Genomic DNA, 1,153,433 nt, shown 5'->3' with positions numbered 1-1,153,433 from the left:
AACCAGCTACTTAGACCTCCACTGACTTAAGGTCAGCGTTAAAATAATAAAAATGAAGATTCATTTAATCTTCAGCACAACATTTTAAATCACCAACAATCAAAGTGCAGTCGGAAGATAGCAATGTGAGGCATCATGATGCTAGAAATCTGTGCAAAAAGCCTTGGTGCCTGTGAAAGGGGCAATAGATAAAAAATAGCAGTCAATGCAAATATGCCACATGGTTTGAGATTGTGGAAAGTTTCTTCTAAATCCATAATTTTGGTGGCAAATCTTTTTTTAATACTAATGATTTTCATGAAGAATTTCACAATAAACGATGAATTATTAATGTTGCACTGGAAGCGATTTTGATTCAATATTTAGAAGTGTGTTTATTAATGCAGTTACACTATTTGTAATAATATGGATACTGTTTTGTGGTTCTGTTCATCTTGCACCTGCTTGTCACCCCTCCCCATCAATGTTCACTTCATTTCTTCTCTTACCCCAGTCTCCTCAGAGCACAAACACTGTGACAAAACTGGTTATTTCCCTTAAAGTGCATGAATTGTGAAGTGTATTGCGAATTAAACTTACTTTGTGTACTGAATGCTGCAATCTCAAAGACATTTCCACAGAAGATTCCTAGGTGGACCTGCTAGAATACACTGGTGTATGGGTTTTTGTTTGACTAATGTTTCATATTGTTTTATACAGCCACAGTGTCCTACGTAATGACAGGCGTTTCACATCTCAAATGTTTTGTTTTAATGTTTAGTATTTTTTTACGGTTGAGAGATGTGAAACGCCTGTCATAACGTACAACACTGGCTATGGTGCTAATATTGGGTACCATGAACCGTGAATATGTGGAAATACCCAGTGTACCTTATTAACAAACTGGGATTAGAGATATTAAGAATTGGAGATGTGACTATATGATGCTCACTTTCATCAAGTTGATTGAACTAATGGTGAGATAAGGACCACCTAAACAAACTGACCTGAAGAAGATTGTTCTTTGAATGAAATGCTTTGGATGCGGCTGTATGAAAGATTTCTTATGGATATAGACTAATAAGATATGGAAATATACATAAAACAAGATTTAAGAAATCTTGAACTTTGGGCTTACTTTCTTTTGGGTGCACCATCAAACCTGTAATTCTATATTGATCTGCTTCGGAGTATATCACTCAAGTGGCCGATATTAGGTACTGTGTGCACCAAATCTACATTTGGGAATGTTGGGGGAGGTGCAACCTGGTTTGCCTGGCCTCTAATTTTGGACTTTTGCATTGTTTCATATTGTGTTGTGCAACTCTGGACAGCAACAGTGCAGAAGCTGCTGGAGCCTTTCTTAAAAATGTGTTAATATTATGTGCTCTAATGTGACGAGCTGCATTCTGATTTGCCCAATATGTGTTATCACTAGTATTGTCATGTGGAATTTGCAGTTTTTGCTTAAATCCTATCCATAAAATGTGTATAAAACCCCTTGGTTTTGGGGGTGAGCCATGATTTTTGATTTTCCTCTGGGATGCAGTACATTCCTCTTATGATTTTTGCTGTTCATTGGGACATAGAATAATTCTGATTTCTGACTATGTGCTCTGTACCTGTCCATTCATGACATATATTCAGCATTTCGTTGTAATGTTTTATTGAGATTTTAGTAATAAAATCCTTTAACTCTTTTTTGATCTAGAACTCAGTTATTGGGTGGTCCCAGTTACTATTTTTTGATAGAGTTTTATATAGCGCGAACTTGGCCCAAATCGGGTATCAGAGCGCTTTACATAGCACCAGTTGCATTACATGAGGACACATCCATTTTTGTTAGGCATGGGGATATTAAATGATCTGCCCACAATCACAGGATGTTCAGCATCATTGCCGAGACTCGAACCCAGTTCCCCAGATTCAAGGTCGACTGCCCTAGCCGTTAGGCCATCTCCTCTACTCTACTGTTGTATTACTCTGATAAACTAATGTTGGGCCTGAGGTTGAGAAGGGTGTTCTTTAACACTAGATGGGTCCTGTCGGAGATGAACCTCTGAAGGTAATATTTTAGGGTGTCTAGGGTTTTGGAGTTACTCTCCCACAAGATCAAATGACTAAGAATTTGAAAAAATACCAAAACCCTTACCAATTGTTAAGGACTGTGTTTACAAAACCACATGAAAAATGTCTTTTGCTTGTCAAAAGTATTTGACCTCAAAGTTTCAGCCTCCAATTTAGTAGGTTCACAGTGAATTAATCTGACTACTGCAGGTGCTCAGGAATTTTGCATCCAAAGTTGGTTCCATTTGGGTAGTGTGCTTTAAAGTCTCATACCTTGTAAATGGCTGATCATGGTCAAATTATCAAAATGACAGGAAAAACACAATACCTGTGCCACCTATCAATTCCCAAGAGCATTAGTGATTAGTAGTTCTTTAGGGTCAGGTGATTATACTACTGAATGTCAACATCATCAATATCGTGGCATACTGATATCGAGAACAGAATATGAAGGGAAAAATATCAGAAGGTAAGTGCATCTAGTGAAATATAGATTTATTGTTCCTACTTCTGTATCTATGTACCTTGAAGATATATGTACTGCATAGATTGATATATGTGGAGTTAGGTATAGAAAATTGTACTTACCTGTCGATATTTTACAACCGATTTTCTGTCCAATTATTATTGTTGATTCGCTATTCAGGGGGCACAAAGGGTCAGGTATCTAACACTCCTTCTAACCATTGTATTTCCTTATTAATTAATTTAATTTTAATTGTAATTGGTACCATCTCTCATAGACTAGAGTATCTAGGCACAAAATTACGGAACATCTCATGATAATAGGTGGAACACTTACTTAAGTAGCCAGGTCTTAAGGAGCATTTAGGACCTCATGAGATTTTCCTCCTCTGTTAGAGAGCACTTTCTTTGAAGCCATACATTTTATATGAATGGTTCAAGTGACCAGCAGTAGTCCTCAGCCCATGTTACACACCTGAAGACCTAGGGTAAAAGGGAAACCATTTGTGTACCTCTCAAGGAAGGACAAGGCCCTTGAAAAGTCAGACATGATAGGTGTCAGTGCAAGCTCTCCAAGAAATGCAATGCCTTAACAGGAGTAGTATTTTCTCACCCCTCAGGCAAAGTAGATGTCATCAGGTTTGGTCATGTTTGACTGACTGCAGAATCAAATAGCTCCAGTTAATGCTACATTCACTGAATTGCAAGATAGCATCCAGTTCTTCCATGGCCTGCTTGACCTTGCACTTTTCATTTTGGTCATAGCAGCTTCTATCATTCTCAAGCAGTCCATATCCTCATCTTTTTGGTAGGGAACAGCAGCAGGGCTTCCCATCATACTATCCCTGGCTTTTTACATGAATCTGGACAAGGACTAGACACGGAGTAGCCAACAGCTTCTTCTTAAGTTCATTCCAATACAATGAATTGGATCTGGTTGGACAACTCCTCTCCAATTCAGGGGAGCACTTGAAAGAAGAAACGTCAAGGCCATTCCCACAATTATTACATTATCAGGGTCAATCCTGTGTATATCATGTCTAGCTCAATGGAGAGGACAGTGCGACATCAAATGGACAACAAAGATATGGAATTGAGCAACACATTCAGGAGGGTCACTGTTCCATCTAGAAAGCTCTAGGCCCAACAGATAGATGAAGACCACCAAGGGCCACAGTAGTGATTATTCAAGAAAGCACATTGCAGAAACCCTGCAAAGGCCACTGATGGTTAGAGGTACGGGTCAATTCTTTGTCCTTAAGCAAAACATTGACCTCACAAAAGACATATTACAAACACACCACAAATGTATGGCATTAAGTGACGGGTAACACTCATGGAGGAGCTATCAGATTTTCCACAGATATCTGTAGAGCATCTTTCAGCGGTACAGGTTAGAGGGTGCAATGTCACGTAACTAATAATACATCTACCACCATCAGTTAAGCTGCCTGTTGCTCGGTAAATGGTCTGTAGTCACCTCCATGGTGGGTGATGCACCTCTGTTCAACAGAACTTAATGTTTTACTGGAGGAGCAAAAACAATATGTAGAGCTCTTCAAGTGAGCACCCAGATGTCAAAAATAGTAAGCGGGCAAAAATGTTTGGGGGGGGGGTACAAAGACTTGTGTCCATATATACTCTAGTTATTAACAATGAACTGTGACTTTTCTAAATCCTATTTTCCAGCCACCACTCATGACTGTTTAGCCTATTAGTTCTGTATCAATTAATCACTTACAGTGTATGAGCACTTAAATATAACACTTAAGATAACATAACCCACTTGCTACATTGACCGCAATAGAAAATAGAGATCCAACCTTCAACATGAGTCACTGATGTTTTTTCCAAAATGTTAAACATTTAATTGACATAGAGAAAAGGTGGATACCATCCAGTCTTCACAGTCCAAGACCCACAAATGCTAAGCAAGGGTCATCATTTTGAATGTCTCCTTCCTGGGGAACAAGTTCAATGTTCTAAAGGCAAGTATCGGTCCCAGGCCCCTGTTGAGTGACAGAGTTTTACATTTATATGTTCTACAATCCTGGTAATTTCTGATCACTTCCCCTAAGCATGGCATACTGCTTTGCTTCTATTGCCCTGCCTTCACATTGCTCTCCTCCAACTCTTTCATCATTGGTTCTTCTGCCAACCAACGTACATCTTGCTGGACTGGGCTTTTCCTGAGTCATGAGTGACACATGAGTGCACCTCACTATCCTTGGCACTCTTTTGTTCTCCCCCAGCGACTTCTAATTCTAACGCATTCTGTTGATTCCAAACTGGGAATCTTGCTGAATCTGAAATGTCAAGACAGTGATGGGACTTTCCGGAATGTAACATAAGTCCTTCAGGGCAGTCACTGCCTTCTCCCGCTGTCTCTGATTTTTTTTGGTGTCCTGTACCTTCACTGGCAAGAATTCTGAGAAACCTAAGCGCATAACTAGTTCTTCAAAAACACTGGGAAGTTGTATGTTTTTACATGTGGACCCACCGTTGTCCACAAACTCAAATGTTTCTTCAGAAATATAATCATCAATTCCAGTTGCCCTTTCCTGCATTAATATTGCTTGATTTCGTTATTGGCTGCTCTAGGGCCAAATAAAAATGAGAATCACTGCCTGCTTCTTAGGTTGTTCCTTGTACCCTTGAATAGCCTTCCCAGCAGTTGCTCACTTTCGTCTTCTTCTTCTTTAGCTTCTTCTGTGGCATCATAGAGACTCTGTCATTCTTGGATTTTTGTCTCTAGTGTTCTTGGTTTCTCACCATCTTCGGGTATCTTAGTATCTGCTTGATATTAATTTCTGTCACTAGGATTCTCTTCATCTTACCTTGCTCCCCCAGTGCCTCAAAATGCTGTTTATCTTCAAGGCCCGCAGTTTCAACTCTTTCCCTCGGGATGTCCTCTTGGATTATAGTTTGTTTCTCTACTTTTTCTGGAGCTCCTCTCTTGAAGACTATGGCTTCTGTACTAGCCAGTGTTTATTTTACATTTTTTGAAGTGTCTCAGCCATCTTTTGAGGCTCCCTCGATAAGCTTTTCATGGCTACTTTTGCATTCCTTGGCCCTCTCTTTCTGGGCGCTTCCTACTTTTTCCTTCATGTCCTCCTCAAGCCCCGGTGAGTCTGGCTACTTTGTATTCTTGGCCTTTACTTCAGTGAGAGCCTTGCTCTCCACATGAAACAGTCCATGGTTAAACAGTGGAGCATTCACTCTGATGACACCGTCAGCACTCATGAAAGCAGTGATTGTTGTTTCAGTCACCTGCAAAGGGATCCTGAGCACAAGAAGAAGACATATTTGTTAACTGCAGGCAGGGTTGGCTTTAGGCATAGGCAGTGTGGGCAGGTGCCCAAGACCTGGCAGCTAGTCCTCCAACTTGGGGCCCTGCACCAATGCAACACAGCCATGCCACGGCATGAAAGGTGACACCTTGCAAGTGCGCCACCTTAGGAGCCCCCTCCCCTGGCCTCATTGCTATGGTGTAGTGATGTGAACCCTAGGGGAGGGGTGCCTTCAGTCCCAGTTACAGGAAGACACATTCCTCAGGTTTGTCCTGCAATTAGGCCTCCCCCCCCCCATCCATGCAGAGGCACAGTGGTATGACTATGTCCCTGCTGTTAAGCTCCCTGGCAGTATTATCCGTCTCTGGAGATAAGCAACCTTCACATCTTCAGCCCTTTATGAGCTGTTAGGAGGTGCTTGTAGGTCTTTGAGAAGGGGGGCTGCAGCTTCAGGAGCAGGGGCATCTATTGAGATGGAAACAGCCCTGAAATATCACAAATATGCAAATTAGAGTGGCTTCGCGCATTCCCATTCTGCCCAGGGATCCAAAAATTCAAGAACCGGGTCTAACTGCAGGACTTTACATTGGAAACTTAACATATTAGTCTAATTTTTACAGTTTATTGGAGTGACTATCATAGCAAGTATTATTATTGTTGATATTATGATTATTAATATCATACTTAGTATTATGATTATTATTACCCACTACTACTACGGTTATTATTAATGCTGTTCTGAACTTATATAGTGCTTGCTGTCATAATCGAGTAGTTGGGAATGTTGTAAATAACTAATGGTAGGCAGGTAATGAAATAATATAATATACACCCTAGGGCTGGTATTTGCCTGGTTAGTGGACAAAGCCTGAATCTCGTCCGCCTGCACTGGGAGCCACAGCCCTAAAGTGCTAGCCATGTTCATTGTGAACAGGGGCAGCCATATTTGAGACCTCTACTCACCACACTATCTTATCCCTCAGGAGGGTCAGATATAGAAAATGTCAAGATTCTAAGGATGTTCCATGCCATGGCATTAACAACAGCCATTGACAGAAATGAATGGAAGAAGGTACCAGAGGTCACAAAGGGCACTTACTCATTGATGAGTAAGTGCCTTCTTTGAATACCAAAATGATTAAGTGCCTTCTGTGAATATCAAAATGAGTAAGTGCCTTCTGTTAATACCAAAATGGTAGTAAGGTTAGGATTTTGTCTTAGTTAGTTCTGTGAATCAGGCCCAGAGTCTTTAACCTGCCGGGACTGTAAATGGTGTTAAGGATAGAGAGCCTTTCACCTCCACCAGTGGGTGACTCGGAGACTCTGACAGGAATGCTTTGTTTTTCACCTCCATGACTAGCCCTCAGAAACAGTGTAAAGGATTCATAGTCTGTCACCGCCAGAAGTGGGCAGTCCAAAAGACTGATAGGAATAGGATCTTTCAGATTCAGGACTATCGTTCTCCGGAAACTGTCCAGGGGCTACAGAACCCCTCTCTTCAAGCAGAAGGTGGCTCAGGGGACTGTGACAAGATAAAGGGGGTTTCACCTCCTAGATTTGGCAGGCTCAGGATAGTGTGCAAGGGATAGAGAGCCTTTCACTTTCACCAGTGGGTGGCTCGGAGACTCTGGCTGGACTTACAGTGTTAGGGACTTGGAGACCTTCACCTCCAGCAGTGAGCAGTCCAAAAGACTGACATGGATATAGACTCAGGACTACCCATCTCCCCGGAAACTGTGTAGGGGCTACAGAACCTTTCACCTCCAGCAGAGGGTGGCCCAGGAAACTATGGCAGAGATGTAACCTTTTTCACCTAGAGGCCTGGCAGACTCCAGAAACTATGTAATGGATGAAGATCCTTTTACCTGTAGAAGTGGGCTGCCAAGGAGACAGTTACAGAGACATGGGCTCTCTCACCCACTTGAATGGCAGACTGGGGAAACCCAGTAAGTAATAGATAGACTTTCACCTCCAGCACTGGGTGGGCCAGGAAACTGTGGAAAGAATTCAAGGGCTTTCACCTCAGGTCAGGCAAACTCCGGAAACAGAGAAAGGGTTACGGAGCCTTCCACCTCTAGCAGTAGGTGGGCAGTACACTGTGCAGAAATATAGGGCCTGATTTACAAGTGGGATGGAGTACTCTCTCCCCCAAACTCTGAATCAGTCCCATAGTGTCTTTCACCTTCATGACTGGCAGAATCTTGAAACTGGGTAATGAGATTAGGGCCTTTCACCTCGAGGAGTGACATGCCCAGGGGACTGTGGCAGGAATATAGGATGCTTCACCTCCAGTAAACTATGTGAGGAATATGGAGACTGAGACCTCCAGCAGGATATGACTCAGGAAACCCTGGCAGAGATCCTGAGTTTTTCACCTTGAGACCTGCTAGACACATTAATCTGCTTAATGGGTTTGGAGTTTTTCTCCTCCAGCAGCTGTCGGTGGCTCAGGAAACTGTGGCAGACTGTAAGGTCTTTCACCTCACCGACTGGCATAATCTGGAAACTGTGGAAGGGACAAGGGGCCTTTGACCTGCCTTAGGGGTCTGTAGCAGGAAATAGGGCGTTTCAGCTCCAGGACTGGCTGACTCAGGAAACTGATAAGAGACACAGACCCTTTCACATCCAGCAAACCTTGGAGACTTTGGCAGAGATACAGATTACTTCACCTCCAGGAGTCATACACTAATGAGATTGTGTAAGGAATGCAGAGAGTTTCTCCTCTAGATTGACCATGAAATCTGACATCTGCGATATGGTGTATCAGGAAACTAAACCAAGGATTAAAAAAATCTTTGCCCTTTAGCAATAGAGGAGTCAGGAAATTGAGACACAGATGCAACAATGTTTGCCTGCAGGACTGGGACTCTTAGGACACTGGTGCAGGGATGGCTGACCTTTCCCCTATTGACCTGCATTATTCAGAGACAGAGAAGAACAGCCATAACATAGAGGAGGGTCCACATCCCGAGGGGGCTGCTTAAGTCCAAGACCTTTCTACATCTCTGAGGCAGCAAGCCTATGTATACTTTTAGGGACCCTCGCCTTATTTTACACGACTCCCCATCTGTGTGTTGCTCCATTGCACAACGATGTATCCCGTTTGAGAGAACGAGAAATTAGGAACAAGGATATCAAGTGGACAAGGACTGACATCAAACAGAAATGACTAATTATAGACAATAAGCATGGTACAAAAATTATGTATATATTTTATTAAGCAATAGTTTTTTAAAAAAACGAGCAATATTTTATACATTTTTTATCTCCTATGTATTTGTGATATATAATCTACAAATGCATACTGTTGTACATGTTCGTTCTGGGTAGGTTATAATACATTACATTGCAGTTTATTGTATGGAGATTTTTAATGCTATTTAGCACATTTTTCAGTCTAAAAACATGCCTAAAATTACCAATAATCTTTAGCCATGTTTTTAGACTGAAAAATTTGCTAAATAGCATTAAAAATCTCCATACAATAAACTGCAATGTAATGTATTATAACCTACCCAGAACGAACATGTACAACAGGATGCATTTGTAGATAATATATCACAAATACATAGGAGATAAAAAAATGTATAAAATATTGCTCCTTTTTTTAAAAACTATTGCTTAATAAAATATATAAATAATTTTTGTACCATGCTTATTGTCTATAATCAGTCATTTCTGTTTGATGTCAGTCCTTGTCCACTTGATATCCTTGTTCCTAATTTCTCGTTCTCTCAAACAGTTTATATATCCCGAATTAGGAACTTTAGTCGGGGATACCCCTTTTTTCTCACACACACAACGATGTATCCCACCAGGCTCTATTTTGTAGTAAGAGTAACAATGCTGAGAGTGGATGCTACAACAGTCTATCCAACTTTCAAAAAGACACTAGCCAACTTTACCTGCAGTCCACAGTCAAAGCAAAAGAACATGCAGTTTAGACCTCTGTCTGGACCACAGTGAAGGGAAACATCCTTTACAATGCAACTTTTACCACGCAGTGCCTTTACGACGCAACTTTTACAACGCAAACCATTACAACGCATTGTGCTGGGGGGCGCTCTAGGATAGGGAATACATTTAATTTACTATCCAACACCTTCCCTAGTGTCCATGGGGCCTGGAGTTGGAAAAGTAAATTAAACTATTCACTATCCAGCACCCCAAAGCGCTATGCGTTGTAAAGGTTTGCGTTGTAAAAAACGCGTTGTAAAGGCATGCGTGGTAAAAGCATGCGTTGTAATGTTATACATCCACAGTGAAACCTGAATACAACTGAGTTTCATTAACTGAACAGGTCAAAGACTCCAGTAGTTTCCCATAGATGGCCGCAAACAAAAGGAACCGTTCTACAAAATCATTAGTCCATCTACAACCTGCTTTTAGCCTCAGTCAAACATCCACAGAAGAAAGACATGCCTTAGACACCTACATGACTACCTACACTGCCTATGGTACCTTCTACTAATCATTTCTGTCAATGGCTGTTGTTAATGCCATGACATGGATCACCCTTAGATTCTGGACATTTGCTATATCTGACCCTCCTGAGGTGTAAGATAGTGTGGTAAGAAGAGGTCTTGAATATGGCTGTCCCTGTTCACAATGAACGTGGATAGCACTTTGGGGCTGTGGCTCCCACTGCAGGCGGACAGGATTCAGGCTTTGTCCACTAACCAGGCAAATACCAGCCCTTGGGTGTATATTATATTATATCATTAACCTGCCTATCATCAGTTATTTACAACATTGCAAACTACTCGATTATGACAGCAAGCACTATATAAGTTCAGAACAACATGAATAATAACCCTAGTAATAGTGGGTAATAATAATCTTAATACTAAGCATGATATTAATAATCATATTAACAATAATAATACTTGCTATGATAGTCGCTCTAATAAACTGTAAAATGAGACTGATATGTTAAGTTTCAAATGTAAAGTGACTGCATAAAGTCCTGCAGTTAGGCCCGGTTCTTGAATTTTTGGGGCCCTGGGCAGAATGGGAATGTGCAAGGCCACTCTAATTTGCATAGACGTGACACTTTCAGGGCTGTTTCCATCTCTATAGATGCCCCTGCTCCTGAAGCTGCCGCCCCCCCCCCACCCAGTGACCTACAAGCACCTCCTAACAGCTCATAAGGGATGAAGAAGGTTGCTTATCTCCAGAGACGGATAATACTGCCAGGGAGCTGAACAGCAGGGAAATAGTCCTTCCGCTGTGTCTCTGCATGGATGTGGGGTGGAGGCCTAATTGCAGGACAAACATGAGGAATGTGTCTTCCTGCAACTGGGACTGAAGGCCCCCCTCCCCTTGCGTTTGCATCACTACACTATAGCAATGAGGCCAGGGGAGGAGGCCCTAAGGTGGCGCACTTGCAAGGTGGCACCTTTCATGCCGTGACCTGGCTTACTCATTTTGGTATTCAAAGAACGCACTTACTCATCAATGAGTAAGTGCCTTCTATGAATACCAAAATGAGTAACTGCCTTCTGTGAATACCAAAATGGTAGTAAGTTTAGAATTTTGTCTTAAGTTAGTTCTGTGAATCGGGCCCAATGTACTCCTGCCACAGTCTTCTGGGCCACCTACTGCTAGTAGGTACAACTCATTATCCATTATCCAGGTTCCTGAGTCTGCCAATCCAGGAGGTGAAAGATCCTATATTCCCGCCATAGTTCCTTGAGCCGCCCACTGCCGAAGGTGAAAGGTTACATATCACTTGCACAGTTTTCTGAATCTACCAGTCCTCTAGGTCAAGATCTTATAACTTGCCACAATCTCCCAGCCACCCACTGCTGGAGGTGAAAAGCACCATTGGCAGAGCATGCCAGTCGTGGAAGTGAAAGACTCTATATCATGCCATAGTGCCCTGTGCCAGGCAGTGCTGGAGATGAAAGGCTCTGTGTCGCTTATAGAGATTTCTCAGTCTGCCAGTCGTATAGGTGAAAGGTGCATCTGTCACAGTGTCCTGGACCACCCACCACTGGAGCCGAAGGGATCTCGGGCCAGATGTAGGAGCCCTAATACCGGTCAGAATCGGCCGATTTCGGCCGTTTCCGACCGGTATTAGGGTTTTCTAATGTAGGAGCATGCTTTACAGAATCGGAATTTTACTGAATCTCTATTTACAGATTCGGTAAAATTACCGATTCGGTAAATACAGACTCGGTAAAAATACCGATTCTGTAAAAGCACATGTAGGTAGCACATCTTTGAGTGCCGCAGGCCTTTCAGATTCTGTATTTTACCACCCAATCCAATTGGGTGGTAAAATACCGAATCCAGGTGTGCATGCACATGTGTGCATGCACACCTAGCCATGTGACAGACAGACATGCCCCTAGGGCATGTCTGTGTGCCACATGGCTCACATGCCCGTCTTTGGGGTGCCAGAGGGTGTCAAAGTGACACCCCCTGCACCCTTGCTAAAATCGGAATTTACCGATTCTGTAATTACAGAATCGGTATTTCCCATTGATTCCTATGGGCTTCAAAGCCTATAGGAATCAATGGGCAATACCGATTTGGTATTTACAGAATCGGTAAATACCGAATCTTAACGATTCGGTATTTACAGATTCTGAAATACCTACATCTCCCGCCTTCATATTTACCACTTCTTAAATACCGAATCGGTAAAATTCGGTATTTAAGAAGTGGTAAATAAGAATTACCTACATCGGGCCCCTCTATCCTTTTCACTATTTCCTGAGTATGCCAGACATAGGCGAACCTATATTCCTGCCACAGTCTTCTGGGCCACCCAGTGCTGGATATGAAAGGCTCTGTATCCTTCTGTGCTCTAAGCCACTCGGTCTAATGGTCTTGGTATTTTACTAGAAGCATGATTTATTTTTCTTCCAGCCAATGGCTACCTGTACCATTGCCTGAATGCCTTGAACTTGAAATATATCCGAAAAAAGCGGCGGCGCCTTCACTAAGGCGGAGGAGCACTGCCGCACTGCTTTTCAGTAGTGCAAAAAAAGACAAAGAAAATGATAATAACGCAATTTTTTTCATCATTTTGTTGTTAAGTGCGAGTCATGTAAGGGCGGGGCTGGGCTGTCAGAGTAGGGGGAGGAGGAAATATATGTGCTTAAGTGCCCATGACGGTTTGACCAGCCATCTGGGCCGACCAAACAGTCATGTGCACTTAGCATGTTCTCCACCTGGCTGTATTGCACAGCCTGGGTGGAGAACATGCACATGCACCCATTCTCTGTCTGAGCACTGAACCCGGTCATTCAGACCAACCATGACACTGCTGTCAGGCTGGTAACAGAAATGTCATGATTGGCTTGAGGGAGCTTGTGTGCTTCCTGCTTCCGGGAGTCAGGAAGAGAAGCAGAGGCGAGACGACTGAGGAGAGACAGCGGCCTTGCAGATGTAAGTGTTATATCATTTTTCCCCCTTTCCTCACCCTGTCACCTTCTTTCCGTACCAGCCACCACTGTGTTCCTGGAAATGAGTGGAATAAGGGTGATTGGATCGACTAATAATTCTTTCAACCGTGTCCACCAACACAATGTGCCCCTTGGACAACATAAATTATCACACTGCAGCTAACACTTAGTAAGATGCTGTCGCACAGAAAAGAGTAGAGGTTAATTACAAAATGTACCTTTGAGCTAGGGCTGTCAAGTGGCATGCCAGTATAATTTTCTAATAAAGAGATGAGCTCTGCATTTGACTTTACATGTACCAGCTGCATAATAATGGATGTGCAGTGCGGGATGAGCTGTGACACTAGTATCTTGATTTAAAGTGAATGTAAAGGTGAGTTGGAGGAGACTGCAATATGGATAAGAATCCTTCACCTGCAGAGTCATTCCTGCATGACAATAACTAAAATTAAAGAAGATGTGCCACCTAATATGTTTGGGGCATGGAGTAGCCCACTTTTAAAAATCCCAGAATAATGCAATCATTGTATTTTTTACAACGTAATTTCTGTCACTTTTGTCTGCCACTTGATGTTTTGTTATAATGTGATAAAGGGCCAGATGTACAAAGGCATTTTGCAATTGTAAACCCTGCGATTCACAAAATCGTGGGGTATGTCACCCCAAAAATGATTTTAGGTATGTATTAAATCCATTTTGTGAGTCGAAAGAGTCTTTCTGACTCACAAAATGAATTTAGCAACCCATACTGAATCGCAACTAATAAGGTGTGTGAAAGTGGCTTCCTCATCCTAATTTCAAATAGGTATGGGCTGCATCAATTGTTTGGGACTGCAGTTGCAAATCATTGATCAATTATCAACACTTAAGTTACAAATAAGTTTCTTTGTTTATTGATATGAAGACACAGCCACGAGTGCTCCACATAAAGAACAGAGTAATGTGTCCAAGATATGGTAAGTAATATAGTATCTGACAAAATGACATTATTTTAAAAAGGCTAAATGTGACAAATGAATCCTGTTTTTCTTTTCCTATTTCTTTTCCTAACTCTTTAGGTTATTAGTCTTCATAAACATTTGTGTGCACAAGTTGGGGCCAGTATGGCTCACGGGTGGGGGGCCGGGAGCGGGGGAGGCCCTGGGGAGTAAGGGGTGGTCACACGCGAGTTAGCATAATTTCTTTTAAAAAGTAACTTACCTTTAGGCTGAGTCCCACGTCTCTGCTCCTGTTCTCCTGTCTCTGACTCCAGGAACAGAAAGCATGCAGCCAGGCTCCTCCTCTAGGCCAATCACAATGCTGCAATGCAGTGTTCTGATTTGTCTGAGTGCCATGCACCGGCGCTCAGCCAGGTGCTGGGGGGGTGGGCATTTTTTCCATGCAGGCTGCATTACAGCCTGCATGGAGCAGGGGAATGTGCGCGTGACTGGTTTGGGCGGCCAGAGAGGGCCAACCAAACATTCATTGCGCATTTAGGAGTGGGCAAACAATCCTTCCCTGCACTCCTTTGTTAGCAGAGCAGACCCGCCCGCCCACAAAGGAAACATAAAAGTTAACAATGCATATTAAAATCAAATTGTAAACAGTTTCTTCACTCCAGAAAATCTTCAGAACTTAAAAACAAGTATTGGCAACGCCAACCAGTGTCACTTTGCCAGTGTTTGTTATTTGACCCTATTGGCTTTGTCAATGCATATTCAATGGCCAGTGCATGTCCAATTGAGCTAGCATTGACAAAGCCATTTGTGGTGGCTGGCCATGTTATGACTGCATTTTCTATTCTTCAAAGATGTCAATCATTTTGGCTGTACATGCAATAAGGTGGCCATCTTAAAAGTATAAAAGATAATGTTCTGCCATTTTAGAATATTCTGTTTTTTATTCCTGTAAGATGCTAAATGTTGTATTGTGCTACTTTAGGTCACTCAACTTGGAAGTATAAAAATACATTTCCAAGATGGCCACAGGTTATGTTATGTTATTCTGCTCAATGTGGTGGCCATCCTAGAAGTAAAAAAAATACACTTTCAAGATGGCTGGTCGCCACTAATGATTTTGCCAATGCTGGTGCAATTTTAAAAGTATCCGGCAATGGCAAAGCCAATAGAGGCAGGAGAGAGGCTGCAGGTGAGGGTGAGAAAGGTGGAAAACGAGAAAGAGATGCAGGGGAGGAGAGAGAAAGAGAGTGTCATACCGAACTACAGCAGTGCTTGGTGTCAGGTAAGGGTGCTGACTGGGGAGATGGAAGAGAGGACAAGTGGGAAGAGAGAGAAAGAGCATGAGGCAAAGAGCAGAAGTGTATGCTTGATCGAAGGTAGAGAAATTAACTCCCATGAAGTGGTAAATCACAAATGATGGTGAAAAAAATTATGCAATATTTCTCTGACTTCAGTAGTAGAAGGATACCCTCAGCCAATTAAAAACAAGGGAGAAACCTAAATGCTCCAACAGCGGGAAAAACACAATGGTAAGCAAAACCCTTGAATCAGGAGCAGCAAAGTGAAACAAACAAAGAAAACATCCAGTTATGAGACAACATGAATCCCACTCTAAGAAACATAGAAGTACTGATTACAATTCTATAACCACAATAATAGAGAGGGGGAGTTAAACCAGCGCACATCCTCCCTGAGCTTCAAAGAAAAACACAGTTGTGGTGGCTACTAAAGAATGTTCTTGCTATGTATTTTGGGTGGCTGTCCCTAATCAGTTTTTTAAATCTCGATAGGGCTGAGATTCACCAGAGGCCAATCTTTTTGGAAGAGGAAGCTTCACACACATTATGTGTCACGCTTCATCATAGGCAACCTCTTCGCCACCCTAGCAGGATAGCATTAGGGCACACTCAACCTCCTGAGGCAGAGGGTGTTATTAGATTAGGTACTACTGTGCAATAGGGGATCCAGTCAAAACTAAAACAACCTAGAGGTGCCCAGGCTACCACCTTTACTGTTGGAGCATCTGGTATCTCTAAAAACTAAAATCTAATTGGACCCTGAGCATAATGACTCAATCCATCCCCATTACGCGAACATGTTTCTGCCCTTAACTGTTGCCTATACTGGTCACAGGCATTCAGCAGGGCCAAGGATTCCTAACGGACTGGCCTAATCACCATTTACAAACAGTGAATGATTGTAACAAGGTGAATGCTACCTTGTTTTATTAGTTGTACTTAAAAAACATAAGGGACAATACTATGATACAATGCTGTATGCGACTGACAACTAAAGATGTCTGCAGCTAGACCACAAAAAACGTGGGGTTCTAGGGATAGACTTAGAGTGTAAGCAGATTTTGATGTTACCTTTGTCAACATTCTTCTAGAATAATATTTACCTCCCAGAGTAAATGTTTGAACAAATACAAAATAGACACACATCCACATTTTTTAAACCCTTGAACTGTCTGTTGTTTACTTTGGTTGTTTTATTTTGCTCTATCAAGTACAAAATATCCCCATTGTGAGCTTTTACTCTCTCAGCCTAGAACAGACAGTACAATTCAAGCAATAACTATGGCCCCTGCAGCTGAAATAGCTCAGCGAGTTGAGCGCTTTGAATTGACAATGTTGGGTTATATACTGGTTGCAGGATCGAACCTCACTGAGTCAGTCTTTTGTCCTTTAAAGTTTGATTGAGTACCAATTTCGTTTAGGTAATAATTACAAATAAAAATGCTATATGCAAAACGTTTGGGTGAAAGTGCTATAACTAAAATTGTTATTATCCAAAGAATTCATATAATGTTGAATCAGCATGTTGTTGTCAGTGTAACATCAAGAATCACAAGTTACCTTTTTATGAAAAATAAAAAAAAACAATGCAGCACAAATAATAAAATGGCCCCAGAAACCACTGCATCCTGGCGCTAGCATTAACACAATGCAGTTGTACATGTACCAGCCAAAGTAAGAAGAATAACAAAGTTGATAAAGCTGCATTAAATGTGAATGCCAGGTAAAGCAAAGATGGCTCCTCCTTTTGTTATGCCACTGAACTACATTCTGACAGTGAGAAGAGGTACAGTGTATCAGGCCCCAAACAAATGCATTGCCTTAGAAAAGATAAACCATCCCTCTGTACAACTTTTTCCGTGCCAGTATAGAGAGACCACCATTTCCTCAAATTAATCCTCTCAGCCCAAGTACAGAGACTGCCCTTTCATCACCTGAGAGTCTTATGAACCCATATATAGAGACTGCCCTTTCATCTGCTGAAAGTATTTTGGGCACAGATACAGAAACTGCCCTTTCCTCGGAAGAGAACCTTTAGGGTCCTTGTTGGGAAATGGCAGTCTCTGCAGGGTCACCACCAAACATTTTGTCTTCCTCATCTTGGGGCTTTAGGACTCTAAGCACTTTAGCACTGCTAACCAGTGCTAAAGTACATGTGCTCTCTCTTCTAAACATAGTAACATTGGCTCATACCCAATTGGCATATTTAATTTACCGATAAGTCCCTAGTAAAGTGCACTATATGTGCTCAGGGCCTGTAAATTAAATGCTACTTGTGGGCCTGAAGCACTGTTTGTACCACACACTTAAGTACCCCCTTACCTTGTTTCAGGCCTGCCACTACAGAGCCTGTGTGTGGAGTTAAAACTGCAATGTCATCCTGGCAAGTTAAACCTCTTGCCAGGCCTAAACTTTCCTTTTTAATAAATATAAGTCACCATTAAGGTAGGCCCTGTATAACCCACATGTTGAGAGCAATAGTTTAAAAGGCAGGACATGTACTTTAAAGTTTTGAATGTCTTGATAGTTAAAAAAAAACTCCCAAGTTATTTTTCACTATATGCAAGGACTGTCTCTCTCATCGAATAACATTAGGATTACCTTATTACATTGTATAAGTGTATTTTCAAATTGGGAAGAGATAAGACTCCCAAGTCTGGCATCTCTGGAATCACAATTTAAAAACGCAACTTATGGTATAGGCGGATTATCAATTGCAATTCCGAAAATACAACTTTTAGAAAGTTACTAATGACAATAGGGGTTAAGACCAAAGGACCGGTGCCAGGTAGGGCTATTCAAAATTCCAAATACAACACAAACACCTGGCTCCATACTAGCCTACACTCCTACTATTTATGGAGTAACGGTCAGACTATTATTTTATCTGTCGGAATAGAATTTTTATTAAGTAGTCTTTAAACTGATCAAAAACAATTTTTTTCAAAAGACTGAAAAAAACCCGCATATTTCTCAAATTGACACAGAAATCATCACATATAAATAACACAATTCACAGTCCAAAACAAATTGAAACATGGAAGAAGCATCAGCAATATCATACCCCCTTTCCTGTACCAATTGAACATGAAACAAATACAAAAAACATTTAAAGCTTGCATCTTCTATGAAATACCCAAAAGTATTTGTGAGAAGTGTCCAATTTTATGGACTAAACTTGTTATTTCAGCAAGAATATCACAAAAGTGTTACTGGGACTCTTGTCAGGGCTTCAAACATCATTTGTTTGAAGCCCTGACGAGAGTCCCAGTACTATCCAGACTGGGTCTTGAAACGTGTTGGCATTTCGAGAGGCATTTAGTTAAATCTAAATGTGTTTAGTGTTGGATGTATTAAAGATTAATTCATTATTTCTAACACTTTTGTGATATTCTTGCTGAAATAACAAGTTTAGTCCATAAAATTGGACAAGAATAGTCTTCCGGTTACTCCATAAATAGTAGGAGTGTAGGCTAGTATGGAGCCAGGTGTTCATGTTGTATTTTGACTTTTAGAAAGATGGCATTTTCTTACTTTAGCCATTTAGTGCCTACTGCCTGTCTCTGTTCATTCTGGGTTGGGGACTGCTGGGCTTTGTGTATTCCCTCTAGACAATCACACACAAAGGGAGCTTAGATGTGACTTGATGGGTCTATCTGGGAGGATGGGAGAGAGGAGCTGGGCACAGCCTCACAATCTCACAGTTACACCTGAATATGCTGTGTCCTGTCCCCACACATAGGGTTGCATACTCCACTGTAGTGAGTCTGGAGCGAGGGCAGGAAGGGAGAACCTCTGTACACTTCAAATACCCTTCTTTGCAGTCTCCCCCACCTCAAAGGCACAGGTATAAGTATTGGACATCTGACACCATGACTTCAGTACACTTCTGAACCTATAACCACTCTGCCAGGAAGAAGAACTGTTGTGCTGCTAAAGGACTGCCACTCTGCTGGAATGCTGTTTGTTGGAATCCTGCCTTGCTGTATTGCCATGCTGCCTGCTGCTCTCTCTTACCTGGGTGAGAAGGACTGGACCTGCATCACTTGAACCCAGAGTGACACCAAGAGCTAGCTGCCTGACCTCCTGATCTGAAGTCTCAGGGACATAAAAGGCTTCTAACCAGCCTGCTCCAAACCTTAACCTCTACAGGCTGTGTCTGCCCTGCCGAGTGGTGCCACCCCAATCCTGGAGTCTTGGAAGTGGGCCTAGGTGTTTGCTGCAGTGGAAACAATGCATCCTCTGCTGTGAGAGTAGAATTAACGCATTGACACTGTTGAAAGAATAGGATTGGTGCATCATACTTGGAACCAGCGAATCCCCTCCAGAACCACCACTTCGGAACCAATACATCACCATCACTGTGTGGAGAAAATCAACACATCACCGCCACTACTGCATGGAGAAACCGAGTGCATCGCCTCCAGAACCATCATATCTCGGAACCAGTGCATCGTCTTCAGAATCATCACATTGCTGCTGTTGCTTGGAGAAAATTGATGCATCACCCCAACTGTGTGGGAAACACCGACGCATCGCCCAGTTGCAACCCCCCAACTTTGTCGATGCAAACTAAGGATTAAGAGGCTTTTGTTCAGTGGGCCTCACTGAGTCCCTGTATGTGGCCCGCACTCGATCACAACCGGCCAGTACTTTTGAATTTGACCGGGTCCTGTGCGACCAGATATCTCAAATAGGCTCTTATTCTTCTAAGCTCTATTTTACAATTTACTCTTTAAAAATTCATATCTCAAGTTCTACTTTTTGTATTTTTGTCATTTTGGTCTTATTTAATTTATACAATTAAGGACAATTGTATTAACCTGCCATGGAATCTTTTTGTGTGGTGTTTTCATTGTTTTACTCTCTGAATTATTGCACAAATACTTTCAACATTGCCTCTTAAGTTAAGCCTGACTGCTCTGTGTCAAGCTACTAGAGAGTGAGCACAGGTTATTTCATGGTTTGTCTGTGACTTACCCTGACTAAGATTGTGATTCTTCGTTGGACAGGGTGCATACCTCTGCCAACCAGAAATCCAATTTCCAACAGCCCTGGTACAGTGATTGCCATTTCCCTAACTAGGAGCATTCTGGGTCCTAGAACAGAGACTACCTTTCTCTTTTCCTCAACTGAGAGACTCCTTGGCCCAGATACAAAGACAACCCTTTCCTCAGGTTAGTGATTCCTGGCCCAAGATACACAGACTGCCCTTTAATCAAATGAAAGTATTTTGGGCAAAGATACAGAAACTGCCCTTTTGTCAGCTAAGAGACTCCTGGACCCTGGCCCAGATATGGCTCCTTCCTCAGCTGAGAGTCCTATGAACTGAGGTGCAGAGACCGCCCTTTCCACAGCTGAGAGTCTTATGAACTCAGATGCAGGTACTACCCTTTCCTCCGCTTAGAACTGAATATAGCATGTTACTATGCATGCTATTACATCACATTTTATTACAACACGGTCGTTGCAACAACCACATTGTTAGAACGCGATACTTTTACATCGCAAGTTATTAGATTGACTTGCTGTAGGGAGCGCGCTGGATTTAGGAACAGTATGATTTACTATTCCAACTCCAGCGTGTGCAACAGTAGAAAAGGTGTTGGAATAGTAAATTATATTAATCCTTAGTTTAGAGCACCACCTACAGCAAGTCGATTTAATGACTTGTAATGTAAAGGTATTGCGTACTAACAACAAGGTCGTTGTAATGACCCCATTGTAAAAGCACAGAGATGTAATGGCAGCGTTGTAAACACTGTTTCCCCATAGAACCTTATGGACCCTGGTACAGAGACTGCTTTTCCTCAGCTGAGAGTGTTTCCGAATACAGACCCTGCCCTTTCATCAACTGAGAGCATCCAAACAATCAATTGCATGAGCACCATTAAGGTCTGTAGCCAGTAAGGCTAGTTCATTAACTCAAAGTCCTGGCAGCAAAGATCTATCTGTGACATTAAAATCACAGTTTGGGGAGGAGGGGAGCAGCACAGACCACTGACATTAGGTTTGTGTGAAAAAGGCAGATTTATTGAAACAGGTGTATAATCACAAAACAACCTTGGCCTTAGCCTTACAATACTAAACCACACTATACAAAGTTAGTCACCTATGTTAATCTACCCCCTCCCCTAAAATACCTCACCCACCACACAACAACTTAATTCAGCAATTTCATACTTGTTCCCGAGTTGTTGAACTGCAACTGAGACTTCTAAATTCCCTTCCCTTTTTCCTACATCTATTAACCTCTTAACTCATTAAAGTCCTATAGAACCTTAAATGTCGTGGCTCATCCAAGCATGAACTTGCCTCCCTGTTTCCTTTCAGCCTGAACTGCCGCTGACAACAACAATAACCTTTGTTAAACTATGGCAAATTCCATGCCAATCGTCACAAAGAAAAGGGGGTGGGGCCTCAAGTGGGGCCCTCCTTTTTCTGTCCCCCAACCCCTCTTCCTGGCACTTAGTGATAGGGTCAACTAACTAACTTATGTTGAGTACCTTAGCTAATACCAACTTTAACTGTAGTCAGTACAATTCCATGCCCATGAAGAAAAAATGCACCCCATCTCCTTGAAAGAATTCCATGTTGTTGGGATGTGCTGTCTCTTTAACTGCCACGAGCTTTCTCCACGAGCTATGTTGTACTCGTGCCTTTCTTGTGGAATGTGTTTATAGAATTCCCGGGACGGCAGTTACTGCCGGGAGAGCTGGACACTGGACGCGATTAAAGGAAGGTCTTCATCACGACTGCCTCTGTCACTTCCTTTCACTGGCAACGAGGGTCCAGTGCTTCGCCTCTCCTTAGAGTTGCTTTTCGTCTGACTTCGAAGACAAAGCAACCGTGACGTCGGAGTCTTGTGACAATGCTTATGGAATAACTGGAGCGGCACGACGTTCACGCATCCTCACTGGTGTGACTGATTTGGGTCGTGAGTTTTATAAAAGATTTCCTCTTTTTCTTCGTATTTCAAAGGTTTTGCCATGTTAACAGTTTCAGTGCCTAAGCGCGAGCTCTGCTCCTCTCGAGCCAACGCGCGAGCTCTGCACGTCATTCCTTCTACTGCGCGCTGCCATTTTCGTTCTGCCCTCGCTCTGTGTGGAAGCGCATTGTGACGCTTGCTGCCACTACACTTGCGAGCAAATTTCAACGCGCATTATTCTGCTTTGTGATGTGCATTCTTCTACCATTCTGAGCAGATTATGATGCGCTTATGGCCATAACATGGCATTGACATTGTGTCTTCTTCGTGGAATTCTGTGAATACATGCACTGTCTTAAAAAAAAAAGAGGAATACAGGCACCTTGAGTGATATTTTTCTCCTGGAAAAAAAAAATTTGTCATTTTGAATTTTCTTCTTGGGGTTTTGTGGCAGCAACCCACCCACGCAAATGGAAAAAGTAGCCTCGCCACCTCCCTTTTTGCAGTCTTCTGGTCCTCCTCCTATGCCCTGGAAGCAGTGGAAAGCCACGTTTGAGGCCTACATTGAAGCCATTGATGGTGATACTTTCACCTCTAAAAAGAAGAGGGCGTTATTGGTATACAATTTGGGGCCTGAGGGAAGGTCCATTCTTGAAACCTTACCGCTTGAAGAAGTAAGAATATCTGTTTCGGGGGATGACGGTGATGCACAAATAATGGATGAGTATGCTTCCCTTATCAAAACTCTGGACAAAAGATTTAGTCCCAAACGAAACACTGTTTTGGAGCGTCATAAGTTTTTGCAACGTGCGCAAATGCCCAGTGAGTCTATTGACGATTTCGTTGCAGCTTTGAGGATTTTGGCAGTTAATTGCAACTACAGGGAATTTAGGGATGAAATTATTAGGGATCAGCTAATTGAACGCACTTGTGACAGGAAGGTGCGTGAAAAACTTTTATCTTCTGGTGACCCTGACTTAGAAACTGCGTTGACCTTGGCCAAATCAGTTGAGCATTCCCAGTTTTGCATGAAGGAGATGAGTACTCCTGCGCCAACTCCTGCGTCGACTGTTGTTTCAGCGGAATCTTCTGAAATCAATGCTGTCACCGCTAAAGCGGCTATTAAGACTTCCGAGCGGAGGACATCCAATCCTAATTCTCCTCGTTCTTCAATTGTTGCCAACAAGCCCAGGAATGATACGCAAGGCTTATCTTGTTATCGATGTGGGAGTAGATCTCATTTGGGAAACTTCAAATTTTGTTTTGCTACTAATCAATCTTGTTTCAAGTGTGGGAAGAAAGGTCATCTAGCACGTATGTGCAAGGCCACTAGTGTACAAAAGGGGTCTTCACACATGGTGAAGAGTATTGATGAACGCCAGTATGTTGTTGATGATGATAATGAGCATTATGAGTTGTTGATGTTGTCTGCTTCTCCCATAGATGCGGATGGTGTTGTTGAGAGAGCTTCATGGATGGATCTCATAGAAGGAAGTCCCCGATTTGTTCCATTAATGTAAATGGTGTGTGTATCAAATTTCTAGCGGACTCTGGTTCTCCTTTCTCCATAGTCAATGTTAAAGATTTAGACATGCTAGAGAGAGTTCTTTTGTCTCAGTCCTTTATTAAGATGTTTGCGTATGGGGGCAAAAGAGTGGAAGTATTAGGAAAGTTTAGAGGTGAGCTTGAGTACAAAGGTGATTTCACTTCTATTATTTATGTTGTCAAAGACGGTACAAATTTGTTGGGTTGGCATGAACAGGGTGAACTTGGCATGATCCTTGATCCAAACCATGAGGACATGGTTTTATCAAGACGTGAGGCTAAGCAGTATTATGCCTCTTTGCCCGATTTTGAGTCTGTGCACTCTCTGAGTGTTTCGTGTGAGAGTGAATGGGCGCATGAGTTTCCAGAAGTTTTTAGTGACAAGTTGGGTAAACTCAAGGGTTTTCAGCACCAAATTGTTTTGAAAGAAGGGGTTAGAGCGGTTGCACACAAAGTTCGCAAAGTACCACTTAGTATGCGAAATGAATTAAAGAATGAACTGGAGAGATTGCGTCTTTTGGGAGTGATTGAACCCATAGAGGGGTCAGAATGGTTGTCTCCCGTAGTTTTAGCGCGCAAGGCCGATAAGTCTCTCAGGATGTGTGTAGACTTGCGCGACTTAAATGCTTGTATTTGGGTTGATCGACAACCATTACCCAACATTAATGAAATGCTATCTACATTGGAGGGTGCCAGGTATTTTACCACCCTGGATATTTTTTCGGCATACCATCAAGTTGTGTTAAGCAAGGATTCAAGGCACCTTACGTCTTTTGTGACTCCTGAGGGTGCCTTCCGTTATTTGAGGATGCCATTCGGACTGGCGTCGGCTTCCGCAGTTTTTCAACGCCTTATGGGCAATCTTTTTAAGGATACTGCGGGAGTCGTCTTCTTTCAGGATGACATTCTCATTTATGGAAGGTCTGTGGATGAGCATAATAGCAGAGTGAGAACGGTTTTAGAAATTTTAAGGAAGTTTGGTTTAACATTAAAGAAGGACAAGTGCAAATTTCTCAGGGATGGTGTGGATTATTTGGGTCATCACATCTCAGCTAAGGGGGTGGAACCCAAAATGAAATTGTTGGATGCCATTCAAAATGCACCAGACCATCGAACAAGGATCAACTACGTTCCTTTATGGGACTGGTTAAATATTATGCTAAGTTTGTTCGTAATTTTTCTGATAGGACTGTGTCTTTAAGAAATTTGTTGAAAAAAAATGTGAAGTATGATTGGTCACAGGAGTGTGCAAATGATTTTTGTTAGACCTGTCTGGCTTCTTGCGTAGTCCCTCCAATTTAGTTTTTATTTTGTCCCCCTTTTGCCCTCATACCTTTAATAATTTTTGTCCACTAACTTTTTCTAGGTGTTGGTCAAGGGGATAGGTGTTCTTTTCTCCCTCATAGTTTTTCACCTCAGGCCTAGAGGCCTGTTCTGTCAGGAAAATGCAGTAGTTCACAAAATGGAGGGCCCTAACTGTTTCCAACTGCCACATCTTAGACTGCCCCATAGGATAACCTTAGGCCTTCCAGAACTTTCTGGACCCTACTGGACTCTGTGTGGGTTATCTATAAAAGGGCAGGGGTCAGGGAGCCATTTTGTGTAGTCCAGAGTGTGAGAGGAGAGAGGCAGCAGTGTGAGGAGGAGGACGCGCTAGAAGAAGTTAGTTGGTCTACTGGATTGACAACATCTTTCAGAAGAGGTTCCCCCTTGTGCTCCTGACCAAACCCTTTCATTGGTCTGACATTAATCTGGGTCAGTCAAGCAATCAAGAACTTTGGACACTTTCCCGTTTTGGGCCGTGTCCTACATCCACCTTCAAACCCCCCATTGGTTTAGTAATTGGCTCCCCGCCTTCATTCTGAAGTTCCAGCCTACCCGGACTGGAAGAACTGTGCCTGGTGTGTTCTGGCATCTCGTGCTGCTGAGGCGTCTCTACTGGGAGGCGTGAGGGGGCGTTGAGGTGTACAGTCCGCAGAAGAGTGGCGCTGCCAGCTGTCAAAGCCCCGCGGTGAAATTGAAGGTGAGGCGGGCAGAACAGCAGCGAGACACTGCTCCTCCGCGCAAGGGCAGAGGCGTGTACTTCCCGGGTGAAGGAGGCGGCGCCGGCCGTGTCACTGATTCCCCCGCGCCTGCGCGGCTGAGGCCTACGTCTGGAAGGAGCGAGGGGCTCCCAAGCGGCAACGCGTCTCCGGTCTCCTCAGCGTTTCCGATTCCGGTGAGGACAGGGGCGAAGGTGCAGCCTACATCCCCAGAGAAGCGGGGAACTTGGGCCATAGCCGGACCAGAGGCAGCTCGTCTGGCGCCTGCCCTCAGACAGCGAGTGAGGGAACGAAGGGCCGCCGTCATCAATCCTTACCACACCAGCACCAAGGTTGAGAGGCTGGCTGGGCGGGGATAGGCGGCCGTTACCGCTGCCGGTGGCATTTACAGCGGAGCCGTGTGTCAGCCCCCACTCCTGGGGACTGGGGCAGGACAGACACACAGACAGTAAGGAGAGTGAGGGTGAGGAGGGAAAGTGCTGAGCCCTCTCTGGGGATATTCATATCACGAATCCTAGTGCCTAGAAAGGTGCCCCGACATTCTGATCGTCTTTACTCCTGAGCTGTGCCCTAGTAGGTGTGGGAAATAGTTACATAACTCCAGCTTCCTTGAGACAGGTCTGAGAAAGACATCTACCAAGCCAGAAACCAGGGGGGCTGAATCTATAGTCAGAAGAGCGCTGACAGTTCCTATCAACTGAGGACCCCCCTTCAGACACTTATAGAGGTAGCTGAGGCTTACTGAGAACTTGTGAGTTCCCTACATTTCACTGGGTGTGCATTCACTTTGTATATAAAGGTGCAGATACGGGAGGAAAAGAGTTTAACACTGTAGTAAAGACAAAGCCAGTGGATTTGGTAGGTTAATGTAATGAGATGAATTGTTGTTGTTGATCATTAATGCAAGGTAATACTGCTGAAAGTAATCCTACTGAGATAATTTCACATTACTAAAAGTAAGCATTTCTGAATTCATGACATCTGAATGTTTAGACTGTAATTTCTTTTTCCCCACAGACAGAAAAGTGTTATTAACTTCTCCTGATTAAAGGTGTAATTTCCAATTGTGAATACTGAGAACTAAAACAAAGAGAATATTATTTTTATAAACCAGTACATATTTTCCTAACAAATTGGTGTAGTGTCCTTTTTAAGTGTTATTGCGTGGATTTACTGCTGGGTGGTTTGCAACCTTCACACTTGTGCCTCTAGAATTGCATGTCTTACCCTAGGCCAGGCTACCCTAGGTGACCTGTCATCCCAGGTTCCAACAATTTTAAATTACTGAAGGATGCAATTGTGCAGGCACGTCCTCTCAAGCTTTTTAATATCAATGACCAATGTATTGTAATTACTGATGCCAGCAATGTGGGTCTTGGGGCAGTTCTTTTGCAGAAGAGGCCTGATGGTAAGGAGGAAGTAATTGCTTTTGCTTCCAGAACCTTACGTGGAGCAGAAAGCACATATTCTACCATTGAAAAGGAGGCATTGGCTTTATGGTGGGGTGTTCAGCATTTCAGGAATTTTCTTTGGGGGAAACATATTATACTCAAGACTGATCATAAGCCTCTTGTTGATCTCTTCACTACTAAAGGTGGTGGGAGGGCTTCTCCTCGCATTGCTAAATGGCAATACAGGCTTAGTGAGTTTGATTATCATCTGGAATATGTGCCTGGGATTAGGAACAATGTGGCTGATTGTTTGTCCAGGTTGCCTCTTCCTCACAATGATTTGGAGCACAGTTATGGGGATTTGGAAATGGTGTGTGCGGTTGGTTCTGTGTCAGAGGTTGGCATTACGCTATCAGAGGCAGATTGGAAGCTTGCTGTAACTGAGGATAGGAATTTGTGTTGTGTTATTGATTACTTGACTAATGGTTGGCCCGATGACAAGTCTTTGTCTTCAGAGTTGGTACCTTTCAGGAGGGTATGTGATGAATTGTCTTTAATTGATGGAGAGGTGGTTTATTGGTGGTTCCGGAAGCTCTTTGCAAAAAGGTTTTGGATTTGGCTCACGTTGGTCACCTGGGTATTCGTGCTATGAAAAGGAGGGTACGTGAAGATTTTTGGTGGCCTGGAGTGGATAGGGCGATCGAACACTGTGTTCGTGACTGTGGTGCTTGTGTTCTTAGTGATAAGTCTCAGGTTACTGTCCCTCTCCTGTGACTCCTGTACAGGTTGAGGAATTGCCTTGGCATAAATTGGCGTTTGATGTGGCTGGCCCATTTTACAATCTTGGAATGACTCCGAAGTATGCGCTAGTTCTGATTGACTACATGTCAAAATGGCCGAAATCAAGTTTGTTGAGGGTATCAATTCTGCTACTGTTATTGATTTCTTTAAAGATGTTTTCTTGCGTGAGGGTTTGCCAGAAGAGTTGGTGTCTGATAATGGCACTCAGTTGGTGTCTGGTGAAATGCAAAGTTTCTTGAAGTCTCATGGCATCAAGCACATTCTCACCTCTCTTTATCACCCTTCAAGCAATGGCTTGGTTGAGCGGTTGAACCGTGTGATTAAGGATCAATTACAGTTGGCCAACATCAATGGTCTGAATTGGAAGAAGGTCATTTCCGACATGTTGTGGGCATTAAGGGTTACCCCTCATTCTAGCACGGGTGTGTCACCCTTTACTTTACTCAGGGGTAGAGTAGCCGGTTCAGAACTGAACAAGGATTGGATGTCGAGGAAAGATGTTGATGTTGTCAAGCTAGGTAGGGTGGCTGATGTTAGAGCTTGTACTCAGGCCAATTACGCTCAGGGTAGATTTAGATCATCTCCTGTGCGCTCGGAAGACTGGGTGAGAATCAGGAAACCTGTGCTTTTGCGCAAGGGATTGGCTCGGTTTTCCCCTCCTGTTCGGGTTAAGGACCATGTGGTGGTTCTGGAGAATGGTAAGGTTTGGAACAAGTCTTGTGTTTCTGTTGTTCCCAAGCATAAAGTGGAGTTTGTGAAAAGCAAATTTGGTTTGAGGTCTCATGTTTTGCCCACCTCTGACTCAGGCTTACTTCCTGCTAATACCATTCCTCGGGTTTTGCCCGCTTCTAACCCTGGTTCTGTTTCTAATGATGTTATTCCTCAACGATGTTCCACCAGGTGCAAAGTTGTTCCTGTGAAGTTTCGAGATTTTGTCACTTATTGAACGATTGCATTTTCATTTTGTTTTTGTTTTTTAAGGATGGGGTGGGTTAGGTGTTATTTATTTTCATTTTTCTTTTCCTTTGTTCATTGTTTGTTTATTGAGGGAAGGGGGATGTGTTGGGATGTGCTGTCTCTTTAACTGCCACGAGCTTTCTCCACGAGCTATGTTGTACTCGTGCCTTTCTTGTGGAATGTGTTTATAGAATTCCCGGGATGGCAGTTGCTGCCGGGAGAGCTGGACACTGGTCGCGATTAAAGGAAGGTCTTCATCACGACTGCCTCTGTCACTTCCTTTCACATGTTCTCATAATAAAGACCGGAAAACTCAACTCTGCCTAGGTGTCTACAAAATTAGCACATTTCTTTGTTCAGCTTCCTCCTAGCCCTGTCTATGGCTTCTGGCCTGACAGTCTAGCGCCAAACCCTTCTTTGTACAAACTCAGTCCAAAGCACATGACACCTACCCCGCATCCTAGGGATCTCCCTTCAGTCCTCCTTCTGGGATTTTATCAACGCCAAGCCTTTCTGAAGCACTAAAGCCTTCTCCCCAAATGTATAAGGAGTATATCAGGGCACTTACTCCCTATCAGAAGCCTATTCAAACAGGGAAGAAGCATCAGCAATATCATACCCCCTTTCCCGTACCAATTGATCAAACACATGGCAACATTAAAACCCACATTTGCCCTGTGAATGCTGGACCTCGCATGAGGTTCTGCTCAATTAACAAAGGAGTGTCACGCAGTTCAAATCTTCAGACCTGCACCCTGATGCCCGGGAACAGGAACCTGTTACAGAGAAAATAGTTGACCATCTGTACAATTACTTAGCAAGCCTCAACCCTGACATACTTCTGGAGACCATTGGAATACCATCTCCTCAGTTACATTATGCCCCCTTGACCCCAACCCCACTAACCAATTCCGTAGCCGTACCTATCCTGAAAGAGTGGGGTCCAAAATAGTGTGCATCCAGGCCAATAAGAGTCAGCGCCTTGCACTTTATAGACAACAGTTGGAAAGACGTAACTGGTTTACCGTCCCTATGCTTAAAAACCCTCTCCCCCTCAATGACTGACTGAGGCCGAATGGCTGCCCCACAGCAAACTGGGCAAAGGCTAGCTACCGAGTACACCTCAAGTAAAAGGCTCCTGCCCTCACTCCTTTGATCTGTCTTAGATTTGTACAGCCAGACTCCTATGCCTTACTGATACCGGTCCACCACCTCCGAGAGGATTTCTCTACTCCCTCTGCCAATCAACAGCTCAGAGACTCTAAAAGTGCTGAAAAACATCCATGACATAAGAGCTGAGAACAACACAGTCTCACCTTCCCCTCTGAAAATTGTTGGAAGAAATTTAAGCACCCTACTGAAAACATTCAATTTCAAAGGCCTTCTTTTGGGACCACAACCTTCTAAGATTCTCCTCTCGAGCTCGCCAGCGGAGGTAGCGTAACCCCACAAAAGCTTGCCTATAAAGGCAATACCAGCCAATTTGCCAGTAACAGTGACCATAGACTGGCCTTTTTCTATGAGGGACATTATGAATTGAATTACATCCTCTAATCTGCCCCATTCCTACAACCTCCTCTTATCCCCTGCTAAGAACTCAGACCAGATGTGGACCTAAGCCGTCCTTGTAGAGACTGGTAGAGAATCAGCAACCAGCCGAAACTCTCTCTCCTATGGACCAAATATCTCGTGGAATCTAGATCCTGACTCTGTCCGCCTCCGTGGCCAGCCCATGGAACCTCTCCAACTGTGAATGAGACAAAGCATCGGCAATGCCATTGTCCAGACCAGGTACATGCCTGGCTGTAAAAATTATATCAAGATGCATGCTTCTCAATAAAAAAAAAACGCAGTAACTTCTACAACTGTGTCTCCCTCGCTGACTGCCTATTAACCACCTGAACTACCGACATGTTGTCAACTCTGAAGAAAACTCTCCTCTGGGCAACTGCTCACCCCATCTACCGGAGGGATGTATGATAATACAACGCGTTCTATTACAACGCGGTATGTTACATTGCGGTCCTGACAACGCAAGTCGCTATATCGACTTGCGCTGGAGGGTGAGAGACTTAGGGACAGTGTGAATTACTATTCCAACTTCAGTCTACGTACAGTAGGGAAGGTTTGGAATAGTAATTTACACTATTACTTAGCCTAGTACGCCCTTCAGTGCAAGTCGAACAACTTGCGTAGTCAAAACTGCGATGTAACATACCGCATTGTAATTGTTGCGTGGTAAAGGATGATTCCCCTACTGAAGGGAATACATTCTAGGAATGTAATTCTACATCTATTCTGTTTCCATTCTGGTGGCCAGACCGGCACGCCAATGTCCTTGCAAGTATAGCCCAAAACCAGAATCACCTGCCATATCTGAAAAGATATGAGCATCCAAATCCATCTCTGTCAGTGCTGCTATAGTGATCCCATAAAAGGATTGTAAAAAGGCTCACCACATCCTCAGGTTTTCTTAGAGATCTGCTGACAACCTGATATGATGGTGTGATAATGCCAAACCTGAGAGTGACAAGCCCATCCTCCTACAAAATGTCCTCACTGCTCTCACCACTATGCACGCAACAGAACCTGCTCCTCTTTGACCGTCACTTTTGCTTTTTCCAACATTGCATCCAGGAGCCTCTGCATTGAATTTTTTTTCACCTATGCCAATCTGGCTTCCGTATCCCTTGAGTCAATCCCAATACCTAGAAAAGACAAACTGTGTTCGGTCCCACCATCTTCTCTGATGCCTATGGCATGCCTAGGTCACCCATAAGCTCCTGGAAACTTACCAGCAGGTGCTGGCAGGGCACGGAACCAGGTTTCCTCACAAGGAAGTAGTCATCCAGGTAATGTGCTATGTGGTCTTGCCCGTGTACCATGTGAAAAGCCACTGCAAAAACGTGCTGAAGCACTCAAATAGAGCACAGGACATGGATCAACCCATTGGAAGCACTTTCTTCACATACCATCTGCCCTCAAATTAAATGCTCAGCAGGTAATAGTTGGCAGGGTGTACCGGCAACAAACAGAAAGCCGACTTAATGTCGCTCTTAGCCATAAGTGCCCCCTTTCCCACTCGTTCCACTAGAGCTAGTGCTACATCCACTGATAAGTATGTCACTGAGACTTGCTCCGCAGGTATGAAATAATTCACTGATTGCCCTTCTGGCCACAAGAGATTCTGACTCAACTTAAACTGTTCCTGTTCTTTTTTGGGAACTTCCCCAATCGGGGATACTTTTAGGTGTTCCATAGGCCATTCCTCAAAGTGGCCTGCCATCCTGCCCTCTTGAATCTCCTTGAGCAATTTGTCCCTCACTATGTGTCTGTGCTCACTGGCTTATTTCTGGTTGATGGCGCAGTCTTGCATATCTTTTTGGCCCAGGAGGCAATGGTTCCCTCGATTATTAGGTCTCGTCCTTTACCATTCCGAAGGAATGGGAAATGGCGAGAATTCAAGTGCTCGAACTGATTGTCAAACCACCGCATTTTTTCGTGGCGTTTTCTTCGAGTGCATGTGGCCACAGGCACGCGCTTTTGGCCCATACACTTTCATGGCCATCTGTTCCTCAATGTCCCTCCCACCCTTCGTTTGATCTTGCCGCGAGTTCAGGCTAATGGCCCTCCCCCAGCACAGAGCGTGCATCGCGGCCGCACAGCACATCAAAGGGCTTCTCCCAGCGTGTGCTGTGCGGCTTCTCCTCCCCTAATTATGTGGCCGGCCGTACTTGTGTTTCCCGGCCGCTTCCCGGCCGCTCTTGTATTTAATTAGCAGCAGCAGCATTTCTCCTGCGCCAGGCCACATCAAAGGCTCTGTGCCACTTTCACCCACACAGCAACACTTACAGACACGCAACGCCACTCACACCCACGCAAGCCCACTATCATCCACGCAACACCACACTCATCCATGCAACACCACACTCACCCAAGCAACACCACACTCACCCAAGCAACGCCACTCACACACGCAACGCCACTCACACACGCAACGCCACTCACACACGCAACGCCACTCACCCACGCAATGCCACTCACCCACACAACGCCACTCACCCACGCAACGCCACTCACCCACGCAATGCCACTCACCCACGCAACGCCACTCACACACGCAACGCCACTCACACACGCAACGCCACTCACACACACAATGCCACTCACACACGCAACGCCACTCACACACGCAACGCCACTCACACACGCAACGCCACTCACACACGCAACGCCACTCACACACGCAACGCCACTCACACACGCAACGCCACTCACACACGCAACGCCACTCACACACGCAACGCCACTCACACACGCAACGCCACTCACACACGCAACACCACTCACACACGCAACGCCAGGCTACACATCATAAATAACAATCATTTGCAATGCTATAGGTCTCCCATTTACTTAAATTGAACATAATGGCATTGTAAATGACAATAACTTTCAAAAATGTTTACTTTTACAATAAATTGAAAAGGCATTGTCATTTACTATGCCAACAGCTTAAAGTTGCCTAAATGCAAGACTTATTGCATTGCAAATAGCCAATAGGGCTAGCTTTTGGGACCATCTAAGTTTTTATGCATGCGACATTTTATGTTGTTGCAACAAGGAAATTATGCTGCATAACTACTTATAAGGGCCCAAAAGCGAGACCTATTGGCAATGCCAATGCTTGGCTCAGGTAGCAGCGCATCCCCATCTCACTCTTCCCCCATCCCTAGCCTCTCCGATTTCTAAAATTAACGCCCAAGCAGTTTGGTCAGCTGACACTGAAGGCCTAAAGGTTGAGAGGCTTGCATTACAAGAGATAGGTTGCTTGAGGTAGGTAGCCTGTGACATTCAAGGCTCCAAAAAGAATTCCACTCTGCTAGCATAGGCTGAGCGTAGGAGACATTTTTGGTGTGAAGAGCCTGAATGTAACCAAGTGTCTTGTGATCCTTACAAGAGTCTTTGAGGAAATATTTTTCTAAAGGCTTTTCCCCCTCTACTCTAACATCGCAGTGGGTGGCATCTAGTTTGTAGAGTGTCTAAGGGCGATCTGTTCGATATTTTTATTTAGCTATGAAATGCCTAAAAACGTTTAGGTTCAGAAACCAAAGGCTTTTAATCCCATCCTTCCATGGTACCTTTCCTTAGTAATAGAAGGATTGGAAATGCAGCCTTTAGACCAAATTCTAATGCCCTGGGTGTCATCTAAGTTGGCTTTTTTTGTGGCTGTAAATTCTGTGAGGAGGGGGACGAGAACTAGCTTCCCTATTGATTTCTTACTGATATTTGAAGTTCTTTCCTGACAGAGTGGTCCTTAGATTGGACAAGAAATTTAAGCTGAAGTTCCAATCTCTGTCCCATTTCTCCCAGGAAATGGTTCTTATGGTTTCCAAAATTCAGACAATGTCCCTTCTCTTGATGTGAAGAAAGCCTTATTGATTTACTTGGAGAGGTCAAAGAGTTTTAGAAAATCTCACTTCTCTTTCTCATACAGAGAAGCAAATAAGGGTAAGAAGGCAGCTATGGACACATTTAGGAGATGAGTAAAACAGGCAATAATTCAATCCTACCTCTCTATAGGTCTGGAGTGGCCAGAGAACATCTTAGACAGATCAACCTGGGCCATGGTCACTTCATGGGCGAAGATGGAGGGGGAGTGTCACATCAGGAAATGTTTAGGGCAGCCACAAGGGTGAACCCAAACACCTTTCTATCGCACTACAGGTTGATTTGTTTTCAATTTATACTAATAATTTTGGAGCATCTGTGCTAAAGTTAGCAATGAAGTAATTGTTCTAGGAAAATATAGTTTTGGTCAGCATATAATCGTGTTTTTTGCTTTTCTGGTCTTGGCACATCCCCAAGTGTGAGTTCGATGACGAGGATGACAGGCATAGGGTTAATGAACCAATTACTTACCGGTGCGGTATATTATCCGTAGGAAAATCTTCCTTATCACCAATAGGTTATTGGTCACCCTCTCTAATCGTGCACACAAATTTATGAGCTTGGTTACTAACAGGAAGTGGGAGAGGGGGAAGGACTCGTTATGTGCCAATTGCCCTGATGTTTAAATTAGGAGAAAGCTTGTTTGGCGCCCCCAGTACGTAATTGGATCATTTCTATCTAAGAGAAATGGTTTATTCTGGATTATTTAGAGCCACACATGCTTTAAATGTTCGCATTAACCTAAACACTGTATAGTCTATAAAAGCATTCAAGTCAATCAGCACTGCCATATTTTTTAAGTGGCCTTAAAGTACTGTCGCAAGCTGCTTGGGAAATTGATAGTTTCAGCTGCAGTAATTGCAAGGCACAGTCATGAAGGTGAAATGAAGTTCTGAATTTAATCTTTAAAACCATTACATAACCTGAAGTACCTCCCACACCATTCCAATTCCTTGATAGACTGTATCATTCCCTCCCAGAGTATAGTATTTAACCTCAAAACCTTTCTCTCCATTTTTCTCTTTTGATTGTTTCAATATTTTTAATAGTGTTAACAACAGTTTGGTGCACACTATTATTTCTATTTTTAATTAAGGATTCCGGTTTCATAGTATTTTTTTTTAATATGTCTGTCTGACTGTGTTCATGTATATTTTGAGTTCATTTGCCGGTATTTAGCCATATTAATTGTATTTTTTGTGAAAACACGAAGCTGCATTTCGCATGCATTTATCCAACAAATTTACATTCGTAATTGGATACCTGAGAGGTTTTAGCACTATAAATAGCCATAAATAGTACATTAGTACAAATGTATGCAATTCACGGAGATCATATATCTGCATTTGTTTAAGCTTCATTAGTAATCTTTGTCATGACTGACAGGACTGAGAATCAATCAGAACAAGACTCGTTTACAGATTTTATATATTTTTTTAAATAAATACATACAGGAAAATCAATGGTTTTGTGTTTGTATTTATTTGTAAAAATCAGTAAAAGTGAACATTGGGGAACCAAATTTATAACAAATTAGAACACTTTATTATGCATTACATGTAGTCAAACTTCTAGAACGTGTAAAGAGACACTTGTGTCAAGGGCATTGTGCCAGTCTTAATGGTTTCTCCTGGTCCTCCTACAAAACTACAAAATAAATAAAGACAGAGACAATTGTTACAAAATGTATATATTTAAACACAGCAAAGGATTTTTTTCAAAAATGTTCTAAACAATTTTAAAAAACATAAACTCGTACAAGGCACAATATATCAGTTTCCACATCTAAATAATATTCAAGAAAACTACAAAATCAGTTGCTGCCTTCTTCATCCTTGGCATGGCACTTTAGCTTTTTAACCCTGGTTCAATGATGACCTAAAAAAATCCAAGAAGCTATGCCGCACCCTGGAGAAAACATGGAGAAAAAACCCAACCAATGACAACATGGCCACCCTCAAGGCAGCCACCCGCAAACACCATCAACTGATTCGTTCAGCCAAGAAATCAGCATTGAAGGATCGTCTCGACAACAACTCTCACAATAACAAGGAACTTTTCAACATCGTCAAAGAATTCATCAACCCCACCGCAGCTTCCAACGACATCACTCCCTCCCAAGTCCTCTGCGATGCGTTATCCTCCTTCTTCTACAACAAAATTGCCGACATCCACAACAGCTTCGAGAATACCCCCAGCGATCAACACTCCCCAGCCCCCTCAGATCCTACCCCACCAACTAACATCCTTAGCGCCTGGAACCCAATCACCACTGAAGACACCATCCGCCTAATGAACTCAATCCACTCTGGCTCGCCAACAGACCCCTGCCCCCACCACATCTTCAACAAAGCTGACGCCATCATCGCACCCCACCTCCATGATGTCATCAACTGCTCGTTCAACTCTGCCACCTTCCCAGATAGCTGGAAACATGCCGAACTCAGCGCTCTTCTGAAGAAACCCACAGCAGACCCCTCTGAACTTAAAAACTACAGACCCATATCCCTCCTCCCTTTCCCGGTCAAAGTCATTGAGAAAGCCGTCAACAGCCAGCTCGCCGCCTTCCTTGAATCCAACAACTCCCTCGACCCCTCTCAGTCCGGATTTCGGGCCAAACACAGCACCGAAACCGCCCTCATTGCAGCAACAGACGACATCCGAAATCTTCTGGACAACGGAGAAACAGTGGCCCTCATTCTACTCGACCTCTCAGCCGCCTTCGACACAGTCTGCCACAGCACCCTCATACAACGCCTCAGCAATATCGGTATTCAAGGCAAAGCCTTGGACTGGATCACCTCGTTCCTAGCAGGGAGAACTCAGAGAGTCCGACTTCCCCCTTTCAACTCAGAGGCCACTGAAGTCATCTGTGGAGTCCCACAAGGATCCTCACTCAGTCCCACCCTCTTCAACGTCTACATGAGCCCACTCGCATCCATCACGCGTCAACATAACCTTAACATCATCTCCTACGCTGACGACACCCAGTTGATCCTTTCCCTCACCAATGACCCCAACACCGCCAAAACTAATCTGCACGAAGGCATGAAAGAAGTAGCCGAATGGATGAAACACAGCCGCCTAAAACTCAACTCAGACAAAACGGAGGTGCTCATCCTAGGATCTTCCCCATCTGCCTGGGACGACTCCTGGTGGCCTTCCGCCCTGGGCACAGCACACACACCCACAGACCATGCACGCAACCTTGGCTTCATCCTAGACTCCTCTCTCTCGATGTCCAGACAAGTCAACGCAGTCTCATCCTCGTGCTTCAACGCACTTCGCATTCTCAAAAAGATCTTCCGCTGGATCCCCCTCGAGACAAGAAAGACCGTCACCCACGCACTGGTCACAAGTCGACTGGATTATGGTAATACATTATACGCAGGAATCACAGCAAAATCACAGAAAAAACTCCAACGCATCCAAAACGCATCAGCGAGACTCATATTAGACGTCCCTCGCCAAGATCACATCACCGGACACCTAAAAGACCTCCACTGGCTTCCCGTCAACAAAAGAATTACGTTCCGTCTTCTCACCCACGCACACAAGGCCCTCTACAATCTAGGACCCGAATGCCTCAGCTCTCGACTGTCCCTTTACAAGCCCACCCGCCAACTAAGATCGTCCAATCAAGCCCTCGCCGCAGTCCCGCGCATCAGAAAATCCACCATGGGTGGAAGATCCTTTTCCTTCCTGGCTGCCAAGACCTGGAACTCACTCCCCACTCACCTCCGCCTTACTCAAAACCACATCTCCTTCAGAAAAGAACTTAAAACCTGGCTATTCGACAAATAATGAACCCCTTCCCCAAGCGCCTTGAGACCCTCTGGGTGAGCAGCGTGCTATACAAATGCCCGAACTTGAACTTGAACCATCCACGATACTGTGGATATGGTAGGCAGCATGACGTGTAGGTAAAGTGGTATATAGAGAAGACTACCACCAACACAAACAGTTCTATAGGACAATGAATGGAGTGGGTGGGGAATTCTACTGGTCAGGCAGCAAATGAAGCACAGCACAGGATTGAGCTAGAAAGACATTAAAAAAAAGTAGGTTATTCTTGTAATTGGACAATGGTAAAATATCCGAGGGTGTCTTTCAAAGCACCTAGTTTAAAATCTAGAATATCTTTTGGTAAAAAAAATAATCAGGATTTTCATTTACTATTCTAATTAAGAATATCCTCACTTGTTTTCAATGACATTTTTTAAATGTAGCGACTCTAGAGTAACCGGCTGATATAATAATGTCTACCAGCCATACACCTGCCTGAAAGGGCTCCAGAAGACATAGGCCTAGATGTATCAAGCCTTTTGCGATTCGTTAAGGCCGAAATTCGCCGAATCGCAAACGGACATTTTGCATCTTTTGGAATGTATGTGAAATTAGCAAAAGAAGGAATCGCAAAAAATTGTGATTCCTTATTTTGCTTAAGCATTTAAGGAATCGCAATTTTGCGATTCCTTAAATGCCATGTATGAAGCTTTTTTAAATTGCGAATTCAGGTTAAGGAATCGCAAATTAACACCAACTTGAGGTTCGTGTTAATTTGCGAAATCCTTTCAAAAACCAACATTTGGCAATTTTGAGGGTGGCACGTGACACACATACATGCCCATAGGGCATGTATGAGCGCCATATGCACACACATGTAAGTTTCAGGGGTGCAGCAGGGTGTCCATGAGACACCCCGCACCCTTGAAATAATTCTCAAATTGCGATTAGCAAATTGCGAATCGCAATTTGAGATTTTATTTGCAATCATTCCTATGGGCCTCCTGGCCCATAGGAATGAATGGGAAATTATTCCTTATTTGCGAATTCGCAAAATGCAATTTTGCAAATAAGGAATATTAAGGAATCGCAAAAAAATAGCGATTTTCAACGTACATCACATTTTTCGAATTCTTAATAGCGATTCGGTAAAAATCGCTATTAAGAAATTGCAAAACGTAATGTTGATACATCTAGGCCATAGCCTCTATTGATGAATCTGCTACTAAATATTGAGTGTGAATCTCTCCTGATGTCAGAGCCTTTTGCCAGTGGGGCATAACTGGAGAAGATGCAGGCAAATGTTTTTTTAACCATAAGAGCAGCTGAGGAGAGAACGTTCAGTTGAGTGTTCAGGAAAATGTGGGTAGTCAACACTGGTTAAACTATTTTTGTCCTTCTAGTGATTTAAAAGAATACCCCCATAAGCACAGAGCCTCAAATATTTGGAAACAATTCGATATCCTTTTTTTATTTTGCAAATCGTGAAAAACAATAGAAATTTTTGTGCAAATATCCATGCAAAGCCAGGACCTTGCCCAAAACTCTCAGTGCATGTCCAAAGGCCAAGCACATCTAGTCATTTCATATTGGCTGGTGTAGGACATGGCACCCAGAATGTGCTGTGCATTGCTGGGGCCATATATAGCTGATCCAGTAGCACAGGGGCGGGCATAGTGTCTGCAGCCAGAGCCTGCTAAGAATGGCCAAAGACATGTCCATCAGTTACACAGTGAAGCAGGGGTTGGGCGCCCAGGAGGCTGGCTGAGCATCCTGTGGTCAACCTCTGCTTCTCACTGTTAAAAAGTCAGGCACAGCTAGGTTGGGACTAAGGAGATTGGGTTCATGGCTGGGCACAGCAATGCATGGATGCATGCGAGGTTGAGCTTTAGGCCTGGCTGAAGGCCTGAAAATCCAAAGTTTGGTGCACTAGGCAGGGCCATACACCACTGAGCATGGCCAGAAGCAGTGAGCGCATGGATTGGATGCAGCAAAGAGGTATAAAGAATCTCATTAAAAAAAACAAAAATTCACATAAAAACTTAGTTAATGGTAGGTTATGGTTTCTTCTGCAACATTAACATATATATATATATTTTAAAGTCTGAAAGACCCTTAAAAACACAGTTCAAGTGAAGTTATGGTTACTAAACAAACCCAACCCTCCTACCTCCCTGACATTGATCAGCTTTGGGGAGAGGAGTAAGCCTAATGACAAGGGCGGTCGACCTCTAATCTGAGGAACCGGGTTCGAGTCTCGGCAAAAACGTACAACATCCTGTGATTCTGGGCAAGTCACGTAATCTCCCCGTGCCTGACAAAAATGAATGTGTCCTTATGTAACGCAACTGGTGCTCGTGTAAAGCGCTCTGATACCCGATACCTCCGGGTCAAGTTTGCACTATATAAAGCTCTGTAAAAAAACTTTTTTTTGCTGATCAGCCCATAACTCAACCCGCCATGCAAACCAAATGTCGAAAAGCTCATGATCTCACTATATTTAGACCAACAAATATTAGACTCTTCAGCACATTTTTAAATAATAACAATAATCTGAACAAAGAAATAGTAGAGTATCCACAGTGAGTTCAGCCATACAGTCAATCTTTAGGTGATATGCATTGTGACCAGTGAGGTCATCAATGTAATTTGTGATATCATCTGTCACTTCATGGATGATCGTGATAGGATTTAGGATGTAGGAATGCTTCTATTGAGTCTTCAATACCAAAGACTTTTAGTTTATGTCTGTGCCCATGTATATGTATTCACGTGGAACATAAGGATCCCACTTTTATTAGCAGCTGGTTAATTTTATGAGATTGGCCCATACAAGAGTGAAGTTTTCTCTTTCATCTCGATTTTCCCTGGATACCACAGGGAAGGAATGCTGGCTTAAGTCAAGTGATTACTTCCGAAAAATGGTCTCACATTTTTCGATCTGGGCTTGCTATTTCTTGCAAGATAGGTACTTGCAGCTTTTCCTTATGGGAGTATTGGTACCATTGTTAATGGTTCCAAGAAGCTCTTTCTACAAGCACAGATTTCCAGCCTCAGTGATGAACAGAATAGTTTTGTTCTTAAAGCACTTGTGATCAGATCTTCCCAATGAAATCAACTAGATTGTGCTTCTGTGAGACGCGCCCCTTTGCTCTATAGCAGACCTTATTGCTTGTATATGAAGCTTTGAGGAAGTATACTCACATACCAGCATTGCTAAAAGGGTTTGCTTAATAGATGGAGCAGCCTCTCCCACAGCTTTCTTTGTGGATCACTGTTCATCAAAATTATAAGCTGAGCCTCAACCACATAAAGCCAGAAGGATTCCGCTTTATTTGGGTTATTAAGGTTGGAATTGAAGGAATTCAACTCCGGACATATGGGCAAATTGGCAATGCCCATGGCCACTCCTAAGTTATTTACAATAGATTTTGAGAGTGAACTCTCCAGTTTAATTTGGTAGATAATCTGATTTTGGGATAAGTAAATTTTTTTACTTTTTCAATTAGATTCTTATCCAGTTGACAGTTACTGCTTGTGACTGTTTGTGCAATCACCCTGCATCATCACTTTAGATTTGCTGTGGTTTGATTTTAAAGTAATTTGACTGTTTGAATCCTGCAAGAAGTTTTTTGATTTGATTCCAGGTCTTTGCAAGACGGGTGCACACATCTGCAAAAATCAAAATATGGATGCTGGGTGTTGCAATCATAAGAATTACTGATGGAACAATAGGTTAAGTGAGTAGATAGATCACAAACAATAAAAATGCATGATGCTGTCAGGTAGCCTAGGTATACACCTACTGACACTGTGGCCCCAATTTAGAAAACTAATCTGAGACAAAATTATAAATGTACGACTTTTTTTATTCATAGAAGGCACTTATGAGTTTTTGGTATTCACAGAAATCACTTACGACTCCTATCTTTACGTCTGCACTTCCGTCCGAATTTCTGCACTCGGGGCGGAAATCCAGCTCTTGGGCTGGAATTTCCGCACCCGGGCCGGAATCTCCAACTCCGGGCCAGAATAAACACATTCGAGCCGGATGATCATTTTCATCAATGCTATACACCTGTCCTAGTGCCTACTATCCCCCACCGTGCTTCAGCTGAAACACTGCCGCCGAACAGCCAATCCCAACCATGCAGCACATATGAAAGCAGAGCAAACACACCCAAATCTTCCAACATGTCGCTGAATGTGTTTGTTGCTCTGCCCCTTGCCATGCGGCAAGAAGACTTAAGGAGGAGGAGAGCAGAGAGGATAATCAGACAAAGGGTAAATTATTTGGGATGTCCAGCCAAGATGTCAGGGCCAGATACCATTTTCCTCCAGAAGTCATCTTGGAAATGGTATGTGAGTGGGAGCAGGAACTTGACTCTGTGACCTACTGCTCCTATGCCATTCCAGCACATCTCAATAAACTTTCTGCTCTCTATTTCTTTGTGACGGGGTCGTTCCAAAGGGTCTCCATTGACCTTGTGGGCATTTCTCAGGCAAGTCAGTCGCGTTGCTTGCATCAGGTACTGAGCTGCACCAATTCAAGAGCCCACCTCCACATACGAATGCCCCATACACTGGACATGAGACAAAGGGCAGCTAGAGATTTCTATCTCATTTCTCACTTCCCACGTGTGCTGGGTGCAATTGATTGTACCCATGTGACCCTTCAGCCACCCTGCCGCATTGCACACATATTCTGCAACAGACACCAATGGAATTCCATCAATGTGCAGGGTGTCTGTGATGCCAGTGGGAGATTCATTGATGTGCATGGTGTTTTCAGGCAGTACCTATGACAGCTTTGTATTCCGCATGTTACCTCTTGCCCGGCGGATGGCTGCGGGAGAATTTGGCAACATGTGGCTATTGGGTAAGTACCAAGCACTAAAAATGAAGGATCTGTGTTAATGAAATGTATGAATGTCACCTTATATTAACAACCATTATACAATAAGAATCATCAAGCAACATGCACAGTCTCAACAGACACTGCATGTACCAAAGTATAAATCATGTTCTGTGTAAATTAAAGAGGGAAATGTAACAAATTGCCCTTTCTTCTCTCCTCAGGCGATGCTGGGTATGCACTCTCACCACAACTCCTCACACCTTATAGACATCCAACCACTGTACATCAGTGTAGGTACAATAGGGCACACATATGAACTCGAGCCATCATAGAGCGCACATTTGGTCTGTGAAGTGGCGATTCAGATGTCTTGACCGTACAGGGGGTGTGCTGATGTACTGCCCTGAAGTCGTGTGCGAGATCATATTAGCCTGTTGTGTACAATATAAATTTAACGCATGGCTTACACATACCTCTTGGACCTCGGCTAGCTCTGAATCCGGGCAACCGGGCCATTGCACATTAGCGTGGTCAGGGTATGTAAGTCCGTGATCAGCTGGTTGCCACATTTTCACCTGAGCAACCTGTTGTATCATGGACAAAATGTGGTTTACATTCTGTTGTCAATGATGAAAGTTGGATAATTACAACCCTGCCCAAAAAATCTATCCTGAGACTACTTTGCAAGCCACACTAACTGTATGTAACCCACAGTTGTTGACAGGAGTGACAAAATTGACCGTACATCAGGTAATGTGCCCTGTCAACATCAGTGTAGTGGATGGCCCTAAGGAATCTATTGACTCAGAGGATAAGATGTATATGTTCTGAGAGACCTTCCCGGACCTTATGAGAATGGGTGTCTGAATCACAAAAAGGCATAACTATTGCATTGTAAGAGTTTTTGCCCCCAACAGATTTGGCTCCCCCACAAATGATGGGCCCATAATGTGAGTGACGATGTTCTGGGTGAATCAGGCACTTTGTGTCTCGGATACACAGCACAGGTTCCCCAAATTTAAAGTAACACAACAGACAAGTCTTGTGTTAAGCCATAAATATGGAATACATGTACCATAATGCAAAGGAGGAGAAAACTAAACTGGGTATGGTGTTGTGCCCTATTCCCAGCCAAAATCCTATTGAATGGTCTTTTCTACCTTTTATTTCATGTCTATGATTTTCTCTTACGCTGTCATTTCAGGTTTCCACGCTACAGAACAACAGGATGGCAGAGAATTTGATCTGTGCTGATGGATTAATCTGATTGAACACAAATTGCTGTCAACAACTTCCTGTGATGATTTCCTGTCTTCAACTTCCTATATGTCACTTCCTGTATGAAAGAATGGGATCTGGTCTGTTTTCACATCTTCCGGCACAACTGCGTGCTTTCCGGTTGTGGAGCATATGCCTCGTATACAGACCCTACGCTCCGCAACCGGAGATTACGGATTCAGGGGAAACTCCGAAAACAAACAATCAGTTTTGTTTGGAGGGGGGAGGCGGGGAGCAGAGCTTCATGGAGTTTTTCCCCAACTCTGTGGAACTCCGCATAGTGGCACTATGCCAGCTCCACCCAGGTTTAGAGATGACAGTGAACATACACATAAATTAAGCTCCTAATCACTGTCAACTGTATAGTGTGATCAGAGGAGAAAAAAGTCTACCCTTGGCTCATATAGGTATGTGTCTTGTTCTGACGTATACAACAATCACATCATGATTTGTCTTACATTTCAGTGGGTTCAGCTGGCCACAAAGACCAACAGCAGGACCTGGTTTGGAGCAGGACATCTTTGGTGCGCCGGCAGCCACGACCTCTATCCACAAGTGAGGAAGAAGAGATGAGGTGGGCCTTCTACATTAGGAGGAAGGGGGATTTGCACCCACCCGGACTGAGCAGAAAGACACCCCTGGGGCTACGGACCCCGTGGAGGCTAAGGACATTGAAGGAGGGGAATAACTGGACACCTCTGGCCAGGGGGGGAGGAGATCGGTTCTTCCCCGGACCATTCACCACTTACTTTTGGCGGGTGTCCCAGGGGCAGACATAACCTGGGCCTGCCATCAGCTCCTCCTTAACTCTAGAGGCCCCCATTTCATTAGGGCCTAAAGCTGCATCCCCTACAACCAGTCTCCCTCATCTTGGCTGCCAGGCAGTCACCAACATTGGCTCTGAACCCGATTCACCACACCCCTCATGTTTCACCCAAACCCCTCCCTGTGGCAGTACCACCGGACTTGATGTGGGCGTGTGAAGGTCAGCCAGACATGACCTCTTGCATCATGCTGCAGATGTGTGCTGAGATGCGCATGATGCGAGAGGAAAATTTAAGAGCTCTTGCCATCCTCACTGCCAGTGTCAATTCCCTGACTACAGCCATGTTGTCTGTCCTACCCCAAACCCCCTTCTCACACCACCGTCAAGGTATCCCCCTGTCCGTTGCTCCACACTGTTTCCTCCCGTACTCCTCATGTTTCCCAACCCCGTGTGGTACCTGGTCCTGCACTGGCCAGCCAGGAGCCCGCATCAGATTCAGACGATCTGGACATTGTGTAACTAGAGGATGACCTGAAGGACACTTGACCTGTTGGACAGATTTTTCGAATTTAGACAATTATTTACTTTGCCCCTTGTACATAGACTGGTACCCCTGACACTCTCTGACGTGTTAAATGTATGTTGCCCCACCACAATCCAAGTTCCCTTCTCCTTCTGTAGTAAGAACATCATTTGTTTTCCTTTCTCCCTTCCAATCCCACACTTTTTTTACATAAAACTTTATTTTGAATCATACTGTCTCTATCTTGTTTAACTTCATTGTGAATGTCTTGTACAAAATATGGACATATATTTTGGGAGTCATCTGATCTATACATGAGAGCTTGTTGCAATGATGGGTTTACACTTATACATGTGTCACGCACACACATACATCCCACAATTGGCAAACAATTACCTATCAAGACATAATACAAAACATAGTCTTGACTTGTGATGAGATTGTCTTTTTATATACACATATTCACACTGGTCAAAAATGTTTGGATGTGATCAATGGGGATCGTGCTTGCGATTTTGCAAATTTGAAGGTGAGGATCACTGTGAGGGATAATGTCTGGGTTGTCGCCGAGGTGCAGGTTGTTGTGGTGCATGTGCCTGTACAGGGTGAAGTTCATGTGAAGGGGCGTCTGTACAGTTGTTTTTTGTGCATGGACAGGGGCTGGTTGTGCAGGTGGTGATAGTGCCTGTTCAGGGGGTGGTGATGGATATGCAGGTGGGAGGAGTGCCTTGATAGGGGCGGTGGTGGGTGTGTCCTCTTGCTGTTGTCCTGTGCAGTTTGTGGTACAGGTGTGTGGGTGTGATGTGCTGCAGGCATATGTGATGGCTCCCCTCTCTGCGCTGACTGTGAAGGGAGACTTTGGATCACTTTCAGCATGCCCTCCACCATCTTCATGGTCAAGGCATGGTGTCTTGTACTCTCTTACCTTTGGATCGATATCCTGTTTCTGATATTCTTCGACATGTCTTGCCAAGACCTATCCATCCTGTCCAAAACATGGGTCAGTCTGGGATGCGGGATTTGGCGCATATCCTGCAGGGCCTGAGACGTGTCTGACAGGGTAGCCCCTTTGGCACAAATGTCCTGCCTCACACCTGCCTGCTGTTGGAAGAAGTCCTGATCCCACTGGCCACCATGGCCAGGTGCAGGCCCCCTCTGCAGGGCTCGGCCATGAATGAGACCGCCAGGTCCAGCAGCAGGGGTGAGGTTGGCAGATGGAAGCCTGTGAACAGGAGAATAGTACCCAGGGTATACCTGCACCACAAGAGGGTTGGTACTTCCCTCAGATAGTGGAGAGACTGCCTGGGATGAATTGTATAGGGAGGAGTTTGTTGGGGCACCACCACGTCTGTACTGGATGTGAGGGCTGTGAGGGAGTGATGTATGTGTTAGGGTGCCTGTGAGCTGCGGCTGGTTAGCTCTATGCTGAGGAAAGGCAATGTTTCTTTTTTGAGGCTGAGGCACTTTGCTGGGCGGAGCATGTGAGGCCTTGTCAAATTTGGCAGATGTGGTAAATTTTCTGGCCATGGAATCTGAATCTTCATCTTTGGAGAGGATGGACAGATAGTCTTCATAATCCTCAAATTCTTCAGCCCCCTCAGGTACTTCATCCTCCTCCTCTTGCACAGTACTTGCAGCCTACATTACTTCCTGCAGGAGCAGTGGATTTTCCCCTTTTGTTGTCCGTCGCCCAACACTGGTGGAAGGTCCATCCTCCTCATCGTTATCATCACCTGGAACACAGTGGTTGCAACAGGATAAGTAACTGACCTAGTATAAGATGTGGTGCAACACAAGGGTTGGTTCTACTTTACTTTCCATCAACAGAAGAAGCACATCTGACCTGGTTTGGGTACCGCTACACGTGACAGCTCACACCATAGCACTGAGGTGTTCAACGGAGATATGCAATGCACAAGCAAAGTCACCAGCTCCAGCCACAACTTTGTGTCCCTTTGAGATCTCCCTTGACGTCAGCTGCTGAACCTGACTTTTCATAGGTGTAGTTGATGAAGGGGTCCCTGGTCCAGCAGCTGGAGAAGGAAGTGACACCATACTGAATGATCTGCATTACTAATTTACAAACAGGCACATGTGACACTTATAAAGATGAAATGGTATGTATGTAACTTTGTAAACACCGATTGCACATTCTATACAGAAGGGGATTTGGATCTTTGTCATGATTTTGGAATCTATGACTGGGAAACACTTCATGCCACACTTACCTGATGAAAAGGTGTGAGGGAGTTTTGCTGCTGCAGCCCTGGATGTCTTGAATTCCCCGGGATGGTGTTGTACGCTGCACTGGTGTCATCCTGTCAGCAGCTGTGCTGAGACATACATATCCATATTTCAGTACACCAGATGGTAGCTATGAACTAACATGTATATGTCATTCTCAATGACCATTGATATGATATTCCTGGCCAATGTGAAGCATGTTTACCTCATGGGCATCACATGTGGGCCCCTGTTCACATGCAGCAGTTGCCAGCTGTTGTGTCAGTGTTGTGGACACAGCACTGACATAAATGAGATGACACATAAATAGACAAATGTGTATGAGAAGGTTACTGATATTTGAAGGAAGGGGATAAATCATCAGGACGCCTCTGCATTACATTGACTACACCTTCACCATTAAGTCCATCATGCCTAGTGAGTATGGTGTTGTCTGTTGACAAGTCGAAAGGAGTGTACATCACCAGGCTGACCAGTGTCACATTTTCATATCAGATCAAACATTGCATTGCAGGTTTCATATGTGAGATGCGCAATATTCAGGTGCATTTTGTGGCTCATTTGTGCTTACCTACACAGAAAATCACAAAGCTCATTTTGGACTGAGGGATCACAAATTTGTTATGTCAACCCTTTGAGTGTCCTCTATTCCCATATTCTATTTACAACATCATGGTAGTACCTAGCTGACAATGGATGATGCCTTGCACAGCAGACATCCTAACTTCATATGTCATACACTTATTTATATAGGTGAATGCAGTAGAAGAGCAGGAAAGTGGAATTCAACATTTGTCTAGGATCCCACATTGTGGGTAAGTTGGGAAGCTTTGATGGTTGTCACCTACTTTGGATTTGAGTTGTGCTTTTCAGCCAAGAGATTTGAAAATGTCACTTCTTTAAGATTCATCTTAGCAGCCCATACATCCATCACAAAATTACACAACTGACATCAGTGCAACCCTCATCCACACCAATTTCAATAGGATTTGTCCATGGATATTTTGCAAGTGAGATTTCATATCATTGAATTACAATCCAATTGTGTCTAGTATATTACACTATATACTAGTTTATGTCCTTCTGTACTCACTTGCCATACATTTTGTATCATCCTTTCACTAGCCGCCATGGCGTGATCTGGTATGTGGTCCAATGCCATATGTAGACATGTTGTGATGCAGGACAACAGTGATGTAGAACATACAACATACAGCAGAGATTAGAGGCACCTTTCGTGATCATGAGCTTTTAGGTACATTATTCTTGGGTTTACTGACCATGGCCCTGCACCTGTCCAGTGTGTGGTCCCTGACCAGATGTCGCAGCCAACCTTGTAGCAGAAGTCACTGGTGATACTGGAATGTGGGACAATATCATTGGACCTACAATGATAAGTGTGTTTACAACATTACATTCAGCTGCCACATGTGATGCACTCAATTTGAGGCACAAAGGATGAGCACAAGCAGTGTGGGCACTACCGTTGCAGAAGTGTGTGACAATAAATATCATGAGTGATCTTGCATTCAACTTATAATAGCCCCACTGCCTATAAACAACGTCTATCAAATTGACACCAAAACAATTCCTAAAGTGAGGTCCATTATCATGTTTGGTTTATGTCCAGAAAAATGCCATCCGATGTTAACAAATATGACCTTCTGGGTTGACTGGACAATATCATGTATTGATTTGGACACTGGATGTATTCTCAATGCTTCTGACAATTGAATCTCACTTCTTGTTCATCATTGTTATATTTGTTTACATTGGATTTCTAGATTTTGTCTACAAAAACAATTACAATCTAGTGGAAACGCCTTTTTGACTTTTTGTGGCACTCAATTCCAGTTTTGAGTTCACAGTTCTGGAACTGTTGATGGAATACATGGAATGTTTCCAAATCATAAAGGGATGATGAGCCTAGATATCTTGATTTTTGTCTTTCGCTATTCACAAATGTCATTTGCTAAAGGTAAATGTCCTTTAAGTATTCCAATAGTTTTAAAGTTAGGTTTTCATCTCTGGTTACCATTTAGATTCGGGCCGTATTAGTCCCTCTGTTGTCTGCTGACAATGCATGCATTTTGACCATCTCCTGACCAGTTTGACTTAACAGTTAGTGAGGGTGGTATGCCTTGCTCTGGATGATATCATTTCCTCCCTGAAGATGTAGGGTCCTCTTCTACTGTGGTCGTCTGTACTCAGGCTGAATGTTTCAATAGGTGAGAGGAGAGAAAAGTAACCAAATCGAAAATGTACATGTGTAACTTGTCTGACATTTCCTCATATCTTCTGCATGCTAACAGTATTGTGAAGTACTGCAGCGGCTAGTGCAGGTAGGAACAGTGGGGCATTGGGGGTGTAATGGCAGAGCAGGGTGGGAAACAGACAACGGAATGGTGGAAATAAATGTCTCAGAATAAGGATTCTCTCACCTTGTGCTCGGTGATGCAGCAAGCACAAGGTAAGTTCTTTTTTGGATGATTGTTTTTTTAATTTCACTATTCCGCTGTCTAGAATTTCCTCTGCACCGTACCACTCTCCCTGACGTTCTTGAATGATTCAGCCGCGTCGGGATAAGTGGAAGGGGCACTTTGTCAGTTGCAACTTCACAGTGGTAAGTATATACAGCAGCAGTACTGGTCCCATGTTTTCAATAGTGGGAATGGGATTTGTAATTTCTAATACAAAGGATTCTGGGACGTGTGGTGCAACATACAGAGGGAAACACACGATCCTCTCACTGACTATATATTTATGTAAACTTTGGACAACTTCATTAATCAAAATGGGGGTGCCACACCGACAGTCATTTTATATACTTGTTCTTGTCATCACATTTATCTGGTACCATGTTGCGGACATCAGTCACAGGCAGCCACTCGAGCATGTGGGGGTGGATTGTACTGAGGACATCCTCCTCAAGTGTGGTGAGATGGAGGCGAGTTCTGGATTGTGGACCAGGGAGAATTTTGGCTAACTCAATCCTGGAGTACTTCTCTTTCACCCGTGCCTTTTCATCTTACCATTTCTTGATGTCGCAGACTGTGCGCATATTCTCCCCCAATGCTGTGACAGCAGTGGATAAATGCTGCCATAGAGCTGCCTTTTGTGTGTGACTGGTGCAGTAAGGGGGGGAGACCATATAGCTATTTGTGGTACCTCACAATGAACGCCACAATCATGGTGGTCACCTCATTTGTGAAGTTTTTCTTCCTCTTCAGTTGGTACATTTTCCAGTAGCAATGCACAGCAAATGAAAACAGAAACTTTCTGTGGCCAAACCTGTTCCTTGAATGTGTGCTGCTTTTTTGTGGTTTGTGGTGCTGGTCATGCAGTTGTTTTTAGTTGACTTCATCTGATGCATGGGGGGATGGTAAGCACTTCGACAGGTGTTTAGCATTGATGAAAATGATCATCCAGCCCGAAATCCAGTTTTCCGGCCTGGAGGGGGAGATTCCGGCCCAGGTGCAGAAATTCCGGCCCAAGTGCAGGATTTCCGGCCCGGTGCAGAAATTCCACCCCGGGTGCGGAAATTCCGGCCCAATTGCAGACGTAAAGACAGGAGTTGTAACTGATTTCTGTGAATATTAAAAACTTGTAAGTGCCTTCTGTGAATACCAAAAGTCTTACATTTAGAATTTTGTCTCAGATTAGTTTTGTGAACCGGACCCTGTGAGTTTTCTGAAGAAGTGACCTCTGGCACCAAACCTGATCTGCTTGGTAGTATTGGAGTAAAGACGTCTTTTGATGGATGGCGGGAGGTTGTTGATTGCTGTTCTCTTTCTTTTGGTCCCTAGTTTGTTGAATCAAAGGTGTAACTTGAGTCTAAAAAAGCAGAGAGTGTGTGCCTTTTCGTTTGACCAGTGCACCTGATTATATCTTGGATATTAAAGAATGAAAAATAAAGCCTTGAACTGTAGTGAAGGGCCCGCTCTGTAGGCGCACCTCGGAGGAAAACAAAATGTGCCTCTGCTAGTTTGGTAGTTCTGTAGGTATGTCAGAAATATTATATTGAAAATCTTCTCATCTATAGACAATGGATCACAATTTTTCTTATCTTGCCGATTGGTAAATGACACTATTGAGACACTGTTGAGCCACCACAGGGTCAGACTGGCCTATGGGACAACAAGGCAGTGCCCGACAGGCTGGATGTCTGATAGATCAGTGTGCGTGATGTTTGTTTTAGCAGTTCGTGGTCCTGTTTTACGGCATGATTAGGCAGTTTTTAATATTGATTTCCCTGACATTACTACAAGCATTGTCTCCAGCAAACCCAGAAGCATACAGTCTCACATACCTTGCAAAACACCCATACAGCACGAAGTTACTAGTACAAAACTTGACTGATTTGCCAATGTGGGCAACTTTAATAGCTATCTGATGGGGGCTACTTATATTATTGTAACCAGGGCTTTTTTTCTTTTATCCCTGTCTGACCCTGAGCTAAGATTCTGGATAGGCAAATGTCTTGCTTGCATACCTGAAGAGAGCTTGCTGTGATGGCTTACACCAAACCTACACGTTCTTGAAGCATTCTTTTGAAACTAGGTTTGGTTCAGATGCCTTTTCCTTTTTCAGAGACACCAATGTTAGTTTGTTTGTATTTAAGGATATAACTAACAAAACGGTATCGGAGGGCTAAAGGGACATTTAAAGACCCGTCTAAGTTCTATCTCCTTGAAGGAACAACATGAACAACAAACAAACTTAGAGGTCTAAATCAGAAACCTGATCTGAATATCTTTCAAAATACCTTCATGTCTAAAAAGTACATCAAGATAAAGAAGTGGCTAACAGTTATGAACAACAGACCAGATCGCCAAGAAAAGGGCTACCTGTAATTGCTAATCAAAACCCATTATGGATTCCCATCAATAACTTGTATGGATCAATGTTTTCATTTGGTAATCCTGCCTGGGTATTCTGTCTCTTCATCATTGAGACATACGGCATACCCCCATCTTTGGCATGGGGTAATGACCTACAATTACTAGATTAGACCAAATGATGATGATCTGATGGGAAAGTGCAGGGCAAAAAAATGAAGATGAATGTGATGGTTAAAACAGGATAGGCAGCTTTAACAAAAATTACTTTATTGGGCATAAGCCCCTTCCTTGTTAAAAACAAGAACAGTGCAACAACATAAATGCAGTTTAAACAAATAGCTGCGAGAGGACCAACATGTTTCAGCCTATTATGGGAGGAAACCCAAGGCTTTCGTCAGGGTCTCTGTTCTCAAAGAATGCTACTGCCAAATTAGTGAGAAACGTGTGAAAAAATTATAATAAAAAACACACAAGTGAATTAATAACAGTAAAGGATATATTTCTCCTACATCTGTTTCAATTCCTCCTTGGTACCTGGTGTGATCTATAACAACAAAAACATATGTGGACCCTTATTAGGTTCAAAGGTCTGTTAAAAACGGTAATCTATTCATTAGTGTTCAAGATTTTCAAGTACTCACCCAGTGTGCCCGGGGAAAGGACCTCACCTCTTCCTGGACCTGGCTCAGGTAAATGTGAGACCCCGCTCTGTAAGGACAAGACAACCCCTACACTTAGTATAGATAGAGCGAGCCCTTTTTACCCTGCTCTGTCTATTAATAATGCTTGGGGTGCACCAATGTGTCTTGCACATAGAGCCTGACTTCCTGGTATAAACTTATCACCCAAGAGAGTCCTCGCACCCACATACAACTCTCTAGCTAGACTTTACAAAAAATATTTTAGCATATGTAGTTTATTGCCAATACAGCAAAAAGACCTTTTGTCCCCTATTCAAGGCTGACAGATAAAAGGGGCCAAACTTTAAATGAGACAACCATGAGGTAGTTGGCTTGTTTATCACTATTTAATGTTAACCAAGTCCTCATAAAACAAGTGCCAATAAACAGCCCAGACTGATTCTAGAGCCTACCTGTCCGTCGTTGTCCCAAACGATGACTGAGTCAGGGGGAGGCATTGGGCTGCTCGAAAGAGCCTCTATTTCATACGTTGAGCCCAGCTTAACTCGCGTACTCTCGCGAGATTTTGATGGACTACAGAATGATGTCACCAGACCAGGAAGGAGTAGTTTTAACCAACCGCAGCCTGATTGTATTTAAACATAGTGTTGGAAATAGCAAACAGAAAAGGGAAACATTTCGTAAGCTCTACAGGATGATGTCACCAAACCAGGAAGGAATAGTTCAAAGCAACCCCAGCTTAACTCGCGTACTCTCGCGAGATTTTGACGGACTACAAAATGATGTCACCAGACCAGGAAGGAGTAGTTTTAACCAACCATAGCCTGGTTGTATTTAAACATTGTGTTGGAAATAGCAAACAAAAAAGGGGGAAACATTTCCTAAGCTCTACAGGAAGGTTTAGGAAAAATAGATTGCGTATACCGGGATATAGTTGTTAAAGCAAACAGTGTTTACCAATAACATCTTTAATCGCGTGCTCTCGCGAGATGAATGAACGAATGAAAAGGTGCTTGCTAAAGCGCACTGCAGCCAAGCGGCTTCCTGGCGCTGGGGGGTGGGAGTCGGATTCTACAGTGCTGCCAAGGGACTAAACTGGGAAGGCCTGGGAGAAAAGAAGAGTTTTTAAGGCTTTGCGAAAGGAGGAATAGATGGGAATTGACCGAATGGACAACGGAAGGCTGTTCCAGAACTGGGGGGCCAGAACCGAGAAGCGGGTACCACCGGTTCGGGATTTGCGGAAACGGGGTACTTGGAGGAGAAGATGAGAAGAGGAACGAAGGGTGCGAGTCGGGGTATAAGGAGTGACTAAGGAAGCAATAAAGAGAGGAGCAGAGTGGGTGTAAGCCAGGAAGGCTAAGCAGGCTAGTTTAAAGAAGGAGCGGAAGTGCACCGGGAGCCAGTGGAGGGACTTAAGGACAGGCGTGATGTGAGAAAATTTGGGGAGATGAAAAGTGAGACGAGCTGCTTGATTTTGGATTGCCTGTAGCCGTCGTGATTCGAAGGCCGGGATGCCAACATAAAGGCAATTCCCGTAATCAAGACGAGAGGTGATGAGAGCCATGATGATCGATTTAAGGGCAGTGGTGGAAAAGAAGCGGGAAATTTTTCGGATGAGACGGAGGGACAAGAAACAGGATGAAACAACGGAGCTAACTTGGGCGTGCATGGAAAGGTCATTACTGACCTTGATGCCCAAGGTGCGAACGGAGGGAATTGGGGCGGGGGGGGCCAAAGGAAGGGGGCCAGTAGGAAGGGGACCAAGGATTGGTGGGACCACCCGTGAGGACAAGCTCCGTCTTGTCCGGATTCAACTTGAGATGGTTCATGATCATCCAGTCCGAAATAAAAACTAGGGTTGAGCTAAGAAAAGAGGGAGAGTCAGGAGGGACAGGTCAAAGATGAGCTGAAGGTCATCCGCGTAATTGTACACGGAGACCCCCAGCTCCTGAAGAGAAAGAATAAGAGGGTAGATGTAAAGATTAAAGAGAAGAGGGGAAAGAGAGGAACCCTGGGGAACTCCACACACAAGAGGGCGGGGAGGAGCGGAGAATCCTGCGAGATGGACTGCCTGGGTTCTGCCCTGGAGGAAGGATGCTATCCAAGAGAGTGCAACACCTCTAATGCCGGCTGCGCTGACACGGTCGATGAGAATGGCGTGGTCAACCGTGTCAAACGCAGCCGACAGGTCGAGGAGCACCAACGCCTGGGGGAGGCCGAGGTCAGCCTTGCCCTTGAGCTCATCCATAACGGCGGTGACAACACTCTCTGTGGAATGGCCGGGGCGGAAACCCGCCTGATGGGAAGCTAAGAGGCATTGTTCCTCGATATGGGAGGACAGACAAGAGGTGACATGTCTTTCCAAAATCTTTCCGAGGTAAGGGAGAAGGGAAATGGGCCTAAAATTAGGGGGAGAAGAGGGATCCAATCCCGGTTTTTTGATAATAGGGAGGACTATTGCGGTTTTAAAGGAGGAAGGGACAGAGCCAAGAGCCAGGGAAGAATTAAGCAGGGTAAGAGGGGGTCCTGGACAGGAAGTGAAGAGGGTTTGAAGGATCCGTGCCGGGGCACAGTCAGCTGGGGAGCCGGACTTAACTTTAGCAAGCAGAAGAAAAAATTGTTCGAAGGTGATAGAGGGAAAGTGATCCAGCAGCAGAGGTGGCGGAGGGGGAGAAAAGATAGCTTGAATTTGAGAGACAGTGGAGATGTTGTTTTTGATAACAGTAATCTTTCAAACGGACTACAGGATGATGTCACCAAAACAGGAAGGAGTAGTTCTAAAGCAACCCCAGCTTAACTCGCGTACTCTCACTGGATTTTGGACGGACTACAGGGTAATGTCGCCAACCCAGGAAGGAGTAGTTCTAACCAACCACAGTATCAAGAATGGTACAAACCCCAGATCTTATGAAATAGGAGCAAACTACAGAGTAATGTCCCTCAAATAACAGCTGTAGTTAAGCAGAAAATAAGCTCAGCTATATGCACTCAACAACTATCGTCTTTTGCATCTTCTGAAAGTTATAAAGACACTTAGTATGGTAGTCTTATAGGTATCATAGAATGCTGCAAACACGTTATAGTGATAAAATAACTCCAACTGTTAAGAACAACATGGAGTGGAATCACATCTTACTGACAGGGTGGTCATGATCATTGTAAATTGAACCACGGAATATCATTGTTGAGCCCAATCCTGTCAGTGCGTAATTTGAAGACCCATTTCTGTTCCTTATAAAATAGGAATTTTGATATATCACTTATATGTGATGGAATAAACGGTTTCTCAAGAACAACCCACATAAAATCTTTTTCACTGTGGTTGTGTTGTAAAAAATGTTTAGTTAATCTTGAGACATCTTTTCTGCAACGAAACGTGCTTTTATGTTCTTGCATCCTCACTCGCACCTTCCTGGTGGTCATGCCTATATAGCGTAAATTACACGGGCATGTGATTTGGTAGATCAGGTTAGTGCTGTTACAGTTAGTAAAGTGTCTCAACTGCCAAGGGTAGTCGGTGCCTATGTCGAGGCCTGTTGTCTTGGTCGTTAAAGGACAGACCGAACATCCCCCACATGGATGGTGTCCCATTACGGGAGGTAAGTCCCACAAGGTGCCCACCTCTCTGGTAGAAGTCTCTCGAGGACGGGTGTGTATCAGGCGGTCCCTTAAATTGCCCGACCTCTTAAATGCAAAAAGGGGAAACTCAATCTTATCATTGCTACTGTTTAGTATGCGCCAACGACGCCTAATGATTTTCTGGATACAATTGGATTTTGTATTATAGGTAGTAACCAGAGTCAGGCGATCCAGTTTGGTCTTCTCTCCTTTCGGTTCAAGAAGTGCCTCACGATGATTGTTGGCTGCACGTTTCAACGATTGTTTGATGAGTTTCCTAGGATAATGTCTACTGGTTAGCTGTTCCGATAATTCCTCTGCATGATGTGCAAAAGTTTCTGGAGTTGAACAATTCCGCCGAAATCGGAGGAATTGCCCAAAAGGTAAATTATCGCGTAGGGATTTGGGGTGCTGACTCTCGTATAGAAGTAGCGAGTTTCTTGCCATCGGTTTTCGATACAATTCACTTTCGAGACCAGTCTCCGTCGTGTAGATGGAGAGGTCCAGAAAGGAAACCTTCTCTTTGCTTGTTTCGATGGTAAAGTGTAAGAAATCGTTCTGATTATTCAGCCACCGATGGAAGTTTGTAACTGAATCTATGTCCCCTCTCCACACCACTAGAACATCATCTATATAGCGTTTCCACCACAATATAGACGAGAAAAAGGGGTTAGTTGGATTTAACACTGTTGTCTGTTCGAACATATGGACATACAGGTTTGCTAACGAAGGAGCAAAAATGCTGCCCATGCTCGTCCCTGAGACTTGATGGTATACCGTGTCTTCGTACCTGAAATTTTTTTCTTTCATAGCTATGGTGGCTAAAGACATAATGAAAGGTACAGGGGTGATAGAGTCAAGTTCAGTGTCACCCAGGATGGATCTGATGGTCTCCAAAGTCTCATCCTGGGGGATCGAGGTATACAGGGACTCTACATCTAGGGAGACTAGATAGTCTGTCTCCTGGTTGAAAGGGATATCCGGGATCACCCTCAGGACATCTGTGGTATCTTTCAGATAGGTAGGCATAGTGTGCACTATTGGTCTGAGGAAGTGATCTACACAAGCCGAAAGGGGCTCTAGAACTGATCCTTGGCCAGAAATAATAGGCTTCCCTGGTGGTGGTCTCTGAGGTTTATGCACCTTAGGTAAGGTGTAGAAGTAGGGCATAATGGGATGTTGTGTCTGTAAAAATTGGGACTCTAAAGGAGTTATCCAACCTTCTGTTAAGGCTTCCTCTATTAAGAATTTAATCTCATTCATTAGTCTTGGGGTAGGATATATAGTGAGTGGCTGGTATGCATTGGTGTTACTCAGCTGTCGAAGGCATTCAGTCCTATAAGTCTCCACATCTTGTAGTACAATCGATCCCCCTTTGTCGGCAGGCTTGATAATTACTGAGGAATCCTCAGTTAATGTTTTCAAAGCTTGTCTCTCCATTCTGGACAGATTATTATAGCCAGACTTAGGGGACATCCAGATTTTTTAATGTCATCTTTGACCGCCTGTTCAAAGGTGAACACTTGGGACGGTATGGCATGTGTTGGAGGTAGGAAAGTAGATTTGGGTCTTAGGCCGGTATTGACATCTCTCTCCAAATCAGACTCCTCATTACTTCTATTGTTAAAGAAGTAATGTAGTCGCAGTTTCCGAAAAAATTGGGCTAATTCAATCTGGAGTAAAAATGGATCGCCATTATCTGTCGTCACAAAGCCCAACCCTTTATTAAGAACCACTTCTTCAATGGCGGACAAGGTTTTCTTACTTAGATTAATCACCAAACTAGTCTCAGGTTGTAAGCCTACTCCTGAGCATTCTGTCTGGTGTGGCTCCTGGTCCCGGTATGAGGACCTGCCGTATCTTCCCATTGGACCTGTGGTTGTCCTTGTGTTTGTCTTCTTTTGCCCCGAGATCGTCGGGGGCCAAACGGTAAAAAAGGCTGATTATTGTATTGTGGGTAGCCTGAAAAAGGGCCCATTGGTGGCTGGAATGGCTGCTGAAAATTGCCCGGATGTCCCCATGGTGCTGGATGCCACCACATTTGTCCTGCCATGTTATACTGTCCTCTATGGTTCTGATATCTACCAGCCCTACCAGACCTACCTCGGCCGCCACCAGCAGGTGTTTGTGGATTGGAAGCTCCTTGGTCACTGCCAGAATCAGAGCTAGACCCAGAGTAGTTGGATCCATACATACGCCCGCTGCGACTGAAGTCGGGGGCTTTATAGTTGTCACTCGTGTATGGGTATATACGTTCAAGGTTGAACTTGGCCAAGTCCTTTTTGAACTTATCTACCTTAGTCTGCAAAATGGGATCAAAAAACTCCCTGTTTGATTTATCTGACTCGTCTTTCTGTTTCTTAAAGGCTGTCGGGGTAACTGTAGCGCGGATCTGGCCCTCGATGGTTTGTATTTCCACTAAAATGCCATCTGCCGCCCGCTTGGCTGTACTGATAATTAGTATCAGCCAATCGCGGGTGCAGCGCCACGCAATCATCAACCAGTCCTTAAGAAAGGGTTTATCAGTGAGAAAAAGGCGAGGGGCATTCGTTACTATAAGCCCGGGGGGGGGGACAACTTGCCCTCAGATACTCTGCCATGGTGATCCCGTGTGCCTTTGTACGAGAATGAGCTTTTTTGAGTGTGAGAGCTTTAGTCCAGTCATCAATGGCAGTTACAGCAGGTGCTGGTAAGGTCTCAAGAATACTGGGCATATTATCTAAGATAGATTGGTATACTGCATCATCATAGGCTAAACCGCTGCGTTCAGCCATGTTTGTGAGAGTGAAGGGAGCAAAGAAAAACTAGGGACCGGTATAATACCCGAATGTCTGAAATCCAGTTCCAAAGGGAATCTGGTATAAAAACCACTCACCCAGATGTGGTCATCACATTCTAGCCCGCAGCTGGAGGCTGCTCAAATTTATAACTAACAAAACGGTATCGGAGGGCTAAAGGGACATTTAAAGACCCGTCTAAGTTCTATCCCCTTGAAGGAACAACATGATCAACAAACAAACTTAGAGGTCTAAATCAGAAACCTGATCTGAATATCTTTCAAAATACCTTCATGTCTAAAAAGTACATCAAGATAAAGAAGTGGCTAACAGTTATGAACAACAGACCGGATCGCCAAGAAAAGGGCCACCTATAATTGCTAATCAAAACCCATGCCAAAGATGGGGGTATGCCGTATGTCTCAATGATCAAGAGACAGCATACCCTGGCAGGATTACCAAATGAAAACATTGATCCATACAAGTTATTGATAGGAATCCATAATGGGTTTTGATTAGCAATTACAGGTGGCCCTTTTCTTGGCGATCTGGTCTGTTGTTCATAACTGTTAGCCACTTCTTTATCTTGATGTAATTTTTAGACATGAAGGTATTTTGAAAGATATTCAGATCAGATTTAGACCTCTAAGTTTGTATTTAAGGATACCCTTTTCATATTACTTCACCTTTGTTTTCACTAGCTGGTCTCAATGTAGTTGGTCAGTCAATATAAGAAGAAGGAGGTCCATTCGATCCTCAACAAGGAAATTAGTTTCACCATGAGACACAGACTCCATCTGGGGAAATGAGCAGCTATTCTGGGACATGATAGGTGAACCCATGCTCACCTTTAACCAAAATGTTAACAACGTAGTATTGATACCTGCTGGCAAAGGCTATATTGGTTGTCATAGGTGTTCCTCCAAATTTATCGCCAAAGGTAAGCACCTTTAATAAGGTTATGGCCCAAGGCAGAATGGCTATAACACTATTAGAATGTTCCACCCACTAAGGGTAGAATTTTCGTAAAATAAACAGGGAGTAATAGAAAGATAAGCATTGGAATGTTTTGCACAAAATGTCTGTACTGATGTTATTCTACCTGTACCAACATGCAGTGCGCCTGGGGTTGCTGCGCCTCTTATTGTCGGGGAGACTGTTCTGGATATTGCGCTCGCAGGGATTAATGACCTTATAGACAATAGTTTTGCCTTACTCCAGGGCTGTCTAGCACACCTGGACACTGTTACGGAAAAAATGAATGGCCAAATTGAGAATCTTCAGTTTGCTGTTACTGCAGAGGAGGGTTCGGGTTTAGATGCACCACACAAAGCAGGAATAGCCCCTCTTGAGAAATTGTTGGACAGGGTAATAGCTATGGAGGATTTATTGAGAAAAAGTCATGGTGCAGGTCCCACCAATACCATGAATAATCCCCCGAAGATTATTTCGGATGAGGGGACGGTAGCCCCTTCTTCACAGGTCGAAACCTTGCAAACTTCAGATAATGCACTTGCAGGATATAAGAGCACACCTAACATAACTTGTAATGATGCTTTAGGCTATAACAAGCCCAGAGATATCCAGTCAGGTAATACCATGAGGGAAGCTAACTTTAGAAATAGGGTCCCCGAGCACACTAGTCTAATAAATGACAGTAGAGCCACTGTCGGTAGGCCTAGGTTAGACATTCAGCCTTCTGATGGTTATCAACTGCCTTCGCATCCTCTGTAAGACCTTCAAATAGATCCCCTCCGACTGTAGAAGGGCTGTCACCCACGCACTCATAACCAGAAGACTTGACTACGGCAACACCCTCTATGGCAGAATCAACAGAACTATTCTACACAGACTCCAGACCATCCAGAATGCCGCAGCCAGACTCGTCCTCGGAATGCCGCAGCGCAAACACATGACCCAACACCTATGCGGCCTCCACTGGCTCCCTGTAGAGAAGAGAGTCACTTTCAAACTCCTCACCCACGCCTACAAGGCCCTCAACAACATCGGACCCAAATACCTCAACGAGAGTGTCTCCTTCCACGTACCCAAGAGAGACCTCCGCTCCGTCGACCTTGCCCTGGCAGAGGTCCCCTGCATCTGCAGAAACAAAACCAGAGGAAGAGCCTTCTCCTACATCATGACAAAGACCTGAACTAGCTCCCGGCGAACATCAGATGCACCCCGACCCGTTGCATGTTCAGGAAGGACCTCAATACATGGCTCTTTGACTGATCCAGAGCCGTCTCCCCCTTAGCGCCTTGAAACCCTCAGGGGTGAGTAGAGCCCTATATAAACCCCAGATTGATTGATTGAACCAAAGGGGAACAGTCCTTTAAGGCACTTATCTAGTCAAATAAACTCTGTGGCCTTCCCCACTAATTAACCACATAAAGATATCCTCGATTTGCCCCCTGAATGTTGTCCTTATGTTGCTATATTCACTAACGTACCTTCGCTTCAGGACAGTTCCTAAGAATCTGTAGTCCAGTTGAAAAAAATAAGGTTTTTCACTGGCTATCCTACTCGGCTGAGTATGATAATTCACGTGACAAAGACATCCTGATGGGAAGAAGAGTAGGTTGGGTAGGTCCCCTACGTAAGTCTATCAACGGAGATTGTGTTGTTATAAACTGTCGAAGTCCGGAACTTGCAGGGTATATAATTAGGAGCGGGAGCAATTCACTCAGAGGGGGTTCAGCCCAGGGGATAGGCATAATGCCACTGTTTGTTTTTTATAAACACCTTATTCCTAGCGGCTTACCACACTTAACAAATCCCAGCCCAACACGACATGATCAGATGAGAAAGGTACTATCCGCTATTGAAATTAGCAACAGATATGAGGCATTATCAGTCATGGATGAGCTAGACGGACTGGACCTCGGAAAAGATGCCACCGCAATACCTTAGGGCCCCGCTCAAGCTGACTTGCTACCGGAGGTGTTGATACTTTCCCACCATATTGAATCAGAGATTTACACTCCACTTAGCCCATCTGACAGTAGAGTAATCCCTGCATGTTCAACAAGGGCTAGCCCTGAAGTAAGTCAGTTATGTAAGGGCGGATCCCCTATTGATCAGCAGTTATATATTCTCTCATGGAACATTGCAGGGCTACGTTCTAAACTCAATGATCCTAAGTGGGGTTCTCTTCTGGACAATTGTCATATGTGTCTCTTTCAAGAAACCTGGGCTATTGAACTGATTCATAGCGTGGGCTTCACCATTTTTAGCATAGAAGCTAAACATTCATCATCTGGCAGGTCATGGGAGGCATGTTGATCTGGGCTAAAACAACACTCGCTTGTAAAACAAAATGTCTAGATACAGACTCCCAGGAAATTCTGGCCGTTGTTATGGCCTCGCTCAAAGGGGACATCCATGTTAGGATTTTTAACATTTACAATAGGTTTAAAAGTCCACATAAACCCTCAGATACCATGACAACGTTAGTTAATTTCCTTGAATCCGCCAATAATGAAAGCCCCCTCATTGTGGCAGTAGATTTCAATGCTACATACGAGCCGGTGGACTATGTGCAGGCATTATTCCAGAAGGAGGAAGAAGCTAGAGGCAGCAAAAGGCTCCAAATCCCATCACTTAAAGGATCAACTTGTGTAGCGCAGCAAATGTTATCGTTTACTCTTGCACAGGGGGTGTGGGCATGTAACAGGAGGACTCTCTCAGACCCTAGTGCAGATCACACATTTAAGAGGGGGAGCTCTAGAAGTAGAATAGATTACATCTTGGTCGATCTCAATCTCTGGCCACAAGTAAGCGATATGGCCATTTTAACCCAAAATGACAGCGACCACAACGCTCTACTTTTAAGCTTTACAGGGCTCCTGGTTCTAAGGCCCCAGCAAAGTCAGTTTAGGGCTCAGGTAGTAACATCTAACAATAATAGGAGAATTAAGTGGGCTAACGTAGTTGCCGATGGCAAGCTCCTTCCGGAAGTGTATAAAGAGGTGGTGCAGTTTCTTGTGAAGATGTCTAATGCCTCCCTAAATGATGATGCTACCAGGATCTCACGAATAATATCTTGCCCTTTTTCAGAAGGCAGGGAGGGTCACTTCCTCGAAAACGTAAATATGCCGTTTGGTGCAATAAAGATTGTAGAAAGTCAAGAGTAGGACTCATGGAGGCTGTAAAGAAGGTGAGGAGGCTGAAGATACAGAACAAAAGGAAGTCCTATAAGAGCACTCACAGGAAAGCCATATACGCAACTGGGAAACAGAGAGTTGGCGCACCTCAGTCGAGGATTCTAGGTTAAAGCGTTCCCAGTCATTCTGGCATCTCTTCTGCAAGGAGGTTACTTACCAAGTTGTTGAAAACAATTTCCATATAAAGCCGCATACTTGGGAAAAGTATTTTCAGGCACTATACTCTGATGAGAATAGTGAGGTTGTGGGTGATGCAGGGGACGAACCGAAGGTTTGCAATGATGTGTTTGTTTGCAACAAGGAAGTGAGTTTTTCCCTTGTGGAAGCTAAAAATGCAATTAGTTCTCCAAACTGGAAAAGCCCCTGGGTTAGACAGACTCCCGGAGACCTATATAAATCAGAACTCAATATCTGTGGCCCTCTGCTTCACTCAGTTTTTAATGCCATAACTTGGGGAGGTGTGATCCCGGCTACATGGAAGAGTGCCAATATAATCCCAATATTTAAAAACGGGACAAAGGGGACCCTGCAAACTATAGGCCCATCAGCCTCATAGATGTGTCACGAAAAATCTTTGGTAAATTCGTTTTAACACTCATCCAAAATGAGGCAGAGACAAACAACATACTTTCGCACTTGCAGGCGGGGTTCAGAGCTGCTACCAGCACACTGGATCAAGTGTTTTGTTTTTTAATGCTCATCTGGAAATAGGTCAAACTTAAGAAGAGCCACCTCTCTGTCGTTCTTGTTGACCTCAAAACTGCCTTTGACTCCATCGATCGCCCTAGGCTCTGGACTGCCCTGAGAGACATGGGCCTTCCCCCTGCCCTACTCCATCTTTTAACCAGGTTACACTACTATAATTATGCCAGAGTCAGATGGAGCCTGGATGGGAAGTTGTCTGAAAACATTGTAATTGGGAAAGGAGTGTGCCAGGGGTGTGTGCAGGCCCCAACTATGTTTACCTTATTCCTGAATGAGCTAATAAATGAGTTGTACGACTGTGGAGGTGACCCACCAAACCTCGGAGGGGAGCAAATACCCTAATTCTTGTTCACCGATGATACGTTACTAATATCTAGAATGCCTATTGGCATACAGAATGTTTTAACTAAATTTTCTAATGCTTGCAAATCCTGGGGTTTGATAATCAAGTGCACGAAAACCAAGTATATTGTTTTCAATCCCTATAAATCTGCCAAAGGAAAAGTACTGTTGGAAGGCCAACCCTTAGGGCAGGTCAATGCCTTTGATTACCTAGGCGTGTAGAATTTGTGACAATCTGGTATGGTCCCCTCAAATTTTGAAAAGTACCTTGACGCTTCAACATGTGGATTGTGCACTACTGAAAAGAGCCAAACACTCAGCGTTTTGCCCTATTTCCCCTATGTTAGAAATACATAGGGCTAAATGCCTGGGCGCAGCACTATATGGGGCAGAACTATGAGGTCTTGAGGATATAAAACAATTAGAGGTTGCTGAAAATATATTTTTAAGAGCTCTTCTAAATATTCCATAGAATACACCCCTATTGCCATTACGCCTCGACCTTGGGTTAAAATCGATCTCCCACTGTGCTGTCTTGAGGGTGGTCTTGTTCTGGGTGAGACTTTGGGTTAGTAATCCCCAAATCCCTGTAAAAGATACTGTAGTAGAATTACTATTTCTCCAAAAGAAAAAAGGCATTTTTTTCCCTGTTTGGGAAAGTTAAGGGGTGGCTTTTTAAATTAGGGTTGGGTATACTGTGGGATGATCCATGCTCTATTACAAAAAAAAATGATCCATGTACTGGAATTTTATTAATACTGGTTGCACTGAATCCAGGTCATTAGGCACTCTAACTACACATTTTTTAAATGTTAACAGTTGTTTTAGATTTAAAACGTGTATGGATGATGTGGAACCACAGCAGGCACGTGCACTTTATATACAGTTCGGATTTGGCACTCTTCCGTTAAATGCTATTAGAAGCAGTTGGTCAAATTCATCTATCACTCCCATATGTCCGTCCTGTAACTCTGCTGTTGAAACCCTTGATCATTATTTGTTTTTTTGCCCTGGATATGCTATTTTGAGGAAAAAATGGATTGCTCCTGCATGCCGGGTGCTGTCATTTCCCCGTCCCTCAGAAGTTTTGCGTGTATTTAGCTCCGACACTAACAAATGGCTTGTTTTTACTTTATCCAGATATCTTTTATATGCTTGGTGGCTGAGGACCAAGGTGGTTACACGATCCCTTTTCACTGAAGTAAGGGAAACTCTAGTGAAGGCACTGACCCAAGTTTAGTGTTGTAAGCTAAACACTTTTATGCCTTTATCAATATCTAATTGACTCCACATATTTTTTAATTTACTTTATACTTTATCTCTTAATCTCTGGAAAAGTGACACATCTAGCTGTATTTTAAATACTATACCTGAAGTCATACTACGCTGCTATTTTTTTTATTACTTGTGTTTATTAGTGTTGAATTTACGCACTAGGATGTTTTTTAACACGTGTTGTGTTTTTATGCTATGTGTGTATGATCATGCTATTGGTAGAATAAATAAATAAAGTCTATACCAGTCATTATTGGCCTGGAGTCACTTCACTGTCTTAAATGGAGCTTTCAACATTCCACTATTACACTCTTGCTTATAGGCAGTAGATTGAAATAATTTACTGTAGCTTTTTTTCTGTTGCGTGGGTCTCTGTATTAAGTGCTGTGGGCTTCCGTTTTTTTGCATTCAATAATTCTGCACCAAATTGTCAGCAGAAAAAACTGAAAAAATCACAATAGTAACAAGTTGAGGGTGGAAGTAGTACAGGCACAAAGACAATTCCTAATAATATATAACATCACACAGAAAGTAATGAAAATTCAAAGAGGTCTTTGCCCAAGGAAGTCTGAAACAGGGGAAGGACCAATGCAAAATATCCTGGACTATTAGCCATGTTTGGAAAATGCATGTATGTAATGTTATGATACACATATGTGTAGAACACTCTTATCACCTGGGAGGGTATCCCGGTACTAGTACAGGTGTGGAGTCCAGCTTTATGGGCAGAGTAATTTGAAGAACTTGGGGGAAGATGTATCATCACCATCATTTGCGATTCTCAAATAGCGATTTTGTAGAAATTGCTATTTGAGAGTTGCAATTTGGGATGTATGTAGAAAATCACAATTTTTTAGCGATTTCTTAATATTCCTAAATTGCGATTTGCAAATTGCGAAATCGCAATTGAGGAATAATTTCCCATTCATTTCTATGGGCCAGGAGGCCCATAGGATGATTGGGAATTTATACTCAATTTGCGATTCACAATTTGAGAATCGCAAATTGAGAATAATTTCAAGGGTGCAAGAGTGTCTTGAGGACACCCCTGAATTGTACATATGTGCGCATATGGCGCACATACATGCCCTAAGGGCATGTATGAGCACCACATGGCACCTTCACAAATGTCAAAAAGTGCATTTGTGAAAGAAATCGCAGATTAACACAAACTTGAAGTTGGTGGTAATTTGCGATTTCTTAAGGTGAATTCGCAAAACTTAAATGTTTCTTACATAGTATTTGAGAAATCGCTTTTTGTGATTCCTTGAATGCTTGCGCAAAGTTAAGGAATCGCAAATTTTGCTATTCCTTAATTTTGCGATGCCATTTCCTTCATACATCCCGTTTTCCAGATTTTTTGTCGCAAACGTGGCTTTTTTGCAAATCGCAGCGTTTGCAACTAAAAATCCCGTCTATACATATTCCCCTAGGTCTTCAGCTGTTGCGGAACGCAAGAAGTAAGGAGGAGGCTCTGATGTGTGAGGAGAGGTAGTTCCATGCCTTAAGCGATGCACGAAAAGGCCCAACCTCTAGATCTGCTTCTGTGTATGCATGAGATGTGTGCGAGTTGGCGTTTGGCTGAGTGGAGGAGCCTGAAATGTTGATGGAAGCAGATGTGGTTAATGAGGTAGGCAAGGTCTATGTTGTGCAGTGCTTTACATGTGTGGGTGAGTAGTCTGATCTGTGTGCTTTTGATTATCAGCAGCCATTGGAGCTCTATCTGGTGTAGGTTGACGTGCGTTCCATGTGGGCTGTTGAGAATTAGTCTACCTGCTGTGTGTTGGATAGGTTGTAGTCTACTGGTGAGGTGGTTACTCCAGTATAGAGAGAATTTCCATAGTCCAATTTGCTGGTGCTGAGTGTGTGGGTGATGGTCTTTTTGGTGTGTCCGTGAGCTACTTGTGGACTTTTCTCAGCATCCTGAAGATGTGGAAGCAGGCAACTGAGACCGAGTTGACCTAGGCTGACATGTCCAGCTTGCTATTGATGATGATTCCCAGGTTCCTGGTGTGTGGGCTGTGGGTAGAAGAAGGTCTTAGGTCTGCTGGCTACAGAGTGGATTTACACAGGAAGGTGACCATTCCAAACATCACCACTTCTGTTTTGTCAGAGCTGAGTTTGAGACAGTTGGACTTCATCCAGGTGGATACTTCCACCATGCAGGTGATTAACTTTTGACTCGTGTTGGAGGTTTTTCATGAAAAGGTTAATATGAGTTGTGTGTCGTCCATGTAGGAGAGGGTGTTGATGTTGTGGGTGTGGATTAGGTTGGCCAGAGGGGTCATGTAGATATTGATGAGGATGGGGTCGAGAGATGAGACTCGGGATACTCTGCAGATTAGTTTATTGGTTTGCAAGGTGTATGGCGCAGGTTGACTCTCTGGGTTCTCTCCATCAACGTAGAACAGATTCATCAAAAGGTGGGGCCTTGAATGCCCAACCTGTGCAGGAATCTGATGAAGTTGATGTGAGATACTGTGTCCAAATGCCGCTAACAAGTCAGGGCAGCTGTCTGTCCACTGTAGAGGATTAAGGGGATGTCGTCTGTGACTGAGATGAGTGCAATTTCGTTGCCATAGTTGGACCTGAATCTGAACTGGGAGGTGGTTGGTTAGGCGCCTTTTGATTGCTTACCCTAGGAAGTTACCCAGGTAAGGTATGAGGGAGATTGGCTGGTTGGTGGTGAGTTTTGCAGGGTCCAGGGAGGGTTTAATCAGCAGGGAGGTGACAGCAGCGTGTTTCCAGACTTCAGGGAAGACAGTGGCATTGATGAACTCACTCAATTTGTGAGTGTGGACTGTACTGCTGGGGAAGACTCCTTTATTAATTCTGTGATGAGAGCAGGGATCCAACGAAGCTCCAGAGTGGATGGTCTTCATGGTTGTAGTGGTCTCATCTATGGTGAGGTGTCTCGACTTGGTCAGGATCATTTCTTCTGTTGAGACTAGAAGACTGGTTGTGAGGTTGGTGGGATCCTGTTGAGGGTCGAAGTTGTTGTATATAGCTGGTATCTTATTGCAAAAGTAGTTTGATAGGTCATTGCAGCAGTCTTAGCTGGAGGTGCTGTTGCTGGTGACCACAGGCATGGTGAATTCACGGATGATAGAGAAGACTTCTTGCTGTTGTAGTTGCTGGCTTCAATACAGTATGTGGGAGCTGTAGTTTGGGGATTTTGGATGTGCTGGTGGTGTCATCTCAAGGCAGATATGAAGATGTCTTTGTTTGCAGTGTCCTGGCTCCACCTCCACTTGTTCCAGTTGTTTTCAGTGCAGCTTTGTCCTCTTGAGTTCTTCCGTGTACCAGCTGGCCTGAGTTTGTGATCTTGTTTTTTTTGCTGTGCTTAAGGGGGTGAAGGTGTCAGCAAAGGTTATGATCGATTCATTGAAGTTGATGAAGTCTTCTGTTAGGTTACCGGTTTGCTTGAAGCCGTGTGCTTACATGTTGCAAAGACCAGTTCTTTTTTTAGGTGCTTTTTCAGCAGCAGAGGGCTGCTGCCATTCTATGGTTGGAGATGGTGATGTTGAAGCAGATGATGGTGTGGCAAGCCCAGGTTATGGGTGTTGGTTAGGTGACCATGATGTTTGCTGAGGTTGGAGAAGATTGGGCTCAGGGGGTTTTCTTGCTGATTTCCAGTGATGTGGTGGGAGAGGCTGAGGTTCCTGAGGTTTCTGAAGAATGAGGTTGAGATGTAGTCGGTGAGGTTTGGAGGCTTCTGAGGAGGGAGGTTGGGTTGTAGTTGGTGAGAACCTCTGGAACCTCCAGCAGCTTCAATCTCTGGATGAAAGTTCAAGACTCCCTGGAGGTTGAAGCTGCTGGAGTCTAATATGAGGGGCGCAATAAATTGAAGTATTTGATGTCGCAGGTGAAGTTGGTTTGGGGTCCTGGTGGTCTGGATAGAATGGTAAGTCACAGGATGAAGCTGGCTGTGACTTGTAACTTGAAGGTAAGTTGTTCCATATAGTTGGTTGAGGTGTCTGTGGGGGTGGATCAGCTGACGGTGTCCTTGAATACAATAGAAACTCATCCTCCGAGTTTGTGTTGGCGGACTTGTCTAATTATACTGCATACATTGGAGATAGCTTTGGCAATGCCCAGAGCTGAGGCTGCTATTAGCCATGTTTCTGTGATGAAAAGAAGGTCAGGTATATGGTTGTGCAGCAGTTCCCAGATCTCAGTAGTGTGCTAGATGAGCGAGCTGGTGTTGAAGAGTGACGTAGTGGTGATAGTAGGATGAGGTCAAGTGCAGGTGTTGTGAGATGTGGTGTGGCAGCAGTGCAGCAAGTGGTTGCCAGGTTTGAGGGTGTGAAGGAAATATGGTCGGGCAGCAATGGATAAATGTGTGACCAGTGGTCTTGTCACTGGTTGCAGTCAAATTGTGGACAGATGCAGACGGGCATGCTTTTGGTACGCCAGAGGTGCAACCACTGCACACAGCCTCCATTAAGTAGGTCCCTGTGAATTGGGAGGGGTGCAAGAGGCAGTGGAAGGAGCTACGGGTGCACTCATGGTGGCAGAGCAGGAAAGGGTGTTCGGCACAAGCAGTATTTAAGCAGCATCAACGAGAAGGGAATTGAAAGAGCTGGGGAAAGCAGTACACAGGCAGAAAGACAGAAAAAGTCAGAATGGCAAATTAATGCTGACAATACAGAAAATGAAAAATGACAAACAGTGGTAAAATAGACAGGACAGAAAAAGGCAAAAGAAAAACACGGTGGCAGTAGAAAAGGCAGGAAAGTTAAAAAGGGAAAAACAGTTGCAACAAAAGACACCGCCGAAATGACAACCTAGTAAAACAGCAAGAGAGCGAGAAAGCAAGAGAGAGAAAGAGAGAGAAAGAGGGTGAACAACACTTACAACGCAACTTTTACAACGTAGTGCTTTTACAACGTGGTAATTACAACGCAAACCATTACAACGCATTGCGCTGGGGGGCGCTCTAGGATAGGGAATAGATTTAATTTACTATCCAACACCTTCCCTACTATCCACGGGGACTGGAGTTGGAATAGTAAATTAAACTATTCACCATCCAGCGCCCCAAAGCACTATGCGTTGTAATGGTATGCGTTGTAAAACTCGCGTTGTAAAAGCATGCGATGTAAAAGCATGCATTGTAATGTCATACATCCGAGAAAGAGAGAACGACAGGAGAGAGGATGGTATCTCAATGCTACAGAAGCAGGGTCCAAAAAGGCCTTGCCTGGTGGAAGAACCAGGCCAGATAAGTCCTAGGGGCTAGTGTTGTACACCCTCTTAAATATAGCCCAGGAACTGAGTAAATAAGTTCTTTATGAATCAAATTTTACTGGAATTCACAGCTATTTTTTGGGAACAAAATAGCTGTTTATGTTGACAATAAATCATGTGTTTGAAAGCTGATAATACTGAATTCAGTAACTCTCTGTAGCTTTAATTCAGTTCTTGGTGAACCTTCACAAACATTTCCTCTAAATGTAACAAATTTCTAAGGTCTTATCTTTCACTGATATATAGGCCTTAAAAATACTGCCTTTGGAACTAAGTTACCCTCTCCGTTTTTCAATAATCCACTTGGGTAGATAGAACTACGATGTTCTTACAAACAGTGTAACTGTTTTAACTCTGTATGATTCACACATGCTCCGACCAATATACTGCAGAAACTCTCTAAGTTCTGTAGCCAAGTATAGGAAATACAACAAGCATAATCAACGAACCAAATACACCTTCATAACCCCAACAAACTCAAATATGCCATATTTACAGCTGTCAGATGGTTCACAACATAACATATCTCTAGGAACAACACATAAAGAGGAGGAGCAGCCATAAGTGCCTGTACAGCAAGCTCATTTGCCATATTGTGCTGTGACTTTCTCCTGCTACCAAGAATGAATAGCCACCAGACCTTCCTGCCTATGCTGCATCTAGAGTGCTGTTGGCAGTCCACAGATCATGCTTCCTATGTTTCTGATTCTGCTATTTATGCTTTAGCTGTTACTTAAAAAATGGGCATTTTCTGGATGGCCATTGGCATGCTCTGCTGCTGGAATGACAGCTCGCCCCCACACACTCCCAAGGTGCCCGGCAAGAGAGGGTGATACTGAACAGCACTTTGTGAGTTGCTCACTCAGTAGTATGTGTAAGATTGAAGCAGGGAGGGAATCTTGCAACCATAGTTTGTGGCTCATGAGCATGAGGATTTCACCTTTGTGACCAGAAGAGTTTAGCACTATTAATCACCCATGCATTTTGGCCAGCTTCTCACATCATAACAGTGTATTGGTGACATTATTTTGTTAAATTTGCTCTCCCATGTCTGGACTTTGATTCATTGATTTTACTTCCTGCTTCTTCAAGCTGCAGACTCTAGTTCTTGCCAGTGAAAAAATGAGTGGAAAGGGGAGGGTGAGCTCCCAGTCTCACTCTGAGGTCGCCATGAGTTACTGCAAGACTCTGGTTGTGATTTCTCATATAGCAATATTCCCCAGTGCCTTATATGTGTGATGTCTAAACTAAAGGAGACCCAATAAACACCAGTGCTTACAGAATTAAGCATTTTCTGTCCGGTCACAACAGTGCACGTTACCCCTACTTACCAGTAGTAAAGAGCCTATCCTCTCCCTTCACACATGGTCAAATTGGCACATTCTGAATTGTTATATTTAACTTACCTATAAGCCCCTAGTATATCATACAACATTTAGCCAGGGCCTGAAAGCTAACTGTCACTAATGGACTGCAGCACCTATTGTGCCATCAACTACTTGGACAGTGTAAAACATGGCTTTAGGCCTACCATTGTAGCCTGGCTGTGGCAGTTCAAGCACTGCAACTCGCCTTGTCAATATAAACCCCTTTGACAGAACGAAACATTCCTTTTAAATATTAATACATCACCCATGGGTAGGCTTATCACTATCAAGGCAGGGTGCACAGTACTTAAAAATAGCACATGTAGAAATGCAATATGTCCTTACAGTGACTAGAGCCCAAAACTTTTTATTGTAGCAGGCCTGGCTGTCCCATGTAGAAAACAGAGTTCAGATTAAACATCCTAATACTGTATCTTGGTAATGGGACGAAATAAAGAAATAACTCATCAATTATTTTTAATAGTTATTAAAAATCCCACTAAATGGTGAAGTTGGATTTTTAAATAAATATCAAGCAAAAGGTAACTGCTAGAAAGTTATTTATCCCTGCCTGAAGTTCCTGGAGGTTAAATTGACATTTTCTCTCCCACTTCGGTAAGTCAGTAATTAGCATTTGAAGAGGTGTGAAAACTTCTCCTAGAGCAGAGGATAAAGGCCTGGATGTGGTGCGTTGTTATCGTGACCGAATGACCAGGGACGATGAGACCAAGAACCGGTTTAGCCTCCAAGAGCCTCCCTAGTCCCAGGAATATTTTAGTTGATTCCTGTGCAGGACCGTACCTCAAGCCAGGGAGGCTCAGATCACAGCGGAGTATTTTTGATATATAACGTTGTCAAATCTCGCTTGACAGATCTGCTGAGTTTGTAGATATAACCAGGGCCACTGGAATTATGCAGCAAGAGAGCATCCAAATTTTGCGGGAGGGTAAGTTAAATTATGTGGCAAGCAAATGCCAATTATGCAGCATAATGCGTCACATTGTGTGATAGAGTAATTTCATTATTTTGTCATTTTTGCACATGGAAACACAGTTTGGGTAAAGATTTCCCCTTGTTACCACCAATTTAACAGCCAAATACAGCAGAAAGCAGGTAAGAGATAACAAGTCGAATATTACGAAGGGCTTTCCACTACTAAGGGACATGTATTGCTACACTTTTAGTAACTTTTGATCCGTTTGAGCAAGACATTTTTTTTGTTAACATCTGCAGATTTTGCAGAAGTTGTGGCAAACACTGCAAATTCCCAACTATGTGCAAAACTTTGCAGCGGGATTATCACATAATTCTCAGTGCTTATAACACTGTGGGTGACTTGAAAGGAAGGGAAAGAGGGTGCCAAAGCAATTCTTGTTTATCTTCTATCTGGTTGAAGGAATCTTTTGTTTTGTTGTAACAGACTTCTGTCTCTCATTTTATTGTGGGTATGATCCAGCGGCCTATAGAAAATATATCATAAACAACGCTACCCAACTTCATAACCTATAAACAAAATTCTATACTAAATATGGACCCATTTATAAACCTGACATATTTTGGGCCTACTGAATCAGGTGGTCAGATTAAATCTATATACACATTATCTACAAACTATATACAATTTTATACATCTGTGGAAAGAATATTGTCATTAGAATAAAACTTGACTATTTAAACGACCACCATTGGCGACGTGATCTAGCTAATAGTAACCTACACTTCTGAATAATCAAGACCAGCTTGTTTGTCAAAAGTAAGATTTTATTTACTAAATTATGGTATATAAGTTGATAGTTTTATAAATGAATTTTATTTGCAATAAAGCAAACATGATTGTAAAGAAATATGAGAAAATACAATTTAACCAAGTAAATCAAATTTAAAGTGAATATATAAAGTTTAGCATTTCTAAAACCTAATTCCCTAACTGAGCTAAATAGATAGAATTTAAAGAAAAGTTCTTTGAGGATTCTTACGTGCTCCACGCAAAGTCCGACAGCACATCACCCTCATCGGAAAGTCAGAAAGCAGCAGCCAGCCCATCCCTAAGGGCATGACTTTTTATACCTTTCTATGCTAACTAAACTACGCAAAGGAAAGTTTTCAGAAATCTTCGACGTCCCATTGGCTGAGAGTGACAAGTGACATGTCACCCACTTTTCAAAACTTCCATAAAGTCATATTTCTTAGAGACCATTGTCTCTTCCACGTGAAACCAGAAGCTTCCTGAGTTTGCAACAAATGTATTAAGTCATTCTCGCAGCGTCCATTGACTTTCAATTGACTTCCGCGGATGCCAAGTTAAGGACTGACAAAATGTTCTTTTTCGACCTTGGCCATGTCCGACAGAATGATGACAGCACATTAGTTTTTGCTTTGTGAACGCAGCTTTTGACGAATAATTTATTTCAAAATGGGCGTCTTGTGACTTTTGCAGAATTACAAGTCAGCTCTTTTCTGTGACTCAATTGACTAGGCCCAAAAGCAGGCAACTTATGATTTCTAGTATAAAACAAACACAGGAAAAGTATTAATGTAAGAAATAACGTAGATTCTGTATCCACCCCAAGATTTACTAATTAATTAACCCACCCGATTAATCAAAATGTTACCTAGCCATTGCATACAAATAAAGCAGCGTTTATATCTACCAGTCTCCGTTATTCCATGAGACTTAAATGCACCTAGAATAGTAGAAATGACATCACACAGACAAGGAAAAGCGAAACAAGCACATGCTTCTTTAAGTTTGCAGCAGTTAGTAATGACAAAAACGAAAACAATAAATTATTTTATTATTTTGCACGAACAAAAAGATGCAACAATTATGCACGTTTATGAGCACACATATTAGTCCCCCCATGTGTAAAGTTTAATCTAAGTTGTATTAGCACGACATATCACAAATCATTAATATTATTATTCATGTTATGGAAATGTGACTTCACGAGATTAAACAAAATTTTGTTTTCTATCTCGCTCCATCAACTCCCTCATCTGGTGATTAACAAATCACCACACCAGCACTCAAAATTTTGATAATTTAAATTTCTAAGAAATCGATTCAAATTCATTTGTATCAGTAAACCTAAAAGTCTGTTTCTGCAAAATCTTTGGAATTTACATAACGCTCTCCATGTAACTCCTGTAATTCAATCTCCCTTTCTTCTTCTTTTCTGAGTTTATAGATTCTTTTCTTTTCTTTCAACTGTTTCTTTCTTTTATGTAACAAACAACCTAATTTGGTCAAAATAAAAATGAATACTATTATAATCAAAGGTGCCAGAATCTTGCCAAGAATTGAACTTCCGATATTATGAAACCAATTTTTAATTGCTTGAAACCTTTTTGAAAGTTTTCCTGTAAAATCATCTTCTTCTAAAGGAATTATCTCTGAATGCATTTGTGTAATATTTTTAATATACATTTCAATATTCTTACTTTCATCAGGTATATATGTACAACAATGTTGTACGTGTAAAATGCCACAGACTCCTCCCTCTTTTGCTAGGAGTATGTCTAAAGCAAGGCGATCTTGAATTACCATAGATCTAATAGCAATAACTTCAACATTCACTAATTGAAATCCATCAGCTGTGTCAGTTGATAATCTATCAACTATAGTGGACAATTTTCTGATTCTCCCTGCATTTAGGGTTATACCAACAAAAGGTATTACAGCTTGAAAAATATCTCCCAGAACTTCAGTAAAAGTTTCTCTTTTAGCTCTATTTACATAATTATGAATTTTAAACAATCCTTCTGAATCTCTGTCGACATGAAATACTTTAGGAAAAACAATTCCCACATAACAAGTTCCATACCAGTGGTCTGGAAGGTTGTAGTAGGCTTTGTCACCACAAACAAAATAAATCCCAGGAAAGATAGGATCTTTTCCACCTTTAAATCCCCAACCTCCCAGAATCTGATAAGTATCTTCACAGTTACTTGCACCTACAAAATAATTATCAAAAAGTGTGTTATCTCTTCTAATGCAAAGCTTTCCACTAACTGGTTTGTCTATGTGAATTGCAATATTTTCAAGCATTTTGCCATTTAATTTCTCATCCTCTTTCTGCCAGAAGGCTGACTTAGTCTGCTTGACTAATTCATTCCTCTTATAAATTGCTCTTCTCTCTTCAACCATATTCAAAAAAAATTTCCCTTCAGCACTTAATTTACATGTTAGATTATTCTTGTAAGCGTACTCATAAGTGAGTTCATTAGTAACAAGGAAAAATTCTCTCATTTGTTTTGCTTTCTTATGCTTATTTAAAGCATTATCAATCTTAATATTTGCAAAAATTTCATCATAATTTGAATAGTAATATTCTAAACGTCCAGTTTGATAAAATAAACTAGTTAATACACTACATGTTACAGCATAAGTGAGAGGAAGCATATTATATGTTACTCCCTCAGAAACAGAAGCAGGTAACTTAACGCAGACGTAACAGTCTTTTGCATCCATTACTTTAACATATTCACTCAATAGCTTTGTGAATGTATTACTTGAAAAATCACCAATTGATTTATCTTGATGAATGTTAGGCTGATGATCAATAACTTTTGCAGACGTACTATGTTTAGTTTGGCTAATCAGAGCTTTGCTTGTTAAGTTAACTTTGTGTAATTCTCTATTCATTTCTAAAGGAATAATTACAGCTAGAACCAACCAGAGCAGAACCAAAATGAGCAGACACACCAGAGTCATCTTACAGCATCTTTTAAAAACAGAACACTTTGAAGTGCTCTCCTTAACATAAGGCATTCTTGGTTAATTTTAGCCTCAAAAATAAAATAAAAATAAATTTTAAAATTCTAAATTTATATTTACACCCCCCTTTTAAAATATTTTTTTTTTTTTTTTTTTTTTTAAAACCCTAGACAAGATTTCTTCAACCTTATGTCATACATAAGTTTTCTTCAACTAAACAGTTTTTCTTCGACCTTGTGTCAACTAACAAATTCTCTTCAGCCTTTTGCCAATTTAATATTTTTGTACTTCAATCATTGTCACTAATTTCTTGGATTTCGTTTTCTTCTTCACTACTATCATATATGTCAATAACAGGTGGAATTACTAAGTAAGTCCACTCAGGAGACTTGTATTTTTGGTTTGGTCTTATTATTCTCTTCCCTTTTCTCGATATCACTTCAATTTTTCTTCCAACTCCAACTTCTTTTCCAGGACTCTTTTGACTACTGATTTCTTCAACTTGTTCTTTTGGCTTTTTGATCAATCTGACTCTCAATCTTCCACCTGGCCAGTAGTCTGCTTTTCTCACATACTTCTTCTTTGGTTCAGAACTATTTGATTCTGACTTCCAAGTCCTTTTCTTTTTGTTTTCACTTTCACCTTCCACGTCACTTTCTTCAGTTTCGTAGTCTGAAATCTCAATTGACTCAGGAACTTCTCTATTCGGCAATTTCACTCCTTCAGGAACTTCACTTTGTCTTCCATCACTGGTACTTGGTAATTCGTTTTCCTCCTCTTCCTCAATTACCTCCAACTTCCCAGATTTCTGATTTCTGTTCCTTACTTCAGAGTTTGTTCTCTGCCTTTCGATACTCTCCTGGTCTGAAACTTCTTTTTGTTCTGCTTCTTTGTCTTCAATGGAGACAACCGAATCTTCAGTTATCTTTCCTTTTAACAGATTCTCTTCACCTTCAGAATCTATTTCAATTATTTCCAAGTCTTTTCTTGTCAGATTTCCATTTACTGGCACAGTTTCCAGATGTCGACTTTCTTGTCGATCTTCAGAATCTGGAATTATTTCACCTTCTATTTTGCCTTCTGCCTCAGAATCAGAATCGTCTGTGGTATCACTTTCAACATCAGAACTCTCAGGAGTTGGTACTGGAATAGTATGACTAGGATGTATCCAACGTTTTAATCCTCTGCACTTTACAGCATTAGTAGTGATCAAAATTATCTGCCTAGGTTTCTGCCATCTAGGAGCTAGACAATTCCTTCTCCGATGTCCTTTCGTTCTGACCCAATCGCCAGGTCTCAGATCATGTGTCAAAACCTTTTCATTTGATTGTGCTTCAGTTCCCACCTGATTAGACACAGAAGTTACCATATCAGATAACCTTTTACAGTAATCCAAAATTGCACTGTCATTTATGCTCAACAGTTTACCTACAGGTACAAAAGCTTGCCTCATAACTCTTCCCATTAAAATTTCATGAGGACTCAAACCTGTCTTTTTATCTGGTGTACTTCTTAATGACATCAAAGCAAGTGGAAGAGCATCGGTCCATTTTATACCTGTTTCAAGACACATTTTTCCAATTCTGTTTTTAATTGTTCCATTTATTTGTTCAACTACTCCTGATGCCTCTGGTCTGTATGCACAGTGTATTTTCTGCTCAATGCTCAAAGCTTCGCAAATTAATTTCATCAGTTTGTTATCAAAATGGCTTCCTCCATCACTCTCAATTGTGACTGGAAAACCGTACCTTGGGATGATTTCTCTGAGCATTAGTTTTGCCACTGTAATTGAATCACAATGTCGTGTAGGGAAAGCCTCTACCCATCTTGAAAATAAGCACACAATTACAAGTACATATTTCAAACAATTGTGTAAGGGCATTTCAATGAAATCCATTTGTAACCTGGTAAAGGGACCACCCTCTCGACCAATTATTCCTGTCCCCACCACTGATTTTCTGTTTGGATTCATTTGTTGGCATGACAAACACCTTTGACAAAAAGATTCAGCTATAGTTCTAAATTTTGTATTGAACCATGTTTCTCTGAAAAGTCTAACCATAGAATCTCTTCCCAGATGTGCTGGACCATGATATAATCTGGCCATGTCAGCAATCAAACAATTTGGTAAGACTACTCTGCCATCTTTGTAAACCCACACTCCATCTTCTTCACGTGGTCTACAATCTGATCTTAACCATAAGTCTTTTTCTTCATCTTCTGCTTCATTTTGTAAATCTCTAATCTCATGCCATGTTTCTACAACAGTTGTTAGCATTAATGAATTTGAATCAGTTTCTTTACTCCTCTCCCGATTGTATGAATAATTTTTCCTTGCGCAGTATTTAGCTGTTTCATCTGCGAAGGCATTTCCCTTGGAAATATAATCAGTTCCTTTAGTATGCGCTGCACATTTAACAATGGCGATTTCTTTTGGCAATTGTATTGCTTCAATTAATCTCCTAATGAAAACTGCATTTTTAATTGGTGATCCTGCTGATGTCATGTATCCTCTCTGTGACCAGAGTTGTCCATAATCATGCACAACTCCGTACCCATACTGACTATCAGTAATGATGGTAACTCTTATATCCTTTGATATTTCACATGCACGAATTAAAGCAATCAATTCAGCCACTTGTGCTGAACGAACTTCTTCAAGACATGATGCTTCTTCAACATCTACGACTGTACAAACTGAATATGAAGCTTTTAAGACACCTCCTTCGGACCTTAAACATGACCCATCTACGAAGTAGACAAAATCCGATTCAGACAAAGGTCTGTCTTTGATGTCTTTTCTTGGTTTAGTGCAGAATTCCATGACATCTAAACATTCATGTTCTGTTTCAATGTCATCAACAATTTCAGAATCAGGCAGTAATGTAGAAGGATTCAGATTTAAACATCTTGAAATCGAAACATTATCTGCTCCTAGTATGATTTTCTCATACTTTGTCAATCTGCTACTTGTTAGATGTTGAGTCTTACCTCTTGTCAGTAATATTTCAACTGAATGAGGCACAAAAACTTTCACTGGAAATCCCATTATGATCCCCTCACTTTGTTCGAGGCTGATACTTGTAGCTGCAACTGCTTTCAAACAACCTGGTAATGCTTTTGCAATTGGATCAATAACTGCAGAGAAGTATGCAATAGGTTTCTTTAAATTTCCATGTCTCTGAATTAACACAGATAATGCACATCCTTCTCTCTCACTGCAATACAGTTCAAAATCTTTCTCATAATTTGGCATACCTAAAGCAGGAGCTTGGCATAAGCTCTTTTTCAGGTTCTCAAAAGATTCCATCTCAACATCATTGAGAATAATTGGATCTTTTACATCTGACTTTGTCAGTCTTTGTAATGGTTTTGCAATTACTGAAAATCCGCTTATCCATTGTCGACAGTAACCAACCATTCCTAAGAACATTCTGACCTGTCTTTGTGTTCTTGGTGGTAACATTGCTTGAATCATTTTTATTCTCTCTATTGTTACTTGTCTTTTTCCTTTTGCAATTCTGTGACCAAGATATTTTACTTCTTGTTTGCAAAACTGTAGTTTTGCTGGGGACACTTTATGTCCTTCTTCTGCAAGGCGATTTAACAGAATTATTGTGTCTGTTACACAATTTTCTCTTGTCTTTGCAGCTATTAACAAATCATCAATATACTGCACTAGCGTAGACCTACCAGGTAAGTCTAGGTCTTCTAATGATCTTTTTAATAGTTCGTTAAAGATTGAAGGACTTTCTGTATAGCCCTGAGGGATTCTTGACCATCCGAGGGTCTTACCTTGGAATCTGAAAGCAAATATTTCATAACTGTCTGGATGTAAGGGAACAGTAAAGAATGCATTGCAAAGGTCAATGACTGTATACCATTCAGCATCATGTGGAATCTGAAATAGAATTACTGCTGGATTTGGAACCACAGGACAACATGGAACGACAATTTGATTAACCTTTCTCAAATCTTGTACGATTCTAAATGTTCCGTTAGACTTTTTAACTCCCATAATTGGTGAATTACAAGAGCTACTCTCCATTTCTTTTAATACACCTTGCTTAATTAATTTTTCAATTATTGGTGTAATACCTTCAATTGTTTCTGTTTTCATTTTATATTGTGGAGTGTTTGGAAATTCTATTCCCTGTTTCAATGTAATTTTTACTGGATCTACGTTTTTCATCAGACCCATCTCATTTCCAGTAAAATCCCATATTTCAGATTTCACTGTTTCTTTTAGTTCTTCAGGTAAATCTTTTTCTTCAAATGCAGGAAACAATTTTGTTTCTTCTGCTTCTATCATCATCATTGTCATTCTATATAAACCATCTTCCTCCATTGTTTGTAACTCAACTCCATCAGGAGAACAATATATTCTACAATTCATTTTACATAGGATGTCTCTGCCTAATAGATTTACTGGACTACTATTACAAACCACAAATCTGTGTTTGTCTCTGTAATTTCCAATTTCAACTGGTACTGGATCAGTTAAGTCAGTTTTAATTTGTTGATTACTTACTCCAACAACTTGGATGGTATCCCCAGAGAGAGGTAGGTTTTCAATTTCCACTGATCTAACAGTAGAACGGGTAGCACCAGTGTCCACTAGAAAAGTGATGTCTACATCATTAACTTTCCCGTTTACGAAAGGACCAGACTGATCAACCTCAAGAGTGGCTCCAACAACACACTCTTCCTCCTCTCTCGGGCACCGTCAGCAATAATCATCAGAATCGCTGTCTTGACTTTCTGCTAATAAAAATTGTTGTGAAGCATTTTGCATTTGAACCCTTTGCTGCTTTTGCTGTTTTTGTGGTTTTATTACCTGTTCGCTTCCCTGAAATCCCACGTTTGGATTATATTTTTGAACTCCCCCACAATTCGGAAAAGGTGGTTGTGGCAATTGGTCTTGACGATTATTCACCTGTTGTTGTTGTTGTTGCTGTAACTGTCGCTGAATATTAAATTCGTTTAACCCCTGTTGCATCTGTAGCTGTCGCTGCAGGTCAACACCATTCTGCATCTGTGGATTCAATAAGGGATTCTTTAAGTTTTTAGGAGGATGAGGACACTCGTCTCTCCAATGTCCAATTTCGCCACAATTAAAACAAGGTAATCTTTGCTTTAACTCCTCAATCTTTGGGCTAAATTTCTTTGGGAAATTATTACCTTTAAACTTTCCTTGTATCTGGTTTGTATTTCCAGTTTGAACAAAATTAGTGTTCTTATTTCCCATGCTGGCAATCTGTTGCTCAGCCACCTTTACCTGAGCCCACATGGCTTTCTCCTTCAGCTTCTTCTGTTTTACTTCTATTTCATCACTGCAATACTTTGCTTTTCTTAGAATATCATCTACAGATAGTGATTGCCATCCGACAATACTATTTCTGATCATTTCTCCAATTTCAGGTTTTAGTCCATAAACGAATCTATAGACAAAATGGCTCATGTCTTTTTCATCTAATTTTTCATAACCACTGTATTGTTTAAAGATTAACAGTAGTCTTTCATAAAAAGAATGAACTGATTCTTTTGTTTCCTGTTCTGTCCTTTCTATTTTAACCCAATCAACTTCTTTGGGTGGAATTTTGTTTTTCATCCAAACAATTACTTTTTCATAGAAATCCATTACAAGTGGATTTGGAGCACCTGTTTCTTTGATTCGCTCAGGTTCTGTTTTTGGCCAACTAATCGATATTTTGCATTCTGTCCAAAGATCAGATGGAACAACAATGTCAAAAAACCCATCTAAATCAATCCACAGAACTTTTGACACTTTGATAAATCTATCGACTTGCCTGTACCACTCAACTGGTTTTTCCCTCAATTTTGGAAAGTCATTTGTAAATAACAGAATGTCCTGTCTCGACCAAGGGACATGAACATATCCTCCACCTGCAATTTCTCTCATTGGAAATTGTTTTGACAATTTTTCCAATCTTTCATCTTCCTTCTTTTTCGTCCATTTTACTCTCCATTTGTTCAGTTCTCCTAGCTTTTTGATATAGACAATCAAATCTTTAATATGAACTATTCTTCCCATTGAGTTTAAACTCTCAATGTCACTTTCTGAAAAGTCTAATCTGTAATGCTTTGCAAAATTCTTTTGTTTACTCACATCTATTTCAAGTTCTGCTGCTAGATCCTCTAGTTGATCATATTTGTTTTTCGTTTTCCACTGTATGCTTTTACAAATGAACAGTAGTTCATCATCTCGGTAGTAATTTAAACTATCTGGACCAATTGTTCCAATTATTAATTCTTCGATATTCGCTTTTAATTTGGCCACATCAAGTTTTGGTGTGGTTACCCTGGCTTCAGGACTCCCTATATCTGATATAGCACCCATTGGTGTTTTTGGAGATAAATCCTCATTAAAGGTTAAATCAGGCATTCTCGATTTAGAAGTGTTTATTTCAGATAAATCTGAATAAAATTTTTCAGCAGCCTTTTGAATTTCTGTATTTAAAGGAATAGTTAATCCAGTCTTGTTTGTCTCCTTTTGATCAAATACGGGTTGAACAGGACCAATTGTTACTGGAACTGTCACAGCTTCCATGCCTTTTGTCATTCTTTTTATTAATTCTTCTTTTGATCTTAAATATTCATTATAATCAACATCTTCAACATTTCTTGCCTCTCTTGAATAATCTTTTGGAGGTTCTCTTGCTCTTGGAGCCATTGTAAAATGTCTACCTTCATTTCGAGCATTCTCAAATTCTGTTCTTCTAGGAGTTTCAATGATTTCACAATTATTTGGATAAAGTTTAGGAGCTTCATTAATTGGAGGTGCACTCGGTGAAGTTTCAGTAGAAACCACCGGAGTTGACCATGATCTAGGAGGTCTCAAAGGCTGATTCTTTCTAGCAGTTGTATATATTTCTTCCATAACTGCATCCTCAGATTCACTTTCCATAGATTTCCCTGTAGGAGTACCCATTACCATTTCATGAATTAAATACAATCCTTCACTCATGTTTCCCTGTCTCCACATTCGCAATCTATCTTCATGAGTTTCTCTTTTCCAAGATGGATTTTTAGAAGGTCTTTTAATTCCACTAGCTTCTCTTTGTAACTGATACATCTCGTCTTCCCACTCAACTAAAGCTTCAAATTGAGTTGGTCTCGGTTTCGGAACAAGAGCATTCATTTTCTCTCGTAAATTTCTTAAAACTTTTACATTAAATGAACCATCATCAGGCCAAGTTAAAACGCCGTCGTTCTTAGTATATCGTTTCCAACTATCGAACCATAAGACAGTATGATATCCATATTCACCTTCCATATACGCTGCAGGTGTTTTATACTTATGAAGTAGTTTACCACCTCGCGTTTCGATTTTCTTGTCAGGTGAAAATAAATTCTTAAATTTCTGAAATAATGTTGGCTTTTTCTCAACATGTTTAAAATGATAACTCATTTTTAAGAGTTAAATCTAATTCACAAAATCGTTCGTAAAATATTTCCGGGATGTTCCGCAAAACAACCAATCCGTGCGCGAAACACACCAACAAGCCAATGACAGTTGAGCTACGTCACTTTTCTGCTCAACCAATAAATTTGGAGTTTTTCCGAAAGACCAATCAGCTCACAGGCCGTCAGAGACTCAAGAGCCAATCAGAATATAGCTTGTGACGTAGGTCACCCAATCCCAGCGCGGCTCTGTGACGTACACAACAGCTGCGGTTTCTCGTTTCTCACTCCTGGCGCTTACCCCTCCTTCACAAAATCTTTTCACAGCGCCATTTTAAGAACACTTTTCAGTGTAAATTAATTCTTAACAATGACTATAAAGACATCATCTGTTCGTTTCACTATTTAGGATAGTTTACATACATTCAAGTATCCACACTTCGGAATAGACGGCGCTATTCACACTAAGGATAATATTCAATTGTCAGTAGAGTAACCTTACCCCACCCTTCTAACACGTATAATTATGAACTCGCTTTGCTCTGAACCCACCGCGAAGTGAAAGTTCTAAGAGTTCCACTTGAACATAAAATACAATTCAAACTCGCACTTTCACGCTGAAATTTCCCTAATTTCAAACACACATGAAATCCGTACAGGACTCTCACCTGTTTATAGAAATCATGCACCGTTAGCAAAATAACGACGTTATCCGTACAGGGCTCTCACCTGTTTATAGATATGAAACATGTACCCGTACAGGACTCTAACCTGTTTATAGATATTCATGTACCGACGCTAATTTACCCTTCACTCAAGCTCGGATATAACTAATACTCTTATCACAGTGAGTTTTATGGAAGGCGCTTTGTCCCTATTCTCATGCTGTTTTAATTTCTTAGAACACCCTCACTATACAAGATTCAGACCTAGCCCTAAAACTGTGCTGCTCGGCGACAACACTATGGTACACGGCGATACCTCTTGTGATACTCGGCGATATCACTACAAACAGAACAGATGGCTTGCGTGACTAATTTCTCGCCACACAATCTATACCGGTATAGCACGAAAAACGAACTCAACATGTGTTAAAACATCGATCCTATTTCCATACCATAACACTTTAGTAACCCTTAGCAACCAACATATTACCTTGGTTACCTTTAGCAACCATCAATTTCTGCTACCAGAGAATTGATCCAGCGGCCTATAGAAAATATATCATAAACAACGCTACCCAACTTCATAACCTATAAACAAAATTCTATACTAAATATGGACCCATTTATAAACCTGACATATTTTGGGCCTACTGAATCAGGTGGTCAGATTAAATCTATATACACATTATCTACAAACTATATACAATTTTATACATCTGTGGAAAGAATATTGTCATTAGAATAAAACTTGACTATTTAAACGACCACCATTGGCGACGTGATCTAGCTAATAGTAACCTACACTTCTGAATAATCAAGACCAGCTTGTTTGTCAAAAGTAAGATTTTATTTACTAAATTATGGTATATAAGTTGATAGTTTTATAAATGAATTTTATTTGCAATAAAGCAAACATGATTGTAAAGAAATATGAGAAAATACAATTTAACCAAGTAAATCAAATTTAAAGTGAATATATAAAGTTTAGCATTTCTAAAACCTAATTCCCTAACTGAGCTAAATAGATAGAATTTAAAGAAAAGTTCTTTGAGGATTCTTACGTGCTCCACGCAAAGTCCGACAGCACATCACCCTCATCGGAAAGTCAGAAAGCAGCAGCCAGCCCATCCCTAAGGGCATGACTTTTTATACCTTTCTATGCTAACTAAACTACGCAAAGGAAAGTTTTCAGAAATCTTCGACGTCCCATTGGCTGAGAGTGACAAGTGACATGTCACCCACTTTTCAAAACTTCCATAAAGTCATATTTCTTAGAGACCATTGTCTCTTCCACGTGAAACCAGAAGCTTCCTGAGTTTGCAACAAATGTATTAAGTCATTCTCGCAGCGTCCATTGACTTTCAATTGACTTCCGCGGATGCCAAGTTAAGGACTGACAAAATGTTCTTTTTCGACCTTGGCCATGTCCGACAGAATGATGACAGCACATTAGTTTTTGCTTTGTGAACGCAGCTTTTGACGAATAATTTATTTCAAAATGGGCGTCTCGTGACTTTTGCAGAATTACAAGTCAGCTCTTTTCTGTGACTCAATTGACTAGGCCCAAAAGCAGGCAACTTATGATTTCTAGTATAAAACAAACACAGGAAAAGTATTAATGTAAGAAATAACGTAGATTCTGTATCCACCCCAAGATTTACTAATTAATTAACCCACCCGATTAATCAAAATGTTACCTAGCCATTGCATACAAATAAAGCAGCGTTTATATCTACCAGTCTCCGTTATTCCATGAGACTTAAATGCACCTAGAATAGTAGAAATGACATCACACAGACAAGGAAAAGCGAAACAAGCACATGCTTCTTTAAGTTTGCAGCAGTTAGTAATGACAAAAACGAAAACAATAAATTATTTTATTATTTTGCACGAACAAAAAGATGCAACAATTATGCACGTTTATGAGCACACATATTAGTCCCCCCATGTGTAAAGTTTAATCTAAGTTGTATTAGCACGACATATCACAAATCATTAATATTATTATTCATGTTATGGAAATGTGACTTCACGAGATTAAACAAAATTTTGTTTTCTATCTCGCTCCATCAGGTACAGTGCCTGCTGCAAACTGGATTTTAGTGTTAGATATGGGAGGACACGAGGATCATGAAAGTACGATCCTTATACAACCCCTGCCCTCAGAGTACGAGTTTAGTGTGGCCAAACACTTTACCCATATTGAAAATGCCCAAAGTGGGTAGGGTTGGCCTTGGGGAACTTTCACCCCATTGGTTAGGGTGTCCCCAGGGGTCATCCCACCTACTAACTTGTGCCAGGCATAATTGTGGCACCCACGTCAGAACGCTACTAGACCTGAGGAAGATCAGAAGAGACTGAAACAGCTGTCAGTGACGTGAGAAGAGCCCTGAGGTATTGGACCTGCTCTCTCTTCTACACAGAACAAAGAAGCTGACTTCAAAGTCATAATGCTGACCAGTATAAGCCACAGGTATACAACAAGCTGCAAGAGGCCTTTCCTACAACTGCCGAGCTGATCAATGGCAACTGAACCTGGACTGGATCCTGCAGCCAAACTTCACTACAGTCTCTAAGTGCCTCACCTGAGGTCCTGCTGGGCTTTAAAAGTGTACTCCAATGGTGGATTGGGACTTTAAGGATTAAAGTCAGAAGGTAAAATCTTTGAACAAGACAAACCTAGTTGGTGCAGAACTCGGAAAATCATAAAGATTTCACTACACCTGCAGGTCTAATAATTTAAAACATCTACTCCACCTAACTGTAATGCACTTGACCTCTGTCTCTGAAAGCAAGCAAATGTGACAAGTTAACAAGATTTAAAGGCATTTTTATTGCTCATTCACTCTCTGAGCAATAAAGATGCCTTTAAATCTTGCCATCTTGTCACATTTCCCCTGCTTTCAGAGGCAGAGGCCAAAAGTCAGTTTGTCTTCCTACTCTCCAGAAAGGGTGAGTAGGACCTAAGAAAAGCTCGTCCTAATTAAATTTTGAGAGCCCTGTGGTGTTTCCAAACCACGGTTTATCGAATTAGTGTTAAATTGCGCCTAGGTCTGGACCTACTCCGACCATTCACTATCATTGACACTTTGTGTTTCTTAATGCTATTGCTACTTAAAACAATTATAATTCTGGTTCCCCTTATTAGATTTTTTTCATTTTGTTTATTAAATTGTACTATATCTTTTCAATTCGATTTGGGATTTTCACTAAGTTGCATTTTAAACTTGTTACTGTTTTACTACTGCATAAATACTTTGCCCTCGGGTAAGCCTGTCTACACTGTGCCGTAGCTACTAGATGCTGTGGTCATGTTAATTTAGTTACTTTAAGGGTTCATCCTGACAATGGTTATAATTATTCTTTGAAGTGGGTAGCCAACGACTCCAAATAATACGCCAGTTTCTTACAGCCTGCTATCTGCCACAGTCAGTAAATCACCTGATGTTGGTATGGGTCCATTACACAAGCATGGAAGTGTCTCCCATTTCTGTTTTTTAAACTGCCTGGGCTCACCACCTACGACAATACCCATCGTGGAAATGATCGACTATGCCCATTGTGTAGAGCTGTCAATCATAGCAGCTCATTTAAACCTGAGTGTACCAAGGATTCTTTACTGCTATGTTTTGCATCCTTATTAGGCAAATACAGGAACGGGATTTTAATCACACTGATAGAGTGAATGGGCAAGGAACTTTTTCAGGTCATCAATATTTTTGCAAAGATCAGTAGATGTTTATGGATGTGTGAAAGTAACCAAAAAGGTGCCATTATTTTAACACTTCCTTTTCTGCTGCTAATGCTGCCCTGAGCCCGAGTGAGAGCAACTGGACAAAAAGGGCCTGATCCGCGAACTGCATTTTGTTGTACATAAAGTAGTACTTCAGTAGTACTAAAGGCATTCAACAAATTGCAATTCACAAACCTGCAGCCGGTGACCTCTGGATTTGCCTGTCCTGTAGAGATATTCGCCATGTTGGTGGAGATGTTCACAGAAGTAGGTATACAAATAAGAAGTAAATATGGGAGTGGTTGAAGGAATAGAAGGAACATGAGGTATAATCACTACTTAATAGGAGGGAATTGGGAGGAACATGCTAATATAAAACACACCAACGAACAGTAAGACAATTGCAGGTCACAAAATATACTTCTAAAGTTAATACAACCCTAAAGTTGTCAAAACAGGATCAAATTTACCCTAGCACAGCCTTGGATTAAGACAAACACCACACATAGCCAGCCACAGGTGCTGCAACACTCTCTCATAGAAAACAATGGAGTCAAGGAATTACAAAAAACCATATTAGACCCAATTCAGGGGCCACGGGGCAAGCAGGGGCTACTGGGCCACAGCAGTGGGGGCTGGGGTTGTTTTCCTCTATTGTTTTGGGTTCCATCCTTCAATGGCTCTGCAAACTGGGACAAGTACAACCCCTTCAGCACTTGACTATCAATGGTAGTGATGGCAAGCAGTCACAGACAAGCAGTGCAATAATGGTAATGTCCAAACCAGTGCTTCTATTCTGTAAGGAAAAGTACTATATTACACTATGAAACTCAATACTGCGCATAGGTAAGAACTACCAGCTATTACAGTGGATAACAAAGGTAGGAAGGCTGGCTCCCTATTATTTTATCTCCCCTACCCTTTATTTTCTACCCCTCACGTAGTCTAGGATCTAGTGGGCATAAGAACCAGTAAGGTGGAGCGCTTCCCCCTCTTTAGCTGTTAGTCTATTTTGGCTGTATTCACGCTCAGTCTCTCAACAGCTGTTTGGGTCATGGCAGGCCACACTTCATCCTTACGCTCACAGGCATAAGCTGCTCGGTGGTGTCTGGGAGGCAGGGGCAGTGGTCAGCTGCCTTCGGATGGTGGCCCTCTTCTGGGCTTGATGGCAATGAAAGCATGCAACCCTTGCAGCTGCAGGGGGCCTAATTTCTCAAAGTACTTTGTCCAATAATGTGGTGAGTCGGATGAGGACCGCTGAAAGATGAGCAATGGGCATCCAATAAGAGCTTTCGCAAACTAGTACAAGGTGCCTCAATGCAGCAGCTCCGTCTTGTGGGTAGTAAAGTTGCCATGGTACACACTTGACACAAGAGAGGGCAAGGAGCTCTTTGGGTTCCTTCTGGGACACTGTGGCTGATGACATGGGATTTCAGAGTACTATGGAGTAAGAACCACTCGGGAACATTTTGACCAGTGGTATGAGCTAGCTAACAACAGTCCTTTGCAACACACAACTAGGTGGCGTTTAGAAACATCAATCCTTTCTTCAGCAGAGAAGGCCTAATGGGCACATTTGAATGAATGAATGAATATAAAACTTGTAAAGCGCTAACTTTACCCAAGGGCGTCAAGGCGCGAACAGCGGAAGATAAATGCAGACAGCCAAGGCACCCCTAAACCAATGTCTGAGGGAAGAGCCAAGTTTTTAACATTTTGCAAAACAGAGTGTGTGAACATTGTCCAGCAATTTCGTCAGGAAGAGACTTCACACAACTTATCAGCAGACGCTGAGAAGGATCTCCCATGAGCAAGTCCCATGGCAGCATAGGTGGGAATGATGATGGCATCTGCACAGGCATGGCCTAGCAGTGCTGCAAATCCTCTGCTGAGTTTCACTGACCAGCTACGATTCGGGAGCATGCAGGTCATGTTCTTTTCAAGTCTCTGGTGGATGGACCACAGCACCAGGGTCAACCACTTCAGTCCACACTGGCAATCAGCTTCTTTTATCAGGTTAGCTTATTCGTTCCCTCCTTAATCAGGCATGTCCCTCCAGGCATTTTGGGACAACAAACAAAGTTCTTCCTTCAGGTCATACTCCATGTGATGTCTTCTCACCTCTGCAAAACTGTCTGTCAGTCAGACACCAGCTCTTGTTGCACAGTAGTCCCTGGGTACTCTGTGGAGCCCACTCCTTCGAACAAGAAGTAGATCAGCAGCTTCCCTTCCTTTACAGGTAGAGAGGATAGGGGCTGTGTATTCCCTGTTTGGAGTTACCGTCTGCATCCTCCGCAAGACCTTCAAATGGATCCCTCCTGCCCCTGAATCCAGAAAGGCAGTCACCCACGCACTCATAACCAGCAGATTGGACTACGGAAATGCCCTTTACACCAGAACCAACAAATCCCTAATCCGCAAACTCTAGACCATCCAGAACACCACTGCCAGAGTCGTCCTCAACATCCCACAACAAGACCGCATCACCCAGCACCTACGAGACCTCCATTGGCTCCCTGTTGAGAAGAGAGTGACGTTCAAGCAGGTCACTCACGCCTACAAATCCCTCCACAACACCAGGCCACAATACCTCAACTACAGAGTCTCCTTCTATGCACCCAAGAGAAGCCTCCGCTCTGCTGACCTCGACCTGGCCAAAATCCCTCGCATCCGCAGAGCCAGAACAGGAGGAAGAGCATACTCGCGGGAAAGACCTGGAATGAGCTCCCGCTCAGCATCAGACAACCCCCTACTCTGCAAGCATTCAGAAAGCGCCTCAAGACTTAGATCTTTGGATGAGAAGGAGCTGCATGATAACCCCCGTGCCTTAAGACCCTCGCAAATGTGTAACATACTTCACAAATCCCTGATTGATTGATTGATTGATTGATTGAAGCCAAACATCAAAAAAACAGTATACCAGATACTCACAGTTGGGCATGCAGGGCAGGGAACACAGCTGGACACCATGCAGGAGACCTCAGGTTTTTATGTTAAATAAATAAATGTAATTCGACATTTAAACTATATATGCATATATATTTCAGGCGATAAAAATAATATATAAATATTGATCTAAAAAATATATATATTAGTGCAAAACAATTACGTTTTTACATTTATAAAAAAAATGATAAAAAGTTTAATTTTTAATTTGGTCTACCAAACATGAAATAAAGTACAATTGTTAGCAAGGGTGAGTCTCTTTTTAATTATTGTTGGAAAATACATTTATGAATTAAATGAAGATATTAAAATAAGTATATTAAAACACTTATCCCTTTGTTGTTATATTCAGATGATGCAGTGTTGTTTTATCTCTTACCAAACTTTCCATGCATAAATTGATTAAGGGCTTTCTAGATTATTGTGACATGAAACATTTTACTATTAATGTTCCCAAAACAAAATTTATGATTCTGGAATTTACGGGCACATCAGCAACAGCCAGCGATAATTATCTCCGGCTATCGCTGGATTTTATCGCAGAGATAGCGCGTTATCATCAACGCTTATCTCCAATGAGATAAGATATCCAGCGATAGTGGCTAAATGTGCGATTATTGCTGGAAATCCAACGATAATCACACAGTGATAGGTGAATCCTTGATGATAGGGCAGGGTGGAATTAGTCATACAATCCACCTACCATAGGATATAATGGCTAAGTCAGATTCAAAGCAGGCGTAAAGAAACCTGCGATAAGCGCGGTTAGCGCTACTTTTATTATCGCTACGTGGGTTAGCGGCTACATTGATGATAGGAGAAAGTCGTGTTAGCAACATTTCTCACATAATTTTAGTAAGAAATGCCTACTATGCATCTCATTAGCGTTGAGATGCTGGGCGTAAAGGGAACAGGCGCTAAGGCATGGATTCACGCAATAGCGTGACCTTGCTGATTGTGCGATAAAATTATCGCCGCTTTACGCTCGGAAATGGACGCTAAAGTGGTGATGATTTTATCGCGGTGCCTTGATGATATGCCCCTTAGAACTTAGTTAAAACACTCCTTGTCAGTGAAAGGAGATACCTTAGAACAAGTAAACTATTTTGATTACTTGGGAGTCCGATACAATAATAAAATGTCATGGTAACAGCATAGGGAAAAAGCAGCCAAAATTCTGAGGCAGGCAGCAGCCGCAGGTATTAGGTGCAAAGAAAGAATAGGGGGCAGCCTCTGAGCTCATTATTACATGTGTACAGAGAAAAAGCTGTTGCAGCCTCAATATACGGAGCTGAAATTTGGGGCTACACTCTGCAGTTCAAAACATTAAGAACATATTCCTTAGGGGCACTGTTGGAACCGGGCAGGCTACGTCTTTAGCATCACCATATTTGGAACGGTGCATTAAGCCTTTTTCAGATATGATTGTGCTTGTCCCAGTAATCTACTGGGTACTCCTACAGACAAATCATTCAGCGGGCATATATTTGGTGCAGTGGTTGAAGTGGGGAAAAAAAAGTAGGGGAACTGTAGGTGGAGAATCAGGGGGCGGGAATAACCGAAGATTGGATAATGTTATGTTATGTTAAAAGAATTTATTGAGCGCAGCTAACACCATTAGGTTTCTTGGCGCTTATGTTGGGGATAAGTGGGCGGAGTCAGGGGTGTGACTAGAAATAGCAAAACATACCAATTTTTAGTACATTTAGCATTTCACTGACAAGTCACAGCTTATAAATTTATTTATTTCAAACAATGGATAAACATGTTTATTTGAGGTTTAATTCAGGAAAAAGCAAACACTCATAGGGAATACAGGTTTATGTAAAGCGTGCAAAATATAAGCAGGAACAACATGTTACCTTAATGCTTTTACTCTCATTGTTCAGAAATCCATGAGTATTTTTGTCTCAAACATTGAGGACATGAATACAGGGTTCCTCCTGTACACATGTGTTAAGCAGGGTTCAGAAGAGAAAGGGACTCTACAGGAGAATCTACACTCACGGAAACCCTCAAAGGCTCTTCATATTCATGTCAGCCAGCTAGCTGCTCAATCATAATATAGCAAAAAGAACACTGGTGGACAGAATGCAGAACAATGTCATTCATACCCCCCAGTACAGAGATCTGGGACTAAATCCATTGTATTTTTTGCTCACCATGCCATTCCAGTTTGGACCCAGCCATATGCAAATCTGTCTTGATCCTGCACCCAATGAGAACAGTTCAGCCCGAACTGCCAGGCCAGGTCCTCCCTGGACTGGAAACAAGCATCCTAGGACCGGTTTCGGGCTTTCAGTCATCATCAGCCAGGATAGCTTGATTCCAGTGACATGGAGAGCACGGAACCCACGTCTGGGCATACCCATCCCACTCGGGGTGACAAAAACAAAAATAACAACTGATGGACAGAATTCAGAACAATGTCAGACATTCACCCCATTACAGAGATCTGGGCCTAAATCCATCGTTTTTTTTGCTCACCATGCTATTCCAGTTTGGACCCAGCCATATGCAAATCAGTCTTGATCCTGCACCTAAAGGGAACAGTCCAGTCTGAACTACCAGGCCATATCTATTCAAGTGTCCTTTCATTCGGAAAGTGAACACAAAGCAGTACCCACTGAACTATGCACATAAAATATTGCTCTTTGATATCCATGGTACACGTTCTTTGCAGCAGGTATATTACCCCTCTGCTCTACCTTAGAAGAGTACAACAGCCACTAGACAAAACTTGCTCCCATCTCTCTCCAGCAGGTACATTGATCACCAAAGTTATCTTGGCACTTGTATTGTTGACCGAAAACTGCTGAATATACAAAGAACTTTGCAGTGTTTTTAAAACTCCTGCACTTGTACAAAACCAGTCCCCTCAAACTAAACTGGCCCCCTACCCTTCCAGTCGCCCTGGGAAACGCCTGATGCTTGGAACGGCCAGTCCGGCATAATTACCTTTTTGAAAACAATACTGCAGAAATGTATGCTTATTAGATATAAACGTCATGGATCACTGTGTTTCCAGTTTAGGGAGCACAGGTACACCGTTCATTGTAGTCAGTGTGTTAAAATAAACTAGTTTGTGTGCCTCCCTGCACCACAGCATCCTCTACACTGAGGATTTTACACTTGTGTTCTGGAATCAACTGCTAATCAAGGGCCTGTCACCTCTCCTGCCCCGTCACCTCTCCTGCCTGTCACTTCTACTGCCCGTCACTTCTCCTACCCGTCACTTCTCCTGCCCGGTCGCCTATCCTTCCCTGTCGCCTCACCTTCCCTGTCGCCTCTCCTGCCCTGTCGCCTCTCCTGCCCTGTCCCTTCTCCTGCCCTGTCCCTTCTCCTGCCCTGCCCTTCTCCTGCCCTGTCCCTTCTCTTGCCCTGTCCCTTCTCCTGCCCCATCACTTCTTCTGCCCCGTCACTTCTCCTGCCCCATCACTTCTGCCCTGTTCACTGCTCCTGCCCAGTTCACTGCTCCTGCCCCGTTCACTGCTCTTGCCCAGTTCACTGCTCCTGCCCCGGTCACTTCTCCTGCCCGGTCACCTCACCTCCCCAGTCGCCTCTCCTGCCCCGTCGCCTCTCCTTCCCCGTCTCTTCTCCTGCCCCGTCACTTCTCTTGCCCCGTCACTTCTCCTGCCCCGTCACTTCTCCTGCCCCGTCACTATAAGGGAGGTAGCCCAATACTCTGGCCTGCCTGGAATGCCTTGTAGGAAGCATGTTTGTAGTACCTTAGAGCAGCTGAACTTTGACATTATTTGTGAGGATCCCACTGGGATTTATGGGGAAACAATAAATAAGGTAAAGGTGCCTATTGTCAATTTAAGAATCACCCGATATTTGAGTAAAGTAAGAAGAGGATTCTGGTACAGGGGTATGTATCTAAAGCATAAATCTAATGTTATTTGTGAACCCTGTTTGGATGACATCTACCCTGAGATACGGTGATCTTTATAAATACATTTGCACCTGGGAATCCTCCCTTTGAAGGCTTATGTAGCTAAATGGAGCAAGCCCAGGGTGATTGATGTCGTATTTGATTGTGTTTGTAGTGAAACTGAGACCATTACCCACTTCATACTATTTTGTCCTAATGTGGAGTGCAGGTGGGCAACTAGAGCCACATTTCGGGGGGGCTGAAAAAGATTTGGGGGGGGGCTAATTCTTCCAGCCGTAACCAGAGCGGCTGTAAAAAGGGATGAAAACACAACAAAAGCCTCATTTACAAGTACACAGTCTTTTAAAGACCTGTGAAGTACTTGGGTGCGGCTGCAATTAGACGTCGCCAGCCCGCGAAGCTGTCTCAGCCCGGGCTGACACAAACGACGGGGGGGAGGCGGGCTGAAGCCCGGTGAGCCCAATGTGTGTTGCGCGCCTGGTAGAGAGCATGCCCATGAAATGGCCTGCTCCTTTATTTTACACTCATAACGTTTCTAATTAACTAAAATGTAAATTTAAATCCAACACTTGTAAAGCGCACAGCTACCCGGAGGCATCCCAGCGTCGGGAAGATTAAGCGGGCTATTGCCCAGAGTCACATGGTGCTGGGCTGACCTGCCGCCAGTGATTGATCCGTGAGCCCCAGCGGCCGGTGTCTGTCGCCCTGGCCGCTGCGCCACACCTCTTCCATGTAGCTCCCTGTTACGGAACTGATTCACCAGAGATTTACCATGCAGTTTCTATGTTTATTTGGAGCCCTTGGATTTTTGTTTTGAAAGCTGGATTGTAACTGATTTTAATTGTATAGTGTTATAAGTACCTTGTAATGTTTTACATATTTATTGAGGTGTTGTAGTATTTTTCTACTCACTTTTGTATGTACTTTAATGCATTTGTTATGGCAAATGCAGAGAACAATACATAATGAACTGATATTAAAATAATATTATTATTTAATACATATTTAATTTGATGAGGTAATGTGCTGTAAAACTATATTTGATTATTTCCTGGATAATCACACATAATCTACATTACTTTACATTTGTATTTTACATTAAAATTGTTTTATTTATTCATTTGTAGGTAATAAAGTTTATTAAAATTCCTTAAATTTTCCCATAACTCTCCAGCAACAGGCAAAAAGTTCTTATGGAAATGGCGTATGGCAGAAAAGTAGAAAGTTACACCTTTGCATTGGAGTAAATATATATGTGAGTACATATACACATTTATATTTACCTTTGTAAATAGGCTCTGGTGTCTCGGAAAGAGTAGAGTTTGAAAGATGTCATGCATTAAAATAGGGTTTACACGTCTTCCACTATTTGCCCATAGCCAGACTCGGTTTTTTCAAGGTTCTCTGTTTCTCTCATAGAGACTCTTACAGGATTGGAAAATCCTTCATCCAACTGAAGCTTCGTCTATACACTCTAAAGACGACCCACTGTTTAGGGCTCACCTCTCTTATGACTGTGCAGTGCTTGAAGAAAATGAGCAGTAACAATACTTTTCTCTGCGTTGAGGCAGTCAGGCTCTGGCACTCACTTCTGTCAAAGATCAGGACCAATCAGGATCACCTGGAATTCCGGAAGGCACTAAAGATGTGGCTGTTTCCAGACATTTGTCTCTCTTACTTGTAAAGAAGTGTCATAGTCTCAACGCTATCTATCCTCTCACACTCTGCCCAAGCACCCAGTACACAGACACAGCTTCATGATGTAACCTGATACTCCACTGCAGAAGCTGTGCTGGACGGCGCCTAAGCCCAGGACATTTGGGGCCAGGGGCGGCTCCTCCGTTATGGCGGAGGAGCATTGCCCCACTGCTGGAACCAGCAGACGCATGTAAAATAAAATGATAATAAAGCATTTTATTTTACTTCAGGGCTGCTGCCGAGCCTTGAGGGTGGGGCCATCAGGAGCAGGAGGAGTGGAGAGCTCAGGGCACTGCCAGTGCGCATGTAGGTTTGGACGGCCGTCTTAGGACGGCCAAACCGACACGCACACTTGGATATCACCAGGCTCTTGCTTGGAGATACCGGCAGGGCTCAGGTGCATAGGCTCCCAGTCCCTGCTGGCGTGTGAAACCAGCCCACTCAGCCCAATCTCTACCCTTCTCTCATGGTGGTAACGCTTCTCTCATGCTGGCTAAAACCATCATGAGAGTAGCGCCTGGCAGGGCATAAGTCCTAAAAAAAGGAGTGGGGGGACGCTGACATCACGACAGGAAGTGACGTCACTAAAGGAGGCTTGCACCATCAGACTCACCCCTTAGCAAATGGAGCCACACATTCACTCTTTGGCCTCTCTGGGTCGAGATCTCGCCCCAGAGAGGCCAAAGAGTGAACGGGTGGCTCCATTTGCTCCAGTTATCGATCTCCCAGTAAAATAAGTGGGGGGACGCTGTCCACCCGCGTGGTACCCCGACTCGAGCCCTGGCGCCTGGATTGTCACAGGGGACTCTGGGAGCCTATGTGAGCATCATCTGATGAGGCGGCGAGGCGACAGACGTAAGACTACAGGTATGATTCTTTTCCTCCCACCTCTGGCCCCCCTTCCCCCACGCTGCCCTACCGATTTCCCCAGCTAGCAGCCATTACTGTTTGGAGCACCCATCAAGGCCTCACGCCTGGTACCAAACTATTTCCATAAAGGCGGCTCTGCACACCCGGGCTGTCCCACAACAAAAAGATAATCTACATAAAGATGGTAAGTATGGACAAAATGGCACTGAATCATGTACTTCTCTATGTGTAGGCGTAGTTACATGTTGATTAAGAAATGACCTGAGCAGCAATCTGGATCTCACACGACAACAATACTCTTTGAATATAGGCCTCATTATAAACCCACTGTCTACCGATCAAGCATAACAATCTGAGTAGCTTCTTACTCATCCACACTCAGCACTTCCGGGCCTTCTGAGAGGTATGGTGAGGGGCTCTAGAAAAGCCACAATACAATGCATATATAAGCAATTGAAAATGGGGATGGACCAGGTGGCTGCACCCAGGCCTATACAATCAGAGTGGTGGTATTGCTGGTTCCTCTCTAGCTGTTTCAAAACATGGTTTCAGCATTCTCAGTCTGAACGCTACAGCCACAATGGGCCCATACTGTAATGCATGCAAAGGCCCCAAAATCCAGTAGCCCAAGAAGCAGGTGTCACATCAACTATTTCATATCTAAAGTAGGATTTTAAACATTTTTGCCAGCTGCTCCCTCCTACTCTGGGTCTATAAGTGTATTTGGTTTAACGTCATGTGGTGAGAGACAGTTTTCTTCAATGCTGCCAGCTTGACAACCTTCTGTTATCGTAATGGTTCAGTTCAACATCTGGCCTGATGTAAAATTCATGATCCCCTCCGCATTGGCGGCTGCTAGTTACATTGTCCTTTTCATCGCTCTCACAGCGGCAGGGCCATCAAAACACATTCTCAAAACCTTAGTCAAGAGTGACACCAAAGCAAATGGGCGACTTGTGCCTTGGTTTTCAATATTCTCCTGCATTATTCAGTAGAAAGAAGTCTTTAAGGAATCTAAACGCGCTTTTTTTTCTTGCATTTTAAAAACATTGGCCTCGGTTCATTAAAATATTGACGTTGTGGAAGTGACATCATATTACCATTATCACTTGACTCTCTTCTTATGGTTCACATCAGAGAACGAATCACCTCAATTTCGCCCCAAATTAAATAATGGGTAGTAACATTACCATGCAGCAGTTTGCCTAGTCATCAGTTGTGGGGGTGGGGGTGAAAGAGATGGGCCACAAATCTCTCCTACAATGGGTAATAGATGAGGTGCCTCCAAAATGCTGCCACTGGGAGTGGAGCATCATCAGAATATCAATAGAAGGTATTAGAGAGGCTGGAGCTGGACTGCCCCTTCAGGTACTGTTAGTAGACCAGTTAAAAGCTGTAAATGTAAAACAAGGATTGGCAAAGTCAATACTTCTTGTCTTTGGGACCTATTGACTTTGCCAATGTTTTTCATCCATGTTGCACAGCCTCCAAATTGCTGTGTAGCATAGCTAAAAAAGAAAAGGTTACAACCTTTGACATGCCCGTCTATTTTCTTCTTTGTAGTTACTGATCCGAGTTGGAACTGTAACTGGAAAGAAACAAAATCGGCTAAAGAGCTTTTCTAAAGCAGGATGCCTAAGCAAGAGGGTGGAAGCAACACAGTGGCTCAGGTGGGCAAGGAAGCAACCTGGAGCGCAGGTGATGGGAAGCAACACTGAGGGTGCACTTGGGGGTAAAGCAGATGACATAGAAAGAGCAAAGTGGAACGCTGGGAGGGAGCTAATGGGTGACGGAGAACGAAGGTGAAAAAACAAAAGAGGAAAGTACAAGAGGGCGAATGCAAAATGGAGGGGGGATGGAGAAGCACATGGGTGACAGAGAGCAACACAGAGTGCAAGGGAGGATGTACACGAGGGAGACAGCTGGAAAAAACAGGCATTCCCAGGGAGTTAATAACCTAAAAAGAAGAAAGTAGTGCTTATAAAGCAAGACGTGAAAGCTTAGAAGACTAGGAATCAAAAGAGATTGTAAGGAGACTTTGCTCCGTGGGCATGACAAACACAAGACTCACAAGAAGGGTCACAAATAAGAAGCAGACAAACGAGAGTGATAAAAAAGTCAACCAATGGTAATAAATGGGCAGATTTCCAGTCCATATATATTCTTGGTAAGACCACAATATCTCTTGCAACAGACAGAGCATGTTCTGTTTAACCCCTTCACTGTGGGGCTGATTCCACCGCTGTGCTGGGGGCAGAGAGGCGCAAACAGTGCCCCGGTGCTCATGACGAGCTCAGCTTGTCATGAGCCACGATGCACGTGAGCTCATGATGAGCTGAGCTCGTCACGGCCACACCCGTTCGTGTAGAACGCTTAGCACAGCAGGGTAATTACCCCTGCGTGTGAGCGTTCTAAAGGTCAGGACGAGCTGAGCTCGTCATGAGCATGTGAGGGGTTAATAGGCAAGAACTAAAATAAGATAAGTGCCAAATCATATACAATAACAAAGTACAGTAAACAGTCCACCTGCATCATAATGTGTTACAAACAGCATCACAGTAGTAGAACAATAGGGAACTTGTACCCTCATGCACATACTATAGAACTAAAGCCATACAGTTGCCAAAGATATGTTACTTGGTCACACATTCCAACCCTCACATATCATCCCTCACAGAACAAAAAGAATAGGTTATTCAAACCAACCAACACAATGATACACGCAGCTCAACACGTACATCCATATAATTGGCAATAGGAGGTACCTAACTACAAAATCTGACTCAGCTGTCTAGCAATGGATATCAGTTTGCCTTCAAGAAAAGTAATAAACCGCTAGGTTTTAGGGTTCAGTCATTAACATACAAAGTACACCCAAAGAGACTTTGCCAACTTAGACACATTGGACATAGTCAACTTGATTGATGTTGTAAAATACTTTCATAAAAACTGCTTAGCTTGTCAATTTCTACTTTCCTTCCTTTGCATGCTCCGTCGTCACAAAGCACAAGGAAATGCCATTATTCTTTGTTTAGTCTATCAAGTTGTATTCTACGTTTAGTTTGTCGCTTTTATGGCTGCTCGACCTACTGAAATGTGATTACGTAATGTAACTTACAGAATATATTCACCCCCAGATGCATCAAGCATCCATTTTGCGATTCCTTATTAGCGAAAAATAAGGAATCACTAATAAGGAATAGCAAAATGCTATGCAAGAAGAAATCACATTAAAAATAGCGATTTCTGGGGGGCGTGGCCAAGATGGCGGTGTGAGCGGACGCTTCCTCCCGTAGCTCCCCCGGCCCGGCTCAGCTCGAGCCCCGGTTCCTGCGCTTCTCTCCCCCCGCGGCTGCTTTGCGGGCGAGGGGACTGTGCCGGAGTTCCTGGGGCACATTTTGATGCCGCTTTGACTCCTGTCGCCCCGGAGGAAGTGCCCTGAAAGTTTGCTTGCAGATCGATCCTCGGAGAAGGGCTTGGGCCGGACCGCGGAGAGGAGCCTGGGGGCGGAGCGTGTTGCGGCGCTGTCCGGGCGCCTCGGCTGGGCCGAGGGCTGAGTGCCGGTGCTCCCGAGGGATCGGACCCGAAGTGCTTTGCAGAGTGCGGGACCCTCCGGCCGGAGCCTACGTGATCGGAGTCGCCGCTGGGCAGCAGACCCTGGACCCTCGCTGGTGCTCTGACCCTTCGCAACTGGTGTCGGTGAGCGGAGCGGCGTTGATCCCAGACCTGGAGGCGGGGGACGGAGGCGTTTAAGCGGCGGCCGATCTGGGCGCGCCCGCCGGTGCAACTCTGGGGCACCTGCTCTGTACTTTCCTGGCCCATTGCAGCCCGGCGGTCTGCGGCGGTCTTGTTGGCCTGGGCCGCCCTCCTGGGTCCCGCTCTTCCGCCATCTTGTCACTGGGGAGCTGGAACTGGCGACCCTCCCGGCGCCCTTGCTGAATGAGTGCCTCCTTTCGCCCTGGCTTCCGCTCCGACTTCCCTGAGAGTGACCTATTGAGGGACCCTCACTTTGGCCCTGCTTACCGCTCTGGTCGGTGAGGTGATCGTCTCGCCCTGGCCTGAGCCGCCATTTTGTCGTCTGTGACGCGTCACCCTTGTCCCCGGCGGGGCCTTCACATCTGGTGCCCACGAGCGACTGGACGCATCTGCAGCGGCCAGCCCTGAGCTTTGCCCACTGCGGAGGCCAGGATGACTGGGAGAGGTGGCGCGAAAAGGGGGGACCGCACCCTGCCAGACATGCTCAGCAGGGCCCAGCAGCAGAGGGACAGGACGCAACCATCCCCGGGGCCCTCTCGGCCCTCGGCAGACGCCACTGGAGGCGAGCCACCGGTCACGAGGTCCTTCATGGAGGACTTATTCAGCTCCCTCAGGGAGGACTTCCAGACGCTCAAGAGCGAGGTGGCCAGCGAGGTCCGAGAGGTGCGCAGAGAGGTCGAGGGCCTTGGCGAGCGTGTTGACACGGTGGAAACGGCAGCCCAGCGCCGCGATGAGGAGATAGTCCATCTCCAGCAGGACGTTCTCCGCCTACGGGAGCAATGCGTCGAGCTCCAGGCCCACTCTGAGGACCTTGAGAACAGGTCCAGGCGGAACAATATCCGGGTGCGGGGTGTTTCATCCACAGATGAGGGATCGGACCTGGTGGCCTATTTGCAGGACCTGTTCCGGGAGATTTTGGGAGAGGACACGGACTTTCCGATTCGCATAGACAGAGCGCACAGAGTGGGCCGCCAGCGCCAGTCATCGGCACCCCCCCCTGATATTCTGGCGTTCCTGCCGGACTTCCCTTTGAAGGAGCGCATTATGACAGAAGCCCGCAGGAAGCAGCCTTTAACCTTCAGAGAGCGGCCTGTGGCGCTCTACCAGGACTTGTCCGCCATCACGCTGCAGAAGCGTCGGTCCTTCCGGATCGCTACGGACTTTCTGCGGGAACATGAGACGCCCTACTCTTGGGGTCACCCCTTCCGTCTAATCTTCCGATGGAATGGAGTGTTACATCAGCTGCGCTCCCTCCAAGACATCTGCGGGGTGTTGGGACTCACAGCCACGGAAGAGGACGGAGCGACGCCCGCATGGAGACGTCCCGAGAGACGGGGCCGGCGAAGATCGAGGAGACGACAATCGCCGGCGACTGCGAGTCGCCCTGATTCCCCTACCGTCAGAGCGGAAATGGCGGAGGCCCTGAGGGCGGCGGCCGGGACCTTGCCTGAATCCGGCGGCGTGGCCATGACGGCCTAACTTCACTCCGGGGGGAGAGATTCTTAGCCTCTACGATGCTGGGTTGGGACTGGGGGTTGGGGGGGGATAGTTGGAGGTGAGTGGCTGAACGTCCACTTGATTGATTTCTGCAGACTTGCCCGTTCGGGCTGGACTGAGACAATGGGGTGTTTTTCTTTGTTTATGGGTTTGGCTAGTTGCCGTGGGTTGGTTCAGGGAGGGTTTAGGAGTTGGTTTGTTGTTGGTGGGGTCCCGTCCGATACTGCCCGTGCACGCGCGAGGCCGGTTCTGGCCTTCCCTGCACCCCTGCCCCGCGCGCCCCCTCCACTGATCCCTCACTTGCTGCATAGCGCTTCGATCCCCTGGGAGCGATGCCGTCCTTGAAGGTGGTGACCCTTAATGTTAAGGGTCTGAACAACCCTGTGAAGCGTAGGGCGATCCTTTCCCTGCTGGAGGGGACGCAGGCGGACATTTGCCTTTTGCAGGAAACCCATTTACTTTCCAATGATTGTCATAGGTTGCGCTCTGCCAAGTTCCCCACCCAATTCTTCTCTTCGGCGGCGACCAAGACTGCGGGGGTAGCCATTCTTTTAGCCAGCTCCTTCAGGGGCGAGGTGTTGTATAAATATGCCGAGCAGAAGGGGAGGCTCCTAGTGTATCGCATGCGGCTTGGAGGTATCGCCTTTACGGTTGGCTCCGTTTACAGCCCGAATGACCACCAGGATCGTTTCCTGGCGTCAGTGTTGGTGGACGTCACTGCCTCGCCCGATCGCCATGTTGTCCTGGGGGGAGACCTAAATATGGTCTTCGACTCAGCTTTGGATAGGTCTGCCCAACGCTTCCCGCAGACGGGGGAGCTTTCTCGGGCGGTGCGAGACCAGATTGCTGAGATGGATCTGCATGACCTCTGGCGCACGATGCACCCCACCGATAGGGACTATTCATACTTCTCCCATGCGCACCGCACTTATTCGCGGTTGGACTACCTCTTGGTGAGCGGACCGCTTCGCTCGGCCGCCACGGCGGCAGACATCGGGGTCTTGTCCCTGTCCGATCATGCACCGGTTTCCGGAGTCTTTGCTTGGCCGGCAGCCCCCCCCTCTAGAGGGATGTGGCGGCTTCGGGATACGCTTCTACATAGGAAGTCGGTGGTGACGCGAGTGGGGGAGGTTATTCAGGAGTACCTGGTCCACAATAGCAACTCCGACACGTCTCTAGCGACGCAGTGGGCAGCCTTGAAGGCGGTCCTCAGGGGGGAATTTATTTCCATTTCCTCGGCGGAGAACAGAGAGCGGCAATGTAAGAGAGACGAACTGACGGCGCAAGTCAGGGAACTTGAGCAGGTTCACCGCCGCACGGGGGCTCCTCGGGTCTGGAGGCAGCTGAAAGCGGCGAGGAAACTCCTCTCTGCGCTAGATCTAGATCGGGCGGAATACGCAGCGTTGCGTCTGAAGCATGCCTTTTATACGGGTGGAGACAGATGCGGTAAGCTCCTGGCCCATCGGCTCAGGGCTGCGCGGCAACGCAATGTGGTGAAGGAGTTAGTGGGCGCGGATGGGGTCCCGGTTTCCGGTGACGCGGATGTGGCGGATTCTTTCCGTAGCTTTTACGAGGCGCTATACGCCGCGGAACCCTCCCCGCCGGGAGAAGCTGAGGCCTATCTGGAGTCTGTGACCCTCCCGTCTCTGGAGCCCGCCCAGGCGGACCATCTGGAGAGGGACATCCATGTGGTGGAAGTCGTCTCCGCTATCGCACGACTGAAGCACGGTAAGGCCCCGGGCCCGGATGGCTACACGGCCTTGTTCTACAAGACCTTCTGCTCCACTCTGGCGCCTCTACTGGCTCGCCTGTTCAACTCCTTCTCTGAGCCGGGGGCCATTCCGCCGGACCTTCTTTCCGCGACGGTGTCGGTTATTCCGAAGCCCGGGAAGGATCGGACCCAGTGCGGTTCATATCGGCCTATTTCGCTTCTGAATGTGGACCTTAAGCTCTACACAGGGATCCTGGCGGCCAGACTTGGCCTGCACCTACCGGGCCTGGTGGAGGCGGACCAGGCTGGTTTTGTGCCCGGTAGGCAGACAGTCGACAACACCAAGAGGGTGACGCACGTGTTAGAAAAGGCCTCACGTGTCCCGGGGGAACGGATGTTGCTGTCGGTCGATGCGGAGAAGGCCTTTGATAGGGTTCATTGGCCGTACCTTGAGCTGGTTCTCGGGAAACTGGGGATCGGCGAAAAGTTCCGCTCCATGGTCTTCAATTGTTATAGGCGACCGTCAGCGTCGGTGCGGGTCAACGGACACAGCTCTAGTAGTTTTGCCATTGAGCGTGGTACGAGACAGGGATGCCCCCTCTCACCGCTTTTGTTCGCCCTCTATATGGAGCCGTTCGCCCAGAGGATTCGAGACAATCCGGACGCTATTGGGGTTGAGATGGGTCAGTATACCCATACTGTTAGCCTATATGCGGATGATGTCCTGCTGACCCTGGATGACCCCAGGCGGTCACTCCCTGCCTGCGTTCGCGAACTGAACGCCTTTGCACGCGTGGCCGGCTTTAAAATGAACATGTCTAAATCGGCTGCCCTGGATGTGTCGCTCTCCGCGGACACCAGGCGAGACCTCCAGCGTCTTTTCCCTATGCAGTGGTCCTCTTCCACGGTGCCGTACCTGGGGGTCCTGCTTGCACCTTCGCTGCCCGAGATGGTCAAGGCCAACTATTCTTCCCTTGGCAAGAAGATTAAAGAGGAACTCGGCCGATGGGGCAAGGGCCTGCTCTCGTGGCTGGGCCGTATCGCAGCGGTGAAGATGACGGTACTGCCCCAGATCTTGTATCTTTTTCGCGCTCTACCTCTCCAGCCCCCTGTGGGTTGGATACAGCAAGCGCAAGCTGACATCTCCCGTTTCGTGTGGCAGGGCCGCAAGCCTCGGATGAAGAGGGTTCTTTCCACGCTTGCACCGGAGGCGGGGGGTCTCGGTGTTCCGGACCTCCGGAAGTATTTTCAAGCGGCGCAACTCCGGTATTTGGTGGAATGGAGCAGGTGGGAATCGGACAAGCACTGGCTCTTTCAAGATCAGGCGGTTGCAGGTCGCACCCTTCAAGAGGTTCCATTCCTGCGGCGCGCACACCGCCCGGCTAATCTCTACGCCTCCTTTGTCACCCGGGTTCCGCTACGAGTGTGGGATGCGGTTTGTGAACTCCGCGAGCTAACTACTTTCCCATCACCGTTCACGCCCATAGTTGGTAACCCAGACTTTACTCCGGGCCTGGACCCGGGCGCTTTTTCTCACTGGGTGAGTGCGGGTTGCAGGGCGCTCTTTCAGATTTACGGGCCGGAGGGCGTGCTCCCTTTCCAACAACTCCGACAGGACTTTGGTCTGACGGAGGTGGACAGACTGCGTTATATGCAGGTCCGTCACTGGGCTCTCCAACCCCAAGTGCGCGACGTCGCAGCCCGTCAAATCACACCTTACGAGCGGTGGCTGGTGACCCGGACCTCGGATGCCAAGCTTATTACTGATCTGTATAAATTTCTCCAACCCCCGCCGTTTCATTACCACAACCCGGGGAGAGAGCGCTGGCACAGAGAGTTGGGCAGAACCCTGAGCCACAAGGAGTGGGACGGGATCGCGTATTGGGCGAGGCACTCTGCGTACCACACTGGGCTGACGGAGACTTTTACCAAGGTGTCCACCTACTGGTATTACACCCCGGAGAGGCTCTACGAGATGCACAAACTCACCGACAAGGGTTGCTGGCGAGGCTGCGGACAGGAGGGTACTCTATCGCACATTCTCTGGGGGTGCCCGATACTATCTGCTTATTGGAAGGAGGTCTTAGATGAGGTGGACAGGCACTTCGAGGTTGAACTCCCGCGCTTCCCGGCGTATGTCCTGCTAGGCCTTCCCAACGACTTGATGTACCCGCTGAAGTCCCGCAGGGGTAGGCAGATTGCTATTGCGCTAGGCTCAGCGGTTCAAAATATCCTTGTGCACTGGCGCACCCCCACTGCCCCCTCTATCACTGGCTGGTTACACAGACTCTGGCAGGTACTGGGTATGGAGAAGATGTCGCTCACAGTGGCTGGTAATGTTGACCAGTTCGAGGAGCTCTGGCACCCTTTCTTGGCACTGTTGTCCACGGAATTTCGCGAGATCACATGTCCGAGGTACCTGCGCCTTCTTAGGCTGACGCCGCCGGCGGCTCCAGCGGATTAAGAGGGATGGGATCGGGGGGACTGGGGGCTGGGGGTGGGTGGCTGGGGACCATGTTTCTATAACGGGCTATTGGACGGGAATGTTGGGGTATTGTTTTCTTCTTTTTCTTTTTCTGGGGATGGGGGGCTTGGAGGGACTGTGTTGTTTACGCTGTGTTGCGGGTCGCTACTCATGCTTAGCTTTGATTGGGAGGTTGGGGACTATTGGAGGGTTATTCGCACGGCCTTCTTGCCTTACAGCATTTGCCTTTTTCCCCCTCCGGGACTGCCGACCTCCCCACTTTCCACCAGAATTGCTGCACCATGCCTCCTTTTGTACTGTATGTAAACTTGACCTCCTAATTCCCTTCCCCGTGTTTTTATGTTTTAATAAAATGCTTTAAACCTAAAAATAGCGATTTCTTAAAATTACTTAATTGCGACTCGCAAATTGCGAGTCGCAATTAAGGAATACCTCCCCATTCATTCCTATGGGCCTAGAGGCCCATAGGAATGAATGGGAAGACATTCTCAATTTGTGAATCGCAATTAGAGAAATGAAAAATGAGAATGCGATTTCAAGGGTGCAGGGGTGTCCAAAGGACACCCTGTGCACCCCTGAAATTGATCTGTGCACATATGTTGCACACACACATGCCCTTAGGGCATGTGTGTGCGCAACATGAAACTTTGAAAAACGCACTTTAGTGCATTTTTCAAAGTTTTTGCAACTTACCATGAAGTTGAACTTCATGGTAATTTGCGAGCCCTATTAGCGAAATCGCTATTTTTTAAACTTTCATGCATTGCATTTAAGGACTCTCAGTTCTCAATTTGAGATTCCTTAAATGCAACTAATCGCAATTTAGGGAATTCTTAATTTGCGATTTTTGCATTTGGGATGATGCATCCCAAATGCAAAAATACCGGTCGCAAAGGGGCTGATTCTCAGAATCTGCTCCTTTGCGAGCGGATTTTACCTTGTTGCATCTGGGCCTTAGTGACTTGCTAATGAACGTTACACCAAAAGAACTGTTTGTAGAATATAAGCGTGCTCACGTTCAGAGAAAATGACTAGACCCATCAGAAAATATTGAAACTCATTCAGGAACGTGTGCATTCATAACCTTACACACCTCAGAATTACAGAACCCCGCATGCATTTCCCACGCATGCCTTTACTCCAAAGTCACTACACCAACTGCAACGTTACCATGCGTTCCTTTACCATGCAAGTCATTACAACGACTTTACTTAGGGGGGTGCTGGACTTTCGAATAGAATAAATTACTATTTCCAACTACAGTCAGTAGGGAAGCTGTTAGACTTAAAATCGAACTCCATTCCAACAACTTGCCCACTAAAGTAAGTCGTTGTGACGACTTGTGTGGTAAAGGAATGTGCGTTAATGTCGGGGTAGTGACAGCAGATTAAAGGCAGGTTGTGGTTCTGCCTGAAGGATAAAGGATGTGTCCTGTCCATTAAAGTTCCCTTTTCCTCGGGAATTAATTACTGCACCAGAGTGATCAAATATGACTTACTCAGTGCTTCTTTATTTTGTAATCACATTTGGTTTTCAAAGGAAAGAAGCCTCTCGGATTCTTATTTTGAATTCCATTTCCCAAAAAAACTTAAACTAACCCACATTTCAACCAGGAACTTTCGTTTACCAAAGGGGAATTTATTTTTAGAATGAAAAGGGTCATTAAAGTATTAAGAGAAGTCAAAGGATAACTTGGGAGTTCGGATGTTAGTCATACTCCTGCATATCAAACCACGAGACCACATCTCACCTGCCTTGAAAGCCCTGCATTGGTTACAGGTTGCCAGAAGATCCACGTTCAAGCTACTTATATCACCCACAAACCAATACATGGAATGGGACCGCTCTTCATCAGGAATAAAATCACAAAACACATTCAACAAAGGAACCTACGCTCTAAAGGGGCATTTCGCCTCAAAATACCAAGATACAAGAAAAAAGCCATGGGCGGCACATCCTTCTCTGTTCAAGCAGCCAAACTATGGAACTCTTTACCCCCCAATATAAGATCCACCGACAACCACCTCATCTTCAGAAAACTTCTCAAGAGTTGGCTCTTCCCCACATAAGCACCATACGCAAACAGGAATTTACAGCATATTCCTCTGTATATAAGCATTTATTTTCCCTATAGATATGTACCTATCTTTGTGTATTGCGTAATATAAACATGTAGAATAATTATGCTGTTGAAAATAAATAAATACATAGATCAATAAATAAATAAATATGATCTTTGGTCTACATGTACTTACTTCCATTGTGCATATATGTACCTTTCATGTACTTGGATCTGTATGTCTTACTTTTCTCCTGAAAAAGCATATCCAATGCACTATCCTATTTCTCATCCTGTACCTCTATCAATATCTTTAATCTACATATACTTACCTCCTTTATGCATCTATATATTTTCAATATACTTATGGATCTATATATTTATCACTTTCTTCTGATTTAGCATTTCAAACGCACTACACTATTTCTCAGTCTATACTTCTCTCAATATATTCACTAGCCCAACCTTCTGACGCATCTCAAACTTCTTTCTACTACTCTTTCCAATGCACTACCCTATCTCTCACCCTATATATCTATCAATATATCCTCTACATCCACTCTCACATGTATCCCAAACCCATACCACTACTATGATCCCCAAAATAACCCTTTCTAGACTCTCTCCTACTGTATCCCTCCTTGCATCATCTGACACCTCTTTTACTATACTGATCCCCTAAAACAAACCTTTCTAAACTCGTCCCCTCGAAAACCCCTTTTTACTCATCCAAAAGCCTTCTTCTAATGCTATGACCTAAAAAAAACTCTTTCACTCTTCTGTCCCTCCACTATCCTTTTCAATGAAATTAACAGACTAACATGTTCACTTCTCAAATTCCATATTCCACTATACTAATTCACCACTAATCCTTTATAGGTTCCAGAGTAGTGTGCTATTCGCCAACAAAGTGTTTCAACACCCCATCAGGGTTACTAACGCTATATAAATGCACACCTGTTTCCCTTGTCTACCCCTCCTCAACCCTTCTCAATCCAAATAACTGACTAACATATCCACCACTCAAATCACTTTCATGCTTCGCTATACTAATTCAACAGTAATCCTCATGGGTTCCAGAGTAGCATGCTACTCGCCAATAAAGCCCTTCAAAACCCAATCAAGGGGTAGAAAGCGCTATATAAATACAAACCTCTTTCCCTCTTCTATCCCGCAACCTACCCTTCTCTATCCAAATAACTGAATAACATATCCACCACTCAAATTACTTCATATTTCACTATACTAATTTTCAAAACTAATCCTTTATTGGTTCCGGAGTAGCATCCTACTCGCCAGAAAAGCGCTTCAACACCCATCAGGGGTAACAGGTGCTACATGAATGCAAACCTTTCTTCCCTTTTATCCCTCCGCTATCCTTCTCACTCCAAATAAGTGACTAATATCCACCACTCAAATTACTTCCATATTTCCCCCATACTAGTTCAGCACTAATCCTTTATGGGTTTTCGGAGTAGCGTGCTTCAACACCCCATCAGGGGTAACAAGCGGTATATAAATACAATTTATTTTTCCTCTTTTATCCTTCTGCTATCCTTCCGAATCCAAATAACTGACTAACCTATCCACCACTTAAAATGTACTTGCATGTTTCACTATACTAATTCAACACTAACCCTCTATGGGTTCCGCAGTAGTATGCTACTCACCGAAAAAGCACTTTGACGCGTCGTCAGGGATAGTAAGCGCTATATAAATGCAATTACAATCCAATACAATGAATGAAAGGACAAAAAACAGGAACCTAAATGAGCTGGGTTGTGGGGAGGGGCATTCCTATTAAGAAGCAATAAGATAATATGCTATCAAATATAATAAAGGTACCACATAAGTATAAAGGCACTGTGAACCCACGCAGGTTTGAGTGAATGGGGTTATAGTACAACATTACAGAGGAAACCATCTCTATGTTTTAATTCTATATTGAAACTATCACAGCTACGTTTTCATTTTCTGTAGTGGAAAAGTCATGGCCCATATTATAATGGCGCAGTTTCCCTGCTTGCGCCACGGCGCACCTTCAAACAGGTGCGCCATGCAAAACAGGGAAATGATGTCCTATTAGGTTAAATGCACCTGCCCTCTGGGCAGCAGCAAACTTGGGCTGCCCTGGGGGTTGCACATTCAAGTAAAATACAGAGCGGCTGCTTCAAAGTCACTTCTTGTTTCACTGTGCAGGCGTCAACAAGTCTGCACTTTCAAAAGGGATTAGAGATCGTCTTGCAGGCGGGTGCAGTGAGTGACTGCACCCACCAGCAAGGGGAGGTCTGGGGGGTCCAGGGGATCCCATTTCATTCCCCTAGAGGTCAGCCCTAAGGGGGTGCACTGATTATGCTCCACCTTTTTGTAACGCACTTTCAATGCGCCTTCTGACAGCTTCTTTGCTTTTGCGTCCGCGTCCATTAAACAGCATAGCGTTGAGGTAAAGAGAGGAACGCCATCTTAAGATAGTGCAGTCACTATATGCGCACCAGTACTATTTGTATTACACAAGAGGCCATACAAGAGTCTGCTGTCCCTTCTGTGATACCAAAGTCCCCGGTGCGAACAAAGGGGGCACACATGCCTGTTGCCTACCGGGGCACTTCCTATATTATGGCCCCAGGTGGGTTTGTGAGTTCTGTATTAGACATCATATCAGCCTGACATTAGGATGGCCAGAATAAGGTCTTGTGAGATCACATCCATTATTTTTTCTCTTTCAAGAAATCAGGGGCCAAATTATAGAAGGCACCCAGGACGGTCATGCGCACTCGCCTTATGAGCCCCAGGGCATGTTGGTTTTACAGAAAGGCCACAGATGCCTGTATAGCACCTTCTGTAATACAGATAGTGCTGGTGCACATATAGTCCCAGTGCTGTTTCAAGAGTGGTTTCCCTCATTTACATAGGGGTGTGGTCCCACGCAAATGAGGGAGTCTCTCACCTCTGGACCCATGCTTATATTATGGACGCAGGCGCAAAAGGCAAGAAGCTGTTTGGAAGCACACTGAAAGCGAGCAACAAAAAAGTGGCAGACTGTCAGTCTGTCCCCTAATGGCAGTCTTCTGGAGGAGGTCAAGGGGTTCTATAGACCCCCCAGAAATCCCTTTGCAGGCAGAAGCAGCCACTCACTGCACCCGCCCACAAGGTGTTCTTTAATTCCTCTTAAAAGTGCAGGCAGGGGCCACCTGCACAGTGAAACAGAGAGCAGCTTTGAAGCAGCCACTCGATATTTCACTTGAATGCACTGCCCCCGGGGTAGCATGAGTTTGTGACAGCCCTGAGGGCAGCACATTCTTCATAATGGGGCACAGTTTCCCTGTTTGCACACCTATTCAAAGGTGCGCTATGGCAAGTGTGCCCTATCAGTAATAGGGACCCAGGGCTGACCAAATGTGAAATAGAAACAAGCAATAGGGAGTTCATATTTAGGACAGATTCACATACAAGTCCTGTGGAATTAAATTAAAACATGCCTGCTGAGACTATCATTTTTACTCATTCCCGCAAAACTCGTACTCCTGTATTGACTATTTATTAATCTTGGGGCACTCCTTAGAAAGGTAATCAGACAACAATTGAACCAAGAGTGATGTCAGACCATTCCTGCATAACTATGTCCATCACTGACCCCTCTCCAGACTCAAAGCAGACACAATGGAGGTTTAATGATGAGATACTTAAAACACAAAATAACGTACAACTGTTGATGAGTCAATTCAGAACTTCCTCAAAGGTATCAAAGTTAACAAATCCTCTGGTACCACTACATGAGAAGCCCTGTAAGCTACAATAGGAGGGGTGATTATCAAAATTAGATTCAACTTGAACAAAGGTGGGATTAGCAAGCTCTTAGAATTGGAGAAACAATTCATTGACCTAGAAAAGCAACATATTTCCTCTAAAGATAATAGCATACTAAATGATATTGTCAAGACAAAATATGAATACTATAAAATTATAAGTACAAGAGCAGGTATATGGCTCAAGAAACACAAAAGCATCAAACTAGACGGAGGTCATCATCCTCGGACCCACCCCCTCAGCCTGGGATGACTACTGGTGGCTGACCACACTGGGAACAGCACCAACACCCACTGACCATGCACGCAACCCAGGATTCATCCTCGACTCCTCCCTCTCCATGTCTAAGTAGGTCAACGCCGTCTCCTCCTCCTGCTACAACACCCTCCGCATGCTCCACAGGATCTACAAGTGGATCCCGACCGAAACAAGAAGAACGGTGACACATGCCCTCATCAGCACAAGACTGGACTACGGCAACGCACTCTACGCAGGAATCCCAGCCAAACACCTATGACGACAAGAGGATCACCTTCAAGCTCCTCACCCACACACACAAAGCACCTCGCCCTCGCCGCTGTCCCCCGCACCCAACGAACGACCTCCGGCGGCAGATCCTTCTCCTACCTCGCCGCCAAGACCTGGAACACCCTCCCTACCCACATACGGCAGACCCAAGACCTACTCGCCTTCAGAAGCTCCTCAAGACCTGGCTCTTCAAGCAGTAGCAGCACCCCCTCCTCCCCATAGCGCCTTGAGACCCTCATGGGTAAGTAGCGCGCTTTACAAGCACTCTGATTGATTGATTGACTTTATTAAGGGAACAAAGCGGGTAAAACATTTGCATCATTGAAACATAGATTACAAAGATATTCTATAAACAGCATTAGAGACGACACGGGCATTGGCCACACTAATCCTAAGAAAAATCCAGAGGTCTTAAAGAATTTTTATCAAAACGTATATAAAAACAATACCTCCCAGGATCATAAGACATGTGCAGCATATCTAGAGAAGACCAATTTACCCAAACTAACAGAGGAGGAAATAGATATGATTATTGGGACAATGACAAAGGAAGTAGTAACTATGCTATCAAAATACTCAGAACGGGCAAGGCCCCTGACCTGGATTTGTATACTTCACAATTCTTTAAAGTCTTCTCATCAACAACTACCCCACCTTTAGTAAACCTTTTTTGCCCATTTCACCAACTCAGGACAAGTCACGGGCACTCCTGCGGAGGCCATCATTACTGTGATCCCCAAAGAGGGAAAAGACACCCTGCTCCCAAAAAATGACAGACCAATCTCATTATTTATTCTAGACTGCAAAATCTATGCCTTGATACTCTCAGCTAGACTCCAAAAATACATTTCTAAACTCATTCACGCCTCTCAGGTAAGTTTCCTGAAGAACAAGTTATCCAGCGATAGCACACGTATACTCTGTCACGTACTAATAAAAGCAAAACTATCAAAATCTCCACTGGTTGCAATAACACTCGATGTGGAAAAAGCATTTGACAAAGTTGATTGCCACTATTTAAATTTGGTCCTCTAGAAATTCACCCTGGTGAGTACCTCATTCGAATGATAATGTCATTGTACGAGAACCCACCCACTACGGTTGGAGCAGGGGGCTTTGTATCTAATAAATTGTCCTTATAACAAGGAACAGGACAAGGCTGTCCCCTCTTGCCTCCTCTCTCTCTCTCTTAGCACTAGAACCCTTCTTTTCTCACATACAGGAAAATAAGGGAATTTCAAGGGTATAGTTTGTGACCATACCATAAAAATAACTGCTTGTGCTGCTAATATCTTAATTACCACTGAGTAAGTCCTTTATTCTATTCTGCGTGAATTACATTGATTCAAAAATTTGCTGATATCTCAGGCTGTACAATTAATAGGGAAAGTCTGAGGTTAAACTTCTCAATAATATAGGATATAAAGATATCCTTGGTGACTCAGGCTTCACTTAGCAACCAGGTTCTATTAAATATTTAGGAGTAGAATTCTTCAATGACCTTATCACTACTTTAAAGTATAATGAAGATGTGTTACTTAAAAAGATGAATAATCTCCTAGATAGATGATCACCCAAGCTTCTATCAAGGTGGGGTATGGCATAGTCTCTAAAAAGGATTGAAACCCCCCTAGTCATGCTCCCTATGTCTCTCTCAGAAGACTTCCTATCTAAAATCGATAATACTTGTAATTAATTTTTATTGCAAGGCAAAAGAACGAGAATATCACTCAAAAACTTACAGTCTTTAGGAAAATAGGGCTCCCCAACTTTAGGATCTACCAAATGGCATATGTATTCAAGCAAGGTACTAACTGGTTTCTTGAAGAGGCAGACTATAAACCTGTCTGGGTAAAAATGGAACAATCTATCGTAAACAACAAACCTACTAGGGAGTACCTAACAATACACAATTTCCATCTTCTACACTCCAAATTTATCATGGATAACACCTAGAAGGCTATTCTTATAGTAGAGTACCTCTAGAAAATAAAGATTCACAATTCTAATTTGTCAACCATTTGGCTCAATTCTAAAATTAAACTCGATGGTAAAACAGTACTGTGGGGTTTGATTGGTCGAAAAAAGGAATAAACCTGATCCAAGATGTGTTTGACGGCAACCTTCCACTCCCCTTCTCCACTTTTTAATATCAGATTGAATACCCTGGACCTTTATACATTTTTTAGATTAAGGGTACAGCTATCGAAATATCCAACACTAAAGAATAACCCCTTACTTCCGGCTCTCATTAAAAATCTATACAAAGTGGGACTTATTGTATGCAAAGTATATAAGTTAAATGGGAAGCAGAACCATTCAAAAGCAACAAAATATTAGACTGGGGACTTATTTACAGATCCACCTTTTCAAATAAGATATCACCAATGCCATCTCAAACCAAATACATGATCATTCATAGATGTTACTGGACACCAGAAAGATTCCACAAACTTAACCTCACACAAGATCCCAAATTCTAGACCTGTAATGATCACATATGTGATTTAGCACACATGCTCATTTACAGCCCCATCCTCTAGAATAACAGAAATAACATCTTTGCATTTATCAAAAATACCTTAGGTATTACTTTCACATGAAAATTCGTATATATAAACCTTGTACAACTAGACACTCAAATAAAGAACAAGGCAGACGAAGTTTTCCTAGATCTAATGCTAACCCTGGCTTGTAAACTGATTCTCACCAACTGGAAGATCTTCAGCATGATTTCATTCCACATGTGGCGCGAACACCTCACATTTATGAGCGGGATGGATAAGATCTCACAACAATGCTCTCCCTGGCGTCCATCTCACATACCTATGTGGGACTCCCTTGGTGCTATCACAACCCACCTTGAGTCTCCATAAACCCTTTGACCTCTCACTGTGCCTCTAGAGGAACATGACCTCAGTTTCTCCACATTTACGACCTCCAATACCCAAATTCAATTGAATTCATTGTCTGATCTTTATCCACTTGTTTAGGGTAATGACCTCGCTGACTACTTTGAGTGTTGACTGTTTGCTCCACTGTGCATATAAAGCAACCTGAAGATGATTTCTTAAGAGAACTGAATGGATCTTATCTAATGTTCTTTACCACTCGCTTACGGTACTGTCTTAATGTACCAACTCTTATACATTCTGGTTACCGCCTGAAATATGTGATAATATTAACGTGAATGCTATGCAGTCTGTACCTCTCATCTCTCTTCTGTACCCATTTCTACCGTGAATCTCAAGATCAACTGTTCTAATGATGTCATTAACAATGTTAAGCACTTTCTGTCGCTTATTTATTTGTGTTCACCAACTGTCCCTATGTTTGTATTATGAGTATAAAAATCAATAAAGACTACTTGAAATAAAACATTCGGCAGCAGGTATTAGTCATTCTTAATGTACATTGAATTGATAAACAACAGTTGTTGTGCTAATCTCTGAATTAAAAAAACAGCGCCACTACGTAGCAGACTGTCATAGGTACTGGTGCTGACAACTAAGTGCGGGTGATGATCACCGGAAACCACCGTCTCAAATTAAGCACTGCAGAACTTCTGGCTCTGCTCTCCATGTTAATTTGTTGGCTCACCCACCGCTACCCAGTCTGCAGCAACAGTGACTTACTATCACTGCTGCTGCAGACAGCGGAGACACAACTCCATTGAGAAATTATTAGGGTGGCGAGTGTCGTGCCAGTGCTTCATTTGTAAAGGAATAAGTGCCGGGCTCTTGTCGGGATACCACTGCAGCTTGCACCACACATTGCCCCCGTCAGCTGGTGATGACAGTACAAACACAGCTACTAACCATCACACACAGCTGTTGTTGAGCTCATACCTAAATGAGCTAGACAGCCCACCATGTGGAAGTCTGTCATACGCCCCGGTGCTGGCAATTAGGTGGCAGTGCTGAGCACAGGAAACCACCGGCTCAAATTAAGCACTGGTCCTGCCCCACATGCACCTCCTGAAGCTATGTCCCTGGAAGTGGAAGGTAGAGAGAAAGCAATCAGAGAGGTAAAAGAGAGAGGCGAGAAGATGAGAGAATGTATGGATGTAAAGGGGGAGATTGCGCGTGGAGATGAAGGGAGCAGGGCTGGTTTGAGCATTTTTGCCAGGTCTGCTTTTGCTTCTCTAGACCGGCCCTGGTGACCTCCATATTTCCTTACTAGCCAGCCGCTCTGATTTTGCTTCGTACTATGAGGAAATATATATTTCATATACATTTCAGGATACTGAATGTCATTTCAAGTTGGACACCAAAGTGTGAAGGACACCGTGAGCAATTTGTTCTGACAAACAATAAACTGATGCTTTTCTTGGCCTTTATTATGTTATTTCTTTCAACAATTTTTGAGAAATGCTCAGGTAATTAATTCAAACACAGCTCGAGATACCACTTCTTTTTTACATTGATATATACAAAAAACTGATACAAAGAATAAAAATAATCAAAGAAATAATTTACTCATGACAATGAATACAGAGGTAACAAACAATGCAATTATTCAACCAGTCAAATTCAAAAAGCAACCATCATAATCCTATTAAAAAACATTCAGGGGTTGCTGACCAAAGAGAAATAGTGTTCTAGCCCACGGGTTTACATATTTAGAAATATTCCCCTGTGAGGCTTCCTCTATTTTATGCACTTGGAATGGTGCTAATTAACACATTCCTAAGGATGTAACCTACCTGCTGCGCATGCCAATTAATCCAAAATATGACACTGCAGTTGTCAGGTACGTGCTCTCCAGAAAACTTGAAGTTGCACTTCCTGCAGACTGCCACACGTCGGAGGAATCTGCCACAGAAGTGCCAGAAAAAACAAGCAATGTGCTTGGCACAACGCTTATATCATCGAGCTAGCACTTGTTTCGGGGACGTGCCAATCAATTGTGCAGCCGGTGCAGCGGCACCAGGGCTCAGGAGTTTTAGGGGCCCCCGCAACCCCAATTATGGCTGTATTTTACTTCCCCTTCAGCTGGGTGAATGGCGGGTTGAGGATTTTTCTAAGCTTCCCCTGGTCCCATGGTACCTTTGCTAAGCCACTGCCTTGTTTAAGAATACTGAAGCTGTACATTCTGCAGCTGGATCCTAAGAAAACGTCAGCAGCTCTAGTAAAATACAGCTGAAAATCCAATTCACAACGATTTTTATGCCTCCACCTGAAACTTTGTCTGAAACTTTAAACGCAAAACTGGCTAGAGATTCGCAAATAGGTTTGAATCATGGGTTGCCAGCCTCCCCTCTCCTTTAGTTGTATGCCACACGTTGTATTCAGCCACTGAGAGCCCCTGAGCCAAATTCGCCTGAATTGAGGACCCCATTAAATTAAAGAAATGTGACATGAAATCCTCAATCCCGTTCATGGCTCTTACATCGTGCCCATATACCTCCCTCCATCTCCAGTTTGGCACAATGTTTACACAGGTAACCCTATTGACCTCATATGTGTCACACCAAACTAATAGTGTCACAGCAGCGTACCAGGGCTTCTTAAGAGTCCCTGAGCATGTAAGGCATTGTCAACAGATAATGATGAAAATTGCATTACAGACATCCTTTTAAGAGATCAAACAAGTGATACTAGATTAATCTTAGCATGCCATGTACACTGTCTTCTTCATTGATATAGCCACTGGGGTCGTAGGATGTTAGAACCGTCAGTAGAATCCCATTCAGCATCACATCCCATGTGTGTAAAGAGCAATACAGAAGATGCACTATCTGCCAGGTTAGGACCTGTAATGCCAACCTCGATTCGGAAACTTGCAAGCTGGATAACAAGTGTCTAGTTCAGCATCCTAGGTGAGACACTGATGGACATGTAACCTATTCGTGCATATATCCGAGCCACCCTCTCTTATGTTACCAGGCCATTAATGACCACCATACAAGCGAGGAGAAGGGACCCTTCTACATGTCCACTGCATCTCTTGTCGCATGCATGTTATCGTTATATGCATGTTTTGTAAAGCCTTGAACACCAGAAGGCATCTTGATGTAAAACAGAATTGAGTCAGACAATCAAGGTTGGGAAACATTACTTTGAGAGAAAGTAGGTCTTCAACAGTTTTCTAGAATCGGTTTAAGCGTATGTAATCCTAAATGAACATGAAGCACCTTCCAAACATCAGGGCGGAGTATACAGAAAAATCAATCCACAGCGGGAGCAGAGGTTGTAGGTATGCGTGACCTTCAAATGAAACAGAATAGAGGAATGCCGGATACTGGTTAAGGCATTGTGAGGGATTTTCATACGAAACAATATATTTCTGCTTTTATATCAGGAACTAGTGAAAGGATTAAAGAACGAGACTAATATGGTCCCTCCTGCGAGCAACTGAATGTAGATATGCTGCTGCATTTTGCTTTCTCTGAAGATAACAAATAAAGAAATTAGGAAAACCCTAATAAACTCAATATTTACAGTTGAGCTGTGATAAAGTGTGGGGTTTTTCTTAGGGAAAGCAATACAATGTATAGTTTTCTACGGGAAGCGTAAGTGGAAGAAAATGTATCTTAATTACTTTATTACTTGAAGCTCAAACCACAATAAAAACAAGCATTTACAATGCAATAGGTTTCGCAGCATTAAAGTTTGAGTTACTGGCATTGTGAATGACAATGCTTTGCATAATTATTATTATTATTTTTTATTTGCAAGTGGTATATAAACATTGTTTGTGAATGGTTAGCTGTTGCTTATGCTAAGCAAAGTTGGCAGTAATATAGAGTGCTAGTCTTGCTTGTTATAAGCATGCTGATTTAAAGCGCTCTGATACCTGCGGGTAAAGTTTGCGCTATATAAAAGTGAAAAGTAATAAATACATTTTAAAAAGCCTACCTGTACCACGTCCGTTCTTATTCTGCGATGCCACATATCTTTGGGTCCCTGTACTTATTAACTGCACCCAGCTGTGGGAAACCTCCATGGCAGGAACAACGTGTTGCGGGGCAGACACGGGCAATGTCGCCACTGTCCTGTGGTAACAGTGTAGGGGCAGGAAGGCAGGCAGTTGGTAGTGCTGTGCCATAGCAGTGTAGTTCTCTGTGTATGCTGGGCATGGGGGTTGCTATTGCTGACAAGAAGTGGTGAGGAGCTGCCTGTTCGGTGTGCCTGCTTCCTGATCTTGGGCAGGCGACAGGTAAAAAAAGACCATGCTGCACCAGCGCACTCCTACTGCCCTATGTCTAGTGAACATGTCTTATTACAAACTGCAGCACTGCTGCCCAGAGATGAGATGCTGCAGGGCAGCTCAACTGTGCAGACTCACTATACACTGCAGCACTGCTGTCGATAGATGACACATTGCACCCCTTCAGCCAACAAACTGCAAGCAGAAGCTCAAGTGCCCTAAACCTACACGCTCCACCCTTGTACACTGAAATGGGCGTGTGCGAAGTGCTTGTTTACGTTATACATGTCTGTGTAACAGAGTCGGTTTGTGCGTGTGTGTTTGTACGTGTGCGCTTGGACGAGTGTTCTTGTGGGACAGAACGTTATTTGTAACTGTGTGGGAGATTTATATACGGCTACTGTCTGTGTGAGAGTGGGTGTGTGTAGGAGCGCTAGGAAGTGTGTATGAGCGATGTGTGAGTCATCGTGTGCTTGTGTATGTTTTCTACCGCCTTTTCTCTTAATGTGGATAGTTCTGAGTAACCAAGCCCCCTGTAGACCTGAACAATGTGGAATTGTTTATGTAAAAAAAAAAACGGTTTAATCCCGAAGTGTCCAGCATTGTAAAATGCGCGCGCGCTCCTGTGATACTCTGCAAGCCACTACCACCTCTGCACGGGGTTCGAAGGAGTCCATCTTTAATCCCCTAACATGTATTGCGCATGTGAGGAGGAGAGGGTTGCAGTAATGTGGCACACAAGAGACATTCTTTGGTACCTTTAGAATCCGGGGTACCCCACCACGGCAGTACAGAAGCCCTCTTTGGGAGGTTCGCCTGTTTACACAATGTGTAAAGACACACATTGGGCTACAGAGGACACATTCCGCGCACCGCTGAGAAGGGTGGCCGTGTTGGCCAAAGCACCGTGAACTTTTTTTTAAAGTGTTAACAGATTTATGGTGTCTTTTGAACGCCCATCCAGGGTAAATAGCGCAAATGTTCTAACTGGGTGATAGGTTCGTGAGCAATAAAGCAATTACCCATGGCCAGGAGCTGACACGTCCTCTAACTAAACTCCAACCAGCAGCTAATGGCAAAGGCTATCTCGGCCCTATTGATTGCAATTAGCCCTGCTAAACTCTTACAGCAGCGCCTATAAATGGTTTAATCTCAGTAAGCCTATTGCATTTCGCAAACGAACACACAATATCAGTGCAAGTGGGAATACCGTTCAGTAAAAGCCACAAAATCAAATATTTGCTGCTTTTGAATTTATCATCCCTAACAAACACCATGAGTAAAATGTTGCTTTCTGCCTCCTGGTTTCCAAATGAATGAAATTCGTATTAGAATATTGTACCTACACGCCCATAGTTTCCTTACAAACGGGAAGAACTTCCATCTTGGCACGTTTGTAAGATAGCAACGTGTTTGTATAGCACGGCATGGCTCTAGTGTAGATTCTAGGCGCTGGAAGTAACGGCAGTTACGATGACTCAATTTATGGCACTCTATACTTGTGCGTCCACTCTTCAATATTTCTGTGCATCTGCACGAGTTCCTTTCTTTACACAATACTGTCTTAATATATGGTGAGTACTTCTAAGTACCGACGCGCTAATGCTTTAATGCCCACACGTAGCACTCTGCTGGTTTCTAGGAGCTACGGTGAGCTGTGCGGTTATTTTGTCAGTGGCGAATAAGTGATTTTAATGAGAGTGCGCACCGAGTAAGTATTTTTCCCAATTATACAATTAAGCCGATCTGCACTTTTCCGTACACACACCCCTCCGCCCTATCGGCAGAATCTCTCCCCACCTATTTATGCAGCTCCAGCACACACCACACTGCAAGTGCCCCGCTACAAGATATCGGATGCCATTTCCTCTGCAGCTAAGGCGCCCACCGGCAACCTCCTTATTCCTCCGCCCCATCATCCCTCTCACCATATAGCATTGCGCCCCTTGGGGTAGTCCAGGCGCTCCAGCGCCCCTAGCTGGTAGGGCAGGGTGTGCGCAGCGTTCCAAGCTAGAAGCGCGACCAGCACGGTGGGACTCTGCGGGGCAGACTCCGGGAAGGGCCCTGCCTCGGGCGGGTACCAGGAGCAGTAGGGCGGGCAGCCCCCAGGCACAGGGCGAGGAGCAGCCGGGGGGCTCCAAGGGCCATGGCACTAGGACAGAGGTAAGCCGGCGTGTGTGAGGCCGAGCGGAGCTCAGAGCCCAGACCTCGGCCCGGGGACGAGCAGTCCGTGCGCCGCACCGGTGAGAGGGGAGGCAGGCCTTACTATAAACCAGGGTGGGTGGGCTGTGCTGAAAACTCTGCTGGGGGGTAAGGGATAAGAAGCGGAGCTAGGCTGGGTGCGAGGTGTCATTCTCTGTAGAGGACTAGCTAGCTGCAGGCTGTCCCTAAGAAACTTCTGCCTGGAGACAATCAACTGCAAAAGGTGGGTGGAAACCCTATGTCCGAGGTGGACTGACCTCGCGCAGGGTAGTACCGGCACAGGAAAGAAGGGTGTGTGTTTGTGCGTGCGGTGGGGGGCGGGCGGGGGGGCAGGGAGGGTTCTTTATGTGTGTGCGTGTGTGTATGCGTGGCGCCGGTGGGGTGTTCTCTGTGTGTGTGAGTGCGCGTGAGTGCGCGGCGGGGGGGTCTGTATGTGTGTGTGCGTGCATGTCTGATGCCTGTGAAATCTCAGTGACACGCACAGTCAGCTTCAATGAACCGAGTAGCACGAGCCCCTGAAGCACGAACCCACCTGCGTCTCGTCGAGTCCTGCTCTGGAAGACGGGGGCGGCTGCTCTGCAGAGGAGGTGAACAGCCCCGCACAGCAGCAGGAAGAGGCCGAAGGCGCGTAGGCCCAGAAACCTGCTGCGCAAGGGGCGAGCGGGGCTCATGGCTTCTCCTGGTCCTCGGTGAAAGAGTAGCGGCTAGCGCACACACCTTTTCTCTTTTGTAAGATGGCTGCCTGAGAGCGAAGCCCGGCCACACCCTCCTATCTCGTTTGCTGCGGGAACGTTGAGAGAGTAAAGACAAGTCAGGTCCCGGGCCGCGCTGTGATTGGATCCCTTCATTTTTATAAGGGAGTTGGAGCCCAGGGAGAAGCCCAATGTGCCCAAGATCACACGATTCTCTAGCGGGTGTTAGAAATGCAATTAAATGCTTATGTTATATTTCCACTGTCTGCGATTTCGGCACTAGAGCGCATGCCTTTCATAGTCCATCGCCTCTTCAGTACAGTGACGTGAAGGCAGAGTGATGATGACATGCTTTAAAGGGTACACAACGACCAAGAACGCGGCTTCATTCTTTGAGCAACCTAAGAGTTGCTTCAGGCCACAGAAAGAGAGGTCGGACTCAAGTCCACACACCCTTACATACCTGCCCTCAAAAGCCCTAGTAAAGTGACTGCGGGACATTAACCTGACTTTACTGACCCGTTTCTCACAGAAACACAGCCTACATTATGAGTTGAGTTGATGTCGATTAGAAGGGTGTATTTATTTTGTTTTTATTCTCTGACTGTTATAAAATACAGTGCCTCGTGTAGTGTGTCTCTAACCCAAAGCTATTCGATTACCTAAAAAACATGAAAGCGAGGCACCGCTCTTTCAAGGTTTCTGTTGGGCGATGTCGTATCTGGCACTTTATATATTCAAACACGTGTAGGACTGGTGTAATGATTTCCCCACCCCCGCATCACCACCCTTCCTCTTCCTCGCCGTTTACCTACCGTGCATTCTGTAAACATGTTTTAATGGAGTTCGAAGTACTTATCATACATAGACCGGATGGGCGTCATAACGAAAAACACATAAAGTTACATTCAAGCAATAGTCGATGCATTTGGCGACACTGAGATAATAAAATTAAACATGCCGAACGGCCAAAGACATCTGGATGGGCATACGGGGCACACAAGGCATTACAATGAAATCCAGAGCGCTGCGCGTTGAAGAGGTAAGCGCTGTAAAAGAGTCCGACGGGAGGCCTCCGGAGGTGAGGGATCCCGGCAGAGGGGGGCCCTTCCCGGGCCACCTCGCTGTAACCTGTGAAGAGAGCCGTCTGAAGGCACCTTGTAAGCACCTCAGCCGCGCAGCTTTGCATGGGGGTCGGGGGAGGGGTAATGCAGTTTGCAGCTGTCATAGGCCAGCGATGAATCACGGCCCCTGTCATTCCTCCCCCCTGGCCCGGGGAGGAGGAGGGGGCAGACCTGCAGACAGAAGCCGCAGCTCCAACCTCACTTAAAGACAATGTGTCCTGCACCGAGACCGGGCCCGCTCCCTGCTGTCCATCCACTGCCAGGCCACTGGGGCCCCAGCGCGCGCGCCGCTTGCTCCCTCTGAACCCCGGTCCTCTGGCGGAGTAACCTGAGCGACCCTGAGATTGGTTTGATTTTTGTTTTTTAATCGCAGGCGGACACGTCTCCAGCCCGTTCCGATGCTGCTGTTTCTACCAGCTGCAGGTAAGGACCCGTCTGCTCGTGTAGTTGAGTGTATTCTGTGTGTGGTGCTGCTACGCGCCTGTTGCCTCACATCCACACTCTTGGAAACGCACGGGGCCCTGTAGCGCGTATTGGGCAGTTGTTACAGTGGGATAAACACCTCCCTTCTCCTGTATAGCGCCCGTTTAATCCTCACAGCACCTACTCAGCTTTTCAGCCTTCCACGGTAGATATAAACGAGTACCTTTGGATGATACCGTTTTTTGTTCAAGCGCACAGACTCAATTCCATTGAGTGGATTCAGCGAGATAAAACGGCCATTGTATTATTAAAGCATTCAGTGTTTATCTTGGTTATAAACAAATTAGACACCACCTGGGAACGTTGAGAGAGTAAAGACAAGTCAGGTCCCGGGCCGCGCTGTGATTGGCTGACGTCACGGGGTGTCCCGGGCCGGCAGCCAATCACAGCGCGGCCCTGGAATGACGTCACGGGGGTGTCCCGGGCCGGCAGCCAATGGCAGCGCGGCCCGGGACAAAGGGGCGGGGCTTAAAAAAAGCACCAGAAACGCCCCCGAATCGCGTTTTCGAGAGAAAACGCGATTGACAGCCTCTGCCTCCCAATGGCTAGCCTCCATTTATGGAGCTAGCCAATTGGAAACAGAGGCTGTCCTAACCCCACTATTAAAAACAACAGATTTCGATCTGGGAGGGGCTTCGCCCCTCGCCAGGTTACGAAACCTAAAAAGTACACTAGGCACTTCACAACAGGGGAGGCTGGTGCTAATGGGCGTAGGGTGCGTTGCCCCACTAGCCTGAAGGGAGAGGCACAACAAGAAAAAACACTGAGCAGCTAGAGACAAATTACCACTTGCTGCTCTGTAATAAAGTGGAGCCGAATCTTTGTCTTTCTCCTAGGGGAGAAGGAAGTAAAGTGTTGGACAGGTCCTGCTGCGCATGTGCCAAAAAAGGGCGAGGTATTGCTCGACCTGCAGGCACCAACTACAGCAGTGACTTCATGTTAGAGGACGTGGTGAACTCCAGTGCCATCTATAAGGTTGCATTTGGGGCGTACAGACAGTGGCCCTGGGAGGTGTTAACAAAACTCCATTAATTTCAATGGGGTGGGGCGGGGTAGTGGGTCGGTCATCACGAGAGGGGGTGGGCTGTAGAAGGAGGAGTGCCTCGCTTCAGATTCCTTTGCTGGTACACGTATTTTAAACTACGTGGTTTCGTTTTTGAAAACAACGTTCTAGAATGAAGACCGAGGCAAACGGTGCCTCATCTCATTTCTTGCAGCAGAGGCCCGGGAGACACAAGGAACCAGCTGTGGGCAATAAAACACACATAGTACCATCATGGCAACACCCCCCACCCGCAAACACATAGCATGCATGCAAATAAGTACACACCACACAGATTTTGTATTGGGAAAAATGCTGTAGGTTTATTACATATAACGGTGGGTTATCTTACGGGCGATCCAAGGGCAGGCAGAATTCTCACCACCTGCCCACCTGATGAACCAAGCAGCACTGGGGGGAACCCCATCTGTGCTGCCCCTTCTGGTGATCCTCCTCCCGGATCACGTGACACCTGGTCTCTATTACTCACGCCCCTTTCAGGGTGGAGCGTAGCAAGGCAAGCCCCCAGTTGATCAGGCCCACAACCGCCCAAAGGACTAACGGGGTGCCGACACTGTTTCCAAAAACCTCCCATGAGGCTCCTGGGCTCTGGCTTTGGCACCCCTATGTGCCGTGTAGAGGTACTCTTCTGTACCCATTTGCTTCCAGATCGCCCTGTAACTCCGCCTGCAATGAAAAAAGTACAAGATTACAACGTTCTCGCCATACTTCCTACCACCAGCCACGCCGGGTAAGCGGTAGGGTGGGAGACGGAGTGTCCAGTGCGGCAGTGGCCGCGGCGTGTCCGGTGCGACAGACAAATTGGTCGTCAGTGCGGTGAGGGGACCTAAATACCCCTCACCCCACCTCGTGCACCGTACATGACTCGCCACTGCCCGCACCCAGGAAGGGGACTCCCCCAGAGTCCCTGGCACCTCCGGAGGAGGAGGAGGAGAGGTCTGGGGTGTCCGATGCCACTAGAGGACCGCCCTCTTGAGTGGCCTCCTGCGGTGGCCGCGGGCAGCCGCATAGTTGCATCATGGCAACACTCCCCACCTCCAAACACATAGCATGCATGCAAATAAATACACACCACACAGAGTTTGTATTGGGAAAAATGCTGCCGGTTTATTACATACAACATTATGTAATACGGTGGGTTATCTTACGGGCGATCCAAGTTCAGGCAGCATTCTCGCCACCTGCCCGCCTGATGAACAGAGCAGACCTGGGGTGAACCACATCTGTGCTGCCCCTTCTGGTGATCCTCCTCCCGGATCACGTCACACCTGGTCCCTATTACTCACAGCCCTTTCAGGGCGGAGTGTAGCAAGGCAAGCCCCCGGTTGTTCTGGCCCACAACCACTCGAAGGACTAACGGGGCGCCAACACTGTTTCCAGGTACCTCCCAGGAGGCTCCTGAGCTCTGGCACCCCTATGTGCCGTGCAGAGGTACTCTTCTGTACCCATTTGCTTCCAGATCACCCTGTAACTCCGCCACAGCTCTGGTGGCGGCCACCGTTGCCGACAGAGCCCCCCACCAAAACAGCTCTTTTCTCACCTGCAACTTCCCATTTACAGGCCCCCTGCCAATCCAAGGGAAGGGATCCCTCCCTACTGGGGATAGATGAACCCATCTATATCCCAATGGCCCTTGACGTTAGACCACTAGTGTCTAATGAAACCAAAAGCCCTTCTGGACTGTGAACTTGTACCAAGAACTGATCCTCATATGAGAAAGTTCCATTGCCCCACATGACTCAGCCCCGTGCCAGCTCTGTGCGGGGCGGCTTCAGACACTATGGCTCACAAAGCCCCCTGAATTTGCTGATCTCACCTAACTGCCGTCCAACTAGCACTGTGTGTCCTGCACACCTGTGCCCCACATTTAAGGTACAGCAGCCCCCTTGTTAGCTGACCACTCCCACACCTGCCTGCCTACTTTGGGCTAAAGGGCGGGGAGGATTATACTTTAGCCTTTGCACAGTCCTTTTGCTTTCTGAATACGGACACACCCGAGTGTGATAACTAGGAGTATGTGACAGTGAGCAAGGGAGGCCCTCCTGCCCTTGCCCTGCATCCCTTGGTCCTTATGGGGAACGCCAGCTCACCTCTCTCTGTGGAGAAACTCCCAAAGGCATACCTGCTCAGAGGATGTTTGATTTATACAGTGCCCACTGCCGGTCCTATGGAGCCTAACATTAAGGATTGACTAAGTCCTACTTACCCCCACCCTAGCATGTTCATGAATATGGGGGAAGGGGCATAACACTGCCCACACTGGGCAGTCCCAGAGTGGAAAATAACCTGCCCCGCTGAATTTAAATTGTTGAACACTGGACGTGCCAAGTGCTCTATTACATAGTCATTTGTGCTTGGCACCTTGTTCCCCCATTTCCTGGGGTGGCAGCACAGGATGACCTTAAACAATCAGCTTGGTGTGCTACCGCAAACCGTATCGGTCATGAGAACCTAAAACGCACACAATTGTCACCTGGGCGTACCTTCAATGAGATTGGCTCCACACAGCTGTAAGGCCAGAAAGAAATGTATTCAACCTATCTACTGGTTTATGCCACATGGTACCCTACTGGTTGCAGCTTTGTATTTATGTGGAGCGCGCGGGTCCCCGGGGCATGCTGACGCTGATAACTGGTCTAGGTTACCCACTCGCTGATGTATCACTAACTGCCCTTATTTGGATTGAAGGAATGCTGGGTGATTCCTAAGGACTGTGGACTTAATACTCCAACCTCGTTAAACCCCAAAGTTTGGGACAGCCCAAGGAGTAATCATGCCCTTCAAGGTACCTCTACCCCCACATTGACTATCATGAAAGTGGGACACCAGTGGCAGAAGATGCCCCTTCCCATCTCGGGTTCTAGCCCCATGAAGCATAACCAGGGAGCAGACAGGTCTTTGGGAATCAGGGGGAATGTTACGTGCAACATGCCCTCTTCATGAATATCAAGATGCCAAAAGGTCCATAATACCCTGTCGCTGTTTGGCTCTAACGCAGTGTTTACCAAACTTTCTGCACCACAGCACACTTGTTAGATGACAACTACCACAGCCAGCCTGCTTCCCAGGTGAAAGCGCGGGTGAATGTGCCTTAACTGAAGTGACCTGATACCTGCCCTTGGCTGCAGAGGAACGCCCACCCAGTGGACATGGAACCTGATTCTATATGGTGCCCGCCGGTGTTCCCCACAAAGGCCCTCATAGCCAATTGCCGAATGCCGTCTCAGTATTCCGCAGTGCCTCTTTTTTTTGTAGAAATTTCCTAAGTGAGTGTAAGGTTATACTTTCCCACCCTTGGGATAGTAACCGGTGTCAAAGGCAGACTGTTAATTTGTGGCTTCAGGCATTACCTCTGGATATATACTTGCCATCCGCATTGGAGACTCGGATGTTAAAGCCAAAACGTGACTCTACACTTGACTTACACTTCTAACAAAAGTAGCACTACGCCTGCAAAAAGCCCCTCTATTGGCTTTGTCAATGCTTATGAGTCGCATAAGACAAATAAGCCACAATGATAGCTTTGTTGTATAGCATATTGAAAATGCATCCATTGGGTCCATTGACTCTGGACTCAGCCCACCTGGCATTGCACCTTTGCTTGGTGTAGGGGGAGTCCTCTAATGCTGTGGAAGGTGTAGAAGTGGAATTCTCACTACCGGGGCAAGCATTAGAATTGTGACTGATAATAACTTACAGGGGCAATGCACTAAAAACGGTTTGCGCTGTTGTGCCAGGCGACCACACGTCAGTACCATTGGCTTTAACAATGCTTGTAAGTTACATAAGATAACTGAAGCCACGATTCTGCCTTCGCTGCGTAGCATATTGAAAATGCATCCATTCTGCCCTGGTGTGACTGTCACCTACGTGTTGAACATTGCATTAAGTGTCTCCCTTCAATGAGTAGCCAGCTCAGCCGCAATTGGGACCATTACACTGAACAACTTCCGCAACAGCCAGGCAGGACACCTGCCCGAAGCCAGGTGCCGAAAGCAGAAAGCGGGAGCCCCTTGGAAACGGAATAGCGGCACACAATCCCCGCGTTGGAGACAGAATTGACCTTGTTGTACTGCGAAAGAGGCACCTGCGGAGACGAAATACTTTCTTTGCAAAACATAGCAAAGAAAGTATTGTCTATATTAGGACAAAAGGTGAACCATAATATTATCACTGATCAAGTCTGGGATGTCATAATCGCAACAGCTGGCATATTTCTCATAATTCGCCCAATATGACTGACAAAGCACCCTCATCCGTACCTTGTGTGATCTTTGGAGTGGGCAGAGCCCCGTGAAGTATAATTGGTTGCATGGCCGATGCTGCCAAAGTAATGGGTGAGGAGGATGCCATACTTGATGAGCCCCGGCCAGAACCGACGACCATTTTACCCTTTGTCCTCATTAGCACATTCATCAATAGGACATTGAGAAGGGCCACATGCATAACTCCTGGTGGCCAAGGACCTTGTTGATCAAGCAGCGAAATCTTTGCCCAGTGCAATAATACAAAACAGACTTCTCACGGCGCAAGCCACCCAGGCGCCAAGCAGGACACCAAGGTTTACACCGACCATCCCACCACTAAAGGAAAGGCACCCCCTGCCGAGCACCTAAGCCTGGTGTAGAGGAGGTGCTCTAATGCTGTGGATTAGGTGTAGAAATCTTTCTCACTCCCGGGCCACCACAAGAAATCATTCATGTTATTTGCTCACAAGACTTGGCAGCTAATAGCTAGTTCCCACGTGTAACCCCTCTTGCCATCTTGGCCAGGGTAGACCTGAGGACTACTTAGCCTGCACCATATTTCCCTAGTGTCTTAAAAAGACCTTTGTCGTGCTGCCGTCACCTAATGATTAAGGCCCTGCACTAGAAGCTCTCACTCCGGCGCTGGATTAAAACAATTCAACAGGAACGATGCTTAGCATAGTTTGCTACATGGTTCTGCCTCCTCAGTCATCACATCCAGTTATGTAATCAACACGCATCATCCCACCCACTTCAAGTTGAACTATGGACTCAAAAGTCACTTCAGGAGACACCGCCCCTGCCCGGAAACGGCTGTGCTCACCCCAAACCTACTGATGCTAAGTGCGCATCAACGCAGGCTACACGTCTCTTCTCTCATCCTTGGCAGCTCGCCCTTGCCATCCGCATTGGGAGACTAGGATGTTAAAGCCAAAACGTGACTCTACACTTGACTTACACTTCTAACAAAAGTAGCACTACGCCTGCAACAAGCCCCTCTATTGGCTTTGTCAATGCTTATGAGTCGCATAAGACAAATAAGCCACAATGATAGCTTTGTTGTATAGCATATTGAAAATGCATCCATTTGGTGCATTGACTCTGGACTCAGCCCACCTGGCATTGCACCTTTGCTTGGTGTAGGGGGAGTCCTCTAATGCGGTGGAAGGTGTAGAAGTGGAATTCTCACTACCGGGGCAAGCTCTAGAATTATGACTGATAATAACTTACAGGGGCAATGCACTGAAAATGGTTTGCGCTGTTGTGCCAGGCGAAACTGTCGCATTACCGGGCCCTTGCAGCATGGATCTGAGCGACACCCAAATTCCTAGGGCAGGATAGTACCCCAGGACCGGGAAGGAGTGGTCCAATTTGGAGCTTCAGAACACCCAAGCACGCAGTCGCTTCTTCTTTCAGCCTTGCAACATTCACTTCCGTATAAGGGACGATGCAGGACTTGATATGTCAAGAAAACACCAGCTCAACTTGGTATGATTCCTGCGCTCATGGTGAGCAGATGGAAAGATTAAAACCTTGAACCTACTTGACCTTGTCATAATACCATGCTGCAGCTGGAGCCCACAGCGGTGTAAACAGTGCATCCCGCCTAAAACAGCAGTCCGCGGTCATAAACACGAGCACCAGAACACTGCTACAACACCAACTAGGCTTAATAAATTCTTAACTGTAAAATGTTGTGAATTAGCTTCCGTTTGAGCCACCCATTGCAAGAGGTTGGCTGACCGAACTGATATAAAAACCTTACAAGCATCTGTCTACCACATTTCCCTTTAGCATCCTAATATTGACCTGATGGGGCTTGGTCGCAAGCCACACAGCATGAGGCAGAAAACCAAGCCGGGCAAAGACACCTAGCTTTATAATTGGCCAGCCTGTGTTTCGAAAGCAGTGGACCAAATTTTGCAAAATGACTGACTCATCACGTTGTCAACAAAGGTGCTTTCAGAGCCCCCGAATTCCTGGTGGCGGAGTCAGCACTGTGGCACTCTGGCCCCTAAAGTGTGGGCACGAGATGTAAACCTGCATGGCACACTGGTGCTGGGTAACAAGGAAGTACTTGGGGGCTCTCTCCTTTTGTTTATATTATATCTTGGCAGCGCACAGCTGCGAGAGTTCTATTGTCCTTCTTTGTACCTGTGACATTCCAACCTTCACACTCAACACACAGTAGGCACCATGGGAGAAAATCAAGGCCTTTCATATTCCACTGAAGAGATTGACGCCATCATGGGCGAAATCTCTGGTTTTTCAGACGCAAGTATCTCACAAACCATATCACAGACAGGTGATTGGGAAAAGCTGTCAGAGATGAAGAGAGATCGCATAAGAACCATTCTACACGGTACCATTCTTAAGGAATATTTAACTAATGACATGGCCCCAAAAGGCTTGCTGGTAACAAATGCCTCACGAATTTTTCTGAACGATTCAACCTTCAGAAAAGATCGGGCCCTAATAGCGTGGCACTGCACGCATGATTGGATTGTGCTCATCCTAAAAACAGCACTGAGATTATCAGAGGCTATCCAGATTGAAATTCAAAAGACTGAATCACATATTAAGACGAGTATCACGGGGTATAAAAGGAAACTTGATGAAATAAATAAAGAAATCAATGAATACAGAGAGAATCTGACCCAACAAAAAGTCACAAAATTTCAAAAAGACTTGAAAAGGTTTACCTTTAAAAACAGCTACCCTTACTCAGACCCAGACTTTAAACCACCTGAGAAATCTACATCTGATTCGGATGTTTCTAGTAACTCATCGAATAGTAGCAATGGGTCAAATACCAGCGGTAACAGACAACGAGGCAGAGGGGGGAGAAGAGGGCAAAATCTTTGGCCTAATTTCAATCCACCAATGTTTCAAGATCCTTATAATCAACCGCCGCATTTCCCTATGTATGGATGGCAACCACCTTTCCAACCGCATTTCCAACCTCCCCCGTTTCACCAGAACCAATTTCGACCCCCTTTTTTTCACAGGGGCCGACGGGGAAGAGGAAAAAACAGACAATCCAACCAGGTACACTGGGAGGAGGACGATCCAGTGAGCAACCGAACGAAGAGCAAAGCAGGGCCCAGCAACATGAAACCCTAGTTACAAATCTTTCCTCCAGACCATTATCAACTACAGAAGAGAGTGTCTTGAACAAAGGTCTAGGCTTTGTCCCCACAGCTCGTGTGGACAAGTTCCAATTACATTGCGAGTTGGCAGGATTTTTCAGAAAGTTAAGCCTTAAATCCTTTTTTGAGAAACAGGGTCCTCCAAGAGAGAATGAGATTGAAAATGAAACCGGACTTAGAGTAAAATCTACCTTCACGCCACCTCCACATACCACCCCTGTGGAACTAATCGCTTTCGAACAGGCTGTGTATAATGATGTTGAAAAGATGCAGACCTTTACCCAATTTCAAAACATGAGTAGAGCCGAAAACACAGCATTAAATGAACTACGTGCCTGTGAAACCATTATAATAAAACCTGCGGATAAAGGTGGGGGATTGGTAGTTATGGATGTAATGACATACCGCGAGGAATGCCTCAGACTCCTCAGTGATAACAGAAATTACCAAATCTTGGAATCGGATCCAACCAATGAACTGAAAACAGAAATTGTGCAACTAGTGGAAACTGCAGAAATGGCGGGCAAGATATCCAAACAGGAAGCTGACTATCTATGTACCGCAGAAGGAAAAATCCCATACTTTTACATACTTCCCAAAATGCATAAGGGCAGGCTACCACCACCAGGACGCCCAATCGTATCAGGGATTGGCTCTTTACTAGAACCTCTGTCGAGGTTTTGTGACTTCTTCTTAAAGACTATTGTTCAAAACACGGTCACTTACTTACAAGACACTAAGAGTCTAGTAAATCTATTACAGAATCTGATTGTAGACGAGAATACTGTGTTGCTAAGTTTCGACATTGAAAGTCTTTACACGAGTATACCTCAAGATGACACCATCCAAGTTCTTGAGAACACCTCGGAGAATACCGATTGGCCACACAATACACCAAGAGCCTTCATTCTGGAATGTGCTAAAATGGCTTTAAAATGCAACTATTTCGAATTTGAGGGTACCCTGTACTTGCAGACGGGGGGTACATCAATGGGAAGTGTTTTTGCTCCAAGCGTGGCCGGACTGTACGTCCACGATTTTGAACAGAAGTTCATCCTTAATGACACTAATCCCTTTCGCGAAAATCTGATTTTCTGGAAGCGCTACATCGATGATGTCCTAGCAATTTGGCAGGGACCTACCGAACAATTGGATCAATTTATCTCCTGGATTAACACCTGTGATGGCAACCTGAGATTTACAAACTGCTATGACAGAGAAAAAATTGTGTTCCTGGATGTGGTGATTAGCAAGGAGAACAACCGACTAGAGACACGAACTGACTACAAACCAACTGCAAAGAACAACCTACTAAGATTTGAGAGTTTCCACCCTCGCCCACTCAGGGAAAACCTGCCATACGGACAATTCCTCAGATTAAGAAGGAACTGCAGTAAATTATCTGAATACAAGGAACAAGCCAATGATCTATCGGAGAAATTGCGAAAACGCGGATACCCTAACAAGATTGTAAATAAATGCCAGAAGAGGGCTAGGAATCAACCAAGAGAGGTACTCCTTGAAGAAAGAACAAATGCCAACAACTCTATACCACTGACCTGCGTAACCACATACAACGCAGTATCCAATCAGGTGACAAGGAGCATAAATAAACACTGGGCGATTATAAACTCTGGAAATCTACACTGGGAGAAACCCCTTTTTTCCTTCAAAAAGTCGCACAGTCTAAAGGACACCCTGGTAAAAACTAGGCCTAAAGTAAAGACTGTTCCTACCAACCAATCCATCACTAGAACTTGGGGCCTCCCCAATGTGACTGGACATTATCGTTGTGGCAACTGCTGCATATGCCACCTTACGAGAAACACCAAAACACTAGACCTTGAAGAAAGAAAAGTATGGAGACAAATTGCTCACACGAACTGCAACAGCAATAATGTTGTTTATTTGATTGAATGTATTTGCAAAAAACAATATGTAGGAATGACCACCCGTAAGATTAAGCAACGAATCTGCGAACACCGCAGCACCATTCGCTGCAAAAAAAGTGCGACCAGATTGACGGACCACTTTTTAGAGCAAAATCACACACCCAACGACATGATGTGGACTATCATTGAACAACTACCTCCTGGGCCAAACCTACAGAAACGCCTGTATGAGAAAGAACAAAGATGGGTCTATAGACTGTCCACACATATCAATGGTCTCAACGATAACATACAATGGGCGAATGTTCTGTAAATTCCTCCTTTTCTATATGTATGTAAAATGCCTCTACACTCAAGGCTCTTCATACATCAGGGCTGTCATATTTTCAGCTGTTCAACAACTTTCCCTGATGACTGTGTCCAGTTTTTCTTATAAGGAAATTAAGCCTAATGCTATGCGCAATATTTTCTTATGTGATCATTAGCTTAGACATCATATGCGCACTGTCCCTTGTGCCTCCCCGAGTGAGGGTCTCTCTGTAGGAACAAGTATTACTCTCTGTGTTTCTTTCCCATTCTTCATAAACTTCTACACGGGGCACTAATCTCCCCATGTACCAAGAATAGTTACACATTCCTCTCAGTGCTCAATACAGAGTACATAAGTAATGCCGTTTTCTGTTGTCTTAATGACGGCGGCGTTACTATGGCAACTTCTCAGTTTGCACCCGTGAGGCCTCCGTACCGAACGCCCGGGCCATTGCGTGACGACATCACGCGAGGTCTGCCACGCCCACTACAACTACGATGGCGGCCGTCTTAATGCCGGCTTAGCGCTCGCTCTCATTACGGTCGCATGGAGGGGCTCCATAGGTACAATGCTTTGTCAGACCTGCGAAAACTGTAAGTAGAGGCTCTCTGCGCCATGAGGCAACGTGAAGTCCTATGCCTCGTTACTCGAATTTTTCAAGTACCTTTAACCTCCCGGTCAGGTACTCAGCCCCCATTTTTCGTTTTCCTTTGCAGAATATGTCTTCGACTACAGGCCTCCCCTCCCTCATAATCCCGTGCTGCCCAATGACCCCTCATTAGGAGTAAGCCTTTCTACTGTGTGTTCTCTGTTGTGTTTGTTTTGTACCGTCCTGTGTTGAATCAAGAGACAATAAATACACTTCGTTATGCCTTTCACCTAGAATGACGTGATTGTTGCATAGTCACGCACCTATAGATTTTGGATGCGTGTGAGTGATTAAATAATCTCAGACCTTTTTCACCAAGCACACTACAATTGATAAGTGTGCTAGGAAGCCTATTTGGCTGATCTGCGCCAATATTCAATTACGATATGTTTGAGCTGCACTATGCACCCTAGAAATAATGCACGGCCATAGTCCGCATTAACTCAGTGTGGGATGAATTATGAAGCACAAAGACAGGAGATTTCGTCACTTCACTACGTTGCAGGCTTGTAACGAGTTTTCTTGTGATCAATACCTCTTTTTCTCCACAGGTCTTTTTATCTTTTTAAGATAACCACCACCGGGTTATACCTTTGCTTGTTTTTTTGCCTGGTATCACGAATTTTGTTACCTTGGCTCAAAGGAATGACGGCACGGCAGGGTGTTAGTGTACCCTGACCACCCATTTCTTTGCTTTTGTCCTGAAGAAAAAACGGTAATTCCCATTACGGTTTGAAACATGTAGACCCTCCACATACCTTCCAGATACACTTGGTCATTATACCTGTTATTGTATCTACACACATATTTTAATATTGTCCAGTAGTCTTAAGAATAACATTTTTCTAAAATAAGCCATACCAGGACAATTTTTAACACACCCACTTCCTTTTCTACACTCATCACTCACATACCAGCTCCACTGTATTTCAGGTGTTGTAGCACACCTTGATGGCACTCGGCCATCGAGGTGGCCCCGATGATGAAGCGTGTCACCGACCAGGTCGGTGAGTGAGGGGTTATTAATAGCCAAAGAAGGACTCTCTTCTTTCAGGAACTGAATCATCCCGCCGAAATCGCTCCTTGAGCATCTTTTCAGGTGGTACTCCTTCTTTTTGTTAATTAAGAGGCTGTGGACAGACACCAGCGGCCCAGGGACTGCTGCTTGGGCACTGGGAACCTTCTTGCCAAACCCGACCACACACTCGTGTGTCCCTGCCCACTGTACCTTGTAGAGCAGAAGGCCCATGCAGTGCTTGCTGCCCCCTCCCCCAAACCCAAACCTGCCCCAGCAAGGCCAGCAACAGTGGGGAGACAAGCAACACTGGATGCAGTATCATAGAAATGTCGGTAACATATGGCGGCCTATACAAAATCATACAGCTGCGGGTCAGCATGTTCAGAGTGTCAGGTAAACTAACTCTGCTGGACACAATTGTGAACTTCTGAGTTCAGCACGTTTGTTCTAGCAGAGGAAGCTCATGCAATCCAGAAGTTGAGCCCAGCACGTCAAAAGTAGTGCTGGTTTGAACTTCATGGTGCGGTCCCCCAGCACGCAGCACAACTCGCCCTGAACCACCTAGGATGAACTCCATTCCAGCCTGGAAGCGGCGCATCTCGCATGTCCTACTGGACACTCATGGAATACACGGGACCCGGCACCCCACGCCTCCTGTCCAACTATGGAGGCATGGCTACCCTGCCAAAGGCATAACACTCTGTGCTACTAATAAATGACAAGGCTGTATATAGATGGTAGCTGTGTGCAAATATGAAAAACTACGCTGCCTCCACCAGCCACCAAGCATTACTGCGAGGGCAGCATGTCCAAAAGGTAATGTGGACCACCAATGCCATTTGTGCGAGCTCCCACGCACTTTCTGGCCCCCAGTGTCTGCCCGACACCTGAATCTGTAGCACAGAGAGACCTTGTTAGACCTTCCTTCGAAGCAGCTCTCCAATTACACAAGCCGTGTTTAGTCAGGTGTTGCACAATATATGAATAACACATTTTTTTTCCAGTTGTCATGTGCCTACCTGACCTCTCTAACTGGTCCTAGTAGGTTTTCAGAATTTCGGATGTAGAATGGGAAAAGTAAAACAGGACTGGAAAGCTGCTCAGATCTGACCTTAGGATCCGTAATCGTGAAGCAGGTAAAATATTCCCTAAAAATTACCCAAATCGAGGCGGAGGAAACTGAACACCCGGGTCACATTAGGCGCTAGCAGTGTGAATTGAGCGATGATGTGGTCCCAGCGCACCCATCACAGCACCCATGTAAACACCCTTGCATCTCTCAGCCATCTGCTGCAAACGTCTGTTGCGAGCCTTGTCACCTAGCGATGGGCCCCGGCTGGGTTGCTGCAACATACTCGTGTGAGGTGCGGCGAGCTTGGGCCTAGCATCCCTGCCTGACTTGGGCACACCCCTATTACATCCGGCCAAGGCTTTCAGTTGGGATTTAAACCGGTATGGTCTACTAAACGGGCGTGGCTGACATAATTAAGGAATATGGCTTAGATCGTGCCAGCACAATCCGTGCGAAGCCTAGTGTACCACCCAACTAGTATTTGCTGTGTTCTGTCTTTGCATCCAGATATATGATCCAGCTAGACCAACCAACCTGCGCATGTCAATGTTGTTGGCTTTGTCAAGACTATGGCTTAAATGTATTCTAGCAAAACTCCCACTTAAAGCCACTAAAGCAGGGACTGCAGCGCGATCCACTGAGCAGGAGAAGGGATCGGCCGTAGCTCACACAGCAAGGGGTGAGGGTGATGGGAGACGGCAAACATATGGTAGGTCCTCTAAACCGTGCCGGTTGGGAAGGAGGGCAAGAGTCTTTGAATCCGGCTGAGAGACCGCAACGTAGCCGGATGGCGCCCGCAGTGCTGGGGCCGGAGCGATGTACAATCCCTTAGAAATGCCTCGGGCATGGCCGAAGGGACTGCCCTTAGATGGCACAGGGGCTAACAGAAGCTGCCGCTGCTGGCAGTACCGCTGCTCGCATTACCACCGCCCGTGAAATTACTGCAGCACTGTTACTAGTATCCCAGCTGGGATGCACAGAGACGCTGACGGCCCCAGGCTCTGTCCCCCATGCTGTGGCGCAGGGCCCGCCAACCCCTCTAAATCCTCGAGCTGGTGCACAAATAACACAGAGAGCGAGTAATGTATATCTGTAAAGCACATACACCCTTAGGTCTGTATAGACGCTATTCTTACCAAGCTCAATGATGCTCATGTATTGAGCTTCGAGGGATCACGGGCTCAGTGGAGCTGCCGGAATTCGAACCTGAGGCCATGAGGTCGCGCGCAGACTGGATGCATGAGCCCACTGAGCTAGTAAGCTGGCTACCAGACAAGCCAACCCATATAGGCGCCCGAGCGCCATAGCACTCCTTCGTGGGGAAAGTCTTAACGTGGAGGCCCGACACGTGGCAGATGCCCCGTAGGCCCCTGTTGTCCTCCCCCCCTGTGCGGAGGGGGTAACGGCCAAAATTCCCACACTAGTACCAGCTAGGGAGTTGGGGTTGCTGGTTACCGCAAGCGCTCCCCAACCCCCGCTCCCCTTAAACCAGCTCCGGGGCCAGGAGGGGGGGCGAAGGGGACCCCGTGGACCAGGCGAGGACTGACCAGACTGGACCCCCCTTCAGGCGACTCGCCGGCATGGCTGGACCGCCCTGCCCTATGTGCAACCCCGCCGGGGAGGCCGGGCAAGGGGGTGGGGCCAGGGATGATACCGATTCGGCACAAATGCACTCACCGTGCCTCAAATGCTCCAAAGCTGGCAGCTTCCAGGGGCATGTCATCCTCGAAAGGCAGCAGACCCCCACCTCCCTTGGGATCAGCACGCCAAGACCGACACCATCACGGCCGAGCACAAGATCAACCACCAGACGGCGTGTCCAGTGCGGCAGTGACCGCGGCATGTTCGGTGCGACAGACAAAGAGGTCGTCAGCCTGTCTGTCTTGTTTTCGTCTGTCAGATTCCTTCTGACAGTGGAGAGTTTTTGGATACCGATGCAGTAGCCTCATTACTCCACATTCATTTCGAATTTTTTTTAGCCGCTGTTTAGGTTGTCTTATTGATGTGTGACGCTTTGTCACAGTTGAGGTTGTATCACATGGTCAGCTCAGTGATGGGCCGTGGATAGCGGTCAATTGAGTTTGCAGAATTGTCAGCATGTTTCCTCAGAGAGTCTCGTCTTTGTCTATCTAGTGCCTTCTGATAGTGTTGAGTTTTGGGTGCCTGCCGCGGCGATTATGCCATCAGACAGCGAAAGAGTTTTGGTTGCTTGCCGAGGTGATTATGCCGTCTGGCAGCGGTGAGTTTTGCGTACCTGCCAGCCTTCAAGGAGTGATGAGTTTTTGGATGCTGCATTGCTGTTTCAGTTTCTCAAGGTTAGCGCTTCAATGGGACGCGGGTAGCGGTCAAATGGGTTTGTAGAGATGTCTGCGAGTTTCCTTTTGTCAGTGGGTTTTCCTTTTGATCTAATCCTTTGTAGAATTTCCTGTTGAGTTTGAGGAGATGGTCGTCCAACATCTCAATGCCTAGGTCTCTGTGGAGGTCTGGTGTTCGTGTGAACATAGGTGCACCTGCTGCAATCCGTAAGGCCTTGCTCTGTAGTCTCTGTAGGTCTTCCCGAAGCTGCGGGCGGCAGCCACTCCAAACTGGTGAAGCGTATGTCATAGTTGGTCGAATTATTGCGGTGATTGCTCGCACCTTGCTCTACATGGGCATCGACTTGGTCTTCAGGAGTGGGTATAATGCTTTCTGGCAGGTCTTCTCTATGTGGTTTCTCCAGCTGAGTTTAGAGTCCAGAGTCACCCCTAGGTAGGAGCTGCTGTTTTCCCATTTGATCTCATCCCCATTGAGGAGGATCTGTGGATGTTTCCTGTCCCACTTCCTGGTGAATAATGTTGCTGTGATTTTGCTTGTGCTCAGGGTGATCTGCCAGTCGCTGTACCATTCAGAGAGACTGTTGAGTGATGCCTCAAGGTTCTTAGCCACTTCTATTTCGCTGAAGGATTGGGAGATGACTGCAACATCATCAGCGTAGAGAGCCAGATCAGTCTTCTTTAAGTCTGTGGGGATATCGTTGGTAAATATATTAAAGAGAAAAGGTCCGAGAATTGATCCCTGAGGCACTCCTGCGAGGATAGGGCGTGTTGATGAGCATTCCTCCCGTACCGTCACGTGGAAGGTCCATCCTAACAAGTAGTTAGAGAGCAGTTTAACCATGGGAACTTGAGTTTGATGAGTTTGTAAATCAGTCCCTTGTGCCATACTCGGTCGAATGATTTGGCTACATCCAGGAAGACTACTCCTGTAGACTTGTGGATGTTGAATCCATGGCTGATGATGTCCACAACTCTGAGAAGTTGGTGATTTGTTGAGTGGTCTTTCCGGAACCCAAACAGTTCTTTGGAGAGGAGGTTTTCACTTGAGGCAAAGTCCGTGAGACGAGCGAGAATAACTTTTTCAAAGAGCTTTGATAGGCCCGATAGCAGACTTATGGGTCGGTAGTTTGCAGGGTCTCGTAGTGGCTTTCCAGCTTTAGGGAAAACAATGACTCTTGCCTCTTTCCAGGCTTTGGGGAAGTACTGCTGCTGCATACACACATTGAATATCTCTGTAAGTTGATCCACTGAAGCATCTGGGAGCATCTTGATGGCTTGGTTTGTTATTCCATCCTTTCCTGGAGCCTTGCCATTTTTTCGTTTCTTTATTAGGGCTAGGACTTCACCTGTTGAGCATTCCTCAATGATTGAAGCTTCGGTTTCTGGCGGGTGCTCTAGGTGGTGCTTTATGACCTCTTGTTCGACTTCTGCTGCCATTTTGCTTGCCTGGTTGGGCCTGAAGGATGCCTCCAGTGTCTCGGCGAGGACCTCAGCCTTGTCCCTGTTGCTGCATGCCAGGTGCGTCTTTCCTTGTATGGGTGGGTTTGTTCTTTCTTTCCAGTCAAGTGTCGCGTCATTCTCCATAGAGAGTTGTCCGAGTCCTTCAGGTTGGCTGTTGCTGCTTCCCATTTCTCACCTCTGTGCTGGCTTATTTGGATCTTCAGCTGTCTTGTCAGTTCGTTGTATTTTTTCAGCAGGTCAGGGGTGCGGTACTTTTGCCACTCTCTCCGGGCTTTGTTTTTGACAGCTATTGACTTCTTGATGCCATTCGGGAGGTCGTAGATGGAGCAGCATTTGGGCTTTTGCTGGGGGATGCTGCGTTCGATAGCAGTATGGACTGTAGCTGTGAAGTGGTGGACCGCCTGATCAATTTCTTCAATGCAGCGTAAGGGGCCAGTGGCCAGTGTCTCCTCCAGGCTTCTCTTGTAGAGACTCCAGTCCGCCTTCTTGTAGTTGTGCCTGGTGCCCTGTTGTTGGTTTTCAATCACCTCTCCAACTGTGATCAATACTGGGTTGTGATCAGATGTCAGCGCTGTCAAAGTCTCAAGCTCCATAGATTGTGATAGGTTCTTCATGACAACTATGTCCAGGACGTCGGGATTGTACCGTGCAGCACCCGGGTAGTGTGTTGGGCAAGTTGGGCCTGCCACTACAAAGTCCTTCTTCCTGGAGTGGGCAAGTAGAGCGTGCCCTTTTGTGTTTGCAGTGCGAGAGTTCCAGCACTGGTGCTTGGCATTAAGGTCTCCTCCAATTAGTGTTGGGATATTGGGAACTAGTAAGGCATCTAGGTCTTTTGGTTGTAGCTTTTCTGGGGGTGAGTAGGCAGCAATCAACCGTAGAGGGCCTGCTGGTGTCTGGATCTGTATGCCAGTTGCTTCAATGCTCCCTACTGGTGGTAGTACAATCTCGTGGTGCTTCACTTTTGTGCTGACAATGACTGCTGTTCCTCCGCCCTTGGCTCCATTGGGGCGATCTGTGCGGTTGACCCTGTGGTTTGCTAGGGTAAGCTTCTGGCTTCCTTGGAGATGAGTCTCAGAGATAAGCGCAACACTCACATCCTTAGTTTCCATCAGGTGTAGGAGTTCATCTGTTTTCTTCTGAATGTTGTTAGCATTCCACATCAAGAAGAGATAGTTTCTTTTCATTTTTGCTGCCATGGAAGTTGCTTTCTTCACCTGGGAAAAATCCGGCGATGATATTCGCCACCATTGTCACCACGGGGTGGATGTCCATGTCTGCGACTACTTTCGCAACCTTCACAATGAGTTCCTGACAGTTGATGGTTGAGCCTAATCCAGAGGATGGTCCCGGTGTGGTTGTTGGAGGTGGGCTGACTTGCTTAGGTGCCATGACGTCCGCGTATGTCCTTCCATCCACGTGTGTATCACTACTGCTGTCGGTTGTATTGGGGGTTGGCATCCTGTGTGCCAATGCAGGTCTGCGGTTGCAGGTTTTCCTTTGGTGCTGGTCTGTTGCTGATGAGTGTTGGGAAGACCTTTGTGGTTGTGGGGGTGGCTTGCGTTGTTCAACCTCCTTTGACTTCTGCAGGTAGGGACAGCCGCGATAGCTCGCTGGGTGGGGTCCTGTGCAGTTGGCACATATTGCTGGTTCGGTTTCCCGGTTCCTTGTGCATTGGGTAGAGGTGTGTTCGCCTCCACAGCGTACACACTTTGGCTTCTGTTGGCAGAAAGCAGAGGTGTGCCCCAAGCGCTGGCAGTTGTAGCACATGACTGGTCCTCGTTTCCCTCTAGGTGCTTCTGTGGTAACGATGCAGCTGCAGAGCCGTGTGACTGCTGAGAGCTCTGCTGGCTTCCCATCCTGGCTTGGGGACAGGGTTACAAAAAAGAGGGGAAATCTCTGGTTTTATCCGCTGGAGAGGCAATCTGTGCAATATTTTTGACTGGGAGACCAAGTTCAGCTAAGTCCCCAGTGATGTGTCCAAGTGATGCATTTGCTGGGAGCCCCCGAATTACAAATCGCTGGGCTTTTGCCGTGGTCATTGAAAAGGTGTGGTACTCCATTTTCTGTTCTGTAAGAATGGTGGTCACACTCCTGTAGTCATCTGGGGTGGTGAGCATAATCTTGGCGTGGTCTTGCCTGGGCTTGATTGTGTAGGAGGAGTTGCAATGTTCATCCAGTAGATCCACAAGGTCCTTGTGCGTGGCTAAGTTCTTCAGGATGATGGGAGGGATCCGTAATCTTTTTGTGGGACCTGAAGAGGTCCCTGGATCAGCTGCCCCGTGGTCCTTGTTGCGTCGTAGTCCTGGGTATGTTGGAGAACCTGATAGCGGTATGCGGTTACAAATGTAGGGCTAATGAGCTTGGAATTGAGTCGCGCCCCTTTCTCTTTGACTGAAGGCGCCATTCCATGTCGTCACCGGTGTTGCTGGGTTGAGCCCTGGCGTCTGCATCCATGGTTGATGCTGCTTGGTGGGGGGGCTGTGGGTCGCCTTGGGCAGACATAGGGTAGTAGCTATGGGGCTTCTACGGATATAGTGACACTCAGCTTTTGCTGAGAAAAACCTGAAAATCACAAACAGTTTGCCAGGGGAGTCGCAAGATCCAGAGTATCACAAAGTCAATTGATGCAAAACCACAGAATCAGCTGATGTAAAATCACAAATGCAAACAATGCAAGAGAATAGCACAGCGTTTAGCAGGTCAGAAGCGCAGGAAGCAAATGATGCAAAACCACAAATTCAGTTGATGCAAGATCACAAATGCTAGCGATGCAAGAGAACATGACAGTGTTTACCAGATGAAATAGCACAGAATCCAATCACCAGGCAGGAAGCAAATGATGCAAAACCACAAATTCAGTTGATGCAAGATCACAAATGCAAGCGATGCAAGAGAATATGACAGTGTTTACCAGATGAAAAAGCACAGAATCAAATCACCAGTGCAATTAAAGCAGGTACTCACTGTTTTGCTGACCCCCGGCAATCCAGCTGCGACTCATAGGTAGGCTGCACGCCCCGCACGGGCCACGGCAGGAGCAGTCAATCCAGGAGGGTGGGTCTGGGGGAGGGTCTGGGGAAGCCCTTGGGATTCTCAGGCAGTCAGTCTGGTGCGCAGCCTGGCCCCGATCAAGCGAGGGAGATGCAGGCCCAGCACCCAAGAGGAGCAAGCTGGATAGTGGGGCTAGCCCTTCTCCTTCCCCTCCTTGGTGCGCAGCCTGGCCCCGGTCAAGCCAGGGAATGCAGGCCCAGCACCTTAGAGGAGTGGGGAGAGAGCGTGGAGGGAGGGAAGGAGAGCCCTAATCAGGTGCTGCCATCAGCTGGTCGATGAGTCATCCACTCCGATCTGATCATCTGTCCGTCTCTGCTGCCATCCGACCAATCGAGGTCGTCAGCGTGGTGAGGGGGACCTATATACCCCTCACCCCGCCTTGTGCATCGGACATGACGCGCCACTGCCCATGCCCATGAAGGGTACTCCCCCAGAGTCCCTGTCACCTCCGGAGGAGGAGGGGGGGTGGGGTGCCCGATGCCACAGGAGGGCAACCCTCTTGAGTGGCCTCCTGTGGTGGCCGCGGGCAGCAGCAGATCACCGGGAGGCCCATTGATCGATGTGATCTGCCCGTGACAGATACTGAACACAGCCTTTCAACTACAGCAGGCATCATGTCAGAAACATCGTCACACTTGTTGTAACTGTTGTTTTTTTAGATGTGGTTAACTTTTGCAAACAATACCAGGCGAGAATATGAAAAGGTATCTTAAAAACTCAAATATGCCTATTTCTTTTACACATTGTGGCTTACACTCGCAACCATTCTCTGGACCCTCCGGGCCAACCTCGTAATACTCAAGGCAGAGGCATTTTATTCTGCTGCATTTCCAACCATCTGGAGCTGTGAAGGCGGCACTGTAATGTGTGCTCCTCTGCATACTGAGCCCCTTGACAGCACATATCCAGGCCCGGACTGGCCGTTTCAGGCACCGGGCAATCCCCCGGTCGGCCGCATGAGTGGGGGATGGTTTTGGGCCCCAGGGGGCCGTTTTTGTTACAGGGCCGAACGGCCCTGTAACAAAATCGGATGAAAATCGGCCCTGGCAAAGAGTGCGGTCGCACCCCCAGGGTAGAGGGGGGGCCGGCTGAGCACTTTGCCGGGGCCGATTTCGGTTTCCAGTCCGGCCCTGCACATATCTGAGAGAGCACAAGTTTGAAAAAAATGTATAAGTACGCCATATTTACAAGCACGTAGTTAGTTTAAACATGTTTTGCACACGAGTGTTTTATATTCAATAGCGAAATGTATAGAATGTTAAGTAGAGTAACCATAATTATAACGGTGTGAGATTAAATGTAGAAATGTTGGAGTATATGTGAAAACCTCATGGTTCTCTCAGGTTAAAAGAGTCATGTCCGAATTAAATGTAACTTTGGATTCCAGTATTTTGTGTAGGCCTTAGGGCAATTCACAGCAAACCTGAACGTGCTGCTAAAATAATGTGAGATAAAGTTGACATGGTTCTTTCAAAATGTACTATTGAACTTAGGGTTAAAAGTATATGCTTTATAGATGTGTTATTTTAGAAACGTATGCTAGTTAAGAATGTTTGCTGTTTAAATCAAGTTAACGTTTTAAGAGTGCAGGAACCTGCTGCATGTAAATCAAGTAGGCCAGAACAGATAATGTCATGTAGTTTAAATCGTCATGTGCTCGTTAGAGGAGAGGTCGTGAGGTGTCCAGTATGGAGCTCTGAGAGTGTTTTATGGCCTAAGATATGGTGAAGTCTGGAATTTGAGGCCCACTGCAGGATGAGCTGTATGCAGGTGCGAGGGTCCTAATCAGCTCGAATGAAAGGGACTTTGTTCAGTGGCGCCTTGCGCAGGCCTGTAGGAGTTTCCAGGAATTTCAGGGGGTATCAGCGCACTGAAGAAGCCGCCTGGGAACCAAGGTCAACTATAACGAGGGTCTTCAAGAGTACCATCATGGAGTTTACCGCGCAAAGATGTACCACGTGAGGGGCGTCCCAAGGGGCGTTTCTATTGGAAATGTGATTTGGTATTAGGGAAAGTGACCCGGGAGGAGAGCAGAGCAGATGATTTTGGGAGCCTAAGGAAGCGGATGGGTAGGCAGATAGGCTGATCAGGAGAGACCCATTATCAGAGAAGAGACAAAGAGAAGTGCGTGATCTTCTTAGGAAGTCACCACGGCTGACACCTAGAGGGTTAAGATCTTGCTAAGTAGGGATGTCATTTAGTGTAGTGTAGGGACAGACTAACCTTAATTTTCTTTTTTGTAATGACTTTGAGGTTGCAACTTGTATCCATTTTGGCAAACCTGATGGTTTTCGAGCTTGTACTTATTATTCTGTTTTTCAGACTCAGATTATTCAAAAAGTTCATGTTCATAGTGATACCGATTTATCTTCTTAATCTCATTTTGAGAAGTTTGTATCTTCAGTTATCTTTGACTTTATATTAAATCTTTAAAACTTAATTTTGGTCAGTGGTCATTTAGAGTGGTGTAAGTTCTTAAATTGATTGTTTACTGCGAGATTACCTTTTACTCAAGACAGGTACCAACGATTCAGTCGACAGGAAATGGGATTTGGTAAGATAATTAGTAACCAGTAATCCCGCGTTAGCAGTTGGTAGCAGAGGATGGTTATCTTCTTGAGGAAGGTAATCTAGAGAGGTTAGTTTATCCCAAGGCCCGAGACGTCGAGAGACGAGCAGCGGAAGAATCGTGCGCCGAAAGGTGCAGACGGTGCGAGAAAAGCAGCAGTATCGGAGAGTGAGTATAAAAAGGGTCATGCGTGAACAGATTGCGGTGTTTTGTGTTGTATTTGTATTGTAATGTCTTGCGGAGTTGAATGCCTGTAGTGTGAAAGAGAGAAGGTTGTGAGCGCGCGCAACCTGGTAAACTGGTAACCTGGTAAACGGGTGAACTGGTGAAATCTTAAGTTCAGGCCAGAGCTTAAGTGGTTTTGGGTGTATCGAACATCCAGGGTAGTTGTCGACCATAGTACGGAGGTCACGAGGTACCATTGACCGCCGTGGATCCAAGATAGGGGGAGTGTAAGAGTGAGTGTATGAGTAACGGACGCTGGTCGAAAGTTACTGCGTGTGAGTAACCTATCGGAGAAGGCGATTGTCTGGAAGTAAACGGAAAGACATTTCGCCAAGTTAGGGTGACAACTACAGAAAGACTGTGGGCGTACAGTCAAAGAAAGGTGATCGCTTGGACGGAAGTAATCATTTTTCAGAGTATGAATGGGATGCGTGCATGACCGAGGAGACGAGCTGAGAAAGGAGGGGAACTGCTGCGAAGGGGGACGGGTGACGTCGGCTAGAGCCGCGCTCTGATTGAGCGGTTGGTGTGACGTTAGCTAGAGCCGCGCTCTGGTTGGGCGGCTAGAGTGACGTCGGAGGAAAGCCGCGTACGGATAGGCCAGTTAGTGAGAACGGCGCTGAGATTGGTGGAATATCATCAGGAAGTAAACAAACGCGGAGAAAAGAGAAATCATGAAGTGTTTTAAGTGTTTGAAAGGGATTTTTAAACGTAAACGAAGTGAACATTATTACGGGGAAGAGGCTCCCCCAGAGGGTACGCCAGCTCATTATATGGCAACGAATGTGGGGCTGCATACGATATTGTGGATTGGGGCTTGGAATAAGCTTACGGAAGGAAATGAGGAAATGCAGTTCCCGAAGTATGGAACGTTTAAGTTAGAGGTGTTACATCGGCTAAAAGCAACCATGTCCTCATTGAAACCCTCACCTAGACCAACACAGTTTGAGGCTCTTAATGCATGGATTAAGGCTGCACACGACCGAAATTTGAACAGGCGTCAACAAAGGCTGACGCGATCGGTAAGGGCAGTGCGAGATTCCAAATGGGATGAGGAGGAAAAGCGTTGGAGGGTACAGACTATTGAGGTGGAGAAAATGTATCCGATGAGGGAGGTGTCAGGAGGAGGAAACCTCATGGAAGAAGACGAGGAAAGCGAGTCGGAGGACAATCTGATAAACAGATTGTTAATGGATAGACCACCTCCGAGAGTGGGATTGATAGAAGATAGAGGGCTTGCAAGGGAAGATGGGAATGAGATAGAGGGATATACACCACTCCCTATATCGGAATGGACACCTATCAAAAGTGGAGAAACACCTCCAAACAACACTGTACAGAGTGTAGTGGGAAGGTTTGTGGTGCAGAAAACGCCAACCACAGAAAGGGTTGAGTCTGTGGGATTGCCAGACGCTCTTCAGGTGCCTGTTACCATAGGACCCATAGTTTCGATCTATAATTCTGAGAGAGATAGAGGGGAACAACAAAGGCAATTGGATAGGGAAAGGATTGAGATGGAAAGGAGGAATAATGTGACAAATGCATGGAAACAATTGCCAGGTTCGGTAACATGGAACACCCCATTAGACACAACTGTCGGTCCCAATTCAGAACAGGGAGGTCCGAGAGGACCAATGGATCTAAGGGGACCACGGCCAAGATCTTTTTCAGAGTTAAGAGCTGATTTGAGGGAATGGGACGGGTCCGTAGTATCTCCAAGTAACAGGACAAGAACAGAACCAGAGTGGGAAAGCAGGGGTAACGGGACAGTATCTCATTGTGGGGCCAGCGAGAGTAGTCAGAGCCGGGAAGGCCAAAGTCAAGAGAATAGAGGGGATGCATGTCCTACAAATCAGAGAGAACAGCCGGAACAAAATACTAAGATTGTAGAATGTGAGGAAATGTCCCGTCTCTGGGGGAACGGAGGAGATGAGGCGGTACGGGCTTTTCAGAATAGGTTTAGGTGCCTTCATCATACACTTGGGGAAGACGTTCAACATTGGAGAAAGGAGAACAGCGATAGGTCCCGCCACGCCTCGAATAATCAGGAATCACAGGGAAGTAGGGAAGAAAGAGGGAGTAATAGAACCTCTTACCCTCTATCCCGTGAAACTAGCCAGGATGGAGAGAGAGAGGCTGGGAGGCATGAAGGAGTGTTTCACCACCCACCCCGAGAAGATGGAAAGGCATGGGACTTAGAGAGATGGGAACAGGGGAGGACTCCCTATAATTCACCAATACCTAAACGTAGATCTCGGAGCTGGGATGGGAGAGATGCGGATGGAGGAGCTAAATTGAGTGTCTTGAAAGCTGAAATAAAGGCAAAAAGGCTTGATGTTACCAGTTTAAAATCAGATGTTGATGAGATAATAGATGGAACATTGCCTTTGGAAAGGATAGAATTGTATGAACAGGATGAGTTATTGTTCATGGCAAAGGATATTACTAGGAAAGCTAGAGCGTTTCATGAAAAACTGACTGATTTGGCAGACAAGTATGCCGTGGATTTGTCTAGGACAAGGGCATTGCAGAGCAACCACAGATTACAGTACGCAGACCAAGATCTAGATGAGAAGAGAACTACTGGATTAAAAACACACATAAGAGAGTTGGTAACAGGGATAAGAGTGTGGAGAGAACTGGATAAATGGGAAGAAAGGTGGTCGAAAAAGGGCACAGTTAGGCGAAGTACAAATGTGATGACCCCTGAGGGAAGGGTAATGCAGATGGAGGCATTCCCTTTGCGAGAAATATCAAATGGAAATTATGTACATGTGCCCTGGAGTAGAGGAGACTTAGCCGCATTTACCAACTCATTTCCGAAGTTGCGGGACAATCCAGTCGAATGGTATAAGCAGGTAGAGAGGTTCGTTAAAATCTCGAAAGTACTGTGGATAGATTTGAACACGTTGTTTGACATCGTGGTCCCATCTGATCTATGGACCCCTTGTAAGACTAGTGTCGAATGGCCAAATGCTGAACCATTGAGGGATGCTCGAACAAATGGACCATCTGAGATTGTCATGCGAAAGTATGAAAGGGTAATAGCATGGCTGAAAGATAAGGTACCACCACAGGATATAGATTGGGTAAAAATAGACCGAACAAGGCAGGAACCCAAGGAGACAGTTCACGAGTTTTATGAAAGATTGTTGAAAACATTCAAGCAATACAGTGGACTAGATGTAATGGATCCCAAAGACATAGGGCAGTTCGTGTCAAAGTTTGTCTTGGGGTTGAGACCTGATATTTGTTTGATGATACAGCAACATTTAATCTGTTGGCAGAACAAACCACTAGATGAGATTTTACGTTATGCGAGGTACTGCAGTGACGAGATAGATTCTAAAGCCAAGAATCTAAAGGAGAAATTGATGGTGGTGCAAATGCAGTCCGCTGGGAAGGGTGGCCAGCAGAAGCAGGGGATGGGACGAAAACCAAATGGTCAGAACAAAGATAATGAAGAAGGGCAGAGACCTAGGATAGACTTTGCCACTTTAAAGAAAACGACAAAGTGTCATCTGTGTCATCAGGTGGGGCATTGGCGACGCGAGTGTCCCTTTAACCCTGAAAACGGAGAGCTAGAAGTAGAAGAGCAGGTCCAAGAAGACCCAGTGCAAAAAGTGACAGTCCCAAGCAGTAAGGTGGCCAAAGGGGGGACTTCGGCTCCACGGGCCCAATTCCCACAGCCACCGAAGATAGCAGCTGGAGGAAAGGTCTTTAAACAAATGCCTCTGTTTATCGAGGAAGAAAAATGTTATTACATTGATCCATTGACAGGACAACGGGTGAGCAGTGAAGAAGACTGTACCCTCGGGGCAGTTCTAGAAGTGGATCAGAGAGGGCCGTTTGTTGAGGCAGAAGTGGCAGGGTGTCCCACTACGTTCTTAGTGGACACTGGGGCTACTCGTTCGACTCTGAGATCAGCGGTAGTTCGAGACTTGCCAATGTCAGGGGAAACAATTCAAGTGGTAGGAGTCGCAAATAAAAGAATGACTAGTCCCTTGACAGAACCAGTGTCTGTGAAAATTGGAAACCACATGAACGAACATCAGTTTGTGGTTTGTGACTCGAGTCCGGTATGTCTGTTAGGTAGGGATTTGTTATGCAAATTGAATTGCACCATATACTGCACCCCACAAGGAGTGGAGGTACAGACTACCGACGATGATGCTACCTTTAAGGTGGCCAATTCAAAATTCTGTGTAGAACTATATCCTACTCTGACTGTAGAAGATCTTCCACAAGACTTAAGAGATGCAGTGGCGTCAGAGGTGTGGGATTTCACAGGAGAAGATATAGGATTGATTAAAGGGGTAGAACCGGTAAAAATTCTGGTAAAACCAAATGTTGAGTTTCCAAGAACGCCTCAATACAAATTGTCCCAGGAAACGATTGCGGGAATAAAGCCTGTGATCGAGTCAATGATACAGCAGGGAATACTGAAGGAAATCGTGGGCAGTCCTTGTAACTCCCCGATTATGGGTTTGCAGAAACCTAGCGGGAAGTTTAGGATAGTTCAGGATTTACGAAAAATTAACAACATAGTCGTTTCATGTTGTCCCGTGGTACCGAATCCATCAGTAATATTGTTTCAAATACCATGTCAAGCAGAATGGTTCACAGTGATAGATCTTTGTCAGGCTTTCTTTTCAATCCCATTGGATGAAGAGAGCAGGTACCTTTTTGCGTTTAAAATGGAAGATCGCGTTTTAACATGGTGTCGAATCCCACAAGGATTCACAGACAGTCCATCCATCTTTAATCAGTTGTTGAAAAAGAATCTTGAGAATCTAGTACTGCCACAGAACTCGGTTCTGGTACAGTACATAGATGACCTACTTGTTGCGTCAGAAACAGAGGAAGCTTGTAAAGTAGATTCAATTGCCTTACTGAATCATTTAGCTGAAAATGGACATAAGGTATCTCCGAGCAAGTTACAGTATTGTCTGACAGAAGTACAGTATCTAGGGCACAGGTTAGAAAAAGGGAAATGTAAGGTGTCCCCAGAGAGGATTGAGGCGATAATGAAAATGAATGCGCCTACAACACAGAGAGAAGTTAGAATGTTCTTAGGAATGGTGGGTTACTGCCGACAGTGGATAGTTAACTTTTCACTGAAAGCAAAGCCCTTACAGAAACTGACGCACAAGGAGGTGAGTGATCCGGTACCATGGGATGAAGAATGTCTGGTGGCGTTTTTACAGCTGAGAGACGATTTATGTCGTGCTCCGGCTCTGGGAATGCCAGATTACGAAAAGTCATTTTCACTCTATTGCTGTGAGAGAGAGGGATGTGCTTTGTCAGTCTTGGCACAGACCCACGGTAATGCCCGTAGACCAGTTGCATATTTTTCGGCTACATTAGATCCAGTAGCCGCAGCGTTGCCCGGATGTCTCAAATCCGTTGCCGCAACGGGTGTCAGCATTGAAAGGAGCGAAAGTATTGTAATGGGACATCCAGTGGTGGTGTATGTACCGCATTCAGTTGAATTGTTAATGACCAGGACGAAGACGCAGCATCTGACCAATAGCAGGCTCACGCGTTATGAGCAAGTTATACTTGCCGCAGAAAACGTGACTCTCAGGAGATGCTCTGTCTTGAATCCTGCTACTTTGATGCCATTACCTTCGGTAATAGAAGGCGAAGGATGTGAAGACCACGATTGCCTTGATGTGACTGAACTATGCACGAAACCCAGACCAGATATAGTGGATGAGCCATTGTCTGACCCCGATGAAATTTACTTTGTTGATGGCTCATGTTTAAGAGACGATACTGGTCGGTTGAGAGCAGCTTATGCTGTTTGTACCATTACTGGAGTTGTGGAAGCCGCTTGCCTGGAAGGAGTACATTCCGCACAGGTAGCAGAGATTATTGCCCTAACTCGTGCCTGCATAGCAGGAAATGGAAAGAGAGTCACCATCTACACGGACAGCCAATATGGTTTCGGTGTGGTTCATGATTTCGGGCGGTTGTGGTCTCAGAGGGGTTACATGACCTCCTCTGGTTCGCCCATTCGAAATGGAGAATTTGTGCGATTGCTGATAGAAGCATTACAAGGTCCTGTTGACATTGCAGTAGTGAAGTGTGTAGCTCATACTAAGAATACAGATTTTGTGTCACAAGGTAATAGATATGCTGATGAAGTCGCACGCTATTGTGCGGAACAAAGTTATTCTTTCTCAAAGGTGGAAATAGAAGGTGCAGAAGAAAAGACTGAATTAAGTATGATGTTAGAAACTGTAGACACTTGGGAGGATTTAAGGATAATGCAGGAGAACGCACCTGAAACAGAGAAAAAGGCATGGGAAATAGCAGGCTGTGTGCGAAGTGAAATGGATTTTTGGGTTTCAGCAGATGGGAGAGCTGTGTTACCTGAAGAATTAGCTAATCCCATGGCGAGAGAAATACATGGTCCAGTACATCTGGGAAGGGATGCTATGATGAGAGTGTTTAGGCAAACTTGGTATTGCCCTAAATTTAGAATAGCAGCAGAATCAGTATGTAAACGATGTGTTACCTGCCAACAACTGAACGTAGGCAAACGAACACCAGTCACACTGAGTCACATTGGGAGGTCGGGGGGGCCTTTCAATAGAATGCAACTAGATTTCATCGAAATGCCAAGAGTCAATCGCCTTCGGTATGTGTTGGTGATTGTATGCGTATTTTCCAGATGGGTTGAAGCGTACCCTACACGTAGGTGCGATACACTCACAGTGGCTAAATTGTTGCTCAGGGAGTTGATACCGCGCTTCGGGGTGCCTGCCTCTTTGGAATCTGACAGAGGAAAACATTTTAACAGCGAAATAGTGAAGATGTTGTGCTCCACACTGAATATCGATCAAAAGCTGCATTGTAGTTATCGACCAGAAGCTTCAGGAATTGTGGAACAAGTGAATGGCACGTTGAAAAATAGATTGGCTAAAGTAGTGGCATCCACATCCTTGAGTTGGCCAGATGCTCTTCCATTGGTGCTCATGAGCATGCGCAGCACACCTGATAGGAGGACAGGTCTCTCTCCCCACGAGATCCTGATGGGGAGGGCCATGAGACTTCCTACAGTTCCAACTACTGCTCTATTGAATATTACAGATGATCTGATCTTGGATTATTGTAAAGGACTGTCTGACGCCATCCATTCTGTGTCCCTTCAGGTGCATGCGGCTGAAGTTCCAGCAGCGAGGAACCTGTGTCATGACCTGAACCCAGGGGACTGGGTCCTGGTTAAAAAGCACGTCCGGAAGAACTGCCTAGATGTTCGCTGGCGTGGGCCCTTTCAGGTAATCCTGATAACGAACACCGCGGTGAAGTGCGGGGGGCTGCCAAATTGGATTCATGCATCCCATACTCGAAGAGTTCCAGCACCTCTAGAAGGAACAGCTCCCATCCCAGACGAAAGCCCGGAAGTGGAAGAAGAGTCGCAAGAAGGGATTGAGGCAGCTGAGGAGGTGTCGGAGGAAGTTGGGAACGCATCGGATTCAGAAGAAGAGCGAAGGCAGGACGGCAGTGAGACAGAAGACGCAACTGAAGGAGAGAGCAGAAGTGAATACGATTCAGACTCAGATCCGTATCGGAGCGACCAAGAACCAAGTGGGAGGACAAGGAATAGGAGAATAAGGCTTGGAGCTGCCACTTGGCCAACAAGGAGAAGAAGGCTAAGTTTGAGGTCGGCCCAGGAAGAAACGCTCACTCCTATATCCGAAGACTCAGATCCAGAAGAAGATATCCAGGATCAAGCCGAGGAGGGTCTTAGAAGATCAAGTAGGGTGCGAGTGCCTAGCAGAAGATACTCTACTCCCGACTGGACCTACCTCGTGGCAGATGTCTGGGAGACACAGAACAGGGAGGATCAGGGAGGTGGAACTGATCAGAACTGACCCGATCATCACAGTGCAAATAAAGTTTCTACTGCCAGGAGCGGAGACCGAAAGGTTGCTGACACTCAACATCGTTCATCCTGCTCTCCTGAGTGGAATAAGAAAGTTGATTTTAGAAACAGTTGAGTTTCCAGTTTGCTGTTCACGATATCCAATATTGGAGGGAACTCTTCTTCGTTTGGAAATGCTTGAGCGAGTAGTAGAAATGTTAGGAGCACTTATTGTTGTGGACTAATATCATATTGCGAATGTCTTCAAGGGGGTGCAGATCTGGAAAAGTGAAGAAAGTGATCTTGATTGGAACGGACCCCTTTGTAATTGTGGATATAGAACTGATAGTACCAGGATTGGAAATTGAAAAAACGCTAACTCTCAATTTCGTCCGTCCACTTGTCTTGAGCGAAATAAGGAGAATAATCCTAGAAAAGGTTGACTTTCCATGGTGTGGTACGAACTGTCCAGAACCTGAGGGAATGATACTTCGGATGGACGTTTATGAAGAAGTAGTGTCACTCCTTGAGTCATACATAACTTCAGACGAAAATAAGACTTTTGAAAAGAAATTGTAAATTGTTGCAAGATAACCTAGCGCCGAGTGGAAGAAGAAAAAAAATGGTAGGGGTTTCCTTTTAGCGGATGGAGAAGGGCTAGGGTTGTCTATTTTACTGGACTTTGAATTGTTTTGCGGAAATAAATTGTCAAGCTTCCAAGTGTTCCAAGAAAGACATTGCAAGAGAGAAAGACTTTGTTTGAAAAGAAGAGGAAGTGAATGCTGGAAGATAGTCGAAAACTACACTGTTTGAGAACATGGAGGCTGGCAACCCGAACCGCAGGGCAAAATGTATAGCTGTTACATTTTTAGGAGTAGTGGTTTCTCTTATAATTTTAGTGGTAACTGTTTCATTCCTAGCGGGACACGAAGGGGATGGAACCACAGTTAAGGAGGATAAGGGAGTGTCAACACCGAGAACTACCATTATTAAGGAGAAGGGAAACATCAATGAGAAAGACAAAGCGTTGTTAGATGCAGAAGTAAAAAGGTTACACATGGATGAGTCACAGGGGAATTACAAGTCAAATGCTTATGCTAAGTTGCTTTATGAATATGTTGATGCCATGGAGGTAAAGGATTGCTATGTCTGTATGCAATTACCAATTTCGGTGGAGGAGGGTATCAAATACCATCATCTCCCATTGACCTATGGGATAACGTGCAGTTTATTGTTAAGTATGTTTTATGGACGAGACGGATTTGAGTATTACTTCTCGAATTTCGACTCGACATTGCCAGAGGTTCCGAATTTCAAGCATTTGAACAAATGGGACTACTACAAAAGCGAAGACAGGTTACACAAATGGTTTATTCCATGGAGAACGTTAGATACTTCACATGCTCGAATCAACAATCTGACTTGTCAAATATCAGAAGTTGAGAAAAAGTTTATAGCACAGGTAGATACTAGATACAGGAAGCAGAAGTTATTGAAGGCATCAGGACAAGGAGAAACAGATTGGACCAAGGAGGAAAGGGCACAACAACGAAAAGGTAGTATTGGTCCAATTGCTTTGGATAAGGAGAAACGGGGGAAACTGTGCATTCACAGGAGTTACTCCTATTATGAAAACGTTTATGTAGGACAAGTCAATTGCAAACATGCCTTTCAATTGGAGTATTACTCTAAGAACTTCATGAAAGGGATGCAAGCAATACCAAATGTATATTTTGTATGTGGAAGATATGCCTATGTGAAGTTACCAGATAATTGGTACGGATCATGCTATCTGGCTGTTGTCTTTCCTAAAATATATCATGTTGAGAATTTAGACACGCCTAAGAAAGAAATATCAACTAGATGGAAGCGAGGGCTGGGTGCAGCAGAAGTAGTTGGAGATGTAATAGGTGCTGCATTCCCTTTCTTAGGATTGATAATGAATGACATTAAGATCAGGAGGTTAGCTACAGTCGTAGATAGGCTGTCTGCCAGTACTGCAAGATCCTTGATGCTGATAGAGGGGGAGATGCAATCGATTAGGGCAATGGTTCTTCAGAACCGACTTGCTTTAGATGTTCTGTTAGCAAAAGAGGGAGGAGTCTGTAGGGCCTTGAAGGTACAGGAATGCTGTACTTACATTCCAGACAATTCAAAGCCTCTAGAGAAGTATATACAAAACATCACTGCCATACACTACGAAATTGAGGACCTGGCAAAGGTAAATGTGTGGGAAAAAGTAGGTCATGGAATGGGTAAAGTTGGAAGTTGGTTTGCCAACTTAGGAAAGGGTATCGTTTGGTACATATTGAAGCCCATCATCATAGTAATGATTTGTGTAATCACTTTGTGGGGATTGGTGCGTTTGTATCAATGGTATAGAGCAAATAGGTTACAGAGAGCTATGAAGAAACAGGAAGAAGAGTTGACAGCGATGCAGGACACTCAATATAAGAGTCTGAAAGCATTAGAGAGTATGAAAAGAAGTGGTACTACCTTGTCTTCACTTTAAAGGTTCTACATTTTAGTGTCATGGTAATGATGACCCCTAAAGGTCATCAAAGGGGGGACTGAGAGAGCACAAGTTTGAAAAAAATGTATAAGTACGCCATATTTACAAGCACGTAGTTAGTTTAAACATGTTTTGCACACGAGTGTTTTATATTCAATAGCGAAATGTATAGAATGTTAAGTAGAGTAACCATAATTATAACGGTGTGAGATTAAATGTAGAAATGTTGGAGTATATGTGAAAACCTCATGGTTCTCTCAGGTTAAAAGAGTCATGTCCGAATTAAATGTAACTTTGGATTCCAGTATTTTGTGTAGGCCTTAGGGCAATTCACAGCAAACCTGAACGTGCTGCTAAAATAATGTGAGATAAAGTTGACATGGTTCTTTCAAAATGTACTATTGAACTTAGGGTTAAAAGTATATGCTTTATAGATGTGTTATTTTAGAAACGTATGCTAGTTAAGAATGTTTGCTGTTTAAATCAAGTTAACGTTTTAAGAGTGCAGGAACCTGCTGCATGTAAATCAAGTAGGCCAGAACAGATAATGTCATGTAGTTTAAATCGTCATGTACTCGTTAGAGGAGAGGTCGTGAGGTGTCCAGTATGGAGCTCTGAGAGTGTTTTATGGCCTAAGATATGGTGAAGTCTGGAATTTGAGGCCCACTGCAGGATGAGCTGTATGCAGGTGCGAGGGTCCTAATCAGCTCGAATGAAAGGGACTTTGTTCAGTGGCGCCTTGCGCAGGCCTGTAGGAGTTTCCAGGAATTTCAGGGGGTATCAGCGCACTGAAGAAGCCGCCTGGGAACCAAGGTCAACTATAACGAGGGTCTTCAAGAGTACCATCATGGAGTTTACCGCGCAAAGATGTACCACGTGAGGGGCGTCCCAAGGGGCGTTTCTATTGGAAATGTGATTTGGTATTAGGGAAAGTGACCCGGGAGGAGAGCAGAGCAGATGATTTTGGGAGCCTAAGGAAGCGGATGGGTAGGCAGATAGGCTGATCAGGAGAGACCCATTATCAGAGAAGAGACAAAGAGAAGTGCGTGATCTTCTTAGGAAGTCACCACGGCTGACACCTAGAGGGTTAAGATCTTGCTAAGTAGGGATGTCATTTAGTGTAGTGTAGGGACAGACTAACCTTAATTTTCTTTTTTGTAATGACTTTGAGGTTGCAACTTGTATCCATTTTGGCAAACCTGATGGTTTTCGAGCTTGTACTTATTATTCTGTTTTTCAGACTCAGATTATTCAAAAAGTTCATGTTCATAGTGATACCGATTTATCTTCTTAATCTCATTTTGAGAAGTTTGTATCTTCAGTTATCTTTGACTTTATATTAAATCTTTAAAACTTAATTTTGGTCAGTGGTCATTTAGAGTGGTGTAAGTTCTTAAATTGATTGTTTACTGCGAGATTACCTTTTACTCAAGACAGGTACCAACGATTCAGTCGACAGGAAATGGGATTTGGTAAGATAATTAGTAACCAGTAATCCCGCGTTAGCATATCTGCCAGTGCCGGCAGACTCCGGGTGTATGCTCTGCTTGGAAGTCTTTTCACCTCAATGGAGGCACTGAGAACCAGTGCTGTCTCCAACGCAGCAGGTCCGTAATATTGTAAATAGTCTAACTTAATGATACAGTCTTAGCCGAACTCTGGAGCATGAAGGGCTGAACTGACCTGGCCTGGATCTCATCTATGAATTTTGCAGCGAATGTATAACTCCCAGAGTCACAGGCATGGTTGCTCAGTCGGCTGATACCGTCATGTGACGACTAGGGTGCTCAAGCACAATGCTCCAGTTCCTTCAGGTCATGCTCGCGCTATATAAATCTGCAAAAAATAATGTAGAGCGTCATAAAAATTGGGGAAATGCCAATGCTTCTACCGAATTCAGATATTACAAAAGCTTTAGGTTTCTATGACAGCTGACCTCAAAGGCATGCAGCTGCAAATAAGTTCATTCACTGAAATAGTGGTAGAAAGCCCACACTGGCTGCTTGCATTCCTGACCTCTCAAACCCGTTTTATTCTGAGATTTACATGACCCCTGGGCTCTGACTAATAAGATAACCTGTGGGCTGCCAATGCCTCTGCTATTGATACCACTGCAACCCAACACCTTCCATTAAATGGCTCGGCAATGAAATGCTCCAGCAACAAAGAAAGGTGACTGGGTCGAGCAACTGGAGGAAATGTGCTAGTGGGCCGTATGTGAAGAATCAGTTTATAGTAAAGCTTGATAAAAGGGGTCAACATCTGATCCAGTCATTAAGAGCACACACAAATTAAAGAAATACAATGAATCACAGTATCTGATTTGTTGTTACAGGAAAGAAATAGCAGGATTGCAAAGAGCATCACTAATTTACAAAAACATAATTCCTTCCAGTTTATGTGAATCCTGTTTCTAGAGATGATACAAATAGTTAAACCTTTCTTTTCCAGCTCTCTGCACTAACATTTGAGTTGGGTGTCTGCCTGTCGGCGTTTTCATTGCAACCCTCCTGTGGTAACTCGGCTTTGATTCCTGTTCTCTCATTAAAGCTCCATATGAGACATGCAGTGCAGGCACTTCACCAGCTACGCTTCACTTGGATGTATGTCACTACAACGTGGGCTATTATCACGCGTGCCATTACAACGCTGTTTTTACAACGCAAGTCATTACAACGACTTGCGCTGTAAGGGCTGGATAGTGGAATAGTTTAATTTTCTATTCCAACTCCAGCCCACGTTAACAGTAGGGAAGGTGTTGGAATAGAAAATTAAACTATTCCTTTGCCAACAACGCCCTCCAGCGCAAGTCGTTGAAACGATTTGCGTTGCAAAAGCAGCGTAGTAATGGCAGCGTGTGGTAATGCCCGCATTGTAAAGGCTGTTCCCCTTTCACTTTACACATAGTACATGCATATCACCTGCTCAAAGTACCCACATTACTCAAGTTGCGTGCACATCATTCACAACACACACACAACACTGCCCATGTGTGCAATAAAACCACCACATCATAAAAGCCCCATTTTCTGCTCATTACAAATCTCCGCACTTTGTTATTTTGGCACTTTTCTTAGTTTTTTATAAAGTTATTTCGAAATAAAAGCTATCCACTTTTTATTCGGGTTTGATGGCTTCCTGCATTTGCAGCGTTCTTCCCAGAGGATGAGCATATATGTCGTCATTACCAACACCCACCCTGGCCCTGAGGATGATGTTTGAAAGTGGAACACTTACTATCAGCATCCTCAGGCTCACAATGGAAGTGCATTGGGTCAAGGTCTATGGATCTGGTGTGCTATAATTAAACACCGCAGTAGTGTTGGAACAATTGCCATAGTCTGATTTGCCTTTTCTCAATACCCTTGTATCCCTCCCACCCTCCCTTGGTGCTGTGACTGCGTCCCCCCTCCGACCCCACTTAATGGAACTCTGCTCTGCTGGTGTTTTTCTTTTTTTTTTTGTGGTCTTGACCTGAGAAAATCTACTATGTGTATACATATGTATATAGAGATAACTCTAATCACTAGTATATATAGTAGACCTTTGTACTCTCTACCATTCCTATGTGACTCTTAGAGTATATCCATTTGCATCTCTTCCTTGAGTGACTTTACTATTTGTACATTTGCAATTTTTCTTTCTGTTTGTATATCTTCCTTGTGTGACTTTACATCTTGTACATTTGCAATTTTTTCTGTTTGTATCTTTTATGTAACGCATGTAATCCTAAATCCTTATGTTTTGCAACTGGTTCTTATGTAAAGAGCTCTGACACCTTCGGGTAAGGTTTGCGCTATATAAAATCGCATTAAATAATAATAAAAAATAAAAAAAATCAATGTTGCATAACTGAAATCCTAGGGATTGTGAAAAATCCAAATGTAGCACAAGTGTCACAAATGAGCTACATTGTTCATCAGGAAGGTGTAAGGCTGTGGTATGTAACAGGTGGTTATGCTCTTTGGGGCACACTGTTGCAAATATATCATTAAAGGATGGTGCAGTAGTGATCTCTCATTTTCAGGTAGCACATTTCCACTGAGATGGGCATTACATTTTCACAATCATGCAGTTCTATTCATAATATTATAAAGCAATGATTTGCCCACTCCATTTAAAAAAACAAAAAAACCCGAACCTCCCTTATGATAGTCATGACGTAACATTCATCCACGACTTTTACGCCCTACCACTTTCAAATGTCATCAGCTGCCACTGCTTCACAATGAGTACAGTTCTAAACAATGTTCGAGTTCTGAAGGTCATCGATCTGGAAAGCATAGATTGGATTGCTGTTTCACCTTCAAACTTGTTGAGTTGATTTTGACTCATATCACAGGTGTAAATCACTACTTAGTTAGCAGTCAGATTTGCCACTAACTGGATACTATCCCTATAATTATAGGTGGAAAATTAAATTAGCAGGTCAATGCAGTAAGAAGATGTAGATGCATGAAAATGTGTGGTGACGATGAAGAGCCCTGAAGCACTTCACAGTAAAATAAGCCGGAGAAAGATCTAAAAGGTCAAATGTCCTTTGCCGATGAATGGTCAGACAAAAATGGTTGACTGCATTCTAGGGATTTGCCTATGATGCCCTGATCTGCCGGTCCCTCAATCATAATTAAATGATGAAAGAGATATTTTGGTATGCAAATGTGACTTACCCCCAGATTCCTGAGAGGCACATTCTGCGAATTCCAAATTGTGAAAATTACCGAATCGCAATTTAGATTTCGCAGAATGGGATTCATGTAGAAAAGCGATATAAAAAAGCAAATTGCAATCGGCCACAATTGCCATTTGCGAGTTTGCCTAAATCGCAAAAAATTTGCAGATTCGCCCATTTTCCGTGTTGAAATTGCGATCTCGCAATTACCGAAATCGCTAACTGCAATTTCGCTAATTGCGATCTCGCAAAAACGGGAAGTCGCATTTCGAGCACAATGATGACATCACAACCAGGAAGTAGGAAGTTTCCTGCCTCATTCTGCTCACTGAGCCTGAAAGTGGAAGCAGCACTTGCCAGAGCTCCACTACAGAGCACCTGCAGCAGCAAACCAGGACACAATCAACCCCAGAAAATGTCCCAGGAAGCAGCAGGGAGCAGTAATCCTGGAAGAAAAAGGAAAATCAAATTTTCCGAGCAGGAACTAGAATTTTTAATTGAGGGAGTCACCAAGGACCATGACCGGCTCTTTGGTAAGGATTCAAGGAGGGTGCCTGAGGCGGACAAGAGGCGCATTTGGCTGCGCATCCGCGCTAAGGTCAGGGCAGTGGTAGTGACCCAGCGCTCCATTGACAAACTCAAAAAGAGGTGGTATGACCTCAGAGGGCGTGCAAAAGAAAGAATTGCAGAGAGGCTGGGGGAGCGAATTGCAACCGGAGGAGGAGAGCCCACCGTACCACCCAACACCCCACTGGAGGACCTTGTGGAGCACACCTTGAATCCCCAGGCATGCGTGGGGGTCACCCGGCTGGACTCCTCCCGACCCACCCAACAATCCCAAGGTAAGTGCCATGCGACTGCGACCCTGTCCCCTGACAATGGCCATGACTCCATAGCTAACCATTACAAAACCCCAGTCATGCAGGCCATGCACACCAGAAATGCCCAATTGCATCGTGGGACTTGTAGTGTGACCACAATTTCCAGATAGCCCCATACAGCCAGACCAGTCAAGTGGGAGTCAACCCTAAAGCCAGTCAGGGAATGCTAGCCGGCCTGCATGTAGCAACCTCCCATGTGCAAGAAACATGTCATTAATCACGGTCCCATTTACATCACAGGTGGCACAGAACAACCCAGCTCGGACAGTGAGGCCCTACACATTGACGACAACCCCGAGGACACCGAGGGAGAGGGCCATCCTTCACACCAACCAGGACCATCACAGGCAGCACCAGCAGCAGTAGTACCACCACCTGCCCCTGTGGACAGTGCCACCCCTGCAGCCACATGCGCGCCACAACCAGCTGGTGTGACACCCATGGCAGTGGCACCGGCCACAACAGTTGCAGCCCGGAGGCAGAGAAGGCGCACAGCCACTGTGCGAACACAGTCCAGTGGACTGGTGAGGGAGCAGCGCGACACAACAACACGCGCTGGCAGGGGGGGAATATCCGGGATCCTGGCCAGTCCATTGAACGTCGCATGCTCCGTGTACATCAGAAGCAGGCACGTAACTTGGCTGCCATCCACCTGCAGCTGAACAAGACTGCACGTAATGTGGGACAGCTCACTGACAGCATGCAAATCATGACCGCTGCTGTCCAAGAAAACACCCAGGTCCTGTTGTCCCAGCAGGATGTCAACCTCCGCCGCCACCGCCAGCTGCTGACCCGACTGTCAGCTTACACATGCTCCAATCACATTATCGGGAATGCCACCTCACAACTATCGCCTCGCTCCCTAGGATGCAGATTCAAATGGTGCAGTGCTGCCAGGACGTCGCTAGGGCACTGGAGCAAGTCACCACAGCAGCGCAGGGTCTGCAGGCGACTGGCCATGGACAAGCTAGTGGGGGGGATGATGCCAGTGAGGGAAATTTCAGCCACAGCAGCCTGTCGTTGCCGCTGGTGATGGTACCCTGCCGCAGCACCAGGCCCACTGCAGCCTCACAGGCTACTGCTGAAGTGGAAAGGCAACTGGGAGCGGGCGCCCGGAGGCGCCACTGACTCTTCCTAATGTACCTGCAGGGCCATGCTGATGATACAAGCATGCCCTCTTCACAAACAAGGGGATGTATGCGTTAATACAGCTCCCATGAAATGTAAAATAATATGACTACATTATTGTGAAAAAAACAATAAGGTTTAATATGCACAAGTTAATCTGACTCATGTCATTATTTCATTTGTCATGCATGAGTGAAGTGTTGGGTGAGGGGAGTGGGTACACTAGAAACAGTTCATTGTGATTTGGTTGCAGCACCTGTGTCCTTCAGCAGGATTCTCCCCCCGTGCATGATGCACATGTGCAGGTGGGCGGTTGTCCCCGTCCGACTCACTGCCAGAGATCTCTACAGGTATCCTCCGCTTGGTAGCAATGTTGTGGAGTATTGCACACACGGCCACGATGCGGCAGCAGACTTCAGGCTGGTATTTGAGGGCCCCACCAGTCTTGTGTAGTATGCAGAATCGGCTCTTCAAAAGCCCAAATGTCCGCTCAATGCTATTTCTTGTGCGGATGTGTGCAGCACTGTAACGCCGTTGCTGTGGTGTGGCAGGGTTGAGGTATGGGGTGAGGAGGTACTCACGGAGACCGTAGGCGTTGTCACCTGAATGAAAGGAGCAGAGGGTGAGTGCCTGTCATGCGCAGCTACATGGTCGCGATGTACTGTTTGTTTGCAGGTTTACTTACCTAGAAGGTGTCCTTCGCCAAAGTCTCCCCTGGCCAGTCGTGTGTGCATGCCACTGTGCCAGAATATGAAGGAGTCATGTGTGCTCCCCGGGTATTGTGCCACTATGTCCGTGATGATTGTCTTAGCGTTGCACACCATCTGGATATTCAGTGAGTGGTAGCACTTGCGGTTCCGGTACATGTATTCGGTTTATGCAGGTGGGCAGATGTGGATGTGGGTACAGTCAATGTATCCAATGACATGGGGGAATTGCTCAATGTTGTAAAAATCAAGCTTGGTTTGATTCAAGTTCTGTTGGGTGGTTGGGAATTTGATGTAATGGTGTAGCCGGGTGAGCATGGCCTCCAGGAAACTGTTTAGGCAGTGTGACATTGTGCTCTGGGAGATCCCCCCCTGCAATGGCAACTATCCCCTGGAAGCTTCCCGAGGCTAGGAGGTGCAGGCTGCACAAGACCTGGACATGGGTGGGCACGGCATTGGTCCTCCTTGTTGGGTGCTGCATCAGGGGGTCAAGGTTCCGGATGAGCTTTGTAATCATTGCCCCATTCAGCCGGTACTTTGAGTAGATTTGCTCCTCAGTTTGGCCCAGAAGTGTGATCCGCTGCCGGAAAATTCGCTCCTGGATCCTGCGTCTGTTCCTTGCTGCAGCCTGGAGCCTTCGCCGCCTAACCACCATGTATAGTTCTGGCATTGTGAATGTCCTCATGCTCCTACTGTGTCTCCTTAAGTGTGTTTGGTCAGGGTGGCTAGTTTAGGTTTTTTTTTTATTTGTTTTTTTGGACTTCATGGTTACCACCTGGTTTGGGTTCTCCTTAAGTTGCGCCTCGCAAATTGCGATTTTGTGGTTTTTCGCAATTTGCGATTTTTGATGAATTTGGTTTGCGATTATTTAGCGAATTCGCAAACTAAATCGCAGTTTCATTGGAATCTCGCAAATTCCGATTCGCTAAGGGGGTTCCACCTTGATTCTGCGATTTATTTTGCGAATTCGCAATATCTATTTTGCGATTTCGCAAATTGTTCTTTTTTCGTATCATGAACTGCAGTGCATTGAATTGCGATCGCAATTACTAATTCGCAGCTATTGCGATCGCAATTTTAGTTGATGAATCTGCCTGTAAATCTTTGCGTCGGTTAAGCCTGCCTTTTCAAGCTCAATATGTGGTTGGCACTGGAGCTTTACCGCCCATTTCAGCAGATGAGGTGCCGTAGCTGGCACCATGAATCTTGAAGAATCAAAATGTTGATCAACAAGCTTCCTTTGACTAAGAAAAAGTTATTGAGGTTATTTGCAAAATTACTTATGTGAGCAAAGTTTATAGATGTTTGCAAAAGGACATCTACTGACTATTCCTGAATTAGCTTGACAACGGCAGTGCCCATTGCCTTTATACAGTGTTCCTACAATTCAAAGCTGAGCAGTTAATGTGGTTCCTTAATCATGCAATACTTGTGGCATTAAAAAGAGGTGCTCCTCCTGTATTAATGTTTCCCATATTGATCTACTCTTTTCAGTCTGGGAAGCTTTCATTCAAGGATCTGATCATTGCTGCCCTGGGCTGTCTAACATGGTGGATAACGGACACAACTATACCCCACCAAATATAACACACACTATGTGAATTGAGCAAAGATATATGAGATTTCCACACACAGATGTAAGGGTAGGCTACAGTGAATAGGACTTTGTCTTATGTTATCACCTAAATGATATTCATCAGTTGCAGAACATCCTGGTTGCACCCTTCCAGGAGGAGGACTTTTAGCATAAAGTCATTTTGGTACATGCCTCCTCGAGATTCTTTTGGCCCTGCTGTGTCATATTTGCTAATTTTCATAACTTCTCTGATGTTCATGTCCACCATTTGATCACAACCTTTAATACAGTATCACACACTGTTAAGCGCAGATCGCCTAGCCGAGGCGAAGCACGAACACACAGAATTACTGGAGCGATTTCGCTGCCTAAACTACGCCACCCATTCTGCTCGCACTCATGCCTCTGCGGACCTTGCTGGTCACTTCCTGGCATGGCTGATTAGACAAGAGTAGCTGCATCAACCGGTTCTTGCACTGCGCTCAGAGCTTGACCACCTGCTATACACCCAATAGGAGATCCACGACAAACTTGTCAACACTATACTGCACTATACTGCTCGCTTATCACCAAGGAGCCAACCATGCTGGGAGAGTTCCTATCCCCCCTGCTCACGATCACACCACAACAATGGGCCGAACTAGAAGAACCGATCACACTCTTTGAAATCCAAGAGGCCATTAGAGCGTTGGCCACCGGGAAAGTACCTGGTCCAGATGGTCCCCCGACGGAGTACTACAAGGCGTATGCCTTGGAGCTGGCTCCCCATTTGTTGGCCCTCTACAAATTGTCACAGGAGATGTCGTTGCTCCCACAAATGTTGCAGAAATCCCTGCAAGTCTCCTTTCCTAAGCCAGACAGAGACAATGAGCTGCTAGATTTGTACCGCCCATTGGCACTTCTCAATAGTGACTACTACATTTTGGCTAAAATACTGGCGGAATGCCTAGCCCACCTTCCTGGTCCCCGCGTTGATACACACCGATCAAAATGAATTTGTACCATTTCGTAGTACGTCCCTAAACCTGGGGCGCTTCTTTCTTCTGACCAGACACTCAACAGACCAATGGCCACAGATGCATGCTCCCGATCTAGAAAAAGCATTTGGTATGCTGGAATGAGACTACCTAATCGCCATCCTGCCTAGACGTGGCCTAGGCAATCGCTTTCTTCATCTGATTAAACTCTTATACACCCTTCCTCAGGCATGAGTGAAAACAGGCCCATATTTGTCGTGGGCGGTAACCATTTGTCACAGTATCAGACAGGGATGTCCTCTGTCCTGGAGCTGCTGGAGGCGGCCCTCCGACAGGGAGGAGCAACATGGGGGATACCACTAGGAGATAGAATACTCTCGGTCTCGCTTTATGCGGATAACCTCCTTCTCTATGTTATGGACATCAGGGTACCCCATGATGATGTCGCAAAAATACTCACTGACTTCACATTCCTGTCCGGCCTGCGTGCCAACTGGGCAAAATAGTGCCTGTACACATTTGATCCGTCTACCTCAGATCCGGAACTGTCCATTAATGGCAAAAGGATGCGTTGGCAACCCGCGGTCTTCCGCTATTTAGGGGTCAGCATCTACCATCAACCTGATGACCTACTGGATGGGAATGTTACACAAACGATGACCACCATACGATCGCAGATGACTTTCTGGCGGAGCCTACCAGAAACAGTTATGGGCCGCATAGCATTGCTGAAGATGGTGGTGCTGCCTCGACTCTTAAACACCTTCATGATTTTATCTGGATTAGCACACTTTGCCGAATTGCACTAAATTATATTTGCGAGTGGACCAGAGAGGACTCGCGGTGCCCCACATGGAACACTACTACCTGGCAGCACAACTGCAATGGGTGGCCAGGTGGGTCAACGGGCAGCATCTGGGAGACACAGCCACACACCAGGAGGCCTGGACGTGCCCGTCCACCCTGCAATTGTTTCTCCCCGGGAGATGGGGTAAGGCACCTGAACAGTTGATGTTGGCAGTGGCCTATAAATGCTTCAATTGGGCCCTATCCCTTACCAAGAACCACACCCAGTATGCACCTGTGGTACCCATATTGGGCACACTGCAAAGCCGCAGTAGCTTTGCCAGGACTGACCTTCCAACTTGGGAAATGGACAACTAACAACCTTCGACACATTAGTGACAGAGGACAGACTACCTCGGGGACTGTTCCTGCTGCATGCCTCTCTGTTCGCAGCACTGAGGACACTGTGGGAGGACGTGTCACAGGAACCTGCAACGCACCACACTATCCAATACATCCATATCATAGGCGCAGGGAGGCATCTTGTCAAATGGTTCGCTGAATTCCTGCATATGCTTGTGACACACCGACTGACCCTACTCAGGAACCACTGGGGCGCTGACCTCCATTACCCTAGCACTGATAACGAGTGGGTGGGCATCCCGACGGGGCCCGTTCTCATATCCAGGAATGTCAGGTTCTGCCTCATTCAGCACCACATAATGCAGAGGGCATACCTCAAGCCAGAAAAAAAAGATGGATACTTTCAGCACACCGATGCGCACTGCCCCTGCTGAAAGTTGGTAAACGCAGATCTAATCTATATATTTTGGGGCTGCACCTACCTAACCCCTTACTGGCTAGCAGTTACCACTCACCTGATGGACTGCAGCAAACGCACAGTGGAAAACACGTTGGAGGTATGCATCCTGGGCCAATTCCCAGATCTAAAAAACATAAGGTGAATGTTCATAGATCTAGGCCTAATCACCGCTAAGCGCCTGATCACCAGATGATGGAAATGTCCCGAGCCTCCACCGCGGGAAGCTTCGCATCGCTCACTCACTAACTGGGTGCAAGCAGAGAGTGTTGGTGTTGAGGAGAGAAGAAGCCGCAGGGCTAAAGGCGGCCGCATAGGATGCTATACTTCTGGACCTTCAGAAGGCCTGGCGAGAGCCCCTGTCCGCACGATCGGAGTCTGAAAGGGCGCTAGAGGCAGGCGGAGACGATGCACAATAGACGCACTTTTTCAGATCCAGTGACAAACATGCAAACGCAAACCCCCAAATTTCAGCTCCCCTCAAATAGAACCAAGTGTACTCTTCACATGTGTGGGACACCAACCGGCAGCTTCGCAGCAATGGGAAGATGACAGGGATCTAATCACCGGGTTCTTTTTTGGGCAAGCTTCACACAGTTAGCACCCCGATAGCCCCCCTTGACACTCCAACGCCACCCTCCCTCCCTCCCTCTCAGGCCCACTGCCCTACAAACGCAGTGTTTGAATACTAAGATCACTACTACAAGTAATCATACTCAGTCATTAGACACAAAGTGATCCTAAACAATTACCTTAAGGCTACCATCTCACCAAGCTGGGGCAAGTCACGACTATAGTAACGCGTTAATCACTGACTGTAGCACTATCGAAACAGTCATGTAACACAGATTTCTTGCGACAACTGTAATGCATATGATATGTCCTTGTTAATTTGCAAGAAAATGAATAAAGAAATGAAAACTAAAAAATGTGTGCTGTCGCTTGTGTCACACTTTCGATATATACAACAAGAAAAATAGTGGCTATGCCATTAGTCCACACATCAATTGTATAGTATTCAAAGTTGGATTTTTAGTTTCTGTTATTAAAGCAACCTCCAAGAAGGCTATTAATCAGGATAAATAGCCAATCCAGTTGTGGTGCTCACGTGCAAATGGCTCCCAAACACCTAGGGTGCTTTTTCCCATGCTGTCTCCACAATACGGACAAATTACAGAAATGACACCGAAGCACACATTTGTATTTTCACTATAATCCTTGATAAGATAGAGTCTGTAGTTGTTGTTTAATATGTAAAGGTCTCTTCTTTTTAATGTTCAGTAGAACACAATGTGGACACTTTTATCACACAGGCAGCCAACACATGTTTCGTCCACAGGACTTCTTCAAAGCTCAATTGACTGTCCATCAAACACCACAAAAAACAGGACCATGATAAACCTATGCTAATCCTTGTATCGACCCAGCACCCTACAAATCAATACAAGGGCTAGCACAGTCTTATCATGGTCCTGTTTTGATTTATATTCCTGGGGCATGCAGCCATGAGGGGACTACTTAGGAAACACACATGTAGGGCCAACTTTGGGGCCAACAAACTCATGCCCTATAAAGTGACCGTTGGAGGACACATAGCCTCTCACAGTGTTTCCAATGTTGCAGATATATGGAGCTCGCACTCTGCAACATACAGATTGCATCATGTGGTGTTTGACAGACAATCAATTGAGTGCTTTGGTGTCATTTCTACACCCTCGATATACTTGTGTGTTACAAACTTGCAGTTGTGGGCAGTATTGGGAGCATTTGGGTGGTGGCCTCTTGCAGTGACTGGTGTGCCTCGGCTTTGGAGCGATAGTAGTTCATCAGGACAATGCAGCAGGCACCGTGTGCCAGTGTCCATCTATTCACTGTGCATGCAGGATCCCTGTTTCCTTCAATACCACCATAGGTCTAATGTTATGTCTTCTTTGAAGTGCATTCTTTGATGTGAATATTTGGTTGGGCATTTTATTGCAAGCTGCTGACATAGTTGGGAGTAGATGGAGAAGCAATTCTCTTTCGCTCCAGAGCTTTACATGTGTGTTGGGAAAAACTATCTAGAAATGGCCTCCTGCTGATGCAATGAAGGACAGATGTATCTAGCAGTTGGAGTTGGTGTGACAGATGGGGACAGGAAATTATATGGAAAAAGCTACTGGTTCACATAGATGAGGACTCATTGATAGGCAAGTGTATGTGGCGAACCAAGACATTTTAATTAGTGCACAATTTATGTTTTCTTCATTTGCATCCATGAGGAAGATACAAGGAGCATGTTGTTGCCCAGCTGAGCAAAAAGACTGAAGTCGCCAATAAAACAACCCAGTGGATACACTTCTCTAATTGAATGTTTTTTGTATTTCACAATAGCTATAAAAAGAATTATGTGAGACCCCATAACACATGCACCTCAAGTCATTCCTAACCTTAATATGGTTTGGGATCTCCTTGACCTATCACAAATGACTGGGAACTTATGAGGAACTAGTTCTTGCTTTATGAAGGTAGGTGATACACCACGGAAGACTAATGTCCCTCACAGCAGGTTTCATGAAACAGTATGGATATCATAGTCACAGCTTTTACCACTCCTTGAGAACACCACGGTGACAGTAGATGGACCAATACGGATGCCAATCCACATAGATGCAAAGGGTCTGAAAATAGTTTACACAGTTGGAAAGACAGATTTGTGAACAATGCCCTGAGATACATACATGAAATTCTAGAAGGCAGCAGGGGCCTTCGAGAGGATGAAACACATTACCACATATTTGAAATGCCCGATCCGTGGCACTGAGTACTGTAGAAAATTGGGTTACTGGTTGAGTGGAGCAAAACCCTACTCAAGCATCAACCACAATCCTTGTTAGGGTGAAACACAATGAAACCCCAAATTGACCTGTGCATAACCCTCTGGTAGCTTGGCATAAAAACAGTTACGCTTGACTTAGAGGCAATGTGTAAAGTAATTATGCAGCACACAAACAGTAATCACGTATGCATACAACACACGAAAAATTCCACACCATTTTTTGCAAAATAGATATAAATTATTTGACACCGAAGCAACAAAAATCCAATCAGTAGAACTGTAGATATGCAATTTAAAGATTTAAGTAAAAATAGTGCTTGACAGCACAAAGTGGCAACTGTGCTTATATAGTCGCTCTGGACCGGAGCTAAGTCACAAGTTCAGGCTGACCGCGATGGAGTGTGGACTGGATACAGGGACCTAATTAGGTCCATCGAAACAAGTCTTTTAAATCTGGGTTGCAAAGTATTGTGAGATCCCGCATTGACAATGTATCGTGCAGCAGCAGTTCTTTTGGGCTGCGGGCTAGGATGCGAGATCCTCTATCAAGGTGCATTGCGCAGTGGCTGGTTCAAGGAGTTGCAGGGTTGTGATGCGAGGAGGCCTTGCGCACTGGCTGTTTTGAAGAGCTGCGGGGTCCTGCATCATGAATGCGTTATCTAGGAGGGGAATTTTTCATAATTATGACTTAAAGTTCAACTTTACCATTGATTTATATCACAATTCTTTAGAGACCAAACTCAATACTGCTACCTTCTCCAAATTGAAAGTGATCCCTTATTAAATGGAATAAGGTAATCCAATGTTATCCTATGGAAGAGGAAGGCCTTGCAGTGGTGAAATACAAATGTAAGAGATTTTCACTACCAGGACATGGAAAGGTTAAAAGCACATGGCCTACGTTTTAAATATACTGCACACTATATATTGTTTAGGGCCAACCCTAGGGGTGGCTCATATGTATTAAACAAGCATTGCCTTTGATTAAGTTAAAGCCATTTGCTTTGCTAATGGTATTGTATAGCAAAGCAAGTGGCTTTAACTTAATCAAATACAATACCTATTGGCTATGCAAATGCTTGTTTATTTTAATGTTTGTACAACTTAATTTCTGTCCTCTTCAATGGCAATGCCATTTTGTAAATGTTGCAGTCTGCACCTTAGGCAACAGAGCCAGCAATATGTATGCTCAGTTAGTCCTTAAAATGTAACATTAACTCCATTAGTGCTGCCGTCGGCCAACGGTCGTCGCGAGCACTACCTTGCCAGTGCGGGGCACGTCTGTTGGCCGACGCGGCCGCACCCGTTTCTTCGAACGTTCAGCACTGGCGCAGAACGTTCGAAGCAACAAACGGGTTAAACCTTTCCCCGCACACCATCGGTCATGGACATATTTATGTATACCCGCCTACGACAAAGTCTGAGGGCAGTCACCCCTGAATTTCCTAAAAAAACGGACATGCTAGCTCCTTTACATGCCTTCCTACAGGCAGAGCCTCCCCGACACACCATATCCCTCCTGTATAAGCACACACAGAATGCTCCACTATTTCACCCGGCTCGGACCAGAGTTGAATGGGACAGGGACTTGGATGCACCATTGACTGACGACCAATGGGAACTTAGCTGTACACAGACAGAGGCCATCACTGGTAATAGTAAGCTACGCCTTGTGAATTTTAAGTTCTTGCACCGGCTGTACCTGTCAGGTTCCAGCTCCCCAATTCTCTGAACGATTGCTGAAGGCTGAATCTGGGGTGGCAGAGTGGGCTAAAGAACGGTAATGGATTAAACCCAGATCTGTTGACTGGGTGTGAGTGTTTGATTGGTTCAGATGCTCCGTCCATCACCGGCCCCTTTTGTACCGCTTTGTTCGGCATAAGTTGGCAGGGTATGCTCAGACGTGAGTCCCTTGCTCACTTTGCCACTGGATTCAAGCAAGCCTGGCTGAAGACGGCTGTAATGCTAGAAACCGGTCCTAGGAAGCTTGATTCCGGTCCAGGGAAGGCATGGCTTGGCAGTTCGGGCTGGACTGTTCCCATGAGGCACAGGGTCAGACTGATTTGCATATGGCCATGTCTGAACTGGGGTGGCAGAGAGGGCTAAAGAATGGTGAAGGATTAAACCCAGATCTGTTGACTGGGTGTGAGTGTTTGATTGGTTCAGATGCTCCGTCCATCACCACCCCCTTTTATACCGCTTTGTTCGCCATAAATTGGCAGGGTATGCTCAGACGTGAGTCTCTTGCTCACTTTGCCACTGGAATCAAGCAAGCCTGGCTGAAGACGGCTGTAATGCCAGAAACCGGTCCTAGGAAGCTTGATTGCGGTCCAGGGAAGGCTTGGCTTGACAGTTCGGGCTGGACTGTTCCCATGAGGCACAGGGTCAGACTGATTTGCATATGGCCATGACTGAACTGGGGTGGCAGAGTGGGCTAAAGAACGTTGATGGATTAAACCCAGATCTGTTGACTGGGTGTGAGTGTTTGATTGGTTCAGATGCTCCGTCCATCACCACCCCCTTTTGTACCGCTTTGTTCGCCATAAGTTGGCAGGGTATGCTCAGACGTGAGTCCCTTGCTCACTTTGCCCCTGGATTCAAGCAGGCCTGGCTGAAGACGGCTGTAATGCCAGAAACCGGTCCTAGGAAGTTTGATTCCGGTCCAGGGAAGGCATGGCTTGGCAGTTTGGGCTGGACTGTTCCCATGAGGCACAGGGTCAGACTGATTTGCATATGGCCATGTCTGAACTGGGGTGGCAGACTGGGCTAAAGAACGGTGATGGATTAAACCCAGATCTGTTGACTGGGTGTGAGTGTTTGATTGGTTCAGATGCTCCGTCCATCACCACCCCCTTTTGTACCGCTTTGTTCGCCATAAGTTGGCAGTGTATGCTCAGACGTGAATCCCTTGCTCACTTTGCCACTGGATTCAAGCAAGCCTGGCTGAAAACGGCTGTAATGCCAGAAACCGGTCCTAGGAAGCTTGATTCCGGTCCAGGGAAGGCATGGCTTGGCAGTTAGGGCTGGACTGTTCACATGAGGCACAGGGTCAGACTGATTTGCATATGGCCATGTCTGAAATGGGGTGGCAGAGTGGGCTAAAGAACGGTGATGGATTAAACCCAGATCTATTGTGTGAGTTTGGTTCAGATGCTCCGTCCATCACCACCCCCTTTTGTACCGCTATGTTTGCAGAGTGGCTTAGGGAGCCCTCGACGGCCCTCGACGGCTCTTCATTACAGGCTGGCAGGCTTTCCATGCCCAGAAGTGACGGTAAGGGTTGTACAAGTGAGACACCCCAAGCTGAAACCCTGCCATGGAAAGCTTCCCGCTGGCTCCAATGAAAACGAGCAAGGGACATTTATATCTGACTGGATATAACTACCGAAGCCTCTCCTGAGTGCCATAGTTCACCCAGGGTTCGTAATATACCCGTCAAAGTGCCCTGGGCCAGGGCTGCTGCAAATGTTAAGGCGTCAAGAATGTATCATTGGTTGAAGTCACGAACGCCCCATTTTGGAGCTAAGCATCTGGAACCATTTGTGCAGAAGTACAAATCAAATGTGGCTTGCCAATTCACAGAAAAACACAGGCGCCCTGCAGGAACATGCGGAACATGCGGAAAAACATCAGCTTTAGATGCCAGAAGGAAATAACAGGGAGAACAAGAAGTGGAACGAACAAGCATGGTACCGCAAAGGCAGCCGCATATTTATTTTCACATTGCGCTATCACTTTAAGTGAAAGCGCAATGTGAAGTAAACACTTGGCTGACTTTTCCAAAGCCGAATGAGAAGAAAAAAGTGCACACCGACTAATGAAGGAGAGTGTCATATATCATATCATATCATATCATTTGTAAAGCGCAATACTCACCCGTGAGGGTCTCAAGGCGCTGGAGTGGGGGATGCTGCTACTGCTCGAAAAGCCATGTCTTGAGGAGTTTTCTGAAGGTCAGCAGGTCTTGGGTCTGCCGTAGATGAATGGGCAGGGTGTTCCAGGACTTGGCGGCGAGGTGGGAGAATGATCTGCCGCCTGAGGTCGCTCTTCGGAAGCGGGGGACTGTAGCGAGGGCGAGGTCGGCAGAGCGGAGCTGGCGGGTGGGGGTGTAGAAGCTGAGTCGTCTGTTGAGGTACGTTGTTCCGGTGTTGTGGAGTGCCTTGTGTGCGTGGGTGAGGAGCTTGAAGGTTATCCTCTTGTTGACCGGGAGCCAGTGCAGGTCTCTCAGGTGGGGTGTGATGTGGCTCCGGTGAGGGATGTTGAGGATCAGGCGTGCATGATCCAGCGCTCTCACCAAAATTATGCATAAATGACTCTACCTACTACCACTAAATTTACCAAACAATACCAGACCCATATCAACAACAGAGCGACTGAATCATGAGGCGATAAGATCTAAACTGTTGTTTTAAACTATCCACAATAATCAAGACCAGCTTGTCATTTTGAAAGTTTATTTAAACATAACTAGAAAAACTCAGGTTTTGGAATTTTATTAAACAAGCATTAGAAAATGTCATAAAGAGAGGTTTATTCAGAATTATTAAAAAGAGCATAAATCAAGAAATATTATTTATTAGCAGAAATAAGTAAAATTAAGCATTTCCAAACCCTAACTATCTCTCTGTCTCTAACCTCATCACCTAGAAATAAAGTATTTAATAAAAAGCTCCTTTCCTTACATATGTTGTCCATCAGGCAATCAGAATGCGCCTTTGCCGAGATACTCCAGACGCTTGAATCCATCAGAGTGCGACTCTATTGTGACGCATCGGGTGCTTTATCCAATCAGAGCGCGGCGGCTCACACAGCTGCTGCGGCTCTCATTTCTCCGCGTTCACAAAATGGGGTGAGCTCTTAATATTTTATAAAACGCTCGCTTAGCCGTCAGCTATAATACTCGCAGCTATAGCTAGCGAGGAAGTAAATTAAAACGGGGACATTTAATTTTGAGAAACAACTTTGTAGATTGTAATAACGCACATCAACAAAATATTGCGCGATTATTCTAAACTAATGAAACCTTTTCACCAAATCATTGTTTTGCTTTACATAACGCCCCAGCCAATCAGAACGCAGCTTTTCTATAACGAACCGGACGCTCCAGCCAATCCGAGCGCGGCAGGTCTGACGCAGACAGCCGCTGCGGCTTCAGGCTCTCCCCACACGTTCTCACTCTTAAAAACAGCCCCTCCCTTACAATTTCGATCGGGACACTTCTAAATGTTTCTTATTAACGCGCAATACTTTTAAATGTATTTAAATAGCGTGCAACATCTTATAAAGTCTTTAAATAACACAGACTTTATCTTGAACGTTCCTAAGTACCTTAAAATTACTTTTGGTACAATTTAGTAATTACATAAAACGAACTCATCTGCCTGCTTCTCTAAAAAGGATAGTTTTATACATTCGTTCAAGTATTCTCAGCTTGGAATAGACGCGCTATTCTCATAGAATAATCTCAATTGCCAATAGAACAAATCTTATCCTACCCTTCTAACAGGTAATAATCAAAAGTGTTTCAGTTGAATGCAGGTACATTTAGCAATTCAAATACAACTCAATTGACATTACAGAGCATTCACGCACTTTCTAACAGGAAAACCCTAAAACATACATACATGAAAACTTCGGTATGGACTCTAACCAACCGTAGTAATCCAGAATCGCCAGTAAGAAACTCTCACCTTAGGAGAGAAAACAACGCTTATTTTTCTTCCTTAGGACTCTAACCTAATCTTGGAAGAGAAATGTTTCTATCCTTAGGACTCTAACCTTTGGAAGGAAAAATCAACACTTACCCTTCATTCAAGTTTAGATATATTCTATTACTCTTTTCACAGTGAGTTTTAGAACGGGCTCATTGTCCCTATACTCATGCTGCTCAAATTTCTTAGACAATCCTTACTATGCATACATTCACACCTATATCCCTAACATGTGTTGTCCGTCCACAACACGATGATATGCGGCGATATCACCTTTAGAAGCAGAACAAATGTACTTGTGTAACCTGCTAACATATCAGCGTCCTGATCACAGCGTTACACAAACCTAGCCATGGCTAATCTGGGAATTTTCACACTGCTGGAAAAATCCCTTACATTAAACAAACTGACAAAATCACTAATTCAACATATGTTAAACATTTATCCTATGAATATACCAACATATATGTGTCATGCATGTAACATGTATGTCAAAAAACAACATATAACCGTCCGATTGCTACCAGGAAATTGATCCAGCGCTCTCACCAAAATTATGCATAAATGACTCTACCTACTACCACTAAATTTACCAAACAATACCAGACCCATATCAACAACAGAGCGACTGAATCATGAGGCGATAAGCTCTAAATATGTTGTTTTAAACTATCCACAATAATCAAGACCAGCTTGTCATTTTGAAAGTTTATTTAAACATAACTAGAAAAACTCAGGTTTTGGAATTGTATTAAACAAGCATTAGAAAAGAGAGGTTTATTCAGAATTAATAAAAAGAGCATGAATCAAGAAATATTATTTATTAGCAGAAATAAGTAAAATTGAGTATTTCCAAACCCTAACTATCTCTCTGTCTCTACCCTCATCACCTAGAAATAAAGTATTTAATAAAAAGCTCCTTTCCTTACATATGTTGTCCATCAGCATAACACGTCCCTCAGGAATCTCGAGCGCAAGCCAAATGTCTGCTGTTTGAGCTGATTCTTATACCCTAAAATAAGCTGAGCTAACTATTTTTCACATTCCAAGAGATGAATACTAGCTCTCCATTGGCTGAGCCACCTCATGCCACATTAAAATATGACATCTTCTTCCTCATGACCGGGTTATTCACTAGTCCATTGTTCATACACGAAGTCTTGGCAGCACTTCCTCAGGCTGTTACATTTTGTAGCGAAAGAAGTTCAAGCAATGCAAAATCTATCACGTCTCTTCCTTCCAACCTTGAGCCTGTCCGTTCTGAGCTCCCGTGGTACGTTTACAAACCTCTCCACAGAGTCACTTTTAGCAGTTCTTTCCAAAACCTTTCAAATTAAAAGCTCATAGGTTTTTTTTCATCTCTTTCAGAATTATTTTCTCTTGTGGCCTTTTCATCAACAGGCCTCTTTTCAGAAAGCGTCATTTTTCTGCGCCACCTTTTTCTTGCGTCACTTTTTAAAAGTGCACTATTTTTCTGCAGCCATCTCTAAGCTTCATTTATAAAACTATTATATAAACAAACACAAAAGAGAAATGAATGAAAGAAATACAGTTTGTTCTGTTGCCACCCACCATTGCTAATAATTAACCCATTAATCTAAATTACCTAGCAGAAGCAAACAAATAAAGCAGCATTTATATCTACCATTCTTCATTTAATCCAGTAGGATTCTTTATGCACCTGTAAAGAATAGAGTAACACCACATAGACAAAAGGCAAAATAAGCACATGCTATTCTTTAAATCAGCCGCTATTAGTAATGACACAACAATAGACAAAATTAATTTATTATTTCCACAAACATGAAGATGCAACATTTTGCACGTTTATAAGCACACATGTTAGTTTCCCGCGTGTTCTGTGTAGATGCAACTTTAAACTAGGTTGAATTAATACACACATAGCACATATCATTAATATTATTAATTAATTATGGAAGTGTAACTTCACGAGCTGAAATGTAATTCATTTCTGAATCTCGCTCCATCATGCAGAGGCGTTCTGGATGCATTGGAGCCGTCTCAGGAGTTTGGCCGAGGCTCCTGCGTAGAGGGCGTTTCCATAGTCCAACCTGCTGCTGACAAGGGCCTGGGTGACTGTTCTTCTTGTTTCAGTGGGGATCCACTTGTAGATCCTACCCAGCATGCGGAGGGTGTTGAAGCAGAAGGAGGAGACGGCGTTGACCTGTTTAGTCATGGAGAGGGTGGAGTCAAGGATGACCCCTAGGTTGCGTGCGTGGTCGGTGGGTTTTGGAGCGGTTACCAGTGCGGTCGGCCACCAGGAGTCGTCCCAGGCCGGAGGGTTGGATTCGAGGATGAGGACCTCCGTCTTGTCCGAGTTCAGCTTCAGTCGGCTGTTCCTCATCCATTCAGCAACGGCCTTCATTCCTTCGTGAAGGTTGGTTTTGGCGGTGTGGGGGTCCTTGGTGAGGGAGAGTATCAGCTGGGTGTCATCGGCATAGGAGAGGATGCGGAGGTCGTGCCGACAGGCAACGTGGGCGAGCGGTGCCATGTAGATGTTAAACAGGGTTGGGCTGAGGGATGAGCCCTGGGGTGCACCGCAGATGATCTCGGTGGCTTCGGAGCGGAAGGGGGGAAGGCGGATGCTCTGTGTTCTGCCGGAGAGGAAGGAGGTGGTCCAGTCCAGGGCCTTCTCTTGGATCCCAGCGTTGTGGAGGCGTGTTCGTAGTGTGTGGTGACAGACCGTGTCGAAGGCGGCTGACAGGTCCAGGAGGATGAGGGCTGCCGTTTCTCCGTTGTCCAGCAGGGACTTGATGTCATCGGTGACGGCGATGAGGGCAGTCTCGGTGCTGTGGTTGCTGCGGAACCCGGGCTGGGAAGGGTCCAGGATGTTGTTCTCCTCTAAGTAGTGGGGTCAGTTGTTCGTTGACGGTCTTCTAGATGACCTTTGCCGGGAACGGGAGCAGGGAGATGGGCTGGAAGTTCTTGAGGTCCTTGGGGTCCGCCTTGGGTTTCTTGAGTAAAGCGTTGATCTCGGCATGCTTCCAGCTCTCCGGGAAGATTGCTGTCTCGAAGGAGGTGTTGATGACTTTCCGGAGATGGTGTGCGATGGATGTGCAGGCTTTGTTGAAGATGTGGTGTGGGCATGGATCTGACGGAGATCCGGAGTGGATGGTGTTCATGATCTTGATGGTGTCATCGTCGTTGATGTTGGTCCACTAGAGGAGGCAGTTGGTGCGGATGGTGGTTGTGGGGGCGGAGGTCTCAGTGGTTGTCAGGGCGGTCGTGGCATTGAAACTGTCGTGGATGTCTGTGATCTTGCGGTGGAAGAAGGTGGCCAGCAAGTTGCACAGGTCTTGCGAGGGTGGGACGTCGTTGGTGTTAGAGCTGGGGTTGGAGAGTTCCTTCACGATGTTGAAGAGCTCTTTGCTGTTGTGCGTGTTGTTGTCTAGGCGGTCTTTGAAGGAGGCCCTTTTGGCGGTTCTGATGAGGTGATGGTGTCTGCGGGTAGCATTCTTGTGGGCGGTGTGGCTGTCCGGTGTTCGTTCAAGGAGCCAGATCTTCTCTAGCTTTTGGCAGGTTTGCTTGGAGGCCCGGAGGTCTTCAGTGTACCAGCTGGCTTCCTTGTTGGTATGATTGTTGGAGGGTTTCTTGTTCGGGCGAGGGTGTTGTCGCAGTCGTTGATCCACTGTCTGAGGTTGCGGGCAGCGGTGTCAGGGTCGGTATGGTCGGCGGGTGGGCTCTGAGCGAGGGTGTTGGTTAGCTGGTCTTTGGTGACTTTGCTCCAGCAGCGGTGAGGCATCTGTTGGGTGCGGTGGTGCGTGGTGGGTTTCTTGAAGGTGAAGTGGATGCAGTGGTGGTCGGTCCAGTGGAGTTCGGTGGTATGGTTGAAGGAGACATGGGGGCTTGCGGAGAAGATGGTGTCAAGCGTGTGACCGGCGGAGTGGGTGGGTGTTGTGACGAGTTGTCTGAGTCCGAGGTTGGCTAGGTTGTCGATCAGGGTCGTGGAGTTGGTGTCGTCATTGTTCTCGAGGTGGAAGTTCAGGTCCCCGAGGGGGATGTAGTCCATGGAGTCGAGGGCGTGTGTGCTGACTAAGTCGGCGATGGAGTCGCTGAACTGTGGTCGGGGTCCGGGCGGTCTGTAGATGAGGGTTCCTCTGAGGGTGGTGTTGGGGTCGGTGTGGATCTGGAAGTGCAGGTGTTCGGCGGTGCTGATGGTGTCGTCGGTGTTGGTCGAGACTCTGAGAGTGTTCCTGTGGACGATGGCAAATCCTCATCCCGCTCTGTTGGTGCGGTCCTTGCGGGTGATCTTGTAGCCTTCCGGGACGGCTATGGCTATGTCGGGTGCCGAGGCGGGGTTCAGCCAGGTCTCTGCCAGGAAGGCGACGTCTGGGGAGGTTGAGTCGAGTAGGTCCCAGAGTTCAACGGCATGTTTTCGGGCGGAGCGGCTGTTGAGAAGGATGCATCTGAGGTGGTTGGGTTCTTTCCTGGTCGGCAGCATGGTGGGGCGGATGCTTGTGAAGCTGCAGTTCGGGCAGGTGAAAGCTCCGTGGGTGCGCTTCGGGTGGCCAGGAAGCAGGTGTCTGATCGTCCGGTGTTGAGTGCGTGGAGGGTTCTGGCATCGTAGCGGTGTCGGGCGTCGTGGCGTTCGTGGTGTCCAGGGGTCTTGGCACTGAGCGCGGTCCAGGCACGGACGGGCACAGATGGGCTTGCCTTAGGTGCGCCAGCGGCGCGCCGGCTGAGCACGGCCGCTGCGCGGACGCGTAGCGGCTTCCATATGAGGGGATGTGGGAGGGAGAAGCAGCTGGGAGGTGGGAGCGGGGCGGCGAATGGGATTGCAGGTGGGCGGGGATGCAGGGACGCAGCGGCGGGAAAAACGGGCGGGCCGCGGGAGAGCTGGGCACAGGAAGGAAAAACAAGTTTAGGCAAGAAAACAAGTACAGGCACAGAGGAATAAAAACAAGTCTGGGCAAGAAAGCAAGTTAGGCACAGGGGAATAAAAACAAGTCGGCAAGAAAGCAAGTACAGGCACAGGGGAATAAAAACAATTCTGGGCAAGAAAGCAAGTACAGGCACAGGGGAATAAAAACAAGTCTGGGCAAGAAAGCAAGTACAGGCACAGGGGAATAAAAACAAGTCTGGGCAAGAAAGCAAGTTAGGCACAGGGGAAAAATACAAGATTAGGCAAAAACAATGCAGGCAGAGCCGTGCAACAGCGTGGGGAGCGACCTGCCTGCGAGCAGGGTCATAGTGTGTGTACTGCCGCCGGTAAAAGATCTAATCCTGGTGGGCGGGGTCAAAAGGAGACAAGGCAACAACAAGGAGGGACTAAGAAGCCTCCTTTTCAATCTTGAGCCTGCATTTTGCATGGAGAATGACGGCAGCCAATGAAGAAGATGGGCGGAGCTCCAACTCCGCCTCTGAGAGCTTCGGACTCTGTATTGATTCCAAGAAGCCCTCGTAGGACAAGAGCAGCACATGCGCTGCTCACGTCAGGCCGAGACCTAAAAAGGAAGATGTCTGCATGGCAAAAGGTTTGTTTTGCCAGGTAAAAATAAGTTTACAAATGCAAACACAGGCTGCAATGGTAGGCCTGAGACATGTTTAAAAGTTTATATAAGTGTGTGGTACAATGAGTGCTGCATGCCCGCTCATAGCATTTAATTTACAGGCATGTATACCTGTAGTACCACTTTACTTGGGAGTTACAAGTAAATTAAATGTGCCAGTTCGGTTTAAGTCAATTTTACCATGTTTAGTGTTAAGAGTACAAGCACTTTGGCACTGGTTAGCAGTGGTAAAGAGCACAGAGTCTTAAAGGCCAACAAACATGATTTAATAAAACAGGAGAGTGCAGGCACAAAGTTTGGGACTCACCCTGCAGTATTGGCCAAGTCAAACAAATATTCCATTCATCCCCTTCATGTATCCATACAAAGTTGTATGCTCCTCGAAGATTCAACTTAGTGAATATTTTGGCAGATTTAACTTGATCCAGAAGTATGGATATGAAGGGAACAGTATACTGGTTTCTTATGATTTAATCATTCAGTTCTCAATATTCTATGCATGGCAGCTATTCTTCATTCACCTTTGCCACAGTGATGACTGACATCTTGGCTGGAAAGTTGGAGTGTTGAATGAAGTTTTTGTCTATGTTTTCCTAAAGATAATGTCGTAAAACTTCATTCTCTTTCACCGCCAACAGATACATCTTCCTATGAGGAATGAGCTTTTGAGACAATAGATCAATTTGTCAGTCATATTCTTGATATGGTGAAAGAGTGTCAGCTTCTTCCTTGCTAAATATGTTTATAAATGATGTACTGTGGAAGAACAACTCCCTCATCATTCTTCACTTGTGGGGCAGTCTCTAGAGGAATTTGACTGCAGCACATAGCAATCAGCGACTGAGTCTTATTAGTGGCTGTATCCAGAAATCAATGGGCATCAAAGTATAATGAATTAAAGGTAATCACCTGCATTTTCCAGTCAGTTTCCTAAGCCATAGAAAGCAGAGAATAATAGACAATATGGAGATGTTTAAGTTAGTGAATCTCCTCAACATGGCCTGTCAACATAGTCACAAGTAGTAGAAAGGGTCTCAAAACATACTAATCTTGAAGTGAAAGCAGCTCTGTCTATTATTTATTATTTCTTCATTAACAGTTTTCTCCTTGATAGGAATCTGACGTCCAGCTTGAAACTATTGATTTATCTATAAAGAATCTGACTGCTCCGGAATCTACCTAGGCAAGAACCAACACGGGTCTTCAATAAATTGTGATCATGCTTTGTGATCCCCCAATCTGCATGGATTCTTAGGTCTGAAGTGTAGCATTACTGCTATCTGGGACTTTATTAGACTAAGATCCTATACTTAAAGGTGTGGTGCTTGCATCTCAAAATTAATTGTTGGGCATTTATTTGTATCGTTAGGTTAAATAAAGCTACCAATATAGCTGGTCAATTTAGCACTAATGACAAGGCATACTTAAGATTATCTCAGATACCCTGGTAAAAGGCTGCAGTGACTGATTCATTCATCCACGCTGCCTCAGACACCAGGTATTGAAAATGAGTTGCCTAATTCTCTAAATACTAGTTTCCCTGTCTGAGCATTATTAGACCAGCTTGTACTGACTGGGCGATATGTTTCTGATCAAAGATGGTGGAGAAAGAGCGATGAATTGAATCCACCTGGAGAATAGAGGACTTTAATTTTGTATGAAAGGCATTGCCCACACCAAGGCGTCTTTTGTAGGGTAGGAGATTACAGACATAACATGGGAAGCGTCATTATTACTGATTTGTGTTTTCTCTAAAAAGTGCAATAGACACCAGGTCATTAAGTAGTAAAACTTCAGAAATGCATCTGGTGAGGCTATGGCCAAATTTGGGGAAGCAATCCCACTTCAATCTCAGCACTCATTGTAAGGTGGTAGTAAAGCCAAAACTAGATGTTAATTTTTTCAAACAACTCCTTAGAAGAGGTTGCTTCTCCTGAACTGTCTCAAGCTCTGTGAATCTTATTAATGGCTTGAGCCATCATCTGATTGGGGTTCTCGAACAGGGCCAAATTTGGCCTGGCAAACCTTCAGGATAAGGATTCACAATCCGGCTGAAAGCCCCTGCTGTCCCTTAGCCACTGTTCTGGTGAAGAGAGTGATAAGTGTCACCAGACACAGCAATTGTGGAAGAAACAGGGATACGGATTAAGAGAGAAAGCCATGAAGTTCACTCTCCAACACTTTGTCTGTTTTAAGGGATGACACCACTCTGCTTGATGGTATGAATCTTGGGTAGATTTAACCAACTGTAAAACCAGTAGCGGTTGGTGAACTTTTAAAGTGCTGGTTAGCCTGAACTGAGCAAACCTGAATTTGTGGTGTAAGGTCCAAGGGGTTTCTTTCTCAGCCTGAGAAGATTTTGAATTGAAATTGGGTAAAAGGGTGTATTTTGCAGTACAATATTCACAGAGGTTTTGTTAAAATGTCTTGTCCTAAAGGAGCACTTTTATGCTGTGCAAGCAGGCCTTCCCTACAGAAGGGGTCACAAAACTACGTCCATACAAGTAAAGGTTAAAAAAACCTTTGTACAACAGTAGACGTTTTAAGGTAATATCCCCTTAAAGTTGATTAAACCTTTATAAATGACAGGCAGCACAGAAAATCTGGTTATGCAAGATCAAATGTCTTTTCTATTTTCAAAATATATATAGCATCTTTCTTCACTTTATTTTCCTATTTAGCATCATTCAGGTAGATACTCACTAACATGTTATGGCTGAGACTCTAAATAGAAAGGGTAAGGTGCATACATTTCAATAACAGGATGTGGCTAGCACAGCTACACAATATTACAGGTTCACACAGCTGCGCTAACGCTCAATTACAAATAGATCAAATGATCAGAGAGTAATTATGTTTGGCTACCAAACATCATCTTGTCACTTCCTCTTTCACCATGCACTCACCTACACTATTTGTGAGTCTGTGATTCATGTCCATTCATAATCAAATAGCAGGTCCATCGTATGGTGAATATACTCAGTATTTATGCAAAGGATAGCCAGAATTGGTTCAAGTCAGTAATTCAATGATGAGTCACGTCTAAGCCTGGAACAGCCTAAAATTTGTCAGGAATGGCTGCAGTTTGACATGGATGGGCCACTATTAGGAAAGAGATAATGATAATGTTGTAAGAAATACCCCACATGTCAGTGCTGGGCCATTATATCAGGGTTATCTACTCTGTTCCACAGAATGCATGAAGTTGCCCGTGACTGGAAGCAGGGGCTGCTGAAATTTGAAGCAGGTCCTGTGGCAAAGGTGGTGACTGTTCGGCAATGGTTGAGAGAGCAATCATCACTTTGTTCGCGGAGGTGAGAAAATTAGTTTCCGGTAGGCGTGAGCGGGCCCAAGTCATTTTATAAGGTGGGTGCCAAAGGTCAAGTGGCCTCTTTCACTGCTAGCCTACAGCCACCTTCTGCCTGCTGGTTGTCTGCCCCTTTGATGCAGTCTCTGCCGAAGCTGCTGGACTACACTAATGAGGGATTATTATGTTAGTGTTTGCCAGCATGTCCCAAGAGATGCTCACAGTGTGTCACTAATGGCGCTTAAATATGTCAGGGAAAAATGTTCACAATATGCCACTAATTAGCTATTTTTCTCAGGCTTCCGAGCATATCCCAAAGCATTCCCAGCATGTGTCATAAATGGTACATTACTGTTAGGACTAGCATGCACCCAACAATAGCCATAATATGTCATGCACTCCAGGGTGATCCAAGTCACTGGTTATAGAACCCATATATAAACAAGCATTGGCATAGCCAATAGATCTTGCTTTTGGGACCTTATAAGTATTTAATTTTGCAGCACAATATCCTTGGTGCAACAACATAAACTGTTGCACAGCTAAAAACTTATAAGGTCCCAAAGGCGAGACCTATTGGCTATGCCAATGCTTGTTAATCTTCAAAACAACACAGGGTAAAAGATGACAAAGTAGAAATATAGATAACCAGGTACAGACGAACAATGGATTGTCGACATTATAGAGGATGACATGAAAAGGTACTAATTCGGAGACTTTAAATGAAAACTAAGTGCTGAACATATCACCACCCCACTCTGCAAAAACTGTAAGATGGTACAAAAATGCTAGCTATCTAGCAACTAATAACTTAAGGTAACCAAAAAAGGATGGCAACACAGAAGGTTAACGTTGCCAGAGGTGAAAACCTTCATCGGGCTTGTAGGACGATACACAGTTAATCAGTATGTAACGTTCAAAGGATCAACAAACTAAAATAATCACTGTAAACAAGTAAACTCCAAGAACACTTATAAGTGCTACAAAAGCATTATTGTGTTGTATTGGGTGCAGAATTTAAATGCGAACTGAGTGTCCTACAGCGATGGGTACGGAGGGGAGCAGCGGGTCATACTCACCACAATCGTAGGCACTCGGGAGCGACAAGCGCCTGAAGTCTGTTGTAAAGGGCCCTCGCGGCTCGAGTCCAGCGCTCACAAGTTCCCTTCTACAACAGCAGCTCAGTACTACTGGGCCTGAGCCCGGGAGTAGAGCCGGGGTGCTCAGGAGGGTAGGGTGGGGGGCGCAGGGGCGACGTGCTTGTGACGTGTTTGTAGAGAGCCACACGGGCTCTCCCCTACAATGTTGCGACTTCACAACACGCATCCCTGCAACCCCGGGGCGGGCTTGCGCCGGGGTATAAATAAAGAAGGCAGAAGACCGCTCGGGGTCTTTCCGGCTAACCATAAACCCGTGTGCCTGTATATGTTCTTTGTTGTCTGCCTCCACGTGTCATCCCTGGGCCCGGCCCTCTACACTGGCGACGAGGCCGGTTTTCCCTTCACACGCGTGCAGTGCACACCCCATGCCCGCAACGCCGCGGTGTGCTGATTGCCTGCTGCGGAGCCCACCCGCTCAACATCCAGCGCTCAACACTGGCTCGAGGCCCGCCCACGCGTCTCCCCGTCGGGAGCGCCTTCAGCTGGCGGGACTCGCTGGGTGTCACACTCCCAGCTGTTCAGCCGTGCAGGGTGAGGGTGAGTCGACCATCTGCCCCCACGCGCGCCATCGCTTGGCCTACCGGCCCTGGGTGCCCCCAGCCGGATCGATTCCCTGCGAAGTGCACGTCGGCCTGCGAGCGCCGGCTGCATCTAGGAGCGCGAGGGGCGGAGCTACGCGCTACACGTGGCCGCACAGCCCCGCGCTGTCACGGAAGGCTGTTGAAGCGTTCAAGAACCGTGAAGGCCCTCATCCATACGCGCAGGGGTCAAAGCACTCCCCTCCAAGCTCCCACCGGCATCCCGATACAGCAGAGACACTGTCTCCCATACCCGGCAGCTACAACAAGCATTGATAAAGGCAAGAGGGCCCTCGGGTGTCTTCACACCCCTTCACGCACTAAGCCTCACCCACCGGTCATCAGGCACAGGCCCGTGCAAAGGCCAGGGAATTCAGCGAGAGCTTACAGCCCTCTCCGCCCACCAAGCCACCTCACTCAAGCAACAAACACTGGTCAATCAAACTACCGGTGCTGAAGAGCTTCACGCAGAGATCGCTCGAGCCAGCGCCAGAAGACCCACAGAGAAGGCAGACTCATGTCTGTCACGGCGCCAGGGGCAGGCCAAGATGGAGCCGCGCAGAATCCACCCGCACTGGTCGCCCCGCCAGCGGTGGGTATTACGCCGCCACCGCAAGGCCAGATCCAGGCCGGAGCCATCGCACCGATGCCACATGGCCATATGCACGCGGGAGCAGCGCCGATTCCCCCATTCAGTGAAGCAGCGTACCCGGCAACAGCGGCGCCGCAATGGAAGGCCTGGGTCGGTAGGTTAAACCTGTACTTTAAAGGCACGCGGGAGACAGATGGGACCGTCAAAAGATCGCTCCTCATCCTATATGGAGGCCCCGAAATATACGAGCTGTTCGAAACGCTCCCCAACACCGGACCTGACGATGACTTTGATCCTCAGCTCAATAACGACTTCGAAAAATTCAAATTCAAACGAGCATGGCAAACCGAAGCAGAATCGATGGACATGTTCTATGCCCGACTACGCCGGCTCGCCAAGACGTGCCCCTTTACCAAACCGAGAGAAGAAATCCGTGACCAAATAATAGTGGGATGTCGATCAAAGCTACTGAGAAAACTCATTCTACGGCAGCCTGGCATCTTCTTAGATGAAATATTAATCCTGGCAAGATCACATGAGCTCTCAGTTGCAAGGGCGGAAGAGATGGAAGTCGCTCTACGCACACCAGTGGTCACACCAATCCCGAGCCGAACGACGCCAATCAAAGAAGAGAGGATAGATGCCATCCAGAGACAACCCCAGGCAACACGCCCGCGGATCGCCGCCTGAGGGAGCCGGTGCGACTACTGTGGGGAAAATCACCCACCAACAGCCACGTGCGGAGCGAAAGGAAAGACCTGCCTGAAATGTGGTCGGCTAAACCACTTTGCTGCAGTGTGCAGAGGAGGGAAGTACAGACCACCGTGCCAGAGGCCCAGGTCGATGACCCAACGAGTTCGACAACTCTCACTCGACCAGGAACAACCTCCCCCAGATGGTCAAGCGCAAGGAAGGCGACCTCGGTACGAAGACGACGAAGACAACGAAGTCTACGTGATCTCCTACGTCAGCAGAGCATCAACCAAAAGGAGACCGCCGCCCATGTGCTCCGTCTCCATAGAAGGCACCAAGATTGAAGCCCTCATAGATACTGGCACCTCTGTGAATGTCATGGACTCAGATCAATATGACAAAATGTCCCCCAAACCTCCGCTAGCACCCTCCATCGCCAGGATTTACACATACGGTGGCACGGAGCCGCTGCCGCTGAGAGGAGTAATACAGACAACCGTCATCAATGGCGAATACTCGACGGAAACTCGATTCCACATCACCGAAGGAAAAAAGGGCACCCTGCTGAGTTGTCACACAGCGGAAGACCTGGGACTTGTTTTCTTTGCCAATCAAGTACATCAGGCACATGCAGACACTCTCCTCAAAGAATTCCCAACGTTGTTCCAAGGCCTAGGAAAACTGAAGGGGAAAAGATTCAAACTCCATATTGACACTTCCGTGAAACCCGTAGCCCTCCGACACAGACGAGTACCGTTCAACCTGAGGCCCCAGGTAGAAGAAGAACACCAGAAACTGGAAGACCTAGGAGTGATAGAGAAGGTGTCAGGCCCGACGCCATGGGTATCCCCACTGGTAGTAGCGCCCAAACCCAAACAGCCAGGGGCGATCAGGCTATGCGTAGATATGAGGCTACCTAACGTCGTAGTCAAAAGAGAAAGGCACATCACCCCTACCATGGACGACATAGTGGCTGATGTCAACGGGGCCAAGTGGTTCTCGAAGTTGGACCTCAATTCGGGCTACCACCAACTCGAACTGGAGCCCGCAAGTCGGTACATAACAACCTTCTCGACTCACGTAGGTCTACGTCGCTATAAGAGGTTGAGTTTCGGCGTGTCCTCTGCCGCCAAAGTTTTCCAGAACGCCATACGGGAGGTGCTGTCCGGGCTGCATGGAGTCATCAACCTCAGTGATGACATTCTGGTGTACTCGGCGACACTGGAAGAACATCATGCACACCTAAGGGCCACTCTTCAAAGACTAGCAGACTGTGGGTTGACTTTATACCGGTCTAAATGCTCCTTTTATCAAGAGTCCACCGACTTCTTCGGATACACCTTCACGAGAGAAGGGCTGAAAGTGGACCCCAAGAAAGCGGAAGCGATCAAGGCGGCCAGTACTCCACGAAACCCCACCGAGGTGCGCAGCTTCCTAGGCATGGCCACATACTGTGGCCGGTTCATCCCCAACTTGGCAGATCTCGCAGAACCATTGAGAGCCCTCACGCGACTAGACCACAAGTGGGAATGGACGGCATCAGCAAATAAGGCTTTTCAGGTCATCAAAGCCAACCTCTTAGACACCCAAGTAATGGCGTACTTCCAGCCCCGTCATAAAACAGAGTTGATAGTCAACACCAGCCCGGTGGGCCTGGGTGCAGTACTCATGCAAGAGCATGGACCGGAAGGATGGAAGCCAGTAGCCTACGCAAGCAAAGCACTGTCGGACGTCGAAACCAGGTACACACAAATAGAGAGAGAGGCTCTGCCTATAAAATGGGCGTGTCAGCATTTCCACCTATACCTGTGTGGCCAAGAGTTCACCGTAGTGACGGACCATATGCCACTATTGCCACTGTTCGCGGGGTCATCCAGGCTAGCACCCCGACGGATAGAACGATGGGCCGTTCAACTACAGGGTTACAACTTCCGGATGGTCTTCCGACCAGGCGCACATAACCCAGCCGATTACCTGTCCCGACATCCGGAAGCCTGCCAAAACCCATCACACGGAGATGGAGGAGAAGTGGAAGAACTCGTACATAGGATATCGCAAGCAGCTTGCCCAGAAACGATGACGCTGAAGGAGATCGGGGATGCAACCACAAAGGACAAAACTCTGTCCAGAGTACGCCACGCTCTGACCGAAAACTGCTGGGCACACTTCCTAGATGGAGCACAAAGCCTTCGGCCTGAAGTCAAACACATGCGCCAACAGCTGAGGCAAGTCAGGAGCCAGCTGAGCGAAGGGGATGAGGGGGTCATCCTCCGAGGCCATTTGATCGTGATACCAGAAAGTTTGCAACAGAGAATGCTAGCGCTGGCGCACGTGGACCATCAGGGAATGGCGAAGACAAAGGCCCGACTGAGAAGCAAGGTCTGGTTCCCCACGATGGACAGTCAGGTGGACGAGATGGTCCGATCTTGCCACGCATGCACCATCACCGGCAGTGACCCAGCACCAGCTCCGGTGATCACCGAAGACGCCCCCCAGGCACCATGGTCCCGCCTCAGCATCGACTTTGGGAGCTTCCTAGACGGAAGACACACCCTTGTACTCGTTGACTCGTTCTCCAAATTTCCCATAGTGGAAGTAGTATCCTCCACAGCCTTGAAGAGTGTCAAGAGAGCCCTGAATTGCATTTTTGCCACGAAGGGACACCCGGACGAAATCAAATCAGACAACGGGCGACCCTTTCAGGGCAGAGAATTTCAGAGCTACCTCGAGAACCTTAAGATCAAGCACCGGAAGATAACCCCGTTGTGGCCCCAGGCGAACGGGGAAGTTGAAAGACTCATGAGGACACTCAATTGAGCCCTGAGGATCGCCGTAGACAATGGAGACGATCCCGAAGAAGCCCTAGATCAGTTCTTAGGGGCCTATCGACAAACGCCGCACAGCACCACAAAGTGCGCACCAGCACACGCACTATTTAAGAGAGCACCACGGGATGGCATCCCTACTGACAGCACCTGGGTGCCTGAAAACAGAAATGACGACGACACTCAAGCCCGGAGGAGAACCACTAATCGAAAAGCAAGCGAAGCCCGGCACGCCAAAGAACCGACACTACAAGTAGGCGACACTGTGGTAGTCCGTGATCGACACCCGGAATGGAAATTTTGAACACCCTACGAGCCTGAGGTGTGGGTAGTTGACAAGATCCAGGGGACCATGGTCACCGCCCGGCGAGGTGAGCAAACAGTGACCCGCAACACATCGTGCTTCAAAAGAACGAGGGAACCAGTGACAGACCAGGAGACAATGGAAGATCAAGAGACAGGAGAAGATGAAGGTGCAGGGCAAGAGGCATCCGCCCCGATATCACCGATAGCAAGAAATCACGGAGAAAGCCCACCATGGATGACAACACAAACACTGCGGCCGGATCTAACCAGCAGAGTACAGCCCTGAACGGTGAGCCACGAGAGACAACTCCGGCCGGGGTTGCCGTGTCTCCGATTGCCCAGAGTCAGCGATACAGCGTGCGACCAAATCCTAGGCCCAGTCAGAGACTAAGAGACTTTGCGTGGACATCCCCATAGAAACATCGATCTGAGGAGAGGAAGAGAAAATAGACTAAATTGAAGGAGGGATGTAGAGAGCCACACGGGCTCTCCCCTACAATGTTGCGACTTCACAACACGCATCCCTGCAACCCCGGGGCAGGCTCGCGCCGGGGTATAAATAAAGAAGGCGGAAGACCGCTCGGGGTCTTTCCGGCTAACCGTAAACCTGTGTGCCTGTATATGTTCTCTGTTGTCTGCCTCCACGTGTCATGCCTGGGCCCGGCCCTCTACAGCGTTTACAGACTGAGTTGTGATGATAGAGACCAGTGGGTCGGGTCCCCACAAATAAGGACACATCTAAAACGGGCAGCCAGGGTCTTCTAGCAGCTTCTGAATGAACAACAAACAAAGTTACAAAGGGAAGAGTCAGATACCCATTCCACCTATTTAGGGAAGTAGTGTTTCAATGTCTGAAAGCCATGACGACGATTGCATATGAATTGCGTATAAATTGTAAAAAATAAAATCTTTGATAGATCGAATAAAGTTCATCCTTTGCAGTTGAAGCATTGAAAAGTAACAGGCTATGCGTGTTACATATAGGCAACATAGGGTGATGCTCCTGAGCCCCGAAGCAGCAGGAGTCTGACAATGACGTAGTTTTTATTTTTATGTTGTTTTCGAATTCTATGTCAGGACGGAGGCGAGGATTATGCAGTCCTTTCTTCTCTTTATTCAAAATAGCAGGTTCAAAGTTAAACACTACAAAAACTTTATTTCACTACAACTCCCATGAGCACATGGGGCACAGTGTCCATAGCAACCACAGTCCGATGCCGAGGGCGTCCGCCGTATATCTGCTCATGATGTCCCTTCCGCTCCCTCTTTCTTCTCTGCTCGTCAGTTAAGTCACACTTCATTTCTCTTACTGACGTACTGTGTTTTGTCTTTGATGTTCTTTGCGCAATATTGTGCCTGTGCATGCCGTTTACCTTAGTGCTGCTTCTGCTGTGTCTATTAATGCGTCAAGCTCTGCTCGCGCTGTTGAGGTTTTGTGGTGACAGACGCGCATCAGGCTCTGCTTGTGCCGACATTCTTCCCGCCTCATTCTGACCGCGTTAGCGCACTCCCGCGCTTTCCGGCACTGTGGGGCGCCCGGCGTTACGGACAAGCTGCTTATTAGCTGGTTTTCTCCTTGCGTGGCGGCGCGCTGAGGCGAGTTCTGCTCTGCCTCACCAACCCTCGCCTGACACCGGCTTTGGTGCGTCCCTATCTCGCGCTTGTGCGTAGCACCATCTTGTGGCGGAAATTGGGTACCGCGCCCAGCTTTTGACAGCTAGGCTGTCCGAGCACTGGCGAGGGGGGCTAACTTGATATATATTTTGGAAGGTGTTTAAGTGCTCTCACCCTCAGTGATATCATATCATTTGACCAGTCAAACCCCTCAATTCAGGAGGTGGAAGAGCTTCGCCCCCCCCCAACCCTTGCCGCCTGTGGTTGGTCTCGCGTTGTCACAGGCCCTGGACTCGGTACTTGCTCCCCTGAGGGATAGGGTGGATGCTCTCGCCCAGAGCATCCCCGGGGTGTCTGGTGCCCCAGTGCAGGTAGGGCGCAGACCCAGGGCGCGCAGGGTGGTGGTAAGAGGACCGCGAAGTGTCACGCGGGGCACCTGGAGGAGTTTGATCGCTTGAGGAACTCCTTCCGTAAGAGTGCGCGGATGCTTAAACATGTACCCTGCCGGGAGGGACTCGACCCCGGAGATGATGGCGACGAGGTCGCTCCTGAGGTTGACCAGGACGATGGTTTCCCCTTGGAGGGAGAGGGTGTGTCCGGGGATGAGGTTTCCTCGGATGATTATGAGGACGCGGGTCGGCCTTGGCGCCCGGCGTCTCATTCATCGGGGTCTCAGGATGGGGATGGGATGACCTCCGATATGTTTGACCCTACAAGGATCTATCATCCTAGGTTGTCGGAGTGGATACCTGACCCTAAGGTGGCGGCATACGTGGCGAGTAAGGTTCGCCATCCTCTGGAGAAGGAGGTTAGGACCCGCATGCGGGGAGAATGCCCTCGTCCAAAACTGGAGGACAGGGTGGCCGTCACCCTGGACATTGACGATAAGCTCTGCGCGTTCTGTGCCAAGTTCATGAAAGACCCTAAGAAGGGCATAGATCGCTCCTGGCGCAACTGTCAGGATAAACTCCTGGATGCCGTGGGTCCCGTGACCCAGATCATTCAGTTGGCCGAGAGGGCCAAGGAGTCGGGGACCGCGTTATCCACGGAGGTCGTGGCAGGTTGGGCCCAGCACACCCTATGCTTCTTGGGCAATGCGAACTGCGCATTGGTGGCTGAGCGTAGGAGGTCGCTTCTCATTAAGATCGACCCTAAGCTAGGTGACCTTGCCACTTCAGAAGCAGGGCCTATTGTACAGGGCAAGTTGTTCGGCGAACCCTTCATCAAAGAACTAAACAAGTTCGTTACTACCTTTTCCGCACTGGATAAGGCACAAGCGTCGATCAAGAAAATATTCCCTAGACGGGTTTTTGCTGGGGCCGGAAGAGGGCTGGGTTGCTCCTCCGGCTGCCAGTATCAACAGGGCCCTAACAACAAGAACAAGCAGCGTCGCAACAATGGCTGGAACGACGGCCGCCAGGGTTCTTCTATCCCAGTAGAGGCACAGGGAAAGGGCGCAACAGAGGCTATCGAGGTGGAGCCAATGCACCGGGAGGCCCATCCGGTGAGTGTTACCCTTTTTTCCCCGTCCGTCCTGGGGGGGATGTTACGGGATCATCTCCACAACTGGCGCAAGATCACAGCAGACCCTTGGGTTCTCCAAACTATCCGGGGTTTCCGGATAGAGTTCTACGGTACTCCCCGTCAGACGGTACGCCCCTGTCCGCTTGTTTTTTCTGTGGAGGACAGGGTTCTGATTGGCAATATGATGGCGGAGCTCCTCAGGAAGGGAGCGATCCGCAGGTCCCTACTTCATCCTATGGGTTTCTTGAGCAACATCTTTTTAGTACAGAAGAAGGACAAAGGGTTTTGCCCGGTCATAAATTTGCGAGACTTCAATGAGTGGCTGGTTTTCCGCCACTTCAAGATGGAAGGGATCCATCTCCTGCGCAATATCCTCCTCCTGGGGGATTGGATGGTCCGTCTAGACTTGAAGGACGCTTACCTCACGGTGCCCATCTTTCCACCTCATCGGCGGTTCCTTCAATTTCTCTGGGACGGAGACGTTTTCAAGTTTCAAGCGCTGCCGTTCGGCCTCTCATCGGCCCCGTGGTGCTTTACAAAGCTCCTTCGGCCGGTAGTAGAGACTCTGCGTGAGAGGGGCGTACGGCTGATCATATATCTTGATGATATCCTGATTATGGAACAATCGTCGGACCGCCTTCAGCGCAACTTGAGCATGACTATTGCTCTGCTTCAGGATCTGGGGTTCGTGATAAATGCCCAGAAATCAGAGCTCCGCCCTTCCAAACAGATCCCTTTTTTAGGTTTCCTAATCGATTCAGAGATGGCCTCCCTCAGCCTTCCTCTGCAGAAGGTGACCAAGATTCGCAAGGAGCTCTCTCAAGTCCTTCGGAAGGACAGAATCTCCCTCCGGCAGTTGGCCTGAATCGTGGGTCTCCTCTCATCCTCGATTCAGGCGATCTTCCCAGGTCCCCTGCATTACAAGGCCCTTCAACGTCTGAAGGAGCAGTACCTCAGAAAGGGCTCACGTATTCCGAACTCATCTCTCTGACAGAGGAGACGAGGACGGAACTGCGTTGGTGGATCGAGCACATGAGTGCGTGGAACGGGAGAGCGATCTTCAGCTCCAGCCCCGGATCTGGTCATAGAATCAGATGCCAACAGGTCGGGCTGGGGAGCGCGCTGTGGCGACATTACGATGAGGGCCGTTGGTCGGAGGAGGAGCTTCAGCTTCACATCAACTGCCTGGAACTCCTGGCGGGTTCTTTTGCGGTGAGATCTCTGACACAGAACCGAGTGTCGTGTTGCATCCTGTTACGCATGGACAATGTGTCAGTGGTGCAATACATCAATCGCCTGGGCGGCCCTCGGTCTCGGGCCTTGGCAGAACTGGCCAAGGACTTCTGGCATTATTGCCTGGAGAAACAGACCTCGGGTTCGGCGGAGTATCTTCCGGGACGTCAGAATTCGATTGCGGACTGGCATTCCAGGAACTTCCACGACTTCAGCGATTGGCGACTGGAGCGGTCAGTCTTCCGGGCTTTGATGGCCAAGTGGGGTCCGTGCACTGTGGACCTGTTCGCATCCCGACTCAATCATCAACTCCCGAGGTTTGTGAGTTGGAGGCCAGACCCGGAGGCGTCGGCTGTGGATGCATTCCTGCAGGATTGGTCGCAGGAGCAGCCATACGCGTTCCCTCCTTTCCTGATGATTCCTCGGGTAGCGGCGCAAGTTCGCCGACAGCAAGCGTCCCTGATCCTGGTGACTCCTTTTTGGCAGGCCCAGACGTGGTTCCCTCCGCTGTTGGAGCTGTCGTGGGACTGTCCGATTCGACTGCCCTTGTTCCCTTCTCTGCTATCGGGTCCCCTGGGGGAGCCTCATCCATTGATACTCCAGGATACATTGCACCTCATGGCACCTTTCGGCGGACGCTGAGGACTTCATCCAACGAGCCTGGGCTCCAGGAACTGTCAAGAGGTATCGCTCGGCTTGGGGACGGTGGCGTCGTTGGTGTCTGGGAAGACACGCCGATCCCGTGGGGGCAGACGTTAGTCACATCCTGAATTTTTTGGCCGAGTTGGCACAGTCAGGATTGGCCTATTGTTCTATTAATTCTTTCAGATCCGCCATTTCGGCGGGGCGTGCCCACATCGATGGTAGACCGGCGGGGGAACACCCTTGTGATTGCAAACTGATGAAGGGCGCCAGACTGTCTAAGCCCCCAGGACCCAGGTACGAGTGCCTCTGGGACGTCAACATCACACTGCGTTTTCTCTGCTCTTGGCGGGATAACCAGTATCTTTCCAGAAAGGAATTGTCGGCTACTTTGGCGATCCTGCTGTGTCTGATTTCGTGTAAACGCGTTTCAGACGTGAGGGCATTGGATATCACAGCTCGGATGTTCACTCCGGATGGAGTAACCTTCACGGTCGCGAGAAGGACTAAGACTAATATCAGGTCGGTATCTTATCTTGTATTTCCGGAACAACCCAAACTTTGTGTGGTACAGTGTCTTAAGGCGTATGAGGAAATGACGGCGGAGTATAGCCCGCCTGGGGAACGTCAGCTCCTTATCGCCCTGCAAAAGCCTTTTAAGGCGGTTTCATCTCCATCCATCGCTAGGTGGGTCTGTTGGATCATGACCGAGGCGGGGTGGATGTGATGAAATTTGGGGCTCACTCCGCGAGAGGAGCTATGGCCTCTAAGGCCGTACAGGTAGGTGGTCGATTGGAGGATATTATGAATGCAGCGGATTGGTCCTCCGAATCCACGTTCAAGAAATGTTATTTCAAACCCATCTATGGTGCAGCAGCGTTGGTGGTGGATAAGCTTTAAACCTGCATAATCTTCGCCTCCGTCCTGACATAGAATGAAACATTTCCTAGCTAACGTAACGGAAAGTTTCAATTCTATTAAGGACTAGGAGGCGAGGATTATCCCTCCAAAGTCTTGAACGTCTCGTCCCACCCGGGAGTCTACGTATGTTCAGTAAGTAAAATCTTACAGTATGGGTTTGATGTGGTTTTACTGCTATGTCTCGTTCTATGAGTGATCCACTCTGGATATGTTCCTGTGTGCTACGCTCTCAGTGACATTGTGTTCGCAGAATTTTTGTTCTGTGATTGGAGCATTTGGGTGTATTGCCTCTTTATGCTTCCTTCCATGGAAGGGGAACAGGATAACGGTTTGTCTTGTATTGGTTTAGGACAAGATCAGAAGATGGACTGAATGGGTTTACCGAGAATTTTCCTCACAGGGAGGAAGAGGAAGCGGAAGGGACGTCATGAGCAGATATACGGCGGACGCCCTCGGCATTGGACTGTGGTTGCTATGGACACTGTGCCCCATGTGTTCATGGGAGTTGCAGTGAAATAAAGTTTTTGTAGTGTTTAACTTTGAACCTGCTATTTTGAATAAAGAGAAGAAAGGACTGCATAATCCTCGCCTCCTAGTCCTTACTAGAATTGAAACTTTCCGTTACGTTAGTTAGGAAATTTTTCATTATTCAGTAAAATGTGATTTTGCATCGTAAAATAAATAACTGTAAAAGGTTAATGTATGTACAGCGTAGGCGATAACCGCAAAAAGAAAAAAGTTTTCAACGCTTTCCTGCAGTGGGTTATTAATTATTAAATGGAACAGCCCATTCCAAGATGATGAGATGCGCTCTGTAGTGGGGGAAGGGGAGGAGCGTTGAAGGCAAGCAAGACGGAGAGGCGGAGCGAGGCCCGCGAGCTTGTGCGCGTAACCGCCCGCTGTATGCCTCACAAATAGCTGTGGTCGGCTTTTTAAAGCCCAGTAACTAAAAGTCTCGCCAGAGCAGTGCATGCGCTGACTAAGGCAAGACCTAAAAAGCGCATACAGTCACACCAATACATCCACATACAAATTTTAACCTTGGGCCTAATCAGTTCAATTCAATCAGGTGCTTCTTATAAAGTGATGAGGTGCACTGAAAATTAGGCCCTAGGAAAAAAGAATATCTGTACCACAGGTGGCCCAGTGAAAAGGCATTACATTTATACCAGCACTCTCAATTTAGAAAGGAGACTCTTAAGTTTAATGTCTTTATTTCATCCTGCATCCATAAATTAGGTTGGGAATGGGTAGTATGATGTAAATCATCTAGGTACAATTACAAAATAAATAACCTAGGACCTAGCACAGATTTTTCTATTGATGAGGACTCATTGGAATCTCCGATGCTCTGCTGACACTTGATGCCGTGTTGTGCCAAGCACGAGAACCCAAACTGCCACCCACCCCGTTGGACTCGCATGTAGGAGCTCCATGTGGCTTTGTGTATCGGAAGCCAATTGAGGCAAAATCACGGGTTATAACCCCAACGAAGCAACTGAACTGAAGCAGCTGAACCGAAGATATCTATTTCCTCTACTCCATCCGACTTCCCCGATTTATTGTTTTTGTCGGGTGATTTATAGGCCAACAGCTGAGCCAGAGTGGGGCAGCTCTGTCAGCTCCCCATAGGGAGCCAAGAGGAGCAACGCGGGTGACAGTGCACGTGCTCTGCCCGTGAGTCGGTAGGGCTGGGACAAGTCGGAAAGGCACCGGTTTGTGACTCTCCAGCAATTGAGGACCAATTTGAGGACCTAATTGAATATATACTAAGTGATGGTACCAGGGAGCGGTAAATTACACAAAGGGCAAAACAACCGTTTGCAGGTGGGTCCGGATATTTCAACGGGAATTGGGCCCCTAGAGGAGAGTGAGGAAAATCTTAGATAAGAGATGAAAATGACAACGCGTGGAAATGCAAAGAAGAAACCCCTACATAAAAGCCTTTTTTAAATGAAAGGGGGGGGTGTCAGTCACTAAATCAATTAAGGACTTTGTGGGCAAGCACTTTAAAAGAAAATAACTCGTGTCAGATTCCCAGCTAACTGGAGAAGAGCAAGAAATAGAAGTTGAGTAGGTTAGCCAATGTTTGCCGGACGTATGCTCCCACTCTGAGACATCAAGATACACTAAGTCAGAATCAGTTTTTGTGGAACCAAGGTTGTACTCATCACCGCAGCTCTACTCCCTTCCAGATAAAAGAGGGTACCAAGTGGTGGAGGAGAATGCCGGGGGAGATACAGAGGACTGCAGCCTGGCCTTCCGTAATGATAAAGGCGAGCAGGTGGAGTAGGAGAAGAGTATGGAGCAGCCCCGGGTGACAGCAAATGAGGTTACGGAAGGCTCAGTGCAAAACTCTACTCCAATTCAAGAGATTTCAGCAACTTCATCAGCTTCTATGATGGAATAATGCTGTTTTTACAAAAAAACATTGCAAGGATTGTTGGTGGTATCTGTGATGAATAATGATATTTTAAATGCTCAAAAGAACAGTTACAGATTTTTTCAGGTAAATTAAAACAGATTTGGGACCATATGATGACTATAGAAAGACCTGTAGAAAAAAATTAACAAAATATGGAAGTTTCAGGTTATTGGGAGGCAGAAGAGGAAGTCTCCCAGTCAGCTGGTTCATAGAGTGTGTCTCCATATGCACTATGATTGTAAAGACATTTGGGAAACCAACCTGGTATAGGCAATGCATACCCTGGACTAAAATAGTGAGAAAGGCCCCGGGGAAGGGGGTGAAAGGTAAACATCAGAACAAAAAAGACCCAGGAATAGGTAAAAGGGACAACAAACCAGTAAAAGAGAAAAGGAAGAGACCCCCTATAAGTATCCCCAATGAATCCAAAAAGGGGGGAGCTACGAGGGTGAGGGAATAGGTACTCGAGATAGAACAAGGAGAGTTATCCCACAATCGCAAAGTAAGAAGAATGGTAGTATTGGCAAACAACAGGTGGGTGAGTGAGAAGGGAAAGGAAACTCCAAGTATCCGGTAGTAGGAACAGCGGAGAGGATAGAGTGGGACCTTTAGAATCGGAAAATCGAGTTGGGAGTAATTTGTGGCCATATTTTGAACCATCCCAACTTGGAAGGAGTGGGAAAAAATTGAGGAAGCTACTACCCTTATAGTGGGTTTCACACAAAATAACAAGGGAAACGAAATCACAAAGGTCTTGATGTACTCAGGGCTGCTAAAAGGCAACACCTGTAAAGGGGAAGAGTGGCGTGCAAGAAGAAGGGCTCAGGTTAGTCTCAGAATCAGAGATGACCAAAGTGGGTGACCAACAGAAACCATACCTGAGGCTGATTGAACATGCATTTAGGGAAAAGTATGACACTGAAATCACTGTGTCATGCTCTAAGACTGTTAAACATTGGGAGACTTGGGCTATGGAAATAGATATGCGGCTCCTTCTAACCCAGTCCCAGGGAAAGAGGGGCAGCTAAGTGAAATTGTATAGGGGGTTGGGTTATTTCACAGCCTTGGTGTATTAACATGGAATATCAATGGGTTTGGGAGAATGTCAAACCTACAAAGTTTTAAGAGGTTAGTAAACCTCCATGAGTTTGTGTTTTTGCAGGAAACATGGCTGTGCAACAAAACCCCCATAATAGAAAGGTTTGTTCAGTTAAAAAAGGCCTGACAAGAGGAGCCAGCAGGGACGCCCCTGTGGTGGGATAATGACCTTGATATCCACTAAAGTAGCCAAAAAGGTGACAACTTTAGAAGTAAAATGCAAATTGATGCTGGCCTGTAGAGTGTCCCTCCTGGACCCTCGCCCAAAGTATGAATGCATAGTAATAGTGAAAGCATGTATGCAAGGAGGGAATGTTGAGTATACAACTGAAATGGGAAAATTTAAGGAAGATGTGGATTGCCTGCGCGAAAATTATGGTAAAGAGAAAGACATGTTCCTTCTGGGGGGAGATTTTAAACAAAAATTAAAACCAAAAAGGGTGGATCCCTGGTTTAAAGAGATATTAAGCTCATATAATATTAATGTGGCTCGTTCCCCCTATGCTAGATTGATAGCACAAGATATAGTATTAGGAAAGTGTTTGGGCTTGAAGGGCATGTTTTACCTGAATGGCAGGATGGATGCTGACTGCCCAGCGCACCAAATGTTTAAGGTTGTCCTGCAACCCTGTCCAATTGATTACATATTCATGCATGCCTGGAATTTTGACCAAATAAAGGATTTCAGGGTAGTGCAAGGAGAAGGAAGTGATCACTATTCTTTAAAATTAGAATTAACTAGAGGCGAAAGTTAGACTGTGAGATATGGTAATCCCTGTACAAATGGACTACCCAAAGCACCTTACCACTAGAATGAGAGATGACTGCATGGAAAAATTGGCTAACTTCCATATGTTGTAAATTATTGTGTTGTAAAGCGCTGCATTGTAATAGATTTTGCGGAGTAAAAAATGCAGGGTAATGGCACACGTTGTAAAAAGCGGTCAGGGTAAAGTGTCCTATTCATTCACAGTATGGAATATTTGACACATTATAGCGAATTTAACCCTCACCCATGCAGCCAGACCCGATAACCTCCTTGCCATTATAATACAAGAAGCTCTACCTAGAGTGGGCTACTCTGGACATACATTGTGTCCGGACTTTTCAGGGTCCGGTTACCTTTATTTGTTAAAGCCCATACTTGATTTGCTGATCTAATACTTTTACTGAGAGATTACCTATTCTCTAGTCCCCTGGGCTCTGGGGGCCAGCTTTAGAATACATAGAAAATTCTCGTTTAATGACTCGTTTATGATTCAATTCTGTAAAGCCTTGAAAAAGTAATTGAGTGCGACAAAACACTTGTTGGCTGTCATTTGAGCTTGATATGGAATAAAAACAAATGGAACCAGCAACCTGGTTATGTGTACCTTTTTCTGATTGAAGCTAACTCTACTTGAATGGACCTGTTAGAGAGATGGACCTCTTCACTATGATTGTGGTGGTGCTCTGGACATTTTATAAATATCTTGTGTAGTTGGGTTTCCCGCTTATACTTGACACTATTTGGATGACGTAGTGTCCTCATTTTCATTGAGCACACCTGCCCATACTGGTGTTACTTATACTTTCCTGAAACTGTATATGTGCCAGCACTGTTCTAGGCCATGGTCATCCTTGTGCTTGCTCATTATAATAAGGTTTCTGCAGGAGTGGTGGGCAGACTTCTTGTTTCCAATGTTCTTTGACATATAAGATACAGGCCAGATCCCCGATAATTGGAGAGGCGCAAATATCAGACCTATCCACAAATGGGAAGATATAAAAAGGCCCAAGAACTATAGGGTTGAACAACCTCTTAGACGTGGAATAAAATGTATTCGCCAAAATTATTTTGGAAACGCTGAAGGAATGTGCCGAACTGAATCATATTGTGCCCACAGAACAGGGAGGTTTCAAAGAGTGTCACTCCACAATTTATCACTGTTTTGCTCTCTGGTCCATTGCGTGAAATACAGTCAAGCAGACAATCAGCTTCTTTTGCTGTTTCGTAGATTTCCGTGCAGTGCTTGATCTGGTGGACCAGAACTGTTTATGGGAACCTTTGGTAAAATGTGACATCCCAAAGGGATTTTTGGTTTCAATTCAGGAGCTGCACAGGCATAACTGGGCTCAGGTTATCATGGACACTGAGTTGACCTTGAAAGAGAAAATAACTAATAATAATGGGCTACGGCAGGGGCGTGTCGTGGCCCCTTTACTCTTCACCTTATTTGTAGCTGACTTGGTGTCTCCTAGGCTAGGGGTGCCTGTCCAAGAATAAACAGCAAACATATATCACGCCTTTTGTACGCAGACGATTTCATGATTCTAGATCTGACAGAGTTAGGCTTCCAGAAGAAGTCAGATGTGTTTAGGGAATACTGTAGCCATAAAAAGCTAGTGGCAAATATGGATAAAACCAAGGTGCTGTGCTTTGTAAAAAAGTAGTAAAGTTTAGCTGGCATTTGGGCCTCACCAAGTTGGAAATAGTTAACAAATATAATTATTTAGGGGCCTGGTTCGAGAAGACCTTGAATTGGAATACCTATACGGAAGCCCTGAAGGCAAGGACTCTTGCCTCCGTGAGCTTCTTGAAAACATTTATTAGGGACTCTGGTGAGACATCACATAGGCCTGTCCTAAAAGCTTTTGTGGCTATGATTCCCTCCAAATTCAACACAGGACTCAATTGTTATGTATTTGTGGTAAAAGTGGATGGGGTGATGAGAATATTTAAAGAGCTTACTGTCTCTACCTGGATCCTCCAAGAATGGAGACAGGCATGACATTGTGGAATATAATGGCCCAAGTCTCGCTAATAAGATTCTGGCAGTGTTTGAGTACAGGGGAGGAACAGAAAGTCTCCAAATGGTGTAAAAATTATATCCAGCAAAGTGAACTGAAATGGTCCATAGGTGTCAGAAAAAATCTGGAGACAGTTTGTAGGGATATGAAGGTTAAGCTGTGCCCACAGAATTTGCAAATAGAAGTCTCAAAGAGCGAGCTAAGGGCATTAGGTAAAGCGCTGGCCCGGGAATATGATCGACAGTATCTGGGGGAGAAAAAATCAATCCAATTTATGTTAAATTCCTGGCAGAATGATGCATGCTTTCTGTATGTGGATGTATTACCAAACGGTTGGCTCAGATGTGAATTGCTAAGTATAAGGCCTGCAATTAACCCCTGTTATATTAATGACAAAATGAAAATAGAAACGATCCAACGATCCAAATGTGCAAAAAATGCGATATTTTGCACATTTTAGTGGACTTCTTAAAAGGAAATTGTTTTTATGCCTAATATTTTAAAAAATGGTATTGGGAGTTATGCCCAAGATGTAGAACCTCTAACTAATATGCGTTTTCTGGGTATAGCATGTGCTATTGGGAGATTTATGATTGCAGTCAAAAAGGTCCTTTATGTGTGAATAACATTAGGGCTTTAGGTAATTTATGATAATGAGCTAATACTTGTGTAATAAGGTATGGGTGCTAATATAACTCGTTATATTTTCAGATGTTTCGGTTTTAATTGGATTGAAGTGGGTGAATTTGTAATCACATTTAACTATGTAAATATGAGAATGTATATTAATAATTCGATTATGCATGTAATTGGTGTGTTGTTTAAAGACCTACGGTCTAAATAAACATTTCTTTGACACTAACTGCTGTAGCTACTCTAAATGGTAGGCTGTGTCCTCAGAAAGATTAACATTTTGACATTTGAACCTGTGCCCTGCACATAGCTTTCTTCCAGAAAAGCATTAGTATTGAACTATCTTTCTGTAACCCAGCTCAAACATTTATACAATTGCTTTCTACTTTAATTTCCTTTGGCTCCACACTCTTGAATTGCCATATGTTAGATTGTCACACTAACACCACAATGATATTTATTAAACAGCTCTGCCAGAGTTAAACTCTAATGCAGAAAGAGCATACAATCCCCACAGCAGAGACAAAAATATCAGGCATGAATGTTACGAAAGGTCAATTTAAATGTAAGAAAATCTCTAACCAAAAGATAACTCTTATCTCATGAAGTGCGCGCATTATGAAGTGCTGTGAAGGCATCAGTGGCATGGCTCGCGGGTGGAGGGGCAGGCGCGGGGGTGGGTTGTGGGGGTGGTTTCAAGGGGGGTTATGCGGGGGGCCTAATATAAAAAAGAATTACATTGCCGCTGGGTCCTGTGTCTGTGCTCCTGCTCTCCTCGTGGAACTTGAGGAACAGGAAGCACAGCAGCCCCCACTGACCAATCACAATGCTGCAATGCAGTGTTGTGATTGGTAAGCACCCAGGCTCCCCAGACCAATCACAACGCTCTAATGCAGTGTTGTGATTGGTTTTGAGTGTCCTGGTTCGACACTCAACCAGGGAATGGGGCCTGGGCATGTTCTCCACGCAGGCTTTAATGCAGCCTGCATAGAGACCGGGGAAAGTGTGCATGACTGGTTTGGGCAACCCCAGAAGGCCCACCAAACAGTCATTGCGCATTTAGGAGTGGGCAAACCACTCCTCCCCTGCCCTGCTCCTAGAGCAGAGCAGCCATGCCGGCCCGCAAAGCAGCACAAAGCATAAAATGATAATAACACAAAGTAACTATATATGTTATGTTCGTTCTACGCACAGCTTAAAAGCAGCGGGGCGACGCTCCTCCGCAGTAGCAGAGGAGCCGCCACTTGAAAGCATAGTGATTGAAACAGCGACATAATTATGAAAGACCTACATTAATCTAAAAGTTTCATTTCAGAACATCGTGAGTGTGGTAAAATCAAAAGAAATGCAAACAGGGCAGGGCATCAAGCGCTTAGAAGCAGTGTGCTTCAGAACACATAACAGCCACTGTCACTAAATGTATTGCTTCTACTGTTCCCCCGGGTCACAGTTGCAATTATTTTGAAATGCATGAAGAGGAAGCATGGAGAGAGTGCCGAGCCCTTCAGGTGGGTCACAAAGCGTAAACATGCGGGTGCAACAACTCCCTTTAGCGGGTTCTCAGACATGTCTGTTATGGCAGAGAAGAACGACAGAAGTGAATAAGCCTGGGCAACTTTCCAGTTTGAGGCTATAACGATCACTGAACGATCACTGAAAACCTCAACCAGGCACCAGTCCTCTGTGCACCAAATACCCAGTGTGTTACTTGTCCTGCATGTCCCTAGAGCCAGCCTCATGTTTTATGCCTTCCCAATATCTGTCCAGAGTCACATCCACAAGTCACTCTTCTCCTTGGACTGTAAACTTGACTTTGGTGAAAGGCATTCACTCCAATCAGGAGCAGCATGCAGCACAGCAAAGACAGTCGTAGTGGCAGCACAGGCATTCTGTTTGCCAGAAAACATTAAAAACAGACTCACATATAGTGTGAAGGGACGATATATTTCTGTGGCAAGCATGGAAAGGGAGACGTGCCTGCCTGTTTGTGGCGTGGGGAAAAACACGCAGGCCTTCAATGTACAGCGTTCACAAATACATTACTTTTTCGGCTCCACTCAGCACTGGGGCGCCACCTCACCTTATGTGAAGCAAGCACTGAAAAGAGGTAAGCCCAGCAAAATGGCATCACTCTGTCAAAGATATTCAGTAAGTACTCACACACTCACAGACAGCATTGGCCTGTTAGTGTTTACCTGTCTGATCCCAGTGTTGCCAGATTTTAAGACAGTCTCAAGCCCAAAGCTGTAAAAGTTCAATCTCAAATTCTGCCCAACGCAGACCAGTATCAGCCCAAAAAACAGCCCAAAGTTGCAATCTTCAAACTATGCAAAAACAGCCTTTAGGAAACCTTCTGAGCGTAATACTAATTTCTATTCAATATGTGTACCATTGGACCATGTTTAATGGGAACCTATGCACTTCTGCAGTCATATCCAAATTCTTTTAATAACTACTGATTTTGAAGATCAGTCCCAACTATGGCCTTCTAACTGGCACTTCAATCAACACAAATCAAATCCCGAACCTGGCATTGATGAATATCTTTACAAAACCCGACTACAGCCCGTCTTAAAGAAGTCTCAGAGCTGGAACGTTGAAACCCATTAAGTATTATGGCTTCTTAAACAGTACATTTAATGGATCTCACAGGATTAACACCATAAAAACAATACACATGCAAAGAAACCATTCTAGGGGTAAAGGAATTCCAGCATGACTTGTTTGGAAAGCTGTGAGGGTATTCACAGTACAACAAGAGTTCCACTTCTGCTGGTTAAAATGTAAGAAGGCTGGGAAAGAGACAGTCAATTACTCTGACCACTCCATTACCCTTCACTCCAAAGACTTTCAGCATGGCCACTTACTCTGGCACTAAATGTTATACAGGACCTATTCTGTTGCCTTTGTGTTTCAGCAAATACTAGACTAATGGTAGGTGTCTTGGCAAGAAGCAGCTTCTGGAGCAGATCGGAAAAAGATCCCTTTCCCAAAACCTTCTCTGGCACCCTCCTCTAACATCTCAACTCTAATGCTCCCTCAAGTTTGCTAACACCATCATCGCTCAACTTGACCCATTCCATTCCCCTTCATCATTAGCGTTCTCCACTTACCTGTGCAATCTCATCAAGCCCTACAGCTCTTTTACACCTACCAACCACCCAGGGATTTCAGTGGGGGCGGTGCTAAAACTCTTTGAATTATGTCCTCAAAGGTTCCATTGTTCATATCTTTGAGATCAGGTTTAGGGAATTTCCCGAAATACGATTAAAGAGGTTTATCAAAACATGCACATGACTTAGAATAGGCTGCACTCCGAGAAAGGGTGCATGTAGAAGATGAGGGGAGGGCATTCAAAGAACATGGTGTGGGGGGGGGGGCATTCCAAGCAACATAAGGGGCCCAATCAAAAAATAATTATATTCAACTCACTACACACCCGAAAAAGCTCCAAAATGATCATTACTAACAAACGCAGACGCCAGGTACAAACATCAAACAGCTTTACTAAATGCGTAAACTAAATAAATATATTGGTAGCCAATAATCAAAGAGCATCCTGGCAGCTATGTCAATGTTTTTTGTGTACTTAAACATGCTAACACGCTTAATGCTTTCATTTACACAAGAGGGAACCTTAGTGTTAATTGACAAATTCTTTCACTACACCACTGTTCGCCTGTCCTTCCATGCAGTAATTAAATACCATTAAGATATAGCAGTTCACCAAAAGTGAAGGTTGGCAGATATTAGCAAGCATCATTTGTATTTAATATGGAATACTCTAATGTCAAAAGCACACACTTGGAAGCAGTATCAAAATACCTTTCTCTGCACCACAGGGACTTGTTAACACATACATATTGAAATAGAATGTTCCATTCATATACCAACTGGATTGCATTGAAGCGAGCAGTTTTGTTTAAACCACAGCATCCAATTTACACAAATGCCCTAGCATCTCTTCTCTCTCTAAGCCATACATTTATCATTCTACATTCCAAACCGCATAGTCCTTAATTTCTTCTCCTATTACCTCTTAGTTCTTTACAGTAGTCTTTGGGTAAGGAGCATCATTACTTTTCTCCTATTCCCTCCTTCCTTCAATGCCTTCTGACCCATCCACAGTTCTTTGAAGTCCCATCAACACATACTGGGTAAACCAATGTCGCGTTTCACACCTTTCCTCGTGTTTTTCTTTTCTCCTACTCGCGTTGCAGCGCCCTGAAGTTTCATTCTGGGCATATACATTTCACAAATAACCTATAGCATAACAAAAATAATTTTTCACACAACACAATCTCCACCAAATTATAATATACAGAGTGCAACGTATCTTCTCTTCAAATGGCCACAAATATTAAAGTGAATGACATGTTTCAGAAAGTTTTTTCCAGCTATTTGTGTTTTGCAGTTGATGTATCCGTAATAGCAGCTCTGGCCTTAACTTGTATCGTAGCTTGGCTGTGGCAGCTGTAGCTAAGAGGCACTACAAGATGGGCCCCGGTAGAGGCTGCCTGGGCAGGAGTGTGATGATGGTGGCTTTATTTTTTTTCTCGCACAGTTGGCTACATTTAGAAATATGCTGCACAGGTGTGCTTAGGAAAGGCCAAAAAGCACTAAAGGAGCACTGAAGCAGCAAAAAATGAATGACCCAATGTTGCAATCTACTTGGCTTCAAGTTATTCTCATGTGGAAGATAGACATTTTTTAGTCAACCCATTTACGCAGGAATAATTCCCCTGACAGCAAGCACCTAAAGACAGTGTTCTCAATAGATAGGTATTGCCAGGTACCTGCAGGCTAAAGCCCCCCCATGACGTTCTCCTCGAATTCCCCCATGACCACTGGGCAAAAGTGTCTCTCATCTCTCCCTAGACACTCTCTCACATACAGTTAATTTGTTTTAGAGCACTGGCAAAGGCTGACTTTACTAATAAGAATGTATATCTACCCAAACAAACCCTTTTCAGAAACATTGGGAAAAGATAATGAAAGGCTCGGGGTAAAAAACATAACGTCCTAACATATTTTAGCAGTTTGAATGCAGCTCTTTGATGACCGTCCTCAACAGTCCCCGTTCTATTTTAGGGTTGTATCTTATGAACTGCGGTGAAAAAAAGATCTCTGTGACAAAAGCAGTAATCCACTCAGCCATCCACATAAAATACAGACCTGTGATCTGCCCGGTTCAAGTTCTTTGCAGCAGGCATATTGACCCTCTGCGCTACTTTATGGCAAGTGGAAACTGCCACTAGAAAAAACTCTGATCTCATTCCCTAGCAGGAACATTAATCACAAGAGTTATCTTGATATTTGTAATGCTGCCTGAAAAATGGACACACAAGGAACTCTGCTGCAGGTGTTTTTAAATCATTGGTAAACGCAGCCATCTCCCCCAACCCCCTGGAGGTTAGCGCCTCCTCTCCAGGTCAGCGCCCAGTGCGGCTGCACCAGTCACACTGCCCTAAAGCCCGCCCTGGGTACCTGCACGGCTTTAATTTGAAAAAAGAGTATACCGGCACTGCTCAGCACTGGAGCAATACTTTTAATTGGGGAGTACCTGTACTTGTGATAACAAGTAATGGGATAGTGAGTACAAGCACTTCAGCATTTTCATTTAAAGGGAGGCTTTAATAGACTCTATTTTTTGGGGATATGAGTGCATCTAAAATATAAATGGCCTCAAGATGCCACGGAGCAGTACTTCAAGAAAATGCATTCACCTCCACTAACGCCCATTTCATCAAGCCATTCCAAATAAATAAACCGATTCACCACTCTCCCCGAGGTTTAGACAAAGCACAGTAGGTGCTTGTGAGCACCGTGTAGACATACATCACTCCTATAGTTTCCATCTTTCCGAAAGAAAAACGCTGGACATTTGTTGTTGCTTTAAGTGTCTGCAAAGGTGCGGGCCTGATAACAAATAGGACTTTAAATGAAATAAAATATATTTATGCGTAAGAATAATTTTCTGCATTTGATTCCTTTAATTATTAGTCAAGATTGATTAACACAGCTCACAAACACCCCAAAAAAAAATTCTCTTTATATTTGTTGTTTGAAGTAAGTACAGATAAGAGGTAAAATATACCGGCTATAGGTGACTTTGCTTACTTTTGTACCGGCAAGAGAGCAAAATACTAGTGGTGCCATATGTAGTGTCGTGATTCTTGAACAGACGACACTGACACAATTATACAGTGGGAGCTTTATTCTTCATGCGACCTCACTATCTTGTCTCCTGCCTCTTTCTGCCTCCCTTACTCCTCCTGTTCCACCTCCCATTCTCCTCCCATTTCTAGATCTCCTGTGCCGGTCCTTGTGCCTGGCCCAGCTACAACATTACACCATAGAAAACCGGCAGCAAGGTGGCAGCACTAATCACTGCACTCTTTGGCTGCAGCTCTGTGGTGATTTGGGGGACATGTGCCTCAAGAAGGCTAAGACATATACTGGCAAAGGCATATGCTGGCATGGGCAGCACCATGGACATTTTACCTGTTGTATACAGCAGTCAACTCCAGCCTTCATCCTCAGCTCCAGATATGTTACACTTATTTTGCTACTAACCTCCAGTGGCTGAGCACAGCCCATTGTCACCTTTCCTCTTAGGAGGGCCTTTAAGCATGACCAGTGAGGTATGAGCGAAGGAAAGGAGACTTTTCTTTTAGGCTTGGTGACAGAGTTGCTCCCTAGCGTGAATGGGGATTCACCTCCAGAGAACCAGTCTCCAAGCTCACTGGAGGACTGGACACACACTGGGCATGAGCAGGCACCCTGATTATCTTCAAGCAGGGCCGTCATTTGAAGCGCTTTCATGCGCTGAAACAGAATGATGGCCCTGCAACCATACACCACTGGAGGGTGGTGTGAATAATGATAAAAGTAGTTACATTGTTGCTCACCTGTCATCGTGCCTTGATGTAACTACCTGTATCATTGTGTGAGAGTCAAAGTTTGGGTGAAGGCTGGGGAGGGGCAAGCTAGAGCAGGCAAATAGAACGCGGAGAGCAGTCACAGCCATCTGATGGCGGGCTCTGTGCCCACTTTATAGTGATGCGTAGCCACATCCACAAAAAAAACACACACAGTGTCCAAGCCAGACCAAAAACTAGTCACCGCCATGTCATTTTTTTGCCGCACAAATAGGAAACATTTTGGCCATTTGTGTCGGAAATAGCCCAATCTAGCAACACAGTCTGCTCCTTCAATCGGGTGGTGGGTCAGGCAGCCAGACGTTAATGTACAATACAATATGCTTGAAAAATATATAACAAAATGGCGCTGAAACCATTACCTGCAGCTGCGTGTGGCCGGGCTTGGCTCCGCTGAGCGCTGTTGGCCGGGCTTGGCTCCGCCATTCCTCTTTTCCTTGCGGTGGGTGCTCCCGGCCGGGCTTGGCTCCGCCGGGGGTTTTTTGACGAACTACAACCCCCAGCAGCCCCATCGCGGCAAGGACGCCGCCGCCCTCACAACCAGGAAGCGCCGGAAGGCGCATAAAGGAGAGCACGCCTCTGAGTTTTGCGGGGGGCGCTGAAACCATTACCTGCAGCTGTGTGTGGCCGGGCTTGGCTCCGCTGAGCGCTGTTGGCCGGGCTTGGCTCCGCCATTCCTCTTTTCCTTGCGGTGGGTGCTCCCGGCCGGGCTTGGCTCCGCCGGGGTTTTTTTGACGAACTACAACCCCCAGCAGCCCCATCGCGGCAAGGACGCCGCCGCCCTCACAACCAGGAAGCGCCGGAAGGCGCATAAAGGAGAGCACGCCTCTGAGTTTTGCGGGGGGCGCTGAAACCATTACCTGCAGCTGCGTGTGGCCGGGCTTGGCTCCGCTGAGCGCTGTTGGCCGGGCTTGGCTCCGCCATTCCTCTTTTCCTTGCGGTGGGTGCTCCCGGCCGGGCTTGGCTCCGCCGGGGTTTTTTTGACGAACTACAACCCCCTGCAGCCCCATCGCGGCAAGGACGCCGCCGCCCTCACAACCAGGAAGCGCCGGAAGGCGCATAAAGGAGAGCACGCCTCTGAGTTTTGCGGGGGGCGCTGAAACCATTACCTGCAGCTGCGTGTGGCCGGGCTTGGCTCCGCTGAGCGCTGTTGGCCGGGCTTGGCTCCGCCATTCCTCTTTTCCTTGCGGTGGGTGCTCCCGGCCGGGCTTGGCTCCGCCGGGGGGTTTTTGACGAACTACAACCCCCAGCAGCCCCATCGCGGCAAGGACGCCGCCGCCCTCACAACCAGGAAGCGCCGGAAGGCGCATAAAGGAGAGCACGCCTCCTCGTCCCGCGGGACGCGCGCGGGCGTGCGCCGGGCTAAGCCCGGGCAAAGGGCGGGCCCTCTGTGGCCCTCAGGGGACTGAAGGAGACTGGACTGGGCCTGGACCCTTATATTTCCCCTTTGGACCAATCTCGCGCCTGGAGCGTGTAAGATATTTGATTAACTTTTAATTTTGTGTTTTATAGGTTGTTTTAGTATAGAGTGCCTAGATTGACGGGTATCTGTCTGCAAGTATTAGTTCCATTTATATTTACAATGTCAAAACCCAAAATTGATAAGGTGCCGGTGGGCCCTGCTACTCTTGATAATTTCCTGGTTAGGAAAGTAAGCCAGATAAATAACAACAGACGTGCATCATTGGGGAAAAGCACTGTGGTAGGGGAAATGTCATTGGAAAATTCCCCTATCAGTTTGTTACAAGGATGTGCAATTAACTCGACTGATGTCATTTCCATTGACCCTCCAGTGTCCATCTTAGTTAATGTGGAGGCTCATTCTGACCCTCAGGTGCTGTCATGTCCTGATACTAGTCCTGATACTATTGTGTTACATGAGCCCCAACCAGAAACTAGGGCCATAAGAACTTGTAGAACACTGTCTGAGAAGGTAAATGGGAAGCAAGATAAGTCAAAAAAAAAAAGGATGGTAAGGCTATTTTTAGCCCTGTAATACCTACCCCTTTTGTCTTTACGGGCACTAATAATGATGGTAATGATAATGGTGTAAGCATAACCCCTGGTTTTTTAGCTTCACTTATAAAAAATCTAGAAGCTTCTTTGACAACTAAAATGGAGGAGCTTATTAAACCATTAACGAGTAAGATAGATAACCTAGCAAAGGAAGTGACAAGGCTGGGTGGTCTGTTATCAGCAAAGAATAGTGTTACATCTAGTGGAAGTGTACACTCTGGGAGGAATGGTAGAGAACCTGCCGATATCAACGATATATGTAATAAGGCAAGGGGGAATGCTGCTGTTGCAGTGGCTACTGGTTCTGAAACCCCTATTCGTCCAGACATCCCTGTGGCAGCGGCTCCTTTGATACCATCTACAAAGCAAATAAACAGTAGAGCGCCCAGACCCCCGAGGTACAATCGATATCTTAATTTACCACCAGATTGTGCTCCGTTTGTGGCTGTATTAACTAATGTGCCCCCTTGCGGGACACATCCAGCATCTCCTTTTGATGAATCCCAATCCTCTTTGAAAAATAGGACTGTGTCTTGGCTCAACAAAAATTGTGGGTTCCCTGTGTCATACTCGGAACAAATTATGACAGTAAGACGTGTAAATTGGGTAGGGCCATCTAAAAAGACTGGGGTAGGGGACTGTATAGTCGTAAATTTTAAACACCCCCAGCACGTGGCAACTATCCTTTTGAGAGCTTCTGCATTGGTATATAACACGAATAGTATTTGTGTACGTCCCTTGGGTTATTTTTATGCGCATCTGTGTAAACCTACATCACAACAGAACTTAACCAGGCGGGGGCTTGAACCTTATACTCCTGTGCAGGAGTCTCAGTTTTTTTAAAATGTTACTAATCCTTGTGGGTCTGGTGGGCCCATTAGAACTCATAATAGGAGTTCAAGTAACGGCCATTATCATCATGGGTCGAATGTAAATACACAGAATAGATTTGAAATGTTATCCGGTCTTGAGCAGTGTGACTGACTGGGGGCACCTGCGGCTCAGTTTACTAGGGCTTCAGGTGAAACTACAAATTCTTTGAATCCGGTGGGTAGAACTTCAGGAATCCTTGTTGTCTCCTGGAATATTGCTTGTCTTGCGGCCAAAATGTCTGATGTAAACTGGGTTACTTACATCAAGCAGTTTTCTATCATTTGTCTCCAAGAGACCTGGGAGCTGGGCTGTAATCTGTTTTTAGAAGGGTATAGGGCCTTCTTTGTGCCGGCCTTGCCTTCAGTGCGGGGAAGGCCCAAGGGGGGTCTTGTAGTCTTTGTCTCCATACTGATACCGTGTGAAGTACGGAGATTGGAAGCTCAGCATACAGGGGACATGGGACTAATTCTATCTGGTGGTAATGTTCTTGTGGGACTGGTGAATTTTTATAATGCTGCTCTTGATAGTGCAGGTCCGAAACATATCCATGTTCTTAATTCCTTTGTCTCTAATTTTATGGAAAAAGTGGGCCATAACCTCATGATTTTGGGGGATTTTAATCTGCATCCATGTGTCGATCCATTGCACAAATGTTTACCAGAAATGATCTGTGCGCGCGCAGATTGTCTGCATATGGAGCACACCTTAGAGGGGGAAATGTGTAATGACTTAATGAATGACCTTGACCTCTCTTTGGCTATGTCTTTAAAGGACCCTTCATACTGTTTTGATATCCCTACTTTTAAGGGACATGGTAGGGGTACCTTCATTGACCATATACTTGTCTCGAGGACTATGCAAACTTTTTTAGATTCTTTTTGTATCCTCCCTAGTGAATTTAGTGACCATAATCCTGTCACAATCTGTCTGAACTGTCCATGGGGGAAAAATGGTCCTAAAAATACTGTCCAAGGAAGTCTGGGCACAACAGATGGGAGGAGGCGGTTAAAATGGTCAATTGACTCCGCGGATGCACTCTATAAAAACATCTCTGAAGGGTGTGCAGAGGACATTGACGTTTGTATTAACGGGGGAGGTGAACCTAAATCGGTTCTAGAGGCTTATCAAAATATAGCGGAGAAGGTGTCAGCGTTCCTATCTGTTCCTAATAAAACCCACACAAAAGTAGGGCCGAGATGGTTTAGCCATGATTGCACTGTAGCTGCTCGCAAGCTGAGGCTTGCTTTGTCAGCTTCCCCGAGGGATCGGGAGGTTGTAAAACTCTGTAGAAAGGAATATAAGGCTATTACTATCTCCCGTAAGGAGCTACTGAAGAAAGAGGCGTGGGAGGAATTGCTTGACCCCTCTACTTTGAATAGCAGCACCAAATTCTGGGCTTTGGTTAAGAAACCTTTCTTGACCGAGGACCCCGGTGACGGAATTGCTTGCTGTATAACCAAAGAGGAATGGGAAGGCCACTTTAAAAGTTTATATTACTCTGAAAATGCTGGATCTATGACTGATGCCCCCTGTGACAGGGTTAGCCCTATTATTTTTTACGAAAGTGAGGTTTTGGCAGCCATAATGGGCCTCAATGCTAATAAAGCGCCAGGGCCTGACGGAATACCCCCCGATCTTTACAAGTCTGATCCAGCTTTCTGGGCTCCCATTCTGGTCGCCGTATTTAATGCTGCGGCCACTGTGGGTTGTCCAGAATCTTGGGGACTATCAACTATAGTCCCTGTATTCAAGAAGGGAGATAGGGGAAGTGCACTTTGCTATCGACCCATATCCCTAATTGATTCAATGGTAAAGATCATGGGGAGAGTTATACTTCAACGCCTAATAAGTTGGTCGAATGAGAACCACATTTTGACAATCTCTCAATATGGCTTTTGTGAGGGGCGCTCAACCATAACGCAGTGTCTCAATCTGTTCCTTATTCTGAATAAATATACTGTCGTCCAGAAGGGAGCAATTCATCTTGCCTTCATGGATCTCTCCTCAGCCTTTGACTGTGTCAACAGGGGGAGGCTGTGGAGGACCATGAAGGATAAGGGAATAGATGGGGGTATTGTGGAGTTCCTTGCGGATCTGCACAATGAAACAAGAGCCAACGTGAGGTATTCTTCGACTGGGGAAACCACGGGTTGTTTTCCAATTAATAAAGGTGTACGTCAGGGGTGCATTATGGCCCCTTATCTTTTTAATTTTTATATAAAATGACCTGGAGGCTGAATTACAGGAGATAAAATCTGATTGTCCTAGGGCGGGTGCGAGGGGTATTCCTCTGCTTTTATATGCCGATGATGCGGTCTTAATTTCACGAACAGAATTAGGTCTTCAGGCACTTTTGAATGGTTTTAATAAATTTATGTCTGATAGGGACCTCACGGTCAACAACTCAAAATCTTTTATAATGCATGTTGGCCGTCAACCAAAGAAGAAGTTCAATTTTAAACTGAATGATGTTCCGATACCCATCACTCAGTCGTTTTCCTACCTGGGTGTCTTATTTGATACGAAGATGTGTTGGGCCCCACATTTGGCCAAGAAGAAGGGGGAAATGTCCAGGGTAAATGCTTCTATCTTCAATTTTGCTTCTAAATTGGGCAAAAAGCCAAATGTGGCTATGATGAAACTATATAACGCTAAATCCATAGCCACTGCAGTATACGGAAGTGAGATATGGGGCTACACAAACTATGACCAACTTCAAATAGTTGAAAATAAATTTTTAAAGCGTCTGCTGTGTGTCCCTGGGAGCACACCGAATTTAGCTGCTCATGAAGAACTTGGCTGCTTGCATTTATCGGACATTGTTGGACTGAAACCGTTGTTGTGCTGGGTAAAACTATGGTTAAGTGATGCAATCCCTCTGACCCACTTGATAGTGGAGGATCTTTTATCGCTTGACCACGCAATGCGTGTACCCTGGCTTAAATATTTGAAGTCCCAATTCTTGAAGCTTGGCCGCGTGAACCTGTTTGATAACCCGGGGGATATAGTTAAGGGTGATGTTGCTGCAATTAAGAGAGCTTTTTTCCTGAACCGTAATGCTGTAAGAGATGAAGTAGAGCTCTTGAAACCTAATGTTAGAATGTACATCATGTTGAGTACTTGTAATTCAATGGAATTGTATCTAACATGCTCCTTCACCACCCATGAAAAATTTTTGCTGACCCGTTTCAGGTTTAACATCTTTCATCAGCTTTTAATTAGACCCAAGTCGGACATTTTTAAGAAACCAGCAGCTCCCTGTGGCTGCGACGGGAAGTCTCCACGGGATTTGCTGCATTTTATATTTTTATGTACATTTTATGAATATCCCCGAAAGCGGTTTCTGGTTACCCTTTTAAAGAAATTAAATTTTAACCAAATTAGACCCGCCCTTATGTACTTACAGTTGCTGCATCCTGATAGTGTCCTTCAGGTGTTAGAATTTTTAAAAATGACCATGAGACTAAGAAATTGTTTGGATGAGTAAATGTGCATTAACTGCAGTTTATGGCACTATCGCACTTTATTTTGTATATTCTGTATTTGGACATTACTTGCATTTTTTATTCTGATTCTGTCAATGCACTCTTTTTTATGATACATTTGAGTTGTATGTAATTTAAGATTGACTTTGTGATCACTGTGATGTTTTATTATGTATTGTCTACTGTGTGTACTTTTATGGATTGCAATATATCCGAAATAAAGTCAATTTGAATTTGAATTTGAATATAACAAAATGTTAAAAAGGGTCTACAGATGGGAGGGGCACTGTCCCCGTGCCATAGGACAGCAGCCTTTCCCATGTAAAGCACAGGGCATATTGTCAGTATAAATTCCAGCTAGATTTAACACACAGGTAACGGCTGAAACAAGGCTTACCGGTTTCAGCAGTGGAAGAAGCAATGTCGATCCCGGAACAGACAACGAACCTGGCTGTGGCCCCAGGACGCTGCTGGACACACACAGGTAGGCTTCTACAACAAATGGAGGTTAAAAGACAAACATCCAAGAGGGAACTAATAAGGAAGGGACTAAGGAAGGATCAAGGGAACTGAAAGTGAGAAAACACCAAACAGTCAACTCCAAAACGTTTTTGCAAGAACTGGAAAAGTAATTGCAACCCTGCTACATGTTGCTTGGCACTGAGTTACAGCCTTAGGGATTCTAAATAGGGCTCTACCCCTTCTGACCTGGAAATGACCTTAACCCAAGAAGTGAGTGAGCGTGCATTCACAGGACATTGTTGGTCTAACTTCCACAACACTTCGAACCCCTTCATGCCTGTAGCCTAATCTAATTCCTGATACTCATACTCTAGTAAAAAAAAGAGTATTTTTGTGTGCCCAATTAAATTATGAGACACGCCCAGGCCATAATCAATTTTCTCAAGGTACCATCTGTGACAGCCTATCAATGCACAACATAACAGGCTGAGGTAGACAGTAGTTTGATTCACTCAGATCACAGATGTGTGTGCACCTGTGTTCATGTGTAACCATGACAGAACCTCTTATCACAGCTGCATTGCAGCAGACCTTATTTTACGCAAGCAGACACTAGCAGTTAGAATTCAAAACCAATGTGTAGAAGCTGACAGCCAGGCTCAAACAGTACCACATACACACTGCGTAGATACAAAAACTGGGTGGTCCCAATTCAAACAATGTACATGGTTTAAACAGGTCAGAACCAGCTCTCTGACAGGCCTAAAATAATTTTGAGGTGAAAAATCACCCATGTTGTAAAGTATGCATTACACTATCATCACACATTTTGGAGCAAAAATGTAATAATGTTTATAATCACCCTTGGGAAAATATCAGTATGAAAGTGGAAAGCATTCACAAGTACAAATTACAATCAGCAGCTAACTCACTTTTAGGAGAACATTTTTATTCTTTTTTATTTGTTTTTATTAGTTTTCAATGACATAACATTGTAACATGGAAATCATTCAGAGACAGACATTGCAGTTTGATTTCACACATGATCCTCAGTACATGCAGAAGAGGTTAAAAAATGAAAGTGGAGCAGTCACCCCATCTCAAATGTGCTCATGAACCTCACCCGAACAGACAAGTGGCGCGATCTTCCTGTCCTCACTCATAGTGATACTTGGGAAGGATCGAGGGGGAAAGTATCACTAATGTAAGGAGAGTCCAGGCTCCAATGCCCACCAATCAACACTAGATCCCATGGCAGTGCACATGTATATTGTGAGGGCAGAGTGTAGACAGAAAGTGTACAGAGAGAATATTTCAAACATTTGTACTCGTAAATTGTTGTGCTACTGGATCGTCGTTGGTAAGAGCAGGAGATGTTGAGGGATTTGTATTAAGGTATTTTTTTAGGGGATCCCAGATGTCTCTGGGTCTGGACCTCAAGAGGAGCAGTTCTGCATAATTACTCAATTGCTCTTGACAACGTGTTAGATCGGAGAGCCAATCTTTAAACTTTGGCGCTCTGCCTCTGCCCCATCTGCAGGCGACCCGGCGTTTAGCCATCAGCAAGGCAATAGATAGGAAGCGACAAGGGGGTTTTGCTATTAAATCTGTGTAGCCCAGTAAGGCCACTAACAGGGAGGGTTCCAATGAAATTGCTGTCATCTGTTCTAGAGCCTCATAGATCTGTCTCCAATAATCATTAGCTGTAGGGCAGTTCCAGGCCAGGTGGAGAAAATCTGCTCCAACAGAGCTGCACCTATCACATCGATCCGAGTCCCTCAATTTATATTTATGCGTTTTGACAGGGGTATAATATAAACGATGCAGGAATTTGAAGTGAGTAATGCGGAGCCGGCTACTCGCAGATATTTGCTCCATTTGGAGGCAACAGTAATCCAGTGTTCGTCAGTGAGCTCGGAGCCCAGCTCTGTGTTCCAGTGATCCCGAGAGGGGCAGGGAGCTACCGCCAAGCTGTGTGTGTATGGTGTGGTAGAGTCTGGAGATGACATGTCCTGGAGAAGTGGCCTGTAGGACTACGTGTAGGGGGGTGAGTGTAGGGGGCTCCTGAGGGAAAGTAGGGGATATGTGATGGACTCCCTGCTTAAGATGCACATACAGGAATACGTCTAATGGAGAGTGTTGAAGATCGAGGAAGATCTGCTCTAGTGCTTTGAATTCTCCATTGAGATAAAGATCGCCCCAAGAGGTGATTCTTGTCCGCTCTAGTAATTTAAGGAATCCCGATTCTTGCAGTAGTGACATGTGGGGATGGAATGACAGCGGAAGTAATGGGGAGTAAAGCAAGGCTCCGCGTAATAGCGCAAGAATATGGCACCAGGCGTCAACTGTGCATGTAGTCGTAGTAGATGTTTTGTCTCTTGGCTGAGAGGTGGCATAAATCATACCTGTGAGGGGAACTGGGTCCGCTAGCCTCTGTTCTGCTGCTACCTGCGGCATGTATGCGGGTGGGTGGAACCAAAAATAAGCACAGTGTGCCTGAGTGCAAGTATAATATAGTTCGAAGTCCGGGACGTCGAAACCGCCCAAGGCGTAGGGCCTAGTGAGCATTGTCAACTGCAGTCTCGGCTGTTTGCAGCCTATATCAACCTGATCATTTTGGATTGCAGCGCCTTGAAGAAATACCTTCCTCGGTGGTATGGGATGTTAAGAAAAGAGGACAGAAACTACGGGAGAACAACCATTTTTTATGAGGGAAACTCGTCCTGCCATAGATAACAGAAGAGAAATCCATCGGGTAACACAGCTCGCAATACGCTCTAGCGAGACACCTTAGTTGAGGCACATTAATTCCTTCCTGTATCTAGTGATGCTTTCCCACAGGTAGCGTAAGTCAAACTTACACCATTCAAGTGGGAAGTCCAGGGGGAATTGCGTAGCAGCAGGCGTAAGGGGAAGCACTTGCGATTTTTCCCAATTAATGTGAACCCCAGAAAGTTTCCCAAAGACATTAAATTCATGAAGGAGTGGATTTATGTTGTGCTGTGGATCCCGAACATATAGAGTGATGTCGTTGGCATATAAGGAAATTAGTATTTGGTGCAGGCTACAGCGTAGTGCAGGGGTCTCCAACCTTTTCTGTAGTAAGAGCAACTTCTGATCAGTGAAAATCATTGTGAGCTACTAAATGCCAAGCAACTTGCGCATTTTTACGAGACTCACCCCCATACCCATCTTCTTTGACTTTAGGCTTAATTTCTTCAGAGACCAAACTGTGATTTGTACATGCACTGCAGTGAACTGATTCCCCGTGGAGAGCAAAATCAAAAAATAAATTCTGCAATTATTGATCGTCACTTGAAAAGGGATGTATGACGTTACAACGCATGCTTTTACCACGCATGCTGTTACAACGCAGTTTTTACAACGCATACCATTACAATGCATAGCGCTTTGGGGTGCTGGATAGTGAATAGTTTAATTTACTATTCCAACTCCTGTCCCCGTGGACACTAGGGAAGGTGTTGGATAGTAAATTAAATCTATTCCCTATCCTAGAGCGCCCCCAGCGCAATATGTTGTAATGGTTTTCGTTGTAAAACCTGTGTTGTTATAGCACTGCGTGGTAAAAGGTGCGTTGTAAAGGATGTTTCCCCTTGAAAAGTGAAAATAATATTTTTTTTAACAATTGGCTGTTTTCTTTACATTACATCTGACAAATTATGTGTTGGTACACAAAATATGTGGATCTTTTAAAAAACATAAAGGGTGGCAGAATCTGGAGCTAACCTATGATGGCTGCATGAAAGCAGTGCCCAACCAAACAGTTTGTACACACCGTGAGGTGCACAGCAGATTCCTTGTGATCGAAACCTACTGCTAGTGGTGCCTGGGGATGGTGATCTGGCGATTCTGCTTTAGCTGAGAGTGCTGCTTGGGGTCTAGGTGGTGCATGGGCTCAGAGGCCTGACAGCAACTGGGGCTGTTGGTGAGGCTGGGGCTGTACACGTGTCTCTTTTGATATGTCACCCAAAACTGCTGCTGGGGCCCCAACAGCCCCTTAGCTCCACAGATCAAAGTGCCTACCTGACACAGCATATGGCTATGCGTGTGAGATTCGAATGAGCTCAGGGAGAAGAGCTGCTCCACTACAGTCACTTGCTGGACCTGGATGCCATGGCCGACAAATAATTGCAAGGGCCTCATGTTTGCATGCCAGATGAAGCCTTGCAAACAACTAAAGGAGCAGGATTCCTGATGATATATTTTTTTATCACATCTCACTGGAGTGACATAGGATCATGCGCCTCCCACCGTTCTTCTCTGCCGCAATCCTCCTCAACAACTTCGGCCCACCAATGAGTAATCTGGAGCGTGCACTGCGCAGGAGCCCACTACTGTTGATATGCCCAGCTGAAATTTTGTTTTGAGAGCAAACTATTACCTGGTTGACTAATGGTGGACTCAGTCTGATAAGGTATCATGACACCATTCTGTGCAATGTAATAATTCATTCCCCTTTCAAAAACAAACCCCTTTACACCCTCGCCATGCAACCAAGCACTGAAGCCATATTCATCACAGTACTGACAGGTGACCTGCTGAAAAACACTTTTCTCTCTTCACACCGACATACATCTAAGAACCTTTCAAATAAAGTTACCTAAATATATGACACCAGCAGGTGAAACATATTACATAAGTACTAACTGCCTGACTAGTAATGTGGTATCGAAAACAACCAGTACAGGAAGCACCATGGACTACTGACTACCCCTTGAACTAAAAGAGGCACACCCATCCGTGCCCACGATGCACTACACATGTTTAAAATTATGGAACTCATTTTACTTTCACATTGACCAGAAGACACTGATACTACATCAGGCGCTTAAAAAGCCTCTAGCCAAGAATACACAACCAAAGCACATCTTGTCGAGGGAAGTCACAAATGCCATAAAAAGGGAACCTCGAATTCAAAAGTGCTTATTTGCTAAACTATTTGTGGAAGGCACTAATCACGCAGCTTCTGTCCCCTGCTGCCGGGAATACATGAGTAACGGTCATCTCTAATATGTAAATACATATTTATGTTGCACGATTGCTGTCAATACCTGGTGCAAATTAATTTTAACAGTTTATATGATGAGTGTAAGAATCACAGGACAAGGGGATACCAAGCAGCGGAAAATACCCTTTGAGGCCTCAGGCCAGGCAGACTGCTTTTGTTATTTTCCCACGCGCTGCCCCACCAGCAGCCACTGCTCACAACTAATAAAGCAACCACAACTATTTCACGACGTGGCTTACCGATTGATCTGCTGCTTTCCAGGCAGATCAGAGATTCGGTGGCAGGCTGGAAAAGACAGGTGGTGCAAGTACTGGTAGGTTAGCAGTTCAGTACTGCCTGCGCCACACCACTGCTATCAAGATTTACGGCCTCTTTCTGCACCGGCACATGTCATGCAGATTGAAAGCACCGTGTCACGCTGCGAAAGGCAGTTGGTGTAGTGATGATTCAGATGATGAACAACATCGTCCTATTCAGCCTGCCCCTACCCTCAGCTAAGCTCAGTTAAGCCTATCAGAGCAGCTGGTTTGGGTGAGGGTAGCAACACATTAAAAAAAGGCCAAAAGCGTTAAAAGAAAATATAGGGTTGCAAAATCAAAATGCTGGGGAGAGCTACTCTCAGGACCTCGGCGAGCTACCCATACCTTGTGATCGACCGGTTGGAGACCCCTGGCGTAGTGCCTTGTCCTGGTGATGCTGTCCAATCTTAGCCGGCAAAGGTTCAGTCGAAATGGCGAAGAGCAGGGGGAAAAGCGGACACCCCTATCTGGTGCCTCTGGTTATAAGGAAAGCTTAAGACAGTCGACCATTGATCATAACTTTAGCCGTAGGGAGATGGTAAAGTAAACGGATCCATGAAAGGAAAAGTGGAGGGAAACCCATTCGTTGCAATACCCCAAATAGATAATCCCACTCAACAGAGTCAAACGCCTTGGTGACTTCTAAAAAGAGAGCAGCCAGGGCCAGTTGTGCAATATGGAGAAAAAAGTGCGTCAATTATGTGTGGTCGAACGCCCAGGGATGATTCCTGACTGGTCGGGGAGGACGAGCTTTTCCATGAGTAAATTCAGCCAATTTGGGTGTCGCAGTTGATGAGGGACAATGGCCTGTACAAGTCGCAATGGGTGGCCGACTTCCCAGGTTTAAGTAAGGAGATGATGAGCGCCTCTCTCATTGACGGGGGAAGCGAACCCTGCTCTAGGGTATCTTCGTATACCTCTTGGAGGATGGGAGCTAATTGGTCAATGTAAGCCTTATAGAAGTCAATTGGGAGTCCGTCTAGACCAGGGGCCTTCCCAGACTTCATTTGCATGATTGCTTCCTGTATTTCATCCAGTTCAAATGGGGCACACAGGAACTCCTGTTGCGAGTTGCCCAGCCAACCCAGGGCCACATCCGCGAAAAATTCCTCAAGGCCTACCCGAGGTATATAACTTGGAGTAGTGTGTGGTAAATGCATTAAGTATGTCCTCCAAGTCTCTGCATGTCACCTCCGCCGGACCCTCGACTTCCAGGATATAGTGGAGAAAAATCGTATTCAGGTGCAAAATCATTGTTAATGATACATCTGCAGGACTGTGGAAGCATGTTAGAAGCATAAATCATATTTAGGAGGAAAAACTAGGTCCAAAACAAATTTAGTAGCAACATTAACAGGAGTGTGAAAACATCATTAGGCACACAAATCACATTTAGGAGAAAAAACATATCTAGTGAGAAAATTCACTGGAAAACATCGGCACGAATGTGGAAAACATTTCAGAGCACTAAACACATTTTGTTGTGAAATCACATTTAGGTGCACAATCAACTTTGCATGCAAAATCAACCTTGGTGTTAGGTAAGCATTATTGTAGTGTTATGTTTAGGAATAAAATGACATTGAGTTGCAAAATAAGGTACAAAATCAATCTTGGTTTTACACAAGCAGAAGAGTGCAAACACTTTTAGAAGCAATAATCACATATTGGAGCAACATCATAACTTGCCTCCATTGCAGTGCATGAATGTTTCACTTCACTGAAAGCACTCGATGAAAGCACTCGTTAAGCAAGCAAACTAATACACCTAACAGGCATTAGCTAACAATGAGACTGAAACACTCCTCTAGCCTGTGCCCAAATGTGAAAGACACTGTCTTCGAGCAATAATGGATAGACATTGAGCCATACAAACCAGTGACTTATTGGGGCTGACCCATGTTCTCTATCTGTAGATGTCTTGTTGTTCAAGACATGAGCTCTGGTAGATAGCTCAAACTGCCTATAGCAGGCCCCAAAACAAGATTTGTAATCGTCTGAGGCCAATTTAACCCCAACCCAGTTTTACCACCCCCACATCAGTGCACACCATCAGAACTTAGATACAGCAAAACAGCAGGGTACTCGCTGTCAAATAGCCAGAGGCCAGCCACATGCCCAACCTGAGAAACCTTCTCAGCTCAGCCAGATGAGTGACACCTAACGTAAAGGCTCAGAACCTCAAAAGTAGAAAGGACAGGGATTTAAAGTTACCACTAAGTTATTTTACTGACATGGCCCAGAAATGTATGTCAAGGCCAGTAAAATATATTGACACAAATCTGCTAGTTTCAGTATTTCTTCTGGCTTCAAATATAAACTAAAGACAGCAAATACAAGAAGTTACTTGAGAAGTATTGTTAAACTGTCTAAGCATGTGATGCTACACATAGAAAACAACTGATTAAACCAAGATCTGTGACTGGGGGTGAATGTTTGATTTGTTCAGCATTCCGTCTACCATTTGTTCTTTTTGCTTTTGTCACCCTAAGTGCTTACTATGCCACTAGATTCAAGCTAGTCTGCCTGAGGAGGGGTGATACCCAGAAATGTGTCTCAGGATGCTTGTTTCCGGTCCAGGGAGGACCTGTTCTGGTAGCTCGGGCTGGTCTGTTCCCATAGGGGGCAGAGTCAAGACTGATTTGCAAATGGCTGTGTCCTAACTGGGGTGGCATGGTGAGCAATAAACACGATGGATTAAACCCAGACCCGTGACTGGGGGGTGAATGTTTAATTTGTTCAGCATTCCTTCCATCATTTGTTCTTCTTGCTACACATAGCCAAGCACTCACCAAGCCACAGCAGACGTTCAACCAACCACATAAACGGTACAGATCCTACCGGTTATCACACTAGCTGGAATTGAGTCACACCAAAAGTGCAGAACCATCAACAGAAGCAGCATGGAAGAAGTGCAACTGCTTAGATATGCCTCATAGAAGTGGAAAAATCAGTCTAAGGCAGAGACAAAGAGTATCAGAAAGCACTGTTTAAAGATGTGGTCCCTGCAGATGTCCTCAGTAAAGGAAGACGTAGCGCAGAAAAAAATATCTGGCCTAAATTCAGTCTAAAGGGAAATAAGAAGACTTGGACGAGGTGCTTTCCAGAAGAAGAACTTAACATCAGAACCAGGTGTGGCTAAAGGGATAGGAAGCACATGACTGGAAATCATGCCCCAGAGAAAAAGAATAGCTGTACCACTGTGGAAAAGAATTACATTCATATCAGCCCTCTCAATTTAGAAGGGAGACTCTTAAGTTTTTTAATCAAAAATGTCTTTAATTCACTTTCTCCCGACTAAAACACCCTGCACCTCAATATAAATTAGTGGGGAAATTACTCAGATTATTTTTCTAAATCTCCATTTTATCTGTTTTTAGATTATTTTTTTGTAATGCCCTAGTTGCGTTCCAACACTTTATCAATGATGTTTTGCTCTGGACAATAGTGAGCAGTCAAGGCTTAATTCAGGAGGTTGTGAAGGAACTGGAACTCAAAAACAGTACAACAAATTCAATATAGTATGCCAAAGTCATTACACTCAATAAACTAACAAACCTGCAGAGGTGTATCTTTCAAGATAGCCTGATTTAGAGTTGAGGGATTTGGAATGAAACTCCAAAAAATACTCAGAGTACCCCTGTTGTCAATGGGCATAGTGTCTTCACACGTGCAAATTGTTCTATAAAGTAACAACGAAATGTTAGCCACCATAAGCTTAACATTCACTTCTCCACTAAGGTTGAAAGGTTGTTTCTTTATCCACATGCCCAGTATTTTAATGTACCTATCAGTACAAACATTAGGAAACTCACTTAAAACCAGTATTTGTTACCCTTATTAGTACATACCTTCAACAGTAAATGTAGAACAAGAGTGTCGTAAAAATTAATTCTTTATCTTTCTCCCTGATTGATAATTAAAGTAACCAAAGAGAAAAACACACATGCCAATTGACTGGATTATGGCTATCTCCTGCCTGAAATGAACTCTGCTTCAATAGAAGTAAATGGGAAAAATACATTCTCCCAATTCTTTTTTTTTAAAATCTCTCACTTTCCTGTTCTAAAATGTTAGCATGTCTGCAAAAAGTACATTTTGAAAATGAAAACATGCAATTTTCTATAAAGTTCTATTCAAATATCATGTCAGGACCACTGCAGAATCTTAAAAAAGGGACCAAACGCCCAGTATTTTTCTTTGGGAAAGGTGGAAATCCTAGCCTCCAAACACCAGTAAAAAATGTACCTAATTGCTTTGTAAATTCAGCCATCCCTGCCTTCGCTCCTGCATTAATGCACGCACTCATTACCCGTTCTAACATGGCCGCCAAATTTACCCTCCTCGACTAATCTACAGTTAACATTCCCGTTGCTGTCTGCAACATGTGGGCGTGGTTCAAAGAAAAAGATACAACGATATGGGGAAGTCCATAATTCAAATTAAAGTAAAACAGGCAAACAGAGGCTTTTTTTCCTCTTAGTTCCGATCCGGGCCAGTCAGTGTTAATACTTGAATGTTTATTCGTGTCTATAAATTACTACTGTAGCGTATTGCGTTGATATATTTCCTGAAACACTTTTAATTTGCATTCTCCTCCCTCCGCTTCTGAGAACTGAATATGCATAGGCGACCTTGTAACTATGGGCGACCACGTGTTTAGGTCTCAGTTTATACTGTTGTATAGTAAACTTCAGTCTATGCCTGTACCAGTGAGCGAGAGGGAGAGGCGCTTTCACTTAGGCTGTGTTCCTGCGTTTTCCAAGTAGCCTTTCTGCGAGAATTTGCAATTGGATTTTGGGTCCATAAAGTGCATTTAAAATGCTTCTTCGTGTCTCAAATATATAACAGGTTGCGATTCCGGTCCGACAATTCTACCCTGTAATTCCAAAACAGTACCTCGGCTTTTGTTTTTTTTATTTTCTCATACAGTCGTTACAATTTCTATTTTGACCAAACTGCAACAGAGTGAGCGAAACGTTCTCACGCGCGTGCCTATTTGAATTTGCTACCGAACATAGTTCCACTTCCAGAATTTAAATCTGTAGGCATTTAGGAAACATAACTTTTACTTAATAGAACGCTTTAAAAGTCATTCGATTTATTGACACCAAATAGTTTCTAAAAAAGAAAACAAAAAAACGTTTGGTCCACTAATTTGTTTTTCTCTCTCTGGCGTTTGGGAGTGCGCTGTTTTATCATTGGATTCTGCATACCAGCAGCTGCTGGTTCATAAGAAGATAGGGGCGATTCTCTAATAGTGTCATAGCAAGTGCCAAGATGCCAGGAACTTCGGGGCAAAAAGACCCGCGCAGCTATGTCATCATAAAGCCACTGCCAGTGCCGAACCAAAAAGGAGTGAAGGTCCAGGCAAGAAGTGACACCGTCTACAGCAGCTGGGGGGTCACCAGGGAGCAGGTCTTCAGAGCCAACTACCAGAGGAGGCAGCGGCAGCTCACGGTTGGGTTCCGCTCACCCAGTTACAAACCCTATCAGGAGCTTGGACAGCCTCTGTACCTGGAGGCTAAAAAACTCATTCTTCATTCATTGGGGCAAGCAGGAGAGGTAAGCGACCATTAGTTCAATATCTCTCAAGAAATTGTGATCATCATAATTAATGCAGAATGCATAGCTCACGTATCTGTTAATATTACCCATTTAGTTATTTTCCTCTTCACAGCTCTTAGTGAATTAAGAAAATACCAAGGCTAATGCATAGATGTGACACATCTTAACCCTTCCACTCTGGGGTGTTTACGCAGTCAGGGGTGTTTACGCACCTCTATTCGGAAGCTTCTATAAAAAAAAAAACCCAACAAAGTCCTTGTCAGATTGCTTAAACACATTTACCACTTTGGTCTCTAAGGAGGGACCCAGGGGGAGCTATGCGCGAGCCGGTCTCTCCCCTAGGTTGGTTCGCGCAAGGGAACTGGCCACAGGTGCAAGGGGGGTGATTAGCTAGTGGAGCGGAGGGGAAAAGGGATAAATAGGTGTAGAAAGGGCGGGAAAGGAACTGTGGCGAAGTGGTGGCGAAGGTCGTTTTTGCCCCACCCTCCCTCTTTCTCTTTCAGGTCCTGTTTGTTTGTTCTTTTATTGTGCTTTGGGTACTGCCGAAGCTGTTTTTCCTGGTTGCCACGCTAAGACAGGTCTAGGTGCAATTTTAGTTGGTAGAAGCTTTTTCTGGGGGGTGGGCAGCCTGGAGCGGGTTGGTCCATCCTCAAAGGGCAGTTAAAGGAAAGGAGGGGGGTATCAACAAGAGTCAGTTGCTCCTGGGTTTGTTTGGGTTAACTTGGTGGGGGTTTCATTTTCATAAGGATGCTAAGATAAGTTGAAGGAATTTTTGGTTATTAGATAATGAATTGCAAGATGTTTGATTAGAAGTTAATTTGCACCTGTCTTAATAAAGTGGCCTTTCTTGCTAACCAAGAAGTTGTGGACAGTGAGTTATTGCGCAAGTACACCCATTCAAACTCTGTTTTTTCCACCACATTCAGGGCTTTATATTGGCGCAAACCTCACATCAATATCTAATTGTACTGTAAAGATGTATTAAACATGCAAAGACATTTTTATTGTTTTAACAAATGTAATCATTTTTTCTTTGCTTTTTGAAATTGTACAAACATAACTCCTGATATGTTAACCAAGAAAATGTTGCCCTGAATGTCTGGAGTCCGTGGATTCCAAATTGTGTGTGTTTTTGCCTAGGGAATGAAATCTGCACAATCCATTATGTAATATTTGCGCAGATCACAAATTCGTGGCAGAATCACTGTCCATGGTACGTATTTATTTCATGACGGATATCAAACTCCTTATTATGTGTAACATATTCTATAACTATAAATAATCATACCTGAACAACAGTATTCCAGTAAATGTCCATCTCATCCATGACCTTTTATAGAACAAAGAGGGCGCAGGCTGATAGGCATCGACACACAAGGGCTTCAATGGACCAGTGCCGCACACTTGCTTAAGCACAGTGAATCACGCTTCGAGCCCAGAGGATCCCAACACGATAGTGAGGAAGTATTCTGTGTAGGACTTCTGCTGGCGGTGGACGGAACACGCATTGATCTAATTCAAGCCAAGACTCCTCGACAGACTTAGTTACACGTCCTCGTTTATCTGGAAAAACTGTTCGTTTTATGTATTTTTGTATTGTTTTTTTTTGTCAGTTTGTGTGTTTGTAAATATTTTAATTTACTATACACAATACAATTATATAATACAATACAATATATTTTCTAATTCTGTATGGCCTGGTCACGCAGCACCTAATGCAAACAAGACCTCCATTGCCCTGACTGGCTGGCCAATAGAATGCTGTGAACATGACGTTGGTACGTTTTTTAGCAATTCGTTTTTCAAAACATCAACACTTTTTTTGGGGGAAGTTTTATATAGCTCGAACTCGACCCAAAGGTATCAGAGCCCTTTACATGAGCTCCAGCTGCACTACAGATTGACACATTCATTTTGTTAGGCATGGGGAGATTAAGTGATTTGCCCAGAATGACAGGATGTTGAGCGTCCTTGCCGAGACTCGAACTCGGTTCCCCAGCTTCGAGGTCGACTTCTCTAGCCGTTACATATCCTAAGGTTTCTTTTGCTGGGTGCCAGACCTCCCTCGCCCTGATTAGCTGGCAGAGAGATCATGTCAAAGTGAGATTTGTCAAATTTATATAATTTGAGACACAGAGGAATCCAGGGTGATGCGGTTGGTTTGCTTGAATTTCATCATGTTTTATTACTCAGAATCCTCTACAAATATAAAAGTATGGGTACAGAAATCAACATTTCTTCACTTTTCTGTTGTAGAACCCTTCAGAACTTCAGACATATTACAACAATAAACCAGTACACATAGAAGTGTGGGTGGGCCTATTGCAGAAGGAAGCTGAAATTGTGACCCAGTGAAGACAACATTGATACTATATATGGGGAGAGGAGGTGGCTCACGGCTAAGGCGCTCGACCTCGGACCTGGGGATCTGGGTTCGAGCCTCGTTAACGACACCAAAAACCTCCTGTGATTCTGGGCAAATCACTTAATCTCCCCGTGCCTAAAATGAAAGTGTGTCCTCATGCAACGTAACTGGTGCTATGTAAAGCGCTCTGATACCTGATTCGGTTCGGGTCTAGTTCGCGCTATATAAAACTCTGCAAAAAAAAAAAAAAAAAAAAAAATATGACTTCACATGGCCTGTTCTTGTTTGGTAAAAAAAAAAAAACACTGATATACAAAAAAACACTGATATACAAAGTACTATCAGTACCAGGATGCATCACACCATGTTGGATGATAAACTTAATCGTAAACCAAATTTAATCCACAATCCACTGTTTTCGGTTCATATTTTCAATTTTTATTGTTCGTTTGTTGAATTGTTCAAAGCAAGGTTATTCCAATTTTCAAGTGCATGTATAATGCCCAATCACCTTTAATACAGCATGTTAAAATTCCTTGTTTCAAAAGTGAATACAAATGCTTAACCCAATGCATTTTAAGCCGTTGCGGCCCTTCGTCAGGGGTTCATATCTGTAAAGTTAAAATCAAATGTATTGCCATTAACATAATGTGCTTATTACCACATGTCAATATAAAGCACTGAGTTGTTTACAGCGCCCCTTTCTACACCACACTATCCCTCCCGTAAATGGTGTTTTCCCTCTGTAAACGTGTAAAAACGCAGTTCTTGTTTGGTACATAGACTAGCACAGACATGTAAGGTACTGTTTACATCGGTTGAAATGTGGGGAATACTGGGTGGGGGGGATTGGCTGGTCCCGACAAAATCAAAAATATTCTGTCACAGAAATGTCAGAAAATCTTTTTTTTTAACCAATGTTTGATCTGTGGAAGGCATTCTGAGTATGAAAGTGGTGACACCCACACAATACACATCACCAGGCCTCCACCAGGTATCGATTTTTCAAAAATGTCTAGGGTTGTTAGGTTTTCATACATGGTGGCCAATCCCAGGCCCATATGCTGCAGCAAACCAATCGGCCTAAATCCATGCTTCTTTCTTGTGCTTTGGACAGTTGGGTACTTGGGTATTTCCTGTCTCGGAAAATATAGTTGTAGGCTACACTACAAATCAGGAGGAGCATGGGAATGCAGCATGGTAGGATATTTGCTATTAACTACTGAGTTTCTCAAAATTTTTAGCTTTGTTTGGTAGATTATTGCCCACAAAAGCACAATGAGTGAAATCCCCAAAGAATCATCGGGGTAATACAGAATATGGGTTAGTACAAACTTCCATTACGCCCACAATTCTGATTTTTGGGTACATTAAATAATATATAGCTTTTATTCGCCCCAATTTCTCTCCGTTAGGTTTTCTCTTAACAAGTGATGCATGTTTGGTGCACTATTAATAAACTTTGTAAACTACTGGGGATTGTGGGTTTTTAAACATATTACAAACACTCTGCATTTCTCCTACAAGAAGAGCCATCCATACATAATTGTATATTATATTTTAGAATCTGCCATCTGAGTGAAAATATACAGGTGAAAAGCTTGTGACCCATTGCTCTGTTTTCCACTACAATACTCTGGCCTAGCAGGGATAAAGATATTTTTTGTATTTTTTCTTACCTAATGGAAAAATCATATCAGTGTCTGGATCCTTGCTGGAGCACAGGCACACAGATGTGTGTCTCAGCACGGAGCAAGGCACTGTAGTTGGCCTGCAGGACATCTGTTTTTTGGGTATAGGGTGTATCAGTACTCCCTCAAAAAACAGAATACATGAACTACTCAGAGATTTGTCCACATGCATTTCTGTTGAAGGACCTTGTTCAGAATCCTCATGAATCTTTTGTCTTTGCCATTTGCTTGGGGCCATCAAGGAGTGACCCTGATATACCATTTTCTGAGTGAATAAAGACGTTCTCCTAACTTTAAGCACTGGACCTGGACTCAAGTATGAATGGGATGTCTATAGTAATGACAGCAGCCTTTCTGGTGGCCCCATGGATTGGCGCACCACAGACTTTCTGATCATGGCTATGACCATGATGTTCAGTTGCAGAAATAACACCTTGATTCTCAGTCTCACCTTGGATTTCCCAATCCCTGGTGTGAGAGATGGTTGCAGGACTCTGCTTTTAAGGGCGAATAAATGAAAAACTGCTTGACCATCAAGACTGACTCATTATGAGTGACTGCAATTTGTTGTGCACATGATGCAGGAATGTCAAGATCTGGGGAGCGTCAGTAGTGCACCGTGGTTCGTTGTGAAAGACAGTTTTTCAGGAGCCTTATGAAGTATCTTGAATTGCACATTGAATGTGGGGCATTGGCAATGGGAATGGCCATGACATCTCCTACATAAAAGATGTATTCCTCTGTTTCCAGAATAGTCTCTGCCTTTGTGTTGCTGACAGACCAAGTGTGGTGAGAACATATAGTCTGCTGGTATTTGAGATCATAGTTTGTTAGGGATTTTAAATGAATGTTTTTGAAGCTGCAAAAACTACTTTTCAGCTTACATCAAAAGTCCTTCAGATTTGTAGTCGGATCACATTTGAAAGATGTCGCCATATCGAGAGAGTTGGAAGTGTCTGTACCCCCAGTGGATAACAAATGCTCGTTTCTTGATTTGTAAGTGCCTCTATTTGGGGGACTAGTGCTTTTCAGACCTAGTCAAATTAGACCCACTCCACACACCTTTGCTTTTGAAAGAGGAGAGCCCCTAGTCCTGTGCGAGTTGCGTAAATGCACAGTTAGGTTTATTTGGTAGAGTCGAAGTACTGTAGTGTGCTATCCAATGAGAGGGCATGGAAAACCCACCGATGGTCATGCAGCACCTGCAAGCTGACAGAGATTTGCAGTCAAGGAGTTGTTTAATGGAGTGGTGAGATTTCTAACAAACCACCCAGTACCTGACCATGACCAGGAAATTGCAAACTTTGGATACTTATAATGATTTGGATAATTTGATCTCCAATACCTTGGTGGGATCAATACTTGGTCTAAGAAATTCAATTCACATTTCTTCTTGCTCAAGGTAAGGCCACAGTCCTAGAGGTGCATCAGGATGACCCTCACGCAAGAGTTATATCCTTTATTGGTTTTGGCTTGAACAACATTGCCATTGCTGACATTAACCGCATGCGTGCGGCGCATTTTCCCGCTGTGCGCTGACTTTTTCAAAAAGCAGCGGTTCATGACGAGCCCAGCTCGTCATGAGCGTACGAGAGGTGTACCTCATGACGAGCTGAGCTCGTCATCAGCATCGAAGGGGTTAATGCCAATGCATAGCCCTGATAAAGCTGTCTGGAGCGGCTTTGAAAAACTTTGACAGCTCTAAAAATCCCAAAATTCCTCCTCCTGAACCTTTGAAAGCCAGAATGCATTGAGAAAGTAGTGATATAGCTCGACTCGGGTCAAGAAGTAGCTGATGGTATGCTGAGGTTAGGTCAGTTTGTGGGAACTAGCAGACTCCATTGATATCGGTGACCAAATTGTTTACTGTAATTATTATGTGGCATTCAAGCTTGATGGCAGTGTTCCGTAGGCTAATGTCTACACAGATACACACTTTTGGTTTTGTGGCCCCAAAGATTGGGAAGATTCATCGTGCAGTCCTTCACCTTTTTCAATAATGTTAACATTTCTGAGTCAAATTAGTTCTGCTTCTACTTTTTTCTGCTTCTAGCCGGGGCTGATGGCTTAGTGGACTAATACGTCCACTGTATGGCCTGTGTTCAACCTCATGGTCACAGGTTAACATGCTGGTTGGTCCACTCACCCTTTCCTCCTTCTAAGGTCGATAAACTGACTACATTGAATTGGGTAACAATAAACATCTGTTATTCAGCGCCAAGATACCCCTTGGTGAATGTGCACTTTACAAATACACATGTTATGTTATGGTGATTTACGTCCTGTGTGGAATGAGGCACGTAAATAACAGAGTTTTACAGGAAGCACAGTATGGTCACTATGTAATCACACTTTTGTATTCTTGATCCATTCAGTGCCCTTGCAGAGTATTGATAATGTTGCTCAGTTCACACATGCTGACACTCAAAGCAAACTGTTCTGGACAGTGTGACAACTGATCAAAGTTCTATATCCAGATTTGTGACAAATACTTGGGTACAAAAGTTATGATCTCTACGGGTGATGCGAGCACCGAATACTCCACGGAGTGGAAGGGATACAGTATTGCCATAGGCAAGAATGCAAACCGTGGTTGGATGAAGAGTTGGTGGTATTTTCAGAACCATATACAATCATTTTAGTTTCACATTGGTGGAGACCCTATCATCGATCATGGTTTAACTAGCTCAGTGCATATTTCTACCTGCCTTTTTGGCTGGTGGCTCTAATGGACTATGCACATGCAAATCCCCTCTCACCACTTTGTTTTTATCTAAGTCTTCAAACTATGGCATCTGGATTGTGTAGAATCTGCTTGGATCTCATGAAGTGAAGAGGTATTCTGTGATCGGCCACTGAATGCTGATCTAACAGACTTGCAAAGTGATTCATTTTCAGCATGTTCAGAACTTCTTGTATGTGCAGTACCCACCCGAATGAGGCAAGCACCACCACAGCAGCTACCGGTATTCTGCTTGGTGGAGGACCTACCAATTTCATCTTTACCACAGAGCTTTGAGCATGCCTTTGAATTGGGAGTCTTTTGTGCTTGACAGTTTAATTGAGTGGCCTAGAGTGAGCATGTTTGGTAATGAATCCCAAGCTCCATGAGAATGTAATGTTTGAGTTTTCCTGAGGTACACCCTTGCTTAATTTGCACACAATTCTCTTCTGCTACATCATGCATTGTGCATGTGGTTACCAGGTCTTTGACGCACACATGAAAATTGTCGTTTGACTCTTCCAAGCCTTGCCTGGCTTGCTGTAGTAAGAAATGTTCATAGTCAGTGTGGCTGTTGCTGCAAAAGTATTCAGTATTTAGAGCTGTGAGTGCAGTGCCTAACATGAAGGATGGGTCAGTAGTTGCATTTGCGATAGTTCGAAAACTGCTTCCTTCACCAAATAAAGAAATGTTAGTCTTTTTGCCTTGTCTTTGACTTTTGTGGGAGAAAAGTACATTTCAAGGAACAAGGAATAATGACATGCCAACAGTTTCAAGGAGGTGTACCGGCTTGGAAGCCAGACAATGAATGCTCTGTGGCGTTAGTCGGTCTATGGTTGTTAAGGGCAAGATGATGCAGGAAGTATTATGGGATAGCCAGACCATTGTGTGATGGGATGGATACATGGAATCTTCCTTCACGCACTCACATGCCTTGTACCAGCTCCTATTTCTGAAACATTCGTTGGAGCAACACTGTCAACTTTCCTATACTCAGCGAGTAACAGATTGGGCAATGTTGGAGGCTGCCAGAGGAATGGTAAAGTGTTACCTTGTCTAGCTTGAAATAGCCAGCAAGAGCAGTCCCAGCGATGGAGAATCCAGGGGTGTGAGGTCATTAGAATGTAGAAAAATGAGGATCTTGGAGATGAATGTGAGGAAGATCCACTATTTGTAAAATGTAGGTGAGGATAGAAGATGCCCATTCCAGATTGGCAAAGTTTTATCCTTGAGTTCAGGTGTTTGACACCACACGAGCAGAGAACGCAGGTTATGTTAAGTTGCAGGCAAAAGTGTCCTAGACTTTTATTTAACCAATGCAACACGTCACAGGAAAAACCAGCAACAGGGGCAACATAGGGGTGATCTACCTTTTAGTGTAGTGCATCTGCAACACTACAAGTGCCAAGAATAATAATATGATACTGAAGATGGGTTTTCTATTAGGCCAGATTTCATAATGTACATGATTACTTAAACAATAATTACCAGAAAATAATCAAGCAGGTACTCTATACAACAATACTAGTAGAAAACAATGCCATCAAGCTGCAAGAGTAGATGCAGTAAACGTAACCTTTGGTTCATAGTGTTGTATTGAGATGTAGTGTAGTTGAATTTACATAGCACTTCATACTCTACACAAGGTAATACAGTCCATTAGAAATTGGATAACATAACCTATTGTTATGTTTATACCTAAGAGAGGCATGATGGGTGATGTTCTGGTGCACTGTTACTGTACCTGGGTAGGCACCAGGGACTATGCTGAGTACAACTATATGATGTATGCATAATATTTGGTACACGTGCCAACCTGTGAGGTTTTATGCCTAAGGTGTTTTGCTAAGTGCACCCTTATCGGTTTTTACTGGTTGTTTTCAATCTGTGAGTTGTGATATGATGAATTGAATTGAATTGAAATTAGATTTATAAAGCGCAGCTAATGCCCGAAGGCGTCTTGGCACCATAAACGAGCTCGGGACAGAAGGGACAATAGTGCAGGCGGCAATCAAAGTTAATTCCTTCAGGTGGTCTGTGTGAAGAGCCACGTTTTCAGACCTTTCCTGAAACTCATCAAGGATTGTGCTGTTTTTAGGGCAATAGGTAATGTATTCCATGGCATTGCTGCTGATCTGAAAAGGCTCCTGCCTCCCCAGGTGGCCTTCTTAAAGGGGATAGTTGCCATGTTCCTGGCCATTCCTGACCGTAAGGTTCTGTTAGGAACATATCACTTTAGTTTGTTCCTGAATTGTCTTGGTCCTTGGTCGTGTAGTGATTTAAAAGCCAGGCATATGACTTTAAACTTTCAACTCTGCCTGACTGGAAGCCAGTGTCATTTTTTTATGGCTTCTCTCGCTGATACATTTTGGGGGATTTTTAGGATGAGACGTGCTGCCACGTTTTGTACTATCTGAAGCCTGTTAATTAGGCATGAATTAATGGTGAGATAGAGACTGTTGCAGTAATCTAAGCGGGAGAGGACCAAAGCCAGAGTCACTATTTTCAGAAGTTCCTCTGGTATGTATGTCTTAATTTAGTTGATTAATCTTATAGCACAAAAGGAAATGGATGTGAATTTGCTGACTTGTTCCTTGAATTTGAGTTCTTTATCAATGATGATGCCCAGAACCTTTGTTTTGGTTTCAGGGTGTAGGCAGCGCATCAAGTACTGGTGGCCACCAGTTGGGCGTCCAGAGGGAGGGTTTGTTACACAAATGATAACTTCGTCTTAGACGCATTCAACTTCAGACAGTTGCCATCCATCCAGTCACTCACATTCTTCATACAGATCTTAAAGGCCTCACCGGGTACTTTTCTCCCTTTGTTAAAGACACCACAATCTCTGTGTGATCAGCATAGGAAGCTAGGGCGAATCCTGTTTCTTTTATTATCAAGGCTAACGGCGCTACTGATAGATTAAAAAGTGTGGGGCTCAGGGCTGAGCCCTGAGGGGGCTCCACATGGTAGGGAAAACGGTTTGGAGGCTGCTGACCCCATTGCTACATTTAGTTGCAGATTGTTTCAACATGATTTTAAAAGTTCAAATGCAGTGCCTTTTATTCCTGTTTCTTGCAGACAGTCAGCCAAGATCTCATGGCTGACCGTATCAAAGGCCGCTGAGAGGTCATGCAGCACCAGTGTGGTTGTTCCTCCTCCTAGGATTGCACAGATATCTTCTGTGGCTGTGATCAGGGCAGATTCAGTGCTATGAAGCCGTGTTGTGTTTAATCTAATAGTGAATTTGATTCAATATTTTCTGTAATTAGTTTTTTCATTGATTTTTCAATGCATTTGGCGGTGAAAGGGAGTCTTGCGATAGTGCGACTTTTCAATGCATTTGGCGGTGAAAGGGAGTCTTCCGATAGTGCGATAATTGCCAGGTTCTGAGCTATCAAGAATGTCTTTCTTTAGGAGAGTGAGAATAGAGGTGTGTTTCCATTGAGCGTGAAAAATTCCCCTGGCGAATACTGTGTTGATGAGAGAGCCCAGACATACTGCCAGTTGGGTGGGCATGGGTCATATGGGGAGCCAGACTTGATTGATAAAATAAGGTCTTTTAGTTGGTCGTCGGAAGGATTCCTAAATTCGAGAAAGCTGGTTATATCTTTCTTCAGGACGGGTGTATGCTTGGTCTGGATTTAATGCTTGCAAATTTATCATAGATGTTAATCACCTTCTTTTAAAAAGGAGTTTGCTAGTAGGACGCAGAAATCCTGGTTTGATTCCGTATGGCTGACCTTATTGGGTTTGACCAACTTATTGCTACCCGAAAATAGGGTTTTATTGGTATCACAAGCATTTTTTATGTGTTCAGTGAAGTAATCTGTTTTGGCTTTTATGCTGTCTTTTTTATGTTTTGCAAGTTTGACTTTATATTCGATTTTCTCCTCTGCCATATAATTCTTCTCCATCTTTGTTCCTGTCTATGACATTCCTGTCTAGATAGCCTCAGATTCTCATTGTACCAGGGTTGGGACAGTTTCCTTTTTATTGATATACTAGAGATGGGGGTTATTAGTCCAACGCAGTATTCAGCCAACGAGAGAGAATTTCAATTTTGTGATCTGCGTCCTGCTCCAATCGGCAGGGGGTAGCAGCAGTCGCCTCAGCAAATTCACCTGGCTGGATTTTATGCCAGGCTCTACTGTAATGTATATAATCCACTGTAAAGTCATACCTAGTGCCAGTGGGCACTGTATATATATGTGATTTTGTACTAATGTGTTTTATGAGTAATACAAAGGATATTTTTTTATATAACCTTGTGTGGAGTTTCTTGTGTGGTGTGCCTTGTGTGTCACTGCTGTGTGAGTGTGTTGCGCAAACGCTTTACACCTTACCTCTGGGATAAGCCGGACTACCAAGGGGGTGAGCAGGGGTTATTTTCAGCGTGTAACTCTCTTGCCCTGACTAGAGTAGTGGTTTCTGCCTGGCTTAGACGCTTGCCCTAGCCAACCAGAAATCCCATGTCTAACACTCCCAGAGATATTTTTATTATTGGATTCATTAAAAATATTGTAAGTAATAAGAAACTGAATAACAGATATTTTGTTACCTTCATTCTTGGGACCTATGAATCAATCATTTCACAGTTCCACTTATATATTCTGTAGGAAACTGTTTCTGTACATACTATACCAAAATGAGTTATAGTGTGCACAGAGCCCAGTGGATCCCCAGAGGCTTTATAGAGGCTCACATAGATAATACTAATGCTCTCTTTTGTGGTAGTGTGGGCGAGCAGTTAGGCTTATCAGAGGGCAGTGGTAAGCATTTGTTGTATACACACACACACAGACAATAAATGATTACACACACTCCACGACTAAATCCGAGACCACTGGTTTGTAAAAATATTACTTTTAGTATATTTTTTTAATAGCAGGAAAGATACTTTGTTGCAGTAAAATACATTTTGCAATCAATAAAAATGTTATGCTATGGGAGGAACACACAATCAGTAATATGCAGGTAAGTAAACGATTTACGATGTTGAGCTTTAGGATGAAGAATCGTCATTAGGCATGGTTCAGGTACGAGGCAAAACCGTACCACCAGTGGCACTGGGGTGGCTGGGTGCAAAGATAAAACTCGGAATCTGGTGCCAATGTTATCCAATGGAGAAAGGGGGCAATCGAAGTGGTGCTACTTACAGGTAAGTAGAATGGTTTGGTAAACCAGTCTCAAGGGATTAAGGTAATCACAGAGGGGGCCACAAGGCAGCACCAAATTTACACCCTCATCGACATAAGGGTGACCGGGTGAAGAGCCCCAACACAGCGTCGGGCCTCACATGCAAATAGATGGAGAATCGTGAATTCGGAAAAAGGATGCAGGCACATGCCAGGAGGCCAAACATACAGCTTGATCTCCCCAAAGCCTAGGCTTTCTGGGTGCAGGGGTGTCCTTCGGGTGTTTGAAATCAGCTTACCATTGCAGGTCGCGGTTGGGGGGGGTCATTGTGGAGAGGCTGCAGGTGACAACGTAGAGTCCTGCAGAGGTCAACCCAGGGTAAACTCTTGCTCTAAATCGCTGTGTAACCTTTGCTGGACTAGTGGGCCACTGGAACTTGTGTCCTGGGCTTCTGGTACAGAGGTAGTCGATTTCATGGTTCCGCGGGCAGAGCACTTTGTCTTTAAAGTTGGTTTTCTTCTTGAAAGGTCCGCTGTCCATTGGCGATTAGGAGTCTTTTTAGAAGGCAGGCAGCCCACCCAGAGTTCTAGAGGTCACTGTACTGCGGGATAAGGTCCTTTTCTTTAGTAGGGTCTTTGAGGGCTGCAAACAGGCCGGTAGGGCGGGGGCCAAGTCAGTTGGTGTTTTTAGTCTTCACTGCTGCATGATTCTTCTTTGTCCTCTTCTTCGTAGGTTGTTGGTAATCTGAAGATTAAGGTTCAAGGGTGCCCCAAAATACTAAATTTAGGTGCGATACAGGGGTTAGAAGGTGGTAGCCAATGGGCTACTTACCTTTAGAGTGCCTACACCCTTTGTATGCCCACTCCCTCTGGGGAGGGACATACCCTAAAACCTATAGGCTAGAATGCTCTAAAATGACATGGAGGATTTTGAAAGGCGAGGTGTCACTTCAGCTTAGGTCACCTTAGGGGTGGCCCTGGCTGAGAGGGGACACACGTCTCCTGCTTACTAATTTTCCCACGACCTTGCCGCCAACAATGGGGCTTGGGCTTCAACATCCTGCGCATGCTACGTAAGATCTTCAGGTGGATCCCCACCGAGACCAGGAAGACGGTCACCCAGGCCCTCGTCACCAGCCGTCTGGACTACGGCAACTCCCTTTACGCCGGAACCACCGCCAAACTCCAGAAGAGACTCCAGCGGATCCAGAACGCCTCAGCACGTCTCATCCTGGACATCCCCCGGCGCAGCCACATCTCCGGACACCTGAGAGACCTGCACTGGCTCCCGGTCAACAAGAGAATCACCTTCCGACTCCTCACCCACGCACACAAAGCCCTACACAACCAAGGCCCGGGATACCTCAACAGCCGCCTCAACTTCTACGCTCCCAAACGCCAGCTTCGATCGACCGCCCACGCCCTCGCCGCCGTCCCCCGCATCCGAAGAGCCACCACAGGAGGACGGTCCTTCTCCTACCTCGCCGCCAAGACATGGAACTCCCTCCCGACCCACCTCCGCCGGACCCAGGAGCACCTCGCCTTCAGGAAGCAACTCAAGACCTGGCTGTTCGAGCAGTAGCGGACCCCCCCTCCCTAGCGCCTCGAGACCCTTTGGGTGAGCAGTGCGCTTTATAAATGCCGTGATTGATTGATTGATTGATTGGTAAGGGGGTGGGCATTTCCACTAGCTGGAGAGGCCCTGGTCAGCATGACAAAGGACGGGAAACCTTGAGGTTCACTGCCTTTCAATGCTGTTCCTGCTTGGTGGTATGTGTGATGCATCCCCCACTCAGAGCAGGCATTCTTTCTGATCCACAGGAGAAAAAGGCTCCCACCTCAGGGGGTCAGAAACATGTTTAGAGGTGGCAGGCTAGTGCAGACCAGTCAGGTACACACTCTTCGGTTGGTAGGTTTTCATGGGACACCTCTGAGGTGCCCTCTGGTTGTATTTTTCAATAAATTCAACACTGGCATCAATGTGGGATTATTAAGATGAGATGTTTGGTACCAAACATATGGAAATTCGGTGAAGCCATCATGGAGCTGTGGAACTCGCAGTGACAAGTTCCCAATCCATGTACTCAGTATGGCTTCACCGTGCACTTATAATGCCTAAGAATGTATTTAGACACTATAGAGGCATTTCTGCTCATGCACTTATGCCCTCACATGAGGTATAGGGCACCTTGCCTTAAGGCTATAAGACCTGCTGTAGGGGTGACTTACCTATGCCTCTTGCAGTGCCAGGTCAACACTTCACTTTTATTGGCACCAAAACAACACGCTGGCTGCAGTGGCAGTATGCCTGTGTTTGGTGAGGGGTCTCTAAGGATGGCACAATACATGCTGTAGCCTTTAGAGATCCTCTCTGGTCACAAGGCATTTGCTACCATTTGTTCCTTTTATAAGCGACTTATATGTGAGCCAGAGGTGTGCCAGTTCAAAGCAGTCTGGTGGCGCTGGCAAGCGCCCCACCCCAGCCCAATACACTAAGTCTTGTCTGGGAGGTGATCACACCTCCCTGTGACAGGGAACCTATTATTCTACTTCCACCTGCTCAAGCTCTGCTCAGCAGCAAGAGGGCAGAATCGTGTCTGTGGTCGGCAGCAGCAATAGCTTGCTGTTGGACCCTTAAAGGCTGGTACCCTAAATTCAGGGGGGCACCCTAGGGGAGTCCCCCAGTAGATGGGATCCTACATCCAACAATGGAATTGGTTTTGGGGTAGGATTCCAGCATGTTTGATACCAAGCATGTCCCTTTTTGGTACAGCCAATATATAGTTAGATATCTTGTATTTGACTGGATGTCCACTATATGTATTAAAGGGCTGACCGCACTTACAAAGCCTGAAGAATCGACTCTGGGTTTGTAGAGGGGCCCTGCTCATGCAGGGGCACCCTCACAATTTTAACAAAGCACCCTGCCCTCAGGACTGAAGAGCCTGCCATAGGGGTGACTTAAAGTTTAAGTGCAGTGCAGGTCCTCCTGGATATCCAGGTCCAGTTTCCATAGTCTTCCTGGCTGTTCTGGGCCTTCTGATCTTCAGTCTGGTCTTGCTATCTCCAAGTTCTGGTCTTTGTGCTCCACGTACTACTCTGGTCCTTTGGTTATGGTTCATCTGGAACGCCTAGGCCTGTTTCTGGTCCTCTTAAGGGCTGATTCATATAACACTACTTGCTCAGGTCATCTTGGTTCTGCTCCTACTGGTATCCTTAGTACTGGCCTCCGAATCTTACTTACTAATGCACTTCCCCTCAACGCTAAAATATGTATGCTTCTAATCTTCAGGGTCCTACAGCCTCTGGTCCTGAGCCTCCTGCTCTTTGTCCCTCTGCTTCTACAGCAACTCATTGCTCCTGTCTTCCTGGTACTAGTCTTCTTGTTCCTCATCTTCCTGGCCTTCTTGTTCCTCGCCCTGTGGCATGGACCTCAAGGGTGTGGTCATCCTGGTCCTGATCTCCATGAACCTGATCCTCTTTTTCCTCCTCACCCTTGTCCTCCTGGTCTTGGTACTTAAGGACCTGATCCTCTTTGCCCTGATCTTCCTAGTCCCATAGTCCTTTGTTTACCCATCGCCTTAGAACGTTTTCTACTGGTTCTGGTTGCCCGTGTCCCTGGGCTCACCTTCCTGACACTCCTGGCATAGCCATGCTATTCTTGTTTTTCATAGCCCTTGTCCTTCTCAGGAACCTGTTGGTTCTGATCTTCCTGGTCCTCGTCCTCATAATTTGATTTCCCCTAGCCTTTGTTCTTAAGGACCTGGCTCAATAACCATCCCGAACTTGGTCTCCTTGGTCCTTGTTGCCCTGGTCCTTCTTGTCGTATGGTGCTTGTTCATAAACATTGCCTCTTGGCCATTCTGGCCCTTCTTCGTTCCGGCCAGTCTTGCCCCCTTTGCCTCTGTTCTTTTCTGGTCATCTTGGTCTGGTCACCTTGTCCTGGTTCTATTCACCCTGAACCTGCTAGCTCTGGTACCGCAGGTCCTTGCCCATCTGACCTCTAGTGTCCTGACACTCTTACCCTCTGTCTTTCTGGTTTGGATTGCCCTTGTCCTGCTGGAACTTGTATTTGTTCTTTTAGTCCTGCTAGTACAGCAGCCATTGATCCTGGCCCTTTTGATACAGGTTCTCCTTGTTTGGGTCCTCCTGAACCTGGAAATGTTGGTATTCCAGGCCACCACTGTACATCCCCTTGCTCTCTCCCACTTGGTAACCTGAGATGTGGTCCCCTAGGTCCTAATCTTCATGGCCCTTCTAGCCCTGTTTTTGGACCTTCTGGTCATGATTCTTTTAGTTCACCTAGTTCTCCTTGCTTTGGCTTTCTGGGGGACCTTGGTAACGGTCCCCTTGGTCTTCCTAGTTCCTGTCCTGCTTATTCTTGTTTCCTGGTACTACTGACCATTGCCTTACATGTGCTGCTCTTCATATTCCTCTTAAATCTGATCCGGATCCTCCTGCTCCTTGCCAGCATAGTTCTGCATACTAGAGCCTTAGAACATTCTGACCCTGTACTTCTTGGTCTGTCTGATTATCATTACTACGTTCTCCTGGATGTAGTCCTTTGTACCCTGGGTTTCCTGTTTCACAGGCTCCCAGTCCTTGACCATTTCACCATCTCACTATAATTTCAATCATCAGTCCTCCTGGTCCTGCTCCCCTGGTTTGTCTATTGGCCTGGTTTGACTGTTCCTAATCCTTCTGCCACTGGTTCTGCTGGCCCATATAGCACGGGGCTTACTTCTGGTAGTCCTTTGTCTGGTCCTCATGTATATAGTCTTCTGGTGCTGGTCTCACTGGCCTTGGTTTCCCTCGCCCTCCTAGTCCCCCAGGTCTGTTCCATCCTAGTCCTACTCCTCCTCCTCCTGGTTTGCATATTCTACCTTGTCCTTGTCAATCTTACCCTGGTCCCCTACGTCATTGTCATCCTAGTAATGGTCCTCCTGGGACTGATCTTCCGACATCCCTCTGGCACTGGTCCTCAGAGTTCCCCTGTTGCGGGTCAGCGTGGTTCATGTTTTTCCTTGTCACCCTGGTTTAGGATGCCCCTGAATCTGATCCACTTGGACCTCCTGATCCTGGTCCCACTGAGTCTAATCTTCCTGGTCTTTTATATCCCCCATGTCATTCTAATCTAGGGGCTCCAGGTCCTGCTAGCTCAGGTCCTTTCTGCAAATGGTCTTTCTGGTAGTGGTCCATTGGCTTCTGGCCCCTTGACCTAATCTTTGCGGTCCTGGACTTTCTATCTCTGCTCCTTCTCTCCACTGGTTTCCTGGTATGGGCCCTCATTAGTTTGTCTACCGTGGTCTGCTATGCCTGGCCTGGGTCATCCTCATTCCTCTGGTCATGGTCGGTTATCTCAGGCCCTTCTAGCCCTCCTCACCATTATGGCTCAGGGCCTTCTGCTCCTTCTACCACTGGTGCTCTTGTTCCTTCGGGCCCTTGTTCATTCTGTCCAGATCCTCTATTCTACATTATCTTGGCTCTCCTGATACTTATCACCCTAGTCCTGATATCACTAGTGCCATTTTTTCTTGTCCTGTTCCTCATCGTCTATTTGTTCCTGGTCCTCTCATTGGCAACCCTGGTTCTCGTTGACAAGGTCTCCCTGGATCTGGATTTTCTAGTCCTGGTTGTTGGGCTTCTGGTTGTCCTAAACCTCCAGGTGGTCCATCTTCTGCCTTTATTCTCCTACTTGTCATCATCCTCCTCCTGCTGGTCCTACTCTTTCTTCCCCACTCCCTCCGCAATGATGTTAGCCAGGTATTGCCTCCAATCCTGTGTAAAGGTTTCTTTAGCTGGGACACCACTGTCAAGGACATACATGAGAGCTCAGTAGAGACATGAGCTTGCCCACTTAAAACACTGCTTAGCATTTTATAAATACCAAACCTACCATTCCCAAGATACACTGTGCAGGTGACTTAAATGTCAGTGTTGCTGAGAGGGCCACTCATGACATGGGATCAGTAAGCATCTACGTTTGAATCCCACTTAGCTGGATGAATACTATGAGTAGGTGTTTTATTTACAAGGAGCAGAGTGAACTACTTCTGTGAGTTATCGAAATGTATTACTTACCTGTCTCCTGATTTCACTTCCCCATTCCACAGAAGCCCCATTATTGAGTTGCACTAAATTTACCTCCTGCAAGTGTCCGAAAATACTGTACACCCAAGCACCAATTTCCTACTGTTTATGTCCCTACATCTGAGGCCAGATACTACCTATCCGCCTGAATTCCCTTTTTGCTGTGGTTTGTCGATTGTTGGTTTGTTTCCAGGCTTGAAATATCAAGCAAGCACAACCCCTTAGAAAAAAGTCAAAAGCTAGCACAAGGTTATCCATAAGAAGCCAAAAACGGGCCCGCCCTCAAAAATATTCAAATGAGGATCATGAACATTCAAAAAATCCAATGTATTCTCATAAGTTAATGAAATGTTTATGTAACATGCTTTAAAACCATACTCATTCTTTGTAGATAGCCAAGTACTCCAAGACTGCACACAGTGTGCCATACTTGGAAGTTCTGAAATAGAAGTTTAATTTCTACATTTATTATCTGATTATTAAAATTAAAAAATGTTTTAATTCAGAATTGATTTTAAAATGTTTTCATCTGTAAGCAGCTTAGCTTAACTCAATCACCTATCAATCCACAAACTATGGAGCATTTGTATATGCACTTACAAATACCTCACACATGTTACATTCCCATTACAAGATGGCCACCTCCTTACCATTTCTGTTGTCCAATTTTCCTTTACTGCCGGCTAAATAAAGACCTACTTCACATTATCCAACGCCCATTCAAATTGTACATCATCTCTACTGTGTAGCCCATGGCCAGCTAAACGGAAGAGATTATGTACTATTTTGCCAGCCACCTGGTAAATAGCAGAGAATATGGACTATTTAGGTGGTGGTTATGTAAATAGCCAGTTCCATTAAATATACCCGAGAAGCCTACAGGGAGCAACTGATATCGAAACAGCCATAGTATATACTCTTAGGGTTCCATTCTAAACAACTAAGCTTGTTTTGTGAGTCTACCCAGGTGCGGAAGAGAGTAAGCGTGAGGAATGGTAAGAACACAACAATAAAATATGCTATTTGATTTGAAGTGTTGTCCTGGACTGGCAGGGAGCAACCCATTGGAATAACCAAATTAATGAACAGCCACATCCACAGGTCCACCCAGGACCTGTGATGAACAAGTCAGAGTACAAGAGAACTACTGATTTCAAGGAAAATAAAATGAACTCAGAGACCAGTTCTTAATTTGAGCCGGTGCTCGGTACTAGCACTTAATTGGTTTCCGGTGCTCGGCACCAGCACTTAATTGTCATCACCACACTTATGACACTCTGCCACATGTTGGCGCTGCTTATCAAATTTAGAGATGAGCAGGACACATTTTTTAATGAATAAAATATACATTAAAAAATACTAATACCTGCCTCCCCAGCCATTTCTTTAGCTTTGGGGACCTTGAATAATCTGAACTATCACACTTGCAGGTGAGAGAGATGATTAGTAGTTGTTTTGGTATCGTCATTGGCAGCGATTGGTGATGCAAGCTGCAGTGGCCTCCTGGTCAGGGCCCTGTCACTTATTTTACTAATTAAGCACTGTCAGAGACATGTGGAGCCTATCATTCTTAATCAGTAGTTAACCGAATGAGAGTTTACTTATGAGTTTTCAGTTTTAAAGTGGAATTTCTACCACCGGCTTTTCGAGGCTTTTAGATGTAGGGTTGACACGTCACCAGTGTTTAACCGGCCTGGCATGTATTTTCATGCTGTGGTTGGTAAAAACCAAAATGGTAAAGTCAGCAAAATCCTGTGTATTTTCCCAATAAAATGTACATCTAAAACGGTAATTAGACGAAGAATCATTTTAGACGTGGTTTATAGCTGGCTAATCTTTTTCCCAAATAAATATGAAAACAAAATACAGAATAGTCATGAGAAAAAAGAAATATAGAGGCTAGAAGTGTTTCCCAAAATCTTATTCAGACCCAGTTCAAAACTTCAAAACGTGAACAAATGACATGTTATTCTCTGGGAAAAGTGACAACTCGAGTGAAAGACAAATATTTAACATTTTCCTATGACTGTTTAGAATCAAGAAAGGATGTTGTATGGGATTCCTCACACCTTCATTAAGCCATTCATCGCAACACTTTTGATTTAGATGGAAGGCTCTCGATTTTTTAAGCTGAAATAGCTTTGTTGTAACTTTTGAAAATACCATTGTTGAACACAATTCATTAGGTTAATTCGTGTTCTCCAATTTATTTGCTCTAAATCACCCTCGCTTCTGTTTCTAAATGTTGGCATGTTTTTATAAGCATGAAACACTTATGTTTTGCCCAGGGTTCTCCGACCTATTCTGTATTAACCCCTTCAGTGCTGGCCACGTTTAGCGGACGTCGCGTGCACTACCTCGGTAGCGCTGCGCACGTCACGTTCCGGCCCCGCCCACACAATAGAACGTTTCGCACCAGCGCGGAATGTTTAGCGCAGCGGAGGGGTTAAGAGCTTCTTATTGTAAAATAAAGTCATCCCAAGCTACTAATATTATTAGTGTTGTAATAGTCAGCACATGGGCAAGCTTAACTTAGTGGCACACAATGCAAGATTATCAGCAGTTATCATGCTCAGTGCATAAGGAAGGAGTCTCAGCAGTAAGGTGAAACAGGCTTTGTCAATTTGGAATGCCTTTATGTGGATAATAGCCATTGCTGCACTGCTCATCCCTGGCACCAAGGTAGTAACAGTAGTAATACCTGTCCCAACACTGCATGGTTTGTCATTAAAATAGCAGCTTTAAATACATTTTGGAAATACCGCCATTTTTCTTAAACATCAGCTTATGTGTTCTAAATATACACACATTTTCGTCTTGAATATACATTTTTCAATTTTGCTATACCAATGTTTGTAGGTTTCACATAGATCTTTCTAGAAGTGACTTTAAGCTTAATGCGTATGCTAAATTGTTGTATGAGTATATTGATGCAATGGATGCGAAAGATTGTTATGTGTGTATGCAGTTGCCAGCTTTAGTAGATGAGGGTATTAGATACCATCATCTTCCATTGACATATGGTATTTCGTGTAGTTTGTTGCTTAGCATTTTCTATGGACGGAACAGATATGAGTACTTCTTTTTGAATTATGATGCAGTGCTTCCTAAAGTACCAGCTCACAAGCATTGAATAAGTATGATTATTACAAGTCAGAAGATAGACCTAAAAAATATTCCATACCTACTCTAGAGTTAGATACAGTTTATGCTCATCACCATAATCTGATGTGCAAATTGTCAGACATAGAGAAGAAATGTACAGATCAAGTAGAAGATAGATACAGAAAACAAAAGCAGTTGCAAGATTCAGGACAGGGTACAGTAGATTGGACAGATGAAGAAAAGCTGCACAAATCAAAAGGGGAGCTTTAGATGAAGTGCAGAAAGGGAAGTTGTGCATAAGACGTCCACAGACATATTACAAGAATGTTGCAGTGGGACAGACCACGTGTGATCATATCTTCACATTGGAAGATTCAGCGAAGGACTTTTTGCAGACTGTAGTGCAAGTGATACCGACTGTGTATTCTGTTTGTGGAAGGAGTGCTTATGTGAGATTGCCTGCAAAATGGTATGGAACGTGTTATTAAGTGATCATTTTCCCTAAGATCTATCATGCAGAAGATTTGGATCTTTTATAACGGGGACAGCATGTTAGAGCGAAACGAAGTGCAAGTGCAGCAGCTGTGGTTGGAGATGTTTTTGGAGCAATGATACCAGGATTGGGAGTGATTTTGAATGGTGTGAAGATCAGAAGGTTGGCGACTGTCAATGATGAATTGTCAATGACTACAGCTAAGTCATTGGTGTTGGTTGAAGGAGAGATGTTGTCGATAAGGACTATGGTTTTGCAAAATCGTCTTGCTTTAGATGTCCTTTTGGCAACAGAGGGTGGAGTCTGTAAACTTTTGAAGGTCCAGGAATGTTGCACCTATATCCCAGAAAACAGCAAGGATCTAGAGAAATATATAAGTAACTTTACTACGATTCATCATAAGATTGAGGATTTGACTGAGGAAGGTGTTTGGGAGAAAGTTGGTAAAGGGTTTGGCAAAGTGGGAGGTTGTTTTGCGAGCTTGGAAAAAGGTTTCCTTGGCTATGTGTTGAAACCTCTTGTTATAGCTGTGGCTTGTGTGATTGGAGTGTGGGGATTGCTAAGGGCTTGTAAGTGGTATAAGTCCAACAGGATGGCGATATTCTTGAGAGAGCAAGAGAGGCGAATGGAGAGACTGCAGGACAGTCAATATCGAAGTATCAGAAACATGGAGATGTTTAGATGAGGAAGAGTGGCAACAAGTTCTGTTTAAGTCGGTCCTTTCCCCAAGGATGGTGTAGGTTATGATGACACAGGTCATCAAAGGGAGGGACTGATAGAGCGCCATGTTATTCTGAAAATTGTAGGGGTGCATTTTAACCCTGGATAGTTAGCACCCGCATATTTAGAGGACTGTACTAATGTGTGATTATTAGAAATGTAGTAATTAATCAAATTGTGTTACAATGGTTAGGAATATTCATATAGTTTGGAAGCTAATGTAGTGTTAACATGAGAAAGTGCCATAAGTAATGTTGAAATTATTGCTTCACGTATAAGATGTTGCATTAGGTTTAAACGTGTACCATATAAAAGTCTCACGTGTTGAATTGCTTATTAATGAGTGAAATGTAATGCATTAACATGATTGAGGATCTAATGTTATAATGTAGTTTAGAAGTGTGTTTAATTTCTGTAAAGTCCTAACTGTATGAAGGCATTAGCAAGAGGCCTAACTGTGGTTCTTAGCTTGTCGAAAAACTGTAGGCCTGAACATGTATTTTTCCTTGGGATGGCTCCTTCTTAGTTGAATTTCACATCTCAGATCTGTGTGTACAAGGCCAATTTGTTCACAAGCTTTCCATTGCAGGTGCAAGGACACCTGTCTAGTTAGGCAGAATAACTCTTTGTTTCAGGAGTTAGGATGGTAGAGGTGAGCTACGTGGGAAGACTTCGGAATGTTAAGGAGATACATTTGGCGGAGAAGGTGCCTGGGACCTAAGGACAGACCAACGGTTTTTGGACAAGAGTGTTGTTTTGATGGAAAAGCGCAGCCTGAAGACCTGCCGAAGGGCTGTGTTTAGGGCGTCTTTAACATTTTGGGATTTTGTATTAGGGAGGAGAGTCAGTGCAGTCCAGTTCTCAGAGTCAAAGTTCTCTTAGCTAGGTCAGATGGAGTAGGGTTTAGAGGGAGCTAGGCAGGAGAATAGAAGGAGCATCTTAGAACAAGCTCAGTGACTTAGGCTACTTACCTATGGAAGGTGAATGTACTTCTTAGGAAGTCTTCACGGCTGACACCTTATTCTCTTGCCTAGGGATAATGCTAAGTAGAGATTCCATTTAGTGTTAGTGTAGGGACAGACTAACTTTCTTTTCTTTCCATGGAACATATGCAGTCAAAGCTTCAAGCAGGGACTGTCATTATTTGCCTAATGCTTTTAGAAGTAACTTTGCTCATTATTGTGAGTCGTATGAGACTTCTGCATAGGATTATGTTTGTATTAGTGCCCGTCTATTTTCTCAACCTCTTATTGAGGTGTCTGTATGTTCAGTTATTTTTGGCTTTGTAATAAATTCATAAACTTTATTTGGTAGTCAGTGATTCTTGAGTTGGATTGAATTTGGTTGATTCTAAAGTTATTACGACTCTGTTGTCCTTCCCTTCACACTTCTTAGCAGACCAGACGGTCCAGTCGACCAAGGATTCTTCAGATTGGTAACAGAAAATCTGGATAGGAATCCAGCCCCTAACACAGCTAAGCAAAAGCTTCTCATATAGTATGCTGGGCTGTACACAGAAAAGCTACTAATGGGACTGGAGAGCTACCAGCAGCCCACAAGCTTCTCTTTGGAGAAGCCTGGTTTAACCAGTCATTACACCGAAATGTGTTGCCTATTTCGGTAGGTTGTATTACATTATATTGTATTGCAACATGTATATAGCACTTACTACCACTATTTGGGGCACTGAAACACTTGCCTAAATGGGTAGCACACTACACATTGCAAGGTGTGTGGTTGGAAGTGTTGTCTTTGTTTTGAACTTATGTGGGAAGTGTTTCCATGTTGTGCATTATGATCACCCAGGAGAGGTTACTAAGTTATAGGTCAGAACGCTTAGCAGTGTAATGAATGAAGAGGTTTGAGAGAGAGACGCACAGTTTGAGTTTTAGTAAGCTGGCTGCTTTGAGCAGCTCAGTAGATCCCTTCATGGTATTTCTTTTAATAATAGTCCACTGAACTGGTTACTTGACTAGGATGCCCATTCTGAGATATTTTGTTTCAAGCTTATGGTCCTGAGCAGGCATAGGTTGGAGAGAGAAATGGCAGATAGGTCTCTCAGGATGGATTTTGTTAATATCATCCCATATCTGGTTGTCACTGTAAGATGTCAAGAAGTTGTCTAGTATGTAGCTAGTAGGGACCTTCAGTGGTGGACTAAATTAATGTCTTCCTTTGGCCTGCGGCGTGTGGCAGAGCTGTTCAGTTATTCCGTGCTCTTCAGTGGCTAGTGGGTGGTTTATTGCTGTGGACTGATACTGTACTGGGTGATGGACATGAGCCGTAGCAATTTTGTGTTATGTCTATGTAAGACTGTCAGACAGCATAAGGGAATCATTATGCAGCCTCTATGAAATAAAATTGACCGCCAGACTGCTGAGTGTTCTGGCAGTAGTGCTGGAGTGTTTTAGTTGCCTTATATAGCATTTACTACCCATGACAAGGCATTAAAGTGCTTTTTGCCAGACAGCACGCTGCTCCTGAACCCAGAGTTCGCTTTTTTTCACCAATTGTTATTGTTGGTTCTAGACTTTTAAAGGAGAGGTGGTGATGTTTGAAATGATGTGTGACAATTTGCGCAAATACAATAACAGGGATTAGAGAAAAAATGCATGTGATTTAGAGTAAGCTGTGCTTAGAGACAGGCGGCATGCAGAGGATGGAAAGTAAGACGAGGATGGAAAATAAGTAGAGGGTCATTTGAAAGAAAATGACAGGCAGTAGTTGAAAGTTTTAAGACAAGGTCCGTTTTCTTGTTAATACAGAGGAAGCTTTTTTGAGATTGCATACAATCTGAAAATGCCACATAGGAAAAGTAAATATCATTTCAATGTGAGACACTGCTATATTAGAAACATTTGATACCCTTTAGAATCAGACAAACATTCTATCCCCTGAAGGCTAACCGATCAACTGATAAGCTAATTGCTAGAAGCATAAATGAATGGCTGGCTTTCATATGTATGGACATTTTGAGAAGTTTAGGCCGTGCTCAGAGGCAGCAGGAAACTCATTATCATAGCTAGGCGAGAGAGTATGTGGGGTAAATAATTCAGACATTAAAAGGAGATAATGCCAGAATGGATGTCTTCTGATGTTGACCCTCAAACCTTGGATCAGAGTGTTAATTACAGAAGGAAAGTGGTATTCCTTCTGGATGACCCTGGTTGTAGCAATTCACAAGACTGGGGTGAGAAAAGCTTTTCAGACAGTAGAACTGTATTGTATGCATTCCTTTGGCTGGAGGGTGGAGACCAAGACAATGATGTGAGGAGGATGTAGGACTACTGTTAGCCATTCTATTAACTTTGTTTGCAAGGTGCTGCTAACTATTGTTTTCTGAGCGCTTCTGTTTGGTAGATTGCAGGGGTGGGCGAGCAGGTGGGGCTGCACTTTGCTGTTCAAGGTGAACACGTTTCTAAGCATAGCCTGTCATTTATCTGTCCATAATTGCTGCTTCAGAAAAGTTAATTATGGTCAGATACCGATATCTCACATGTCATTGTGGCCATATTGTTATCGCTGTTCCATCTTATTGCTGGAGGCCCCACATTTCTTACTTGTATGACAAACAGGAAGAACACGCAGTAGGTCAAACACTTCAGAGAAGACCAATACTTTAAAACATTTAGCAAAGGATACTTCAGCCATACCCTAAGGAACTTAAGAGACTTAGACTTGCTGCAGTTTGGAATGCTTGCCTATATGAAGCAATGCAGTCCTAAAAGCATGTGAAGCAAGGAGGGCGGCTGAAAGCACTTTAAAGATGTTCTTATCACATCATACTCCGTTTCTTTTTATTTAAAGGTCTTTCCTTTAAGTTAAAACGCCCACTTGAATACATAGGTCTGACAGAGCTTGTAGCACAGGGAGCAGCCGCATACGCAGCTGTCGCAGAGAGAAGAGAGAGACCTATCTTACCTGGTGCAGTGTTAGATTTGGCCCTCTTGCTCCTCCGGTTGCTCGCACCATCACTGAGCTCCCTTGGCTCTGTCTCTTCTTCCTCCAGCCAGGCTTCACCACCTGTGCAGACAGGGTATGCAATGCTTGCAAGAATGTGCAGACAGCATGTTAGGGTGCACAGTTCAGGAGGGTGGTACGTTCAGCTGTCCAGGACTCTGGCTACAGTTTTGAAAGGTGTACAGCAGGGAAACAACCTTTACTACATGGTCATTATCACGCATTACCATTACCACGCATTTTCATAACCATTCAATTCCTTTACCACGCAAGTCTTTACCACGCATATGCCTTTACCATGCATGCCTTTACAACAAAAATGTAAGTATATATCAAGTAGTAAAAACCCTTTGAAAGAGGGATGGGCAAGGGTATTAAAGTGTAATGGTGTTTTTAGGGTTATGGGGTGGGTAAAGGCATTGGGCGGTAAGGGTATATTTACGGTATAGGGGTGGTTGAGTTTAGGGGTTGATAAGGTAATATATATAGAGTGGTATACGCGGTCGCTGGTAAGTAGGGTATAGTTAGGACCATGTTTCCATAGGAAAAGTGTTTGTTGACTTGCCTATATCTTTAGCGCCGTTCGACAAATCTTCACAAAAGTTTCCACAAAAAAGTGCGCTGGTGATTCTTGTTATGCATGGAATGTTTTGGGGTGATCCTCAAGCGGGGGCTGAGAAAAAGGGGGGGAAGTCAAAAAAGACTTTTTCCCATCTTAATTCCGTTCAAGATTTTGAACACGACTGCAGCCTGACCAGCTGGATGGAATTACATTAAATTTGCCAAAAAGGTAGCTCTTTGTCCAGAAAGGGTGCTTTTTGTAAATCTGTTCAGTAGTTTTGGAGATATTAAATGAAATTCAAATTTGTATACATAGGGATGTGAATCCTCCGAGGATTCAAGAGTCCCCGTGCTGAAATGTGATTGACTGCCAACATGTTAACCAGGAAGTCTTGGCAGCCATCTTGGGACTCGTCTTCAGCTGAGACGCCCAAAAAAAAGAGAAAAGAGGGTAGGAATATCCTGAACACCTAGGCTGTCTGGGTCAAATAAGCATTTAAGAAAAATGTGGGCGGGAGTCAAGCTGGAACCGCAGCTCCTGCCAAAAAAAGAAGCGCGGGCTCCTGCCCTTCTCTTTTGTTTAGCCCCATGGCAAAGATGTGGGGTACGCCACCTCCGTAGTCACACATTCATCAGGAGGAAGAGCATGTGGATGTCACCTAACAAGCCCCCATCCACTGCTGTAGTGTGGGCCCATAATTAAATATGAATAGGGTGTAGCTGAATTAAAAGAGGGATTGGTAGGCTTATGGTTTTTACCCTTGTTGCATGGCCTGAGTGCGTACCATACCTTGATTATCCTGAAGAAGATCCTAGACCTTCTTTGGCTAAAATAGTGGTCGAAACATGTTGGTAAGGGAAAGAGCTCAGATCAGGAATTCACCAGTTGAACGACATCCTTTTAGCGTTTTTTAACATACCAGAGGTACTCACTGAATAAAGGAATATTTTGAGTATACCTCTAGGTATATTTTAAACACCTTTTTCTTGCCCACAAAAAACAGGACCAAGGGCTTTGTCCTGATCATAGATTCATAAGAACTCCCTGGGGTAGACTAGATTCCTCTGGTTGAGTCCGCCAAGGTGGCATATTCCTACCCCACTGTTAGCGGTTGTCAAATGATGAAGAATGCCTTGATGAGTTGAGGGTGAGACAACCTCTCAAAAACTTTTGATGACCATGCCCTGGTAAAAGCCCCCTAAAAAGCCCAAGTCTGTGTTGACTTGTATATCCTCACGTGACCGAGTTAGTGCTTTGTATTACACACACACATCGAAATCACCACTATATATATATATATATATATATATATATATATATATATATATATATATATCTCATGATCAAAACGAGCTGCACATTGAATATATACTTTACAGTTGTATGCAATTGTCCATCTTTCCCATTAGCAGCAGAATGGCACTACAACATATGCCCTATTCAGAGGTAATCAACAAGCATGACATTCCCCATTTCGCATACCCCAGCTTTTGCAATGGTCAAGAAATCTCAGTCACTCAACTACATCAGCCACCGATAACGTTGCCCTGCTTGCGCTATGTTGACTACACTATCGGAACCACCTAAAACAGAAAGAAACAGTTTCTTAGTTTTGTCCATCTGGATTAGACCTCCAGGCGCCCGGCGGCACCTACATGAGTGTGGAATTGCTATCCCACCCATAGACAAAAGGTTGTGACCCAGGAAGCTAGTGCACTTCCAAGTCTGGAAAAGTGTTTTCCCTCCGACGGAGGTGTGATCTATCATAGCTCTTGTCAGCCAGTCTGTAGGTGCCCACAAGGCACAACGAAACCCCTCTGGCCCCATCACGATGTTCTCCTCAACAAAGTACCTTGTGACATGGGTGAAGGGAGAGGGAACCAGCGACCTTTAATGTAGGCAGCGATTTCAGGCACTGTTGTCCTCCCAATCTGGAGGTCAAAGACAGTCTCAGCTCCTAGCTGAGGTCCCCCAACAAACCTGGAACACCACATGCTCCAAAGTACTATCTAGCACAGGTGTCTTGGTTACAAGGACAGTTCTCTCGGACTCTGCAAGCTTACCCCGCCCTACTCAAACTCCTCACTTCCCGGTACCTCAGGTGGGATGCTGATCTTTACGATCACACTCCTCTGCACAGCATGATGATGGTGTACGTCAGGATGGTCCTTGTCCCAATCAACAATCACTTCCATTTGTTTCCTCCACACCCTGACAGTTAGCTGCAGGCCAGCAACATCCAGGCAAAACCCACCAAGTTATAGTCCCCTTCCTGGAGCACGACAAGCTCCAGGCTACCACAAGTCTGTGTATAATTCAGTTGCTGTCCCTCCTGCCCTAATGATTCCTCTTGTTGATGTCTCAGCGTCGAACCAGCGTAGTATGATTCCAAATCCAAAAGCATCTCTTAACATCTGAGGCCAGAGCCCCAGTAGTTATACCCAAAATGGCCTTTGAAGATGCAATCAGTTCAAAAGGCCACCTTTGAAATGCCCAGGCCCTCTCTGAATTCTGTCCTGTCTGCCATGCTACCCCGGGAGGGTAGATCACTATATTCAGTGGAACCACAACAGGGTATAAATACTGGACCTCAGAAACAACTCTTAAATACACTTCTGGACCTGTGGATACTCTGCCAGGTAGAAGGTCTGCTGTGCTGCTACAATGACTGCCACTCTTCTGTACTGTTGTTCTAAAGGAACTGCAGCTCTGCTGTGCTGGCCTGCTGCTTGGGGAAGAAGAACTGGACCTGCAACTTTATCTTGAACTCAGCACCCCAGACCCCATGGGCTAGTTTTCTTGCTTTCTGATCTGAGCCTCAGAGGCATAAAAGACTCCCCAACCAGCTTCTGGACCTAGCTGCAGCAAGTTTCTGTCCCCCCAAGTGGTGCCTCTCCGGTCCTAGACCCTTGGTGTGGCTCAGCAAGATTAAATCAAGCTTTTGGGCTCAGTACAACCACAAATGGGTCTGAGACAAGGCCGTCACACCAAAAATCAAAGCGAGCATGCCCACCTCTTTACATATCAACATTACCCACTCGCTGGGAAGTTGCCAACGCGAAGCTCCAGCCAACCAGTCCACGATGCCCGGCCTTCTTTTCGCACCATGCCGACAGCCTCTTGCGACGCTTTCCTTGCTCCTCGAGGACCCTACAATGCGCTCGGGACTCTTGACACAAAACTTGAGAAGGTAAACCTTTAGCTGGATTAAGTTCTGGGACTGTATCAGGCCTGAACTTTTGACTTTGACCTGGTCCAACGTGATCAGATATGCGCTATTTTACACTTTATTCTTGAAAAATGTATAACTATGGTTCTATTGACTGGAATTTTGTCGTTTTGTTCTTGTTTTATTTGTTAAACTTTGCTCTGTTTTTCTAAGTTTGTGTAGGATTCTTTTTGTGTGGTGTTTTCACTGTTTTACAGTTTGATGTGTTGCACAAATACTTAACACATTGTTCTAAGTAAGGCCTGACTGCCCTGTGCCAAGCTAACAAGGAGGTTGAGCACAGATTCATTTTGGGTTTGCTCGTGCCTTACTCTGACAAGGATTGTGGTTGCTTGTTGATGAGTGCTCACACCCCATCAACTAGTAACCCAGTTTCTTAAAACACTCAATTATTGTCCCCTGGTTTTATTGTCAGGGCTCTAAACTCATTCCAACAATACCTGCACAATTGCCTCAGTAACACACAACACTATAGATATTTATCATACACTAAAGTGAGTGCAAAAGCCACCCATCATAAAAGTAGCCATCCCAATGAGCACACTCTATTTAGCATCCATTGTCCAATAAATAATAAACTATGGTTATTTAAACAGCTTGCAGGTTGTTTGTTTACAAACAACAAACAGAAAAAATTATGTTAGGTTCTCACTTACCTAAACCAGGCAATGGAGCTTGAAGGTTGTTGCGCACATTCTTTAAAAGCCCAATTATTTTCTAAAACAAACAATTAGTTTTGCAGTTAATAGAGTTTTATGTTAAGTCAGAACCAGCATCCTCCACTATCTGCTTTCATCGCTTATATTCATCGCTTATATAAATATACTGAGAGCAATCACCGTAGCTTATTAGGAAACGTACAAGAGAAGTGGAACTTGCCATATAATGTAATGTTATGGGGCAATCAAAACGCCAATTTTCTTCTGAGCAAGGTCTTAGTGTATTATTTATGCATAGAGGTTCCAGATTCTCGGTCTGTGGTAAGACACGTAATCGAAGGTGGGGTCTGCTTCGCGTCACAAGCTACTTACTTGCAGAAGCGTCACAGGACAAATTGCACATATTACCATTCCCTGCCAAAGTTGAGCGCAAATGTCTCCAACGTTTGAAATAGGTACGTTTTTGAAATCTGTAATTTAGTCAATAATTCTAACACCTGAATTGAAAAATGGTCTAAGATATGGTGTTCATTGTACCAGAGTGGATATCCGATGATACTTACTATTCCAAATTGTCCATTGGGAGGCATGTCTGAATCAGGAAGTTTCTTTAAAGTCGTGATGTCTTGATGGGGGTATAAATGTTTATTTAAAAGGAAAACAATGCAAGTGTTGTATGTTGGACCATGCCCAACAGTAAGTAAATTGGACATAGGGCCTAATTCAGATCTTGGCGGACGGGTACTCTGTCACAATGGTGGTGGAGATCCCGTCCCCCGAAATTTAAATCCCATAGTATTATAATGAGATTTATATTTCGACGGACGGGATATACATCACCATTGTGATGGAGTAGCCTGTTTGCCAAGATCTAAATCAGGCCCATAATTGATGAAAACACTCTTATGGGTTATCTGTGGGTAGGAATTTAAGCAACAGAGTTAAAGGTCCAGATGTCTATTTCGAGAAAAGTCACTGACGCAAGAATTTCATAGATGGCCTTGAATATCTGCCAACAAATAGTGCAGCCTTCTTTGAAGTAGCATCCCTCAGGAGTGCCATTTATCTCATAATTTGTGCATGAAGGCTCTGGTGAGCTCATCCACTTTAGGTTTACGTGAGGTAATTACACCCAAGTGGATCACTCAAGGGTCTCTTGCCAAATGCATGATTACAGTGCACTTGAAATATCGAATCAAGGAGCATTTCTGAGCTATTTTCATAAAATATCAGTTCGTTCATAGAATTGCTTTACTCAGAACTGTCTGCCTGCATTAGAATACTTAAGCATTCTGATGTTCTGTTGAGGCATCATTCACCTTTCCACTGTGAGTAGTATTTACAAGGCAACATCTAGTTTTCTAATGATATCAAGTTAAATAATGAAATGTAACAAAGTAATCACGCATCTATGGCGAGTAAGACAAAGATCGTTTTAGTGGCATGGTTTGATGCGGAGGATCGTCTCACTTACCTAGGTGTCTTGGCGTCTGATTTGAAATCTTGTTTTTCCTTCAAAATGAGAAAAACAAGCGTCCGCTTACATTGGTAAAGTCGGTAAGTGTTTGTCGTGTTCAAAGGATTCAGTGGGGTGCCTTGACTCACACCATCACACCACTTAGGGTGGTCTTGTATTTTGGTGAATAAGTTGACTGAAATCTCTGTGGTTGTGGCTATACTATATGATAGGAAGTAATCAGGGAGTCATGAGTAAGATAGATTCAATCTTATTAGACCTTAATTAACTCTGCAGGCACATGTAGGGTAGATATATATAGGTATAGACATTGAATTGATTCAAACTTTGTGTCAGTGAGTATTTCCTTGATATGCTATCAAAATGTTCTAGACTAGAGTCATTCAGGCTGACATTGTCTAAAAGTAATTTCACTGAGTCCGAGTAGGAGCCTTTGTGTATAATTGCAGTCACTCTAAAGCAAGGTCTCAAACTCTCAAATTTAATATTCTTCTTGTTTTGGCAAAGAGAGCACTACCAAAATTATACATATATCTAGCAAGGAAGAGGCGATAGATCAGATTTGTGCCGCAATAGGCAGACCAAAAAGCAGAATACACTTATTTATTTATATGTTTATTTTATGCAAACTGGTATGGTGCTCCTTGTATAACTAAATTATATGCGCTTGTGTGGGATAAAATAGCAAGCTGGGTGGGAGGAAGAGGGGGTTGTGGGAAAAGGGGCTTTCTGAAAGCCAGGAGATAGAAATGCGTAGATATTGAGGCATGTTATTCCAGATGCAAGGTCCTGTCACTGAAAAGCTCCTGTCACCTTGGGTGGTAATGCAGTTAGTTGAGGGACATTATGGTAGATGAGGTTGTTAGTGTTGAGTAGCCTGGCCTGGAAGTTTCAAGTTTGTTTTTGCATAGTTATTAAAAACCATTGCAATACAATAAAACCATTAATACACACCGATAAAACCATTAATACACACAGTAAAGTGCAGTGCATGTCTGGTGATAGCACCTAACAGACGTCGAGTGAGTAAAATGTAGTGCATCTTAGTACGCTTTTTTTACGTACGGTATGATAAAAAGGAGCAGCATTGTCAAATTATGGTCTAGTTTCTTCACACTCAGCCTGATGCTTGCAATGAAGTACAGTACAACGAATACATGCTTGAAAGTAAAACTAGCTTCCGTGGGGCAGCCAGAATATTACACGTTGTGACATGTTTTGTTGTTACTGCAAGGTTAATTTAAAAAGAGCAATATTTTCATTTAAGACCATCTTGGCATGAGGGCTTAGTGCTGAGTTCTTGCCTATGTTGACTCCAGGTGCATCTTCAACTGGTAGCCTAGCCATCTCTGCAATCTGAAGCTTGTGGCATTTTTTGTTCGGCTAGCATAAGAAATGTTGCCAATCTACAGTTCAATTGAGTTGCCCCCGGCTCAAAGCATACCCGCACTGCTTGTCTCCTAGAGCGAATTCCCCTCTGTTTGAAGGGAGCCTTTAGCAGCTGTGTCCTTTCTTGCAGTAGCTCCTTACAGGTGCAGATTAAATGCAGAATGTCTCCTATCCCCATATCACACATTCTGCAAAAGTTTGGGTCGGTGCCCTCTGCCAGGGTGGAAGGTTCTGGGCACACTGGAGAGGGCCAGGACGAAACCTAAGAAATTTCATTTTTAGTAATTTAGGATAGCAGGATAGCCCTGATTAAAATATTTTTGAGGTGCAAGCATTTTATAAGTATTTAGGGTCATCCAGGTGTGGTCTGGGAGGTGTTTTAAAATGTTATATTGTAGGTAGATTGATGCGCATCAAGCCGTTTAAACATGAGTGTTTTGAGGATGACCCTGTCTTTTTGGGTCTATTGAAATCTGCTTATTTAATATGCAGGCAGCCAATCAATAGGGAGTTGCAGTAATCTAATAGGGAGTTCACCGGCGGTCATGCAGCTTGTAGACAGTTCCTGGGATGTGCAGTGGATGTTTCGTCATCTGTGTATTGTTATGTCAACATTGGTCCCGATCCCATTGTTCGGGAAAGGAAGAGTACTGTTTCTTGGGCATGCATCTTGAACTTGACTGAGGTAGGATGAAGCGGATTTGGCTGCCCAGTGAAATAGCTGATGCAGCACACATTTTTGACATGAGTACAAGTACAACATTGTCTCTCTAGAAATGTCACCCTCTAGATTGATAGAAAATGCATTGACTCCGTATATTGTCATCCTGGGTTAGAACCCGAAGAGAGACTTAATATTAAATCTAGTGATCCACAAAAGGGAGCGCCAGCAGCAAAGGAGAAGCATTAGGTGTAAGTAAATTACCTTATTAATATCTTTTTACCTTTCAACTTGTGCATCTAGCATCCGTCAACACCCCGTCCCGCGTTCAGACAATTCTCCTTAGTGGGGCGTGGGCATTATTGTATTGTATTGTAATTGCATTTATATAGCACTTACTACCCCTGATGAGGCCTTGAAGCACTTTTTCGACAAGTAGCATGCTCCTCCGGAACTCATAAAGGATTAGTGTTGAATTAGTATAGTGAAATATGAAAGTAATTTGAGTGGTGGATGTTAGTCAGGTATTTGGATTGAAAAGGATAGCGGATGGATAAAAGAGGGAAAAAAAGGTTTGCGTTTATATAGCACTTGTTACCCCTGATGGGATGTTGAAGTGCTTTTTTGGCGAGTCGCACTCTACTCTGGAACCCATTAAAGGATTAGTGTTGAATTAGTATAGTGAAATATGAAAGTAATTTGAATGGTGGATATTAGTCAGTTATTTGGATTGAGAAGGATAGCGGAGGGATAGAAGAGGGAAAAAAGCTTTGCATTTATATAGTGCTTGCTACTCCTAATGAGGTGTTGAAACACTTTTTTTGGTGAGTAGCACGCTGCGCTGGAATCCATAAAGGATTAGTGGCAAATTAGAATAGCGAAATATGAAATTTGAGAAATGGACATGTTGGTCTGCTATTTTGGTTGAAAAGGATAGTGGATAGATAGAAGAGTGAAGGATTTTGAGTTTTTCTGGGGAGGTCATATCAGTAGTGGGAGGGTTGGGATGAGTACAAAGGGATGTGGAGGGGAAGAGTCAGAGGGAAGAGTTTAGAAAGGCTTGTTTTGGGGGATCAGTATAGTAAAAGAAGTGTCAGATGGTGCAAGGCGGGGTAGAGTAGGGGAGAATCTAGAAAGGGCTAATTTGGGGATCACAGTAGAGGTATGCGGTTCGAGATGAATGAGCGAGTGGATGTAGAGGATATATTGATAGAGGTATAGGGTGAGAAATAGGGTAGTGCATTGGAAAGAGTAGTAGAAAGAGGTTTGAGATGAGTCCGAGAGTTGAGGTAGAAGATATATTGAGAGAGGTATAGGGTGAGAAATAGGGTATTGCATTGGGTATGCTGAATTAGAAGAAATTAATAGATATATAGATCCATAAGTACGCGGAAAGTTTATAGATGCATTAAGGAAGTAAGTATATGTAGATTAAAGATACTCATAGAGGTATATGGTAGTGCATTGAATATGCTGTTTTTTGGGGGGAAAGTAATAAATATATAGATTCAAGTAGATGGAAGGTATATAGATGCATAAAGGAAGTAAGAATAAGTAGATTAGAGATGCATTCGATAAACTCTGGTTTTCAAGTGCATGTAGAAGCACTAGGGTAGACCAACCTTCTAAGCACAGAGCACATGTTAAAGCTACTGGGAATCATTACCTATGCTAATGAATTTTATCACATTCTGCAGCTTAGCTCATGCATCTCTCAATGCTGACTGAAAAGTGGTTGGGCTTCGCCCATTATGGCCTAAACCAGGGTTCCCCAATGTCGGTCCTGGAGTGCCAGACCCATGCCAAATTTTCCTGTTAACTACATTTATCTAAATGCGGATAAGCTAAAAATCTGGCATGGATCCGGCGTTCCAAGACTGACTTTGGAGAATCCTGCCCTAAACTGGAGCCACCGACATTGTCTCAGATGCTACGCACATTGATGACATTAGTCATGGTTACCTGCTCTGTGAGAACCCACCTTGAAACACTGACCTGCTCCATATACCCAATTGTGTACACTGGTTTAAATCATTATATTGTCACCTCACCCCTTTACATATTCACTCGTATCATCACTGGATTCTTTGATGATTTCTTATGTCTCTAGACACTTGATTTTTACAGTAGCACAAACCAGCTCTCAAAAAACCTGTGCAGTCTACAACTGTACATAGGGGACTAAATTCTGAAACATAAAAATGTTGTATAACTTAACATAAAACGTCAAAATAATATATATGCATCCAGTACAAAGGGATTAAATCGAGAAAATTCAAATATCTTGCTTTATACCGAAAATAAACCTCTTTAAACCTGTGTTGTTTGTTTAGTCACTTTCTAAATAAGCGCACGTGCATACAATTTTTGTAAAACCGTTTCTTTTTCTCAAGGAATTCTATCGCGAACTATCTGGAGTTATTGTCCATTCACGGCCTCTTTGAACGCCAGCGCTTAAGGAAAATTGAACAATATTGATTTTAAACACATAAACATGTTTTTTATAACTCACCATATAGAATCGTACATGGCGACCTGCATTTTCCTCTGTCCATACTGATCCAAATAAAACTATCTCACTCTTTCCTTTGCAAAAATTTACACGTTTGTTTATTAATTTGTGTGCTCCGAACTGGTATGATTACCATTCTAACCAATGAGAACTCTGTGACTTTTAGCACAAAAATATTCTATGTCCGAATTTCCTAATAAGTGTCTGTTTGATACACCACATATATACCACACTGATGGTATGAAGCAACATTTCTGTTTATCAGTTTCTGATATACTTGGATGCATTCTGGAACTGATCATCCTGAGGTTTCAAGTACTCCTCCCAATATGACAGTTGGTTCTTTAACACACAGTTTTAGTGAAAATGCTCCTAAAGAAATTTGAGTGTCCGACTATACACAATTTGGCAACTTTAAAAGAAAAGTTCTCAGGTGAACATTTGATGCTCCATTAGATCCAAATTAGCTTCCAGTGCTTAATTTATAAAAAGAATAATTGGTGGTGGTGAACGTTTGTGCCGAAGCCTAGTGCTGGTACTATTGATGGTTGGGGAGCAGCATGCAAAGCCTGCAGAGTTTTGATTCCACAGCATATGTCTTTAATCTACAACAGACACTCCCTGCTTCTTTATCTCACATTTGGAGGTGCTTTTCCACCCCTGCCTCTCCCTTTACCACTGTTTTTCTGTCTTACGCTTCCTCCTTCTTTCCGCCATTTATGTTTTCTTCCTCTGGAATAAAGTTTGTTGAGGGAAAATGAGAGCCGATCCCCAAATATGAGTGCCAGTAGGTCCTATCTGCAACCACTGGCTCAAATTGAACACTGGCTGTTGCTTACATGACATATTCCTGATTGCTTGGGTCATCGAGAGGAGCTCCTGAAGAAAGAGATCACAGTGGAGCTCTCCATTGAAGCGTCTTGAGTATAATTGGTTGGCTCTGACTTTCCCCACTCTTTTAAGTATAATGTTGAACCACACTTGATAAGTAATTTCTGTAGCAGTTTGACTTATCAAAGTCAGCTTGTGGTTTAGCATTACACTTAAAAACGGTGTGGCGGGAGTGAAGCAACCAAAATGCTGGTTGCTCTTGTCAAACAAGAAATATTTATTTTCTTGCTTTCCATTCTTGTGATTTAAGTTTGGCAGGGGATAGAATTGAGTCCCATTACCGTCTAATATATATGGAAGCTAGAAATATTATAATGATTGACTTATGATGTGTTAGTAGGCAAACCCATCAATATCAAAATCTAGTTTTATTGTGCTTTTTGGTGATCTAAGTCACAGTCTTTCTCTAAAATTCAGCATCTTCCTGTGAATTCTCTAAATACATGATTATGGCTCAATATGGTGTGGAGGCATGCTAAAAGAACTGCAAACTCCAATTTGTAAGAATTTGAAATGTATCTAACAAATCTGAGCTGTGCCCTATTTTAAACTGAGCTCCCTATGATACATCTGGGCCCAGTTTTTCACACATTTTAGAATGCTGTGTGCCCATAAAAACCCATGGCCATGCTGAATACTGCTGTTGCAAACAGGAGGTGTGTGCCAGTGAAATCCAGGGGTTTCTCCTCGTTTATCTTGTGTGATGGTAAAATGACTGTCCATAATTCCTAATCGGCTTAGTTGTGCAAATAATCCAGTGACCTCCTCAGATTATCTTTGGGAAGCAGAATTTGAACTTCTTCATTTATAGACAATTCACCGGAAAGTGCGCAACACCAGCAGGAAAACTGGTAGATCCTTAAATTGAGATCTGGCAAGTCACCGGTCTGAAGGAGCTGTTATTCATAACTAATGTTACACTTGCAGGGACCCTGATCTTCTTAGGACCGACATGAGGGGTTAGTCCCATGTAACTGACTTTTAGAATAAGGCTGCACATTGATCTGCTGTGTGACATCAGGGGATTTTTCTCAAGATAGCTTTATCCTTCGCCAGTGTTCAATTATTTCTTTTCAGGTGACGACTCTTACCATTCTGACTTCTTGAGAGATGTGGAACACTCAGCAATTCCTTGTGTGCCACCTTACCATTGTGGAAGATATTCCCTCAGCCTTCCTAAACATTCCTTTAACATAGAATGTGCTTTTCAATCATTGGATAAGTAGCTGAGATGCAAATGATGGTGTTGTGCCCAATAATTAAAATAATACTTTCAAGGGATTCACGGTACATGCCTCATGTCATGATCACACCACTCCAATCCAATCTGACTGTAGTTTTCCTTTAAGAATTGCTGAGTTAAATGTCCTACTTCCTGTATAATTTAAAAAGAACTCTCTAAAGCTCTTTGTGGTGTGTAGAGAGCTAACTTTGCCTCCTGTTACATTGAGTTAGACAGCTACCATATCCTGATGTCCGGCTTGTATCTTTTGATACATGCAGGGCTGATTTACCAAGACTGACTTCATGCACCCAGGACAATAAGTTGCGCTTGCATGGATCTTGAAACATCTACAAGAAAGTGGTAGGTTGCTCTAGTATATGGAAGACTAAAACGTGCCAAAAAGACATCCCAGCAAGGCTCTAGAGAAGAAACTGAGTTAATGGAAAGTAGAGGAGAGAACAACACTGGGGAAAACTAGCAATAGTCAGCTTAACAAGATCAGCACCAAAGATGGAAAAAGCAGATAATAGAGATGGGGACAAGGATACTGGAAGAAAAGGAGTCTAAGCTAAGCGTGTTAGACTTGAATTCCCAATTGTGCCTGTCTGTGAGATGACAGGCTGCATTAGCAGTCCCAGCCTTAACAAGCTGAAATGACTGCAGGAATGAATTAGAGAAAAGCCTGAACAGGACATAAGCCGACTTTTAGGCAATTCTGTTAGCCGTGTTTCTCTTCACATGTCTCCCATCTCACTTGCAGCCAGAACAAGAAACATAGCTTCCTGGTACTAGAAATATTGCAGAACAGTCTGCCACAGCAGAGTCAGAAACAGGATAGATGGCAGTCGTCAGGAAGCATTCCTTTTCAACAAAACTGCACCCATACAGCCTCACCATAGTACATTGATGGTGTGATACAAAATGATGGGGCTCCTTGTATATTATGATGAAAGGCCCCTGAGCCTCTCATATCTTACAGATATTCATAGGCTTTAGACTGAATATGGAGCCCTAAAGCATGGGGGCTCTTTCCCAGCAAGTGCTGCATTGACCTGCCTTACGCTCCTTGCTTGATATCACAGGGGGAGACTGCCAGAGAGATTGGACAAGGTGCCACTTACACTTTTACTGTTCCTTGATCTGTGAACCACCTTTGATACCATCAAGCATGGGCTCCTACTGAACTACTTGCAACGAGCTGCTGGGGCCACCGTAACCTCTCTTAGTTGATGAGCGTCTTTAGAGATGGATACAGTTGTGAGGAATAGTGTTAGTGAACCAGCTGTAGTTAATTCCTGTGTAATATTCAAGACTCTCCACTGTTCCTCATGTGCGTCACATGCACTGGAAGCCTTTGCTTGATTTATTGGAGACAAAGCGCCATGGGTTCCACATTGGTATGCATGACACCCAGCTGCTACTTGCTTTGAGTGGTAGCTTTAATTCTGATTTGTTCCTCCTCTACATCCTAATAATTGAGGGGATCCAAGCGTAGATAGAAAACAATTAGCCTGACTTGAATGCAAGTGAAACATGACTATTGCTTGTGTCATACAGGGCCACAAATAGCATGATTATTGCTCACTAGACATCAAAGATATGAGATGGTGATTTTGGGCTCCCTCTTAAAGTTAAGACGTAGGGAGCTGTGTTCTGTATCTACTTGTCAGTGGAAAGACATGTTTAGTGTTTAACAAAAGCTTGTGGTTACTCTATCCGTGCCTCTAGTGCCCATCCTATTATTGTGTCTAAACTAGATGTTCAGTTTTAGGTAGATGGAGGTCTGCAGCAAATATAGAATTCTGGTGCCCAAGTAGAGCTAGATTGATCATCTATTTGAAATCTACTTTGTTCAGGAGGCAGGTCAGATTCTTTGGAGCCACAGGTTAAGGTCCTACCATCTGGCCCTCATGCAGACGTTTCAAGATAGGAATCTGCTTTGTGCATTTAAGTTTAGTGGGAAACCTATGGGAGAAAAAACGCTACAAGCTGTAGGATGGCAATACTAAAACGCTCTTTCACTAGATCCAGGGAAGGAAACGTGTCTCGTGAAATTTAGAGATTACATTATATCCTATCTTTTTGAATGGCTAGCACCAATGCATCATGGTATGTGCTGGCTCCTGGATTGCCCTGGAATATGTTAACCTTTAAATTGTCCAATGTATGATTAAAATCAAGCTATAGTTGACTGTGTTTCTAAGTGGAATTATTTCTGTAATATCAAGCATGCCCTCAAGCACCACTAGACTCAAGACGTTGTGTATTATCAATGTACAAATGGAGTTCTACTGCTTCCCTGTAGGGCAGAAACACCAGGCATAGTTGTGAAAATGCCATTCTGCCAGCTCAGCAGCCAACTATATAGCATTCACTTGGTGGTCCGTGCTCCATTTTCTTCAAGCAGATAGATATTTCTACGCCCGCCGAAGGCGCATCTATCTATCTATCCATCCATCCATCCATCCTTCCTTCCTTCCTTCCTTCCTTCCTTCCTTCCTTCCTTCCTTCCTTCCTTCCTTCCTTCCTTCCTTCCTTCCTTCCTTCCTTCCCTCCCCAGTAGGTAGTTATAGTTAAAACCTAGTTTCCATAGGAAATCCGCAACATTCTATTTGGAATAACTTTGGTGCCAGTGGACGAATCTTCGCGAATTTCTCCAAGAACATGGCCTCCTCCGCTCCGCTCCTTCCCGGAAAGTTTGGGGGGATTCGTGAAGCGGGGGCCGAGAAAAAAGGGGGGTCCCAAAACATGTTTTCCATATGCAATTTCCCATATGACCTTTAGCCGGGGCTACAGCCCGAACGGCTGAAAGGAATAACACCAAACTTGGCAAAAAGGTAGAGTTCTGTTCGCAGATAGGCATTTTTGTTAAATGGTGTAAATCCGTTCAGTAGTTCCTGAGAAAATCAAAAGTAAAATCATACGCATATCTAGAGGTGCATATGGTAAGCTTACTGTACTCTGTACCTTCCCGAGCACGAGCTGAATGCTAATTGGCTGTCAACTGTCTGTAAACACTCTAAACCAGAAAGTGTTGGCAGCCATCTTGTGCCTCGGTAGACTGAGGCACAGGAAAGCAGAAAAACAAGCGTGTAGAACGCAAAAAGGGGGCAGGATAGGAACACTCTGACCCCCTAGGCCTGCTCAGGTGGCCCCACAAGGACCCCCAAGGCCCCCCCAATTTTTCTTGGGACTAAAATCGTGGGGTACGAGTACCATACGCGTACCTTTCCGAGTACGAGCTGCATGCTCATTGGCTGTGAACACGCCAAACCAGGAAGTGTTGGCAGCCATCTTGTGCTCGGCAGACCGAGGCACAAGAAAGCAGAAAAACAAACATGTAGAACGCAAAAAGGGGGCAGGTTAGAAACAGCTTGACCCCATAGGCCTGCTCAGGTGGTCCCACAAGGACCCCCAAGGCCCCAATTTGTTTTTTTAAAAACCCGGTCTGCTTTTTTTCAAATTACTCCCCAGGGGGACCAAATCCCAGGGGCATAGTGAAAAAGAAGTGTGGGGGGCCCCAATCCCCCCCACATTGCCCCGGAGACCACCACCCCCCGGGGCAAAGCAACGCAGCCCCCTGGCGCATACTGTAGGTTCCAGGTGGGCTAGTTGGCCCCCATGGACCCACAGTATGCAAGGGGAATTGGTTCTCCCTCTGCAAACGCGCCAGGGGGCTGCGTTGCAGAGAGGTTTAAAAAGGAGGGTGGCCTCATTACACCTCTCTGCAATGCAGCCCCCTGGCACATACTGGAGGTTCCTGGTGGGCTAGTTGGCCCCCATGGACCCCCAGTATGCAAGGGGAATTAGTTCCCCCTCTGCAAACGCGCCCGGGGGCTGCATTGCAGAGAGGTGTAAAAGGGGCGTGGCCTCATTACACCTCTTTGCAATGCAGCCCCCTGGCGCATACTGGCGATTCCTGGTGGGCTAGTTGGCCCCCAGGGACCCCCAGTATGCAAGGGGAATTAGTTCCCCCTCTTCAAACGCGCCCGGGGGATGTGTTGCAGAGAGGTGTAACAAGGGGCATGGACTCATTACACGTCTCTGCAACGCAGCCTCCTGGCGCATACTGGAGGTTCCCGGCGTGCTAGTTGGCCCCCAGGGACCCCCAGTATGCAAGGGGGACTTAATCTCCCAACTTAGAACACTCTACAGGGTGTGTTAGCACAGTGGTGACGTAAGGGGGCGGGGCTTGAGGTGATGTGAGTGCAAACATGCCCTGAGGCGCGTTTTCAGTTGGGGAATTAATTCCTGTTCAATCCAGAGGTCCCCTAGGGGGCAACTAGTCCAACAGGTATCTCCAGTAAGCGCCACGGAGCTGTGTTGCAGAGTGTTGTAAAAAGGGGGCGTGCCCTTTGAACGACTCTCTGAAACACAGCTGCCTGGCGCATACTGGAGGTACCTGGTGGGCTAGTTGGCTCACAGGGGACCTCAGGATTGAAGAGGAATTAATTCCCCAATCTAGCTCACTACTATTCCTGAAAAGTAAATTTAACTGTACTTACCAGTAACTTGAATTTCCTTCCATAGGATATCATTGCCTGCGATATAAAATATATATACATTTAAAAAATTTAATAAAAAAATATATATATTACAATTTCAATATTTAAAAAAAAAATCAATTTATATTAAAAATGTGTAATGTAATTTAAAAAATAAAATATCTAAAAATAAATAGTTTAAAATGTAGTAAATCAGTATAAAAAAATAACAATACATTTAAAAATTATAATTTACAAAACTTTTCAAATTCACTGAAAAAACCATAGGTTTCAGCCACGTTAGAGTTAAAAATTAGCATTTAAAAAACCTTGGAAATTCACTGAAAAAACCATAGGTTTCAGCCGTTATAGTTAAAAATTAGCATTTAAAAAACCTTCGAAATTCACTGAAAAAACCATAGGTTTCACACACGTTATAGTTAGGAATTAGCATTTAAAAAACCTTAGAAATTCACTGAAAAAAACATAGGTTTCACACATGTTATAGTTAGCTGGACATTTCACTCATACAAAACCATTGAAATTCCCCCGTTATAGTTAATTCAGCTAACTGTAACTCGCGCGCCCGCAGTGCACTGCTGATGACGTCACATATTACATCACTCATGACATGGTCAGTGACATCACTCATGACATCTCAAATGACATTACTGATGACATCATCCTTGTGAAAGAGTGGCAGACCTCCTCTCAGCGTAACATAACCCTTGATACACACATTTAAAAATAGAAACATTTTCAAAAAAATGGATACCAATTCCAGTTAGAACAACCTATTCAGTAATTCCAAAATCTACATACACATCCAGTCATTCACTAACAGTTCTATATAGGCACTCATACATGTACTCACTCATCATATGTACTCATACACCTATACATCTTATTACACACGGACACTCATCGATAGAGTTACTCACACACAAACTCACACATACAAATAAACTATCAAAAATCCATTTACTTGCATATACAGCTATACACCCACCACTACACTTACTTCTACAGAATCGTACACATACTTACTCTCTTAAACAATCACTTATAGAAACACATACTTATTTATACAGGAACTCTTACAATCTCTCGCTCTCACATATACTCACTTATATACATCAGTACTCATATATACCAGTTTAACACATATGTAGGTACTCATAAAGATACTATTGAGGCAGTGATTCACTCACTAACACACCCATACACACACTCATCCACCCATACAGTCGTGCACAAATGCTGTCTTCAAAACACATACAAACAGTGAGTCACCCATTCATGCATCTATGCGGTAAGTAATACACCCACCAAACCATACAGACACTCATACTGACACTCTAAAAACCAACTAATAACCCATATCGACACTCATGTAGCTAGTCACCAACCCATGCAGCAACTTATACACAAAGTGAGACACTGATACAGATATTTTCATATTTAAACATTACTCACTAATACATGTATTCACTAAGATACACTTAATAAGTCAGTTATACAATCATTTTTACAAAAAAAAAATCCATTTAGACACTTTTTTAAAACATTTTTTCTTCCATCGACTTTTAGATATACATATGTAAAACATATTTATTTTTCAGAAAGACACACATTCACTGGATGATGTCATCAGTGATGTCATCAGTGATGTCATTTGAGATGTCATCAGTGATGTCACTGACCATGTCATGAGTGATGTAATATGTGACGTCATCAGCAGTGCATTGCGGGCGCGCGAGTTATAGTTAGCTGAATTAACTATAACAGGGGAATTTCAATGGTTTTGTATGAGTGAAATGTCCAGCTAACTATAACATGTGTGAAACCTATGGTTTTTTCAGTGAATTTCTAAGGTTTTTTAAATGCTAATTCCTAACTATAACGTGTGTGAAACCTATGGTTTTTTCGGTGAATTTCTAAGGTTTTTTTAAATGCTCATTTTTAACTATAACATGGCTGAAACCTATGGTTTTTTCAGTGAATTTCTAAGGTTTTTTAAATGCTAATTTTTAACTATAACATGGCTGAAATCTATGTTTTTTTCAGTGAATATATATATTTTAAACAAAGATCCTCGATTCAGAGATGAACTCCAAACCAGTAATTAGTGTGCAAAGCAGCATTTCTTTAATGGAATTAGGGTTCCGCCTTACACTTTTTCTGGCAGAAATAAGCAACATTGCTTAACATGCGTTTAAAAATGCTCACAAATGTCATGTAAGAGGACAATCAATCATGTAAGAGGACGGACCTACTATAGGAATTAATATGCAAAAGGCACGGGAACAATTCACTAAAGTAAAATATTCATGGACTTTAATTACCATCATGCCATTCAAATGGAACTTACCTGATGCCCATTGGAGGGCTAAACGAGTCACATGCTCTGAGGAGTGCCTTTTTAAACCAAACTGTGCCGTTACATGCAAAATGCCTGTGATCAAGGGGCGTGATGCCCTGAAACCCGTAAAGCGGAAACTTAACTCCAATAAAGAAATGCTGCTTTGCACACTAATTACTGGTTTGGAGTGCGTCTTTGAATCAAGGGTCTTTGTTTAAAAAAAAAAAATATATATATATATATATATATGTGTGTATGTATGTGGACCTGTTTATGCTGTGAATAAAATCACCATTTCACCTGCTGCTGTGGTCTGTGCCCATGTGTTCTTAGCTGCCTGCAATTACTACGGGACCTTCTGATGATATATATATCCTCGAAATCTTGTGTACAGTATCCCCTATGGGGAGCTGTATTGCGCCAAAAGAAGCTGTAGCACTAATATGGCTTACAAGTGTGAAGAAACGATCATGTGTAAAAGGTTCAAAGAACGAGGATACAGCGACAAAATTATTGTTGAGGCAATTTCCATAGTAGAGAGGGTAACTAGGAATGAATTGTTACATCCCAAAAGAAAGGAAGAAAGCAGTGATTGTTTAAGATTTATTACCACCTTTTCAGGCCAGGCTAGTGAGGTACGCAGGATTTTTAAGAAGCATTGGCATGTGTTGCTCACGGAATATCATCTTAAGAAAAACCTGCGGAGCAATCCACAGATCACTTTCAGGATGAGTCGGTCACTGAACGACGAGTTAAGTCATAATCATGTCAAAGACAAAGGTGGGGGGAACCCTACGGGTAAACCTGGATTTAGATGCTGCAGAAGTCGTAAAACCTGTAGAGGGAGTTTTGACTGTGACAGACTGATGGTACCTAACTCAAAGAGGGAGTTTCTGATTAGGAAAACCCTCACGTGCAACACAACATACTGTGTATACATTATGATCTGTCCTTGTGACAAATGGTATGTGACAGCACCAAACACAAACCTAAGAAGCGAGTGTTGGAGCACCTCTGTGCCATAAGAAGCCACAACAAACAATATCCTGTGGCTCGCCACTTCCATGACAGTCATCTTCAGGATGACACGTTGGTCCGGATGGTTGTCAATGTTTCTGTGAACCTAGGAGTGAGAGGTGGTAACAGGGAGCTGTCTTTAAGAAAACTTGAATCACGATACATTATTGATTTGGAGAGTTTGTCAAATATGGGATTAAACTCAAGTGAGGACCTGGCAATACATTTGTATGATTAATTGTACTATAAGTCTATTGTGATCAGCAGTTTGTGTTTTTAGTATTTTCTTGAAAAAGTGTGGAATGTGCACTCCTGTTTAATTCTCAATGTTAATCAAAATCCAAACAATTAAAGAAATTCTGCGTGCTTTGTGTGAATCATGTTAGCCTAACATGTATCAGAACAGTTGAAGTGGCCAGGCCCTAACAAGCGACTTGGTCTCACACTAGCACAGCAAATGTGGATAATACTGACATTTTTTCAATAATCCTCTAACTACAGATTTCAATTTAAAATACCAAACAAATTTACAAATTTACCAATTTCATCTTAGGCAATTTTAATCATTGCTTTCAAAAAATATTTTTTCCGTAAATTTTGTGATGTACATAAACTGCGAAAATTCATAGGTTTCACAAGAACCACAATACATCTAAATCCATATGTTCACAACAAATGATGAAGTCCTGAAGTTTCAAAGTTTAACGTCCGCCCAATGCATTTCGGGACTCCTGTCCCTTCGTCAGGGGAAAATTCTGAAAAAATCATTTACAACATTTATCAATCTCTCTTCTTAAACGTACAGGCTGTATAATCGCTCAACTTTGTGTAAAATTATGTCCAAACGTCAATGAGAAACATGCTTTGGATCGGAGTGCCCACCCACGGGACAACCCCTCCCCTTAATAAATAACAGTGAATGAATGCAAGGGATAGCGTTCTCACCAAAAGGTTGTGGGAAATCAATAAAGTACCCAATACCAGATAAACCCACAAGTTACTACCTTGGTTTCAAACTCTGCCTGTCAGGTTCGTAAAACTCTTGATTATCAAAGATGCTCTGGAAACGAAAACGTATATTCTGTGTCACTCATTGCTATCTAATGTCTATGTTGTCAAAGAAATAATCTAATATATGACCTGACAGCCTACCTTAGTTCAATGAAATGTTTGCCGAGTTTCTTTAAAACGGCGATTTACTCCCCTACCTGCAAAAGTAATATAAAGATATTCACGATCAAAAATCCAATTAGAACACCTCCAATGTCGTTATGAACAATCGGATCGGATGAATAGTGTAGTAATGCACATGCCAGAAACCTTCGCGGGAGTGACTCAACAACTTCCCAAAGTTTCATGGCGATCGGATGAATGCTGTTTTAATTCTATTTATTTATTCGAGTGCTTGTGGATACACAATTTTTTGTTTCTCCTTCTTGTGCGTACATCAGTATTCGAAAGATTATGATGAGGGCCCTGGGGGGGCCGATATTTAAAAATAATTTATGCCAGAAACCTTCGCGGGAGTGTACTCAACAACTTCCCAAAGTTTCCTGGCAATCGGATGAATGCTGTTTTAATTCTATTTATTTATTCAAGTGCTTGTGGATACACGATTTTTTGTTTTTCCGTCTTGTGCATACATCAGTATTCGAAAGATTATGAGGGCCCTGGGGAGCCGATATTTAAAAGAATGTATGCCAGAAACCTTCGCGGGAGTGTACTCAACAACTTCCCAAAGTTTCATGGCGATCGGATGAATGGTGTAGTAATGCATAAAGGATAAACAGACAGACAGACATACATTCGTATAAATATATATATATATATATATATATATATATACATTGAACCTTCATTCCTTCATTTATTGGAAATTACTGAACGGATTTACACCAAAGTACAAAAATCACAATAAGAAGACCAAGATTTAGCTATGTGCCAAATTTGGTGTATTTCCATTCAGCAGTTTTGACGGTAGTGCTTCTTAATGAAGTCCATGGAAAATGCATGGCGATTTCGCATTTTGGGACCCCACTTTTTCTTGCCCCCTGCTTGGAGGATCAACCTAAAACTTTCCATGCACAAACGAAGGCAAAAAAGAGCACAGTTTCCGAACGTTTTGTAAAGATCTGTCAAATGGTGCCAAAGTTATTAGCAACACAAATAACGTATTTCCTATGGAAACTCTGACCTAACTATAACTATTATATATATAAAAAAAACAAAAAATTATTTTCCTATGGAAATGTGGTACTAATTAACTACCCTCTGGGGACTCTCGCTTGGTAATATATATATATATATAATTCAGAGTTGTGCAGAGTTTATCACAACCGGTAATCACTGAGTGCAATAAAGTCTGTATTCCCTGATGAACTTTAGCATGTGAAACCCACCAGAAATGAAAAGGCCCAGTATTTATCTGGACTTGAGGATTTTATTGCCATGTGCATCAAAATCCACGTGTTCATTCTGCCACCAACTTGCAATAGGTGGAATTGATAGCCCCAGGTACATTTCAAAGGGTATCTGATTTTATCGAGACCAATACATTCAGCTACTCTCCTGGAGCAATTGTAATCAGGCCCTTTGACAGCTACGTTCTCCTGACTTCTCTCTCCCCATCATTGGTGCAGAAAAGAAGGTGGATGCGGCGGATGCAGCAATGGCGATATTGCCTTTCTCTGTAGTCAGCTGCTTCCATCAATAGGACTGAAAGAGGGCGAGAGGAGAAGAAAGGTGGTGTGGTCCTGCCTTTGTATCCCTGTCACTGTAATAGAGGCAAGGAGAATGAGAAAGGAGCCACAGATGGCCCTTACCTTTCCAGAGGTCATTGAGCCTGGGTGCCTATGTTAGGGAGGATGGCGAAGTACCCAACACAGTGGAAGGACTACAGTAATTATAACAGCTGCATCTCTCGTTTTAGCCAAAGAAGCAAATAGCAGTCTAAGGTGGCGGTTCATTGTCATAAAATGTCTCAATGCCCCTTCACAGCACCGAGTGGACTGTGATTCCTCCATGCACTGCAGCTGCTTTGGAAATGTAAGGATATGAGATGGATCCATCGACTTCCTGCTTAATAGTCCATTTCTATTAAGACACACTCCAGTACATTTTTTACCTGGTGGTCCTTAGGAACCACTGTGCTATAGAACCACTACACACTGACTGAGCTTTTAGCAGCCTGTGTTCAAGGAGTGTGTGTGATCGGAACCAGATGTAAACATTTCAAGGTATAGTTTCATGACTCCACAGGCCCAAACAGTTACCTCTAGCCAATGAAGACAGCGGTCTAAGTGCGCTGGTATTCTCCTTCCTGCCTTGGGGTTGGGGCAGTGAAGAGAAAACCACAGCTATGAATTCTTAAACATGCAGTTTGTCATCACATCCCTATGTCCCAGAAACTGCTGTCAGACAGCCAGAAACGGTAGCGAGAGTGCATTTGTCGTCGGCTGCATTCACCTTGATCTTCTGCTAACAGGATTGGAGTCATGCATGATATTGAGGTCAAACGCAACCGAGGTAGACTTGGGGACTGCAGCAAATTACCTAAGCCCTCTTAAATGCAGGCTCAGGAATCCATTCTCTTCCAGCATGGAAAGCTGCGAGGACTCTGAAGTGTGACCCAGCCTAATAGTTTTGAATTTCCAATTAATTTCATGCTGTGTGTATTTTAACAAGGCAAGCAGGGTGTCATGTTTAGGTGCAAAATATCTGCTGTTCTGTATTCACGACCAGAAGATGTTGTATTTCCCTATTTAAGCACTTTAATAAAATACGTTTTACTTAGGATAGCTGTGCTTGGGTTCCGCTGTACAGCATATCAAAATAAGGAAGCATGTCAAAGGGCCAATAAAATCATGCAACAGGAGCGGGCTATATTAAGCAGCAGTGTGGAATAAATTATACAGCAAAGGAAAGGCAATTTATGCTGCAAGGAGACACTAAGTATGCCTCGTAGCATGCAATTAATGTAAATTATGTGGCATAGTCTGCGCTATTACAGTGTAGCTTTTTTTGACATTTTAACAGCCATTTAATACAACACGGACACAAAGGCGAACCCAGTTCCATAGAAAATACATACACTAGCATTTAAAATTGTATTCACGAACAATTTATCACTTTCTCTTGGTTGACAGCACACGAACGGCACTGCATTCCCATTGTGTCTACCTCCCATAGTTATATAGTTTGTGTAAAACATCTGCAGTGTTCCACGTAGATGAAACGTGTAGACACTTCTCGTAATAAAAGATGTGTCTCTTTTAATCTGTTGCCCGAGTTATGTTTTAAAACTTGGCATCAGTTCAAGTTACACTTATTTCACACTGAACATCTCCGCAAAAAAGAAGCAACTCTGTGAAACAGTAATTCACATTGGCAGGCCATAAAAAGGGATGCAAAACGTTTGGGATTCTTCTCAACTCTGAGTTCCATTTGAACTAACTGCTGCATGGAGACCAGCGACCAAAACATGAATTTGAAAAAAAAGTGATAACATTTTCGTAAAAAAACGAATACTTCATTCCTCCTTGTGTGAATTAAATTCAGATACCTAAGGGTCCCATTTCCTGCTGCATACAAAAGCCCTGCCACTGTTCCACAGCCCACTATTTGAAAATCCTAAAACTATCTATCAGTATCTAAGCATACTTGTCTCTTCTTTAAATGCAATCAGTTATAAAATGCTGATAGATATCCAGTTATCTTTTATAGTGTCTGTCGATTTAATAACTTTATATCCATATCACCTAGAAGCATTCTTTAATTGATATCTGCAAATTATAGGGTAGATGATCCATTATGTAGCAAATTTGTGTTTATGTGAAAAATGCTGCCGGAATGAAGTTCCTTCATTTCACTTCCCCGAATATCTGCAGCATCTCCAGTGGAGAAAGTTCCAGGGGATACCGTTCAACAGGGTTCTGTGCCTTGGGTGGTGAAAATTGTGGACTATTGTCAGTGAATTAATGAGTTGGGAGCATTGACAGGGAGAATCCCTTCAGCATAGAACAAATGCATTTCTAGGCACTTTTAAGACTTCACAGAAGTTGGTAGTCTGGGACTGGGAAAAGGTATATAGGGATACCAAGAAGATATTTCAAATACCTGCCAAAAGCTGGGTTTATGGAGAACTAGTTTTCTATACATGAGAGGTGAAGTGCCGATGGATACCTTTGATATATATTTGTGGGTAAAGGGCAAAGGTCGGAGTTGAAGTGATAAAATCAGAAATATCGAGTTCGCAGTGAAGTAGTACTCCATGGTTATGGGTATGAGTAGGGAGAGCAGAGTCAGTGGCAAAGAAGAGTGGGAAGGAGGGGTTTTGGACTTCACCTGTGTCACTGGTCATTCATTTACAGATAGAGACAAAAATATATAAGGGCAACGGAGCAAAACCCATTTGCATGTATTAGGCAAATCCAAAATAGTTGCTGTTGGAAATGGCCCTTTTTGCAGGGTTATCCCCAAACCTTTTGCTTCTTCCTCCCTTATTTTTCCTGACCTGTGGTTGTTGGCAATAGGACTGGAGGCACTTTACCACTGCTGATCAGTGCTAAAGTGCATATGCTCTCTGTGTAAATTGTTACTGTAATTGGTTTTCCATGATTGCCATATTTCTATTACCAAGAAGTCCCTATTAAAGTACACTGAGTGTGCCAGGGTTGGTGATTCAAATGCTACTAGTGGGCCTGCAGCACTGATTGTGCCACCCACATGAGTAGCCCTAAAATGGTGTCTCAGGCCTGCCACCACAGTGCCTGGGTGCAGTCTGTGAACTGCCATGTCAACCTGGCCAGTGTCCCCACTGGCCAGGCCTAACCCTTCCCTTTCTGTATATATTAGTCACCCCTATGGAAGGCCCAAGGTAGCCCCCTGGGCAGGGTGCAGTGTATGTGAAAGGTAGAGCATGTACTAGTGCAGGTGACATTCTCTGATAGTGAACTACAGCCATTTCCCTTTTTCACTATTGTAAGGCTATCTCGCCCATAGGCTATCATGGGGAATGCTGGCTACAGTGGCTACCAGCATATCTTCCCATAGGAGCAAGATAGGACATAAAAGTCTGGTATCCTTGAACTCAGGATTTAATAACACATCTTTTAGGAAAGGTTGTTTTTAACTCCTGTGTTTGAGAACAGCACTTTTAGAAAGTGACTGTTCTCTTGTCTGACCTTTCTGTGTGCCTTGGCCTGTTTGTGAATTGACTGTCTGGTTTGAGAGTGACAGGGGCTGGGGAGCCCCCAGGAGGCTGGATGAGTCAGCCTTAGGCTGAATGACTGCATCTGCATCTTGGGGATAGCACCTGGGCCTGAAGAGGGCTGTGCCTGCCTTCCACAATGCTGGCTCCACCTTCTCCTGGGCGGCTGACAACTTTGCCCCTCACCCTGAAAGGAAAGGAGAAGCCAGGAAAACAAAGTGCTCAAGGAACACCCAGAACTGGTTCAGAGCCCTCCTGCACAAAGGGAACACAAACTTTTAGGGGTATAAGTATAGGACCCCAGACTACAGAAAATTATATCATCCTGGAATCAAGAAGGAACCTCTGCCAAGGCGAAAGCTGGAAGACTGAAGAGGAAGGACTGTCCTGCTGTGTGTTTGTGGGCTGACCTGCAGTTGCCTTGCTGCCAAGGAGAGGGGAAGGACTTTGTTGTTGCTTTGTCCCCTTGCTTAAAGAGATCTCCAAGGGCCTGAAGTGAGCAGGCCTCCTGTTAAGAAGTCCCAGGAACAAAATGACTTCACCCCCAGCCTTCCCTGAAGTCTGCTGAGGGAGTTCAGCCCTTCCTGGGTGCTGCATCCGACTCAGGGGCATCTGGAAGTTGTGGCCTTCTGTTTGGGAAGCTGGAGAACAAGAAACTAAGACAATTTGAAAGTTTTCACGCATCACTTGCTTGCGGAGCGCATCCCCGACAGTGTGAGGAAATTCTCGCCGCTTCAAAGATAGAGATCGTTGCAGAGCCTGTCATCGCTGGGTGAGATCACCGCACCGCCTGCTTGCGGACCGCATCACATCGCTGCGAACATCGTTGCAGAGCCATCGCATCAAGGGGCAGCGAGAGGAAAAGATCGCCGCTGAGCCACGCATCGTCGTCGCACCGGAGATCGTCGCCACCTCGGAGATCGTCGCTGCGTGCCTTTTGCGAGCCGCTTCCACGGAAACCTGTGTGCCGGAATCCACGCAAGGTATCTCATCCCTCCCCATATAGACCGGAGTCACCGCAACACGCCCGCTGCATCCAGCGGGGTTGTCGCATCGCCTCCCCATGTCTCAGGAGTTACCCATCGCTTGCTTTTCAACGCTACAGCTTTCACCTGGAACTTTTGTCGCATCTAAAGGTACTGTTGGCTAAAACGTTAACGCAACCTTAAGAACACTTTTGAACCCATATTCTTGAACTGTGTATGTTGGATTTTTGTTGTTTTGGTCTTGTTTAGTTTAGATTAAATACCTTTATTTTTCTAAACTGTTGTGGAGTCAATTTGTGGTGTTTTCACTGTGTTACTTTGAGTGTTGGTACAAATACTTTGCACATTGCCTTCGATAAGCCTGACTGCTTGTGCCAAGCTACCAAGGGGGTGAGCAGGGGTTATCTGAAGAGTGTTTCCTTCTTACCCTGACTGGAGGCAAAGGTCCCTATTTGGACAGTGGTACCTACCTCTGCCAACTAGAGACCCCCAGTTCTAACAGTTGCAAAAAGGTTTGTGTGCGCTCTTCTTCATTTATCGCACAACATTATAAATTAGGTCAAAAGCTTGGTGTTAACAAGTGCAATGCATAAATGTGCCATTAAAGTCTTGCACCAGAGTCTAAATTGCCCTTTGGGGACTGCAGGAAATTCCCTAAACTCCCTATGTCTTCTTAACCTGGGCTCCAACTTTACACCAAATTCACTACATGGATATACATTTATGTAGAAGACGTACCACTACTAAGAATACTACTACATCAATTGAAGTGTAAAGGAGGGTAAGCATTAGGGTTACCGTAAGGGGTATGCTTAGATTAAAGGTTACGGTAAGGGGTAGGATTAGCCTTACGTTTGTGTTTAAATTGAGCTGTATGTTAACATGTAGGATTATGGTTATCGTGAGGTTTCTATTCAGGGTTAGGATACAATGTAGTTCTAACATTTATTGTTGGGTTGAGGATTGGGGTTATGATTAGAATAAGATTAAGAATTAGGACTACATTTTGAGTTTGGTTCAGCGATAAGGTTAAAATAAGTGTGATGCTTAGGGGAAAGGGGTTTATGCTCATTGTAGGGGTACATTTGGTTTAGTAGCTGATTTAATCAGATAAATAATTAGTGAACCTATGTAGTGGTAGATTGATGAAGGGCAGTGTAAGTTTGTGTAAAAAAATAATAAGTGTCAGGGCTATCGTCAGGAGGCCACTGCACCTTGCACCACACATTGCCCCTGCCATGCTGCCAATGATAGTAACAACACAGCTACTAACCATCATACTCCTACAAGTGAGACAATTCGGACAATTTCAGGCTCCCAAAACTATAAGAATGGCTTGGGTAGCAGGTAATTGTTATTTTTAAGGTATGTTCAATTAATAATTAACTATTGTGGTCATCTCTAAATTAGCCAAACAGACACACCTTGTGGCAGACTGTCACAAGCGCCTATGTTAACAATTAAGTGCCGGTGCCAAGCACCGGAAATCACCGGCTCAAATTAAGCACCGAAAGGGGTATTCTATGTAGGGTCTCACAATCTACTGGATAACATGTCCAAAGTGAAGGAGGTGCTGAGCGAAGTGACTCTTTATTGGAAAACCAACTGGTAATATGGCCTGACTGCTAAGTATCAGTAGGCTAGGACACATGGTGTGCAAAGCTACAGTTTAAACTCTAGGGCAAAGCAATGTAGAAAATATTCAGATTTTCATATAAAGACAGCACTTATTTTGCACAAGTAAGTTAGCAGTGTAGGACCAGACAGTTTTTAGAAACTCCATCTACCTATGTTAATGGACGCCTCATTTTGAATGAAAAGAGGTGCTATATAATTCTTTATTCATACGTATTTTCTAAATTGTGGAAGTAAGAAAAATGATTACTTCAGAACTTGAAAAGTTGCACCACCAGGTTGTTCTGCAAGTGCATCTGACACCACTGGAAGAGACAGGCCGGATTCAGTGTCTGAGCCAATTGTTTACAGTTAAATAACATGATTAAAGGGAAGGGGTAACCAAGAGCCAAGTTTCAACAAGGCAACAATCACTGAGCATTCCAACAAATGAAGAGCCAAAACAAGACACAATGGCAGTACATAGTGCTGCTTGAGGAGAAGCAACACAGCAACATCTGGTGCGAGATCTCGGACGAAGGTTTAGGCAGACACTAGACAACAATCAGCACTCAGTGTTAGTACCAAAATGAAGGAAATGTACCTTAACAACACATAGATCACAGTCCACTCAATGGAATTACAACAGAGTTTCGGATACTTCCCTCTCCTGGAAACAGCACACAGGGGTACTGCAATCATCTAAAAAGACGGAAGCGCCATTACTATGTAGCTCTTCATTCTGCTGCCAGCCACTCCAAAATAACAGTTAATTGCACCAGACAGTGAAAAACAAACAAACATTTGCAATGGAATTGGTCTCCCTTTGGGACCTTATAAGTGTTTAGCCATGCAGCACCTTATCCTGGGTGCTGTGCCACCAGGGACTGAAGAGCTATACAATTACTACACACTGGGTCATGCAGACTGATTCAGGAATACATGTGTGCCTTAGGAAACATTTATAGACACATTCCTAGGCTTTTTAATGCAAAGACAGAAAGACAAGTGCCTTAAAGAAAGCTAAAGATAGCGTGCATATACTGAACGGAGGCAGATGATAAGGTTAACACGTTAATGTGCATTATAGCCAGGTATCCAGTCGAACTTTAGGTGGTAGTGCCTTACAGCTAGCTGTAGTGGGTAAGAGAAGGCCCTAGTTATGCCCTGATTATGAGTGCTCCTCAGGGCTATTCACTACTTATCACACCCAATGCAATCTGATACTATAGAGTTAAGGATTTAGTGTGTGTGTTTTACATTTTGCCCTAAACAAAGGGCATAACACGCACATTTTAGTGCATTTTTAACCATATTCCATATGGTTCAATAATTACCATGCATTTTTCTTATGGTAGTTCCGGACCTGCCATTATTTAACCAGGGCTGTGAATTTCATCATATCTTGTAATTACTAGGCCTGGGCAAAGCACTACGCTACGCTCGCGTAGTTTTGCGAAGTTTGCGCAACTTCGCACTACGCGAACTGCATGTAGCACAGTGCGAACACGCGTAGCGTAGCAGTCATTTTCCGCTTGCTCACGGTACTCAACGTCAAGTTGGCGACTGCGAGCAAGCAAAATGACATCCTGGCGAGACTTTTTCCTCGTTCGCGATCAGCAACATCAAGTTACCGATCGCGAGCGTGGAAAATGAACTTCCCTGTGAGATTCTCAATGCGGGGAGGTCTGGTTTCTCATTGCGAGTGGTTGCGTCTGCTCGCGACCGCTCGCGATGAGAAACTACCGGTCCGCGTTGAGAAAGATGCCGCTCGAGGAAAAAGTCTCCTCGAGCGGCAGAAAACTACAGCTCGCACTGTGCAAGATGCTGTTTTCAATGATTGCACAGTGCCGGATGCTTGTCCGCACTGTGCAATCATTGAAAACGGCATCTTGCACAGTGCGAACATGCTACTACGCAGTTTGCGTAGTGCTACGTGTAGCTCACGTAGTGCGCAGCTCTACTTCACAAACTGCGCCCAACCCTAGTAATTACTGGGTGTAATAAATTCTGCACAACTCATAATTCCGAACCTGTACAGGTGTCTGGAATGAGCGCCTGCCTTTTGCAGTAGGCTTTTTTGTTCACGGAGAAAGCGCACCAAATTATGTACTATATCGGTTTATAGAAATTAAAAACGCATCTCTCAAAAAACGAAGGTGTTGCAAGAAATAAACGAGTTTTGTTTCAAAAACGTATATTCTTTTACTTTTATAAACAATAAATGTGGCATCAACAATTTTATTGAGTACTGCACATGTGATTTCCATTCATTGATTCACATGGTAATATTGCCTAATCCATCGTGCTGTAGTGGTGGCGAGCCAACAGCATAACCGAGAGCGGCTAGGGTCTGGCTGGACTTTAAGAGCCCAACATGTTTGAAAGGTAAATGATATAGCAAACACCATGTAAAATATGAAAAGACTGTTCAATTTTTTTTTAAAGCAAATGTCTTGACATTCGGGAGCGTTTCAACATAGTACATCAGATTACAGCACTGCATCGAGAAGCATTTACTAGAAGTGGCAATTTTCAATTATAAACTTAAAAAGATCCCTGCCCCTCCACCGAGCCAGGACAATGCTGTTAGTGAATTGAGGCAAGTCAGTTGTCCTCTGCGTTTTATATGTGGCTGAAATTATTTGATGAAACAACATTGTAGTCAATTTCAATCAGACATAAGGGGAGGAGTAAGGTTTTGTATAGAACACATTATGAACTAGCATATTGCTAAGGGCTTTTAAATGCATTAATGAGGAAAACGGAAGTACAGTGAAATAAATGATTTTCCTAAAATTGCATAATTTGGTCAATCGGAAAAGCTGGTTTAAATCCCAGTTTTATTGGTTTCACATTGTGCTGTTCAGCCGCTAAATGGGTATCTCTTTCGCTTTCATGTGTCCATCAAAGGTTAAAATGTTTTCTTTAATTCTCGGAACCCTCAGTTAGGGTGTGGGTGGCAGGCAGAGGCACATGAGAGCTCGCTTGGTTTAGAGCTCGAGGGTCCAAGAGCACCCCATGCCGAGTTGGGCATCTGGCCCGAGCCTGGACAAGCTTTGAATAGCTCAGCCATGTCTATCGTGCTGTTATACAACAAAGCAGCAGAAAATGGAGCATGAATATTTCTAGTTTCTGCACTTCTTCTAGGATCAATAAATCAAAATCCTGCCCATGGAGTAAGGCCGTTTCTTGAATACCTCTGCAGCCGCAATATCATACTGACTCGATCCACTTCTGGGATAATTACCAACAGAAAACAGAGGATACCAGCTAGACAAGCTGGTCCTGCGTGTGGAACTGCCGTGGTTGGAGGCATTGCCACATCAGCTGCACCAGAGGTGACCTTGCCATGACTTTGCCCATATCCTTTAAGATGGTGGGCAGAGTATCAGGATGATTAGCTCCACGCTTCATCTATTTGCTTTGACAAAGGGGGTAAATAGACATGAAGGCAATTATCTGGCACGATTGCTGTAGACTGGTTAAGATCACTGATTATTACTCAGTGAATGAGTGGGGCATCTCTCCATGAAAATGGCAAACTTGGCCATGTGCCAGCGAGCACACGGCGAGGAGAGGGAAGAAAGGGAAAGTACGCAAACAAAACATATGCTCCCCCCCCTCAAAAGGATCCATGTAGCAGGGTCAGTAGCCAGCGCGGGAATAAAACAGCCACAAGGCGGGACAAATGTACTGTATTCACGAACGGAAAGTATGGAATTTGTAAAGGCAGACAAAGCAACCAATGAAAAGCGGTGGGCATGTGATGGGCATGTTCAATCTCCACAGAGAGAATACAGCATGCCTCGCAGAGCAGCGCATGTTCGCTGAATCTTGGCTCGACCTAAAAATGTTCATGCTGAATGGTCCTTGCTTTTGGTCACCACACATTTGTACGAAATCGTCCAATTTTCTTTGGTGAAATTTAACTATTTGTTGCTACTGCATGGAAATTAAACATGCGTGCATACAATGAGTTCATTGATCACTCAACATAGCAAAAGGCAGATTAGAGGAGAAAATGTGTTAGAGCCAAGGTTTTATTGTTGCCATGAGACAATTTCTGATCAAACCAGTGTGCCCTGGCCGAAACATGAGAAATCTCAGAAAATGTGCATAAAAATAAATTCATTAATTTTATAGGAATACAAAAAAATACAGTCAGGCCTATGTGTGACCAATGAGGATTTCTACTAAGTAAGTCAGGTCAGGTTCTCTCAGTGGCATGCTGAAAGGGCCTGTTGCACTATGGAGGCATTTGCAGCTTTACATGATAGCATGCCGTGAAGCCTGTTGATGAAATCAAGATCTTGTCCTTTGCACGCTTTTCTAAGCTCAATCTTCAAATTTTTTCTTTAGAACACCTTTTATTGTTTTGACATAACCAGCTACCTGGAATGCATTACAGACCAATGACAAAACAGTTCAGCATCAGCATTTTATCCAACTGACTTTCTCTGTCGAGTCTTATCACTCCTTCAGTGATGTGGGCTGTTGAGCCGCAGTGTTTTACACTTCCTGCCTATCTTAACATTAACTCACACGTCTCTCTTTTAAAGCTAAACATTTTCCGTCTTCCTCAGACTTTGAAACCACTCTCTAATTTTTAGTTCCATCCAAAATTCAACAGTGACAAGGCTGTTTTGGTGGGCTACTAGCCTCTTATTAGCACTCCCAAATATTATCTCCAGTCGGCTTAATAACTGACATCTAAAAGCTTGATCTTTGTATCTTCACTAGTGTATTTTTGAAGGTGTGCGTTATCACTCACAAGGCACATTTCCTAAGACAACCCGTTTATCTGACCCAAAAAAATACCAGTGTCTTGAAGGACTGATTCGATTCTCACTGGGATGGATTGAGCTTGACATTTACGAAATTCAGGTGGTCTTATCCTTTCACACTCTTTTTAGCTGCTGTGCCTAGGATCTGGATTCATTCACAGGCTCACATTCTCGTCTCCTCCTTTCTATCGGCCACATGCATCAATGTTGCCGTTTGCGAATCCTTAATTGCGAAAATTAAGGAATCGCAATTAAGAATTCGCAAACGGCAATGCATGAATAAATCACAATTTTTTTAGCGATTTCTTATTTTTCCCTAATTGCGATTCACAATTTGCGAATCGCAATTACGGAAAACCCTTGCCATTGATTCCTATGGGCCAAGAGGCCCATAGGAATCAATGGAAAGGCATTTACAATTTGCGAATCACAAATTGAAAATGCAATTCCAAGGGTGCAGGGGGGTCCAAAGAACCCCTCCCTGCACCCCTGAAATTAAACTTAAGTGCAATTTACACACACACATGTCCCAAGGACATGTGTGTGTGTAAAATGCAACTTTCAAAAATGCATTTTTGTGCATGTTTGAAGGTTTTCGGGAAATTAGCACGAGGTTCAACCTCATGCTAATTTACCACTTCCAAATTGCTAATTCGCAATTTAAAAATTATCATGCATTGCATTTCAGAAATCTGAAATTGCGATTTCTGAAATGCAATCGCAATTTTAGAAATCGCAACATGATTGCGATTCCTAAAATTGCGAAATACATGATGCATTCCAATTTTGATAATTGCATTCGCAAACGGCCGAAAATTTCGATTCGCACCATTTGCGAATGCAATTATTGTTGATGCATGTGCCCGTAAGAGCCTACACAAAGATTCAAATATCCTTACTTTCCATCCTGCTTATACATCATTTTATATATTTTTATATTTTTTATTATTATCTCATGGTTTATTTTTTTCTGTTAACCATCCACCAAGAAAATAGGTTTCTGTATTTTTATACCATGTTTAAAAACAGTGGGCTAGATGTAGGTAAATCATTGTTACCGATTCTAAAATAACGAATTTTAACGATTCTGTATTTTAGAATCGGTAAATCTGATGTAGGTAAATTTTCGGTATTTTTTACCGAATAGGTATGATTCGGTAATTACCAATCAAGGGTCGCAGGGTGTCCCTTTGACACCCTGTTGCACCCCTGATTAGGGCTTGTGTGCCCTACGGGCATGTATGTGTGCCACATGGTACAGGTGTACATGCACAGAATTGCATACACACAGGTATTCGTTATTTACCACCAACTAATAGTTGGTGGTAAATAACGAATCCTTAAAGCCCTGTGGCACTGTTTACAGTGCCACCTACATCTCAGAATACAGATTCGTTAATTTTACCGATTCAGTAAATTTACCGATTCGGTAAAATTACCGAATCCGTATTTTAAGATGCCCTACATCTCAGTATCCAAATACCGGTCGGTAACGGACAAAAATCGGTATTTTCGTCCGTTACCGACCGGTATTTGGATACCTACATCAGGCCCAGTGTGTATAGCATCCACTTACTTCCGAGGTTAGGGTTTTACACTATTGAATGTTATAACTAATAAATTAAAGGCAAGCTACATTTAGGAAAGCAATGCAAAGTATTGTTCATCATGATTTGTTATTCTTGCATTGTTACAAAGGTCAGTCTCAAAAGCGCCATAATAAATATGGCTGCCAACCTAAGCGTAGATCCTCCCCGTTTATGGTAATATATAAAAATCAAATCTTACTTATTTACAGGAGGATCGCCCGATTTCTTGTATAATTTGTAGAAAATGTTCAGTTTATTTGAGAAGCGGAATGCTTCTCCAACTCTTCTCTATGGGTTATTTTGTCAGCCCAGCTAGCCTTTTTGCGCTCATCTTTTCTGCTGTTTTATTTTGCATTTTTAACTTATATGTTTAATATTTGTATGTAGTATGCTTGCCTATATATGTTAGTAGTGTGCTTTACAAATAAGGATCAGTCAGCATGCAAAATAACCCGAGACTAAAAATTAGAACAATGCAAACATAAAAGGTGAATATAGTTGAGTTATGGGTGGTGCCAAATCTACCGTTATCTCTAAAAGAAACATGATTGAAAGCAGAATGGGTGTATTTCAGAATCCCAGTAATAGAGATTTGCAGCAGGTAGTTGCTGTATGTCTAGATATATTGTTTTCGATTCTAAGATCTGTTGGCTAGCAGAGGTGACTGCGGATTGGCTAGATGGGAAGGAGGTGTCTTATGAAATATTTTGTACCCTAGGCTGCAAACCATGAACTTGATACAGATAGTCCGACGTTTGAAATGAAATTGTATTTATCCTTTTATTGTGTAGTACATCAAAATAATATGACGTCTATCTGTGCTATGTTTACTCTGGTGCAAATACCATGTGACACATTTCAAATAACAGTGTTGCTAATAGAATTGCTGTGCTCTTTCTGCACCGCTGCAAAGCTTCTGTAATAATTGGAACCCTTGCTATTTCTCTCTATTGCTCCTGTAAGGGTTATTCAGATAAAGTGCCCTAAAGAGTATTCAGGGTCAGTGGAGACACTTCCTGTACGATGGGAGCAAGGTCTGGAGGTGTAAGAAGGCTGTGACATGTATGCTGATTTCCCCTGATGCGACCCTTCTCCATCCCCCCAGCAGTGAGCCCGCCACCATCATAACTGAAACCTTTGAAGCTAGGGAAATGTTCAGCGTTGCCTCTGGCCACGTTCCACTTAGCTGAAAGTCATGTTCACTTAAGGTGATCTGCTCCCGAGACCTTTTCAAGGCTCCCAAAATAGCAAAAACATGGCATGAAATTGCCTCGCTGACGCGTGAAGGCAACTCACCATTCCTCAGCAATGCTTCTTGTTTTAATCTGACACCAACCCCCCATCCAACCAAGACTTGCGGTATTCACACATTTTTGCTTTTTTCCAAATGGAGATACAAAAGCATTTTTTTCATTGTGGCAATAAACAGGAGAATACAAAGTTCTCGTTCATTGGTCATGTTGTAATGTCCTTAGTGACGTGATCATGTTGGTCCTCTTCTGTGATGGGCAAAACACAGCCAAAGGAACTGGCATATTACATTTGTCCTGCTACTCGGTCGGTAGTCTATTGAACTAAAGGCAACTAAGCAATCCTTGTGAGAAGTACTGCTGTTGTCCCTATGTTGGAAATGGCCCTTTTTGCAGGGTTATCCCCATATTTGTTCCTTCTTCCTCCTATTCAGGAGGTAGGTTGCAATTTGTGACCCAATGGGAATCGCTAAAATCACAGGGATGGTAGCCTGCAGGCGTCAGTAAACCACCAGGTCTGTGAATGCATTTAAAGAAAGAATATATATATATTTTTTTTAATGCGGCCTATTTTCCTTAACGGAAAACAGGATGCACTTCAAAAAGAAAAACAAAAAGATTTCTTTTCATTTTTAAAGAGCACTGCCTGCTCTTAAAAAAATGTTTTTACAACCATTCACATAGGGGAAGGGGGTCCCTTGGGGGCCCCTTCCCAGCTGCAACTGGGTTACCACCTACTTCAGGTAGGCAGTAAAATATGAATAACTTGCGATCACATTTCGGTCGTTAAAAATTCACACAGTCTCTTTTAGGAAGCGACGCCCTTAACACACCCCTTCCTAATCGCAAACACATTATCTGATAGTCGCAAACTAGGGTTTTGCACATTCAAAAAAGCTTTTTTGCAGTTGCAAATGTCCCAATTCTGCAAATTGGGACGTTTGCGACTTAAAGAAAACTACGTACATCACGCTCTATATGACAACAGACCAAAAAAAATCAGGCTGACAAAAGGTTCTATTAAACAGCACCCAAACGCTGGTCTAAAAAAATAATTAAAATATCGTCAAAGGCTATGCAGGACGGGCTCTAAAAACAGTCTCCAAAGACTCTCCACAGGGAGATCGCAAATAATTTACCATGGTAGCTGTTGGACCTTGCCCTTTTTGCAGGGTAATCCCCAAACTTTGTGCCTTCTCCCCTCAGTTTTTCTGACCTTCTTTTTGTTGGCTTTAGGACTCTGGGCACTATACCACTGCTGATCAGTGCTAAAGTGCATATGCTCTCTGTGTAAATTGTTATTATGATTGGTTATCCATGATTGGCATATTTGTTTTACTGATATGCCCCTAGTAAAGTGCACTGAGTGTGCCAGGGCCTGTAAATCAAATGCTACTAGTGGGCCTGAAACAGCAAGGGTGCCCATTTGGACAAAGGTACCTACCTCTGCCAACTCGAGACCCCCATTTCTAACACCCTAGGAACAAAGAACTTAGGGCCAGATGTAGGAGCCCAAATACCGGTCGTTAACGGCCGATTTCGGCCGTTACCGACCGGTATTTAGGAATTGGCATGTAGGGGCCATTATTTTACAGAATCGGTAAATGTACCGATTCGGTATATTTACCGATTATGTAAAATACCGAATCGATAATTTTACCGATTCAGTAAATCCAAATGTAGGTGACACTCCTGAGAGTGTCACAGGCCCTTAAGAGTCTGTATTTTACCACACAATCCTATTGTGTGGTAAAATACTGAATCCAGGTGTGCATGCACATCCGTGCATGCACACTGTGCAATGTGACACACAGACATGCGCTAAGGGCATGTATGTGTGCCACATGTCACACATGCCTTTACTTCGGGTGCTAGAGGAAGTCAAAGTGACACCCCCTGCACCCTTGCAACATTCGGTATTTACCGATTCGGTAAATACCGAATCGGTATTTCCCATTGATTCCTATGAGCTTCACAGCCCATAGGAATCAATAGGAAATACCGATTCGGTATTTACCGAATCGGTAAATACCGAATGTTACCGATTCGGTATTTATAATTTAAAAATTAGCTACATCTCCCTCCTTCATATTTACTGATTCATAAATACCGAATCGGTAAAATTCGGTATTTATGAGTCGGTAAATGTCCCTCACCTACATCTGGCCCTTAGCTACATCTGCGCATCACTGAATTGCCAACTACCACCTCTTTAGTCTTTGACTTTCAACGTAGCAAGGTCAGAGAAGGCTTCCTAAAGACTGTGATTTATGACATTAAGGCCCTCATTAGTGTGGTAACTCCTGTTGCTGCACAATTCACAATTAGGAGTCTAGCAGCTACCACTGCACTTCAGCAATTTTCCCTCGATATTTCAGAGGGTAAAACTCGCAGAAATGTATTGGGTGAAAAATTGCTAAAAGGACATGAGGATTGTAAAGTGTTAAGCACCAAAATTCACATCTTCTTCCACTTATTTGGGGACAAACTCATAATTCAGTGTTATTTATCAGACCTGATAAATTCCGACCAGGCACAATCAGGTTTTGTTAGGTGCAATAAATGTTGTCACAAACACAAGGCCGCCCATATTTTGGCTTGACTTGCTCACACAAACCCATAGTACTCGGCAGCGTGTCCTTTTGGGGCAAAAAAAAAGAAAACATTGACAAAGCCAAATAGCTCTACTATTTACCTATTCAATATTTTTAAGCCATGTTGCACAGTGGTGTGACTGTTGTGCAGCATGGTTGAAAGTACAAAAAAAAGTCACTATGATGCTGCCAGCGATAACTGCATCATCAGGGGAGTAACACAGGCCCCCCCAGCCTCCGGCATGCAGGTGGGTCCCAATCTCCAGGGGTGCCCCTCAGCACCGCACTCTGGCTTCAGAGCTCCTGATTGAGCCCCAAGGGGCCCCCTCCTTGTGCCTTGGAGGGAGGCCCCCTCAAGGTTCATTACGCCAGTGTGCATCATAGCACTTTTTTGTTTGTACATGTAGGTTCCTGTACAACTGTTCTGAAGCTACATAGGCCCCGGGGACAGAACACCACCATTTTACATGTTCACGTTTAAAGTTGACATATTTTTTAAAAGATTACTTTTGATGCACATTTGCTTGCACGCCTGTATGGGATAATGTTCTCAGAAAATGGTTTGCTTACATTTACACTTCTTTGTAGGCACATTTTCAGGGCCGTGTAAATTCTGTACAAAGACTATATTTACGGCACAAAATGTTGTTTGTTTTTGTCCATTTGGCGACATGTCAGCAAGGGTAGAAATAAATAATGACAGCCAGACTGGAGACCTGCCATGGAAAGCATGGGTAAAGTTTATCATATAAGCTACATCGATCATTTGTTTAGATAGAGAAGCCTTTTGTGGGTACTTTTGAGGTCGTCCCATGCTGGATTTCACTTGTACAAAACCAGAGACATTCAGATGTTACAGTTACCTGAGTTAACTATAACTCACGCCCCCCCTCCCCCATGCACTGCTTATGACCTCATATATTACATCACTCTTGATATGGTCAGTGGCATCACTGATGGCATCACTGATGACATCACTGATAACATCATCCACATAAACTCTGATGCACGCACTCACACCCCTATAGAATCTTTTAAACACCAACTGCTACTCCCACACAACCATTCACGAACCCATTGACAGTGCCATACCACTACTTACACAGTTGGTGAAGCAAGCTGCTTTACACTCCTTCTGGAATAAGCCTGAAGGCTGCTCTCCACGGCTACCACTTAGAGAGTTTCTAAGGTTGTCTAAGACTCTTAAATGCCATAAGGGTTGTCTGGACTGGTGCAGGGTGCCCACTTACATAAGTGGACATCATATACCAGGCCAGCTTCTCACAGTCGCCCCCCACCCCCTCCTTGAACCATCTATGCTGGACTCAGCACTCCTGGCTTCCAAGTCCAGCTTTCTCAACTTCAGCTCATGAGCAAAAAGCATTTTTCATTGCTCCATGGCCAACTTATCTTTCACCATAGCCAGTTTATCCTTTTCTGCCTCTCTTTTGAGTTTATCTAGTTCCAACTGGAGCTTCCTTTCATTCTCCATTTTGAGCTTTTCCGAGTCCAACTCCAGCTTCTGCTTTCTAGTTTCCTGCCTGTCTTTCAGCTCCTCTGGGGACAGACCTATAGAGGACACACCGCTGTTTTCCCTGGACGGTGCTTTACCCCAAGGCAGATACTGATTCACAAAATCAACATGCAGGCTCTGTTCCGCCATATCCACAATATCATTCTCATCCTCTTTGTGCTCAAAGGCTTCCCTGACTGCCAACCAGGATCTCATCGCCTTTTGCAGCTTCTCCTAATGAGGCCTTTAAAAGGACAGTTGAGGTCCTTACAGCATTTTCTAGCTGAGGCAACATATAGGTTTCCAACCTCTCCTACTCAAAAACCAAATGTACAGGCACAGCTGACGGCTCACCAGACTGAGGCATGATTGTGAAAACTCAAAAGTTGCAAAAAATAGAAAGAGAAAAACCAGTATGCTGGGGTGCAATGGTCTATGATACAACAATATGGAAGTAGTGTAGACCAATCACTGTATATAATGTACAAATACAAGTCCTATCCTCACCGCTGATCACCAATGTTAGAAATGAAGTCTCTAGTTGGTAGTGGTTTGCCCCCTGTCCAAATAGGGACCCTTACTCTAGTCAGGGTAAGTAAGTTACTCCCTCAAAATAACCTGTGCTCACCCCCTTGGTAGCTTGACATGAGCAGTCAGGCTTATCCCAGAGTCAATGTGTAAAGTATTTGTACACACACAGTAACACAGTGAAAACACTACAAAGGGATTACACACCGCTTAGACAAATAGTCAATATTTATCTGATTAAAAAAGACCAAAATGACAAATATCTAACATACACAAGTCATGATAGGAATTTTCAAAGATTAAATAAAGTTGCAGATCCTAAAAATGAATGGTTGTGCTTGATTTGGACAAAGTACCTTAGATGCATCAAAAGTCAAAGACGATGCGAAGCACAGGAGAGTTGAGGTGTTGAAAAAGTGGGTGATGTATCTGTTCCTTACTGCTACAGGGGAGGTGATGTGTTGGTTCCTTACTGCTAGGCAGGGGAGATGTTTCATCAATTCCTTACTGCTACTGGGGCAGTAATGAATTGTTTTCGGGCACAATCCCTCAGTTCCTTACTAGGGTGCTGTGTCAATTAAGAAATCGATGCCCAGGTACGATGCGTCGAAAGTCAAGTCACGCTGTGTCGATTCCACAGCGCTGAAGCAGGCTCTTGTCGGAGTCGGGGTTATGCATCATGGACTTCGGATGTGGTGCGAAAGACTCATACATTGGCAGTTCTTCGGAGGCAATCCAGCTTCTCTTCCTGGCAGAATGGCCTCAACCCAGAAGTGTTTTGAGTATCTGGTGTCACGGGTCCAGTACTTATACCCATTTCAGCCTTTGAAGAAGGCAAACTTAAAAGAAAAGTGTTTGTAGTGCACAAGACCCTGCCCTGGCTCCAGACACACTAGGGGGAATGGAGACTTATTTGTGTGGGGAAATGCACGGCCCTATTCAGGTGTCAGTGTCAACCCTTCCCACCACTTTAGCTCAGGAAGACCCATCAGCCTGGGGACGGGCCATCAGAATATGCAGGGCACGCATCAGCTCTCTTTGTGTGACTGTCTAGAATGAATGCACAAACAGTCCAACTGTCATCCATCCTGACCCAGGCGTGTATTCAGATACAGGAAGAGGCACAGAATGGTTCAAATAAGAAAATGGCAATTTTCGAAAAGTGGCATTTTTAGACCTGCAATTTCAAAATTAACTTCAGTAAAAGATTTATTTTTAAAGTCCTGAGACACCAAACTCCAATTTTCTATCAGCTCCCCATTGGCAAATACACTTGTAAGATGTAGCAAGGGGTTGCATGACAGAGGCATGCATGGTTAAACCATGCGTGCCTCTACCACGCAGCCCAGTGGCTTAGCTAGACCGTTGGCCTCCCTTTGTGGTGCCTGCGTTTGCCACCCTGCTGCATGTAAGAGCGAGGGGGTTGCTGTTGGCGATTCCTGCATGTGCCGCCCCGCAACGGCCCAGGTAACAACGGGGGTGGCCCTGCCCCCAAAACTTGATCGCCCCCTCCCTTGCTATGCCACTGATGCAGCCCCAACAATGCGTCTAAATAACGCATTCCTTTACCACACAATTTTGTAGTAAAGGCATGACTGGTATAGGGATGTGTGGTACCGATCACACCCAACCCTGAGCCCTAAACACTACTCTGATCCCTAAACACCACCCTGGCCCCCCGAGCCCTAAACACTCCCCCGACCACCCAGAGCCCTAAACACTACCACGACCCCCCCCCACCGAGCCCTAAACATTACCCTGACTCGCACAAGCCCTTAACACTATCCGATTTCCGCCATGAGCCCTAAACACTACCTGACCCCCGGAGTCTTAAAAACTACACCCACCCACCAAAACCGGGCCCCAGCCCCACTTACCTCAGCGTGTCCTCTCCTGATCCTTCCTGCTCCACAGCCCGCCCATCCTAGAATCTAGGCCGCGCTCTTCCTTAACCACGCATAGGCATGATTATGGCATGCTTGGTTGAGCTTGCGGGGAAACGGCATACGCGCCTCTGCCAGCTTTGTTAATGCTGTTTCCCTTTACAAAGTAGCTCCAATCCTAACCTATGGGAGAGATGGGCCTTGCTGTAGTGACACAAATTAAATTAGAAGTATTTCACTACCAGAACATGTAAAACACTACAGTACATGTTCTACCTTTTAAATGCACTGCACCTTGCCCATGGGGCTTCCATGGGTCTACCTTTGGGGTGCCTTACATGTAGTAAAAGGTAATGTTTGGGTCTGACAAGTAGGTGCACTTGCTAGGTCGACATGGCAGTTTAAACTGCATGCACAGACACTGCAGTGGCAGGTCTGAGACATGTTTGCAGGGCGACTCATGTGGGTGGCACAATCAGTACTGAGGTCCACCAGTAGCATTTTACATGCAGGCCCTAGACACACCTGGTGCAGGGTACTAGGGACTTAATAGTAACTCAAATAGGCCAATCATGGGGAAACCAAATGGCATTACCTTTCGAAGAGAAAGCATATGCACTTTAGAACTTGTTACCAGTTGTAAAGTGCCCATAGTCCTAAAGCCAACAAAAAGGTCAGAACAACTGATGGGAGAAGGCACAAAGTTTGAGGATTACCCTGCAAAAAGGGCCAGGTCCAACAGCTACCATGGTAAATTATTTGGGATCTCCCTATGGAGAGTCTTTGGAGACTGTTTTTAGAGCCCGTCCTGCATAGCCTTTGACAATATTTTAATTATTTTTTTAGACCAGCGTTTGGGTGCTGTTTAATAGAACCTTTTGTCAGCCTGATTTTTTTGGTCTGTTGTCACATAGAGCGAGATGTACGTAGTTTTCTTTAAGTCGCAAACGTCCCAATTTGCAGAATTGGGACATTTGCGACTGCAAAAAAACTTTTTTGAATGTACAAAACCCTAGTTTGCGACCATCAGATAATGTGTTTGCAATTAGGAAGGGGTGTGTTAAGGGCGTTGCTACCTAAAAGCGACTCACAGTGGTATTGTGTGAATTTGTAGCGACCGAAATGCGATCGCAAGACATTCACATTTTACTGCCTACCTCAAGTAGGTGGTAACCCATTTGCAGCGGGTAAGAGGTCCCCAAAGGACCACCTTCCCCAATGAGAATGTTTTTTTAAGAGCAGGCGTGCTCTTTAAAAATTAAAAGAAATCTTTTTGTTTTTCTTTTTGAAGTGCATCCTGTTTTCCGTTAGAGAAAATAGGCCGCATTAAAAAAAAATGAATAAATATATATATATATATCAAACCAAACAAAGTCGCTTTGAATCCCTGCCGCTTTCAGTGGCGGGCCTCGGACGGGGTAGCGAGTCCCTGTATTTTCAGCCAAACACTCTCCTCCATACAAGAAAGAAGTCCGGGCCACTTTAGAGTTGCAAAGCGTATTTTAATTCAGAAGGCTTTCTCTCGACGCGTTTCGCAGGTGAGACCTGCTTTTTCACGAGAACGAGTGAACTGCATTACATTGCATATATACAAAGTCACCTGGTATTCACGTCATACCAATAACAATAGAAAAAAGACTCGCTGGTGAGCTACTGGGCTGAGTTCATGTTGAGGTACTGTGTTTTACGAGTGGCAAACCCCAGAGCATTAAATAAAACGCTGTTTCAAAGTGGAGCATATCATGTAAACAATCTAAAAATATATTGTAAATTGTAAATCATACATCAAGTCATCACATTGCGTAAGTATAGGCATGGAACCGTTTGCTCAGTGTTTGCAGCCATTAACAGTTACCCTTCTTAAATGCAGAGTGTGAGAGAAAGCCTTCTGAATTAAAATACGCTTTGCAACTCTAAAGTGGCCCGGACTTCTTTCTTGTATGTAGAGTGTTTGGCTGAAAATATATATATATATATATATATATATATATATATATATATATATATATATATATATATATATATATATATATATATATATATATATATATTCTTCCCACCACCGCTGGTTAGGGGTAAACTGGCATGGGCGGTCCCGTTGCAGCCACCAGCTGGCTGTGTAAATTCACTCCGATACCATCGAAAAATTACCGATGAAGAACGGGACACCCAGGGCTGCATTCATCAAGAAGTTTATTTGGCAGATGAAGAAAATACAGCGACGCGTTTCGCCATTACGGCTTTGTCACGCTCGTCTAATGGCATTCAACATCATTATTTAAACACCACCCTAGTGCACATAGAAAATACCCGTGAAATGGCGGCGGATCGGCAATATAATAATGTGCTCCTTGGCCGTAGTAAATGACATTTGTTCGTGATGAAAAGTAAACAAACTATGACGTTTGTATGGGCGGACTCACAGAGTCACTTGCCGGTTTGAAATATTTGCTATGGGAGTATGTTCAAGATAATTAGGATCTGGACATGTATACCGCAAAGTAAATATTATATTTTTGTACCAGCTTTAAAACGACACCCTGCAAACCAATATATGCACTATAGGGATTTTGGTGGTTAACGACTATACAAAACAGAATATGTGTGACTGTATGATTTAATTTGATTTGGTATAAGTACATTTGAACAATCAATATACTAACGCTGATTTAATTTAAAAATGACATCGACATATTGGTTACTTGCATATTACAAAATGGCCGCCGCCATTTCACGGGTATTTTCTATGTGCACTAGGGTGGTGTTTAAATAATGATGTTGAATGCCATTAGACGAGCGTGACAAAGCCGTAATGGCGAAACGCGTCGCTGTATTTTCTTCATCTGCCAAATAAACTTCTTGATGAATGCAGCCCTGGGTGTCCCGTTCTTCATCGGTAATTTTTCGATGGTATCGGAGTGAATATATATATATATATATATATATATATATATATATATATATAAATATATATATAAATATAAATATATATATATATATATATATATATATATATATATATATATATATATATATATATATATATATATATATATATATATATATATATATATATATACCACAAAGTTCGCCTGTTTAAAGATGACGCCTCACCACAAGTAAAATTATGCCACATCTGTTTATTGCTGGAACCAGGTAGCGTGAGCAGTCTCCGTTCACTTGAATTCGAAAAGCCAGTCCCGACGCGTTTCGTTTGTTAACTTCCTCAGGGGCACATGGCAAATGAAGGCAGCAGCAGGACATGTTTGGCGGCACATAAATTGATTCCAAAAACCCCGCCTCGGTGGGCGTGGCCCTCCCAAGGGTTGCTGGTACTATATATATCCTTTATTTAAAAGCAGTCACAAACCTGGTGGTCTGCTGACCCCTGCAGGCCACCATTCCTGTGATTTTAGCGATTCCCATTGGGTCACAAATTGCAACCTACCTCCTGAATATTAATGAGCTACGTCTATTTGAGACCCACTGGGAATAGCTAAATGTGTTCAACACACATTTGTACATTGCTGTTAACGATTACCTAATAGTGAATTGCAAACATTTGCTGTTAGGTTATCGCAAACACAAAGCTACATACATCTGGCCCCAAGTTTTTGGCCATTACGTAACTGTTGTGTTTAGACCTTTTCTTATAGGTCCTTCTTTGAGCAGATTTGTAAACGGAGATGTGAATTAGTCAGGTTTGTACAGTGTGGTCAGAAGAGAAATATCTCACTGTAGAGCCCTAGTTTGCAGTATGCACCCTAGCAGCTAGAGTCCATCGTTTGTCAGTCAGTCTCTTTTATTGTGGTCAACTTCCTGAAAGCCTTTTAGAACTTCTTGAGTCTATGCTCTGGAACCCTTTGAGAGAAGAAGCCCTTGTTGGATCTGTGAAAAGCGGCAGGGGTTCTTTCGGGGCCTTTCTTTTCGCGTGTTTGGCTGAGTAATTGACTAGCCGAAGCCATGTGGGGAATCTTGGTAGATGGAATTGCTCTTATTTTTTATGACCTTTTATGAAGCAGGGACTGCAGAAAGCAATTTGCTTCTCAACCTTGTACAGCCAAAGTGTACATAATGAGCTCTGCGCTTGAAAATAATTTCACAGCGAGAGCCATAATATAAAATAAAGTGCAGCCTATTATGGGGTAATTAAATACTTTAATCTCTGATGGAGAGGAGTTGAAAAGCTTGCCTCGGTGTGCACGTTTTCACTTGGAATCTGAGGACCTGAAGCAATACTTGTATTTCTAATAGGGAAATGCGGATGTAATAATACATCGAGAACAAAAGTGACCAACTACATTTTAATTCAGAAAAGGGGGTGGTGATGAACAGAGTGTCTGAATTAAGCAGACCACTCTTACCCAGTCCAAAGATCAGGGCTTGATCCATCACCGTTTTTTAGCTCACTGCACCATCCCAGCTCAGAACCTGGCTATATGCAAATTAGTCTGTTCCTGTCCCAGGGCATGATGGGAACAGGGCAAACCAAACTACCAAGCCAATTCTTATACTGGGAAGGAAACAAGCTTCCGGGGACCGGTTTCTGGCATTTCAGCCGGCGTCGGCCCGGCTTGCTTGAATCCTGATGGTGCAATGAGCAAGGGACTCACATCTGAGTATACCCTTCCACGCTTATGGTGGATAAAATGATTCAGAAAAGGGGGTGTTGATGAACAGAGTGTCTGAATTAAGCAGACCACTCTTACCCAGTCCAAAGATCAGGGCTTGATCCATCACCGTTTTTTAGCTCACTGCACCATCCCAGCTCAGAACCTGGCTATATGCAAATTAGTCTGTTCCTGTCCCAGTGCATGATGGGAACAGGGCAAACCAAACTACCAAGCCAATTCTTATACTGGGAAGGAAACAAGCTTCCGGGGAGCGGTTTATGGCATTTCAGCCGTCGTCGGCCCGGCTTGCTTGAATCCTGATGGTGCAATGAGCAAGGGACTCACATCTGAGTATACCCTTCCACGCTTATGGTGGACAAAATGATTCAGAAAAGGGGGTGGTGATGAACAGAGTGTCTGAATTAAGCAGACCACTCTTGCCCAGTCCAAAGATCAGGGCTTGATCCATCACCGTTTTTTATCTCACTGCACCATCCCAGCTCAGAACCTGGCTATATGCAAATTAGTCTGTTCCTGTCCCAGTGCATGATGGCAACTGGGCAAACCAAACTACCAAGCCAATTCTTATACTGGGAAGGAAACAAGCTTCCGGGGACCGGTTTCTGGCATTTCAGCCGTCGTCGGCCAGGCTTGCTTGAATCCTGATGGTGCAATGAGCAAGGGACTCACATCTGAGTATACCCTTCCACGCTTATGGTGGACAAAATGATTCAGAAAAGGGGGTGGTGATGAACAGAGTGTCTGAATTAAGCAGACCACTCTTACCCAGTCCAAAGATCAGGGCTTGATCCATCACCGTTTTTTAGCTCACTGCACCATCCCAGCTCAGAACCTGGCTATATGCAAATTAGTCTGTTCCTGTCCCAGTGCATGATGGGAACAGGGCAAACCAAACTACCAAGCCAAGTCTTATACTGGGAAGGAAACAAGCTTCCGGGGACCGGTTTCTGGCATTTCAGCCGTCGTCGGCCCGGCTTGCTTGAATCCTGATGGTGCAATGGGCAAGGAACTCACATCCGAGTATACCCTTCCACGCTTATGGTGGACAAAATGATTCAGAAAAGGGGGTGGTGATGAACAGAGTGTCTGAATTAAGCAGACCACTCTTACCCAGTCCAAAGATCAGGGCTTGATCCATCACCGTTTTTTAGCTCACTGCACCATCCCAGCTCAGAACCTGGCTATATGCAAATTAGTCTGTTCCTGTCCCAGTGCATGATGGGAACAGGGCAAACCAAACTACCAAGCCAATTCTTATACTGGGAAGGAAACAAGCTTCCGGGGACCGGTTTCTGGCATTTCAGCCGTCGTCGGCCCGGCTTGCTTGAATCCTGATGGTGCAATGAGCAAGGGACTCACATCTGAGTATACCCTTCCACGCTTATGGTGGACAAAATGATTCAGAAAAGGGGGTGGTGATGAACAGAGTGTCCCCCCCCCCCCCTTTTGAAATTATTTTGGCCACCATGAGTGTGGAAGAGTATGCTCAGACATGAGTCCCTTGCTCACTGCACCATCAGGATTCAAGCAAGCCGGGCCGAAGACGGCTGCAATGCCAGAAACCGGTCCCCGGAAGCTTGTTTCCTTTCCAGTGAAGAATTGGCTTGGTAGTTTGGTCTGCCCTGTTCCCATGATGCACTGGGCCAGGCTCAGACTAATTTGCATATAGCCAGGTTCTGAACTGGGATGGTGCAGTGAGCTAAAAAACGGTGATGGATCAAGCCCTGATCTGTTGACTGGGTAGGAGTGTTCTGATTAACTCAGATATTCTGTCCATCACCACCCCCTTTTTGAAAATATTTTGGCCACCATGAGTGTGGAAGGGTATGCTCAGACGTGAGTCCCTTGCTCACTGCACCATCAGGATTCAAGCAAGCCGGGCCGAAGACGGCTGCAATGCCAGAAACCGGTCCCCGGAAGCTTGTTTCCTTTCCAGTGAAGAATTGGCTTGGTAGTTTGGTCTGCCCTGTTCCCATGATGCACTGGGCCAGGGACAGACTAATTTGCATATAGCCAGGTTCTGAACTGGGATGGTGCAGTGAGCTAAAAAACTGTGATGGATCAAGCCCTGATCTGTTGACTGGGTAGGAGTGTTCTGATTAACTCAGATATTCTGTCCATCACCACCCCCTTTTTGAAATCAACTACATTTTAAGGCAGGATGATTAAGGCAATCAATTTTGGCCAATAATACCAATATCTCACCCAGGTTCAAAAAGATCAAGATTAACATATGTAATACACAATGAATGACATCACATGAAGTGATGTCCCAATCCTAACATACTCTTGACATTAGTGGGAATAGGTCTGTTTCCCATCTGTAACAGTATATGTCTCTAGTTACCTAGACACAGGTATGTCTTGTCGTGTGTGACTCGTATCCCTTCGTTTTCAATCACAGGAACCGTGCAGATAAAAGACCTGCCAACTTTATAAATATATCTTTATCAGTGTGAGAGGTGGAGGGTGGGCTGGCAGTGTGAGGGGCAATGATGGGCTTAAATGCCCAGCCTCCCCTTTCCAGCAGTGGAGGGGAGAGCAATAGGACAGTGGGTGTGGATTCGAGGCTAGCGCAGCTCGAGCAGGCCCTCCTCCTCTGCCACTAAAACACTTACAAAAGTACGGAGTCTTCATGACGAGCTGGAAAGCCACACCGTGTAGAGGTTCTATGCTCACCTTGCCGTTGACCGTCTGATATTGGCTCCAGAGTGGGAGACAGTGTGCAGAGAGCCAATTGCGTGTGATAAATGATGGCACCGTGTGAGATGTAAGGAATCAAATTGTGAATATGTGACTATATATAGAGTGCTGTAACAATCGCATACCTCATCCCATTCTGGTTTCTTTAATCTGATTAGACCCCACGCTGTGACCCATTCTCAGTCTACACATTTGCCAGTTCATTTCACTCATGTGTCTTTGCAAAGAAAAAGGTGGCATGCATATTGAAGTCTGTTATTGCCAAAATGGTTCAAATTCTTGTGAAGGTCTCTGTTTGTCACTTTACAAGCAACGGAAGGATGCCTTTGCACCTTAGAGGGCTGTTCTTCCCCAGCAGAAGGGATTTGCCCTCATCACCCGGTCCTTATTTCACTTCACTGACTAGAGTCCTAGTTCTGTTTCAATTCACCTCTATTCATTTTAAAGCCTTGCATCTGCAGCAGTCTTTTGTCCACGATTATGGGTCTACCTGAGGCTCTGGTGTACTTCACGCACCATGGGGGGCAAATCGTGCCTCTACTTACCAGGAGGAGCAACAATCTGCTCCAGGCTTTATTTTATTTTTTAACTTTTATATAGAGTAAACTAGACCCAGTGAGGGTATCGGGCGCTTTACAAATGTTACATCAAGAGGAAAAAAAGGCTTTGACTTGTTCACTCCTAGAAGACCCTCTTTTCCAGAGTTATCTTATGCCTAAACGTTGGATTTTGCTTCACTCTCCTGCTCCTTTCCCCCATTTCCCCTCAAACTTATTGAGTTCTCCAGATTTCAGTATTATTGTTTGCTCGCCTCTATTATCTTTTCAATAGGCCTTGTGGTGAGGTCTGTGCTTAATAAAGGTGTGCACAACAAAATAATTAATCTGATGTGATGTTGTGGTCTGACCTGGCCTTGTTAGACTGTTTCGATACACGGGAGTATCCAAGTGAAAACACCCATATTTGGAAAAGAGAAGGCAAGCATAGCAGGGATTTATATTGTCATTAGAGAGCACAACTGGTTCAGGTACTTGCATACTGCACAGACCACAACATGAATGACGCACTTCGCAATGTGTCTTCCGCCTGGCTGCATTGAGACTCAGACTAATGCATTGGCCTAAAGATGGCCAGACCTACCTATCAGGAACTAAACTTGTAAAGTAAGAGACATCCTTCGTGCTTGTCGTTGTTCTCCGGAACTAGGCTCGTAGATAGAGACATGTAGTCTCCCACTGCTGGCTGTTTGGCAGTGTTGGGTTGAATGCTTGAACACTGAATTATGTTGCAACCCTTCACACAACAAACCAATGTGAGTCTTAAAAGTGACGTAGGCTAACACAACTTGGCGTTGTAAAAAATGATCATCTACAAATATGTCTCCCAGAGAGCTCTATTAAGGAGCAGTGCCCGGGCAGGCGTCATTGCCTGCTGAAGGACCTCAGTTTGACGTGGAGGGTGGGAGGAAGCACGCACGCGGTGGAATAAGGCGCGAGGGAGGCGGAGGTCAGCGCCGTCTTGCTCAGTGCTTGTGGCTTTTCTATATTCATGGAATTCAGATATAAATTGGGTTGAAGTCATAGGTCCGGAACGGGGTGTGTGGGGGCGGCGGGGAGGAGTGGCGACGCTTAATACAATGTCACCGTGTTGCTTGCATTATAAAATGACCTTTCCATTAGATTAACGTTATGCTATTTGCACAGTAGGGGAGCTCTGGCAGAGAGTATTTTCGGCAGACAAAAGGCAAGTTAATTAGGCAGCTACATGGCTTTAACCGCTGAACGTTAAAAGCTGAGTGCTCGCGCCTGAGATCAGACTGCGGGGCCTAATGGTATTGTAAATGCCACCGCATCGTGAGGAATATTAGCAGTAGGTTCGCCCGTGGTGTTAAATATGCGGTCAGATCTCGATTTACAACGGGGCGTTGGGAACTGTCTTCGTTCACCCACATCTCAGTTTGCCAGAAGAAGGCTTGCCAAGGCATTTGGCCTTGGACAACCTCATAAATTATCTCCTTGTGTTGACCCTCCTGTATGGATGATATGTGAGAAATTGGGTTGTTCGCCGAGGGGGGTGAACTCTATTCAAGCACAGTGGCGTAGCTTGACCTACTGCCTCCCAGGGCGGACCCTAAGTTTGCCGCCTGCTGCAGGTAAGAGCGGGGGTGGGGGTGTGTGGCCATGGCTGACTGTGTTCCGTGGAGGAGGACGGACGATGGATGGTGGTAGTTGACAGACACAACTTGCTGACCTCCCCCCCCCCCCCCCCCGTTATGCACATACTCAAGCAATAGCCACAAACCCTGTCAGGGTGAACCACAAAAAGTCACTAATTTAACCTGCTCTTAATCCTTTGGTAGCTCCGCACAAAAGCGATCCGGTTTAACTTAGAGGCAGTGTGTACATTATTTTTTATGCGGCACACAAACAATAATGAATAAATCTAATTTAGAGAAATAGAGTACATTTTAGTTCATTATTTCACACCACAGATTTAAGGTAAGAATAGCCCCTAAAAGCAGAAAGCGCCACTCGTCGTTATCTGGTTGTGTGAGACTGGGTGAAAGTCTCAAGTCCAGACCGATCGTGACAGAGAGTGGGCCGGATACAGGGACCAGCTTATTTTCGCTGAAAGAGTTACCTCAAAAGTCTAGTGCGAAGAGTCCAGTTCGCGGTGGAGAAGGTCGCTAAGAGCAGGGGAGAATCACAGATGGTCATCTCTGTAGCGCGAAGAGAAGGCTGGATGTTGGGGATGGTCGTTGCTGTAGCGTGAAGATTCCTTTGGGTGTCGCAAATGGTCAATACTAGAGATTTGTGTTTCCGGTCACCACAGGCTGTTTATGCTGTAGCATGACTAGCAGATCTCGCATTGCAGGTCATCACTCGCGGTCACTTTAGTGAAGAGTCACTGGAGCTATGCTTTGGTGGTCGGTTTTGGAGGCAAGATCTGGTGGAAAAGGCATGTTCACAGTCATGTAGAGGCCAAACATTCAAAGATTTGTTCTTTTTTTCAAGGAGGATCTCAACTGATGCCACACAAAGTGTCCAGGACCTGAAGGGCACCTCTTAGAGTTCAGATACTCACTCCAGTAGAGGCCAACAGGGCCCAGGGAGTTCAAGTTGCATGTAGAGGCAGCAGGTGATCTGGGCAGATGCAGGGTCGTCTTTGGAGCCTTTGGAGGTGTCTCTTAAGCTCAGAACAGGGGGTCCTTCTCAGCAAGGAGGGCAGGCCTCAAGCAGAAAGGAAGCAGAGGATCCTTGTGTAGTATCCACAGGTCTAGGAGTGTACTGAAGAGTGGGTCTGAAAGTCCCCTTTATATACCTGGTGCCCACTTTGAAGTGGGCAAAGCTTCTGGAGTTCCCCCCTAGAGAGGTGTCTGGAATGTGCTGCCCCCCCCAGCGCTGGTACCAGTCTGTCTGGGGGCACAATAGGCTAGTGTGAAGCCTTTTGTGTGCGAGAGCTGAACCATGGCCTTTGAAGTGTAAGTGTGGCAGGTGACAGATCCACCCCCTTATCAAGTCAAAGATGGCCCATCCTGCCAACATCTAGACCCTCCTTTGTGATGCTGTCGAGAAGGAATACATAAAGACCAACTGCCAACTGCACATAGTCATGTGACCCAGGAACAGGCTGCTGGCACCAAATGGTTAGGGCAAGAAAATGCCAACTTTCTAAAAGTGGCATCTTCAGAATCGTGACTTAAAATCCGACTTTACCATTAAAGAGGATTTTAAATAACAATTCCTCAGACACCAAATATGACCTTTCTATCTGCTACCAATCAAAAGTTACCGCTTACTAAATGTAGTAAGGTAAGTCCATGTTGTCCTATAGGAGAGCTAATGCCTCACAATAGTGAAAAACAAATGTAGGAGTTTTTCAGTACCAGGATATGTAAAACTTAAAACTACGCGTCCAATGATTTAAATGCCCTATGGGCTGTTAGGGCCTACCCTAGGATTGACATATATATTGAAAAGGGAAGTTTAGGCCTGGCAAAAGGTTTATTTTGCCAGGTCAAAATGGCAGTGTACAACTGCACACACATTTGCCTAAATGGCAGGCCTGGGACATGTTTTAAAAGGCTACTAAAATGGTTGGCAATATCAGTGCTACAAGCCCACTAATAGTATTTAATTTACATGTCCTGGGTACCAGTAGTCCCACTTTTCTAGGGACTTACAAGTAAATTAAATGTACCAGTGGGGTGTAGGCCAATTTCACCATGTTTAAAGGAGAGAACACAAGCACAATAGCAATGGTTAGCAGTGGTGAAGTGTGCAGAGTCCTATGGCCAACAAGAACAAATTCAGTAAAATAGGAGGAGTGAAGGCTAATAGTTTGGTGGAAAACCACTCTAAGGCTGACAGGTGTAACATATTCCATACCACAAGGGGTGCCCGTTCTTCAACGCAGTCATTAAGTATTTAGGGGTGACATTTTCACAGATGTTTCATCACTTTTCCACTATACATGTGTACAAATATGGAGGCCTCATCAGAATAATGGTTATTTATTGTTTTTACTAAAATAGGTGTCAAAATGCTGATTGAAGCTTGAGTATGATTTGATTGCTTTGACATTCAGGAAGGAACCACCTTGGCTTGGCACATGATGCAGAAGAAAGCAGATGGCAATAGATGCATCTGTAACAAGGCTCATTCCCATTCTCTAGCCAAACAACAGTTGCAATAAGCATTGGTGTCAGAACTCCTTTCAGAGGGCCGCAGGGTACGTAGGGGTTACTGGATCCAACTGTGGGGGTTGAGGCCTTTTGCTCCTGATGTCCTGGGTCCCAACCTACTATGGATCCTGAGCAACTGGGCCAAGTGCCCCTTCTGCACTTGACTCTCAGTGGTAGCTATGGTTGAGCAGTCCAATGCTCCCCCAGGGAGGATGGGGGAGGGGGAGGGGAGGATGCTATTTAATGAACACAACTCACAAATCAAAGAGCGCTCAGCAATGTCAATAAATCAATGTCCAGCCTAATACTTAATTTTAAAATAAAAAAAGAAGTATTTTATTTCTAACTGTATGAATTCAAAGCAATATTGCAACATATATAGACACTAGTGATTTGCTAGCGAATCCCTGCCCCACCCACTCTTTGCAATGTGGTAAGAGTTCTTCCCCATTCACTGGTGGCTGTATCCAGTGAATGCTTACTAGTAAACCTTAACTCAAGAGTCTACTCAGACTCTTAGCAAAGTAGTCAGATGTGTCTTGGTGCCGCAGCGCCCTTAGCAGAAATTCAGACAGGGCCTGGGATGCCCATAACCACTCTTACCTGCTCCAGCACGAGGAAGATTGCAGAGTCTCAGTGAATGCCCTAACTGTGGACACTCCCAATGGTTTGGTCCCGTTCAGAGAGTCGACTGTACGTGGGATGTGTGGCAGCACCCTGCTGTCTTCTGAGTGTACAAGGTCAGCTCTAGCAACAATCGGATGTGCTTCGGTGCTCCTGCACAGTAAGTCCTGCACTCTTCAGCAGGGAGTGGGAGATTGGATTCCAATGCTCCTGACTGGGGTCCCGATAAATGTGGCAGTGCACTCATGGTGTCTTCCTCAGTTCACAGGGGCAACTGTAGTATGGATAGTGGGTTCATTGTCGACATGAGCTTCGCTGTCATGAGGCTGATTTTGCGTACAACACTACTTGCCTTTATTTTGCAAGACTTTGTGCCCTTTTCACATGAGAACTGTCTGCTTTTCGTGTTCTCTGCAGTGCTCTGATGTTTAGTCTGCACATGATGTACAAGGTCGATCAATAATGCCCCTTTGTTATTCTGTTCTGGTCAGTCCCTCGCACCTAGACATAACATGACACACAGCTGCACTATTGATAATCGTATGCTTTAATATTGCAAGATAAGCATGTTGTTAAGGCACTTGGAGAGAAACATTTTCAGAGAGAATGCTGTACTTGTCCTGAGATGTAACCCTTTCATCTAGGCCTTGAGGTATGGGGTCTGCTGACGAAGCCCAGAGGTCTTCTTATTTATAATAAACTATATCTGAGCACGGGGAGGGTGGTTAGGCACTGTAGCCCTTTTCCACTGTCTTTATAAAATGATATCCCCGTTTGTATTCTATGGAATTGTGACACTGCTGACAATATTGTTTTTATTTATTTTGCTGCTAGTAATGGCACCTGTACTGTACCATAGAGCCTTTTAAGTAAAATAAACATTTTAAACTATATTGTGACTCTGAATACGCTTATTGTGGCCAAGTATGAGTGAGTGAGCGAAAGAGATGTCTTGCTCCCGCGATTCCTGAGAGAGTCGGGAGTGTCGTGCTCTGTGTTGTCTAATCATTGGTAGCTTCTCTGTTAGTCGGAGAGCGAATGAGACACTATTGCTTCTGGGATTTTGGGCACTGAGGTGACAGGTTGGTACACCACTATCTACCGACGTCCTGGTTTCCTGCGCATAGTTCTGTATATGTGCAGAATCCCCACAACATAACTCAAGCACAATCTTTGATGCTTTGGGTGACCTACGGGTCACGTGGCTTGCAGTTCTCAGGTGACAGCCGATCTTTGCTGCAACTTTAGTATTGCATCCCCTCTGTGACGCAGCATTTCCGTAATACTACCGGCCAAGGAGCCGGCCCTCACCACACAGTACCACAATGGCCCCTTCTGACAAAACAGAGTCCCTGCTAAGCTCCTCACAAGCTTCAGTCTGTAGTATCTGGCAATAACTTTCATGCTTGTATATGGGGGTACTCAACCTGAGCCGCACATGCTTCACTCGCCCCACCCAGGACTCCGCTCATGGCTATCTTCATGGCAGCCCTCATCTGGTATATGGGTAGTGCCAACTGGAATCTGCACATGGGCAACGATCCGGTCTTGTTCAGAAGCTGTCTCCTCACACCTTGCACTAGGAGTCCGCTCAGCTGTGCTCCCAACTGGACCTCGCTCCCTCCAACACTCCTCTTCCTCACATGTCACACTGGTTCTGGCAAGCAAGCAGATGCTGGTCCAGAGCAGGTGGACTTGTTTTCCTTTGGTGATGTCCCCTTACCCAGCAGGGAGACTAGCAGGCTTTGGCACCCAGTCCTGGTCACAGGCAGACATTTTGCAGAGCTTCTCCTCCTCACACAGTCCTTCGACTGCTTGGCAGATAACAAATTTGTGGGGTCTCAACGTTCCCTTCTTATAGTCTATTTCCAGACACCAAATGTGATTTAGGGTCTCATTCTTTGAAGTTTTATGTTGTGATTCTGCTTCTTTTGAAGTCCATACTTCTCTCCCTCTTACTCTTGAAAAGCTGCCTGTCTCAGCAGTAGAGACTCTGAAGCTGAGAGTCCTACAACACAGGTCATGGGAATGACCAGAGTTCACACTGGGATTCCAGCCACAGTGATATGTCCATCAAAGTTTAATCCTGGGCTCCGACCCTTACTTTTTATGATTCCTTATAAGCCCCATCTCCTTCCTGAGATAGTTCTAGGCCCATTTCTTGTAATCTCCCACTGAATCAAAGAGCACCCTTTGAAGTGTATAGGTGGAGTCCTTCTTTTCATTCTCCAGTGTGTCCCACCTAACTCACAAGAATGCAGCAATACACAAATCTGCCTGGGGGAATTCTGCTCCTCCTCATATCTTCATTAGGCAGGCCCTGGCTTCCCAAAAATGGAAGCCAGTGTCGTTTGTGTAATGTACCATTAGAGGCACACTTGCACTCAGTGTATGTACAAAACATACAAAATAATGAGGATTGTTACCTCCATGCAATGTGCCACGCTAGGCACACATATATTCAGCACACACATTCACACCTGCGGTGGTTCCTCCACTATAGCGGAGGAGTGTCCCCCCCCCCCCACCAGCCTCAGAATGTAAAAAATAAAACATGTTTATTATCATTGTATTTTTCTTCTATTGAATGAAACTGGGAGCGGGCCATCATAGGGCAAGTCAGGATGCGGAGTGGTGAGCACTGCCTTCAGTGTGCATGTGGGTTCGGCCAGCCATCTTAGGATGGCCTCACCCACTTGTGCATTGACACAGTCTCCAACCCAGCTGCGATGCCAGGTTGGAGACAGCAGGAACAGGCTCCCAGACTCCATGGGAACGCAAACCGAGGGCGCTCATGCCAATCCTGACGCTGCTCTCATGCTTAAGAGCAGCTTCAGGATTGGCCTCAGGGGAGGCTGGGAACCTGTGCTGCAGCGAAGAAGAAACAGAATAGTGGTGTTTCGGCAGGTGCGATGCAGCAGGTAAGTTATTTTGTTTACTTTATTGTTTTCTTCATCTGTCCCCCCCGCCTCACCACTCTGACATCGCACCAGCTGCTATTGATGTGCACTACTCAGTACTGTAGCCTTTCTGTATTGTATCATGGGATGCCATTTGCAAACACACTGTGCTAGTACACACATTCTCCATGTGTGCGCTGCACAACAGTTCTTGCAAGTATGCATACACCCAGTACATGTATTCACAGTGCACGCACTGTGCAACCCTACATCCCTCATGGAATTTACTCCTTGCAGGTGCACATGCACCCAATACATGCCTCACCATGCATTCAGTGCACAGCATTACCTGTACTGTTTTCTTCCCAGGCACACATATATCTAGCACAGAGTCACCACTCCTTTGCTGTGCAGCACTTTACATGTAAGCAATATAGGCCAAGCATGAGTTAAACACACAGCAGCAGAACTTTAGAAAGGTGAATGAGCTGGGCCTCACTCCAGTGACACAGGTTAAAAAGGTTCCTACACGGTATGCTGCCACCTCCGGGCTTGTGCTGCTTAACTCTTGGTGAAAGTGGTAGGCGTCCACCACTATGAGGATAGAGCTTTGGGCGCCCCTCTTGGCCCAACAAGATTGCAATCCGTGTGACACGCCTTTGTCATGCGCAAATTAAAGATCCATGTTTGCCTATGACAGCAAAAATCAGTATTAGTGTTCCAGACAACAGTACAGGTGGGCACTCAGAGCAGAGGTCCTCGTCAGTTACCATGCAGAGGACTTTTCTGGCCCAACAGTTGGTAAACCAGTAGGTCTGGCAGTGGCAAAACAGTGCAATGGTCAAATTTCTTTTCATGTTTTGTTGACAGCGTAAGCCACACATAAAAAAAGGAGAAAGAACTATAAAACATGCACAGCCTTTATGTAGTGGCCATATACCTGCAATAAAAATGTAAAATTAAAAAATAAGGCAATAGTCGCATAAAGTTTTGGTAGAATAATTCTGGAGCTTAACAAGCGGCAGGTGTAGGTAGAACATGAACAGAAACTCTTTATCTTTAATGCACATAGCAGGACCTTATATTTGTTATAGGAGAAAAAAAAGGTACTTTTGGCATTGAATTACTTTAATCTGAACAAATAGTATAAACAAGCAAGACTGTGTCCTGTGCTACAGTCTGTGATATAAAAAAGCATTTTGCAATGCAATCGGTCTTGCATTGGTGAAAGTTAGAGCTCTTGGGGTTAAAAATGACCATTTTTTTTACTTTAGATTTTTTCTATGCAGTTGAGTGATGATATTTGCATCACGCTATTGCCATTCGTATGACCATGTGGCGCTGGAGAACCAGAAAATGGTAAATAGGCTATGAGTGAAGAAGAGACGAACAATATGCTGGTTGAAATACACATTAAACCATTCTAATTCCCTGTACAAAGCAGTGACTTGACTTGCGCCTTGCATTTCATGAATAATCTGTAGAACCTTTTCAAAAAGAACTTTATTGTACCGGGATTAAAACAGAAATAAAGCAAAGGTGAAATGCAGATGGAATTTTAAACAACACCCATTATGTTTAGCAACAAGTGTGATATCACAGTGCACATATCTGAAGTTAAATAAATGCATAACGGCTCTTGTGACCTACATCTATTGGATGCAAGGTTTAGATTCCTTTCTAAAGAAAGATAAAAATTAGGAATTGCATCAATGATGTTCTTTTCAGGAATACATATTAACCCTAAAGGAAAACACCATCCCAGATGTAGAGCAAAAGCTCCAGCCATGGAAACATTCAAATGCCTAAAAAGAAAAACTGCTAGAGAGGTGATGATTTTGGGGTCTCCCCAACCTAGGGTGAGGATCCAGAGAATGATCTGAAAAACGAGTGCATGTCATGCTGAACAGTTTGATGGGGGTCCCATAATCCTAGGACCACCACAGGCGACGATATGGGCAACGTGATTCTTTACATAAAGGCCCTGCAAAGCATAATGGGACGACTCCCTGCGGTGCAGTGAATTTCAAAGCAAAGGAGCCCCGGTGTGCCGGGGAGAGCCATGAAGAGGTTTTTCTTATTTTTTTTCCCTATTTTGCTATGGCTTTAAGGCTCGGTTTCATTCTTCTTCGGGGTGTTTCAACGTTATTACAGTAAAAAAGGATAGCAGAATAAGTGATATGCCCAGAATTACAGGACGCTGATCTGATGGCGCTACTCAGACCTGGTTCCCGTGCTCCAAAGTCGGCAATGCTGACCGTGACGCCACATCTTTTCCCCTATAAAATGTATAAAACACAAATTCTGGGAAATGTAATGAAAAAAGCAGTAGCAAAGAAAGAGCCTGCCAAGATATATATGTTGCTGCGGCGTTTACTTGTGTTTGTCCATCAATGAATGCTGCTGCGATGAATCATGTCATGTTTCATTAGTCAAGCCGAGGGAAAGAGTGTAACAGTTCATGATTGATGCCACCCAACACACATTGTTCATGGAGCTTAGTTTGCTTGGGTCCCTGCAGAGAAGGGGAGCCAACATTTTTTGCAACCGCACTCAGTTGTAACGCCCACTCAGAGAACACAAAACACAACCACGCCAGTATTGAATATCAGGGTATCGAAGCACACATGTCCAATAATATAATCTACAACATGCTGTACAATGTCGGCATTATAATTGAATGCTTTGTGAAAATTTCCATATAAGCAGTTTCAATATGAATGCAGAGCATCCCAGATTTAAAAAAAAGAATTCGTCCACTCCTGACAATATGAGCAGCCCCTCACACATTGAAAGTGAAAGGAAGAGTGCAAAAGCAATCTGGGGTGGCACATGAGTGAATCACTGCCCCATAAGGAGTGGTGGTCGTGAATGTACACAAATAGGCTAAACAAAGCAGACTGAGTGATGTGCTCCATGAAGAATGAACAACAGATGCTTCGAGAGCTTAGCTAGAATAGCTACATACTTAAAAATAAAGTGTGGTATGCTGGGCTGCAACAATTATAACAAGACCACACACAATGGATCCACTTGTACACAATACTATCATGCGTGTTAAAAAAGAGTTCTCATAACCAGCACAACAGCAACAAAAGCGTAAAGAAACTGTACTTAGTGGGTTCTTCTGAACCAAAAAACTGAAGTGACGTATAGGCTGCAGAACCAATTAGCGAGCAGCAAAGAAGACTGACACTGGACGCAGCCTATTGTAAGCAGTAGGTGGAATTATACTTGTATAGTCAATACAACGCGTCTTGCAGACGGCGCATGCGTGCTGCCAGGATCGACCTAAAAACAAGCAGTGTTGCGAGGGTGCTGTAGAATAGTCTGTCACTAGGTGTCCATTGGGACCTCTTTTGGCCACATAAAGCACTGCACCCTGCAACATGGCTAGGGAAAGGATGTGGCTCAGCGGTGAGATCTGCCGTTGGGCAAGCTGGGCATCTGTGTTCGAGTCTGGTGTTGGCTTAACCTTGAACACATGTATAGGTGCACTTTATAAATAAAAGCGACTCATTTAAAATAACAATAGAATTCAAAGCAGACTATATCAATAAAAGCGACAAATTTAAAATAACATAGGAATTCAAAGGAGTGATCTCAGGGGTGGGCAAGCAGTGTTGTGCAAGGGGTGGGCTGATATACTGCGTAAATTAACAAATGAGCAAAACTGCAGTGGCTTCAGAGGGATGGTGGTAGCCTGTGAGCAGTGTTGTGGGAGGGGTGAGGGGGAGGCAAGGGAGATAGGAGACAAAAGTAGTGTTGTGGGAGGGACGAGGGGGGCACATGACAAGTTAATGAAATGACCGAAGTCTCATTGCACAAGTAAACAGAACAGTTATCGAGCAAAGAGGCAGGCCAACTAAAAAGGATTTCTCTCTAAGTATAAATAACCTGAACAGTAAGAACACTTTTAAGAGGGTCAGTCCTCATGGTAGGATGCAGAATTCTAAAAGGATGGACTACTAAGTGTATTCACCAATGACAATTCTACATTTCTAAAGAACAGGAAAAGGAACCAATGAAAAAGATGCATGTTTTTTTCAATCCCATATGCTAAGATACAGCATGTCTCGAGGAGGCAGCGCATGCGTTGCCTAGGTGAGACCTAAAAACCAGCAAAGTTTGTTTCTCAAATAGGAGTTTCACATGCAAATAGTCTTCAATAATTCCGAAAAAATAGAGAGGGAGATTTTGGATTGAAGGGAAAGGGTCACGGAGTTCCAAATCTTAGGTGCAGCATCAGAGAAAACTCTCACCATAAACTACTGTCATTATTTAGAAAGAAGCACAATACAAAGCTCAACTAGGAGCATCCCAGGAGAATTTGGAGGCTAAAAATTGGGGATTTTGCTAATGGATGGCATTGTGTAGAATCGTCATATAGTTAAAACTTACTTTAGTGACCTTAATACCATTAAACATGTTTGTGGCTAGAGCAGCCTGCGATACTATGGGCAGCAGTAATCCGAACTACCTGTAACTTTGAGAACTGAATACATTCGGCTGCTGAGGACAAACAGACAGAGTTCCTGTAGAATTCAACGGTTTGGCACAGGGATATAGAGATGGGGTTCAGACAACACAAAGGATTTCAGGAATCTAGGATGCGCAAAACAGCAGTTGTAAACCTATGGATTTGATAGTCACACGATAGGGATACACCTAAAAACAGTTCCCATGTTTCATACAACAAGTGCTCATTGTTGCCATAAGCCCAGTGCTCATTGTTGCCATAAGCCCATTATCGCTGGCCAAGAAACATGGTTTCAGTGATGCCAGTTTACAGTACCACAGTATGATTCTTTGAACGTAGAGTGCCTGGCACGAAAGGTAAGATTTGTATCCGTATGTGTAAGTTGTACAAACATGTACACATGATTCATTAATACTAAAGTTTTTACCATTAGAGTGAGTGCTCTAAAGAAATCCAATGAGCAGTGAGTTCAGCTTGCATCACTGACGGTAGTTCCATTACAAAAAAATGTTCATGTTTGTCAAATTTGACATTTGAGGCTATTTATATCGCTTCCAGAATGGTCTCTGTTTACATACAAACATATGCAGAAGCATGAAAGCAAGTTTGATGACTATTTGCTTTCAAAATAAAATGCGAAAACCAAAAAATGTTTTTCTAAACTATTATGGCAACGTTACAAGCTATTTCTCTGACACATCGCCTAGAAAAGTGTTTGATGCAGGGCAGTATATTTAAATAAAGGTTAATTTTAGAAAATTGGTGTGAATCTATTTTGGGTAAAATGAAAATAATTCAGGACCCAATTCTTAAAGAAAGTCATAAAAGTGCACCAGTAGATATATATGTTTTGGAACTGTGCTGCTTTATGAAAATCAGGAATTCGCAAGTGTTTACAGAAACAGACTTGGAACCCGTACGCCTAGCACACATTTGTGATTTCCATTTTTACATAATGAAATAAACACATGTATATTTGCGAATTCTGAAATCTGTTGAGTGATTGCAAATTCACTTTCCCTACAACCTATTTTCCCACTCGTTTTTACTCCTATCCTTTCAGGATTAAATCTCCACCCTTTTTGCAGCGTGGGCAGTGTTTGGAGGAGAGTTGGTGAATGCCCTAAAACATAAAAGTTTGTGCACACTTCCAGGACATTCTCCCGGTGGAACTACTGCTTCCTGCAAATTTGCTACTCCTGTTTGTAGATTTCCTAGAATACAAACCTTAATATAATCTACACCGTGACGTAAACAGAGGATTGTTATTAAATAATTAGAAGGCTGCCATAATTTGTCCTCTTCCTGCATGGCACCAGAAGGGTCAAGTGGATTTTTTTCCCAGCACAAGTTCATTTCTGGTGTCTTGGGCCAGCTATAAACATTAGTCCGTTTTAGCTCGTATGATAAAAACGCAAGTGTGCTCGAAAAATTTGAAAAATTACATTGGGCCTCTAATTTACCCTTCTTCGCAAAAGCCCTGGAAAGCTACTTGAAGGCTCAATTCAAACAGTTTATAGATTACAATGAAATACTCGACAAACTTCAGTCTTACTTCAGATCAGAAAGGGTAATTCTCATAGCCAATGATTCTCTTTGAATTCTAGAGAAAGGTGATTCCTGTACCTCCATTCTCCGGGGCCTGTAGGCAGCATTAGACCTGGTAAATGTACTGAGATTTCTTCAGGTTAAAATGGGGTTAAACAACACAGTTATTAGTTGGATCCCATCATATTTTGAAGACTAGTGTTGATACACAAAACTAGCAGACGCTGTCTCAGACCTCTCTATGTTCTACCAAGGTGTATTCTCTTTCTAACTACCTCCTCTCTCAAAAACTAAAATATCACACATCAATTTCATGCTCACGATACTTCGCTCTATCTGAAAATGTCTTCCCCTCAGGGCATTATACTAATTTGCCTACCCACATCCCGTCCTTGACATGACACATCACCAAACGTTCAACCCATACCTTCTGATCTCCACTCAAACTGCACTCCCTGTTTAAGGCCGCATTAAAATGGCACCCAGCCAATGTGCTAGACACTAGACTTCTTTCAAGAATATAATCTATGCGAACATGCAGACGTCAGTTCCCTGCCAAATAAGCAGAGCATAGGTTCAAGCTCATTCGAGGTATTAAACCTTTCCACCAAGATGACAATTTCAAACTAGTGACTACAGTCAACAAGATAAAAACACTAAAATAGTTCTTCCTGGGAATGCATGTAAGGCCTGGTATGCACTAGAAGACTAGGAGCAAGAAGACTAGGAAGAGGTGCAGCCATAAAACCAGGAGGAGGATTAAGAGTAGTAAGAGGACCCGGACAACCCAAAACGCCAAGATGATGGGTGGCCCATGATCAGGATGACAGGGAGGGCCAACTTAATGTCGTGCTCAGTCTGGTGTTGTTTGGGTTGGGATTGGTTGTCCTGGATGCTCCCCACCTACAGGTCCTACTGTTGATCATTGATACTCTCTGACTGAACTTCATTGAAACTCTCTGACAGAACTTCATCGAAAAGAATGCAAGAAATGTGGCCATCTACAGAGAACACCCGGCAACCAAGGAAGGCATGTTTAAAGGTGGTAATGATAAGGAGAAATTAATCAACAAGAAACCATGAGAACATGACATCTTGTAGAAAAATAATTTCCAATTGCTGATCTTGCGTAGGGGATTGGGAACATTGAGATATGCTTAATGTATCAATTTAGAAATGCTTTTCAGTGTGCTGATACTGCTTACGGAATCAAGACCATGGACGTACATTACTGGGTGGATTTAGTTTGTGCTTTCTAAAGCATTTACAAAATGAACTCTCAAATCCCTTCCAACAAAATTGATTACACATCTCTAAATTTCTGATTTGTGGAACAAACCCACTCCAAAATGTGACCCCAAAGAACAATAACTGATATGTAGATATTCCATGCCTTTCGCAAAGTACAATTAGAGAGATCTGCATTCCAAAGAGAATTAAAAGATTGCTTTACTAAAAGATATATGCGCCTTGTTGCTACGCTGTGATTTGCAAATACACAGATGCATACCATAGACCTTTTTTCTTTCTACTTATGCTAAAGTTACCCATATAGAGGGCAGCATATTCCAACAAATGCCATTACCATTCCGTAAGAAAAGCAGTCCTCATCAGGTGTGCATCTGAAGGTGAAGCACTTCTGAACAGATCCTTCAACCTGCGCAAAAATATTCTTCACCACAGTAAACCCCTGACACTAGAGGCACCATTAGATTCAATCAATTAAGGAGTGATCACCAACAGATCAACCTCTTTTACCCTTCCGCTGCTAGGCCTTTTCCCCACCTTTGCGAAGCCTTTTTTAAATATATTTGTGGTAGTTTGCGCTTAGGCCCCTGTAACTTTCTGTCCACATAAGGTATCCATGCCAAAATTGGGTCCTTTTCTTCCAACAGCATGAGGATTTTAAAGGTATCCCGGTTTGTGGATTCCCCTGGAGGGGACCCAGAAATCAGCTTTTCTTTTTTTTGAAAATGGGGAAAAAAGGGTTGCAGAAGAAAGTGTCTGTTATTTCCCCTGCAAATGATATCAACAAAGGGCCTATGGTGCTGAAATAACCATCTTCCCAGCTTTCAGGGTCAGGCAGACCTTTGTCAGAAAACCAACATTTTATACCCAGTTTTGGCATTTTACTGGGACATAGCCAATTTTTGCGACTTTATGTGCTTTCATCCTCCTTCAAGTTAGTGGTAGAAATGGGTGTAAAAGCAATAATGGAGCCCGGAAAGCTTTCTGTTCCTGAAAAGTAAATAGAATTCTGAATTCAACAAGGGGTCATTTGTGTGGCTCTTTCAAGGTTTTTTTTTATAGAAATTAACAGTTGAAAATAAGAAATATTGAAAATGATTTGAAAAAACAGCCATTTATGCCAACATTTTCACCTGTAACTTCTTCTAAGTATGACAGAGTTTTTTTGAAGCAATATACCATTACATCCACTGGACCCTTCTGTTTGTGAGGATATATAGGACTTGTAGGTTCACCAAGAACCCGAGGAACCCATAGCCAATAACTGAGCCGCGTCTTGCAGTGGTTTGGCATGCCCATTTTGCACAGGCCCCATCCCTACATGTAACAGAAAAACAACTGCTGGTGACTAGTGGGTTTTCTGTCCCCTCCTGGGGGGTAGATCGTGGGCCATTACCCCCATCTACCTCTTGAGGGGGGGGGCTGAAAGACTGTGGAATTAGATAGGGGGCATTGGCATGCCCTTCTTGGGGAGCCCCCTCCCTACAATGTGGTAAAACAAAATAATCCCTGGTGGCTCGTGTGATTTCTGGGGGTGCAGAAAGGCTGAATATGGCAGAAATTATTTGAGGGGAGCAAAGGCCCTTACCCAAGGGGCTGCTCTTCTCTCCCTGGTGTCCAGTGGATGGATCCCGAAGCAGGGATCCGCTAGTGATGGGTACCATTGGAAAGGGGAGATTATCTCCTTTCCAATGATACCTCCCATCTTTCTACGTTCTCAGGGTGCTGAGATAGCTCCACAAGCACATAGAAAGTGAAACTAGGCTCATTTCAGTTTCTCTAAAATTAATTCAGCGCGACGTGTGCTCTGATCGTCATTTCAAGTAAACCAGGGGAATAGCCCGAGAGCTCTTCTGCAGCTCCAGAGGCTGTTGGGGGGGGAGGAAAGCCGTATGGTGCCCACACCAGAGGAATTCCCAGTGCCATGGCGTCAAACGCACAGGAGCTGTCCGACGCACCTAAGCACTTTAGCATCGGACGGCTCCCGCGTGTTCAACGCATGGAAAGGGTCAAAGGAAAAAATCCAAACAAACACCATCCCCACACATAACCCATCTATAACGCCAAGAAACCGTTGATGAACGTGCGCACTACAAATGTCAGTAACATAACATAATGATACTTTTATGGAAGAGATTAAAAACCTAATGCATTTGTACTTTTACTTTGCATTACTGTTTAGATTCTGATATTGAGCCTGATGTGGCATAGAATTTCTTCACAATGTTTTATTTAAATGCCACCCTCAATTTAAAGCCTTTTTCTCAGCACTGTCCTCCCTCTGTGGTGCTGTGAAATACTAAGCCATCTAATGCAAAGCAAAAGAATTAGTAGGGGGAAATGCTACTCACCTGTAATGTTGTTTCTTTCCACTATTATACATGTGTTTGTTAGTACTCTACATTTCCATTCATCTCATTTGCTTTTAGTGACTAAAGGCTGATTTAGAACTTGTCAGACGGGTTACTATGTCACAACTGTGAAGGATATCCTGTGCGCTGAAATATAAATCCAAATCTTTTTATTATAGTTCGGCAGATGGGATAAGCGTGTGCTTATGACAGCATGGTTCTGTAATGCGGTTGCTGCTCCTCCCAAGATGTTGGATTAATATTGATAAACAGATAACAATGATGTAATTATGGAGCAAAAGTTTCACAAAGGAATGATTTCCTTAATCGCAGTGCGACAGTCGGGCGCAGGAGGGATGTGCCCCATTGGATTTGTTTCTAACTGAACCGTGATGAGGCGTTTCACGGTTGCTGTTCGCACGCATTTCACCATTTGAGCTGGAAAACAAGAGTAATTCATAAAGGGAAGGAGTGCAGAGGCTCAATCTTGACTTAATTTGCTCCTCCCACGCGGCATTAATTCTCGGCCTGTGCGGGCGAATTAATGAGCGGGCGGGGTCGTAATGGAACCACGCCGTCATGAGCACACGCCGCCCGTGACTCATGACGCCGTGGTTCCGTCACGAGCACAGCAGGGCCACGCTCACCCCCCGACCCCTTCACGCCGCGGCAAAGGGATTAATAGGAAAGGTTTTCCGACCTGGTTACCCTCCCTCTTATTGTGCCTTTCCCCTATACCTACACAACAATAGGCAGATGGATCTTTGTGGTTCATTGTAGTTATTTGGAAGCGTTCGTAAGTCCCTTTAATCCTCCTGACCCTTTTATGTTTGATGAAGTCGAACAGTAACTATACCACTTGAAGATGGAGGTAACCTCTGACGAAAACAGCTTAATAATTAAACATTGCAGGTAATTAAGCTATTTGACCAATACCTCATGCAGTCTACTATAAAGGACCTACATAGAGCCCACCCGCAGATTTGAACCAGCTTGATCAGCGTAAGGCAAACTGCCAACCATATACATAACACCTGTCCTCTCTACTGTCTTTTATATTCTATTTCAGGATGCGGCAATTCACTGCAGACCTGTTTTCTGCAAGACTCGTATTTTGCCAGGACCCAGAATGCGCTGCTGCTAATTATTTTGTAGTTTGGTATGGACTCATATAAATCCCAATTTAGAGATCCTAACAGAGCAGGAAAGAAGATGTACATTGATAAAGTGAGCATTTTTGCCTTTCATTGGGGCATGGTGAATGGGGGCGATGGCACACAACTAATACTCTCAGAAACCATCTTTTAAACTGCTTTCTGACCCTATTTAATTGATCTGGCTGTCTGAATTCAAACTGAGAGCACACCTTATAGGTAAAAGTAACCTTTCACTTAGTATCCTCATACTATACCACTCATGCTCAAAGGTCCTAGGCCTCACACGGCCACTACTTCTGTCATTTAACATCTGAAGTTTGATCACCTCCGTACACAGGCCCAAGTCACCCTCTTTTTCAGATTTTGGGAATAAGGCAATATTGACCAAAACCCTCCTTCAAAATCGCAACATATCCCATGGACATTGCATACACAGTGGAGTCCATTAATGGCACTGAGAGACTTGACCCGCCCTTCAAACAATCTATACAGATGAATGACTTCCCACTCCAGGCTCTACTTGATACCTGTTCCAAGTATACAGTTATCTATAAAGAAGTAGGCCAGAAACGTGTGGCAGGAGGACCAGGATATGGATAACTTATGTTTGTGGGGATCCATAGAAAATCTCCCATTGCTCGGGTACCCATGAGGCGGACAACGCTTACATCACTATGGTGGGAGTCACACCAAGACTACCCCAGGAGGTCATATTAGAAGCTACTATCCGAGTCTTTAGGACATACTTTGGAAAACATGTAAAAATCCTGGACTGGAAAGTAGTAGGAACATGACTATTTCTGCTTTCGTATGACAACCTTGTCAGACCCATATCTAATTCCTGTCTCTGGGATTCCAAGTCAACACATTCTGTAAAGGCTACAACAAGACCTGTTGATCAATCACATGTATGCTGTTAAGGTGCGAGGTCTACCGTAAACCCAGAAAAAAGCAGTAATAAGATCCCACACCCTCTCAGTCCCTGGTATTACAACTGGCCATGCACAAGTTGTTAGAGGTCACCTGGGAAGGGAGAAGATAAAATGACATGTGACTGACAGATTTGGATCCCGCACCCTCTCAGTCCCCGGTATCACAACTGGCCATGCACAAGTTGTTAGAGGTCACCTGGGAAGGGAGAAGATAAAATGACATGTGACTGACAGATTTCATTTGTCAAGGTTATTAGCATACATTAAAAATTCTGCCCACAATGTGCCAAATGTTCGTTATTCAGTTCTACTATTCTAATCAAGGTCCCTTTACAACCTCTACCTGGCATTGGATAGACCTGGTGGGTTTGTTAACCCCTTCAAACAAAGGCCTCCAATGTATGTAATTATGCCACCAAAGATCCCACAATTTATCCCTTTGAACAACACAGACCCCTATCCTTTGCCCAGGCGTTGACTAAGGTATTTTCCAAGGCCTGATTCCCAATGAAGATCTTAACAAAGCAGGGGATTCCATACATACCTAAACGCTTAAGTCATATTTGCAAACCCCTGTGATAAAAACATTAAGCATAGCAGCCTACAGTCCCTTATTGATTCGATGTTTGAAAGGCACAATAAAAACCAGGAGACTCAGTAGGACAATTAGGGAAGATGGATGGGCTTGGGACAAAATGGTTCCATAGATCTTTTCGCTCTCTAATACCATCTCCAAATTGCTCCCATTCTTCTAGTTTTCAAGTGATATTTGGGGAACAGCCACGTTCTTTCCTTGTTTATTCTGAGAACAGTATGAAGTAACAGAAGGAGATCAAAAACTATCCCTCCTTGGGTATGTAGTGTGATTACAGGAGAAAAACTGAACAAACAATTATAGAACAATCCAATACCACACAAAGTACATTTGTTATGTTATGTTATGTTATGTTATGTTATGTTATGTTATGTTAATAACACTTCTATAGCGCACAGCTGCCCCAGCCAAGGGGCGTCCAGGCGCTTCAGGAAGAGTACCCAGACACAACACAGCAGTACAGGGCGGAGGCGCAAGAAGCAGAAGCCTAGCTATGAGGGAACAGATAGGTTTTGATAGCCCTCCTAAATTTCAGCAGCTCATCAATTGCGAGAATGTGAAGTGGAAGAGAGTTCCACAGTTTTGCAGCCAAGACCCGGAAGGAGCGACCTCCCGCTCTACATAGTCTAAATCGTGGGACCATAACCAATTTTTGGCCCAGAGATCTCAGAGGTCGCGAGGGCACATAAGGCCTCACAAGATTGTCAAGAATCTGGGGAGAGGCCATCTTGAGGATCTTGAAAGAGAGGCACAAGGTCTTAAAGTGAATCCTCTGTGCCATAGGCAGCCAATGTAGAGAACGGATGGTACTCTCAGCAGAACAGAACCTAGGAAGTCCCACCAGGGCTCTGGCTGCAGCGTTCTGAATACGTTGCATCCGGGCGATTTCTGCCTGGTTGGCCCCCAGTAGAAGTGAGCTGGCGTAATCAAGCCTAGATAGTATGGATGCTTGTATAACCAGCTGCCTAGTCGAGGCATCAAAAAACCTCAAGATAGGTCTCAACCCTCTTAAGATGCCAAAACAGGTGGCCCCTACTTTCTTTGTATGGCCACAAAAACTGAGGGCTGGATCTAACCACACCCCCAAGTTTTTGACCTCGGAGACTGGAATAGGGGTTGTACCTAGCTCGGGGGGCCACCACATGTCACCCCAAAGATCCGTTCGCTTGCCCACTATCATGACCCCCGTTTTTTTGGCATTAAGCTGGAGACAGTTGGAATTCATCCAGCTGGCCACTGCCAAGAGTCCATCCCGAAATCTGGGGGCGTCAAGGTCGGAGTCCCCACTCAAGGCGACCGCCAGCTGCGTGCCATCAGCATAGGAGACCATAGTCATACCCCATTGCTTGACGACAGCAGCCAGCGGCCTCACATATAGATTGAATAATGTGGGGCTCAAAAACGAGCCCTGGGGCACACCCAGTTCCAGGGGATATAGATTGGACGCAAACGGCGGAGTGGCAACCTTGAAGGTCCTATCAGCAAGGAAGGAACGGAACCAGTCAAGGGCAGTGCCCTCAACCCCCGCTTCACGAAGACGTTGGAGTAAAATTCTGTGCGAGACCGTGTCAAACGCGGCACTAAGGTCGAGTAGTACTAGTGCCGCAGTCTGACCAGAGTCGAGCACAGAACGAAGATGTTCCGTCATCGAGAGCAGGGCAGTTTCCATACTGTGACCAGCACGGAACCCATTCTGGGAAGGGTCCAGAATGCAAGCCCTCACAAGATGTTCGGACAACACCCCATTCACATGGGCCTCCACAATTTTGGCGGCCCAAGGAAGGATAGAAATCAGACGATAACTCTCAAGTTTAGAGGGGTCCAGAGTCGCCTTTTTAAGAATAGGTGTCACAACCGCCTGTTTCCACTTAGTAGGAACAGCACCCGAAGCAAGAGAAAGATTGATAAGATGGCACACTGAGGGGAGGCAGACAGCAGCGGATTCCCTAAACTGAGTAGGCCTTAGGGGATCATCCGGCAAGCCCGATTTAATTTTAGAAGCCAGCTTGTAAAATGACTCCATCGGCAGGCTAGGCAGTGAGTCTAAGACTACATCAGGAACTAGGGTAGGACTGGAGCGTTCAGCTACCTGCTCAACAATGGGAAAAGCACGATAAATCGTTAGAACTTTATCAATGAAAAAAGCAGCCAGCCTTTCACAGTGCTCAGCAGAGCAGATTTCTGCCGCAGTAGCTTTTTTTGCTGTTAGGTCCTTGAGAACTTTAAAGATAAGCTTGGACGGATTAGAGCTGTTTCGAAATTCCTGGGAGTAGTGGGCTGCCCGAGCTCTACATACCGCACTGTGATAGATTTTAAGTTTAGAGAAATAAACAGATTTTTTCCCAGCATCATAGGATTTCCGCCAGTCCCTTTCAGCCTGTTTACAAGCTTTTTTTAACAGCACCAGGGAACTGTCGTACCAAGGGCTGGGTTCTCTAGAACGGCATTTAGTCCAGGTCACAGGGATCAAAGCATCTAAAGCGCAAGAGACCCAATCACAAAATGCATCATACCCAGATTCTACACTGAGGTAAGAGCCTAGTGGGTTGACCTCCAGGAGATGATGAAAGTCCTCCAAATTAAGTTTCTGCCAGTGGCGTTTAAGCACTAATCTATCCACAGGCTTGAATGGATGCTCTTTAGCGGCGAGAGAGATTTTCACTAGAAAGTGATCAGTCCAAGCAACTAGACTGGGCCAGGCAACCTTGGCCCCAGTTAAATTTGTAAAGAAACGATCAAGAATATGGCCACCTACGTGAGTGGAAGAGGTGACCAGTTGATTGAGCTGACATTTATGTGAAAAAGGAGAAAGCTCCTCTGCCGGTTTCCAGTTCACAAAATAAACCTTTGGCAAAATGGCAGGGTTCCTATGTGATTTTTGTAAAAACATTTTTTATGAGATTTTATTTAGTGTTCCAAGTAATGAAGCTAGTTATTGAGCGCAACAGTGCTGATTACATTGTTTCAAGATATAATGCAAACTTTTTTAGGATAGCAATGTACATGAATGGGATGTTTACAACATGCCTGGTTCCTCGCCGGATAGGGAATGAGTTTCGGAATATAGGAACTTGATGTAGGTGCAGAATCGTAGGCCTAGTCCCATACCAGGACCTTGTTCAGAAAGGAGAAACCCATCGAATCAAACACCTTCTCAAAATGTATTAATAAGAGGACCCAAGGATTTTGGTGTTGTTGAAGGCGGGCTAGTGCAACATGTACTAGTCTTAGGCAATGGCGAGTACAGCAGCTGGGCTTAAAGGCACATTGATCTGGGTGAATAAGTGCATACAGAATTCCTTGAGGTCTGTTGGCAGGTATTTTTGCACATATTTTAGTTTTCATATTGATGAGGGATTTAGGCCTGTATGAGGTACATTGATTTGCAGGCTGGCCCGACTTGGGGATGACAATAGTAGCTAAATCAAGTTCTGACAGGAAAGTACACTTTGTGGTTGCTTCAGCATAAAGTTTGAGTAGTTGAAGTGAAAGAATATATCAGAATTTATGGTAGTACTTGATGTGAAATTCGTCCAGACTAGACATTTTGTCAGAGTTCATACCCTGCATTACCGCATTTATCTCCCCTATATTTTGAGCCGAGTCTAAGTCTCTTCTGGGGGAGAGTGAGATCGAAGGGAGGGGAATATCTACCAGAATCGATCTGGCTTGCTCTCGTGGGAATCATGATTGCTGGGCATAGAGTGTTTGATAATATTTGGCAAAGTCAGCCGCCATCATTACTTATCTCCATCTTCTGTGGGCGTAATGGGCCTAGGTCAGGGGCGGTTCCTTCATTAGGGCGGAGGAGCATCGCCCCACTGCTTTCCCGCAGTGTGAGAAGCAGAAACATAACATGGTAAAACTACCATTTTATGTTTCTGCCTCTCGCACTGCGAGAAAGCAGAAGGATTTGATTTGGGCGGGCAGGTGGGTGGGACTGCTTGATTGTAGGGGAGGTCTGGCTTGCCCAATGCTGTGGGCCCTGACTGTTTGGTCGGCCCTCTGTGGCCGACCAAACCAGTGATGCGCACTCTCCCTTTTCTCCATGTTGGCCTCCCCGTAGACAACTGGCTGGTCGGTGTCCCCACCAATCACAACGCTACCATTGCAGCGTTGTGATAGGCTTAGGGGTGGGGAGGGAGGCTGCCTGCTTCCTGTACGCGGGACCTGGCCAGGAGCTGAGACGGTGCGGGACCCGGGAAGGTAAGTTTATTATTATTTTTAATTAACCCCCTTCCAACTCATTTACCTCCCTTCCAACCCCTATTAGCCCCCCCCACTCACACCCTGCTCCCCGCCCCCCGCCCCCCCACCAGCGAGTCATGCCAGCTGCGACTGGCTTAGGATGTCGGGAATATTCTGGAGGCCATTTGCCTGGTGGCCAGCCAGTAAAGCATCTTACCAGTTTTGTCCCCCTACTCATATTCTCGCCTCGTTGAGGCCCTCCGGCATTGGTGGGCCTTGTCTAGGGAGATTTGCTGTAACGTTACTTTAGCGAGCACCAGTTGACAATGGAGCTCTACTGATGTTCTCGTAAGATACTGACTCTCCAGGGTCAGGATTTGAAATTCGAGAACAGTTATTTGACTCAGTCTTTCTCTTTATGTCTGACATAACTCTTCACTATACCCCTCATTGTGGCTTTGCCTGCCCATACGTGTTTGTTAAAGTCACACTACCCTGTTTGTGTCAAAGTACAATTGGAGCTCAGTTGACAAATAGTCTGAACAATGGTCATCTGCAAGGTCCAAATTTGACTGTAAGTAGCGAGTGATCTGAAATGCCTCTGGGTACTGTTGTTGCTACACTCACCTAGAGGACATCTGTAATAGGGAGCAGGAGGAGGTCGATGCAGGTGGAAATCTTGTGTGCTGCGGATGTGTGAGTGTATTCCCTGTACTGAGGATGCCAAACAAACCCTCCAGACATCACATAGACCCAATGACTGAATCCAGTAAGTAACTTGCTTAGTTCTCTTCAAATGACCTGCTGTAGGGGGCCCAGAAAATACATGGGCCCCGTGCACACTGTGTCACTGGAACCAAGCTGCACCCGGCTGAAGAGCCCATAACTAGGGCGAAACTGGTCCTGGATTGTTTGTGTTCTGGTTCATTGAGGACCTGGCTTGGCAGTTTGGGCTGGGTTTTTCTGATTGGAGCAGGTACAAGAATGATTTTCATATAACTGGGTCCAAACTGAGGTGACATGGTGTGCAAAATAAGGATGGATTGAAATACAGCCCTGAATAATTAACAGTGGCTGAGATTCATTCAAGCATTCCATCAGTCACTTCTTTCTATACTTTGGTTTGTCACCTTAAGTGGGAAGGGTATTCCCAGATGTGGGTTCCATGCACACTGTATCACTGGAGCTAAGCTATACCCAGCTGATGAGCCCATATCTAGGGCAAAACCGGTCCTGGGTTGCTTGTGTTACGGTTCAAGGAGAACCTGGCTTTGCCGTTTGGGCTGGACTGTTCCAACTGGAGCAGGGTCAAGACTGATTGCATATAGCTGGGTCCAAATGGAGGTGACATGGTGTGTAAAATAACAATGAACTGGGATGTAACCCAAGTAATTACCAGTGGTTGAGATGAATTTAGGCATTCCATCCATCAGTTTTTTGTATACTTTACAGAATGACATGCGCGCCATTTAAAAAAAAAATGTTTATTGACTGGTCTATAAGGGCATGTGCCACTTAGCGTGGTCAATTAAGGAATATTTTGTAAGTGAGCAAAATATCTTTTTTTTGGAGGGCTGCAAGTATTTTCCTCTCTGGCCTTCTAAAAAAAATATTTAAAAAAAAAGAATAGCGAAGTGTAGGGGAGCAACAGAGGAGTTGGTGGGGAAGAGGGTTGGAAGAAGCAACAAGGAGTGGGTGGGGGCACGAGAGAGATAGCAACACAGTGGTGGGTAGAGAAGTACATGACGGAGACAGCAACACAGAACAGGGGTGATGTGGGAGGAGAAATACATGAAAGAGAGCAGTCCACCCCAAGACAGTGAGCAAACACAGAATACGGAGTAGATATTTTGGAATTGGGAGCGAAAGACAAGTGCTAAAGAGGTGGAAACCACATGCACTCTAACGGAGTGCCTAACAAGGAAGAAAGCAGTAGATAACAAAGTAGTTACCTAAAGGTGAGCAGTGGAAGAACACAAGTCAGCCAGTCAATAGGATGTTAATGAGGTTATGTTCCACGGAACGAACAAACACAAGATGGACAAGAAGAGATATCAAATAAAAGACAAGCAAGGGTAAGCTTGAGGGTGACAATAAAGCCAACCAATGGTAAGCAGTGGGCAGGTTGTAAGCCCTTGGGAATTCCTGGGAAGCTCACAATATGTCTTTCACAACCAGAAAGCGTGTGCTGTCTGGTATGCCCGACCTAACAAGATGAGCATGTGCTAGTCTGTCACTGGTCAAGAATGAAGGACCTAAATATGGGAGATGGCAGAATTCATTGTGCTGCCCTGGGAATGAGTGTTGCTTTAAGTGTAGCTTTTTAAGTAGTGCTCTTTTATTTGTGTGTTCATTGATCAAGGCACCACTTTATGCTCTCATTGAAAGGACTGGATGAAAGTGAATATGGACATATAGCAGTGATGTATTTTATTGTTTCTGTGCATCTCTTTGTTATTTTTTTCTGTCTGTGCTTGTTTCTGTAGTTATGCGTCTCATTAGTTTGTCTTTTTTGTGTGTATGTGTCTCAATGTGTGCGCATATCTGTGTGTCTTTAGGTATTCCTTTATGCCTCTATTATTAACAAAATAGGTCTTTGGGTGACTTATTAATATGTAAAAGGGAGGTTTTGAGCTGTGAAAGGGTTTACTTTGCTACAGTCAGGCTACACTGTTGGCATGCAGCCCTGTTTTACATTACCACTGTACTGGATTGCACGATTGGTGCTGCAGTTCACTGGTGACCTTGGTACACATTGTGCCATATACAAGGGACTTGTAGGTAAGTTAAATATACCAACTTGGAATTTGCCACTTAGACTATTTTTAAAGGGGGAGTACAGGCACTTACTATTGCTTAGCAGGGATAAAGTGCACAGAGTTCTAAAACCAGCAGAAACTCAGGGTCCAGTAAAAGGCTAAAAATCGGGGTGGCCACACAGAAAAGGAAGATTTCGTATAGGCAGCGGATATATCTGTAAAGTGTCTTGGCAGGTAATGTGATCAAGACCCAATAGGGTTTAAAAGCTAGGTCTTTTGCGCTTGGCACGAAGGAATAAAAAACACTTTTGCTAACTCTGAAATCGCTTGTGATGTATCACAGGGGGACTGGCTGATACTGTTTAAACATTTGCAGCAGGCTTCCGGGAAGGCCGCACAAAAGGCCTGTCCCTAAACTGTGAATCTCTGCTTAAATATATACATATGTATTTAGCGATGTAGAACGCTGAATTTATATTATAGTAGAAATGTTTATATAGAGTGTACATGCTGGCCATTTAATATAGCATTTAATAATGTAACAGTGAATATGATATCATTAGGGTATTTGCGATTCTGCTGTTGAAAGGATTGTTTAGTAATTAATTGATGGATGGATTACTGACAATCATTGACTTTCTGACAATGGATCTTGAATCGTCGAAAAAAGCTAAATTGCTGCTTAACTTCGTACTTGTTTTGTTTGATCAAATAAAAGGCATCAGTGCCTACGTCAAGCAGAATTCTTGTTCGGACTCATCTACCCCAACTTTTCACTCTCTGCCAGACTGATTCCTTTCACAAGCATTGTCCCTCCCTCCTTTGGTATCTTCTGCTCTCTACTATTCCCTACTTGATGGCTCCCACGGGTTACCTTAACTTTGCCTCCTCTGCTTTTAACCTTCTGACCATCCAACCAGACCCTTTATCCGCTACTGCTCCACCCGCCAGGGAGCTTAGAGCATTGTGGGACAGATCTTCTATTCACAAGGCTCCCCCCTTCATTGTCTCTCCTGATGCCGCCTTTTCTCTCCTCTTCCCACCCACCTTTTGAGGCTACTCTTGTCTCCGCATTAAATCCGTTCAACTAACATAACATGGCTAACCCAACATGGTCAGCGACTAGCTGCCGCCTCCCCCCCAATCCGGCACCCAACACCCAGGAACGTGGACACGAGACGTGTTTTACTTTTTGGAAGGCGGGCGCTAGTCGCCCGGCCGTATTTATTAAAGTATGAAATTAAAAAGGTTTTAATTGCATAATCAACAATGAATACAAAAATCAGCAGGACATTCAGTTATACAATTGTTATCAACAAGTTTGAGAGCCTGACCTTAACAAAACTCTAATACAAGTTGTTCCTAGCTTAAACTAAACATCCTACCTTGATTTTTGTACATTTCTGGCCATATGGCAGGGTCACTACCGGTGTCAGGTCCTACAAGCTGCGCCTTCCCCCTAGAAGTGCGCATGCGCAGTGTTACCCCGGGAATTGCCCGGTCTACGCCCCAAACTCCATTTACCCACTAAAGGAGGGCCCTTACTCTGCGCCGGTGGCGTCATGAGTCCACGCGCGCGGGGTGGCTACCAGCCTAAGGAAAGCGTGAACTACTCCTACCCGCGCTCCTTTGCATATTACCTTGCCCCTGGAGTACTGGGAGTGGCCCGCAGGCCCCTCCCCCCGGGCGGGAACCTCCATAGGATGATGCCCGCCCCCTCAGACCTCAAATATGTGCTCACCGATAATGACCTTACCGCATGTCCCATACCTAATAAATACGACGACCTATGGAAAAAATTCTAAAGGACAACTACACTGGCTAATAAATAACAGTATCCACGCATAGCTAAAAGGGGAAAAAAGGCCTAACGACATGGCATAACATTACAATTCGGTTCACTCATGTTACTCAAAATTACAATATCAACGTATAGCTACAAAGGGAAAAAAGGCCTAAAGACACATATCTTCAAATACAGTTCACTTCACACATCACTTTTCTACAAAGGGGAAAAAGTCCTAACAACAGATCACAAATACAACAACAGCCTACTCTCTCCCGCGGTTCATACCTTTGCAACTTACCATTAAACCGGACTTAACGCTGCTTAAACTTTGTACCAAGGGATGGTGGGTGGGAAACAAAGAAGCCCCGAACGCGGGGCACAACGTTCAGCGAGGGAGCGTCCAGGGACAAGGGGGTCTCCTGGGCGCTCCCTACTTCTTATTCCCGAGGGGCCGGGTGGCCCCTCCTATCGCCCGCCCCCCCCCGACCCGGAACCAGTCCATTGAATCCGGGTCAGGAGGGGCGCCGGCCAATCGGCGGTGGGCCGCGCCCCCAGGGCACGCCCCCACCGTCGAAGGACCCGAGGGAGAGAGGAGGTGAGGCGGTCGCCGCGCCGCCATGCGTGCGGGGGGGCCGAGGGCCCCCCCTTTTCACATGGTCAGCGACTAGCTGCCGCCTCCCCCCCAATCCGGCACCCAACACCCAGGAACGTGGACACGAGACGTGTTTTACTTTTTGGAAGGCGGGCGCTAGTCGCCCGGCCGTATTTATTAAAGTATGAAATTAAAAAGGTTTTAATTGCATAATCAACAATGAATACAAAAATCAGCAGGACATTCAGTTATACAATTGTTATCAACAAGTTTGAGAGCCTGACCTTAACAAAACTCTAATACAAGTTGTTCCTAGCTTAAACTAAACATCCTACCTTGATTTTTGTACATTTCTGGCCATATGGCAGGGTCACTACCGGTGTCAGGTCCTACAAGCTGCGCCTTCCCCCTAGAAGTGCGCATGCGCAGTGTTACCCCGGGAATTGCCCGGTCTACGCCCCAAACTCCATTTACCCACTAAAGGAGGGCCCTTACTCTGCGCCGGTGGCGTCATGAGTCCACGCGCGCGGGGTGGCTACCAGCCTAAGGAAAGCGTGAACTACTCCTACCCGCGCTCCTTTGCATATTACCTTGCCCCTGGAGTACTGGGAGTGGCCCGCAGGCCCCTCCCCCCGGGCGGGAACCTCCATAGGATGATGCCCGCCCCCTCAGACCTCAAATATGTGCTCACCGATAATGACCTTACCGCCACAGGCCAGTATTGTTAACCGACGATCTGGCCTCCCCCTCTAGCCCCTGCCTAAGGACACACTCCTCCTATCCCAGCCCTCTAGCCAAGCCCAGATATTGTCAGACCATAGGACATTACCCTCTTCTGTCAAATGAACCCCGTCCTTCAAGTAATACTTGTGACCCCAGATGCACCCATGAGGTATTGACTGCAACACGGGGGTTCGAAACAACCTATCCAACCGTGTGTTGATCCTCTTTACCGAGTGATTCAACGCCCTGACCGAATGACCCCCCCGCCACTGAAGTCGAGGTATTAGTTGTGACCATACTAGTGTGCACCCTGGGCAGGTCCTAGCTATCCAACCCGCTGTTGAGATAATCTCCTCAATCAAGATGCGCCTGCCCAGTGTTGCCAAATCGTTCTCCCCAAGGTGAAGTATCACCACTGACGGTGGAGCCCGCTGGCGTGCTAACAGCCCTTGGAAGAATCCCCGAAACTCGTGAAGACACAACCCTCCTCTGCCAAAGAACGTGATATTCAACCCTAGTTGTGCCGCCCTTTCTTTCTTGTCACCTGACAGGAAGACACATTCCGCTCGCTTTACATATGAATGACCGACAATCCAGACAGTGTTCTTTGTTGTTTCCTGTTCGCCGCTCCGTGCCGATGAATATTGGCGGTGCCCGACGACAAATTCCTCCCCTGCGTAACAGGTCTGAGAAACTGTAAGAGAGCGGAAAGAGACCAAGCGTGAGTGACAGGTAATCATAGCATGTCAATCCGAACATAACGTTTATAGCAGTCTGACGACCACCTCCCAATTGCCTTCACTCTTTCCACTGGGAGGCCCCCCGCCACCGCCTCCGTTGCTGCCCCAATCCTCAACGTTCAGCGAGGGAGCGTCCAGGGACAAGGGGGTCTCCTGGGCGCTCCCTACTTCTTATTCCCGAGGGGCCGGGTGGCCCCTCCTATCGCCCGCCCCCCCCGACCCGGAACCAGTCCATTGAATCCGGGTCAGGAGGGGCGCCGGCCAATCGGCGGTGGGCCGCGCCCCCAGGGCACGCCCCCACCGTCGAAGGACCCGAGGGAGAGAGGAGGTGAGGCAGTCGCCGCGCCGCCATGCGTGCGGGGGGGCCGAGGGCCCCCCCTTTTCATGATAAACGCTTCAGTGCATGGGGTATGAATACCAACAACTGCTTTTTTTAATATAGTGCCTAATATCGCACTTGTCTTCTCTGTTCGCTGTACTCGTGGCAAATTCGACACAAAAGTCACCAGTGCACCTGTTTGGGCCAGTTGCCTCGTCGATGTAGCTTTCAGAAGCAGTACTGCTCACAATTGTCGCTTTTAGAATTACTGCTCACAATTATGTCCCTAAATAAGCACGCTACATGAAAACAAACTTGTGTACATTAGTGGTATTTGTAAATCCCGAAATTTGCTGGGTATTCTGTGGATGTAGGCATGTTTCCAGCACAGAAGGGCAGCACTACACCTTCCAGAATGCCTTGAGAGGAGGTAGGCTAAGCTAGGCCAATTTAACCATCCAGATAAGAAGGGCCTGAGGGTGTACAGTCAGCCTTGCCTTGCACGTATATGCATTTTAATGAACTCCTATAGCATTGTTTGATATCATTATATGGTTCTCAGTGTACATATTAATTTCCTTGGAATGGCAGTGACGCTACTTATTGTCTATCAACTTTAATGATGGAATCCAAGCAACCGAAAACATAAATAAGCATTGGACGCCCTGTCAGCCTCCACCCATGCCTTCTAATGAGACTCTGCCCTTGACATTACATGCTGCCTTGATCGCTCACAAGCATTGCCATTTCGCAGGCTCAGCTCATGACAGCAGAAAGTCGGTCTGAATTCCCGTGCTCTGGCACTCGGTTGACATACTTAGCCTTTTCTGGGCTGCCTCCCTGAGATCTGATGGCACCTCATCACATTGACTTCAGATCTCTTTCTGAAAGCTTCCCCTAGTAAATTGAAGCAGTTTGACATTTGCTGCCGGGGTGCATCCATCAAGGATATGTTATCTCATGTCCTAATGATATTGGCCAGAAATAATCAGCGTGAAGGGGACATTTATCACTGGCAATGGATATTTAAACTTAAAACTGAATTCTTTCTTATTATGCTAATGGCGGGCTACAACATTGTAACACAAGCTTACTTCTCAGCTGCAGTATACTCATTCACAATTGGACAAGAAAGCAGTTACCTTCTCTCCGCTTCAAGTTATGCATGAAGAATTTGTATTTTTGCACATTTATAGAACACCAATGTATGCTGACTTAGTTTTTTGCAGTTTTGAAATTGCTTACATTTTTCGTTGTCCAGTTCATCTCTCTGGTGTCTCAGTGTCATGCTATAAACACACTAGACAAGTCATGTAGGGAGGGTGAGCGATTCCTACAAGGTACCCAAGTAAAGATTCTCACCGTATCAAGGTGCTGTGAATCTCCACCTCGGCGTCTAAATGAAAAAGCGAGAAATTACAAGAATCTATTACTAAGGGCCTCATTCACAAACTATATTTTGGTGTACGTATCTACAAAATACAATTCACAAACCTATCAGTGTAACTCCACCTCCTATTTTTTCTATGGGGAGATTCTTGCACATCCAAGTTTACCACTTTGTAGTGAATGCAGGAGACCAGGGTGAGTTGCTGGAAAATGGGAAATACTTACTAATAAATGGAAGAGGTTTAGGGAGGAGTACGGATGGGTTTAAGGTGGGACAGACACCCATCCACAAAAGAGTAAACCTATTTCTATTCACAAAAATTGCTTTTAAAGTTAGTACAATCAAAAAGCACCCAAAGCAGTAGTAAATGCACTCCAGCTCTAAACTGGTGTAAGCACCACATATGTCCAACCACCAGTGTACTACAACACCCTCCCTAGAAAATAACGGAGAAAGGGACTTAACATAGAACCCCGTAGCAAATGATAAAATAATTTGAGTTCTTAAAAATATCTATAAAGGTAATTTCATGTTAGTAAATTATACATAAATAAAAAATAAAATAAATATATTTTTGTTAACTTTTTAATATGAAAATAAATGTAATAATGTTTTTATATAATTACAATAATTTAAATTTCTTGAATTAACATTTGTAATTCTTATTATATAATGAATATTTTTTTTCTTTTGGTGAGATTTTTAAATGAAATAAAACAAACGTCTAATTTAACTTATTTACACTAATTAAATATGCAATTCAATATCTACAGTTAGAATAAATATTTACAACGAATTTACATTAATGGTTAACATACAATATTTAACTATTCTTTTTAAAGATTGATTTTTTTTACATTTTCCTATATTTTACCATAGGGAGACAGACTTCTTTCCCAGTGGTGGTAATGTTTGCATACATGTGAAAAGTTACTCATAGTAACTTCAGACTTGTAAATTTGGCTCCTCTCCCTGTTTCAGTTTATGTTGCTCAAGGCTCTCTCAACCGTGGCTTGGCCATCTTATTAGATCTGAAAGCGAAAGAGCCAGATGTACAAAGCCATTTAGCATTTCTTAATGGGCTGGATCGCTATTTCGGCCTGTTAGGAAATGCTTAATTGGCTTTTCCTATGTACAATGGACAAATCACAATTTGTGATTTCGACCTGGTGGAAATCGCAAATTGCGACAACGATTTAGGGAATTTAAAATAGGGATTACCTATTTGCGATTCCTAATGCACATGAACAAAGCATTTGCTGAATGCAAATTGAGCATTTAGAAAATGCACGTACCATCTATTCAAAGTTGATGGTAACCATGTGCAAATTAACAAAAAGAATAAAAAAATAATTTTTTAGGTCTTGCCAGCTAAGCGCGCATATACTGCATAGGAAAGAGACCTTTAGCCACCGATTCCTTTTTTGAGGTAAAAACATGCACGCATTGCATTGCTTTGAATGGCAAGGTATGCACATTTGGCGATTCCGTAGCGGGAGCGAGGTGCGCAATATGGTATCATTAATCGCGCTCACTCTCGCTAGGGAAACTCTGCCTGCTCTCGGCCCGCCCACCCCCTACTTGCGCGAGGCTCGCTGGCTTGTTTTCTTGTGAGGTGGTCTTCCCAAATATGCAGCGTTCTTTCCACTCTTCACCTCTTAACACACCACATAACTGCAGTGAAGGCATTTGGATCAAGCTAAGACAATTATATCAGCAGAGGAGTGTCTTGGATTTCAAAATACCCCCTCCTTAATTATGAATACTTTTTCCGGCCCGCTGCATTCTGTACCACATGGTGTAAAATCTGTATTTTTCACCTGTGCAGTACACATGCAATTCTAAGCTGGGTGCCTGGATAGGACCATGCTCTTCTCGGTTTTTATTGCCTTCTACTCTGTTGCTGCTTCACAGCCAGGGTTACTGGAATAATGCTAATTTGAGATACTGTTTTTTTTCAATTATTTAAGGGTTTGCCATTGCCACATAAATCAGTCTTGAATAATTTGCAGATTTTAACAAAATGCGTGTTTTTTTTTTTTGCTCAAACTGGTACGAAGGTGAAAACTGTCCAGACATTGTTAACGTATGGAAAAAGATATGGTGCTTTGTACCTATAATTTGAAATTCTCGCATAATTTAGCCAACCATGCCACACAAGTCTTCCCTTTTTGCATAATTGCAGGGGGCCCTGCTCCTAGATGCACATGGGATAATGGGATGCATAAGTAAGCAACTTCTTTTATAATTTGAAATATAGCCACAATATTCTGACCGTTTCTGCAAGTTTTCCAATATTATTCAAGTCGAATAATTGCAAATTATGTTTAAACACTCCTTTATAGGAGCCTTCAAGTATTTCTTGTTGGCTTTCCAGCATTGGTGCCTGGCAAGGCAGATTATAAATTTATGGGAAATGGTCCTTTTTGTGACAGGAAAATACATAGGCCAGTCCGTGGGAGGGGGCGTTCCAGGTTACTTCAGGTACGTCATAAGGCAGGGGCGAAGTGTGTTTTGGCACAAGGCCCCCCCTCCTTTCAAAGGGCCACTTTGTTTAATGGTCAGAACCGTCTCAGCTATTGCTCATTTTAACCACATATTACCTGATTAATTAGTGATCGTTTTTTCTGAGCCAGCCAGCCCAGTTCATTAGCCCCTGTATCTCTAAGAAGGGAAGTTGCCATCACGGTCATTTTTGCATTGGGTTAAGCATGCACATCAAACTACTGCACATGCGCACTAAAGCCCAGCAAGCATGTCCATTTTGGACTGCAGGGAGAAGAAATACTTTTTCTGTATGGTGGTTTTTGAAGCGCCTGTCGTATTTTGCCAGTGCAGAGGAGCTTCAGACAAACTCGTAAATATTCTCTGCAGGCTTAAGCCCGCAAAAAACAGTGAGCACACCGGAAGCGCTGGCATGTATTTGATGACCCTCTAACAATGACCTGGTGATAGAAGGCCGATACATAATCCCGAAGAGGCTGTTAACTTGCAGTGAACCTATTCGTTATTTGCGCACTTGAAGAAGGGAGAAGTGTGGCTCAATGGTTAGAGCAGGCAGACCTCGATGCAGAGCTCTGGCCAGGGACCAGGGTTCGAATCCTGCCTCGGCGGGTCTCGGGCTCATTAATTCCCCTGACCAGATATTCTCGCCTCAGAGCCTGTTCTGATCATGGGTCCCACGCTGCAACTCTGGGCAATAGCTTGCTTAGTCTCCACATGGCCCCCACAACGCGAGGGATGCCTGGTCTGCACCATGGGGGTGCCCAGGAGTGGACACTTCACAGGGAAAGCCAGGAAGGGTTCCCTTGCGGTATTCGTACAAGCGCCGGGAAACCCACTGCGGGTAGCTGTGCGCTATACAAGTACAAAAACATTTACATTTATAACATTTACATTTACACTTAACTTTTCTATAAAGAGCCTCCTGTTGAGGCTGTCAAAAGGTGTATTATGTTAAAATGGGACGGACCTAATTTTAGAAACATGTTATTACTGATGTTTGCAGTGGGAAACTCGTCCAGCTGTCTACCTGTCTGTCTAATATGTTTTTGACCCTAAATGTGGTGTTCTTTTCCTTGGTCTTAACCCCTTCATAGATTCTTGCTTTTGCGTTCCACAGCACAGCAGCCCTCTCATTCACTTGTACAGGAAAAACCTTAATTCCAGCTCTGGTCCAGACTGTTAAGCATATAAAAAAAACATTTGTAGAATCCCAATACTTCCTCTGAAGGGGTGGGGCCAGGTAGACCTTAAGAGTTTGCTAGCCCATAAGTACAATAGATGTAAAACTGCAAAATAGCAGCTTTCTATCCTTGCGATGCTGCACAGCCTTTTAACCTATCACTGTTGATAAATAAACAGATTATTTTATGAGCCAATGATACATTTCCACATCAGTTTCTCCCACGTTTTTGGCTACTTGAAGCAGCTGAAATCTCCAAGGGGAATTTTCCATGGAACTATGCAATTCCCGATGGGAATTGCTGATGTGGTATGGAGTTATGGGCCTGGCAGCATCAATAATTCTGGGACACTCCAATGCTTGACATACATGCTCGTATGACACTCCCTACCCCAGAGTACCTGTTTGCTAATATGAACTGCTGGTACTTTCCCAATGAAAGTATTAGACCTGCTGAGAAGTGTGGATACACTCTCTTAAATTAAAGGCGTCTCTCAGTACCTTCACTTACTACGAGGCCCTCAGCAGAGAATTAGCATAAGCGTTTAAATACTTTGGAACTGTAATTAAGATTTGTGCCGGGTTAACAGAGTTTGAGTTTGAGTTTAAAATATTTCTAAAGCGCGCGTACACCTGGCGGTTTCATGGCGCTATAAAGTACTGAGTCCAGGAGGGCAGGAAGAGCAGGGAGAAAATAGAGAGAAGCGGTTAGGGAGCAAAGGCTTGTGAAAATAGAAACGTTTTGAGTGCCTTGCGGAAGAGTGTATATTGGGCGCAGGATCTGAGGTGATCAGGGAGAGTGTTCCAAAAAGCAGGGGCAAGTGTAGAAAATTTCGTGCCTCCCCACTTTTTGCGTTTAAAGCGAGGATCTATAAGCAGTTGTTAGGTGGATGAGCGTAACTCCCTGGCAGGGAGGTAGGGTTTGATTACTGAAGAGATAAAGGCAGGGGCTGCGTCGGCCCGAGCCTGAAAGGTGATGCAGCCCAACTTGAACTGGGCTCGTTCTCGGATGGGGAGCCAGTGTAGGGACTTGAGGAGAGGAGTAACGTGATGTGATTTGGCCAAATTGAAGACCAGGCGAGCCGCCTGGTTTTGGACCAGCTGAAGTCGTCGCATGCTATAAGCAGGCATGCCGCAGAAAAGGGCGTTGCCATAGTCCAGGCGGGAGATGACCATCGCCAGGACTATGAGCTTAAGGGCAGGAAAGGAAAGAAAACGAGAGACTTTGCAGTTAGTGCGGAGTGATAGAAAGGAAGAGGACACAGCAGAGCTGACTTGGGAGTGAAGGGTGAGTTGGTCATTCAGTTTGAACCCAAGGGTTTTTACAGAGGAAGAAGGGGGGGAGGGGGACCTAAGGAGGGGGGCCAGAAGAGAGAGGACCAGGGACTGGAGCAACCACCTGTCAACACCAGCTCCGTTTTGTCGGGGTTTAGCTTCAGGCGGTTGTAGTTCATACAGTCCCGGATGAAAATCATAACAGACTGGAAGTTGGTCATGGACTCGGGAGATGTGGATAAAGAAAAAATGAGCTGGAGGTCATCCGCATAATTATAGACGGAGACCTCCAATTGTTGAAGGGCAAAGATGAGAGGGGCAATGTACAAATTAAATAACAGAGGGGAGAGGGAAGAGCCCTGGGGGACACCGCATTGGACTACTCGGAAGTCCGCCGAGAAGTCACCCAAGCGCACTGCCTGGGTGCGGTCTCTCAGGAAGGAGGACAGCCAGACCAAGGCCGAACCTCCAATCCCCGCCGCCCTGACACGGGACAGTAAGATGGAATGGTCGACCGTGTCAAAGGCGGCGGAGAGATCGAGGAGGACCAGGGCCTGGGGGTGGTTGGTGTCCATGCCCTCTCTGAGGTTGTCGAGGACCGATAGCACTACGGACTCAGTGGAGTGTGCGGGGCAGATACCAGCCTGACGGGGGGCTAATACCCTGTTCTCCTCCACAAAGGTACTGAGCGCTCTGGTCACATGGCGCTCCAGTACCTTCCCCAAAAAGGGCAATAGTGAGATGGGGCGATAGTTGACAAGAACGGAAGGGTCAGCGCCAGGTTTTTTGAGAATAGGCAGGATGATGGCCGATTTAAGGGATGGAATGACGATGCCCTGTGACAGTGAGCTATTGAGGAAAGTGAGGGGGGGCAGCACACAGGCTGAATAGATCTGTTTCATGATGTGTGCAGGACAAGGGTCTAGAGGGGAACCTGATTTAACCATGGTCAGAAGGGAGAGGAAAGATTCTTCTGTAAGAGGGGGAATAGAGTTAAGGCAAGCTACGACTGACAGCCCCAAGGGGTCGACAAAAGAGGCGGGGGGATGTTTGCTTTAATGTTAGAGATTTTATCTAAAAAAAAGGAGTTAAGGGAATCGCATAAGTGCTGGGAAGGAGAGGGTTTAAGAGTGGCCCGGTCAGAGTAGGCAAGATCGTGCACGATGGAAAAGATTTCTCTGGGCTGATTTTCGGCAGTTAGGATTTTGGCGGAGAAATAAGCATTCTTGGCCGCCAGGATAGATTTTTTGTACAAGGCCAGGAGGGTAGTGTACTGAGTTTTAAGGTTCGGGCAATAGTCTCGCCTCCAGGTCCGTTCCGCATGGCGGACATTGAGTTTTTGAGCCTCCAGTTCCTCGTTGAACCAACGGTTCGCGTCGTTGGTGCGCCTGGATGACACCCGCCTTAAAGGGGCGACTGGGTCGCAGCCTGATCGAAGCCATGAGTTGATGGAGTCGGCTTGTGCGGAAGACGACAACCCGTGGAGATCCGGGGCTGGATGCGGAAAGTGTGGCGGACAGCGAGGCCACGTCCACATGGTCCAGGAGCGCGCCCAGATGTTTTTGGGAAGAGAGGGCTTGAGGGCTGAGCTGAGAAGTAGGGAAAATGAGATCAGGAAGTGGTCGGACCAAGTGCAAGGGGAGGTAGAGGGAGAGGTTACTGGACAGTTAAGGGACCAGATCTGGTCGAGGATGTGGCCCTGGATATGGGTGGGGGAGTGAATGTGGGGGACGAAGTTGAGGGAGTGAAGGGTCTCCGAGAATTCTTTCGATGTAGAACATTCAGCCGGGTCTGAGAGCCAAAAGTTGAAGTCTCCTATCACCAAGATGGAGGAGTTATTTACAGCTAGGGTGGCCACCAGGTCTTGGAAGCTAGGAAGAAAGATTTGAGAGGGTGGGGGGGGGCGGTACATAAGAAGACAGGTGAGCGGGGTACTGAAGGAAAGTGAGCGAGCAACAGACCTGTATCACTGGGCCACATGCCCAGTCCCGATCATTCCTATTGACAACATTTCACACTTTGAGGGTGGGGGGTATATATCCGTGTGTGTGTGTGTGTGTATATATATATATATATATATATATATATATATATATATATATATATATATATATATATATATATATTCACTGAAACTACCATAGGTTAGAGACCATATATAGTTAGCTGGACATTTTATTGACATAAAACCAATGAAATTCCATATATAGTTAGTTGCACTAACTATATATCGCGCACCCGCAATCCACTGCTGATGATGTCACATATTACATCATTCATGACATGGTCAGTGACATCACTGATGACATCACTGATGACATCTCAAATGACATCACTGATGACATCACTGATGACATCTCAAATGACATCACTGATGACATCATCTAGTGTCTGTGTGTTTTTGTAAAGTTTAAATATGTTTTACATATTGAAGAATGAGTGGATGTATGGAAGACTGAGTGTGTGTGTGGCTGGCTGGGAGGTGTGTGACTCTGTACATATCAATGTGTACCTGTATCAGTGATTGTATAAGAGAGTAAGTATGTGTTAGTATGTGTGTGAAAAGTATGGTGTTCTGTGTTTAACTGTATAGATGAGGAAATCGAAGTGTGATTGATTCTTCACAGGACTGACTAGGTGTATGAGTGCATATGATAGTGTTGTAATAATGAGTGACTGTATGTATGAGTGATTGTATGGGTGAATGAGTGAATGTGTGTGTAGACGTAGGAATCAGTGAGTGCGTATGTAGTAACTGGTATTGGTGTGTCATAATGTCATCAGTGATGTCATTTGAGATGTCATCAGTGATGTCATTTGAGATGTCATCAGTGATGTCATCAGTGATGTCACTGAAGTATGGTGTTCTGTGTTTAACTGTATAGATAAGGAAATGGAAGTGTGATTGATTCTTTACAGGACTGACTAGGTGTGTGAGTAACTCCATGGATGAGTGGCAGTGTGTGAGTGTCTGCATAGGTGTATGAGTGCATATGATAGTGTTGTAATAATGAGTGACTGTATGTATGAGTGATTGTATGGGTGAATGAGTGAATGTGTGTGTAGACGTAGGAATCAGTGAGTGCGTATGTAGTAACTGGTATTGGTGTGTCATGATGTCATCAGTGATGTCATTTGAGATGTCATTTGAGATGTCATCAGTGATGTCATCAGTGATGTCACTGACCATGTCATGAATGATGTAATATGTGACATCATCAGCAGTGGATTGCGGGTGCGCGATATATAGTTAGTGCAACTAACTATATATGGAATTTCATTGGTTTTATGTCAATAAAATGTCCAGCTAACTATATATGGTCTCTAACCTATGGTAGTTTCAGTGAATTTTCAAGGTTTTGTAAATGCAAATTCCTAACTATATATGGTCTATAACCTATGGTTTTTTCAGTGAATTTCATTGGTTTTTTAAAAGCTAATATCTATAGCTGTAAAATATATTCTTTATTACGTGACGTATCACGTAGCCACGTGAGACGCCTCATGACGCGTCGCATAACCGTGACGTATCGGCTCTGCAGCGCAAACAAAACCCGTAACGTAAGCGTGCCGGAGCACGCTTACAGATATATATATTTTTTTTAACCTTAATTAGACAAAATCCACACGTGCACATATCTTGAGGCCTTGCAAAGGCACATCAAACAAACAGTCCCTACAATTTTGCAAAGTTTGCTGGAAATCTATTCCCTTAATTTTTTTTTTACTGTTTCTCTTGGTTTTCCCCTTGTTACGCTTACCGGGACGCTACCCGGTACGCGAACCGGACGCTCCAAAAACACAAGATGGCGGACTCCCGTTACGCTGCCGGTTAGCTGCCCGGTTCGCGTACCGGGAAGCGCCTCTACCGCGAAAAATCGCGGGGGACTTTAATATCCCCCTCATCAATCCTAGGGGGTCAGGAGGGGTTTACCTTGCCCCCTTTCCTTCATTTCCCCTTCTTTTTTCACCACACCTTGTCTCTCGAACCTACCGAGAGACAAAATGGCGGCCGCTCCAGACTGTTTACAATGTTGACAGCTACGCTGCCGGTTAGCTGCCCGGTTAGCTGCCCGGTGAGCTGCCCGATGAGCTGCCCGGTTCGCGTACCGGGACGCGCCTCTACGGCGTAAAATCGCAAAAAAAAAAAAAAATTTATTTTTTGCCCCGCGGGGCACTTTAATATCCCCCTCATCAATCCTAGGGGGTCAGGAGTGGTCTACCTTGCCCCCTTTCCTTCATTTCCCCCTTCGTTTTTCACCACATCTTGTCTCTCGATCGTACCGAGAGACAAGATGGCGGCCGCTCCGGACTGTTTAGAATGTTGACAGACACCGGAGAGCCAATCAGCTTCGCTTCGCGAAGTTCCGTTACGCGTCAGGTACGCGAACCGGGGCGCTAACCGGAGCGCTGTCACAGATATATATATTTTTTTAAACGTTAATTTCTGAAAATCCACTGGAGCACATATATTGAGACATAGCAAAGGCACGTCGGGCAAACCATATCTACAATTTTGCCAAGTTTCATGTAAATCTATTCAGCCGTTCGAGCTAAAAGTGAGTCCAACCGCCCTATGGAAAAATGAATGGGAAAAACGCGTTTTGGGACCCCCCTTTTTTCTCGGCCCCCCCTTGACGAAACCCCCCCAAATTTTCAGGGGCTGCTCAGAAACCAAATGTGCCATTTTCCTGAAATTTTCAGCCAATTCCGTCCACAAACGCCAAAGTTATTAGACATAGAATTTTCAGAAATCCCATAGAGAAAAAATCCTAACTATATATACCCACTGGCTATCGCCAGTAGGTAATATACATATATAAACATATATAATCTGCATATCTATATAAATATAAATGCATGCATACATATACATATATGCATACATATGCATGTTATTTACATGAAAGTTTTAAAAACACTAATAAAAGCAAAGCTAAAAAGCCACCTCATTACAAACAGAATGGCTTTAACTTAAACGAGGGCGAGATCTATTGCATTTTCAATGCTTGTTTACTTTGGTTCTATCAAGAAGGCATTCAGATGTGTCACACATTTGCCATAAATTCTGAATGTTAGCACTCTAGTTGCTCATTAGATCACTGTAGTAAAGCTAGTGCTCACCAGGGAAGTCTGCTGCTAATCATGGTTTGCAGCCATTTTCCCGCATTTTTTATCCCGCAGACTTTCAGTCCGCATACCATTATCCCGCAAGGTCATTGACCTCGCATACCATTATCCCGCATTTTTTCAAAACGCATGTGCATTTATCGCGCATGCCTTTACAAAGAATTACGTTTTAAAGGCATGTATGGTAAATGCATTTGCGTTGTGAAAACCACGATGACGAGAGAGGTAAGTGGGTTTGTGTTAATTTTTTCGTGGGTTAGTGATTGTGTAGTGTAGTGTAGTGTTGTGTAGTGTAGTGTTGTGTTAGTGTAGTGTAGAGTTGTGGTGGTTGTTTAGTGTAGGGTCATGCTGGGGGTAGTGTTTTAGGGTTTAGGGTTGTGTTGTAGTGTTTGCGTAGTGTAGGGTCATGCTGGGGGTAGTGTTTTAGGGTTTAGGGTAGTGTTGTAGTGTTTGCGTAGTGTAGGGTCATGCTGGGGGTAGTGTTTTAGGGTTTAGGGTTGTGTTGTAGTGTTTGCGTAGTGTAGGGTCATGCTGGGGCTAGTGTTTTAGGGTTTAGGGTAGTGTTGTAGTGTTTGCGTAGTGTAGGGTCATGCTGGGCGTAGTGTTTTAGGGTTTAGGATAGTGTTGTAGTGTTTGCGTAGTGTAGGGTCATCCTGGGGGTAGTGTTTTAGGGTTTTGGGTAGTGTTGTAGTGTTTGCGTAGTGTAGGGTCATGCTGGGGTGTAGTATTTTAGGGTTTAGGGTAGTGTTGTAGTGTTTGCGTAGTGTAGGGTCATGCTGGGGGTAGTGTTTTAGGGTTTTGGGTAGTGTTGTAGTGTTTGCGTAGTGTAGAGTCATGCTGGGGGTAGTGTTTTAGGGTTTTGGGTAGTGTTGTAGTGTTTGCGGAGTGTAGGGTCATGCTGGGGTGTAGTGTTTTAGGGTTTTGGGTAGTGTTGTAGTGTTTGCGTAGTGTAGGGTCATGCTGGGGTGTAGTGTTTTAGGGTTTTGGGTAGTGTTGTAGTGTTTGCGTAGTGCAGGGTCATGCTGGGGGTAGTGTTTTAGGGTTTTTGGTAGTGTTGTAGTGTTTGCGTAGTGTAGGGTCATGCTGGGGGTAGTGTTTTAGGGTTTTTGGTAGAGTTGTAGTGTTTGCGTAGTGTAGGGTCATGCTGGGGGGTAGGTTTTAGGGTTTTGGGTAGTGTTGTAGTGTTTGCGTAGTGTAGGGTCATGCTGGGGGTAGTGTTTTAGGGTTTTGGGTAGTGTTGTAGTGTTTGTGTAGTGTAGGGTCATGCTGGGGGTAGTGTTTTAGGGTTTAGGGTAGTGTTGTAGTGTTTGCGTAGTGTAGGGTCATGCTGGGGGTAGTGTTTTAGGGTTTAGGGTAGTGTTGTAGTGTTTGCGTAGTGTAGGGTCATGCTGGGGGTAGTGTTTTAGGGTTTAGGGTAGTGTTGTAGTGTTTGCGTAGTGTAGGGTCATGCTGGGGGTAGTGTTTTAGGGTTTAGGGTAGTGTTGTAGTGTTTGCGTAGTGTAGGGTCATGCTGGGGGTAGTGTTTTAGGGTTTTGGGTAGTGTTGTAGTGTTTGCGTAGTGTAGGGTCATGCTGGGGTGTAGTGTTTTAGGGTTTTGGGTAGTGTTGTAGTGTTTGCGTAGTGTAGGGTCATGCTGGGGGTAGTGTTTTAGGGTTTTTGGTAGTGTTGTAGTGTTTGCGTAGTGTAGGGTCATGCTGGGGGTAGTGTTTTAGGGTTTTTGGTAGAGTTGTAGTGTTTGCGTAGTGTAGGGTCATGCTGGGGGGTAGTGTTTTAGGGTTTTGGGTAGTGTTGTAGTGTTTGCGTAGTGTAGGGTCATGCTGGGGGTAGTGTTTTAGGGTTTTGGGTAGTGTTGTAGTGTTTGCGTAGTGTAGGGTCATGCTGGGGGTAGTGTTTTAGGGTTTAGGGTAGTGTTGTAGTGTTTGCGTAGTGTAGGGTCATGCTGGGGGTAGTGTTTTAGGGTTTAGGGTAATGTTGTAGTGTTTGCGTAGTGTAGGGTCATGCTGGGGGTAGTGTTTTAGGGTTTAGGGTAGTGTTGTAGTGTTTGCGTAGTGTAGGGTCATGCTGGGGGTAGTGTTTTAGGGTTTAGGGTAGTGTTGTAGTGTTTGCGTAGTGTAGGGTCATGCTGGGGGTAGTGTTTTAGGGTTTAGGGTAGTGTTGTAGTGTTTGCGTAGTGTAGGGTCATGCTGGGGTGTAGTGTTTTAGGGTTTTGAGTAGTGTTGTAGTGTTTGCGTAGTGTAGGGTCATGCTGGGGGTAGTGTTTTAGGGTTTAGGGTAGTGTTGTAGTGTTTGCGTAGTGTAGGGTCATGCTGGGGTGTAGTGTTTTAGGGTTTTGGGTAGTGTTGTAGTGTTTGCGTAGTGTAGGGTCATGCTGGGGGTAGTGTTTTAGGGTTTAGGGTAGTGTTGTAGTGTTTGCGTAGTGTAGGGTCATGCTGGGGGTAGTGTTTTAGGGTTTAGGGTTGTGTTGTAGTGTTTGCGTAGTGTAGGGTCATGCTGGGGGTAGTGTTTTAGGGTTTAGGGTTGTGTTGTAGTGTTTGTGTAGTGTAGGGTCATGCTGGGGGTAGTGTTTTAGGGTTTAGGGTAGTGTTGTAGTGTTTCCGTAGTGTAGGGTCATGCTGGGGTGTAGTGCTTTAGGGTTTTGGGTAGTGTTGTAGTGTTTGCGTAGTGTAGGGTCATGCTTGGGGTAGTGTTTTAGGGTTTAGGGTAGTGTTGTAGTGTTTGTGTAGTGTAGGATCATGCTGGGGGTAGTGTTTTAGGGTTTAAGGTAGTGTTGTACTGTTTGTGTAGTGTAGGGTCATGCTGGGGGTAGTGGTTTAGGGTTTAGGGTAGTTTAGTTGTTTAGTGTATGCTAAAGGCATATTCGTTCTAAAAGTTTTCGTTATTTTAATTTGCGGCCTAATAGTACATGCGGGATTTTTTTTGCGGACTGATGGTATGCGGGATTTCGTCATATATTCGCTAATCATACTTTCTATGGCAAAATGAACCCCCTCATTTTGTTCCTTTTTAAATTAAATGTTTTAAGAGTTACCACTTTATTCCAATCAAGATGGCTTCAGGTGTGCCATACCTTTGTAATAAGTAGGACTGTTAGCACTCTAGTTGTTCTTTAGAACACTCTGGGACATTCTGTCATTGGGCTATAGTTGGGCTACATCTGGCTGATATTTGGGCTACATTTGTTTTTTTTGTCTCTGGTGGCCATCTTTGGGCTACATTGGGCTACATTGGGCTACATTTGGGCTCCAACATATATATAGCCCAATGTAGCCCAATATATATTTTTCAAAGTTAATTTTCTTAAAAACCACTGGAGCCTATATCTTGAGACATAGCAAAGGCACATCGGGCTACCAGTCCCTACAATTTTGCCAAGTTTGGTGTAAATCCATTCAGCCGTTCAGGCTAAAAGTGAGGCCAACCGCCCTATGGAAAATTGCATGGGAAAAACACGTTTTGGGACCCCCCTTTTTTCTCGGCCCCCCCTTGACGAAACCCCCCCAAATTTTCAGGGGCTGCTTAGAAACAAAATGTTCCATTTTCCTGAAAATTTCAGCCAATTCTGTCCTCAAACGCCAAAGTTATTCGACATAGAATTTTCAAAAATCCCATAGGAAAAAAATCCTAACTATATATACCTACTGGCTATCGCCAGTAGGTAATATATATATATATTAAAAGTAAAAAAACAATGCGCTTCATTCAAAAGTGCTCCATGAAAACTGGCTAAAAGCCATGAACGGCCAATGCCGCCTGCAGGACATGACCTTTAGCCAAAATTACATACTGCCAGCGACTTTTCTCAACCACTGCCCTTTTTGTGCAAAAATCATGTCTTATGAAAAGTGATTTTTATATATGACAATTTGTCTAGTTTTTAATGCAAAATCTTGACCACGTGGACATGTCTTCCTTCTCTCCTCCCTCCGGGAAGGTGTGACTGGGCTTAAAATGGTTAATGAATTCAAAGTTGTTCTGAGTGAGGTTGGCCCAGGTGCCCCCACAATCCTTAAGCTGTCCCTGACTTAGGTAAAAAGTAGCCTTCATTCGAATGCAGAATTTTAGTATTAATGCCACCCGTCAGGTTTTGGGCTTTTGTCTCCCTGAAAAGGATGCTTGTTCGTGGAGTCTGTATCCCACTTTGATTAATTTTGCATCGTTCATACAGCAGTGGCATTATGGGTAAAACACATAATGTGGTTAAGGGGTCCTAGATATAACGAACTCTTCGACAAGGCACTTGTCTTGGCAGAGCCTGGTCACGCATCCTTGAACTTTAGAAGACGTGCGTGTAGGGTTTACATTGTTCAGGCAGTTGTCGGGTGAAAAGTCTGCTGCAAGTTTTGCAACTTTAGGTGGACTACTGTTACAACGGCTTGCAAATTCTAGGGAGCGTTGGCTTTTCATCTGATGTGCCCTTTATAATAGTCATTTATGGTATTGATTGTGAGAGTTCTGGTTCAATCCACTTTACTATGTTTTTCTGGGCCATACATATGCACAGATAACAAAAGAACAGTTCAAGTAAAAAAAAAAAAAAACTTCTTTCTTAATGTTTTTTTTTAAACCTCTGCATAGGCAACAGCCCAAGCAGTCTGTATTCATTTGAGCCACCCAAGTGCTCTAGTGCCCATGCCTCGAATCCAGTTGATAGATTGAATCGTTTTCTGTTTTTCATGTGCCTTGGTTAAAACGGCACGTGGCCATTGGTGGATAGACCAGATCTACGCTGGAGATGGCTGGGTCAGTGTGGATTAGTCTTTGGTCCCTGTCTGACTTCTATAAGTGGACGTAAAAAAAAAAGTAAATCAAAGTACCAGTTAGGAGGGAGTCGTGCATGGGCCATCGTCCACTGCTTTATCGGACTTCTAGACTTCCCATGGATTCCATCACTCCTACCCTCAGCGAGTAAACCTGTGGTGGCAGCCTGGACAGCTGTTAAAGTGAGTTTTGCGTCTGCCCATGTTGAGTTTTTTTGCTCCATTCGTCTTCGGTTCTGTTTTGCAGAAGGTGGGCAGTGGAGCGTCATCCACCTCAGTCTTCTGATTCAACTATGTTGCTATGCAAAAAATACACTCACACAATTCTAAAAGGAAGGTGACAAATGTGTACATAGGTCAGCTAAGTAAACTAGTGACTGCTACAGCAGCCCCACAGCTGGAGCAAACCAAAGCATGCCTTGGTCAGCCACCCAACCCATGACCGTCTCTTGCTGTTTTCATGTGAATTGACTGCGTTCCCAGAGGCCGTTCTGACTCCCGCTACTGTAAGTAAAGATGCCATCTTTGAGTCTTCTCATCGCTGTTTTGTTAGTGTGACTAAATCTGTTCCCCACTGGTTGCGTTGGTTCAAGGATATTCCGCATAGCTGTGGGTGCATCTTATGACTTCCAACTCTGTTGGCTCGTGCCCAGGGGCATGAGAGGGTACCTGCCTTAAGTTAGCATACTATCTTGCTTTTGTGCTGCTACTGTTGGGGATGCTATTGATCTGTGATAAAGCAACCCAGTGTCAACGATTGAATAGTTAGCCAATTGGCTGTAGAGGCAGACCCTTTGGCACTGTTTCTTCTCATTTAGGAAAGTAAAGTGTCCCTACAGTCAAGAGATCCCGTAAGGGATGGCAAACCGGGATCTAGTACCCACTACACTTATTATTAATTTATTAGGCACAACCACCAAATGCATATGAAATAATCAAAAAAATCACAGTAATTCAATAATGTTTAAGCCCTATACCTGAACTTAGCATGCAATATTAACAAACACTCATGGACATTGGTATGTGAATTTGTGACAAGTTAAATAAAGAAAACCAGGTAAATTAAAAATGAGCATGTATTTAATACACTTAGCAAATTAAAAGAATTTTTGTTTTCATACAATTGTTGAATACATCATGTTTACCAAAAATACTATATATTTTCATAAAAATACAAATAGTCATACTCCACTTGGCATACATGCCAAGTGGAGTATGACTATTTGTATTTTTAGGAATCACTGTGACAGTTAGACTTATTGAAAATTGTGTGTAATTTTATTTGTATTATTAGTAATTATGTATTTCCTTGTAGAAACTGTCCTGAAGAAGGTTTTTAACCGAAACGCCGCGTCGACTTGTGTTCTCAAGAACATTTTTAATGTATTGTGTAATATATTGTATTTTTGGTAAACATGATGTATTCAACAATTGTATGAAAACAAAAATTCTTTTAATTTGCTAAGTGTATTAAATACATGCTCATTTTTAATTTACCTGGTTTTCTTGATTTAACTTGTCACAAATTCACATACCAATGTCCATGAGTGTTTGTTAATATTGCATGCTAAGTTCAAGTATAGGGCTTATACATTATTGAATTACTGTGATTTTTTTGATTATTTCATATGCTTTTGGTGGTTGTGCCTAATAAATTAATAATAAGTGTAGTGGGTACTAGATCCCGGTTTGCCATCCCTTACGGGATCTCTTGACTGTAGGGACACTTTACTTTCCTAAATCTCATTCCCCGGGTCCCAGACCACACATTAGGGGGCCTCCTATACTTTCTTTGTAACTGTATCTTCTCAGACCCTCCAAAATGAGGTACTGTTTTGGTACCAATTTGGGAAGTAAGGGATCTGCAGGTGGATGTATTTAGCAGAAGAAAAAAATACTTGCATACTAATCTTCCTGGTGGATACTTTATCTGCAGATTCCTTTCTGAACCGCCTGTTTCCTTCTCGAGGGCGTAGTCGGTGTGTACAGTGGGGTATGTGTTGGATTTATGCACTGCATTCCTTTCATCAGGCTTTTCTCTACTTCTAAGGGATATGAGACAAGCATTGGCATAGCAATAGGTCTCGCCTTTGGGACCTTGTAAGTGTTTAGTTATCTAGCACAATATCCTTGGTGCAACAACATCAACTGTTGTATGGCTAAACATTTATAAGGTCCCAAAGGCGAGACCTATTGGCTATGCCAATGCTTGTTTATTGTGACATGAAGCACACATAGGCCCCTTTGGCATATGCGCAATTACATGCACACTACGAAATTCGGGGTGCCTCCATGTGGACCTTAAGCTCAGAGGCACCCTTGGCTTTACCTTTCTTAAATTGCAATTTCCAATTAGGAAATCTCAATTTAGGAAATGCTAACCATTTCCTATTTTCCCATTGGCGCGACTGCAATAGCAGTTCATATTTGCGATTCCCTCAAAGCAATTCCTACTCTGTATGAATCACTATTAGTGAATTCCGAATTTTGGACACATAATTTTCTTTTTCTAAATAGTGAATGTAACTGAGTCACTATTTAGGAAATGCAAAATTAGCATTTTTTACATCTGGCCCAAAGTGCTTAAGCCAGTAAAGTTTCAAGTACACAGGCTTATTGGTTGCTTCAATCAGTTTTCTAATAGAGAATGTGTTATTTTTCTAGTATTAGGTCTGAAGACCGCTCCCAAGCAGGGAAGAATCATAAACAGTGCCCCAATAAAATCCAATGCTCATTTTAACTTGAACAGGACTACTGTAGTGTTTCCAGCCTTGGTAACCTTTGACCCCTACAATGGCCAGATGAAATGGTGCATATTATCAAAGGCTACCGACAGATAAAGAAGGAACAACAAGGATAGTATGTATGCATTATTTCTGATGGTTCCAATGGTGTTCAAGCCCCACTTTTACTATCACACATTGAATATGGCAAGAGCAGGTTGTCTTGTTGAGAAATAGCCCATTAGCAACCTGCTCACATAACATAAACACTGATTGAATAATTTGTTCATGGCTGGCCTTTTACACTCGTGCTGGCCTTTTTCTCCGTTCCACACCTGTGTGGTACAAAAATCGAGGATCTCTCTGGCAGCTGTGGTTTTCATCAAGGTTGAACAACAGAATCCTTCTTGACTGAGGAAATACTGTGGTCCTGATCCTCCTTGACATCTTGGTGGCTTTCAACACCATATCCAACCTCACCCTCATCGACAGACTCTGCATCTTAGGCATCCAGCAGAACGCCTTCAAATGGTTCACCTCTTTCCTCATGGGACTCACACAGAGCATCCGTCTGCCTACCTTCACCTCTGCCCCCAAGAACCTCATCTGTCACGTAACCCAAGGATCATTCCTCAGCCACACCCTCTTCAACATCTACATGACCCCCATTGCAGATGTGTTCAGATCCCACAGACTTAACATAATCTCCTATGCCGACAACACCAAACTAATCCTTTCGCTCACCGATGACTCCCCCAACACCAGAATCAACTTCTGCAATGCAATGACCAATGTAGCTAATTGGATGAGAAACATCTGCCTCAAACTGAACTTGGACACAAGAGTAGTGCTGATATTCTGGAAGAACACCACCACTTGGGACCACACCTGGAGGCCCGCACCTACTGACAATGCACGCAACCTGGGCCAACTGACCATGAAATGCCAAATCAATGCAGTCCCCCTCCGTGTGCATGCACACTCTCTGCATGCTCCTCAGAATCTTTAGATGGATCCCACTTGACACCAGAAAGACCGTCACCCAGGCACTCAACATCCAGCCGCCTCTACTATGGAAACGCCATCTATGCCAGAATCTCCATCCATCCTCTCTGATGACTCTAGACCATACAGACCATCGCAGCCAAACTCATCCTGGACCTCCCCAAACTGGCCCATATCACCCCAAACCTCAGAAACCTCCACTGGCTACTGGTTCAGAAGAGATGCCAGTTCAAGATCCTCACGCATGCCTACAAATCCTTCCACAACTAGGGACTGTCCTACTTAAACCATTGACTGAAATTCCATCAGCCCTCAAGACACCTGCGTTCCCCCTCACTTGCCCTTGCACACAACCCACGTATCTGCTGCAACTGGGGCCGCTCTTTCTTCTACATCGCTGCTAAGGCCTGAAACGACCTGCCCCTCCAACTCTGGACTGCACCCACCATAAAAGTCTTTAAGAAGAAACTCAAGACCTGGCTTTTTGACTAAGCTCCAGCAGCATCAGTGCTCAGATACGCTAGGGGTGATAGTGTTGCGCTAAAGAAATACTCATTGATTGATTGATTGACTGGCCAATAGGGCAATCTGACAATGTCCATCTGACAGATCTGTGTTTGTGTTGCTTTTTTGTTTGGCTGTTAGTGGGACAGTTTTATGGTGTGGTTGGACGGTTTTTATGGTTGATTTCCCTGATATTACCACAATGTTGGCCTGAATCAAGCTAAAATACATGCAACCTCCCATACCTTGCAAAACACTTAGACAGCGTGTCAGTACAAGTTCAAAACTGCCCAGATTTGCAAATGTAGGCCACTTCCATCTGATTCACTATTGGGGGGGCACTTTTATTTTGGTTGCCAGTCCTTTTTCTTGTCCCAGTTTGACCCTCAATCTCATGACATTGTTGGGAGACAGCGCTACAAAAATTATCCGAATAATGGATGTACTGCTACTAAACAAATTCTCAGTGTCTTGAATTTGTCAAGAGATTCACCTTCACATGCGTCAAGGCCTGGAAGCCCATCTCGGTTCTCCACAATGCCACTTTTGCCTGTGACTGACTTTGACAATGTAAGAAGAATTAAGCCTCAAACACTAGAATTGGACGCTTTTAAGCTGTTATCACAATAGGAAGTCACTCCTCTCCAGCTCTTAACAGCTTCCTAATGTGGCTTTGAGGCGCGATCTAAAATGACAGCTTCCATAAAAACCGTAACCATGGCGGCCAAGCGATATGAAGGCGGAGAACCAGGCGCACGGCACCTAGAAATCAAAACAGAACATAAGTCCGAAATTACAGTGCGATCATCTCGTCACGTTGAGATTGGTCATTACCATCTCTGGGCGATAGTGATGGCTACCACTTATCCCCCCGAAGGACGAATACATGTTATGCACAGAGTCCTGCCAAAGGCACAAAACTGAGAACTTTTTATGAAGTCGGTAAGCATTGTCTCCCACTGAAAGGATATTATAGTCCAGGTTCCTAATTCCCTCTGATTGCTGTCACACATACTTGCCTGAAAACTTCCCCTTGCAGGATGATTTTGCTGGGTGCTGTGACCGCTGTAATTCTTTGGGCAGCAGCTCCTGTTTCCATGAAGTTATTTTTTACTTGTTTTCTATATTGCGTCACATGTCATTTCTGAAATAAGTTGATGTTTTTGTGAAACTCTTATATTTGATTTCCGTTAGAATTGCGAGTTAGGCCCTCATTATAAGTTTGTCCCAATAGGGAGGGGTGTTTATCACAAGTGGCAAATACCATCGTCCCAGAGTGAGGTGTTTACAGAGGCTGGTGCTTCAAATACAAAGTGGTGGGGCAGCGTGGGGAAATAACATTAAAAAATATAAACTTACTGGCTGCTGCAGGGGTCTAGCATCTTCCACGAGCACTGTTCTTGGGCCCCACTGCACAGGCTCAGGGACTCCCCACCCAATTAAGACCCTGCTCTCATGCTATTACCCAGCATGAGAGACGAGCCGGGATTGGCCTGAACGGGCAGGTTTCAAGCTCGCTCAGGGCTCGCCCTGTCCCTCTTCTCCAACCCCGGCTGTGCAACACAGCAAGTTTGGAGAAATGTAAGTGTGCATGTCAGTTTTGCTGTCCTAAGACGCAAACCGACATGCACACTTACAGTGCTCAACTCTCCTCCTCCCTCCTAGAAGATTGCCCCGCTCCTCCCTAGGCTCAGCCAGGGAAAAATAAAATGATAATATATTGCTTTATTATCATTTAATTTTTTTATCTGCTGGCTCTGAGCAGTGTGGCCCCGCTTTTCCGCCATAACGGAGAAGCCGCTGCAGGGTGTTTCCGTCGTGTGGTAAATACCACCTACTCCAAGTTTGGAACAGGAAAACGAGACATAACATAGGGAATCAGTTTGAAAACACTGAATTCTGCATCTTTTGCCTATTCCTCTCCCCCGTCTGCACAGGGATAGGCATTTAACCCTGAACTCGTAATGAGAGCCTTAGTAAACAAATGACAGAAATCTCAGGTGCTCATGAAATAATACAAAACACACTGTTAATGTGAAGAGATTCACTTTCCTTCGTCTTATTTATTCCACTTTCTTTTGCACTTTTTTCTCACCTCCTCACATTTTCTTTGCTTTTTTCTGCCTCTCTCCTCATCTTCTCTCTCCGTCTCTCTCTCTCATTCTCTTTCCCTTTCTTTCGCTCTGTCCCGGACCCTCCTTCCTTCCTAACCGAAGGCTGCCCATAAAGCACTAATTAGACTTTTGGTTTGACCCAGCCTATCTGGTCCAGTAGCAGCTCCTCTCTGTCGTGCTATCACCCCAGCACCTCTGCTGTAGCCGCTGAAGTGGCAGGTTCACTACTCAACTTGCTATTGACATAGAACACTGTATGTATGTATGTTTTACTTGTGCAACACAAACCTAGCCTAAAGGGAGCAGAGTGGTGTACAGCATAAAAGGTAACAATAGTCAACTAGTGATTGGCGTGATACCTGGGTTCTGGGGTAAGCTTTAAGCGGGATAAAAAAAGGTGGGGAGTCTCTAAAAGGGGCCTGACCTAAAAAGGCTACCTAGGAATCCTTTCCAAGTGGCGAGGACTATATATTTAAGGGCACAACGTAAAACATCTAACCTTCCATAGCGTTCCACCTGAACAGTATTGTGGTGCCTCTCTCTGAGCCTTTCTTTTGTTTTTACATCCAGACGCATCACATAGTAATTGACATTGACCTAAAACAAGTCAAACTCATTGGTTCACCAGTGTGTATCAACAGTGCCAGATAAAGGTGCAACAAAATTGTTTTGTTGTGAATAAATTAAATTGAAAATATTTCAATTCTAAAAATATGTGACTGTGAATTAAACTTCACTAATGTGTGTGGAAGGGAGTCTTCGGAGTGTCTCTGTCATTCCTGTTTTTCCCTTTTTACCACTAGGTTGGCGTAGAAATAGTAAATCGAACCCCTCCGGAGACCAACATTTCCCTGCTGTTGCTTAGAGTGGAGTGGATATAGTAAATCTAACCCCTCCAGAGTCCAACACTTTACCTACTGTTGTTTAGACTGGAGTGGGAATAGCAAACTAACCCCTCCGGAGTCCAACACTTTCCCTACTGTTGCTTAGACTGGAGTGGGAATTGTAAATCTGTCCCCCACAACTCCTAGTCAAACCTTTTCTTTAATGTTGCCTAGACCGTAGTGGGAATAGTCGATTAAATCTCTGAATACAACACTTTCTCTGCTGTTGCTTAGCCTGCAGTGTAAATAGTAGATGTAATCCGTTCAAAGTAAAATACTTACCCTAATATTTATTAGGATAATGTGGGATTTGTAAAGTTTGCCCATGCAAGGTGCATACTTTATCTAATGTTTGTTAAACTGTGTGTATAGTAAATTTTGTATTGGCGTTTAATATTGTATGTTTTTATTTGTCTAATTGTTATATTTTTCTTTACATTATTTTTAGAAAAATGTTTATTTGAAAATTATTTTTGCTTATATTTATTATAATAATTAAATTATTTATTATAATTTATTTTATTTTGTTATGTTTGTTTTTATAATTCTTTTTGCTGTTATTATTTTTAAAATTGTAAATGTGTTGGTAATATTTTGTATAAAATATATATATCTATAAGAGCATAATCCAGTGACTGAACATTTTGGTGTTAGAATTGGCATTAAGGGAAGGAAGCAAGGGTTGTGACAAAAGCAGCAGAAAGGTCAGCCTTACTAATAGTGGATCAAGCACTTCTTTTAATAGAGTAGTTGTAAGCAACGCAATGCTGAGCTAAGAATATGTTTAGTCAGAGTGAGAACGGTGCCAGAATTGTTATCAAAGTAGTCATGATACCATCTAATGGGTGGCAAGCTAGGTGAATCAAGCTGGTCGCCAACTGAATGGCACCTAGCAAAGTAAAAGTATCTAAGTTAGCAACTTCAGAGACAGGTAAAATCCTCTATCAAGAAGTTGAAGTCACCGAGCAGTAATTTGGTAGCTTGTATGTATGAAAGAGCCAGTGGCTTTCAGAAATTAGTAGTGGATCCAGTTGGGTGCTAAATGAAACTGCCTATGATGCGAATGATTTAGAGATCAACAAGTTGACTAGAACTGTTTCATAGAAGATAATATGGGAGCATATTTAGGAGAGACTACTCACATGTCTATATGTATTTTGCGGCACCCTCCTACTTGGTCTGGAGTTGCAACCAACTCTGGTAATCATATAATTGGAAGGAATGACCAAAGGTAAATCAGAGCCTGAAGATCGTCAGCTAATAGGCCACGGTTGTGCATGTAACAGCAATGCTGTAATAAAGAAGATGTATAGAACAGCTATTGAGTGTTATGGCAGGTATCCGCCTCATCAAGATGGAGAAACTTCTATCAACTGTGCATAAATCAGTAAAGTTTCTTCAGAATTTGAGCCAGGTTACTCCTTCACTCTGAGGTGGGTCTTGAATACCTTTTGGATAACCGGACAGTTCAGTGCAAATATAGCATCCATTTTGAAAATGTTTTAAGTTAAACGTTCACAACATTCACAGCATCCAGTAAGCTGTTTTTGAAGATTTGTTCCCTGATTACTTGCTGTAGCTAACCACTTTCTAGACACAAGCCACACCATCTAATAAAAGGCTAAAAAGGCCAAGAATATGTTCTTTAAGGACTGACCAGTATTACTGCTGCACACCACCTCAATTCTCCTGCAAAGTAAGGAAAGACTGACTCGCTTCTCAGTGCCCCCAATTGAAACTCCTGATCACCTTGAAGCATGTAAAATCCATCTTTATATATCAACCCTATTATTCATCAAGGTTATTAACTGCAACCTCAGTGTCTTTCATGTTGCCATTCAAAGGCTTATTTCCTGTACACAAGCTTGCCTACAGTCTAAAACAGTGACTGACAAACAAGATCATTTTCGGGGCAACTAGAGACTCAGAGAAGGCTCTTAATCACCACCTATGCATGCTAAAACAGTGCACAGGGGTGCTGGTAATCCTGCCATGGGGACAATGCTCACAGAAATACATGATAGAAGGGGTAGAACCAATGAAGTCAAGGCTGGCATGGCTACTTTTCCTAGAGAGCTGGTGTGTGAAAATAAAGATGAAAGACAACAGGAATGCTATCCTCTTTCTTAATCCATCAGTCAACATAATTTATCCTCTGAACAAAGACTGCTTCAGTGAAGAAAACCATGGTTCTCAATCAGCGTGACAGGGACTTCTCAAAGGATAGCCTGGTGTTTGTGTCCTATCTACTAGAGGATGAGCAAACATTCTCTCAGAACTGTGTTTAGGCCTAACCAAAGAGGATTTGTTGCATTGGTTCTAACCACATCGCTGACAGGGAGGAAAACGCATATTTACAAAAAATGTTAATCATGTTTTATTGGACAATATTATTGCATTTCTGTTACAGGTTTAAAACCTGTATTTGAATACTAATTCATGGTGACTTTCCTATTTGCTCATGCTACTTACTTTGTGTCAGAGTGTACACTCAGTAATTGCTGTTATTGCATTATTGATGCTGAGGCATTCCATCATCATCATCATCAACAGACACCTCACCTAATACCTCAGTGACCACCAACTCCTCAATGCCACTCAGTCTGGTTTCAGACCCTTCTAAAGCATTGAAGAAACCAACAGCGGACCCCACCGACCTCAAGAACTACCGCCCCATCTCACTCCTCCCTTTACCTGCCAAAGTCATCGAGTTGACCGTCAACAGACAGCTCGCCGCCTTCCTCGAGACGAACGGATCCCTCGACCCCTCGCAGTCCGGTTTCCGAGCCAACCACAGCACCGAGACCGCCCTCATCGCAGCCACTGACGACATCAGATCCCTGCTCGACAACGGGGAAACAGCGGCTCTCATCCTCCTGGACCTCTCCGCAGCATTCGACACTGTCTGCCACCGCACCCTAGTACAGCGCCTCAGCAACATCGGAATCCAAGAGAAGGCACTGGAGTGGATCATCTCGGTTCTCGCCGGAAGAACCCAGAGAGTCCGCCACCCCTGTTCAGATCCGAGGCCACCGAAGTCATCTGCGGCGTACCCCAAGTATCATCACTCAGCCCAACCCTCTTCAACGTCTACATGAGCCCTCTCGCAGCCATCGCACGCAAACACAACCTCAACATCATCTCCTATGCCGAGGACACCCAGCTAATCCGCTCCCTCACCAACGACCCCGCCACCGCCAGAACCAGCCTACACGAAGGGATGAAAGACGTCGCCGAATGGATGAAGAACAGCCGCCTGAAACTGAACTCAGACAAGATAGAAATCCTCATCCTGGGATCATCACCCTCCGCCTGGGACGACTCCTGGTGGCCCTCTGCCCCACTCCCAAACCAACGGACCACGCATGCAACCTGGGTTTCATCTTGCACTCCTCCCTCTCGATGACCAGACAAGTCAACGCGGTCTCATCATCATGCTTCAACACCCTGCGCATGCTCCGTAAGATCTTCAGATGGATTCCCACCGAAACCAGGAAGACGATCACCCAGGCACTCGTCACCAGCCGACTGGACTACGGAAACACCGTCTTCGCCGGAACCACAGCCAAACTTCAGAAAATACTCTAGCGCATCCAGAACGCCTCCGCACGACTCGTCCTGGACATCCCACGACACAGCCACATCTCCGGCCACCTGAGAGACCTGCACTGGCTCCTTGTCAGCAAGATGATCACGTTCAGGATCCTCACCCACGCACGACTGGGGTCCTAAGTACCTCAACAACCACCTGACCTTCTACGCGCCCACCCGCCAGCTACGATTAACCTGCCTCGCCCTCGCCGCCGTACCACGCATCCGCAGAGCCACCGCCGGAGGAAGATCCTTCTCCTACCTGGCAGCCAAGACATGGAACTCCCTCCCGATCCACCTCCGGCTGACCCAGGATCATCTCTCCTTCAGGAAGCTCCTCAAAACCTGGCTCTTCGAGCAGTAGCGGACCCCTCCCCCCAAGCGCCTTGAGACCCTTCCGGTGAGTAGCGAGCTATACAAATGTCCATGATTGATTGATTGATTGAAACCGCCCTTTTTGCTGCCACAGATGACATCCGAATGCCTTTGGATGGAGGAGAACCTGTGGCCCTTATCCTCCTGGACTTCTTTGCAGCATTTGACACAGTCTCCCACCCCAACATCATCCTTCACCTATATGACATCGGAATCCAAGGACCCGCACTCCGAGGGATCTGCTCCATTCTGGCTGGAAGGAGCCAGTCAGGCAGCTTGGTACCGTACATGTCAGAGGCCCGTGACCACGTCTACTGTGTTCTGCAAGGATCCTCCCTGAGCTCAACACTCTTCAGTGGAAGCACAATCCCACTAGCTAACATCTTCCACTGTCACAACATCAACATCCTCTCCTATGCCGACAACACACAACTTATTCTCTCCTTCACGGACAAGATGCCCAATACTCGGATCAAGTTCAATTAATGAAATTGACCACTGGATGAAGACCAAATGTCTAAAGCTGAACACTGAGATGACTGAAATCATGATCTTCAGGAAGAGCACTTCACAGTGGGACCCTACCCAGTTGCCAACTGAGCTAGGACCAACACCCATCACCACCACTCAAGCCAAGAACATCAAGATCATCATCGACAGCAAACTTGACATGATCTCCCAAATCAATGCCATCACCACCTCATGCTTCCATAACATAAAGATGCCAATAAAGATTTTCAAATAGCTCCCAATCAGCACCTGAAAAACTGTTACACATGCCCTTGTCACAGGCAAGCTGGATAACGTAAATATCCTCTGTGCCTGGATCAACAAAAAAACTCAACCGGAACCTGCAGACAATTCAGAACGTGGTGCCCAGAATCACTCTCAACCACCTATGCTGCACTCACATCACACCACACCTGAAGGAGGTCCACTGGCTCTCAGTTCATGAAGGAGCACAATTCAAACTTTTCAACCACACTTTCAAGGCAGTGCATAACACTGGCCTAGTAAACCTCAACAATCACATCTGCTATCACAAACCTTCCAGACACCTTTGGTCGTCAGGACATCTACTTGCACACATCCTTCACAGCCATAACTGGAAATCCAGATCTGGTGGTCAGGCCTTCTACATAGCTCCTAAAGCCTGCCACTACACATAAGAGGCTCCTTCTCATATCTTGAATTCTGCAAGAAGCTGAAGACCTGGCTTTTTGAGTAGTCCCACTAGACCCTAGATGTGACTATATGCACACCTGATCAGTGCCAGGATACCAGACCGGGTGACAGTGCGCTCTACAAATCTGCATTCACTATCTGTGAAGTCTCTGTAACCTGAGTGATAGCTCTATATTTTGAACCTGCCCTTTCTGCCTCACTTAAGATAGCTCTACAATCTGTGTGTTAAATCTGTGTTACATTTTACTTTTTTCTCTGTCTCTTGCAATTAGATTCTCGGTCCTTACATATGATCTGAACCATATGATCTGAACCAGAACCTACTTGGGAGGGACGAGATCAGAAAATGTAAGGAATTGGAGAATAGAAGTGAAAAAAGATGCCTCATGAAGCTTGAACGATGATAGGAGGCCTTATCAATTTCCATAAACAGATTATTTGAACTGCCTGTTGAAGCTATTACTATTTAGTCACCTTTTAGCGAAAATATAGTGGAAAAGGACAGTTTTCCCTTCCATCTTTTCAAAGATTTCTGGGGTAGGGTGTAGACACCTGCCCACTGTGGAAGGTTGGGTTTTCTGGCACACAGTGGAGGCACTGGAATATTTTATGGATGCCCCTTTACAACGCCTTGTTAAAACCTGTAGCTTTTAAGCCATTTTATAGAAAACTGAAGGCCAGATGTACGATCAGTGTAAATTGCGACTCGCAATTTGCGCTCGATTGCGAGTCGCAAATTGCGACTCGCAATTTACAATGTACAACAGTGTCAGAGACACTGATTGGATTCCCAATGGGGTCGCGAAATGCGAGCTTCATGAATATTAATGTGGCCCTTGTAATTTGCGACCCCATTGGGAATGGCTCGCCCTCCCAGGGATGGTGGCCTGCTGGGCTCAGCAGACCTCCATGTCCGAGACTGCTTTTCAATCAAGCAGTATTTTTTTTTTTTAAGGCAGCCTGTTTTCCTTAAAGGAAAACGGGATGCATTGAAAAAACAAATTTGAAAAGTTTTCGTTTCATTTTTTAAGGGCAGGGAGTGGTCCCTGAGACCACTGCCTGCCCCTAAAAAATATTTACCCCCGCATTTTCAAAGGGGAAGGGGTCCCCTGGGGACCCCTTCGCATTTACGACTGCATTACTACCCTCTTGAAGAGGGTAGTAAATTGCAAGTGTTTTGCGACTGCAATTATGTTTGCAAAACATTCATACATGGCTTGTGAGTCGCTATTAGGAAGGGAACGCCCCTTCCTAATAGCGAGTCACAAAACACTACATTGCGAGTCGCAAATTATTAGCGACTCGCAAAATAGTGTTAGTACATGACCTAGAGGAACATTGCATGTGCAAACGGGTCGCAAACCTGTTTGCCTATGCAATTTTTAGTCGTGCATCTGGCTCTGAGGTAATAAATGCACAATTTGGAGATGGGGAGACTCGATGTTCCGGAGTAAAGTTGAGTTTACTTGGTGCCTCGGGAAATGTTAGGGTGCTCTTTTCGTCTTACCCCTGCCTAAGATTAACCAAGGCCACTGCCACCACCTTTGAGCACACCAGGGGTTACACATCTTATGAGTTATGATGCTGACACCACTGCTCCTGCCTTGTCTTTCAGCGTGTGCAGATTCAAGGGCAGTTTTTTCATTTCTCCTTGAACCTGCTATACCCCGGCGCCTACTGTTATTCAGCTCCTGATCCCCACCGCTCTCCTCTTTTCTTCACACCTAGCAAGCTGTGATCTTTCTTTTCTTGCCTTTTTCATGCTGCCGCTGTTGCTGGTTTTGATGAAGTTTTTATTGATTTTGTTCAGAAGTAATTAAAGAGATAATTCTTTCTCAATTACCTTTCCTTTCAATTTCCTGAGGCTGTCGGCTCGGCGATGCCCTGCCGCTCTGTCTCTCTCACGCTCTTTATTTTTGTTTGTTTCAAATTAACTTTGTTCTCGTTGTAAAGTGAGACAGAGCACCCTTTTGTGGGGATTGATCGCTGAAAGGTGACTCGATGGCCTGAAAAACTCCTTGCAGTTGATTGGATTTACCCTTCAATGTTGGCTGCTTTCATTACAGAGACCTTGTTTTCTTCTGGCTTACAACAGCAGCAGGGGGTGTGCCTGAGAGCAGCTGAGTATAACGCATTCCGATTGGCAGAACAGATGCTCCTCCCCAATCAATCAGATTGATGCTCTCAGCAAACTGCAATAAATGTGAACTACTGAGTAAGCATTTTAGTTTGTTAACAGAATCACCTGTTAGCAGGACAAACTTCAGGTGGGAGTATGTTCTGTAGACCGGATCACTTTTCCTATTGGTTTACCTTCGAATATTTGAGATTCTACAGATGGTGAATGTACACCTGGCTAAAAATGGCTGTTATCTGCGAAGTGCGCCATCTTTGTGGGACGAGAGCAGACCAGGTACATAAGCAGGGAGCACTGCATTGTTATGTTGCGGCCCACAACCGTGGGTAGATAAGGTAGTGTTGGGGGTTGGTGATACTGGGGGACAATGAGAATGAGGAGGCACATACGTTTGGTATCGGCCGGGAGATGAACCACGTGCGGTTCCTCCCCTTTTATTTAGCCACGTGGGCCACGCCTGTCCCACGGATACTGTGCACCTCATATACGTCTCGCAGGGCGGAACACGGGATCTCTGACCCCCTACATCCCTTCCCAAGTGGATCCTTTTGACAGCTGTCTCTGAAGTCTATTAAGCACCATTGAGGCTTCAACAGCAGTCTATGAAAGTCAGTAGGCAAAACCTTGGAGATGCTGGTTAGGCTGGGGATTTGGTCTAAGGCTGTAGCATTGAGGCTGGCTTTGTAGAGGTGGTTCGACCCACTGATGCATGGTTGGTGGTGAGCTTTGGGATGCCACCGGCGTCTGATCCGGATCCGGGGTCCCGGTCTGTCCACTCTCTGGACAGGGGGTACTCCTGTCCGGGTCTAGAGGGATCTGGGAACCCTGCTCAGTTGAAGCAGACGGGACCTCTTTGAACCATGAGATGTTGTGGTATATTTCTTTGCTCCCTCTCCGGGCGCTCACCATGGTGCCACTGTTGGTCACTACTGTCCAGGTGCCAGGCTCATGAGTGGTTAGAAACTTTCCGGCAGGTCGGCGGTCCTTAAGTATTAGGGTTGCCCCTGGCCGGAGGGACCTTGACGTGGCACGACGCTTGGCGCTGGCTTGGTCGTTTCCCCGTTCCTGTCTTGCCTGAGTGTCTTAGATGTTATGAGGTGGGGGTCTCCACCCCGGACACCTAGGAATTAGGTCTCTTTGCGATCCGTTGAACGTGAGCACCCAAGGTGTTTAGAGTGTCCTGCAGTGCTGGGTACTCCTGTACTCCTGAAGAAATTAGTTGAGATGCTCTTCCAAGTCCGCTTGTTCCGCACTGGAAATACGTAGCATTTTGTTTAGTGTCCTCATGAACCATTCCACGTGCCCATTGGCTTGGGGCCACTGAGACGCGATCCGCTGGTGCTGGATGCTTCGCTGTTTGGGAAATGTGGCAAATTCTGCTCCGTGGAAGTGTGGTCCATTGTCACTCTGAATCTCAGTGGATAACCAAAATGTCACAAATATCTTCTCCAGGACGGGCGCCACTTGAGTGAAGGCAGTCGAGGGAAGTGTTTCTACTATGGGGTACCTGGAATGAGTGTTCACTAGGACAAGTGTGTTTCTACCTCTGGGGAAGCTTCTAACATCCTTACTCACTTTCGACCACGGTCGGTACAAGCCTCTTCTGTGATCACCGGGGCAGGACATTCCGGCATGCTCTTCATCTGGCAAGCAGAGCATCGATGTACCAGATCCTCGACCATTGTTTCGAGCTCTGGTAACCAGACTTTTTCCGTCATTCAGCTTTCATCTTGATGGTGCCCGGGTGACCACTGTGGGCCAGCTGGGTAGCCTGTTGCGTTAGCGCTTGGGGGATCACTATGTGTGAGGCTCGTAGGAGTACTCCGTCCAGAGTGGCGCTCAGCTCGCTCCTCACCCTCCATATCTTGGTCAGCTCTTCCTCGTCTTCTGGCACCCATGCATTTGCTTGTTGGAAGTAGTACTACCTCAATCCTTTCTGGACAGCTTGGAGAGTTCTGATATATATTGAGTCCTTTTCGGCTGCTTTCTTGATTTCTTCAATCGTCATTGCTTGGGGGCACACTGCGATCGAAATCCTGTCGATGTGTTGTTCTGACCCTTCTACGTCGTTGGCCCCTTCTCCTTGCGAGGGATGTCAGGTTAGGCAGTCTACTGGGTATTTCACCCCAGGTCGGTAGACCACTTCCATCTGGTAAGGCAGGAGTTGGATAGCCCACTGTTCGATTCGCGGAGGCGGGTGAGGGGCGGAACGCTTGAAGAGGGCAACTAGCGGCTGATGGTCGGTTATGACTGTGAAGGGTTGGCCACTCAGGTACAAATGGAAGTGGTTGCAAGCCCACTTGATGGCGAGTGCTTCCCGCTCGATTTGAGCATACCTGGCATCCACCAGTAGTTCAGTGCTCTTTGCCGGGTCGAAGTATGCCAACGTGGCCTCCCAAGGAAGGCGTCCTTGATGTTCTGAAACGCCTCTACTTCACGTTGTCCCCTGGTCCACTTGGTGTTGGCCTTTGTGAGAGCTCGCAGTGGCTCGGCGCGGTTTGCGAGGTCCTGGATGAACCTCCCACAGTAGGTGGCCATGCCAAGGAAGCTTCGCACTTCAGTAGGTGTGGTGGGGGCAGGTGTATTTCGGATCACCAGAGACTACAGGGGTCCACTTGGATGCCCTCCTGATTGGAAATGTATCTGAAGAACTCCAGTGAGGGTTGGAAGAATAAGCACTTCTCTCAATGTAGTGTCACACCGTGCTCGCTGAGGCAGCGCAAAGTATTTCTCAGGTGTGGTGGTCGGCTGCGGTGGCGGAGTGAACCAAGATATCGTCACTGATGGTGATCACTCCGGGAAGGCCGGAGAGCAACTTGCGGATGGTGTTCTGGAATACTTCTGCCTCCGAGTTGTTTGTACCGCCGCAGCCCCAGATGGGTGCTGAACATTGTAATGTACCTGCTCTCTTCTGCCAAGGCCAGCTGGTGATACCCGGTGTTAAGATCCAACTTGGAGAACCACAGGGATCCATTGACATCCGCAATTATATCTTCCATGGTGGGCGTGATGTGGCGCTCTCGCTTGATGGCACAATTGGGCAATCTCATGGCAATGCACAGGCATATTGCCCCCAGCTGTTCGGGCTCCTCCGCGATCACCCTCATGGACACCCACGGCGTTGGACCTGAGACTTTTCATTCACCCCTTACTGTTCCAGCTTTTGGAGTTCTTTTTCCACTAGAGGCCTCATGGTGGAACGGGATCCGTCGGTGTCGCAGCACCACAGGGGTGACCGTCTTGTTAATGTGCAGCTTAATGGGAGCACACTTGAGGCGCCCCAGCCCCGGGACGAGCTCGGAAAACTGGTCCAGTACATCGTCTACATGGCATGCTTGGATGCTCCTTGCGAACAAAACCAGCCCTAGGTCCTCGGCAATGTGACTGCTGATCAGTGTATCTGCCTCCCGATCTATGATATGGATCGTGGTCATGACCTCTTGCTCTTCGGACTTCACCATGCCAATATTTTCCCTTTGAGTGGCAGAGGAGACTGGCTACTATAGGCGAATATCTTGGTCTGGGTGGTGTGATTGGCGGCCTGGGCTGGAGGCAGCGATACTGCTGCAGGCCCATCATGTTCACTGAGGCTCCTGTGTCGATGATCGCTCTCACTTTCGAACCAGCAATCGGGACCACGCACGCTGGTTGTGGTCTTCGGCGGCGCTTGAGTTCTTGGGTGAATGAGATAAGGTAGGTCTCTACTTCCTTCTCATCAGTAGAGGAATCTTCAGGTCCCTGGGACTGTCGATTTGCCCCTTGCGATTCTTATCGCTGTGCTTGGTCTGTGATGGATAGCTGTCGCACAGCTCTTGAGGGCGGTCTTTGTCCTCTGGTGTCTCTTACTCGGTTTCTCTTACTGCATACAGCCACGTAGTGGTTTGGGATCCCACAGGTGGCACAGGTCTTGCCCTGTGCGGGGCATTCAATAGCCATGTGTGCCCCAGTACCCGCACTTCATCTTGGACATCTCAGGCCTTGGCTTCTTGGGTGTGTCATTCCGTGTTTTTGAGCGGAGGGCATTAGCTCGCTCTACCTTGAGGGTGTTCAAGTTCTAGGAGACATCTGGGTTATAATGGTTTGGAATGCAAAGAGGTATAATGCAGAAAAGCGTTGTCCTACTCACTTTACAATATCATTTATCAGGAAAAAAGCTGCATTATTGGTCATTTTTTTCCAAGAATGTAAAACCTTACTGTAGGTGCCAGCAGCAGACATATTTGAGCTGAATCAACAGTTATAAGAAACAATTGTATGAAAATGCAGGTTTCCTAGAGTAGATCTTTGTGCTACCGAAAAAAATCCACCAAATGGAAAATGTTCCCTTTAAATGGGAATAGTGCAACCTTTCTACAAGTGTGCAGTGGTGACAATACTGCACACTATAGCTACTAACAAAGATTCAGTGTAATACAGGAAATACTATTTGAAAGCACTACAAATTATGGGGCTTATTAGGATAGCGTATTTTCCGCATCCTCTGGGCCGGCGGATCCGCTGCTGACCCACCAAAGACCCACCGCCACATTAGGATGGCTTGTGGGTCCTGGTTTCCGTCCGCTGCTTTTCCGCCGCGGTTGGCTTACAACCGCGGGGGAAAAGCTCTAATATGGTGACGGTGTCTCTCAGACACCGTCAGCCAGATTAGGATGGGATGTGAAACATGCTTTTCCGCGGCGGCTTTTCCGCCGTGGAAAAGCATGTGTAACTTCACTGCGGGGGCCCGTTGCGGGCCCCCTAGGTGAAGGGGGGGTGGGGGGTGCACATGGGGGGTACCTATGGTACCCCCCTGCATTTGTATGCGGAAAGTGGCAGGCACCGCGCGGTGCCTGCCTCTTTCTGCATACAAATGCAACACCTCCATTTTGTACATTGCTGCGGGTGCAGCTTGAAGCCGCACCCGCCGCAATGTTAGTAATAGAGGATGTGACCGCCAGGGTGGCGGTCACATCCTAATCGCACAGGAGGGAATGCCGCAGCCCATGCGGACGTTCCCTCCTCCTCAGTGATCGCGGACGGACGAAAGTTCTGGATTTTCTGATTTTCTATGCACCGATGATCTGGAACAACATGTCTTTATCCACCAGGACCACCCCAAGGCTTCCCAACTTGGGAAGGAGTTGAAGACGCTCCTCTTTAAAGGACACTACATCACAACCCCGCTACCTCTCCTATTACTTGTGGACTTAATGCTTGCTTTAACCTTGTTCAGCACCCCGCTGCCTTTTAACTAGGTTTGTACTATTGAAATACTATTTACATTACATACTAACATTCAGGATTCCTTCTCCTACACGCTGACTGCAAGCGGAACTTATACTAGCGCCTCGCGCTTTTTAAAAACGCCCGTTTTTTATTTCTGTTGCATTTATTTTCTTTTTTCCCCTGATTTTAGAGGGTTCCTGCCCCTTACCTGCATTTAAAATTGTTGACATCACCGCTGCTTAGCGGGTCCGGGTCTGTGGGCTCTAGCCTTCTCTGTGCTGCATTTGGTCGCCATCTTAGGTGAGGTTGCGCCACTCTAGAGGCGCAGGACCGAGCGCTCTAGTTGCGCCGACCCCATTCGCCCGCCCTTCTTAACCCTCCCCTCTGGCGCGCAGCGGTGACGCGCAGCGGTCGCGCCTTCCCTGCGCCTGAGTCGCGCCAGAGTCCTGCCCGTCTGCGCCCGTCAGCGTCCCGGAGGCGGTCGGAGCGGCGGAAGATCTGGACTAGGGGCGTTTGGAATCTATTGTAGTAACTATGGTTAGCTACACTTCTGCGCAACTCTGGTCGTTTAATAAGGTATCTTGTGGGTGCTTTAAGGTTTTTCCTGGGCGCTATAGGGGTAAGAGCAAATGCCCTGGCTGCGGCTGGTCGAAAGACGCTGGGCCACGGCCACCCCCCCACCGGGAGGTGGTCTTGGTGAAGCATCTGTGTATGCTATTGAATACCAGATCAGTGCGCAGTCACGCTCAGGAGCTCTTTGATCTCCTTACTCTGGAAAAACCGATCTGTCTGATGCTTACTGAGACCTGGCTGGGAGCTTCTTCCAACCCGGATATCGCCTCGGCAATCCCGTCCGATTATAGCATCTATAGGCAGGATAGAGCGGTAGGAAGGGGTGGTGGTGTTGCCATCGTGGTGAACAACTCTGTTGAGTGTTCTATTATCCCTACTGAGGCCATCAAAGGATCTGAGTCCCTTGCCTTTTCTTTATCTTTGGCGCCGCATCAGTCAGTGAAAGGTTTGTTAGTTTATAGACCTCCGGGTCCAGCAGGCTCTTTTTTTGAAGAACTTCAGTCTGCTATGTTATCACTGGCCATGAGAGCTGACCATTGCATTCTGGCCGGTGATTTTAACTTTCACATGGATGATACCCAGGACTCAGACGTGATTAAACTATCTGATATCACGACCCCTTTGGGCTTAGTCCCTTTTCTTTTTGAACCTACGCACGACAAAGGCCACACCTTGGATCAGGTCTTCTCTTCCTCCCCCATAGAGGTGACAGCATGTCTGCCGGTGCTTTGGACCGACCATCGTCTGGTTCAGTTTTATATACCGGCTAATGAGAAACCCCGTAGCAATGTCTCTAGGCAGCTTGGCTCAGGGACAAGGGCGTTGCACCAGGTGACTCCTGAATTGCTGTCTAAAGCACTATGGGACCATCCTTGCCCGTTGACGGGAGACCTGGATAGCGACCTGGAATCCTTGCAGGCCTGGCTTGAGGAGAGGCTAAATGATTTGGCACCTGTTAGACCTCCTCGACCATCACCTAAGCGGGTTTCTGCCCCGTGGTTTACGGGTGCGCTGCTTGCCTCTCGCAGGCAGTGCAAAGTGGCAGAAAGGACCTGGCGAGCCCAGTATAATTTAGAGGCCAGGCTCGAATATAGGACTATGGTCAAAGCCTACCACCGAGCGATTCTGGTTGAGAAGAAAAGCTATTTTGCCAGGAGGATCGAGGATGCCTCGAACTCCTGTAAAGAGATCTTCACGGTCGTTAGGGAATACATCGCCCCGCGGTCGAACGTGGCCCAGTCTGCCCCCACTCAGAAGTGGGCTTCAGATTTGGCATGCTTCTTCACCGCAAAGATCAAGATGATACAGGAGTCTTTTCCACCGCGGCCGGCGGCTGTCCTGCCTGGCCCCGAGGTTGGCCCTGTTCCATCGACCCCCTCGGGACCTGTCCTGTCAGACTTTCCACCTGTATCTATTGCCTCATCCTTGGCTCTTCTGGCCAATCTTAAATCGGGATCACCGCTTGATCCATGTCCGGCCAAATTTTTGGCGAAGATGGCGGAGGTAGTTAACCCATTGGTCAACCCTCTCCTGAATCGTTCTCTCAGCCTAGGTGAGGTCCCTCTGGCGTGGAAGCAGGCCATGGTCATTCCCCTGATCAAGAAGCCCGGTCTGGCTCCTGAGGTCTTGGCCAATTATAGGCCGATTTCTCTTCTTCCGGCTCTAGCCAAGACCCTGGAGAAGCACGTTCACAGCGTGCTTTCCAATTTTTTGGAATCTAACGACCTGCTTCACTCCACACAATCGGGCTTCCGCCCTAATTTGAGCACGGAGACGGCGCTGCTGGAGGTATCTGAGGCCATCAAGGAGACGCTAGATTTGGGTGGGAGAGCTATGCTGATCATGCTCGATCTGTCGGCGGCCTTTGACACCGTCCCCCATGAGGGCTTGCTCATCAGACTCCATGACATCGGTCTGAGGGGGACGGTGCTCAGCTGGTTTACATCTTTCCTAGCTGGTCGCCGGCAGTCGGTCTGGGTTTCCTCAGCCTCAGCCGAGATGCCGCCACTGGGAGTCGGAGTCCCGCAGGGCTCTGTATTGAGCCCGACTCTGTTTAACATCTTTATGACCCCTCTGGCGGCTCTGGCTGAGTCCTTTGGAGCCCAGATCGTATCCTATGCGGATGACACCCAGCTGCTCTTCACCTGCCGGAAAGGGGAGGATTTTGACGGAGAGAGTATCCGTGAGTGCCTTGGGGCTGTTTTCAAATGGCTCCAACTAAACAGCCTCAAGTGCAACTCAGATAAATCGGAGGTACTCTTCTTCGGCTGTCAATCCGACCCGGACTGGCAGGTGTGGTGGCCGGCGGATATGTCTCCTCCAAGGCAGTCGTCGCAGTTAGCGAAGAATTTGGGGGTCAAAATTGACAACGGTCTGACCTTAAGATCTCAGATCCTTGCCCTCACAGGCACATGCTTTGGACTTCTCCGCATGCTTCGGAAGTTTTTTCCGTTGCTGTCCGAGGATCACAGGAGGATTACGGTGCAGGCCCTGATTGGTTCAAGATTGGACTATGCTAACATCTTATATCTTGGCCTGCCCGAATACCTCTTGCAACGGATACAGGTGGTCCAGAATGCGGCGGCCCGCGCCATCTTTGGTCTGCATAGGCGAGCTCATGTTTCTGGCCTATTACAGTCGCTTCACTGGCTGCCTATCCGACAGCGGATAGCCTTCAAAACCTTGACCCTCGCGCATAAGGCCTTCTATTCCACTGGGGGCTAAATACCTGCAGAGGAGGTTTAAGCAATACTGTCCTTCACGATCCCTGAGATCAGAAGCGGAGCTTCTGGCCATTGTTCCCCGTGTGAGGAGAGCCCGATTGGGAGGCCGCTCGTTTATGCTCCGGGCCCCTCAGCTCTGGAACTCTTTACCCCTCGCGTTACGCAGCAATTCCAACTTGCTATCTTTTATGAAGGGCCTAAAAACCTGGCTGTTTGCCTCTTAGATTTTATTTTACTCTTCTCCCCTTTTTCTGTGTTGTGTTTGCTTTCCAGGATGTTAATAAAGCGCCGGGACACTCTTTTGAGTAGCCGTGCGCTATAAAAGCCACAAAATAACATAACATAACATAACATACATAAATACATATCCTGCTATAAGACCGGTGTACATGTTTCCTTCTCTCTTCTTTTTCCAGAAGGTTTAAAATGTAAGTCAAATATGCTTCTTAGAAAAGCTAAGTATTACGAATCACGTTTTAATGGTAATTCAACAAATATTCGGCTCTATTTATGCCGGCACAATTCCAAGATGTGTAAATGAATCACATGTTGAAGAGAATGACTATTTTCTTAATTAGCCAAAATGGTCTCTTTGGATGAGGGCGGAATTTGAGTTTAGAAAACACAATTCATAACAGAGACCCTCTGATCCAAATTGAATGACATTTAAATGTTAATAACTTGGGTAAAGAAATCCTGGTGAGTAAAAAGCATTCGTGCTAGACAAGGCAATTATGATTACTGTTGGACTTGGCCATTCTAGCAGGTTCACCCCTGAACTTTTTGCCTTTTAATATTACATAAGTATAGTGATTTCTGGTCTTTGCGCACTTTGACACTGTGTCCCAGTGTAAAGTGCGTGCGCTCTCTGAGTGCGTTTGTGAGATTGGCCTGCCCTCCCATAGGAATGCATGGGGGATATGTGTGGCCATGTTAGTTCCTGATGTGTGGGGAGTGCAGGGTCGAGTTTGGTATGTGCGGACTCGTGTGATTAAATGCTGCGCGATGATGTGTGCAGATTTATTGTGTCTAGTGTGGAAGTGCCACTTCTAGAAGTTGGCATGTCTGTGCAGTGAATGTGAATTGACTGTCTGGCTTGTGATTGGCTGGAGCGGGCTGGTGTGTCTGGCTCCAGGAGTCAGGATGGGTCTGCCCCGGTGGTGAATGGAGAGATCTGCATGTTGATGGGAGGGAGGGGTGTACCTGGGACCGGAATAGGGCTAGGCCTTCCCTCCACAATGCTGGCTCCACCCACTGTGGTGTGTCTGATGTCCCTGACCCATCCTGTGAATAGGCAGAGGGGCTGAGCAAAACAAAGTGCTCAAGAACCAGTTGCATCTGGTTGGCCCCTTGCCTGCACCTTTGGCAATAAAGGATTTGGTGTATAAAAGAGGGGCTGTGACCCCATGAAAATGTTCTTGTCTTTGCTACTTGAATCTACCAGGGGCGTGCTACTGATGGGGCCGAGGAGGGATCACCATGGGGTCTGCCTCCCTGCTAGAGGGCCCTGTGTGCTGGCCCCTGGGCCCTGCCCTGCCCCTGGATGCCTGGATACCTGGAGTTCTTGCTTGGATCCTAACAGGAGGGGGTTTGCTGCTAGTGGGGCCCAGGAGGGACCGCCATGGGGGCTGTCTCCTTGCTGGAGTGCCCTGTGTGCTGGCCCCTGCATTGTCCCTCCTGATGCCCAGGACTGCTGGGACCCTTTTCTTTCTTTAGGGACCATTCCTGGGGGGCTTAGTGGTCTCTGTGCCCCCCTAGCGCCTGGGAAGCGCTTTGTTTTTGCTTGCCCCGTGGTTGGGGGAGCCTGCCCCTCATTGCTGCATTTGTCGGTGCAGCGCGGGCGCCCACCCCGCTTATTGCGATGTTTTGTTGGCAGGAGCCTACCCTGCATTGTGCCCGCATTGGATTGTTGAATTCCGGGTGCCCACCCCGATTCTGGCCGTTACCTGATTTTAATTATATTATGGGTGCCACCCCGTTTCTGGGAGCCTTAGCGGGTGCCCAGCCCGCTTCTACTTTTTGTTTTCGCACCGAGGGAGCCTACCCCTCGTTATTGCCCCGAAAAGGAGATGCTGGCTCTGCGGCAAAAACAGGAAGTCAGGCACTATGGTGCCTGGCGGCAGGCTGGACTTCCGGTTTCCAACGGAAGTCCCGCGCCCACCGCCGGAAGCAGCAGGAGAGTTGCGGGGCTCCCATGAGCAAGGGGGAGCCCCGGAGGAGGAATGAGCCCGTAGCCGCGTGGGCTCCATAACTCAAGTCCCGGTCCCGAGATGGGGGACCGAGTGAAGAATGGCGCAGAAGTAACGCGGGACTCCCGTAAGGAGGGAGAGCCCCGCAGGCGCCAGCCGGCGATTCCAGAGCCCCCGCATTGCCAGTCCCTGGAGTATGGAGAGCCCCGCCCAGGCTCCCATGAGCGAGAGAGAGCCCCGGCTGACCGAGAGGAAAGGACAGCGTCCCCCGCCGTCTCCGGAGAGCAGCCGGTGAGTAGAGCTGCCTGGAGGGGCGCCAGATTGAGGCACCACGCCACTGCCTCCCGCAGAGCAGCCCCGCTTGGCAGAGGGCTGCTCCAACGATGGGGCCTCTTGATTTCAAAGAGCCAGAGGGCTCCAAATGTTGCCCGAGCCTGAATGGCTCCACCGTAGGGGCTTAGGTGGCTTTGAGAGCCCGAGGGGCTCCCCATTTTCGGCCCCATTGCCTCCAGCGCCGGAGGTGCTCCAAGGGGGCCCAGTTATTTTAAAGTACCATTATTTGGGGGCATGATTTTAGGAGCCAGAGGGCTCCAATGGGCATAGTTGATCCCAGAGCTAGAGGGCTCCACCGTTCTGCGCAGTATTGTCCTAGAGCCTAGAGGGCTCCCACGTTTTGGCGCATTGTTATTCCGGAGTGCCAGTGAGGGCCCATGTCACAGTTGTGACTTTCCCAGCTGCCCAGCAAGTAGTGGGCAGCTGCACCGTTTAGGTCTTTCTTTACAGGGGACACGTGTTCTCTTGGACCCAAGAGTGAGTCGCACTCCTTTGCCCCTACCTTGGCCTTCCACAGCTTCGCAGCACTTAGTGCCAGCCGCAGCGTTTAGGCCCCGGTTCTTGTTCTCAGCTGCCCAGCAAGTAGTGGGCAGCTGCAATGTTTAGGCTTGGCGCAGTGGCGCAACCTGGATTTTCGCTGCTTAAGGCAGCAGCCCTGACTCTGTGGACATAGGGTATTTGAGCCCCTTCCTAGATGGCCAGTTGGCCAGGGGGGTTGTTACCTTTATAGGGCACAGGCCCTAATGTGGTTTACGTGCTAAATGTGATTTATGTGCTAATGCTTTGTGTGTTAGGAAATGTACTGGGTATAGTATGTTTTGCGCACCCTGTTTGATGCCTCTAGATATGATTTATGCCTAGGAGGTTGTTTTACCTGCTTAGGTTTATGTTAGGGAGATTATACTTCCCTGTGTGATTTACGCCCCTAGTGTAACGTTTACTTAGGTGGTGAGGGTCTAATGTAGTTAGACTAGTGGGATACTGTGCATGATGGATTTCATGCCACAGACTGTTGCAAGTGCAGTGATTATCAGTTTTTATTAGCTGTACGTTCTATGACCTATTTTTACTTGTATGTTTATGATTTAGTTCACCTTGACCAAGTTATCTATGTTTACCAAGTGCTGATGCTGACAGTGGTCCATGTGGCCCTGTCAGGTGTACATAATCCCTTGTGAATATTGCCCGTGCCAATTGGCACAATGTATATGATGTGATTACTATCTGATGTGTTTTGAGAATACAAAGGCTATTTTTGATATAACCTTGTGTGGAGTTCCTTTTATGGGGGGCCTGGGATGTTGTTGTTGGTGGGTGCGTGCGCAAATGCTTTAAACATTGCCTCCGGGATAAGCCTTACTGCTCGTGCCATGCTACCAAGGGGGTGAGCAGGGGTTATCTTTGGCATGTAACTCCCTTGCCCCGACTCGAGTGGTGGTTTCTGCCTGGCTTTGGCGCAAGCCTCAGCCAACCAGAAATCCCATATCTAACAATTACTAATTAGCAAACTACAGGTAGTTCAACTGGGGAATTCTAAGTACACAACATAAACTTGTGTGTAACTGTAGAAAAGAACTCAAAGTAAGGGAGGTCCAGTCAGAAGGAATATGACAAGATTTGGAACTCACTTCTAGAATTTTACTCCAGATGTAGCCCTACTATTCATTGCACCTTACCTCACTTGCTTCCTCCCATTTTACCCTTAGTTTGCTCAACACTTGTCAGTCGTAGTTCGGAGCCGTCAGTTGAAGGTGGTGGTATGCTGAGATGCGACCAGTCAAATCCAAAAGGATTGTACTTACAATTCACCCGAATGCAAAAATATTGCCCAGGGAATTCCTCCAAGGGTTTGGAATGGCCACCCCAAAACTGTTCAGATGTAGTTATTTTTTAAACTTTATTAAAGGAATTATCAGTCTGGTGTGTCATGGGATATTTTCTATATATTCTGAGAAAGTAGATACCTTTTATAATGAACAAAGATAAGCTCTCGCAACTACATGTGTGTTCATCAAAACAAGGTAAATTGACCAAAAGTTAAAAAGAAGCGCAGAAGCAGGTTCTTTGGTGTAAGTCTTCTTGTCACAGCAAGATGTTTAATTTTCTCCAGACTTGAGAATAATATCAATCGCCGACACGTGTTTCGTCGTGTGCGGTTGAGTCACACGACTCTTCAGGGCTTCCACTCCAATTCCAATGTGTGGTTGGAGTAAGTCTGGGTCTTTAAAAGCTCAGTTTCAAGCAATGGGTATTCTGTATGTATATGAAACAGTCGATGCTGTTTGACAAAGTAATCAGTTGCAGTATATGGATAGAATTATCGTATCCCACTGGTAATTTCCATTTGAAAGTATAGCGCTGTGTCTCGCTACGTACACGAGAGACGACCGCCGGGAACTAACAGAGGAGGGATTGCCTGCAGCGGCACACCACCGCAGAGGTCACGTACTCGTTTCCTCAATTTGGCGCTATAAAGAATCCCCTCCCGGCTCCCCGCCTTACAGCATAGCGAGACACAGCGCTATACAAGAAGACTTACACCAAAGAACCTGCTTCTGCGCTTCTTTTTAACTTTTGGTCAATTTACCTTGTTTTGATGAACACACATGTAGTTGCGAGAGCTTGTCTTTGTTAATTTGCCTTGTCTCTTGACTTGTTTGGACGGTTAAGGGTGTTTTGCCGTCTGCTCTTCACGCACTACACAACGACACTCTTGCTCCATACACACTTTGTAACGTTTTAACCCAGGCAGCGCGCCCCTCTAGTCCTAATTTTCTAAAAACCCCTTTGCACAGTATACCTTTTATAATGGTTGGATGGCATATCCCACATGTAGAAAAGTCTGCATCCAAAACAGTTTCTGAGTAATTTATTTTTGATGACTTCTACAAAGAGGCCGCTCCATTTATATTCAAAGAGACCTGTGTGGGAGGATAGAAACTTAAGTTTCCTGGCTTCACACAGGACATTGGAGTTCTAAGCCTGGGCACAGCAGTGAAAAGTTTACCCGCAGGCACTGGAGAATGAGCCTTGTAATATGGTGCCCTTGGGGTTCTTGTTTATGGTCTTTGCTCACGTCTGCATGTAGGTTCATCTCTGATTGGACCGTATGGTTATTTGAGTCCCTGGCTTCACGGAGACCTGGGTGTGCGGTAAGTCTTGGTAAGTGAACGAGCATATTTAGGGGCAGAAGGGCTGGAAGCTTTTCCTACAGTGGTGTGTGGGCTCCACTGGGCCAGTTATATCACCTGGGACTTTCCAGAACAGAGAGGAAAGGTGCAAGGTTCCTCATTGGATAAAGTTTACTCATGCCACCAGGGATTGACTGGGACACTGCCAGTCAACACGGATGAACAGCTCCGACATAATGACCTTTGAGAAGGGTCTGCCTGGTCCACTGTTCGGCAGACCACCTATGGGGGAAGGCTCACTGGAGGGATGCTCCTGAGTAGTCGTGGCTCGGTGAGACCACCCAGTTTCACTCTGCTGTACCCTAGGTGGACTCTGGCAGGAGACTTCAGTGGGCATCCTGTGCCCCCTTGTTATGGATACCAGGTGACCTCTGGATTCGACATTTGCTAGTGCGCCTTGCCCTTGCACCCTATGCCCCTCTGACCCTTTCCACGTCATTTCGCTGCCACAACTAAAATAGATGGCTGTTTACCTCTCTTGTGCCGGAAAGGGCACAAGAGGTAGTGATTCGCCCATCTAAGCCCCCACTCCCTCAACGTTTCCTGTAATTTGAGAGTAGCAGTGCACTCCTAACAGTCAATGTTGTAATAGAAGAACTCCTTTCTTCTTTTACCAAGGTTTCAGTTTGTTGCACCCGCTCGCCTATGCATTCGGGCGTCTGTCGAGAGTGTTTATTGAATTAAGACCTTGCTGGTTAATGATGTGTAATAGTGCGCTTGTTGCTACCGTATCGATCGACGCATGCGACTAATTGGTTCAGTACGAGGAAATCCCGGTCACGCATTAATATTTGGCAACTATAAAATGGAAGTCTAGCCTGATTGTATTGGGCTTACCTGAAGGAATAGGTTGCCACCTACTGTTGTTTCTAGGACTTGCGCCCTCCCTTATGCTTCTGCACATTCATGGCCGATAATTGGGAAATGAAGTTCCCTAATTATTTCTCTAAGCTTCAAACTTTAGTTATTTTATATGTTATCATGTATAAGTTTTGGTAAGCTTCCCGCAAGCGTTTGGACCACAGGTACTTGCAAACATTTTCCCAGGGGCCAACAAGTTCAGTTTGTGGTGCGACAGAGGGTCGTATGGATGCCAGCAGGGTGATGTCAGTGTAAAGGGGGGAGAAGGCATTGAGGTGGGTGTAGAAGAAGTGAAGCATATACATGTCTAGTGGCTGAAATACACAATGTGAAACCAGAAACCATGAGATGTATCATGGCTCCACCCACTTTACCAAATTGAGTGAACCTGGGCAAGTGTCTTATTTAACTTTCCCTCTTTTTCCTTCATTATCACATGTAAGAGGACTTCAAAATACATGATTGGATGATGTGCACTATACAGAATCTTCTCTTGTGTTTGATTTAATAAACTATAATGTTGTTCATGTATAGTAGGGGCCCAGGCCGCCCAAAGCATGCACTTAACAATTGACTTGCATCTTAGTTTACTATTGGTATTGGTGTCAGGATGGGGAAGAATTAAATCAGGTTTGAAAATTATCACTTTAAAAAAAAAAATCTTAATGCACGGATATAATCTGATGTAATAAGGTGAAAGTTCTGCATGTTAATGAAATACACTGAATTTGAAGAGACTTGATCATATCTTCAAACTTTTGGTGCATGATATTTTTTTAATTGAGGTGCTCCTAAAGTTTTAGCAGTAAAGGATACCCTAGTTACTTCCTTTCTTTAGCTTCAATTAACCTTTAAATAAAGGTTTGCCTCTGTAAAAACATATTTTTAATGTTAATGTGGAGTCGAATAAACAGAAACCCAATGCTACTGTTGACCAGGTGGAGGTGTGTGGAGGTCAAGAGGGCCGTGGCAAAGATTGGCACTGGGATAGGCTCAGCGGGCAGTTAGATCGGGGATCTGCTCTTCCTTAAGAAGCACTTTTTTACGCTGTCCATCATGCCTGGTGACGCAAGTGCGCAGGATGTAAGAAGAACCAGCAGGTACGGTCCCTCGTTCAACGTAGTACGTACCTATGGTGAAAACTGACATTACTTTACTTTTCCCACTGTTTCGTGTCTCTCCTTGATTTACACTCTAAGCTTTCTAGGAGCATTTCTGAAAAGGTACAGATATTTACAAAACGCAATTATCTTACATTAGCGTGAAGGGTTCTTTAAGCAGGAGAAGGCTAAAATAACACTTTTTGGCTTACAAATCCAGGGTGTTGGCACCTATGTGACCCATGAGTGCCCCACATGGTCAGCGACTGGCTGCCGCCCCCCCCCCATCCGACACCCAACACCCAGAAACATGACCATGAGGCCTGTTTATCTTTGGAAGGCGGGGGCTAATCCCCCGGCCGTATTTATTAAGATATGAAATTAAAAAAGGTTTTTAATTGCATGGTCAACAATTTATACAAAAATCAGCAGGACATTAGATACAATATCGTCAACAAGTTTGAGAGGCTAACCTTAACAAAAACTCTAATACATGTTGTTTCCTAACCGAATCTAACATCCTCATCTTGATTTCTGTACATTTCTGGCCATATGGCAAGGTCGCTAACCGGTGTCGGGTCCTACAAGCTGCGCCTCACCTAGAGATGTGCGCATGCGCAGCCGTGCCCGGTAATTACCCGGTCTACGCCGTGAACTCCATTTACCCACTAAAGGAGGGCCTTTACTCTGCGCCATCCGGTGACGTCATGGGTATGCGCGCGCGGGGTGGCTACCAGCCTAAGGAAAGCGTGACTACTCCGACCCGCGCCCCTTTGAAGCATCAATTACCTTGCCCCTGGAGTTCTAGGAGTGGCCAATGGCCCCTCCCCCTGGGCGGGAACCTCCATAGGATGATGCCCGCCCCCTCAGACCTTAAAATTAGGTGCTCACCGGTCATGACCTTACCGCATGCCCCATACCTAATAAATACGACGACCTATGGGAAAAAATTCTAAAGGACAACTACACTGGCTAAATAATAACACGCATCAACGTATAGCTACAAAGGGAGAAAAAGGCCTAAACACAAATGGCATCAAAGCACATTTCAGCACAGTTCACTAAAAGGGAAAAAATTCCTAAACAAAGTATCATCAGCGAAATATACAATCCAGATAAAGTTCAATTACGCATGGAAAACATGGTAACAATATCCTAGCAAAATTACACCTAAACCAGACTAGTAAAGCATCAACATTTTTTGTTCCAGGGATGGTGGGTGGGAAAACAAAGAAGCCCGAGCGCGGGGCACAACACGCTGTGGGGGAGCGTCCAGGGACAAGGGGGTCTCCCGGGCGCTCCCCGCCTCTTTATTCCCAAGGGGCCGGGCGGGGTGGCAACGCCCCCTGCCCAGCCCCTCCAGCAGCACGCCCCCCCACTGACCCGGACCTCCTACCCTGGTATCCAGGTCAGGGAGGCCGCCAGCCAATCGGTGGTGGGTCGCGCCCACGAGGGCCCGCCCCACCACCGAGAGGCACTAAGGGGGGGAGGCGGTCGCCGCGCCGCCATGCGGGCGGGGGGGCCAAGGGCCCCCCCCCTTTTCACATGGTCAGCGACTGGCTGCCGCCCCCCCCCCCATCCGACACCCAACACCCAGAAACATGAACATGAGGCCTGTTTATCTTTGGAAGGCGGGGGCTAATCCCCCGGCCGTATTTATTAAGATATGAAATTAAAAAAGGTTTTTAATTGCATGGTCAACAATTTATACAAAAATCAGCAGGACATTAGATACAATATCGTCAACAAGTTTGAGAGGCTAACCTTAACAAAAACTCTAATACATGTTGTTTCCTAACCAAATCTAACATCCTCATCTTGATTTCTGTACATTTCTGGCCATATGGCAAGGTCGCTAACCGGTGTCAGGTCCTACAAGCTGCGCCTCACCTAGAGATGTGCGCATGCGCAGCCGTGCCCGGTAATTACCCGGTCTACGCCGCGAACTCCATTTACCCACTAAAGGAGGGCCCTTACTCTGCGCCATCCGGTGACGTCATGAGTATGCGCGCGCGGGGTGGCTACCAGCCTAAGGAAAGCGTGACTACTCCGACCCGCGCCCCTTTGAAGCATCAATTACCTTGCCCCTGGAGTTCTAGGAGTGGCCAATGGCCCCTCCCCCTGGGCGGGAACCTCCATAGGATGATGCCCGCCCCCTCAGACCTTAAAATTAGGTGCTCACCGGTCATGACCTTACCGCCACAGGCCAGCATTGTTAACCGACGATCTGGCCTCCCCCCATCTAGACCCAATTCAGGAGCGCGCTTGTTTGGCAAATCCCTCCAACCAGGCCCAGAGATTATCAGACCACAGGACATTCCCCGCCTCATTCAAGTGAACTCCATCCCCCAGGTAGTACTGTTCGCCCCAGATACACCCATGTGGAATCGTCTGCAACAGGGGGGCTCGAAACAGCTTGTCCAACTGTGTGTTGATCCTCTTTACCGAGTGATTCAACGCCCTGACCGAATCCCCCCCTCGCCACTGCCATCGAGGTATGAGTTGCGACCATACCACCATGCAACCCGGGCAGGTCCTGGCCATCCACCCCGCAGTTGAGATAATCTCTTCAATCAGAATGCGCCTCCCCAGTTTGGCCAAATCATTCTCCCCCAGGTGAAGTATCACCACTGACGGGGGGACGTGCCGGCGCGCTAATAGCCCCTGGAAGAAGTACCTAAACTGATTGAGACATAAACCCCCTCTCCCGAAGAACGAGATGTCAAACCCCAGTTGCGCAGCCCTTTTCTTACGGTCTCCTGAAAGAAAAACACATTCAGCCCGTCTCACATAGGAGTGACCCACAATCCAAACCATTTTCCTGTTTTGATCCCGATGGTTGATCCGCGATGATGTAGGTCGTTGCTGCCCGACGGCAAGTTCCTCCCCTGCGTAACAGGTCTGAGAAACTGCAAGAAAACGGAAACAAACCAGGCGTGAGTACCATCTTGTCACAACATGTCAATCCGCACATATCGTTTGTAACATTCTGAGGACCATCTCCCAATTTTCTTCACCTTCTCCACTGGGAGGCCCCTTGCCACTGCCTCAGTTGCTGCCCCAATTCTAAAGGAGTGAGTGCCAAACTCTTTGGGATCAAGACCTGCTTGTCTGACAGTCAGCCCCAATACCCTCCTGAACTGGTACCTCGTCAAGGGCGTACCATCGGCGTGACACAACAGTGCACCGCCCGCCGCGCCCCCCCCGCCGCCCATGGAACAATTCCACATGCCCCACTGGGCAGCAAGGATTGGCAAGGGCCCGGTGGAGCACTATGGTGTGACCCCGTGACTCTTGGTCAGTCTTTGATTTCTGAATGGTCACCCACATGGTGTCCTCCTTGATACTTACACAAGCCCTTTGTATGCCGCCCTGTAGATCAGTTTTGGACCCTGCCACTAACTCGCCAATTCTCAGTGCCCCATAGAATGCCAAGGAAAATGCAGCTTTGAAAAGAAGTACCCCCCACTCCGAGCTACAGACCCTGTCCAGTGCGACCAGTAAAGCCGTCAGCCTTGCTAGCCCGATGGGCCTTCTCTTATCTGCTTGGTGACCTTGTAAACGGCGCCAACCCCTCAAGGCCTTGCGCACCATAAAGGTGTTAGTAGGATCTCGCATGCCCCTAGTTTGAGCAAAGAAGGATACCGCCGCCCTATGCCTGTTCGCAGCTGCTACTGAACGTCCTTCCTTATGCATCCATTCTAAATAGGCCGCAAAGCCGTCCTCCTGCGCCCATAGCACCTCCCAATGCTGACCCAAGAAAGCACAGTAAGACAAAAACGCCCCTTCGTACGCCGTCTTGGTCCTGGGGGCTAAGCTAGCAACCACGAGGTCCTGTAATCTGGGGCACCAATCTGCCAAAGTACTGCTGGGAAGTGCGCTGGCGAGGGGTCTGCTGTAGGAAGATGTTCCATGAAAACCTGCATTTTAAAGCGAGAGAGGGAGTCAGCTGCATTGTTGAGAATGCCAGGGACATGCTTGGCCTTGAAAACTACATTCCATTTTAGGCACTGCAACACAATCTCTTTTATCAGGCGCAGTATGAAAGGACATCGTGCCCCCTGTTGGTTTATACATTCCACTACTGTCATGTTGTCTGACCAAAACACCACTGATTGATTACATAAGTGTTCGGGCCAGACCTTCAATGCCACCCATATAGGGAAGAGTTCCAGGAAGCCAATGTTAGTTGTCAGACCCCATGTTCTCCATACTTCCGGCCAACGCTGGGCGACCCATCTGTTCCCCAGGATGGCGCCAAAGCCCACACTACCAGCAGCGTCTGTCCATAGACCCAACTCTGCTGATGTTGCGGGAGGACCGGGCCACACCACCCTGCCATTGAAATCCTCCAGGAATGCCATCCATATAAGCATATCCTGGCGAATCTCAGACGACAGCCTAGTGCGGTGATGTTTCTCCCGTAGTCCTTTCATTGCTTGGGCAATGGAGCGTGAGAAAGGGCGTGCCATAGGGATGACCCGTAGCGCGAAGTTCAGTTGCCCCACCACTTCCTGTAATTGTTCCAAGGAAACCTTGTCTTTGCGTAAGCATTGACGTAGCGCTGTTCTGAATTTGTCCACTTTATCCCTGGGCAATCTGAAACATCCCTCCACTGAATCAATCTCAATGCCAAGAAATTCCAAGCACGTGGCCGGGCCCACAGTCTTCCCTGGCGCAAGCGGGACCCCAAAAGCCCGCATGAGCACACAAAATTCCTGCAATGCCCAAGCACACTCCTGAGAGCCCGCCGTACCCAAGAAAAGAAAATCATCTAAGTAATGCATGACCTGCTGGTGGCCCGTCGCCTGTCTCATGACCCATTCTAGAAAAGAGCTAAACATCTCAAAGTATGCACATGATATAGAACAGCCCATGGGCATGCATTTATCCATGTAAAACTTGTCCCCAAACGTAAAACCTAGGAGATGATGATCATCCGGGTGCACCGGGAGGAGACGGAATGCTTATTCAATGTCTGACTTTGCCATCATCGCCCCCGGCCCCATGGCTTGCAACAAGTTAACCGCCTGGTCGAAAGAGGCGTACTTAACACTACAAATCCCCTCCTCAATGGTATCGTTCAATGATGCGCCTCTAGGCGCTGACAGGTTGTGGATCAATCTGAACTGACCATTCTCTTTTTTGGGCACTACTCCTAGTGGTGAACACACAAAATTGGGGACAGGCACCTCGCTGAAAGGGCCAGCTATCCTGCCTAGAGATAATTCCTTTTCAATTTTTGCTGCCACCACCGCTGGGTTGTGTTTCACTGATAATTGGTTCTTGCAGTGTGCGCTGCCTGTGTATCCCCCCGCCGGGATCCTAAAGCCTTGGGAGAAACCTTCCTGGAGTAAGGTGGCCGTTGTGTGGTCCGGGTATCTATTTAACCATGGGATCATTGCTAACACATCTACCGGCGTGGGGGTACCCGACTGGTTTGTGTTACACTGGCTTTCCCCTTCCCCTCTGGCCCGTGTTCCCGTGCTTGGACCTGCAGGATGTTTCAGGGTGTGAGGGGTGACCACAGGACGAACATGCATGTCTAAACTTACAGGTGCCCGGGGCCCTCGTGCAGGTGCGCCTATTAAAGTCCCAGCATACCCCTTTTTTCTCTGACCCGCCGGCCCTAAACTTCCCGGGTACCTCACTCGCTTGGGGGGACCGAAAGGGCTGCTGGGGTCTCGCGGAGAACACCCTGACCGCACTGGCGGACTGAGGGGGGGGGGGGGCGTTATCTGAGAACTGCTTATGCCATGACATTGAGTCAACCGTATCCCATGCCAATGATGGATTAAATTCTAATGCTTTCCTGAAATTTATATATCGTACCCTTTCCACGCATCCCCAGAGTACTGTTCACTCCATCCCACAATCCTGCTCTGGTAGCATGCCAATGGCGCCTGGACATTAGGAGGTCGTTCGGCCTTGATAGCCGTGAATACTGCGAAAGCCTTGATCCAGTTGAGTAGCGTTTCCTCCACCCTAAATCTAGAACACTGTGCCCTCCATTCACTTGGATGCATCCACTCTTTCAGTGTCTTTGCATGCTCCATTTCCCTATTATCCAGTAACAATGAAAAAATATACACATATTTATCTGCCCAAATCATCTCCTTCACAGTCTGTGACACATGCTGTGCTAAATTCTCACTCCTGGAAGGTATAGAACCATCCCCCAAGAGAGGCAGAGCCACCTCCTTACCATTTGCGGGCACCTGGGCCGACTGCCCACTAGCTCCATTCGGCTGGGCAAGACTGGAACCTGCAAGGGAAGAAGATGAGGGCACTGCAACACTGTCGGCCACTGCTGCCGATTTAATCTTTTCCACGAACCTTGCCGCCTCTGCCGCATGATCTGAAGAAGTCGGAAAAGCCCCCCCCTTCTGTAGCCACGGCATCAAAGCCGTTATCTGAGACACCAATTCAGGGGGCATTGAATCTAGGTTACCTGCTGGGACAGCAGGTGCCACTGGGGTTATGCCCAGTGGTACTGGCGTAGAAGGCAAGGCGGGTGCCGGTTGCGGCAAGCCTGTCACCGGGATCGGGGCCACCGGTGAGGGGGCAGGCCCCGCAGGTCGGGGCCCCGGCAGTATGGCAGGAGCCGGTGCCGCGGTAGCTGGGATTACCGGCGTTGGTGTAATAGTGGCTGGGACGACCGCTAAAGGTGTGATAGGCACCTGAACTACCGGCCCAGGGGCAGGGGCAGTATACCTGGATTTCTTGGGCTTAGACTTCTTAGGCGGGGTAACAAAATCCCCCCTTGGCAATGGTGCCGCCCTCTGGCGAATAGGCCTACCCGATGGGCCAGGGGAATCATCAAACCTCTCATTAATCCATGCCTCCAATTCATCAACCTTCCCCAGCCGTTTATTAATTTCGCCCATTTCCCGCATCATGGCCCGCATCATAACCTCCATCTTGGACCCTCCTTTACCACCCCGCAATCCTGGCATGTTAAAAACCAAAAAACAGCTGCCTACTCTCCTAGTGTCACAACTGGGCCAACTTGTGTACCTTTACCAGATGGAGGATCTCCAGGGGGCTTTCAGCACCATGCAACGGCAACCGCAACACCACCGGCTTGTCCGGTTATGTAAGGGGTGAGTAAACCTAGTGTAGACCCGCCCGGCGGCTACCAGGAGCAATGAAATTCTAGCCCCCCGCTCTCCTCTTACCGATAAATCCTGCGTGCACCCAGCCGGTATTGGATCAGCAACGACGTCTTATGTCCCCTTCTGTGAGTGAATTGCGCCAATAATGTCGTTAAATGCCTGGAATAGAAGATTGTATCAATACCGTGGGATATAAGGCAGGAGCAGATTTATGAACACCAAGATTGAATTTATTGGAGGCTTGAACCCCCCCTGCTAACTTTTTTGTGATGTCCAAAAAAAAAACAAATTCGTTGGATTATCAAATTGCACAATAACACTCACTTAAGCCAAGCCAGGAACAGTTATGATAAAATGAATAACCCCTTCTTTGTAATGTCGATTCACTGATTTACACAAAATTGGCCACTTTCATTAAGGGTCTCCCATCCAGGTCCTGCCCTGGTCGACCCTGCTTCGCTTCCTCCCCGTGTAAACTGCACCAAACCTCGATTGTGACTCTGAGCGCGGAGAAAAACAAAGCGCAAATGGGTATTTTCGAAAACCCCCAAATTCGTTGGATTATCAAATTGCACAATAACACTCACTTAAGCCAAGGCAGGAACAGTTATGATACAATGAATAACCCCTTCTTTGTAATGTCGATTCACTGATTTACACAAAATTGGCCACTTTCATTAAGGGTCTCCCATCCAGATCCTGCCCTGGTCGACCCTGCTTCGCTTCCTCCCCGTGTAAACTGCACCAAACCTCGATTGTGACTCTGAGCGCGGAGAAAAAACAAAGCGCAAATGGGTATTTTTTAAAAACCAGACAGTGATCCTTCCCGCGCCGCTGTGGAGGCAGGAAACCCCTCGTACTGCCCAAAACAAAGGAATTGTTACACCGCCGATACCGCCCGGGTCCGCGTGTGTACCCAAGCGCCGGTCTCTTCCAAACCAAACTACCGGCTGGCTCACAAGTCCCCGATGCGGCGCCCACCCCCGCAAAATACCTCTTCTCCTCGGACCGACTAATAAATTGCTCTCCGACCCGCTCCCCAGCCGCTCCGTGTCACGGTGACCTCAGCTCCCGCGCGGTGCCTCGGATGGACTCCGCCCGCGATGCTGCCACGAAGCGCGTGTAACTCGGCAGCCCTGGAACCAGCTCCCGGATCGTGAAACCTGGAAAACAAAGCAAGAAAATTTTAACAAAACAAAGAAGCCCCGAGCGCGGGGCACAACACGCTGTGGGGGAGCGTCCAGGGACAAGGGGGTCTCCCGGGCGCTCCCCGCCTCTTTATTCCCAAGGGGCCGGGCGGGGTGGCAACGCCCCCTGCCCAGCCTCTCCATCAGCACGCCCCCCCTGACTCGGACCTCCTACCCTGGTATCCAGGTCAGGGAGGCCGCCGGCCAATCGGTGGTGGGTCGCGCCCACGAAGGCCCGCCCCACCACCGAGAGGCACTAAGGGGGGGAGGCGGTCGCCGCGCCGCCATGCGGGCGGGGGGGCCAAGGGCCCCCCCCTTTTCATTCTGAACACAGCTTTGCAGACAACAAGGGTGCATCTGTGCAAGGGCATAGGAAACACTAAATTGGGTGGGAGGAATGGACCACAGACAGCTTTGGGGAGATCTAAGCCAGTCTGTCTTGGCTCTAAGACCCAGAGCATGAGCCAAAGACATCAAAGAATTTAACTCAGGCAGCAAATGTAATAGAAAACATATCGTAAAGACTTTAAAATGAAACAATATATTTTTTCAACATTTTTGAGTGTCTCAAATACACCTGATTATATTATGGAGTTGAGTGACATTTATATATATTTTTTTCTACATGAAACATTCAAGAACGCTCCCAAGCCTTAACGACATTGCCACAAGTTACCCAAAATGAGTCAGTTTGTCATGTTCTCTTTTTATGTAACCTATGTTGTTATTAAATGTGGAACAAGATTCATTTATATTAGACATATATGTGAGGTTTCTATAGAGCGTAGCTCCAGTGCTAAATTGCACTCTTAAACTTCATAGTTAAGAAAAATGATAAATAGTGAAATGACGCGATGGGCAATGGATCGCACTATTTAGTCAAGTAGAGAAGCAATCATTTGAGTCAGAATTGCTTATTGGGCAGTTCAGAGACTGTAGGGGGACATCCTTTACTCTTCAGTTCGCTCAGTTCTTTGTTTTCAATTATTCAATTAGTGTTAGTATTTGGAACTCAATAAACACACTTATCACACCTTAAATCAAACCGACACTATACTCATATGTAGAAATGTGTGTAGCCATAAGATTTAAAGATGTGCTTTTCTGTGTGGAAACTTCCCACAGACAGGAAAGAGCAAACACAGCGATGGGATATACTTGTCTGAAATCATGCTGCACTTCACAAGCATCTCTCTGAAGAACAGTAACCCAGGCAGAATCGTTGTGGGAGCTTGGAGACCTCTTTATTTTTGGCTAATTATTTAATTGCTGTGGTTACGGCGCTAGGCCTATTTTAAAATCAGTCTTTTTCCCAAGTCAGCAGAGCTAGCAGTAACATTAACCTAAAATAGCATCTCCTGCTTCTCTTATTCTGCTGGCTCGCATGGCTTGACAAGTGTACCCATTTAGGAGAGGCTCATCACCTCAATGACAGCAATGAAATCATTAACAAAACAATGAGCTCTTTGCGCCTCCGCAAGGGGCTTCAAGAGACTTAGGCCATGTGCAGCATGTCTTCAGAGAGTGATGCTCTGTCTGCCACTGTCTAATCTTCACTTTCCACTTCATACAATATAGGGGAATATTGTGATCCGTTTTCCCCTTCCAAAATGTATGGGGGCTATATCCCCTCTGTCCCCATGGTTCCAACACCCATGCAGGTGTGGTCATTCCCACAACCCACATCTGCAGCTCACTGTTGTATGTCTGTCCAACTGTGTGGGTGCAGTGGGAGAGGCAGGTGGGGTCACAAGAGTGTCCCTGTTGATCTTACAATGCAGAAGACAACCATCCCTATTACTCTATCAGGAACAGAGGGAACGAATATGCAGCACAGAGTCGAAACGGGTTGAGTACAGAAATAGTATTTTTCCCAATGAACCGCTCTTCATTGGTGAGGAAATTAATTTTGGGCTTAAACTCCAGATGTAGTCCCTTTTTATATGCTAAAATATGATATTAGCTGTTTGGACAGCTTTCTTCTAAAGGTGTTTTAGGTATGTAGATACACTTCCAGAGATCTGGCGGGGAGCCACCACAATGCCAGATTATTAAAAAGGCAACCATGCCCTACCTGAAACGTTTAGTTTACGCTCTTTATTAAGTGAGGTAGGCAAAGTCTTTAGTAGGCTGATGCTTTCCAGAATAGATGGAAACGTATGAGGTTATACCATGGATCGAAGAATTTTATCGAATTAATATTTCTGTTGCTCGTGTTTATATTATGTTCTATTTCAGAGACATATGCTATAATCGTTGACATAGCAATATGCATGTTGCCTTTGTGAATCTTTGGTAATACATTTGATAGTGCCCTTAGGCTATTATTGAAAAAACCTATGAAACTAGGATTTCCATTGGATATTTTCAGAGATATCCCAATGTATACATAGTCTGGTATCACTCAGGGCTGTGTCCTTGTACCAGTATCTTTTAACATATTTTTGAGTACTTCCCTCATGTGTCACTTCCTCCACAGTATTGCAACCAAAGGCTGAGGACAGTGCTTGATGTGAGCCAGTGGTTTCCGGTGCTCGGCACCGGCACTTAAGACAGCTATCACATAGTGACGCTGTTTGTGTAATTTAGTGATGAGCAGAACAACGGTTGTTTATAAATTCACTGTACATTAGAAGCAACTGATACCTGCCGCCCAAGTCATTCTTATATATTTGGGCTATTACACAAAGAACTAAGGCAGAGATGCCAAATTGCGAATGCACATCCACACACTTCGTCTGTCAGAAAGTAGCGTGCAATTTGTGGTACACGGTGGTACTCTCCAAGCATTGAGTCTCCCTCCACCTCCAGGAGACCAAACAAACTCTCTGGAAGATGAAATCCCCGGCGAGTTTCACAAATGCCGAGGCACACCAAAAATCAGTACAAATCTGTAAGGTAGGCAGTAACCATTATGGTAAACAGAGGACGTCCATAAGTCAATCTTTTTTCTTCTGTATATCCTTTATTTCATTTCAGAATCCCATTACACAAAAACCACAAAAAAATTGGCTGCCAGTGTTTTTTGTGTAATGGGATTCCGAAATGAAATAAAGGATATACAGAAGAAAAAAGATTGACTTATGGACTTCCTCTGTTTACCATAATGGTTTTTGGTGTGCCTCGGCATTATACCTTTGGGGCCTCGAACAGTCTGAATTGTCACACTGTAGCAGTGTGATGGTTAGTAGTTGTGTGTGAATTGTCACTGGCAGCCCTGGCAGGGGCAGTGGGTGGAATAGCTGTAGTGGCACTTGAATCTTTGCAAACTAAGCACTGGCGGGGGAGCTTGTAGCTAGTCCATTTATGTATGCATATGATGTGGAAGTAATAAACAGAGAGCCACCCATTCATCCCAAGAGGACTGGGTAAAATTATCGCAAAACTACACAAATGTCCCCTAAGGAATTATTTCTCAATTACTTACAATTTATAAATAGTCACAACAAGTGAACAAATATCAGATACTGCATGGAATTATCATTATGTATCGTACTTCATTTTATTCAAAATTTCAACGGCATAATATGGCAACCATCATACTACTAACATTCTAGATCTTGTTGTAAGTAGTATAAAACATCTTCTGCTTAATTGTATGAATAAACCAAATATCATACAGTACAGATTATTCAAAGCATGATGAAATATTTTCAAATCAACACAAAGGTTCTTTTTTAAGCAAATCGATGTTACACGTCGACGTTTCGGTCCCCTATTGGTTTAAACATTCCCCAGGACCATCTTCAGGACGACAAACATTGCACATGTGTATTTCACAACATCTGGAAACAATGAGAAAATACTAAATAGCCATGCATCTCAGGTATCGTCTTCTCACCATAAAAGATACAAATCACCGAATTTCAGAATAGGTGGTCTGAATCTACATCAACTAATTTTCCCAATAAAAGCCCAGAGAGTTTAACCAAGGGGCCCACACCCAGAGAAAACGTACAATAGGTGAAAGTCTTACCTAATGCTTCCAGCCGGAAGTATAGTATGCTATTAGCCACGTGGACCAATATGTCCCACAATCTAGAAAAGGTTAAAAGACCTAATATATACATCTAATATTTACAAGGTAATTCTCAATATCAACAACAATATCCCTATCATACACACAAGTATCAAAAGTAGGTATCTTCAATAGTCAGCCCTATATAGCAAAACAAGCAAAGAATGCCTGTTTGTGCCCAGTATCTTTCATAGTACGCTATGGAAAGCTCCAAATGAATCACACTTACATGTTTAAGCAGTTCTTTCAATCTGTAAACAAAAATTAACACGATGTAAATCTCAAGCTTTTCTCATATGGACCTGTCCCCACAACAACACCCAAGAGTCGACACGTAACAAAAAGTACTCACAGCCCGAATAGTCTTTAGCGTGTTGTACTCCTAAAATTATTAAACCATAATTACTTCTCAAAAAATCGTGCTAGTAATGCCAGCAACGAATGATAAATACATATAATTCCACTTACTATTAGTTAGTAGCAACATCCGTCAAAATACGTCCGAAGCTCTTAGTCTCAGACGGTTCAATGAACGCCATCGATAAAATACCCTGGTTTAGCGTGATGACGTCATACGGGCTCCAATCTCGCGGCCATCTTAGAGTGGCTAGTAACAGGGATATGCTCTATGTCTTACAGTCACATATGTGTTTTTCAACCCCTGAACTACCAAGTTGACAACTAAATGCTAAATCGTAATGAAGATTAAACATCAAATATGTCCTACAGGGTTATAGTCACCCGTGTGAAGCCTCCTAAATAAGTGTCTCGACCAACGTGGCCATCTTGGGAAAGCGAGTGTGTAAATCCAATCCCAAGTGAATGGAGACTCTATCAGTATCTTATTCGGTCGCTAGTGCTCTAAACAAGCGCGGCCATCTTAGAGTGGCAAGAGTGCTTAACCATTCTCAATTAAAATGCTCAAGTCTATAATGATATCTATGTAGGTGGTCCGATAATCGGAGAGCCACTGACACATAATTCAGCTGTACCTCAAAATCAATAACCCAATCCAAATATACAGTTAGAGGGCACCAATCTAAGATCTAAAGCCTACCTCTGATGGTAAAATTTCTGCAAAAAGGAAATTACAAGGTTGCTAGTGTATGCCATTCAATAAGAGAGTTTAACCCCTTTTCCCCAGTGTTACAGGACCAAATCCACCTATTCTCTTTTAAGGTGAGTAGACGATCAACATTGTGATATCATCATTCATATTGTCACACAAAAAATGTGATCTATTGTTTACAGTGTCCATGTGGGTTGAGGTACATAGGGAAACGACACAGGAGGTGAAAAAACGAATTTTGCAGCATCAATCTCGCATAAGATGTAATGTGATCAGCGCGCCGTTAGTAGACCACTACCAACTAAAATCACATTTACCCACTGAAATGCAATGGTTTGTTTTGGATGTGGTTAACCCCTTCCATGCTCATGACGGAACCGTTCCGTCATGAACCCATAGGTTCTTTAGAACCTTCAGCACTGCAGCGGAATTCGCGCAGCACTGAAGGGGTTAAAAGCACAAAAAGATATCACAATGTTGATCGTCGACTCACCTAAAAGAGAATAGGTGGATTTGGTCCTGTAACACTGTGGAAAAGGGGTTAAACTCTCTTATTGAATGGCATACACTAGCAACCTTGTAATTTCCTTTTTGCAGACATTTTACCATCAGAGCTAGGCTTTAGATCTTAGATTGGTGCCCTCTAACTGTATATTTGGATTGGGTTATTGATTTTGAGGTACAGCTGAATTATGTATCAGTGGCTCTCCGATTATCGGACCACCTACATAGATATCATTATAGACTTGAGCATTTTAATTGAGAATGGTTAAGCACTCTTGCCACTCTAAGATGGCCGCGCATGTTTAGAGCACTAGCGACCGAATAAGATACTGATAGAGTCTCCATTCACTTGGGATTGGATTTACACACTCGCTTTCCCAAGATGGCCACGTTGGTCGAGAGGCTAATTTAGGAGGCTTCACAGGAGTGACTATAACCCTGTAGGACATATTTGATGTTTAATCTTCATTACGATTTAGTATTTAGTAGTCAACTTGGTAGTTCAGGGGTTGAAAAACACATATGTGACTGTAAGACATAGAGCATATCACTGTTACTAGCCACTCTAAGATGGCCGCGAGATTGGAGCCCGTATGACTTCATCACGCTAAACCAGGGTATTTTATCGATGGCGTTCATTGAACCGTCTGAGACTAAGAGCTTCGGACGTATTTTGACGGATGTTGTTACTAACTAATAGTAAGTGGAATTATATGTATTTATCATTCGTTGCTGGCATTACTAGCATGATTTTTTGAGAACTAATTATGGTTTAATATTTTTAGGAGTACAACACGCTAAAGACTATTTCGGGCTGTGAGTACTTTTTGTTACGTGTCCACTCTTGGGTGTTGTTGTCGGGACAGGTCCATATGAGAAAAGCTTAAGATTTACATCGTGTTAATTTTTGTTTACAGATTGAAAGAACTGCTTAAACATGTAAGTGTGATTCATTTGGAGCTTTCCATAGCGTACTATGAAAGATACTGAGCACAAACAGGCATTCTTTGTTTGTTTTGCTATAGGGCTGACTATTGAAGATACCTACTTTTGATACTTGTGAGTGGGGATATTGTTGTTGATATTGAGAATTACCTTGTAAATATTAGATGTATATATTAGGTATTTTAACCTTTTCTAGATTGTGGGACATATTGGTCCACGTGGCTAATAGCATACTATACTTCCGGCTGGAAGCATTAGGTAAGAATTTCACCTATTGTACGTTTTCTCTGGGTGTGGTCCCCTTGGTTAAACTCTCTGGGCTTTTATTGGGATAATTATTTGATGTGGATTCAGACCACCTATTCTGAAATTCGGTGATTTGTATCTTTTATGGTGAGAAGACGATACCTGAGATGCATGGTTATTTAGTATTTTCTCATTGTTTCCAGATGTTGTGAAATACACATGTGCAACGTTTTTCGTCCTGAAGATGGTCCTGGGGAATGTTTAAACCAATAGGGGACCGAAACGTCGACGTGTAACATCGATTTGCTTAAAAAAGAACCTTTGTGTTGATTTGAAAATATTTCATCATGCTTTGAATAATCTGTACTGTATGATATTTGGTTTATTCATACAATTAAGCAGAAGATGTTTTATACTACTTACAACAAGATCTAGAATGTTAGTAGTATGATGGTTGCAATATTATGCCGTTGAAATTTTGAATAAAATAAAGTACGATACATAATGATAATTCCATGTAGTATCTGATATTTGTTGACTTGTTGTGACTATTTATAAATTGTAAGTAATTGAGAAATAATTCCTTAGGGGACATTTGTGTAGTTTTGCTATGATGTGGATGTGGCATTAAGAGATTTGACACCTTGGGTTTCAGATAACATGCTTATTAGCTACGTTACCTAAACAGCCATGATTCTTGAGGGGCACTAGTGATCAAAACATTTTAAACCAAACTTTGATGGTACCGTAATACACCAATACTCGAGGTTCCACTTTTAAATATTTAGATTACTGTATAAGCAATTTAGGAAGATGGGACTTCCACTTCATGCCTTTATCACACTTAGGGCTAACAACTACGAAGTTTCTTAGTAAGTTTGGCAATGCGTACAGGGAAATCCTGCCTCCAAACCCAAAAGCATGCTATTGTTTGGTTATACCTCAGGTTACCTTTGGACCTGAAATATGAGCCGGGAAGCCTACTGTGTTCTTAGATCCAGTGGAAGGAAAAATGTGTCATGGGCTCTGTCGTTACCTGCTGTAACACGGTGAGGACTTGTTGATAGCCCGCTGCCATTGAAACCTTTGTCTTGCAATGCAATCAAAAGATCCTTCATGTTTGTTAGAGCTCTTTGCAGAAAGAATAATCATTTCCTAACTGGATGTGCATATCTAGAAGATCAGGCTGGCTTGGGTACAGGAATGTTATACCCTGTGAGGAAACGCCTGCTGTTAGTGCTGTCAGAGTGTATCATACCCCAGACTATGTGTGTGTTTTTTTCTGGATACTCCACACTAATGTTTAACAAAGGTCTTGCAACTTAACTTGAAGCACCTGCTAACAATTTACACTTGAGCCAAATATAAATTTTAACTTCTGCTACCCCTATTTGAATATGGATTTGAAGAATGGAATCCAGCTCTATGGATTGCAGTTTCCTGATGTGGAATTTGGAAAGTGGATTTGAAATTGAGGAGTGATATTTATTCTACCCCTTCCCTGAAACAGATACAAGAAACTCCTTCAAAGTACAAGGTCTTATGCCTCTAGAACCAGTGTTTGTACCCCAAAATTATTAACAGCTCACTTCAACAAGGACTCATCCCTTACTCCCTCAAAGTGGGACAAGTTTCGCCCATACTTAAGAAACCCACAGCAGACCCTACCGACCTAAACAACTACCGTCCTATTTCCAATATTCCTACCTTGGCCAAACAGCTGGAAAAATGTGTACACTTCCAACTGACAAAACACATCAAACACTTTGACCTCCTCAACTCACACCAATCAGGCTTTCGAGCAGGCCACAGCACGAAATCAGCCATGACACACATAATTGATGACGCGCTTGAAATCCTAGATCAGAACGGTACCTGCCTCCTCATCCTACTTGACCTCTCATCAGCCTTTGACACCGTCAAACACGAGAACTTACTCGATCTGCTGAATATCAGAATGGGTCTATCAGGGACAGTGCTCAAGTGGTTTACCTCCTTTCTGCATAACTGGACTCAGAAATTCAAGATCAACATCACAATGTCCTCACGCGTTCCAGTAACACTAGGTGTCCCACAAGGATCCTCCCTATCCCCAACATTGTTCAATCTAGTCATGGAACCACTCACTGCACTGCTGAAAGCATCTAATGTACAATTTCACATGTACGCAGACAACACCCACTCTACCTCAAAATACAATCCCCTAAAGACATCAAACTACTCAACACAACCCTTAGGAACACACAGACTTGGCTGGCCGAGAATCATCTCAAACTTAACGCTCTTAAAACGGAATTCCATCTAATAGCACCTCCCGCCAAAATCCCCATCACTCAGGCTTGGCTAAAACACCTAACTGCACTCAACGTCCAATCTACCATCGTGGATTCAGCGAAATCTTTAGGCATAACCCTCGACTCCAATCTCAATATGCAACAACATATCAGCAATGCAACTAAGGGAGCTAATTTCCAAATCAATACTTTGAGGAAGCTGAAACCCTTCCTCCCAGCCAATGACTTGAAGTCCGCAGTACAAGCCCTAGTTATTCCTCGGATTGATTATGGAAGTGTTGCCCTCTGTGGCCTCCCCATATCGACAAACGCACCACTAAGAGCTTCTATTAATGCTGCGGCGAGACTTATCACTGGATCAAAACTACGCTCACACATTTCTCCTGACTTAAAATCCTTGAACTGGCTGCCATACAAAGCTAGAATACACCTGAAAATCGCTTGCATGACACACAAGGCTATAAACCACAACTCGCCCAGCTACCTCACTTCTCAGGGATGGCACCCAGGATCTGGAATGCCCTCCCTCCAGAAACCAGACTTATCTCTTCCACGGCATCTTTAAAAAAAGAAGTACAATCGATCCTCCTGGCTAAATTCACATGAATATAGGCAGAGGAATTCTTGAGACTCATCATTTATCCTTTTACTACATTGTCTGGCCTGACTACCTATGTACTTTGTTACCTTACATTGTTCTCCATTGATAACCTTCTGCTCCTCTTGCACAAAACGCCTTGTTAATCACTCTTTTGTCCTTTTATCCCATATGTGTGTAAAGCGCTCTGATATCTGTAAGGATCTTGTTGCGCTCTATAAAACTTTTCAAAATAAATAAATAAATAAATGTAACTTTATTATGCCTAATGTTTACAGGTACCGAGGAAATGCTTTAAAATAGTTATATTTATTTCACTATAATTGTAAGGATATACTTTTGATTCTGTTATCCAGTGCCTCCAATGAAATTGATTTAAATGTTGCATTTTCTAAAAATATATTGCTATGGTTGTTCATTGATACATGAAAGAAATGATGCGAGGAATAAATGAGAGGACATGATGAATAAGTGTAATCATTTACATATATATGCAAAGTTAACTGATATATCCCGTACCACAAATGGTGCCCAACAAGCATTTTGCCTCACAGGTGAAAGCAAACTACTGTTGATTCTTACTACCAGCAAAATGGGATCACGGAGAATCCACCTTGACCTCTATATATCATTTTAAAGTAAATCAGTGGCACTTCTCGGTACAATTCAAGAATTCAATGAAATATTTGATTGGCTTTCAGTCATCAGCAATGAATGCTATCACCATATCATCATGTTTCAGACTAAGGGGAAAGAATGTGGTTTAACGGCTAGTGCTGAGGTACCAGGTTCGAGTCTCGGCAGGGACTGTCAGCATCCTGTGATTCTGGGTAAATAATTTAATCTCACCATTCCTACCAAAAATTAATCTGTAACGCAACTGGTGCTCATGTAAAGTGCTCTGATGTCTTCGGGTCAAGTTTGTGCTATATAAAAACGCAGAAAAAAAGCCATTTAAATAATTTATCGCATTCTCGAATGATAAACCTAGGAGTGCCCTTGATTTACTTTAGTATGTATACCCAGGCCTGATGGCTTTATGGCCAGCTCTTGTAGTGTAATTGTCTATACATCATCATTGGCAAGACTTACGATCGCCCCATTAAACTTCATACCCATCGCTATACCACTTATTATAATACAAAAGAATCGTATAATAAGCAGCGTAATCACAAGTACACTGCTGACATTAAAGCTCATAAAACAAACGATACTCCGGTCTTTGCAGATCCTCGAAACCGGAGGAAGAAGGTACAAATTAGTGCAACAGTGCCTTATTAATTGCAGAATGTGCGCTATATGACCAGCTCTTCTCATGTGACATTGAGAACACCCACTCTAAGCAACCCAGAGAAAGAGGTGAGGACTCTCTAAATATAAAACCATAGTTGTTGAGTTATTGATGAGGCAAGAAGCAGTAAATACAAGAAGATTTATTCTTAATAATAGAAGCACCACAGATACAGGTCTGAATGCCAAAGAAAGCTTCAAGCAACTGTCCTTCTAGTCCGCTACTCCTCAACGCCCCGATCCACGTTAGAGTGTGGAACACATGGAGGAGAGCATTCAAAGGACAACAAGTATACCTAGGAAATGTAGCGGAATGGCGCATGCATGAAAGCACGTGAGATACACATAGAATACAAAATAAAGTAACGCGTGCAACAGGCACCGCGTGCAACAACAGGCAACACGTGCAACAGGCACGCGATGGATATAAAACACCTCCCCCCCCCTTAAAAAAACGATGTAACAATTCTGTCCTTTACAATTGAGATAAAATCAGACATCCACTTGGTTTTCCTTATCATCTTCTACCTAAAACATTAGCATTAGTCGCATTAGTATCAACAGCATCATGTTGAAGACTATTATCACATGCATTAGCCCACCGGGTTACCTTTAAAGTAGGCTGCCTGATCTTCAAAGCCCTTCATGGCAAAAGTCCTAGGTTCATCAATCATCTGATAAATAAATACGAACCGACCCGTAACCTCCGCTCTGCCCACTTGTCCCTTCTCACCTTGCCTAGGTTAAAAAAGAAACGACTTGGCGGATGCCGATTCACCTATCCGGCCCCTAAGACCTGGAACTCCTTTCCCCTGTCACTCTGGAGCTGCACTAAGCTGGCGGAGTTCAGGGGCGCTCTGAAGACCTGGTTATTCGAGCAAGCGCACGGTTAGGGTATTGCTTACCATCTGTCTCATCTTAGCGCCATGAAACCCCTGGGTGACCGTGCGCTTGATAAATTTCGAATAACATAACATAACATTAGACACACAAAAGTTTTCAACAACTTTATCATCTAACTCATCTAAATAATTAAAATCAGTATAGTTCAAATTGCTGTTTCCATTGTCCTCAGAACAAACATAAATATCTTTGTCGGCTTTGAGAATAGCAATTCTGCTTAAATTCCATACTTTGTCATCAGATAATCTCACAGAATTGTTTAATACTTCTATAACTTCAAATGGACCCATATATTGGCTTTCACCTTTTTTGACTTTCCATGTTTTTTTTACTTTAACAAGCATACCAATTTCAACACATGGATCTAGTTTAGAACGTTTTTTTTATCAAAACTCTCTTTATTCATTGCATGTGTTTCTGCTAAATTCTCCTTCATACTATTCAAATCTAAAGTAGAAGAAGTAGATGGAAGTAAGCATTAAGGATTTGATTTTGTCCTAGAGAGTCTTCCTCTCAGGATTTCAAAAGGAGAATAGCCCGTTACGGAATTCATGGTAGTCCTTTACATCCAAATAGTTTTATGAACCTACAACTCCCATTTGTCATTTTCTATTCCTGCAGCTTGTATGGCATTTTTAAGTACCCAATTAAATCTCTCAATGACACCATTGCCACTCGGATTATTCAAAGAAGTGGTGGCGTGAGTAAGACCAACTCTTTTGAAATAAGCTTTAGCTTTGTTAGAAAGGTATTGAACACCATTGTCTGACTGGTAAACCTTCTTCAGTGAAAATGTGATCTAAAAACATCAAAACAGAATCAGTATCAATTTTATCTACAATTTTGATAATAGGCCACTTTGAAAAGATATCTATAGCTGACAGAATGTATTTGGAGTTGAGACCAATAGGTCCCATAATGTCCATAGCGATGGTGTCCCACGGATTTTCAGGAATTATTTGAGTGCCCATGTTAGGTAACCAGTGACTTATCAGAATTAGCACAAATAGTACAATTTCTTACCATATGTTCAATGAACACATCCATCCCAGGCCACCAATAAACACTCTTCACAGTTTGTTTAGTTCTTACAATTCCACTGTGTCCTTCATGGCCATGTAAAACTATAGAACGTCTTAAATTATTGGGAGGGATAGGTCGATCACCTCTTTTTATTATATTGTTATCACAGGATAACTTACTCCTAATTTCCTAGTAACTTCTTAGTTCAGTACTAATGTTTTTTTTACTAGGCCTATCATTTGAAATGTGAAAAGCAACTTGTTTTAAATTGCCGTCATTGTTAAATTCCTGACACCACAAACTCTGATCAATTGACATGGGCCCCTCATCATGTACCATTGCAATATGTAAATCATCCCATTCACTATAAAGATCTTCTTTGATGGGTAAAGGCATCCTGGATAAAAAATCAGCTGTCACATTTTCTTTACCTGGAACATACTCAATCGTGTAAATAAAGTCTTGCAAACGCATAGATAAATGTGCAATGCGTGCAGAAGCCTTCAACATTCCCTCTGTGGTAAGTAAACGCGCTAAAGGTTTATAATCGCTCCTAATGATGCATTCGTTGCCCCATATGAACACCCTAAAATGTTCTAGAGCCCATACACAGTCCAAGGTTTCTCTCTCTATTGTAGAATACTTTTCTTCTGCTGGAGTGAAATCTCTAGAAGCATGCGCAATGATACATTCTTTCCCAGATTCACATTTCTGAGCAAGAACAGCACACAAACCTTTTGAGCTTGCATCAGTAGTGATTATAGACACGAGGAAGGATCAAAAGAAGAAAGGGCAGTGGCAGTACAGATAGCTTTCTTAACATCCCTGATTTCTTATTCACAATCATTTGACCATGCAAATGTATTTATATTCTTAACCAATTGTCTAATGTTGAAGGTACAACAAGAAAAATTAGGAATGTATTTAGCGTAAAATTCAGTCAATCCTAAAAAAGATCTAACATCATCCTTAGACAAAGGATGTGGGGCTGCTTTAATGGCTTCAACTAAATTTGATTTGGGTTTAATGCCTTCCTCACATAACTTATGACCAAGGTAAGTCACAGAACGTACCCCAAATTTGCATTTAGCATGCTTAATGGTTAAACCATGGTCACTAGGAGCAGATAGAACACTCTCAAGAGCAGACACATGTTCTTCTTCACTGTTACCAAACACTAATATATCGTCTTGAAAACAGACCTCATTTTTACAATTTATCAAAATATCTTGCATAACCCATTGAAAAATTGCGGCAGCAGACGCAAGCCCAAATGGCATTCTATTGTATCTGAAACAACCAAATGGGGAAATGAATGCCGTAAGATCTTTGCTCTTTTCATGTAACTCAATCTGATGATAAGCTGCAGATAGATCTACAGTTGAAAAAAATGTGGATCCTCCAACAGATGCTAACATTTCTGATATGCGCGGTAAAGGGAATTAATCAATAATTATGTTGTTGTTAAGATGACGAAGGTCAATGCAAAGTCTAACCTTGCCATTGGCACGTCTGGCTACTACAATGGGAGAAACCCACTCTGAAGATTCAATTCTTTCAATGATACCTTCTTTAACTAAACCTTCCAACTCAATCTTGAATTCATTGCGTACAGCTAAAGGGATTTATGTATTTTTGGACACGCATTCTCTTTTAAACATATCTCATGCTTAAAATTTACTAGTTTACCAATTTCTGACTTGAAAACATTAGGGAATTTTTGAGCATGGAACAACCAACACCATTTTGTTCATCCACCAACATCACAGGTTAATCTGGCAAAAACGAAGAAAAAAAAATGAAAGCGCATGCGCGTGTAGCGTGTGGTTTCCCTAGTGCGGTACAATAACATTAGTACACGGCTCAGAGATCTCGGGAAACCCACGGCATACGTAAATAGGAAATGCCGGTGAGTGGAACACTCTAATACTTTTTAAAAATCACAAGGTCTTTGTCCATCCTCAAAGGTAGCTCTAGGGTAGAGATTCACTGGGCCAAATCCCAAATCGATTCAGGAACCCAACGCAAAGGTAACTCTACACCGTCGGAGTACAATCAGGAAAGATAAACACACGACCTTTAAACGAAGTATCCGGCTTAAAATCCAAAATTAAGTAAGAAGAAATCCTTGTGATGAAAATTTCAATAAACTTTGAAAAATAAATCCAATGGTGCTTCTTTATTAGGTTCAGTCCCTCGTCGCTAAATTGTTGAGTTATTGATGAGGCAAGAAGCAGTACATAAAAAGATTTAATCATAATAATAGAAGCACCACAGATACAGGTCTGAATGCCAAGGAAAGCTTCATGCAACTGTCCTTCTAGTCCGCTACTCCTCAACGGCCCGATCCATGTTAGAGTGTGGAACACACGGATCGTGCCCTACAGGAGAGCATTCAAAGGACTTCAAGTATACCTAGGCAATGTAGCGGAATGGCGCATGCATGAAAGCACGTAAGAAACACATAGAATACAAAATAAACCACAGGCACCGCGTGCAACAACAGGCAACACGTGCAACAGGCACGTGATGGATATAACAATAATTCATCAACGATCTGACAGATTATTCCTTAAACACTTCCGTACATAACACCAGTTACGTTACAGATGGACACATTCGTTTTTATTAGGCACAGGGAGATTAAGTGATTTGCCCAGAATCACTGAATTTTGAGCCTACCTGCCCAGACTCGAACCCAATTCCCGAGGTCGACCACCCTAGCCGTTAAACCACATTCTCTCCCCAACATTATGGAACTTGGGAGCTCACATAGAAATTTACTCAGATTGTCATGGTTTCAAACCCTTAATAAGATCGAAAATTGTTGGCATACTGGAAGAGGAACAATTTTGCCATGGTCTCTTTATTGGAAGATGTGAAAAACTACTTGAAAGTAGAGAGTAGAAACACAAGAAATAAGAATTCCCACATAAAAAACTATTTTTTCATTTAAAAACATACTTATTTTTTACAGTTGCTCCTAATTTAGCAAAAACACATACATGCAGCATTCACTATCTGTGACACTACTGTAAGCCATGCTGCAGTTGTTTCACATGCTTGTTTCCATTTTGTATATATTTATTTAAATCTTGCCTGAAGTTCCTAGTGTTGTGTAAATTAACTGAATTGCGTAATTTATCTGGTGGTTATTTAATGACAGTTGCTATGAAATAGAAAAGAAAGTGTTCGGTCTGAATAATTAAGTTGGTATCTTCCTGTGCCACAGTGTTTTTAGTACATATGGATTTTTTTTAACCAAAAACCTAAACACCTGCTTTGTTCATCTTGTGATGCTAAGACTTGGAAATATTTCACATAATAACACAGTACTCAATTTGTTTGTAGGACACAAAAGATGAAGACCTTGATTTTGCTGATGATGTTGCTGGAGCGGCCAAGACACATCCTGCATTGAAAGATTCTCAGGACAAGACTGTGAGCTTTCTTTCAATACATTTACTTACTCTTTTGCTGAGCTGTGTGAGTTTGCTCTTGATGGGCACAAGATCTCACCTGAAATCTGCCCACATGCAGCAATATGACTTTTATATGACCGCAATCACTCCAAAAACCTCTCTCCTATTCGCATTTCCCTACATGGCTCCTCATTGAAGCAAGGTGCATATTTAAAGTGTCCTGCCTGATGCACAAAGTCCTTGGCTCTGCCTCTCCTCACAGTCTGTCACACAAATTCAGAATCTCTGGAGTAATCGCTCTTGTTGAAAGCTCGGAAACTCTCTTGCTTGAACCCACCTGTATTCAACATCCCTACCACACCTGACACAATATGCTCCTGTGGATGTGCTTACAAAATCTGGAATTCCCTTGCTCCACACGGATCCTTCTAGCTCACTTTTCAAATCTAAACTCAAATGCATTCTTTTCAGTAGCTTCCTCCACAAATCACTTGCGCTAACCTTGTCTTTTGCTTCTTGCTCATCCTATCTCATCTTCTTATTTTCCTTTTACACCCCCGCTTCCCTTACCCTCTGCAATACAGATAACCTAAGGAACCGGGGGTCTAAAGTCAACAATTTTATCAACTAGCTTCAACTCCTAAAAGCAGTGAGTCGGAACAAAAAGTCACCTAAACGCCCAACGAAGAAGAAGAAGCAAAGAAAATAGAGAGCCAAGATAAAGTGATTAATGGTTAGATCCAAAGGCAGTTACTAGGATTCCAATCAATTTCTCGTGGGGATCAATCTTCTCATTTGGTCATCCACCTCTCAGCATGGTGTGTCTCTTGATCATAGAGACTCTCTACCACACAAAAGGAAAGTAGCTTGAATGGATCAACCCCAAAATCACTTGGAAGAAGAAACATATTATATGTTTCTAAATTCGAGATCACACGGGAATTAAGTGCAGTGCAAAACACAAAAAGTGATGATTAAAATAGGATAATGAGGCGAAAAAGCAAGACATTTTATTGTAAATATCGACTCATCTCCTGATTAAAACCAGAACAGTGCAAGGGGCAGTTTCAACAAATAACTGCAAGACTCAGGCCAACATGTTTCAGCCCTTAGGGAACAAAATCCCCTTGGCTTTCTTCAGGGCCTCTGCTCTTAAACTTTGCTACTGCAGATCGAATATTATATCATCGCAATTAAAGTGAAAAAATGAACTATAAGTAGTGAAAATACACACATACTAAGAGGTTGGATTCGATACAACCTACTTGTTACTGATCCTCCGCTTCAAGGAATGCAGATGGCATCTAAAAAAACAAAATTCATCGTTACTCCAGGGTAGCTCTCTTATTAAATTGTTTCATCAAATTATACTGCTAACCATTCAAAATCATTATATATGCTCACCCAGCTTGACTGGGGACTGGACCTCACCTCACCTAGACCTAGCTCAGGAAAAAAGGAGTACGCTTTGTTTAACCTTATCCTGCCTATTCTAGCAACCCTATTATAGTCCATCCTTGCAGAGATTGGCAACTCTAGATAGCCAGGTGGCATCTCCCAACAAGCTTTTCAAAACAACTAAACTCACATCATTCTATCAAGCATGGCCTTACTCATACGACTGGTATGCAAAGATAACCCAGTCTAACCATAGAGATCCTCTACTGTGTTCAGAGGATACATCTACACTCCAAACTCAATGGAATATCTATTACTTTGATTTTGAATCAGTGATTGTGTCACTCCTAACCTATTGAGTATGGTAAAAAACAGGAGGGCTTATCGTTACTGAATAGAAGACCCAATATGGAATCACTTAAGAATCCTAAGTACACTCACAGTTTCAAAGAGCGCCCTTATCCCATCGAGAATATTAACAAACGCATCATATCATTGAAATAATCATGAACGCTGTACACTGACTGACTATAGTTTGGAATAGCACCCATCGTCCCTACCTGTCCGTCGTTGCCTCAGGGTCTCTAATCTCGGTTGAAAATGTGCCTAGTAAAAGTGATACATGACGCAGAATATTCGCACACCAAACCAATTTATTGGCCAGGAATCGTTACTTAGGATTCTTAAGTGATTCAATATAGTGTCTTCTATTCAGTAACGATAAGCCGTCCTGTTTTTTAGTGGGTTAGTGGATGACTTTCAAGATAGTGCTCCCACTGACAAGTTTCTCAAAAATAAAAAAAATCCCCAAAAGCAGGATGGTTTTTGGGAAACAAAAAACAATAGTCCATGCGCCCTGCGTCATTGCAGGCAATATGTATTTGAAGGTCAGCTGTAGTTTTTGTGGATTCCTGACATTCATTACCCGATGGCCTTGTGCAGGGTCACTGGTCAAAGGCTTCCAATGGTGTAGATGATATGCCACTTCTAGAATGCTGGTTTTCCCACACACGCTGAATTGAGGCAAATCTCCTGCCCTAGGTTGCATTTAAGGTCTTAAATCACACTGACTGCCACTACCTCCTTCAAACTTAACATTCAAGCTTCTGTCATAGATGCGGCACATATAATGCAATCACAAATGCCTTTGACATGATCCTTCAATTCCTTGTTAAATGGGAACATCAGTGAAGCCACCAGCAGAAAAAAACACTTTTGAGAGAATCATGCACTGTATAAACCCCCTTTCAGACCCACCTATGCCTCTCTTCATAGACAAGCGCAATGTCATCAACCGGTTCTTCTGTGCAAAAATACATAAGATTTGACAGCAAATCAACAGTACCAAGCGTACTTCATCTCTTGTGCCCATCGATTTCCTGCAGAATCTCGTAATTGTCATCCTTCAAAGCCCTATATCATGCAGCTCTCGCTGACATACTTAACTACCTCAAAGCCACTTCTGATGAAGATTGTGTCTTACCTTCATTCTCCATCAAAGCTTTCTATGGGGACACTCACACCACTACTTACCATTATCAATGTCTCCCTCACTCAAGGCATCTTCCTTGAACCTCTGAAGACGAGCCAGATCCTCCCACTCCTAAAGAATCCTACATTGGACCCTGATGATCTCACCAACTACTATCCCATCACTCACCTATAATTCATCGGCAAAATCATTGAAAAAGCAGTATTGGCTCTTCTCCAAGATCACATTAATGCGAATCATCTTATGCTCAATTACCAGTGTGGCTTCAGATCATGCTGCAGCATGGAGACCATTACCTTACACATTGTAGATGACACCCTCCTGACCACAGACAAAGATGACCACTGCCTTCTAATATTGCTTGACCTCTCAGTTGCCTTTGACAGAGTCTATCGCACCTTCATATAGACCCTGGAGTCTTGAATGAGATTCACTGGCAATGTCCTTCATTGGTTCTACACCTACCTTTCCAACTCACAGCAGTTTGTTCACTTCCCGGCCCCTAAAGACCCCGATAACTTGCAGACCCCCTCCCCACACCCCCCGATTCCCATACTATCCCCCATCATCTCATATTCACCAATATAATGATGATACACAACCCTATTTGAAAGTCTACTCTGTGCCAGACATTCAACAACTGAAACACTTCCTGAAAGACATTGAACACTTAAAAACAAACCTGGATGGAAAGCGCCTTCTGAAGCTCATCCCAGGTAAGACCGAATTTCTGTTAATAGCTAAGAACAACAAACAAGAAACAGTACAAACTTAGCTCAGTAAGATGAACCCTGAAGGCATTGAACCCCAACTTTCACCAAATCCCAAGTCATTTGGATTCACCTTGGACACCTACCTCCCTCAAGGAAAACATTGCTGAAAAAGACAAAGAAGGCCTGGTATCAGTGCTTTCGGCAAAAAAAAAAAAAAAAAGTGAAATCGTTACCTCCAGAAAGCGACTCCTGAACTGCGGTTCAAGCCCTCATACTCTTGCACCAGGATGGTGGTATTGCTCTGCTCCTTGGCCTATCAGACTCCACACTAGCTCTCATGAAAGGAATCTTGTGCGCCGCAGCATATCTCGTAAAGAGCTTGGAGGAATATGATCACATCACCCCCATCCCGATGGAACTTCATTGGTTCCTTACTAGCCCGCACGATCTTCAACTCCATCTCTGTCATTTAGAAAGTAATCACAACCAGCACCCTAAGCTTTGCTGATCATCAATCAATCAATCAATCAATCAATCAATCAATCAATCAATCAATCAGAGCATTTATATAGCGCGCTACTCACCCAGAGGGTCTCAAGGCGCTGGGGGGGGGGGGGGGAGGGGGTCCGCTACTGCTCGAACAGCCAGGTCTTGAGCTGCTTCCTGAAGGCGAGGTGGTCTTGGGTCAGGCGGAGGCGGGTCGGAAGGGAGTTCCAAGTCTTGGCGGCCAGGTAGGAGAAGGACCTTCCTCCTGTGGTGGCTCTTCGGATGCGGGGGACGGCGGCGAGGGCCATCTCTGGTGGTTTCTCAGCAGCCAGGACACCATGAGATTGCAGACTAAGAATGCAGAAAAATTATGACAAGGCCTTTTCCATCTGCACACGCTAGATCTTAACAATATTCTTGTATCCCTCAGGAACACCCCAAGGCTCCTCTGATTTAGGAGGAGTTGAAGACACAACTCTTTAAATAGCGCATAAATCACAATGCATTAAACTCTTACAAACCAGCTACCTTTCCTTTCACTCATTGACTTTATTCTTATCTTTGACCGTGTACAGTGCTCTGCTGCCTTTTGGCCAGGCTTGCACTATAGAAAAACCGCATACATACATAACTATCTTTCCCTTCTCCTCCTCCTTTTTGATTTATTTGCTGATGTTATGACTTTAGACAAAGATTAAGTAAAGAAAGTACATTATATATTAACTTTGTAAATATGCAGATAATGTCATTGCCTAAGTTATAAAAAATACTTCAAAGTATACTATATTCAAAGTGAAGCATATATCATGCATTTCTGAAAACCTGGCTAGCACTTAACCTTTCCGTGGATTCATAGAAATGTAACCCTGCGAGGCCTCCTGATTTATAATTATTTATGTTTAACGTACTTAGTTTGAAAACTAACCAACTGGTAAGCCCTTTATTAAAGAAAACAGGCATGTATTCCTGTTATAGTTCACCTATAAAATTGCAATATAAGATTTAGCAAGAAATGTTTTAGATTAAATGAGAATGTTCTTTCATGTGATCCCAAGTTGTAACCTGGAGGATCTAGTAAATGTCTCATGGGTACAAATAGAATCAAAGAAACGTTTGAAATAGGCAGCACAGCCCACAAACCATTCTCCCTAAGTTAAGTGGTTTCTTCCCGCAAATTTGGGACAAAGGGCCGGATTACAATGCCGGTCAGACACCGTAGCGGAAGTACGACCGGCCGACTAGAAGTCGGCGGTCCCACTCCCCGCATAACGATGCAACCATCTTCACAGCGGTCGCAATGTGTATTCTTTGCATTGCAGCTTGCGCTGTGGGCTGCAGCACACGCTGCAGTACAAAATATACACATTTTAAACATCCCTGCACCATGTGGCAAGCACTCATGTTTAGGTGGGCACCATAGGTGCCCCCTATGGCCCATAGCGGAGGGTCAGGGGGCCCTGCTAGGGGCCCCCAAAGTCACTGTCCATGTGCCTATTCATGCTGGGTTAACCGCCATGAAAGGGCCGGTGAAAAGTGACATCCTAATCCCTACGGTGGTGCCTGAGAAAGGCTTTGCCCCATTGTAGGGATTAGGAGTCAGACTGCCGCACTGACAGGATCCTTGATCCTGTAGCACACTGTGGTCTTTTCCCCGCCAGCCGAGATCTGACCTCCTGCATCCTAATGCGGCAGTCGGATCCAATGGGGCTGGATGGCGGTGGGACCTCCATCCAACAGCCTGACGATGGCAGTCCCACCGCCATCGTAATCAGGCCCATAGTCACACCTAAGTAAGGAGAGCTTAAAAAATGCTTACACTGACAAAATCTTTGTGGCTCACGCTCTAGGGAAATATGTAAAATTAGGCCGCTTCATTCAAGAAAAAGCGAAAAATACAGCCAGATATTTTGGTTTTTCTGAGCACGATGATAAATATACTCGTAAAATTCAATTATAAGAACCCAAGTGAAAGCAGCTACTGGTTAGTAAACATTAAGTCATGCAAATTAGTCAGAAAATTTAGCAAACTACACATGAGAAGCTTGTGTTTATACCAATGTGCACCAGTCCAGGTCGGTACAAGAAATATGTAGCAATAAATATATATAAAAATAAATAGCAACACACATCGTGGGGCGATGGAGAAGGAAAGTGAGATTCATATCATACGACCTTTACCTTTCCTATGTTCATCTTTAAGGACATAGATAATATTTTGGTCTTTAAATAGTAGAAATTAATATGGTAATTGATGACCCAATCTGGACTTAAGATCAGGACTAGAAACACTGAATTGTGGGGCGAGATGAATCAAAAGTTATGCAAGAATAACATATCAGGATTTAAATACACATTAGAGGAAGTATTTTGTAAACATCGCTACCATTGGTGAAGGAGCCCATGCGCATTACTCGTTAAGGGCGTTATTATGTTTAGGTGGGATGGGCCATTATAATGGTTAACCATTGAGAAGTAATTCCATGAGTGCCTATTGCAAGCAGTGGCTCTGCAAGATCGCTCTGGAACGTAATGGGAGCAAGGAAATTGGATCCCACTTCCCCAGGACTGGTAGCAAAAAAAATCAACCAGTAGTTGTTGGGAAGAAACCCTTCTCACTCCTAGGCTTCCATATCACTACACCTACTACACTATTTTTTTTTAGCTTTGCCCCTAATTGCATTACATTAAAGTACTTTTAGCTAATTCTTTTGTGACGAAGGACGACTGTAGGTCGTTGCTCAAGGACGTGAGATATATTTTAAAAAAGGCGACTGGTCCCAGAGAGAGAGAGAAGCAGAAAACTTGAATAAGAGAAGATAACTAAATGCACTCATTGGCACCCGCTAAATTACACATTTCTAAAGATAATTGTGAAGACTATTGGAGGAGAAACGGATTCTGGACCTGAGATACCGTCATGGTTAACTGACAGAAAGCATACTGTGCTGTTCTAGGATGGGTTCAAACACTAGTTTGACCTAGAAATATTAGACGGTGTGGTGTGGTCATTTATCTTTAATCAGGCAGAGCCAATCAGGTGTCTTTAGCCATGTATTAGTATATTCACTAGGCAACAGTCTCCCTGCACAGTTAAACATAAGGTTGCAGTAACGTGAATCATCCTACTAGATGTAGAGGAGACTCATGAGAAGAAAGCATTCTTCATGTTGTAGGTCACACCTATAGACAGCTTTAGCGGTTCGTTGTCGAAATACCTCTTGCGTACACTATCAATGCTTACAGCGGCTTTTGGGTTAACCATTGCTTATCACTGATTGGCTTTTTTGTCAAACTCGTTTATTTCTTCATTGACTTTCATTCCATTTCTGAAGTTTGCCCCCCCCCCATGCCCCCATGGAGTCTGGCTTCTTCGCCATCATTTCATTGGATGACCACTGCTTACATTCAGCGAACTATTATTTTATTTTCCTTTTAGCCCTCTATGGGAGTGCTTTCTGTCTTCACCACACTCCCAATTGTGATGCTTCGTACACTTGTCCCTCTATGCTCTCTGTTTTGCTCTCAAACCCGGCATTTTATCTGTTGTTTTTCTCACCCCTCACCATTCCACTTGCCTTTTTTAGGTCGAGCCTGAGTCGCCGCGCATGCGCTGCTCTGCGAGACTTGTTGTGGTTAAATATGTAAGAGAAGCCCCACCCACATTTTTCATTGGCTTGTGTCCTTCGTAAAACCAGGCTTGCGAGTTGTTGTTAGTGTTGTTAGTCACTCCTTGTCTGCATTTGTAAACAATAATCATAAACAAAGACCTGCTCTAAACCGGGATAAACATTGTGAGCATACCCAAACACCACATCATACCCCAAAACGTACTTATAGCAGTTGCTCTCTGTCAACCTATAGTTAAAGTATAAGCCTTAGTCACTGGTGGAAAAATAAGGGACATTACATGTGTAGCGTTATCCCTACATGTCCCTACTCATATACGCAAAGCCAATTCGGGGAACGTGCCACCTCAATATGCAGATTTGGAAATGGTTCACCAGTGCCACAACCACTTGCCTGAAACAACTTGCAACAACAACTTGCATTTGTAAACACCCATGGTGACTGGCCCCTTTACTTCGGATGCGACATGGCATTTCTTATTTAGTTTGAAAGTACTCTTTTCTTTAATATGGTTCTCCTACTGCGGGCACAACTTCCTTTCCTCGCCATGCCTGCTTTCACTTTCAAGCAGTCCTGGACTATGGCGGCCACTTCTTTGAAGTGAAATAGGTCTCGCATTTACAAGAGTTTGAGCTATTGCCATTCTAAATGACAATAGCTTAAACTCTCGTAAATGCGAGATCTATTGTATTGCAAACGCTTGTTTGTAACCCCCTCCGTGACTACCCTCACCCATCCCTGTTCACTGCTGCCATTCATCAGTGGTGTTTACTTATTCAGTTGTTCTCACCACCATAGGTTCCTTCTTTGTTTCCACGCCCCTCCCTATTCCTTTATAAAAAATGCATTTATTTTCTTTTTTTATGAGGGCCTGGCAGCTTCAATTTAATACTTAGCCACTTCTTTCTGTAAATTCACTTTTATGCACCTTTTATCTATTTGTTCTTTTTAATTTAGTGCTACAAGATGGGTGTCCGCCATCTGCAAACCGTAATTTAAAAAACAAATAAGCCGAATGGCCACTGCATCATGATATATGAATGTGCAAACCTAATGATACATGCATGCACATAAGTCACTACGCTTGGGCCAAAATGACATCTGCTTCACAATGTATGCACTCGCATATATGATGACGCATGCATGCACATACATTATTATGCTGGGGCAAATTATTTCTTTTTTTTTGCCATAGCTCTACAGCATTGGATACAGGCATTTTGTTTCTTTTTGCTGATTCTGTTTTGCATGGGCAATGAGCTTCACAAAACCAAAACATCAGCATATACCTTTTAAAACGATGATCTATTGACTTCGCTAATTCTTTTTAGGTCGAGCCTAAACAGTGCTTGTGCTGTTAGTCGATCTGTTGTCTGTATTTTGTGGAGTCTGAGTTCTCATTCTCTTTGGATTGGCTTTTGCGTGTGACATGTAAAAATCGTAGCCTGCAAATGGCTAATAGTGGTTGCATGTCCTACCTCTTCTGAAAAGTTCACTCCCATGGAGTATTACCGTGGGTATGAGCAGTGACTCACATGCAGTCCCTACGTGCAATGCTTACCTGGGAGTGTAGCCGATGAGTGCTTGTTTTTTTTTAAACCGCACCATGAAGCGGCTGGCATTATTTACATAAAAAAATATTTTAAAGCGCAACCATGCCGGCTTTTATTTTAATGGTGCAGGTGTTGTGATTGCTTAGCGGTGTCATGAGTAGCCCTTCTCCGGCACGCACAAAGTGAAGAGAGGAGCGAGGCGCTGCGCTTAGCAACTACAACATGCAATAAACACATGTTTGTCATTGCCTGGCCCCAACATGTCCTTCAGAGTAACCTATTCTTCTTGGGGCCTAGGGGCGAAGCAAAGAAGGTAAGACATTTGTGCACAAACTTTCGTAAGCATGCACGCCCTTGCTGAAAGAAACTAGCGCAAGACCGTCTCTCGATACACACCGCTCCAGGGCATGCGGACACCAAGGAGCAGAGGAGACGGAGCGCAGGGTGTCAGCACTGCTGAAGAGCTAGCTACAGTGGGAGCGCAAGGCCTTCTCCTTCTGCTGCTGACTCTCCTCAGCCACCCTCATGCCATTATGTCCGCCAGCAGTCTACTGGAGTAGGTGAGGCCATCCTACCAACGTGCAGCCAGCAAAAGCCACGTGCTTCTGTAGTGCGAGAGAGGACTGCGGCTCGGCGGAAGCGTGGGCCTTCACTTTCACAACTCTTACCCCTTCATAAGTCCACATCTCAATTGTATATGCAGATCTCGCACTACTTGTCTGCTTACAGGATAAGCTGGTACGGACCCCCTAGCACAGGCCGCAGTCACATTTAGGGTTCCCTTCCTTTCCTCAGTACAGTCCCCAAAGCCTCAAACACCTTAGCCAGTTCTAGTGCCTCAGTGGACTAATACGTCCTCTTCAGGGGCCTGTGTTCGACCTCATGGTCACAGGTTCAAATCCTGGCGGGTCCACTTAGCCTACCATCCATCTGAGGTCGATAAAACAAGTACCATTGAGTTGGGTAACAATAAACATCTGTTATTCAGTGCCAAGATACCCTTCTGAGTGAACATGCACTTTACAAATACACGTTATATTAGTCAGGGCTTCTTGCTCACTCACCACAAAGGCCTGGTACTCAAATTTCTAGCCAAATGGCCCACAGATCTTTCCCTTCCCCGAGTACCCTGTTCCTGCCGAGGGATCGGATTTCTTTTTACTGTATCGCCGTAATTTCCACCTGTCTGTCACTCAGCGTGCCTTGCACTCCCCGATTTAGGGGTTGTTTTTAGGTCGAAGCCTGCGAAGGCTGCGCTTGCGCAGTCCCGCAGGTGAGATCTTATGTCTCCTAGTACTGGGGTTGAACCCGCCTCTCTCTTCCATTGGCTAACTCCATAAATGGAGGATAGCCATTGGAAGAGAATGATGTCAATCAATCTTTGAGCAGATTCGTGGGCGTTCCTGTCTTTTCTTTAAGCCCCGCCCCTTTTTGTCCGTCATGAAGTTGTGGGCGTTGACTTTTTTTTTTACACCAATGTTTTTCGTCATTACTAACCTCGTCCTGGTCCCGCGTGGTTGTATCCTGCCCCCCTTTCCGCTGTCCGTCCCCCCTCCTGCTGTCCTTGTCTTTGTTCCCGCCCACCCCCCCTCGCAGATCACTACAGTCGCCGCTTCGGGCAAGAGGTGTCTTTGTTCCCGCCCCCCCTAGAAATGTAGTTTTAAGTTTTCTTGGTTGTAATTGGCTGCTGTAAAATATAGAGTAAAGAGAGAGAACCATGATCAGAACCTCCAGTCCTAAAAGCTAATTGGGTTGATAAAAAATTATATTTGAGATCCTGTGCAGTCGGTCGTTCTCTGTTCTTCAAATCTTTGGTTGTTTACCTTGCGCCATTCCGTTTTTGGGGGGTTTATTCCCACAGGGTTGCGTGGCTGCATATTATTATTGTGTATTTTATATAGCGTGCAGCTACCCCAACGGGGTGTCCCGGCGCTTCTGAGTGAAAGCAGAGTGAAAGTCCTGGGGGGGGGTTAACAAAAGAGGAAAGTTTTTAGTGCCTTACGGAAGAGTAATTCTTCCTGGATCATCCTAATTGCGATCGGGAGTTTGTTCCAGAGAGTTGTGGCACAGACCTGGAAGGTTTTACCTCCAGAACGTACTTTCCTGAATCTTGGTATGGAAAGCAGATGTTGGGAGTTGGAACGGAGGTTCCGAGAGTTACAGTAGGGACGGATACTAACAGAGAGGTAGGCCGATCCCCGACCCATAGTTGCTCGATGGGCTAAGGTCATGGCTTTGAATTCAGCTCTTTGATGGATTGGTAGCCAGTGTAATGCTCTGCGATGTGGCAAAATATGGGTGCGTAGGGAAACCCCGCAGACCAGCCGAACAGCCGCATTCTGGACTGTCTGGAGCCGATGTAGAGGGCCCGCGGGCAACCCTAAATACAGGCCGTTCGCATAGTCCAGGTGAGATGTAATCAATGCCTGGACTATGGTTTTCCTGGTGTCACTGGGGAGATAGGTGATGAATTTCCTAATCATCCTAATCTTGGAAAAACAAGCGGCAGAAACGGTCTGTATTTGGTTACTAAAGGAAAGATTTGAGTCCCACTTGACCCCTAGATTTTTTACAGAGTCCTTAGGGACAGGGGGAAGGCTGAGTTCCTGTGGCCACCAGAGAGTTGCATCAAGAGGGGAGGGTTGATGGAAAAAGAGAACCTCCGTTTTCGCCGCATTCATGCGGAGGCAGTTATGGTCCATCCATTTTGAAATGTCACGCAGACAATCCTTCAGAGGATCAAAAGTAGTCTGCGTGGCACTCTCATAAGAGAAAAGCAGCTGAATATCATCTGCATAGGAAGTAGCTATGATGCCCGACCTAGCAATGAGTTTGGCCAGAGGACAAAAATAGACATTGAACAATAGTGGGCTCAAAGCCGAGCCCTGAGGGACACCCCATTTCAGGGTACGGCTAACAGAAGTAAAAGGGTGAGTATAGACTGCCTGGGTACGATTAGACAAAAAAGAGGTCAGCCACTCCAGGGCCTTCCCCTGAATACCCATCGACCGAAGACGGTCAATCAGGATGGGGTGAGAGACGGTGTCGAATGCTGCCGACAAGTCGAGCAGCACCAGCACCGCTCTGGAACCCCCATCCAGTTTCCACTGTACGGAGTCGGCCTTTTCTATAAGGGCCGACTCAGTACTATGGCACTTTCTAAAACCATGTTGGGATTCATGAAGTAGGCCGTGGGATTCAAGAAAACCTGCCAGTTGTTGCTGCGCTAGCTTTTCAAGGACCTTGGCAGGGGCTGGGAGCAGAGAGATGGGTCTATAGTTCACCGGCTCATTAGGATCTGTATTAGCTTTCTTTAGGATCGGGACCAGTTGGGCATGTTTCCAAGACTCCGGGAAAATTCCGGTTTTGAACGAGTCATTCCAGATGTGGTTGAGGAAGGGATTAAGAAAGGAGGCCAATGATTTATATTGCTTAGCTGGCCAAGGGTCAAGTGGTGAGCCGGAGCGGCATCTAGACAGTTCCATCAGTGAGTGCTCCAGTGAGATTGCCTCAAAGTCTGACAAGGTGGAGGAAGACTCGATACGGTCAGGTAGAGACGTATCACTCCCTAGATCATTATTCTTGGGGACGGTGTCATAGATCTTCGCGATCTTGTCTTCAAAGAAGCCAGAGAGGCGGGAGCAAAGGGCCTGAGAGACTGGAAGACACTGTTTAAGAGCCAAGGGATCTGTGAAAGTCTTCACTGTGTTAAAAATTTCCCTGGCCGAGCCATGCGCTCTATTAATTTTCTCCTCCAGGTAGCGTTTTTTATGCTCAATTATTTTCCTACGGTATTCTTTGAGGGCCAGTTTATATTTAAGTTTTGTGTCAATAGCATAGGATGACCTCCACCGGCGCTCCAACAGCTTGCAAGAAGATTTATATTTCCGAAGCTCGTCGGAGTACCATGGGGCGGAGGGAGCTGCTCGAAAGGTTTTAATCGGTCGCATAGGAGCGAGCGAGTCAATAGCAGAGGAGACCCAGCAGTTGAGGTTAGTCAGACGTGAATCTAAGTCAGGGGCGTCTTTGGGAGTGGTATTTACAAGATTTAGGGCAACACTGTCAGGGGAGATCTTACTCCAATTATGTCCTACCACCTTAGGGGGAATTCTAGGTCTCACATGCTGGCAAAAGTGAATAGAAAAAGGGATAAAAAAGTGGTCCCACCAAATCACCGGATAGGGATCCTCAATCAGGATGTTTGAGAAATTCCAGCAAACAAGATCAAGAGTATGACTAGCTTTGTGCGTAGGTTGAGAAACAAGTTGGCTTAAACCAGCATCTTTTAAAGTAGAAAGAAATTTAAGGCAAAGCTTGTCAGAAGAGTCCTCTGTGTGTAAATTTAGGTCTCCTAGTAAGGTAAAATTGGCATAGCGTAAGCTAGCCTGAAGGACATAGTCCAAAAATATAGCCAAGTAGGAAGCCTTAGATTTAGGAGGGCGATAGACCAGTAGCTCTGTCAGTGTGGTGTGTTCAGCTAATTTAATACAGAAGGGAAGGGCTTCAATCAGTTCAATTTGTGTGTAAGGGAAGGAAGAGATAGTCCATTGGGATCTATAAATAATAGCTACCCCACCTCCCCGGTTGCGACCCGCTCTATCGGCGCATAAGATATTATATTCCGGGGGAATGGCCAGGCATAAAAACCGATTAGATTCATCCTCCAACCATGTTTCAGTAAGAAAAAGTAAATCCCAGTTATTGTCCATCAGAGACTGGGCGATATCGAGAGAATGTTTAGGCAGGGAGCGACAGTTAATTAGGCCGGCCTTAATAGTGAAATTGCTGGTATCTTTAGGGGCCTGAGACGGCGGCTGATCAAAGGGGCACGGGAACAATGTGTCATTCAGCATATTACAAGGTATGCCCAACACTGGATATAGGGCTAGGTCCCTTTGAAGAGAAACAGTGAGAGCACAGCATTTGTGTTGTAGCGAAAAAAGAGACTCCTTACTATATGTTTTGAAGCAAGATAAAGGGGTTTCCACAGAGTACCTGGCCTCGGCCGCGTCCTGATCGTGGACGGGCGCAGACGGGCAGGACTCTGGCACGACTCCGGCACAGATCCGGCGCGTCCGCTGACCGCGTTCGCTGCGTGGAGTCATGACCGTTGCCTTTTATGCTAGTGACTGGACGCTTCCCCTACCAAAATGACCGCCGCGCTTCTGCCGATTCGAGGGAGATCCTCCCAGCCCCAAAATCGACCGAGGTAGGCTCAGGGAGCAAGGCAGTGCGGGGAAAAACAATTTAGGTAGGATAGTTTGTAGTTTTCGGCCCCGCGCGGCCCTGTTCCCTTTAATTTATCGGTTCTCGTGGATGCACAAGTGGATTCTATCACTATTAGGTTAACGACAACTGTGTTGTGGTTGACTCTCTGGTTCTGGAACCAACGCGGTCGAGCCGATTTTGGTTGATTCGTTGGGTTACGGCCTAGTACGAATTGGTTCTTAGAACCGCGCAGTCGGGCATGTTTTGGTTGATTCTCTGGTGCTCAACCTTCTGCGGTCAGGCAAGTTCCATTCGTTTCCCGTGTCTGTGGCCCGCCTGCGCACCCCGTTGTCTGGAGATGATGGCGGAGACTCTGCAGCTTTTTCTTCGAGGAACAAAACGGGAACCAGAGGAAGAGGAGGAGGAAGGACAGGGAGGCAAAAGGAGGCGGAGCGAGGGGCAAACCGTAATGGACAGCATGCAGGTACAGTGAGACAGGAGGGGAGCAATAGGTGTTCTGAAGGTCGGGGGCGCCGGAATGGGTATTGAGGGCCACATTACTGGATAACGGGCACAGGGTCACAGGGGGACATCGGTGATGGGTCATGAGGGGTTGTAGTGCTGGTCACTTGGGGCCTGGGCCTCTGGAAGACTGCACTGCTGGGCAGCATTGAAGGGGCATGGTGGATGCGCTGTGTTTTGGAGTCTGATGTCGTTGGGTGGGGGCTGTAGTGCTGTTGCCCTGTTGCCCGAAGCCTTCCCAAGTATTGCAAGTGATATTGGGTATCTCATGCAGTGTTGGTGTATTGACAGGACAGTGTGACTGGAAAAGAAAGAGAGGGACAGTGCTGAGGTTTTGGGGTCTGCAGTGTTGGCATACTGGTCAGCACAACCCTGAAGATATTGTGAAGCTTCTGGGCTGGGGAATAACTAAGGTGTTTTTATTGGAGAGCTGCAGCTCCGCAGTCAAGTTATTGTGAGTGCCGTGCTGCAATTTAAGGGCTGCAACACTGGCAATTTGAAGGCTGCATGGAAGGCTTATTAAAGGCTGTGACGCTGAGTTGTATATGGGGCCTGGGAGTACTGGACTGGGTGTGGATATCGAACTGCTGAGTGTTGATGGGGGCTACGCAAGCTGGGTTGTTGTCTGCATGTGCTGAGTTGTTACGATTGCGGCCCCAGGGTCGTTGTTTGGGGGCGTTGCGGAGATGGAGTAGCAGAGGCCGCAAGAATGGTGTAATGAGGGCCAAAGTATTAAGGTGTTGTGGACGCCTGTAGCAGTGAGCTCTTCGCGGCTGGATTTATGATGTATATTAGTGGTACTGCAGTGATTAGAATCTTAAAGGTCTGCAGGGATCGGCTATCTGTGTCCAGCTTTAAATACAAACAGTAACAAAACGTCCCACATTGCGTGAAACAGTGCCCCCCCTCATTTCTCTAGTCGGTGCCCCCCCCCCTGCTGACATTCCCAACCCACCCCTCCCCTTGAGATCTCGGGCCCGGGGTGCGACAGGTTCACCACTGTCTCCCCTCTCCAGCCTCCCTGTCACCCACACGTCACTGCTCACCTTTGACCTCTCCTTCAATACCTAAAAAGCCCTCACTCGTCATACCTTCTGTCACTCACACTGAACCCCTCCTTCTCGCCCATAACTACCTTAACCCTGCCCTCTCCCCACACCCAGCAGCTCCCCCTCCGGCACACATGGACACTTCTTGAATTGGAAGACCCCCCCCCCTCCAGTCTGGAGCCGGGGGCGAACCCCCTACCACTCTCTCCTCTCACACTCCCTTGCCCCACCGGCATAAGTTAACACTTCATGAAAGTCCCTGTGGACTCTCCCTCCCGAACCTCCCACCCCTCCAGCCTGGAGCCAGGGGTGAACCCCTCCCTCCCAGCTCCCCCCTCTCAGACTTCCTTGCCCCATCGGCATAAGTTGACACTTCATCGAAGACCCATCCCTCCAGCCTGGAGCCAGGGGCCGGGGTGCAGCCCCCCACACACTCCCTCACCCCACCGGCATAAGTTGACACTTCATGGAAATGCCTGTGCCCTGCTCTGTGTGGATAGCTTTTTTTGTAGGTGGCTCTATGTGTGGGTGGCTCTGTCTGTGTGAGGGTGGCTCTGTGTAGGTGGCTCTGTGTGTGTGAGGGTGGCTCTGTGTAGGTGGCTCTGTGTGTGTGGCTCTATGTGAATGACTGTGTGTGGGTGGCTCTCTGTGTGTGTGTGGCTCTGTCTGTGTGGCTCTGTCTGTGTGTGTGTGTGTGTGTGTGTGTGTGTGTGTGTGTCTGTGTGGCTCTGTGTGTGTGTGCAAATGCAATAGGTCTCGCATTTGTGAGAGATTAAGCTATTGGCATTGTAAATGACAATGCCATTTATTTATCTGTTTTCAATAACCAATACATAAATACAAAATTTGTCATTTTCAATGCCAATAGCTCTAACTTTTACAAAGGCGAGACCGTTGCATTATAAATGCTTGTTTTATTAGCATATGGTTTGGTTTTATTTTCTTTTTGGATCCTCTTCTTTGCCTAGCCTTCACTGATTTCCTTTGATGCCCCCCTCATCCCACTTCTTAAAATTCTCTGTTTTTTCCTTCTGCATCTCCAGTGCTCCCCGTTCCATAAGACTAAGGAATATCTCCCATACTCTTATCAGTGCTACTTCTTGGCAGCCGTGGGTGGCTCCATAGTACCATTTCTTTTTCAGCATTAGTGACCTGCATGCCCTAATGGCTTTTTGCTTAAGCTGCTCCCCAATTCATAATACAATCTACATGGCACTTGATCTTAACGACTTTTTTTTTTGTTCCCCGTTTCTAATGGAACTTGCTTTGGACATGATGCAGAGACCAAAAGGTAGCCAGGGAAACTAAAAGTTTGAGCTATTGGCATTGCATTTATATTAGCAGCGCCAATAGCTCAAACTTTCAGTAATGCTAGAACTATTGCATTGTAAATGCTTGTTTCTAATGGGGTAGTCATGTTCTGCCGGTACTTCAGATGAGAGATCTATTGAAGAATTGGAACTCTAAAAGACAAAACATCTCATTAAGGGGAAAGCTATGAAAGCCACTGCTCTACATGCATTAGCAGCAAATCATAATTTCTTTATTAGCTTATTATCAGCTCTGAACATTGGTGTGTAAGTACTTTCTGCCCCATGAATAGCCTTTTTCTATGGTACATAGTTACATTCTCTCGAAGCAGTGTGGCACTTAGCAATACATTCAGTGAGTTAGAAGGTTAGACATTTGAAGAGAAAACTTAGTCTATTAACATTTTTAAGTTAGTCACGGGTAAGACAAAAAGCGAGTTTTAGCGACCAGTACTTATCACTTGACTATGCATTTATAATAAATTATAGACCAACGATTTTAATGATGTATTTTATAATTCAATACATTTAAGAAATGTGTTATATTCTACAGTGAACACGTGCTTCTTTAGTCCCTGCTCTTTCACATCAGTGTTTGGAGCGACAGAAAGCTTATGATTCAGCTACAAATCCATGCATTTTCCATCATCCTAAGCCAATGGGCAGTGAGTGTCCTTTGTTACCATTGTATAGCGGGCGGGGTGGGGTTTACTGTATGCTCACGCATGACAACGCTTGTTGGTACTGTTACCTAATTTTTACATTTTTTGCATTAAATCTTTGGAAGCTAATTTCTTATTAAAATGATGTAAAATGTATATTTTGCTTGTCATAAAACTTTAAATGTTTAGCTACTGATTTAAGTAGTTGGGTAGCATAGGGTTTACTCCGAAAAGGTATGTTCAGATCGGAAATATCATACTGCTGTGCTTTTCATTTTGTATAACTTCAGTTGAGTCAAATATTTTTTACTTTAAAAAGCTCTCGTGTGGGCAACCAAGAGCAGGCATGCCAAAGTACTTTACTTATTCTATTTGCAAAGGGCAAACATTGTTAAAAACCAAGTTTTTAAAAATAAAGTAGCAATTTTTCCAGCAGCAGTAGTTGACTTTTTTTAAAATTCATTTTCGGCCATACTCTGACATGGGAGTAACTGTCATTGACCTTTTTTTGCCAAATGGGAACCTTTTCTAGGAGCTGTCCAAGCAAATTGGGACTTTTGTAAGCCTCTCAACATTAATAAAGACATGATCGCAAGAAAGCTAAAAGGATAAACATAAGTTTCAAATATGTTACGCCAGAGCCATCCTAATTTATAATTAAAAACATTTATAAAAGAAGGACTTGATTGATTTGTGATTTGTAGCGAAGCAGAATACTTGTACAACTCTCATTGTCTGAAATCCGTGCTAACATTAGTTATACATTTGGGGCAATTAAATGGGCATTAAATTCTACAGTGAAAAACCTATAATCTTATTTATGGATCATGCTTTGTTTGTCCTTATCGCCTCCAATCTCACTTCACTACGCACCAATGATTTCTGTACCAAACTCTGCCAGCTGGGAGAGGGTGGGCAAATAGGTATAACAGCCCATCTACAGGTACCAGAGGTCTGCTTGGATGCCAGTATTGGATCAACTGAGATAGCTCTTCTACCAAGCTCCAAGAGCTTGGAGGCCCTTACCGTAAAGTAGGGAACACGCGGCATAGCCCGGAGAGCGTTGAGGTAGCATAATCATAGAACTCAGGAAAAAAAAAAAACTCACACACTTCCTGGGCCCAATCCGAGTAATAACAAATCCCAGAATGCCAGCTTCTTCTTGCTGCAAGATCTAACAAGATCGAGCTTAGAGACCGCTGCAGCTGATGACAACTAGTCTGAGAAGATGGGAGGGGAAGGATCTGTCTACCTTTTGCACATTTCTCTCCTGGCCAACAAGATAAGATAAAAAAGCAATGAGCCTGTTACTTCATCTGAAAGTCCGAAAATGATCAGGGACAAGTCGATATGAATTGAACAACTCAAAACCCTTGTCAAAAAACAACCAACTTTGTCCCAAACAATCTCCAGTGGGGCATTCTTTAAACATGTGAATGTCCGAAGCTGAAGCCAGACCACATTTCTTGCAACAGACCGGAGGACCAGAAGAGATTTTAGAAAGCTTAAGTGGAGAGAAGCAGGCCCGATGAATGGTATACAGGTGGTTTCTCTTCAACCAAGCAGGTTTTACCGTCTTGTATAAAAGCTTACGCGAACTCTGCCACAGATGATCCCAATTTTGTGCAGGTAAAGAGCCCCTCCGCAGTTCCTCCGCGAGCTTAAATTCACCATCTATGGAGTCTGCGATGGCTTGATACCAAAATGGGACCTCCCTTCTACAACATGGCTTAGAAACCAACTGATGTTCTAAAAAAGTGCCTTCCCCCACAAAGTTCCTATGATCTAGCTTAGATTGGGCCCAGCTTTTCAGCTGGAGATATTTAAACCTTGAGAGACCCTCACCGACTTTATCTTTAAGTTGATCCCATGAAATGAGGATACAGTCGGGAGCCAAATCCTCCCAAACCCCTAGACCAGCATCTCTCAAAGGAATTGCCAGCCTACCCATTAAACACTCCAGAGTCCCAGGAGAATCCCACAAAGGCGACAAGCTGGAAAAGTAGCTGAGTGTAGTTGCTCCCCTAAGTTTTGCCCAGGTTTTAGCAAATCCTTGTAGGACCTTCAGCTTGATCTTTTTGAAAAATTTCGGTTCCCCGAATTTAAACAAGAAACCCTCCTCAGCTAAGCTGGCACCTCTGAGCATAGCTAAAAACATAGCCCCTGCACCTGTGTTAACTGGCATTCTTAACAACATATGCGCATGAGTACGTTGGAAAGCCTAGGCATAGAGGTAATCCGGCAAGGCGAGGCCACCCTTCTCTCTCCTCCGCCTCAACTTTTTCCAGGATATTCTTGGTGATTTGTATGCCCAGACAAATGAGTTTATATCTTGCTGGAGCTTATCAATCACAGATTTTTCAAAGTGTAAGGGGATACAATTAAAAAGAAAGGTGACCTTGGGGAGTATTGACATCTTAAATAGATTGACCCTGCCTAGGATGACACTCCTTGGCCACCCCAGCTAAGTTTGTCTCAGCAATCTTGGTGTTGTCCTGAACTACATTAATCCCTAAGTATCTCATTTTAGGGCTGATCTGATACTGGTGCTGGTACTGGTCTAGTGATACAAAAGGGGGATGATGGACGGAGCGCTTGAGCAAATCAAACACTCACCCCCAGTCAACTGATCTGGGTTTAATCCATCACCATTCTTTAGCTCACTCAGCCACCCCAGTTCAGACATGGCCATATGCAAATGATCTGATACTGGTGCAGGTACTGGTCTAGTGTCCCCCCGAGATTCCATTCATAATTCCAGTTTTATCAGCATTGATCCTGCGCTTGACTTATCATTGCAGGGAAGGCTGTTAACAAATTGGCTGACATGATTAAAATATCTTCAGCGTACAAGGTGACCTTCCTCTCCCACTCTCCAAATTTAAATGGCTGAATATTAGGGTCGCCCCTTAGCCGTTGAGCAAAGGGCTCGATGTATAAATCAAAAAGGAGAGGGGAGAGTGGGCAACCCTGTCTTGTCTCCCTTGAAATTTTAAAGGGCTCTGTGGTGTTCCCATTCACAAAAAGTCTGACCATTGGATTCTGATAGATCAGCTGCACCGATCGAATGAATCTTGGCCCTAAATAGAATTTCTCCAGGACTTCAGTCAAATATGTCCAGTTCACCCTATCAAACACTTTAGTGGCGTCTAGGGTCATTGCTGTTAAAGGAAGGGAGTACACAGATGCCACATCAATGGCCCCTATGAGATCGTAAGTAAGATCTGATAGCTGCTGTCCCCTGACAAAGCCCTTCTGGTCTAGATGGAGAATATCACCTGCCACACGTCCCAACCTAGCTGCCAAGATTGAAGCGAAGATCGTATAATCCGCATTCAAAAGCGAAATTGGCCTATAAGAGCCAGAGCAGGAAGGGACTTTCCCGGGTTTCAAAATCAAGATAATTGTGGCGACATTCCACGAAGCAGGGAGCGCTAACCCCTCTTGTAGGATCTGGTTGAAGAGCAATGTCAGGGTCGGGACAATCTTGTCACTCACTGCTCGATAGATCTCCACTGGGAGCCCGTCGGGACCTGCAGCTTTCCCATTCTTACAAGACAATATGGCTTCCCTGACCTCCACTTGGGTAATTTCCTGGTCTAACTGTTGCTGCTCTTCAGGGTTTAGGGAGGGAAGGGAGATATCCTCGAGCCAGCTCTGGACACTAGAGTTCACCACCCTTTTGTCCTCCCAATTGATGTTTTGAAAGAAGGTCTGAAAGGCATTGCTTATATCTTCATCTGTGGAAAGAGTGGTGTCTCCCCATACGATTTCTTTAATGTGGTTCCTTACCTGATCAGATTTAGCTTTCCACGCGAGGAGTTTCCCAGCCCCTTTTCCATACTCGAAATGGGCGATCTTACTAGCTTCCCATCTTCGAGTAAGCCTGGTGTGTAGGACACACTGCAATTGACCCTTTAAGTTATCATACTTGCATGGTGCTCTTGTTAGATTAAGGGGGAGACTTGGCCGATTAGATCAACCTCCACTACCTTAAGCTTGGCTTCTAACGATGAAACCTCGTCTTTATATTTTTTGTTCCTAAAGCTTGACCTACTTGTAATTTGACCCCGCAGGTAGGATTTTAGAGAGTCCCGAACTACTGCTGTAGGAGACGAATCCACATTAACCCCCCCAAAAAACGATTTCCTGAGATAAGAAGGAAGTCTCCTCTTCCTCCAATATAAGAGTACGGTCGAAAGACCATGACCTGGTAAGGCAAAGTTTTGGTGGCTCTAACCCCAGCAAAATACCCGAGTGATCCGACAGATGTGAAGCCAGGTATGAGATCTCTATTACTCTTCCTCTTAGTGTCTGACTAATCAATATATAGTCTATACTAGATGTATGCCGATGCTTAAAGTTTCATGTTTTCGTCAATATTACAATAAAAGCATCACACATCTAGACAGAGAGTGCTAACGATGGATCGCTGTCTAATTTTGGATGATTATTTACTGGAATGCATGTGGGGAGATGTGGGATTTTTTCATAAAATAAATAATGATGCTTTGGATGCAAAACTTTATGAGACACTTTCAAACCTTTGTTTGGGGGGAAAAGTATATTTTTGTATGCAAGAATAGTCAAGGGAATGAAGCCCTGCTTTTTATTAATAAATATATTTAGGATATGGAAATATCTCTAACAGGTTTTGAACTTGAACCTACTTGAAGGAAAAACTAAGTAACTGTACTCTAGAATAAGGAACAGAAATGTGGGGTTACCTTGATGACATGAAGAACTTTGACTAACAAAAATGGATAGAGGTCAAATCAAAACAATCACATTTTCAGTGCTCATGGTAGTAGGTACATATTACATAATATAATATAATATATCAAGAGGAATTTTGGAAAGCCACAAAACTCTACTGAGATTTATGTTCAAAAGAAGCAACAGATTCCATACAAAATCGATGAATTCATAAATATATTGACTCTTGTTATTGTCAGTCAGTCAGTCAAACAAAACTTTATTTGATTTGTTAAAACCTTAAAAGTACATTCCACTTTCCGTGATAAGAGAAAGGACAAATTGGAAGACAACCCCAAAAAAAGAGCACCGACTTGCTTTCAAAAGTGAAGTTGATTAAGCTATATAATGTAGCCCTTCACTCCCGAATGTATTTAAATGTTTTATGGAGATATAGTTCACATACTATCCCAGTAGTTTATGAAAATTTCATTTACAGGGAATTCCTGGCATCGTTTGAAAAATTCTAAGATTTTTATTTCTGTAACCTCCAGCTTATGTATAATACCCAATTTCTGCCTCCTTAACCAAAATCGTTGTAACTCACATCCCCAACTCACTTGGCTTATCTCACTAACTGCTTGCTTACTGTAAGATGGATAATTCATCAACAGTCTTAGTCAAGCATTGGCCAAGCCAAAATACCTACACATGACAAGATAGTGCAAGGCTTATTTATTATGTTTTAAATTCATACCACAAAAAAATTAAAAATAAAAATGCTGCAGTGAAATGTGTCTTTAATGTAACTTTAAACGTTTTTTACTAATATGTCCATTTTACTAGTTATGTTTTTAAATAACAAGAGTTTCAGTTGTACCATGCGTTTATATTATTAATACTCAAATTGCAGGTAGCTAAAATATTGCAGTTCCACTGACACTTTATAGCAGCAACTTAAGGAGACCGCAAATAAATCACCATCCAATGGGGCAGCCGAACTGCAAGTCCAAAAAATTGCAATTATTTAAAGATAATCATTTTGTACAATCCTATGCCACTAAAGAGAATTTAACTATTTTTAGGTGGATATGAATAATTTCCACAGGCGTTGGGCAATCACTCAAAGTGAATGACAATTTAAAACACTAATATATGAAGAATGCTGACTACCCTCATATCTATAATACGCATGATAAAAAATTGTCTGTTGAGACTGTTGACAGATAACTATATTCAGGTGGTGTAGTATTTTATTGCCCACAGTAGGCCCAATATCTTAATGGAAAATAATGGGACTTCCTTGTAAAGGTTGGTGAGGGTCTCCTAACATTTCACTGAAGCTGGCAGTATTTATCCCAGTAATACAAGGGTATGACATCTTACAAACTGAGGGTTATATTCACAAGAACGTGTGATAACTACCTCAAGAGTAGCGTAACACAACTTTCAACATCTCAGCCCATCGCAGGAAAATAACCCCGTGTCAACGTGGAACTCACAACACGGCGGTAGCATGCGATAGTCTGCCGAAACCATGTACAATGTCTGCGATACAACCACCTCGATGGAGACAAAAACACAAACCACAACACCAAAAAACCTGCGATGGGACAAAGCGCGATGAGAAAATCAGCGATTTCAGTGCCAGGCCTGCAACACACACCTGGCAGGCGGGAAAAATCACCATAAACGTAGAAAAAACACAAACACAAACTGACCAACACCCAAGCACCATGGAGGCAGCCGGAGCAGGCGCAGTAGACGAGCGCAACCCCACAAGCACCCGGAAGACCAGTCCAGGACCTCACGGACAGGGAAGGGCAAGGAAAAGAGGAAGACGAAGTTCAGTCCGCAGGCGAACAGGATCATAGTCACGGAGGTGATGGAACGCCATCAACAACTGTTTGTCACCTCCAACGTGTCATTGGGCACCAAAAATGGAGTATGGCGGGACATCGTGGACAAGGTGAATGCTGTTGGAGAGCACAAAAGTACAATGGACGAAGTCAAGAGGCGATGGAATGACATCAAGCGGAGGACCAAGGAGAAACTCTCTGCCAACCAGAAGGCAGAAACACAGACTGGAGGTGGGGGCTCAGCGCCAGAGCTGGATGACATGGAGGAGCTGGTGTCGACAGTGTGGAGACTGTGGCCGGAGTCAGTGGATTGGACACTGCTCGACTGGACACAACACAGCCGCAACATGGTGAGTGACCACCAGGTACTGGGGGGACGAGTGGAGGTGGGCACAATGGCACACATGCACAATGAATCAGAGCACAGTGCACACCCACAATGACTCTTGGTCCTCGCCCAGATCTACAGACTGTTACAATGTACAATGCCATGCTGTCCGAATGACAACATGTACCATGCGGCTACATACATGTGGACACATTGTAATACACCATCTCACCTTCACATCGCAGGGGCACTGTCAACACCTCCTGCAGAGCAGTCCCAGCCACTCTTCAATGATGACGAGGAGGGGACAACACTAGCAAACCATCCAAGACATCATTGACCTCATCTGCCACTCACCTCCAGGGTCAGGGCAGCCCAGCTACATCAAGGAGACCCAACCCACTACCCAAAGCACCCAGCAGGAGGCATCCACAGCCCCGGCACTCCCCCAAGACCCCCAGGAACAACACATGGCCTTCTAACGCCGTGTGCTGGAGTGCCAGAGGGAGACCTCAGAGCAGGTGTGGTTGGGCTTCAGCATCATGGCAACCAAACTTGACGCCATCCTTGGGTGTGCAGGCCCGCTCAATGGTCTTCAACGTGCCCTGACTGACATCGCTGGAGTCATGACGCGGAGAGAAGAACACCTGTCCGCTCAGAGTGGCTCCAGCTATACCAGCCATGAGCACACATGGTGCGGATGGAGGCGGAAAGGATGGCAGCCACCGCTGCACATTAGTGGAATGTGGCTGGGATCGACCATGCCCTGCAAATCCTCATCATGGCATTGCTGCCACAAAGCGGGTTAAGATGAATGCTGCTGCCCCCACACCATCCACATCTCTGCCCCCTGGTGTGTCTTTGTCTCCCAGTGCAGCAGGCCTAACCACTCCGGCACCTGATGTGTCAGTGGGACACAGTGCGGCCAACAATCCACCTACGGCCCCTGATATGTCAGTGGCATACAGTGCTGCAGCCGGTACAGCAACACCCACAGGTGGGACAGAGCACACATCCAGATGAGGACGTGGATGTGCCTGTGATCAGAAAGACTCAGTAGCATTCTTTTCTGCCATCAGGACTGTTTCTGCTTTGTCCTGCACATGGCCACATGACCTTCCACTGACCCCAGATTCACTCAGATGCACTCGACATGGACAATGACATGGACTGCCACATCCTGTTTGATGAACAATGACACGGCGACCAAATTGCAGACTGTACCCTTCCTCTTCTGCAGTACTTGTCATGCCCGGATGGACCATATTGCTTAGTGTGTTCGGCAATGCCCTTTACCGCTCCAGCTGCAGAACTGCACTGGATGTGCAATAATCATCCAGTGACGCACTGCTATGTCATGTCTTTCATCATTCATGTACGTATGTGTGGATGAATGTAGGGACAGTGATTTCCTTTGCGTCAATGAAGCTCATCCTGTGGGATGCCAGTCAGAGGGTGCTACATAGCAATTTGTGTACGGGACCCGAGGACACCACAACAGGGACACACGCATCCTCCACTTCCATGTCCGGACATGGACTGAACCACGCCCAGTGCCCACAAGTCATTTTTGTAAGCCCTGCGCTGTTCCAGTGTGCGGCAGGCCAGACCACTCCACTAACGCTCCGAGGGGGGGCTCATTGCTACCCATTGCAGGCCTAATTGCTGGTGGTGTGCAGGTTACTGGTCTAGTTGTCAGCATGTCACAGCCACTCCTTGAGGGCAGGTTTCCACGCACACCACACCCATCCGGCACAGGAGTCACATGCCATGTGACCCCGCAAATATAAGGGGCCGAAGACGTCAGATACCCCTCTTCCGGTGGTGACTGGATGACGGACCCGAGGCCTTGAGGCCGGCATGGGCCTATCACTAAGTGGCGCTGACTGGGGTTGAACAGGGTTTGTGGCACACGTTGGAATGTGGCTGGCACAGGCACGCCGCCACGGGAAGGTAACTGTGGTTGAACAGAGTCTGTGGCACACACTGCATTGCGGCCGGCACAGGCACCCCACCATGGAACGGTGACTTTGAGTGCACTGAGTCATTGGCACCTTGAGCTGCTGAGCGGATGTGCAGCCTGCGATGATGCCCCCTCCCGGCGGTCCAGACTGCTCAGGATTTGTGTGCCCTGCTGGACCACAGTGTAGGCCTACCGCCACGTGGCCTCGCATCCGGGATCACAGAGTTAGCGGCACCCATTGGGCTGAGCGGCTGTGCAGCCTGCGATGGTGTCGGGTGCCCTGGTATGTCCTATGCCATGGAGTAATCAAGACCCAGCACCAGACGTGAGACCTGGTGACCTGTGCAGCGTGGCTGCATGGTGTGGAGGGTGCCATGTCTGCGGTCCCCAGGCTAGTGGCTTGCAGCGGCACGTGGTGGGACCTCCTGTCTACACGCTGGCTGCGGAAGATGAGCAGTGAGGCCCGGGTGTGCATGGGCGGGCATGCTCCGAAAAGCCGGCGGGAGGAGCTTGGATGCCTCTGCCTGGGTGTGCATGGGTGGGCGGGCGATGTTGTCTTGTGCAAGTTTGTGTACTGTGCCAGTCATGTATCTGTACTCTGTTTCAGATGATTGCTCTGACTCTTATGTGTGACCTGGTGTACTGCCATACATACCGGCCAGTGGATGGAGACACAATGGTGGCAGCAAGTGAGCAGTGTGGCCTAGGTGCGCAGGGGCAGTCCTCTCTCTCTCTCTCTCTCTCCCCCTCTCCTCTTCTCACTCTCTCCCCCCTCTCTTCTTCTCTCTCTCTCCCTCTCTCTTCTTCTCTCTCTCTCTCTCTCTCCCCCTCTCCTTCTTCTCTCTCTCTCTCTCCCTCTCTTCTTCTGTCTCTCTCCTTTGCTCTCTCTCTCTCTCTCTCTGTCCTTTAATGTGGCCAGGACACACCTTCTCATCATGTTTTTTGTTTTGCAGGCTGTGACCTACGGATTGTCCCGAGGGGAGCTGCCATGTGTCTTCATTTATTTTCAGTTTTCATTTCAATAAAGTTTCATTGGTTGCTTCGAAAGTGAATGTGTGATGCTAATTTCTGTGACGACACATGCATGTCACCAGTTGTGATTGTGCGACACCAGGTGGATTCTTTCATACATGTTTAGGTGTAGCTGATGTGGCATGTCTTTGCTCGGGGGTGCCAGGGCGGGGTGGTCCTGAATGTGGTGTTGGTGGATGCTGTGGCCCTCTTGGGTGTCCGTGCTGCATGTTCAGTTGCTCCATGGCATCCGTTTGTGTTCAGGTGTGGCTCTGGGCTGTGCTCCCTTTTTTGGTGCAGGCTGTGGTCCGACTTTACACCAGGCCAGAGCAGGTGTTAATTTCCTGCTGCTAGCGGGCCTTATCACGTTTTTTGTGTTCTTATCGCCGATCTGGCTGGTCGTTGAGAATGTTGAGGTGTCGTGTTGTTGCGGCTTTTGGCACGGGAATGCCTACTCTGCATCTTATTAGCGATAGTTGCGGGGGTCCTCTGTGGCGATGTTTTTGCGGCTGCTGTCATGGGTAAACAGGTGCTGTGGGCTGTTAACACCAGCTTGTAAATGGGGAAGGTAAATTTATCATGACTTTGGCTGAGTTAAAGTGCTGTTAATTTGGCAATAGCTCCTTGTGAATATGCCCCTGAATGTGGCAGAAATAGGTGCTCCATTATTCCTGTCATTGCATCTGGTTGCTACTTACAGTTTGAGAACGTTTAAAACTGTTTGTCAGCCAAAGTATTTGACCGTTCATTTATGGTTGGAAATTTTTATTTTACTCACTGACTACTGGTCATCAAATTTGCCTCAATCCTTGCATAATGTTTGTTTGTCCCATGAATAATGATCAGCGGCTGCGTAAACTTTGAGTAGTCGTCAATTTAAAAGTGGATATTAGTTACTCTGGTCTCAAAGATCGAATCCTACCTTTATCTTGATCCTCCTACTCTCAGTTTGATGAGTGATTGGCTCACTGATTGGGGTTATGTGATTAACATGACACTTGTTACTCATCGTCACGTCTACATTACATCAGTACAGAATGAACCATACTCATTAAGCCTAGCTGAAACCTTATTTTTTAAAATGGGTGGGGCATCTCAACCTAGAATTGAGCAATGCCCCTAACCCTAATGAATATAAACAAGACTAGGACATCTCTGCATGCCCACAGGGCTTAGGGACAGCAAGTATATTCAAACAATTGTCATGTGGGGCTCATTCAAGTGATCACCTCATGTGTTACTTATAGGTGATCTGATTACTCAGATATGTTACTTTAGGTAGTCTAAATAGTATTATAACACAGTTTCATTCAGAAATGGAATAAATCACAAAGCTCTTCTCTAAGTTTCCAATATGGTTATTCATTGGAAAAAAGACTTAAGAGCATAATATGCATTTAAATAATAGAGCAGATGATGCAGTGCTAAACAATGTGATTCTATATACAGAGATACACATAAAGACTGATACCCAGGGTTGTTTAAGTACAATTGTAAATCTTTACAAATAAACCGACACAGACTTAAACAATTCTTTATAAGACAACCGAGGGGAATAGGTGTTGTTTTGACCCCAAGTTATTTGTCAAGTCTCATCAGGACATAGTTATCTGTCTTAAGCACTGAAAACACTTTTGAGATTTTCTGATGCCTCGTTCAGCAGGACAAGGCAGCAGGCTGTAGCCAAAGAGGGCTCCACAAGACTGTATAGCATTGTTGAGAGGTCCTGCTGAAGAGAATTTGCTGCTAAGGAGAAGAGTGTAGTGGGAGCTGCAGCGAAAAGCAATCCTACCAGCGATGCATCCTTGTCGGATTGGCTTTCAGGTAGGAAGGATTTCAGGTAGAGAATGAGCAGAAGGACTTTAACACTGGTTAGCAGTGGTAAATTGCACAGAGTCCTAAAGCCAACAAAAACAAATTCAGAAAACAGGAGCAGTGAAGGGTTTTGGGGGACCACCACCCAAGACTGTTAGGCCTAACATCTTCTTATTGCATTTTGGTGCCTATTATCCTCTAACAATCGAGAAACCCAGCTACCCAATTGGAGAAACATGTGTATTGGAAAAAGTGTGAGAATGCTGACTGATATGAATTTTGTTCATCCCCACAGTGTACAGAACCTTCCCTCACAGAAGTGTTAGAAACATCTGTTATTTTGGCCCACGATTGATGTTTGCAGTGCACTTTGGGTGAGAAAATGTTGTGGAATTCACACACATCACAATACCCTGGACTCTTCTGGGAGTCTACGTTTTAGAAATTTCCGGATTTGGTAGGTTTACCTTAGCACCCGGTGAGTCCAGGACAAAGTAACAATGCTACCCACATAGTCATATAGGCCCATCCATACAAGTGTGACAACGTTTTATTTAGAAACCATATACTTGTGGTACATTTGTTATTATTTATTGAATTGCCCTCTGAATTACATTATAGTATGGGTACCGCAAATTCCTAATTGTACAAATAACCACTACTCCTAAACTCAGTATCTTTGGCACATTAAAAAAATGCATAGTTTTCCTGCATACCCATTTTTCATTCATTAAACTTTATCATGTAGATTGATGCATGGTTGGTTCACAATGAAAAATTGTTATAAGTTGCAGCTCAGTTGTTGGCTGGGTATCTTTGGGAAACCAACAAATGCTATACATTCCTGTAGCCAGAAGAATCTGACGGATGTAATTGGATATTATTTTTGTAAATCAGCCATTGGATCAAAAAAATATAGATCAAAAATTTCTCAACTAATTCAGTATTTTCCTGTGTGTGTGTGTGTGTGTGTGTGTATATATATATATATCATTCTGGGAACTGGAGTCTTACTTGGGAGCAGTAGCAGCGCGGACATGTTACTAGGGGGCTGAACTTTGAACCTCCTACCTCTGCGAACACAGGATACTTAAGGCGTGGGCGGAGACACTAGCAGTCATACAGCGGCATCCGACGAAGGCTACAGACGCCGAAATGCATCATGCCTATGCTGTTTCTAATTAAAGCTTTCCCTGCTGACCCCTGTTGTGGCCTCTCACCTTCTGTAACGGGAGCGGTGATTCTTTTGATATATATATATATATATATATATATATATATATATATACACACACACACAACATCTTAACAACACAATACCCTTTCAGTTAGATACAGTGATAGAGTGATGCATAAATTATGCAAAAAAGAAGCAGAGAACTCTGGGTAGTTCTCAAGTTTAGGTGGAAAGCAGCTCCAATATAGAGCACTCTCAACACCGGCGACACTCTCGATCTGCTCACTTCAAATGGCTGATTTTCTATCAAAGTCTTTAAGCATTTAAGGATTTGCACAGTGTCATCCATGCCAAGATAGAAAGGGACATAGGGCCAGATATAGGTAGCGAAATACCGGTCGGTAACGGCCGAAAATCAGTGAATTTCCCGTTACCGACCGGTATTTAGCCCTTTCTAATGTAGGAGGCAGTAAATAAGGATTCGGTAATTTACCGATTCCTTATTTTAAGGAATCTGTAAAATACAGATTCCTCAAAATAAGGAATCGTGAATTACCGAATCCTTAAAACTTATGTAGGTAGCACTTAAGTGTGTGCATTTTTGCTTTAAGGATTCGTTATATACCACCAAGTACAAGTTGGTGGTAAATACCGAATACCTTTAAAAAAAAGCAATTATTTGCTTTTTTCAAAGTGCCATGTGGCAGACATACATGCCCTTAGGTTATGTATGTGCGGCACATGTGCACACATGCACGATTCAGGGGTGCAACAGGGTGTCAATGTGACACCCTGCCACCCTTGAATATGCTCCCACTATTACCGATTCGGTAAATACCCAATCGGTAATAGTGAATGGCTTCCCATTCATTCCTATGGGCCTCCAGGCCCATGGGAATGAATGGGAAGGTACTCCTTATTACCGAATCAGTATTTACCGAATCGGTAATAAGGAATATTACCGAAGAGGTAAATTTTACCGATTTTTTACCTACATCATATTTACCGATTCCTAAATACCGAATCGGTAAAATTCACAAAAAAACCATAGGTTTCAGGGACGTTATAGTTAGTTGGACATTTAAAACTATATAAAACCAGAGAAATTCTCCAGTTATAGTTAGTTGAGCTAACTGTAACTCGCGCGCCCGCATTGCACTGGTGATGACGTCACATATTACATCATTCATGACGTGGTCAGTGACATCACTGATGACATCACTGATGATATTTTAAATGACATCGCTGATGATATCATCCTGTGAATGTGTGTTTCTGTAAAGTTTAAATATTTTTCATATATATCTATGCCAAGGTTTATTGAAGAATGAGTGGATTTACAAGCGCCTGAAGGGATTATTTAGTAGGTGCGTGACTGACTGTATAAGTGAGTGATTGAATGTGTCTTACTGAATGCATGGGTTAGTGACTAAACTGTGTGAAAGTCTGTATTAGTCTCTCATTTGGTGTGTAAACGACTGCATGGATTGGTGAGTAGCTACATGAGTGCCTCTATGGGTTATTGAATTGTTGACTGAGTATGGGTGCCTGAGTGTCTGTCTGGGTGGGTGTGGGGGTGTGTGACTCTGTGCATAGATGTCTGAGTGGGTGATTCACTGGTTGTATGGTTACAAAAGTGCATTTGGGAAGGGCGGTATGGGTGAGTTAGTGTGTGTGAGTGTGTTGGTGAGTGAATGAATGTCTCAGTGGTGTATATGTGAGTAACTACATATGTTTTAAGGCAGTATATGTGAGTGTTGGAGTATATAAATGGCTATACGTGAGAGTAAATTATTTGAAGAGTGGGTGTATAAATGAGTGTCTGCTTGTCTCAGTAATTGTATCAGACAGTAAGTATGTGTTAGTATCTGCATAAATAATTGATGATGTGGTGTATAAATAACGGAGTTGGTGTATATAACTGTATACATGAGTAAATGGGTATGTGATTGATTCTCTGCATGATTGACTAGGTGTGTGAGTAACTCTATGGATGAGTGGCGGAGTATGACTGTATATATAGGTGTATGAGTGCATATTATAGTACTGTATTGATGAGTAACTGCATGTATAAGTGACTGGATGTGTGTGTAGACCTACGGAATGGTGGGTGGTATGTAGTATCTGGCATTGTTGTGTGTATGGTTTAAAAAAATAGTAGTCTGTATTTTAGAGTGCGTGTATCAAAGTTTATATTAGGGCATCAAATTATCAAGTGGCTGATGTCATCAGTGATTTAATCAGTGATGTCATTTGAGATGTCATCACTGACCATGTCATGAGTGATGTAATATGTGACGTCATCACCAGTGCATTGCGGCGCACGAGTTATAGTTAGCTCAACTAACTATATCTGGCGAATTTCTCTGGTTTTATATGAGCCAAATGTCCAACTAACTATAACGTCCCGGAAACCTATGTTTTTTTTGTGAATTTCAAAGGTTTTTTAAATGCTAATTCCTTACTATAACGTCTGTAAAACCTATGGTTTTTTCAGTGAATTTCAATGGTTTTTTAAATCTTAATTTCATATTTTTATATTTATAAAACCTATATTGTTTCTATTTTTTTGTAATATTTTGGAACTCTATCATCCTTTTTTTTCACTTTAAAAATTATGTAATGTTTTACATCTTCCTCAAAAAATATGTATGTATATCTTATTTTTTTGTTGTTGAGAAAACTGGAGTCCCGTACCAGCAGTATACCAAGCTCCATCAGCACCCGAATCCTATCCGCCATATTGCTAAGCTCGTAAAGGATGGGCATTTCGTATCCGACAGGTTCGTGGCAGCGCGTCCCGCGTTACATCATATACATATGAGATCGCGCCAGCTGCTACTTTGGTATGCGACGGGTACGCAGTACCAAGCAGCGCGTTATGTCATGTACGTATGGGGTCGCACCCGCGGCTCGTTGCGTACGCGACGAATGCACGCTGCCAGGCCCTGTGCTACGTCATAGACGTATAGTGTCGCGCCGGGTACGCCATTCCCTCATTTTTAGGTTTCGCCTAGGCAGCGCATGCGCTGTCTCGGCGAGAGATGCTGTACACAGTATTGTGGGGGAAGCTCCACCCACTTTCTGCCCATGCTTTTGATTGGCTCAAATCTGAAATGCTGCATTCTCATTGGTTGCCGGCATAGTAGTCCCGCCTCCTTACTGCCATGATGTTATTTTTATCCTTCCATGGCTATCAGCCCATTTACTTCAGCAACTCTTTTGTTCCCCTGCCTCCCCCTGTTCCCTCCCAAAGTCTGTGACTTCGTTGACCACCACCACCCCCCCACCCAGTCCTGTACCTGCCTTCTCCGACGCCCGCATTTTTGTTTACAATTAAATAGGACTCTCGTAAATACGAGTTCTATTGCATTTGTAAATGCTTGTTTTTCATACGATTACCTGCCTGCATTTGCACTTTCTTTTGCCTGACCTGTCCAGACTCTCGCATGCGCACAATGCTTTACACCCCTATATAACTAGCCATCCTTTGACACCAGACACTCGGCCCGACTGTGCAAACAGAGGTTTAATGTCTCTCGCATGGGCGGAGGACGCTGGTGACGGATAAAAGATCTGAAAAGGTGGCTGGAGGTGTTAGTTTGGGGACAGCGGGCCCGGCTCTTGTGATAAGAGAGATAAATAGGGGGTCGCCTCTTCAAACAAGTGTTAGCAACCATCTCTTATTGGGTCTTCAGTTAAAGGACCGACCCCCAACTCTGAACAGAATAACAAAGTTAACAGCCTCCTTATATTTATTTATGTAATATCTTATGTAGCATCGACTCCACCCAGCGGGCCTTCATAGCGCAGTACGACGCACTCTTAAAGATGGCCGGTCAACCATTTATTGACTGCTGTAAACAACCTCCTAATGCAGTTGAAATCAGTTTTGCCTTTCTTTTAAGAAATACGTCCTAAACACTGACAGTGTGCTAGTTTTTTATGTCTCAAAACTATATCTAAATAACTTTAAAGTGTATATGAGAGCAAGCGATAATCTAAAATATTTTAAACATTTATATATTTCTAACTGTAATGAACTTATATTATGATAAATATATTTTCTCAAAATCGCGTCGGGTGCGGTCTCCTTGTGCGCTGGGTGCATGATTGCCATGTGACCTTAAAAAAAGCTTTCGATTAGTTCATAACATTTCCCATTGTAGCAGTTGGAGAACGCCACCCATTTTAGTCATTCTCTCTACAGCATTTGATGAGACATACCTCTTCTTCTTAGAGAGCTTTTTTGAAAACATTTTGCTATGTACACATATCTTACACTACACACAACATGCAACTATCATCTTCATTATTATACATATTCATGGTCTGTAAAGTAGCTTTCCACCTGTGATAGCCATGCACCTAAAAGTTACATAACCAAGGTTTTCCCCACTGCCATAAGTAACATGGTTGCATACACTTTCCAAAAGCACAAAGTAACGTGGTACGGCCCAGGGGCAGTATCATGCAAATATAATGAACACACGGACACAGATAGTGGAAGTGGGTACGCGTACATGCGCTCTACTACTTTTTATTACCAGGGTCACATATCCAGTGACGTCTGTGCTAGATGCGTGTGGGGTGAGTGTAAACCAGCCCTCAGGGAATGGTTGCTGCTAGCATCAACTACAACAGTAATCATTGGATCACACACAGAGATTCAATAATAAAACAGTCAATAGTTTGTTCTGCAGTAAGGTAGGGACAGTAGATGTGAAATAATACACCAAAGATTCTATCGTAAAAGAACCATAACTTGTGGTACATGGAGTTACAGGCAGTAGATCTGAAATAATACACAAAAGATTGTATCATAAAGGGTCCATCAGTTCTAGTGCACTCAGATAGCCACATCAAAAGCATTCAGCATGTGCACAGCCAGCGAAGATGCATGCTGCGGGCGGGCCGTACTAGGAGCAATGTCTGTTGCCTACAGGACTGCATCATCTGCAATAGCGACTCGATATGACTTGTGAACACTGCTGTCTGCAGTGTAGGCCAGAGAGAGCGGTCAGCAAGGGCCTACAGCCACGTGGCATTGACTTGAGCTGCACAGTTTGTAATACACGAAGCAACAAAAAGCGTGTGCGGAGCCTGCCATGATGCGTATGCGTGGTACAGACAGAGGGCACTGGAGCAATGTCTTTTGCCTACAGGACTGCATCATCTACAATAGCGACTCGATCTGAATTGTGAACACTGCTGTCTGCAGTGTAAATTGAAGGCAGTAGTCAGCACAGACATCCATGAATACTTTTTCTCACTTCCTCTGCATAAAATACAACATAAATTATAAAAAATCTCCACAATAAAAGAATCAAAACAATTCGAATTGCGATCTCTGCTGTCAACAGAGTAGAATGTTATTCAGTGTTCTTTTCCACTACCAAGAAGAATTTGGTCATTGTACTAAACCTATAACTCATCTAAAAAGAGTTCTTCAAGCAAGTATACTAAAAGGATATTGTGTATATTTCAATAGACATTGTAGTTAGTTCCCTACTGGATTCTACAATTAAACAATCACCACTCGATCTGAATTGTAAACCCTGCTGACCGCAGTGTAGGCCAGAGGCAGTGGTCATTAACGCCTCACAGCCACGTGCCATTTGATCCCGAAGCACGGAGTTGGTTGCACCTGATCAGAGGAGGTACACAGAAATCATCACACACTTTAACTTCTGACATCCTTAGTTATAGAATCAAGACCCCCGTGTCACTGTTCGGACCTGCTGTACCGCGATGTACTCCACCAACAGCTGTCAACCAAGCCCAATAATCATGTGCAGCAGTTAGCTACGGAAGCACAGAGTCTGATGCACCTCAACCGAGGGAGTTGTGTAAAACCAAGCACAAGTAATATTGGACATCGTCCATTGTGGGATAAAGACACCATTTCACTGTTGGCACCTAGAGTTGGTTGCACCTGGTCGAAGGGATTACCTTCATCTCCCTCTCAGATGCAGTTCTAACATCGTCCTTTGTTGGATCAAGACACCATTCCACTGTTGGGACCTAGAGTTGGTTGCACCTGGTCGAAGGGAGTACCTTCATCTCCACTCTCAGATACAGTTCTAACATCGTCCATTGTGGGATCAAGACACCGTTCCACTGTTGCCACCTTTACAGAGCACTTCACGGTGCTGTGCCTCAGGCTGGGCACTGTGTGCCTGTGTCGTTGTAGCCAGCATTGATCTCCAGAGCCTTCGAGCTCGCAGACCTTGGCCCAGGAGCTGCCGCCGGCACATGGTGGGCCCTCTTTCACATAGCGTCCATGATGGTTTCTCAGTACCAGCAGGCTGAGAGCATCATTCACGCAGCCACCTTCGCTCACGGCATCAGCCTCGTGGCGGTGTAAGCTGCGCAGACCTGGCAGACATGTTCGCCATTCCGGAAGAGAACCACACCCTGAGAAACGTGCCTTTTATTCATACCCCTACGCTAGCCTTGCGTACGCCAAGCCAGCCCACTACGCTAAAGATTTTGGGGGGGAGGGAGCACGTACGCGCTATGTTTTCGTAATCTTCCCTACTCACTGCACTTTCATGGTTGCGTCCAGTGTCCACTTCACTCAGTAAACCATCAGTGTATGTTGACATGTACATGTCTGTGCTCTGCATACTCAAGTCTGTCCGGCACATCCCCTCAACACTTTGCATTGTATACTTTTATAATTGAGATTCACTTGCCACCTTTGCACATGCTTTGCTCCCATCTCTCCCCGCATTCTGCATTGTGTGGCACAGGTGCCATGTCATGTTTGGTTTGTGTATATGGCTAGCCACGGCTCCCACAGTACTTAGTGTTGTTGTGTCTGCTAGGTGTACATGTTGTTTGTCATGTTGTATGTGATTATTCCCACCCACACAAAGTAACTCCCAAAGTTCAACTTGGCCTTCAATACCTACTTTGAAAACAGATTTCATTAAACTGAGCAAACTGAAAGCGCTTTTGTTTCAAACAGAAGTGTCCCTCACTTCTGCAAAAGAAATGTATCGACTGCAGATAGCACGATCTTCAAGTAAAATACTGTCCCTTTTAAATACGAACCTCCCATTACACTTTGTGAATTGTTAGACAAGGCTACACGTCGAACTGGTGAACGGAATTACCCCAAATTTGGCAGGGAAAAGGGTTACATTTCTCCTACCCTCCTCTTTCCTACTTTTTTCACCCTTTGTCCCCTTACTCGCTTTAACAGAATCGCAAAAGGGCTGCCAACACTTCCCAGTTGCAACCTTTTGCAGCCAATGAGCAGCAAGCTTGTGCTCGTAATGCCTCAGCCAATCAGATGGCAGAATTCCCAAATATCGATATCTGTAAATTTCGATATTTCTCCAAAACTACTGAACGGATTTACACCAAATAAACAAAAGAGTGCTTTCTAGACCAAGACCCTTCTCCCTGCCAAATGTGGGGTCATTCCGTCCACCCATTTGACCTTTAGCCTTGTCTAAAGTTTCCTATGGAAATTGCATGGAGAAAAAACTTTTTGGGACCCCCCTTTTTTCTCGGCCCCCCCTTGACGAATCACCCCCAAACTTTCAACAAAACAAAAATGCTCTTCCTATGGAAACTTGGTCCTAACTATAACTACATATATATATATATAATGCACATTTTGGGTGATGGTGAACTAAGCCAATTGGACCGTTCGAGATTGAATACATTTTTGATACAGCACATCTTGAGTCTGTTCATGCCCACTTGGGCGATATCATGGTTTTTGTCTAAATATAGCACTATAAGGCGGTATGGATTCAGCTTTGCTAACCCAGCAGCTTAATGAAATGCCCACTTGGGCGGTAATTCGTGGCATCTAATTATGAACACATGATAATGTAGACTTTATATTTCCATGCTGTATCCAATGACTGCATCAAAGCTATTGTGTACTATTTTTGGTTATTCTGTGTTATACATTGTATTTACAAAAATGACTAGGTCAAAATGGCGGAATCACCGTATAGTTATTTTCACTATGGTTGAGTCCTTCTTCTATGTTTACTAATGACGTATATTTAAGTGTGTGTACTGTTATGCTTCTCTAGCGTGATCAAGCCGAAAGGTGAAACGCGTTGCGGTGCAGTCTGACATTTGAATAAACTACCTGCAATCCATGCAAGGTGTCCGTGTTGTCTTTCCTGGAGTCGGGGAGTGTTGATTAATATATAAATATATATATATGTATATATATATATATATATAATATATATATATATATATATATAACTTTAACACACTTTTGCACTTTTTTACTGTAATGATGAAAAATTGTTATTTATATGAATTTAATAATTAAATTCGGTGATGGCCAATTTTATTATCAATATTTATACATAAAATATTTATCATACGGTTTGCACTTTACAAAATATTTGCACTAGTTTTTTGCACAGTTTGCACAACAACTATATACGTTGTTAGGTTATGTATGAGAATTTGCACTTCATTATGATAACATCGACCATTCATTACTGCCTGAATAGTATATTATTGATGATTTATTCATGACTAATTTTGTTGTTTCCAAATGGGTTCTGGGATTTATCCCTGTTTAAGTATAATATCTGTATTCAGACAGATATACACATGTGTGACATTGGAAATATTTGCATTTATGCTGTATACACATGTGTGACATTGGAAATATTTGCATTTATGCCGCTAAAACAACCTACCTCTTTGGGACAACATAACAAATAATCTTCTCTCTAAATTGTCTTCTATTATGTGTTTTATTTACATTTATGTATTTTAAAACCTTTTGGTACACATGAAGACTGTGGCATTATGAAGTTGAAAAGAGAGTTCAAGACAGTATTTCTTCAGTGTTTTTTGGTCACAGGGCCGACAATGCAATGGTTTAAACAAATAAGCATTTAAAAAAACAACATGGTTGAAGTGATCCGCATGTGAACAATGGCTCGTGAGCCTGAAACACATTGTTGCTGTTTTTATGTGAAAACTTGAAATAAACAACTTTACCAGATCCTGTGGTCCGTCTCCTGCTTCGCCGGTCCGTGTGATTGGAAGTGGCTTCGGAGTTTGTTTCGCAAATATATATATATATATATATATATATATATATATATATATATATATATATATCTATATCTTAATAATTAGTTTATTTGAGAAAACAATGAGAAATTTACACAAAGGACCCTTTGATAATTTAGCTTTTGATCTACTTTTGAGAAATGTACAGTTTTTCACCTTCACTTCACCCATGGGTTTCATACCTCTTTCTAGCATAAACTGCGAGCGGGTGGAGCCACAAAATAAGAAACATTGATTACCACTCAGAAAGAAAACCCAAAACAGTGGTTAAAAAGGGATTTTTTTTACAACTGAAAGCTACGAAGCGGATCATCGTAGCACAGAAATTCTCACGTTGAAGCAATTATAAAAAAAAATGTTTTTCCTGCAAAGCACCTTTTTCTCATTTTTGTTTTTTTTACAACTGAGTTTTGGTTAATTTTGACTATTTTCTTGGTTTCTCGCAAGCACAATCCACAAACCCCAAGTACCTATAAAATCTGCAAAGTGTGGAAAAACAACACAAAAATTTCCTGGATATCATCTTTGGGAAACATTTATGAAGGCTGAAGCATGCAATGCCCTAAGCATCAAAAAGGGCATTTTTAGAAATACATATGTTTCCTTGATATCCATTATTCACTCTTTATATTTTCCCATATGAATTGCTCGATACCCGATACACAATTAAAATCGTTTTAAGGTACAGCTCAGCTGTTAGCTCTAGGTACCTTGTATTCTTTGAAAACCTACAAGCCTTATGTATCCTTGCAACCAAAAGGGACTAACGGACGTAATATTATATTGTTTTTGTAAATCGGCACTAGTGACAACAAGTTAAAAGTGAAAGAGTTGTCTTAAATGGACGTTTTTTCCTACTCATTTTCTTTATTTTTGTATTTCAACAGTTAGTTTCTTTGGAAAAACCTCGAGGGATCTACACAAATGACCCCTTTCTGAATTCAGAATTTTGTCTACTTTTCAGAAATCTGAATTGTCCCATTGGTTTCGCAGCAGTTTCCACCTCAAACTGGAAGTAGGTTGAAAGAACAAAAATTAGGAAAAATGTGCTACCTCTTTGGAAATTGCCAAAACTATGGTAATTAAATAGTTGTTTTTGATTCATCTCTGCATGTTCCTGCAAGCTGAAAAGATAGTGACTTTAACACAGCAAACCTTTTGCTGATGCCATTTTTAAATTTTTAGGAAAACAAACAGACACTTTATTGCAAAGCCCTATATTTGTCCCTAAAAAAAACATTTTACGATATATTTGCTATTTTCTTAGTACCCTCCAAGGGTACCTTTAGAACTCCCATGATGTTGGAAAAATAAGGATGCAAAACTGGCTTGGATACCATATGTGCAGAAAAAGTTATGGAGGTCTAAGCACAAACTACCACACACAGCCAAACAAAGGCTTAGCCTTCTAAGGGAAAAGGCCATAGCAGCAAAAGGGTTAAATGTGAGGTCATAATAATAAGGCATTTGCATAATTTTGAGTCAGTGTACAAGTACTGTCAAAATGGCTCACAAAACAATTGCTTATTCATTGGTCTATAGATTGGGCAGCATACCCTCTTGCCAGGACCCTGCGTGACACAGTACACTCGGCTGAGGATTGTGTTCTGCGAGCTGAACTGGCTGCGGGGTATCTTGTGGCCATAAAGAGTCTAAGTCTATCTCCTCTAACATATAGAGATGGTGTATTAAGTACCCACGATTCTGGTAACCGCATATGATTATGGACAGTATAGCAATCTTGTTTTACACGAGTGTTGTATAAGTTTACAGAGTGACTAGTACTAATATTTGATCCTGAAGAATGCCTATTAACTCTGGTTGGAGTCAAACAAGGGCAGAAACATGTTGACCTTTAACAGGGTATATTTGTTTTGAACCTCCAGTCCTCTTACTTTTTAACCCTATCCAAGGACACTACTGAAGAAAGAAATTGAGCCCTTGAGATAGTTTTAACTTATCACGCTCATTTTGTCTTAGCACTCTGCCCCTCATTCACTTATACTGCTTTGTGGCATCCCCCATCTAAAAACACCTCAGCTCCTCTCCACCCACTACATTAGATGGAGAATTGCAGACCACATCTGGGACCTTACGGCCTGATGTGAGGAGGGAGCCCAATGATAAAGCATGTCACCCTTGGGTGAATGAGGGTTCTCGTCCTTAAAAAGGACTCCTTCCCTTTGCTCCTAGCACACAACCCCTGATTTTAGCAGAACCTATCTTTAATGAGTTTTCATATATAGATAAGGAGTGAGACGTTCTCTAATGGAAGTGACTCCCATGGATACCAACTGTGGTATTATAGCATACCCCCTCACCTTGTGTACGGTGTTGATTAACTTGGGCAGTGCCCCCGAACGTGGGAAGGAAAATGCTCATTGTTGGCCAGCCCCCATAGGAGAGGAGTTGGTAGAGAGGCCAAAGCACTGTTCAAGCTGGGTCACAACCCACGGCATGGGAAAGGTGGAGGGTCGAGCTGGGAGCTAGTTTCTCCACTCTGGAGTGGTGAATGGCAAGGGTGGGAAGTGGGGGGAAGTGTCCGAAATTTGGCTGCATATGGGTGTTTTCTCTCAGGGTGGTGAAAAGCTGCCAGCCCTGCAAACCCAGTGTATGGCAGAAGGTGTGAAAGAGGGAGATGTCATATTTGCAGTGTTTGCCTCTTGATATGTTCAAGGGGGTAGGTGATCGTTGTGGCTGAGGTTCTCAAAGTGATCAAAGAGGGTGTGCCAAGCTGGGGAAATGAGTCGCACATGAAGGTGTTAGGTCTCCTCTTATCTTATTGTCTCCCCTTCGGCCCTCCCCCTCTTCCGCATCACCACTCCTCCTCCGATGGGGCCTGTGCTGCCCTGCTCTACATGGTGAGGGTTCTCTTGGCTTGCAATAGAGCCATAGCAGTGATTTGTGATTCCTTATCCTTTCTTAATGAGAACTTTTCAAGGGACCTTCGGTTTGTAACAGGGGAAGCAGACTCCAACTGGCATATTGTAGATGTGAAGGAAGTGGAGGTGATAAATAGTTTCTATGTTCCCCAATCGATTCCTCTGACATTCCTACACTGTTAAGTATCTCTGATCTTGCAGTATGTACACTTTTATGTGGTCATATTTTATCACATAGACTGTTTTCATAATATATATTATCGACCAGGTCTTGTTGATTTTTTACCTTGTGTTAGAAATGGGGTATCTGGTTGGCTAGGGTATGATCCTAAGCCAGGCAGAACCCACCACTCTAGTCAGGGTAAGGGAGTTAAACACCCAAGATAACCCGTGCTCACCCCCTTTGGTAGCTTGGCAGAGCAGTCAAGCTTATTCCAGATGCAATGAGTAAAGTGTTTGCGCAACACACACACACCAATGATACACTAGGCACACCACCAAAGAGACTCTACAGAGTAGTATATATAAATATACTTTGTGTTATACACCAAAACACATAGACCACAATCCCATAAATTAATATTTGCTTTGCACATAAATCACTTTGTAAATAAATTAGCATTGTCAATTAGCCCAACAAAACATTACTTTCAGTGCACTGGAGCCGGTCCATGCACTTTGCACAGAAATCAATTTGTAAATAAATGCATAATTTTTAATTAGGCCAACAAAACATCATTTTCAGTGTACTGGGGTCAGTACATGCACTTTGCACAGAAATCACTTTGTAAATAAATGCATTTGGGGCCCTGCAACCCAGCTGGGCGTGCAGTCAAATTACCAGCCGGTCGCAACTAGCTCGATCCTCAGAATGCAGCCTGGATGGAGGCCGGAGAAACTTGGGTTTGCCACCGGGTGCTATTACTACCATGTGGTGGCTGGGTCTCCCAGCTCTCACTGGTGGCTGCTCGTTCTCTGGCTTCACCGTGGAGAGGGCTTGAAGATGCCTGAAGGAGGGGGGAAAGGCACTCACCCGGTTCCCTGACTGAGAACAGCTGTCTCCTGACATTGGCACCCCCGGCTGCACCGAGCGTGAGGCGCGAGGGCTTTCAGTCACCTAGCACGGCTGTGTAACTCCTGGAGATTTGAGAGCATCCTAGCTGCTCTCAGTACTCAGCGTGGTGTGCTGCTGGGGGGGCATAGCTTTCCTCCTCTCGTGCTGCAGGCTTCCGCAGGTTGCCAGGCAATGGCTGGTGCCTCTGCTGCTCTGGGGTCTCTTGTGCCCTGCGGGTGGGGACTGGGCCTGCGCCAGGAACCATTTTCACAAAGGTTAAAGCACCCAGTGCTTTTCTAAGATTGTGAACAATTTACCCTAGCAGCACAGGGGAGATCAGGGCAGCAAGAATAATTATACTACCAACTAGGCCTCAAAAACTTCAGAGTATGTGAGGCACCAAGGATTTCAACTCAAGTGAAGCACCAGAAATCCAAAAATGAAGTGTAGCACATAGAAGGAAGACTTTGATGTCCGTGAGTCTTGCACAACTTGAGGCCAGCACGCACCTTGGAGATTTCTTCTCAAACAGGATACCACAGCAGAGCAAAAAGAGTCAGTCCTTTCCCTCCACCACAGACCGAAGCAGCAACTGCAGGCCAAACCACCCCTCACAGAAAATGCAGCACTCTTCATACAGTCCTTCCGCTCTTCTTAGCAGGGTCCTCTTACTCCATGAAGTAATCTGAAGTCCTGGAGTTATAGGTCTAATACTTATACCCCATTTTGTCACTGTCCTCTTTGTGGCAAGGGTTTCTGAACCCAGTCCAAACCAATCCTGTCCTCCCTGGTGCAGCATGCCCACAGCGGGTAGAGACCACATTGTGAAAAGGAGACACAGCTCATTCAGGTGCAAGCGAAACTCCTCCCACCACTATAAATGCAGCCAAGATCTATTCAGCCCAGCTCTGAGTCACCCATGACAGTCAGGGCACACCTCAACCCTCCCTGTGACTGTTTAGAGTGAATGCACATCCCCAGCTCCTGCCACTCCAACATCAGACCCTGAGTACACAAACAGTCAGAGGCAATCAGGATGGTAAAGTAAGAAAATGCCCACTTTCTAAAAGGAAGGAAGTAAAAGGTATTTATGAAAGTATGGAGACAGCGGAACATCTACAAGATCTTACATGGACTGGATGAATGAACAGTATATTACTCTGATTAAGTAGGATGGTGGATTCGATCACTCAACGGGTGTCATCATTTCTTGGACTATTACAGATGATTTCATTGTTTTTATTAACTTTTAGACAATGTTATGTTTCACATAGCACGTTTTTCATGCACTGTTGAATATTTAGGCTTATTTTCTTATGCACACAGTGTTATTCATTTAGCTCTTTACTGTTTAGGGTGAGTTAGGTTTGGTTCATGCCTAGCAGGAGCAATGCATTATGGGTTTTGTAGTAGCGTTTGTTTTAGTAAAGAGTCTGTTCTCATTTAAGTTAGGTAGTCACATGTTTTTATTGAGCACACCTGTGTGAGCGGTTTAAGAGCTGGGAGGAAGAGAGTATTGAGATTGATTTTTTGGAGCAGGAGTGGAGACATGAATAGATCATAATGCCGGTGTTGGCTTTCACAAGGTAAATAGGGGTTAAGATGGTTTTCGTGCTGAATGAGGGTTCTAATTTCAGTAGTGAATGGACATGGGGTAGTTTAAGGGGTAGCACGAGTTTTTAGGCACTAATGAGATGCAGGATACGAAAGTACGTTTTGTTTTTAAATGTGTTTCACACTGTTTAGATGTTGGGGTGATTGTGAGGGTGGTTAAGGGAGGTGATTTTCTTGTTTCTTCTGGTATTGGGCAGGTTATGCTTTAGAGTGGTTGGCTAAGCGCATCTTTCTAAATTTTTTACAGCGACTCCTGACGAAGAGCCAGATAGGTTCGAAATGCATTGGGTTAAAATGAAAGTCCTGTACTGAAATATGATTGACTGCACACGCTCATGTTAAAGCTTGGATTAGTTACAGAAAGAATTTGAAAATGCATGAATAAAGTATTCAGTGCTATCTATCTGTCTCCGGATTGATTCTACAAAAATACCGAGATTACGATAACTAACATGATAAGTTGACTGGTTTAACATGGATTACTAGGTTTACAATGAAGGCTTGGTTTTCACTGAAAATGTTCTCTTTAAAGCAGTGCAGCAGATGGGGCCGCTAAATGCGTAACCTTTTTTAGCACTTTCCAAAAGTGACATTTTCTAAAAGTGGCATTTTCAAACACAGAATTTAAAAACCACCTTTACCAAAAGGTGCATTAATAAAGTCTGAGTTCAGAGAGCCCAAACTGCATTTTTCTGTCCTGTCCCAATTGTAAGTTACACATGTAAAATTGTTACAGTGCAGCCCCAATGATAGCCTTTCAATAGAGAAAACGAAATACACAGTATTTCAATATCAGGACATGTCACATACACCAGTACATGTCCTGCCTCTCACATACACTGCACCCTGCCCATGGGGGTACCTTGGGCCTACAATAGGGGTGCTTGCATGTAAGAAAATGGAGGATTAGAGCCTGGTAAGTGGGTGCACTTGCCAGGGCAACCTGGCAGTTTACAACTGTGTGGACAGCCACTACAGTGGTAGGTCTGAGGCACATCTACAGGGCTACTCATGTGGGTGGCAAAATCAGTGCTGCAAGCCCACTAGTAGCATTTGATTTGCAGGCCCTGGCACACACCATGCACTTTGCTAGGGACTTACCAGTAAATCACATATGCCAATCATGGATAACCAATCTTATTATTAATTTATACAGAGGGCATTTGGACTTTAGCACTGGTAAGCAGAGGTAAAGTGCCCAGAATCCTATAGCCAACAAAAACAGGATCAGAAAAATAGGAAGCAAAAGGCAAAATGTTTGGGGATAAACCTGTCAGAAGGGCTAGGTTTAACACCTTGCCTCTATTATTGTATGTAATACGCTTGGCAGAGTTCCCAGTTAGTCGATAATTTTCCCCACAAAACCATGGAATGGTTGTCTTTGGAAATACCTCACTTTGTGTCTCCATTTAATTTAAATGAAAACTGACTGCTTCTACTGTTGCTGTTAACCCCTTTGCCGCGGCTGCGATTTCGCGGCAGTGCGGCACTTCCGCAAAACGGGCGGGGCCGCATCGGGCGTTGGACGTGCGCAGCACTACGAAGGTAGTGCTCGCGACGTCCAACGGCCGACTGCAGCACTTAACGGGTTAAGAGAGCCATCATTGACTTAAGAGTTACTGTCAGCATGTCTTATATATCTAACACAGCCGTTTGGGCATCAGATGTTTGAGTTTAGTTCAACACTACATTTGAAATGCTATTCTAAGAAATAATAATTTTATTAGGTTACATGAAAATGCACAATTTTATTACATCATGATATAGTTTTACTTTCGTTTTTGGTCTTTGTGTATGTTTCTCACTATTAATTTGTTGATGAATATTTTTATACTTGATTACTTTCTAGAAATCCAATAAAATGATTAAAGATAGAAAAACATATGTAAAGATAGATGCTTGATGAAAAGATATTCATTGAAACTAGAGTTATCCAGTTGATTCGCAACATGGGTTGTTGAACATTTAATTATTGATATTGCTTATTTTGTTATGGCGTTGATAGTCTACAGTCAGCACAGCCTTCCTTTTGGGAGTACTACATTTCTTAGAATATCATTTTAGATATCCCTGGTAGCATCGGACAGCAAGTATGACAGCATTCCTAGAGGAATGAAATTCAATTTTTAACTATGGAGGTGCAAGAAGCAATAGACTGAACAACTGATTAAGGATTGAGTGAGTATGGTTCACCGGTACGAGATATCATAATCACCTTGAAGCATTCCTTAAGATGGAGCTCACGTATCAAACACATGGGAAAAGTCTTAAGTTCAATACAAGGTTCTCAAGCCCCTCTCTTTTGAGTATCTGTTACCAATATTAAATCTTGTCCATGGTTGATTAAGCGTAATCCATAGATAACCATGGTTTGTCCTTGAACATAAAGCAGGGTTTATCCCACACCAGCCTTCTAGCAAAGTGTCACTCATTTCTAGTCTTTGCTGGCCATGACTTTAGAAAGTATCAGTTCCTAAACAGTGGCATACTTTCAGGTTCTAGATTGGGCAGAACTAGTGTTTGAGAGAGAATGGTGACAAAGCGGTCTGCTTTCAATTCATTGATTCCTGAGCTACTCCTATTGGTTATCTTTTCAGAAACCTCTTTTGACACCTTCTGTCATCCAGAATCGCAGAGAGAAAGATCTAAGAAGCCTCAGCAAAGGACTATCCCACACGAGGTAAGGTACATATTGAGCAAATGTTTGGGTGACCTTGTTATCAAGGTGTTGCTGATTCAAGAAATGGTTTAATCACAATATTCCTTTTGGCAGTGCTTTCATGATACCAATAATGTGGAATTGAGATCTAGGCATAGCCAAGCATGTCATAGGCCAAAACAACACAGAAAGGAAACTGGACTGAGTTACAAATTGGTTTAAAGCAATGTTTTAAATTAGTTTTATTGTATAAGAATATTCTGTATTCATTGCCTTATTTTGGATAATATTCATACACATCGGTTACCTATGTCTGTTTAGCACCATCCTGTCGTATCTTTGATCAAAAAATGATAAAGGAAACAGCAGTGTGCTCTTATTCTAGATGTGACTGGTAAGCTCTGCAATAAATGTTATTTTCTAAGCTGGGGTGTCCCCAATCTAGGAAGACCAGATCCACGTTTGATGTTAAAAATATCTGCATATGGTAACCCAGAAAATGTGTCATAGATCTGGCATCCCAAATCTCAATTGGAAAGCTTCATTGTAGGCTAAGCATTTCGTGTTATATGAAAGTATAATCCATGTAACATATCAAAACATGTTTCCAGCAAAGGCCAATGTGAAAAAGCTGGGGGACCAATTAAAAAGTTGTGCTTTCTCAGACAGGGGTCCTTCTTTAGTTTATTCTCATTTTACATCAATCAATCAATCAATCAGATTTATAAAGCGCGCTACTCACCCGCTCGGGTTTCGAGGCGCTGGGAGGGGAGGGGTCCGTTACTGCTCGAAAAGCCAGGTCTTGAGTTGCTTCCTGAAGGAGAGATGGTCCTGGGTCAGCCGTAGTTGGATGAGGAGGGAGTTCCATGTCTTGGCCGCCAGGTAGGAGAAGGATCTTCCTCCGGCGGTGGCTCTGCGAATGCGTGGGACGGTGGCGAGGGCGAGGCTTGTCGATCGCAGCTGGCGGGTGGGCGTGTAGAAAGTGAGGCGGTTGTTGAGGTACTTGGGGCCCAGGTCGTGGAGAGCCTTGTGTGCGTGGGTGAGGAGTCTGAACGTGATCCTCTTGCTGACGGGGAGCCATTGCAGGTCTCTCAAGTGGGCGAAGATGGGGTTGTGGCGGGGGATGTCCAGGATGAGTCGTGCGGAGGCGTTCTGTATGCGCTGGAGTCTTTTCTGTAGTTTGGCTGTGGTTCCCGTAGTCCATTTGGCTGGTGACGAGGGCCTGGGTGACCGTCTTCCTGGTTTCGGTGGGGATCCATCGGAAGATCTTTCGGAGCATGCGCAGGGTGTTGAAACAGGATGTTGAGACGGTGTTGACTTGTTTGGTCATCGAGAGGGAGGAGTCCAGGATGAAACCCAGGTTTCATGCGTGGTCCGTTGGCTTGGGGGTGGTGCCCAGGGCAGGGGGCCACCAGGAATCGTCCCAGGCGGAGGGGGATGATCCCAGGATGAGGACTTCCGTCTTGTCTGAGTTCAGTTTCAGGCGGCTGTTCTTCATCCACTCGGCGACGTCTTTCATTCCTTCGTGTAGGCTGGCGGTGGCGGGGTCATTGGTGAGGGAGAGGATCAGATGGGTGTCGTTGGCGTAGGAAATGATGTTAAGGTTGTGTTGGCGTGCGATGGCTGCGAGGGGGCTCATGTAGACGTTGAAGAGGGTGGGGCTGAGCGAGGATCCTTGAGGTACGCCGCAGATGACTTCGGTGGCCGCGGATCGGAACGGGGGGAGGCGGACTCTCTGGGTTCTTCCGGCGAGGAACGAGATGATCCACTCCAGTGCCTTCTCTTGGATTCCGGTGTTGCTGAGGCGCTGTATTAGTTTGCGGTGGCATACTGTGTCGAACGCTGCAGAGAGGTCCAGGAGGATGAGGGCAGCTGTTTCCCCGTTGTCAAGCAGGGATCTGATGTTGTCGGTGGCTGCGATGAGGGCGGTCTCGGCGCTGTGGTTAGCTCGGAAACCGGACTGTGAGGGGTCGAGGGATCCGTTTATCTCGAGGAAGGTGGCGAGCTGTTTGTTGACGGTCTTCTCGACGACTTTGGCAGGAAAAGGGTGGAGCGAGATGGGGCGGAAGTTCTTGAGGTCGGTGGGGTCCGCTGTAGGTTTCTTCAGGAGGGCGCTGAGCTCGGCATGCTTCCAGCTCTCCGGGAAGGTGGCGGTGGTGAAGGAGATGTTGATGATGTCCCGGAGTTGGGGTGCGATGATGGGGACGGCCTTGTTGAAGACGTGGTGGGGGCAGAGGTCGGTAGGGGATCCGGAATGGATGATGTTCATCATGCGGATGGTGTCTTCGGTGCTGACCGGGGTCCAGTTGCGGAGGGTGGTGGTGGGGGGAGTTGGTTCGGTGGTTGGGTGCGTGGTCTGTGCGTCGAAGCTGTTGTGTATGTCGGCTATCTTGCGGTGGAAGAACGAGGCGAGTGAGTCGCAGAGGTCTTGCGAGGGTGTGATGTTGTTGTTTCCGGCGCTGGGGTTGGAGAGTTCTTTGACTATGCTGAAGAGTTCCTTGCTGTTGTGGGAGTTGTTGTCCAGTCGTTCTTTGAATGTTGTCCTTTTGGTGGTGCGGATCAACTGGTGGTGTATGCGGGTGGCGTTCTTGAGGGCTGTCATGTTTTCTGTAGTCTGGTCGTGTCGCCAGGCTTTTTCGAGGGTGCAGCAGTTTTTCTTGGAAGTTTTGAGTTCGTTGGTGAACCACGAGGCTTTCTTGCTGCTGGGTGGGTTCTTCAGAGGTGCGAGGTCGTCGGCGTAGTTGGTGAGCCACTGTGTGAAGTTGCGGGCTGCTTCGTTGGGGTCCGTTGCATTGGCGGGAGGGTTCTGGCTGAGGGAGGTGGTGAGCTGGTCGGCGGTGATCTTGCTCCAGCTCCTGCGGGGAACCTGTTGTGGGTGGTGGGGGGTCGTGGTTCTCCTGAAGTTGAAGTGGACGCAGCTGTGATCCATCCAATGCAGTCCGGTGGAGTGGCTGAAGGAGATGTGCTTGCTGGAGGAGAAGACGGGGTCAAGCGTGTGGCCGGAGTAATGGGTGGGGGTGTTCACCAGTTGCTTGAGTCCGAGGTTGGCGAGGTTGTCCAGCAGGGTGGTGGTGTTGCTGTCATTGTTGTTCTCCAGGTGGAAGTTAAGGTCCCTTAGGAGGATGTAGTCTGAGGAGGTGAGGGCGTGCGGGCTGATGAAGTCTGCGATGGCTTTGCTGAATTGTGTGCGTGGTCCCGGGGGTCTGTAGATGAGAGTGCCTCTGAGGGTGGTCTTGGGGTCGGTGTGTATCTGGAAGTGAAGGTGCTTGGCGGCAGTGAGGGTGTCGTCGGAGTTGGTCGTGATGCGGATGGTGTTTCTGTGGACGATGGCGATGCCTCCTCCGGTCTGGTTGACGAGGTCCCTCCGGGTGATCTTGTATCCGTCCGGGATGGCTATGGCGATGTCGGGCGCTGAGGAGGCGTTCATCCAGGTTTCCGTGAGGAAGGCGACGTCTGGTGATGTTGTGTAGAGCAGGTTCCAGAGTTCGACGGCGTGTCTGTGGACGGAGCGGGTGTTGAGCAGGATGCACTTGAGGTGGTTGTTGCTGGTGCCTGGCCTTTCGGGTGCGGTGCAGGTCCGGAGGCAGGTGAAATTGCAGGCTTGGCAGGTGAAGGGTCCGTGGGTGCGTTTCGGGGTGGCTCGGTAGCAGGCGGGGTTCAGGCCGGGTTTGAGTGCGTTGAGGGTGGCGGCGTCGTAGGTCCGTCGTGTGGAATGGCATCGTCGGGGGCCAGGGGTCCTGGCGCTGGGCGCGGTCCAGGCGTGGACGGGCGTAGACGGGCTTGCCTTTGGCGTGCAATCGGCGCGCCCGCTGTGCGTGGCCTTTGCGCGTACGCGTAGTGGGAGGGAGGAGCAGATGGGAGGTGGGAGCAGAGTGGCGAATGGGGACCGGGGAGAAGGAAGGGGGGCGGGGCCGCAGAGGAGCGGCGGCAGTGAGCGGGGGGGGGACAAGGGCGGGAAAAGCAGTCACGGAGGGAGCGGCGGGAAAAGCAGTCACAGGAAGCGGCGAGGGGGCAGACCTGAGGGCGGAAGCCCAGGCAGCAGGAGTGGAGGCGAGTAGGGCAGCAGCGGTGACCAGGGCACACGGGGGCCGTGCGGTGAGTGGAGTGACCGGGTTAAGGGTCATCTTGGAACAAAGTACGTTACGCAGTTGGAGTAACTGCTTACATTGTGTATGGAAAGGCTTTCTGTCCCTTGACTTAATGTGGCCCGATATAAATAACATAATCTTCCCCGTCTGCTGCACAAGGCGCTCTGTGGGCCACATTGTGACCATGGACGTGTGCTGGATAAGTCTGCCTTAAGCCCTCCTACATCTTCCACTCTGCCTGTCCCATGTTGGATGATTTGCTAGACCCCACTGTAGCTGTCGTTCTCACCTGCTTTTCCTTGCTAACCGTTGTTCCATTGTGGCTATTCAAACCTCCTGTTACGGACTTGTCTTTATCCCTGGCTCTCATTTGGCAGTGGCTCAATCATTAACATATTCTTTGCTAACATTATGACAAGGTTTCTTTTGTTGACAAGGTTCCCTTAATCCTGTACTCCCAGACCATATGAAATATATTAGCTACATTGTTTTGTGGCTCACAGGACTTTTATACTGGAACCATATTTGCTTTCTCCACTGGCTCTTTATGTAAAATGTTCAAAGAAAGGTTTAGAGTGAGGAATAAAAGCCTTACTGACTCAGCTTTATACTGGGCTGGTTCTTGGCATGGGCTGCCTTTCTTGTTTCTTTTCGAAGAAGGTATTTAAAATAGGTCTAGTTTTTAGGTCAAGCCTAGCAGCATGGCTCATGTGCTGCTATCTCTGTGAGGCATGCTGTATTAAGGTATGCATTGGAAGCCCCGCCCAATCCCCACCCATATTTGTAATTGGCTTGTGTCATTGTCCTTTGTAAATGCTGGCTTCTGATTTGTAAATAGACTTGTTAGTCCCTCTTTGGTACCGCCTTGTCTACATTTGTTACCACCCATAACAACTGGACCTTTTACTTGGCTTGTTACACGGTCTGCATTATAAGTGGGTGAGCACTATTTTGTTTATTGACAATGATGGGGACAATGGCGGTGCTTTTCCTATAGAGCGCTATGCTGCTCTAACTTGCATGGTGAGCTCAGTGCCCACTTTAGGGACACTGTGCTCAGTTTAAATAGAAATTAAAAAATTGATGTTGAGCATGGCGCCCGATTTAGGGACACCGCACTCGGTTTCATTACGTTTTTTTAAATTTTAATAATGAGCGCAGTGCCCACTTCATGGACACCGCGCTCTGCAATACAATAGGTATTGCTTTTGCAAAACTTTGAACTATTGGTATTGTAAATGACAATGCCTTTTAATATTATAATAGGCAATGCCAATAGCTCAAAAACTCACAATTGCGAGAACTATTGCATTCTAAATGCTCGTTAACAAGTAGCCTGGAGGTTACTAAACATCAATGGGTCACATGATGTCATTTAACACTGAATTTCTTATTTGTAAAGTAAACACAGATTTAGTTTGACAATGGAACAATGCCTGATAATTATATTATCAGAACAGATGCGGATATACCAGCAGACTCTTGGTAATAGACAGAGCGATGATAAATAAATGTATTTATTTTTGGTAAAATTAGTAAAGAAGGTTCAATTGAGTGAATGCGGTGCAGTACTAGAGTACATTATGGTTCTGGTCCTTGACATACGTCTGTAAATATATTGTTGTCCAGAGATTTTCATTTTAAATTTGTGTTTTTGTATCAATAAAGGAGCAATTTAGCTTCAGTAGACTTTGCTAATCTGGGCTGAATTTTACGATATTTTACAAAAAATGGCAGATGTGGTGCAGTGATGATGTAATATTTTAGGAACCATGAGACCCATATCCTTCATTTTGGTGTAAAAACATAGGTTTTCAGAGTCAAGTAATCTTATTCAGACAGAAAATAGGTCCTCAGAACAAACCTTCCACCATTTTCCAAAATGGCAGCTCTATAATGTGTTTTAGTCATCATATTGGTAATTCATTTGAATATTGCTTTTGTTTCAGGTTTTCAGTTAATTCAAATTTGTAAACATGAGCAAAGCAGGTGGTAGCAGAAGATCTTTACCTCCTGACAGAGTGTTTCAAAGTACAAAATCTGAGGGCTCTTTCCACAAAGAAAATTGCTTCATATGTCATACTAATCTGAAAGAAAAGCTAACATTATCTGTGGCTGGACAGAGGAGAGTTGGTGATGCTTCAGAACTACGGCAAGACGAACATCACAAAAGATTGAAACAGATGGGTGAAGAGGATCAAATATTTTATCATTGTAACAACAAGAGCCTGGAAAAAAATCATCAAAAAATAGCAGAAACCAGTGAATCACAATATTCTGAGTCTTCTGAGAAAGTGATTACACCCAAATCCTGTTCCCATCCACTTAGAAGATCGATGGCTGCCCATTGTTAACCTCCAACAACTAATCAGAAAGCAGAGGATCTTCAACGTGTTATCTGCAGTTTAAGCACAAGTAGATGATGGACAGTGTGCTGAAACTTTACAGACACTCACCCCTAGTCATAGATCTTGGTTGAATCTTTAGCTCACTTCGCCCCCAGAGTTCAGACCCAGACATATGCAAATCAGTCTTGACCCTGTTCCTCATGGGAACAGTCCAGCCTGAACTGCCAAGCCAGGCCGTCCCTGGATTGGAAATCAGCATTCTGGTACCGGTTTTGGGATAACACCCCTCATCAGCCAGGCTTGCTTGAATCCAGTAGCAAAGTGAGCAAGGGACCCACTTTGGGCATACCCTGCTAACGTAGGGTGAACAAAGCCAGCAAAAGGAGATGATTGACGGAAATTTTAAAATATACAGAAACCCACCCTCAGTCACAGAACTGGGTTGAATCCATCATCGTTCTTTAGCTCACTATGCCACCCCAGTTCAGACCCAGCCATATACAAATCAGTATTTTCTGTGTCCTATAGGAGCAGTCCAGTACAAACTGCCAAGCTCAGGCAAGAACTATAGAGTATGTGAGTATGTGAGTCTCAAAGAGCAAACATGTTTTTATCTGCACTAGTTCCTTCCAAGATGAAGCTTTTAGCCGAGTAGCTGATCTAAACAGCGAGGTGAATGTATTTGCAGCAGATTTGTGTGTCTATATGAACTGCAGGGTTGTATAAGATTAATGTACAATTAGCTCCTAGCAGAAACGTAACTACCATCCTTCATTTACGTTTTCACTCTTTTAAAGAATCAAACTACGTTTTAATGCCACTCTTGAGTGCTGGCTACGGGTTCACATTCAGTGAGATCAGAGAAATAATGTTCAACTTTGATGAAAGTGTATTAGTCCATAATAATGAAATTTATATTTTTCTGGTGATAATGTACAATGACAGAATTAGTTTTTGGCAGTCTCACAAAAAGAATGGACCACCCATGATGTTCTGAGCTAATTTGACTCCTGAATTTCTTTCTGCCAACATAAGATCACTGGATGCAGAAAAATCAGCAGGAGCTATTATAAGAAATGTCCTGAAAGATTTTGATTTTGGACTTGATTGCAAATTTTGTGATGCCCCAGAGCTTCGAAAATCATGGGAGTCAACATGCTTGATGTTGTCTTAAGATTTTGTACATCGTTGTTTAATATCAGCAAAGCAAAGCTGTTACAAACTGAAGTTCTTGAGTTTGGAACAGAACCCAACACCATTGATGATGGCTTTGAAGATATAAGTGAAGAAATGAGAGACAATCCCATGAACCAACAAGCTTATGCTGTGCAAACGTACTGTCTTTTCCAAATCATGTTTTATGGATTACATCATGGCAAAAAGAAAACTCCTTTACACAAGATAACTGCCCACGCAATCTATGACAAGTGCAAAAGTAGAGAACTAATCACTTCAATTCATAGGATTAGTGTATCAACAAGTTATGATGACATAGTATGGAGCGGGAACTTGTTTGCAACTCAAGCTGTAAAATCTTATGAATCCCACAACACACCACTTCCAAGTCACTTTAACAGGAAAATATTTACAATTGCTACACTTAATAATTTTGATTATGAAGACAGCTCTTCTTTGTCTTGAACATCCAGCACACATGATATTGCCATGGTGCTTTTTTCAAGACTGTATCAATGAAGAAGCTGCTGGAAAACAAGCTGTATCAGCTATTTGCATAAACAAATGAAGCTGCAAACTATTAACCCAACTGACTTGCCAACGTGTGCAAAATCACTATAAGCCATCAAAAGATCCCAGTCTACCAGAAAGTTTCAAAATGGCTGAGGACATGGATATTTTTCTACCTGATGCTGAACCTGCACCACTCCAGCACCACAGAGAGATAAACGGTTAAGGGGGGTCCGAGGGGAAAAAAATTATTATAGACCTACTGGTACCTAGTCCCCCAACTAGACACTAAAACACACGGAAGGTACAGAAGGTCTCAGAAATACAGAGGGAGAGAAAAGAAAATAGCAAATCTCTCTATTGGGACCTAATAGTGTCCTCTTTACATGCCCAGAATACACAGTTAATCTGGAAACAACCAAGAAAACAAAAACAAGAGAAGATGCACAAGGAGAGGAAAAAGGTACCCATCAGCCCACTCATAAGTGGAATCTCGTCATCTGGGTATATGTTGGTAAATGGTGTCCTCTAGGGTCTGCCTTGGAAACAATCCATAGGACTGCCTAGTGATGGACCCAGAACATTTCACCAACAGATGACAGTATATGAGCGGGAGGGGTTGAGGTTGCAGTGCTCAAAGAAAAAAAGAAGAAAAGGAAAATAATCCAAGTGATTCTAAAAATACCTACGATGATGTCATGAAATACTTTATTAGGGCTGACCATCAAAGTGGTATGGTTAAAAACAGTATGCTGATAGCATGTAAGGAATTGCTACCCACCAATGTTGTTATTCGGTCAACATGTTTCAGCCTCAAGGGCTTTCGTCAGGACCTATGGTGCTACTGCAACACTTACTTAAGTGATGTGAAAGTGGGATCTACATCTGCTTTCCAAACTGAAAAGAGTGTATCTTCTCCTGCATAGACACAATACAAAAGACAGAAACAGAGACATGGACAAATTATGTCAACAAAAAGAAGTGCACAGACTGCAAACTCTCGTTTCTATGGTCTTTATAATATGGCTATGAACACTTGAAAGACACTCACCCTTATTGTGGGGAGAGAAAACCTCACCTCACCTGGCAACTGCTCAGGAAGAAAGGGAGGCCACGCACTGGAAATAAACAGAACACTTAGAAAGTTATAACCAGTGGTAGTAGAAACACAATCTACAGACAAGAAAAACTGGATTCAAAACACATAAATCAGAGACACACATGGTGACACAATGGCCAGACTGGTTTCCTCTTGCATCAGGAAAGTATACCACAAAGCCTCACTGACTGCACTGCTTGCACAAACCTGTAGACCTATAAAGTACAAAGGCCCAGGTAGCCAGCCGCAGTCACTGGGAATAGAGGCGCCTACTCCTGTGCTTTCCACCTAGTACTCAAAGACCAAAGACCAAAGCAATAATGCTATTGACTGTACCACCACCACTGACCTCTCCGTCGTTGCCTCGGAGTGAAAACTGAGCCGAGGGGGAGGCGACGACTGATGGTCACACGCGATGTTAAATACACTGCAGTGGACCTGAAAGGAAACTCCTTTGTTTCAAAATTTGATTGGCTCATGTGTAGGCCAATGGGAATCGGCTCACAGGCAGCCAACCGTGACCTACACTGATAAGCCTGCAGTGGACCTGAAAGGAAACTCCTTTGTTTCAAAATTTGATTGGCTCATGTGTAGGCCAATGGGAATCGGCTCACAGGCAGCCAACCGTGACCTACACTGATAAGCCTGCAGTGGACCTGAAAGGAAACTCCTTTGTTTCAAAATTTGATTGGCTCATGTGTAGGCCAATGGGAATCGGCTCACAGGCAGCCAACCGTGACCTACACTAATAAGCCTACAGTGGACCTGAAAGGAAACTCCTATGTTTCAAAATTTGATTGGCTCATGTGTAGGCCAATGGGAATCGGCTCACAGGCAGCCAAACGTGACCTACACTGATAAGCCTGCAGTGGACCTGAAAGGAAACTCCTTTGTTTCAAAATTTGATTGGCTCATGTGTAGGCCAATGGGAATCGGCTCACAGGCAGCCAACCGTGACCTACACTAATAAGCCTACAGTGGACCTGAAAGGAAACTCCTTTGTTTCAAAATTTGATTGGCTCATGTGTAGGCCAATGGGAATCGGCTCACAGGCAGCCAACCGTGACCAACACTGATAAGCCTCAGCCACATTAACAGGCCGACCGTGACACATACCTCACGCGCATATGCACACCAGTCAAATCGTAAGGCAGTAAGATGGTGTGTTGTATTCTATCCAAAGAAGAGCCATAAGAAGAGCTAGGTGTGTTTATTTATTTATACTGCTAGAGGGCAATGTTTAGAGGTCGCGCGCTAATTTGGCCGTTTGCCAACTTCCAGTCGGATAGTACCGGGGGCTTAAACTGATATAGACACTGGCTACATATATTCAATATATATAGAACATGAGAAGGGGAACCCTACCCAGCGAGGGTGTTAGAGCTCAGTGGAGGTAACCCTTATGCCAAAGGCTGTTAGCACAAGGACTCTGTGTTCGGAAAAACAATCTGCGCAATCACAGCTGCATCCAAGGAATGTCATCATTCAATCCTTCTGTGTCACTATGAAGTTTGAAAACCCACTTCTGTTCTTTCCTCAATAGGAAAAGTGAAACATCCGTGACGTGACTAGGTATGTAAGGTTGTTCTAGAACCAACCATCTCAGTTCATCTGGACTATGTCTCTTGTCAAGGAAGTGAGTGGTGAGCCGTGTTGCCTGTTTTCTGCGTCTCATGGTGCTCATATGTTCCTGCACGCGCAATTTGATTTTTCTTGCGGTCATGCCGATATACCTTAGTCCACAGGGGCAGGTAATCTGGTATATCACTTTCTCACTGTTGCAATTAGTGTGGTGTTTCAATTGCCATGGTCGCGAGGTCCCAATGTCCACTTCAAGTGTTTTGCTGGTCAGTGGGCATACTGAGCAATTCCCGCAGGGATGATGTCCTCGTACCGGGGGCAGACCCCATAGAGTTTGCGGGGGTTCACATACTTCTTGCCGAGGTCGTGTATGCACAAGAGAGTCTCTCAAGTTGTTCCCCCTTTTAAAAGAAAAGAGTGGAAGGGGAATGGTCTCACCGGAGCTGTTCAGAATGCGCCACCTTTTCCTGATCATCTTTTGGATTTTAGAAGATGATGTGTTGTACGTTGTCACGCACACCAATCTGTCTAGTGGTGGTTTGACTCCAGCACCAACCAAGACCAAGACAAGCAACAACAGCAGCCACCTGAAATGCATCCTGCTCAACACCCGCTCCGTCCACAGGCACGCCATCGAGATCTGGAACCTACTCGACACCACAGCCCCAGACGTCGCCTTCTTCACGGAAACCTGGATGAACGCCTCCTCAGCGCCCGCCATCGCCATCCCAGACGGCTACAAGATCATCCGAAGGGACCGCATCAACCACACTGGAGGAGGCATCGCCATCGTCCACAGGAACACCATCCGCATCACGACCAACACCGACGACACCCTCGCAACCGCCGAGCACCTGCACTTTCAGGTCCACATCAACCCCAAGACCACCCTCAGAGGCACCCTCATCTACAGACCCCCGGGACAACGCACACAATTCAGCGAAGACATCGCCGACTTCATCAGCCCGCACGCCCTCTGCTCCGCCGACTACATCCTCCTCGGGGACCTCAACTTCCACCTGGAGAACAACAACGACCGCAACACCACCACCCTGCTGGACAACCTCGCCAACCTGGGACTCAAGCAGCTGGTCACCACCCCCACCCACTACGCCGGACACACACTCGACCCCGTCTTCTCATCCAGCAAGGACGTCGCCTTCAGCCACGCCACCGAACTCCACTGGACGGACCACAGCTGCGTCCACTTCAGCTTCGGAAGGACCACGATCCACCACCACCAGCAACAGGTGGCACGCAGGAACTGGAACAAGATCACAGCCGACCAGCTCGCGACCTCCCTGAGCATGAACCCTCCCACCAGCACAACGAACCCTAGCCAGGCGGCCACCAACCTCACGAAGTGGATCAGCGACTGCGCAGACGAGCCCGCCCCCCTGAGGACCCCGCCTAGCAGACCCGGTAGCAAGAAAGCCCCATGGTTCACCGACGAACTCAAGAGCTCCAAGAAGAACTGCCGAGCCCTCGAGAGAACCTGGCGCGGAGACCCAACACCGGACAACATGACTGCCCTCAAGCTCGCCACCCGAAAACACCACCAACTCATCCACGCCACCAAGAAAACTGCATTCAAGGAACGACTGGACAACAACGCACACAACAGCAAGGAACTCTTCAACATCGTCAAAGAGCTCTCCAACCCCAACGCCGGAAACAACGACATCACCCCTTCGCAAGACCTCTGCAACTCCCTCGCCTCCTACCTCCACAACAAGATCGCGGACATACACAACAGCTTCAGCACTCAACCTACGAATGCCACAACCGAACCACCGCCCCCTACCACCACCCTCCACGCCTGGACTCCGATCAGCACCGAAGACACCGTCCGCACGATGAACTCCATCCACTCCGGATCTCCGACCGACCCCTGCCCTCACCACGTCTTCAACAAGGCCGACGCTGTCATCGCACCCCACCTGCGGAACATCATCAACACCTCCTTCAACACCGCTACCTTCCCGGAGAGCTGGAAGCACGCCGAACTCAGCGCCCTACTCAAGAAGCCATCGGCCGACCCCACCGACCTCAAGAACTACCGCCCCATCTCGCTGCTCCTGTTTCCTGCAAAAGTCATCGAGAAGGCCGTCAACAAGCAGCTGGCCGCCTTCCTCGAGACGAGCGGATCCCTCGACCCCTCGCAGTCTGGCTTCCGGACCAACCACAGGACCGAGACCGCCCTGATCGCAGCCACCGATGACATCCGAGCGCTGCTTGACAACGGAGAAACAGCGGCCCTCATCCTCCTCGACCTCTCCGCGGCCTTCGACACCGTTTGCCACCGTACCCTAGTACAACGCCTCAGCAACGTCGGAGTCCAGGAGAAGGCACTCGAGTGGATCATCTCCTTCCTCGCCGGAAGAACACAGAGAGTCCGCCTCCCTCCATTCAGATCTGAGGCCACCGAAGTCATCTGCGGCGTTCCTCAAGGCTCCTCGCTCAGTCCAACCCTCTTCAACGTCTACATGAGCCCCCTCGCAGACATCGCACGCCAGCACAACCTCAACATCATCTCCTACGCCGACGACACCCAGGTGATCCTCTCCCTCACCAACGACCCCGCCACCGCCAGAGCCAACCTTCACGAAGGGATGAAAGAGGTAGCCGAATGGATGAAGAACAGCCGCCTGAAACTGAACTCGGACAAGACGGAAGTCCTCATCCTGGGATCCTCACCCTCCGCCTGGGACGACTCCTGGTGGCCCCCCGCCCTAGACAGCGCACCCACACCAACGGACCACGCACGCAACCTGGGCTTCATCCTGGACTCCTCCCTCTCCATGACCAGACAAGTCAACGCCGTCTCCTCGTCGTGCTTCAACATCCTGCGCATGCTACGTAAGATCTTCCGGTGGATCCCCACCGAGACCAGGAAGACGGTCACCCAGGCCCTCGTCACCAGCCGTCTGGACTACGGCAACTCCCTCTACGCCGGAACCACCGCCAAACTCCAGAAGAGACTCCAGCGGATTCAGAACGCCTCAGCACGACTCATCCTGGACATCCCCCGTCGCAGCCACATCTCCGGACACCTGAGAAACCTGCACTGGCTCCAGGTCAACAAGAGAATCACCTTCCGTCTCCTCAACCACGCACGCAAAGCCCTACACAACCAAGGCCCAGGATACCTCAACAGCCGCCTCAACTTCTACGCTCCCAAACGCCAGCTTCGATCGACCAGCCACGCCCTCGCCGCCGTCCCCCGCATCCGAAGAGCCACCACAGGGGGACGGTCCTTCTCCTACCTCGCCGCCAAGACATGGAACTCCCTCCCCACCCACCTCCGCCTGACCCAGGACCACCTCCCCTTCAGGAAGCAACTCAAGACCTGGCTGTTCCAGCAGTAGCGGATCCCCCTCCCCCAGCGCCTTGAGACCCTCTGGGTGAGTAGTGCGCTATATAAATGCGATGATTGATTGATTGATTGAAGTCTGCAAAGCTGATTTAACTGAATTTATCATATTGCTTATTCGATGCGGGCTGAAGGATGAAGAAAAGCCAGTTCCTCCTTAGGCTGGAACTCATGCTCCCAGAATACCGTCCCACTGAAGAAGGTTGGGGTTTTACCAGTAAGACCATCTCTAGTTACAAACTACGCAACAGTACACAGCTCTAAAACATTTCCAAAATATGGGTGCTCAGCTTGAAGATTAGCCTATCCTGCCAATTTCCAGCGATAAAGGTGTTTTTCGTATTGTAGCTGACAATGAAGTAGAATTTGAAGATCTTTATCCAATGATGGGCTTTTTCCATATGACTAAAGCTGTGTTATGGTGTGCAGGAAGTTATCTCAATGGATGTGGCATAAGCTATGCACTTATTGAGGTTGATATCTTTGGAAACAAAACTGTTTAGCCAGTATTGAGCGGAACTTATTATGTTAGTTCGTTACAAGGTATGCTCATCATATCTGAGGAAATACAAAAATTGCATTGGATTGCTTTCTGGAACAATAATGACAAACTAGGTTTTGCATATCTTATCTCAGAAGTGAACATGACATAGGGTGCACTTCATTCAAACCACATAATGCAGAGCCAGGCAATGTTCAATACACTCAGTTCAAAATTAGAAAACCAAGTTCGTAGAGTTTGTCAAAGAATGTGAAGACAAATCATACATCTACAGAAGATTCTACCCAATATATTTTGTGATGAAAGACAGAGAGGGAATGTTCAATGCTGTGGCTTCAGATATGAAACTGGAACAGATGATCCAGAGATCACTGAAATCCTCCAAGGGAATTGTTGGTCAGACACGTAAAGGTGAATATGTTGCTTAGCGGTAGACCGTTTACCATGAAGTCCTTTCTATTTGCAAAGTTTTCAGAGAGATGACAAATTCAAAATTAATGAACCATACGTGAAACTCTTCCTCACCATGAACTTTTGGGAAAGAGGATTTGTTGTTCTTTGGAAGCCACGCCACGCCACTTACCTCGGACACTCCGTGATCCAGCCTGCTGAACCGCTGCTGCTCGCCGGACCCGCTGCGCGGGTCCCGCTTCGCGGTCACAGCGGCTGTTTGATTAATTGAAAGGGGCATCACCTGGTCACCGGCAGGGCTGCGAGGGAACAGCGGGTGGACTCCACGGACCAGGAGTCCCCGCGCGCCCGTTCCCAGCTGGGCTCCTCTCCCTGCCGGCCCCGCCCCCATCACTGCTAGCTTAAAAGGCTCCCTGCCCTCTAATCGGCGGATTTGTTGTTCTTTGGAAGCCACGCCACGCCACTTACCTCGGACACTCCGTGATCCAGCCTGCTGAACCGCTGCTGCTCGCGGGACCCGCTGCGCGGGTCCCGCTTCGCGGTCACAGCGGCTGTTTGATTAATTGAAAGGGGCATCACCTGGTCACCGGCAGGGCTGCGAGGGAACAGCGGGTGGACTCCACGGACCAGGAGTCCCCGCGCGCCCGTTCCCAGCTGGGCTCCTCTCCCTGCCGGCCCCGCCCCCATCACTGCTAGCTTAAAAGGCTCCCTGCCCTCTAATCGGCGGATTTGTTGTTCTTTGGAAGCCACGCCACGCCACTTACCTCGGACACTCCGTGATCCAGCCTGCTGAACCGCTGCTGCTCGCCGGACCCGCTGCGCGGGTCCCGCTTCGCGGTCACAGCGGCTGTTTGATTAATTGAAAGGGACATCACCTGGTCACCGGCAGGGCTGCGAGGGAACAGCGGGTGGACTCCACGGACCAGGAGTCCCCGCGCGCCCGTTCCCAGCTGGGCTCCTCTCCCTGCCGGCCACGCCCCCTTGGTGACTGAAGCTCTCCTACAAAGAGGAGTGGACATACCAGCTGCGCGGGAGCGCGCGGGAGGGCGCCGGGAGAAGCCCGGGACAAGGGCGGGACCGTCTGAGGCCGTCAGAGGCTGAAGCAGGCTGGGCTGGGCCCCCTCCCTTTGATCTCTGGTATTATTTTGTTTGACATTTTTCTTCAGGCTTGTATTATACCTTAGGGAGTTTCTATTTATATCATCTTGTGTAAACTATTCTCATGACGGCTAAAAAACTGCGTTCTGGTCGTGTTCTAGTAGGGAAATCTGGGTCTAAAACGAAATCTAACCCTTTACGTAATAAAATTACGTCCTCTATGCAACTGAAAGGCCAGTGTCAGCTTTTCAACTTATGGGATAAAGGGAAAGACAAGTCGTTTGAGCTACAGCCTCCGAGCGAGGTTCCAGTTTATAATGCTCCTGAGTCTGCTAATATGGTTATTAACGTTTCCTCTAGCTTGAGTTTGGTTCCTAGTCAATCTCTGTTAATACCCGCTAGCCCCGAAATAGTAAGGGGTTCACCTTTGTCTTCAAACGACTTGCAACTGAGACTGAATTCTCCTTTTGAGTCTTCGGGTAGTAAGGTTTTGAAACCCGATAGTACTGTTTTCCCCCAAGTGTCTCTCATGGAAGTTCCCAAAGTTACAGTGAACACTTGCCCTTTGCCAGTTTTGCAAGTTAATCTGCCCGTTCTAGAAGGTGATTTTACATTACCTGACATCGATCTAACTGCTCACAAGGATCGGATGACATCCTTACAGGGGAAATCTAGGGGTATCCCAAATACAAATGAAGTTATAACCATTTCAAGTGCGGGTCCTCTAAGTAGTACACCCTCTAATAAATTGGATTTTTCCCTTGCTCAATTAAACTTTACTTCTTGTTCTGGCCCTACTTTGAACAATTTAGCTGGGGGGTCTCCAAGCATTGATGGGAAGTTAATTTCCAATTCATTATTCTCTTTGGAATCTATACTATCTTCGATTCTGAGTCTACTTGAAAAATTTGTTGGAGGTTCTGAGTGTATTTTTGACACGGTAACTCAAATTTTAAAAGTTCTTTTGCAAAATAAGAATGGACCAGTGTCTGATTGCCCTCCAACGCCTGCTACTCTGATGGAGATCCCCAAAAAGAGTTCTCCAAGTATTCAAGTAGCACTGGATTCAGCTCAAACTCCTCTCCTCAAGGATGGTAAAAAAGCAATGATTCCAGTAGCGCTACCAGCTGACCTTAAGATTTGTAACGCGATTTCGTCTGGTGCTAATTGTATAGCTTTTATTAGTGATAAGATAGAGGCAGTATCTACGTCCCCAGTCATCCATAAAATTGAAACTCCCTCTCTTTTCCCTATATTTTCCTTACAGTCAAAAAATGAGGAGATCTGTATAGCAAATACTGGAATGGTTGATAAATTGATTCCCCCAAAACAAAAAAAGATCAGAATAAAGAAGAGAAAACTCATTCGAAGATTCTCTAAAAAAAGACAGAGAAAACTTCTATTTGATAAAAGTGTGGAACCAATTTTAGAAGATCCTCCTCAGGCTGAGCAGTCCTCTGCCTCTCAGGAAGATATGATTGCTTCCCCTAAAGTGGAACTCATGTCTACAAGTTTAGGTCCCATAAGTTCCACTAACCCTTTCCTCCCCAAGGTCACTTCACCCTCTGTTAATCCTTTCCTCTCCTATTTCAACCCTTCAGCACAGCCTCTCCAAGATGTACCCAAGGTCATCCCTTCTTCTGTTAATCCTTCCCTTTCCTCTCTCAATCCTTTAGCAAGGCCTTTTCAAGAGGCACCCTCTATTGTAGTCATTCCTCCTAAGGAAAAAATAAATGTAGATACTTTATTTCTTGATTTTTTCCCCTTATTTGAAACTGATTTAATTCTAAATAGATCTGCCTTACTTATTTGTTTCAAAGACATTGAAAGTTTAAAATTAATTCAAACATCTGATTTGGATGTAGTATTCCTTCTTAATTCTTTGATAGGGAGATCCACAAGGGTGAAATTCCAATCTAAAGTAGTGTTAAATCTTATTCTTCAGTGGGCAGAGGAATTACAAATCAGAGGAATAGATGTCACGCCATATTTTGGAGAAAAACGTAATCAATGTGCTTCTTCCAACTTGTCATCTCCCTCCAATACGGGTTTGATGTCGTCGGATTGGTCTAGGTCTAGATCAGAGGACTTAAAAATATGTGTGTCCAGGAATGAAAGGCGAGTGTCATATAAAAATCCTCCTCTTAAACAAACTGTGAAGGATGATCAGTCTAAATGGAGTTGGTTACCTGGAGTTTTAGCGAGTAAATCTGCTTCCTGCCCCAAACCGCATTCAAATTTTTAACAGAGAGTTGAAGATCATCTCGTGGAATACTGCAGGTTTTAAAGATCATAAGGAGAAACTATGCTTCTTGCATTCCCTTAAGGCGGATATAATCTGTCTACAAGAAACATGGGTGGAAGGTAGATTAGCTCTAGAAAAAGATTACTTTGTTTTGGAAAATAGTGCTACCTCCTCTAGAAGAGGCCATGCAAAGGGGGGAATAGCATGCTTGTTAACAAATAGAATAAAATGGAATTATTCACATTATCTCGATCCAGGGAAATTGTTCCAGGCAATAACCTTAAATGATGTATTTGAAGATTGCCCTAATAGATCGCTGGTAGTGATAAACATCTATATTCCCCCAAATTGTTGTTTTAATGATGGTCTAAAAACACTGTTCTCCTTTTTAACTAAAATGATGGATACTTCCCCGTCTCCTCATATATTAATGTTTGGGGATTTGAACTGCAATATATCCAATTGTGGGCTGGATTTATTTAGAAACAACCCTAGGGAAGAGTCTCTGAATATACCATCGGCCCAGTTCCCTACTAAAGTTAAAACTAACAAAAGAGGTAAACTTGTCTTAGAAGGCCTGCATAAAGTTGACTGTTTAATTGTGAATGGGAGGCTCCCCTCTGACACCCCGGCAGCTTTTACGCATAAATCAAATAAGGGAAAATCTATCATTGATTATGTTATGGCAGATTATGCTTTATTTTCCCAGTTGAAAAATATGAAAGTAATAGAGTCCAATCTTAGTGATCATAATGCGTTGATGCTTTTAGTCTCTGTCAGTCTTCCGAAAGTGGATTCTTGGAGTATGGATACGGATCTGGTGAATTTTGACTGCAATTCAGGGAAATGTTTCTGGAATTTTCACTCCTTTGAAAGTTTGGTGCCCCTTTTGAATCAAACTGTTAAGAGTTTACCTCTCTGGGAAGGGAGAGAGCTGTTGGGATTTGCTAATTTTTTAGAATTGGTAATTTCCATAGCGAAAAAAAACCCTGTGTGAAAAAATCTTTTGCAGTCCCTCATCCACTGCGGGCTATAAATATAGAAATAAATAAAGTAATAAGGGGGCAATATTTATCATTTACTCAAGAAGCCAAGCATAAGTTGTCAATTTTAAAAAGAAGGAGAGTTAGGCTTAAGGCCCGTTTAAAACGTAATAAGGAAGACTCTCTTTGGATACAACTGAGGGAAGCTTCTTATAACGGCCAAGCCAAGACTTTCTGGTCTTTAATCGGCAAGGGTTGTGGGACCAGAGCCAGTGCCACTCCTATTGCCATTGAGGAACAGATTTGGGTCCAATATATCGAGAATTTGTACAGTAACAATAATCCACAATTATTCATGGAGGAATTTAATTATGTTTCACGTGTATTTGATTGTCCGTCGGAAAAGGAAATTGAATTTGCTATTATGAACATGCGTTCCTCTGGTGCGATGGGTCCAGATAAGGTCCCCATCTCTGTATTAAAACAACAGAGTGAACTTTGGAGCAAAATCCTCTTTCCAGTGTTTAAATTTTGCTTCTCTAGTGGAACAGTCCCCCCCTCTTGGAAAGGAAGTATCATTGTTCCTTTATATAAAAAAGGGGCAAGAGATCTTCCCCAAAATTATCGTCAAATCGCTTTGCTTGACGCCATCGGTAAGGTTTTCGCAAAATGTATTCTTACCTTAATGAACCAATGGGTAACTGAGTTTAATATCCTGCCTATTGAACAAACAGGTTTCAGACGAAATCACGGAACCCTAGATAACTTGACGGCACTACATGTTATCACGGAAAAATATGTGAAAGTCCGTGGTGGGCAGGTATATGGCGCTTTTATCGACTTCTCCACCGCTTTCGATAAAGTGGATAGAATATTGCTGTGGAGAAAGTTATTTGATTTAGGTATGCCCCCCTTTCTTATTAAATTAACTCGCGCACTCTACTCAGATACCTGGAGCAGAGTTCTACTGGGAGGTGAACGTGGTTTATCTAAAATAATTTTTACCTCTAATGGGTTAAAGCAAGGTTGCCTTTTGGCTCCTTTGCTGTTTTCCCTTTATACAGTTGATTTACCTGTTGCCCTCTCAGCATGCGCTGGGATTGCCCCGTCTTTGGGTGGAGTTCCAATTGCATGCCTTATGTATGCAGATGATATCTTGATTTTGGATCTTACCCCGAAGGGGTTGAATAATCGCTTGCAAGCGCTTTCTGAATACGCTGAAAACCATTACCTATTGATAAACACGGCAAAAAGCAAAGTGATGTGTTTCTCCGGCAGGAAGAAACCTAAATTCCTTAATTTTCCTTGGGCTGTGGGGGATCAAAAATTGGAAATTGTGAAATCCTACACCTTCCTTGGCAAAATTGTCACAAATAATCTAAGTGACAAAGAACATATAGACAATAACTCCCGGAAGGCTATCTCACAGGGAAAGAGTTTAGTATCCTTGTATAAAGCCACAGGTAGAAGGCATTTTTCTATTCTTTTAGAAGTATTTAGAGCGAAAGTTCCAGCCTCCCTGTTATACGGAATAGAGTTAATAGATCTAAAAAAGTGGAGTTTTTTAAACTCCGCAGAAGGGAAAATTCTGCGTAGTTTATTATCTGTTAGTACAGCAAATTCGACTGCTTCCCTGAGACAGGAACTTGGTATACGCAGTAGCTGGGTTCAAGGTTTGGCTAGTATCATACGTTGGGTAGCAGGTATAGCAAAAAGTGAGTCTAACACCTTAAGACATCTTATAAAAAATGAATTGCTGGGAAACCTCAATGACTATTCCTTAATTGTAAAAAACTTCAGATTTGCCGTGGCCCAATTGAAACTGGATAAAGAGACTTTATTTTCTTTATCCTCTTACCAATTAAAAACCATCTTGAAATCTACCACATGGGAACTGGGGTTTTGTAAGGACAGAGATTCCCGGCTGATAAAAAAAGGTTGTACTCCTGTTATTGAGTCCTGTATTTTGCGGAAAGCTCAACCTTATATGTACTGGAACATCTCTCATGGCGTTCGTCGCTTAGTGTACTTAATAAGACAAAATCTGCTTCCGTTGAAAGTTCTTTGTGCCAGATGGTATGGCCATTCAGCACTTTGTGATCTTTGTCAGATGTATGACCAGGACTTAAATCATGTTATTTTTGTTTGCCCTGCCCTGATGCCTTTCAGGCGTAGATGGTTACGAGCAATTTGCCAACAACTCAACATTCTCTCAGCTTCGTCATTTCAGGCGGCCTTGATTAACCCACCTAATGAAATGTTTTGTTTTAAACTGTACGGTTTCTTTAAATGTTTTTTGGACCTGTATTAAGATGTTTACTCTATTTGTTTTTAGTGTTGAAATGACATTTTATGTGCTTCTTGCTTTGTATGTATATTCTGGCTTTTATGTGGACCTCATAAAGAGTTCCTTTATCATAATAAAGAAACTTGAAAGAGTGGCAACTTGATTAATAAACATATTGATAGCCTTCTTCATTTCAAGTAGAAGCAAGGAAATCCCTTTGAAATGACGGAGCTTATGTCACCACACAACTTCGTGACCAAACATTATGTGTATAATGATATAAAGACATGTCTACTAGATGTCCTGGAACATGGATTGAAACTGGACGCAGAACTGAAGCAACAGAGATTTGTATTGAACGAGAAAAAGCTGTTTGACATAAATACGGAAGCTAAGCTTCCATGCTTTAATTGCCATAGTAAGAGTTTCATCCAGCCAGCCACTACAAAACAGTTTACATAAAAACAACTTTCGCAAGCACATAGAGAGATGGATGTAGTAAAGGAAAGGGGTGAAATGATCAAGGACATTGTCTCATGATCTTCTTCCAACAAACACGTTATTTGATGGAGATGCTGCAGTCAAACCAGTAAAGCACTAACTCGTATAGGAGGTAAAAAAAAACTTTTACCTGAAGAATTTCCATTCGAAAAGGTGTCCTCATTGAAAACTGCTGTTGATGTGGACTATGTGTCACAATTGCGAATGATCAAGATTTCATCCATGCAAATCTTTGGAGAGGTATTTCAGACTGTTCTACAGATATCAAAGTCAGTGTACACCTTGCAAGACCTGCACATCATCTTTTACAGTTATTGTGAACTGTCTGTCAAATAATGTAAAAAAATCATATGAATGGCTACAAGTGGAACAATTAACCTTGCCTGCATCAAATATTCAACACCTGTACCTGTGCAACTTGATAAATTCTGGTCTTCAACAACGAACAAGATGAACTTGGAGATGTTAACTTGCCAAAACATTGCTGATGCTTCAGTGAACACTAAATTTCCAATTATTGCAAGTGAAATGATTGTCAATGAGGAGTTGGCGCCTGCAGAGATATATTCAAAAGGTACTGGCCACATTGTTCAAGAACTTAATAGCAATTGGAAGGAAGCTGGCCTTCGTGTTGTGCCACATGTTGAGTGGGCAGTTTGAAATGGTTCCAATTGAGCCAGTGTACTGTCAAAAGACACAGGTGATAATATTGTGCTACTTAGATTTGTTGCAATGTTCATAAATCAAGGATTGTCAGAATTATGCATACATTATGGCACAGGTGAGAAAAGACACTTAATTTCTCTTCATATTCTGTACAAGATACTTGATCCAGAGATGCCCAGTATTTTTATCAATGTGCTGCCTTTAACAAATGATGTACAGAATGCTGAATACATCAAATATTCACCCATAGTCAAGCGATCTGGGTTAACTCTACTGTCCTTTTGCTGAGCAGTGTCAAGGCCGATTTGCATATGGCTGGGTCCAAACTGGGGTGACATAGTGAGCACAAGAACAATGGATTTAACCCAGATCTCTTGATGGGTATGAATGTTTGATTTATTCTGCATTCCGTTAATCTTTTGTTGCCAGTGCACTTTTTGCCCTCATTGGGATTTGTGTGTCCATACATGGGTCCCTTGCTCACTGTGCCACTGGATTCAAGCTAGACTGGCTGATGAGTGGTTATACCCCGAAACCAGTCCCAGGATGCTTGTTTCCAGTCCAGGGAGGACAGGGCTTGGCAGTTTGGGCTGGACTCTTCCCATGAGGAGCAGGGTCAAGACTGATTTGCATATGGCTAGGTCCAAACTGAGGTGGCGTAGTGAGCAAAAGAACGATGGATTTAACTCAGATCTCTTGATAGGTATGAATGTTTGAATTATTCAGCATTCCATCCATCATTTGTTGCCGCAGCACCTTTTGCCCTAAGTTGGATGGGTATGCCCAGACATGGGTCTCTTGCTCGCTGTACCACTGGATTCAAGCGATTCTCGCTGATGAGGGGCAAAACCCCAAAACCGGTCCCAGAATGCTTGTTTCCAGTCCAGGGAGGTCACGGCTTGGCAGTTGGGGCTCGACGGTTCCCATGAGGAGTAGGGTCAAGACTGATTTGCATATAGCCGGGTCCAAACTGGGGCGGTGTAGTGAGAAAAAGTACAATGGATTTAACCCAAATCTCTTTACTGGGTGTGAATGTTTGCTTTATTCAGCATTCCGTCCATTATTTGTTGCTTCAGCTCAGTGTTCTTATCAGGGCACATATTCTTATGAGTGATGACACTATGAGCAAAATTGGAACAAAGTTTGGAGCTTTAACTGCTGAACCTGTGAAATTTCTAATAGGATATGCTGAGACAGAAGAAGAATGTGACTTTAAAGATGTAAAAAAATACCTTGTGCATGTGGAAAAATGTGTTCTGACTGTCACACATTTGACGATCTTGAGTACAGTGAGTTCAAGAGCTCAGACCTGCTAAGTGACCTTCCACCAACGTCCTATTCTGTGCGTGGACACATTAAATGAGTGTTCTACTTGATCAGAAGATGTGTAAATGTTTTGGATCATGAATATGTAGAGAAAGATATGTGTTAGTTTGATTGGGAAGATATTGACAGGGGTACTAAAACCTATGAAAGTTCTAAAGCCTCTACCTACAGAACTTACACATACATGTTCTTTGGAAACCTGTACTACAAAAATATGTCCTTGTTGATATGCTCTTCTCAAATGCTCAACATTCTGCAAATGTACCACAAGCGATTGCCTAAACAAATAAATAAAGTGAACTATGAAAATGTGTAGAAAACAGGAGTGATAACCATTAGTTGTTTTTTTCATATTCAGATCATAAACATTATTTGGTGTATACATAAAAGGATTAAAAAACATTATTATTTGTTTCATTTCTATATATGTCTCTTCTTCCTCTATTATAGCCATTTCGGAAAATGACGTAAGGGTTGTTGAGGAGTTATTTTCTCTCGCTATAAGACTACTTGATCCTCAAAACCTATGTTTTGACACCAAAATTAAGTGCATACTTCTCATGGTTCCTGAAATATTACATCATCAGTGCAACACATCCACAACTTTTGAAAACGTCATCCAGAAAAATTCGGCCCAAATCAGGAATGTCTAGCCAATCTAAATTATTTCTCTAATGATCCAAAAACACAAATCAAAAGTGAAAATCTCTGGACAACAATTTTTTTACGGAGGTATATCAGGGGGGCAGGAATATTAAGTGCAGTATACATTATAGTTCACACATTTAAGTACACTATTTTCTTAAAGTAAGTATCTGAATATTTTACAGTTAAGAAATTCAGTGTTGAATGAAACCATATAAACTATTGTTAATCTCATAAGGACACACCCTGGGAATTACATACGGACAACATATTGTTTGTCTACTTTTAGTTGAGTTCATCAAGAGCACGTCAAATGAGGTAAACGAATGAACAGATTTTGTACCTGCCAAATGCCATGTGAAATTATAAAATTCTAGGAACCAAATAAATGATTCATTTGAAAGGAGGGAGGAGGAGAATAAAAGTGATGCACATAAAAGTGATGTTAGAATATGTTACCTTGGCATTACTTCAAATAAAATGGCAGGGTGCATGAAAGTTGGTTATTCCAATTGGTCTATTGAGTGCATGAGGGGACAGGACAGAAGAAACTAAAGAGTTCATAAGAACATTAGAGACTGCTAGTTCAAAGGAGCATGAGAGTTTATGGTGGGGTTGTTAATGGCAAGGCAAGCCTGGACACTGTCTAATGGAGTCACATCTGATTAGACTGGCACACAAGCATTTATACATCATTATGTATTTACTTATTAGCTGATTGCCAAGTATAGTGAGCAATGCAACAGGTACTATTGTTGAAAGCATGCACATTGATAAAACAATTGGCTTAGCATTAAGGAAACTTGTTTCTTAAACCTACTGCTTTAAATTGTATCAAGGAAAGAGCGTCAACTACATACGATCTAATTCTGAATTGCTCAGTGTGAGAAACAGGTGATACATTCTTAGCAAAGGAATCATGACGATTTTAAAGTAATTACACAGTTTGAAAGGATTATTAATTGTATTGTAGTATTTTGCTTGTGGGAACGCTTATGAAAACTTGTGTTGTATAATGATTTCTAATTTTTATGGCCAGTTCGGCTGAAAACAATAAAACGTTGAGTCGATTCATGCCCCATGTACCATGGAACTGTCATATGTCTCATAAAGGAGACAATTCACATCTTCCTTACCAGTACTCTTTTGTCCTACACTAGGCAAGGCAAGAAAGATTTGAGATCCATTGGGAAAACTGAAGTTGTTTCCTGGTTGATTAAAGGAACAGGTTCTTGTGTCAGCTCCTTCGCCCTGCTGCATGTGCTCGCCGCAGCCTATTGTGCTTCTTTGCCTGTATTGTGCCATAAATGTTTCAATCAGTAACATTACTTGGATACAGCACTGCTGCGCACAGCAGGCACACCACAGATGTACCAAAGACAAGCCTGTCTGCGCCCATCCATGCCTGGACCGCACCAGGAACCCTGTCTCCCCAAAACTCAAAGCGACACTGGCACCAAACTCTGAGTCCCTGGCCCCGCAACAACAACTGCTGCCGCACTTTACCCCGATCTATGGTAGGACCTTTCGCCTGCCAGCACTGCCTTATCTCCTGCAGCACCAGACTTCCTGCACACACGGTGGCCACTACCCTGCTGATCACAACCACCCCCCAGAACATGTCCACTGCCTCCTGCTCAATGCACGATCTCTCTGCAACAAGCCACTGAAACCTGGGACACCATCACCTCCCTCACTCCCGACATCAGCTTCCTCACAGAGACCTGGCTCAACCCCTCATCCACACCCAGTATTGCTCTAGCAATGCCCAACAGCTACAAGATAACACACCGACAACACATCAACAAACATGGAGGTGGTATTTCCATCTTCCGCAAGAACACCATCCACTGCACCAACTCCACAGACGACATTATCCCGATCATGGAACACCTCAACTTCCAACTACACACTGACAGCAGAACCATCAGAGGTACCCTCGCCTACAGACCTTCCGGACCTTGCTCATGCTTCTGCGACACAATGCTAGATTTCATCGCCCTACTTGCCATTGGCTCCAACACTACATCTTCCTCAGAGACCTAAATTTCCACTTTGACAACCCTGGTTACACCAACACCATCAACATCCTCCAAAGCATGAACAACCTCGGCCCCACACAACTAGTCATCAACCCCACTCACATCACAGGACACACACTTGACTCCATCTTCACAGCCAGCGAGAGTCAAGTACAGCCATGTCACCAAGCTCACCTGGACAGAAATGCCATTGTCCACTTCACCATCACAAGTCCCCCGCTGCCGCCACCAAACCACCCAGCACCACACACTGAAGCTGGACCAAAGTATCAGAAAGCCAATGGACCGACACCCTCAACACCTCCCACCCGGACACCTCAACCAACCTAGAGCAGACCGTCATGAATTTCTTCGCCTGGACAACTGATAGTGCTGACAGAGTCGCCCCCATCAAACCTAAGAGACCCTTCTAACAGGCCAGCTGGAAACCATGGAACGTAGAACTACAAACACGCAACTGCAAGCAACTCGAAAGTAGGTGCCATTCCAGCAAAGTTACCACAGACCGAGCCTCCTTCAAAACATCGCACAACCAACTCCTGGAAAGGACGAAAAGGAATCCCCTTGCTAATGGCATCTAAGTCAGTTCCAGCCGCAATAAAGAACTTTTCAACATTGTCAGGGAGTTCTTCCACCCCTCAGCCTCCAAAAACATCATCACCCTCTGTCAAGAACTCTACGACACCCTGGCTGACTTCTTCTTTAACAACAAGATCTCCACAATCTACAAAATCTTCGAACCCCAGCCCACCGCTGCCGATACCGTGAGCCTCATTGCGCCCACAGATGCAAACCCCGACCACCTGCTAACCACCTGGGACCAGCTCAGTACTCAAAACACCACTGGCATTATGAACTCTGCCCACTCAGGAGCATCCACGGACCCCTGCCCCCACCATATTTTCTACCTAGGGATCAAGACGATCATTATCCAACTCACCACCATCCTCAATGCATCTATCACCACTGGCACCTTCCCCGATGAATGGAAGCATGCTGAAGTAAAGACCTTTCTCAAGAAATCGTCCACCGATTCCAGCGAACTCAATAACTACCATCCCATCTCTCTGCTCCCCTTTCTTGCCACGGTCCTGGAAAGCCACTAACCACCAGCTCTCGGAACACCTGCAGAACAACAACCTTCTGGACATCTCCCTTTCAGGGTTTCGCACCACCCACAGCACCAAATCCTCTCTCATCACTGCAACCTAGGACATCAGAGCCCTTCTTAACCATGGCGAAATGGTTTTCCTGATCCTGCTCGACCTCTCAGAAGCAGTCAACATTGTATCCCAGCACACCACGATCAAGAGTCATCACCACATTGGAGTTCAATGAGACAATCTTCAGATCAAGTGCCTCCTTCCTCACCGGAAGAACCCAGAGAATCTGCCTTCCTCCCTTCATCTCTGAACATAAGAGCATCATCAGCGGCGTCCTTCAAAGCTCGCCCCTCAGCCCCACTGTGTTCAACACCTACATGACCTCCCCTGGCAAACATCATCAGAACCCAGGAACTAAACATCATATCCTATGCCTACAACACCCAGCTCATCGTCTCTCTATCAAAAGACCCCTCCACCATGAAGGCCAACATCCACAGGTGCATGACAAGCATCGCCGATTGGATGAAAGACAACTGCCTGAAACTCAACACAGACAAAATGGAAGTACTGATCTTCGGGAACAACCTCCCCATTGAGCGACTCCTGATGGCCCTCTGAACTGGAACCCTCAACCATGACGACAGACCATGCCTGTAGGCGCTGCATCATATGGACAGGAAACTCACCATGAAAAACCAGATCAATGCAGCCACCTCCGTCTGCATCCTCACTCTTCACATGCCCCACAAGATCTTTAAATGGCTCCCCATTAACTCCAGACACAACTTCACCCAAGCCCTATTCGCTAGCCGGCTGGACTATGGCAACGCACTCTGCACAGGAATCACCTCGCACCACCTGAAGAGACTACAGACCATACAGAATGCATCGGCCATATTCAGCATCGACCTTCCAAGTGGACCAACAACACCTCCCACCTCAGGAAACTCCACTGACTCCCCATTTAGAAAAGATGTCCCTTCAAGATGATGATCCACACATACGAAGCCCTGCACAACCAAGGATCAGCATTAACCACAGCTTGGACTTCGACCAACCCTCCAGACACTTTTGTTCATCTCCCTCTACCTTGCTCACACCCCTCGCGTACATAAAAGCAACCGCAGTCTTGGAATGATCTCTGGACTTCTCCCTCTCTGCTGGAGTTCATGAAAGGATGCTGGTCGACTGAGCCACACCTCTGCAGCAGGATCCTCAGCTTCTGGAATACCCTCACAGGTGATTAGCCATGCTCTACAAATCTACTACAAATTGAACTAAGTGGCCATAGAATTTAAAGCATTGAGATGAGTTATTAAAAAAGGTAACCGAAATAGGTAGGTAGGCTCTGTATATTCCTTCACCGTTTAAATGTTTAATTATAGAAAAATAGCTGTCCTTGAAGTTTTTTTTTCGAATGTGACCTTCAGGGTCGAATAATTTACAACTCATCATTTAGCTCCCTTCACCAAAAGGCGGTATTCCCCTTCACAAAGAAGCTCTTGAGGGAGGTTCATTCATACCTACGCTTCCTGGTTCGGAATGGGCATGTAGGAAGATCAGTTCCAGCCTATTACCTTTTGTCTGTTTCTCTTTCGTGATCTGTTGCCCCCTCAAAACATTTCCACTCCCTCCCATTCTCATCTCTTAAAGGCAACCTTAAGTTGGTGTTTAAATATTCAACAATATTACAGCACTCTGAAAAGACCCAGGTGATGTGCAGTGCTTTACAAAACTCATCATAAATAAATAAATAAATAAATAAATAAATAAATAATAGAACACATTACATGAGCTTATACAGTCTCTGCTGTCACCCTAACATGTCATCTAGAGATATTGCAGCATCTGCTACCATTTGCATTCAGTGATGCAGCCTCTGAACCTGCCTCAAAGTGCATTAAACCATCCGTGTAAAAAAAAAAGCTCACATCATATGTTAAAATGTGCTCCTGTTTTAATTGATGTTTGCATTCTAGTTGAGTTCTATCTTTCACACTTCATTTAAAATGTAAGTCTTTCCTATCGTATCCTGAAAGTGACGGATTTGAACACTCACAGGGCTGATTTAGCTGATTTTCCGGAGGTTGTTAAAATGAGTACCATGGATTCATCACAAATGTCACTAGTCATATTTTTGAAGGGTTAGGGGATTTAAGTAGGCACGTGTTTAATTCTAGTTAAGTAGGTGATGCTGCATCACCGGTTTGCTTGACCAGGGCTATCATTATGGAGAGCCATTTGTTGGCCGTATAGATGTCTGTCTAAATGTTTGGTTGATATTGGGGTAATGGTAGATACAAAAATAATCAATAAACAGCCTCACTATCCCAGGTCACCGGCGTATGAAAGTAGATATTTGTGATGATAATAGATACGAAATTATTGTGTGAACTTCATAAGCGGCTGGTCCTAGCTTCAAAAACAAATCATCTTCGTTTATGTAAAAAAATTCAGAAGTGATTCTTATGAGTTCAATCATCCCATGTGCAAAAAAGTATGTTTAAGTTTGTTTCAAGTTGTTATTATCCACGTCCGGGATCACTAGCAAACCTGGAATTCGTAATTTCGTTCACAGATTTACCCTAATGCTTTTACTTCCAGGGGGTCATATAAGATCATATGAAAGGAAGTCTGTGGGCTCTATTTAAACACCATATTGTCGGCATTCGGGAATATAATTGCTTTGGGGATGAACAAACCAGTTTGTTTCTGTGTGTAGTATCCAGGCAGACTTCTTTCATCGACGCCCCCCAGATATAAAGAGGATACAATTACTTTGCTTTCCTAGCAAGATGTAGGGATTATTATCATGATGGTAACACATCTGTAAGTTGAAGGCTTTTTTTTTTTTAAATCATCTTCTAGAGATATGTTAGGTGTCCACTGTGTACTAAAACTGTGGTGACTCGAGCAGCATTTGAAAAGTCAATAGGCCAATTGCAGTATCAGCATCCTATAATTAGAAACCTGTGTATGCCAGATGCGGTTTCTAACTATTGCCACCAGGATCTAGAAATTTATACTCTAGGATGCCATCTTTTGTCAGAAAGATTTCTTGCTGGGACATATTCACATGAAGTAGTGAATGAACCATCTGGGTAGCCATAAACAAGAAGCAAGGAACCAATGTTGACCATAAATGAAAGCTCCCACACATCTGGGTTTAGTGTCAGTATCCATATGGTGCTGACTCTGGGAGCGCAGAACCTCAGGGAGGGGGTCACTTTTTAACAGGCAATGAATTAGAGAAACCCTCTGTTGAAAACAAACCGCAGCGTCGATTGAACCTCCATAAACACTGCTTTTGATGGTTCAGCAGTGGCTTTAGAAGTAAATGGACTCATCCAGTGTGAATGCTGTGCGTGAACTTCAGTAAAGGTGGAAAATATGAAAGTTTTGACTTCCGTGGGATACAACATTTTGTGAAATTCTGTCAACTTCATTTGCTAATTATGATTGGGCATTTCAAATAATATGGGGGACTTTGCTACAAATTGACATTTCCAATTGAACTTTGGAAATCGAGGATGTGACTCTTTTGGGCCGGTTTCTAAACAATGTACGGCTTTTGTTCAAGCCCGCATACTCTCGTATCCGGATGGTGGTATCACTCTGGTACGTGGCCTGCCAGAATCCACACTGGCACCCCTCAAAGGGCATACTACACACCTCAGCAAGTCTCATCTGGGGCTAGAAAAACTATGATTACATAACACCCACCCTCATGAAACTCAATTGTTTCCCCCCCCCCCTCATTCCAGCACGCACCATCTTCAAACCAGCTGCAACATCTACAAAGCCATCATTAACAGCAACCCGCTTATCATGCAGACAAGCTCCCCCTCTCTGGTGGTTCTCCCCACAGCCAGAACACCCTCCGTGGACTAAGAAATGTCAAAAAGATAAAACAAGACCTCGAGCCATTTCCATTTACACAGTCAGGATCTAAAATAACATCCTGGTATCTATCTCCATCAGGACCACCTGAACGGTGAGCCAGTTTAGTTAAGCGTGAAGACGGAGCTCTTTCAAGAACACTACGTCACAATGCATTTAACATCCACAACCCAGCAGCAACAACCCTGTTCACTGCTCCGCTGCCTTTTGGCTAGATTTGCACTAACGCACTACCATATACACACATACATTGCTCTTCATGCCCAGTGCATTTCTTGAGTTTGCCTTGACAAGATCTACAAATGAGATCTCTCAACTCTCTACATCCAACATATTAATAGAAAATCTCCTCAAATGCTAAATTGGAGAGCTGTAGCAACAAGGACACAAAGAATCGACTTGCTACAGTGCACATAGAAGAAGTTGTGTGGGTCAGGTTGTACAGGCATAATAACATGCAGATAAACACAAAAAGCTGTCAACACATGAAGTTGTAGAGCTGGAAGAGGAGACAAAGATTTATTTGAACTTAAATATAGTGCACACTGGGGAGAAGCAGGACAAATCGACACTGAACAACTTCAGCATGAAATATACCCTAGCTAGTGCATCTCATTGAGCTGAGCTAGATGGCCTGCGCACCTTTCAAGCCGCTAGCAGAAACATTTTACATTACCGCCATGAATTTGGGTGACTGGCTAAGTTCTGCCTGGAGTTCCTTACTCTCATTTCAAAGAACAGTGTAGGCCACATGGGATGACCTGCTGGTCTCCTCTGCCAGCTGCTGCTTTTGGTGATTTTCAGCGCCTTCTGTCCACATACCGGTTACCCTTTGATGGTTGCAGGTATGGGAGGAAATAAATCCAGTTTTAGTTCTAGACAGCGGAGGAAAGGTAGGAAAGAGCCTGCAGGATTGTTTATGTTCAGAACCATAGGCCTGGCTAATCAGTAATTCCACAAAGTTTATTGGTCTGAAGATGGGCGTGGCCTCAACTGCATATGTGTTGTCCACAGGCTGAGTCCAGTCCTGCAGCTTGGCGGGGGTTAAAGGATACCCATTTCTGGTCCCTTTGGCTGTGCGTCACATTGGTGCCCCCAATCCACCAAGGCAGTATCCACCTTTGGTCTTTTTCACTCCAGGACGTGCCCACATTGCTTTTCAGCCTCCCTCAATGCACCTTGACTCGACTTAACGCCATAAATGCTGTGGTGATCAAGCCGTTTGCTTATCAGCGGCTTGAGTCCCATGTACTCCTAGCATATAAATACAATTGGGCTCGTCTGTGCTGCAACTCAAGGCACCTGCAGCAAGGATGCCTTTATCGCCCCCTTCACTACTGCTTCCATAAGGAGGGCACTGACTGTCCTGCAGTCCTTGATTAAACCCTGTGGAGGCCACTAGACAGTCGAAATTTCGAGACCCCCCCCCAAGCAAGTTATCTCCTAATTACATTAAAATAGTATTGTAATAATGCAGTATATTCTCTATAGAGTTTTTGTTTCTTTCAGTTGATCTATTTATTTATTTATTTATTTTAAATCTTTTTATTGGTATTTAGATATTACATAAAATAACAGACAAATAAACTTGATGTTCTTTGGATGATCATCACGTATCTTTTTGAAAACAATTTAAGAAAGCTTGATTGTAATTTTCTTTCAAGATCAAATCAATATTATTTAGATCCTTTGTCGCAGGCCCCTAAAAGGAGCTGGACCTTTAAGCCGGTGCCTACTTTGCCTATTTGATCATCAGAAACTGTTCTCCTGCACCATAGCACGAATATATAATACTAACAAATCAAACAATAATGTGATTTATTGACTTTTGATTGGACCTTAGTAAACCAGCATTATAACTGCTTTCCAGCAAGTAAATTGTCCTCGACTAACCCATAAATCGTTCTTTCTTCGTTTACTTCTCTGTTGATCACCCTAATTCTCCCATAATGTATCGGGATTTGAAGCTGTCCGTTCTTTTTAGCAGTTATACCTTTTCTAGCAGAGCTCTGCGGCTCGTAATTTGCAGTGCCGACTAGGGAGACTGCCATCCTTGGCCTCTTGCACTTTTAATTGACACATCTCCAGAGCCGCGGTTGCTCAGTATTTTCATCATTCCTTTTTTTAGCTTCATAGGAACGCCAGTCTTCTCCCCTGAATAATGACACGCTGTAATTGGACAGTAGTCCTGCGCGAGACATCTATTTCGCAATCTGGATGGCTGAGTCATCCTTCCTATCATCCCCGGGGCAAGGAGTGGGGACTGCTATAAATAGCCACTCCGGAGGTTCATGACTGGTTCCTATTGGGAGTGTAATATACCAAGGTAGTTCTGCATCGAAAAGTAATGTGTTTTGGTGGTACTGTCCCACTCTATTTTGCAGGTGGTCTTAGGACAGCACCCTGTGGTATGAATGGGAACCATGTTATAACCATTATTGATCAGACTTGCCTGATGCTCCCAGCTCTATCAGCGTCCAATGCCGTGCTTGGGCTGCTGGGATACCCTGGCCAGGGTACTCACTGCCAAAGAAGAATGCCTTTTCACCACATAGGCCCTTAAACAAAACTACCACTGCTTTTATTTATTTGAAAGTAATTCTGTTCTGTCCTTCTGTGTCCTCTCCCGTCTTTACTGTTTCTATCACAAAAGTTCCTATATCTCTATCCCCATCTTCTGCTTCCCTCTCTCTCTCCACGTACCCCTCTTGTTTCATTCCACTTTTTAACTCCTGTACTGTTATCTCTTCTTCACTGTCCCCTTCTTTCAACATGCATTCTTAAAGCAGAATCTCTCTCCTTTACCAAACATAATTGTCACCCTTTGCTTCGCTTCTCACATTTTAATGTCGTTTCTTTTCCATCTCTTTTTTTGACATTATCTTCTTTTTCCTCTCTTGCTCCTTTTCATTCCATTCTCTTACTCCATCTCCCCTCATGTATTTCCTTACTGTTGTATCTTTCTCACACCTTCTTACTCACTCCCTCTCCTATTTTACTCCTGCCTTTACTCAGTTGTTCGTGCATTTCTTCTGCCCTCTTTCGAGGAAAAGAACTGCATGCATGTGTATATATATATCTATATCTATATCTATCTATCTATATATCTATATATATATTTAGTAAACACTTTTAGGCAGATTAAGGGGTCGATCAGGATGGCGGACGGAAGAGCCACCGCGGCCCTGGAGTAGGCGGAAAAAGCCTTTTCCGTGTCCGCCTGCCGCGGATACTCCGTCCGCCATATCAGGATAGGAAAACGTGTCAAATTTCCGTCCGCGACGGAAAAACACGCTCCGCCGGCCAACTACACACGACCACGCGGCGGACGGAACACATCCGGACGCTCCGCCGTACGCACTGACGTCGAAGACCGTCCCCCAAATCAAGATGGCGGAAAACACACATAAAACCGCTGCGGAAATACAACCTGTCTTAACACGGCGGAATCCCCACAGCGAACATAGGTGACACAGCCGAGATACCCACCGCAAGCTGACCACCACCATGGACCCGGCGCTACACGCTTTCCCGATGCTCTTCGCGATCCACCACGTCCTAGTCATGGCCTACTATGGACGACGACGCAGGTAAGGTACAAACCATTGGCTGTCTGGAGGGGAATACCAGCAAGGGACGTGACGTAGGGAGGGGGAGTGTCATGTTACCGAAACCACTGATGAGAAGCATATACGAATACACATTAGCAGTACGCAAGCAGGAATGACAACGACAGACCACGAGACTTGATAGACTACCTTTATTGTCAAATAATAGGGGTCAAATCACAGTGTATGCGTGAACATGGGCAAAGTGGGCACCAGAGCAGGTACAACATAGCAGGTAACGAGAGGGCAGCATGCAGTATCAGAGCATCAACAGGGCATTGTGCATTACAGAGCAGGTACATCAGAGGCAGGTAACGAGAGGGCAGCATGCAGTATCAGAGCATCAACAGGGCATTGTGCATTACAGAGCAGGTACATCAGAGGCAGGTAACGAGAGGGCAGCATGCAGTATCAGAGCATCAACAGGGCATTGTGCATTACAGAGCAGGTACATCAGAGGCAGGTAACGAGAGGGCAGTATGCAGTATCAGAGCATCAACAGGGCATTGTGCATTACAGAGCAGGTACATCAGAGGCAGGTAACGAGAGGGCAGGTTGCAGTATCAGAGCATCAACAGGGCATTGTAGAGTACAGAGCAGGTACATCAGAGGCAGCACAACTACGTGTCCCTACCAACCCGTCACAGGGACCACAAGAGTGCCACGCAGTTCTCAATGGACACACCATGTGAATTAACATTTGAGTGAAGTGTACAGCACGTCACATCACAGAATCAGGGGGGACTGCGTGAACTACCTGCCTCGGACACACTGGCAGCACCAGCAACAGGAGTGTGAGACACAGCCACAGCCCGAGTGACACACACATGGGCCACGGACCCAGACACACTGGCAGCACCAGCAACAGGAGTGTGAGACACAGCCACAGCCCGAGTGACACACACATGGGCCACGGACCCAGACACACTGGCAGCACCAGCAACAGGAGTGTGAGACACAGCCACAGCCCGAGTGACACACACATGGGCCACGGACCCAGACACACTGGCAGCACCAGCAACAGGAGTATGAGACACAGCCACAGCCCGAGTGACACACACATGGGCCACGGACCCAGACACACTGGCAGCACCAGCAACAGGAGTGTGAGACACAGCCACAGATGTAGTCACTGACACGTGAGCCACTGACCCAGACAGACTGCCAGCACCAGAAACAGGAGTGTGCAACACAGCCACAGATCTTCTAACTGACACGTGAGCCATAGACCCAGATACACTGCCAGGACCTGCAACAGGAGAGGGCACAACTGACACTGTGCTACCATCTGATACATGAGAGTCAACTGCACCGGCGCCACTGGGACAACTGAAATGATGAGCCACAGGGCTGTATGGGCCAGGAGGCAGGGTGGGCCTGGGAGCTGGGGATAGCTCACCTAGAGCCAAATCGGGGTTTGCAGGTGTCAATGGTGTGTGTCTGCGTTTCTTAGGGAGGTGTGAGTGCACCCTGGACAGGACAGGACTGCCAAGTGGTGGGGACTCCAAAGAATCACCACCCAGCATAGGTGGAGCAACTGCTGCCGGGGATCTGGTTTCGGGGGACGTGCTGGAGCCTGCTTGTCGTTTGCTCTGTGCCTGCCGCCTGGACTCGGAATGATGTGTAATGGGGGATGCAACAACAGGGGACACCCTCCTCTGCTTCTGACTGGCCTGGATGGGAGTGGAGGTATGGGGGGACTCCGCCGCGGAGACATCAGTTTGCCGTTTATTAGAAAACATCAGCCTCAGTGCAGCCAGGGGTGAAGTATGCCTGTCCTTGATTGCGCCATTGTCCATGCTAGATGCCTTGTCCGTAGGATGTGCCTTATCCTTAGGTGGAGTGTTGTCTCTGGATGTAGCCTGTGCCCTGCTCGCCGCCCTGTTCCTGCCAGCAGACTTGTCGTCTGTGGTGCACCTGCCTCCAGCAGACACCTGCTCCTTGTGTGTGTCGCTGCCCTTGGGAGTGTTCCTATCCACTGATGTGGGCCTGCTCTTGGGAGTCTCCCTGCTCTTAGTAGGTGCCTTAGTCTTCTCACTGTCCTTGGGAGTGTTCCTATCCACTGATGTGGGCCTGCTCTTGGGAGTCTCCCTGCTCTCAGTAGGTGCCTTAGTCTTCTCACTGTCCTTGGGAGTGTTCCTATCCACTGCTGTGGGCCTGCTCTTGGGGGTCTCCCTGCTCTCAGTAGGTGCCTTAGTCTTCTGACTGGCCTTGTCCAAGGAACAGTCCATGGACATGTGAGTATCCCTTGCCTTCGGAGTACCTTTCGTGTTGAATGCCTGTGTAGCTCCGGAAGGCATGTCCCCCAACAACACTTGTGGATCCTGTGTGTGTACTCCAGTGCATCTGACGTCGTCTACGTGAACAGATTTAGCTGATCTAGGGGATGGGGTCTGTGCCCTGCGTGCCCTGACGTGCTGTCTGACGCTGCTTCTAGTGCAATAACCTGTATTTGAGTCCTGCTCTGAATAATCACTACCCCCTGAGACATCCAGCGGTGTAGATGGGGAAACAGAAGTAGCACCCTGTTCATTCGACTGTACTATTGCAGACGACACACTGCTTGCCAATGACTGCACTGTCCTGTGTAGACCTGCAAGATCGCCATGCATCCCTTCCATGAATGCCACCACCTGCCCCAACTTCCTATCATGATCCTGGAAAGCATTTGTCATATTGGTCTGACCCACACACAGCTGTCGCAGCAGATCAACGGCCTCAGCACACAGTGCATTTTGGCTCACCGTGGCAGGGGCAGCGGTGCCTGCACCGAACGCCACTCTGCTCCCCCTACTCCTCCGGCCACGAACAGTACATGGTGCAGTTGGCGGAAGTGTGGGCCCTGTGTGCTGTCTTCCGACAGAAGGTGATGAGTGCCCACTCCCAGTCTGTGACAACAGTGCAGGCTCACCAAGAGTGTCCGACGAGGAGGACGATGGTGTCTCCACATGCGAGTCCTCAGGGACGGTCCTGTCCCCCACTCCGGCGCTGGCCTCCTCCGTGTCAGTCTGCGTGTGTGCGAAGTCTGAGCCGGACTCATTTCCTCGGCTACTCTCCACCGTCTGTGGCTGAGTGTCCTCTGTCAAAGCTGAAATGCACAGAAAAGATGTGTGAGTCATGGGCACACTCACGTACAGAAGGAACAGGATAGCCAAATCACATAGCAGACAAAGGTTCATGAGCCCTCATCCTGCACATGGCCCACCCCTACCAGTCATCCTCACATTTTCTGCCATGGGGACATGGACCACTAGGGGATGTGCTTTAACACTCAACTACTAAGCAAGTGGCGTGTCAACATGGCGGACCTGGATGTCAAATGAGTACCACCCAATGGGACCAAAATGCCATCACAGGCATACATACGCAACACGGAACTCAATAGTGTGTCTGTGCACCAATACATGCATAGCACTCACAAGTTTCCTACACAGACAGTATGCTCACCGCTAGTTTGCTGTTGATCGGCACTCAGACGTACGGCCAGTTCAGGATGCGTCACTGCAATGATACGGTGCATGAGAGGGGTCATGGAGCGTCGGGCCAGACGGGGCGTCCTTGGAATCAGGCCCAGTGTTACTTCCGCTACATTCTTGCTCAGCCTGGAAATGTCGTCCCAGCGTTTGTGGCAGTGTGTATGTCGTCTGTTGCACACCCCCAATGCCCGTACTTCCCGTGCTATGGTCCTCCACAGGTCCTTGCGAAGGTGCAGCTTGACCTACCATGATGGGAGACAAAAGGGTTTAAGTCAGTGGACAGGTGGCCTGTCACACACATAGGGGCAAGACGTTACTGTCAGCAGCCATGCACAATCAGGAACATATGTCTAGCCCACACTACACAGCTAAGATATAAATAGGCCTGATCATTTGGCCCCCTCATGCACACCAACATGTCCCACACTGCACTTACCACCCGTCCCGGTGCGCCGTAGAGGCGTCCATAGTTGCGGAGTACACCGTCCACGAGGACATCAAGCTCCGCGGCGGTGAAGGGTCGAGACCGGATCTCTTTGCCTCTCGACATGGCAAGATCACGGAGTATGGCACTAGAGCAGCAGTCGGTGGTCAGCTCAGCAGCAGCAGCAGCAGGTCGAGGTGATGGTCACAGGCAGCAGTCGGTGGTCAGCTCAGCAGCAGCAGCAGCAGGTCGAGGTGATGGTCACAGGCAGCACTGGTCCCCAGGGTAGGAAGTTTCATGTTGGCCAAGACACATATATAGGGCCCTCAGCACGTGTCAGTGGCATACGTCGCCAGCAATTGGTCAGCCCTGGAAGCGTGATCGTGAAATGGGCCAATGACTGGCCCTGTTGTTGCGGTGCACAGCTTCCGCTACTTGCGATTGGCCGTATGCGGCCAGCGTCCCTCTTCCCATTGGCTGCATGTGCAGGGACCGTCACGGGCACACATCGGCAACCGCACGTGCAAGCTTCAGGCACGGATGCTTCAGTTGCAACAATGTACTATCACTGGCGCCTCCATGGCGGTGCACGTACACAGCGGGGGAGGTGCAGGCCTATACACCCTGCAGATGTACTCAATGGACATGGCAGTTCATTACCCCCCTTACAGTCACCTTGCATCATCCACCGTACACCGGCCGGAGCGGCCGGCCCATGAACATCCGCCGTGCCCGGCCATGAACACAACCGCCATGGCCGTGCCCGGTCATGAACAACCGCCGTGCCCGGCCATGAACACAACCGCCATGGCCGTGCCCGGCCATGAACATCCGCCGTGCCCGGCCATGAACACAACCGCCATGGCCGGGCACGGCCATGGCGGTTGTGTTCATGGCCGGGCACGGCGGTTGTTCATGGCCGGGCACGGCCATGGCGGTTGTGTTCATGGCCGGGCACGGCGGTTGTTCATGGCCGGGCACGGCCATGGCGGTTGTGTTCATGGCCGGGCACGGCGGTTGTTCATGGCCGGGCACGGCCATGGCGGTTGTGTTCATGGCCGGGCACGGCGGTTGTTCATGGGCGGGCACGGCCATGGCGGTTGTGTTCATGGCCGGGCACGGCGGTTGTTCATGGCCGGGCACGGCCATGGCGGTTGTGTTCATGGCCGGGCACGGCGGTTGTTCATGGCCGGGCACGGCCATGGCGGTTGTGTTCATGGTCGGGCACGGCGGATGTTCATGGGCCGGCCGCTCCGGCCGGTGTACGGTGGATGATGCAAGGTGACTGTAAGGGGGGTCATGAACTGGCATGTCCATTGAGTACATCTGCAGGGTGTATAGGCCTGCACCTCCCCCGCTGTGTACGTGCCCCGCCATGGAGGCGCCAGTGATAGTACATTGTTGCAACTGAAGCATCCGTGCCTGAAGCTTGCACGTGCGGTTGCCGATGTGTGCCCGTGACGGTCCCTGCACATGCAGCCAATGGGAAGAGGGACGCAGGCCGCATTCGGCCTTTGGGAAGTAGCGGAAGTTGAGCACCGCCATGGCGGCGCTAAATATGTGATCTTGTCAGACGCTGCACCGTGATGTGTTGTGTGCAGTTGCGTCATGAGGGATGTGAGGGTGATTGTGAAAGGTCATATGTCATACAATATAGCATGTGTGTCCATACAATGGACATCGGTCGGCACACAATGGCCAACAGATGTGCATTCGTACGTGTTGACGTCGGGTTTGACCCTACAGACGTTGTTACATCTTCACAACTACACAGTACATCACGGCTGTGTGGCCAATTCATGCATCTGTTGTCGGTTTATTGTTGTGTCGAGGTGACTACAGTGGTGGTGGTACACATGCATTCCGTGTATGTGATTTATACGTTCTGTCACCATGCATGTCATTACCGTATGCACATCATCATTGGTGGTGGCATTTGTGCTTGATGACATGGCGTGTGTAAACTTATCGTTTGTGTGCATGCAGTTGCATGAGTGTCTGTGATGTGTCTACGATACATTAGGGTGACGACTGGAGTTATGTCAGTAAGGTACACATGTGATGGAGTTGTACACGTATGCGTCGTTTGTACGTTGACCTAAGTTACATCTCTCTCCCACACAGGAGGGCTCCAAATGTGCATCGCCCATACACTCAGCTGGAGGATATGGTAGACGAGGAGGTGATTCGGAAATTCAGGCTGGATCGACGTCGGTTGCTGGAGCTTGTGGCTCAATTGGCTCCTCATCTGCAGCCACGTAGAACGTATCCTGGCTCGTTTACACCCACTGCAAAGGTCATGGCGGTACTACATTTCTTCGCTACTGGCACATTTCAGTATACAGTTGGAGGTGCCGGGGGTATGTCACAGGCAATGTTCAGCACGGTTCTTCGGGATGTGTTAACAGCTATGATGCTGTACAAGGATGAGTACATACATTTCCCACGTCCGGAAGAGTTGCCAGCTGTCAAAGCTGGTTTCTATGCACTGGGCCACATACCTCACGTTGTGGGCTCAATTGATGGCACGCACATCGCGCTCATTCCACCACGGGCACGCGAACAAGTGTTCAGGAATCGCAAACACTTTCATTCGCTGAACGTGCAGGTGGTGTGCCTGGCGAGCAACATCATCTCCCATGTGTGTGCAAGATTTCCTGGATCCGCACATGACGCCCACATCATGCGAACCAGCAATGTCCCACGACTCATGGCAAATCTGCCACCCGGTCAAGCGTGGCTTGTTGGTGAGTGTGCAGTGGGGACTCTTGTGATCTCTGTGTTGCATGGGGTACCCACCATATCTTGTTCTGATGTTTGTCTCTGTCATCCCCCTACATAGGCGACTCGGCTTACCCAAACCGGCCCTGGCTCCTCAGTCCCCTACGTAATCCGAGGACGGCGGGTGAAATGCGGTACAATGAGGCACATGGAAGGACACGGAGAGTCATCGAACGTACCTTTGGACTGCTGAAGTCTAGGTTTCGGTGCCTCGATAAGACCGGAGGGGCACTGCCTTACTCACCAGGAAAAGTATGCAAGATCGTGATTGCCTGCTGCATGCTCCACAACCTGGCAGTACGCAATGACATTGAACTGCTGTTGGACCCTGAAGACGAAGGAGTTCCTCGGCCTCCCATCCCACCCATGTCGACTGATGAGGATAGTGGTGAGGAGGAAGGTGTGGACCAGAGGCGCCAGCTCATTGATCGCTACTTCCCTTGAATGTGAGTATCTACCTCTAGTGGCGGTTGACAATGCCTCATGTATGTTTTCTGGTGTTGTGTGGATATGGGGTTATTCAGCTGGGTGTGGTTTGTGATGGTTGCACATGTGTGTCTTCATGTCTTTGGACATAGGAGTGTCCATGATGTGTGTGCTCCCATCCCATGCTTGTGTGATGGTTGTCGTTTGTGTAATGTTGCTGTGCATTGTGTTGTGATGTGTGTGAATCTCTTTACTGACGTGTGTTTGCTGTCTCTGGTTTTCTCTAGGTCACTCCCGCAGCGCCATGATCATGTGCGACTATGATCCCTGTACCTGTTTAGGTCTGTATCTGATGGCAATCATGTGAATAAACATGGAGGCAAAACATCATTGTGTGAGTAAATGCAATTTATTGACAGGTTGTGCTTTTGTGCTGGTGAATATTTACAAGTAAGTGGGAGGGAGGGAGTTGGAGTTGTAGGTAATGGCAGATGAAATGTCCGTGCTGACACCACATTGGGGGGTGTCAGGCTAGTCCAGCAGACCAGTGGCAATGATTGTCTATGTGGGACAGGATGGTTTGCAGGGTGAATGTCTGGCACAGGCAGTGGCATTGTCAAGGTCGTCCCCTCTTGGAGCGTGTGCCTGGCGCTCCAACACTGCTCTCAGCAACTTCCTGCCTCGGACGCCCCCTCCGTCTCGGAGGTGGTACAGAGGCAGCTGGGAGGGCAGGTTGGTGATGGGCCACATCCGTCGCCAGGGGCTCAGGTGGTGGTGGAGGCGGTGGAGGCGGAGGCGGAGGTGACGGGGGAGGCGGAGGTGACGGTGGCGGTGGCGCTGACACACATGGTGGAGGGGGGGGGGGGGTTGTTCCGGGCAACCCATTCCCTCCACATCGTTGCCTGCTGGCCCATGATCACCAACATCTGGCCAAGGATGCCAGAGATCTCGCGCAGGCTGTTGGTGTTGTCCACTGAGTCCTGGTGAACACGATCGGCGTTTGCCTGGGACCGGTCGTATGAGGCCTGGCACCTGGCAAGAGCTTGTAGGGACTGTGCCACTGGCTCGGGTAGCTGTCCCTCCTCTGACCGGCGGTGTGTGGGTCGCCTGATTGGCAGTTGTCCCGTTGCCTGTGGCCCACTCACCCTGCTTGTGTGTGGGGCCGTTGGACCAGCGTTGCGCGCTGGGTCATGCTGGGTGGCACCGGCAGGAGTGGTGGTGCTGGTGGTGCTGGTGGTACTGGTGGTACTGGTGGTACTGGTGGTACTGGTGGTGGTGGGGACTGTGCAGATCACAGAGACAGGTGTCGCTGGTGTGACACTTGCGACGTTGGTCGGTCCTGGGAGTCCCTGTGAGCCAGATGGCCCTGGCTGCGTGCTTGGTCCCGCTCCATCCTCCGCCCCGGAGCTGCCTGTGTTGTCGTCGGCAGAGAGTCCTGTAGGTGTGGGAGGCGAGGCTGGCGGCCGGGTACTGCTTTCCCCAGTCAGTTGACGATCACCTGAGGGACAAGATCGAGCAGGTCAGTAATGTGGACAGTACATGGTTACATTGATTTGTAGACATTTCTGTTTCCTGTCGCACACACCCCACCCTCCACCACCACCGCCACCCTCCCCGTGCACATGGGGGCCTGTTGGGAGTTGTAGTTTGGGCCTCTCACACACCCCACCCTCCACCACCACCGCCACCCTCCCCGTGCACATGGGGGCCTGTTGGGAGTTGTAGTTTGGGCCTCTCACACACCCCACCCTCCACCACCGCCACCACCACCACCACCCTCCCCGTGCACATGGGGGCCTGTTGGGAGTTGTAGTTTGGGCCTCTCACACACCCCACCCTCCACCACCGCCACCACCACCGCCACCCTCCCCGTGCACATGGGGGCCTGTTGGGAGTTGTAGTTTGGGCCTCTCACACACCCCACCCTCCACCACCGCCACCACCACCACCACCCTCCCCGTGCACATGGGGGCCTGTTGGGAGTTGTAGTTTGGGCCTCTCACACACCCCACCCTCCACCACCGCCACCACCACCACCACCCTCCCCGTGCACACGGGGGCCTGTTGGGAGTTGTAGTTTGGGCCTCTCACACACCCCACCCTCCACCACCGCCACCACCACCACCACCCTCCCCGTGCACATGGGGGCCTGTTGGGAGTTGTAGTTTGGGCCTCTCACACACCCCACCCTCCACCACCACCGCCACCCTCCCCGTGCACATGGGGGCCTGTTGGGAGTTGTAGTTTGGGCCTCTCACACACCCCACCCTCCACCACCACCGCCACCCTCCCCGTGCACATGGGGGCCTGTTGGGAGTTGTAGTTTGGGCCTCTCACACACCCCACCCTCCACCACCGCCACCACCACCACCACCCTCCCCGTGCACATGGGGGCCTGTTGGGAGTTGTAGTTTGGGCCTCTCACACACCCCACCCTCCACCACCGCCACCACCACCACCACCCTCCCCGTGCACATGGGGGCCTGTTGGGAGTTGTAGTTTGGGCCTCTCACACACCCCACCCTCCGCCACCACCACCACCCTCCCCGTGCACATGGGGGCCTGTTGGGAGCCATGGACATGTTAGTGTGTTGGTGTCCAACGTGCATGGGTTGGGGCGTGGGGGATGTTTATTCTCAGTTGTGTGAGCCTGACCATGTCGTGCTGATCGTGGTGCTTGGTTTGTACTCACCAGTCTCTTCTCCTTCGTCAAGGCCGTCTAGGCTCTCTGGGTGTAGTATCACCAGCACCTTCTCCTCCCAATCGGTGTAGGGTATGGGCTCCGGGGGTGTGCCACCGCCAGTAAGATTGGCTCTGGCGTGGTTTTTCGCTCGGATGCCCTTGACCCTGGTCTTAAGGTCATGCCACCGCCTCTGAATGTCGTGCTTGGTCCTCGGCACAGTCCCCGACGCATTCACACGAGTGACGATCCTGTCCCACATGTGGTTCTTTTGCGCCACGGTCGTCTGCTGGACTTGGGCCCCGAAGATGTTGGGCTCCACACGGATAATTTCATCTACCATTACCCGCAACTCTGTCTCCGTGAATTTGGGGTTTTTTTTGGGTGCCATGGTGTGTGGTGCTCAGTGTGTGAGTTGAGTGAGTTGGGAGGTGCAGGTGTGTGGTGTGTGATGTGTAGGATTTGTGTGGTGGGTGTTTGTGTGGTAGGGTGGTGGGTGGGTGTCTTCTATGTGATTTTATGTGAGTTAGCAGTGTCTCGAATGGCCCTCTTGCTGGCAGCAATGCTGTGGTGCAAGGGATTGTGGTTGTGTGGGGGTGTCTTTTTATAGTCGTGTCTCGATGGTTGTTGGCAGTCAGGTGGTAGGTGGGCGTGTTGACTTGTGTGCATTATTGGATAATTGGGACGTGTCATGGTGGCTTGTGCTGGGGGGGGGGGGGCCTTGTCAATGTTCGTATGTTTGCTTAGGACTTGCGGTGCACTTTCATACATTTGTTAGGCGCTAGGGATGTTGTGCGTGTTGGCCTTCCGCCCTGATGCTGTGGTTCTCGTTGCATTGTTTCCGCCGCGGACGTGGATGGCTGTGAGTTCCGTTGTACGGGCGGATTTATCCTAATTGCGGCCACGGAGTATTCTCTGGGATGGCGGTACATGTTTTATTTTCCGCGGTCATTTCCGTCCGCGGCAGTGGTTGTTCATTGGACTCCGTCCGCCGCGGACGGACTTGGTTGTGTTCCGTCCACCGCGGACGGTGTTGGTTGTGTTCCGTCCGCCGCGGTCGGAGTTTCGTGACATGAATATCCTAATCCCAACCGCGGTTTCTCCGCGGCGCAGCCGGGAGTAAAATTTCCCCCACCATGGCGGACAGTACCCATTTCCGTCCGCCATCCTAATCGGCCCCTATGTGTGGAAAATATATGACTTTATACCTTTATGTTTCGTTAATTATTATTTGCACATCACATCTATGGAATACATAGAATTCGCACTTTGTTTCAGGTTACTCATCAATTCCTATTGTGGGTCCCTGTTTTAGCACTCGTTTATTTTAGAGTACTGCTGTGGAGAAACTAACACACACACACTAAACACATCGATACTAGCCAGTTTAAGGCAACCCTTTGGACAGTTAGGTCGACAGTAATAATAACTAACATAACAAACAATAGGCCCTCTGAGTATTTGCACAGATAACAGATAAAACATAAAAATAAATAATAAATAAATTGTTATTATAAAATTATATTATGTTTACAGTCCAATGACCTTTGTACCGAGATATGTCATAGCCTCAATGTGGTTGTATTATTACTGATCTGCATGACATTAAGGACATGCATACCATTTGTAAACTCTATGAAATTGGAATGTAATTTGTTTGTGTACAATATCCAGCACACATAGCGTTACAGTAATATGATGTAAAGGGCTAGTACATTTTATTGTTATACTCAATTAATTTCGAGTGTATTATATGATAATGAACAAAAACTCATGTAACATATAGACAAAGTATAGTGTTAAAATGGCGCCCATAGAAACGTTTAATCAAGGAATATATGAGAAAATATGGTCCTTTGTTGATGTTTACTCTTTTGAAATGAATTGGCGCAGTTTTGTGTGTGGAAACTCTGGTTAAATAGCGGTTACTCAAATCACTCCCCATCAGTGAGCAAGGACTTGAAGTCCGAAACGCGTCTGATGGCTTGCACCACAACTTAATAAATATTTAAGAAAATATCTTGAAGACTGATTCAGGCGTATTTTTGAAGTCTGCATACCTGTCGGTGCGAGGAAGCACATTTGCGACAAGTTGGATTTGCATCTATATATATCTATATATATATCTGTATGGATATATATATATATATATATATATATATATATATATATATATATATATATATATATATATATAAATATTCACTGAAAACCATAGGTTTTACCCATGTTATAGTTAGCTGGACATTTCTCTCATACAAAACCATTGAAATTCCCCCGTTATAGTTAGTTCAGCTAACTATAACTCACACGCCCGCAATGCACTGCTGACGACGTCACATATTACATCACTCATCACATGGTCAGTGACATCACTGATGACATCATCCACTGAATGTGTGTCTTTCTGAAAAATAAATATTTGTATATATGTATATCTAAAGGTCGATGGAAGAATAAATGGGCAGATAAGTGTCTAAATGGATTTTTTTTGTAAATTTCATTTTATAACTGACTTATTAAGTGTATCTTAGTGAATACATGTATTAGCAAGTAATGTTTAAATATGTAAATATCTGTTTCAGTGTCTCACTTTGTGTATAAGTGGCTGCATGGGTTGGTGAGTAGCTACACGAGTGTCTATATGGGTTATTATTTGTTTTTTTGAGTATCAGAATGAGTGTCTGTATGGTTTGGTGGCGGGTATTAATTAGGGCACAGATGCATGAATGACTGACTCACTGTTTGTATGTGTTTTGAAGACAGCATGTGTGCACGACTGTATGGGTGGATGAATGTGTGTATGGGTATGCTAGTGAGTGAATGACTGCCTCAATAGAGTCTTTATGAGTAAGTACATATGTTTTAAACTAGTATATGTGACTATTGATGTATATAAGTAAGGATATATGACAGTGACAGATTGAAAAAGTTCCTGTATAAATAAGTATGTGTTTCTATAACTGATTGTTTAAGAGAGTAAGTATGTGTACGTTTCTGTAAAAGTAAGTGTAGCGGTGGGTGTATAGTTGTATATGCAAACAAATGGATGTTTGATAGTTTATTTGCATGTGTGACTATGTGTGTGAGTAACTGTATGGATGAGTATCGGTGTGTAACAGGATGTATAGGTGTATGAGTACATATGATGAGTGAGTACATGTTTAAGTGACTATATAGAACTGTTGGTGGATGTGTATGTAGATGTTGGAATTACTGAATAGGTTGTTGTAACTGGTATTGTTACCTCCATTTTTTGAAAATTTTAGTATGTGACGTCATCAGCAGTGCATTGCAGGCGCGCGAGTTATAGTTAGCTGAACTAACTATAACGGGGGAATTTCAATGGTTTTGTATGAGAGAAATGTCCAGCTAACTATAACATGGGTGAAACCTATGTTTTTTTCAGTGAATTTCTAAGGTTTTTTAAATGCTAATTCCTAACTATAACGGGGCTGAAACCTATGGTTTTTTCAGTGAATATATATATGCACTGGAAAACAAAACACCCACTTACTTTACAATGAAATGGAAAGTTTGCATCTCTGCAACCTCTCTAATTTTTTGGGATGCATCAGTGAAGTAGTGTGGCTCACTGGTTAGAGGCGGCAGACCCGAGAGCAGAGGACGGCCCGGGACCAGGGTTCGATTCCCTGCACGGCAGGTTTCTGGACCAGGGTCAGCGGACTCGATAATTCTCTCGCCTCGGTGCCCACTCTGATCAGCGTTCACACTCGGCAACTCTGGGCATTAGCTTGCCTCATCTTCACTAACGGCCCCACCAGACCGCCGGGGATGCCTGGTCTCACCCTGGAGATACCCATTAAGGGACCATCTCTCAGGGAAGCCAGGAAGGGTTTCGCAGCGGTCGAAGCGCCTTGGGACCCTACGGGTAAGTAGTGCGCTATATAAATGCCTATACATACAATTTTTCACTTTAGCCATCTTCCACTCAATCAACACAACAACCACAAATACACACACCTACTTGCTACCATTCTTGCCTGAGCATATCAATTATTCTTTTTTAATTCAAATTCAAAGTGCAGGCCCTTTATTCAGCCTTCTTGGTAACTACTACCCGTGAATAGCAGTGGGTAATTTGCACACTTCCGTCCTTTCTTGCGTCTTTTCTACCACACACTGCGGCAGGTTTACAAGTCCCTTGCGCCACTTTTGCATCATTTTTCCCACAACCTTGTAAATCTGCCCAACTGTGTGTACTTTATGCACTAGCTTTCTTCCTTAGATGTGGTACTAGTTTCTCTTGCTCCCACTGCGGAATCCAACACCCTATCGGTGTAATGACCTGGAAATCCAAAGATCCACTTCACTGACAATGCAGTGGGTAGTTTGCGTCTCTCCAACCTTTCTTATTTTTCACGTTTTGCATCTTCCACTCAATCTACACATCATCCACACATACACACATCTAATTGCTGCATTCCTTAGCTGTGATTATCAACTATTCTTCTATTTTATATTCATATTCAAAGTGCAAGCCTTTTATCGACCCTTTTTGTTGTAACTACTGTTTCAGGAATTCTGCTCATACACAGAACTGTGCATAAAGACTTAGGACCTTAATGAATTACGGTGTACCAACACCCACCTTACTACACAAACCCCCTACCAGACTTGCAATCAGTGACTCATTGGTTCTTCGCCCTAGAGCAAAAACACCAATGACTAGTAAACCCAGAACATGCGACTTAGATTACATGAAGTAAAGTGGATAACAAGAACACTCTTTCAATATAGTCATACACCAGTCCAAAACAAGATGTAAATAAAGACACGTGCAACTTTGAAATGTTTATTTCTAACGCCTAGCGGCCACATGCATCATTGTGCCATTTTGCGATTTCTTAATTGCAAAAATTAAGGAATCGCAATTAAGAAATCGCAAAATGCTATGCATTAAGAAATCGCATTTTTTTTTGCGATTTCTTAATTTTCCTTAATTGCGATTCACAATTTGCGAATCGCAATTAAGGAATCCCTTCCCATTGATTCCTATGGGCCTAGAGGCCCATAGGAATGAATGGGAAGCCATTCTCATTTTGCGATTCGCAATTAAGGAATCGCAAAATGAGAATGCTATTTCAAGGGTGCAGGGGGGGTCCCAAGGACCCCCCCTGCACCCCTGAAATTAAACTTTAAGAACATTTTTCACACACACATGCTCCAAGGGCATGTGTGTGTGTAAAATGAAACTTTCAAAAATGCACTTTTGTGCATTTTTTGAAAGTTTTCGCAAATTACCAACTTCATGGTAATTTACCTCTTACAATTTGCGAATTCGCAAAAAAAATATTCATGCATTGCATTTAAGAAATCACAAATTGCGATTTCTTAAATGCAACCGCAATTTAAGAAATCGCAACTTAATTGCGATTCCATAAATTGCGAAAATAGTAAAAAAACATGATGCATCCCAAAAAATGAAATTGCATTCGCAAACGGCCGAATTTTGCGATTCGCACCGTTTGCGAATGCAATTCACTTTGATGCATGTGGGCAATAATGTCATGCACAGTACCTTAGAAAATACAACCAAACATATTATCAGAAACAAGGTTGTCAGCATTGTTACTATTCTATGAAATACAAACGGAAAAAGTATCCTATAATGCTAAAGGTAAACAAATTTAAAATATACCTACATTTCACCCTCCCTACCTAGCAGATTAGTTTATAACTTCAGAAAGTCTCATAGGATTACATGGGCAGACCCATACCTCTGGTACTCAGCAGTAGTGGATCACATTCAGTGCTCTACAGACTGTCAAAATATGAATGTTCTCCAACTGTGTGTAACTTTGCCTCCACAGCTGCATATGTATTATCGCTCGAACGTGCGAGGATCATTCTGAATAACAGACAAAGTATTCAAGATAACCTTGGTGTTCCATGCTCTCACCATACACACAAAACTACCGAGGCAGTTTACAAATCTAGCATACCAAATTATTCTCATAGAAAGCAAAATACTCAGCCTTCTCTAAACAATATCACAAGTATGTGTCATTTGCAAAGCAGAGCAGGAAAACAAAAATAGTGTGTAAGCTTCTAATAAACCCATGCTAACTTAACAGGGTGTGAGTGCAAGGCTCAGCCCCACGGCACCCTTTCTTGATCAAAGCACGTGATATAAACATGGGCGAATTAGGAACGCAGAGTCCAAGCCTAAAAAGCAGTCAAGTTCACATTTCCCAAAAAATGTTATTCGCTCTTTGATAGAAAGCAGTAGCTAAATAATAAAGAATACATAGAAAAATCAAAGAGTCTTAATCCAACAGCGTGTAAGCACAGAATGTAGCAACAGCCTCCAACAGGAAGTCATTGTTCTCATCTGAAAACATTTCAGCCATCCAATTCAATAGTGGGAATGAACATACATGTTCCTCAACGACTGGAGACTCTATCACCATCGGAGGAAAATTCGGGTCATCTTCGATGTAACTGCGTTCCAAGAACTCAAGCGCCGCTGCAAAAACATTTCAACGTCCCATTATTCCATGTGTCACTGCTAAGGCAATGATCCCGCCGCCAGAACACAGCACGTCATGAACCTCTAAGGGGCTCATCAGCTGGTCATAATCCAGGTTGGGAGACACCGTACTGCAGAGACACAAATCCAGGGCCCAGTCGAAATCGCAGCTCAGGCAATGGAACACAGGTGGAACGCATGTGAAAAAGGAAAATCGAAACGATAATCCATAAGCTGTACTCAATGCAGCCAAAGGCAGCGCTACGTAATAACGAATCATTCGGTTGCGAACCATCAACAGCCGGGACATATTGTCGTCTGCTGCAGGATGTGCATCCATATTTATGTAAACATATTAATAAAAGCACACCGGCAACTAATGGGAGTATTAAGCGCAATCCACCAAAGATGCTGGAAAAAATTGAATGAAAAAATCCCAAAAAGACACCAAATATACTTTCTACAGAAGTCACAAGGCCACAGCTCCTAACTTTAAAAAAGTAAGGTAACCCCTTAGTCAAGGACACATTAAAGATACTCTAAATTAACTCCCCAAAATTCAAGAGCACGTCTGTATTTAATAAATCATGCACTTCTGTGCGGGTGTTTGCTACATGAAGGACAAATGTTTCTGTACCAGATATAAGAGCGACCTCTTTTTGAGACAATAGCGCTCTTATACGACTCATTTGGTTGACTCTGCTTTCAAGGTCGAAATCGACAGCCAGATGGAAACATCCAACTTTCCATGCAGAGGAGTTAATACAACTTTTTTTTAATCAAACCACACGCTCAGTTACCGTAATCATGTAAGTGATGCCTGCTAACATTGCACAACAATCTCCATTATTTCAAAGTAAGTAACTCCCGTTTCCAGTAAACTGAACGTTGTTATGATAGCAGGTGTCGGACTACCTTTCAAAACTCAGTCCAAATTAGGCGCATCTTGTATACAAGAGCCAGGCAATTGTATGTGTCTACAAATTAAGGAGTGATCTGGTACTATTGTGCAATTCTCGCCATTCACATAGACTTCTTTTCCCTCCCTCAGACACCTATATGTAAATGGTAATAACCAAGCTTCATGCAAATAAGCGCTCCCTAAACATCCATATCTGCCTATAGCATAGTATTTCATGCAAACCTCAAACTTAACCACAAATCAAATTCAAATATCCACACACTTGTGTGAAAAGCGGAACTCTGCTAGTTTAGGTGCAACTAATAGAAAAGCGGAATCTCTGCAAGTCTACGTGCAACAAACAAGGCAACAGCAATCTAACTAATTAAAGGAGAGCCAGGGAAACGGGACCAATCGACGAGGGAAACTGGACTGGAGAAAGAAGTGGAAAGAGAGAAAGGCCTCCCTGCCTGTATAAAATAAACATAACGGCAGCCATCTTACAAGGATTAGCTTTTACACCCAACATAGAGCAGAACAAATGTCAGCCGGCTAATAATTATTAAGCACTCTGAAACTACAACTACTAGAGGTAAATGAGGAATAATTATGGAAAAGAGAAGCCATATCCAGTACTACTCAGCAAAACTATAACTACACAATTCTAGATCTGGGAATAAAAGCAGCAATAAATAACATCAGCAGTGGGGCTACCTGGAATAAAACGGAAAAAGAATCACCATAATACATGCAGAACGGAGCTAAAATGAGCGAAAGATACCTAGAGTCTGCTGGCTTGAGTGCCCAGAGTATAAAATACCCCAATAATTTAACTAAAAATGCAGCTAAGAAGTTTAAACACGACTACCTGAGGAAAAACCCGGACATACTATTCGCAGACCTATACTTTAATGCAACTAATGGTACGAAAATGAATGACCTCATATTCTATACATACAGAACAGCTAAATGGCGCAATGCCTTCACTAGGATGCTTACCATAAAAACTACGAAAAACATTCCTCATGGCTTAAAAATGTCAACCTCACCGTCAGAAAGATGCAGAGCCGAACTTAGCATCACGATATATAAATCTGGAATGGTGCTGATACAAGCAGCAAATCGAGATCTAGAGAGATTTGCCAAGACTTTCCAATCGGTAAAAGACTCAATGGACGACCCGAGTAATCAACTTCTCCTAACCCCACCAGTAGACACTCTAGATATTCACGATGTCACCATCAGAGGCGCAAATAGAACCCGGAACCATCATGCGCTAAACCCTAACCAGGTAGAGTTAACTGGTCTAGTAAGGCCAGTACCGGAGAACACGACTATAAGAACTGAGAGGTCTACCTATCAGACAAACAAAGAACATTATCAGCGCCTAAGAGAAGAGTCGTCCCTACTCCCGAACCACGAGGCCCCTCACGTAGATCATACACTGGCATTGAGGGTAGTACCACCTAACAACCAGGAATTGGATGAGACAGAAGACATCAGCCTTCCTACATCCCGCACCCTCGCCAGCACAATACCAACGTCGTACACACCTCCACCAACAAACGAACTCCCAACAACACAGGACCTATCTAACTCCATCAACCTCCCTATACCTCGCGCTAGTACAACACCAGCGACATGCAGACTTTCACCCACAAACATGCTCCTAGCAACTCTGACCATATCCAGCACCAACGACACACCTAATAGAGTTGGAACCGACAATCAAAAAGAGGAGATAAAGAAAATGGCAGCGCAACTAAGAACTGTTCCAAAAAGGAGAAGAGTAGAGCGGATGTACAGATCTGCCGCCCCTAAGAAATCTCACCAGAACAAGAAGGACTTTAATAAGCTTCAGAAACTAGTGAGCAAGCTAGCACAAGCCACTATTAATACTGTACAGGCGATAGAAAAAATCGAAGAGATGACGGTGAACATTCACGCTAAAGTCACGGATATCCAAAATCTTGTACATTCTTCACATAGAAAGAGTAACGAGGCGGACATGCGTTTAAAACAGAGAGACAACCGACCAGACAGGACTAAATCATTATCTAAAGAGGAAACGCTGGCCTTAATCCGAACATATGACCTATCGGACCACAAGGAAGAGGAGAGAATCAAAACAATTCCACTAGACGCTAACAGAACAGCGAGAAAAAACGATAGAACATCCAACCCCCACAACTTACAGCACATACAGCTAACACCAAACGAAGCCGAAAATGCAAACGCTAGTAATAAAGAAAAACATCTGACCTGTCTACTACTCAACTGTCGATCAGCAACCAAACATGCATCGGACATAGCGGACCTCATCCTCAACAAGGACATTGACCTGGCAATCCTTACAGAAACATGGCTTACGGAATCTTCATCCCCAACCATGGATCTGTTAGTACCACCGCAATTCAACATTTTGAGACTTGATAGACACAGAAAGCTAGGGGGAGGGATAGCCTGTATTCATCGATCTGACATAGAGGTTAAACAAATTCAGGCCGACCCGCTAGAATCCTGTGAGTATCTTGGTCTTAACATAAGATCAACTAACATTCAACGTTGCAACTTGCATACATTTTACCACCCACCAGGAGATAACGCAAAGTTTATAGTAGAGTTAATGGAGATCATAACAGCCAACTCTAACAACGCTGCCAATAACATATTTCTAGGCGACTTCAACCTTCACTGGGAGAACCGCAATGACAAACTGGTCAACATGCTTAAAGGTTTCCTCACTGAACTAAACCGCACTCAAGCGTGCACACTACCCACACACTCTAAAGGAGCGACGTTAGACTGGATTATCTCAAGAAACAAAGTTGCAACTATCCACTCCATAACACCATGTGACTGGTCTGATCATCACGCCATAACATTCATGATACCCACAACGAGAAAAGGTAGGACCAGGCAACCTTTCAAGACCAAAAAATGGACTCGAGACACAAAAGAATCAAATATGGAACTACTGGTCGAAAGCTGTGAAAGAGACTTACAGCCACCCAACAACCTGGAAAAAGTTAACGAGCTGACGGATCACTACATAGCAACTGTCGAAAATATCGTTAATAACACCATGCCATTAAAATTGAAACGAATCTCAGAGAAGACTAAAAACCCGTGGTTTAACAAAGCACTAAATGAAGATAGACGCGAATTGAGAATGGCCGAAAGAAAATGGAGGCAACACCCATCATCTCCTGAATTGGAAGCCCTCAGAAAAATAAGGAATCAATATAATAAAAAGATCACCAACTCAAAAAAGGAATTTATAAGAGCAGAACTGGATAATGCCAAAAACAGACCACGAAAACTATTTGAAATCCTAAAGGAGCAATCAAACAAACTAGCCAAAACAGTGCAAGAAAATTCAAAAACACCTCTAAGCTGTGATGAATTTTCCACATTTTTCACGGAAAAGGCCAAAGCACTCGAAATAGAGCTGAGAAACTCGGCGTTGAACCTTCCCAACGAACCTCGGTTTACTAACGATGCCGACTCTACAACAGATTGCACTATGGCAAAAAACAAGGCGAGTTGGGAAACATTCGAACTGTACGACCAACACATGATTGCTAAGACGCTCTCAGGAATCAAACCTAACAACCACTACCAAGACCCTCTGCCTGCAAAATGCGTAAAAGAAATCAATCACATCCTGATTCCAATATGGACCGAAATAATAAATGCGTCACTGTCACAAGGGATCCTTCCCGACTGCCTAAAAACAGGTCAAGTCGTTCCCATAATCAAAAAACCCACAGCGGATGCATCAGATCCAAATAACTTTCGCCCAGTGACCAACATCCCTTTACTGGCCAAGTTGACTGAGAAATGTGTGCAGAACCAACTGAGCCAACACATCACCAAATTCTCCTTGCTCGATGAATGCCAATCAGGATTCAGAGCAGGGCACAGCACGGAAACAGCGATTCTCCATATTATTGATGACGGGCTACAGGCCCTTGACCAAAATCAAGCATGCTTACTGATTCTCCTAGACCTGTCATCGGCATTTGATACGGTAAATCATGAAGCATTACTGACCAGGCTATGGGACAGGATGGGATTATCGGGAATTGTGCTGAAATGGTTCGATTCCTTTTTACAGAACAGAACGCAGCGCTTCCTGGTTAACCAATCAATCTCACTTCCTTGCCCTATCTCAATTGGAGTCCCTCAAGGATCGACACTATCCCCAGATCTGTTTAACCTATACGTCGAACCACTCACAGAAATTCTCCAAAAATCTCAAATATCCTATCACATGTATGCTGACGACACGCAAATATACTTAAAGATCGGATCCATAAAAGAATTGGAATTAATGAATGAGACACTAAAAATGGCACTTCAATGGTTAACCGCAAACCACCTGAAGCTGAATGCACATAAAACAGAGTTCCTACTAATTTCTCCACCAAGGAGCCATACAGAAATAAAGGAATGGATGAAAGTCGTGACTGCGCTAAACTGCACCCCAACCCTTGTCAACTCAGCCAAATCTCTAGGAATCACCTTAGACGAGAATCTAGACATGAAAGCCCACATTAACTCAATGGCGAAAAGTGCCCGCTTTCACTTGAACTACTTAAGAAAATTGAAACCATTCATAACAGAGTCAGACCTCAAATTGGCAATCCAATCCTTAGTTATCTCGAGGATTGAATATCGTTGCACCACCTTGGCTGGATTACCAAAAATGTCCACAGCACCACTGAAAGCCTGCCTTAACGCTGCGGCAAGACTTATCACCGGAACCAGGAAATATGATCATATATCCCCGCACCTGAAAGTATTAAACTGGCTACCGTATGAAGCAAGAATCCAAATGAAGATAGCATGTATCACACACAAAGCATTACACGACAACACCCCAAGATATCTAGCAAAGAAAATTCAGTTGTCCGGTGGCAACCGACCAGCTAGGAGTGCTGAGGAGTTGCTACTACGGCCAGCCTTCTTCCGAAAGAAAAAAACCTATGACAGAGCTTTCTCAGGAGCTGCCCCCAGAATATGGAACTCACTCCCTCCAAACATCAGGAAGATCCAGAATCTGGTAACATTCAAACGGGAAGTGAAGAGCCTGCTGATGAATAGATACATTACTTAGTGAAGAACACTGTTCATGGTTCTGTTATACTACTGCCTTAGTACAGATCATGTACGCCATTAGAAAGGGAGGCATAGGGGGGAGGAGCCAAGCTCGCGTCCGAGATGGCCGCGTTTTAGCTCGGCTCCGTTCGCCTGCCTGTTTTTGTCATCTATCCTGCCGTTATCCTGCCCCGGGAAGCCCTTTTTGCTGTGCTGTAGTGCTAAGACGCCTTGCAGGCACTCACCTTTTGCTCCGGTGGTCCTGGGTGCCGTGGATCCTGTGCGGCGCTCCCGCTCGCTTCGGGGCCTCCGGGGCGGGCTGGCCTGGACCTTCTCGGCGGCGCCCGGACGGGACGGAGCACGATGATCGGCCCTTGATGGCGCAGTGGACGTGGTCGTGGAGGCCGTTGTGCGTGTGGGCCGGCTGTGCTTGCTGGCCGGCTCCGGTGGGCCAGGGGCCTTGGGTGAAGGCGCTGCCTTCCATTGACGGGGCTACTCGTACATCTGGCTTGCTCCCCCTTTGTTCTCCGGTCCGGCCATTTTGATTTCCTCCGCCCGGACTCGGAGAACGGGACCGGCGGCACTGGTGGAGCCGGCGATTCCCCATCTTCTGGTGGCCCCCCTTCCTGCCCCGGGGTGCCCTGCCGCCGGTCGGCTGGTCTTCATTTGCCTCGCTGCTGCCCCGACGGAGGTTGACGGCCGCCGCGGCCTCGCCGGGCTTCCAAGATGGCGGCCGACCCTGAGTGTCTCAGCCGGGCCTGGACGAGCGCTGGAGGCCCGCCGCATGGCCCGGGTGCCGGATACTGTAAAGGTTTTCCTACACTTAAGGATATCCTGGACGCCCTGCACTCCTGGCGAGCTTCTGTGGCTGCACCCGTCTTCGCCCTGGAGGTGGATCCTCTCTTCGGGCCGTTCGGGCCCCCAAAACCGGGTGTGGCTTCACCGTTGCAGGGTGCGGCTGGAACTATCCTAGGAAATATGGCCCCGGCGACAGCCGCGTCTATGGGTGTGCGGAGTTCCGTTGCCCTTCATCGTCCTGTGCTGTCTCCTTTGCCGCTGGTCCGGGGGCCGACTTCCGTCTGGCCTGGGCTCGATGACTCTTCCTGCCTCTTTTTGCCTCGACTGACCGGCCATGGCTCCTGTGCCAACCCAGCTGGGTCGGCCTCTCTTGAACTGTCCCTGAAACTGTGCCTGCATTGTGTGCGATGTTCCATGACTTTCCTGGATCTTCCGTGTTTTACTCCACGTGTCTTATCTGGACTGCCGTCTGATCTCCCTGTTCTATGCCTTCGGTTCTTCGCGGTCTGGTTCTTAGTGGATCGGACGGCTACAACTTTGGACAAACAAGGACAGGGCTGATACAAATTTGCCTCTGTGTGCGGTAGTCTTGTACTGGTTTGGATGAGCGGCATGTAACGGTATGATTATGTGTGACTTTATGGTGCTCCTGGAGTGTATCCTGATAATTTTTGACTTCCCGAGGGCTCTGCCCTTCTTCTCAGGCGGGTGGGTGGGTGCAGATAATACTGTCCCTTGGCCCTCTCCCATGTGTGTCTTCTTCCCTTTTTCCCTTCCCCTCCCCTCCCCCGTTTTTGTCTTCTGTTTCCGTCTTGTCTTTGCTCTTCTATATTTCGGGTTCTAATTATGGCGACAGGCACGCTGCTGGGGGGTAGGCCATAACCTTCTGCAGGGGTGCAGGGTGGGCTTGAGGGGTGGGTGGGGGGGTCTGTCACTTTGGGGGGTCTTTTTCCCCCCCCTTTTTTCTCCCCTTTTTTTGTTCTATGGCTCTTGAGTATTCGCTTTTTCGGGACTCTGTCTCGTCATGTGTCCCCCTGGGGTGTTTCTGATGCATTGAGCTTCCGGTCGTATTGTGATTATGGCTCGCTATGTGTTCTGTCATCGACCATTAATGGGTGCCGTGTACCGGTTTCTGTTTTCCTGCTTTGTCGCCGGGGGGCGCGTGGTTGGGTAGGAGTCCCTTCCTTTTTCCTTTTTCTTCCTTCCCCTCCCTCTTCATGGGGGATTTCCTTCCTTTCGTTGGGGTACGTATCGTATTGCTTTTTACGATGGGGTTTTTTTACTTATGTTTGTTAAGTCGGGTTGTTGCTGTGGTGGGTGGGCGCTGGACGGCGAACGCCATTGCCTCTCCTTGTGGTACTCCAATTGTGCTTGTATTTATCGATATGTTTACTTCGTGTTGGCTTTATCCTGTATTTTTATGATCGCCGGATCGCGGCTCACCACGGCCCCTCCCTTGGTGATTGACTCACTGCCCGTCATGATCCTGTACTCCCCGTTCCCGTAAAAGAAAATCAACCTTCCAATATCCTGTCCCTGCTGATTGCTTTATGGCTTTTGGTGTATCTCCTGTGTTCTTGCTGTCATATCCTGTGGACAAATTTGTATTGCTAATTATGCTTTTGCTATGTGGTGGCCAGCCCGTTGGGTTGTAGGCCCGTATTTGTGAGCACTCTTTGTACAATAAAGGTTTTAAAAAAAAAAAAAAAAAGGGAGGCATAGGCAATACTATAATGGAATACGTATCCTATGATATGAGAACAACCTAAAGGCCAATAGTAATGGTGATTTTGATTGAACAGGAGAACAGCATCTTTCATGAACCTATACTGAGCTACCTCATATCTGTTGTATATACATGTTTTTGTTATTAATTTAATCATAGCATATTTACTTACGCTAACGTCACATGTGTTACGAATATATATATCATCTACCTCACAGCGGTTGCTTGCTAACTGTTTATATATATGTTAACCCTTTTCCTTTTCCTATTTCATGTTAAGCGCTCTGATACCCACGGGTCTTGTTCGCGCTATACAAAACTCTATAATAAATAAATAAATAAATAAATAAACCAGGTTAAAAAATAACGTTATGATACTGTGGATAAGCCACACACCTGAATTGGATCTCCAATGAGTGACCACTTCTAACCATTCTCATAGCGCGCCCTGTGCTCTGATTTGATAGTGAGAGAGTGATCGCACCATAGTTTGTATTGCTAATCATTCTCAGCATACGCTATGAATACCCTTTGACGTTACACGTCGCATCAAAGCTTCCGTGTGACGTCATGTCCGGCGCCCGTACAAAAAATACGCAAATGTTTTTAATTGTTTAAAAACATATATTCATGTTTTTAATGAACATATTAACTGAAGACTTAATCTTGGATAATTATGGAATATTTTTTTTTTTAAGTTTTAAAAATCCTATATTACTTCTATATTGCATGAGTGCAGCTGCGTGCCCCTCCGCCTGGTACCCTAGACTCCACCAAGCTCAGACCCGGTTCATAAGCACGAATGATCGTCACCACAAAACCATTAGCACGCATATCGCTTTTCCACACATGCTTTTACAACTAGTATGCATTTACCACACACGATAAACGCATAATCTTAATAATATTTTTTTGTTGACCAACACGTGTTGTAATGCCTGTCCCTTACGTCCTTCAAATTAGTTTCTAGGTATACTTGTGACCAAGTCTGATAAGATCGGAGGCCAAGGACAAACAGTGTGGTATCTGTGGCACGAAATCTCATCGATCACAGAGAAAATATGCGCAGGGTAAAATGAAAGTAACAGGTATAATAAAAATAACGGAGGAAAACTACTAAAATGGCGGTTGGACGGAGTATGTAATCAACGTTTGGCGCCTCGACACTACATTTCAAATAAATATACATACAATATGTTTATTAATATATTATAAAAGTGTACCACCGGATGACATACATGACCCGGGAAAAGAAAGCGGCAATTTAATACCTAAAATCAGGAGAGGTTTGCTTGGTGAACTTGAGGAAAAAGAAAAAAAAGAGCACTTGCAAACAAGGCTGCGCATGCGTAGAGAGTACAACTGATGCAGGAAAAAAACCCGGAAAGTTTTACATACTGTCATGGAAATCTAGCTCTAAAAATTGCCCCCGGAATTTGCCCCCCGAGACCTAATGAATAAAATGGACTTCTAGTTTCCTTTCCCTTTTCCACTGCGTACGAGTACCATACGCGTGCGCCATCATTTTTTATTTGAAAAAAAAACAATTGACTCTAAAAATCTGTGTACGACCCCCTGAGCAAGTCTAGAGAGTCAGGATATTTCTACCCTGCCCCCTCTCCTTATTTCTCAACTTTGTTTTACACTTTTCTTGTGACTCACTTCTAGCGACGAACAAAATGGCAGCCAACACTTCCTGGTTTGCAGCGTTCACAGACAGTTGACATCCAACCAGCATGCAGCTCGTGCTCTTAATATACAATATTTTTATTAATATATTACAAAAGTATTGCACTGGACGACACACACCACCCGGGAAAATAAAGCAGCAAATTTAATACCTAAAATCATGAGAGGTTTGCTTGGCGAACTTGAAGAAAAAGAAAAAAAAGTGCACTTGCAAACAAGGCTGCGCATGCGTAGAGAGTACAACTGATGCAGGGAAAAAAAACGGAAAGTTTTACATACTGTCATAGAAATCTAGCTCTAAAAATTTCCCCCGTAATTTGCCCCCCCGGGACCTAATGAACAAAACAGACTTTTAGTTCTTTTTCACCTTTTCCACCGCGTACAAGTACTGCACGAGTACCCCGACATTTTTTATTTAAAAAAAATAAAAATTGAGCCTAAAGATCCATGTATCACCCCCTTGACCAAGACTATAGGGTCAGAATGTTTCTACCCTGCCCCCTTTCCTTATTTCTCAACTTTGTTTTACTGTTTTCTTGTGACTCGGCTCTCACGACAAACAAGATGGCTGCCAACATTTCCTGTTTTGGAGTATTGACAACCAATCAGCATGCAGCTCCTGCTCGTAATTGTACGTATTTCCGTACGTGTACGCCAAGATTTTTTTATTTTTATTTTTTAAATTAAAAAGAGCCTAAACATCCATGTACGACCCCCTGAGCAAGCGTAAAGGGTCAGAATGTTTCTAGCCTGCCCCCTTCCCTTATTTCGCAACTTTGTTTTACTGTTTTCCTGTGACTCGGTTCTACCGAGGCACAACATGGCCGCCAACACTTCCTGGTTTCGAGTGTTGACAGACAGTTCACAGCCAATCAGCATGCAACTCGCGCTCGTAATTGAACGGATCTCCGTCCGCTTGTACAACTCTGTCTCTAGATATCGCTATGATTTTACTTGTAATTTTCTCAGAAACTACTGAACAGATTTACACCATTTAACAAAAAGCACAATCTGTGAACCAAACTCGACCTCTCTGCCAAATTTGGCGTAATTCCGTTCAGCCGTTCGGGCTGTAGCCCTGGCTAAAGGTCCCAATGGAAAATTGCATAGGGAAAACACGTTTTGGGACCCCCCTTTTTTCTCGGCCCCCACTTGACGAATTAACTCCAAACGTTCAGGGAAGGAGCGGAACCGAGCAGGCGATTTTCTTGGAGAAATTCACGAAGATTCGTCCACCGACGCCAAAGTTATTCCAAATAGAATGTTGTGGATTTCTTATGGAAAGTAGGTCCTAACTATAACTACCTACTGGCGACCGCCAGTAGGTAATATATATGTGTGTATGTATCATCTACTGGCGGTCGCCAGTAGATAGTTATAGTTAGGACCTTGTTTATATTCAAAAAGCATTTTTTCTTTTCCAAATGACATTGGTAGCAGTTGACGAATCTTCGCAAAATTTTCAAAACTTATGACCCGCTCAGGTCAGCTCCTATCTTGAAAGTTTCGGGGTGATTTGGCAAGCGGGGGCCAAGAAAAAAGGGGGTCCCAAAACGTGTTTTCTCCATGTTTAATTCCCATAGGAAACTTTAGACACAGCAACAGCCCGAACTGCTGAACGGAATTAAACCAAATTTGGCAAAAAGGTAGCCCTTCTTTTAGAAAAACTCTTTTTCTTAAATGGTGTAAATCAGTTCAGTAGTTCCTGAGAAATAAAAAAAGAGGTTGAAAAGTGCATTTTCCATAGGAAACTTTAGAGATAGTTACAGCTCGAACTGCTGAACGGAATTACACCAAATTTGGCATAAAGGTAGCCCTTGTTTTAGAAAGAACTCTTTTCTTAAAAATCCGTTCAGTAAATTGCTGAGAAAATAAAAAAGAAAAGTTTTGCTATATAGAGACACGGAGGATCCACGCACCCTCCCGACCACGAGCTTTATGCTATTTGGCTGTCAGCACTCCAAACCAGGAAGTGTTGGCAGCCATCTGGTGCCTCGGTAACCGAGGCACAAGAAAACTGAAAAACAAACACATAAAACAAGAAAAGGGGCAGGGTAGAAACACCCTGACCCCCTAGGCCTGCTCAGGGGGTTCCACAAGGACCCCCAGGGCCCAAAAAAACATTTTTTTTTTTTAATCTGCGAGATTCGTGCACCCAGCGTGGAATTCGCCCCCCCCCCCCCAAAAAAAAAATGAAGCACGGGCTCCCGCGCTGTTATTATTTAGCCCACGGGTGGGCCTAGTCCCGGGGGCAAGTAAACAGGACTGCCACCCCCTGGGCTTTCATTGAATATTTGCGGGAGGCTCACTGCCCTCCTGCAGCCCCAGGGACTGCCTCCCCACTGGGGCTGTGTCTTTTTTATGTGTGGGGGGCCTCCAAGGCCCCCCCTAGCCCTGGGGACCGCCCCCCGGGGCTTTTACTAATTATTTTGTGGGACACACGGCCCCCGGCATCCCCGGGGACCGCCACCTCCCGGGGCTTGTTTTTAAAAAATCATACACCAGTGTGGGGGGGCTCGAGCCCCCTACACACCCTGGGGACCACCACCTCCCCGGGGCATTAAATGCAAATTTGGGGGTCCGTTACGGACCCCCGAGTCCCGGGGACCACTACCTTCCCGGGGCTGTGCATGTGATGGGAGGGGGGCTGCATGGCACCCCTCCTGGAGGCTGTGATGGCCCTGGGGACCGCCACCCCCCAGGGCTGGCTCCTGCAGTGTCTCGGGATGCCCACCCCTGGGACACTGCTGATTGCATTGACAGGGCGGGAGCCGCGCGGCTCCCACCCTGTCATTGCAAACTGCTTTGCTTCATTGAAGCGAGAGCAGGAAAACCTTTCAAAGCCGACACTTGCCAGCAGACCATTGTAGAAAGGCGTATTGTTTGTTTTCTTTGAAGACAATGACAGACAAGCCCACAGTAGACTTGTGTGCAACAATATGGAAGTAAATAGTATTGACCTACACATATATCGACTTTACAATATCGACCAGCACCTTATCATCACCGTGAGCATACACGTGGAAGCTGTCGTTTTATTGTTCTAAAAGCACATCTACTGTGCTTGTTGAATGAGTTGTAATGAAATAGTGGATATAACATAAAAGGAAGCCGGTAATAAAAGTTGATAGCATAGCGCTTCACCCCCTGAACTCGTTGATTTATGCTTTCTTTTCAGATTGTGGCTTTGAAAAGACAACTTTATATACAACGTATCTTCTTAAATTAGTTTCTCGTGTGCCTTATTCACATGCTATTGCTTTCAAATATCTGAGAGCTCTATCTAAAGAAATTAGGGTGAAATGCCCAGATTAGCTCTCAATCTCTACTGAATATAATGAATTTGGACTGAAGGTCTTTTTTGACATAAAAGGTCTGGGCTGTATGGGGGCGTCAGACAGAAATCACAGGTTTTGAAGAATGTTTCGAAAGATCACTGCTGAAGATGGTTGTTACTTGATTTAGAAAAGGGCATTAAGGCCCTATTGTTAAGACCTCGCCCTCCTGTTATATACAGATGAGATGTAATGTAACCATGATAGAGTAAGGATCAATTAGGGAACTGGGAGATAATATAGTCAAGATCTGGTTGCAAAAACACAATTGGCTAGTATGTGCTACAACTACAGCTTCATTGCGGACCTTCTCTAAATGCATCAGCGTTATACTCAAGACCAAACCAACTCCAGAAGGTCCTGCATCTTAACAAAATGTCCAAAAAGGTTTAAGTGCATTTCAAGACCCTGTTTAGAGGACCACGGGGCAAGCAGGAACTACTGGACCCAACCATGGGTGTTTTGGCCTTTTACTCTTGATGTCCCAGGGCCGACCTACTATGGATCCTGAGCAACTGAGTCAAAGACCCCTTCAGCGCTTGACTTTCAGTGATAGCACAGGTCGAGCAGTCCAAGGTTTCTCAAGGACGAGGTAGACACAAGGGGTTGAACATAGACTCACAACTCAAAATACGCTCAGTGGATGCAATAAATGATTGCCCAGTCAAATACTTGTCTTTGTGAAAAAAGGAGCATTTATATACAAACACAAAGTAAAATACGACATTCGCAGGCTATACACAAAGTCCCCGCATGTCAGGGCTCTAGTATTTCATAGGCAGGACCCTCGATCCTACTGCCCTCTCTCCAGCTGTAGTAGTTATTCCCGATTCAATAAAGGCGACATTCAGGTTAAGCCCCACTAGTGGTCCAAGTCTCAGGAGTCCCATTGTGACTAGTAAAGTCAGAAGTGTTCCAGTGCTTAAGTGCTTTCTGGCAGGCAAATTCCCCCGGGCCGTCTGGCCTATAGATAAGTGTTCCCTACACCAGCAGAATCTGAGTGACTTTAGTGTCTGAGCTCACTGCCTTCAGAGATGCTGAAGCTGCTGTGGCTGCCTCTAGTAAGTCTTTCACACGCCTCCCAGGAGGGCTTTAGTTGGGTGCCCATGAGTTCCTCACACGTGGCCCTACAGCGGCCAGAGGCATTCTCAATGCTCCCCTTATACTGGTAAGTTCCTTTTGATCGACCACATGGGCAACGGTGGTGCAACGCTCCTGGTGCTGCTCCTCATTTGCGGCTTGAGCCTGCTTGGGTCACACGGTGGTCTCCTTCCTCCTCCGATGGTCTCAACCAGCCCACCCTCCTTGCATTGTCCCAGTGGCCCCCAGCATACAGGGTCACTGTTCCTCTTCTGTACATGAATTACAGTCCAATTGATACAGCAGCAATCTTCATGGCACATAAGGTCACCAATTTAGCTCCGCACAAGGTCTACAGCCCCCTTGGCGTGGCAGTACTCTTCACTGTGGCCCCACCTCGTATACGGGATCACCGAATTACAACCTGCACTTGTACAATGACCCATTTGGTGCAGCAATGGTCATGACTCACTTCATGGCGGCCCTCCGCTGGCATATGAGGGTCACCGACTTTCCCCTGCACACAGTCAATGACCCAATCAGAACAGCAGCCATTGTCTCGCACCTTGCTACAGGGATGGGATACAATCACCAGAATCCTCCACTAGACCGCGCTCCCTCCAATGCACTCCTCTCTATCACAGAGATCACTGGTCTTGTCAAGCAGGCAGGCACTGGTGCTATAGGCTCTAGGTGCAGATTGTCTTGAAGTCCCTGGCTGCTTGACAGTTGACAGATTTGATGGACCTCGAACCCCCTTGTATAGTCCATTTCCACACACCAAATGTGATTTAGAGTGTGACTCTTTGAAGTTCATTTTGGGGGTCTGCTCCATTTTGAAGTGCCCTCTCATCTGCCCAGCCCTTCCTCCAGAAAGGAGTCTGTTACAGCAGGATTGACTCCAAATCTGATGGCCCCACAACACAGGCCATGGATGTGAAGAGATTTACACCTGGATGTCAGCCATAGTGATGTGTATTAAAAGGTTACACCAGAGCCTCAGCCCTACTCTTAATGATTCTCTTATCACCCCCTATCCTTCCTAGCTTGTGCCCAGGCCCATTCCCAGCGACCTCTCTCTGAATCAAAGCGCACCCTTTGAAGTGTACTGAAGAGCTTGACTCTTCCCCCTCCAGTGTGTCCTACTCAGCTTACAGGAATGCAGCGATACACAAATCTGTCCGAGGGGCTTCCTCTACCTCCTCTCCTCATACTCCTCCAGTTAGCCCTTGGTCTCCCAAAATGGAAGAGTCTTTCATGTATTGTACCATTTACAGGCACACATACATACAGCACATGCATATTACATAAACTGCACAGCACTACATCCTTCATATATTGTATCATTCGCAGGCACACATACACCCAGCATCACGTAATGTTTGTTGATCTGTCGCGGGCAACTTCTTTATCATTCCTGCTTCTTCCTGTTTGTTGTCGTTTTCTGTCATTATTTTGTTGTACGTCGAAGTGTTATAAAAAATAAGTCAAGGTCCCAAAAATGAGTGTTGGTGCCCACCTCTTGCAACCACTGGCTCAAATTAGGCACTGGAGCATGATCACGTTTGTGTCACATATTTTAAGACTGCCAGAATGTTAGTATTGATTAATAGAAAATTAACTGCTGTCCTGTGCAAGCACTGTCACCCATTACAAACATTATTTGTGAGATTTTGATTTCACTGTAAGAACTGGTCACAAATTGTTGACTCACGGTCATGATTCATGTAGATAGTGTACCGCTAGATTCCACATAGCAAGTTTACCATGTAAACAGAATGCTGTAGCTGGATCCAATTTGCTTGTGATAATTCGGACAGAGGAATTGATCAAGGACAGTGGATTGCAGTTAGTTAGTTTTTCAAAGTACGTGGAGTTAGGCCCCATACAGTAGCTTTGTACCACCAACTAACGAATGGTATAGTGAATCGGATTAATAGTATGCTGTAGGTTGTTATTCAGTTGGCTTTTCAAGGATGGGTAACATGGTTCCGACATGTGCCGGAAACAATCTGGCTGTGTCTCTCCTATTCTAACTCATAAACAGAAGTCTCTTCCTTTTTTGGTCACGGCTACAGAAAGCCTCAGATGTCTGTACCCTGACCTATTGTTTATTGTATACTTGGAGTGGCCTTTGGGCTAGCACTTTGCTGATGATTGGATGGCCTTGTTGTCCATCTCAATCAGGTTGTCCTAATTAAATGTCCTCCTCCCTATTTAAAAAACTTCATATATATATATATATATATATATATATATATATATATATATATTTACAAAAATATATATATGCGGTGAGGTGTGCTGGGCATAACCAATTCATTTGCATCGGTCTCCTCCGACCTCGTATCTGTGCCTATGACTATTTTATACTTCATGCTGCTCGATTGACACTTGCAACATTTCCGTAACTTTAACCTTGATTAGGGACTTCATCCCTCTTGTTTGAACTATTTTCCGTTATTGGCACAGACTATTCACGAGCACTTTCATTCTGAACTCCCACATAAAACACTCGTTAACCAAACAGGAACACGCAAGGCTGCCTAAGGGAATTATGGGTCTTGCAGTCCCGCTGGGAGGAGTAGCGATTACCCGGAGGCCGTCACTTAGGTAAAAATTAGACACAGCCTGAGTAATCAGAGCCCCGTGGCTTTGTTACAAGCCCAATATCTGTTTACCCCATGTGTTTGGTTCTGCACGCATTTAGAAGCATAGTTCAAATTTCGCTCTGTGTGACATCATTGTTTAAACCGGAAAGGTTTTATTTTGTTTAGATACGGGACAATGTGGTGGATGCAATCAAGTATTAACATTATTGGCAGCATGACTTGTATACAAAACCGTTTTAATTTATGCAGTTCTATTTTGTATCGCTCAATAAGAACAATCCACACCAGATATTTATAGCAAAAAAGCTCACTTTTTATTTAAGATAGTCAAAAACAGATATCCATTTCTTTGCCCTTGTTACGATAGAAAGAACACACATTGCTACATTTTTCCCCAATCATTTTCCATAATAAATGTAAAACCGAAAACATTTCCCAACAACTTATCAATCAATACCCCATTACTGTACAATCCCCAACCATTGTTTTTTCTCCTCATAATCTTTCATTACCATTTTTTCTCCTACCCTCCCCCCACCCCCAGAGGGAAAGGATAAGCCCGCTCTAGACTATCCAGACCCCCCACAGAGCGCCACCCAGGAAAACCAAAGAATTTTCCTGGCCCCACCCAGAATGTGAAAATAAACTGAAAATCATTTGAGGTTTTTTCACCCCAAAAACCCGCCAACAAATCTCGTAACTCCATCAAGTAATAGGCTTGGCCCATCTGGGACAGATGTACCCCATCTTCTCAAAAAAGATGTTGTTCAATACCCGTAATATTTTCATGAGCCAAAATTCTAATACCCATAGCCGTACAGAAAGTTTTCATTGCTCGATTAAACTTCCTGCGAGCTTTATTCACTGCAGCATGGTTCCGAGCTCCCCTCCATTGATGACGATAAATGAATTCCGTCCATACTACAGATGTACCTGACCAATTGTCTTTCATGACAGCTAAATCTAATTTCCTTCTCTTTATTAGTGTTAAACCAGATAGCTCGACAAGATCATTCTCCCCTAAATGAACAATCAATAAATCTGGAAATCCCCTTTCCCGTGACAATTTTGAAAGCAAAGGAAATAGATCTGCCCATTTCATCCCACCAACCCCTTTCCAAAATACTTCATGACCCTTGCTGTGTAATCCCAATGCTCTGCCACAAATTTGTTGCTCCGCAAAGGTAGCCGACCATTTGACAAAAGAATGTCCTATAATCCAGGTACTCATTTTTCTTGGTAAAGAATTAACTCGACCTAAGGTGAGAAAAACAATATTAGTCTGACATACCTACCAAACTTAAATGCAGTCATTGTCGAATATAACGAGAGCAACAATCAGACTTCCATCTACCTATTTTTTGTATCTCTTCCCAACCCCAGCCCAGCCTTGACGCCTCAGTAGCAGCCCCAATTCTGAAAGAATGGGTCCCAAATAACAGGGGTTTTTTACCTGCTAAAGTTAAAACTTTCCTTAACACTGCTAGTAACTTGAAACAGGTAATAGTGTCCCCATTATGATGACAAAATATCACCCGTGCCGAAAGTCAGGAGACATCAAAAAGGATTCCCATTCACCCAGCGGACAACAACCCACAACACCACTCCCACCCAACTGAATCCATGTCCCTTTACCCATTTGATCTGTTTTTGACTGTCTCAACCAAATCCTCAAACAACCATGTTGAACCTGTATGTCAGTAGTTTGTATGCCTGTCTGACCCCGTAAACCTAGCAATTCCGATACTCTAAATGCCCCAAAGAACAACCACATCATACAAAGCCGAAAACGAATCACCTCCCACCCATTAAAACAGCAACTGGGCAAATATACTAACAGCTGCTGCAACAGATTAAAAGTAATTGGCTCCCGCAAAGGCAAATGATGGGCCCTTATTTTACTAAAACCTTTTAACATCCTACGTAATAGCACACCACCCTTCAACTCTATCCCGAAAAACAACTGCCCATAAAAGGAAATCCCAGAAAGTTTGCCAGCAATGGTTGTATGTGACAAACCTTTATCCATCAATGACAAAACAAACTGTAAAATGAACTCTTCGTTACCAACCGATAAACCGCACTGCTTCTGTGATGTAGCATAGCTTAAAAACTCAGACCACGCCTGGCGATAGCTGCGTCTGGTGGACGGAGCAATGGATCGTTCAACCAGCTCGATGATCCTCAATCCCCCAGTACCCAGATGTCTGAAGGAATCGAAGTTTTGCAGGTGTCCGCCCCTGGCGCCAAAGAACAAAATGTCTGCCAATTAGGACGAGATAAAGCATCTGCAATTGTATTATTAACACCTGGGATGTGTTTTGCTCTAAAAACAATACTCAATTTGAGACTCTGCAACATGAACGATCTCAACAGATGCAAGACATGCACATCCCTAGCTCGTTGCTTATTGACTAGTTCCACTACAGACATGTTGTCAATGTGAAATTAGACACACCTGTCTCTGAAATCCTCGCCCCAAACCCGTAACGCCACTAGTAGGGGAAAAAACTCAAGGAAGGCAATACTGCAGCCTTGTTGAACCCACTGTGGAGGCCATCGTTCTGCACACCAACGTCCTTCCCAGAATAGTCCAAAGCCATGAGCCCCGGAGGCGTCTGAAAATATTTAAATCTGCCACATAGTGTTATCTTCAACAAAAAAGATAGAAACACCATTAAATTCCTCCAAAAACTGTAGCCAAATCATCAAGTCATCTTTCACAGCCTTAGTAAGTCTTATCCGATGGTGAGGAAGGGAAGCTCCAGACATGGCGAAACCCAATCTTCTGCAGAACGTCCTGCCTGCCCTCACCACTCTACAAGCGAAATTCAAATAGCCAAGCAAGCGCTGCACTTGTCTGAGCTCAATCTTCTGCCTGCCTAGCACTTCTCGCAAAAAGGACCTAATTTCACCCACTTTGTCAGCTGGTAAACGAGCCATCATCAACTCTGTGTCAATCTCAATACCCAAGAATGTGGTGGATGGTCCCTCTGTCTTTCCTTGAGCTAATGGCACACCAAATTCTCTCACCAGCTCCTGAAAACAATCTAACACTCTACGACATTGATTAAGCTTTGCCTGGCCAATGAATAAAATATTGTCCAAGTAATGACAGACAGATGTATGTCCACATCTCTGCACCAAGCACCATTGTAAAAATGTGCTAAATGTTTCAAACAACGCTCAGGAAATGGAACAACCCATAGGTAACACTCTGTCAACATAGTACGCATCCTCAAAAAACATTCCTAACAGCTCAAAGTCCAATGGGTGAATAGGCAATAAACGAAACGCAGACTGCACATCACATTTGGCCAGTTCCGCACCAGTGTCCACCAAACGCACTAAGCGCAAAGCGTCATCCACAGATGTATAGGACACATTAGCATCCTCTGGCGAGATGAAATCATTGACCGATTGGCCCTCCGGCCATGATAAATGATGAATTAGCCTAAATTCACCCGCTGACAGCTTAGGGATCACTCCCAAAGGAGATACCATCAAATTTTGTAAAGGACACTGAATAAAGGGCCCAACTATTCTTCCAGCTTGTAATTCTTTGTCCAGTTTCAATTGCACAATATGGGGCAAATCCTTAGCAGACTTGTTTAGGTTATCCGCCCAACGATGACAACGAGGCCCTTGATAACCTATTCTAAAACCCACTTTAAAGCCCAGGAATAATTTAGCGGCCGCGTCTGCATCTGGATATATGTCTAACCATACCAACATAGCCTGTAAATTAACTGGGGTATGAGCCTTTTGGAATAACAGGTGGAATGGACCCTCTGCCTCTCTGCACTCTCCCATGGTCACCAAACGTTTGGTTGGGGAAACACTGTGTAATAGGATGCCTACCACCACATTGCGAGCATTCATGCTTAAATTTGCAGAATTCCTTAATGCAGGTGCCGCTGTTGAAATTCCAACATGCACCTGCTGCGGGCAATTGTGCTCTACCCAGTAAGTTATGGGCAGACCACTAGCAGTATGTATGGTTGTCGATGTCTGATTAGCGACTGCGGCCCGGCTCACATCCTGAGGGAGCTGTTTTCCGGTTGCCCTGATCCTCCTTTGTCCTTTCTCAACGCTTCCATCTTTCAGGGCATAGTCCCGGCCTCCTTCAAATCGGCCACAGTCATCCCCATACTAAAAAAAACTGGTGCTGACCCCACTCTCCCTGCCAACTTTAGGCCCATTTCCTTGCTCCCTTATTTGGGCAAGATTTTGGAGAGCCATATTACTTCCTGTCTCTCGGCTTATATCGAGACCTCCCATCAAGCGGGTTTTCGTCCGGCCCATTCGACGGAATCTGTGGTTCTTTCCGTAGTGGACGAGCTGAAGAGCAAGGCAGATTCTAACTTTCCCCAAGCCTTGGTACTCCTTGATTTGTCTGCTGCTTTCGACATGGTCGACCATTCCATCCTTCTCGGCCGTGTCGGAGCAGCGGGCATCCGGGGGACAGCTCTTACTTGGCTCGCCTCATTTCTTCAAGGTCGGACGCAGGCGGTCCAACTTGCGGGCTTTACCACCCCATTCCACCTTGTGCCTTGTGGGGTCCCCCAAGGCTCTTCCCTTTCCCCCCCTTCTTTTCAACCTCTACATCTATCCCCTTATTGTTTCTCTGCTCAACATGGAGGTCTCTGTATTTAATTATGCGGACGACCTGCAGCTGGTTTTTGATCTCTCTTCTTCCCCCGCCTCCATCCTTAAATTCCAAACTACACTTATTTTTATTTCTGATTGGATGAATCAAAATCATCTAAAACTTAATCCGGACAAAACGGAGTTGGTCCTGACTGGCGGCTCCACTAGCCCTTGGACCCCCGCCTTTTGGCCCTCCATTCTTGGCCCTTCCCCGGTTCCCTCTGCTTTAGTTAAAACCTTGGGAATCAAACTTAGCCAGGACCTCTCCATGCGGCCTCAGATTAGCTCTGTTGTTTCGTCCTGCTTTTTGTCCCTCAGGATTATCCGCAAGATCTCCAATTACTTTTCCATCTAAGCCCTTAAACTTATTGTTTTGGCCATGATCCTTTCTCGCTTGGACTACGGGAACTGCTTGTACGTGGGCATTCCTGCCTATGAACTGCGGCGCCTTCAGTCCATCCAGAATCAGGCCGCTCATCTCATTTACCGGCTCCCCAAGTTTCACCATACTACCCCCCTACTTAAGTCCCTTCATTGGCTCCCCATCTTGCAGAGAACTCTCTTCAAGATGGGCTGCATGGTCTTCATGGCTCGTGCCGGCACGGCCCCAGCTTACACCAATTCCATGATTACCCCCTATCTTCCCTGCCGTAACCTCCGTTCATCCACCCAGGCTCTTCTTAGTGTCCCTCGCTTCCGAAGGTCCAGAGTGGGCGGCACGAGGTTCTCCATTCTGTCCCCACATTTCTGGAACAGCCTCCCTTTGACTATCAGGTCCATGACAGTTTACTTTCACTTTCGTAAAGCACTCAAAACTCATTTGTTTGCCCAAGCATTCTCTTCAAAGTGATTTCCTGGTGTCTTCCCTTTCCCCGTTTGTCAATCACTCAGCGCCAGGAAACTGCTTGGTGACAGAGCGCTTTACAAATCCTTTCTACTTCTACTTCTACTTCTAGAAGACATCCATTGCAACCAAAGTTCTTGGTCCACTTCCCCCCAAGGTTTGTCATTGAAAATGCTGACTCTGGCCCGAAATTCCTCATCATAATTGAGCCAGGCATAACCACTCACTTTTAAGTGTGCTTTCCTAATAATATCTATATATTTAAACATTGCAACTGCCTTTTCCGGATGCCTCTCACAGTACACGCTACCGTAATTGAGAAAGGCAGCCGTTCAATTCTCAATGTTCTTGGGTACTCTAGGGCGACGAGACAGTTCCCATTCTTCTTCCTTTGAACCCTCCCTGGCCTGAATGTCTCTATGTAACAATCTAAAAACATCTACAAATTCGTGGTTCCAAATCTTTTTTCTAGTTTTGTCTGAGAGACGCCTACCCAAAGGCATGGCCAAACCCATATAAGGAAGTTTTGTCCGACTGTTACCAGTACCTGAAACCTGTTTATTACTAGGAACTTTCTGAACAGACCCTGTATTGTCTTCACACAAATCATTTACCTGTTGGACCGTGCATGACACCGGTGTGACCTTTGAAACAGGCTCTGATTCCATTGCACTAGTTACCCTCCTTGCATTGCCGCCCCCCTGAACAACAGTATTGCCACTCGTCAAAGGTCGTGACCACGCAGCCCACCAGTTAGGCTTACCTGACGTTAGCTGCGTAGCACACTTCTGAAATTCCTGAGGATCATCACGCCCACGATGTCCGTCGCGCTGAACTCTATCCGCTGAGAAATCCTCTCTTGATCTCTATAACATACTAAAAGACATGAATTTACCCCGATCCCCAGTTCCCAACTCCTGAGTGACAACTGAAGGAGCGGCCTTTTGTACCAAAACATCCACATAATTCTCTTCATTTTCATTATCCTGCCCATAAAATCTATCACCTTGAATCATAGATAAATTTCTCCTAGGTCACAGGTCTCCGCTGAGAGAGCCCGGCCGTTGCCTCAAAATCCGCACTGGATCCGCCTTGTGAATACCTGACCTACCAAAAGCCGCACTATGCTTCGCAGAAGTTGAAACGAAACCCTTATAACCTGACCTAGAGGCAGGGTCCGCCACCAATTTCTTACCGCTCCGGCCAGAAACCGCCGAAGACTTACCCATCCCGGAATCCCTGATGTGACTAATCGCCTCCTCCTCTGAGACATCCGAGTCTTCGACCCAAACCCATTGGCCACATTGGGGACCAAACGAAGAGTCAAAGTCCACCTAAGGGTGGCTGGGTGGGTGGCGAGGTTCTGGAAAAATGGCAACCACCTCCGCCTCATGACCACAATCTATTACGTGCCGCTCGTTGTGATCCCTTATAGGCCATAATTCTATCTCCGGATCTAAAAGAACATCATCCTCTGCCACATTGTCTGGGACACTCATTCCGGTATTGAAATCAAGTTGCGAATGTACGACATTGTCCTTTGACCTGGGAGGGCCTCTAGGTTTGGGGGTCAATACAGACTGCACACTTCACCCACCCCTCTGGTCCTCCCCACCTCCCAGAAAAACAGCTTCAAATTGTTGAGGCATTATGTCTTCTGACACCTCAGGGTGGCCTTCCTCTTCCCCTTCACTGTCCGAGGGGTAATCAACCAAGGCAACACTGTGTCCCACCTCCATGACACATGGAGCGATATTAATGTTACCAAAAGCTCTAGAAAACGCATAAAATTGTGGGAGGACAGTGCCTGTGAATGCTGCCTCCTTATGTAATAACAATGTGCCCTTCGTCATGCCAAGCTGCAAATCTTCCACCTGGCAGACACTGCTTATATTCCCCACTTGCAATGAAGGGGCCGGCGCGCTGCCCGCACTCCCAGCGCCGCGCCTACCCCCCTTTTTGCCTGCCTTCTTTAACATATGGGCTAAGTACTGTCCCTGACGGCCCTGACGCATGTCCGGCGCAGAGGAAGAGTGTGGCTGAACCTGTTTTCCCTGCGCACTCCTCCCTGATGAACGCGCTCGACGCGGCAGCAACTGCACACCAGGGGCATTTGGGGAAGTCGGGGAGGCGCGGCTTGGCGGCGGCAGACACGCCGCCACCGCTTGTCTCACCCCTTTGGCTGCAACACGTCTCGGGCGTTTAGCGCCTCCTTCTGTCTCCAAATGAGCGCCCGGCCGGAGCAAGTCACTCCGCCCCGCCTCTACCAGTGCGCGAACGCCGTCCCTCACAACGCTGTCCTCTGCCATGGCAACCTCTCGACGCTCCTCTAGCCGTCCGCTGCTAACTCCTCCTCCAAAAATCTCCTCAGCTGACAGGAACACACACAGCACAAACAAAACTGCGCCACACTCCTCCCGCCTTGCCGATGACGTAATTCCCGCCCACCACTTCCTACGTAGCCTACCTAAGCCCTGCCCCCTTCCCCTTTACTGCCCAATCGCGCTAAGGTGGATTGTTCCACCGCGCGAATGCTCCCAGGGGGACACCGGCTCGCGCCACGGTTCCCCTGCATCCCCATTATCTGATTTATCATCAGCAAGGCAGCATGTTCTGAGAGTATTGGCGCCATAACTCGGATAAACATTTAAGCATCTCGGCTGGCCATTACAACATGTTCATATCGAGAGGCAGATGACTTACAAATATTTCTACTGTGCATATATTAGGAAGCTGATGCCCTAAATTACTTACAATACAAGCTGACTATGTTTGATACATTTTTTGCACTTTGCATTTTATACATATGTTTAGAAAAGTGTGTGTTGCCAGTTTTCTTTGCTTTTGTACAGTCTATCTTTTATGTTTATTCATACTTGAAGGAAGGAGGAGAGCTATATATATCTGAAATTTCATGGCGCCAATTAGATTGATAATGCCTGCTGCGCAGACGAAACGCGTCTCTCTGTCATTGCGAGATCGTGGGAAACCAGACTTTGAATAAATAAGCGTGACTGCAGGCCCGTTCTCGCTCCCACATGAAGCTGGAAATATCAGGAGGAGGTGTGCTGGCGCCAGGACAGGGCTGGCGCTTGCATGGTGTTCGCGTCCACCTCTGGAAAGCAGGGCTGGCATCACGTCGGAGCAGAGCATCAACCCACATGGGTTAAAACATTTCAATTTACTTATTTTGAAGGGAGAAAGATGAGCGCACCCACTGGGGTGAAATACTAGCGGACTACGACTACCATAAGGCTGTGCTGACAGCCACGCCCACTGAGGCAGGAAGTTGGAACATAAATTGTTTACTAGCGGCGTGAACTTATCTTACCTGCACTGCCACTGAAGAAGGGAGAAGTAATCCTGAAACGCGTCTGGCACAGTGATTATGTGATGTCTTTTACCTGAGGGGCTGCCTGCTGGCAAGTTGATGGAAATAAAGAAAGCGAATTACAAGATCTTCCGGTGGCCTCTCTCCGTTGGTGCGACCGGTTTGATAGATTTATTACGGCTTTGCACTGCCGTGGAGAGAGGTCCACTGCGTGACTGCAGGCCCGTTCTCGCTCCCACATGAAGCTGGAAATATCGGGAGGAGGTGTGCTGGTGCCAGTACAGGGCTGGCGCTTGCATGGTGTTCGCGTCCACCTCTGGAAAGCAGGGCTGGCATCCCGTCAGAGCAGAGCATCAACCCACATGGGTTAGAACATTTCAATTTAATTATTTTGAAGGGAGAAAGATGAGCGCACCCAAGGGGGGGGAATACGAGCGGACTACAACTACCATAAGGCTGTGCTGACAGCCACGCCCACTGAGGTAGGAAGTTGGAACATAAATTGTTTTCTAGCGGCGTGAACTTATCTTACCTGCACTGCCACTGAAGAAGGGAGAAGTAATCCTGAAACGTGTCTGGCATAGTGATTATGTGATGTCTGTTACCCGAGGGGCTGCCTGCTGGCAAGTTGATGGAAATAAAGAAAGCGAATTACAAGACCTTCCGGTGGCCTCTCTCCGTTGGTGCGACCTGTTTGGTGGATATATATATACAACCAAAAGAGATAACATCAGGGGAAGCATACGCTGCAGTGGGTAGCCCTGGTATCCTAACAGCAGGGGACATGGATCTAAGAATGGACCTAGTTGCCTTACAAAGTGAAAGCACCCAAATGTCAACAAGTGATATGAACCAGGTATCATCAGGTGCTGGGCTCACGGATTTCAAAGCAAAATCAACGTTTTGCCCGGTAATGGTTAAAGACAACATGGACTATTACCACGACTTGGTAACAATGGACATCAAAAAATTGCAGCATAAGGTGGCACGCAGCAAATACAAATATTCCAAGCATGATCAATTATACCATGATTTGATTGAAAAGTTACAAGCAAATAAATCTGTGATTATTCGCCAGGCGGATAAAGGTGGGAATGTTATGATATGGCCCAGGGATAAGTACATGGAAGAGGCACGGCGTCATTTAAATGACAAAGACTGTTATAAAAGGGTGGATGTGGCAACGGTAAAGGCATTCTGGGATAGCTTTTACATAAAATTGGTGGCCTGGAAAGGATTGGGTTTGCTGAGTGTAGAGGAGTTTAAATTCTTGAAGAATAACCATCCGGTGATTCCGTGTATCTACTTTATACCCAAGATACACAAGAACTCATTGCAACCACCTGGTAGGCCCATTATCTCCGCTTGCAAAAGCCTCCTCGAAAATACTTCCAAGTACATTGATTTTTTCCTGCAGGAGCACATGATTAGTTTACCCACCTTTATACAAGACACAGGAGATTTCCTTCGGAAATTAAAAGATATTGAATGGCAGGACGACTACTTACTAATCACGTTAGACGTGACCTCTCTCTATACTAGTATTAACCATGTTGATGGCCTGAAAGCTGTGAAATATTGTTGGGACAGACGGCCGTTACATTGTCAACCGCATAACGGCATGCTTGTTAACATGATTGAAATGTGCCTATACAATAACTATTTCATGTTTCAGCAGATGTGTTTTCAACAGACTAGAGGAGTGGCGATGGGATCCTGCTTCTCCCCCAGTTACGCTTGTTTACACATGGGACTGTGGGAAAAGCAGGTTCTCGGAGTCCAACATGCTGAAACTATGCACAACCACGTTATATGCTTGTATAGGTACATAGTTGACCTTTTTATGGTATGGAGAGGTGGTGAAAGTTTGGCGAGGACATTTATTGATGACCTCAACAATAACGCCTTAAACTTAAAATTCACTTCTAATGTAAGTAGTTCCATAGTGAATTTTCTGGATGTTGATGTATTTATTGACAACAATGCAATTCAAACTAAATTACATCGCAAGGCCACAGCAGGCAATACATTGCTGCATGCGACCAGCCACCATCCTCGCCACTTGATTCATAGCATCCCCTACGGGGAGATGCTACGTATCAAACGCATTTGCAGCAGGCAACAAGATGTGGTGGAAGCACAGGCAGCATGCCGCTTACGCTTCCTTGCAAGGGGCTATTCTGATAAAACTATTACATCAGCCATGAAGCGTACTGAGGCCCTACCCAGAGATGTAGCACTAATCACTAAAGCCATGAAACAAACAGTGCACCCTGTGTCTGAACCTAATTCCATCAGGTTAATTGTAACGTACAATAGACAGCATCAGGCGATCAGAAAAATCATGTGTAAACATTGGGCACTCATTCAGAATGACCCAATTTTACAAATGGGATCATTTAACTCACCAACCATCACGTATAGGAAAGCAGGATCTATGCAAAATAGCCTGGTGAGCAGTAGTCCAGAGGTCTTGGCTAAGACCAACTGGCTCAGCTCCCGGACGGGTTTTGTTAAATGCTTGACCTGCAAAGCGTGTAATCATGGGGTCAACAAGAGATCTTACACCTCGCCTTTCTGTGAGAAACAGATTCCTATCTCCAAATATTTAACATGCAAGAGTATGCTATTTACGTGTTGGAGTGCCCTTGTGCACTCAGATATGTTTGAAGTACTAAACTTCCAGTCCACAAGAGGGTGCTTCAGCACATGAGGGCCATCACTAATTGTGATGAGGCATATCCTGTCACCAGAAATTTTAATGACTGTCACAAAAGAAATCTGAATTTGTTACAATTTTATGTAATTAATGCAGTCATGCCCCTTAGAAGAGGTGGCGATAGAGAAGGAATCCTCCGAAAGTTAGAAACTCATTATATCTTAAACCTGGATAGTAAACATCCAAATGGTCTTAATGCAGGGATGGATTTCTCTAGATGCTTATAATGATTCAATACATTAAACTTTTGTTTTGATCCCTCTTGATTGACATCATATTATGGGACTTGGCATACACATAGGAAAAATTAGTCTGATTTTAAAATCTCCGGTTTTAAAATTTTATGATGACATTATCGCAGTTGTGAGGGAGTGAGGCGCTAATCTGTTCACTGGAGTTGGTCTCCTTCCTCTACCCACCATCACTGCAGCATTTGGGGCGCCAAACGACAGAGTGGGACTGCGAGTCCCAGGAGTGCTTGCGGCGTCCACAGCAGCCGCACCTGGAGACTCTTCCCGCCTACCCATCGCCCATAAGATCACGCCCCCAGACGCGCATCGCGGAACGCGCGCGGGACGGCGCCGGGCGAAGCCCGGGCCCAGGGCGGGCCCGTTGTAGCCCGTTCAAGCCCGGAGGAGACCGGACCAGGCCACCCCTCTTGGTCCCCCCGTGACTGACCGCGATTGCTTGTTCGGGAATAAGCCGATATTGCAAGACCATGGCAACGAGGGAGACCAGAAATAAACCACCAGGTTTATCCATTAAGGATACAGGTACTTTGGATGGTTTTTTCATCAAACTTAATACTGCTGTAAATAATAGCATGACATCCCCAGAAGACCGGTCTGTGGAAGGATCCGACCTTTCCCCATGTCAAACTATGATTGCCAAAACTCCTGACACTGAGAACGTCCCCCATTTTTCTCTTCTGGACAGCATAGATCAAACTATAGAATCTGTTCTGCAGCAGCTGCGGACCCCTTCGAATCCACGTCGAGACTCCTGTCCAACACCACCTGAGGTCTCCATTTCTCTAACATCTAACCTAGTTTCCATTGTGGATGAGGGTAGTGACTTAAACGCAGTTCATTCACGGGGGCTCCGGGAGGGTGCAGTTCCAAAGAGAAAAAGAACTAGACAGCCGAAGGGAAAGAAAAGGCCCAAACTGGATCAAATCCCAAAGACTACTGGCACTGGGCCTGAAACGACGGAACACCCTGCTATCGTGATGGCCACTGCAACAGCAAGCTCATTGCACCCTGTTGGTGCACAGACGCACGTATCGGCCGGCCCATTTATATTTGGTGAAGGGTCTTGTGGTGCAAGGGCTCAGTCCATTGATTTCGTTGTTGATGCTATTAGGAAACTTCTAGATCCCCTGTTGGCTAGGCTTGATTATATTGATATTAGACTACAAGCTCTAGAAGTAGCGACCGGGGGGATGGAGGATCAGCTAAGGACTCTGACAAGCACTCAAGGCACAACTATGATGAGCGCGGGGTCTCTTTCTTCCCTCAGTGTTTCTAGTACTCCAATAGCGAAGAAGATCAATGCCCCTTCTAGTGACAGTGCACCTATGGTCACTACACCCAAATCCAATCCAGTACCCCTACAAAGACAACTCCCTCCCGTGCCTTTAGTGCGGAAGTCAAAGTTGCCCACTGCAGCGCCTACCCAGAGGAAAGGAAAGACGTCCATTAGGGTGCCCGATTATCCCCGACGGGTGGCCAATAGTTTTAAGCGCCCAAATATAGTTAACCTACCCCCAGAGGCGGCAGCTCATACCGTGATTCTGATCGGGGTCCCTGAGCTTCCCGACTCTGTGCAGGAACCCTTTAATTCACTTAGAAATAAAGTCATCAGTTGGCTGAACATTCATAGGCCACTCCCACCTAATATGAGAGGGGAAATTTTGATGGTCAGGAGGGTTCCTTGGGTAGGACATACTGTAAAGAAAACTGGGGGTGACTGTATTTTGGTGAGTTTTAGGAACTCTAACATTGTTTCTCACATTCGTAATTGGCTGGGGAGTGGAGGAACTTCATCTATACAATTGGTACCGCTGTCCTTTTTCTATCCAAGAAACAGTAACTTGCATTTGGGAGGGAATGATGGCTGGACTAGGGTGGGCTTTGCTATTGACGGTACAAGATATAGACCCCAACGTCATGAAACAACAATGCAGAGCAACTTTATCCATGCCAATAGGTACAGCTGCCTTGACCAGGTGGATTGACTTTCATGGATCGAGTCTACTGGGGAGGGGGCGGTTGCCCACGCAGATCCTACACATCTTGCCACCATGGCGGCCGGCACTGATGTACCAGGTATCCTGCCCCTGATCCTGCCACCCCCAGATATAATAGACACTGAGCCTCTGGTGGGACCGACATCTATGGAAGGGGCATTAGTCAACCCTCAAGATCTGGGTCGAATGAGCGTCCAGGGAAATCCATCAAGCTCTGGGCCAAAAAGGATGAAGGTACTATCATGGAACCTTGCGGGTTTGGCTAACAAAATAGATTGTAGTGACTGGGGCTCCCTAGTGGACAGTAATGATATCTGCCTATTTCAAGAAACATGGGCCAGGGAAGCTTCCCCCAGGTTGGGCTTCGAAACTTTCTATATCCCAGCTAGGTGGGGAGGAAAAGGAAGGCCTTCTGGGGGACTAGCAATCTGGGTGGCCTCCCATTTGGGCTGCACAGCAGAAATTATGGCAACCCAATCGGAAGACATCCAATGCGTTTTTTTAAAATGGCCCTGTACCTACAATCTGGCGATTATTAACGTCTATTCCCGTCCAGTCCATGTGTCCAAGGAATCATGTACTTTAGATGATCTATCATCATTTCTTGGACTATTACCAGCAGATTGTAAAATCTTGATGAGAGGAGATGTTAATAGCCACTTCAAACCGTTACATGGTTTAAAGGAAGGCGCCCTTACGGCAGAGGACGATTATTGGGGGATTCCACCTTGTCAATCGCCAAGTCCGAAAAATTGGTCACCCTTGGCGCTGCAGATCATGTCACTCACCTTGAACTACGCACTGCGGGCCTGTAACGGGCGCACTCCGTCCGACAGCCCCTCAGTGTGTACTTTCAACAGAAAAGGCCATGAATCGCGCCTAGACTACATTTTTGTAGATACTAGTATGTGGTCCAGTGTCTTGGACTTCAGGGTGGTGACGAGAACGGATAGCGACCACAATGCTCTTTTACTCGACTTGGTTCACCCAGGGCCCAAAGATACTTTACCATCAAATGATTTAGAACTAGATACAGGGGCACTAGTTCTAACTAATAATAGACGTAGGGTAAAATGGGGAAAACTAGTCATTTCCACAGAGTGTATTAGGAAAATGTATGATTTGGCGCTTCCCAGATTAGTTGAGCTGGACAACCTGATAAACAAACCCAATTCAACCGCCCACCTTGAGAAACTAGGAAAAATTCATGCAGATTTGGTAGACAGCCTAGGAGATGTCTTCTATCCAGTTACCACGAGTAGGAAGAAAAGGACACCATCCCCAGCATGGTATAATTCTACGTGTAAGAAGATCAAGGCTGAGTTGATCTCCCTGGTCAAGTCTGGTACGGCCAAAAGTAAAATACACGAGGTGAGAAGGGAATATAGGGAAGCCATCGCCCTCGCTAAGTCAGAGTGGGATTGGGACAGATGGCACAGTCTCACAATGGCGCTCGAAACCAGGGACTCCAGAAAGTTTTGGTCATTGGTACACACAGGTACTGGGGAACTGAAAGCTGCCGTAGAACCAAATATTGCAGCCTCAGTATGGGGTATGGGAATCCCATTTTAGTAAACTGTATGAAGACAGTTTCACCTCATCTTCAGAGTTTGCAATTGACACTTCCCCCGAGCGTAATGAGAACGAGAAAGAGAATCTTGAGTTCACCTTGGAGGAGGTGCTGAATGCTATAGGGAGACTTGCACGAGGGAAGGCTCCAGGTCTTGACAAACTTCCTGGGGACCTATTTACACATCAGCCAGAAATTTGGGGTCCTTATCTGCATATTATCTTTAACTCAATTCTGAGAGGGATGGAGATCCCCTGTACTTGGTTGGGAGCTGAGATAGTACCAATTTTCAAAAAGGGCTCTCCTCCCCTCCCAGCCAACTACAGGCCTATCAGCCTCATAGATGTACCCCAAAAACTTTTTGCTTGCCTTCTGCTGGACCAGGTCCTGGACTGGATGGAGGACAATGCGATTTTCAGTCCTCTCCAAGCAGGATTTAGGAAGAACACGTCCACCATGGATCAGATTTTCCGCCTCGTTCTCCTCTATTGGAAAACGGCGGGGATCGAGGGGGGAAGCATGTACATGGTGTTCGTGGATCTGAGGTCCGCATTCGACCTAGTACCCCGTGCAAAACTTTGGGCGGTACTCCGAGAGCTTGGTCTCCCACCACAGCTCCTGCAAATAATAATCTGCCTCCATAATGGTAATTTTGCCCAGGTTAGGTGTGGGAGGGACGGGGCATTGTCGTCCAGGTTTCCAGTTGGCAGGGGGGTAAGACAGGGCTGTGTCCTAGCACCGACCCTGTTCTGCCTCTATGTCAACAACGTAATAGCATGCCTTGACAATGTCCCCAACAGCGACGCCCCCAGGCTGGCAGGCAGGAGGGTCCCGGCAATAATGTTTGCCGACGATACTCTCCTGCTTTCAAAATCCCCGATGGGGATCCAGCGGATACTCGACGGGTTTGGGGAATTCTGTAGGGCGCATGGGCTAGAGATTAACGCAGATAAGACCAAGTTCATGGTCTTTAACCCCTCTGCAAGCACTAGGCCAAATCCAAATCTGGGAACGGAAAGGCTCGAAAGGGTTAGAACGTTCCAGTATTTGGGGGTAACCCTTCATGAAAATCTATCTTGGGGCCCACAGATAGCAAGATCTCGCTTAAAGCTATCACAAATGGTGGGGGCCATATTGAAGGTCTCGAATTCATCAACCTTCAAGCCAGTTAGTCCAGCCTTGGAAATGTACAAAACTCAAGCCAGGGCAGCCTCACTTTATGGGGGTGAACTATGGGGTAATAAGGTGAGGACAGAACTAGTCAAGGTAGAAACCAGCTTCCTTAGACGATTGCTGTCGCTACCTCAAGGTACGCCCCTTCTACCATTGAGACTGGATTTAAGGCTCCCCTCAATAGGTGAGGATCTGGCCCTAATGCCATTGAGGTTCTGGCATAGGCTCTGGTCGACCCCCGAACTGCTCCATTATAAGCAAGACCTGAAGCACATTCTAAGCTACAGCTGTGCAGATAGAATACCGTGGCTGGCCTATGTGAGACGAGAGCTCTATCGATTGTGTCTAGATGATTTGTGGGATGATCCTGAAAGAGGTTGTTCTGGGGTATCGCGTAAAATGCTCAGCAAGATTTTCAAGGACAAAAGATTAGATATGCTTCTGTGTGCCCCGAATTTAGGCACTTGCACCGAACAATTTCTGGTTTCCAAAAGTTCATTTAAATTTGAGGATTTTATGGATATAATTTATCCCACTACAGCAAGGAAACTATTCATCCAGTGGAGGCTTGGTACACTACTACTCAAAGGATTTACGAGTAAATGGACCACATCGGATGATAATATTTGTCCAGGGTGCAGCACGTGCGTGGAGGACGAACTACACGTGCTGTTTTTCTGCCCGGCCTATAGTAGATCAAGAAAGTACTGGTTAGTACCTATGTGCAGGAATCTTGGTTTCAGACACTGCCTACAATCATATAGAATTCTGAAAACAAGTACTCTCGATTACATCGTATTTGCACTTGCAAAGTTTCTAATGGCTATGTGGTGGAAACGGAGTAGCATTCTGAAAACGCTAAACCATTAAGTTGGAAATGAATTATAATATTAGGTCTGGAATTTTATGTATTGCCATACATACTATACTACCGTCTCTTTCTTCCCCTGCTGTTTTTACACTGTAATTTGATATGTGATTTTACTGTTTGTTTTTACTGTATCTTTTATGGTCTTGATGGCCAAAATAAAGAACTTTTGGATTGGATTGGATTGGATGACATTAATTTTTAAAGTAAGAAATTCTTTTTAGCACAAATAATCTTTTTAGGATATGTGGTCTTTGTTTAATGAATTTGGGCAGTAACTGCATATTTTACACATTTTTGGTTTACACACGTTCAATTGCACTTTTTTGCACATTTGCATATTACTATAGATAAACTCAGTTTGTTATAACTGGCGAATTGTCAATTGACATAAACAGCAGCAATCGTGCTTATCAATATTATATTATGGACTGACTATTGAGTGGTATAAAGTTTGTTGCACTTTTTAGTAATTGTATTTTACAATTATGTCCATATATAACGAACAGGATAAAAATGTTTTTAATTGCTATTTTAGCGGCAATTGTGATGATTTTTTATCTAATCCTGTTATTACTCATGATTAGATTTTATCATTTGTAAAAGGGCTATTGATTTTAAACAAATATTCGTTTTTAATTGTAAACGACTAGCTGCTGAATATTTATTTCTTTTATGTCTATGATAAAGATCACCATAGCAACGTGCACTGCCACTTTATATGTTTGTAATCACTCCATAGCGTGTCATGTGATCAAGGGCCAAAGGGGCCCGAAACGCGTCATGGTGGAGGTGCGGGTAACTTGCACAAATAAATAATATTGCACCTTGAAGACTTGGGCCCGCTGTCGTCCTTTGTAAAGCGTAAGGCATCGACTTTCTGTTTCATAAATCACCGAGTGGCTCTCTCGATGCAGCGGGACCCCTCCTTCATTTCTGGGCGGAACAAACAGCAAGCCACGCAGCCGGGTTCTCAACCCAGAAGCAATTCTACATTTTCCTACATGGGATTTTTTCTTTGTTCCTGCCCCCGAGCGGACTGCAATACACCAGCAACGGAGTGGAGGCTGACACCGGAGTCGGACGACCCCTGTGGAGCAGACCAGCCGAGGCATTGCCGGTGTTTCGAAACAGATCGGAGGAGTGTGGGAGTAAGACAACGAGGACATCTATCCGTTGGTAGTTGCTCTGTGCTTTCTAATTATTTACCCTTATTTGCACCATGGCCGGCGCGCTGCGGAGTCGGGAGGAAGCCGCCACTGACATGTTCAGCGATGAACTATCTGCGGCGCTGACTGTGAACCAACCTGGGGCCACGATTGATGTGGCTAATGCGACGTATCGCGAAAAAATTAAAAAACTAGAAAAACTTAAAAAAGGAGAGCAGGCGAAATGGTGGGAACACCGGTCCCTTTCCCGCTATTTGGAAGTGGGAAGAGTGCCTCAGGGATTACGTATTATGCTGGTCCCCACATACGAGACTCCCAACCCTGACTTGTTAACTGAATGGGCCCACTGCAACCTTCAGTCATCAATGAACCTCATGGCCCTTTTGGTTAAATATGCTGAAATAGACCGTGCTAAGTTTGAGGAACAGATTGTGGCATTGGAAACGGAGCTGAGCAGCTGTGAACAAAATGCTGCTAATACCAAAATGAAAGATGATATGTTGATACGAATAAATAAAGAGGAGGAGAGTATAAGAAAAAGAAAAGCATTTAAATTCCAAAGGGATAAACAGGACTATGAAAGGGGACAGGTGTTTACCTTTGCTAAACGCTATGAGGCTGTAAAAAAGAACCATGTAAAGACTGTGGCAGTCTCTACTTCCTCTCAGCCACAAGTGCATTTAACCAGTAGGGCTGAATCAACAACTTCGCTTTCTGATTACAGCTCTGTAGTTGACAGTGGGTCTGACAATGACCAAGCAGGTCCCAGTGGTGATTTGGGGTTTCGCAGATATACCCTGGCCCAGGAGGTAGATTGTATGAGGCGGGACTGTCTCGATACACTACGGCCCAGAGTATCGAAACCCGGTGTTTCCAAAACTACAAACGCCACCAACGGAGGAAACACAAGTGTGTGAGGAAAAAACAAGAAAACCAACAACTATTGGAAACGCAAGCAAACACCACAATAATTGATGCAACTGATAAGATGTCCGTAGTGAACCTGTCTGGAATGGAGCTCAACGCAGCAGAAATGCAAATCCTATCCCTGGGATTATCATATAGCCCCGCAAGAAACTTTCGGTATGCACAAACGAGAGTGGATGTGTTTCAATATGTCCGAAAGATGAAATTGAAAATATTCTTTGCTTCTAAACAACCAAAAGAGATAACATCAGGGGAAGCAGCCGCCGCAGTGGGTAGCCCTGGTATCGTAACAGCAGGGGACATGGATCTAAGAATGGACCTAGTTGCCTTTCAAAGTGAAAGCACCCAAATGTCAACAAGTGATATGAACCAGGTATCATCAGGTGCTGGGCTCACGGACTTCAAAGCAAAATCAACTTTTTGCCCGGTAATGGTTAAAGACAACATACACTATTACCACGACTTGGTAACAATGGACATCAAAACATTGCAGCATAAGGTGGCACACAGCAAATACAAATATTCCAAGCATGATCAATTATACCATGATTTGATTAAAAAGTTACAAGCAAATAAATCTGTGATTATTCGCCAGGCTGATAAAGGTGGGAATGTTATTATATGGCCTAGGGATAAGTATATGGAAGAGGCATGGCGTCATTTAAATGACAAAGACTGTTATAAAAGGGTGTATGTGGCAACAGTAAAGGCATTCTGGAATAGCTTTTACATAAAATTGGTGGCCTGGAAAGGATTGGGTTTGCTGAGTGTAGAGGAGTTTACATTCTTGAAAAATAACCATCCGGTGATTCCGTGTATCTACTTTATACCCAAGATACACAAGAACTCATTGCAACCACCTGGTAGGCCCATTATCTCCGCTTGCAAAAGCCTCCTCGAAAATACTTCCAAGTACATTGATTTTTTCCTGCAGGAGCACATGATTAGTTTACCCACCTTTATACAAGACACAGGAGATTTCCTTCGGAAATTAAAAGATATTGAATGGCAGGACGACTACTTACTAATCACGTTAGACGTGACCTCTCTCTATACTAGTATTAACCATGTTGATGGCCTGAAAGCTGTGCAATATTTTTTGGACAGACGGCCGTTACATTGTCACTCGCATAACGGCATGCTTGTTAACATGATTGAAATGTGCCTATACAATAACTTTTTCATGTTTCAGCAGATGTGTTTTCAACAGACTAGAGGAGTGGCGATGGGATCCTGCTTCTCCCCCAGTTACGCTTGTTTACACATGGGACTGTGGGAGAAGCAGGTTCTCGGAGTCCAACACGCTGAAACTATGCACAGCCACGTTATATGCTTGTATAGGTACATAGATGACCTTTTTATGGTATGGAGAGGTGGTGAAAGTTTGGCGAGGACATTTATTGATGACCTCAACAATAACGCCTTAAACTTAAAATTCACTTCTAATGTAAGTAGTTCCATAGTGAATTTTCTGGATGTTGATGTATTTATTGACAACAATGCAATTCAAACTAAATTACATCGCAAGGCCACAGCAGGCAATACATTGCTGCATGCGACAGACTAGAGGAGTGGCGATGGGATCCTGCTTCTCCCCCAGTTACGCTTGTTTACACATGGGACTGTGGGAGAAGCAGGTTCTCGGAGTCCAACACGCTGAAACTATGCACAACCACGTTATATGCTTGTATAGGTACATAGATGACCTTTTTATGGTATGGAGAGGTGGTGAAAGTTTGGCGAGGACATTTATTGATGACCTCAACAATAACGCCTTAAACTTAAAATTCACTTCTAATGTAAGTAGTTGCATAGTGAATTTTCTGGATGTTGATGTATTTATTGACAACAATGCAATTCAAACTAAATTACATCGCAAGGCCACAGCAGGCAATACATTGCTGCATGCGACCAGCCACCATCCTCGCCACTTGATTCATAGCATCCATAGCATCCCCTATGGGGAGATGCTACGTATCAAACGCATTTGCAGCAGGCAACAAGATGTGGTGGAAGCACAGGCAGCATGCAGATTACTCTTCCTTGCAAGAGGCTATTCTGATAAAACTATTACATCAGCCATGAAGCGTACAGAGGCCCTACCCAGAGATGTAGCACTAATCACTAAAGCCATGAAACAAACAGTGCACCCTGTGTCTGAACCTAATTCCATCAGGTTAATTGTAACATACAATAGACAGCATCAGGCGATCAGAAAAATCATGTGTAAACATTGGGCACTCCTTCAGAATGACCCAATTTTACAAATGGGATCATTTAACTCACCAACCATCACGTATAGGAAAGCAGGATCTGTGCAAAATAGCCTCGTGAGCAGTAGTCCAGAGGTCTTGGCTAAGACCGACTGGCTCAGCTCCCGGACGGGTTTTGTTAAATGCATGACCTGCAAAGCGTGTAAACATGGGGTCAACAAGAGATCTTACACCTCGCCTTTCTTTGAGAAACAGATTCCTATCTCCAAATATTTAACATGCAATACTGAGTGTGCCATTTACATGTTGGAGTGTCCTTGTGCACTCAGATATGTTGGAAGTACTAAAGTTCCAGTCCACAAGAGGGTGCTTCAGCACATGAGGGCCATCACTAATTGTGATGAGGCATATCCTGTCGCCAGAAATTTTAATGACTGTCACAAAAGAAATCTGAATTTGTTACAATATTATGTAATTGATGCAGTCATGCCCCTTAGAAGAGGTGGCGATAGAGAAGGAATCCTCCGAAAGTTAGAAACTCATTATATCTTAAACCTGGATAGTAAACATCCAAATGGTCTTAATGCAGGGGAGGATTTCTATACATGCTTATAATGATTCAATACATTAAACATTTTTTTGATCCCTCTTGATTGACATCATATTATGGGACTTGGCATGCACCTAGGAAAAATGAGTCTGATTTTAAAATCTCTGTTTTTTTAATTTTATGATGACATTAATTTTTAAAGTAAGAAATTCTTTTTAGCACAAATAATCTTTTTAGGATATGTGGTCTTTGTTTAATGAATTTGGACAGTAACTGCATATTTTGCACATTTTTGGTTTACACACGTTCAATTGCACTTTTTTGCACATTTGCATATTACTATAGATAAACTTAGTTTGTTATAACTGGCGAATTGTCAATTGACATAAACAGCAGCAATCGTGCCTATCAATATTATATTATGGACTGACTATTGAGTGGTATAAAGTTTGTTGCACTTTTTAGTAATTGTATTTTACAATTATGTCCATATATAACGAACAGGATAAAAATGGTTTTAATTGCTATTTTAGCGGCAATTGTGATGATTTTTTATCTAATCCTGTTATTACTCATGATTACATTTTATCATTTGTAAAAGGGCTATTGATTTTAAACAAATATTCGTTTTTAATTGTAAACGACTAGCTGCTGAATATTTATTTCTTTTATGTCTATGATAAAGATCACCATAGCAACGTGCACTGCCATTTTAAATTGTTTGTAATCACTCCATAGCATGTCATGTGATCAAGGGCCAAGGGGGCCCGAAACGCGTCATGGCGGAGGTGCGGGTAACTTGCACAAATAAATAATATTGCACCTTGAAGACTTGGGTCCGCTGTCATCCTTTCTAAAGCGTAAGGCATGTTGCATATATATATATATATATATATTTTTTTTTTTTCTTCCACAAAAAAACAAAGGTTACTGGCACGCTATAATTAGGTTCAGATTTTACATGCATAAAACCATAGAAATTAAGCATTTAGAGTTATCTCAAGAAACTATAACTTGTGACCTAAGGTAACTATAACCCGCGCCCCCACCATGCATAGTTTTAACATCAATAATTTTATTTCAAATGTTGCAGTGATATTATCAATGATATTATAGAAGATGTCATGAGCAAAGTAATATGTGGGGGTTGTTAGCAGTGCATGGCGAGGGTGCGAGTCAGAGAGTTAGAGTACCCTAGGGCATGAGTTATAATTTCTTGAGATAACTATTACTGCTGAATTTTTATGGTTTTGTGTGTGTAAAATCTGAAGCTAACTATAACTTTCTTGTAACCTTTTGTTTTTTATTGTGAATTTCTAACGTTTTTTAAATTCTATATACTAAATATAACAACCTTGTAACCTTTGCTTTTTTTCAGTGGATTTTTAGTTTTTTAACATAAAGTAATATTTAATTAGCATACATTAATACAACTCCACACATGTAACCAACCTCATGCTGCACACTGCCCTTAGCCGTGCATGGCATGGGGTTGTCTAATGTGCAACATAGGGATGACCCACTTAGTCATGATTAAACTCAGTGTGCATGTAACCATGGCTCTAACGTTGACACCATTTTAGTCATCTCGGGAATGTGTGTATGGTATTTTACCAAATTGCAGAGGATTGTTGGTAGGACCTAGCTGTATGTCTCATATAAGTGGCAAATGAATATGTGTCAGCCACTTACCTCAAAATAGTGTAAATATTTCTTTATTGGCATTTTCAGTAACAACCCAATCATACTAGTGCAGCTGGTCAACATTGGCAAAAAATAAATACATGTTAACATATTCTCATCATTTGCATGTCTTGCACGGAAATGTCCAAATACCACCTTCCCGCATTCTTTTAATTTCATCTCACAAGTGTGAGAGGATAGGGGAGATCATGACCTTTCTTGGGTCGGCCTCCCAATGTTCGTCCCACTGGATTCCTGTGAGTACCCCATCTCCCCACCATCCACCTAATCCTGCCTAATGTAACCTCGGCCATTCGATCTCCAGGGTGGTCATAATTATTGGCATCTCCCAGGACCATAGGGAATAGCAACATATATGATTTTAAGGGATACCATATATCTTTCGGCATAAAGGATGGTGGCAACAGTTCAGAGTATATAGACATTTATTCCTGGCAAAATAATAAATCTTTAATCCAATCGTTAAATTTTGGAGCTCTTCCTCGCCCCCATCTGCATGCCACCCTTCGTTTGGCCAGCAGTAATCCAAGTGATACATGGCATCTAACTGTTACTTCCACATTCTCGTTGTATCCTAGTAATGCCACAAGTGGAGTGAGTTGTTTCTGTGAGCTCATCATTTGTGACAGGGCGTCAGCCACCTGTGTCCACTAGCTATTAACCGAGTAGCATGCCCACACCAGGTAGAGAAAGTCCGCTCCCTCTACCCTGCATCTGTCGCACTTATCATTGGTGCACAATTGGTAGGGGTGTAGCCTAGCTGGAGTATAGTAGATACAGTGTAAGAATGTATAGTGTATTATGTGTAATCGGCTATTAGCCGTTATCTTTCCTGTCTGTTGACCGCAATATTCAGCCTCCCATCGCAATCGTGCCTCAGCCTCCATTTCTGTTTGTTCTAATTGAGCACTACGGTACAGCATTGAGACTGTGTGTGTGAGGTTGGATGTTTGCAATAGTGTATGCAAAGGGTTAAGTGTGTGGTGGTCCCTTGGGAAATCAGGGGAAGCTGCCTTAATATTATGCCTCAGCCCAATGTACAAGAATGTTTCCATCACGGTTGGGACAGTGTTTCCGAAGAAGGCCTCTCTGCTCAAGAAGCTGCCCTCCTTCTATAAGTCCGCCCATGTGTGGATTCCAACCCTCAGGAGAATCTGTCTGCAACACGCTTCATGTTTCACCGGGAGCTGGGGATGGTATGATAACCATAGGAGCAGGGAATATAACATGGGATGTTTGCTAGGCAGTGGTGGTGCAGGCTAATGTTGTGATATCTGCCCCCGTTTCTTTGGGGCACGTCCCCAAAAAAGCGGTTGTAGGGATTGGCACCATGTACCCCTGCTCTATCGCCAGGTAGGGCATGTAGCAGGGATGGAGAAACCAATACGCAGTGTAATCGGTCTAAGTACAGCAAAAGTACTGTTCAAAATATTGGGGCTTCAACCTGCAGCCCCCTCGAGAAAAGACGTGCCAATACATCCCAACGAAATGGATGAGTTGCATCACAGCGCGAGGTATTGGGGTAAGGGCAAAGATCTGGGATTTCTACCAATCAATGGTGACGCTAGAGCGCCCTCCATAACTGATAAATTCCCGGAGCATTGGGTTGAGTCTCACTTGCGGGTCCCCTACGTATAAGTTGATATTATTGGCTTAAAGGGATACTAACAAATGCCTAGTAGGATGCCGAATTGTGTACTTCCAATGTTGTTTTCGGAGCTTGGCTGCTAGTGGTTCCACTGCTAAAACAAACAGCAAGGGGGACAACATCCATCCCTGCCTGGTACCACTGGAGATAGGAAAGTAAGTGGAGCACTTGCCATTTATGTGTACTCTCGTTCGTGGCTGATTGTATAGGAGCTCTATCCAGCAAAAAGATGAAGAGAGGAAACCCATGCACCTCAATACTGTTAGTTGCTAATCCCATTTCAGGGAATCGAATGCTTTTGTGGCGGCTAAAAAGACAGCCACCGCAGTCAGATCTGGGTTGATGTCTTGTAATAATGTAAAGAGAGTACGCAAGATGTGTGAGGTCGCTGTTGCTGGTATAAAACCAGACTGATCAGGCAATACTAGGGAGAGGGAGGTCCTGAAAAGACTGAGCCGGATGGCCAAAACTTTAGCCAGGATTTTCACTTCTCAATTAATCAATAATAAGGACCTATAAGCCTCACGGATATCAGCTGCCATTCCAGGTTTTAAGAGTGGTCTCCCGCTTGGAGGGCAGTCAAGTGCCTGAGTCCGGGCTTCCTCATATATAGTTTTTAGGACATAAATTAAGCTGTCAGCATAGGTTTTATAAAATTCGTCCGGTAATCCAATCGGACCAGGAGCGCACCCCGATCGTAGTTGCATGATTGCAGTCCTAATCTCATCGCTTACAAAGGCAGCATAGAGAAAGTCATGTTGGGCATCGCTCAGCCACCCCAGAGACACGTCCTTCCAGACAAGCATCCACATCAAGAGGTTGAGATGTACAAGTGGTGTAGAGAATAAAATGGCACAAATGTGAGGAGAATATCCCCTGTACCTTTCCGCAGGACACCTCCAGAGTCCCTGACCGCAAGTATGTAATTCGAGAAGTGAGGCTTGCGGGTCATCTAGGCTATTGCCTTGTTGGGATGCTCCCCCTCCCCATACCATCTGGCCTGCTGATTTCTACTTCGAAACAGGTATCGTGATAGTCGGTGAGCATGTCTCTGAATTTAGCACAAATGCGTCTACCCAACTGGGAATAGTCAAGTCACGATTCCATTTATTTAAGTTCCGTTTCCATTTTCCAGAGCTTTTCGCAAATACTGCATAATATGTCCTCACCTTTGGCAATACAGAGGCCATGGATAGTGACATTGAATGCTTCCCACATAGTCGCCAGTGGCAAAACAGTATGAATATTATGGTGGAAAAATGATTTTACCTCCTCGCGCAATTCTTCCCTAAAGGGAGTATCCAGCAGAGTTGTAGAGGGAAGTCTACAAAACATGGTGGGGGAAGGGGAATTTGGCAGGGACAATCTCATTAGGACCCGGGAATGGGTCCGACTATGTTCAGGCCAAGTGTTGTGCCTGCAACAACCAGGTGCCAAGACCCCTGGATATAATCCAGTAATCTAACCGTGACCAGTTTGAGTGTTCTGACCAGTGAAGTGTACCCTCTTTCTCAGAGGGATGCATAGTTCTCCAGGCATCTAAATAGATGACATTCATTGATCATTTCCCCTTTATGACGCTGAGCATTGGTGTAGTGATATGTTTGAGGATGGGACCTGTCCAGTTTCAGGTCAATCGTAAGATTGAAATCACCTCCCCAGACAACGTGAGTGGAGCCTAAATTAAGAACTAATCTTCATAATTCAGTGAAGAATTCAACATCATACCATATTCCAACAGTAACAATTTACTAACTTCATTGAATGAGTAGCCAGTCTGCCCCACATAATACAGTATTAGCCTAATGGATTCTGCATGGAGCCTGCCGAGACATAGGGTGTATTTTTCATATGATTATGCCAGTACCTCAAGAATATGTGGAATACATGGAAAAACTACTATGAGACGCCGATCTGGTAGCGAATGCGGACTGGGAGCCAGGGCCCTTGTGTGTTTCTTGCAGCATGGTCACATGGATGTTATGTCTATATAGATAAGCGAGACGTTTGCGTGGGTCCCTCAATCCTCTCACATTCCATTTCATGAAATTATATCCTGGGCGTGTTGGTCTATCTATCATGCATGGTATGGCTTGATTATTATGAGAGTATAGTCCTTCCTGTAAGACACCATGGGCCTACAGTAGGCAGACACAGATAATCAAACACTATGAAATGCAAACAAGTGCCCCCAACCCCTCCCTCCTCCCACAATGGCAGCCCAATCCCGCCAGAGACAGTAACCCACCCTCCCCCAATGCCGTAACATGGGCATGGAACCCTATGACTCAAACCTTGAGTGAGGTAGCAGGAAAACGAGACGGAGAGAGAAACCCAAATGGAACAGAAAAAAATTATATTGGAGAGTTGAATGAGTGAATAACGAAGCTCCTGAGCCAAGGTGAGACCAGTGAGGAGAGATAGTGGTGGAGGAGAAGAAGCAGGACACTGCCTTGTGGCAGGGTTATCCTTCTGTGGTGTTGCCACAGGACGAGGCTGGTCCTTCTCGAATAAACAAGGGTGTCCAGGACATTTATTTGATGTCCCAGCTGGCCTGCAGAGATAACAGATATTCTACGTCTGCAACAGTAGTGACATGTCTTTTGACACATCGCCACAGGCTGATAACGATATACGAGTCTTAAAGTAGTATATCCAAGTAGAGGTGATGAGTTAGTGGCAATTTAACAGAAAGCGTTGCACCTATTAGTTCGATGTGAGTGAAATAAATGGTCGATAGTTTGATGTTCAGCGCACCCATAGTTCCGGGGGAGCATCTTACTTTCAAGAGGGGAGATGCAGTTCAACCCGGATCCGGCATAGGAGACGAAGATCTGACCTCTGGCAATTCACACTGGTGTCTGCCGCGAGCCCCGAGGAAGGCGTTTCAAGAAGTCTGTAACATGCTACGGGTTGGTAAAGAAGTGCTGCTTCCCCTGATGGGTGACCCAGAGGCGGGCCGGAAAAAGCATAGCATAGGTGATGTTGGCTTGCTGAAGTTTTCATTTGACTGGAGGAATTTCTTTCTGGCTTCTTGGACCACCAAAGTAAAATCAGGGTATATTGTTATAGCGTTGCCCTCGAACGTGAGCGTGCGGACCTCCTTGGCCAGTCGAAGGGCTGCATCACGGTCTCAATAATTTAACATTCTGGTCACAAGGGACCTCTGGGTGACTCCGAGAGGGGGGCGAGCCATCAGTGAATGATGGGCTGTCTCCACTACCATCAATTGGGAGAAGGCATCCGTCCCAAAAGTAGTGGTAAACACCCTCTCCACATAGTCCTCCATTTTCTCGTGTTGGTGGTCTCTGGAACCCTGAGAATTTTCTGCTTGGGCACGCTTCTAAATCTTCATTCTTTGCCGCCATAACTTTTAATAGACGCTAAATGTTAAGAACTTGATTGTCCCTATGCGAGGATGAGTCCTCCAGCTTTGATATTCTGTGCTCTGCATCCTCGAGCTGCCCAGCATGTTTTTTTCAGTTTTTGAGCAATAAAGTCCATTCTCGTGCACACGGAACCATCTAGAATTCTATAGACGTGAGACTCTGCTTCATCTTGGGGAGGAGCGCTTTCATGTCTTCATCGCCTGAGGGCTGATCCATCCACACCCCCTTAACTATGGGGTGTGTTCAATGTCATTGCTGTGATTATGGGCAGACTTGCAGTGTTAAAATGGTACTTTTGAATGTTTCATCTCTGTCCTTCCCACTTCGTGAAGGTGTGTGTCAGGTTGCTCCATGACACAGAGCGCTAGGGTCAGCGCAGCAGGGACAGTGCAGATTAAGACTCCCAATGGTGTATTTGTGACCCTGTGTAGTATTCTTCCGGTCCCGCTTCGCCCTCCTGGGATCCACGGAGGGGGCTTGAGCAGACCCATACCCACAGTAGGATCTTGACACATGGAAGATGGCGCAGGCAGTACCCAGTGGGTAGTTCAAGCAAAACTCAGGTAGGCCGGGGGAGGTAGGTGGGAGTGTATGTAACCCTCTGGCACAACAGTCTCCCACATCCCAGGATCAGGTCGTTATGTTGCATGCCACAGTGTCACCCTTCAGTCTGGTCCACAAGCCTCATGGCCTTGCAACAAATCTTTTTGCGGGTCTACAGATCCCCGCGGTTGTGTTAATTGCTGGCCGCCATGCCCCTCACTCACCTCCAGGCCACGGTAGCCACTGCGTCTAATCCTTGCAAAAAAGTCTCAGGCTGACAGGTCTTCCCCCTCAGGCAGTCGCCGCCTCCAGCCTCTGCCAGTTCACAGCAGGGTCGTACGGGTCTCCTTGTCTGCTGCCAGTGGTATCCATCAAGCAATCAAGTTGTTTGACAGGGATCAGTCACAGTCCCTACATCACCTTGTTCCGGAAGCCCTCGCCTCTGGAGTCCGGGTGGCTTCACATGCACAGAGGCCTCTCCAGGTAATCATCATTCCGTAGATGGCCAGCAGGGAAACAACTAGTAAAAAGGCACTGCGGCACCCTTCTACCACACTACGCTGAAAATTTGACAGGTTCTGTGGCCATTTGGGGCAGGATCATGTTGATATGGCGTCCAAGACAGCAGGAGCCTCACGAAAATGCGCCCATCTTGCTACCCTGCCCTTTAGCTCCCCCTGAGACCTTGGTCATCCTCGGACATCCCACAGTAAGGTTCAATGTCCAGCAGAGGTACCGCTTTGAAAATAATTACGTTGTAATTCACCAGTATAATCAAACAACAATTGAAATAACAAATAAATATTCTAAAATGCTTAGCACTTACACTTACTGAGATACCAGACTAAAGAAAGCCCATTTTAGTCTGTGTAGTTAAGAACACCCCAGTGTTCACTTATGAGGCCAATGCTGTAATTTCTTCCAAAAGGAATGAGTTGTTACGGGTAGGGATGAGGTACTGGAGTACTTGGACAGTTAGTGGAGGAAATGTTATTTCAGTAGCTCTGATACCAGAGCCTCCTGTAGACCTCCATTTACTAATTATACTACCAGAGAGACAAAAAGAGCCAGTAATTCAGAAATGGCCAGTCAGGGTTTGATACTGCCAGTGTGTATACATTTATTGGAACTATATCTTAGAACAGGCCTTACGAGGTTAAACTATTTGGGTGCCAGTTTTTAGATGGTCCCAGGAGCCTGGGGAGGAGAGTAAGGCCTAATGGGAAAGCTTCCAGTCCCTATATCTCAGGTACCTGTGATCTGCGATCCCTTCTTACAGGTATCTGTTAGCCTCTAAGATAGGTTAGAGATAATGTGCCTTGGAGATATCAGCCTGGATAGAATGGAGAATGGTTAAAGGTCTTGTGTAGCCACAACCACCACCTTACCTGTTCTTGTCAAATGGGGATCTTAGGGGATTCTTTTGACTACAGAAATCCCCCCAACTCAGCAGCTGTAACCTTTGGGCTCATTAGAGGTCATGCAAGATGCAGTTAGGCGGGGCCCTGTGGCATGAGATTGTGGATATGTTCAGCTGGAGGGTATAAAGAGTTCTCTCCCCACTTGGAGCAGTAAACCTGCCTGACTTATCGAAAAAACATGCATACACTTTCTGTCTCTCTCGGACTCACAATTGCCCCTTACTTACCGTTTCCCTTTTCCACTTTCCTGTTTCTCATTTCCCCTTCTTTTTACATCTTTGTCCTTACCTCGCTGGCATGTCTCCATTCTCACTAACACAAGAAAGTAGTTGGTAGACCACATTCAGAGGGGTACAGAAAACGATGTTCTCGGAATGTTAATCCAAACCGCCAATAACCTAGTACTCGCACTTAGCTGCTGGAGAGTCTTTGTTGCCGATGAAATGTGGAGCAGTTTGGGTTCTCCTTGATGCAGCTTAGTTTTAACTTTATTTGGTGTCATGCTTGAGTTGGCACCGGAGTGCTCTCTGATATGGAGGAAACTCAGTGTAATCCGTGTGAGAAACAGTTTTTTTCCAGGGTAAGGAGCATAGCAAAAAATCGAAGGACTGAACAGCTGCAAGTGGGAGCTCTCAAATTCTGGCCTGACTCATAACTGCCAGAAGCAGTGATTCTGTCAAGTATTTTCCAGTTTCTTACTTACTCATGAGAGAGAAATCTCAATTTGCTTTCAGTGAGGGCCATCCATTGATGAGGGATCTTCCCTCTCAAGTAGTTACAATGAGTGATTTTGAGTAGAACACAGGCTGGACACCGGATCCAACTAGCAGTGCAAAGGTGAATTGGCTAGCTGGAATGCTACAATATATGGACTCCATAAACAGATCATTATCCGAGTGCCAAGCTGCTAGAACCCCTACCTCGTAGAAACTCTTCAACACTCTCTACAATCCTGATCAGTCAGTGAACCTGCACCTTAGATAACGGACTTTATTCCTCTATTCTTGACCTGGGAGCTTCAAACATTGTAAAATTAACATGTCACTAAACTTCCTGTGCTTCCACTTTTGTGACACTGCGATCCGCATCTCATCCGAAACTGATCAACATAGGAGTCCTAGGACAACAAGAATATCAGTGACTCCAGAGTAAACAAAACGTATATCTTCTGACGCTGGGAATTAGCTGAGAAGTACAAATCATATCTTTTTGGTGGCCATTTACTTCATGAAAGTAAATGCTTGTCGTTTACATTTAACATAGTGGACCTATTTGTTGTGATAAATTCCCCAAGCCTACCACTCATCACTAGTTTACTTCCATGTAGGTCGTTGACCTTCAGCACTGCAATGTTAGGAGGTACTAGCCGCTCCACTGAAAATTCTCAGCAATCATAGAAGAAGGGAGTTGTAAATTTTCATGCTGACAGAGTTATTAACTTGCATGTTTTTATATAAAAAACGAGGCGTCATTTTGATCTGAAAGGCAGTTCGAAAGCTGTGATGTGACTACAGCTGACTGAGACTCAATTACTGTAATAAATGTATTCCAAATTTCATCTCAATTGCATTTGCATTTTAATAGATGATTTGCTCCTTACTTGTCAATTTGGCGGCAGTGCTAAATTTATTAAGTTCTTTTTTATATTGAATTCATGGAGCGTTCCGCTGATGTTTGCACGCAAATGTGAAAAGTTCTGCTTTTGGAACCTGATTAGATTTACAACATTAGATCTATTTGGGATAAGTTAGAAGACAATTTTCACTCTATGAAAACAAAGTCGTCGCACACATTTGCATTTCAGTTGAATAATGCATCCATCCCTTCCAGGATCCACTTTGAGAGAAAGGCCTTAATGTATTTTCCATGAATATAATTTAAAAAGTATGTTTCACCACTAGTAAAGCAGTATTTTAACTTTTCCCCCAAGATACATACCCTACTCTATCCTCTCCTGACTGCCATTACCTTGGCACTTTGTTCTCGTCAACTTATACTAAAAACATTTTGATATCACACTTACAGCCTCTCCTCCTTATGATCGTAACCGCGTCACTAATGCCTTAGTTGAACCTCACCCATTCCCTACTTTTAATATATGTTTTATAGTATTAATTACATTTTTTTACATTTTAAATACAGTAAGTTACATACATGTTGGACCAGGCCCTTTTAGCAGGGATACACTAGATTTCTGCATTTTTATGCTGAACCCATTTTTAGGGGGGAAGGGGCTTTAAGGCGCTGTACACTACTCCTCCTAAGCAGTGGTAAAGTGCTGTGCCCTCCATTGAAATCATGGTAAAATTGGCATATACATGATTGGTATATTTAATTTGCTTTTAGGTACCTAGTATATGGTACTACATGTTCTCCGGGCCTATACATTTAATGCTACTAATGTGCTGCAGGCATTGTGCCACTCACTAAAGTAGCCTTGTAAAAGATGTCTCAGGCCTGAAACTAGAACATGTGATGCTGTTTTAAAACTGCCATTTCCACGATGCAGAATACCCATTTTCCAAACCTTAATCTTCCTTTTTTATACTCATACTAGCAGCCCGTCCCGACGTTGTCCAGGGCAGAAATAGAATTTGTGGCACATCACTTACAATCCGCTCCCTGTGACATACCTGATTTATAATGAAAGTGTGAGCAACTGTTCCTCTGAAAGCCTTTTCATTGTAGTCATTGGAAAAAAGTAAACCATGAGCTTAGCAGCATTAGGTAAGTATCACAAAATGTAAGATTATTTCGTAGCGTTATTTATCATTGAGCTTACACGTCGTTATGTACCTGTTTATTGAAGTTGATGCTTGAGCCCCCGCCTGAGCACCGGAGCAGTATGCAAAGCTTTGTGATCCCCGCTGTTAGGCTGAGTGGCTTGAGCCCCCGCGTGAGCACCGTAGCAATGCCGCGGTCCGTGAAGCCTTGCACATTGGTGTTTGGCCATGCCCCTCTTACAACGTCCAGGAGGCGCGCCCCGTGAATGCGGCGCCCATTCAGGTTTTGCCCAGGCCCACAACGGAGTAATGTGAAGGTTTTTGTTTACAATGCCATTTTCGCTTTTACCAGTAATGACGGGGAATGGCGCGCCCCGTGAATGCCACGCCTATTGGTGTTTGCTGTTTGTCCACGCCCCTCTCACAACGCCCACGCCCACAAGGGAGTCCTGTGAAGGTTTGTTTGCCGCACCCTATCGCTGACAGCACAACGCCCACGCCCCCAAGGGACTACTTTACCCCTAAGGTTGTTTTACCTTTGTAATGTATATGGTGGCCACTTGTATAGCCTATGTCCATCTGCTGCAACTGTCCTTTCCAATGCTGTATTGGGTGTTGTGATTGGTGCTGTGGTTCCTGAGATTACCCGCCTCAAAGGTTTGGGCTCTCTCTTTATTATATTAGTATACAAGTCACCCTTACGGCTGGACCTAAAGCCTCATAGGGCAGGGTGCATTGTATTTAAAAAGTAGGGCATGTGTGTTTAAGTTTTACATATCCTTATAGTGTGAAACTCCCAAAGTAATTTTTCATTGTAGCAAGGCTATCTCCTCCATAGACTAACTCTGGGGTACCCTATTACACTTAATAAGTGATAACTTCAGTTTGGGAACATATAGAGAAATACTTATTCAACTCATTTGAATTGTTATTTAAAATCCTCTTCAGTGGCAGTATTACTATTTTGAAAATGCCACTTTTAGAAAGTCAGCACTTCTCAGCCTAAACCAAATATGCCTTTCTGCCACTGTCCAGGGTCACATGACTGTGAATGGCTCTCCTGTGGTTTGTTGTCTATTCCTTCCAGACTTGGGGACAGAAAGGGCCTAGGCATGGAGGAAGTGGTTCTTCCCAACAGGATGGCTGAGGAGGAGTTGTGCCCAGCCCTGATTACACTTCGAAGGATTCTGCCACCAGTGCACATAAAGAGACCTGACACCAGGCCTGCCCTGGCTTTTGTCACCCTAGACAGTGTAGAGCCACACCCAGGAAAAGGGGAAGAACTGACCAGATCCAGTTTGGGACTAGGCCAAGGATTTTGTCCCACACAAATGCTGGCACTAGGTCTAAATGTGGCACCTTCAGAACCTCTTATTAGAACACTGCTGGACTTGTGTAAAATTCAGAAGAAAAAACATCTTTTTGTCTAAAGAAGTAAACTAGACCTGCTTGCCTTGAATCTAGGATTCCCAGAAGTAACATAACGGTCAGTTGGCTGACCTTCTGTTTAAGCTACAAGGCACAACAAACTTCCAGATGCCTTCCCTGCAACTGCCCAACTGACAAACAAATGAGCCCTGCTGCTGGCCTCTGCTTTAGTGAGTCCTGATCCCAAAAGCACGTGCATCCTTGGTTAGCATCACAGTGTGCTCCTCCTGGTTCAAGTCATCAAAATCTGCACTCCAGGTGACAACCCAGATGTTTGTGGCTTTTTTTGACCACAAGCAGAAAGCTGCAGTGATGATTGCTCTTAGTACCTTCAGGGATGTGGAATTCATACAGGACATATTGTTAGGGGTCAAGGGCAACAATTATTCATGTGTATTTTGTCCTTGGGACAAGTAGGCTCAACCACCTTGCAGCACAAACCCTTTGGCTGCCAATTTGTAGTACCACATTATGGATCACGGAAGGGCACTGTCTGCAGGTAAAGTAATATTTTTGCCAATGTGTTAATGATGTTCAAACTGGTATTTATGGTTCATTAACTGAAAGTCTTTATTATTAGGGTGAGCGCTCCAAGTAAATGTAAGCTCCGACTGCACTACTGAAAGTGGTTCCAGTATTAAAATGTGTACTCACGTTTTCAATGTTTAGCAATATGAGGCTATGTATAATGCTCCCAGAATGCTCTCTTTTTTTATGCAAATATTTGCAGAAGCTTGAAAGCAAGATTGATGATTCTTTGCTTTTAAAATAAAATGTTCATAAAAAATGAAAGCAAGAAAAAAACATTTTGATAAACTACTGTAAGATTCCAGGTACCATTTCTTTGCAGCATCATTTAGTAATGTGTTGATGCATGCTATTATTTATCCAAAAATGTTCATAATGGAAAATCAGTGTAACCAGTTTCAATAGGATTATGGAAAACACAAACAAACAAGCATTGGCAAAGCCAGTAGGTCTGAAATTGATGGTCAGCTTGTTAGTTTTGTCAATGTGTGACTTGTTTTGGCATGATTTTTATAAAACCTTTTTGGTGGGGGGACTGCCGGGCCCTCACCATTATAACAAACATTGGCAAAAGCAAAAATTGTTTTTCTTCTCAAAAAGCACACACTGCCATGCTGTTACTGGCAGTGAGCAAAACTACTTTGTGTGCTGATATGTTCCTTGTGAAAGAGCAGAATGCTGTCACTCACACTGAAGCCAGCCAAAACAGAGAGAGAGAGACAGACTTTTAATAAACAGAAAAGGTCACAATTAACGCCAGAGCCAAATTAGGGGCCCAATTATTAAAGAAAGTATCAAAAGTGCACCCATTGTATATGTCCTTGCATTAAGTGCAGCTATACAGCTTTCGTAAATTCCCAAGTTCTACAGAAATAGAACAAGAAATAGTACACCTAGAAAATATTTGTGAACGGCATTTTAGCATGAGCAAATTTGCATGTGTAAATTTGCTCATGCAAAAATCTGAGTGTTTGCAAGGTCACTTTCCTTCCTACCACTTTTTTCCAACTCTAGAAGAAGGTTTACGTCTGCCATTGTCAGGAGTAAATTTCTAATATTTCTCAGTTTGGGAAAAGATTAGAGAAGAGTTGTTGAAGACCCTTAAAACATGCAAGCTAGTAGGTTTTCACAGACACAGGGCATCCTAACCCTGGAACTATTGCTTACCACTACCTTCAGCCCGAGTAGGTGGATCTGCAGAAATGTGGCAACATAAGGGGATTGCAAGTATTCAAACACTACTATGGTAAGAGCCCTGGCATAATCAGAGAGGCTATATCAGAGCTCTTATATAATGGGATTGCTGCCATATTTGTTGCTATTTTTTGCTACAGGACAAGTAGATTTATGAAGAAACCTGCCCTATGGACAAGTAGCTATTTATTAAATTCCACACCCCTGAACCTCCAATGACCTCCTCTTGGCTCTCGCTATAGCAAAGGTCCAGCTGAGGGTCCGCACTTTGACTTGGGATTTGAGAAAGTAAATCCTTGTCCCTGTACGTGACCCACACTCCATCATGGTTGGCTTGAACTTCTCAGTTTGACCACCATGACCAGATACCTGTGAGTGGCGTTTATGCATTTTGCGGATATTTTCATATGAAACGTAAAAAAATCATAACTCCAGTTCTAATGCTTGGATCTTTGTCGCTTGGGTGTCATTTTATATATTACATTCTTCTTTGTGTTTCTAATTTGGTTTGGGATTTTTCTTGTGTTGTGTTTTCCTGTCATCCTTGTTTGAGTGCTGCATAAATACTTTACATATTGTCTCTAAGTTAAGCCTGACTGATTTTGTGCAAGCTACCGGATGTTTAAGCACAAAATTATTTAGCAACTTTTGTGGCTCACCCTAACACAGATTGTGTTTATTATTGGAGTACAGCTTGGACCTGTCTCAACTAATAATTGACCACTTTCTTATGTACATCCAAGCACAACCAACTATATTTATTTGATTGTATTATTTTTAATTAATTTGTATTATCATATTGTAATTATATTTAATAAGTGTATATTATAGTAAAGTTTGATAAATTATATTTTTTCATTTAATTACTGTAACCTTTTTACTTTACCAGGTAGTGGTGCACAATGCAATCTCATATGACGTAATGGCATTTTAAAGGTAAATTTGTTGAGGTAATGAAGGTCAGTAGAGATCATTGTGGAGAGGTAATTCTATTGTCCCTTTTTCCAAGACCCTTTTTTTGGGCTCAAGGCTAGACAAGCGTAACTGTCCCAGGCCCTATTCCTTGTCATTATCACAGTGCTGGGGTTGCTTTGAAGAAGGCGGGATAACCAGAGCTGGACATTTTGCCCCCCCCATAGTTCATTGACCACTTTCTGATGAGCTCCATTTCCAAACTGTAGCAAAAACAGGCCAGTCTCTGTAACCTGTTCAACCAAGAGGCATGCGTCCTGTGACTTCCATACCCAGGTAAGTAATGCTAAGTGGTGGCATATTGTCAGTGTATGTCTTAAGCTTCCATCCTAGACCATTGAAAAAGGGAAGTGAAAAGATGCAGTACACATTACTAACTGAAGGTAATCATTTAAGCTACATCTTCAGCTTATTATGATGATAGAATATCAAAATTAACAAGAACAATTGGGCACATTTCCAAATAGGAGAAAATACACAATTTAAGTTGACTGATGTCCCTTTCTTTCCTTGCTGGAGCTGTAATCTAGAAATGTGCCTGGACTCTAAAAAATGTACATGAGCGTTTTTGTCCCCTCACCTCCTGTCAAGGCATACTCTTCATAATGGACTGCCTCTCCGCTCCTCCCTTGGGTATATTCTCCTCATAAGTGGGCTCTCAGCTACACTCAAAGGTATGCTATTCCTCCTAAGCTGTCTTTCACATTTAGTCTCAGGTATGTTCTATCTCGTAGGCTAGCTCGCACCTCCAGTCACAAGCAAGCTTTTTCACCTAAGGGAGCTCTCCTCTCCGGTCAACAGCATACTATTCAACCTATGCAGGATCTTACTTCCAACAATGCGTACTTTTTCACTTAGGCTTGCCTTCACCTCCAGTCACAGGCATATTTCTACTCATGGGCTGTCTCTCGCCGCTTGTTATGGGCATATAAATCCACCTAGGCTGTGTCTCACCTCCAGTTACAGACATTAAACTGGGTTGAGGTTCTCCTTCAGTCTCTGGGGTACTAATCAATATTTGATAGATCTTTCTTCCAGTGCAGTGCATACTCTTTCACTTGTCTTGCCCACACCTCCAAACACAGACCTATGTCTCCACATGGCTTGTCCCTCAGCTCCAGTCACAGACATATTTCTACACATAGGCTGTCTCTCGCTGCCTGTTATGGGCATACATATCCACCTAGGCTGTGTCTCACCCCCAGTTACAGAGATTAAACTGGAATGAGGTTCTCCTTCGGTCTCGGAGTACTAATCAATATTTGATAGATCTTTCTTCCGGTGCAGTGCATACTCTTTCACTTGGACTTGCATTCGCCTCCAAACAGAGACGTATTTCTCCACCTGGCTTGTCCCTCACCTCCAGTCACAGGCCTTTTGTTCCAACTATGTTGACTCTGCTCGGGTTACAGATGTACTCTTTCTCCTTGGCTGGCTCTCGCCTCCAGTTCAAAGCCTACTCTTCCACTTAGCAGTGGGTTCTCACATAGCAGAGTGTACTTTAGGTCTTCTTCCCAAGTTCCATGATAGACTCCTGCAGAGTGGGTAACGAATTTTTCCCTTCCTTTCCAGTTATCTCGGTGGTGGAATAGAGGGCTCCGTCTACTGGCCATCCTCCTCAAGTATTGAGACAAAGCACTGCTCTATGTTTGAGTTTATTTTAGGTTTTCATTTAGAATATTCATGACCATAGGTTCCTTTGGAATTTAGAATGTCAGCTAGAAAGGAATCTGATATAGTCAGTTGCAGTTGGGAGATTAACCTCTCAGATCTTTGGGGCTACATGTATCCAATTACACCAATTCTTCTACCTGTTTCTGTTGGAGCTTTACTTTCAGACACAACACACTACAATGTGTTAAACTTAACAGGCCACCATTTGTTGGTGGTGGCAGTGCACCTGTTGTACTAGAGTAATTTCCTTCCTGCTTTATTGCTATATTCCTGAGTCTTTAATCACTTCCCTTGTAAAAAGAACAATTGATGAACGGAATCCTGAACAATGTCAAACATTCAACCCAGTACAGAAATCTGGTCCTCGATCCATCATGCTTTTTGCACACCATGCCATTCCACTTTAGACCCAGCCATATGCAAATTAGTCTTGACCCTGCTCCCCATGGTAACAGTCCAGCCCAAACTGCCAGGTCAGGTTCTCCCTGTACCAGAAACAAGCATCCTGGGACCGTTTTTGGGGTATCACCCCTCATCAGCCAGACTAGTTTGACTACAGTGGCATGGTGAGCACGGGACACACATGTGTAAACATGTACTAAACACAAATGGACTAAGAGCAGAGGGATATGGCCAACTTCTCTTAATGCTGTGGGCACATAAAAGGATGGAGAAATGGTCAGGCCTCACTCTATGATTAAAGGGTCTACTATTTCCATAAGATACACCATGCAGAAATGTACTCTGTATGCATTGGAAACAGACAGTCAATATGATTAGAGTAGGAGTATTTGCTTTTCCGTAGACAATGAGGTTACATTTAGATTCTAAGGCCTGATCAGTTTAAAAATGTCTTGTTTGTTTCACCTTTAAGCCAGGGAGATAGTAAGCCTTAATAAAGTGTCAGTAATTCATTACATGGAGACCATGCCGCATCAGCTCTTGCTGAAAGACTTTCAAAGCCTTCGAATTAGTGGAAGTTGAGGCTGTTGCCTAAGGTAATCATACAGACTGCTGGATGGGTGTGGGCGAAAGCCTAGTTCAATGTAGGCATCAGGATAGATCACAATGTGGGTATTTGAGCATATGCTACTGCCAATAGGTAATGTAAGTGAATACATCTCTTAACTGTGAATACACTTACGCCACCTCAAATTTGATGCTCGTGAACTCGCATTATTTATACTCATAAATCATAGGACGTAACAATACATCAGTAAATTCCAACTCATATCAATACAAATAGATGATACTGTCCTGGCAGGGATGCCCTTAATATTATCAGTGTTAAAGTCATATGGAAGGCAGCAGTGACTTCGTCACTCTAATTTGTGACGTTATCTGACACATCATGGGTGAGGTCACAAGCACTGCATTTGGGTTGCGAGCTGGGATTTGCAAAACAGGGTTACGAGTTATGTTTGAACAGCTTACCATTTCCCATATCTGGCCAATTTCAGGGCTTTATTTATTAACCATAACTTAATTTTAACTGTTGTTTTAAAGGAAGTATTTTTCACACCCACATTAATGTGTTTTGAGCAGAAAAATCTTCGTGTACCAAATTTAGATATGTAAGTTATGCAATAGGCAAGTTACTTACGCACAGATTCCACTACGACTCATTCATAAACAATGCACGTTTTTGAATTGCTTTCACGTATGTAAATTCATATTCATAAACCTTCCTGTGCGCAATGTATTCTGATGCATATAATGTACACATGATTAGGGTCAGTAACATTGTGGAATTTCATCTTCCATTACTATATATTTTCTGTAAAATAATATGTTTAACATGCATTGTATATTTTCTATATAAAGCCTGACAAAACAGACTGAACTGCGTACTTCCCCACGCATTCGCTACTACTTATGCCTGTAGATTTGCGTGTACACCGCTTTTAACTATACTGTCTTTGCTTGCATATGGCCATTCCTCGTTGCCTCCCTTAGCACTCCTACTTTTGAAAACCCAACTGGAGTGTACAGGCGGTAACAAATAGGCAACGCCTGTACATTTTATATGGTGTGTAATTTAAAAATATTATGTTTATCTGTTAGATCTATTTGTGTTGCACAAAGTATTTCCCACAGTGTCATCTTGGCGCGCTTAACAATTCGCAAAATGATGACCCGGAAGGAGGTATTGGCAGAGATGCCACTAGCCACCTCTGCTGGGTACTCGTGAAGTTCAGCAGGTGCTTCTTTCTTTGTATGGCTTCAGGATTGGTGGTGATTATCCTCATATGCATTTTTAAGCACACCATGAACAATTAATGCACAGACAAGTCACTCAAAAGCAGTCTCTCGCTCGCTCTTTCACTCACACACACACTTGAACTCTTTCTGTGTCACCAGAGTTCACTCTTTCTCTATTTTGCACCCTCGCTCTTTACAAATCATTACACTTCTCCGAGCACGTTCACAATCGGACCTCACTCCCACTTGTCCAGCCAGTAACGTTTCTCGACCGAAGTTGACCTTGGATTTCATCTTGTGTTCTTGCAGGCAGTTGGTCAGTGCATCACGCCATGGCCGAGGGTATTTCTGTCAGTTGAAGAAGGAGAAAGAAGAGAAGGCGGATGCTAACAAAGCCGACCTAAAGCGACCTATGGGAGCATGCAGCATCGGGAGTCAGTCCTCCAGGTATTCCTCGTCTGCTGAGGATGATTATACTGATAATGATGATGAGGAGGAGGAGATGGAAGAGCAGCAATGGGCTGCACAACGGCAACCATGCAAGTAAGAGTTTTCTGTATTGCTTTATTGATCCTCCAGTGTTGACAGAAGCATACAAAGATGTGTTAATTAAACCGTGATTATGCCATGCTGTCAGAAACTGAAGAAGTGTGCTTTTTAGGTAGAAGCCTGCCGGACAGCACAGCTGTCTGGTTGTGAAAGACTAATTTGGGACGTGTCAACAGCTGGCCTAGAATGTATCTCCACCCACGGCTTTACATTAGCTTTTTATTTTGTCACTCTTATTTTCTTGCTTTCCATTTGATGGTTTTATTTATTTTTGCCTGTTCATCTTGTCTTTTTCCCTCCCGTGGAGCATAGCCTGTTTATCAACTCAGACTGGCTCAAATTATCCTTCCACAAGTGTCTAGTTTTCTGGATTTTTTTTCTCTCTCTAAAAGCACTCCAAGTAAATGCATGTATTTACCCCATTCTCTGTATTATCCCGCTCCCCACAGCAGATTTCTTTCATAAGTATTCTATGAGAGTGCATGATGTGTTACCTTTTACCAGTGTGTCTGCCTTCTTCTCTCAGCACATTTATTTTCATAACATTATAACAATTTCAATTTTCACAACTTTGTCCTTCGAGCTTCTCTTATGTTGCGTTCACTTGTATAAGCTTTGGCCTTCATGACGCTCTCCTATATGCTTAAAGTCCACTTTACGCTCTCTTGTTTGTTCACTTGCACCCTCCTCCACCTTTCTCTGTGTAGGTTTGCTTTCCTCTCCACTCACCCTCTATGTTGTTTCCCCCACCCACGCCCTCCTTGTCACTTCCCCCATACACGCGCCCCATGTTGCTTCTGCCTGCCCTCAATGTTGCTCCCCCCTCCATTCTGTTGCTCCCAGGCCCTCTGTGTACAACTTGGATCGCTAAAAAAACAAAAAACAAAACACTTGCATCATTTTGTAGACTAAGCTATGCTTGATGTGCACATATACAAAATGATACATCCGACCATATAGGTGTTTTTTTACTGTTTATTGCCATGCAGCACAGCATCAGTGAGGCTTTGCAGCATGGCTAAACCATTGGCAAAGCCAGCTGGTGCCAAGAGTGAGACCTATTTTAATGCTTATTTATGTTTTGTCATTGCATTATGTAGATTTAGACCCTCATTACGAGTGATATGAGAAATGGACCATTATTTCCCCACCCCTGGAATAGATGGTCCTGGGTATAACAGTAACTCCAGGGGGGCGAAAGGGGGGAAGCTCGAGGTAAAAAAGTAGACATCTCTTAATTCTGATAGGGCCAATAAAAATGCTAATACCAGCCCCATCAAAATTAAAGACCTGTACAGATGACCATAGTGCTATACCTCCCCAAACGTTAAGATTGTTCTGCAACCCCACATTCTTCAGTTTTCTGACCCCGATAATCACTTAAAGGCCAGACCTTTCTGCTTTGATCTCTGTAGATATTGAGGCCCTTCATTAAAGGTTTGCATCCTTCCCAGATGATGCCACACCCTTCTTGCTGACCAGAGTTTGTGCTGACATTTTTGCTGACCTCTTGCCATATTTAACAAATGCAGCAAACAATATCCTGAAAATATTCAAAGATATTGCCCTTATATTCCTTTTCAATAAAAGTTTATTGCACTTTATCGTTTTGGCTAAGTATCTCATGTTTTTGTGCTCCCACTTGCTATGCTAAATTGCATATGGTTGGTGGTACCTCAACTACAGCATCTTCTAAAATCCAATTGCGTCCTTGACTACAGTAAATCTCTCTGGCACCATGAATCCTCTTATTGTCACCTCGGGCAGTTTCCGGTTCCATGTTGTCTCATGCACAAACCCATTGCCATGAGGCACACAGATAAGTGATTCAAATTCTCATTGGATAATGGAGCAGTCTAAGGAAATGGTCTGCTTTTTCCCAATAAAGGAAGAAAAAAATACTCTGAGAGAATAAATCACATTTGCCAGTGTGGACAAATAAATATTAAAAACAGGGAACAGACAAACAACACACAGAAAGGATCTATCATATCACATCATGGGCAGTACCTATTAAGTGACACAGCAGTCTTTATATGTTATACGGCCACTTGAATCACCAAACCTAAATCAAGTTGAAATGGCAAGGAATATGGAGGGCCCGCATTGCATTGGCCTTGCACAGAACAAAGATCCACCAAGTCTCTCTCATCATCCTGTATCCTATCATAGGGTCCTCTCAAAGGCTTTTGTTGCAATATCAATGTGGTGATAGCAAGAAGACAAATGCAACAAGAAAATATTCGGACAGCGAAACTACAGAACAAGATATGCATCATTTAGTCCGAAAACGCAAACAGAACACCTCAGATGAATTAACCCCTGTGGTAACAAACTGCGGTGGAAAAGAACCAAAAGGAGACCTCATCCACCCCACACCCTTTCAATGAATCTGTGAATTTAAATCTGACAGGTCATCACCCACTAAGCACAGAAACATTCAGTTGGCATTCAAAACCTATACCTGCATATAGATACTGGGCCTGATGTTGATGTTGGCACAAAAGATCTTCAGTTTGTAGATGGCAGGGACTACTCCGTCTTTGCTGCGTACACACACCTCCGATAGAGTAAGGGCCATAGGAGGTTTGGTCATGTATCCGCCCGTCCTATTTAGAGTTGCCAGACATATGGCCAATTTTCACTGCCCATCACCACTATGAAAAACATGGCGGTAAGGGGCAGGGCAAACCTTTAAATGACACCCACCCCATGGGAGAAAGCTCTCATGGAGAGAGGTTCATTGTTTTTTTCATTGAGAAAAAAAATCCCGCTTTGGAATTCTCTTTTAAAAAATATGTTGTAAGTTTTTCGTACATCTTAATCGTGTTGACAGAGCCGTCCATAAACTTTCAATGCAGCTCCAGGAACCGCCATGGCAATGCAGCAAGAGATGTCCACAGGGCAGTTGACATCTTTAAATACGGTAAGCGAAATACCTTTGCCATTGGTGGAGTAAAGTACTCTGCCATGGCAATATTCATTATTTCGTCCACCAAGACATAAATCTGCCCCACCACACCATGGTCATGATAGAAACTGAGGCCCTATTCACAAATCTGGAGTTGTATAACCCAGTTAGGGGAGCAGGAAAGGGACGTTCTAAAGGCTGAGTTCCTTGAATGTTTGGTAACTCAAACATTTTTATATTTGTGGACGTTCCAAAACTCTGCTCTGATCCCTTACCCTCATCTGCTACCTTGAAAAGGGTCAGCAATTTACTCCAAATCGTAGCGGAAGCAACTCCTCGTCTGCAAATAAAGGGGAACTATGTTTACTCACATTTGGTGGTTTGCAGGGGTTTAAGGGAAAAATATGTAATTGCAAAGGAAGATTCATTCCCCCTGTGTTTAGTTCTACAATAATGCAGAGAGGGAGGCAATTATAGACCTATTCCTCGGGGTCTCTTTAAGAGCTTCTAAAAGATCATGCTGAGTCTTACTACAAGAACGGTGAATGGCCAAACCATCTGGCTGGAGCTTGCACAGGATGTCTAGTGGAAGTAAGTAGGGACCTTACATTATTAATAATGGTCTCAAATAAGCTATGTTAGATCTTACCAGGGAGCACATCATTAAGGTCTATTGTGAAGGCATGTAAGCATGCACTAAGAAAGTTTAAAGAAAAATATTCAGTATTGATTCCCTTGCATCTGATTCTCCACTATTTACCAATGGAGCCTCCAATCTCTGGGAAGGATTTATTGATTGAACAGTTGTGAGCGCCCAGGATAGCAAGGTTTACAATGGGTTGTGGTCCCAATGGACCTCATAATAAATTAAATACAACACCCATTGGGAGGAGTTGAAGCTGGCTAGTCAGTCTAAGAATGGTGATAGGTTTTGGGCTTTGGTCAGAAGCTCAAATGGTGGCGACACTGATCCAATACCCAATCATATCAGTGATGGGGAATGGTTTGACCACTTCAGGAGTCTGTATGAAGGGGCAGGGGTAATAGATAATAGTGGGCCCTTAGGACATGATCCATCACCCATGACAAACACTTCATCCTTCATCGACCCTGTAGGGCAAAAAGAGGTCGAGGCAGCCATCAACAAAATTGTATCTGGGGAGGCACCGGGCCAGGATGGCATTCCAGGCGATCTATTCCGTGCCAATATCGAGCAATGGGCTAAGTTCATCTCCCTTTTGATTAATGCCCTTCTTCAGGGGTCTCCGGTTCCGAGCTCTTGGAAAGGGGCCGAGGTGATCCCAATTTACAAGAAGGGTCCAAGGGGAGACCCTGCCAACTATCGTCCAATCAGCCTTATTGATGCTGGTCAGAAGGTGGTTGGCAGGGTCCTTCTGGAGACGATCCTTTCATGGGCGGAGGAGAACAACATCATCTCTCAATTCCAGGCAGGCTTCAGGGCGTGCACAAGCACTGTTGACCAGGCATTTAGGCTGGTTTTGTTGCACTGGAAGATAGTAACCATTGGCAAGGGTGGCCTGTATTGGGCCTTTATTGACTTAAAGACCGCGTTTGACCTGGTTCCCAGAGAGCGCCTGTGGATGGTTTTGCGGGAGATGGGGTTTCCCTTGCCCATTTTGAATCTGTTGGCCCGTATGCATGATGGAAATTTTGCATGCATCCGGTGGGGTACACAGGAGCAGAAAACCGATAAAATCCCGGTAAATAGAGGTGTCCGCCAGGGATGCGTCCTGGCGCCGACCCTCTTTTCGTTGTTTGTTAATGGGGTTGTTTCTTTTTTGTCTGAAATTGACGCTGATGCCCCTACTCTGGCTGGAGTCAAAGTCCCTGCCATGCTCTTTGCGGACGATATGTTATTAGTATCTAAAACACCAATGGGGCTCCAGAAGCTCTTAGATCGTTTCTGTACTTTTTGTAACTTAAGGGGCTTGGTAATTAATACAACCAAAACCAAGCTCCTTTATTTTAACCCTAGCAGGAAAGCCAAATCGACGCTTACAGTTGATGAGGTGCCCCTAGAGCGTGTTAAAATATTTGATTATCTAGGGATAAGGATATCAGATCAATTGAAATGGCACCCACACATTGAGAAAATGGCCTTAAATCACAAGCGTGTTCTGGGAGTCATTGGGAAGGAACATAGAGCCTCAATATCCAGACCCATAGCACCTGCACTGGAGATTTATGCTGCAAAAGCAGTAGGTAGTGCATTGTATGGAGCTGAGCTCTGGGGTTTCAACAATGTTGACCCCCTTGTTACGGCTGAAAATAAGTTTTTTTAGAGAGCTTGTTTCATTACCTAGGGGTACTCCAACCAAGCCACTCCAGTGCGACATGGGACGCCGATCAATTAAAGACCGTATTACTTTGCGTCCGCTTCTCTATTGGGCCCGTTTGTGGCGCACACCCGAGCTATCTAGCTATGCCGATGACCTAAGAGAAGTCATGAATATGCAGGGGTCCCATAAAATTGTTTGGCTTACTAGGGTAAAGAAGCTTTTACTCGCTATTGGTTTTAATATTGCATGGGAGTCAGGTGTATCGGTGTCAAAACTAGATATTAAGAGAGCTTATTGGACATCGGTTGATGGCCAAGATTTTAGAGATACCAACCTGGGCAGGTTGACAGATACATCGTCTTGAACCCTACCTGGATTTCATTGGGAAACCCAGAGACAGGGCACTTTACATTCAGTTTAGACTGGGAACTCTTCCGATTCGTGAACGCACTTGTCAGTGGAATCCACCCAACCAAACACCTGTTGATTGCCCGTTTTGTACCGATGTACCTGAAACTATCCCACATTTTTTCTTTGTATGTCGCGCTTATAATAAACCTAGGTCGAAATGGTTAAAACCTGTATGCTGCCAGCTTGAGACCAAGAATCACTCTTCTGCCCTCCGAATTGTGCAGACAGATCCTAACACCACCCTGGCTTGTGGGGTGGACAAATTCCTTAGCTGGGCATGGGTGATCAGACTGAAAGACTTACGTTAATTTTATAAGGCGACTATTTTTTAACTCTGTTCAAAGCTGTAATTGATATAATGATTTCTTATTGTTGTATTTCTGTTTAAGTGTTTTTTATTAATGCCTTTTATAAATCATTTGTATTTTTAACTGCAAATGTGCTTTTTAAGATATTTCATATCGAAATAAAGCTTTGTACTACTACTACTAAAATTAAGTATGGAATCAAAATGGTGGATACAAAAATAAAATCAACGACAACGGCGGAACATCTCCCTGTAAAAGTGGGCATAAGTACATCAAGGTCAAGTTCAACTAAACCTTCACCCAATGAAGATAAGTCATAGTCATGGACCAATTAATTGATCATTTCCCCCTGGGGGAGTGAGAGTCAGCTAAGAAAGAAAAAGTATCATTGTAAGTAAGGCAAAAGATTTAACAAAGGTGTAGATTGAAATCACCTAACAAGATCACTGGATTGTAAACTTCAGCTGAGAGTGAGTACTTGTCAAGAAGACATCTGTGAGACCTAGTATGATCTGCAGTAAGATGAGAACTATTGACATTATAAAACATTATAACAAGCAATCTGCAAGTGCTAGAGAAAGGAAATTGGACGGTGAGCAAATTAGGTGTAATGTGCAGTTTAAATGAATAGAAACCAAAAGCAGAAGTTCGCCCTTGGCCTTCCTCAACTTCGCACTGTGAGCTGGGAGAGAAAAACCACAACAACCCTCTAAAAAACTATTGTTTACTTCCCAGTTTTAGAAAGAAAGACTGTTTTTTTCCCCCTTTTTTTAAGAACAACCAAGTGAGATCATCCTTTTTGTCTTTAATGCCTGCAATGTTCCAGCTCAAAATATCAAGGCTAAATGATGAATCAAGCATTACAGTTGAATCCTTCGGAGTCCTGATCATCTGAGCTGAAGAAGAATACCGTCAATCATTTACTTCCAGATTGCTCCGAGGAGCAAATGGATTTCCTGTGGGAATTGTGAAGGAATCCTTAATCTTCTGAAAAAATGTACGTTGGAGCAGTGTAGCAGAGCTGGTATTAAAGGTACAAGATTGTAAATGCTTATAAAAGTAACCCAGTGAAAGAGGCACTATGCCAGTGCCAGGGCTTTGCAACAAGATGGGCATTGTTGAAATGGACTATTATACAGTGATTTGGGACCCGTGCCCAACCAGGAGACCCGCCTGGCCAAGTTGATATGATTAAATCGCAGTGAAGAGAGCCCAACAGTCCTTTAAACGAATAGACAACCTTGTTTCTTAATTGGAAAAAGTCCTTGTTAAACCTGGAATCATTTGGCTTGTTTCCCCTGTCTTTTTTTCTTTCCAACCTCCTGGTTTTGACTCTGTTTTTGCTGATTTAGTGCAAACGTTCTCACTGCTGATCAGTGTTAGAAGTGCAAAGTGCTCCTGTTGTAAATTGTATTATGGATTGGTGTTTCCAGGATTGCCATGTTTGATTTACTAGTAAGTCCCTAGTAAAGTGCACAGTGCCTGTATCACAGATTTGCCACCCAAACAAGCAGCCCTGTAAAGGGTTCTCAGACTTGCCACATGCAGTGTCTGTGCACAGTCTGTAACTGCCATGTCGACCTGGCAAGGGCACCTACTTGCCAGGCCCTAATCGTCTGTTTCTTTACATGCAAGTCACCCCTAAGGTAAGCCCAAGGTACCCCAGTGGGTAGGGTTCTGTGTATGTTAAAGGTAGGACATGTACTGGTGTGTGTATCATGTCCTGGTAGAGAATTACAGTGTATTTCGTTTTTTACTATGGAAAGGCTATCTGTCCTGTAGGATAGAATGGGAGTTTACTTATAACATCCTATAAGCCTAACTTCCCTTTGGGACAAGATAGGGAATTGGAGTTTAGTATGCCTGGACTCAGAATGTAAAAATGCATCCTTTAGTAAAGATGATTTTTTTGTTCTGGGTTTGAAAATACCACTTTTAGAAAGTAGGTATTTTCTTGCTTAGTCATCCTGTGTTGCCTCTGCTGGGTTTGTGGATTGACTGTCTGGCTTTGGAGTGGCATGGGCTGCAGATGTGCATTCTAATCAGACAGCTACTGGGGAGGGACGAGGTGTGTCCTGCCTATCCTGGATGAGTTAGGGCTGGGCTGCATACACCTGGGCTGCATTTAGAGTAGAGGGGAAGAGATTTCCTTGCATATGAATGGCCTGGTCTACATTAGACAATGCTATCTCCACCACCTGCTGGGAAGCTGGGCCAGAGAGGACCAACCTGGTTTGGACTGGGTACTCTGCCTAAGAGAACAAAGAGAAAGTAAGTATAAATATTGGGGCCCAAACCCCAGAACTTTTGAACTTGCTGTAATCAAGGAACCTGCTGAGGAGAAGAGCTAGAAGAACTGTCAGGAGGAGTACTGCCCCTTTGCTGTGTTGTTGTTTTTTTGAGTTGGCCTGCAGTTGCTGCTTCTGCCTTGGGCAGTGAAAGGACTGGACTGAACTTTCTTTACTTGTGCTGAGTATCTCGAAGGGCTTGAAGTAGAGCTTCCTCCTGTGCTGAAGTCTCAGACTGCAAAGACCTTTGGAAACTGCTTCTTGAACAATGGTTTCAGTTGCCAAAGAGGGGGAAAAGCAACCGACTCCGTTGCTGCCTCCATGTCCTGACAACACCGCAGAGTGCACCGCCGCATCTCACACCGCAACCCTGGTGTCACTGACAATGCCGCCGATCTGCTGCTTGCACCGTGACCTGAGGTTACTGCACTCCACACCGCCTTGCTTCGCTATGCTGCCCTGGTCTCACCGATACTGTTGCTTCCTTCTGACTTTGACACCCGTTACCGTTTCATTGTTGGGGGCACCGCTCGTAAGTCTCACGAAGCACCGCCTAGTCCCACACCGCAGGCTGGGATGACCGACGCCAGCTCACGCTAAATAGCACACTGTGACCTGTCAGCACTGCAACAAGCATCACCTCACTCAGCATCGCCGCCCTGGTTTTACCGATGCCTCTGGATGACTATCACTGAGCCGCTGCCTGCACTGCGCTTTCAGGGCCCCGCATGCCGCACCGCTACACTTTGCATCGCAACCATGACGGCTGCCACGACCGACTCGCATCAACGTGATCGGCCACAACAAAAAGGTACTGTTTAAGAGTCTAACAACAATTCGAACGACGCGGTCAGGCAGAACTGTTGTATTCTGTTGTTTCAGTATTGCGGTAGCATCGGATGGAGCTACTGATTCCAAGGAACTGGCAAAGTACATATTTTTAAGTATTGTATGTTGGATTCTTAGCGTTCTGGTCTTGTTTTAAATACATAAAGTATTGGATATTTTTCTAAACTGGTGTGGTGTCCATTTGTAGTGTTTTCACTGTATTATTGTTGTTTATGTGCAAATACTTTACACACTGCCTCTGAGATACGCCTGACTGCTCATGCCAAGCTACCAAGGGGGTGAGCAGGGGTTATTTAGGAGTGTAACTCCTTTACCCTGAATAGGAAGAAGGGTCCCTACTTGGACAAAGGTGCAAACCATTGCCAACTAGAGACCCCCATTTCTAACAGTCCTTTTTTGTACTAACCTTTAGAGTTGGAACATTGGCCAAAACAATAACGAGTGTGGTAGCAGCTGGAGGGAGATCTAGTGAATTTGTTCAACGTGCAGAGCCTCCATCAACCACCCCCGTTTCCATAGTAGTCACCCAGATTGGGTATTATGGCTTCTTTGACACTGAAAAACAGTTCTTGAGTCTACTCTCCCATTCTTAGAGACATGATCCACCCTTGTACGATGGATGATATTCCTTATTGCTCTGGTCCCGTCACTGGAATCTTATCAGAAAATAAGATGACTTCCAGGATACAAGAAGAAATGCTTCTGGTGAACGTATGCAGATGTGGATATTGCTACAGAAATCCTTGTTTCATTATAAACCGCTTTACAAACAAGAGAAGAGGGAGAAACAACACTTAAATTGTGAAAAGGCCTTTCGGTTTTAGTGAGCCTTTGTATAACATGTTGTAAAAGATTTGACAATACGACTTACAAGGTCCATGTCAAAATTAAACAGTTGAGTCTGGACAGAGGTGGAGCCACCTTCAGCAAGACCCAAAGATAGAGCTTTGACAGGCACAGAGCCCTTAGTTTTTCTCTATTTCTTGATCAGAGCATCAGAGGTAATATAAGCAAGGTGGCAAGGCTCACAAGACTAATGAACAAGGGCTTCAGCTACACAAAAATTACGAGGCTTTAGAGGGTAAGCGTTTGAAGTGACACTCAGATAGGCCGTTGGTGAGGCATAGGGTTTTTTAGGAGGACTAATGTTAGGAAGATTGGGTGCACTAGCAGCCAATCCCAGTTCCTCTCCTTTTCAAAAGAGGTAATCTCCTCAGAAATGACTTAAATGACAGAAATTAGAAACAGCAAAATGGAACACTTGCAGGCTCACTTCTGGGCTGATAAAACAGGTGAACATTTTCGCTTACCCATCTCATACAATCAGTGGCGGCTCCTCCGCGAAGGCAGAGGAGCTTCCCCCACTGAAGAAAAGGAAAAATAAAATGATAACTGCCGTTATTATAATTTTAGTTTTCCTATTGCAATCAGTGGCTCTCGGGAGGGGCTGGCCAGAGCTGGGGGAGGAGTGGTTTACACTCCCTAAGTGCGCAGGACTACTTGGGCTGCCCTATTGTGACGGCCAAATAGTCTTGCATACTTTGCATGTTCCCCACCAGGCTGCATTACACAGCTGGTGAGGAAAATGCCCAGCCTCCCATTCCCTGTCCGAGTGCCGGACCACGGTGCTCAGACCAATCACAACGGTGCATTGCAGCGCTATGATTGCCTCAGGATAGCTTTGAAGCCCGGGTGCTTCCTGCTGCCGGCCTGGAATGCAGGAAGAAGGAAGCTGACGGGCAAGAGGCAGCGACCGGCCGTTACAGGTATTTCTATTTTCTTTTTTCATCCTTCCCCCCTCCCCCGCCCTACCACCCGGGTCCAGTAGCAGCCACTACTGCATACAATCTTCACTGAGATGGTGCCAAGAGGAGTGGTCCAGTCACAGTCGGGCACAGACGGTCCTGCTCTTGGCCTGGTCTTCCCCTGGGCACATCCTGCGCACCTCAACCTATGCAGCCCTTGAGCATGGCTTTAAGGGCTCCTTTCTTCAGGCTTTCAGGGGATTGTAGTAAATGCAGTCTGCCCCCCCCCCATACAGCAGGGCTGAAGATAGCATGTTCCTTGCTATGGGACTTGAACCTGGCCTTAAGGGCTGTTTTCCTCTGCCTCCAGACCTTAGGGGATTGAGGTAATTCTCCAGTATGTAATCTTTCATAGATTCACATGCTTGTATCTTCCCCATCGTCTTGGTGGGAGTCTCACGGTAACAAGATGACCATAGCAGTATTAGAAAACTGCATAGAAAAAAATCCCATAGGGAATCATAATATTTGGTAACCAAACCTCATCATTATTTGGTCTAATCAGCTGCCAGCCCTGACATCACACTCCCCAGCAGAGCCATCATACCTCAGATTTCCAACCGCCTTCGTGTGAGAGGTGTCTCCCTGAGCTCTGCTAAGTTTTGTACCTGTGTGAACTTTTCACCTTTTCAACTGAAGTTCTTTCTGCTGGATTTAAGGTACTGTGGGCCAGATGTAGGTGTCCAAATACCGGTCAGAAACGGCCGAAAATACCGATTTTCGGCCGTTTCCGACCGGTATTTGGACATTGGTATGTAGAGGTAGCAAAAACATACAGATTCGGTAAATTTACCGAATCGGTAATTTTACAGAATCGGTAAAATTACCGATCGGTAAAATTACTGAATCTGTAATTTCTTATGTAGGTAGCACTTTAAACAGTGCTACAGGGCCTTTGGAATTCGTTATTTACCACCTAATACCATTGGGTGGTAAATAACGAATTCCTGTGTAAATGCACATCTGTGCATGTACACCTGTGCCATGTGACACACATACATGCCCTTAGGGGCATGTATGTGTGTCACATGGCACAGGTGTACATGCACAGATGTGCATTTACACAGGAATTCGTTAGGGGCATGGGCATGTATGTGTGTCACATGGCACACAAGCCAGGCACACAAGCCAGAAACAGGGGTGTAACAGGGTGTCAAAGTGACACCCTGTCCCCCTTGGCAATTCGGTATTTTTACCGATTCGGTAATTACCGAATCGGTATTTGCTATTGATTCCTATGGGCTTCAAGGCCCATAGAAATCAATGGCAAATACCGATTCGGTAATTACTGAATCGGTATATAACGAATCCTACCGATTCGCTAAAAATTACCGAATTTTTACCTACATCTTATTTACTGATTCATAAATACCGAATCGGTAAAATTCGGTATTTATGAATCGGTAAATAAGATTTACCTACATCTAGCCCTGTGTTACTCTTACCTACTATGGCTGAAAGCTCTAAAAAGAGGCTTTTCAGGCCCTGCAGATCCTGTGGGAAACCTAGACTGTATTCTGAGGATCCACACAAGGACTGTTTGTACTGCCTCCACCCTAAACATGTGCCAAAAGACTTCAAGCACTGTAGAACCTTTTCGGCAAAAACATTGAGAGACAGGGAGGCACGTTTACTATTGTGGCTTCAAAAGTAAAAGACCACTTCTGATTCTGACTCTGAGGAAGAAGTTGTTATTCAGTCTTCCAAGAAGAGGAAGTCTTCTGCTTCTGATGAGAAAGTGGAACCAAAAAAGCAAAAAACCAAAGACAAAGAAGCCTCTTCGTCTTCTCTTCCTCACACTCCTTTGAAAAAGTCATCAGTATCAAATGAGGTGTCTTCAGCTCCGTCAACGAAAGTTGGGGTGTCGTCTGCACTGATTCCTGTGAAAACGTCGAAGACACCGTCAACGACAACTTCGTCGACGACTACGATCTTGATGACGATAGCTGCGTTGACGTTGACAACTAGAACAATGTTGGCAAAGAAAGGTTTGTCGACGATTCCGTCAACGGGAAGAACAGCGTCGACGACGACTCCGTCAACGACAACTCCGTCGACGACATCTTCGTCGACAGGACCATTGGCCTCGACGACCTCATCAAGGACAATTCGTATTTCGTCAGCCACGGGAACACCGTCGACGGGAGCTTCGTCAACGACGTCTTTTAAGTCCCCAAAGGCAAAGTCATCGATAACTTTGAAGTCTCTTTCACTGTCGACGGGCTCGTCGACGGCGAAGAAATCCATGGATTTCACAGGCTGGACAAAAATGTCACCGCTTCCTCCATCAAGCCTGCTGGAATTGCAGTCAGAGGACGAAGAGTCAATGGGAGTGGCTTATAGCTCTTCTCAGCTTCAAATAAAAAGTCAGGACACTGATGAAGAGGAATATCAGGAAGTCCAAGAGGTGTTTTCATTCCAGGATTGCCTACTGTCTGAATACAAAATATATGAATAGTTTCAACAATCATATGTTTATGAGGAGGAGGAAGAAGTACAGCCTGAAGTGATAGAAGAGTCTGTCTCGATGCCAATTTCTCTCGTGACTGATTTACGTCACATGATTTAACGATTACTACCGTTGTTTTCCGGAAGCTAAAGGCCCCAGCCTCCAAGACTTCAGCCAGTCCCACTCAAGTTCAAGTACCTCAACCTCTACCTCCACCTCCACTTCAAAAGATTCGATCTCCTCCAATTATAACAATTAGAGATGATTTAGCGGACAGTGATGGAGAACAACCAGAAGAAGGAGAACTACTTCAGGAAATTCCAGTTGGGATAGAATGGGATCAGTATATTCTTCCTACTACGCCGTCTCCATCACCGTCTCCAGCAAACTCTCCTACACAGGACATTGGAGGATTCCATGAGATTATGGAAAAAGCTTCGAAAAGATTTGAACTTCCACTTCCAGTACAGGAAGCAGAATGCTTTCTCTACGATTTAAAGAAGAGTCCAGAAAATCCATCAAAGCAATCCCTATTATCAAGTACATTTGGGAAGAGGGATTGAAACTCATGAAAAACCCGGCATCAGTTGCAGCCTCTGCGCCCAAGATAGAGAAAAAGTATTGGGCACCAGAATCCTCTCCAGCATGCTTAATTGGGCATCTGCGGCCAGAGTCCGTGGTAATGCAAGCAGCACAACGACAGTCGAAAAATCCAGTTTCAACATCTGCAGCTCCTTCTGACAAAGAAGGAAGATGAATGGATGGTGCAAGGAAGCGCTTTGCTGTGGTGGCAGCAGCTTCCATTAGAGCCGCAAATGCTTTAGCCCTCATCAGTAGGTACAATCGGCAAATGTGGTCAGATATAGCACCATTGTTGACCCATTTACCTGAAGATAAAAAAGAAGCTGCCGCCATAATACAAGATGGGTCTAGAGCGGCATCCGAATCTATAGATATTGCGATGGACATGTCTTCTATAGCATTCAGACAAATGGCAGGTACAGTGGCACTACGAAGACAAGGATGGCTTAAAGCCACTTCGTTTAGACCAGAAGTCCAAGCAAAAATAATAGACATGCCGTTCGACTGAGAAAATCTCTTTGGAAAACACATTGATGAGGCCCTTCAAGGCATCAAAGCTGACACAGATACAGCGCGAGCATTGGGCTCCTTACAGCAGGGCAGATTTCAGTCCTTTCGAAAGAAAGGGACTAGAGGACAATATAATCAAAGATCCTCGTACCAATCTGGCAGATCCCAGCCTTACAGTTAGCAGGGGTATCGTCAGTTTTCAAGCAACCCACAATTTGGATCCTTTAACACTCCGTATCATCAGCAGTCCAAAGGCAAGACTACTGCGAGAGGTAAATCGCAGCAATCTAATAGAAGACAGTGACTGTCAAAGTGCCCGCCACGTGTTCAGACATCAAAGATCATTACCTTTCTCTCTTTCATCAGGAATGGCTGTCGATAGCAACAGACAGATGGGTACTGGACATACTAAAGCAAGGCCATACCCTAGAATTTATACGGAAGCCTCCGAATCAACCTCCTGTTCGCAGAAAGCAACAGCACTTGTCAGCCCTCAAGGCGGAAATGTTATCTCTCTTGTAAAAAGAGGCAATAGAAGAAGTTCTGCCTCATCAATGAGGAAAAGGCTTTTATTCGCATTTCTTTCTAATAAAGAAAAACACACTGCGAAATGGAGACAGTTAATGGACCTGAGAAGTTTGAACACATTCATCAAAAAAGATATCTTTTTGAATGCTATGCCTGCAAGAAATACTTCTACTTCTCTGCAAAGGAGACTACATGGCATCCCTGGACCTTTTAGATACTTATTTTCATATTCCGTTCCATATAAATTACAGAAAATGTATAGGTTTCACGGTGTTGGGACGCCACTACCAATTCAAAGTTTTACTATTCGGCTTGAGGTCAGCGCCAAGAGTTTTTACGAAGTGTATGGCGCCAGTGGCAGCACACCTGAGACTTCAAGGTCACCACATTTTTCCATATCTGAACGATTGGCTCATAAAAAGCACTTTGTTCCAGGAAATCCAGCACTCACTACAATGCTGCATGGATGTCTTCAGTCGCCTGGGTCTAAGAGTCAATCTAGAAAAGTAATTTCTCATCCCATCTCTGTCTCTTCAATTTCTGGGAGCCATGCTCCGCACAAAGGAAGCAAAAGCTTATCCCCCAGAGAAGCATATTCAAAAGATCATATACCTAGCGTCGCATCTACAGACAAGAAAGTACACTTCTGTGAGAATCTACAAGTCCTTATTGGGGATGATGTCTTCTTGTATCCCCTTACTTCCCAATTGCAGACTACACATGAGGCCTCTTCAAGAGCGTCTGGACGAGCAATGGATTCAATCTCAAGGGTCCTTCGAAGATCAAGTGACCTTATCTCCTCAGATAAAAAAGGCCCTGTCATGGTGGAAAATCAGGAAACATTTAACAAAAGGTCTGCCCTTCGAACCTCAACATCACAGTTATGTTATGATGACAGATGCTTCGCTACAAGGTTGGGGGGCACCTCTCCAAGAACTCGAAATTCAAGGTCATTGGTCAGACCGCGTAACTCAATTTCACATAAACCTGCTGGAGCTAAAGGCAGTGTTTTTAGGATTACAGGCATTCCTACCCTGAATCCATGATTCCATAGTACTGGTCAGAACAGACAGTACAACAACGAAGTTTTACCTATTGAAACAAGGGGGTACGAAGCTGAAACTTCTATCAAAGCAGGCGCAAAAGATTTGGAGGTGGTTATTTCTTCACAACATCTCGCTTCAAGTTCAGCACTTTCCAGGTGTGAACAACGCAAGGGCAGATATCCTGAGCAGATCAACCAGTGTCCGCACGAGTGGGAATTAGCTCAAAGTCAACTTCTCAGAGTGTTTCATCTGTGGGGCACCCAATCGCTGGATCTGTTCGCGAACCTTCACAACTCAAAATGCAAACACTATGAAAGCAGGTTTCCTCCGAAAGGATCATGGGGCAATGCGCTTCAGATGTGCTGCACAGGGATATTCGCGTATGCTTTCCCTCCATTTCCTATGATATCGAGAGTGTTACGGAAGATGAAATCAGAACCGTCCCACTTAATTCTCATAGCTCCATCATGACCGAGGCAAACTTGGTTCTCAGATCTCCTCAAGTTATCAGTGGCACCCAGGTTTCAGTTACCATTCTCAAAGATCCTGATCTCCATGAACGAAGGACAAATTCTCCATCCAAATTTGAAATCGCTCAATTTGTCAGCATGGAACCTCATGAGCATGAATGCCAAACTTTAAATATTTCTCAGGAATACAGAGATATTCTCTCACGTTCTCGGGCAATTTCTATGAATAAGACGTATACGGCAAAATGGAAGAGATTTTGTCAATGGTGCACATTTCAAAATCTACATCCCTTTAATATCTCTTCAGAACAAATTCTTCCATATCTTTTTGTATTTGGCTAAATCTGGCCTTTCACATGCATCTATAAAAGTGCATTTGGCAGCTATCTCAAGATACACAAGGATTCCTAATCATCCATCTCTCTGGTCTCAAAGAGTAATAAAAGTATTCCTCTAAGGGCTTTTCAGGGTGTTTTCCCCGGTTCAACGTCTGATAGCCTCTTGGCAGCTCAATACGGTTCTTACACAGCTCATGAAACCGATGTTTGAACCAGTACATAAAGCGGATTTGCAGTGTCTTTCATGGAAGACAGCCTTGCTGTTAGCCCTCACATCAGCAAGGAGAGTCAGCGTTCAGAAAAACAAACCAACTTTTTGTAGCATTTTCTGGACCTAGAAAAGGTTTGGCGCTGTCCAGATCTAGCATTGCTAGATGGTTTTCTTCGGCCATTTCCTTATGTCATGACAAAGCTGGTAAACCTCTTCAATTCAGGGTACACGCGCATTCCACCAGAAAAATCTCAACTTGTACGACCCTGATGGCAGGAGTATCTCTGCCAGACATTTGCTGGGCAGCGACGTGGAAAAATGTGCACACATTCATTAGACATTATTGTCTAGGCACAGCATGGAAAGAGGATGCAGCAGTGGGACAAGCAGTTCTACGCCATGTGTTTCAATAAGGTGTTTATCAAGATATATATGTATGTTCTTGTATATATAATTTCAAATATATACACGGATATCTAAATGTTTATTTCTTGCAATATCTGAAAACTGTCTTGGCATAAGCATTCTTTATTACAAATCTCTTCAATCAGATTAATTTTAAGTTTATTAATATACTGGAAATAGGAGCAGAGCCCTCAGAGACTGTGGGGTTCTATCCTGGAAACGCAACTTGGCACAAGTACTGCTCGCTATTCTGATACAAGCATGTGAATCTATGAAAGATTCAATACTGGAGAAAAAACGAGTTACTTACCTGTACACTATGGTTCTCCAGTATTATCTTTCATAAATTCACATGCGTCCTGCCCACCTCCCCGTTTCTCAGGTAGACCTTTTTATTTCTAGCTATATCCTTGGCTCTCACTAGGGGCTGGAAATCTGAGGTATGATGGCTCTGCTGGGCAGTGTGATGTCAGGGCTGGCATCTGATTGGCTGAATTTTGGACCAAATAATGATGAGGTTTGGTTACCAAATAATATGATTCCCTATGGGATTTTTTCTATGCAGTTTTCTAATACTGCTATGATCATCTTGTTACCGTGAGACTCCCACCATGACGACGGGGAAGATACAAGCATGTGAATCTATGAAAGGTAATACTGGAGAACCATAGTGTACAGGTAAGTAACTAGTTTTTTACAGCCCACTCTCCACCACAGCAGGGCTGAAGATAGGGCATTATAAATGCTACTACACTTAAAACAAAGAAAGCTTCTTACCACAAGAGACTCCAGGATGCATTAACAACACCTCAGGTGTTATATTCCTATCTGGCCTCTACGCTGCCTAGGTTAGACTGGCCATACCCTGCATCAGGCTTTTACCCTGGAGGCTGGAGTGGTGGGTGCCAGTTTTGTTACTAGGAGCGACTTTGCAGCGGTACTGTAATAGCGACTCCTAGTAACACTAGCAGCAAGCAAGGATAATTCACTCACTTTTGTTTCTACCCTCCCGGGGCCCGCCAGTGTTTCACACTTGCACCACTTCCCAAACTCGCCTTGTAGTGATCAGACTCGCTCACTAAGCACCATGTGGGGGCTGGTCCGACAAAATTGCCAGGGCTGCTTTAGGTTGCCAGTCCCGCCCTGTCCGCTGCTAGCCTCAAATACCACAAACACCCTGGGGCAGCTCCTCCATTTGGGCGGAGGAGCATCGCCCCACTGCTTTCTCGCAGTGTGATAAGCAAAAACATAAAATGGTATTTTAAATAACATTTTATGTTTCTGCTTCTCGCACTGCGAGAAAGCAGAAGGGTATGCCTGGTTGGGAGTGGGCGGGTTGGGGTGCAGTGGCCTGCCCATTGCTCTGGACCCTGACTGTTTGAGCGACCCTCTGGAGCCAACCAAATCAGTCATGCACACTCTGACTTTTCTGTATGTAGGCTGTATGCAACCTATAAAGAGAAAATGGCCTCCCAATAGGCGTCCGGCTGGCGCCGTCCCCAGCAGTCACAACGCTGCCATTGCAGTGTTGTGATTGGCTTAGGGGAGCGAGGCTCCCTCCCCTCCTCCGTGAACCCACACGACTCTCCCACCGAACCCGCGAGTCGTGCCGGCCGCTACTGCAAACACCGACACCTGATAGTCAAACTTTAATTAGTTAAGAAAATCACAGTCTCGTGCGGTGCTCCATTTAACCTAATCTATTGTGTTTGTGTATTTTTTTTAATAGGGTCAGACTCTCCAGGACCGATACACAATTGTTCTCACTTATGCAAAGATTGAACTATTTCAGTTACCATTAGCTGAAATGCGAACTACACACATCCTGTGTGAAAATAAGCAGGTCATGATCCGGTGCTCAGATATCAACCTCCATATTTTCGGAATATTGTTTGTTATTGTTTGCCTGAAGGCCATAAAACATCTACATGTCTAGAAAATGAACACCGATACAGTGGTAACATTTCTGTTGCCTACAACACAACTAACTGTGGTGCCTGTGCCTGTATTTTATTCCACATGTTGGCGGTGCAGCTGGTTTTTTTTCGAAGCTTGGAACAGCACACATTTCTGCATGCCTCTTTATTCATGCGTTAGCACAATAAACTCAGACCTATTAACTTTGCCATAGCCTGTATGATAGCAGTGAGCAAGACATCGCTAATAACAATGGTTTGCAGCTGCGCCTAAACTTGGCCTGCATCACCCTCTGCTGCCGTAGTGTGGAAATACTACTTTGAAAAGAGTGAAAACATATCTTTTACCAGTGCATTCTGCCATGTTGAACACATTTTACATTACAGGTCTAGAGTAGATTCATTCCTTTCCTTGTCTGACAAGACTCTGCTTGCCCCAGAAGCCATATTAAGCCTCCGTGACACGACGATCAGTATTGTTCAGAGGTTGTTTCTTTTTCTTTTGATTTGAGGAATAATGAGGCTCTCCTTTCAAGATTCCTGGGGCCTTTATGGTAACACCGCGATTTCAGTAGTTGTCTTATCCGAATTGATAATTGTGCGATTACAGCAAATTTAGAAATAAATATGGTACAGGAGACCCATCTAGGGCCAGGCGTAAGAATATCTTGTCGTAAAACAGTTACAAGTAAAGATTTTTAAGACCCAACCTCTGTATTAATAGGTCGGTTCTTAAACATCTAAATCATAGTGTATTGCAATCCAACCTACTTCAAGAATATTAATGAGGTAAGCCGCAATTTACTACTCACTACGATTAAACGCCATCATAAGCTGACCTTCATGTTTGTGATTACGTTTCAATAAAGTAAGGAGCATTTATTTCTTAAAAGGAATGCGACATTGTTTAAAAAGAAAAGTTATTTTTTTCAAATATGTGTTTAAGACTTGGTAGGGGAGTACTGCCTACTCTTCAACAGTTTTTTTAACATTCATAAAGGGGAAGGGATCTCAAAGCACCCTTTTGTGAATAAGTTACCATCACCTTTGAGGTTCTGTTTAAATATCAATGCTTTGCGACCAAATGTCAGTTGCTAAACATGGATACATTAGATACTTTTTTTTGTTAATTGAAAGATTCACTTCCAGATACTGAATCCATATCCTTTCGGATTCCATTTTAGGAGTCCGAAAATTATTTTTCGACTACTAAAATGGGATTAGTACATAGGAAAAAAGCATGTAAACAGCTGCAAACACCAAATTGGAGCTTTTGGGACACTAAAGTGGTTAGTATATTCGGCCCTTAATTTTGTATTTGCTGTAATATCTGTTTTTTCAGATTTTACCATTGTGAAATTTGCTCCTGCTAATGGGCAAATACTTTTTTATACAGTGAAGTTATCATAATATTGTTGATGATTTCATACTATATTTTCCTAAATACAAAAACATGGGAAATGCATGGAATCCTGCTTCTTGCATATTTAGAACATGTTTACATGTTTTGACAAACTCTTAAGTTACCCCTTCAGAGCTTTGGTGTGTGCCCAGCCTGCTATGGAGGTTGTTTGACCAGGAGTCAACAGAGGCTCTGAGATAAGGTGTGTGCCTCCTACTTCCAGGGGATTAGCCTCTGTGCAGGAAAAAGGCACCAAGTAGCCTCTTTTTTTGCAGTTTATTTAGATTGCACCAGCTCGACCTGCAGGTATTGGGGCGCTTTACATGAGTACTGGTTACATTACACAAATACACATTCATTGTTTTGGTTGCATTGGCGAGATTAAGTGATCTGCCCAGAATCACAGGATGTTGAGTCGACGCCGAGACTGGAAACTGGTTCCCCAGTTCCAAAGTCGGCTGTTGTGGCCGTTACGTCACATTCTCTCCTACTTTAAAGTAAGAGAAGCAGTATGACCCTCAAAGCAGTGATTTTTCACCTTCTCCATGACTATACCATGGCAGTCTTAACTGAATTTCTTCTTTAACTGCATCATAGCCACATGGATATCCAGTAGAACATTTCTGGGCTGGAATAACTTGACTCTATCAAACAAACATGCTTTGGCAAAACCATTAAGTCTGGTTTAGCAAGGTGGTGCCATGGTTAGTTTTCTTTTACTTTTATACTGCATGCATATGATTCAAAAAAGAAACATGCCAGCATTTAATATAGGCAACCATATGCTTGCAAGAAAAATGCAAAATAAAAAACAAAACCTTAAATACATTTCCAAGAGTAGTACCAGTGTCTCCTAGCATTCATATGTGTTATATAAACTATTTTTAGTTGTAATGCACACTACAGGAAAATATTAACTTTATTGGTTCTAAGGAAGGATACTGTTGACTTTGAATTACTGTCACCCGAAGACACCATTCAAATGCCTATGGAGGTCTAAAAAATTTAAAAGGACAATGAATGGAAAGAAAAATATCACCAAAGAAAAGAATTGGCCTACTGTTGCTTGTACTGAGGTGCACATCTTTTTAGGCAGATGTACACGCGAACAGGCAAAATGCATTACTCACAATGCAAGAGAGTCAACGGATGAAGTGGGCTGACTCATAGTCATATAGCCAGTAGCGCACAGATTAACTGGTCTTCACTGGCTGCCAATAGGCAAAAGAGTTACATTCAAATCCCTCTGTCTGACATACAAGGCACTCCATGGACCGGGCTGTCAGTTCCTGAAAAGTCATTTGAAATGGTATGAGCCCTCCAGATCCTTGAGATCCAGCCATCAGAAAATGATTCAGGTACCTAAATTCAATCAGGTTCGATGGGGTGGGAGAAGTTTCAGACTGCATGCAGCCAGGATTTGGAACTTGCTCCCAATGTTTATCAAAAACAGCCCCTCCTTGCGCTCTTTTAGAAAAGAGATAAAAACTTGTTTGTTCACTGCAAGTTTTTAACCTCAAACAGAAGCTAGCTGATCTACTATGTCACATAGCGCCAAGACGCCCATGGGCAATCGTGCGCTTTATAAATCCCAAATCAAATCAAATCAATCAAATCAATATGCTGTATGCTATGGTGGGCAGAAGCAAAATGTGAAAGACAATTGACCAAACCAATGGATGAAGAGACCCGACCCAAAGTCTCAGTATGTATGAATATATTTATTTACTTTTTATTTATCTATTTTTGATAGCATAAGGCTGGTGAGAGGCCTAACAAAGTCTCGAGGCCAGACCTAACAGACAGTAAAAACACAGAGGCAGCCTTACTGATGAGTTTGATAAACTACTGACCGTCCTCATTTCTTTCAGTACATACAGTTGTCATGAGCATGCTTATACTCTCGTATGTCATGTGCTGCTATCCCCTAAATACAGGACTCATCTTTTGATATGGTAATGATGTTACTGCAAGTGACTGCGGTATTCTCACTAGATTTAGTGGTTTAAACACATATCCCTTCGTTTCCACAATTTCTCCACACTTATGGGCTCCGAATAAACACCTGCTTTTTAAGAGTCGTAAAGAGGCTCAGTGATATGTGGCAGTGTAATCATATTTGTGATGCAGCAATGTCACGTTACATACAGTAACACAGTATTACTCCAAATCTGCTGAAAGGGCAAAAATGTGCAGTAAACAGGTTAATGTGCAGTGTTGCCCTAAGATCCGTCAATCTAGGGCAGAGGTCTTCAAACTTTAGGATGCCGAGACCACCCATTCAACATTTTCAGGCAAAAGGACCCCCTCCGGACAAAAAATTCTAAACCTGTAGGCAGGGCTACTGGAATTATGAGGCAGGTGAGGACCAAATTACACAACAGGCTTGACCACATTGTGTGGGAAGAAAATGTAAATAATGTTATGTGATGCCGCGTATTTTGGGATAGCATTGCTATATTATTTTTACACACAGTAACAGTAAGAAACGATTTCACCCTATCAGCACCAGTTTATAACCAAAATTCAGCAATTAACGTCAGAAAGATGTCTATTTAACCTTTGTGATGGGCCTTCCACTCCACAGGAATACATGCTGCCACATTAGAAGATCACTTGGCCCTGGCCGGGACCAGCAGGTGTCCCTTACAACCCTGGCGGTCTTGTGCAGAGTTAAGCAGTTTAACTATGCCGCTTTCCTCTCACCCCCTCTCCTCTCCTAATCCCAGATCCCTCTCTCAATTTGCAGTCCACTTCTATCACCCCTTTTTACAATTTCCGAACTCTCCCCATCCAACCTCTCACTTCACCTTTAACCACCTTCTGCCATTCTGTCTTTTCACTGCCCTCATCTCTAACAGTCGCTCGCATTTATCGCATGGCCTCTCTGTCCCGTCACCTCTCCTGCCCCTCGGCACTTCTCATTCACCTCAAGTCTCTCCATTCAAATGTTTGTCTATTTGTATCTTACACCTGTTCAGTCCCCCCCCATGCACCTTCCACACCTTTGTTCTTCCACACCTTTTTGAACCGACGTCCCTCTCCCCTGTTACCTCAGCACCAGTGCCTAATTTGAGCAGTGGTTTCCAGTGCTTGGCACTGGCACCTAATTGTGCACACTGGCACTATGAGAGTCTGCCTCATGGTGGCTCTGTCTAATCTGTGTAATTTAGAGATTAGCAGAACAGCTGTTTATTAATTCAATATTCAATGTACATTAAAATGATAAACTCCTGACACCCATGCCATTCTTATAGCTTTGGAAGCTTGAAATAGTCTGAATAGTCACACTTGTACAAGTGTTATGGTTCGTAGTTGCATAGGTAGGGTCATTGGCCGGGCAAGCAAGGCAATCAGTGGGTGGTTAAAGTTGCAGTGGCCTACTGGTGAGGGCCCTGACACATGTTTTATTACAAATTAATCACTGCTCAGCACCCATCCCAGTACGCCCAGTTCTGTGCTAGACACCTGTGGCGCAGGCCACACCACCTTTCCATTGAAGTCCTTCAGAAAATTGCGCCATACCATGAGATCCTCTCTCACCTCCGCCCTCAGGCGCACGCGGTGATGCTTGTGGGACGTCCCATGGGAATAATTCTCAGCGCAAAATTGAGCTGACCTACCAGTACCTGTAACTGATGTAAGGTCACCTTAGGTCCTACCAGAGCTGCCTCAATGGCCAGAGAGAAGGCCTGTACTTTGTTAAGGGGGAGCCTACACTCTCCTGCCACTGTATCAATCTCTATGCCCAGGAAGGTCATGCACGTATCAGGGCCCACTGTCTTTCCTGGTGCCAAAGGAACCCCGAACTCTTGAAACAAGGCCACTAGCTTCCCCAGAGCCCAGACGCAAGCCTCAGAAGCGGTCGGGCCCATGACCATGAAGTCATCCAGGTAGTGTACCACCTCCTCATAACCAGTTCTGAGTGTAAAAACCCACTGCAGCATGGAGGTGAAAGTCTCAAAGTACTTGCAAGAAACTGCACACCCCATTGGCATACACTTATCATAGTAGAATTGGTGATTCAATTGAAAACCCAATAGATGATAATCACATGGGTGCACCGGTAACAGGCGGAAAGCTGATTCGATATCTGTCTTGGCCATGATGGCCCCAGGCCCCAAGTCCCTCAACTTCTGCAAGGCTGCATCAAAGGAAGAGTATGTCACCGAACACAGGGAGGGGTCAATGGCGTCATTTACTGACGCCCCCGAGGTGCTGAGAGGTTGTGGATCACCCTAAACTGTCCCTGCTCCTTTTTTGGCACCACTCCCAGTGGGGAACAAACAAACCCTTCAAAAGGGGGGGACGGAAAGGGACCAGCCACCCTACCCAAGGCGCGTTCCTTCTCTACTTTCTGAGCGACTACCGTGGGGTGCCTGCGCGCTGAAAGCAAATTGTTGCATTGCCTGACTGGAGCCACGCCCTGCGCCGGGATGCGAAAGCCTTAAGAAAAACCTAAATAGAGAACTTTGGCTGCTGTCCTGTCTGGATACTGATTAAGCCAAAAAAACAGTCTCCCAATGTCCATGGGTGTGGGCAGCTTAAGGCTGCGGGTGTTTGATATCTCTGCTTCCAGCCCCTCCCCGCTCCTTTTATTTCTTGACACATTTGAACTCTGGATGGGCGGGATGGCCACAGAAAGAACAGGCATGCCTAAATCTACACTGCCCCGTGGGCCAGGTGCACATCTTCTTATTGAACGCCCAGCACGTTCCCTTCTTCTCCCCCGGGCCTCCCTGAGATGTCCGAAAGGCTGCTTGGTGTGCTGTTCTCTGTTGTTGACACTCTCCAACCACACATTGACTTCCACTTGATCCCACCCTATACTTGGGTTAGCTGCCTTCGCCCACCTGAAGTCCCCATCGTAATCTAACCAGGCTGTCCCGCCCAGGGAGGCGTGGGCCGTCAGGATCTTATTTGTATACAACACCAATGAAATTGCCAACTCTGGCTTCTTTTCCAACATAACTGTTGAAAGCCACACAGCCAATTAGTAAAGGACTCTTCTACCCTTGGTTTCCTATCTCTGAAGGACCCTTCCTTTCCTTCTCTCTCTTTGTATTCCACATCCCGCCTTTTTGGTCGAATTAGCGCGAATATGTCCACATATTCGCCTTTCCAGATTAATTCCTTCATTTCGCTAGGTACATGGGCAGCTAATGTTCCAGGCTGAGACAACACGTTGCCCTGCACCACCCCTACCCCACCAACACCCTCCAGAGGTTTGATTGAATCGCCCCCCGTCTTACCTCCTATGGGTGTTGACGGGCCTGCCGCCGCTGGGTGATTAAGTTCTGTCACCAAAGTGGCCTTGCCACGGGATTCAACCAGGAGGGCTAACTGCTTTTGAATATTACTTAGCGCGTCCTGCTATGCAGATCTCGGGGGAACCCAGGGAGCCACTGCTGCATTACCCGCTATAGGATAGGTAGTGGGCGCTGCTAGCTGACTAACCAGGGTGGACACTGTAGCTAAAATCTCTGCTGTGGGATCCGGTGACGCCCCTGCCTGCCCACCTGCTTGCTGTTGGGGTGAAGGAGAGATGGGTGTTGCCATTTTTGGTGGTTCCACCGGAGTCTGCACTGGCGCCAATACCTTCAATGCTTCCCTAATCTCTGCTAGGGCTGACCCTAACGGGTCCACCAGGGGGCCCAAAACCTTACTCATTGGGTCCACGCTTGGTGCAGATGGAGGAGAGGGCGCTACACTTATGGGAAGTGGGGGGGCGGGACCTACTGGACGCTCGCCCCCGCCTGCTGGCCCGCTCACATCGCGAGCTCTGTCCCTCTTGCGGTTGCCCCCATTCTTTACCTTGCCCTGAACCCTAGGTTTTTTGATCAAAGGAGGGAAGGAAGCCCTGGGTGGTACTCCCTCCCTACGCGGGCGCTCTATGCCTCCTGGTGCTGGTTGCTCAGGCACTGGTTCCTCCTCATCACTACTCTCGTTGACATTATTGCCAAGCTTTGCTAATATCATTTTTAACATCTGGGCGATCTCAGGCTCAGTATCCTTTCGTTTATGGCTCATTTTCTCAGGCGGCATCCTCTCCTAATTCCTTCACCGACTGGGACTGTGTAATTACCGCTCGAGGTTACCTCGGCGAGACCGGTTATATGTTTAGCCCCTTGTTGGCCCCCATACCCTGTGCTCGCAGCGGTGCTACCTGTACGTGCCAAGAATCCCGCCCTACCAGTGCGCTGTGCTCGCGCCCCCACCCGCTGTCTTTCCCCCAGCGCCCAACACAGCCGGCAGGAGAACCGTGCGCCTAAAGGCCCCCGCCCGCAGCCACAAGAGATCGGGGCCTCTTAAATAAAGCGCTCATGTTGCACCACTGCTCCTGCTCTCTGCAGCCACGAACGGGCCCCCCCAGTCACACGCACCCCCCTACCTGGCCTGCAGGGTCACCGTCGGAAGGACGCCACCAGCCTTTGTCTCCACGCTCCTCGATCACCGCCGGCTCGCTTCCACCGACCGACTGCACCTCCTCACACGACCTGGACCCGGTGAAGCAACTGGGGCAGATTAATTTAAAGTTTAAAACTTAAGCTAGGGGTAGAGGTGGAGGCGCAGATCACGGGCGAGCACAGCGGTCCGATGTGGGAGAAGGGGGACAAAGAGACCGAGGTCACTGACCCAGGCCCCTAAATAGGCCCCGGTCTCCGCCCCCCTCCCTCCCCACCGGAAGTGCGTCACGCCGCAACCCGGAAGGACTTGGGCGGTCGGAGGCCTCGCGGCGATCCGCCTGCCCAATGACCGATGAGGGAAGGGGCGGGAACCGGGGGGCCGGGTCCTAGGAGTGTGCTCCTTCAATGTCGCGCTGGGCAAAATTGCAATGGCCTACTGGTGAGGGCCCTGACACATGTTTTATTACAAATTAATCACTGCTCAGCACCCATCCCAGTACTCCCTCTCTTCCCCTATCACTGCTGTCCCGCACCGAGTCCTATGATCAGGGTTTCCAGCTCATTATTTTGATGTCCCAGATGGTTACAAAATAAGCAGTCACCCAAAACTGTATTTTCATCACAAATCGGTGCATACTTAGAACAGCAAATATAAATAGAAACACTTTTAATTGTGTTATAGGGCTGCCTCAATGATTGATAATTAAAGAGAACAAAGACAGAAAAGTCACATAACAAATGAATACATATTTTTTTTATTTAGAAGTCTATTTAGTGTCAAGAGGACGTCTTTGCAGGCTCTTTAAACAACACAGGGCTGGCATTTTCTTTTGGCAACCCTCCTTTATTAGGTCTCGCCTACGACGAACGCGCTGAAAGAGCGTTCTCGCAAGCGAGAACTATAGTCGTCGTCTCAGCAGTCTGAGACCGACGAAGGGATACAAGACCTGGCCGCGCGCAGCGTTTTTCCATAGGATAACGTTGTGCGCGCGGCCAGGTCTTGTCTCCACGGCATCGCAGGGCAGACAGGATCGCGTCGCGCGCCTCTCTGGAATGCAGGGGAGTCTCCAGAGAGGCGCGCGGCGCTGATCAAAGCTTCCATGAGCGGCCCCCTCCTTCCTGTTGTGTTACCCGCACGCCGACATCTCACCGACATCTGTTTTCAATTAGGAAAACAGATCGCTCGTTTTCTTCAAGGGAATGTTAGCTATTCATTACTAGTCTCAAAAGTACTGCAATGTTTTACAACTGCATTTCTATTCAGCCATATAATTTCAATCCCATTAACAGAGGGCTCTATTACAAGAGTATACTATGGCAGTGGACAGGTAGGGTTAGAACACCTCATGTCTGGTACATTAAAACGTTTTGTAATGTTGAACGTTTGCTACCAATGTAAAAGTTGCAACTAATGGCTGTAATATCACTCCACACTGTAGAGATCCACGAGTGACCAATGGCCTCTTCAAATTTTCTCTTAATGATTCTGACAAGGGACTATGGAACACCTGTGAAAAATATCAAACCTAAGTAAAATAAAAAACAAGCATGTGCAATGCAATAGGTCTCGCATTTGCGAAATTTTAAGCTATTGGCATTGTAAATGACAATGCCTTTCATTTATACGTTTTGAAAACCAACACATAAATAAAAGGTTTGTTATTTACAATGCCAGTAGCTCAAAGTTTTGTAAATGCGAGACCTATTGCATTGTAAATGCTTGTATTACTTTTCATGAAATGCATTCTCACACTACCCCAGTAAATGTAAAATGCAAATGTATGGAATAGGCAGAGTGGGGGCCCAGTAACCAGTTTACTAAAGGTATGTAAATATTCTAATGTTCTTTAATGACCTGTGAAAAACTCGGGGTGTGCCGGAGATAAGACTCCAGACCCTGCCCTGACGAGCCCCCAGCAGCTCCGGCTGCACTCCAGCAGCCCTGGCTGAGACACACGATGGGGGAGGAGGGGGGATGAAGCTATGGGCCTGGGCAGAAGTGTGAAGGGAATGCGCGACCCCTTCCTATCACTCCACGGCCCCCCTGGGGGTCGCGCCCCACAGTTTGAATACCCCTGATCTAGGGACTGAAATACCCCAGCTGATGGAACATTACACCCCCAAGAATTATAGGCCTGCAAACTCCTAATGAACTTCTCTAAAATTCCTTGCAACACAGATGTCTGCATTGCGCAGTGAATGGTTTTCAGTAAGTGCTCTCTGTGAGTACAAAATTCACATTCAAAATACACGGGTGTCTATGCAGCAAAGCACGTAACTAAAGTTAGAATATGCAGTTCAGGCTTTTATAGATGGACAGCTATGTGAACTCACACTGAAATTGACATCAGATATCTTTGAGGCCCCTCCTCGCATCGTTTATCCATCAACCAGTGGTGTAAAGCCAAATGACGGGGAACCTCTAAAAAATTAAGCTCCTAATATTTAATCTAAGGTGGCCTCTTTATCTAACCCATACGGGTCATGGGCTGAAGAGCTGCAGTTACCACGCCTGTAAGTATCAAGTAATTCAAGTAGTAGTGGGGCCCTGTCCAACCTCTTGCTTGACACTGAAAATGAAAGACGTTTTCGAGTCTTCCATCAATGAAAGATTGGAGGTCACTAGTCGTGTTCATTACCTGAACCTTACCAGCAGAACTTGTCAACACAAAGCACGGCTACCCCATTGAACCTACTGATGAGTCATTCATTCTGTAATCAAATATATTTCTGTTTGGTGATTCCCTAAGAGCCACCAAGAAGGGGACTTGACTTCAATCAAAGGAAGTGAAGATGGTGACTGTAACCATGATAAAATAATACTCCTTGATTCTAGAATTAAATGATAGCCCTAAAACTCTTCTCGAGACATGTATTGGAACTGGTGCCCTAATACAAACAACACCTGCAGGTCCTTTTACACTGAATACCACACTACCTCAGCGTTAAGTTAGAATAATGTGACTGAAATCAGCCAATCTACGGACGTGTTCTGGCATGATTTGCCAAGTATTTACCAGATTTCTTCAGAAAGAACAAGGAGCTTCTTTTTGGTACAGAGCGTGTAGGCAAGGGCACGGACAAGTAACGGCACGTGGCCTTACTTAGAGGCTGGTGGACAGACTTCCAGGTAGTGGGGTCGGTGAAGGCACTGGTCTATACCCTTCCAGCACAGAACCAACAGCCCTATCTAGGGATCAGCACCTGCCTAGTAGGGATAAGATCTCTGTTCTGACAATGGATCTGCTGGTGCGGTGGATGCACTTTTCTGACCAAAGAGCGCCGACCGAGCACCCATACTGATAAGGACCATAAGGCATTCTATTGTGTCTCGTCAACAAGCCCCCAAAGTGGAGGTTTGTTAGTGAAACAGAAAAACACAATGTTCTTGAATCGATGGGGGGTTTCTTCCTTTGTGCCAGCAACATTTCCCTATTTTTCTGTCTGAATGCACCATGAGTTGCTTAACAGGCTGGGGCAAGAAAAATCAATTAAATTAGCCCCCCTGCACTATTCTAAAGGCTGTGAGCGATTGACACGACATGATATGATATGCAAGTGAAATTCTTTATTTCCCTTATTTTTGTAGTAGGTTTTTTCAGACAGAAATGAAAGAATGCCGGAAGAAGAAAAAGGAACCAGGAAGGCGTAGCCGACCTTTCACTCCAGTGCACAACAGCCTCTTCTCTGAAAATCTGTTTGATGCTGACCCGTACGTTGGTTTTCTTTTTTTCTGGTTTAAGCAAGATGTCGGACTACTTAAGTGAATATAATAGTTCTCGTTTTGTGGAGCTCCTTGTATGATACCTAAGGATACATTATTGTATTAGTCCAACTGGTTCTGTTTGAAAACTCATTCGATTCTCTTCTCCAGCAGCTTTTTTCTTAGATCAATGATTATGATTGTTAGTTCCATATTCCTATTAGTTGTTTTTTCCATGCACTTTTCAATCCATCTTTTGCATTTAAAACGTTTACAATCCCCAATGTGTCTTCATCTAGTTAAATCACACCATACGAAATTTGCAAATGGCTCTCCTTTCATTGTGCGGGTTAACAGGCCACATTATATCATAACACATTTTTAATATGCTGTACACAAGACGTCATCATTGGCCTACAATGTCAAATACTACGCATGCTCTTACCCTTGTCCTGAGTTCATTCCTCTCTCTAGTTGGTATTTCTCTAACTCCCACCTTTACTGTCATGCATATTTTCAAAGACTCTGCATTCTTCTACCTCATTTGTCACTTTTAGTGACTTTTACAATATACATACTATCCAACATGGTGACAGTCCATGTTTAGTGCAGCGGCAGCATCTTGTGCGACATCAAGTAATGCAAACCTACTCATTTCCAAAAATCCAACATAATCAACACAGTACTAAAACACACCACAAAAGAACAAAACCACAAAACAAATGCAAACACATCACAACCTACCAAAGTAAATACATCCCACTTAACACAAAACAATTTTGTTTTTGTGTTGCCTTTTGCTGGGATGTTGGTGGATGTTAATATGGCGTTGATGTTGTTGTGTTATCTTCGTATGTTGATCTTTAGTTTTTTGTGTGCTGAATTCAAGTGTTGTTATAGTACCATATTGTGTGGCTCTGTTGGTTTTGGGTTAACTTACTGTGTTGGTGCATTGTGTATGTGTTGTGGCTTGCTGTGATATGTTCAACTGTTTTGTCATGTTGCGTTGTTGTGTTATTTTTTGTTGTGTTGGATGACTGCTGCAAAGTACTCCATGTGACGTGCAGGTCACCTGTTTATTCCCTTCTAAGACTCCTCAGTGGAATATACTGTATTAGTTACTAGATTTATCTCCTGCCAACTTGTAAATTGGGAGGGCAGGAGCATGTATCTTTGTTTCATAGGCCCAAGGCAAACGTTATGTAGGTCTGCTGCTGGATCCCCTTTGACACCTGCTCCCAGCAAGGGTCAAAGGGCCCGATGTAGGTAAATCTTTTTTACCACTTCTTAAATACCGATTCATACCGAATCGGTATTTAAGAAGTGGTAAAAAAGAGGAGGGAAGATGTAAGTAAGTAATTACTGAATCGGAAGGACCCACGAGTCGGCGCACTGTGCATAAGGTGCAGGCTATTTACAGTGAGTGGCTAAACCGGCGCATGTGACATTGTGATATCACAGTGGGCACAATTGATTTGGTTAGGATTTAAAGCCACTAAAGAAGTGCGCCTGTAGGTCAGGCTGTTAGGTCGACGGCGTTTCGATCCGGAGCATTTTGGATCATCATCAGGACTGGTTGTCGGAATTGGTACGTGCTGTGAAGGAAGGGAGGAGAGGTTAGGGCGAGGGGAAGGTGTGCCCGGGCATAAAGCACTTGTGAACAGTTAATGGTTACCTGGAAGGATCCTTGTGACTTGGAATCCTTGTAACCACTGAAGGGGGATGACTTGAGGCAGCCAATTGGGTCACCGAATGATAGGGCTGCTTGGAGGAGCTGGGGAGACACGACGAAAGGGAGTGATTTGCTGGGAGATAAGAGCATAAAAGACGGTTAAGTGGGACTAGGGAAGGTAGTGCCATGGTGGGTAAGGTGTAACAATCACATACCTCGCTGAAGAATTTTAGCGCGTGAAGCGGTCGTGAAATTCAGTCATAGTCGGTCTGTATTTGCTGGGGAATTCAGCGTTCTAGTCAGCGGAGTCAATCAGCTGTACTTAATGCGCGCTGGGGAGTACGTTTGAGACGAATTAAAATTGTATGTTCCTATATGAATTAATACAGGAAACATAACAAGGAAGGGACCGAAGGTTACCTGAGTAAATCAACACGTCTCTCCGGAATTCGCGGAAGCAGTTCTGGGACGCTGAATGGGGAGTGTTATTTCACTTCCGTGTTTGGGCGGGCCGAGGTAGGGGGCGGGGAATGACATCAGCGAATTGTGCCGGTGTCAAGCAGCCAGGATTGGGCATACAGCTAGGGAGGTGGAGCTACGTTGGTATCCATAGTGACGCGTCCCTAATGCAGGCCGCCAAACGTAGCTCCATGGATTCGGTATTTCACCACCCAATTGGATTGGGTGGTAAAATACCGACTCCTAAAGGCCTGTGGCACTGTTTGCTGTGCCACCTACATGTGGGATTTACCGAATCGGTAAAATTACCGATTCGGTATTTTACAGAATCGGTAAATTTACCGATTCTGTAAATTTACCGATTCTGTAAAAAAGGTCCTCTACATCTCAATGAACCATTTACCGGTCGGTAACGGCCGAATTCGGCCGTTACCGACCGGTAATGGCCACCTACATCGGGCCCTTAGTGACAAAAGGAATTGATTGGCATTTCATTTGAAGCTGGACATCAAGAACAGGTGTTGTGGATAAAGGGTTATGTGAACAGAGTCAGCTCTAAGCCTGCCGACTCACCAGCTGTCATGCCTCATCACACAACCATATGGTATAGACGCACATTTACAAAGAGAGCTGGAAACCCTTGCCTAGAAGGGGGTTGCATCAGGGGTGGCTCCTCCATAATGGGGTGTTGTCCCACTTGTCAAATTCAATCGGTGAAAAATAAAATGATAATAAAACAATATTATCATTTTCTGTGCCACTGCCACTGACTTACTGACCAGATGTCAGTGTGGGCGGGGCCGGACAATGGGAGGTAAAAGAGTGATGGGCACTGTAAAGTGCGCATGTCTGATTTGATCGGCCGACTTAGGTTTCTCCAACCCAGCTGTGTTGTTTAGCCAGGTTGAAGAAACACTACTGACTCCTAGGCACTGCCTGAGCAACAAACCAGGTCAATGAGACCTATCTCGACGCTGCTCTCATGCTAGGTATAGCATGAGAGCAGCGTCGGTATTGGGAGGGGAGCCTGTGCTCCAGTGACTGCCGAGAGGAGAGCCGGAGAAGAGCACCGAGGCAGCTGGTGTCGACAGGTAAATTTGAAAAATTGTTTATTATTCCCCTAATCCCCCGTTCCTCCGTCTCCACCTCCCACTTTAGTTAAGAAGCAGCCGCCACTGGGTTGCAGCTCACATGTGAAAGCTCTACACAGGTGATCTCAAATTACAACCTCCCCAGGACATGGGAGGTGCTCCATATGAGTTCCTTACTGTTAGGCAGAGCAGGGGCTCCACTCAGCATCGTCCCCTTCTCACAGTAAAAATATTCTTAGATAGGCAGGTCTTCAACCTTCAGCCTTAGCACATGATAGTTGCTGAATGGCACTGCACTTTTTACAGTGTGTCTCTGTAAACTGAAGGCCTTCAATTCAGGGGGTAAAAGAGGACCAACTGCAGCCGGCAAGACACCGACAGCATGTGTTGCCAGTGGGAAGCCACCAGTGAATACCTCATGACTATAGTTACAGGTGAAAATTAGCTACAAGAGCACACTGGCAGAAAGAAGATTGCTGTTAAGAAAAAAAAGAACCTGTTGCATTTCATATGAAATGCAACTGGTTCCTCTTATTCTCATTCTCAATAATAACAATCCACTTTCTGCCAGTCTGCTGTTGTAGCTAAATTGCTGACTTTGGTATCTGGACACTTGGCTTTTAATCTCAACTTCAGCACTTTGACAAAACATCTGTGGTTCTGGTCAAATCCCTGACTGGAACACCTGGCAGTTTGGGGTCGACTGTTCATATTACAGCAGGGTTGAGAGAGATTTGCATATGGCTGGATCCAAACTGAGGAGGAATGGTGGTCAAAAGAATGATGGGTTGGAATGCTTAATAAGGTCTACCATATAGAGATTTTTGCCTGATTGGGAGACCACTCTAAATATGGCCAACTGCAGTCAGCTAGGACAGCGGTGTAGATCCCTCTGTGCCCTGGCAGAAGGGAATAGGTTAAATGAGTTGTCTGTCTTGTTTATGTTTCTGCTCTTTGAATTGCTTTATTAGGAATCCATTTACCCCTGTTTCCCCTGTTAATCTTCGGGATCTTAGAGATGGTAAGTTGAGCTATTTTCTTTGTCACAGCTCTGTTTCTCTGTTTTACAGGGAACCTCTCTTCCGACAGCTCTGTGCCCTACACTGGCTTCTGGAAGCTCTGTACATAGAGCCCCTCAGTGCAATGCGGCCAGTGTCTAGCTGCTGGAATATAAAGTAAGTAACCTAGTCAGATCATTTTAACAGGTGCACATGAAGGTAAAGTCACATATAGCAAAGGTGGCTCTTGGGATACTGAGACTTCCACATTTCTTTTCCAGACGTCGTGTTGTCATCACTTCTTTTGTGCAAGAATGAAACATCTCAAAATGGCGGTGGACTAACCGCTATTAGTACCTCAAATGTTAAAGGCAGTTCATGAGTGTTAGTCCACATTACAACCAGATAGTGTGGATGCTTACTTGGGGAGATGAGGCCGGCGAGGTCTCGCTATGGGCCTTACATGCAAGTGCCATGGTATGCGCACACGTGTGGTCAGGACAGGACCTTGTGTTGTGACTGAGGGCTGGGAGCTTTGGTTAATGGTCAGTGTCCTTTCCATTGGGAGACTGTGAGTCCTGAAGAGAATGTTGTCCTCTTCTCTTTTCACCTTCTCTTCCTCCACTAGTTATTGGCGGTATAATGGGGGAGGGCTTCTGTGGCTTTGGGTGTGATGAACCTGGATTACTTTAGCTAAACACGCCTTGATTGCTGAGAAATAGGGTGGTGTTTGTAGAGTCTTTGCCGCTGTTGGGACAGGTTTGAAGTTCAAGGAAGGAGATATATCACAGACCAGCGACTAGTTTGAGGGGTAACTGGAGACTTGGCTTGGACACCCAGCATTTGAGTCAGTTCGGGGAAGTGGGGTGTATAAGAGCTGAGATGTGGTGGTAAGGAACGGCATGGGTACAGTTGATGGGTCAAGGTGGCAGGAGGGTGGTGGAAACAAGGAATAAAATGAAGGTGACGTTAGAATGGGTAGACTGATAATGATTAAGGTTAAAAAGATATGTGAGAGTTCTAAAAATGTTGAGTTTGGATGTCTATGCATGGGAGGTTCAAAGGATGTGTTGGTTGTTAGTTATGTGCATTGTATTAGTGAAAAAATAGGTTGTCAAGCTGGATGGTGTTGGCAGGGGTTGTTATTTTTAGTTTCTCATTAAAGCAGCCTTCCTTATACTACAGTGGCGGCTTTCGGGGTTTTGCTGTTCTCATTAAAGCAGCCTTCCTTTTACTACACTGGTGACTTTCAGGGGTTGAGCTGTCTCTCCTGTGCGTCTGTGACTAAAGATGGCGGGAAGCAAAACAAATGTCAGTGCTAAAAAAATATGTCATCGAAGTCAGGCTAAAAATATCAGACAGCCTTTGCTTTAATGGGATTGTCCAACAATGATACCATTCTAAGCACAGAGCACTTGTGACAGGAACATCGATTTCTTCTTTTCAAAATGTATAATGTAAGCATTTGGTGCTAAAACACGTTATTACCTTTACTGTTCTGTCAAGGAATTCTAAGTGCTAACAATTCCACTAACACAATTTCTTTTCAGCTAGTTATATTTTGATATAGTTTAGAGAGAACGCACCGGTTCTTCATACTGGACATAGCAGCGAAAAGCATCACCAATGGCTAATTTGATCCACTATTTGCACGTGGGGCCCACCAGCACTTTTTATTGGTGACAAGGATTTATTTTTAATCGGCAGTCTTTGACTCAGAAGAAGAGAGAGAAAGGCAGCAAATGGGGAAAAGAAGGGAGAAGTGAAGGAGTGAACAACAGTAACTGAGGTAGACAGCAGGGACTAAATAGAACCTGCATGAGAGTGCGAAAGAGGGGCAGAGAGAGTATGTTGAAGGAGGAAAGAGTAATGATGTGAAATACATCCCTGGTATTCGGCAATCTAATCTGCCTCATCACCCGCGCACTTCTGAGAACAACGTTGGCTCTTGCACTAATTAATTTACAAATTAGCCTGAACATCGCTGACCATGAATATTTAATAAAAACATAAGTAGACATAAACTTATTATTATTATTATTGCCCTTTATGGTGTGTGGTTAATTAAAACCATTCAAAATTTAAAATACAAATCAAACATCATTTTCGATTATTAAAATTAACCTCGAAACGTGAGCTCAAATGTTAAATCATTTTGGGAAAGTTTTTTTTGGTAAATCGCATTGCAGAATTTCACTGTTCCGCTAGCTAGTCCCATGGACCACTGCCTGCCCTTAAAAAATGAGACGAAAATGTTGAATTTTTCTTCTTTTATATGCATCCCGTTTTCCTTTAAGGAAAACGGGCTGCATTGAAAAGACAAAACTGCTTTATTTAAAAGCAGTCAAAAACATGGTGGTCTACTGAGCCCAGCAGGCCACCATCCTTGGGAGGGCCAGCCATTCCCAATGGGGTCGTGAAATGCGAGTGCTTCATTAATATTAAGGAGCCTCACATTTTGCGACCCTATTGGGAATCGCAATCAATCACTGTCTCTGACACTGTAGTACATAATAAATTGTGACTCACAATTTGCAACTCGCAATCGAGCGCAAATGGTGAGTCGCAATTTACTGTGGTCGTACATCTGGAACGTTAGTTGCTTTCAAGAGACAGAACGTTTCCAGAATTCTTCCATGATGAGCATCTTGATTGTATTTTTCATGGGTGGGAGTGTTTTAGATCCTGACAGACCCATAATTCTCCCCAGTTGAAGGATCTTAACGAAACCTATTTGGCTCTCTTGTAGCTTTGCCAATTGGAACATGGGTGCCTCCCTGCTATAATGATTGTTTTGGCATACCAAATTCTCACCTGATTTGGACTTGAGCTATTGTTGAGCTGGATCTTCAACCGAACCACAGCACCTTCAAAGGACCAGCAGCTCTCTCACCACCCCCACTGCCTGAGACCCTTTATCCTGAGTAGTCGTGCTTTAACAAGCCACCTGATTGATTGATCGAGTGTAAGAGAAATAGCCTACTGAAGAGGGTGCACTGTGCTGTGCTCAATTTTTCAATCTAGGAAGAAGGGAACATTTCACAGCTACATCACAGAAAAGGCTTCCACTTTGTTTTAATCATCTGAAATAGGGTGTTTAAACTGAGCCTCAATAATTGTTGAGAAGCTACAGCGAGATGTTGGTAGGCTATTCTCTTAGAATTTTAATTCCTCGAATTGTCTAGAGAGGGAACGTTTGGTGTTAAACCATAGATTCAGATATTTCTAGCTGCCGGAGGGATTGTTTGTATCATTATTTTCACACATCCATCCTTCTTGCTTACCCTTTTGCTGTTATGTAGGACGTTGGGATTTTTATGGTTTATGCTTAGGTTAGTAGCAGCACAGTACGGCAATCCCAGCAGATGAAATATATGTTAAATATATGACAGTGCCATCTGCATACATTAAAGGTTGGATGGTCATTCCTCCAAGTTTAAACAGGTGCGCTCTATTGCTTTGAAGGTTATAAGCCATCACAGCTATATAGAGAATGAAAAGTAATGGGGTGAGGATGCAGCCTTGATTGAAGCCTCAAGTTCTATAGATTTGACTGGTTAAAGAAGCACCATCACTCATTTGAACACAAACCCATGTGTCAGTGTGTAATACCTGAAGGGCTCTCTGTAAGGTCCTGTTAATGCTCCATCCTACCTGTTTGTATCATATAATGTTGTCATTTGTTGCATGGTGTTAAAATTGGTGTAATACAGGAACACAGGAAAGTAGGATATCATTGAAGAGACAGGTATAGCCATTTGGAATTAGCATGTTGCATAAGTTTGGGAAGGTAAGAGCGAACCAGGTTTCAATAATGAAAAGTTGATCTGACTCATGTGAAGATACTTGGTCAGCAAGCTCACACCACTTAATTGAAAGGCGATGAGAAACTGAGGTTTAATTTGGGAGAGGACTACAACCATAAGCAGAGAAGGATGAAAGGAATATTTATACTATGTTAAGATAACTTTTTGGCTGATCTTTTCAAACTTGATTAACTGTACCCCTTGAGTTTGCCAATAAAAGAGATTGAGTATAAGCTAAATGCACCCAAAAGATGGCTGTTCATTTATTTGTTTTGGAGCAGTGCCTTAGTTTGTTTGAAAGGTTTCTAGTAGTTTTTAATTCCGAAAATTGTCGTCAATGTTTAGAATAGAGTATTTTGTGTGATGAAGCACTTCTAGTATTTTCATGTCCCAGATGGGGAGTGACATGTTTGAAAATGAAAACGGCTTGTCAGTCCTTACAGCTTTGGCTTGCTGTTAGGCCCCATGAAAACTCTTGAAACCATATAGTGGCTCTCCATTCGCCACCGTGAAGAAGAAGCCTGGCACTTGTCACTCGCCAGCAGTGATAGAGTGAGGGTTGTACATCAGGATATCGATATTGATTCAGAAAATATCATCTAATATATATATTGTGCCCTAAATATCATTAAAAAAATATTGCTAAATTTGATGTACAGTTTTTATCATTAACACTGATGGTGCAATATCTTTTTAAACCATATTTAGGACACTTTTTTTGTCAGACGATATTTAGACCACGATATTCTGTTACTGTATCTATTGGGAAGATGCATCCCAACACCCTGCAGTCTCTTCATTATATTTTTCCCACCTTTGAGGTACAGGAGGGGCAGCAATCTGAGATGCAGCAGAGAAGAAAATGTTGATCGGTCTCTAGGCATTAAGTCAAACTTTAGGTGCAAGTAATTTTTAAGGGGCGGGTGTCATGCACACCTCCATACTTTAAGGATCTGGTAAAGTGTGAGTGTGGGATCTGAAATAATAATAATAATAAGAAATAATACCAGAAATACAGTTCTCTGTCAGCACAGAAGATAGCAGAATATATTGGACACCAACAAACAATGCAAAGTACGTGCTGCACGGAGACAGACAGCAAATATACTGAATGTCCAACAATGTGACATTTCTGACAGCTTTTATAGCCCCAAACCGCAAAGGATGCAGCATCTTAACATACGTAGTACAAATTAAGCATAGTTCATTTGACCAATTAGCAAAGGCCTAGACTGTGCTATACCATTTAAGGTCCAAAATATGCTGTTGCTGAACACGTGACCCAAGTAGGCAGCTTCTGGGACTTTCCACTGTAATGTAAGATATCAGTTTCGGTACTTTTCCAGTTAATAATTGCAACATAATAGCAATGACTAGAAATATTGCAAAATGGGATATGCTGAAACGTTTGTGTCTAAGCGAGCATCTTCCTTTGTCACGTATCTGTCTTGAGCAAGCCTTGCATTACTAAAGCCGTTTCTCTGAAGCCAAGGAGAAGTACAAACATCTGGTGCAGTGATTTTCATGTCAACTTAACAGGGCCTAGAAGCTTACAGCATTTGGTATCACAAAAGAAAGATGGCTTCTACATTGGCCCATCTGATACCAAATCACTAATTTCTAATGTCTGACCACCATCTCCTCTCCTTCATCATCAGGATTTGTGTGATGTTTGTGAGGTCTGTGCCATTTGTTTGGGGCCTACATTGTGCACAGCGTGATATAAAGGCTGTGCAGCTTGCTAGACAAACATGGATCATTATGCAGAGGCATATTAACACTGTTGTTATTACAATAATCACCTCCAATATCCATGATTCCCAGTTTTCTAACCATAGCATTAGCTGTTCCCACATCCTTTCAGTATGTATGCTATGTGCTTCATCCTTTGTCTGTTATGTTTGGTATTGCCTTGTCTATATTGCGGCTGTTGTCAGGTATCCAGGAACAACACCTGGTGGATGGCATGACATACTCCACCATCCTTCGCCAGGATGATATCTAATGCAACCCTGTTCTGTATTACTACTGCTCTCATGGCAGTGAGTTTTTCAGTGATATTTCCCAAAGCTGCTACGGTCGAATCTGCAAGATCTTCAATCATCCTTGCTAACTGGTGTATCCATATGAAGGTATATACTACCCCTGCACCAGGCCCTATGGCTCCTAACCCTGTCAGCAGGTCTGCCTGCCATTCTGGTGTCCTCCTAACCCTTCCTGTCCGGTGCTCTTGGTGCTCAACCTGTACTGTCAGTGAAGTGTGTAATTCAAAGCGGGATGGAGGCAAGGTAGCAACTACCATACCATCCCAGGGGCAAAGAGAAGTATGCCCATTGGCCACAGACAATGAACAGTCCTTTGAAACCCACTAGTCCAGGTGAAGACAGCTGATCATTCTTCCTAATCCGTGATAGCTTAGTTGTGTGTGTGCAGTTACTCTCACCAACGAAAATTGATAGTGTTACTGGATATTCTCCTTCTGAAATTCCTAGGGCTTTATCATTCCTTTCCTAGCATTCCCTTAACCCTTGCTCACCTTTGGCTTATTCTACAATGCTACACCCATAACTGCATTTCTTCCATTCTCCCCTTCCCTTCACTAGTTGTACATGGTTGCTTCAGGGGGCGTACCAGCACAGCTGGCTTTTTAGGGGCCATCCATTTATCATTCTGAATGCATGACAGTGCTATGAGCTGTTGTCTTACCTAACATCCTGGGATTTTTTGCTCAGCCCTTTTGTCCCAACCATCCCTGTCTTTCCACTCCTCATTCCTAGCTGTCTTGTCAAATGTTTTGAACATTGCCTGATCTCTTTTTGATGGTTGCATGTTCATGCATGACAACCTCTGTGTCTTAGGCCTTGCAGTTGCTGGTCCTACTGCTATCACCTTCATAGAACCTGCAACAGTTATGAACATGTTATGCTGTCTGAAGCGCATATCATGCATTAGGACACCCCCCACATATTTAGAGACAGGTAGTACATTGTAGCTCATGCTGTTTTCTGTGTTTGTTGGTAGATGTGTGCAAACATAACATCCCGATATGTTCATAATGTGTACATACATTTTTAACATTTCAACTTATTTATTTCCTTGGTACTCGTTCCATAATTCCCGTTCCTTTTCTCCTTTAATTTCAACCTCCCCCAGAATGTCTTGTTCTGTCATATTAATTTTCCTTCCTTCATATGTTACATTTAAACCACTTCCATCCCCCACCTCGAATTTAAGGAACAGTATTTCCAGATCTTTTGCATATATTATTATCAGTGCAGTCACTATTATCCCTGGAACTGGCAATAGTATTACCAGTAGCACTGATTGCCATTTTCTTTCCCCTCTTCTTGTTCTTGGCATAGTTCCTATTTTCCTACCTATTTCCAGTTCACTGTTCAGTTAACGTCTCTGATAAGACCAGATCAAATGTCTTCTATGGCGTAAATCACGCAATGTAAAATGTCAAGGCATGTGTTGCGATATCTTGTGCTGATGCCTGATATCCAAAAGTGAGGAATGAAATGTCTTGCAAAATCAGGTCTTAACCTACTCAGTAGCTGGGTGTTTGGCACAGTCAGTTGCAGTACTCCGTTTATCTCTATTCCAGGGGACAATGGTCTTATGTTAATTATTAGTTCTTTCTCTTCCACTTTCACTTGTATAAATCGGAGTCTTCCAGATCTCATCACTGGTATTTGTGATCAGATGAGTCTATTTATGTTTTGGGCGTGTCCTTGATAGCTTTGTCTTCGGTATCTACCTAACAGGGTCTGCACCACTACGCCAGCAACACTTGAAGAGAGACGTTGATGCCTTTGTTGTGTACCGTCAGAGGTTACTAACACATAACAGTTGGCACTTTTGAAGAAAACGTGTGTCTTTGGAAGGAATATACCCGGAAGCATAGGCTGTTTTGCGCAGCAGGGGACTGCCTCTGATATGTTGTGTCTTTTGTTGGATGCCTGGCCTGCAGCGAGCAGGTAACTGCCTCTTATCTCTTGTCAGTCTTTTCTTGCCTGTTGGAGTGAAGGTTGTACCTGCGAAGTGCCTCAGATGCCTCGAATGGTGCTGGTGGAGCTTGCTCTCTGTTTCCCTGCCCTGGTGCTTTCTTGGTGTGGGAGCTGTGGAGCCAGGATGTCAGCCTTTCGCACTTCACGGCAGTAGCTGTTGTCAGCAGGATCTGGTAGGGGCTTTCTACCTTGGCTGGAGACAGTGTCGTCTGGTGTGGGCTTTTACCCAAATCCAATCATGAGGCTGCAGGTTATGTGACGGTGGAGTTGCTGCTTCTGGAAGAGCCTGCAGAACCTGGCCATGAACGTAATGTAATGTCTCTGTTAATTTCTTGCAATAGCACAAAAGCAGATCATCTACTATTGACAGTGGGGCAGTGGACATGTGGCCTGCAATGTTCATGTTGCGACCAAACACTATTTCATGGGGGCTGATCTTTGTTACCCTGTCTGGCGTGCTTCTCGTTGCCAACAGGGCTAGTGGTAGTGCATCCACCCATGAAAGTTCAGTTGATGCACAAATCTTTCCAATTTTATTTTTCAACACCCCTTTCTTTCTCTTCACAGCGCCCACTGCAGGTGGGTGATAAGCACAGTGTAGTTTCTGTGTGACCCTAAGCCCCTTGCATACTCCCCCTATTATATGGGAAATGAACGCAGGTCCATTGTCGGAGCTCAGGAGGGCTGGAATTCCGAAACGCGGGATAGGTTCTTTCAGAAGGCATTTAGCAACAGTATGTGCATCACAGTTCTTTGGTGGATAGGCCTCGGTGCACTTGCTGAACCGGCACACAATTACCAACACTAGTTTGTACTTCTGGGTGGGGGGCATGTCAATGAAGTCTAGTTGGAGACTTTTGAAGCGTCAGTGTGGCGGTGGGAAATGGCCAGGTGCAGTTGGAGTACCCTTCCCAGTATTATACTGTGCACAAACAGTGCATTGCCTACAAAGTCTTTCTGCTATTCGACAAAACTTGCAGCTGTACCAACATTGGGAAAATAATCTGATCATGCCATCTCGGCCCACATGTGAAGGACCATGGAAGGAAGCATTGATGAAGGAAGGCATATTTTTCCATTTGGCCCCGTCCATAACCCCTCCTTTGTTTGCACACCCCCTCCTTTTGCCCACTCCTCCTTTTCATGTTTCTCAACCCTTTCCTGAATGTGTATCGGGTCAAAATGTAATGAATCATTGCTAGTATCTGTGCCTTAGTTGTGGCTTATGAGCTGTATCATTGCTAGCTGGCAGCCTGTCAGCGCTATTCTCTTTGATTTCCCATCAATGAATGATTTGCCTTTTGATACGTAGTCTTTTAACAAAGTGTATGCTGCACATTTTATGATGGCTAATTTCTATGGCACAATGCTTGGAGAAGGTCACTGATCAATTGTGCGTGTTGTATTTGTTGGCCTGCTGATGTGAGGAATCCCCTCATTGACCACAGATGACCAAAGTCATGGACCACCCCGAAGGCATACTGGCTGTCTGTGTATATGTTTGCTCTTTTTCCTCTAGCCAATGTGCATGCCCTCGTCAGTGACATGAGCTTGGCCGCCTGTGCGCTTTTGGCAGCCATCAGACTTCCCTCTTCCAGTAGTTTGTTAGCGGTGCCCACTGCATAGGAGGCCTGCAGCCCCCCTTTGTCGTCCCTCAGACATGACCCATCTACAAACAAATCCCCTTCGGCATCTGGCAGTGGCTCTACATGAGCTTGGAGGGCAGGAAAGTGGAGCATGAAGCGAGAGCTGCCTGTATGGATTTTGACATGGCAGTTGGATCTCCAGTTGATTGAGTGTTTGGCTTTTTAACTAGACGGAGGTAAATTCTTGACTGCAGTTGAGCTGTTGCAGTTTGTGAGTCTAGTTGGATGGCAGGTGGGACTGGTGGCCTCTGAGTATCGAGTTGACCTCCAAGCACCGATGTTGTGTCAGTTTTGAGGCCGCTAGTTGTCTGGCCACTTGCCCAGCATTTGTCTGGCCAGTGTCAAACAAATGTAGGGCCAAATGAGATGTGTGCTGTCTGGTGCTGGGCCTGGTTGGGCTCTGGGTTTCTCCTCCAGTTGCCGATGCTTTGTAACCCTTGGCGATGATGGCAGACCTGCTGTGGGGAAAAATCAGAAGCAATTTCTTGTAAGCTGCAATTTCAGCAGATGAAGCACCTTAGGTGTAGCTCATTGTGGCATGGCTTTGCCCCCTTATGTGGTCTCAGAGGTCAACGGCTGTAGTGTCAATATAGTGTATGGATACAGTGGCTTAGTGAAGAGAGCTCCTGGACCACCTGGGTGGAAGAGGGCCCATGGTGAGGCAGTATTTTAAAGGCCAAGAGTGGTGTTATGTTAAGGGCAGTGGTGTTAGTTGCCTGTTGCAGGATTATGTTTGTGGGTATGGATGAAAGTAGAGAAGCATTGTCATGGTATATTGAGGTAGCTTTGGGCTGGTTTGGTGTTTGGCTGGGGACATACCTGGAAAGAGCCATATTGAACTTTCAGTAGGTTTGCACATAACACTATGCAGTGCAATGGCACGGCAAGCAAAGTTAAAAAGATTACACCCATGTGGCTTAAATCTATGCAGACATTCTGGTCAACATTGCAAATAGTTTGATATTTAATTCAGTGAGAAGAGGATGGAATTTGACTTACCGAAACTCTTTAGTATACCTGGCTATTTTAATGACAAGTAATTTTCTTTGGATGCCAGTTGCATTCTTAGTACTTTAATATTTTAACATGATGTCAGTTTGCTGTGGTGTTATTTAATCTCAGTCAATAATATTGTGTTTTATATTAGTAGACCCTGATATTCACTAGGTTATACCTAATATACCACATTTCCCCCTTGTTATCTGGTAAATTCGTCAGCCTTATGGTTGTCTTCCCCCAAACATTTTGCCTCTCTTCCTCCATTTTACTGACCCTATTTTAATTGGTCATAGGACACTGGGTACTTTACAACTGCTAACTGGTGTTAAGTGCTTGTGCTCTCTTCCCTAAAAATATTAGATTGGCTTATAACCAATTGGCATATATAATTTACTTGTACATCCTTAGAAAAGTGGTATTACATATACTGGGGCCTGTAAATTAAATGCTACTGTGGGCCTGCAGCACTGATTGCGCCTACCTCTTAAGTAGCCCTTTAAACACGTGTCAGGCCTGCTAATGCAGAGCCTGTGTTTACAGTTTTAATCAACCACCAAGCCTCTGGTACTTAAATCGAGGAACCAGTGTAAGCCGGTGGGATGCCGATCACAACTGTCTTGATGGCACGTAGAAGGTGAACCGCTTTTGCAGATAGGGTGGTCCAAAACCATGCAGAGTGCAATGGGCTAGGACCAGCGATTCAAACTGCACCCGTTCAGTGACGGGGAGCCAGTGAAGGGAACGCAGGTGATGACGCACGCTATGTCTGGTGGAGATGCCCAGATGAAGTCTAGCTGCCGTATTCTGGACCACCTGAAGCTTTTTTATCTGGTAGCCAGGAATGCCGCTGTATAATCCAGCCAAAACAGGATGAAAGCACAGGTGACCGTCTCGCAGCATCGGGCAGGAGAGGAAAGAACTTTCTTAAAGTCTTGTGGAGACCAAAAAAATTGCCGGCCAACTTCTTGATGTGAAATGAGAATTAGAGGCTCTCGTCAAACCAAAACCCCAACTTCTTGCCTGCTTCCCTACAGAGGTGGGCAGGGGGAACTCCAGTGGCCAGAGAGCTTCTCAGAAATTGGGAGGGAATTTTCCAAACAGGAGAATCTCTGACTTCTCCTCAAGACCACCTCTCCTTCAGGAAGAAGCTCAAGACCTGGCTGTTCGAGCAGTAGCAGCACCCCCCCCCCCCAAGCGCCTTGAGACCCTCCGGGTGAGTAGTGCGCTCTATAAATGTCTATGATTGATTGATTGATTGATTGGTTACATTTCAATTGTGCAGCCGCTAACCATTTAAAAATGGAGAAAAGACCGTGATGAGCCAAGGATACAGAATTGTTGTCATTGTCCCAAGTAAAAAGCAACTGGGTGTCATCGGCGTAAGCGATCACCTTAGCTCCCAGGCTCTCGGCCAGATAGACCAAAGGTTTCACATAAATGTTAAATAGAAGGGGGCTTAGGGAGGGCCCCTGAGGGACTCCCGTAGTCGCAGACTGTAGAATAGAAGAGGACAGAGGCATCCAAATCTGCTGGGCCCGACCCTCAAGAAAGGACCTAAGCCAGTTCCAGGCAGTAACTGACACACCTATCCTGGCAAGTCGCGAAAGGAAAAGAGAGTGTGGGACCGTGTTGAACTCCGCCAAGAGGTCAAGAAAAATCAATGCTGCCCTCCCGCCGGCATCCAAACACGGCCGGCTGGCCTCCATGACTTCCACCAGCACCAATTCAGTGCTGTGAGCGGCTCGGAACCCTGACTGTGCGGAATGCAACAGACCTTCTCTCTCAACGAACTCAGTAAGTTGTTTGGTGACAACCTTCTCACACACCTTGGCCAGGCCAGGTAATAGAGAGATTGGCCTGTAGTTCCCTGGGCTGCGGGGTCTAATGGTGGCTTTTTTATAAGTGGCAAAATCTTGGCCTGTTTCCAGGACGCTGGAACACTGGCCGTATGGAGGGACAAATTAATAATGTTATTCACCTCTGAATTAATCGTCTCAGCTGCTGCTGCTAGAAGTCTAGCAGGACAGGGATCAGAAGGAGAGCCAGACTGTAAATTCTTCAGAATTTTAAGCGAGTCTGCCAAATCCACCTGCATAAAAGCGTCTGGATGATGTTTGGCGCCCACCGGTGGAGGCGATACTGTTGCCTCGATCTCACTGTCACCGGGTAAAAAGGCCGCCTGGATCATGCGGATTTTCTCCATGAAAAAAGTGGAAAGAGTCTCGCACCAGACGACTGACGATGGAGAGGCACTAGCTTGGGCTGAAGGCGACGTAAAGCTCTTAAAAATCGTAAACATGTCCTTAGTGTTGTTTTTAAAAGAGTCGCTCCGGGTAGCGTAGAATTCCCTTTTAGCTAGAGCTATGGCCTCATAATAAACTTTTTGCTTAGTTCTGAGCTTCAGCTTGGCTGCGAGGCAGTAGTTCCTGCGGCGCCAAGCTCGCTCTAGAGTCTTACATTTATGTTTTATTTCTTTTAGTTCTGGACTGTACCTCTGTTTAGTACAATGTACTTAAAAAGTTAGATATGTATTTTTAAGTTTTACATGTTCTTTAAATGAATTTAAGAGTTTTTCACTACTGCAAGGACTATCTCTCCTACACAATAACATTGGGGTTGACTTATTACGTTTTATAAATGTAATTTCCAAAACGGAAGAGGTTACCAGTTCATGTTTGGTGTCTTTGGCATTGGGCCACTCTTTAGTGGTGAATTCGGGTTTTTGATCACAATTTTAAAAAGGCCACTTTTAGAAAGTTGATACAAATAAACAGTGGTCCACTCGGGGGAGTAACCACAAGAAATGATTGACTCAATTTTTATTAACACTATATGAGTAAGCACAGGTGAGGCACAAATAAATGATTATTTGCAACAACTGCTTCAGAAGAAAATGACGAGATACCATCAGATATAGACTCTTCAATAATTTTTTTGATTTTAGTTGAAATTTGTAGAAAACACAGTAATTTCTGCACATCTTACATAAATACTTAAAACAGATCAATAAGTGCTCAAGTTTCCATAGAGCTAGGGGATAGGAATTGTGCTCAAGGAAGGTGCTTGTGAAGGTGTAAAAATGAAAGGAGCAAATGCTTTTCTTAGTTAGATTTCTTCATCCAAAACCCTGTCAAATACATAAATATGACTTGAGCTACATCCCCCATCTAGGACACAGCTGTTTAGTCACAATTTCCTACATATGGACATATGGACTAAAATAAATCTTATTCCAGGCTTGTTTTAATCGGGCGTTGACGTTTCAACAAGACACAACGGAAGGTTCCACTTAATGCCTCAAACACGGCTCTTCATCAGGACTAGAGAGGAGCGTGACCTATGGGAAGGGGGACTTAGTTAAAACTTAAATATAACTTCATGTGTGTCTCGAAGAACAAAACTCATAATGCCCTCACCTGGATGCGGGCATCAACCACTTATGACAACGAATCCCGAAAGTGTGCAAGAAAATAGACCGGAAGATTCAGTCTTCTTAGGTGATTGAGATCTATCTGAAACATAATTATATACCATCACTTATGTGTGGAAAGACGGAAAAGATCACAACCTAAGGCCCCTGTGAATTTTGACAATATTTGAAAAGTCGATTCCAACCTGGATATCTGAGTCATCTAAGGTTACTCAAAGGGAAACCAATCCGAAGATGTTCCACAAAAGGTCAAACTGACGGCTGCCAGACTCGGTGGATATATCTCAACCTAGGGAGTTGAGAGAGGGCAAATGAACACTTATGTACCCACTCCTAGGATAGGGAATTAAACAAACAACTCACTTGTAAGGCTCGCCTTAATGTGAAAAAATAGGCAAAACGGCTCCAAATAGTTGAGCGCCGAAAGATGTAGTCTTCCCGAGCGTCAGCCTGCACGGGGGAACATCCTTTACAACGCGGATGTTACACCGCAGTTCCCTTACGACGCAACTTTACAACGCAAGTTGTAACAACGAATTGCGCTGGGGGGCGCTCCAGGATAGTAAATAGTTTAATTTACTATCCAACTCGTTCCCTACTATCCATGGGGACTGGAGTTGGAATAGCAAATTAAACTATTCACTATCCAGCCCCCAACAACGCAAGTGGTGGTAACGACTTGCGTTGTAAAACATGCGTCGTAAAGTACTGCGATGTAAAACATTGCGTTGTAACGACGTACATCCGCCTGCACGTTGCCATTGACGTGAAATGGGGATGATCGAACAGAGAATGCTCCATCTCCCCGTGAAGGCCCCCTACTGGCCATACATAGGCAGTTATTAGTGATCACAGAGTCTATATTTAATTGTTCTGGTAACCAATTCAAAATATAAGCAAGTTATAAATACATTTTACATTCCGATTGGTGAAGTGCAACTAAAGCCTCAGGTCATATTCAATAAGTGAATAATGAATGCATAATCTGTCCGCAGTTTATACTTGGCATGAGAATCAAAGAATGGAGAATAGTAAGTGTGCTCACATTAAATGAATGATCAAAAATATTTTGATTAACAGTTTGATTATATCCAATTCCAGGGTTACATGGAAAGGCACCACGAGTTACATATGTAGACTGTTACAATCTAATTACAAGGAAGACCTTGTTTAAGTTGATTATATTGAGGTGGGTGAAAACCCTTCTCAAGCAACATCCACAAACCTTGTCCGGGTGAACCACAAAAGTCACTAAATGAACCTCTGCTTTTCCTCTAGTCATTTGGCACAAAAACAGTCAGACTTAACATAGAGGCTCTTTGTATAGTATTTATACAGCTCACAAAAAAGTAATAAAGTGAAAACACAACACAAGAAAAATAGCACACATTCTAATAAATAATATGGCACCAAAACAAATGAAATCTAATCACTAGAACCAGAGTTATGAATTTCTAAAGTTTTAAGTGAAAAATAGCTCCTAAAAGACTATAGCACCGACCTTTTGTATCTGGTTGCATGAGATCTGTGCCAAGTCAGAAGTGGATTGAAGGTCAGATACACAACGGTAATTGGGCCTGGTCTTGGCTTACCTTCGGACTAAGAAGAAATTCTGCCTGAGGGTCCAGGAGAAGGTAGAGTTCACATGGGAGAAGGCAGTAGCCTGTGGCCAAGGAGGAGTCGACGTTAAGGAGTTCTGGACGAAGTCCCTGTGAAGCCATTGATGATGGCAGAAAAAGCTCAGAGTGGGAGAAGGCAGGTTTCCAGGCTGAGGAGGTCATCGTTGAGGAGGAGTCTTCTTGCCTTCGAACCTGGTGAGGATTTTTTGCCTTCGAACTTGGACAACTTCTTGGAAGTATAAATTCTCTAGCGGGACAAGGCTGCCAGCCATAGCTGTAGAGGGTTCCATGAGGCTAGATACTGTCACACATAACAGATATGCTGCTGCGGATAAGACTGTAGAGGGAATTTCTATGAAGTCAGTCGATTGGCAATGCACCTTGGATGGATTGACTGGCAGAGAGGTCCTACCGGTTCTTCTGGCACTTTTTGGTGAAAATGTAGTCCCAGCGTTTAGGGTTCAGCCAAATACGCACTTCTAACACTCTTCCAAGGGTCCAGGACTGGAGGAACACCACCACCTGGGGGGTGAAGGGGGGGGGGGGCTAGGGCTCCCTCCATCATAGGCCAAGTGTAGGACTCAAGGTCTCTGGACCTTGTTATGTCCCTGTAGTTCACTCAGGAGGCCAGCCAACTAGCCATTAGCGTCACTCTGGTAGTCCTGGGTTTAAGTAGCAGTGCAGTCTTCTGGTAGCAGTCGGGCAGTCTTCTAAGGGTCCAAGGCAATCTTTCTGAAGTCCTCCACAGGTTGAGGAGTGTACTGAAGAGTTGGTTTGAAGTTCCACTATGTAAGCATGGTCCTAACCTTTGGAATGAGGAAATAGTCTAGGCTACCCAGACATCTGGCAGAGAAAGTTTATTTCTTCCTCTGCCATGGCTACATGAAGTCTGGGGTGACAACACTTGTGTTAGGTTTCATTGTGTGTAGTGGGGGCAAGCCCTTTTGAAGTGCAAGTGGGTCAGGGAACACTTCCGTCCCACCCACTAGTCAGGATTACCCATCCTACCCACCACTAAACTCTTTTGCCTCACTTTCTAGGAGGAATACACAAAGCCTAACAACAGGGTCATATGGCCCATGACACTGGCAGCATGCGCTAAATGGTTAGGACAAGAAAATGCCAACATTTTAAAGTGTGATTGTCAGAATTGTGACTTATAAGTCAACTTTACCATTAAAGAGGATTTTAAATCACAATTTATTTGAGTTCAAACATGATATTTCTACCTATTTCCAATGAAACATTAGCACTTACTAAATGCAGTAAGGTAATCCAATGTTTTCCTATGGTAGAGGTAGGCCTTACCATAGTGTAAAACAAATATAGGAGTTTTTCAGAACCAGGACATGTAAAACTTAAAAACACGTCCTACCCTTTAAATACAATTCACCCTACCCTTCGGTCTGTTTAGGACCTACCTTAGGGGTGACGCATATGTATTAAAAAGGAAGGTTTAGGCTTGGCAAAAGGTCTATTTTGCCAGGTTAACTTTCCAGTATAAAAATGCACTGCAGGCTGCAATGGCTGGCCTGAGACATGTATAAAGTACTACTCTAGAGGGTGGCACAATGAGTCCTGAAGGCTCACTAGAAGCATTTTATTAACAGGCCATGGGTGCATATAGACATATACTAGGGACTCATATGTAAACTAAATGTGCCAATCAGGTGTAGGCCAATGTTACCATGTTTTAGAGTGAGAGAGCACTTTAGGACTCGTTAGCAGTGGAATATGCAGTCTCCTAATGCCAACAAAAACGAATTTCAGAAAACAAAAAGGGTGAAAGCAAAAGGTTTGGGGGAAGAGCACACCAAGATGTCAGGTCTAAGAGCAGTGAAATGCTATACAATGTATGCATTTGATATTTATACAGTACAAATGGAGTCAATAGGTAGCAGAGCACTATACACTGTCAAAAGGTATACCCAAAATATTATACAATGTAGCAATACCATTCAATGCAATACTATACAACTGCTATAAGAACAAAACTATATGATGCTATTCAGTCTAATACAGTTCAATGTAGAACATTGTAATGCAATACAATATAGTACAGCAGTCCTGGTGCAATGTTTTCAATAGCATAATATTGGTAATGCTGTTTGTATAACATTACGGCTGCTGTCTGAGACCTCAGCCTGTAGGATTGGTGTTCCCTGTGCACATCCGTCTCTCTATTAATACATTCTACCCATTCACCCAGCCATCCACCATTACACTGACTGTCATCCACACCCACTCACATGTTAGTTATCCTTCAATCTGTCACTCATTCATTCACCTATCCATTCACTCATCTATCCAGGTGTTGACACATTCTCAAATTCCCCCTCAATCCGACCCAGATACATGTCCACCCAGACAGTTTCGCCAATGAAGGATTCACCTTTACTTATAAAATAGCAGACCATATATGCCATTGCTTTTTAGGGGTGGGCTAGAAACTGCTTTAGCTGCCTTGTCTGCGTCGTGCAATCAAAGAAATTCATAAAATAAAAAACATACATATAGCCATACATAAAAGGGTTTTGGGCCACCTCACTTCCTCCATGTTATATCAGACATCCTTGGTGTGGTATTCCACGAAACATTTTGCTTCACTCCCTTACTTTGTTAAACTTGTTTTTTGTTGGAATTAGAACTCTGTGCACTTTACCCCTGTTAACCAGCTCTATTGTGCGTGTGCACTCTATTTCCCCTACTCTAATTGGTCCCTCTAATTTAATTGGCAAGTCCCTGGTAAATGGTACTACCTATACCCCAAGGCCTTTAAATGAAATGCTAACGGTGGGCCCCAACACTCATTGTGCCACTCGATAAAGTAGCACTGATTTTAAGACAAAATAGTTAGACAGCTTTTGTACTGTCTATGTGTTAATAAAATCATTTTTCAAATGAAAATTCTTCCCTGTATGCAAAGTACGTCGGGCCATATTTAGAGTATGACTGGGTAATGTGCCAGATGTCCCGAGTGCCATATTTCCAGTACATTAAAGCCAAAGGCAGACAGGATATCCACCACATTTTGAGATCGTATCCCGTCCGACAAGCTCTAAATCATTTCTTGTCTCCTTGGTGCCAAAAGACCTGTGCACATTGAAAAGAATGGCTTCATAATCTCTCTGTTTTAAAGACTCCTCCCATGTTGGAGCCAAAATATCGTCGGTAGCACAAGGGTAGCAGAGGCAGCCCTTTGTAGCAGATGTTCCTTTCCATTCCACACGTTACCATATCTGTCATTCACCAGGAATCCTCTTTTTCCTTCTTTAAGGATTCAGCCCACCCCCTTCTACTCGCCCCTGCCTCCATATTATGGCATCATTACATTATCGATGACGCAGAAGAGTAATCTGACACCTGGTTTCAATTCCCTACAACTCTGTCTGGCCTTGTCCTAGTGGCCCATTCCACTTACATTTCTTTAGGAAAGGATGTTGTACAGTGCTCCTTTGCTTCGCAAATAGATTCAGGCTACATAAATCCACATGCACGCATACACCTTCCTGTGGACATAGAAGCTGATTTTTGCTGAATTTTGACATCTTAAAAGTCTGTCAAATGAATCAAAAATGTATTTCTCCTATTTTAATTCCTAGTTTGCAGCTTGTTGTTCTGCTCTTTTCTAAAAACCGATGCTTTGTGTAGGATGAGGTTTTAGTACATTTTCACTTTGTTGCCTAGTGCACAGCTGTGAGGTTGCCACCATTCCTTCTTGTCAACTTTTCGTTGACCACTCAATTTATCAAGTTACAAATTGTGCCCAGCACCATCACCAGTTGTATTTATAGCACTGTTTATCAACATTAAAGGTAGCATCAAGTTACTTCCAAGAAACTGCTTAGGACGTTCTGTGAAAGCAGAGAAACAAAACATGGTGCAATAACAGATGAAACAAGCATTGGCATAGCCAAAAGGTCTCGCTTTCTGGACCTTAAAAGTATTTAGTTATGCAGCACAATATCCTTTGTGCAACAACATTAATCGTTGCATGGCTAAATAGTTATAAGGTCCCCATTGCGAGACCTATTGGCTATGCCAATGCTTGTGCCTGAAAGGAACAGTTTGTTTCAGGACTGGAGTGATAGCCAAGCATGGTAGGAAAAGCAGAACGGCAGCCTGCTACTCGGGGTTACAGCAATGAGTAGGGCAGCAGGCCAGGTACATTGGGGCCCAGGAGTGTGACAACACCTTAAATATTTGGGGTAGAATTATCTCGTTTCGTGAGACATATTTGCTTTTATAATACTCACATTTAGTGCATAATTTGAGCTACAGAACAGTACCTATAAAATGATCTCATACTCCCAGCCTCTTGCACTCAGCCTTACCAGTCCCGGTCTCTCAAGTCCTGGTATAAAGTTTAAGAGGGGGTCCAACTATAAAACATTTTCTTTTGTGGGATTCAGAGCAAAAAAGTTGAAAAACCTGTGGTGTAAGTGGATGAGTGAGTAAATAACCAATTTCTGACACTATTCTCACCTAACTGATATTTCACGTCAGCACCCAGCAATATCCTGCTGCTATCACTCTGAGACAGGTTTGGTTTTCCATGTATTGAGAAGTTGCAGTAACCTAGTAAGACATGTTTTTTTTTAACAAACTCAGTACTTATGCTCTAGAATTTCTAGGGATTATCATTTGTCGAGGGGCTTACCTTGTGGGCCACTCTCATCTACGCTGACCGTTTGCCTCCCTCACGCCGCCGCACCAGCAACACCGAGCGGCCGCTGTGTGAAGGGAGGACAGGAAAACTACACTTCCCAGGCAGCCTAGCGGCGGAAGACGCTGCCGCCCGCGCGCCAGGAGGTGCATAAGACACTGCTTGGTCCCGGTGGAGTGAGGATTATCATTTGTCGAGGGGCTTACCTAGTGGGCCATTCTCATATACGCTGACCGTTTGCCTCCCTCACGCCGCCGCACCAGCAACAACGAGCGGCCACTGTGTGGAGGGAGGACAGGAAAACTACACTTCCCAGGCAGCCTAGCGGCGGAAGACGCTGCATTTCGCACGCCAGGAGGCGCATAAGACACTGCTTGGCCCCGGTGGAGTGGGGATTATCATTTGTCGAGGGGCTTACCTTGTGGGCCACTCTCATATACGCTGACCGTTTGCCTCCCTCACGCCGCCGCACCAGCAACACCGAGCGGCCACTGTGTGGAGGGAGGACAGGAAAACTACACTTCCCAGGCAGCCTAGCGGCGGAAGACGCTGCCGCCCGCGCGCCAGGAGGTGCATAAGACACTGCTTGGTCCCCGTGTCGCGGGTACGCGCGCGGACAGCGCCGGGAGAAGCCCGGGACAAGGGCGGGACAGTCTTTGACAGTCCGGGACAGGAGGAGACTGGGCTGGGCCACAGATTTAGACTTTTTCGTGCCGCTGCCCTCGGTGTCCCCGTACAGTGAGATTGTTACTCATTATTATATTACTAATTATTTTAGTTAATAACTGTGTGATCAGACACTTATTGCTTTAATTATATAACACGCTTGGTAGTAGCAAAAGATTGTATAGCCTGGTTAAATCGTGTCTAAATCCAAAAGTGAGAAGGTTATAGTGGGGGCAGGCGCCATTGATAATTACATGGTTAAAATGGTAAATAAAATTAATAACGACAGGAGAGCCTCCTTAGGTAGAGAGGGGCCATTTGATGTAGCCCTAGATGTTACTACTATTGTGGTGGAACCACCGGAAGATGACCTTACTGGAATGGGCTTGCGGGCTGTCATAACAGAGGATGCCCAGGTTCACCCAGAGTTGCAGGTCGAAGATCTAAACACATCTTCTAGTGAAACAGAGGAAGTCTCACCAACCTCCAGACCAATAAGATCCTGCAGGAAACAACAAAGCAAACGTGGGGGAAAGTATAGTAAAAAAGGGGCTGATATCTCTAAACCCGCTAAACATATCCCTGCTGTGGCTACCATCCCGCAGGATGGAAGCAATGCAGCGAGTTTTAACTTAAACTCAGAGCAGTTTGAGCTACTGGGCCACTCTCTGGAAGCTAAATTTGAAGCCAAATTAGAAGAGTATGTTCAACCCCTTGTGCTCAAACTGGAGACTCTTGCAGCAGAAGTAAAGAGGATAGGAGTGCTTTTAGAAAAACAGCTGGCTCTGACCGACAGACTAAAACCTACCGGGAAGGGTCCAGTCGGAGTAGAGAAGGAACTCATGGTTGTTAACCAGCAGAAACCTTCTCAGCCCATAGTTAGAACTAATGCAGGCATACCCATCCCTTCTTTCTCAACTAGAGCAGACTTACAAACTCAACCAGGTCCAGAGGGTAGATTAGGAAGCAGTCAAGGGAGGAGAAGTAGATTCATTGATCTTCCGCCTGACTGCGCCTCTTATGTAGTGGTTTTAACCAATGTACCACCCTCTGACCCCCGTTCTGCCCAGCTAACCGAGGAAACACACGAATCTCTTAAAAACAAAACCGTGTCATGGTTGAATAGGAGCTGTGGCTTTCCAACAAAATTTGCCACAGAAATTATATCAACAAGAAGGGCAAACTGGATTGGGCCATCTAGGAAGACGTGTAGCGGGGAATGCATAATTGTAAATTTAAGACACCCACAACATGTCGCTACAGTTTTGTTAAGGGCAGCCACAATGTCGTTTGACGCAAATAATATTTGCGTACGCCCCTTAGGGTACTTTTACTCACATCTAAGTAGAGCCCCTCCACAACGTGAGAGAATGAGACCTTTTACACTACCCACACCTATCGAGACCCGGCCCTTTGGATCTCCGCAGGGCTGTGGGGGAGAAAATTACTTTAAATTTGGGCCTAACCTTGTCACGCATAATAGATTTGATGCACTATCTGGATTAGAGTTGTGTGATTGACGAGAGGGTTGTGAGGGTTTGGGGGGGAGACATCTGCAGTTAGGGAACATTTGGAGCCTGAAGAAAACATAATAAGGCCTAAAAATACTTGTCGTAAACCTGAAAGCATAAGTAAAACTGTGGGGGACAAGGTAAAGATGTTAAGCAGGAATGTTGCCGGTCTACGTTCCAAAAGGGATGATAGTAACTGGCTAAACCTTGTGAAACAATATGACATTGTGGCTCTCCAAGAGACATGGGATAATGACTGTGACTTTTGGATTGATGGTTTCACATCCTATTTTGTTCCCGCATTGAGATCTCTTGCTGGGAGAGATAGAGGGGGCCTTATGATCTTGGTCTCTGTGAACATAAGGGGAAGAGTAAAAAGGGTTGACTGTGCTTCCCATAACTTTCTCATTTTGGAAATAAGTTTGGCGAATAACACAAAACTAATCCTGGTGAATTGTTATAACTCGTAGCAAGGGGACTCTCCTAATGAGCATCTTAATTTGTTGTCTGATTTTTTAAACTCCTATAAGGAAAAGGAAACCACTTTTTGCCATTATATTTTGTTGGGCGATTTTAATGTACATCCCTGTAGTCTAAATTGTCAAATTATTGATATTGATGGACCAGATCTTACATGCCCTCAGCATTTTGAGCATAATTCTAAGGGGGAAGCCCTGGAGATTCTCCTGTCCAACAATGATTTGTTTGAGGCAGGGTTCTTCGATAAGAGTGTTCGTACCCCGACGTATGTAGCTAGGGACTGTGAGTCAATAATAGACTATATATTTCTTTCCTCGGGACTTTTAAAATATGTACTTTTTTATAATGCTATACACTCCACGTTCAGTGACCACAACCCGGTGGTGATTGAATTGATAAATGGATTTTCCTTATTAAATAAAACTGATTTGCCGCAGGTTGTAGCTGAGGTAAAAACCAAAGATCAGGGCAGAAGATTACATTGGAGTAAGGTTACCCCAGAAGACTTCTTCCATATTATTACGACAAAGGCTGCGCAGGAACTAAACATATGTGCAGACCCACACTTCTGTGGGGGGGATGTAATTACCTCACATGAAGCCATCTGTTCTCAAGTGGCTAAAGAACTTACAATAAATAGCAAAGTAGGGAAAAATAAACCTGTACTGGGCTGGTTTAATCATGTTTAATCATAAATGTACTAAAGCACATAATCTATTAAAAAAGGCTCTAAACGATCGGCCAAGGAATAAAGGTTTAGTTGCTCAGCTTAGGAAGGAGTCGTCCTGGCACGGAAAAATGAAATAAAACAAGAAGCGTGGGCTGATCTAATGGATAAAGCGACATTGAAAGATAGTGCCAAGTTTTGGTCTATAATTAATACTCCCCTGTTCTCTGGCAATCTGAACTCTGCATTGGAATTAAATATTGCAGAGGAGGATTGGTTAAGCCATTTAAAAAAAAAATTATGGGAGTGATTTAGAGCTGGAAATCTTTGAGGCTCCCATCACCGATTTACCAATTATACCTGTAAATTTTAATATAGCAGAAGTTGTTAAAGCAATAGAGGGCACCGCGGGGCGTAAGGCACCAGGCCCTGACGGGGTTCCCTCAGATATGTACAAGGCTAACTCCACTTATTGGGGAAAGATTTTGACGAATGTCTTCAATGCCTCGGCCATTTCAGGATTTCCTAAGTCATGGTCTCGATCAACTATAATCCCCGTGTTCAAGAAGGGCCAAAGGGGAGATCCCAGATGCTATAGGCCTATATAATTACTTGACTCCTCCTTTAAAATATTGGGAAAGGTTATATTAGCAAAGGTAACAGATTGGGCTCTGGAAAAAGACATACTGTCCGACGCCCAATATGGTTTTAGAGTTGGGAGGGGCACGGAGGACCAATGCCTCAATTTACACCTAATAATATCCAAATATACGAGGGCAGCAAGGGGCTCCATTTTCTTGGGCTTTATGGATTTGTCCACGGCCTTTGACCTAGTTAATAGGTCTAGGCTGTGGACCATGCTGTTGGAAATGGGCCTTGACCGGCCCCTCGTGTATTTTTTGGCCGAGTTACATAAAGACCTGAATGCCTCAATAAGGATGACGCAAGAAGGTAAATGTACGGCTAGTTTTAAGTCCGGAAGGGGGGTGCGTCAGGGCTGTATCCTGGCCCCCATGCTGTTCACCTTGTACATAAATTCGCTGGAAGCTAATATGTTAACAGCTACACTCGACATTCCGCGTATGGGAGGATCACCGGTTCCGGTGCTACTCTATGCGGATGATGCCGTTTTATTGGCAAGGACGCCTTTGGGCTTACAAAGACTGCTGGATTCATTTGGGAACTTTATGAACTCTCTGGACCTAGTGGTCAATAACGGCAAATCACATATTATGTCTCTAGGGGCTGGTAAAGGTACCGCTAGATCTTTTTATTGCGGGGAAGAAGAAATCACCAGGGTGAAAGTGTTCACCTATTTAGGAGTTGTCTTTGACGTCAGGGTAAGGTGGTCACCTCAGCTCTCTATAAAGGTGAATGCTGTGAGAAATTCTTCAGACGCAATATCAGGATTTGCCAAAAGATTGGGGGGGGAAACCCTTTGAGGCTATTATGGCTATATATAAAGCCAAAACTATCGCAATTGCAAAGTACAGACGGCTATATGGGGGTACATTAAACCTGACTGTATACAGACAGAAGAGAACAAATTCTTACGTGCCCTTCTTGGTCTCCCACAATCCGCTGCGACCCATTCTGTTCATCTCGAGTTGGGCTTAGGATATATTTCCGATATAATTAAATAAGCCCCAATCTTGTTATGGATTAGAATCTGGTTGAATCCGAATCTTATTTTAAATCATAGGATTCTAAAGGACTGTATTAAACTAGATATAATGAAGGATATCCAGTGGCTGTCGTGTGTAAAAATGTCATCTGTGAAACTGGGTCGCCCTGAGATTTACCTTCATCCCGAATCCTTATGTAAAGCTGACTTAGAGTGGGTTAAGATAAATTTTGTTAGGCGAAGCGAAGCAGAGCGGGAAGCTGTGGAGCTATGCAAACCATCTGACAGGACCCACTTCTTGGTAATTTTGTCACTAGCAATGCCATCATATCTGTCTATTGTTTCTAACCCTTTTCACAGATGGCTTTTGAGCAAATTCCGTTTTAACCAAATTCACCTGGTTCTATGGGCTATGCAGGGTTGGATTAGGCTAGAAGACGCGACACCGTGTAAATGCGATGATTTCTCCGCCCAAGACACCATGCATTTTATGTTCTTTTGCCCTTTTTTTCATGAAGCCAGAAAAAGGTTTATTTTTCCTCTAATGAAAAAGATGGACTTTATACAATGTAAACCTGCATATTGTTTCTACAACTGATGGAATCCCCTGAAATCATGTTTAGTGTTGCCAGCTTTCTAGTTGCGTCTGTCAGATGTAGGAGGGTTAGACAGGCAGCCTTATATTGGTCTTTAACAACAAATTTGTCTTTTTAATGTTTTTAATTGTATTTTATATTGTATAATACATTTTATAATGTTTTGTATAGTGTATAGTATACTTTTATGATTTTAATCAATCGAATAAAGTGGTTTTGACTGACTTGACTGACTGACAGGCACACAGATGCCAAACTCTCTGTCCTGTCATACTAACCGATCATAACACAGCTAACGTTGCTGCCAGGTCATCACTTTACATGATGACCACCAGTGACCATATAATGTATGCGTAAAGTATCCAGTGACATAAACGAACTGGAACAGACCCTCCGACAACAGAACATACAATTATTTGACTAACCCTAATCTGGCCGCCACTGCATGACACTGAAACGCCTATTAAAACCACCAAAGACTAGTGTTTACGAAAGCTAAAGACACGAGAAAAGTCAGATATGTAAAGGGCGCGCATTGTGACGTCATTTCGGTTGTTCAACAAGCATGATGATGTCATGAGATATACAAGGTCGTTCCGGCTCCAAAGGATGTCCATCATTTACGTAAGATGCAGTATTCTAAAAAGGTAAAGAGAAGAGTTCACTCACCTGTGGTTGAACCGTGGCATAGAAGGAAAACATCTCAGTGACAGGATACTTAACACCGCAATTAACTTTTAAATGGCCTAAATCTCCAAAGCGCTGCCCCTAGCCCTTTGCAGCACTACTAGCAGCAGACGGTCACGCAAAATGGCTTCTAGTGGCAGCCTCTGACGTTTTAACGTTGACCCGGTGGTGTTAGTACGCAAGCACTTCCGGTTTAGCTGACACTGTCACGGACCATTACTGTGTAAACTAAACATCTGTTGGGGGAATGGTTGATCGTTGCGTTATTCGTAGGGTCTCTACAGTATGGCTCCAAATTAATTGTATTTTGATAGTGGGTACAAGGCATGTATTTTTGTACACTTTCTGCTTCCATTATTTTTTATCAGGCAGAAAGATGAAACCGCGTCAAATGCTAAACACGTAAAGAACCACATCCTATGTGCAAGGGTGCCTATTTATTACTCCAAAACATAATGGTTGTTCACACTTTCTTAAACAAGCATTGGCCGCGCGGCGGTGAAAGTAACACGGCCGTAAAAGCGAAAGTGATGGCAGGTACAAGCTCTGTGGTGGGGGAGGGGCAGAGCGAGGTGCTTGGGAGAGCAAGGCTTAATGAGCCATGAAAGCCAGACGGTGGCTGTGTGCGTGCACACGCTCGTGACCGCAAGCGGTAGGCCAGCCAAAGCTTGTGGTAGCACTTTTTAAAGCCCCTACTAAATGTCTCGCAGAGTCAGCGCATGCGCTGGCTCAGCGAGACCTAAAAATGAGACACATGCCAAATAATAATAGCGACAAAACATTGGTGAGGTGGAAGCAGGAAAGAGGGGTAGGAAAACAACACAACTAGTTGAATCCCACAAAAAGGAGGCAAAAGAGGAACATGTGGCATATCTAATGTTGTAGGGTCTAGGGAGGTAATGACCACTGAGTTCAGTATGCTTGGCTTCTCTTTTAGCTATTGCGTATTCTTAAACCGCGTACTGCTGACATGAAAATCCGGGGAGACTCCGCTTTGGCTTTATACTGGGCAGAGATTGTCAATGTATTCTCCCGCTCCACCTTCCGGAGTTTTAAGCCCACCAGTCACTGTTATTTTTACTGCAGCGTTGTTATGGAAGGTCACCTCACCTTCGAAGAGAAGCCCTTGGTAAGCACATCCTCCTCCTCTCTCCTTGGTTCCTTGACTGCTGCTGTCCTTCATTGTAAGATCAGCTAGAAGCTGTGTTCAGGGTCCAGGGCAGATGATATTGCCATGGTCTAACCATCCTTCCAAGATTACTGGGGCCTACAGCTGTGATTCTATTTGCGTGTAGAATCATCAGGAGGGAATGAGATATCACTGCTTAAAGCTTCTTCAGTCTTTCTTTTGGGTGCATGCTTCACTTCAGGGCTTGTAGTGCATTTCTTCTGCCGCTCACAAAAATAGCCTACTGGTTGAAAGATGCTGTTCGAAAAGCGTAACAACACAGCTCCCGTCTTAGTGTCATCAGAGTCACCTACACCACTGTCCTCAGGCACAGCAGTCGAAGGGGACGGTGTAGACTTTGTCACAGGCTGGCAGAGTCCCCCACACATTTGCCTGCTAAGTGTGCACAAAACACTTTAGACTATATGTGTTGTTCCCATGTCCTCAGCATACCTGTTCAATCTGCCCTGTGCTCCAGGACATTTGCTGATGTACCTTGCCACCCACAACGCAGCCGTGGTCCAACTCGGTCATGTCATCCTATTTTAAAGTGGAATTGAACACGACAACCATAGGTGGTGTTCACAATGCATATAAGTTTACACATGAATGTCTTCAAATTCAGGATATACACATTTTCTTTTTAGTTCAGAAGGCTCCGTTTGTTTGCATGAGTGGGTGGGACCTTCAGTTTGAATCTTTCGCTTCTCTGCTACTGGCACCTTGAATGTATATGCAGAAGAGTGTCGGCTTAGACTGGGAAACTTTATCATCTGGCAAACTGAGGATTAGTATGTCCATATATGTACCCCTTCCCTAGCACATCTTGTGACGCAATTTGTGTCATTGATCGTGCCTGCTACCAGGAGCTGCAACAATCTTGCCTGCCATCGATGAGGTGTGTTGCTAGTGCTGCCACAACCTCTGTCGCTGATGCCGCCTTCCACTAGTGCTGCTGCATCTTCTTTCATCAATGGGGCTTTCAACTACAGCTGCCACAGCCTCTTTAATTCATGTCGCTTACCACCATTTCTGCCGTGGTCTTAGCCATTGGCTGAGATGGCCACCATCACTGCCCCAGTCTCTGTATGTGATGGGGCTTTTCACTGTTGCTGCGACAGCTTTTTTTGTTCATTAGACCTGCCACCATCTCTGCCACAGCCTCTGCCATTGATTTGTCCTGCCACCATTGCTGGCACTGCCTCCTCCATTGATAGGTCTGGCTAGTCCTTCCACTGTTGCTGCCACAGCCGCTTTCGTTAATGGACCCCACCATTATCCCAGCCGCAGCCTCTCTGCTATCTTGGCTGCCACAACCTCTGTTGTTGATGGGACCTACACCCTTCTCTGTTGTGTCTTATGACGCCAACCATTGAAAACGTCCAGAGCCACGAGGGATGCTTGGATTACTTTTTTGATCTATGCTCTTCCTCAAGTGTTACTCTGGAAAACGTATTTCTGCTTTTCTTGTTCTGTCCATGTAAGTCTTTTCTGAATGTTGTGGCAGTCGAGGTTATTAGTTGACTGAAAGGTCAGCCTGCAAGATGTATTCGATTCACTTTGATGCCCATCTACCATTGAAAGCAATGATATGCCAACATTAACGGGTTCCTTATCCGAAAAGGATCAATACTTTCCTTCGTTGAGAGATAGAGCACACCATGTGTCATGTTTAATAAAATCATGTAAGGATGGGAAAGTGCTTTATGGATGGCCAAATGAAAAATTGCTTTCCTACCTTAAATCATTTGTGGTAATAACTCGTGCAGAAGTAAGTTTTCAAACTTTTGCTGTTTTTTTTTCTGGTCAGTGCAGCGATGGTCTGGAAAGGAAAACATCCAGTAATCTGGTCACTGGCAATTACCGCAAAACATTCTTAACACTGGATGTGTTAGTAAAATGAGTAGGTGCCCTGGTCACGGCCGGACTGGCCGTAGCGGGCACCGGACTTTTTCCCGGTGGTCTGCAGCGGTTGGGGCCGGTTATGAACCCCTCAAGGGGAGGTGGTTGTTACCGGGGGCCGGTTATGCAGCATATCAGCCCCCTGTAACAAAAGATGCAGTGGTGAGACAGGAGTGGTGCTTTCCACTGACAGCCGTCCAGGCCCCCCCCCCCCCCCCCCGGGTCTGGCCGTGGTCCTGCTAAACACTACTTAGCTTATGGACATCAGTATTGGTTGGCGGTAACATTGTTTCTCCCAGGTATTTCTAAATTATCTAAATATTGTGTAAATAATGGCTTTGGTCGTGTTAAAAAAGGAACAGTGTTGAATGCATTGTTTTGGTGCCGTCATTACGGTCTCCCTAGAGCAGCACCGATCTGACAATCATGGGGAGTAACAGATGGTGTGCTTGTACTCTCCGCACACGTCCAGCCCTCACCTCTCTTCCCTGCAGCACAATCTGGTGGGGTAGATTTGTGACAGGACTGCTTGAATGCCCTGCTGTCTGTGTTAAACAAAAATCAATTGTGGGTACATGCGCTGTAGCTGCTCGTGTCCGCTTAAGAGAAACAAGCAGTGGCAACGCGAAACGTTCTCGCCTATATTATGAGACCTAGAGCTATTTACATTGACAGCACTTGTTTTTCTCACGTCCAATAAATTTACAAACAAATTAAAATTAGAAGATGGCCACTGGTGCGTAAGGACCTCTGCACATAGATTGGCAGCAATTCTGGAAAGCTTTTAGTTTGTTTATGGTCAAAACCATTGCAACATTGGAATGGTTTTAATCATTAAAAAAAAAGCATTACAAGGTCAGTGCCTGTGCATGCACATGCGTACTGATGCATTGGAGACCATTTCAGATTTTTTTTTAATGACTCTAATTTACTGGTCACATATGGTACACAGACATTTCAGAATGCTAAATTAAAACAATAAAGTTTGCACAAGATGCTGTACAAACTGAAATAAGCAATAGGTGTAGAAGCACTGTGAAGCTTCCAGGCCCTTGCACAAATATTTTTTTATAAAGCTAACTACAAACAAAAGTGGGTGTGAGGGGAGGGAAGGAAACAATGGATGAGTAGGGAAGCGAGAGGTGCAATAACAGCGTGAAGCTACCAAGTCCTCACGAACTCACGTTTCAAAAAAGTGGGAGGAGGAAGTGGTTAGGGAGCAATGGATGAGCCGGGGATTGGGTTGTAATTAGCAGGAAAGGAGGAGTGAAGTGATGGAGAAAAACCATGCACTCCTTAGGAGAAATGTGAGTGGTGGAAGAATGCAAATCAGTGAATTAAAACTATGATAAAATACGCTATGCTTCAGCGACAGGACAAAGCCATTGAATCACGAACCTCAAACGGAGGTAGGCAAAACAAATATTCAGCCATGAGCAAGGGGCTGGCCCAAAGCACACTCTAAATATTGAACTGTAGATCATAGGTCTCTGACAGCAGGCAGCTAAACCAGCCTGTAAGTGAGACCTAAAAACATGTGTTGGTTAAACCTCTTAATTTGACGAAGGTCCTCTATTTATGCATTTGTGTATGACACTAGTTTAATTGAAAACCTTAAAGAACAGTTATATCTACTCTTACAGATCCAACAAGGGTTTCCATCATCCCGCAACTTATTTTCCCATTATTTCTTAAAATGTTGTTTGGTATACTGTATATTATCTGGTGATCACTCTTTTTCTGTAACACAATCAACGTGAAAAAAGTGTTTATTCAAATTGCATTGGCATTTACGTAGCAATCCCTATGGATTCCTTATCATCATTATTCAAGCATTTGAGGTGCATTTCGACCTTTAATTCAGTGTTGATAACACTCTGCCCATCAAATTGTTTTGTCACAGTTTTATCAACAAAATGTAAATTGCCCAGAATCCACCCTTAAGGAGCAGCTAATCCAATGCCTAGGGATTACCCGAAAAGCCAACTAAGAACTTGCATGTAAAGAAGTGGGTCAGACACTTAACTGATTAGACAATTTAGGACCTTCACATGTAGGTGGCATCGCAATGATCAGCATGATATGCATTCACAATTTGTTACTGTCTTTTTAGCGACCTCCCAGTGTATGTGCTTGCAGCCTTTTTCTATTGATTTCAGGCAGTTGTTACATAGTTTATCTGGATTATGAAACAGTCTAGTCCACAGAATGTGGATATTTTTCATTCAGTGAATGGACATCTTCTGACTTCAAATCATACCATTGTTCTGGAATCATTGGGAAATGTAGGATGGATCCCTAAATGTCAATAAACATTCATCAAACAACAAAAATGACCTAACAAGAAATATAATGAGGCACACACAGAGGTCTTCGTACAAGAATATGCATTTTTTTTAATTCTTTACAATTAATTTGCTTTTTACACCCATAATTCAAACAACATTTCTATGCCACCTATCCTATATTTTAAATGTTCACAATCTTGAAAAATGGCAGTTTGATTTTTTTATATAGCCAAAAAACCTGTCTGTAAGACTTTGTAGGTTGGAATGTTTTGTCTCCATATTTTTTTACAGCCTGATGTAATCAGTGTGGTCTGTTGATGTGCTTGTCCACGCAGCGTTTTGTCTACTCATCAATTCATATAGCCTTCATTGTCAAGGCTCGTCGTAAAGAGATCGCTCCTCAGTATAAGTGCAATGAACAGATAGGGTCCTCTCGATATCCCCAATTCTGCTTACCATAAAGGCACAGAATGTTAGGGCGATCAAGTGAGGGAAAGGGTTGTGGGAAAGGAACACGTGGACTGAGACATATCCCCACGCAGACTAGCTCCTAAGTATGACCGAACATCATCTGCGCAGAGCGTGTCTCAAACTGTACCCCTTGCCGGATAAATGGATATAGGGAAATAATAACAAAGAAAGAAGGGTTGTAGTTATTGCCAAATGAGATCTCTCATCAAAAAAAAGGTTCAGCAGATTTCTCTCTCATAAATCCAATTTGGTTTAACATAGTCACCAGTACTTCGAACCGTAGGCTGAAGCTGACCACGGGAAGAAAATTAGAATACAGCTCTCAAAAAACAGGATCCCATAAATTTGCAGTTATCCATGGAATATCGAACCCTCACAGAAACTGGTATTTTGCAGTCAAAATTCCAAATTGAAACCTACCCCCAAAGTCTCATTGAAAAGAGAGTTTTAAGCACTAAGGGCCATATGTATGAACACATTTTCCCCTGGCCCCAAGCACCCCTCACACATTACACCAGGTAGCGAGGCCTTAACCAGCAAACCTTCCATAAGTATAAGTACAATGTCCTGAATGGGCTTACTTTCTATTTTTTAATTCGAGCGCGGCTCACACTTCCGAATTTAGGGCCAGATGTAGGTAAATATATTTTACCGAGTCATAAATACCGAATTTTACCGATTCGGTATTTATGAATCGGTAAAATATAAGGAGGGAGATGTAGGTAAATCCAGATGTGGATTTACCGAATCTGTAAAAGTCGGTATTTACCGATTCGGTAAATACCGACCGGTAATGCCCATTCATTCCTATGGGCTTTGAAGCCCATAGGAATGAATGGGCATTACCGATTCGGTATTTACCGAATCGGTAAATACCGAATTTCACAAGGGTGCAGGGGGTGTCACTTTGACACCCTCTAGCACCCCCAAAACAGGTTCGGGTGCCATGTGGCAGGCATACCTGCCCTAAGGGCAGGTCTGCCTGTCATATGGCACAGGTGTGCATGCACACATGTGCATGCACACCGGAATCGGTATTTTACCATCAAATTGAATTTGATGGTAAAATACCGATTCTGTAAGGCTTGTGGAACTCAGAAGAGTCCCACCTACATATCAATTTTACCGAATCGGTAAAAATACCGATTCAGTAATTTACAGAATCGGTAAATTTATCGATCGGTAAATTTACCGATTCTGCCCCCTACATCTCAAAATCCATTTACCGGTCGGTAACGGCCGAAATCGGCCGTTACCGACCGGTAAAAGCCTACCTACATCTGGCCCTTAATAAGCGCCTGTACAGAAAACCTGTTGAACAAGCAACAGAAGCGCTCCACGGGCTGAAGGGCACACACAAAAACTCTGCGTCTCAGAGTAGTACAGCCGTTTATTCCCTACTTGGGAAAACCAACGCTGTCGGAAGTCAGAAACAGGCGTCTCTCCATAGACTTACATGGAGCAGTGGGCAATCAGCATGGAGCAGTGGGCAATCAGCTGACGGCCTCCAGGAAGCACACACGCCACAAGCACGTCTTGCCGATTGCTAATCTGACATCAAGGGGAACTTTAATCACGCACGTTGGACACCGTGCAGGCATTTCTATATTTACTCACGCCCGACCGCGGCCAGCTGCAAGTCATTTCCATGTGCGGATTCATGGGTTGTGTAGTTCTATTGAGCTTATGAGTAAATATAAAACGTATGGGATTAAACAGGTTCAATTACATATGATACATAAACAGCAAGAATCCCCCCACTGATGTACAGAAAGGGACCATGAAGGTGTCAATGAGTTTTCATTTCCTGACATTCATAACAGCAAAATCTTTACAACAATTATAATGCTCTAGGGCGAATGTCTACCTAAAGAGCATCGAAATTTACTCCGTCTTTAATACATTCACATCTGTCTTTAATTCGCAACATCTTGTGATATCTACATTTTTGAATACCTCTGGTAACATCACATCACATTTTCGTCAAACATTGCAGTACCAATTTGTTTATATCTGTAATCTTTTATCATAAGGATAAGTCTAAATAATGCCCATTACTTAACGGTAATCTTCGTTCGTACTGGTCTCTTTTTCCTCATCCGATTCATGAGAAAGTGGAGATAACCCTCTCCCGACAGAAAAAAAGAGCATAGGAATACTGGGACTCTAACCTCAACCTTCCGACTTGGAGTACATAAAGAGTACTTACCCAGCATTCTGCCAGAATTACCAAGCTCAACAGGAAGGCCGGCCGTCCGGGAAAGAGGGCGGGCGCAATGAATGGGCTGAGGACAATGGGACCCGGAGTAATGAAGATTACCGGTAAATAATAGGGAATTACCCCCAGGTCCTTCCTGTCCTTGTCCCATTAAAGACAAAGTGGAGAATACCAAAGCCAGAAACCCGGCCTTCCAAAACACAGCCAGGACACCACCCCAAGGGTAGTAACCAAGGAAAGGGAAAAAAAGAACCGCAAGGAACAGGCAGGGCATAAAGCCCAGAAAGAACCCCATCAAAATGCAGGACACAACCCCCGCACGAACTAAGCAAGAAATGACCAAAGCGAGAAAAAAATAATATAACCACCACCCAGAGGGAAGTGAAGACACACCAGAAACACCCCAAACATACAAAGAAAGCAGGAGAACCCGCCAAGAAACCCCCAAGGAATGCCAGCAAAGTGAAGGATAGTGAGGAGGCCAAACAAAAAAGAAGACCCAAGAGGCCAAAACACCCTCATGGAAGGCAAACCTCAAACCGTCAAGCAGAAGGAAGAAAGCCACAAAGCCACAAATGCGCCAAGGCCAAGAAACCAAGGCCAAAAAGGAGGATCCCCCTCCTAGAGACCCCCAAGAGCAGAGCCCCAGAAAGGAAAACAAGCCAAACCAATCAACACCACCAGTACCCAGAGGACCCGAAAAAAAACACATGGGCGCCCACTGGATAAAAGGCGAACAAGGCCAGCACCACCCCGAACAGTGAGCAGAACAGACAGAGAGGGAGCCCGGAGCCAGAACGGAAGAGAAGCACCGGAAAGCCGTACAGACACCCAAGCAACCCCAATAGGAGACAAGGGTAAGAAAGGAAAGACCCCACAGCCCAACCAATAGGTACGAAGGGCGAAAGAGTCAATCAGAGGACAAACCCCCCAACCAAAAAGAAAGGGGAAAATCAGACCTCCAACAAGGCAAGTCACAAACCCATGGAACCAACCAAGGGCAGGGCCAAACAGATTAGTCCAGAAAAGGAGGGGAAGCACAGACCAAACATTAACCCAAACCGCCCCTCCCCAGAGGGCCCAGAGGAGGACCATGCCCTGGGCAGGAACATCCAGCACCAAACAGGAGACCTGACATAGGGCAACAGCCAAGGCACAGCATGGGAAAAGGAACCAAAGCGGGAGCCCAAGTACAGGCAAAGAGACCAAAGCAAAGGCTCACACCAGATGGCCGGGAAACCCGGACACCCACCCGAACACAGCTCAACAAGGCAGGCCCCAGAGACAAAAGGGAGTAAGCACAGCACCCAAAGAAATCCAGCTGCTGAAAGACCAACCAGGAGGACCAGGGAATCAAAGCCCAGCCCCAACCCTCCCGGAAGAACAGGGGAAGAGCCAGAGACCAGAACTCCGGGAAGCCACAACAGCCCACCAGGAACAAGGCCAGCAACAGAGCCCAACCAAAGGAAAGGCCAAGAAGCAGAAACCATCAGACCCTGGAACCAACCCGACCAGGGGCCGGACAGGAAAGGACAGAACAAAAGGGGAGGGAAACCTCCAAGGTAGCCAAGACCCGAGCAACCCAAACAACAAAGAGGCACAACAGGCAAAACGCCACCCAAAACAAAACACCCCCAGAAGGACACCCCAGCCGGAAACTCAGGGGCGGACAGGAGACACAAGAAACGCCCCCACAGGTACTGAGCAGCCAACAAACCGAACAACAGAGAGGCCATCTAAGACCGGCAGCCACCAACACAGTCCCTACACAGGCTCAGAAGAGGCGAGACCGGGCAACAGCCACAGTCCCAAGCCAGACAGACCACAGAGGCAACAAAAGCCATGGCGGAAGACAAGCAGACCGCACAGGCACACCAAAGCCAAGCCCCAGCACACCCCAGAGGAGAGCAGAACCCCCAGGGCCAACCACAAGCAAGGCCACCAAAATCAGGAATCCAGGGCCCAAGCCAAGCAACCTGGTAGGGCAGGAGGAAATGAGAGCCTAACCCATACCCGGGGAAGGGCCATGCAGAGCAAAGGCAAAGCCAAGGGTGGGGAAGCCGGCAGGGAAGACTGGAGAACGGCTCAGTCAAAGAACCTCGGGCTGAAGTTAAAACAGCAGAACCACCTGCCCCTGCATGGACAGGGACCCACCGAAGGGGGACCAGCCTCCGCCCCCCAGGCCAAGGCCATGCATGAGGTGTGATAAAGAAAAATACCAGGAAGAACACATCCCCAAGCTGGCACAAACCCAACAACACAGCCGGCCCCAAGCAACTGGTGCAACCCCCTGCAGACAGCTCCTGGAACCCCAGGCGGACATCAAACCAGGAAAGAACCACACCCAAACCAGTGGAACCACAGAGCAGGAGGACACCAGGATACAGGGCCATAGGTCAAGACGAACCACTGGCCACACAGTCCACCAGAGGCAAAACAAAAGCCCACAGCACAGGCCAGACCCCGGCATACCCCAAACCAGGGACCAACCAGGCCCGACCCGACCAAACTCCCCAAGGCAGGGAAGGAAGGCCAACAAAGGGCAAAAGCAAGCAAAACACCAAACAAAGATACCACCACAGGTGAGGGGACCCCAGGAGGACACCCACAAACCCCGGAGAGGGGAACAGACTCAAACAGAGCGGAACGGCCCCAGAAGGACCCAGCCCCAACCCAGCACAGCCCCGACAGCAGACCAGAGCAAAGGCCACCAGAGGCAAGGGCCAGAGGCCAAAAACCAGGTGCAGAAGAGAATAAAGTGCCATACCCGAGCACCAGGGGCATCATGAACACCAATCCAGGCAGCAACCACAGAGCCCAGATGAGAGCAGGAGCAGTGAGCGAGAATGCCCCGTCGGCCCAGTCACCACAACAGCAAAGCCCGCCATAGCCGGCGGGCAAGCCATAGCTGCCCCCAAAGGAGGGGTAAACGACCCCAAAGCATCGGCAACAACGACACCACACCACCAAAACCATGCAACATAGACCAGTTTCTGATAGATACATCTGCCTTGTGGATTCCTCACCTTGTGAATATCCCCCTGTGTCAGCAGCTTCCGGAAATTCTTTTTGTAGCTTCACGCCGACGTGGACCGACGTCACAGAGGCAAGGCATCGCGCCCGACTCCGCTGACGTCACCGACCCCATATCAGGCCCACGCCGGCGTGATGACATCAGTTCCCTTTTTTCCGCGTCGTCGACGCTAACGGTTTTCTAGGGATCGTCCGTAGCTTTTGAAGTAACTCTGTTACCTTGTGTTGTTGGTGTTTCATTGTCTTCTCTTTCGACATGTCTTTGAAGAAGACCGGATTTAAAGCCTGTGGAGAATGCAGCAAGACCATGTCCATTACGGATCCGCATGAATGCTGCTTATGGTGTCTTAGCTCCGACCACGACGTAGAAGACTGCCGGTCTTGTAAGAAGATGACTCCTAAGGCCCTCCGGGAGAGAGAAGCTAAGCTTATTGTGGCAAAGCTTAAAGGAAGTAAGGAGAGGAAGAAATCGAGGTCGCGGACTCGCGCTCGAGGTCAAGATCTCGCTCGAGGTCGCGATCGGACTCGTCCTCGGCCCATGCTTTGAGATCTTCTAAAAAGAAGCATAAGAAGAGGTCCCATGAATCCCGACATCGTTCGAGGAAGGATTCGGGTTCTAAGCCGAAGACGCAGGTGAAGCTGGTTGAGAAAGAGGTGGTGTCTTCGGCTTCGGAAGATCAGGATGCCGGGGGTGAGGCGTCGCATGCGAATTCGCCAGGTCTGCCGAAGCAGACAGCGAATCCATCTCCGGTTCCATTCCATTCTCCGGATCGGGAGGATGAAGGTGAGGGGGAGATGGTTGGAGAGGGAGAGGCTCCGTTGCCCGAAGGTCTGTCGACTCCGGTGCACCAGCCTGAAGAGGAGGTCGACATTGTATCGACTCCACGCCCTCAAGAGCAGCCTGGGGGTTCGTACCCAGCCTTTCCGGCTCCAGGTCAGGATCCGACGCATTTTCTAAATGCGATGTATGGTATTTATTCCAGGGCTATGTACCCCTCTGGGGCTCCTGTTGGTCCCAAGGGTCCGATGGCGTTTGGTCTTGGTGTTCCCCAAACCTATGCTCCTGCGCCCTTTATGCCGGCTCCGGTGCCGCATTGGCATTTTTCGACGCCGATTCCATCATCCCTGATGCCGAACCCTGAGCAACGTCGTGGGATTCTTCCTCGTCCGGCGTCGGGCTCGGCGCCGGCACCGGCTTCGACGGAACCGTCAGTGCATCCGGCGGCTTCGAATGTGAAGCGCAGGTCGAGGCGTGAAGCCCAGAGGCTGATGGAGGAAGAGAGGTATCGTGAGGACTATTTGGAGGAGGGTGAGCTGCAGGATCCTGAGGACCCTTTTGAGGATCTTTCAGTGGCCAGTGGCCTTGAACTGTCCCCTGAGTGGGATTTGGTTTCAGTACCGGACGAACCCTCTAAAGATGTGGCTCCTTACCATGTTGTGATTCAGAAGGCTGCACGTTTGTTGAACATTGCTTTACCTACTGCTGAGTTCAAGTCAAATCTTCTCACAGAGGTCCTTCACTCTCCATCATCAGTGTCTGAACCATTGCTGCCCTTTAATGATGCCCTTAAAGATCCAATTTTAGAAATTTGGAAGAAACCTTTATCAGCTCCTGCTGTGTCTAGGGCTGTTGCCAGGAGGTACAGAGCTGCTCCTGATGACCCAGAATTTTTATCCACTCACCCTCTGCCTGAGATTTTGGTGGTGCAGGCGGCCTGTTCCAAATGATCAACGGGACCTTTTCCTCAGGTTCCAGCTGAAAAAGAGTCGAGAAAGCAGGATCAGGCTGCTAAAAAGGTTTTCTCCTCTGCCAGTATGGCGCTGAAGTACACAAATGCGACCTGCCTGATGGGGCGTTATATTCACGCCCTTATGGACACTGTAAAACAGTTGGTGCCCAAGTTGCCGGAGGGGGATAGAAAGGACTTCCAGGAGGTTATCTCTGACACTCAGGCTGCAGCAAGGCAGGTGATTCAGAGTGGATTGGACACGGCGGACTCTGTGGCAAGGGTCATGGGCTCTTCTGTAGCAACGAGGAGAGCTGCGTGGCTAAAGTCGAGTGAATTTTCATCAGATGTCCAGTGTACATTGTTAGATCTCCCGTTCGACGGGTCTGGTTTATTTGGCAAGAAGACGCTGCTTTAGAACGCTTTAAGACAGCAGGGCGACAGCCAAGTCATTGGGCCTTCAGACCAGGGGCACTTTTGGAAGGCGTACGAGAGGATTTAACAGATCTTCTTTTCGTTCCTACAAGACAACGCAGCAGTAGCCACGGCAGCAGCAAAACACGCTGTACAGGTCTTATAGGGGCAAGCAAAGAGGCGGTTCTCGAGGCCGTCAAATCTCCTCCTCTTTCTCTTCTTCCCCTTCCCAGCCTCCTGCCAACGCAGCAAAGCAGCCCTAGATCCGCCATTCCGGATCATGTGGGTCCGGTGGGGGGTCGGCTTACCCATTTCCTACGAGATTGGGAATTGATAACATCGGATCTTTGGGTTCTCAATCTCGTGGGGAATGGGTATGCTCTTCCCTTTCGGGAGTTTCCCCCAAATTACCCTCCTTGCCAGGGTTTTTGTTCGGAGGACCACCTGCTTCTCCTGCAGGAAGAAGTCCTGGCACTGTTCAGAAAAGGTGCGATAGAGGTGGTTCCGGAGCAGGAGAGGGGTCAGGGATGCTACTCCCGGTATTTTCTGATCCCCAAGAAGGATGGCAGGCTTCGGCCAATCCTGGATCTCAGGATCTTAAACCTTTACCTGAAACAGGAAAAGTTCAAGATGCTCACTCTTGCACAGGTTCTTCAAGCGCTGCTGGAAGAGGACTGGATGGTGTCGATCGACTTGCAGGATGCGTATTTTCATATTCCCATCTTGAAGTCGCACAGAAAGTATCTCCGTTTTACGGTTGGGTCGCAACAATACCAGTTTGCGGTTCTTCTGTTTGGTCTTACTACTGCGCCTCGAGTCTTCACCAAGGTGATGGCAGTGGTGGCAGCACATCCCAGGAGGTCGGGGATTCCTGTATTCCCGTATCTGGACGACTGGCTGATCAAAGCGGAGTCGTCAGAGAAGGTGCTCCTTCATCTGCAAGAGACAACTCAGTTGTTGCACAGGTTGGGTTTTTCGATAAATGTACCCAAGTCTCACCTGGTGCCCTCCCAGCGCAACCTGTTCATAGGTGTGGTACTGGACACTTCTGTAGGTCGTGCATTCCCTCCTCCTCAAAGGATTCGCGACATACAGGAAATGATTCCTTTGTTCTACAATGGAGCGGTTGTTCCAGTCCTGAAGGTGTTACGTCTGCTCGGTCTGATGGCTTCTTGCATTCTGTTGGTCAACAATGCACGCTGGCACATGAGGGCACTCCAGTGGTGCCTCTGCAGGCAGTGGTATCAGCACAACGGAGATCTCAGGGAGTCAGTGAGGATCTCCAGAGAAACTGCAGCGGATCTGTCTTGGTGGAGCGTGGAAGGCAATCTATCGCAAGGAAAGCCTTTTCAACTTCCTCCATCGGTGGCCACGGTAATAACGGATGCATCCACTCTAGGGAGGGGTGCTCATCTGGGGGACCTGGAGGTCAAGGGTCTTTGGTCTCCAGAGGAAAGGTTGCTTTACATCAATCTGCTGGAATTACAGGCGATACGTCTGGCGCTCAAGGCCTTCCTCCCTTCCCTTCGCGGTCGGTCAGTTCAGGTCCTGACGGACAACACGACCGCGATGTGGTATGTCAACAAGCAGGGAGGAGTGGGGTCATAGTGTCTCTGCAGAGAGGCTCTGCAGCTCTGGTCTTGGGTTCAGGACAACCAGATTTGTCTGATGGCAAATCTGGCCGGAGTTCTGAACGTTCGTGCAGACAGTCTCAGCCGGCAGTTCTCCGCCGACCACGAGTGGAGGCTTCATCCAGAGGTAGTTCATCACGTCTTTCGGACGTGGGGAACTCCTCGGGTGGACCTGTTCGCCAAGCGCGAGAATGCTCACTGCCCGTCATTCTGCAGCCTCCTGTTTACAATGCAGGGAGCCTTGGGGGACGCGTTTCAGTTGAGTTGGGACTCACAACTCCTTTACGCGTTTCCTCCCATACCCTTGATTCCTCGGGTTCGGAGGAAAATTCGCCAAGACCGGGCCCAAGTCATATTGATCGCCCCGGATTGGCCAAGAAGGGTGTGGTACTCAGACCTTCTCCACCTCTCCTCTCACCCGTCGCTCCATCTCCCTCACAGGGCAGATCTCCTCTCCCAAATGGAGGGGCAGGTTCTACACCCCCACCTCCAGACCTTACACCTTCATGCCTGGAGATTGAATGGGGCAACCTAAATAACTTTTCTCTCCCACACGATGTGGTGGATGTCATTTTGTCAGCCAGGCGTGACTCTACTAAGTGCATTTATTCCTATAGATGGTCAAAGTTTGTTGCTTGGTGTGGGGAGAAGTCCATTGACCCTTTAAGGGCTCGTTTGTCCAATATTCTTCAATTTGCTCTTTCCTTGGCCCAGCAGGGTTTTGCGGTGGCAACCATTAAGGGTTATTTGTCGGCCTTATCGGCTTTCCTTTGTTTGCCTGACCAGCCCTCTTTGTTTAAGTCACCTATTGTTTGACGGTTCATCAAGGGCCTTACCAATAAATTTCCTCCCACTCCTTTTATTGTACCCCAATGGGACTTGAACCTTGTTCTTACATTTTTGATGGGTTCACCTTTTGAGCCTTTACATTCATGTCCCTTGAGTCTTTTGTCTTTCAAGACGTTCTTTCTTGTAGCAATTACCTCGGCAAGGAGGGTAAGTGAGCTTCAAGCTCTTAGTTCAAAGCCCCCGTTTTTATCCATTCATGCTGATCGAATGGTTCTTAGGACCAGGGCTGCTTTTCTGCCGAAGGTGGTAACTACTTTCCACCTGGGGCAATCCGTTACCCTCCCTACCTTTTATCCTCCCCCTCACCCTTCCAAGGAGGAGGAGTGGCTTCATCGCTTGAGCCCAAAGAGAGCAGTCAATTTCTATCTCAATAGGACTAGAGACTATCGTGTTGATGATCAGCTCTTCGTGGGTTTTGCTGGCTGCAAAAAGGGCAAAGCGGTGCACAATCGCACACTTTCTAGATGGATAATCCTGTGCATCAAGATTTGACACTTTCTGGCCGGTAAGGACCCTCCTGAGGGTATAAGGGCTCATTCCACTAGAGCTAAGTCTGCAACATCTGCTCTTTCTAGAGGTGTGCCCGTAGAGGACATTTGCAGAGCCGCGACTTGGGCTTCCCTCCACACTTTCGCGAAGCATTACTGCTTGGAAACCGAGGTGAGGAGGGAAAGCCACTTTGCGCGCTCTGTCCTCCAGGATTTCTTGGTATAGAAGAGTGGACACCCTCCTCCGGGAGTGGGGACTGCTGTGGGACTCTATTCACAAGGTGAGGAATCCACAAGGCAGATGTATCTATCAGAAGAACAAGTTGTTTACCTTCGGTAACGTTTTTTCTGGTAGATATAGTATCTGCCTGTGGATTCCTCACTGACCCGCCCTCCTCCCCGTTGTCCACTCTTGTATACCATGTTTATTGTATATATTTATATATATTTATTGTCAAAGGAAATGTTTATTGCATTTTGCTTTCCTTTATTGTTTTCGCACTATTTGTGTAATCTGGACATTGTGTACTGTGTATACTTTGTATTGTTCTACTGCCATTGGTCCGTCCATGTGCCTTGAAGGCACGGAAAAAAGGGTCGGAACTGATGTCATCACGCTGGCGTGGGCCTGATATGGGGTCGGGGACGTCTGCGGAGTCGCGCGCGATGCCGTGCCTCTGTGACGTCGGTCCACGTCGGCGCGAAGCTACAAAAAGAATTTCCGGAAGCTGCTGACGCAGGGGGATATTCACAAGGTGAGGAATCCACAGGCAGATACTGTATCTACCAGAAAAAGCGTTACCGAAGGTAAGTAACTTGTTAATCAGGCAGTAAACACACAAAAAAGAGAACCAGCGGTAAAACTCATGCCTCAGGGCAGAAGTGAAGATGTAGCACAGTGGCGGAGCACATGCTACGCATGTATGAGGGCCTGGGTGCATTCACCAGCATCTCCAGGAATCTCTGTAGCTGAACTTGGCTTTTCCAGAAGGCTAGCCTGCCATCAGGCCGAAGGAAGAGAAATTTCCTTCGGAGGAAGAGTCTGCGACCGTAACCACAAGGCCATGGTGACACACATAGCAAACAAAGCGTGAAAGGTGGCAAAACATGCCGCAGGACACAACCACGACCACCAAGGGCACCCACAGGGCGGCAGGACCAGAGTAGAAGAAGCCGGTGGACACCAGAGCACAGTTCCTGCACGAGCGCCAGAGCAAGAGTGCAAGGAACAGCAGTAAAGGACAGACTCTAGGGCACAGGGAGAGCACTAGACATGCCTCAAAGCACCCTATGGAGAGCCAAGCAGAGGCCACCGAGGCCTGCAGCAGAAGGCAAGCAGGCATGACTCCTTAACTTAAATGTGTGGAGTCTTCTCTGTACAGCAGGAGGCCGTCACAGAACAAAGTTGAAATCCGCTATGAGGTACTCACCGGGGTGGAGGGTTGGCAGACTCCAAATAAGGCCCCCATCCCCCCGTCCACAGCCAGCCCAAGGTGAACCACCAACAACCACGCCAGGGCAGCAGGAACCCGAGGAGACGACCAGCGAGCAAAGAGCGATAAACATCCAGCCAGGCCTGAGGAAGTCACGCCCCAAACACAGAAATGACCGGGAGGCTGGCGCATCAGACGTAAAGGGCGGTCCACGCGCAATCCAAGAACCAGCCGATAAACCAAGCACACCCGCCCAGAACAGCCAGGCACCAGACGGGTCACCGAAGAAAACTGCCACTCAAGCCCAGCAGGAGCAGCACCAGCACCTCTTCCCATTCCTGTCGAAGACCGAAAAAAGAACGGGTGGAATGATAGGTAAGTACTCCTTATGTACTCCCAGTGGAAGGGGTTGAGGTTAGGGTCCCAGCATTCATCTGCTCTTTTTTTCTGTCGGAAGATGGTTATCTCCACTTTGTCATGAATGGGACGACCACAAGAGGGACCTGGGGGTAATAGTGGTTAGTGTGCCATTTACTAGAAATCTTCTGCATATGCACAAGTTTAAAACAAGCAGGTCTGGTGAAAAAAATCACGAAGTAGGTAAGCGTCGAACCTTATCAAATTAAAAGAAGAAGGGAACATAGATAAACATAATAAATTACCTCATATCACTGGCTTCTGGCCCTGTCATAGGGCTTTCCTAATGAAGCTACGAGCCCCACATGCATGTTTCAAACGTGGGATTAGGGCTTTAAGTGGAATTTTAAAAAAGAGCTGTAAAAGAATTACTTAATTACTTCTAGTTGACATCCATGTATAAATCAAAGTTTACCACGTTTTCCCACGGTAGTGCCACTTGAGCAGACAGTTGTGATAGAACATAGTTGTGACTGACTTCCAACAACAAGAATACTCTTATATTTTATCTAACAACCTTTAACAGCTTGGTTAATAATAACATATATTAGTTGAAGGATCAAATGCTTTCAGATGCATCACTTGTCTGATCCTGGATTAGAGGACTGGTATACAAAGATAAAGGAATATTTAATTGTGAAACCTACAACGATGAAATATATATCATTACTGTTCTCACAGTTTAGCAAGGTGTGGCTGTTCACATGCCATATCTCTCAGCCCAATTCTTGTTCAAACTTGTGTATCTTGAATTAGCATCCTTTATTAATTGTTGTGAGCTGGCCAGCCAATCATCCTTTACAGACCATAGCTACCATTCGAGGCCTGTAGAGGGAGCATGTGTGTCTTCCAGCGCGGTGAATTCAGCTCAGTGTGGATGAAGGGATATTTTCTTCTCTGATTTAAATCTTGTGCTGACATAACTGCCCTCCTTCCTAGTAGTGTAGTAATTGTATTACTGCATACTGCAAGGTGTTAATGCACCTATTAATAACGGGTCCTATACTGCCACTTGCTGTTCGGGTCACAAAATCCTCCTGCTTAGAGAAGGCAGATGTTGTAAGTGAAAATGGCACAGAATTCAGAACAGTATGTTGTAAAACGCACGGTAATGCTCTACCCCGCATGCCAATGTGCATTAACTGCCAAATCAGTTTAGTAAAAGACACACAATTGATGGACGGAATGTTGAACAAATCTAACATTCATCGCCAGTCAAGAGATCTGGGTTAAATCCTTTCTTCTTTTGCTCGCCATGCCACCTGGGAACAGTCCAGTCCAAGCTGCCAAGGCAGGTTCTCCGTGGACCAGAAACAAGCATCCTGGGACTGGTTTTGGAGTATCAACCCTCAACAGCCAGGCTAGCTTAAATCCAGTAGCACAGTGAGCTTGGGACCCACGTCTGGGCATACCCGGCGCACTTAGAGCGAGAAATCATTTTAGAGGCCTGTAAATTGGGTGGTGATAACACCTGGTTTCAGTAATAGCTGGTCTGAAATAACTTCTCTAGCAGTAACAAGACTCTATGTATTTGGACCAGAAGCATCATCTATCCACTCTTCCATTGAACAACTACTTAGTGCCTCTGAAAACTCATTGAGAAACAGATTGCTTCACTTCTCTGCCTGGATGAACATCCCACTGATTTCAAGTTGGAGAAGTATAATTTATGACGCTGGTCATGAAGTAGACAGCCACTGGACAAGGGCTATTATTGATTCTCCACATATTTATTTTTTCTTATGCCAGAGTTCTAAAGCAACACTGTTCGCCAGCATGAGTGACGTTTGTGCAGAGGGGAATGACCCTTCCTCCTGTGACTACTTAAGCTTTGAAGTGCCTTGAAAATCTAGACTATTCCTTACTTTTTATTAGATTACAAGTTGAATTCCCATTTTTATGGTGTGTATTTCTTGTATACATTTCCGTTATATTTATCCACATTTATTTCTTTGCTCATTGTATAAGTATTTATCCATATTTATTTTATGTTTTGTGAAAAAATGAAGCTGCAGCTATTAAAATTCAACATTTGTATAACTGATAAAGGTACGCTTGAGCTTGGATTCTTGATGGTTTATAATGCTGTAGGCAGAAGTATAGATTGCACCATTCATAGACAGTACACTCATATGAAAATGTTAGCATTAAAGTTCCCCACATGTACATTTGCAGCTGTTTAAAACTTCATTAGGAAACCTAAGGCCTGATTTAGAGTTCTGTAGATTGGGTAACTCCGTCACAAACATGGCAGATAGCCCGTTGGTTGTATTACAAGTGCCATTGGATAGAATGCACTTGTAATAGGGTGGACAGGAAATCCATGACCAACATAACGGAGTAACAAATCCACCAAACTATAGATCAGGCCCCTGGTACCTTTTCATTTTGTGACTGCCCTATCTGTGTGCACTAGGCCGGGAAGTTGTGACTGACCGTATGGAGAACCACTCAAAAGACGAACTATATTTAAAAATAAATACCTACAGGGATAGTGGGTTTTCTCTCTATATTTATCTGTAAAAGTAATTTAAATGGACAACAGGGATCCTAAAAAATGAATAGTGACCAAGAAAAGTCCTTCTCTAGCAAAGAAAGGTTACGAAGTTCCTAGGTGATGTGGTAATCACTATTAGGATGCCATAGTGAGTGACGTTTTGGCAGTGTGTGTACAGGAAGCCAAGGAGGGGAACTCCTCCTTTCGGAACTAGGGCTCTCACACACCCAGTAAGCTAGGTGTCATGCTTCATCATTTGAGCCTGCTCCTCGTCGGGCCGGCGCTGCAATGCCCGACGGGCACCCTTAAAGGGGCTCTTTATCGGAGATCTTTTGTTCCTTGCCGTAAGGGTGCAGTGGGTGTAAGGGGCATAGTTAGATGTAGATGTGTATAGTGATTTAAAAACAGGTAAGGGAATCCTCTTCAAGCCTTTATTCTGTGAGGGACCCTGCCTGGTTAAAATATTGAGGGAGGGGTAGCGTATTGGTTCCTAATGAGACAAATTGCATACTCTACTCCCAGATGGGCGACATGTTTCTCTCCTTAAAAATGTCATGTAATGATCAATGGCAATTCTTCAGGACCGTGAACAAAATCGTACGATTAAATGTGGAAAACTATCTACATGTGGGTGGAAAGGTGCTTTGCTACCTACCACTGGTTAACAGCAATAACATGTCTACTAGCGTAGTGAGGCAGCCTGTAATTAAAAAGAAAGAAGCACAGAACATTCCTTGTCAGTAGCCCATGAGGCCATGGATGGATGTTTAAAGCATGTCACATACATAATACCTGTGTTCCCCAAAAACCCATTGCCATGTCATAAGACCAAATGGAAAAACACAGTGTGACTCATAGTAGACAAGCAAACATAAACCTTGAGTTTCATATGTGACAACACCAACAAGGTGAGAGTGGTGCAGACTCGCCTCAAAAATTATAAGATATGGCCTTATCAGGTGCAGCAGAGAAAAAGTACACCCAGAGAGTGGTGTCTCTGCAAAATCGAAAGTAGGGAGATACACAAACGATGGTCAGGAGTTATAGTTAATGAAGGCTACAACTTGACATGTGTCATCGCTAATGGGGGTAAAATGTTGCGGTCCTAGTCAGTGTATTTGGGCAACGTAATGGCCACATAATATCCCCCATTGTAAAATCACACAATGGCGTAACTCCAAGTACTGGCCGACAACCAAGGAGAAAGTTTGGAAAGAGACTAAACTCGCTGCTGGCCTGCTCCTCATAGGGTATGAGAATAACGGACCCGCCGTGGTAAAATCCAAGTCCAAAACCAGGAATTGTGGCAAAGTAGCTGGCGCCGTTGGGCAATCGCGTACAAAGTAGGTCTGCCAGCTCACACCGCGGATACCCAAATAGTGCTGGGGGGACGCTGCATGCACCGCTCGCAAGCGTCAACCCAGACAAGGCGCCATCAGTAAACTTACCTGTTTCTCGTTAGGAACCCAGCATTGGACCTACCCCCGTTCCGCTGCTTTCAGGAAGGCGCCATCTCCTTGCTTAGCGTGGCGTTAATTATCCTGGAAAGTCAGCGTGGAGTTACGGGTCGGTCCATCATGGGGGTGTGGCCCTACAGCACGAAGGTGCAGAGACAACTGAACAGGCTAGCAAATACGGCGGCAATCTTAGAGAGGAGCGTAGGGTTCAAAAGGCTAACCCTAATACTGGAACCAGTAATTTACCTAACTTCTATTGGTTGTATTCTGGCACCAATAAATAAGTACCGACCTAGTTGTGTTTTATCAAAAGATTTTGTGAAAGAGCTACTGTCTGACATTCGTTCCTCGATTTCTATGCAAAACAACTGGAGCGGCAACCATCAGGTGTTAAAATTTATTTACGAGTACAGTGCACTGTTAATCAAGCTGACGGTCGTTCCTCGAGTTGTATGCAGAGCAACTGGAGCGGCAACCATCGGTTTCATACCCCTGTGGATTGTGTGCAGTCTGCGCACAAACAAAACCAACTAAAGGAATTAAGTTTAGTGATACCTTTACATGGACAATGACAAAGCACACCAATTGTAACACCAGTCGTTGCATATATCTATTGACATGTCCCTGTGCCACACACTACGTTGGAATGATGATGAGATCAGCAAAAACCAGAGTAACGGAACACAAAAGTAACATCCGGTGTCTTAAAACCAATACAAAATTGTATACGCATTACTTGGAAAAAAGGCATCCCCCTGAGAGCCTTAAATGGCTTATACTAGAAGCACACCCACACATTACACAAACAGCTCTGTTTAGGCTAGAACAGAGGTGGGTGCACCGCTTGAATGCAGTGAATTGTGGCTTAAATGATGATATTCCCTGGGAATACCCTTAATGGTTGAATATGAGCACTTCCTTGGGTCCTCGCCGACAGCCCATAAGTAAGAGGAGCGTATTCATTATTTCTGCTAAGCCGAACAAGGACTCCCATGATATAGGTCCCCCTTTCCCTATGAACACACACTCAGGTACTTACCTACCTTGGACAGCCAAAGTCGATAAGTATGCCTTGAGCCTACTATATGAGTCACAACCTTAACAGTAGCTTTGTGTTGGTTGCGCTTTTCATCATGGTACAATCCACACTCTTTTCAAACCCCTGGGCGGATACCGTTTCCCTAGCTATATGGGTAACCTTGTGAAACTGATGGTTGCCGCTCCATTTGTTCTGCATACAACTCGCGGAACGACCGTCAGCATGATTACAGTGCACCGTACTCGTAAATACATTTTAATACCTGATGGTTGCGGCTCCAGTTGTTTTGCATACAAATCGAGGAACGACCGTCAACATGACTGACAGCATGACTGACAGTGCACTGTACTCGTACATACATTATTACACCTGGTCTTATGCACATTTAAACTAAGACAGTAGCTCTTTCACTGAGCCTTTTCTTAAAGCACTACTAGGTCGCTACTTATTTATTGGTGCCAGAATACAACCAATAGAAGTTAGGTAAATTACTGGTTCCAGTATAGGGTTAGCCTTTTGAACCCTATGCTCCTCTCTAAGATGACCGCCGTCTTTGCTAGCCTGTGCAGTTGTCTCTGCACATTCGTGCTGTAGGGCCACACCCACATGACGGATCGACTTGTGACTCCAAGCTGACTTTCCAGGATACTTAACGCCACCTAAGCGAGGAGATGGCACCTTCCTGTAAGCAGAGGAACGGGGGTAGGTCCAACGCTGTGTTCCTAACGAGGAACAGGTAAGTTTACTGATGGCACCTTGTCTGGGTCGACGCTTGCGAGCGTTGCATGCAGCGCCGCCCCCAGCACTGTTTGGGTATCCGTGGTGTGAGCTGGCAGCCCTACTTTGTACGCGGTTGCCCAACGGCGCCAGCTACTTTGCCACAATTCCTGGTTTTGGACTTGGATTTTACCACGGCGGTTCCGTTTTTCTCATACCCTATGAGGAGCGGGCCAGCAGCGAGTTTAGCCTCTTTCCAAACCTTCTCCTTGGTTGTCGGCCAGTATTTGGAGTTACGCCATTGTGTGATTTTACAATGGGGATGTTACGTGGCCATTACATTGCCCGAGCACACTGACTAGGACTGCTACATTTTACCCCCATTAGCGATAACACATGTCAAGCTGTAGCCTTCATTAACCATAACTCCTGACCATCGTTTGTGTGTCTTCCTACTATCAATTTTGCCGAGACACCACTCTCTGGGTGTACCTTTTCTCCGCTGCTCGTGATTAGGCCATATCTCATAATCTTTATGGTGAGTCTGCACCACTCTCACCTTGCTGGTGTTGTCACATATGAAGCTTTTATGTTTGCTTGTCTACTATGAGTCACACTGTGTTTTTCCACTTGGTCTTCTGACATGGCGATGGTTTTTTTGGGAACACAGGTTTTATGAATGTGACATGTTTTAAGCCTCCATCCATGGCCTCATGGGCTACTGACAAGGAATGCTCTGTGCTTCTTTCTTTTTAATTACAGGTTGCCTCACTACGCTAGTAGACATGTTACTAGTCTTAACCAGTGGTAGGTAGCAAAGCACCTTTCCACCCACATGTAGATAGTTTTCCACATTTAATCGTTAGATTTTGTTCAGGGTCCTGAAGAATCGCCATTGATCATTACATGACATTTCTAGGCGAGAAACATGTCCACCATCTGGGAGTAGAGTATGCAATTTGACTCATTAAGAACCAATACGCTACCCCTCCCTCAATATTTTAACCAGGCAGGGTCCCTCACAGAATAAAGGCTTGAAGAGGATTCCCTTACCTCTTTTTAAATCACTATACACATCTACATCTAACTAGGCCCCTTACACCCACTGAACCCTTACAGCAAGGAACAAAAGATCTCCGATAAAGAGCCCCTTTAAGGGTGCTCGTGGGGCATTGCAGCGCCGGCCCGACGAGGAGCAGGCTGAAATGATGAAGCATGACACCTAGCTTGCTGAGTGTGTGAGAGCCCTAGTTCCAAAAGGAGGAATTCCCCTCCTTGGCTTCCTGTACAGACACTGCCAAAACCTCACTCACTATGGCATCCTAATAGGGATTACCGCATCACCTAGGAACTTCGTACCCTTTCTTTGCTAGAGATTTACAGGGCATGCACATTGGACCTGCATAAACCCGCTACTTTGTCCCCCCCTTTCTTGTTAATAAAACAATAAATGTCCTTAACATGATGTGCTTGCTTTTTGAAAAGCAGCACATTTAAAGTTTTTTTGCTAAGTGAGTCTGCTACTAATATGGCAGTATAAATTCTACGGTGACACACTACACTACTTGCTACCTTTTCTTTTCAATTGTACGATCCCCTTTGTTGTCTCATCCCAGCTCCTGGTTCTGACTATAATTGTCATGCAGGAGCTAGCCAGCTGATCTATGGTTTCCTAAAGTACAATTTGCGTTTAGACGTAGCAATTCCTGATTACGGGAAATGTGCTTATTATTTCCAAGAGCCAAAATCCATGATTTTGTTTCTCATGAAAGTTCAAAGTATTCCAGTGATAACAATGTGCCTATTTGAGGAGCCTTAGGCTGTAGAAATGCAGCTTCTATGTTCGTAACCTCTGCATTTGTATTTCTAGGCCTGTCTTGACTCAGGGGCGTAACACAGGCCCCTGCAGCCCCCGCGGTGCGGGGGGGCCCTCACCCTCCAGGGGGCCCCGTCAGCACCGCACTTCTGCTGGTGAGCTCTAGATTGAGTCCAGAGGGGGCCCCTTCAGGTACCCTGCAGTGGGGCCCCCTCAAGGTTCGTTACGCCACTGTCTTGACTGTTTCCAACAGTTTAAGTAAGTCACAGCGGGCTAGCACATAGTAGTGCGGGTTTTAACTTAAACTGAATGCAAAAAGCACATTGCCCTTAGTGATGGACTGTCCACATTTCACAATGTGGATAAAAGTTACTTGCTGTATCAGTGGTCACCACAGTGAATAACCTCCGTAAGGTTGCCTGTTGCTTCTTCAGCCTCTGCCTGCCTTTTAGCAAGAACAAAATAGAATTTCTGCGGGGCTGGGTGATGGCCTACGAGAGAATCCATGTATGGTTCTTTTGATGCCAATATGACGGTTTAAAAGTGCTTGTTGTATTAATAATAACTGTGTAAATTCCAATACATATCGAGATTCTCACTTCTCTTGAGACTTTTGATCATGTCAATTTTCATAAAGATATCCTGCCTGAATAACCGCTTTAACGTGTAGTTAACTTATTTTTTCTTTTAAAAATACATGCTTGAGAACAAACCAAAAATCAAAAATCCTAACTATTGATGTTGTTTTCCCCTTAGGGAGCCGGGTGGGACCAAGAATACACTCAAGCGGATCAGTAAGGAGAAGGAGGTGGAGGCCAAGTGGGACCATTTTACCACGCAGGCAAAGGTACCTAATTACTTATCACTTTCCTCTAAACACAGCAATAAGTTGGGAAAAGTTCCAAGCAAACTGTAAGTCTTGATAAGGTGGCGTTGGTATGTACGCTGTGCACTGAAATGGGTTTGTGGATCGCTTCAGTAAGCATACTGTGGGAGGTACCTTATTTACAATGTGTATATCTAAACACACATTCAATCCCTGCATAGCAAGTGACACATGAGTCCATAAAATGTCAATAATTGTAAAGTTTATACCTGCAGACCAGTGAGCTCCATAGGCCTTGTGTGATTACTGAGCCTCAGGGTATCAGAATGACATGTCCAACAGACATGTTTTATCAGTGGATAGTCTTGTAGCAGTCACAAAGGTCCAAACTTATGCATCGCCCACTTCAACCCAATGAGCAGTTGATTTTCACTACCAAACCTGGAAATGCTGGGCTGAATTTCCCTGCTTACATTAGGGCCCATTGAGACCTTACTATGCCATTAGTCAATGTGGTTAACTAATTTTCCATTACTGCATACAGAAGTGTTTTGTATATATGCCTTATTCTTTGTGCATGTCCATATGTTCAGTATTGGTCCCAAAAATATTCTCAAAAAAACTGAACATTAAAAATGAAAGTAGTTCTGTCGTCATAAGAAAATTCACAGGTGCAGAAAAGCATTTCAAGTAGATGGTGTAATGCAACTCGCGTGTACTTCCTCATAGATGCTACCTTTATTTATTTGTAGTTAGTGTGTGTGCCACCAGCTGAGTAAGATCCAAAATCTATAGACTGGGATGAGAGAACCTTTTCAATCAAATACCCAATAATCCTCTGAGTGGACTCAACTGCATCCCCAAAGAGGAAAAAGTAGTACCAGTGGTTCTGTTATATAGCGTAATAATAGGGGAGTGACAAAAAGTTAAAGTTAGAAAATAATTTTCCAAACCTATTTTATTTAATGTTGGATTAGGGTGTTCACTCAGCCACTGGGATGTTCTTATTTGTAATACATAGTTAAACCATGCTTTATTTAAGAAAATGCAAAAAAACATATAGGTGTTCAACCAAGATGTCTAGTTTGTGAGAATGTGCAAGACGCCATATCAAGGGCAATGTCTTGGTCCGAGACAATAAAAACACAATTTTGTTTCAAAAGGTAGGTTCTCCACATTCTAATATGTACTAAAATCCTACCACCAATCATGACCCCCTGCTTTAATCAATATGCCTGTCATTATGACTTTAATAGATGATACTGATACAGCGCTCTATGGACCCACTTTCTAGCCAATGGTCCTCTTATGGAGCTTTTTTCTTGACTGAGTGGTGATGGGAGTTAACATTACATCAAAGAATTCCATTTAACAGTGTAACCCATTTGCCTACCCAATAAGGCCCAGGAATCAGTAAATATAGTTCAGAAGATTTATTACAAATTATTGATCAAGTTTACATACATGACTCCTATCACCATGGTAAAAAGATACAGAATAACCACAGGGAACCCTATCCTCCTAAAGAAGTTTAGGCGTACCAGAATCAAGCAAACAAGGAGTTAAGTCACAGCGATACAAAAGATTAACAAAGATACTTGGTACTCAGAGAAGAGTCTCAGATGTTTCAGTCTGTACATGGGTAAATCTGAATCACCTAAAGTAAAGTCCAAGCTAAGAGGATGGTTCAAGAGTCTAAAGGATCTCAAAAATCAAGGAATTCCATAAATGAAAATAGAATGGGGCAGGAGATTAAGCAGGAAGGTGTCAGTATTACAGAAGGCTCGGTCAATAGTCTTCTTGGGCCAGGGAAGTAAGTATTAGCCTGAGCCTCACTTATGAAAGAATCAAGGGAAGCATAGAGGTTGGAACCTTTCCAAGTCCATTGCTCTAGACAGTGAAGCTTCCAGTTATTCACACTAAACTTGTTGAGGTAACACCCCTCTGTTCGCATCATCAGGAGTCCATTATCTTTCTCCCTTCTCACGTTGCAGACTGCAACATTCACAAATTATCCCACACTGAACAAGGGAACAACTTTGTCATCTTATAATCAGGTTAGGTGGTAACATTGCTGAATAAGCCTTTCAGTTAACACTCTTGTTCTGCATGTTCTTTCGTCAAGGTTTTCTTCTCAGGCTTTCTCTCTCTATCACTAATACAGTAATTAATCTATTCTCAAATTAACAATGTGTCTGAATGCCTGCAATAAAAGTCATGTTAGCAGAAAATGGAAAACAATATTTTATGCAGCATGGTAAATTGTAGGCCTAAAATGTCAACTTAGCATGTTAAAGTAAGAGTGAACATTTCATATACATGTGCACTTTTAAACTCAAGTAAATGTAAAATGTCAGTATATTGAATTCATATGGCATGTGTCATACAGTAAAAACATAAAGGTATACATGTAAGTGTGTCTAGGCACTACATTTTAAGGCAATATTTAAATCATAGTACACATATTACCTAAACCTTTGTAATTTCTAGAGTAATCCCATTTTACATATATGAAGATTGTTAGACCTGGCTCCATTGGCGTGGGTCTCCCTTCCATTTTTGCTGTTGCCTCATGTGCTTTTGCTGGCATTAGATGCTTTGGGCACTGTGCCACTGCTGTCCAGTGCCACAGTGCGAGTGCTCCCTATCGTAAATTGATGTATGAATTTGTGATTCCATGATTTGTCAGGATTACACTCTGCAGGATCCGCATGCAGCAACAATGCTCCACCTCCGGACCCTCCGAACACCCTGAAGTATAAACACAGGGTGTTCAGACGATACGGTGAGGGAAAAAAACCCAAAAGGGGAAAAACCCGAAAGAATAAAGAGGAGAAGGAAGGGGCAGCAGGGATAAAGAAACTGGAAGACAAAAGTACAAAGGTTAATATAATTCTTAACCCTACACTCATATAATTCTCACTAGATCACAACCCGTGGATTCACCTGTAGAGAACTGTGCACCTAAACCACACTGCTGTGTTTCCCGCCTTCCTTCTGTCCTGTATAAACATAAGAGAACGTATAAGACATAAGGCATAACACACCATCTGCCTAAATCATTAGTTAATGCTCATAACATACCCCATAGCCAATACTCGGCTAGCTCTGAAGAATATTGTTCATTATATGAATCAAAAATAATACCAAGGATATTGCAGCACGCCCGTGCCAACAGAAAAACAAGGAGAACCACTTTGTGTACGCTGTAATCCTCCTTTGTTATGTATAGCGTAAAAGTCTCTAGCTTGATGCTTTTACCCAAAGGTCAACCCCAAACACGGCATGACGTAGTTCCTTCACTACCGTCATCCGCTTTGGTACTTATAATTCCAAAAGTGGTTTCAGCAAATACCACGTCACTGACTTCGTGATGGTAGTGCGGAGGTCCTCATCCCCCCCTACACTCCGCCACTTGTTAAGCCCCAAAATGTACGATGAACAACACCGCTGTTACTATCACAGCGCGAGTACCCAATCACAACAGGAAACCAGAAAGAAGAAAGGTTTTCCTCGCAGCCGCGAGGCAAGAGGACAACGGAGAGATCCCAACACAGCAGACGCGCTAGCCAGTGCGTTACTCAAATACCGGGCAAGTCTTGGGACTTCAGGACAGGAATAACAAAGCACCAAAGGATTTTTCCTGGACACAGAGGAGCAGCCGCTACCTCCGTCAACACAGAATCACAAGCCCTGATTGTCAGGCTCCGCCCCGTAATATCCTGTGTTCCCGCCGGGGATTCTGGGAACAGTAGTTTTGAGCCCTGCGATGATGGGAATTGAAGTCTAGGCAGGCGCTGTGACCCGCTCTCTGACAGTACGCCCTCCTCCCAAGCGCCTCCTTGGCTCAGGCTTCGCAGGAAACCTGGAATGGAAGGACCGAACAGCCCTAGGAGCATTGATGTTACGCACGGGTTCCCACGAATCCTCCTCGGAACCGTACCCCTTCCACGAGACCAAATACCACAACTCCCCCCTACGAAACTTGGAGTCACGGATAGACCTCACCTCATACTCCAGGTTCCCATCACTGGCGATGGCAGGAGGCGCCGTTCTGCGCGATGTAAGGGCTTTCTTTAGCAACTGCACATGGAATACAGGATGGATTCTCAATGCTGCAGGCAACTTCAGCTTGTATGCAACAGGGTTGATGCGTCGCACTATAGGGTAGGGCCCAATGAAACGCGGATGGAATATGCTCCTCAACTTGAAACGAATGTACCTGGTCGAGAGCCACACCTTATCCCCTACTTTGAACTGAGGACCGGGTGCTCGATGTCTGTCTTCCCACCGTTTGTACACCTCTTTTGTCTTTAGCAAATGTTTTTGCACGTCTTTATGCACTCTCCTTAAGATCTGTACCTGCTCCCTAACAGAGGGCTGGTTACTCAAGTCAGCAGGGATAGTGATCGGCAAAGTGTTAGCATCGTAACCAAAGTTGGCTTTGAATGGAGACATGCCTATGGAACTGTGCCAGGCATTGTTGTACGCCAACTCCGCCATCCACAAAAGTTCCACCCAGGATTCGTGTGCTTCCTTGGAGTAGCAGCGCAAATACTTTTTTAAGGTCTGGTTCAGTCGTTCTGTTTGTCCATCTGTTTGAGGATGGAAGCTGGTAGAGAGCGCTGACTCTATACCCAATGCCTTGCACCACATACGCCAAAAACGAGCAATGAATTGTGGCCCCCTATCAGACACTATGACTCTTGGAATGCCATGCAAACATATAACTTGAGAGGCCAGTAACTGCGCTGTTTGACTAGCAGTGGGAAGGTTCACACACGGTATGAAATGTCCCATCTTCGTCAGATTGTCCACTACCACCAGCACTGCGGTTTTTCCCTGGTCAGAAGGTAGGCCCGTAATGAAGTCTAAACTTATGTTCTGCCATGGCCGGTCAGGTGTGGGCATAGGCATCAACAGACCTTTCTTTTTGGTGGTTTCCCCTTTTGCTCTGGCGCAGGTATCACACCTCACAACCCACTGGTTAGCATCTCTAACCAAAGACTCCCACCAGAAATGTCTCCTAAGCAGACTCACTGTCTTGGTAATCCCAGGATGTCCAGCCGCGGGAGCTTCGTGACACCAACTGAAGGCTTTCTTTCGAATCTCCTCAGTAGGCAGAAACAAACACTCCCCCTGAAAGGGCAAGCCCTATTTCACCTTCCGACCTGGTTTGGCCGCCGCTCATTGAACCCAAGACCCCAAAGACCTGGAGCCCTTGATGTTGTCCAGAAACTTCTCGGCCCTAATCATACACACCACCTTACTTGAAGGGATGATGGATTGCTCCTCCTCACGCTGTTTCATGGGTATCTCCTGTCTGGAAAGGGCATCCGCCTTCCTGTTCTCTGAGCCAAGACGATAGGTTACCACAAAGTTGTACTCGGAAAAGAACAACATCCAACGCATTTGCCTTTGCGTTAGATGTCTAGCGGAGGACATGTATTGAAGATTCCTATGATCGGTATACACCATCACAGCCTGACAAGCCCCCCACAGGTAAGGCCTCCACTCCTGAAAAGCCTTTTTTATGGCCAAGAGTTCTTTCTCTGCAATTGAATAGTTGACCTCAGCCGAGCTCAACTTCCTTGACAGGTAAGCAACAGGATGGAGCTGACCCGTGTGTGCATCCCTCTGAGACAGAACAGCCTCTATGGCCTCATCTGAAGCATCTGCCTCTACTATGAATGGATGTTCCAAAACAGGATGTGCCAACACAGGTACTGTGATGAAAGCTTTTTTCAGAGCTTGAAACGCTTCCTCAGCCTCCCCTGTCCACACAAAAGACTTCCCTTTTCTTAACAACCTGGTGATGGGGACAGCAGTCAGGGAAAAATGCGAGATGAACCGACGATAATAATTGGCGAACCCCAAGAAGCTCTGCACCTCCCTCACATTCTTTGGGGCTGGCCAATCTCTTACCGCCTGTACCTTTCTTTCGGACATCTGTAGTCCACTCGGACTAAGGTTCACCCCCAGAAATTCCACCTCTTGTACCCCAAACTCACATTTACTCAGTTTCACATATAAACAATGTTCCCTTAGTTTATCCAAAACCATGCAGACATGGTTCTTATGGCAGGATACATCTTGTGAGTAAATTAGGATGTCATCTATGTACATCACAACAAATCGATCCACGTATTCTTTCAGAACATCGTTTATAAAAAACTGAAATGCTGCAGGAGCATTACAAAGCCCAAAAGGCATCACCAGATACTCGTACAGACCAAATCGCGTCTTGAACGCCGTCTTCCATTCATCCCCCTCTCTCACTCTGACCAGGTGATACGCCCCACGTAGGTCCAAACGAGTATAGATTTTAGCCTCCCTCACCTGATCAAGCAAAACCGAGATGAGGGGAAGAGGGTAACGGTTACGGATGGTATTCTTGTTCAAGACGCGATAGTCTACACACGCTCTCAAGTCCCCATTGGCCTTTGCTATGAAAAAAAGAGGAGAGGCAGCTGGAGAGCGGGAGGGTCGGATGAACCCCAAACTAGAATAGTGCTCTATGTACTCTTTCAAATGAGTGGTCTCGGGTACAGATAAAGCATATACTCTACAAGATGGTATCGTAGCCCCATCCACCAAATCAATACGACAATCGTATTCCCTGTGAGGGGGTAAAGTTTCTGCCTTGGCCTCGCTGAACACATCACTATAGGCCAAGTACTCAACAGGTAGTTGAAATTTTTTTTCCACAGCTGTGGCTGCCAAAAAAGGGGTGGCTAACACCGTGACATTGGCAGACATACATGGCGTTAAATGATCCTTACAATGCTCTGGTAAAAACTGAAATGTTTTCGACTGCCAATCCACCACAGGGTTGTGTTTCCGCAGCCAAGGCATACCCAAAATGACTTCGTACTGGGGGGCAGCGATGATGTTCAGAGACAAAACCTCAGAATGCACATAGCCCTGTAACACCATTGACAATCCCAACTCGCCGGTTCTTTCAGTAATCTGACCTGATGTTAAAGGCTGCCCATCAACCGCTAACACGTCCTCAGGATTCTCCCTAGAGACCCGAGACAAAGCTAAACGTCTCACCAATCCTTCATCCACAAAATTACCAGTCGCACCAGAATCTAACATCACCATTACCTGGTTTCTTTCTAGTTCGTATTCTAACGTCATTACAATCACCAAGTGCGGCTCCGTTTCCTCGCCACCCAGCGAGGACAATGATGTGAGTTTCCACTCATGCCTCCCTTCTGCACTAGGCGGGTTATCCTCCTTCTGCCCACCATCCTGTCCTGTCTTAGATACCGCAACCTTTTCAAACCTACTGACATTCCCTGAAGACTTGGGTTTAGAAGGGCATTCCCGAACGTAATGCCCCTTCTTCCCACAGTACATGCATAAGCCCTGTACTCTTCTTGCTTCCCTCTCTTCTCTTGACAGGGGTGCTCTGAGCGCACCTATCTCCATTGGTTCAGGAGGGTTTTCGATTCCCCCAGTTGCCTTACGCTGGTTTCTTTCACCACCATAAAACCCTCTTTCCCATCTTCTCCTGTTACTCCCTCTGTCAGACAGACGACTATCCAACCGTAACACCAAATTCACCATGTCAACAAAAGAAGTAGGCTGAGGATCAACCTGGGCCACTACGTCTTTTAAGTCATCATGTAACCCCTGATAGAAGAGGGACATCCTTTTTTCCTCAGGCCATTCTGCTTCGGCCACTAATCTATTGAATGCAGTTAAATACGTAATTAATTCTCCTCTGCCTTGTCTTAATGCTAACAGCTCCCGATCAGCACTGAAAGTCGTAGCTCTACGGTCAAAAACCCTCTCGAATTCAGACTTAAATGCTGTCCAATCTGATAGAATAGCATCGTCACGTTTAACGAAAGGTACCGCCCAATCTGCCACATCTCCCACCAAATAGGAAATCAAAAAAGCCACCCTTGAATGGTTGGTGGGGAAAGAGGAAGGCTTACATGTTAAATGCATGAGGACTTGAGTCATAAACACATGCACCTTGCGTGGATCCCCTGAGAACCTCTCAGGAGTAGCCAGCGGAATGGGTGGAGGCACAGTGACCTGGACGTTAGAGGATGGGGCCGAAGCATTAAAAGGATTTCCACTCAACCGTTCCACCTTTTCCCGTAAAGCAGCGGTCTCAGCCTTAGAGGAGGCCAACTCCTGCTGCACCAAAACCAATGCGTGTAACACGTCCTCCATAGACGCCATTGTCTCTACATGCGGACTGGGCAGAGTGAATTTTTTAGGCTCGTGATTCTGTCAGGATTACACTCCGCAGGATCCGCATGCAGCAACAATGCTCCACCTCCGGACCCTCCGAACACCCTGAAGTATAAACACAGGGTGTTCAGACGATACGGTGAGGGAAAAAACCCCAAAAGGGGAAAAACCCGAAAGAATAAAGAGGAGAAGGAAGGGGCAGCAGGGATAAAGAAACTGGAAGACAAAAGTACAAAGGTTAATATAATTCTTAACCCTACACTCATATAATTCTCACTAGATCACAACCCGTGGATTCACCTGTAGAGAACTGTGCACCTAAACCACACTGCTGTGTTTCCCGCCTTCCTTCTGTCCTGTATAAACATAAGAGAACGTATAAGACATAAGGCATAACACACCATCTGCCTAAATCATTAGTTAATGCTCATAACATACCCCATAGCCAATACTCGGCTAGCTCTGAAGAATATTGTTCATTATATGAATCAAAAATAATACCAAGGATATTGCAGCACGCCCGTGCCAACAGAAAAACAAGGAGAACCACTTTGTGTACGCTGTAATCCTCCTTTGTTATGTATAGCGTAAAAGTCTCTAGCTTGATGCTTTTACCCAAAGGTCAACCCCAAACACGGCATGACGTAGTTCCTTCACTACCGTCATCCGCTTTGGTACTTATAATTCCAAAAGTGGTTTCAGCAAATACCACGTCACTGACTTCGTGATGGTAGTGCGGAGGTCCTCATCCCCCCCTACACTCCGCCACTTGTTAAGCCCCAAAATGTACGATGAACAACACCGCTGTTACTATCACAGCGCGAGTACCCAAACACAACAGGAAACCAGAAAGAAGAAAGGTTTTCCTCGCAGTCGCGAGGCAAGAGGACAACGGAGAGATCCCAACACAGCAGACGCGCTAGCCAGCGCGTTACTCAAATACCGGGCAAGTCTTGGGACTTCAGGACAGGAATAACAAAGCACCAAAGGATTTTTCCTGGACACAGAGTAGCAGCCGCTACCTCCGTCAACACAGAATCACGAGCCCTGATTGTCAGGCTCCGCCCCGTAATATCCTGTGTTCCAACCGGGGATTCTGGGAACAGTAGTTTTGAGCCCTGCGATGATGGGAATTGAAGTCTAGGCAGGCGCTGTGACCTGCTATCTGACATGATTGGCTGGTTTGGTTTACCTGTCAGACCCTAGTACAGTGCACAAGGGGTGCCCAGGGCTTGTAAACCAAATGCTGCTGGTGGGCTTGCAGCACTGATTGTGCCACCCACAGAAGCAGCCTGTAAAAATGTGTCATTGCAGAGCCTGTGTGCAGTCTTGGTACTGCGTTGTTGACTGGGCACGTGCACCCACTTGCCAGTCCCTAAACCTTCCCTTTTCTTCATATCAGACACCCCATGGTAGGCCCAAGGGCAGGGTGCATTGTAAGTATAAGGGAAGACATGCCCTGGTGTGTGTGCCATGTCCTCATAGTGAATAACAGCCATTTTCGTTTTTCACTATTGCAAGGCTACCTGTTCTCTATAGGCCAGAATGGGCAGTTAGATTATTACCTCCTATAATCCTAACTGACTCAGGGAACACGGTAGAAATTCGAGTTCAAAAATGCATCTTTTAGTGAAGTTGATTTTAACAGTTTGTGTTTGAAAAATACCACTTTTAGAAAGTAGGTATTTTCTTGTCTAACTCTCCAAGCCTGCCTCTGCTAGGTTGTGTATTCCTTGTCTGGAGTTTTGAGTGACAGGGCTGGGGCATTCCAGGAGACAGAATGAGTCAGCCCAGTGGTGAATAGAGAGATCTGCATCTAGATGAGAGGGAGGAGTTGCACCTGGGACCTGAATAGGGCTGTGCCTTTCCTCCGCAATGCTGGCTCCACCTCCTGTGGTGCGACAGATGTCTCTACCCTGCACTGTGAAAGAAGAGAATGAATCATGTCAACAAGGTGCTCCAGGGCTGTGCTTTCCCTCCACAATGCTGGCTCCACCTCCTGTGGGCCGTCTGATGTTTCTGCCCTGCACTGTGAAAGGAAAGAAGGAGTCATGTCAACAGAGTGCTCCAGAACTGGTTTGGACTGGGAAAAGGCCCCTCTGCCCTCAGAAGACAAAGGATTTTGGGGAATAAATATTGGGACCCTGGTCCCAAGAATTTAGATCACTTTTGGACGAACGAGAAGAAACCTTTACTGAGGAGAGGAAGCTAAAGAAACTGAGGAGAGACTATCCCTAAACTGAAGTGCTGCTTGGGGTATTGACCTGCAGTGGTTGCCTGACTGCCAAAGGAAGGAGAAGGGAACTTTGTGTACTTTATTTCAACCTGTAAGGATCTCCAAGGGCTTGAGAGAAGAACTTGCCTCCTGCTGAAGTCTAAGGGACAACAGACTTCAACCCCCAGCTCCCCAAGAGCTTTTTGGAAGTGCCTGCTGCTGTTTTGGGCCTTCTGAGGGACTGCGTGTCACAAGGAGTTGGAAGGCGCGACTCAAGAGGAAGAAGCGTGTCGCCATCGCAGCTGCTGCATCTCTGAACAAAGGTGTCGCCGCTGTAGCTGACGCATTGCACCGCATCGAGAGAAGCGTCTCGCACTGAAGAAGAAGCGTGTCACGGTCGCAGCCGCTGCCGTCGCATTTCTGAACAAGGATGTGGCCTCTGTAGCTGACACATTGCACCGCATCAAGAAAATCGCCTCGCATCCACGAAGAAGCGTGCCGCCGTCGGAGCTGCTGTCATCGCATCTCTGAACAAGGGTGTCGCTGCTGCAGTTGTCGCATCGAACAGAAGAGTCTTGCATCGAGGGAGAAGAGTGTCGTCGCCAAAGCTACTGTTGTCGCATCTCTGAACAAGGGTGTCGCCGCTGCAGCTGACGCATCGAGCCGAGACTTCTCACAACATCGGAGAAGCGTGCCGCATGTGGAAGATCTTCACGTCTTTATTTCTTTGCACCGGAACTTTGCCGCATTTCCATCGCTGCAACACTTGTGTTGTGGGAGCGTTACGCATCGTATGGTACATTGACTTAAAGTGTCACATTTTAAGAACTGAACAGAACTAAGCTAAAACTACCATTCTAAGTATAGTATTGTGGATTTTTGTAATTTGTGGTCTTGTTAAGTCTATATAAAGAATACAATTTTTTTAGGTCTCGCGTGGCGTCGGGTGCGCACATGCGCACTCGAACTCGCGAGATTTAATGACTTTAGGGTACTTTCACTAGCGAGGGTTAAGCCCCGCCCCTCTTCTCCATCGGCTGGCCTACTAAACGGTGACCAGCCATTGGAGAAGAGGTCCTAGTGACGTTCTTCTTTTGATCTAAGCCCCGTCCTTTTCAGTTTGGGGGGTGTGTTTTTTGTCTTTCTTTCTAGGCTGTAAACAACCGTCAAAAACATGCCCCCCAGTCTGAAAAGAACGGGGCTTACAGACAAATGGCGAGCGCTTGTTTGTACTGCCTCGGCGCTGTTTTTGACTATAAAAGTAAACTTGGGGCTCACGTGTCGTCATATTATGGCCATAAATCTGAAGGCAGAGGTATTAGTGATTTGCAGACGGGTGTAGAGTTCATCGGAGGCCATGCCAAGGGCTGCCTGGTGGGCGGGAGTTGGCTGCCGGTTTTGAGCTACTTTGTTGCAGTTGTGGATCTTGTGCGTTTGACCTCCGCTCCTCCTCCTCCTCTTTCCTCCACTCTCTCGCTCAGCAGCGGAACTCAGAGCTCCATCACTCAGCGCCAGTGTGCGGTGTGAGTGAGCATGGCAGCTGCGCAGCAACTCCTGCCCCTCGCTTACATACATGGGCATATAGCTCCATGCAGCGGTGGTGCTGGTGGTGGCACCCACCGGCCGCTCACCAGGATCCTCAATCGAGCGCAGAGCCTGCCAGTGCACTCGCACACGGTTCCGTTTTACTTTCAGCACCAGAGCTTCCCCAGAGCCTTCCCTCTCCCTCCTCTAGCAGCGCAGCCGCCGCCGAGCCCACCCTCCCCGTTTTTTCCTCCTCCTCATCTCTCCGACCCCCACCCTTCCTCCCTACAGTCCCCGTTCCCCCATCCCATTGTCCTTCAATTCCATCCGACGGAGTCTAGCTGTTGATTGGGTCAAGTCGTTCTTGATTTCCGTGTCTCAAGTGCTAATATTTATTTAAGAAGGTGAGAGTGTGCTGACTGCCCAGCTTTGTTTAATTAGCGAAATATTAGTTACAAGTATCGCTGCTATCCACTCCCCTTTTATCCCCTCCTCCCTTTCACCGACACACTTTGATCCTCTTCGTCATTTGACCCGCCCCGTGGCAGTCTCAGAACTTCAACGTTTTTTCCCCTCATGGGGTAGAGGGTGGAATTCAGTTAAAACTACCGACACTCCCAACACATGTCGCCCCTCTAGTGAAAATGTAAATAAGCCAACCAAGTAAAAGTTGCAAGCCATCCGCACCACCCTATATGCAGCCTTTTTCCGCAACCTCTTTAGTGGCACTCTGCACAATGACACTTTTGTGTTACTGTCAATTCACCAGTAAAGTAAAAATAATGAAATATTGCGAAAGCCGACGTTGCGACGTTTAATGGAATTGTTTTGGGCACCTGAAATAAAACCAAGTAATGATGTCACTTGTGCAATGGTATGCTGTATGTTTATCGATGTGGCCACTTTTACCTTTCTCCACCACATAGTGACTCCAGGGTACTTTGTTAACACCCTAAAACATGCACATACTGTAAAACCTGTCCAGAATGCTTTAATACCCGACGTCAAGATGCATTTAATACTGGGGTCTAATTAAAAATAGTTTAGGCACATGTTAAACACCACGAACGGGTGCCATGGAAATTATGGGTATTCCTAAAACCAATTTGAAGTTACAGTGTTGCCATCAAGATATATCACTGAAGAGTACTAGGTCTAGAGTCAATGCCCTTGAGTTTTTCCCCTTTGTCTCTTCCGGAAATCTGTTGCATGCAATGAAAATGAAGCAGGGATATAAGTTATCACTCATTCTGACCACCAAATAACCCTATGAAATGATCCCTGACCTAAATGTGTCCCCAAATTAGCTTTCATCAATATGTGATTCCACGTTAACTCCGTTAAACATTCTACTTTGAAAAAAACGTCTTTCTGTGCAGTCCTTTAGTTAATCCCACCAAATGTAAAGGACACCAAAACGTGTACAACCTCACGATAAAAAGAAATGCTTTTAAACTGGGACTGTCAAATACATAAGATAGGCTTGTTTGTGATTTGGATTTGACTAGGCTTTTTGAGAATACACAAAAATAAACTCTGTGGGTTTGTGTGTGGCATTTGGGAGAGATTAGGCTTTTGGCATTGTAAATGACAATGCCATTTATTTATCTGTTTTCACAACCAACACATAAATAAAAATTGTGTCATTTACAATGCCAATAGCTCTAACTTTTGCAAAGGCGAGACCGTTGCATTGTAAATGCTTGTTATATAAAACCTGTGTGGTGTCCCTTTGTAGTGTTGTCACTTGATTACTGTATGTGCTCACAAATGCTTTACACACTGCCTCTGAGATAAGCCTGTCTGCTCGTGCCAAGCTACCAAGGGGGTGAGCAGGGGTTGTTTTAGGAGTGTACCCCCTTACCCTGACCAGATGCAAGGGTCCCTATTTGTCACAAGTAACTACCTGTGCCTGTGCCAACTAGAGACCCCCAAATCTAACAAATATGGTTTCTATTCATCATTATACTTTATTTGGTTTTTACAAAGAAAACCATAAAAGTTAAACAAACATAGATAAAAAAGCTCCATCTGATGTACAAAAAAACAGTACCGTATGACCATCATGGGCCCATAATTACAGAGTTACAAAAACAAGCACCATATCGAGAACAAAAGGGTACAAAATTAGAAGTAACATCATCAAAGCACCATGAAATACAAGATTAATTATTAGGGCTATATCAAGGGCAATAAAACCATTCCAAATGGCCCCATAAAATAAAAAATTATAAACATAAACAATTTTTCTATTCAATCATCTAAACAGTAAATGTAATTTATTGTCTTAAGGCACACATTATAAAAGGCAAACTCATCTTTATAGTGAGTATATATCTACTAAGTAAGGATTTTTTATATATCTCATTTGATGCAATAGAAACACTTAATTTGAGTCAATTCACTAATCCTACAGTAAATGCACTCTAGAAATAAATATCCAGTGCAACACTTATTTTAATATTGTTGAACCACAGGAGAAACATGTGCTAAGTGAACGTTCATGTTATGAAATTGTGTAGTGTAAAGGTGTGGCCAAAATGTGCACTGCACTAGTACTATATTGATAAGATCAGAATCCTGACGCTAAAAGGTGGTTGTGTTCACAGAAAATATTGAGATCAGAAAATACCATAAATGTTTTTCCTAATGATCCCAAATAATGCAGAATAATTTGACCAACATGAAGTTAATGTTACAGTTAGGAGAACTTACCCTTTGTAATGAAATTCATTATTCCTCAACCTGCCGGATTTATGGAAAGGCAGTAGCCTGTGGACGGGGAAGCTTTCCATCTGATAAAGTTCATGACACCAGTGGATTAAGACAAGGGATGCCACATGGCTCCTGGGGATCGGGGTTGCTGACCTAAATATTTGACCTGCTTGAAGTATATCTTTGAAAGGATACTTTTACTTGAGGAATTCTAAAAGTAGTAGACATTAGTAAGTTGCAGACCATATTGGAAATCAAGCGGATGTGTTTGTTGGTATTTACCTCACTAATAGTGTTCTACAGGTTCTATTCAGGGACTGAAGCATCTTCAAATAAACGCTTTTATCTAACAAAAACGAATATCCAGGGCTGACAGGAAACGCCAGAACACCCTGCATTTCTACACAACTCCTGATCACTTGGCACCCTCACCTATATAGAATATAGAGATATTGGTGTGGTGGAATCTCAACATTACATTTATGTCAATTGGTATAGACAAGAATATGGATTTACTGTGATTGTCTGTCTTTTTACTAAGGGAACTTTAAAGGAAACATAGTAACAGAGCACTCTACATCTATACAGTGTAAACATGCTGAGGCCCAAGGAGAGTACTAATATCTTATTCTGAAAATGTCCTAAACCGATTATTTACTTGAAATTGCTTTGGTTTGATAATATTAAAATCATCTACATTACTTAAATGCCAAGAAGTGGGTCCTGTGCTCACTGCGCCTCTGGACTCAAGCTAGCCTCGCTGATTAGAGGTGATGTCTCGAAACTGGTCCCAAGATGCTTGTTTCTGGGACAGGAAACACCTGGCTTGGCAGTTCGGGCTGGACTGTTCCCATTATGAACAGGCTCAAGACTGCTTTGTATATGGCTGGGTCCAAACTGGGGTGGGCAATGGATTAAACCCAGACCCTTGTGAATGGGGGTGAATGTTTGCCTTGTTCAACATTCCGTCCATCAATTATTCCTTTTGCTAGTGCTGCGTTAGGCCCCAAATCTTTTCTGAGTTAAAGCGTCCTAACTGTCTTTGGTCGGTGGGTTTTTCCTATCAAAATATGTGAATGGCCGTACAAGGAACCGTGGTACCTGTTTGAAGAAGTAGTACATAGGAATTGAGTAAGTTGTGTAAAAGCACCCCATTAACGATTTCCAGATATAGAAATCCTGAAACTGTCTATGACATGGCAAAAAGAAGCTGTCTTCTTTGCTGAGGATGTGTAAAATCAGTGCATTTACAGTAGGCACAGCCCAATTAATAGGATTAATTACCCATTTGAAACACAACACGTTGGTGGCCTTTGTCCAAGATTTATGCAGAATACAGATGTGGTATGAGGGCTCTATGAAAGATCCAGAATTCTCCTGGAAGTATCAACATTTTCGTTTCCGCACTTAACCTTGCTAGATAGTTGTATACTTGGCTGGGCAATGAGTGAGGATTCCAGAGTTTTGCTGCTCGTTCTAAAACAATGCCTCACCTTGTCCACATTATTGAAGTAGGGTACAAAAGAATCTCAGCAGAACAGGCAAAATACAGAGCAGTGTAATTTGTAAATTTTGAAACTTGGTATGTGACTCAAGAGAGCAACACATTGCGATTATTCAGATGGCCTTCAAACGGAATGCTTTTTATCTTCAACCATCAGTCAAGTCAGCTCAGAACTAGTGCTTATGTCTTTTTCTCCCTGCCCAAAAGCAAGAGCCAAGTGGGTATATGCTAGACGCGATGTAGTCTTGAGTATTCCTGGCAGAGTAGCACGTAAGCATTTTCTGTGTCCAAAAGGAACTACAATATGTCAGAAACGGACGTCATCCCAAAGAAAGACTTTTGCCTTAGGACTCTCAGATGAAAGAAGCAGGAACTTACCACTATTTGCAAGCTTTGAGTAATACCTCCAGCACGGAGGTCAACAAAATCATTAGTCAGAAGAAATATCACTCTGGTAGAGACAGGTAGACATAACAAATGATGTTACGTCCAAGCCGTAATCCCAGATCGTCGATAACTAATCAAGCATTTATCCCCCGGGTAAGGAAAGCTAGATGGGGTTGCCATTCCTTCGCCTTTCTAGAGGCTCAGGCATGGAATTCCCTGCCTCTGTATCTGTGGACGGAACCATCTGAACTATTGTTAGGAAGGAAAAACATGGCTATTCTGCAATGTGTTAGCTTAGATCTTAACCCAACTTCATCAAGTAGATCGACATATTACCTGATTTTATTCTTCGGCTCCCTCTCTCGCAGCACTGGGAGGCATCGTTAGGCGTAAACAGGCGCTTTATAAATATCCTTATTATTATATTATTATTACTATTAACCTATACATTAAGCAGTATGTGGTACTGTCTGAGACTTAAAACAAGTACTTCAGCATTCTCTCTAACCCAGGGTTTTAAATAGAACGCTCTCAAAGATATGCTTCAACAAAATAAAATTGTTAATTTGAAGGGGAGGAAATGGGCCTGCAAGGGCTCCACCTAAACCAATGACTTAAGAACTGTAGTTAGTGGCAAGAATAAATCCACATGCATCATTTGTTTCTCTGATACACCTGAATGTGAAAAATGCAACACAATGACCGCTCCTATGGAATCAAGGTATCCAACAGTGTAAGGAGTAATACGCTTCCCTCTGGTCGAGGCAAACACTGAAGTAATATTCCATCCAGTGAGTAAGGGGTCAGTGACATGTGAGATTTGAAGTACTTATGACATCAATACAAGCATGCAACAAGAAAACAGAGATAAGTTAAATCAGTGCTCCATATGTCTTAAAGCAGAACATTGTAGGGAGGCAAACTCGTACAAGGATATCAACAAATTCTAATTGCTAATTTCTACCATTCACAGGCAAAGAAACCCATCCCAAGAGTGCTGAAGAGCCAGTTCCAGCGCCCACGGAGGTTCTCCTTCATGAGTAGCTCCCGCTACAGTGCCCTGTCGTCTTCGGTCACTCCCACAATGGGCAGCACATCATCCCTGATACCCAGTTCAGAGGAAGTTGTTCCTGCAGCCTCTGTCTCTTCTGACATGCCCCGGGAAGCAGAAGACAATGAGTCGATAACAAACAACTCAGTTATTCAAGCCAAGCAAGCCAAAGAAGAGGATGAGTCGCCCATGTCTGAATGTAAGTGTCTCATAGAACTCGTTGAAACATATCCTTATGTGTGAGCTATGAGCGGCCCCATATTAGCCATAGATCTGTACATAATATGAATTTATTGCATGACCATTTTAAATTGGTTCCCAGCAGGTATGAAACTATTATTACAAACAATTGGCAGTCTCTGAAGATCCTTCAGATGTATAAACCTGTAAAAAGCAGTTTCTCACTCCAGTTTGTGCTTCTTCAAAGATAGTCTCAAGATTTGACGAGCATGCACATAAGATAAATACGTCCCATATGTCAGAGATGATCCTCTGGCAGGAAACCTGTATTTGAATGTGCATGGCAATGTGCATTGAAAAATGCATGGGAAATCATGCATACTAGAGGAGTATCTCCATTCAATATGGACAGACATTTAAATGAAGATGGTAACAGGGCTCTCCAAATTGCCTAGCAATGTTGGGGTGCCTGTTTTAGTTTCTTGCCAGCCTAATACCTCTCCTGTACCTCTGTTAATGGTCATTTGCTAGATTCTTTTCTGTTGCTGCCATTGTTGCTCTAGTTATCTCTGTACCATAAATTCTAGACAGAAGTAGCTTCAGTAATATAGTATGAGTACTATTGAACAAGGGATGGGGCAGTGTAAAGAAGATAGGGTTTGACGTTGAGATGTCGGGTGTCATTCAGGGCAGAGGCATGGATGGACTCGCGCAGTACTGCTTTTAGATTCAGATTCCATAGCATGCAGGTTCTCCAGTTATTGTTGCTCACGGAGTGTGTCTAGCGGTGGGCTCTACTTTTCCATGCCTAGATAAGTGACACCTGCAACTATAAGCCATGTAGATCGACAGATCTGAGTTACCGAGTTTATATTGAAAGAGAAGACCAGGTGTATGGGCAATGGAGACGAAAAGCAGAATTGGTGCATAAGACCACTCTCTGAATAGCAAAAGCATAGTGGAATAGTACCCATTATTCTGATACTCCTGCTTGCAGATTCCTCATCTTGTGAATATTCACCAGGCACTAGGCTGAATTTAGAAACTTCAAAACAGTACTCCTTCACACCTGTAGGTGGTGGTGTTCAGCTCTGCACCAAAATTGTTCCACTCTGGACGTGATGACCAGAGCAGGCTATAAACCCCACCCCTGTGCACACTATCTTTATTTCTGTGCCTTCAGATGAGAATCCAGAGCTATTACTTAGTTTTTTCAGGACTTTTTTCGAGGAAATGTCTCCTCCCAATACAACAGTGTACAAACCGCATAGGGACTGAAACAAATAGATGTCTGAGACAGACCTTCACATAGTGTGATTGTAGTGCCTGTGGCAATAACTATATCTGGATGAATCTTAAGGTCGTACGGGAGCACAAGGTGAAGCTTTGTCTCCAAACATCGGAAGACTCCGCGCCGTAACAGTTTTCCTGAACTTGTTTCCACAGCAGATCTTCATAGCAGTCTAATTGTTCTGGTAAGTCCAAAAATAAGCTTACGAAATCCACGTGGGAATCAGCCATGCAAGTGTTTCAACGGGCCAGATGTCTTGCTCCCAATCTCCTTTGGAGTCTGGTCACCAGGCACCCTGAATTTCTTTGTCAGTCAGCGATGTAGCAAGTGAAGGTCTTTGGAGAGGCAATGCTGCACATTTTCAGCACATCAAACAGCACATGACAGGTAGCAATATACATTTGGAAGGACAGGAAGAAACCAAGGGAGAAACAGCCATGAAGGAACCGAAAAACATGAGAATGGAAACCTGAAGTGGATTATCTGTGGTGTCCCCTTAAAAGACAGCTGTAAACCATTAGGCCTGTGGTTGTCATTTTGAAGTTGAAGAGAGAAGTATCAGTAGCTAGGAGCACAAAAGGAAGCAGGCCTAGGTAAGAGACTCTCCAGCAGCACATTTCATATACTCTCCTCCAGATGTTCAGCATCTTATGAGGCCCAGGAACTATTGAACTCCATACAATACAGCAGTTCACTGGGCAGGCCTGCTTTTCTTATGCAACACCTTGTGACGGACCCAGAAATTTGGGACACCTGGCAAGACCAGATGGCACCTAAGGAGATTGGGAGCAAGGCTTTGTGGCACGTGTACGCACTCACATGGCTGATTCCCACTTGGATTTCTTGAGCTTCTGTAAATGCCAGCTCTCTTCTAGGTTGCTACGCTCATGCCCTATGGGACACAATGTCAACATTTTGCCAGCAGTTCCAGATGACCTGTGGGCATCCTTGACCCAAGCTATCCAGAATAGTCGCGTTGCAGAAAACTTTGTGATCCTCTCTGGCTTGGACGTGATGGGCTGCTTAGTTCGGGACAAGTGTGGTGCTTCAGCTCCATGCCTGTGGTCAGGAGGCTTCTGGGGGATGTCATTCGATGGCTCTCAACCCTGGAACATTTTAAGGAAAGTAGGGCGACAGCAAGTTCCTTAGGCCTGTCTGAATTCTCCAAACAGGTCTGTAAACAATATCGCCCCCTTCAAGGCAAATGTAGGGGTTCCCAATACCACCAGCCAGCTAAACGGCTTTCCCAGACCTTTTGTTGGGCCATATTTCTCTTCGAGCATGATGGTTACAAACAGGTTTTTGGAGATTGAGGGTCAAAAAATTGTTTGGTATTCATATTTCAAGTTTTGTGAAGCCAGAGCACAAAACACAAGTATGTCATTTATGAACCTTTTACCTAGATTTGTTGGTGATCTACCTTATAATGCCTAGGCTTCCCCCACTCACTACCACTCTGCCCCTCACCCTCCCCAATGACTGAGCTCTGCTGAACATTATGTACTGCTCTCCTCTGCCTTTGGGCCACATGTGTGCTTTTGAAATACAATACACCTTTAAAGTTCTTCCAACAGATAGACTTTAGTATGTCACGTGCCAAGGATAGATAGATATGAAGGCTAGATATGTAGCAGTAGAACCAATCTCATTTCAGACCAGTCTTAGCGTCAAATATGTGTGGGAAATAGTTATTTGCCTTATTTGTGCCTGGAAAAGTTAATAAATCATGGTCAAGCAGTCCAGGTGTATCTAACATACCCTTGAAGGTGTGCCCCATCTGTCCGATGCCATTCCAGTACCTCTAAAATGTTAGAGTACCTGGGATACAGTTAGTCCACTGACAGCATGTGGACCATAGACATAATTGGTTTAACGTAATGCATTTGTCATTTTCGAGCCACATGACTAGGAAGAACTGTTTATTATGTAGCCAGTACTTCTTGAAGGCTGGAAGAGTTGGGGTGGTGTAACTGTGTTCTGACTGTGGTACTCTTTATAGATGCCATCTTGTGCAGAAAATATTCTTTCCTGTAGACTGCCTTATTTCTAGAAGAGTTTGTAATGTTCATGCTTTGCTTACTAGGCTATGCCTGTATCTATGCTCTGGAGGCTTGTGAGGGAGAGGCAGATCACGTACCCGATTATGGGGACGAGAGTGTTCTCAGTTGCATTCTTCATGGAGCCAGTCAGCCTATAAAAGAAAACAACACTCAATCATAAATGAGGGAGTCAAGAAATGAGGTTACGGTCAGGAGGAACGAAATTAAAAAAAAATAAGATAAAGAGGAAACACAAAAAAGGGGAGGAGCCTAATAAAGAAGAAATATTTTCTTTCCCGCCTTACCAGGACCTGGAAGACGCAACCGTTTCCAAGACAGGAGGTGCCACACTGAAGACTACCCTGAGGACATCTGGAAAAAGAAAGGACGCTGAGCAGTCCCAATGATTTGGGAAAGTCAGAATAAGCTTTCAAATGTCAGAACATCAGGACATTCCAATATATCAGCAGAGTGGGTATTGGCCTAGAGTGGTCTACCCTTTGCTAGACAGAAACACTCCAGTCCTTGCCGTGAGACTTACTGTCCCCACAACATTCCATTAGGATCATGGCTCAGTCATCTAAGTGTCATGAGGCAGAGAAGAGCATAACCAGTATCTTAGTCACAAATAGAAGTTCCTGAATATAAAACGTATGGTGACTGAAGAAAAGACAACAATTGTGGCTGCTTGAAAATGGGACAACAGCTCTGAAGTAGATACTCTTGTTTGTGCTAGCCAGCTAAGGATATATTGAGTTTTTTTGGACTTACAAAGAGATAATTACTATATCCCCGAGATGGGGAGAGGGAAGGGTGACCCAGAGAAGAAGTCTAAAAAGGAAAGGGCCTAGGTTTTAATCACTTCGGCGCTCATGACGAGCTCAGCTCATCATGAGTTACGCCGCTCGCACGCTGATGACGAGCTGAGCTCGTCATGTAACGCGGCTTTTTTAAAAACGCAGCTGGAAAACCGCTAGCGTGCATGCGGTTAAAACTGCTAAGTAAATAGTAGAAGTCGAGAACGCAAAGGGTAAGAAAAGGGAGAGTGAAGAAAGAAGAGGGAATTAATAAGAAGGGACACCAATCGAGGAGATGACTTTGAAGTGGCCAAAAGATGTGACATTTACCTGAGGGAAGAAGAAGAGTGAAGATGAGAAAAGGGCTAAATCCTGAAGGAGGGAAACTCTGGACTATGTGAATTCACCTGGGATTAAAAAGGGTGCATCAAGGGACTAGGGAATAAATGCAGACTAAAAGATTCCAGTACTTATGGAGTCATTTTGTACCTGGCCAACCTCACAACAAGACTTTTCTCAGAACCCATGCACAGCTCCCTCAAAAGGTTGTTTCACACTTTCAAATGTTATTTATACTTTTTGCCATTTTCCTTCGCGAATCATTTAGCTCCAGCAGTGCAATCTTCCTCTTATTGTGTGTTCTCTACAGATTCACATGCAAGCATTATCCTCCCTACTTTTTGCGCATTTTCTGTACTTTCCATCTACTTGTCTTGTAAAATATATAATATAATACCCAGGAATATAGGATTGCGCAATATCACTGTTATTACAATGGAATGTATGACTTGCAGACGATTTGAAAACGGTATGTAACTTTTACCCTGCAGTCTCTAAACATGACTTTTACCCCTCAGTCTTTACCTCGCTGACACCTAAACTCCCCATTGTGTATAGCTGTCTAGGAGGAATACAGAAAGCCCATCTGAGAGAAATGCCCAGTCATGTGACCCAGAGACAGGCTGCAGGCAATAAATGGATAAGGCAAGAAAATACCAACTCTCTAAAAGTGACATTTTCAAAGTTGTAATTTAAAATCCAGAGACACTAAACATAAACCAAATACCTGTTCCTATTTTGAAATTACACTTATAAAATTATAAAATGTAGTAAGTTAACTCCAATTTATCCTATGGGAGAGGTAGGCCTTGCTGTAGTTAAAAACAAATGTAAGGGTTTTTCAATACCAGGACATGTAAACCTAAAGGTTTACAAGTCCATCTTTTACATGCATTGAACCTTGCCCTCTGGGCTCTCTAGGGCATACCGTAGGTTTACTTTGCCATATAGAAATGGCAGTTTACAACTGCACATATACAGGTTGAATAGCAGGCCTGAGACACGTTTAAAGTGCTACTTAAGTTGGTGGCACAATGAGTGCTGTAGGCCCACTAGTAACATTTAATGTACCTGCCCTGTGGACAGCCAATGCAACTTTACTAGGGACTTACAAGTAAATTAAATACGTCAATTGGGTATAAGCTAAATCATGTTTTAAGGAGAGCGCAAAAACACTTTAGTACTGTTAAATCAGTGGTAAAGTGTGCTGAGTACTAAGGCCAGCAAAAACAAATTCCAAAAAAACAGGAGGCCTGAAGACAAAACGTTAGGTTGAAAACCATGCCAAGGATGCCAGGTCTAACAACACCTATTTCCTAATATGTGATGTCAAGTAATTGAAGACAGCACATTGCACTGCATTAAATGACTATTTTAAAAACCCTCTCATTTATCAAAATGCTTTTAAATGATCTTACTTTGAGACATAAATTCCAAAATCAAGGGGAGATGAAGGGATCAAGGTGGTACCCATGGGATAGGTGTATAAACCAGCTGATTATTTAAAACCCTACCACCTTCCAACTGATTTGTTTTTTGCTCATATTAACAGAATCACCCCCCATATTCAATGTTGATGAACAAGATTGACAATGAGGGGGGGAAGAAATGTCTCCCAGATTAGCTGGGGGGAGAGGGAGAATACAAGTGTATTTTTTTTAAAACCTCGAGAGGTCCCTCAATGCACTTCTTTTAAATGGGGGAAAACTCACCTTTAACTAGAGTAAATACACAGAGGGAACCAGATGATGTAAAACTAGGGATTACAACTTGGAATGTGGCTGGGATATCAAATAAGTTTGATAATGAGGAATGGATAAAATTAATAGATAAGAGCCACATATGGTTTCTACAGGAAAACTGTCAGACACAGCACTTTACTGTGGATGAGTTTGTCACTGTAACTACTCCGGCCTTCCCTCTGTAACATGGCAGAGCCAAGGGAGGTGTGGCTGTATTAATTTCAGCTTCAAATAATGGAAACATTGTCACATCAAACTTGCTACCCTCCTTTCTCCAAGTAGCATCTTTACACACAATGACATCCCAACGATTGGTGCTAGTAAACTTCTACAACAATGTGTTTAATAACCAAAAGCACCAAGATGTAGAAGATTTGGGGCGATATTTGGATGCCTTCCTTGAGGGCACCAAAAAGGATTACATGATAATTTAGGAAGTAGATTTCACTATACAATAATGTCATCCTTCCAAGGTCAAGCCCTGCGGCATTGCTGATGTTAAAGGAAATCCATGGTACTCTTTTCCACACGGTAATTTTGGTAGTTGCTTAAATGAATTATTAGATAAGTACAACAAGGAGTTGTTGATACATGATTGGTTGCAAGAAAGGATTCCATTTCCCACACTTTCTATGGCATACATGTAGTTCTTATATCGATCACCTGATAGTTTCCTCATCAGCAGTAGATTTAATTGGCCCCTATACATTGATACAGTCCTTTATAGTGAGCATAAGCCATTATCGCTTGAATTGAAAGCTGGACATAAGACTATCTTAACTTTGCCATCTACCCTAAACATTGAAGTGGCAACTAGGAACGGTATTAGCCTCAAATGGGACAGTGTTGATACAACTGTAGTTCTAGGTGATGTCATTAGTTAACATAAGGACAACCTTGTTCTAACCCTGAGACACCACCAGGGGCTATTGTGGAGGCCTTTACTAACATAATGCCTAAGTATTGCAACTAATTTGAAAAGGACAGGCACTGGAGCCCAGCGGAAAACCAAAGGATGGTTTGATACATCATGTTCATTAGCAAATTGTAAATTAACAGAGGCCCTACAGTTAGTTCCTAGAGATTACAAGGAAATAAGAAATTTAAGAATTCAATATAAATTAGCTTTGAAGAAAAGGAAGACATATTTGCAGGAAGAAGCTTGGGGCAAACTAGATCAAGCCACTTATTTTTCACAGGCTAGAAGATTGGGCATTGGAGAACACAGTATACTCAGAGACAACCCTACTGGTTTAAGAAGGAATATAGGGACAAATGAACAATTTATTAACCATAGCCTTTTGATCAGCAAACATACTGAGGCAAAACATGGGTATATCTACTTATGCTTTGCCGATTTAAGTAGTGCCTTCGACCTTGTCAATCATGCTATATTATGGAAGACCCTTACGGAGTTTGTGGCCTAGGTAGATATAGTCACCTATCTCAAATCTACGGAAGGTTGACTACACAAGTGAGATATGGGTTGTAGGCGCATAAATACTTTAGGGTATTGTTGTGCTCTACAAATACATCGTCATCTGAGGAGGAGAATGTACGGCCAGATTTAGTGGAACTAGAAGCATAAGACAAGGGTGCATTTTAGTGCCTTTTCTCTTTTCAATATATATCAACGGAGTAGATAAGGCACTACAACAGTAAGAAGCAGATTTCCCTAGAGTAGGCCTATGTAAGACCCCTGTACGCCGATAATCTGGTCCTGATATCAAGAACTGCAAATGGCTTGCAGCTCTTGATCGAGGCGTTCCCATCGTATGTGGAAAAACGGGGCTCAAGGCTCAATGTATCTAAAGCATATACTATGTTCTGTGGGTGAGGCAACCCCAAAAAAGGCCATATTATGTGAGGGATGTTAAAGTGGTTGAAGTACAGAGCTTCTGTTACCGTGGCATTCAATTTTCCAACACTAAGTCATTGGTCCTGTACATTAGAAATGCAAAAGCTAAAGCAGTTAGAACTATGGAGGCCCTGAATGGATTCTCTAGTAAAGTAGGAAATAAGCTCATAAGAGAATTGACTCAACTATATAGGAGCAAATGTATACCTACTGCTATATATGGGACCGCGGTATGGGGCAGGGCAGAGAGTATTTCCCTCCAAACTCGGGAATTTTTTTTTTTTATGTAAGATATTGGCTGTATCCTGCACTGTTTCATCGTATATAAGTCCCAAAGAGCTTGACATGCCTATATAAAAGACTTGATTGATCAGAGCTCTATTACTTGCTGGTACAATATATGGAGTTAGACAGGCTCAAAATATACAAAAGATGTAATATTTGATTATTTAAATCTTAATCATTGTCATAAGATCTCTTGGTTGAGTTATGTCAATAGATTGCTTACCGAGTCTTTTGAGGGAGTAACTATTCCCAAATCAGCAAGTTTCCTGCAGTTTAGCAAGAGGGAGCTCGAATTGCTCTATAATAATCATAGGAGGTTTACAAGGGAGAATAGTGTGAATGGTAAATCTTCTGTGATAAGAGATATATAAATTCAGTCTTAGCCAGGTTTACCTAAGTATCTATCATTAACGAAAAACACCCAGCAGAGATTCTATCTGACACGTATGCGACTGGGCGCATTACATCTGCTCGTGGCCTGCCCTTAGAGGGCCACTTGGATATCTGGCTTGCCAAAATGTCCCTTTGATGGTTGGGCAAAACACTCTATCATCTTTCTTATACTCTTTTGCGGCCTATATAGAGACATAAAGAGTAGTCTGTTACGCCCACTTTTCTTCCCCCAGAAACTCTTCTTGTACCAGGATGCATTTAAATGGTTATGTAATGTCGAGACTCAATTAGCCTGTTATACTGTTTCGATGTATATTACACGTGTTATCGCTAAAAGAAATTTTGGATTGGACTATCTGTAATATGAAGATCAGAGTCTACAGTACCCTGAATAATGGAGGATATATCTGGCAAACCTATTTTTAAGAAATAGACATTTATGAAATTGATTCTAATAGTGATTTTAGGATTTTAGACTGTCTATTTATGTGCAGCTCTATATAGGATGTAAATTGGATCAAGATATTAATTATATAACTGTATAAATTGTTTTGCTTATTATATTACTTTTTTATATTGTATTTTTGCGAAGTTTTTTAATGCCATGTGTTAGATTTGGGGGTTTCTAGTTGGCACAGGTAGGTACTTGTGACAAATAGGGACCCTTGCCTCTAGTCAGGGTAAGGGGGTACACTCCTAAAATAACCCCTGCTCACCCCCTTGGTAGCTTGGCACGAGCAGACAGGCTTGTCTCAGAGGCAGTGTGTAAAGCATTTGTGATCACGTACAGTAATCAAGTAACAACACTACAAATGGAAACCGCACAGGTTTTATATAAAAAATAAGTATTATTTATATAGATTTAACACAAGACCACAAACGACAAAAATCCACAATACTGTACTTAAAATGGTAGAATTTAGCTCAGTTCTCTTTAGATCTTAAGATGCAATACTTTGAGTCAATGTACCTTAGGATGCGTCACGCTTCTACAACGAGAGTGTTGCAGAGATGGAGATACAGCAAAGATCCGGTGCAAATAAATAAAGACGTTAAGTTCTTCCTGATGCTGTACGCTTCTCCGATGTTGTGAGAAGCCTCGACTCGATGCGTCAGCTACTGCGGTGACTCCCTTGTTGCGTGAGGTGACAACAGGGGCTTTGATGGGGACACTCTTCTCCGATGATGTGAGACGCTTTCGCTCGATGCGACAACTGCAGCGGCGACACCCTTGTTCCGTGATGCGACAACAGCAGCTCAGACAGCGGCACGCCTCTCCGTGGATGCGAGGCACTTTTCTTGATGCGGTGCAATGCGACAGCTACAGCGGCGTCATCCACGATGCGATGGCAGCGGCTGCGACGGCGACACACTTCTTCAGGGTTGCAGGACTTTCTTGAGATGCGGTGCAATGCGACAGCTACAGCAGCGTCATCTCCGTGATGTGACTGCAGCGGCTGCGATGGCAACACGCTTCTCCCTCTTGAGTCGCACTTCCAGCTCTTTGCAGCACGCAGTCCCTCAAAAGGCCCCAAACAGCAGCAGGCACTTCCAAAGAACTCTTGGGGAGCTGGGGGGTTGACGTATGTTGTCCCTGAGACTTCAGCAGGGAGGCAAGCTCTTCTCTCAAGCCCTTGGAGAGCCTTACAAGTGTAATAAAGCGCACAAAGTCCCTTCTCCTTTCTTTGGCAGTCAGGCAAACACTGCAGGCTAATCCCCCAAGCAGCACTTCAGCCTAGAGATAGTCTCTCCTTAGTTTCTTCAGGTTCCTCTCCTCAGCAAAGGTGTCTTATTGTTGTCCAAAAGTGATCTAAATTCTTGGGATCAGGGTCCCAATACTTATACCCCCAAATTATTTGTTCTCTGAAGGCAGAGAGGCCTTTGCCTAGTCCAAACCAGTTCTGGTCAGTCCTGGAGGACTCTGTTGACATGACTCCTTCTTTCCTTTCACAGTGCAGGGCAGAAACATCAGACGCCCCACAGGAGGTGGAGCCAGCATTGTGGAGGGAAGGCACAGCCCTGGAGCACTCTGTTGACATGACTCCTTCTCTCCTTTCACAGTGCAGGGCAGAGACATCAGACGCACCACAGGAGGTGGAGCCCGCATTGTGGAGGGAAGGCACAACCCTATTCAGGTCCCAGGTGCAACTCCTCCCTCCAATCTAGATGCAGTTCTCTCTATTCACCACTGGGCTGACTCACTCGGTCTCCTGGAATCCCCCAGCCCCTGTCTCTCAAACTCCAGACAAGGAATACACAACCTAGCAGAGGCAGGCATGGATAGTTAGACAAGAAAACACCTACTTTTTAAAAGTGGTATTTTCAAACACAGAATGTTAAAATCAGCTTCACTAAAATATGTATTCAGATGTATTCAGGCATACTGAACTCGAATTTCTACCATCCTCCCTGAGTAAGTTAGGATTATAAAATGTAATAATCTAACTCCCCATTCTGGCCTATGGTTAAGAGGTAGCCTTGCAATAGTGAAAAACGAAAATAGCTGTAATTCACTATTATGGCATGCCACACACACCAGGGCATGCCCTACCTTATACTTACAATGCACCCTGCACTTGGGCCTACCATAGGTGTGTCTGACATGAAGACAAGGGAAGGTTTAGGGACTGGCAACTGGGTGTACTTGTCCAGTCAGCATGGCAGTACCAGACTGCGCACAGGCTCTGCAATGGCAGACCGTAGAAACACTTTTACAAGCTGCTTCTGTGGGTGGCACAACCAGTGCTGCAAGCCCACTAACAACATTTGGTTACAAGCCCTGGGCACTCCCAGTGCACAGTACTAAGGTCTGACAGGTAAACCAAACCAGCCAATCATGGAATCACTAATTCATACATTCATTTACAATAGGGAGCACTTGCACTGTGGCACTGGACAGCAGTGGCACAGTGCCTTGAGGTTCTGTGAATTCTGAACCCGTGGGTTCCATTTTGTGTATGGCAGACATTTTGTGGTTGTCCTCACATAGGCCGATGACTGTGGCTGAACTAGTCTTTTAAGGACATGTACACCTTAGCTCGAGTTCGTGCTGACTCCTGTTTGACCTGAGTGAACTGACCCTGTTGCCTGAAGCTGACCTTGTTAAACCATTTCCTGCCCTTTAGCTGATCAAGATTAAGGATCAGAGCACAGGACATCATAAAGTTTTACTGCACACAAACATGCTTTATCCTACTTCTAGCTGTTTCTGCTCCTTCTTTTATGGTCTATTTACGATATGGGTTGTGGTCCTTTTTATTATGGGTTTGTCCGGCTTGTCTAAAGAAGAATGTTGAGTTTGTTCAATGATTGTTTATGGGCCGGACAACTGTGAAATGGGTTTGTCGTCATGCAATACTTTCATTATGGAAACATGTGATTGATTAAACTGTAAACAAGGAATGTTTGCCTGAAGCATAATGTTTGGCATAAAAAGGGATGACTGGCTTTGTACAGTTGAGCTGTCTCCTGAGAACTCATACCGTGATGATTTCTAGGACTTCTGTTACTGGCTGCAGCCAATAAATGTGATCTTTGACGCCACTCAGAAGTATCCTGTGTCTCTGTATTCTAAGACAGATGAACCCGAAGACTTTGGGCGTGCCCCTGGCGCCGCTGGGTTCTAAAACCCGGTTCTTCAGCCTAAAGCATCTAACATCATTAAAAACACATGAGGCAACAGCAAAAATGGAAGGGAGACCCACGCCAAGGTGCTAGGTCTAACACCATGTATTTTAAACCTGCTTTTATGGATAAATAATTATCCAAATAAAGATTAGATTGATTCAAATTACTATTATGTATAAACCAACAGAAAAACATTATTTTGTAAGTTTCCAAATCCAAATGTGAGTTTTGTGTCAGGTCTGAATTAAATATATACAGCAACATTTTCATTAATGCAAATCAAATCTATATATATAATTTTAAAGACTACTTTTAAAAATTAACTACAAAATCTAAAAACAATATTACCAATGTAAATAATTACAATTGTAATATAATTTTTCAAATCATAAAAAAAACATTCACTTAGAAAAGAACCAGTTATAATTTACTGAGCTAACTGTATCTTGCGCCCCCACCACGCACATTACCGCACGCATTGCATCACTTATGACATGTACAATGACATCACTAATGACATCGTAAATTATTGATGACATCATGCACCCTACTGCTGTTCAATTTAGTCTCCAAATTGGTACAGTCTTTGATATCTGTACACTAGTACTAAATGCCTCAGAATCATAGTAAGCATTAATTGCATAAACATACATGCTAATGTAAAATAATGATACCATTGCCCACCTCTCTAGAAAAACAGCCCCATTAGGTGGCCAAGCCCCTACTAAGTACATCTTTCGTAATGTGCACAATTGTTCACAGATAGTCCACTACTTTCAGACACACAGGCCCCATTGTGTGACCAAGGCCCTACTATACACAGCCTTCTACCTGTGAAAAACACCTCACAAACAGCCCTCTCCCTCCAGACAACCAAGCCCCATTAGTTGGTGAAACTCCTACTATCTACAGCCTTTTCTCTGTTCAGTGCTCTTAATGGAGAGCCTACTGCCTACACACAACCAATCCCCATTTGTTGGCCAAGATCCTTTTACGAACAGCCTTCCCCTGTGTACAATTCTTCACGGAGAGCTCACTCCCTCCAGACAATCCAGCCCCATTAGCTGGGCAAAACCCCTACTACCTACAACCTCCACCATGTGCACAACTCTTCATGGAGAGGCCACTCTTTCCAGGCACTCAAGCCCCATTATGTCACCAATCACCTACTGCTCACAGCTGTCGCAACCTTCTTAGGTAGTGAAGCCCCTACTAACCACGGCTTTCCTGCTGTGTAGAACTCTTCACGGAGAGCCAACTCCTTGCACACAAACAATCCCCATTAGGAGGTCAAGAACGTTTCACATGCTTACACTCATTAGGAACATAGAAGCTATAGAAAATGTGCTCTAGATGTAGCTCACTAAATACCTTTCAGTGTTGACACACTATAGGAAACTGTCACGTGTCCTCACTATGTACTGCTAATTACCCCATATATTACATCATTCATGACATCTATTATGTCATCATTGATAATATCACCGCAACATTTGCGATATATTTATTGTTAAGAAAACTGCATAACGGCGGAGCAAGCTATGATTACTTTATGGCACTTGTTATAGTTACTTGAAATAACTATAACTGATGGATTTTAGTTGTGTTGTACGTTTAAAACGTTATATTGTCACTGAAATTTTCACATAACTATGACATTACTTTATGTCTTGGTTTTCTCTCTCTCTCGTTGTGTGTGTGTGTATATATATCTTGCCCTTGGAGAAACTTTTTGACATATATATATATATATATATATTACCTACTGGCGGTCGCCAGTAGGTATATATAGTTAGGATTTTTTCTCTATGGGATTTTTGAAAATTCTATGTCTAATAACTTTGGCGTTTGTGGACGGAATTGGCTGAGATTTTCAGGAAAATGGCACATTTTGTTTCTGAGCAGCCCCTGAAAATTTTGGGGGGGTTCGTCAAGGGGGGGCCGAGAAAAAAGGGGGGTCCCAAAACGCGTTTTTCCCATGTTAATTTCCATAGGGCGGTTGGCCTCACTTTTAGCCCGAACGGCTGAATGGATTTGCACGAAACTTGGCAAAATTGTAGGGACTGGTAGCCCGATGTGCCTTTTGTAGGTCTCAATATATGTGCTCCAGTGGATTTTGAGAAATTAACGTTTAAAAAAAGATATATATCTGTAAGCGCGCTCTGGGCAGCGCTCCAGGACGCGTACTTTTCGCGCAACGGAGCTTTGTGAAGCGAAGCTGATTGGTTCTCTGGCGTCTGTCAACATTCCAAAAAGTCCGTAGCGGCCGCCATCTTGTCTCTCGGTAGGATCGAGAGACAAGAGGAGGCCAAAACAAAGGGGCAAATAACCATAAGGGGGCATAGTAGATCCTCCCTGACCCCCTAGGTTTAATGTGGAGGCTTTAAAACGGCCCCGCGGGGCAAAAAAAAAAAAAATTTTTTTTTTGTTTTTTTGCGTGGGTAGCGCCCGGTCCGGGAACCGGGAAGCTTTCTGGGCAGCGTACTGCAATGAAAAATGAATGATAGACTTTTCAAATACTGTTGTTAATTGATTGTTGGTTTTGTTGATTATTTTTTATTTTTTTTTATTTTTTAAGGATTGTTTATTGTGTTTAATAATTTATTAAACTTTCTAACGCGGCACGTCATATGACGCATTACGCGACAACGCAGGTCCAGAATATAGTCAAAATGTCTCCACCAACCAGCGGACGGCACACAACCCCTTTCAGCAGGCTAAATAGTTCTGTTAAATGACAACAGAAGGGACAGGCAACAAGAACCATCAGTCAAAGAGGGGAGGGCAAGTTCTTCTCTACCGGGTCACGTTGGAGCGCTACCGGAACTGATCGAATTGGTAGTCTACAGTGTTTCTGGATGTTTCAGACTGAAGCTGGCGTTAGCATGAGAGCACCACCATTTCGTAGCTCCGTCGTGGCCATTCCACGAGCAATCATGCTAGGCGCTCCCCACCAGAAGCCTGCGGGAGTCGGGGGCCCCCAAGACTTTTGTAGAATCTTCAAGGATGAGGGGACGCTTTCGAGAATGGAGCCCAAGCTCTAGCAGAGAAGCGTCCGAGTTCCAAGGTGTCGCAGGCCCATTTTAGTGGACCACGCCCAAATCTGAAGAGATGGCCGCCATTTTGAGAGTCCTGTGGCAGCCGCCTATCGCTGCACCGCAAGAGCGGGAGCAACTCAAGTACATGGTGAGCGAGACGCTGTAGTCGAAAGAGCGGGCGGTAAACAGCTGAATAGCGGAAGAGGCACAGTGTAGCAAAAGCGGGCTGAATGGCAAATGAAACGGAAAAGGGGTGCCCCACTACAGCGTGTCTTTAGGTAAAACGGATTGTGGGACAAGGTGAAGAATGGAAGAGTCACCAAAAGGAAAAAAGTTCCGCTTGACCCCGGGAGCCGGCCACCTATGTCGGGGGCGATCTCAGGCCACACCAGGGCAACACGACTTGGGGAGGGGGCCGGAGCCAAGCGCCCCCTCCGAGTCCGCGACATGACACCGTCCCTCGGGGGCCTCCGTCAAGCGGTTCAGGGTGGCACCGCATCACAACAGCCCCCACTTACTTTAAGAATAGTGAAGATGAAGCAATTGCAAATAGGCTTCAGACAATGTTACAAGCACTCCTCAAAACTTTGAACTTTCAGAGTGCATGAGTTGGGACAGCGAGGGGTGATTTGGTTTCTCGGACTGTTTTTCTGGTCTCTCACCACTGGCATACTTTAACGTTTTCTTGTTTCTAGGACATTAATAGGTTTTATCATTACGTTATGTTATCGTTTCTTTGTTTGTTGTTTAATAAAAGTTCATGTTCATCAGTGGCCTACTGATTTTCGTTTTCCTATTTTTTTCTTTCCAGGTTGTTTCATGGTAAAGTTTCTGTTAACAGGATACAGTGATCACTTCGTTATTATTGCATATGTCCTTTTCACTAGGGGTGCTCTCTGGTCGGGCCAGATGACGTATCTCTAGTAAATGGTCCGGGTGAAAAAGGTGCATCAATCAGTGGGGAGTAGATAGGCATGACAGATTACAACGGGGGAGAAAGGTCCGCATTACGTACCCTTTCACTACTTGCAAAGATTTTCCTACGTTTATTTGCAAACAGGGAATACCTCCAAAAAGAACTAATTCCCAAACAGTCAATGTTCGGACAATCAATCAATCAATGAGGAATGAAATAGGTACGACGTGTTAAAGGCTTGCGTTACCTACCCTTCACTATCTGCAAAGGGAGAGAGAATATTCCTATTCTTCCTCGTTTGCAGGTAGAGAAGATCCTTAAGAGAATTAACTTCGAACAATTCAATGCTCGATTGAAACAATCAACAAGGGGTACTGTGAACACAAATGAACGCCGCTTATGTACATACGCATTGCTATTTTCAACAGGTTGTTCCTAATGTTTCTATTTTAGCGAGGTCAAAAAGAGATCCCATTAGTGGCCTACTGATTTTGCTCGATTCCTTTTGTTTTTTTACACGATTTTTCGCTATCTGCAAAGACTAAACAGAGTATTGCGACTCTGTGCTTGTTTGTAAATAGAGAATGAACCAAAGAGAACAATCAATCAAATGGAGAGAGAAGCAGGCACGACGTATTACAAAGGGGGCAAAGGGCTGCGTTAACTACCCTTCACTATCTGCAAAGAGAGAGTACTCCTAATAGAAATGAGGGGTGGGGGGCAGTATTCAAAGCAGATCAGTGTGCATAAACACGAAAATGTTTTTACTTACCACGTACTTGACATTCGACAGCTTATGATATTTGCTATTAAAAAACCATTGAAATTCACTGAAAAAACCATAGGTTATAGACCATATATAGTTAGGAATTAGCATTTACAAAACCTTGAAAATTCACTGAAAAAACCATAGGTTATAGACCATATATAGTTAGGAATTAGCATTTAAAAAACCTTATTTTACTCACACAAAACCATTGAAATTCCATATATAGTTAGTTGCACTAACTATATATCGCGCACCCGCAATCCACTGCTGATCATGTCACATATTACATCATTCATGACATGGTCAGTGACATCACTGATGACATCACTGATGACATCTCAAATGACATCAATGACCACATCACTGATGATATCATTCATGTGACAATACAATGCATCTCCTCACGTTTTAATATAACCTCTGTTTCACCCAGTGTTAAATACAGAGTATAATTTTTGAAACCATTGACACACCAATACTAGTTACTACATACGTACTCACTGATTCCTACGTCTACACACACATTCACTCATTCACCCATACAATCATTCATACATACAATCACTCATCTTTACAACACTATCATATGCACTCATACACCTATACAGACACTTACACTCTGCCACTCATCCATGGAGTTACTCACACACCTAGTCAGTCCTGTAAAGAATCAATCACACTTCCATTTTCTTGTCTATACAGTTAAACATAGAGCACCTTACATTTTCAAACATACACTAACACATACTTACTTTCTTATACAATCATTGATACAAGTACACATTGATCGGCACAGAGTCACACACCTCCCAGCCAGCCACACACACACTCAGTCTCCTATACAAATACTTGGACAATCAATCAATAACCCATATAGTTAATCATATAGCTACTGATCAACACATGCAGCAGTTTACAGAACAACAGACATAATGATGCACAAATTAAGACAGTTTAGTCACTAACCCATGCACTCAGTGAGACACATTTAATCACTCACTCATACATTCAGTCATGCACCTACTAAATCCTTCGTCCAGACACTTATACATCTACTCATTCTTCAATATGTAAAACATATTTAAACTTTACAGAAACACACAGTCACTGGATGATGTCATCAGTGATCTCATCAGTGATGTCATTTGAGATGTCATCAGTGATGTCATCAGTGATGTCATTTGAGATGTCATCAGTGATGTCATCAGTGATGTCACTGACCATGTCATGAATGATGTAATATGTGACATGATCAGCAGTGGATTGCGGGTGCGCGATATATAGTTAGTGCAACTAACTATATATGGAATTTCAATGGTTTTGTGTGAGTAAAATAAGGTTTTTTAAATGCTAATTCCTAACTATATATGGTCTATAACCTATGGTTTTTTCAGTGAATTTTCAAGGTTTTGTAAATGCTAATTCCTAACTATATATGGTCTATAACCTATGGTTTTTTCAGTGAATATATATATATATATATATATACATATATATACATATATATGAAAGCTCCGAGTTACCCACAGGTTAAGGATGCACTCATCCAGCAGCCCTTGCTTCAAACGGGTAAAGACATCTCGGCACCCCAGTCTGCAGCTTCTCATGTCTCGATTAAAAGCCTGACGCGTTTCTGAGCCTACGCTCGTTTTCAGAGGCTCGACTTGAGTTAGACGCTTTGACACTCCCACTATTTAACCGCCCTCAGATGAGCGAACTCGTGTGAGTTGGAACGCACTGCCTTGTGGGACTTGTAGTTTGTGTCTCTTCCCTGTATGGGTGCGTGTTCTGCCATTTCATAGCCCTGGATGGGCCCCGGGATGCAGATGTCCATAGATCCCTTGGCTGCTGCTTCACAACAGGTTCGGCGACTTCCGACCCGTGACCCCCATGGATCTTCCGCGGGGGGCTGCACCCTTCGCGACTGGGCTGCCGCGTGCAAATGAAAGCTCCGAGTTACCCACAGGTTAAGGATGCACTCATCCAGCAGCCCTTGCTTCAAACGGGTAAAGACATCTCGGCACCCCAGTCTGCAGCTTCTCATGTCTCGATTAAAAGCCTGACGCGTTTCTGAGCCTACACTCGTCTTCAGAGGCTCGACTTGAGTTAGACGCTTTGACACTCCCACTATTTAACCGCCCTCAGATGAGCGAACTCGTGTGAGTTGGAACGCACTGCCTTGTGGGACTTGTAGTTCGTGTCTCTTCCCAGTATGGGTGCGTGTTCTGCCATTTCATAGCCCTGGATGGGCCCCGGGATGCAGATGTCCATAGATCCCTTGGCTGCTGCTTCACAACAGGTTCGGCGACTTCCGACCCGTGACCCCCATGGATCTTCCGCGGGGGGGTGCACCCTTCGCGGCTGGGTTGCCGCGTGCAAATGAAAGCTCCGAGTTACCCACAGGTTAAGGATGCACTCATCCAGCAGCCCTTGCTTCAAACGGGTAAAGACATCTCGGCACCCCAGTCTGCAGCTTCTCATGTCTCGATTAAAAGCCTGACGCGTTTCTGAGCCTACGCTCGTCTTCAGAGGCTCGACTTGAGTTAGACGCTTTGACACTCCCACTATTTAACCGCCCTCAGATGAGCGAACTCGTGTGAGTTGGAACGCACTGCCTTGTGGGACTTGTAGTTCGTGTCTCTTCCCTGTATGGGTGCGTGTTCTGCCATTTCATAGCCCTGGATGGGCCCCGGGATGCAGATGTCCATAGATCCCTTGGCTGCTGCTTCACAACAGGTTCGGCGACTTCCGACCCGTGACCCCCATGGATCTTCCGCGGGGGGGTGCACCCTTCGCGGCTGGGCTGCCGCGTGCAAATGAAAGCTCCGAGTTACCCACAGGTTAAGGATGCACTCATCCAGCAGCCCTTGCTTCAAACGGGTAAAGACATCTCGGCACCCCAGTCTGCAGCTTCTCATGTCTCGATTAAAAGCCTGACGCGTTTCTGAGACTACGCTCGTCTTCAGAGGCTCGACTTGAGTTAGACGCTTTGACACTCCCACTATTTAACCGCCCTCAGATGAGCGAACTCGTGTGAGTTGGAACGCACTGCCTTGTGGGACTTGTAGTTCGTGTCTCTTCCCTGTATGGGTGCGTGTTCTGCCATTTCATAGCCCTGGATGGGCCCCGGGATGCAGATGTCCATAGATCCCTTGGCTGCTGCTTCACAACAGGTTCGGCGACTTCCGACCCGTGACCCCCATGGATCTTCCGCGGGGGGTGCACCCTTCGCGGCTGGGCTGCCGCGTGCAAATGAAAGCTCCGAGTTACCCACAGGTTAAGGATGCACTCATCCAGCAGCCCTTGCTTCAAACGGGTAAAGACATCTCTGCACCCCAGTCTGCAGCTTCTCATGTCTCGATTAAAAGCCTGACGCGTTTCTGAGCCTACGCTCGTCTTCAGAGGCTCGACTTGAGTTAGACGCTTTGACACTCCCACTATTTAACCGCCCTCAGATGAGCGAACTCGTGTGAGTTGGAACGCACTGCCTTGTGGGACTTGTAGTTCGTGTCTCTTCCCTGTATGGGTGCGTGTTCTGCCATTTCATAGCCCTGGATGGGCCCCGGGATGCAGATGTCCATAGATCCCTTGGCTGCTGCTTCACAACAGGTTCGGCGACTTCCGACCCGTGACCCCCATGGATCTTCCGCGGGGGGGTGCAGCCTTCGCGGCTGGGCTGCCGCGTGCAAATGAAAGCTCCGAGTTACCCACAGGTTAAGGATGCACTCATCCAGCAGCCCTTGCTTCAAACGGGTAAAGACATCTCGGCACCCCAGTCTGCAGCTTCTCATGTCCCGATTAAAAGACTGACGCGTTTCTGAGCCTAAGCTCGTCTTCAAAGGCTCGACTTGAGTTAGACGCTTTGACACTCCCACTATTTAACCGCCCTCAAATGAGCGAACTTGTGTGAGTTGGAACGCACTGCCTTGTGGGACTTGTAGTTCGTGTCTCTTCCCTGTATGGGTGCGTGTTCTGCCATTTCATAGCCCTGGATGGGCCCCGGGATGCAGATATCCATAGATCCCTTGGCTGCTGCTTCACAACAGGTTCGGCGACTTCCGACCCGTGACCCCCATGGATCTTGCGCGGGGGGGTGCACCCTTCGCGGCTGGGCTGCCGCGTGCAAATGAAAGCTCCGAGTTACCCACAGGTTAAGGATGCACTCATCCAGCAGCCCTTGCTTCAAACGGGTAAAGACATCTCGGCACCCCAGTCTGCAGCTTCTCATGTCTCGATTAAAAGCCTGACGCGTTTCTGAGCCTACGCTCGTCTTCAGAGGCTCGACTTGAGTTAGACGCTTTGACACTATTTAACCACTATTTGACTTAATACTGGGTGCTCCCTTGTGTCTGGACAAAGCTATACCTCTCTGAAGAGCTCTAATTAGAGCGAAACACTGTGTCAGGGGTTGCTTTTACTCATTTCAGGTTGGCTTGAGTTGGTATTTCACTAATTCAAAGCTGTAATATTGTGCCTGAAGTGATAAATGGCTTTTGTAATTTTACAGCTTGGCAAGGACAGCACTGTACTAGTCATATGCTTAAAGACTTTGCTGTATAAATTGCGAACGACTTTGTCATTTTCTATCTCGGCGTGGATAGCACTGTGCTAATCCTATGCTGAAAAACTTTGATAGAAAAACAGACATTTGAGGTGAGCAGATCTAGAGTGTCGCTGGTGTTGAGAGTGCTCTAACAGGGCCTGCTTTCCACCTAAACTTGAGAACTACCCAGAGTTCTCTCCTTCTTTCTTGCATACTTTATGTGTCACTCTATGCCTGAAAGGGTTTTGTTTTGATATATATATATATATATATATATATATACACATATATATATATACACACACACACACACACCCACCCCGAGGCCGGACTTCAAAGATGAGACACGCTTTATTCAATACTGTGCGGCAGCACTTCTTATCTAGACGCTTTTCGGCATATAACAGCCTTAATCATTAGTGGGTAGTCTGTGGGGTCAGGTGACTTAATTTAAAGGCGGACTGTTTGATTTTCATAGTCCGAATACCTCAATGTCCCAGAATGCACCATGGAAGATAGTAAAGTTATTTTCTGGAATTTGCAAGTGCACTTGATATGCGAGTGCAAGAAAATACAAAAATAAAGTTTCAACGGCCGGCGCTTTTCGCCGTGTTGCCTTCTACTGGGCCTATAAAGCCATCATGGCACACAATGCTTTCTTTTATCATAATATCTCCATTTTATTGCCCTGTTGAAAACTAGAACGGTTAGTTATTCAAAGAATGACCCCTGCACCATCGCCTTCTTTCATAGACTAGCAATACAGCTCATGCATTTGCATTGCGGATACAGTGCTATGAACCTCATTTGTATTGTGATTACAGCATAACAGGCCTCATTTTACATTACTTCTTTTAAGTTTGTATGCATCATATGGTCATAAACATTGTCTCTCGAATTTGCGATGTCTTGCAGAGTACCTGATTTCCATGGGTATTTTTCCGCATTCTCAATTAGATAGCATATTATGTCCATTATTTTACATGAATTGTTCAATGCCATGTTATCCATTATATTACATTTGCTCCTTACATATTTAGATATGCAGTGCATCAACCAATTTTCAATTTCATCTCCCAGGTGTATGTTATTCACTGGGTTTTATTTTATAATGGCCCCCATGCATGTTACAGATTCCCATATAATTTGACATATATTCTTTTTCATACATATATTGTACTTTTCCCGACGGTGTCCACTGTATCAGGATCCAGTATGCACACAATCACTAATCCCTTAAGCAGTTGGATTTGCCCCTGTTTTATGCACCCTACCTATTTAAAAGTCCTCAAGAGCGTGTATTAAATGGCAATCTCATTCGTATATCATCTACATTGTTTGTGTTCCAACATAAGATGGTTTCTATGAATATTTATTGGTACGTGAAAAAGTGGCATGTGCTAAAGTGCAAATGAGCCATGATGTTCTACATTTTGGAGCGTTAGAAAGTGGCATGTGCTAAAGTGCAAATGCATCTAATGTTTCTAATGTTCAACTAGGTTATTCCTGTATCCTAGCAGTGCTCCCTGCAGTCTAATCGATTAAAACATGAGATAGGTGGTATGTACTAAAGTGCAAATGCATCACAACAGCACAGTCTTTTTACTACTTCGGGCTGAGTAAAGTGACAAGTGCTAAGGTGCAATGTAGTTGCTAAATTTAGTTCAAGTCCAATGGCCCAAGTTCACGTTTTTGTTGACTTGGGTCATACCATGGTAGAGCACGCATTCACGTGTCCATATATATATATATATATATATATATATATATATAAATTACCAGTGTGGCATTACAACATGTTGTAAAGGTCAATGCGTTGTAATGCCCGTGGAGTAAAGGCATGCTGAGTAAAGACCCGCTTTGTAACATCTGATGATTTTGCAAACAATTTTGCACTGAATGCAGAGTGCTTGAGAATCCTCACTACATGCACAGAAATTGTACAGCCAAGCCACCTAATCTGGGAATTATACCAGTAATGCGGTCCCAGATTTAAAAAAGTTGTGTTCGCTTTTGTTTATATCCAAATGTATATGTCCTTTAGCATAATATGTTTTGTACTACTCTCTGTAGTTCACTAGATGGGTAAGTTAGGGTCCATCCTTATCTATATTAAAGAGGTGAATCAGCATTGTTTCCTTTACTGCTAATGGAAGATTCATGAAGCTGCCATGTCTTTTATAGACCCCCCCCTTACAGGGTTATTAAATCTATATTTTAACAAAGCCTTTCCTCTTCACCCTCTCAGTTCTTGCCCTTTGAAGTTGTTTATATTGAAGGCACCCTCACTGTTTTCCATCATGTGAGCCAGGATGAACTGTGCGCTACTAGTATTTTATGCTGTGTATAAATGCAATTGTGTTGCACAGTGAAAGTAAGGTTTTGAGGACCTGTCTCTGTGCTCTATATATAGTGATTTCATATTGTTGCTTAATCCAATCTGTGTTGCTTTTTCCTGAGCTCATGTCTCCAACTTTAAAAGGGAACTCTACAAATTGGATGGCACAGAAGCCTTGTACCTTTAATTTGAGAAACCTGCCATGAGTAAACTCCTAGTGCAAGAAACAATCCAGCTACATTTGTCACGATCGCCTTCGTTTTCAATCAATAGCTATTGCTGAGGGGGCTGGAAATACTGGAATTCTACAAAAGATTATCTTATTTTGCCAATGTAGTGCCTACATTCTACACCCGCTGCTTAGTAGTCAATGTTTAACACTGTTCCAAATTGATATTCAGTTACCTGACTTTGGCAAAGCTCAGGCTGATAAAATATAATGGTTGGAGAGTGTGTCGTCTGTAGCCATATGTGAGGGTAAAGGCAACATATTAAATACAATTGAAACAGTTCAATATAAAAACTCGTAAAAACATTTATTATGTAAACTCCATCGATAAAATTACAAATTGGTGTAAGTACTTTAATTCTCAAGTATTCAGTTGTTATCCTTAGATTTGCAGTCGCTGGTGGAGGAGATCCGACTGAGTGTGTTGAAACAACTGAATGAAGAGGAGAACCAGAAGAAACTAAAGCTAGTAAGGTATGATATTTATTTGAGGATCTCATCAAACAGTGGTGTTTACATTGCTAAAGAATTTTGAACCTCTGATATGAATTTTACACACTTTCTCATTCTTTGAACAATGCCACGTTTGACTATACTCATGTAAAGTTTTCACAGAGAGGTCATGTTTGTTTATGTACATAGGAATCTATTTATCGCCTAAGTCATCTATCCTTACTGCTAATATTTCAGCATTCTTGAGATCCTGGGGGTTTAAGATTGAAATAAATGGTCTTCAAAGTATCTCAACAGTTTAAGAGTAAAAATTGGAGAATCTACTTGTTTTTCGGTCTTTCCGGTTTCTTGCCAGAAATGTAGCACCATCCTTTAGATTTGCTATTGTTGTGCTTAGGTGAACATCAAAGAACATGTTTGAATATCACATTTCATTCAGAGAGCCTGATTACGAGTCAGTCGGTTAATTCCGACCCATTCATAAACCCCTGTTTACCCATGGGTCGGAAATATACGTTTGAAGGTATTTAGGGGTATATTATCAAGGGGTTTTATCTCCGCTTTTTTGGCTTTATAAGCCAAGAAAGCGGAGATAAAATTATCTCCCTATTACCAAGCTGTCGCTAACACCAGTTAGCGACAGCTAATAGGAGATAGCGACCATCATGGGCCCCACTTTGCATGTCAGTGATATTTATCACTAATGATATGCAAAGTGGGCGTGCCAAGATGTTAGCGACTGGAAACAGTCGCTAACATCGCTATCTCCTATTACCAACTTTTGGAGATATTTGCGCTAAGGGCGAATATCTCCAAAAGCTAACACCTGCCCTGAGCAGTTCTTAGCCATGTTATCCAATGGGAGGTGGATAACATGGCTAAGAGCATTTGCTCGATAATGCATGAATATCGCTGACTTTTCAGCGATATTCATGCATTGCGGGCGTTTTTTATCGCATTTGCGATAAACCTTGCTAATAGCAAGGTTTATCTGCGATAAAAATCGCCGATGTGCGGCGATAATTTTTGTCTCTAAACAAGTTAGAGACAAAAATTATCGCTAGTTGTTGATAATATACCCCTTAATTCTTCTGATACTTATCGAATGCGTGAAATAACTCAACCTTCGTTACATTTTTGCAGGTCAAACCTGGCGCAATTTAATGGGGAAAAGCATACAGTGTTTACTGTATCATGCTAATTTTGGTGTGTTAAACACCAAAATGTATATGTTACTGCCCACGATCTCGTAATATGTGTTCTTTATTACACCCAATAATTAACATACTCTGTGGTATCGTTATTTATCTGGTAGGGGAAATAACACCAACACTCTACTCAAAATCAGGCCCTCTAAATTTGGCGTTTGCCAAACATTACTTTAAGCCCCCAATTTGTATTCTGTGCAACTCAGTAATCTTAATGCTGGGATAATCTGCAGTCGGTCATGCTGATTTTGACAACAATGTATTCCTATCAGGATCATTGTGCTCTATGTTCTAGCTCCTTCATATTCCCACCTGTTTCGAGGAAGAAATGTATGGCTTTAAAATTGATATGCTAATAGCCTAACAACCCTGGCTGCTCCTTAACATTCACATGTAAAATTCACTGCTCGTCTAGATTTTCTTTCTTACTGGTGGTGGAAGAGGAGGTGGTCCCGCCTCAGTTTGCAGCTGTCTCTCTAATTTGTGTTTTTTTTTATCCCTGTTGATAATGGTGCTTACAATGCATCCTTTTCAAAACTTCTGTAGCTTGTGAAACGGATTTACTAATTAATATTAGCCTCCATGACCTTAATAAAATACAGATAAATTACCGACCCTTATAATTCCTTCATCCTTTATTAGGAATTTACACTTAGGGACTCTGTAGGGTACAGCTGATGAAGATCGGATACTGTTAGGTCCTTTGCATGCTGAAGGTAAGTAACTTGTGTGGTGACAAAGCCAGACTCCTTACTAGAAGCTGTATCGGTCATTTAGAGCTTGAGTGTGAATTAGTAAAATTTTTCTAGTCCTACTTTGTAATATTTTAGTCAGTCTCGGCAAAAGAACGCACCCAAATGTTGACGCCGAGTAATGTTTTTAAAGATTGCCCTTCTAGTTCTGGCCTAGAGTCAGCTTTAGCTGTTTGCCAGACTTTAGTAGTAAAAGCAGTAATACAATATAGTACATCAAAACGTGGTGGCTCGCCCGCGTTCATTCATTGCTCTGTTGGAATGCCGTGCCTTCATTTTTGGTTGTGTGAGACATTCGGAGTGCTAGCATTTTGCCAGTCTGTATTTGACTGTACAGGGGAAAGGGGCAGTACTGCCAGGCAAAGAAGTCCCTGCCCTCTTGTTTTCTGGTTTTACTAATCATCATGTGTCACACAGAGATGCAATTGGGCTGTTTTTGCATCCTTCACTTCTACGTAATCAAGTGCCCATTCTGCAGCTTGGGGCAGGGGCATAAAGCAAAATGATAGCCCCCCAACCCCCCTTCCACCCTCCCCCTAGGATGTGATTCAGGGCCTCTAGTCTCCCGTCGGGCTGCAGATTCCAGTGTAAAGCCCTTGGCTTTGGGTTCCACTATCATCTCTACGCAGATGACACTCAAATCTACCTCAAGGTTGCCTCCACTCACGATCTCGCCATCCTAAACTCGACTCTCGACTCCATTCAAAACTGGATGTCAACTCATCAACTGATTCTGAATCCCTCCAAAACTGAATTCCTCCTCCTCTCTTTCTCCTCCCCCGGTTCAATCATGGATGGATCAGATGAATCTACTTAACAATAAACTCATCATTGTCGACAGCGCAAAATCCTTTGGTGTCATACTCGACAACAAACTCAATATAATCCCCCACATCAACTCCATTGCAAAGTCTGCACGATACCAACTGCGCCTTCTTTGGGGAATTTGTCGCTTTTTCCCTGAGCAAGACCTTAAAACACTGGTGCAATCGATGGTCTTCTCCAGACTGGACTACTGCAATTCTCTTCTTACTGGCCTCCCCAAATCCCACCTGTCCCCCCTTAAATCTGTCCTTCACTCAGCAGCCCGTTTCATTTGTGGGGCCAAAAGAAGCGACCACATCACACCGTTGTTATCCACCTTTCACTGGCTTCCAATCGAGGCTAGAGCTATCTTCAAGACTGCCTGTATCACCCACAAAGCCTTGCACTCCTCCTCTCCTCGCTACCTGTCGAATAAACTGAAACTGTCTGGAGGCTCTAGACCATCTCGTAATGCGGAAAATCTACTGCTTGAACCCCCCACTTTCAAGAAGGAAAGATCGATGGCCCAATCCTTTTCAGGCAACGCAGTGAGAATCTGGAACTCACTTCCGCCTCAGCTCCCGACCACTTCCTCCTCCCAGGCCTTCAAAATGGACCTCAAAGTTCTCCTCCTCCAAAGACACCTCCAAATCTAATTCACGCCCTCTCTATCATCTGAAGGAAGACCTCCCATTATTGAAAATTCTATTGTCCATGACTATGGAAGTGCGTTCCCAGTGTGTTCTGGCAGTTTGAGTGTTTACCATTTATTGCAGTATTATCCTTATACCTCTGTATGGTACCCTTTTGTAACTTGCACACGTCACTTTTCCTCTTACATTTTGTTTGCTTTAGATACTTGCACAAGTGCCACCATTGCCTACGTAACCTTTGTTCTTGTACTGGAGTGTCTGCCATTTACTGCAGCATTATACCTCTACTTGTACTTTGTACGCTTTTGTAACCTGCACACATATCACTTTTTCCTCCTGTAATGTACCGATTGCTACCTCATGTATTTTGGTTGCTCACTATTGTCACTTTTGATTCATGTAACTTAACGTTTGCATTTGTAATTTGTTCACTTGTAATTTTCTCCTCATGTATCATTACTGCTCCTATAGAGAAGCGCTCTGACACCTTCGGGTAAAGTCTGCGCTATATAAAATCGCATAAATAAATAAATAAATACATAAATAATGGACGTGGGCTGGTAGTGCACGTCTCATGCCTGTAGCCCCCACTTCCAGACCCCATTCTGTTATCACGCAGGCCCTACACCAATGGCCGTAAGTGCTATATGAATGCGATTACAATACAATACATTACTGAACACTCCTTCATACTAAATAAATCTAGCTGACTGCATCACACACAACTATTAATCTATCACACTCACACGTCGCATTCACTGACATCAGCGCTGACGTCATCACATTGAGATCACACTGATCGTGAATCACTCATCACTTAAAGCTTGCATCACACTCATCATTTCACTAACAAACACACATTTTAGCAGCACTGCCTTCACACTGACACCATCACACTGACAGTTCCGCATGTTCCGAGTGCACGAAGGGTGTATAACTTGTTTACTATGTATTTTCTGTATATTGCTGACTCAAAGGAAACATGCGTGTTCATTCATAATATGAGGCAATGTAAGTGGAAGTTTACCTGTATTTGGATTTTGAGATCCGAAGTTACCAAAGCCCTTTTTTTCAACCTCTGTAAAAATAAATATGTATACATAGATATATATAGGTGGTTTTTGTTGACATTCTTCAGCCATCACACTGTCGCACTATTATTCACACACCACCGGGTACAGCATAGGTCAATAGATTAGCCCACTCCACTCCAGCATTGAGTCCCTTCACTGACAGTAACATCGTTTTGCTTTCGCACAGTACGCACAGCGTCCCCAAACGTAGTCCCCTCCAGTGCCTGGGATTGTTGGGCCAATATGGCCATTTAAAGAAATGTATATTTTTCCCTTTTATGAACTTGTATTTAACCTATTTTCTTTTGAGAGGTCGAGGGGGCTCCATGGACTCTGCTTTAAGAATCTAAATGGCGCTTGACGTGCCTGGAATCCATCTTTAAATACGCTCTATAGCTATTCTAAGAAGTACACATATGTGTGTGCATGGGTGTACACACACAGGCAGCCATCTTTGGTGTATGTTGCACTATTTAAAAATAATCCCAAGGTGGCCATCCATTCCTCTGCATGCCTGCGGATGCGCAGGCAGATTGTTGCTGTAATTTATACCAAAAGCATTCCTAGATGGCCGCCCGTGCGTGTGCATGCATACATTTGCATGAATAGAATGTTTTTTTCACCAAGTAGAACAAAGGTCTTCACAAGATGGCTTCCTGGACTTCTGCACGCATTCACATGCATGGGTGGCGGCCTTAGAACGCTCTCTGTTATACTTTAGCATTACCTTTCGCTTCCATGATACCCAACGTGTTGCTTTCTTGGAATAGAAAGGTAAAAATAAGCTATATCGCAGAAAACAAGCATTGACAAAGCAAATTACTCAGCAAATAAAGTTCTTGGCTTTGTCAGTGCTTTTTAAAGACGCCTCCTTGTGTTGCTTATTCTGGTTACGCAGCTATAGACGGATACAAGGAAGAGGCTTTGCTGCAGATGTTTTGTTTTGAACGGCACTGCTCTCTGTAGCATGTAATTCAAAAAGCATTCTCTAAATTATAAACATATAAACACAACTGCTCCGTGTAATCTAAAGGCACCATCTACTGGATATTGAGGTTTTATGCATTCTTCTGCTTTAGTGAGACATGTTATTTCAGCCCGTAAAAGCCCTCAATCATAGCTGCTCACTATTCCCACTAGGCTCGTAGCAGGAATTACTGTGCATCACAATCATAAATTGGAGTATTTCACCTGGATTATTCTAGAAGCCGAAATAGGTGAATTACTGGGCAAAATGTGGAAATCAGAACGGATACACTGATACCTTCATGTTATTCTCCCCAAATCCCCTTATTAGGAGGATTCAAACCAACCCAACCCCCTCTCGCACCACCTGGAGACACTGATGCAATTTATTAGCTGTTACACCTGGTGGTCGGAGGATCAGGGGGTTGAGCTACAACTAGGTCAGGATGGAGATCTGAAATATCTTTAAATGTGTTTAGACAGGATTATATCGGCTAGAAACGTATCTTTAGACTGAGTGTTATGAAAGAAATACTTTGTATCTATATACATGATTGATTTGCGTTTTGCTAGCCAGACTGCCTTTTCATCTGAACTGTGATGTTTTAATTGATATGACCACTGTTCTATAAATACGTTCTGTAAGATAAGTACAGGTTTTACCTACTGATGGGCTGGGAGGTATGTAACTGGCAAGGAAAGCAGAGGTTAATCAGCTTGTCTTCATTACTGTAGAGCATCTTTACTGAACCGCACCATGACATTAGAAAGGAAATCTTGCATTGGCACATAGAACGAGTGCAGGCATGGGTGCCTACGTGCACATTGCTATAACACATATATTGGCATTTAAAAGTGACAAGAAGCTGAAAATATTGAGCCCCCTTGAATGTCGAATTGAATAAACTGCACCTTCTCCTCAATTCATAGAGAACATACTTGAAATAATTAGTTTTTACTTAGAACTTAGTCTAGCAGTTTTACCGTTTCAAGGATTACGATTACTCTGTTTAATGATTTTCAGTTTATAGCCTATGGGAAACGAATGTGGAATTTTGTGTATTACCACAGAATACTGAACGTTCCCCCACAGAAATCTGAGTAAATTGCTTTGATTTTAGCCAAAGTTTGCGGTTTGCAAGGCATTATGATTAAGAAAAGGTAGTGAGATCCATGCCAGTCACACCACTCTGTACTTCTATGAATGTCTAGTTTTCAGGAATATCTGAGTTTGGTAGGTTTCTCTGGGTGGCGGCAGAGGCCCGGCCTAAATTCCCAGCTACCCATATCACCAAAAAGGGTTAATTTTGATGTGGAACACGTTATGTTTTCACGCTGCATTTTGCGGTCTTTCCTGTTGCGGTTGCTAGGCCCAGTCATATAAGTGGGCCACTGTTTTTACTGGGAGACATATGGAACTCTTGTTGGTAGGAAATGTGTGAATGCTTATTCCAAATCTTTCCCTTAGAAATGTGAGGAGAATTTGTTATTCGAGTCAAAGTTTGAGTATTTTCAGAGTTTTGGGGGGAAAAGAAGGTAGTGGTATCCACGTAGATCAGACCCCCCTGACTCCCCTGTTTGTCTAGTTTTGAGAAAGGTCAGGGTTTGATACGCTACTCTGGGTAGCAGCCAAACCGAGGCCCAATTTCTACATACGCCCAAATCGCACAAAGGGATTGTTTTGCATGGCAAAATTTAGATGTCTCCTTGTGGCGTTTTGGGTCCTTTGCTGTCGTGGTCACTATGCCCATCCAATCAATCACGGTGTAGTAAAGAAGGGTCCCAGTGGAAATCAGTACATTTTGATTAAATTTATTACAGAGCAGTAAAAATAGAAATAGATACCAAACAATGTCACTTAATCACAGTGAATGAACCATATTATTTGGTAAATGAAAGTGCTCCAGAAAGGAAAGGGGGTGGGATAGCGTGATGCTGTGAGGGAAGAGGAAAGTGAGGAAATAAAGTTGGTGACAACTTTTGTATTGCGAAATTAATTCAAATTACAATACAGATTACATGGCTTCAGATCTCTGAGCCGAAGAACAAGGGATCGTAACATATCCCAAAAAAAGTCAGTTTCTGTTGACACAGGAATATTCAAATTAATGCGGGAATGTCAACTGAACAAAGGATGAAGGTAGCCGTCGACGTTTCGACCCCACGCTACATGTGTAGGCGTAACTAGTGCCTTACATCGGGGTCTTCATCAGGACAGACTGCAACCGCGGGAAGGCTACGATGCAGAGCTCCGTGCAAATTTATTAAAAAGATGCGGCTGACTTGATGCGATCCGCTGGGACGCGCCGCCATTGTCCGTTAACTACATAGGACTTTCCCTACTATCACGGGCTTTTAAGATATCACGTGTGGAATCGATGCGAACAAAGCTATGCGACTTGCTCGACTCAAGCAGATACTGTAGTGCTCCCCTGTTGTTTACCCTGTCCTGATGAAGACCCCGATGTAAGGCACTAGTTACGCCTACACATGTAGCGTGGGGTCGAAACGTCGACGGCTACCTTCATCCTTTGTTCAGTTGACATTCCCGCATTAATTTGAATATTCCTGTGTCAACAGAAACTGACTTTTTTTGGGATATGTTACGATCCCTTGTTCTTCGGCTCAGAGATCTGAAGCCATGTAATCTGTATTGTAATTTGAATTAATTTCGCAATACAAAAGTTGTCACCAACTTTATTTCCTCACTTTCCTCTTCCCTCACAGCATCACGCTATCCCACCCCCTTTCCTTTCTGGAGCACTTTCATTTACCAAATAATATGGTTCATTCACTGTGATTAAGTGACATTGTTTGGTATCTATTTCTATTTTTACTGCTCTGTAATAAATTTAATCAAAATGTACTGATTTCCACTGGGACCCTTCTTTACTACACCGTATAGCACCCAGGTCCCATGCGGATTGATTGGGTAAAACCCCGCCCCCTTAATATAATTCATCCAATCAATCAATCATAGGTTTGTTGAGCGCAACTACTCACCCAGTAGGTTCTCAAGGCGTTGGTGGAGGGGTGATGCGCAGAACCTGGAGGTTCATGGAAATTCGTCGAAAAGCCAGGTCCTGAGGTTCTTCGTGAACTTGGAGAGCATTGGCGTCTGTCTGAGGTGGAGTGGAAGGGGGTTCCATGCCTTGGCCACAAGAAAGGTGAAGGAGCGCAGGCATGACTGCCTCCTGTTCTGGTCTTCTTGATGCACGGAACCGTAGAGAGGAAGATCTGGGCTGATAGGAGGGATCTTTGGGGTGCGTGGAACAAGAGGCTGTGGTTCAGGTAGGCCGGTCCGGTGTTGTGGAGGGCTTTGTGGGCGTGAGTGTGAATCTTGAAGGTGAATCTCTTCTCGATGGGGGCCCAATGCAGTGTCCACAGATGTTGGATGATGTGGCAGTGACGTGGTAGATTTTGGACTAGTCTGGCGGAGGCGTTCTGGAGTTTACGGATGAGGTTCTTGTTGATTCTGGCATAGCGAGCGTTGCCGTAGTCAAGTTTGCTGCTTATGAGAGTGTGGGTGACGGTTTTTCTGTGTTCAAGGGGTAGCCAATTGAAGGTCTTTCATAGGAGTCAGAGAGTGTGGAAACAGGAGGATGAGACAGCGTTGATTTGGTGGTCCATTTTGAGTTCCGATTCCAGAATGATACCGAGATTGCATGCATGGTCCATGGGGTAGGGCGGGTTCCTGCGTGCGGGGGCCCACCATGTGGTCCAGGGGTTGGGGTGTGGGCGCATGATGAGTACTTCAGTGTTGTCAGTGTTGAGATGTAGGCAGCCGTTCTCATCCACCTGGCGACTGCTTCCATTCCTTTTTTGCAAGTTCTGTTTGCAGACGTTGGGTTCATTGGATAGGGAGAGGATGAGTTGGGTGTCATCTGCGTACGATACAATGTTGAGTCTGTAGGATCTGACGATGGGTGCAAGTGGGGCCATGTAGGCGCTGAATAGTATGGGACTGATGGAGGTTCCTTGGGCAACTCCGCAGGTGGTCGGTGCGGGATCCGAGAGGAAGGGTGGAAGTCTGACCTGCTGCGTTCTACCAGAGAGGAATGAGCAGATTCAGTCGAGGGCCCTGTTCCAGATCCCTGCGTTGTGGAGTCTGATGGCTAGGGTGCGGTGAGAGACTATGTCGAAGGCTGCGGAGAGGTCCAGGAGGATGAGGGCCACAGTCTCCCCTCTGTCGAGGAGGGAGTGGATGTAGTCTGTTGCAGCAAGGAGGGCGGTTTTGGTGCTGTGGTTTTTCCTGAAGCCGGATTGGGAGGTGTCGAGGATGTTGTTTTCTTCAATGAAGGCGGCGATCGGCTGTTGACGGTTTTTTCAATGCACATATGTGGGGTACCATTAGTATTAGGAGAAGTGTAAGAATAGTAGAACATTTGTTATTACCAACTAGGTTGCATTCCATCTTTGGCTTACAAATGTAAGCAAGTGTGCAAAATGGACTTGGGATCATGATAATTAGGCCTAGGTGGAGTTCGCGGAGTTCTGCTACACGAATCTCTGTGAAGTGACAAAAAAACTCAACAATGCTACGTGGAGTTTGCGAGCAGCGGATTGCATTACCTAACGCATTTTGCACTGATTTTTAGCGCCCAGTGTTTGTTCCGTTCTGTAAAATCTGCGCAAACGGCATCACGCGCAGCGCAAAAGGGGCTGCTTCTTTCTGCCACTCGAGTAGAAGTTCTACTCAAGCGCCAGCTTCCTCAACGCGAACGGAAGGTTTCTCAATGCGAGCAGTAGAGACCATTCTCGACCGCCCACGTTCAGAAATCTTGCTGGGAAGTGTTCTAGCATTGGATTTTCCTTGCTCGCACTCGCCAACTTACCGTTGGCGAGCGAGGAAAAACTCTGCACCGCAGAGCGGAGTTTTTCGGACCTCTGCGAGCTCATCGGAATGGGATAAAATTTGCAAACTCCACAAAGGGAGCGGTTTCACTGTCCAGGGCTTATGATAGAGTGGGTAACCACACATGCAGAGGTGTACAAATAATCACTGTTCCTAATCTCAGTGTATTGTGCACATTTCATTATCTTCTGCACATTAAAAAAATACACAGCTTTCCTACATACCCATTTTCCATTCATTAGATTTTACCATACACATTGCTGCAAGGCCAATACACCATAAAAAATCATTGTATGCTGCAGCTCAGTTGTTGGTTCTGGGAATCTCCTTTTTTTGGGGAACCAGCCAACACTAGACTTAATTGCAACTGGAAGATGTCATGGTATTTTACTTTTGTAAGTCGGCCTTTGGGGAAACAAAATTACAGATGAAAACCTTGTCTCCATCTACTACTTTTTCCTACCATTTTATCGATTAGTTTCTTTGGGAAAACAATGGGCACTCTACACAAATGACCCTTTTGCTGTATTTGGACTTCATTTAGATTTCAGAAATGCATAGCTTCCCAGGTTCCCCCAGGGGTTTCAAACTTATAGGGAGAAAGCCCGCTGAACCCTCAGTTAGTCCCCGAGTCACAGTGGTCTAATTGTAGGAAAGAAAGAATCATGAAGAAATCACGCACAAAGCCAAACAAATGGAGCACCTTCAATTTGAAGACAACAAAGTCCTTCTCTTCCAATACCTGGTAGTGGTCGTCCTATGGTGCAGAAGAGACCTGCAACCATTTACGCAAGCACTGAATTAGAAGCAGATCAGGACGAGAAGGATCTTCTTTCATGTGTGTAGTTTAATTCCAGTGGACCTTTCTATAGGTCATTATATATGCCTAAATTTAAAAAACATCAAAAAATTGACTTGAAGTAAAAAGGATTTTCGCTATAAGGTACCATTGGGGGGAGACCAGGAAGAGGTCGTGGAGTGTTGAATTTTATATTGTCAATTAATTTGAGATAAAAATAGTGCAGAACTTCCAACCTGTTTCAGGCAGATTGCTTGTGAGTTCGAGTTCTATTTTTACTCTGGTTCCGGGGCATTTGTGTGATGGCATAGTGCATTGTTGCATAAGTTGAATGCCTGGATGTCATGCAGTGGAAATGTGTGATTATTGACGAGTTGCTGCCACTTCACAAATGTTAAACTGGCCAGCTATCAATGTGGGATCAGAAATTGTGCAAGGAGACACAAGTCTTGTCACGAGGCTTCAAGCAGCAGTGTATCTGATTGCAAAAACCGTTGGAAATAAATTGAGGTGAGGACTCGGTTGCAGGGCTCAGAGATATTTGAGTTCCAGGGGGAGAACGAGCACCACAAATACTTCGAATTGGTGTTTCTATTCTGGTTTGAATTGTAAGGCATGGGTGTAAACCATATGCATTTTTAATAGCTGAAAAATACTTCTTTGAAAATGGCAGCTAAACCTGAATTTGAGGTGCTTGCTCAATACATTTTTTAGCAATTTTGAAATATATCTTCTCCTCCTACAGAAAATGTCAACTAAATCTCAATTCACTTTCATCTTACTAAGCAGTGCCACACAAACCAAGTCAAGTCCTATGGCACAGTGAGCACGTCTGAGCATACCCATCCCACTCAGGACATCTACTGCAAAAACAAAATGGTGTTGCTTGTATTCAGTTCAGGGAGCACATGGCCTGTCAGTTTTGGCTGGACTGTTTCTATTGAAGCAAGGTCAAGGCTGATTTACATATGGCTGGGTACAAGCTGAAATGGCATGGGAAGCAAAAGACCGATGGGTTGGAATGCTTCCCCAAGCGATTGCCAATGGTTAGACTTATTGCAAACATTCCTCTAATCTCCTTTTGTGTGTTTGATATACGTCCCTAAGTATGCCCAGACATGGATCTTGTGCTCACTGTGACACAGGAACCAAACTACACCCAACTGATGAGCCCCAGTCAGGGGGAAAGTGATCTTGGGTTGCTTGTGTTCCAGTAAAAGGAGGATCTGTCCTGGCAGTTTGTGCTGGACTGTTCCTATTGGATCAAGATAGATTTGCATATGGATAGGTCTATACTGAGGTGGCATGGTAGGGAAAAGAACGATTGGATGGTATGCTACCCTGAGCGATTGCCAGTCGTTAAACCTTTTGCAAGGGTTCCTCTCATCACCTTTTGTGAATTTGATTTAACTGTTAGGAATGGCCGTGATTTACTGTGCGCTTTTCTGCATCTTGCAGGACACCCTCCATGTCGATGATTGAAGAGAAAACCAACATTCCAGAATGTGTGGAGCAGGAAAAAGCAAGGACACCAAAGCAGAGGCCAAAAAGGTAAAATGTTTGGAATGATTCCTAAATGTCTTGTGAGAACAAGCTGTGTGTCTGCATAAAATGCATTATTCTGCTAACTCGTTTTTGTTCGTTTCCTTAAACTCTCTCTACCTACTTTCTAGAATCCAAAGTGCATTACTTACTTCACACATTTTACAGAAGACATATAATAGCCATGATGAGAGGGTATTACATTTATGATTGTATTGGCTCCTAGGTTTTCACACAGTCCATTCTAGAGATGCCACTGTTAACTGCATGGCCTATGCATATGAGGTCATATATATACACCAAGAACAATGTTTTCCTTCTAAAAATCGCCTTCATCTCCAAGTTTCAAGCTGCCCTTGCATAGACTCACCATTAGCTGCTGAAGTCTGTGTTTCTCCATGATGTTCGACCTTTAATTCTTTTTGAGATTCGTCTAATTTTCAGCTTTCGTTTCACCTATTGAGTGTTTTCTGTCGTCCATTATAACTTCTTTCTGTTCCTCTCCTAGGGAACTGTCACAACATGCTGGAGGGAGGTGAAACTGCTCTTAAGTGGTTACAATTTGAGAATTTGGCATGAACCCAGCGCCACTTATGAGTGCTTGCCTGCAGCACCCCAGCGCCTCACCCTAGTTCCTTTTTCTTTGCCGACTGGTGTTGACTGCCTTGAGAAGAGTACTTGGCCCATTTGAATATTTATTAGGGTTGGCTTAATGAACGCCGCTTCTAACATTGATTGCCAATCTTGAGAGATATATGAATAAGGGATGTGGCTGTAATTTGCATAATTGTAGGCTATTTGGTTGGTTTAGTAAGCGCCATGCTTCAGAATTGGAGTTTAGTTGTTGCAAGATGGCAAAGCTGTATCTGCTATTTTCATTGGCGGTACCGTTAAAAATTATATCTTGTCTTTACAGAAAACATTTTTGGAGCAGGTTTTTACTGTAATAACATGCTTCTATATCGCAGCCTTGATTGACTGTAGCAAGTCGTCAGTATCAAAGTTGTTGAGCACTGTTTTGTTAATCTACCTGAATTTTCGTTTAGAAGGGTCAATGGTATTAACTGTACTTTTCTTATCGGTGGGTCAAAGAAAATGAGACCCCAGCAGTGGAAAATTATTCCTCTTCCATCCAGTTTGCTGTTTTTACCACAATGTTTCAAAATGGTAATAGGGGACACACGTAATTCGTTTGAAAAAGGCAATGTAAATAAATTGAAAGAAAGCATAAGAAGAGCAAAAGATTAAAAAAAACAGAATTAAGGCATACAATGAGATGACTAGTGCATTCCCTTCTACAGAGTCATGAGACAAGATTTGGGAACCAAAAGCAGGCCTGGTAAAAATTCCCAAACCAGCCCTGCTCCCTTAATCTCCTGTTCAATCTCGTTCTCTCTATTCCTCCATTCTCTCTCTCTGTATTTCTCTTGGATCGTTTTCTCACTACTTTAACCCTCCCTCTGTCTCTTGAAGCCTGCTGCCACTGCTGCAATTAACATCGGGGAGTTGAAAAAAGTAACAGAGGCACCAGGAACATCCCTGTTTTTTTTAAAAGCTGGCCTCCAACAGCGACAGCCTTTTGGGGGTATTCCCGTTGGAATAAAAGGCCTTTCCAGCCTTCAGAGTCACCACTAGACCTGTCATCAAACTGGGGCCAATAGTGTTCTAAATCTCCCACGAGACATTTGTGGTGTCAGTCAGTTTCATTCCTCCCAGCATTCATTTCGGGTACAGACCTCAAACTCCTGATTGTAAATGGTAAGTGCTTCTTCAGTATAGATTCCGTCTTTCTTTACTGTGTTGGGTTTACCACGCCTGCAAACTTTATTCTCACCCAAATGTAGTTGCAGCCCTCTTAATTCTGCAAGACTTTCATCACACCTAGATATACAGCTTCTGGTTTCTTGGCAACCTTCAGTGAGTAAACCGAAGGTCTCACCTTGGCTGATCAGCAAGGGAGTCAGTGGAGACTGACATAGCTCAGCCTCACTGAACCAACTGTTCCAAGGCATTGATCAGAGAATGTCCACAGGTATTGAAAAGTTGGCACTACTTCAAATCGTGCATTATTATCTGAGTGGCAATTACATTTTAATGGTTTTTTGCCCAGTGATCAGAATAGAGATCCTCCCAGGTTCACCTTAAGATCATTGGCAGTCGAATAAACTGACAACATATCAAGGTGTGCTCAAGTAAAACAACATGATCGGCGTAACAGATGGCTATGATGCACTAGCGAAATTAAACGAGGAGGATGTTTCTGAACATCCAGGGAGACATTGAGGTCACATAACAAGATGGTAAAGAGACAAAAATCACGGCTTGCCTACAGAGGGACCCAGAATATGCCTTGGAAGATGCAACTGATAAAAGTGGCTTCCACAATGAGAACAGTTCCTTCTGAATAAGCAAAGTCCAGCCTGGATATACTAGACACCAACGAGTATTGTACGAGTGGAATGACCGTGAAAAGGATGTATGGAAGTGCCATGAACAGAAAATGTGTCAAAGGGAGCAGAATTATTAGGCACAGTCGGCCTTTGAGTGAAACCGTGATATTTTGAGAGTACACAAGAAAGCTGCTGTGAATTCACAGTTCAGACAAGGCCTGAAACAGCTGCATTGGTATTTTGTTAGTCTATCTCTACAGTGAAGCATCCATATCTGTTGGTTGGTTCGAAAGTGCTGTCACTTGGATTGAATCTGGCCATGTCAGATTAAGCAGAAGTATTACTGGTCCCCTTGTGAATAGAGTTTGAGGGCGCTCCATTGATTGACTCACTTTCGGTAGCTTGGCGATCACAGATGGTAGTACAAAAAAAGGCTGTTTTAAATTTCGATTTTCAAGATCTCGAATAATTTGAGGCAGAGCGTTGGAGGTGAGGTGTGTGAATAAAAAGGTGTTAGAATGAGTTACATGTAGATTTCTGTGTTGTTTTGTCCATTTCGTTCACAGACGATGCAAAAGAGATTCGAGTGGCTTCAGTATTGAGAGGGCTAGGTTACAGCAGGTTAGCCAATGGTTTGTTGCCAATGATGAATTGAATGATTGACCGTCCTTGATAATATGCACTTAATCAATAGTTGAACGTGTGGCTGGCGCGGCCATGATACTTTATGTATGCATCATGCATGTGGCCTTAGCATTACCTCAATGATTAATGTTCTGCTTCAGGACCGGGTTGTATACTAATCTATTGCGAGCATGCCAAAAAGTGGAAGTTTACCAATACCAAAAACTCTGCGCGGGCACTTGAGTTCAGCATGACATTATTAACTTACAGTGACAATGTTATGCAATAAATGGATACAAAAAAATAAAACAGATTATTTTACATCAATGGGGTGGTGTCCCCATTCACATGATGGTATGGTCACCCACAGTGGTGCTGGAACAATTTTCAGAGAGGCTGTGATGCCATTTATGTTGTGTCACTGACATCTTAGGGATTGTGAAAATCCAAAGTGTCACACAAAGTTCAGGTGTAACAAATGAGCCACACCCATTCAGAAGGAGAATGGTAAGGGTGTGGTATTAAGCCAGTGGTGCCTTGTGGAGTAGTGCACTGTCGAACATATATTTCTAAACCATGGAGTTGTAGGATCCTGTCTTTTACTGACACCACATCTTCCTTTGAAATGGCAACTAAGTTTGCACAGATATGCAGAGTGAGTGATTAAACTGTAGTACAAAAACTGTAATGTGTGGACATCGAGTTTCACAAATATTTATCATTTGTGCCTCACCAGGAAAGTGCCTTGATTTGTTATCTCTGTTTAAAAAAATCTTTGCTTCCATTATGCTTCAGAATTGCAAAACAATATGCTTCATTTGCGCTTTTATATTGCTGATATATTGTTTACAGTTTATTTACAGCTGTTTAAAATGTATTTCGTGCTAGAAAACATTTGACACCAACCGCCTTTCTTTTCAAACTTCCTATTCCTTAGCAGTATTGTCACATGGTTTTAATTTACAAAATCCTCTCATTACTTTTCGGAGAAAGAAAAGTAAACACTGATAAAAAAAAAAAGCAGGAATTGGACAGAAGACAGGTTGACATTTGACCTTTGTCTTTGAACGCACAGCTTAATGTGACTGGGTGGAAAAAACATTTAAACGTTTCTATATTGCTCAGTCACCTTCTGAGGTCTAGCATGGTTATTTTGATAGGGCTATGAACCCCCTTCCCTCAGCACCGCTGCCTTCAGCGTCCGGAAAAACCAAGCCCTGATCAACCAGTCTCTGCAGCAGTGTCAATCTAAGGCTCCCTCTTGTAAAGAGTGTAAATCCCGACCCAGAGCGACCCCCCCGGACCCCCTCCTCGGACCAGCTCTACAAGTGATCCGCACCGGGGACAGCGGGAAGAAGTTGACACGGGAGTCTCAGAAGCCACGTCGAAATTACGGACTGCCCTGGAGAGCTGACTGGTGGGCTCTGATGAAACCCGAGTGCTCCCCCCTCCCTCCCCGCAGCCCCGAGAAAGGTAGGAGATTAATCGCCGACCCGGAGTAACCCCCGGAGCCCCCTCCTCGGACCGGCTCAACTAGCGGTGGTCCGCACCGGCAACAACAACGAGACAAAGCTGTCACGGGAGTCCCCCCAAGCATGGACGGGGAGATAACGAAGACTGAACAGGCTATCTCATCGATGTTTAGTTTCCTAATCACACCGGAGCGCACATCCCTCCCTCCCTGTAGCCCATGAATAAGATAGGCGCTACCACCCTCACTTACCAAAAACGTGAGAAGCTCCGGAACGGTCCTGTAAGTACTGCAGGAACGAAAGAACTGCGAAAGACGGTGTCCCGAGCCAGCCAGTAGATCGACGTCATGCCAAGAAGAGGAGACCGCCCCTGATTGATCATTTTCCCCTGAATCACAGTAGTTTCGTTGAAAGAAACTCCCGACCGCCGTCTTGCTTCACTAAACCCGGGACGCCTGTCCTCAAGATGGCCGCCACCCGACACCATTCCCAGCTAACTCGCCGCAGTATAGTGCTAAAAACAACCAATTAGCACAAATACCTTGCCGACTTGTACACAACCCCCATGGTGGGCTAAAAAAGGTGATACAAAATGGGATGATGGACGGAGCGTTTGAGCAAATCAAACACTCACCTCCAGTCAACTGATCTGGGTTTAATCCATCACCATTCTTTAGCCCACTCAGCCACCCCATTTCAGACATGGCTATATGCAAATCAGTCGGACCCTTTGCCTCATGGGAAAAGTCCAGCCTGAACTGCCAAGCCATGTCTTTCATGGACCGGAAACAAGCATCCTGGGACCGGTTTCGGATTCATAATCCTCATCAGCCAGGCTATCTTGAATCCAGTGGCCAAGTGAGCAAGGGACTCACGTCTGAGCATACCCTGCCACACTTAGGGCGAACAAAGCGATACAAAAGGGGATGATGGACGGAGCGTTTGAGCAAATCAAACACTCACCCCCAGTCAACTGATCTGGGTTTAATCCATCACCATTCTTTAGCCCACTCAGCCACCCCATTTCAGACATGGCTATATGCAAATCAGTCTGACCCTTTGCCTCATGGGAAAAGTCCAGCCCGAACTGCCAAGCCATGTCTTTCATGGACCGGAAACAAGCATCCTGGGACCGGTTTCGGATTCATAATCCTCATCAGCCAGGCTATCTTGAATCCAGTGGCCAAGTGAGCAAGGGACTCACGTCTGAGCATACCCTGCCACACTTAGGGCGAACAAAGCGATACAAAAGGGGATGATGATTGGAGCGTTTGAGCAAATCAAACACTCACCCCCAGTCAACTGATCTGGGTTTAATCCATCACCATTCTTTAGCCCACTAAGCCACCCCATTTCAGACATGGCTATATGCAAATCAGTCTGACCCTTTGCCTCATGTTGAAAAGTCCAGCCCGAACTGCCAAGCCATGTCTTTCATGGACTGGAAACAAGCATCCTGGGACCGGTTTCGGATTCATAATCCTCATCAGCCAGGCTATCTTGAATCCAGTGGCCAAGTGAGCAAGGGACTCACGTCTGAGCATACCCTGCCACACTTAGGGCGAACAAAGCGATACAAAAGGGGATGATGGACGGAGCGTTTGAGCAAATCAAACACTCACCCCGAGTCAACTGATCTGGGTTTAATCCATCACCATTCTTTAGCCCACTCAGCCACCCCATTTCAGAAATGGCTATATGCAAATCAGTCTGACCCTTTGCCTCATGGGAAAAGTCCAGCCCGAACTGCCAAGCCATGTCTTTCATGGACCGGAAACAAGCATCCTGGGACCGGTTTCGGATTCATAATCCTCATCAGCCAGGCTATCTTGAATCCAGTGGTCAAGTGAGCAAGGGACTCACGTCTGAGCATACCCTGCCACACTTAGGGCGAACAAAGCGATACAAAAGGGGATGATGGACGGAGCGTTTGAGCAAATCAAACACTCACCCCCAGTCAACTGATCTGGGTTTAATCCATCACCATTCTTTAGCCCACTCAGCCACCCCATTTCAGACATGGCTATATGCAAATCAGTCTGACCCTTTGCCTCATGGGAAAAGTCCAGCCCGAACTGCCAAGCAATGTCTTTCATGGACCGGAAACAAGCATTCTGGGACCGGTTTCGGATTCATAATCCTCATCAGCCAGGCTATCTTGAATCCAGTGGCCAAGTGAGCAAGGGACTCACGTCTGAGCATACCCTGCCACACTTAGGGCGAACAAAGCGATACAAAAGGGGATGATGGACGGAGCGTTTGAGCAAATCAAACACTCACCCCCAGTCAACTGATCTGGGTTTAATCCATTACCATTCTTTAGCCCACTCAGCCACCCAATTTCAGACATGGCTATATGCAAATCAGTCTGACCCTTTGCCTCATGGGAAAAGTCCAGCCCGAACTGCCAAGCCATGTCTTTCATGGACCGGAAACAAGCATCCTGGGACCGGTTTCGGATTCATAATCCTCATCAGCCAGGCTATCTTGAATCCAGTGGCCAAGTGAGCAAGGGACTCACGTCTGAGCATACCCTGCCACACTTAGGGCGAACAAAGCGATACAAAAGGGGATGATGGACGGAGCGTTTGAGCAAATCAAACACTCACCCCCAGTCAACTGATCTGGGTTTAATCCATCACCATACTTTAGCCCACTCAGCCACCCCATTTCAGACATGGCTATATGCAAATCAGTCTGACCCTTTGCCTCATGGGAAAAGTCCAGCCTGAACTGCCAAGCCATGTCTTTCATGGACCGGAAACAAGCATCCTGGGACCGGTTTCGGATTCATAATCCTCATCAGCCAGGCTATCTTGAATCCAGTGGCCAAGTGAGCAAGGGACTCACGTCTGAGCATACCCTGCCACACTTAGGGCGAACAAAGCGATACAAAAGGGGATGATGGACGGAGCGTTTGAGCAAATCAAACATTCACCCCCAGTCAACTGATCTGGGTTTAATCCATCACCATTCTTTAGCCCACTCAGCCACCCTATTTCAGACATGGCTATATGCAAATCAGTCTGACCCTTTGCCTCATGGGAAAAGTCCAGCCCGAACTGCCAAGCCATGTCTTTCATGGACCGGAAACAAGCATCCTGGGACCGGTTTTGGATTCATAATCCTCATCAGCCAGGCTATCTTGAATCCAGTGGCCAAGTGAGCAAGGGACTCACGTCTGAGCATACCCTGCCACACTTAGGGCGAACAAAGCGATACAAAAGGGGATGATGGACGGAGCGTTTGAGCAAATCAAACACTCACCCCCAGTCAACTGATCTGGGTTTAATCCATCACCATTCTTTAGCCCACTCAGCCACCCCATTTCAGACATGGCTATATGCAAATCAGTCTGACCCTTTGCCTCATGGGAAAAGTCCAGCCCGAACTGCCAAGCCATGTCTTTCATGGACCGGAAACAAGCATCCTGGGACCGGTTTCGGATTCATAATCCTCATCAGCCAGGCTATCTTGAATCCAGTCGCCGAGTGAGCAAGGGACTCACGTCTGAGCATACCCTGCCACACTTAGGGCGAACAAAGCGATACAAAAGGGGATGATGGACGGAGCGTTTGAGCAAATCAAACACTCACCCCCAGTCAACTGATCTGGGTTTAATCCATCACCATTCTTTAGCCCACTCAGCCACCCCATTTCAGACATGGCTATATGCAAATCAGTCTGACCCTTTGCCTCATGGGAAAAGTCCAGCCCGAACTGCCAAGCCATGTCTTTCATGGACCGGAAACAAGCATCCTGGGACCGGTTTCGGATTCATAATCCTCATCAGCCAGGCTATCTTGAATCCAGTGGCCAAGTGAGCAAGGGACTCACTTCTGAGCATACCCTGCCACACTTAGGGCGAACAAAGCGATACAAAAGGGGATGATGGACGGAGCGTTTGAGCAAATCAAACACTCACCCCCAGTCAACTGATCTGGGTTTAATCCATCACCATTCTTTAGCCCACTCAGCCACCCCATTTCAGACATGGCTATATGCAAATCAGTCTGACCCTTTGCCTCATGGGAAAAGTCCAGCCCGAACTGCCAAGCCATGTCTTTCATGGACCGGAAACAAGCATCCTGGGACCGGTTTCCTTGAATCCAGTGGCCAAGTGAGCAAGGGACTCACGTCTGAGCATACCCTGCCACACTTAGGGCGAACAAAGCGATACAAAAGGGGATGATGGACGGAGCGTTTGAGCAAATCAAACACTCACCCCCAGTCAACTGATCTGGGTTTAATCCATCACCATTCTTTAGCCCACTCAGCCACCCCATTTCAGACATGGCTATATGCAAATCAGTCTGACCCTTTGCCTCATGGGAAATGTCCAGCCCGAACTGCCAAGCCATGTCTTTCATGGACCGGAAACAAGCATCCTGGGACCGGTTTTGGATTCATAATCCTCATCAGGCAGGCTATCTTGAATCCAGTGGCCAAGTGAGCAAGGGACTCACGTCTGAGCATACCCTGCCACACTTAGGGCGAACAAAGCGATACAAAAGGGGATGATGGACGGAGCGTTTCAGCAAATCAAACACTCAGCCCCAGTCAACTGATCTGGGTTTAATCCATCACCATTCTTTAGCCCACTAAGCCACCCCATTTCAGACATGGCTATATGCAAATCAGTCTGACCCTTTGCCTCATGGGAAAAGTCCAGCCCGATCTGCCAAGCCATGTCTTTCATGGACCGGAAACAAGCATCCTGGGACCGGTTTCGGATTCATAATCCTCATCAGCCAGGCTATCTTGAATCCAGTGGCCAAGTGAGCAAGGGACTCACGTCTGAGCATACCCTGCCACACTTAGGGCGAACAAAGCGATACAAAACGGGATGATGGACGGAGCGTTTGAGCAAATCAAACACTCACCCCCAGTCAACTGATCTGGGTTTAATCCATCACCATTCTTTAGCCCACTCAGCCACCCCATTTCAGAAATGGCTATATGCAAATCAGTCTGACCCTTTGACTCATGGGAAAAGTCCAGCCCGAACTGCCAAGCCATGTCTTTCATGGACCGGAAACAAGCATCCTGGGACCGGTTTCGGATTCATAATCCTCATCAGCCAGGCTATCTTGAATCCAGTGGCCAAGTGAGCAAGGGACTCACTTCTGAGCATACCCTGCCACACTTAGGGCGAACAAAGCGATACAAAAGGGGATGATGGACGGAGCGTTTGAGCAAATCAAACACTCACCCCCAGTCAACTGATCTGGGTTTAATCCATCACCATTCTTTAGCCCACTAAGCCACCCCATTTCAGATATGGCTATATGCAAATCAGTCTGACCCTTTGCCTCATGGGAAAAGTCCAGCCCGAACTGCCAAGCCATGTCTTTCATGGACCCGAAACAAGCATCCTGGGACCGGTTTCGGATTCATAATCCTCATCAGCCAGGCTATCTTGAATCCAGTGGCCAAGTGAGCAAGGAACTCACGTCTGAGCATACCCTGCCACACTTAGGGCGAACAAAGCAATACAAAAGGGGATGATGGACGGAGCGTTTGAGCAAATCAAACACTCACCCCCAGTCAACTGATCTGGGTTTAATCCATCACCATTCTTTAGCCCACTCAGCCACCCCATTTCAGACATGGCTATATGCAAATCAGTCTGACCCTTTGCCTCATGGGAAAAGTCCAGCCCGAACTGCCAAGCCATGTCTTTCATGGACCGGAAACAAGCATCCTGGGACCAATTTCGGATTCATAATCCTCATCAGCCAGGCTATCTTGAATCCAGTGGCCAAGTGAGCAAGGGACTCACGTCTGAGCATACCCTGCCACACTTAGGGCGAACAAAGCGATACAAAAGGGGATGATGGACGGAGCGTTTGAGCAAATCAAACACTCACCCCCAGTCAACTGATCTGGGTTTAATCCATCACCATTCTTTAGCCCACTCAGCCACCCCATTTCAGACATGGCTATATGCAAATCAGTCTGACCCTTTGCCTCATGGGAAAAGTCCAGCCCGAACTGCCAAGCCATGTCTTTCATGGACCCGAAACAAGCATCCTGGGACCGGTTTCGGATTCATAATCCTCATCAGCCAGGCTATCTTGAATCCAGTGGCCAAGTGAGCAAGGAACTCACGTCTGAGCATACCCTGCCACACTTAGGGCGAACAAAGCAATACAAAAGGGGATGATGGACGGAGCGTTTGAGCAAATCAAACACTCACCCCCAGTCAACTGATCTGGGTTTAATCCATCACCATTCTTTAGCCCACTCAGCCACCCCATTTCAGACATGGCTATATGCAAATCAGTCTGACCCTTTGCCTCATGGGAAAAGTCCAGCCCGAGCTGCCAAGCCATGTCTCTCATGGACTGGAAACAAGCATCCTGGGACCGGTTTCGGATTCATAATCCTCATCAGCCAGGCTATCTTGAATCCAGTGGCCAACTGAGCAAGGGACTCACGTCTGAGCATATCCTGCCACACTTAGGGCGAACAAAGCGATACAAAAGGGGATGATGGACGAGCGTTTGAGCAAATCAAACACTCACCCCCAGTCAACTGATCTGGGTTTAATTCATCACCATTCTTTAGCTCACTCAGCCACCCCATTTCAGACATGTTCTACATTCTGTCCATCAACTGTGTTTTTTGCAATTTTCACCCCGAGTGGGCTGAGTATGCTCAGACGTGAGTCCCAGGCTCTCCACACCACTGGAGTCAAGCTATCCAGGCTGATGAAGGCTGATCGCCAGAAACCGGTTCTTGGAAGCTTGATTCCGGTCTGGGAAAGACATGGCTTGGTAGTTCGGACTGGACTGTTCCCATGAGGCACAGGGTCAGAGCTGATTTGCATATGGCCAGTGTCTAACCCAGGGTGGTGTGGAGTGCAAAAAAACGATGGATTTAGGCCCAGATCCTTGTACTGGGGTGAATGTATGACATTGTTCTACATTCTGTCCATCAACTGTGTTTTTTGCAATTTTCACCCCGAGTGGGCTGGGTATGCTCAGGCGTGAGTCCCAGGCTCTCCACACCACTGGAGTCAAGCTATCTAGGCTGATGAAGGCTGATAGCCAGAAACCGGTCCTTGGAAGCTTGATTCCGGTCTGGGAAAGACATGGCTTGGTAGTTCGGACTGGACTGTTCCCATGAGGCACAGGGTCAGAGCTGATTTGCATATGGCCAGTGTCTAACCCAGGGTGGTGTGGAGTGCAAAAAAACGATGGATTTAGGCCCAGATCCTTGTACTGGGGTGAATGTATGACATTGTTCTACATTCTGTCCATCAACTGTGTCTTTTGCAATTTTCACCCCGAGTGGGCTGGGTATGCTCAGGCGTGAGTCCCAGGCTCTCCACACCACTGGAGTCAAGCTATCCAGGCTGATGAAGGCTGATAGCCAGAAACCGGTCCTTGGAAGCTTGATTCCGGTCTGGGAAAGACATGGCTTGGTAGTTCGGACTGGACTGTTCCCATGAGGCACAGGGTCAGAGCTGATTTGCATATGGCCAGTGTCTAACCCAGGGTGGTGTGGAGTGCAAAAAAAAAGATGGATTCAGGCCCAGATCCTTGTACTGGGGTGAATGTACGACATTGTTCTACATTCTGTCCATCAACTGTGTTTTTTGCAATTTTCACCCCGAGTGGGCTGGGTATGCTCAGACGTGAGTCCCAGGCTCTCCACACCACTGGAGTCAAGCTATCCAGGCTGATGAAGGCTGATAGCCAGAAACCGGTCCTTGGAAGCTTGATTCCGGTTTTGGGAAAGACATGGCTTGGTAGTTCGGACTGGACTGTTCCCATGAGGCACAGGGTCAGAGCTGATTTGCATATGGCCAGTGTCTAACCCAGGGTGGTGTGGAGTGCAAAAAAACGATGGATTTAGGCCCAGATCCTTGTACTGGGGTGAATGTATGACATTGTTCTACATTCTGTCCATCAACTGTGTTTTTTGCAATTTTCACCCCGAGTGGGCTGGGTATGCTCAGACGTGAGTCCCAGGCTCTCCACACCACTGGAGTCAAGCTATCCAGGCTGATGAAGGCTGATAGCCAGAAACCGGTCCTTGGAAGCTTGATTCCGGTCTGGGAAAGACATGGCTTGGTAGTTCGGACTGGACTGTTCCCATGAGGCACAGGGTCAGAGCTGATTTGCATATGGCCAGTGTCTAACCCAGGGTAATGTGGAGTGCAAAAAAACGATGGATTTAGGCCCAGATCCTTGTACTGGGGTGAATGTATGACATTGTTCTACATTCTGTCCATCAACTGTGTTTTTTGCAATTTTCACCCCGAGTGGGCTGGGTATGCTCAGACGTGAGTCCCAGGCTCTCCACACCACTGGAGTCAAGCTCTCCAGGCTGATGAAGGCTGATAGCCAGAAACCGGTCTTTGGAAGCTTGATTCCGGTCTGGGAAAGACATGGCTTGGTAGTTCGGACTGGACTGTTCCCATGAGGCACAGGGTCAGAGCTGATTTGCATATGGCCAGTGTCTAACCCAGGGTGGTGTGGAGTGCAAAAAAAAGATGGATTTAGGCCCAGATCCTTGTACTGGGGTGAATGTATGACATTGTTCTATATTCTGTCCATCAACTGTGTTTTTTGCAATTTTCACCCCGAGTGGGCTGAGTATGCTCAGACGTGAGTCCCAGGCTCTCCACACCACTGGAGTCAAGCTATCCAGGCTGATGAAGGCTGATAACCAGAAACCGGTCCTTGGAAGCTTGATTCCGGTCTGGGAAAGACATGGCTTGGTAGTTCGGACTGGACTGTTCCCATGAGGCACAGGGTCAGAGCTGATTTGCACATGGCCAGTGTCTAACCCAGGGTGGTGTGGAGTGCAAAACAACGATGGATTTAGGCCCAGATCCTTGTACTGGGGTGAATGTATGACATTGTTCTACATTCTGCCCATCAACTGTGTTTTTTGGGCTAAAAAAGGTGACAGGACCAAGTAAGCCTCTTGGGAGGTTGAACCCCCTCTCCATTCTGTGTCTAGGGCCGCCTGACCCCAAAATGGCCGCCAACTATGACTGATTAGTAGCAACTAAAGACGCCCTCACTCAGGATCTCTTAAGCAGCAGGAGAGGATTTGACCACCACCACCTGCATAGCTGCAGGAGAGGATAGCAGCAGGAGAGGATTAAACTACCACCCCCTGCATATGCCAACCATACCAACACAGCCCCAGGCAATAGTGAAGTGCCCCAGATCACCAAGCTGGCCAGTAGCAAAGTAGACGACTGCAGCACGACCACTCCTGCTACAGAGCCCCCAACCCACACTATTCCTCTAGGGCAGCCTGACCTCTTTGCTGATATTCCAGTCCTCACAGTCTTGCTGGCTCCTGGCATATTGTTTCCCAGACAACAAACAGCTCGTACTCCGAGTTAGTGAACACAGCACCTCTGCCCGGCCCCGCCCCCCCTAATAGATCTATACACCCCCCGGCAGATGGTCTATTTCCCTGATGGTCTGAACTAGCAGACCTCACTCTAAATTGAATCCCACTGGACTGCACTCTCCTCCGGAGAGCCCTTGCCTAGAACTTCAACCCCCTGCATTGCAACTATCTGCCCCACCTCACATTTGATAGTCCCTCTTCTTTCCTCAACGAAACCAAGATGTCTCCAGCCATACATTTGGACGAATACCCATGCCTACCCACAAACTACCTAACTCCCCACGGTCAAAACTGTTTCACCATTTCTTGCCCCCATAGACTATCTATCAAAGCTAAAAAACTCCTTAAACTCAAAATTATCAGACAATTCCCCGAAACACTTATCGTAGACACGTACCACTGCCCATCTAGAGGTCAGCTTAAAATGGACTTCATCTTTTACACCGTCAGTCCGGACCACTGGATCAACAGCCTTAATGCCCACCTCCTAGTCGCCAAAACCACCATCACAGCACTCAGTCACAAACTTACCATCTCCCTACAAAAACACCAGTCCCTCACCGGCTCCATTTCCACAACCATTTTTGATAATGGCACCATCCTGATTCAGGCAAAAAATGAGAACCTCGAGTTCTTTGACTCCCTTTTCCTCACGGTAAAGAAGACCTCCGCTCTTACCCCGCCTCAACCTCGGAACGCTTGTCCGGCTAAACTCCAACCCCTAGCTAGTCATAGGACCCAGCTCGAACGCCCCCTCCATACCACCCCCGCCTACTAATACCAACCAGCACCAACCGTCCACCGCCATGAAGGTGCCAACCGCTGCCCTACTCTACCCACCCTCCACTCAGACTCAACACACAACAGTAGAGCCCCACTCCCTTCTCCACCCACAACGGCCCCAAAACCCACCCCCATATACTCCGACAGCGCAACCTACCACCCTCCTTGAGATTACTCCTACCACTGTCCAATTCCACCCCACCACCAATCATAATCATCACTCCAGAGTAGAGCCCTATTCACATCCCCAACTAGAGAGTCCTCCCACTACCGCAACACCACACACCCCAAACAATGATAGTCAGATCACTAGAGAAGAGCCCCACTCACATTCCCATCCCCAATGGCTCCCTGGCTCTCACACCCAACCCCCCACAGTGCAGCCTACCACCCAACCAGAAAGAGCGCCTCCTCCCACCTCTATCCCCCCCAGAAATATCTTCACCTGTGGTTCACCCTCACATATCCCTCATGATGAGTTGTCACACTCCACCCCTACGATGAACTACATCCTCCCTCCCCCTCCCACCCACTCCAATTATCAGACGCATCGAGACAGCTTTCTGGTAGCTCATAGCGAAACCACAGAGTCAATTCACCCACGCCCTCCATTCCATACCAGTAACACCGCTTCATGCGCACACACACCCCAACACAGAACACCATCCTCCTTTCCCCTTCTACCCACACAAATAATATATCGCACCGTCTCACCCTTCTGGAAGCTCAGCTCGAAACGCTGGTCCGAGGCATGAACAATACCCTTTCTTCCCTAGCCAAAATCAAAGTGCCCACCCAACAGCCCACCCACCCCCCTACCCCCGCCCACCCCAGACTGCCCAAATCGCCTCCTCCCATCCAGACCCTCGCCCCCACCAGATCGCTCCCACACGTCACTATACCAGAGGCAGAAAAGCGAACAGACAGACCGAGTAGAGTAAAACCCTCCCTCTCCCCTCAGGAAGTGATCACACTCGCCTCTTCCTACGTCCACCCCGCGACCCCCGACTAGAGCACCTCACAGCATTCACAGAGAGGGACTCCACCTACCCTTACACTGGTCCCCAGGCTGATCTCCTCACCCAAGTCCTCTATTCAAGTAATTACAGAAGTGGGCAGGGAACATCCTCTCTCTAGATTCCCCAGTCCCCCCACACACCTACCCTCTCTAACGAGAGCCCAACCCAGCAAGTCGTTGCCCGATGAAAAACCCCGCATCAGATGCATGCTCATCAACAGCAGATCTGCCTCCAAACACGCAACAGAATTGGCAGAAGCTATCCTCTCACATGATATTGATGTAGCCTTTATCACAGAAACCTGGCTCAACTCCCTGTCAGCCCCCATCTTGGACATGCTGGTACCACTAGGATTTTCAATCACTCACAAAGACCGCCATAAGCAGAGAGGTGGAGGTGTAGCTATCATTCATAAGACTAACATCGCTATCACGGAGAGCTCATCATGCCTGTACAGCTCCTTCGAATGCCTCTCTATCAATATCAAATCCTGCGCAAAGAACTCAATACTTTGCCATCTCCTCTACCCCCCACCAGGCAATTCAAAGGAATTCGGAATGCAACTCTCTGACCTAATCACCCAATGCGCGCTCAACAACGCCAATAACATAATCCTGGGCGATCTCAACATTAGATGGAAAGAAACAAATAACCCGCTCATCCAATCCCTCAACAACCTTCTGCTAGAAAACGATCTGATACAACACTGCTCTGAAGAAACACACTACAGAGGAGCGATACTCAACGCAATCACTGCGGACAATTACACAATCACCATCGACTATATCATTCCAGTAGACTGGTCAGACCACCACTTAATTCTTTTCCATATCAACCAACCAGCGCCAACTCGACACATAAAACAAGCTCCTTCCAAATGGATAAGGAATATTGCCCAAGTCCCACAGATCATCCTAGAAGAAGAATTAAGCACTCTTCTTCCGAACACGACGGAGCACCTCTCAACCGCAGATCTCACCTCTCTCTACCACTCCAACATGACGGCCACCCTTGACCGCCTGGCGCCCTTGAAACTAAAAAAACCCAGAAACATTCCATCGAGATCGTGGTTCACCACGGACATCAATGACGAAAGAAGACTTCTCAGATGCCTTGAAAGAATCTGGAGGAGCAATCCCTCCACCCATCACCGCCAACAACTCAAGACAGCACACAGAAACTACAACAAACTCATAAAGGACAAAAAATCTTCTTTCTTCTGCTCCGTTCTAGATAATTCTAAAAATCGCCCCAACGAGCTCTTCAGCATCATCAGAAGCCAAACTTCCAAACCTATCGCATCCAATTCAGTATCCTCCAAAAAACAATGCGACAACTTTGCCAGCTTTTTTAATGAAAAAATCACCAAGATCGACCTCTCTCTCAGCACAAACCCCTCTTTTCTCAGGGAGACCAAGACTCCATCACTGACTGACCACACCTTATTGACCCCGCCCACTCAATGGTCCGTTTTCACGCCGATTCATGAAGCAGAGATCGTCACCCTGATCGTCAACGCCAAACCATCATCCCACTCCCTGGATCAGATTCCAATAAATCTGGCCAAAGTCCTGAAACACACCCTAGCCCCAATTTGGTGCAAAATCATCAACAGGTCTCTGAGCTCAGGAAATATCCCAGACTGCCTCAAGGTCGGCCAAGTCACGCCGTTACTAAAAAAAAAGGGTTGGACACGGAAGATATGAACAACTTCAGACCCGTGTCAAACCTTCCTCTCTTATCCAAAACACTGGAAAAATGTGTTCTCCCACAGTTAACCCAACACTTAGAGAACATCAAGCTCCTTGACCCCCACCAATCGGGTTTCAGAAAGGGATGCAGCACTGAAACTGCCATCCTAAACGTCATAGGCGATCTACACAATTCTCTTGACTCAGACCAATGCTGCCTTCTCATTCTCCTTGACCTATCGGCCGCGTTTGATACTGTTGATCACACACTGCTCCTAAAAGTCCTTCAAGAAAGAGCAGGCTTGGAATTGACAGTACTAAACTGGTTTGCCTCCTTTCTACACAATCGCTCGCAAAGAGTAAAAATCAAAAACCCCTACCCATCAGTAGAGGAGTCCCACAAGGGTCAGTACTCTCCCCCCAACTCTTCAATATCTACATGGAACCCCTCACCACAATACTCAGGAATTCCAACATCCCCTTCCACCTCTACACTGATGACACGCAGCTCTATCTGGAAACCACCTCTATGGACGACATTCTCAAACTCAATGACACGCTCAAAGACATTCAACAATGGCTCTCACAAAACCACTTGAAGCTTAATCAAGAAAAAAATGAAGTTCTACTCATCTCCATAAGAGACGAAAACCCCCAAATTGAAGAATGTCTCAAAGCCATCAACGCCCTCAATGGCACCCTCAAGCTGAAAGATTCGGTCAAGTCCCTAGGTATCACCTTAGACTCCAAACTAGACATGAAAAAACACATCGCGAGCTCCGCCAAAAGCGCTTTCCTCAATCTGAAACTTCTATACAAAATAAAACCCTTCCTGCCTCCAAAGGACCTTCAACAGGCCATTCAAGCAATGGTGCTTTCCAGAATTGACTATGGAATCGCAGCCCTGATTGGCTCAGCCAAATCACACCTCGGCCCCTTGAAAACCACCCTCAATGCCGCGGCTAGAATGGTCACAGGAACCAAGAAATTCGACCACAATTCTCCCGCTCTCAATGATCTGAAATGGCTCCCTATTGAACAACGAGCCAACTTTCGAACAGCATGTCTTACACACAAAGCCCTTCACACAGACAAACCAGAATACCTGGCCGCGAAACTCAAAAGGGCTGACCAGTCTAGGAACCTCAGAAGCTCCAACACGCTTCTTTTCATTCCTTTGAAATCACAGAAACACAAAACCATAAGTAAATCCTTTGCGGGCAATGCTCCAAGGATATGGAACGCCATCCCGCCCCACATCAGAATGACCTCCCATTTCCCGAAATTCAAGACTTTACTCAAAGCCCTCTTCCTTGAGTCCACCTGATCTGAATGGGGAAGATCATAGTACCCCTCACCCTTGTAGACCTTTTGATCTGTATGATTATGTTATTTTCAATGCCCTTAAGTTGTCCAGATGTCGAATATTCCATCGCCGATAAGGCATATTGTTGGACCTGTTGTGAAGCGTTCTGATACACTTGGGTCCAGCTAGCGCTATGCAAAACTTATAATATACTATATAGATGAGGCAAAGTAATATGTAAATGTACTTGCAATATTGAAAAGCAACCCAAGACAACTAAGGTGACTTGCATTGATCACTAGGAGGGAAAGCAATAGCCAACAGAGTCATGTCCCGAGTACAAAGAGCAATAAATAAATACTTTGAGCACTAAATATTTTTTGTATGTTTTCATATTGCATAACAAAGGTCTGTGGTAGGCCTATAAGGGCAAGAGGAAGTCCAGCGCTCTTAGTGGTGGTACACCTACCCGGCTGCCCACCCCAAATCTTAGGGGAAAACAGGATTGTAGAACAACTGTTATTACCTATTGATGTTCTAAGTGAGCCCTAATCTTCTGGACCCTCCTCTGGCATCAGAGTGCACTCCTCCTTGCTGAGGATTCTCTCAAAACAGATGCAGCACAGTCCAGCTCGATATAGGACCTCACAGCTCCTGATCGGCGGCCTCATCGAAACCACCGCAGCACAACACAATTCGAGGTAGGACCTCGCATTATTGCAGCACATCACAGCTCCCGATCAGTGTTATCATTGGAACTGTTGCAGTGAGATGCAACTCGATGCAGAACCGTGCATCGCAGAACCTTAGCACCTTGCAGCTCTTTATTGGTGGGAACATCAGAACCAACTCAGGGCGACTCAACATGGCGAAGCATGGCTCAGGACCTCACATCTCTGCACAAGTACAACCAGGAACACTTTCCTGCGGACCCAACTTGGTCCTGTACAAGGCCTTAACTTGTGACTTTGTCCTGGTCCACTGCGACTAGATAACCGCAGTTGTTGCTTTGTCTTTTTTTGAGCTACTTTTACTTAAGACTTTGAAATAGTTTATCTCTAGTTACTACTGATTGGATTTTTGTCGCTCTGGTGTAATTTTTATTTATTGCAATTTACTCTATCACTGAGAGATTTTTTATTGTGTGTCGTTTCACTTTATTACTACTTTACACATTGCCTCAAAATTAATCCTGGCAGCTCTGTCCCAAGCTACCATAGGGTTTAATGCAGGTTAAATTAGTGACGTTTGTGGGTCACCCTGACAAGGATTGTGTTTATTAGTTGAGTGATGTTAGAAATGGGGGTCTCTAGTTGGCAGAGGTAGATACCTTTGTCCAAATAGGGACCCTTGTTTCTAGTCAGGGTAAGGGGGATATACCCCTCGGTAGCTTGGCACGAGCAGACAGGCAATGTGTAAAGTATTTGTACAAACACTGTAACACAGTGAAAACACCTAAAAAAACACCACATCAGTTAAAAAAAAATAAAAGTATCTTTATCTAAACTAAACAAGACCAAAATTACAAAATCTCCAACATACACAGTTAAACACATGACTTTTAAAAGGTTTCAAAAACGTGTACCATAGAAAACTATGGATGTGTGACTTTTCAACAAAGTACCTGTAGATGCGTCAAAGTTCCAAAAGCCAAACAGACGCAGAGTTGGAAAACAAAGAGATGCAACACTTCTGAGAACTTGGGGAGGCGATGTGACAGTTCTGCGAGACGCAGAGGACGTGTTGTGTCAAATCCGGTCTGTATGGGGAGGGATGCGTTGATTCTTCGTGACGGTGAAGCCTTGTGAGAGCGTGCCGCACAGGTACGATGCGTGGAAATCCAGGATGCGGCGGTGATCGATGTGGCAGCGTCGAGCGGCACTGCGTCGATCCCTCGATGCGTTGATTCTTGTGGCGGCAGGCACTGCGATGCTTTTTGCAGCGGCACAGCGATGTGTGGAAATTCTTCTTGCTCCGTGGAGGTGCATTGAGAAAACAGCCACAAGAAGTGCGATGCTTCCATTTTAGCAGTTCTTCACGTTTCTTATTTCTACCAGCTCCCAAACAGCAGCAACAACCTCCAGAGGCCCACAACTGGCACAGGCACCTCTTGGCAGGCTAGAACTCATAGCAGCAGAGTTCAGGGGAGCTGGGGGTGAAGTCGTTGTGTCCCTGAGTCTTCAGAACAGGAGGCCAGCTCACTTCAGGCCCTTGGAGATCTCCTTCAAGCAGGGAACACAGCACACAGCAAAGTCCTTCTCCTTTCCTTGGCAGAAACAGCAAATGCAGGCCAAGTAAGGGCAGTACTTCTCCTCAGTCCCCCCAGCTCTTCTCCTTGGCAAAGGTTCCTCTTGAATTCCAGGAATGATCTAAAGTTACGGGGTTTTAATTCTAATACTTATACCTCAAAGTGTCTTTGTTCTCTTTGTGTAAGGGGCTCTGAACCGGAGTCAAACCAGTTCTAGGGGGCACTCTGCAAGTGCACAACAACATCCATTGGCAGTTTGAGCCATGGCCCCAGACACACCACAGGTGGGCGGAGCCAGCATTGTGGAAGGCAGGCACAGTGCTGCCTTCCACAATCCTACTCCTCCCACCACTCCAAGTGCAGATCAGGCCTATTCAGCCTAGTGCTGACTCATCCAGACTGATGGATCCACTTCACTTCCCCTACCCCTGTCACTCCAAAGCCAAACAGTCAATTAACATACAGGCAGAGACACACAGGATGGTTGAACAAGAAAATAGCCACTTTCTAAAAGTGGTATTTTCAAACACACAATTTAAAAACCATCTTTACTAAAAGATGTGTTATTAAATCTTGCGTTCGGGGATAGCAAACTCAATTTTTCTATCTTATCCCTATGGGAAGATTTGCTTGTAAAATGTTACAAAGCATTCTTCTTTCTGTCCTATGGGGCAAGATAGCCTTTTAATAGTGAAAAGCAAAATTAGCAGTATTTCACTATCAGGACATGTTACACACACGACTACATGTCAGACCTTTCACATACAGTCCACCCTGAATCCTGCCAAGGGGGTACCTTGGCCAGGGGGTGCCCAATATGTAAGAAAAGGGGAGGTTAGGGCCTGGCAAGAGGGTGTGCTTGTCAAGTCGACATGGCAGTTAACAAACTGTGCAGAGGCATCGCAGTGGCAGGCCTGAGACATCTTTTCAGGGCTACTCATGTGGGTGGCACAATCAGCGCTGCAGGCCCTCTAGTAGCATTTGATTTAACAGCCCTGGCACACTCAGTGCACTTTACTAGGAACCTATTGGTCAAAGAAGTATGCCAATCAGGGAGAACCAATCACAATAACAATTTACACAGAGAGCATATGCACTATAGGGCTGATCAGCAGTGGTAAAGTGCCCAGAGTCCTATAGCCAACAAACACAGGTCAGGAAAAAATAAGAGATAGAAGCAAAACGTTTAGGGATAATCCTGCAATAAGGGCCATTTCCACCCCTTTACTAATAACCCAATTTCTTACACATTCTCAAATCAATAGAACATATTACTGAATTTCTGGAGGACTACAATCGCAACATTAAGGGTATTCTGTTTATCAGCTTATCTTTCCTTTTGGTTTTAATTTTTCTATATTAGAATAGGTTAATAAGTTATATTTCTAGCCACACTGAGCTTGGCCCTATCCAAGTAGAATTTCACGCCCTTTGAATACTTACCATGTGTTGGGACTCTGCATGGTAAAAGGCGGTTACCCCTGCCCTGAGTGCCCAACTATACAATTGTCTGTATTTTTTGTCATAGGCAAATACAGATCATGCATTTGAGCCATGATGTAGGCCTCTCTCATGGATTGTGGTCCTGTTGGATTGGGAGAGGCACCCAAAGTGCTTCTCTCCTACTAGTAGAAGGCAACGCCCTTCAGCAAGAGTTAAGCAGCATGAGCGCTGTGGTGACAGCATACTGTGCACCGATCAGTAGAAGTGAACATGTTCCTTATTTAGGTTTGAGTCTGTGAGGGCATGTACTAGCCCATGCGCCTCCTTTGCAAGACTCTATTTTTGACAAAAAGGGCTTGGAGCCTGCCCATTATAATTACCATTTGTTGGCTTCAATATCCCTCTTCTTTGCAGCCTTCTTAATTGGCCAGTGCAGGCCAAACATCACGTACAATCCTTTTATTTGCCATATGCTCCAGGACCAAATTAATTCAACGTAATCAGTGCCTGTCCGCTGCTCCAGATATGATTGAGGTGCTTTTTCTGCCTCACCTCCACTCTCTCTGACTGCTGCTCCCTCCATAGTGTGTTTTAACCTCTTGTTTATTCTTTCCCCGTCATCAACTACTCCTCATTGTTGCTGGTTGAACTTGTTGTTCTTGTTATTAGTTAATATTGGACTGTTTTTTTCTTGCCAAACTTCTGTACATAGTTTACCACCACCCCCTTTTTATGTTATACAGAGACATGAGGTTCCAGAATGGGCAGCAGAACTGGGAATGAGTCCGTCACATGCGAGATTTGGCTACTTTCACTCCTCAAGTAGCAACACTTAGTTGATATTTTTGTTGCTGTCTTGTGGTAACTGTGAGGGGTACAACCCCCACGTGAAGTAGCAGTGTTATGGTCACTGTGCTTTCCTAGCCTGTATGAATGTGAGCCTGTGGGATAATACATGGAGGTAACAGTACTGGACAGTGTGTGTGCTTTGTAAATAGACTGAGTGCAAGTTTGCCTGTAATGGTACATTTTATAGAGGACCCTGGGTTCCGTTTTGGGAAGCCCTGGCCTGCCTGGTAAAAAGGACATGAAGAATAGAGCAATCCCCCAAGACAGTTTTGTGCTTTGCATGGAGAAAGAGACTCCATTGTTACACTTCAAAAGGTTTTTCTTTGATTCAGTAACAGATCACCAGTGAGGGGCCTGGACACACAAGGTGATGGGGCTGATAAAGTAATGATAAAGAATACTGGGGAGCCTAGGATTAACCTTTTGATGCACGTATCTCTGCATGGCCTGTGTTTTAGGACAATCAGTTTTAGAGTCTTTCCAGCTGTGGCAGACAGCCTTTCAAGAAGAACGGAGAGGAGAAAAGTGTCCACTTCAAAAGAAGCAGAACCCCAACATAAAATGTCAAAGACTTAGGGCCTGATTATGGACTGCTGAACCTGTTTTGGCTGTGCAGTGGCGGTTGGGGACCGCCGCACCAGTGGTCTGACCGCCGTATTATGACTACAGTGGTCTTACCGTTTGAAACCACCTCAACTGCCAGGGATCTGTGATCCCTGGTGTTGGTGCGGTGGTCTTGAGGCCGCAATATGCTTGGTGGTGCTGCTGCAGCACTGCCAAGCATATTACGAGTTTCCTTACCGCCAGAGTCATCATGGCGGTGCGGCCGCCATCAAAACTGTGGCTGTGAGGAAACCAAGGGCGCCCTACAGGCCCCCAGTGTTGCCTCAGGGCCAAGGGGTGCTTGCCCTGTGTGCACTCACTCCCTGTCCTGCATGGCATGGACTTTACAGTCCATACCGTGCAGAAAAGGGCTTTAAAGTTCCTATTGCGGTGCCTTTTTAATAGGCACTGCATAGGGACCCCACTGGCCCACCCTGCCAGACCACTAGATTACTTGTAATCTGTCTTTCGGCCAGGCGGGTGGGGGTCGAGTTGGGTGGTCCTGGACAGGGACATGACAGCCCACTCCAGGACCACCAATCTCATAATCAGACCCTTGGACAGTAAATCACATTTGGTGTCTGGAAATGGTCTATAAGAACAGGAGGTTAAGAGCTTAAAACATCATTTCCCAAGCAGCCAGACGTGCTGTGTGAGAAGGGGGAAGCTCAACAAAACGTCTTTTTGTAATCAGGACTCGGGACTATGGCCTACGAGTCTCCCAGCTGAGTGAGGGGACATCACCCAGAGAAACCAAGACCACCTTCCTGGAGTCTGAAGCACGGAGCACTTGCCTGCTTGCTGAGCCCAGTGTGCCCCGGAGAAAGAGAAGAGCTTTGGATGGAGTGAGGTCGAGACCAACCGGAAGGACACCCTGAACGAGGTGTGAGGTTACAACATTGCACCAATCTGGTCATTGCCTGTGTTCAGGATTAATCCGGCGACCCTCATATGCCATTAAAGAGCCGTCATGGACTGAGCCGTGCATTTAGCGCTGTGGCCTCATTGCGGTGACCCCATATGCCAGATGGGGTTGAAGTGATTGGTACAAGCATGCTGAGACTCGTGACTGCCTCAGCGCAACCCCGTATGTCAAGAGGGGAGGGGCTCCATGGTGTGGGCGATTGCAACGGAGGAGTCTGTGCTTGGGCCTTAAGGTACTGCAGCAAATTCAGTTGCCAGCAGTGGCTGCCGGCATCAACATTAACAGGAAGTTCGGCCCATTGCCCGGTTTATTGCTGAGGCTGCATCCTGCAGGTCGAGTCCACACAACAAGATCTGCCACTGACTGACCTGTGAAGGCCACATCAGAAGATGTCACATCCTCCCTGGGCTCCGGTCAGGAGCTGGAGAATTGAGTCCCCCCACCCTTGTTTGGAAAATTGACTTACCACACCTTTGCAGGCAAGGAGCATCTCCAATAACTGGGGAAAGTCGGCAGTGCCACTTGGGTGAGAAAGACCCTGTGCCTGGCAGGCACTGCTGCACGTATCGCAAGCAGCTCAACTTCTCTGAACGGTGTCTGGACTTGTGAGTGCCCATGGTCCGCTCACTCTCTGCAGTGCTGAACGCTTCTATGCTGAAGGAACAGATAAGTCTTGTATTAGGTCAGTTGGGCCCCATGGGACTTGCTACTGACGTTGCTGGGGCACAATTGACTCTTTTGCAGTGCTTAATTTGAGCCGTCGTTTCAGGTGCTCAGCACCAGCACTTAATTGGTGTCCGGTGCTCGGCACCAGCACTTAATGGTTAATGCTGCACTTAGGACAGTCTGCCACATGGTGGCGCTGCTCATCAAACTTAGGGATAAGCAGAACAAGGATTGGTTATAAATACAATATACATTATAAATTACTAATACCTGCCTCCTCAGCCATTCATTTAGCTTTGGGGACTTGTAATAATCTTACCTGTTGCACTTGCAGGCTAGTTAGATGGTTAGTAGTTGTTTTGGAAGTGATGATAGGGGCGATGGGTGGGACAAGCTGCCGAAGCCTCCTGGTAAGGGCCCTGGCACTTATTCTCTTACAAATTAAGCACTGCTCTTTAGACTATTTCCTAAAGAGCCAACGGGGAACTCTTGAGTACGGCTTACTAGTAAGCATTCCCTGAATGAGGCCACCAGTGAATGGCAAATAACCCTAAACAAACATGTTACAAGAAAGAGGGTGGGACAGTGAATTACCTAACAAACACTAGAGCCCCGACATCAAGGGGATTGCCTTGTTGCTTACAAATGTTATTTCTTTCAATGTGTAGAGTTGGAAATAAAATACTTCTTTCTCTTATAAAATCAAATATTCGACTGGACATTGATTTATTGACATTTCTGGGTGCACTTTGAGTTATGAATCATGTTCATTAATCTGTATCTACCCTCCCCCAATTCCCCCCACCCTTCGCACGTGGGAGCATTGAATGCTCATCCACAGCTACCTCTGAGCGTCAAGTGCAGATGTGGTACTTGGCCCAGTTGCTAATGATCCATAGTAGGTTGGGTCCAGGGACATTATGAGTAAAAGGCCTCAGCCACATTGGTTGGGCCTGCTAGCCCGTGTATGCCCGTGGCCCTCTGAAACGATTTCTGACACCATGTGTTTTTAAGTGTTTCACTCACTTTCTGTTGACCATCACAAAATGCCAGATTCTAACTTACGTAGAGATTTTATAGTTTCAGTTTAATGTGTTTCTTTCAGCCACATTATTTGCCGTGCTTTGTTTTCAACAGCTCCCCAGCTGTGCGCATCTCCCCCACCACCAAATTCATCACTGAGAAATCATCTATGACCTCCGAGATGCGGAAGAAGTTTTTTGAAGTTGCAGACGAGGCTGCCCTCGTCCTGCATAACAATATGGAGGCCATTGAGAGGTGGGTGCTACAATGGGCTGATATATGGTATAGAAAAGTCAAGACCAGTATTTTGTCACAGCTCATTAAATACGGTCTTTTCTGTTCCTTATTCACTTTAAGTGCGGCTTCCATTTCCATGTTAGGTTTGCTGTTTCTTTTTATTTCCATCTGTTTGCTGCAGTAGGGGCAGAAGTGTTCTGTCTGCCAATACCATTCCATATATTGTAGTATGCATTGTCCTTTCACATAGAGGGCCTGATTTTGATAGCAGTGGATGGGTTTCTCCGTCACAATGGTGACGGATCATCTGCTAAAATATAAATCTCATAAAATCCTATGGGATTTAAATTTCAGTGGACGTGCTATGCGTCACCATTCTGATCCAGTAACCCGTCCGCCGAAATCTAAATCAGGCCCAGAGTGCCTGTCGCAGATCATTTGATGGTGCTTCCACTACATGTCTCTGGAATGGAAAAGTACTATTGTTTCATTGCTGCTCAGTCAGGTAAAGCCAACAGATGAGGCCTCTCTGAGAAAACAGAGATTTGAATTCAATTGTCATATATTTTCAGGAGTGAGTTTATTCTGACATTCTGGACTATAATTCCAAGACAATATCGTGTGGGAAAACGTAATACAGTTGATGCATCTGTTATGTCAATCCAAATCTACCAATAATTGATTTCTTTCTTAGGTAGTTGTGTAAAGGGAGAAATACCAAAACGTAAATGAAATGTACTTTTTAGGTTTAAACCTGTTTATTTGTTTACGCAGTAAACCACCTCCATACAAATGCCGATGTTTGTAGTAAAAAAAAAGTGCGAGTAGGAGCAAAGTCAAAAGAAACACAACAACCCCACTCATCAGCTAAGTTCAATGCCCTCAGCCCCCAGGGATCCGGCCCCACACCATCCATATGTGATGTAACTCATCTAAGCCTTCCATACCCCATGCCAGAAGGAGTCCAGACGAAACATCATGAGCGTCCCACAATCCCATTCCCTTATGGAGTGCCCTAAAATGTAATTTTGTAGGGTTTGTCTCCTTCAAATTCCTACTCTGTTACCCCACTATTATTTAAAATATCAGGGGCGGCTTCTCCATTAGGGCAGAGGAGCGTCGCCTCACTGCTTTCATGTAGTGCGAGAAGCAGAAACATAAAATGGTATTTTAAATACCATTTTAAGTTTCTGCTTCTCGCACTGCGAGAAAGCAGAAGGGTATGCCTGGTTGGGGGCGGACGGGTCGGGAAGGAGTGACTTGCCCAATACTGTGGGCCCTGACTGTTTGATCTGCCCTCTGGGGCTGACCAAACCAGTCATGCGCACTCTGCCATTTATTTATGTAGGCTGCATGCAGCCTACATAGAGAAACTGGCCTCCCCACAATCGCCTGACTGGGCGCCATCCCCACCAATAACAACGCTGCAGCGTTGTGATTGGCTTAGGGGAGGGGAAGGAGGCTACCTGTGGCTGCTTCTTGTTCAGGAGAGCAGCAGAAAATTGCGGGACCCAGTCAAGAGCTGAGGCGGCGTGGGAAGGTACTTTTTTAAACATTTTAATTAACCCCCCTCCGCTTACCCTCTGCGATCTTCCCACCTGCCCCACACGCGAGTCATGCCAACCGTGACTGTAAAGTAGGCAAACTTTGTGTAGATGGCAAAGACTTTTGAAAAATAAATAAATAAATACATTTGTCTGCGCTATGTGGATTGTTACAATGAGACAAGTTCAATGCTCTAGCAAGAGAGGATCCAAAAAAATATGGAATCAGGCTAAAAAGTCGCTGTGTCCGTGTGATGGAAAACAATAAAAGATCCACAGCAGGCCATGTATTTCTGCAAATGGTAACAACATCTGATAAGATTAATTAAGTAGACTATCAGAAAGAGGCTAGGAATCACACGATTTATGTTGCTGAAGTAACCTGCAGGAGGCAAGGACAAGCTTAGATGATGCTATGAATACAAAAAAGTGAAAGCAAATGGTAGGTGCTAGTCGGAAGAAGAGCCTAGAAACATATTTCTTCAAGAGAGTTTGAATATGATTTATTATTTAAGAATCCGCAAAAAATAACAGCAGTTTTCTTGGGTTATCTTCACCAAAATATGCAATACAGACATTGAACTTTTAGATGTCCAATGTATTTGCATCTTATAGTATATAGTATAATGTCTCTCTTAAATTATTTTCCAGGTTAGCATAATCCTTACTTTGTGTAAATATATCTGTAGGTTTTTGCTGGTATGAATATAGTTCTTCTCTCTATTGCACCAATGTCTACCTTGGGCCCATAAGATACAGGTTGGTGAAATAGGGAGAACATGGGATCTGAAGGACGTTATGACTGAGCGATCAAGGCATTTCTTTTGATGCCTGCTACAATATGCCTTGGATGGACCCTCTTATACATTGCTGTAGTAATATCACTTGTAGTAAAAAAGAAAGATGCAAAGGGTATGAGCCGCTCAAGAAGAGAACAACAAAGAACTCTGTACAAGACTAACCAACCATTGACTGTTCTAAAATAGTGATAATGAATGCCCATCTTTTCCATTTTAACCGGTTTCTTCCATTTCGGTGTTATTTTGCTTTTCTCAATTACTAATTTCCTCTGAAATCCCTAACCAAGCATTTGCATTTTGCATTTTTTTTATTCACTATAAAATTTAATCTGTATTGCGAATTTTGTACACTTCATAAGACCTTGCAGCTGAATGTGCAATAAAAATCTTAAAAAACCTTGGCTCTTGATTTATTTTTATTTTTTTTGGTCCTCATCCTGTCAATTAACTTGTAGGCGATACTCGATTTCCAAAACTGAGGGCCGGGTGGAAATAGAGTCTTTCCAGACAAGAAATAGCTGCTTCCATTCCTACCCCTCATATCTCACGAATGAGAGGGAACAGGACCAACAACTACAATTGACTTAATGATTGGACCCCGCTCTCTGACACCAGTCAACCAACAAAGCCCAAACCTTATCCTGACATCTGGGATCACATGCGATATCTGATTGGCTGGTTCGTTTGATATTTTGTTTACACTCAGAGAAGAGGGTTGGAGCAGCCGATTTCCAAGCTTTACATATTTCTCGTCTTCCCAATAGAATAACATAAAAATTAATCTTGTGGCCCTCTTATCAAATGTCAATACATTATCCTGACATAAACCATGAAAAATAAGCAATGGGTTAATTTCTAGCTGAATTCCTGTGACATCCTTCAAAAATTCAACAATATCAACCCAAAATGTAACTAACACTGGGCAGGTTAAAAACATATGGTAATCATTCGCTAGAGGATCCTTACATCTTGAACATACATATTGAGTTCAAAAAAATGTTGTTAACTTCGCAGGGGTCCAATAAACCCGATAAAGGGTGAACAAGTGATTACGCTTAAAATAAGCTGGTTTGACTATCTCCCGCAGCAATGTAAAGGCATTGTGCAAATCAATATTTTCATAATCATTTTGCCATAACTGTTGAATATCATTGGCTAGATTATCCTCTGCTTGAATTAACATTCGATACCACCAGGCAACCTCCTTATTGATTTTCTTGGTCTTCATAGCCTGAATTAACCACTCATCATCCTGATATTCTAGCCACTGCTGTCTGGCCCACCAGGCTGAAAGTTGATAATATTTAAATCGGGTTAATTCTCCTTGGGTACATAGTGACAAGGATTCCCATGTCATCAAGTCCCACATGATTTCAAGTCTCCCCAACAGAGAAAGCCTGCTTGCTTCAATGGCAGACTAAGGACATCATCCAGACATTCTGGCGTACCTGGTGAACCCCAAATCGGAGAATAATCAGAATAATATGTTACTCCCATCTTATTCCGTACAAAAATCCAATTTTTCACTACCCGCAACAAAATCTTAAGTCGAACCTTTTTAAAAAATGTTGGATCCCCAAACTTAAACAAAAATTTACCCTGGTCATATACAAGTCCACTCAACATTGCACCATAAATTGGACCCAATACTGAATCGTCAGGCTTCCTCAACAACATCCTAAATTTTTTAAAGTGAAAAACATAAAAATAAACCCATAAATCCGGTAATGCCAAGCCCTCCTTCTCCAACCTCCTTTTAAGCCTTTTCCAGGAAATACGAGCTCCCTTTGATGCCCATATAAAACTACTAATCTTACCCTGCATCTTAACAAGTTCATTCTTTTTTAGTGGAAGGGGTATATTATTAAAAATAGAGGTTATCTTTGGAAAGATGATCATTTTAATCAAGTTGACCCGCCATATATATTCAGAGGAAGATTTGTCCATCTATTCAATAATTTCCCAACCTCATTACTAGTCTTCTTCCAGTTTACAATAGGCACATCTGCAAATTTTTGAGTAATTTGTATACTCAAGTACCTCATCTGAGATTTGGCCCCCGGGGTCACAGATGTTTGATTCCACTCCATTACTTCTGTTTTATCCCTGTTCACACTATAACCAGAGACATATCCAAAAGTCTTTGCTCTAGCAAGGAGCTTGGGAATAGAATGTGCAGGATTTTTGTATACAAAATTAAGTCATCTGCATATAATGCTAATTTAGCCTCAAAATTGGTGCTGCAAATGGTTCAATGTAAATATTAAAGAGCAGCGGAGACATCGGACATCCCTGCTTTGTCCGCATAATCTTAAACGAATCAGTTAGTTGCCTGTTAACTAACACTGCAGCTGTAGGAGCTCTATAGATTACCTGGAGAGACTTAATAAAATTCTTAGGGAAACCAAACTTTTCCAAGGATGCCCATAAATAAGGTCAGTGTACTTGATCAAATGCTTTGGCAGCATCTATTGCCACCATTGTTACTGGAAGTTTATAGCATTCTACCATGTCCATTACTCCTAACATAATAGCAGTGAGGTCATTAAGGTGTCTTCCAGGAATGAATCCCCTTTAATCGATATGAATAATATTTTTTATAATTTTAGCAACCCTAGTCGCCAATATCCCCAACCATTGACTGTTCTGAAATAGTGATAATTAATGTCCATCTTTTCCATTTTCACCGGTTTCTTCCATTTTGGTGTTATTTTGCTTATCTCAATTACTAAATTCCTCTTAAATGCCTAACCAAGCATTTGCAATTTGCATTTTTTTTTATTCACTATAAAATAAAATCTGTATTGCGAGTTTTGTACACTTCATAAGACCTTGCAGCTGAATGTGCAATAAACATCTTGAAAAACCTCGGCTCTTGATTTGACACATTTTATTTTCTCAAACACAGGGCAAGATGTACAAACATCTTATGTAGTTGCCAAATCTTAGATTAGCAAACTTATAGCTTTTTACCATCTATAAAAGCACTTTTAATTATTCAAGCAATTCTATCTAACTCCTAAAATGTTTTTTGTGACTTTTTCTGAATCACAAATAAGAGAGACATGGACGGGGTATAGGCTTCGTATTTGTGATTCAGAAAGGTATATATCAGGAGGTTTGTAACTGCAGTTGTGAATGCAAACCGTTCATCGATTAGCAACCCCCAAGTTGGAGTGGTGACTGATTCACAAAGCAAAAGTAGTCACCAAGGGACGGCTTCTTCTTCGGGAAATCTTGTTAGCAACCTCTGAATGAGTAGTTAGTGGTCTGGAGCTCCACTGCAAAGTCTACTCGATGTCTTCACAAACGCAGTACTTATCTTTTTAATTGAAACAGGGTGCTTTTCTTTAAAAACAAGTTTCCTATATACCTCATTTGCAGGCCTCAATCCTCTGATTTGCACATAATCACAAGATGTCATAATTGCGACCTGCTTAAATAATATTCATTAGGCAGGTCGTTTTGAAAACCCCCTGTGAATTTCAAATTTGCATTGTGACCTATTATTACATAGGTGGCACTGCGAAATCTAACCCCATTAGCAAAACAGCCAGCGCACAAATTGAACAGTCCTGGTTTATGAATAGGATTAGTACATCTGGAGCAAAAGTCATATACCAAGGAGCCTGCTGATCTGTTAATGTATGTAGTAAAGGGAAGGGCAGAGAATGCAACCCTCAGGTTGCAAGGATCCATGCAAAATAGAAGCTTCAGCTCATTTCTCTTGCTGCTCTGTATCTTGATATGTACCTAGGTTTTCATACTCTAACGACCGCACCCACCAAAGTCTTTTTCTGAATGACAAATTTACACTTTAAAAGATTTCCAAAAATGCACAAACTGTAACCTCTATGCATTTCACATTGTCTCCTATAATCAATGGTAATATTTATTGGATGATTGTATCTAATTAAATGCTAATTTCTGTCACTGTTTTCAAGTGGTAACTGGAAGATATGTTATTGATATCTAGTTGAGGTCAAGTACTGTAAATATCACCCAACTGCTGTAATAAGTATGATGAAAGTTTAAATTAGCAAATATATTAGTGCAAAAGCTCAGTCTTTTTAACCAATCATTGTTATTTTGTTTTAAGGAGGCGGGAAGAATTCAGTAACCAGAAGTTTCATGCACTAGACAACATTACCTTCTTCCATCAGGACATGGAGAAGTTAAGAAAGCCGTTCCACCATGTCAGGGAAGATAAGGATTATGCCAATACTGAGAACTGGTAGGGCTTTACCAAACATTGTTGATTAGATTACAGCTTGTTTTACTTCCTGTTTTCCTTTTTGTGACCTTGGTAGAATTAAATCCTTTTTAGGTCTGGCAGCAAGCTGCTTTCGATAGTGCATGACCTTTTGTTACCAGGGGTCATATCCTGATGGGCTTTGATGGCTCAGTGCTGAGTCAAGCACCTGTTTTTATGCACCTGCAGTGTGTAAAGTGAATTCATTTAATCAGATTAATTCTGTGAGTTTTGGGTCTATTATGATGGTGGGCTATCCCCAAATGACCCAGTTTCACCCCCGCCATTTTAGTATGGCGAGGGGCACCGGAGCGGACGGAAAGACCGTCCGCCGCTTTCCCGCCGGTCTGATTGTCCGCCGGGCGGAAAAGGCACAGGATATGGCCAGTGTGGCAGGCACATCCTAATTGGCCTGTGTTCCCTTAGCACCCGCCATCGTAATAGGCCACTTAATGTTTTATTTTCAGACAGTACTGCTCAGAAGCAGTGAGAAAGGTTTGTGTCTTTCTGTTTTTGAGCTGTACTGTCTGACAATGAAGCATTAACTCAAAGAAATCTCACTTCCACCACCATTAGCGAGCAGTAGGAAAAATGCGAAGGTTTGGATTTTATAAGCTATTGTGTGGAAATACATTTCTCTATGCCTATGTTTCCATCTGTTCTTATGTTAAAGCCCCAACTAATCTGTAATTGGTTAGCATACTTTCCTCCTGTAGACCACAAACCCAAAACGCTTGAATTTTCTTTAGCACTAAGAGAAGCTTGTTTAGAGAAATATAAATAGCCTTGAATGATGCTTGGCTTTTGTGACCAGAAACAGCCATGTTTTCTTATTTCCACTAAAAACTGTGAGCAACAAGCCCCCATCTCCGATCCCAGAAAAAAATGCCCTTCCCGGACTTGAGGAGAGAATTTTTAAATGCCGTCTAATATAATTCTACTGAGCTCATCCATGCACCAGCTTGCTGGTCGAAACCCCTTGACCTGTGATCTATTTTAGAATCTGTATAAGGGTGTAAATGTGTGCTCCCTTTCACCCTGGGGAACTGCAATTCATAGATGTTGGGGGACCCCTGCCCAATTTTCTCTTGTGACTCCCAGCACCTTTTCTAAAAATTAAGTTTTCAAACTTTACAAAAACTTGAAGCCTAGGGGGGATATTCACAAGGAAGTGGAGGAGAGAGGCGTTAGCCTTCTTGGCCTAACGCCTCTCCCCGCCACTGTGGAAAAGCAAGGCTGCACCATATTCACAAGGACATGGTGCAGCCTTGCTTTTACCCCTGTGTTGGCACTACGTTTCACAACTTAGGGCCATATGTATGAAGCTGTTTTGCGATAGCAAACACTGCGAATCCCAAAAAAACTGTGTTTGCGATCGCAAAACACAGCCATGCTATGTATGAGCGACATCCTCATCGCAAAATTGCTAATCACTAAATTAGCGATTATCAATTGTGCGAAAAATGGAATCTGAGAATAAATTTGCGAATTTACTAAATGCCACACATTTGCGAAAATCGCAAATGAGGAAATCCTAAATTGCGAATTCGCAAAATGCAATGCATCAAAAAATTGCAAATTGCGAATACTCGATAGACAGAAAAGACACTAAAAACTGTTCAAACTATAAACATTCTAGCCTCTACCAAAGACATGTATCTTATGGAAGTTTTGAAGTAACGATTCCTTACTCTGTGTGTGCTCTTATTCATACTGCCATCCTTGCATTTTTATTTTGAAGGTTTTTCAGCCTTTTGGCAAGAATACCAGAATCTTTGAAGAAAAACCTTAAGATTCAGAAAATTCTAAGCAAACTTGAAAAGCTTGAGGAGAAGCAATACATTAAGATCCGACCCAACAGCTTCCTCAAAGTACTGAATGGACTGCGCCCCTGGGAGCTGTGTTCACCAGATATATCTGTGGCCATTGAGGTAACTTTATTCCCTGTTCCTTTGATGTAAGAAATACAGGAAAGTATCTCTATTGGGTGGAGCTACTGTGTCCCATGTGCCATGCACTTGTGGCAGAATATAAGTTGTCTTTCCAAACTCAATTGGAATGTTTTGTATACAGAGCACTATATAAAAGGCAGGCAAATTAACACTTGCTAACAAAACTTGCACTAGTCAAACAATGTATCTGCTTTCTGTACCCTATCTGTATTTTGAACGATTTCTAGAGTGTCAAGCAGCACTAATATAAATTAAGTCCTGATACCTGTAGACATCCATTTTTTTTTTTTTAGTTCAAATGTATTTTATTAATAGTCATATAATTCACTTAGAGATTAAGAATAACAATATAAAGCGAAAGAATACAGTAAAATAAATAAAAGAAACAATCCAAAGGAAATAAACTGCAAACAAAACCAGCAATGATGAAATGTGTGACAAATGTTAATATATGATAAACTAAAGAATGGTATAATGGTTGTTATTATAAGGTAAATAAAGCAACAAAAGGAACTTATGGAGGTTTAGCGATTTCCTGTTGGAAGGGGGATTTAGGCAGAGAGCGAAGAACACATGAATCAAAAAAGGAGGTGACTGGATCCCACAATTGTTTTCGTTTTGGGGCCAAAGCGAGTGGATAAACAAACGTTGTGTCAAGCCTATGGTTATAACATACAGCGTACCACCAAGCCTGATACAAGAGTTCAGTGAAATCTTTCCAAGCCTGAGTAATCTGTGGAAAAGCTACTGCAATAAGCAGGTCAATTATTTTTATGCTGTAAGTGCAATGATCCCAAATGGGGGAGAGACTACCTAGAAAAATATGAGATAAATGAAAAGGGTGTGTAGTGGAGAAGATATTATTAATTTGAGACCACACCTTAACCCAAAATGTGTGAACTGGAGTGCATTTGAAAAGCAAGTGTAGCAAATCCGCATGAGGTTCAGAGTAAGTCCAACATGTATGAGACAGGTCGGGGTATCTTTTACTAAGAATGAGTGGGGAAAGTAAAAGTCGATTATAAATAAAAAACAAAGTCTGAACAGTATTTGCAGCCCTAGAAGATTTCCGCAACCTTACCCAAAGTTTATCCCACAACTCAGTAGACCATGAGAGCCCTATATCTACTTCCCATACTTCTTCCACTTTAGTCTTTGGACGTGGTGATGGTGGTGCGTGTAGCAAAGAATAAATCTTGGACCCGCTATTCCCTCTAATAAGTAAAGTGCGCAATTGAGATATAATAGGAGACTCCTGAGGTGAAGTGGAAGGCAACATGATGTGTGATTCATATGCTGATTGAAGTGCTAATGTTAATTTGAGATACTTAGTACGAAAAGAAGAAGGGAGGGGAAAGGATGCCGCAGCTACTGAAAAAGGAATAATACGAGAATGCTGGAATAATTGATGTACCCATATAATACCACGACTTCTCCAAGCCTTCCAAAAAAATGGTTTATTATTTATTAAAATCGATGAGTTATGCCAAATAGGTTGTTCAAAAAAGGAGGAGATTAAAGGGGATGGTAGGATTTTAGAAGTATACTTGAGAATCGGAGTAGAAATAGACTGCGGTGGACGAGAAAAAGAGAGGTATTCCAACAAAGAGTAGGGAGAAATATATGCCAGTTCTAGCGATGTCCACAAGGGAGAAAAAGTGGGATGATCTTCAATCCATCTAGAAGCTTGGTGTAATAGAAAGGATTTGTGATACAGAGAAAAATTCTGAAAATGTACCCCTCCCTCTGCTTTCGGGCGGGTTAATTTAGATATAGACATGCAAGCCTTTTTGCGCCCCCAAAGGAACGAAGATAAGATGGAATTAATTTTCTTGAAATGAAATAAAGGGATAGAGAACGGAATATTGGAAATTATGAACAAAATCAGGGGGGAAGCATCATTTTGATAGTGTCCTATCTACCCCACCAAGATAAATATAAAGGATGCCATTTTGTAGTAAGGTCCGTCAATTTTTTAAAGCAGTCCTCCATGCAACGTGAAACAGTACCTGAAAGAGTAGGAGTAAAGTGAAGACCCAAATATTTGATACAATTAGGGTTCCATGTGAAACCCGAAATAGTGAAATCCGATTTATAAGTGAATTTAGTCAAGGGTAAAATCTCGCACTTATCTTTGTTTAATTTGTAGCCAGAAACAGAGGCAAATGAATTGACTTCAGTCAAAAAGGTAGGCAACGAAGTCGTGGGCTCAGACAAAAATAATAAAACGTCATCAGCGTACGCCGCCATTTTAATTGTGGACTTCTGGAACGTAAAACCCTTTATAACAATATTTTGGCGAATGTGTAATAGGAAGGGTTCTAAGGCTAGATTAAATAAGAAAGGCGAAAGAGGACATCCCTGACGAACCCCTCTACCAAGGGAGAAATAGGAAGAAACACCTCCATTCGCCGCAATAGCAGCTCTGGGGTGTGAGTATAAGAGAGAGATGAGGGTAGAAATTTTTGGGCCAAAATCGAACCACTTCAACGTTTGGAATAGATACGACCACTCGACTCTATCAAAAGCCTTTTCCGCGTCTAAGCCAATTGCAGCAAGAGAATGAGAAGAGTGTGAAGTCTTAGAGAGAATATCAAAAAATAATCTAGTGTTATCTGAAAGTAGTCTACCCTTGACGAAACCAGACTGTTCTTTCCCCAATAAATCTGGTAAAAAGGATTCTAAACGGAGAGCCAAAGTTTTAGAAAAAATCTTGTAGTCAATATTTACTAGGGAAATGGGTCTATAATTTTTACAGTGCTGTGGGTCTTTGCCTGGTTTGGGAAGGATGCAAATGAGAGCTTCGGAAAAGGAACCTGAGGAAGAACCAGAATCAAGAAAAGTGGAGATAAGACTGCGTAATTTTGGAATAAGTAATGCCGAGAAATGAAGAAAAAATTCCACTGTGAAACCATCTGGACCCGGGGCCTTATCTTTTTTGAGACATTTCAAAGCAACAAGAAGTTCTTTCTGAGTTATATCTGATTCTAATGGAGAGAGATCAGGGGGGGTAGCGAAAGGAGACTCAATATCAGAAAAGTACTGACATATATCCTGGGTTGTAGAAGTAGCTTCAGAAGAATATAATGTTTTGTAAAATTGAAGAAATTCCGTTAGGATGTCTTCATCCTTATGTTTCAAAACAGAATCTTGACCGTATATATTATCTATATTAGTCCTATTCTTCTTGACTTTCAAATAGTTTGCCAAAAGTTTGCCGGCCTTGTTTTGACCCCCGTAAAATTTAGCACTGGAGCGCAACAAATAATTGGAAGCATTATTTGTGGTATCTTTGTTAAATTGTAATTTAATAGCTATGAGCTCGTGTAAACATTCTTTAGATTTAGCATACCCTTCCACACTTGTGGTGGCCAAAACGATTCAAAAGGGGGGTGGTGATGGACAGAGTATCTGAATTAAGCAGAAACGGTGATGGATCAAGCCCTGATCTTTTGACTGGGTATGAGTGTTCTGTTTAACGCAGATGCTCTGTCCATCACCACCCCCTTTTCTGAATCGTTTTGGCCACTATAGGAGTGGCAGGGTATGCTCAGACATGAGTCCCTTGCTCACTGCACCATCAGGATTCAAGCAAGCTGGGCCGAAGACGGCTGTAATGCCAGAAACCGGTCCACTGAAGCTTGTTTCCTTTCCAGTAAAGAGTTGGCTTGGTAGTTTGGTCTGCCCTGTTCCCATGATGCACTGGGCCAGGGTCAGACTAATTTGCATATAGCCAGGTTCTGAGCTGGGATGGTGCAGTGAGCTAAAAAACGGTGATGGATCAAGCCCTGATCTTTTGACTGGGTATGAGTGTTCTGTTTAACTCAGATGCTCTGTCCATCACCACCCCCTTTTCTGAATCGTTTTGGCCACTATAGGAGTGGCAGGGTATGCTCAGACATGAGTCCCTTGCTCACTGCACCATCAGGATTCAAGCAAGCCGGGCCGAAGACGGCTGTAATGCCAGAAACCAGTCCCCGGAAGCTTGTTTCCTTTCCAGTAAAGAGTTGGCTTGGTAGTTTGGTCTGCCCTGTTCCCATGATGCACTGGGCCAGGGTCAGACTAATTTGCATATAGCCAGGTTCTGAGCTGAGATGGTGCAGTGAGCTAAAAAACGGTGATGGGTCAAGCCCTGATCTTTTGACTGGGTATGAGTGTTCCGTTTAACTCAGATGCTCTGTCCATCACCACCCCCTTTTCTGAATTGTCTAGAAAGGGGTCAAACACTTCATTACAGTCTCCTGCTAGAATGAAATTGTCCTCATAATGTTGGGTAATGTGAGGAGATAAAGAAGACCAGAAAGAAGCGTCCCCTGTAGTTGGAGCGTAGATGTTTTGAAGGGAAACTGGAGTGTTATCCACAACGAATGTAACTAAAACCCATCTACCAAGCTGATCTGCTGAGTTAGCAACTATCTTGACTGAGAGGGATTTATGAAATAAAATAAGAACTCCATTACGCTTTCCATCACCTGGGGGAAAGAAGACCTCCCCAACCCAACCTCTTTTGAGTTTGACAGATTCTTCGGGTGATAGGTGAGATTCTTGTAGAGAGGCAATGTCTGTTTTAAGCTTGGCTAGGTGTGTTAAGACTCTCTGCCTCTTTATGGGGGAGTGCAAACATCTAACATTCCAGGAAACAACTTTTAAAGGCATTTAACAAGACATAAATAGTACATACTAGGCTGGTTAAGGCAAAGCAACAATATAAGAGAATCAAAAATGAATGCATAACAATCAATACAATGCATTGAGAATAAACGGCAAAAAACTCTTAAAGTGAGAATATATGAAAAATACAGAATAATACATTTTTGTATGCAGATAAAAGTAGGAATAAACAAAAAATAGCATTCAATATAGTAATCTGTGGAAAAAAACTGTATTCAATAACAATTAGAACAAATAAAAGAACGAGTGGTGGAAGATAGAAGAGATTGAAGAAAACAGGAGAGAAAGAAAGAGAACAGGAAATCATCCATGAGGAAAAAAGAGAAGAGGAAAAAGTCGAAAAAAGACTAGGATGCAAGGAACGAGAAAAAGAAAAGAGTAATAAAAGAAGAAGACATAGAAGAAAAATATGAAGGAAGAAATATGACTTACAGAATATCCAGGACATGTAAGGGTAGGGAGGATGGAGGCCACATAGGACAATGACGGATTTGTAACTCATAAGGGATGGCGGGAAGGAGAGACGCCTCGGCAGACTCCAGGAATGGAATGAGGGGAGAGAAAAAACACGTAGGGTAATGATCTATAAGAATGGAGATAAAAGAACATATGAAAAACATTAACAACTGGAGATTAGAAATAATAACCAAGATAAAGCATTGCCTATAAGCTAACAATCAAAAGCAATAAATGCATATGGACATAACCTTAAGTCAACAATACTAAACATCAAGTAAAATGAGACGAAGATGCAACATCCATCGCAGTAGAACTATGGGAATAGAGAAAACTCTTCAACTTCAATGGGTCTTCATAAGGGGTGGTTTTGTTATTGAGAGTCACCCTGAAGAGACAGGGATGAAATAAACCAAAACGAGCTCCAAGCGAACGCAGTTGAGGACGTAGGGATAAGAATTCCTTGCGTCTGTCAGCAGTAGCCTTAGCATAATCCTGAGAGAAGAAAAGAGGAGTGCCCGACCATATAATTAGTTTCATGGCTCTTGCAGCTGATATAATTTTGAGCAAATCAGTATATTCAAGGAAGTAGATGATTACGCCCCTTGGTTTTCTGGCAGCCGAGGGGGATATCGCACTAGGAGGGAGACCCAGACGGTGTGCCCTCTGTATATTGAGAGTGGTGCTATCAGGTAATGAAAGAACTTTTGGTAGGAAAGTCTTGAAAAACACCAGGGGGTCTGTCCCCTCCGGAAGACCATAAATTCGCAAGTTGTTTCTTCTGTTTCGATGTTCTAAATTTTCGAGGTGTTTATGCATGGCTGAAACCTGTGCGCACAGCGGGTCCAGCTTAGAGACAGACGAATTCAAGGAAGTAACATCCTGCTCCAATTGAGTAACACGTCCATCAATAGTTAGCAATTTATCCGTGATCGTTTGGAGTGTGGCTCTAGTCTCATCAATGAAAGGGCGCAACGCCCTTATTTCCTCCAAGAGGATATCCATGGTGGCCAGGTTAGGCTGCTTTGGGGGAGAAGGAGGATCTTTTTTTAACCTTTTCACAGTACTTTTAGTAGCTGAGGATAAGGACGGATTCGATGATGGCGATGAATGTTTTGAAGATGATTCCAGCGAATCCTCCATTGTAAGGCACTGATATCTGGAGCTCGTATGAATTAGAAATTTGCGTGAGGAAGATGAGGGTTTATGCAAATCCTTAGATAACTTACCCATCAAGGAAAGAACGAGTTCAATAAAAGCACAAGTTGAAAACGAAAGAAAGCAGAATGATACTCCTAATATGACACTGTATATAAGCAAAAAAATGGAAGAAACATAAATGTAACACCAGAATTTATGCTTGAAGAGAGATGTGTGGAATGTAATAATAAAACTGTAAGTTAGAGTAAGGGTGCAAATGCCACTAGTACAGAGATAGTGAATTCAAAATCCTACTATGCACATGGTACTAATATGCTAAAACACAGCAAAATATAATAATAAGGCACATTGCAAATATTTACTGCAGAAACCAACCATGTCAAAATAGAAAAGGATGCGAGGAAAAACATGCACGCATATGCTCATAGAAACATTGTACAAAAGCCTCAGTGCAGTAAATAATGCATAAAGAGCCTGTGAGGAACATTACAAAAAGTTCAATGAAATAAAAGTCAATGAAACATGGAGAGATAAGATAGCGCCATCTTGAATGAATATGAGGAACAAGGCGCCAAAATTCAGGTGAAAAGGTAAAGGTGAGGCATTAAACGCAGGCTAATGTAGAGTTAATCATCCAGGCTGTAGCAGGAATGTTGAACGTTGGCATAGAACCAGCTGAGGCCTAAAGCAGTGCCAAGGAACTTATAGATAATAAAGAAACATTCTCCTCATGCATAAATCAGAAGCTGTGCTGTAGAGCAGGCTATCGTAGTGAAGAGATAAGGAGTTACCTCATTTGTTCATTTCAACGATGCACAGTGAAAGGTATTTATCGTATGGCAGCAGATGGCAGAAGGGACCATTACTTTTAGGAAGCAGCAATAAAAATGAGGTGAATTTAGTAGAGCGCGCGGCCCCGAGCAAGGAAACCGAGCTACCACTAGGAGCCAAGCTCCGTCAGCGGGGCTCAGAAAAATGGCGGCCGCGTCACCTCAGAATCAAACTGAATGCGTGGTGTGACAGAATAAACGTTGCGCATACAGAGTTAGTCTTTCAAAAAAATGAAGTTAATAATGCACTTTGGCAGGAGGAAGGTATCACATTAGAGGCTTCTCGCAGCAAGCGTTTGCAAACCGGATTACCGCTAGGAGCGAGGCTTCGTCAGCGGGGTCCGGGAAATGGCCGCAACCTCACCAGGCTCCGCTGAATGGCGAAGTATGAAAACAGACCTTCCTGACCTCCTAGGATACAACAAAGGGGCTTCTCCGACGCTGCATTCCTTCCCACAGCTGTTCTCGTATTATGGCATCTCAGATATCAGTAAGGAGTCGCGCCATGCCCTCCTTCACCGCCGCTTCCCGGGAGAGTCACAAAGACGCCGCCATCTCCTGCGGGTGCTAGCCACGCCCCCCCCGTAGACATCCATTTATAACAAGAAGACTGTTGTTACACGCCTGCAATTCAAAACCTCTATAAAGTTATCCAGTTATTGGACGTTCTGCAGAAACTTCCAGATATAACTCTTGAGAGAAATGCGCGCCAATCATCCTCTTTCAAAACCTAGTATTGGCCATGTGAGTGGACAGAGTATTGTCTAATTCAGTCTCACTTGTTCCAGCCATCTCTGTCCCAGTGGTAGACGCCTTTGAATTGGAGCTTAGTGAACAGTGCTTCTTAAATGCTCGCTTAGGTTGTGTGCCTATGAATCACTCCTACTGTATAAATAGCTCCCAGAGCCTCTGTGTGCCTTGCCTCTCTTCCTTCCTCCTCATTCCTACATTCAAGGAGTGATGGAGCTTACATAGGTGTCAAGATGCAGCTTCTAATCCCAGGTGTGTAGCAAATGAAGGCTTCTGTTCTGGTCTTTTCTGTTTTGAACTTGTTGGTCATCCGTGACCAACAAGTCTACAATCCAGACCAGCTCCTTTCCTGGAGGCACACATTCCACCAGAAGCATGGAACTGTCAGGAATCTACAAGACATTTATACCGGCTGGCTTGCATGCTGCACGCAAGTCCTGTCCTGGACACCAGTTGTGGAGCAGACCTTTAAACTGAACAAAGCGTGCTATACAGCGCGTGCCTGAATCACAACAGCCCTATGGTGTCACTATTCTTTGGCTTGTTGCTGGTTTTGAATCCTTTCTATGTTATGAATGAAGGGTGCTGGATGTGAATTAAGAATACGTTGCTCACCTTATTTTGGTAATGTATGTCCCTATTCAGAAGAGATTTACATTAATACACTTATAACAATCTCCATTCCTACAGCTCTGTCCTATCAAAGCTATCAACTAATTCAGAGGTTCTTAGCCTTTTGACTTCTGTGGACCCCACTGAATCATTACTGAAAGATAGGGTACCCCACCTAAGCAATTTCTATAATTTGAATCTCAAAACAATTTACAAAATACACAAATGTCAACATCAAACAAATACACATATTATGAAATGTTATTTAATTCACAAATAAAAAATATACAAAAATCAAAGTTTTAATTTTAATGCGAAGTTTGGAGCTTTCCAAAATATAGTTTTGTTAGTACAAGACTAGCAATCTAGCACATAACTTTGTCTTTTTTGCTCCTAATGGATGCTCTCTGCTTTAATTGAGGCTAGCAATTGTTCATACTACATTCTATTTGCTGTAATTGCTCTGCTCCTACTAATGAAGCTAAGTATAATAAGTTAATTTTTAGCTGTATAGCCCAATTGAAAACCGAATTTAAACCCCTCAGTAACTCTTGAGCCTTGTACTGCTTGTCACACCACTGCATCTAGAGCTCAAGTCTGTCCACCTTAACCTGTGTTGGATTCCTTACCGGCAATTCCGTGTGCCCCTCAACCACCTCTGCACTGTGGTTGCTGCTGCCAAGTCCCCCCTTGTACTCCTTGCATTCTGCACTGAGTAAGCAAGTGCTTACCCACACTGCAGGAGCACTCATGCCTGTACTTACAAAATTTCCTGGTGCAAAAAAACCTGTTAAATGCCCAGCTTGCACCTCCTACCCTCTTCCCATACCGCCCACCGCTGCCTGAGGGGGGTGGCTGCTATTGAAAGGAAAAATAATAACTGGGAGACTAATAGCCTTGAAGACTGTCTGGGTCAGCCTAGCTGGATCCATGGCATGTAGCCACAATTCATTATCTAGTTCGCCCACTTCCCTACAGCATCCTAAGCCAACCGTGCCTGGAATTCCTCATCATATTGCACCCAAGCATACCCACCCCAACGGTAATTTGTGCTTTCCTAATAACGTCTATGTACTTGAACAAGGTCACATACCTCTCAGTGTACTTTTCACAGTACACACTGGCATATATTAAAAAGCCGCCGTCCAATTCTCAATATCGACCGGAACCCTAGGCCTCTTGGTCAATGCATATTTTTCCTCCTTCGACCCCTCTTTTGCCCTGATCTCTCTATGCCGTAGCTTAAAAACTGTGATGTATTCAACCTTCCAACTTATCTCTTTTGTGGATGCCATTAAAATGCACTACTAAGGGTTTAGTAATTCCCATATAGGGCAGTTTCTTTACCTTCATTACTTTACTCTTTTGTTTGTAGAACCCTCACCCCCACTGTCCTTTGTATCCTTGTCCTGTTGCCTTTTCGGGCCCTTCTCCTCTGACCCCTCCTTGCGCTTCCCAACTGTTTCACTGCCCTCTGTCTAAGTCGTTTCTTTGCCTGTACTCACCTTCTCAATGTCTCGGGTTGAATCCCTACCCCCCTCCCCCCATTTTTCCTTGACTTACTTACCATTCTTCAGCCACACCACAAATGTGTTGACCTTTTCCTCCCCTTTACTCCCCACCCTGTGGATACTATAGCCACTGCAGCCTTTCTTTGGCTCACCTAACTTTCCAGAAGCCTGCCATCCAGCCACATCTCAGTTGGCCACCACCACCTCATTGTGTGCCTCCGCCAGCTGATGTCTCCCTGTCACCTGCACGAGATTACCTCCCCCTGGAACCTGTAACATACCAATCTCCTCCTGTTGCTCACTCCTCCTCCTCTATGTCCTTTGTGATTCCCGCCCCCGCCATTGCATTTGCTCCCCTCTGCCTTCCATCTCTGGCAATTCCTCTTCCTTCAGATCATCTGCCCCATAGTCCAGAACCAGCTGGTCCCCCCAATTTCCCCTTGCAAGCCACTCAAACCTGCTAATCCCCCATTCTTCATCACACTATACCACCAGTCACAAAGAGGATACCAGTCTCCACCTCTCCTTGAGGGCTCTCCCGATACTCTGTCTGCTGACATTGAGGAGGCCGCACAAAACCTACCCCAGTCCACTCCTTCGCTGTCCCACGCCGAGGTCAGGCCAGTCGCACTAGATCCTACCGTCCCTTCACCTTGGAATTGAGGATCCACACTAGACCCTCCCAAATGTGCTTTGTCCGTGACTGTCCATGCTTGAAAACCAAGTGTGATGTCCCTCATCACTGTCTCTGGCTCTGAATGCACCTCTTCTGCAACCCAAATCCATCTGCCCCCCTTTTGCTCCCCTGTGGGGTTTGAAACCCCCACTCCCCTCCCAGGCTGTCCCTTGTCAGCTCCCTGCTCCCCAAGAACCCTGCTCCCTTTCCCCCCGGCCTGTCCCACTGTACCTTCACCCCCATTGCTCCACCATTAAACCCTGACAGGGTTTTTGATCTGCCTGCAAAGCTGTCCTTTTCATGCTGCCCACTGTTTTCCCCCAAATCTTCACTTCCTCTCTCCTTATCGCTCCATTCACACATGGGACAAATGTAGGGGCCGGCCCAGACTCTGGGCTGGTCGAAGCACTTCTCTGGGCCTCCTCACATGACTTGTGGACTAAGCTCTGCCACACGCCCTGCTATCTTCCATTGAGGCTGCATGCCCACCCTCCTACCTTGTGAGGGGTTGCACTTCTTCAACAGCCTACCCTCTCACTCATCAGGGAGCCAGCTACCCATATGGCCTGTAGCCAGATGTGCTCTCCACCCTTTGCGGATGTGGGCACGCGCTGCCAGCCCTGGTTGCTCCCCCAGCACCTCAGGCCGCAATGCTGGGCTAGGTAAGCCAGTCTTGCACTGAATCCGACCACATTTGGGCTGCCCTCCTTCCTTGTTATTTTGGAGCCTTGCCTCGGTCAAGCCATCACTTCTGCCACCACGCCTTGTGCTGCTATCCTTGCTGTGCTGTCCCAGCTGCAAACCCCTCCTGTGACTTGAATATCAACAGGTCCCCCCCTCTTCTGCCACACCCAAAGCAACTCCTGGACCTTAAACTCCATCCCAACCTTGTATCCACCCCACACCGACCTGCCCGCACCTCCCTGACACTATCTCCACCAACGCTGCCCCACATTCACCTAACCTAGCTACCCCAACTAGGCTCCATTTAAAAACTGTCCCTGCCTACCTGACCAGCCACTACGCTGTTTTACTATCAAAATGGTGGCTGTTTACTCTTGCCTTGTCTGAAATGGCTCCTAACTCCGCCCGTCCATTTTCTACCAGTTTTCACCCTGCAATACCGTCTGGGCTGCACCACCCACACAAATCTCCTGGGGGACAAACTTCCCCTGTCGTCCTCCCCAAAGCCCCTATTACTCCATAATGGTTTGTGGAGTTGCCCTTTCTTGCCTTACGATGTGCCAAGTATATGGTAAGCCCAAGATAAAACGTAAAAAGTTGAATTTGACACTCGTCTGTCTTTTGTTTTGCAGTTTGTGCGCGAAAGTCTGGTTCAGATGTCACCAGAGGATTACGCCACATGGCTACAGACGCGTGTTTCCGCCAACTGCCAAAGAGCACAGAGCGCCCCGCCCATGAGGTGAACGACAAGGGAACCACCCTCTGCCTTGCAGTGAAGCGGCGCCTTGCGTACATTACTGAGAAGGCACAAAGGATACAATTCATGATGAACTATAAAAGACCCAACAAGATGTTATGTATCAATTGGCCAGCGCGAGGTGTGACACTGCAAGAAAGGAAAGACGAAAGCAGCAGTACACTAGCACATGACAGCACACAACCAATGCACAAAGAGTGAAGTCTTGACCACAGGCTGTAGTAAGCCTTGCAAGTGTATCTGCAGGAGAAATGTTTTCATTTTTGTTTTTCACTGTAGCCTGACATATGTCTATGTTAGGTGTTCAACAGGGTCCGCTTTCGACTTCAGTGTCGCTTCGATTTCATGGGGAGGTGCTAATTCTATAGGTAAATCCGCTGAAGGGATCATCTCCAACTAGGAAAGGAATGCTAGAGGATATTCCTTTGGTGGGTCCTTTTCGTGATTTAGCGTTTCCTCTGGAAACCTGAGCATTTTCCAGTAGAATCAGATCCAAAAGTATATCCTAAGTTTTGAAATCATGTCTGCATGAGGTCAACAGCAAAGGTTACATCGAAAAGAAAATACAAAAACCTGTCACTTATAATTTTTTGAGTATTATTCCAGAAGGAAGTATACACAAAGCAAGCAAGGTTAAGAGAAAAAAATACACAGGCATGCACATTTTACAGGTCAGGACGTCAAGCAGTTACTCTGAAGTGTGGCGGTCCCAGAGCTGCGTCTCATAGAGTTAAGTCAATACATTCTTTCTTACCTAACCATACTGCAGCATAGAGAAAAGTTCTACTTGAACAGTGATGCTGTGCATTGTTTGAACCAACATTTTTCTCACATAAAAGCTGATTCCTGGGGATGGTGGGAGCCAGAGGTGGGGGTTGGTTGATCCAAGCAGGCTAGAGGGAGGACTATCTTCCCCTGTAATGTATCTTTGTGGGGGAGAGAGGGTAAGGGTGCACAGAGCCTCAGACATTGCTATTGACTCCTGGTTGTTCTTCTACCAGTGTTGGTGTGGCAGGGCAGGCCAAGGTAATGTTAAGTTGTAGGGCTCCTACTCGAACCTCCTGGGTGTCCCGGGCCTGGAATTATCAGGCATGGAGTTTGCAGAATGTGTCATTATGGGTCTAGAGACACAGCAAATCATAATGGTGAGTGACGGAATTCCACCTGCAGTTACCGCTCTGAATTCTGCCTCTCTTTATCATGGCCATAAATGAAATCTGTAATGTTGTGTAAAGGAAAAGCAAGTAGAAAATGCATCAACAGTTCGCCCATAGATCTGCCTCCTCTGAACTAAAACATTTGAGCTCATAGAGTTTCAAAGCATTGTTGAACAAGAGAATGATTGATACCGCCTTTTAATGTTGGAGGTGAGGCAGATTCTCACCATGCACTACACCAACAGAGAATAAGAAGGCTCAACTTAGATGACCTCCAAATCCACTTAAGCATAACCACAAAGAATACTAGGGAATAAAGAGTAAGACTACTTATTAAGTGTTATTCGCTCAAGACCTTCCAGTCTCCAAGATAATTGGATAGATTATCTCACCCGCAGAATCATGGCATCCTTCATCATTAGTAACCTAACCACACCATGGTAGGAGCAATATCACCACGGCGGTGGAAGATTCTCACCATCTCTATTGTCATACTGCTCCAGGTAACAGACTGTGTGTCCTGCATATTCATCACAGGAACCAACACATGCGGGGAATGCAGCCCTTGGAGCCTGGGTGGGATAGTGACATATTGTTCTTCTCCTGGTGCAGATCACTACCCTCCACGTTATGCAAATAAAGCAAAGATTGGTGTACAAAGGCCCACACTTCTGCGTGTGTCTGCACGTTCCCATTCAAATACATCTTGATAAATGGCTAGTCAGAACTGAGCCTTTTATCTTTGAACAACACATCCCTCACCAGTTATGGGTAACACATCCTACACAGTCCTCAAAAGATTTCATAAAAATGTGGGTTTGTTTCTGTATTTTTTGGCTGGCAAAATCACCAGGAACTTTGTGCCTCCAAGTTAGGTTCCAGGACCTACATTTTAAATGTATGTACTCATATGTATGTTTTGATCACAACAACAGAATAGTCACATCTCTGGGTTCTAGTATTGAGGGGTGGCATGTCTGTTTTATTTCAGCGTATTTCAAAAGCTTTCAGTAGTGCTTTACTGCTTGATTTCAGAGTGTGCTGTGGCTAGTGGCTCACTCCTCCCCACTATCACATCAGTTAGGCTGACAATCTAACACTGTGAGGAGTAGAGCCATCATGTACTGACAACTTTTGTTGGTATTCGGCCAGGTAAAGTATAGCATTTGCCACATTACGAGTAAAATGCCCTGCCTCCCATTCACCTTTATTGAGTGATTTTCTACACAATTCGTGGGATGGATTTTTTGTATTTCTACAACATCTTACCACGTATGGAATAGAAGGAGCACGTCCCATAATTTTCTGTAGGTGGCCTCCACTGGATGATGGCCTTGAACATATCATTATTAGTCTCAAACATTTCATCTGTAAATGGTTGTTTTTGGAATTGAAAAAGAGACCTGGACATGGGTGGTGAAGCAGTAAGAAAGAAGCAAGGGTTGCAGTTATCTTTCTGTGTTGGATCTCCGTCTGGCTCTTTGCCATCCAATATCTGGCACCCTCGGACTTTCAACCAACAGGGATTAGTTGCACTACAATCATGATATGATAGAAAGATGCCAACCTTTCTGGAAATATGATGTTTGGATGAAAATAAGATCAAACTTAGCAGACATCTTGATTTACATGTGACGGGTTAAGATCCTTTTTAAATTTCGAGCCGCGCGGTTTCAAGGTTTATATCACAGCAGAACGCCTGAATAAAGCAAGGCAACCAGAAATTGCAACTGGAAGATAGTTGTACAATGGATTCCATTTGGGGGAGCTGGGACAATGGGCAGCCATGTTCTGTTTCCTCTAAGTGTCCTCCTGATTCTTCAGCGTCGTAGCAAAGTGATGTCAAGGGACTATGCTGTTTTCCTTCTGTTTCTTTCATGTTTCGCATGTATCACACCTGGTTCATTGTCCTCAACTGTATCAGCTACACCACCATTAATGTTGCATTATTCCCATTTCAGTATTCGATTTGTTTTGTAATATACATACAGGTTGCGTCATGGCCGCACTTTTCACATGTCTTCTCCACTAACAATTTGGTATTTAACATATTTCAGACCCTCCTTCCGTTGTTACTTCTCCTCCCTTCCTACTATCTGAGTAATCATTTCCTCAGCCGCTCTTCAGTTATTCCATCTGCGTTTCCCATCCATGATAACCCAAACACACTTGAACATATTCTGCTTCCTCATACCTGTTTTGTTTGAACGGATAAACCTTTCATACCATGGGAACAGGGAAGTGCTCCATAGAATTTGTTGAAAAAAGAGGTGGGCTATAAATTAGAGCTTTTATTTTGTAGCCAGCAGCATCTAATTCCATCCCTTAAGTGTGGTAGAAGACATCTGTTTTCTGGAAACAGAGCACTATGTCCCAGCCCTGTCTGGGTCATTCAAATCTGTGATATTCTGAAAATCAAACAAAGTTAAGGAATGAAATGAAAATTCCATCCTAGGGCTGTTTTTTTGTTCAATCCTTGTGTGGTTCTGTACAACGAGTTGCACTTTCATCCAAGTTACAGACACACTGGTAAATATGAATATGTCTAAGATTACTGGAGTTATGGACCTAAATGTATTAAGATGGAATAACAAATCACTAAAATAGTGAATGTCTGTGACTCACAAATTGTGACCGTTCGCAAAGCAAGTATTCAATACCAGGTCATAACTAGTGCTGTTGTCACAATTCTTCACCTAGCTGAAATGGCCAATAGTGCATTATCACGTTGTCAAGTGCTGGTGACATCACAAAAATATTCAGTCGCTTGTTCAGCTTTACAGTCTTACAAAAATCAGTAAAGCCAGAACAATCCTAAAGATGGGGAGAACCAGAGAAAGAGAAAACGGAATTTCTCTGAAAAAGGATTTTCTCTGAAATGTAGCCTGATATCTTGGTTGGGAGAATGTGTAGCTGATCTTGACATTTGTTTAGAGGGATAGCATTTACACCGTGGTGCCGGCAAATAAAGTTAAAATACAGGAGTTAATATCATATTCTCCTCATATTACCTCCATATCATTACCAAAAATCCAAAGCGAAACATACCATAGATCTTCACGAGTGAGTTTTAGTATTTGAAGGTCAAGCATATCAATCAATTAGTATTAAGTGTAGGGTGGAATAAGTAGAAATGCAATTAAAACACTCATGGGCCGCATTACATATAAGGCACACTGTCATTGTTTGAGCCAGGCGCAAACTGGTACAGTGCACTTTAGCCTGGGGGCAGTGAATTCAGTAAAATACGAAGTAGCAGTTTCAAAGCCACTCTGTGTCTCTATGTGCATGTAGCAACCCGCCTGAGTGACTGCCCTAGCCTGCACCTTTCCCCCCTCCAGAGGGATGCCCCCAGTGGGCGGACTGACAGTGCAACACCTTTTTGTGGTGCACTTGCAATGCACTTCTTAAGGGCATGTTTAACTCTGCACCAATAGCTGTGAAGATACCTCTGGTGCTACATGTGATACCAGGGCTACCAGTATTACAGAAAAGTCTGCACAAGGGTATGCAGCCCGCTATGCAATACCAAAGTGCCTCGGGGTGCACAAAGCGGGTGTATACGCCTGTTGCTTCCCCTGGATACTATGTGTAATATGTTATCTGAAGTTCAGTGAGAGAACAAAAATCTGTGTTTTCTACATGGAGTGCCTCCAGAAGTGGAAATTAGGTAAGTAATTTCTAAACGAAAGATAGCATATAGATGTTATCAAATCTGGTAGTCAACTGGAGATGTAGTTTTCCTTTTAGCTACTACCGATCTGTTAATCAAAGTAGTCCCTTATATTTAAGTACTGGCTATCAAGACAAAATCTTATAAAGGAAACTAAGCATGAAGTGGGTAAAAGGTACTCTAAAAAACATTTATATTGTTACTATGTTAAATGGTTTGTCAACATAATTGTATTAGCACTTCTATTGATGCACAATAATTGAGGGTTCATCAAAAAACTGGTCAAAATTAACCTGCCACAAAATTATGAGGTTGGCTCTAAATTAAATTTCACGATACAGTGTGTCACTTTCAACTATGTTAATGTAGTTTCTATGTTGGTGTTAATAACTTATCAAATTTCTAGATCTGGATCAGAGAAAAAGCAAGTCAATTCCAATAATGCATTAATAGATTCATTAGAACCTGTTTGTCATACAGATTGAACACAGACATGATATGTTGAAAAGTATATATGTCAAGAGAAGAGGGTTGGCGTGATAATATTTGGACTAACCTCAGAAAATGCCAAAGTTGTGTCACTAAGTTTAAAACCAATTATCACATGTTCTATTGTAAGCCATATAATGAAGTCTTATCTGTCAGATGTACAAAATAAGTGTCAACTAATATTCTGAAAATTTGAACTGGGCCATATATGTAAATGATATTATAGAAACGTACTTGTAATGCAGCAAGTACAATTATTGTTAGTAACGCAGTTCAAGAATATGTCTGTCTTCTTTAATCATAATATCAGCTTAAGTAAATGTTTGGTTCGGTTGTCTGATTTGGAAATAAAAGGATTTGTGTTAGAAATATGATGAAACTGATTCTATGTCAATATTAGAGATTTTTTTTTTTTTAAATAGTTACCGGTTAATAATTGCTATTGATAATAGTTATTAAAAATCTAATTCAATGATGAAGTCAGATTATTAATACACTTTTAGGAAAAGTAACTTTTAGAAAACTACTCTTTACCTGTCAGAGCTTTCGGATGGCTAATTAGCATTAGCTTCTACCAACTCCCAGCCTGTGCTCAGCCCTGAATGGGGTGTGGGCAAGGTGTTACATTGCTCTCAGGCGCTGCACAATGGTTGACCTGAATGGATAGTGATGACTCCTCTAAGTTGTGCTCTTGAAAGGAAAAAAACCAGGATGCCAGGATAACTCATGTATATCTCCTGTCCATTGCTGTAGGGCCCTGCTTTAGTCCTTCCAGACGTCTGTTTCCTAGTTTGATGTGGGCTCAAACCAAATTTTAGTGTTAGTTGTGGGAGGACACTAGTAATTACCACAGTGCACTCCCCTGAACAGCCCCACAGCTCAGAGCCCAAGTTTAGTGTGGCCGCAGACTTTCACCATCTTGAAAATGCCCTCACTCATTGCATTTTGGGCCTGTTGGCAGTAAGGCGAGGAGGAACTACTGAAAAAGTTGTTAGGATTGCCCCCGGGAACCTTTACCCCATTGATAAGGGAGTGTTCAGTGGCCATTCCCATCCACTAGTTAGTTCTATACATGCTCAGAAGTTATCCCCACCCATTAGCTAGAACCAGTCATAAATGAGGCCCCCCATCAGAACATTTTCTGGACCTGCTGATTCCAGGAGTCAATTGGCTGACCTTCTAAGTAGCTCCAGGTCCACAACAAGCTTCAAGCACCCTTTTGTTTAAAATGCCCAGCTGACCAGTGGCAACTGGACTTGGGCTGTTGTTTGCTTTTGGTCTTTGCCTATTAGCCTAAAAGATTCTAAGTACCAGAAGTGAACGTCTGTGGTTGTTTGGGCACCAGAAGAAAGCTTGGAAACTTTAAGGCACCTTTGCTCTTTCGCTGATGGTGTCAAATCATGCCTAGGTCCTGGTCTACTGCAACCGTTGACTAGCATAGGAGCTTTGAGCTTTTTCTTGCTTTTATTACGTAGAACTTTAAAAATTCACATTTTTGATTGCACTTATTTAATCTTTGGCACTTTGGTGTCAATTTGTCCATAACATTTTACTCTATTTTTCCAATTTTATTTGAGATTTTTATTGCTCAGTGTTTTTGCTTTATTACTGATTTGGTACAGCATTCATGCTTCACACATTGCCGTAAGTTAAACCTGTCTGCTCTGCCACCAGGATGTTGAGCTGAGATTAATTTAGTGACTCTGAGGGTTCACTCTGACAAGATCTTTGATTCTTCCTTGAGGTGGACAGTCACACTCCCCAAATAATAATCTAATTTCTTACAATGACCCTGAGGTACTACCCTAGGGTAGATATCTATAGTGTGTGTCCACTTTCTATGAAGATTAATGGGCCTCATTATGGTATGTATTTCTAGACGGAGGGGCTTACATGGCACAAGGAGAAGTTTATATATGCTTGGCACTGTGTGGCTACTCTTGAGCAGCTGGGATAGTCTGAGAGGTAGAGATGGGTCAACTGGTTTTATTGAATGTTTAGATATTTGGACTTTAAGTTTCAGCCCCTTCTCTGCTTTTAGTTTGGTGAAGGATTTAGGAAAGGTGCCCTTGTATAGGTCTTGGATAAATTTAACACCTTTCTGTGACCAGCCCTGCCAGAAGATTAGATTGCCATCTATTCTTAGTTTGGGGTTATACTAGATTGCAGCCATGTTAGATATGTCAAGCATACCAACAGAGTGAGTTTCTAGTTGTGAGAGTGCCTGTCTTGTGTTCTGGATAATATATTTGAAATGTTGTAGGATAGACGTGTGCATAGTCATGATAGCTGGAAGTGGGATACCCATGATTACATTTGCTCCTACTTCCAGCCATAGGGGGGTGGTAGTGTGGGTTGTCAGGCCTGTGTCTCCCAAGATGTTCTACTATCCCAGTAATTCAACAGCTTAACTTCCATTTTATCTTTATTGAGGGTGTAGCCTGAGACTTCAGCCGACATCTTTATTGTGTTTATTTATTGAGGGCTGTTCCGCCCTCCATGGACACTGCCAGAACATTATCCGCATAAGCGGCCACTTTGCAGGTTGCACTTCCAAATTCTATCCCTGGTATTTCTGCATTTTATTTCAAGTGTTGAAGAAATGGCTTTATAGCTAGTAAGAAAATAGATGGTGAAAGAGGACAGCCTTGCCTGGTGCCTTATCGTGGTGATAGGGAAGAGGACATTGCACCCGCTCTAACTTTAGCTCTAGGTTCATGATAGAGTGCCATGATCATTCGTATCAGTGAGTCTCCCAAGTTGAACCTTTTTAGGGTCATACATGAGTATGCCCAGCCAACCTTGTCGAATGCTTTTTCTGTGTTCAAGGTGATAGTGACAGTTGGGAAGTCGATTAGCTTAGCGTTTTCAATTGCATGGCAGAATATCCTAGTATTATCACTGGAGAGCCTATGTTTAAGGAATCCTATTTGCGTTGGGTGAATACGTTTACCCATATATTTTTGCAATAGGAAATTCAGTATCATAGCATATATTTTGCAGTCAAGGTTCATTAGTGAAATCGGCCTACAGTTTTTAGCGAGGAGCAGATCTTCACCTTCTTTTGGAATAACTGTTATGATTGCCTCTGCTGGGCTGCCTGTGATTTGACCTGTGGTTGCAAACTGCTAATATAAGTTCAGAAGATGATGTCTTAATAGGCCGGAGAATGTTTTAAAGAAGGTGGCGTTATAACCATCTGGACATGGGGCTTTGCTCGATTTTAGTTTTTATATGACGGTGTCTACTTCTTGGAGGGTAATAGGACCGTTAATGGAGCTCATCTCTTGGTCAGTTAATGTGCAGGACATCTAACCTGGGCTTCTATTGGAATTCTATAACGCATATTAGCAAGCCCATTATCGCCATTTTAGCAGCAGTTTCCTGCCGCTAAAATGGCAATAATTTTAACGAGGTTCTTGCTAATATGCCCCTTACTTCCTTCAGATTAGGAGATAATCTATGCGGGAGTATGAGCTATGTGGGTAAGAGCAGAATGTCATTAAATTTGCTGCAGAGTTTTTTGAGAGCTTTGTGTGCCTTGTTCGGTCTGTAGTGGCAGTTCAAGTTCCTATCCAGGTCAGGATCCAAGGGAGGTTAAAATCTCCCCCCATTATAAGTGTGGCTGTATCAGGGATCAGACTGATTTGCTCTCCAATGTCGTCCCAGAACTCTGGCGCGTCATTTGTGGGAGCATGAATATTGATTATGTAAAGATCAGAATTAGTTTCGCTATGACTCATCGGAGGGCTTAAGAGGACAATGGAAGCGGTCAAGAGGCGCTGGAATGATGTGAAGCGCAAGCTAAAACTCGCCAACATCCAGAAGGCAGCAATGCAGACTGAAGGAGGGAGTCCAGCTCCACAGGAGGAGCTGGACGAAATGGAAGACATGGTGTCCACAGTCATCAGTGGGGAGACTGTGGCAGGAGTTGAGGGACCGGACACTGCTCAACATGACCGGACACAACAGCACCAGTGTGAGTTACGACCAGGGACTGGGGGGACAGGGGGAAATGGGCACAATGGCACACATGTACAATTGAGTCAAGCACAACTGCAGACAAACCATGCCCCAGCCCCCAACTCCCACCAAGAGACCAATGTACCCAAGTATGCAACATCTCAGCACTGTATAAGCACAGAAGGCAAAGGCACATCGTATGAAAGGGATAAGGGGCAGCAAATAAGGAGCTGCAGGGGCGACTATCCCGAAATGCAACACACACACAAAACATGCAGAGCACATCAACACTGACAACAATCTGGTACAAACCGCAACACGTCCACAACAGAACACAGGACACAACTGGTGCCGAATTGGTGTAGGCACTGGCCAATCACATTTGGCATTGCAGGGAAATGTGAGTTGACAGTGTGCAAGTACAAACACACACGTAATGTTGTCGAAAAGTCCACTGTCCCCTATCAAACAGGCAGCTCCTCCCAAACCGCCACAATATACACAGTCATGCAGACTGTATGAAAACATGTACAATGCGACAACATACATGTGAACACATTGTTAAACTGCATCTCCCCTTCACATTGCAGAGGGACAATCAACACCTGGCGAGCAGCCCGAACCTCTCTTCTCTGATGACGAAGAGGACCACCACAGCTTCGACTCCGACGTCCTCTAACAGCTCGTGGACAGCCTCCGCAGCCTACCTCCAGGAGCAGGGCATCCCAGCTGCTATGAGGAGACCCCACCCCCTGCACAAGCCACACAGCAGGCAGCACCCACCACCACGGCTGCCTCCCACGACCTTCCAACGCCGTGTGTTGGGGTGCCAGGAGAATCTGGCTGAACAGGTGCAGGTGGGCTTCAACCACATGGCAGACAAATTAGCCATACATGGGTGTCTAGGTCCCATCAAGGACCACTCACTGTCCCTAACAGACACCCACAGTCTGCTCCATGCTCTCCAATGGACCATGACAGACCAGTCAGAGTGGCTCTAGCAATGTCACACGGGAGTTGGGAAACATGCAGAGGTTAATAGAGACTATGGAACTGGCGAATGCGGAACGAGCGGCTGCCACGGCTGCACACCCGCACACCAGTGAGTGGTACCTGAGTTCCTCAATGACCTCAAGACCATCCTCATGGCATTGCTGCCACAAGGCCTGGCGCTGATGCATGCTGCTGCTACCACTACATCCACAGCTTCGCCCCCTGAAGTGTCAGTGCGAAGATGCGGACTAATCTGCTATTGTGTGAAGAAGAATGCAATAGCATTCATCTCCGCCATGGCCTGTTTCTGCTTGGTTCTGCTGTCTGCATCATCACCTTCCACTGTCCCCGAATGCACTCTGCCCCACTCACTTTGGACCTCGACATGGACTGCCATATGCTGTTTGATCGCCAATGACACAGCAAACAGATTGCGGACTGAACTATTCCCCTTCCTTTGGACTTGTCATTCCCTGAAGGACTCTGGCTGGCCCTCCACGGGCCAACATCGTCATGTGGGGTTTGCATGGCCCTGTACTGCTCCAGATGCAACACTCCACTGAATGTGCATTAAACATTCCTAATTACACAGATGTGTCATGTCTATGGTCTTTCAAGTGTGGAAGTATGGATGAATGTAGGCTCAGTGGATTCCTCTTACATCCATGTGGCTCAGGTCGCAGAACTAGGGTCACAGGGTGACACGTTGCTGAATGCTGTCCAGGTTGCGCTGACACAGCAACAGGGACACACGCATTAGTTACTTCCTTGTCCAGCCCAGTACGGAACCATGCCCAGAGCCCCGGGGTCATTGTGCATACCCTGACGCTGGACTGGCATACACCAGGCCAGCCAACTTTGCTTACACTCACTGGGGGGGACGGTAATGATCTGCTGGTCACTCCCTCATGGCCTGTGTACACCCACACCCCACCCATCCAGCAAACGCTTCACAGGACATGTGACCCCTGCCAATTAAAAGGGCCAGGCGCACTTGCTTGACGCCATTTCCACTCTCTATCTGGGTTTATCCGTGTGGTGTTCATGTAGGCATGAGGAACTAGGGCCCTGCAACATCACTTTCCCCCGGCCCAGAGGTCATATGATGACGGCCACACCACGATACACATTCATACAGGGTCCATGATTTGTGGGACACATACTTGGTGGTACCGGATACATTGCGGCCGGCACAGGCACACCGCCATGGGACAGTGACTTTCGGTGCACAGAGGTAGGGGCACCTTAAGTGCTGAGCGGGTGTGCAGTCTGCGATGATGCCCCATCCAGGCGGGCTGGACTGCTCAGGATTTGTGTGGGCTGCTGGACCGTAGGGCAGGCCAGAGCCAGCGGGCAGCGCGGGCCTCCCCTCCCACCACGTGGTGTTTCCTCCCAGATCCCAGAGTTAGTGGCACCTGATGGCTGAGTGGGTGTGCAGCCTGCGGTGATGCCAGGTGCACTGGTATGTCCTCTGCCATGGCGAAATCAAGACCCAGAATCAAATGTGAGACCTGGTGGCCTGCGGAGCGGAGCTGCATGATGTGGAGGGTGCCATGCTTGCGGGCCCTGGTGCTGTGGCTTACATCGGCACGTGGTGGCCCTCATTGTGACACGCCGGTGGTGGTTGGTGAGCAGTGAGGCCTGGGTGTGCATGGGCGGGCATGCACGGCTGGGCGGCAGGAGGGGCTGGGGTGAACCTGCCTAGGTGCTATGGGGGGGCATGAACCGCTGGGTGGCGGGAGGGGCTAGGGTGTAGCTGCCTGGGTGTGCAGGGGCAGAGAGGCGATGATGGCGTGTGCAATTATTTGTACTCTGCCATTCATGTATTTGGACTCAGTTTCAGATGACGGATCTGTTTCAGATGTGGGACCTGGTGAACTGCTCTACATACGGCACATGGTTGGAGACACACCTGTGTCAGCAGGTGAGCAGTGAGGCCTGGGTGCGCAGTGTCGGCACTCTCTCTCCCTCTCTTCTTTTTATCTGTGTCTCTCCCCCTCTCTTTCTGTCTTTCCCTCTCTACCCTCTCTTTCCTTCTTTCTCTCTCTCCCCCTCTTTCTGTCTTTCTCTCTCTCTCCCTCTCTATCTCTCTCTCCTTTGATGTGCGCAAGACACACCTTCTCACTTTTGTCTTGCAGGCTGTGACCTACAGATTGTCCCGTGGAGAGCCGCCTTCATGTCTTCATTTCTGTTCTGTGTTTATTTGAATACATTTTCATTTGTTAATTCGAAGGTGAATGTGCGACATCAGGCGGATAATTTGGTACATGATTCCGTTTCCGTGTTGTCTCTGCTTTTGGCACGGCAACGCCTACTCTGCATCTCATTAGGGATCGTTGCGGTGGTCATCTGTGGCGAAGTTTTTGACGGCTGCTATCGCAGGTAAACTGGTGATATAGGCTGTTAGCACCAGCTTGTGAATGGGTAGCTAAATTTATCGCGACTTTGGCTGCGATAACATTTTAATAACTTGGGGATAGCTCCTTGAGAATATGCCCCAAGTTTGTTAAACAAGCTAGCTAAAACAGGGATGTTAAATACCTTGAAAGCCAGTTACTACAAAATACTGAGAATGAAAACTATTAACTGATGTAGCTTGACATATTCAATATGTGTTAGAACAGCAAGTTCCGGCATAGGAGCAAACAGCTGCACCACTTCATTTATGATTGGTATAACTATTTCAGTAAATACAAACAGTCCATAGTTATAAGTCTTCTAAGAGATACCGTACAGTAGCTGTGGCAGTCCGTTTCTAATGTTATTCGAATTGGCTTGCCATTCTCAGATTACATTAGGACAGCTGTTCTTGACTTACATTAACACTGCTGCTTTTATTAAAGGTCACGTTACCCATATAGCAGGAACCCTCCTTCCAAGGAGCGGGCATGTAGACAAATATCCTCTAAAGTTGTTTGGTAATAGGCCTTGGGCCCAAACGTTGCATAACTAATTCTAAACAAAAGCGGACAATCTTAAAGATGTTAAGGCCTAAAGTGGACAACTGAGATCCAAGGAACGAGTTTTCTTATCCTATAGTAATTTGAGGCACCTTGTTATGTTAGTCGGTTGATGGTTTGAAGACTTAGAGAAGATGTCTGTGTCCAGGCTGTTTCATACAGATCAACGTTTAGGTTTCATGGTAGGGTTTTTCTCTACTGAAGTATTCATTGTATGAGCTTCTGTGTCATCCAGGAATTTATTGAGGGCATCGCAGTCTGAGAAGGGGTGAGGGGGTGCCCTGTTCGACTAATTGGGACCTGCAAAGGAGAATCAGTAGCCAAGAGATCTCAGTCTGGGACGGAGTGCAAAAAAGCCTTTCCTTGTGTCTACTGTTGCCTTAGAGTAGTCTTGTGATATGAAGATTTTATTATTGCCCCAAAGTATGTGTCACAGATCTAGTTGTTAGCATGCCACAGCCACTCCCTCATGGCCTGTGTACACCCACACCCCACCCATCCAGCAAACGCGTCACAGGACATGTGACCCCTGCCAATTAAAAGGGCCGGGCCAGGATCAGTTAACATGTTGAAATCTCAATGGTTTGCACACAATGGGTCTACGGTAGAATTGTTTCACTGGCTTCCCATTCGCGACTCTGTGGGCTCTGTCAAATTCCAGAGGTTTTCCAAGGGTCAATCTGGTAACTTGTGGCAGCCATTTTTCCTGAAAGGAGATACACAATCCCTCTTCATACTCACACCCTTCTGGTAAGCCAAAAATGATGAGGTTGCCTCTCCTATTCCTGTCCTCCAATTCCGATATGTGCCTGGAGAACACTTGTGCAGTGGTATCCAGTTTAGTTACTCTCTTAGTCATCTCAGGCAACTCGTCCTCTATTTGGCTTAGGGAAACATAGTCTACAACGAATTTTTAACAACTACTTATTTAATCCACGAAGTCTTAACAACTAACCATGACACTTCAACGATGTACGGAACCACGAAGTACGGAACCACGTCTCTACACTGTGGACCGGAACTGGATACACGTTGTTTTGAAGGCTGACGTCTTGTTTTGGAACAGGTAAGAATGATATGCACGTCTCTTCTCTCCGCCTCACTAAACATGACGTCACTTTTCTTCACCCCCTCTCTTCTCTGAACTGAACAATATAGAAACGGGAACTTGCCTCACATTATTTGAAGAAGGCACTATTTTTAAAATAAAAATTAATTTACCAAATCCATGCCTTTAAAAAGGAATTCCTGCAAACAATTTAACAGGAGTTAAAAAGTGTTTGGAATCGGATGCAGTTTTCATTTTTCAAGATTGCTTGCACGACGTTGGAATTGCTTCTTTTGGAATTTACTTGCATTTTCAGGTAGGTCAATCTTTTTTGAAACATATATTATTAACCTTTGCCATAGAATCTAATGAGGATTGTGGTAGTGGGTTTTGGAAGTAATTTAGAACTCGTTATTATTCCATTTTAGGAATTATTAGAGACAGCTGATTTAAAATAGATAATGGACTAAAAATGTTGTGGTGCAGGATGAATTAACACACTTTTCTTGTCTTTCAACATATTATGCAGTATGTCTTTCCATTGAAAAAAAATGTTTATTTATGCAATCATCTCTTAAAAATAAAGGCTTCATTGTGCTTCACTCTGCTTTATTGTGCTTCACGAAGAACACAGCTCGTTATGTGTTTATTGAAAATAACATAATGGATTAAATTCGTAATGGGCATTTTAATCTGTTTAAAATAGTTGTTAAAAAAGTAGTGGTTAAGGACAGTTCGTTGTTTAGCTTTCGTTGTTGAGGAAGTCGTGGTTTAGGCAGTAGTTTTTAAGTCATAAAACCCTTGGCTTACTCTGTTTCCACTTCCGCAATTTTGGTTTTGGTCTCCTTCATGTCTTTGCATACCGCAGATATTTCGGTTTGTATAATGTTCATGTTTTCTTTGGTGAATTTTGCCAAATCGTGGACCCCAGCCAGCTTCCTTAGGATTGTTTCCATTGTGGTGTTAATATCTTGTTTGTTTTTGACCAGTGAATCCAGATTTGGTGGGTTGGTTTTCACTCTGTTGAGGCTTGCCTTATTTTCTTTTTCAGCCATCTTTGAGTGTATGATTTGCATGTAGCTAAGTGTGACTAACATAGAGGAATCACATAGGTATTGGTGGGAGGCAACATTGATTGTTGTTGAGTCCCTTAACTGTGGTCTGTTCTTTTTGTTTAGAGTGTGTTACCCCTCTGGAAAATCAGGGATATTGCACAGTGAGACTTGGACCTTATTGGGGACTTTGCTTGGTTTTATGTTCAGAGAGTTTCCTTCTGACATGTCTTCCTGTGATGAGTCATAATCTATATGCTCTTGTTCGTATTGTAATCGCTGCGCGTCACTCCTATACTCGTGTTATTAGGTGTCTCAAGCCTCCAATTTAAAGTCCAACAGGGTAAGGCACTTTTAATATGGGGAGATTATAACCACCGCAGCAAATGTGCATGCCTTTTCTGAAAAATCAGGGTTATGCGCAATGACACTTGGGCCCGTATTGAGTCAGTCAGGGTCAGGCACTCTCCAAATTTATTCATTGAATTTGTTGAGCAAACATTATAGGGTGATTACATCTGCCGCAAATCTGTGTGTCATGTCTACATTTGCTGCTCCCACTGGGCGTATATCAGGTCATTCAGGTACTCTCCACACGTGCCAAAGATAGACTAAGCCACATTGAAGTCAGGCAGACCATGTGGTCTCAAGTGATCGTCCTTATATATATATAAAAATTAACTGCACCCTATCTTCTGCAGGGAAAATTCTTACCTGTCTCAATTTGTGGTCAAGCGGTCTTCGTGATTGCCCAGAGCCCCAGAGCAACCCTAGCGTCTGGTGTCAGCACTCCGTGTCTGTGCTCCATGTTGGCCCCTCCCATTACTCTGGCCTCAGGAGGCTGATTTGGTGATGCAAAAGTGTGAATTCCCCCACAAGCTGCCTCTTGGTGACTGCGCCAGCCATGCGTGGAGTTTCCTTCATTGGCAGCCAAGATCACTTTTCCGTAATCAGGGAAAAACAATGATTTATGCGTCCTTTGAGGTTGAGCTGCGGGATTACGCCGCCATCTTCTCCGCGCTCCAAACCATGCCCCCTTCACTGCATTCTTTAGATAGGTTTAAGGTATGATAATCCTACGAGACCATTTTAGAGTTAAGTGACAGGGGGGAGGCAGGGAAGGGGATGTTTGCAGTGAGAAAGACTTGCAAAGTACATACCCATGTCGCTGCAACGCATGATAGGGGCCATAAAGAATACAAGAAAAATGCAGGTCTGTGGATGGTGGGGGAGGTGAGGACAGAACAACCCCAGAGTTACCGCAGCAGGCACTTGCTGGGATGTTTCCTGAATGCTATATTGAGGGGTAAGTCACTCATGTTGATTCATATGACTTTTGTGTAGACCATACAATTGGTACAATGTTTGAAATGTGTAGGTTCATAGTAGGACAGTACCTGAATGGAGTACAGTGGTACCAATCTCCAATATGTCAGAACAATACATCATTATGCTCCTTAGGACAGAACAAAGCTATGGAAAGAAAATAAGGGGGAGGGGGTTATTTTTGTGAACAAATTGAGAAGCACTTCTGAGGGACAAACACTGAAATTAGCCTCACTTAATGTTAAGAGGCTTAAATCACGAGTGAAAAGGAGCTTGATCTGGAACTATCCGAAAGACCAGCAACCAGATATTAAATGTCAGCAGGAAACACATTTAAAGAGACCTTAGTAAAAGAGAATGAGATAGAAAGCAGTTTGGGACTCACAGATTGACAGATCACATAGGGGAACAGTAGTATATTGTACTTTCTCCAAACATTAAAAAAGAGAACCCTCAACAAATTAGGGTTCAGGGATATCTGGAGAGAAGTCCACTTGGATGATATTGTGTATACGTTATATTCAGACGTGCACACCTCCCACCCGCTTATCAATTATGTTTTTAAGCAAAGCGCTGGCCTCACAGATAGTACCAGTTTAAATTGGCCTAATAGCCATATCTGACCAACCACCCCTACAAATATAACTCCACCCACTGAAAAGTGATAATCTCTCACTATGGAAAATATACCCATTGCATCTTAGGGATAGGCTCCTTGGAGAAGAATTGAGAAAAACATACAGAAGAATTTTTCCGAGAAAATGATAATGAGGAAGTGCCTGTGCCACTCTTAGGGACGTCTCAAGGCAGTGATGAGGCGGAGGTGTATATCATTTGTATACCATCTGTGAAGAGTAAGCACCAGAACTTAAGAAAGCTGGAGGACAAACTGCATGAGGCAAAAAAGAACAGGGGGCTCACCATTCACTGCCATCTAGGCCTAAACTGTTGGTGCTGCGGGGTCAACTCAGAGTGGCATATACCAATAGAACAGAATCAACGCTCCTGCATTTGGAAAGTTGGCTGTATATGTCGGGAGATAAGGTGGAAACCCCACTGCCTACATTACTTTGAGCTAAGAAAGAGATAGGATATACTAAATAAATTAGGTCACTGAATGGGATATCTCTGGTAAGAGAGGAGGATAAACTGCAGGAATAACACAATGTTGTATAACAGGGGAGAACAATCATCCACTTGTCAAGAAGCATGTATTGAAAATGCACACCTATCTAAAACGTGCCCTGTACAGAGGGACACCTTAAGAGCGTCAATTGAGGAAGAGGGCTTTGTGAGTAGAAGACAATCATATTACAACATCTGTGGGGGAATCCATCTGGTCAAAAATATGTTATCATCAGTTCTGCAGTCTCTCAACAAGAAGAAAGCTTTCCACTGGGTGGATTGGAACTTTTTAGCTAATGTAATGTCTAGGACGGGTCCTAGATTTATTAAATTGATCTTTGAAAGTGTTAAATCTCCTATAGAGAGATATTTTCTCAATGGGGAATAGTCATGGCCAATATACATGGAAAGGGGCGTTAGATTGTTTTTCTGGGGTTTATATTTTGTGAATTAAAAATGACAAATATTATGACTTTTCACATTAAATTCTGCATATACAGGTTGAATTATCTTGATTATAGTTTAAGCTAATATTACACGATGGATAGAAGTGTCTTTATGAATGTGGCATATTTTCCTTTTAAACGCCATCTTGGATAAAATGGATGCCATCTCTGTCACTCACTCCTGCTTTCCCCTATGTTTACAACTTCTCCCCACAAACTCCATAGAACATAGTGATGTGAAATGGTTTAATTTCATTGCTGTGTTTACATTGTTTTCAAAACATTTTTTCCTATTACCTATGATTTGAAACATTATCAAGGTCTCTTCCGCTGTCTTCTATTGTGAGCACTGTCCATTCATTTGCCGAAAGTTCCATTGTTTAAATATTTCATATTGATTAGAACATCACCGAATGTTATCATCAAAGAGGAAACTGAATACATTTTCTGTAAATAGGATGATGCTTATTTGTTAAGGTAATGACGTGTATTTGTTCATGTATTCTGATTTGCCAAAGAGATGATGTTGTTTGCTCAGACCATAATGATTTTGCAGTTTTTCTAATTTGTTATGCAAGAATTGTGTGTAAGAGATCCTGGTTTATAGGGGTGAGCCAGAAGACTTTCCTGTCCTATTTGGGATGCTGTAAGACTTCTTTTTAATTTGGCAGCTCATTTGGGACTCAAAATAATTCTATTCTTGCATTCTCTGTATGATTATGCAACCAGGAGCCTTCATGGTATTATTTTAGTACCACTAGAATTTTGCATTAAAACTCTACATTTTTATTGATCTAGAACTCATTAAGTGGGCCCCATTATTTATTTGAACTATTTTGCTATTGGTAATACATTTGTAAGGGGTTTCCTAACTAGACGTGGGCATGCCAAAACATTCACAGGGAGAACCGAGCTAGAGAAAAGCCAATAATCTGACTTGGCTCCTACAGCCCGTGCATGAGCAGAGCCCTGTAAATGTTTTCTATATAAATCAAACAACAAACATCATGTAAAGTATTATAAAGTCTCTGCAAAGCTCAGAAAAGTGTATTTCGTAAACTTGTTGAAGCTTTGACATAAATATCTCATATTATTGCAAAGTACTTATTAAAATATTTTGTTTAAACATGAACCATTAGTGAACTAGGAGACAAGACAGTTGTCATGTAAACCATGTATGTGACATTATATTAAGTCAAGCACAAAAGGTTTTTGTACAACTGGTATATTCAGAACTCACATATTTGAAAGTGCTTTCATACATGATAATGAAGAAAAAGGAGTTTTAGTTACATGAACTATTTGTCTACGGTCAGACAATTTAAGAAGAGAATATGCGATTTATGCAAATTTCTGGTTTCACTTTTTACAAATCAGCTACTAAATGGGGATCTATTTGTCTTTCTCTATATTAAGGCTTTTTTTAATCAAATATATTGAGACGACTCCCAGACTCGTATCTGGTTCCCCAGTTCCAAATTCTGAAGCTGTGGCTGTATCACCTCATCCTGTGTAGAGAAAGGGTGACCGGTAGAAGCAACTTGAAAGTTTGGATTGTTATGGCTCGAAGTTCCAACAGGACCTTGAGCTGAGCCAGAGCCAGGCTTCAAGATCAAGCCTGGCTCCAGCTTTCAGTGGCTTGCCCCCCTCTAGTCCTAATACACAATTTAACCCATCTGAGAACTGGATGAGGTAACATTTCGGGGAGACAAAATTTTGGGATGTCTAAATATTGGGGTCCAGTTTTGCTCCCAGAGGGGTACAAGACAGGGATACCCCTTATATATACTTCCTGTTTGCACAAAGCATACATCCATTTGCATTTATGATACGCAGCTCCTGAAACAAAAAAGGGATTACATTTGGACCTGATGTGCACAAGATAGTCTTATATGCAGATGAAGTGCTTTTTACACTCTTTTCTCAAAAATGCCCACTTCCAGCAGTGACCCACCAATTGGCTGAGTTTGTAGCAGTAGCGGGATACAAGATAAACTTGGCGAAATCCTCAATTTGTATTTGCCCAACAAAGTAACACAAAGCCTTGAGGTCTCTAATCCCTTTAGGCTGACAAAGGGATATATTAAATACACGTGAATTAAAATAACCCCAAAAATCAAGATCTTCTCAAAGCTACCTACTCATCATTGATAGACTTAATAAATAAAGACTTGATTAGATGGCCGCTCCTGTATATCTCCTGAACAGGCAGAATTAATGTAGTCAAAGTGAATATTTTGCCCTGGGGTCTTTATCTTTTCTAGGCACTGCCCATTCTTGTGAATAATACCTTCCTAGAGCATATACAAAAATGGATAACAAGATTAACTTGGAATATAGCAAGCCCAAGATTAGCTATACAATTACCTCAACAACCCAAGCTTCATGGGGATATGGCACTTCCCAAATTATGGTAGTATTATGGAGCAGCTTAACTCAGGGTGCTCACACATTTGTCCAGGTCAGAATCAGATATCCATGGCTGCACAAAGAACATGCATTCATGGGCATGCCACTATGGGACATTATCTGGCTGGGACAGAAGAACAAACAACCAAACATGTAAGTACACCAGTAGCTACAACATTCAAAGTATGAGATAGAGCGGTGAAGCAAAATAAAGTGACACCTTTCCACTCTTGTAAGAAATTAAGTTATTAGTTGAGGGGAGTAAATACGCACCTCAAGTAATAATCACTATCTTTGTCAGGGCGAACCCTTAATGTCACTAAATTAACCAGAGCTCAACCCTCTGGTATGGCACAGAACAGGCAGCCTTAACTTAGAGTCAATTTATAAAGAATGCATGCATTTTTAGAAAAATGCAAAACAACAAAAATCCCAAAACAAATTAGAGAAACAGAGCACAATTTAATAACCAAAATGGCAAAAATCCAATAAGGAAAACCTGAGATATGGATTTTTAAAGTCTTAAGTAGAAGTAGCACAAGAAGCACAACGTGCCAATGATAGTCAATAGAACACAACCTTGGCACAATCTGAGGCTAACCACGTTGGAGCATGGGTTGGATGTACTGATCAGGTTTGTCCTGGGTAAAATAATTAACTAATTTACTTTAGCCTTTTAAATCCCATTCCACCACAGGAGTACACTTATAAAGCCCCCCAGGACCTCAGGTAAGGCACGCTGTGTATCAGGGAGAGGACACAGCAGGGTTCAGTCCAGGTCCGTTACCACTGGTTAGCTGGCCAGTTGCAGGAAAAGGCCTCTTGTAGCTTGTCGGGTCCCTGTAACTTTTACAAGAGGTCAGCCTTATGCCCCTTTGAATCCACTTCTTGGTCCATTGTACAATAGGGAGAGCAGATGCAGTCTTCAGGACTCTTCTCAGGAGACAGAAAGCAGGTTCAGTTCTCTTCTTTTCTTCTACAGGTCCAAAGGTTATCTCACAAACATAGGAACAAGATATGAAAGAGGTAAATAGAGTGAAGGGGGAGAGAAAGCTAAAACAGATACAATGAGTAGGAAATAAACAAAAAAAGATGTATAGGTAGGACTGGAGGGGAAACTGAAAAGAGGAAAGGGTAAAAGAAGGAAAAAAGCCGAATGAACTAGTATGTGGAAGGAAGCCATGGTAAAAAGAAGGAATAAAGTGAATGATGGATGGATCAATGAAAGGGTGGATAGTTGAAAGGATAAAATGATATGTAGATGAAAGGATGGATTGAAGGATGAAAGGATGGATACAAATAAAAAGATGTATGGAGAGCTAAAGGGAAAAGTAAAAGTATGGATGTATGGGTGCGTGAATGAATTGAAGAAAGGATGTGTGAATGGATTGATGAATGGAAGTGTAAATGGATGGATGGAATGGTCAATGATGGATCAAAGGACTGACTGTGGACTTGCAAAGCAGTGTTGACTACACCTGATAGTTTATCCCTGCCCCACCCAATGCAGGTATATCAATGTGCCATTCCCACCAGGGAAAACAGATGAGTGTCCCCTGATCCACTCCCAAACATGTCTGGTAAAGGGTCTACGTTAAGACCTATCAAACCTGCTACAATGAACATATTTGTTTGACACACGCATGCACGCACACACGCTCACACACACACGTGCGCGCGCACACACACACATACACACACACCCATCAGAGGCTTATTAATAGCCATACTAGTAAAGAACAGATTCAGAATATAGTAGCGAATATCATATAGAAAATATACAAATCAAAATAATGGAAGGTTCTTAAAACTTTTTTTAAGTATTCCCCTTTCTTATTGAGTCTCTGTTACTAATAATTAGTAACAAAAAGGAGCCAATCCGTTTGCTACAAACTAACCCTCCACAAGGAGAAGAAAATACACTTGTTTTCTTATATAACCTTAACCCATCGGGGTTGCCCCTTGGTGGCATGTTTCATCACTGGGTCCATCCCGTTCAGCTTCAGAATGGGGTGTGCTGCAACCTACTAATTACGCAGGAGTACTTATAGAGGTATTTATACGGTATAAAATGATGACAAAGTAGGGCAGGGGGTATACTTTATGAGGAAAGAAAACCTTAAAAATACCTGCCTAGTAGGTAAATTTTAATTATTATTTAGGGTGCAATTACGATGTTGGGCATAAGACAATCCGAGGGCCTGTCGGAGGCGTACCGTCTGACTGATTCGTCCGTGGAATCGGTTGTTCCGACCGACGCATTATGATGCCCAAAACCCATTACTGATCGGCCGACTCAGTTTCTCCAATTCTGAATGAAAAATCTGACTGCAAAGCTATCGGAAACGCACAATGGAGCCGTTCGCCACTTCCGAGTCTGAAACTGCCCGCCCTATTACGATGTGTATTTCCTACGTGCCAATTCTCTCGGGTCAACCACCTCGCCAGAGCAGACGGAAGGGGAATATTTCAGCTCCGAATCTCTTCAAAACACGCATCCTACGACTGATGCTGTGCAGCTATGGAGTCCATCGCGCATGTCATCCCTCTATTATACATCTACCGTCAGCACTGGTATGTAAGACCCCTACCCCTACAGATTATCGTAACTATCCATCGAAAGTGAATTGAGTAGAAAATGTTCCGTTGCATGTTGTGCATGGCAAAAGAGGGAATGTCTTTATCAGGTATGTACAGTCGGACCGCCAAATACTGGGATAAACACACATTTTACGTTGGAACAGGAATGCCCATAGCTAAATGAATGTATGTATAATGAAATGAATGCATGAGTACACCACAGCACACAACAAAACATCACAGGGCAACAGAACTTCAATGAACCCACAAAAGTATGTCCACAGAGACATATCGACTGGCACCATGCCTGCACCTACATGCAGCATTTCCTTGGGCAGAATCCAAATATCTGAAATGCATACAAAGAACACAACATCTCATGTCATAGAAAGTCTCATTACACATAATTTTATCCTTTCAACTATCCACCCTTTCATTGATCCATCCATCATTCACTTTCTTCCTTCTTTTTACTATTCCTTCCTTCCACATACCATTTCTTTCACCTTTTCTTCCTTCTTTTACCCTTTACTCTTTCACAGTTTCCCCTCCAGTCCTACCTCTACATCTTTTGTTTGTTTTCTTCCTACTCATTGTATCTGTTATAGCTCCACGGGTGTGTGAACCTGGCCTGACAAAGCATACTGGGCTCCAAGATAGATGTTTCCCAATGTATTTGAATTGAGTGTGTATGCTATCATTCCTGTGTGCATGCTAACGATTTTATGTAAGCGATTCATCTGTCTCAGTCCTGCTCTGGATCTATGCTGGATCCTTCACATATTGTTATTACTGACACATCCAACATCCCATTCTGGTTGTGACTCCATATGTTGACCTGACTGCATGCCCTGCGGTGAGGCTGAGATAATGGTGAAGGTATGGTTTGGTGGATACCTGCTCAGACACTGCTGTACTCATCAGGACACAGGATGTGGGACTGCACGATTGGGCTGATGAGGGAGTGGCAAGCCAGGTTAGACTGTAGTAGTCATTTTGTTGTTTAGAGTCCTGTATTGATCTGTCAACAATTGGTGCATCAGGTAAAGGGAGGTGTGAGATAGTAAGCAAGCTAGGCCTAGGTTTTCCATCTGATTGAGTGGATGTATTGTATTGCTATTTGGTAGATCTGCCATATATTTTGACTTCATTTTCCGGTGTAGTTTATACATGTTGTTGGTTAATTTCAAGATAAACAGAGTGGATAATGTGCTTCTTGCTATGGTGTTTGGGAAATGGCAAGGTAATTAGGCTAAATGATGTAATGATGAGTACAGCAGTGTCTGAGCAGGTATCCACCAAACCCTACCTTCACCATTATCTCAGCCTCACCGCAGGGCATGTAGCCAGGTCAACATATGGAGTCACAACCAGAATGGGATGTTGGATGTGTCAGTAATAACAACATGTGAAGGATCCAGCATAGATCCAGAGCAGGACTGAGGCAGATGAATCGCTTACATACAATCGTTAGCATGCACACAGGAATGATAGCATACACACTCAATGCAAATACATTGGGAAACATCTATCTTGGAGCCCAGTATGCTTTGTCAGGCCAGGTTCACACACCCATGGAGCTATAACAGATACAATAAGTAGGAAGAAAACAAACAAAAGATGTAGAGGTAGGACTGGAGGGGAATCTGTTAAAGAGTAAAGGGTAAAAAAAGCAAGAAAAGGTGAAAGAAATGGTATGTGGAAGGAAGGAATAGTAAAAAGAAGGAAGAAAGTGAATGATGGATGGATCAATGAAAGGGTGGATAGTTGAAAGGATAAAATTATGTGTAGATGAAAGGATGGATTGAAGGATGAAAGGATGGATACAAATAAAAAGATGTATGGAGAGCTGAAGGGAAAAGTAAAAGTATGGATGTATGGGTGCGTGAATGGATTGAAGAAAGGTTGTGTGAATGGATTGATGAATGGAAGTGTAAATGGATAGAATGAATGGTCAATGATGGATCAAAGGACTGACTGTGGACTTGCCAAGCAGTGTTGACTACACCTGGTAGGTTGTCCCTGCCCCACCCAATGCAGGTATATCAATGTGCCATTCTCACCAGGGAAAACAGATGAGTGTCCGTTGATCCACTCCCAAACATGTCTGGAAAGGGTCCACGTTAAGAACTATCAAACCTGCTACAATGAACATATTTCTTTGACACATGCATGCACGCGCACACACACACGCCCACCCATCAGAGGCTTATTAATAGCCATACTAGTAAAGAACAGATGCAGAATATAGTAGCGAATATCATTTAGAAAATATACAAATCAAAATAATGGAGAGTGCTAAAAACTTTTAAAATGTATGTCTCTTTTTAATTGAATCTATGTTACTAATAATTAGAAACAAAAAGGAGCCAATCCGTTTGCTACAAACCAACCCTCCACAAGGTGAAGAAAATACACTTGTTTTCTTCTATAACCCTCACCGATTGGGGTTGCCCCTTGGTGGCATGTTCCATCACTGGGTCCATCCCATTCAGCTGCGGAATTGGGCATGCTGCAACCTACTAATTACGCAGGAGTACCTATAGATGTATTTATAAGGTATAAAACTATGACAAAATAGGGCAGGGGGTATACTTTAGACCTTTGCCATAACTCCACCACTGTTCACTGATGCCAGCCAGCAGGGCATGAGGTAGGATACCTACCTGTACAGTCAAAACATGGTATCAAAATGTCCTGCTTGGAGTTTCAGCACTCAAAAACGTCCAAAGTGATAACAGTCCACACAGAGCAGGCATCAAATCTGCAGGTACATAAAGGATGACTCATCATCCAAAACCTTGCTGAAGGAAGAAACACATCTCAAAACTAAGACAAGTTCTTGTCTACAATAGAAAGAGACAGGGAATTGCTTTTGCTGGCATAAGGCTCAATGCATGTACCTGCACACTAGTCACACGACATTTCAATATCCAAACAAATCCCTTACTATCAGGTCATTATCATCTCTTGGGGAGAAAATGGGATGGATGTAAATCATCTTACGTTAGGCAGCCAATGTAGATCGGGTCATCTGTGCAAATACAAATATTCATCATTGAGTCAAGCATACCACAACAAGAGCATATGGCACAAAACTGAACAACATGATAACCTTAACAAGATAGATAAGCACAGAGGGATCATGGGCATTTAGAAGGTCAGCAACCCATATTCCTCACCGGCCACACATGGGGGTAAGACAGGGGCCTCTAGTATAATTGCCATTATCAACAGTTGACATTGTAGCATATGTTAACTCTAAAATACACCCCTACATGTGAACAAAGGAGGAAATGTCATGCAGCCAGTCTGCCTCACATGACAGAACAGCTGCCTCATCTACCCATGTCAGGAACATGTCTGATAGGTCCATGCCCACATGTCTGTGACCCTGACCCTTCAAAGCCCTTCACCCATCCAGTGGCTGTTCGTGTGCATCTTGTAAGTCCTGTGACAAGTTGTCCTACAGCTTAGCCATTGCAATCCTGTGGAGTCACACAACTTATTCCCTGTGCTGCGCAGTAGCCTCAGCACTACACCATTAGCGAGTTGCTGTGCCCAAGTGTTCGGGTGTTGGAACTGCAGTGGCCTAACAATGCATGCAAATGGCCTGGCATGTGATGAGTATTTACAAATCCATCCTTTCATTGGATACCTTTAAAAACATAATCTGCAGGAATATCCCTCTCTGCACCCTCTCCGATGGAAGGAGGTTGAACCTAGCACTCACTTGACCAAGTACATCTATAACTCCGGAACACAGATTTGCAGCATACAGCCATGTATGTCCTAAACATATGAATGAAATACATAATAGGTGCAATAAATTGTGTGCACAGGGGGCAGGATACAAACTTACTCGGTCAGACAGCTGAGACAAGACATGCCCTGTGCCAAATGTCAAATTGAATGGACTGGAGTTTGGCATCACAAGATACTGTGCAACGGTAGTGCCTAGTGTATTCCAACTCTTCGCCCATGAGGGTTCATAATATATCAGTGTCCCATAGCTAGCGAGCAGGTGACAGTGAGTCATTCTTCATGTGTTCAAACACATCAATAAATATGATCACTAGTCTCTAAACTCGACCCATGACGTTTAGGATGTGGGTTAGAGGGCGATGTGCTGATTGAGTGTCTGTGACTCTCCACATGTGTCCCATCTCAGCTGTCAATGTGTCATGCTCCAGGAAATGGACCCCTGGAATGTCAGTGTCTTTCTGCAACTGGACAAAGGTAATGTGCTCCCAGACCCTGAATAGGTCCCCTACTGAGCTCAATCCTATGTCCCTCCATGCTGGCAGTCCTTCCCAACAATGCTTGTATGGAAAAGTGACAGGACGTGCAGAATAAGAGACGGAGACAGAGGGATCATGTCTCTCAGTAGCCACAGGCCCTACTAACCCAAAAACATACTTTCACCAAGGCAGTCATCTACACAGGGGAGCTGTGCTACAAGGAGCAACATTGATCCCGCAATCTCATGTGCCCTGCATTTTAGGAACATGCCCACTTTGTACAACTGCCTCCTAAAAAAACGTAACACTGTCCATTGCAGTGGTCCTACCACATAACATTCCTTTTAAAATGCTCTGCCTGGACAGCCTTCACTCTGGCAGATACAGCCTCCACAGAGCCACACTTATCATGCCACTATTACAGATCAACCCTCGAAGCATGGTGTCAAACTCCCTGGAGGTGGCACCAGGCACAGCCACCGCTAGGTGATGGGAAAATTACAAGATGCAGGGGGGCATTACCATCTTGGAAAGTGAAATACATCCTTGGCCTGTAACTGGGAGAGTGCTATAAAAAGCCATCTGTAAATGTAAGGAGGATATGGCCCTGCTCAGATTTACGCAATGAGATAGTTTGCATCATGACAGTTACAGATCCTTAAGTACCAAAACACACAAATCTCACGCATCACCCTCTGCTCACCCGCTCTCACCTCTTGTGGAGGATACTCCACATAGAGGGCAAAAACACAACACTTGGCCTAGTTAATACACAAACTCGACACACCCTGCAAATCTGATTGTTTCACAGAAATATCTGGAATGTCCATGCAGATAGTCTAAATATAGAGCAGCATGTCATCTGCATCAATGGATTCTACATGTACCTCATTGCTCAGTGGAACTCACCATGATTAACACCACTGACACATTTGCTGGGCTAGTGGCTACATTGTCAGGGCAAAGAGAAGTGGGGAACGGGGACAGCACTGAGGAGTCCCCCTGTACAATCAACAAGAGGGTGTCACCTGACTTGGGCAGCTGGACTGGTATGAAAAAGACATATGTGTTGTTGCAGCTGCCCTGCAATGTCCAGTTTGGACTTAGTGCTAAACATGTATGCACAATCAACGATATGGAATGCTTTCACCAATTCCAGCACTGAGCTGGCTACGTAGGGACACCTCCCCTTGACAAGCTACAGCACCCTATTTTGCATATGAATGTTAACCGGCATAGATCAATCAGGGATAGAACGCTTTTGGACACAATGCACTAGATGCAGTATGTGTACCAGCAGGCAAGGTGCCACTACTGTACTAAAGTTTAAAAACCCATTGCAAGCATGGACAATGGATTGTAGGACATCAGTTTGGCCAGGTCACTGTTGGGTTTTACCAATGATCATCAAAAAGACCTCCACATGGATTGTGGTTGTCTCCAATCACCCAAGGTGGCCGGAGAGAGATACAGTCACCTGTGGGCAAGTACAAGCTCATAGGCATTATCGGGACTCGATGGAAAGCTGTCCAGAGGATGAGTAGTCAATGTGGCAGTGCGCAGAATCACTCTGAGTATCTGTTGTATCAGCCAATGGGTTGTTGATCACTGCACGCATTGCCACATCAAGTACAGGTAGATTTAATCAAGTCAGGAATTAGAAAACATCTACCCTGCGTTCAGACTAGGGGGGGAATGTATAGGCCACAACAATACAAGGTGAAGGATACATGGATGGCTGACTAACTATTGTGCATCTGGGGCCGGTGAACCACAATCATCAACATCTGCTGGGTTGTTAAGCAACAGAGGAGGCAGGACAGGAGTTGCCCTGACTTATCTCCCTTCGTGGGCATTCCAGTGTGTCATGCTGCAAAGTAAAAGCAATGCAGTTGCTCAATCAGATGGGTGTGGTATGTTTGAGCATCTGTCAGTGTGGGTAAGATCCCAGGTTGCAACTGGACCACAGACTATTGATGACCTAGTGATGCCTCTGTTTACACCCAAGCCCTGTAGATATTGGCCCTAGACACCACCCAAGCCATAAGCACCAGCCACTCAGTCCTGCTTTCAGTGCTTCTCCCTCCAGCAACCTAGAAGTGGTTGCGTCCCATTAGTCTGTGAAATATTTGGAGATGGAATCCCAGAGGAATAAACAAATTTCATGGGCCAACAACAACATAGGATGCAGTCACCATGTGTGGACTGGGGGCGCTGCACACAACGTCCATTGTGTATGTGCCATCTTATGAGAATGTCATTCACAGCTATTCGCCATCTAGCTCCTCAGGCTGTAGTGTGAGCTGCTAACAAATAATCCATCCCGAATGCGCAGATTGTGTACTGCAGAGTAGTAGGAGTACTCATGAGTCTCAGGATGTAGGATCCGCTGACAGTGTTGGAAGGACCATTGTCCAGCCCTTTGTGTAAGATAAGCTGCCAGCACTGGAGAAGATGCCAGGGGGGCACTTAATCTGTGGCTCTCGGACACAATTGACATTGCCATCCTCAAGCCAGAGGATATGGGTATACCTTGTGAGGATGATGGATATGTGCAGAATTAAGTCAGCTTTGTCAATGAAACACTGCCCCCTAAACTTTGAAAACATCAAGGAGACCCTCCTCGATGACATATTGCCCTCAGGCTCTGTGGCAGTATCTAACAGGCTAAATGGGACCCCGTATGACACATACAAGGGCTACCCTTGCCAAACCAAGTTAGAGGATGCACAAATATTGGCAATGCAAACACTTATGGAACTGGGTATAATATTCCAGTGTCAAGTGTGTCTCCAGAGATATGATCACAATGTGTCTATCTCCCTTGGTGTCCCCATACCTCTGACATTCAAAGTCAGAATGCCATGAGTACCCATGTGTGTGTAGTGTAATAGGAAGTGTAGGGAAGTGTTTCAGGAGCAGTCTGCCCACAGGTGGACCACCAACACACATCCTGGAGTTTTCCCTTGTGGGGGGGGGGGGCTATAGCCCTTTAATCAATGGACTGCCATTCAATGGTTCTGCATCATGACAGTAAAATATGAACCTTCAATACCTCCATTCCAAGGCAGTATCCAAGGGGAAGAATGAGCAATCAGTGACAACATCTACCTACAAAGGGTAACTTGCCAGTTATGCCCACACACAACTCACCCAAGGCAAGGCTATTAGAGGGAATGTATCCTGTGATGCCAATAGGTTTTGCATATACTGGTGTTCTCCTAGCGGCCATGTCAACAATCTGTCATGAACACTCAGTGGCAGCTAACACATACTACATCCTAAAATATCAGCTGTCAAATGTTTTGGCATACCTACATGCACCTAATCTCTATATGTGTACATTTCAACATTACCTCTTGGCCTGCATAATCTCTACTTGTGCTGGTCTGACCACTCTCACATCCACCTCAAGGTACATGCTCATCTCTCAACCTATCCTTCAGACATAAGCTCTTCATTATCACCCTCTGGTGCAGCTATCCTGAGAACCATTCCTGCCCTCAACGCTCTATCCTTGTTCTCTAACTCTTCAACCCACACTCTCACAAACTCATCCTTATTCTGCCCCTCTTACATCGACACCTACATTCACAGCATCACTCTTCATCACTATATACACAACACCTCTCCCATTCATGCTATGTACACAATGTACGGTACTCATCCCCTGTTCCGCAGACGTTAAACATATCATGTCAATGGTACACCCCTCATCCCCATTTTGACCTTCACTAATGGCTTGGACTGCACTTTTTTCATAAGGTGCAGCATCACATCCAACTCTGACATTCAGACTTAACACCTCACCACATCTTTCACCCAGACACTTACATTGCTCAATGAATCTGTCCTCATTCATTCACCTCTCATCATTTACTCACCGTACTCTGCTTAAGGACTATTGATCGTGATTTGAGAAACTAGTGCATCCACAGATTTAAACACAACATACATCAACTGGATAACACCTCGCATCTTGCCATACAGCACACTAACTTACACATATTCACTTATAAACTTTGTTACAAATAACAAGTTTTAATTTGTCTCACCCCAGTTCCATGCTCCATACCTCCATTGACTTCTGCACATTAGCAACTACCTTTATCAATGATACTGCCCTGTCACAGTCATGCCTCATCGTAGTGACACAGACTACAGCTCTCATTATGGCCTCATGCTCCAGACACCAGTCCAGAGGGTCAGCCATTTTGCAAGTGCATTTCCACTCACTCTGAGTAAAGCATGGTTCCAGGTAGGCTTTTGGTGCTGGGTGGGAGGAGGAGTATTTGCAATGGCCAAATCTACCATCGGGCCCTGTAATACACACACTCTTCCCACCCTGCTCAACAAGGCTATCAGGGAGAATGGTTTTTTGAATGTGATTGGAAATGTACTGTCAAGATGTCTGACACTGGTGCCTGGTGTCAGAATAAGCACCCACCTAATTCTCCTGGCTCTCTGTTGGTGACGAGCGAACCCCAGTCTCCCCAGACCCTTCCCGAGCCACAGAAGCATATATGATCTCTGTCACCCAGAAAGACCCCAGAGGGAAAGGGGGAATGGGAATGAGAGAGAAAAAGATGTTGATTCTTCAGTGCAAATGTGATACTTCTGCTTCTTTCGCTAAATACTTTCTTCAATTCTATCTTGCGACTGAAGTTCACCTTGTGTAACCTTGGAAGGATTCTGCTGGCTTCTAAAATGAGATATACAACAATATTAGAGGGTAAACATGAACTTTTTGCATAAAACAACTCTCAAATACATGGCACAAACTTTGTCTTCCTCAACACTAACTAAACATCTGAATTGCTGGTAGTTTCTCTCTCAGTAGCTTTAGATTTCTTAACAATAGGTGTTTCTTTTCTGCTGTTTTTCTCTGTAAAATAAACAAATAAAATAACATCCAAAGTGTTCAGATAATAATGTACTGGCTGAATATTATAATAATGACTCCAATAGGAATTGTGGCTTCATTTGGGAAAAACGTGTTACACCTAAAATAATACTGTGTACAGGATTCAAAGTTCCAAACAAATGTCTTTCTTTGTAAAACAAACTCTTTGATTTATTCAGAAGCAGTGCTTAATTTGTGCCGGTGCTTTCCGGTGGGTGCTTAGCACCGGCACATATTTCTCAGGGCCGGGTCTATGACAACTATGGATGTGTTTGTATTTTTCATTTATTTGCACATATGTTAAGGAGCCCGCTCAAATTATCACACATTTTGCCACCAGCCGAGCCTGTACATGGGCTCTCTGGTGCTCCGAGAGACGGGCTTGCTGAGCACCTAAATAGTTAAACAGTTCATCTCTGCTCTCATCTCTTTGAAGTGGCTGAGAGCGATAGCCGCTACAATGTATCCACTTCCGGATGCCTGATGGTGGAAATAATGCGGCAAATAGTGGCTGTGGCGCAGGTGTTCCGTCGTTTTGATCTTCCCTTCGGTATGATCTCCCCCTTCGCATCTGCGCATGCGGATGCACATTTGAAACAGTAGCCAAACAGTAACAATTTTGCATGTATTTTTGATCTCCCCCAGCACAGCCGCAAAATACCAAATCTATTTCTCTTCCTCTGTGCTACCCTCCCACCCCGCTCTAAAGTTTTCAATCCAGCAGTCACACCCTCGTTGATATTAATCACTCACACTTTTATTTGTATTAATGTTAACATTTATTGCCTTTATGTTGCCAAAATTGCTAAAATACATCATACAGATATAATATACACCATTGTAATTACCTAAATGCATGTAAGAACCATGACATGAAGGAATAATTTTACATTTTTCTGAGCTACTATGGGGATTAAGCATCCTTTGAGATTTTATTAAGTGTGGACAGTAGCGTGACTTTATTTTGTTGGTTAAACATGTTCAACTGGCCAAGGTTTCTGTTGCATATCTTCTCACTTTATGAATTTATATTTTTTTCACTGTCAATTAATGTGCTTACACATCCTTTTAAGAAACTCTTCCAGGGAAACTAGTTGGTCTCTGCTGGAATCAATGGGCCTTATTTATTAAGGCCTTGCGCCGCCGGTGCGTCACTTTTTACCATTTTAAAAGTGACGCACCGGCGGCGCAAGGCCTTCATAAATACGGCCCAATGTGTTTTGTGAACAGCGCAGAACACAAGTGTATTTTTTTTAAAATCATGCAAACAAACAGCGCAGAGAGTGTCTCACTGGTTAGCTCTTGTGTTCCACGCACAGATACCCAAGTGAGATGTCAAAAGAGTTACACATGTGGAGTGTTTACAGTGTCCAGCTTCACAACTGAAATACGTAATATCGAATCGTAAGGCACAAATGGGAGCTTCGCACAACGCTATCCCCAATATTCCAATCAATCAGGTTGTAGATGAGAGAATCCCCCCACCCATCTCCTGTAACTATACAAACTCTGACCGGAACAATCAGGCGTCATAATTAAATCACATTTTTATTAGCCCTCTGCCAATTAGAGTTTATTAAATTTTGAACATACCATAAAAGCACAGCAGTTTATATTTGGAAAAAAAAATCATTGTTATTATAAACCTCTCTTTTATTCTACCCTTAATCCCGTCAGGTGGATTAGCAATGGGAGGCCTCCGGATCTCCCTCCCTCCCTCCCCACACACACACTATCTGACATACCTTACAGCACCTTTGCGCTTTTAAGGTGATAAAACTTCAGGTGTTCTCACACTAACACAGGATAAATACAATAATTCACTCATGCTCAAAAGGTCACCTTTCCCCCATAAGCAGTTCTTGGCAAAAGGCAAGTGAGACCCAAACTGGACACCAGATAGCGACAGCAATACAAAAGTTGTAGTTAAAAATCTGTCGAAAGCTGCTTCATATTTATAAAAACACAGCGAACCTTTCTGTCTGTTCCATGTTAAAAAAAGCATAGGCATAGCCAATAGGTCTCGCTTTTGGGACCTTATAAGTATTTCGTTATGCAGCACAATATCCTTGGTGCAACAGCATCAACTGTTGCATGGCTAAACACTTATAAGGTCCCAAAGGCGAGACCTATTGGCTATGCCAATGCTTGTTGTCTGATGTTGCCAGAAGTGTGAGCTAATACCTTTTTTCCGTTACATAATTTCATGTTTCATTATTAAAGCATACTTAATGTTGTGTTTTTATTACTTCATTTTTTTAAATATGAAAGGTTTTTGCTTTTCCTTGCCTGAGCTAATTGTTTATACTTTTTAGGCATGTGGCATTTTAGTTACTTTATAAATATTTTATTTTAAAAGTGTTATGATACTTCGTGAGCTTCTATACATTATTTATTCTATTTATTAGGATTTGGAGTTTTTGGAACTGTTAATCTTGCACCAATTTAAACAAGTCAAAATTTCTTCTTTATGTAATTACCTTAATAAATTCATTGGCTATCTAGAGGAAAAGAACGTGAGGAAGTAGGAGCATCTATGTATTGCATCTTCTTTCCTGTCAACCACACTACCTCAGCCATCACGGAATCATGTATGTAGACCTGGCTGAACTTGAGCAAGGTAGTGAAAAATAACATAGTTACCTGGACTAATTCAGTGTTTGCAGAGTGTAGTCAGCGGTCACATATCAGAGTAGATAATCAAAGGGGCAATGTCTGCTTAGGATTAAGGGGCCTATTAGGATTGCGTTTTTTCCGCATCCTCCGTGCCGGCGGAAGCCACCTCCGGCCCAGAGGATGAGGAAAAACCGCAGCGGACCCACCAGAGACCCACCGCCACATTACGATGGCTGGTGGGTCCTGGTTTCCGTCCGCAGCTATTCCGCCGCGGTTGGCTTACAACCGCGGCGGAAAAGCTCTAATATGGTGGCGGTGTCTCTCAGACACCGTCCACCATATTAGGAAATGCTTGAAAAGATGCTTTTCCGCGGCGGATTTTCCGCCGTGGAAAAGCATGTGGAACTTCACTGCGGGGGCCCGTTGCGGGTCCCCTAGGTGAAGGGGGGGTGGGGGGTGCATATGGGGGGTACCTATGGTACCCCCCTACATTTGTATGCAGAGATCGGCAGGCACCACGCGGCAAAGTATGCATTTTTAACATTGCGGCGGGTGCAGCTTGAAGCTGCACCCGCCGCAATGTTAAGGATAGAGGATGTGACCGCCACCCTGGCAGTCACATCCTAATCTTCACGGGGGGAACGCCGCTGCCCATGCGGACGTTCCCCCCTTCTCTATGGTGGCGGACGGACTCAGGTCCGTCCGCCATCATAATCGGCCCCTTAATGTTTATCGTTATTATGCTCACTGCAGGCAATCTATTTCAAACACATACTACCCAATTTTGAATTTATGTTAATTGGAACAGTACCTGCTTAGTAAGGTGTAAAGGGGCAGGCACCCTGTGTCAGGCTAAGTGTCTTCATGTTTAGAGCACACCGATTGTCAGGCTATTGGTTGTTGGTATGCCGTTAAACCTTGGACTAATAAATCTATGCTGTTTACCTTTTGTGGGGCTAATAATTACCTCCACAATACTTTGTGTTCACTAAATATACCAAAGGCACAAAACATGCTGTGTGCGTAAAATCACACGGTCTGCTTTTGGCCTGAGGGTGTTTTAGGGTGGGCGGCCATAAGCAGCTCCTTTGTTATTATTTGAAGTGCAAGGCCTTGAGGTCCTTTTTGAACTGGTGTAGTATTTTGCTTTGGTGGAGTTGGAGTTCATTCCAATTCTTGGCTGCGAGTTAGTAGAAGGATCTTCCCCTTGCTCTTGTCCTGTAGAAACGAGAGACGGTGGCTACTTCCAGGCCAGTTGAGCATTTTATTTTGGTGACTGGTTGATGGATGTTCGTTTATTCAGCTATTGTGGTCCCTTGTTACGGAGGGCTTTGTAGGCATGAGTGAGCACCTTGAAGGTTATTCTTTCTATGGGGAGCTACTGGATGTCGTGGAGGTGTTAGGGAATGTGGTTGTGTCATGAAATGTCGATGATGAGTTTATCTGTGGCGTTTTAGACAGTTTGCAGTTTGCGGAGGAGTTCTCTTTATTAACGGCTTAGAGAGTGTTGCTGTAGTCCATTCTGCTTGTGATGAGTGCATGGGTGATGTTTTTTCAGGAGTCTGTGGTATCCACTTGAATGTTTTGCAAAGTATGCCGAGGTGTTTCAAGCATGCTGAGGATATGGTGTTGATCTGGCTATTCATTGTAATTGAGTAGTAAAGTATGATGCCAAAGTTGCATGCGTGGTCTGTTGAGGTGGGTGGTTTTCTAAATATGGATAGCCACCAAGTATTGTCCCATGGGTAGGAGGTGCAGCAGAGTATGATGACTTCTGTTTTCTCCGCGTTGACCTTCAGCCATCTGTGGCTCATCCAGGTTGCAATTTCTTTTATCCCTTCTTGGAAATTGCTCCTGGTTATGTTGTCTTCCTTGGTGAGTGTGAGGATGAGCTTGGTGTCATTTTTGTACGAGACAATTTTATTTTTTCTGACGATGGTCGTGATGTTGGCTATGTAGACGTTGAAGAGTGTGGGGCTGACGGAGGATCCTTGTGGCGATCTTCATCTGATATCGGTCGTTTCTGAGACAAAGGGCAGGAGTCGTATTCTCTGTGTTCTGCATGACAGGAAAAATCTTATCCCGTCTAATGCTATTTCTCAGATGCTGGCATCATGGAGCCTGTTGACTAGTGTGTGGTCTGAGATGGTGCTAAAGCCTGCGGATAGCTCAGAATGATGAGGGCTGTCGTGTGGCTTTGGTCGAGGAGCCTGCGTATGTCATTAGTGTCAGTGATGAGGCTGTTCTCTGTGCTGTTGATGTTGCTGAATCTGGATTCAGAGGTGTGTCTGATGTTTTTTTAAATATATAATGTGCTTTCTTGGTGTTGATGTCATTTTCAATTAATTTTGCAGTGAAAGGGAGCATAAACATGGCCCTCATTTTTTTGTGATTTGTTGGTTCTGCGGCGGGTTTCTTTTAGTATGGTGTTGACTTTGGCGTACTTCCTGTTGTCAGGGAATGTGGCGGTCTACAGGGAGGAGTTCATATTTCTACAAAGTTTTTGTTCGAAGGCAGTGTTGGCTCTGTGTAAAATGTGCGTCAAGCAGGGGTCAGTAGTTGCTCCGGACTGAATGATCTTCATTGTCTTTACCGTGTTTTTTCTGTGGTTAGAACTCTTCAGTTGAGAAGGGTCTGGTGGATGGCGTTGTTAGTGGTGTGGGTTGAGGAGGTGTCGTCTTTGTTCTCAAGGTTGTCTTAGACCATTTGGATCTTCTGGTGATAGAAGGACCTTACTTTGTTGCAGCGGTCTTGGTATGGAGGGACGTCGGATCTTTTCTTTCCTTTAAACTTTCCACAGTATCAGATGTAAGAGGGGCGGAAGCGTTCCATAGAGTTCACATTCTGTCAAAGTGAGGGACGGTGGAGAGAAATATCAATCTACAGTTCCCTCTCTTTAATGATTTCCTCATAAATAATCACAATTTTCCGAAAAAGGTGATTGGCTATCTTATCACTGAGTTCTTGTGATGGGGTTACTTTATTGTGAACTGCTTTAGGATTTGTGAAGGAGTAGCGGATGCAATTAAGTTCTTTTGAGTAATTCCCCACCTGACTAAGCTGCGACTCAATGTGTGTTCTATGTGCATTCATTATTTTTCTTATGATATTGGCCTACACGGATCTTGTTATATTAAAAAGGGACCTGTTCCGCTGTAGGTGTAAGACTGCGCCCACCACTACTCATGTATTCAAGATACCCTACTTAGGATATCAACACAGTGTCAATAGACCACTTGTGTACTTGTGTCCCAAATCACCAATTGATTTTAAAAGAAGTGTGGTATAATACTTGCATTCTCAGTGGACTATGTGTATATGAACCACGTGAAGGAAACTAAATGGAGAAAAATGTGAAAAAATGTGTGGAAACGTTGGCAGTGCCTCACGGAAGTAACCACATGGAGGTATGTGCAAGCTGGTACTCGCTTGCTACCTCAGGTTCTCATCATTAGCGACTGCCAACTGCTAAACAAAAAAGTAAGGTGCAGAAAGGAAAATGTGTTAACCAGTGACCCAAACGTTAAAATGAGTTATAGCTACACTGGTTCGTGTACTTTATTCCTAGCTGTGTGCCCACTCAATTAAAACCAACAAAAACCAACATGTGTCATTGCCTTATGATCCTTTGGGGCAACTTCATCAGGGTGTAGTGTTCAACGTCTTCACTGCACCACGTTTCTCCATTTATTGTACCTAAAATATATGATATACCACACATCATTATAACTGCATTTCTCAGACACCCACCACTGAAGCGTGTTAAAAAAGATCATTTACAGATGGCTGCCCTCCCACACACGGTTGTTAGAGGTGTGTGGGTAATAGACCACCGCTGTAGCCATCAGTCAATATTTACCAGGTGGTGGACCAGGGTTTGCATACCCGCACCCCCGTAGAAGAAACTCAAGTGCTTGTTAATATGCGTTGACTTCACTTGGTTTGTGTATCTAGCTGCATGTAGTCAGCCTGTTACAAGACATACGAAAATAAAATGAAAACAAACAGACAGTCACATAATTTGGTAATGCGCTTGCGTTATTCTCACGTGTGCTGTCTATTTACCAACAGCGACCAACAGTGACTGGATTGCTTGTGATCTACTTCTGCCATTGGATTTGGCTTGTGTTTCGTTGCTGTTCTTAATTGTATCAATCGGACAAATCACTGCATATACTGCATCCGCATATTTTTTAGCGACCTGTATTTTGTATTCCCCACCATGTCACTGAGGCGTAGCTATATTAATATACCAGCAGTTTAAGGCCCGCGTGTTCCCGACTGAATAACTTGAGAGGTATAGTGATTGTTTTGCCATCTCTGCGCAAATGTCACTCAGATGTCGATTTAAAACTATTGCTGGTAACATTTCTATGTATTAGATCGTTAGATGACCCGTATTTATACTTGTAAGTGTATCACCGGAGGTCTACTCTTCCTTATCTATGCAAGACCCCACTCGATCTTTGCCCTGGGTTAATCTTACCTTGTAGTCAATCGATTATCGCCTGCGCTCGTACCCTTCCTGCCAGCGTTCCGCGTTTCTCTAGGTTTTAAAAGTACCGGTTGACGGCCCGATCACGTGGTGCGTGATGTCCTCCTCTATTTCCATAGTTCATGTTAGAATTGGCGGTCTCTAGTTGGCAGAGGTATACACTTCTGACAAATAGGGACCCACCTCCTCTAGTCAGGGCAAGGGGATTACACACTCAGATAACCCCACTCACCCCCTTGGTAACGTGGCAGAGCAGACAGGCTTATCTCAGAGTCAGTGTGTTAAGCATTTATGACCACATACAGTAATAAAGTGAATACACTACAAATGGACACAACACAGGAGTTATTATAAAAATAAGTATTTTTATATAAGGCTTAGCACAAGACCAAATAACGACAAAAATATACCACAATCTTAATAAATATTCTTTGGAAGGAAAAATAATAGTTCAAGTAAAGTTTCTTCTTAGCAAATAGTCTTTAGCAACAAAAGTAAGTATTCTGATGAAAACACAGTTCTTGGCAACAAGGTAACCCACACGGGAGTCACACGACGTCGAGTCTACTATTTCTCAAGGTTCGGCGTCGACCGCGAGGAGCGCTACGTCGAGCCTGGAGTCGAAACAGACCCCCCAACACAGTACCTTAGAAAATGAAGAAATGATGATCCACGGCGTTGTCGGCGTCGATCGAGCCTCAGAGTCGGGGCGATCTGCAGCGGCGTCGAACGGAGTCGTGCCGGAGCAGCGCTCACGGTCGTGAAGCAGGATACGGCGTCGATGTTGCAAGAGTGAGCAGCGCTAACGGCGTTGAGAAGGGCGCAGCGTCGATGCGATCAGCAGCGGTGTCGAGACAAGGTCACTTGGAGCTGGAGCCGAAGTCACTGCTCACTGGCGTCGCTACTGGCGTCGATCGTGGCCCGGCGTCCGGCGTCGAGGTGTGGTAAATAAATAAATAATACCTCTCTTTTTGAATGCATAAATGAATAACAGATAGCTCAATAAATAAGAGTCAAGATTCGAGGTAGTAGGAGTTTTGCAGGTTTAATACAGCATAAGGACAGGAACAGGACAACCTGCACAGGAATAGGATGGCAGGGCCCGGCAGCTGCCGGGACAGGATCTGGGATGAGCGCGCTGACTTTTAATAACAATACACGAACATATATACTAAAACAGTTGCATTACAGTACATAGGATAGGCGGAGCAGTGGGTGTGGTCAATAGCAGTCGCGAAAGATAAGGGTGAAAGTAGGTGTAACAGAGGCGTATACATAGACATGTGATGCAAACGTAACAGAATATGTCATGAATGGGGCGGAGACATGGAGGGGGCTACCTAAGGAGCCGGGACCTCTGACCTAATGGTGCGCGCAAACTGGCAATGACGTGTTATTAGGAGAAGCCGGGGGCTTCGAACTCTGTGCTAGGAGCAGAGACTGAAGTCTGGAGAGTCAGGGCGACATGTACCTAAACAGTATCTAGTATCTGATGTTTAGAGAACATGTTGATAGAATCCAAAAGTTATCGGGGTAAAGGCTAACAGACTCTAAGACTGGAGCATGCATTATTCTACATGTAGTGCGTGATGAAGAATATTAAATGACCATTAAATGCAGTATTTCTCCTACATGGAGACGTAAAGGCTAGACAATGACGGAAACTATTGATGCGATTCAGTAGCTTAGGAATGCAGAGAAGGAGGGCTGGACTGATAACTAGAATCATAACATACTCTTGGCAGACTCATAGGCAGAGCCAGGCTGAGCCGGGCACTGTGAGGCAGGAAGTAAGTGAAGGGTCGAGGATACAGGTGGGGGCTGTATCGCTCCTCAGCGAGGCTTCAGGAGACAGGAGCTGAATCTGGTGTCCAGGCCCTTTTGAGGCCTAGAAACGGGGACTTTACAATGAAATAACGTGCACACTGAGAAACGTGGCAACGTAGCTTTACATAGGCCTGATATTCGTAGTATTCACGAGAACTGGAAACTGACATACTAGAGGTGGATACAACTGTAATTGCGTCATTAATCGAACATGGGGAATACATATGCATATTAATCATGCACAGATAACATATTGATGGATGACACGTAGGGACACAGAACATGGCAAAATGTACTTTTCCACATTCCCTCCTTGTCACTACGTTTCCATCAGGAAACATCAATATTCATGATACCATCTATCATTTCATACAGCATCAATTGCTCGTCTCGAATTTTCTTGGAACGGGATTTAGAACGGGACTTGGGACTAGGAATACAAGAGGTAGCACAAATGCCGCAAATCGCAGGGCCACATTGTATACAGAGGCAGCAGCTGAATATGATCGCTACTGCAATACCTAGAAAGGACAAGACTTTCCATCCCCAAGCGGAAATTATATTCCAGAACCAACCGGACCATGTCCAGGTGCCTGGATCTTGGTGTAACAGATGGGCAATTTTATGGAGTCTGGTTATAGCTGAATAAACAGACGGCGCGTTATTTGGAATGAAAATGCAGCAACTAGATCCGATGACTCTACAGGCCCCGCCCCTATCGGCCAATATGACGTCAAGGACGAGACGATTCTGTAAAACGACAAATCTCATAGCAGATTGCTCTTCGGTTAAGTTACCTAGAGCAGAGGCAGTCTCATTAACTACTGCTTCAAGGGTTCTGGTTAACCTACGAATTAGCTTACTATTCTGGATAGGTCCTATAAAGAAGAAGAAACCTCTATTGAAATCTGTATACTGTTCTAGAGCAGTTTCAGTATAATCGACAATGGGGGACTCCCTTCTATGTCTAATGTGTACTAGATGTGTGTTTCTATGATAATCAGATGGGGCTAGGAAAACAGGTGGCAGTAGGAAGGCAATGTAACAGGTTCCCTCCCAATCGAGGGGCAGACGAACATATGTGGTCTGACCACAAATAAAATAAGAATGGCGTGAAGCTTTGAAAATAGATTTCCCACTGTCACTATATTTGACAATAGTAGTACAATCGCTATGTCCTACATGTACGGAACCATTATTTCTAACACATAATTCGCCTTTGACTGGTAGTACTGAAATAGCAGGTAAGTCTGGAGTGGAATCAGACTGAACATTCAGGACCATGAAATTCGAAGAATAATTACCTAAGTTGTAAACTTCGTTTTCTAGATCTAACCCTGTTCTGTGGGGAAGACCTTGCTTGTCTGGAAAACATGTACTGTTAAGAAAAGACATATCTGTTGAGGATGACGTTAACGTGGACCATGCTCCACACGAACCATTATGTGAAAATGGATAAGGAAAGAGTGGCAGAACTCCCTTCGGGGTCTGGAAAGGGGGGAGTCGACCACACACCCAACAATTAGTGGCATTGCTGGTCTGGTGTGAATAATGTAACATGCGGATGAAAGAATTATTACGCATAGCGAGGCGGTAAGAGAGTTCATGAGGAGGTAGATCACTAAACGTGTGCTCTACTGTAGCATTGGAAGACTTATTTACATGAGAAACTGGAAAATACAGGTAAAATGCATAACTGGTGCAGGAAATCATAATACTGAGAAATAATATGAAACATAGAAAAACGATACATCGGATTGAGTTTTGACTAACTCTCTCACTATGGGGGTCTATTTTATACATGTCAGAAACCGGTCTAACCGTTTCACCTAGGGGAGGACTTAGACAATCAAACTGGCTGACTTATTTTACTAGACCTTAACTTGAGTTTATACTCCTGTTGCGGAGTTTTCTCTAACAGGGAAGGGTTCGTAGCAATGTCTTTTGCGGGACAGTCCTTAAGAATAGTACTTTGGCAGTCCTTTGAATCCTGGGAAATGTTCTTTGAGACAGGTTTCAGTCCATAAAACTTCTTTATATGCGAAAGATGCACCCAGCCTTTGCGTCCCTCCACCTTCACGGCTGTACGGGTGGCCAGGAGGACCTGTCGGGGCTCCTTCCAGCGAGGCTCCAGCGGACTTGAGCGATCGAAATTTCGCACTAGGACCATGGATCCAGGAACGATTTCATGCGGTGCCACCTCGGTATTGTCTGGAAATGCGGCAGCAACCTGTGAACGACAAGAGTTGAGGGCAGACATCAAGGAAGCTAGGTAATCTGTCAGCATATTACTTGAAACATCGGTAATACTTCGGGGTCTAGGAGTACCCCACATGTTAGGGGGGCGGCCGAATACGACCTCATACGGGGACAGACCTGATCTGGAATGTGCGACCATGCGCATGTAAAACAGAGCAACTGGCAGAGCTACTAGCCAGTCTACACCTTTCTCTTGACAAACTTTTGCAATACGGATTTTCAAAGTCTGGTTATGTCTCTCTACGAGACCGGCTGCTTCAGGATGGCGTACATAATGGAACTTCCACTGGTATCCTAACAAAAGGGACACGTGTTTCATGAGTTCAGATGAGAATGGCTGGCCGTTGTCAGAATATACGACTCTAGGGAGTCCGTAACGGGGGAAGAACTCACGAACCAACTGCTTGGCAGTGGTCGCGGCTGTGTAGTCTGGAACTGGATATGCCTCCGTCCACCTGGACAAAGCGCATACAACTACAAGGACATACTTGAAACCTCGACATCGCTCCATCTGAATGTAATCCATCTGGAGGACTTCAAAAGGGTGGTCAGGGGGCTGGAATCCACCTTGTTCCACCGGGACACTTTTACCTGGATTGAACTGACAACATATCATACAGGTACGGACTTTCTGCTTGGCTGCAGCTCGTAAATGCTTGTTGAACCAAATATTCTGGATACTGTCTAACATTGCTTTTTCTCCTAAATGTGCTGGACTATGTGCGGTATTGATAATGACTTGAACCATAGAGTCGGGGAGAAACCATGTGGCTCTACCCTTCGTTACCCATCCTTGATCTGTCTGGACCCCTCCTTGTTCGGACCATTTCTTGATTTCATCGGGAGTAGCATATAACTGGATATCTATGACGTCTTGAGTAGGGTCTTTAACTGTCATACAGGTAGTCGGATCTGGAGTATGTGTCTGTGTCGGATTAACTAACATGTCTGGAGTCTGAGCTGTAAGCTTGGCTGTGCGATCTGCTAGATCATTACCTTGGGAAATAGTGTCAGTAACTTTCGTATGTGCTTTGCACTTCATGATAGCAATGGATGTCGGTAAATGTATGGCATCTAACAGAGCTTGAATAAGGAGACCATGCTGAATCTTGGTTCCATGAGAAGTCATGAAACCTCTCTCCTGCCAGAGCACTCCAAAGTCGTGTACGACTCCAAATGCGTAGCGTGAATCTGTGTAAACATTAACTTTCAGGTTCTTGGCGTGAATGCAGGCTTGTGTCAGAGCAACTAGCTCCGCTGCTTGAGCAGACAGGGTGTCAATGCGGTGTGTTTCAATAACTTCAGTGTCAGTAGTCACTGCATACGCGGCGACTAGTTCTCCTGTACTTGTTCTCATACATGAACCATCCACATAAAGTGTCAGGTCTGGATCTGGTAATGGAATATCTGTCAGATCTTGTCTTGGCTTTGTCATGATGTTAACTACTTCCACACAGTCGTGTGTGGCAGAATTCGAAGTAACTGATGGTAACAATGTAGCAGGATTTAAAACGTTGCAGCGTCTGATTTCTATGTGTGGCTGGAACAGTGTCAATTCATAACAAACGTGCAATTGTCAAGTGCTGAGTTTGTGTTCGGTTTAAAAGAACTTCCACGGAGTGTGGGACTTGTACTGTCAAGGAATGTCCTAATACTATGGAATCACTTTGTCTGATAGCTAGTGCTGTGGCTGCAACCGACTTGAGGCACGCAGGCAGAGCCTGGGCTACAGGATCTAATGTGCTCGAAAAATAAGCACAGGGCTTGTATTGTCCTGCTTGATCTTGTGTGAGAACAGATAATGCTGTACCTTCGCGTTCTGTGACAAAAAGTGTAAAAGGCTTACTGTAGTTCGGAGTTGCTAGAACTGGAGCTTGGCATAGGGCTTTCTTTAACTCATTGAAACTAAGTGTATGTTCAGATGTCCAAGGGAGGACAGTCGATACGGCTGCCTCCTGTGTCGTTAACTGTATCAGTGGCTTGGCTAGAAATGCATACTGAGGAATCCATTGTCTGCAATAAGAAGTAAGGCCAATAAAAGCACGTACCTCCTTCTGGGTCTTGGGCTGAGGAAGACTCGCTATTAACTGGATACGGTCTGGTGTCAACTGCCTACCCCTCTTGGACAGTAAGTGTCCTAAGTAGACCACTTGCTGGACACAGAATTGAAGCTTCGAAGGGGACACCTTGTGTCCCATCTCGGCTAGGAAATACAAGACTGTAAGGGATGCTCGCTCGCAGTCACGTTCAGAACGGGCTGTGATCAGGAGGTCATCGACATACTGGAGCAGGGCAGTGTCAGTTGGCATGTGAATGTTGTCTAGTTGCCTCTTGAGTGCTTGACTGTAAATACTAGGACTTTCTGTAAAACCTTGAGGAGCGCGTGTGAACATATAGCTCCTTCCATTTAAACAAAATCCGAAAAGAAACTGGCTGTCTGGATGAATGGGGACACTGAAAAATGCGTTCTTGAGGTCTATGACAGTAAAAAATGAGGCTTCGGAATCAATGGCTGTCAACAGGGAAGAGATATCTGGGACAACTGGATACTGGGGAATAATACATTTATTAAGTTCTCGGAGATCAATCACTAATCGATATACTGGAGGTGCATTTGGATCAGTACGTTTCATAACAGGAATGATCGGAGAATTACATACATTGGAGTCAGTTTCTACAACTACTCCTTGAGCCATGAGCTCGTCAATAATTTTGGATAAGGCTGCTACAGCCTCTGGTGGCAATCTGTACTGTCTTATTCGTGGTAGGACTACACCTGGCTTGAGGGTCACACGATGGGGTGTGATTTGCATAAAGCCAACATCAGTTGGACCTTGCGCCCATAGATGCTGCGGAACATTAGACAATCTTGGATCAAAATCTCGTAATACATAGTGACCCTTGAAGTCACGTAGGAACAGTCGTATTCCCTCTGGGGAACAGCATATAACTGCACCTAACTCTTTCAGTGTTTTAATACCTAATAGATTTTCTGGACATGACTTAGTAAGTAACAGATCAGTAGTGCGGGACAATGGACCTACTTCTAGAGTAACTGGCTTTGATATTTCATTTACAATAGGTTTTCCTGAAAATCCAAGGGAAACATTTCTAGAGCCTGAGAGCGGAGCCCCTGGAACTTCGGCGTGACTGATGGTGGTCCTACTTGCCCCTGTATCAATCAAAAACTTTCTGTCTTTCCCTAATACTTGACTGTGAACATAGGGACCTTCTTGATCTACAGGTATCTCGATGAGAGGCAAGCCTACCTCCCTCTCTAGGCTGTTTCATGAATATGGCTGATACTCTGGATACTCAGACTGTGCATACTGGTACATCTGCTGTGTAACATGCTGTGTTGCAGCGATAGGCTGCGGTGCTGTAACTGTCTGTGGTGCATTCTGTGACTGCGGAGTCTGTGTAACTTGTTCTTGTCTCGGCGGACGTGGTCTTTCTTTAGTCTTACCGGTAGCTATGTTGTGTTTCAGAACTGCACACTCGTTTATAAAATGACCTGGCTGTTTACAATAATTGCAGTTTCCTTTAACGGGAGCTGCAGGATGACTGGCTTGATTTGTACCCCTCTTCTGACTATCTTGAGGAACGGATTGTGCAACTAGTACTTTCATTTTCGTGTCTTTCATACGTTTCCTTTCGTGATCTTGCTCTTCTCTGATTCTATTCTGGTGATATTGAAGCATCTGTAACATCTGGGACGGGGTATTAGCTTGCCAGGTACTTTCGACTTTCAAAACTCGATTCTTAATTTGTGGACTTGAATTCTCGACTAATTTAGTAACAAAAAGATGAGGGTATGACTCGCTACTTGTCTTGAGGCCACTGTTTATGGTAAAACATTTCTCAAATCTGGAATAATAATCACTAATATCTTCGTCTTGTTTCTGTTTACAGGCTGAGATTGCATCCCAGTCTTCCTTTCTAGTTGTCAATAACCTAGGCAAAACTTGTATTAATAGTTCAGGTAATTCTTTACATTTATCTCCAAGACCGGTACCTGGTACTCGTGCCTTATCTTCAGCTTCTAGAACTGCCCAATCGATCTTTTTCTCTCCCACCTCCCATTCTTTTTCTTTGAGTTTCTCATATACCCCTGCGGGCAACAAGACCTTTAACATCTTAATAATATCTGGATACGTGTATTCTCCCATACGGAGCATGTCTTTTAATTCTCGGTGGAACCCTGCTGGATCTTTATCATGACAGGGAATTAACTTTTTCATCTCTAAGAGTTCCATCTTTGTGATAGGGGTGTAAACAAACACTCGTTGCATTTCACCACCGTCTGTCTTAACTGGATGCACTTCTCGTAACGGATTCTGTCTGTCTATGTAAAAGGATTTACTTTCTGGGGGTGAGACATGAACAAAATGTGGGTTCAGAAACGTTCTGTATTTGTGGCGCTGTTCTAGAATGACCCTAATTAAATCAGTACCTAAACCTTTCCATCTATACTGAAGTAGCTCGTTCAGGACATCGTGTAACGGACCTGGATCAGAATGTTGACCCTCATACAATGTAATGAGGTGCTGGATCATATACATACCCACCAGTCGCTGCTCGGCTGGGGGCAATTTCAGAAACATTTGTGCCACTATTTCGTCTGGAAAAGTGGTAGAATCAGTAATCCATCGGACTGCTGATCGGACTAGTTCTTGTTCATGCATAGTACTTAACTCGCTATAACCGATTCGTGATTTCAGAATGTGATCGGTAGCTTGAAATACTTGTTCCAGAGAACCTTGTTCTGGTGCTGGATGATGAAAAATTGACTTGTGTTCTAGGCGCAAATGGCGATCTGGAAATCTAGATTTTCCTACATACGCTATTCTGTCGGGATTCTCGTCCTCTACCTCTTCTGTAGAAGAGTCATTTTCTTTCTCGCTTACTTGTGCTTCTTTACGTTGTTCGTGTACCCTTATTATTTCTTTACGGATTTTCTTGTACATACTCTCTATACTACTGATGGTTCTGTGCTTACCCTTGGCTATATTATCACTCCACCTTGTCAGGACTTTCATTTCGGCTCGATCTTTGGTCGGATAATCTTGTTCCCTTATTAGACAATTAATCAGAAACTTTAATATCATGAGCTGGACTTCAACTTTTCTTTGGCACATGACATCACTAATACTTTCTGGATCATTCCCTGTACGGATGAAACGATATATTCTGTCTAGATCTTCTTTCATATCTGGTAGGGTGACTAGATACTCGGTCACCTTTCTTACGCGTAATGAATATAAAACCATATTATCCTCGCCTGGGACTGGATCATAGCCACATTCGGTAAGGGCTTTTCTTATTTCTGCAACAGACTGATATCTGGGCGTACGCTGTGACGCTTGTGCATGTAATTCGGCTAACGTTAAACGCTTGTGTGGCGGCGGGGTTCCTGGAGTACCTCCCCCTGCGGCCCCTAAACTAGAGTCGTCTACTGATGCTCTTCGTCCTGGCAGAGTGGGAAATGGAAATGCAGGCTGGACTTGTATGGCGGGCTGGACCGGGGGTACCGTAACAGGTACTCCGGTGTCTGGAGGAGCGGGAATTGCCTGATTTACAGGGACTGGCGGAGCGGGATTTGCATATTCTGGGACTGTGTCGTCCAAATAGGACGAAATGAAAATATCAGCTGCGGTCGGTTTGTGACGTAGCTTGAGCGGAACTAATGGTGGCGGGAAATTACTGGATGCCTCCGGGGTTGCTTTTGGCAAGCCCTCGGCAAGAAGAGGATACATACCCTTAATAAGAGCATGCCTCTGTCTGTCTGACTGTTCGGTTTTGACTCGTTCACCTATCTCGATTAGTTCCCTTTCTTGGGCTCGTTCTAAGGATTCTCTACTTAATTCTGACTTTCTGATTTCTTTTTCGGTTCTTTTATGAGATTCTTTGCGCCATAACTCAATGGCATCTTTCTGTGACTGTCTGGCTTTCTTTTTCCATAATGCTTCTTCTACTCTCATGATGCACTCGGCATCCCATGTGCCTGATACAGGCCATCTATACTTTTCTTCTAACTGTTTGGTATACTCTACCCATAAATCTAGATACAATATGGCGCTTATGCCATGCTTCTGATACATAAAATGACCTGGACTGTCCCTAGGAGGGACAGGAACTGCTGCTTCTAGCAGACTTTTTCTGGTTTTTAACTGACGCAGTTTTGAAAAGAGTGGCATGACTGAACTATAATCTGGACACAGTACAATACACAATAAACACGATAATTACTTCGCACTCATACCACGACATTAAAATACATGAATAACATTTAAAATAACAGTTCGAACAGAATACTACCTGGAATACGGAAAACAGAATACATGAATTTTCTCGAGAACAGAACTGACTAGAACAGAAACTAGATGCACTGCTGAAACAGTACGAAACTTACCGGTCCCATACAGAGACACGTCAGGACCCGCATCCACCGAAGTGGACACTTCGTTTTGTGGGTCTGTGTACCACCAACCCACGGACCAGAGTCAATTAGATTGACCCTGTCTAGATACTACCCCAGCAACGGTACTCACCGGGCAGCAAGAACGGAAGGCCTCGGACTGGACTGGACTGCTTCGACGCCGGACGGACAAACTTCGGACTTCTGTTACGGGTGGGCCTCCGGATACCTCGGACCTTGGACTCTCGGCTTGGGCTCTGGTCGGGACTCGCCGCGTTCCTCCACCGCCTCGTCTGGATGCTGGACCGCCACCTCCGTCTCCTCCGTGGGCCTGAGGGATACTTGAAGCAGAAATATCTGCACGTGCACGGTATGGTTCCGTCACGGCTGCAGAGGGTCAGGGGGCCGGCGTGGCTTCACCGGCGCGTGGGGAAAGGGCAAGTCCCTATTCGGGCGCCATTATGTGGTAAATAAATAAATAATACCTCTCTTTTTGAATGCATAAATGAATAACAGATAGCTCAATAAATAAGAGTCAAGATTCGAGGTAGTAGGAGTTTTGCAGGTTTAATACAGCATAAGGACAGGAACAGGACAACCTGCACAGGAATAGGATGGCAGGGCCCGGCAGCTGCCGGGACAGGATCTGGGATGAGCGCGCTGACTTTTAATAACAATACACGAACATATATACTAAAACAGTTGCATTACAGTACATAGGATAGGCGGAGCAGTGGGTGTGGTCAATAGCAGTCGCGAAAGATAAGGGTGAAAGTAGGTGTAACAGAGGCGTATACATAGACATGTGATGCAAACGTAACAGAATATGTCATGAATGGGGCGGAGACATGGAGGGGGCTACCTAAGGAGCCGGGACCTCTGACCTAATGGTGCGCGCAAACTGGCAATGACGTGTTACTAGGAGAAGCCGGGGGCTTCGAACTCTGTGCTAGGAGCAGAGACTGAAGTCTGGAGAGTCAGGGCGACATGTACCTAAACAGTATCTAGTATCTGATGTTTAGAGAACATGTTGATAGAATCCAAAAGTTATCGGGGTAAAGGCTAACAGACTCTAAGACTGGAGCATGCATTATTCTACATGTAGTGCGTGATGAAGAATATTAAATGGCCATTAAATGCAGTATTTCTCCTACATGGAGACGTAAAGGCTAGACAATGACGGAAACTATTGATGCGATTCAGTAGCTTAGGAATGCAGAGAAGGAGGGCTGGACTGATAACTAGAATCATAACATACTCTTGGCAGACTCATAGGCAGAGCCAGGCTGAGCCGGTCACTGTGAGGCAGGAAGTAAGTGAAGGGTCGAGGATACAGGTGGGGGCTGTATCGCTCCTCAGCGAGGCTTCAGGAGACAGGAGCTGAATCTGGTGTCCAGGCCCTTTTGAGGCCTAGAAACGGGGACTTTACAATGAAATAACGTGCACACTGAGAAACGTGGCAACGTAGCTTTACATAGGCCTGATATTCGTAGTATTCACGAGAACTGGAAACTGACATACTAGAGGTGGATACAACTGTAATTGCGTCCTTAATCGAACATGGGGAATACATATGCATATTAATCATGCACAGATAACATATTGATGGATGACACGTAGGGACACAGAACATGGCAAAATTTACTTTTCCACAGAGGACTCGGTACACTGGAGCGTTCCTCGGTGTGTCGAGCTGGATTCGGTGGCGTCCGTCGGCGTCGAGATTGCAGGCTTCTTCTGTGCACTGGAAATTACCACTTCCCAGTATCAAGCAAATTCAGCAGATGGTGAAGTCCTTTAGCCCTGTGACTTCAACAGGAGGCTGGCACTCTTCCAGCCCTTGGAGATTTTCTAGCAGGTTTGAGAGTACACACCAAGTTCCTCTCTCCTTGTTCCTTTGCAAAAATAAAGAAGCAGCTTTCAGGATCCCCCCAGCAAACAGCACTCTGGCAGAAGGGGGAGGCAAGTCCTTAGATCGGCAGGCTTTTTGTCCTTGGTAGAGGTTTCCTTGTCAGAAGTGATCTAGTTCCTTGATTCAGGGGTCCTTCTTTTATACCCCTTTTCTGCTTTGTTCCCTTTGTCCACGCAGGGAGATTCCCCCCATCTCAGGTTTGTCGTGGGTGTTGCCAGGCCGAAGCACCTGTCCTATTCACTGTGCAGGGCAGGGTCCTCAGCCACCCAGCAGGAGGTGGAGCCAGCATTGTCACTGGCAAGGGCAGGGCTATCAGTCGCCCGGCAGGAGGTGGAGCCAGCATTGTGTCAGGCAGGGCAGGCTACCAGGAACTTCTGTCCCCCTACTCTAAATGTAAATGCCTCATTCACCCCACACTGACTCATTCAGACCTCTGGATCCACCCAGCCCCTGTCACACACACCAAACAAGCAGAGACCGGCAGATAGTTGGACAAGAAAATAGCCACTTTCTAAAAGGGCTATTTTCAAACACAGAATTTAAAAACCATCCACCCTAAAGGATGTGTTATTAAATTCTGAGTTCATGGATACTAAACTCGAGCTGCTACCATGCTTCCTGAGTCAGATAAGATTATAATGGAATTAATAATCAATCTGCCCATTTTGGCCTATGGAGGCAGGTAGCCCTTCAATAGTGAAAAACATAAATGGCTGTAATTCACTATTAGGTCATGCCACACACATCAGGGCATGACCTACCTTTTACCAACAACGCACCCAGCCCTAGGGCCTACCATAGGGGTGTCTGACCTGCTGCAAAGGGAAGGTTTAGAGACTGGCAAGTAGGTTTCCTTGCCAAGTCGACATGGCAGTCCGGGACTGCACACAGGCATTGCGTTGGCAGACCTGAGACACATTTTACAAGCTGCTTCTGTGGGTGGCACAACCGGTGCTGCAAGCCCACCAGCAGCAGTTAACTTACATGCCCTTGGCACACGCAGTGCTCTAGACTAGGGTCTGAACCGTAAGTCAACCAAGCCAATCATGGTAACACCAATTAATGTATCAATTTAACATAGGGAGCACTTGCACTGTGGCACTGTTCATCAGTGGCACAGTGCCCAAAGCAATATTCCAGCAAAAACATCGTAAACAGAGGAGGCCAACAGATAAAAATGGAGGAGAGAGACTCATGCCAATGATGCCAGGTCTAACAGTTCACATTCAGTGTAAAGCTCTAAAAGGGTTTATGCGGAGGCCATCTTGGAGTAGGCATGAATGTGAAAAAGGCACAGGGATATGTGAGTCCATATATGCAGTGTCCGTTCATATATGCATAGATCGTTGTTAATTGGTATAAGAATCATACATCATAGTTTTATGCGCTTAGGAGTATAATCCATCCTATATATAGAGCCACAGTCCTGGATATATATTGATGTCATATGTTCAGTGGCCCTAAGTTGAGGCACATTGCAAAAAAGTAAACAACCTATTGCTGCTGGGGATCACTGATAGAATATCGACAGTCAAAATATCGACTTGCCCAAAATATCGAGGTAAAAATATAGAATGCCAGAATATCGACTTCCTATCTACAAACAGGTAAGTACAAAAATATCGACTCCAAAATATCGATAGGAAAAAATATAGAGTCAAAATATCGAATTTTTAAAATATCTTAAAAGTTATTTAAAACTAATATAATAATAAATATAATTAATTTAAACATACCTAAAATACTTAAACTTAAAATTAATAAATAATTAATGTAACTTTAAAACATATTTATATATATATACATATTATTAACAAAACATATACAATATTTTTTCCATAGGATAGCGAGAGGGTTAAATTTACTATTCCCACTCCAGAGAGTGCAACAGTAGGGAAAGCGTTGGATAGCGTAGGGGTAAAAATTACTATTCCCACTCCATGTAGCGCAACAGTAGGGAAAGCGTTGGATAGCGTAGGGGTTAAAATTACTATTCTCACTCCAGTGAGCACAACAGTAGCGAAAGCGTTGGCTACCATAGGTGTAAAAATTACTATTTCAACTCCAGAGAGTGCAACAGTAGGGCAAGCGTTGGATAGTGGGAGGATAAAAATTACTATTAACACTCCAGAGAGAGCAACAGTAGGGAAAGCGTTGGATAGCGTAGGGGTAAAAATTACTATTCCCACTACAGAGAGCACAACAGTAAGGAAAGCATTGGATAGCATAGGGGTAAAAATAACTATTCCCACTCCAGAGAGTTCAACAGTAGAGAAAGAGTTGGATAGCATAGGGGTAAAAATTACTATTCCCACTCCAGTGAGTGCAACAGTAGGGAAATCGTTGGATAGTGTAGGGATAAAAATTACTATTCCTACTCCAGAGAGTGCAACAGTAGGAAAAGCGTTGGATAGCGTAGGGATACAAATTACTATTCCCACTCCAGTGAGGGCAACAGTAGGGAAAGCGTTGGATAGCGTAGGGGTAAAAATGACTATTCCAACTCCAGAGAACGCAACAGTAGGGAAAGCGTTGGACAGCGTAGGGATAAAATTTACTATTCCAAATCTAGAGAGTGCAACAGTAGGGAAAGTGTTGGATAGCATAGGGGTAAAAATTACTATTCCCACTCCAATGAGCGCAACAGTAAGGAAAGCGTTGGATAGCGTAGGGGTAAAAATTACTATTCCCACTCCAGAGAGTGCAACAGTAGGGAAAGCGTTGGATAGCGTAGGGATAAAAATTACTATTCCCACTCCAGTGAGTGCAACAGTAGGGAAAGCGCTGGATAGCGTAGGGGTAAACATTATTATTCCAACTCCAGAGAGCGCAACAGTAGGGAAAGCATTGGATAGCGTAGGGATAAAAATGACTATTCCAACTCCAGAGAGTGCAACAGTAGGGAAAGCGTTGGATAGTGTAGGGGTAAAAATGACTATTCCCACTCCAGTGAGCGCAACAGTAGGGAAAGCGTTGGATAGCGTAGGGGTAAAAACTACTATTCCCACTCCAGTGAGTGCAATAGTAGGGAAAGTAAATACTTCATATATAAATATAAATAACATAAATATTAATACCAATTACAAATTAATTAAAATATTTTACAATTTTATAAAATATATTAATTAATCAATCAAAGTTACAAATTAAAATTAGCTAATAATAAAAAATATCTACTAATACTAATTATTTACCAATTACCAATAAATTAATTTACAATATAAAAATAATTAAAAATTAGATACAAATAAAAATATTTTAAAATTTTATTTACTTACAATTAAATTACTTCCCAAGCTATTCCCCTATAAACACACAATCCACTACAGAAAATAATGTAATAAAAGTAACATATTTATCAATTAATCAATTGAAATTAATTACCAATTATATTTTAATTTACAAAGTAATAATTAATTCACAATTATTTCCCAAAAATACCAATAAATAAAATAACATATTTAATTAATTATAAATAAATTACTTCCCACCCTATTCCCCTATAAACCCTCAACCCGCTATAGAAAATAAATTACTAAAATTAACATATTTATCAATTAATCAATTAAAATTAATTACCAATTATATTTTAATTAAATACCAATTAATAATTAATTGACAATTAATTTTAAATAAATACCGATAAATAAAATATCATATTTAATTAATTATAATTAAATTACTTCCCACCCTATTCCCCTATAAACCCACAACCCGCTACAGAAAATAAATTACTAAAATTAACATATTCATCAATTAATCAATTAAAATTAATAACCAGTTATATTTTAATTAATTACCAATTAATAATTAATTGACAATTAATTTTAAATAAATACCAATAAATAAAATAACATATTTAATTAAATTACTTCCCACCCTATTCCCCTATAAGCCCCCAACCCGCTATAGAAAATAAATTATTAAATTAACATATTTATCAATTCATCAATTAAAATTAATGACCAATTATATTTTGATTAATTACCAATTAATAATTGACAATTCATTTTAAATTAATACCAATAAATAAAATAAAATATTTAATTAATTATAATTAAATTACTTCCCACCCTATTCCCCTATAAACCTACAACCCGCTACAGAAAATAAATTACTAAAATTAACATATTTATCAATTAATCAATTAAAATTAATTACCAATTATATTTTAATTAATTACCAATTAATAATTAATTGACAATTAAGTTTACATAAATACCAATAAATAAAATACCATTTTTAATTAATTATAATTAAATTACTTCCCACCCTATTCCCCCGATAAACCCACAACCCGCTACAGAATTATATTACACAAAAATTAAAAATTAATATTAACTTACCTTAAATTCGATATTTTTGTTGTCTATATTCTGTCTAGTCGATATTATGTCCATTCTATATTTTTGATTCGATATTATGTCAATTTTATTCGATATTAAAATTTTCTAGTCGATATTTTGGTAGTCTATATTCTGTCTAGTCGATATTATGTCTATTCCATATTTTTTACTCGATATTATGTCTAGTCGATAATAAAAGCTCAATATTTTGACTCTATACCTGCTGCTGGACCTCACACATAGGATTAGTGATATTATTCAATATTAATAATTTGTTCGTCAAGCATACAGTTTATGTATATGATTTTAATAGTCCAACTCAAGTTTCCGATCTGATAGATGTTAATAGGGACTTATTATTATTATTGCCTATATTGATTTCCTAAGTACACATTGTTGTAATATCTGTATACTGTTTAAAGGTTTGTATTTCCGCCGAAATACATTGGGTAAATATCAATTTCTCATTATTACGATATTGTAGTCTAATTCATATCAGTGGCTCTTAAGAAACGGATGCCTTAGAAAGATGACACCTTGTTCCATTCAATGCGGTCATTCAGACCATGGTCTTCAGCCCCCTCCTGGTAAATCCACCTATCCTCCTTAGTGGCCAGCCTCTTTTCCATATTGATTTGGTCACCCACCACCCTTTCTAGTATCGTCCATCTAATCTCCCTAGGGTTATGTTTCTGTGCGAGGAAGTTTTGGACTAATTTGGTTGTGAGTTTGCCTGCTTTAAGAGTGCTAATATGTTCCTGTAACCTGGTTTTTATTTTCCTTGTTTTTAGGCCGATATACAAGGAAAATAATAACCAGGATACAGGAACATATTAGCACTTATTTGGTGCTTCTTACACCAGTTCAACAACTTAAGAAGTATTGTATTTTTCAAAATTGTCTAAAGATTTTCTATTAAGCATGGCTTTCAACATTTCTGGTTCACCTCTTCCTTGTTCAATTTTTGTTTAATACTTAGACTTTTCAGTTTCTTCAACAAACCTTTTTGCCGTTCTGCAAGTACAATTCCATGTATATGATAAATGTTTAGAGTTCTCTTTCAAATTGCCACAAAGCTTGTTATTTGTGAAACTGTGCCCCTTCTTTCAAGACTTGAAAAATGATAAATGGTGAGTATAAAATCCTTATTCATTCTAATGCATTGTAAGTATATGTACAATCCTCTAGTGTATATGAACTCTTGTGTACTGATGGTGACAAATATTTCAATGAATCTATTTAAACTTTAGTATTTACTATAAGGAGGAACTTTCCATTTTGATACAAAGTATTTCCATTCGTTTATTGATAAAATATCGAAAATAATAAATTGTGAGACTTAAATATTGACTTCCAAAAATTAGCTTTCATTAAAAATATTGTCAGGCAAAATTATATTTGGGGCCTAAATTACATCTATCTATAGAATTTCTACAATTTATGTATTTTAATGCATTTTTCAATTTCATAATACATGATACAAAAAAATCATAAATATTAAAATGTCAGAATAATTTATTTTTAAATGTTCATTTATTATTACAATGATTTAAATATATCTTTGTAAAATCATTAAAAATATCATTAAAATGTTTGTAAAATATTTAGCAGCAGTATTCATGCTTAATTTCAATACTTGTATGGAATTTTTAACATCTTTGGGCATTTTCGGGTTTATAAGGTTTATATTTGGGTGCATTTTTAGATAGTAATTCAATATTAATTTATGGTTTAGTTTAACATTTAAAAGCAAACTTGATAATACTTATGTTTAGTGTATCATTTCTTTATTTATAGTTCTTTTTGGGATGAACACGTTGGATGTTTGCTGTTTGTAATGTGAGCAGTACTTTGAATACAATTACATGCTATTCACGAACGCGCAGCGGACGCGCGCAGCGGGCGCGCCGGCGGCGCGCCAAAGGCAAGCCCGTCTGCACCCGTCCGCGCCAGATCCGCGCCCAGTGCCACACCCCCTGGACGAAGTGCTTCGAACACGGTATGCCACATTAGATATGGGCGGGATACACTGTGGGCGTTAGGAGCCGCAGCTTGAACATCAGGCTGTGTACATCTGGAATTTCGAAATAACTCGCAGTCGGTTCTACCGTGCTGCCCGAGCTGTCACACAACACTCCCCATGGTCTCCTGGCTGCCCAATAGTGCCACTACTAATAGACATAGTGGGGAGGCAAAGGGTGAGTTTGTTGATGTGAAATGTATGTTGCTGAATGCCAGATCCCTAGTCAAACATAGTATTGAACTAGCGCATCTGATACTGGAAATGGGTGTTAAGATAGCATTTATTACTGAATCTTGGACTGATGCAGCATCGGGCCCAGACATTGTCAAAGCCACGCCACCCAATTATGGTTGTCATGTTCAGAACAGACCGGGAAAAAGAGGGGGCGGCCTGGCGATCATCTACCATGATTCGGTAAAAGGCAATTTTCTGCCAGTGACTGTTGTATCGGGCGAAGCACTTGTTTTTAATTTCTCACTGTCCCATCATCAATCCCTCAGAGGCTGTCTACTTTATAGACCACCTGGGACTAAAGCTCCTTTTTTAGCAGCACTTGGAAGTCTTCTAGAGGAAGCCTGTGCCAAGACTTTTACAATTTTATGGGATTTTAATTTTCATCTTGACTGCAGCTCAGACCCAGATACTCGGGAACTGATGGAGTTAATGGATGGGCTGGATCTGAAGCAATTGGTGGCAGGGTCCACCCATAGGGAGGGACACACCTTGGATGGAGTATTTTCTAACCATCCTAATTTAGGTGCTATGGCCACGCGGCCGGTCCCTTGATCTGATCATGCCGCTATCTGCTTTAATATTGCCTTGGCTTCACCTCTGAGATTAAGACAGGCCAAGAAACCAGCCAGGGCCATCAGGAAATGGAAAAATATAGAAGGCAAGTCATTAGACGAGCTTCTGACATCCACAATGGCTCCCCTCTTAGGGAATGTAGATGAGGCGGCCGCCACATACACTAACTGGGTGGATACGGCCTGTAGGCAGCTAGCACCTCCCAAACTCTGTCACTCTACCCACACATCTCAATCGGCTCCTTGGTTCTCAGAGGAGATCAGGGAGCATAAAATTATCTGCAAAAAACTAGAACGGACATGGAGAAAAAACTATTGTGAGGCCAACAAAAAAAGATACAAATCGGAACTAGCTGTTTATAAAGACCTGATAGTAAAAGCAAAGAGTACCTTTTTTTCTAATCGTATTAGGGAGGCAAGAAACTCACCAAAGGAACTCTACCAAACCATTCTTACCCTGGCAGCCCCTAAACCAGTGGCTGTGCCCCCTAGTCAGGAACTCTGTGAAGCTCTGGCAAAAATGTTCAAAACAAAGTGGAGACCATTTTCAACTCTCTGGATGGTCAAACGATGAGTAATCCCTTAGAGGATAACCCTGAACCGATAGAGACCAATTCCCAGGAAAGCAAGCTTCTGCACTTCGCCCCTGTAAATGAGGAGGAGGTAAGGAAGCGGCTGCTGAGGCTAAAATCAGGTTCCCCTCATGATCCCTGCCATTCTACCATAGCAAAGCTAGCTGTAGCACCGATAGCCTTTGTGCTCACATCACTATTTAATAAAATGCTGGAAAGCGGTGAATTTCCATCCCGCTGGAAACAGGCATCTATCCTCCCTCTTTTAAAAAAACCAAACCTGGATATTGACGATTTGAACAGCTATGCCAGACTGCCATTACCGGCCAAGATTATAGAGGGAATAATGAACTCTCAGTTAAGCTCATTTCTGGGCGCTGTGCAGGCTCTGGACCCATCTCAACATGGATTCAGGGCTGGGCACAGCACGGAATCGGCTCTAATTAAATCTGCAGAAGACATTAGGAAAGTGATGGATGCTGGAGGTAAAGCCGCACTGATCCTTTTGGACCTGTCTGCGGCCTTTGATACGGTCCACCATACGATATTGGTGGGCCGGTTGAGGGCCGCGGGGATTCATGGCAAGGCACTTAAGATCTTGGAAGCCTTTCTTTCCAACAGGAGTCAGGTGGTGACCTTGGATGACTAAGAATCCGGTCCGTTCATACTAGCTTGCGGGGTGCCCCAGGGCTCATCACTGAGTCCAACGCTTTTTAACATTTATGTTTCCACCCTAGCACCTGTGATCAGAGCCTTTGGTTTGAATTTAACATCATATGCAGACTACACACAGATTGTGGTGTCGCTGCTACCAGGAGGAGAGGAAAGCATGGCTAGCAGGTTTAAAGACTGCATGCTTGCAGTCAGTGATTGGATGGCAGGGAATGGCCTAAAACTGAATTCGGCCAAAACCGAGGTTCTCCTCTTTGGGGCTAAAGAGAACTTCTGGTCCCCAAGATGGTGGCCGGAAGAATTTGGCACCCCTCCCACACCTGCTGCCAAGGCCAAGAATCTTGGGGTTCTAATGGACGACAAATTGTCCTTTAGGCCTCAAGTAAATGCGCTTTCTTCAGCCACCTTTTTTGTTCTTAAGACTCTACGCAAGATCCTGCCCTTTCTTCCAGATGAGCATAGGAAAACAGCAGCATCTGGACTGATCCTGTCTCGGCTGGATTACTGCAATGGACTACTGCTCAATGCTCAACAGGGGCTTCTAAATAAATTACAAACTCTGCAAAATGCAGCAGCTCGCCTGATCACGGGCATTCCCAAATTTGCTTTGGTCACCCACGAGCTGTTGAAATTACACTGGCTGCCTGTGCACAAGCGGATTGCATTTAAAGCACTATGCTTAGTCTTTAAGGCTTTCAATGGGCTGGGTCTGCAATGTATGACCCAGTACTTTCAGTGGTACAAACCTGTAAGATCACTGAGATCAACCGACCAGGGGCTGATAGTGATCCCAAGAATTAAGAAAGCCCGCTGGGGAGGCAGAAGCTTCTCCTTGGGAGCTGCAAAGGCTTGGACCGCCTTGCCAGCGGACCTCAGACAGATACCAGACCTGTTGTCCTTTCGAAGGGTCTTGAAAACATGGCTACTTAGGCAATAAGCTCGGCTAGCTTTTGGGAGTGGTCAACCAGCGCCAGGACACCGTCTGGTAACAGTGCGCTTTATAAATGTTGAAAATAAATAAATAAATAAATAAATATTCATTTTGTAAAATAATATTATCAGCATTATTACAATGTCAGACGTTAAGCCTCTGAATGCTCGTTGGAGGCTTGCAGACCGACATGGCAGCTTTACAGTGGGATTTTTGAATTATGATGTTGGCTCTTTGACTGTAAAACGCATGATCGTTCCGTCTTCCTTTCAACGTGATTAAGCAGTCCGTTGGCCAAACGGAAACGCAGTCTAATCACTTAAGGGCATTGTTTCATTATCAGGATTACAATGTTTGACATCTTTTTCATTAATGCTTTTCTGACATTGAAGGGCTGTCAGAAAGTTTCTTTTACTGGCCTAAAGCAGGGCTCCCTTTACTTGGAGGCGTACAGTTTTTTGTCATGTGCCCCCCCTTGAAATCCCTGAAACGTGTGGCTGGCACTCGATGGTCCTAGTCACACGTTGAAGCTATTCCCATAAATTCACATTTCTCTATGAGACATTCTGCTACACCCTGTTTTTGAACAGCGCACAATCTACTTTAGGGATATAGGTTTTTGCATCCTCACTATAGGGTCTATTAGGATGGCGGGCGGACTTTCAGCAGCACCCGCCGCAATGTGAAAAATGCATGTTGTGCATTTCCATACACAAAGCGGCACCACGAGGTGCACCCCCCACCTCCCCCTTCACCCTGGGGGCACGCAACGGGCCCCCAAAGCAAAGACCGTATCCTTTTACATGGTGGCAACGCCACCGAGGAAAAGCATATGACCGCCGGCATGGTAATATGGTTGCCGGTGTCTCGCAGACACCGCCACAATATGGAAGCACTTTTTCCGCCAGTCGCAAAGTCGATTGGCGGAAAAGCGGCGGGCGGTCTTTCCGTCCGCCGCAGACTCCCCAGCAATCCTAATGTGGCGGGGGGTCATTTGGATGAGGATGGCAGGTGGATCCCCCCCCGCAAGGCCGGCGGTGGCTACCACCGGCCCGGCGGGGCGATCCACCAGCCATCCTAATAGGCCCATATGTCTGCTCGCTATGTTCTCAGGCGATCAGAACTGCCGATCTACGGTTGGCCGGTTCACACACTATACCGGTGTCAGTCAAAGGCAACTCTGACCCACATCAGAATAGGTCCTTATATATTTTACGGATACTTAAAACATTTTAAGTACAGGTTATTTTTTTTGTACTTGTATGTGGTAGAATCTACATAAAGTATTAATTTAGTTTTATTTAATACATATTTTTTAACTGTTAAAAAATTTAATTTATATCTTATTTGGTACTATTTTATATATGGTAAAGACTGTTTAGAAATGTACTAGTATTAATTAAATTAAGATTTAGATAAAAAAACATTCAGTTTAGTATATAATTAATCTATAACTTTTTGTTGGGAGTACGTGTGAGTTGTACCATTTTGGTATAGAAAAGTTTAGAAATGTATTCAAATACACTACATTTATCACTGTAATTATTTAAAAATAAATGTATAATATTTTAAACAGATCATGATTTTTTTCATTTATAGTTTTTCGAGTGTTTGATTTGTTTTATCAAAAAGTTTTTGGGTACATTATATTTATTAGAGTAAAACTCCAAATGTAATACTATTATTATTAACCGCATGCGTGCGTGCGGAATTCCGCTTGTACGCTGAGATATGCGAAAGCGCATGTTACGTGACGAGCTGGGCTCGTCATCAGCGTAGCAGGAGGCTACCTCATGACGAGCCCAGCTCGTCATCAGCGTCGAAGGGGTTAATATTCCATTCAGTTACTTGTACATAAGATTCTTTTTGGTGGGTGGGGAATGTTTTACATTTACATTTACATTTACATTTACATTTATGTGGTTTGTAGAAATGTAGGGTATAAAGTTATTTGTAGTAGTAACAATTTTCCAAATGCGTATTTTATTTTAATTTAGTTACTTTTTACAATGATTTTTTTATTTTTATAAATGTTACAAAAAGGGTACTTTTTGGCTCGTTCTATTTTCAGAATTCTGATTTATATATTTTTAAAAATATTGATTGGAATTAATTTTTATGTTTTTTTAAACTTGTTATTGGTGTGCAGACAGACTATCGAGTACGAAATGTAGATAGACATAAATATTGAGTACTAAGGGTACCATTACGATGGTGGGCGGACCAAGTCTGCCTGCCACTCTAACGATAAGCGGGACCGTCCGCCAGGGGTGCGTGGCACCCACACCTACAATTAGGATGGCACCGCAAACGTGGCGGTGGCATCCTCTATTCCCAGCATTGTGGTGGGCAGTTCTCACAGTGCCGCCCACCACAATGCTGAGAATGCATGTTGTGCATTGACATGCACAAGGTGACGGGCACCGCTCAGTGCCTGCCACCTTGTCCATGCCAATGTAGGGGTGTAGCACATGTACCCCACAAGTGCCCCCCCACACCCCAACACTCGTGGGGCACTCTACGGGCCCCCAACAGTGAAGACCGCATGCGTATCCAGTCCCACGTGGACGCCCCAGATATCCTAAAGTATCGGGGGTTGAAACATTGCAGGATGGCGTTTTGATCTCCCCTGCTTGGCTGGCATTGGCTACCACAGAACTGGTGGGGGCGAGCCGCCCACCATACTAATTGTCCCCGAAATGTTGTGACTCAGAAATCTCGACATCAAGAATATTGTGTTTCTATACATCGATTTTAATTTTATAAATAAACTTATAAATAAACTTTTTAAACATATCGAAATCTTCAGTATTATTTGTTAAAATATGCTTTTTGAAATGTAATTTTCTAATTAGTGTTATGTATTGTAGTATTATTTTTTAAATGTAAGTCCCTTTTTTAATATAATAGTTTGTTTTTTCGGTAGATGTGTTATAATTTTATTCTTTTTTATTTTATTATTTTACTTTCGCTTTGCATTCTTGTTTTAATGGTGGAATAGTGTTTTCAATTAATTTCGTTATAATAATTTATGGAAAATATTTTTGTATTTTATACTTTTTGAATTAAGATTTCATATTGTTAATATTGGTAATTAATTTTTTATTAATTACTTACAAATTTATAGTTTGACAATATTAATTAACTACTTGCTACTTAATAACGTTCATTGTGTAATATTTGTTTAGATACATATTTTGTGGTTTATAGGTGTGAAGTGTGGCCAGTATGGTTTTTATGCTTCATTGCCAATTTATTGTTCTTTGATATTAATCAATTAATTGAAAATGTATTACTGAAATTGTGTAATTAATTTTACTTGCGGCTTAAGGGTTTTATAGTTGTAAATTGCGGAAATAAATTATTTTCCATGAAATAATTAATATTTTGTGATTTATAATAATTATATGACCATTAAATACAGAGAATTATCAAATTAATGTTTATGTGTTGGATCTGGTGTTTATATGCCTTAAGATTGGAAAGCGATTCATGTTTAATTTTATAATAATTTTTGGATCGTTGCTATTAAATATGAATTAATATTTTATTAGGGTCATTCTTTATATTTTTCGGGTGTCTGTTGCATTTGTATTGGGTAAAGGGTGTGGAGTAAATTCATTTTACCTTCTTTTAATTCGTTTTTTAATACAGTGTTTTTTAACAAAAATTATTTTTAAATATATTTCTTTTTATTCCAAAATTTTATTTGTAGATGGGGTTTGTGGTTGCAATAGTGTTCAAACACTATCCATATTGTTGCACTGACTGCTGTTGTCATAGTTCATTTTATCTCTCCACTATCCAACAGTTTCCCTACTGTTGCACTTCCAGGATTGTGAATAATAATTTTAACCTGTCCGCTATCCAACACTTTCCCTACTGTTGCACTCACTTAAATGGGAACATTAACTTTTACCCCTATGCTATCCAACAATTTCACTACTGTGGCACTAATTGCAGTTGTAAAGTTAATTTTTAAAACGTTAAATATCCTAAACTTTAACTACAGTTACACACACTGGAGTGATAATAGTAAATTTTCCCCCTAAGCTATTCAACATTTTTTATACTGTTGCACATATTGGACAGGAGTGGGAATATTACTTTTTACAACTCTGCTATATAACACGTTCACCATCGTTGTACTGACTGTAGTGGTAATACTAATTTTTAGCACTCTAATATTCCACACTTTCCGTATTGCTTAGCATTTTGTGAGTGCAAATAGTTATTTCGTATCCATCCACTATCGAACATTTATCCTACGGATGCACTGCCTGTAGTGTTAAATATAATTTGAAAATTTGTTTAAATAGCTTAAGGATTTTTTTTTTTAATTCTCTGTTAAAATAGCTTTTATGTTACTGGAGTATTTTTGTATATACACATATATATTTTCATATATAGTTAAAAAAAATGTATTCAATGTTACATTTCTTACAATGTATATTAACTCACTCGTTATTTTCAAATAATATATATACTCATTTATTACATTTCATATATTTTTTTAATATATTGCAATGTATAAAACAATAATTTGAACTTACCTGTGTTAGTACAGGGAGTCCTTAATTTAGCATTTTAAAATTTGTCATCCATATTTTTAAGATCTACAGTTGGTACATGTATATTATGTTATTTAAACATTGGAAGCTATGTTCAATGTATTTTAAAATTAGGACAATATTTGATAAATTAACAATTAGATATATTTTACTATGTATTAAAGTAGTTTTTATTAATTATTTGTGTATTACTCATTTAATAAATCTGAATTCAATGGTGTATGAATATTACATAGTAGCATTCCGCATCACAAACATTTATATACTGTAGGCTGAACTTTTGATGGAATAGAAAGTAAAAACTCATTTACAGGTAAAAATGTTATCATACTCTGGCACTAACTTTGCTTACTAGTTTACACCTCCCAATCAAACACTTACTCTATTGTTGCATTGAAAGGATATGTGTGTGAGTTAATTTGACCGCACTCCAATCGAATACTTCACATAGGGCATCATTCGGATATGCGTCATAGTTGCCTTCCAACGACACCTTCACTGGTTACGCACACTGGATTAGGATGCAACTGCAAATGTGTGCTCAATAGTATGCCGTTTTGACTGCCACCGTCCGCACGTTGGGGCCTGGACCACCGTCAAATGACCCTTCTGGACTGCAAAAATTATTATAATGGCATGCGGAGAGAGTGTGGGCAGATACACTGAACTCCATGCATCAGACAGTATCAATGAGGTCGTCAGAGGGACTGCTATCCCTAGAACAGTGACAGTGACTGATCAGTCACCACATGAGCGATTATAAAGTCCTTTTCTGCTTGCCCTTTCATGGCAGCTAACCTGCCATGAAATGTCAGTCAAATAGGGTCTTTTTTTGCCTATCCTCGACCCATTTCCCCTTGTCCCTCTAAGAAGGGACTTGTGGTGCACCTATGGTGCTCTCCTACATATCCCTGCACTGCTGGGCATGCCTCATAGTCCATGTAGATGTCACATGTTATTTTAAAATTTTGCGGCGTGTCATGCAGGCAACAGCACACGCAGCAATACAAAGAATACACATTGCAATTCTCATGAATGTGCATGAAATCTAATGCGGTAGCAGTACCTCCAAATCCTAGTCGGGCAGTACTTATTCCACATTGTTGTTTGTGAAGACATAAGTCCATCCAACATCATAATTAAGCCTATGGTGCGGTCGCAAACTACAGTTTGTCTATGGCTGCTTTTGTTGTGTGCGAGCAACAGCTTGCATTACAATCACCAACATTGAAATAGAATTGTGTTCAATACATGCACTGTGTGCCAGGCACCTTATTGGTGCAGCCACATAGGTTTTTGTTTTTTTTAATGGCACCATAGGTATCCACAAAGGTCACAGCAGTACCCCGACTAAGGAAGGTGGCCCTGTCATGGCCACCAAAGACAATTTCTAAGAGTAGTTAATTTTGGGAAAAGCAACATGAACTGCTGTATGGCGTGTCATCATAATGCCAACGTTGTAAACACTGTCTGTTAAGGATTCTTAGGCCCTTCTGACTGTTCAACTGCCTCTTTCATCAAGTCATAACCTAGTTAAATTTCACAGCTAGTTTGGAGTCTGTCTTACCTCATTGCGATATGGCTGCCGTACTTCAAACAACCCATGTCTGCATGAAAGTCAACGATTAGCGATTTTAGGTTTTCTCATCCCACAATGAAATAAGGCTCATAATTTTCAACCTATTGGAGAGTCTATTATACATTTAAGCCCTTAGATATCCAACAAATAACATACGGTTGCGGTCACTGACTAGAGTGGGGCGATTATATTAAAAAAAAAAAAAATATGCCAGTATTTACTGGTGTTGAAATAGTTAATTTATCCACTCTGCAAGCAAACAGTTACCATTGCTGTTGCACTGCGTTCCACTAGATTAGTACATGTAAGTGCTTTTCAGCTCCACCCTTTTCAGTGAGTTTTGTAGAGTTTTATAAGGAAATAGGCTATTTTCTCATTTCAGCAAAGTTTACATTTTAGCTTAGCTGTTTCAAAATTGCATACACTTCTATATTTAAAAATACATTTTCTCATTAACAATGAATACATTTTTTAATATTAATTAATTTAGTTGAACATTGGATAAAAAATATTTTATTAATAATTATCTGTTTTTTAAATGTATATTTTTCCTTACAATTATACATATTTAGGGCTCCATTAGGATGTTGGGCGGATTGCCCCTGCCAAGCTGGCGGTGGCTACCGCCAGCCTGGCAGGGGCAATCCGCCCGACATCTGCACCGGAATTCCCACCCGCCATATTAGCATGGCGGGTGGGACCGCGATGGACGGAAAGACCGTCTGTTGCTTTACCGCCCCGGTCGCCTTGCGACCACGGCGGTAAAGGATTAATATGGTGGCGGTGTCTACCAGACACCGCCCGCCATATTACAATGGGCATTTTGACATCCCTTTCCGTGGCGGCAATGCCGCCATGGAAAGGCATACGGTCTTCACTCTCAGAGTGATGGAGACAGGGGGGGGCACAAATGGTGTACCTGTGGTACTCCCCTGCATTTGCGTGCGCAAAGCAGCAGGCACCGCGCGGTGCCTGCCGCTTTGCTCACGCAAATGCAAAAGTGCATTTCTCGTATTCGGGCGGGCGGTGTTGGGGCACCGCCCACCACAATGCTAGGCATACAGGATGCGCCCGTTACAGTGGCGGGCGCATCCTAATGCCACCTGTGGGACCCCCGCCATCATGGCAGGCGGTCCCATTTACCGCGAGGATGGCGGGCTGGCAAAGACCTCCTTAGTTGTGATATTAGTTCATTTTGACTAAAACTTTAAAATAATATCAGAATTATTAATAATGTTTTTTATATTTTTTTATATTTGGGACACTTTAAGAATATGTGCAGATTTAAATAAGTCATAATTTACATGGAAAAATAATGTACTTTATATAATGTAGACTTTGAACAACCAATTGACTATCTGTCACTAAAATATATTATTGGTATCATTCAAAATTGTTTCATGTCAATTAAGTATCCTTGATTATATATAATAAACAATAACTAAGGGATTAAAACGAATGCCAATACTTAATGTTAATACTTTCATGAAGTATATGTAAACTTTACAATCAACGGATTTGTAAAATAAATATTTATGTCATCTTATTTTACATTGACGATATTTTGTGGTGGATCTTGTGTCAATGAACCATTTCATATTCAATGTCTTTTCTTCTATGTTACATATTTATGGTGCTTTTTGTGGCAAAATGGCTTCATCCTACATTTAACCATTGGTCACTCTGCTTTTGCTCTTGCAGTTTTGCACTATTAATACAGTGTCCTGCTTCGCATTAACACACTGTATACAGCAGCTGTATTTTCCTATCAGGAGCATTTTTAGCTATGTGAAGTAACTTATGTTCCAGGCTACCCTTTATTTCAAAACAGGTGTCTTGACTATTGTACGCAGACATGTACTTAAAATAATGCTGTAGTTATGAATTAATTTGCATCTGAAAGTATTGTTCCTCAATTTTTATAAACCATACTTCTTCTACACCTTGCTTTCGCCATGGTCTATCTTATGTACCTCACACAGTCCACTAGTGTTCGGTTACCAAGAACGTTGTCTTACAGGTGATACTTTTTGTCAACTTTTAAAATGATCTCTCCTTAACAAGAATGGGAGACTGGACAACCTTTTGTTATTAGCACACATAATAATTTGCAGAACAAGCGCTTAATCCCTCTACCTTGAAGGTCAGATGCAATTTTAAGAAGTAATACTCTTCAAAAACCTTATATTCCTAATTCTCACATTAAAAACAAATAAGTGTGTCTATGTTGTTTATATATGTGATATGTTGTCACCTAATTGGAATTGTCAATATAAGATGGTTATTGTAATGTAAAGTTTCATTTATTAATTAAGGACAGCCTTTGTATTTGATATTTTTCAGACCGTTTTCAACTTTATGTTCTTATTAGTGATACTTATTTTTACATGTTTTCTACAACATTGGGCCCTTATTTCATTACTACTTAATTTCTTCCATCATCTTCTTCAGATGTGTTAAGGCATCCTGCAAACTTGTCTTATAAATAGATTTGTTTTAATATGCTGGCATGACTATTCTTCTAATTTTATTTCGGTTCTGAATAGGGCTTTGGCACTATTGTAGTGCTAATCAACGCTAGTGCATTGACACCGATTACGCTAATAATAATTACAACCTGGTCTCATGTGCATTTATTTTTTGTTCACACGGTCCTACCTTAAAAAGGCTTGTATGACGAGGTTACAGAGGCAACACTTTTGCACCAATAAACCAAGTTCCAGCCTATTACGCAATTTAAGCATGTTCTACCTTTCTTTCTTTGCTGGGACTGGTTGTGCAGATTCCCACTCTGCATGCTCCCCAAAGAAGATGTGAAAAACTGGGCTACTTGCAATCCAACCTTACCTTACTATTTGCAAAATTTGTCATGGAGGCATTACCACAATGAAAATCAGTCATTTGGGACAAATATACAATGCTTGTCGTTGCTGTATTTGCACTGCCTGCATATTGCTGCACAAGACTGTTGCAGCAACTCTCATTGTTCACGGACCCATTTTGGTTGCAGCTGTCCTTTGATGGTCCAATCATCACTTTTCTATTAATGTTCTTGCAGCGGCGATGCTGTTGGCCCTGCAACGCCACATCCTTTGCCGTAGTTGTAATTACCCAATAAGGCCTATGAATTTTTTTTACAAAATCTATGTGGATGTTAACAAAAATGCATGTTCACTGCTTCGCAAAAGGTCACACCAGATTACCACCATATTAATAATTTATAGTTGTATGATAGGTGGGCGGGGATGGCGTTCCCATGGCGATGCCTCATTGAAAGGCGACACCAGCCTTAAAACAGTCATTGCAATGGAACTGCACTATAGGGTTTATGTACTACATTATTCTTTGTTTACTATAATGACAGTGTTGTCTGTTAATACAATACCTCACCTAAATCTACATGGTCTGTGAGAGATCCAATAGCTGTGTACAATAACTAAGATTGTTGAGGTAGGTAGTGCTATAAAACTTTTTTCCTAGTGCATCATAAGCAATAAAGGCACAGTTGTTGTATTAGGGTTCGTCTTCACCAAGACTTCACAACTTACCTAAGAACATTGGCAAATGATACAAGCTTTGACATTCTTCTATTTTAACTATGTTGAGAGTGTAGTCTGTTAATGAAGTAAATCACCTAAATCTACATAGTTTTTGAAAGACAAAATAGATATGTACAAAAGCAAAGAACGTTAATGCAGATACAGCTGTAACCCTTCTTTCCCTAGAGCAACTTTAGCAATACATATATATTAAATGCCAAATAAAAATTAATTATTAAATAAAAAATGGTGCAAATTGAAAGAAACCAACATAAAGGTCATGTTTCTTACCTTCTGTAATGCATACTATGGTAGATACATGAACTACCCAGAGATTCATTAACTTTTAAGTTCCAAATGTCATGCTTGTTCAGGAAGAATGTTGCTAATGTAAAACCTGTGTCCCAAGAGGTGTTGCCAGTGTACTATGCATGACGTCTTCGGATTATTGTTCACCATCATTGTGAGATTTGCTTTGACTATATAGTCACCAGTCTTTTTGCCTAGCTCTCTACTTTTCTTAACTTTCCATCCCATAAGCGCATAGCCATGAATTGACTGCCTTTGGAGTATTACTCAATACACCTATGGCCCTAAAGGGAACTGACCTTGACAAAAAAACAATCCTCAGTGCTGCGATGGAAGAGCGGGTCAGTAATGAATGTGCAGCTAGATCAGGTGTACCAGATAATGCGTTCACAAATGTAGCAAACTTGTACTTTATGATTGAGACAGAGTGTCGAGAGTGGACTTGCCTTTGAACCGATACCCAAGCAATACCTTCCAGTTGGGACCCTGTAAAGTATTGAACAATAAATCTTGCAAAACATAACTGACAAACAGGCCATCCATGAAACAAGGGAATCCAGGAAATAGTGTGCACTGGCCATGTGCAAGGATGGTCAAGTGGACAGTTGGTAGTATTCTGTAAGGAGAACACTATGCTGGAAAGCTGTGTGGCTGCCTTAGGCGTGGCAGAATGGTCCATTAGACCGTTATAAGTTTGTTTGTACGCTAAGGAGTAACCGATCTTGATATAGAGGATAACCCTGCTGGATAAGGTCATCATTTAAAATGTCCTTCCCCTTCTTTGCTCCAGCGTACACAAATTAGAGTTGTTGATTCCCCATGAAATCTTTTTTGTAGTTTTGGTAGCCTAGGCAAGTTTAGGTAACACACAGTTGAAACGTCCCTCTACCTTGGAAGGGCGTGGAGGTGCATAGAAAGTGGGCATAGTACATGAACGTTCAATTTGAAAATGTATTACCACGTTTATAAAAATATTTTACATTGTGTGGAACACCGCTTTCTCTACAAAGTTAGATGTCTGCAGCTCACTCATCCTATTTGCATGTTTTATTGCTAGAAATAGACCTCCTTTCATAGTGAGCAAACATATAGGAAAGTTGCAAACTTGTTAAAAAGGTGTGGATATCAAGAAAGTGACAACAAAAATAAGGTACCTCTAAGGCATAATAATGGTGGAAGACAGAAAATACTGAGTTTACACCTTTCAAAAATCTATGTGCAAAAAAGGGACTTGTATAGAGATGGCTGGTCGTGCAGTCGGAGTAAAGATACAAGGGCCAAAAAGTAGACATTCAAAGTTCTGAGAGAAGAAACCTGGATAGGCAGCGAAATGATTAATAAGACAATATCTGCCATACAGGCAGATAGGTGGTTGACAACCCATTCGTTATATTTATAATTGTTTTTCCTTTGACAATATGTAAAGGTGACTCTGTTCAGTAAAGAGTGAGCAGAGGAAACAGGTAGATGTTTAAAGAAGGTTTATTGTAGCGCAAGCGTGAATGAGACAACATAAACTCAGACACAAAGGGGTCGATTCCGATTCGGGAAGGAAATCGTTTTACCCGACACGGACCCGTTATTTTTTTAGACCTAATCATACACACTCCTTCCGAATGTGCAAGTACGATGCGAAGTGTAAAAGTTCCCAACGATTCTGTCGGAAAATAAACTCTACGTACAATTCGGTAGGAAAGGAGCCTGTCGTGTCAGATTCGTACGTGGAAGCATCTAGATAGCCAAGTGTCAACCCGAGGCAACAGACACGACAGACTCGCCCGCGAACGATACCACTTAGTCCAGTACTAAAACAACACATTAGACACTTATGCTGCACCGTCTTGTGCCCGTTTTGCGTGTTCTGGTGCGATTTGGAGCTAAAATACGCAGCTTCAGAATGCTTTGAGCATCTGGAAGATTAGCCCTGAACGACACGTACAAAATACGCATTGTTCTTGCGTGTCCGAATATGTGTTGGTTGGAGCCTCCATACGACGCATACTCCGTGTTTCCTGGGCCTGTTAGGTACTGACATAGAGCACGAATCGGACACGATGATTAGGTCGGAATTTTACTGGAATTCGCATCGTACTTGCACGTTAGGAGAAAAAAGCTCCCTATACGATTCGGTCCACCTCCAAATAGCATTAGGAAGGTATTTTTTGCTGAATCGGAATCGACCCCATAGTGTTTACAATAATCTAAATATTTGTGGTGCTCATTGTTCTTGTTTTATAAGTAAAAGGTTTATTTCATTTTTTTCTACCGTTTGTATCACCCTTTTTGTATAAAAGTGAAAAGATTGCAGTAAACTTTTGCAAAGGGAATTGTGGTTTTCCTTAACACTGTCTTGGGTGTATCAATATGTATATGGCAGGTCAAGGTCAGCTTCCTCGTCATCACTGAAAAAGAGAGTCTGGCTTTGCGTACCAACGTAAAAAAGGAATATTTTCACGATTTAAACTAATGTAAATCCATGTGACCCTACTACAATTTTTTAAAGAAAATTTTATTTATTGCAATAATGGCTTGTTTTATTTCTAAAAAGATATATTTCTATTTTATCAAATTGTAAATTTTTAAACTATTTGCAAATAAATTGTACAAAAGAAAAAAGATGGTGTTTATTTGTTTCCTGTTGCGCACTCTAAAATAAAGTTTAATGCTGCAATTATTATTTATTCAGATTGATTGTGGTTTAAAATTTAAATGTCTCTTAAAATCTCACTGTTAAATTCATTTTTTTCTTTACCAAAAAAATTGAGTTAGTGTTTAAAAATTAAGTATTACCTGGGTATTAATATACTACCCCACCCGTTACCGCTATATCCCTTGCATCCTGTCACTAAAGGTGAAAGTAGCAGTGCTATTCAACATTATTAAAGTTTAATGCAAATTTTTTTTTATTTAAAGACCAAGGGGCCTATGACAATCTCGATCGTAAAGTCCCTGACCATAGGTCATTGGCTTTATGACCTAGATCGCCCGTTTCAGTTCTGACCAGCTGATTACAATATATCCTGTCCGTATTTAAACTGGCCGGTCATTACAGCTGGCTTTTTGACAGGCTCCATGATCCCATCAGCCAGTTGGAGACCGGCCCGTAGTCCCATAGGAAGGCGTTTCAGCATTCAGGATTATGAGGCTTGGTTTCCCACAGGCTTTCTGACATGGGAAGCATGATGGAAAGCGAGTTTGATGACCCCCTTGTCCTTGCGGCCTCCGACCTTGAGGTGCCTGCCATGGAGTGCAGGGGTTAACACAATCTCTCATTGTGATTTTGTGTTCTGCCCAGTTTACGGCCGTACCATTAGCTCCCATAGAGAAACTGTAGAATGTGACCATACATGTGGGCTCCATTAGGATGACGTGGGGAAAACCATCCCGACCGCCATGGAGGCGGTAAACAACCGCCCGCTTGTACCGCGGAAAAAAAACCCCGTCAAATTAGGAACATCCGCCAAAAAAGACCGACCGCGGCGGTAGCGGGACAAACAAAACCACCCTACGCGGGCGGTGAGGCCCAAAAGCCACCCGCGGCGGTCGGAAACGCTGCGGAAAAGCCCCAACCCGCACCAGCATAGCGGAGACTCCGCACGTGAAATTAGTAAATCCCTGATGGTCCCGCAATACCATCTGTTGTTTCCGACCGCCGCGTTCGCACACAGTAGTGAATGTGAAAGACAGCGGAAGAGCCGCAGCATGCCCACCGCAGCTGCAGACACACCAAAAACATGGCGGCCAAAGCCAAACATCCCAAGCTATGCCAAATACTACAACATTCAAAGTTGCAGCGCCCCACATATACACCAAAAAAACAAATGAACAGAACCAATGGAGAAAATCTAAAAACTAAAGTGAAAAAACCAGGACAACCACCACAACACACCTGACATCAAAAGCACATATGGACACACCCACACAGCTGAACATAAAGCCAGCCCCTTCGCCTACCACAATCCTTTGCTGCACTCCAGAACAGAAGGGCACACACCACACCTGACAGGAGAGGCAAAAGGACACAGCACCACCACCACCACCATCATCACACCAGCACCAACAAACACCCAGCACATAACACACCTCACACCAAAACACCACATCCACCACCAACACCCCTGCACCCACAAACCTCAAAAACACCACACACCATGGCAGGAGCACAGAAAATGCCCAAATTCACGGAGAGTGAGTTAGTAGTCATGGTAAATGAGATAATCAGAGTGGAATCACACATATTTGGCACCATGGTCCAACAGACACCATTAGCCACTAGGAACCAGATGTGGGCAAGGATAGTACAAAGGGTCAATGCAGTAGGGACCACCCCAAGATCCAAGAAGGAGATCATGAGATGGTGGCATGATCTCAAGAGTGTGGTCAAAGAGAAGAGGAGCAAGAACTGGGAGCTGGCTAACCGGACTGGCAGTGGTCCTCCCATACCACTGAAAACATTCACACCATGGGAGGAGAAGGTGCTTGCCATACTGTATCCTGAGAGTCTCACAGGAGTAGATGGGGGAGTGGAGACTGGTAAGTACCAACACAATCACACAGACACATAGAAATGTACTGCCCACCACATCACAAAACACACACCACAACACACAAATAACATCCATCAGCACCACACACCCACAAAAACGTGACACACAGATACAAAACACACCCTCTCACATTCACCAGGAACATTGCTAGCAAAATAACCATGGGAGCATGAGTACAGTCAGCAAGCACTACCACTCCTAGCCTGCCCCCTGTCCCACACCCCAGCTGCATGGATCAGTCCCTCACACCCTGAAGCACCTGGAAGCCATTGCAAAGTCCACCAAACAAACTTACAGGTCGGTAGCCATCTTGACAGGGAGGGCAGGGTGTGGGTGGGAGGCCAGGAACACAACTCCCAGCATGCAACTCTGGCCCACCCCTGAGCAGGACAGAGCACCCCCCACCTAGAAGCAACTGCCTGCTATTGTATGGTCCACCCTCAACTGACAGGTAAGTAGGCAACTTGTTTGGGAGGTCTGATTGTGGGAGGGAGTCCTGCACTACTTCTACCACCATGTCTCCTGTACGACCCCTGAGCAGGAGACAGCAATTCCCCCAGCCAGAAGCAAGTGGCATCCATTGCACTGCTCACCTTCACCTAACAGATTGGTAGCCATCTTACCAGTGAGGGCTGTTTGGGGGATGTGAGGCCTGCCTCACAACACACAGCACCAATTGCATGCAATGCATTGATACCTGACATGTATGAGTACATCATGTACCACAGCATTATGTCATGAAGCACAGTAGTGCATACACAAAATAGTTTGCGCAGTAGTCAATTGTGTACTGCACAGACAGTGTATGACACACAGTCAACTGAAGTCCTGCCCAGTGCACAACACTGACAACCTCTCATTACATTCACAGGTGACGAAGAACTCACTGCTGAGGGGAACAACGACCAGCAGAGCCAGTCTCCACCACCACTACCTGGACTCTCAGATGTAGACTCCCAGGACTCCCTGGATGATGAGCTCCAGGCCGGCCCATCTGGTGTCACCAGCCTCAACAGCTCCCGGCCCCCCTCCTCCTCACCACCACGTCTGCTGCAACAACAACTACGCAGCAGAACCTGGCAGCCACAGCCTGTACCTTCACCGCTGCCACCACAACCAGTGCCACCTGCAGCAGCATCCCTGCCCCCGGGGATGCCCAGACACCAACAACAACTGATGCGGGCAGGGAGGGTGTGTGTGGACCTACAGCGACGAGGCAACAGGCCCATGGCACCAAGCCAGGTGGGAGGGCCAGGGGCCCCTCCGGAGCCCCGGAGCAGGTGACACCACCCCTGGAACACATCACACTTGTCATCACAGCGTATGAACAGGTCCAGGCGCAAAGTGGCCGGTCCGAAGAACTGTTACGTGAGCTCATCCTGCTGATGAGGTCCATCGACAACCGCCTTGGCCGAATGGTGGACCTCATGGGCCAGCCACAGGTGTCACATTTCCCCAGGGATGGCGCGGACTGAGAAGATCCGTGCCAGTCCTTTCACAAGCGAAGAGCTGGAGGTCCTGGTGGACGAGGTACTCCAACAGTACCCAAGGCTGTTTGGTGGCCCCAATGTTGTGGTAAGTCATTGTGATGGGAGGTGTGTGTCAGGGGGCAGACATGTAGTGGCAATGCTGCAGTATCTGCCTGAGTGTGTGTGGTTGTGTCATGCAGTGGCAGACATGCTGTCTCCCTGGCTGAGGAGTGTGTGTGTCCCAGCTGCATGGTCTTCCTGCCTCCAGTTGTCAGTGAGTGTGATGTGTGATATTGTCAGGCATACAGACCCACAGGCCATTTGACATGCAGATACCTTTGACATTTATCTGCTGTGTTCCTCTGCGTGCTTCTGTTGGCCCACTCAGTGTGAACCCAGTGGCCATGGCCAGTGCTCACCCACCAAGACAACCTCACATTACTGCACTCACTGTGTCCCCACTCTTGTGCATCCCAACCAGTCTAATCATATGCTACATCTCAGCCCAGTGTTGTTGGATGCCAGGACACTTGTGTGTATGTATGTTCAGTGGGTGGGTCGACGTCCCCAGATGCCACTTACATCACATACACATATGTTCACATGACATCGCTATTAAATGCTGCCCAGTGAGGCAAGCAGGGATCTCACGCACAGACACAGGTTGACATGTGATGTATGTAGTGGGAACACATGCCTGGTACTGGAGTTGTGTGCAAGCCAATGAGGGTGTTAGGTGCAGTCATCCTACATGCGTGTGAGAATACCAGGGAGGCTGTACGCCCTCCTGCATGCATGCTATGACATCTGCTTGGCCCATGTTTACTGCCCTTGTGAGCTCTTCCCCACTTTGGGATGGCTGGAGTTTTCATCTGTTAATGAGTGTGTGTCTTTACAATGTACTGCTAGATGTTGGGTCATGCCTCTGTGCCACTGATCATTTTCCCAATTGCCTCACATGCCTGCCGCTCAAGGTACACCAGCGTGAGGCCATGTGGAGGGCCATTGCCACAAAGGTGCGAGCCCTGGGGGTATCCAACCGCCGCCGCAACCACTGCCACAAGACGTGACACGACATCAGCCGGCTGGCGAAGAACGTGGCAGAGATGACCTTGGGGCAGCTACCACGCACTGGGCGCTTGGCACGCAGGAGCATGACTCCACTGATGGGCCGCATTTTGGCAGTGACCCATCCGGACCTGGCTGAACATCTGGAGGAGCATCAGCAGCAAGGCAGGGGCGAGTATCTTGTGAGGGTGAGTTAGGCTGGGGGCTGAAGCATGTACGGTGCCTGTGGCAACAGTGGCACATGTGATGCACGTGGGGTGGTGCTGTGCTGGGTCATGTGTGTGGCTGCTGGGATGGGTGCCAGTGGCATGCATTGCCCCACAATGGTCTGACAATGGTGTTCCTCCCTGCTGTGATCTCACATAGCCAGCCATATTCGGACATACATGGTGGAAGGTGTCTTAGGATGGTGTGAGCAATCTATTGGTGGGGTGAACATCAGTGTCCACTATAGGAGTGTGACTACATGTCTGTGTTGCCTGCATTCACCATGATCGTTGTTGTGTGTCTGGTACACTTCATCCACGGGGAGGGTGTTGTGCCGTGTGGCATTGACAGGGTTCATTGGGAGCAGATGTACAGTTTTAAAGGCAGTGTTGTGGTGTATGTAGTGTTGTGCTGCAATGTGATTGCAGGGTGTGGTCGTCACCAGGTTGCATTGGGCATCTCCTGTACTGCATTGCTTGATTTGCTTTGTCCTGCTGATGATACCAACACAACCCTGCTCATCTCTCTCTCATGCAGGCCCGCCAGTGGACACGGAGGGACATGAACCTGAGGGTGGCGAGAGTAGCACTACAGCTGCACCTGAGCCCAGTGACACAGAGCACACCAGCGCATCTGAGGGTGACCGGAGTATGCAGGAGGAATCCCGTGCTGAGACACAGAGTTCCACATCATCTGATGGTGATGCAGACATGTTGGCGGCCACAGGGAATGGTGAGTGTGCATCATCCTCTGCCACACAGCGGCCAGTGCCCACCCTCCCATCAATTTCCTCCAGTGTTGCCCGTGTGCGTGTCCACAACAGTGGATGTGTCACCTTCACGCCTGGCACCGCTGCCCCTGTACCTGTCCCCCCTGCTGCACTCAGTGCAGAGTGTGTAGAGCTCCTGCACCAGCTTTGTGTGGGCCAGACAGCCATGTTCAATGCATTCAATGAACATGACAAAAATTTAGGGCAGGTGGTTGCCTCCATGGAGGGCATCCACTCAGACGCGGGTGCGCTACACCGTACCGTACATGCTTTGTCGTCAACAGTGACCTCTGCCCTTCAACAGGCACATACTGCCAGTCCTGCTCGAGTGCCTTTGTCCACCCCCCAATCAGTGGCCACATCTGCTAACAGTGACCAATATTCCCATTCATCACAGTCGGCATACAGCACAAGGAGCAAACAGCAAAAACAACCGAAGAGTGCCTGCCCACAGACACCATCCCCACAGAAGAGCTGAGCCACCCCAGCAAGCAAAACAAGGAGCCCGTCAGGGAAGAGCAAGTCCGAGAATGCAAAAAAGCAGACAGCAGGCACACATGCCTCAGAGGCATCACTAGCCAAGGACTCTCCTGTCCCTCAGACCTCCCACAGGGGTAGGCGTGCAGTGTCCATGACCACTGAGGAGGTGTTGTATGGCAAGGTTACACCTGGGGAGGGCTCAGGGCCACATTCCCCCACCACATCAACCCCTATTCAGAGCCCAGAGCAGCAGGTGATGGAGGGCACTGTAGGGGCTACTCCTGGCAGAAAGGCGAAGGAGGGCACTGTAGGGGGGACACCTGGCAGGCAGGCGAAGGACGGCACTGTAGGGGGGACACATTGGAAGACAGGCAAAGGAGGGCACTGTAGGGGTGACACCTGTCAAACAGGGGAAGGTGGTCCAGAGGCGTGGACTGAGCAAGCGTCCTGCAGGATCCAGCACGTCACCAGAGGGGGTGTCAGTGTTTGCACCTGATACGGGTCTGTTGGTGTGTGTGCCGGTTGTGGCATCACCGGTTCCTATCAACCCCACGACGGGAAAGCCATTTCGTATTGCCAAGAAGTGGAAAGGCACCCCTCCAAGCTCTCCCAGCCACACTGTGTCACAGGTCTGCATGACTCCACCTCCACGTGCCACTATCCCACCTGGTCCACACAGCCCTACAGCCTCCCAAACCACAGATAGTCCTACATCACCTGGGCCTCTGTCTCCCCATTCAGGTGGTCATGCCGTGCCAGACACACATCCAGATGTGCGTAGGCCTGACAGCTGGGAGTGAGTGTTAGTCCCCCTCATGCACCTGTCTCCCATACAGGTGTGCGTGTGCTGTCCAATGTCTGACACATGGGTGTGTTGCTGGTCATGTAAGGGTACAGTCAAACACACTAACTGGGCAGATTCTCAGGTCCTTACTCTGCACTTTGCCTTGCCCACTGGCCCGTTTGGGATCACTGACATAATATCGTCGACCACAATATCGAGTTGCAAAAATAACGGCGACATAATATCGACTACCATTATATCGACATCCAATACTTATTTAAGAACCTACAAAAATATCGACTACTAATTATCGAATATAATAATTATCGACATCACTAATATCGAAAGACAAAATATAGAATAAACAAATATCGTCTATTAAAAAAATAAACAGTACACAACAAAAATATCGCAACAAAAAATATAGAGATGACACTAATATCGAAAATAATGGAATATCGACTCAATAAACAATACCTAAAACGTTTTAAATACAATACAACAATATATTTTAAATATATAATACACTCCACAATAGATGCAATACAAAGAATAATCATTTTTTAAAACACATACAATAAAAATAAAACTTTTTAACATATATTTTATAAATAAATAGGATACTTTTAACAAATATGTGCAAAATAGTATTACATACATTTTAAATAGAAGAAAACCAAACCTGGTTTACTGCAAAAGTATTAAGTAAATAGCATTTCCACAACACCAAACATAGCAAATAAATTAAAAAAATTCAAACCAACCAATGAAAAGCTCCCATTCTTAAATAATCCAATCAAATGAAGTAACTAAACAAATACACACTATAAAAGGATTATTTTGCTACTGCTATTTCCTGCTTCTAACTCTAAAGAAAGAAGAAGGTGACACTCTGACCAACTGTTTCCTGAGAAGACTACTTTTCCAGACAAGACTCCTGCAGAAATAATTAAGTTAAACTAATTTTTAAATAAAACAAAAGTAGTAGGCTGAAAGTGTAACAATTTCTCTAAACAGTTTAAATAACATTTATATTTTACCTTTTACATTTCTTCTACAGACATCTCCAAAACACAGCAATAAAAGTTGAACTGATTATTTACTACAAAATCCTTATTGTAAGTATTTTTAAATGTTATCTAACACACCAACTGCATTTATTAAACCCAAATTTATAATACACATTATTATCTTTCTTCTACCTTCTTAACAGAAATTTCGAAGACATCCAAAAAATTACTCCATTAAAGCTAAAGACTACATAAATTAAAAATGTAATTATATTTTGTGAATTATTTAAAAACCCTAAAATGCTAACTACAAGACAGCTTCCCCCTAGAAACCGCTCAAAATGTAATTAAATAATAGATTATCAAATTATTTTCATTTTCTACCAACAGAAATATAACAAGGAAATACAAGAAAAAGCTTGAAAACACCTTCTCAACATTTCGAATTACAACAAAGAACAAATGTAAGTATAATCATAGAAATATGAATGCATTAAAAACATGTATAGCAGTATTTAAACTTAAAATATATTTCTTTCTAACCTTTCCTAGCACTACAAATAGAAACATGACTGAAGGTGCAGAGTTTGTTATGTCACAGAAAAACAAGCTTTTACTATGTTATATGGGGTATGTTTATACCCAAGAAAAACAGTCAGGACACAAAGTATTTTGGAAATGTAGTAATTACTACTCTAATAAATGTTATGGTAGGGCTACAACAGAAGAAGCTAATGTACTATCTACCAAGGAACACAATCACCCCCCTAATATAACTGAAATTGAGGTCAGGGATGCCCTTGAAAGCATAAAAGAAGCAAGTACAGGGACTGACAAACCAACAACCCAAATATTAAGAGGAACTCTTAAAAATTCCTCAACATGCTTCTGGCCAACTCCCCTCAATTGACTCCCTAAAACGCACAATTGCAAGACAAAAAAGAGTCACAACAACTACTCAACCTAACCCTACAACGTTAGAAGAAGTTGTTATTCCCCCTGAACTGAGTATAACACATAATAAGGAACCAGTCTTACTATTTGACAACAAATGCTCTACCAACCGAATTATAATGTTTGCTACTGCTAACAATCTAAGAAAATTACAAGAGTGCCAACATTGGATGGTGGATGGGATTTTTAAAACATGTCCTAAACCATTTTACCAACTCTACAGCATACATAGATTGTACCATTATTCTAACATCCCATTTATTTACTGCTTGTTGCCCAACAAACAACAAAATACTTACACAGAAGTCCTAAACACAATAAAACAGGAAACAAATAATTATTTTCCACAGAAAATAATTATTGATTTCGAACTAGCTATGATCAATAGTATATTAAAAACTTTTCCTCACACAGCAATACAAGGTTGCTATTATCATTTTAATCAAAGCATTTGGAGACATCTCCAAAAATCTACATTAAGCATACAATATGCTACAGACAGCACCTTTGCATACCAAATCAAACAATTAATTGCCCTATCATATGTCCCTGTTACAGACGTAGCAGAACATTATAACATCCTAATCGATAGCCCATATTACAAAAAATATGAGGAAAAATTAGCACCACTCCTAGACTACTTCGAGGATACATGGGTGGGAAGGCTACATAGATCGGGACACAGACGCCAACCTAAATTTCATATAGCTTGGTGGAATGTATATTTAAGTACACTGAATCAAGAAGCTAAAACTAACAACAGTGTAGAAGGATGGCACAATGCATTTCAAGCTACCACTAGCAGAGGAAAACCGACTGTCCAAAAACTAATAGAAGCTTTACAAAAAGAACAGAGCTACCAAGAGCTACATATACAACAATCAGTAACCCAAATAGGACCAAAACTAACTAAACAAACAAAACAAATGTTTAGACTACTCCAAAGCCAAGTCACCCTATATCCTTCTACAAGAGGCCTAGACTATCTCTCCTTAATAGCCAAAAGCCTACTGTGAATTATCTATACACAAATAACAATACTCTCATTTATTTAATAAAATTGTGATAAGTAGCATAACATTTTTATATCATAATAAATATTCCATAATTGTCAAACATATTTATGTACTATGTACCAAAAAAAGAATTGTAGACAATTAAGCAATATTTGATATAATATAAAATATAACAATAATAATAACAATCACATTTCCCACCCAAATAACATAAAATTAAGAAACTTACAATTCATGTTGCAGAAGAATACATAATCCAACCACTTGTAATCTGTGTACTCCACTGGTAATCCATTACAAATCCAATTTGTGAAACCCTCAAAAACCCGAAAACAAGTAAAAATAGAAAAAATGCTCCAGGAAATCCCGATAAAAGAAAGTATGGTAACTTTATTAATTTAAGTGACATACACACACTTTTAGTAAAAATAAAACGCATGATCTTCTCCAAATCCAAATCGATATAATGCAGACAATTGTAGACAATTAAGCAATATTTGATATAATATAAAATATAACAATAATAATAATCACATTTCCCACCCAAATAATATAAAATCTTCTCCAAATCCAAATCGTTATAATCCAGAAAATTAGTTTACAAATGTAAAAATCGATCCAGTAAATCCCAACAAAAGAAAGTGTGGTAAGTTTATTCATAAAAGTAACATACACACACTTTTCTTTAAAAAAAAAACGCATGGTCTTCTCCCAATCCAAATCGATACCCTTAAAAACCCGAAAAATAGTCAAAAAGAGTAAAAATTGCTCCATGAACCCACGAGAAAAGGAGAGAGAGTATAAAAACAATACTTTAATAAAGTAATACAATCTCTTCTCCAAACAAAAAAAAGCATCCTTCTCCGGAACAAAACGGCGAAATCCCGGAACCTGTAAAAAATATCGATAACAAAACCACCCACACGGAAAATACACTAGGCCTCAAACACTCACGACACCTCCGTAAAAGCCAAGTAACACCTAAAGCATACCAAAGCCACAACTAAACACACACAGTAGCATTACACGCCTCCAAAATACACTCAAACACTACTACTCTATAACATATAATATTAAAATTCACCTTACCTTTCGCAACGCGACGCAGCATCCAACCGCGAGCTTCTCCAGTCCTGAATGAAGCAAAATAACCTTACGCGGTTAAAAAAGTAGTCCCATTTAAACATTAATAGAAACTTAAACATATTAAATACAATGTTCTAAGTAAAAATAAAATATACTACTAGACTTAAAATGTTATAAAAAAAAATTCTAACACTTATAAAAATAGTCTTAGATTACATCTCCTTAGCAAATTAATAATAAATAATAAGAACGTATTAATTATTATTAATACTTAATTTAAAATATTAACATTCTAATAAATACATATAACAAATAAAACTTGTTGTTTATATATTATTTACATTTATGTTTTATTCATAAAGTTACTATACAAATATGTAACATGTGTAAATTAATAATAATAATAATTAATTAATATTATGTATTCTTATTATTAATCATATTTTTGTATATATTGTAAATAAATACAAATCCGAATTTACACTTAAGTGATTATTTCCAAAATATGTTTATGTTATTTGTTAAAATATTTAATAATTAATTTACATTTGTAAATTAATAATAATAATTAATCTAATATATTATTCATCATTATTATTAATAATAGTATGTATGTATGTAAATAAATTAAATATACATATCAAACATTGTATGCAATGGTATAAATGATTTACTATTTTATATTGTACTAGCAGCCCGTCCCGACCTTGTCCGGGTGCAACAGGCTTCCCCGACCCCCGCCGGCCCCGACATTGTGCAGCAGCCCGGGCCCCCGCCCGACCTGTCCCTCGCCTGCCCCGACCCCCGTCTGCCCCGACATGGGTCCCCTCACCTGAGCCGCTGCTCCTCCCGCCTGTCCGCTGCCCGCACCGCCGCTGGCCTGTCCGCTGCTCCTCATGTCACCACTCCTCCCCCGCGCCATGTCCGCCGCTCCTCGTCGCGCTCCTGGACGCCGCTCCTTCCCGCGCTCCTGACGTGAGCACGTACGTCGCGGCCGGCGCTACTTCGGAGGGACTCCTTTTTTTTTTACTTCACATTTTTTAAATAAAGTTTTTTTATTTATTTATATAGCCTATAACCATCTACACACCCTGACGATTCGAACGGTGTATCGGGTGTGTGGATTGGAGCTGTGGTTCCCGAGTTTACCCGCCTCAAAGGCTGAAAGTTCTTCCTTTATTATAGTAGTATAGATTAAGATTAATTTTTTATTTAAAAGCTTATTATATACTTAATAATAATTAATTACAAATATTAATTATTATTAGGAACATTGTATTTAATATGTATAAATGATATACAAAAAATATTTAGCATGTAAATGTAGCAAATATATACTTACCTGTTTATTATTTTCTGTTCATGTAAATATTCTAAATATTTAATTAATAAAATTAATATATTATATATTAACATTATTAATTAAATATTTAATGGACATTTAAAAAAAATTATTAAAAAATAATAAAATGTAAAAAATTGTTGACAAAGTTTATAAAAATTCAGAAACAACACTGTATATATTTTTGGAAAAATGCTGTTAAAAAGAATATTTTTTTGAAATGTAAAACAGTTATGAATATAAATAAATGTAATGTAATACATTCAATTGACCTAACTGTTCATAAAAAAGTTTACATAATTTGTATACTGTACTGTACATATTATAAATACAATCCGTCACTAAAAAATTTCAAAAACTGCATGTCTACTTATTTTACAAATAACAATAAAAGGAGAGGAACATGGCGGCTGCAGGCTAGCGGTCGCGATACCCTGCTCTAGCTCACACGGGCGTTCTTAACCGGGATCTCTCGGATGAGGGCTAAACTAAGGAGGCTCTTGTTTTTTATTTCTTTTTGAGCGTATATCACCGCTGCGCTGTCTCCGCATGTAAAAGACATTTATTTTCAGCTTTTGCACTTTTTCACGGAGTTGCAGTAATTTACTGAAAACCCTCTATGTTTGGGCTCGCTGGGGGTGTGTCATGTTTGAGTCCCTACCCGGCGGTAACTTACGTGTTGTCGACCCAGTCAACCTCCCACACTCTAATTGCTTCTGCTTCTGTTTCTGCGTCGGCTCCCTGGAGGTGGAACCGAGCCGCCCTGGAGTGCAGACGAGAAAGGCGGGCTCGTTCTCTCCGAAGGGACACTGTAGTGGCAGCTGCAGGACCGGGGGGAGATAACCTGCAAACAGAGGCGGCGAACCGAGGCAGAGACAAGGACAACTCCGCGCAGGATTTTCCACAGCGCAAGGAGGCGAAAGGCTGTGGGAGAGACATTCTTCTAACGAACAAGGTGAAGGGGTTACAGAGAGCAGGGGAGGAGGAGGTGGTTGCTAAACAGTTGGAGGCTGGGATTTTGTTACACCCTAGCTTGGAACCTGAGAGTGAAATAAATGCAACGAGTACAACGCAAGCTATAACCCCCGCAAATAAATTGTATTCTCTCAGGAGCAGAGCTATTACTCACTGTAACCAAGTAACAAATCTGACACCTACAATACCCAGAAAAGGCCATAGGGGTAAAACATCAGCTAAAGTACGGAGCACAGTAAACAAACAAGGGAGGTTAATTCCAGAAAAACCTAACTTTATCCCAGTACTGGAGACTTCCCAGGCATCCGAGCAGGAGTTTCAAGATACTAATGCTGAGATATCGACTTGGACTAGCGGTGCTTTAAAACCCACGCTTCCCAAGCCCTCTTCATACCTCTCAGCAGAAGCCAAGCCCAAACGTTCTAAGAGGTCTAATAAAAAAAAATCAGTGTTAGACCCGGGCACAAAGATAACACCTTCTTTGCGCTCTTACTTTAAAGTGGTTCCCCAGGTCTTGAGCCTTGCACATTCTGACCATTCCTCCAGTGGGGCCTCTCCTGGGGCAGTCTTAAGCTTAGCATTAACCAGCAATATGACTACAGTCCCTGTTTCTGATTCTCCTTCTATGGATGGCATACAGTTAGCTCCTGAGCTAGAAAATCTTTCAGTCTCTAAAGGTGATAATGAGACTCTTAAAGCCCTTAAAACCAACACGAGCGACACTAGACAGGTAGATCCTGATAGTTGCAATACTGCGGAAATAAGTAAGAGTCGAGTATTAGAACCAGATAATCCGCCTCAAGGGACTGAAGTGCCTCCAGTCTTGGACCAAAACGCTCTCAGTATTCAGGGCACTGTACAGCAACTAAGTCAGTTTTCCCAATCCCTCAGTTCCGATGAGCATTCACTATCAGAAGTCGCTGTTTCTACTCCTCCTTCAGACCTCTCTACAATATTATCTATGATTACTAACTTGACAGTCGACATCAAACGTGGATTTGAGGAGTCATCTAAAATTCAAAGAGAGATAAGGTCCTACTGTGAATCACTAGATAGTAAGATTGATGGGTTATATTCTAGGACGGGAGTCTTAGAAGAGACAACAGCGGTAATGTCCATAGAACTCGACAACGCCAAAGAGGAGATACGGAAGCTTAAAAGAGAAGACACGGCACTGGCGGAAAGAATAGAACACTTGGAAAATAATTCGAGGCGCTGTAATATCCGCATTTTGAATGTACCAGAAGCAAATGAAGGTACTAATATCAAAGCATACATTATCCAACTACTAATTAAAACCCTAAATTTGAAACACACGGAGGAAGAGCTTAATCAGGATATTCAGCGGATTCACAGGGACCCATTCAGGCGCAATCCGCAACGTACAAAGCCTCGCAAGATATTAGTGAATTTTCACACATTTCAACTCAAGGACCATATTTTAAACTTAGCTTTAAAACAAAAATCATTGTCAGGTGAAGGTTTCTCTTTTCAAGTGCGTTCTGACTTGTCGCGGGCGACCCTTGATAGACAATGGGAGTTGGGTCGAAGAATGGAGGCCTTTAGAAACCTGGGAGCATCCGTCCAGTTGAGTTTCCCTGCAGCTCTCAAGATTATGCTAAACAACAAAATGTATAACGTTCACACTGTTCAAGCAGCAGATGAACTATTGTTAAGTTTAGGCACCTCCAATTAATAATGTCAGCTGCTACTATAGCTTTTTCTATAATATTAACTCCATAGAGTTTATAGCGCTTACTCATGAGTGAAACTACAAAGGGGAGGGAGAAGGAAAAAAAGAAAAAAAAAAAAAAAACAATTTAAAATCCTACTTGATCCTGTTTACAGAAGAAAGTAAAAATAAAATAAGGGAAAAATAAGGAAAACGTAACAGTCAACTTAGAAAAGAAGAGAAAAAAGGGAAGGGTAAATGTGTTTTTTTTTTTTTTTTTTTTAATATCACTTCACAACCACGTAATGCTCCACTAAAAAAAACTAAGGAAAAAACAAAACAAAACAAAAAAAAAAAAAAAAGGGGGTGAAGAAGGAAATAAAATAAATTGGAAAAAAAGGGGATAAATGGGAGAGTGGGAAGGGAAAAAAGGCGTGCGTATGTATATATATATATATATATATATATATATATATGTGTGTATGTATGTATATATATGTGTGTGTGTTTGTACATTTCTTTCACATTTTTCACAAATTAAATCAATAAATCAATAAAGAGCACTTTTAAACCCACTTATAGATACTACTTTAAGCTATTGAATTATATTTTCACCATAGGTTCCACTTGAGTTAGACACATCACTTATATTAGGTCCTCTACTACCTTAATTTAAGAACGTTCCGCCTGAGCCTAGATAGAGCTTTAGGGGTATCACAAACCGGATCCCTTCCGGTTGGATAATCTAGGGTTCCTCAGGGGTGGGGGGGAAATCAACACGAGGGAAGGGGTTAGGGGAATAAAAAATAAAATGTTTCTCATTTCTAAAATGGCGGTCGATAATTACATAAATAAAAAATGGGCTAGCTTTTCTTATCTTAGCAATATTAAGGGAAATGTATCGGCAGGACTTTCAATAAATATCAGTAGACATGCCAAGTATGAGCACCATTAAGATTCTCTCCTGGAACGTTAATGGCCTGCGCACCAAACCTAGAGCCAACACAATAGTACAATATATTCGGGATTTTGGTGCCCAGGTCATTATCCTCCAGGAGACACATTTGGTTGAAGATGAAATTTTAGACTTGGTAAAAAAGAATAGATGGATAGATTTAACAGTCTCTACTTCTCAGATAGTTAACACAAAAGGGGTTGTCATTCTTTTTAAAAAAAACATCACTACAAAACTCTTGAAACAAAAGGTCGATCCGCATGGCAGATGGGCAATCGCGACAGTAATGATTGGGGGGTCAAGCATTACATTAGTAGGCTATTATGGGCCTAATCGAGATGACCCATCTATTCTGGCCACGTTGTTTTCCGAGCTGTTACATTTTCCAGAACCAATGATAATAGCGGGTGACTTTAACATCGTCCTTGATCCGAAGTTGGATAAGTCCACTTCTACCAGACAACAGCTACATTCCAAATCAAGAGATTTTCTAATTAAAAATATGCACCAATACGGACTTATTGATATTTGGAGGGTAAGATCGGGCTCGAAATCTGGCTTCTCTTTTCGAAATTATAAGTATCGACACAGATCAAGGATCGATTTCATATTGGTTAACAAGTGCTTGGAAAAGTCAGTAAGGGATATAACTTATTTACCATCACACCTGTCCGACCATTCGGCAGTATGTTTAGACCTTGAACTACAGTCTCACACCGTGACAAGGTCTTGGACAATTGACAGATCGTTCCTTACATCCCCTGAGGATCTGGACTATGTTAAGGTCGAGACGCAAGAATTTTTTAAAACCAACATTGGCTCGGCGTCACACAGTTTAGTATGGGATGCATTCAAATGTTCTTTGAGAGGGATTGTCAAGAACAAAACTTCATACCGTAAGAAGCAATATACTCAAGAGGTTTCACAGATAGAGGCCAATATACTAAAAGCTGAATCATATTTAGAAAATACAAACAACAGCTCAGACTATGCTATACAGACCAAACAGGAGGAGCTCACGAAACTTAAAGGACAAATGGCTTCTGTACTAAATCAGCGAATCCTGCAGAGGTGGGAAGCTAGTAAATTAGCTAATTTCGAATTTGGCGAAGGGGCAGGCAAACTGTTAGCCTGGAAGTCCAGAACAGATCAAAAACGTAATAATATCATTTCCATAATAACGAATTCTGGTACAGCGACTTCAGACCCAGAAATAAGATTAGCTTTTAAAGACTTTTTTCAAGCTATCTATAGGGAGGAAAATAATATCACCCCAATTCAGATAGAAAACTGGCTTAACAAAATCACCCTACCGACTCTCTCTAAAGAGCTGGCGAACCTATTAGACCACCCAATTATGTTAGAGGAGGTAACATCAGCCATATTAAACAGTAAAAATGGGAAGGCGGCAGGCCCGGATGGTCTTCCGGTAGAGATTTATAAGCATATTGTAGCCGATATCGCCCCTTTTCTTACCAATTTATTTAATCTGATACTGGTTGAGGGAGACTTCCCCCCTCCATCATGGAACAAAGCTTCCATTACGCTTATCTTGAAACCAGGCAAAGTAGCTACAGCCTGTGGCTCATATCGCCCAATTTCAGTCCTCAACGCTGACTATAAGATTTTCGCGTCTATACTAGCTATACGAATGGGACAGGTAGCCCCCTTAATTTTACACTCTAACCAGAAGGGTTTTGTTAAGGGTCGCCAACTCTACGAATTAATTTACGACCTTATAGGTGCAATTGATATGGCAACTACTTCATCACTGCCCTTGGCCATTCTTGCTTTAGACGCTGCCAAGGCCTTCGACAGGGTCAATTGGAAATACCTGTCGGGGGCCTTGGAAAAATTTGTGGTGGGCCGAGCTTTTCGTAGAACGGTGGAACTATTATACCATGAACCTTCAGCCTCGGTCTTGGTCAATGGTGGGCTGTCGGAACCCTTTACCATTACAAGAGGCACCCGGCAGGGTTGCCCGCTCTCGCCCTTACTTTTTGATATCTATATGGAGCCTTTCGCCCAATTGATTCGTGAAGAAATTAACATCACTCCATTTAGTCACAGAAATTGGGAAAAAAAAGTGTCTCTATACGCGGATGATCTTAACATCTGACATCAACACAGCATTCCCATTAGTAATTAATCTGGCACAAAAATTCGGCAAAATTTCCGGCTATGAAATCAACGCCACAAAAACCGAGGTAATGGTATGGAACATTACTAATACGACATTACCAGTACAACCCTGTGACAATATGAGATATTTAGGTATTAAAATTTTAAATGATATCAACCAGATTGCCCACATAAATTTTACCCAGGTAGCCAAAGACTGCAGGAACTTAATGAATTCTTGGAGACATCTCCCATTGACGCTCTTAGGCCGCTCGAATCTGGTCAAGATGTCCATTCTGCCTAAATTGACCTTTATTTTCAACAGTTTACCACTTTACTTTGAGAAGAAAATGGTAGCAAAGATGCAAAGTGACATTACTTCATTTATATGGAGGAATAAGTCTGTAAGAATCGCTTGGAATAAACTAAGGCGCCGTAGGGAGAAGGGGGGTCTGGCTGGCCCCGATATCCAAATCTATGCTTGGGCATTCCAGTTGGCACATGCTCGAATCCTATTTAAAACTCCAAAAGATCAGGGCATAGGCCTTATGTTTTCTACACTACTAAAATGTGAAGGCTTAAATCAAACAGGATTTTTATTTAAGTTTGGAGATCCAAAATTTTAAAAAAAAATTAAGTTGAAGATACTACAGGGTCTGGCAAGAACCTGGTACAACCTTAGAACTACTACCAAAATAGGCTACTATTCCAACGGTTCTCCTATATGGGATCTTCCAGCTCCACCTGAATGGACTAAAGATGCATTGATAAGCCCGCTAAAAGAAGCTGGGATTTTGACTTGGGGTGATCTCTTTTTTGAAGGGGAAATGTATTCCTGGGAACATCTAGTGAGTAGGGTAGGCTCAAACTTATCAAGACTGAAATTTCTCCAGATCTCCAGTTGGGCGGCAGCACAAAAATCTGACTCCACTCGCCAACTAATCCCTTTATTGGGTGATATCAGCCAACTAGAATCCTCCCTACTTGACAATGCCCTAAAAACCAAAGAGGTTTCCCATTTCTATAATTTAATCTTAGAGGAAATAGACGGAATATTCCACCTTCCAGATCATCTTTGGGGTCGTCTATTGCCGATAACTAATCTGCATGAACTTTGGGAAATATCCTTTACCGTGTTATGGGATATTGTAAAACCAGCGTGGCTGCGAAGAAACCACCTCTTTACCCTCCATAGGGCTTATTATTCGCCTCAGAGGTTGTCCAAATTTTCATCTGGTACACCAGTGGCCTGCCCTCGGTGTGGACAAGTCGAAGCCTCAGATGCACATATGTTTCACGATTGCCCACATCTAACAGTTTACTGGCAATCAATAAGCAACAGACTAACATCTTCTATAGGTACCATGGTGAATATAGATTTAGGCCTTGTAATCTTTGGAGTAAAAGACAAAAAGCGTAGTGCAAATAATAACCTTTTGTTCTACTCAATTTTGGTGGCTCGACGAGAGATTTGTAAGCGTTGGAAAGAGGCCTCCCCACCGACACTACAAGATTGGAGTTCCTCCATGCTTTCTATATCGAAACTAGATTTATCTAGAGGAGGTAAACCAGAAAAAAGAGCATTTTGGTTGAAACTCGATTGGTCTCAATGAGTAGAAACTGGGTTTTTTTTTTTTTTTTGTTTTTTTTTTTTTTTTCCAGTTCCTATGATTACGAAGCCATGTCGAACTCCTTTTTGCTTATTCACATCTGTCCTTCATACCTAAGGTCAATTGTGGCATAGGCGGTGGTGTAATTTGGCTAATGGCAAGTTCCATCTTATATTGTTAAAGGGGTTGTGACTTAGCGTTAAGCTAATCTAGCTGTAGGGTCTTGGCGCTCCCTCTTAAACGACCGACCCCTACCAGTCATGTACTGAGACAGCATTTTAGTCTTCCAAGTCACACTCTTTCGAGCCCACGGCTCTGATGGTTCAGCCATGGTTGAGATGAGGAACAAAAAAAAAAAAAAAAAAAAAAAAAAAAATTGTATTTTTAAATTGTGCTTATTATAATAATATTTTTATATTTACATCTACCTTTTTCCATTACAAATATTTATTCTACAATTATAATACTACCTCATATGTCATTTACATTACTTTTGAGAATTTTCTTTTAAACATATATAACTTACTATTCCCACTCCATTCAAATAACAGTTAAGTAAGGTGCTGTACACTGACCCAATATAATTTACTATTCTAAATCCAGTCAGGTGAAAAACAGGGAAGTTGGTGGACACTGACCATATACAATTTACTATTCCAACTCCAGTCAGGTGAAACTCAGGGAAGGTGCTGGACAGTGACCCAATACAATTTACTATTCCAACTCCAGTCTGGTGAAAAACAAGGAAGGTGCTGGACACTGACCATATATAACTTACTATTCCAACTCCAGTCAGGAGAAAATCTGGGAAGTTGCTGGACAGTGACCCAATATCATTTACTATTCCAACTCCAGTCAGGTGAAAAACAGGGAAGGTGCTGGACACTGACCGTACACAATTTGCTATTCCAACTCCAGTAAGATGAAAAACAAGGAAGGTGGTGGACACTGACCATCTAATATTTACTATTCCACCTCCAGTCATGTGAAAAACAGGGAAGGTGCTGGACACTGACCATATATAATTTACTATTCCAAATCCAGTCAGGTGAAAAACAGGGAAGGTGCTGGACACTGACCATATACAATTTACTATTCCAACTCCAGTCAGGTGAGAAACAGGGAAGGTGCTGGACACTGACCGTACACAATTTGCTATTCCAACTCCAGTAAGATGAAAAACAAGGAAGGTGGTGGACACTGACCATATACAATTTACTATTCCAACTCCAGTCAGGTGAAAAACAGGGAAGGTGCTGGACACTGACCATATATAATTTACTATTCCAAATCCAGTCAGGTGAAAAACAGGGAAGGTGCTGGACACTGACCGTACACAATTTGCTATTCCAACTCCAGTAAGATGAAAAACAAGGAAGGTGGTGGACACTGACCATATACAATTTACTATTCCAACTCCAGTCAGATGAAAAACAGGGAAGGTGCTGGACACTGACCATATATAATTTACTATTCTAAATCCAGTCAGGTGAAAAACAGGGAAGGTGCTGGACACTGACCATATACAATTTACTATTCCAACTCCAGTCAGGTGAAAAACAGGGAAGGTGCTGGACACTGACCATATATAATTTACTATTCCAACTCCAGTCAGGTGAAAAACAGGGAAGGTGCTGGACAGTGATCCAATATCATTTACTATTCCAACTCCAGTCAGGTGAAAAACAGGGAAGGTGCTGGACACTAACCATATACAATTTATACTATTCCAACTCCAGTCAGTTGAAAAACAGGGAAGGTGCTGGACACTGACCATATATAATTTACTATTCCAACTCCAGTCAGGTGAAACTCAGGGAAGGTGCTGGACAGTGATCCAATATAATTTAATATTCCAACTCCAGTCTGGTAAAAATCAGGGAAGGTGGTGGACACTGACCAAATACAATTTACTATTCCAACTCCAGTCAGGTGAAAGTCTGCGAAGGTGCTGGACAGTAACCCAACACAATGTACTATTCAAACTCCAGTCAGGTGAAAAACAGGAAAGATGCTGGACACTAACCCAATTTAATTTAGTATTCAAACTCCAGTCTGATAAATGTCAGGGAAGGTGCTGTACACTAACCCTATTTAATGTAATATTCACACTTCAATAATGTAAAATTCAAGTAATGTGCTGAACACAGACCCATTATAAATTACTAATCCCACTCCAGTCAGATTAAATTCTGAGAAGTTGCTGAATAATAATCATATCAACTTTACTAATCCTAATACCATAAATTTACATTAAAAATAAAGTTTTTACATCTCACTGTATATCTCATAACCCATATAAAGCAAACCTCACATTGATATATTGTATAATTTTATTCTAAAATTGTATGTAATTTTTTAAGATTCATAATAATTTTTCTATATTAATATACATTTTTAAATTTATTTAGCACTTTGAATTAAATATTTAAAATGTGTTAATTTTTTTTCAAAAATGCTAAATATTTTTCAGTTTTTATTTTTTTCAAAATTGTAATTTAAATTTAATTTAAAAATGTTAAATTATTTTGCACAATTTTACTTTTTTTAACAACATTTTACATTTTTTAAATTCCCCTATAAATTTGTTAAAATTTACTATAAAAAATATTCTAGAGGTCAATAATCACCATTAAACACAATTATCCCCATATATTATTTAATTATTATTATTTTTTTTATTCTAAATTTTAATTTAAAATTTATATTTTGCATATAATTAAAATAATTTTATTTTAACATGATATTGTACAAAATGTATACATAGTTTTAAATAATCCCCACCCTTATCCAACATCTTGCTCCTAAAATAACATAAAAAATGTATTAAAATGAATTTCTTTTAAAAAAAATAATAATAATTTAAACACTTCCCACCCTTATCCCCTAATAACCCAACATCCCGCTCCTAAAATGTAAAATACTTTAAATAAATTGTTTAAAAAAATTTCAAATAAATTCTAAAATGTTCAAAAAAAGTACTTTTTTTTATTTAATTATTATTATTTTAAAACACTCCCCACCCTTAACCCCTATTAACACAACATCCCGTCCCTAAAAAACCCCCATAAAATACACAACTAAAATAATTATTACATTTAAAATATTTGAAAAAATTTACACATTCTACAATATTAACACTATTTTTATATTTATATTATTAATATTATATACATTTTTGATTTTTTTACTATCTATATTTTTTTTCGATATTATTTACATTCTATATATATTATTTCGATATTTTAAACTACACTAACAATTCGATATTAACACTACACGATATTTTTGATTCGATTTTTTTTACTTCGATATTTAGTTAGTGAAAACTATAACGATATCTTTTACATCGATATAATTTCTTTCGATATTTCTATACAATCGATATTTTTGACTCAATATTTAGTCCATTCGATATTTTGAAGTCGATTTTATGCCCAGTTACCATCCGGTTGCTCTGCTGTTGCTCTGCTGTGTTGTGCTCTCACCCTGCCATGAACACTGGCCCTGTTGCTCAGCTGTTGCTCTGCTGTGTTGGCCTCTCACCCTGCCATGAAGACTGGCCCGGTTGCTCTGCTGTGTTGGCCTCTCACCCTGCCATGAACACTGGCCCTGTTGCTCTGATGTGTTGGCCTCTCACCCTGCCATGGACACTGTCCTTCCTGTTTTGAAATTGGCTGGGTATATTGTCTTCCATATGCTCTGCATTTTGTGCCTTGCTCTTGTCTACTGTTGTTGTACTGTCACATCTGTACAATATGTGAATAAAGACAGTTACTCCTGTTTTCTTTTTTGTCAGTGACCTTGCTAATTAAAGTTCTTTTGGTGTGTGCATTTGCTTGCCTGTGCCCCATGCACTATGCCTCACTTCAACATTGCAGAGCTGTTTGCACGCATGACATTTTTGTACAGGGGTGACAGGGTCTTCAGTCCATTCAGGTACTGGTACTGGTGTTATCTGTGATGGCTAATTCATCTGTCATGCTAATCTGTTTTTGGGAGTTTGATGTTGTTGGCTACATTGTTGGCAGGTCAGGTTGGGGAACACTGCCAGCACAGGATGTGCTGCTGTGCAGAGATTTGCATGCTGGCTACTGTGATGATGTGTGTGTGTGTTTTTCATGTATGTGTGCCCTGCTGTGTATGTGTGTGCAGCCAGGGTGTGTGTTTGTTTGTGTGTGTATGTGCTGGCAGATGTTGTCAGCCTTCCGTGTGTGTGTCACTGGTGTTGTGTGTTCCTTGTCAGCCACTCCTGCAGTGGCTGTCTCCCTGGTTGTTTGTTGTGTGGTGCAGGATGTGGATTGTGCTTCTTTGTTACTGTGCATGGGGGTGCATGGCTGTACACCTGTCTCGTGAATTGTTGTGGTGTGTGTATGTGTGATTGGGGGAGGTGTGTCCCTGTGTGTTTTGTGCCCTGCCCATGCCTTGTCGTGGCCCTGCCTTCTACATTCTGCGCATGTGTTTACCGATGCGATGACGTGATCGGGACCGGGGAGTTGCTGCTGGTTCGCGGTCGATGTGTGTCCAGGATGCAGTGGTGTGACTTGGTGGCAGGTGGGTCGTGTGTGGGTGCCCTTGTGGATGTGTTGTTACCCCCAGCAGGGTGTCTGTTGTGGTTTTGGAGCTTGTGTCTGCCCGTGTGTTGTGTGTTGTATTATTGTAGTTGCGTACCTGCGGCAGCGTCCGCGGCAGTTGAGTAGGTGATAGTGCTTTAGCAGGTTCAGCACCGGGAACACATGTAGGGCTGGGTCTATGGCGGTCGGTGTGGCCTGACTCTCTTGTTTTTGCGCTCCGCTCTGGTGTTTCCGCCGTCTTGGGTTAGATGGAGTCTCCGCTGCGGTAGGTCTGCTTGTTTGATCTATCCTAATTTGTCTGGCGGTGCAGACTTCATTCCGCATGGCGGTGGGTCTCCATTGGCTCACACCACCGTGGTGTCGGGCGCACTTTGATGGCGGTGCGCTACGCTCCGCGGCGGACGGGAATTGGCCTATGTACGCAATACTAATGTTGCGGACAGGCGGAAAAAGGCATTTTTCCACTCCGCCAGCACGGCGGTGGTGCCACCGCCCGCCATCCTAATGGACCCCATGGTGCGGTCGCATCATAATAGCGGTCTCTTGACATAGTAATCGTGCCCCTAGTAATTAGTACTAGGATATTAAAAGTAATACCTGGGTATTGATACAATTTCTTCTTCCCTTACCCTAAAATTACTTGCACTTCATCCCTAAATGTATTATAGCTGTGTTTAAAAAAAATTATGTTTAATAATTATTTTAAATTTAAAAGTACAGTTAAAAGCCTATCAATTAGTACACAGATATTAAAATGAATACTCGTGTATTAATCAAAATCTTGCCCTCCCCCTACCGCTATTCTCTCGTTTCCCGTCCCTAAAGGTGTTACATTAGTTAAAAAATATTTTTACATTTAAAGATAAAATAAGGTATATGGGGTCACATCCACAGGTGCTCAGGGTTTCCAAGTAAATAAAGAGGTAGGCTGAAAAACCTAAAATCAAGGATTATTCAAAAGGACCTAAAAATAACACCCAAGAGAGTAATGGTAACCAGTACCAGTCTGATCTAAAAATAGGTTCCTTAAGCATAAGACATGGATGGTTGCACCCCAATGTACAGGGTGCTACAAATATGGGCACAGCAAGGGTGATCGCAAATGTCCCATAAGGGCACACCCCTCTAACTGTGTGCAGACACCTGGGCTGTCGAGTCTAGTGCTTGTGAAGGAGGTAGTCCCTTTTACTTTTGGGGGGGACAGGAAGAGGTGACCCTAGTTTCCATGGGTGATAGAGAAATAGAACCATAAGCCCACATGCCTTCAAATGCTCCCAGATATAGGCAGTTGAACACCATTAACCGGTGGAGGCTCCGTGAGACACTGAAGCCAGCATGACAACTGTCAAGTGTCAACTGCTATCTGAAGAGCAGGTCCTAACAAACACATTCCACCAAGTACTAATCGCCGGCTGCCATGCAAAACATCTACCAGTGTCTCCGGTTGCAGGTGGGTGGAGGGGAAGATTCTTTATAGGTTCGCAGATCTATGCTTTCAACATACAGCTCCACAAGATGAGCAAAGTTGTGCAATAGAGAACGCAGGGTTGACGGTTATAGTGGACGGGGGACATGGGCTTGCCATTGAAGCTAAGCATGGATGAATAGTTATTAAAAAGCAGAAATGCTCCTAGCTTCGCTGGGTTGAAACTGGTGAACTCCAAGCGGGTGAGATAGCGGATCAGAGGTTGCCCAACCTAATGAAATGTGACTTTTATGCAAGGTAAGTTGTGAGAAAGTTGTTGCTTCGCCATCACCTCCTGTGGGCGGTGAAACATTAAGTAATTGGGAGGGCAGTTGTCTTTTCCAACTATATAAAGTATCAGCTGTGCTGCATTCAGTATGTGGATAATAAGCTTCCAGTCAGCATGGGTCATCGCTCTCAAAGGCAAGGTATTGCACATCTAGTGTAATGTGCTGTAAGAGGCAGGGGATTGATTCACTTTCGTAACCTTGTTCCAGGATCGCTTTTCAATATGTGGTCATGAGGCTGCAGGAGCATCAGAGGTGATAAGTATATTAGTCCTGGGCGTAGTTCATGAAGTTTTGCAATGCGGAACTCCACAAAGTTGCAAAAAAACTACAGGAAGTTTCACGAGTGGCGGGGTGCAGTGCGAACTGCAGTTTGTGCTGGTATTCATGCCTCTCAGGTAGAAATTCTACCCAAGCAGCAGCTCGCGCTTGTGAACTTACCATTCACGAGCGGGTGGAAAACTCCACTGCACATCGCAAAGCAGAGTTTTCTGCACTCCGCGAGCTCCACGGAGTGCAAAAAACTCTGCGAAAGGCGCAAAGTACACCGCCCAGGCCTAAAGTATATCCCACTACTAGTACGCACTGAGGGCAGAGTGAAGATATGGAGGGGTATATGCTGGACAAGTAAGCTGGTGTTTAATATCATTGAACCATGGTCTAATAAGCCATTTACTTGTGGGATAACCTGCGGAAAGGTTTAGATGTCTCTCACCAAAGGGTTTCCAATTGCTTAAAAGAAAATCCCCTCTGTATTGGAAAACTGTCAGAAAGTTTGAAAAGTGTGGGTGAGGGGGTGTGGAGTGTTGTATGGCCCGGTATATGGGAATTAGTCCCTAAGAATCGTCACGTTGTCACTCATTTTTCGCAATGGAGTATACAATCTGGTAGCCCTATAATTATTAGAGGGGTGCAACACTCAATAAAGCAACTGGCGGTACTTAAGCCTCGTCGTTTCAGGGAGATGGTAATCAGCCTTAAATTTCCCAAAGAAGTTTATGAAAGCTCCCACAAAGATCAGGTTTGCATGCAATCAGACTGTTGAATACTGTCCTAGTGGGTGTAGCTGTACAGACGCTACCAACATAGACATATATATATTACCTACTGGCGGTCGCCAGTAGGTATATATAGTTAGGATTTTTTCCCTATGGGATTTTTGAAAATTCTATGTCTAATAACTTTGGCGTTTGTAGACGGAATTGGCTGAAATTTTCAGGAAAATGGAACATTTTGTTTCTGAGCAGCCCCTGAAAATTTGGGGGGGTTTCGTCAAGGGGGGGCCGAGAAAAAAGGGGGGTCCCAAAACGTGTTTTTAACATTGAGTTTTCCATAGGGCGGTTGGCCTCACTTTTAGCCCGAACGGCTGAATGGATTTGCACGAACCTTGGCAAAATTGTAGGGACTGGTAGCCCGATGTGCCTTTTGTAGGTCTCAATATATGTGCTACAGTGGATTTTGAGAAATTAACGTTCAAAAAAAGATATATATCTAGATCCGCGCCTGGAGCGCTCCCCGGTACGCGTACCGGGGAGCGCTCCAGGCGCGCCACGCGACTTGCGCACGGCAAGCTGATTGGTTCTCGGGTGTCTGTAAACATTCGAAACAGTCCGCAGCGGCCGCCATCTTGTGTCTCGGTAGGATTGAGACACAAGAGGTGGCAAAAATCAAAGGGGGAAATGAGCAAGAGGGGGCAGGGTACACACCCCCTGACCCCCTAGGTTTCATGTGGGGGCCATAAAAGGCTCCCGCGGGTGAAAAAAAATTTTAAAAAAAAATTCGATTTTCGCGGGGGTGAGCGCCCGGTACGCGCACCGGGGAGCGTACGGGGGAGCGTACCATGGAGATTAAAAATGACAGACTTTTAAAAAAATAAAGCTTCTTTTTAAAAATTGGAGGTAGTTCTGAAAAGAACTTTTTTTTTGATTTTGTTGTTTTATATATTTTTTTTGTTTTTGTTGTTTTATATTTTTTTAGACTTTTTAAAACAATTTTATCTTTTTTTGGATTTTTTTCAAGGGAAAAACAAAAACAAGGATTCCAAAACTGCTCAACAGGAGCAAGAAGAGCAGCGGTGTTGCTGTTTCTTTAGGGCAATCAGTTCAACACTCTGCTCCCCATAGCAGAGCAGTTCGTCACACTCTGTGCACAAAAATGTGATGCCCGCAAACACCGGCTGAATGTTAGGGACCATTCTTCCACGGGGTGGTCCCGAAGGTGTTGCTCCACCAGTGGAGGTGCTGCCGCCATCTGTGGGTACATTCCGTGCCAGCTCTCTGACACTCTCCCTGGCAAAGTTGTTAGGGTGTCTTCTTTTCACATGCCGGATCAAATTAGCATTCCCAAAACTATATTTTTTCAGAGGATTGCCTCTGGATAAACTACTCCCACATATTTTGCATGTTACTTTGGGAGCGTTGACTTTTTTCTGTCCTTCTGGGATTTCGTAAAATTTCCAGATGAAATGGGTTTTTTTCTTTTGCTGAGGAGGGTCCTCATCTAAAAATCCCTCTGAATCACTGCTGGATGACTCTCTTGTAGCCATTGCTGGAAATCAGAAAAGTAGGAGATAGAGTAGACACAACAGCTCTTGCTCTCTCCAAGTACAAAGCAATAGTGAGAGAAATGGGTGGGTTTCACACAATTTGGAAAAAAAAAAGTTCTGAACCAATGAAAAGTGTTATTTTAAACTCACATGGTTTGACGCGCTTACGCTACGCGCCCCGGGGCGCGTCCCGGGCGTGTATCGTAAGCGCATCGGGGCGCTTACGTTGCGCGATCGTATGCGCTTCCGGGTGCGCTTACGCGGTGCGTCATAAGACGCATCTCGCGGCTACGCGATACGTGTCTTATGACGCAAGGCGTGGCGGCTACGCGATACGTCACGATGTTGTTTTCGTTCTCGGCAATAGCGCTTCCGGGACGCGCATTAGTACGCGCCCCGGGGCGCGCCGCAAGATTGCGCTTACCCGTGCGTTCACCTGTCCGCGCCCCGGGAGCGCACTAAAAATAATATTAAAAAAAATAAAAAAATTATAAAATATAAAATTAGATTTAAAATGTATTATTTTTATAAAGATTTGCTATTAAAAAACCTATGAAATTCACTGAAAAAACCATAGGTTATAGACCATATATAGTTAGGAATTAGCATTTACAAAACCTTGAAAATTCACTGAAAAAACCATAGGTTATAGACCATATATAGTTAGGAATTAGCATTTAAAAAACCTTATTTTACTCACACAAAACCATTGAAATTCCATATATAGTTAGTTGTACTAACTATATATCGCGCACCCGCAATCCACTGCTGATGATGTCACATATTACATCATTCATGACATGGTCAGTGACATCACTGATGACATCACTGATGACATCTCAAATGACATCACTGATGACATCTCATTTGACATTACTCATGACATCATTCATGTGATGATACGATGAACCTCTTCAGACTCTAATATAACCGTAGATACACTCAGTGTAAACAGACACTCACAGACTGTCACTCATCCATGGAGTTACTCACACACCTAATCAGTCTTGCAAAGAATCAATCACACCTCCATTTGCTCAACTATATCGTTAAACACACCTTACTTATTGAAACATATAATAACACATATTTACTCTGTTATACAATCCCTGATACAAGTTCACAATAATCCATACAGCCACTCACACATTCACTGGCTCTTATGCACAGTTATTTATATATGTCAACTACCACATGTACTGTGTTTTACATATGTACTTACTTTGACATGTAGCACTGAGATATCCATTCACTCACCAATACACTCATGCACACAGTAAACCGCCCATACAGCTGTTTCCACATGCACTTTTGAACCCATACATCTAGTGAATCAACTGCTCACACATCTATGCACAGAGTCATACACCTCCCAGCCACCCACACACACACTCAGTCTCCCATACAAATACTTGGCCAACTAATCAATAACCCATATAGTTAGTCATATAGCTAATGATCAACACATGCATCAGATTACAAAACAACAGACACAATGGTGCACAATTTAAAACAGTTTAGTCACTAACCCATGCACTCAGTGAGACACATTTAATCACTCACTTATACAGTCAGTCATGCACCTACTAAATACATCATCCAGACACTTATACATCCACTCATTCTTCAATATATAAGACATATTTTAACTTTACAGAAACATACAGTCACTGGATGTTGTCATCAGTGATGTCATCAGTGATGTCATTTGAGATGTCATCAGTGATGTCATCAGTGATGTCACTGACCATGTCATGAATGATGTAATATGTGACATCATCAGCAGTGGATTGCGGGTGCGCGATATATAGTTAGTACAACTAACTATATATGGAATTTCAATGGTTTTGTGTGAGTAAAATAAGGTTTTTTAAATGCTAATTCCTAACTGTATATGGTCCATAACCTATGGTTTTTTCAGTGAATTTTCAAGGTTTTGTAAATGCTAATTCCTAACTATATATGGTCTATAACCTATGGTTTTTTCAGTGAATATATATATACACACACACATGCTTACCTATAGCTGCTGTGCAGTAGAGTTTGCTGGCATAGCCATGATAGAATGCTGAGGGGCCGGCAGGCCACTGCCAGATCCATGTGGAACCCATTTTTCACACACAAGCGGACTACCCAAGAGATGTAAGTGGGCAGGCCAATAGTCCACCACTTTCTGTAGTCCGCATCAGGCAAGAGTTACAGATCCTTAGCTGCTTCCCATTCTGGATAATGTAGCGAAGGTCCTGCTGTAACCGAGTGGTATAATCTTGGGAAATCTAAGTGAATGGAAAAAGATATATGGCCCATGGGATGACATTCATTTTTATGACATTAATGCCACCCAGGCAAGAGAAAATGAAGGGTTTCCAGCATCTTAGATGTGCTTGGATGGACATTCGGAGTTACGTCCATTTGGCCTGTGTCCAAGAGGACAGCGTAGGGCTAGATTATCACCCAAATACCTAATCGTGTTGGGTGCCCATTGTAACCGCACTAGGGCTTGCAGAGTAGGGAGGTCTTACCTGGCTTTAGTTAGATTAAACATGCAAGATTTACTAATGGTTATTTTGAAGATGGACACCTACTCAAATGTGGCACGTCTGTCAACTATAGCCAGTAGCAAGGTAGTGGTTGATATGAAGTAAGCAAGAGATGGTCCGCAAACAAGCTAATCTTATGATCTATGCCACCAAAGGAGATGCACCCAATAGCATGATTGCAGCAGATGGAGATGGCCAATGGTCGAGCTGCTAGGGCGTAGAAGAGGGGTGATCACAAATGAAACCCCTTGTTCACCCCTCGTCTACTTTACTGCTAAGGTGGGAGCATTCAGCTCCAAATAGTTCTATGTCCTCTCAGTTGATCAAGCTGGATAGCTATTTGCTACCAGCCACTGGTGTGCCGACTGGCTATTTTTTAACAAATCTGCCACCATAGACTAGTTTCTGAACCCCATGGATGAGGGCCTTTGCTCTCAGGATTCCAGAAACCAAGCCTGCTTGGGTAAAGGGTGTTTTCACCCTCATGCCACAGGATGACCTGCAGAATAATATTCCAAAACAGGGGTGGGTGAGGGCTTTGAAGAGCCCATCACCTCTGGTATGCGAATCTGGCTTCTCTCACAGGAGAGGAACTCAACACACTTTGTCCAGAGACATGGAGAGATGTGAAATTTAGCTAGTTAGATAAGTGGGTCCACCCTCGGGCTAGTGCCATTCCTAAGGTGGGTTACCTGAATTGAAAGGGACTTTTTGAAGTTACCCATCTTGGTGAAGGCAAACGTATGAATTGTGGTATGGGGTTATGTCCACTTCACACAGGTAGTGGTCATATATTGTAAACAGTCTAAATATCAAGTTTTTAATTTCGACCTACAAGAATATCGAGTTGCAAATATCGTAGGGACAGAATATCGAAATCAAGAATATCGATGACAAGAATATCGACCTGAAGGTAAGAAATATTGTTTTTGTTAATATCGAAGTTACTAATATCTATATTAATATTAGTGTTATGTATTTTGTTATGTATTTTATATGTTTGTGTTTATATTTGTTTTTAATTATTGTACTAGTCTTATATTATAGGTATTCAATTTGTAGGAGTTAGTAATAGTTTGTTAAAGTAAAATATGCGTTTTAGTACCTTAGCGGGTTGTGGGTTTATAGGGGAATAGGGTGGGAAGTAATTTAATTGTCATTAAGTAATTATTTATTTTTATTGATTGGTATTGATGACTAATTTTATGTTAAATAATTCTTAATTGGTAATTATTTTTAATTATTTGGTAGTTAATTTTTTAATTGATTACATTGTAATTTAATTGTAGTGAATTCATTGAATATGTTTAGGAATTGGTAATTATTTTTCAATACATTTTGTGTTTTAGTTCTGTAGTGGGTTGTGGGTTTATAGGAGAATAGTGTTGAAAGTAATTTAATTGTAATTAAGTAATTATATATTTCTATTAATTGGTATTGATAATTAATTTATGTTAAATAATTATTAATTGGTAATAACTTGTTATTAATTGGTTAATAGTTTTTATTAATTGTTTAATTGGTAATTATATTAAGTATATTAATCCATTATTGAAGTGTGTTGTGAGGTTATAGGGCTATAGGGTGGGAAGTAATTTAATTGTAATTAAGTAAATACGTTTTTAATTGTTGAGTATTGATAATGTATTTTTGGTTAATTAATTAGTAATAACTTTTGAATAATTAATATTTTCTCTTTGGAAAAATAATGTATTGATCATTAATTCATAATTGGTAATTAAATTGTAATAATTATAAGTTATTTGTATTTATCAATAATGTATTTTTAATTAATTATTTATTAATTGTTAAATATTTTTTAATAATTATTGTTTTTGGTATAGATAAATTATGATTTTTTTTTCATTATTTGGTAATTACTTTTTAATAATTATTATTTAATTGTATTTATCATCAATGTAATGGTTAATTATTATGAATTGGTAATTATTTTTAAGTAATTATTTATTGGTATTGTTAAAATAATTTATTGTTATATAATAATCAATTAATTATTTACCTTAAAAAAATATTTTAATTATTAGTAAGTTATCTTAACCCTATCCAACACTTTCCCTACTGTTGCACCCTCTGGAGTTGGAATAGTAATTTTAACCCCTACGCTATCCAACACTTTCCCTACAGTTGCACTCTCTGGAGTTGGAATAGTAATTTTAACCCCAGCATCTTTCCAACACTTACCCTACTTTTGCACTCTCTGGAGTTGGAATACTAATTTTAACCCCTTCCCTACCCAACACTTTCTCTACTGTTGCACCCTCTGGAGTTGGAATAGTAATTTTAAAGCCTACAATATCCAATGCATTCCCTAGTGTTGCACCCTCTGGAGATGGAATAGTAATTTTAACCCCTACGCTATCCAACACTTTCCCTACTGTTGCACCCTCTTTGAATAATTAATATTTTCTCTTTGGGAAAATAATGTATTGATCATGAATTCATAATTGGCAATTAAATTGTAATAATTATAAGTTATTGGTATTTATCAATAATGTATTTTTAATTAATTATTAATTGTTAAATATTTTTTAATAATTACTGTTTTTGGTATAGAAAATTATAAAACATGTATTTAATTATTTGGTAATTAATGTTTAATAATAATTATTTAATTGTATTTATCATCAATGTAATTGTTAATTAATTATGAATTGGTGATTATTTTTAAGTAATTATTTATTGGTATGGTTATTAATTTATTGTTATTTAATAATCAATTAATTATTTACTTAAAAAAATATTTTAATTATTCGTAAGTTGTTTTAACTCAAGCCAACACTTTCCCTACTGTTGCACCCTTGGGAGTTGGAATAGTAATTTTAACCCCTACGCTATCCAACACTTTCCCTACTGTTGCACCCTTTGTAGTTGAAATAGTAATTTTAACCCCTACGGTAGCCAACAATTTGCCTACTGTTGCACCCTCTGGAGTTGGAATAGTAATTTTAACCCCTATGCTATCCAACACTTTACCTACTGTTGCACCCTCTGGAGTTAGAATAGTAATTTTTACCCCTACGCTATCCAATATTTACTGTTTTAGTTAATGCAGTGTATCATTTATTTAACTTTTTTTAAATTTATAAAATATATAGTTTTTATATGTTTCTTTTTATATTTGTTGTATGTGTATGTATGTATGTATAATTTATAAAATGTTTTTTTACAATTTACAAGTTATAATAATTAATTGTAAATAATATTAAATACCTATATATATTTTATAGTTTATATCTATACGTTTCTTGATTTTTTTACATTATATTTATTACTTATCATTTTAAATATATTTTTAACTATGTTTACTTTAAATATATGTATTATTTATTTTATTTAACATTATTTTTAAACATTTTAAAAAAACGATATTTTTAACAACTATATTTTTTGATATTTTTGTACTTGCCATTATGTAGATAAGACTTCAATATTCTTGACATCGATATTCCGCCTCTGATATTTTTTATGTCGATATTTTTGATGTCGACATTCTGTCAGTGATCCGTCATATATGGGGTGTAGTGACCCCTAGGGTACGTAGCCCATTAATTATTACATAATGCCCCTAAATTCAGTATTTAGGCAAGCACATGGCAGCAGAAAATCAGATCCTGCAGACTAAAAGAAAGACAAAAGAGCTACAAGAGAAAGAACAGCTGAATAAGCCACTGACGTGGCACCTCTAAAGCCTGGGAGGTCTTGCAGGGCTTATTCAACAACTCAGGAACTCCCGTGGAGCAGTGAAGCTGTTCCTCTGCATCTTGCATGTACCAAAAACTTTGCTGTGCGGATCCAAGACTGCAAAATCATGTTTCGGAAAACACCCCCCTAGCCACCTAGTCCGAGCTGCAGTGGGCTGATGGTGCCAACGTGGTCCCCAGGCCATCCAGAATCAAAGGCTTTCCTGACATAATATCCTCCCCACTAATATCCACCAACAACATTTTCAGTAATATCAGCAGCACAAATATCGTCAACCTGTATTGGATTAAAAAAATACACAAATATCAACAAAAAAACATCATCCTTAAAACATCGATATCACCATCGAACACGCAAATATTGTTTACAAAATTATCGACTACATTAAAGGCATGATCAAGATGTCGGTTGGAGTTGCCGACATCGCTACGAATTTGGAAAATACTACCTCAGATCGGCAGTTCCGGTCGAAAACTATCATTTCTCAATGGGAACTTGTAAACATCCCTCCTGCATGAACACATACATTGCAATACTTTACATTTCACACAACACCTGCTGCTACACGTAACTAAAACACAATATATCATAATAAAGCTAACCCCGGGCGTAGTTCGCGTAGTAGCGCTACGCAAAGCTACGCGAAGTGCACTACGCGAAATACGCGTAGCACTACGCAAACTGCGTAGTGCGCTGTTCGCAATGATTGCACACTGCCAGATACTTGTCTGCACTGTGCAATCATTGCAAACGGCATCTTGCACAGTGCAAGTGGTTGTTTTCTGCCACTCGAGTAGATTTTTACTATCTCTACGTGGACTGGTAGTTTCTCATCGCGAGCGGTCGCAAGCATATGCGACCACTCGCAATGAGAAACCTGACCTCCCCGTGTTGAGAATCTGGACGGTAGGTTTATTTTCCACACTCGCGATCGGTAACTGAGGGGTCGATTCCGATCCAGTAAAAAGCGCTCCGATTAGCTGTACGGAGCCTTTTTCCCGTACGAATCGTACACCTACAACGTCCCCGTACGAACTAGCAAGTACGATCCTAACCCAAAGCGCCACTCCATACGACTCGTACCAAACACCGTACAAATAAAAAGTACATACGGATTCACTCCGGCCGACGCTGTACGCCACGTCCGTACGTAAATTGGCAGCCATTTCTGAACCAGGAAGCACGATCCGTGTTAACGACACTCCGTACGACCCTTTTTCTACGGGAGCTGAAAACAGCCGTAAAATCAGAGTTCGCGCCGAAACAGGTACGGAACGGCCCCCGGGTACGGCTCGTACCCCCCATGATCGCAGGGGTACGCACCGTACCCCTGCGATCATGCGGTGTACGAGCCGTACCCCCATTGTACGATCGGTGTACGTGCCGTACCCCATTGTACGATCGGTGTACGTGCCGTACCCCATTGTACGATGGGTGTACGAGCCGTACACCCATCGTACGATCGGTGTACGGCTCGTACACCCATCGTACAATGGGGTACGGCTCGTACACCGATCGTACAATGGGGTACGGCTCGTACACCCATCGCACAATGGGGTACGGCGCGTACACCGATCGTACAATGGGGGTACGGCTCGTACACCCATCTACAATGGGGTACGGCTCGTACACCGATCGTACAATGGGGTACGGCTCGTACACCCATCGTACAATGGGGGTACGGCTCGTACACCCATCGTACAATGGGGTACGGCTCGTACACCGATCGTACAATGGGGTACGGCTCGTACACCGATCGTACAATGGGGGTACGGCTCGTACACCCATCGTACAATGGGGTACGGCACGTACACCAATCGTACAATGGGGGTACGGCTCGTACACCCATCGTACAATGGGGTACGGCACGTACACCCATCGTACAATGGAGTACGGCTCGTACACCCCATGATCGCAGGGGTATGGTGCGTACCCCTGCGATCATGGTCACGGTGTGTATATATTTGTGTGCTTTTCCGTACGACTCGCCCTTACCTGACGTGGACCGTACGAATTGCGTCCTCATACTCCGGTCCGGATCGTACTCGTCGGATCGTACGGCATGTGTACGAGTCGTACGGTATGTGTACGAGTCGTACGGTTCACAGTTTCAGCCTTGCAATACGTACGGATCGCGACGATTCGGACGGATTCACGGAATGCGGATCGTACTTGGCGACTCGGACGGACGGGTACGATTCGTACGGAGAGGGCTCCGGATACAAATCGTACGGACGTTTTTTTTCCCGAATCGGAATCGACCCCTTGATGTTGCTGATCGTGAACGAGGAAAAAGTCTCGACGGGATGTTATTTTGCTCGCTCATGGTCGTCAACTTGATGTTGAGGACCGCGAGGGAGCAAAAAATACCAACTACGCTACGCTATGCACTTTTGCACTGTGCTACGTGCAATTTGCACAGCGTGAAGTAGTGCAAAGTACGCACACTAAGCGAGCATAGCGTAGTTGTCCGCTCAGGCCTAAATAAAACAACACGTTAATCCATATACTACTACACACACGCTACAGTACACAACAACTTTATAAAATAACACACTACAAACCCTATAGAATACCAAACTACCTCGCCCTACCCTTAAATGAACTTGGAAATAACTTGAATTAAACGCATTCACTGATCAAATTCAACTCGTAACCGTGGCCTTGCTTCTTCAATAGCGACCAAAAAACATTGATAGGACACAAAATACAGTTAGTGCCAAAAGAAAGTGGCTGCTTAATTAAATTGAAAAAAAAAATATTTCCCCATTGATCTCCATATACAAATAAAGTCAAAGAAAAATGTGACTAATACATTTGAACAAAAAATATAAAAATGTATTCCAAATATTTTACAATATAAAGTAAATTAAATATTAAAATATAGATTTTTTTTACTATATATTAAAATGTATATTGTTTACAATCAATTAAAAATATATCTGCAACATGGAATGTTTACATTCCGACTGCGGAATTACAATGTTGGCGTTTAGTAACATAAATTACATATAGCTAATCAAGCAACATTTTATGAAAGAGTTCGTAAAACACATAATTAAAGATATCAAACAGAATTATTTAATTATAAAACCCAAGAAAATATTTTGTACAAAACAATAAAACAAAAATAACCCAAAAAATAAGGAATTTATATTAAAAAAGACAATAATTTAAAAACTTAAAAAATAATATGAACAATTATAAAATTTCCATTAAAAAGAATAAAGGGTCTTATTATGCTACTGGGTGCATAAAGTCCACCTGACACCATTTCGGTGTGGAAAATGACCGACGATATGTCGGTGGTTCCGCACACCGTATTATGATGCGACCGCACATGGTGCAGTCACAAACTACCATTTCTCTATGGAAGTTTGTGCTGCTGGCGGTTCCACTTGCAGTATAAGCTCTCATAGATAAATGTGAGTTTGTGTAAATCCCTGCACCACGTGCCAGGCATCTCACAGTGTATTCCACACATTGCAGGAATTTACAGGATTGCAACCACCTCCTCGGCCCCCAACTGGAAGCTTTAGAGGCACAAGGGACCTGCTAGGGCCCTGTGTAATATGTGCGGTCGGCAGGGGTCTGTTGGGGCTCCATAGTGGGTTTTCTTCATTATTGCGGTGATGTGTTCGACAGTGGCCACATGGTGCAGGGAATCAACAAGGGGCCATCTTAGGTACCCCCTCAGCCACCAACCATAGGTCGCTAGAGGAAGGGGGCACTGCTAACACACCATCCATATGGATTACGTGCTGTTCCGAATGGTCGACGGGCTCCTTGAGCCCGTCGGAAGCCAGTTGGAATGTCCGGCCAGTTTCACTTCTGACAGTCTGTATTGTAATCAGCCAGTGGGAAGTGAAACCGGGGATCTCAGTAAGAAAGTCTCCGACCTATGGTTGAAGAATTCCCGAACAAGATAGTAATCAGGCCAACAATATTACACTTAAAAACAACTACAATAACTCTATGCATACTAATGTAGACATAACTAATATACTTCATATCATAACTACCGACGCACTCCACCACATATCAAGATCCAATTGGGAACAATACAAACAATATTCATACCTAACTACCTTTCCTCTACTGTTAATTTTCCTTAAAAATAATGTAAAATAAACTTACCTTAACTGCTGAGACGCAGCTCCCAAATGCATGCTTCTCTCTCCAGAAGTGCCAAACAATAATAGGTATAGATGAAAAAATCAACGTAAAAAAAAATTGATAAAAAAACATAATGAAATTGAAAAAAGAATATGCACATTGAAGTAAATAAAATACAATAATATTATAAATATGTATGTGTCAAAAGTGTGTTTGTAAAAACTGTTAAAAATGTTATACAAATGTTTGAAAAAATTGTACAATATATAGTGATTAATATTATAATATACATAATGATTTTTACATTATATCCAAATTAGTTTGGGTAATTTGTTGTAAAAAAATATGCACAACATTATAATTAAGTATATAAAAATGAATTTATAAATTATTCTTTATAAAACTGTATTTTCGGTTATAGTTATATAATAAATGATAATATTAAAAAATATAATATTATTTAACGTCAAAACAATTGTTATAAATTAAACGAAATAATGCACTATAATGTTTGCAAAATATATACAATATATATTTATTTAATATAGATTCTAAATAATCTGAAAAATGTTTAAAGAAATAAACAATATAAAACTTTAAAAAAATAGACACATGGATCCTGATTTAGATGTTGGTCAGTAAGGCTTCGACCGCTCATCTGAGACATAGTGACCGACATCCTTGGTTTAAACTCCGACTGCCGTATTTCAATGACGGAGCTCAGAGTCCAAACCTGCTGGTCCATGTGAATGGATTCTGATGGGCTCAAGGAGCCCGTCAGCCAGTTGGAAGGGCCTCATAATTCCGACCAAACAGCGTTTACTCCGTCGAGATTGTGATAACACTTTCCGACAGCAGTCCCATGCCTGCCTTTCCGACATTGAACTGCTGTCAGAATGTGTCTTTGGGGCCCCTAGCAAGGTCCCCATCCCTCTGCGGCCTCTGGCTGTAGCCATGGGGGGCACCTTTGTTGCCCCCATGAGAAAATCAATGCACTGTGTGGCAGGCTCCGTGAGGTGCCTGTCACATGGAGCAGTGATTTACACAAACTCCCACTTCTCTATGGAAGCTTGTGCTGCGGCCTGTTTCCACCAACAGTACAAGCTACCATAGAGAATTGGGAGTTTGCAACTGCACCATGTGCGGCAGCATCCTAATAAGGTGTGCTTCGACCTTCCCTGAGAGCTGGAAGCACGCCGAACTCAGCGCTCTCCTCAAGAAACCCACAGCAGACCCCACCGACCTCAAGAACTACCGTCCCATCTCGCTCCTCCCGTTCCCGGCCAAAGTCATCGAGAAGACCGTCAACAAACAGCTGGCCGCCTTCCTCGAGACGAATGGATCCCTCGACCCCTCACAGTCCGGCTTCCGAGCGAACCACAGCACCGAGACCGCCCTCATCGCCGCCACCGACGACCTTCGAACTCTGATGGACAACGGAGAAACAGCGGCCCTCATCCTCCTGGACCTCTCCGCGGCTTTCGACACTGTCTGCCACCGCACCCTAGTACAGCGCCTCAGCAACATCGGAATCCAGGAGAAGGCGCTGGAATGGATCACCTCCTTCCTCGACGGAAGAACACAAAGAGTCCGCCTACCACCGTACAAGTCAGAGGCCACCAAAGTCATCTGCGGCGTACCCCAAGGATCCTCGCTGAGCCCAACCCTCTTCAACGTATACATGAGCCCCCTCGCGGCCATCGCACGCCAACACAACCTGAACATCATCTCCTACGCCGACGACACCCAGCTGATCCTCTCCCTGACCAACGACCCCGCCACCGCCAGAGCCAACCTGCACGAAGGGATGAGAGACGTAGCCGAATGGATGACGACCAGCCGCCTGAAACTGAACTCAGACAAGACGGAGGTCCTCATCCTGGGCTCCACGCCCTCCGCCTGGGACGACTCCTGGTGGCCCCCCGCCCTGGGCACCGCACCCAAACCGACGGACCACGCACGCAACCTGGGCTTCATCCTGGACTCCTCCCTCTCCATGACCAGACAAGTCAACGCCGTCTCCTCGTCATGCTTCAACATCCTGCGCATGCTACGTAAGATCTTCCGGTGGATCCCCACCGAGACGAGGAAGACGGTCACCCAAGCCCTCGTCACCAGCCGACTGGACTACGGCAACGCCCTCTACGCCGGAACCACTGCCAAACTCCAGAAGAGACTCCAGCGGATCCAGAACGCCTCGGCGAGACTCATCCTCGACATCCCCCGACGCAGCCACATCTCCGGACACCTGAGAGATCTGCACTGGCTCCCGGTCAACAAGAGAATCACCTTCCGGCTCCTCACCCACGCGCACAAAGCCCTACACGACCAAGGCCCGAGCTACCTCAACAACCGGATCAACTTCTACACTCCCAAGCGCCTCCTCAGATCAACCAACCACGCCCTCGCCACCGTCCCCCGCATCCGAAGAGCGACAACAGGAGGAAGATCCTTCTCCCACCTGGCCGCCAAGACCTGGAACTCACTGCCGACCAATCTGCGCCTGACCCAAGACCACCTCTCCTTCAGGAAGAAGCTCAAGACCTGGCTGTTCGAGCAGTAGCGGCACCCCCCCCCTCCCAGCGCCTTGAGACCCTACGGGTGAGTAGTGCGCTATACAAATGACCTGATTGATTGATTGATTGATTGCTTAACCGCTGACCTATGGTTAGTCGATTCCCACTCTGCACGTTCCCCCAACATCGTAATGAGGACCTTAATGTCTATTTACATGCTAAACTGTCTTTTCCATTTCTCTATACTACTTTACAATATGTATGTTTATATTAAATATAACAATGTATTGTTAAAGATGTAAATTAAGCAATATGAGCAAAAATAATATTACTTAATAAATATGATTTAAAAAGATCTTTCATTACAAATAGTAATAAATGTATATTTATATTGTATTCTCAAAACTGCAATTAATCTACTGACTATACGTTAAAAATATATTTTATTCTATAATGTGCCTGAAGTTATGCTGTAAAACATGTTTTTTACTTGCTTTACTTGTATATTAGTGATGCATTTTACAAAAAATGTATGTGTGTTTATTCATTGAAAATACAAAACACTACACATACATAACTTACTATTCGCAGGTCCAAACTACCTTTAGTCAGAAACGGTACTGGACACTAAACCTATATAATTTTCTATTAACACTACAAATTACCTTAAGTCAGAGAAGGTGATGGACACTCTGGGGCAAATTACGATGTCGAACAGAAAGCCTCTGCCCGACACCGACTCAGATATGGGACCGATTGACTTGCAGTCGGCAGTTCTGACCACAGGATAGCGATGCGACTAAAGACGGTTCGGTCGGATTCCAATTGTTTCCTATGGGAGCTCGTTTTACACCCGACAACCAGCTGTAATACAGGCTTCTATGGGGAAATGGGGTGTGTGTGGAAAAGCCTGTACCTTGTCACAGGCACCCACAGTGCCTACCACACAGTGTAGGGTTTTATAGGGGCCCCCTTATGGGGTGAGGGTGTAGCCTAACAGCGAGGACGGTAGATCTCAGATCTGGGTAACAGGGCTTGAGTCTCGGAAATTATGCTTAACATCCTGTGATTCTGGGCAAATCACTTCATCTCCCCGGGCCTAATAAAAAATATTGTGTCCTTGAGTAAGCAACTAGTGCTCATGTAAAGTGCTCTGATACCCAACACCTTTGTGTTAAGTTTGCGCTATATAAAACTACGGGAAACAAAAGGTGCCCCCTTGGCCACCAACTGTAGACCACCAAGGCCAAAGTCACTTTCAAACAGCCTTTCTGTGCTGGACAGGCTGTTGGAAATCAACATCATAATCCAGACAGCGGAAACGCTGTCCATAGGGGTGTACGATACAATTCTGACTGACACAAATACTCAGCAAGTCAGTCGGAACTGATTGGGAATAAGAGCGTGGTTTACATTTCAACCGCGAACATCGTAATCAGGCAGTAGGAATGTAAACCAACCAAGTCGTTTGGAAGAGCTCCAACACAGTTGCCAAGATTCCGCCTGTCGGAAGGAGGTTTTACACCCGACATCGTAATGAGCCCCTAAACATTTAGCATTTACTATTCCCAATCCAAAGTACCTTATGTCATAGAAGATGCTAAACAGTAAACATACTATTACTACTCCAATCTACCTCTAAACAACAAATGTGCTGGACACTAAACAAACATTTTACACAATACCTACTACAATACAGCTTACATAATAAAGATACTGCACTCCAAGCATACATAAAAAACGAATAACACCCACATATATCTTAAATCATAAAAAGATGAAAAATAAACAATAATTTTATAATAAAAGTAAATTCATCATTAAACCTACATATTTACTTATTACTGCACCAATATATCTTAAACCATGCAAAGTGCTAAACAGTACGCAATTTTAACATATTATGAACTCTCAAATATAAAGTTATATTAGAAAATATTTAATTCAAAATGTTATAATATATATTCAAAATTAGGCCTTGGTTACGAGTTTGGCCGTCTTCAGAACGCCAGGATCATGGTGGCGCAGCAGTGTTGGTCCACCATCATCTGTATTATAACATCTAAAGTTGTTGTGGCGGAGGACTGTTGGCTGCACCAGATAACAGTCGTTCACTGGTGTTGTCACAAAAGCACGACAACACAATATGCTAAGAGGGGACTGGCGTAGTCCCGCTCAGGATGTTATGAGATCCTGGACCGCCAACCTTTTCATGGTGGAGCCTGCTAAGAAAATGGTGCCGGTGCAGGAACAAAGGGGGTACTACAGGGCCCCCATGGCCAAACTGCCATAAGGATACATTCAGGGGGGCACAAAAGGTGCCCCCTGTCTGTACCCCCCACAATTTTGGAGGTCCATGCCGTGCTGGAAATTTTTTGCTGTTCCCATAGCGGTGCCTGTCCTCCAGGCACCGCCATGGGAATAGCAATGAACCGCCGAACATATTACGAGTTGCACATTTGCAACTCATAATACGGTTGTCGGTGCTTGTGCGACTTTGGCGCAGTGGAAGCAGCATTGTGCCATCGCCCCTGCACCAAAGTCACAATCAAGCCCTAAGTCATCTCTATATAATAATAAATCTACATTAGTCATAAATGAGTATATCGTCTGCAGATTTTTGCAGTTGTTTTTAAACCTTTACATTTATTTTTTTATTTTTTCCAATTCAGTTGTTAAGCAATCAGTCCATTATAACCATTTAAAAAATGTTACAAATAAAAACCCTACTTAAATTAAATTAAGAATTTCAAACAACAATTCATCAAATACATATTGTTTATTTCTAATTTAAATATTTTAAATGCACAACAACTTTTTTCGAATTAATAACTAAAATCATAATATGAAAAGTAAATGTTTTTTTAAATTTTAATACAAACTTAAATCAATTTATTTTACCAAACACAACAATATTACACTTTTTATTTTACAATGTGTTTTTAAATAATACATTTTTTAGAATTAAGGGCCTGATTAAGAAGGCGGGTGGACATAAGGAAAGGGACCGACCAACTAGACGTCAATGCTCCCACCATAGGTATTACGAGGCGACTGCCTGCAAGGCGGTCGCACCTTCTATTCTTTGCATTCCGGCCAGTGCTGCTGGCTGAAGTACCCGCCGCAATGCAAAAAATGCACCCTGTACATATCCATGTACTACGTGGCAGGCACCATGCGGTGCTTGCCACATGGTGCAGGGATATGTAGGCAGGAACAATAGGTGCCCCCCGGAGTCCACATCAGAGTCACTTTCTGCCTACCTGTTCATGGCGGGTTAATCGCTGGTAAAGGCGGGTGGAAAGGGACATCGTAATCCCTAAGGTGGTGCCTGGTAGGCTCCGCCACCATTGTATGGAATACAGCCCCGTCCGTCGCACTCGGATGATTGGCGGTTGATCTTTCCGTCCACCACCCATCTGCCAGCCATTGGAATATGGGTGGCAGATATTACGGGTCCAATGGTGGTGGGACCGCCACCGACGGGCTGTCAGTGGCGGTCTCCCCGCCATCCTAATTGTGCCATAAGTGACAATAATCATTGCATTTATTTAATTGGATTTCATTCTAAGTGTTATATTTACCAAAATAAACCTTGCATTTTTTATGAATTTATAAATAAATCGACCTTAAATTTATGTAATACATAATTTTTTTCACAAATTTATACACAATTTGATAGAAACAATTGATGTAAAATGCTACATTTTTCCCAAAAAGTAGCACTTAAATAATTATTTTAATTAAAAAAAAATAGTAATCAATCAAATTGTCCAAAAAATAAAGGGGCATATATAGGTAATTTTCATTTTGCAATTCTCAATTTGCGATTTTTAGGGAATCGCAATTGGAGAATTGCAAAATGAAATGTAGGTAGGATTAGCAAATTATAGTGCAAATCCCACTCATTCCTTATTTGCGAATCGCAAATTGCGATTCACAAATAAGGAATACCTTCTCATTCATTCCTATGGGCTAGAAGGCCCATAGGAATGAGTGGGAAGACATTCTCAATTTGCGATTCTCAATTAGAGAATCGCAAATTGAGAATTCAATTTCAGGGTTGTAAGGGTGTCAATAGGGCACCCTTTTGCACCCCCTGAAATTGACATATGTGCACATGTGGCCCACATACATGACCTAAGGGCATGTATGTGACCCTCGTGGCACTTTGACAAATGCCAAAAAGTGAATTTTTCAAAGAAATTGCAAAATACCACCAACCTGAAGTTGGTGGTATTTTGCGATTCCTTAAGCCGAAAGTCGCACAACTTGGGTGCTTCCTACATTGCATTTAAGGAATCGCAATTTGCGATTCCTTAAATGCAATAGCAAAATAAGGGATCGCAAAGGCTTCCTACATATGGCCCAAAATGATATATTTTTTTTTAAAGCACATACAAAAACACAAACACATATCAATCAAAAACAAAAAGTAAGAGCAAAATAGATATATGTAAATATTAATCACTAATTAATGTTTTATCTTATTTACACAATTATACAATTCCATACAATATTAGTAATAATATATTATTAAACTATACAATAAATTCAATTTTTGATAAAAAATGTTAACTATTATAGCACCCATTTTATCTATATTGAAAAAATACATTTCCAAATTCTTATATTTTTGTGTTCAAATTTTTTCAGCGACATTCACTAATAATTTATAAAACGTACACACCCAAAGTAAATATATATAAAAAAGTTTTACCTTTGAAACTACTTTTTTTTAATATGTATAACTAATAACACAAAAATAGCAAGAAAGCAGTTTAAATTAAAATAATTTTTTTAAATTGTAAATGTTACATTTATTTAAATAAAACCTTTAAACAGTGTATTTGAAATTTACTCCCAACCCTTACCCCTATAAACCCAAAAACCCTGATACTAAGTGGTTTATTACAATGGTTGTCGTATTTTCTCCGGCCGCCACCGTAGCGGAGATTGGGTCCGACCGCCATGCATGTGGGAGTCCCGCTCATCCATTTATGGTGGGCCCACCACCGCTGCAGTCGGATTCCGGACTGGCAGCAGCACCGCCGTGATGCGAAAAAGAGCATGTTGTGCATTTCACTGCACTACGTGGCAGGCACTATACTGTGCCAGCCACTTGGTGCAGTGAAATGTAGGGGGGTACCATGGGTACGCCCCCAATGCAAACACACCTCCCCCCAACACAATGGGGGCCCGCAATGGGCCCCAGAACCAATCCCCGCCAGCCTTTCAATGGCGGTATAACTGCCATGGAAAGGCTGGCTTCTTAATATGGGGGACGGTGCCTGCTATGCACTGTCACCATTTTAGTGGTCCTGCTCCGCCCGGCAGGCAATCGCAACGATTGCTACCGGCGTAAAAGCGGCAGATGGACTTTCCCTCCGCCGCGGTACCCACCGCCATCATCATTTGTTGGGGGTTTTTCCACGTTACTATGGCGGAGCGGTCACCACCCCCAGGCCATCGGTTGCGATCATTTTGCCATCATATTGGCCCCGTTAATGTTACACAAAAGCACAGAGAGAGGTCAAGGCAACAGAACCCAGCACCAGTCAATATAGTATTGTGGCTGTGAAGATGAATTCATGCGTGGTGCAATGAGCCAAAGAACCTCATACACCCTCGATAATGGAGAAAACATGTTCCCCAAAGCAAATCTAGACACAAATGGCTCTGCACTCAACTAAACTAAAAAAAAAAAAACTGTCAATGGATAAAATGTCCATAGTCCATCACAGATAAAGATAAAGTGGTATCTCCCAAATTAAACATATTGTTAGACGTCTTTGCTGGAAAAATAAGTTCTTTTGATTCATTATTCTTTTATTCAAAAAACATTTCTTAAAATCACAGCACACATTTAATAATAAATGTTATTAAAATCCATCATATTTAATAAATAATTAAATGTAAAATTAAATGTAGTTATTTCGAATACATTTTAAATTACTACCTGCACTAATTCCCTATAAACATCCCACTAAAAAAAAGAATTACTAAACAGAAGAAAAAACATCTATATTGCATTAACATTTTTTATTTATTACTAAATAAAAAAATCATCACATTAAATCATTACAATTAAAATATCAATTTTGAAAAAAAACAATTTAAATCGATATTTTTAGCAATAATATTAAAAACATAATTTCAATATTCTTGAGCTTGATTATTCATAGTACGATATTTTAATTGCACAATATTTTAAACACAATATTCATGTCCCAATATAACTTTTCATTCAATATTGTGTCTAAGGGCCTGATTACAATGGCGGTGGGACTGGACAGCCACCGTCAGGCCATCGGTGGCGGTCCCGCCACCATCCTGCCCATTGGATATGACTAACACATTAGGATGCAGGCGGTCCGATCTTGGCTGGTGGGGGGCGAGCTGCTGCGTCCGACTGGATCAAGGATCCCGTCAGTGTGGCAGTGTAATGGTTCCTAGGACCACCCTGCCTCTTCCCCGCTTGCCTGTTGTCCGTGTGCTTGTTGCGGACACTCGTATGGGTATAGGAATACTCACTTCCGGCCTCGGCTGGTAGCGGTGCAGTCGACGGCCGGAAGCGCAGCCACGTATTCAGAGCTTCCGGGGAAGGTCGCTTATCAGACGCGACACCCCGGAGCTCGGCGCTTCGTGTACTTCCTCGGCGTGTTCCCGGAGCCGAACGCCGTTTTCCTGTATCCTGATCCTGGCCACGTTGGAGCGCTTGCCTTCCGTGTGAGTAGCGCAGGAGTGCTATTGCTTTCTTTTCATACCGCGCTGGGAGTGCTTTTCATGTCTTGATTGGTAGCGCAGGAGCGCCGTACCTTTCCTTTCAGTCCCCGCTAGGAACCCTTGACTTTTCTTTAGTAGCGCAGGAGCGCTATTGCATTTCTTTTCATTCCGTGCTGGGAGCGCTTGACATTTCTTGTTTGTAGCGCAGAAGCGCTTTTTCTTTCTTTTCATTCCGCGCTAGGAGCGCCTTGACAATTTCTTGTTAGCAGCGCAGGAGCGCTTTTTCTATCATTACATTCCGCACTAGTAGTGCCTTGACATTACCCTGGTAGCAGCGCAGGAGCGCTTGACTATTCCTTGTACCCGTTTCCTGGAGTACTTGTGGAAAGCTTTACTTACGTTTTCCATGGTGGCAGCAGGGCCGCTGTACTTATGAGGAGGTAAGCTGTGTCCCATATGAGTGTTTGTGGTTGCTAAGTAAGAGAACGGTGGTTAATCAGTGTTCCCTTATCTCCCTGTCCAGTTGGTGCTCTGGGACTACTCACGTGAGGAACGTCCCCCACCACCTACACCCCCTGCATTCCTGCCCTAGACTTTTGGCTGCCATCCTCACTCTCATCCTATTCCTGATTTTGTTTCCCACCCAGAACAGGGTAGGGTGTGTGTGGGGGTGATAGTTCGTGTCGTCTCTGCGAGGACCCACCACAGGAAGCAGGTACTTGTGGGGAGCCCCCAACAGGCAGTTAGACTCTTATTCCCTACAATGGGGCGGTGCCTACTTAGGCAGACCTTAGTGATTAGGATGGGCCTTTCCACCGGCCCTTTCATTGCGGTTAACCCGCCATGAAGAGACAGGGGGAAAGGCACTTTGAGGACCCCTAGAGGGCCCCCTTGCCTCCTGGCCTTCCACTAAGGGAACTAGGGGCACATAATGATGCCCCTTAAACATCCCTGCACCATGTGACAGCACAGCAGTGATGTTTGGAATGTGTATATTTTGTACTCAGGAGTGTGCTTCAGCCCGCAGTACACGCAGCAATGCAAAGTATACACAGTGCAACTGCCGTGAAGGCGGTCGCTTCATAATGTGTGCAGCGGGACCGCTGACATCTAGTCAGGCGTTCCTGCTTCCGCCAAGTTGCCGGTTGGATGGAAGTCCGACCACCATCGTAATCATGCCCTAAATACCGAGTGGGGTAGATTGGACTGGATTAGAGTAGAGGTAGATCGAGGTGGAGTGGGGTGCATTAGAGTAGAGTAAATTGGGAAGTTTACAGTATGGTAGACTGGAATGGAAGAATTGAGTGGAATGAAGTATATTCCAGTGAAGGGGTGTGGGGGTATATTGAAGTGGAGTGGGGTAAATTAGGTTGGGGTGTATTGGAGTGTAGTAGGATATGATGGAGTGGGGTAGAATAGAGTGGAGGGATGTGGAGTGGCGTGAAATGTAGGACAGTGGCGAGCCGTGCCTTAAAAGGTCTTACACTGGAGTGTCTTGGAGTGAGATGGCGTAGAGTGGGAGCGCATAGTGTACAATAAAGTGGTGTAGAGTGTTGTAGAGAGGAGTAGGGTAAAGTAGAGTCAAGTGGAAAAATGTTGCATTATGTGGGAAGGGTGTGGGCAGACATGGGTCCTGTACACACTGTGCCACTGAAGGAAAGTTAGCTTGGCTGATAAGGAGTGATTCCCCGATACCAGTCCCAGAATGCTTGCTTCAGGTCCAGAGAGCAATTGCCCGTCAGTTCAAGATGAACGATTACCATTAGGAGCAAGATTAATGCTGTTTAGCATATGGCTGGGTCCAAACTGGGGTGGCATGGTGGGAACAAAACGATGGGTTGGGATGTGGCCACAGGTGATTTCCAGTGGCTGATATTAAATTAAAACTTTCCATCCATGATATGTTTATGTTTTGCATTTGCAAACCCCAAGTGCACCAGGCATTCACAGACGTGGTTTGTGGGTTCACTCTGCCAGTGGATTCAAGTTAGCCAGGGAGGACTTGGCCTGGATGTTGGGGGTGGACTGTTCCAATGAGGAATAGGGTGAAGACGGCTTTGCATATGGCTGGGTCCAAAATGGGGTGGCATTGTAGTATGGTGGGCAAAAGAATGATATATTTGAATGGAGCACAGATGATTTACAGTGGCTGAGATTATTGTGAGCATTCAATCCATCACCATGTTTTTGCATCCGGTTCAACAGTAAGAGATAGATAGGCTAAAACCCCTGCAAGCTAAACAATATATATTGCAGGGATAGCAAAAGTGCTGTTGGAACAGAAGACCTAAAAGTAGGGAGGGGGTAGCTCATTAAGACATCTGGATGCTTTTATACTCCAAAAATCCATGGATTTTTGGACCACTAGGGAATAGCAGGGGTAAATTACACATTTTACAAATATATGTGTAAGGAAACGTTACGTAATTTGCAGAGATCCACAATATTCCTACCACTTAGTTGCACCATGTGTCAGTGTTTAACAGAATGCTGCATTATATTTATGACTTCTACTTTTGTAAAATATTTTTGCAGTTTCTTGTTTTACTAAATTGACACTAGAACACAAGAATGCTTTAAGAGTATCAGATTACAATAAAAATAGTCTTTTTCATTTTTATTAGAGTTTTGGGGGGTATGGAGATTAAGTAATTTCAAACTTTGGGCCTCAGTGGCAGTCCCACTTTCATCCAGCCCATTGGATCCAACCACTGCATTAGGATGCAGGCGGTCGGATCTCAGGTGGCCGGGGGAAGGACTGCTGTGTCCAACAGGATCAGGGATCTTGTCAGTGCTGCGGTGGCACTCCTATTCCCTAAAATGGGGTGATGGGTATCGCAAAGGGATTAGGGTGTCACTTTCGCAAGCCCTTTCATGGCAGATAACCTGCCATAAAAAGGCAGGCGGACATTGACTTTGAAGGCCCCCCAGCAGGGCCCCCTTAACCCACCTGGCTCTCCGTTATGGGCCCTGGGGGGCACATAACGTGCCCCCCTAAACATCCCTATACCATGTGGCTGGCACCGCATGGTGCCTGCAAACTAAGGGGCCGATTATGATGGAGGACAGAAACGGATCCATCCTCCACCCCCGAGGTGGATTGACCGTCCGCAGGGGCGGCGGTGGTTCCGCCGTAGGAATTAGGATGTGACCGCCACCTTGGCGGTCACATCCCGTATACTTAACATTGTGGCGGGTGCTGCTTTGACCAGCACCCGCTGCAATGTCAAAAATGCCTGCTGTGCATATGCATGCATTAAGCGGCAGGAACCGCGCGGTGGCTGCCGCATTGTGCATGCAAATGCAGGGGGGTACCAAAGGTGCTCCCCATGTCCACTCCACCCCCCCACTTCACCCTGGGGGCCTGCAACAGGCCCCCAAAGCAAAGACCGTATGCCTTTTCACGGCAGCAATGCCGCCGTGGAAAGGCATAGGACCGCCAGCATCGTAATTTGACCGGCGATGTTTCGCAGACGCCGCCACCATGTTACAGCAGTTTTTCTGGCGGTCGCGAATGCGACCGGCGGAAAAGCGGCAGACGGTCTTTCACACGGCCGCGGTCCCCACCACCATCCTAATTTGGCGGATGGACTATCCGCGGCTTGCGGACGGAAAAATGCATTTTCCTCCTACTCCAGGCCGGAGGAAGTCCTTCCGTCCTCCATCATAATCGGCCCCATAGTGCAGGTGTGTTTTAAAGGTGTATATTTTGTACTGTGGAGAGTGCTGCAGCCCACAGCACATGCTGCAATGCAAAGTATACACATTTGGACTCATAATGCGGGCTGCAGTACTGCTGGCTTCTAGTCGGATGGTCCTGCTTTCGCCACGGTGCCAGTCGGATGAAAGTTCGACCAATATCATAATCAGGCCCAAGGCTTCCAGATTACAAAATAAACTAATATGGCCCTTAAAATACAACTGCTATGATCTTTACATAGTGCACTGTATGGAGCCTCACTAGCCACGCCCAGGATTGGCCTCACAAACATATAGCTGCTGCAGTATGCCGATGATCTGGTTCTTTTTCACCATACTAAAATAGGTCTTCAAAAAGCGCTGACGGCCCTTCCGGTATACAATGTTCAGATCAAGCTGGTCGCTAATTCAACGAAGTCCAAAATAGTAATTTTTGGCCATTACCCGAGAAAAAAGGTGGCAAAGTGGCGGTTGGACATGCTGCCTCTGGACTGTGTCGTGTCTTACAACTACCTGGGGGTTTGGATCAGCGAATCAGGCCGCCCACAGGTGCACCTTCACAAATTGCAGCAGAAGGGGAAAATGGCCACCTATGCACTTTGCAAATTATACGCGACACTGGATAGCCCCACAACAATGGCCATACAAAGAGTCCTGAGGGCCAAACTGTTACCGTCCCTCAATTACGCGCAACAGGCATTCCCAGGGAAATTTGTGCAAGACCTGGAAAAAATACATTGCACCGCCTACAAAAAGATATTCCGTCTACCGGCTTGCACCAGGAACACCTTAATTTGTTTGGAATTTGATCTCAATCAACTAGAGGAGCTAGGGACTCTTTCGAAATACTTTTTCTTAACAACGGCGGCTCCCATTAACTCTATGAAGGCTGTTTTTTTAAATCTATTTTCCTACAATCTAGCAACCCATGGTCTGACTGTCTTGCCTTAGCCAAAGATCACCTGCAGCTTGCCACAGAGAATTGGGACCCCAGTTTTACCAACTATGCTATCATCAAGGACACAATAAAAAAAGCAATTGCGGCTACGCTCTCGCACTTTGGACATGGAATCCCTGGCAGCAAGAGGCTTTCATGAGACCCAAAGTCTTCCACACCCACAGTCCAGCCAGAAACTCCACCTTCGGCAGGCCGTGGGGAGGCTAGCCTTACACAGGATCTTAGCTGCCAGACTACACCCTCTTCCTTTATAAGAACTATATCCAACCACGAACCCAAGGCTGTGTATTAGGGAGTGCCGCTTCTGCAATTACAAACGAGAATCCTTGGCCCACGTTCTATTTTGCTGTCCAGCACTTCAGCCAGCTCGTAGAACTTATCTTAGACCAATCCTCCTTCAACTGGGCACCCGTTTAGCAAAAGAGGCAGTCCAACAACTTTATACTTTGGACATTGTAAAGCACATGGCGAGCTTTGGTAAATTTGTTTACCACACTCGCACACTATTGAAGGGCAACTCTCTACACGCCAGGACTTCCGTAGAAAGCTGGGCCCGGGTCGTGGAAGCTTGGACAATACTGAACTTTTGACTTGCTTTGCCCATAACAGGTCTTTTGCAAATTTCTGTCTTATTTTATATACAAAAACAAATGGTGGTTTTTAATAATTTTTGGAACAAATATTTATTGTTTTACATTTCTAAAAGTGTGTTTTCTCCCGTTCTTTTTAAAATATGATGCGTTTTGTAATGGTTTTGATTAACCGCACAAATAAATGTGATTCATTCATAGTGCTTCACACTATACTTATAAAGTGCTTCTTAAAAAACTGTTTATATTGCTCAAATTAATGGTACTCATTATCAACCTTTGAAAAAGGGAATGCTGATTGTACTTGCTGGAATCAGTTTTCTCACTGTTACATGTATTTTAATATATTTATCGTATAACAACTATATATATATATATATATATATATATATATATTACCTACTGGCGGTCGCCAGTAGGTATATATAGTTAGGATTTTTTCTCTATGGGATTTTTGAAAATTCTATGTCAAATAACTTTGGCGTTTGTGGACGGAATTGGCTGAAATTTTCAGGAAAATGGCACATTTTGTTTCTGAGCAGCCCCTGAAAATTGGGGGGGGTTCGTCCAGGGGGGGTCGAGAAAAAAGGGGGGTCCCAAAACGTGTTTTTAACATTGAGTTTTCCATAGGGCGGTTGGCCTCACTTTTAGCCCTAACGGCTGAATGGATTTGCACGAAACTTGGCAAAATTGTAGGGACTGGTAGCCCGATGTGCCTTTTGTAGGTCTCAATATATGTGCTACAGTGGATTTTGAGAAATTAACGTTTAAAAAAAGATATATATCTGTAACAGCGGACCGGTCAGCGCTCCAGTACGCGTACTTTTCGCGCAACGGAGCTTTGTGAAGCGAAGCTGATTGGTTCTCCGGCGTCTGTAAACATTCCAAACAGTCCGTAGCGGCCGCCATCTTGTCTCTCGGTAGGATCGAGAGACAAGAGGAGGCCAAAGCGAAGGGGCAAATGACCATAAGGGGGCATAGTAGATCCTCGCTGACCCCCTAGGTTTGATGTGGAGGTTTTAAAAGGGCCCCGCGGGGCGAAAAAAAATAATAATAATAATAATCGAACGGCTGAATGGATTTGCACGAAACTTGGTAAAATATTAGGGACTGGTAGCCCGATGTGCCTTTGCTAGGTCTCAATATGTGTGCTCCAGTGGATTTTGAGAAATTAACGTTAAAAAAAAGATATATATCTGTAACAGTGCTCCGCTTCGCGTACTTTTCGCGTTACGGAGCTTTGCGAAGCTGATTGGTTCTCCGGCGTCTGTCAACATTCCAAACAGTCCGTAGCGGCCGCCATCTTGTCTCTCGGTAGGATTGAGAGACAAGAGGAGGCCAAAGCGAAGGGGGAAATGACCATAAGGGGGCATAGTAGATCCTTCCTGACCTCTTAGGTTTGATGTACCATTTTGCCAAGTTTGGTGTAATTCCGTTCAGCCATTCAGGCTGTAGACGTATGTAAATGTCCTATGGAAAATTGCATGGGGAAAACACATTTGAAAGTGTTGAAATTTAGAACCAATTAAAATGTTACTTTGGTTTTGTATTTGTGTGTGATGAAAGTTAATTGGTTATGTATATATGTCAAATGAGAGGAAACCACAGCCATTTTGTGATACTACTGTCTGAGGTACATTTGTGAGGAATTTTTGGTGGTGAATTTCTGGTGTTTGATTTACACAGTACTAACACTTCCCCTACTTTTAAAAAGGTGAGTTGTTAATTTGTAAGGGGAACTATGTTGTACACTTGAAGATAATTTGAAAAATGTTTTCTGTTATTTATTTGCAGTCCTTCTGTTATACTAAATACTTGATAAAGTTAGTTTTATATTATGTATTACTAAAAACAATAAATGAAAGTGATTCTTTTTTTCTGCAATTTACAGCAAGCAATTTCAAAATAAAATGGCTCACAATGAAGAGACCGTGGCAATTTCTTTTGAATTGTCCACTACATTGATTGAAATTGAGAGCACCAATAATGAAATATTGTCACAAGGAGGAGATGACTTGTATGATTCCATTAGATTGATTGAAATGGACAGCACCAATAATGAAATATTGTCACAAGGAGATGACTTGAATGATTCCACTACATTGATTGAAATTGAGAGCACCAATAATGAAATATTGTCACAAGGAGGAGATGGCTTGTATGATTCCATTAGATTGATTGAAATGGACAGCACCAATAATGAAATATTGTCACAAGGAGGAGATGACTTGAATGATTCCACTACATTGATTGAAATTGAGAGCACCAATAATGAAATATTGTCACGAGGAGATGACTTGAATGATTCCACTACATTGATTGAAATTGACAGCACCAATAATGAAATATTGTCACAAGGAGGAGATGACTTGAATGATTTTTTTGATCAATCTGTTGATGGCAAATTTATCGAATGTTTGGAGACCATAGAGTTACAAGAATCATCATTGCAGACTTTTCATGAGGAAATTGCTGATGAGGACATGTTACTAGTTCTTTCAAATTTAGAAAATTCTGAAGAATAAATTTATATTTAGAAATCAAAAATTGTTTGAGACATTATTCATTTTTATTTTTAATTTATGAGGTTGTAGCGAAGTGATTGTAGTATAAAATGAGACTTATAGTATAGAGTGCAACATTTTTATGTTACATGGTAAGTTTACTCATATTTACTTCCCTTCTGCCACTATATTATCTCCAATGTGTATTTGACATCTCTTCTTCATCTCCGGCCTCCTTTCTCTCACTGTGTGTCTCCGATGCATCTTATCGCTGCTATTTTGTGTAATTACAGAAGAGAGTAAAATAAAATAGTTCGGAACGTGAAAAGGGGGCAAAGTAGAGTACCCCTCACCCCCTAGGCCTTTTTAGGCGGTCCCAAAAGGATCAGTTTCTGCTTTCCTGAGAGATTATGGTATGAGTTCCATATACCACAATAATTTGCATTACAACAGGCAAGATATCTATCTCCTATTACCAACTTTGAGATATTCGCGCTAAGCGCGAATATCTCCAAAAAGTAACACCTGCCCTGAGCAGTTCTTAGCCATGTTATCCAATGGGAGGTGGATAACATGGCTAAGAGCATTAGCTCGGTAATGCATGAATATCGCTGACTTTTTAGCGATATTCATGCATTGCGGCCGTTTATTATCGCATTTGCGATAAACCTTGATAATAGCAAGGTTTATCTTCGATAATTTCTGACGATGCTTAGCGGTAAAAAATTCGTTGCTAAGCATCGTTAGGGATAAATATCGCTTAACTTTGGTAATATGCACCAACGTCTGTTAACGTTCGATTCGAAGGAAATGAGGAAGTGTTGAAAAACATTGTCTGCGCCATCTTGCCTTTTTTGAAATGCCACACTTTTGTCGTGCACGGCAGCCATTTTAGATGCCTTGACCAGACCCACTCTCTGCACGCTGTCGATTCGTAGCATGGCTCCCCACCCTCGCAAGCATCTTCCCCAGGCACTGGTCACCCCCGCTCTCTGTCTTATGCATCGGCAATAAACCTCCCCCCATCTGCGCTGCTCTTCCCTGAAAATCACACTCTGTGCCCGCCCGACACCTCCCTTTCGCCCTATTCACTACCGCACCCTCTGACACTCCTCTTCCTCTGTGTCCGATTGTCCAGGCTATCACCTAGCCCTGCAGATGTAGTTTATGGCCCCAGCTGTAAAGAATCACCCCTCTTCAAAGGAGTTATAGTAGATCAAGGCCCACACCCGATGAGATCCGTCACACCACACGTGTTCCTACTATCTGAAAACCATCCTGTATTGTGATTGGGGAGGGGACCGAGCCTGAAGCGGAAGATTCCAGGAATGACTCTTTGTACATCAAAGTTTTTACAATTATGTGTCACATTAAAAATATATAGCACTCCAACAAAGTAGTAGGAATATAAAACTTTAATAACATATAAATATATACAACAAAACAAAAACAGTAAAAACATTTAAACAACGACGAGACCGTGGCAATTTCTTTTGAATTCCTGATGAGGACATGTTACTAGTTCTTTCAAATTATGAAAATTCAGAAGATGTTGCCTGGGGGTGGGTCGTCAGTAGCAGTCTGTTGTGCGAATAGTTCCAAGGCAGCAGAACGCGCTGAAATCTAGATGGCACGAAAGTGATGTCTAGTAAGTTGCCGCCCAGCAAATAACGGCGTGGGGCGCCGCGGGGGTGAGTGAGTCCAGTAGGCACCACAGCTATTCTTACCGGCATTGCAGAATTACTGCTGGGGACAATGCCTGTGCTGTAGCAGGGTCACAGCAGAAACAAAAAGGATTCTGTTGAAGATGTTGTTGGTTTTCAATTTGAATACAGTTCTGGTGTCAACTGCTATGCTAATGTAGTGGTTAATGTTTTGTTTTCTCTAGAAAATGTAAAAGAGGGGGAGGCAGTTCAAAGTTCCGTTAAAAGGGCAAAGGAAAGGATCGGTGGTTTGAACTATCAGTCAAAAAGGGGAGGGGGTGCAACAATTTTTCCTACCGGGTCACACTGTGCTTTCACCGGAACTGAGGTCTGCAGGATTCTAGTAATTCAAAGTGAGGCTGGCGCCAGCATGGGAGCGCCGACGTCCCGCGGATACAGTTTCGTCACTCCACGGGCGATCATGGCAGTCATTCCCCATCGGGGGTCGGAGACTCCCGCGGCTCCTCTAGAATCTTCAAGGTCGTGGAGGACTACGGTGGTGGAGTCAACCAGTGACCGGGCCATTTCTTTATGCTGGGCCCGCTCTTGCCAGGTCGACCGCCATTTTGAGAGTTCGGTAGCTACTGGCGATCGCGGGGTCAAATGAGCGGACGGGCTCCACCCTGCCGGGCGAGACGTTGCAGCATGGCCACAGTAGAAGAACCCTTTTCCGGGCGCCTGGAGCGCTGAGGGTGCAGCTGGGAAGCCTCCACCTGGGGAGGCGGGAGAGGCCTGTTCGCACCGTCTCTCCCTCCCAGTGCACCCCACGGCGTCTCGCTTGAGATTTGTTATGGCCGGACCAGGCGATGAGGACGAGGGGGGGGGGTCGGAGGCATGTGCAAGACATCCCCCCCCAGTGTTGTCGCAGCCATTATTCAAGAAAGAATAAGTGTCCCGTCCGTCTTCGGGCCGGGCTTCCGGTAGATGTCGGCCGGACGCCCCTGGCTCTGGGCCCATGAACGGGTTTCTTGGTTTATCGGCTGCAGCCGGATCCCGTCGGCCTCGGCCCCCCGACCGTTGGTGGCCGGACCGGAAGAGCATGTGGCGGGACTACCTGAAACTGTCAAGGGCCACCGCGGCCGGACTGGGAGAGAGAGGGGAGGGTCGAGGAGACATTCCCCCCCCTGCAACTGTTCAGCGTTGTAAAGGCAATCCCCTGGCCGGGTCCCGCTGGCCTCGGCCTCTCCTCCGGCTACACCCTACGTTAGGATCTCCTGGCCGAGGCGTGGCAGCAGGACCCGCCTTATATGGGCTGCTCCCGGCTGGGCGTAGCCGCAACCCTGCCCCACCTTGGAAGTTTCCAGAGTGGGGGCGGATGTTCTACTGACTTGCATTTTCCCTAGTCTATCGATTTTTTTGGCGTGGCAGGCGGTGGGACAGCGAGGGGTGATTTGGTTTCTCTTACTGTTTTTCTGGTCTCTCACCACTGGCATATTTTAACGTTTTCTTGTTTCTAGGACATTAATAGGTTTTATCATTACGTTATGTTATCGTTTCTTTGTTCGTTGTTTAATAAAAGTTCATGTTCATCAGTGGCGTACTGATTTTCGTTTTCCTATTCTTTTCTTTCCAGGTTGTTTCATGCTAAAGTTTCTGTTAACAGGATACAGTGATCACTTCGTTATTATTGCATATGTCCTTTTCACTAGGGGTGCTCTCTGGTCGGGCCAGATGACGTATCTCTAGTAAATGGTCCGGGTGAAACAGGTGCATCAATCAGTGGGGAGTAGATAGGCATGACAGATTACAACGGGGGAGAAAGGTCCGCATTACGTACCCTTTCACTATTTGCAAAGATTTTCCTACGTATATTTGCAAACAGGGAATACCTCCAAAAAGAACCAATTCCCAAACAGTCAATGTTTGGGGAAACAATCAATCAATGAGGAACGAAATAGGCACGACGTGTTAAAGGTTTGCGTTACCTACCCTTCACTATCTGCAAAGGGAGAGAGAATATTCCTATTCTTCCTCGTTTGCAGGCAGAGAAGATTCTTAAGAGAATCAACTTCGAACAATTCAATGCTCGATTCAAACAATCAACACGGGGTACTGTGAACACAAATGAACGCCGCTTATGTACATACACATTGGTATTATCAACAGGTTGTTCCTAATGTTTCTATTTTAGGGAGGTCAAAAAGAGATCCCATTAGTGGCCTACTGATTTTGCTCGATTCCTTTTGTTTTTTTACACGATTTTTCGCTATCTGCAAAGACTAAACAGAGTATTGCGACTCTGTGCTTGTTTGTAAATAGAGAATGAACCAAAGAGAACAATCAATCAAATGGAGAGAGAAGCAGGCACGACGGATTACAACGGGGGCAGAGGCCTGCGTTAACTACCCTTCACTATCTGCAAAGAGAGAGTACTCCTAATAGAAATGAGGGGTGGGGGGCAGCATTCAAAGCAGATCAGTGTGCATAAACACGAAAATGTTTTTACTTACCACGTACTTGACATTCGACAGCTTATGATATTTGCTATTAAAAAACCATTGAAATTCACTGAAAAAACCATAGGTTATAGACCATATATAGTTAGGAATTAGCATTTACAAAACCTTGAAAATTCACTGAAAAAACCATAGGTTATAGACCATATATAGTTAGGAATTAGCATTTAAAAAACCTTATTTTACTCACACAAAACCATTGAAATTCCATATATAGTTAGTTGCACTAACTATATATCGCGCACCCGCAATCCACTGCTGATCATGTCACATATTACATCATTCATGACATGGTCAGTGACATCACTGATGACATCACTGATGACATCTCAAATGACATCACTGATGACATCACTGATGACGTCTCATTTGACATCATTCTTGTGCTAATACGATAAACCTCTTCAGACTCTAATATAACCTTAGATACACTCAGTGTATACAGACACTCACACACTGCCACTCATCCATGGAGTTACTCACACACCCAGTCAGTCATGCAAAGAAACAATCTCACCTCCATTTCTTCAACTATACAGTTATACACACCTTACTTATTGAAACATATACTAACACATATTTACTCTCTTATACAATCCCTGATACAAGTTCACAATGATCGATACAACCACTCACTCATTCAGTGGCTCTCATGCACAGTTATTTATATATGCCAACTCTCACATGTACTGTGTTTTACATATGTACTTACTATGACATGTAGCATTGAGATATCCATTCACTCATCAATACACTCATGCACACAGTCAACTGCCCATGTAGCTGTTTCCACATGCACTCTTGAACTCATACACCTAGTGAATAAACTGCTCACACATCTATGCACAGAGTCACACACCTTCCAGCCACCCCCACACAAACTCAATCTCCCATAGAAATACTTGGGCAACCAATTAATAACACATATAGCCTCTCGCATAGCTAATGATCAACACATGCAGCAGTTTACATCACAACAGACATAATGATGCACAAATTAAGACAGTTTAGTCACTAACCCATGCATTCAGTGAGACACATTTAATCACTCACTCATACAGTCAGTCACGCACCTACTAAATCCTTCATCCAGACACTTATACATCCACTCATTCTTCAATATCTAAGACATATTTTAACTTTACAGAAACATACAGTCACTGGATGTTGTCATCAGTGATGTCATCAGTGATGTCATTTGAGATGTCATCAGTGATGTCATCAGTGATGTCACTGACCATGTCATGAATGATGTAATATGTGACATGATCAGCAGTGGATTGCGGGTGCGCGATATATAGTTAGTGCAACTAACTATATATGGAATTTCAATGGTTTTGTGTGAGTAAAATAAGGTTTTTTAAATGCTAATTCCTAACTATATATGGTCTATAACCTATGGTTTTTTCAGTGAATTTTCAAGGTTTTGTAAATGCTAATTCCTAACTATATATGGTCTATAACCTATGGTTTTTTCAGTGAATATATATATACATACATATAGACATATTCATATGTATACATATATATAAACACATATTATATAGAATTATGTTTAATTATTCAAACAAAAAAAGCTTATTTTGTACAAATAAAAATACTTTAAACACAAGGGGCCTCATTTATGAGGTCTTGTGTCAGTTTTGCGCTTCCGATGCGTCACTTTTTGTGACGCATCGGCGGCGTAAAACATGCACACTATTTACAAAGTGACGCATCTAAGCAGATGCGTCACTTTGTATACCCCTGCGCTACATTATACCTGCGTCAGGTATAATGTATGCAGAGGGGGCGTTCCCCCGCAAAAAGCCTCGTAATAGTGACGCAGTGAAATCTATGAGATTTCACTGCGTCACTTTTAGGATGCTGTTGCGTAAAAATATTGCGCCTTCCTCACAGCAGGCGTAAGACTGACGCAAGCCCCAAGTGAAAGGACGCATTGCTAGAGTTGCGTCACTTTTGTGACACACTCCAGCAATGCGTCACTTTTGCGCTTACAGATAGGTCAGAAATACTGACGTATCTGTAAGTCCTTACGCAATGATGCGTCATAATGTAAATAGGACGCATCATTGGGGTCGCAAGGAGGGCGCAATGAAAAGTGACGCATCGCTGTTTTCTCGCAGCGATGCGTCACTTTTCATAAATGAGGCCCAAAGAATTTGTGAAAACAAACATTTTCCTTTCCCAACTGCATATGCTATATACGAAAATAGATTAAAATTATTGATTAAAACAGTATTTGTGTGCCAAATTTACACATGCCATAACAGTTTTGGGTCAGGCGCACGCAAAAAAAGCTGCAGCAAATTAGGGTAGGCATACACCTACGGCCAGGTACGCACATACATGTTCTAGTTGTATTTATAAGGTCCCCTCTGACAGGGGGAGAACAAACCAACGGGGGAGAACATCTAGTTAGGTCATAGCTGTATTTCTAATCTCCCCTCTGACGTAGGGGGAGATCAAACCGACGGGGAAGATCATCTAGTTAGAACACCGGCTCGGCGCGAGCAGGTTCATCACACACACTGACTCACACAGGGGGAGGGAGGGGCAGTTCTGCGCAGCTCCTGCTCCTCCAGACCTCACTGCTCTCACCGGCGCTTCAGGGAGGCAGGATCAGGTCGGTGCTTTGATAATGTAGGATAATTTTAAGGCTTTGCATGATTGAACAGTAAAAGCAGCTCATGAGTGCTGTTGGACTGCTTTCTATGCTGCCTGCCCTAATCAATGTATTTGCTTGGTTGGTGTCGTGTACCCTTGTTAATAAGGTAACCATACTATCTATTTGACTAAAGATAAGTAATGTCCGCGATGGCACAGAGCTTTATTAAACTATTCTGCTCCCCGTGGATTGGTTGGAGGATGCCTTGCCTTCCCGTGCAGGAACTTCTCACTGCTTGCTCGTAATTGGCTGTTTATTGTAGGATACTTTCCTATGGGCTTGAGTCTGGCTGAGGGAAAGTTTGGCAGTTGTTCATTGACTGCTCTTCTATATTGCTGAGTGCACATGGTGCACCAGCACATAATTTGCCTGCTGTACATGTTTTTCTTTCGGCAGTGGGTCCTGCTCATTCTGCCGTAGTCTAGGCCTGTGTATTAGAAGACCACAATCTTCTTCGAGCGAGGCCCCAACATGTGCGGTAAGTTTACATTCTATGCCGTGACCCTCTGCACCTAGCGCAGCAGGACGGAGATAATCCTCAGTGTCCACCAAAAAGCTCGGGGTTAAAACACCTTCCGAAATCGTCCTTGCACAACTAATGCTGGGGGAGTGGGGGTGGTGGGGAGAGAGGGGGGTGATCCTGTAACAGTCTATTGCAATTGTATATGAGGGGGCATGTTCAATATATCTTGGCACCTTTGCAGTTTTCGTAATTACAGTGCTCTTTGTGGAGTTTGTGCATTCTCTCACCCTCATATCCATATGGAGAAAGTAACATCAAGACTCATTTTACTTTATTATGGAGAGAGTTAATTTGCGCCGCCTGTGCTTTTAGTGTGCTGTACGTATTTATTTGGCATGCTAATGTTGTAAGTGTTTTAAGTTGTGCCTAAGAGATGATATTTATTGGCAAATAAAATAGCGTTTACTGGCCATGAAGCATGTTTCTGACGGGTAGCCGGCTCTGTGATTCTTGGGTAGGCCGTGCACCCTCACAGATCTCTTGCTTCCCTCGTGGGTTTTTCGCATTACACTCATTGCCTCCCCTGCAATGGCAAATATTACTTTCCTTCCGGCCTGTCTGCAGAGGAGGGTCTCCCTCTAGGGAACAGGGTGACGGGGTCACGGTGCCAGGCTGATCTACAGCATGGCAAATTCATAGAACAAATCGTTCCCATGCAGTGGTGACAGTCGGGGAATCCTTTCTCCTAGCTTCAGAGGATTACACTCCTGGGCTGCATTCATCATTATCCATGTAGCAGGGATAATTTGCATTAACTCCAAGCTTGATTCTTCTTTAAAAAAAAAACACTTGTTCCTGTGTATTTATAATACAGAAAAAATCCCACATGCATTCAGATATGGCTGTAGCGCCAGTGCATAACCAATGGCTGCTTGCAAATAATTAGTAGCCTGTCTCAGTTGCAGCGTCAGGCAAACGAAGCAAACAGTGTGCCGTTCAACAGGCCTCATAATAATTAAAAGTCACTAAGTAAATAAAGATATTGTAATCGTAACAATACATGAAGTATTGGAACTTTATAAGATTATATCTCATGATGTAAGGAATCATGTGTCACCGTCACGCATACTAGATGATGAGGCAGGCAAAGAGATAAATGCAGGTACTAAACATTGCATAAATAAACCGACGTGAACTGAACATCCTGTGATTCTGGGCAAATCTCTTAATTTCCCTGTGCCTACAAAAAACATAACCTCTCCTGCTTGTATTGTACCTGGTGCTCATGTAGCGCTCTAATACCTTCAGGTCGAGTTTGTGAATATGTAAAAATAAACTGCAAACCCAAGGTTGGATGCTTTCCTGCAAAGCAATGTAGCCGCTGAAGCGAGGGATCTCAGCTCTGCAACTTGAGTTCCTCATAGTTCATTTTAACTTTGCCTTCACGGGGCCTCAGCATAGTTTTGAGAGCAGTTATCCAATGATGTGTTATGTGGTGTTTTATAGATATCGCCACCACATGCAACTCGTGGCCTGCCTCAGAGTGCAAGAATCTAAAAAAGACAACTATAAACTAATACAAGCTGGTACCAAAACAGAAATAACACTGAACGTCTCTACTAGACCATGTTAGCATATGTATTTTCCAAAATGTAATGCTGTTCCAAGTGTTATCTAACTACCCCTAGTATGTGTCACAGTGTTTGAGCATGTACAGAGGGGCTGAGCAACTGGATTGTCTGCCTTTCCAGCGCTGAAAGCAACTCACACAGCCCTCCCTCCCTCACAGCACACTGCGCCTCAGTCAAAGCAGGAGTTCTTCTATCCACGTTTTTCTTGGGTGCCTATCAAAACCACTTAATATTAACCCTATTATTAAAGTAGTGGCGCACCCGCAGCACTATCCCACCTTCAGTTCTGTGGGTAACACCACCTACCACCTACATAGGGTTGCAGGATAGATTATTTCACACTATTACATTTGCCTTTCACCAGTGCCAGTTGAGGATCTGGGTCAAGCGATAGAGTAAGTGGGTGGAGCCAGTGGAGGAAGTGGGTGGAGCCATAGGAAGTGGGTGGGGCCTCCCCAAAAAATTTGAGCACCTGCACTTAATATTTTACAAATTAAGCACTGTTCAGAAGTATACAAAAACTCCAATGGTTATAAAGGAATTCGAAGCGGAAAGATCAGTTACAAAATCAACACTAGTAGTGTGCCAGGGGATTAATGGAATTGGCTGTAAGAGTCCGGCTGGGGCAATGTGCATTGATTTATTTCGGGCACAAATGGTACACTTTGTAACGTACCCCTGAACATCTTTTCTCTTAGAATCCCACCAGAAATTTCATTCACACAAGTCCAAAGTATTTTGGATACCAGGATGTCCAGCTAAATCTGAATTGTGATTCCACATTATAACTTGTTCTCTTTTATTCCTTAGCTGGAACAAATAGTTTAGTTTTATGAAAGAAATATATATATATATATATTTTTTAATTTTATTTATAAAGTTTCTTGACAAACAGCAAGAGAAAAACGGCAGTCAGGTAGGTTACACAGTGCAACATTACAGTCCCAAGCATTGACATACAGCAAATCAAGAGGTAGCGGTTTGCGAGTATAAGCAGGGTAGATACATGCAGAATATGACTCGCAGTTCGACCCATAGCACAATCCCCATCTCATACATAATAGCAAAACACCATGGTAAATAATCACGTCTTTGAGAAGTAACACTCATCTCATTAAAACATCAGCAAGTGTAAAGGAGGGTCATGCTCTACCATAGCCTCGTAGTTTAGTGATATCGATCCCCCATCATACCAAACCACCCATCCCAATTCGCATGTTGTCACAACTGTCACACAGCAGCATCACCAGGCAGGATAGTGGTGCCTATTCCCCAAAGCAGGTGGATATAGTATCCCACACAGGAGGCCATAAGGGGTCCCCCAAGAAGGTCAATAGGGCACTCGCAGTAGTCCTCATTCTTAACCGCCACCATCTGAGTCCCCAGATGCCGCCGCATCCTTCAATAAGTAAGTTTGCAACGGACCCCAAATATCACCTGGTCTGCTGCGCATCGGTAGTAATTCTGCATACACATTGTTCTGATCCTGACAATAAACTAAATCTGTCATCCACTCCTTGAACTTCGGGGCCCTCCCCCTGCCCCATCTGCACGCCACACGTCGTTTGGCCAATAGTAGCGCAATCTCTACGAACTTGCGAACCGTCCTAGGTATATCTCGTGTATATCCTAACAGCATGAGTAATGGATCATCGTCGAGCACCCCTCCAGTCATAGTTTGCAACGCATCCCGTATCTGTAACCAATATTCATATACACCAGGACACTCTCATTCTAAGTGGAGAAATCCCGCCCCCTCCGCCTTGCAGCGCTCACACCTGTCGTTGTCCGCCAATCGAAACCGTAGCTTTCGAACAGGCGTATAGTAGAATCGCTGTAAAAATTTGAAATGAATAATCTTCAGCCTGCTACTAAACGAGATTCTAGCTGTGACGGCACTACAATATTGCCATTGAGCGTCCGTGACCTCTCTACCCAAGTCTGCGCTCCACTGTCTACGAGCGGAACTCTCAGGTCCCTGATGCTGTAGTCTTATATTGTTGTACAGCCTGGAGACAAGATGGCGGCCATCGGACACCAGCATTGCGTGTAGTGGCAACACCACTTCGGGTTCCTTCGGGAAGTCCGGTAGGATTGTGCGAATCCCCTGCCTGAGTCTTACGTAATAAAAAATCTCTATAGGAGTGGGTTCAATATCCTGAAACAGTTGTTCCCTGGTGCGGAACTGTCCCTCAATGAACATATCTCCCCACTTTGCTATCTTCAGGCGTCTGCGCATCCGCTGAAATCCCACCTCCTGTAAGAGCGACAGGGAAGGGTGATACGAAAGGGGCATTGCAGGTGAGTACAGCTGCGCGGCAGACAGGGTCTTCGCAATGCGAGTCCAAGCATCTATGGTGCATGTCACCATAGTGAACGGTGTGGTTATGTCCCGTACCGAGCCGTGTATTAGGCCACTAAGTGGCAGAGGTCGTGCGATCCAGTCTTCCGCAGCGATTTGCGGCATAAAAGGTGTGGGGTTAATCCAGTGATAGGCGTACTGCGCTTACGCAGCAACATAATAGGTTTCGAAGTCCGGGACGTCAAAGCCCCCCTCTCATAGGGCTGGATGAGAATGTCCCATCGCAGCCGTGGCTGTTTACCCCCCCCAGAAGAGACAAAGAAGTTCCGACCTCAGTCGTTTAAAAAAAAAAGCACCAGGGAAATATGGGATGTTCTGAAATAAATATAGGAATTGCGGCAGTATCACCATCTTTATTAAGGATGCCCTCCCCGCCATTGATAACGGCAGCGCCGCCCACCGTGTAACGTTGTCCTCCATTTTCGATATAGCCACCCCGTAATTCATCCTTAGCGTATCCTCCCTGTTCAGGGATATCTGTATCCCCAGGTATTTAAGATCTGTATCGCACCACTCCAGCGGAAAATCCAATGGAAATCTGCGGACCGCACCCGTTAGCGGGAAGAATTGAGACTTCTTCCAGTTGATCTGCACTCCCGATATTCGTCCAAATACTAGGAATTCTCTGAGTATCGGGTTAAGTGCATTGCGCGGGTCTTTCACGTAAACCGTGATGTCATCCGCGTACAGCGATATGCCAATTTGGCGCTGGAGGCAGCGAAAAGCACTATCTTTGTGCAGTTGCCGGATGCGACAAGCCAGAGGCTCAACCGCTATGGCAAAGAGCAGTGGGGAGAGTGGGCATCCCTGCCTTGTACCTCTTGATATAGCTATCGGGGGGGACAGAAGGCCATTAATGACTATCTTAGCCGTCGGTGCAGTGTATAGCAGTTCCACCCAGCTAACAAATATCTTCGGGAATCCCATCCTGTGTAATATAGTAATTAGGTACGTCCACTCAACCGAGTCGAACGCTTTCGTGGCGTCTAGGAATACTGCGGCGACCGGAATATCCGGGGCGATTGTCTGTATTAAAGAGAACAGTGTCCTGAGATTATGCGATGTAGCGCGACCCGGCACGAAGCCAGCTTGATCAGGTAAAACCAGTTGAGTCATTATCAGAGAGAGGCGTGTCGCGAGGACTTTAGCAAGAATTTTAGCGTCACTGTTTATGAGGGACAACGGACGATAGGAGTCCGTATCCGCCGGGTCTTTTCCCGGTTTTAACAGGGATGTAATAACCACTTCTCTCATCGATCCCGGTAATATACCGGCTTCCAAAGAAGCCACATATACCTCACGAAGGACCGGTGCCATGATATCTATGTAACATTTATAGAACTCCGCAGGGAGCCCATCCAGTCCAGCTGCTTTACCATTAGCTAGTGACATTATGGCGTCACGAATCTCGTCAAGCTCAAGCGGCGCACTAAGAAATGTCCTATGCACATCACTGATCCAGCATAGTGCAATGTCATCCAGGAAGCCTCCCATGTCAACTGCCCCCTTTTGTTGTGTGGTGTACAATTGACTATAATGTGACAAAAATTGTTTCTGTATATTCACTGTGTCGTTATTCCGAGTACCGTCCGGCGCCACTATTTCCAACACAGCGGTGCTAAATCTCGGCCTCCTCGTCAGTGCAGCTAGCACCTTGCCCGGCCGCTCCCCCTCGCAAAACCGGCGCGCCGTCCAGTACTTCCCCTTGAAGTTGACCTCCCTCATCGCTTCCGTCTCATACTCAGTCAATTTGTCCCTAAACGTCTTATGTAGCCCCGTGTCCAACCCCGCAGCCATACCCAGTTCCAGGTCTTTCAATTCGCGTTCCAGCCTGCCCAGTGTCTTCTGTATATCTCTCAGCACCCCTCCCCCTTTAGATATACAAATTCCTCTGACCGTGACTTTGAAAGCCTCCCACACCGTTTCCACACTATCCACGAGTCCTTATTCCTAGGAAAAAATTCTTCAATCTCATCTCCCAATTCTGATTTGAAGACAGAGTCTAGTAGCATCGATGGGAGCAGTCTCCAAGGGGGCCTCAAGTTATTGTGTCCGGGCACAGCAAGGGACAGCAGTAACGGGGAGTGATCAGAGTAAGTTCTAGGCAGGTGTGTTACCATTCCCATCCCTTCACACAAACCACGCGACACAAAGCAGTAATCTAATCTAGCCCAGGTATTAGTGTGGGAAGTAAAGTGTGTGCCTTCCCTACGCGCAGGATGTGCATGCCTCCACCAGCCCAGCTTCTTCTATAATGCCTATCAGCATATCTCGTGCTTGTTTGTTATATTGTACGCAGCCATCTGATCTATCCACCCCAGGAAGCAATGCTAGATTAAAATCCCCCCCCCCAAATAACGTGAGTAGCACCCACCCCCAATACATGCCCCCATAGCGTCGTAAAAAAGCCTGGTGTGTCAACATTAGGAGCATAACAACTTACAATCACCACAGTATCCGTGCCCAGTCTTCCCCACACAATTACATAGCGACCATCCGGGTCCAGTATATCACCCAGCAAGTGAAAGGCCGTGGATTTCTTGATGAGCACCGCAGTACCCCTGGAATATGATGAGTAGGACGAAAATTTCCTGATCACAGCCCACTTTTTAGCAAAGTTGGGTTCCACCCGTGGCTTAAAGTGTGTCTCCTGGAGCAGGGCTATGTGCACATTATGCCTATCCAAATAAGCAAGTACATTTCTGCCTTTCCTAGCATCATTAATGCCCCTCACATTCCATGACAGGATCGACAGTAAGTTCTTGGATTTATCAGCCAAAAGCCCCTTCATCAATGATAGAAAGACACATATCCACCCGCCTCCGCCACCCGCCACCCGTCACATAACAATTGATGCTCCGGACATGCAAGTTTCTGTGCAACCATTGACTGTAGCAACCCATCACCCCAAGTCCCCTCCATCCCCCCCACCCACTCCCCCTCCCCGCCAAACATCCCAGTAACCCCCCCTGCTCCCAAACCGATATCAAGTCAACATCCCGCATCTGCAGTCCTTCTGGGATCATCATAAACATTCGCAATGCAAGCTTTTCCCATCCACCCCCCTCAAACTGAAATATCCCCAACTTTCCAGCAACCCTTCCTCCCCCCTCCCTTGAGCCTGACAGCAAACCCCCAATGAGCTGCAGTGAAACAAACAATGTTAGTGGGGTACACCCTAATGGGGTCATCTAAGGTACACACTTCACCACCCCCTCCATCTCGCACTTCGTGTCCGACCTCCCCACCGAGGAGTCTACGAGAGGGGGGGGTGTCGCCTGGCATACGTTACCACCTTCATGTCCAACGCCGATCGTATCATAGTCCCGTATCTGCATCAGCAGTTTCCACTCAGGATCCCTAGTCCGAAATCCCAATAGCAAATGTCCTCTGCGACCCTTGGGTATTATAGTGCAGATCGCATTTCATGTCAATATCCTGCAATAAGGGATCAATCCGCTTCCTCTCCTGCTCTTTCTTCTGCTCGATGTTGATCCTGCCCCCTCCTCAACGATTTCAGGTAATCCTCAACTTGCTGCGGATTCATGAAAAAGTGCTGCTTCGCCTGATGTGTTACTCTGAGCTTTGCAGGGTATAGTAGCGCATAATCAATTTGCAGACTTCTAAGCTTTTTTTTTACATCCATAAACTTCCGTCTTTGCTCTTGAACCATCGGTGTGAAATCTGGGTACAGGGTGAAATTAACTCCATCACACGTGAGCTGTTTCTTCGTTCTCGCAGCTCGCAACGCCGCATCCCTGTCTCTATAATTGAGTAGCCTCGCTATGATCGGCCTGGGTGGCATTCCCGGTTGGGGTTGTGGGCCCAAAGAGCTATGCGCCCTCTCAACAATGAACTGCTGCGAGAAGGTTTCGTCTCCCACCGCCGTCTTCAGAATCCGCTCAACGTACTCTTCCATCCGCCCCGTATTTGTCGATTCCGGCACGCCTACCACGCGGATGGTATTGCGGCGGCTTCGTGCTTCCAACTCTTCATTCTTTGCAGCTATCACCCTGAGAATGTTGTCCATCCTTGACAGCCTAGCATCATGGGATGCCACCGTATCGTCACAGTCCGATATTCTCCTCTCCGCCGTTGTGATGCGTTCTTCGTGCACGTCTATTTTTTGCGCGATAGCGTCCATCCTGGATGAGAGTCTGTCTACCTTATCTACCACCGTCGCGAATCCTTGTTTCAACTCCTGTAGAATAAGGTGCATATCCGGCGCAGGTGCATCGCCACTAGTACCCGCAGCCGACATGTTATGAGGCCCTCCCGACTCCGAATCCAATCGAGCGTTCTTCTTCGCCGGTTGTGTCGATTCAAAGGATAGCTTCGGCTGTCTAGCGTCTTGCCGTCCCATGTTAGCGCCCTTTACTGATCTCGCTTTGACGTTGTTGGTTCCTCTACCTCCTCCACTCCTGGGCGCCTCAGAAGTTTCCGTCATAGATCAGCGCAGTTTTCAGCACACCCCTGGAGTGTCCTCAAAGGGCCGCTCCGACCCCCGCAGTTTTGACTGCAATCTTCCACAAGGTGCCTCTAATGTTCCCCAGATTGCGGCGTCTTCGTGCGGATCTCGTCCCGCCGTTATGCAATCAGCGTGCCGGCACAGGTATGATCCACTCAGATAAGTCTCCAATGCATACAGTGCAGGATCAGGTGACACAGATGTACCAAACTGCACTGCAAAACCACCACAGATATGCAGTTCTATACAACCCCTGTCAAATCACCAATATGCGTTTTTCAGACGAGCGGCCCTCCTGCCACCAACATATCCGTAGAGTCAGAGGTCATCACGCACCATATGAGGAGTCAGTGTCATTATAGGTATTACCTCCAAAGAATCGCAGCAGATAATGTCATCGCTAAGCGCCCTCCAATCTCAGAGGCATATTCCGCTTTATGCAGTGCCTGGAGCCGCTAGTTCCTTCCACAACGCAGATATCAATGCACTAGCCTCCTTACTGCTCGGCACAGTATTACGAAGCCCTGTCTTCGGACCCGTATGCATCCGCTCCGCCCGTTACTCCAGCCGAGCTCTGCAGCACCGCCCGGTGCTTCTATGGCCGGCTGTTCTGATGCGGTGAGCAGACGCACTCTAGGCGCCAAAATTTTGCGTCTGCCCCGCCACGGCCAGTCTCATAAATTCCTGCGTCTCCCGCCTCAGGGACCCAAAGGGGGGGCCTCAGAAGGGTGTCAATTAGTCGCGGGCACCCTCAACGCACCTTGCCTCCGGCAGTTAATCCTAGTGCGGCGAGTCAGCAGGTCTCCGTACCACCCCCGCCGGCCTCAGTCTTTCCCACGTCGCAGGCAGTCCCTCTATGGCCGGTAGCAGCGCCTCCAGGAACACTCCGTAGGGTCGCACTCCGTGAGCAGGCAGCCTGCGCTCACTCACTGCAGGCAGGGCCCACTAACCTCGTGGGCGCCCCGGCGTCACGTAATCTCCGTGTCCAGCGTCGCGCACCGTGATCACCGCAGCAGCTGCCGGTCAGTTCCGTCTTTGCTCTTATCTTTGCAGTCACAGCTCCGTTTCTTGTCAAATTTTCAACGAGTGTTGGGACTATGTTTTCCTTTGTTGCCACCAATTTTCATCAGCGTCGGAGGTAGTTAAAGCAGGATAACTACAGGATATCGGCACAGGCTGCAGGAGCCTCACTAAAGTGCGGCCATGCTGCTCGTGCGCCCTCTAGCGCCCTCAGTTTTATGAAACAAATATTCATCTTTGATTGAATTATGGGCTTTAAGTTTCCAATCGTTCTGATCAATTTTTTGGGAATCCATTTTACTTCTGTTAAGAAGGTATCGGATTGAGTTACTGCCACTATTCGTTCAGTTGGTATTGTTTGTTGAGATTGATTTCGAGGATTTTTTAAATCCTTCTCATTTAGTTGGGATAGAGTATCTGACAATACATGTTTCTGTCTGGGCTGATAAGTAATAAGAAAATCAAATTCACTAAAAAAGTGCCCAAAGATCTAATTTAGTGTAGATTGTAGAACCCTTAACCTGATCTCGAAGAACAGGGATTAAAGGAAGAGGGTAACAATTCTTTATGGTGGCTCTATTGACTGCTCAATAGTCTATACAGGCTCTAAGATCTCCAGATTTTTTAGCTATAAAAAAGTGGAGATGACACAGGAGAGGTGGAATGACGAATAAATACTTTTTCAAGAAGATCATCAAGATAATTTCGCAAATACTGAGTCTCGGGCTCAGTAAGGGCATATATACAACTGCAGGGTAAAGGGACTCCAGGTATTAAATCTATTCTGCAGTCGTAGACCCTATGAGGGGGAAGTCTGGTAGCCTGGACTGAGTCAAACACATCTGCATATTCTTTATACATATTATGCAAGACATCTTGATCCACTTGCGTACTAGCATAGTGTATGGGGTAAATATGATCTTGAGCTTCTTGGTAACAATGGTTCCGACAAAAGCTTGAATCTAGACTGACTGTTATTTGAACCCAAACTATGCTGGAGTTATGTTTTTCTAACCAAGGTATTTCCAAAATTATTATAAATGTTGGTGTATCAATCAGATCGAATATTATTTGTTCCGTATGACCATTTTCACTCACTATTGTCAAGGGTATTGTATGAAACCGAATCAATCCTGAAGATAAGGCTGAACCGACTACAGCTCTTACAGACTCAGGTTCGAATTTAGGAATTTGTGAAATACCTAGCTTCTGCGCAAATTGAATGTCAAAAAAGATTCCAGTACCGCCCGAGTGTAATAGAATTGGCATGATATATCTTTGTAGAACTGTGATTATTACAGTCATTTAGAGCATCATGTGTCTTGGAACGTTCCTATTAATGTTTATGGCATGTTTTGAGATCGGTTTATTACTTTTTCTCAAAGAAACAAGCTCTTCCTTGTTCGAGACAATTAGGGGTCCATTAGGATGTCGGGCGGTGGCACCACCGCGGTAGTGGGAGGGCGGAAAAACAGCTTTTTCCGCCCGCGAGCAGCGGTACTCACGTCCGCCACATTAGGATAGCAAAACATAGGTCATTTCCCATCTGCCGCGGACCGCCATCAAAGTGCGCCCGCCACCGCGGCGACGGCAGCCAATCGAGACTCACCGCCATGCCGAATGACGTCCGCCCCGCTCGACAAATTAGGATGGCCCAAACAAGCTGACGCACTGCAGCGGAGACACCGCCCAGCCTGAGCAGGCGGAAAGTCGACAGCGGAGCACGATCGCCGAGACCCGGTCATGAACGCCATGGACCCAGCCCTCCATATGCATCCGGTGATGTACCTGCTGCAACACTATCATCAGATGGACCGCCGCGGATGCCGCCGCAGGTACGCAACTACCCAAATGCAACACACAACACACAGGCCGACACAGGGTCCAATTACCACACAGACACCCTGCTGGGGGTCACAACATATCCACAAGGGCACCCACACATGACCCACTTGACAACAAGGCACCCCTCTGCATCCAGAACACACATCGTCCGCCAACCAGCAGCAACGTCCCGGTTCTGGTCACATCACCGCCGCGGTCAACACATGCGCACTATGCAGAAGGCAGGGCCACTCCAAGGCATGGGCAGGGCACAAACACCATAGGGACACACCACCCCTAACCACACATCAACACACCCCAACAAGTCACAGGACAGGTGCCCATCCCGTGCACCCCCATGCACACCAACAAGCACTGCAACAACAAGCACAATACACACTCTCTGCACCACCAGGGAGACAGCCACTGCAGGAGTAGCTAACAAGGAAAACACAACACCAGTGCCACACACACTGAAGGCTCACAAACCCTCCCATCACATACACACACAAACAAACACACACCGTGGGTGTAGCCACAAACACAACACACACACACAGGGATGCCTCAACAGATGCCTGCACAAGAACAACACACAAACACTACAGGAACACATACTGAACTCCAACAGAAACAGTCATACCCTGTCAGCCAAACTGGGGAAAAGCAACGGGAGCACAGACACAACAGGAGTACACAACATCATCACTCAGGAACAAAACACACACACCATAACACAAATCACACAAGAAGTGCATCTGGACAAACACACACTGCCACATCAAACCAGCCAGAGTGTCTTTGGAGCTGTTCCTCCAATTTGTAGGCAATGTGTAATGTTTCTGCAGCAGGACTATGTCATGATGTCTTTCTGATACTGCTGTACTGTGTGAAGAATCTCACGGGAATTCACACAGCTTCTTATACGTTTAAACCAGTGGTGGAACACAAAATGCTGGAGCCACCTTGCAAAATGTGAAAAGAGGCCCTTTAGTCTCCCATATCTCACAGATATTCATTGGCCTTGGGCTGCCCTGCATGTTTAGAGGACCCTTGGAAGGTTGAAGATCTTCCGGTGCCTCAAGGGCTTCAGCAGCTTGTGCTACACTCCTGGTTTACAGAAGTAACAATTCTCTAGGCCTAAGCAAAATATTATACCACATTAGACATATAGAGATGTAAATGAAAAGTAATGATCATAATATTGTAAGACATGACCCATACACTGTTACATGAGTATATGTCCAATGCAATATATTCATTTCGAAGGCTGGGTAAAGGCAGCATATAAATGATAGGCAAATGTACACAATAATGTAAAGACAAACAGCAGGCAGCAGCGGAACTCTTCCTGTCAGTATTCCTTCAGTACAGTATCATGTATTAGGCTTAACTGAGTGTCAGACCTACAGACCATCTGGTCGATACTGTGTGTTCATAACAGAGCCCAAGACGATACCTAGAAGAAGAAAATCTGACCAGGAACCACACTTGGAGAACGTTGTGGAATAAGAGAAACTCAAAGATGGCCGCTGAGTTTCAAAACACTTTTGGGTTCTACTTTATTTTCTCCTCAGCTGTTTGGAATCTTAGGTGAAGTGCGCTCTCCCTAACGAATGCGTACTTCACTGAAGCATTTCCAGAGTTCGCATTGTGTGGAAATTGCTCCGTGGAATCGATGGTTACCTCTTAGTTCACGTCGGTTCATTTCTCCCGGCTTCACTCTGTCCGATCTCCCGTTGTGGGTAGGTCTTCCCTTCTTTCATCTGTGAGTTTGTGTTTTGGGTTTCTGAAAGCAAAGGATGCATTTCTGGGCGTTTCTACACAGCGTCGACCCTCCTTCCTCCTCAGGGTTTCCTGGTCTTCGTCGGAAGAGAAGAATTTCGCGAAGGCTACAGCAGTATTCTGAAAGACGCGAGAAAACAAAGAATGTATAAGCTAAGTGACATAAAACTTTAAAGGTTATTTTGGCATTAAAGAAAACAAAATTAGGACATAATGTATGTTGCTGTTTAAAAAGATAAGGAACTTACCTCTGGATAGTTGTTGCGATTCCTATAAGAAAAGAAGAAAGAACAAATTAAAATTCAGCAATAGAAATTACAGTACTGAGAACATTAGAAGGACTTATATAAGAGAAATAAAAAAGTAAGAAAGAAAAGGAACATAAAGTAAGGAAGAAAGATTGACAAACAGAAAATACTGGTGGATGTAATTAGCAAGAATTTATCACATAGTTTTGGCATAGTGATAGATAGAAAACCCATAGTAACCAAGATAGGTAATTTACAGGTTGACATCTCTTAAATATAGTGCCAGCAAAGAAGATTGAGGCAGAAATCACTAATTTAAAAATCATAAAGAAGAGAGGCTCAGAGAGGCTCAGTTCTTGGGGCGTTGGGGTACATAGCAGCACATAGGAAAAAATATGAAGAAAGAATATAGTAGAGTAGGGTTTACAGTAATTGTTTGTGTTTAGTTTCCTCAGGTCTCTTCAGTACCGCAGTCTGCAGAACGGACAGGCACAAAAGGAGCAGTTGGGAAATTAGAGGTCCAGAAACAGTCTCTTCTGTTGTTTATTATTTTATCCACCTCCCTTCCCCCTTTGGGGTCCTTTGGAGATGAGATTCATATCGGTCTCTGGGAAATCCCTGAGATGGAGTAGGGAACTAGCTTCTTCTGTTCCTGTGCAAGCTCTTTGTAAGAATTTTCTGTTATCATCCTTGACACTGAGGGATAAAATAAATCATCAATTAATCACCACTGTAAATAATACCATTTACAAAGATAAACATTAGGAGAAACAAGTAGAATATTGCCCTGTAAAAATTGTGAGGATGTGTATCACAAAACAAACTAATGTCAAGTCACAGAGGGATATCTGGACCGGGAATGGGGAGAAAAAAAAGCCTTGGGCAAGCGGCAAATAGGTCAGAAGAATCAAGGGCACATACACGTCTCTCAGTCAGTATCATAGTTCAGTGATGCAAGATAGTGTAAGTTTCTGTCCTGCACCCAGTAGCTTATACATTGATATGAAGCGTGAAGCTGGTCAGTGTACAAACAGGCAACCATTCAATATTTCATGTAATTGGACTAGGCCCCAGTATTGTGTGGTACACTCTTAAAACTCAATGCCCTTACAAGTGTGATTATTTAAAAACAAGCAGATACACTGTAAGTCGGTAGCAGACTGCTATGTACAATTTGTACAGACATCTCAAATGTACAACCATCAATTAGTGGTCTGTATTGCACATGTAAGTCAGGTTACTAATACATAAGATGTGAGTTTACAGCCAACTGACACATGTTACACGGACCCCTCACTTCCCCAAGGCTGTACAACAAAGACTGCACAAATAATAGAGATAGACACTGCGGGTAAATAACAAAGACACATATATAGTTAATATACGAAATGACAACACCACCCAATGAAAAAACTTATATTATAACCAACAGTACAAACGGTTAAAACAAATATCAAATTACAATGAATGACTTAAAATACAAATGTTATATGATGACTTACAAGCAAAAGATATCTAATAACAAAAAAATACATTCAAACAGGAATGCATGTAAATGAGCAATTCTCAAAAAGCTTTCTGCTTTGTAAATTTAATACTTTAAATTTCATCTTCAAAACATACATCTCTCACTAAAATCTAAAGCAACCGTTAGTTGCAAAAATAAACAATACTTCCAGACAGACATAATAATGATAACTTCCCACATTATATGAGCAGACTATCTTATTTTACAGGTGTTGGACCAACATGTCATAGTGTTTAGAAAATCCTTTGCAACCAAAGGAATTATTTTTTTTTTTTTTTCAGAACAAATTTTATTGTGCTGTTGAAGAGTCACAGAAAACATACAGCGTCCCGAGTCCGGGGAGGCTGCGAGCATGAAGGCAAAAATCACATTATGGGACAATTCAAGCAGCTATATAAACACAAACACTAACCCCAACGCCCTCCCCCCAGCACCCCCCTAGGTTCCCACCCGAAGTCCCCCCCACCCCACCCCCTGCACAGCGTCAAATTAGACCATACATAGAATCTAATATAGTAGATGAAGTGTGGAACCCTCCTCACTCGGGCACATTGTCCAAATGTCCTTCCCCAGGTCCATCACATGCTGGCGGCTCCAGCCAGAGCCCCCTGTACTCAGCCCACCGTTTCCAAATTTTGTAATGTTTCCTGGGGCAACCCCGGGCCTCAAATATCGAGCGTTCCAGGCCCATTGAATAGTCCAGCCCCTTCTTCCACACACCCAACAGGGGAGCTTTGGGGTCCTTCCAGGCACGGGCCACATCCCTCTTGGCCACCACAAGACCCAACAGCAGCAAGTGGCGCTTATAAACATTTCCTCCCACCTGTTCCAGGACATGAAGGAGGCCTAACTTTGGTGTGCGAGGAAGGTCCCAGCCCAGTACCTCAGACAAACAATTCCAGACACCCGTCCAAAACTTCCGCAGGCCCTCACATGCCCAGACAGTATGCAGGAACGTTCCAGTCTCCTTACTACACCTCAAACAGACGGGAGATGCAATCAAGCCCGCCTTCCATAGCCGTTCCCTAGTGTAGTATGCTCTATGTAGGTATTTAAACTGTATAAATCGTAGCCGGACTGCTATGGCCGCTCCCCTGGGAGCTTCGAGTGCCTCCCTCCAGTCTTCCTCTTCAAATGCTCCTAGATCACGTTCCCACTTGGTCCGCAGAGAGTCCAGGGGTGTCGAGCAATGCGTAACCAACGTTTGGTATATGGACGAGATTTTCTTGGACTCCAATTCTCCCATGAAGACCTTCGCCTCCAGGGGGCTGAACTCGGGCAACGAGTCCAGACCTCGCAGGGTAGGGGCGAGGGCGTGACGAAGCTGCAGACATTTAAAAAATTGGGTCTGAGGCATGTCGTATTCCTCGCGCAGGTCCTGGAACGATTTAAGAGTCGTACCCCGGACCACATGACCCACGGCCGAGATACCGATCGCATCCCAGCCTCGGAAACCCTGCAGGGACATCAACTCCGGCAGCTGCCCGTTCTGCCACAACGGGGTCTCCCTCGTCAATTTGTTCCACCACCCCATTCTACGGAGCGCGCCGCGCCATATGCGGAATACGGTTTGTGTGACCGCCGGGAGCCTCCTCCTTTTAACCGCTGAATACAGGATAGTGTGCAGCGTGTCGGGGTCCATCAGGAAGCGCTCCAGGGCGTAGGTAGGGTCACTCCGCTCCCCATACCACCATTCGTTAAGCACCAAGAGGTGGGAAGCTTGGTAGTAGGACAAGACGTCCGAAGTCGCCAGTCCACCACAATACGTGGACAAAAAGCATGTGCGGAGCGCCACTCTCGCCGCCCCCCCCGCCCAGAGGAAAGTACCAAGTGTCGAGGTCACCAGTCTGAACCACCGCGGTGGTATAGGGTACGGATGATTTTGTAGCTGATATAAGAGGCGCGGAAGGGCCACCATTTTAAAGATGGCCGACCGGCCATAGATGTTCAAGGGCATGCGGGACCACGTAGTCATGTCGGATCGGATACGCTCCCACACCGGCACGATGTTACGCGCCCAGGAGACTCCTGGAATGTCTGTTAGGAATATCCCCAGGTACTTAAGTCCGCCTCTCGCTTCCTGCAGTGCCCCGGCCCAGGGCCCCAGGTCTCGGCGCTCCCCAAGCACCCACAGCTGTGATTTGCGTACGTTCAGGTGAAGGCCCGACACCTCCCCGAAGACACGCATGATGTCGAGGACTCGTGGTCCAGATCTGTTCAGGTCCGTGAGGAAGAAGAGGACATCATCGGCGTACAGTGCAAGTCTGTCGGAGGGTCCCCCAGTCCACTCAATGCCCCGCATCTGTGCATCGATTCGGACCCACGCCGCCATGGGCTCCATGGCAAGGGCAAAGAGATACGGTGAAAGGGGGCAACCCTGTCTGGTGCCTCTACCGATGGGAAATGGAGCCGATGTTGCCCCAGCCACTCTCACCGACGCCGTGAGATCAGTATACAACAAATGAATATAGGATAGGAAGCGGGGCCCTAGATTCAATCGGGACAAAAGGGCCCGGAGGTAGACCCAGCTCACGGAGTCAAAGGCCCTGTCAATGTCGGCCAGTAAAAGGGCCGCTGGTATCCCCGCTGTCCGGACTGCCTCCAGCACCACCTGCGCACGCCGGATATTGTGGCGCGTCGCCCTGTGGGGCATAAATCCGGCCTGATCCGGGTGCACGAGCGTCGTAATGTATGGGAGAAGGCGATTAGCTAACGCCTTTGCAAGAATTTTGGCTTCAGTGTTGAGTAGCGATATCGGTCGGTAGGACTCAGGTCGGTCCGGAGGCCTCCCTGGTTTGCAGAAGACCACTATTTCAGCATGCCGCCAGTCCCTCGGGAGTCGGCCACAATCCCTGGCTTCTTCCAACGCTCTACCATAGTAGGAGCCCAGTTGGAGGTGAAAGGTCTTAAAGAATTCACAGGGAAAACCGTTGGGCCCGGGGGCCTTGCCCGTGTTCAGTTCTCCGAGGGCCGTACCCAGTTCCTCCGCCGATAGGGGGAGGACCAGGGCATCTCGCTCCTCGTCCGAGAGCGATCGTGGCGGGAGATCAGCCAGGAACTTATCCACGTCGCTTGGCGAAAGAAGTTCCCGAGGGGCGTACTGGGTCTCGTAATACCGCGCAAATGCGGCCGCCAGGGCCGATGGGGTAGTGATGGACCCACCCGACTCATCTCGCAGACAAGGCAGAGACTGCGCGTGAAAAGTGCTTTGGCATAGTCTATAGAGCATCGAGCTGGATTTGTCACCCCACTGATATATCCGACTCTGAGTCGCCAACCACAACTGGCGAGCCTCGTCTAACTGCAAGGAGGCATAGGACTGTTGCAGCAATAGAAGGCGTCTCACGTCTTCTTCACTCCCGTCTGCACCGCATCTATGTTCTTGGTCCCTAACACGCTCGGCCGCCTGAACCAAGTCCTCCCTACGCTGCCTGCGGTCAGCCGCACACCAGGCAATGTCCACGCCACGTAGCGTGGGCTTCAAGGCCTCCCAGAGGGTCACGGCATCAACATCAGGGTGGTCATTATCACTCCAGTAATGCGCAATTGCCTCTCTCATATGAGATCGATAGGGTTCTCGCTGCAGGTGCCATGTGGAGAGACGCCACCTGAAGGGCTGCCGCCGCCTGTCTAGGGAGAGGTCTAGCATAACAGGCGAATGGTCCGATAGGCCCCGTGGTAAAATTTGTGTGTTATCGACCCTCCCGACCCAGGCCAGGGGAACGAACACGTAATCGAGTCTAGAAAAGGACTTGTGCACTGGTGAGACGTAGGTGTATTCACGGTGTTGAGCATGCTGATGGCGCCACGTATCAGCCCACCCCATGCCTCTCACCATACCATCTAGCTTAGTAGGTGTGTCCGAAACCACCTCTCCCCCCAACCTGTAGCGGTCCACTCGAGCATTCATCACATCATTCCAGTCCCCGCCAACAACTGCCATAACATTCGGGATTTCAGCCCACACTCCGAACAACTTTTCAATCAGAGCACTTTGCAGCGGGGGCAGAGCATACACACTCCCAAAGACGACCTGTTCCGTCCCTATCTTGCCCTGGATAAATACATATCTACCCTGTGGGTCAGCCCATTGAGTTTCATGGGTGTAGGACAGCCTGCGGTGCACCAGTATAGCCACCCCCCGGGAACCTCTCACAAATCCTGCATGGAACACTTGATTGTAACCATACCTCTGAAGGCTAAGGGTCTTGGAGCCCAAGAGGTGGGTCTCCTGTAAAAGCAAGACATCGGCCTTGTCCCTCTTCCCTTGGCGTAGGACTGCCCCTCTTTTGACCCTATCCAACATCCCCCGCACATTCCAGCTCACAACACGCAGTAATGCCCTCTGCAAGCTCGTTTCGGGAGTTTCATCCGCCATCTAGGGATGTGAAGTCAGGTAATTCATACGGCAAGGGCCCCACACATCCATCTCGTAATGACAAGGTCCAGGAAAGCACTGTGCAGTTGAACGCTTCTCCCCTCCCCACCCCCCCTCGGAGCACCCACCCATCTGCCCCGCAAACCCACAAACCCCCACTAACTCCCCCCTCCCTCCCCCAACTTCTATGCAGCCCACAACTATCTCCCCACCCCCCCACCCCATACCTCAGTAACATTGAAGTACCTGTCGCGGTATAGCTAAACACTAACCCCCAACGGGAGGCCAACGTCCCACTATGCCAATGGATCCCAACCAACTGTCCACCCACTCCCAACTAACCCGTAACCCAACTAGCTACTCTGCCGTTCAGGGTGATGCCCGCCCACTCACGAGCATTCCCTAACCTGCGTCACATTCTCATAGTGGCGGCATGAGTCACGATGTGTGTCACCAGTTCCCTCTATCAAGCTGTACGGTCGGCAGGATCCAGAGGGCGGTGCAGCCGTCCAGAGAGACACTCAGCAGATCTAGGGCAGCATGCACTTTCAGGGCCCCGGTGCCGGAGCCTCGTCTGCAGTGTCGCCCCCAGACACCCCATCTTTAGGCTGGCGGTTTCTCTGTGAGCGTGCCCGCCAATTGCTCCTACTGCGTGATCTCCTGGGGGTCCTCGGGGGTCTGGTCGCAGAGGAGGAGTCAGAGTCTCTTCTCGAAGGGGTATGAACCTTGACCCTCACCGTCTCATCAGTCCATTCAAATACCTCCTCCGGGGTGGTGAAGAACAGCGTCTTAGACTGAAACACCACTCGCAGGCGGGCTGGGTAAAGCAAAGCATATTGAATTTTCAGTTCTCTCAGCCGAGCCTTCGCCGCAGTGAATGATTGGCGCTGTTGCTGCACCAATTTAGTATAATCGGGGAAGATCAATATTTTGTGGTTGTCGTACATTACCGGCTCCTTGTCCCTCGCCTGCCTCAATATGACGTCGCGGTCATGATAGTTTAGGAGTTTGGCAATGACCGGACGGGGGCGAGCTCCAGTCGGAGGCTTCGGAAGAAGAGCACGATGAGCCCGCTCAATGACGAAACACCTCGACACAGAGTCCGGGGGGAGCCATCCCTCCAGCCACTGCGCGAGGAAGGCCTCCATATTGCCCTTCTCGCAGTCCTCCGGAAAGCCCACAAAGCGCAGATTGTTCCTTCGCGCCCGACCTTCAGCATCTTCGACCCGGCGCGCCAGTCCCTTCTGTATCCCCTCCATAGCCGCCACTTTCCTTTTAAGGACCACCACATCATCCTCCACATCTGTGATTCTGGCTTCAGTTTCGGTTATGCGAGCCACTGCGTTGCGCAAATCTTGCCGGAGCAGCGTGACATCAGCCCCAACTGCCCCTATTTTTGCGTCCAGTGCATCTCTTGACTGTGTGATGGCCGCCAAGATAGCCGCGTTGTCTGGGGCAGTCGCCGGTCCCGGGGGGCCACCAGACGCTCCGGCCCCACCACTCGGCCCCGTGAATTTGTCAATGGGTCCTTGCTTCGGGGCGCCACCGCTATTGCCGCCCCGCGTCATCGTGAGGAACAACCCGTGGCACAGTGTCCCAACAGCTGTATGTATCTGCCCACCCACGATGCAGAGCCTCCGGAGGCGGTGCAGCCTCCAGGCGCGTAGCTCCTCACCGGGCCACCAGGCACAGCGGCGGGGGCACCGTGCGCAGCGGCGGCAAGACTCTCCGGGTGAAACAAGTCACAACAGTGGGCCCTCCTCAACGGGGTCGACCAAGCCCACTCACTCGCACACCGTCTGGGCCGTGGCGTAGATGGACAACAGTCTTAGTGTAGCACAGCAGCAAGGAGATCTGGGCGCCAGGGGTAAAGTACACGAGCCCCTCGGGCTCACTGTCCGGTGGTCCGTGTCGCAAGCAGACGCTGATTGACCGGCAATGGAAGGAAGCTGAGCGGCGCCACTGACAGAGGGGGGAGGGGGGGCCGATCCGAGCCCTGCAGGCCCCAGGGGTCCGGGCCCCCTCACGGTCCGAACTGACCGCCGAATGAGTGCCCTCCGTCGTCAAGGGAGGTCCCCCCCCTCCGCACAACCACCCAAGTCACAGCAGCCGCTCACCTCGTTGTCCCGGCGATCCAGCAGGCAGGCCGGTCCCAGGGCCCCCGGCCGTCCTCAGTGTCCCGAGCCAGAATCAGCCGCGCCTCCAGTCGGGCTCCCACAGGACTCAAGGGCTCGGCTCCAGCAAATGGCGCAGAGCGCACCGCAACAGGGTCCGCCCCGCCGCAGCACACACCCGCCGAACCGTCACCGGATGGATTCCTCCACTGCCGAGGATGCAGCGCCGGGCCGGGGGAGACTCCGCGCCCCAGGGTGCATCCGCCTCAGGCTTGGTTCCGATGACCGGTCTCGGATTCAAGGCGGCCCCCAGCGCCGTCGCACTTCCGGCCGGACCCCGCTGAACTCGAGGGTCCGGCTCCAGCGCGCGAAGAAGGCCCCACCGCTCCGGGCCGCGTCTCGCCGGCACCGTCGCTCGATGGTCGCCCAAAGTGCTACCGGAGCTCACCCCCAGACATCGGCCAAGGAGGGCTGGTGCTTGGAATCCGCAGGTTAGGGCGATGCAGGAGAAAAGTGAAGGATATTAATACGGCGGGACGGAGCTCGCTCAAGCCACGTCCGCCATGCTAGCCGCTTCGGCCACGCCCCCCGGAATTATTAATATATTACTTGGAAATACCCTGCGAGTTACATAGCTATATTCACCAGTTGTCTACACATCTCTCTATTCTTCTATTTATCTCTACGAAAAATGTTCTTACCCACCTAGTAGTACGTCAAACACTCACCTCCAATTGTATATTCCTTTCCACTGAAGCAAACCAAAGTGCCAAATCTTCAAATTCTGGGCAATGGTATGCCACACTACATCACAATAAAATCATCACTTCATGCCTCGCTCTACAAAAAAAGCAAATCAATTACTTTCACTAAAACACATTATTTTATGTCTTCATTCTACATCGAAGGATATTTACTAAGCCAACCAAACATGAATACTTCTACATCAATTGTTGGAAACCACTCTTTCAGTAGGGTCACCGCCAAAGGTTTTACCTTCAGCCTCCCCTTTTGGCTGGCTTATGGACTCTGGGCACTTTACTCCTGCTAAATAGTGCTAATGTGCATGTGCTCACTCCCTAAAACATGGTAACATTGGTTTATCCACAATTGCCATATTTAATGTACTTAAATGTCCTTAGTAAAGTGGACCATTCGACTTGGCATTTAAAACCCATTGCCAAGCCTTAAACTCCCCTCTTATTATATATGTCACCCCTAAGGTAGGCCCCAGGTAGCCCATAGGGCAGTGTGTTGTGCTGTGTAAGTAAAAGGAAGGACATATATCTTTTTGTTTTACTTCTACTGATAGTGAAAACTCTCAGATTCCTTTTTCACTACTGTGAGGCCTACCCCTCTCATAGGTTAACATTGGGGATTACTTAATACACCTACTAAGTATAATCCATGATTGAGAAGAAGTAGAATAGTAGTGTCTGGTACTTATGGACGTGTAATGATAAATCCTCTTTAATGGTGAAGTTAGATTTAGGATGACAACTTTGGCATTTTTTACTCTTTAGCCCTCTGTACAGTGTGCATTCCCTGTAAACAGTCACACACAAAGGGAACTGTGGTGTGTCATTCACATCCTGATGGCCCATCACCAGGCAGATGGGCCTTCCTCAGATAGATGGTTTGGAGGAGCTGACACTTGCTCCTGAATAGGGCTGTGCCTGTCCACACACAAAGAGCTGCATACCCCCCTGTTGTGTGCCTTGACCCTCGGCAGGAAAGGAGGACCTGTGTGCACTTCAAAGGACCTTTCCAGAAGCTTCACCCACCTTTGAGAACCAGGGCACCACAGTATAAATACTGGACATCCAACACCACCATATTAGTACACTTTTGGACCTGTGGATACTCTGCCAGGAAGAATGACTGTTGTACTGCTGAAGGACTGCTACTCTGTGGAATTGATTTTCTACTGTGCTGCCCTGCCTGCTGTCACCTGCAACTCTCTCTGCCTGGTTGAGAAGGACTGGACTTTCACCACTTGAACCCAGAGTGATTAGAAGGGCTTGACTACTTGCCTCCTGTTCTGTAGTCTCAGGGACATCAAAGACTGCCTGCAACTCTCCATCCAGCACCTGGACTCTGCCAGCTGTTAGTCCTATCCTTTCCTGAGGTCCCTTCTCCGGTGCAGGGGCTCAGAAGTGGTTTTCTGTGCTTCTCTGCTGAAAAACCCAGACAGTCCCAACCATGTGCTGGTCGGAACTGATGCATTTTCCATTGACGCTGATGCAGCATCTTCATCGCTGAGGCTTGACGACGATGTGGGACCTCCAGCGCAGCTCGATGATGATGCATTACCTTATCGCAGTAGCTTGACAACCATGCAGAGATTGACTGTGCGGTTCGGTGCCAACGCATTGCCAACAATCCTCCAGACCGACGACGAATCATCGCCTCCACCGCTCCTCACAGCCTCTCTTTGACATCACTGCTTGTTCTCCGAAAAGGTACTGGTTTATTGGGCCTGCATGGCTTCTGTATCCGACCCTTTGCTCCATTGCGTTTAGCTTGACGTTTCAGATTTGAGCTGGTCCACAGCGTCCTCAAGTAACCCCTTAGCACTATTGACTTTTAAGCACTAGATTTCAAGAAATTCTTTCAAATTCTTAGCTCCGGGTCTAGTTTTGGGGATTTCACCATTTAAATAAACAACAATAGAAGCATTTTTGAAACTCAAGCTAACACAAATATCACTTTGAATATAAACAAATGAAAATGTATGCTGATCTGCAGTCTTTCTCTTTATAATTGCATTAAGGGTGCAGTATCTTATGTGGCTAATAGAGGTCCCTTTACAACTCCACAGGGACACTTAGTAACAGCCTCTGGTACTGCACCCTTTCCTTGCTTCGTTGAATATCTTTTAGTACTTACGCTACTGCTGGGATATTTTATAACCAAAAAAATAAAATAACAAACATTAGCATTTGCAATGCCAATAGCTCAAAGTTTCATTAGTGTGAGACCAATTGCATAAGAAATGCTTGTTTTAACCAGGTGATGATTTAGTTTTGGGAGGCGTTTCTCACTGTTTTACTGTAAGATGTGTTGCAGAAATACTTTATACATTGCTTCTTAAGTTAAGCCTTCCTGCTGTGTGCCAAGCTACCATAGGGTGAACACAGGTTAATTTGGGGTGTGTAACTGACTAACCCTGTGTGTGGTGGTGTGGTGTGGAGGTCCCTACTTGGCCAGGGTGCATTCCTCCACCAACTTGAGACCCCATTTCTAACAATCATGCTTCTAGTCTGTTATCCATTAAAACGTGCCTAAATAGATTCCTAAATAAAAATAACCACTGAATCAAATGAGGATTTATGTCATTATGTCCTTAAGGTATGACTTTTCCTCACATGACACCTCTATTATAATTGTTCTAGTCTCATGAACTACTAACCACTCAAATACACCGTTGTAGTTCAACACTTTGTTCACAATGACACACCTTCTTGCAATGTATGGCTGACTCAATTGGAAAACTATCATCAGCTAACCTTCAAACCATAAACCTACAAATTCAGCAAATCAATGATCCTCAAAGAAAATGCCTAATCTATTTTAGCAGTTTTAAAGGTCCATACCAACTGACAGATGGACGTACAAGAAAATGGCTTCACACTGAACAAAATGTGGATAATCACAAATAACATACTAGTGTAATATGAGACCTACATTAATATAGGTGTTGAATAAGACCTAAATATATCCTTCATAGAATTCTACTCACCCCAATGACTGAAATAACTTACATAGTTTCTAATCATTACATCAACATCTATTAATCATAGAACAAAAATAAAGTAATAAAAGAACACAAAATCAGCTCTCTTTAACCCCTGTAGTGAGCCTGATGGAGGAATAGCAGCCCTTATCCTTCATTTCCCAAAACCTGGTCTTTTGAGCTGGTCTATCATAGAATCCTAATAATTCATACAACACCTTTAGTTCTATTTTGTGTTAAACAGCGCATTTCCATTGTGATGTTTAAAACCCTACAAAACACCCTTCTGTGACTCCAAAACGACATATTGCACTGTGCAACCAAGACTAACAAATACATGTTCCCATAGTGTACATTTGGTAAAGTCAGCATAAGAAAAGCATGGCTGTAATCTTTCTTGTATCACAGTATTAAACACGTAATTCTAATTGAATCCCTTTCCACTGCTTTCAACCATTCTATCTCAATTGTTCCTTCTCCAGAGTTTGTTTTAGTGATCACCCCCTCTTCTGTGTAATGAGATATGATTTCTCCCTACAAATCTAAAGTCTTTTAAATGCTGATTTGATTTTAAACCTTTTTTTTGGTAAATTGGACTGAAAGAGACTATTATTTATTATTTATTGAACTTCTAAGGCGCACAGCTACCCACAAAGGGTTTCCCGGCGCCAAGGGACAGAATAAAAGAGGGAAAGAGAGGGCAAAGGAAATCATTGCTGAAAGAGCCATGTCTTAAGTACTTTGCGAAAGCTGAGATAGAGAGTCTCAGTTGTTACCATTTTTATCAAGTAACGCTGGGGTACCATGAAATTAATTAAATGTTTCATTAGATGCCCTTAATAATTACATTTATAAACATAAGATTTAATCAATTACTTGACTATTGTGCAGTAAAATGCGCACTGTGCCCCCATGTTTTCAAAAATGATCTGAGGGGATCCCTCACACCACTGAGAACAGCCCGCTTTAGTAAGCAGTCTTTTATTTACCAGATTATTACATGAGTGTTCATTCAAAAGTAAGACATGTGACAATTGGCCTAAAAGTGTTGTAAAATTCATCACTGAGCCCCATCTATTTCAAAATATTTATTTGGGGAGGACATCCTTGGGATGACATGCTTGCTCTCTTTGCCTTTCTTCTTATGATTCAAAGGATTTTATCTTTCTAGCTACACCTTTGCCTGTTTAGGCGTGCACATTTTGTCGACTTTTCGGTCTGTTTGACTACAACTGCCATCAAAAAACCTGGAAGTTGCCCTTTTAAAATACTGATTGATACACATATATTTAGTAATTTAATTTTTCATTTGTAAACTACACCCCACGGCAAACAAAAGAACAAAAAAAAATGGCAGACGAAACAGTCAATAGTTTTACAAATGCATACAATTGACCGAAACACGATAGGCTGGATTAGAGATGGAGCTGGTAGAAGGGCAATGACAGACAGAAAAGAAGCAGCTTCAAATGTTTCCCAAAAGCATCCGTGTTGAGTAGAGAGTTCAAGGAGAATGGAAATGCATTTCAAAGTTGACCTAAGTTTTTAGTGTCCGACGTCCTTGACTTGTTATTGACTATTTAGTTGTGGCAAGTTGTAGAACCGGGTTGAGTTTAGGTTAACAGTAGGGGTTGAATACAGTACCTCAAATTCTCATTTTAACGTTTACAAAGGAAACATAATGACAGGAATCTTGTGGTCTGAAGATGTATGGTTTTTGTAGGAAGGGCAAAATATGAACCGAGCACTGATTTGTGGTAGGTTACCATTTTTGAATAGGGACCAAGGAGATCTCATTATACTTATTAAGTCATGGCAGACCAGCAGCTGACTACAAAATGGTTATGTCGTGGAGTGGGAGAAGGTAGAAGCTGACAATCAATTATTGGGAGAAGATAGTTTGAATTTGTTGTTTGGAAATTGGCGACTTGGGAAATCTGTTTGCTAAAGCAAAAGCTCCACTGAAATGGGCTCACTTTGGCTCGATTCATACCATAAAAATACCTCATATATACATATACATCCATCCATCCATACATACATACATACATACATACATATATATATATATATAGATATATAGAGAAAGTCTTTGTCTGCCTTGTTGAGCCCCAACCAACCACGTTGGCTCCTTGAGGTCTAATAAATCATTCCTTTTTCTGAAAAATGGATATAAATTACAAATACCAAGCAAATATGGGTAGCTTCAAATCAAAATCAATGACCCTTTAATGTACAAGCAACAAAACAATACCTAGGGCTATGGTGAGAATCACTAAACATTCTACCACCTCAGGGTGGCTGGCACAACTTAGCGTGAATCTTCCTAAAAAGTTTCTGAAGTAGAAGAATGAACAGAAATTAAATTCAAATCAGTCTATTGCCCCCTCCTTTTGTTTATTTTTGAAAGCTATACTACACAGAGTTTTATTGTTATTTGGCAAGACAAATATACATGTGGTCCCTTGAACGCATGCAACATTAATGAGGTCCAACCTACGTTTGTAGTCAATTGGAGAAAGAAACACTGCATAAGAGTACCACTCATTTTTCACACACATAGGGTCCAATTCACAACGAGACTTAAGACTCCTTATAGCCCAAAAAAAATATTATTTTCCATTTGGGTCCCTTGATCACTTGACGATGTTCCATACCTCATATTAACTCCCTTCCTGGTAAGGATGTGATGTATTTTCCTTGTGGATTTACCTCCTGTTGACTTGCAATAGGTAATCTGCATGTCATATGGTATTATATGCTACTTTATTGGCCATTGCTACTTCATGCAGACCGTGTGACACACAAAATCGGCTCCCTTCACACGGTCGCTCAGTGAAGAGCTGATATCACATGGTGGCAGGGAAAACGAGCAGAAGACCACTATAAATAGTGGATTTCCAGCTCGTTTTCAGAAGCTTTGCAATGCCAACATCCATTAAGGGGGGGTAATTCTATTACCATCGAGTTGGGTAACAATAAACATCTGTTATTCAGCGCCAAGATGCCTACGGGTGAACATGCGCTTTACAATTACACGTTATGTTATGGTATGTTATGAAATGAAAACACCCCAGGACATCGGCACCAGCCTCAGCAAGCTTCTGTTGTTTCCTCTTCAATGCAGAACACTTGCCACCTGCTTATTCCTTACTGTAAATTTTACAATAGTCCTTTTCATGGGCTCCAGGGCATCTTGCCTGGCAGCTCTGTTTCCTATACTTAAATTCAGACAATCTTTCTCTTTCATCAGCGATAACTGATAATAGGTTAGGTTGTAAGTCATAGGCGTGCTGCATGGCTCAGCTTCCTCCTTTTCAATGATAATTTAGTTTCCTTATTAACAAAGAAGACTATTCACATTTGTGACGTCTATTCCTCTCGAGCCAGGAGACGATTATAACGAGTAGCAGGGTGCTCGTCTGACCTTAAGGGCTGTCGAAAGAATTCATGAGTAAGGGAAGTAGTACAACAGGAGTATTCTTTAATGTACTTTATATGTCTTTGTGAACTTTCAAGTCCCTATTCGTAGAAGTGGAAATGGGGCACAGTGCCTTCAGTCTGAACTCCTTGTATAGAAATAGTCCCTGAATATTTCGATTTTCCCATTTTATTCGCATTTTAGATGCTTAGTCCAAAATCACAGAGGCATGTAGGAGTAAGTGCACGAGTTCTGCAGTATTGCTATTTTACATACTCTAAAATACCTTGGCGAATCGGCATCTTTAAGAGTAAGACATGTGCTGGTCTTTCCACTCTCATGAAGGTACTTTGGGGCAGATTTACAAGCCCCTTACGCCACATTTACGTCACTTTTCCAATGTTAAAAATGATTCAAATTTGGCACAAGGGTCTTGTAAATAAGCCCTGTGTGCTTAAGGCAGACAAACCAATATCTTGCACAAACTTAAGTCATGCCATGCACTGAAAATATTGCTGCAGCCCATCTGGCAAGTATATTGCAGCTGCTTTTCCACATTTTAAGTTTCAGTGGGTGCAGCTCAGAGAGAGCAGCTAGAAATGTCAAAAATCTATTCTCTTAGGTTTCTCCCTTTGTTTGTTGCAGAAGTCTGACATTTTGAGAATTCACAAAGCATTCCAGGAGTAGTGTTGAATATCTGTGTTATCCGTGTACATCCAGGGTACTCCAACTACAGACAGTCCACTCATGCAATTTCTCTTACATCTAAAATCATCATAAATACATTTTGCGAAAAGGAGCATATGTACATTTGGGGCGTGAGTCACAAAATTGCTTGCACATCTTATTTCAGTTTATACTGTGCAAACAGACTTCTACAATTAACATAATGTGGCTGTTGCACTCATAAAAGGATTTACTCACTCAGATGTTTTCTCTCATGAGCGAGGTGTAGGTAAATACATTGCAGGAATGTCCTGAAAGTTTATCAACACCCAACAATATATACTCATAAAAATATTAAAACACATTAGTCATAAATTTCTCTCCAACTCATTTCCACCCTGAAAATGGTGGGAGATGTTCTACTGACAAAAGGCAGGAGTACAGCCCTTTCCGGGAGAATTGGCATGGCATGTCATCATACATGTGGATTCATAACGAGAGGTTTCGCTAAAGGAAAAGAATTTGCTTGAAAATAAATTGTTGACTGGGAAACTGTTCATAATCATTTAACTTTATTTCGGTTATAAAACCCTAAAAGTACACATAGCAGCATAAGTTTAAAATCATGGCACAATAAGAACATTTCATATCAACAGCAGCATTGACGAGAATTCAGTTTCCGATAAACACAACGCTTGATGGGGCCTTCCAGCAAAAGCCTGTTCTGTATCATCTGTTACTATACAAAAGCATAAAAGACACTTAAAGTTACTTAAAAAGTCCAATTAAACCTAAATTGCATTGTGTGTTGGGGTATTGAGATGCCATATTGAATTAATATAGCTGGCAACCGAGTAAAGAACACAGATTCTAGTCCATTTTGGCCCTATTGATGGATTGGGCATCTGGATTAATTGGAGGTGTTTTGGAGAGTGGCTCTGCCTAGAGGGCCATAAAGTACGCCGCCCAGTCTGCCTTGAGGATTTGGCAATTAGGGGAAACAAACTCTCTGCAGACATTGTGTGAGACCAAATGCCAGACAACCTATACTCCCTCCCCTCGGCTGCTACCAACAGGCCCTCCCAAACCTTAACTTCCCACTGTTCATATTGGGGAGGCACCTGGTTTCTGAGTTGCACTTATTCTACCTGCGCTTCTACTGCAAAGTGAGAAACCAGATGCTCCAGCAGTGTCCTCCTAAAAAATGTTTGAGGACCATGTATGTATGCATTTGCATTCTGCATATATCCTACAACTGTGCTCTTCCTTCCTACAGTCATCTTGAAATCTTAAGTGCCTCCTAAATTCTGACACTCATGCTCCCTGGATTTTGACTCCTCCTCTGGTGTTCCATTGTTCTTGCACCCTATGATAACCCCAGTAAAAGTGGGTGTGTAGTCACACTTTAGATGCTGAATCAACCAAAACTGCCCGCTTAGGTTCAGATTTATCAAGACATTAATTACTCTGCGCATCATAAAGTCTTGCTAATGTATTTACTGTCAAACACAAAACAAAACTGTTATTTACCCATAAAGTAGCGCAAATTGAACATTCCTGCTTTGAGCCAAAGGGAAGACCCGTGGGTTTTATTACAATGCTCCAATGCTTAAATCAAGGAGAACTAGCTATACTATCGGTGCTCCTAGTGTATGCTTGTACAGGGGAAACACATTTGTGTTTTCAGAAGACCCTCACTCATCAACCTAGTTGGAGTGAGGTTGATGAGTGAGGGTCTTCTAAAAACACAAATGTGTTTCCCCTGTACAAGCATACGCTAGGAGCACCGATATTATAGCTAGTTCTCCTTGATTTACACATTCATACGCGGGGAAGTGAACTGGCTTCAGTACCTCTCCTCTCTCTCCCACTTGATACTTGTAATGCTCCAATGCTGCCACCCATGGTTTTTAATTCAAAGCCAGATCTACAAAGATTGTCAGAGTTAGCTTTGTAATTGTTTTTTTTTATTATAAAAAACCTCCTTGAGACAGACATTAGGAAGGAGAAATTGATATATTTCTCCTAACCTTTCACACATTGCATCCGTGCTGCACTGGGCAGCAGACATCCAATGTGTGAAATGTACTAATGTTTGTGTGTTTACTATTTTTTTTACTCAAAAGGTACCCTTCTGGAACAATTCTTATGCTAGACATCAGGAACACACATTTGAACTGTGGTGTAAAGGTGTGTGTGTGATGCTAGTCAGCCTGATTGTGGACCAGCCTAAAGGTCGAGAGCAACAGAAGTCCATATTTTATAAATATGGCTCTGCGCTGCTCTCTCCCCCCTAGCACCACACAGTGCAGCTATGCTGTCCAGAAGTTTAGTAAATGTGCCCCATTTTGTCTATTGATCAGTGGCCCAGGCTTTATAGCTTCTACCTCTTAACCTCTTCGGTGCTCATGACGAGACCAGCTCATCATGAGTCACAGTTGAGCTGCGCTCATGACGAGCTGGTATCGTCATAAAGGCTGCGCTCCGCCCACATATGATTGATTCCCCGCCGGTGTGAGCTAATTAATCAGTGGGCGGGGTCATGACGAGACCAGCTCGTCATGAGCACAGCTCCACCGTGACTCATGACGAGCTGGTCTTATCACGAGCACCGCAGCGCCCCCCCCTCCCCCTCCATGCACCCCCTGCACCGTGGGGAAATTACCCCCGCAGGGAAGGGGCTAACCTGCAAATAAAGTGCAAGGTGACTTTGAACTTGCCATTTTTCCTCTCTCAGATCTCTTTGTTAATTCTGGGGGCTTGTTCTCATTTCTGTTCTTTGCATTGTTATTACAGCGCACATCATCAGTGGTGACTCTTTCTTATATTTCACAATAAAGGTGTTTGCTTCTTCCCACTGTTGCGGGCTCATTTCTGATTGATACTTGTAACCACAGACTCCTCACCTTTAAAACATTCCCCAGGCCCTAGACTAGATCCAGACTTTTTCAAAGCAGTGTTTCCCCGTGGTGCTATGTGGCATTGAGTGACTCCACATTGGCCTTGTGCCACCCAGGAAGTGACGGAGTGGAGCCACATATAAACGCCACCCCTGCCCGCTGACATCAGTTTTCTGCCTTCCATGCCTTGAAACATGGGTCCGGATGTCTTTGCACTTTTTCCTAAGTTGACGAGTCCTTACAAATTCTTTCCCAGCATGCAAGGCAATGATGTACCACACCAAAGGCAACAGGGTTCAAAGCTGTGGCATGACTCTCAGAAACAGAGGTGTTAATGGACCCAATTGAGGTCTGCTTTTGTTGTTTGGGCTCAAGACACGTCACCAAGATGTGAATAATGTACCCTCATGCAAATGAAGGCGATCTGAGAAAGTGTAGTGAAGCTGAATGCCTTCAAACACCACATAAAGTCATAGACCTCAAGCTAGTTCCACTCCTACTCCAAGTCGAGGGCATGAATACATTCTGGCTCTCCAGGCGGTTCACATGATCTTCTTCGCGGTCAAAGTTGCCAGGTAATTTAAATACAGAGCTGAAGAAGAAACTGAAGTCAAAATTGGACTCATCCCCATCCAGACGCTTTTTGTCTAAAGAGAAGTCAGGAGGGTGTCAAGATGCCAACTGATCTCGCTCCCGATTCAGGAGCCGATTTGACAACTCATCCCACTGGGATTCAAATGCCCCTAACCATCAGTAACACAGGAACAGGTTGAGACATTTAGGGACGCTATGCAACATGTTTTCGGAACTCTTCCGGTTCGCTTTGGCACAGTTTTGGGCCTCAGGGATCTGTAGGGACCTCCAGCCAGGCTAATTCAAGCGGATCCTTCCTTAGTGTTGCCTGAGCTCCTCAAACTCACATAAGGTTCTGCACCCACTCCAGAGCCGACTTACATTCCAGCTCCAAGTCCTGCGCTGGTACTTTCTTCATTAAAAATGGTCCCAATGTCACCACTTTAAAGGCTGAAACCCTCCCAACTACTGTGTCTGAGCCCATAATTAATCCGACTTAACCTCAACAAAAGTTTCACTTTGACTCCACTTAAATGCGCCCAGTTTCTATATGTTCTGACTCAGATAAAACACTTCTTCTACCACGGAATGTTCCTTAGAGGCTCCATTATCTTTTTGGCTCAGATTCTAAACAGAGTTTGTCAGCACCTGATAATAATGATGATGATTGAGACGATTTACACCACATTACAATGCCGTACTGGTAAAAGGGACTATTGAGAGACTGCTGGGAAGTAGGGACGGATTGTTACTCCCTCCACTTCCTCAAGCCAAAGAAGAATGAAGGCCTTGTCCCATATTAGATATTTGCCTCTGAATACCTTCTTGCAGAAGGACACATTCAAAATGCTCACTTTAGCCCAAGTTCTGTTTGCCCTGGTTCCGGGTGACTGAATGATTGCCTTGGACCTGCAGGATGCTTAGTTTCATATGCGTATACTGCAGTCTCACAAATGTTCCCTGTGGTTCCAGGTGGGCCAGAAGCAGTTTCAGTTTGCAGAACTCCCCTTTGACCTTACCAGTGTCCCTTGGATGTTTATGAAAGTGATGGTAGCAGTCCCCGCCTATTTTTGGAGTTTAGGGATTCCAGTTTTTCCCCTAGCTCGAGGAAAGGCTTGCCATAATCAGTTGTAGACCACCTCCAGATGGAACCAAAACCTCTTGCATATTTGGGTTTCTTGAACAATGAGCTAAAGTCATGGTTGACTCCTTCACAGAGGCTTCCTTTTATAAGAAGCATTTCTGGATACGGTGCACTTCTAGAACTTTCCACCTACAAAACCAGTTCAGGATATTTGGGCTGTGATCCAGATGTTTCGGCTTCGATCTTGGATCTCAGTGAGAGCAGCTCTGAGGCTTCTGAGGCCTGCTGGCCTCATGCATCCTGATTATCCTTTCACCAGGTGGTATATCCTGGCTCTGCAGTGGGATCTGAAGTCTCAGTAGGCCCAGCACCAAGGAACCTGTTGATGTTATCCAGGTATCAGTGGAGAATGCACAAGGTCTGAAATGGTGGCTGCTTGACAGCAGCTGGCCCTCTCCCTTCCCCACCCAGCTGACATATGCATCTCTCCTGGGCTAGGGAGGTCATCTGGAAAAGGTGGAGATCAGAGGGCTCTGGTCTCTGATGGAAACCCAGCTCCAAATAAATATGCTGGAACTGTGGGCCATCTGTGTGACATTGAAGGCTGTCCTTCTGTTTCTCTAGGGATGGCCAGTGCAAGTTCTCGCAGACAACACCACCACCAAGTGTACTGCAATAAGAAGGGTGGATCTCTGGCTCTGTGCTACGAGGCACTGCACCTCTGAAGTTGGCTGGACTGTCAGGACATCACTCAGATAATGAACCTCCAGGCTAGATCTTTGAATGCCAGTGCAGAAATGCTCAGCCAGTGACTTGTAACTGCAAACACAACAATGATGGATAGAATGTGGATCAATGTCACACATTCACCCCAGTCCAAAGATCTGGGCCCAAATCCATCGTTTTTCCACTCCACACCACCCTGGGTTAGACAATGGCGATATGCAAATCAGCGCTGACCCTGTGCCCCATGGGAACAGTCCAGTCCGAACTACAAAAGCCATGTCCTTCCCAGAACGGAAACAAGCATCCGAGGACCGGCCCGGTTTCGAGGTAACACCTCTCTTCAGCCCGGCTAGCTTGATTCCAGTGGTGTGGAGTGCCTGGGACTCACGTCTGAGCATCCCCAGTACACTTAGAGCGGTAACTGCAAACACAACAATGATGGACAGAATGTGGATCAATGTCACACATTCACCCCAGTCCAAATATCTGGGCCCAAATCCATCGTTTTTCCACTCCACACCACCCTGTGACTTGTGGCAGACTATAAAATGGCGATTGCAACCCAAGGTGGTGCAGGACATCTTCCGACAGTGGAGAAGGCCTCGGTTGGATCTTTTTGCCAGGGTTGAGGATGCACAGTGTCCAAACATCTGAAGGTTTGAAAGTCCTAACTTCACTCTCTAGGAGACACATTCAGGTTAGAGTGGAGCACGGGACTCATGTACACCTTCCCACCACTACCTCTCCTGCCCTGAGTTCTGAAGAAGATCAGGAATGACCGGGGCCAATCCATTCTAATGGCTCTGGATTGTGCCAGAAGAGTGTGGTACACAGAACTTGTGAGCATGAGCATCTGTCCGCCAATAAGGCTGCCAATTTGGGCTGATCTTATGTCACCACTGCAGGGCAGGGTTCTGCACCAAAGCCTGTGTAATCTACATCACCATGAATGGAAATACACCGGCAACAAGTTGTGGATGTCGTCTTCTCTACAAAGTCTATTTACACTGGGTGTTGAGACAGATATGTGGCCTGGTAAGTAGACCCCAACATAGACCCCTTACAAGCCAAACTGTGAGATAATTTGTTGTTTGTTTTATATTTGGCTTAGTAAGGGCTTGCGATGGGGACCATTAAAGATTACTTGGTAGCTCTTTCGGCTTTTTTGCATTTGTTAGATCTGCCGTCCTAGTTTAAAGTACATGTTTATTAAAAGTTTGACACATGTTCCCTCCCAAACCATTTGTGATGCCATACCGGTATCTTAAGTTGGTCGTGACCTTCCTTATGTGTACCCCCTTCGAGCCAATGCACAGCTGATCGTTACGTCTGCTCACTCCCAAACCTATCTTCCCCATTGTGATCACTTCAGCTCATTGTGTGAGTGAGCTCCAGGCTCTCTAATTGCAACCTTCTTACACCATATTTTATTAAGGCAAACTTGTGTTGAGGACCAGGGCGGCTTTCTTGCCTAAATTCGTGGTGGCTTTTAACATTGGGCAATCCATCACTCTCCCAGCGTTCTTTGGTCCTGCTCAATCCTTGAAAGAGGAGGAGAGACTCCATTGACTGGACCCCAAAATAGTTTTAAACTTTTATATCTATCACACCAAAGACCATTGGATGGACGGTTAGTTTTTTTGTGGTGTTTTCTTAGGCTAAGAAAGGAAATGTAGCTTAGGAAAAAATTTCCTTGAGGTGCAAGGTCCTATGAATTAAGATCTGATATGCAATGGCCAAAAAAGCAGCATCAAAAGAACTGAAGGCTGCTACTGCTGCATTGGCCTGCACAGTGTCTGTCCTTGACATCAGTCAGGCTGTGAATTTGGTGTCAGCGAAAGCGTTCAGGAAGCACTAGTGCCTTCGCAACAAGGTACATTGGGAAAAACATTTCACTCATTTGATCATACAGGTGTTTTTGGTGTTAAATCTGTGGTTAGAAGTATAAATGGGAAGAACAAATTACTTACCTTCAGTAAAAACTCTTTCTGGTGGAAACGGTATCTAACTGCAGGTTCCTCACTACCCTCACACCTCCACCATTTTGCGGAGCTGTCTCTTTTTACCTTGTAAAAAGGTCCCAAATTAGAGATCCGCACACTGATACCAACAATTGTTTTATGTGCAATGTCCCAGGGCGCAGGAAAAGTCAAGCAAGAAACTGACGTCGGTGCGCAAGGGCGGCATTTATATGTGGCTCTGCTCCATCACTTACGAGGTGGAATGAGGTCAATGTGGGCCACACAATGCCACCTAGTAGAATGCAGGAGAACTGCTGTGAAAACATCTATATCCAGTTGTGTGCGAGGGTAATATTCTAATGGTGGGAAATCTGCTATTAGACCATTCTTAGAAATAGTATTATCAATGGAAAATAACCTGTTCATTATGCAGTGCCAAGCTGCACTAATCTTGCAATCTAATTCCAATGGAAGTGATGAGAGATTCCACACTTCTCTGAATCCACTGTCAAACTTACATGAACAGTAGGTAAGTTGGGGAAAGGGGAATGGAACAAGAGAGAGAATAGAGACATTGGATATCGACACACTGCATGGTGGCATTGTTTAACTTGACCTGCATTGCAAGGGCATTAATTTCTGAAGACAAGAGAAGTCTTTTAGACTGCTCTTGCCATTGCCATTGTTATCAAAGCTCTGGTATTGTATTTAATATACCTGCTTATACATTTTGGGCCTCATTTGTGAGGCCCTACCAGCACTTTTGTGCTGCCGGAATGTCACTTTTTCGACGCTCCGGTGGCACAATTTGCCACTGGCATATTTATAAGCTCACGTAAAGCCACATTACGTGGCTTTTCATGGCTTATACATATGTGTCCCTTTCACACAGAAAACTGCATGAAAGGAGCCTTCCATTGGTGCTGCTGGGGGCGTTCCCAGCAACATCCATGGCTTTTTGATGCTGCCCCAGTTTTACGAGAAATTGTAAGTCTGAGGCAACGCCAAAATCATACGCCTGCATAAGGGAAGCACAATGAGGAGAAATATATTTATTTCTCTTCATTTTTCCTCTTTCTATGTGTGCTGCATATCTAGTAGATACGGTGCATTCCTGCCCTTTTACTTTGCCATAGGGCAGCACAGTAGCAAGGCCAGCTTCGCTGCCCTACAGCAAAAAACCCATAAATTAGGCCCTTTGTTTTTATCAACTCTATTCTGGAATTAAACTCAACATGTTACCGGAGTAATGAAAGTTGATATAGCTGTGAACTACACTGTGAATTATTCTGTGTTGTTTGCTAAAGAAAGCTACCTTCAATATTATGTGAAAGCCTTCCATTACTTTAATTACCTTCAATATATCAGATTAATAATTGTAATATGAATAATTTTCCTACAGACCCATCAATCAAACGTATTCAGATTAATACCTCAATAACGTAGTTGTTCTATGAGCAATAGTAGGTCTATATAAACGTGATTTCACTGACTTCTTCTGTAAAAAAAATGAGATGCATATGAAGTTCTTAATCCTAATGGACAATTTATTGTGGAATTAAACAAAGTGCAAAAGTAGAGTTAATAATCCGAATGGAAAAAGAACAAGTGTAAGTCTATATCCTTATGCAATGTAAGGTGAGAATACTTCGCTGACTCCAAGGATGTCTTTTGTTGACCCCCCAGAATAGCAAGTTTTGAAGAGTCAAACATTTAAACAGCGTGTTCCGGCTGTAGCAACTATGGATTATGAATGCCTTGCAAGCATGTCATGGACCATAAGGAACTTATGCCCACATGCATCAAAGTCAATTGCATTTGCAAACGGTGCGAATTGCAATTTTCGGCCGTTTGCGAATGCAATTGACTAATTTGGAATGCATTTCGTAATTTTAGGAATCGCAACCATGTTGCGATTTCTAAAATTGCGATTGCATTTAAGAAATCGCAATTTCAGATTTCTTAAATGCAATGCATGATCATTTTTTAATTGCAAATTCGCAATTTGGAAGTGGTAAATTAGTATGAAGTTGAACTTCATGCTATTTACTGAAAACTTTCAAATATGCACAAATTGCATTTTTTTTAAGTTTTAATTTACACACACACATGCCCTTGGGGCATGTGTGTGTGTAAATTGCATTTAAAGTTACATTTCAGGGGTGCAGGGAGGGGTTCTTTGGACCCCCCTGCACTCTTGAAATTGCATTCACATTTTGTGAATCACAATTTGAAATTCGCAAAATGTGAATGCCTTCCTATTCATTCCTATGGGCCTTTTGGCCCATAGGAATCAATGGGAAGGGTTTTCCTTAATTGCGATTCGCAAATTGTGAATCGCAATTAAGGAAAAATACGGAATCGCAAAAATAAATGCGAATTGTTCATGCATTGCAGTTTGCGATTTCTAAATTGCGATTCCTTAATTTTCGCAATTTAGGAATCGCAAACGGGTGCAATGATGCATGTGGCCGTTATAGTTTTCGGCATTCAAGATGGCCACCACCATTTATAAGTCTCATGACTGTCCTTTACTCAAGTATTTTGCATAGAGTATCCCTCTAATACCCGGGGGATCTATCCACATTATAGGAACCTCTTTAACGACGTAAGATATGCATATTGAGGAGATTTGGTGTAGAACATCGTGCAGGGCTAGCATGCAGAGCTAAGCAATCCCCATGCCACACCCTAACATGCAGACCAGAGACCCTGAAAGGTTATATGGCTCTTAAAAATCTCTTCAAACTGCAGAGAGTCCCTGGTACTCAGCATCTAAAAATAAAGTTGGGTGATCTACTTTGATAATCAATTGGTATAATTGCCTAACAATATTGGCTATTAATTAATTTTGAGAAGATTGGTTAGGTTGTGAATTTGCACAAGGATTAGATGTCTACTTTAGGAAGTTTAACTTTTATTCTTTGGTTCCCATGGATATGTTGCCTTTTGGGGGCCAGAATAGATTTTTAGGCTTGGGCGGTGGGAGAAAGCTAAACTGCCCATCATTGGGTTTCCATTTCATAATCTATAGCAAACGTTTTGAGTGATAAATTAGCATATATGAATTATGTGTAAATCAATCATAAGTGCATTAACCAATTGGGTTGCATTCAATTCCCATGACATCTGTGTGCCTCAGCTAGATCGTTGCCATATGATTGTGGGGCAAATCTTACTTCAAAGTCTGAGAAGCAGCCGTGTGTGATTACTGTATGCAAGTACAGTGTTCCATTTGGATTCATTCTAAAGTACTTTCAGTAATTGAAAGTGCCTCAACGAGTTGAAGTCAACAAGCCAGATAGCAAACAATGCACCAAAAATGACTGACTTGTTACGAACTCTATTGTAAACAATAACTATTGGCTAAAGGAAAGTTAAAAATGTACGTTTTGCTAGTGAAGATACGGTGGAAGTGACAGTGGTAAACAAATAGGGCAAAGACATTTATATTCATTCATTTTTAGTCACAGGGACACCCATGAATCCTTAACTGGCCTCAGCGGTGCTTTGATAGTTTCATAAACTGACTTGAGAGAGCTTTCCGATTGATTGAAGCATTTTAATTAATACCATGATAGTATCTATGAAATTTTCTTGAATGCAGGTAAGGTTGTGCCAGAATTACAAGTCCGGTTGTTACCTGTCTATTGTCCTGAGGAAGAACCAGTTTAAATTATGTATTGGTGTCGAAATGTCAACATTGTATAATTATTGTCAATCATATATTGTTGGACGTTAAATGAGCCTGAACTATTACCTGTACTGATAGTCCCAGTGAAGTAAACATATTAAATATAATTGTCTGTGGACTATATTATTTTTTCATCACTGTCAATTGCACTGCATCTATACCAGTAGCACCTATATTTTGTACTGTCTTTCAACCAATGGTTATTGGACAACACGTGAACGAAATAAATTATCAAACATATGCTATAGCCCTTGAACAGTGGCATAAAATGTTTCAATAGCTTTTTTAAAGCATCCTTGTGACTATGAAACAAAGGGAAGAGTTTCGAATTGTCAGATTTGACCCTATCATTTAAACTGAAGAATTTTCCAGGGACTTATTTGAAATGGACCAGAGAGATAATTATCCTTCATATTCAACCCAAACATACAATCCACTGGATGGCGAAATTCTGCAAGTGAGCTGTAGTCTCCTCGCTGAAGTGTAACTAAGGAAGAAAAAATAAAAAAACATTTGGAATCGCTTATATTTATTACAAGTCTTGTTTTTGTTGTTTTTCTTTTTTATAGAAGAGAATGCTTACAAACCCATGAGGAAGAAGTGACGATTATTTAATAACATTTTTTTCCAAATTACATCTTTTTCAAGAGCTGTGAACTTTACTCCAAAACTAACTCGGAATCTGTTCTAGAAATAAATTTAAGTGAATCGGACGGAATTCTATATTGAAATTGGATTGAATTCTATTTTGTAAACTTGTTTAATTTGACACAGGGGTAAACTGAAATATTTAACTAATGATTTTCAAAACCGTTGAAAAATTGAAGAGAAGCCACACTGATCGAACCAGTGTAACTTTCACCTTAAATAGTGCTATGTATACGCCCTCTGAGTGACTCTCAGAAGCGGATCTGAGGACTAAAATCATGGGGCGCCCACTGAACAGACCTGACTGCTGCAGAAGAGGTGGCATGCCACAATACTCTAATGAAATTAGAAAGTATATAAGATCGTATATGATTTTTAATGAGCGAGAAAGGTCATCGGGTTGCAGTCCGCTAATCTATTCGTGCCCTTTTCGGTAATTGGGTGTGCGTTTGCATTTCTTCAGCTTTTTCTTTTCCTGTTACTCAGGGGAAAGATAGTTCAGTCAGCTGTTTTTGGCGGCTATATTAGGGAGTGGCACGACTGAAAACATATTGTGGGCCTTCAGTTTTAAAGCAAGTGAGTCAGAGAGTCTCAAAGTCTGTTGTTGCATTTGGGTGGAGTACATACTTCCTTTGCTTGGCTGGCACCATCAGGAAATTAAATCAAGGTTATGAAGAGTCTTATAACAACAGGAAACAAAGGTGTTGAATTGTAAATCACAAACTCCTCTGTTTATGTGATCGTGGGAAACAAATTGCGCAGATCTAATGGTGAAGTAGATTGAGAGGCATAAGTACAAGGAATTATTGCCGCTTTAGCTGCACTCTTCCGCCGATAGTTTTCCGCGATACACGGTGATACAAAAACTGCTGCTAACTAGCGTTAGCGACCGTTATTGCCAATTCTTGTACATATGCCCCTGAGTTTTTAGAGTGCAGTCAGTGCTTTTTCTCTGCCTTTCAACAGAGTCGCGTTGAGGATCAAAAGTGTCTTATCTGCAGTTGTGCTCACAGGCACTGATGCTACTTTGGTTTTGCCCAAACGCCAAAGAGTAAATATAAATAGAGACATATAGCGTTTCCATAAATTAAGTTCGCTTGCATCGTCATACCTTTGCCATGAAAGAAAACTCGTTGCCTTTTGACAGTGCCACAAGGATTACACAATGGATATAGGTTCAAATACCATAAGTATTCAACAAGTTTGTTTGTTTTTGTTCAACATTGAATAGGCGAGTTCATGTTGTTGAGCTTTGAATATGTTTTGTGAAATTTTGGATGCAAAACACACACACACACACACACACACACACCCACACACACGCACACGCGCACACACACACACGCACACACACACACACATACACACACACACACACACATACACACACACACACACACACACCAGTATATACCTGCTGTTAATTATTGCTAATCTTTAAAATTGTACACATTATGATGATCAACTTAGGTATTTCCTTGTCCAGAGGGCACCAGCTCATAGTTTTGAAGACACAGCCAGATGAGGGTCTGTTATGTATGTTGCTGGGTAAAAGAATTGTGCCTCCCAAAAGTTTATGGAATTTGTGCTTCAGTTGTGTCATGAAGGCCATTTAAGTATGGTCCAAACTAAAAGTGTAGTCAGAGATTTATTTTGGTGGCTTGCTGTGGATGCTGAAGTGGAAAGGTTTGTGAGGAATTGTATAATTTGCTCTTCTGCAGATAAAACTTTGTGAACCTTAAGACCACACGTGTGAGGATTACATTCCCAAATATCCGTGGGATAATGATTTTTTAGGTCCTGTGGGTGTAAATCAGAGATACGTCAAAGTTTCCATGGATTTGTTTTCAAAGTATCCAGTGGTAAGTGTGGTACAAAAGGTTGACACAGCCACCCTATTGGAATTCATGGACACAGTTGTTGTATTTGAAGGGTTGCCTAATTCAGTACTTGGTGACAATGGGGTGCAGTTTTTATCTAATCTAGGCAATGATTATTTTATGAGAGTGGGTGTAGCACATAAAACTACTTCCCTATATATTCCAAGTAGAAACAGTGCTGATGAGAGGTTCAACCGAGTTGTCAAAGGTGTCAACCAGTCTGCTGTAGCCAATAGTATGGATTGGGAGGTGCAATTGTATAAAGCTTTTTGGTCCTGTAGGGTGATAAAGAAAGATATGACAGGGCTAGCCCGCTTTGTAATCATGAGAGGATGCAACCCCAGGTTTCAGTTTAATCTGAGATGGTTAAGTACAACTGGTGTGCAATAGGGGCCGTTGGAGACGGTTTAGTGTAAATTGGCTGAAAATAATTCTAAAATGAGGGCGTCCTATGATAAGAAACATGGGGTCAGGCCAGTCAGTATCAGAATTGGGGACTGGGTTCGAGTGAAGAAACCAGGTAAGTTAAGGAGGGTGAGAGTCAATTTTGTGAACTGGAAGAGGTGGTAGAAGTTCTTAAAAATGCTGTCAGAGTCAAGAATGGGAAGGTTTGGAATCTTAAGCGAGTAGCCCTTGGCTCCAAGGAACAGTGGAAGAATTTTTCCACCGTAAACCTTAAGGAGGATTTCCAATGGTTGAATTTGAGGGTATGAATTTGTGTGTAGATGAGAAGGACATGAGCAAGGGGGGTGGTGTTACAATGGAAGGAGAGGGTGTATGTGAAGATGTGAATCAGGGAATGTTAGATCTGGGGGTCTCTAGTTGGCAATGGTTATCACCCTTGTCCAAATAGGGACCCTTACTTCTAAGTCAGGATAAGGGGATTACACTCCTTAATAACCCCTGCTCACCCCCTTGGTAGCTTGGCACGAGCAGACAGGCTTATCTCAGAGACAGTGTGTTAAGCATTTGTGAATATAGACAGTAATACAGTGATAACACTACAGATGGACACAATACAGGTTTTATAAACATAAGTATTCTTTATATAGACTTAAACACAAGACCACAAACGACAAAAATCCACAACACTACACTTAAGATTACTTAAAAGATGATGAAAGTCTCTTAGTTCAAGTTGATGGTAGATGCGACAAAGTTCTCAACAAAGTACCTGGATGCATAACGCAAAGTAAACAAAAGGACTCGCAGAAGGGGAGATGCGTCGGTTCCGTGACCCGGGGGAACGGTTGCATCCTTCCTCAATGCTTGCGCAGAGTAGGGGACTCGTCGTGAGCCTTACCGGTGCAGAGGTGATGCGTAGATTCTCTACCTGTTGCGGCGCGAAAGATGGCGCCTTGATTCGATGCGATGATCCAGTTGCGATGCGAGAAGATGGCGCCCTTGATGCGGCGATGCGATGACGATGCGATGACGCCCTGGCAACCTTGCGACGACTCTGTACTTTGGAGCCGCGACAGGCCCTGCGACGCGCTTCTCCGGCAATGCGATGGCGACTCTCTCGATGGTATCACTCTTCTCCGGTGATGCGACAGCAGGCAGCTTCGATGAACACACGCTTCCAGGGAGATGCGACGAAGGCTCGCTTCTCCGGTGTTGGGACGATTTCAGCTCCGGCGGCGACACGCTTCTTCTCGATGCGTCGCGCTTCCAGCGGCACGCAAGTGACTGGAGTCAGAATTCCCAGCAAGGAAATTCAGGAGGGAGCTGGAGGTGAAGTCTTTTGGCCCTGAGACTTCAGCAGGAGGCAAGCACAGTTCAAGCCCTCGGAGAATATTCTGTAGTTGAAAGTCCTTACAAAGTTCCTTCTCATTTCCCTTGGCAATGAAGCAACCACTGCAGGCCAACCCAGCAAACAGCACACTGGCAGAGGGGCAGTCAAAACTCCTGCAGCTTCCTTGGTTCTTCTCCTTGGCAGAAAGGTTTCTTGTTCCAGAAGTGATCTAAAGTCTGGTGGACTGGGTCCCAATATTTATCCCCCAAAATCCTTTGTTCTCTGAAGGCAGAGAGGCCTCTGCCTAGTTTAAACCAGTTCCTGAGCACTTTGTTGACATGTCTCTCCTCTTTCCTTTCACTGTGCAGGGCAGAGACATCAGCCACCCCACAGGAGGGGAGCCAGCACAGGGGAGGGAAGATACAGCTCAGGAGCACTCTGTTGACAGGATTCCTTTTCTCCTTTCACTGTGCAGGGCAGAGACATCAGACAAGCCACAGGTGGGTGGAGCCAGCATTGTAGAGGGAAGGCCCAGCCCTATCCAGGTCCCAGGTGCACTCTCCCCCCTCCCATCTGGATGTAAATCTCCCTATTCACCACTGGGCTGTCCCAGACTGTCTCCTGGAATTTCCCCAGCCCTGTCACACACAAACCCAGACAAGGAATACACAACTCAGCAGAGGCGGGCTGATATGGTTAGGCAGCAAATACCTACTTTCTAAAAGTGGTATTTGCAAACACAGAATATTAAAATAAAATTTACTAAAATATGTATTTTATTATTCTGAGTTCAGGCATACTAAGTTTGAATTTCTACCATGTTCCCTGAGTCAGTTAGGATGATAAGAATGTAATGATCTTCACTGCCCATTCTGACCTATGGTAGCCTTCAATAGTGAAAAACGAAAATGGCTGCAAGTCACTATTAGAACATGCTACACACATCACCGCATGTCCTACCTTATACTTACAATGCACCCTGCCCTTGGGCCTACCATAGGGGTGTCTAATAGGAAGCAAAGGGAAGGTTTAGGGACTGGCAAGTGGGTGCAATTGGCCAAGTCGACATGGCAGTGCTAGACTGCACACAGGCCTTGCAATGGCAGGCCTGAGACATACTTTACAAGCTGCTTCTGTGGGTAGCACAACCAGTGCTGCAAGCCCACCAGCAGCATTTGATCTACAAGCCCTGGGCACACAGGGTGCACGGTACTAGGGGCTGACAGTAAATCAAATAACCCAATTGTGGAATAACCAATCAGTACATCAATTTAACATAGGGAGCACTTGCACTGTGGCACTGATAAGCAGTGGCACAGTGCCCAAAGCATAAATCCAGCAAAAACATATCAAAACAGAGGAGGCAATCCATCAAAAAATGGAAGGGAGACTCACGCCAATGATGTCAGGTATAACAGGGAAGTTTTTCAGAGGAGAGAGAGGTTGGCGTGGAAGATAATGGTGAGGAACATGAGAGGGCCGGTCAGGATGCCTCACTTAGCATGGAAAATGAGGAAAGCTCTTGTGAAGATACAAGAAAGTGTGTTAGAGTGCGCAGACCTCCCAAATGGTTGGAGGACTATGTCCGTGAGGGAATGGACTCATGTGGCTATGTGTTAAGGGTTTTTCATATTCAGGTGCTGTTTTACCAATTGTATTGCATTCTCATACTTTAATTCTTGTGATTTATGTACTCTTAGTACTATCTCTTAGGATTGATGAATATTTATTTATTGTGATAAATTTTTTCCTGCGCAAATAGTTTGCCTTTCTGTTTAATCAAAAGGAGGGATATGTGCTTTGTATGTTGCTGGATATTTTTGAGAGGGCTACATTTCAATGCTAATGCAATGTTCTAGCGTTTTAATGTAGATGGTTAGGCAAGAGAGAAGAGCTGTAGAAGGTGGACAACGGACGTGCGTATGCTTTGATCCAGAAAATAAACTTGTGCACTACTCCTGGACACTTGTCCTTTGTACACAACAGGGTCTGCTGCTTGGATCCAAGTACTTCTATAACAGGTGGGGTTGGCTGGGTCAGAGGCTTATCAGTTTATGTCCAGAGTATCCCACCATCAAACCATGAATGCAGTCTTAAATCGTACTTATTTGAATATTCCTGTTTTGGTCTTTACAGGTAAATTTTAACAATTAATTTTAAATAATTATTTTAGAATGTTGCTTCTCTGGTGGCTGTGTTGCCCATATAGCTCTAGTCGGACAGGTATTTCCTAAAAATGTGGAATCTTAAGTTTTTCTTTCAAGTGAGCAATATCTCGCTCTAGATACACGGGGCTGAAGATAGGAAGCTGCATATTTCCGGGCTGTAGCCTTTCAAGGACTGCTGAAGTGTTTAAATTTCACTGAATTGTGGTATGTCAAGTATCAGCTTACTTTTACTGTGCAGCACTCATTCGTGACCTGTTGTAATTATTCTTTTTGCTGGATAGCAATGGCCAAGATCAGCAAACAGAGACTGTGATTAAGGCATCATCATTTTGCCTGCATATATTAGTGCTCAGTTTTGTGTTCCTCTGGGCTTAGTGACAATAGTTTCCTAAGTCTGACATCAATGACTTTCATGAACTTTATAAAGTCCTTGTTGGGGAATGTTTTCCAGAAGCCACATGGCCAGCAGCTTTGAACCTTGTGGTGCCAGTTGTACCAGTAGCCAACTTCATTGTCTTATGTAGTGGGATAAGTGGAACTCCCTCAGGATCTTTACTGCAATCTTGTTCAAGTAAGGAGACCTCACCGGGCCTTCTTAGAAGCATCAATTGATCTATGTCCCTCATGCACACCCCATGACTTTCAGGAGGTGTCACTGAGAGCTGACCGCAGAGAGGATATGAAGTCTTCTGCTTCCGTACCATGCATCTTAGTGTAGTTTGCTTATCTTCAGCCCAGCATGGAGATTGTTTTTGTCACATTTGACGAAGTGTCATCCACCTGAGTAGCATCTAATGTCTGACTGAGCAAGATTGCAGTTCATACAATAGAGTGTGAGTAGTCTTTTGCAAGGGAGCAACATGGTTTTGCATTTTTCAGAGATTAACATGACATGTAGGGGGATATGTACAAGAAAATGTCATATCGCGGTCTAACCCCAAATTTGGCAACAGGGTGCTCCGAAATGTTCAAAACGCAGTGATGCACCATATTTACAATTATACGGCACACCCGTGCTTTTCCCCTAGTGCTAAAAAAGCTGCCTAACACGCAGACACCCATGCGTCATGTTCAAAGGGTGCCGGCACTGCAGGGGGGATTGTTTATGTGCAGCAAGGGACACCGTCTCTTTATGTGCAGGAAGGGAAACCTTCCTGCACATAAACAATCTTAAAAGGCAGAATGCAGCACACAGAGATAGATCAAAATACGAGGACAAATTAATAATTTCTCCTTGTATTGCCTTCCTAAGACCAGGTTTTTCCTGGGCTTAGTTTTTTGGCATTGCCCCAGTCTTATAAATATGGGGCAGCGTCAAAAAATGATGGGTGTTGTGGTGGAACGCCCACTGCAACACCCATGGCACGGCATGCACTGATGCACTAAGGGGCATATTTACAAGGTAGCATTAGGCCACGTTAAGTGGCTTAACACCACCTTGTAAATATGGGCTTGAGAGCAATCCCACTGGAGCGTAAGAAAGAGTGTCGCTCCGGTGTCATTAGGGGCTTGTAAAGATGCCCCCTTGTGTGTTTCCTAGGTTATTGTATTCAAATGTCTATTTTTACTTTTGCAGTCCAACACAAATCCTTGTTTTTGGGATAGCATGTTGGTGTTGGGTTAACCCCAAAAAGTGTCAACAATGCTTGATCGTTCATTAGTGAGTTGATGGTTATAGTCAAATAAATCAATATTGACATTGATAATCCCATACTACAAACATGCTAAACTTATCTGGCTAAAAGTGGCTACTCTTCATCTGAAAACCACTTGCTTGCATAGAGTACAACTGCCTTTTAATTCAGTTCCATTGTGATATTAAGTTCCCCCACCCTGGGCCTTTGCTCCCCCATACTTCCTGCAGTATTACCTGGCTCAGTTCAAGGTACATAAATGTGGACTAAAGAATAGTAAATCTATACTTCCTCTAAATGTCTTCACCTTTCAATGTTTTGTCCCTCAATGTTTTGCACATGAGAATATGATACATAATATTCCTAACCTCGATATTCCATGGTAAGATTCTCCTGGAACATCTCGGCTACCAAAGGCCCTTTGATACTTTGGTTCGTTTGTACGCAAGCATCCATGTATGTGTGATGAAAGTGGTGATTTATGTCCTTCAAAGCCTTGGGCTTGATATCCCACCATGAATGGCCTCTGGTTACCTCCTTTACGTCTCTGTTCTTTAGGAAGAAGGTCATTGTGTGGGTAGTGTCCATTCCAGAATCTGCTGCAGGGTCCTTACGCCCCATCTGAAGTCTCTTTTCCAAGAGCAGACTACAACCCATTTCTCTTAATTATGATGTTTTTTTTAGTGGTAAGGAAGCAACATTTGTTGAAGAGTTTTTTCAAGAACCCAGGCGAGCAACCCCATAATTGTAATTATGACTGAATTTGCATTTGTGTAAATAGAAATGCCTTCGACTCCTCTCAAAAACACTGAGAGTGTTCATTGCATATATTGATTTTAATTAATAGTCTTGAGGCCCAGCTGTGGTGGTACAGAGCTTGTTTATTTATTTCAAAGGTTTTATATAGCGCTGCTGGACCCAAGAGTATCAGAGCGCTTTACATGGAGGTGAAAATCAACGAATGCTTGTGCGGGAAACAGAAAAACAAAAAGCAAATATACATAATGAAAGCAAATATACATAATAAAGCAAAAATACATAATGAAAGTGTAATCTGCAGAGCTTGCATTAGCCACCCCAGTATTTGTTGAGAAGAAGTACTTTGAGTTCTTCTTTGAAGAGAGAGTAAGAGGGGTTGCAGCGAAGATCTTTGGGGAGAGAGTTCCAAATTGTAAGAGCGTTGCAAGAGAATGCATGGGATTGGGTCTTTTGACATTTGAGTCTAGGAGGGATAAGGACAAGGGAGTTAGTGCTTCTCAGGGACCTGGAGCATCCTGCTTTGTGTAGTTTGGCTGAAAGGTAAGAAGGTGTGTTTTGGTGGAGAGCTTTGTGTGTGATGCAAGCGATCTTATAGGTGGATCTTCCTTCTATTGGGAGCCAATTGAGGTTCTTGAGGGCGGGAGAGATGTGATCAAATTTTTTACAGTCGGAGATTAGTCCCGCAGCTAGATTGAGGACAGATTTGATCGGAGCAAGATGGGTTTTAGGTGTGCCGGCCAGAGTTGCGTTACCGTAGTCGATCCTAGAAAGGACAAGCGATTGGACAACAAGCTTGAAGTCGACTGCTGGAATAAATGGTTTAATTTTCTTAAGGTGTAGAAGGGTGAAAAGAGCACTTTTTGCTGCATTTTTAATGTGGTGTATGAGATTAAGGTTCTGGTCAATACTGATGCCTAGGGATTTAACGGAATTAGAAGTGGAGAGTGAACAGTTAAGAGCTTTGATGTCATTGATCCAGAGTTGGATGGGAAGGGAATAATTTTTGGGGGAGAACAGTATGATTTCAGGTTTTTTTGGGTTAAGTTTGAGATGGTTCCGATGGAACCAGGTTTGAACTTTAGTCAAGGTGTCAATGAGGTGAAGTATGTCTTTGTGGGATTTGATCTTGTAGTATAGTTGGGTGTCATCAGCATAGAGGTGGTAACTGATATTAGCTTGTTTGAGGATGAGAGTGAGTGGTTCCATGAACAGATTGAATAGGGTTGGGGAGAGGATGGATCCTTGAGGGACGCCGAGTGAGACGGGTTGGGGTTTAGAGAGGAAGTGGTTGAGCTTGATTTGTTGTGATCTATTATGAAGGAATGAGGAGAACCAATTTAAAACATTACCTTCAAGGCCAAATCGAGATTTTAGAATGTTGAGAAGGGTGGGGTGGTGTACAGTATCAAAAGCAGAAGAGAGGTCGAGGAGGATTAGTATTGAGGATTCCCCCTTGTCTAGTGAGCATTGGATGTTGTCGGTAATGTTTAGCATAGCAGTTTCTGTACTACATCCCTTTCTGAAGCCAGATTGGAAAACATCAAGTAGATTGTAGCTGATGATGTGTTTATCTAATTGTAATAGGACAAATTTCTCTAGGGCTTTAGAGAGGAATGGAAGGTTAGAGATGGGGCGCAGGTTGTTGAGGTCATTAGGGTCGGTCGTGGGATTTTTTAGAATGGGTGTGATTTGACCAAGTTGAAGAGAGGCGGGGACGCAGCCAGTGGAAAGAGAGGAGTTGATGATTTTGGTCCATATAGGTGCAATGATAGAATTAAGTTCTTGAACCAGATGGGCGGGAAGAGGATCTTTGGAGTGGGAGGAAGGTTTGAGTTTGGTAATGATATTAGTGATCGTAGATTCGGATACTGGACTAAAGTCACTCCACGAGGCATTGTTTTTAGCCGGGGGGTTTTGTTCCAGAACGGGGCAGGTTGAAAGAGAGCAGGGAGGGCTTGAGAGGGATTGAGAGGTGTTGAGATAGTGAACGAAGGTGAAGTAGAGGTGATGGAGAGGGTGTGTTGGATGGGGGAGGTTGGAGTGAGAGCGGGAGGGAAAAGAAGGATAGTTCGATCAAGTTGATTTTGTTAGTAAAGAAGCTTGCAATTTCTTCACATCTGTCGGTAGAGGCTAAAATTTTGGGAGGGCCGGTGGAAGTTTGTTTTTTAACAATGTTAAAGAGTTCTCTAGGGCGGTTTCTCGCCTGAAGCGTGTGAAGTGGAAACTTCAGGCTCATGTGAGGAAGGAAACAAGAAAATCAAACTACTCCGTTTACTTAGATATAAGAGTCTATCTTCGAACTTAGAGATGGAAGGTACCAGTACATTTGTGTTACATACCCCTAACAGGGCCGACTTTAGCGCTACTGGCACCCAATTCAAATAAATAACTCTTAGTACCGTACTGTAAAGATACAGAATGACAACTGGGATTAGTATCAAACAAACAAGCAGCTGAGGCTGTGATGCAAAACAATAAATTTAAGATCTGGTGCTCAGAAAACAGTCTTAGTCTCTCTCTCCTATACATTAGAAAGCTAAGAATTTAGAGGGTGGTTTAGGTGAAGGAATCTAAGCAAATTAGAGAAACTCCATAAAGAAGTTAGGTAAGGACAAAAGAAATCAAATAGGAAAGCGTTAGCATCTCAGAAGCTCAATCAAGAGTCTTCAATGTGTCAAGAATAAGTGCCAACCTAAGTCACACTTATGCAAAAATCAGAAAAAGCATTGCGCCATAAAACCTCTCAATTCAGGTAATAGGGTCTCAAAGAAGCAGGGAAATCAAGGAATGTGTCTTCAAGAAGTGAGAAATCAGGAAAGCATTTGAATAACAGTCCAAGGGGATAGTATATTATAATGTGCAAAGTTCATTGGGTGACTCCCCCTTGATCAAACCATCAAGTGTCAATTGAAATCTATGAATTATCACGTTGCAGACTACAACATTTCCAGTGTATCCCACGCTGGACATGGGAACTACATCTTTGCCTCAAACACACGGAGATGACAACTTTTGGACAATCATTCATTCAGTTAGAGCTCTGTTTCCTCATATACCTTCATCAAGGTTATTTTTTCAGGCTCCTGTTCCCCCTATCTCTTGTACAGTAATGTATATGTTCTAAACTAACAATTCATGTGAATACCTACAAAAAATGTTGAGATAGCACAAAAATTAAATCAGCATTATGCAGCATGGTGAAATAAAGGCCTACTTCGGACAAGTTTAAACACTAATTTAAATTGTGCTCCTTTAATATGCGTGTGCACATTTAAACTCAAATGAATATATGTTTCTAGTGCATTCAGTATTCTACTACATGTAATATTCAATAAGTCATCATACTATTCAATAAATGTGACTCAGAACTACACTTAAATCAAATATATGGAATATTAAGGCATACAGTACATAAATCAACTATCGTTTTTAGTAGGATTATATTCTACATATATGAGAAAGTGTTTAATCATAGTTTCAATTTGTTAAATGGTATTCACCTGAAGTAGCGCACACATTTAGAAAGTCACGTTTTATCTCTATGGTGAGCACATTTTCTACTAAATGAAGATGATTATATATCAATCACTTTTAGTCAAGGCAAGACATTTATATAAGTAAGTTTTCGAATCCTACAGTGAAGGCACTCTTTAATAAATGTCAAGTGCAACACTTACATTAATTTATTAAACCATACATGAATCATGTGCTAAGTGCACTTTCATACTGTGAGCTTCTTAAGAGTCTGTGAAATTTTTGATATATAAAGGGTGGGCAATCTTTGTGCTGCACCACTAATAAGAATGTATATCTACCCAAACTAACCCTTTTTAGCAACATTTGTATAATGAAAGAGCAAGAAAAAAACATAATATTTTATCCTATACCATGCAGTTTCCACAGGTCATTGTGCTATATTGGGATTGCATCTTATGAAATGCAAGTAACAAAAAGATCTCTGTGACAAAAGCAGTAACCACTGAGTTATCCACATAAAATACAATTCTGTGATCTGCATGGTACACAATTTTTGCAGCAGGTATATTAACCCTCTGAGCTTCTTTATAATGAGCCAAACTGCTATTAATTGATAAAGAAATTAAGGGAAGTTAAGAGGTGCTGTAGAGCATGGGCTAACCCTCCTCTGACACAGATCTTTAGACAAACTATAAAGCCCAACTATATCAATCTAAGAACCCTCCCATTGACCTAAGGAGAAGAGAATCATTTTTCTTTAAAGAACTCTCACCCACCAGGGGTACCCCTTGGTGGCATGCTTCATCATAGAGTTCCTTTCCGTTCTGTTTAGGAACTGGGCGTGCTACAACCAGTGAGAGGTAGGGGACCACTTTTTTGGAAAAGGAATAGGGTAGTGAGCGGGGAAGGGCTACTCTTTACAAATAGCTGGATGCCAGCTAGTATGATTAAAAATGGGAAAGTTAGAAAGTCCAGAAGGCTTTAGTTACCCCAACTTCCTCTTAGGGTCTACATAATTTCTGCCACTTATATTCCCAAATGTTCATGGCTTTGGTTGGAACCGATTATAGTACCACAATCCACATCTATTCCATAATTTTGATGGAACTGATGGATTTAACATACATGCATCAAGCACACCTAAACCACCTACTTGGTGTCTGTAAATTCGTATATATTAGGGCACTTAATAGTGCTTCCTTGGTGCACAGAGGAGAGGCGTGCTTATTGTCACATAGACTTCAGGTCCCAGCCTTGCCTGTTTGTCTGAAATACCTCTGTCCGTGCCTGCATCTTGAGTGTGACAACAGGCACACTTCTTTGGGGCCAACCAATATAACTAATTCAGTAACGTGTGTTTGTTTCCCCGTAGCCCCTGGTATGCATATCTAGGTTCATGATCTGTCCCTCTTTAGGGCAATACTGCTTGTTCTATCCAAAAATATGTTTGAGCATGACAATGGAAATCTTAAGTACTACCAACTTCAATCCAGTAGCCTTGTACCAGTAGATCAGAAGATTAGTGAACAGATTCTGGGTGTACCTCCGGAGGACACTTTTCTCCTACTTTTTATTTATTTTTTAAACTAGCTTTAAGTGCAACACATTTTCGTATCTGGTTTTCAGTGGTTTTTCTTTTGCTTCATCCAATTTGCTTCATTTTGGTCTCATTTTTGTTATTTCTTTTTTTCAGTTTTTACTCATATTTTATGTGCACTTGCAGCTGAGACTAAGATGCCAAAGCTGAAAACAGGGTTACCCTTACTGAAACCTAAAAATGTAGGAGTAAAGCGAGCTGGTAACTATAACCAGTTTCCTCCATGCACAATAATAATATATTTTCTTCAGAATGCAATTAATTTCTGAACACCTGCGAGAGTTTTATGTCTATGTGTCTTTGACAGTGAAGGTCACTTTTGGAGTGACACTGCCTGTAGGTTTGTATGTAATACTGAACTATTGTTTGAATCACTTAAGGTATGTGCTAGGAGTTTGCCAGTAAAACGTTGTAAAAGCTCTTCTTCTGCCTGAATCAACACAGAGATGAAGACAAACTTTTTGGTGTAAACCATGCTATCTGACCGGTTTTATTTATACAGTTTGTGTCTGGGTGGAACCAACCAGTGAAATTCCTTCACAATAAGGATGATATTAAGGATTCTTCCAGTAGAATATTCCCGGAATTTGGCATGACCTCCAAAAATAAGAGTATTTTCATTACCATCCATCTCTAATGAGACTCATGTCCCTTATGCTCATAACTTGCAAGTGGGTTTTCCTAGAGTTGCCAACAATACCTTTGTGAGTATTTGAAAATTCTTTGAGTTGAGTATTTACCCCTTGTTTATAGCTCCAAAATAAATAATGTGAGCTCTAGCTCTCCTATTTCCCATAAGGTTCTGCAAATTCTATATTTTTTTCATAACCCAAAATTATTTTTTTCATAATCCAAAATTATTGATGTACCTCACAGTTTCTCCAAAATTCATGCAAATAGACTTTTATTACCACTTAAAGACTGATATAAAAAATAATAAAACACTACCTAGCCTGTGCTTTACTTTAGTGAAGAAAATACTTTAATGTGTGTAATGTGAATATACTGCACGTAGGATGCACACAGGTAATGCAAACTATACACCTCAAGGACCTTTGTACGAAGAAATCAAACCCCAAACTCTATTGAAGTATTAAAGCTTTAGGTACTATAAAAACAATTGTCAGTGCTTAATTTGTGCCGGGGATTTCCAGAGCAGAGCAACAGTTGTTCATACATTCAATATACATTAAAAACGACTAATACCTACTGCCACAGCCATTCTTAGTGTTGGGAGCCTGGAATAGGCTGAATTGTCAGACTTGTAGGAGTGTGATGGTTTGTAGATGTGTAAGTTGTTGGCAGCGCAAGTTGATGGCAGCACTGGCAGAAGCGACAAGTGGTATAATCTGCAGTGGCTTCCTGACAAGGGCCCTGGCACTTATTGACGTACAAATTATGCACTGCATCATAAGGCCAATGGTGTTCATTGGAAGGTGAGATCCCAAGATGCAATGGATCCAAAACCAAAGATGGTTGTGACAAAATTGCATAACTAAAAGGGTACCACCAAATCACAGTCCTGCTAAGATGCACTTCAAAGAGTAGGTGTTTTCAATGAAGCACTTTCAATTGTACACATTTGGTAACAGTTGCTGGTAGAGGAACGCTAGTATGTTTCCGATAAACTAATCACAGAACCTTGCCCACACACTCCATACTGCCTGGTGCCAAACCACTCAAAGGATGGAGACACCCCCTACCCCCTGTCTGGCAAACAAAACAATCTTTTCAAGAGTTTAGGGATGATGGGCAAAATCCACCTGAGTCCCACTTTTCCAGTAGCCACTGAGCTAATTGTAAGAGGTATTAATCCATCAAGATGCCAGTAGATCACACATAAGAGTAAGGGTCTTGTATCCTGAAACTCAACAGTATGATCAATGAATGCCAGGTGCAGGGCACCAGTGTACACAATATCACTCACCATTGGACACAATTTGAAGAAGGACAAATCTGGAGACTGTGCAATCCCTGGGTTAGATACCAGTAGTTAAGATGGTGATATTTCTGCATCTATTTGAGCTAAAATAATTCAAAACAATTATTTAATCTGGGCGGCCAACTCAAGCTATCCCACCAAATCTGCATGCCAGTGGGTGAAGTTGAAGTAACTGCAAGATCTCTGACGTAAAGCAGAAGGTGTACAAAGGCTTCCAGCAATATGGAGTTGGTGACAAGAAAGAAGTAAACTTACTCTTGAAGGAAGCTGGAGGAGACAGCGGTTCTCCTGGGCTCCGGTACTTCAATCAATCAATGAAGGAATTTGTAGAGCGCACTACTCACCCGTGAGGGTCTCAAGGCGCTAGAGGGGGCGGGGGATGCTGCTATTGCTCAAACAGCCAGGTCTTGAGTAGCCTCCTGAAGGTTAGTAGGTCTTGGGTCTGCCGTAGGAGAATGGAGAGGGTGTGCCAGGCAGAGCGGAGCTTGTAATTCGGGGTGTAGAAGGTGAGTTGTCTGTTGAGGTATGTTGGTCCGGTGTCGTGGAGTGCCTTGTGTGCGTGGGTGAGGAGCTTGAAGGTGATCCTCTTGTTGACAGGCAGCCAGTGCACGTCTCTCAGGTGGGGTGTGATGTGGCTGTGTTGAGGGATGTCGAGAATCAGGCGGGCAGAGGCGTTCTGTATGCATTGCAGTTGTTTCAGTAGTTTGGCCGGGGCTCCCGCGTAGAGGGCGTTTCCGTAGTCCAGCCTGCTGCTGACGAGGGCCTGGGCTCCTGAGCACCTGGTTGGGGTGATCTTGTGTTTCTAGAGGTTGAATAGTTGAACAATTTTCTCACAGATTAGGTCGTTCTCCAACCGGAAATTCTTCCTTCTCCTCAGTAGTGATTTGTTCAAGCACTACACAGACAAAATCTGGAGGGACAAATGTAACCAACAAGGCCCTGTCTCTAAAAGGCAGTTATTTTCAGCTGCACTGGTGACCAGCTCCTTCGAGCATGTAGTGCAAAAGTGTAACACTGCTCTAGTCAAGGAGTTAAGTACTTAAGGCCTGTCTAACCAACCATATCACTTGCACCTTTTTTGCAAAATCTATTTTTTATTATTTATCAACTGATATAATCAGGCTTGAAACACCAACACACCCACACAGGAAAGTGGGCATTAGAAAACAGAGACTTAGTAAATTAAATCGTTTGTCCTCTTGGGGAGCAATGTGGATCACCCAGCCGAAAAATCTGCAATATGCAAGTAGAGAAACATACAGTTTGAGAAAAGAGGCAAAATAAATCAGGAAAACAACATTTTTCCATGAAGCCCGCTGCAAATCAGGTGAGTGAACTATAAAAGGGGTGGGGGCCTACTGAGGTGGAGTGGCATGGGGCTCCTCCAATCATGGTAGAGCATGGCCACTGCTTAATCAATTTATGCTGGTTCCATATCTCACTGTAGATTCTTTAGGGCTGGTTTATGTAATTCCACCGGAGAAGGGTATTAGCGTCAGACGGAAGCCCAGATCCTTAAGGTGTACTGGCAAAAGAGGGGAAGGAAATGGGGCGACACTGCGGCAGCTTCATATGAGACTGGTGGGATAATTCTTTCATCAAATGAGCAAACTAGTATCTGGGAAGTGAAAAGAAGAGGTAAATGTGCTCCAAGGTACTTCATTGAATCTGGGAAACCCTGCATAAAGACGAGCACATCTGGTCAGTATCCACTAATGAGGAATCCAAGGAACTCTATCATTCACTCCAACAAGCATCCTTACAAGCCTCTCAGGACCATAAGTCTATACATACACATGGAAGGGCCCTCAATCTGTGTCATAAACACGAAGGAGCCAAACTACTCTGGCTAGGGGAGAGCGAAAAGAATTGTACCAGGGAAAGCCCTTGGCCAGCACCCCTCTGTAGGATAGGAGAAAGGGGCCCACCTCCTCACTATGATTACTGTGTGGAATGAGAGGAGTAAACACGTTCAATAAAGGGTGCTAATCTATCGGGCGGGCGCTATGTTCCACAGAGCCACCTATATGACTTTTGACCTAACACATTAACCCCATCTATTTTAACCACCTGCAGCTTTTTGATATGGGCTGTTAAAGTGCATAATTTGAGCTGGTGGTTTCCGGTGCTTGGCACCTGCACTTAATTGTCAACACTGGTGCTTATGACAGTCTGCCACATGGTGGCGCTGTCTGTTAAATTATTTACAGATGAGCACTACAGCAGTTGTATATTAATTCAATATACATTCAAAATGGCTAATACCTGCCGCCCAAGATATTCTCATAGCTCTGGGGGCCTGGGATAGTCTGAATTGTGCCACTTGTAGGAGTGCAATGCTTTTTAGTAGTGTTGCTACTGTCACTGGCAGCGCTGGCAGGGGCAATGGATAGTGCAAGTTGCAGTGGGCTCCTGATTTAAGTACTGGCTAAAACTATCACAGCACAATGGAGAAATAACTTTGAATTGCAAACAAAACACTTGGGGGCATATTATCAAGGGAAACATCTCCGCTTTTTCGGCACATAGCGCCGAAAAAGCAGTGATTTTTTTATCACCCTATTCACAAGGACATGCTAACAAGCGTAAGCGCGTGTTTTCTTGCGACTTTTCATGTCAGAGATCAATATAGCTAATGACATGCAAAGTAGGTGTTCCTGAGCAACACAACATGGGAATCCTCACTAACACGGCTTCGTCATATTACAAGCCATGCAGCAGACCCGCGAAGCGATAAAAATAACTGCTCTAACCGCGGTTATCACAGGAATGTAATGCCTGCTTTAAATTGACTTAGTTATACTGATGATGGGAGGTGGATTGCCAGGTTAGGTCCACACTCCCCTATCAGCAAGCTTCTCCTTAGCACCGTGAAATCATCTAAAGATTTCCTGTGCTATTCCTGATAATCGGCCTCTATTGCTGGAATTACATCGCCTGGTAGCAAAACGTTGATAATACGTTGCTAACACGGCGATGTAATCCAGCGATAAAGTAAATTGCACTAAGCACGATTTGCAATAATTATCGCATCTCCTTGATATTATGCCCCTTGGATTCACCAGTGAGTAATGTTTTTTGTACAGCTACTGATTTTCAATGCAAAAGTCTCGAGTCTTGGAATGACCCTGCCGCCTGCCAAATCTGGAACCAAGGGCCACCTGTAATCAGGCACAAAAGAGCAAAAGGTATTACTCCAGATTACTATTGAGCATTTAAACATAGTTTACTTGTTTAATCTAAACTGAAATACTTGGTTCTTGTAGTGACCTCTCATTTACTTTTCTATTAGTTTCACAGCTAACTTTTTTCTGACTCTAGGTGTTTATTTTAGAAATAAGTTGTTTTCTCAAAGCTAAAATGGAATGTTTTGCTTTGAGCAATATGTCTAAAGTATTCAGAATAAATTATTGATCTAATTTGTTTTGAAAGCATCTGCTGTTATCTGTTGTTTTCAAATTAATGTGTTCTTTGGAACAATGCATCCTCTTTAAAAAAGATGAACCATTAATAAGCCTAAAGGAACTACTTTTTAAAGCGTTCTCAGATGTCCATAAATTTAATGACTGAAAATAATTTAGATTTAGGGAGGAGAGGTAGGGAATGTTTGGAGAGGGGCTGAGGTGAAGGGGAAAGAAGTTGAAACGTGATACAAATAAAAAATGTGAAGGCAACTAGAAAATGCGTACATTAATTCCAAATGTACACTTATACAAAAAAGAAATGCTAGTTGATTATCTAATGTTTACATCATGCCCTCACTCTATACAAGTATTGGCAAAGCTAACACGTCTCAATATTCGCTAATTGAAATTGCTTCTTCAATGATTCCCAAATTGAGTTGTTTGGGTAAACAAACGAATGTATGAATGAAGTACATAAACACTTGGATGGATGAATTAATTGATCATTGTATTTGTGGTACAATAATGTGAATGAGTGGAAATATGATTGGTAAAGCATGACTGGGATGAAGCATGATTATTTGAAATAATCTTGCTTGATCAAGTCTGCTCATAAGTGTGTTGTTAATAAACATAATTAACAGTATGAGAATTACTAACGTAAAACTTTCGAAGTTCAACATGAAAATGTGCTAGAATGACACGACACGTGTAGTAATCAGAAGCCGCAATCTTTAACGTCCAGAAAGCATGAAAAAAAAATTGAGATTTCTTTAATGAGAACTAATATGACACGAGTGAGTGAAACTTGATAAATGTGCTAAAGCAAACTTGTAAGTAGAATTTTGAAAATAATGATAAGGAAAATTCTTAGAGTAAAATGTTTGCTTCACAATTATGGTTTCTTCTTCATAACAAGAAAGTAATTAATAATTTATAGTTTACCTTTTGAAATTAGATTATATGTATGAGCTTAATTAAAATAATGAACCTTTGAAAATCTATTTTCGTATGTATGTCTCTATTTTTCTTAACAGTAGTATGTTTATTCTTCAGAAAAATCAATGATTTATGTTGTATCTATAAGGGCCACAAAACCTGCTAGAGTTATTTCCTTTTCCTAGCGTAGGCCTCAAAAGAATGTATTCTGTCCTTTATTAATTCTGAAATGCTGATTTCACTTATTTAGTTGTGCACAGTATATCACTAGAATTTCCTTTCTACGGTTAGAGTATTTCTTTCTATGAATAATTGTGTCGACTATAATGCAAGCTGATGTGGAAGCGAGCGCATGGATATGAAGATGTCCCGTTGTGTTTCCTACTTCCGAGGTGAAATGACATCTTCCTAAGTGAAGAGTGGACTGTCTTGTTAAAGTTCTGGATGAACTAGCCTGGAGAATGATCACCTCATGATCTTAACCAATTGAATCATGTAAAACTGTGAAAATGAAAAATTAGGGAGTTGGAATTGTGAACATCTTGGAGTATAATAATTTCTGTGGGAAAATAACTTGGCAGTAGCTCCTTCGATGAGAAGAGAGAATTTTGCTGCTGTTATCCTTGTGAATACTGGGTGTGACATGCTTTCAGTCCGAATCTGATTCTCTTTGAACTGAACTATCCTGATTACCTTGCACTTCATCGGCTGGTGATGTTGCTCAAGCTATACCTTCCCGGCTGAAGGGTTAGCTACTTCTGACTATTGCATGCTGTGCATTAGTTCATTGAACTTAGGTTCGTATAAATCCTGAATTGCATGATATTGCAATTAATAATTTATTTTTATCTCTCTCTCTTTCCTTTCACACTTGTTATTGATTTATAATGTTTTTGCCATGAACTGTATTTCTTTATTGTGATTTAACCTGTAACATTGGATTAACATAAAGTTGACATTTTATAATGTATTTGGTGTATTGACCATTCATAGTTTGAATATGTTGATAAAAGTGACTTAATAAGTACACAGAGTTTGTCTTTATTTGTGATTTAATTGACATTTATGCATATTGTGACTATTATGATTGGTAAGGCTTTTTCTTCATTATAGGTCCTCATGAAGAAAATAGCACCCGTCTCTCCTTATCTGAGTCCCTATTAGCTCTCCCACAGACCTATCAGAGGACCAGATGTATTTAAGTAGTTATTAAGTTACCAAGGGCCCAAACTCTTTGTTATAAAAGTTACTGTTCATTGTTATATTGGTGTTATAGTAAATGAGTATAAAATTGACACCGCTTCCGCTGGATCAACTGCTTGCTTTGATGGTTATCAAACTGGCTGCATGTGTGAATGAATGGAGAGAGGTTGCACCATTCTCATGGGCCAATGCCTCAGCAGAAGTGTGAATATTAATATTATACCACAACAGCCTATACTGTGCTAGAAGAAGTACTAAATCAGGACAGGGCACTTAAAGCCGACAATGCCCACAATGCACAAAAATTGGCATTGTTATGCCAGTGAGTCATCACTCAGGAGAGGGCACCATCATTTAATGAACGCAGTAGCATTCCAAGGTTTACCATGGCCAGCATAGTGTTTGAGGTGGGCACCAACATAACACTGATGGCCATCTTCTGCCAAGAATTACCACAATTAAACCAGAGCTAGGGAACGCCCTTGGACCAACCAGAACCGTCGACCTTGTGTCTACACGGCTTGCAATCCCAAGTCTTTATACTGCGACCCTACAGCTGAACCCGGATGGTGGTTCGAAAAAGAAAAAGACAAAAAAGTTTCTTGATCTGCCAAAGTGTAAATTCACTACATAAAAAAGAAAATATTTATTTGTCCATATGTACAATCTTTCTTGATCTCAAATCGTAGCGTTCTTTGTCAGGCACAATCTGATCTTTGAATAGAAGATCCGGATTGGTGGTGTCAATCTTCAGATGAGGAGGCACAGCAGCTTGTAGAACATCATCATCCTCACGTTCAGACCGTGCCCATGTCAAATGAGCTTCACTAAATGGAACGAATCTAGGGACCATCTCATAATCAGAATCGGCGAAACCATCCCTTACCCACTGATCATATGGTAAAGGCAAAGGAACTTTTTTACAGTGGGTGGCATGCACCCAGTTCTTTTTGCCTGCTAGTCTAACAGCGGTTCTAGTAACCAACAAAATCAAATAGGGGCCGGTCCATCTAGGTTGCAAGTTCTTGGTACGCTGAAAATTCTTCACAAGAACGTACTGTCCAGGTTCAAGTACGTGGCCTGGATCTGTAGTAGCTGTCGGCAAACTGTCATAGACTTGTTGGTGGCGAACACGTAATTTAGCAGTCAAGTCATGTAAGTAATCCACCAACATAGGGTATTCAATACTGCTGTATTCTTTCGGACGAGGCACTCCCCAAACATTTGCTGGACGACCAAACACAATCTCATACAGACTAAGTCCCACTCGAGAATGCACAGTCGTCCTTGTTGACAAAAAGAGCCAACGGCAAGGCATCTGGCCATGTAAGACCAGTGCTCGCTTGTACCTTAGCTAATTTCAGCTTAAGCGTACCATTGTAACATTCAACAAGTCCAGCAGACTGGGGGTGATTCGCTGCGTGGAACCTCTGACTGATTCCCAATCCAGAGCATATTTTCTTCATGATTTGACCCACAAATTCACTCCCATTGTCTGACCATACAATTCTCGGCAATCCATACCTAGGGAAATACTCTCTCAACAAAACCTTGGCTGTAGACAAGGCAGTATTATCTTTTAGAGGGTAAGCCTCTATCCATCAAGAAAAGGCGCAAACAACCACAAGAACATATTTCAGATTGTTGCATCTCTCCATGTGAATATAGTCTAACTGTATCACCTCAAACGGATACGTCGGAGGAGCAAAATGACCAGCTGGAGTTGGAGTTCCCTTACCAGGATTATATTGCAGACAAATCATACAATGTTTCACCACGTTCTCTGCACATTTCGGGATTCCAGCATTATGCCAAACTGGAGCCAACAACTTACATATTCCTTTCGAACTTATATGAGCCAATCCATGAGCCATTGTAACCACTGGGAGCACATACGCATCTGGCAACAACCATCGCTGGTGTTCCGACAACTCAATCCAACAACCCGTAGAATCCGACATACCCGTACTCTCTCTCCAAACATTAATTTCCTTTTCTGTAGCTTCAGCCTGAATCATCTTCACACTTTCTATCGTGTCTTCACACATTCTACCAGCCATAACCCATCTTGCTGGTCCTGCAACATACATACGGCTCATCATGTCTTTCGCTGTTTCCTTCGCAACTTCATCCGCAAACGCATTCCCTCGACCAACATCATCCACAACTTTCTTATGCGCACTACATTTCAAAATTGCAATCTGCTTTGGGAGAGTGAGAGATTCCAAAAGTTCATTCACTAACTGCCCATGCTGAATTTTAGTTCCATGAGAATTAAGTAACCCACGCTCTCTCCACAAACGTCCAAAACTGTGCGCAGCACCAAACGCATACTGACTATCGGTATAAACATTCACTCTCTTTCCCTCCGACAACACACGCGCTCTAGTCAGTGCAATCAATTCAATTCAATTCAAGGATTCTTTATTCGATGATTAAAAATCACCATAAAAGCACATACACATATACATGATTAAAAAATTCATTAAATCATTTTCAGAATCCCGATTATAATAATTATTTTTACACATTACAAAAGGGAAAGGGGATTTGACACTTTAAAAAAAAATTTATAACGATTTTTAGGCATCATTCCTCTCCTCTGGTTACCCTTAAACGAACCGCCACTTTAATAAAATTCATTATGCAGCACAATGTTAAAGGATCAGATGCTTTCTGTAAATAGATTAGGGCCTCTTTAGCATGTTCCAGGTTGGCTTGATTTAAAATTTTCACTAGAAATCTACGCCTAGGCATGGAATAAAAAGGGCACAGGAGTACAAAGTGAAGGGAATCCTGCGGAGACCTATTGTCGCAGCCGCAGGTTCCCTTCTGCTCAGTTGTAGTTGAGAACCCTGCTGGTGATGCCAATAAGTATGGGAGTAAGTTTAATCTAAAGCGGCACATCAGAAATCTGTCCTGAGCATTGTGCATGAGATACAAATATGGCTCCATTCCCTCGACACTCTTAACCAGGTTGTGAGCCCTCGCTGACTTTTTGAGCCCTTCCGCCTCTGCTCTCTGTTGTGCTTTTTCCTCTAAAAAGGCTTTTTTTACTAACATCTTGTGCTGGGGTACAATTGCTACAGGATTGGTGAAAAGATTCATGTAGCCAAGGGCCTCTAAGGTACTCTTTACATAATTGAGCCATGGTATTCTCATACATTTATCCCTTTCTAAGCAATCATTTAGAATTTCTCTGCTTAGAGACGCATCAGGGTTGACCCAAATTGTTAACCAGGCCACTATTGGCCTAAGTTTTACCAGATCTTCTAGATAAGGCCTCCCTAATTCCCTGTGTGCTATAAAACCAGCGGTGCTTGGGGGTACCCTCAAGATGGTTCTTAGGTATTTATTTTCTTCCCGCTGTATTTTTGCAGTATTAACAAAGCCCCATACCTCTGCCCCATAAATCACTTTGGAGCAGCATATGGAGCTATACAGGTTCATCACCTGTTCAGGGCTCCATCTGCCTACCCTCCTACCATAACTTGCAATTGCCCCATTGGTAGCGGTCTTTTTGCTACAGCGCTCCTCGACCAGGGGGTTGAATTGTAAAGCCCCGTCAAAAATTACACCTAGATAGGGGAATGTTTTAACCTCTTCTATTTTGTGGTTTCCTATCGTGTACATAAATTTGGTGCAAGGTTTGCTACCAGCCAACAGCACGTATGATTTGCCCAAATTAACAAAAAGGTCTAGGGAGCCCATAAGTTTAACAAATCCGTCAATCAGAATCTGTAAGCTCCTAGGCGTGCGTGCAAGCAAGACCGCGTCGTCTGCGTAAAGCAGAACGGGAATATGACGCGTCCCCACCCTTGGGCAATCTGTCTTTAGATTTAACAAAAACTGCTCCAAATTGTTTATGTAAAGGGAGAATAAAAATGGGGCAAGAATACAGCCTTGCCGTACCCCACTCTTGCAAGGAAATGTGTCAGTCAGCCCCCCTCCCTATTAAAACAGACTTTGGCAGAGGTATCACTATGAAGTTCCCTTAAGATGTTAATTAGGCCAACCTCTATCCCCATGAGAGTCATCATGACCCAAAGTTTCTCCCTATTAACATGATCGAATGCCGCTGCCAAATCCATGAACCCCATATAGATGGATTCATTGCTGGCCACGGTGTATTTGGCTGTCAGCATATAGAGGTTCAAACATTGATCACTAGTGGACCTCCCCGTCCTGAATCCATATTGAGTGTCCGAGAAGATGTTATTTTCTTCTGTCCACTCGGACAGTCTATTAAGGATGGCCCTTCCCAGAAGTTTGGCAGATACATCAATCAGGGAAATCGGGCGATAACACTTGGGGTCATCCCTATTGCCCTTCTTAAATATAGGGACAATTATGGCCTTAGACCAGGACGGCGGCAGGCCACAAATAATGGCGGTATTTATGACCCTAGTCATTATGGGAGCCCAGAATTCTACACAGCTCAGAAACAAATCAGGGGGAATGCCGTCAGGACCAGGGGCTTTGTTTTTTGTCAATCCCTGTATTCCAGCCGTGATCTCCTTGATGGTGAACACTACTGTAGTGCCCTGGTGTGAGATCTCTGAATGCTCTTCAGGGGTTCCTGGCTCATAGTTATACAGCCCCTTATAGTGAACGACCCACTGTTCTGGTAAGATATTTGATCCTATCTCCGGGATGTTATTTTCCTGGAAAGTAGGTTGATTAATAATTCTCCAGAACCCCGACATGTCCCTTTTTTCCCCTGCTTCTCTTAGATCTGCCCACGCTTCTCCTTGTAGAGCTAATTTCCTCCTCTTGGTCTCCCTCTTATATTTTTTCCTACACACCATGATTTGTTGGTTGTCCCTTGGTTTGTTTTTAAGGCTGCTTTTGAGCTCCCTCAAAGCCTTTGAGCAGTCTCTATCGAACCAACGTGGGTTGCAATGATTCCTTGTGGGCGCACTAGTTTTTAATAGACCTTCTATAAGGTCAGCAATCTGGCCAAATGCTTCAAGCAACCTCGGACCTTGAACATCCATATCTAAACAGTCATCAATGGCGGGTTTACCAGAGTCCATCAGGGATTTATAAAAGGTTTCCCCATCTATTTTGGACCACCTTAGTCTCCTTCCCTGGTCTGTTATCTTCTCAGTAATTGTGCCTTGGTATCTACTTTTCCGGCCCACCAGATACAACAACCCCAGTACAAGGGGGTTGTGATCGCTAAAGCTACTCCATTCTATCCCTACACTGATGACTCTATTTATTAAAAATCTAGAAACTAAGATATAGTCAATAATAGATGAGCATCCTCTGCCCTTGAATGTAGGTGGGAGACTGCCATCCCTCTGCACACCCATCATATTGATAGTGTGCTCTAAATCGTGATTAAGCCGGAGCTTACTAAAAGCTAAACCATCCGGCGTGTGGGAGAAATGCGGCCCATTCTCTACAGGGCAATGAGACCATTCTACATTTTTTGAGACCAGTGCCGAGCATAGGTGACAATTAAAGTCTCCCATGACCAGCAGAGCAGGTACCTGCCCCATTTTCTGTGCTATAATTTCCTGACCCAGTCTATCATCCAATTCTCCTACAAATGAGGTATGGTCTCCCCCTGCCCCATTGTTGTAAATATTAAAAACAGTCAGTCTTAACCCCTTCCCATTAAACCGTACTGCTTGTATGGCATGGGATTTCCAGTCTGTTGTGGACCAGCTGCCCGGAAGGTTTAGATCCACATATATGGATAGTCCTCCCATGGCTCTCCCCGATCTCGTTTTTTGTGCCGGAACAAAAAAACATTTATACCCTTGCATGTGGAAGTTGCTGTTATCAAGGGCCCATGTCTCCTGGAGGCTAATTACATGGAAATTACTAATGTAATTGCGCCACTCTTTATTATTAAATTTGGCTGCCAAGCCTGCTATATTCCAGGAGATAATTCTCAGTGCCTCGTGGACCTGCTCTATTCCCCCATTAAACTCAGTTTGTTCCACAATCTCCACCCAATCCAGTTCCGCCCCGTTTCCTCCCCCTATAGGTTCGATAGCTGAGACCATGGGCACATCTGCCTCAATCCCCCGAGCCCTACTAGGTGAAGTTTGTTGTACCAGGGGGCTTTGCTGCTCAGGTTCCAGTATTGAGTCCCCTGTGTTTACAACTACTGGAGATTCATTTCCCACTGTATTGGTATAACTGCCCGTATGTCAATCAACCCCATCAAGTCCGTTCAGACAACTAAATCGGTTAAAGCCATGAAAGGGTAACACCGGGCGATGGAAGACTGGTCGAGCATTAAAATCGTGGTGTCTACCCTTCCGGGCAACCCTCGTCCAGTTATCATAGACTTGATTGGGATGCATAGGGGTAGGGGGGAAGAAAAACGACACATGTAGGGTCTGAATTGTTGATTCGAGTGATCTGTTCTTCCCTCGACATATATGCGTAACAGTCCCAGCATCACGAAAACTTACCAGGATACAATCCCCTATTATAGATTTGTTTGTTTTGCCCACCCAAGGTACCCTTCTCACCATAATAATTTCGTTGTTGAGGTGTACCGGAAGGGGTCTGTTCACATTCAGCCACTTAATAACCTTACTTTTCAATGTGAAAAAGTTCTCAACTTCGCCCGCTTCAAGTGTAGGAACCCCGGCCATAACTACCATAAGATCGTTTGCCTCTGGGGGGAGATTGGGTCTACGGGGCTTAGGAAGAGGCTTAACTGGAGGTGGGGAAGCAGAACTAGCAATGATTGGCATAGGGGAAGCTAGGCCTACAGGTGAAGGTGGCCTATTAAGGTTTAGTGGATGGGATGGGACTAAATTCGCCATTAGGGGTTGTGAAGGGTGAGCAACAGTGGTAACCGGGGGGGGTGCTAAACTAACTGACCTATTAGAGGACTTCGGAGGGACCATGGGAGAAGAAATAGTCTCAAGAGATCTACCCTGGAGGCCAGCCGAGGATTTCATGCTATTTAATGTAGCCTCCAATATAGTGAGTCTGATCTCAACCTTTTTAATACTCTCGCTAATCGGCAATAATAGGGACCTGAGCAAAAATTCAAGATTTCCTAATGGGACAACAGAAAGAGGGACATTGGTAGCATTGATTACCGTGGCATCAGCCGAGTCGGTAACAGTAGTAACCTTTTCAGGAGGTGTTGAATGTGCATCTTACACTGACCTCTCAGTGGGTGGAGGGAGTTTTGTTGTCCTACCGAACTCAGAGTGGGGAATTTTTGTTTTAGTTTTTCCTTGGCCACCCCTCGACTTCCTCCTGCGTTTATTCGGTGGGGGCCCATATACCCCTTGCACAGAAGTTGGCTTAGTTTTAGCTTTAGCTTTCCTGGCTTTAGTAGCCGGTGGGGGCTGGGAAATTAAATCAATGGTCACACTACTTGGGCTAAGAGAGGGGATTAAGTTAGTATTTGGTTCAGTCGGGTTGTTGGTACAGTCCCTCAGAAGAAGTGGGACATCATCCAGTACGGATGACTCCTCACTCAGTGATATAGAATTATCTCCAAGGGGCCTATTTTTCAAATTTTCTATAGAGCGTCTGCGCTCCGCCCTGAGCTTAATCAAGGTACTTTCCTTATCCCCTTCTCCCGCAGCCCGGGGGAAATAATTATCTAAGGTCCTATTTTTTACCCCTCCCAACCTCATAGGAGTGCCCTCCCTAGCCGGGGAAGGCATAACTAACCGTAGTGGGTGCAGAACTAAGAAGAAATTTAACAGTACAATAATCCAATGTTCAAGGGGCAAACTAAAGAAAGTAGGCCCAGCCCAGCCTAATCCGGCCTATGACGGCCTTAGACGGTCCCGCCCTTGTCCCGGGCTACTCCCGCGCTCTCCCGCGCAGCGGGACTTGTTTACTATGTTTATAGGGTAAGAGTGTGGGGGGGAGGAGCCTGCAGGGAGAGCTGTTGCTGAGGAAATGCTGAGGAAATGCTGGAGAGAAGGTGAGATCCGCTGCCTCACGAACGCCGTAGCCAAGAGGGTAATCCGCAGTGTGTCTCGCCGGTAATCCGGGTCAGAAGCCTTTTCTTTGCTCCAGTGGGGGAGGAGCCTGCAGGGAGAGCTGCCCAGGTGGATTGAATGAGGGCGGGCGGGCGCTCCTGGGACCGGTAGTCCTGCGCCTCCGCCTGCTCGCAGCCCTGCAAGTAACCTTTGTCCCAAACCCATCCAGAGATGAAGGGTCTTTGAAGATGCCTCCCACGGGTCCAGCGAGTTGCTGAGGAAATGCTGGAGAGAAGGTGGGATCCGCTGCCTCATGAACGCCGTAGCCAAGAGGGTAATCCGCAGTGTGTCAACTCTGCTGCTTGCGCAGAATTCTGTGGTATGCACGCTGTCTCAACAACTGTATTTTAAGTTGTGATAGCATATGCTGCAGTCGTTTCACCATTCGGAAGCTTAAAACACGAACCATCAACCCACAGCGTACCATCAACATTTTCAAAAGGAGTGTCCTTAAGATCCACTCTAGCCTTTGTTTCTTCTTCTGTACGGAGAAAACAATCATGCTGTTCTTGAGCATCCGTCTCTGTAGAGATCGGCAACAACGTAGCTGGATTCAACACATTACATCTTTTAATGTGAACATGGCTAGCCAACAGTGTCAACTCGTAGCCTGAAAGACGTGCACTAGTAAGGTGATGTGTCTTGGTCCTGTTTAACTAGGTATCCACTGCATGCGGAACCATCACAATCAGCGTATTATCCAATACCAAACCAGCAGACTGTCGAATAGAAACGGCAGCTGCGGCTGTAGCTCTCAAACAACTCGGCAATACTTTAGCAACTGGGTCTAACGTTGCTGAGAAATACGCACATGGACGCTGCTTGTCCCCAAAAGATTGTGTCAACACTGACAACGCACATCCTTCTCTCTCGTGCACATACAACGTAAAAGGCTTGCTATAGTCTGGAGTACCCAACACAGGAGCCGAACACAATGCATCACGTAATTCAGAAAAACTTTTCTGGCATTCATCAGACCAAGGAAGAGGATACGGAGTATCTTTCAGAGTCAATGCTAACAGAGGTTTCGCCAACAGTGAAAAATTGGGGATCCACTGTCTACAACATGGCGTAATACCCAAAAAGGCACGAACTTCTCTCTGTGTCGATGGCACACTCATTTGCGCAATCGCTTGAATTCTTTCTGGGGTCAATTTCCTTCCCTCCTTCGACAAGAGATGACCTAAGTAGGTTACCTCTTGGCAGCAATATTGCAACTTGAAGGCGACTCTTTATGATGAAGGTCAGACAAATATCGCAACAACAAAAGAGTAGCCTCATTACAAATCTCTTCATCATCAGCAGTAATCAACAAATCATCGACATACTGAATAAGAGTAGAACCAACTGGCAACACAAACCCGTCAAGCTGAGTTTTCAACGCTTGACTATAAATTGAGGGACTTTCACAATAACCTTGGGGAGCTCTCTTAAATAGGAAGCTTCGTCCTCCTAATTAGAAGCCAAAAATATCCCTACTCTCCTCAGCAATAGGAATACTGAAGAAAGCATTCTTCAAGTCGATGACAGAAAACCAAACTGCCGAAGCAGGAATCAGAGTCAATAATGCAGAAATATCAGGTACCACGGGAAACTGTGGCACGACAATCTTGTTGACCTCTCGAAGGTCAATCACAAACCGGTACACAGGTGGCTGAGAAGCATCTGTACGCTTAAGAACAGGCAAAACCGGGCTATTGCACACGTTACCTCTCGTTTCCTCAACCACACCCTTCTCAACCAGATCATAGACAATCGCTAAAAGAGCTCTCTCACCATCACTCGAGATCTTGTATTGTGGTATACGAGGCAACTTAACATTCGACTTTAGCGTAACAACATACGGTGGAATCTGCAAAAGGCCAACATCATTTGGACCTGTAGTCCAAAGCGTTTCAGGAAGCGAACGTAATTCCAGTGGCAAACAATCCTTAGACAAATATATTGGAGAAATCACTTTCTTACCAAGAGTAAGTTGTACTCCCGAAGGAGAACAATGCAATGTCGCATACAATCTTTTCAGCAAGTCCAATCCCAACAAATTCTCACCACAACCAGTCGTTAGAATAAGTGGAGCTTCCAATTCACAAGGGCCAATAGAAAGGGACAAAGGACTAGAAACCGGATTACGAACTGGGGCGCCTGAAAATCCTACGGAAACATTGGTCAAGCCAGACAAATGTGCGCCAGGGAGTTTAGAATGCATAATAGAACTCTTTGTCGCACCAGTATCCAAAAGAAAAGGTTCTACTACACCTGATGTAATCACTTCAACATACGGTCCACTCTGATCTACTGGAACTGACACTACTCCCTTACTTTGTCCATGGCTGTCCTAGCAATCATTATAACCAACACTCTCACCTTCAACATAGTAATCCTCAACATAGTACTGAGGAGACTGACCACTCGGAACACTCTGTCTATCAAAATAATTCGCAGAATTCTGTAGGGAAGAGGAACCCTCATTCTGGGGGATCACACCACGACCTCTTCCTCTAGGCGCTTGCTGGAAACCAGCACGACCAGGTGCACCATTCGCACACTGTAACAAAGTCGGACAATTATTCTTGAAATGACCTTCCTCTCTACAGTAAACACACTGATTCGGGCCAGGAAAGAATCGCTGAACATAAGGCTCAGGCTTCTGTAACAATCTCTGAAATTGTGGAGGTTGCTGAAACTGAGGCTGATTCTGACGAGGCGGATAAGCTTGCTGCAAAAGAACTTTAGTCTTTAAATCCTTCGTTTTCTTCTCTACTTTATCCTTCTCATCTTTATCCCTATTCTCGTAATATTGAGCAGTAGCCAATATCTGGGCCGACGAAGAAACGGCCCATGAACTCTCAGAGTCCTTCAACTTATTAGAAAGTTCGGGAAGCAAATTAAAGACAAATTTATCCACGAACAACCTTTGACCACCTTCCGTACTCATATCTTGACCACTGTGATCAATAAACTTCTCTTCAAACCTAGTGAAGAAGTCAGACACACTCTCATCTTTCTTCTGCTTGCATGCTGCTAACTTATCCCAATTCACTCGTAAAGCAGGCATCATCGTCTTCATCAAAGTAATAATTCTACCTGGTAATTCTGCAACTAAGGGTTCAGGTTTAGCACCTCCTACTTGTCTACCATCTGCAGCAACAATATTCGCCCAAGTATCTCCTAATTCTGCCACATGATTCTCATGACGAATCTTCGCCCACAAAGGTTGCGGAACTACATTATCCATCAACATGTCAACGTCGGCTAAATTCATTATACACGCATCTTCTGTCTGAGACAACTCTTTGTAGTAACCAGCAGGATTCTTACGAGGATCAGGTAAGGTCTGCTTAAGAGCCAAGACCTCTGCTCTCTTCCAAGGGACATGTACCCATATTTGCTGAAAATGAGGCAAAACAGGCGGATTAGCAGTTGCGTCTCCTTCTTTCCAAAGTGGAGGAACCTCTCTCATTGGATACTGTCTCACTTTCCTCCTAACAGAGGGATCAGGTTCATACAACGTCTGAGGCGGAAGTCTAGATCTAAAAGCCAATATCGTCTCTACAGCATCTGTAACATCAGTGTCCACTATCATCCCTTTAGCAAAATCTGACTGAACATCAAGCACATCCTGCGGAATCGGACCCAACTCATTATCTTCCTATTCCTGACGCAGGAAAGTACACATCACATCGAAAACATACCTTTGCTTAGGCGGTTCCCACTGAAAGAAAACATCCATAACCGCTGGCAAATTATACCTTGAAGCATTCAAAATCCATCTACGAGCCAACAAATCCAACACTGTCCGTTCCTCAAAACTAGGAAGCTGACTACGACTCTGCTTACGTTCCGAAACAGGGGTCATATTCAATGACCCAAACAATGGAGACAGCAGACTAGCAACAGTCTTGGTCATTCATTTTCGAGCAGAAGGAGAAGAAGCAGACATAAGAACAGGAGAACAAGTATTCTGAGGCAAAGAAGGTGTAGGCATAAGAACAGTCGGAGTCGAAGAAACAGAAGTAGAAGGCAAAGGAGTTTGAGGCAAAGCTGGTAGCAAAGATGGCGACCCTACAGCGGGTTGCACAGGAGGAGGCAAAACAATCTGTGGAGCACCGGGTGGCTGAACAACAGCAGGAGGTTGAACAACAAAGGGTGGAACAACCGGTGGTAATGGAGGCGCAGTAGCACCCTGCACATAAAGAGGTGGCAATCTCAGTAAATGAGAGATCAAAGAATCTTTTTCAAGATCTTCAATCGCTTTCGGAGGAGAAGACTGCAAGGCCGGTTATCTATTGCCATGCAACGTTGCCTATCTGACACCTCAATTGCTTTATCTTCTTCGTTTTCTTTAAACTGCCTAGCAGCTTGCATTATTGATACATCCTTTTCTCTTTTATCTCTTTTAGCTTGTTTAATTTCTCGTTGTCTGGCTTCTTTACGCCAAAGGCGAAAGGAGTCAAACATTGCCGGCCGGGCTTTCTTCCTAAATAATTTAGTTTCCAAATTGTCTAAAATCTCTGTATTAAAGCTACCATGTTGGGGCCATTGTAAGACACCATCTTTTCTAGTGTAGCGGATCCATACCTCATTATACGCAATGGGACCCACGCCGTGTTTAGAATAGAGCTCATAAGTCGGAGTTCCAACCGGAGGTATCGGACACGAATCCTCCAATCGGGAATCCCTGTACCCAAACCAAGTACCAAATTTGCTACGATTAGGCATCTTCGCTCACTAATCGAGCTTCAAACTTCAAGGGATTATCTCTACCGATACACTCGTAAATATACGAGACCCTTGGCTTTGGAAATTGCAATTTTCAAATCAAAACTAAGGACCAAACAAACTAAGAACCAAAGAACCAAAAACTAAGGACTGGAAGCGACCCACTTATACTTAACTGAGGTATCAGTCACGCCACCAGAAGACCCGTCTATCGTCTCGCCGTACAAAGCATCACAAATGGGTCCAAGACAGGGCGACAGTCAGGGCAGCAGTCCTTCGTAGCCGTCAGGAAAGCGGGAAGCCTCGCAGCAAAGACCTTCAGTCCACATTCGACATGCCGGGGTCGATGAAGTGGTGGCCGTCCTCCAGAATTTCCTCACGAAGCTCCTCACGATCTTCAGGCTTGGACCGGTACCGCTGAAGTCGCCCCACGTTGGAAGCGCCAACTGAAGAACCGGGTTTTAGAACCCAGCGGCGCCAGGGGCACGCCCAAAGTCTTCGGGTTCACCTGTCTTAGAATACAGAGACACGGGATACTTCTGAGTGGCGTCAAAAATCAAATATATTGGCTGCAGCCAGTAACAGAAGTACTAGAAATCATCACGGTATGAGTTCTCAGGAAACTGCTCAACTTTACAAAGCAAGTCATCCCTTTTTATGCCAAACATTATGCTTCAGGCAAACATTCCTTGTTTACAGTTTAACCAATCACATGTTTCCACAACAAAAGTATTGCATGACGACAAACCCATTTTTCAGTTGCCCAGCCCATGATCAATCATCGGTCAAACCCAACATTCTTCTTTAGACAAGTCGAACGAACCCATAATAAAAAGGCCACAACCCAATCATAAATAGACCATAAGAAAGGAGCAGAAACAGGTGAGAGTAGGATAAGGCATATTTGTGTGCAGTAAAACTTTATGATGTCCTGTGCTCTGATCCTTAATCTTGATCAGCTAAAGGGCAGGAACTGGTTTAACAAGGTCAGCTTCAGGCAACAGGGTCAGGTCACTCAGGTCAAACAGAAGTCAGCACGAACTCGAGCTTAGGTGTACATGTCCTTAAAAAAACTAGTTCAGCCACAGTCATCGGCCTATGTGAGGGCAACCACAAAATGGCTGCCATACATAAACTGGAACCCACAGTTCAGAACGAAATCTCCACAAACGTAGTGAATCTGTAAGTCTAGCGTGACGAGATCACTCGTACTTGCCGAACTCACTAGTTATGGTTTGCTATTATCAAATTCGTAACGAAACCATGCCATTTATAAAACGGGTTCAGAATTCACAGAACCTCAGGTTGTATTGTACTGTTGTCATTGTTATATTATTTTCCTGTCTTTTTTTGCATGCAGTCTTGTGTTGCTTTTAGGATTGTGTTTCAGTGTGATTTGTATTATTGCTAGGGTGCTATTGCTTCATTTTTGTGTGCTGTTCTGTTGTGCTTTTTTAGTGTTGTAGTATTGTAATATGGTGATGTTTCGCTACTACTGTACTGAAACTATGGCCTGACTGCCTTGTGAACTAGTAGTGCAATATAAGTGTTATAGTGAGCTTTTAGAGCAGTGATATGGGCTGCTTGACCTTTTAATGCAGTGGTAAATGGTAGTGTTGTTGTGGTGGCTGCAGTGTGTCAATGGAGTTGATATTATGGTATTTTAGGTGATGGTTTCTTAGTTGGTGTGATAGTGCAGAGAAGCAGGTTGTACGTAGTGGCAGGATTTGGCAGTGTAATGACAGTTGATGGTACTGCAGTGCTGGTAGCACAATGGTTGGGTGGCAGTGCAGGGATGGAGAGTACTAGTGATGGGTGAACTCCTGGTGCTATTAGGTGGGTTTGTGCTAGATATGGTAACTGCATAGTTGGATTGGCTGTTTACTGTTGTGGGTTGGTTGTATGGTGATGTGGGGTGATGGGATAGGTGGACACTGAGAGTGTGGTTCACTTAGGATATTTTGAGTGGTCTGGGGGCTACAGGCAACATGAGCACCAGCAATTTTACATGTGGGCAAAATTAAGGCGTGCAGGTGTCCCAACCTGGCATGGCAGGAGAGAGAGGCTGTTTGCCCCATAGGGGAGGGGCAGAAAGCCCACTGGATGCCTGGAATAGTTTTATAAAATATTGGTGGGTTCTTGCTGAACCTGATATCAGGTCCCTCCCCATGCCTAAAACAGAGTGAGGCTAAATCCTAATATCATCCCACTTGCCAAGCTGAATGGGTGCACTACTTTGGCATGAGACTGACACCTACCAAACCCAGACATTTCTGAAAAATACACATTCAGGAAAGTCAATGGTGGTTGTGCCCGGCATGGATCTCATGACGTTGTCTGACTCAAAATAAAGCTGCAAACTTCAAACATTGCCTAAAATCACTCATTTTCTTCATATTTTTGTGACCTAGACTTCCAGAAATGGAAGGGAAATGCAAAATTCCTACCACCTAGTGTTCCCACACTCCTCCCGATAAAAACACGAACCCACTTGTGTGGCTTAGCTCAGAAGCTGCATCACAAAAGACCCTCAAAATCTGACATGGAGGTATTAGCAATTGGGTTAGCTGCAATATTAGTTCCCAGGCTCGGCTGTCACCTAGCGAAAGCTACCAAACAAGCATTTTTGCGAATTAGAAACCCAGAGGAATTCAGGGAGTTATACCAAGCATGGATCCCAGAACTTTTGCGAAACCTTGAAGGATCTACACAAATATCCCCTTCATGAATTCAGAGCTTGGTCTACTTTTCAGAGACGTATAGCTTCACGGGTTTACCCATGGGTTTCTCACCTGTTTTCACCATAGACAGCAAGTAGGCTGGAAACACAAAAACTACAACAAATTGACTACCTCTGCAAGATCTCTATTGGGTTTGCCAATGTTTTTTTTTAGCCAAGTTGCATAGCAGCAAAGCTGCTGTGCAGCATTACTCAGTACAAAAAAGTGCTATGATACAGTCCATAATTGTGTGATAGTTCAACTATGGCTTTGTAAATCTTATATTTGCCACTTTGCACAGCTGCGTAGCTGCTGTGCAGCATGGTTGAAAGTAAAAAGAAAAAGAACTATAAAATGACCAGAATTGACCATGCCGTGGCAGTAGTTTTTCCTGTACTTTTACTCATGCTGTACACCATGGCTAAAATTAAATTGACAAAGCTAATAGATCTTGCATAGACAAGACAAATTGAGTTTGCCAATGCTTGCTATTTAGCAATTTTCATTTAGCATTAACTCAGCACAAGGTCACTGCAGTACTTTAAATGAGCACCAGTTACATTCTACAAGGTCACATTCACTTTTAAACAGGGGAAGATTAAGTGATGTGCCCAGAATTAAAGGATGGTGAGCTAATGCTGGGACTCGACCCCACTTTCAAAGTTTACTGCCCTGGCTAAGGCCACATCTTCTTAATACTTCTTTCTCAAACCTTGCGTGTGCAAATAACAACTTAAGGCCTGATTAGAATAGCTGTTTTGTCACACCGCTGACAGCGGCATCAGGAGACCGCCGCATTTTGATGCGACCGCCAGGCTGGCGGTCGGAAGTGCTATTTATACCGCGGCTTGTGCTGCGGCCCTGGAAATCATCTATGCATTGTATGCCATGTACCATATGGTGCATGACGTATGGTGCTTGGAGGTGTGTGGGGGCACTAAATGTGCCCTCTGGGCTCCTTTACAGTGCCCCATGATAGAAGGGGCCCTGTTTGGGACTACCAAAGTCCCTTTCCAACAGCCTTTTCATGGCGGTCTATCTAGCATAAAAGGGCTGTCGGTAAGGGGTATCCTAATCACGACAGCAGTGCCTCCCTCAACACTGGCAGCATTCAAGGTATACGAATCCGACCACCGCCCAGATCCTGTCAGAGGTCCCGGTCTTCCTCTGACAGCTTAGAAACCGACCACCTGCCTCATAATGCAAGGTTGGACCGAAGGCTGTCAGTCGGTGGCGGTCTGACCGAAATCATATTCAGGCCCTTAGTTGGATCAGAGAAGGCAGGCAGAGCACATGGAAAGGAGAGGAGCTCAACTGTAAACACAAATTCCCAATTTAAACTGTAAACTTGGATTTCTGAGCAGCAAGCTTGATGAGGCAGTAGTTTTCAAGAAATTAAAATCAAGGGGCATTGCTTTTCTTATCTAGTGAACGGAGCAAAAAAAGATCAAAAACCTATGGTCACTTGTACTCACCACACGCACCTGGCACTATATACGTCAGTGTCTCATTGGCAAGGATGCAGGAGCCAGGCCTCCCTACCAACTTGAAATTACAAATATAAATTCAATGATTCCCTAAATAAAGCTTCCGCTGACCCCAATGATCTCAAAAAGAGATCTCATCCTATCGCCCTGCTCCCCTACATGGCCAAAGTTCTCGAGAAAGCCATTACCAGCGGCTCTCTGAATTCCGGGAACAAGACCACCTACAGGATGCCTCTCAATCAGGATTCCATACCAACCACAGCACTAAGACTGTGCTGTTCGCTGCCATTGACAACATCAGAACACTCCTTGATCGTGGAGAAACCATGGCCCTGATCATCCTCGATCTCTCTGCGGCGTTCAACAGAGTCTCCCACAACACCCTGATCAACAGACTCAACAATATAGGCATAAGGCAACACGCCCTCAAGTGAAATTCCCCCTTCATAACATGATGCACACAGAGCATCCGACTGCCTCCCTTCACCTCTGCACCCAAAGACCTCATATGTGGCGAACCACAAGGATCATCCCTCAGCCCTACCCTGTTCAACATCTACATGACCTACCCTGCTGATGTCGTCAGATCCCACGGACTCAAAATAATCTCCTACGCAGATGACACTTAACTGATCCTCTCGCTCACCAAGGACCCCTCCAAAGCCAAAATTAATTTCGGCAACACCATGACCAACATAGCCAAATGGATAAGAGACAACTGCCTAAAACTCAACTCCGACAAAGCTGAAGTGCTGATCTTCGGAAAAAACACCTTCACATGGTACAACAGCTGGTGGCCTGCAGAACTCGGACCCACACTGACCGATCACACACGCAATCTCTGCATCATCCTCGACAGCCAACTGACCATGAAATGACAAATAAAGGCAGTCGCCTCCTCCTGCTTCCACAAACTATGCATGCTGCATAGAATCTTCAGATGGATTCCAACAAGCACCAGAAAGACCCTCACCCAGGTCCTTATCACTAGCCACCTTGACTAAGGTAACTCTATGCCAGCATCTCCACCCAGCTCCTCAGAAGACTCTAGCCAGTGGCGTCACTAGGGTTGGTGTCACCCGGTGCGGGTAACTCATGGTGTCACCCCCTCAGTCCAGACCGATGAGATAGGTCAGTCTCTTGCCCTGTGCACATGCTGCAGCGGTGTATCAGTCATTTCTGTGGTCAGAAGCATTTCCTCAAGACCGAGGCATTTCTACCTCTTACTCAAGCTTTCCTGTGGGGATGTGGGAAGTGATATCTGTACTGGAGGGGTGGGGGGGGGTCATCAGTGTAAGACCAGGGGCAGAGGGGGAGGGGGTCAGTGCAAGACCAGGGGCCTGATTCACAAATGTAAATTTAGACCAAAAGTCCAAGGGCCCCATTAGGATGGCAGGCGGATTGCCCGCCTTCCTAATGGGGCCCTATGTTTAGACCCCAAAGCTAACTTTACTCCTAGTAAAATAAGACTTTTGATCTAAGTTTCCCTTTGTGAATGAGTCCGAGGAGCGCTGAGGGTCACACGGTGCGACCTCTCAGTTTGCAGATGTGCTTGATGGTGGGAGGGTCATTTGTGTCTGGAAGAGGGTCGAAGGGGCATATGCAGGCATTGGCGTTGAATGTATGCGTCCAGGTGCCTTGTTCCTAAATCTGCCTTCTAGTTCAGGTCAGATTCCCACGAGCCAATAGCCTGCTTTCCTCGTATTGCAAACTCATGAAAGTAGATTACACAGTCGAAAAGTGCTTTACTTACACACAGACAGGTGTCTGTGCGAGTTACTCCTGTCCTGAGGGTGGGAAGTGGGCGGTCCCGGGTGGAAGTGCCCTGGACTCCTGGACACACTCAGAAACCTACTCATTTGCGGCTATACACAAGTTATTTTCCCTCCCCTTCCGACCCTAAAAATCTTAATAAACCCTTTTTAGGGTGGGAAGGAAAGGGGACGCCACACACAATTGGTGCTAGGAAGGAATTTCCACACAGGGGGTGTAGTTAGCCAGTGCCCGGCTCTGGGGTTGTCACCTGGCATGGAGTACATTTATTTCATTCTGTAATTCACAAGATTCGTCCTTATTAGGCTGGTAGTATCATCCCAGGAGTAAACCTCGAACCCTTTTGTGAACCCTATTTTCGTATGCCAAAATGTTGTTTTGGCTTTTACCCAGAGAGACACTTTATATTGCTCCCAAACCAGTGCTTAATGTGTTTTGAAAAAGACACACACATTGCCGCTGCCAATGACAGTCCCTATGCAAACACTCACCATCATGCTCCTGCAAGTGTGACCCTTCAGTCTATCCAGGCCTCCAAAGCTGCAAGATAGGTTTGGGCGTCGGGTGCACTCTGCACTAGAGTCTAGACCTGCCCGTCGAAGAGGGCCGTGTTTTCGTTTGTGCGAATGCAGTAAAAAAGCATTGTACTGAATCCGATTAATTTCGTTTGCACTGCCACATTTTTAACTTAGTTCATTATGAATGAATAATATTCATTTATAATAAATGATATTATTTGATGTACTAATTGGTGATTCCATGAGTGGATTATTTGATTTACCTGCCAGCCCCTAGTACAGTGCACCATGTATTCCCAGGGCTTGTAACTCAAATGCTGCTGGTGGGCTAGCAGCACTGGTCGTACCACCCACAGAAGCACCTTGTAAAGTGTGTCTCAAGCCTGCCATTGCAAGGCTTCTGTGCAGTCTAGTACTGCCATGTCGACTTGGCCAGTGCACCCACTTGCCAGTCTCTAAACCTTCCCTTTGCTTCATATTAGACAGCCCTATGGTAGGCCCAAGGGCAGGGTGCATTGTAAGTATAAGGTAGGACATGCTCTGGTGTGTGTACCCTGTCCTAATAGTGAACCTAAGCCATTTTCGTGTTTCACTATTGAAGGCTACCTGTTCTCCATAGGCTAGAATGGGCAGTTAGATTATTGCATTCTTATAATCCTAACTGACTCAGGGAACATGGTAGAAATTCAAATTTAATATACCTGAACTCATAATAATAAAATACATCTTTTAGTAAAGTTGTTTTCAATATTCTGTGTTTGAAAATACCACTTTTAGAAAGTAGGTATTTTCTTGCCTAACTGTCCAGGCCTGCCTCTGCTAGGTTGTGTATTCCTCGTCTGCGTTTGTGAGTGACAGGGCTGGGAGATTCCAGGAAACAGGCTGGGGCAGCCCAGTGGTGAGTAGAGAGATCTGCATCTAGATGTAAGGGAGGAGTTGCACCTGGGACCTGAATAGGGCTGGGCCTTCCCTCTACAATGCTGGCTCCACCTCCAGTGGCTTGTCTGAAGTCTCTGCCCTGCACTGTTAAAGAAGAGAAGGAATCTTGTCAACAAGTGCTCCAGAGCTGGGCCTCCCCTCCCCTGTGCTGGCTCCACCTCCTGTGGGGCGTCTGATGTCTCTGCCCTGTACAGTGAAAGGAAGGAGAGAGTCATGCAAACAAAGTGCTCAGGAACTGGTTTGGACTAGGCAGAGGCCTCTCTGCCTTCAGAGAACAAAGGAGTTGGGGGTATAAATATTGGGACCCTGATCCTAAGAAATTAGATCACTTCTGGAACAAGAATCCTTTTGCCAAGGAGAAGAACCAAGGAAGCTGCAGGAGTTTTACTGCCCCTCTGTCAGTGGGCTGTTTGCTGGGTTGGCCTGCAGTGGTTGCTTCATTGCCAAGGAAAGGAGAAGGAACTTTTTAAGGACTTTCATCATTAACAGAATATTCTCTAAGGGCTTGAACTGTGCTTGCCTCCTGCTGAAGTCTCAGTGACAAAAGACTTCATCTCCAGCTCCCCTCTGAATTTCCTTGCTGGGAATTCTCAACTTCAGTCATTTACTTGTCGCTGAGAGCTGGAAGCGCGACGCATCAAGAGGAAGCGTGTTGCAGCCGCAGTTGAAATCATCGCATCACCGGAGAAGTGAGCCTTCACCGCATCACCCTGGAAGTATGTGTTCATCAAAGGCTGCCTGCTGTCACATCACCGGAGAAGCATGACACCATCGAGAGAGTCACCATTGCATCACTGGAGAAGCGTTTTGAAAGGCCTGTCACGGCTCCAAAGTACAGAGTCATCGCAAGAATACCAGGGCGCCTACGCATCATCATCGCATCATCGCATCAAGGGCGCCATCTTCTCGCATCGCAACCGGATCCTCGCATCAAGGTGCCATCTTGAGCACCGCAACTGGCCTGCAGGCCAAGAATCTACGCATCATCTCCGCACCGGTAAGGATTACGACGCATCCCCTACTCTGCAATAGCATTGAGGCACGACGCATCATTTCCGCCGGATCACGGAACCGACGCATCTCCCCTTTTGCGAGCCTTTTGTTTACTTTGCGTTACGCATCCAGGTACTTTGTTGAGAACTTTGTCGCATTTATTAACAACTTGAACTAAGTAACTTTTATCATCTTTAAAGCAATCTTAAGTGTAGTATTGTGGATTTTTGTCGTTTGTGGTCTTGTGTTAAGTCTATATAAAGAATACTTATTTTTATAAATCTGTGTTGTGTCCATCTGTAGTGTTTTCACTGTATTACTGAGTATATTCACAAATGCTTAACACACTGCCTCTGAGATAAGCCTGTCGGCTCGTGTCAAGCTACCAAGGGGGTGAGCAGGGGTTATTAAGGAGTGTGATCCCCTTTTCCTAACTTAGAAGTAAGGGTCCCTATTTGAACAAAGGTGAATACCATTGGCAACTAGAGACCCCCAGATCTAACAGTTAGCAAAGAGATTCCCATGATCTGTGATTGTCTGGTCGCATAATATTCAGCAAAGGTGTTCGAAGGTTGATCACTTGTCTAGGTGACATAATGTATCAGTTAGGTGCTTGAACAGCCATTTGAGGCAGTCTCTTTATACAGAAATAATGAAGTCAATCCATCATGAATATCTCAGTGGTAGGCTTCTTTTGAAATGGATGGCATTTATCCACACAGGGCAATGAGGCGTTCATCGAATTTCTGTTAGCTTATGCAGTATGAAAAAATTGGGGGTTGGGCCCGCTGGGGAAGAGGGTAGGTCGGGCCACTGTCAACTGGACACAAATGGTTTTTTTTTTACCTATGCCTCTATGAAAAGTATTTCACAATGAATGATAGTATTGGGTAAACCAAAGTTTATTAGTTTATCCTGACAATTATGTCTTATGTTTTCATTCGATTTAGGTCTTTAGTTATTTTAGTGCAGGCAGATTAAAAAAGCATTATCAACTTCATGTGCTGCCATAAAGTACCGCATCACACAATTAGTACAAACCAATCATATATACAATGAACACATTACTATACAAACAGTACATAAATAAACAATTGAAAATGTCAAAGTGCTCATAATTTTGTTGAAACATGGAACTATTACTAGTACAGTATCAGTCCAAGATGGCAAATCATCTCTTGAACAAAAAGCAATATGGTAAATTATTTCAAACCAATGCTAAGTTGACCCACTTATGGGCAGATCAAAAGTTCAAGCATAAATCGCAGGCATTAAATGTAAACCAATAACAGTGTCAAAAATATCTTGAATGTAACCCAATAACAATGTCAAAAAAAATGCCGACGCGTTTCGAGTCTCATGGATAAATCAGAGGACTCTCATCAGGGCTGTATTAATCTGGTCCATGGAAGCTGATATTTTCAGATTCCAATGCTGCACTTGTATTGAACTGTGGTCTAGGTCGTGGCTGCTCACTGTCACGTGTTAAACGGACGGAGCTCCTGACTTGCTGCCACCAAAAAATGTCTTCATGCGGATCACGTTCTTTGCCACGCAGCCCGCGGCGGGCCTCACTGCCGCTGCCTCATGTCTGGTGTTTGTAAACTCTTCGTTTTAATTTTGGAAGCGTGTCCTCAATTCGAACCGATTCCGGGTAGACCGCCACCAAGAGCGGGCTTCACTACCGCTGCGTTTTGTATGATGGAATTAATTACTTCATGAAAGTTTTCAAAGCGTATCCTCTGTTTGCACCACCGCGGGCTCAGTCTCCTCACAGGATGGACCTTCGAGTTTGGAAACCCGGTCATGTCACCCCATCTGGGGTGACACCAATCAGGTTAGTTAGCTGGCCACTATTCATAGTGCTGCTTGCTTTAGTTTAGTGCAAGCGCACCGCCACCAGTTGAGCACCTTCAGACCCTCTTACGAAAAATGTAAAATACTGTCTGCTGCACAGTGCGCACTGCGCAGTGTGTGTGCACTCACACTGCAGCAGCACGTCCGTCACCACGCACGCATACGACTGTGCTGGTCAGTGGTCACTGGTGCGATGAGGATCATGCGCGGCGTACCCAGCAGTTTGTGGGTCCCAGGGCCGTCAATCTTTAGCGCTACCAATGACGGCCCTGGGACAGCCCCCGCGCTGTGCGAGTGTGCGCTCCTGCTCTGCGTCACGGCGGTCACGCGCCCGGCGGGAATAAAGCATTATTACCGACGACATCAGATCGAGCGCCGTCGTGGTCTCCTCCTCTCCCCTTAAAATTCTTCTTGCTGGTGGGTCCGGACTCGGAGCGAGGCAGCAGTCGGACCGGACGGTGAGCAAGAATGAAATAATATTATTTATTTATAAATGAATATGAATCATTCATAATGAACTATCGATTAGACTTTCTAACTTACATGCAAAATACAAAATGGCCTTACGGGCAGAACGTGACTTAATTTGCTAAAATTAAAGAACTTGTGAGGGAATCGACAATTCGTCAGTTCACGGTTTTCCTCAGGGATCGTGGATGATTAACTCTAAAACTTCTTGCTTGGTGAAGTAATAGAATACAAACTCCCGAACAAGAGAGGGATCCACTTTTTCTTTTCTTGCTGTTTTATATAGAGTGAACTGGGCTCAAGAACACTAAAGAGCTTTACATGAGCACCAGATTGTATTACATAAGGTCGTGTATTTGTATTTGTTTTCAGATATTGGGAGGATAAATTGCTTGACTTAAATGACAAGATCGAACCAGCTTCCCAGTTGCATAGTCATCAGTTCTGGCCATTGGTTCACATGTTCTCCAACATTTAGACACGTCTAGACAACGAACACCCTTCTTCCTCAAAGCCATCAGGCAAGGTGAAGATAATTTTACCTGTTTCTGAACAGCCAGAAAATAACTCCAAATAAAGACCAGAAAAAAGGTGTGAAAAACAACAAAAACAGTGGAATGAAGGTTTGAATTAGTCTCAGCTACTGGTAAATGCTTGAGGTCACTGTCAGGTTCATCGTTTTGGTCAGAGCAAATGTGACATAGCTGGTGCGGCGAATCTGCAGATGAAGGTCATATGCTGGGGTGAAAATGACTTTACTGGCCATTCAGCCACTTTGAATTTCGCTGGGAAGGGACAGGTTGGGTCCAGGATTGAAGAAAACGACCTGAGACAATTTGGGTATTTTCATTACGAGATAAACAATTCTTGCACTGTATTTATTACATGTTCAACATGAATCAACAAATTCGAAACAACATCTATTTACAAATAATACATCCGGTGCTTAATTTGGAAAAAAATAAGTGCCAGGACCTTCGTCAGGAGTCAACTGCAGCTTGTGCCGCACATTGGCCCTGGCAGTGTTGCCGGGCACAATTACCACCACACTCATATAAGTGTGACAATTCAGACTATTCCAGGACCTCAAAGCTGTAAGAAAGGCTTGGGCAGCAGGTATTAGCCATTTTTGCAGTATATTTAATTAATAAACAATTGTTGTTGTACTCATCTTTAAATTAGTTAAACAGTGCCATCATGTGGCAGACAGTAATAAGTGTGGGTGCTAAGAATTAGGTGCTGGTGCCCAGCACTAGAAAGCACCAGATCAAAATAACATATGTACATAACTTGTTAACATGCCCTATTGTGTGAGTGACATCAAGCTAGATATTTGATCTCCTAACCAACATTTATATTGAGTCATAATTGGTCACTCTGCTGGCCTTACAGCTCTGGTTAAATGTGGGAAGGTCCCTCCAGATGTAATTTCGACAGGACAAACTCACCCACTCCCTCAGAGGAGCGGAAACCCGGTTCATCATGTAAACTAAATCCTTAACCAACCATGTAAGAGCCAACCCAGAAGAGGGATCCCCTGGAAACCTTTGGGAAATGGTCCTCTGGTGCAAGCACCAATTTCCAGCATCCACAGGGCAGTGCAATAGAGTACTTTGGAAGGTTAAGGACAACAGCTGTAGCACTCATTCCTGGCCCTACACTAAACACTGCAGTATCACTGTCCTGACTTGAAATAAGATTTGAAGCCAAATCAATCAAGAATTTGTCTAAATTGTGTTCCTGATTCCAAGGTGTCTACCTAGTTTGTGGCCAATGATGACTCCACCCCACCACATGCATGAATGGTTAGCTGACCATCTGCCCCCAACCCCAAGTTAGGTTTCCTATAATTGTACTAAATGCCATACTGCATAAGCTAACAGAAATTCGATGAACGCCTCATTGCCCTGTGTGGATAAATGCCATCCATTTCAAAAGAAGCCTACCACTGAGATATTCATGATGGATTGACTTCATTATTTCTGTATAAAGAGACTGCCTCAAATGGCTGTTCAAGCACCTAACTGATACATTATGTCACCTAGACAAGTGATCAACCTTCGAACACCTTTGCTGAATATTATGCGACCAGACAATCACAGATCATGGGAATCTCTTTGCTAACTGTTAGATCTGGGGGTCTCTAGTTGCCAATGGTATTCACCTTTGTTCAAATAGGGACCCTTACTTCTAAGTTAGGAAAAGGGGATCACACTCCTTAATAACCCCTGCTCACCCCCTTGGTAGCTTGACACGAGCCGACAGGCTTATCTCAGAGGCAGTGTGTTAAGCATTTGTGAATATACTCAGTAATACAGTGAAAACACTACAGATGGACACAACACAGATTTATAAAAATAAGTATTCTTTATATAGACTTAACACAAGACCACAAACGACAAAAATCCACAATACTACACTTAAGATTGCTTTAAAGATGATAAAAGTTACTTAGTTCAAGTTGTTAATAAATGCGACAAAGTTCTCAACAAAGTACCTGGATGCGTAACGCAAAGTAAACAAAAGGCTCGCAAAAGGGGAGATGCGTCGGTTCCGTGATCCGGCGGAAATGATGCGTCGTGCCTCAATGCTATTGCAGAGTAGGGGATGCGTCGTAATCCTTACCGGTGCGGAGATGATGCGTAGATTCTTGGCCTGCAGGCCAGTTGCGGTGCTCAAGATGGCACCTTGATGCGAGGATCCGGTTGCGATGCGAGAAGATGGCGCCCTTGATGCGATGATGCGATGATGATGCGTAGGCGCCCTGGTAGTCTTGCGACGACTCTGTACTTTGGAGCCGCGACAGGCCTTTTAAAACGCTTCTCCAGTGATGCAATGGTGACTCTCTCGATGGTGTCATGCTTCGGTGATGTGACAGCAGGCAGCCTTTGATGAACACATACTTCCAGGGTGATGCGGTGAAGGCTCACTTCTCCGGTGATGCGATGATTTCAGCTGCGGCTGCAACACGCTTCCTCTTGATGCGTCGCGCTTCCAGCTCTCAGCGACAAGTAAATGACTGAAGTTGAGAATTCCCAGCAAGGAAATTCAGAGGGGAGCTGGAGATGAAGTCTTTTGTCACTGAGACTTCAGCAGGAGGCAAGCACAGTTCAAGCCCTTAGAGAATATTCTGTTAATGATGAAAGTCCTTAAAAAGTTCCTTCTCCTTTCCTTGGCAATGAAGCAACCACTGCAGGCCAACCCAGCAAACAGCCCACTGACAGAGGGGCAGTAAAACTCCTGCAGCTTCCTTGGTTCTTCTCCTTGGCAAAAGGATTCTTGTTCCAGAAGTGATCTAATTTCTTAGGATCAGGGTCCCAATATTTATACCCCCAACTCCTTTGTTCTCTGAAGGCAGAGAGGCCTCTGCCTAGTCCAAACCAGTTCCTGAGCACTTTGTTTGCATGACTCTCTCCTTCCTTTCACTGTACAGGGCAGAGACATCAGACGCCCCACAGGAGGTGGAGCCAGCACAGGGGAGGGGAGGCCCAGTTCTGGAGCACTTGTTGACAAGATTCCTTCTCTTCTTTAACAGTGCAGGGCAGAGACTTCAGACAAGCCACTGGAGGTGGAGCCAGCATTGTAGAGGGAAGGCCCAGCCCTATTCAGGTCCCAGGTGCAACTCCTCCCTTACATCTAGATGCAGATCTCTCTACTCACCACTGGGCTGCCCCAGCCTGTTTCCTGGAATCTCCCAGCCCTGTCACTCACAAACGCAGACGAGGAATACACAACCTAGCAGAGGCAGGCCTGGACAGTTAGGCAAGAAAATACCTACTTTCTAAAAGTGGTATTTTCAAACACAGAATATTAAAAACAACTTTACTAAAAGATGTATTTTATTATTATGAGTTCAGGTATACTAAATTTGAATTTCTACCATGTTCCCTGAGTCAGTTAGGATTATAAGAATGCAATAATCTAACTGCCCATTCTAGCCTATGGAGAACAGGTAGCCTTCAATAGTGAAACACGAAAATGGCTTAGGTTCACTATTAGGACAGGGTACACACACCAGAGCATGTCCTACCTTATACTTACAATGCACGCTGCCCTTGGGCCTACCATAGGGCTGTCTAATATGAAGCAAAGGGAAGGTTTAGAGACTGGCAAGTGGGTGCACTGGCCAAGTCGACATGGCAGTACTAGACTGCACAGAAGCCTTGCAATGGCAGGCTTGAGACACACTTTACAAGGTGCTTCTGTGGGTGGCACGACCAGTGCTGCTAGCCCACCAGCAGCATTTGAGTTACAAGCCCTGGGAATACATGGTGCACTGTACTAGGGGCTGGCAGGTAAATCAAATAATCCACTCATGGAATCATCAATTAGTACATCAAATAATATCATTTATTATAAATGAATATTATTCATTCATAATGAACTAAGTTAAAAATGTGGCAGTGCAAACGAAATTAATCGGATTCAGTACAATGCTTTTTTACTGCATTCGCACAAACGAAAACACGGCCCTCTTCGACGGGCAGGTCTAGACTCTAGTGCAGAGTGCACCCGACGCCCAAACCTATCTTGCAGCTTTGGAGGCCTGGATAGACTGAAGGGTCACACTTGCAGGAGCATGATGGTGAGTGTTTGCATAGGGACTGTCATTGGCAGCGGCAATGTTTGTGTCTTTTTCAAAACACATTAAGCACTGGTTTGGGAGCAATATAAAGTGTCTCTCTGGGTAAAAGCCAAAACAACATTTTGGCATACGAAAATAGGGTTCACAAAAGGGTTCGAGGTTTACTCCTGGGATGATACTACCAGCCTAATAAGGACGAATCTTGTGAATTACAGAATGAAATAAATGTACTCCATGCCAGGTGACAACCCCAGAGCCGGGCACTGGCTAACTACACCCCCTGTGTGGAAATTCCTTCCTAGCACCAATTGTGTGTGGCGTCCCCTTTCCTTCCCACCCTAAAAAGGGTTTATTAAGATTTTTAGGGTCGGAAGGGGAGGGAAAATAACTTGTGTATATCCGCAAATGAGTAGGTTTCTGAGTGTGTCCAGGAGTCCAGGGCACTTCCACCCGGGACCGCTCCCCACTTCCCACCCTCAGGACAGGAGTAACTCGCACAGACACCTGTCTGTGTGTAAGTAAAGCACTTTTCGACTGTGTAATCTACTTTCATGAGTTTTCAATACGAGGAAATCAGGCTATTGGCTCGTGGGAATCTGACCTGAACTAGAAGGCAGATTTAGGAACAAGGTACCTGGACGCATACATTCAACGCCAATGCCTGCATATGCCCCTTCGACCCTCTTCCAGACACAAATGACCCTCCCACCATCAAGCACATCTGCAAACTGAGAGGTCGCACCGTGTGACCCTCAGCGCTCCTCGGACTCATTCACAAAGGGAAACTTAGACCAAAAGTCTTATTTTACTAGGAGTAAAGTTAGCTTTGGGGTCCAAACATAGGGCCCCATTAGGAAGGCGGGCAATCCGCCTGCCATCCTAATGGGGCCCTTGGACTTTTGGTCTAAATTTACATTTGTGAATCAGGCCCCTGGTCTTGCACTGACCCCCTCTCCCTCTGCCCCTGGTCTTACACTGATGACCCCCCCCACCCCTCCAGTACAGATATCACTTCCCACATCCCCACAGGAAAGCTTGAGTAAGAGGTAGAAATGCCTCGGTCTTGAGGAAATGCTTCTGACCACAGAAATGACTGATACACCGCTGCAGCATGTGCACAGGGCAAGAGACTGACCTATCTCACCGGTCTGGACTGAGGGGGTGACACCATGAGTTACCCGCACCGGGTGACACCAACCCTAGTGACGCCACTGAAGGCGCTCACACTTTTTTGTTCATTTTGATAGGACTAGTTTTTATTGTCTCTATGAGTGCATTTTATGATTGTGACTGCTGCCGGTTAGCTACCATTCCTATGGTGACAGAGGGACATCGTGGCTATGCTCTGCCCATGCCCATTAATGTTTCCTTTCTGCCAGATTTCAGAGAGAAGCCAACCAAAGATTATCTGATATTTGAGCAACAAACAAAAAAAGAGAAAACACTCAGATGAGCTCTTTGTCAGAGCAGAGCACCGGTACACTCAAGTTTACGTAACCAGATTCTTTTATGGGTGAAAGCTGCTGTACTGGGGAGCCTGCCCTTAATCCTAATTATTTCCCTTGTTTTCTTGCACTGCTACTTCCTGGTTGACACTGCATCTGCCTTTAACTGGAAGGAAACAGCCAGCACTTTAAAGGGTATGAGTTTACAAACAAGAAGAAAAAGTATCTCAATCACAGCAGGAACAGTGGACGAGCACTAATTAAGTTAAGCCAATCTGTGCTAGGTCCATGCGCCCCAGAAATCAATGGAAGTGGCTCTTGGCCTGTGCTGGGTAGTTAGGAGGCAGCAAAAAAGAGTGGCACTGAAACCAACAAATGGTAAGCAATTGGTGGGCTCCAAACCCTTTGTTTTAAACAATAACATCTTGCAACTGAAATCGCATGCACTGTCACAGGGTTGACCTATGAATGCAGTCAGTGGTAAAAAACATATTTATTTTTGTACAACTCTTCTTGTTCCTAAAAGCTGGGAAGATGGTGATCGCAGCATAGCAATGCTTTTGTTGATGCCATTTCAAGATTAATAAAAACACACGCGCTCTTGCACAGCACTCTTTTACCACAGAAACCAAAATGTTGCTATATTTTGTCTATTTTCTCGGTGTCCTCCAGAAGAATCTTTCAACCCTGAGTACCTTTAAAAACTATGATGTTGGGAAAAAAGGACACAAATTTGATATTGATACCTTTTTTTGAAGAAAAAAAAAAGTCATGAAGGTTTAAGAGTGAGCTACACCAAACATCCCAAAAAGGTCTTTGCAACGGGGGAAAGTCCTACCAATGAAGTGGTTAATGTGGGCACACATAACCCACATGTGAAATACTCACCTAACATGCTTACACATGCAAACAAATAGAACCCCACGTTTATATTTGCGCCACACACAGTAAAACTTTACATGTTGTGTGTGCGTGCTTTGGTTGCGCCATGCTCATCGTTCTTACACTTGCTCTCTGAAGAGGCAGGAGTGGCTTCCTTGGCAAGAAATCCCAGTTCCTGTAGATACTCCTTGAGCCTTCCCTCTCCCTCCCTCTGGCATTTTAAAGGCAGCCTTTGAACCCTGAGGGCTTCAGTTCGTCTCCCGTCATCGTGTGACTTCAGCGAGGACAGCCTGGCGTTCCCTCGCTGAGGAGGGACGGATATAACAACAGCTGCTGGCAGCAACTAGCGCGCGACACCATGGAGCGAGCCCTGGCTGTCCTCGCGGCTCTGTGCACCTGCCTCGCCACCTTCCCCTCGCAGGCGTTCGGTAAATATAACATTCGTGACAGACTAATAGCTCTGCATGTGAAATACACGGTAACTCTGTAACTCCGTGAAACTCTGCTGCGGGCGCTGAGCTCACCCGGTGGATTTCTGCTGACGAGCAGCTCTGAATGAGGGCCTCTGAAAACAAGTGCACGGCGCTGCCATATGTGTCAGCGAGTTCCCGTCTGTGTCAGGGATTCCACGGGAGGTCAGCAGACTCGGAGACTGACAGGTGTTTTTAATGTGGCGGTTCTGTTATGAAAGTAAAAGTAGTGATTGTGATGGGTGCAGATTATTTAGCGCACACCGCAGGTTGATTAGTAAAATTATGTTTGAGTTATGTTGTGGTATCGAATATAGTCAGTGTTACCCCTGTTATACTTCTGTTTTAGGAAGTCTGCACTCTTTTAATAACACGACCCCGTTTCATTTTGGTAACCTTGTCGTTCTAAGCCCTTGACTATCCCCTCTAATTTTGCTTCGTTGAACGCTCTCAGATGCCCATGTCATGTCGGCTTTTACCTCAAATAGATAAAGTTATAGGTTGCCGCCCTCGCAAGAATAAATGGTTGAGTCAGTCCTGTCGTGATTCGAACTTGGAAAAGTCGGGATACATGAAAATCTGTTGAGTAAGTGCTGAACCTACAACTCTATCCCAAGAAGTTAGATTGCGAGAAAAAGGGTCAGGCTCATCGGTATTGGCATAGGAAGGATTTGGGAGGAGATTCTGTTATAGGAAGGAAACTACATAAAATGGATTCTTTGAGTTGAGGCAGTCACCCTGGTGGGAATGTTCCGATAGCAGCGATGTCTCCCCGTATAAAGGGCACTAGAATTATATGGCATAATGGGACACATTCTGAAGTATTATTAGTTCTCTATTTTGTGATTATAAGAAATATTAACACTGCCTGCTTCAAGCTTTCATCTCAAAAGCACCAACGCACCAGTTTAACTTATGAATACATCAATCAACTTCTGAAAGGTAGGAGTTAACCTATGCTGAGGCTATGGACAGATCCACACGTGGCACCTTTTGAGTAACTTTTGATCCATACTGGCTAGAAATAAAAAAAAATCTCCAAACCTGCAAATTATGTGGCAGGTTATGTATTATGTGGCAAGTATGGCAAATCCATGATAGCGAGGCAGATGCAGTGCTGCAATTCAGAATTGCATACTTTCAGAGGTTTAACCGTATAGTCCTCTTATGCTGGGCTGAACCTTGTTTGGTGCTAGACTGCATTTGAGTCATGTCGTGATTGAAAATGCTCATATGTTTACTATAATAGCACTTTTTACCGATACATTTAAACCGTGCCAACCAACACCTGTCAAACAGCAACAGGTCTAAAGAAAAATCCCGGGGCTGAAAAAGGCTACAGGGAAGTCTTGGTATCTATTATTCCTGGGAACTATGAGCAACTCTGCTGGGTCACACAGTAAGTGTACTAAACGACAATTGCAACACCGAGGCTGTCACACAAGAGCGATGGATGGCTTTGTGATTGCCTTGAGGGATGACGTGTCTACCCTTCTGGATGCCTGCACAGCTGCGAGAAATGGAACTATTTAGTTCTGCAGCTCATCCACTGGTGAGAATTAGTCAACCAGCACATCAGTTATTTAGAAGTATGACATTATTTTTTGGGCTTTAACCTGGAAACATGGTTCTTTTTCAAATATGTCATCCGCTGAAATAGTCCCTGCCAGTGATTCTCACGTGTATGCCAGACCTTGGTGGGAACTAATGGCCTCATTTATGAGGAATTGGCATAGGGCAGCACCGCAGGTCTTCTTGCTGCTCTGCCCAACCCTCAATGTGAAATGGCAGGAATGCAGAGTATTTATGAAACACAGTGCATTCCAGTAGCGGTCGGCAGTAGGTGTTTCTGTAGGGCGGAGAACGTGGGCAGGGGGAGGGGCAGGGTGGGGGGTAGTAATGTATGGATTAAAGAGTTTTACAGGTAAGTAAACATTTAAATAAATAAAACGAATTTAGTTGCGCGCACTGCATTACATTTGGTGATGCAGTGCGCGCAACGAAATTCGTTTTATTTATTTAAATGTTTACTTACCTGTAAAACTCCGTAATCCATACATTACTACCTCCCACCCTGCTTCTCCCCCCCCCCCCCGCTCAAGTCACCGCCCTACAGAAAAACCTACTGCCGACCGCTACTGGTGCATTCCTGTTCTTTACCCCTGTGCTGGTGCACAATTTGCTCCCTAGTGCCAACCTAGGCACCGCGCCCTTGCTCCTTATTGCAAGGGTGCCTCCATTTCAGGTAGGAAGGCCTCCTTGACACCCACACTGCAGGCTCAGATCCCGTTCAGATTCCAGTTAGGAAGACCCCTAGTTAGAAATGAGTGTACTCAAAATCTAACAATGAGAGGCGAGCCAGGGGTCTGGCTTGACTCTTAAGAGCCTGTGTACGAGCCGAGCCATGAAACCATATGGAGCAGTACAACAAACATCATGTGAAAATATGACAGTCTTCAAGATTCAAAAAGGTGTATTTTTTAACACGTGTAAGGGTTTCACCTTAGTACATCAGAGTATATCACTCCATTTGGAGGTATTTATTGAAAGGTATAATTTTAAACATGAATTTAGACATACCCCAGATGACAATGTCATTAGTGGATATGTGGGCTAGATTCTTAAAAATAAAAATAAATATGATAGTCTGGGCCACTGGAATCATGTGGCAGGAGAGGACCAAATTATGCAGCAGCGTTCTCTAAATTATGCTGCAAGAATGGTCAAAATATGCAGTGTATTGTGACACAGTCTGTGATTGTAATACTTCATTATTTTGTAATGCTTGCACATGTTAACACTCTCGGAGCAAAGATTTCACCTCGTTAGTACCAGTTTAAAAACAAATACAGCAATAAGCAACTGAAAGTTGACCAGGCAATCTTTGTGAAGGACCTTTCATTGTATGGCAACATGTTTCACATCGTGTTTAGTAACTTTTGATCCATTTGTTCAGGAAACAAAAAATCTTTTTTGTTTAAATCTACAGATTATGCAGAAGATGGTGGATTATGTGGCAAATGCAGCAAATCCTTTATCATGTGGAAAACACAGTTGCGCAGAATTCAATTTGAGTGGCCCCGATAATAGTCTATTACATCAAACATGCAAAGTTTTTGTATCGGTGACAGGTGTCACCTTCATATGCCTACCAGGTGGCCGTACTGTGTCAAGCTCACAGACAGGGCCATACTCACATTGTGTTGCACAGCTGTTTAGTGGTAAACTCATATATGTGTTGTCTGACCTCCTATAGGAATCCATGCTGGAACTTTTAAGGATCTTTAAAACCTGTACTTTTCACTGTTATAGTTAAACTTCAATTCCCAGAATCTAAATTTGGGTTGCCTAAAATGTCAAGACTTACTGAAGGTGTCTCACAAGACATGGGAGATCTTGGGAGCAATACCTATCAAGGTAATTATGGTTATAACTACACTTGTCGTGCATACAGGGATTACAACTGGTGATGCTCTGCTATGTCGACAGTATCAGTTTTGTGGTTCCTTACTTCCACAGGAAAATAATATTGGGTCATTACATAAGGGATAGAGTACTCTCTGCTGTACATTATAAGGAGATCTCAAGTCACAGAGGAGTTCCAAAACCATATAGAGGAACAAGGCCCAAGGCTGAGTTCCCTTATAAGGTTATGGAATCCCGAGGTGACTTGCAATTATTCTTATCATGTATATCAAGGGGTACTTTATCCCATATAATACATGGTCCCACAATCACTTTTTCTACAAACCACTTAAAGCTTTGGTGCCTAGCTCTTTCAAATGAAAGAGATAGCTGGCAAACATGAAGAATAAAAGTAGAACAGCTAGTGCAAAATTAAACACAAAAAATGCCAGTTAGATATTTGTTTCAAAAAGATATTAGAAACAGTTTAATACAATTTTGTTTAAAAAAAAAACTAAAAACCAGTTGCAGTAGCTCTTGAGGGGTTAGAAACATGCAAAAAGATTCAAACATTTCTATAATTTTCTAAGGAGTGCAAACAATAAACATGTTCTTTCTGCTTCTCAATGTGAGATATAAAAACAAAACAGAAGAAAGAAAAACAATATTTAATTTCCATTGCTTTAAACAGCTGCTTTGTGACCTGACTTGCCTTTCACACTGCCTCTGACATCAGGCATTGTGAAGCTGGAACTCTTTGTTGCACCAGGCAGCACACACGCGGCCAAAGGTTCTGTTGACCATGAAATCTATCTACTTTAAAGTATAACAGGAACTCATTTCAATGGAAGAGACATGCTGACCTGCATAAATATTTATCGATATGGGAATATTCTCAGGGAGGGGTGTCGCCAAGGCTTTGGAAATATGCCATGCAAGGAAAGACCGAGAGCCCAGTTCTCAAAAGAAAACACCAACATTGGTGAACAACGTTCTCAGTGCAAGGCCGTCATTCTAAAAATTACCTATGAAGAGGAAATCATTTGTGCTGAGAAATTAACCTTATGCCACATTGTAACGTCGTTCTGTGCAAAGTTATGCCGTCATATTATACCATTAGCAGTATAGGAAATGCCCTTTGCAACAGAACAGGACCAGGCAAATCAATTCATCACGCACGTTTCAGTCCCTTATTTAGAGTTTATTCGTGGGAAAAATGGTCCCTAATGTGTGGAAAATAGTTTGCTGTGTGCATTTACCCTAAAAATTATATTCAGAGGAAATCATCAAAAATGTGGTAATTCCACTTCTCCGCATGGAAATCCCACGCACATTAGCACCAGGAAAACGCTGATATAAATTCTGCATATTTGATGTCAGAAAATAGGATGGAAACACTTTTAATACTTTTTCTTGATGTACGCCGTTTCCATATCTGCTGTTATATTCCTATCTGTGCTCAAACTCTTGCACAGGGATCCGAATACTGAGATTTGAGGTAAACACCAGTGCTGTAACATTCCACACCAAATAAATGCCAATCTCCCATTTGGTCCACTTGTAATCGGGCCATAATCATGGCAATGCTGTGAGGGCGAAGCATATTACAAACAAGGGCCAGTGTTTTGTATGGTCCGTCATATCTTCCAATGCTGGGTTTCTCCTAACTTCTAAGAGCTAATTATGCTCAATGAAAATCATATCAAGCTACTAATAATATTAGTGCAATAATAGTGACCACTTGAGACAACATTACGTTAGTGGCCATCCCATGCAAGATTACCAGCAGTGATTACCTTAGTGCATCAGGCAAAATTGCCCACAGTAATGTGGAAATGGCTTTATCACTTTGGAAAGCATCTACCGGGTTAATACTTGACAGCCATAGCTGCAGTGCCACTGGCACCAATGTAATAATTTTAGAAATAAATTTCCTCAACCCTCATGATTTACCACTCCGTATTAGCTTTAGACATATTTTGAAAAGCCCGCCATTTTATTTCGAAAACCAGCTAAGCCTATAAGCAGCCGCGGTCGGTAGTGGGAGTACCTGCTGGGCGGTGACGTGGAAAGGGGGAGGGGCAGGGTGGGCGGGTACTAATCTATGTATTACGGAGCTTTACAGGTAAGTAAACATTTAAATAAATAAAACAAATTTCGTTACGTGCACTGCATCCCCAAATGAGATGCAGTGTGCGCAACGAAATTCGTTTTATTTATTTATATGTTTACTTACCTGTAAAGCTGTGTAACCCATAGATTACTACCCCCACCCTGCTCCTCCCCACGTCACCGCCCTGCAGGTACTCCCACTACCGACCGCGGCAGCCTATCAGTTAAACAGACTTTTGTCTCAAATACACACTTTTCAATTTTGGGATACATATATTAATTCAACCAAGCAAAAGTTTCCAATTTAGTAGTGTGGACTAAATACAGCAGAGCAACTGTCAGACAGAGCTACCAGTAGCTCGAGAGCTTCTCATTGGAGAAGCCTGCTTTCATGGGACCTGCTCAACTCTGTCTAGACATTTGTATGTAATAACTTTTGATTTGTGAACTCCTTACTTGTTGATAAGGTAACATTTGCTTGTAGAACTGGTTATGTAAATGTTTACCGTGCTATGACAAGTTATGTCACCCCACATCACCTTTTAATAGAGTTATAAATTGTTAGAATGCTGATAGGTAGTCTCTTCGTTATTAAGACATTTTAAGGGTAAGATTTTCTTCTGTCTAGGAAAAATTTATATTGTATGAAGTATTATATGCAATTCTTTTTGGATGGGCTTCTCAAGTCGAAAATCTTTACACAAATTACAGTAGAGTTTTGAAAAAGTAGGGTAGACACATTACAAGATTTGTAAACAATTAAATATAAAATCGACCTATAGTTTTTCATTCATGGAGATTTCGGTTGCACCCTCAAAGTATTTGTTTATTTTTCCATTTACCAACTCAACAGAAGCAATAACCCTCATTGTCAACTACATCTTTGTAAATATTGGCTCTCCTTACACCATACCTCCCAGGAAAGAGAATTAATTATACTTTTTCCTGTTTTGTTCTGTTTCCTGTGGAGACACGGGTCCTTGTTTTAGCTCTGACCATGGGCCAGGCAACTATCTGCTACTTTTGGATGCCCCTCTGTATTTTGTGAATCTGCTTTGTTTTTCTATGTATCTAGAATTTGGCTTGGCTTGAGCCAGAGTTTCTCATCTGATAGCGGACTCATAATTTTGCGGTCTCGCTACAGACAGTTTCCGCTGTCTGTGGAAGACAGCTTTATACTCACAGTGCCAATCTTTGCTCAAGATTGGATGTCTTTTGTAATAATCTCAGTGGATTTGGTGATATTTGTAGCGTTCCTCCCTTTCTATGTTTGCCTCACCCACACAGGACTGTTTTGGTTTGACTTTTGGTAGATTTGTAATTTCTTCCTGCTACAAACACAGCATTGAATCTAAGAGAACAGAGCCTTGCTGCATTTCAGTGCCACAAAGTGGTCACTAGAAAAAATGCAACAGATATGAGTAAGCTACAATATCGATTTTGACAGACATTAAAGATTACTATAAAGAAGCTTAGGCAATTGAATCAGTCAAGCTTCTATGTAAAAGTAAGCAAGACCGATTGGCTTTGCTAATGCTTTTTTTTTCTTTGGCCTGGCCAGTGAAGCCCTCTGTGGAGATCAAAGGAACACCAAAGCTGTGGAATAACAGTATGGTTGGAATATAATAATTCTAAGAGCTGCTTCTAGAGGGAGTAGAATACTGGAGCTATGGAACAAACAACAAACATAAATGGTGGTAGGCATAAATGTCAAGACTTGCTTCTAAAAAAGAGTGTGGTTCCAATGGTATGGAACGACAATGTAGCTGACAGTTCTGAGGATAGAAACTGCTTCTACAGGAAGAGGAATATTGGGAGCATGGAACAAACTGTGGGTAGTATGTTAATGTTCAGAATTGCAACTATTTGAAGGGGGTGTTGAGGCTGAGCAACAAATATTATAGGTGAAGTGTTTACATGCTCAAGGTTCTATGGATAGAGTAAAAGGAAGAGTAAAACAAGAGAGGGTTGTAAACAAAGGATATGGTGCAATGTTCTAGTTCTAGCAACTACTTCTAAATGAAGTGTAATCCTGGGGCTAAGGAGAAAGTATTGGGACTGGAGTGTTCTAATGCTATTAACTTTTCCATATGTTGGAAGTGGATGTAGTTGCAGGCGCGTAAATACGAGCTGAGTGATATTGTAATACTAGGCCCTTCATCTAGAGGAATGAGACTATTAGGCTGTGGATCAAATTTCATGGGTTGAAGGTTCTAATAAGTACCTAAGTAGGTGGACGCTTAGTGAGGTTGTGGGACAAACGCTATGGATGGAGCATTGTCATGCTAAATAATATTTCTAAGGCATGGTAAATACTAATAGAATAAAATAATGACAGAAACCTCTAATCCGAAAAATTGTTTTAATAGATTTGAGCACCAATGATGTAAACAAACAATATGGATGGAATGTTCTAATGCTTAAAAACTGATTCCATAAAATATTAACACTGGGTCTATGATAAATGTGCTGTGTGTAATATTCTAGTTCTAATACCTGCTTCTATAGAGAGGGCATTATATGGCTTTGGATCCTACTTAATCGATTACATATTGTAATGCTAAGAAAAGCTTTAATAGTGAGGGGATATTAAGGTTGTTGAACAAATGCTATGGGTTTAATACAGATTATTGTTTCGGCAGGAAATTAAATACTGGGGGTTTGGGACAAACATGAGGTATGTTCTAAAGCTAAGTACTACTTCTAAAGGAAGAGGAATACTAGGAGAGTGGAACAAATGCTGTGAATGGGATGTGCTATTTATAAAAGGCGGTTGGATAGGAAGGAGAAAATTGAGGCTGTGGAATAGAAGCAATGGGCCCGATTCACAAAAGTAATCTGAAACAAAATCCTAACTTTACGACTTTAGGTATTCACAAACGACATTTAAGAGTAGTAAAGTTAGGAATCCTAACTTACTACTTCTAAATGCCCTTTGTGAATACCGAAAATTGTAATGTTAGGATTTTGTCTCAGTTGAACTTAAGTTTTGGTCTTAAAATCCTAACTTTATGACTTTCGGTATTCACAAAGGGCATTTAACAGTAGTAAAGTTAGGATTCCTAACTTTACTACTCCTAAATGCCCTTTGTGAATATCGAAAGTGGTACAGTTAGGATTTTGTCTCAGATTACTTTTGTGAATCGGGCCCAATGTGTGTAATGTTTCAATGCATAGAACTGGATCCAGGAACTCTGGAATAATGCCTTATCTGGTTGACAGTGTGTCTGACCTCCCGTAATTATGATAGGAGGGGAAAGATGTGGTGTCTCTCAGTGGATGTTCCTGTGGTAAGAATGACTTCCACGTGAAGAGCATGATTGGACTTTAGAAGCATGGAATGAATAGGGGAAGGATCATATATTGGCCTCAACTCACACAAATAGTCACAGCTGTTCTTGTTCTCCTTGTTTATCAGAAGTGAAGCTATGGGGCACGAAGGTGTGGGGAAGAATGCAGATCTCCTGATAGGCTAGAGATGTACTTTGTACACTTCACATTTGATTCCAGCACTACAGGCTCTGCAGAAGCTCCAGTCTGGTAGAACCTTTGCTGATATGTGATGGACTCTTGTGCAGTGCTGCAGACACCAGGATGTTGTGAAAGGTTCTCACACATTATTGAATTTCTTCCAAACCTTCTGACTACACTGAAATATCAGTGGTAGATATCATCACATGCAGTCGTGTAAAATGCACTGCATTGTTAATGACTTTTCCAATGATGTATTTTGCATTGAATTTTAAAAGCCACAAGGCTTCATAGTATTAATTAGCACCAGAAAGTTATGCATGCACACAGTTTGTCAACTGTGACTTTTTATTCTTTTTTAAAAGGTCAGTTTAGCAGGTTATTTGTATACCACAATCTGACTCTTTTACAAATTAAAGACTGAAACACATCCACGGCCGGTGGTAGGTGTAACTGCAGGGCGGTGACGTAGGGAGGGGGAGGGGCAGGGTGGGGGGTTGTAATGTATGGATTACAGACTTTAACAGGCAGTGGCATCACTGGGGTTGGTGTCACCCCTGTGCGGGTAACTCATGGTGTCACCCCCTCACGACTTACCGCATGGACCACCTCTGTCGGAAATGTACGGTGCTAGGTACTGTATTACTCCCTCTAGCTCCCTCTCTCTGTCTAGCTCCCTCTCTCTGTCTTACTCCCTCTAGCTCCGCTCCCTCTGTCTCCCTCTCTCCCTGTCTTACTCCCTCTAGCTCCCTCTCTCTCTGCCTTACTCCCTTAGCTCCCTCTCTCTCTGTCTTAGTCCCTTAGCTCCCTCTCTCTGTCTTGCTCCCTCTAGCTCCCTCTCTCCCTCTCTTACCCCTTCTAGCTCCCTCTCTCTCTGTCTTACTCCCTCTTGCTCCCTCTCTCTCTGTCTTACTCCCTCTCTCTGTCTTACTCTCTCTAGCTCCCACTCTCTCTCTTACTCCCTCTAGCTCCCGCTCTCTCTCTTAATCCCTCCAGCTCCCTCTCTCTCTCTTACTCCCTCTAGCTCCCTCTCTTTCTGTCTTGCTCCCTCTAGCTCCCTCTCTCTGTCTTACTCCCTCTAGCTTCCTCTCTCTCTGTCTTACTCCCTCTAGCCCCCTCTCTCTTACTCCCTCTAGCTCCCTCTCTCTCTCTTACTCCCTCTAGCCCCCTCTCTCTCTGTCTTGCTCCCTCTAGCTCTCTCTCTCTCTCTGTCTTACTCCCTCTAGCTCCCTCTCACTCTGTCTTGCTCCCTCTAGCTCCCTCTCTCTCTTACTCCCTCTAGCTCCCTCTCTCTGTCAAGAGCCCTCTAGCTCACTCTCTCTCTGTCTTACTCCCTCTCTCTGTCTAGCTCCCTTTCTCTCTGTCTTGCTCCCTCTCTCTGTCTTACTCCCTCTAGCTCCCTCTCTCTCTGTCTTACTCCCTCTAGCTCCATCTCTCTGTCTAGCTCCCTCTAGCTCCCTCTCTCTCTCTTACTCCCTCTAGCTCCCTCTCCCTCTGTCTTGCTCCCTCTCTCTCTATCTTAATCCCTCTAGCTCCCTCTCTCTGTCTAGCTCTCTCTCTCACTGTCTTACTCCCTCTGTCTCCCTCTCTGTCTTACTCCCTCTAGCTCCCTCTCTCTCTGTCTTACTCCCTATAGCTCCCTCTCTCTCTGTCTTACTCCCTCTAGCTCCCTCTCTCTTACTCCCTCTAGCTCCCTCTCTCTTACTCCCTCTAGCTCCCTCTCTGTCTTGCTCCCTCTAGCTCCCTCTCTATCTGTCTTGCTCCGCCTAGCTCCCTCTTTCTCTGTCTTACTCCCTCTAGCTCCCTCTAGCTCCCTCTCTCTCCGGCTTGGTCCCTCTAGCTCCCTCTCTCTGTCTTGCTCCCTCTAGCTCCCTCTCTCTCTCTTACTCCCTCTAGCTCCCTCTCTCTCTGTCGTGCTCGCTCTAGCTCCCTGTAGCTCCCCCTCTCTCTATCTTACTCCCTCTAGCTCCCTCTCTCGCTGTCTTACTCTCTCTAGCTCCCTCTCTCTCTGTCTTACTCCCTCTAGCTCCCTCTCTATGTCTAGCTCCCTCTAGCTCCCTCTCTCTTGCTCACTCTAGCTCCCTCTGTCTCCCTCTCTCTCGGTCTTACTCCCTCTAGCTCCCCCTCTCTCTGTCTTACTCCCTCTAGCTCCCTCTCTCTCTGTCGTACTCCCTCTAGCTCCTCTCTCTGTCTTCCTCCCTCTAGCTCCCTCTCTCTCTCTCTCTCTTACTCGATCTAGCTCCCGCTCTCTCTGTCTTACTCCCTTTAGCTCCCCCTCTCTCTCTCTTACTCCCTCTAGCTCGCTCTCTCTGTCTAGCTCCCTCTCTCTCTGTCTTGCTCCCTCTAGCTCCCTCTGACTCCCTCTCTCTCTGTCTTACTCCCTCTAGCTCCCTCTCTCTGTCTAGCTCCCTCTAGCTCCCTCTCTCTCTGTCTTACTCCCTCTAGCTCCCTCTCTCTGTCGAGCTCCCTCTCTCTCTGTCTTACTCCCTCTAGCTCCCTCTGTCTCTGTCTAGCTCCCTCTCTCTGTCTTACTCCCTGTAGCTCCCTCTGACTCCCTCTCTCTCTGTCTTACTCCCTCTAGCTCCCTCTCTCTGTCTAGCTCCCTCTAGCTCCCTCTCTCTCTGTCTTACTCCCTCTAGCTCCCTCTCTCTGTCGAGCTCCCTCTCTCTCTGTCTTACTCCCTCTAGCTCCCTCTGTCTCTGTCTAGCTCCCTCTCTCTCTCTGTTTTACTCCCTCTAGCTCCCTCTGTCTCCCTCTCTCTCTGTCTTACTCCCTCTTGCTCCCTCTCTCTCTGTCTTACTCCCTCTAGCGCCCTCTCTCTCTGTATTACTCCCTCTAGCTCCCTCTGTCTCCCTCTCTCTCTGTCTTACTCCCTCTAGCCCACTCTCTCTCTGTCTTACTCCCTCTAGCGCCCTCTCTCTCTGTCTTGCTCCCTCTAGCTCCCTCTCTCTTATTCCCTCTAGCTCATTCCCTCTCTGTCTTGCTCCCTCTAGCTCCCTCTCTCTCTGTCTTACTCCCTCTAGCTCCCTCTCTCTCTGTCTTACTCCCTCTAGCGCCCTCTCTTTCTGTCTTGCTCCCTCTAGCTCCCTCTCTCTTACTCCCGCTAGCTCCCTCTCTCTGTCTAGCTCCCTCTCTCTCTCTCTGTCTTACTTCCTCTAGCTACCTCTGTCTCTCTCTCTCTGTCTTACTCCCTCTAGCTCCCTCTCTCTCTGTCTTTCTCACTCTAACTCTCTCTCTCTCTGTCTTCTTACTCCCTCTAGCTCCCTCTCTCTCGCACATTAAACCCCGGGGGGGGGGGGGGGGGGCAGGACCCCTCCCTTTTACACTCTCTGCCGCTTTAATGTGGTTTCTCTTTTAAAGCTTTTCAAGATGCAAAAAGAAATCTGTGTACAAGGCACCAGCGAGTTTGTAGACGTGAAAATTTTACGATATGAAACAGCTAAAGTAAAAGCTAATTTCCAAGCGGTTAATACCCCCCTCCCCCCTTCTTTAGCACCGTGTCTTTTTCCATATAAATGGCGGGGCCCCTCATTACTACACTTTTCAAACTTTAACTAATGAGAGCATTTTAATTCGAATAGGTGAGAAAATATCTCTGTTCGCTTTTGTTTTTAAAGCGGATCGAGTCTCTCCGAGGCCTTCGGGTGCGGTACAGGGGGTGCCATGTACAGAGGCCTGGGGGGGGCGCAACCAGATGGTGTCACCCCCATGTGAGGGTGTCACCCGGTGCGGTCCGCACCCCCCGCACCCCCCTAGTGACGCCACTGTTAACAGGTAAGTAAACATATAAATAAATAAAACGAATTTCGTTGCGCGCACTGCATCTCATTTGGGGATGCAGTGCACGTAACGAAATTTGTTTTATTTATTTAAATGTTTAGTTACCTGTTAAAATTCGTAATCCATACATTACAACCCCCCACCCTGACCCTCCCCCTCCCTACGCCCTGCAGTTACACCTACCACCGGCCGTGGCTGCTGAAACAGTCATAATATACAGCCATTTGTAGATGATAAAAGACAGGCTAAATCTGTGGTATTTAAACAATCTGATCATGCTCACTTTGCAAGTGTCTAAAGAAATTTACCACCCAATGTAATTTTAAGACATGTGTTTCTGTCATTTTATGACCTAAATTACATATTTCTCATATACTTGTCACAGGTATGTCCAAAGAAAATAGGGGCTCTCATTCAGCCGACACATGATTTGCTCTGACCTGTGAGTCAAGGAGATTTTTAAAGTCTTAATACAATAATTGAGTAATTAAAAATTAAAATAGCGATACAAAAACATAATCGAAATAGTAACCAAAGTTAAGCCCTTGCACATTCTCTACATCTAACATTTATATGGCAGAGTAAAAACATGTTGTTGATGGAGTAAAGATTGAGGAAGGACCTACCTTTTGTGACCATAACAACTCTGTGATTATACTACTATCTTTCTATCTTTTCCTCCTCTGTATTCTTACGTATCTTAGTCCACACTTTCTTTGCGGTGCGGCACAGATCTGGGATTAGCAACATTTATGCATCTTAAGTAGACCTCCTCAACTAGGATTAGCTGATGTATTACTGGCACAGATTCTGAAGTTTGACACATTTAAATCCTCTCTATGTTTCATCAACGGTGACCTCACAAAATAGTTGTTTTACTATTTTATTTTTCTATTTTTATATACCATTAATTTGACATTTTATGTTTGTTACACACATTCTTATTGTTAACTGCATGCTTTGGGAAGCGCTAGGATGTCCATAGCACCTTTTACACGATACATTATTATTATTAATTATTATTAAAAAAAATGTATAAAGCGCGTAGTCACCCGGAGGTATCCCAGCGCTAAGATCCCTACTTCTGCGGGTCAGAGGGCCAAGAGAAAAAAAGGGGGGGGAGGGGTGAGGAAAGACAGAATTCGGGAAGGGCAAGTTGGAAATTATTATTATTTTTTTTTTTTTTATTTTTTTATGGGAAAAGATGGGTTTTCAGCCACTTCCTGAATCATAAATAGTTTGGTTCAATTCTCAGGTCGCGGGGGAGTGCATTCCAGAGGGGTGCGGTGTGGACCGCGAAGCGTCTTCCACCCGAGCGTGCCTTCTTGAATCTGGGAATGATGATGAGAGACTCCTTGTCCGATCTGAGGGATCTTGAGGCTTTGTACGGTCTAATCAATTTTCTTAGGATAGGGGGGCCTTGATTTTGCAGCAGTTTGTGGGCCAGGCAGAGGGCCTTGAATTTCACTCGCTCCTTTACTGGGAGCCAGTGAAGGAGCTTCAGTGCTGGTTTGGCCGACGCTCTGGCAGGAGTATTGGTGAGAATCCGGGTGGCGACGTTCTGGATTCTCTGTAGCTTGTTCATAGTTGCCTCGGGGGCGCCCAAGTAAATGGAGTTACTATAATCAAGCCTAGAAAGTATCAGGCCTTGAATTAGCAGTTTTTGCGAGGTGGGAGGCAGAAGGGGCAGGATCTTTCTCATTGATTTCAAGAGCCCGAAACAAGTCCCGGCTACTTTTTTCGCTTGCGTGGTAAACGAAAGATCGGATTCGAGCCACACGCCCAGGCTTTTTACTTCCTGTTTTGGGTTTGGGGGGGGGGGCCCAGACAGGGTGGCCAGATTTTCTGAGGGAGGGTAAGTCCTTTCTGACCAAGGAGGAGGATGTCAGTCTTTGCTCCGTTCAGTTTTAAGGCTGAACTGTTCATCCAGCATTGTATCTGCGTAAGACAGTTGAATAAGTCCGCGGGTTGTTGGCTAGGGTGGGATAGGGACACAACTAATTGTGTGTCATCAGCATAGCTGACGATGCTCACTCCGAACGGGCTGACAACCTCCTCCAATGGGGACATGTAGATATTAAATAATGTGGGGCTCAGGGAGGAGCCCTGAGGCACGCCACATTGGAGGGGTGTTTCGGAGGAGCAGGTGTTATTCTCCCAGATCTTGAAGGAACGTTGGGCCAGAAAGGATGCAAGCCAGGATAGGGCGAGACCTTCCACACCGACTCTTTTAAGCCGTTTAATGAGAAGTTGGTGATTGACGGTATCGAAGGCCGCACTCAGGTCGAGGAGGATCACTGCCACTGATCCTCCTTCGTCTAAGAGTGTTCTGGCCTCCTGTACCGCCGCCAGGAGGGCGGTGTCCGTGCCCTGCCCTGGGCGAAAACCTGTCTGTGAGCTTTTTAGCCGGTTGTTGGCCTCCAGGAACTGTGATAGTTTCTTATTTGCCAGTTTTTCAGCAATCTTGCTGATCCCGGGGAGAAGACAAATTGGCCTATAGTTGGCCAGGTTCTCAGGGTCCAAGGAAGGTTTCTTTAATAATGCTTTGACAACTGCCGCCTTCCAGCTAGGGGGCACGACTCCCTGTTGGAATGAGGCGTTGATCAGGTGGGCAAGAGGAGGGACGATGATAGGAGCAACTTCCTTGAGGGTCCGTAACGGGGCAGGGTCCCTGGGAGATCCGCTTTTGATGGAATTTAGCGTGTTTCCGACTTCTTCGGTAGTTACTTCTCCCCAGGAGGATAGACAAGGGGAGGTCGGAGTATCCGGGGCATCGTTTTCCTCGCACGGATTTGAAGGGGAGATCGAATCAAGGATTTTTTGAATCTTTTCTTGGAAGAAGCTAGCTAACTGATGACATTTGTCCTGATCTGCCTTGGAGTCTGGCGGGTTTCTCGGTCCAGGGTCTGGGGTCTTAAGGAGTTCCTTCAAGATGATGAAAGATTCTTTGCTAGAGCACACTGCATTCTCTATTCTTTCCTGGAAGAATAGACTTTTTGTCTTGCAGATGGAAGTTTTGTAAGTTAGTAGGGAGGTGAGATAAGCGTCTTTCTTAGCCTTAGACTTATCCTTCCTCCAGGAACGTTCTGTTCTCTTACATTCCTGAAGCAGAGACTTAAGCTCTGGAGTATACCAAGGAGCAGGAGGCACTCGTTTGATATATTTGAGAGTGGCGGTTTTAGGGAGGAGTTTGTCTAAGGAAGATATGATCCAGGAGTTAAACTGTTTATCGGCCGTAACAGGGTCAGTAGAAAGCGCAGGGATGGAGTTTGAGAGGGTGGTGGCCCATTCGGTTGGTACAAGTTTGTGCCACCGTCTATCAGTGACCTGGATTTTCACGGTTTGGGGGGGAACAGTAGGTGAATCCCAGGAAATAGGGACTAAAAAATGATCGGTCCAAGGCAAAGGCAGGGGAGGGCTGGTGGTGATATTAGCAACATTGGTGAGGACGGGGTCTAGGAGTTGTCCCTCATCGTGGGTGGGTTCATTATTAATCAACCGGATATTAAATGACATCAAGTCCAAAAGAAGTTCGGAAGCTGTCCGGTCAGTAGGGTCTGTGAAGTGCAAATTAAGATCACCCACGATGAGGAAATTCGAGGCAGAGGAGGCTAATTGTGATACCGTTTCAGTGACGGCATTAAGGAATTTCCCCGGGGCACCCGGAGGGCGATAAATCAGTAGTCCCGAGAGGGAGTGGACCGGGGAGGTTTGAATAGAAAAATGGCAACTTTCACAGTCTTCAATGTTGGCGTTGTTGGTTCTACAGATAAGGTGTTCTCTGTAGATTATGGCCAACCCCCCTCCTCTCCCTCTTGGTCTGTGCAGGGCTTTACAGAGATAGCCTGGGGGGAGGGCGATGATGATATCCGAGTCAGAACTGTCAGAGAGCCACGTTTCAGTGAGAAACAGTGCGTCTAAGCCATGATCTTGTATCAACAGGTTGGTTTCATGTGCGTGCTTAGGAAGGGAGCGGCAGTTAAGAAGGCCTAACTGTAGTCCAGGTTTGGCTGAGGTCTGGGTAACTGGATTACATCGCATGCAGTTGGAGAAAGGTTTACCTTCGTCGTGCATGTAGCGACAGCTCTGGTTTTTTTCCGATTGGAGAGCCCGGAGCATGTCTCCTGTGTACACCAGGCGATCGGGAGGTGTATCCGGCAGAGTCCCTGGGCCTGGGTCCGTCCGGGCTGACGGCGCCCGTCCGCTGCGCGTACGTGAAATGCACATGTTTAAGAGGGCGAGGGGGGCGTGGCCTCGAGCGAGTGGGCGTGGCCACAGGACCGGCTCACTCGCTGCTGGCGGCGATTATCTGGGCGTTCCCGCTGCAGCGTTAGCTCTGCTGCGTGGTGATAGGAGGAGTGATAATTAGCCCACAGAGGATCGATCAGGTAGGAAGGGGGAGTATACAGTGACAAAGTATTACACACAAAGTTTTAAAATCAGCGTAATTTCAAATTTTAAAAGCGCTCCTGGCTGAGCCTCAGGAGAAGTGATCTAACATAAAACCACAAAGCAAACAAATAATTAAACACAGTCGAAATGGATGAGATCAGTGGTTTCTTAAAACATGCATAATCTGGACTCTGACAGAGGGATCCAGCCTTTTATGAGCCCTGGTTAAAGTCATCTTTATTTTCAGATATTGTCACTGTGTGAGAGGGAAGCTTTCACTTCTACTCCGTATACTTGGAACATCTTGCTTTTTGAGGAAGTTGGGCATTGTTCACATCGACCTAAAACTAGTTTGTTTCTGTTCAGTGACAAGCTGTTTCAAAGTGTGTTTTTTATGTATGTTTTATTTTAACTTTAAATACCAGTTATGTAATTGGCTTGCACTTCTGGTGCTCAGTTAGATTGGAATTTATTTTCTGTCTCTTTTTCTAAGTTGCTGCTATAAAGTGTGAAAGTGGCATAGTAACGTTGTGCCTGCCTGTGATTTAAGTGCTTGTTTAGATTGTGATTTGATCTTGTCTCGGTCACAAATAATACAACTTTAAAATTCACGAAGCAGATGGACTGGTTGGTATTTAAAAGACATCACCAGTACAACAGCCACATCATTTTTATTTAAAAGTTACAAATGCTTTTGGGAGCATATGGCGGCCTTGTTTAGGCTGTGGCATAGTTTCTTTTTTATGCAGATGTAAGCAATACAATGGATTATTAAAAAACGTAACCATCACACACGCCTGCCAAGGTCAGACCTTTTAGCTTTGGTATTGGTTGTTTTTGTATTGAACTGATCAATGAACCTACTCAATGTGATTATGCTTACACTTTATCATTTGTAATTAAAGTATAAAAACAATTCATACCACTTCTGTAGTAGGGGATCTCTGTGTATAGTCATAATCTAGTGAATAGTCCCGCCCATGTGCGTGGACCCCGGAGCAATCAAAAATAATCTCTTACAGTGTCAAAAAATGCAGAAATGCATAGACACTTAAGAGAGAATTTAAAGACAGATAATGCAGCCAAAAAAGGCTACACTGTCCAGTACTTCAACTAGAAATTCCACCACAAAATCCACAAAACAGCAAAGCCTGTACAGATTTCCCCTGCTTAACAGCAAAATCCCTCAGGAATGATAGAGAGAAGAACCTGGACAGACAAGCCCCATAGGCTGCCATTATGTGGCTTAAATAGGATACTGTGCCTTTAAGGAACCTTCCAGAACCTTCTCCCAGTATCCCAGAATGCATAGCAGGTCCAACTTAGTTTCAGTTCTTTTTTCCGGCTCCTGCAAGCAGGACCCTGGAGCATTGAGCTCTCCCTTTTCAAGGGTTTTGTTGGTGTTTTTACACTAAATTCGATTTTTGGTGCTTTTCAAGTACTTTAGTGACTTTCTTCTTGGGTTCCTGCACTCTTTTATTGTCCATAATGCCAGCATTATTTGACAAATGCCCGGAGTGCTCCAGGAAGAAGGCCAAGTCAGACCCCCATGAGCTCTGTATCCTCTGCCTTCCCTCTTCCCACATCCCTGAGGAGTGTGTGATCTGTAGAGGCTTCTCTGGAAGGACCCTGAAGGACAGGCGTAAAATCAGACTTCAGGGACTTGAAGAAAGAAGATTGAAGGCACGAGGTGGGTCAGGAGGGGCTCCTTCTGCCCATGCTGAGGCCTCTGGGGGGCTCCCCAGGGGCAGGAAGTCCAGCCCACGTCCTAGATCTCCGTCTGGGTCAGTTGCGCTGACCACGACGTCGAGGGGAAGGTCCACGGCCAGTTCCCGGTCTCCCCAGGGCTCTGGGTTGAGAAAACGTCGCCCGTCGACGTCGAGGGACGTGTTCCGGCCGCCGTCGAAGCCGGTGTCGATCTCCTCGTCGTCGCCTTCGGCGTCGAGTGGTCGACATCGGAGGACCCGGCGTCGGCGCTCGCCGTCCGCCGTCGAGGACATCGTCGTCGAGGGGATCCTCGTCGTCGAGGCCGCCGTCGAGACGGAAGAAGTCTCCGGCGCGGAAGACGTCGACGTCAAGACATTCAAAGGGATCGACGTCGACACGTTCCAAGAGGTCGACGTCGAGACGATCCAGGTCGACGTCGAGACGTCCGAAGGGGTCGAGGTCGCCGTCGAGGCACCATCGCCCGTCGTCGAGATTCCGTGGCTCGTCCATCTGGTCGGGGTCGACGTCGAGACGTCGACACCGTTCGACGTCGAGGAGTGAGAGGCGGTCGACGCCGAAGGGCCGTTCGACGTCTAGGGACCCAGGCTCGCCGTCTGGGCACCGATCTTCGGCGTCAGGAGGTCGAAAAGACAGGCCCAGGACTGTGGGGGGCTCCCCACATTCCGGACAGGATGATGGCTCGCCGGGAACGGCGTATTCCGAGGTATATACCCCGAAGAAGCCTTCAGCACCTCCTTCACTGCCTCCTTTGCCAAGGGGTCCGCCTCCGAAGGCTCCGACCCCCCCTGCATTGCCTGCTCGACCGGCTCCGCAGGCCCCGCTTCCAGTGACTCCCCCACCCCCGGTTCCACCGCGGGCGGTGTCGATGCCCAAGTTTCCGACGCCGCCGAAGAAGACTCCTAAGTCGAAGCCGAAGCCTCGGACTCCGGAACCGGGGAGGCCGGCGGACCGTCCCAGGCCCAAGAGATCGAGGTCTCGCTCGGGGAGACGGGACAAGTCTAGGAGTGGACGTGGATCTTCATCGAGATCCAGGCATCGCCATAGGAGGCGTCGGTCCAGGTCACGCTCATCTGGGACCCGTTCTTACTCGCCCACGCTGTCTGATTCGCCGGAGACTAGGGTGTCCCCGATCGACGATATCGGCACATTCCAAGAGGTTCTCCTGCGCGGAGCGGCGAAGTTGGGGATCAAAGTTGAAGCGCCTACGCCTTCGACTTCTGTCATCTTTGAGACGTTACACAAGAAACACCTGTCTCGCCCCCTACTGCCTCTGGTGCCGGGGCTCCTCGAGCCGGCTGAACAGCTTTTCCTGATGCCGGCGGTTGTGAAGTCTGCGCCTTCCAGGCTCCTCAAGAAATACAGAGCTCCGGACTCGGACCCAGCCTTCTTGAGAAAGGACCCGGCGCCGGATTCGGTCATTGTGACGGCGGCCCGGAAGCTTCATGCCACCTCCCCTGCGTCCACGGTGCCTCCGGACAAGGAGAGCCGCTGGATCGACTCTGCTGGGCGAAAAGCGTGTGGTACATCCTCCTCGTCAATGAAGGCTGCCAGTGACTCGGCTTTGTTGGGACGATACGACCGTGCACTGTGGGACTCAATGGAGCAGTTTGCGGACCTCGTTCCTCGAGACCGTAAAGAGGACTTCATGGAGATCGTCCAGGAGGGGATGTTGGTCTCTAACCAGGCCATTAGCGCCGCGGCGGATATTTCCTTGCTGTCTGCGCACGGATACTGCCACGGGATTAACCAGAGGCGCCATGCTTGGCTCCGGTTGACGTCTCTTAAGCCAGAAGCACAACAACGTGTGGCGAATCTCCCGTTTTCCGGGGATACCCTCTTCGGAAAACACGCGGATGACGAGATGGCCAGGATGAAGGCCGAGGCAGAGACCCTGACGGCGGTGGGCTTGGAGAAGCCCAAGGAGAAGAAACCCTACCGCCAGTTCCAACGGCGGTTCGGGTCGCAGGGTCGTGGAAGAGGGCAGTCTGCCGGACAACATCAGCAGCAGCAACAGCAGCAGCAGTACAGACGGCCCTTCCAGAAACGCCAGGGGGGTAGAGGTAGACAGCAGTCCTCTACCGCTTCCAAGGGCCCGGCCGGGCCTCGACCCTGAGCTGTTACTTCCCCCTCGTCCGTTACCCGCTCCGGTGGGGGGAAGCGTTCAATTTTTTCTGGCAGAGTGGAGAAAAATTACTCAGGACAAGTGGGTGCTGAATATTGTTTGCAATGGATACAGTCTGCGTTTCACCAGCCCTCCTCCATCGATTCCTCCCGTCAGCTCGCAGTATCAACTGCGCGAGCTTCAGGCGGAGGCAGACATTCTGCTAAGGAAAAGGGCGATAGAAGACGTACCTCTGTCTCAAAGAGGAAGAGGTCTTTACTCTCGGTTCTTTCTTGTCCGCAAGAAGGACAAAAACGAGTTCAGGCCCATTCTGGATTTGCGACAGGCAAACAAGTGGATTCGCAGAGAAAAGTTTCGCATGCTGTCGTTGCATCAAATCTACCCTCAGCTGCAACGAGGAGATTGGATGTGTGCCATAGATCTACAGGACGCATACTTCCACGTGCCCATTGCATGCAAACACAGGAAGTTTCTGCGTTTTCAAGTCGGCACCAATCACTATCAGTACACGGTGCTGCCCTTCGGACTGAAGTCTGCACCCAGGACATTCTCGAAATGCATGGCAGTGGTAGCGGCACACCTGCGGAAGAACAAGGTGTTTGTCTACCCGTACCTGGACGATTGGTTGATCAAGGCCTCCTCCTTCTCGGAAGCTCAAGCACACTTCCAGAAGACGTGCGTTCTCTTGAACAAGCTGGGGTTGCACATCAACATGTCCAAGTCGGTCCCGATTCCGGTCCAGTGCATCCAGTACTTGGGAGCCTCCATCAATACACTGTCGGCAAGCGTGTCTCCTTTGGAAGAGCGACGTTTATCACTCCTTCGGAAGGCTCAGGCTCTCATGTCTACTCCGTCCACGACAGTGAGGACGGTGTCTTCTCTGCTGGGATCGATGGCCTCGTGTATCTTCCTGACGCCACATGCGCGGCTGCACATGAGACCGCTACAGGAGTGCTTGGAGGATCAATGGGACCAGAGGAGAGGGTCTTGGGACGACAAGATACGACTGTCTCTGCATGCTCTTCAGTCTCTGAAGTGGTGGTGCTCGAAGGAGAATCTCCTCAGAGGGGTTCCCTTCCACAAGGACATTCCCACACAGACTATCGTGACGGATGCTTCTCTCCAGGGCTGGGGAGCGCACTCCGGAGACCTACAAATTCAAGGGACGTGGTCCCAGATGGAGTCCACGTACCACATCAATTTCCTGGAACTCAGGGCTGTGCACTTGGCACTGAAGGCTTTTCACCCGTCCTTTCAGACCAACTCTCTGCTTGTTCAGATGGACAACACGACAACAATGTATTACCTCAACAAGCAGGGGGGCTCGAGATCGCGTACTCTGTCGCAGGAGGCGCAGACGATCTGGCACTGGCTTCTGGCTCGAGGACTGTCGATAACGGCCACCCATCTGCCAGGTGTGCAGAATGTTCAGGCAGACGAACTGAGCAGACTCATTCAGGAAAACCACGAATGGGTCATAAACGACGAAGTACTAGGAGAAGTCTTCGCAAGGTGGGGTACTCCAGACGTGGATCTGTTCGCCACCGCCGAAAACAGCAAATGCCGAGGCTTCGCCTCCAGGTACTACCAGCCGGGGACGCTGGGGAACGCGTTATGGATCAACTGGTCGAACAGCTTTCTGTACGCTTTTCCACCAATTCCCCTGATTCTGTCGGTTCTCATCAAGCTGTCCCAATCCAGGGCGAGAATGATTCTGATTGCCCCGGAATAGCCCAGACAGTGGTGGTTCACGGACCTACTTCACCGCTCTCTCCTTCCTCACATGAAGCTGCCGTGCAGGCCGGACCTTCTCACGAAGTTCGGGGGGCGGATGGTTCACCCCAACCTCTCGTCTTTGAGTTTGGCGGCATGGCTCCTGAAATAGTGCAATATGGCCATCTGAATCTCCCAGAGGATTGTATGGACATACTGAAGGAGGCTAAGCGACCTTCCACTAGGACTTCTTATGCTTACAAGTGGAAGAGGTTTTGCATCTGGTGCAAGTCTAAGAACTATGACCCTACGACATGCAAGGAAGATGTCATCCTTCCATATCTGCTACATCTGGCGCAGTCGGGCCTTAATGTCCATTCCATTAAGGTTCATCTGGCTGCTTTGACTGCCTACAGGAAAGGCCCTTCACAGACTTCCTTCTTCCAGATCCCTGTGATCAAAGATTTTTTGGAAGGCTTGAAGAAAGTGTTCCCTCCTGTCAGGCTTCCTTCGCCTTCGTGGGACTTGAATGTGGTGCTGTCCAGATTGATGAAGGAGCCTTTTGAACCCATTCATAAGGCTTCGTTACAGCACCTGTCCTGGAAGGCGGCGTTCCTCGTGGCCATTACATCGGCCCGCAGGGTGAGTGAGATTCAGGCGTTGTGTTGCCAAGAACCTTATACTGTATTTCATGCTGCTAAGGTTGTTATGCGTACTCACCCTAAATTTCTTCCCAAGGTTGTTTCTGATTTTCATATCAATCAGACTATCACTTTGCCTACGTTCTTTCAGAATCCGTCATCTCCAGCGGAAAGGTCTTTACATTCCCTGGATGTGAGGAGGGTGCTGAAGTTTTATCTTGATAAGACTAAAGATATTCGTAGGTCAGACCAATTGTTCGTTAATTATGGCTCAGTCAGGACAGGTCTTGCTACCTCTAAACAGTCCATCTCGAGGTGGATTGTGTCCTGCATACAATTGTGTTACTGCAAAGCTAATAAGACCTTAGGGGGTAAACCTAAGGCTCATTCCACCAGAGGCAAAGCTGCCACGACAGCTATGCTTCGTAATGTTCCCTTTGCAGAGATCTGCAAGGCGGCCACTTGGAAGTCGGTCCATACCTTTGCTAATCATTACTGCCTGGACACTGATGCCAGGGCAGACGCTCAGGTTGGGCAGGCTTCGCTGCGGAATTTGTTCGCACAATAGTGGCGTAATTTCATATTCTCCACCGCCGCTTGATGTGGGGATGGGCTTGCCATTCTATTCACTAGATTATGACTATACACAGAGATCCCCTACTACAGAAGGAGTAGTTTCTGTCCTGTAACTCCAGTTCTGTAGTAGGGGTATCTCTGTTATAGTCATAAGCGCCCTCCCTCCTCCCCGGTGGAGATTTGTTCAGGTACATAATGCTACAGGTCTGGCGTTTTTTACGCCTTCAAAAAGAACTGAAACTAAGTTGGACCTGCTATGCATTCTGGGATACTGGGAGAAGGTTCTGGAAGGTTCCTTAAAGGCACAGTATCCTATTTAAGCCACATAATGGCAGCCTATGGGGCTTGTCTGTCCAGGTTCTTCTCTCTATCATTCCTGAGGGATTTTGCTGTTAAGCAGGGGAAATCTGTACAGGCTTTGCTGTTTTGTGGATTTTGTGGTGGAATTTCTAGTTGAAGTACTGGACAGTGTAGCCTTTTTTGGCTGCATTATCTGTCTTTAAATTCTCTCTTAAGTGTCTATGCATTTCTGCATTTTTTGACACCGTAAGAGATTATTTTTGATTGCTCCGGGGTCCACGCACATGGGCGGGACTATTCACTAGATTATGACTATAACAGAGATACCCCTACTACAGAACTGGAGTTACAGGACAGAAACTACTCCTTATAGAGGGTGCTTGAAAGTTAATAGGCACTGATTTGTGTTTTTTTTTACGTTTCTCTTCTTTTATTTTTTTTTACATTACAGTAAAAACAATACACATATCAGGTGCATTAATAAAAGGATGCATTGGTAATGTTTAGAACTAAATATTCCTCTTCAGTCACTGGTGAGCTGAGGTATTCAATAGCATATCATGAATGCACAAAAATAAAAAGTCATTTAAGGGGACCTGTTAAAGGAGAAAATGGAAAACCAAATGATTGGTCCACCAGACATGAGCCATGAAAAGCCCTAATTTTTAGGCAAATATGGTTACATGTTCAAGGCGTAATGCCACTACTCACAGTTCAATGCATGCAATGACTGAAGTGGGCTGACACATTGGCCCATGATGTGTGCTGTCATAGGTGAGAGTAGAATGTAAATGACACACAAATTGACTGAAGGCCTTAGATGTACGTCTTTTTAATAAACATTTTTTTGATTACCAGTCCCTAAAACTTTGCAAGGAACATCAAATTTGCAGTTGTTCCTTTCAGGCAAAATTCCAGGCAAAATTCCAGGCCCAGTTGCTCCGCTCTTCTGCTTTTAATGACGTCTGTTGGCTGGCAGCTACCTAACAGTTTGAGATTATTGGAAAAAACCGACTCCTCACCTTGTCAAACTTGTTGATCTTCTCCCTGTCATAAGCTTCTCCAAAATTGATTTTTTATAGTCGGCCTTCTTCTGCCCACTTTAGGATACCTAGTTTCCCAGCATGCACTCTACTTTTGCTATGCTGCTAATTCCCTATCCAGCTTCGTGGATGACCCCAACGTGCTGCTTTGCAGCATGTATTCTAGCTCACGTTTCCTGACTTTTTTAGTCTCTAATTAAGGCAGTAATTCTTGTTAAATCCTTCGAAATCTCTTGACATATCCTTTGCATACCACTTTGCCTTAGAAGCCCCGTTATCACACTCTAGATCACATCTCTTCATAATAGACATACAGTTCAGTGCAAAGTGGCGCGGGTTGCCATCCATCAGTAAATCCTGCTGCCAGTGAATGCTCACGCCACTCTTTTTTACTGTAACTGCAGGGATACTGCTGGGTTTTCCTACCAATGCTGATAGGGACTATTTTGTGATTATCTGTTGCCCGGTGAAGGTGGCGCCTCATTATTACCATGTCTGAAGATGCCTTGATCTTCAGGTAGTTCTAGTTAACAATTGTGGCTACATCTCATACCCCCGCCCTAGTAAATTAATATGAGGAAATTCACCCGTGTAACTTCTCTTTAATCTCTCTACGTGGGCTGGAACATTCATCAAGTACAAGGTTCTTTCTGCACCACAAGAACCTTCTACCATCCACCCACCTGCCTAATCTTTGCCTCACCTCCTCCTTCATTCCCACATCTCCCAGGGCTGCTGGCTAGTGACAACTGGTCCTAGTACAACATTGGTACCCTCTGGTTTCTCCTGTATCACCTTTAATGCTCCATGTGAATCTATTTTTAATCTTTGAGGGAGAGTGCAACCACCATTCTCCCTCGCCTTACTAGTAAACTATATACATATCAAGGAGCTGCACCCCTCTTCTCAGGAGTTTCTCCTTCTTACTCTGGACACTGTGTGGATCTCAGCCAGAGAGAGCCACATGGGAGGTGCCAAAAACGAGCTCATACCAAAGGCCCACAGAGAGATATGTCTAGCATGGAGCCTGGATGGCTCAACACCTTTAAAGGTATTTCATGGGGCACTCCTAAAAGCTGGTCGCATTCAGTGTCGTCATGAAATGGAAGCCATCCAGAATTGAGTCCTAAAACCCAATTTTGAGACAGTCACTTTTAACTAAGCATTTTCTTCCCTGATGAGGTTAGATATTTTTGCAAATTACTAACCTGAAGCATAGCTATTTTATCATAGCAGCGAGCCTGCCCGATATGCTTAACCTGTGGGATAGCTTTGCTGTAAAGTACGTGTGTCTGTAAGATATGGCTGACCCAGAGAAACATTGTACTCTTAGAAATGCAAGCCTGTGATATCTTTGTAATCTGATGGAAACACCTTCTTGCTGAAACAGTAACATATATGCTCTGTAACCTGAGAGCTAGGTTTACAGTATAAGGCTTGTGGATGTAGGAGAAGTGCAACCTGTGGGACTGCTCTGCTCTCAGCGCCCTCATCCTGTAAAATCTGTGTAATCCATGGTATGGTGGCTGGTGACATTTGAAGGTGGTAGGGCGTAAAAGTTTTGTATGAGTGCCCCGGAGGCGAGAGCGTGTAGCGAGTGAGTCCAGCCACCATTTGGTGGGGTTCGAGGAGATTCTCCTCAAACCCCTTCCCTCACCCCCGAAAAAAGAGCAGGCAAATGGTGCATTTAAGTAAATTTGAGGAAGCAAGAGAGTTGATAAAGCAATTGTGAAAGTGTAGTTATGGCATAAATAAAGAGACCCTGAGCCATAATCCCTATTAACAAGCCCCAATCCTTAGCCATAAACACCAACCATGAGCCCTAAACCATAAAATGAAGCCTTAAACCCCATTGCCCAGCCTTAAGTCCTAATACCTAGCCATAAACCCCAACTCTAAGCCACAAACACTAGCCCAAAACCCTTATGCCTAGCCCTAAACCCGAGCCCAGCTCTAAAGCCTATCCCGAACCATAAACCCCATTCCTCACACCTAAAACCCCCTCCTGTGGCTCTCGTATGCAACATACCTCCCGACCCGCCAAACCGTGTTAGAACTAGCTGGAACACCCCCAAATTCTACACCCAAATCACGTAAAAACGCATAACCGCGACTAGGCCTCAAAATCGTGTCTAACTCACAATCACAAAATAAGCACTTCCCCTGCTTCAATCTTCATCACACTTGCAGGGAACATAGTTCCAGCGATTCCCAACAACCTCACCAAGCCACAACTTCCTCGATCTACCGGAACGGGTACAACTTTTCTCCCGAATTTACCCCACACCCCACATTCAAAAACATCCAAAATTCAACCAAACTTGCCTCAAACCTTGCCCTAATCCTTAGCCTTGAACAGAAAGTAGGAGGCAAAGAAAGACAGGAAAACAGGGACAAAGAAGAAGGGATGCAAAATAAGCGAAAAGGGTGAGGGTTGTGGAGAAAGAGGAACGTGGAGGAATAACAGTTAGACAACGTTGGCATTTGACAGCCTGGCATTATGTTCTTAAGAAAACTTTGTCCCCACATGTTTTTTAACATGTTAAGTACAAGTTCATTGACGGACCCACACACGACTGACACTCCTCAGAAAGAAGGTCGTAACAAGAAAAGCCAAGGACTGGAAACGTGGTGTCCGGAGAAACCGCATGTCAACTCTTGTGGACAAAGTAGATTCCCACGTGACAACTGCTGGCCACATCGTGCCTCCAGGCCCCTTGAAAACCTTGTGCTGTCTGTTCCCTCGGGTCGGAAGAGGCCGTCACGAAGACTTTCCTTTTAAAGGTCTGCCGTCTCAGAGTGCAGCACCCTGCAATCCATCAGGCCTTCTCTCTAGCTCTCCGCATATTGTCCGGGCCTGCGTGGTGGCGCCGAGGCAACACTTGGGCCACCGTGGCTATAAAAGGAACTGTACAACGAGCGCCTGACTCACCTTCCTGGCCCACTAGAACACTCCCTGCAAACAACCACGCCAGAGTCGGCATTTCAGACATCCCGGCAGTGCCGGCTCTAGGCTCATGGTGGCCCTGTGCAGGGAGCGTAGGTGGGGGCCCCGGAAGAGGGGGTCCAGACGGGGCGGAGCTCAGGAAGGTGTTTTAATAATAATACGTCCAGAAAAGTCGTTAGATGATTGACCAGTACCTGCGGCTGCTCCTACCCTTCCGAATTTGTCTCAGAACGATACAATTTAGGAGGAGAAGGGCATTGTGACACACGACATGAGGGACTGGGCGCACAGACAGCTGCAGTGCCAGGGCCATGACAGGGGCACCGGACCCCCACAACCCCCCAGAGAAATAATCGGTGGCTCTTTGCCCGGAAACAGTAATATCGATGCCATATCGAATATGGTGTCTTACGCTTGGCGGATGGCTTTATGAACAAAATGTGTGAAAATAACGAGCGCTAAAATATGGATCTATATCAGAATGACAACTTCATATGAAGACTATGACAAATAAATGAAATGGGAGCGTGGGAGAAAGGGACAGAAAAAAAAGAACTTGTGCGTTTTTGAGTGTGAGGCGGAGCGAGTGAGAGACAGAGAGAAAAAGAGAGTGTGAGAGAGAGAGAGAGAGAGAGAGAGAGAAAAAGAGAGATAGAGAGAGGAAATGGGAAGATGAATGTAGACGAGGAGACGACGAGGAGCTCGTAATGTAGGCAGAGTTGCTAACCTAAATACATTCTGTTGCTTTTTTTGCTTTCTGAAATCTCATTCAGCAGATCTTGCAAGATTAGGCACACTGATGTCTCAGAACCTTGTCCTGCAAAAACTTCAAATAATTTGGTACCAGCATATATTTATCAGCTTTAAGAGGTCTGCACGTCATCACCATGGACGCTGTGCTTCCTTACACAAACTCAGGTTGAGAAATGCATTCAGTTATCCAAGAGCAGCTATTATAATCCACTTTCTGGCGTACAGGACACACTACACTAGTAACTTGATGCTGGACTACCTTACTAGAGAAAGCACAAGACGCAACGTCCGCCATTTTGCATATCCTTAGGGAAGATTTTATATTGTCCCTGCATGAAATAAGGTCTGCAGTGGGTTTAGTTTCAGTTGAGAAAACGAGGTTGTTTTAAACGAAGAAATTAAGAAAAACGCGTATGTAGCTAAGGAAAGAGCTTCCAACTATAAAAATATCTGCATCTGAACTGATTGAAAGACTAAGGCAGTGCTTGCCAAACTTTTCATGTTGGTGACACACTTTGTAGACATGCATCATTTCGCGACACAGTAATTTCGTTTAACAAGCAAACTGGAGGTTAAATTTATTGCATTTTTAGACATGCATCATTTCGCGAAACAGTAATTCAGTTTTACCAGCTTAATTCAAGCAGCCTATAATATTTAGTTCAGTAGCCTCAATGCCCATAGTGATTGATAAAACATTACTTTAAAATTGTAAGACACGGTATGGTAAATATTAAAAAGTTGTTTGTAACTTTGAAAAACACATTTAATAAAAATTCTTCTACAATCAAAAAGTCTCTTCGGAGTTTAAGTAGCTGGACTTTTGAAAAGGATAAATGTTATGTGTAACTTTTGTCAACTTATACCAACTATATTTAAGTTAATGTACCTGCTGCTGAACTATGCAAGTGTACTGCTGGGATTAGGTTTTAATGTCTGCACCACTGAACTAGAAATATAACATCTTTTTTTAAAGTCTCCAAGAGACAACGTAGTTATCCAGCTACAACCCAGACTTGTAAATTATATACAAAGAGCACTGCATCCGGTCCAACCTTGCAAAGTTATTTTCCTAAAACCTACGGTTTCACTGTATTATGTCTACCTAGCAATAGCTAGCACATTTATTTTCCTCAAATCTATGGTTTCACTCTTTTATATTAGTGACTGATATCATGGAGTTATTAGCCTACCAGCAAGAACAACTACATATGTTTCAGCCAATGGGGCAAGGTTCTGTCACTCAGGCATCCTTCAAGCTTAGTGTGCATGATGATTTGAGTTTTAATAGAAGACTAAACATTCAAGTATACCTTGGTGTGCTGGTGCTTGCAACAACAAGAAAGTTCTGTCTCATATGCACGGAAATCAAGCATAGTAGAGTAAACTTTTTTTTAAACTAGCTAAAATAATGTTTTTTTCCAAATTAATGGCTAACATACTTTTTCTTATACTTGGCCTGTTTCCTTGCTTGCCTTCATTGTCTATCAGAAATACGTCCATTAGAAGATACCAGAACAGTAGTTATTCTGTCACTCCTCGTTCTTGTACTAATAAATGCCAGCAGCCCATTCCTGATCTTGCAGAAATATCCTATCAATCCAGTAGGTTTCGGGGAACGGTCTTAAACCTCTGGCTGTGCCTGTAACCCAGAACGGGCCCAGAACGGGCCCAGAACCCCTGCCTGGCTGTGCCAGTAATGTCCCACTGGAGGGCAGAAGTCAGGCACCCCCATCCCCCAACACCACAAGGCACAATGCCGATTCGGGGGAACGGGCCTAGACCTCTAGCTGTGCCTGCGGCGTGACCGCACCACTGAACGGGCCCAGGCCGGGGTGTGCCCGTAAAGGCAAAAGCTAACACAGCTCCATCCCCCATCGTAGCAGTATATTATTACTGACAGCCGAGCCTGTGGGAGAACAGCAGCGCGATGCTCCTGCTTGCTTTCCATCTTCTGCAGACACAGAAAAGCCGTTGTCCTTGCTTTTAGAGTTCATGCTAATTATCGGGTGCCTTGCCTAAAATAATTCATTGACTTTGCCTTTGTTAAAGTAGTGTCACTTGCACACAAGTTCACAACCCCTCTTCATCCCCGAATGCATGCTGTACATGATCGCCATTCGCCTCATTGTCATACAAAAAAAAAATCCAGTTTGTTTTACATCAACTTCAGACAAGGGCCTGCCAGCTGTCAGGGAAAATGAATTATTTCAGGTTTCTTTCCAGTTTATCCAATCTTAATTCTATTTGACTCTCACCGGCGTTATTTGAAGGGTCGGGACTAGTCGGACTCGGGGAAGTCGAGATAGTGCCGACTAGTAGTCGGACAGGTGTTCTCTGTCTGTGAATTCGATGATCGTGGCGACAGGACGAGTCCGACATTTATTAATTGTTCTTTATGAGATTCTCTCAATCTCACACGATAACGATGAGTGACGACGCACCACCGCTCACTGACGCACTCTCCGTCCCTGGCGGAGCGTGACCTGACCACACTGACGCGTCACTGAGCGAGCGGCTAAGAGCTTAATAGTTGTGCGCACTGCGCACAGCGCGTGGGGGCTGTCCCAGGGCCGTCATCACGTCGTCATAGGGCTAAGATTGACGGCCCTGGGACCCAAACTGCTGCTGGCTGGCTGCCTCCTGGGCAAGCCAAGTGAAACCAAAAACGAAAGTTTACTAAACAACAACAACGCTCACGCGTCGCTGCCAAATGCCATTGCCCGGCGGAAGCCGCCAAATCCAGGGGGCCGCCAGTGATCCAAGTTCCGATCGATCCTCGTCCGTCGTCGTGTCGGCCCTGTGCAGGTGCACAGTTTGCACATGCCTAGGGCCGGCCCTGATCCCGGGTTTGCAGGCCTTGAGGCCTGGGTCCCGGATGAAAGATTTGCACCTCGCACACAGTCATGAATCCTAGCGCCGAAACACAGACCTGTCTCTGGTCATCTGAAATAAAGCATTCTCTGTCTTCAAACTAACACCAAAAATTATAGTCTTCAAACTTAGTTTACCTGTGGGAAATAATAAAGCGGCTGCTGTTTTGACAGAGAAAGTGTGCGTGTATTCATGAGTGGTTTGAAAATTATCAGACTGGGACCGGAAATAGCGAAAAAGGCGCCCGGCGTCCTTACCTGAGTTTCTGGGCTTCCTGTTCTTCATGATGACCAGGAGGCTGCCACTCCCGTGCCACTGCAGCCAGCTTGACTCCCGCCGGGCGCCGTTTTCAAATTCATTTCTTGCAGGCAGGACTGCACGCACACAGGACTACAGTAGCCAATCCTGACGCTGCCCTCTTTAGAGGAGAGCATCAGGATTGGGCTGAGCACAAAAAAAACGCCGCCCTTTTTACAAGCACTGGGGACTGTTGCAAATGCTAACCCCGTACTCTGCAGTGCTTGCTTTTTGAAAATCCATTTAGTTTGCTTGCTGCATAAAGGCAGTCGGGCAAACGTCACATGCGCAGTGTGCACTGGCCCTCCAGCGCCACCCAGTGTCTGCAGACAGTATACTGACACATAAGTGAAGCGCTTGACACCACGGCCGCAGCAGGGCAATAATTATCGGACAATTTATTCGAGCGGCGCGTTAATTTATAAAACTTTTATTAACGCGCCGCTTTAATAAATTGCCCGATAATTATTAGTGGGGCAACGCCCCACCGCCCAAATGGAAAAACCGCCACTTAGATATGCCTGAGTATGGAAGATTCCAGTTATTGGATGCTAAATTCTGCTGTCACGTAAGATCTCGGTATAGAGTGACAGCCGTTTAGTAAGACACATAACCCTCTAATACCTGCATAACTTGATGCATAGGTTTACTGCCAGGTAGCCTGAGAGAATGTGTAACCTAGTTAGTGCCTGTCACATTTGTTTTGACGACAAATTATTCTATCTGGAAAAGGTTTTAATTAGCCATATATCTATGAAATGCAGACATTTAAAACAAAACATTCCCAAAAAACTTGAGCATACCCCACCTTTTCTAGAATGGGATTAAATGAGCCACATCTTCTAAATATATGAAATTATTTCAGAATATGCCTATACAAAAGCTCCTTCACACCCCAGAATGAGTAGAGAGAAACCGGTCATGGAGATGTGCAGTTGTGACCAGTATACCGATTGACATGGGGTGCACCAATAGCGTGAGAGTTAGCTTTTAAGTATCCCCAGAGCTCATCGCTTGTCACCTTCTTCTTAAGTATGTCTGGTTCAAGACATCTTTAGTGCATGCAAGACCTCATGATATCAATTCTTAATGAGAATACAAGTAGAAGCACCGAATGGTCTTTAGGTCAGCCTGTTCCTTGGCTTTCATGTCTTTTTCGTGGCTGCATTGCTTGGGTGGGATGCCTATCAAATTCGTGGCATTTTGTGGATGGTAACATCAGCCCATTTGTGTTCCATTACAGTTTGATAAGTGAACTTCAAGTAATTTATACAGTTATTGCAGTCGGCAGAACTAGTTCCCAGATTATACAGATGCTGCGTGCCTAGTAAACAGCAGAGTTACTCACCTCTTGGGTTGCATGGGTGTTACATACATGTCCCTCAGACATTACACCAATCCTGGACGTTACAAAGACGCTTTTGGTGTGCTGCTCAAAGAGCAGCAAATATATCCCACAGTTTACAAAGATCCTATCGATGTGCATACAAAAAGGGCAAGGATGTACAAGTGATACAGGAAAAACAGTTTTATAGATTCTGACTTCCCATACACTAATATAATTAATTTTAGTCCTAATGTGAGCCCTTTTGTTGTAATTTGACACCACCTTGTGTGGGCATCACCTCACCTCATGGAGATGATGGACCTGGGTGTGCACCCCAAACAGCAGATCTGTCATTCAGCTTAAACAACTATGATAGTTGAGCCCTTCAGGCAACAGCTCTATCACCCAACGTATGCATATTTTTGGCACTATAGTGCAAAGACGTCTTTACTTATAAAACATATTAAAAAATTAAACAGAACAGATCATAAAGTAAAGATTCTTTAAACAGGTTCATTCGGAATAGAAATTGGGTTTATGAGCCTGACACAATAGGATTCAACACACAATAATCGAAGGACCTTTGTAGAGCAGAGCGCACGAGCAGGATTATGACAGAACTAATGACAGAGCTGAAGGGTAAATAGCTGATAGATCGTAGATCGGTTCGATGACCTGAAGAGGAACCGTTTTGTCAACAAGACAATAGAATATTTAATCCATTTACCTAAGTAAAATGCTTGCTGACAGATATTAATCCCAGCGTTACTTAATTCCCTGCTAAAAAGCATCTGATTCCTTGCCAGGGTTTGGGGGGTAAGATGTGTGTGTGTGTGTGCGAGTGTGTGTGTAGTGTGATACACAGAGGGGTGCTTAAGTGTACCATATTGCAAGGGTGTGCAAGTAATGTTAAGCATACGTTTTTGACTGAAAGTGCCTGCAGAGCTGGGGCGGCAATTCCACCGTGGTGCGGCGGTTTAACAGAGTGGGCAAGGCCACGTCAGTCAACGGACGTGCACGGCACTACAGAGGTAGTGCTCGCGACGGCCGTTGGCCGACGAATGCAGCGAAGGGGTTAGACACAGTTGAACACTTTTTCCACTTTGTATGTATGCTGTACAGTGCAGCGCACTTACAAAGTTGGAAAAGTTTAAAGACAAAATAGAATTTCTGCCTTCAGAAGGCGTTAAATATTCGGCAAAATTAGTACATAGGGCTTTGCCTGTAAATCCATGGATGATTGGTTGGGACAGCCCATGTACCAGACATTGGAATGACACTATGACGCAATGTAGCACAAATAAGCACAAAAAGCTACTATAGTTATTTTGTAGAGCTTACATTTAGCCTCCATTTTAGATTTCGGTTTTAACTTAGCATCTTTTTCTAATGGTGATTTGCACATGCTTTCCCTAATGTGTGTGCCATGCACGCATTTATTTCTGATACACATTGTCACCCTGTAGTCTGCACATTTAGATCCGGGGTCGCACAACTTAAAACATGATGCCTTGTTTTCTTTTTGCTCAAAGAAGATGACTTATTCTCCTCAAACTAATTAAAGACGTTGTTCTGCACCTCTAGCACAGTGTGATAAGCATGCTGTTATGTTATTTAAAAAGCATCCATATTGATCTTGGTGAGGCTACACCTCCCGCTGGACTTATCATAGAAGCTGCTGTGAGCTGCGACTGAGATGCAGCTCTGCTGTCCATAACCTTCATCCTGAGAAGGAAGATAGCCATGCAAGAGAACACTCAGACAGAGGTGCATTTGCTAATGCACAGAGGCTGGCTTCCTGACGCACAGTACCAAGTTATGGGATTAGGTCATTCCAATAGGCCTATCAGATGGGTACTCTCTTTAGCATAGAGAAATTAGTGATAGCTAGGAGTAATCTTAGCAACATTATGAACAATTAACCTGTTTTTTTGTGTTTTTCACCATTCTAATAATGCTTATAACAATTATGTGTCTCATCTTTCTAATAATGGCAGTTCATGTTTTATTTGCAAAGATTAGAGCTGTTCAATAAACATCTAAAAATGCATTATCATAACTTTTCTTTGCCACACCTTGGGCATTCAAAAGTAACAAACAAAAGGGTTGGATCTGTTTCCATGTATTCCTTCATAATCAGAGTGGTCATGTTTGAGGTTACAGACAACATCCCCAACTCTGTAAGTTTAGATATGGTACTGTGAGCTTACCAAACAAACCAACACTTTGTGATTATGTAACAAGACTCAGCCTCTGTATTATGAAGTTTTGTTGCTCTAAATACACTGGGGCAAATTTTCAAGCCCCTTGCGCCACTTTTGCGACATTTTTAACATGGGAAATGTGACGCAAAGGTGGCGCAATGGTCTTGTAAATCTGCCCCACAATCCTTCTAAATTAGCAGGAACCGTATAATAGTTACTTTAAGCCTATTTTCATACACAAATAAGAATGTGCATTGGAAAATAAATCCCTTAACATCACTTTGGGCTGGATTTGTGTCACTTTTGCGGCACCTGTGCAAAGTGTTAGTAAATTTGCCCTATCATTTATATTTTTGTTTTTCTACCTCTGCAAAGTACATCTCATGGTCACTGCAGTACTGTGAATATGGAAAATTTATCATAGATGCATCCCTCCGCGCATCTTCCTACACGATAAAAGTGGTGCAGGTATATCGTGCTACTGGCAAATGCAATTGCCCTAGACACCCCACTCCCTAACGTCTGGAAAGGGGCCTAGATTATCCCTCTGTACAAAAAAGGGGATACATCCCTTCCAGGCAACTATAGTCCCATCAGCCTAATAGATTCTATGCAAAAGGTGATGGGAAGATTAGTATTAAATAAGGTCCAAGACTGGATATACAAGCAGGGTATCTTATCTCCACTACAGGCGGGTTTCCGGGTTCACATCAGCTCATTGACTAGGTTCCTACAAATACATTGCCGGACTGTGGTCTTAGACAAGGGCAGCTTGCATGCTGCCTTTGTCGACCTCAAGTCAGCATTTGCCGTTGTCTCCCGCAGCAAACTTTAAGCAGTGCTGCGGGAGCTGGGGATGTCACCAGAACTGCTTTCCCTTATTGCTCGCCTTCACGAGGGCAATTTTTCCCGAATACGGTGGGGCTCTAAGGAAAATGTTACCAATCCCTTTCCCATAAAGAACGGAGTGAGCCAAGGCTGTGTTTCTGCCCCTACATTATTTTCCCTTTTTCGCAACAGGATCGCCAAGTTTTTAATATTTGTCCCCACTGATGCCCCAGTCTTGGCGGGTGTAAAAATTTCAATTTTAATGTTCGCTGATGACACACTAATCATCTCAAAAAACCCAAACGGTCTTCAGCATGCTCCGTCACTCTTTGAGGCGTTCTGTCTTCTTTGGGGCTTGGAAATCAATGTATGCAGAACAGAATTCATGACCTTCAACCAGCATAGAACATTCAGAGGAGGCATACTTATGAATAATCGACCCCTGGAACAAGTTAGCGCCTTCACTTATTTGGGGGTTAATTTGCAAAACAACATGAGGTGGGATCGCTAGCTTGACATGGCCACATTGAAACATCGGCAACTATCAGGCGCTTTACAAACCGAGTTTAACACCTCTTTCACTAAGTCAGTACGTCCGGTGCTGTAGATTTACAGCATGAAAGTTGTGAGCTCTGCTCAGTATGGGGCGGAGCTCTGGGGGTACAAGAATCTTTACAAAAAACCAAAAGGGGAAGCGTAGAGGTTGAGATAGAATCACCCTCCTAAACGGTTCATGTAAACAATGAGATTCTATCAATGTGTAGAGGTGCAGGAAATTTTATAAATTTTAGTTTTTGTGAAATGATGGGCTCTCTCTTAAAGATGGAAAGATGAGAGCACAGTGTGCTTGTTAAAATACCCCTCACACACTAAAAAAATCCTTCAGTGTCATGCTTCATCATAGGGGTCTTCCCGTCCCTATAACGGGGCGGGGCGTGCTACGACCAGACGGACTACGCGGGAGCACTATAGATGTGACAGGGCTATGTGTGGGTGTAATGGTGTCAGTGAAGTGTAGGGACCTAACTAGTGAAATGCACAAAAAAATACAAAAATTAAAAATTCCCTGGCTAGTAGAAAAAATAAATTTTATTGGTTTCTCTAGCTGGAAACATTAAAAAGGGGAATGTGAGGTAGAGCAATTGCTGGCTACCGAGTCGACATGTTTCATAGGCAGTCCCCAACTGCCTACTCATCAGGACCATATAGTGATCCCTACTGCTAATAGCTCGGTTCTACAGTAATAAGCCTACTGTCCTACAAATATAACAGCAAAAATAGGCTGAATATTTGGGCTTCGGGGCATGAGCTGGCCCAGGTGAAGCGTGGCACTAATAATAGGTACCAAAAAGAATGACCTGTGGTCTCTGTAAATAAAGAGAAGAAAAAGAGGGAGAAAGCACAACCAGATTCATATTTTTACTTCTGATTAGTAGACTTGTATCATTAGTCTGATATAGCATCCAAATCATTGCCAGTGCCGCGAAATTTTCGCCGTATTAAAAGCTATTGTCTTTGTCATGCATGCTGCAAAGTAGTCAATATATACCTCTCTTGACTGGTTGAATATACCAGACGTTTCATCCCGAACCATCCAATTTGAAGCGGTTCGCAATTATCTCATCACCCATACAGTTGTGACTCAACACACTCACACATCCGATCGCACAGATAGGAAAAAAGACCCATATATCGTGATTATCGAAATCGATACTCTAAGAGGATAACAGTGTCAGTGGTGGTCAACACTCTTGTATTATACATACTTTTTCGTTAATTTTCAGTGCCCCATGAGCTTGCAGGCAGAGGTGGTTTTGCTCGGCCGACTGAAAAAATAAATAAATATTGCCGCCACCATTGTTAGCTCGTTCCTGTCATGACGACAAAATGCCCCTATGACCCATTTATTAGAGACTCGAGGTCTGAGTCTATTACTTACATCACCGGCGTGAGAGTTTGCCTCTTGCTCCTACCTCCGTGCAGCTCCGAGGACTGGCGGTCTCTCGTCTGCGGGGTAGATATAACTGAACATTCTCTTCCATGATGCTTGCCGCTTCAGGTAAACACCCTCAGCAAAGGCTAGAGCGCTGCATCAAAAATGGCCGCCGTTTTTCGGCACAAGGTGAGGATTGTGGCCAAAAGTCTTTTCACGCTTTCTCTTACTAATGTAAAAAACGGAGGGTGCTTGAATACGCACAAAATATGAAGTGATAATATTTCTAAAAAGGGATTACATTCTTAGTTATGCTCATGAGACCTTATGATTATACTATTAGTCGCCAAGTATCGATCATAGTTCACGGAGGGTGCATAGGTCCACATGTTTTTTTTGGTTGGTGTACAAGCCAGTCATGATAATAATAAGGACTACGGTAATTGTAATTACAATTATCCCCGCTATTGTGGGCAGTGTCCGGGGGTTCCCTCAGCGGAATACAATATCTTATTCTGATTGGTGAATTTATGCGACCCTAGGATTGTCAAACATGGTTCACAAATTGTACATAGGGCCAGGTGGTATCACTGTGCATCATCCAGTTATCTCCTGGTGTTCATCCACTGATGTTCAAAGGGGTTACCGGGATGGCAATCGCAGCTGTCCTCATTGTGCATCGGGTCATATGGTTTCTTTGTGCATCATCCAGTCATCTCGTGGAGTTCATCTACTGATGTTCAAAAGGGGGTACCGGGGGGGTAATTACAGCTGTCCCCATGGTATGTCATTGTTCAAACCCCGTTTGTGGGATTGAATGCAAAACACCCATCTTTGTTCTTTCTCCAGAAGGAACCTTTCATTACCCACTTGCTCTATCACAGTCCAAGATATTTCTTCGGGCTTGTGGTTCATTTCCAGGAAATGATTGGTGAGTTTCGTACTTGTTTTTTTGCACTTTATGGTACTTTTGTGCTCACCTATCCGGATTTTTACTGCCCTGCTCGTCATTCCTACATATTCCAGTCTGCAGGGACATGTAATTAAGTAAACAACATTGGTACTGTTACAATTACTAAAGTTCCTTTGTTCCCAGATTGTCCCATTGTTGAAAGTCAAATTGTTGCTTTTACTCGTTAGACAGCAGACTTTGCAGCCTCCGCAAGGATGGTGGCCATGTACAAAGTTTGGATTCTTTTGCCCAGTGTTGCTGTTTGTTTTGGGTCTTGTGTGGACTAAAACATCCCTTATACTTTGTGCCTTCTTATGAGAGAACATTGGTTTCGGTATTTGCAAACCACCACTATTCAGAATCTTCCAGTTCCTGTTGATTATCTTTGTCACTTGGTTAGAACTGGTGTTGTAAGTAGTGACGCAAATTGGTCTCTTGTCATCCTCTTTCGGTGTCTTCTCTTCCAGAAGACTCTCTCGGCAGTTGTTCTTGGCTCGTTTGTATGCCTGATCGATGATCTTGTCTGGGTACATTCTGGCTTCCAGCTTCTTTTTCAGATCCTTGGACTGGAGTTTGAAGTTGTTGATCTCTGTGCAGTTTCTGCGAAGGCGCAAAAACTGGCCGTACGGGAGATTATCCCGCATATGTCTGGGGTGGAAGCTGTTGTACATCAACAAGCAGTTCTTGGAAGTACTTTTAAAATGGGTAGTGGTCATTAATCTACCCTCCTTGGGAAAAATATTCAAATCCAAAAAGACCAAGTTGCAGTTGGAGGTGGTGCTCGTGAATTTCAAATAATCATCTTGTAAGTTTAACCAACTCAGGAATTGCTCGGAAGCCCTCTCATCTCCATCCCAGATGATAAGGATATCATCGATGTATCATTTCCATATCTTGATGTTATCTCTGAAGGGATTATTTGGATGCAGTATTTTGGTCACTTCCAGATGGTGCACATACAGGCCAGCTATACTGGGAGCAAATGTGCTTCCCATGCTACAGCCGTGTTTTTGTAGATAAAGGATGCCTTTATACTCGAAGAAATTCTCTCTAAGCGCTAGGGAACAACATTCCATCACCACATTACGCGGTGTCTGGTACTCCCAAAAGTCTTCAAAAAGGACATCCTCGACAATCTCCAACGTGGCATGGTGTGGCAAGCTAGTGTAGAGACTCTCCACTACAGAATTTCCTGCACCTCTACACATTGATAGAATCTCATTGTTTACATGAACCGTTTAGGAGGGTGATTCTATCTCAACCTCTACGCTTCCCCTTTTGGTTTTTTGTGGTTATTGGCAGCGCACAGCTGCGGAAGCTCGAATAATACTTGACATTGTCGCTCTCACCACATAACTAAAGTGATTCCACATCCAGCACCTGATCCCCGGGTGGACTTAGAGACCCCCCCCCTTTTTCCCCCTTTTTTGAAAATTATAACTGACTATGGCAGATTTAGGCCTGGCTTTCACAGAAGATGAAATCTCCAACCTCATATCTACACTGGGAACTTTTGAGGGTCTGAGTACTGCAGGTCCCTCCACAAGGAACAACGATTGGGACGAATTAGAAGAACTTAGAAGAACACAAATAAAGACTGCCATTCATGGCCTATTAATGACTGAATACCACCAGGCCAATACTGCCCCAGCAGGTCTTGTAGTCCGCAATGAACCCTTCATCTTCCTACATGATAAAACCTTCAAAATTGACTGGTCCAAAATCTCATGGCGATGCACCCGCGACTGGATTGTGCTCATTATTAAGACTGCAAGCAGACTAGCAAGCGAACTCAAAGTAGAGATACAAACTATAGATGTTCGTTTAAAGAGCTATGAATCCCCAGCTGATCTGAAAAAATACCTTGACGAAATGAACAAGTCTCTAAATGAGTTCGAAACTACACTGAAGAATAATAAATATGAGAAACTAAAAAAAGACAACAGTCGATGGTCGAAAGAAAGAGTCTACCCTTACATAAAAGATGACTACAAATCAACGAATGAAAACACCACGGACGATGAGTCATCGGACACTGGGTCCAATGGGTCTAACTCGAGTCGCAGTAAGAGCCCACGGTCCCAAGGTGGAAGGAGGAACTTCCGGAGACCAAACTACCGGGGTTCAAGAGGATGGAACAACTTCCAACCCCACATGATATATCCTCAACAACAACAGTACGGTCCACAACCCCCCTTCCAACATCCACAGGGACCTTTTCCCGTATGGGGATACCAACAGCAAGACTATGGTTATTTTGACCAATCGGCGCCTTTTTTAGGGGCGCGCCAAGGACAGACCAGGGGAAGGAACCGGAGGGGCACCTCAGTACACTGGAACACAGAAGAGGAAGAGACCCCACGGGTAGCCACAAGGAGTATGACAGGCGCCAAAAAAAAACAGAAGTGAGTCTGGTGGTGAACCTCTCGGACTTTGAGCTTACAGAGGCACAAAACAGGGTACTGGAAAAAGGCCTGGGGTATGTGCCTACTGCCAATATGGACAAATTTCATCTATGCAAGGAAGTCCAGGAATTCATGCGACGCTTGAAATTGCAAGTCTTCTTTAAAGACAAAAAAGATGAAATTGAACAGGGAGATACAAAACTAAGACCCAAATCGACGTTCACACCAATGAACAATACCCTCCCAATCGAACTGCTTGCTTTCGAGAAGTCAGTAATGAGGGAACTTGAAGATATAAACCCACGGGAAAGAAGCACCTTTCAGAACATAGATAATGAAGAAAGACAAGCACTACGAGAGCTGAGCAATAACAAATGCATAGTGATAAAGCCGGCTGACAAGGGTGGCGCGACTGTGATACAAAATGCAAGCCAGTATGACATCAAATGTATGAGACTACTCCAGGACGAAAGGAACTATGAAATTCTCCATACAGATCCGACGGATAGGATAGCAATCAAGATCAATACGATGGTAGAGGAGGCCTTAACACACGGTTGGATTACCAAAAAGGAGGGAGAATTCCTTTGCCAAAGAAATCCAAGGACCCCCTACCTGTATACACTCCCGAAGATACACAAGAACTTACAGAACCCTCCGGGACGACCTATTGTGTCCGGCATTGGGTCAATATTGGAACCTCTGTCAAGATTTGCAGACGCTTTCCTCAGACCAATAGTCCAGAAGACTTCAACGTACCTCAGGGATACGAAGGATGTACTGAACTTACTAGAAAATGTCACCTTTGATCCCAACACCCAGCTATTGATTAGCTGCGACGTGGAGAGTCTCTACACTAGCTTGCCACACCATGCCACGTTGGAGATTGTCGAGGATGTCCTTTTTGAAGACTTTTGGGAGTACCAGACACTGCGTAATGTGGTGATGGAATGTTGTTCCCTAGCGCTTAGAGAGAATTTCGTCGAGTATAAAGGCATCCTTTATCTACAAAAACACGGCTGTAGCATGGGAAGCACATTTGCTCCCAGTATAGCTGGCCTCTATGTGCACCATCTGGAAGTGACCAAAATACTGCATCCAAATAATCCCTTCAGAGATAACATCAAGATATGGAAACGATACATCGATGATATCCTTATCATCTGGGATGGAGATGAGAGGGCTTCCGAGCAATTCCTGAGTTGGTTAAACTTACAAGATGATTATTTGAAATTCACGAGCACCACCTCCAACTGCAACTTGGTCTTTTTGGATTTGAATATTTTTCCCAAGGAGGGTAGATTAATGACCACTACCCATTTTAAAAGTACTTCCAAGAACTGCTTGTTGATGTACAACAGCTTCCACCCCAGACATCTGCGGGATAATCTCCCGTACGGCCAGTTTTTGCGCCTTCGCAGAAACTGCACAGAGATCAACAACTTCAAACTCCAGTCCAAGGATCTGAAAAAGAAGCTGGAAGCCAGAATGTACCCAGACAAGATCATCGATCAGGCATACAAACGAGCCAAGAACAACTGCCGAGAGAGTCTTCTGGAAGAGAAGACACCGAAAGAGGATGACAAGAGACCAATTTGCGTCACTACTTACAACACCAGTTCTAACCAAGTGACAAAGATAATCAACAGGAACTGGAAGATTCTGAATAGTGGTGGTTTGCAAATACCGAAACCAATGTTCTCTCATAAGAAGGCACAAAGTATAAGGGATGTTTTAGTCCACACAAGACCCAAAACAAACAGCAACACTGGGCAAAAGAATCCAAACTTTGTACATGGCCACCATCCTTGCGGAGGCTGCAAAGTCTGCTGTCTAACGAGTAAAAGCAACAATTTGACTTTCAACAATGGGACAATCTGGGAACAAAGGAACTTTAGTAATTGTAACAGTACCAATGTTGTTTACTTAATTACATGTCCCTGCAGACTGGAATATGTAGGAATGACGAGCAGGGCAGTAAAAATCCGGATAGGTGAGCACAAAAGTACCATAAAGTGCAAAAAAACAAGTACGAAACTCACCAATCATTTCCTGGAAATGAACCACAAGCCCGAAGAAATATCTTGGACTGTGATAGAGCAAGTGGGTAATGAAAGGTTCCTTCTGGAGAAAGAACAAAGATGGGTGTTTTGCATTCAATCCCACAAACGGGGTTTGAACGATGACATACCATGGGGACAGCTGTAATTACCCCCCCGGTACCCCCTTTTGAACATCAGTAGATGAACTCCACGAGATGACTGGATGATGCACAAAGAAACCATATGACCCGATGCACAATGAGGACAGCTGCGATTGCCATCCCGGTAACCCCTTTGAACATCAGTGGATGAACACCAGGAGATAACTGGATGATGCACAGTGATACCACCTGGCCCTATGTACAATTTGTGAACCATGTTTGACAATCCTAGGGTCGCATAAATTCACCAATCAGAATAAGATATTGTATTCCGCTGAGGGAACCCCCGGACACTGCCCACAATAGCGGGGATAATTGTAATTACAATTACCGTAGTCCTTATTATTATCATGACTGGCTTGTACACCAACCAAAAAAAACATGTGGACCTATGCACCCTCCGTGAACTATGATCGATACTTGGCGACTAATAGTATAATCATAAGGTCTCATGAGCATAACTAAGAATGTAATCCCTTTTTTAGAAATATTATCACTTCATATTTTGTGCGTATTCAAGCACCCTCCGTTTTTTACATTAGTAAGAGAAAGCGTGAAAAGACTTTTGGCCACAATCCTCACCTTGTGCCGAAAAACGGCGGCCATTTTTGATGCAGCGCTCTAGCCTTTGCTGAGGGCGTTTACCTGAAGCGGCAAGCATCACGGAAGAGAATGTTCAGTTATATCTACCCCGCAGACGAGAGACCGCCAGTCCTCGGAGCTGCACGGAGGTAGGAGCAAGAGGCAAACTCTCACGCCGGTGATGTAAGTAATAGACTCAGACCTCGAGTCTCTAATAAATGGGTCATAGGGGCATTTTGTCGTCATGACAGGAACGAGCTATATCTAACAATGGTGGCGGCAATATTTATTTATTTTTTCAGTCGACCGAGCAAAACCACCTCCGCCTGCAAGCTCATGGGGCACTGAAAATTAACGAAAAAGTATGTATAATACAAGAGTGTTGACCACCACTGACACTGTTATCCTCTTAGAGTATCGATTTCGATAATCACGATATATGGGTCTTTTTTCCTATCTGTGCGATCGGATGTGTGAGTGTGTTGAGTCACAACTGTATGGGTGATGAGATAATTGCGAACCGCTTCAAATTGGATGGTTCGGGATGAAACGTCTGGTATATTCAACCAGTCAAGAGAGGTATATATTGACTACTTTGCAGCATGCATGACAAAGACAATAGCTTTTAATACGGCGAAAATTTCGCGGCACTGGCAATGATTTGGATGCTATATCAGACTAATGATACACGTCTACTAATCAGAAGTAAAAATATGAATCTGTTTGTGCTTTCTCCCTCTTTTTCTTCTCTTTATTTACAGAGACCACAGGTCATTCTTTTTGGTACCTATTATTAGTGCCACGCTTCACCTGGGCCAGCTCATGCCCCGAAGCCCAAATATTCAGCCTATTTTTGCTGTTATATTTGTAGGACAGTAGGCTTATAACTGTAGAACCGAGCTATTAGCAGTAGGGATCACTATATGGTCCTGATGAGTAGGCAGTTGGGGACTGCCTATGAAACATGTCGACTCGGTAGCCAGCAATTGCTCTACCTCACATTCCCCTTTTTAATGTTTCCAGCTAGAGAAACCAATAAAATTTATTTTTTCTACTAGCCAGGGAATTTTTAATTTTTGTATTTTTTTGTGCATTTCACTAGTTAGGTCCCTACACTTCACTGACACCATTACACCCACACATAGCCCTGTCACATCTATAGTGCTCCCGCGTAGTCCGTCTGGTCGTAGCACGCCCCGCCCCGTTATAGGGACGGGAAGACCCCTATGATGAAGCATGACACTAAAGGATTTTTTTAGTGTGTGAGGGGTATTTTAACAAGCACACTGTGCTCTCATCTTTCCATCTTTAGGAGAATGCCCATCATTTCACAAAAACTAAAATTTATAAAATTTCCTGCACCTCTACACATTGATAGAATCTCATTGTTTACATGTACAAGAATCTTTCCCAGCTATCCGTAGCAGAATATAGGTTCCTGCAAAAGATCACCTGTCTCCTGCAAAGCACCTCAGTGTGCCCATTGCTCCTCGATTTAGGTAGAAAAGCACTGGCTGATACAGCCAGGTTACGTCCTATCTTATACTGGCGAAGAATCTGGTGCATGCCAGTACTGGCAACCTACACTGCAGGCCTCAAAGATGTAATCAAGGCAGATTGCTTCCACACAATTAGATCGTTACGAGAGGTAAGAGCCTCCCTAGTTAGCATTGGCATGTCTAACTTGTGGGAAAATCCATTGAGCACCCTATTCCCATCAAAAGAGATCCTAAATGAAAAATACTGGCAATTGGTGTCTCAAAATACACTCAGAAACAGCGACACGTCATCACTGATGGGAGGGTTTTTAAACGTTAAACCCCAGCCAATCTTGGAGCATTATTGGGACCTACTATCTAAACTGCACAACAGGAAGCTGTATTTTCAATTTAGGGTGGGCTCATTACCAATAAGATCATTTACAGCAAAATGGGTCACAACAGGCAACAATACATGCCCTTCTTGTCAGGACCAATCAGAACCACTGACCCACATACTGTTTGTCTTCCCAGCATATGCTGGCCCCCGTCGAGCGTGGCTTACGCCTATTTGCAGGTTATTGGGTACCAGAAGGAGCAGTGATGCCCTAAGAATACTGCACACAGATACATCACCCTGCATCACCACTGCTATAGCTAAATTCCTGAGATGGATGTGGGATATGAGATCACATACACTCCCTGCAACCTGAAGAATTTTTATTGCTATAATTTGTGCCTCTGTAAATGAAGGTGGATACTTATTTAATCCGTAGCGCATTAACGAATAGTATATTTCGATATGTACTCTGCCCCTGATGGTATGATTCCTTTAGCAAGTGTCATGAATTGTAACTGTTTTTATCTGTTTTAGTCTTTTTTAACCACATTAAATGTGTTTTACTATTGTTCACGACAGCTTACATACACCCCTAATAATGTCTTAATTCTCTTCTATTTATTGGTTACCATGTTAAGAAATATTTCTATTTTATGTATTGTGCTTTTATGACATAACTGTCGAATAAAGCTTTATTGGATTGGATTGGAAAGTTTATCATTTGCTATGATCTAGTCCAGTATGCAGGTTATTGTAATAAAGTAAACATACCTATAGTTAGCAAGAGGCATTTTGGGAGGAGGTCTTTCAGGAGTTTCATAACTTAATGGCTCTGGCCTTTGGTGTCAGTTCGTTCTGAACACACTCCATAGTCTCATTGCTTAATTTGTAAAAAAAAAAAAAAAAACAATTATAATAACTGCCACTGCTCAAACTTTCCTTGGAATTTATCTATTTCTGAACATCTTTGCGGTTGCTGCAGGAGGGCAGGCTGGTTGGGTATAGTGCATGCTTAGGTGAGTGGTCTCGAGCAACCAGTGGCCTACAGGTGCATCAATTACTGATCCAAATTCATCTGATTGGTATTGTGAGGGTGCAATGTAATAATCTCTGGCTTTGTTTCTGCTCCGACTTTGTTGAAGAGGTGGGTTTTGTCAACCTGATTCCAGGTGCAGAATAAGTGGCCTGATACCCAAGACGACAGTGTGGTTCAACCCTCTTTCTTTTCGCTCTTTAGCCTCAATTTACATCTTTGACTGCTTGCGTGACTACCCCTTTCTTCCCTTTCTCATCTTCCCTTCTTGTCCATAATCTTTTCCTTCTTATCTTCTCACCTTTTACCTGTTTTCCACTCACCTCTTCTCTTTTCCCTGCTTTCTCTCCCTTTCTCTTCAATTTCTCACAACCCCATTGATCTTTAACTCTCTTTCATTCCCAACCTACCCCTCTCTCCTGCTTTCGTTCCCTGAGTGGTCCTTACTTCTCACACATTCCAAATTCTCTCATTACTGATGTCAGGGGGTTACATTCCATCCAGGAGGGCCTGCTTGGGTACTCCGATGCAGGACACTCAAAGAAGTAAACAAGGTGACAGAAAGTGTGTGTGTGTGTGTGTGTCTGTCTGTCTGTCTGTCCAATCAATGTCTGGTTCCACACAGAGACACAGTGCGTTTTGGAAGAGAAGGAATAAAGAATAATCCTAATCCCTCCCCGTCCCACCTCCTGGGTATTTTCTTCTGTTGAATGGTGGGGGGGGGGGGGGAGGAGGGGCTGCTCCTCCCGCCGTCTCTGCCATCTCTCTTCCTCCCCACCACTAAAATTATTTCCAATTGATCAGTAGTATCAGCTTGGCACGGCATCCTCCCTCTCAGTTCCTTTTCCTACAACTGGAAAAGGAAAAGGAACTGAGAGGGAGGACGCCGTGCCAAGCTGATACTACTGATCAATTGGAAATCATTTTAAAACATTTCCAAACCAGTGGCCCCTGACCCTAATGAAGAGGAAAGGAGGATTTTAAACTATCAAGGAGTCTTTCCAAATAAACTAAGATAAGAATTTAGGACATTGGGAACCTCTAACACTCTAAGGCGTCCCCCAACTACAACAAGGATTAATAAAGACATATTGGGAATGAGATGGTCCCAATTTTTAACTTCGAGACCTCGCTATATACTCAAGTGTGAGAACACACAGGAAGGTGAAATAAATTTTAATTTGGAGACAAACAGCTCCTGAGATTGAAAAAGATACTGCCAGGAAGGAAATAACTCCTAGCTTAACTCAGACGTGACCCACCAAGTCCATCTAGGAGACAGACACTTGGAGGTGTCATCATGATTTGATGAGATATCAATGTTATGAACAAAGTTCTGAAGAATGTGCAAGATTGTGTTTGGCACCGAAACGCCGCTTCGACAGTTTGTTTGTTCTTTTTAAATTGATGAAAATGTATTAATATCTGTAATACTGTGCAATGGTGCATGTTTTTATGATTTTTTTTATGAATATTATGTTTTGATTTGTTTTGAATTATGATATACAATGTATAATCAGCAAGCTCTGCTGTTTTTTTAAACAAAAATAACAACTCTAATAAATTGATGACATTTTAACACTCATGTCCTTTGAATACACTTATGTTGAATATTGCTGTTTTATATAAGCCTGTAAATTTGGTAACTCACGCATAGACCAAACCCACCATTATTGACCCATATTCTGTTTTGAGATAGAGGCCCATTAGGACCATACCCAGTAGAAATAATGCCCCATGAAAGCTGCATTTCAATTAAATACTATGTAGCTGTAATGTACCACAGAACTGTGTTTTTCGGAATAGGGCCCAAGACCAAACAAGCAAAGTATTGTGTCGAAGGCTGATTCAAATTAAGGAGAAGTAAGTAGAATATGCCTGAGCTGCATAGCTCACATCAACTAAAGATATCTATTCTTGGATGACTAATAGCAAATGTTGCTTGATGCTTGTATTTGTGAGGGATACAATTCACAAATTCTCTTCGAATTGGAATCCCTGTGATTGTCATTGTGGCAACTGATTTTGTAAAACAATAGTTACATCGTCAGTGCATTTTTCAGCCTCCTTATTACTCCCCTGTAAATTAATTCAGTAAAATAAACAGCCATGATCTGTCAAAAATAGACCAAAACACAGCAAGACAAATCCAGTCTATTCACCTATATATTTTAGCTACTAACTGCTAATTAAGCAGTCACTCTACTGCCGTGAGCTTGTTGCTTAGCCAAATATTTATTGGCTTTTAAGTGTAGAACATTGCAAACTGAAATGCCTCTACTCAGTCTAAATAATGAAGAGCAGCTTCAGCATAGAGAGACAAGGCGATTTCTCCAGTATCCCAGCATTTAATCATTTGGGAAAACCAGAATTTAAAGGCAGGTCTCTTTATGCTGAATTATGCAATTTAGAGCCTTATTTTGATGGCGGCCGGTCGGACCGCTATCGAGGCGGTCAGGAGACTGCCTGACAAGCAGTCGGCTGTACAACCACCGCATTGCGATACGACCACCGAGCTGGCAGTCGGAAAGTGCTCCTTTACATGGCGGCTTGAGCTGCGGCCCAGGAAAAGGGCTGCAGCACAAGCCGCTGTGTAAAGGAGCACTTACTTCACCTTCATTCACCGTATGCCATGCATCCATGTGGTGCATGGTGCATGGACGTGTGTGGGGGTACTACATGTGCCCCCTGGGCCACTTTACAGTGGCCCACAATGTAAGGGGGCCTGTTTGGGACCCCCAAAATCCGCGTCTGACAGCCTTTTCATTGCAGTATTTCCGACATGAAAAGGCTGTTGAAAAGGGATATTGTAATTCAGACGGCGGTGCCTGCCTCGGCACCGTCTCCATTTGGGACTGCCAGTCCAACCACAGATCCCATTGGAGCACTGACCCTGTCGGAGGTGGTAGTCTTCCCCCAAACCTTCAGAACCTGACCGCTTGGATTGCAATCTGGCAGTTGGAATGAAGGGCTGTTGGTCGGTCCGACGGCCACCAACAGCCGCTCTTCCCACTCTCCACACATTCATTTTCCTGGAGCTTGAAACCAAGTATGGACAAATTGTCTGATATGTGTATGATTACATTGTAGTCACTAGGTCTTTTGATATCATTATCCTGGGAGTACTGTTATGAGGCGACACCCAACAAAGTTTATGTTTATAAACATGTTTTTAAATATGTCCAATTTACTTACTTCCGATTAATGTATGTGCCTGTCTGTCATAAAAATGGATTTCTTCTGAATGTAAATGTTCTTGCTAGTGCACATAAATAATGACTCTGAGATTAGTTTAAAAATATTGTAATGGAGTTTGAGTTTAATGTGTCTCCTTTTCCATGTATTAACTTTACCTAATTTTATTTAGACAGGAGTTAGAATAGTAAATTTGTCCACCACTTTCGCCAGTATATGTTAGACTGAAGTTAGATTGGATTCTGACACTCTCCTTCTAAAATTGAACTTAGAATAGTAAATCTGAGCTCCCCTTGCCCCAATGTGTGTACTTTCCCTGAACTTTTTTATGTTGAGGTTAGAATAGTTAAATCTGACCTCTCAATGTATGCTCTTTCTCCAATTTGTGTTAGACTGAATGTGGTATAGTAAAACTGTCATTCCCAATGTAGCACTTTCCCAAATGTTTGTTATACTAAACATGTTGTTATGTAGCTATGTAGAGAGCACTCTCACCAGGTAGGATACCCTGGCACTGAGTAGGTGTGAATCACCTCAGTTTGGACCCAGCCATATGCACATCAATCATGACCCAGCTCCATTTGGAGTAGTACAACCCTAACTGCTAGGCCAGGTCGTCCCTGAACCAGAACACAAACAACCCAAGGCCAGAGGGGTGTGACCATATCTCTCTGAACACATGGAACTTAAAAATCATGATGTTAAACCATATCACTGGAGCTGTTGTGGCACCCCATAACCAGTGCCTAATTTGTGCTTCTGAGTTTGGACCACTAGCACTCTTTTTTTGCACCAGCACTTATTTTTCTCCATCAGACTTTGAACAAGGGGAAGAGAGAAAAACAGACTAGAGAGGGAGAAAGACAGAAAAACAGTGACAAAAAAGAAAGCATGGATAAAAAAGAATCTGCTAGCAAGAGTAATATAAAGAGGCATGCTGTGTTTGGTGGTGGATAAAAGAGGCAGGAGGTTGAATCAAGACTATTCAGCCTTGGCATCTGGTGATACTGACATTCCATATCACCAGGGGCAGACCACGTAGCTTGCTCATCCAATTCTGTCTTTTACTTTGCATTCTAGCACTTGCAGTCTTGCTTTTATAATGTAATAGAAAGTATCTGAGGTATGAAATGGCAAGAAAGAAAATGGCTGGAGCAGCTACTCATAACTGATGTAGGAGCACCTGAGAGCTTTACTGAATGCTCTGCCACACTATTCAATTACATTTACATTACATTACAAACATTTGGGTTGTCCCATATCAGCATCCATTATAATGTATGATCTAGCTATATTATATTATATCCAATATATTTATTAGAACATCTACCTAAAACATAACTATTACATTCAACTAAGAGTGAGTGAAACACACTGTATATATTTATTTTCAAACACAGTGCTAAACTTTACTGACTCCTGTAGCTCACACACTAAACTCCCTTACATAGGGAGTTGCTGCATGCATTCAGTGCTTGCAGCCTTGGCATTGGTGCAGAGGGGCCTTTTAATTCTGAACGCAGAATTAAGAAATTAGCAGGTACATAGATGATAGTTTGCAGGCCTCTGGAGTAGGTGTGGTGGGTAGGGGTCCAATAGGGCCCCTCAGTGGATGGACTTCATGATAGCAGTGTTTTCTTCAGGGGTGATGATGGGCCAAGTGGTTAACTCTGTTTCTTTGGATAATTTAGGGAGGCATTTGGTGAGGTCTGTTGGGTCTGACTACAAGTTGAAGTTACTATAAATGGTTGTGATTTTGTTATTGAAGAATTGAGAGAGATTGTTGCAGAGGTCATGCAAGGGACTGATCGAATTGGAGGTGGCTACTGGTGAGGGGAAATCCTTCACAATGGCAAACATTTGCTTCAATCAGTACTGGCAGTAATGCAGTCATCTTTGGTGGTCTGAATCATTTAGTGCCAGTGCCTCAGGGTGGATTTAAATGTGCGCCTGTGTGCATTGTCCTGGCTCATTCTCCATTGTAGTGGTATTTTATCAATCTGTGTAGCAAGTGGTCTGGGGTCTAGATCTTAAAGTATTGCTGTGTCTGAGGGGAGGCCGAAGCTCCACACAGGAGGTGATCCAATTTGTGAAATTCTTGATGTTTTTGGAGAAGCTGTTGCTGTGTTTGGGTCGATGAGTGTTGAGAATGCCGGGATGGGATTGCTGAACTTGATGGATGCTGATGAGGGCATGGTTTTTCTAGGAGACTGGAATGGACTCATCAACAAGGAAGTTTTGAAGGTGATGGAAATAGGCTCCACGAGGTGTATGGCTATGTAGGTCCCTTTACTCGTTTATTACGGCCAAGGCTTCCATTAACAAATCTGCCCACCCTCACTGTATGATATAGACTGGTGTTAAAATAGTAAATCTGCACCCTCAATCTATATATATATATATATATATATTTTTTTTTAAATGAAGCAGATTTACTTTAGGCCCGTGGGTGGGCCAGGTCCCGGGGACAATTAGAAACATACAGGGGCTCACGTAGGCCCCCACAGCCCTGGGGACCACCACCTTTCCGGGGCTTTATTGTAATTTATTGTAACCATAATGCGTTGGGGGGCCCCAGGCCCCCCACCCAACCCCAGGGACTGCCACCTCCCGGGCGCTAATTTTTTTTAATGCAGGTGGGCACGTGGCCTCCTGCAACCCCGGGGCCATCACCTCTCTAGTCTACAAGGAATTAAGTTCCATGGGGTCGCCGGCCCCCTCGCGCAGCCCCGGGGACCACCACCTCGCCGGGGCTGGTATAGAAAAATGCAGGAGGGCCACACGCCCCCCTGCTGCCTCGGGGGACCTCCACATCCAGGGGTTGTTTTAAATATGGGAGATGGAGCCGTGTAACCACCCTCCTGGAGCTGCAAATGGCCCTGAGGACTGCCATCCCTGGAGGGCTGCCTCCAGCACTGTCTTAGGGTGCCCACGCCAGGACATTGCAGTTTGCTATGGATCCTGCCATCTAATAGCAAACAAGTGCTCCACTTTGAACACGCAAGAGCATTTTGCTCTGGCTTGTTCCAAGTGGAGCACTTTGCTTTTTATGCCCGGGAGCTGCATCTTAGCAGCTCCCGGGGGGTAAAAAGCAATGCCAGCTCCCACAGGAAGCGGGAGACGTCTGGGACCGCGGGGACTTCAGGCATCCCCCGCAGTCTCCAAGGTGATGGCCTTGCCCTGGAGGATGGGGTCCCTAGGGCCAATCACAAAAAAACGCTCAGGTGAGCCCATCAGTTTCATCAAAAGTGAACTGCAAGTTCCGAATTCTTCCCTTTTATTTGAAACACAAAAACGCTCAGGGGAGCACATCTCACTGGAGTCCCATAATGCCTACTGATGGGCTTACCTGAGCGTGTTTGTGTTTCAAACGAAAGGGAAGAATCTGGAACTTCAAATTGCTGAAGGTTATGTGCAGTTCACTTTTGATGAAGAGTGCATGCTCGAAACGCGTCAGGACTGTTTAGGACGCAATGGACACAATCTGACTCTCTCTAATCGTTACTTTCCTTCTGAGAGTGCGGCTCAACTAGCGGCAACCTTTTCCTTTCATTAAAGCGACCAGCCCGGTCACGAGCTGACACTGCCGCTGATGGTGCGGATCTGTTGCTGGTGACTTTTCAGGGCAATATGAAGCAGGAGGTGATTGTTGGCACTGGGGGGGGGAGTACTGGGTTGTGAACCGGACCGTATTTAAACTACTACTGCAATCTGCCAGCAGCCCACTGGGGAAATAATATAAATGGACTTCCAGTCCCATAATGCTGACTGATGGGCTCACCTGAGCGTGTTTGTGTTTGTGAATTGCCCCCAGTTAATGCTTGTCTCTTGTAATTATCATACTTGCGAGAAAATGTGAAAATTCTTCCAGTGGCATAATCATTCTGATCAATGGCAAACTTATAGATCTGTCTTTCTTTTTTTTTTGATGCGTAATTCAATTTCATGTTTACTTTTATTAATCAGGTCACTTTGTCCCGTTGCATCAAGTCATGGAAACGTGGCTTGAGGAATGTGGCTTGGGGAATTTTGAGGAATCTTCTACCCCAGATGTGGTGGCCCCCCCCCCCTCGAATTTCATGGCCATCTGTCATAATCGGACGGGCATGAAGAGAGGTGGGGGGGTTGCTCTTTTTTATAATAGCTGTTGGAGGGCAAAAAGAGTCTGTGCTGAACATATAGGTGGAGCAGAGGTCCTAGGAGTGAAATTTGAGGTGGGCACTATCTGCCTGGTCATCCTATTGGTGTACCGTCCCCCCTGGGCTAAACCAGTATTCCTGGATCTCTTTGTGGAGGTGGCCCATGATCTTAGATCCTGTTACAAAAACCTGATGGTGATAGGAGATTTTAATTTCCATTGGGAGACCTCCCCTAAAGAAGGGCAAGCTAACCACCTAGAAGAGGCTTTAACGGCCTTAGACATGGTCCAATTGGTGACCGGCCCTACCCATGATAAAGGCCATACTTTAGAATTAGTATGGACAACGGATTCTGCCCCAGGACATGTTGTCACTACGCCGTGTGCTCGGTCCGACCACTATTTGATTAGGGGCCAGAGGAATGCCCGCAGGTGTGGAGATAGACCTAGAGCGGCGTGGAAAATGGTGAGGAGATGGAATAATATAAATGAGGAAGAGCTGGCTGGTCATTTATTAAATTCCACCGCATCAAACGCAGTCAACGAGAACATCGAGGTTGGCAGTCAAAGGTTATTTGAAAAATTGAAGAAGGCCATTGACGCCGTCGCGCCGGCAAAAAAGGTGAAATGGGTTGATAAAGGGATGGGGCACCCTGGTTTAATGACACCCTGAGAATTAAGAAACAGGCTTTACGGAAAGTGGAGAGAGCCTGGCGGAGGGATTATAATACGAATGCTCAGAGTTTATATGTGCAGGAGCTCGCACTTTACAAAAAGGCTATTCTGGCTCGGAAAGCGGAGTTTTTTGAGACTAGAATTGCAACAGCTCGAGACCCGCAGAAAGAAATTTTCAAGGTACTTGCGGAATTGAGGAACAATAAAGAGCAGAAGCCTGAGTTCTCGCAGGAGGACTGCCAGAATTTTCAGGATTTCTTTACAAGTAAAATTGAAGATCTTCTGTGTGAAATATCTCGTACCCCAATCCTGGACTGTCCACTACAAATTATGCCAGACACCCCTGAGGTCCACTACTCCCTAAATTCTTTACCCTTGATTACTAAGGAGATGTTAGCTAGTTTGGTGGAGAGAGTGAAATCTGGCTCTCAGGTGGATCCCTGCCCTCCCAGAATCTTTAAGCTCGCTATGCCAGGGATTGAGGAGGATGTCCTCACCCTCCTAAACAGGTCTTTGGAGATGGGACAGGTCCCAACTTCCTTCAAAGAGGCCCGGCTGATCCCGCTTCTTAAGAAGCCAGGGGCGGATGTTAAAAATTTAAAGAACTATAGGCCCATCTCCCAACTACCCTTCTTAGCTAAGGTGGTTGAGCAGCATGTTCTGACGTATCTCTCGAAACATCTGGAGACCAATGATTTGTTAGAGCGAAATCAGGCTGGCTTTCAGAAACATCACAGCACGGAGTTGGTGATGTTATCCATTTTGGATGAACTAAGATGCAGAGCTGATAAGAAGATCCCCGGGGCCCTGGTGCTCCTAGATCTCTCTGCCGCTTTTGATACGGTTTGTCATAATCTACTGTTGAAGCGTCTGAGAGATCTGGGCATCGGGGGACCGCACTAGGCTGGCTTACTTCATTCCTGCAGGGAAGATCGCAGAGGGTTCAGTTGTCAGACCTAGTATCTACAGCAGCAGCCATAACCTGTGGAGTTCCGCAAGGCTCTGCTCTTTCACCGCTCCTTTTTAACATATATTTGCAGCCATTGATTTCAGCTCTCAATCAGATGGATTGTCAGATATACAACTATGCTGACGACACACAGATTATCATCCAAATTGAGGATTCATCAGGAGCCCAAGCCAGGCTGCATAATATCTTAAAGTTTACGAGTAACTGGATGTCCACCAACTCCTTGAAGATTAATCCAGAAAAAACCGAAGTGTTGCCTATCACCATCTCGGCAACCCGTGGAACGATCGTTTCTGGCCCAAGGAGTTAGGCAGGACTCCAGTACCAGCAGGCGTGGTGAAAAGCCTAGGCATCCACATTGATGGTAACCTGTCTATGAAGAAGCAAGTGTCTTCTGTGGTGGGCACATGCGTCGGCCTCCTTAGGCAACTGTGAAAAATTTCCCAACTGTTGTCCTTTTCTACCTTAAGGAGTGTGGTGTCTGCAATGATCCTAGGTCGTTTGGATTACGGGAATGCCCTCTATGTTGGGCTTCCCCAGCAACAACTCTCAAGACTGCAAATAGTCATGAATGATGCCGCTAGATTGATTTTTAAAAAACCCAGGAGTATGCATGCCTCTCCTCTCCTATGTCAACTACATTGGCTCCCCATTAGGCAGAGGATAATATCCAAAGGCCTATGCATTGCGCACAAGGCAGTTTATGGCAATGCGCCTAGTTACATCAAAGCCAGACTGTTACAGTACACCCCTAGGAGGATTTTGCGCTCGTCCGAGGATACTCTTTTGGTTAGCCCTCGCTACCGCCTGTCCACTCTTGGCGGCCGTGCTTTTTCAACCACTCTTCCGGCAGTCTGGAACAAACTGCCACACTGCCTTCGGAAGGAGTTTAATCTACTGCCGTGTAGGCGGATGTTAAAAACAGTGCTCTTTCGAGATGCATGGGGCGTGATATAATCTGGTTGCCTGTTTCTGTAATGTTCAGTCTTTCTAGTACAAGCGCTTAGAGACCTATTGGTGATAACGCGCTATATAAATTGAATAAATAAATAAATAAAATAAAATAAGTAAGCCATTAATATGATCAATTTCTGTCAAGAGAACATTGCGCTCAATTTCAGCGTATTTAATTAGAATATGGATCATGTTCATTGATGCCTGCAAGTTATTCTCCGCCCATTCTTGTAGCATTTGAGGGTTTGGGTTTTGAAATGTAGGGGCAATGAGTACACGCAGCCCTCTTGGGACACGATTGGCATCTCTGTATTTTTCGAATTATTTTTTCTCCCGCCATTTAGATAGTTAATTTCTTAATAATTTTTCTAATGTTTTCAATAATGTTTTAACATCGTTGCTTCTTGTATCAGTGTTGGAGCCTCTGCCCTCATTAGTAACTGTTGGTAGGTTCTGGAATAGGGCTTCCGCCGCTGATTACCTGTCGCGGATAGCATCACTGGAAAACATGTTTGTTTGGTTTACTGGTGAATATTTATACACCATAGTCACTGCTTCGTCAATAACGTAAAATAAGGTGCTGGAGACAATCCTGTAACCCGATGTATCCCTTCTCAGACTGGCACCAGAAAACGAAGGTCTCCTTCCCGGTGGTAGAATTGCAGCTCTCCCGGTCCTCTGACCAAACAGCCTCCGCAACCTCACAATGTCGGGAGAACACCTCGCACACTGGTGATGTCTACACGGGTGAATCGGGGGCACAGCAGTTGCAAATCTCTTCCGAGAAAGGAAAACCATGCGCCGAAACACAGACGGCTGTAAAGTAGCTATGCCTCGGGGAAACAGAAGGGTCTGTGAAACAGGAAACAGCCTATTTATATATATATATATATATACATAAATGCACACACACACATATACAGGTTGCATATTTTCAATATCACATCTTTCACTGGCCCAGAGACCCAGTAACTTTTGCAAATTCCTTAAGTAAACATTCATATCATTATTAACAATATTAAATATTGTCTGGGAAAATTGCACCCCTGCTTTTTCCCTTTTGTAACTGGAAAAGGATCTGTTGAATTCCCCTAGGGACCAAAATGTACTGCTGCTTTAATATCGGCTTGCAATAGTAAGATAGCCATGATAAATGATAGAGGAACTTGACATGCTTCAATTGAGGCTCTTAGCCACTGCGGACAAATGCCCCTTTTTAGTAGTCACTGCATTTTTGGGCAGATTTTGTGGCTGGCAGTTGACTGCACATAAGTAAGCTACTAACCAATGTTCAGTGCATGTGCTCTGATCCCTTAAACATGTTGAAATTTGCTGCTCTCCTGCAAACCTTACCTATAAGTCAATAGTATTATGATACAAAAGTGTACCCAGGTCTCTTAAATTAAATGTCACTTGTGAACTGCAGTACATAGTTGCCACCACTAAAGCGACAATGGAAAGCATGTCTCCGGGCCTGCCCCTGCTGTCTGGGTATGTAGTTGTAAAACTGCCAGTTCAACCTGACAAAATAAACATTTTGCCAGTCCTAAACTTTCCATTGTGGTACATATGTATAACCCCTGAAGTTAGGCCCTAAATGCCCACAGGGCAGAGTGTCTGGTATTTAAAAAAAATAGGATATTATATTGTATGTTCTACATGTCCTGGCAAGGGAAAACTTCCAAAGTCATTTTTCATTGTGGCGAGGTTGTCCCTCCCATAAGAAAACACTGGGTTACATTATTAGATCTTATAGTGCTTAACTTTAGTTTTGGAGTAGCTAGAAAATTGATTCAAGGACACATTTTAATAGTAATTAAATTCCAACTTACTTGTCAAGTCAGATTTTATATTATTATTTTTAAAATGACACTTTTAGAATGTTGTCATTTTCCAGCCTTAAGCATGTGGGCCTTTCAACCAGTGTACACCGTAAACCTGGAGATCACCCCTATATTAGCTGTGAAGGGAGTACCAGAGCTGAGACAAAGGGAGAGGGGCTTAACTTCTCATGACAGGATGACAATCTGGACTGTGCCCAGGAGCTTAATTAACTTCAAAGGATGCTTACACTGTTACAGACAGATGTAGCACACACCTGAACCTGCCCTCTGTTATGACCTGCTAGCTAGCCAGATACCAATACCAATGATTGGAGTGGATACAAGAGAGGGTTTGCCATCATCATAGCCATACCTCTGTATAGGAAATGAAGCTGGTCACATGAAAGAAAAGTTCTGCCATGTTGGTTTTAGATGAAGAGAGCCACTGTGGGATAGCTTAAAGGAAGTGCTGCAAAAGTAGATAGGGTCACCCCTGGCAACGTTTACCACATTGGTTAGGGAGTGGCCAGGTGTTTCCCTCACCCACTGCTGGCACTGGGCACAAATGTAGCACCCCTTAGTATCCTCTTCAGAACAGTGCTGGACCTGTGGAGGATATACTGTTGTGAACTGTTAGGAGAACCACTTGTACCCAGGACTATGAAGTGGACTTCAAGGGTCAGCTCCTTTTATGCTACAGGGGCCCAAAAGCTGCTAGAAGCCCACTTTCCCGAGGAGACCAGCTGATCAGATCCAACTGGTCATGCCCTGGATACTTCTGGAGTGAGTCCAGACCCCCAAGGGGTGTTCGTACGGTCCTGGGGCCCTAAGACAAGTGTCAGAGTGTACTGATGTCAAGACCTTCCTGGGCACAGATGCTGGACTTCGCCATTTTGGAGCTTTCCTTGCTTCACCCATGACTACACCGGGACCCTGCTCTGGAGCAACCTGCCATGTTCATGCAGCTCTGCAGATGCAAAAACTAAAAAAGTACTCAAATCTAATTGGCCGAGAAAGCTTTACCTCCCATTAACTATTTTGAGGGGGTGCTGTAGAGCATGTCAAGCACTATTAGCAAAGCTAATAAGTCCCAAATGAGAGGCCAATTGCTTTACCAGTGCTTTTGTCAATCTCAAGCATGTATTATTGTAACTGCAACAAATGATGGATGGAATGCTGAATGATTCATATATTCTACCACCCATAAAATGCATCATTCTTTTGCCCACTACGCCACCCGAGTTTGGACCCAGCCATATGCAAATGAGTCTTGACCCTGTGCCTCACAGGAGCAGTCCACACCGAACTGCCAAGCCTGGTCCTCCCTGGACCGGAAACAAGCATCCTGGGATCGGTTTCGGGGTATATCGCCCTTCATCAGCCAGGCAAGCTTGTATCCAGTGACACAGTGAGCAAAGGACCCACATCTGGGCATACCATCCCACTTGAAACAACAAGTGTAACTGCAACAAATGATGGACGGAATGCTGAATGATTCAAGTATTCTCTAACCAGTCAAGAGATCTGGGTTAAAACCATCGTTCTTTTGCCCACTACGCCACCACACTTTGGATCCAGCCATATGCAAATCAGTCTTGACCCTGTGCCTCATAGAAACAGTCCATACTGAACTGCCAAGCAAGGCCCTCCCTGGACCGGAAACAAGAAGCCCACTTTCCTGAGGAGCCCAACTGATCAGCTCCAACTGGCCTGGACACTGCTGGAGTAAGTCCAAACCCCCAAGGGATGTTCGTAAGGTCCTGGGGCCCTAAGATAATTGTCAGAGTGTTCTGATGTTGAGACCTTTCTGGGCACAGACACTGGACTTTGCCAGCTTGGAGCTTTCCTGGCTTCATCCATGACTACCCAAGGATGCTGCCCTGGAACAACCTGCCAAAATTCATGGAGCTCTGCAGATGTAAAAACTAAAAAAGGTACTGAAATTTTAATGGCGGAGAAAGCTCGTCCTCCCATTAGTCATTTTGAAGGGAGGCTGTAGAGCATGACAAGCACTATTAGTAAAGCTAATAAGTCCCAAATGAGAGACCAATTGCTTTACCAGTGCTTTTGTCAATCTCAAGCATGTATTATTGTAACTGCAACAAATGATGGGGGGAATGCTGAATGATTCTCGCATTCTTCCCCAGTCAAGAGATCTGGGTTAAATGCATAATTCTTTTGCCCACTACACCACACCAGTTTGGACCCACCCATATGCAAATGAGTCTTGACCCTGTGCCTCCTGGGAACAGTCCAGACCGAACTGCCAAGCCAGGTCCTCCCTGAACCAGAAATAAGCATTCAGGGATGGGTATGTCTTCGTTCATCAGTCAGGCTAGCTTGAATCCAGTGACACAGTGAGCAAGGGACGCACATCTGGGCATACCCATCCCACTTAGAACAACAAGTGTAACTGCATCAAATGATGGACGGAATGCTGAACGATTCAAGCATTCTCCCCCAGTGAAGAGATCTGGGTTAAATCCATCATTCTTTTGCCCACTACACCATCCCAGTTTGGACTCAGCCATATGCAAATCTGTCTTGACCCTGTGCCTCATGGGAACAGTCCAGGCCGACCTGCCAAGCCATGTTCTCCCTGGAGCCAAAGCAAAGCATACTGGGGCCAGTTTCAGGGTATGTCACCCTTCATCAACCAGGCCAGCTTGAATCCAGTGGCACCGTGAGCAAGGGACCCACATCGGGGCATTCCCATCCCACTTAGGGCAAAAAGTTTAACTACAACAAATTATGGACGTAATGATGAATGATACAAACATATTCCCCCAGTCAAGAGATCTGGGTTAAATCCATTGTTCTTTTGCCCACTATGTCACCCCAGTTTGGGCCAAGCCATATGCAAATCAGTCTTGACCCTGTGTCTCATTGGAATAGTCCAGACTGAACTGCCAAGCCCGGTCCTCCCTGGACCGAAACAAGCATCCTGGCACCAGTTTCGGGGTATATCACCCTTCATCAGCCAGGCTAGCTTGACTCCAGTGGCACAGTGAGCAAGGGACCCACATCTGGGCATACCCATCCCACTAAGGGCATAAAGTGTAACTGTAACAAATGATGGACAGAATGCTTAATGATTCAAACATTCTTCCCCAGTTAAGAGGTTTGGGTTAAATGCATCATTCTTTTGCCCACTTCACCACCCCAGTTTGGACCCACCCATATGCAAATGAGTCTTGACCCTGTGCCTCCTGGGAACAGTCCACACCTACTGCCAAGCCAGGTCCTCCCTGAACCGGAAATAAGCATCCTGGGATGGGTTTCGGGGTATGTCACTCGTCATCAGCCAGGCTAGCTTGAATCCAGTGACACAGTGATCAAGGGATCCACATCTGTGCATACCCATCCCACTTAGAACCGCAAGTGTAACTGCAACAAATGATGGACGGAATGCTGAATGATTCAAGCATCCTCCCCCAGTGAAGAGATCTGGGTTAAATCCATCGTTCTTTTGCCCACTACACCATCCTAGTTTTGACTCAGCCATATGCAAATCTGTCTTGACACTGTGCCTCATGGGAACAGTCCAGGCCGGCCTGTCATGCCATGTTCTCCCTGGAGCCAAAGCAAAGCATACTGGGGCCAGTTTCAGGGTATGTCACCCTTCATCAACCAGGCCAGCTTGAATCCAGTGGGACTGTGAGCAAGGAACCCACGTCTGGGCATTCCCATCCCACTTATTACAAAAAGGGTAACTACAACAAATGATGGACGTAATGATGAATGATACAAACATTCTCCCCCAGTCAAGAGATCTGGGTTAAATCCATTGTTCTCTTGCCCACTACACCATCCCAGTTTGGACTCAGCCATATGCAAATCAGTCTTGACCCTGTGCCTCATAGAAACAGTCCAGACTAAATTGCCTAGCCAGGTTCTCCCTGGAACGGAAACAAGCATCCTGGGACCGGTTTCATGGTATGTCACCCTTCATGAGCCAGGCTAGCTTGAATCCAGTGGCACAGTGAGCAAGGAATTCACTTCTGGGCACCCCATCCCACTTAGGGTGAAAAGTGTAACTGCAACAAATGATGGACGTAATGCTGAATGATTCAAACACTGTCCCCCAGTCAGGAGATCTGGGTTAAATCCTTCATTCTTTTGCCCACTACGTCATCCCAGTTTGGACCCAGCCATATGCAAATCAGTCTTGGCCCTGTGCCTCATTGGTACAGTCCAGAACAAACTGCCAAGCTAGGTCCTCCCTGGACTGGAAACAAGCATCCTGGGACCAGTTATGGCATATGTCACCCTTCATCAGCCAGGTTAGCTTGAATCCAGTGGCACAGTGAGCAAGGGACCCTCGTCTGGGCATGCCCATCCCACTTAGGGCGAAAAGTGTAACTGCAACAAATGATGGACGGTATGCTGAATGATTCAAACATTCTTCCCCAGTCAATAGATTGGGGTTAAATCCATTGTTCTTTTGCCCACTATGCCACCCCAGTTTGGACCCAGCCATTTGCAAATCGGTCTTGACCCTGTGCCTCTTGGGAACAGTCCAGACTGAACTGCCAAGCCAGGTCCTCCCTGGACGGGAAACAAGAAGCCCACTTTCCTGAGGAGCCCAGCTGATCAGATCCAACTGGTCATGGAATGAATCCAGACCCCCAAGGGGTGTTAGTAAGGTCTGTGGTCCCTAAGATAAGTGTCAGAGTGTACTGATGTTGAGACCTTCCTGGGCACAGACGCTGGACTTTGCCCGCTTGGAGCTTTCCTGGCTTCATCCATGACTACACCGGGACCTTCCTGTGGAGCAACCTGCCAAGTTCATGGAGCTCTGAAGATGCAAAAACTAAACTAAAAAGTAGTCAAATCTAATTGGCCTAGAAAGTTTTTCCTCCCATGAATCATTTTCAGGGATGCTGTAGAGCATGGCAAGCACTATTAGCAAAGCTAATAAGTCCCAAATGAGAGACCAATTGCTTTACTAATGCTTTTGTCAATCTCAATCTCAAACATGCATTAGGCCAGGTCATCAAGAAACTTAACATGGCCAATAAAGGGCGGAGCATTTTTCGAAACATATTGCATATTTTGCTTACAGAGAGATGCCTACACACGAAATTGTGTCAGTGATATCACCTAATAGATAAAGTGAAAGCAGATATCTTGTTTCATTGCAGGTATGGCTATCCAATGTTTGTCATAGTCTATTATATTGTAGCAAATTGCTTCGCCACAGTCAGACCAAAACAGTTAGTCGCCATCAGCTGTTTACTTAGTGATGTCATATGTATGTATGGCTATTTAATGACTATTAAGAATGAAAATCCTAACAAAATACTTCTTTCACTACTGAATTTTCCATTTTTATTAGATACATGCTAATGACAGCTAATGTGTAGTTTCCTTTTTTTTTTTAAATGTTGGAGAATGTTGATTCGTCTTTCACAGCGGCAGCTTCTAGACAAAGTGGTCACACTACATTGTATAGTACTTTGGAGGTTTTAGCCAATTTTGTGCTGCTTGCCTGCCCACAGTGTGCTTGCTTATGAATAAGAATTCTTTTTTCTTCCACTTGTGCTGAAGTTGAAAGTTACAATTCTATCTCTGTTTTCACCATTAATATATTTCAAGTAGGTACAGATATAGTAACACGGGCATGAATTCCACAAATGTGCAGTACTATTGAGGTGAGGCAGTCACCCACTTTTTTCTTTGGCGCATCACATATGTGTCATGCTTTTAAACTAGGGCCCAGGTTCACTAAGATTGTGTGTCAGAGTTGCATCACTTTTTTCGTGCAGCCCTGCTGCACAATCTATTTTGGTATTCACTAAGCAATGCAAAGCTTGATTTGGGTGGCTGTGTGTGACTTTGTAAAAAAAGAAATGTAACGCAATGCAGCATTACTTTGCGTTGCCTTACGTCAGATAGGTGTTAAATGGGTGGAACATGGATGTTCCCGTGCATCAACCCATATATTTTGATGTAAACCCATATTTACTAAAGACTTATAAATATGGGTATGTGCTAAAATGATGCACCTACCCGAGGCTGGTGCAACGAAGAGAAATATCTTTATTTCTCTTCGTTACTTCCTCTTTGCATGTGTGCTGCAATCTGCAGCACACATACAAAAAGGAATACCCTTCAGAGGATAGTGGTTGTGCAGGAAGGGGACAAAAGCTATCCTGACATTAACTCGATCAGCCTTGTGATTGGGCACTAGAGGGCCTGTGTTGGTGGTAGGCAGCTATGAGTGCACTAGCACTAGGAGAGAGCAGAACTACGCCATACCTTTGTAAATATGGAGCTGCTCTGCTCTCTCCTCGTGAACTTTTAGCAAATCTGGCCTTAGATGCGTACAGAAACAAATGTTTGTTTGATGCAGGTAAACAAGGAGCTGTAACAGCTTCTGATTTCTATTAAACACCCCTGTCCTGCTCTCTGGAAGGCAGAAATACTATAATGCTGTCTGGCTCTATATACGTGTATTTACCGCTGCTGCAGCAGGAATAGCTTTCCCCGATTCACTTTGCAATGGCTTTACTAAAGAGAAAGATAGGAAGCTGTCTTACTATCTGTACAGACTAATTCCTGGTACTCTCTTTAATGGTTCGGTTTGCCCTTGTTACAGAAAACACTTGGGATAGTGCTTAGAAGTCTAATGTGTTTAAAGCAAAAAACCCCAGCAAGCCTTCAATATAAGACATGGAAATGACCTTATCATCAGACCACAGCTTTAAGTCCGATTAGTTGGACCAGGAATTTTGAAATCCAGGAATTTTGGTGCTGCATTCATGCACTTTTTCTTAATGCAAGTAAATAGAAGTAGGTTCACGTGACCAACTGAATCCTACAGAGAGGCACTAATGAGCAGGTGACAGTCTCTTCTCGTAGGACGGAAGCTAGAAGGCCTTGAGAAGCAGGTACATGTTTTCGAACCAAAGGCTAACTGCTACTTTCTCCAGCCCTCGCTTCAGTGTGCCAGCTTCAGAATGAGGCTATCCTTCCTAGAGTGAGTAAGCTAAATTGTGCAGTGTACAACATAGGAGACCATAATAGAATGAATACGGCTTTACAAATGCATGTCACCTTAAAGCCGGTGCAACTGATCAATAAAATAAATCATCATCTGTTAAGGAGTACATGTGAGTTATGTTCTTATGTTATATAAGCAATGATTAAGGTACATTTGTATACAGATTCATGTCTTCAGTCTTTAACGAATTTAACTGAGAGTTTCTGTGCAAATCCAGCAGTAGATACACATATTTCAAGTGTGTCCTACTTGGCTCTAATTTGTGTGGTGCGTGCTTCAATTACATTGGGTAATCCTTATGAAATTATTTACACTTCTCTTCATCACACGAGGCCTAAGGTCACCTCTCCTCGAGTTGCTCTTGACTTCAGATTTGCAAGAAAACACTGCCAAAGCCAGGCCTTTGCATGTGCTGGTCTTTGAAAGCAGACCCATTCCATTATTTTCTCAGGCCTTAGGTTCATCCTGAGAAATGTTCAACAGACCAGAGAGCACACTTCCATCATGCACCCCCTTAGGTCGTCCTACAGCATCCGTAGAGCATGTGGTAACCACGCAGGTGTGCAGTACACTCAGGAATAACATGAATAAATGCACGCTGCATGTTTAGGACACGTACATTGCTTCTCGGTGTTTATCAAATAGTAGAATATGGGCAAAAGGATTTAAATGCCAGCATTGACATCAAATCCAAGCGAACATTCTAAAAGACAGGTTAAAATGAGGCTAGCTCCAGCCCTACCGTGTCTTACGTGGAATGCCCGGAGGCCAGACAAGCCCAGACACACACTCCTGAATAAATCTGACACTCCCCCATCAACACAGCAAACTGCCCAGAACAGCCTGCGGAAGTTGAATACAAATCAGCTGCAACCTTGGCTCTCTGGGTTAGTATTATGAAACTGACTTTGCATGTCTGACGCAGGGAAATTTCTGTTCATTGTTCCACTAAAAAAGTCAGAGCAAAAGAAGTTAAAATATCTGACTCAAAAAGGACCGGAAAGTGCACACTGTACGTTCACTCCTAAGTGTGACAATAGAAAAATATCAGAGTATGCCCCGATTCAGTGCTTGGCTGACTCCAGTCATAACATATATATGAAAAAAACATTAGTTGGCATACTAAGTTTATGCCCTGGAGAGCCCACCTTTGAGGTTGTATTCATAAAGGGGAGGAGGGCAGCAAGGCCCCGATCTCCGAGCCTCCAGAGGCCACGGTAACCCCACCACTGGGGCAAAAATGACCTTATGTGGGAGGGAGGTCACATGCCCACCCTCCTTGAGCCTCCAGTTGACCCTGGAAGCCCATCTTCAGGACAAAAATAGAGGGGGGCTGCGCAGCCCGCGGAGCCGCAATAGGCCCTAGGAAGACCACCACTGGGGCTGAAATTTGACAAAATGGGGTGAGGGCCTTATGACCACCCACACACTTCAAAGGGCCCTAGGGAGCCCACCTCAGGGCCAAAATGTCAGAAAATGGGGAGGGGACCACAAAGCTCCCTCCCCTTAATTAAATACGTGGACCTGGGGGATGGAGTCCTCAAGGCCACATGGCTCCTCCCCTTTATTTAAATAAATATCGCAGAGGAATGGGGTCCCTGGGGCCAACAATGTCTTGGGAAGGGGGGCCATGCTGCCTTCTCCCCTTAAGTTGTAAAAAGGCCCAAGGGGATTGGGTCCCCAGGGCCTAACAAGGCCTACAGAGGGGACCACGATGCCACCCCTTTAATTAAAAAACTAGCTCCCATGAGGGATGGAGTCCCTAGGGCCTGACAAGGCTCAGGGAGGTGGGCCGTGTGGCTCCCTTCCCCTTTTAAAGTATATGCACAGCCCTGGGGGATGGGGTCCACAGGGTCTAAAGAGGCTAGGGCAGGGGGGCTGCGGGACACCCATCTCTATTAACTTGCATCTACGGGTCTGGGGGAAGGGGTCCCCAGAGTCTAAAGAGGCTCGGGGAGGGGACCATGTTGCCACCCTTCCCTTTAATAAAAAAAGGCCCTGGGGGATGGGCTGCCCATGGCCAGACCCTTTGGCCAACCCCACACTGCACACAGCCATTATGTTATAGTTAGGTGAATATGTCAGTGACAACATTAACATTTTGAGTTAAGAAAAATCGCAGAAATTCTTAGGTTATAGTTAGCGGTGCCATGCAGTGCTTAGGACCTCACATATTACATCACTCATGACATGTTCTATGGCATAATTTGTGACATCACTGATGACATCATCCAAGCTGCTTCTGTACATATTGCTCTATAAACTGGTATGGCAAGTAGATCTCTGAATGTAAGAACCAAAAAACTCAGAAGAATATTAGACGTTATTAATGCATCACAGGAACAACTCCCTAAGGTGTAGAAACCATGCGTTATGTGCCACATTGACCTTATACCATACACTTCATGGGTAGCATAGTTTGTATTAACAATCAACCACAGATAAATGGGAAACCCTCATTGCATACGATGTTCAATCTGCATGCAACTGTTCAAAGAGAAGTCAAGTTCCTAAAAATACTGAACTTATATTCCAAAAGGAATGCCCTACTATGGACAGCTTTTATCTGTATCAAACCCCTGACAGTCACCGAAATTACAATGACAAATAAAGTTGATATAAGTAGAGAAGAGGGTATTGTAAAAAGTATTTACTCTATGTATAGAGTTTACACTGTACCAGACTGTTTGCAGACAATGAAATTCTCATCAAAAATACACTTCAGAGTATTTTAAAAGTATCTACTAAAAACAGTGTACACTCTATGCAACTCTTGGACAAAAAAATACACTATTTGTTTTCAATAAGCAATGCCTGAAGGTGATAAAGATTATACTACCAGCAGCCTTCATTCTGTGGTGACAACTTTACAGAGAGCCCATTTTATGAAGCAATGCCATCACATGTACATAGCTAAATACCTGATGGACACAGTCTTCTATGTTAAGTAGAAATTGTTTGTCTAATAACTCAAGGCAACTTACATTACTTAGTATATAGTATGTAGAATATTTGCCCTACTGGAAACATATTCTTCAGTACCAACAACATTTGTGTGCCACATAATGCACACAAATTGTCAACTGTCACCTACACATGGAGTTATTCATCAATACAAAGATCTAACTATATTCAATACCTCTACACGCCTTTGATGCATTAGAAATACATGCGTTTTGTAAACAGTTACACCCTTTAGCTGCACACAGGCTGTACAAAATTAGGTAGAAAATTAATATAGTACTTACCCGCCACTATGTAAACTATAAAACAAACTAACACACTCATTGGGTGATGTCATCAGTGAAGTAATCAATTATGTCATTTGAGATATCAGCAGTGATGTCGTAAATAATGTCATAGAACATGTCATTAGTGATTTAATATATGAGAAAAGGGAAGTTGCTTTGGCAACTGGTGTTTCATGCACCATGATTTCCGTGATAATTTCTCCCACACATTTTGCCTATTTTCCGTTGGTGCACTGTCAGGGCTGTTGAACAGTGGCATTCAGTCATGGGTTTTCCTTCTGTGGCTCATGGACCTGGCTCACAAGTAGGAAGGCAATCCAACAAAGGTAATTTCCCAGGCAATATGACATCCTAATTACGAAACGCCAGCCCGATTGCTCCTTAGGCAATGGGGATTTACCACAGTACTTGTAATTCTCGATTTTCAACTGGTTTCACATCTGTAGATTTCACAATGCATTTGGCGAGGCAGCGTGCGCAACAACATTTGTTTTATTTATTTATTTGTATACTTACCTCCTACAGGCCATAATCTGGAGTTTACTACCACCCACCCTGCCCCTCCCCCGCCCTGCGTCATCGCCCAGCAGCACTCCCTCCAGGAGACGCTACTGGTTGAGATAAAGTCTTAGGGACCCGACGGACTAAATACTGGTTGCAAAAAACTGATCACAATTTGCAACGATTATTTTTTTCACTTCATGAATATAAATAAGGATAGTTGCACATTGCGACTCTCTCTGATTGGTGCCCTCCACAGGGAGGCTGGCTTGGTAGGGTCATCAGACCATCATGTCTGTGATTGCCTTTTAATAAAGTAAACTTTATGTTATAAAATGCAGTTGATTTTCAATAAAAGAAATGGTGCTCTTTTTAAAAATAAAAGATTACTTTTTTTAAATATTGTTTTAGATTTGGCAGTAATCCTCTGAATCAATGCCTACTCCATAACAAACATTATTTTTTACATCCCCAAAGGCAAGAGGTCCCAGTGTAACCCTTTTCCATTTGTGAATAACTTACCACCCCAACACAGGAGTACATAATTTTTCAGTGGTGTACAGCTGCATTTTGATTACAAACCATTGATCCATCTCATTCCATATTGCTATTTGGAAGGGACGTCAACGATATGAGCCTTCCAGAGTGTAATTCGGTACTGAGCAGCAAAGCCACTCTTCAGAGTCAGGGAAAAATCTGGTAGATTCAGACTGTTTACGATTGTAAAAAATATATAGTGCATCTAAACTAGTTCTTGGCCTTTTTGTCGAATAGTTCCCAAACAGTCATTCAATCACAATTTTTGTCATCTTCACAACATTTTACATGAGGGGTGCCCCATGGTGCTACCTTATCATCTCTGCTTTTCATTAGTAATAGACTACCTCTTGTTCATCTTTTGTATATACTTGCTGTCAAATGTTATGTTTATGCAGATGACGCCCAGCTTCTTCTCAATTGCACACAGCAGCGTTCCTCCCCAGCCCATCTTACCTTTCGAGCCTCTGATGAGAACAAGAAGTTCAGAAACGCGTCAGGCTAAAATCTATGATATGAGAGCTGGAAACATATCGGACTGTGGTGTTCGCTCTTACCCGTGATCTTGCTGTTTAGTGCATCCTTGCCTGTGGGTAATTTGGAGCGAGATGTTAACGCGGAAGCCCAGCCGCGAAGGTTGCACAACCCCGGGATCACTGGGGGTCACGGTGCCCGGAAATTCTGCCGAGCCCGAGGAGTGAAACAGCTGACAATATGGGATTTATGAGTCGCACGCAGTCTGAGGCCCATCTAAGGGCTTTGAATGAAGGCAGCTTGGTAATTAACGTGCATCCATCTGTGGATTAATGATGACACACACTACAAAATCCAGAAAGTATTGCGCACATAAAGGACGCTAAACAAGGTATTTAAGTGTGGGTGTGTCAGCACAAACTCATTTGTCGAGCCTCTGATGAGAACAAGAAGTTCAGAAACGCGTCAGGCTAAAATCTTTGACATGAGAGCTGGAAACATATCGGACTGTGGTGTTCGCTCTTACCCGTGATCTTGCTGTTTAGTGCATCCTTGCCTGTGGGTAATTTGGAGCGAGAAGTTAACGCGGCAGCCCAGCAGCAAAGGTTGCACGACCCCGGGATCACTGGGGGTCACGGTGCCCGGAAATTCTGCTGAGCCCAAGGAGTGAAACAGCTGACAATATGGGATTTAGGAGTGGCACGCAGTCTGAGGCCCATCTAAGGGATTTGAATGAAGGCAGCTTGGTAATTAACGTGCATCCATCTGTGGATTAATGATGACACACACTACAAAATCCAGAAAGCATTGCGCACATAAAGGACGCTAAACAAGGTGTTTAAGTGTGGGTGTGTCAGCACAAACTCATTTGTCGAGCCTCTGATGAGAACAAGAAGTTCAGAAACGCGTCAGGCTAAAATCTATGACATGAGAGCTGGAAACATATAGGACTGTGGTGTTCGCTCTTACCCGTGATCTTGCTGTTTAGTGCATCCTTGCCTGTGGGTAATTTGGAGCGAGATGTTAACGTGGCAGCTCAGCCACGAAGGTTGCACGACCCCGGGATCACTGGGGGTCACGGTGCCCGGAAATTCTGCCGAGCCCAAGGAGTGAAACAGCTGACAATATGGGATTTATGAGTGGCACGCAGCCTGAGGCCCATCTAAGGGCTTTGAATGAAGGCAGCTTGGTAATTAACGTGCATCCATCTGTGGATTAATGATAACACACACAACAAAATCCAGAAAGGATTGCGCACATAAAGGACGCTAAACAAGGTATTTAAGTGTGGGTGTGTCAGCACAAACTCATTTGTCGAGCCTCTGATGAGAACAAGAAGTTCAGAAACGCGTCAGGCTTAAATCTATGACATGAGAGCTGGAAACATATCGGACTGTGGTGTTCGCTCTTACCCGTGATCTTGCTGTTTAGTGCTTCCTTGCCTGTGGGTAATTTGGAGCGAGATGTTAACGCGGCAGCTCAGCCACGAAGGTTGCACGACCCCGGGATCACTGGGGGTCACGGTGCCCGGAAATTCTGCCGAGCCCAAGGAGTGAAACAGCTGACAATATGGGATTTATGAGTGGCACGCAGTCTGAGGCCCATCTAAGGGCTTTGAATGAAGGCAGCTTGGTAATTAACGTGCATCCATCTGTGGAATAATGATGACACACACTACAAAATCCAGAAATCATTGCGCACATAAAGGACCCTAAACAAGGTATTTAAGTGTGGGTGTGTCAGCACGAACTCATTTGTCGAGCCTCTGATGAGAACAAGAAATTCAGAAACGAGTCAGGCTAAAATCTATGACATTGGAGCTGGAAACATATCGGACTGTGGTGTTCGCTCTTACCCGTGATCTTGCTGTTTAGTGCATCCTTGCCTGTGGGTAATTTGGAGCGAGATGTTAACGCGTCAGCCCAGCCGCGAAGGTTGCACGACCCCAGGATCACTGGGGGTCACGGTGCCCGGAAATTCTGCCGAGCCCAAGGAGTGTAACAGCTGACAATAGGGGGTTTATGAGTGGCACGCAGTCTGAGGCCCATCTAAGGGATTTGAATGAAGGCAGCTTGGTAATTAACGTGCATCCATCTGTGGATTAATGATGACACACACTACAAAATCCAGAAAGCATTGCGCACATAAAGGACGCTAAACAAGGTATTTAAGTGTGGGTGTGTCAGCACGAACTCATTTGTCGAGCCTCTGATGAGAACAAGAAGTTCAGAAACGCATCAGGCTAAAATCTATGACATGAGAGCTGGAAACATATCGGACTGTGGTGTTCGCTCTTACCCGTGATCTTGCTGTTTAGTGCATCCTTGCCTGTGGGTAATTTGGAGCGAGATATATATATATATATATATTTTTTTTTTGTGACAGGAACTGACCCACTAGACAGTTAAGAAGATGGATGTAATCATTCATTGTGCTCTGTGGACTGTCTATTTCAATGAATAACCATAGACGAAAATCTTATTCTAGACCTGCAGTTTGCAGCATAAACTAGTCCATCACTTGAAAATTCCTCACTGCCTTATGCCTTTCTTGGCACATAGTTTCACATTATAGCTATAAATGCCATTATGCATCCAGATTAGTCTATGATAACAGTGTGTATTTGGGATCTTCTGTTAAATGCTTCAAATGCCTTGACTTAATCCAAAATGCAGCTACCAGGTTGCTCACATACACAATATATCCAGCCTTGGGTGCCATCTGCTTGGTTTTCTCAATGCTTGTTTTAATGTGTCATAGTTATTGTAATGTTTTAATTTGTCATGGTTATTGTAAAACTTTATGTTGGAGAATTGCTGAGCTCTCGTCAATCAAAAAGAAAATGGCTATAAACAAAAATATTGTTTTGGTCTCAAAAAGCTTACATTGCCATAGTAGTCACTGGCACTGAAGCAAACTAGTTTGGTGCTGTGCCCCATGTCCAAGGGCACCACGGCATCACTCACAGTGAAGTTTTCCAGTATCTGAAGTAGAATGACCCATTGCTCCATGCTATGCTGGAGTGGCAGCAAGAAAAATGAGAATGACACAATAGCTTGTCAATGGATTAAAAGGGCAGGCTGAAAGCCCCTAAAAGCAAATACATTACACATATATTTATACCAACATCAAATACATTCCCGTAAGGATATCCTTATGGGAAGGTATTTGACTGTACTCAATCTGCTGTATACTGTTCCCTAACACTCTTTTTATCAGTCAACCAATCCATTTTCTTGGGGATATAATATCACAGTCTTTTAGTTTTGATGTTTAATGCCATTGTTAGAAATGGGATTTCTGTTTGGCTGAGGTATGCACCCAAGTCAGGCAGAAATTACCACTCAGATACATACAAAAAGATAACCTGTGCTCACCCTGTGGCAGCTTGGCACAGAGCAGCCAGGCTTATCTAAAAAGGATATGTGTAAAGTATTTGTGCAACACACACACACTCAGTAACACAATGAACACACCACAAAAGACTAACAGGTTTAGAAAAATAGATTATTAGATTCTGAAGAAAGGAAGACCACAACAACAAAAATCAAATGTATACAAGTCAATATACTGCATTTTAAAAGAAAAAATGTAGGAAAATGCTTAAAAGCAAGTAGCGCTAAAAAGGTTATTTGAGGTTGCACTAGACTGGGGTACATTTAAAGTTCAGACCGACCACAATGGAGGGCAGACCGGCTGGCTAAAGGACTCAGACAGGTACCGCTTACAAAGTACCTTCGATGGAGCAAGAGTTCGCACTGTCTCAAAAATAATTGACTAATTTTGCATAAAAATCACCCATCCAACAAATGACAACTGATTCATATTTCCCATCTACGCACCACCTCTAAAGCCTTTGCAAGTTGAATTTGCATGTGATACCCTCCCTTGTGATAATATGCCACAGGTACTACAAGCCCCCCACTTTAAACTTGCATTTCTCCATTACTACCATCAACTGCTCTTAATTCAACATCTCTAAAACATTATTTTATTGAATCTTGTTCCGTTCACCAACAAATATGTTACCATGAAAGTACCTGACCTAATCCACACTTTCAAATACTCTTTGCATAACTCAAAGGAAAACTATTGATTCTGAAGCAAAGCCAAATGTCATCCTAATAAGCCTATATGCCTCCTTGGGCTTTATAAGGGATGTCAAGTCACAGCTGCGGCTTCACTTGGTGGAATGCTTTGGATACATCCATCACTGTGAACATATCAACCCCTTCCAAAGAATTCATAATTTGATTTATGGCAGACAGAGGATTCCTGTACACCCTAAAACACTTGTTGAGATCTCTCAGATGTATGTATATTCTTATTTTAATATCTGGATTTCTCACTAAACCTACAGAGATAACCCTTTCATGAACCCTTTTCAAGGTGTCTGCATCTATAAGTGTACAGGGAGAAAATGTATTATCATGAATCCAAAATTGGCAAGGCTACAGTCTTCTATCATCCAGTCACTGCTGCCACTCATTTGCCCTTGAACCATGTTAACTTGTTACTCCATCACAAATGTCATGTTTATCCTTCCCACTTTCTTCCAAATGCACTATGCCCACGACCCTTCTAAAAGTGAACAACATATCCGTCACATTGTGATGGAGTAACCTGCCCCCCAAATTCTAAATCAGGCACTAAGTCCTTTTCATGCCATGTTCACATACCCAAGCAAAATGCCTGATGTAGAAGCTGGCTATGTATATACTATAACAAAGTGTAGTATAGTGTGCACAGAGTCCATTGGATCCCTAGAGACTTTATAGAGGCCCAAGTAGATAATATAATATTAATGCTCTCTTTTGTGGTAGTGTGAGAGAGCAGTTAGGCTTATTACTGGGCAGTGCTAGGCATTTGTGGTACACACACAGGCAAGAAAATATTACACAAACTCAATGACTAATTAAGAGACTAATGGTTGGTAAACATATTACTTTTAGTATAATTATTGTTTAGAACCAAATATACTTTACTGCAAGTAACTATGTTTTGCAATATTAATGCCTTTCCATGTGAAAAGTGGACACTTGCATTTTTCAACAATACAATGTTATCCTATGGGATGAAACACAATCAGCAATATGCTGGTAAGTAAAAGATTTACGATATTGAGTTTCTGTATGAAGAATCAGTACCAGGTAAGGTACAGGTAAGTAACAAAACTGCACCACCACCAGCACTGGGGAGGCTGGGTGCAGAGATCAAACTTAGTATCTGGTGGCAATGCTATCCAATTGAGAAATGGGTCAATTTAAGTGAAACTACTTACAGGTAAGCAGCACAGATGGTGGATCTTCCTGAGCTAGAGTGGTAGGAGTAGTTGTCACTGACACCTGAATAGGGCTGCACCTGTCTTCACACAAAGCTGTCTCCACCCCCTATAGTGTGTCTGGAGCCAGGTCAGGGAGAGGCAGGGTCTTGTGTATTACAAATACTTTCCTTTAACGTTTGCCTACTTCAAAGGCAGTAAGTGGTATAAGTATTGAACCTCTGACACCTCAAAATGATGATACTTCAGGACTGAGGATATGCTTTCAGGAAGAAGAGCTGGATGCTTTGTATGTCCTGGTTTCAAGGTTCTCCAAGGGCTTGTGCGTGTTTGCCTCCTGTTAAGAAGTCTAAGAGCCATCAAAGACTTCACCTACCAGTGTCTGGGATCTTCTGCTGAGAGCCCTGACTTATCAAGTGGTGCCAAATCCAGTTCCTGGGCCCTTGCAAGTGTAATTTGTTGAGAAAATCCACCCATGGACTCTCATCACCTGTTTTCTCGACGCAGCACTGTGTCACCAATGTCCAAGGCACCTGCTCCAACTCTGACACAGCCCCTGCATCGCGGCTGAACAATGAACATAGCACCCGCTTTACGGCTGTGAAATCGACACAGCACCTGCATTACCACCACTGCGTTGTTGCAGCACATCTGGATTTTCGGTGCATCGTCCCTCAACGCTGACTCTTCATCGACATCAGGCCACAGTAAGGAACCAAGGTTGCGTGATCACATGACCTCCCCTTCCAGTAAGGAACCAACGTATCACCTATCCTGTGGAGTAAGGAACTGAAGCCTTGCTTTGCTTTTCTGGCACCTCTCCTCCCCTGCACCTGTTCTGGTCTTTGAATTTTGACGCATCTAAGGTACTTTGTGCTAAAAATAACTCATCCATTGATGTCTATAGACTAAGCTTACCTAACCTTTTAAAAGTGATATCTTGACTTGCATATGTTGAATGTTTTTGACGTTTTGGTCTTGTTTTATTCAGATAAATATTGGCTATTTTTCTAAAGCGGGTGTGGACTCCTTTTAATATGTTTTCACTTTATTACTGTGTGTGTATGTACAAATTATTTACAAATTAACTCTGAGATAAGCCTGACTGCTTGCGCCAAGCTATCAAGGGGGTGAGCGGGGGTTATCTTAGCTGTGTGATTCCCTTACCCTGACTAGTTTGAGGGTCCCCCCTTGGACAGGGTGCAAACCACTGCCAACTAGAGACCCCATTTCTAACACACGATATTACAGCATGGTATGCCCCCACCTCCCCGGGTCGTAATTCAGGCTTGTTATCACCATGCACCCTTGTACCTTCAGGTCAGGCCCCAGTACATGACACACATAGTTAGTGTCAGTCAGGCACAAAACTTCTTCAGGCACCTCTACCGACTGCCAGCACGTAGACAATAGAATTGTCAGACAACCAGGAATAATTTGGAGAGTACTGTTGTGGTACAAGCATGATTAAACAGGTTTTTATTAGGCTAGTTTTCATAAGAGTGTGGGCAGAAACGTTTGAAAAAAACGATCATCTTATTTACCTTTAGCAGCCCTCATTTTGACGGGGCAGAAATACTGATTATAAAGAAAAGGGCAAAGGGGGCTGTGTTGTTTGGAGCGTCCCTGTGAATATTAGGTTTATGGTTCATGTGTGTTAATTGTTACTGCTTTAATATGTTCACATTAACATCTGTGCTGATTAATATGGCGCTGGGATTGAGCAGGAGGGATAAGGAAACAGTCCACCTTTCATGAATTAACAGTATAGACTGCATCAATAGTAATTCATCCAGGTTTCTCAGAAGATAAGATAACACTGGTGATCTTAAGATTGTTTGAAAAACTTTTGTCAACCAAGTACATGGTTTATCAATTTATGGTTCTGAGAAGAATTTATTGTTTTTAAAATTGTGTTCAAAGTCTAAAGGGTCGAAACTTGTCACTGGTCGGTCACTTGTTTCTGCTGAGACAAATGTCTGAGTTAATTTCATAGAAGGAGCATCCTGTAGTCTCAACCCTTGTTGAATGGTAGGGTAAGTTGATGAACAGATATACATTTGGGTATTTATCACCTGATTTTCTCAAAGATCAAATTTTTATAAACTGCCTTGTTCATAAACGATGTCACCACCTTCACCGATGGGGATAGTCCTTGTAAAGTAATCGCAAGAATTGAAGAACAGACGTTGATATAACATGGTGTAAGACTGTTGGTTATACAATCAATCAATCACGTTTATTTGCATAGTTAATTAAAACCATTGCATACGATAAGATCAAATCAAGCACTTCAAAATGTAAAAATGTAAAAACGTCTCACAACAGCTCTAAAAACCATTAACATTTTGAACATTAAGCAGTACATTCTAAGTTTGTGCAAAATATCCTGCAGTTAAAAAAAGCCCTTATACAAAAGATTCTGTACAGAAAAACTCGAGATTATTATATGTTCTTAAAGGTAGCCCTCAGTGGCTTAGTGTTATAGCAGATCGGCCTCAAACCAGTTCTTAATCGGGGTATAGTTCAAGATGTATTTGCATGCTGCAAGCATTGTTCCAGTTCAGTTAGGAGTTGAGTCCGTAAAAGTGGTCATTGTTGGAACGTGTTCCCATCAGATAGGTGGCATGCATTGGCAGATCCTTGTTTGTCTTTCGCGTTTTTGAGCCGTTTTTGTTCGACTATTAATAGGAATTTTACTAGTCGGCAGTTTAACTGGATGTTTTCTGGATTTAGACAGGCTAACACAGCTTGCCTCCTAGTGTGAATGTCCTTCAGATTAAACTTTTTTTTAGGAGTTTCCACCGTGCTTGGAGCATTTCTTTGCATAGGCAGATTAGATGTAGTATATCGCCTTGCTTTGCGTTGCACAGTCTGCAAGTGACTTGTGCTGGTGGCCTTTGCCATGATGGAAGGTGCTGAGCACAAGGCAGAATTCCCAATCTATGCCTCCTAAAACTAATTTTTGTTGCCTTGGGATACCCCTGGTTGAAGTTTGGGGAGCAAATGCTTTATATGGGTTAAGGGTCATCCATGCATGAGCTCTGTTTGAAAAGGTTGCCTTGTCTTCCACCAATGAGATTTGTTGAATAGCCTTCCAGACCAGTTTTTTGAAGTTATGATAGCCAATTTGGGCATCCCATAGCCCCTTGAGTTTGGTGTATTCCAAGGCTGACTGGAGATAGTCTCTGGCTTGGGAGTTCTCCCTGTGCTGTAAATCATGCCACAGCCGACGATTAAGAGTGTGAATGGGGGCTCTTCTAATCTTAAACCAGCAGATGATGTATACCCTATGCCTTGCAAGGTCTTGTCGTAGGAGTTCAAACTCCAGCATTATTTGGGCTGGAGAAGTGTAGTTTGGAAGGCAGAACATTTGTCTGTAGGCTTTGACCTGTATGTTGTCCAGTTCCTTTGCATCTCTGCCCCACATAGCTTTGCTGCCATATGCAATTGAGGGAAGTAACTTGACCTGAGCTACCTTTAGAAGTGGGGTCAAGATCGGCCCGTCAGTTTGTTAACGAGGTTTTTCATTGTTTGAACCATTAACAGACCCTTTCTTCTCGCTTCCTCCATCTGGGACTTCAATGACCCTCCATTGTCAAATGTGACTCCTAGGTACTTGTATTCGTCTGCTGACTCAATTTTTGTATCACGGAGGAACCAGTTTCTATGGCGTTTCTTTTTGTTGTTATATATTGACATCCTCCGTGTCTTTTGCATGTTTATTCTTAGATTGTTTTCTATGGCTTAGTTCTGCATTGCCGTCAGTAGATGCTGTAGGCCGACATAAGTATGACTAAGCAGAACTACGTCATCGGCGTACATAAGATTGGTCAGTGTTTTCCCGTCTATCCTCGGTGAGTGTGAGTTGCAAGCGTCGACTGCTTTTGGCAGATCGTCCATGTACAGGTTAAACGGGTTGGTGCAAGCACGCAACCCTGTTTCAAGCCTTTTGTTGTAGGAATTTTCGTGGAAACATGGGTGCCATCTCCTAGTTTCACCTGCACCCAAGTATTTGTGTGTAGGAGCTTCAGCATGTTTAGGGTGGGCTGTGGTATGCCCCATTGTGCCAGTTTCCCCAACAATCTGCCTCTCTCCACATTATCAAAAGCAGCACTAAAGTCAATGTAGCATAGGTGTAGAGGTAGCTTAGAGACTTTGGCTGCATCGATTATAAGGGACATTGTGAGGATGTTTGTAGTTGTGCTGGTCGATTTGCGAAACCCAGTCTGATTCCATGGTATAATAGAACTCGCCTCAGCCCAGGTTGTAAGATCTTCAAGTATAGTGCCTGCAAAGTATTTTGCCTCGTTATCTATCAGTGCTATTAGGCGGAAGTTGTTGGGATCAGCTTTGTCCCCTTTTTTATGGATTGGTGCTATTATTGACCCTTTCCAGGATTCTGGTATTATGTTCAACCTCCTAACATCCGTGAATAGGGAGTGCAAAATTTCCGCCCAGTCTTCACTCTTTGCCTTATATAGCGCAGGAGGTATTCCATTTGGTCCCGGGGCCCCTTCATTCCTCTCTTTTGCGATCTGTTTTTTGATTATTGTGGGCACAAGGTGACTGGCGATGCCCAGTGATCTGTTTTTGTTGGATGGAGTTTCCTGATCACTCTTCTCAATTGGGCTTTGTCTAGCTTGTACTTGCTGCGTTTGAGTAATGGCCTGTTGTTACCCGTGGCAATCAATAAAGTTGTTAAAATGATTTGAGAGGTATTTCACCCAGGTTGATTCTGGAATATTTGACCCAATTCCCGCGTGATATGGGCGGATGATCCCGTTGACTGTTTTCGAAAAGCGACTGCTGTTATTACTTTTTATATCGCTTAGCAATTTTGCCCAGTGATCATTCACCGATTCTCTGGTGATGTGCCATTACAGTCTTTTTAATTTCGCCCTTTGCTCTTTAAAGGTCGCTCGCACTATGGCATTCCCAGGGGATCATCTTAGGTTGCGGAGAGCTAAATTTATTGTTTGAGAATCTTAATCTGTACTCGATGTCCTTTTGAGATGTTGTTCTTTTTCCATATTTTCTGTGCCTTCTGTTTTTTGCCAGTGGTATCTGCATATAGTTCAATTAGTGTATCAGTGAATTTTTACCAGATTTCAATTTTGTTTTCTAGGCTATCAGCTGACTGACTGAAAAGTTGGATTGGGGCTTCGGCTTTGGTGGTTGTATTGTTTATTGTGCATTTGATTCTCCTGAGATTTGAGTTATGAATAGTCCCCAGAGTTACGTCAGGCCTGATCGTTCTTGCTGCCTTGGCTGTTATATGGCATTCTTGGAGACGGTGATCGCTGTCTCCTTTGTCCCCCTTTCTATATCCACCAATATGTTGGAAGAGACCAAGACTTGCAAATGTATAGTCCAGAATTGAGTTAGTTGTTGCAGAGTAGTGCGAATCAACTGGTGAAATATCGTCCGGGAATCTTCCATTTAGTGCTCGGAGATTTAAATATTCCAGATCTCCTACTAGTTGGTTGTTGCAGCATTTCTTCTTCCTGTGCTGTTGGGCATGCCGGGTGGGAATGTTATAGATTCCTGTTTGTACCGCTGCCTCTTCTTCCTGGGCCGAGCCTATGAGGTATTGATTTAAGTCCCCTGTCAAAATTAGCAGCGGGTTTTCCAACTCCATAGCAGTATTTGACACTTGGTTGACAAGCTCTATTGCGTCTTTTATTTTTCGTTTGGGAAGAATGTATGAGTTAAACAGGGACACCTCAGTTTCTTCATCCTCAATAAAGATAGAAATTTTAACTGCTATTGATACATTTGATTTTGGGCCCATCAAAGTTGCTGCCGATATGCTTGTGGTTGAGACATAGGTAGCCAACCCCACAGAACTATGGCCAAATCTGCTGGTCCTTGTAGCCGATGTGGCGAAGCACATGTATCCCTCAATTTGTATTGGAGCCGTGAACCAGGCTTCCCGAAGAAGGATTATGTCATAGGCTGTGACGTAGTTTATGAAGTCTGTGTCGTCTATTTTAGCTGCTAGACCATTTATGTTCCATGAACAGACTCTAATGAGGGGCTTTTTTGGTCTACCTTCGGTTCTGTCTTGTTGTCCTGCTCTATGCATCTGGTTATGGTACGTAATATTGCTTCCTTGTTACATCCCTGATTTGTTATAACAGGTGGCCGTACTGTTGATTCTTGTTGTTCCCAATAGTTGTCGTGACTCCTTTGACGGATTCTCCCACGGGCTCCTTTAAGGACACAATTTAAAGGTATTTGGTGCACTTTTTGTCGGATGTTTTCATTAGTAGGTAATGGAGCTGGGTAAGCTGGATTTTGAAATGGGATATGTTAATACCCCATTTTTAAAAGTGCTCAGTTCTTGTGATTCTACTAGAGCTCCACGTTGTTTTTGTGGCCTCTGGGCTTTGGGGATTATTGGTGCGTTTAAACACTATAGATATGAGTTCCGTTGATCTTATCTCGGGGAGGATTGGAATGGCTTTCATCAATTTTAAGATGTTACCACGATTTAGTATATCCTGGGGGCACCGGGAAACGTATATTGGATGACTCTTGCTTTGTTATTTGTGTTTCCAAATGCCGTTGGTTTGTTGTATCTGTTGGTTCTGTTTGGAACAGACCACTTGTTATTTCTTTATGCTGTATATCCCCTTTGTAGCTTAGTGCCACTGCCTTGTGGTTTACTATAGTGGACTTAGGAGTTCTTTGCATGAAGGTGGTCTGTTTTGGTACTTGCCCCCCATGCTGTACCTTGTTGTCCGGAGGCCTAGGACTGGTACTGTCGTTTGTTGGTATATCAGGGCAGTTAGGTTCTCTGGATGGTGACTCCTGGGTTGGCCTATCAGGCTTGTCTGCTTCCTTTCTTTGCCCGTGATTTGATGTTGTGTTAGGGTTTTTTTGATACATGTGTTCCTGCTTGTATGCCCCAGAAGTGCATGTGTGTCCTTTCTTTTCGTTTACATGTACGGATTTGTTTAGTAGAGCCCGGGGTTCTTTCCTTTGTTCATGACCCAGTGTTTGTTGTTGATTTTGAGTAGTCACAAGATTTGTTGTTATTAGTGAATCAATTGTTTGTCTTTGTCTTTTCCCTTCTTCCTGTTGTGGTTTGGACATGGTTGTGAGTTTGTTTCGGTTTATCTCTTCTTTCTCCTCGTGTGCCCTAGTTGGTAATATCTGGTTTTGGGCACGTTCCAGATCCAAGCAATATTTAAAAGTTATTGGTGGAGAAAGTTCTTGAATTGATGGAGTGCTTGCATCATCTGGGTTGATTTCACAAATATTATGAAAATCTGAGAAGATGGGGAAGTAAGACATTGTATTAATGTAAGGCTTTTGGTTGCGGCCTTTCCTTTTTTGTTGGCGCCGTTGCTTTGCATTAAGTTTTGGTGTTTCGCCATTGCCAGAGACTCTCGTATTTGCTGTGTCCTCATTAGCACTGCCCATCTGAGGAATGAGTACAGGGAGATTGTTTGCTGTCCCCTCTGTGGTATTTGAGATGTCCTGCCTTTTTGTTGTCGTAGTTGTTTTAGTTGTTACACTTTTAATCTCCTTTAGCATGCTGCTAAGCATTAAGGGCAAGGTGCACAGTTTGTCAACGACCTGATCACAATTGCATTTAAGGTTAGAATTTGTTTGTGCTCTTGATATCAGGCCGTTCAAATTTCCCAGTTTTTCATCTATACCGGTGGTGAAAACTGCCAGAGTGTTCAATAATGTTAGCTGAATCTCCATCTTTTCAGATTGAAATTGCAGTGCATTAACGGCCAGTTGGATTGTGTTAAGGAGCGAGGACCATACGCCAGTGCTTTGTTCCTTTGTTGGCTCACTATTATTAGTTCTGTTGTTAGTCTGATCTATAAGGATCGGTTTGTTGAAGGGTACTTGGGGGCTAGGCACCCTATGTTCTTGCACCACTTTGAGTTCTTTGTCTTGGTCTTGTAGGTAGACTTCCAGCATGTCCTCCCAGTCTTGAATGTCTAATTGAGACGTAGTCACCCTCCTTTCTCCTTTCTGGTCTACGTCTGTTGTCCCTGGGTCCTCTGTTTCACCTCTTTGATGAGAGGGAAGGCTCACTTGAGTATTTAATGGGAGGTTTTCTGTTGAATTTTTGCTTCTTAATTCATTACCCTTATTGAGGTTATTATTGTGGTTGTTGTAGTTGCCACTGTGCGTACTGCTATTTGTGCTGATGATGTTATCAGCACTGATTTATTCATCAGCTGTAGACCTAGCGTGTTCTTTGATGGCGCTCTCTACGATACTGTTATTGTTGCAGTGACCTCCATCACTAGCATCATGTTGTAGTATTGGTTCTAAGGTTTCTGAGATTTCTGAGGGTTCTTGTGGCATGTGATCTGCGTGCAGGCTCGCTTGAGACCTGCCTTGTTGACTAGTTTTCGTCGGGGAGGATCCTAGGTTCCCAGGCGTAGCTGGAGTTATTCCCATCGATCCTGTCATAGGCCCACCTCGTAATTGAGGCTTGGTTTGGGATTGGTGATTCTCCTGATTCTCCTGGGATTGGACCCTTTTGACATCTCCAGATTCTACAGTTGAAACTGATGCGTATGGCTGTACAGGCAACATCGGAGATTGTAGGCCTGTAAGGGCCGCATTGCTTGAATAGAGAGACGACCCGATATCCTTTAGAAAGTGGAACTTTGTGTATATCTTGGGCTGGTTAGAACACATAGCCCTGACTGATCCCGTCGGCACTACAGTCTCACTATGGTCCTGATATGTTGTGATGAGTTCTGGTTCCGGGCTATGCTGAGCACAGGGGGTTTGCTTTTTCGCTTTTCTCTGCTTTGGCCTCAGTGGCATGGGCAGCATTGCTTCTCTTATTCTCCCTGATCTCATTCAGGTCTTTTGCCACTCTTGTATGGTATCGTGTCGAGGGTATTAAGGGACCGAGTGAGAGCCTGGCTCGCTGAGGCTCACTGATAGCTTTGTTGTAAGCCGAAAGCTGCGACGTCACCTTTTAAAATCACTCCTTACTGCAGCTGAGACCACGTTGTACTCAGGTGGGAGGGGCAGTCCACTCCTGCCCTTTGCTTGCCCTTTGCTTGCTCTGCAGCAGCCTGCTCCTGCTCCTGTTCCTTATTTGTAGGGGATTCGCGTCTCCCACTGCTGATGCAGCTTATCCCCTCTGGGTCCGCCACTCGCCCTCCCGCTCCCCGCTCTCCGCCCCCTGCTGTCCACTGCCAAGCGACGACGAGGTGAAGCATGGCTATCAAACCACCACAACAGGAGCAACAAAGGCAGGAAGTCATGTAGTCGTGTAGCACTACCGGACTGTTAGCAGGCTGTAGGAGGCTGTGAGAGGCTGGGGTGGGGGCCAAGGAAACGCAAAATTTTGGGAAGTTTTGGGAAGCTGCTGAGCCCAGTCGCGCTTTAGCCCACAGGCTCCGCCGCTCCCCCACCACTGCTGTGAACCCCAATGGGGCAAGGGGGCAAAGGCGGGGCAAGGATGAACGAAGAGCCTGCTGCGCTGCTGCGCTCATCTCGCTGACTCCGCTTACGCCCCGCCCCGGCCGCTCCGGTCTACGACGGGACTCCCGCCACTTCCCCTCCCAAGTTTTCGGGAGCGGGGGCACAGACACCCAGGGCTTCTTACCCGTGGCATCTCTTGGCGTCTCTCGGCAGCGGTAGCGGTAACTGCTGCGTTTCCCTCCACTGACGCCTCGCTCTGTGCTGCTCTGCTCTGCTCTGGTCTGTGGCTGTGGCGAGATTGCAAACCCGGATTGTTGGTTATACAGCAAAAGGGACTCTAGAATACCTTTGACGTGCCCCTCCCTTTTCACAAATATACTAATAAGAGATTACACTGTTGAAATGTTAGTGTTAAAATGACCACTTAGTTCCAGTATTTTTCTTTAAAGGGGCCATGGGGTTCAAGAGGATACTTAGGACCTGATTTATATCTCAGTGGTATGTATACTCTGTTGCGTACCACCAAGATAAAAGTCCGCCCCACAAATGTATATGCTGGCAGATCTTAGGGTTCACCACGGCAGAGAATACTTCTTCTCCACCATGATTAAATCTCTCTGATGGCCATCTGGAGTGAGGGCCAATGGAGGCAGACCTCTACTTCCGCCCATTTAAGTTAGATGGGCAGAATTAGAGGTCAGTTTTTTACTGCCCATCACCGCCAGGAAAGCCTTGGTGGTAAGGGGAAGTGAAAGCTGCAAAATGTTCCTCCTTTTGCCATGGTATAGAACTCCAAATGGTGAAGGAAACATTTTCTTTTTTGTTTAAAAAAAGAAAAAACAGCTTCAAGATTTTCGTTTTGAAGAGAAATAAAGAAACCAGTTTGGTGCAGGGATCCATCAGGTTGACAGACCACCACCAAAATGTCAACAGAATTGACAGGAACGCCCATGATGGTGGTCCCTACCAATGCTTTAGAAATGACCACCAACTTAGTGAACATTTCGAAATTTGGTGGGTGAAATAATTCTGACCTGGAGGATGTTACTCGTCCACCGGGCCAATGGAGATGACTGTGTCTGCCAAAATATAAATCAGGACGTTAGTTCTGCCTGTGTCTGAATAAGACATGATCAGAAAAAATCAAAGATTTCTCCAAGCCAATATCTTAAGGTATTGCCAAACAAATGTAATTTCATGTGGTTCATTCATGCTTTGCACCTGTGGTAACACATCTCACTTAGTGAGTGCAGTTTTACCTTAGACAGTGTCTTCGTTTTCCCAGCCATCAGATTTTTATAAGTGCAGTGGTGTTCAGCATGAAAGTTCATCAGCAAAGATCCTACAATGCCCTTGGGCCTTCCTTCCAACTGAGACATGCCGGGATTTAAAATTGACAGGAAGTAAAACCAACACATGTAACTGAGGGAGTAAACCTATAAAATAAAACACAACAATTCGGGGAAGCCAAATTTCTAACATACATTTAATGCTTCAGTTTCAGTTTCAAAGACCTTTATTCGGTTTCAATTTTTAAAAACCATAAAAGTTCATCAGTACAAACATAGATAAAAACTTAAATTTGATAAAAATACATTAAAAACAATGTACTAAGACAAATATACAATACAGTATAAATTCCAGTAAGAGTTTTTTTCCAACACAGTTGAATTGTCCAGTTATTAAAATAAATTAATTGTATAAACGGGGTTAAAATTTAACTGAAATTTGCTCTATGCCTCACGCAAAATTTGAGAAAACAAGCGACCATTTTTGTACATGACTCTTCTTCCAAAAATTGAAGAGCTAAAAAAGCTGAACGACATACATTTAATGCAAAAATGCAACATGATGCAGAGTTCCTTGTGTGGTCAGCATTTTTCAGGCAACAATAAAAATATCAAGATACCTCTGATGATTGATGTAGGTGCTGGACAGAGAGCAGGAGTTTTGTATAGTGGCAGATCTGACTCATCATGAAGTAGCTCAGAGGATTAATATGCCTGTTGCAGTGGGTTACTGTTTTTGTCACAAAGATACTTTTTTTAGTTGTTGTTCACAAGTTAAAACCCCGGTATAGCACAGTGAGCTATGAACTATCATCAAAGTACTTTATGCAAACTTCAAGATATTCGTTAGAACGTTATGTTTTTTCAACTGTCTGTCATCACCCTAATGAAGCTAAACAAATTATTTTGGGGTAGAAATAAATCCTTATTGTTATAGCCAACCTGAACCACATTTTAAATACTGAGTTTGTGCTTTTCCAGAACATGCACTCTTAAAGTATAATGTATACCAGTACAGAGGGCATGTTACTCCTACACCTAGTTGTCCTCAATTTCTTATGTAACATTTCCAATACACTGAGTTACACATTGTATGATTCTTTGTCTGTATAAAATGTATGTGATGTAAAGTGCTCTGACGCTCCACTGGTATGTGTAGCAACATAAAACAAAAAAATACATATGAGGGAGGGGCTATGGAGGGTTGAGAGGCACTGTTGGAGGGTGGAAGTGAAGGATTCTGTGGATAAGTAGGTCATGGGGGTGTACCTGCAAAGTTTATTGTACCAGGTGCCTCCAGCGTTAAAGCTGACCCTGCTAAAATCTATACATTTTGGAAGCCTTTTTATACATTCTTTACTCAATATAAGTCAATGGAAATGTGAGTATGTGATAGAAACTGTTGCTTCAACAAAACTAACTTATGAGCAGGAGTCTGGATCATCTTATGAGAAAGAATATAAGTAGACCTTGAAGAAGAGCTACGGATACATAAAGTAATGCTGAGTACACTACATTCTAAAGTTCACACTTCTTGTTGCCAATCCTTATAAGAAGGCTACGCTTCCTACACAGTGCAGGAAATGTGCAGATGTAAAACAGAAAATAAAATGGCCACTGGGCCTCAGAAATTCATAACACATAGAGGCATGTTAAGGTTGATGTGTAGGTTAAGCTTTTATAGAAACTGCATTACAGTTCCACATAAAATGTACTCACACATGTTGTGGTATAATGGCATTGGCAAGTTCATAATAAGCATAGGCTTAAAAAGCACATTAATAAATTAATCAGATTTCTCAAAACATACTTCCATAGCACACCTGAACAGTGTACAAACAGAAATGGGGCAGATTTACTGAGATTTTGCTTCAGGGTTGTTTCACTTTTGTGGTGCAGCCCCAATTCTACATTATTTTAGTGATTTACTAAGCCACACTGTGTGGCTTACCGTGGTTTATTAAATATAAAGTAACACAACACAGCGCAAAGTGCTGCCTTGCTTTTCTTTGCGTCAGGGAGGTGTTCCACGGGGGAGCAGGGGTCTTGTCATGCATTCACCCATGGATTTTGACACAATGCCAGATTTACTATGGTGAGTAAACCTGGGATTGCACCAAAATGCTACGGCTCCCCAAACCAGGGAAAATGATGAGAAGTATGTTTATTCTCCTTTATTCTGCAGTAAACAAAGAAAGAGGTTAATGCCTTTAAGGATTATTTATGTGCTGGACGGTATTCCCTCTGCACAAAACCAATGCTACCTGTAAAACAAGCACCCTCGCACAGTGCAATGCTGCCTGCAAAGAGAGATCAGATATTTTTAAATCTTGGCAAATATGGAGCATTTTAGACCTGTCCCTTTCATGCAGCACAGCAAGTTGCCTTGCTGCGTTTAGTTGTGTGAAAGAATATTCACTCCGTCCCACAGTTTACTGCTCTGCCAGGGCACAGGTCTTGAGTTTGTGACTGAAAGAAGGTGGATGATTAATTGAATGCCCGGGAGAAATAATTCCATCCTTTTGAAACGTCTCAGGATTAGATTCTAAAATGGGTGTTGGCCTGGATCCACTGAAATACAGAAATCAGTGATTGGTTTAAACTTTCCCATGATGGTATTTAGGTATTCTAGAGTGGGAACAAGCTGCTAATTGCAGCCCAAGCATACACATTTTGTTTTTCTAATGACATAACAAAGTTTCTCGACTGTGCTGAGTGGTGGCTGGATTGACAAAACATATTTTCCATTATTTTTTCCATACAAACATTATGTTAATTTCCTTTTTCAAAATATCCATTATGATCGCTCTCATAAAAATTATTGGAACAGTTTCTAAACAATTAGAGAAAATATATATATATGTTTTAACATTTCTTTATTTTATTTTTGAACAGCCATTATAATTTTGCATAAAGGAATACACAGTGAAATTGTTAATGATGGTTTGACAGCTACTTAATAGCCATAATTTACTTTTCCTTCTTCCTTCTCATGTATTATTTTGTATATACCAAATACATTTGAGAGAAAATATTATTACAAATAGGTAACTACTATGGGAGTCAGAATTCGGGACTGCCCGCCATAAGGGCGGGGGTCCCGTAGGGGGTATTAGGATGCACCCGCCACAGTGGTGGGCGCATCCTGCATTTTTTTTATATCAAATTTGTTTTTATTGGCATCCTGCATTTTTAACATTGTGGTGCGCGGTGCTCTCAGCACCGCCCGCCTCAATGCTAAAAATGCATATATGCATTTGCATACACAAAGCGTCCGGCACCGCGCGGTGCTTGCCACATTGTGTATGCAAATGCTAGGGGGTACCACAGGTACCCCCGTGTGCACCCCCCACCTCCCCCTCACTCAGGGGTCCCGCAGGGGGCCCCCAGAGTGAAGACCGCATGCCTTTCCGTGGCCACGGAAAGGCATCTTACTAAGCCCATTGTAATATGGCTGGCGGTGTCTAATAGACACCACCACCATATTAAACCTTTTCCGCCCGGCCGCAAGGCGACCCGGCGAAAAGCGGCGGACGGTCTTTCCTTCCGCCGCGGTCCCCCCACCATACTAATATGGCGGGGGGTCAATTATGTGAGGATGGGGGGCGGATTGCCCCCGCCAGGCTGGTGGTGGCTACCGCCGGCCTGGCGGGGCAATCCGCCGCCATCCTAATGGCGGGGGCAATCCGCCCGCCATCCTAATGGGCCCCTATGCGTCAATAGTATCAGTTTAGTTAAGAGAACGTGTCATTCGCTCTTGTCACAGTCTGCAGAGGCATCCTTTTTGTAATGGTCTAGGAATTGATGAAAGCTCTTAAGTACGTTGTATTTGTTCCCTCTAATGGATGTGGCTTTCAGTATACAATTTGCCCTAGGGATAATTAATCACAAAGTTGTTCACCCACTTCTTGTGCACTGGGACTTTCAATCATACTCAGTTCAGTGAAAGCAAGCATTTTACTATAAGAAATTCAAATAAGACCAAGACATCCTAGATATGTACATTTAACATTGCTTCTAGAATTGAGTACTGGGTGCCAGGTCAGCTGATATTCTTTAAGATTATCAAGTACTAATGTGACATACTGAGACCACTGCATATACTTTGAATCGTTGTTTGTTCAACTTCCTCTCAGTATCTTAAATCAATCATCCCTTGTCACACATGACAGTCTTTTGAAAGTGGAATGCTTAGCCATTCTCAACAAAAACAAGCATTCATTAATAACGACATTAAAATTACATTATAACTAAAAGTTAAATACCAAATACAATGTTTCTACTGTATATCAGATGTGAGACCTAAGATATTGTAAATTGAAGTAGAGATTGGGCAAGTGTTAATGCTCGACACCAGTACTGTGAAGGACTGAGCTTCTTCTTTCTCTTTTTTATGTTTTTGTTTAATTGTTGTTAATATGTTGTATCTTTAATGAAAAGATTTGAATATAAAAAAAAAAAAAAATTGCATTGTACCGTGTACCATGTTGACATGTGGTAAAATTAGTGACCTTTAACCATATGGAAAAATGTCAAAGCATTTCCACCAAACTGAAGCTTCACTTTTTTTACATGCTCAGTCAAATGTTTTAGAAATATTTGAGTTAACATCTCAAATTGTACCATGATGAGTTAAAAAGTAACTGTATTACTAGTTTTTACATGGATGGCATTACTCAGACCGGTCAACACACAGACAGGGACTTATGGACACCAAAAAAGCAAACACAGCAAACATGCAGACGTCTATGCACATAAATAAACAGACATTCACGCCCCTTTGCTCACATGATAAAAGACATACAGAAGCATATGCATTAGGACTGAGCAAAGTTGGAAAAATATTTATATTGCAAACTTCTTGCATTTTTTGCAAATATTATGATTAACTAATGCCCGTAGTGAAGATTTCTACATTTTTCACATTAAAAATTAAGGCACTTGTCCCCAACATAAGTTGTTGCAAGAAAGATAAAGCTGATCCACATCCATCCATTTTAAATGCTGGGGGAAAAAACGAAACAATCTCGCAGTTAACTCACATGCCAAGGGGCCATTTTCAGCACAACCAGCACCCGCTGGGAATAGTAGCCCTTACCAGGAAATATTACAAGTTGTAGTAAAAAGTTCTTAAGTGCACAAACCAAAAAAAAGCAGGAAACTCTGCGAAATCCGGTAGTTGAAATAATTCAAAACTACCTGATACTAAGCTTGTGTAGTAAAAACTGTGCATACCCCTAATTTGCAGGCAGACAAATATGCCTACTGGCGACTATGCACACAGACCGACAGTCTTGCAGGTATATATGTACATGTTTGGGTAAAATGTTTTATTGTTTCCCAAATATAAAGAAAACATACAGATATCCTCACAACAGAGGCATTCCAGAGCAAGTTCCATTGTATGACAAGATCTTTGTTAGCCATATAGTGTTATTAGCTTCAGCATTACCCCACGAATCCAAGTATAATCTGGGATAAGCATATAGTCTGCAGGCTCTTATCTTTAAATAACATACTTTGCAAATCTGTATTTCTTCAGATTTGGTGCATAGTTTTACATAACGCTTATTCTGTCCCCAGGGAGCCCATATTTTATTACATTTCTTTGGACATCCTTTTTGCTTGGTGCACCGCTTCCTCTGCCTGCATGCACCAGTCCATATTATTGGGCTACTGGCTCATCACAGGAGTACTTTGATGCACCTTAGTTTGACAAGGTCTCTTTGTGCTAGCACCATTGCAACACTGCAGAACAACGGTTTCTATTTGTGTATTGTAAGATCACTTTCCCTGTCACGTTGGCTATTGGATGGCGCGCTCTTCTCCAGAATTAGTGTATTCCGGGGCACTCTCATATAATACGGATGAAAGTTCCCCACTATCTAGAACCCCTAGTCTTGCATCAATATCTGCCCTCCCCATGTTCTGCATTAGTGCTTTAGCATATTAAATTCTCCATAATATCTTCAATTGTACCAACCGGAAGCCGGCTCTTATAGCCACTTCTTTAGATGCCTACACTTTTCACTCCAATCTTTCATCTCTAATATTCCTATGTCGTCTACCCATGTGTCTTTGAATGCATCTAGTAAACTCTGACAGTTATTGATCAGTTTCTTATACGTTTGTGATATTGCATGTTTGTGCAGGGAGGCACCAACATTCTATACTCAAGTGGTGATTCTTCTTGTACAACCACCAATCTGTTTAAATATCACACGAGTGCATGCTTAACGTGTAAATATTTGTAATGTTGTGTGTTTGACAAATCAAGCTCCCGAATACCTGTAGAGCTCTATATGTCTCCCAGTTTGGTGTTCCCACTTTTTAAAATCCCTTTAGATTCTGCATGCCTTGCAATAATCTGGAATCCTACAGTTGAGTTTGCAATGAAAGCCTATCTTTACAACCCATCTTCCAGTTGGCTGCTCTCTACGTGTTGACTACCATTGCAATCTGACTCAGGACTGATCCTGAGAGCCTTCTTCCATATAGTTCATACACATATCACGTCAGCGTCATCACCCACCCATCTGCTCTAAACTCTGGTTCTTGCTGACCACTTAAGAACCACTCTAAAGGAAACAATGAACGTTCTCATGTGAAATTAACAAACTAGCTTTCCTTAGATTGCCTGGACACAAGCAGTCACATACATACTTTCTTAGTGAAAAGAAAACTCCACAGCGGTCGCTAATCCATGTCTGCTAGATGCACCACCCTTTAGTGATTCCAGCCCATACCTGGCTTTTCCTAAGGCAAGCCTTTGAACTGCCTTTGCTGGTGAAATTCCCTAGGCCCATTAGCACAAGCCAGTCAGCCTTTTTCCAATCCCTAGACAGTATTTCAGTGAATTAAATCTTGACTTGAAAAGATACAAATTGGTTGTTTCTCAAAACTGAAAGCTGAAACTAAAACGTGTTTTAAAACATTAGCTTTTCAGGGCATGCATACAGTTACCAACTATTTAAAAATAAATGTTTATAGTTTTAATTAATTGTTGGAGGTAGGAATCTCACTACTGTAAGATCACAGTTTATTCAACTTCTTAATTCAATAAGATTGTTTTTTGCAGATATTTATAGGCAGAGTTCTCTTGGTGCTATAGAAACTGAGTTTGATTTTGAGGGTTTTGTGTTACCGAAATATCAGCCTTGGAGTGCTTCAGAGTTACATAACTCTTCTTAATGCACATGTAAATGAACTCCAAAGCCTTGATAATAAGAAAGTTAGTTACATCATTACTACCTTCTCACACATCCATCAGGAGTGGCTTCCCAGTTCATGGGAAAATGAATGTCCAGTTTGTGGCAGAGATGCCAAAGGATGCCGCTGTACATTAAGTTGGAGGCATCACTGGGCAGAACCCCATGGGAGACCCCCAAAAAAGCCATGCTAAACTGATATAAAACGATCTACTTAAAAACATTTGATTCATTTAAATACCTTAACTCCTATGCCCATATCTGTTAGTATTTTTAACAGGAAACATTTTGCACTACTTAACAGTAGAATACAATATTTGTAAATTGAATGCACTTTTCTGCCTCAGTCAATGATCTTCTGTTAGAAGAGTATTCAGCAACAGTGCCTGCACTGAAACTGCTTGTAGTGCCTGAGCCTGTTTAGAAGGTGTCAAACCACAGCAAGGCCCAAAAGTTAGGGACCTAAAATGATTTTTAATGATGAAGAAGGATGTTCTGACAGACAGATATACATACATACGAATGGTGGGCTGGACAGGCATGCAAATATACATACATACGTCAATCAAAATGATATCGTGCTGCATCTCTATACAGATTCTTTTAACTACTTGTCTCCAAAATGTTGTACTTGGAGTGAACAGGAGACCCCCCCCCCATGTGCCTTGAGACCCTCACAGGTGAGTAGCGCACTTTAAAAGTCCCCTGATTGATTGATTGGAGGGCAGATGCTTCATATGAGAGTCTGGACCACTTTAAGGAAGAGGTAAGTTCTTTATTTCACCTTAGGTCCTTAAGTTACTGTCACAGCATAATAGGTCCTGTTACAGCTCCATTCTTCCTTTCATTTCCACCTTACCACATGGAACGTGTCCACTTTTCAACTCTCAATTATATATCTTTTTAATCGTTTGCACATCAACCGTTCCAACTTCCTTCAATTTGGCAAGGGATAAGTGCAGCACCCTCCGTGCCCTGCAGCAATTCTGCTGTGGGTTGTGCGGCTGCTGTGCCAGCAGCATGCCTGCAGCTAGGGTTGGGAGGGGAAGCTTCCAGCTGGCCTCATTCTCAGCCCCTTTCTACCCATTGTATAGACAGGGGTACGTAATAAGCTCGAGCATACGAAGGGAGGGACCAGCACTGCCTGCCAAGTCAGCATCAAAGTAGAGTAAACTACTCTCGGGTGGAAGGCTGCCAGATGGAAGGTTTAGGGAGCAGTGATACTGTGCTGTAGCCTGTATCCCAGCCCTTCGCACTCTAAGGCTTGAGGAGCCAGACTCAATAGAGTGCATCTAGTTTGGCCTCTCGGGTTACCTAACTAGTTATGGAGTTGCTAATAGTGGACTTAACCCCATGCATATACCGATATTGAAAGTTGAGAACACTCTTTACGTACTAATATGAAAGGTCATCTCCATTTCCGTCGAGTTCTTAACTGCTGTTTCTAGGAATTCATTCTTGGCAATAGTGGAATGAATGTTTCCATTGTATTCCATAGGTAAAGGTACCAATTGAATAAGTGGCCAGTTCAGTCTCGGTGCTCACCTAATCTGTCTTGAGCTTCGCTCTCTTCCTTGTGCAGTTCACGGGAGCGGACTTGTAACCAGCAAATTATGATGCATCAGCTCTGTGTCGGCCAACACAATTAAGAGGTGGTGGGGCAGGTGGAGGGGGCGCATGGGAGCATGGGAGGGAGAATGCTCCAGGGTGGGGGTAATCATTTAAATTTTTTTGTACCATAACCTGCCGGCCACCTCCAGCTGCGCGTCCCGTCTCTGTGAACCTCCTTGTCTCAGCAGGCACTGCAGCAGCGTCACAGACTCCCTGTGCAATCCCCACACTGCTCTCATTGTATGAGAGAAGCATGGGGATTGGCCTGAGGGGGCTGAGAAGATGTTCCTGAAATGTTCCAAGGATACCACAAGTACAGAGATATGGTTAATAGGAGTTTTATTATTCAACACCTCATCCATCAGCTACCAGGGAGCAACTGACTGACAAGAACCTTCATATGTGAAACATTCCAAGTTCCAAGGAACTTATACAAACAGGAAGACCTGTGGAAACACCACACATCTCCATTCTTATAATAAAAGTAAATACCTTACAGTCTAAGAAATCATAAAATTATACATGAAAATCATCATATACAGGATAAACAGAAAATGAAATATTTAACACAACTTCACATATATTTAACTTTACATAGTCTTTCAGATAACTAGGTAAAAAAAATTCTAGTACTAATCCTCAGATGAGAATTGGCAGGATCATCTAAATGATCAGCTACACTTAGACCAAACTCTTTATTAAAATAATTTTTTCTTAGAATGGTAATACGGTTCAAATTCAAAATTTTTCCATTTTCTAATTTTACTGAATTTTTAAAACATTTAATGACACGCATGGGAGCAGCATATTTAGATCAAGATAAAGCTCCTACAGGAGCTTTTACCCTCACCATATCACCTATATTGACAGAAATGTCTTTGACCCTTTTTCTTTCATCATAATTTAATTTTGTTTTTTAATCGTAGCTTTTCCTCTCTAAGTCTTCATGGACCTATGATATTATCTTTAACACCTTTACCCCAAGTCATCCAACCGGGGCATAAACTTGCATTTGAGCTTCTACCCTTAAACAATTCAAAATGTGTCTTGTTTGTAGACATGTGTGGAGAGAATCTATGAGCCAAAATACATTTCTGTAATTCTTCCTTCCAATTCAATGCATTTACTCTTGAGAGCTGAATATTTTCCTTTATTACTCTATTACATCTCTCCACAGCTCCATTAGTTTGAGGATGATAAACTGAGGATCTTTTGTGGACAATACCACAGGATAACAAAACTTCAGAAATCATAACAGAACAAAACTGTGGTCCATTATCTGATAAAAGTGTTTTAGGAAATCCTTTTCTCCTAAATGTATCTTTCAGAGAAGAAATCACACACAAAGATGTGACTTCTGAAACCGAAGATATATCAACCCATGTAGAATATAAATCAATTAAAACGCTGAGATAGGGAGTACAATGTTCACCACTGAGAGGACCCACAATGTCAATGGCAATATCTTCCCATGGTCCATTAGGTAGATTACGACATACCATGGGAGGAGTTCGAGGTGTGAGAATGTTGTCACTTAATCTGCATTGTAAACATTCTCTCACTTCACGTTCAATTTCAAGATCCATTCCAGGCCACCAAAATGAAGTTCTAAGTCTTTCTTTGGTTTTCACAATGCCTAAATAACCCTGATGAGCGTGTTCAACCAGCCTTTTTCTAAGAGAATCTGGAGGAATTAACTTAGTACCTCTTAACAAAATCTCATTCTCAACAGATAATTCATCCGCAACCAAATGCCACACTTTAGACACAGAGTTATCAAAAGAGGATTTGTTTAAAATCATATCAATGACTTTAGTAATCTCACTATAATTTTTTAGACCATTCTTCCACGCTTCTTCCTGTATGACCCCTGAGGTGACTTCACACACACTAACTTCATCCTCAAAAGTGTCTTCGCCAAATTTTTCTTCTGTAACATCACAAACCAAACGTGAAAAACAATCTGCTGTCATGTTATCAACACCAGGGATATGTTCAACACTAAAACTGAAATCTTGCAAAACAATGACCCATTTCCTTATTCGTGAGGAAATAAAATCCAACCCTTTCTTTTTAAAAATTTCCTTTAACGGCTTATGGTCCGAGCAAACTTTCAAATGCTTACCCCATAGAATTTTTCAATTTTTTTTTAGAGCCCAAAAAATAGCCAAAGCTTCTTTTTTGATTACTGAATAATTTATTTCTGCACCCCTTAAACTTCTAGATGCACAGGCAATCAATTTTTCCTGTCCACCTCGATTTTGTTTTAATATGACACCTAATCCTTTTGAACTTGCATCAGTTACAACAAAGTTTCATCAGTTGGGATAAAAGCTTGTAAATTAGGTGCATTTTCAAGAACTTTTTTAATTTCAACATATTCATTCTGACAATCATCTGACCAGTTAAATTCCTTATTCTTCCCTAGTAAATTTCTCATGTTGCACGATTTACTTGCCAAATTCTTTTACAAATTTCCCATAATACTCTACCATTTCTAAGAAGGAAACTACCTCTTCTTTATTTTTCGAAGAAGTCAAATTTTGAATGGTATTTACTAAATCCTTTTTTGGAACAACTCCTGAGGCAGATATACAATGTCCCAAATAATTTATCTCATGTACTGAAAATTTGCATTTTTCAAATTTTAAAGTAAGGCCAGCACACTCCAATCTCTTCAAAACTGATCTCAGAGTTTTGTCTTGTTCTTCTTGATTAGCTCCAAAAATAAGTACATCATCTTGATAACATTTCACAGATTTTATTCCTTTTAAAGTTGAAACCATCACCCTTTGAAAAACCGACGTGGCAGACACAAGACCAAACGGCATCCTTTTATATTTAAATGCACCCGTAGGTGTGATAAATTGCCGTCAGAACTTGAGACTCCCGTGTCAGTTCGATTTGATGATATGCCTGCGTAAGATCTAGTGTTGTAAAAACCTTAGCATCACCTAAAGAAGACAACCATTCATCAATATTAGGAAGAGGAAATTTGTCAACAATTACTTCTTTGTTAAGAGATCTTAAATCACAACAAAGCCTAATATCTCCATTTGGTATGTTGGCGACAACAACTAGCGCCAACCATTCCGATGCCTCTACAGAAGTAATGAAACCCTGTTTTTGTAATTTCTCTAGTTCCTGTTCAACTTTTCCTTGTACAGCAATAGGAATTCTCCTTACTTTGACTACAACAGGCTCAGCATTATTTTTTTGTTTAATACAATGTTTATAACCTTTGAGGCACCATAATTCTTTTTTGAACAGTTGAGGAAATTCACCTACAAAATCATTACTTTCAGATTTAATTTCTTGAATCTGTACCTGTGGATCAGAATTTGGATTTAACATGACTCCTAATAAACATTGATGTGGCCAGCCAATTAAGCTATCACCAATTTTAGAAAACATATATTTTTTCATCAAACATTTTCTTTTCCATTTCGATACAAGCATTAAAATATCCAAGCATACTTATAGTATGACCACCATAGCCACCTGGATTTACATCCATTTTATATAATTTGTTCTTCTTTTCAAACCACTTTGCATACGTTTCTTTTGAAATAATTGAAATATGTGTGCACAAGTCACATTTCATATCTAACTCTGTACCGTCAATCCTTACTTTACCTACAGGATGATCATTAGATTTCCTATCTTTAACTTGACATATAACTTATTTTATGTCTCTATTGTTTACTTTCTTTTCTTTTGACTTACAATATTTTACAACATGTCCTTTCTTCCCACAACCATGACACAACAAACTCAAAGCAGGACAATTCTTTGCATTCGCTTTATGTCCTCATTTTCCACATGTAAAACACACAATAGTTATATTAGATGAACCTTCTTTACCTGAATCCTTCAAAGCACTCTTCACATTTTTAACTTGACTTACTATTTCTTGTACCTCCTCAACTACAGGTTGACTTTTAACCTTGTCACCTTTTAATTTATTTAAACATTTTAACATGTGTTTTACTTTTTTCGCAATTCCTACTACTTCCTCTAACGGTGGTTCATCTTTGAGCCAAAGTTCCTCCCTAATTTTGTCTTCCCTACACTTGAGAACAAATTGGTCACAAATTCTTTCTTCAATGGCAGCTCCAAATTTACAACTAGAAGCCAGTTTTCTCAACGCAGTAAAAAATTCTTCAACAGATTCTTCTTTACCTTGCTCCCTTAATCCAAAATGGTATCTCTCCATTATAGTGCTAACGCGTGGTAAATAATGCTTGTCTAATTGTAATAAACAGATCTCATATTCATCTAAACCTCTTTGTTCCTGTGCAGATAACAATGGTAAATTTTCCAAAACTTCTTGCCCTTCACCTCCTAAACAACGTAACAATAGTGAACATTTTCTTTCTGCACTCAAATTTGTACCGCAAACTTTTGCACAATGTGCAAACATTTTCTTCCATTTACTCTACTTAACAGAGGGTTCATCTGGATCACTCAAAAAAAATGGCAGTGCAGTAACATTTTGCATTTTGAAACTGTTTTCTTCTCTTTTTGAAATTTTAATTTATAATTAAACCTAGCAAAATACCTATATCGCAACTTATTTAAAGGAAGTTTTTAAAAGTTAAATAAAGTTTCGTTTTGAAAAGCTAAAACATATTTCAATAGTAAATATGCTCTAATTTCAAGATAAACTTGTTCTGACGCTACCCTTTGTATTTACCTAACAGACTTACTTCCTGATGGATGTGTCATCAATGATGTAGCACTAGAATGGTGACACACTGGATCAGTTAATAAGATACACAACCTTTGATATATTTTCAAACTAAAACATTCAGATGAGAAAATAATTCAACAAAATGTGACTTGCTACTTAAATGAAACACCACTTTCAAATAGTCCCAAACCACTTTTTTTTTAATAAAAAAATGTTACCCAGCTGAAACACTTAAATATTTCCTTCTCAGCATATCACTCTGACCAGGGAGTCTGTGTGGTTTCTTCAGCCCGGCTGCTCAATACCGCCGGCCTGAGACAGCCAGCCAAACAAACATTGGCACTTAGAAGTGCACATAGCACTCCTCCTACCACCTTTCATGCCTCGGCCCACCCCTCCCTGCATACTCTAGCTCAGATATGGCAAGTGAAAAATAAAATAATAGTAAAATATCATTTTATTTTTTACTTGCTGGCTCTGAGCCAGTGGGACGATGCTCCTTCGCCATTTAGGGTGACCAACTGTCTGTAAATTTCACGGACTGTCTGTTATTTTAGAAAGATGTCTGTAAGGCGTCTGTAATTTGGGGTCCCCAGATTATAGATGACTTACAATCATACTAAAATCAAATAGGGAAATTTCAGGAAGGTATGCTGTACCCCTGCGAGAGGCCCCATGAGCTAAAAATTTCCACTCTGGGCCTCTCGCACTTATCTTTTAATCTGCAGACTGAGACTGCCTGCAGCAGCCCCTGCCGGAACTCGCAAAGCCTGTGGACTGGCCTATTATCATTCTGAGACTGCGCACGATTATCACAGATAGAATGGTAAGGGCCCCTATTATAGTGACAGCATGTGGTGTGCCTTCTCCTGCACAAATTTTGATTGCAGAAAGGGCCTGATGTCGCTTTGCAAAGCTGTGCGCATATTGAAAAACTGTGAAGTGCAATATTTTCTCAACTTTATATAAACTTATTTTGACTTGTACTTATTTTGGTTGTCTATTTACTTTTATACTATTGTGCTACCTCCTCTGATACGTCTGTAAAATGTATGCTTTGTGCCAAAGTTTTGTCCTGAATTTTGTTCGTCTATCCTGAATTTTGACCCTTTGTCCTGAATTTTTACATTGACCGTCCTGAATTTGCACCCATGCCAGTTGGTCACTCAACCTCCATTGCGGAGGAGCAGTCCCTGCATCAGCTGTTTGCGAACAACAGTGCACAGCGAGCATGCCCTACCATTACAAAGGGGTGGCTTGGAGAGGTTCTCCACCATGGATGTCATTTAAGGCTCCTTAAGAGTCAGGGCTGCGACCCCTGGCTTGCCCTGTGCGACTCATAGCACTGTCCTTTCAACCCCTGGCCCCAGAAGTGGCAAGAACACAGCGGTGACTCGTGTCAGGCTCTAACCTCCTTGTTTTCTTCTAATTTTTATCGCATTGCTAGTGAATATTAGTCTGTCATTCACTATATGTGTAATAAAAAGTGGAGCAGCAGGATGTGGAACATGACCTTCAGTGGTAAAATGTTGGAGCTGGCACACTGGAGGCAAATCGTGGCATGGGTTACCCGTCGATAAAAAGCTGGCACTGGCATACTGCAGGAGAATCATGGCATCTGTGGCACTTTTGGCAAAAGGTTGGTGCTGGCATATTGGCGTAGATTCTTGGCATAAGAGAGGACATGAGTGGCATATGTCAAAGGGAAGCCCGTGACAAAATGCTGAACCCAACATACTACACATAACGTTTGACATAATTGTCACCAAAAGTAAATGGACCGCAGTATTGGTGAAGAAAATAGAAACCTTCTCAGGTGTCTCACTGATAAACCTGGTCTTTTAAACCAGCAAAGAAGATATTGGCACAGAAGCTGTAATATAAAAAGAATTCATTTATTAACCTCAGATGAGGGTGACTATGTCACAAGGTACCCTCAGAAACTGTATGAGGCAGTCTAAGGAGTACAGAAAACAGGGGCCTTATATATGCTTAGGGTTTCATAGTCAGCATAAGACCAAGGGTAGGTCCTGGCACATGTAAGAATGCAAAATGACTAATATGGGCATGCAAGATCTGCTTGCTCAACAAAGTGGGAAGAGAGTTACTTCTCCATACATCAACAAAAATAGCCTGACAGTTCTATAAGAGGAGCAGGTGCATTCTACTAGCTAGGCCTCTCTGAGCATGTGCAAGGCTCTGAAGAGGGAAACAGCACATGGTGAGCACATGGCTACCTAAAATGGCTACCAAATACAAAATGGCTTTCAGCTCATGCTAATAAATCCCTGCAACCTTTAACAGATGGTCCTTTCAGCATGAGCTAAAGACATTCCTATGATCCAGTAGGAACATAGAAAATATTTGCACATTAATTTTTCATAAATGTATCAATATCCTAATTTATTGCTAGGTGGGCATTTTCTATTCTAAACATTTCATTAAGCGGGTACATATGAGGTATAAGCAGGAATACAAAGGGAACAGAGAATCGGGTCATAATTAACATACAGACAGTAGGAGAGAGTAATGACCACTATCATGAACCAAATTATCATTTTTTTTGTCAAACGCAAATCCTAGAATCATCTAGTAAAACATTTTAGGGCTCCCATGCATTTCAGTGTCCATCCATTTCAATTTAAGAATAGCCAATAGCACATATCTAATACAAACATTTTCAGTAGACTTTTCCATTGTTCCCTTTATGAGGGCTAGGACATCAATTTAATACATTCAAGGAAAGGGCAAAGTCATTTTTTTCCATTGCTCAGAAACATGTTTTTCATGCAGAATAAATATAACTAATGCAAATATTAAAGCAACTGAACAGATTATTACAAAAACAATCCTGGCTCCAAGAGACCAAGAGGACCACACAGGGCCATAGGAATTAGAACGAAGTGCTGCAAAGGGCCGCTCCTCCTCAAAAATGGGATGACCAAATGGATACATTATTAACGAAAAAGAAGAAGTCCTTGGGGAAATTAAAGCCGCTGTACAACTAAGCCAGAGGGGAGTCTTCTCCCTGTGTCTGTTTGAGCCTCACAGGCAGGCTCTTGTTTCCACGGTGGAGCTGCACAACTCGCAACTCAAGAATCACAGCCCAGTTTCAAGGAAAAAGTTTCTTCTTTCGGGATAGGGAGGTCACCCACCAGGGCAAATGCTCTCAGCGATCCTGTCCAGTGTCTCAGGCAGTGAACCAGTTTCTTTCACTTCAATCTAACGGGCACCAGAGGCACAGCACCTGTACCCTAAACGCAAGTCCTTCCCTAACTCATGTATTGCTCTGCTGGCGCACTGCTCATTCATTGGGGCCATACATTTGCATCCAGTGTGCCCAGGTATCTCTTGACCAGCAAACAAAGGAGCAAACTTGCATTCACTTTGTGACCAGGAATCAGAGGCCTGATGCTAGGATCCCTGAAGCAACTCTTGTTTCAAAAGGGGTCACCTCAAGCAAAGCCTCCTTGCCGTTCTGTTCAGTCTGTGACTCTCGGCTGGGCATCAAAAACTTGATCCACAATTCCTCCTTTCTGGTTTGTGACCCCGTCTTTCGCCCAAGACAGTGGCAGGGGTACACACTTCATCCCAGGGCTTCCGCCTTCCCTGAGATCATAGTTGCCAACAATGCCTGTGCTGGTTACCTTCACTTTGGCTTCAAGCTGGACTGGTGCTGATTCCCCAAGCTGAACCTGATGTCTGGGCCCGTCTGGCAAGGGTTGTAAGGCAGCAAATATCTATGCACAGCATAGACCTATTGGGAAGTATAAAAGGAACTCTTTGGTGAACTGACAAGAGTAATACATCACCCAATCCCAAGCAGCCTAGGAGGTCTGTATTTATTTAAAAGAGAAAAACAGCACAGACATACCCTAAACCCCTTACATTGGTGTATTCCTATGTACTTATGTGAAAACCCTCAAGAGGAAATGTTCTACACTTTTGCTCATAAACTTTACATTACTTGTACAGGACTGCAGACATTTCTAAAATCATTTTTCTTAATAAAAGCACCTACATTGTACGCTTAAGACCATGCTCTCATGTTATTGGAGCAACAGGAAAGTCTAAAACTGCTAATTTAACAGGGGTTCTTATCTATAAATCAATATTTCCTTAAAAAATGTTTGCTAAGGATCACACGGGCATCTTCCCTGCGTTCTACTTTTCATGACTGTCAGTTTATTTACACAGAATAGCTAATTAAAACTAGCAATGCTCTTGCAAAATTATGTAGCATGAGAATAACATGCAATAATGGTGTTATCACCTAAGAATTTTAGAACAAAAACTACCCACATCTAGTTCCCCATAAAGGTCAAATAAGGGAACATCAATCTAGACTACTCATCCTGTCATAATTTCATCAAACAGGATGGCCAGTAACATAACATTAATATTTATTCATTTTAATAATGCTAACATGGTTTAAAACAGTATTACTGAATAGCCAATTAAATATCTCATTGCTATTTCACAGACAGCTTAGACAGGCTAAAATAAAATTGAGAAAAAGAGAGAGAAACATACATTTTGCCTACCTTTAATTTGTATAGGAGACAGCCTCCTTCCCCCATTTTGACAGTAGGAAACCTGAAACAGGTTTCACTTCTGTCAACACTATCAACCCCTATTTGTAGCAACTGGGCATAAACAAAGTTATAGGAGATAAATGGCAAAAAAGAGCTAAAGAACATGAATAACCAACCCCCAATCCTTTAGACAAGTATACTAATGGTAATATGAGGGCACACGAATTCCAACTAAATTTCATTGCCTCAGCTTTTGTACAGTAATCCTCAGACTAAAAGCACTAGGGCTGTATATATATATATATATATATGGCAAAGCTTTCTGTTAATCAATGTGCACATATACCATTACATTGCCTTTTTATTCATATCAGTGCATCCCTGTCGTCTTTCAAAACGTTTCAGAGGTCAAAATGTCAAAGAAAACCTTCTCTGGGAGCCCTGCTAGGCTTCTAAATATAGAACTCATTAGTAGCTGTCCCATTTTGTGTGCAAGGGTTTCCATGCGGCTTTCCCTAATTCAAAGTCACCCTGGATACTGATAGCTGAACAGCAAACCTGTTTCCCTGTATTGCCAGTGATTTAGAGGTAAGAGAATAACTTCTGCTGGTTTTTGATATTTATTTTCAATTGTAAGCAGTGTGCAGTATACTTTCTAACAATATAGAAGTCAGCTATTCGTGTTATACCTAAATGTATGCATTTACTGAAGTCTAAGGCAGTTTAAAAGCTGCTCTGAATGGCAGAACTGCATTTTAAATGGTGAATTTTGCCCAATTTCGACTTTGGTGTTTGGGGCAGTTAAAAATGAATATCCTATAATTTTGTTGCATAATAGTCACCCCCAGAATGTTCTCTACATAGCCCAGGAATGGGAAATCAGAAATATTTAATATATACCCTTATAAAAATGATTTTTTTACGCCTGCGCAGAGTGATATTTCACATGCAAGTTTCCCGATTATGCGGTACAACACTAAAATGTAATTTTAATGCTAGGAGGTCACAGTATGAGTATTAAGCTTTATAAATATTAAAAAACAAATTTAAAAGCACTTATTTTCAATAATAATTGTTTTCTTCATATAATATATATATATTTTTTTCAATAAAACCAATTATTTTGATAATTCCACATATGAAAGCAAGCTTCATTCCTTGCCTATCATATTTAGACGCATTCATTCATAAGCCTAAGCACAGAAGCCTAACTTGAAACATGAAAAATGTTGCGCCACTTTTTCAAGGACAGTCATTATTTAACATCAGAATCACGGATATGCTTATGTAAAAAGGCATTAAGAAAGGAAATCCCTACTGTCAATCTGTTCTCTGCTATCTAAACTAATGAAACTGTATTTCTCACTTTTAAAACAGCAGTCTGAAATGCTGGGTTTTACACCGTGTTTGCACCAACAAAATCCTAGCTTAGTCAGCATCCCTTTCTCTCCGTGGCCTACAGTCACAAAGACAGCTGCTGCTTAGTGACAGTTGACACAGCTGTTGGAAAACTTCTTTTAGTGTCGAAATGTAAGCACAGCGACAGTCTATTTAAACCTGAGGCATTTTCAATGTATCATTCTATAATGTGTGTTTAGTTCAGCAACATCCAATTTACTGAGATGATGTGTTTGTCTGTTAATATCTAATACAATGTATCTAAGGAAAATGCTGTAACATTTTATAGTTGTTTATTTATTGCAAAACACACAATTTCGTTTTTGAGGCCTATTTTATTGCTATTGAATGTGAATTCTAATTTTATCTTTTTAGCCTTGTGGTAGTTTGTACATGTGCATAGTTGCTTACGCTATCAATTTAATAGTAACATGTAGTTATTTAGCATATCATATGGTTCATTTCAGAATTTTTATTTAATTATTATTTAATATTAATTGAATGACATTTTGCATACCAGACTGATGACAGCAAAGAAAAACACAAACACACACATTGAGCTCATTCCAGACATATACAGAAGGGGTCATACACTCAGAACACACAATACAGCACACTTAATGCTAGCCATTCTTACACAAAGAGCACAATCGCTATTTACTCACAGAAGTACCACTAATGTGAAACACACATTTAACCCACAGATCAACACTTATGACAGAAACAAAGGACAGCCCACAGACAGTACTTAAACCAAACCATTTGTAAATACTAGTTGTAAGTCATATTTACAAGAAGAGCTTCTCAATAGTATTCCAAAAGACTGCACAAAACAGCCCAACAGACTGGTTTTTTTCTAGAAGCCAAAATACACTCAATTTACTAGCTTTGGCTAGCAGAACACCAACATGGCTCTGCATATCTCCATTTATAAAAGTGTGCAGAATAGGATCCTCGTTTGTTGTATGTTCAAATTTTAATTACATGGGGTACAGAGTCACCAAGGAAGAAATATGTTTTTATACCTAAACCTATTTAGGTATTCCCTGTAGGGGAGCTGGCTAATTTACTTCACATCTCACTACGGTACCTCCAAAAAGCAACACATTCTTCGATGTGTGCTTGAAACAGGCATGCCAAAAATATTGCAACATATGCAAATATTACACGCAAAGTAGCACTTAAAGTATGCTTGTACGTTGTGCCGTTCAAATCTTGTACAAAGTAGAGAAAAGTCTCCTTGTTACCTGCCTACACAAATTGCATATTATATATTCTCTATCACAGATTCCAAATTTGGCCAATACAAATTCCAAACCAACAGTAAGCCACATCAAACGATCTTACCAATCCCTGGTATCAAACCAACTGCAAGTATCGCATCAAAACGACCCTTACCAATCACTGGTGTCCAGATTCTAACTGCCAAGTTCTGAATGACCTAACAGATGAGGGAGACTACATCACACAGAACCCTCAGAAACTGTATGAGGCAGTCTAAGGAGTACAGAAAACAGGGTGTAGTGTGTTTATCTAAGGACCTGTATCGATACTACAAATTTCTGACCCTTGTCCGGTTATGAATCACTCATATACATACAACGGCACAGAAACCCGTTTCATAAATTAGTCATAGCGCATGCTGTCACATTAAGCAAGCACTATTCCTCCAGCCCCCTAGAAAGCACACCGAGTTCTCTAAACAAACCAAGCCTCCAGCAAACCTGGGAAATCCCCGCTGCTATTGTTTTGATTTCGTTCGAGAACTCCTGTAAAGAATGTAAGAACGACCAGTTCTTAATGACATTCTTATTGACGTCTTATGTCCATCCTTACGTCAAACCCGGCACCGCTCAGGTATAAATATACCAACGCTGCCCTAAGTAAAGACGCGGTGGTGGTGAGCTTGGAGCAGCGACTACTTGCCGGAGAGCCCAGCTGATGCGAGAGCCTACGGACGCTGCCCCTCCCTTTTTGACACGCTGAGGAGAACGCTGCCTTTCCTCTTGCCGAGGAATCCAGCCTCCAGCGTTTCCAGCTTGCCCTCGCGGATAACTCGGATACCGAGTTCTGAGAAAGAGATACCAGCCCTCCTGCCTTCTAAATCCCAGGTACTGAACTGACTAACCCCTTACGGAGAATTCTTGAGTCAGACTCTTGGCAAAACAAACTTAACTTAAACTGCTACTTACTTACTCCCTCCCATGTATTAGGCTTAGGTCAGGTACACCGGGGTAGGCGTAGTTAGAAGCACCAGTTGAGTATGATTAGTCAATGTATATATGTATGTATATCTTATATCCATTTTAAAGTAACATATGGCTAAGAAACCATATCAATGCTTTTACAGTATTATTTTATAATCCTGCTTTTACTGTATGCATTTTACTTAACTATAAGTATTACAATTGTAGCGATTCATTTCTCTTGTATGAGAAAAGAGACTGATCAATAAATAACACCTTTTATTGAAAACGCCCGTCTCTTCTTTTCTCTACAATCTGGTGAAACTAAGTATGCACGTATTGACTGAGTAAAATAGCTGTCTTTTGTTTTCACACGACTCTAGAGATATACTCTTGATCAGGGAGAGCAAAGTTGTCATGTTCTATGGTTGTCAGAAACTAAATCCCTTCTTGTCTATCCAGGGAGGTTAAACTCCTCCTCGCCTATTCGTGAAAGTTTCTAGTGAACTCTGAGCTAGCTGGCACACAAAACTTAAGTCTAATATCGTCAGTAGAAGACCTAGTTAACCTCTGTCCTACGTCTATACTATTGAAGATATTATTCCAATGCGCAGAGCCTATTGGGATAATAGGAACTACACTACATGGCGCCCAACGTTTTGGTAAGGCGATAAATCTAACGCAAGGCATTAGAGTAACTCCGTCGTGCTTTTTCACACAGACCCTTTCTCCCATAAATACTCCAAAGACGTCTGGAGTGGGTCAAAGGTTAAAAATCCGCCAAACTTAGTAGGAGGAGACTCCTATGTATGGTTTTTGGTTTATTCAACGTTGAAGGATACAGTGTTCCAAAATATTGTGCACCTAATCTTTGTTTCCTTGAAACTTGATCTGCAACAAAAAACCTTCTTGTCAGTAAAATGTCAGACAGTGAAGGAGAAAGGGAGGCGGCTAGAATAGCAGCTCAACTCCTAAAGGAAGACCCAAGTCTCCTACAGCAAGACCCGGGTGCAATACTCATCCCGGTCAGCATAAGAAAAACTATAACTCTTAAGCTAATAGAAAATGGACTAACATCGAAAGGTGGTACAGTCATATTCGTAATTGAGGCACATGAATATCGGCAGACAGAGGTATTCTATTCATGGATAAACTCTCCAGCAGCAAACACTGTCACACATGAGTTCCACTATTACAAAATAGAGGAACCACCGGATGAGTACACTCCTTTCGAGGAGGTGGAAATACCATTAAAATACCAAGAGCACCTGCTCTGGTTTAAAGGCGCCCTAAAACATAATGATCACATCACCAGGCTCGGTCCACTAGGTAGACCAGGAGCAACGTGGCCAGTTCTAGCCGGCTACACACCACATCCAGACATAGAAAAAATGTCAATACCAGAACTTTTAGCACAGCTAAAACAACTGATTAAAATACATAGACAATTAGTCCAATATGTAATGCGGACTTCAACAGTCCAACCAGCTATTAAAATTCCACAGCTGACCCCTCATCAGGGGAACACAAATAAAATCACACCACAGAACATACAGTCATGTCTAGGTAAGGTACCCATTAAACGGGAACAAATTCCATTCTGGTTAGCACAAAAAATCACTCAAATAGAGGCAGTATTTCCGGATACTACCTTTGTTGAGAAACACAGAATTCTGACTATCTGTCTTCCAATGGGGATCGCACCTAAGCATGAGCGCAAAATCCGCTCCGATCGCGGATTTTGCGGATTTTCGGTAAATCCGCGATCCGCGAACTCTCGCGAATTTACCGAGAATCCGCAATCCGCGATCGGAGCGGATTTTGCGGTCAAAAGTTCAAGCCTAACATAATTTACGATGGCGCCGGCAAGCTGCCAGCGCCATCCTCAAATGGTTACTTAATTAGCTTCGACAGGAAGCTCTAACAGATAAGATAAAGCAGGGGCTCGAGCGCCTGCTTTATTTTATCAGTTGGAGCTTCCTGTTGAAGCTAATTAAGTAACTTTTGCAGGATGGCGCTGGCAGCTTGCCGGCGCCATCGTAAATTATTTACATGGTGTGTCTTCTTGAATAAATATGTGCCCTAGTTGAAGCTTAAATTCAGTGACTCATTCATTAGCCCAAAAATAATCGTGAGCGTTGTGGAGGCTGGGCAGGTGTGCCTTGTTCCCAAATATACCATGGGAAATCCGCTGTGATGCTGGCCAGAGGCATTTGCATCTTTGGCTTTCACGTGCGCAATCCCCCTGCTGTTCCTGTGACCAGGGGCTTCTGTCTCTTAATCTGCTGCTCTGATCGGTCTCTGACCTTTTGTATACACACAAGGGGCATGTGCGCTCGCATGGAAGCCCCGTCCGTTTGGCCCCACCCACACACTCGAGGTGTGCACCCGCCCGTCTTCCCGCCATTTACCCACTATGAGTGACATTTCACTCAAGGGACCCCTGCGCACTTCGGCGCGATTGCATAGTAGTAACACACACTTGGTCGCTGGAACTAGTTGAAGCGCAAATGCAGTGACTCATTCATCAGCCCAAAAAAAATCGTGAGCGTTGGGAGGCTGGGCAGATGTGCCTTCTTCCCAAATATACCATGGGAAATCCGCTGTGATGCTGGCCAGAGGCATTTGCATCTTTGGCTTTCACGTGCGCAATCCCCCTGCTGTTCCTGTGACCAGGGGCTTCTGTCTCTTAATCTGCTGCTCTGATCGGTCTCTGACCTTTTGTATACACACAAGGGGCATGTGCGCTCACATGGAAGCCCCGTACGTTTGGCCCCACCCACACACTCGAGGTGTGCACCCGCCCGTCTTCCCGCCATTTACCCACTATGATGGACATTTCACTCAAGGGACCCCTGCGCACTTCGGCGCGATTGCATAGTAGTAACACACACTTGGTCGCTGGAACTAGTTGAAGCGCAAATGCAGTGACTCATTCATCAGCCCAAAAAAAATCGTGAGCGTTGGGAGGCTGGGCAGATGTGCCTTCTTCCCAAATATACCATTGGAAATCCGCTGTGATGCTGGCCAGAGGCATTTGCATCTTTGGCTTTCACGTGCGCAATCCCCGTGCTGTTCCTGTGACCAGGGGCTTCTGTCTCTTAATCTGCTGCTCTGATCGGTCTCTGACCTTTTGTATACACACAAGGGGCATGTGCGCTCGCATGGAAGCCCCGTCCGTTTGGCCCCGCCCACACACTCAAGGAAGCCCCGCCCCCAAATCCGCAAAATCCACGGATTTTGCGGATCCACGATCCGTGAATCCGCAAATTCGTGAATCGTGGATCCGCAAAATCCGCCCATGCTTAATCGCACCACATGTGGAGGACTGTGACACTTGGGGCACAGTCTTTGCTTCCATTTACACAAAAACACATGCTGTTCCGTCCAGATGTGCTAAAACAGATTCAAAATGAATACGGTCCAGAGCCTGCTTTAACTCTGGGTATGAAATTACTGAAAGACTTCAAGCAGGTCTCAGCTTTATTGTTATCCAACATAAAAGGAGAAGCAGCATCTGTGGCGATCCGCCAGAACTTGAAAGAAACAGATATAGCAGAACAACCATTTGAACTTGCCAGAATCATAGAAAAATCCTATGAAGAACTAGGAAGAGATAGTTTGGGTGGGAAACCAGTGAAACCCCAACTAACTGAAAATCCTGAAAAGGTATTTATTAAAAATAATGTGAACACTCCAAAAAAGAGCTGGGATGGAAATAAACAATCCACTCCCAAAGAAAAAAGATTCCAGTCCAGAGGAAGGTCTCCTCGGCGGAGAGAAAGATCTCCGGACCAAGGACACAAGTCTCCCCAAAGGGAGCCCTCTGAGAAAAAATACAACCTTAGAAATAGGGATAATTTGAAGAAACCTGATAGATATCAAGATATTGATACAAGTCCCTCTCGAACTTTTCAGACTTCCTCGCAGAAATCGGAAAGAAGAGGACGGTCAGAACAAAGGGAAGAGCACTTCAAGTCCAAAGACAAGGAACCTGCTCATCAAAGTAAAAAATTACAATTTCCAAAAAAGAAGGTAGCCAGTATTAAAGTAATCAAACATGCCGAGGATCCTGAGGACACAGCTGAAAAATGGAGAGTGGGCTCAGACAATGCTAGACAGTGCAGCAGAAGTGAGCATAGCTCGCAAGATCCTGATGAATCATCTGGAGACAGTGGACACGAACCAATACATTCAAGTGGAAACTGCAGACACCAGAATTAGCAAACCTCATAAAATATACGAAATAACATTACGTATAGAGGGAGATAAGACTAGGAAAATAAGGGGGCTATTTTGGGATAATCTCTCCAAAGGCTATGACATCCTTCTAGCTGAAAAAGACTGGCCACCGGAGTTTGTCAGGGAGTGCCCTCATGGCGAAGAAATGATTATGCCTGCCTTCTCAAATCACATTCCAATTCATAAAAAATATACACTTGCAAGAAAGTGGGCAGTAGCCCAAGCTCCTGCATTATATAAAAACCACGTGGGATGGGATGAGGACTCTTTTCCTCACAAAATCCAGTTAAAATCTCAACCAACTGCACAGAGGCAGTACCCAATTAACCAAGAAGCTAAAAAACAGGTCAGGGAGATCTTAGATCAACTTGAATACCAGGGGGTGATTGAAACTTGCACCTCACAAATGAACAATCCTTTGTTTCCTGTCTCCAAACCAGATGATTCATATCGTCTAGTTTTGGACTACAGACACCTAAACTCATGTTGCAAAACTTTTGCAGTACAAAACTCACACAGTGCAGCACTAATGAATAGCATAGTGCGCAAAAAATACAAAATAACATTAGACATCTCTAATGGATTCTTTTGTCAAAATATAGCACCTGAAAGCAGATATTTGACCGCTTTCTCAATAAATGGCTCGCAGACAAATTTCTGTCGTTTGCCAAAGGGGTTCAAGAACAGCCCAGGATTATTCTCAGCGAGAGTAACAGAGTTACTACAAATGTATGATGATGAGGCATTATCTTATGTCGATGACATCTATCTAACAGATGATGACTTGGATACTCACTTGAAAAGAGTGAACACCATAATACTTGGGTTCGCAGCAGAGGGTTACAAATTCAACTTCAAGAAGTCAAGAATTGCCCATCTGACTGTCCTGTTTTTAGGATATGAATTATCAAGTGAAGGCAAAAGCCTGGCTGACAATCTCTTAGAGAAATGCGCTGTAATCCAAGCACCAAGAACGCTGAAAACCTTACAATCAATTCTAGGTTTCCTGAATTTCGGAAGAACTTACATTCTAAATTATGCAGAGAGAGTTAAACCTCTCTATTACCTAATAAAACCAGATTTTAAAGGAATCAATTGGACTCAAAAACACACAGAGATTTTGAGATCATTACAAACAGACATGTTAGCTAAAACAAAATTGCAAACACGCGATAACACACGCAACCTTGTAATCCGGGTCATCCCAGGAAGATGCAGATTCACATACCTGACCTCTAATGAGGGAGAAACGGTACCAATAGCATACAAATCACATTTATACACAGAAGCTGAAAAAACATTCAGCATTAAGGAAAACATTGTTCATGCGGTTCAAACAGCTGTAGCAAGAGAAAGATACAGTCAGAACAGCAGAATCAGCTTTTGAGGCATTAACAAGCCCATGTAATTTACCTACTGTGGCACTAAATCCAAAATGGATACAATGGGAAAATTCTCTTGCTACAGACAAAGTGAAATACTATTTTGACCCGGAAATGAAAAAATTAGAAAATTTAGAATACGAAAGAGAATACCCTCTGCCAATCGACATTCTGCCCATACGACAATACGCCTGTGTAATATATACAGACGGACATGCTCAACCCTCAGTTTGGGGAAAACTAGCCTATAACGCCACATGCGAGATTGTAAAAAACGTGTGGCGCGGAGGTAAATTGAGACCTCTGGTAACAAAATCACACTCGGTAGAAAATAATTCAGAACAACAAACTGAAATAATAGCGTTAAAAATGGCGCTAGATAATGCCGATCGCGAATTCCCGACACTAATAGTGTGCGATTCGTATTACTGCGTCAAATCATACAATAACGATTTACAGAAATGGATTCAAAACGGTTACAAAGATGACACAGGTGCCACAATCAAGCAAAAATCGCTTTGGGAACAAGTAGTTCTTTTACAGAAAGAACTACCAAAGACTCACGTGATACATTCACTGAGTCATCAGCGTGATGGCGTTCACGCTGCAGGGAATTCATTGGCTGAGACAGCCAAAGCGGAAGCAACTAAATCGGCTCCCGTAGCTACAAAAAAGCGTTCAGGAAAATACGTTGACGGGGAAACAATGCTGGCGGTGAAAACGTCATCAAAAGGCGACTGCTCAGCGCTACCCATCACCTATCCACTCAATTATACATACATAATCGATGCAAACTCCGTTCCTTTTGCTCAAATCCCTGGAGTGGGGGATAGAGTAAATCCAAACACGAACAGGAGAGTCTTGTTATTAGCAGACGCACATATGGGTGAGGGTCTTAGACACCTCAAGCTTAAAGATTCTCTAGAAGAATTACAATCAATATACTGGTGGCCAGGAATGAGCCTGCAACATCACAGTTTTGCAAAAAACTGCTCAGACTGCAACAGAGATCGCAGTGGCGACCGAGACGGTGTATTGCCATGGCGTTTCGATCAAAATTGGAATTAAGCAATAAAATATAAAAATACCCAGTATAAATAAATGCGTCATATTAACATATGGAGACTAGCTTTACTTAAAATGTAGACCCCAGCTCTCGGCTGACGCCAGAACTGTTATAAAAAGATTCGCGAGTCTAAAACGGCATATACGCAATGGGCATGCTACATTCTGCTCTCGAGCTTATAAGGAGGCCATGACCAGCATGGGCATTGCATTGCGGTACTCTTGTCCCTTTCATCCTGAGGGAAACGGAATTGTGGAAAGAAAAAAACGTGACATAAAGCAATCTATAACAGCAAAGGTATTAGGTTCGGGAGCTGGGTGGGTCAAACATTTAATAAGTGTCCAACGTAGTCTTAATAATCTGCCAAGAAATTCTCTGAGAGGTCTCAGTCCATACGAACTATTGTTTGGGACTAGAATGTTAATCCAGGACCTCGATAGTCACACTTCAGTGGTTAAAGAAAAATGCTTTGATATCAAAGATCGTTTGGCTATTTTACAGGACTTAAATGAAACAAGATAAGACCTGAGCAACATAAAGTTGAAACAACAGCCAACAACCACTGAATAGAAACCACCTGTCCCAGCAAGGCCTGTCTGGATTCCAAAAATCGGGGATCTGGTCAGAGAGAAAATAACGGTGAAGAAGGAATTTGGGCCTTCTTACAGAAAAGCAGTACCTGTCTTAGCTATCAACGGAACAAGATCAGTTGTACTACCGCCCCTTGCTGGTAAAAAGGAGAACCGAGTTGTATCCATCGACCTGGTTAAACCACAATCATGTGGCCGATAATAAGTAGTAGGCCAAGTGGACTCCCAAGAAATAGCAGAACACCAAAATTTGCTACAAACACAGAGGTTCAAACTGAGAGACTAATCACATTTGATAAACCTACAGTGAATCAACAAGGACTATGCAACAAAGCCATGGAACTTAAACCTCTTGAAACCCAAATCACAATAATGCATCAAGAAACACCAGTCTATAATGATGTAATCACAGACTATGCTAATGAAACAAAGCAAATTCCAAAAACAAAAAGGAATCCAGAAGCAATTGAAACAATTGACAGAACAGCATCAGGCTACTTCATCAACTTCGATGATTTTTCCGAGGATCCGAGCGAACCTGAGGAACAGTCGACAGCATTAAAGACTTTTAAAGACAAAGCAAAGGAACTCTTTCATCAACTAAAAGAAACCTATCTGATTTCTCCATGGATTGAATTCTGGGTGGCACTAGGTGTATTTGTCCTCATACTTTGGCTTATCATGGTACTATACTTGGGACATTTTATTGGGGGAAAATATGTTACAATGGACACAGCAAGTCAGAAAATCAACTTGGTCCTAAAACCACACAAGTCTTCACACATCGAGAAAAGAGAACTTTCTTCAGTAAACTTCACAGCCAATCCTATACCCGGTGGGGTAGCATGGGACAAAACTGATTACGAAATCTATGGCCCTGTCGAGCTCCTGAAGTATCCTCATCAATTCAAGATTTCATTAAGTGACTTTGTAAAATCAAGCACATTTGCTGATGATTGGGACTTTGAAAGTATTAATGATATGATGTCGGATCTAGTGATGTCAGCTAAATTTACAGAACATGATTATTTACAGGGTTCATCTAATTATGACCAGATGTACTGTTACAACCACTATGGTAACCATTATCTGCATAAATCTGCTCAACCTAGAAATGTTTTTAATTATAACCAACGGGAACATTGTGCAACTCCACCAAAAGGCAGTTCAAAAACATTTTATGATAAATTTCCATATTTTTCAGGGTTTAACACAAGTGATGCAGAAACGTTTTATTTCAAATTGTTAAATAAGATAGGAATGAAAACCATGCTTACAAATACAAAATTAATCTATTCAGAGACATTTTTTGACAAAATGAATACATTCGGTTTTGATTTCTGGAACAATAACATTGAAACGAAAACAATCTGGGGTACAAGAGATTGGCAGGTCAAAGGTATAGAATCATTGTTTAGAGCCTGCATGATCCCAGAACAAATTATATTCTTGAATGACACAATTCAACAGACAACCTGTCTTGGCCTAGCCAAAATTAAAGACTTAAACAAACCGTCTATTCCAAAACCAACACCTGACAGTAATAACACTACAGATGTTGAGATAGACGTATCCCATATTTTAAACCAAAACAGAACACATCCTGATTGGAAAAAATGGTTGATCTGGCCCACAGACACAAATAACTGTCAAGATAGATTCCTGAACAAAATACAGGGGTTCACATTAACCAGGCCAGACCCTAGATACTCCCAGCGACAACATCCAGGGATTGTAACTACATACAGTGTAGGAAAACTCTGCCTCGAATGGCTACGAACATCCACACTGGCAGAAATTAAGCAACACTTGACTTTACTTAAAGAAGGTGCTGACTTGCGTGATTTCATTATGGGACCACGCAAACAGCATCAAAAACGTTTCATAGCGGCCTCTATATATGCAGCTTACAACGAAGCTTGGAAAGTAACTCAAATTGAAACAGCAGAGAAAATACGGGAAATTGACCGTGTTAATTTGGAAAAATCACGTTCTGTTGTGGACAATGGGTTAATGACTCTGTCTTCAAGAATATATTCACTGGACAGTATTGTATCATCTGCAATCGATATAATAGAGCAAGACTTACTGATGTTACAACACGGTCAGTCCCAATTGCGTTCCATTGTACAGCTTGGCTGGACGTTACAAAATCTGCGTTCAGGCTACGTGCCTTGGCGTTTAATCAACACAACGTCATTATTCAGTATCTTTAACCTTACTGATACACAAATCAGCTTGGCACAAAAGGGTGCAGAGTATACAATACTGAGCATTGAAAAACTTGAGAGATTACCATTGACAATGTCAGAACGACCTGTCATTGAATGGATAATACATGGAATCATAACTATTCCGATAACGACTTTCCAATTTCGATACTGCCAGAAATATATACAGGCAGGCCAGTATGAAAGGTTGGGTAAAGGATACATTAAGTCAACATGGAACTTACCTTATACACACACATGTTATAGTAATACAGGACAGAGTGTATTTCTTAGTGGTAATAATTGTGAAAAATCACTAAGTGGTATACTTCTATGTCAGGGTATAAGTTTACATGGGGCCTGTGAAGGGACTTCAAATAACCTTTCATGTCACCAGCTCGGCACACCTGCAATGAAAATAGAACCATTCTTTAGAAGACTTTCTAACGGGAGTTACATTCTAATTGTAGATCACAGATGTTGTGGCTTACTGCCAGGAAAACCTTATCTAGTAAGCGTGAGCTCCATAGTCACTTGCTGTGAGCGAGTATTGTTTCCGAATGACACTCCAGACAGGGAGGGAAAAATTTGGCCCAGTTTGAAAATCTCTTCTATTCGAATTGATACTTTAAGCAGAATGAAGACTGTGCTCCTACAGACGCCAGTTCACTTGACGTCATCAAAAGAAACGTATGATCTCCAAGTTGCAAGGACAACGGGAGAGATACATGCATTGTTATCAACAAATTTCCCCCTACACTTCTCAGAAATGCTAAGCGAAATCTTAAATATTTCTGATACAAATGGTATCGCGAGTGTATTTAAGACCGTTTTTTCGTGACTGTTAACTCCATTCAAATCAGTCCTGGGAATATTTCCCGATTTCGTCCATTCTGTCTTTGGCGGACTTCCACTCCTGTTGGGACTCGTAGCAGGCATCTTATTTTTGCTACTCCTGCTTCGTTATGGCAAGCCATGTCACAGACAAGACTCCAGCAACAATGGAAGAAACGATCCTAGCTATACGCTATCGGGACCGCATAACTAAAGTCCTTTGATTAGCCCGGCTAAGAGATCTGAATATGACCTGGTTTCTTTCGTTCAGACCCATATGGCAGAATTGTGTCTTACCTGTATTGAGATGCATGCTATGCGGCGAAGAATGCGTGTTGAACACCTGTCTTACACTACAATCAGAAGTACCATTGGATGCAGATACTTTGTTGGGTCCAGTAAAGGCTCATGCATTGTGCTGTCCCCAGCGGCTACCTATCCTGATGACGGCATTCGTGGAGACTTCACCACTACGATTGAAGGGTAGTGAAGTACAGGATGAAAGCAGCATCAACCAGGTACGGCCTTCTGTAAGCAATGCTGATCAAAACATCACTGAAAGCGAACATGCGCACGACTGCATGGTAGCGACATTGTCCAACTTGGTCGAACTTTCACCTGAGGCAGTAAACTGTTTTTTTGAAAGTCTGTCTGAAATGATGTTTTCACCAGAACAGAGGGAGTGACTTTAAGCAAACGTGCACACAGCGTCAACATCCAGGGATTGTAACTACATACAGTGTAGGAAAACTCTGCCTCGAATGGCTACGAACATCCACACTGGCAGAAATTAAGCAACACTTGACTTTACTTAAAGAAGGTGCTGACTTGCGTGATTTCATTATGGGACCACGCAAACAGCATCAAAAACGTTTCATAGCGGCCTCTATATATGCAGCTTACAACGAAGCTTGGAAAGTAACTCAAATTGAAACAGCAGAGAAAATACGGGAAATTGACCGTGTTAATTTGGAAAAATCACGTTCTGTTGTGGACAATGGGTTAATGACTCTGTCTTCAAGAATATATTCACTGGACAGTATTGTATCATCTGCAATCGATATAATAGAGCAAGACTTACTGATGTTACAACACGGTCAGTCCCAATTGCGTTCCATTGTACAGCTTGGCTGGACGTTACAAAATCTGCGTTCAGGCTACGTGCCTTGGCGTTTAATCAACACAACGTCATTATTCAGTATCTTTAACCTTACTGATACACAAATCAGCTTGGCACAAAAGGGTGCAGAGTATACAATACTGAGCATTGAAAAACTTGAGAGATTACCATTGACAATGTCAGAACGACCTGTCATTGAATGGATAATACATGGAATCATAACTATTCCGATAACGACTTTCCAATTTCGATACTGCCAGAAATATATACAGGCAGGCCAGTATGAAAGGTTGGGTAAAGGATACATTAAGTCAACATGGAACTTACCTTATACACACACATGTTATAGTAATACAGGACAGAGTGTATTTCTTAGTGGTAATAATTGTGAAAAATCACTAAGTGGTATACTTCTTTGTCAGGGTATAAGTTTACATGGGGCCTGTGAAGGGACTTCAAATAACCTTTCATGTCACCAGCTCGGCACACCTGCAATGAAAATAGAACCATTCTTTAGAAGACTTTCTAACGGGAGTTACATTCTAATTGTAGATCACAGATGTTGTGGCTTACTGCCAGGAAAACCTTATCTAGTAAGCGTGAGCTCCATAGTCACTTGCTGTGAGCGAGTATTGTTTCCGAATGACACTCCAGACAGGGAGGGAAAAATTTGGCCCAGTTTGAAAATCTCTTCTATTCGAATTGATACTTTAAGCAGAATGAAGACTGTGCTCCTACAGACGCCAGTTCACTTGACGTCATCAAAAGAAACGTATGATCTCCAAGTTGCAAGGACAACGGGAGAGATACATGCATTGTTATCAACAAATTTCCCCCTACACTTCTCAGAAATGCTAAGCGAAATCTTAAATATTTCTGATACAAATGGTATCGCGAGTGTATTTAAGACCGTTTTTTCGTGACTGTTAACTCCATTCAAATCAGTCCTGGGAATATTTCCCGATTTCGTCCATTCTGTCTTTGGCGGACTTCCACTCCTGTTGGGACTCGTAGCAGGCATCTTATTTTTGCTACTCCTGCTTCGTTATGGCAAGCCATGTCACAGACAAGACTCCAGCAACAATGGAAGAAACGATCCTAGCTATACGCTATCGGGACCGCATAACTAAAGTCCTTTGATTAGCCCGGCTAAGAGATCTGAATATGACCTGGTTTCTTTCGTTCAGACCCATATGGCAGAATTGTGTCTTACCTGTATTGAGATGCATGCTATGCGGCGAAGAATGCGTGTTGAACACCTGTCTTACACTACAATCAGAAGTACCATTGGATGCAGATACTTTGTTGGGTCCAGTAAAGGCTCATGCATTGTGCTGTCCCCAGCGGCTACCTATCCTGATGACGGCATTCGTGGAGACTTCACCACTACGATTGAAGGGTAGTGAAGTACAGGATGAAAGCAGCATCAACCAGGTACGGCCTTCTGTAAGCAATGCTGATCAAAACATCACTGAAAGCGAACATGCGCACGACTGCATGGTAGCGACATTGTCCAACTTGGTCGAACTTTCACCTGAGGCAGTAAACTGTTTTTTTGAAAGTCTGTCTGAAATGATGTTTTCACCAGAACAGAGGGAGTGACTTTAAGCAAACGTGCACACAGCGTTCCCTGAACTCTGAATTTGGCCTTCGGCTTTAAGAACAAAGCTACTGAGAATTTTTTTCCTTCTTCCCCTGAAAACGAAAACTTTTTTCCCAAATCCAAAATATTTACTTTTTGGCACTTATCTTCTGCTTAAAGTAGAACTATTCTTATAGAACAGAGCTTCTATTTTTAGGAACTCTAGAGACAATACATTACCTCAGCCTCTAGCGTATTTACAAGTAACTGTGTTTATATGTGATGGAGTGGTCTCGCACTTTTTCTTCTGTATTAAGAGCCATTTCATGGGTTATTTTCACAAATCATTCATGCTGAGATAAATTGTGCATCCTTTTTTGAATGATTATACTGCTTGAATGCATACAGTACCTATACTCATTTTCGTGTATTTTGAATATGCCTATTTTCAAATGCAAAGAATGTATTTTGGGGTGGTTCGGTATACACATGCACTATTAGTTATGTTTACTATTGATTAGGTTAGTAAATATGGACATGAATTCGTGGAGTGGGTGTAGTGTGTTTATCTAAGGACCTGTATCGATACTCCAAATTTCTGACCCTTGTCCGGTTATGAATCACTAATATCCATACAACGGCAAAGAAACCCGTTTCATAAATTAGTCATAGCGCATGCTGTCACATTAAGCAAGCACTATTCCTCCAGCCCCCTAGAAAGCACACCGAGTTCTCTAAACAAACCAAGCCTCCAGCAAACCTGGGAAATCCCCGCTGCTATTGTTTTGATTTCGTTCGAGAACTCCTGTAAAGAATGTAAGAACGACCAGTTCTTAATGACATTCTTATTGACGTCTTATGTCCATCCTTACGTCAAACCCGGCACCTCTCAGGTATAAATATACCAACGCTGCCCTAAGTAAAGAGGCGGTGGTAATGAGCTTGGAGCAGCGACTACTTGCCGGAGAGCCCAGCTGATGCGAGAGCCCACGGACGCTGCCCCTCCCTTTTTGACGCGCTGAGGAGAACGCTGCCTTTCCTCTTGCCGAGGAATCCAGCCTCCAGCATTTCCAGCTTGCCCTCGCGGGTAACTGGGATACCGAGTCCTGAGAAAGAGATACCAGCCCTCCTGCCTTCTAAATCCCAGGTACTGAACTGACTAACCCCTTACGGAGAATTCTTGAGTCAGACTCTTGGCAAAACAAACTTAACTTAAACTGCTACTTACTTACTCCCTCCCATCTATTAGGCTTAGGTCAGGTACACCGGGGTAGGCGTAATTAGAAGCACCAGTTGAGTACGATTAGTCAATGTATATATGTATGTATATCTTTTATCCATTTTAAAGTAACATATGGCTAAGAAACCATATCAATGCTTTTACAGTATTGTTTTATAATCCTGCTTTTACTGTATGCATTTTACTTAACTATAAGTATTACAATTGTAGCGATTCATTTCTCTTGTATGAGAAAAGAGACTGATCAATAAATAACACCTTTTATTGAAAACGCCCGTCTCTTCTTTTCTCTACAATCTGGTGAAATTAAGTATGCACGTATTGACTGAGTAAAATAGCTGTCTTTTGTTTTCACACGACTCTAGAGATATACTCTTGATCAGGGAGAGCAAAGTTGTCATGTTCTATGGTTGTCAGAAACTAAATCCCTTCTTGTCTATCCAGGGAGGTTAAACTCCTCCTCGCCTTTTCGAGAATGTTTTTAGTGAACTCTGAGCTAGCTGGCACACAAAACTTAAGTCTAATATTGTCAGTAGAAGACCTAGTTAACCTCTGTCCTACGTCTATACTATTAAAGATATTATTCCAATGCGCAGAGCCTATTGGGATAATAGGAACTACACTACAAGGGGCCTATATATGCTTAGGGTTACATAGTCAGCATAAGGCCAAGGGGAGGTCCTGGCACATGTAAGCATGCAAAATGACTAATATGGGCATGCAAGATCTGCTTGCTCAACAAAGTGGGAGGAGAGATACTTCTCCATACATCAGCAAAAATATCCTGACAGTTCTATAAGAGGAGCTGGTGCATTCTACTAGCTAGGCCTCTCTGAGAATATGCAAGGCTCTAAAGAGGGAAACAGCACATGGCGAGCACATGGCTACCTAAAATAGCTGTCAAATACAAAATGGATTTCAGCACATGCTAATAAATGCCTGCAATCTTTAACATTGGAAATGTTTTAACACTGGACTATTGTATAATATGTTTGGGCACACCATGAAAGGACTTGAAAATGTAATGAGCCTGTGGCTTTTTAGCACATTTATTTGTGCTTTAAAATGCACTATTAGAGTCCATTTTTTCACAATTTTCTCAGAATGAAGCAACCCCCCACCACCCTCTCCACCCCAGACGATGTCAGACTAAATCACTTTGCTCACTTACTACAAATCAGGTAAATGTTCCCTTCACATATCATGTTGGTATTTTAATATAGATGATATCTAGAATGGACAATTGCCTATGTTGCTATATTAATCATGCAGTTATTATGGAACTTAAGCAATGCTAATTATTGTTATGACATCATGATTAGGGTCATGTGACTTCACTTCCTGGGGGAAGAGACAGGGTCCAAGGACATATGATGCAATGTCCTGTGATGTCATTAAAGTCAAAGGATGTATGATGTCACTTCCATTACCCCTGGTATTTTGGTGAATCAATACCCATGTCTTCCCCCAAGATGTTTTGCAAAAAACTGAGAAAACATGGTTTTCATGATATACGTTTTATATTATACTAAAATATCATACATTTAAAGCAAAGTAAACGATCTTAAAGTGCACCAGGATATACTGGGAGAGTGAAAACAACATTTGACCCTGTCCAGCAGTCCACTGATTTTTGTCAAAGTTTGCTCTAATCAAGTACCCAATACTAAGAAACAGAGGGGCACGTTTACAGGAAGAAATACAGTAGCTCACAAATAGGCTACTTAGAGCAAGGCAATGCCTGTCATAGGTTTTGTACTGTAAGGGTACCCGTACCAATACTAAATACTATGCTCAGACATAGTTTTAAAACTTTTCCCACTTTGAATGCAGATGCAGTGCAAAACAGATATGCAAAGATTGGGGGTAAATACCTTTTTCACCTACTTTAAGCAGGTTTATTTTTTGTCATGAAGCCCTGTCTAAAGATGTTACTAGATAGGGCTTTGCTGTCAAAAAACAATGGTGGTAACATGACAACGCCCAAATACCACCCATGCAACACCCCTTTGATGAAAAGTAACCCAAAGCCCTATTTGCTTTACTTTTAGGCAATTTCTCTGTAAAAACATGTTTGTGTTGGAAAATAAATAGTTTATCAAGACTTTGCACTAGTTTCTATGACTTTTTGGCACTTTGCACTGGCTCAAAGCCTTGAAAATTCTGTCCTAAAAGGCACGGATGTTTTCATGGATAACAATAGGAAAGATGGTGAGGCATTCATTCATGTCATCATTGCTTCATTGTAGTATGCCCTTTTGTGTCTGCTGTTTGGCTAAAGGTGTTCACTCTTGATTGATTATTATGTAAAGTTTACACTGCAATTTGAAGGATCCTTAGTTTCTCCCAAAATGGGTGCTGAAAGACACAGCGATAAGGAATCTCGATACCGTGGAGCCGCCTCTTCCCACTTCTCTCACATTCCTTTATCTGATGGAGTCAAAAGGATGAATGTATTGTCAGCACACACAAAATTATGCATAATGACACAAAATGCAAATCCATGATTTAGCATTGTTTTAGCGTGAAATGAGTCCTCACTCAATGTTTGATGGATTTTGTGCTAAGAAAATAGTGCAAAAAAACAAAAACACTGCGAACAATAGCAGCTCACGTTTTGTTGTTCCTGTGTGTTTTCAGAAAACGTTTACCATCAATGATGCAGTTACAGTATATTTATTACAACAAATGATGTGCAATTATGTGAAGCGTCGTAATGGCATAATTCCCAAAACTACATGATTTAGGCCAGCATATTTCACATTTTAGCCAAGGCCTAAGAAAACGTTGCAACAACACAATTGCCATTCATTTAAAGGTAAATTTGTGATAAAAAGGCTATGCCTAGGCAGTAATGTATTCTCATAGACTCATAGTATTACTGCAAATGTACCAAGAAACGCTAAATGATGGACTTTGTGTTTTAGGGTACGTTGGTATGCAGCTAGTAGTGGTTTGCAACCTCCAAGCACCAGAATTCGGTGCGGTAACACACCTGATGGCTAATCAGAATTAGTCCACCTAGAGTATAGCTACATTTTCGACAGTTTCAGTCAGAGATATTTCTGACTCCTCTAAATGGGCTATACCATGGACATTCACATGGCATAAACCCCTGGCAGTGGGAGGTGGCCAGTAGGATTCTTTTAGAACTGAGTTGTGTGGTTTCTTACTAAAACTGTATGGTATTCAAATTCACCTCTGCGATTCAACAAATATTAGTGTAGGTTGGTATCTTCCTGTGGGTTATTTCTGAATTATTAACAGTTTTTTTAATTAATTGGAGATATTGCTTTTAACCAAGTTTATACAACGCCCCAAAATAAATGTTAGAAGTGGGTGAATTTTTAAAATTATTGCTTACAAATAAAAATTATGAAATTAGTTAATTTGAATAAATTTGTTAATTTGATAGGTTAATGTGCTGTAAGATCTTATTTTATTAGTTCCCGATTATATTAGACATGTAATTTGTTTGTTTTCTTTTTAAGACCAAGATAGTATAATAATGTTCCCTATACTTTCCCATGGGAGATTTCCACCTAGGTGGTAGAAGTGTCCACCTTCATAAGAGAAGTCTCTTCCCCAGTGCAGACATGTCCTTCAACAAGGCAGAATACAAAATACAGTTGTAATTTACTTATAGTAACTTTACAGTTATAAATACATTTGGTAGTGTTCCACCCCTCCAATGAAAGGGGTGAAAACAGGTTAGTCTATACCTAGGTGCAAATCCCCACTCAAAAATAGTGAATAGCAAAGAAGAAGGAGAGTTACACCTAGGTGTGTTTTAGGCATTTGGGTGAATTAATATATATGTGTATATTTACCTTTGTGAATCAGGCCCACTATATCAAAATGTTTCTGGCCCTGGACATGTGTGTGATAATTTAATACATCCTGGGAATAGTAGTCTTCTTGTGCTTCTATTGTAGCAATTGGGTAAACATACCTGAAAACTATGATTAGTAGGAGAATCGTTCATGACTGGAGACAGCATCTGTTATCACCTAAAGTGAGATTATCACTCTAACAATAGGCAGGTTCAAAAGCTCAATATTCCTTAATATCCTGTGAAAATATCCTCCTATGAAGTTAAAATCTTTGTGTCCATTTGTTATTCTGATGTGTTATCTAGTCCTTGTGTTGAGAGGCAATGTGCAAAGCCCCTGAGCTCTTGAAATCTAGATGTCCAAAGTTCAACTTCTTGGTGCTTCTAAACTAAAGCATCAACAATGAAGGTGCATGCGTGTCTATGTTTCGTGCAATTCTTTCAGAAGTTCAGTTCTGTAGTTGAACTTCTGGTGCCTTCTCTCTCTGCACTAATACCATGCGCTGCCTGATTCAAGACTTAACTAGCATAGTGCAAAGTAAGAGAAAGTTGTGTCTCCAATGGGTGTTGTAAACGGCTCAGCATAGGTAAACTGAACTAAACAAATGTAATGGTCGTGGGCCTTTGGTACATATCACCCGCTCCAATTCTTCTCATTTACCATGGGAGCAAAGAATCAATGTAACAAACAAAGCAGATGCAGCCAAAACATATCTTACTTCCTGTACTGCTGGTTTGTCATTTATACAAACCCAGCTACCTCCCTGGGTTTGACCATAGTTTCTTCTACCGTGCCCTATCTTTGGGCATGTTGGCACCAGGAGTGGCAGTGTGAAATAATAAGTTCTTTCATTCAGTGACACACCTCACCCATTGAAGTTCATATTCAGCAAAAAGGTCAGAAGTCATGAGGTGTTACAAGACAATAGAACCTGCAAATATGTGCCCAATAGAGTTGAGCATAGTAAAGAGGAGAGTGTAAAGTTTATAAGAACAGAGGATTTTCAACTAAGTATATATTGTAATGTTTAAAGGCTTCTAACCTAGGGGCCGATTATGATGGCGGACGGACCTGAGTCTGCCCGCCACCATAGAGTAGGAGGGACCATCCACAGGGGCAGCGGCGGTCCCTCCATGCAGATTAGGATGTGACCGCCAGGGTGGCGGTCACATCCTCTATTTTTAACATTGCGGCGGGTGCAGCTTCAAGCTGCACCCGCCGCAATGTTAAAAATGCATGCACGGCATTTGCGTGCACAAAGCAGCAGGCACCGTGCGGTGCCTGCCGCTTTGTCCACGCAAATGCCGGGGGGTACCATAGGTACCCCCCATGTGCACCCCCCAACCCCCCTTCACCCAGGGGGCTCGCAACGGGCCCCCGCAGTGAAGGTCCGTATGCTTTTCCACGGCGGAAAAGCCGCCGTGGAAAAGCATACTTCCTACTCCATCATAATATGGCTGGCGGTGTCTGATAGACACCGCCAGCCATGTTAATGCTTTTCCGCCGCGGTCGGAAGGCGACCGTGGCAGAAAAGCGGCGGACAGATTCAAAGACCCACCAGCCATCCTAATTTGGCGGTGGGTCTTTCATCCATCCGCGGCTTATTTCCCACATCCTCCGGGCCGGCGGTGACTTCCGCCGGCCCGGAGGATGCGGGAAATCCGCGATCCTAATGACCCCCTTAGTGCAGGGATTATCGTGACCTGGAAACATATACTTTATTTTCCAATTTGATATTGTATATTAATACTTGAACATGCAATTAATTCTCTCTGTAAACTTATATTTGGTCAAACTTTGAACCTTCCAGTACTCTTTGAGAAGGTTCAAAGTTTTATTTGTGAAAAAAATGATTCCGCTAATTGTGTATTATGGAATTACAATCTCTGCATAAACCGTCTTTCTGCAATACAATTCTAGTATAAAAAATGTGTTTGCATAACAATTCTCTGAAGAACCGTTTTCTGCAGGACTCTTCCTCTCCAAGTGGAGTTTTGCGAATCTGACAAAGTTAAACACTTGTCCACTTTTTAAAATATTAAACGCAAAATGTAAATGTTGTACTATAGCTTTCCTTATTCTCTTAATGGTAAATCATTGATGTGTTTCCAAAATAACCTGATGTCATTGGCAGTAACTAGAAGCTAAACAAAGTCTTCTATTTTCGAAGTTCCGATCCAGGGGAACTCTTCAGAAACATGGAAATATGAACAAAAGAAAAAATAAGAAACAAATTCTAGGAACGGGAGACATGGGAGGTGTCTACAAGTGTTCAGGTAGTTCCAGCAGAAACATTTCGGATGCTAACAAATAAGATGTTGATAAATGCCACGACAAATGGGAGTTGCAGTTTGTTTAATTGAGTGCATTAATGCGCACTGTATTGAGTGATAGTGGCTCATAAGTGGGTACATTAGGACAAATGCACTTAATGTGCTTCTCGATAACTGCTGTACGCAGAAACATGTTTCCACTATTTGAACATTTATTGCGATTGCAGCTTTGAAATGATGCCATCATTTTAAGTGGTGACTGGTAGCCTTTAAAAGTTGTGGTAGTGTGCCACACCTACCCTGAATCAGAACGGGCAAGTCTGACTATTTTCAAGGTGTTTCAAGGGTGCCCCTTCCGAGAAATGTTTGAATACATCGGATCAAATAGTGTATTTTACAGCACATTTTCCCATAAATATTATTAAAAAAACATAATCTCTGAAAAAGCACCGTAGAAATATTCCAGTACTTCAATGGAGTGCTAACTAAAATCCTCAATTTAGATTTGGCAGAGCAGGAACAACATTACAAATGAGTGATCCTCCCACCCAGCCAAACCTTCAGCTTCCCCCACTCTATAGTAAGGGGAAATGCGGGGATGCCATTGATGGAACCTCTGCTAGCTCCATCCATGGTAACCCATGAACCAGTGGTCTGTGCGGAGTGACCCCCACTAATTCTTCCTGCGGTGATACCTGATGGACTTAGGTAGGGAAGATGAAGAATGGCCTCCACATGCAGGAAGATAACTCTCAGCACAAGGAGGATATTATTTTTTTTTATTTAGAGAAAAACTCCAGCCTTGAGAGTTGGTTTTCTCTGAACAAAAAAAAAATGCTGAGTGGGTATTTTAAACATGGTGCCTGCTTGGCAAATCTTCAATGGTGCAAAGAGAGATTCTTCCTTAACAGCACATTAATTCCCACCAGGAAAGCGGGGATTTTTAAAGAGGGTAGCTGGACATCTACAAGGCTGACAGAAGCTATTACCTCTGCCCCCCAGGCAGACCTGCCCTGAGATCCTTGTGAGAAAACGGTGGCACAATGGTGCATTTTTCAGCAAACTATACTTTTCTCTAAAAGCCACACAGACAGTTCAGAAAAAGATATTTCATATCACCTATCATTTCTCATAGCATCAGTTCATAATTCTACTTTTCATTTTCTGTAATTTTTCGATTCAGCCCGTTTCAGAAAGATTCTAAATCATACGTTATACTTGAATACCTCCTCGAAAGGGGCAGAATGGAAGATTGAAAAAAAAACTAGATCTCACAAACAAAAGAAGTAGAGGCGAGCTAGGCAGATTTTACACATAGCAATGCTAATATACAGATTTCAGAGACTTTATGGATGTGGGCAGCAGAGAAGTTACACCAGTCAAGCAGGCTAGGGTCTCAGACAGCAGCAGTCAGTATCCCTCAAGTATCAAGTATGTATTTGCAAATACAATAATGTCCCCCAAAGAGCTGCGTCTCAGTTTATGAAAATAGACACAACTTGCTATCGAAAACACATTTTTAGACAAAAACCTGATTCCACTAAACATAAGCTTTTCATGTTCATTAAAAACAATTGTGTTTTTTCATGAAATACCATCTTTTTTATTTTCATAAATTTATTTTGGAAGCCAAACATTAAGCTGAATAATACCATCACATATTCACATGTTCAATTTCCATACTTGGATTGATTGTGTTTGCATGAATGTGTAAAACCAGTTGATTCATGCCATGGGTGGTCTTTTAATGTAAGGATTAAAATGGTACACAAGGGCCAGCATTTTATTCAGAGTGGGCATCCTCCTGCGATTTGTGTTCCCAAAATACCAACAATTGCCTTTATTAGGTAAGGGTCAGCGTTTTACGCGAATTGGCCCCCATCCATTGATGGCCATCAATGTCAAGATATACCACCAATATGCCAAGGCCAGGGAGCTTCATCATAATATGCTAGAGACTTCTGTCTTCAAAGTATCATGTGGTATAAACAACAAGGGGACCCGTCTAGGTAGTTGAGGACCTCGGGTAGTCAATGAGTATTCAGAAAAACAACGGTCCTGAACTTATACAGATAAGATTCACAAGAAATGAACATAGGCTTAAATAAGAACTATGTATATTCAATCCAATGTCCAGCCGGACAGAGGAATTTTTATTTTGGAATAACAACAAGGTAGGTATATAAAAGACACAACACAGATATATACTGGGCACAAGCCTGTACCAAGTAAAGGAGAAGTGAGAACAGAATAAGGGGAAAATGACAGGCAAACAGAGTGGAGCAACCGAAGGCTTACAAAACAATGCAATCTTGTGTAAGCTCATCCAAACAATCACTGCAAAACATGATATTTAAAAGGCCTGTGGGAATAACCAGGAAAATTGGGAAAGGGGCATAGCCCGGCCAACATATTATGCACCTAGACCGGCGGGCACTGTTGTTACCTCGTTTTCACGGGAACCGACGGAACGTGAGCATCTAGTCACAGAACTAAAAATCATCTTAAAAATCATCTTAAATGTGTATTGACATGCTTGTTGTGTTTTTAAAAAGAACATGAATTATTCCTGAGTTTAAATTGTTTTTTTCCCCTCCCTCTTCCCCCTTTTCCTGGTTATTCCCACAGGCCTTTTAAAATACTCAGGCAATAGTAATTAATGTAGTCCTGAAGATGATCCCAGTTTATTTTTTGGAGATAGGGATCGAAACGCCACGTCGACTGTGTTAAACATTGCTGCAATTTTATCTTGCATATCATGTTTTGCAGTGATTGTTTGGATGAGCTTACACAAGATTGCATTGTTTTGTAAGCCTCCGGTTGCTCCACTCTGTTTGCCTGTCATTTTCCCCTTATTCTGTTCTCACTTCTCCTTTACTTGGTACAGGCTTGTGCCCAGTATATATCTGTGTTGTGTCTTTTATATACCTACCTTGTCGTTATTCCAAAAATAAAAATTCCTCTGTCCGGCTGGACATTGGATTGAATATACATAGTTCTTATTTAAGCCTATGTTCATTTCTTGTGAATCTTATCTGTATAAGTTCAGGACCGTTGTTTTTCTGAATATTCAAAGTATCATGGCCAGAAAATTCCAATAATTTTTACCAAAAAGTATAAGCCAGCTTTTTCCCAAGGTTGATCCCGACACAGCCAGTGATGGGCCCAAATACCAAAAAGCATTTGCAATGTAATAGGTTTTGCATTTTGGAGAGTTTGAGCTTTTGGCATTGTAAATGATAATGTCTGTTTTATATGTTTTGAAAAGTTGCAAGTGCTGCGTAAACACGCACTTTGTACTTATAGTCCTTGCTTATGAGAAGCAAGGCCGACAGTCAAAAAGCCCAACTTTGCTTCTTCTAAGCAACGACTACAACTACAAAGTGCGTGTTTATGCACCACGTGCAGGTTTTGAAAATACAAATAAAAGGCATTGTCATTTACAATGGCAAGAGTTCACACTCTCGCAAATGTTTTCATACAGTTAATTTAAATGGAACTTATTTGCAGAGTCACAGTTTAGCCTGAGAATCTACCACAGATCCGCTTTGATTGGCGATACTTTGTACACACATTTCTAGGGCAGTGAGTAATATTCATCCAGCCTCAAAGGGGTGGCCTCTGCTCATAGATGCCAATGCTATATATTTCTCTTGGGGCAGCTTTCCATCCGATGTGGCTTTTTTTTAGCCACTTGCACTTTGCATTTTGGCACTTCTAAACATGCACTGAAAAAACAGGATTGTGAGACTGCGCATTTCCTGTGTGTTTCCAGCCCAAGCAGATCAAAAGCAGCTACAATCGCTAGACGAGGGGTTGACTTAGAAGAACACCCCACCCCCCCCAGATATCGAGGCTATTTTGTTTGGCTAATCTATTTAACTGGCCGCAATGAACCCCTAATCCCCCCTCCCCTCTGTAATGGGCTACAATGGCGCTGGCGCGAGCAAGCGCGGTGCCGCCGATTAAATAATGTTCGGGACACTGTGCTCGGTTCCCTCATGGCTCCGACTGCTCTCGTCGGCCACGCCTCCTTTATTTATCCAAATACGCTCATGACGTCACGCGTCAGCGCTAACGTGCCTCGGCCGGTGCTGGAAGACTGCACCGCTACCCCGCGCCCCAGGACATTACATTCCTTCTAACCTTTATTAAACATCAAACATATCAAAACACAGTGGAGGAAAAACGGTGGATCTGTTACCAGTCTGCCAGTCCCAGTTCTCGGATCATCACACCAGAAAGTCAGCCAGTTGGGATGATGGTGCTGGATTCTTTCGCAAACCATATCTGGACTGTCCTCCTCTGGACGGGGGCACCAGCGGTGTCATTCTTGTTGGGGTGCTATTTCCCCGGACTGGTGCCGGAGAGCTTGGCAGGCTCGCCCCTGGGGTGGTCGGCAGTGGTTGAGTGTCTTGGTCCATCGGGCTCTCTTCAGATGGGTACTGTTCCGGCAGCTCCACCTCGCCATCATCCCTCCGTTGACTCGGACTGGCTCTCACAGGGTCGTTTCCTGGATGAGGGGGCGTGCCAGGGTGTACCTTCTTGAAGAATGAAATGTTCCGAGTGACGGTTTTGGTTCCCCCCTGAGCTGTCACCATGGTCCCAGTTCGGCGGAGGACAGTCCAGGGTCGGTGCTCGACCGGGAGTCGGAACTTGCTCCCTGGATATCGATCCTTGATGTACACCTGGTCTCGTGCTTGAATATTGGATTTTTTGGCTCCTCGCTGGCTACTGGCTTGGTCGTTAGAGTGAGTCCGGTTGGCCAGGGTCTTCTCCGCGTCAACTTGGGCAGGGACCCAGGTTGGATGATTCGGGATGGTGTCTTTCACTACTCGGCCCATGGTTGCCAGCCCTGGCGCTGCTTCAGTCGTGAGGTGTGGGGTTAGCCGGTACTCTCTCAAGAAACTGTAGATGGCCCTCTCCAGCGGTGATCCGTCCGCATGAGCAATGCGTATTGCCTTGTTGAGTGTGCACGTAAATCTCTTCACTTCCCCATTGGCTTGGGGCCAGCGTGAGTGGATCCCCCAGCCTTTTAGGTATTCTGCAAATTCCTGCCCCTGGAAGGGGGGACCATTGTCCGTCTTGACCACTTTGAATATTCCATGCGTGGCGATAGTCTTTGCAAATTTGGTGATGACCTCCATGGCTGTCTGGCTTCCGACAATCTCTGCCTCCGGATACTTTGTGAAGTCGTCAATGATTACTAAGGCATAGCGTCCATCGGGAAGGTGCCCGAAGTCTGCACTCGCACACTCCCACGGTCTCTGGGGGTTTTCCTCAGTGATAACTGGGTGAGGGTGATCCGGCTGCCCCGCGGCTTGACACCAGGTGCAGGTTTTGACTGTCTGTTCTACGATCGCATCCATTCCGGGGAACCACACTTTGGCTCTCAGCCGGCTCTTGGTCTTTACCATGCCTTGGTGTCCTCTGTGCGCCAACTCCACAGCTTGTTGGGTTAGGCTGGCTGGCATGACTAGTCTAGGTCTTCGTAAGAGGCATCCTTGGCTGTCGAGGGACAGCTCTTCTTTTACTCTCATAATGGACTCTAGTGTCGTTCTGGCTTGCGGTGTCCGCCTGCTCAGTGTGGCTGGATGGGGCGCCAGTCATTGGACCGGACAGCATCCGCCGCTAATCTTAGGCACTCATCGCTCTGGGTGGCTTCTACAATGGTTTCTAGACTCATGGGTAGAGGCCGTGACCTTTCCGTCACCAATCGGACGTATTCCTCGGTATCCTCTGCCTCTTCTCTTTCCGCTTTCGTGGCCGCTCAAGGGTGTCTCAAAAGATAGTCTGCCGGATTCGTCGATCCTGGTTTTTATTCTACTCGGTAATCATACCCTTGCAGTTGAAGTATCCACTTCTCGATCCTCGGTGGCGGCTTTGACACTGAACCCTGGAACAGGGGTATGAGAGGCTTGTGGTTTGTAGATACCGTGAAAGAATGGCCATATACATAGACGTGAAAATGCCGACAGGCCCAGTGGATGGCGATTGCCTCCCTCTCTATCTGCTAGTACCTCTGCTCTGTGTCCGTTAGGGAACGTCTGGCGTAGGCAATGGGCGCCCACTCTCCGCTGCTCTGAAGCTGAGTTAGCACTGCTCATAGCCCATAGGGGCTGGGGTCCACAGCCACATTGGTGGGCTAGGTGGGGTCAAAGTAGGACAAAGTTGTGTCCGCCGACAGAGCTGCCTTTGTGGCTTTGAACGCTTGTTCTTGCTCTGGGCCCCATTGCCACGTGGTGGTGGACTTCCTCAGTTCCCTGAGGGGTTTTGTGAGGTTGGAGAGGTCAGGGACGAAGCGTCCGCAGAAGTTCACCATGCCCAGGAAACGTCTTATTTCCGAGATGTTGGATGGGGCCGGGGCTTCTTGGACGTCTCTCACCTTGTCGAGATCCGGCGCTATTCCTTGGTCCAAGAAGGAATACCCAAAGAAGCTGATCTTGGTCTGTAAGAACTGGCACTTCTTACGGTGTAGGGTTAGGCCGGACTCCTTGATCCTTTGAAGGACTCCCCTCAGCCTCTGATGGTGCTCTTCTATTGATGATGCATAGATTAGCAGATCATCGCTCACATTTAGGACTCCTGGGAGTCCAATGAGGACTTCTCGGATTGGTATTGGAGAAGCGTGGCTCAGTGGTTAGAGGCGGCAGACCCGGAAGCTGAGATCGACTGTGGACCAGGGTTCAATTCCCCGCCTCGGCGGGTCTCGGACTGAAAATTCCACGGACTCGACAATTCTCGCTCTGGTGCCTACTCAACTCACGGGGTCACACTCTGCGACTCTGGGCAATAGCTTGCTTAATCTCCACTATGGCCCCTCGCGGCGGGATGCCTGGCTTTCACCTTGTGGACACCCTGCCGGGGTTTCTCACAGGGGAATACCAGGACGGGTTCCCTAAGCAAGCGCCGGGACGCTTACGGGCAGCTGTGCGCTTTACAAGTCTAGCACATTTACATTTACATTACATTTTGAAATACCTCCGCGGCACTTGAGATCCCGAAATTGAGGCGCTGGTATCTTCTGAGGCCTAAGTGCGTGGAGAAGGTGGTTATGTATCGAGAGTCTGGGTGGAGTGGTAACTGATGATAACCAGAGCGAAGGTCCATCTTTGAGAACCATCTTGCGCCATTCAATTCTCCCAGGATGTCGTCTATGGTGGGGGTTAGGTGTCGTTCCCTCTTTACTGCGGCATTTGGGAGGCGCATGTCCACGCAGATGCGGACTTGTCACGGCTGTTTCGGCTTCCGGGCTACCACGATCGGGGACTCCCACGGGGTGGGCCCGCTGATCTTCGCAATGATACCTTGTTTCTCCAACGCCTCTAGCTCTTTTTCGACTTTCTTCCTCAGGTGGAATGCAATGCACCTGTGCCTCAGCGCCACTGGTTGGACTGACGGGTCGATATGGAGGGAGACTTCCTTCCCTTTCATGCATCCTATACCTTTGAACACTTCACCAAATTCTTCCATGATGGTGTCTAGTTCCTCTTCCAGCACGGTCATAGCAAACGATATGAGCCTCAATTCTTCTGCTGCTTGCCCACTTATCAGCATGCCACTGCCCTCTTTCGTGACATACACAGTGGTGGGTATTTTCAGGCCTTGGTGCTGCAGTTCAGTCTTGAAACACCCTATCAGGATGGGTGTCTTCTGGCCCTACGCGAACACGTAGGGGAGGCCGGGTGCTTAGCTGGTTGTACACATTAGCGGCCATTAGCTCAATGGATGCCCCTGTGTCGATGGTGGCTCTCACTTCCTGCTGGTGAATCTTGATGCGGCACTTCGGGAGGCGCCACTTCTTCCTTTGTGGCTGGTCGATCGCGAATACATAGTGGACCGGGTAATCACCCGTGTCGTCGTCCATGTCTTCACTGTCTCGTTCTTCCAGCACGGCGTGTGCATCCTCCTTCTTGGCCTTCGTCAATCTGCATACCGCTGCAAAGTGGTTCATCCACCCACATGCGCTGCATTTCTTTCCTTTCGCCGGACAGTCCTGCATGCGGTGAGGCTGGCCTCTGCAATATCCACACTACCTCCTTTGTCTTGCTGTTTCTTCCCCACGTTTTGGCGCGCTTTGGGCCTTACCACGTTCACTTTCTCCGCCGTGTTGACTTGTTCTGTCTTGACGGGTCGGTGTAGGGCTGCTTCCATGTGGGAAGCTCTCGCCTGCGATAGTTCTTTGGAGCGGCCCAGGGTGAGGATGTCCGCAAGTGGCTTGCCGTCTTCTTGAAGGATAGTGGCTCGGAGTTTGGAGGATTAGCAGCCTTGGAGGATCTGCCCTCGGATTTCTTCTTGTTCATCCCGGAAACCGCAAGTGCTGGCCAACTCCTTTAATCTTCCATGGAATGCGTCCAATGACTCCTCGGCTTCCTGCTTGGCCTGGCGGAAGATGACCCTCTCATAGTCTCTGTTTGCCATCGGTTCAAAATGAGTGTTCAAAGCATTGAGAAGGGTGTGATATGTTTTCGGCGTGGCTTCTACTAACGTTTTGCAGATCCGGTGGATGTCTTTACCTCCGAAATGGAGGAGCAGAGCTCTGCGTCGCTGCCGGGCTGTGCCCGCCCCTGCAAAATAGATCTGGAGGTGATCTGTCCAGTCTCTCCAACGTGGGGCTAGGGATGACGGTGCCCCATCCACTAAGAATGGTTCAATGGCGGGAATTGACGCCATCTTGACGCGTGCGTGAACCCTCTTTGCCGCACGTGCGCTGCTCACCTCCTTGGCGCACCGATATCGGCCTGTCCAGGTGTCAGGAGGACGATGCTGGGGTACTCTCCTGTGGCCGGCCTTCCTCCCCTCTCACCTCGACGTCTGCTTGTCAGGCAACTCTGTCCTGTGCTTAGATGCAGGCACACGTGGGACTTGGGTGTGGGTGAGCTCCTAGGTGTTGTTGGGGCTCACTGTCACACTTATATTCCTCTTTTGGGTAAGGGTAGAGGTCTCCGGGGATTTAATCTCACTGGCACCTTGGGATTGAAAACATCCTTCAGGCAAGCTCACTGGCAGCGTGAGTTGCATAGGCCCCAATTAGAAGGACAAGCTGCGTAGGTGAATCAGGAGTCGAGGGGGTGAAATGCACAGCATGGGTGCTGTTAAAAACCTCGTCGCCAGTGTAATGGGCTACAATGGCGCTGGCGCGAGTAAGCGCGGCGCCACCAATTAAATAATGCTCGGGACACTGTGCTCAGTTCCCTCGTGGCTCCGACTGCTCTCGTCGGCCACGCCTCCTTTATTTATCCAAATACGCGCATGACGTCACACGTCAGCGCTAAGGTGCCTCGGCCGGCGCGGGTAGACTAGACCGCTACCCCGCGCCCCAGGACATTACACCCCCCAGACCCCAAAATTAGTGGGGAGGCGTGATTAATGTAAAATAAGATACTTTGTCTTCCAATCTGCTTGGCTTTGCACCTTTTTTCGAGAAATACTTGTTTACTGACATAGTGGTTTCACAAGCTTCTTCTATTTATTGGATAGTTCCCGAATTAACTTGTGAAAGAATTACATATTTGAATTATTTAAATGGGAGACTGTGTGAGAGATCTATACAGACAGAGGCCTAATTAGCAAGCAGTGGGGGGAAGAGGAGGCAGCTAGGAAAAGAACAAAGGGCAGCTGACTGATTGCCTTGGACTTCCTGTGCACCCTAAACATGTGCATGCAGGGAGTCTTCAGCACTAGGATGGGACGCACACAAACATATGTGGGATAATTGAGGAGAGTAAAGCACGTGAAGGGAAAGCAGGAACAACATGGTTACCTTAACGCACCCACACAGGCCACCAGTGCAAGAATTCTACGCTGATACATGTAAAGGACAAGCATGATGGTCATTAATTTTCACTTAAACAGGTCTGCTGCTGCCAGCCATTTTAGTGGGTGTTGTGCGGAAATAATGGGTTTTTATAGTTGTTGTAATATTAGCGGGGAGAGGTTGTGGAGGGCGGCGAGTGTAGTGCAGTACGATTTTATATGTGTGTGTAAAAATGGGCACGTGCTAATTTATGTGCATATTTAGCTGTTAGATTAATTTCCTCTATTATTCACTTTTACGTAAAGTTAAAGTGTTTTTTAATTTACTTGTCAAGGGTCACACAGTGTGGCAAAGTGGAAAAACCCATACCGGACCCACATAGCAAGAACCTCCTATTGACAGCGCAGGTGGGGTCGACTGATGCTGTTATTTTAGGCACTGAGCCAATTCATGTAGCTACTAGAAACTGAAAGTGGTTCTGCCTCAAAGAGCCACCCAGCTGCAGGAGAGAATGCAGGAAGCCAGCAGAGGGGGCCGGGTGGGGCCGTTCCTCTGCAGCCGCAATTGAAATCCCTGGCAGGAAACTTTTGTGTGTGGTTTAAACACATCAGATGAGTTAAGCAAGTGAAATTAAAGCAGCAGCTCAGGGCATGAAAAATGCGTGCTGGGGCAGGTGGCCAACGGACCGAGGCTTGCTCTCTCCTGGAGATTACATGGCAGGCCTGCCGCTGACAGAAGCCACAGTTTATTGGTGACTGAGCGAGTCCTGCACTGAAAGCGGCGCATTAAAAAACACAAGGGTTGTCGTGATTATATTTCTACTTCTTATCTAAAGGAGGAGTCACTACACGCTCCCCTAAAGATAAGAAATATCGTCACGACAACCGTATAGCAGGCGATCCAGTCCAGAGGGGCTGGAGGAAAAGGCCAAATGGAGGCAACCAAATGTCCTAATTTCCAATGGCAGGCCACCCTTTAGCATAAACGGTGACGCCAGCCAATGGAAATGAGGGGCAGGGCTTAAAGCCCTCTTCTCAAAGTCCTCTCTCACAAAATCTCTCGCTGAGGCGGAGCAGCACAGTGGCCTGCAACGCATGCGAGACCTAAAAATGATGAGAAATATGCCGTGGCCAATGTGTTTCCCTGGGGTGGGGAGGAGTGCGGTTGGCGTCATCGGGGGCAATAAATGGCACCAAAATGACATTCAACAATCACCAATATGTCTGGGGCACTTTTTTTCAGTTGCGCACCATCATGCTTTGGACGCCTCCAATTTGGTAAGAATTACCACCAATATGCCAGAGCCATCTCTCACACTGAGTGTGCATATAGGGAAACATATTCATATAGGAACTCTGACATGCACACAGATTTTCACCCGCATATGCACACACACACAGTAACATTCATATGCTCATACAATCACACGCTCACTCACAAGCTTACTCGGGCAAATATACACACACACACACAAAAAAAAACACACACACACAAGCACAACACATACACACACACACACACACACACATGCGGACACATATATATGCATCAATCAGAGCATCTGACCATCGCCCTCGCCACTTACACTCAGGCAGTGGTCAAAGCCGGATTTTATTTTTTGCAGTGGCCCTTTCAATACTTATTGTACTTCTATGGGGCTCTAGGGCTGCCAAAGACTCATCCCTACACAAGAATGCATTACGTTCTACTCCTTGAGATTCTCTTTGTTGGAGGGAAGTGGTAGCCTTAATCCACCAAGGTACATCCACCCCCAATCAAGCCTCCAATTACAAGGTGGGCATGTGAGTTGGGTAGAGCCTTAGAGAGGGCACGGTCCCTCCTCCACCACCAGCAGCAACAAAACCCTGCTTTGTAAGGATATGGTTGCCGTATTGTACATATTTAAACAAGAACAAGAGTAACCCTTATGTCCATATGAACATGGATATCAAGTGATCCTTGGAACAAGCTATTTTGCTTATGCATCAGCGATTAGTAAAGTAAAATAAGGTAGAATTGCCATGCTAAACAATGATACAAGATGATTTTACATAAAATCAAATTCATGCCTCCCCTCATGGCCTTTTTACAATTTGAAAACATGAGCAAATATGGCTGGTGTTTTTCATGGAGAAAACGGCAACAACAGAACACAGAGAGAAAGGGAGAACAGGGAGATAAAGGGGAACAGAGAACTATAGGAGAACTGCCATAAATGGAGAAAGCATGGATGATAAAACCTGTGAGATAAGAAGAAACGAAGTGTAGGGGTGGAAGAATGAGGCATGGAAGGCATCGTTGGATTTGTGCAACCCTAGCATTTGTCAGTTTCAGCAGGGGGACTTGAAATTAAGCACTGTCATGGTCGGACTGGACTGTAGGGCAATCAGGCAGTGCCGGATGGGATGGTCTGGCAGGTCAATATGTGGGCTGGTTTTTGGCTGTTTGTGGGTCTGTTGATGGTCTGCTGGGACGGTTTTAACTGTCAATGTCTCTGATATTAAAACAAACATTGCATGAGGCAAGCTCAAATAAATGCTGTCTTCCTTGTCTTGCAAGACACCTATACATTCTGTCTTTACAAGTTCAGAACTGCCCCAATTTGCAAACATAGGCCACTTTTTTTAGTTATCTAATTCACTAATGGAGGCCACTTTTATTTTGGTGCCTCTGCCTATATTCTGCCCCAGTCCAACCCTGAGCACTGTAGCACCTTCACCCCAGATTTTGAACATCGCAAGAGAGCTGGTTGGTCAGCTTTGACTATTAGTACTGGTCACCTTGACAAGGAGTCAGTTCTATCTATAGTCGGGCAGCACACCAGTGTGGCAGAGACACTTGTGTTTCTGTGTCAGCACTTTGTCAGTGGTTTGTCTGTGGCTCTCCTCTTCCACCAAGCCTGGACATTGTATGCAAGTAGACTACTACGTGTAAAGAGGAGATGATGTGCTGTGATTTGCCAGGATTTGAAATGCTTCCTTCCTATAGCTGATATGGAGCAAAAGGACCTCTTTTTAGACTAGTGCACCAACACTGGAGCATGAAGCCCCCAGGACATGGTCAGTCTCCATCTGCCACTTTCATGGAAGGGCCCAATTTAAGAGTTGTCACTTGAAGCATGTATTGGTGAGCCTGCTTTATACAACTTAGAATACTGGATGCTGTTAATGACTTCACTGCTTTCACCATAATCTGCCTATACCATGCTTTCAATTATTATTATTCTTTTCACTTTCACTCCTTTTCCTTGATTATCCCTCTCCATTTACCGTCTTTTCTCCTTTTTCTTGCCTCTGCCTTTATGTCCCTATGTATGTGCCACTGCGAATTGGAAAGACTCATATCTGCTTGAGAGACTATAAGCAACAATAAAATCACTTAAAAGGGTATCCAGACCCATATTTATTTTAGAATCTGTCAGAACCTGTGCATGGTATACTAAGTGTGGGTGCCCTAAAATGTCATTTCTTAGTCTTAAGTATATGAAAAGCGCACCCTTGTTCTTATTTATCTGTTCATGATTAACCAGAAGAACCACTTGCACCCTGAATAGTGTCTTCCCGGCCTTGATTATTATTTATCGGACTAAGTTAAACATATGTTCATGACTTCAAGACACCAGACTCACTCCTGAATACTCTGCCACCATTTAGTCTCTCCTTCTCTTTGGAGATTTCAACTTTTTTTCCCCAAGTTTTTCGTTCTTGAGTTTTCCAAAACATTAAAATCATGTACACATTACAGAGGTGTATTTTAATAGTCCCAGACAAATAAGTCAAGATTACATTATGCACCTGTGTTATGCATTATGTACTGTCAGTTTGTAGGTATCATTGTGGGAAATAATTGGACAACATTTGTAGCATTCAAAAGTATGTGGTCCTGTGTGATAATGTCATTGTGTGCCTCATCAGCCCCGCTTGAGTGGGTCTAGCAATAGAGATGCTCTCTGGTAATCCCCAGTTCTTCTGTTCCTTCATTCCGCATTGTCCTTTGTCAATGTCGTTATCAGGGCCGGCTTTAACACTGGTGCTGCCCTGTGCGACAGTGTTGATGCCCCCCAAGATCACCCCTGCCACGTATTCCCTCACTAGCACCCTTTAACAGTGCCCCTCAAGACTCCATAACCAATGTCTCTCAGACTTGTATAGCTTTACATCACACATACATTGCACAGAGACAATCATATGTGTGTAATCAGTGCATAGGAAATATTACATCAGACAGGACTACAAGGTGTAGTGTAGGAGTGACATGTCATCAATACTGGAAGATATTATGGTTTAAGAGTCCTTCTAGAAAAGCATAAATTCAGAATTTAAAACATAACATCATTGTTAGGGGTTCTCTTTAATAATAAGAATTGTTTTCTACCCAAATTAACCCTTTTGGCAAGGTTAGGCAAGCCCGCCTGCGCCCGTCCGCGCCGGGACCGGGCCCAGGGCCGCTCCCCCTGTGCAAAACACCTCTCCATGTCAAGCCCCGCGTATTTGTTATACTGCTGACCAGTTAAAGGAGATAAAAGTAAGTGTTTCTCCATCTTGTTGCTCTCCTTTGCCCATTGTGTCGTTTTCCACATCCTCTATTAGTCCTTGTTCCACATGCCTCTTCACTCTCCCTGTTCCTCGTCCACTTATTCAGCCTTCCCTTCCAAAGCTACGGCCTCCTTATCGTGCCGCTCTCATGTTATGTTATGTTATGTTATAGGTTTGTTGAGCGCGACAGCTGCCCCAGCAACGGGGCGTCCCGGCGCTAGGAATCATAGCATAACCTGTGGGGGGGGGAGAAGGTTTACAGAGGTGGGAAGAGGTGAGTTTTGATTGCTTTGCGAAAAGCGGACAGGTTGTTGAGACATCGGATGTGGAGGGGAAGGGAGTTCCACAGTTTTGCTCCCAGCAGTCTGAAGGAGCGGCCCCCTATGCGGCAGAATTTCGTGCGGGGAACCACTACTCAGTGCTGCCCCATAGAACGCAGGTGGCGTTGAGGGGTGTACGGTGTTAACAGCGGGCGGAGGAGTTCGGGGCCCTCCATTTTCAGGATTTTAAAAGCCGTGGTCAGGGCTTTAAATTGGATGCGGGCTTCCACAGGGAGCCAGTGAAGTTTGTGTATGGTGGCTCTAGTCGAACACCTTCTAGGGAGGCCTACTATTGCTCTGGCCTCCGCGTTCTGTATTCTCTGGAACCTGATTGTCTCGGCTTTATTGGCGCCCAGGAGTAGGACGCTTGCGTAGTCCAATCTAGCCAGGATGGTGGATTGGACAATGAGCTGCCGTGTTTTGTGGTCAAAGAAGCCTAGAATAGAATTAAGGCTTCTCAGTAACCCGATGCAGGTAGCCGCTACTTTTTTGGTATGAGTCTGATAGTTCAGTGTGGAATCGAGCCATACACCCAAGTTTTTGACCAGAGATTTGGGAGGGGGGTAGGGCCCAACAGGGGGGGCCACCAGTGGTCGTTCCAGCAGCTGGGGTTTTTGCCTAGGAGTAACACCTCGGTTTTCCCAGCATTCAATTGTAGGCAGTTTGCAGTCATCCAGTTGGCGACTGCGGCCAGTCCATCCCTAAATCGTGTGGCGGAAGTGGAGGGTACCTCCGTCAGGGTGATTACCAGCTGTGTGTCGTTGGCGTACGACACCAGCGTGAGACCCCATTCCCTGGCCACAACCGCAAGGGGCTGCATGTACAGATTAAAAAGGGATGGACTGAGGGAAGAGCCCTGTGGGACTCCCTGGCCTATAGTCTGAGGATGGGAAATGAATGGGGGGGCTGACACACGGAAGGACCTGCCTGTAAGGAATGAACGGAACCACTCAAGTGCCAGTTCCTGGATTCCAATACTTTCCAAACGGCTTAGAAGAATACTATGGGAAACCGTGTCAAAGGCTGCGCTGAGATCGAGTAATATCAGTGCAGCACTCTGACCGGAGTCCATAATCTTTCGGAGGTGTTCGGTAGTGGAGAGAAGGGCAGACTCCGTACTGTGCCCAGGCCTAAACCCGTGTTGGGAGGGGTCTAAGATGTTGTTTTTTGCTAGATGGTTCATGAGTACTGTATTAGCGTGGGTCTCTGCCAGTTTGGATACCCAGGGGAGCAGTGATACAGGCCTATAGTTCTCCGGTTTAGTGGGGTCTAGGGTGGGTTTCTTAATAATAGGATTTACCCATGCTTGTTTCCAACAGGTGGGTACTGTAGCCGATGAAAAGGAGAGATTGAGAAGTGTGGCCAGCGAGGGAAGAAAAAAGTCTAAGGCTTCTAAAAAATAGGCTGGTCTCATGGGATCTGAGGGGGTGCCCGATTTCACTCTTCTGCAAAGTTTAGCTAGGTCCTCATGAGAGATAGCTGGCAGGTGGGTGAGCTTGGGTCCCATGAAGGGGCGGTTCGGAGGGCTGGTGTAGATGGAGGGGTCAGGTGAGAAGGAATTGTAAATTTTCCTCACCTTATCAGTAAAAAACGTGGCGAGGTCTTCGCACTGTTGGGTGGAGGAAATAAATGAGGCAGGGTTGCTCCCGGTCTGTAGCTTTTGAACCAATTTAAAAATTGTTTTTGTGGGGTTGGGACTGGAGTCAATTTCCTTGGCATAAAAGGATGTGCGGGCAGTGCGTATCGCTTTGTGATATATTTTGAGTGAGGACAGATAAAAGTTTTTGTCCTCGTCCTTGTATTCTTTCCTCCATTGGCGTCCAGCTCTTTTGCATTTTTTTCTCTGTGCTTTCAAGTTCTCGTCATACCATGGATTAGATGGGGTAATCCGTCCTCTAGTCCATTTGGCCGGTATGAGAGTATCAAGTCCTCTGGTAATCCACGCCTGGAAGGCGGCATATGACGCATTAACGTCATTTGTGATTACAAAGTTAGGTTCTCCTAAGCTGGCCGGAAGGTCCAAATTCTGGAGTTTGTGCCATGGTCTTTTGAGGCAGGAAGTCGGCGTCGCCTTGATGGGTTGGGTAGCGACCGAGGTTGTAACTGTGACAAGGAAGTGGTCAGTCCAGCCCATGGGTTTAGGGGGATCCGCACTAGCTCCCAGAATATTGGTAAAGACCGGGTCAAGAAGGTGCCCGGCAGAGTGGGTAGAAGATTGTATAAGGGGGGTGAGCTGCAGGGCTGTTAGGTCAGCCAGGAGGTTGCTGATGATTGGATCCGAGATGGTATCAAAATGAAGGTTTAAATCCCCTAAAATCGTAAAATTGGCAGAGCTAGCGACCAATGCATGAGCTGACTCTAAGAGCTCCTCAATGAATTTGGAGGAAGGTCCAGGGGGTCTATAGATAAACAGGCCAGATAGGGAAAAGTGAGGGCTAATGGTGATTTTAAACCGGGCACATTCACATCCCGTCATATTTTCCTTTAAGAAAGAGCAAGAGTAAGCTGTTCTATAAATGGCGGCAATGCCTCCTCCTCTAGAGTCTCTATTAATGCACGCTCTTTACCTAAGCATAACTTGGAAATCTTGGAGCTAACTACAAGCCTAGAGCTGGATATTCTGTTTATCACCGAAACCTGGGGTGATGCGGCTTCAGGACCGGACTTTTGCTCAGCCATCCCTGAGGGTTTCTGTGTATCCAAACTAGACAGGCCCTCAGGTAGGGGCGGGGGACTCGCTGTAATTCATAAAGCTAGTTTTTCTATAAAAACTGAACATATTTCTAGTCTGGACTGTGAGGCCCTTAAGTTTTCCATCTTACTAAATAATAATCAAGTATTTAAAGGTACTCTTCTTTACCGACCCCCTGGTCCACGTAAACGTTTTCTCTCAAATCTCGGTGAGATAATAGAACCTTTGACAGGACCATCGGATTATACAGTCCTGGGAGATTTTAATTTCCATCTTGAATCCCCCTTGGACAAAGATACGATCCAACTTACCACCGACTTGGCAGCGCTAGGACTATATCAGTTAGTCTCAGTCCCGACCCATCAAGCTGGTCATATCCTTGATTGGCTGTTTACTAATAGCTCGGCTATATCCTTGATTAACGTGCTGCCCCTGACCTGGTCAGACCATGAAGTAGTCATCTTTAGCATAAAAGCACATAACCCCAATCCAGCACAGTCTAAATCGCAAACTGCGCAAAGTATTCGAGACTGGAAAAATCTTGATCTTTCCCTTCTCACGCAAATACTCACCACCTCCCTTTTTGAGGCTTCCGCTAACCCTACTCAGGCTTCCACCAGATATCAGGATTGGCTCCTGGACGCATTCAGTATGGCAGTACCCACCAAATTAATTTTTCCTAATCGATCCACCCTGTCCGCGAGATGGTTTTCGGAGGAACTCAGACTGCAGAGGCAGCAGTGCAGGAACCTCGAGAGACACTGGCGTAAACATTATAGCCTTCAGGACAAACAATGTTATAAAGCTGCCATAGCCATTTACAAACATGCCATAATCTCTCATAAGAAATCTTATTATCTATCTCAAATCGAGCTCGCACAAAATTCATCCAAAAAACTGTTTCAAATAGTCAACACCCTTTCGTCTCCTCCCTCAGTTCCTGCTATTGAGCCATCTCAAAACCTTTGCAACTCCTTAGCGGATTACTTTGCCACCAAGGTTACCAATATATACTCAACATTTTCTTCGCTAACCCACTCACAAGACCTGGACTCTCGACCTGTGCCTACACCGGCTGGCCCGACCTTTTCTCTTTTTCACCCAGTTTCAGTTGACACGATCAGTAAATATGCAGCCACCATCACTTCAGGCTCCCCTCTAGACCCTTGCCCACCTTCGGTATTTAATCTGCTTTGTGAGACCATTACTCCGCCTCTTACAGACATTTGTAATACCATGTTTCTCGCGGGTGAGTATCCGGAGATATGGAAAAAAACAGTAATTAAACCCCTGCTAAAAAAAACATTGTTAGACCCTTTAGAACTAGCCAGTTACAGACCCATAGCCTGCCTCTCTTTCCCAGCAAAAATCTTCGAATCACTTATGAACCACCAGCTCTCGGAATATATCAATCAACATCATTTCCTGGATGATACCCAGTTTGGGTTTAGGCAAGGCCATGGGACAGAAACTGCATTGATAAAGGCGGCTGACGAGATCAGGACAATTCTAGATCATGGCGGGGCGGCGGCCCTCATATTGTTAGATCTTTCTGCCGCCTTTGACACGGTCGATCATTCCACCTTGATCGACCGTGTCTCAACACTGGGGGTCAACCATCTAGCCAGAGATCTTGTAGCCTCGTTCCTGGCTAACCGCACTCAATCTGTGAAACTGGGCACATTTTACTCGCCCACATCCATGTTGCCGTGCGGAGTGCCCCATGGATCATCGGTAAGTCCGACACTATTCAATATCTATGTGTCGGACTTGGCGAGGGTCATAAAATCGTATGGGCTGAGTTTAACCGCCTATGCAGACGACACCCAATTGGTGTTGGCTGTCCACAAGGATGGACTGGCAGTTGCGTCGAGATTCCAGGAGGGTATGCTAGCCATAGGCTCCTGGATGTCGAGGAACTGCTTAAAATTAAACTCGGACAAGGCTGAGGTGATGACTTTCGGCAACTTGTCTCCGATATGGCCGGACAGCTGGTGGCCAATTGACCTGGGCCCCCCGCCAGTACCGGTTGCCAAGGTCAGAAACCTTGGGGTCATATTTGACACCAAATTAACATTTCACCATCATGTTAACGCAGTGATCTCGTCCTCCTTTTTCATTCTCAGAAAAATCAAAAAAATACTTCCTTATTTGCCTCCTGGGGCAGGAAAAACTCTTATAACCACTTTAATATTTTCTAAGGAGCAGGTTCTGGACAAACTACAGTCTGTCCAAAATGCGGCGGCAAGAGTATTACTTTCCATCCCCAAGCACCACTCTGTCTCTGCGGCCATACGTCAACTGCATTGGTTGCGAGTCAGAAGCCGCATAAAATTTAAAGCCCTCTGTATCGCGTACAAGGCCATCCACAATTTTGGACCACGATTTCTAATAAAGGCCTATAAGATCTACACTCCGATCAGACCCCTTTGTTCGGCATCTACTCACCTCCTTCCTCTCCCTCGCACCAGAACAGCTGCCTGGGGAGACAGACGTTTCCTAGTAGCTACTGCGAGGCTTTGGAACATTCTCCCTTTTACCATTAAGACCAGTCCAACGCTTTTAATTTTCCAGAAACAACTGAAAACCTGTCTCTTTGACCAATGACTTCCTTCAGCATGATATATGTCATTTGACAATCCTCTGCGCCGAGACACCTTCGGGTATTTGTGCACAATACAAATCTAATAAACATAAACATAAACATAAACAGGATAATGAAAGACTGGGCCAAAAAACATCTAGCTCTAACTTATACCTTGCAGCTTGCATGCAGCTCTTTGATGACAGTCAATAGTTCAATGTTCTATATTAGAATTTTGACTTATAAACGACAATTAAAAGAAAGAGCTCTCTTTCAGAAGCAGATCAGTTGTTATCTGCTTGGTACATAGCAGCAGGCATGTTTTACCTTCTGCACTACCTTAGGATGAGTCAAAACTTCCACGTCTCTTTTCAGGAAGCCGATTAATCACCAGAGTTATCTTGACATTTTAATTGATGCCTGAAAATTGCTGGAGGCCCAGTCAATAGCGTACATCTCTTCCCTTGCCATCTCGTTATATTGGAAGTAATATGTGAAAATGGCTGCCTAGCCTCCATTTTAAAGCTGTCTGTGTGCCTGTAACTGGTAAATCTGGGATACTGCATGCTGACCTAACATGTTCACCAGTACACATACACCTAGTAAGAGGTGACATACCTAACATTGCATGGAGCAGGGACTTAGTCACTTACCCAAGGAGCACGCGCACCCCACACACTCACCTCACACACCTCAAAACGCACACACCTCATACACAACTTCAGACTCACACCATTCATCATGATCACCAAAGTTCATTCGACTTCTCTAGGAACCTTACACACAGCATCCCTTTCCTACATATAGTTCCAGTGAATGTGTTCTCTGCTGACATCAGCTATGGCCCAGCTGTTTTACATAGCCCAGAATTACAAATGTTTGTGTGTTCTATAGTGCGCTAATGAAATATAATGTTTCATAAATTGATATGGAGTCTCGGGCAGCTTTTTCTACAATGTTATGATGTTCCGCACGACTCGTATCACATTATTTTAATCTAAGGGGCATTCATTCTAATTTCCGGACTGAAATCGTACTAAACGGTAGAGGGATAACTAGATTGGCAATAGACAGTGAATGGTAGGCCTTAGATAGAATACATAAAATGGATATGACTGTAAGGATAGAAATTGGGGCAAAGGGGAAAAACAAATGGAAACCTATGGGTGCGTAATTTGTTCTCAAACCCCGCCATCCAAGAGTAGGAGTGCCTCCCGGCAAAGCAAGTGGACAGGTGAGTTTTGTGAGTAGGTCGCAGGAGCGAATGTCAGTACATTATGAGTGCATTCTTCGTAGACACTGCTGCTGGTCCCTATCGTAGCTTTGCTGACGAGGTCTAATGCAGGCAGAGTAAATGCAGGCTTCCACTATCAGTGAGGGAGCTGATTTATGAACTGTTTGTGTAAATCCTTATTGCAAGTGTTTAGCTAGGTGACTGGATGGTGTACTTAAAATCTGTCTAAATTTATTGGATCTGTTAGAATGAAATGGTTATTAGAGTGTGAAAGAATGAAGAGCCTTGAGACGGGGAGAGCCTGTTAGGCTGGTTCCTTATACCCCTTGGGGTAGGTGTGTGTTGGAAAGTAGATTATTAAAAATGGTAAATGTATATCTACCACTGGCAATAAGGCTGCCACTAACACAGTATAGTGCTCAGAATAGGTCTCAGAAAATAATTCCCATGCTCAACCCTTGGTAGCTTGGCTGCGAGCAGGCAGGCTGAACTTCAGAGACAGGTATTTAAAGCATTTAAAACAACTATTCAGTAAAAAATAAAGACACAACACATAATAAAAATCGACCACCAATATATAAAAACAGTAAATATGTTTATCTTTACAACAACACCAAAACAACAAATATCCAAAGTGGGAACTGGAGATATGATTTTTAAAAGATTTAGCACTATGTAGCGCATAGACACATATAGTGTCTATTGGGACATCTGGTCACACTAGACCGGGACAAAGTCAAAGTTTCAGCCCGATCGTAATGATGCCCTGCATGGCTACCCCTCACGGTGGGCTTCGGTCAAAGTTTTTACCTTATAAATGATAAACTTATCTGGTTTTTTTTTCTGCCAGGGTACTTGCAGGCTCTTCACCAGTATGGGCCAGGTGAGGAGTCGCCGGCTTGACTTTTGATGAGCTCACGGTCAAACTCTGCAAGTCGGACCTACAGAACTTTTCAGTAGGATGAACCAGGGATCCAGGACTGCTCGCGGTTGAAGGCGGGTCACTTGATGCTTACAGTGGGGCCGTTCAAGTTGTTTACCTTCGAACTTAGAAACTTTCCTGGAGCTTTTTCTGCCGGGGGCCCTCCATGCTCTTCACCAAGCCAGGTTCAGTGAAGGTTTGCCGGCTTGCTTTCCAGGGAGCTCCTGGACAAACTCTGGAAGTCAGAGCTCCGTACTGCTACAGCAGGATGAACCAGTAGGGCTGGTCGGCTCACATTTGAGGGTCGTCAGCTTGGCTCTCCAGGTTGAGTCGGTGCACTTATGGAGCTTTTTTCCAAAGTTCCTCCAAACCTCTCCTAACTTTTGAAACTTCTTCCTGAAGTTCCTCTGGGGGTCCCAAAGTGTCCAAAACACAAACCAAGGGCCTGGAAGCTCCAAGATGGTCTTTGAAAGTTTGAGACTTCAGGTCCCTCAATCCACTTAAATGAAACCCTTACAAATCCACTGGACACACTCCAGGTTGGTCATTTTTGGTGGTGATGTTCCAGGTGAGCAGTGTTAACATGTAGCTTGCAGGGAGTCCACTATTTAGTCCTCTTGAAGCCAGTTAGGTCCTCAGGGCTGTAGTTCCAGATTGTGCAGCAGGCACAGTCAGTCAGAGTGCAGGGCTTGGGTGGTGCAAATCAAACTTCCAGCATGAACTCTTCTGCATCTGTTAGATCCATGGGTATCAGAGCGCTTAACATCGAGATCGAATTACAAATTGGCAGTACAATAATAATTATAGAACAAAACATATATGAGGTAGAAGAACTTAAGGCTATGAGAGAGTGCATAAATATATATATTCCACATGCATGTGCAGTTAAGGCTAGCTTATATCCCTATCTATATCGATAAATAAGAAGAGGTAGAGGTTATATAGTTTTCTGCTATAGAGCAGTTATCGGTTCATCTAGTAATGAGATGGCAGTGAGGATAAAGTTCAGTTCCGATTATTGGGTGAAGTCATTCACTTCTCGATGATATTGTTCCTGACGATGGCCGCCCTACTTCGAATAAGAATATTCATCTTAGAGTTCCGTTAGCTTCCCTAGTCAAGGTATTTCCTCAACATATGACTTTTCAATTCCCGTTTGAATTGAACAATATTTTGAATCTTCCTGATGCTTGGAGGGAGAGAGTTCCAGACTCTAGGGGCAGCTCCAGAGAATGATCAGTCATAAGATTTTTTCTTTCGGAAGATGGCTGGCCGCAACAATAGCTCCTTGGCACTTCTGGTTGGTCTGATTCCACCCGATAGCTTGATTTTCTTGGCTAGATATCTTGGTGTGTTATAGTGCACCGCTTTGTGGGTAATGCATGCTATCCTCATTTGAATTCTAGCCTCATTCGGTAGCCAATTTAGTACTTTTAGGTGCGGAGATATATGATCAAATTTCCTAGACCCCGTGATGAGTCTTGCCGCTGCATTGAGACAGGCTTTTAATGGTGCTGTGGAAGTTTTTGGTAGGCCGACTAATGTGGAGCAACCATATTCGATCCTTGATATAACTAAAGATTGAATAGCCAGTTTTAAATCTGCTTCAGAGATGAATGGTTTTAATTTTCTTAAGTAACTCAAGTGGAAGCGGGCACTTTTCGCCATTGAATTAATATGCGCTTTCATGTCAAGATTTTCATCTAAGGTAATTCCAAGTGATTTCGCTGAATTGACTAGCGTTGGGGTGCAGTTTAGTGCCGTCAGCAGTTTGGTCCATTCCTTTATTTCAGCGTTGCTCCTTGGTGGTGAAATTAGTAAGAATTCCGTTTTATGGGCATTTAGTTTCAGATGATTGGAGGTTAACCATTCCAGAACCAACTTTAGCGTCTCATTCATTAGGTCAATGTCCTCAAGATTGGCGATCTTCAAGTATATTTGTGTGTCGTCTGCATACATGTGGTAGGAGATCTGTGATTTCCGTAGAATGTCTGTAAGAGGTTCGACATATAGGTTGAATAGATCTGGGGATAGCGTTGATCCTTGCGGGACCCCAATTGTATTAGGACATGAGGGTGAGATTGCTTGGTTAACCAGGAATCGTTGAGTTCTGTTGCGTAGGAAAGAATTGAACCATTTCAGTACATTTGCGGACAATCCCATCCTGTCCTGTAATCTGGACAGTAATGCTTCATGGTTTACCGTATCAAATGCAGCTGATAGGTCTAAAAGAATCAGTAGACAGGCTTGCTTTTGGTCTAGGGCTTGTAGGGCATCATCGACAATGTGCAGGATCGCTGTTTCCGTGCTGTGCCCTGCTCTGAAACCTGATTGGCATTCGTCTAGTAAGGAGAACTTGGTGATGTGTTGATTCAATTGGCTCTGCACGCATTTCTCAATAAGTTTGGCCAATAAAGGGATGTTGGTTACTGGACAATAGTTATTCGGGTCTGTTGTGTCTGCGGTTGGTTTTTTGATTATTGGCACTAATTGCTCTGTTTTTAAGCAGTCTGGGAGGATCCCTTGCGCAAGTGACGCATTTATTATTTTGGTCCAGATTGGGACCAGGATGTGGCTGATCTCTCTTACACACTTTGCCGGTAAAGGGTCATGATAATGATTGTTCGGTCTAATTTCCGAGAGCGTTTTGGCGATCTCGATCTGGTCATATAATTCAAATGTGTCCCAATTCGCTTTATTTTTTGCTTTAATCCTCTCAGTTGTCATAGGGGCCGCATTCGTCGGCATATGTTGGGTCGGGAGGGTAGCCGCGGCCTTTGCGAGCTCTACCTCTAGCGATTTGGTCTTTTCCGTGAAAAATGTGGAGAATTCCTCGCCGCTTAGGGGGGTCTTTGAATGTTCTTGTGCTGATTTGGCCAGTTTGTTTGATTGATGTTTTAGGATCTCGAAAAGTTTTCGTGGTCTGTTTTTGGCATTGTCAAGTTCCGCTCTTATATATTCTTTCTTCGAATTGATTATCTTTTTGTTATAGTGACTTCTGGTGGTCCTGAGGGCTTTCAGCTCAGGAGAGGAAGGGTGTTGTCTCCAGTTTCTTTCGGCCATTCTCAATTTGCGCCTTTCCTCATTCAGTGAGCCATCAAACCAAGGATTTTTTGGTTTTTCTGCGACTCTTTTCTTTATTAGTGGCATGGTGTCATTGACGATATTTCCAATTGAGGTAAGGTAGTGATCGGTCAACTCATTTACATTCTTCATGTCGTCAGGTGACTTTAAATCCTTCTCGCATCTTTCGACCAGTAACTCAATGTTCGCCACTTTTGTATCTCTTATCGCCTTTTTGGACCTTAGGGGTTGCACAGACCTACCCTTTTTCACTGTGGGAAACACGAATGTTATGGCGTGATGGTCCGACCAATCACAAGGATCAATAGCGAGTATTGATGTCTCTTTCTTATTTGCAATAATACAGTCAATCGTCGCTCCTTGCACATGTGTGGGTTGGGTGCAAGCTTGTGTAAGGTTTAGTTCTGCGAGGAACTCTATAAGCAGGTTAACCGTTTTGTCATTTGCGTCGTCCCAGTGTAGATTAAAGTCTCCCAAGAAAATGTTGATGGCAGCAGAGTCGGAGTTGGCCGTTATGATCTCTATTAGTTGCTCTGTAAACTTTGCGTTATCTCCTGGTGGATGGTAAAACGCATGCAAATTGCATTTCTGGTTGCTTGCTGATCTTATATTCAGACCCAAGTATTCACAGGATTCAAGGGGGTCGGCTTGGATTTGGTTGACCTCTAACTCTGATCGGTGGATGCAGGCTATACCTCCTCCTACTTTCCTTAGCCTATCTAATCTCACAATGTTATATTGTGGTGGTACTAAGAGGTCAATGGCGGGCGATGATGATTCATTGAGCCATGTTTCCGTAAGTATTGCTAGGTCAATTTCCTTATTGAGGATGAGGGCTGCTATGTCTGATGCATGTTTGGTTGCCGAACGACAATTGAGTAGAAGGCAACTCAGAGGTTTTTCACAGTTACTGAGGTTCCCATTTTCAGCTTCAGTTGTTGTTAATTGGATAGGTTGTAGGTTGAGGTGGATAGCTTTCCTGTCATTCTTCCTGGATGTTCTGTTAGCATCTATTGGTACTGTTTTGATTCTCTCAGCACTTCCCCGTTCCGGTTGTTCATATGTTCGGAGTAAGGCTAGTGTTTCTTCATCTGAAAGGGGATTTGTCCTATCTGGTCTACTGAGCCTGTTTTTTTGAGACCAGGCCATCTCGTCATTCCATCTTTGTGTGGATAGTACCAGATTCTGAATATGAGAGACCTTTGAGTGCGTGTTTACCGTCATTTACCACATTTTATCAATTCCTTTTGCAATTTCCAGCGCGCCTCGTGTCAGGTTGTCTACTATTTTCAGGAGCTCCTTAATTACTTTCAGGTTTCGAGGTGATTTCTTAGTGAGGATTGATCTGCTAGACCAAGTTTTGCATTTTGCTCTTCTCCGTGATTGATTTGTTCTCGCTCCCACAGTTCTTTCTTTCGTATCCTTCGCTTGATTTCCACTTTCAACTCTATATGAGAGGTCATGAGTATTATCATTGTTGTGTGGTGTTATTAGTGGAATTGTGGGTGAGGATCTATGGGACTCTGGTTATGTATTCGATTGAGGTGGCGGGTCAACAGGTGACTCGTTAGGTACTGAGGTACCCTCTTGCAATAAATTCACCCCGAGTTGTGGCGACATCAACTCTACTCTTTGTACCTGGACCTGATCTTCGTTAGCAGGATTGGTGTAACTGTCTGTCCTTTCTGCCTCTTTCTCTGGTGTTGCCATTATAGTTTCAATAAAGCCTCCAGAGCAGGAATTTTGAGTGTAACGACCCTACGTTTGGTTGGCGTCTCTAATGGTATTAACATTGTTATCAGGAGTGGCATCAGCTGAGGTCTTGGGTAGTTGGTGTCTTGGTCTGTCTAGGGAATCTTTTAATAATAGGAAATATTTCTCAAATTCCTCAAGGTCTCTATTGGCCGCTTGTATCAGCACTATTCCCGTTTTATATAAGGTGATGCATAGTTCTGCATTGCATCTTTTTGACGGTGAGGTCAATAGTTTTGTGCCATGTGGAATGTTTTTCATACCTTTTATGGGCAGCAATTCAATGAGCGCATTGCGCCATTTAGCTGTTTTATGCGTGTAGAAAATTAGGTCGTTCATTAGAGTGCCTTTCACTTTATCAATATAAGGATCTGCGAACAATATGTCTGGGTTTTTTCTAAGGGTGTTATGTTTGAACTTTTTGGCGCCATTTTTGGATATCATAGAAGGGTATTTTATACTCTGTGCACTGGAACCAGACATCACTCTGTGGTTTTCCTCCATTTTCCTTTCCAGTATTGCGTCTTATGATGATTTGATCTTATTTGATCTCTTCTTAGTGTGCCGTAATAGTAAAGGAATGGAGAATATAACATATATCGACGTTTTGTAGTAAGTGTATTTTCTCTGCTTTACCCTAATTAAAACATTATATATGTGTTACCATATCACTGGAAATTAAATTGCCTATCACTTATTCTGATAAGTCCTGTGTGGGGCTGGCCGTTACAAGATGTCCGCCTTTCTGTCTCTGTTGTTCTTCTGTGCAGGAGTAGACTTTCTTTGTTTCCACTCCTGTGGTTAGTCCCCTTTCTCTTTCGTTCCTTGATTCTTGGTCAGACAGTCCCTTTTCAGTGGCTATGTCCTGGAATGATTTAATTTCGTTGGGTTTTTTGATGGCTTATTGAGGCAATCAGGACCATTCACTTCACTGAACAGGATCCGGATATGCTCCTCTACAGGCCCGAATATTCAAATCCCTTTGGTCTCCCTGCCGTAGACTTTATCCGATCGGGATCGTGGGCGACTGATGTCTTAAGCGGCCGCCATTTTAAGGTCAGGCGCGCCGCTTTACCGTTCCCAATCGTTTCTCCTGCGCTCTTTCCCTCGCGTATGTTCACGGAAGGGGGTGATGGAGAAGGGGTCGCGCAGTCGGTCAAGGGCTCCTGCACCCTCCTGACCCTCGCCGAGGCCGCTCTGCTTTTTCTACGGCTGCTGGATCCCGATCTCCGGTACCGGGGATCCCGATGGTGGCCCCAGCTTCGCGCAGCCCAGCGCAGCCCAGAGCGGCATCAGATGGCATCGGATGGCACCCGCCTCAGTCACTGCAGCTCCACTCTACCAAGGACCTCCATCCGTGGGTCCGATGCGACGAGGCGCCCCTGCAGCTCTCCGACCAGGTAGGTTATCTCCGTTGTGAGTGTTGTTGGTAGCGTTACTCCCGTTTCTCTCTGCTCTCTTTCTTCATTGCTGGCTCCGGTCGCTCCTGGGTCGCAACAAGGGTTATTCAGGGATTTACTCCAGTATAGGCGATCCCTAACCCCAGAGCTCCTCGCTAGAGCTCCCGACCAACCTACACCCTGGTAGTCCTCGTCAGCTAAGTGGAAAAACTTGGAAAGTCCATCAGCATTGTCATGGGCAACCCCAGGTCTGTTTTCCGCTGTAAAGTCCATTCCCTGCAGGGAAATGGACCCCCTCAATAGCTTGGGATTCTCCCCTCTTATCTGTAAGAGTCATCTGAGAGGCTGGGGTGAAGGGCCCAGCCACTGAATGTTACAATACGGCTACCAGGGATGTCACAGGCTTGGGAGGGAAGTGGAAGAGGGGAGTGCAGGGTAGAATTGAGGCCCCTAGGGGCAGTCTGGAATCCAAGTGCACTAGTGCCACTGGTAGTAGGTGGCACTTGGTGAACATTGAGGCCTGGATCACGGAACAGCACCTCCCTATCGAGGAAACTGAGAAGAGATGGGAGAGCATATGCAGGGACAGGGAGGCTGTGCTGCGCACAGGTTCAGCTAGGAAGAGCAAGGCCCAGGGACCACAGGTTCAGGGTGGGGAGGGATGGCTTTGCTTGCCAGAAGGGGAAGATCTGGTCACAAACAAGCAGGCAGCTGGTGCGAATAGGGGGCCTGGTGTTGCAAGGGACCACCCCAGGTTAGTGCTGCCTAGCGGGGGATAGGGCAGTAAGGCCAGCAGGCAAGCCTGTCGGACAGGTGGTGATGCTGATGGGGCACATGACAACCCCTAGACATTGGCATGATGAGGTGGGGAGGTCTGCAGAGAGTGCACCTACACCAAGGACTCGTTCATGCCGGACAAGAATGTATCTGCAAAGAATTCTATGATGATGGCAGCTACGAATGGGAGGAGGGTGAGCTGTGTGATGATGAGGAAGTCGGAATTCCAAGGGGACAGTCAAAGGGGAAGGAGCATACAACAAGAAGTGTAGTTGGTGTTTTGCAGAAGTCAAGTGCCGACAAAAGCAGCACCATGGACTGGGTGATGGCGACAGGTGGCGAACGTCGCAGAGAGAGGAGGGATGTCGACCTCTTGATTTCAGATAATTGGGATTGGTGGTCAGTGTGGGCGTGGGGAACAAAAGGTTGGGGGTAAGTCTTGTAAGTCAGCGGGTGTTAGTGATGAGATCATTGGCAAATAAGTGGGGAAGGTTAAGAGCACCTTTAAGGGGAAAGGCATGCCCAAGCGGTCTGGCAGCGGCAAGGCTGTGGGTGGAAAATGAGGTCAGACAGATATGTCAGTGGAGTCAGATATTGAAGGGGGTAGGGTGCCTCTGAAGATGATAAGCATAAGACAAGGCTGCCTTACATGGGGTTGGCAATGCCCTTTTGGTCCCATCTTTCAGATAAGACTAAGAACAGGATCTGGATACACCAATATGTTGACGTATTCAAACAATTACATAGGGACATCTAGGCTAAAGAGGGATCTCAGGAGGAAGAGTGGGTGTTGACTAGGAGAACCAGGGTCCCCATCAGCTTGGAAAATTAGACTTCAACATTCTTGATATATGCCAGTATTTAACATGTACGGCATACAGACAGGGCGATTGCTTTGTTCAAATATATGGACATCATCAGAAAGGCCCAGATGCATTTTGGGGGATATGTGTGGCTTAGCAGTTATTAGGTTAGACGCTGCTGCAACATATACAAAGGGATTTGGAGGCAATCAAAGCAAACTTTTCTGGTACATGTTCAGTATGGACAGAATTGGTGCGTGCAGAGTAAGGAGGGGGATTTGAAGCATGCAGCAATGGATAAAGTTGGGTGGAAACTCAACAGGGGCATGAGGATTTTTTCCCTGGTAAGGAGCAGTGTCTTTTTCGGAAATGCGCATTACATGAGGAATGTGGTGAGCCAGTTGTGGAACGTACGCATCTGGTGCAGGAGAGATTACCGTTCATGGGGCGTGGTGGGGGCGTAAAATACCCTCAGGCTTTTGCTGGTTGATGGTATCTTGGAGGGTGGAGAGCCACAAGCGGGGTTAAACTCCCCCTGAGAAAGACAGTATGCTGGATTTCATCTAGCAGGGAAAGAGTTTTATTGGAGAGTGTTTGGTAGGAAAAATGAACGAGTGTCTTGAGATATGCAAGGAGCTCAGTGAGTGGTAGATGGCAAAATGGAGTAAGGCATGAGGGCTTGGGCATGAAAGTTGGTGTGAGGTGTGAATGGTTACGGGAGGTATGGGAGTGTCATATTGATGAAGTTAATGTTATTGTTTAAATGTTAACAAAGTTCAAATAAGTGTTTGAAACCTTGTCCTAATAAATGGCCTTGTACGCTAAATCATGGACATGGAGTGTGTTTATTGGACGAACATGTTAGTAGGCTGAACTCCTCGAGCACTTCTACAATCCTGACACATGATATTGAACCTACTTCCTTACCCAGGAAAACAGGTAGTTGTAAATAGCCTGCCTTCTATTCTTTCTTAGACTGGATTGGCATGGACAAGGGGCTGTGACGTATTCATAGCTTTTTACCCTGAACTGAAACGTCAGGGCAGCACTTTCTGCCATTCAAAACTATTACTTTTCAAATCTCCCTAATACTTGGAGAATTTATAACGTTCCCCAAAACATTCCAGGACTGGAATTAGAAAACTAAATAAGCCTCCTGAAATATTAGTGCAAAGGTTCCTCTCTCACCAAATATTCCATGACTGGAGTTAGAATAGTACATTTTACCTTCCAGAATCCAACAAGCCCACTTTTGCCCTGAGGGTGCAGTTCAGGGCACGAAACATGAACGAGCGGGCTGTGAAGGGATGGAGAGTAGAAGGCCCGCCCCCCTATGGCTCGGCACTGGCACGCAGTTGTCAACATCGGCACTTATGACAGTCTGTAAGTGGTGGTGCTATATCTCTGATTTAGAGATAAGCTCAACAGCAGTATAAGTCTGATTTAGAGATAAGCACAACAGCAGTTGGTTATTAATGCATTAATTCTTATAGCTTTGGAGGCCTGGATTAGTCTGAATTGTCACACTTGTACAAGTATGATGGTTAGTAGCTGTGTTGGTATTTAGCGCTGGCAGGGGCAATGGGTGGTGCAAGCTGCAGTGGCCTCCTGATGAGGCATCTGAGACTTATTTTTAAGCACTGCTCTCAACCCCCCCGGCCCCCCCCCTCCCGCCTGGTTGGGATTTATGTTAGAGAGGTCGTCAGAGTGAAGAGCAGGGGACCAGAGTTTTCAGATACGGGGGATTAACACTATGGGGCACAGCAAGGGAAGGGGAGGATACCAGAATATTGATAAAAAGCATTTGACCATGTACCAAGGTGGGGTATGTCATTTATTTATTTATTTTGAAAGTTTTATATAGCGCGAACAAGATCTTTGCAGATAACAGAGCGCTTTACATAGGCAAGGGGGGTGGGTACACGAGGGAGCATATTTAGGAAGGTAGGCCATCGATGCAAGTAATACAGATAGGAGGGAGTATGAACAATCGGGTAAGGTCGATAATACAGGTAAAACATATGTGCAAATGGATCAAACAAGAGTATAGATCGACGCAGAGTCTTAAAAGATCAAAAATGGTAGTTCAAGTGTATTTAGCCATGAGGATAGCTTTAACTTCTTTCTTAAAGAGAAAAGCGGAGGGGATGAGCCTGGTTTCAGGAGGGAGTGAGTTCCAGATCCTAGGCGCCATTCCTGAGAAGGAGCGTTTGTAAGTTCTTTCCTTCCGGAATCTTCGAGTTTTCAGCAGAAGATTCTTTGTGCTTCTGGTGGTTCTCGAGCCGCCGGAAATTGTCAGCTTCTGGGTGAGGACATGGACTGAACTGATGGAGCAAGTAATAAATGACAAATCACCATGAGGGGAGGGAGTGCATGACTTTTGAACAGGGCTGATGTCCATGAGGCAGGAGACCGGGAGTAATAGTGAATTTACCGGGGATGGGAAATAAGGAAGGGAATTGACAATAAACCGTGCACCACTGGCAGAGGGTCTGAGGGGATTATCAGCGGCGTGTTCATGGAATGCAACCCACTGGTGTGCAAGGTGTGATCCACGATCAGTACTGTTGGAGTACAAGTAGCAGCAGGTGACCAAAGTTAAGAGCCACTGTAATATTGCAATTCTGCATTTGCAGCTTTGTCTGCACAATTATGGACTACATCTGCTGCATAATCTACAAATGTATGCGTCCTTTCTATTTCGTTGATGCCTATTTGCGCTCACATCTTGCAGGTCGTAGGCACTCATATAAACAGCAAACGCCAGAGCACAGTGTGCCTCCTGAATACAAAAGCAAGGTCTCCTCTTTATAAGGATGCTTATGCCAAGTCTGCAAATCTCTGGCTGCCTGGCACAAAATCCAAGAGTTCCTGTAAACAAAATCCAAGAGTTCCTGTAAACATGAAAGTGCCACAGTGCTGTATTCTCATATCTGTGGATACTTGTAGTATTTCTTGGCCACGTGCTGTTGCCTTCCATAGCCAGCATGAGCAAAACCTCAGTACACAAAAGCAGGAGTTGCGAGGATGTTGCATACTAAATGACAGGAAAATAGTTCATGTTTCACTCATTTAATA

The 1,153,433-nt window shown here is 44.4% G+C and overlaps 2 protein-coding genes across 3 annotated transcripts in view; both read left to right on the top strand.

Moving 5' to 3' along the window:
* The first annotated feature begins 231,626 nt into the window (after positions 1-231,626).
* On the top strand, positions 231,627-764,379 carry CCDC60 (coiled-coil domain containing 60). The gene is made up of 14 exons (XM_078665905.1): positions 231,627-232,473; positions 412,617-412,706; positions 460,775-460,857; positions 571,853-572,086; positions 602,818-602,940; positions 607,224-607,328; positions 659,880-659,970; positions 677,482-677,758; positions 702,330-702,417; positions 714,965-715,057; positions 741,586-741,726; positions 748,152-748,286; positions 750,046-750,235; positions 762,240-764,379. Exons 1-14 carry the CDS (start codon positions 232,189-232,191, stop codon positions 762,348-762,350), a joined length of 2,046 nt encoding a protein of 681 aa, XP_078522031.1. The 5' UTR covers positions 231,627-232,188; the 3' UTR covers positions 762,351-764,379.
* A 226,909-nt stretch (positions 764,380-991,288) lies between these two features.
* The window catches only part of SUSD2 (sushi domain containing 2), a 900,046-nt gene continuing 737,901 nt past the window's right edge, over positions 991,289-1,153,433 (top strand). Inside the window, exon 1 of one of the 2 annotated variants that reach the window (XM_078667086.1) lies at positions 991,289-991,500. In XM_078667086.1, the coding sequence (XP_078523212.1) occupies positions 991,431-991,500 (70 nt within the window). In that variant the 5' untranslated portion in view covers positions 991,289-991,430. The remainder of the gene's footprint in view (positions 991,501-1,153,433) is intronic. The other variant, XM_078667085.1, reaches the window with a different exon arrangement.

The sequence above is a fragment of the Lissotriton helveticus genome, chromosome 11 (assembly GCF_964261635.1).
Source record: "Lissotriton helveticus chromosome 11, aLisHel1.1, whole genome shotgun sequence".
Lineage (NCBI taxonomy): Eukaryota > Metazoa > Chordata > Amphibia > Caudata > Salamandridae > Lissotriton > Lissotriton helveticus.
This window is presented reverse-complemented; position numbering and strand designations above follow the sequence as displayed.

What these genes read in the sequence shown, in the direction of transcription:
- CCDC60 (XM_078665905.1), top strand. Translation starts at nt 232,189, where the DNA reads ATGCCAGGAACTTCGGGGCAAAAAGACCCGCGCAGCTATGTCATCATA. An exon ending in GCACAACGGCAACCATGCAA is followed by an intron (nt 572,087 to 602,817) that starts GTAAGAGTTTTC and finishes TTATTTTTGTAG; the next exon opens with TAGGTTTTTTCAGACAGAAA. An exon ending in TCTAGCTGCTGGAATATAAA is followed by an intron (nt 607,329 to 659,879) that starts GTAAGTAACCTA and finishes TTTTCCCCTTAG; the next exon opens with GGAGCCGGGTGGGACCAAGA.